Source organism: Acomys russatus, chromosome 7, assembly GCF_903995435.1.
Source record: "Acomys russatus chromosome 7, mAcoRus1.1, whole genome shotgun sequence".
NCBI classification, from domain to species: Eukaryota; Metazoa; Chordata; class Mammalia; order Rodentia; family Muridae; genus Acomys; species Acomys russatus.
In genome coordinates, this window is record NC_067143.1 from 14,642,461 (window position 1) to 15,795,893 (window position 1,153,433).

Sequence of the window (1,153,433 nt, forward strand, 5' to 3'; positions counted from 1 at the left end):
TGGCATGTACTAAAAAGTCATGTGGACTCTGAAGCCAACAAGATTTATTGGCTATGCAAAGACATCATTCATGTCTTAGCCAGTTTCAAAGCCATTCCCAAGTAGTGGGATAATCAATACAAGTTACATACTTTGATGGTCTGTGTGTAGCCAAGATCTTCAGGAGCCCTTCCCCTGACAAATTTGATTTCCAGCAATTTGGATGGAATACATAGCTTTTCTTCTCCTGTGGGAAATCTCCCCAATGCAACACGTTTTCTGACTTCCATTTTGCAGTCAAGAAATACATAGTCTGATCTAATTTAGCAGTCCTTTCTAAACTCTAGTGCTTTTCAGTGGCTGTACTGTTTTATTGATTTTTTTTTTAAAAAGTAAAGTACCATTTAATGTATCGCTGGGATATTTCTTATTGTCTTTTTGTTCTATGATCACCTCTATTAAATTCTTGTTAGATCTTTCCAAAGCTGCTTAGCCTGTAGGATTGTAAGTTATATCTGTCACATTTTATATATCCTAATGTCCAAAACACTGTTATATTCCAATGGATATACATTCCAAGGCACCATCAGCCCCAACCTGTAAAGATTATTTCCACCAAATGTGCAATCTCAGTACTATCCTCAGTAGAATTCAAGTCAAAAGCCCATTGGAATTCTGAATACGTATCATTAAGCAGAATCTGGATTTTTAATTCAATATATTGTATCTCTATTGTTTACCACTATAATTTCTCAAGCCCCTGTGGACTTCTTTTTATCTGGAACAACTTTTTCTAATCTCTGTTCTATGGTCTCCAATCCAGCAATCCATTTCTCAGTGTCCTCCATCTCTAAGTCTGTCCTATTCTGATCTCTCAGAATGAGGATATGCAAAACTGCCACCGACATTGAAAAAAATTATTTGTATGCTAAGAGAAACAAACTCAAATGGGATGCAGATGCACTGTGTCACTGTGTTTGCCTCCATGAGAAACATTCTCCAGTGGGACCCAGATGCACCGTGTCAGTACGTCTGTCTCCATTCTTTAACATAGGAAATATTATTTTTCAACTCATTCTCTAAGGACTTTACTTTCTTACTTTCAAACCAAATATTTTTCCTATGATTTCATTTTTTATTCCTAGTTTCCTTTCTCTTTATTGTCTTCATAACTCAATATCTTACCAGCTCAGATGCTTGGGGCTTCTCAGTTTGTATCTTGATTTTCCATTAGCCTTGCCCCAGATGTTCAGATAGCTCATCCTGGGCGCTCTCCAACCTGCCCATGCTTTTGTGTGACTTCAGGTCTTCATCTGTGGCCTGTTGGATCCACAGCAGGTTGGCATGTGTTCCTGTTCACCAACTGCTGTTCATGGGCCTCTATTCTCCCTAGAAGCAGCTTTTCTATAAGCAGGGGCTTTCTTTAAAAAAAAAAAAAAAAAAAAAAAGGATTGTTAGATTCTGCCCCTCTGCCCCTCTGCAGTTTCTTGCCTCCATCATTCCTTAGCTCATGTGGCCAGTGGGTTTCAGCTGCTTGGCTCATAGAACAGCCTGACCACCACCACTGCTTGTGGGAGAAATCAAAGCTACTCTGCCCCCAGGCTCTGGTCCAAGAGAGACAACAGCACATCTACTTGCTACCCTCTGTCTGCTTTGCTGCAAGGAGTCCAGTTTCTATTAAAGGACCCTCCCCTCGGAAATAGGCTTGGCTGCAGTTACCTGCTCTTTGGCCAGGAAACCACCTTTCACCTGGGACATCTCAGGCTGTAAGCTTAGATTCAAGCCCTATGTTCTATGCTCCAGATGCAGTAAGGGGGTGGGTTTTCCTCCTGGCTCTAAGCTCCCAGAATAGTGACTCATAAGACCCAAAATATATTTACAAATACCTAAGCCATGTAGCTAGGTTCTTCTCTGACTATCTCACAACTTAAACCATTTGTACTGATTTATATTTTGCAATGTGGCTAGTTACCTCTGCCTCGGTACCAACTGTCTGTCCCTCTCACATCTTGGTGAACAAATATCTCATGCCTGGTTCTATCCCAGAATCCTTTCTGCCTGCTGGATGTCCCACCTTCTATTTCTTGCCTCAGCTGTAGGCCATTAGCTTTGTACTGATGTACAGATAAAAGAGATCCCATGTACACACAGAGAACAGGGAACTTAAGCCTGCTACTACACCTATGCTACAGCAGTACTTCCCAAAGCACATATGTGCTCAGTATTTGAGGGGATGACAATATCCCTTCCAAACAGTATGTGTATTAATAATTGGATAAAGATTTTTTTTTTTGTGCAACTGTGAGAAATTTGTGAAACCAGCAAAGTTTTTAGATCTTGGTCCACGTGTCAAGAACTAACCAGCAATTCCCACTCTTCATGTTAGATGCTTTTTGGAATTCTCGGATCAGCCCACTGAATCTCTAAGTCCATGTATGCATTTAGCCTCTCCAAAGCCTATATTTCCTCCTCTACGACATAGCATCCTTTGATATCAACTACTGGCCACTCTCCAGAGTGGTGAGATCATGTAGTGTTTCAGTATTTGTAATAATTAATTCATATGTAAAGCAGACTTAATTCAGGTTGTATTGGTGTTATATAATAGACTTGGAGAAAATGAGAGGGGCAGAGTACAAGTCTTCAGCAAATCTGTATGTATTGTTAAGGAAGAAGCTCAGGCGCAGTCACCAGATGGCTAGGGAGAGACTGACAGCTGATGAGGACTCAGCTTACCTAGGAAGGTCATGTTCCTTTGGTTCAGCATCATTCTGTAACTCCTATTCTTTCATCTCTAGTGTCATGCTACTATACCTCCAATCTTATTTCACTGAGAACAGTGTGGAAACCCTCAGATAGAAGATCTTCTCATTGCTAACTTTTTACATCTTCCTGCGCCAGGACATGAATGCTCTGTCTTCCTCGATAAATGGGAGCACCACTGTGGACTTATTCAAAGTTGTGCTCCACGTGCACTCAGATTTGCCTATGTGCTCTCAGATGTTCCTGATGTATAAGTGGGATGGTAAGTAATTTGCATACCAGAAAATCGTGGGGCAGGATCCTCTGGTGGTATTTGCATGGACAGTCTCTAGTCTGGAGAATGGACTTTTGAGCTAGATGGGGGAGGAGATCACTCGTAGTCAGGAGGGATTTCAGCTCATCTCCCTACTGTCTCTTCCGGTTTATCTGCCATTGTACGTAGACTCACATTCAACTTCAGGGTGGAGAGAACCAATTTGTATTCTCTGGCTTAGTTGGGTCAGGTATCACCAAGCCTATGGTGTTTTCTTCTGTTGATACAGGATGTAGAGTTACCACCACTGCTCCACTCTGGGCTCTGTTCCTCCGTCTACTCCATACAGAGTGAGAAGGAATGGAGAGATAGTCTACTTCTAATTAGACCAACATTTCTTTTATTATTGCAAAATTATTCATAGAATGATCTTAAAAGATAATTTTAAAAACAAATAAACTATACTTAAAACAATCATAGTTTTACTTCTTTAATTTCAAATAGAAAAGAGACAATTTTAGGTAAAGGGATGAGATCTAAAAGTAGGTTAGAAGTATCTCCCTTATTGAACTTGTTGGGATACTGCTAGAAAAATGGATCTCAAGGTGTTCCCTGTTCTAGAAACACAGGTCCTTGCTCCACTTTACTTCTTGAATGATTTTCCTTGCTCACTAGATTGCTATTGCCGTTTGGATATTGGATCCCCAGTAATTCTGGGTCATGGAACATTAGCAGAACATGCCAAGGCTGGTTATTATAAATCAATGTCACTATTCAACAGCTTCCTACCTTTTCACAGAGCAGTTGGGATTGAGATAAAAAAAATCCATTGACACAAGAAATGGAAGAAAGAATTTCAGGCATGGAAGACATGATAGGAGAAATGAATACATCTGTCAAAAATGTTAAATCTAAAGAACTTCTAGCACAAGATGTCCAAGAAGTCTGGGACACTATGAAAAGACCAAGTTAAGAGAAATAAGAATTCAGAAAGGGGAAGAAGCAAAAGTCAAAGGCTTGGAAAACATTTTCAACAAAATCATAAAATATCCCTAATCTAAAGAAGGAGGAGGTCAATTAAGGTACAAGAAGCAAACACAACACCAAATAGCACCAGAAAAGAAATTCCCCATTAAGTCACTAAACATAAAAAAGTATATTTAAAAAGTCTAGGTAACATATAAAGGCAGACCTATTAGAATAACACCTAACTTAATGGAGACCCTAATAGCCAGTAGGGCCAAGACAGATGCCAGCCTAGATTACATTACCAAATAAAAAATTTAAAGCACAATAGGTAGAGGAAGAAAACATTCCATGATAAAGCCAAGTTTAAGCAATATCTCTTTACAAATCCATCTCTACAAAAGATGTGAAGAAAGAAAACCTCAACCTGAAGAGGTTAATTACATCCAAGAAAACAAAAGGAACAAATAATCACAAAACACTAAATCAAAAGAGGAAAACCCACAGCATAACAACAAAATAAAAGGAATCAATTAACACTCTCAATTAATATTCATAATTCCCAATAAAAGGACAAGGGTTAATAGGCTAGATTTAAAAATAGGATCAATCTTTCTGCTGCATCCAAGAAACACATCTGACTGTCAAGGATAAACAGCACCTTAGAATAAAAAGATGGCTTTGGATACTCCAAGCAAATGGACCCAAGAAGCAAGCCTCTGTAGAAATTTTGATATATGACAAAATAGACCTCAAGCCAAAACTAATCAGAAGAGATTGGGAATAACACTATGTACTCATCAAAGGAAATATCCACCAAGAGCATAATGCAATTCTAAATATTTATGCACCTAAAACAGGCATGTCCAAGTTAAAAAAAAAAAAAAAAAGAAGAAGAAGAAACATTGTTACAGCTAAAGTCACATATTGAACCTCATGCAGGGATAATTGTGACTTCAATATCCCACTCTCATGGATATTGAGGTGTCCCCTGAACCTATAAAAAATGAAATCATGAAATTTAGAGGTAAATGGATAGAGCTAGAAAAGATCATGTTGAACCTAGATGATTACTTAGTTCTATTAAAGTCATCACTATTGTGGGAGAATCTACAATCACTAATATACTAAACCAATACAACCTATAATAAAAAATCTATAACCATTTGCCCTTAAACCTACAAATAAGTGTAGACTTCACTCCTCACCAATGAAATTTCTATCTGCAACAGAGACCACTATATAAAACCCAAACCAACCAATCTTCAGAGTTGTGGCACCCTGTCCTAATAGACACATCTACAAAGCACTCTCCCATGTAAGGCTTGGGAAACATTTTGGATGAGGGAGCAGAAAGATGCTAAGAGCCAGAAGATCAGGGAGTTTGCTGTGAGATTTTTTTTCCTTATAATGTCAAAAGCTACATCCATGAAGTCCCACCAACATAACTGCCCAAACCTGAGATGAACAAGGACAAAACCAATGGGCATGTCAAAGCAGACAGGGAAAAACTCCCACCAGCCCTAGGGAAAGTAGTATAGGCAGATGAGATACATTTGGAGAGGTAGAGGCAGTCTTCTCCAGGGGAGAACACACCAATTGGTTGTCCAGCGCCAAATGATCAGCTCTGCAAACATACTTACAAGCAACATTATATGGACTAAGAAGGTTATATTTGAGAATATACTTGTATATAAATATGCATAAGTATATAGATATATGAATGCTATAATAATTAATGAAAAAAGAGGCCATGGATTTGCAGGAGGGTAGCAAGGATTATACGAACAGCTTGGAGGGAGGAAAAGGAGAAATGTAGTTATATTATAATCTGAAAAAGTAAAGAAATGGAAAGGGGAAAAGAGATTCCATTGAGTGGGATAACCAGACCCATACAGACAGATGTCACATGTTCTTTTTCATCTGAGCTTCCCAGGTCCAGAGCTTCACATGGGAGTATGTAAACTGGATTAACTACAGAAACAAGCAAAACAAAAAGAGACTGTTGCCAGGGTGAGAGTGAAAGAAAGGGTGCTCGTGATCTGAAGCAGAGGATGGAAAAACAATGGAACTTTAATTAGGGAGAAGGAAATAAATACAGAAAATGGGCTAAAGCTGCTCTCTCCAAGAGCAAAGTCCATGCAACAAAAACCAAGCACAAGGCATGGGAAACCTTCTTTTGAGTTATTGGTCAGAATTTTCCAAGAGATTACCAATATATATTATTGCTGTTGCCTCAGTTGCCTTCCAGAGGTGAAATATAAGCCCCTATTGCTAAGTTACCATGCACTTTAGACACAGGATCCAGAAAACCCAAACTCAATCTGACTTGAAAGCTATGTAAACTTCCAAAGGAGGGAAGCAAACTAGTCCTGCTAGCTATGATGCCTATGAACTACAATGATAAGCATGGAACTAAATCTGAATAGAGCATCAATGGAGGAAACCGATAGCTCTCTAATTGGACTTTATGAGGCCCAGTCAACAAGAGCTATATCATGCCTGGTTCTGAAAACCTAGATTACTACCTGTAGCTTGTGAAGTCATGGATCTTGGAAGAGAACTTAAGACTTCCTCTTCATTAACCACCACAATCCTAACTATATTTTAAATATTTATCCATATTTCCACAGACAAGTATACTCTTCACCCTTCACCAAGGAAACTTCTTTGCAACAGAAAGAGAGACCATTATAGAAAACAACAACCAATCAAAATGCAGTTAATATGGCTTAGTGTCACCTGAAATATCCACATGGAACCTTCTATACCCTGTGGCTCAGGGATCACTGTAGAAAGGGGCTAGAAAAATTACAAAAGTCAGAGGACCAGAAAATTTTCTGTAATATTGTGTCTTCTAGAAAGGTCAGGGAAACTATATCCATGATATTTCATTAATATGGCTGCCTAAACAAGACCCAAGCAAGGATGACAACTGTAGGCGTGATAAGATGGAAGGGAGAAAACTCATGAGGGAGGTCTCAACCCTAGACAAGTATCTACATGAAGCATGGAGGAATGATGTTGTCAAAGAAATAGTTTTCCCAAGGAAGAGCATACAGAGTGATTATACAATACTAAATGGTTAGCTCTGTGTATGCATACATGTAGGCAGGTGTTTGTACACATGTGTATGCATGCATGCTCGCACATGTATATAAGATTATATAGGCTGAACAGGTTGTATTCATACGTTTAGAGAGAGTACTTATATAATATATATTATTATTTTAAATTTTTATTTATATAATTTTATATATTTGATCTATATATTATTTATATAATTCAAGAGAGGGAGTACAAAGTAGTTTTTAGAGAAGGAAAAGAAAGGGGGGGAAATGATGTAATTATAATCTTAAAAAAAACAACAAAAAAGAAGCTAGGACATAAAGGGAACTGGCTAATTTAGCTTTAGTTAGAAAAAGACAAAATCATTTAGTAATTCAAGGGAATACACATATAAAGATAAAATATATAATAATAAATTTAGAGCTCTATTAAAAACAGAACTATTTACTTAGCATTTACATTATATTAGGCATTGTAAGCAATATAGAGCTAATTTACATAGCCAGATGCATGGGTCTTAGGCAAAGACTCTGACATTTTGTATAGTGGGTTTACAGGGCTGGATGTCCTGGAACCAGTATCCTCTGGATGCAGAGTGGTGCCTGTACTTTAAATACTGGTGCCTTCTTTCTATCTTAAGACTAATTCACTAGTTTATTAAAAGATCTCCATGCAAAGCTCTACATTGCATGGGTGTGATGTATAGGTTGAAGGTTGGAGAGGCTAGAATACCTAGACTTTTATCACCGATTTTAACTTTTTACCTTAGTCACTGTTTCTAAAAATTTAACTACAAGGCTGTGGTATTATTCTGTCAATGTTCACTACGAGTAACCAATGAATTCTATGTGTTTTCTTACAGAGCCTAGGAGAAGGGTTACTTAGAGGTGTGTGGTAACTCCTCCCCAATCATATCTGAAAAGCATTTTTCACCAGATATGAGGGTTTCTCTGAAGCATCTCTAGTCTTTTCCACAACTCTATATATTCTAGTCTCTGCCCCAGGCCAAACGGAGTCTTCCTGGGGATAAGATGAGACTCGGGTCCTCAGAGTCTATCCCTGGAAACCCAATTGAGAGATAGAGTCAAAAGCAAAGGAATTTATTAAGCAGGTTGCCGGGGTCCACCGGGGTCCACCAAACTCTGAGGAGATGGTAGACCCTGTCTTACAAAACCTCAGGGCTTAAATATCTTTTACCGAAACTGAACTTAGTGATATTAGTTAGTTAAAGAATGCTAGGGTAACAATAGGGGGTCTAAGGTAGTAAATTCTAAGTAGGGGCAAGGTTGAGATGGAGGTGAGTGGAGAATCTTTAACTCGGTTCTTCTCAATTTGTTGTTACTTTGTTTGCTCCTGTTATCAGCCTGCTTGCTCAGCCAACAACACTATTGTCATGATGGCTAAGTCCAGGTCACCTGGAATCTTCTATTTCCTTAGCTAATAATAAAACACCATTTCCTTAGCTAATAATGAAAACACCATTTCCTTAGCTAATAATGCCATTGCTGAGTTCAGGCCATCTAGAATCTTACAGTAAGGAGCAGCTTGACACTCAGGTTGGCATCTGAATCTTGTGTTCTGTTCCCAGCCTCTGTGCTGGGGTGGAAACTGTCCACTGGACCACCTAGGATTATTTTTTCAAGAGGGGGAGGGAGACAGCTGAAATCCCCTGCCCCAACGATGGTGATTTCTTGGCCCAGAGGGACTGTCTTAGAACAGTCACCAGCATGTCCTTTGCACCATGGACCCTAACATGAAACATAAAAGTGTATGAAGGGACCCTGGCAGCTTTTGCTAGCCTTCAATCTCATAGATTTTTGCCTCCAGTGGTAGAAAATCAATGAGGAATTCATGTGGGAAATGGATTTAGTTGTTAGTAAAGAGCTGTTGCTAAGCGATCAGAAGTGAAGACGGTGATGCATTTTTCCTGGCAGGAGACAGGCTGCAGGGTATTTGAATTGAATAATTGTGCTGGGAAGAAGCTGCCAGAAACTTGACTGAGTCTCTCTCCTTCTGTCCGATGGATTCACTACTTTGTACACTATTTTCAGAGAGACACAAGAATTTCCATTGAAACGCAGCTAGCCAGTGGCACTCACACCTCAGGCAGACTCTGTATAACACAAACCTGGGCACTTAGCAGACTCAGGTCAGTTTGCCTGAAGCACTGCTGTAACTTTAGAAAGTTAAGCCAAAACCCTGGCTGCAGGTTTTCAAGAGCTGCTCTACTTTGACTTCGGAAGGTATTTCGTCAAACCATCTCTGAGGTTCCACACAGTGTCCTTGAGTGACACATGTCCCTGCTTGCTTTTCTGGAGCTACTAAAAGAGTATTGATTTAATTTGTTGGTATTATGAAACACCATATCCAAAAGCAATGTGGGGAGGAAAGGGTTTATTTCACTTACACTTCTGCATCACATACAGTTCATCGTTGTGCTGTACCCAGATTATAAGACCCTCCCAAAAAAGACCACCAGGACTTGATACCAATGCAATATACCTGAGGGCCTTTAATTGACTCAAGCCAGGCTCTGACGGGTCACCAACACAGTGGTATCCAGAAAGAGCCTGATCTCTGAGCTGAGGGCAAATTTATAGGTTCCTATCCCTCCCAGCACCCCAAAGCTGTGGGCTCCTAGCAATCATCTATTGGTTGAATAACATAAAGAGACCTAATGTCTAAAGTGACAGGCTATAGAAAAAGGCACCAAAACTGCCCACGGCTTAGCTTTCTTTGTTCTCTTTGTTCACTACTTTGTCCAAGGAAGTGTCTGGTTTCTTATTAATCCTATCTCTGGTGAGCAGGAAGGAATGTGACCATAAAACTGGGTCTCTTATCAACTCTATCTCTGGTGGGACCCTTTGGGTCAATCACTAGGCAACACTATCTCTAGTGGGGCTGTTCTTGGCAGCTGGCCAGATTATCTCCTGCAGGCCTATTTCTTAACCTTTGCCCCAGGAGCCCTGAAATCCAATTTTAGTTCTTCTGGTATCTCAATTGTAGGAATTCAGGACATGAAATCAAGGCAGGAACCTGGAGGCATGAACTGAGGCAGAGGCCATGGAGGAACACAGCTTACTGGTTTGCTTCCCACAGCCAGTTCAGTTTGTTTCTTATACCACTCAGGATTGACCACCTGTGTAAATTTGGGTACCACCCATAGTGGGCTGGACCATCTACATCAACCATTAATCAAGAAAATGCCCCACAGACTTACTTAGTGGTACATTTTATTTTTTCAATTAAGGCTCCCCTTATCCATATGACTTGTTTCAAGTTAAAAAAAAAAAAAAAAAAAAACCCAACCAACTCTTGTTAGTTTCTATGGCCACCATGGTTTAAAGTTGGCCCTGCCTGACAATTATGGCTTGGTATACAAAGGTGTGGAAGTTACTCTGATCTCCGTGCCCACCTGGGGTGCTCAGGGCAGATGCGCAGCCTTGCACACAAGCCTCATGTCCTGGCCTTACTTGAGCAGCAGGAGGCAGAATAGTGGGCAGAGAAGCCTCCCCAAATGCTGGCCTTGTTTGCAGTCTATGCTTGAAAGAATGAAAAGCAAGCCTTCTAGTTAGATATCATGTAACGTTGGGCTTCAAGAGGTGAGTACTTTCACTGAGCGCTGCATATTCCAACCAGTCACTTGTTCAGGGCCTTGCTCACAGGCCAAGTGCTTTTGAATCCATAGATTCTCAAGGAGACCTTCATAAAATTGTGTGGGTACTGAAACATGGCTTTAGGGTTTTGGATGCCTGGAAGGTTATTTTAGGGATGAACACAGACTTCTAGCTGGTTGGATTCTAGTTCTTCTTTGTAGGCTGCTCTGCTGGTTCTCTCTGGTGTTTTGTCCAGCACCCCCTCCCCCGCTCTCTCTCTTCCTATTTATCATCTACCTATGTATCATCTATCTATCTATCTGTCTATCTATCTACCTATCTATCCATCTATCTACTATTTTTCTATCATCTATCTACCTATCATCCATCTATCTATCTATCTATCTATCTATCTATCTATCTATCTATCTTTCTATTTACCTATTATCTATCTATCTATCTATCTATCTATCTATTTACCTATTATCTATCTGTCTGTCTATCATCTATATATCATTTCAGACTATGTTCAAGAGGCTGTCTTGTCTTCTCTTGCAGTCCTGACCCTCCCACAGGCATAGTACAGGTCTGCACTGGCTTTTGGACAAGTGTGTCTGAGGCCAGCTTTTTGTCTCATAGATTCTGGCTGCTCTGTCATTTGTTAACATGTTGCTCCACCATGACCAATATGCAGCACAGGATGACCGCACTCTTCATTTTGACCTCTCTCCTCATCGGCAATGCACAGCCCTTGCCTTGACTCCTTCTCTAGCTTATCTGGGAGGCAGATGTGGTCCCTTTCCCTGCCTTGCCCAGGCCTGGCATGAGTCCTTCTTCTGGTGGATAGACAGTGCTGGTAATGGGAATATACTGCCTGCCTCCATACAAGTCTTTAAGGTGCATTTCTTAAAAATCAGCATTTTTCCAGCAAAAGTCAAAGAAAATTTGTTCAAAGCAGCTGGATAATGCACATTTGTTGCCAGGGGTAGTGGCGCATGCCTTTAATCCCAGCACTTGGGGAGGCAGAGGCAGACAGATTGCTGTGAGTTCGAGGCCAGCCTGGTCTGCAAAGTGAGTCCAGGACAGTCAAAGGTACACGGAAACCCTGTCTCAGAAAAACAAACAAATAAGCAAGCAAGCAAACAAACATCACATTTGTTCTAAGTTGTTTTATGTGATGACTAATGTTTGTCATGTAAGTTTAATGAGAAGTATGCTATTCAAAACAATTTAGATGATCATTTAAATATGAGTCGTTTGAGATAATTCAGAGTAACCCAGTCACATTTTCCCTGATCTCTGTGTGTCCCTTAAAATATTAGTGGTTCTCCTGGACCCAGGGGTCTTGCTCAAACTATGGCACCAGCCAAGGACAATATGTGCAGTAAACTTCGAACCCCTACCCAGATCTAGCCAATGGACAGGACATTCTCCACAGTTGAGTGGAGAGTGGGGTAGTGGGGTCTGACTTTTACACGAACTCTGGTGCCCCATATTTGATGGTGTCCCCTGGATGGGGAGACCTGGTGGCACTCAGAGGAAGGATAGCAGGCTACCCAGAAGAGACTTGATACCCTATGAGCATATACAGGGGGAGGAAGTCCCCCTCAGTCACAGTCATAGGGGAGGGGAGTAAGGGGAAAATGGGAAGGAGGGAGGAATGGGAGGATACAAGGGATGGCATAACAATTAAGATGTAATATGAATAAATCAATAAAATATATTAAAAATATTAATGGTTCTCCCCCACTCTGTTTACCACAAACTCTCTATCCTGCTATATGACTTAGATCTCTCCTCTCCCCAACACCCTATTCTTTTCAGTCATGTCTACAAAGAAAAATCCATGCACTGGGGATGCAAGTTAGTGGTACTATGATAAAGTTTGAGGATGGGGTGGGGAATTGAAAGCTTGGTCTCCGGAAGCTCCAGCAAGCTATGCTTGGCCTCAATGTGCCAGTTATAGAGGCAGGTGGCAATAAAGGGCAGATATGGGAAGCAGAGCCCAGAAGGACGAGCCTAGGAGTTTCTCTTACATATGTTGCAGGAACAGGTCCCTTTAGGGGTGTCCAAAGCCTTGGGTGACTATGTCCTTATCCCCACACCAGTCTCTGCCTGTGCACAACGAAGCTGGCACTAGAGTTAGATAGATCACTGATACTTTAGGCAGTCTGCTTCTTGCACTCACCGTGACTCATGTTTGGTAAGTGCTCCTCCACTTGTTTGTTGTCTCTCCGTGAGATGGGGATGTGGCTTTTTCTACAGGGGTTGTATGTCTCGGCTTTGCATCTTATAACCTGGCAAGTGAGCCAGCATACACACAGCACTGCTACTTCCCTCACTAATAGGACGAGTCAGACTAGGTCACTTTCCTAGGTCACATGGTCTCTCTGGCCATGTGCAGCCCCAAGGGCAGAGATAGCCAGCTCAGCAAGTGGGCACAGTAATATGGGTTCTGTAAGCAAGGGCACAGTGACACCACTGAACCAGATCACCCCATGGGCAGAAAAAGAAAAGTTTTGTTAAACTTCCAAGGATATCTCTCAGAGTATGTGTTTGGGGGAGGGGAGGAGGCAGAAAGAACCAAAATGATAGGAGAGCTGTAGGCTCAATTTTCTTAACAACCATATTTTATTATGAATTTATTAAACGAGCCTACCACCCTAACAAGCCAACTAACCCAAACAATAGGAAAAGGAGACTAAAGAACACAATAATGAAACCTTAAGGATATTAGTTCTGAGGAAGGATTCTCCTGGCATAGTCAGCAGGACCTCAGCTATCCAGCAATCCCACCAAAGTTGCTGCTGGAACCTGGAGCAACTGGAACCTGAAGCCTCAGATGGAGTCCAGAGCCTTGAAGCTCTGCCTGGAGCAGTTCTCTCCAGGAACATCTCTTGAAGTGTTGATAAACTGATAAACAGCCAAAACAATCCCAAATCCTCTCTCTTTTTTCATGCCTCTTGTTTTGGGTGTACACACACACACACACACACACACACACACACACACACACACACACACACACACACCCTCTCAGAGTCTCTCCTAGGTAGTTTTCAGCTGGCAACATCCAAGCTCCCCCACGAAGTGGTTCGACTTCTAAGGGTATAAACACCCTGCTCTCTCATTAGTCTGTTCCCAATCCTACACTTGGGATCAACACAAAAACACGTTTCTCTCTCTTATAGAGAGCCTTGACAGTTACAAGGGTTATGTTTTCATAAGAGGTCGGTGAACTAGCTGCAATAGCTTGGGAACTAGCGTGGGGTCAAAGCCTTTTGAAGGGTTCTTTGTGTTAGTAGGGCACTAGATGCCTTTTCTGGAGGTAGTTGCCTCTCTCTCTCTCTCTCTCTCTCTCTCTCATCTCTCTGTCATCTCTCTCTCCTCTCTCCTCTCTCCTCTCTCTCTTCTCTCTCTCTCTCTCTCTCTCTATCTCTGTCTCTCTCTCTCTCTCTCTCTCTGTCTCTCTCTCTCTCTCTCTCTGTCTCTCTCTCTCTCTCTGTGTGTGTGTGTGTGTGTAGGGATGGGATGGGGACAGAAAGAGAAGTAATGGCTTTTCTTGACAAACAGAAACACACTTTACAAGGTTTTTTTTTTTTTTTTAAAATGATGGCTTTAAGTAGCAATACTTCTGTTATCTACTCGAGTCTAGTCTAAGATGAGCTCAGAGTGACATTTAGAACATTCAGTGGTACTGTCATTTTGAGGATGTCTGTGTAGGGGGGGGGGGGCACATGGAGCTAATAGTTCCATCTTTTTTTGTTGATGAATATGTGGGGGCAAAGTGTCTAGTTTTTAAAAAGAAGGGTTAGGAATGTTATGGGTAGGGATATTATGGGGATACCAAGAAGCCTGGAATGTCAGTAAAATGTGGGAGAATCAGGCAGGCAGACAACGATAGAAGATCAGAAAAAAATCCAATAGAAGCATCTGGTTTATTGATCACTGGGGTGATTTTGCCTGAGAGAACTTGAACAGACAGTGTGCTAGATAGTTTTATGCCAACTTGACACAAGCTGAAGTCATCTGAGAGGAGGAAACCACAATAAGAAAATGCCTCTGTAAGATTCAGGTATATGCAGCTCTTAATTAGTGATTGATGAAGGAGGGCCCAGGCCATTGTGAGTGGTAAGCAGTATTCATCTGTGGCCCCTGCATCAGCTCCTGGCTCCAGGAGCTTGCCCTGCTTGAGTTCCTGTCCTGACTTCCTTTAATGATGTAATAATGGAAATATAAGCTGAGTAAATCCTTTCTTTCCCAAGTAGCTAATCTTTCATTATCACTATAATAACCTTAAGTAAGACAGACAGCAAGCAATCATTATTATGAGAAAAGTAAAGATGCATGGGGGCCAAAGAGGGATAGAAGCTAGAGCCCCAAGGGGGACCAAAAAAGTAGAACCACTGGATGCTGTCATTTGTGTCAGATCCTCTAAGTCTTTAATTCTTTCTTGCGTGTAGAACCATGCACACAGAGTGGCAACATTCTTCACTGAAGAAGAGGTCAGTGTTCCTCCTCTTTAGCTGTCAGCAAGTTGAGGGCTTGCGGGGTCTGCAGGGTCACCAAACTGGAGACGTGAGCTGCTTATGCAGTAGTTGCAGGGCCGCAGTGGATTCCTGGATGCTGTCTGTCAGCTGAGTGGAAATATGCTGGGATAGATATAGGCTAGACAGAAAATAAAGTCAAGGAGCTTAGGGCCTCTTCACCTGAGGTGTATGCTTGAAATTTCTGTTTGGCTTGTGATAGACAGATACAAGCCATGACTTTCCCAAAAGCTTACATGAATTCTTTTAAGTTAACAAAAAGAGATAAAAACTTCTTTTTAGATATAATCACTGGAGCCACTATCTGGAATCTGCACTAAAATCCTCACTGTAGAGAGCACAGTTAACAAGTATCAGCAAACAGTTGGAGCAGACTCAAAGTAAAGCTTAAAAGTTATCAATGTAAAAATGATCATTATCTGTAATAAGACAGAAATTTCCAGCCAGGAAAGGGGACAAAGGGGAAGAAGAGTTTGGGGACCAGAAAGATGGTGTTCTGGGATGGAAGCAAGAGTGCTCTTCCCTCTGTCTTACTGTCCTTGGATCACCACCTTCAGAGGACTGGATAGATAAAGACTGGACAGAGACATTTTCAGCACAGTGAGAAGTACTTTAAAGTCCATATTTAGGAACAAAAACAACCAAAGGAAATTAAACATTTTTGAGCCTGTGACTATGAACATTTTTTTTTTTTTTTACTAGTAATGTCATTTTATTATTATTTTTTTATTATTATTTTTTTTTTTTGATTTTTTTTTTTTTGAATTTTATTTTATTTTTTTTATTAATTTATTCTTGTTACATCTCAATGTTTATCCCATCCCTTGTATCCTCCCATTCCTCCCCCCCCCATTTTCCCATTATTCCCCTCCCCTATGACTGTTCCTGAGGGGGATTACGTCCCCCTATATATTCTCATAGGGTATCAAGTCTCTTCTTGGCTACTTGCTGTCCTTCCTCTGAGTGCCACCAGGTCTCCCCCTCCAGGGGACATGGTCAAATGTGAGGCACCAGAGTATGTGAGAAAGTCGTATCACACTCTCCACTCAACTGTGGAGAATATTCTGACCATTGGCTAGATCTGGGAAGGGGTTTAAAGTTTACCTCCTGTATTGTCCTTGGCTGGTGCCTTAGTTTGAGTGGGACCCCTGGGCCCAAATCTGCCTATCATATTGCTCTACTTGTAGATTTCTAGGACCCTCTGGATCCTTTTATTTTGCTGTTCTCCCATGCGTCTCTCATTTAGAGTCCCAATAGGATGCCTTCCCCTCTGTCCCAGTTTCCTGGTAAGTGAAGGCTTTTGTGGGACATGCCCCTTGGGCTAGTATGCAGATATAAGTGAGTATATACCATTTGATTCTTTCTGCTTCTGGGTTAACTCACTCATTATGATCATTTCTAGCTCAATCCATTTATCCACAAATTTCGGGAATTCCTTGTTTTAATAGCTGAGTAGTATTCCATAGTGTAAATGTACCACAGTTTCTTTATCCACTCTTCTACTGAGGGACACTTAGGCTGTTTCCATGTTCTGGCTATTATGAATAGGCTGCTATGAACATGGTTGAGCAAATTTTCTTGTTGTGTGCTGGAGCATCTTCTGGGTATATTCCAAGGAGTGGAATAGCTGGGTCTTGAGGAAGCCCTATTCCCATTTTTCTGAGATAGCACCAGATAGATTTCCAAAGTGGCTGTACTAGTTTGCATTCCCACCAGCAATGAAGGAGTGTTCCTCTCTCCCCCACATCCTTGCCAGCATGTGGTGTCGCTTGAATTTTTGATCTTAGCCATTCTGATGGGTGTAAGATGGAATCTCAGAGTTGTTTTGATTTGCATTTCCCTGATGACTAAGGAGGTTGAGCATTTCTTTAAGTGTTTCTCAGCCATTTGATACTCCTCTGTTGAGAATTCTCTGTTTAGTTCTGAGCCCCATTTCTCAATTGGGTTATTCGGTTTGGTGGTGTTTAATTTCTTGAGTTCTTTATATATTTTGGATATTAGACCTTGTCAGATGTAGGGTTGGTGAAGATTTTTTCCCAGTCTGTAGGCTGTCGCTTTGTTCTCTTGACAGTGTCTCCTGCCTTACAGAAGCTTCTCAGCCTCATGAGGTCCCATTTATTAATGGTTGACATTAAGGCCTGGGCCGTTGGTGTTCTGTTCAGGAAGTTGTCTCCTGTGCCAATATGTTCCAGGCTCTTTCCCACTTTTTCTTCTAAGTGGCTTAGTGGTCTCTGGTTTTATGTTGAGGTCTTTAATCCACTTGGATTTGAGTTTTGTGCAAGGTGACAAATATGGGTCCAGTTTCATTTTTTTACACATAGACCTCCAGTTAGACCAGCACCATTTGTTGAAGATGCTATCCTTTTTCCATTGAATGGATTTGGCTTCTTTGTCAAAAATCAAGTGACCATATGTGTGTGGATTCATATCTGGGTCTTCGATTCGATTCCACTGATCAACCAGCCTGTTGCTGTGCCAGTACCATGCTGTTTTAAGTACTATTGCTTTATAGTACAGTTTGAGATCAGGTATGGAGATTCCTCCGGAGCATCTTTTATTGTACAAGATTGTTTTAGCTATTCTGGGTTTTTTGTTTTTCCATATGAAGTTCAGAATTGAACTTTCAATGTCTTTAAAAAATTGTGTAGTTATTTTGATAGGGATTGCATTGAATCTGTAGATTGCTTTTGGTAGGATGGCCATTTTTACTATGTTAATTCTCCCGATCCATGAGCAAGGAAGATCACGCCATCTTCTCAGGTCATCTTCAATCTCTTTCTTCAGAGTTTGAAATTTTTTTCATACAAGTCCTTCACTTGCTTAGTTAGGGTAACTCCTAGATATTTTATATTGCTTGTGGCTAATGTGAAGGGTGTGGTTTTCCTAATTTCTTCCTCTGTAAGCTTGTCATTGTGTATAGGAAGGCTACAGACTTTTTGAGTTAATTTTGTATCCAGCCAATTTGCTGAAGGTGTTTATCAGCTTTAGGAGTTCTCTGGTGGAGTTTTGAGGGTCACTTATGTACACTATCATATCATCTGCAAAGAGGGCTAATTTGACTTCCTCCTTTCCCATTTGGATACCCTTGATCTCCTTTTGTTGTCTTATTGCTCTGGCTAGAACTTCGAGTACTATATTGAAGAGATATGGAGAGAGTGGGCAGCCTTGCCTTGTTCCCGATTTGAGAGGAATTTCCTTGAGTATCTCACCATTTACTTTGATTTTGGCTATTGGCTTGCTGTATATAGCCTTTATTATGTTGAGGAAAGTGCCTTGTATTCCCGATCTCTCTAAAACTTTAAACATGAATGGGTGTTGAATTTTATCAAATGCTTTCTCTGCATCCAAGGAGATAATCATGTGGTTTTTTATTTTTAGTTTGTTTATATGATGGATTACATTGATGGATTTCCGTATATTAAACCATCCCTGCATGCCTGGAATGAAGCCTACTTGGTCATGATGAATGATATCTTTGATGTGCTCCTGTATTCGTTTTGCAAGTATTTTATTTAGTATTTTTGCATCTATGTTCATAAGAGAAATTGGTCTGAAATTCTCTTTCTTTGTTGAGTCTTTGTGAGGTTTAGGTATCAATGAGACTATGGCCTCATAGAATGAATTTGGTAATTTTCCATCCATTTCTATCTTTTGGAGTAGCTTGAAGAGTATCGGTATTAGCTCGCCCTTAAAGGTCTGGTAGAATTCTGCACTGAAACCATCTGGCCCTGGGCTTTTTTTGGTTGGGAGACCATCGATGATTGCTTCTATTTCTGTAGGGGAAATGGGACTATTTAACTTGTTTATCTGATGAACATTTTTTTTTAAAAAGCTTAAGCAGCCAGTGCTTATAACTGTCACCAAGACTAGATTAATAACTCCTCAGAACTCCATTGATTAACATGTTAAACTTTGAAGTCTTAATATCCTATGACTCATTTGTATGTCTCACTTCTCACATATGTTAAATAACTTTCTCCAATCCTCACAACTTGTACGAACCTTTTATTTCTGTAGGTCCTACCATTTACTATGAGACAGGTGCTTGAGTACTGAGCATAGACATTTAAAAGGCGAGTCCTTTGGGTAAGTAGCAACAGCATGGCAGGTTGGGGTTTGCTTTTTCATTGAAACCCATTTTGTTATTTCACCTTTCTCTGCAGGAAGCCTGCCAGCTCTAAGAAAAGCTGAGGCCTGATTTTTATTTACACTTGAAACCAATTTAAGCTGACAGGCAATCACCTCAGTTTCTAAGCTCCTTTTTTCTTTTCTTTTCTTTTTTCTTTTTTTTAAGACTTGGATAATTAAGCTTTTCTTTAAGTTTTCAAATTTGTATTATCAGCAGGCAACATGTCCATCTTTTGCACCCACAAGTATTGTAAAGAGCAGGCAGTAATACTGGCACGGGGCTTTCCAGGACCTGGTTGCTACTCTAGCAATAGGTGACAGAGGTGCCTAATTATCTGATGAAAATGGGGCCTGGCCATGATGAGGACAGCTGTCAACACCCATCACAGAGACTGGAGAAGGACAAGGTTACTTGAGTGAAAAGGAAGTGTAGACCAAGTAGCCTCTGGATCAATAAAAAACAAATGACAGAGACATAACCTGTTATATGGACAGTCAGCCTGGGCTCCTTCATTGGGAAAGCCCAGAGTCCCAGGGCAGTGCCAGTCTTAAGCTGCCATACAGGGTTGTATCTATCTTTGACTACAAGGCCCAGAAGAAACCTGAGAGATATTCCTGTGGAGGAGGAACCTAGGGAACTGATCTACTCGGCAACATGACACAGAGCAGGATGGTCAACTCTCCAGTTTCCAGCCTGTCCAGAGTTTGAACAGGGCACTGGTATCAGGTGGGAATTCTTTGCTCATGCTGCCACACTTGAAGCAGGCCAATCACAAATCATGGCATTTAAATTTCTTTACAGTTCTTTTCATCACTCCCATTATTACACTAACCAGGATTAGATTCCCTCCCCCCCCCCCTTTTTTTTTCTTGAACTATAGAAAAGTGAGCTGGACTTCATGCTAAACTATATATAGAATATTTTTTTTCTTGTCACTGTCCACTAGATAACATAATCTAAAAATTACTTAGTATTCATGTTTTATCATGTGTTAGAGGTGAGCTAGAAATACCAGGGGAACATCCTACATAGTTATTTGCAAGTACTATATTTTCCTTCTCTGTAAAAGAGGATCTATTTTACTTTTAATTGTGGGCACACTCTCATGAGTGTGTGTGTGTGTGTGTGTGTGTGTGTGTGTGTGTGTGTGTGTGTGTGTGTGTATTTGTGAGTACTAATAGAATCCAGAAGAAGGTGCTTGATGCCTCGGATTCTGATTTACAGGTCACTGTGACTGGCTTTATGAGGGGGCTGAGATCCAACTTAGGTCCTCTGTAAGAGCAGTATGTGTTCTTAACCACTGAGCTATCTCTTGGGCCTTGAGCGTTCAAGGATTGTGGTGTCCATAGGTTGCCCCGGACAGCAGGGGTTGGTATAACACTCAGGAGGAGAATTCTCCTGTATAGGGACAGAACACAAGACATGAAGAAGGAGAGCAAGTCTTTGATCAAGCACTCAAATTTTTATTTTTCAAGTAGGTTTTATAAGGCAAGGGGCAGGGAAGCATATTGCTATGGCAACCCAGCTGCAGGCTATCTCAGATGCGAGGAATTCCAAGCAGGTCACAACGTTCTGCCACACCGAATATTTTGCTATCTTTATCTAATCTAACTACTAAACTACAACAGGGTGGCTCCATCTAAATCTTATCTTTAGCCTAACTGCCGAACCATGACAGGGTCAGCTGGTTTCTGGTAAATGACAGACTGCTTGAGAGATAGAAACGTAGGCTCTGACAAGATGGCTGAACATTGGCCATATGGCCTACTGTCCCCAACAACAGGTGGTCCTAGAATCCATTTTATTTGGACATTAGGGGAAAGACACACTTTGAGATCCTGAGGTGTGTGGTGTAGTACCAAAGTGGTAAATGTCTGCTTGAAGATGACCTAAGGAAATCAAACCAAAGTGGTGGTGGGCAGAAAGGGTGGAGGTGTGCAAAGCTATCTCTAGCCTAAGGTGCAGGAGGCACTAGGGTAGAGACTGGATTGAGGGGAAAGCAGAGAAGCAGATGGGCTGTGAACTGTGGAGCCACCTCATCTCCTTTGAAAAAGGACTGAGACTTGACTGACATTTTCAAAGGGAAAAAAACCTATAAAAATAGGAAAAAAATTAAATTTTAACCTCGATTTCAACTGTATTTCCTGTCTTTTGAAAGTCTGAATGAGGGGAAAAAAAAAAAAAAAGACCTAAGACATTTGGAAGCTATTTAACCAAATTAGATCTATGGAGGAGAGGATAGGCTTTGGAATGTCTTTTAGCAAACAATGCATGCTAATGGGTTCTTGGGTCACCAGGTCTCTGCTATAGAGTGCTTTTTTACCCGTTTTTTTCCTTTTTTGTTTGTAATTATCTTTCGCCCAGTTTTCTGTGGTGGACAGATAAAGAAGGTTGGATATGGCCATCTGAAAATACAAATGACAATCAAATTGAGTTCCTCTGTGTGGCCAAACTTTCCTGTCAGGCAAAATGCACCGGTGACTACTTTTCTCTTTTCCTATTTTTCCAAGTTAAGACGTCTGAAATTTATTACTGACTTTGGAGTTTGCTAACACATCTGAATGGGAGTGAGGAGTGCTTGTTTGCGCAGAGCCGCCTTGTGCCAGCTAAGTTGTGTGCTGCTGTGTCATAGATCAACACCAATGCCCAAGGGGCATCAGCCTTGACAGAGAGAACCAGGGCCACACAGACTTGTCCCCGACCCGCGGGTTCAGTTATTCGTGGAGTGGTGAGGAGGGTCGCGACCTGTGAATAAAGAATTAGGCGAGAGAGACACGAGCCCAGGAAAAACTTTGCTTATCGAGGGCCGTTTATTGTAAGGGGTTATCCAAATTTATAGTAAGCTTCTGAAAGGGCGAGGGTAGGAAGGAATGCAGTGGGAAAGTACAGAATCTTCTGGGGTAAGAACCCCGGGGTAATGTGTGGGGAGGGGGAGGAAATAGGTAGCTTTTCTCAGAAGTCACGGTACGCTGAATGTTCCTTTTCTCAGGGCCAGGCAGAATGTCTGTGGTTTGTCAGAAGTCACGGTATGCTGAATGTTCCTTTTCTCAGGGCCAGGCAGAATGTCTGTGGTTTCTCAGAAGTCACGGTATGCTGAATGTTCCTTTTCTCAGGGCCAGGCAGAATATTTGGTAAGTTCTTTCAACAGTAGGCTTGAGGCCAGCTGGAGTCCGGCTCAGCTAGGGGTCTCGTGGCTCCCAACACAGACTGAGCAGAAAAGACAATCTGGGACCTCCCTATCAGGTCATCCCTATGTGTATCCTCTTCCCTCACTGGGTTCTCTGTGGTGAGGGCAGCGCTGGGAGTCCCACACTCCAGCTTAACACCGCAACATCCATCTCTACTTCTTGAGTGCTGTGTGTGTTGTGATGGGATGCCCCACCCCATATACCTGAGCTTTTAGATTGGTACTCTCTCATTTGTCCCAGCACTTGCTATACAACGCACATAGAAGGTAGTAATTTTCTTCATTCTTCCTCCAAGTGGGAAGTGATTGGTCCTGCCACTATTGTAGCAGCAGTCATATTTTACCAGGTTGTCATTATTGTGGCTTACAGGGTTCGCAGCTGAATAAGACTGAAGATAAATTTTGTCCTGCAGAAGCACAAATTTTTTTTTTTTTCTTTTTGAACCATGAAAGCTAGTAGTAGTGATGAAGCTTTCGGGTGAGTATCAGCTTGATTTCTCTATGTTTTACAACTCAAGTATGTGTCATCTTGAGCAAAAAAGTCTTATGATCAAATTCTGGGGGTAATCAAGAACAATGGCAAGCCTGTGGTATGTGGGAAGTGTATAGTACCCCATTGGCCAACAACTCCAACAGATGTTGTAAGTACCTGAGCTTACCCACAGGGCCAAGCTCACCTGATATAGCCATCAGGAATGAAATCAATCCAGATTGGAGGGGCCACAGCACAACTGAGGCTGTGAAAATTTTATTGAGAGCAATCAGACCTTTTATACCTTTATCAAAAAGAAAATAAGATGGCAATGGCCAGGATCAATACAGTTGTAGTTATCAGGATACAATGACATTTGCAAGTTATACAGGGTACATAAGATTAATGTCTAAGACCAATTAGCCTGTCAAACTTCCTTGCTTCCTTGTCTACTCAGAGAACATACAGAGAAACACAAAGTGGGGGAGATACATCTGTCTCTCAGGAACTGGAAGGCGCATTGTGACCCAGGAGCCATAGACTCTATCCTGAAAACCCTATGATGAGTGCCTTCAAGGTAGTTAGGCCAAGCCAACTCCATGGTTCCCTGCAGATGTAACCCATTTCTGACATTAGGCTTTTTATTTGTTAGTCTGCTCTATATAAGTGGGATTATTATCTAATTAAGGAATAGTCCCATTTAATATACTCTTTAAATTAAAACTCTTTTCAATCAATAGAATTTGATCATGTTCCCCCATCTTGCAATTCCTCAAAGAATTCCTCATCACACTATCCACCCAACTTCCTGTTCTTTCTCTCTCATACTTGCTTAGCCCAAAACTCCTATTCCCTCCCCATTTAATCTTTCTGTTCCAGTCTCCCCTTGTATCTCAATGACTAAATAACTATACATTGTATTTCCCTTTACTTGGAAGGCCCGTCTTGCTTCCCTAGTTCTTAACTCTCTTTCTAACCCTTGTGGTTAAACGGATTGTCAGGATTAAAAGATGGCACCCATATATAAAATAATGCATACTACATTTGTTTTTTGGGGTCAGGGTTCTCTTACTCAGGATGATTTTTTTTCTTCTGGCTCCCTTCGTTTACATGCAAATTTCATTTTTTAAGCATTTGAGCAATAATCCATTGTGTAAATATACTGTATTTTCCTTATCCTCTCATCTGTTGATAGATATCTAGGCTGTTTCCAATTTCTGGCTATTATATATAAATAAACAATGACAATGGATGAGGAGGTGTCTCAGTGGTAGGATGTAGAGTCCCCAAGAGTGGCAAAGCTAGATTTTAAGGGGAATGTAGTCTCGGTTTCCTTAGGAACCACCACACTGATTTCGATAGTAGCTGTACAGGTTTGCACTCCCACCAGCAAAAGGTAAGAGTTTCTCTTTTCCCACATCCTTAACAACAGGAGTTGCCATTTATTTTATTGATCTTGACCATTCTGACTAGTATGAGGTGAAATCTCAAAATAGTTTTGATTTGCATTTCCCTGATGACTAAAACTTTTGAATATTTCTGTGTTTTTCAGCCATTTAAAATATTTTTCTTTTTTCTTTTTTTTTTTGATGTTTAAAAATCACATATAAATTTATTGAGATTGAATTTAATTTGTATTTTCTCAATTAATTGTATTTATTTTTTCATTCATATTACACCTCGATTGTTAGCCCTTCCCCTGTTTCCTCCCATTCTTCCCTCCCTCCCACTTCCTCCCTTTTTCTAAAAAAAAAGTGTTTCTTCTTTTGAGAACTTTCTGTTTAGTTCTGATCCAATTTTTATTGAGTAATTTGTGGTTTTTTGACATTCACTTTTTTCAGTTCTTTATATTTTATTTATTCTCCCTGTGACATCTTCCTCTGTGGCCTAGCAAGGCCTCCTTGCCTGGGGGAAGTAGTTGACATGCAGGCAACAGAGTTCATATTGGAGACAGCCCCTGGTCCCCTTACCTAGGTGACCTACAGCAGTGACTGAGCTGTTCACTGGCAACATCTGAGCAGGGGGCTTAGGTCCATTCCTGGTCCTTGGTTGGTGCATCAGTTTTTTGAGACAGAGTTTCTCTATGTAGCCTTGGCTGTCCTAGACTCCCTTTGTATACCAGACTAGCTGTGGATTTACAGTAATCCACCTGCCTCTGCCTCCCAAATGCTGGGATGAAAGGCATGTGAATTTATTGATTTCAGCCTTGAATTTGATGACTTCCAGCCATCTACTCTTCTTGAGTGTGTCTGCTTCTTTTTGTCTTAGAACTTTCAGGTGTGCTGTTAAGTTGCTAGTATAGGATATCTCCAATTTCTTTACAAAGGCACTTAGTGATATGAACTTTCCTTTTATCATTGCTTTGATTGTGTCTCATAAGTTTGGGTATGCAGTGCCTTCACTTTCATTGAATTCTAGGAAGTTTTTAATTTCTCTTTTTATTTTGTCCCTTACCTAGAGGTCATTGAGTAGGGAGTTGTTCAGTTTCCATGAGTTTATAGGCTTTCTGATTTTTCTTTTGTTATTGAGTTCCAACTTTAATCCATCATGGTTTGAGAAGATGCAAGTGATCATTTCAATTTTCTGTATTTGTTTATGTTTGCTTTGTGACCAAGTATATGGTCCATTTTGGAGAAAGTTCTGTGAGGTGCTGAAAAGACAGTATATTCTTTTGTGTTTGGGTGAAATGTTCTATAGATATCAGTTAGGTCCATTTACTTCATGATGTCTATTAGTTTCATTGTTTCTCCATTAGTTTCTGTCTTGATGGTCTCTCTATTGTGGACAGTGTGGTGTTGAAGCCTCCCACTATTAATGTGTGGGACTCAATATGTGATTTAAGCATTAGTAACATTTCTTTTATGGAGGTCAGTGGTCCTGTATTTGGGGCATAGATGTTCAGGATTTTGAGACATCAACTTGGTGTATTTTTCCTTTGATGAAGATGAAGTGTCCTTCCCCATCTCTTTTGATTATTTGGTTTAAAATCTATTTTATTAGATACTAGAATGGCTACTCCAGTTTGCTTCTTGGGTCTGTTTGCTTGGCATGCAGTTTTCCAACCCTTTACTCTGAGGTAATGTCTGTCTTTATTGCTGAGGTGTGTTTCCTGTATGCAGAAGAATGATGAGTCCTGTTTTTGCATCCATTCTGTCAGCCTCTCTCTTTTTACTGGGGAACTGAATGTATTGATGTTGAGAGATATTAATGACCAGTGGTTGTTAGTTGCTTTTGTTTTGATATTGGTATTGGTAGAGTATGTGTGTGTTTCCTTTCTTTTGGATCAATGGATGTGAAACTATTTATTTCCTATCTTTTCCTGGATGTAGATAGCCTCCTTGAATTGGAGTTTTCCTTTTAATACCTTCTTTAGGGCAGGATTTGTGGCTAGGTACTGATTACACTTGGTTTTGTCATAGAATACTTTGTTTTCTCCATCTATGGTAATTGAAAGTTTTGCCAGGTATAGTAGTCTGGGTTCGCATCTATGCTTTCTTAATGTTTGCATGACATCTTCCCAGGCTCTTCTAGCTTTCATAGTTTCTGCTGAGAAATCACATGTAATTCTGATGGGTTTGCCTGTATATGTGACTTGACCTTTTTTTCTTGCAGCTTTTAATATTCTTTCTTTGCTCTGTACATTTAATGTTTTGATTATTATGTGACAGGAGTATTTTCTTTTCTGGTCCAATCTGTTTGGAGTTCTGTAGGCTTCTTGTATTTTTTGGCCATTTCTTTCTTTACGTTGGGGAAGTTTTCTGCTATGATTTTGTTGAAAATGGTTTCTGGGCCTTGGAGCTTGGAGCCCTCTCCTTCTTTTATTCCTATTATTCTTAGATTTGGTCTTTTTATAGTGTCCCAGATTTTGTGAGTGTTTTGCATCAGGAACTTTTTGGTTTTAACATTTTCTTTGATTGATGTATCAATAACTTCAATCTTGTCTTCCACACTTGAGATTCTCTCTTCCATCTCTTGTATTCAGTTGGCATTACTTGTGTCCATGGTTCCTGTTATCTTGCCTATGTTTTTGAACTCTAAGATTGCCTCAGCTTGCATTTTCTTTGTGCTTCTAATTCCCTCTTTAGGTCTTGAATAGTCTTATTCATTTATTTCTCCTGTTTGAATTTTCCTGTTATTCTTGATAAGATTTAGTCAGTTCCTTCATCTGTTTGAATGTATTTTCCTGAATTTCTTTGAGTGATTTATTTTACTCTTTCGAGGCTTCTATAATTTTTATCACCTCAGATTTAAAGTCGTCTTCTTGTGCATTGTGAGTGTTCATATTTCCAGGGCTTGCTGTGGTAGGATCACTGGTTTCTGGTGGTGTTATATGGCTCTCAGTTTTGTTGCTAGTTTTCTTGAGCTGGCCTCTAGGCATCTGGTTGTCTCTGGTGTTAGCAGGCCTAGCAGTTCCTCCAATGGGGTTGCTGTCTCTGCCCCAAATGGGCCAGGCAGGTTGGGAGCAAGCAAGGAGAGCTTCAGGTGGAAGGTTGTTTGCTTGGGTTCCCCGGAGGCTTCCTCAGGATGGTGTACAGTGGGTGTTGGAGCCTGTACCCAGCTCAGCTCAGCTGGGTTCCCTGTCTGTATCCTGGTTGGGTCAGGCAGGAGAAGAGTAGACTGATATGAGTTCCAAGCCCAAAGCTGCTCAGGTGCCCTACAGTTCTTTTCGAGATGGCAGGGCTCTGCCAATCTGCTCTGTGCTCCAGATGGGCTAGGCCAGCAAACAGGTGGGGAACTGGGAGAGATCTGAGCCCAAAGTACTCTCGTGCTACACAGATCTTCTTGAGATGGCAGTAAGTGTGAGTTGTGGCCCATGCTAGACTCAGCTCTGCATATTTGCTGTGTCCCAGATGGGCTGGGCTGGTCGGCAGCTGGAGGGCTGAGGGAGATCTGAGCCCAAAGCTGCTGCGGTGCTTCACAGGCCTTCTTGAGATGGCAGGGCTCTGCTTATCTGTTCTGTGTCCCAGATGGGCCAAACGGAGAGAGATCAGAGGCCTAAGCTGCTCATAGGACGGCATTTAATGTGGATTCAGCCCCATCTGTCTGCGCTATGTCCCAAATCTGGTAAGCAGCAGTCAGGTAGAGAGAATCCAAAGCTGCATGGGTGTCTCACAGTCTTTCTCAAGATGGTGGCTAATGAGGGTTGTCCCTCAGGACTTTTATGTGGGTTAGCTGGGTGGCCAGGCGTTGGATCTACCTGTGCTCCACACAGTGTGAATTCCTTTCACCTGGGAATTAACAGCACTGTTTTTTTGTAGCTCACAATTTTGGCCTTTAGGTCCCTGTGCAGTCCTGCTGATCAGAAGCAGTGTGTGATCAGTGCCACCATCTTTGATCTCCCCCATCACAAGACTTAAGAAAGGCGGATGCTACTATGGAAACGACTGGGGCTTTACAGCCTGGATTGCCAACTCCCGCAGTGATTCCTTTTGGATATAAAGTGGTAATAATTGATTTGCAAGATTGCTTTTTTACTATTAAGCTTACTGAACAGGATAGAAAAAGATTTGCTTTTAGCCTTCCTTCAATTAATTTACCTAACCAACATTATCAGTGGAAGTTTCTGCCTCAGGGCATGAAAAATCATCCTACTCTGTGTCAGAAGTTTGTTATCTATAAGGCAAAAACATCCCCTTTCCCATATTATCCATTATATGGATGGTATCGTATTGGCTCATCCTCATCATGATTATTTAATGCAAGTTTTGCAGGAAATGACCCTGGCTCTTGAAGCCTATGGGCTTAAAATTGACAAAAAAATAAACTACAACTTCCTTTCTCTGGGTAAGATTATTCAGACATAGTCTGTGATTCCTCAACATCTACATTTGAATTCCTCACACCTAAAAACTTTAAATGACTTTCAAAAGATGTTGGGAGAAATAAATTGGGTCAGACCTTTCTTAAAATTGACTACTGAAGACTTATAACCATTATTTAATATTTTGAAAGGGCCTTCAGATCCAAGTTCCCCCCATCAATTAATGCCAGAGGGAAAGGTTGCTTTGCAACTTGTACACCAGGAATTAAATGAACATCCATTACAGAGAATTTCCCTGCTTTGCCCTGAGCACTTTTGGGGTCATTAGGCAGGAAGGTCCACTAGGATGGGTCCATTTGTCAGCTGTTCCAAGAAAAATGTAACTGCTTACAGTACTATGCTTGCTATAGTAATTATGAAATCAAGGAAACAAAACAGAGAAATATTAGGAGCAGACTTTACTTTTTTTCTCAGTACCTTATAATAATGATTGGCTTTTAAATATGTCAGAGGATTGGCAATTGGCATTTATTAATTATACAGGACAAATAAAGTTTCATCTTCCTCATCACCCTTTGGTGTAGTTCCTCAAATTACAGGCTGCCTTTCCTGATGGCCACTGCCCATACAGGAGAAGCCTTAAAGGATGTTATATAACATTTGTTCTATCGTTTTTCTTATCTAGAAACGCCTAAACATTTAAAAGCAGTAATGCTCCAGATTATTCCAGTAAAGGTTTTACTCCTTTTTGTTCTGTGTTTATTATTAAACATATTACAGGAATTCCTTATAATCCTCAAGGACAGACCATTGTGGAGCAAGCACATCAAACCCTTAAAGCCCAAATAATAAAGGTAAAAAATGGCGATTTGCACTATTATTCCCTGGCTCATGTTCGGGCATATTCCATCTTTGTTGTAAATTATTCAAGCAAGGGAGGAGATGGCTTAAGTGCCATGGGAAGACACTGGAGCACTAAGCTAAAAATAAACCTAAAGTTATGTGGAAAGATTTATTAACTTCACGATGGAAAGGACCAGATATGCTACTAAAGAGTGGGCAAGGAAATGCCTGTGTTTCCCCCAACAGATTCTGAAGCGCCAAACTGGATCCCAGACAGCCTCATCTGACCAGTCAGAGAACTCAATGCTTCCACTGAAAAAGAGATAAAGACCCAGAGTAGAAAGATACCACCTCACTCCATAGCCTAACACGGCTTCATCCTCCTCGTTTTGGTTTGCAGACCATACGTTGGCTGTGTCATTTGCTCAGTTAAAGTTGGAGGAACATAAATGCACTCCAGTTGCAGCAGCCACATGTGATAATCTGCTTCCTACATGGGGTCAGCTCCAGGCCTTGGCTAATGGAGCCCAGGCCCTGGTTTCTACTGATAACCTCCCTGCATCCCCACAGAGTTTGTTTGTGGGCATGCTTGCTCCTTTGACAGTAGAGGGATGTTTTTCTTGCTCTTCTATGTCCAGTGCTCAGAAATTTGGAAATTCTTTGCCTTATTGGCCTTATATACCTGAACCTCCCATACTTCATGTGGCTACGTGGGATACTGACCCCAATTAAAGTCACTACTGACAATGTTGACCTGCTGGGTGGAGAGAGTAACAACTATTTAACTCAGAGGTCAGAAAATAAGTTTACTTTTGAGGGCTTTGCTCCCTCATGGCCCATTTGTTTTACAGTTGGAGAAGTGACTCAAGATTGTTTTCTGTTGATTCTCCTCCTTCTTATAATTGTCCAGATTGTTATCATAATATACTAAGAGATATATGGCTCCTTAAATTACATTTATCTCAGGCTTACAATGATACTCATTTTGATTGGCCTCCAAAACCTTCGCTTAGGACTATCTCATTATCCTAAGCCTATTAGTATAGATAATTATCTGAAGTCAGTATCTGAGGAAGGATACCCAAAATGGTTGTGTTTCCCTCCTCGCGCCCCACCAATGATGTGGTATATACTCCTTTTAATAATTCTGACTTACAGCTCTGGGATTGGTCAGTTTCAAGTCCACATCTTGACAAAGAGCATGAATTTCAATGGCTATATACAGTTGAAAATGTGAGATCTCGGTACACCCCAGGAGGGGTGACTCCAATATTTCACCCTATGATTGGAAAAAAGAGAGCTGCCCTTGCAAGATAATTTATTTAATCTTTTTGCAGCTGCTAGAAAGTGTCTTTTGTCGGGCACATAGATGATATGACAAGAGAACCAGTCGCTGCTTGTGTTTCTTCCCCATTTTCTATTTTGTATAAAGGAACAAATGGATTTTTGCATTAAAAATGAATTGAAGTCTCTATTATGTTTCCTTTAAGGGACGTGTATTGACTAATTGCATCCCTGAAACTAGTGAGGACACTTATATATTGTTGAAGCAACCACCTTGTGTTATGCTGCCTATGAACATCACTGGACCTTGGTTTAACAGTCCAGGAATTGGGGTACTGCATAGAGCTACTTTCTCTTTAAGGCTAGCAAAAAGATTTGTGGCTTCTCTTATCTTAGGAATTTCAGCACTGATAGCGACTATCTCCAGCTTTGCTGTTGCCTCCACATCACATATTAAAGAAGTCCATACTGCTCGTTATGTAGATCACTTATCTCAGAATGTCTCCTTGGAATTATTTTATCAAGAAAATATTGGTAGAGGACTTCAGGATAGAGTCAATGCTCTTGAGGAAGCAGTTTTATATATGTGACAGCAGATTCAGAACATCAAGCATAGGTTAGCAGTTCAATGCCATTGAATGTTTGTATGGATTTGCTTAACTCCATTACAATATAATGAGTCATAAAATGAATGGGTGTATATACAGAGCCATATTAAAGGATTCTGGAATCATTCTGATTTGGGAGTTAATCTTGATCTACTTCATGGAAAGATAATTAATATTGGTAGCGCACATTTAGGCTCTGCCTCTCTTGTGGAAGTGGCTGCTGCATTTTCCTCTATGTTGGATAACCTTCTTTCAGCCTCCTCATACAACTTGATGTTAATTTAATGGTGCATTTGCAACTTGGGCTATTCTTACTCTTGGTCATTTGTCTTCCATTCATCATCCACCAGCTCTGAAAATCCACTGATGCCTTGGCAGTGGACCTGAAGACCATTGTATTAAAACACAGAAAAAAGGGAACCCAAGACCAGACCCACTTGTTTTTCACATTGTATGGTCCCCTCCCCTTCAGAAACACCAGAACTGCTGTTTTAGAACTCTCGGTTTGGTCCTTGGGTCTCTGTGCAGTCACTGCTGTCCTGCTGTGTGCTGATCAGACACAGTGTGGTATTGTTGCCTACATCTTGTATTCCCCTACTCTAATTTCTCAATGGATGGTGCTGATTGCCATTATGAATTTTATTAATGACGGTGAGTTGTCTAGGAAGTATTTGTGACCAAGCCTCCTATCAATTCAGATGAGGCCCCATGATACACAAGAAGGCCAAAAGATTGCCAAGAATCTTCTAGCAATAGAAACAGTGAAACTTGAACTGCAAGAGAAAGGGTGTAATGAAGTGGTAATAGAGTATCATTAATTTTTAGAAATTTTCATGGACAAATAGCTTGTGCATATGTAGAGAACCAGAGGTGAGTGTTCCTGCAGTAGCTTCCTGATTATGTGGAATAGAGAAGTAGGAAAATACTAGAAAGATTTTAAGATGCTTATAAAGGGCCTTTGTTGTTTTGAATAGACTAGTGGTAGAAAGCCTGGGTGTTAATATTGCCAGTGAGCAAGCAAAAGAGAATATGAGGCACAGCCGAGAAACTTACATCAAGCTTAGAGAGTATATAAATTGTCAGTGGGGCATTATCGACACTACTGGGGAGGGGTAAGTTATAGGATACTGGAAGCTACCTGGAGGATAACTGGTGAATCCTGGAATTGTGTGGAAAAAGAAGTCATGATTGTGAAGCAAAACATTGCATGCATGACCCAGACTTGTCTTAGATAGAGGAGAATGTCAGAACCAAGAGAGTCAAGAGATGAACTAGCCAAGAGCAAGATCTGATGGTTAGTAAAATTCACATTCTACCCAGATAACACCAAGATAAGACAGTTCCTATCAGAAAGCAAGTCATAGAGAAAAAGCTGGAGGCTGTGAATCTTCTCCACAATACTTTAGGAAGATCCATAGGTCATAGTATTAAGTCACACGAAAGGAGAAGCTGTTATTTGGGTATGTCCAACATGCTGACTGTAAGAAGCTCATGATTCTTTTGGTGTGGTTGTTTTAATTAGAACAATGGGTCAGCGTAAGGCTCTACCTGGAGCATGCACAATGTCGAGCAAGTTCTGGCACACTCTTTTCACTCCATATATGATGAATGAGAAACTCTGTGACCTGGGCCAGATTGTCTCCAGCTCCCTCTATGTGATTATAATTTATACTAAATTTTATATCCACCAAAACTATAAAGGAATCATAAAGAAAATATTGGAACAAATACAGGCTTGGGTTTCTTGGGATTATTAAAGAAATTCTTTAAAAACTATAGAACTTCACATGGAAATTTTTCTATTTTTTCTGAAAAGAATAGATATCAATGACTAGAAAAAGTGTATCATTTTTTACTGTGTTATATTTTCATTCACATTTCTATGACATCAAAAGTAGCAAAGGTATAGTCATACTGCCTACTGTAGCTGCTGCTCCTTTCACACATAGCTGGTGAGCAGAAGGTAGTTAGCAAAGCCTAATTGTGTAGTTACAGAATAAAATTTAAAACCACCATTGAGCCCATTTCAGAAACAATAGGTAATGGTTGTCTAAGTATTTGTGAGTCTAAAAATGGAAAAATCACTTCCTTTAAGACTTCTCTGATGGTGGTCTCTCTTGCTTCCAGGAAACCAGTAGCCACCACACATCACAGAGACCAGGCATGCTACACAAGTTCTCCCTCTCTTCCTCATCCATTCCAGTTGGTCATAACACAGCTAACTACTAGGCTCTGCCTGTGTTCTGCATCTTGTGTTCAGGTCCAACCTAGTCAGTTTCCTGAAGCCTACCCAGCCTGTACCCTCTCAAATCTGCAGACCTAGGCCAGGTTGTACATTCTGTGCTTTGTCCCAATCTAATCATTCCTTCCTGCATTATTTCTAACCCCCAGGTTTGTCCCCAGTTACATATCCTGTGTGCTGGTCTATAACCTAACCAATCAGTACCATATCTAATCTCTAGTCTTAGCCTGTACACATCTGTTAAAGGATCCAGCCTGCTAAGTTCCATAATTTCACTAGCTCATTCTATAGCCAACCCTCAGGCCTTGCCTCAGCCACAAAGTCTGTAATCAAGCCTATGCTTAGGCAGCCTAGAATCTCACATTAGACACACAGGCAATGAAATAAGACCACTTGCCCTGTTCTCATTATAAAAATACAAAATATATAAAAGGCCAAGACAGAATATCCCCCCTGAAATCCTCCAATCTAATAGAAATGTACTAAAATTAGAATTACCTAGATGAACACCAGGACATAGAACTCAATGGAACAATCATATATTGTAGGCATAAGGCTATTGTGTAATTCAAATGCTGACTTCTACACCTCCCCATATCTGGTTACAATCCTTGTTCTGAGACTTTCCTGTCTCAATGCTGTGTAAACAATGTTCTCCAGTTACCCCCTAATATGTCAATAAAGTAGGTTGCAGCCAATCTCTGAGCAGGGGAGAGAATAAGGCTGAACTTCCTGCCAGCCAGGGGAGGAGAAGTCAGAGGAGGAAGTAGGGGACTGAGTGATGGGAGAGGTGGAAGTGAGATCAAGAAAGGAACTGCAGCAGGAAAACTACAAAGTGTAAGTATCTCTGAGATGTACTCTGAGAGAAAGCCAAATTAGCTTAGAGGATTAAGACTATAATATACTTCATCAAAGGTTTCAAGGGAGACACAAAATGTTCAATAGATTTAATGAGAATAACAATAAACACTTGAGTTATGCCCATGAAAATACAAGCATATGGCTGACTGTAATGTCAAAGATAATTCAGTATATAAAACCTTAATTCAGTTAAGGGGTAGAAATATTGATGAGAACTCAAGCTGATATGAAGATGGAATTACAAACTAAATAATCAAATTAGAAAGCTCAGGAGAAAGAAAGCCTTACAAGGGGGAATGACTCAAGTAGCAGAAAGACCATATGGACTTAAAGATAACATTGAGAGAACAGGTAAGTGGCCCACCTGCCCTTAGAACTACCATATTCCTCAGTTCAGATCTGAAAGACCCAAGCAGCTGACATCCCTTCCTGCCCCACTGCCTGCCCCAACCCCACCTGCTGCTGTACCTCCTCATCTACACAGGTCAATATCTGCTGCTTAGATACATGCTAATCAGAAAAAAATGCAAGCCATACCAGCTAGGGGAAAAAAACCAGATAGGTGAACTCAGGCAGATACTTCCTGCTGGACCAGAGACCACCTACTGTCAGACCCCAGATAGGCAGTACACCTGTGGACCTCCTGCACTCTATCAGTATGTACCACCACTATCCCCAGTCCCCGCCTCATCAACATATCCTACACCCCAATATGGCAGAACACCACCCACCCCACTCCACCCCACACTGCCATGTTAGCTACCAGAAGTCCAACCCCACTCAGAAAGTGACTCCAGAGATCATACCTGCCACCATAAATTCAGGTTGCAAAGACCAGAAGACCAAAAAGGAAATAGAAACCAAGGAACAAAACACCTACCCAATAATGACAAATGCAGACATTCACACCTAGACCTATAGTCATCCCAAATCCACATGCCTAGATACCAATGTAAGAACAACAATCAACAACATCCAGGGTAATATTGTACCACCAAAGCCCAGCTATCCTATTCCAGCAAACTCTGAATATTGTAACACATCTAAAGCACAAGAAGATGACCTTATAACCATTATGAAGATGATAGAGGTTCTTAAAGATAAAATGAACAAATCCCTTTAAAGAAAGTAAACAAAAAACCAAAGAAACAGGTGACGGTAATGAATAAAATGTTCAAGACCTGAAAATGGAAATAAAGTCAATAAAGAAAACACAAACTGAGGAAATTCTGTAAATGGAAAATCTAGATAAATGAACAGGAATTGTAGACATAAACCATTAACCAGGAACCATTAACAGAATACAAAGATGAAAGGGGAAATCTTGGGCATTGAAGATCTGATAGAACAAATAGATATATTGGTCAAAGAAAATGTTAAATCTAAAAAATTCCTGGCAGAAAATATTCAGGAGCTCTGAAACACTATGAAAAGACCAAACTTAAAAATGGTCATAGGAGGAGAAGAATTTCAGCTCAAAACCCTGGAAAATATAATTAACAAAATCATAGAGAAAACTCTTAACCTAAAGAAGTACATACTTATTAAGTACAAGAAACTTACAGACCATCAAATAGATTGGACCAAAAAAGGAAATTACTTCAGCATATAATAATAAAAATATTATACACCCACAACAAAGAAAGAACATTAAATGCTGCAAGGGGAAAATCCAATTAACATATAAAGGCAGAGCTATTAGAAGTACATCCGACTTCTCAATGGAAACACTAAAAGCCAGAAGGGCCTCCATAGATGTCTTGCAGACTCTAAGAGACTACAGATATCAGACCAGACTACTATGGCCAGAAAACTTTCAATCACTGTAAATGGAGAAAAAAGGAGAAAACAAGATATTTCGTGACAAAGTCAAATTTAAACAATATCTGTCCACAAACCCAGCCCTACAGAAGATACTAGAAGGAAAACTCCAATCCAAGGAGGTTGAATATCTCCATGAAAACACAGGAAATAAATAATGTTGCACCAGCGGGGACACATACACACACACACACACACACACACACACACACACACACCACCACCACCACCACCACCACCACTACCACCACCACAAATTAACACAAATTAACATTCATTGATCATTAATATTTTTAATGTCAATGGACTTAATTCCCCAATAAAGAGATAGGCTAACAGAATGGATGTGAGGACAGGAACCATCCTTCTGCTGCATACAAGAAACACACCTCAACATCAAAGACAGACATTGCCTCAGATTTTTGGGGGGCAAATGGCTCTAGAAGTAAGCCGGTGCACAGACGTACATACAGGGAAAACACTTGTATATATAAAGTAATAAATATAAAAGAGGCTGTGTGAGTGAAGTTTAACTACTACCTAACAGTATTACAAATAGCATTGAGTATATACTCTGAAAGTGTGTAGGGTGTTCTAAGAAGCATTTCACATGATGGCTTCAGGTGAAAGTTGTGCACATGCTCATAACAGGAAGAGCCATGTACACTATTCACCCAGTAGAAGAACAGAGAATAATGAAAAGGGGACTTTCAAGAATGAGCGCCAACATGGACAAATCACAGACACAAAGAATGCCTACCTCAGGTTCCCATATGCTAAGAATGAAAACAAGCTTTATTGTGACTCTCAATTGCATTAGACTATTTTACATTAAATTCTTCTTTTGATATCTAAAAAAAAAAAAGTGCCCAAACAAAGCAATTTGAGATAAAAAGAAATCTACAAAAATACCATTGAGTTCCTTTTTCTATTGGCCATCTACTGCTAAGCACGGGCCTACACTGAAGTATGGTAAATATAACCAAAGAGACTCCATTGGAGAAAACTAGTATTTCCATAACCAGTGGGTATCAGTTGCAGATAGCTTCTTGGTTAGGGTTGGAAGCCCATGCTCGCTTCCTCTTCTCAGTGATGGGTACCCATCTGTATTGAACTTGCTCATAAGCTTGATACTATACACTTAGCCAAGTACCCATGACTGTGAGGTCATGGAACCCAGAGTCGCACCTTTTACTACAACTTTCTTAAACTACTATAGCTTCTAAATGCATTGTAAATAGTTATCTTTATATTCACAGCTAAGTGTAGCTTCCACCTTCAAAAAAAGAAAAAAAAAAAAAAAAAAAAAAAAAAAAGAAAAGAAAAGAAAAGAAAAGAAAAAAGGTGCTTTTGCAGTAGAAAGAGACCACTACAGAAACTTACAGTTTGTCAAGTTGCAGTAAGCTGGCTGTGGGGTTCTCAGTCTCATTCAGCACATCTACAACTCAGGCCCTTATCTCTCAGGGAACATCATGTAAGATGGGGAAGAAAGATTGCAAGAGCCAGAGGACCAGACTGTCTGCTGTGAGGCTGTGTCTTCTATATATGTCTGGGAAGCTTCATCCATGAACTCTTAATGATATAGATGATTGAAGAAGACCTGAGGAATGACAGCACTGGAGGACATCCCAACATGGGTGGGGGAAATTTCATAAGTGCCCCCAACCCATGGAGGAAGAGTTACAAGGAGAATCAATCTCTCTCAAGAATGAGCCTCCTTAGTTGGTTAAAAAAAGCAACTAAACAAAAGATAAGTTTTAAAAAGGAAAAGAATAGAGAAACTTTCAGAAGACAAAAAGCTATCAGCAAGGAAGAAAATAAAAATGTAATAGTGTTAAAGAGGACTGTTTGGGGGCAGGTATGATGGAGTTGGGAGATGACACTTTGGACATGTCTGCTGCTAAAGTGGCCTGAAGACTTGCCTCTCATGGGCTGGCCTTGGCCCCGGGCTCATCTTCACATCCCTGAAACACTGTTTGCAAATCTCTGCTGACAGTCTGTACCATTGGCTCCTTCCCCCCAAAGTTTTATATTGGGACCAACACCCAGCGCCTTCCTTACAGTGTAGTTTGACCTTTGCCCCCAACAAATCATGGTTGGTAAGAAGTGATGTGACTTTCACTCCCTTGAAGTGTCGAGCTACAAATATCATTGCCATTTTTTAAGACCTTAGGGTACATTTTCAAATTGCTTGAATCTGTGCTTTCTAAGATCGCAACCCTAATTAGCCCCCAAATAAGTATAATTTTTCTCTGTTCTTCACCAAGTTGATTTTATGCTAGGTTGACACCACGTAACTCTTGCACCTCATCAGGTGGCCAGGGCCATGGTCAGTGAGCGGGCCACCATCACAGAGGAGCAGCAATTAAGCTTAGCCTGCTCTTTCAGAAGTACTCGTGCTGGCTGACACGTTCCTCAATCCTCATATGAAGTGAAAGAGCTAACCCTGAAGGCAACTGCAAACTGGGTTGCCATGGAGGCAGCATCCGTAGCCACAGACTCCTGTGTGGAGGAGCCCCTCCCTGTGCCTCCTTAATATTGCTTCTGGCATAGGCATCTTTTTCATCCACAGGATATATGAATCCTAGTGTCTTACAGAGGATTTGGCATGAGGGAGTTGGGGAGGCACAATGGACGGAAGTTAGAGTTGCCTAGCTGTGGCCTTGACAACTCTAAGGGGTGTGTGGATTTCATGTCAGGTGGGATGAAAATCAGACACATCTGTGGAAGGTTGCTATCCAAGCCCTGGGAATGGCTGGCATGTGGGATGCTAGAGGTTCATGTCATAATTTCCTTTGTCTGCATTGAAGGCTGATTAGCTCCCATCCAGGCCTGTCCTGCAGGGAGCAAAGGATGACTGAGTCACAGAGATGACCCACCCCTTCTCCAGCTGTAGGTGGTGCAACTGATTCTGGAAGCATCTGCTGAAAACCTGATTTTGAGATTTTGCAATTCCATGTGCTTTGTCCGTTACAAAATCCCCCTCTCTGAACTGCAGACTCTACTTGCCTCTGCTTTTTGTGATTCTCCCACACACTGAGGTGTGAGGTACGAGGAAAAAAAAACAAAAACAAAAACAAAAACAAAAAAACAAAACTAAAGCTCATGGATTGGCTCAGGAATGGGAGCAGAGGCCTAGGCGCTTGCTTGATTGGTACTGACCCCTCAGTTTCTCACCCCTTAGATTCTGACTTCAGAATTTGGTAAAACAAAACATAATCTCCCCTGCCCCCCATGCTCCCTCCTAAGTTTAGTCTCGGTGCCTTCCTTTCTTTTACCCTGGCTCTATAAGTGTCAAAAAATGTTCTTTCTCACTATGCTATCTCTCCTTCCCCAACATGATCCTCTCTATGAGACATCTCTTGTGAGCTGGGAAAGCCAGCCCTTTCACCTACTGTCTCCAAATTCTCTTTGATCCACTATGCATACTTGCCTCTGTGTTCTCACAGAGCTGTGTTCTGTCTTGTGTTTCAAGGCTTGGATATAGCAGCATCTTGCTTCCAAGCCCAGACTGAGATCCATAAGGGAAAAGATCTCAGGCTTTTTCTTTATTCCCAGTCCTCAGTAGGTTTCATCAAAACGGACAGGGCTTGAACAGAAATGTTACTACTGTGGTTAAGGTCAGAGCTTAGACCCTGGCAGCCTTTACAAGCAAGGATCTTTCATCTATGCCCAGTAGGCCAATAAAGGAGACAAATGAGTGGGGAAAGGCAGAGAAAGGCAATTTATTCACTATGACCACATCTGGAAGAGACATAAGTAAAAAAGTGACTCCCAACTCCATCTTCAGGATCCTAGTGTGAGGTTTAGGATATTAAATAGACCACAAGAGATTACGTGTAGCTAAGCAGTCCTGGTTAAGGTGGAGTTCTGCCCACCACTGATCAATCATTGTGCCCTAGTTTTTCCTGCAAGATGGTCTAACAAGTTATCAGAATTATGAAATCTGAAGCAAGTTCTCCTTTGGCTGGCATCCGGCTCAGCCTAGTCCTCTTCTTGGAAGGTTCCTGCATAACTGTCAATTAATTGAAGATCATTGTTTAAATTGTTTAAATACCCTGACAGCCAAAGGGTAGGGCACAAGTCTTTATCTTCTTTCATGCCAAGATGTTGGAGAAAATTAATTTTCATTTGGCTTCCAAGTATAGCTTAAAGCCCTTGCAGCAACAACCAGAGGTTGTGAAAACTCTCAACCCCAACCCCTATGGAACTAGAAGGCTACATAGAGTCCAGGTCTACACCTTGAATGTCCATACTTCCTTCTCACAGAGTGGGGACACAGGTGCTCAAGAGATCAAAACTGTAAAGTGTATAAATATGGATAATAATTAGTGAAAACCCATAGATTTACTCTAAATACTAGACAAAGTTTCTGTGTTGTTAACGTAACATAGTCCTGAGGCACAGTAATAAATAAAAATTGTTATAATAATAAATAACAAATAAATAAGTAATAAATAAATAAATTCCAGTGCGATTGATATTTCTCTTGATTTTTGAGTGCTGTAGTAATGAGAGTCAGGGAAATATGAGAAAAATGGCAAAAGAAAATGATGACAAAAAAGGACAGATGGATAGAAAAAGTCTTATCTATCAGGGATAGTTTGGGAGCCTTTTCAATGTTAAAAGAGACACAAATTCAAATGTGAAAATATTGTTTGTTTTGTCCCAAGCTTAAGGTACAGAGTAAACAAAGAACAATTGAGTGTAGGATCTAGAGCAGTGTGGTGTTAATTATCTTTCGTTTTGCAGTACCAAAGAACCGAGACATTCAAGACATGGCAGGACTGACATATATATGGACTCACACCAACTGTGGTGGTACACAGTGGCTGCACAAGTCTAAGCCAGATAGGGAACCCTTCACTGTGAGGAGAAGTGAACACAAGCCTATATCCCTAAGCCAGAAGAAATCTCCAATTGATAACTGCTCCCAAAGGAAAAATTACTTCTCTCCAGTGGAGTCTTCCTGGATATACAAAGCATATTTCAAGGCAGACTACATGCCCAGCAGTAAGTAGATGGTAAACACAAAATGAACTCAGTAATATCTTTGGAGGTTTTTTGCTTTGTCTGGGCTTTTTTTTTAACCTTACTGAACCTTATCTTTTGCTTATATATTGAAATTTCAAATTTTGTTTTAGTAGGTTCTCTGTGTGTGTATATGGATGTGTGTGTCTCAGAATGTGTATGTATTTCTTGCTCCTTTTATTTGGCTATTTTTTCCCTGTTTGTTTGTTTTGCTGGCTTGTCCTATCCTGGTTTGTTTGGTTTATTATTATTGTTGTTATTATTATTATTATTATTATTATTTATTCTAATGAGAAAAAAGTGTAGATTTGGGTGAGTGGAGAAGTGGGGAGGATCTGAAAGGAACTGGGGGAGGGGAAACCATAATCAGAATATATTGCATAGAAAAAAATCTATATTTTAAACTTTTAAGAAGAAAAGGAAAATAGTAACTTCCTTCCTATATGTCTTATAGAGAAAAAGATCTGTTGTTAGAAAGAAAATTCCATTCTTTCTTGGAGACAATACAGCAAACTATGAATCACTGGAATATTCATTGACTCTGACCCAGCTGTACACTTCTGAATATTTCCAGGAGCCCAGGGCCACAGAGTTCTGAGCAGACATCCTACACTTGGGGTTAGAACAGGGAAAAGCTGGAAACAACACTGCAGAGCAGAGGTGCTGTGCAGCGTGCATGGTGAGTGTCTCCTGAACTAAAACATGTTAAGAAATGATTTAAAGATGAAAGAGTGAGCTGGGGAGACAGCTTGTGGTAAAGTCCTTCCCTGCAGTCCATGAGGACCAGAGTCTGAATACCCAGTGCCCATGTAAGAGCCAGACCTGGCAGCATGCACCTGTAACCTCAGCCCTGGGGTTCCAGCTATTACTCCCACTCCTAGCTGCATGTGGTCTTGGGAGATACCAGACTATACAGGAAGTGGATAGTTATCTGAAAAGTGGCACTCCGTGATGCAGCTTACATTAGGTCACTATGGTTCCGTACTTCTGGGAGGCCTGGACACCCTGGGGCCGCAAGTGAGTGCTTCTTCTATGAAAAGGTTAGAGTGTGCTTGGCTTCTAGTTGGAAAGGTGAAGCGTGAGGGCAAACTTTCTGCCTCCCCCAGGAATGCCAGTTTCCAGGCTAGAAGGGTGGAACGTGGAACCGAGATCCATGCCAGAAGATCCCCAGTTCATCCTGAGGTGGAGGAGAAAAAGATTTCTCCACAGTAAGTGTTACTGATCTTTTAGCTGGGCTGGCAGCACCACGCTAGGTGGCTTTAGGGAGCTCAGGGCTCTGAAACCCCGGCCAGGCAGCAATGAGGGTCAGGTCTGGAAGGAGAGGAGCCCTTCTTTCCTGAGTCTCAGAGGATGATTGATGAAATAGATGGTTCTGGCCCTTTATTTCTTATGAAACAGGGACTTATAAACCTTGGACAGTGGGAGGGATTTTGAGGATGAAAGTGGGTCATTGACTGGTACTAGAAGGCTAGCGATGCTGTATTTGCATGGGAAAAGATAATAGGACACAAGTTCAAGTGACTGCCTGCCTGTCTGTAACCTTGAGTGACCACCTGTAACTTTAAGGCTGTGTCATGTGCTCCTGAGGCAGGCAGAGAAAGCAGGAATGGAGCTTGTCCCATATCTTCCATTCTCTGGATCAAAATTAAATCTCAAGTGTGAGATTTCCGGGGTTTGAACATGCCCCAGTCTCGATAAATTCCTTGTCAGTTCCTCTGGAGACCTGTCAGGTCACCATCCACGTTAGGTTGGTGTTAGGTCCAAAAACGGCAGTGGTGATGATATTGTCCTAAACGGAAGACCTCTGGCCAGGTAAGCACAAAGATTGGTATCAAGCAAACAAGCCTAATAGCGGGTTCCTGTTTACTAGAAAAGCAGATCTCCTATGACAGGTTACTTTTTGCCAGGACTCTCCCTTAATTTTTCCCCAAAGGTCAACTACCTTGGGCAAGGACACCTAGTTCCCAGTCAATCTGGACAGCCTATAACAGCTCAAAGACACCATCCTGATGAGATAAAATCTGCTCCCGAGAGACTACCTTGGCAGTCTGATCCCCAATAAACTGTTCTTTTTACCCATGCAGTGGCCTCGTTTGGTTGTTCCACTGTGCCTTTGCTTATAGGTGGGAGTCAGTGATGATGAAGATGTTAGAAGGTTGCTACACTCCTATAAAAAAACTCTGTGAACTCACTGTCTTACCAAGTCAGACTTTTGTGAAATAATTCATTGATCTGTCATTGGTGCCCTCATGAGACTAATAGGAATTTGTGTCTCCCCAGGAAAAGTTGATGATGATGACAAAGGAGGCATAGGCTTCAAAACCTGGATGCCACCTATAGATGTAAATGACCTTCAAAAAACCTGGTGATGGGGTGGGAGGGGGTGAGGAAGTGGAGGAGGCACTGGGTGAGCCATCCTCTGAGAGCAGGAGAGCAGAACTGGCCTTGCCCTTTGTCAGCTGTGACACTCAGGTGAGTTAGCTGGGACAGTGATAGATAGCTGACCTTGGTGGTATGAGTGCAGAAGACCTGGGAGGCTAACCAACTTAGCTACCATCCAGGGTCAGATAACAGAGCTTTGAATCGGCACACCCCAACATCTACCCCATCTATGAACCACTGGCATATGTGAAGGGGCAGATTCTGCAGATCCAGTGACTCAGGACAGCAGCAGTGTATCTGAGAGGAGTTCTGGTGAGGATCCAGTATTTATAGTGTAGCGGAAGCCAGAGTCCTCCAACCAAACCAGTGACTCATTTGCATCAAACATTTGCAAGTAAAGATATGTGACATACTGTAGCTTCCATGGCCAGATGGTTTTGTAGTGTTGCTGTTGACGATGCTGTTGTTTCATCGTTTCTACTAATTTTTCTCTCTGTAGGGGAGGTTGCAAGGGCAAAGGATGGATATGAAGGGACTTGCAAATGAGTAGGATTGGGGTGCATGATGTGAGATTCACAAAGAATCAATAAAAATGTGCTTTTTTTTTTTTTTTTTTAAATCAGCTCAAGGTAAGCTTTGGCTACACTTACTTTGTTCCCAGCACCAACCTTGCATTGAGCAGCCTACATCTTGTCTGCAGAGGGTGAAGTCCTCCTCGTCTCTCAGGTCACATCTCACAGTTTTGCTCACCAGGGAGTTGAGGCTAAGAAATCAGGCTAGGTAAACCAGTAAATATGATTCTTCCATGGCCTCTGCTTCAGTTCCTGACTCCAAGTTCCTGCCTTGATTTCCCACCTTGCCCTGTCCTTCTCCAGTGATGGACCGTGACCTGAAGGTTTCAAGAGGAAACAAACTATTTCTTCACCAATTGCTTTTGGTCATGGTGTTTTATAGCAAGAATAACTAACTAAGGCAAAAATTTGTACCAACCTATGGGGTATTGCTGTGACAGACCTGGCCCTGTGATTTTTGGAGGATTGTGGAAAGACTTTGGAACATTGAGATGGAAAGGCAATTTAACGTTCAAAGCTCAGTGGACTGTTCTGTGGCACCTTTGAAGATGAATTCGGAGAGCAGTGCCGATGGTGGCGGCCTGGCTTGTGAAGTTCTAGAGGGATGTTTGAAAGTCTCCTAAAGACTCAATCAAGACGGTGAGATATTTTAATTACTGATCTGTGGTTCTGGTCAGCTGGAGCTGAAGAATCAGCTGTGACTAACAAGAGACTAGAAGCAGTAAAGCGATACCTTTGTTTTACTCAGGCAGTTGATGCTAGCTAGCTGGAACTGGAGTCAGCTGTGATTATGAAGAGATCAGCATCATTGAGGGTCATCAATTCAGGAGTATTTCCTTAGGGTCAGCTCACAGATGGGGTGGTCCAGAGTGTCCTGAGGCTACATCACATGCTTGTAGCTGAACTTGGTAGTATGAGAGTCACTCAGGTGGTGCTGGTTTTGAAGGCGTGAAGGAGTCGTGGAGAGCAGGTGAGTCATGGAACTGTGAGGTACGGCTTTGGGTCTCTGAAGAGAAGCTGGGTAAAGGTGATTGGCGAAGGTGAAACTTCAGGTACAGTAGAAGTCCTGGGATTGAATGTTTGCCCATTACCACCAAATGACAAGCTCTAAATCTCATTTCTTGTGAATTTCTTTCATACCACTTTAGATTAATGTTGTGGTACATGGCCCAAGGGTATGTGAATGGTGTGTCTGTAAGGGTGTTTAAGAGTGTGTGTGTGTGTGTGTGTGTGTGTGTGTGTGTGTGTGTGTGTGTGTGAATTTATGGTATGTGATAGTGGGTACAACTTTTGTTGTGTTGTGTGACATGTGTGGAAGAGTGTATATAGAGTATAAATTATGTTTATGAGGAATATTGTGGTGTTTCTATGTGTGGTGTTGTGTAGATGTTGTATGGTATGAATTTGCATCTATGATGTGATTTATGTATGTTTCACATGTTTATGTATATGTGGTTGGTATGAGTGTATAGTATATAGCCTATATGGTTTGTAGATTATACATTTATGATATGCAGTTTGTGTGCAAAAATGTATATGTGGGTATGTTTGTTGTATGGTATATGTGTTTGTAGTCTGACTATATGTCATGTAGAGATATATGTGGGTTTGAGGTTTGAGTATATGTGAGTATGTGGAGTTTGTGTATATAGATATGCATTTTACTGTGTCTTATTTAACTTTCCATTGTGTTGATAAAATATTATTTCAAAAGCAACCAGGAAAGAAAAGAGTTAGTTCGTCTTGTAACTCAGGACATAGTCCATCCCTGTGGGAAGTCAGGGCAGGAACTAATGACAGAAACCTGGAGGCAGGAACTGAAGCACAGGCCATGGAGGACTGCTTTTATGGGCTGGATCATCCTGCTTTCTTATATCACCTAGGACTGCCTGCCCTGTAATCACACTACTTGGCATGGGCTGGGCCCTTCCACATCAACCATTAATCAAGAAATCATGGTACAGACTTGCCTACAGGCAATCTTATGGAGCCATTTTTCCAGTTGAAAGTCTTTCTTCTGAAAAGATTATTTCTACTTGTTTCAAGTTGACATAAAAACTAACCCACAGAATTGATCCCTTATTGTCTTGACTTACCAACACATCATTATGAAATATAAATGTTCCTTTCTTGATTGTCTTCAATATCTCATATTAATACCACAATATAGACATAAAACTTTCCACAGTCTTTAAACTCAAATACTTTAAAAGTTCATTCTCTTTAAAAAAAAAAAAAAGTTCAAAGTCTCTTTCAAAGTTGAAAGCCTCTCCAAAATATTCAAATTATCTCAACTGTGGGCTCCTATAAAAAAAGAAAGTTAACAAATTTTCTTACTCCAAGAGGGAAGGACTAGGGTACAGTTAAAATCAAATAAAAACAAAATCAAAGGTCAACATTATAAAAATGTGATGCTTGATATTTGGGACCCACACACTATGCTCAGAGCTACAAAGGTCTGGCCTATTTCTCCAGTTCTGTCCTCTGTAGCCCACACTCAGCTTGTCTGCTAGATTCAAGCCAGCTCAATTCCACAGACGCTGCTGTCCTTGATGGGAATTACCTGGTCCTACATTTCCACAGTGTTGGGGGTTTCACTCAAACTGAGTTGCACCTTCACCAGTGCCCTCTTCTGTGCTCTCCTCAGGGAGCATGGTGCCAGGCCTCAACTTCTCTACAGGACCCCTTCAATCATAAGCTTCTATTTCAACTAAGGTGATGTTTTCACAGATGGCCTTTCTTGTAGACTCCCAGAGTACCAAACAAAAACTGCTCTCCATGACCCCTTTATACCTCCCAAATCAGTACCAACTGGAAGACTCTTGCATATTAGCAAGTTTAGCTTGTCCTTGGTCCCCTGTAGATCATGGTGTCTGCATGGTGACCCTGGAGTTATGTCTTCCTAATCTCAGCTGATTCTTCAGCCTTAGATGACCAGTATTGATTGTCCCGGAAAAGCAAATTTTCACTTTAATGGTTCTGGCCCCTTATTAATCACAGCCAGTTCATCAGCCCCAGATGACCAGAAGCACAGATCCTTAATTTAAAACACAAACTGACTAAGATAGAGTTTTAGAGAGAACACTAAAACTTCCCTCTGAACTATACAACCCAGGCCTCCATTGTCTTCTTCATAGCTCTCAATAGTCTTGTCTTCAAAGTTCCCACACAACAGCCTACTAAGCACTGATGAACCAATGGCTTTCTGATGTCAAAGTTCAAATGCCACCACAATCCTTCCAAAAACACGTGGTCGTGTCTGTCACAGCACTCCTGGTATCAATTTCTGTCTTTCTTGTGGTTCTATTGCTGTGATAAAACACCATGACCAAAAGTAACATGGCAAGTAGGAAGGGCTTATATCTTCTAACAACACCAAGGTTGCACTCCATCACCAAGGGAAGTCAGAGCAAGAACTCAACCAGAAGCCATGGGGGAGTACTTATCACTGGCTTCTTCTCATGGGTTGCTTTTCCAACTTCCTCCTTATGTAGTAATACAGGTCCACTGCCCATTGGTCCACTCACAGCAGGCTTGGCCCTCCTAATCAAGAAAGTGCCCATAGACTTGCCTCCATGTCAACCTTATGGAGCCATTTTCTTAGTTGAGAACCCCTCTTCCCAAACAGCATGTTCCAAGCTGAGATAAAACCAGCCAAAACATGCTGTATGTGTGTTTTTAATCTAAAATGACATATGCATATACATATAAATACACATAAATACACATGTTTTAGGTTTGAGTGTACAAGTTGTGGGTCTGTTTATGTTTGTAGCGTGTGTGTGTGTGTGTGTGTGTGCTTTATATGTGTGCTTTAAGGTGTGTACTTTATGTGAATATGCGTTTGTGTGATGTGCATAACGGAGGACTGTATTATGTGCTTGTAGTATATGGTATATGAGCTTGTAGATTGTGTCTGTGTTTGTGTGTATGTGCTTGTAGCTTGTGATGTATGAAACTGCACAGGTACTGAGCTCCTTACCTGCCACCCTAGTTCCCTGTATTCCATAAGAAATTAGGATGTGCTTAGACTTTGGCAAAACTGGGCATTGGGGTTGAGGATGTGGAGGTTGTGATGTGGATGAGAATGCTGAATTTCCTCAACCATAGTAGTTTTGTCTCCTCACACAGTTGTAGTGATTCCTTTATTTTCTCTTATATTAAAAGACAAACTTTTTTTTTCCAAATAGCCTCTTTAAGCTGGCCAAACATACAGTCACCTTCAGTGCAAGTAGAAGTGAAGAAAACTAGAAGTGAAACATAAATGGCTATGAAAGATTGAGATTCACCAAAAATATCTGAAATTTTAAATCAAAATGCAATTTCCCGCTCCACTGAGAGCAGAGACCAGCTCTGACCCTACTCCTAGGACCAGCATCCCTGTCTAAGACTGACTACCATTCTTTTTAACTCCAACAGCCCTATTCTTTACTTTCTGTGTCCTTCATCCCTAATTGATGGTCTTTGTAATCTTTGAAAGGCTTTGATCTCACCCCAAAAAGCCTGCATTATACAAGGCTATGCAGGTGGACTTGCAGAACAATGCTTTTGGTCTGTTATAGTAATGCTTTCTGGATGTGTCATAAGTATGCTTTCTATATATGTCATAATTTTACCATGCTTTTGCCCAGCTTGTCCTTTCTGTTTTCTTTTGTTCATTTGAATCACAATACAAGAATGAAAAATATCTCTGGCAAATGCATCTTGGGAAAGTTTCCTAAATGGATACTGGCTGAAGGGCACTGCTTCTCTAGAGCTGGGAAGCTACTGACATTAACTAATATAAAGTTGACAGATAACAAGCTCAGGGCCACTGTGGTAACTGTTGTCATGCATGGGAGACACACAGATCCTTCGATGTGCCTGTGAATTTAGTAGCTCAGAGACTTTACTTCTCTAGAAGCCAAAGGAGTTATGGCTTATCTCTGTACAGCTACCCGAAAGCATCCTTTAATTGGCCTGGCCATTAGCTCCAACTTGAAAGCTTGGAAGATGCATGCAAAATCCTGGATGGCTCCTCGGTGGGTACTACTTTGGTCCCTATATTTAAGTCTGTTGAAATTATAATTTAATTAAAGCTTTTCCTGGGATGACAGGCACAGTGAACAAGCAGATGTTCAGTACTCAGTGATCCCTCACAGAAGCCAGAACAGTGTCTCTGAGGAAAGACTGGATAAAATAAAAATTTCCCCCGTGGTAAAGGGAAACCCATGGCTAATTATAGATCATTACCTTTATGCTCCAAGACACAACCGCTAACTTTTCTGGATGGTATTGCAGTTTCTTGGAGGATATATGGCAAAAGAACCAGCTAATTCATGTTCACGTCCTGAGCCCTTGGAACACTAATACCTAAAGCCATGTGGATTGTTTTGGTTCAGTGTTCAACTCTGTCCAGAAATAAACAAACATGACTGTGAAGGTCCTTTATTAGGCTTTATTAATTTACATAGGGGCAGAGTGATGATACTAAATGAGATAAACAGTACTTTTCATGATTTTTGTTTGCACACAAAATTAAGATTATATCAGATAAAACCGACTGGAGAGTAAATGTAGCACTCACCCCCAATACCATGATGCTCTTATCTGTCCACATGTTGGAACTGTTTCTGTGGTATATCCTGTTGGGTCAATATTACTCTTTTGTCTTTTACCTCAGAGTAAAACAAACAAACAACAAAAGCAAAAACACAAAGAAAACCAACCAACGAAAATGCCAATGGCTTGAGGCAAGGTTGACCATGGCCAGTTTCTCTTCACTCAAGTGTAGTATCTAGCCATTCGTCTTTCTGTGTAGCTGTGCACTCATCTTCCAGTCCTGCAGCCAGTCTTTATATTGCACATCTGGAGATATAAAATAATTTAGCTGTTCTTCCTAAAATCCCTGCTTTTCCCCTCTCTTTTCTCTGTACCTGTCTTTTCTTCTCAATCAAAGTCAGCGTATGGTTTGTGAATTGTTTGTTTCCTATTTGTAAGCATTTTCTTTCTGTGCAGCCCAATTAATCTTAGGAAAGACAAGATTTTCCTTGGGAAAATACAATAGTAATGTTTGGGATTCTGGTTAGTCACAAAAAGGGCAAAAACATAGTATAAAGGAGGATTTACTCAAAAATAAACCAGAAATCAAAGCCCAAGAGATACAGAGAAGGGAGAAAAGGAATAGTAGAGATGGTATTTAAAATACTCATCTCTATGTGATTTTAGAGTGAAAAACTGTGTTTAAGTGGTTTAGAAGAATCAGAATGAGCACAGGAAAATTAATGGACTCAGGAGAGGTACACAGGACATTGTAATAACACAACTTGGCACTTTGTAGATGCCTATGTGTTAGCTGGGACTCCACCTCTTTCATCTGTGGAGTGGGTTAGACTTACCTACGCCTTAGACCTACTGAAGATTTTAAAACGATGCTAATCTATTTAGTGCTATTATGTAGAATGCCACAGGTCATGGGATTTATTTAGAACAGAAATTCATTGCATGATGTTTCTGTGGGCTTGAAATCCAAGATCACAGTGTTGACAGTTTTGATAGCTGCTTTAAGATGGTGCCATTACTATGTTAGACAAGATGAGCAAGAAACAGATGTGTCTCCACGTAGCAGGATTTGAGGAGGAAGGCTAGGAGGGAGGGAAGGTGAAAGGAAAGAACACTCCTCCAATCCTTGTCAAAGACCCGAGCAAGCTGTAATCCACTCATGAACATGAGGTTCCCATTTTGTCCTACCTCCCAGTATCATTGGGTTGGTGGTTAAGTTTCTAACATGTAAATTTTGGAGAAGATACAGCCAGACTATATTCGGAGAGAATTCAGCAGTGTAGAAAAGATGTGAACAGGCCAGGTAAGTGGAGGTATAGTACATAAGCAAAGGCATCCCAGCATTCCAAGAAGACACTGTTTAAGATGTTAGGATGTGATACAGTTCTGATGTGAAGAATGTGCAGGGCTGACATCCGCCCTTCAGGTCTACCTGCCTGACCACCCTATTGCTCAACATGCCTTCACTGTAGGGTGGTCCTGGGCCTCACCTTACACTGAATGTTAGGACTCAATTGGGGGAACTGCTTAAATGCAGCCTCCAGGAATTTCCAAAGGCAAGTCTCTGAGTAGAGCACAGCCCAGGCAGCAGGCTGTGGGATAAAGAGGTTGGTGGTCATAGAGAGGCAGGGCAGATGGTAAGGGCTGTACCAATGATTGTTTGAGCGTGGGGGTATGAAACCTGAGGCATACATCCTTAGAATTGTGAATCATGAGAAAGAGCTAGGTAGTGAGGAATGACTCAGGAATATTGAGGTCTGAATGTGTGTCTCCTCGCCCCTTGGAAACCTACTCCTCGAGATAGTGGTATTGGGAGGCAGAGACTTTGGGAGTTGGCTAGCTATGAGAATGCAGTAATCACAAACAGAATTAATGCTCTCAACAGAAGAGTCTCCAGCAAGGCAGACTGCCTCCTCCACTATGTGAGGACACAGCAAAAAGTCTTCATATGTGAACATGGAAGATGACTCTATAGATACTGGATCTGCATTAGGCTTTCTGCTTCTAGCACTGGGAAAGATAAACTTGTTCCTAGACCATGAAGCCACACTGATGCTACAGGAGCTTGACTGTACTATGGCACACATTATAGTGTGCTCTAACTTAGTGAACTCTAAATTTTTTTTTCATAAGGCATACCTAATGGTATACTCACAAATGGATTTTTGAAATAAACTCTTTATACCTATATATAAATTTATTTCTGAGTTATGAATATACCACATACCACACAGGTAGAATGTCTACACATTTTCTTCAGATATTCCATTGGTGAGTACTCTCTGCTTCCTGGGCCTTTCTCACTTTGGAGAGACTGTGGTGAAAGTGTCTTACCTAGGCTGTGTTATCAAATAGATTGGGGAGAGATTCTATACGCATTTTACATTAGGGAGGAAAAAGCTGGATCCCTAGCCTGTGTAGGGATGTAAGAACAAATACCCTTAAACTAACAGTAAAGACCAAAGATCGCAGTATAAGGTGAGGTGCAGGACTACCCTACAGTGAGGGCTTGGTGAGCCAGCCTGTGTGTTGAGCAGGAGGGTGTTCAAACAAGTAGACCTGAAGGTGGGATGTCAGCACCGCACATTCTTGACATCAGAGCTGCACTGCCTGTTTCATTTGAACTATAAACTGAATTAAGCTTTGACCTAAAGTCCTGAATCTACAGTGTAGAGTTGCCTAAGAATAGCATCTAAAATCTCCTTGGAAAATGTTTCAAGAGTCCCTCAATGATGCCTAGAGTGGATGCCTCTAAGAATGCCACTCTTAGAACACTACAGAATGGGTCAGGGAATCAAGAGTCTTGTAGCATTATGCCAGCTATTTTTCCTCTCAAAATGAAGGATATATCACAGAGCCAGCAGGTTGGGGTGAGAAAGTGCCAAGTTTGTCAGCAAGGTTTCATTCAGTCTTGATCTTGTCTCTAATTTCAATGCATGATCCAGAAACTTGCTGAGTCTACTTGTCAGCTGTAAAGGAAATGCCACACACACTTTACTCTTTGGCTATTTGTCTTAATGGAGGCTATATGTTACTCATGAGTGTTTATGTAAAAAATTCATGATGAGAAGTTAGTCCTTGGCATAATTGAGGAGCACTTGACTGTCATGAGTGGTCACCATGAATTTAATCATAATGTAAACAGTAATGGAGCCCATAGGTAGGTAGTTTAAAAGATTTTTAAAAATCTTTTAATTACACTTTATTCAATGTGTGTGTGTGTGTGTGTGTGTGTGTGTGTGTGTGTGTGTGTGTGTGTGTGTGTGTGTGTGTTTACATGCACCATAGGACAACTTGTGGGAGTCAGTTCTCTCTTGCCATGTGTTTCCCAGGAATCTAACTCATGTCTTCAGGCTTGGTGACAGGAACCTTTGCTGGTCCTGTGGGTAAGATTTGTTTCTATCCGGCATTCGCTCTTCTGTAAAAGTTCATCAATTTGCTTTTGTAATAGGTGATACAAGTAAGTAAATATAAATTACCCATAGTTACCATTTCGTTTTCCATCCTATTTCTCCTTTCAGTCTCCAAATATTATCTTTTTCTCTCTTTACAAGAAAGACCGTAAGTATTTTTGCCACATTTAAATTATGACAGAGAAATTTGACTGTACTTTTGGGCAAATCTTAACCTAATCCTGAAATGATCACATGTAAAAGCAAGTAATCAAAATATGCTTGGTAGAAATATTTTGAAAATATTTCAAACTTACGTTATAAAAACACAGCTGGTATTGATGTGCATTCATTTCATTTTGTCTGTTGAGAAATAGCTATATAGCTGGCCTGAAGTACAGTCAACCCTACTCTGCTACTACTTATTACATCTCCTGCAGCGAAATCCTCTTCCACCATGACTGGGAGACGCAAACAGCTTGGCCAGGATGCAGGCAACATCAGAGTACAGTGTGTGGGGTGTGGAATGAGTAGCAGTTTGAATTCGGTCCTAGGAGTGAAGGTAACTTTAGGAGAGCACTGTGGGAAAGATGGAGAAAGGTAGGCAGAGACAAAGGCTAGACTGCTGCGACAGTACAATAGACAGTTTTGTGAGTATATCTGAATTAATCAGTTTTGTTGTCACTGTGACCAAATATATGACATAAACCACTTGAAGGCAGGATTTGTTTTTGGCTTAACATTTCAAAGGTCTTAGTCTGTGGTCATCTTGCTCCATTACTTTGCACTTGAGGCAAGACAGAACATCCTGAACTTGGGAACAGAAAACTCCATGGAGAAAGGGAGTCCATATTGAAGAATAACCCTCAAAACACACTGTCTGTAACCTGCTTCTCACAACTAAGCCCCACCCCGCAGTTTTCAGTACTTGCCAAGAGAGCATCACTAGTTAGGGACCAAGTACTGAACACATGAGCCTGTGGGAAGCAGGCCACATTCAATTCAGAACAGTATCTGAAGCTGGTGTGTCCATCTCATCCAGTGCATGGGTATGCCTGCCTGTTCTAGCCAGCTTTCTGCCATTGTGATTAAACGTCTATCAAAACCACTTGGAAGAAAAGAGTTATCTCTAAGTCATGATTCATCATTGAGGGAGAACAGGGCAGGAACTCAGGCCAGGAACATGGAGGCAGGAGCTGAAGTTCAGGCCACAGAGGAATTCTTTCTAATTTGCTCCTCATGGCCTGATCAGCTTGCTTGTTTATACAATTGAGGACCACCTGCTAGGAGGTAGCATGGCCCACATGGGCTGGGTCCTCCCACACTAGTCATTAATGAGGAAAGTGCCGTGCAGACTTGCTTAGAGGCCAACTTGATGGAGGCATCTTCTCATATGAGGTTCCCTTCTCTCAGATATTAGCTTGTGTCAACTTGACAGAAAACCGAACCAGCGTATCAGTACCCAGCAGCTTATATTCCAATTTTGAGTTTCTAATGAGCAACTTAGCCTCTATAAATATTCTAGCACCCACAAAAAGCAGTAGGCCAATGTCTCATAACCTGAATTTCCATAAAGTTTCTAGAGCTAAGTTCTTAGTTACTTTTCTATGCCTATGATAAAACACAATGATCAAAGCAACTTAGGAAACACAGCATTTAACTGGGGCTCATTGATGCAGAGGAATAGAGTCCATGGCCATCATGACTACGAGCATGGAAGAAAGCAAGCAGGGAGGCAGACATGCCACTGGAGCTGTAGTTGAGAGCTTCCATCAGAACCCACATATAGCAGAAGGAGAGAGAGAGAGAGAGAGAGAGAGAGAGAGAGAGAGAGAGAGAGAGAGAGAGAGAGAGGGAGGGAGGGAGAGAGAACAACTGGTTATGGTGTGGGCATTTGAAACCTCAAAGCCATACCCAATGACACATTTCCTGGAACAAGGCCATATATCCTAATACTTTCTAAGCAGTTCCCCCATTTGGGGAACAAGCCTTCACATATATGAGCCTATGGGCCATTATCATTCAAATCATTATATTCTACTCTCTGGCCCCCATAAACCTGTGGCAATGTCATAATACAAAATGTACTTATTCCGACGTCAAAAGTCCCCATAATCTTTCACAGCTTCAACACAGATTTTAAGTCTAAAATCTCTTCTCAGTTTGAAGGCACTCTCTTCACTGTAACTGCCTGTAAAACAAAAAGGTAGATTACATATTTCCAACCGACCATGGCACAGATCATACACAACCATTCCAAAATGGAGAAATGTGGAATAAAGAAGAAATATTGGACCTATGCAAGGCAGAAACCCAACAGGGCAACACCCAATCCTGTAGTTCTGTCTGATGCTAAAAGGCTCAGATAGCTCTGCTCTTTCAGCTGTGTTGACTGCAACATGCTTCTCTCTTTTGGCCTGGTTCCATTCACTATGTGCAATTCTCCTTGGCAGATATCCGGTGGCCCTGGCACCTCTAACATCCTGGGATCTTTGCCACAACCCAGGCTCCACTTTCACAGTTTCATACAATGGGCTCGCTGGGTCTCCTTGTAGTGTAGTGGCTCCCCTGCCTCGTATCAGATCCCAGTGGCTTTCCTTAGCTGCAGAGGAAGGTTCCACAACCCCTTCGCTCCTGTATTCTTCTTAACTCTAAAGCTGTTGATGCCAAGTTCTGCTTGGAATGGAAGCTGGATTCCCTCCTTGAGTTACATTTGCATAAGGCTTGATTTGTTGTTTTCCTTTGTTGCATACAATTTCCTTAATTCTGTAGGCATTTTCTTTTACAAGTTCAAAGCTTAGCTAGGTAGGGTCTTGCCACCAAGCATGTCCACCAACTGGGGACCATGAGTCTATGGAGTCCATTAACACTTAAATTACCACAGATATGTAGCACTAATCTTGGAGTAAAGAATGGGAGTGCAAAACGAAATAAAGAAAGCCAAGGCAACTGAGATTTCTTCTCTTTTACCCCCTATATCCACCTTTTGTTCTTTATCAAGAGAAGTATCAAAGCATTGGACTGCAAAATGCTGCATAATCTGGGAGTGTTTTCCACATTCATAATTTGCCTTGTTTCTAACTTTCACTACCTTTTCAAAGCCTTTGTCTTCCTCATACAGACAGTGGGATTTGTTACTGATAACTTACTGACTCAGTGACCTTGAAGCTCGTGGAAATGGTGGAGCTTACTAGACACCTCAGGGAACAAGAGTCTGACTACTCTTGGGGGCCAGCAGTGGTTGTGTTCTGGGGTGCCAGGATCACTGTACTAGACACTACTTAGCAGTGGTGGCTTCTTCTGAATACAGAGTGTGGTTTCTGAAAACCTTCCTAATGATGTTTTACCCAGCCCAACCTTGTTTTATGTTTTTTTTTTTTTTTTTCTGTTTAAAGATCCCCTGTTTGAAATATGTTGACTCATTAACATTGAATTTTTGGCCAGCTGCACTGTAATTTATTTCTAAATGAAGTTTAACAGATACATTAAAAAAAAAAATCATTGGCACATCACAACCTTACATTTGGGAACACGAGGTAACATTTGAGTTCTGTGTGTTCTACCACTGGAAAATGACACAAAATGCTCACATATCTGAGATATGTTTAGTTGATATGTTAGCTTTTATTATTATGAGGAGCCAAAGGCACACATATGGAGCAGAGATGCTGTGGAAGGCAGTGACTGAGACAGGCAGCACTAAGCACGTGCATGGATCTGGGGCAGGACCAGAGCATAGAACTCATCTGGGAAAAGAGTTAGGTGCTAACTTCACCAGACAAGTACTGCCCTCAGGGCACTGCTGAAGTACTGTGCTTTGTCCCTCACTGTGCCCTCAAATATTTTCTGGGACACTACCTGTTAGTCTATCCATGAGATGTGGAGAATGGAAGCAGATTAGCAGGGAGCTGTTTTGTAATGATCTTCACAAGTCAGTTTGGTTATTTGAGCTCATTTGTAGTGCTTGGGGTACAAGTACTGGTCTTTAGAAATTCCGTATAACATCTATACCACCAAACCTCCCACTCAAGATAATAAAGCTCATTAAATTATTTGGTGGGTCTAGGAAAATATATCCTTGTCTCAAAATAGGGAAGAAGGTGCTGAATATTCCCAGCACTTTGTTCTAAAGACCTTCCATCTTGAGGTATAATGCACCAAGTGTCTAGAATTAAAATTCATTTTCTTGCGGTTGATATAGCCGAGGAAGCATTGCTGAAGGCTCTCATTGCCCTGCCATCATGTCTAAATCCCAGTCTCTCAAGGAGCTGGAACAGTTGTGGAAGCTCTTCCTCAGAGGGCTGAGCTTCTAAACACATGACGAGAGCCCAAGGAGCCATTTTGAGCAATGAGGAAGACTCACCGAGTATGTGGTAATGAGGGATACAAACACGAAGAGATCCAGGGGCTTTAGGTTTGTCACATATACCCCTGTGGAGGAAGTGGATGCTGGTATGAATGCAAGACCACACAAGGTGGATGGAAGAGTTGTGGAACCAAAGAGAGCTGTGTCAAAAGAAGATTCTCAGAGACCAGGTGCTCACTTAACTGTGGAGAAGATTTTTGTTGGTGGTATTAAAGAAGACACTGAAGAGCACGTTGGGCAGTATGGGAAAATTGAAGTGATTGAAATCATGACTGACAGAGGCAGTGGAGAAAAGAGGGGCTTTGCTTTTGTGACCTTTGATGACCATGACTCTATAGATAAGATTGTTATTCAACAATATCATACTGTGAGTGGCCACAACTGTGAAATAAGAAAAACACTGTCAAAGCAAGAGAGGTCAGAGTGGTTCTAGAAACTTTGGTAGTGGTTGTGCATGTGGTTTGGTGACAATGACAATTTTAGTCATGGAGGAAGCTTCAGTGGTGGTGGTGGCTTTGGTGGCAGCCATGGTTGCGGTGGCTTTGGTGCCAGAGGGGATGAGTATAATGGATTTGGTAATGATGGAAGCAGTTTTGGAGGTTGTGGAAGCTACAGTAATTTTGGCAATTATAACAACAAATCTTCAAATTTTGGACCAATGAAGGGAGGAAACTTTGGAGGCAGGAGCTCACCCTTATGGTGGTGGAGGGCAGGACACTGCTAAACCGTGAAACTAAAGTGGCTATGGAGGTTCCAGCAACAACAGTAGCCATGGCAGTGGCAAGAGGTTCTAGTTACATTACAGCTTGGAAACAAAGCGTAGCAAGAGAGAAGAGCCAGAGATGTGACAGGGAAGCTAGAGGGTACAATAGATTTGTGAACTCAGCCAAGCACAGTGGTGGCAGAGTCTAGCTGCTACAAAGAAGACATGTTTTTAGACAATACTCATGTGTATGGGCAAAAAGAACTCCAGGACTGTACGTGTGACTGATTGTATAACAGGTTATTTTAGTTTCTGTTCTGTGGAAAGTATAAAGCACTCCAACAACGGGTTTTACTGTAGACCCTTTTTCACCCATGTTGTTGACTGCTAAATGTAATAGTCTGATCATGATGCTGAAAAAAATGTGTCTTTAAAAAAAAAAAAATGTGCTGTGTAAAGTTAGTCTGCTCTGGAGCCATCTTGGTAAACTTCCCCAACAGTGAAGTTAGAATTCCTTTAGGGTGGTGCAAAATACCATTTGGAATTTATTTATGGATGCTTGGGTAGGGAAGCTATTGCCTTCAAAAACCTTGGTGTAGTTAAACCACCAGTAACTGTTTTGACTTCAGTAAGTTTCACTTCTGAAAAAGTCATCCAAACAAGATCACAATTTGCTTATAAAATAGTTGTTGGCCCAGCAGGAGTCCCCCTTCTCCCCCATGTGGAGAACTGGCAGTCAGTCAGCTACATCTGAGCAGGGGGTCTTGGTTCTCTGCATGCATTGTCCTTGACTGTTGCTTCAGTGTGTGCAGCCATCCCTCACCCCACGCCCCACTCCCCGTGGCCAGATCTGCAGGCCTTGATGGTCTCCCTGTGGAGCTCCTGTTCCTTCTCAGAACTTCCATCCCCCCACTCTTCCCTACAATTCTCAGCCCTCTGCACAGAGTCCAGCTTCAATTCCCAGTATCTTTCCTCATGGGTGGAGTCTCTGAGAAGAAGACATCTATGTTGGGCTAATATCCACTTATAAGTGAGTTATACCATGTGTGTCTTTCTGAGTTACCTCACTTAGGAAGATCATTTCTAGTTCCATCCATTTGCCTACAAATTTCAAGATTTCCTTGTTTTTAATAGCTGAATAGTATTCCAATGAGTAAATATACCAGTTTCTTTATCCATTCTTTGGTTGAGGAACACAAGAATATACACCCTAGGTGTAACAGATAGATATGATTCTATAGAAAGATATGGTAAAATATTAGATAAGGCCTTCAAAAAATCCCAGAGGCATACAGAATGTGGCATTTAAAGATGTTTTTACTGTTTTAAAGGTTCATTGACAATAAGACAAGTTAACTCTTGGTAACACCCAGCCAACCTCAAAGAAGATAATGAGCATCAAAGAACCTCTTTATGGAGATGGCTTCAAATGTGTCAAATAAGCCACTAGGCAAAATGTCCTGGTTACTACCACAGACAGAATTCTGCCTAAAAATGAGCAAGCTTAGATATAGGCAGAGTCTGTGGCCAAACTGCCAAGACAGAGTAAGCAAATCCTCAATAGTTCCTGCCTCACAAATATGTCTGTTAGATGTATTGGGCCATAAGGCTAAAGATGATGCTTCAACATTATAGTGAATTTTGGGTGACTGTTCAGGCAGCAAACTGTCTCTGTTTTGTTTTGTTTTGTTTTGTTTGTTTGTTTGTTTGTTTTGTTTTCTTCCCATTTTGGAAGCTGCTAACCTGCACTTCCTGTTTTCTCAGGTAATTAATTTTATTCCTTCTCAAGTTTCTGATGGGGTTGAAGTCGAGATAGTTTAGTTTTACAATTAAGCTTAGCTATTTAGGGTTAAGATGTTTTTAGGTCTAGATAGATGTTTTATGTTGATAGAACTGAGATATGACAGATTTTAATTTACATTCAGAATTTTATATTCATCAAGATAAGAAAGGTTGCCAAATACAAATATCCAAAACACTATGTATGTAACATTTACATAATTCCTAATTGTTTTATGGTATTTCTTACTGTAGGTAGTTTATTGTATATATGTGTAATAATATAAATGTATATTCTAAAAAGTAAATAAAAAGAAAATATGGGAGAATTATAAAAAATTAGGAAATGTACTTAATTGCTGTAGGTTAAAGCCTTCTATGTAAGCCTTATTATCATAAATTGCTGGCATTCCAAAAGACACTTGATGAAGACCTGCTTTCGGTTCAACACAGCACTGCTTCTCTTTCCTCCCAGTCTGTTCTTACTGCATATGGGCACTGTGTGTGCATTTGCTGTGGTGGGAGCTCAATGGCTTCTTAGACAGGTGGGACTTTAAGGAGCTTCTTCTTTCTGATATGCTGCTTGGATGCTTAGAGGAGAGCTAAACTTTGATAAATCAGTATATGTTTTTGCTTATGTGACAGGGTTTCTTTTCTTCTCTTCGAACAACCATCTGATCCCAGAGTCATTTTAAGATAAGCCTTTGAGAGGAGACTTTATCTTGACAGACACACAGCTCAGGTCACACAGCCCCTTTGACTTTGTGGGTTATTGATGGTCACATGGCCTGGAAGGCTGTGGTGTGCTGCAGCCTACTGTGGGCACTCAGGTGGGGCTTCTCTCTGATTACAGCAGCATGGGGTGCCAGAGCGGTCTTTGATGGGCTGGTTTCATGACCAAATCACGATGATGATGATGATGATGATGATAACGATGACAATGATGATGATGACACAATCATGAGATAAGAGTAGAAAGGGTCTTTCTTACCTGAAAGGCTAGCTGAGGAGAAAAGTAAAGGCTTGCTTTGGAGATTCCTTCATTTCACACTCTTCCCCTCCCTCTGGCACAATTGCATCTTCTTGGGAGTCCATTTCTCCCTCAGTTAAAGCAGAATTTAGGTCAGAAAGCCCAAATAAATCTATAGAAGCTAAGGTCAAGATCAGATGCAAAGCTAAGGCTTTTGTATTTTTGAGGTTCCTCCTGCCAGTTTCAACAATTACCACTGCTTTGAAGTATTATTTCCCGAGATATAATTTTCTGAAAGTGAAGGAAACCAACCCTTGCCCCCTCAGTTAAGGGCTGCTCAGCTAAAAGAAAGGCCTTTTTATATGCCTACAGAACAGAGACCAATGAGGCAAAGGGCGTCTCCCTCTTCTGCTGTGTAGCCAGGATGTTAAACATCCCTTTGAATCACCTGCTGCATCTCAGATGAGTTGTACCTTAAGGTCTGGAAGGGAACTTTCTTTCTCTCAACATCCCCCAGGACCAGCATCAGAACCCTCCCCAGGCCCCAGGGTAAAGGTTGTTGTTTCATAACATTTTATACAAGAAAAGGTGCACTCGAGGGCCAGAATGCACTGCACAGTGTTTAAAGTGTCCCTGAGGTACTTTTCTGAATACTAGGGAATTCAGAACAGTACCATTGCCCTTCAAAATGGAATCATCAAGAAGAAAATGCCTGCACCATGTTTATACTGAGTAAATGTACAATAAATAGCTACAGGGACTTCAGTTTCCAAATAATAGTCTAATCTTATTTATTCTAGTATTCCAAAGTGGTCAAGTCTTACTTTAAAAACAAAGAGAACTCTGCCTGTATTATAAATGTTCTAATGCAAGATGAATGTAGATTTACATTACTGCATATATATGTAAATGATGATTAGGTTTATTCTACATATACAAGCTTGAATATATGATGTGAACATCTTTTTACAGCTATAAAGAGATGTTTGTTTATATACATATACATATACCTGTGAATGTCAGTTCAGTCAAGTAAATGTAGAAAGATATGTAAACTTTACTCTTATTTTGCCTGTGGACATATTCTTAATTGCTCCAGTATAGTGGTCAGAGCAATTAAACCTCTACTTAGTCCTCATTAACTGTCTCATCTCATTGACACAATAATAATTCTTACGTTTCAATCAGAGTCTTGGCTGATGCTGTATACATTGCTGGAGAATACTTGTGAACTTCCTTTAAATAGTGATGATCTCTGCTTTTCGCCTTAGCTGAAGACTTAGGTACTGAACGGCATGTGGCCTGTGAAGCTAGTGGAATCTGGGAGACATATACCTCTCAAGTCTTTGTTTTCACTTGGCAACTTCTACAGGTGTGAGCTTTTCCTAGACAACAACCCAGCATATGAAGCATACTTGCTATGGAATGAATAAATCAGCTCATTCATTTTTGCTTGCCTTCTGTAGTATTACCGTTGCAGCATTTGGCAAGAATGAAAATAGTTCACTTCATAGGACTGCTTAGAAGAAACTATGTCTCAATTGTTGCTGTTATTTTCATATAATGCAGAAATACAAGTGCACCAAAACTTAAGGTCTGTGATTTTCTTTAAGTTAGTTTAAAACTATAAAGACTTCTAAGGAATGGTTGTACAGGAGTTCCCTAGTTGCAAAATTCCCTTCTTACCTCAAGAGTCACACCAGACTGAGATCAGGGTCAAGGTGTAGATCCAACCCCAAGGAGAACTCAGTTATATGTGACCAGATTGCTCCAAGCTCATGACTTTAGATTGAAAAAACAGACAAAGAAACAAACAATGATTGTAGCACGGAAGGAAACCTTAGCTCAATGGTCACCAACTTATAGTCCCAGCCAGAACTCAGGTATCTGGGAAGAATATTTTAATACTTCATAAAAAACCATAGAAGCTGGAAAGATGCCTCAGTGGTTAATAGCACTGACTGCACTTCCTGAGGACAGGATTCAATCCTTAGCATTTTCAAGGAGCCTCACAACTGTCTTGTAACTCCAATCTAAGTAGTTCAGTGTTTTCTTCTCATGTAGTATAAGGATATACATGCAGGCACACATTCATACACATAAAATAAAATATAAATTAAAGAGCATGGGAAATTGTTCATTTCACCCACTTTAAGTTTTCTGTGCCATCTGAGTAGCAGGATGTTTGCCTTGGGTAGCCAGTCTGTCAACACTTAGGAGCTCTAAGCAGCAGTCATTGTGTAGGGCTCTGATTAAATAAAATGTTCAAACATAGCCTGTTCAATACAAAAGAAATGTACAGGAGGAAAATCCATGAGAGTTTCTTAGTGATCAAAAGTTGAAAATGCCAGCACAAGATTGATGCAGAGATCCAGATACATTATCTTAAAACAAGCAAGTAAACAAACAACAAACAAAACCCACAATTCTTTACAAGGCGTCTCTGTTTTATTTTTCAAAAATCGCCTCAGTGACATTCCTAAATAATAGGATTAGTGTGAGAGTTTGTGAGAGGATTTGTGTAAATGTCCTGACCCTGGTTCCTAATCAGCTTTGTGAAATCACTCTTTGTCATTCTCTGAAGACTAATAATAATCACTTGGTTATTATTTTGTGACTCTTTGGGAGAATGGCACACTAGTAAAATAAAGTATAAGATTCCAGACATCACCATTCCTCTGCAATGTTCAAGAATAAGCTACGATGCTAAGTTCACTCTGAAGCCCTGAGATCTTGAAAGGTTAATGAAAAAATGTTAGAGAGGAAGGCAGCCAGGAGTTTGATTAGTGCTCTCCTCAGAGTTGACAAGAAAGAGACTATAAAGGCTTCAGGGGCCAAATAACAGAGGGAATTTTTGAAATAAAGCCAGATAATAATTTTAAAAAATCATTTCACACGGGTTTGTTGTATAAACCTTGTCTCCCTTTTATGTCAAATGAGTTGCCTTTTAATTTTAGAGAAATTGAGACTCCAAGAGGCCACTTGCATGTGAGCTCCACCCTTGTCCCTCATAAAATGCTGAACACATGACACTTCCAATGCATAGGCCCATACTAGCTTATCAAGACACATCTACGTCTGACAAGTGGGGCATTCCCTTACTGTCCCTGGAGCTTTGGCTTGGTCACCTAGTGTTGATTTGCTTTACATGGTAGTCTGCTTATCCACCTGGTTTGGACCTGGACCTGAACTCACAATTTCCTGCTGAGGGAGCCTAGTTTTTAACCTAGCATTTGACTCTACAGTTTTGCTTCCAAACACTGGCTCTAGTTACTCCGGGAAGAGCTCCCTTCCAACACTGGTCTAGTCTATCTTAGTAATACAGTCTCTCAGCTCACTTCGGAAACCTTTTAAACTCTGCTTCAGCCTCTTTCACCTGTATTCATTCTGTAAACTATGTATATATGCACAGATACATTTGCTGTTTGCTGTGTGATATGAGAGTGAATATGGGTGATTGTGATTGGAATAAAAGAGCTTGCATTCGCAATTGCCAGATACCAAGGTAGGCAGATTATTAACAGAAGAAAAAAAAAAAAGGCTATCATTGAAACTACTAAACCTTGGGAATTTATTGTGATTCAACACATTCTCACATTGTAAAAACTATATAAACATATTCATTATGTTTCTGGCATAGTCACACTTATGATAGCTTATACATCTGGCCTTGGGGAAACGAGAAACCTAGATGGGGAGGAGAGAGAGAGAGAGAGAGAGAGAGAGAGAGAGAGAGAGAGAGAGAGAGAGAGAGAGAGGGAAACTGTGGAGAGATTGGCTGTTCCTTCAAGTCTGTGTGCATACAAATTACTTAGCACAGTCTTTTCCTAAGCTAGAAAGTCATAACCTCCTCATTCTCATCCTCATCTCAGACAGAGACAACTCTAGGGCCCTCAGAGGGAACACCGCATGCTTTTGCGTGTTGTTTGACTTTCATGAGCTTAACTATGTTTTGCCTATGGCTCATGTCTTCAGAGCACCTTGTCCAATTCTTGTTCTAAGGAAAATATTTCACAACTCAGTAATTTCTGGAAAACCAATATCAAGGCAAAATGTATCTACCCATAGCACTTGAGTGCTACATCTTGTGGCAGCTCAGCTGACTTCCTCCTCGTGGGGAGACAGGCTTGATTCCATTTTCACATTCCTCTTATTATTACTGATGTGACCTGTGTCTACTATTGGATTTGATACATCTGGCTATCCTATCCTAGCAACTCCCTCAATTAGTATTTAAAGCAATTCCTCGACATGACATGAATGTGTGAGAACTGTGCTTTTGCAGCCTGAAGCTTTTAACAATACCACGGAGACCTGACTCCTTTCCTAACCCAAATAGCAATGCATTTCAAATTTTATCATTTTTACCACTCAACTAAAAATAGAGCAAATCTCTGTTGCTCACCAACAGTCCCAATTCTGAGCTGGGCTTGGGGGTCAGCAGTTTGGCCTTTGTTAGAGTGAGGTGCACTGTGCTGTACACAGGGGAGGAGGGAGAGCCCAGCATTGAGCTGCACTCATGTCAGAGTATCCCCAGCTTCACACGTGTGCGCTTCGTCCTAAACACATGATTTTTACACAACTGAAGTGGGAAACCTCATAGTTTTGATTCAGAGTTTCAGTCTTGCTTTTTCAATTTTTAAAATAGAATGTGGGAAGCAACCCGTAGGTTTCAGAGGCAGTCCCAGGTGGGGGATCATGTCTCCAAAGCCAGACTTACTCAGGAAGGAGATACCCAGCAGAGCTTCCATGGCAAAAACAATGCAGAGCTTATGGTGGTTCCCTGACTTCCCCTGAGAAGTGGCTCAGGTGACAAGCATGGGTTTTGTTACACAATCTAGAATATTCATTGGAACTTTCACCTTGAGTTGTGTGCTCCTCTCATTATAGGGTGCTGTCTTTCTGTCATGGGGATTCACAGTGCATGTCACCAACATGACCATGGGCATGTCTGAGCCAAGGAAAGCGAGTAAAAGCTGCTGGCAGTAGGTCCTCAGGTGTTGCTGGGAGCTGACAAGACTTTAAGAATGTGGGAACAAAATTTCAACTCTCTGAAGAAGAAAATTGAAGATGAGATCAGAAGATGGGAAGATCTCCCTTGTTCGTGGATCGGGAGAATTAACATAGTAAAAATGGCCATCTTACCAAAAGCAATTTACAGATTCAATGCAATTCCTATCAAAATACATACACAAAATTTTAAAGACTTTGAAAGATCAATTCTCAACTTCATATGAAAAAACAAACAAACAAACAAACAAACAAAACCCACAATAGCTAAAAAATCTTGTAAAATAAAAAAACTTCTGGAGGACTCTCCATCCCTGATCTCAAGCTGTACTATAGAGCAACAGTAATAAAAACAGCATGGTACTGGAATAGAAATAGGCTGGTTGATCAATGGAATCAAATTGAAGACCCAGAAATAAAGCCATACACCTATAGAAGCTTGATTTTTGACAAAGAAGCCAAATCTATACAATAGAAAAATTACAGCATCTTCAACAAATGGTGCTGGTCTAACTGGATAACTACATGTAGAAAAATGCAAATAGATCTATATTTATCACCATGAACAAAAGTCAAGCCCAAGTGAATTAGAGACCTCAACATAAAACCAGAAACACCAAATCTGTTAGATAAAAAAGTGGGGAAGAGCTTTGAACTCATTGGCACAGGAGACAACTTCCTTAACAGAACACCAACAGCCCAGGCTCTAAGGCCAGCAATTAATAAATGGGACTGTATGAAATTGAAAAGCTTCTGTAAGGCAAAGGACACTATCAACAGAACAAAGTGACAGCCCATCCACTGGGAAAAGATCTTCACCAACTGTATATCTGACAAAGGGCTAATATCCAAAATATATAAAGAACTCAAGAAATTAAATACCACCAAACCAAATAACCCAATTAAGAAATGGGGTTCAGAGCTAAGCAGAAAATTCTCAACAGAAGAATATCGAATAGCTGAGAAACACTTGAAGAAATTCTCAACAACCTTAGTCATCAGAGAAATGTAAATTAAAAAAAACTCTGGGATTCTACCTTACACCTATCAGAATGACTAAGAAAAAACTCAAGTGACAGCACATGCTAATGAGGATGCGGAGAAAGAGGAACACTCCTCCTTTGCTGGTGGGAATGCAAACTTGTACAACTACTTTGGAAATCAATCTGGCACTTTCTCAGAAAATTGGGAATAGGGCTACCTCAAGACCTAGCTATTCCATTCCTTGGAATATACTCAGAAGATGCTCCACCACACAGCAAGGACATTTGCTCAACTATGTTCATAGCAATCTTGTTCATAATAGCTAGAATCTTGGAACCACCTAGATGTCCCTCAGTTGAAGAATGGATAAAGAAACTGTGGTACATTTACACTATGGAATACTACTCAGTATTAAAGACAAGGAAATCTTGAAATTTGCAAACCAATAGATGTAACTAGAAAAGATCATCCTGAGTGTGATAACCCAGGCCCAGAAAGACACAGATGGTATATACTCACTTATAAGTGGATATTAGCCCAACATGAATGTCCTCTGAGAATCTTCATTCAGCAGAGGATTGGGACAGATGCTGGGACTTGCTATTGTGCTGTCACTTGAGTTTTTTTTGTTTAGATTTATTTATTTATTATTATGTATACAATGTTCTGCTGGAATGTACAGCCATAAGCCAGAAGAGGGCATACAGATGATTGTAAGCCACTGTGTGGTTGCTGGGAATTAAACTCAGGACCTCTGGAAGAGCAGTCAATGCTTTTAACCTTTGAGCCACCTCTCCAGGCCTGTCACTTGAGTTTTTTTTTTTTAATCTTAGCCATTCTGATGGGTGTAAGGTGGAATCTCAGAGTTTTTTTGATTTACATTTTCTTGATGACAAAGGACATTAGGCATTTCTTTACGTGTTTCTTAGCCAGAACTGGACCCAGAGGGGCCTGCACAAGACAATGCACCAATAAAGAACAAGGCAAGCAGTAAACCTAGACCCCCTGTTCTGATTCAGCCAGTGGACAGCTCATTCTCCATGGTTGTGGGTAGAACAAGGAATGCCTCTGATATGAACTCTGGTACCCCCAATTTGATCACTTCCCCTTAGTGGGGAGGCCTCAGGGGCACACAGAGGGAAAGGAAACAGGCTGTCCAGATGAGACCTGATAGGCTGTGGTCATATGATGGGAGAGGAGGTCCCCTTCTGTCAGAGTCTAGGGGGGGGGGGAATAGGGCAAAAGAGGGAGGAAGGGAAGTGGGAATGGGAAGATACAAGTGAGGGGATAACAGTCAGGATGTAATCTGAATAAATTATAATAAAAAATGAAAAAACAGAATGTAGGTCATCAGGAGTATGCACTTGACGAAAGTGTGGTACTTGGACCTATTCCTTTTTTTTTCCTCTCTGCTCCCAGACTCAAGGTGTGGCTGTTCACTCTGAACACATTTCTGCCACTTCCATCAGCCACCCTCAGCAACCCTGAGCCAATGCCTTTGACAAGTTTTGAGCCTCCAAATCTGTCTATGCACTAAGCAACCTTTTATCTTTATCAGTTGTCTCCCTCAGGTACGTGCTACAATGTGGAACTGACTGGCGCATAAATAGATGATGACCTTAACCCCAGGAAGTGAACCTGCAAGAGGTGAATAAAGCATCTGTAACAAACACCCAACATCAGGGAGGCCAGGGGAGTGATTGCTTGCAGAACATGTTTTCAAAGACTTTGGAGCTGAAGAGACCTGATGCCTGGGATGGTTGGAATTTTGGCCTCACTTTGGGATGTGTACTTTCTCACTTTAGCCCTTGTTCAAAGAGCGAGCACATCTGAAGAGATTCTCTCCGTGAGTAGACATCTAAGGAAGATGAAAAGGATTGAACAGATCAAACTGAAAGAACAAAGATGGGGAAGACTCATGGAATCTACATTGTGCCTTCTGCTCTGCATGCTGTAATAGAGGTGACCCAGAGTAAACGTCCTGGCTTCCAGATGCTCAACAATCAGCAGTCAGCGGTGAGTCAAGATGAGCTGCTCAGCAGGTGAATGGCAAGACAGCCAGGAGCTGCACAGATCAAACTGCGCATCCCTGTTTAGGTTACACGGTAGATGCCTCAGGAAAGGGAGAGGACTTAGGAACCACAGTGGCTGGAGAAGGCAAATCTGAAAATCTGGAAACCCGGATGGACAGGCATGAGCAAATAGTCTACAGATGTACAGGAGAACACATAGCACTTCTGAATTATGTGGGATACCAAGTGACAGGCTTTCCCTTAGCAACTGTCCGCTGGAAGGTGTAACGTGTTCCATACTCCCAATATAGGATGACCTTGGGTACCACTGGAATACCAGCCTCAATTGTTACTCTACCACACTGAAGTCATCACAGCCATCAACACACAGGAGATGGTGTGGTTGTCAAGTACACTATGGTGCCTCCTGTGCCATGTCCAGTGCAGCAGTGGTCAACACATGGACCTGGGAAAGGGTAATAGTGGGCAGAGATGTGAGACCCTGAATTTGCTGAATGGCTCAAGAATGAACAAGTTTTATTTCCCCACTGCCATATATATATATTGTTTAGTTAGCTTCTAAAAAGAAAATTGTAAACAGAGTTTGAACACTGTCTTTCCTCTGCACTTCCCTTTCTTACAGTCTTATTTTGCTCTGGAGGACACTCCTCCTAAGCCTTATTTAATGCCTACAGTCTTTCACATGTGGCCATATCTGGGTCAGTTCTTGTGGCAGAGAAAGGACCTGCAGGTCATCTGGACTCCAGCATCTCTGTGTACTGACTGCTAAACATGAAGGTGACTATGCCTGTTTAGCTGACCCTGAAGCATGGTGACTGTCCTGCCAGCATTGCCTGACAACCTGATATCACTTCAGTTCAACTTCTTACTTGGTGTGTGTGTGTGTGTGTGTGTGTGTGTGTGTGTGTGTGTGTGTGTGTCTGCTCATGCATGCACAAATGTCAGAGGGCAACTTGCTGGAGTCTCACTCTTTTTCCACCATACAATCCCTGCTGAGTAAATTCAGATTTGCTGGCAAGTGTCTTACTCAGTGAGACATCTCAACAGTTTACATACAGTCTTCTGACCACAGAACCACAGAACAGAAAGATCAGAGGAGCGACTACTGAGCCTGAAGACATTTTGTCAAGTTAAGTAGATTTGCTGAGTGTTCTGAGACACTGTGCCATTTCATCTTTATAAAGGCTCAACTCTCTGTGTGGAGGGCATATTTATGGAGGAAAAACTCGAAGTAATAAAATGGATGCTACAAACGATTTACTAATAAACTTATTTAGGAAATATTAAGTCACACAAAGTTGAATTTAGCTAAGGAGCAATGCCTCTGATATGCCTGGGAGACAATAGTACACTGATCATGCTTGTTAGAACCTGTTAAAAATTTCTGCTAATATTGGTCACCAAGATTGACTTCCAATTAGGCCCATCCCCATATCAAAGAACATGCCTCTAAGGTGCAGATCAAGGAAGAGTTGTGGAGACACAACCACTATTTAGTTCTCTGAGCTGTTATCAGGAAAAACATGATTGTATCAGCTGGGCAAGATTAACCTAGGCAACAACTACTTGAAAAGAAGAATACTGCTGTACTCAAGAAATAATTCTAGTCGATTCCAGCTCCAGGGCTCTCTGGACAATATTTCTGATGTGCATGGTATATTCATCAGTAGGAACCCACCTTCCACCTCTGGAGGATGGGAGGTTGGGGTAGTCAAGGGCAACAGCAATAGGCTGGATGTAAGAGGGCTTCTCATGTGTGGTACTGGGATTTTTTTTAAGGTAGTCTTTGGCTCTTTGAGGGAGCACTACCAGCCCAAATGAGAAATGTTCATAAGACCTATAGATAGAAACTGGATGGTGGTGGCACATACATTTAATCCCGGCAGTTGGGAAGCAGATCTCTGTGAGTTCAAAGTAACCCTTGTCTGCAGAGCTTGTTCCAGGACAGCCAAAGCTACACAAAGAAATACTGACTCAAACAAAACAAAACAAAACGAACAACAAACAAAAATCTATTTAGTTCCAAGCCCCATTTCTCAATTGGGTTATTTAGTTTGGTGGTGTTTAATTTCTTGAGTTCTTTATATATTTTGGATATTAGACCTCTGTCAGATGTAGATCCAGAGGGTCCTAGAAACCTACAAGTAGAACATTATGATAGGCATATTTGGGCCCAGGGGTCCCGCTCAAACGAAGGCACCAGCCAAGGACAATACAGGCAGTAAACTTTAAACCCCTACCCAGATCTAGCCTATGGTCAGGACATTCTCCACAGTTGAGTGGAGAGTGGGATATGACTTTCTCACATACTCTGGTGCCTCACATTTGACCATGTCCCCTGGAGGGGGAGACCTGGTGGCACTCAGAGGAAGGACAGCAGGTTACCAGGAAGAGACTTGATACCCTATGAGCATATACAGGGGGAGGTAATCCCCCTCAGGAACAGTCATAGGGGAGGGGAATAATGGGAAAATGGGAGGGGGGGAAGAATGGGAGGATACAAGGGATGGGATAACAATTGAGATGTAACAAGAATAAATTAATTAAAAAAAATTTTTAAAAACACAAAAAACAAAAATCTATATTTGCGTATTTGTATACTGAATTTATGGGCATTGTTTTTTTTTTTAGGTAAATAATAAATTCCTTGCAGTTCTTTCAGATATCCATATCATTATTTTACCCACCTCCCTCCTTCTCCTGTATTTATTTCTGCTTCCTTTTGCTAAAGAGCTTCCGTCCCCCAGTTTCCTGTCAGATTACTTGTATCATCATCTCAGTCATCTTTACCCTCCTCCCACTTTCTTCTGTTTTTACCTTCTTCTCCCTCCCGAAGGAGACCTCATTTTCCAATTCCCCTTATCATCATTTGCATCCTATTATTCTCCTGTCAATTGCTCCCCAATCCCCTTCTCATGGCAATGGTCCCATTTTACTTTCCTTGCTCTATAATTACTATGGCAGCGAATTACTTTTTTCATGGTACCAGAAGGTACCACTCAAGCATACAAAAGAGAAAGCCAACCAATAGTCCTATTCAGTTATGATGTGTATAAACCACATCAACAACCAGTATGACAAGAGAGCCCTAATAGTGCAGTAGTGGCGCACACATATTTTGAAAGTAACCAACTGTTCTTTAAGTGGACTTAAGATCTACTCAATAGGCGTTGCATACTGGAAACCTAGCTAACTATTTAGTACCAGCGAAATAACAGTGAGTGGAGGAGAGTCTACAACTAATAATGTGCTAATGTCAGCATAATCCTCACCAACATTCTATAAACTTGTCTGTCCTTATATCCACAGATAAGTGTAGTCCTCACCTCTCCTCAATGAAACTTCTCTTTGCAACAGACGGAGACCACTACGTGAAACCACAACCAGTTAAAATACCAAGTTATGGAGGTTCAGTCCTAGTGGATACATCTACAAAACACTCCTGCACTTAAGGCTCAGGGATCATTGATAAAGAGGAGGAGGAAATACTGTAAGAGCCGGAAGAGTAGGCATTGTTCGAGATTGTGTTTCCTAGCAACATCAGATGCTGAACCTGTAAAGTCTCACCAACATGACCAACCAGATGTGAAATGACAAGGATGTCACCAATGAACATGCCAAATGGGATGGGGGGGGGGGGAAGATTATGAGGCTTCATCCTATACAAATAATTATGGGATGTATGCCAACCAGGGAGCCTTCCTAGAAAGGTTGTTAGGTTACACATTAGGAAAACAATGGGAAGGAATGTAATAACCTTTGAATGAACATGATACTTGTTTACCCAAGAACTCCCTGTCTGTTGAGGAGACTCCTTTGTCCTGGGTACTTAAGAAGAACTTTCATTGAAGAAATTAGTCTAGGCTTCGCTAGACTGCAAAGGGCAAACTAGATTGCAGTCACTTTCACCCTTTAAATCTGCCTTATCTCTGTTCCAGGATTGAACTGCTGTTTTCCATAAAGAGGAAGGAGGTTTAAATTGTGATCAGAAGAAGAAGAAAATGGCTCCGGTATTTCTAAAAGGAAAAGGAAAAGAGACCTCTCTTTGGGAGGTTGTGCATGGACTACTAAGCCCTGCATGGTAAAGTTCTACTCTAGGCAGGAATGCTGTATTAAGTGGCTTGTGGGAGTCACCAAGGAAAGAGCTACAGTGTTGCCAGGAACAAAGCAGCCCCTCTCACTGCTTGACCCTCCTCTGAGACCCTAGGCTTCCCAGCAGTTTTGTCAGATAAGGAGGCCAGGGGCCCCACCTTAGAAAGGCCATGAGATGGAAGGCCAGTTGTTCAGTGACAGAGAACACCTTAGCTGTGCAACTCTGGGTGCAGCCTGGAGTTAGAAGGTACAGTGGGTCTTAATGGCAGTTGTTTCTAGTGGGACGCCAAGTAGAAACTGGGACTCCAAGCTGCTTCCTCTAACTATGATAGGGTTGTCTTTCTGTTCTTGGTACTCCCTTACCCCAAGCTTGTGGTCTGCCTTTGTTTTTGCTCACCAATCCTACATACTCTTGCCTTTGTTTTACTTTTCAGTTATAAATACATAGACAAACTAAGGGAGGTGGAGGACTTGATGCCAACATGTTGTGAGTGCCCTTAGGTGCTTTGTTTATGTGGTTTCCTGTTTAATGACCTCTAGGTCACAGCTTAGAAAATCCAAAGAGAATACACACATATGTGTGTATATATGTATGTATATATGTATATATATATATATATATATATATATATATATATATATGTCTGTGTGTGTCTGTGTGTCTGTGTGTGTATATCTGTGTGATGTTTGACCCACAAAGAACCAGGACCTCCCTCCATCCCTCATAGAATCATGATATTAAACTGGAACTTGTTATCTTTCTAAGAGACATTTCACAATGCTTTTTAGGTTGTTCATCCAGATATGTAGTTATGGATATTCAGATCACTAGGTTCAGTCTTACAGAGGAACAAATGTGTGTGAGGTATAAATAATGTGAAAAAAAATTGGCTTATGCTATTTTAGCTCGCTGAAAGCTGGCTCTGGAGATGGGATTTGTCTTGCCCATCTCAAACTCAAACATGTTTTTCTCTAAAATCCATGTTATAGTCTAGTTGACCCCTAACTCTGTGATAGCTAGAGAGAGAACAAGAGACCAAAAAAAAAAAAAAAAAAAAAAAAAAAAAAAAAAAAAAAAAAGAAAAGAAAGAAAGAAAAAGGAATTGTGCACTCAAGAACCACTAAGAGGTGAACTACTTACAACAGAGGCTATTGCTACTTATGTCACGGCATAAAAGGGTGTTTATAATAAAACCAGCTAATGGGCTGCTTCTCATACGTAGAAAGGATAAAGAGAAACCTCTGCTGAAAATCCCGGAATAACTCCAGCACCATAGTTTTAGCAGTGTTCCCTCAGCTAAATTCTGTTAGATCCTATAAACATAAATTTAATAATGAGTATGATAAATAACTCTACACACTATATAAGTCATAAGGGCTGTCTTCTATTTTCTATAAGGTTTCCCTGAGGCTTACAAGGCCTAATAGTTTAACAGTGATTACACAGGTGGTATTAATTCATTGTATTATGTGCTTAATTAGGATTCAAGGGTCTCATGTTAAGGTGATGTTTCACAGTATTTTCTAAGCTGAACAACTGCCATCTGCAGAACTCTAGTTTTGCATGATTAAAACAATAGTAGCTCTGCTTGTTAAAAGTTACCCTTCCTTCAGAATGCAGGATACAGGCAAGGGCATAGGTCCTTTCATGACACTCCTCCTGTCACTTATCCCAGCTAATAGTGTGAGTCCTCAAGATTTTCTGAAGAAACTAATGCTCATAGGCTAGAGAAGCTATGAGCAGGAGCATGGTCTCCTATGGCGATACTGGGAAAACTGCTATATATACTGGGTAAAGGCCTCAATGATAATGCATACTGCCTAACACTCATCTTCTAGGGAAAGTTTCTTATAACAAATGGCAAATTTATTTGTTACTGTTATGTGTCATGATATCTATATGTAAAGTTTAAGATAGCAGAATATTTCGAGAACTTTGGACTCATGGGTAATATTAGCCATGATGTTTCCTGAGGGGCTAGCCATGATGGCTCCTCAGGACTGGACTCTGACACAAATAATTTTATTAGCTCTCCTATATATGGGGGTATTAGGTTTGTAAAAAATATCTGCATCCAAGTTACAGTTCGTCCTTGTAGATGATGTAAATATTTTCTTGTAAATGAATCAGAGCCTTTTACAACTCTGCAAAGTCTACCAACTCCTGTGGAAGGGAGTGTTATGTGCCTTTCTGAATAAAGAGTGCTTTTATTAGGCTAACAAATCAGGAGTGGTCACGATTTGACAAAGCAGTCAGACACATGGAGGACCAAGAGAGTTCATTGGAAGGCTTGCGTGTTCTCTGCCATGGCTTTTCTTTTGCTCTTTGTAAGCCTATTATTCTGGCCATGCATTCTGAAATGTTTCAGCCAGTTTGTGTCCTCTGAAATAGAGGCTATAATCTATAAAAGGTTTTGATCTTGGAGCCAACTTATCGAAGGGTAAAACAAGAGGACTCTGAATGTCCCAGCCCCTATGGCACACAATTTTAAATCGGAACTTTATAAAAGTTTTTTTTTTTTTTTTTTTTTTTTTTTTTTTCTTTGTTGTCATCAACTGAAATTTATTTATTTATTTATTTATTTTTTTTTCTTTTTTTTTTTTTTTTTTTTTTTTATTAATTTATTCTTGTTACATCTCAATGTTTATCCCATCCCTTGTATCCTCCCATTCCTCCCCCCCATTTTCCCATTATTCCCCTCCCCTATGACTGTTCCTGAGGGGGATTACGTCCCCCTATATATTCTCATAGGGTATCAAGTCTCTTCTTGGCTACTTGCTGTCCTTCCTCTGAGTGCCACCAGGTCTCCCCCTCCAGGGGACATGGTCAAATGTGAGGCACCAGAGTATGTGAGAAATTCGTATCACACTCTCCACTCAACTGTGGAGAATATTCTGATCATTGGCTAGATCTGGGAAGGGGTTTAAAGTTTACCTCCTGTATTGTTCTTGGCTGGTGCCTTAGTTTGAGCAGGACCCCTGGGCCCAAATCTGCCTATCATATTGTTCTACTTGTAGATTTCTAGGACCCTCTGGATCCTTTTATTTTGCTGTTCTCCCATGCGTCTCTCATTTAGAGTCCCAATAGGATGCCTTCCCCTCTGTCCCAGTTTCCTGGTAAGTGAAGGCTTTCGTGGGACATGCCCCTTGGGCTAGTATGCAGATATAAGTGAGTATATACCATTTGATTCTTTCTGCTTCTGGGTTAACTCACTCATTATGATCATTTCTAGCTCAATCCATTTATCCACAAATTTCGGGAATTCCTTGTTTTTAATAGCTGAGTAGTATTCCATAGTGTATATGTACCACAGTTTCTTTATCCACTCTTCTACTGAGGGACACTTAGGCTGTTTCCATGTTCTGGCTATTATGAATAAGGCTGCTATGAACATGGTTGAGCAAATTTTCTTGTTGTGTGCTGGAGCATCTTCTGGGTATATTCCAAGGAGTGGAATAGCTGGGTCTTGAGGAAGCCCTATTCCCATTTTTCTGAGATAGCACCAGATAGATTTCCAAAGTGGCTGTACTAGTTTGCATTCCCACCAGCAATGAAGGAGTGTTCCTCTCTCCCCACATCCTCGCCAGCATGTGGTGTCGCTTGAATTTTTGATCTTAGCCATTCTGATGGGTGTAAGATGGAATCTCAGAGTTGTTTTGATTTGCATTTCCCTGATGACTAAGGAGGTTGAGCATTTCTTTAAGTGTTTCTCAGCCATTTGATACTCCTCTGTTGAGAATTCTCTGTTTAGTTCCAAGCCCCATTTCTCAATTGGGTTATTCGGTTTGGTGGTGTTTAATTTCTTGAGTTCTTTATATATTTTGGATATTAGACCTTTGTCAGATGTAGGGTTGGTGAAGATTTTTTCCCAGTCTGTAGGCTGTCGCTTTGTTCTCTTGACAGTGTCTCCTGCCTTACAGAAGCTTCTCAGCCTCATGAGGTCCCATTTATTAATGGTTGACATTAAGGCCTGGGCCGTTGGTGTTCTGTTCAGGAAGTTGTCTCCTGTGCCAATATGTTCCAGGCTCTTTCCCACTTTTTCTTCTAAGTGAGTTAGTGTCTCTGGTTTTATGTTGAGGTCTTTAATCCACTTGGATTTGAGTTTTGTGCAAGGTGACAAATATGGGTCCAGTTTCATTTTTTTACACATAGACCTCCAGTTAGACCAGCACCATTTGTTGAAGATGCTATCCTTTTTCCATTGAATGGATTTGGCTTCTTTGTCAAAAATCAAGTGACCATATGTGTGTGGATTCATATCTGGGTCTTCGATTCGATTCCACTGATCAACCAGCCTGTTGCTGTGCCAGTACCATGCTGTTTTAAGTACTATTGCTTTATAGTACAGTTTGAGATCAGGTATGGAGATTCCTCCGGAGCATCTTTTATTGTACAAGATTGTTTTAGCTATTCTGGGTTTTTTGTTTTTCCATATGAAGTTCAGAATTGAACTTTCAATGTCTTTAAAAAATTGTGTAGTTATTTTGATAGGGATTGCATTGAATCTATAGATTGCTTTTGGTAGGATGGCCATTTTTACTATGTTAATTCTCCCGATCCATGAGCAAGGAAGATCACGCCATCTTCTCAGGTCATCTTCAATCTCTTTCTTCAGAGTTTTGAAATTTTTTTCATACAAGTCCTTCACTTGCTTAGTTAGGGTAACTCCTAGATATTTTATATTGCTTGTGGCTAATGTGAAGGGTGTGGTTTTCCTAATTTCTTCCTCTGCAAGCTTGTCATTTGTGTATAGGAAGGCTACAGACTTTTTTGAGTTAATTTTGTATCCAGCCAATTTGCTGAAGGTGTTTATCAGCTTTAGGAGTTCTCTGGTGGAGTTTTGAGGGTCACTTATGTACACTATCATATCATCTGCAAAGAGGGATAATTTGACTTCCTCCTTTCCCATTTGGATCCCCTTGATCTCCTTTTGTTGTCTTATTGCTCTGGCTAGAACTTCGAGTACTATATTGAAGAGATATGGAGAGAGTGGGCAGCCTTGCCTTGTTCCCGATTTGAGAGGAATTTCCTTGAGTATCTCACCATTTACTTTGATTTTGGCTATTGGCTTGCTGTATATAGCCTTTATTATGTTGAGGAAAGTGCCTTGTATCCCCGATCTCTCTAAAACTTTAAACATGAATGGGTGTTGAATTTTATCAAATGCTTTCTCTGCATCCAAGGAGATAATCATGTGGTTTTTTATTTTCAGTTTGTTTATATGATGGATTACATTGATGGATTTCCGTATATTAAACCATCCCTGCATGCCTGGAATGAAGCCTACTTGGTCATGATGAATGATATCTTTGATGTGCTCCTGTATTCGTTTTGCAAGTATTTTATTTAGTATTTTTGCATCTATGTTCATAAGAGAAATTGGTCTGAAATTCTCTTTCTTTGTTGAGTCTTTGTGAGGTTTAGGTATCAATGAGACTATGGCCTCATAGAATGAATTTGGTAATTTTCCATCCATTTCTATCTTTTGGAGTAGCTTGAAGAGTATCGGTATTAGCTCGCCCTTAAAGGTCTGGTAGAATTCTGCACTGAAACCATCTGGCCCTGGGCTTTTTTTGGTTGGGAGACCATCGATGATTGCTTCTATTTCTGTCGGGGAAATGGGACTATTTAACTTGTTTATCTGTTCTTCACTCAACTTTGGCAAGTGAACTTGATCAAGAAAATCGTCCATTTCCTTTAGATTTTCAAATTTTGTGGCGTATATGCCTTCAAAGTAGGATCTTATGATTCTTTGAATTTCTTCAGTGTCTGTTGTTATGTCTCCCTTTTCATTTCTGATTTTGTTGATTTCAGTACTGTCTCTCTGCCTTTTAGTTAGTTTGGCTAATGGTCTGTCTATCTTGTTGATTTTCTCAAAGAACCAGCTCTTGGTTTTGTTGATTCTTTGGACTGTTTTCTTAGTTTCTAATTTGTTAATTTCAGCCCTGAGTTTGATAATTTCCAGGCGTCTACTCCTCTTGGGTGTTTCTGCTTCTTTTTTTTCTAGGGCTTCCAGTTGTGTTGTTAAGATGCTTATGTGCGATGTTTCCAATTTCTTTTTAAAGGCACTTAGTGCTATGAATTTTCCTCTTAGCACTGCTTTCAATGTATCCCACAAATTTTGGTATGTTGTTTCTTCATTTTCATTGAATTTCAGAAACTCCTTGATTTCTTTCTTTATTTCTTCCCTGACCCAGGTGTCATTTAGCAGAGAGTTGTTTAGTTTCCACAAACGTGTAGGCTTTTTGTTATTTCTGTTGTTGTTGAATTGCAGCCTAAGAGCATGGTGATCTGATAGGATACAAGGTATTATTTCAATCCTCTTGTATCTGTTGAGGCTTGCTTTGTGACCTACGATGTGATCAATTTTGGAGAAGGTTCCATGGGGTGCAGAGAAGAAGGTGTATTCTTTCTTGTTTGGGTGAAAGGTTCTATAGATATCTGTTAGATCCATTTGACCCATGGCATTGGTTAATGATGTTATTTCTCGGCTTAGTTTCTGTTTCAATGACTTATCCTTCAGTGAGAGTGGGGTGTTGAAGTCTCCCACTATTATTGTGTGGGGATCGATGTGTGGTTTAAGCTTTTTTAGGAGATCTTTTACAAATGTGGGTGCCCTTGTATTGGGAGCATAGATGTTCAGAATTGTGATGTCATCTTGGTTGACTTTACCTTTGATAAGTATGAAGTGTCCTTCCTCATCCCTTTTGATTAATTTTGGTTGAAAGTCTATTTTGTTCGATACTAAAATGGCTACACCTGCTTGCTTCTTGTGACCATTTGCTTGGAATATTTTTTTCCAACCTTTTACCCTGAGGTAATGCCTTTCATTACGGGTGAGATGTGTTTCTTGGATGCAGAAGAATGTTGGTCTTGTTTATGTACCCATTCAGTTAGTCTGTGTCTTTTTATTGGAGAATTGAGGCCATTGATGTTGAGAGATATTAATGACCAGTGACTGTTAAGAGTCTTAATTTTGATGTTGTTTCCAGTCGAGCGTTTGTGTAGTTGTGTTTTTGCCATGGGATAGTTATCTATTTCCTGGGTAGTTTTGGTTGTAGCTTGACCCTTTGGGATGGAGTTTTCCTTCTAGTACCTTCTGTAAAGCTGGGTTGTGGATAGGTACTGTTTGAATTTGTTTTTGTCATGGAATATTTTGTTTTCTCCATCAATGGTTATTGATAATTTTGCTGGGTAAAGTAGTCTGGCCTGGCACCTGTGTTCTCTTAGGGTTTGCAGGATCTCTGTCCAGGACCTTCTGGCTTTTATGGTCTCTGCTGAGAAGTCAGGTGTAATTCTGATAGGTTTACCATTAAATGTTATTTGGCCCTTTTCCCTTGCAGCTTTTAATATTTTTTCTTTGTTCTGCATGTTTTGTGTTTTGATTATTATGTGGCGGGCAGTTTTTCTTTTCTGGTCAATTCTATTTGGTGTTCTGTAGGCCTCTTGTATGTTTATAGGCATCTCTTTCTTTAGATTGGGGAATTTTCTTCTATGATTTTGTTGAGAATAGTTTCTGGGCCCTGGAGTCTGATGTCTTCTCTTTCTTCAATGCCTATTATCCGCAAATTTCTTCTTTTCATGGTGTCCTTAATTTCTTGGATGTTTTGTGTCAGGAGTTTTCCAGATTTGGCATTTTCTTTAATGGTTGATTCAATATCTGTGATTGTATCTTCTAGCCCTGAGATTCGTTCTTCCATCTCTTGGATTCTGTTAGAAAAGCTCACCTCTGTGTTGCTCGCCTTCTTCTCTGAGGTCTCACGTTCTCGTTTTTCTTCTGTCTGTGTGTTTATCATTGAATCCATTTTCATTTTCAGATCTTGAACTGATTTTTTGATTTCTTTCATCTGATTTTTTGTATATTCCTGAGTTTCTTCCATTGCCTCTTTATAGGTCTTCAGAGCTTGAACCGTTTTAGCTATTTCTTTCATCTGGTTGTTTGCATTTTCCTGCAATTTTTCCAGTTCCACTCTATGTGCTTCTTTTATGTCTCTCACCTGTTTGTCTGCGTCTTCCTGCATTTGATTACGAATTTTATTTGTTTCCTCCATTATCATCCTCATTACTAAGGATTTGAGGTCATTTTCTTGTATTTCCGTTGTATTTGAGTTCTCTGGGTGGTTTCTTTGGGATAGCTGGAAACTGGAGACGCCATGTTGTTTTGGGGTTTTTTGCGTATGCTTTTTCGTTGTCCTTTAGACATCTTGCCGTCTTTGTTTTTGTTGGGTAGCTTCCAGAGTTGAATGGAGGGTGTCTGATGATAGATTCACTTGTTTTCTTACGATTTCCCTAGGCTGCGAGCTCAAAGCTTCACTGGTGTGGATGTTAGGAGGTTAGCCCTGTTGTTCTGGTCTCTCACAGCCAGTGATCCTCAGTCCCTCTCTGCTGTGGATCCTGCAATTGTTCTGGGTCTCTGAATGAGCGTTGGGTCAGGCCAAGGTATCCACAGCCTTCTGTGTTCCCTGCCAAGTCCAGCCAGGAGCACTGGGACCGAACCACGGGCAGAACTCAGCTAGATTCTCAGGGCCAGAACCGTCTGCCAAGCTCAGCTAGGGATTTTGGGCCCAAAATGCACACAGGGCCCAGCCAGAATTTTTGGGCTGGGACTACGCACCAAGCTCCACTAGGGCCTTTTGGCCCAAAGTGCGTGCTGTGGTCAGTTATTGACTCAGGGCCCGAACTGACCACCAATCTCAGCCAGGAATTCTGGATTCAAACTGTACACTGTGTCCAACCAGAGTCTTAGAGCTGGTGGAACCGAGAGCTCTGTCCAGCCTGTGCCACAGCAGGAGAACTGCGGCTGCTCTGAGTTAGCGCCAGTGGTGGGACAAGTGCTCCACCCGGACTGTGTCCCCGCAGGGGAGCTGCCGCTGAGCTGAGGTTGGTGCCTAGGATGGAACCGAGCACGTCACCAAGCCTGCGCCACAGCAGGAGAACTGCGGCTGCTCTGAGTTAGCGCCAGTGGTGGGACAAGTGCTCCGCCCAGACTGTGTCCCCGCAGGGGAGCTGCCGCTGAGCTGAGGTGGTGCCTAGGATGGAACCGAGCACGTCACCAAGCCTGCGCCACAGCAGGAGAACTGTGGCTGCTCTGAGTTAGCGCCAGTGCTGGAACAAGTGCTCCGCCCGAACTGTGTCCCCGCAGGGGAGCTGCCGCTGAGCTGAGGTGGTGCCTAGGATGGAACCGAGCACGTCACCAAGCCTGCGCCACAGCAGGAGAACTGCGGCTGCTCTGAGTCAGCGCCAGTGGTGGAACAAGTGCTCCGCCCGGACTGTGTCCCCGCAGGGGAGCTGCCGCTGAGCTGAGGTGGTGCCCAGGATGGAACCGAGCACGTCACCAAGCCTGCGCCACAGCAGGAGAACTGCGGCTGCTCTGAGTTAGCGCCAGTGGTGGGACAAGTGCTCCGCCCAGACTGTGTCCCCGCAGGGGAGCTGCCGCTGAGCTGAGGTGGTGCCTAGGATGGAACCGAGCACGTCACCAAGCCTGCGCCACAGCAGGAGAACTGCGGCTGCTCTGAGCCAGCGCCTGTGGTGAAACCAAGTGCTCCGCCCAGACTGTGTCACCGCAGGGGAGCTGCCGCTGAGCTGAGGTAGTGCCTAGTGTGGAGCAGCGTGCTCAACTACGCCTGCGCCACAGCAGGGGAGCTATGGCCACGCTGAGTTAGTGCCTCAGGCAGAATTGTTTGCTGGGCCGGGCCAATACCCGGGACTCTGGGGCCGAACTGTCCGCCGAGTCCAATCTGGGTCCAAAGGCTCCACGCGACCCAAATCCTGCCCCGAGTCCCCTCTCCCGCAGCAACTCCCACCAGCCACCACACCAATCGCCTCCACCGGAAGGCTATGAGCTGCAAACCTCAGCCGCCGCTGCTGGTGCCGCTGGCGCTGCCGCCTCTACCGCCGCCGCTCCGATCAGAGAAAAACCACGCTCCTCCCGTGTGCAGGGGCACGCAGGTCCTCCGCACCCTGGTCCCTCCGAACCGTGGAGCACTCCTGCTGCCGTGATGTTCGGACCTCGGTGTTCCTGGCTCAGAAATCTGTGCAATTCCCTGAATTGTTCACTGGAGCCTCCAAACGCGGTCCACACTGCTCGCCGCCATCTTGGATCCTCCCCTTTATAAAAGTTTTTTAATTGCTTCAACAGGGGGCACGATTCAAGAGAAAACTGAAGTAGTTGAATTGATGCTATAAATGACTTACTAATAAACTTTCTCAGGAAATCGTTATACAAAGTTGAATTTAGCTAGTGAGCACTCTCTCCAATATGACTGGGAGCTAGGAAGTGCTAGGTAGTAAGTACACTGACCAGGCTTGGTAGAACCTGTAGCAAACTTCCTGCTAATGTTTGGTCACCAAGAGTGACCTCCAATTAGTTTCCATTACCGTAACAAAAGAAAATAACCATGACATTCAAGCAGCTATTAGTCCCACCGTTATGTCAAAGGACATGCCTCTAAGGCGCAGCTCAAGGGCCCAGTACAAGGTGGTGACTGTCATTAAGCCTTACTCTACAATCCAGTCCAGGTGCTCTCACTTGGCATGATTTTTCAAAGTGTAAAGGATGGCTCTAGGTAATAGCTACTCAAAAGAGTACAATGCTGGCATACTTTAAAAATGAATTCTAGCAACATCTTTGTTGTATGAGCCTCCCATTTGTCTAAATGGCCAGACTTGGAGTCTCCTCTCTCTGTTTGAATTGAATTGAATATAAGCGTAATTTAGGGCCTGAACCTGAAAATGATTTCAGGAACTTCCTATGTGGGATGCCTAAACCTAAAACCTATGTATGCTGGTGAAGTTTTCTGTTTGGGCCTGGTTCCCTTTTATGCAAGAGCTTGATCCAGTTCTGTGCTGTTTTTTCCTTTACTATCCAATAATTTTTCCTTTATTAATCTTTAAATCCTTGGGGTGGTTTCTCACTGGGGAAGCATTAGTTCCATAACTATATAGTAGATGGATTTTACAGTTTACATTTACTGCTATTTACTGAGTGATGTGTGGTTCTAAGAACAGTGGAGGACTGCATAACTGTGCTTGACTGATCATTTTATATTTCTGATTTATAACCTCTTTTAAGTTTCAGTACAATTGTTTTTGTGGGGGGAAACACTGACTTGAGTTGAAAGATACAAAAGCCATAGAGTAATCTGATGGAGCTAGCATTTCATGTCAGCAAATAAATAGATCTAACGAAGATCTGACAAAAATGGAGTGGTTTTTGCTTGGTTAACAAAGTAAAATGGAAATCTGTCAGAGAGCAAGGGCAGGAATAACATTTGTTAAAAATATACCAGGTAAAATAAACAAACAAGCAGCAAACAAAAAGCCAAACAATAATAACAAACAGTATACCAATGTTGATGTCAGACATGATAGAATTTAGGCCAACTTTTTTAGTCCAAACAGAGATGAACACCTCTGGAGGCACAGAGGATGCCTGACACCCAGCTAGACTTGTTATGGTATCAGTGTTCTCTGCTTCCCAGTGATTCTGGTTTGTGCAGCCACAAGTCCTGATGAGAGATATGGCAGGGATTTGCTACAGTCTGGAGATCTAGGCTGAGCTCAGTGAAGGATATGCTAATTCTCAGAAATGAGTTCAGTAAAACCAATGGTTTATGTCAGTCCAGGCCCTACCCTACTGGCTAAGTCCAACACAGAGTAATTCAACAATAGAACATGGACTGTGACTTGCAGGAAAGGAAATAGAAACAGTTACATCTGTAATAAAAGATGGCATGCCTAAGTTTCTGGGATGTAACCAAAGCTCAGGTTTGAGTCATTTCTCAGGGTCAAAGTAGAGTTGGAAGCTAAATACAAACATTTGCCAGGCAATGTAAAAGCCAAGTAGGCCAACAGGGAGTGTGAATACACGTGTGTAGCACGGATCTGTGTGATACATGTATATGGTTGTGTGTGTGCGTAGTTTATGTCTTTATTAATGTGTGCATATGCATGAGTCTGTTGTTCATATTCAGGTCCTAGGAAGGTCTTGGAGCAGGCATGGCAGCCTGAGCCACAGACTGATGTAGAAATATGGTCTTTCCTTTTCTCATTTTTCTCCTTCTTGTTTATGCTTTGTGAAGGGTATGCCCAGAGGTTGCACTCTGGGGATCTCAAAAGCCAGGTAAACAGGTGGCCATTGCAAGTGATAATGAAAAACTCTGGAGATTCTCTGTCCTTGGTGAGAAATTCAGAAATGGAAAATTAAATCTCTTGCTACTGGTAGTGGAGAGCCAGTGGAAATCATGCTGGCTCTGGAGAGAGTACTTTTCCCGGCTTTTAGGTGACTGCCACCCTCCTCTAGTATACATGGTAGAAGGAGAGTCAGAAAGCTTTCCAATGTCTCTTTGATGAGGGCACTGCCTTGACAAATAGTAGCATGGACAGAATGGCTTGCATACAACAGAAACTTCTTTCCCATTATTCTACAGACTGAGCAATCTAAGGTCAAGGCACCAGCACATCAACACCTGTTAAGGGTTGCTCCTTGGTTCATGGTTGGCTGGCTGTATTCCCTGTTTGTTTTCGCATGGTATGACACAGGGGCTATCTAGGACCTTTGCCGTAAGAAACCTACCCAGGTTTCTAGCCACTGCTCAAAGATCTCATGTACTCCAATATTACTATAATAGTCTCAATGTTATCTTTAGTGCTGGGAATTCAGCATATGAACAGGAAAAGTGGACCACAGTCTGTCATGGCATCAGGCTAAGCTGACAGCAGAGGTGCGTAGAAAGTGGAGTGAGCTTTCTGTTCCCCATCGCAGAGGAGAGAGTGAGGAAAGCTCACCCTTACAGCTTCTTTTCACTGTAACAGTTGTCTGAGATTAGCAGTTTATACAAAGCAAAGGTTTCTTTTGGCACATGGTTTCTGACTCTGCAGCCCATGGTGTCTTGGCTATGTTGCTCTTGTACCTGGGGAAGATAGTCCACTATGGTGGGGCCACATGGCAAAGGAAATTGCTTGCCTCATGGCAGCAGGAAGGTAAAAGAGTGAGGCTGGAAGGAAGTGGGGTCCTAATACATTTTAAGGGAGCATCCTACGGCCTATTTTCTCCCATTAGGTCCCACTTTCTAAAAGTGCCTCCATAGGCTGGAGAACAGACTTTTAACACATAGGCCTTTGGGAGGTAATCTAGATCCAGATTATAATGATGTATTTTACTGAATCTGAAATAAGTTTCCCCCACACAGTCTCTGAGGCAACCCTGGGTAGTACCCAAGACTGTCTTCAAGCTTCTGATATATGACTGAAAAGGTTCATGATGACTTTTCAATTCAAAACCATAAATTGTAAGCCTATACCATAAACGTTCTTACAGTGTTGGCAGGAGACATTAAGTGTCTGCTACCAATACGTACTGCGTATCATCTTCAGAAAGCAGCTGGAGGTGAGCCATTCATTCACTAATGTGTTTGGAGCCAAAAAGTCACATTTGAGAATCACACTTGCAAAGCCAGCGCTAGCATGCCAGCTGTTTGCATGTTTGCTGACTGCATTGTTTGCATTAAGAAGATTTGAAGCTGCACACCTGAGAAGCAGATGGGTAGCAGCATGGCCAGGTAACATGTTCTAGATAGGGAAGGAAAAAAATGGATGCAGGTAGAGAAATTGACTCTTTGTGGGAGAGCACTCCTCACACCTCCAGGAAGATAGAGTACAGGGGGTCACCTATTTATATCTAAATAGGGTCTGAAAGCTATACAGCCCTTTGATGGTGATGTCAGAGTGGAGAATCCCTCCAAGGAGTGGACACAGGTCACTACAGACAAGCATATTGAATGAAAAAAGAAATATAAAAGGAAGGACATGGCTGCTCTTAGGTATGGTGGAGGAGAAGGTTTATTGTAGATATGAGGGAGAGCATAGTCAGAGGGAGAGGCATCTGGGAGAGAGTAACGTGAACATGGCCATGTGAGGAGAGGATGGAGAGGAGAGAAGAGAGCTAGGAGACCAAGAGGGCAGAACAGTAAAGGGTAGAGAAAAAGTTTGGGCAATCTAAGTGGCTGGGTTAGGAAGGGCCACATGGAAAGGTAGCCCAGACCCCGGGCTGGAGAGTTCAGGGCAATGCCAACCATACCCTGTAATATAGGGGCCAAGGGATGCTGGGAGAACTTGGTATCCACATCTGCTTTGACATGTTAAATAGGCACCTCAGTTAGCCATTTATACCTAACACATATATTTCTAAGAAAAGTGGAGATCCAACAGATTGATGAAATGCCTTTTTTTTTTTTTTTTTTTTTGCCCTGAGGCAGAGACCTCAAAAACCCTAGAAGGAAAGACATGAGTAAATATCAAATCTGACAAAGTAAGAGACTGAAAATTTATCAGTCACCCTGGAGGTGACTGATTCCATCACCACCATGACCACTATTTACCATTGCCTGATGGAAGACTGAGATGGGATCTGGCTGAGATTAGAGGTGAGAGAAGCATGGGAGAATGGTGAAATAGAAGGATCCAGAGGGTCATAGAAACCTACAAGCAGAACATTATGATGGGCGGATCTGGGCCCAGGGGTCCTGCTCAAACTATGGTACCAGCCAAGGACAAAACATGCAGTAAACTTCGAACCCCTACCCAGATCTACCCAATGGACAAGACATTCTTCACAGTTGAGTGGAGAGTGAGGACTGACTTTCACACAAACTCTGGTGCCCCATATTTGACCACATCCCCTGGATCGGAAGCCTGGTGGCACTCAGAGGAGGGATAGCAGGCTACCAAGAAGAGACTTGATACCCTATGAGCATATACAGGGCGTGGATGTCCCCCTCAGTCACAGTCATAGGGGAGGGGAGTAAGGGGGAAATGGGAGGGAGGGAAGAATGGGAGAATACAAGGGATGGGATAACAATTTAGATGTAATATGAATAAATTAATAAAATATATTTTTAAAAAGAACAAGTTGGTTCTTTTTAAACAGATGATGCCACAGTATGACCATTAATTGGCAAAGGGATGTTAATGTCCAAAGGCCTCAACAGAGGCTTCTTCCTTGCACATACAAGGCAAAGCTGAGGGATGTATAGCACTCTCTTCATTGGGCAGGAAAAAAACTTACCCTTAGGAATCACAAAGGAGGGCTTATGGTAGCAATGAGAAGATAGATTGTCCTGAAATTTTAGGAGTGACCTCTGTGAACACATGTGAGTCCACATACATGTGTGTATATAAGTGTGCCCAAGTGCTTGTGGGTGGTTGAATATGTGTGTCTGTGAACATACGCAAGAGGACATGTGTATATATGTAGCCTTCATTCCAATGTTTGGGTTTCAATCTCTAACTTTTAGGGTGGTCAATTTTCCCCTGTATGCACCCCACATAGTCTTGTTTCACTCTCTAATTACTGTCTATAGTAAGGTCAGTTGGGTGAGAGACAGCATACTAATGGGCAGTGCCAGTTCATGTTTGAAGATAGAATTCTGGAACTCCTGTAGAAACCAAGAACATAGCTTCTATAGTAATAAGCCAAGATTAGTCAGGACCTGGCCAATAAATGCCAGCTTCTTTCATGTTTGTTGTTCACACTTCAACTCAGGATCAACTGGAGCAAACTATGGCAATTTCATAGGAAGGCTTGCTTCTTGCCATCTGCCTTTTATGCCACTAGCATCCAACTGGGAGCCCTGGAAAAGACCTTTCTCTGCTCCAGTTTGAAGCTCCCTCCTTCTACTGCTTGCTTTGTGACTCTGTGAAACAAGAGTGTTAGTGGCTGCCTCAAAGTTCTAACAATATCTGATGCTCTTATTTGATTGGTCTTGTTTACTTCTACACAGAAACTCCACAGTGGACTCTGGCCAACAGAAGGACAGAGGACAGGAGTGAGCTAGTATGTTCCCTTTTTCATTACCTTTCCATTTATTCTTTTGGTCCTGAAAAAATCGGGATTCCCATCTTGGAGTTCTGAGCTTCATTAATAAAATAATTTTAAAAGTGGGCTCAAATGGAAGCTCAAAGCCATTTTTTAAAGTTTGAAGAAATAATACTCCAGGACAGGTAAGCTGTAAATCTTAGCAGTGGCCCAGAGGAAAATGAAGAAAAGAAGGAAAAGGCTGGTTCCCTTTAAGTTAAGCCAGAATGGAGGTCAGCCACATGGTGAGGAGGGATGCTTTAGAGGAGAAGAAAGGAAGTTGAAACTACCAGAAGAGCTATGTAGGTGCAAGAGAGAGACAGAGACAAAGAGAGAGAGAGAGAGAGAGAGAGAGAGAGAGAGAGAGAGAGAGAGAGAGAGAGAGAGAGAGAGAGACAGACAGACAGACAGACAGAGACACAGAAAGAAACAGAGAGAGAGAGAGACAGACACAGAGACACAGACAGACAGACAGAGACAGATAGAGATAGAGACAGACAGACAGAGACACAGAAACAGAGACAAAGACACAGAGAGACAGAGATGGACAGAATGAACAGAGAGACAGGGAGAGAAGAGGAGAAGGAAAAAGAAGGAAAAAAGAAGAAGGAGAAAAGTGAAAGTTGAGCCTTTCTAAGTCAGAACTTATAAGGGTGGGCAGATCCAGCTAAAAGTCTTGGCAGTTTATAGAGGTTGTGATATGGGGTGAAAAAGAAAAGAATTATGAAAAGAAAAAGTACAGTATCTCATTAAAGGAACAATTATTCTGCCTAACTCTTAAACATGATTTAAGATGAGCCTGCCTTCTTAGGGTGGTCTTGCCTTCATTAGAGATGGTCTCTTAGTCAGGTTATAAACCTATCCAACTGGAATAACTTTTAAGGGAGGAGGCAGTGGTACACCTCCACCTAGAAATAAATTCCATTCTTCATTATAAAACTTTTGATTTGAAATGCCTAATGCTAGGATATTTGGCCAACAAAATTATCAGGAGAAACAATTTCACTAATGAACAGTCCCACTCAATGGTTCAACAATTGTTAATAATTTTGCTGGGACATGAAGCAACTTTAAAAATCAACATAATTATTTTTATTGATGTATTTGAATGCATTTTAACATTTAATTGCTGATTAATTCCATCCAAGTACGTACAATAACATTGTGAACATAGGGAAAAGAATTACACCACTTCCACCAACTGATGAAGTACTGACACTGTTGAGGAAGCTGTGATAGGAACGAATGAGGTTCTACATTTTATGGGCTCAGAGCCACCAAGATCAGTCATCATCCCCAAACTCTCATGGATTTGAAGTACATGTTTTTTATTCTCTAATACTGTTTCCTCACCTGTAAAGTATGACTCCTGGTGTGGCATTTAGGAAGAGTAAATGGTTGATAATACTTGTGTCCTAGTTTGGTTTCAACTGCTGTAAGAAAGCATCATGACAAGGTAACTTACAGAAGGAAAAGTTTTTTTGGGCTTACAGTTCCAAAGGGATGATAGTCCATCATATCAGGAAAGAGTGGCAGCAAGCAGCAGGCATGGTATCTGGAGTAGTAAGCATGAACAATCTTGAACTGCAGTCAGGAAGCAGAGAAAATGGCCTGGAAATGGCATGGGGCTTTAACTCTCAAAGCCTACCTCTAGTGATGTGCTTCCTCCAACAAAACCACACTTCCTAAACCTCCCCAAAATAGTAACACCAACTGCCAATCAACTGCCCAAAATTTTGACCCTATGAGAACTTTCTCATTCAAAACCACAAGACATTTGGTTTTGGGGATATTCTATATTAAATACTTCTGGTGTTGCCGTCATTGCTGTAGTGACAGCAGATACTTGGTGCCTGACTTGAGTGTCTCATAAAATGATGATAAAATTTGTGATAATATTTGGAGACTTTTCTTCCTTCATGGCCCCAGAAGCTACAACACCGAGGTAGGTGACTGACTGGAGATAGACTTGCCCATAGATGTTTACATCTGGAATGTCTAGGAGTTAGAAGGAGGCAAAAACACTATCATGACAATTGTGGTGTTGTTAACTTCTCATTAGACCCATATACAAGAAAAAGATGTCCAAGAACTTTGAGGTCAGAGCTGAGCAACTGAGGCAGAGACAAAGCCTCAGGTATGGGTATTTGCTGTCTGCCCCTACAGAACATTCAACAGGAGAATTCCCAGCCTTGGAGCAGACAGGATCTGTGGAAGCATGTCAGATCTGCCTGATTCCTCAGCTGAGGTAACACCACACACTATCTTCCCTCTCTGAGCTTAGGCTGGGTATGGTAGGGACATACTTGCTCCCAGGATATGCTATACCCTTTCTTCTCTGCCTTGTGCTGTGTGCTATGAAATTCCACACAACATAAAGAATTTGCCCTTGAGGAAATCACAATTAAGCACTGCCCAGGCTTGGGATGTTGGAGCTGGATCCTCTGACTAGATTCTCACAGTACCCTCACATGGGATGGATAGATTTGGTGCACTACTCAGGGAGTCATTACAACTTGCCTGCAATTTTGTGTCTCAAAAGTGGGTTGTATGTGGACTGGGAACTCCATAAGGTCCAAGGGAACTTTATTTTTTACTGTCAGGAATTTAGAAAATGAGTAAAATTGAGACACATGACAAGGCCACTTCACTTTTCTTTTCAGAGCTTGAGGACACTGTGTAAAGCGAGTAAGAGTTAAGGCCACTCTGGAAACCTCAAGACATGGCAGAGAATTATGAATGTGGTTGATGCCCATGTGATTGTCATCCAGACTAGATAGATTGAAACATACGTTTTCACCTAGCAAGATTTGGGGGGGGGGTCTTCCTTGACAGAAGCCTTGACTCAATTTTGCTGAAAACATATCAAAACCAAAGATGTTATTTGCTAGGTGACATGAATCCCATATAAACAGTGCTGGTGAATGAAGTCAGAAGACTATTGACATGATATTCTGAGATGTTGGGGGTTGGTCTGGTGCTATGTATTCTAATGCTAAATACTGACTCCCAGATCTGATTGCTATCCAGAGGAGCTCATACTCACATACACCAAGTGATGTTGTGTAACCTTGCTTCCCAGTTTAAAATTGTTTGGTTAATAAAAGTTGCTGACAGCCTATAGGTGGGCAGAAGAGAAGTAGTTGGAGCTTAGGTTCTCAGGCTTAGGGTCAGAGAGGGCCCATGAGTCTGGGGCAAGGGAGGAGAAACTAGAGAAGAAGGAAGTCACCACGGGGTAGTTCAGACCATGGTCATGTGGTCATGAAGCAGCCCAAGCAGGAACAATTGTGGCAAATAACTTGGTGTGTGTAGCTGGGAAATTGCAAAATAGTTTAGAGGGTATACCTGCCCAGTTATGGCCCCTTAAGCCATTACAATTAAAAGGTCTCTATCTCAATTATTTGGGAATAAGCTGGGGTAGAAAAGCCCTCTAGAGTTTAATATAAATTCTACAACACTTAGACAGTCAGGTGCCACTTAAAACAACCAGAACAGGACCACTGCCTACTCACATGACTGAGGCTACTGATGTATCCACCCTAAAGGTAAGCTGAACTAACTGGCTGCAATAAGCCGAAATTCATAGAACTGCTACAGGCTTGGTTTGTTTGTTTGTTTTTAACCACAGTCCTTTCAATTTTGTTGTTGGTGACATTGCTTTTTTATTTTAAGCATTTTCTCGTTAATTCAGTTACTGGATAAAATATGAAAATTAAATTATAAGTCCATTGAAATTAATTCTGATGATTAGTGCAATATGTGTGATCATGTGTTTATGGTGAAATCCGTGCAAATAAACCCACTGTACTGACACTTTGTGAATTTTGCAGTTATATGCAGAACAATGCAGTAAAAAAAATGGCTGTTTCTGGTTCAAACATGCACTTCATAGTTTTTCCTTATTGTTTTAGAGTTTATCCATGCTACTCTTACCTCTTCTAAAAGGGAACCTGAAGAAGACTGTCAGCAGCTTACTCATGAGCTGTCAGGAAGAAGAGCTTTTCATCAGAAGTGACAGCTCCACGTGTTTTTCCCCTCAAGACTTTTTTGGGGAGAGGTGTAGAGTGGAAGACAATGACATGGGCTGTCCCTTGGCAGGCCTAGTCTAAAATATGTGTTTGTGCCTTATACACACAAATGCACAAACACTTGCACACGTACTGAAAACAACTTCTTGCATTTCAAGAATATGTTATGTCTGCGATATGCCCTGCACTGTGCTAGACCTTAGTGACTGGGCTGTGAAAAAAGTACACAGAGCTCCTATCTTTACACAGTGTCCAGAGAGGGACATTTTAAAGTCATATAACCTACCAAATCACAGAGGCCACATGTGAACTGTGCTTCATGATCCTACGATTGTCTGGCCAGAGAGACAGAGTGCTTGTGAACATGGGTCACACTTCCAGCTTCTGATGTGGGACTGGCGAACTGTTACATCATCGACTTGGCTGCACTCTCTATATTTCCAATAATCTTCTTTAATTATCTGATGCATGGCCTGTCTAGTAGCATCTCAATGAATGTTGAGAACTTTGTGCTAAGACATCATCATTGTTTAAGTTATACCAATATGCAGGAAAAAATTCTTGACACAAAATATTAAGCTGGGTAAAATTATAGTCCACACGATCTAATTTAATGAAAATATGCTTGCTCCCCTCACTTGGGGAGGGTGTTTTGAATTGAAACCAGGGACTCTTGTATGTTTGTAGCAGGTTAACATCTGCTCTCTTCCTTTCAATCAGAGGAAAAGTTATAGCATTTGTCAATTATTTTCAATTATAGAACTCTAGAGCAAAAGGCATGCTAACAGATTTCACAGGAATATAAATTACACTGTCATATTCATTTGTTTTTGTTGATTAACTTTGGGTTGCAAATGGTTTTTCCTTAACTCATCTTGAATGTGCAAATCCAATTTACATTGCTCAATAGTCATATACGTCAGATAACTCACCCACTTAACATTTTAATCTGTTTAAATGTGTGTCTGTTGAGTATCTATGATGTTTCCGATTCTGAGTTTGCACTGGTCATTATAGTTAGGTAAAAACCTGCCTTACCTTTTATTTTGAAAAACTTGAAAGTCCACTGGGGAAGACTGTAATCCTTTGTAATGAGGAATGAAATAAACACTACATGGAATGCAAATTCTTAGAAGAGCAGACAACAAGTGGACCAACCAGAAAATAGGCCCTGTGCAGCTTCCTGGAATGTGAAAGGCTGGGGGCAATGGGTAGTGAGTGGAAGTAGCTTGCTGGAGATGTAGGAAATAAATTTTCCTAGAATAAACCATTGTGATAAGGCCTGCAGCTTGGATAAACTGGCGACTGTGCAGAATGAAAGAAATATCTGGAAAAGATGAAGCTGAAGGGGTTTAGTGCCCTTCATTTGGAGCCTGCATAAGGACTTTATATTTGTTCTGAGAGCAAAATGATGGAATTCATAGTAATTCTTTTGCTATCAGATATTAATGTAAATAAGCCACATTACTTATATTTATCAATAAAATACTGCATTTCAATAATTAGATATTAACTTGTGCAAATAATTGTGCCAACTCCTGGCCTCAGTGACAGCAAGAAACATTTCATTGGGATGTGCATGACTGAGGCTTAACAGTATAGCGCTCAAGGAGTGTGAACTAACATTCGCTTGATGAGAGTTATACAGGAGCTGGATGACTCCTATGTTTTTATCTTTTCCTGAGTTGCTGCTATTGTCTTTTATTGCTATTTTAACCCATGTATGTAAAGGTGTATGGACAAGATCATGGAGAAGTTTTAGTTTTGGATTTGGGGGTTTTGTAATAGGTGAAAGAGATCTTCATAGAGAGGACAGGGGAAGGTTGGCAAGTCGGCAGATCTTGAGCTTAGCAGAGAGAAATAGCAAACAGCATCTAGCCATAGGATCTAATTCTGACTAGGTGTCTTTCAGACTGTTCAATAACTCTGTATAAGGGTCTTCTTTGTACCTTCATTCAAAGTAGTTTCTAGATTTGTTCCAGCCTGACACTGCATTCTTCTCTCTCTCCCTCTGCATCCACTTTCCTCCTGGAGCCTTGCACACCCCACATTCAACCAACTGGAATAGCTTCTCCCTTACCTTGAGATAACCTTGCCCCTTGTTTCTGGTTGTTTTGTTGGTTTGTTTGTTTTTCTTTTTGTTTTCTGCTATAGCCTGTGAAATTGCCTGGGGAGGTAAGACTAGTAAGGCTTGGTTTTCCTGTAGAGTTAGTGGGAATCAGAGTCAACAGAATGTGTACACATGTATACATGGGGAGATTGGACTTGCTGTCCTCCACAATTCTGAGCCCATTCCTAAAGATAAATTTGTATCTCCATGTACACATAACTATAATTAGAATGTACGTACATATGCATGTGTATACATACATATCTGTGTTTGAAGATCCAGTGGGAGAGCAAGAGAGGAGGAAAGGGAAGGAGTTTTAAGGAGGTGCCAATGTGGTTGTGGGTTTTGGAAAGCTCAGATTTTTCTGGAAGGTGACACTCAAGAAAGAGCTGGTCTGACAGATCTGAGTCCTAACTTGGTGTAGAAGGTGAATTCTTTTCTATTGGGAGGAGTGTAGGGCATTTGTAATGAAATATTTCAACTGAGCATGTAAATCCCATCATATTCTAGCAGAAATCTGTCTTATCCAATGTTAATCATAGTTAAAAAGATCCTCACAGTGACTTATGGCCAGGGCTTTGACCAAATCATCAGGCACCATGGCCTTGCTAAGTTGGCACATCAAGCCAGCCATTAAAATATCCAAATACCTGGAAGAATTAGACGACTAAGATATTAACAGATTGAGATTGCTCAAGTTTGCCTTTTGAATTTCTTTTGTTATTCTTATGTACGCATGTGTGTATGGTGTATGCATGAGAATATGGGTATGTGTCTGCTATGTTGTGCATGTAGAGGTCAGAGAACAACTTTTAGTTATTGATTCCTTGTAGTGTGAGTTCTGGGGACACAAACTTCTGTTATGACCATCCTGCCTCCCCATCCCAACCTTACCTGCCTATTTTGTTTTCTGTTTTGTTGAAAATATTAGAGGTTCTCTGTGAACTTTGTCTTAGCTAACTTCCTGTGGCCATAAAAAAAAAAAAAAAAAAAACCAAAAACAAAACAACAACACAACAAAAAAACCAAACAAACAAAACCCCTCCCAAGTCTGGGAACTTTACAAAATTAAAGCAGGTTCTGAAGTTCAAAGTCATGTTGTTTGGATCTGTGAGGGATCTCATGCAGATGGCATCACAATGGTGGAATTGTGTATAAATGGGCAGGGAGATGGGGAGATAGGAGAGGCTGTGCTGCTCAGTCCTCAGGAATGTTCTGGTGTGCACTAGAAACAGAGCAGTGGCACTGTGGGTCAATGTTGAATCTGCAATGCTCCCACCACTTCTACTGAGTGCAACAGCCAGATTCAACTGAGTATTGTCAGGGATGTGGGGCTTAAAGAGAAGATGCCGAGAGAAGAGAGGGACTAAAAAATCTTTGACAGTTGAATAGTTTCCCTTCTATTGGTCCACAGTCTGGTGGTTGCAAGGTGGAGTCATAGTGAGCACTAGATGTCAAGACTTAAGTGGCTGAGATACATACTGGAAGAGAAGTTGTCTCACTAAAGGGAAGTTGGGAAAGCATTCTTGAAATTGAATCCTGCAAAAAACCAAGGCAACATTCTAAATGTGAGCTTAAGAGAAATAAAAACAGGGTAAGATGGCTCTGAAAGAGTGATAGACTCAGGGAGACTCCAGCCCCAAAGTTGTCCATCCTGCAGGCTTCATCCCGCCACTCTAGGGAACTTTGGCCACTGTGTTAATTTACCCCTTCCTTCTTTCTTTCCTTTCCTCTTCCATCCCTCCCATTTTATGAGACAAGGTTTCAATATATAGTTCTGTCTGATCTGGGACTCAACGCTAAAACCAGACATCTGTCTTGTGGCAGTGCTCATGCCTCTGCCTCCCAATTGTTGAGATTATAGGAATGCACCACTGTGCCTGGCTGTGTGTCAACGTTTTTTTGTTTTGTTTTGTGTGTGTGTGTGTGTGTGTGTGTGTGTGTGTGTTTTGAGGTGGTAAGCTTACTCAGTGTCTACTCTCACATAGTTCTCAACCCTGACTAACCTGGTAACCCTGCCACTTGTGTACTTAAGTGTTGGCTTCCTTCCTATGAGTACCCCTCTCTCTGCCTCTGCAGCAAAAATCTAACAGACTCAGGATAAACAGGCCTGCGTAGGAAGAAATCTACTTAAGACTTAGCAAGGGTTGCTAACTTGGTATGTCAGGTGTGGTTGTACTTACCTTGAAGTACCAAAGTTGGAACTGTGTTTGTTTTGGAAAAAAAGAATACAGCTGTAATTTGATGTTGTCTAATTTTAGGTTCCTTAATTAAGCTGAGAGAGTCTGCTGAGAAAAAGTGGGCCTTAAGTAAATCCTTTGAATCCCTCATAGAAAAACTACTGTAGTCTCTGCTTCTGTATCTGCTCTGTGACTCACTTATGATTCTGCCAGACCATGTGTATATCTTCATTTAGTGAGTCAGACTAAGGAACCCATATGTTTCTGGGTCCACTAAGAAGTGACATTATCTTACTGCTTGACCTAAGGAGATTGCTCCATGCTTGTCATGTGAGAGGAAACATAGACTTCAAAGGAAAAGATGATTGGGCTCAATGAAAGTGCTACTTGCCCAGAGTTTCTCTGAGGAGGGGCAATGCAGATTTTGTAGAGTGCTATCAAGTGTAGGAAGAGTAGATGTAGGCTTTTCCATTATCTTTGTGTCTACTGGTGTATCATCTACCTATCTACCTGTACATACATGAGCAGAGTTAGATCTATGACTTAAAAATGTCTTAGCAGAGGGGTGATTTTACTTCCCAGTGGTGCAAAAGCAGCACAAACTCAGCAAAGGCTGTACTTTGAGCTTTGAACTGCAGTCTTTCTCCAGGTTAGGACAATGTGGTGTGACATTATACGGGGATGCTGGGCAGCTTCAGTGAGACAGCTCACAGTCACTACTCCATCGTGCATTGTGGTGCTATGCCATGAAGGTCAGTAGATTGGGTATGCTGAGTTCCGTCTGCATTATTTTAAGCTTTCTAGGATGTGTCTCTTGCAAGCTCATAACCATTCAGAGAACATTTGTATGTGATCTCTTGTGAACCCACCTACACACCTACACCCACACACCTACACACAAACACTGCTACACAGCTGGATAACTACAGAAGATAATGTTGGTGATTTGGCAGATGCCTGAGTCTTGGACCCTTTGTAGTTTGTGAAATAATTATAGGAATACATTCCAGCTTGATGTGGCCATCAGTAAAAATGGGTTCGGTTACCAAATTATACTTGAAGCCATCATTTAGAGTAATAAAGAAATTAAATCCAAAATAGACACAGCAACAAAACTGAGTATCTGCTCTGAGCATGAATGAAATGAGCATCTTAATAAGTCAACCTATAAATACATGCATTTTAGAATTAGTAATTAAAGCAAATACTTTTAGAAATTGACCTCTCGAGATTTTGCATACTGTGGGCAATAGTCTTTTTTTTTTTCATTTTACTTCTTTAAAAAGTACTTTAAGATTCATTTTTATATTTAATTATATGTGTGTTATTATTCTGCTAAATGAACATAGAAATAAAATGCCTCCTGATGACATATTGTAGTACCCATAGATCATAGTTCAACCTTCTTTTGCAAAGCTTCTTCTTTCAGTAGATGGAAATTAACACAGAGACCAACAAGATAGCGTTCAGAGAGTGAGAGTCTCTGGACTCAGCTCTAAATTGTATGTCTTTATAAAACCCCTACTAATTAAGGTTTAGGGATACATGCAGAAAAGGAGGGGGAGAGATTATAAGAGCCAAAGGTGACAAATGACTCTAAGGAAACCATGTCATCTAGACACAACAGTGTTGTGTTGACAAATATAAGAACTCACTAGAGGCTGTGACAACATATAGACTATCTACAGAGTTTCAAATAAAAGAAGATCAAAGCATGCAGGAGGATAAGTGGACACAAAGGCCCACCTCCTAATGACTAAGACATTTGTTATTGATGCCTGCTGGGAAAGGGTAATTCATTTTCTCCTAATGGAATGTGACTGTGTATATCAACCACACTCTGAGGTATGCCCCATGCCCAGAAGTAGTTGGCCAGCACAAAATGGACTTAATGCTTTCTGTGCATTTTTCATTTTGTTTTGTTCATGTGCTTTTTGTCCTATTGTTTTTCTTTTTTAGTTTGTTGGTGTTTTTGTTTTGTTTTGTTTTGTTTTGCAAGAGTAAGAACAAGAAAGAACAGGAAGTTGGTTAGTGGAGGTGGGGGAGGATATGGAAGGAGTTGGGAGGGGAAAGTATATGATCAATATATATTATATAAAACTATTTACTTGAAAAAACATCATAATAATTCACAGAATTGACAAACTTTACAGTGTTATATAAACTATTGGATTCAGTTCCTGTGAACACAGGTCATTACTTAGCTTGAGTTTATAAAAATCTTATATTAGCTCAGCAATATATGCATTACTAATTATAATCATTATGATTTCTGAAATTGTTAATATATACCATGTTCCACAATTAAAATCATTAATATTCTGTTATAAAATATATTTTTTTATGTTTTGAAAGAAAGTTGTAGTGTGTAAAGAAATATTTTAATATAGAATTAAACATAGTTGAGAGACTCAAATACACAATGTTAAGTGTAGTAAAACAAACATGAAACCTACTAATCTTTCACCACCAATTCTATCTTTTTATATTAATAAATTTTCAGTCCCCATGTTTTATATTGATACTATGTCCAGGTTGGCCTCTAACTTGCTATGCAGCGTAGGATGAGCTTGAAATACTTTAATCTCCAAAATGTGGATAAGGCCAACAAACCTCATTCTTCCATTGGTTGTGAGTGACCATCTATGACCTAAGCAACTGCCATCTCAGGGAACACCCCTCCAAAAAGAACATCCTTGCTTATTTTTGACAGTTTATATTCTTCCTCCCAAGTATACAACTTCTCCCTGCCTACTAGCAACACTGAATAACCTGGGGGAATGGCTAGAATATCTATCTATCTATCTATCTATCTATCTATCTATCTATCTATCTAATCTTTCTATCTACCTATCGTCTGTCTGTCTGTCTGTCATCTATGTATGTATCTATAATCTATCTATGCATTTATTTTCTATCTCTATCATCATTATCTATCTATATCATTTATCTATCACATATATGCAGTACAGAGACAGATAAGGAGGAAATTGCAGGAAGAAAGGGATATGCAAATAAGCATGCAAACAGAAGAAGTTTAGAGGCTGGGATTAACCTGTGCATCTATGAGGAAGCCCTTATCCACGTCGCACAAAGGCTTTCAATATAGGGTGTTTGGGGTGAGAAGTGACCATACTCTTGTAAGTAGTAGACCATACTCTGTAAGGAACTCCAATAAACTCATTGGTTCCCCAGAGTGAGCTTTAGTAGAATAGTGAGTGCCTCAACTCAGGATCGGAATCTTAAGATAAGAGATAAATACTGCTTATACCTACCTTTGGGGAGTAATTTTAGTAGCACTTGGCATAGTCAGCAGGACACAACAAAACTGAAGGACAATGGTGTCCCTGATAGGGAGAATTAGAAAAGCAGAGGAAATGAGGTTTTGTGAGTGGGGGCATTTGTAGAGGAAAATTTTCTTTTTTCTTTCTTTCTTTTTTTTTTTTTAAACTTTTTATTGATGTGGGTTTTACATCACACATTTCGGCCCCATCCCTTCATATCCTCTGTTTGCTCTTGCAACCTCCCTCCAAAATAAAACACACACACACACACACACACACACACACACACACACACACACACACAAGCAAGGCATAGAAAAACATCTCATTGAAAGCTGTAGTATGTCACAATGTGTTGCATAATATCCATCTGTGCACACATCTTCACTTGCAAATGTTCATTGAAATGAGTCATTGGTCTGGTTCGAGGACCCTGGATTCTGTGACTCCATCGATATTGGATCCTCATCAGGATTCATCTCAGTTATCCTGTTATTATTTTCTTGTGTCATGGAGATCCTGACGCTTTGGGTCTGTAGGACTGGTCCCTTCACATGCTCCAGGAGTTTATAGATGAAACAGATGCTAGAGAGGGCCAACTCAAAACCCTGGATGTGGCCTAGGGGGTAGTTCAGCTGGTCAGCATGCCAGCTCTCCCTTATCCACACCACCAGGGTTTCCAACACTGCTCTAGCTAGGCCACCCAATGCTGCCATTGGCAGGGGGCAGGGTCCGCTTTCCTGCTCTCATGCCCTTGGGGCCAGCTCACCCACACCCATGCTTCCAGAGCCATCTCCACTGTGTTGCCCAGTCAAGGTGTGGGGCCCACTCCCAACTGCTGCAGCCTGCAAGGGGCTGGGCCAGCTCTCCCTTCTCACATCCCAAGGGTTGGCTCATGCATGTCTTCACCATCAGGACCAGTTCCACTGTGTTGCCCAAAGGAGATACAGAGAAAGAAAAATCCAATATGACAGAGGTTTTAACGATGGTCTGGGAAAGAAGACTACAGTAATCAGAGAATATTTATTACTGACATTTTTGGACTTGAGGGAAAGCTTTAAATAATCAATGAAAGAACCCCCCACCCACATCTTGGCTTGTGAGGTTATAGAATATAGGCGAAGATGAGATTAGTTGGAGTGCAGTAGAAACTGCACAGTATAACCCACACATCCATCCAGCTTATAGCCTGAGGCAGTACATGTGGAATCAGTCCCTGATGGGATTTCTCATACAATCATTAGAAATACTAGGTCATCAGCATTGCAAATCTCACAGACAACAGAGGTTGGAGGACAATAGAGGAGGGACAAAGTATTAGGGGCTCAGTGTATGGTGGCCAGCTTACAGAGCCTGATAGGAAAGTGTTCCCCAGAAACTTAAGGAAGAACTGGATCCATGTAAGACTCCAAGGCAGACATGGGGCTTTAGCAGTTTTGCTGACCCCTCCAATGGTGCAGGACCTGTATGAAGTAGGAGGGTTTGGAGGATCTAAGTGAATTAGAATAACATGAAAAGAATGTCTGTACTGTGGAAGAACACACAGAGAGAAATGAAAGGCAAAGCAGAGGAAGAGATCTGTCTGGGTTACTCAAGAACAAATGTGACATGATTTGTATTGAGCCTGAGTCCCTAAGAAAAGAAGTTGACAGGCAAGTTCTGTGCTAATGAACTTCTAAGAGGCTTTAAATCTCAAGCAGAAAGAAGGCCAGTCCACAGAAGGCCTCCAAGATAAAACAACACACGTGCAGAAGATTAAGGCTGCCCAAGCAGTGGACAGCTACCCATCCAGATTAGGCAAGGTATATTTCTCTCCTGCAATATTATGCTAATTGTGGGGAAAGTTGCCTATCCAGTGGCTCCTGCAGAAGCCAGGTATGGTGGATGTAGAGGCTGCAGCTGAAGTTATAGCCGATGTGCTCACCCAAAGCCTCTATGACCTGGTGAACCAGTCTGGGCTGCAAGTGCAGTAGAGGAGAGCAGGCCATCAGTTACCATTGTTCCTGAGCACGGCTATGCAGTATATGTCCATGCCTCCATGATCATAAGGGGTGTGGAAATGCAGAGAGGCTTCATGTAGGTGCTCCAGGGTATGGAGCAGAACGGGTCCCAGAGAAAACTGAGAGTCATGAAAAGCTAAGTCAGTGCCTCTTGTCCATGCTACTGTACCCAGCATGAATCTGTGGAGGAAACAATTGATACCAGCGGATACAATCTTCTACTCTGTTAGACTTTGCTTCTGTTTGACTTCAGTATCCCCCCAGTTGTGACTTCTTCTGATCACCTAACCCTTGCTTGAAATAGATGACCACACTTTTAAGCATTTTACTGTGGTCATTTCCATAGTCCCACTATCCATGATAAGATGGTGCTTTGGGGGTTTTGCATCACTGTTCTGCCCATCCATTGCATAAGGATTTTACTACATATAGGCAGTGTAACACTAACCCTTGAGTGTTGTTCAGATTTGGTGCTTCATTTAAGATGCATGAACTGTGCCTGAAGAAGCAAGTATTGGGGAATTCATTCACAAAGGATACAATAATTAGTTGTTGCTATGGAATGAGTGAAAGCTTAGGTAAGACAAAAAATGGTACTCATCCAGATTATCAGGGGAAGTTTCCAATAGTGTGCACTTGTAAATGTTCAAGAGTATCCAAAAGGTGAAAACTGGTGGTCGCTGAAGCCATGAGGTGATCTTGAAAAATAACTGATTTTGATGAAGCATCTTAATAAATGCTTGATTTTGACTACCTGCTCCCTACTGTCTCCTCCTTCCAGCTCTCCCATCTCCACTTAAACCTTTAACCCTGAGTTTATCCCCTTCTTACATGTCATCAGCACCCTAACAGCTTGTCTAAAGTCTTTTCTCATATTGGAAGATTTTAGGTATCCATATAGCTTTTTCATACCTAACCGTCTCTTTTGATAATTTTATTCATTTCAGGCCCTTGTTAATGTGACAGGAAAATGACTGCCATAGCTGGCTAATGCACAGTCTACCTCAGAGAGCAGTGTTATAATCTGACAAGTGGCTGCTGCAGACACTTCAGGTCATGTGTCCATCTTTATTCTCTCTTTGTGGTAAAAGTCAATTTCATACAGGTCTTTGGTTACATTCTTAGCAAGAAACCAACTGTAATTACTTTAAAAGCAACTATAAATGGGCTTGTTTATCCCATTTGTGTTAAGATGGCTAGAGTTCTGTGTGTGGATGTCCTCTGCTTACTGGACTCAAAGTATCTGTCACTTGCCAGCTAGATCAATAGAAAGACTTAAGCTGCAGCATATGCATTCTAAAAAAAACCACTACACTCCACATTTGCTAAAGTGGCTTGTTTATTTTTTTAAACAAGAGGTTTTAAAAGATAGTCACAGAGTACTGTGTAGTTTTTGAAATGTTTGGCTATAATCACTCAGGCTTTATGGGTTTTTGCGTTCACATTCAGTATGGTATAAAAAAAGAAAGACAGAATATTGTAAAGGAATAGCAAACTATGAGTGTTTGTGTCTTATTCCATGTGCTGTTTCCTGGGTGATGATTTCAAAAATAGAAGTACTAAAATTAGAGATGGCTGTGACTGACACACTCCTAAAATGGCACTTGAAAATGCCTAGGGATTGGCATGGAGACAGCAGGCACTCTGAATATTTAGGGCCCAAGCTGGCCATCAGCTATCACTGTCCCCCAGGAATGATGAGTCCTGAATCACACACTATTCAGGGCAATGTTACTGCAAGCCAGGTGGAGAACCTGGCCTACAACTTCTACTTCCACAAGTTCTACTCTGTGGAAGAAATAGAATCTAATTTTTATACAATATGATAATCTAGTTTTATAAAGCAACACACACACACACACACACACACACACACACACACACATTTCACTTAACGTATTTGTTCCTTTTATTTTATCTTAGAAAAAGTAGGGAAAGTAATCAGGACAATTTCTTTAAGACCATTTTACCCAGAAAAAGGAAAATCTTATTAAATTGTGCTGCTATCCTCTAAACTCATGTGTTGAAGGTTCAGTCTTCAGTCCGTCCCTAGAGCTCAGAAACGTGAGGATTTGACACTGACTCTGGTTTCCACACACTACAAACTTACGTGTGTGTTCTCACCAAAGAGACAGGACACACAGCAGTGTGGAAAGGAACTCAAACAAGGAGGTGAGTTCAAGCCCACGGCCTGGGGTCTTAGGAAATACTGCTTTCTCTAAGTGGCCAAGACCTCAGTGGGCACCTCTCATCCAGCACCTGGCTGGCTGTACCTCCTCCGCTGTTGTCCCACCTGGTCCTCCTGCCTCACCTATGGGAAGCCATTCTTGACTGTATTGTACCTTGAGCCTTGTAGCTTCATTGTACCTCTTCTCTGTAGTGAGTAGACATGGGGTGTTCCTGATGATCACCTCACTTCTCTCCAGGGCTGCTGTCTCTTCATACTGACTGTGTAACATCTGTTTTTATTTGATTAATACGTCTGCAGTAGATAAAAGGCAGGGGGAAATTTTTCTTTTTGTCTTAGTCAAAGGCATATTCCAAATACCAAGGAAATCCATTTGGCTATGTTACTATTAGGTTCATGTTTTAAGGGAAGACTTCTAAATGAAAAAAAAAAAAAAAAAAAAAACAGATTGAAGTGAACAGATGCTGGTACACTGGCATGTTTTCAGAACCTGGGGTTATGGTTATATGTGCCAACATACAGCTGTCACTATAAACTTACAGTCGTATTTCCAAGCTGTGGGATACATGTGACCAGCTGCAATCTGATATGATCACTTATCTATCTGTCTCTGTATCACGTCAGTCTGTCTAAATAATTTGTCTGTCTGTCATGAGGTTGATAGGCTACATCACTCATGTGTGCAGAGGCCTGAAGTGCTGGGACCAGTTGATCACATAGCAAAACCTCTGACATTGTGAGCACAAGTTAACCTTTCTTCTTTAAGTAGACTTCTCTCAGGCATTTTTAACAGCAAAAGGTTAACTAACATAGTATGTATAGATGAAAGAACACAGCAAACAAGGATTGGTACTGTCGTTGGCTTCCGGCATCTACTGAAGGTCTTCGCAGGTTCCATTCCTAGATAGTAAGTAACTGTTGCAATACCTCATCATCATAAAAAAATTCAAGATAGAATTAATACATTTTCAGTTTGTGTCTGTAAATTCAAGAAGAAGTACATACCTGGGAAATGGTCTTCCTGCTTCCAAACAATGAGAGAGTGAACCCCTTTGGAAGTCAGTGGTACAGACTGAAGTGTTACATTTAAATTAAAGACTGTTAAGGATGTAAGTCATGCACCTTTTTCCTGAAAGGAATGTGGGAAGTGACAGGTCATCTGTTTTGTCATTAATCCTGATGTGTGACTAACAGTTCCTTGCAGCTTGGCAGGAAGCATGTACTTGGCCATGCGGCTGGTTGGAATGGTGTGGGCTCCAGTCACAAAGAAGGGGCTGTTTTTTTTAAAGCCTCTTGTTTTCAGTGAATCATAGGAGGGAACTTCAGAAGTGGCACTGCAGCATCTGTGATTTGCTACACAGTATAGTTCTAAACCAGCTATGCTTGCCTCTTCTACTAAGTTATGTAGGACTATGCTCTAGATTTGATTACACAGTTCTCTAGACAGGATTGCTTGGGGAAACACATACTGTAAAATGAGATATTGCTGTTTTTAATTTACACTCTTTCTTTACCCTTCCCTTACTCAAGTACTATTCCATCGAACATAAAACTACTGCTTCCTTATGCTTTCTGTATTTTTTGAGTGGAGTGTGAGCCCTATGGATGTCAAAACATGGTTTCATGAAGTCACTTCTCTCCTTGAACTTTTACTTGGGCTCAGGGCATGGAAGTCAGATGGCTCTCCTTGTGGGGCAAGCCATCAGACTGGATCTGGTGTTGCTGGAGTTATTAGAGTCATTCATATTTAACTACCTAAATACTTAAAATTTCTTTTTATATTATAATAATTTTATGAAATTATTTTATTTTCTGGAAAATTAATGAAACTGGAGAACATAACATTAAGCAAACCCAACCAGATTCAGAAAGACAAACATAACATGTTTTTGTCATGTGAGACCTGGCACATATGGCATGAAAGGAGAAGTGGCTGTGTTTGTGGAGAAAGAACTCAAAGAGGGGATGAGGAACAAGAAAGGGCAATGAAACAGATAAAAACACAGAAAACACAAACTAAAGAAGGACAAATACTACAGTTTTCCCCACTTGCTGAATCTACATTAAAACAATTAGAAAGAACAGAAACATAGAAGAGGGGATATGGGGGAGGACAGAAGAGCTGCGGCCATGGGTTCAGACAGAAGGAAGTGGCAGTGTGTGCAGAGGACAATGATTCATGTATGTGGAAATGTCAAAGTAAAGCCCACCATTTTCTATGCTAAATGACAGAATTTAAAAGACAAAAAAAAAAAAAATCTAAAAATAACCATTCAATTTCTCTGGTATTAAGGATGATTTTAGCTATAGGCTTTCAAAAAGTGACCTTCATTCTCAAGGAATTTCCCTGCTAGCTGTGGTTTGACAGTTTCAATTGGAAAAGGGCACTGGATTTCACTGATGGCTTTTTATGGATTTAGTAATTTGATTTCTGTTAGAAGCTGACTCCTCCATTTCTGCCTTTACTATTGATTGTCATATGAGCTAAATAATAACAGGCCTCCACTCTCCCTATTGTTCAGCTTCCAGATTTGTTTCCAGAGCCTTGATATTTGCACTTGTATTTCTTAGGTAAAATGAGATTTATGCTCCTATTGTGCAGACTCTTTTTCAAACCAACAGTCCATAAAGACTTTATGAGAACCAGTTAGACTTTACTTGAAAAACGAGCCTTTTAAAAACGGGCTGACCAGTTTTTCTAGGCTGCTGTCTGTAAGCAGAGCAGAGTATCATTAATAGTGTCAGGGGTTGGCTTTATCCCATGGGGTGGGTCTCAGGTTGGACCAGGCATTGGTGGGACCTTCCCTCAATCTCTGCTCTGTCTTTATCCCTGCACATCTTGTAGGAAGGGTTAATTGTGGGTTGAGGTTTTTGTGGGTAGGTTGGCCCTCCACTAGGACTCCTGTCTAGCTAGAGGGTGGTCAGAACATTCTCCACAGTTGAGTGGAGAGTGGAATATGACTTTCTCACATACTCAGGTCACCATGTCCCCTGGAGGGGGAGACCTGGTGGCACTCAGAGGAAGGACAGCAGGTTGCCAGGAAGAGACTTGATACCCTATGAGCATATACAGGGGGAGGTAATCCCCCTCAGGAACAGTCATAGGGGAGGGGAATAATGGGAAAATGGGAGGGGGGGAAGAATGGGAGGATACAAGGGATGGGATAAACATTGAGATATAGCAAGAATAAATTAATAAAAACAAATTAAAAAAATAAAATACTAAAACATTTTAAATGCAAAAAAAAAAAAAAAAAAAAAAAAAAGAATGAGAAGGCAAAAGAGAGAGAGGCCATGAGTTGTATAGGGGTGACTATTCAGAGAAATCCCCAGAGCAAAAGAGAAAAGATCAGGGAAGAACTAAGTTTCATAAACTTCAAGATTTTAGCGTTTCAGCACCTACCACTTCTTAACACTTTGTCCAAGAGAGAACTGTAAGGCGCTTCACCTCATACCTACAGGCGATAGGATCTGATCTCTTGTTTCACTTTTATTAAATTTTCTGTTTGCTTGTTTTTGAGGTTGTATACTTATGACAACATTTCTCCCTTACATTTCCTTCCTCCAATCCCATATGCCCCTGCTTACTCTCCTTCAAATTCATGGCCTCTTTTTTTCCATCATTCCTTATTTTGTGTGTATGTATGTACGTATATATATCTGTGTGTGTGTGTATGTGTATGCATGTATGTATAGACATATATATTCCTAAATATAACTTGTTGAGTTCATATACTATTACTTGTATGTATGTTTTCAGGGCTCTGACTGTGATAAGCCAGCTTGCCTCCATCTTGAACTTGAGAGTCTTCTTATAATAAAGACAAGGGAGGTTCATCTCTGCTTCTCAAAGATTGGGCTATGTCCCACCTATTACCGCAACTACAAGTGGTTCTATACTGCCTGTTCTAGGAAACAGCAATAGTGTCTTGGTTTCCAAAAGTTGTTATGACTATCTTGAAACCCCATCTATGTTTAAAAATGTTATTATGACCACCTTGTTATGCTCTATCTCTGCAAGCCCACCTGTTTGCTTGCCCAATCCCTCATTTGGGAAGCTCGTATCTCTGAGGTATAAAAACCTTATTTTACCCATGTCCAAGGCTGATCTCCTGAACCCAGACTTTTGGTGAGGCATCCTGAATACAAGAATAAAACAGGCTGCTTTAATTGCTTGGTTTAATTAATTTGGACATGATGATTTGAATTGGTGGTCTTTCTTCTCAAATCTTTGAGATTCACAACTCTTTGGCACTAGATAACCAATTGGTGTGCTCTTCCCTGGCACAGCCATCTCTCCCACTCCCAGCTCCTCTGTTTCCCATAATTCTTTATATAAGATTGATGCACCATAATTTCTCCCCATGTGTGTTCATTGGTGTCTTTGTTGAGTTTGCCTTTTGGTAGTCCTGGTAGTTGAGACTTTATTGGTATAGCTTTGGTTATGACCGGGAGAGCCAGTCTCACAAGAAAGTTCCTGATCCTCTGGCTCTTACAATCTTTTGGTGTCCTCTTGAGAAATGTCTCCTAGGCCTTAGGTGTTGGAGTGTTTTGTACATGTACCCAATAGGATTGGGCTTCATAACTTTTCATTTTGATTGGTTGTAACTTTCTGTAGTCGTCTCTGTCTTTTGCAAAGAGTGGCTTCTTTGATAAGTGGTTTCTAGATAAGATTAAATTTATCTTTGGATATAAGACTACATTTATTTGTGGGTATAAGAACACATGTTAATAGATTATTATGTTGGATTATGGTGGTTTAATTAATTAGTGGATGTAGATTCTCCTCAATAGCCTTAATTTCACTAGAGGATCTGATACCTTTAAAAGTATCCACATGCTTAAAGTTCTAACAAAAGGTTCTATGACATTATTATGAGAGTTAGTTTAAAGTAAATGTCTGCTCAGTGTAATATTTCCTTGACATAGTGACTGAGAACTTCAAAAATAATGACGAAATGCTAAAATATGACTATCCAAATACATAGTAATGGTATTATAACTATAGTTAATTTCAGTGTGTATATCCCTATACCCTAAATTTCAGAAATTTGATATTTGGCTTTGGATATGGAAATTTAATTTTTGACAATCACTCAAAACAAGCCCCACATCAGGATTTAGTACTCTTCTGATAAGCTCCATGGTTTATAATTTTCAAGGCCCAGTTGCTTGACTTATCTTTGGAGGTAAGAAGAAACTTCCTGCCTAGACATGAACCTCCTTCCCTGAGGGCAGCTGCTGAGGCATACAGTCAGTTCAGGCTCCTTCCCTGAGGGCAGCTTCTGAGGAGTGAAGTCAGTTCTGGCTGTGTGGCCAGCTAGCATGGGATTAGGTGAGTCTCTGGACTTGTCTGAACTTGACTCTCTTCTTCTGTTTTCTGACAAAATTGAGTAAAAAAGAACATATAATATCATGTCATCTGATAGTCTGTTCTTCCCTTATGATTTCAAACAAACTCAACAGCCTGTGCAGAATGCCCGTGCTCATGCCTTTCTCAGTGGCAGAAATTAGAATGAACTATTGGATAGTAAGAATTGTGTGTGTGTCTTGTTATCTTTTATAGTCTCCTTTACATGTCAGCAGAAGAGTTCTATAAGTACTCTCTTGAAAAATAGACCATAATTCATAATCAGGAAGTAAAACAAGTAGACATTATCATTCATCTGAGTCACAAAGTTCATTGGCATGATCTAATATTGACTAAGGTATGAAGAAATGAACATTTAAATAGGCATCTTTAGTTTATAAATTCATCTAATATTTATGTAAGATATGTATCAAAACTGAAAATGTTCCTTTGTGAGTCCTTAAGCAATTGACTTGTAGAGAAAGCTGCTGAAATAATAAAAAAGTTAATTAAACAAGTTAGGAACAGAAGCTTTGCAAGAATGAATGGCATGGAGTAGCACCAACATTAATCACAGTCAACAATACACTGGAGTGTTGACATAGAAACCCTGATTAGAGATTTACGGTAATTAGTTAATCTGAAAAGAAAGAGTGGGCACATTGTTTTATTTTTTAAAAAGAGGCAGATCTTAGAATAGCAAACATAATCAGATGTGAATATAAAACTGCTCCCTACCCCATGATCAGACACAAAAGAACTTGCAAAGACTAGGGCTAACTCTTTGGATTCTATATAACACATATTTCAAATTTCATTCACTTCTATGGTTTACACTAGGCTCTAACCGAATAAAATACTGTAAAATAATTGAAAAGCAAATTTTGCTTTGAGATTTCAATGCTGTTGGCTTGTTAGAAGCATGCTGATGATGGTGGCTTTCCACACCGGCATTCATAAATAATCATGTTCTTATGGCAGGATTGTGGGCTTCATGCATTTTTTAACAATGGAAAATAGCATTTAGAGGTGGTTTGTTTTGTCTTTTACCTTAGCGTTTTAATAGGAAACCAGAATTAAGGCTTTCCTTATTTGATGACGTCATCTTCTATTTTAGTACCTCCTGTTGTTCCTAAAGCTGTTAAAAGTTTCTGAAAATAAAGATAATGACCATTCCTTTTAGAAGTCCCTGACTGGAGCATTTTGTTTTGTTTTGTTTTGTTTTTTTCTGAAGGCAGTTTGAATGCTAATTTGTGTTACACAGAACAAAGGGCAGCTAGAGAAACAAACTCAATGCACACCTTAATAAAAAGTCTCCAGTGATTTAGCAAATTTATCAGTCTGTTGAATAACCGGAGGCACTGCAAATCTTCAGATGAAGCGTCTTTAGTAGGGTTTCCTCTTGGTTGCCTCAACCCTCCATATTCAGAAGCCATTGAGAACTACTGTTAAGACACACCTGTTGGAAAATGATGCTGAATCATGAGGCAAACCTCACCAACGGGTGCATGATTTACTTGCGTCAGGGTGGCTTGGTCTCAATACTACTACTGCATTTCATTGTGGCTGTAGCTGTCAGTCAGTGTGGGATCTCTGGTAGCCTCCCTGGCTTCTCCCCAGATGCCAGAGATGTGCTCCAGACTCAACAATGAAGATTGTCTCCAGCATTGTGCAATGTATCTTGGGACCCAAAACTATTGATTTGTACAGACACTTGAGAAGGGGATTGATCCAGTTTGGATCCATAAATAAAGCAGGTAGAGCTAACTGTCAGTGAACAAACTCTGAATTGTGTGGGATATGTGACCATATTCAAGGCCACAAGGCTCCAATTATGGATACAGGGGAAACTGGCGTCCCTTTTTGGGGTTCTTAGTTTCAATAATAAATGAATTTAAGAATAGGCTAAAATGGAAAAATCAAGGACAATTTCACTAGCATTTAAAAGATCAAGCAAGCTGTAAACCTCAGCAGCTGCCCTAAGAAGAACGAAAGAGAAAAAACAAAACTCTAAACCGTTTATGTGGGGATGGAAGTCAGACAAGTGGCATGATGGGAGGCTTTAGAGAAAGAGTAAGTGAACATGAAACACTGGGGATACCCAACGTGTTAAGAAACGTATGTCAGAAAAGAGATGGGAAAAAAGACATCACACTTTATAACACAGAAAAGTAGGCAAACTTAGTTTATTTCACGATTCCTGATTGAACTACTTGCTATGGGTGCTTCTCTCCTCCCTCCCCGTTTGTTCTGTCTGGCTCTACATTTTGGATTATGGCAAGCCTGCCCTTTTATGGGGGAAGGAAGCGTGGTATTCCGGCCAAGGATCGAACCCACCCACTCAACTGGAATGTTAGGTCTCCTTCCAAGACAGAGATTGTAATCTCTTGACCAGGAATCTTTTTTTTCTACTTTAACATTATCCAAAATTTAGTATTCTCTAGTCCATGGGTAGGCGACAGTATCTTCCTTGAGTGACCCATTAGCCTAAGCAAAGACACAGTATTATTGAAACTTGAAACCAAGAAGTCAGACTTAAGAGATAATACGAGTCACCCTAAAATGATGCAGTTTAAAATATCAGGAAAATTAATATCATGCAGCATTTTCTATTAGTTGACATTTGTAACTCAAGAATAATCCATCCTTTAATTGAACTTTTTCAGTTCTAGCAGGTTGATTAAGCCTACTCCACTATTCCAGTACGTGCAGCCTTGGAAATGAAGACAGTGTGAATCCTTAAAGGTGGCCCCGCCACAGAGTGGAGAACAGACCTCCTTCAGCTCTCTCTAAATATGGGGAGGTAGCTTCCAGAACAGGGACATAATTTGAACTCATCATCGTTAGATTAGTATGAAATTTTTGTTCAGAATTAAGTAAAATAATCTACTGTTTTTCTGACACAAAGTAAACTATAGAGTTCTCAGTGGCAGGGTAATACCTTCAGTGGGACTCAGAGGAGGATTCTGGATTTTCAAGAGTATTTCAACACTCAGGAAAATGTAGCAGGCATCCATTTCCCAGCTATGTGCAACAGACAAAAGGAGATTCAGAGTTAAAGAGGTAACAGGTCCAGCTGAGAAATCAAAGAACAACACGTGCCAAATTCCTTGATTTCTATTTCAAACTGGATTCTGAAGAAAAAGTAACTTAGACACCACAATGAATACAGACAGAACAAATAAAATGTTACAGCGTGTGTTCATGTGCAGGCATGCGCCCGTGCGCGTACACACACACACACACACACACACACACACACACACACACACACACACACACATACTTTCCAGCCAGAAGAACAAAAGAGTAGTTAAGCAAGCCAGACCATAGTCTGTGTTCCAGTCAAGCACAATAGGTACAATCTTGCCCTCCTTCCCTCAACCTGTATCGGTACAAGGCTCTGTGAAGGTGAAAATAAACAGTCCCCATAAATATACACTTACATTCATACACATCGGTGTTGGTAGGAAGAGCATGGATGCCATAGCTCCCGCCTGACTCAGCAAAAACAGGAGGTTCTGTTCATTTGAATGCAATGGTAACTGTGCTGTTTAGTTCTCAGCTCTGACTTTCCTCTGTCTAGTTCATTCTGCTGTGAGGCATTTGCATTAAGCTTTCATCTTCATTCTGTACTGTCAGTTCCAAATTTCCCATCCAGTCTTCCTTTCATCTTATTTCTTTGCCCATATTTTCTGCATATTCAAGCCCATTTGTAACTGTTCATGGAAACATCAGTGTAATCCTTTCTTTGTCCCTTATCAGATCAATCTACTAGCTGTCCTATCAGTGGCACATACATCAATGTGTGGCTTCTTGGTAGTGTTTCCAGTTTTTCAAGAAATATACCTGAAGTTCTTTAAAGCGAGAATTACATTGTATTCATAGAATAAGTTTAGGAAAATAATATCTCTATAATACTAAACAAAGGTATAGCCCAATAGTGGCCTCAAGCCTGGCAGAGCTCACTGTGGAACATTCCACTGTACATGTACATCAAAGAAGCAGTAACATTTCTACTGAGATCTGCATCAGCAAGTCCACAGAGTTCACTTCTTTCAACAGACTCTGACAGAGCTTATTAACAGATAAAACTGAATATTTCTAGTACAGCTTCCCACTTCAAGAAAGGGCTTCACATGTCCATATTCAAGCAAAAGTTTCTATCAATCATCTATAAAGAATATTCTTTTTAATGTTATTTTATTATGATTTATTCATATTACATTGCGATTGTTACCTCTTGCTTATATCTTCCCATTACCACCCTCCCTCCCTCTTCTGCCCCATTTCTCTCCTCTAGACATCTGTCACAAGTGGGGACCTCTTCCCTAACCATATGACCACAACCTATCAGGTCTCATCTGGATAGCTTGCTTCCCCCTTCCTCTGTGTGCCCTCCAGGCTTCCCCACCAAGGGGAGGTGGTCAAATTGGGGGTACCAAAGTTCATGTCAGAGGCAGTCCCTGCTCTCGCCACAGGGAGAGAATGAGCTGTCTATTGGCTAGTTTAGAATAGAGGTTACAAGTTTCCAGCATGCATTGTCCTTAGTTGGTGGATCAGTTTGTGTAGGCACCCCACCCCCAGGAAATGCTAAATGTCCTTAGTCATCAGGGAAATGCAAATCAAAACGACCCTGAAATTCCATCTTACACCCATCAGAATGGCTAAGATAAAAACTTCAAGTGACAGCACATGCTGGCAAGGATGTGGAGAAAGGGAAACACTCCTCCATTGCTGGTGGGAATACAAACTTGTACAACCACTTTGGAAATTAGTCTGGCACTTTCTCAGAAAATTGAGGATAAAAAAATATATTCTTAAGTGACCCTTACATTGACCAGATCTATAATTTCTTTGTCAGTAATCTCTAAACAACACAACAATGGTTTATATAGTATTTGTATAAGTAATCTAGAGATGATTTAAAGGATAAGAGGAAGTGTGCAGGATATGCCTAAGTAGCCCATCACATTACAACTGAATGCTACGTCACAGAAGGAGTTTCATAGCAGGAGAATTTAGTTTATGTCAGGTGTCCTAGAAATGGTTCCCATGAGTACCTCAGCTTATCTTACTAATGCTCAACATGCGTCCACACTGTGGTGAAGAGATGAAATGAAACAAAGGTGTAGGCCTGGCTTCCTGACCTGCAGGGCTTCAGGTTAATTTGTCAGTCATAAGTGGACATCCTTGGGCAAATCAGGAAAATTGAGCTCCCTTAAAGTCCTCCTTAAAATAAAAATTAAATCAGGAAGACAAAAGGATTGTAAGTCATATAACCATCTCTGAAGACTAACCAAAAAGGGGTCTAGAGCAGAGAGAACTTTCATATTGGTATTTTCTTTGCATACTTTGGCTTCCTGACCAGAGCCTCTTGTAGAGACTTTGGCATGTATACTTTATCCCTTCTACAGAGTGTGTACAGTTACTGCCATGGCCCCACCAGTTGCTGTTATCACTTGGCCACTGGTCTCTAGCCAGTAAACTTGCTTTCTTCATTTTTTCCTTCATTCTGGTTATTATTCTCTCTTCTCTTGGTATAGTCTGTGGCAATGCATTATGCTGAAGATATCTCTTATATTCTAAAAGGATGGGACTTTCACTGAATCTCTCAAACAGACTCATTAATATACCATGAGGACACTTAAGACTTAAGTCTGCTATTCTATTGTGTACCCAGTCTGTTTGTGTAACCTGCCTCTAAGAGAACAATAAAACAATCAACCTTATTTGACTTGGATTTCCCATGTAATCAACTTTTATAACTTAATCCAACACATCATTGCTAATCTTAAATTATGCACTCTTCCATGCCTCTGACTCAAGAGCATCCATTTCTGGAAACAAAACAGGATAATAACAGTATTATGAATGAAACTCTACCCTATATGTTAGAAGCAATATATGGATATTTTTTAGTAAACAATGATGTTTATAATACTGTTTGTGATCAGGGTCAACTGAGGAGAATTGGAGTGAGAAATTTCATCCCTTAAACCTAATGTAAAATAAAAAGTAAAGTAAAAAAAAAAAAAAAAAAAAGACTAATCTAAAATATCCATCACTGCCTTCCAGGTGATGCTTTCTGGAGTGGACACTCAAAATTATACAACAGAGGGACAAGGAACAATAGAAGACAGAGAGACAAAAGGAGAAAATGTAAGTGTTGACTGGCTCCTGATTAAATGACACAAAGGGGAAGGTCTTTACTTTAATAATTCTTTTTTCCTTAGTGTGACACTAATATTTTATCGGTTGCTCTGAGTTTATCATGAATGCATTTAAACTGATATATTTTGGTATTTTTGGTATAAGGAATCTCTAATAAGTTAAATCTATGGACTCAAACATTTCAGTCTCTGTCTCCAGTTGGTAGCACTGTTTTGGCAGAATATTGTATTATATAATAAATATAAATTACAAAATATATAATAAATCTTATACCTTTAAGAAATAAGACCTGGCTGACAACAGATGGCCACTAAGAGAAGGCCTTGCAGGTTAAAAACTGCTGCTGGGGTCCTTGTCAGGCTCTCCTTACATCACAGACCAGCTCCATACAGCAAGTGGGTGCTTCGTGTGCTTGCCGCCACTGACACAGGCCAGTCCCACTGTCTGTCACACCTCACTGTCCCACTGTCACACCCATTGTCCCACTGTCACACCCCACTGTCCCACTGTCACACCCCACTGTCCCACTGTCACACCCCACTGTCCCACTGTCACACCCCACTGTCCCACTGTCATACCCCACTGTCGCACTGTCTGTTATACCCCACTGTCCCACTGTCATACCCCACTGTCCCACTGTCATACCCCACTGTCCCACTGTTACACCCCACTATCCCACTGTCATACCCCACTGTCCCACTGTCATACCCCACTGTCCTACTGTCATACCCCACTGTCCCACTGTCACAACCCACTGTCCCACTGTCATACCCCACTGTCTTAGGTTTCTGTTGCTGAGATAATGACCAAAAGGCACTAGCGAAGCAAAGAGTTTACTTGCCTTAAACCATCTAATCACAGCCCATCGTAAAGGGAAGTCAGGACAGGAAGTGAAGCAGAAGCCAGAGAGGAATGCTATTTACTGGCTTGTCCCTCCTGGCTTGAGCATCTTCTTGCTTATATAATGCCAACCAACATGCCCAGGCTTGGCATCATCTACAGTGGGCTGTGCCTTCCTAAAATCAAACATCAGTGGGGGAAATGTCCAAGAGACCTACCTATAGACCAATCTTATGGAGGTATTGTCTCAATTAAGATTCCCACATCCTAAAATTGTTTAGGTTTGTGTGAAATGACAAAACATCCATAATGTTGGAGTGAATCTCTTTTTAAAATTATTTTTCCTACTTTTACATATACATTTATATTATTACACATATACAATAAATTACATACAGAAAGAAGGATTGTAATCAGGAATTATATAAATGCTACATTCATAGTGTTTTGCCTATTTGTATTTGGCAACCTTTCCAATATTGGTGAGCCTATAATTCTGAATGTAAATCAATATCTATCATATCTCATCTCTATCAACTTAAAATATCTATCTAGACCTAAAAATATCTTAACCCCTAAACAACTAACCTTAATTTAAAACTAAACCATCTGGTTTTCAACCAATCAGAGACTTGAGAAGGAATAAAATTAATTATCTGAGAAAACAGGAAGTGAGTAAATAGGAAGTGCAAGTTAGCAGCTTCTAAAATGAGCAAATGACAGAGACAGTTCACTGCCTAGATAGTCACCCATAACTTTCTATAACATTGGATCATAATCTTCAGCCTTCTGGTGCATTATATCTGGTAGACATATTTGTGAAGCAGGAACTATTGAGGACTTGCTTAACCTGTCTCGGCAGAGTTTGCTCATCAACTCTGCCTGTGTCCAAGCTTACCTACTTTTAGGCAGAATTCAGTCAGTGGCTGAAATGAGGACATTTTACTCAATGGCATGTTTGCCACATTTGAAGCCATCTCCATAAAGAGATTCTTTGATTCTCATCATCTTCTCTGAGTTAAGCTGGGTGTTGCCAGGAGTTAACCTGTCTTATTGGCAAAGGATCCTTAAAACCATAAAAAAAAAAAATCTTTAAATGCCATATTCTGTAGGTCTCTGAGGTTTTTGAACTATCTATCTATTGAACTAACTATTTTACCTTATCTGCATATCTATAGAATCATGTCTATCTGTTAAACACAGGATGTATATTATTGTGATGAAAATAGACTAGTAATTGACATGAACATGACTTGATGAACTAAAAATTAACTTGTATTCCTTAACTGTCCTAAACAGCCTGCAATAGCATCTTCAAAGTATTGGAAGTACACTTAGTGTTATAATTGAGTTGTATGGGTACATTATCTCATATTAGAGTAGAATGTATTTAATGTGTGTGAAGAATAATCTTGAATTTGAATTCTACACAAATGTATCAAAATTGAACTTATTTTGCATCAGTATACAACATTCTATACCAATGAATTAAAAATAACCTTGTTTTGAGTAACAGTTAAGGCCTTAAATTGAGGAGTAGGTTCAATAACCTACTTTTTTCCTTTCATCCCTATATATTTCTATATTCCCACTTTTTTCTTTTCAACGCCTATCTCCATACCTAAGAAAGAAAGATAAAAGAAAAGAGAGAAATCCCTGAGTCCCAACCTCATTTTCTCTCTGAGTAAGATCAATAATAATTTATAACCAACTCTCAATGAAAATAGATGTCCATATCCCAAGAAAACAAACAAGACACTACCCAACACCCATTAAGGGAAATGGGGAGTTATTCTCTTTTTAAGGCTTCTTTTGGCTAGTTTGGGACAAATAATACCTTTGTAGGGACCCAAATACAATTAGAGAAATTGGTTAAACAAACTAGACATAGCATTTGTGGTCTAGTTTCTAAATGTTAAGAAATTCCAGGCTTAATAGAAGTCCTGTGTGGGACTGTCTAAAATGCTGGACCAACTGGGATCAGAAGCTGTCTTTGAAGCTGTTCTGGTCTGATGAGGAAGAGCAACTGAAGCACTTGGTGCTGGAGCATGAAGGACACAGCATGTCAGGAGTGAATCTCTTAAATCCATGAATTAGAATAATCCTTTCTCCCTTTCTCTCTTTGCCACAGCTATGAGAAAATAAATTACTATACCTCCCAACATAAGTTGGCATTTGATGACTTTCAGTCCTTAGTGTTTGCCTTGTACTTCTCTTGCTCTTGGGTACAAGGTATTTCTGGGGAGAGTAACTCCATAGGGCTGTTGGGCCCCTCTTTGATGTTCTGGATGGACCTGTAGATCCAGTGTCCCAAGCACCACTTTGCTTGACTTCTCTCCATATCTTTTGATCCAAATTTCCCTACTCTCTTTCAGCCTCTGAAAATATTTCCTTCCTGTCCAATCTCTCATGATAAGCGACTTTTGAGAAATATAGAGGCTTCCAATGTGAACTCCTTGTTTGTCTTCGAGGCAGCCCATCACTTGTCTTGGCAGTACTGGGCCCAGACTGCTATTCTTGGGGAATCTCATACCTAACCTTGCCTGCTGATGATTCTGGTAAGACATGCCTAGCTGCTTTTGTGTTCTAGTTGTCCAGGTTCGAGAGATGAAATGGCTCTGAATGTCTGGTTAATGGGACCACTGATCTCTGCATAAGGAACTAAAGCCCAATTACCTTCCTGCTGGTAACAAAATGCTACTGAAATACGGATGGTTTGTAAGGACACTACTTATGAATTATGGATGGTTTGTAAGGGTTGCATTGTAGCAAATGATAAAAGATGTTCATTTTCCACTCAACTCTAAAGTGATTCAAATAGACTTTAACAAAACCGATTTCAACCGCACTCCTTTGTGTACACAGCTAAGTTTATAGTTAAGCTTGGAAGTCAGAAGTGCGGCATAAGGCCTTAAATTTACTGTTGTATGTCACCTTTAAAGTGGTATAATTGAGAAAGGATAAAATGGCTGACTCCTGGGTTCTCCTGCCAACTATGCTCCCATAAACAATTTTTCAAAGCCAAACAAAAGCCTCCTGCTAGGATCAGAAGAGGCCTGCTCATCACAGAATAATGGCTTATATAGCCCTGCCAGCCCATGAAGTATTCAAAAAAAAAGACAATCACCTACTACATTAGGGAATGGTGCTACTTGACAGGAATTAGGAAGTATGGTCTTGTTGGAGAAGATGTGGTCTTGTTCAAGAAAGTTTGTCATGGGGGCGGGCTTCAGTGTTTCGAATACCCAAGTCAGTGTCTCCTTTTTCCCGATGTCTGAAGATCTGGCTGTAGAATTCTCAAGCTATTTCTCCAACACCTTGTCTTCCTACATGCTGCCATGTTTCCCTGCCATGATGACAATGAACTGAACCTCTGAGAAAAGCAATCAATAGTCTTATCCAACCATAATGCCTATGAATCACAGCAATGAGCAGTATGAGAAAAATATTCTAAAAGTTGGTTCAATGGTGACACTAACAACTTGGGGTTACCAATACCTAGCTAGTTGACATATAGCCTGATCAATAGAAAGAAATATATGTTTGTTCCTGCAGTCCTGGCTGGCAAGGCCATGGAACCCAGAGTAGAACCTACTATGGCCACTTTCCTAACTCAGCATAATTAATAACTGCAGTGCAGACACTTGTCCTTATAGACACAGATAAGTGTAGCTTCCATCAACCATCAAACAGCTTCATTATGCATCAGACAGAGATCGTCACAGAAATCCAGAATTGGTCAAAATGCAGATACTAGCTGACGATAGGGTGCCCATTTCCAATTAATACATTTAAAACACAGCCTGTACACTTGAGGCTCAGTGAACATCGAAGAAGAAGGGGCAGATAGAGTATAAGAGCCAGAGGATCAGGGCATCTGCCGTAAGATCAGTTACTTCTAAAACAAAAATGGGATACAAACTGGGCTGGGACTAATGATAAGTGGGTAGCTATCTGGGCAACTGAGAAAGAAAGGTGGATTAATGTGTTTGAAATGCATTGTATGAAATTCTCAAAGAATCAACAAAATATATTATTATGAAATAATTTTATGTTATATGCACTTTACTTAAAATCTGTTAGCCATATTCCTCAAAACTAAAAGAAGCAAATCCTGTCATGTGCTGCAAAATAGACAGATCTGAAGCACATTGTGCTAAGTGAAATGTGTTAGATGTAGAAAAACAAGTGCAACATGTGCTCTGCCAGGTGTGGAAGGTAAAACATCAATCCCAAAATAGAAGAGTTATTCCTAAAGATTGGAAAAGGTACCATGGACAGGATGGAAGAGAGAGGTTAGATTTGACCAGTACATGTTCTCTGCATATACAGACTACCACAACAAATGCCACTTATATGTACAATTCACATGCTAGAAGAAACAAGGACATTGACACCACATGCACACTCAGCTTCCCATAGAGAGTGACTGAAGAGAACTGCAAAGGAGGCATGGAACCTGGAATTATCTGTTTATTTATATTTTATGATAGAGCCTGATCAAGTTGCCATGCTAGCCTTAGAATGTATCCCAGGTTGCCCTTGAGCTCATGTGTGAAAAAGAAGATACCTTCCCACCTGCTTAATCTATTGGAGCAAGTTATCTCTTGCTAAGTAGTGGAGCTAACACCTAATACAAAATGCCAAAGTTTTAAATAAGATCTATTTTAGTTCTTTGTAATTTCTAATGGAAAAATGAGTTTTCAGAAGCATTAGCAAACATGTTAATAAAGCACTTAAGGTTAGGAAGTCTGTCCTTGTCTATCCAGGACTTGGGTAATTCTAACCAGTTTGTGATTCTGAGTCATCATTCTAGAACTAAGAACACAGAAGGCATTGCCTAGTAGGCCTGAAGGCTGCAGGTGAGAGAGGTACAGGAGAATGGGAAAATAGAAGGACCGGTCCAGGACCCCTGCAAGAAGACGATCAAGGGTGGCGGATCTGGACCCAGAGGGGCCTACACAAACTACTGTACCAACCAAGGACAATGCATGCAGTATACCTAGACCCTCTATTCAGATCTAGTCAATGGACAGTGGATTCTCCATAGAGAATGGAGAGTGGGGACTGACTCTGACATGAATTCTGGTGCCCCCTATTTGACCACTTCCCCTTGGTGGCTAGGTCTGGTGGCATTCAGAGGAAGGGTAAGCAGGCTACCAGGATGAGACTTGATAGGCTGTGATCATACAGTGGGGGGGGGGGGAGGTCCCCTTCTGTCACAGGCCTAGGGGAGGGGAACAGGGTGAAAGAGAGAGGGAGAGGGGAGTAACAAGATACAAGTTAGGGGATAACAGTCAGGATGTAATCTGAATAAATTATTTAAATTTAAAAAAGGAATTAAATGAGCAGATGTCAGAAAGCAACTTGGAGCACTGATGCATCCTTCATTGTTCATAGTAAATGATCCTTATAAATCATATTGTCTAGACACATGGATCACTCAGTACTGTTAGGACAAATTTGTCTTCATACAAATAGTTGCCTTGTTTTATCAAAGCAATAATAGTAATACATGTAATACATTACAAAATTGTCTGAAGATGTTTGATTCTTTCCTATGAAATAGTTTTAGGAAGGATTTATGCATGTGGATATTCTGTATTTTGTGGTAGAGTGATATTTATGTCCATAATTGGACAGAGTAGCTTAAGAAAATTAGACAGGGCATATTCAGTTCCAGAACTGGAAATAATAGCTATTTTCATGCTGTGTTATTTAGCAAGCTTCTTTATTTACTGTGTTTTTTGGGGGAGGCTGAGGCAAGCAGGCACTGAGTGACACCTAACAATTCCTTCAGGGGTCCTGTGTCATAGTAGAGGCTTTAAGGTGAACCTTTTAGGAGATTTTGAGCGAAAGACACTTAGCTAGGGTATTTCCCAAATATAAACTAGGTTTGGAGGCCTAGGCTTAATTTCCAGATGTCTATTATCCAATCAAACATTTGGGAAAAGTTCAATCAGAAAAATACCCACTTTAATTTTTATTTTATGAATAAGGAAAATTAGTGAAACTCAGAGTTAACTGCTAGGTAAGCCTACTATTTATTCTTTCCCCCTAGTCGCCCTTATAACACCTTCCAGGACTGCAAAAGCTAGCTAGCAGGGAGAGAGTTTCCTAGTCAGTACCAACTTTATTTCCCCATGTCCTGTGACCAAAATGTATGATGTTTAGGGTCTTAACATCAATTCTGATGATCAGCCATGCACAATGGAAATAGCAAGTATTGTTTGGAAGGTCTTCAACATTCTTATGACCTACATGACATTGGTGTAATAGTGACACAAATGTCTTGGAGGTAACCTCACTTCCTGATTGGACTTTAAATCTAGTTAAGAACCCATGGCTGTGGCGCTCACACTACTAATATTTTTTCTAAATGAACACAGTATCAAACAGCCTTCTGATTTTATATCTGTATCTATAGTAGATTAATACAGGTCTCAGAAACTTATCAGAGAAGCTTCTGTGTGTAGTGGCTGGTTAATGGAGAACCCCACACCTGGTCGAAGTACAGAGAATGGGTGTCAGTGCAGTGCTTACCAATCAATGGGATACCTCTATTATACTCACCCTCCCCCAAACTTAGAGAACCCACTTAGAGAAGTGGGTTGACTGTAAGATCTAGAGAGTGTGGAGGGCTAGAATGCAACTGTGTCTTCGGGACATGACAGGACTGCTGTGCTCACACTCATAGCAGCTGTGGTTGTCTGAACACACCCACACAAAAACAAGCAAGTCAACATGCTAGCAGAGAACACGGAGGGGCTCACAAGTCCCAACCACTTTTCCTTTTTGCTAGAGACTGTTGACAGTTGATGGTTGCTACAGAGGAGTCAGTTGTTTTCCAGTGGATGGCCCCATGCCCATACACACACGTGCATCATTAATTTAACTCTGCGAGTTATTTAAAATAGGACATGCAGTTGGGACAGGGTAGGGGATAGGAGATGGATTTAGTAAGAATCTGTGGAGAAGATTTGTGGTGGATATAATCAAAATACATTGTTGCTTGTGTGAACATTTTGAAGAATTAATAAAATAAACTTAAAAGGTAATTTATCATCCACTTTTAAGAGTAGATTTATCTGTCCAACTTTTGTTTTTATTATTGAGGCTCTGTGCTAATGCTTCCCTGGCCAAAAGGAAAGCTTTGAAATAGTATTGTGTATAAGGCAGGTCTACACTATGATAGACATGAACTTTCCTTCTAGTAGCTCCTTTGAGAATTGATTTCATTTTTTTTTCCACATTAAAAAAAAAATAGTTCTATTTTCTTTACAGACCTTCATACAGATTCATCTGAAGACAAAAGTGATTTATAGGGAAAAGTTGAAGCAGGCGATTTTATGATCATATTTTAGCTTGGATTTGTCAGTGGCAAGCAGAGTTGTACCAAGTTAAAGCAGAAAGAAAGGCTTGACTCTAGACTGTGGTGTTAGAGAAAGAGTCCAACAGGAGCTGAGATCAAATGCACAGAAACAAAATGCTGCAGAGCATTGAGGGAAAGACTAGGCTGGGCCCAGGGAAAGACACTGGGAACATTAAAGCACAGTCCTGTGACTGGGCCACCTTGTGTGTCCTCACTGGTGCTTACACTTAGGAGGACAAGTGGGCCATGGTGTAGGTCTGAGCAGAGCATTATACTAGTCCCCACACCACAGGGACAGGGACAGGAGACAGAGCCAAGGCACATCCTTGGATGTCTGCATTTCAAAGACAATCTTCAAGATCCCTATGGAGATGGTTCTGAGTGAACTTTCACACCATCAAATCTGTGCAGAGCAAGGCTGAGAATTACCATTCTTTACTGCAGCTCGTCTGTGAGGCTGCTTGAGGCTCTGCCTGCCTGTCACCAGGTTTTCACTGGAACAAATGGATACATTTGCTGGGACAAAAAAACCGTGGCTGCATTGACTTATCACACAGTCATTTTAAGGAAGATGTGGTCACCATAGCAACACGACCCTGCTAGAACCTCTGCTAGTATTTGGTGAGATGTCTAAGTGTAGAGGTTCAGATGTAATTATTCTATGTGTAAGGTTCTCAGGCTTCATCTGTGAATTCTACCACTGACTGGTCCAGATGAAAGCAAAGAAAATAGACTCTCCCAAAATCTGGATGATGGTTACTCTGTGTACATGTATGTTCATGCATACATATGAGTCACAGCTAGTGTGTCTTCTTTCTATACACGGCATCTCAGCAAATGTAATGCTTTTATTTTCAATGAATGTTTTGCCTAATATCTGTGTTAGTGTCAGGAATCTTAATTTTAAAGAGAAGGATGAAAAGAAATAGCAGGATTCAGTCCTTGACCTCAACACCGTCCCTGGAGATAGTGTATTTCTTCTAGACAGCTTCCTGCTCTGTGACCAAACGGAAGACACATGGTTCTATACAGGGGTTTGAAAAAGCTCTTGAGAAGGCTAAGCTGAAGACACGCTGGTCTGGGATTGCACTCCCACTCATCACACTGGGAGAATGAGGCAGGCTAGAGTAGCACCAGTGCCTCTCACACTTTGTTCTGCTTTGCTTCCTAAAGGTAAAAAGATATTTAGTGTGACAGGCCACCTAAGCTCCCCGGGCCAGTGCACCACAGCTGCAGGTCTGGATATGCCTTTCTTTGCAGGGACTCAGTGGACCATAGGACCATAGGACTTTCAGCCCTTGGTACTAGCTTTTTGCTCTTACATATTGCATGTATGTCTCTTTATGCTCCCTGTTTTCTAGAGAAATCCTAAGCCCTTGTTTGTAGAATGTAGCTAAAATTTTACCAGTGTTATCATATTCACTGTGAATGCTGCTGCAGCCTTCTTCCCTCTCTCTCTTCTTACTTGGAAACAAAACAGAGACATGCATGGTAAGGTTTTACCCGCCTTCCATGTGCCTTGAACTGACACCAGTGGAGCTGTCTCTGGTTGTGGCTGTGATGGCCATGTACTAATGGTACATTTGAGCTCATAAAAATGCAGGGGCCTATGTCTTTGATACTTAGGGGTTTACTATAGTTTTGCAGAGAGATTAAAACCATATCTATGACCCTGAGTTCCACATCTCTGACATATCTGGTTTAAGCATAGTACATGTTATTAGCCCTAGCCGGCCTGGCTTTAATTAAGTTTTTTTTTTTTTCATGTATTATCCTCATGTGTGTTCACTTTCCTAGTGATTAACAAATAAAGTAAGAAATTGGAAGCCATTACAGGTATAAATTTTTTGTAAAAATGCCATATTAACATGAGTAACAGTCCAGGAGAGGCTTGCTTGTTTGTTGTGCCTGTATCAGTGACTATGTAGGACTCCTTTCTAACTATACATTCTTAAAACAATTTGTCCAACTTTGCAGTAACATTTAACACAAAATAAAATTCAGCTAAAAATCACTGCCTTTGGCTTTAAAACCATAGAAATCAGAGTCCTGTCTTAGTATTGATGAATATAAAATATATGGGTTCAAATTTCAAAATTGACTAGCAGGGTGCTAATTAAACGAAATGTTTACGGATGGTTTCTTCCTAACCATTACAAACGTTACACTCTAAAATGTTCAAACACTAAGTGTGTCATCTGAGATAGCTCAGGGTTACTATCACATAGACCATATCCACACTGAGATCCATCAGCCCCAAGCTTCACAAACTACTAGAAGTTGGAAGGTACTCCATTTTTAGATGAAAATAGCATGCCTGTTAGTATCAAGGAGAGTCATATTCTCACATAATACTAGGGAACACATCTCTTCCTGAGGTAGTTGAAGCACTGAATCTGAGCTGACTTTTCTGCTGATATCCAATATCAAGTAGGTTTTTCTTGGGTAAATTCTCAGGTCTGTTCAGTCCCTAGGGCTCAGAGGTTGTAAAGATAACTCTTAGAATGAACACAGACCTGTAAATGAATACAGGCATCAATAGATCTCAGTAGAAATGTGCTATCACTATTAAGCGAGGCTTAGTGACGCAGGGCTAAGACCCAGCTGCTGAGAAGGGTGAGGAGTAAGGGTCACAAGTTCAAGGCTAGCTTGAGCTACTGAGTCAGCTCAAGGCTAACCTGGGCAACTTCCTGAGATTTTATCTCGAAGTTTAAAAATTAACAAGAAAGAGGATAGAGCTTGGTGCCGGAGTGTCAGCGTACTATGCACAGACCCTGGGCTCCACATTCAGTATTGCTCAAAATGTTTCATATCACACGTAAAGTACTTATTCTTACTGCTGTTAAATTTGAAGCCGCATGTATGGAAAATCTAGCAATTTTTTTTTCTTTTTAATTTTTTATTATTAATTTATTCTTGTTACATCTCAATGGTTATCCCATCCCTTGTGTCCTCCCATTCTTCCCTCCCTCCCCTTTTCCCCTTATTCCCCTCCCCTATAACTGTTCCTGAGGGGGATTACCTCCCCCTGTATATGCTCATAGCAAATTTTTAACTGAATCACCTATTTGTTTTCATCAACCTTTAAAACTGAGATTAAATTTACCTATTTGGAGACTGTGCTGGCTAGTTTTCTGCTAACCTGATGGATGCTAAAGTTATCTGAGAGGAGAGAACCCCAAATGAGAAAACCCATCCATAAGATTGGGTTGTAGACAAGGCTACAGACCATTTTTCTTAACTAGTGATTGATGGGGAAGACCTTACTTCATTGTGGTGCCATCCTAGGGCTGGTAGTCCTGAGTTCTATAAGAAATCATGGTTAGCAAGCCATAAGGAGCAACCTAGTAAGAAGAACCCCTAAAAAAAAAAAAGAACCCCTCCATGGCCTCTGCACCAGCTCCTGCCTTCAGGCTCCTGCCATGTTTGAGTTCCTGTCCTGACTTCCTTCAATGATGAACAGAGATGTGGAAGTATAAACCAAGCAAACTCTTTCCTCCTAAATTGCTTTGGTCATGGTGTTTCTTCACAGTGATAGTAACCTTAACTAGGACAGAGACAATTCTGTGGTGGCAAGAACAATACTGCTATGATCTGTTGTGTCTTCCACTTGGATTTAATTTGGTAGCTCTGGCTGGGCCTTGACTTTTTTTTTCCCCCTGTAATCAGCATGTGCTGAGGTTTCTGGGAGTCCACTGACACCCTATGTGCTCATCCTTCAGCTTTGCTCATATTTGAATTGCCCATTTACTTTTTGCTTGTGTTCATGGTAGAGATGCTTGCCCATCAAAATCCATACTCACTTCGTGCAGGTTGTGAAGCAGGAACATGTTTCCTAGCCTCCTCTGAAGTCGGCTGGTTGAAAAAAAAAAAGTTCTCAGTCTCCACTAAGGGAATGTGGTCAAGTTTAAGCCTTGTCTATGAAAACATGTACCCCTAGACATGTCTCATTCTCCATCCTGGTTTTGTGCAGAATCACCACAGATGGTCCCTGGGCTGAGAAGTGAAAAGGTTACAATCAGCTTCGGCAGCTGAGTTTTCAGAGCTTATGAGCCGTGATATCATAGCCCCAGAGACGGTGTCTGAGGCTGGACTCCTTAAATCTGGGACCACATTGCTTACTGAGAAGACAGTTACCTAACATAATGCAATTCTTCTCAGTGTCTGCATACCTGCCTAAACGGCAGGCTTGCTCTCGTCTTTCGGATGCCACCTGCTTTTGTGGCTTCCTTTCCTCTACTCCCACTGGAGTGGTCAGAGGTGTCATACGCAGAGACTCCCGGCTTCTGCTCAGGGATTTCAGTCAGAATCTCAGCAACGGTATTTAGGCAACTTTGAAGAGAGTGCCCCAGGCTCACACTCACACCCAGTTCAGGTTTGGACATCAGGAACTGGGCAAAGTGGGTTTTGCCATGGAAGGAGATAATGGGCTGAAGAAGATTGGTGCATTTATTAATTTTATGTTGTTATGAGAAAAACTTACAGAAGGAAATGTTTATTTGAATTTATGATTCAAGGATGAGAATCCATCACTTCTGGGAGGCAGGACATCAGGCATGGTGGCTGAAGCAGGAAGCTGAGATATCACATCCGCAACTGAAAATGCACTAAAAAAGCTAGAAGTAGGGTGAGGTCATAAACTCTCAGATCCTACCCCCTGTAGAAGAATGTTAATTCAGAGCATGATTGTTCTGGCAAGAGAAGAAATCCAAAGATCTTCTAGGTCCATGTGATCTGGCCAGAATACAAACATGCCTATAATCTAGAAGACAGAAGCAAACATCTGAGTTCAAAGCCAGCCTGGTATAGAACAAGTATCAGGTAAAGAAAGCTTAGGTTCAGGCGTGGTGGCACAGGCCTTTAATCCAAAACAAAGGTAAAGTTAGTTTGTAGAAGAAAACACCCATGTTTGAAAGTGATGTCTAATTGAGTGGAAGAAATGGTGACAAATCAGAGAAAATTTGACAGAGTAGGATACATCCAACTCTCATGAGAGGAGAGTGGAAAGAGAGGCTGCTTAAGAGGCAGCTTTTACCAGGACAGTAATAGAGAGATGGATTACAGAGAGAGAACTCGGGTGAAGATGGAACAAGCCAGAAAAAGAAGAATCCAGAAGATTAGAGCAGTTTGATGAGTTGGTTTGAAGCCAAGAAGAGCAATTCTGGGCCAAGAGAGAAGCCAGATTAAATAAATCAGCTGAGAGAAGAGTTTGAGCCAATGCAGCTGAGTTGAACCATCCAGGCCAGAGCTCAGAAAGAACAAGTAAGGGTGAGCTTATTAATCAGTAAGTCCCAGAGGCTGAAGACATTCTAGGCCTAGGTAAGATTAAATGGATGCCAGAAGCTTCCAGGACTAAACCTAGGTTAGCAGAAGGAGGCAGTTAGCCTTCAAGACAATAGCTGATTCAGGGGAATAAAGGATACTTTTATAAGCCCCAGTGACTTACTTCCCTCAGTAAGGCCACCTGTACCTTCCCAAACTGCCCTGCTGGCTGAAGACCAAGCATTCAGATGTCTAAGCCTATGAGAGGCATTTCTCATTCAACCCACTGGCAATCAGCTTTTAAAATTTTCCATTTTTTAAAGATTTAATTTTTAAAAATTTATTTATTTTTACATGCTGGTCATGGCCCATCACTCCTTTCCTCCCAGTCCCACCCTCCCTTCCACTCCAGCATCCCCTATTCTTCTACAAAGGGGAGCCCCCCTATCCATTCACCCCAGCTCATCAAGTCAGGACTGAGAGTCTCCAAATTTTAAAGGAGGTTTTTTTTTTTTAAGTGAGAAATATTTCTCTCAGCTATGTATTTTCTCACAATTTCCCCTCTGGAGGGAAACAGTGGAGTTATTTTAAAGCTTCATTTGCAGTGGATGATCTATACATCTCTGAATGCTGCCCTTGAGGGTCCCAGCGCTGCTGCTCATTATGTCTGGTGTAGTGGAGCCCAGGCTTGAAGTGTGCTGGGCAGAGATGGCCACACGTTATTTCATCCTTCCTGGATCTATGCATCTAAAAAGAATTTAACCTGGGCCAATTTCTATAAAATCCTGTATTAAAGAAGAAGGGAGTGTAAGTCTATGTATCAGAAGCGGTGAACCAACATAGTTAAATGGCCATGAGCTCCCAGCAGAACACAGGAAGCAATGCCCCCTGCAACTGTGACCAACTGGGTGTCTTCTCTGCTTTATTCCCTGGTGTGTCTTGTATCAGCCATCACTGGCATTCCTCAGTTGAAGCTCCTGAACTACTTCTGATGGAGGGTTGTACTCTTCATGAACTGCTGTTTGATCAAATAAGCTCTTTAAAATGACACTACATTTCAGTTTGCTTTTATAAGTGCTACTAGCTATTTATGCAAGTGCAATAATTTTCTGCTCCACCATGGACAGACATGGAGGGTTTTTTAAATTAATTTATTTATTTGCTTTACATCCTGATTATAGCCCCCTCCATCTTCTCACCTCCAAGTCCCACTCTCCATTTTTCTCCCACCCCTTCCCCTAATACTCAGAAAAGATGATTCCCCCACCCACCCACCCCACTACATCAAGTCGCATCAGGACTGAGTGCATCCTCTTCCTGAGTGGCCTGAAGAGGCAGCCCTGCCAGGAAGAAGTGATTTAAAACTAGGCAATAGAAGCCATGTCAAAGACAGTCTCTGTTCCCCTTACCAGGGGACCGACATGAAGACTTGGCTGGCACTTCAGCTTCCTCAAGCTCCTCTGGACTTGGATTAGTTGGCTCTGTTGGTCTGAGTGTAGCTCTAGCTGAGACTCCTAGGAGTAGGGGTCATGGATACTGAAGAGGACACCTCTAACTAAACAGGACTTCCAGTGGAGGGAGAGGAACACAGACCCATCAACAAAACCTTTGACCCAAAATTTACCTTGCCTACAAGATGTGCAGTGATAAAAACAGAGCAGAGATTGAGGGAATGTCCAAACAATGCTTGACCCATCAGAGACCACCCATAGGAGAGAACCAACCCATGACACTATTAATGATATTTTGCTATACTTGCATATGGGAGCCTAGCATAGATGTCCAAGAGACTCCGCCCAGGAGTGGGTTGAAACGGATACTGAAACAACTAAACATTGGTAAAATCCTAGAGAGACTTTTGTTGAAAAGTATGGGAAAGGATAGAAGGACTTAGAGGGGACAGGGATTTATGTTTTATCACAGCCTGTCAATAACTCAGAGGAAGGTAGGTGAGTGCTCAGCTTTCTGTAAAGGACTCCAATGACATAGAAAATCAATCCAAGAATTGACATATAAGATGCTAGTAAATGAAAAATTCTTAAGCAAGCAGCACAGAAGGGAGACCCTATTGGATGGGAAAAAAATTTGTCCTTATATATTTATCAGGGAATTCATGTCTAGAAAGTATTTTTAAAACCTCAAAATTTAAACACAAAACCCAAATAATTCAACCAACAATTGTGCAAGTGAAATGATCAGCTATTTCTCAAAATGTGAGACACACATGGCCAACAGGTGTGTGAAGAACTGCTGGACATGTTTATCTTCAGGAAAATGCACAACAGATTTACACTGAGGCTCTCTCATGCCCTTTACAGCTTTCTTTATATCTGTCTTTACAAAAGGTGCTGGGGATGGGCCTACTACTGGCAGGAGTGTGTACTACCAAAGCCACGATGGAAATCTTCATAGAGCTTCCTCAACAAAGAAAAAATGAAACTCCAGTATGATCCAGTCACACTTGTCCTGAACATCAAAGATAACACTCTGCAGAGACATCTGACCATTCACGTTATTATGGGACCATTTGCAAAGGCAAAATATGGAATCAGTCTAAGTACCAAGGAAGAGATGAATGAGTTAAGATGGTCAGTATCTATGCACAATGGACTCTTATCTATCAGTAAAGAAGGAAACGGTCATTTGAAGAGAGGTGGATGCAACTGAAAATTATTATATTAAGTGAAATGAGTCAGATCCCACATTTTCTATCATATATGCAAGTTAATACACACACACACACACACACACACACACACACACACACACACATCCTGAATTTATAAGGAGGACTCAGAACTACTGGGGGAGGGGCGGGATACTAATGAAAGGGAGAGAGAAAGGGGGTGGGTGATGATGAGTAAATAGGTCAGAGTACATGATCTACCCAAATAAAAATGTCTTTATGAAGGTCATCACTTTTTTTTCCAGTGAATATACACTAATAAAAAATGTTAATACTGAAAAAAAAAAGAAATAAAAATGAAAAGATAAGTGCTTGTCAATTTGGTGGTCCTCTTTTCACTAAGCCATCCTTGGTTAACACCTGCTTTCCTCTGCTGTTTGTTTCTCTTTCTCTTTATTTCTATTCCACTGAGTTGCATCTATTATTATAAGAACATATGGCTTACCTGACTGGAGAGTCCAGGAGTATTCACACACCATTTATTGGATCACACATTGATATTTAAACTTTTGACACCAATGAAAAAATTCCTTTCTATGTGGTTAAAAAAAAAATCTATGCGAACATCTGAAAAGCTGGTTTCACTGCCCAAAAGAGCCATGACCATACAGAGGCCCTCTGCATACAGGTTCATGGCTATAAGATAGGATAGGCAAAGTCTTGAAACATTGTAAATTCTTGTATTAAAGAGCAAACTCCATGCAGTGTCAATTCAAGGATGTAGAGGAGTCATTGCAATAAACCTGATGCCAGGTGTATGGCTTGTATCCCCAGGGAAAGACACATATGGAAACACCATGGCTCTTTCTTTTCTTTTCTTTTCTTTTCTTTCTTTCTCTTTCTCTCTTTCTTTCTTTTTTTCCCCCGTGCCTAGGAATGGTCTTGTGAGCAGAATCGGCTGTGTTTGCAGGCTTCACTATGGCACCTAGCTCTGCTCCCTTTGGATATTATGAGTCTTTCAAACACCAGAGATGCTAAACACCATCGTTCCCTAAGAGCATCTGTGCTTCAGTAGCTGGCTGGGTTTCCCTCACTAAAAGCCTCTCTTAGTCTCCAAGTGAGTGGTGTGTCCTTGAGTCCCTGCCTGTGTTTAGACCACACACACATTCTGCTCATACTGACTACCCATTCTGACATCCTCAGTGTCCGGAGACTTGGAATTCTTCTTCTATCCTGCATAAAGAAAAGCGTGGAATCTTGATTTAACTGGCTGTAGGTGCCGAAAAAGCCCTTTTAAGTGTCTCATGGAATTAACCATTAATTTCCCGTGTCCATTTCTCTATAACCAGCCACAGCAGCTCTGAAGCTCATTCCTTCTCATTCCAGCATCCTTAAAATAGATTACTACACATGTCCCAAGCTCCTTCCCTTTCAGAATGCCTGACGCTTTCTGGGGTACAGGTCTTGGGCGTGTCTTTCTGAACTGGATATGTATGTAAATTTGCTTCATCCATGGGATGAAGAGGGAGTGATGCTAATCTGAGAAGATTATCTTCACAAAAGACGTGGCTTCAGAGAATTTTAGTGGATAACTTTTAGAAAAGATAAGAGAACAGGACACTGGGGCAGAGTCCCATTTCTCCTTGGTTCTTTGTGAAGTTTCTCCTTTTAAGCAGCACGTTCAGGCTGTGGCATGGCTTGGAGTCACTGCAGTGTTGCTTCTGAGCAAGAGAAAGTGCTCTTTCCATTTCACAAACCACTGAGCAAGAGAACAGCCTAAATGCTCCATTGTTGTTGTTTGTGGGCTTTTGTTGTTGTTTGTATTTTTTTGGAGTAGCTGTTTTGATGTGGATTCCAGCAATGCACAGGTGATCTCAGTCTGACATTGTGGCACATTTAAAAAAATACTTTTTGGAAAGTGAACCCTCTCAAAAGTAATTTTTAAACAAGTTAAATGTCTACAATAGGCAAAGAATTTCCTCTATGGCCTATCCCCACACTACAAAGTCTATGGAGAGGCTGACTAGAGGGGTATAGTCCTACTAAGTATGGTCAAGACCCAGCCATTTCCAGGACAACCTGGTGACAGAGCCAGGACCTTCATTATTAAGTGCTTTAAAGAGTGAACGGTTGTGTGTGTCCAGTCATTCCTCAAGGAAATTCTAGCTGTTATGATCACAAGCAGTAGGACCACAGCTCTCCAAGAAGAATGAGTTAATGAATATGACATGTCCTCCATTGTTGAAGCACAAGATCAGTCCCAGAGTTCACAGCAGAAACACTGATGTAGGCCCTCAGGGATTGTGTTGCATGGAAGTGGCCTGTGCTGACCATGTCTCACTTCCTCTACTAGCATCCACTGCCCCTGCCTCCACTCCTCCTGTGCAATGTTCATCCATGAAGGGCAAGACTAATGCATGAAGTCTCCATTTCGAACCTGAATTTGTTCTGCTTAAAAAAATATATATGTTTCACTCATGTGGACCAAAGTGTGATGTAGAAGCTTGTCACATTGACTAAGCCACTGCCTCATGGCAGTTACTTCCTGTTTGATTTTATTTTTTGTGATGATATTATATCCATTTTTTTCTGTTTTATTGTTTTTGTTTTTTGAGAGAGCACGTAGAATAGGCTAGTCTCAAATGAGATTGTCCTAAATTGTCCCACTAATAATGGCAGGGATTGCTGTTGTGTGCCAGGTCCACTAGCTGTGTCCTCTTTGGGCAGCAGTGTCTGTGTCAAGGGCACCAATGTTTGACCTTCATGTAGTCAGTCTCAGCTCATAGTCACTTGTTTTACCAGAGTAGGACTTGGTCCTTTTCCCCCATTCTAAAACTAATTTTTGGTGATTATAATATAATTACAACACTTCTCTTTCTTTTCCTCCCCCCAAGCCCTCCCATATAGTCTTTCTTGCTCTCTTTCAAGTTTATGGTCTTTTTTTTTTTCATCAGTTGTTTTTACATGCTTTTACATATATATCTGTGTGGATATATATATTCCTAAATATAACCTGCTCAATCTGTATAATGCTACTTGTATGTACAGTTTCGGGCTGGACCATTGGTTTTTTGATAACCAGTTAGTGTGCTCTTCCCTGGGGGAAGGCTAGTTTGCCCACTCACAGCATTCTTTGCTTGCCTGTTGTTCATTGTGTAGGGTTGAGGCTTTAACCGCCCCCCCCCCCCCACACACACACACACTTTGGAATGTCTCTTGGTGCTACCCTTGTTCAGCTCAGGTTTAGACAGGCATGCTGGTGGGACTTTTGGGTGTAGCTCCGGACTGGAAACCCAGCTAACTTCTCAGTGCAAGAGAAGTGGTGTTGTGTCGGAGGACGGCATACAGTTTTTCTACACCAGCATAACTGTTAACAACAACCTACAGACATTTGTCCTTAGACTCCCAGATAAGTGTAGCCTTTCTCTTCATCAAGGAAAGGTCTCTTTGCAACAGAAAGAGATCACTACAGGAAACCACAACCCATCAAAATGTTGAGTTGTAGAGCCCAATCCCAACGGCACATCTGCAAAACACCCCACCTAAGGCTCAAGGAAGATTGTGGAAGAGGGGGCGGAAAGAGTGTTAAGAGACAAAGGATTAGATAGTTTGATGAAAGACAGTGTCTCCTAGCAATGCCAGGTCATTTCTGTTTGAATCCACTCCTATGCTGGTGCTGAGACCTGGAGGCAGGCACAGCTGCATTGCTTTGAGGGGACTTAAGTTTCCTGCTTGTCATGCTTGGCTTGAGGTTCTCCGTGCATTAGCTTTGGCAGGAGCAGAGAGAGAAGCTTTCTTGAGAAAACTAACTCTTAACTTTGCTGAGCACCCTGACCTACTCTCCAGGTGTAGAATTTGCTCAGGCATTTGGCTCCCAAGCTCTGCATGCCTGAGAGCTGCAGTCACGCATCCTCAACACGGCAGTGCCCTCCCAGTTGTCGCCCAAACCACAAGGAGGTGCACTTCAGTCTTTCTGACAACATGTGCATTTATTTGTATCAGAAGTACAAACATAGGAATCCAAATACAAATACAGAGGGCGAGCCAGCCACGAGGCTCAGGTGGCTTCTGGCTGGGCTTGGCCCTGAGGGCTCGGCGGGTCGCGACGTGCAAGGCAGGGCGCGGTGCCGCCGGGGTCGCCAAGGCACGTTGGGCACAAGGGCGCCCTCTCTTCACTAGGACACCACGAGTTGCAGGATACAGGGAATCACCATTTTATGTAGGGGAGGAGGGCCCTCGAGGACAGCAGAGCATCCAAGGCTCTTGGAAGCCACTGGTGTGGGGCCAGCCTCTGACCTGGCTCTCTGCACTTGGACAGGACTCTTTGGCCTTCCTCCCAGCCAATCCAGTCTACCTTCTTCGCTTGCTCAGAGCTGATGTCAAAGTGCTGTGGGATTCTGGAATCAGCCTATCTTAGGCTCCACAGATGGGAAGGACTTCAGGCAGATAGAGTCGACCCCACACTTTTCTGCCTGAGACACTGCTGAGGACCATGGAAGTTTTACTCCACAGAACTGCCCTGCACACTCCGGGATTGACTCCTAGGCTTTGAAGGTTCAAGCCAGACTGGATCCTACCTAGGTTTATCTGTGAACAATTACGTGGCTTCCTAAATAAACACTGCAACGCCGGTGTACCATTTAAATATTAAGAAGTACTATCAGCACATCAGATCAGCCCGGCACAGTACACAAAAGAGCAAAGCATCCAAGCAACTTGGTGGTGCTTAGATGTTCTCCACACTAGCATCTGGTCAGGCATCTCGATTTGTTTGTTTTAAAGGGATGTGATCCCATGTTTTTGGGGAAATACAATGATTGTCTCTTACTCTATCTGGGCCCCTCTCTCTCTTTCCCTTTCTCCCCCATTTCTGTCTGCCTTAACCAGAGGCTTACTAAGCTAACATGCTATCACTAGGAAGCTGTGCTCCTAAGTGTTTCAGCTAAATTTGGGGTGATGGGTAGAGTAACACACACATTAATACGTTGTTCAGTTTTACCACTGTACATACAAACACAAAAACACACATCACTGCATGTAAACACAACATCCCCCATCACTTCAAACAAGATACAGGTCAGTCCCTGAAAATTCTCACCCTTCTAGAACCTTTCATGAAAACACAAATAGACAAAGATCTACTGACTCCAGGAGCTACTTATAAGGAAAACGTGTATCTGTACACAAACACGTTAGTATGTAAACGTGGCTCACTAGCACAATTGGCCATTGTGCCTTTTGGGATGTTTCCAAATTTACTCTAAGGTGAAAAAGAAATCAATAGTAAACACGTCACTACTACATATTTAGACTGACTATAGTCAAAGTAAATGTCACAAGGACTGCAATGACTCCTAGACCCAAATGACATGGCTAGAAACAGAGTGATACTTTCTTTGAGCAACAAAACTTACAGCTTCCAATGATGCAGCCACATTAAAAAAAAAAAAAAAAAATTAGTTCCTAGCCAAATAAAGTGTTCTTTAGAGAAAAATGACTAAATGTGTTTAATAGGGTAAAAATGAAAAGAAGAAAAGTAACCAGGAGGAGTGGCATGCACTCCTCTCATGTTGGGAAATCCTTAATGCAGGGCAGATAGACTTCCAAGGAATGAAAAAAAAAAATGGACTCTGTTCTAAAGTTAAAATTAAAAATTTTAAAAGCCTGTCATCATTTTTTCTAAGTATATGCCCCAAATCTGTCACAGAAGAGACACCAAGCTTCTGCAGTGCATCAATAGCTAGCACTAGAACATGGACAAAAGCCATGATGGAGGTCATGACACATTCTTCCTTTATATCTGATGGATAAGCTGAAAGTGCAGCCATCAAGGTCATTTGCATTTTCTGCTTTTTAATTATAGAGAAAGTTACGTAAGAAGATATTGTTTGTTTCTTTTCTTTCTTCTTACGATTTTTAATTTTCCAGATGACCCTGAAAGTGCAAGGACACAATAATGTGGCCAGTTAACTGATGACTGCTAAGGTTTGATAAAAGTCTTTCCTATTACAAACCTGAACAATTCTTGATAAAAATTTGTTTCGGTAAATACTGATGATTTCAAAGCCTGCATCACCTGCCCTGACAATCCCAACCCACAGTGGGAAGTCTTTTAAAATGTGAATCCTTGTAGACAATTCTGCGAACCAGGACACAGCTTGATATTTAAGAAAATGATGTAGCGAAGGCTGGACTCCCATGACAATTGACCAGGATGTTTATGACTGCCTATCCAGCCAGCTGTTCTGGGAGATTGCTCAGAGGTGCAGACACAGCCCTACTAGGACTCGCCTGACTCTGCAAGGCAGCACACTCACACACTGAGCACTCAGCCTGCTTGAGGAGAAAATTAGAAGGTGGACCCATGTCACCTTTGCTTCAACCATGCCCGACCTTTTGAGTTTCCACATTGATTCTCACAATATTCATAGGGCTACAGATTAGGGCCAAAGGTCTATTCTCCTTAAAATGATTTTGGGGCTCACTATGTAAAGGCTTGTGTATTCAAAGTGATCAGTGATCAATGGTAAATGGGAAGTTTCTTTTGTGAATGGAAGCTGGTGACAATATCATAATTTAGAGACATATTGTGGGGACCGTGATAGCCATGTTGTAAGCACCTGCTCTAAGAAATGCATATTTAAGAAAATGAACACTGGCTTTGTTAGACACTTGGTGAGATGGTACTTTAGTAGGAAGGGCAACCAGGAGATGACTGGGCCTAACTCTGTTATAGGAAATGTAAACATTACAGTCACTCCTCCAAATTTGCAAGGGGATGGTTCCAGGACCCTGCAGAATAACAGAACGCGCAGATACATAAGTTCCTTGAATAAAGTGGTGCAATATATGTGTAGATACTATGCACGCTTGACCCAATGCACACCCTTCCCTATACATTCAGTCACCACAAGATGGCTTACATTGCTTAAGGCAATGTAAATTCTATGTCAGCCTCGGTTGCTCTGTTATATACAGGGAAACAATAACACGGAGAAATGCCTGCCCAGGCTAAGTACAGAGACAAAAGTGTTTGGTATTCTTGATGGTGGCTTAAATCACAGATGCAGAATACATGGATACAGAAGGCAGACTATATTTGTTGGCAAAAATACGAAGAATCATCTTTAAGTATTTAGAAAAGGACAAATACTCCCAGCTTAGTTTGGGAGGTTTTGCTGTTGAAAGTCAATGTTTTTTTTTTTTTTTTTTTTTTTTTTTTTTTTTTTTTTTTTTTTTTTCTTGCAGATAGAGAGGCCTTCCTTCCCCACAGTATCTATTATTGATTCACCCTGTACAGCCTGTTCACTGGGCTGGGATAAGCCTGTATTAGGTTTACAGATGTGAAAAAGGAAGTAGTTAGAGTACGTATTTAACTGAACAGACTAGGCAAAGCAGTTTGCATTTGTTTCAATTACTTGAAAACAACACACAAACTTCCCTTATCTGGGGGTTGGTGTGGAGTGTGTATATGTGTGTGTGTGTGTGTGTGTGTGTGTGTGTGTGTGTGCGCTCTTCATTATTTACTAGTTCACATAATCACATAACCTAACAAAACCTGGTTAACTCAAAGCGTGAGGAATTTTTTAATGACCAATAAGAGTTCAACTCAGATTTTAGGACTGATTTATGTAAGCTGGTTTAGGACTGGGATTTTTTTTTTCCAGAAATAGTAACAAAAGTGAAAAAAAAATATTAGGATGAAGCATCATTCAACTAAAAGATACTTGGAAGCAAATGATTGGAAACATCTCTTTAACTGTAATGGAATTAAATGAAGCTTTTATCATGGGATTGCTCTCTTACAAACTGAAGAAACTTTAAAAGGGGAAGTAAAAACATCCCAACTTCAAGGCTCTAAAACTATGATGTACTTAAAGACAAAACAGACTCTTATTCTGGGAACGATGACTGTGTTAGCTATTACTTTATCATCTGGAGACAGAGGTCTTTTTTCTCTCCCTCGGTTATGGTATAATCCATGTTTCCAGTGGAAGGTAACACAATGACGGGTCAGAGATGGGCTTGTCCATCCTGAGCACCTCATTAGCATTCAGTTCTTAAGCCATGCTTACAATGAGAGCAGAGATGCCTGGTACTGCATAATCTTAGACCCAGGGTTTACCACAGGCCACTTATAGCCATATGTAGGTAGCTCAAGGAAAATGCAAAGAACACTTGCTGTGTTTTAGCATTTTGTTTCTTTCTTTCCTACTTCCAAACACTTTTCCACATAATTGTGTTCTAAGGCTCCAAACCAACAATCTATAAGCATGAATGGAATTCAACATTTCAATTTATACTTATTTATATACTATGTGTATCTTTAGTCATTTTGCTGTCTTTATTGGGGAAACTTGCATGTTCTTGAACTGTAAAAGAAATAAGAAAACCACTAAAAACCAGTTGACAAGCCACCAATTCAAGATGGCTGGTGCCTCAAGGGGCACTGAAGTGATCGTACAACATCTGCGAACCAGTTGCAATTCCTCCAGTTTCAAATAAAACTTTCAATTTGGTATCTGAGATAAAAATGACCAAGGAGGCAGAGGTGTTGCCTGTTTTGTTTCCAAGCCCTTTGGATAGAGTGAATCACTGCTTCCTAGCCGTGTCGAGACAAATTGATGTGAAGTGGTCCCTTCCTTTCCAGATGTGGCATTGTGTAGTGCTACAGCACAAGTCTAGACATCTTTCACTGCAGTCACCTATGACCAAGTTAAACAGTCGGAATGGCGCTGTCCCATGGACATGTACCCGCAGGTTCCCACAGGGGACATGAAAATGGCTCGTGATTAAGGACACATTTCCATGTTTGAAGAATCTGTAAAAATCTGCAATTAACTCTTCCGATGCGATGCAAGAGAATAAAGATGCCTGGTTGTCATATAAGGAAAAGGAACCCTATTTTCATTTCTGAATGAAAGAAAAAACAGTAAAATTTAATGTGAAATATGGGTGACTGCATGAAATGGAACATTGCAGGAAATAAACAATTGGGGGTCTTTATGTTTTATTTTAAGGCATATTTTTGGCACATTGTGGGCAGTGTTAGCTGGGCTTAGAGTAAATGTATTAACACTGTCCTCTACCTGGCATCTGGGACACCCCCAGAGAGACTGTATGGGAGTTGAAGAGGCATTTTGCTTTAATTCTACTACTGTGTAAAACATCTTTTTAGTTTTTCTCCATCATTAAAGATGTTGTTTAAAGGAAAGACAGTCACAGTTTTCAGGATGCTCCACAGTGGCCGGAAATCTGGCATCTTTGTTCAAACAAGAGTCCCCTCAATCTGCAGTACTTCTAAGAATGAGGAACACAGTAGCACCTTTGAAATTCAGGTTGTTTGGATCACTACCCAAGCACTTCCCAGCTCTTCACACAAAGGAAATGGAGCAGAATGGGCAGATTAGAGGAGGCGTGCGCTTTGTGTGCCTCACACATGTCCCTCTTAATTAAGAGAGGGGGCTGGAGTCTAAGGAGGGGTGCATTTCTCCTCCTCCTGGTGCATCAGACTCTCCCTCAAAGTTCACCTTGTAAAGAGTCTAGCTATGCCCCTGAGCGATGGGTAGGCATCTCTTCTGTTTCTTGTACTAGAATGGTTTACCCTGGCAAGTTCAGACTGACACAGATGATTGAATTGTACTGAGAAACAGGCATTGGCAAGCTCCGGGCACACATGTTGGTTCTTTCTGTGTTTTGATCAGCATGGCTGAAGTTGGGCAGGAGACACAGACTAGCTACTGGCATACGTGTTTTCACGTCAAAAGCTAAACACTGAGAAGTTCTGAGAGAAGAGGCAACCGCGGAGTTGTTCTAAGGTAGCAGGGAGGAACGTCCTATAGCAGATGCAGGCTTTAATCCTTGAGAGAAAACGAATATTACTAGAAAATTTAGTTCCCCCCCCCACAAACTTTTGAAATGTAACAGGTTAAAATTCTTTATCTGATTAGAAATTCTGAACTTAGAGTGTTTATAATTGTATTTGTAGTTTTCTCTTTGTTTTCAGGGCTGTGGGCATCTCCCGAGTGGGCCTGCTGAAGGTGGGCGCTTCAGAGATACTATATACACTATATGTAAAACTCCACAACAGAGTAGACATGTCATTTAAGCCACTATATTCAGCTTATTCTTTTTAGGTATTTATTATTTTAATTTGTAAGTTGAATTTTCTAACTAGAAGCCAACTGGCTTGAACCTTACCTAGTAACTATCAAACTAGCAGTTTGATAGTTGAAATTTGGAAAGAAAAGACTATCTCACACACATAGACAACCATTATTACCCTTATAGCAGAGTTGTGCCTATTTTCACGCTCACTTCAAGTGTGACTGTATGAGAGAGAATTAGCAAAAGTATCTAGTTTCAGTTTTTCTGGTCTCTTCCATACCGCCATCTTTTCTGAAATACATCTAATAAACAGTGTGAAGTCAGCACTTTTATATATTCTCTTCGTATGATGTTTTACTTTTTCTAAGTAATCATACAGTATGTGTAATAGAAATTGAAAAATGGATGACTTTTAATAAAATTAATTCAGCTTTGTGAGAGAGAAGCACACAGGGATTTGACTGTGAATGTTGTAACAGTGCTAACACACTGCTGTGGGTGGGAAGTGGTACGTGTCACCAATAGGGGACACTTCAATAGAGTCATGGGCCTCAAGTGCACAAGAGCATCTGGTCATAGCAAAGAACTAATACCAAGAAGCAAATCTGTTTTGTGTTATAAAAATATCAAAAGAGAACTGATTTAGGGGGTTTCTTTGGGATTTTGCTATGTAGCCATATTTCAATAGTATAAAATGATTTTTGTTCATCAAAATGTGTAATTGATGATAACCATTACCCATTTTTTGCATCTAAAGTTTGGCTTGAAAGTTAATGTTTATGATTAAATACTCGAAAGTCTATATTATTTCACACTCTGGAATGCAGTTTCAAAACAAAGGCCTACCCATGCCATATGTCTTTGCAGTATGCATACAATACGGAACTCCTAACAATAGTATAAGCTACACTCATCATCTGAGACTGAGGTTTGGTCCTATAAAATACAACTCTTAGAGAAATGTTGAACTGAAACGCAACTGCTCCAGGAATCCAGTGTCCAGATAGGGCGGATGACTGGCAGTCTGTAATAAAGTCATGACTTTGTGAGATTTAGAGACAAACAGCAGTTGTGGTCTCAGCAACGAGTTAAAAAAAAAAATCACATTTTCTTCCACAAATGGAAACTTGTGGCTGATACATATGAGCACCTCCCAGGCAGGAAAGAAGGGTGCCATGTAGAGAGAGCCTAGCTAAGGACAGCAGTGCCTGAGCAAACAGGTCTCCAAGAAAAGGACCAAAGCTGACTGAAGTTCAAGGTGGACCTCAGAGTGAGGTCAGGACGAATGTATCTCCACTACGGGAGATCCTGTATACACTGACACTGGTGCCAAGGGGCACAAAGGGAAGTTATACAACGTGGAGGGCCTGAGAGAACCTCTCAATATTTGTTTGTATGTTTTACAGGTGTCTTTGCATGGTAACTGGCAGCTTCTAGTATTCAAGGCCATTCATAAATATCGAACTACGAGTTGAAGAAGGGATGAGCAAGAATATCACTTTAAAATGCATTGGCTGTGTGTGTGCACACATGTGAGTGTGTGTGTGTGTGTGAGTGAAATATTTATAAGGAATGCTTTCCATGGACTTGCCATGCTGCTGAAAGGTAACGTAACAAACTTGAGTAGCGTCCTTCCTTGCTACTTTTTGGTTGGCCACTACTTGTCTGGGGACAGTGAAAGGAAAAACATGAATCAAGCACTCTTCACTCATCCTTCAGAGCAGCACTTAAAGATACAGGTATCCAACCCAGTAGACCAGGTTGAACAGTAGGAAGGACGTTGGGAAGAAGACACGGGAGTATGAGTCCAGTTCAGAGACGTCGATGTGGATACGGCCTCTCCTCCAGGAGCCTGACTTACACTCCTCATAGCAGCAGAAGAAGCTCTGGCAGTCTTTGCCATCCAGACACTCATAGACGCAGGTGTCTTCAAACTCCTGCCAGTACATGGAATTGTTTAATGTGATCATCACGGGCGGTGGGGGCCTCATATCCAGGAGAGAATAATTCTGCAGGCACAAGAATAGTACAACGGTCATGAGGTGCAGGTAACAACAGCCCGAATCACAATTGAGCAACAGGTACATCTTACGTCTGCTTCTAGACAAGAGGGATGCAGGCCACGCCCACCCCACCCTTATCCATCACTGGGAACAACCTGTTCTTTGCGTCATTGCAGCTCACTGAACAAGGAAAATCATATTGTTCTTCTAAAACTTTGTGTCCCAGATTTGGGGAGAAGGAGAACAGCACATTTTCAAAATGTATCAGGCATTTCAAGTCTCATCTCTGATACCTTGTAGTCAATATGTACATGTCATAGATTTGGTCCTTACATGTTAGACCAAATGGATACAAGTGCATGGGGAGAGAAATACGGCACCTGTTCTGACTAGCAAAAGGTAGTAGGTGGTATGTGCTAAAATACTGAGAAAGCACTGTTATTGCACGTAATCCAGGCAAAGAGAGCTTGAACATGGGCAGCTAGAATATGCTTTACTCCCAAGCTTTCCTCCTGCCTTGGAAAAGTCAGTGTGTGGGTGGGTGGGGGAAGTTAAAGATTTGCTGCTTTTTGAGAAACAGGAGGAATCACCCATCTTGAGAAGAGGCTTCCAATGGAACCACTAGGTTTTCAGACAGCTGTCAACCCCTCAAGAGCTATTAACCAAAATCTACATTGAGTTCATTAGGAAGAGGCACCATGAAGTATGACTAAGTAGTGGGAGGCAACTGGAGAGACTTACCTGTCTGATACGGTTTAGTGGATTCTAGTTTTTGAGAAAGGCTCTTCTTAAAAATAGACTATCTCCTAACATCAGTTGAGAAAAGCTCTCTTTTGAGTTGTTGGCCAAGGTTGTTTAAGACACCATGCACTTCAGTCCAAGGGCCAAGAGGCTCCTAAGCTTGAACTCATCTGAAAGCCTCCTCCCTGAGGACTAGCTTTCATGGAACTAGAAAGTGCTAGTTGACCTTCCAAAGGAGGGAAAGCCACCAAAAGTTCTACCTAGCTATAATGATTCATAGGCATGAACCACAAATATGGCCAGCATGGCATGATAAGCCAAATGGTACAGTAGTGTCACACTTTGGTGGACTTACTGGTTGCTCAACAAGAGAGAAACCAGTTTGAAACTGGAAACTGAGCCAGTAACCCAGGGCTAGTGAAGTCATGGATCTTGGAGGAGAACCTACAACCACCAGTTTATTAAACCAGCAAAATCCCTAACAATATTGTAAATATTTATCCTTAATGTCTACAAGTAAGTGTAGTTCTCAATGCTCACCAAGCAAATGTCTCTGTGTAACAGATGGAACCAGTATAGAGAGCCACAACCAATCAAAATGCAGAGTTATTTAGACTAAAATGGATATATCTAGAAATGGATATATCTTCTTGCATCTAAGGCACAGGGGTCATTGTGAAAAAAAGGGGAAAGAAAGAGGATGAGAGCCAGAGAATCAGAGAGTTTGCTGTGACATTATGTCTCCTTGTAGTGTCAGAATCTACAACCATAAATTATCACAACCATTACTACCTTGAGCTGTACAAGGCCAACACCAAAAGACATCTCAAAGTGAATGGTGGTGAGCCTATGAGGCCTCAAGCCTACACAAAGAGCCACTGACAACTAAGGAATGATGAGAGTGGGAGAACTAGCTTCCCCTGGGGAAGAGCACACCAATAGGTTATACAATACCAATGGTCTGCCCTGAAAATGTACATACAGGTAACATTATACCCACTGAACAGGTTATAGTTAAGAATATTTATGTGCATACACACACATATACACATGTAACAACAATTAATGACAAAAGAGATCATGAATTTGAAAAAGAAGAGGTATGTGGGAGAAATTGGAAGGAGAAAGGGAAAAAATAATGTAATTATATTACAAGCTCAAAAACCAGAAGGAAAAATAAGCGCAAGCCTGGCCTGGAAATTACTGTGTATGCCAGGCTGGCCTCCCTATCTCAGTCTCCTCAGATCACAGGCCTGTACCACCCACCGTGCCCAGCTCTAGAAGCCTGTATCTGAGCTGGCTGAGTAGGTGATTCCTTTGTCTATAATTGGCACATTGCCAAGAGTGAGGTCATTCTGAATTGTTAAGAGTCCTGGCCATGCCACATAGAACACACTCAGCCCTGTCAGAGTACTTAGAAATATCCCCTACAGAGGCACTGCCACATTTATGTGTATTTTTAGAATCTAATTTAGATGGCTATATTTATGACTGTGTAGCATCATAGATGAGGACAAACTGCTAGAACTATTGAACATTCGAAGCGAATCCATGAAGCCTTCTGGGGCCTTGGACATTGGGAGTATGTTTATACATGTATGTTGGGGACAGTCCAGTCATAGGCAGGAGACTTTTCACTAGTGTTCACTAGGAGCCTTCAAAACACCACTGTGGAGCAGCTTCCATAGCTCTGGGCACAAGCAGAGGTCGGAGACTGGCTATACTCAGCTCTCATGAGGATGTGTACCCACTAGCCTCACGATTTTGAAGCCTAGGTGTATATCAAAACCACCAGAGTCATTTGCCAATTATCCAGTGTATTTGAGGAACATATATATGTATTTCTGACAAGCTCTGATTGGAAAAAACCCTATCTTTATTAGACAATAACTCTATTAACTATTTTATTACATGTGTCGTCTGGCAATTTTTCAGCCAGACATTCATTCACTCAGTTCTTCAACCTTAAATGCCATATAGTCCTTTGGTATGGTAGAAATATGGGCTTCGGGCTGTGGGAAGAGATGATGGTCCTTGAGGGAAGACATGGAGCCAGGATGGGCATCGGAAGTGTCTCCCAGGATGGGGACAAATCACTGGAGATAGTAACTTCAAAGATTAAAGGAAAAGCATCAGGGAAGGCTCATGGGACATGAGAAATTTCAATTTCTTGCTGTAAGTTAGGGAAGTGTAGATCTCGGTGGCTGGAGCCCAGTAGAAACTCTGTGTGATAGTCAGGAGAGTTCTGGGGTTTGATAGCTTGGGGATTTGAAACGAGTTCTACTTCAGAAGACTGAACTGGAACGTAGGTCGTGGCTATATTGTGTTCTGTGTAAGCACATTTCTGCTGCTCCATGTAGCTGCTCAATTGTCTCAAGCATTTCAAACTATGCCTAAAAGAGACTTGAATGAATGCTTTCTCCAAGGCCATCTTTGGCCCAGACAGTGTCTGAATGTCTGACTTCCTGCTCTTTTTCCATGCATGTGACACAGCCCCATGTCCTCCTTGAACACTGCTTTCCAGATGGCTGTGAGGAGCAGTAGTTTGGGAACCGACACACAAAACACGGTGAACAACTTTCTCCAAGCACATAGGCATTCCTGGCTCTGACCTTACCTCACCTGGAGAGACTTTGAGTTGGGGTTTCATTATTTCTGAGAATGAAATTAAATAAAAATTGAAATGGTAATAATTCTATCCAAGAGGTAAATGCTTTCCCACCCCCTTTGGCTGTATGAGCCTTAATTGCCTGAAAGCCTTAGTTGTGTCTTTTTACTTGCAGTGACACCTTTTGTTGTGAACTGTCTTTATAATTTCTTCTAGGTCATGAACCTTTCCTTTCTGTCCATGGTTTTCTTTTAGGGGGAGGAGATTTCCTCTTTTCTCTGAGTTAAAGGATTCCTCCCTTTCTTTTGACAAGGCCATCTCTACACCAAAGATAGCAATATTTTCCCTCAACACTCAGGTCTCTGGCTGTGTATGAAGACCTGCTCTTGGGATCTCAGGCTATTATCTCTGATTGGTGTCGGTCACCCAGAACCTCCCTTCTTCTTGGCTTCATCTAACACTCATTGGAAGCATTTTCTGGCTTCTAAGGCCTGGCAAGATGCTAGCCCACTACTCTTCTGCCCAAGCCCCAATGATACATATCTGTAGAGTAAAGAATATATAATATTTCCTCATAAATATGGTTTTGAGATGCACAAAGTAAAAGGCAGCACAAACCATTCAGTGTAATTAATGAGTGGACAGAGTCAAGGAATAAGTCACCGTTTCACATAAACATTGTACATGACAAAAGCTGTAGTTAGATCAGTAGTTTGAAATGAAATGCCTATGTTTCCTTCTTACTGGAATCTATGGGGCTGATTCTCCACACTCATTTTCACTTGTGATCATAAAACAAGTTGACATTTAGACATATTATCTCAAAAGTGCTTAAAAGAAATTGAAGGAGTCATGCTATTTGTAGGGGAATGAGCAATGCTTCATGGCTGGTAGCTTGGTAGACCATGAAACGACAGTGACATGAAGGCTAGAATAAACATCACGTTACAAACTGCAGGCTAATGTCCCTAATATATTTGATATGGAACTACAGGCATTTTAGATGGTCTATAAAATGTAACATGCAATTACATTAACATTGCATACATATAATTTACATTAACAATTAATGCAAAGAACTGGCAGATTGGTATTGATTTATTTTTTAATGCATCTTTTTTTGTGTGTGTTTTCAAGACAGGGTTTCTGTGTGTAGCCTTGGATGTTCTGAACTTGCTTTGAAGACCAGGCTGGCCCTGATCTCACCAGCCTCTGCTTCGCCAAATGCTGAGATTAAAGGCTTGTGCCACCACTATCGGCTCCAGATTGCTACTTTAAATATTAATAGAAGTTTGTGCTGGAGAGATGGTTCAACAAACATCATTTAATATCTTTGTACACAAGAACATATAGAACTTGGATGTCTATAGTCCAGCCAGAAGCATGCATGCTACATCAAGGTCTCCATGTAGAAAGGTTAGGATGTTTCCCCTACTTAGCACGTGTTCTAATTTGGTTGTTTTTAGTAATAAAAACATTTTTAATGGACCAAATGCAGCACTCATTTGAATTCAATGCACGCATTTATGAAGAACGTGTCTTTCAATGCAAGCTTGGTCTACTGAAAGTTCTCAGAAATATTGGCACCTGTAAGATCTATACATACAGAGGGTGCTTGTAGGCTTATTCGATCAGGAATCCATCTTGTGGAATCTGGATGCAATAACTGCAGAAAAAAATAGAGAGCAGAATTGGAAAGAGGCCATGGAACTCGGTAGTCTTAAAAGCATGCGCACTCTTAGCCCTGTCACCCACAGGCTCTGACACTGGAGAAGTGGAAGGCATCCCCATCTTGTTGCCCCATCTACAAGACCATCTTGCTTTCTAAGATCCTTAAGCATTTTTGTGCACATTTAGCTGCAACTGAGAAAACCCTTTACTGTCCTCACTACTCACCGATGTTTTCTTCTTCCTGACGGTTGGCTTTCGACAGCTTGAATAGTAGTTGAGGGTGGCATACTCCATCAGTGCAGCAAAGACAAACAAGAAGCACACGGTCACGAAGAGGTCCATAGCAGTGACGTAGGACACCCGAGGCAGGGACTTTCTGGCAATGGTGCTGAGTGTGGTCATGGTTAGCACTGTGGTGATGCCTGCAGAAGGGACAGTTGTCAACTTGTAAGAGATCAGAACATCACACTGAAAGTGATGCAAATTTAGAAGCAAATAGATTTTTATTTTGGCGGTGAGTGTTGTTCCAGGCAGAGGACATATGGCAGTTGCTCCTAGACCCTGGGCAGTGGTATATTAGTCCGTGGTCAGCTCAGTGAGGAGGGGAGACACCAATACCACAGTGTGCTAGGCGAGTTGGAAGATCAGGAGGCAAGGCACAGTCAGCACATTTCTCAAATGCATTTTGAAGTTCTGATGGGTTATGGGAACATAAGTTATCTATCCTACATCAAGGAACACATAAGTGATTGATAGCTTTTAGTAATTCATTGTTTGGCATTTCACCTTTTAAGTGTTTTTGATGAAGATACAGCCTATAACCCTGCATATGTCCTATGCTACTCTGCTCTCCATGCTTGTCTTCTGTGTCATTCTTCTGCCTGCCACTGAGTGAACTTCTGCCCCCTATACCCAGCCTCAGCCTCACTTCTTCTGAGATGCCTTCTCTGAAAACAACCGTGGACCACTTTTCACATTTTCCCATTCTACTTTATCTGTTGTAATTGGTATAGCATGACAGCTCACACTTCACATAATTATTACTGTTTAGAACATATGGTCACGTTTCATTTTGTGTTTCACTTATTCAGTCTGTTTTCTTGTGTCTTATTTTCCGAATTCCTGTTGTGGTGTGAGTTACCTCAACCACTTGTTGAATTCCTTCTTTTTTTTTTTTTTTTTTTTTTTTTTTTTTTTTTTTTTTTACATTTTTAAGGCCATGGGATGGCACCTGAAGGCTCTGTGATGTCTTTGAATGCATATCACTCTGTACTACATGCCAAGGGGTCTTCCAACCAGTGTGTACACAGGACCTATCCCTTTTATTGCTCTTTATTTTTCTATGATTATAATATAGTTGTACTTACTAAACATTTTCTTTAAGCCATGTTTGGCTATGTTAGATTCTCAATGCCTGTAGAATTCAGGCTGAGACTCTGCTTCCTTCTGGCCTCTATGGCTTCAGTGAGAACTCACTGCCAATCAGCCTGCGATGCCCTCTGTAGGCAGTATTGTGTCTTTTTTCTCTACCACTTTCAAGAACTTTACCATTTTTCAGTTTAGTTGGATTTTACCTTAGCTTGAAATTCTTTGGATTTATCTTGTTTGGAATTTACTTAGCTTCATGAATGTTCACATTTGTTTGCTTTTTAAAAAAATTGGAGAAATATTTAGCCATCGTTTCTTTGAGTACCATTTCAGCCTTATCAGCTTCTTCTGGGACATCTATAAAGAAATATTAGACTTTACTCCGTGGTATTTCAGGAGCCCTGTGGTCAATGTATTCGTATTTTTTTTTTCAGTCTATTTTCTCTCCTCGGGACTGGAATTTTTCTTGATTTGCACTAAAGTCCCCTAGCATGCTCCATTTTGTAAGTTATTTCTTTTATTGCAGCATTTCCTGTCCTAATCGTGTATTTGGTTCTCTGCTGCACTAATGCTGTCCTGCCGAGACGTGCTCCTCTGTTCATTTACCTCAAGTGTGCTCATCAAGGCATGGTCTTGCTGATCTGTCAGAAGACAGCTCAGATACTGCTAGCATCTGTGCCACCTCAAAACTGACATATTTTATGGTAACATCTATGGTTTCTTTTTATTGCATTTTGGATATTTGAAGAATTAGCTTCTGTGATTGAAAATATCAATCTACAGTAATTAAAAGTTGTCATGATTATAACACATTTTGCCAGAAACCATTAATACAAAGAGTCTTACAGTTAGTCAAAATTTCTTATAGCTATGTATAGCTTTATCAAAGGTAGATGGAAAGGAGTTATACTGGAGAAGACACCATTTTTATATATAACTAGTAAATCTTTATGGTGTTATATATTGTCCAATAACATGAAGTATAGATGACATTTTATGTCATAAATATTCCTGTGTTCTTCATTAAGACTTTTTGGGTTTTGATAATTTTTTATGTAATCCAATCTTAGAGTCCAAAGTTTTCTTCTGGAAATTGCATAGTTTGGCTTTATTAAGTGTGTTTATGTAAAACTCATTTTTGTGTATGGAGAGGCTATGCCAGATTTACTATCTGAGGGTTTTCTACCATCAAGTGGAGACATAAATCATTAGTTGTTTTTCTTGTCACTGTGATTAAAACCACTGCAACGTAAGTAAAGAAAGGCTTATTTTTGGTATGGTATAGGGAGTATTAATACTTCATGGCAGAAATGGCATGGGAGGCGGGGTTAGGCTCATGGAGGTGGGAACTTGCTACATGGTCTGTTCACACCATAGCAGATGAGAAAGCTGAGAGCTCAGGGAAAAAGCTAGGCTAAGCTAGGCTTATCCCTCAGATGCCCACCCTAGCTAGATCTAATGTTCAAAAGTTACTAAGCTCCCCAAAACAGCACTGCCATCTAGAAACTCGTGCTCAAACAAAGACCCTGTGGAATTCCTTACATGGAGACTGAACAAAAATGCAGAGCACAAAACTGGGACTAGAATTGGATATACCCTTCAGAGGCCTATTCCGGGCACCCTACTTCTAACAGTCAGCTAACCTGTTCCTAAAGGTTCCATAACTGTAGCACCAGACATTGAACACCAAATCATGACTCATTCACAGGGCAACATTTCAGATGTAAACCATAGCACATGGAATATATGTGCGTGTTTGTGTGTGTGTATGTGTGTGTGTGTGTGTGTGTGTGTGTGTGTGAGAGAGAGAGAGAGAGAGAGAATGAGAATGTATGTATGTGTACGCCATACTTTTTCTGTGTTTTATGTTTTTATTTGTGTATACTACTTTTACTGGTTTGATTAAGAATGGCCCTAATAGTTTATATGTTTGAATACTTGGTTCCCAGTTGGTGGAACTGTTTTGGAAGGATTAGGACTTATAAGCTTTTTGGAAGACATGTGTCAATAGAGGTAGGCTTTGAGATTTCAAAAGCCTATGCCATTCCCAGTTAGTTCTCATTGCCTCCTGCTTAGGCATCAGGATGTGAGCCTATTCTGAACTTGTCTGTAGCCCAGACTCGCTTTGACCTTACGATTCTCCTGCAACTGCAAGAAGTACAGGCCTATGCTTCCAAGCTTGGCTGAGGAGCCAGTTTTTAGTACTAATTACATCACATTTTTACTATTTCTACTGATTTCCATTCTTATAGACCCCATGTTGTATCTGTTTCCATTAGTCTAATTAATCAGAAGGTGTTTTTCTTGTAGTATCATGCCTTCTGGAACTTTTGTTTCATTCAAGGAATTTTTTTAGAGCTAGATTGTGGAAGTTTATGTTCTGTGGACATAGGGCTTGAATACACAGGGGTTTAGTTTCAACCCTTAAAGGCTGGCAACCTCTTGGTCTTCATTCTTGTGCATTTTTTTCAGGTAAGGTAACTATACTATAGCTCAAGGACATCTGATGCCCTCTTCCAGCCTCTTTGGGTACCTGTACATATGCACACTTAGACACACATATGTCAAATAAAATATATCTTTTTAAAAATGAAGGTGCTTCTGTGATCTTGCCAACATAAAGCCTCTCTTCAGTGAAAGGAGACAGAACTGACCACTGATTGTTGAGAACGGAAAACAGAATGTTGGCCAAAACAGTCTTTCAATCAATGCTGTCCTGCTCAGGTGCACTACGGCAACCTGTGTTCCCTTCTGTAGAATAGGTGTGCTGAATTAGGATCTTGATATGTTACATTCTTTATTTAACATACTCACAAACACAGGATTTAGCCTTTAGTCATTAATATTCTATTACTAGTACAAATCTAGTAATGTTGCCATGTTAAATGGTGGTAAACTTGGTGGGTGACTTAGAAACATTTGTAAGTAGATGTTAGTTGTTATTTACTGTAAACAAAAATGCCTCTAGTCCTTCAAAATTATATAGGATAAATGTGTGCAGGTCTCAGTGTTTAAAAGTTAGGATAATGTTACTTTAAGAACTATATATAAAGTTTCAGTGCAGTGCTGAATTTTGGTCATAGCATGCTAAATATTTACTTCAAATACTATTAAGAATCTATTTTATATGTTTTTCCATACATACCACAGATAGATAGATATTAATGGGGGAAGCATATATTCCGGAGAATTAAAAATCCAAATAGATTATGACATAGGATTCCTCCTCTAGCATGATCTTTGTAATTAGTAAATTTTTGTTTTCAGGTCAGATATGAGACCACAACAGAACTTGTCATGTAGTAAATTCTCAACAAATAATTTAATGTCTTAAGAAGATATAAATACTTTATCTTGTTATTTCAAACTGGGTCATTTTGCAAATGAGAATGGTAGATGCTCTTAGTTATATTTGAATTCTCTTTCGCTGAAGGTATTTTGTCAATGTTTCTGTATTAAAATTGCACAAAATAGTTGGTGAATTATTTTTTTGCGACTTACCTAATGTTGTTCTTGCTGGTGTCGCATCTTTTTTGATCCAAAACGATACCCAGGAGAGAACCACTGTGAGTATGCAGGGAATATACGTCTGGATGGTAAAGTATCCCATTCTTCTGCTCAGCTCAAAGTAGATAGTCATGACAACATAGTCACCTGTAATAAAATATTTCCCAAGTCAAGACTACATTCATAGATTAAAATAGTGCAGGGAACTGACTTATAGTTTAATTTCCAAACTCAATTATTCGAATGAAAAAACACAAGTGCAGCAACATCAATTGGAAAAAGTATCAAATGCTGGTCCTGTTGAACTGTATCATGCCTGAGACTTTGTAAACTTTTTACTGTGAGGTGTAAAGGGCACAGTAAACCATGTTAAGGGGTAAGGGCACAGGCACACACATTTATTCAATGGCAGGTAATTTGATAAGGAATTATTGCTAGAGACCATCTGTATGCTGCATAATTACATCAAGAGTGAAAAGAAACGTTAGCCTTCAAATAGAGCTAGGGTCATTCTAAGGCTTTCGTCTTCAATAACAGCGGAAATTAGATACATTCTTTCCCACTTGTAATAACTCCATTGTTTTTAGAGAGTGACACATAGTAAAATGTTGATTCTGCCTCACTGTACTACTGCAAGGAGAAGACACAGGTGTCTTTATGTGAAGTGTGCATTCCTATCCTCTTTTTTAGTTTTACTTTTTTACCATTTATTTATTTGACATCCAGATTGCAGCTTCCTCTCACTCCTCTCCTCCAAATCCCGCCCTCTCACTTCCCCTCCACGGCCTCCATCCACCCCTCCTCTTCCTCTCAGAACAGGAGAGGCCTCCCATGGATATCAGCCAGACTTGTCATATCAAGTTACAATAATACTCTGCACTCTTCTGTTGAGGCTAGGCAAGGTAGCCCAATTAGGGGAAAGGTATTCAAAGGCAGGCAATGTAGAACAGAAAAGCAACAGCTTAGGCACCAAGATCAATAATTAATAGATGAGATCTCATGAAGCCGAAAAATTTCTGTAAGGCAAAGGACACCATCAATAGGACAAAACAACACCTACAGACTAGGAAAACATCCTCATCAACTCCGTATCTGACAGAGGATTGATATCCAAAATATACAAAGAACTCAAGAAAATAGATATTAACAAACCAAATAACTAAACATCTTCTCTTTATAGTCACTTAAAACAATAAGAAAACATTGCAAATCTTAAAGAGAAGAATGTGGTAAGTTCATTAAAATCTGGCTTTACTTCATACTCAAAGCTGCTTTTAACCTTAAAGTTATTGTTATTAGAAAAAGTAAAACACGGCTTGGAGTGGGAGACCTGGTAGCACTCAGAGGAAGGATAGCAGGCTACCAAGAAGAGGTTTGATACCCTATGAGCATATAAAGGGGGAGAAGGTCCCCTCAGTCACAGTCATAGGGGAGGGGAGTAAGGGGAAAATGGGAGGGAGGGAGGAATGGGAGGATACCAGGGATGGGATAACAATTGAGATGTAACAAGAATAAATTAATTAAAAAAGGAAAACATGAAAAAAATGAAAGTATACAATTATACAAAAAGTTAATTAGCTAATATGATTATATTCAAATTAAGTTCTAGAAAAATTAGAATACTTGCATGGGTTATCAAGTACTTATTGGTGAATTATCTTTTAAAATAAATTTTGTTATTTAAATATTAGTAAGATCTTTCTCCTTATGACACAACCATTTACTTACATGTTTAAGTTGTAGACATTTATGTTTATAACTGTGTTTCTATGAGAAACATTAGTCCTGTGTTGATTCCTAACTTGGCGAAGGGTCAAGGGCATGGAACGATGTTAGATTAAAACAGCATGGAAGCCACGTACGGTGGCTCAGGCCTGCAATCCCAGCACTCGGGAGGCACAGGTAGGTGGATCTCTGTGAATCTGAGGCCAGCCTGGTCTACAAAGTGAGTCCAGGACAGCCAACAGCCAAGACTGCACAAAGAAACCCTGTTTGAAAAACAACAACAACAACAACAACAACAAGCATGGAATTCTGGTTTTCACTCCAAAGACTGAAGGACTTATTTTAAAAGCAAGAAATCGATGTGGGAGCATCAGTGTATTGGTGGCTTCAAAAGGGAAATGAGCTTATAGGGCAGGTCACCATCCCAGAATCTGAATGATTGAGGGCATCCAGAAGGATTCAGGAGATGAGATGGCCACAGGAACAGAAGGCATCAGAGGCCGGAGGTCAGCAGAGACACTAGTAACTGAAGAAAATTTGTGGAGGCTTAATGAAAAGTAGCGGGAGTGAGAAGTTCTCAAGGGCAGTAGACATGTTGAGGCTCGTCATCAAGACACTTTCCCTCCAAGTTCCCACTTGGTTCTCAAAGGGAAGACCTTTGGAAGCTCCCAGCATGCCTCAGTTTGTCTAAAATGTAGGTATCATAAAACCTTTCCAGTACTTTTCAAACTGTCACATTTACTAAAACCTAAGAAATCCAGATAAACATTCCCAGCTATTTTTAATAGCTGGAAGATTTGATGACTAAATGCAGTGTAATATCTATTTGTTGTTGGTAAAAAGGAGACTGTGGAGAAAAATTAGGGCAACCTGGTTGTTATGGTGTTTACTTAATAATGTTGAATCAACATTAGCTCATCTGGTTTTCAAATGTGCTACAGTAATTTAGGGAAGTGAGGAAACTGGGTATGAGGTGCTGACAAATTCAATGCTATCTACACAAATTTTCTATAAATTTGAAAACTGTTCTACACTAAAATAGTGTACATTTTACTTTTTGAACATTTACTTTTTGAAAACCATAACCAAGAGATAAAATCTCTATATTAAAGATTTTTCAAAGATCCAAGATTTTACAAAAAATTTTCAACGTGGCTGAGGCCAATTCTTTGATGATTCATCTGTCTGAATAAAGCATTCACAGGAATAATGATGGTAAAGTGGACCAATGGATGATGTAATTGATTATTGCCCAATTAGAGGAACCTGTTAACTTGTCTATAGAGACTGCACATTAACTTTTTATTGACCTCACCAAAGATAAGTCTTCTGGACCAACAACTAATCTAAATGATAAAAATAGAAACTGGGTGTAAAAAGTTGCCTTTAAGCACAGCTTACCCGGGAAAAATACAACCAAACATGATATTATCAAGTAAATGTTTGTAGCATGAATTTGCATCTAACTTGCCAAATGATAGTTGTCAAGTGTCATGAGAGCTTGAAGCTCCTTTGTGGCCTTTTGCCTTTCTCCTGAAACTTTTCTCTTTCTCTCTCAAGAGAATGATCAGATTTTCCTAAGAAAGACTATGAAAATTTTGAAAAAAAAAAATTAAAACGCCACCCCATGGGGTATTGTGAGAGAGCAAGCACATCTATATATTTATACCTCCACATGTCCCAAGAAACATGTCTGAATTTATAAGAGCAAGTAAACTCATTTACTAAGTCAGAAGCGGACTCCTACAATTAGAGGTAACGGATGAGACATCTGGAGAAGATAGAATGTTCCGTGACTGGAAAGGAGCGAGGATCTGAGGCACGCCCAGCATTACATATCAAAGTAGAACAGGAATGACTTCAGGAACCAAATCCACAGTCACAAGTTCTTCCTAGGACCGGATCTTAGTTAAAACATCAGACGAGAGCCACTTCTTCCTCATTCCCACAACCAACATAGCGAACACCTTGAAGGGTCAGTAGTGTGATCAACCTCGAGACGATGTAAAAGAGTCTCTCTAAGAAGAGCGGAAAGAACGATCTAAAGTCAAGTGGGAAACAGAAAAAAAAATCTAGTCTGACTTTAAAAAGACTATTTTTTTTTAAAGAAAGTATTTTTTTTATTAATTTATTCTTGTTACATCTCAATGTTTATCCCATCCCTTGTATCCTCCCATTCCTCCCCCCCCCCCCATTTTCCCATTATTCCCCTCCCCTATGACTGTTCCTGAGGGGGATCACCTCCCCCTGTATATTCTCATAGGGTATCAAGTCTCTTCTTGGCTACCAGCTGTCCTTCCTCTGAGTGCCACCAGGTCTCCCCCTCCAGGGGACTGGGACAGAGGGGAGGGCATCCTATTGGGACTCTAAATAAGAGACACATGGGAGAATAGCAAAATAAAAGGATACAGAGGGTCCTAGAAATCTACAAGTAGAACAATATGATAGGCAGATTTGGGCCCAGGGGTCCCGCTCAAACTAAGGCACCAGCCAAGGACAATACAGGAGGTAAACTTTAAACCCCTTCCCAGATCTAGCCAATGGTCAGAATATTCTCCACAGTTGAGTGGAGAGTGTGATATGACTTTCTCACGTACTCTGGTGCCTCACATAAAAAGACTATTTTGATATTTTATTTTACCCCAGTCACATTTGATGAGAGAACACCACCACCACCACCACCACCACCACAACAAATCCTGGCATGGATATGGGAGTTAGGAGCAACATGCTGTCTTACTGCTGAGTCATCTGTGCAGCCTCTGGCCCAACTTTTGACTGAATGTGCTGAAGCTCTCACACTGAAGGCCACCAGATGAAAGCCACAATTGTTTCCAAGCACACAATAGGCTTTCCCTCAGTATCTGCTTTAGTATAAAATATGCCTAGCTTCCAAATGATGTTATAGGATGCACAACAAAGCAAGAATAGCAGTCTGGAGAGACATATCAATTAGCTGGAATAGAACCAGGCATGGAAAAACATAATTAAGATAATTAATTCATATATTAAACATTTCAATGGAGAAGGTAGATGCCACGAAAGATAAAAGCAGGTTGCAAATTTTTAAGAAAGAATGGAAAAAAAAATGAAAGAAATCCAATGGTATGAGAAATTAAGCAATTTATTGGTAGGTCACAACCTAAATAAATAAATAAATAAACAAACAAACCACTAAACAGATAAACACAAAAATTCAATATAAAACACAAAATGGAATTTGCATTTACAAGTATGAACAGAGTGAAAAAGCCCTATGGGAAAGGAAAAAAGAACTCACTATACTTAGACTTCCAGAAGACAGAAGAGAGAAGGAGACTATCTGACTAGCTCCAAAAGCTCCAACATGAGGCAGAATAAATACAAAACATACAATGCAACAATAACAATGAAACATGCATAGACATATTGAAACCTGTGGAATTTGGATAACAGAGCAATGCTGTGAGTGTGTTTATAGGAAAGAAAACCACATTTCCTGCAAAAGAACAAGGGAAAGGCTTGTCACAGACTGAGCTTGTGAAATTGTGCAAACATATTAATTATGTCTTTATTACTGTGTAAGACACCATAACCAAGGTGTCTTATGGAAGAAAGAGTTTATTTGGGCTTATGATTTGAGACAATTAGAGCCCATGACAGTAGCATGAAGGCATAGTAGCAGGATCTGAGAGCACCCATCACAACCACAAAGCAGAGAGAACAAATTAGCGATAGTCCAAGTATTTAAACTCTCAAAGCGTTCCCCTGATGTTGTCCATTCTATAAAAAGAGCCACACCTCCCAAGCTTTCCCAAACAGCATACCATCTGCACTCAAAATATTCAAATGCCCCAAACTATGGAAGTCATTTAATTTAAACCACCAAGACAAGGAAAAAATTCTTTGGAGTCCTCAAAGAAACACAAAACAAAACAAAGGATTCCAAAACTAACTTCAACAAAAATACCTCCCTAAAGGTGAAAATAATATAAAAACTTTCTCAGATACGTACAATTGAGGGGGAATTCCTCAACATTTGAATTGCTCATGAAAAACTGGCAAAAGAAGCTATTCAAAGATACAGGATCAGATGTACTCACACATTTACATCCATGGGAGAAGAAAGTGTTGGAAATCCAATAAACGGCCCTATACTTTTAACTTGTTGATTTAAAACATAACTGTCTTAAGGCAAAGCTATGGTTCTATAATTTATGCTGATGGCACAAGAAAGAGCACAAAGGGCAGTAGAAACTGTCCAAGAGCTACAAGGAAGATGTTGAGGGCGTGCTGTTTAGAGGCTTTTGAAGTAGTTTCACATTAGCAAAATGCAATATGGAAATCTACTCAGAAGGTCAGTGTGTATCATACATCCTAGAATAAGCTAAGCTATTTTAGAACCATTATAAATAGTAAACCGGTGGAAAATATATAATGAAAGCCCAAAGATGCTTCATTGAATTATAAAGCAGCAAAACAGAGAGAGGAACCAGAGCTAATGGAGTACATAAAAGCTAAGACAGCACATTTTATTCCAGTCCATCAATATTAGCTATATATACTAATGGTCTAAGTACAGAGAAAGGCAATTCAAGACTGCACTCTATGAGACATGAAAGCCACTTCAGATAAAAAGACATAATTCAATTAAAAGTTTAGAATCTAGGGAATGGAAACAATGCCAACTAAGAGCTATGTCACTCTTCTGAAGACAGCAGGCTTTAGAACGCGAACTATGACAGGAATAAACAGACATTCTACTCAGTGATAAAGGCATAGACCTCCCAGGAAAGCACAATATTCCACAATTCTGATCCATGGGGATTCAAAACATTTGAGTCAAAATAATATTGAAGGGGAGAAAAATATATACATGTAATGAGAAAATCTAATAAGTCTATGTTATTAGAAGAACAAACCGTTGGTAAATATGATAATGTCTGCATGATATGAGCAATAATAATAACAATTCTGCAGCACCTAACATTATAAAGCAGGAACTTTCAGGGAAATGACAGACTCAAAGGTGTTCTGTGTGACCCAGTAAGGAGGAGAGTCACAATAATAGACTCCATTAGGAAGAGATAAAGAACTTTGGAAGCTCACAAAAATAGAGACTGAAAGGTTTAAAGTTTGGAGAGTGATCTGGGCTATGAACTGAAAAGATGGAAGTGAATCTGAACACAGCTCGAGCCATGTGACTCACTGTTGGGGCAGAAAAGAGATGCCTCACCAGGGCCCTGGTGCAGAGACTGGCAGAAACCACCAGATTACAGCCCATGGAAGTGTCAGATCCAATTTCAAGTCTTGGTAGGACATTCATTCTTCTGGCAGAAGTGCAGAACTCCAAGATCAATCATGAAGGAAAATAATACTGTGAGAGTCCTCATCATATCTGATTCCGAATTACAGGGTAGAGACATAGTACTAAAATCAGCATGACACTGACACAAAAACAGACACACATATTAGTGGAACAGAACTGAAGACCCAGACATAAGTCTATGCAACTTCAGTTACATGAGCTTGACAGAGACGTCAGAAATGCACATTGGAAAAAAGACAAAAGAGTCTTCAATAACTAGTGCCAGGAAGCATGGATTTCATCATGCAGAAAAATGAAGGTGGACCTTTATCTGTCACTGTGCACAACACTCAACCCCAAACAGATCAGCAACTTCATCATAAGACTTCATACCCTTATACTCCTAGAGGAAAAATAAAAAGTAAGCTTCAGTTTATAGGCTCAGGTGTGGACTTTCTGACTTAGAATTCAAATACCAGAACAAGTAAGACCTGCAACTGATAAATGGGTCTCAAGAAATTAAAAATCTATACCAAAAAGGAATAGTTCAAGCATGAGAAGAATGGGAGAAAGTCCTCAAAAGCTATGCACTTGTCAGATGACTTATGTCTAGTAAGACAAAGAGGTCAGGGAAATAAATATTAAGAAAACAAACCATCTACGTAAATAATGGGCTATATCTCTTTAGTGTTGTCTGTCTCTCACTCTCTTCTCTCCCTTTATGTTAACTTTCCTCCCCTCTATTAAAATACTCCCGAACTTCCCCCTCCATCTTCTTTACAGCTCCTGTGTCCTATCTTGTGTCTATCTAGAACTCCTACTCTCTCCATACCCACATAGCCTTTTCTACTTGCCTGGCTTCTGTAGTTTTTCAGGTCATATATTTAAATATAAAGATTCTTGGTAAGGATGCACGAATAAGAGGGACCAGGCAGTGTTTGTTTTTCTTGGTGTGGACTACCTCAGTATATTTTCTACTTCTATTCATGTGCTTGCAAATTCTATTATCTGGCTTTTCTTTACAGCTGAGTAGAATTCTTTGTATGTGCCTGCATGAGTGTGTGTGTGTGCGTGTGCGTGTGCGTGTGTGTGTATGTGTGTGTGAGAGACACACAGAGAGAGAGAGAGAGAGAGAGAGAGAGAGAGAGAGAGAGAGAGAGAGAGAGAGAATATCTTTTATGCTTCACTAATTTCCCACAGAATATATGGGTTCTTTCCATTCCCTAGCTACTGTAAGTAGAGTATCAGTAAATATGTCTGTAGAAGTAAGATATCAAATCCTTTGTGTATATGCCAACGAATGGTAAAGCTGGATAACTGGGTCAATTAGCTTCTTGAGAATTTTTCATTCTGATTTCCACAATGGCTACACCATTTAGCAATACCATCAAGAATGAATGAGGCTTCCCTTTTCTCCACATCCTCACAAGCATTTGTTGTCAGTTGTTTCCTTGATCCTAGCCATCCTAAATGGAGTGAGATGAAATCTCAAAGTTGTTTTAATTTATATCTCTCTAATTTTTAAGATTTAAAAAAAAAATTCTTAGATTTATTTATTCCTTTGAGAAATTTCTGTTTAGATTAATATTTGATTTTTTTTCATGTGGGACATTTATTTTTTCTTTTTGATTCTTTGTATTTTGAAGTTTTATTAAATCCTGGATAATATTAATCCTGTATCAGATGTATTTTTAGCAAGGATTCTCTCCCACCCTGTGGGCTTCTTCTTTGATTTACTGATTGTTTCCATCGCTGTAAAGAAGCTTAGTTTTGTGAGGTCCCATATGTCAATTATGGCTCTTAATTCCTGAGCAAGTGGAGTGCTCTTCAGAGCATCCCTTTCTGCACCTGTATCTTGTAGTGCTGGGGGCACAGTGTCCTTGTACTCACAGAGAAGCACTAAGAGAACCAGAGATGTTAACCACACAGGGGTGTCTCCTCAGCGGAGAGGGTGAAATCACATACCTGCAATCCATCCAGAAAGCCGAGAGTAGAGATTGCTAACTACCTAGTGACCTTTTATGCTGTGGAGGCAGACCTCACCTTAGTACCACAGCATGATTTTCCCAGAGTCTTGTCTCCCTAGAACATTATCCATCCTTAGAGTAGGTGTCATAGTACTTTATGGCCTGCTGACCTCTATGCTATTGTTCAGAGAGCACATTAGACTCAGGTATTTTATCTATAGAGCCCACCCTCTTGGGCACATATACTTTGTAAAAGAGTTTCTGTGTAGTCACACCTTAAGCTTTGTTGTCTACCTGGAATTGGACCGAATGGACTAATTTTTGCCTCGAAACCATTGCCTCCAAATCATGGTGGCAATGAACTGCCTAGCATTAGACTCTGCAAATTCTGATCCAGGTTGACGATGTCAATCTGCCCTGGGTTTTCATTTTTATCTGTTCATGGGGTTTCCTTCCCTATATGACACCTTCAGGGACCCCCATCCCCCATTGTAGGGCATGATCTATAATTTTTTATTTAAGTTTCAGCCTTTCAGGTTTCACATTGAGATCTTTGATATATTTGAATCTGAATTTTGTCCAGGGTTATAGATAAGGTTACTTTAAAATACATGTATAATGCACATATGAATATAGCTATACTTAGATGCCCCATAAGGTAATAATGCTTTCTTTAAGAGCCATAGCCTATTTAACAAAATCCCCTGCACCAAGCATGAACACCTCCCGTAAAACTTTGGTGAGATGGTGCAAAATCCACAGACAATATAGGCTACTGTCACTGCCACTGGTTGCCTCCCAGAAATCGAAGGTAAAACTATTGCTGAAAGCAGCACATACTTTGGACATACGACTTGGAAGGAATCAAGCTGGGACTGTCCTGGAAGTCTCTTCCCTAAGGCCTGACTCTCATAGCATTAGAAGCTGTAAAGCCTATGAAGCACAATGATGAGCAGGTTCTCCATAGAGGAGCAGTCGTGGCACTTCTATCATGAGGTACCCAACTCCTTTCTAATTGGATAGAAGGTGTGCTAAAGAGGGGTGAACTCATTCATGGTACTGTGAAGCTAGCCAGCTCCCATGGCTGGAAGGGTCTTAGATCTCAGAGGAAAACCTACTGTTGCTGTTTACCTAAACTAGCATAACTTCTAATTGTATTCTAAAGAGTATCCTTATACCCACAGATAAGTGTAGCTCTCACATCGCATCGATGCTTCTTTTTTGAAACAGATGGAAGCTACTACAGATCCGTAACTGGCCGAAATGCAGATAGTAAGGGACCTGTTGGGTGTCTAGCCTCCATTGGTTCATCTACAATGTAACCACTATATCCAAGCCACTGAGAAAGGATGTGTGAAAAGACGCAAGCACTGGAGGACCAAAGACCTGCTGGAACATTGTGTCTAGAAGACACAACAGTAAAGCTGCACCCATGAAATCTTAACAATATGGCTGCCTTAGTAAGATGTGCATAGTGTCAGAAGCTCTAATCATCATGGGGAATTTTTCAAAAGGTAAAAAGCTATAGGCATTCAATAGATGCTGAGAGATGAAAAAAAAACTGTTTTCTCTGGAGACAAATTCTCTGATAGGTCATTTAATCCAAAATGGTCAGCCCTAAACACATCTATGTACATATATACATATATTGAGAGAAAGAGAGAGGTGGGGTAGGGTAGCAATAATAATCAAAGAACAAGGGGTCATGAATTTGAGAAGGAGTGACTAGAGGGCCATGAGAGGAGTTGGAAGGTGAAGTGGACAGGGTGGAAATGCTGCAAATAATGTATGTATGTATGAAATTGTAAAAAATATTAAATTTAAAAAATGGGCTACACGTCGAACTGAATAGAAAATTTTCAAAAGAAGAAGCAAATGGTTAAAAGTGTTCAATGTCCTCGGGTATCTGAGAAGAGCAGATTAAAACTACTTTAAAAGTCAATCTTATAGCAGTGTGAAATAATAAAGTATAAATGACAGCAAATATTTTCATGGATCTGTGGAAAGGCCAATACTTCTATATTGTTGATAGGAGTATAAACTAGTGTAGCTATGTTGGAAATTAGTGTAGATGTTTCCCAAAAGAAACCAAACCAACCAAACAAAAACCCTGTAGAAATAGATTGCCATATGAAAAACTTACATAAATCCTGTCCACACACCCAAAGAACTGTGCATCACTCTACAGTAATACTTGCATATCCATGTCCATTACTGTCCTAGTCACAATACATAGGAAATGGAATCAGATGTATGTCCATTAGATCAACTGATGAAGAGATAATGAAAATGTGGTACATATACCACATTTAAAGAAAATAGAATCATAAAATCTGCAGCTAAGTGCACAGCATTGGAGAAAATTTATATGGAGTCTGGTCAGTTAGGTCCAGAGAAACAAAGAGTACACTCTTTTCCATAACTTGCAGCTATTAAAGAATGTCCTAAACCTAAAGTAATTGTCTGCTAAAAACAATACTGTAAGCACAGAAGCTTTCAGGAACCAATAAACATCGAACAAAGAAATAGCACCGTTCTACACATTTTAATAGAAAACAGAAACAGGAAAGTTTTATCTAGCTTATTTTGGTTCCATCTTACCTAAGAGTAAAATCAGATCTCTTTTTATGAAAACTCCAGGCCAATATGCTTCATTTATATAGACACAAAAAGCACCAGCAGAGTAAGAAGAAATGGACTCTGCCTTCCCTCATTGTAAGTAAATACAGCATGAGCAAGGGTGCTCATCTCAGGGTTGCAAAAGTGGTGACATTAAAAATCAACTGATGTGCCTTAGCATATCAACCTATAAAAAGGAAATATTATATGATACTTTAGGGAATTCAGAAAAATAATGCACTGAAACAAAAACTTTAATTGAAATTTCTCAGAAAACTAGGAATTTAAAAGAATTTCATTTTTCTACAAAGAGTATCTTTAAAAATGACCTCAGCTAACATTATCACTAAGAATTATAAGTTATTGAGGAGGCAGAGGCAGACAGATCTCTGTAAGTTCAAGGTCAGCCTGATCTACAAAGCAAGTTCTGAGGTAGCTAGGGCTGTTATACAGAAAAACACTGCCTTGAAGAACGCTGCCCCTCAAAAGACAGAACCAACTAACCAATCAAAAAACCTTCACATTAAATGCCCAGTGATGGTGGTGGTACGTATCTTTAATTTCATCACTCAGGAAGCAGGCAGATCTCTTTTAAGTTCAAGGCCACCCTGGCCCACAGAGCAAGTTTCATGATAGCTAGAGCTACACAGAAAAGCTCTGTCTCCAAAATACCAACCAAAGAAACATAAAAAGTATTGGTCAGGCTAACAAGAACTTAAAGGGAGTAAGATATAATTTCACAGTGGGAAATTTTGGTAGACAGCAATGCAGGCCAACAGTTAAAGAGTGTCACTGAAGTGCTTTGCAAGTGATGTTGAGATGTGATCTAATAATGTGGATTAGAAATACCTATTATATGAAAATATGAGACCCAAACTGAGAGCATTAGTGACAATATTTCAAATATTACATTGTTCAATATCTTAAAGTATCATGGGAATACTCAAACATATGATGATCACAAAAAACAAATTATCACAGACTTGAAGAAAACTAACTGCTATAAGAGAGTTATCTTTAAAAGTTAAAAAAAAAAAAAATATTTTAGCACCTGCAGAGGCCTTCTGAGAACAAGGCTTCTAAAAGGCAAATGTGGATGGGGAGGCCTGGCGGCACTCAGAGGAAGGATAGCAAGTTACCAAGAAGAGACTCGATACTCTAAGAGCATATATAGGGGGAGGAGGTCTCCCTCAATCACAGACATAGGGGAGGGGAGAAGGGGGGAAGTGGGAGGGAGGGAGGAATAGGAGGAAACAAGGGAAGGGCTAACAATTGAGATGTAATATGAATAAATTAACAAAAATAAATAAAAAGAGGGGAAAAAAAGGCAAATATGTCTGGAAGGCTGTGGTACAAGACCATTTTTGATGGCTACAAGTAAGGTCTCTGGAACCAGAGAGAGTACACAGATCTTCTTAAAATGGAGTTCTTCTCAGGCAAGAGAGGTGCTTACATGTGTAAAGAAAAATCAAAACAAATAAAAACAAAAAAACAAACAAAAACCATGATTTGAGGAGGTGGAGTCCATGGGAGAAGTTTGAGGGAGTACGGAGAGGTGAGAGTAATGTAGATGCAGTGCTTATGTACAAAGTCTCCAAAACATTATATAAAAAAAGACTGGGCCCAAGAAATTATCACAATGAGATATTAAGAAAATGCACACATCAAGGATAAAAAATTATACTTCTGTACAGTATAAATGAAGTGTGGGGCTGGAGATGTATTTATCTTTAAGGCTATAATACCAATTACAGTTGACAACGTGTGAAGACGTGACTGGAACTAGATACATGCAGGACAGCAATCCTGAAAGTTATAAATTCAAGATAGAAGGAATCAAAGGCAATTTACATACCTGAAGATAACTGGGAGTGCTTGGGAATTAGGGGACTCATCACAATAAATGGACCAAAACAAAGCTTAAAATAGAAAAAAGTTGAGACTAGAGTAATAGATTGAGTGGTAGTATATTACAAGATGGCCAGAATTATGGTATAGGATAGAGGCACATGGACAAAGGAATGATGGGTTTCTCTTTTTACTTCTAGTTGAACAACAACTTATACATATGCATGGAGTACAGGGCATTCTTTTATTATATATAAATGGCGTGCAGTGATACAATTTAATAACTAGCACACTATAGCTGGGTTTTTTATTATTACATTCGAATGGAAGAAAGACACTCCATAAAACATGCTGAAGTAACTCATCTCTGATAATATAAAGAACTCCAACAGCAAAGAAGCAAGCACTGCAATTACAACAGTTAAAAAGTAACATGTGTGAAGATTAGGCATCATTAGCTACAAGGGCAGTCAATCTCTACAAGAACAGAGAGACTGGACAAAGAATCAAATGCCGGTGAGGCTATGGAGGAACGGGGTTGTTCACACTAGAGAGCCGTTTAAGACCCTAACAACCAAGTGCATACATAACAGATGACTCAATAACTACATTCCAGGACAGGAAAATTAAAATATGGTCACATAAAAAGCACACACATGCTTATAGGAGCTTTAACTCTAACAGCAAAACCTAGAACTGTCCTAGACTCCCTTCAGTGGGTGTATAAAAGACTGGCACATTCAATCTAAGGACTACTGTTTTGTAGCCAAAATGAATGATTATTTTATACTGAGCGATTTAGATAAACCTCCAGAAAATTATGCTGAGTGACAAAAAAAAAAAAAATACCTTACCTTAAACTTCAGTTTTCTAACATTTTATATCCATAGCACTCTTAGAATGATAGTTAGAAATGGAAAGTGCTGAGTGAACAGAAGGGCAGGAGGAAGGAAAGAAAGATGTACCAGCAGAGCTCTTTTTATGGAAATGCTTTGTATGCTGTCTGGGATTCTGCCATGAAACTGTGATGCCCTTTCTCTCCTCAACCCCATCTCCCCAGAAAATCATCACTGAGTAACTAGGTAAAAGGTTTGTTAGATCTCTGTATTTTACTTTATTATTATTATTTTTGTTTCTTGTCTGCTTGTTTAAGAATGTAATGCATGCATACAATGTGTTTTGATCCAACCCACCCCTTTCCCTCCCCCTCAGTTTCTTCCCTATATCTCCCCTCCCCTCTGCACAACTTTGCCCTCCCAGATTCATATGCTTTTTAAAAAACTAAAAGGGTAGTTACTGCTACCTGTATGAGCACCAATGTAGGAACCTCAGCTTGAGCATAGGTAGCCTCTAAGGGGGTATATCCTTAAAGGAAACAGATTTTCTTCTCCCAGCAGCCACCAGTGACCAATAGCTTTTCAGGTAGGAGTGGGACTATTTTATGAGCTCCTCCCCATCTGAACTGGGACTGTGCCTAGCTTCACTTTCTGCAAGTTTGTACATAGAATCTTGGACACTGAAAATTCACTTCTGCAATAGACCTGCTTATCCCTGAGTCTTAGAATGGGGTGTGTGATGCTAATTTCCTGCTTAGAACTGAGCATCCTATATTGCATTATTTCCAGTTCAATCCACTTACCTTCAGTTTTCATATTTCTTTATAGATAAGCCATATTACATTGTATATGTGTACCACACTGCCATTGTCAGTTCATCAGTTGAGGGACAGGTTATTTCCATTTCTTGGCTATTGTGAACAGAGGAGGAATGAACGTGTATAAGCAAGTACTTCTGTGGTAGAGTATGGAGTCCTTTCGTATTCCCAGAAGTGGTTTAACTGGACGATGTGGACCATAACCTTTCAGGGAACCTCCACACTGATTTTCATAGCAGTTGGACTAGTTTTCTCTCCCACCAACAGTGTATAAGGAACCCCCTGGCACATTCACTTAAGCGTTGTTTATTCTTTCTTACAATACATTTCAACCAATAACCCTTTTTTATACACAACAGCCTTTTGAAAAACATCACATACATCAAATCAAGATACAAGTTTAAAATATGGCTAACTGGATTCAATGCCCTTGAATGTAAATATTGAATGAAACGGACACAGCATTATCAATGATTGTAATTCAGAGCATCTGGCAAATTAGGTTAGTTTCTTTGATCCAAATCATCTAAAATGTTTAGGAAGTTCTAAGCCCTCCTACCTTGAATTTGCCCTGGTTCAGAAAGGTTGCTACTGACGTCTGGCAATGGCCATGTACTGCCTTCCTTGTTACTTGGCTTCTGTAGAGCCATCACTATAACAAAGCCTTCACACACTACACTGAGTGCACAAGAAAACAAGTGTCACCAATGCAGAGTTGGCATTTTCTCAACACAGTACCACACCCCTCTACTTGAAGATATTATAAATATGCTTCAGCTACAAAATAAATTAGAATTTGTCCATCCCAAAGTGTCCAAAAATACTACACACACCCAAAACACCAGTCTAGTGCCCAGCTACAAATGCCAGGCGAATGCAGACGAAGAGGCCAAGGTTGGAGAAGCTGTCCACGCCGGACAATAACTCAGTGGTAGAGTTGCAAGCATTATGTGCAAGGTCCTAGGTTCAATCCCAGAACCCAAGCCAAACAAAGAACAACAAAAATATGTTTAAGTCAAAATACTGAGATTTTTCACAGGTGACAGAATCTGCTCAACTTCACTGCCAGGTATGACTATCAATACATTCAATTTAAATAGATGTAGAAGGATAAATGAGTGCCTTTGGGGCTAGAGATCACTGTATCTAAGGTCGGAGCTTAAAATGTCTTTGAAGTGACTGATACTGATTTGAAGAGCAGCCTCAGGATTAGCCTGATAATCATTGTGCAGCTGTCTGCAGGGAACAGAGCTAGATGATCTGTGGGTCCTGCTTTGGAACAGAACATCTCAGTTCCCATCATGATGGATGCCTGTGGCTCTCAGGAGCAAAATACCACATCCTTCTAAACCTTTGAAGAGATATAAATGTGCATTTGTTCTTTTTCTAAGCCTCTTGAGCTAAATTTAAGGTGATTTTTTTTCAAACATCTCATTCTTCCTTATAAGATTTCTGAGTTATATTTTTCTATCAGATATGAATACATATAAATCAAATATCAAATGCTTGCAGACCTTACAAATCCGGGTAACCAGACTGTGAAACTGAACTTTGAAGTTCTGCCACGTGCTTGATGCAAGGGAATACATCCTAAAACAAAACCAGTTTAAAAGGTATCTTTTTCAGGATTTTATCCTAGCAAGGGGGATTCAACAGAGTGGGCATGGCTGAGAAAGTGTCTTCTGAGAACTGAAAATCAGAACCTGACTAATGGAGGTGTTGGGAATTAAACCCTGGTTTCCTGGAATGGCAGCAAGTGCTCTTAACCTCCAAGCCATCTCTCCAGTTCAAAATCCACCTCATTAGTACATGTTTACATTATATCTGGCTGGACCTCACTCTGCCTGCAGACCCACTTTTCACCTCTTTGTTGCACTACTCTGTACCCCACAGAAACGAACTTCCTGGTTACAGCCCTATGACCAGATGCCAGCCACAGCCAGGACTTCCAACTTCTGTGCCACACCAGTCAATTCTGGGGCACATCTATGAGAGTCTGTAGCTCTGTATTCCCTTATTCACCATTCTGTCTCCAATGTCCAGCCAAGAGGCATTGCCCATGCCAGAGCTTCATTTGCTGGCTAATGGATGAGCAAATCAGGATTCTTCTTTCAGATTATAATTAAGTCATTTGTGTGCATGTGTGTGTGTGTGTGTGTGTGTGTGTGTGTGTGTGTGTGTGTGTGTGTGTGTTGATTAGCTCATAGGGATTCTAAGACTGGTTCAAGGTGTAATTATGAATATCATCAAAGTCTATCATGAGACATATGGTAGCACTATGGTGTGGTGAAGTGCAGTGCTCAGCATTACTGTCACTGGCCAGAGCTGTTGGTACATCTTTTTTTCCTAAAGAATAGCACAAGGCCTGGGTTACTGTGGAGTTCAGTGGTAGAAATTACTGTGTACTCATTTCTGTAGTATGTATAGCTGAAGTAGAGCCATGAGATTGTGCTTCCTGGCTTTCAGTGAAGCAGCTCAATGCTGTGGCTTATTTTTCTCCTCTCTAAAGTGAGCATAGTGTCATTGCTATGAAGAAATGCTTGAAGAGCCACAAGTAGATGACCCAGTCAAAAGACACTGTCAGCACATATTAGCTTAGGTTTTAAATATGTTGATGCTATACATACTTCTATGTTTCTGTTAATAGTTTTCAGAATATGGAAAGAATGGTATGTGTGGTTTGCACATTTTACTTTCTCAAAACCACATAGCTTCTTACTCAGAAACAAAAGGCCTGATTAAAATAATAATCAAAATAATATTGAAACAAAACTCAAGCCCAATCCCCCAATTGGAATTGATGGTTTAAACTGAACCTGCACCAATAGCTGCTTTGTTTATGGTCATTGTGTCTAGATTCAGAGCTACTGTTTCCATACTGTGAGGCTGGAATGGAGAAGCTGGCATCAGGAAGCAGAGTTCCCTGTTTACTGCAGGTTGTTTTCTTGGAGTCTTTTAGGAGATTTTCTCTCTCACCATAACTACCACTTAGGAAGGGATAACTGAACTCTTCATCAAACCTGGGTTTGCAACATCCTGATACTACTCTCATGTCTTTGTATCAAACTGAATCTTGCAAGTGCTAGCAGTGTATTAATGTGTATTTATGAATATGAGATGTTGGTTGGTTACCTTGGGATGCACGACGGGACCATTGGAGCACGATGTCAGCCTCACTACACTGAGCATTTTGTTGGGCAAATGTTGTTGTCCTTGGTTATAGTTAAATGCTCAGGAACACTACACAAAAATAGCTGTTGTATTTTTCAGGAAAAAATTTTTGATGGAGCAGCAGGCATTGAGAAGAAGCCATGGAGACATAGGCTACTATGTGTGTAATATGTGCTATTCTGGTTATGACAGTAGAAGTCAAAGGTCAACTGCCATCCAACTAAGTAAAAGAAACCAGAGTTGGAAGATGAGCAAACATCAACAAACAACAAAGTTTCATTCATTTTTTTTAAAAGATAGGGTTTCATTCTGTAGTTCAAGCTGGCTATGAAGCCCAGGATGACCTTGAATTCTTGGTGATTTTGTTGCCTTATCCCTCTGAGTGGTGAGATTTACAGATGTGAATCACCTAACAACAAGTTTTAAAACGGTAAAGAAACAGGAAACTTTGGAGCAGAAAGAAGACGTGCCAGGCTCTTCTTTCGAAGCCAGACCAGTTATAGAAAGGTAAAGTGAGAGAAAATGATACTGTGTGTTGGTGGTATATAATGTTTATTAATAACTAGTAAATTTCTGGTCTAGAGGGAAACGGTTTAAAAGACTGTCCCTCAGAGTTGAAGGAATGGAGAAAGAAGGAAGACAATAGAGGAGTGAAAAACAGTGAAAATGCAAAAGGACAAACTAAGACATGAGCTTAGAGGAACACTGCTTGACACAAGTGACTTCAAGGATATGAAATAGATAGCGTTTGTCAAGTTAATATACAAGAGAATTTACCGTAAACAAAGACAATCTAACCTTATGACTATGTAATAGTGCCTATTTTTCTAAACTCTAAATATTTTCTTATTTACTCTTTTTAAAAATAAGAAAGACATGAAGTTGAGTAGGTAGGGAGGTAAGGGAGGATCTTGGGGGAGCTAAAAGGTGAATATCAAAATGTATTGTACAGAATTCTCAAATAATAAAAATGTTATTAAAAGCATAAGACAGTCACACAGTCTGTAAATTGCCTCTGGAACACAGTTTGCTGTCTCATTCCTTAAAGCAAAATTTGCTTATTAAATTGTTATAAAAACATGAGGATGCTAGCATCTTCCTTCACAAAAGGAAAAGTTACACACCATCGTAAAACTAGTAAAATGTTTTATAAGTAGATATATAAAAAGTTTAATAAAATGGAAGTTTGCCTCATTTATGAATAAATGTACAGATGTAGCTTAACTGAAAATTATTTTTAGGTTGTTTGCCTTAGGCTGTTATCTAAAACAATGGCAGAGGCGATATGACAATAAAACAAAGTCCATGAGCCAATGCTAAGGTGCCTGGCAAAGTAGGCAGCACTTTAGCTGGCAGATAACATCGTCTGTGTTTGAGGTCAACTTTCTTGTATTATGTCCTTACATGTATGATCTCTTTCTTATTAGAGTGTCCCATCTTTTGGATAGCAGTTAAACACCTGCTAAGTTCTGAGGGAAAGAAACTGTTCTTCAGTCAAGACACAGTGAATGAGTACAGATTGATGAAGACACTCTCAAGCCAGAAAAGAATAACAGGATACAAGACCTGAGGCTTTTCATGAAAGAGATCAGTACAACAGTAAAGGCACATAGTTAACTACTGGCATAAGTGAAACACTTAGGAAGAGCACAGAATCTTGAATTCTTCTCACTAAAAAAATGGCACAAAACAACTTTGGAATATAGGCTTTGCAGAGATAAGTTGGTATTCACAAAATTAAAACAAAAAACAGAAACAGCAGTGTAAGGAATAAGTTTACATGAGGCAGACTGTAAATGAGGATTATGAGGGTGGCTGGTATGACTGCATCGACTGGGCTCGTCATTTTCCTCCTGAACATAAGTGCTCTACTAGACACAAATGCATCATCACTGGACAAGGACATTTTGTGACCCACACACAGCCATACAAAAACAGCGCACTGAAAGGTAGACAGAGCATAAACAAGGTCTCTCGTTTTGTCCCATATAAGTAGCTGCTCTTTTTTCACTAATTTAACCTCAGTCTAGGATCCTGAGATAAAAATTACTATGGCACCATGTGATGCAGTTATTATCACTTCTTTTACAAGTAAAAATGTTAGGTATCATTTGCATTTACAAATTTACTTAATAATGGGTACATAGTCTAAAACTATTTGCATACCATGTTAATTAAAATAAGAACTAGAAAGATTTGAACTGAAGTGAAGAAAGATAATTAACACCACATACTAATGTTAACATGACAACAATATGAAAACTTGACATGGATTTCTAACATATCCTCAAAAACAGGTTCAAGGCATCATAAAGTTCCTGGAAACAAAAGGAAGGAAAAAGCCTGAGCAAAAAAAAAAAAAAAAAAAAAATAGAACGAAGAAGAATCAGATGATCAGTTGGAAACTGAAATGTACGGAAAAATTAAGAACTCAGTGGATGAAGGAGAGGTCACTAGGAAGAATTAGGGTAAATGTGAAAGCCTTTCTTCTCCACGGTTTGATAAACTGTGTTAGTTGGTTTAGGCAAATACATTGACAGTGCTGTGTGTTTGAATACAGTGCATTTGAAACAATGCTGAAGTACTTGGAGCCTGACCATCCTCCATCCTTAGTTCTAGATGCTGGACATGGAGGTTTTCCCTGGTGGATTCTGGTCTTATTTGGGTCTGATTATAGTCTGATTCTTCCATCTTGGGATGGGAATATTTATCCTGTGTCATTGTATGTTAGAAGCATGTCACTTGTTTTTTCTTACAAAGTGACAGACTTTCTTGAGTCTTGGATGAGACTTGAAGTTCAGATTTGCCAAACTACTGTAATTGTTACACACTGTGTGCGTGTTTGAAGTTCTATTGTATTTTTCAGTATAAGATGAACATGAGAGTTTGAGGACAAGGGCTGAAAGGTTATAATATAAAGTGATATATCTGGGTATCGAGCTGACAAGGGGTGAGGCTGGAATGGATAGCAGTGATTGTCCATTTGATGACATCTGTAAGCCCCTATGGGACAGGGCTTCTGGCATGCCTGTGGAGGATTGTCCTGATTAAGTTAACTGAGAAGGGAAGACCTGACAACTGTGGCCAGTATAGAAGAATCCTGGGTTGGGGTCCTGTACTGTAGAAAAAAAAGCTGCACACAAGCAGCATGCCCCCTCTTACTAATTATAGCTATGCTAAGTCCAGCTGCTTCAAACTCTTGTTGTGTTGACTCCTCTGCTATAATGGAGTCACCCTGGAACTCGGGGCCAAAACAAGCCCTTCTTCATTGTTATTCAGGTAAGTCAATTTATCACAGAGATGAGAAAAATAATTAAGACAATGCAATATATCATCACACAAACATGCAAATAATAGCATAGCAAAACCTGGGGGTGAGGGTGAGAATCAGGACCCGGAGTCACTGCAGTGATCCAAAATGTCCAATATATACTTACTTTGCTTTCTATTTTTAACTTCTTGAGAGGAAATAAGCCATATAAAATGATAATGCTATATTTTTGAGTTTGAGTTTATACCTTAAACAGGATCAAAGGAAATAGAGATACACACAAATCAAGTCTTCAATCATAGTGGATGTAAGTTGTTACAAAACTAATACTGACAAATTGAAGTTTATGTGGGGATCCCCTCCAGCTACACTGACAAAGTAACGTAAGGCTTGGAGAAGCTGCTCGGTGCTTAGGAACACTTGTTGCGCCACTGTAGGACCCAGATTTAGCTCCCACAATGGGTGGTTCACAACAGCTTGTACCCCCAGCTTCAGAGGAGCTGACTCCCTCTTCTGGTCTCTGTGGTTACTGGCACACATAACATTCACAAAGACACCTATTCACATGAATAAAAATAAACCTTATAAATATCATCTCTAAATGTTGTGAGAGAATGATGAAAGAAAGTGAAAGGTTACAATAGAAGTGTGATACGTTGGAAGACATAACAGGAAGGATAACTGGCTTACAGGCAGCAGAAAGTGGTGGACATGGAACCACTGTATTGATAACACTAAACAGAAATGAACCGAGCAGTCTAATTAAAAGACCGATTTTCTGATTTCTAAATTGCAACTTGATAAAAAACTTTTTATCAAAACTGTTTAACATAAACGGTCTATGTTAAAAACTGTCATAAGTCATACTGAATAACGGATCATGATGAATTTACGGTGAAATAATCAAACTAGTGGTTTAAATGTATATGCCAGACACAAGGACAATAAAATATTAATAAAATCTGATGGACCAGAAGAGAAACAATCCACTGTTGTGTTTAGAGAGCTCAACATTTCTGTGTCTGCAAGCGATACCACAAAAGAAGGCAAGGAAAGAGCCTGAGAGAACTATCCAATGACAGGCCTCCTCAGCCTGTTCAGCCTGGCTAGGCGGTGGTGGCACACGCCTTTAATCCCAGGACTAGGGATGCTGAGGCAGGCAGTTCTCTGTGAGTTTGAGGTCAGCCTCATCTAAATGTGAGTCCAGGACAGCCAGGGCTACACAGAGGAACCCTGTCTCGGAACAACAACAACAAGCTGCTCAACCAAAGTACAACACAAGTGTTGCAGGTTTCCAGAGACTGTGAAAGCTTCAGTGAAAAAAGGGGAGAGGGTGACAACAGCTAGCAAAGCGGTCTCTGCTCACAACAGAATCTAAGCAGAAATCAGTGCAAGAGGGATCCTGGAAATTTTCTAATACTTGTCAATGCCTGTGCGAGTGACTCAAATGAAGCGAAAAGGATACCACGCTAAATGAAAATAACATATTAAATCTATGATGAATCTGAGAGTTAGGAAACTGTCTGAAATTAATAAGCTGAGCTTCCACTTCAAAACACCCTCAAAAGAGCAGAATGTGGTGGAATGTTGGAAACAGCGAGGAGAAATCAGAGACATTGACAAAGAGATGGACTGGTCAAAGCTTAAAGAAGCAAGGCAAGGACTCTGGGAAGTGGGAAGATGTATGCGAGCAAGAAGCAAATTATCTGCATGAACCTTTGGGTTCATGACCAAGAGTCAGTCTTGAGGAGGATTCATAGCCTATTCTCTGAGGAACTGCCATATTGATTTCCATAGTGGCTGTACAAGTTTTCACTGCCAACAATGAAGGATATACCAAAAGGATGCTCTATCCTACCGTAAGAACGCTTGCTCAACTAGTGTGGCTTTGTTCATAATAAACAAGAAACTAGAGACAATCTAGATGTCCCTCAATTGAAGGCTGGATAAAGAAAATGTAGTACATTTACACAGTAGAGTATTACTTAGCTCTTAAAAAAAAAATGACATTATGAAATTTGCACTAATCGATGTAACTAGAAAAAAAAGTTATCTGGTGTAAGTTAATTGAGACCCAGAAAGACAAATATGGTTTGCATTCATTTATAAATATATATTAGCTGCTAAGTAAGTGATATTCAAACTATAATCCACAGACACAAAGAAGCTAGGTAAAAAGGAGAGCTCTAGAGCAGGATGCATGGACAATTCTGGCAAGGAGATTTGCTCTTTTCTGAAGAGGAAATGGAGGGGAGCTTGGCTTGAGAGGGAGGAAAGGTGGGGGGAGTTGGGAGTAGTGGAGGGAGGGGAAACTGTGGTTACATTGTATTGTATGGCAGAAGACTCTATTTTCAATTAAAATTAAACAAATAAATAAAAATTATCCATATCATGAAAGATGGGACTTTTAGGACTCAAGGGTATAATTAATTTGATGAACACCTTCTCAAACAAGATGTGACCATTTCAATTAAGTGAACCATAAACCATAGCTCAGTGTGAGGTAAATCATTTGAATAGTCTCATAAGAATTAAAAGGAATTAAGTTTGTAATTTAAAAAAAAAATCCATAAAGACAGTTTTAACGTAAGCTTATTTCACAGATGAACCTGCTAAATGTTCAAAGGAAAATTAACTGTGCATTTTGATTGGTTGCGGCTTTTTGTCTCCATCTGGTGCAAGGAGAAGTTTCCTTGATGATAGGTGAAAACTACTCTCATCTATGGGCATGAGGACAGAAGTTTATATATTGCTGTTCGGGAATACGCTGCTTTATTAAATTAGTGGTTATAGGTTCTACTCCATGACTTCACTAGCACTGAGTAGCTAGCTCAGTTCCCAGTACAAGCATGCAGAGTTGTGAGACGCTGACCCAGTGCATATATCTAGAGCCACTCCCATGCCTAAATCTCAAGGCACACTGCAGAAGAGAAGAAAGGCTGTAAGAGCCAGAGGATCAGGGAGTTGACTATGAGATTGTGTCTCCTAGCAATGACAGAACCTACACACTTAGTCTCACCAACATGACCTCCTATACATGAGGGGAATAAGGGTGACACCAGTGGATATACCAAAGTGGATGGGGAAGTCTCATGAGGCGTCAACCCTACACAAGGAACTACAGGCAGCTGAGGAAACCTGGGAATGGGAGAGGTGGTCTTCCTCAGAAAAAAAGCACAGCAACTGGTTGTCCAGTGCCAAAGGGTCAGCGCTGAAAACATACATACAAGTAGCATTGTATGGAATGAAAGGGTTATGTTTAGAAATATTGATGTTTATACATGTATGTGTGTAATAATAATTAATGAAAAAGAGGCCACGAAGGAGATCAGGGAGAAGTATTGCGGAGGTTTTAGAGGAATGAGAGAAATGTTGTAATTAAATTATACTCTCAAAAAAAAAAAAAAAAAAAAAGGAAAATTAAGACCATTCTTAATTCTACTTGATCTTTTCTAGGAAAGATCAGAAGCAAAAACAATTTTCTTTTCACTCTATGAAGCTAGCATTATCCTTATCTCAAAACCAGGAAAAAAGAAAACTAGGGATGAATATCCCTCATGACTATTACCATGTAGTTCTTAAAATAGCAGCAGATACATGTGATATAAACAACATAACATTGATATATGTCTATATATATAATCAGTGATATATACAAGTAATAACATATGATTAATAGATGAAATTTACTTCAGAGATGAATAAAAGAGAAAAATCACATGATCATAACATTTGATCCAGACAAAATTAAATAGTGTTAATTTACAGTACTAAAAAAAGTCACTGTGACCTGGTAGCAATCAAACTAGAAACAAGCCCTCTTCCCTCAGATTTCTCAACACAGAGGTCACAAACAAGCCCTCTCTATCTCTTCCTGAGATACCAGTGGCTTCCAGTGACAACTGTTCTTTTCAACTGGGAAGCATAAGGCTTCTCCGGATTCAGCTGCTGCTGTGGCCCGGCTCTCACTGGAGAAGGCTGCTATCAGATCATTTCACAGTGCTGAGTACATTGGTAGACCTTGATTAAATGGAAATACGTAGCCAAAATGTATCTCCGAATCTTCAAAAACACATTTTCCATACTTGAGAAGGGCAGCTTGGAAAACTAATAGAAAAATATATGCTGAATAGTTGTTTTAACTCTATTTTCTTTTTCTCTCTCCTTTATTCTAGAACAATCAAGGAAGGCGTCCTACATATTTTTCAAGTAGAATCAATAATATAAAGCTTTACAAAAGAAATTCCACTTGTACACTGATATACTAAACTATCTGAGCTATTCAAACATTGCTTTAGACAGATCTTACTAATATTACTATGGTTTTTTTTTACCATGAGGAAGAATTGATGGACATTAAGTCTTGTTTTAAAAACTCTCATCTTTATACTTTTTTCCACTTTTGAGTCTGTGAAAATATAACATTAAAATTTTTATATAAATGTGCCTTATAGTTGAAGGAAATAAAACTATAGAAACTTATATACCAAGATTTTAACAATGAATGGAGGGCTTAAGATATTTTCTATGATTGTAGGGATTAGACACCTCACATGTTAAACATCTGGCACATATACCCCTGGTTTTAGAAGGTGATCATGGTCCAGAGATGCTGGGGGATGATGTCTGGTAATTTGCTAGGTTTCAGAAAATCCACAGCTGGGAAAGAACTGGTAAAGGTGTAAGGAGTCTCTTCTACTTTGCAATGCAGTGTAAGCAATCTCTGTGGTTCAGGCTGACTGACTCATTTTTTTATTATTAAATAAAGCTGCATCTTTTTGGGGGGAGGTTGTTGTATAGTTTCTGGACTGAAGGCATAGAATTTCATGGGTAACAGACATGTCAGGGCACTTGGTATACAGGCTCAAAGTTAATGCAGATATACTGTTATTGGTGGCTCCTTCATCAATATGAGTGAATAAACATGGGCCTGGAACATACATCAAGAAATCAAACTTACTGAAAAGAAGCACTCCAAGGAATCCATGTGGTGTTCTGAAGCCCCTTTCCTAAAATATATTGTTGCTTCAGTAAAACAAAAGAGCCATTAGGGAAGGAAGTCAAAGGTTTGATGAAGTGGCCCAGCCAACAAGGACATTTGCCACCACATTTGGGAAGGGGGTTTGGATCCTTGAAACCTACATGGTAGAAGTTGTGTTCTGATCTCCACATGCCCACCATAGCAGGTACTCACTCACACACTTGCACATAGACACTTACACAAACAGGCAAATAAATGTATCAACAAGGTAAGTGGCCTATGCTAAGAATGGACTGAGATCAAACATCCACATGCCACTATTCTGCCTCCCATAGACTTAGACCTTTCCACAACACTGTTGATAGGTTGGTCGGTAGTCACCAAGGTTAGTCACTTCCGTTGTTCTAGGAGCCAGTGGTATTAACCACATCATCCTCAGATTTGCCTGAGAATGAAGCCAAGACCAAAGCGTATCATTTTGTTAACACCTTTTATCTGCAAGTTTATTACGAAAGAAAGCAAAAGCTGTTCCAATGTGTCAGATCTCTTACTTAAGGCACATTGAGGGAGACTGTGACATTCCCTGCTAAGTCTGTAAGTCTCATTAAAATTGTGGACTTGCTAGCTCTTTTTCATAAAAGAAATCTTGTTCTAAGTTTGGCATAATTAGCCCTGATAAAAGCACTAATCACAACACCATGTAGCTCTGGATCAAGCTCCTACTTTAAGAGCTTCTTCGTGCAATGATGAAAAATGCTTTGAGTACCAAGGAACAATAGATAAGACCAACACGATGTGATAGCAAGCCTTTGACAAAATAAAATCGCGCAAACCTTATATCACTGGGGAAAAAAACTAAGGAAGGAAATGACTGGTTCTGGCTTGTCAGAAAGATAAGAAGAAAAACTGTAGGCACAAGGCCCAGAAGTACTGCCCACACATTTGGGGGAGGAACAAGCTGCAGTGGGAAAACTTGTCCCCATGGTTTCACTTCCAAGTGCTTTCTCTGGGCTAATTATTTTGCTAGGTCAGGTCAAGTGAGTACAATGAACTGTTTCTTGCAGTGATATCTCGGTAAAAACTACTGGTGTCACAGTCAGAGCCTAAACTTAGCCAAGGGCTCATAGGGAGTATACCGCTGGAGGGCCATGCCTGCAACCTGCTAGGCCTATCTTCCTCTATGAATAAAGACACTGATACATCCTATGCTGGTCAAAGGGACCAGGAAGGATCAAAGAACACAAACTGTTACAAGTCAATATTCTCTGTCTCTGTATTATGTATAAAAATTAATTTAGATGTCATGGTAAGAATAACTGATTAAACATGATTTTAAAGGAATACATACGTTAATTTATGAATTCAATCATGATTTTTCATCTTTTAGTGGTGAGGTTCATTAAACCAAGCAGAGGTTTTCCGCTTTCCTCTATGAATTACAGAGGGAGGATGACTGGGTTTTTTTTTTTTTTTTCATTCAATCTTGTAATCAAAAACACTGTCACTATTATAATAATAACTATGAACCTAGGCTGGTTTTACTTCACAGACTCCATTGGGGTAAATGTGAACAGAGTGAGGTTTTACTTTGCTCTATGAGATGTTTTTAAACACATACTTATGTTCTCTTTTGAGTTATAAATCTCACCATAGACTACTGTTAAAATGTGTCTCACTGAATTAAATGCTAGCAACTAAATTAATGGACTACTTACTAAAGAAAGTTGGTGCATAAACATCTTGATTCTCCCTCACAGCAAGGCATTCAGGTAATAATACTCAACATGATTTCTAGTTATGGATGACAACTATGCCCTTGACATATGTTAGTTCACTTAAATTCACAGCAGCTACAAAGAGAGAAAGCAACTTTTTGTGTGTGTGTGTGTGTGTGTGTGTGGTCACAGGAATGGTCCGTGGCTGCAGTCTGAGGCAGAAATCCTCACCCCACCCCCATAGAGAATTCACTTCATACAATTGATAGAATGAAACAAAACTCTTTAACAATAGCAGCACATGTCTTTCTCTGGTCAGTGACCCAAGAGGAGCCAGCCTCAAATACATTTTGCTGACTTATACATAGCCTAGGCTGATGTATTCCGTATACGCTGTCACCTTTAAACCTCTTTCTCATCTTGGCCCAGGTTACACTTTTGACAATTTAAATAGACACAGGAAATTGCAAGTCTATCTACCTGGGCAGATGGGAGATTCATACAGCAAAGACATTGCCAGAATGGTTTCTTAAGTAAGCCAGCGTTCTCTTGCCAAGCTGTCAGAGTTATGCCACCCTGTGCTGCCCTGCCCCCCTTAAGGGGCCCCTAGAGGCATGCCCTTTGATCAGGAGATAGGCCTCATTTTGTACATCAACGTTGTCTCCTTTTGTTGTAAAAATAGAACCTAACTGGAGGTCAATCTTGGTGACCAAACATTAGCAGAAACTTTCTCAGCAATCCTAAACCTCAATTGCGGTACATACCTTTTTCTTTCTATGGTATCTAACAAGCCTGGTCAGTGTACTATTTATCTCTAGTTATATTGGAGTTAGTGTTCCTTCAGCTAACGAGTGTGGTCTGTGGACTACTTATCTTCTAGCCATATTGGGGGCAGCACTTCCCAGCTAAATTCAACTCCGTGTAAGTTAACGCCTCCTAAGGAAGTTCACTAGTACTTTCTTTATTGTATCAGTTTTACTCCGCCTGTCTCCTGCATCACTGCCAGATAAGCTTATTTGTGAAGGTCACAGGAACTGCACGGTGCCAGGTACCAGGTAAGTGGCAGAGCGCAGCTCAAACAACACATGACCCATCTGGCCCTAGGGCTCAGCACCTGTCTCCTGTACTTATAGCAGGCAGCTGGAGAAGTATTTGGAAGCTTTATTTTTAGTATTTAGCACTGGTAATATCTATCTGAAGCTTCATACACACAGAGATGTTTTTGGACTTTGAAGAATTACTGAGAGTTGCTGCTGTACTTAAGGCATGAATCAACTTTAGAAGTACCAGCTGTGCACATGCAGCTTTGGCTCTTTAGTCACAGCGCTAGAAGAGCAGCCTTCCCTCTGACCGACAACTGGACTCTCCCTGAGACGCTGCTGGAACCTGTCTGTGAAGTTCATGAAAAAAAAAAAGAAAAGAAAAAGAAAAGAAAGAAAGAAAGATACTACAGGAATTAATTTTGAGCCCTAGGCTTCTGCTTCGTCTCATCATCCTACAATCAAGCCACTTCTGGGATGGCTCTGAGTCTTCAGAAGATGGCTCTCATCCTAGCTCTCTGCAGGATGCGTCTATGCAGAACCTGCACTGTTTCTAAACCTGTCCTGCATAACTTACTGCATCTGGCACTACACCTGATCACACAAGATGGTCAAGAAATACCACCTATCCTGACTATATTGTTTAGAAAATTAACTAAGGTTCATGGACATTTTGGGCAGTTTTCATACAGCCAGGGAATGAATGAGCTTGCAAGTATCTGTGAAGGAGTGGTAGCTCGTTGTGAGGCTGTCAGTACCAAACTCCTGTTTTCTTCTAGTCTGAAACTATTGGCTTCTCTTTGTTTCTCTTGGCAACTTCATGCAGGGAACTTCAGTAGTGAATGTTGTTGTGCATCCTGGTACAAAGTCAGACACTGGTGTGAGTTTTGCCTCTGTCTTTTCCTCTACACTTAAAGCTAGACTTCCAGCTGGCTGTTTGGCTGTCTCCTTCCTTTGCCTTCCTTTGCACTCATCCTTTGGACTGCACAGTATGCTTGAGCATACAAATTCACGTTTTATATCCAACTAGGATAATCCTTTCCCTTTTTAACTCATGATCTATGAGCTCCATTCCTGGAACTTGAACTACCTTTATATTCACATTTTGATGTCTCCTACTGATCAGCTTTAGTGTTGATAAACATATTTTCTTCTTATCTTGTTGTATGATCTTTTTACATCTTAATTTAAAAACTATGGTGCTTTTTTGTTTAAATTTCTAAATGGTCGTGTTTCTTTTTTTGAAAGAAATTAGTATTCTTTTGTGAAATTATGCTTTCACTTTTAGGGCAAGGTCTTGCTGTGTAGACCAGGCTGGCCTTGAACTCCTAGAGATCCACCTCCCTCCTAGGTACTGGGCATTAAAGGCATGTTCTACCACACCCAACCCATATTCCGTTTTCATAAAAATAATTTATTTCCTCTGTAAAGCCACTGTTGGGGTAACTTCAATATTTTAATCATCTCTTGTTCTCTTTCCATCTTACTTGGTTTTTCTCTTAGGTTTTGGTCAGGGGACAATATGCATTTTTGTGAAATCTGACCACAGTCAGAACTAGGAAGGAATTTGCTTAAGCCTCTTCCTTCCTCCTGTCTCCACAGTTGACTTACAGAAGTTTGCCCCTTCCTTCTTCTGACCTTTATCATTGAACATTAATCTACCTCTCAACGCCAAGACACCTGAAAGAAATCTTTCCCTTTCATCTTTTATAAGGTAGTTCTTCAGGACCCTTCTGAATACATATGTCTACGTGCAATTTTGCAATTAGACATACTTTTTAAAAAATCAATTATAACAAGCTGATATATTATTCTAAACATCAATAAAATAACTTATTATGGGATTTGAAAAGCAAATCATATTCATATTAGCAAATATCAAGACCTTTAGAAAATCTAACTTTAACTCCCAATTTATACCTGCCAGAATAAAGTTAATTGAAAAATATTTGACTATAGTAACTACTAAATATCAGGTACAAAAACAAGGACCCAGATGTAAAAATATATTAATTTATCTATTCCACTTGTCATATAATTGGTGTTACATATGAGAAATAAATGATCACAGCAGTATTTGTTCTCAGTACACCAAAAATATCAAAATTGTCTTTAATTTCACAATAATAAAGGAAAAACTAGAATGTACTATTAAAGGACATTGAGATCCTGTTATTATCAGATCCTGTTATTTCCCAATGCCAGTGATGTCTCAGGGAAGTCAATGTGATGGAATCTGCACTGCTGGCATAAAACAGATTCATAAGCTGCCCAGTCCTGAGCAGCGCAGTTAGGCTTACATTAAACCCACTAGTCTGGAGCAATCTGGTTAGGTTCACAGACATAGTGCCTCCAGAGATTATTCAATTGTTATTGCTTCCATCCCACCCACCTGTAAACCTCGAGTCTATTTCTACCTTTGAATCAGCTGTTCTGTCTAAAATAAGGTCCTGGGTGCTCCTTGCTAAGACTCATTGTAAACATGCAAATGGAAGCCGACCAGGGCTTGGCTGGAGCTTGCGACACAGAGGACAAATGTCAATCGTCCCTGTTTGTCTGAAGGCTGGCCTCATGAAGAGCTCCTACCTGCAGATGTTGTCACGATTTCTGTAGTGTTTCTGAGGCCCATGAAGTCAAACTGATAGAGCCGCCATGATTTCTGATCAGCTGCCTCAACTGAATTTTTCCTCCAACGATAAATCATTTCTTCTTTGGGGTAGCCATCTAGAAGCAGAGCAGATATTAGCACCTGCAAATTTAGATGTATAAAACATTAAGTCAAATTTGTTTCTAATCACCCAGTATTAGTTACAGTTTTAGGTCCTTTTTTTTTTTTTTTTTTAGACACAGAAACTCCAAAAGTCAAAGGACAAATGACCCCTCACACTGTCCCCTGACTTCATGATGAACAAATTACTTAGTTAGGAGCCTGGCCATGTCATTATGGGTGCAGTAAGTAGGATTATCATCTACATTTCTTTAACCTTGAACCATCATGGTGAGTTGATCTTCCAAGAGAAGAGGAGTCTTCCAGTGTTAGCACAAGCACCAGCTTTGTAATCCTGGCCTAAGCCCAATATCCAACATTAGTTAACCAAGGCTGCCTTTATACCGTGGAGATGGCATCCATAATATACGTAACTCCATGTATGACTATTCATATATAGTTTTAGTGAGCTTTTTTTCATTTGAGCTGATGATGCTTCCTCCAAGAGCCAAAAACCACCTAACAAAAACCCCAATACCAGACATAAGAAATATTCATTTTAGTTGTTGGCCAAGGCTCACTGGAACATACCCAAAATATATAGCCTGTTGTTGTTGCCCTTGGTCACCTCCCCAGAGGTGGAAGGTGAGTCCCCATTGCTGAGGACACCATCCAATTCAGAAACAGATTCCAGAGACTCCATAGCTGGAACTGACCTGGATGACCCCTCCTTGAGAACTAGCTCTTATGATATCAGAAGGCACCAATGGATGCTTCCAAAGGAGGGCGGCAACCCACAGTTCTATCAACCCTATGAACCAAATCAATGACCAGCGTTGGCATGATAGCCCTAAAGTGGTGCACATACCTTTGAGGTCACCAACTGTTCTCTAATTGCTCTGAGGACCCACTTACCAAGAAGGAATCATGGTACTAGAAATCTAGCAAATATTCAGGGCTAGTGGAGTTATGGTTATGGGAGGAGAAGCTACAACCACTAACTTACTAAACCAGCACAATCCATATCAGCAATCTATACACATTTATTCTTATGCCCAAGATATACATACATAAATACATATATGTATGTATATATACATATAATCACTGGGAGATCTCTGTTGGCATCTCTTCATTGGTTCTACCTGCTAAAACTGTCATTCACTCTCACTGGTGAAATTTTTAACTTTAGTCAATGCACTTTTTAAGGCCAGGATTCATATTGGGTTCTTTTAAAATAGTTTCTATCTTATAGCTGCTTTTTCTGAGATCTGATTATCATATTTTCATTTACTTATTTAGATATGATTTCCTATAGATCTTTCAAAGTGTTTAACATAGCAAACTTAAAAATCTTTTAGCAGTACATCTAACACCTGGGGAACTTTAGTGTTGTGGGAGTGCATGCACACATGCAAAAAGAGATCAGAGAACAAGTTTTGTACCCCCAGAAATCAGAAACTATCTATCTTGTTTTAGGAGTCAGGATCTTTCTCTTACTGAACTTTCAGCTCCCTTATTCAGTTAGGCTAGCTGGCTAGAAAGTCTCAGAAATCCACCTGTCTCCCTTGTCCTACTCAAGCAGCGATTACAGGCATAATTTTGTACTTGCCCAGCAAGCATGTTACTGTCTAAGACACCTCCCTAGCCCCTTCAACAATAACTTCTATTCCAAGTGTTTTGTTTTGTTTGTAGATGGTACACTTTTCCATTTCTTTGCAGGTTATGTAACGTTTTTGGAAACTAGACATTGGAAATGTAATATTTTTAATCAATTGTTTTAAATTTTCATGGCTGCATTCAATATATTTTTTTTACTATATTCGTTCTTATTCTATTCTTTCCTCTATCCAGATCTACACCCACCACCTCCCAACTTTGTGTCCTCTTTTATTTGTAACACTTTTTTATAACCCGCTGAGTACAGTTTGTATTTTCAATATATCCTGGGTGTGGGGTGTGGCTTTCCACCCTCTCTTCTGAGGTGGTGCATAGCACCTAGGCAAGCAGAGCCCCCAGGTGCACGGCTCAGGGCCTGCATTCACTGGTCTCCTTGATTTCCAGTTTCATGGTCTTCAACTTAAGCACATTCATACCTACATCCATAGCACAGAACACACAGTGGCCGAACCCATTTCCTTGGGCACTGATCACCGTCCAAAGGCGTTGCTGCCTTGACCTTTATAGAAATGCAGCTTCTCAACACACATCAGCAAGAGTTACTGGTGCTTGACAGATCAGCCTGTCAGCTGGACCTTCCTGAAGACCTTACATTTACTCTTTAATAGAACGTTTTCTGAGATAGCACTGCCTATGAAGTCGGCTTTATAACCAATGACCAGCCTCCAGCAATTCAGGCATTGCAGGGTTTGCAGCCAGTCAGGCATGAAATTTTAAAACATGCTCAGGCAAATGCTTCTGAATTCTTATTACCCTCTAATCCTCCACCCCACTTTATCCTTAAGGACTGGGCAGACCTGCCTTGATTTTCATTCATGTTCCACCCAGCCTACCAAATCTGAGTAAGGATGCTCTGCTCAGGGGTCCCAAGTTCACTAGCTCAATTGCTGGGCTAGGGTCTCTGTGCTACAGGCTTCCCCTTCCATTTAGTCATGGCCATCAGGGTTCACCACCATTCCTCAGGGGCTGGCCTCACAAAGCCTGAGCACTGTCGTGTCCTCTCCTCATCTTGTGTTTCTGCCTCCAGAAATCTCTTCTCTTTGAGGACTAGATTCTAAGTCCTGTTGTATTATCTCAGCAGGGTGAGATGGCCACACTACTTTCCCTCAGGACTAAAGCCAATTGGCTGGCTGGTTTGGTTTGATTTTTTGCTTTTCTGGAGGTGGGCCTTGCTGTGTTGTTAACAGATTGACCTCAAGTTCCTCACCTTATTTGCGCGGGGATACTCACCATCCCCCCTCCACCTCTCTCTGCATTTTGTTGTCAATATTTTAAAGAGAAAATGTCTGTAGACACAATATTGCAATTTTCATATCCGCACAGGAAATGTCTACCCTTCCTCTCTTCCCTCTGCTTGACTTCATAGTGTACTTACTGAAGTTGGAACTCAGGTGTATGTCCCTCCCTGCCTCCTACAGAAGCATCACATCTTCAGCTCCTCAGTGTGAGTTTCAGAAATGACACATTTTCCAAATTCTGAAGCACTATTCAGAAATCTCTAAGATCTACAGGAGAATTAACCTGTCATCTCAGCTTGTTTTGCGCTGCTGTAAGAACATAACTGAGGTTGGATACATTAAAGATAAAACAAAAATATTTATTTAGCTCAGAGTTCTGGAAGCTTAACAGCATGGCGCTTGTGCTACAATTGGTTTCTAGAAGCTTAAGAGCATAGTGTTCCTGCTAGTATCGGCTTCTAGTCTGGGCCCCGAAAGCAGATATCATGGGCACCATGTGGTGGCATGGCATGCAGGCTACAGCAGTGGCAGTGCAGGCAGAGAAGTCGGATGAAGTCACTGCAAGAAGCAAAACAGAACTGCCCTGTTTTGTAATGAGCACAAGGTGGTCAATCCCATGCTATGAGCATAAGAACTTGTTCTCTCAGTACCAGTCCCTTCAGACATCATCTCCAGCATTCGAAACTGGGCCCTGCGGCTCAAATCTGTGTGGAGACACAGCCATTCAAGCCATCAGCCCACACATTTTGTGCTAGTTTAATAAATGCTTTGCGCTTTCATTAAAATGAAGGTTGATGTGAGTTGGATGTGAAATTTCTCCTATGGACTTGTTTCTTGAACCACTAATCCCCAGATGTTGGAGGACGCTGCTGTTTGAGGTTGTAGTGCTCCCACTCTGGGTAGCCTTTCTGAGCTCAGCTCTAGATGGAGGACTCCCTCTCCCCAGCAGGTCCTCCCACTCTCTGCATGACCTCATCTGCAGAGTGCCCTTAAGAACAGATGGCCCTAACCGCATCTGACAAATGGCTTTTGGCACAGTTCCCTGCTAGCTCTGCTCTCCCTATTCCTACAGGATAATTATGTACTATGTTCCCTCTCACATGACGCTGCCAAATGCAAATCAAGCATCCTTGGAATTCCTAGTTCCAACCAAATATGTACACCTATCCTGGGAGCCCCCCTCCCTTCCACCAAGGACTAAATGTCATTGTTCACTCCAAATGAAGTTGAGCTACCTTGCTGATGTTGTTCTGGTTCATCATGCTCACAGCCTTCCGAGCCCAGTGGCCTGCCTCTGCTCCTCTTGCCCTGGTGAGCTGGTGGTCAACAGCTGCGCCCATCCCTGCCCCGGAGAAGAGGAGACCCACACCCAGATGGTGGCAGTATTGTGGAAAGTCATGGAACCTTCAGTATGTCCCGCCTTGGTGGAGGAAATAGGTAACCAAAGGTAAGCCTTGAAATTTGGCAGACAAGCTCCACTTTTTGTCTATTATCAGCTTCTTAACTTTGGATGCAATGTGTCATGCTTCCCAGACAAAACATATAAAACCCTCCTTTCATTTTTTTGGTTTATTTATTTATTTATTTTTATTAATTTATTCTTGTTACATCTCAATGTTTATCCCATCCCTTGTATCCTCCCATTCCCCCCCCCCCATTTTTCCATTATTCCCCTCCCCTATGACTGTTCCTGAGAGGGATTACCTCCCCCTATATATTCTCATAGGGTATCAAGTCTCTTCTTGGCTACCTTTTATTTGATTAATTTATTCAGATTACATCTCATTTGTTTTCCCCTCACTTGTATCCACCCGTTCCTCCCTCCCTCCTGCTTTCACCCTATTCCCCTCTCCTAGGTCTATAACCAAGGGCGACCTTCTCCCCCACTATATGGTCATAGGCTATCTATCAAGTCTCCTTTTGGCAGCCTGCTTATCCTTTCTCTGAGTGCCACCAGGCCTCCCCACCACAGGGAAGTGGTCAAATATGGGGCACCAGAGTTCATGTCAGAGTCAGTCTCCACTCTCCCCACACTGTGGAGAATGTCCTGTCCATTGGCTAGATCTGAGTAGAGGTTCAACATTTACTGCATGTATTGTCCTTGGGTGGTACAATAGTTTGAGAAGACGCCCCTGTGTCCTGATCTGCCTCTCATGATGTTCTTCTTGTAGGTTTCTAGGACCCTCTGGATCCTTCTATTTCCCCATTCTCCCATACTTCTCTCATCTAGAGTTCCAATAGGATGTCCTCACATCTATCCCAATCTCCTAGTAAGTGAAGACTTTCTTGGGACATCCTTTTTGGGCTGGTGGCCAACTAAAAGTGAGTATATACCATGTGAGTCTTTCTGAGTCTGGGTTAACTCACTCAGTACAATCATTTCGAGTTTCATCCATTTGTCCACACATTTCAGGATTTCTTTGTTTTTAATAACTGAGTAGTATTCCATAGTGTAAATGTACCACAGTTTATCCACTCTTTGACTGAGGGACATTTAGGCTGTTTCCAGGTTCTGGCTATTATGAATAAGGCTGCTATGAACATGGTTGAGCATATGTCCTTCTTGTGTGGTGGAGCATCTTCTGAGTATATTCCAAGGAGTGGAATAGCTGAAAACCCTCCTTTCTTAGGTTGCTTTTTTTCAAGTTCTTGGTCATAATAATAAAAAATTAGTTACCTGGTGGCACTCAGAGGAAGGACTTGATACCCTATGAGCATATACAGGGGGAGGAGACCCTCCTCAGTCTCAGTCATAGGGGAGGGGAGTAAGGGGAGAATGAGAGGGAGGGAGGAATGGGAGGATAGAAGGGATGGGATAACAATTTAGATGTAATATGAATAAATTAATATAATCTATCTTAAAAATTAAAATAAAAAAATTATCTAATTTGTTATGGTTTCTTTCCTATTAATTTCTGATAAAAATATCCTAACAAAAAAACCACTGGGGGAAATGTGTTTCTTCAGCTTACAGTCCATCACTTGAGGGTTAGTGAAGTCAGGAGCTTGCAGCAGCTAGTTCTATCTTCAATCAGGGGCAAAGATAAAAATTGATCCATGTTTCCAGGCACTCACTGGCTTTTGTTCTCCCATCTTATATAATTCAGGATCTCCTGTCTAGATTTTCCTATACCAATCAACAGTCATGATAATCTCACAAAGACATTTCCACTGTCCAACCTAGTATAGACAATTCCATTAAGACTCCTAAGGTAATTCTAGGATGTATCAGATTGATAGTTAAAACAAACCAATACATAATTAAAAGGTCTATGATTTGTTTTATACATGTCACCGATATATCCTAATGCCTAATTATTAGTTCATGAACTGGTCTTTCGCATAGTTCCATGCTAGGTCTCCCCTCCCTGCACCTATAGGATAATTATATACTGTGTTCCTGCTCATATGATAGGAGAATGTTGTCAAGTGCAAATCAAGCATCCTTGGAATTCTATATATGAAAAAATCACACAGTGATCATACATCACTGGAAATGAATACATCTTATATTTCTTTCATCCTTTGTCTTCACTACCTCTAAAAAATATGGAAATAATTTATTTTCTCCTTAACTTACACTAAGTACGTAAAATTCAGCATTACTAAAAAGAAAAAGCAATAAAAAGAAAGAAAAAAAAAAGAAAGAAACGCTGTCAGCTAGCTTTATTTTTATATTTTGGAGATCCACTCTCACTGTGTAGTCCAGGCTAGCTTCAAACTTGATAGTTACCTAGATCCACCATAAGGAAAACTCAACATGCTGTGGCATTCCTGGCCAAATAAATGGAAGGAATTCTTAAAAGAAATGGGGAACTATCAAGCCAAGGCAATGTGTATCTTTCACTGGTTCTGATTCAAGCCAGCTGACTACTAAAAGCAGGTGTCACTGTGCCTGGCTGGCTGCTCCATGATGACAAGGAATCCATGGTGGTAACTTGGTGAACTAATGACACTCAGACACATCAGCACACGTCTGTCACAAGAAGTTTGTGCTGGCAAAATGTACAGTGCCTTGTGTTTATCTGAGACTATCCCTTAATAAATAGGAGAGGGAACACGTGAAGCCCAACGAGCAGATGGATGCTATGTAAGAGGTGCACTAGGCACCCTTGTACTCTTTAAAGGATAAAAGTAAAGCTTATTTAGCAAGTTAATCAGTTATTTTGAAATTGATTAGATTTATCCAAAGAGTTATTTGAATCCTAGCACTAAGGTAGAGTGTTGGCATAGTCTTTTAATCCCAGCACTGGAGAGATAAAATCAAGAGCTTCAGGAGTTCAAGACCATCCTTGGTTTTCTACTGAGTTTAAGCTTAGCTTGAGATACATAAGGCCCAAAAACAAAATAAAAAATAAAAAAGTCTTAGCACTGTGTCTTAGTTAGGATTTAATTACTATGAAGAGACATCATGACCATGGCAACTCCTCTAAAAGAAAACTATTAACTGGGGCTGGCTTACAGTTCAGAGGTTTAGTTCACTATTGGCACCGGGAGAAGCATGCTGGCATGTAGGAACAGACATAGTGCTGGAGAGGTAGTTGGTGTTCTATGTCCAGATTGGCAGGCAGCAGGAAGAAGGAGTGCCGCTGGGTCTGGCTTGGGATTCTGGAACCCCAAAGCCCACCCCCAGTGACACAATTCTTCTAACAAGGCCCCACCTACTTCAACAAGGCCACACCTCCCAATAGTGCCACCCCCGTGAGTCTATGATGAAGGGGCCACCTTCATTCAAAGCATCACATACTCATGCCACCACAGAGTCTTAATCCCATTAAACACTTGGGGCTTTTTTCCAGATTGTGCCTCCTTTTTGGTGAATTGTGAAAAATCATGATAGTATTGTAACTATTAAAATCATGCCTTAATATTATTATTATGAGCCTTAGTATTGAAGAAAGCATAGAAGTACATTTTATAGATGTAATGATTGTGCCTCCCATACTCCTAGATTTATACGATAAAAGCATAGTCCTGAGCAGTTTCACATTAGCTACCTCGTAGTACCGTAGGTAGCCACTTAGAGTGGAGTAAGTGTCTTTATAAAAGATGCAGTCCTTTACTTTTTTTCTGTCTACTCCTGAGTGATATCACATTACTTCCTTGGTGGTATCACAGGTAGTTGCTTAGAATGGAATAATTATCTTTATAATAGATGCAGTACTTGATTTTTTTTTTCTGTTGAAGCAGTAAATATTGAGTCCTCAGCAGGCACTCAATCGGTTAACCCCACATGGTAGAATTCCTAGTCCACAGAATAGAGAAAATGCATGTGGGTTAATCTGTTGGTGTGTGGAATTCTGTTACAACGGCCTGAGCTCATCACATATATACCAGTTAGTACTGGATTAGTTGACAAGAATCTCTGAGATCAGGGTCTCATCCCTTCTCTCTGCTCTCTTCTCTTACGATTTTAGGTTGGGATACACAAAGTACGGAATTACAGTCCACGCAGCCTTTGTGAGGAGAAAAGTCATATCTGTTTTGTCTAATGAGAGTTCAGTGACATCCTAGTCTGTTGCACTTGACCTACTTTGAGAATTATGTAAAGGGAGGATGGGACAATACTGGTTTAAGGTATGCAGTGGGAAGTGGTTCCACATTTGCTTTGCTTGTATGGAAGGAAAAATATTCTTCTTGGGAATTGTGGTCAGTTTTTTGTTTGCAGTTGTCAGTATGCCCATGAATAATTAGTTTTCTGATGTCATAAAAATGTGATTTTCCCAATGCAACATCACACATGTACACCAGAAGTAGGCAAAGCATCAACCACAAACTTCTCAGTGTTGTGGTGACAGCCTATCAGTGAAGACATAGTGCAGTGTGTTAGATATTGTGGAATCCATTGTTTTCTACAAACCCTGCAGACACCACATAGAAACTGTTTCAGCTTCATCTTTAAAATTCTTAACTTGGTATAGTGTGATATATGGTATCTCTATTACTAAAGGAAGACCCTTGCATAGGGACTTCTGCCTAACCTTAGGCTATTAAATACCTGGTTTTAAGATATTACACAAGCCATGCATCTTTTCAAAAAATTATGAGGCCCTTTCAAACTTTCTTTCTAGTCTAGCTCCATTCCTTTTCAATTTATGCCAACCTACAGAACCACTCTCTACCCACACTATGGGGCCCGCAGTAAGCACACTAGGCTGGGAATCAGCGTTTATTCCTAACCCATCTCCATTCCTTTGTCACTACTGTTGATCCACAGAACCATTCTATCTGGGAACCTACAGCTACCACATCTGGCTTGAACCCAGAGTGGGCAACATCAATCAAAGATAATAACACCCACCTAACAAAGAGAAGACCATATAGCTACACTAAGAAATACTTCAATCTCCAGATGTCTAGATCCAGCTAAAAAACACAAATATAGACAAATAAAACAATATGACTCATCCAAAAAAGAGCAACTCTATGTCAACAGATGCAGACTAAAGCAATTTAGCTAAAACACAAGACCAGGACTTCAAAACAGCAATTATGAATATGTTCAAGGAACTTAAGAAGGATATAAATAAGTGCCTTAGTGAAGACCTTAAAAACACAAACAGTTGAATGAAATAACAACAGTCATTTAAGACATGAAACACTAAAAGAACAAAACAAATGAAGGATGTCAAAATATGCAAATGAAAAAGACAAAGTCATATGTAAAGGCAGACCTATTAGAAAAACACCTGACTTTTCTTTTTAAGAATATTTTTAATTTTTATATATACATTTGTATTGTCACACACACACACACACACACAGCAAGAAGAATCACGAAATAAGCAGGAATCATGTAAACGTTATATTCTTTGTGTTTTGGCTATTTGTAATGGCAGCCTTGAAGAGAACATCTTTCCTATCTTAGTGCATCTAAAATTCTGAATGTAAATCAATATCTATCATATCTTGTCATTATCAACTTAAAACATCTATTTAGACCTAAAAACATCTAAACCCCTAAACAACTAATCTTTATTGTAAAACTAAACTACTTGATCTTCAATGCCATCAGAAATTTGAGAGGAATTCTGCCTAAAAAAGGGCAAACTTGGAAGCAGGCAGAGTTGACGGCCAAACTCTGCCAAGACAGGGTAAGGAAGTCCTCAATAGTTCCTGCCTCACAAATATGTCTGTCAGATATATTGGGCCAGAAAGCTGAAGATGATGCTCCAATGTTATAGAGAGTTTTTGGTGACTACTTAAGTAGCAAACTGTTTCTGTTTCTTCTCATCTGGGAAGCTGCTAACCCTTGTATACTCAGATAAGTAATTTTATTCCTTCTCAAGTCTCTGATGGGGTTGAACACTTGATTTTTCAATGGAGATTTTGAATGACGGAGGGCCTGGACAGATGTACAAGCTCCAAAAGACCACAATGTCAGCCAATGCTACCAGTCCCAGCAAAGCTATAAATTACAATCAAAAGAGAAGGAAAAATATTCCATGATAAAAGCACATTTCTGCCTACAAATGCAGCTCTACAGAAGGCACTAGAATGAAAACTTCACTCTGAGGAAGTTAACTACATTCACATGGACACAAGGAATAAATAACTCCCAAACAACAAAAAACAGACAGACAACAAAAACCACACCACAACAAAATAACAGGAATCAGTGAACACTACTCATTAATAACTCTTAACATTAGTGGTCTCCATTTCACAATTAAAAAGACACAGGACAGACTAATAGATTAGATTAAAAGTAAGATCTTTCTTCTGTATCTAAGAAACATACCTCACCTGCAAGGACAGACATTACCTTACAGCCAAGGGAAGGAAAAGGATATTACAAGTAATGGACCTAAGAGAAGCCATTATAGCCAATTTAATGTCTGACAAAATAGGCTTCAAATAAAACAAATCATGAGAGATAGAGAAAGACACTACCTACTCGTCAAAGGAAAAACCCGTGAAAAGGGTATTATAATTTCAAACACTTATGCATCAAACACAAGCACACCCCAGTTCATAAAAGAAATACTGCAACAGCTGAAATCAAATATTGCCCCTCACACAGTCATATTGGGTGACTTCAGAACTCCACTCTCACAAAACTACAGGTTGTCCAGACAAAAAGTAAACCTAGAAATGCTAGAGTTGAATAATATCATAAATCAAATGGACCGAACAGACATCTTCAGAATATTCCACTCACATTTCTCCAAATGTAATCACATATTAGGGGACAAAGCAAGTCTCATCAAATATAAGGAAAATAAACTAATGCCCACATTCTATCTGATCACCATGGATTCAAGCTGGATATCATCATCAACAACAAAACAGAAAGCTTATAAACTCGTGGAGATTGAACGACTCATTACTTACTGAAAATTGGATCAAGATAAAAAACAAGGAAGAAAATGAAAAACATTTTAGAACTGAATGAAAATGAAAACAGAACATACCCCAAACAATGGAACACAATAAAAGTGATTCTAAGAGGCAAGTTCAGAGCACTGAGTAAACTCCTTCAGTTTTTAATATGTAACAACACACCTAAAAGCTGTAGAGTAACAAGAAGGAAAAAGATTATATGGAAAGAAATAATTAAGCTTAGAATTAAAAATCAAATAAATAAAAACAAATTACTAAGATTCAATGAAGCAATAATTATTTCTTTGAGAAAATCAGTAAGATTGACAACTCTTAGCCTAACTAACCAAAAGATAGATTAAAATCCCCAAATTGATTAATTAGAGGTGAGCAGGGGGGTATTACAACAGACAACCAGCAAATTCAGAGAATCACAAGGACACAGTGTTCAAAAAATATATTTTATCAAACTGGAACACCTAAAAGAAGTGGATGCATTTCTTAGCATATGACTTACTAAAGTTAAATAAAAATGAAGTAAGCAATTTAAACAGATCCATAACCCTTACCGAAGTAGAAGCAATCAAAAAATCTTTCAAACTCCCTCTTCCAAAATGCCCATGGAAATGTAGATTCAATCCAGAAATCTAAATAGGTACTTAAAGAACTAATGGAAACATTCCCCAAAATATTAGCCAAAAAGGAAACCGAAGGAATATTTCTTGATTCTTTAGTGAAGCCACTTTTGCTTTGAAGCCAAAGCCAAAGAGCAACAACAACAACAACAATGAAGAAATTATAGAACAATATATCTTATGAACACTTGCAAAATGAATCTAAGAACACATCAAAAAGATTATCCATCATGATCAAGTAGGCTTCATCCCAGAGATGCAGGGTGTGGTCAGCACATGTAAATCAATAAAGGTAATCTACCATATAAACAGACTGAAAGGCAAAAGCCACATGATCATCTCATTAAATACCGAAAAGGCCTTAGAAAGTTCCTAGAGAAACTCAAGATATAAGGGACATACCTCAACATAAAAAAGGCAATTTACAGTCATCACAGAGAAAACCTCAAAACTATTTCCACTGAAATTAGGAGCAAAGCAAGGTTTTCCACTCTTGACATCTTAGCTACAGCAATAAGACAAATGAAAGAAAAACAAAATGAACGAACAAAAAAAAAAAAAAAAAAAAAAAAAAAAAAAAAAAAAAAAATCACAAGTCCAAATTGTGTTGCGGATGTACTCATTGGAGAATGGTCAAACTCCCAGTGGCCAGACTCTTAAAGAAAACTGAGTCCTTCCCCATATGCACCCCTGCAGGAAGCCATCAGTTGTGAAAAGCCACATTTCAGCATTCGTATCACAATCTTTGAGAGTTCTCTTCCATGGCTTCCTGTTTAAGCTGTTACTTTTGGGGAGGAGTGGTTGGGGTAGGGGTAGTAGGGTTTGTCACAGGAACCTTCTATGACTGTCTCAGCTGTGAGTCTGCAGTCATCAGCCATTGGTACCACTGCAAAAGTGGCTTCCTTCCCTCTTATAGTCAGTGTGAGCAGTGATCATGGCTTTCCACACAGTTTCTGGCAGCAGCATGGACCACTACAGACACCCACATGGCCTCTGGATGTGCCATTAACCTCAGCATGATTTCTGGTGGCAGCACAGGCTGCAGACATCAACATGGCCTCCCAGGCACAGGCCACAGACACCCAGCAGCAACCCGGCCCACAGACATCAGCCTAGCTCTAGGGGGCAGTAGAGACCACAGTTATCCATATGACGTTCTATGGTAACACAGTCAACTAACATCAACGTGGCCTTCTGTGAGAGCAGAGACACAGACAAACATCCACATGGAGTCTGTCAGGAGCATGGACCACAGACCTCAACATGGTCTTTGATGGTAGTTCAGACCATACACATCAATGCGACCTTGTCCACAGCATGGACCACGGACACCCTCGTGGCTCCTGGTGGCAGCACAGGCCACAGACATCAACATAGCCTCTGGAGCAACACAGGCCACAGACACCAAATGATCCCTGGTTGCGGCACATACTGTGGACACCAACATGACAGCAGGACACCAATTTCACAGGTACTAAGACCAACAATAAACAGAACCTAATGAAGCTAAAAAGCTTCTGCACAGCAAAGGACACAAGGATTTAAGCGAAGCATTGGCATACAGAATGGGAAAATATCTTAACCAATCATACATCTGATGAGTGTGAGCATCTAGAATAAATAAAGAACTGAAAAAAAGAAAATAAAAAAACCAACCTATCTAAAAACTGGGTTATAGAACTAAACAGAGTGTTCTCAAAAGATGAAACAAATGGCTGGGAAACACTTTTTAAAATATTCAGTATCCTTCACCATCAGGCACATGCAAATTGAAGTTACTTTGAGATTTCATCTTACCAGAGTCAGAATAGTCAAAATCAATTTAAAAAGAAAAAGAAAAAAAGAAAAAAGAAAAAACAGCCCATGCCAACAAGGATGTGGAGTAAGGGTAACTGCTTATGGTAGGTACAAATGTGTACACCACTATGGAAACCAGTGTGGTGAATCCTCAGGAAGCTGGGAATATATTTACCTCAAGATCCAGCTATAGCTCTTGAGGCTATAGTCAAAGAACTCTACATCTTAAGACAGAGACACTTGCTCAACCGTGTTCATTGCTGCTCTATTCATAGTAACTAGAAACCGGAAACAGCCTAGATGTCTGTCAACTGATGACATGGCTAGAAAATAAGAATGTGGTACATTTACATAATGGTGGAATATTATTTAGCTGTAGGAAAATTGAAATTGTCAAGTGTGCAGGCAAGTGGATGGGGCTAGAAACAATCTGAGAGAGGCAAACCAGACCTCAAAAGACAAATATTGCATGTTTTCTCTTATATGTGTCTATCAGTTTTTCAGTTTTCAATATGTTTATATCAATCTAAGTAACTACAGGGGCAGGTGCCAGGATGAGAAAAGAATCTTCCAAGGAAGAGGAAATAGAATATAGTAGTATAAAAAAATAACGGGAAACGAGAAGAGGAGGACTAACTTGGGAGGGAGGTGGGACAGAGGGCAAGGAGGGCATACACGGAGTGTCAACTAACACTAAAGACCTTTTGAAAAGCCACATAGAAACCTACTATTGCAGAAGCTTCCTATAGTATACACACACATGAAAGTTATTAAAAAGGAATCACCAAATAATAAGGTAGAAAATACCTTAGGTAGGCATCTTATGCTTCTAACAAAACTTCTAGTACCAGCAGTGGGTTACAGCTTGCTGAATCATTGGCCAATCAGGTCTCAGATGCCTCCTAAATATCACAGGCTACTGCCAAGGCTATTAGTTACTCTCCACAGTCTGATGGTAAGACCCTATTGCTGAAAACACTTAAGTCCTCGAACACAGGGAAATGGAGTTAGTGCCCATATAGAAGCGTTACCTCTGCTGACCAGCACTCGTGGTACTGGAAGGTACTCTGCACACTACCAAAGGAGAAAGGTAATCATCAATATGACCCAGGTAAAAACCACTGTGACCGACAAGAGTGACTTGCCTGCCAGATACATCTGTGCAACAGTAGCACACATGTTAGGGGAGTAATCAACTGCTTTTTGTTTAGATTTAAAACTCACTCCATGAGATGTCCTCCACACCTGACAAGACAGGATGCACATACACATGAACTCACAGACACTGTGACAGCATACACAGGACACCTGCACAAATTCAAACCACAAAAAGCCCCAGCACTGTGAAGGGGAGGTAAACAAAGTCCCATCACTAACCAAAAAGCTATTTGCAAATGATGCCTGGCTAGGAAAGGGAAATTAGTTTCTTTTCAGATGCAGAGTGATTGAGTAAATCACCCGCCTTCCAGGGCAGGCCCCATCCTTAGAGGTAGTTGGCTAACACAAAAATGGACTTCACGATTTCTTTGTATGCTTTTTGTTTCTTTTCTTTCCTTCCTTCCTTCTTTCTTTCTTTCTCTTATGCGGTATTGGTTGTTTGGACTTTTGCTTCATTTCTTATTGAGAGAGAGAGATAGAGAGAAAGAGAGAGACAGAGACATAAAATTAGTTCAGTAGGGATTTGGGGAAAATCTGAGAAGATTTGGGCAAGGAGTAAAGATACTATTAAATATACTGTGTGGAAATGTTTTAATTAAAAAAATCAAAGTTAAGAAAATAAAACAGTCTTGAACAGTTTTTGGAGACAAAATACTTAGGAGTGAGATGAATGGATCATATCCACTATTTGGAGATGAAGTATAACATACAATGAGAGAGAACCACATCAGAAGACCCTGCACACAGTGTGAGCACATATAACTCGGTGCTTTTTCATGAATGCATAGCTACCTGCGCCTTTTCTTTCTCCAGAATGGAACTAGCGCAAGTCAGTGTGAGGAAATGAGTTTGCAAGTGCAGCACTTCCAAGAGCAAGAAGGACGAATGGGAGGTTGTGTGTGAGCCTGAGTTCAGGGCAGCAGAGACGCAGACAGAGCCTTTTCTAAAGCAACGTCTACTCCACAATGATACGCCCAGAGTTACCTAATCTAGTCGTTTAATATTTAATAAGAGCTAGATAAATGAAAGACTGCCATATAAGAGGCTTTAAAAACAAAACAAAACAAAACAAAAAAACCAATGACTGTCTGTAGGGAAATGCTGCACCGCAGGGACACCAGTTAGCACAAAAAGAAGCTTTTCAAATTATGTCCCACTGGAATGGCAGCTAGGTTAGCCATTTTGTGTTCCTTTTTTGCTTTCCTTTCCAGGGTGTCACAGTTCCTGTGACAACACAGGTTTGGAAGTAATTATGCCCGCTTAGCGGTTCTCAGACTTGATCACTGACTATTGACCTTACCACAGGGGAGCATGAAGGCAGGTGGGGCAGTGTGCCCTCCCTCCTACGTCTAAGGAAGGTGACTCATTTGTGGATCCCATTCCAGCACTAGCTAAGAGGACAAGCGTATTCTCTACGCCTGCAGTCAGGCGTGGCCTCCTAAGTCCTGTGATGCAATTCAGTTTCTTAACTATGAGCCCATTAAAAACAACCACATTTATTTCCACCATCAAGTAGCATACAGTAAGCTTTCCTGTTTTAAAAGGGAATAGTGGTGTGTAGCAAGGAAGGAGCAGACCAAAAAACGGTGAAAAGCCAGCAGGACAAATACCACATCCTACTTGCATGAGTAGCGCCATCCCTCCCAATCAGCTGCCTATAGTATACGTAGTCTTCTGTCAAGCCTGTTTCACTCCAGCTCTCGCCAGCAAACAGTCCTTGCTCCTGGCATCTAAATGCCCAGCTGTTTCTGCTGCGGCACCGCCCACAGATCCTTACGTGGAATCTCATTCTACTCCATATTTTCTTATCTATATGGGCTTTTATTTATTTATTTATTTAATTTATTCTTGTTACATCTCAATGGTTATCCCATCCCTTGTATCTTCCCATTCTTCCCTCCCTCCTATTTTCCCATGTTTCCCCTCCCCTATGACTGTTCCTGAGGAGGGCTTTTTTTTTTTTTTTAATGTTGGAAAAACCTCCATGGTTTCCCCACTCTCATAGCTGCATGCCTACAAAACTAGTACCACGTGGATGGACATTGCCAAGTTTTGCTGTCAGCTTGAGATACAGCCTGCCCTGGTCTATGACAGTTGCAGTGAAATGGCGTGTGAGTTCTTGCCTGCTAAACTGAGAAAAACTCTGCCCTAGATGGTCCTGTTCAAGCAGAGGCCGGCCACTTGTTACAGGTACTCTTCTTGTAAATGAATGTGTGTGCCAATGCGTGTGTGTGTGTGTGTGTGTGTGTGTGTGTGTGTGTGTGTGTGTGTGTCTTCCTATGTCTTGGAACTTTCAATGTTCAATAGAAGGCTTTGGAGAGAGGAAAGGGTGGAACAAAACAGTGCGATTATATTACAAACTCCAAAAAAAAAAAAAAAAAGAAAAAATTAATAAAAAAAAAAAACAACTTGGCATAACATTCATGTTGCATTTGCTGTTACTTCATTACTTCTTATCCGACAGTAAATCTACCATATAACTTATAAATCAATGTACACAAACATTTACTACTTTCACAAATCATGCCAGATTTTACTTTACGATTTTCTATTACAGGCTGAGTATCTCACAGCCACATTTCTTGGGACCATTAATAATTTGTATTTCAATTCTCTCTATCTGGGAAATATCTCCACATGTACAATGAATAATCATTAGGATGAGACCCAAGTCTCAACACAAAATTCACTTATGCTTCTTAAACCTATGTCATGCATGAATTTAATTGTCAATAGAGCTATCTTATTGACACAATAGCTTTATTGTGTTGTTGACTATTACAAATGCGTTAGAGTTCCATCTTAAAAGGTTAATTATAACATATGAATTGTAGGTCTAAAGTTAGAGAGGAAAGTTCAGAGGGATGCTAGCAGTACAGTCACAAGATCTCCTGAAATCAGTGCCACAGGAGACAAGGGGCAACATGAAGGATACTGGGCAGATCCTGTCCTCATAGCATCCTGTTGTGGACCTTTTCATTTGTTTACCTCCCACAGCTGTCAGCTCTGGAGAATAAGCCTAGGTTGTTTTGCATTTTGTCATTGCAGTCATATGCAAGAGAACAGGGTCTCTTCCCCATGTGGCTGCTCAGCCCAGAGACTTGTCTGAGAGGCACATTTTACTGCCATTCAGTACAATCTCTTATCCAGGGGAGCCACCAGGCACTGATACGTCCCAACCTAACGAAGACCAAACCTGCACCTCCCCAAATCATGAGGCAGGTCTGGAATTCCTCTGCAGACTTAATGGACATGTGCAATTTCAGGGAAAATGATTCCATTCCAACACCCAGGGCTGCATCAAATTAAGCCACTGTTGCTCTTCCATAGGGTGGGGACTGGCTGGAAAAGAACACACTACCCATCACAAGCACTATTATTAAGCGGCACAGAGTCACACTGAAGATAAGAAACAAGAACCGAATTCGCGTTTATTATTTCTTTTATTATTATCTTTTACTATTAACTTTTATTAATTAAATTTTTCCTTTAGCAATTTTCTATAGGCATATAGTACATCCTTATCACTCCTAACCCATACCTTGTATATTACCTTTGTACCTCTATCAACTCCCCACTCCTACCTAAATCGTGAGAGCTGAGCAGTGCTTCCATACTGTCCACATGGTCCATAATAGGAAAGCAAGCAGGTGGCTACAGACTCTACTTCTGTCTGCCTCCTCTTTCTTAGATTCATAATTCTGCTTCATGGCCCATAGGAGGGTTGTCTGTATGACAGTGGGTTTTGATCTATCCTGTGCGGGTGGTAGACTCAGATTATACAGGAGCCCTTCTCTGATCTTTTCCCACATCGTCACCAGCCTTTGCAGGCTGTTGTAATCTTGAGGGTGGCCACTCTGACTATGAGGCAGTAGTTTTAATTTGCATTTGTTTGATAACTGGAACTGATGGATACTTTTTAAAATAGTCTGCCAGTCTTTTTAATGTTTTCTTTTGCAAACAGTGTTTAGTTTTATATGTAGCCTGTTTTAAAATGTGTGGTCCCCCCTTCCCCTGATGAGCATCATTGGTCACCTTCCCATGAGGACAAAGGGAGCAGAAACAACAAGTGGGGTTTGGACAGCTGTGAGTGCAATGGAGAAGACTTCTGGGAGCCAACTTCAGAGAGGCAGCTCGTTTCATTGTTTCAGGGGAAGGGCATATAAGGGCTCATAGGGTTACAGGTGAAAGGGCTGATTGGTCATAGCACAGTAACTAATTATTACATGAGCAAGAAGGGTTGATTAGTGACAGTGGCTATTTCTGTCAGATGTACAGCAGGCAAAGATTTTCCCCCATTCTATGTATAAGTAACCTCTTCTCTTAATTGATGGTACAGAAGACTTTTAATTTGATGAAATCTCATTTGTCCATTTTGTCCTTACCTTCTGTGCTCCTAGATGCCTTTTCAGGAAGTCCTTTCCTGTGCACGTAGCTTGAAGTGCACTCTACACATTTTTCTTTTCAAATGCATTGGTCTTATGCTAAAGTCCTTGATCTATCTGGAGTTGAGTTTTATACAGTGTGAGAGATAACGATTAAGATTCATTCTTCTGCATGCAGCTATCCCGTTTTCCCAGTGCCCTTTGTTGAGAATGTTGTCTTTTATTTTTTGGTCTCTTTGCCAAAACTCAAGTGACTATGAGAGCATGGGGTTACATGTGGGTCCTCATTCTATCCCACCCAGTCCCGGGCTGGTTTTATTGAGATGGCTCTGTAGAGTAACTTGAAATCAGGTAGAGTGATTCCTCCACAGTATCATTACACTCTTTGTTAAAGATTGCTTCGGTTCCCTTAGTCTTCTGTGCTTCCCTATACATTTTAATATCTTTCTATTTCTCTAAATACCCGTGCCAGAATTTAATCAGGATTGAATTAAATTTGTGTATTCCTTCGAGTAGAATGGCCATTTTCACAAGATTAGTTCTTCCAATACAAGAGCATAGTAGGTCTGCTAGTGTCTTCCTCAACTTCACGCGTCAGTGTTAGGAACTCTTCATTGTAGAGGTCTTTCACATCCTTGACCAGGCTTATTTCTTAGTGTTTTATTTTTATTTTGTGGCTATTGTAAATGAGATTTTTTTTTCTTAGCTTATTTTTCAGTATGTTTATCATTTGTATAAAAGAAGGCTTCTAATTTTGTGTTCTAATTTTGTATCCTTCCACTTTACTGGAAGTGTTCATCAGCTTTAAGAGATTTCTGACAGACTCTTTAGACTCTCTTTGGTACAGAATTGATTTTTCTCATTTTATTTGTCAGATTATTTAAGACCTCTCTATGGAAAACACATTTTATACTTCAGCGTTATTTCTTTTCTAATATTAAAAATTTGTGACCTTAAGGAGTGTCATACTGGATTATTGTCTTAGTGTTCTGGTGCTGTGGTGAAACACTATCACTAGGCTTTTTGGTTACTTTATTGGGTTCTTATATCTACCATCCTTCTCCACCGCAATCCCTCAGCATTAGATAAGTGAGAATGAAGGTTAGAGTACTTCCTACTGATTAGAGGTGTCTAGTTCATTAGGACAAGTTCAACCTTCATCATCAGGACATCTCCCACAAGCAACCAGCAACCCAGCAACCCAGCAAACAGCAACAGCAATGGCAGCAGCAGGGACCACAGCACTGGGGGAGCAGCGACCACTGCCTCTCTTGGAACTCTGGCATTGGTATACATACCCTCTGCAAAGTCTGCAGAATCTCAACTATCTGCAGCTGGGGAAAAATCACACCCCTTTTAGAGCACAAGACACATTATAGTTGGCTGCTGTAGACAATCTGAAACAGTACCATATCATACACCTGGGATTAAAACAAAACAAAACAAAACAAAAAACCATATTCACAAAATATGACTGTGCTTTTACAGAAACCAAAATTCTCACTAGAAAACACCAAGACCAAAAGCAACTTGGGGGAAAAAACAAATGTTTATTTTCGCTTACATATCCTGATCTCAGTCTTTTATAAAGGAGTTAGATCAGGAATTCAGGGCAAGAACCTGGTCAAAGGAGCTGATGAAGAGGCCATGGAGGGATGCTGCTTACTGGCTTGTTCCTCAGGATGTGCTCAGCCTGCCTTCTTATAGAACATAGAACCACTAGCCCAGGTGGCACCAATCCCACCATGAGCTTGGCCTTCCTGTATCAATCATCATTCAAGAAAATGTACCACAGGGCTGTCCACAGGCCACTCTGGTAGGGCCATTTTCTCAAATCACATTTCCCCCTCCAAAATGATCCTCGCTGTGTCATGCTGACATAAGATTGCCTAATATAATTGTTGTTTCCAGGGTTTTGTTTATGTGTGTGTGTGTTCCTTGTTGTGTTTTCTGAGTCTTAAAAATACATTGTAATTAATAATAATTCTATTGCTGCCCCTTCCCTTTCTTCTCTCCAGCTCCTCCTATGCACCCTCCCTCCGACTCTTCCCATGTCTCTCTTTCTATCACCCACTTTCAAATTAATTGCCATGTTTTCCTTGATTATTATTCACACACACACACACACACACACACACACACACACACACAGCTAGAAATCCTGCCTAGACAATAACTATACCAATAGACACACTAATGCAGAAAAGTAAAAATCTCATGTGGGGTCTCGGGGTGTCCCAGCCCTAGACAGAGACCTACAGGCAGGTAATGACTGCTGAGAGAGGAGGCACTTGTCTCTTCCAAGGGTGAGCACCTTGGTTGGTTATCCAGAACAAAGTCGTGAGCCCTAAACTCAAATATATACAAAAAAACAAAAACAGATTCAACAGATACTATCTTCATTGGCTGGCATGAACGTGTCCTCCAGTTTTTCTTCTTCTTCTTTCCATTTGTTTCTCTTCATTCCATCTCATGTGCTTTATTCTGGTAAGGTATCTTTCACTGGGTTTGTGCTCCAGAGAGAAGCTAGCTCCAGTTTAAACATTTTATACACACACACACACACACACACACACGCACACACACGTTTGAGAGAACTTTCAGTGTTATCTGCAATAGAGAACATTGTGTCTCCTATTAGGTTCAGAAACAGAGGTTTCATTGTGGGAATTGTAGTTTATGGGGTTTTGTTTGTTTTTAATGTTTAAGGGTCAAGTGTATCAACTTAAGTGGTGAAGTAGAGAGGGATTGGAAAGAGAGGAATAAAGGAGTGAAGAATGGGAAGTAAATTGTATGGATGTGAAAAGCGGTAGAGAAAATGTAATGTATTAAGTTCAGAGGACCTGGGTTCAATCCCTAACACGTCTATGGCAGTAACAACCCTCTATAATCCAGCCTTAGGGGGATCTGATGCTGCCTTCTGGCCCCTGTAGGCACTGCATGTATAAAACATAAAACAATATAAAATCTCAAAAAACAATTACAATGGGGTACAAATTAAAACATAACCACTGGATAATTAAAGCACAAAAATATAAGTAATAAGTAAAAATTAACATTTAAAAATTAAAAATGAGCAATAAAAAGCAATAGAAAAGATGATGATCTTAGCATTTCTTCCTGGTTGGGAAGATTTGATCCTTCACCCCCTTCATATGCCATTTTAAATCAGTCTCAATTAGTGTGTGTGGCAGGGGAGAACGCTAGTCTCCCAAATTCAAACAAGTAAGTGTGTTTTCCAAGAGATAAAGGTTAAAGATCATTATTTTGCCAGACTTCCATGTTATTTCCTACGTAGCATAGTATATCCCATCCTTGCTGCCTTTGAGGTCAGTCTGTCTGTGTGTGGCCTTGTGTGTCTGAAGTCCTGAAGGAGTATGGAGGGTCAGATCACCTTTTATAAAGTGTTCTTTGTCTGTCTGTCTCTCTCTCTCTCTCTCTCTCTCTCTCTTTCTCCTTGAGTTCCATATTTGAGTATTAACCTATTAATTCTTTGTTGACTATACAGTCTATTCTTTCATTCTGATAGTAACTGCAAATTTGCCATAGTTGACCTTCAGTTTGTTGAGGGATATTCAATCTGTGCCAGACAGTTTTAGAAATTTTTATTTTTCATGAGAGAGTATAGATATTTTCCAAAAACTTTTTCCACACCTGGTGTGGTCATTTGGTTTCTCTCCTTCATTCTTTCAAAATACTTATTCGTGTGTTAAATTTTCACATTGAGTCATCTTGAATACCAAGGACGAATGTCACTTTATTCTGGTATTGCATCCTTTTCATGGACTATTGGATTTATTCAGCTAATATTCTCTTGAGGATTTTTCTATCTATATTCATAAAGGATATTGTCTGGTGAATTTTTTTGTATTTTGATAATTCAAAGGAACATATGAAGCACATAAGATGCGAGAAGAATCATAACAAGAAAGGAATCTGCAATGCAAAGTACATATCTTATTCAAAGCTATGAAAATCCATCCCTAAGGGGTGATGCCTTCCAGACAGTTTTACCATTTAAGAGTTAAGCATTCATTAAAAATTTGTATAGAATAAGATACCTGACTGTTGTTTGCAAAATTATGCAAACTAGATTTTCTGATTTACTTTGGGCAACTTTTTTTTTAAAAATCAGAATAATAAAACTAGCTTGTATGAGAAGCAAAAAATGCAAAAGCTCTGCTTTGTTGTAAATTTCCCTTGCACTTGCCATGTTAAAGTTTCAAAATAAAGTAGCTTTCAACTTCTTTTGTTCTTTCGTTTTAATTTCTCTGTGTGTAAAGTTGTTTTGCCTGTGTGCAGATCTGTGCGCCACATTGCAGTACCCACAGAGGACAGAAGAGGGCTTCAGATTCCCTACGACCAGAGTCAGAGACTGGTATGTGCTATTATGTGACCGCTGGAAACTGAACCAGGTCCTCTGGAAGTGTACATAATGCCTGAATCACCCCTTCCAGCCCCAAAAGAGTATTTCTTAGAAGAAATTTTATTGCATCATGGTAATCTGGAAAGATGACTCTGGCGGAAGTCATGTAAGATAATAGCAATCTGCAGAGCCCTGCCTTGGATGACTGAAAGGCTCTAGGTCATGAGGCCTCTCTTCCTTTAATTGTGCAGCAAGGTACCTTGCAGGGGAGAATCCGGGAAAATAACGCATGAACACAAAAGGAAGGAAGAGACGCCATGTGTTACGGGCACATGTTGGACAGCACATGCATCGTACACTTTCCTAGAGGCATCAAACGCATACCTACATTAAAGCTCTGAAAAAACGTGACTAAGCTCACTAAATTTTATGTCTCAACCATATTCTGAGTAAATGTGAAAGTTTTATAGAAAACACACCAATTTGAAAAACCAGTATACTTTCTTTTCTAAACTAGATACTGTTAGAGAAGTTTTGTTTTCTAATAACCTCATGGTTCTGTGGCTCGGCGGCTGCCTGAGAGTAATCCTTCTATCAAGACGTCTTGGGATGTCAGCCATGTGAATCTGTGTATATGAGAGCCTCGGTGCACTCACAGAAATCCTCGCCTTGCCTTTGTTCAGCTTCCCCTGATGGGGATTCTGTAATTTGCACTCATCAAAGCTTGCAAATCGACTTGAATCAAAGTCTTTTAGAAGCTATAATACTCTACCATCAAACACAAGTGCTGTGCAAGTGCACTCAAATTATATTTTCAGGCACAATTTTGTGAATAATTATGTCATAGCTGGTATTCAAATTAAAATGAGTTGCATTTACAAGTAATTATTCTATGTATTATTTTATGCTGGTGTCACCCATATCCATAAAAAACATTTTTTGATCTTTGCTGTTCCCCCATTTACCTAATTTCAGATCCACTGCAAAATATTTAATACTAAATCCATTGTCTTTTACAATGGAACCTTGTTTATTTGCATTCTCAATTTCTTTGATAAACAGATTACCATCACGTGGTATGCTGTTAATACACCTGATGCTCCACTTGTCTTTTTGTTTAGTCATCAGAGTGGTTTGGCTTTGGATGGACCACACCTGCTCAGCATCTTCTTTCCCACCTTAGCTCAGGCCCTTCTCACCTCTCCTGTAGACCTTGTAGTATCTAATAATTGATCTTTGTAATTATGAATTCTTTCCAGTTGGATACTTCAGGGTTATTCTCTTGTGAAAATCACATGGTTTTTCTGATTAAGACCTTACATTGTCTCCAGATTTTGGTCATCTAAAGGCCCACACGCTAAGGGATGCCAGCCCCGCTTTATTTGCTGCAGTTCTGATTATGTTCCATTCTCTCATCTGTAATTAGTAGTAATCAGAACCACAACCCAAATGCATTTTTATGAAATATTTTAAGCATCATTTCCCCCAAAGACATAAAAGTATGAAGAATTTAGCAATAACTTCTTTTAAAGCATGAGTTTGACAACTGAAGAAAAAGTTTAGCTTTGTCCGTTTCAACGTCAATTGGCTCAGGAATTCCAAGATGTAGACTCCACACCTGAGGACAATTAGGAGCGCTGTGGGCAGGACTTTCTTAAGTGGTGGGTTGGGACACAGTGGCTACAGTGATTGGGGCATAATTTTTACTTATTACTGGGAGACACTTGCAGCTATTTCTCAGTTCAAGGGACAAAGAACTTTCTTCCTTTTTTTCCATCCCATGAGGACAACACAGTGGCAGCCATCTGCAAAGCAGTCAGCAAAAGGGCATGGTTGTATTCTTGCCTGTCTGCTCTTTCCTTGGTGCTAGCAAAGAACCATTCACCTGCACTCATTCTGTCACTGGCTCTTATTTCAACTATCAAACATTGGGCCCAAGTAGTCATCACATTAGGAATGGCGGTCTGCTGCCATGCACTGTAACTGACAAATAAGCCAGGTTTCATCCACAAGAATGAAAACAATCATCCAAGAACTGTTCAGTCCATACAAAATTGTACTGCTCACTAACTACAACTTAAAGATATAGAGCCTGTTAGTATAAACTCTTACATCTTGCAATCCACTGTCATGGACTAGGGTGCATCTCAGGGCTGAAGACTTACTTGGTAAGACCCAAGTTCAATCCTGAGGCTTCAGAACAAACAAGACAAAGGAGTCACCACCATGAGTGGATGATGATGAGGAGGAATGGTTGAAAGCTGTAGCCCACACTCAGACCAGCCTTTCTCTACTGTCTTGATCTACTGATATTGTTCAAGTTCCCCATACACCTCCCTAATAGACCCACTACAGCTGTTCTCTGAACATGAGCTGGCACAGGACGGTACTGCACATAATGTGACTTTAGGATGGATACCAAATCAAGAATCCCTTCACACCCATTTTCCATGTTCATCTGCCCAGACCACAGCTGTTCAGTCTAGGAGACCAGCGAGCAGCAAGAGTCATAGTCACAGTACACAGGTAATAGTCAATTCAGGAGAAGGGAAGCATAAGAGAAGATGCGGCACCTCTAGAAAGACCTGCTGTGAGAAGCATGTGATCAGGAGAGGGCTGGGGAGGGGGGCAGAGGGGTTACCCTGAAAAGATGATCTCATTTTTCCCCTTTATTTTGGTTTTTCGAGACGGTTTCTCTGTGTAGCCTTGGTTGTCCTGGACTCACTTTGTAGACCGGGCTGGCCTCGAACTCACGATGATCTGCCTGCCTGTGCTTCCTGGATGATCTCATGATTTAACATGGCTGTTCCAGTGTCTCACTGTATTGTGTGGGAGGATAAAAATGCCCAGGCTCTCTCTCTCTCTCTCTCTCTCTCTCTCTCTCTCTCTCTCTCTCTCTCTCTGTATCCCTAGACATTTGTCTGTGTCATTTTCTATTTTCTCGCTGTCATTGATTTTTTTTCTAGACAGCTTGCAGCTGAGTACCAATTAATTTCTTTTATGTGCTTCTTACAGGAAAATGTCACTGTGCTGAAACCTCCACCTTTAAAGATGAAGCAGCTGGGCGTGGTGGCTTAGGTTTAGTGAGTAGAACACAAGCAACACGGCGGGAGAACTGGCCCTGCATCTTCTCCCTTTCCTCATTGCAAGGCCGGTATTTGTCATGACTGTGCTAGTATGGCTGTACTTCTAACTGAATCCTTCCATATTAGGTAGTTATTTCCCCAGAACAACTGACCTACACTATTCCCCAACCTTCCACTGCTTGGCTGTTCAGCTCTCTCAGAGAGGTGGGTTTATGCTGATTTTGCCGCTCTAAGACCTGCCCCTGGAGGGCAGCAGTCTGCTCAGCAGCACTGGCAGGTGCACAATCCATGCCGCTCATTAAAGCAGCTGTGCCCATGACACCGGCTGGCTTCTGGCGGAGGGTAAGTCTCTCTGTTGAATGAGATTCATGCTGTAACAGGTGCAGCTGACTTCCTTAGCTATTGTCTAAAGTCTTCAAAGTGACGCAGAAAGTTTCTAAAAATCTGAAAATTTTCCCCATGAAATGGTCCTACAAAATTAGGTGCAGACATGTTAAGGAAACCAAGTAAAGTGAAGTCTCGTCTGTGCATCTAAACTAAAACAATTTTGGCAGGACAGAGGGAATAATGTCAGAGAGCAGCACGGAAATGCAGTAAAGCACAAAGGTCTCGCTGGAGACCACAATCAATACTGACTATGTAAATCAGTGAAGTATACCTGGAGATTTAAGTGCACATAACATTAAAATGCATGACTACAAAGTCGCATAAATAATGAAAAGAAATGAAGTTGGTGTTTCTGTGGCCTATTTTCTGGAAATAATAAAAGCAAACCAGTGATAAGCTGGTGAAATTGTAGTAATTCAAAAGGTAACTTCTAAAATAATAAAGCTACTATGTAAGGGCTGAGATAATAGATGGAGGAAGTACAGAGAAAAGAATAGACTTAAAAGACTGCACGGAGATAAAGGGAGAGGAAAAACATCACTGTGCTAATTGAAATGTCCCGTGAGTCTCCTTGAGAAGATGGTGGATGCTTTTGTGCAGCTGTGTGAAGAAGCAAGTCAGGTAAAACTAGACTCCATTCTAGAGATGAGGGGTTGTGTGTGTGTGGGGGGGGGGGGTGGAGAAAAAGAAAGATGGAAAAGGAGAGACAGAGACAGAGAGGAACACCTTGGAAATTACAAAGGAAGTCAAAGCATGCCTGAAAAAGTGTGGAAGCAGAGATGATGCAGAAAGTGTGGGGGATTAAAAAAAAAAAATATGTGCAGCTCCCTGGTGGGGCAGGGTGAGTGCAGAGGCAGCTTCCAAAAGGAAATTCAAGTGCTTCTATTGAGAACAGGGATTCTACCATGCAGTTTAGCCTGCAGATCTCTCCATCTCAAACCCAGCTGTGCGATGTGGAGATAGTGATTTCTCCCATGGACAGGTCATGAGTATTGTGATCTTTTTGTGTCAGTCAGTAGGATGCAGAGGGCAGGAGAAGACGCCATCTTGAGAGAACCCATCAAAAATAATGATGAATAACAGTTACAAATCACGGTGCTTTAAGTTGGTTTCCCACAGCTCCAGGGAGTGGGAAGGCACAAGGACACTGGGAGCTGAAGGATGTAGGTGGCAAGCCGTTGGCTCAGACAGGGAAGTTCAGAGGAAACAGGTGGCTGGCTAGGCACAGATCTCAACTCAGGGTAACTGGAGTGTGACATCTGTAAGCACCAGGGAAAGGTGATCAATTGTAGAGTATACTAGTACATAACCCAACATCTCCAAGGTGCTAGTGGTGTCCTTGCTACCACAGCTGTAACCCTCCATCAGGCTGCCTGATAGTCAGGAGGTAATGAAACCTCAAAGACAGGCCCTCCACCTGAATATAGTTCAACGTTGAGGTCACTTCCTGTACTCCCGATGCATGCTAAAGACACTGCCTGCCAATCTAAAACTAGCAATCCAAGGTTAACCTGGGGAGCCTTGGGAGGGTGAGGAAACATATCCAGCCCACGGACTGCAGAACTAAGAGTGACCAGCATAGATTCACTAGAACACATAGAGGGAACAATTGGAGAGGAAACGGCTACGTGGACATCGGACATTTGTCTAATACAGGCTCAGGAACTCCATAAACCGTATTTAAAAATGAAGAGGACATACGTGCTACTACTGGTCATTGCCACCCCTGCAAACATGGAACTGGCACACTCCAGTGGAACACTTCAGACTTTTCAATAGCTCATTCTTTCTTTCCTTTCTTCTTCCTTTCTGAATTTTATAATTTCAGTGCACTTTTAGCACTAATTTTACTTGAATGTGCTTTAATATTTTTGTTGTTTTCTTAATCCTTTCATACATACATAAAAATGTGCACATCCTTTCATTACTGAATAATTAATAACTAATAAAATAGCCTTATTGTATTGGTTATTATTCTCATTGCTATGACTAACTACTTGATAAAAGCAAGTTAAAGGAGAGGGATTTATTTTAGCTCAAAATTTGAGGGCACAGTGTCCCCATGGCAGGCAAGCATGGTGGTGACAGCCGACCTAGCTGTAGGAACAGGGGTCACATTGCACCCATGGTCAGGAGGCAAAGACAGGAATGCTGGTGCTCAGTTGTCACCTTCTGAGACCACCAAGAAATCTAGACCATAGAATCTTGCATTCAAAATCAGTGAATCCTGACCTCAGTTAAGTTTCTCAGTGAATATAGTTACACACAGGCCCAGATATTCGTATCCCAGTTGATTTAATAACTGTCAGGCGACAGTCAAAGTTAACCATCAGAGCTCGACCCCTTGTTAAAACCCAATCATGTCAATTTATTTATCTTAATTTTACTGTTTTTTTGAGAATTTTGTACAATGTCTAGTGATCAACTTCACTTTCTCCCATAACTCTCCCATCCCATTCCCCTGTCCATCCAATGCATTTATGTTTAGTTTTGTTCACCCACAGAGTTCAATTTGTGCTGCCCATATGTTTTTGGCTGTGTGGACTTCCACTGGAGCCCTGTTCTTAAAACAAAAACAAAACCTGACTCTCCTTCAGCAGCACCGATTGCCAATACCTCTCACTTAGGAGTGGGACTTCAGGACCACCTACCCTCTCCATGCTAGTGTTTTGTCTGGTTAGAGCTTTTACGTGCCTTGTGCATTATTTCACAACCACTGGGATATGTGAAACTGCCCTGCTGTGTTCACAAGCAACTGGTTTTTTTTTTTTTTTTTTTTTTTTTTTTTGTCGTTATCTACAACTTCTAGTTCTTGTCCTCTTTCCACTACCTCTTGCACAATGATCCCCAAGTTTTGTGGGAGAGAGGGTATGATATAGATATCCCATTTCAGACTGAGAATTCCACAGTCCCTTATTCTGTGTTCCATGGCCTGTTGTAAGTCTCTTTGTTAATCAACATCTACTACAAGTAGAAGCTTCTCTAACGAGGTATGAGGGGTGCATTCTTCTATGGGTTTACAATTAAACATTAGGAATCAGCTTAATATTATCTCCGTTCAGCAGAATAAAAATAGTAAGCGATAGTAGTAAGGCCACTGGTGCCTATGATCTGTCTAGTCACAAGGTCTTGGTCCTAATGAACAGAGCCAGCTATGGGTTTCATCTTGTGGAGTTGGCCTTAAGTCCATTCAGGAAGTGGTTGGTTATTCCCACTATGTCCATGTCATTATTGCATCAGTGGGCTTGTCTTGGCATGTCATTTGGTACTACTGCCCATAGCGCTTACTGCTAGGTAAGACTTTCTTTACCTCTCCTCTCCAGTTGTATCCATAGCATCTTCCAACACTATGAAAGCTAGCCAGTAGTAATGAAGCTTCCAGGTCAGTACCAGCTTTACACCTCCATGTTCTCTGACTCAAGTATGATGTCTTCAGCAAAAAAAAAAAAATTCTTACTGTCAGGTTCTAGTGGGTAACCAATAAGTAGTACAGACAATAGTCTGAAATGTTTGGAAGTCTGTGGGACCTCACTGGCCTACAACTCTGAGAGGTAACCTATTATTGGCACGAGGCTACTGATTTAGTAGCTTGTGGTGTTTGGTATAGGCATTCCACTCTTGTTACCTGAACTCAGATGTTCATCTCATAATGCAAGTGTATATAGTCCATCTCCAAAACTTGTCAAATTCACAACAGTTTGAAATTGTTTAATAAGTATAAGTGTGAAATTTCTTTTGAGACATACACAGTTTAACTGAGTTCTAGGAAATTTAAAAAAACATAAAATCAAGTTGCACACATATGATATATAATGGAAGAGACCATTTTCCTTCTTGAGAATACCATGAAGCCACATAAAGAAGAAAATCAGGCCAAAGTGAGACCAAAATCTAGCAAGGAAAATGAACATCAAAATCTACAGTTTCATGTTACACACCCAGGGCTCTTGTTTGGCATCATTTGTACTGCCTGAATTCACTCCACACCCACAGGTTTCTTCAGGGACTGTTCCACAGTTCTGGCATCTCCAACATCTACAGACCTACACGGCAATTTAGGATTAACTGTCACAACTTCCGATAATGGATTCTCAATGTTCCTTGAAAGAAACAGCATTGTAACATGCTGCTGCGCTACAGTTAATTTCAGAAGTCTTAGTGCAAGTTTCCATGACCGCATACTCTTGCATTTTGCATGCATGCAAAAACCAACATTATGAGCGCAATACAGCCAAATTCTGCTACCATCCAACATGGCCATAGAGGTCTTTGTTGGTTACTATTATTGTTAGTTTTAGTATCAACTTGCCAAAAATTAGAGTCACCTGACCAGAGAGCATTACTTAAAGAAGTGTTCTGATTGCTTTGATTGACATGGGAAGGCCCACCCCCATTGTGGGAAACACCTTTCACCTTGTGGAAGCAGCCCAGATAAATGGGGCATAGGAGAAGGAAGATCATTTTATCTCTGCTTGCCTTCCCTCTTGATGTTGCTGTTGCTATGACCACTGCTGAATACAACACTGATATCAAAACAACCTTTTCAAAGCTTTCGTAATGGAGTAGGAATCAGTTGCTCTCCAGGAAACTTCTGGGATTCTATCAGGGGTTTGGGACTCCTGAGGCAGGTCACAATCAAGGACCATGAAGCTACCAGGGTCTCAGATCTCAGTTGTGATTCTGCTTATATTACTATTTTAAAGCTGACTCAACTTCTTCAATATACACGTACAATGCTATATACACTTACTTATCCTGTTGCTTCTGTCCTTTTAGAGAACCCTGACTAATACCACAGTAGCTAACTCTGAGAAAACCACTCCGAAGCTATTCCTTCCAGGAAGGGTTCTCTTTGGGGGCATTCTCAGTTCTGGCTCTCTTCGTTCAAGTTAATTTTCATCTTCAGAAATTGGGGCCTTTGAGAAATGAGGTATTGCCCTCAGGGAAGGTATGAGGCTTCTTAAAAATGATCTTAATCTTTTAACTATTGTCTCCAACTTCTTCATAACTATTTATCTGTAACTTAATTAAAGCACCTTTACACTCTATCATTCAACACAGACACACAGACACACAGACACACACACACACACACACCTTTCTCCCCTAGATGCCTTTCTTTTCCTTTCACCTAGCTAAGAACAATGGTAGTAATCAAGGGTTCTATCTTCTCTTCAAATTTCCTTCACCAAACAATTTTGGCCCTTACTTTTGGATTCAGCCTCAGTGAAGTTCTCAGAATGCAAGCAGAATGTAGCAAGATTTTTTTTTTGAAAAATATAATATGAAAATCCTCTAGTGGAGTTCCCAATAGAGCCCTGTTCTCTGAAACATCATGAAATAGGTTTCACTGTTGGCATTTCTTGTAGCACTTTAGACTCTTAAACTCCTACTAGAATGTTCCATTAAACTCTGCCTACAGAATATCATAGATTCTCTAGCCTGGCTGTTCCAAACCCTTGAAACTGGTTTCCAATTCCAAAGGTCTATGAATAGCATGATCAGTTTTGACACAGAAACAGACCCACTTCTTGATAAAAAAAAAAAAAAAAAATCTGTATTCGTTAATTTTCTCATTGCTGTGACATAGCACCATCTAAGAAAGGTAACTGAAGGGGTTTGAGTTTATTTTTGAACCATAGCTTAAAGTAGAACCACCATGTCAGGAGGTCTGGGTGGCAAGAGTGGCTCCCACTGGGCAGCAGGCAGGAGCATTGGCAGCTGGTCACACGGCATCTATTGCTAGAAGCAGTGTAAGGTGAATGCTTTCTACTTTTGATTCAGTCTGGGAGCCCAGTACAAATGGTGCTCATATTCAGAGAGGCATTCCTACCTCGGTTAAAATCTCCTGCAATGCCCACCGCCATGCCCAAAGGTATGTCTCCTTGGGGTGTGACTAAATCTGCATCCAGTTGACAGTAAAAGGTATCTATCCAGCAGGGCATGGAAGTGCATGCCTTTAATCCCAGCACTTGTGAGGAAGAGGCAGGTGGGTGTTTGTGAGTTTGAGACATTCCTGATCTAAATAGTGAGTTCCAGGATAGCCAGGGTTACACAGTGAGACTATGATTCAAAGAACCAAAAAATTGTTTATCATATTTAGTTCCATTTGTAAACTATTTCCTTAGTAGAATTTCATATTTATTAATTAAAAATGTTCTTATATTTTTATTTGCTAGTACTCATCTTTGCATATTTTTGCATAATTTTCATGCTTTCTCCTTTTTGAGTGGTATTGGAGATTGAGCTTTTAAAAATAGACTGAGCTTTTAAAAATGGCTCAGACATTAAGAGCACTGCCTGCTCTTCTAAAAATCCTGAGCTCAATTCCTAGCAATCACATGGTGGCTCACAACCATCTATAATGAGATCTGATGCCTCTTCTGGCATGCAGGTATAAATGCATGCAAAACATTGTATTCTTTTTTTTAATGATTTTTTTATTAATTCATTCATATTACATCTCAATGCTATCCCATCCTTTGTATCCTTCCGTTCCTCCCTCCCTCCGATTTTCCCCTTACTCCTCTCCCCTATGACTGTAACTGAGGGGAACCTCCTCCCCCTGTATATGATCATAGGGTATCAAGTCTATTCTTGGTAGTCTGACATCCTTCCTCTGAGTGTCACCAGGTCTCCCCATCCAGGGGACATGGTCAAATATGAGGCACCAGAGTACATGTGAAAGTCAGACCCAACTCTCCACTCAACTGTGGAGACTGTCCTGTCCATTGGCTAGATCTGGGTAGGGGTTTGAAGTTTATGGCCTGTATTGTCCTTGGCTGGTGCCATAGTTTGAGTGGGACCCCTGGGCCCAAATCTGCCTATCATAATGTTCTTCTTATAGGTTTCTAGGACCCTCTGGATCCTTCTACTTTGCCATTCTCCCTTGCTTCTCTCATCTAGAACACTGTATTCTTAATAAATAAATAAGTCTTTTTTTAAATAAAAAAAAAAGAATAGGCTGACCAATAAGACCACCAAATAAAAATAAAAGAGATACCTAAACTAGGAAATACACAAATTGTAGTATAGAAAAAAGGAATGCGAAAAGCTATGCAACATGATTAGTGGTTAGTGCTAACTGTCAGCTTGGCAAAACCTAGAGTCAGCAGAGAGATTGGTATCTGAGATTATCAGCAAGTGATTATCCTGCTTTTATGGTTGAGATGGGAATTCCTGTGAACTCTGCATGGTGTCATTCGCAGGCTGAGATCCTGGATTGTTTGTGTTACTTGTTTCTGATTACAGATGTGATGTGACTAGCCACCTCAAACCACTGCCGCCTCAGCTTCTCCACAACGGAGGCCTGTGTTTTGAATGGTGAACTAAACCAAACCCTTTATCCCATTAGTTGTCTTTGTCAGAGTATGTTATCATAGAAACAAGCAAATAAATGAATGCTCATAAGTTTTTATCTAATGAACTCAAAGTTACTGAAGTAATAAAATGATAGTTTAAAATTTCAAAAATTTACTGGTAAATATGAAGAATGAGCAGAAAGAAAATACAAATAAGCCAATGACTCCTACCCAGTTTAGCACAACAGAGTAAAAAATTTCTAAAAATAGCAATATGGTTAAAGAAATTGTTAACATGCAAGAAAGTGTCAGCAAATAAAAAGATTTTGGGAAGAAAATAATCAAATGTTGATAATGAAAAACTCAGCCTTGAGGGGTGTCACACACCTGCAATCCCAGCCCTACGGGAGGAAGAGGCAGGCAGATCTCTGTGCATTCAAGGCCAGCTTGGTCTACACAGTAAATCCAGGACAGCCAAAGTTACACAGAGAAACTCTGTCTTGAAAAAGCAAAGTAGAAGAAGAAGAAGAAGAAGAAGAAGAAGAAGAAGAAGAAGAAGAAGAAGAAGAAGAAGAAGAAGAAGAACAACAACAACAACAACAACAACAACAACAACAACAACAACAACAGCAGCAGGAAAAGACCTCACCTCATTGTATCAAAACATAGTGGAAACCATGACCAATATAATCAAGGAAGCATCAGGAAGACTATCAGGGAGAGAGAACATGATCAACCAATTTAATTATCACCAAAGGGAACAAAGAGTATGAACATAATGTCCAAGAAGTCTGGGATATGATCAGGAGACCAATCCTAAGAATGAATATTCATTGTAGAAAAAACTTACTGAGACAAACACTAAGGCATAGATAGATAATCTATACAATTCACTTACAGCAGAAATTTATCTAAATATTGAGGGAACTAGATATACAAATAAAAGAAACTATCAGAACTCAAATAAACACGTTGAAAAATAAACTTCACCATGACATTTTGGAGCCAAATATCAAAACTATAAGGCAAAGAAGTAACAGTGAGTGAAAACGGCCTGTGGAAAACACCGTATCACAACAGCAGAGAAATTAGAATATCATTGTATTTACCATCATCAGCTATAAAAGCCAGGAAAGCACAAAATAAAAAATCTAGGGTCAGAAGACCACAAAATAAATGAAAAGTTTTATGCTCAGCAAAAATATCTTTAAAAATTGATAGAGAAATAGGACATTTTACCACAAGCACAAAATAAAGCAGGTGATGACTACCAAGCCAATGCTGAAGGAGAATGTTAAAGGAATACTGTACATCAAGAGTAAAGGAAGAGAGTCTAAAATATGACATCACAGGAGAGAATAAATGTTATGAGAAAAATAGATGAGAAAACCAGAACTAGTCCACAGAGAAACAATTAGGAGGAATCTCTCAGCAATAAATGGATTCAATTTTCCAATAAACAGACACACATTAGCTAACAATTTAAAACAAATTTCAAGTTTCAAGTCTTTTCAAGAAACACAGCTCCTGAAATACTGGAAGCAGAGGCAAGTGAGTTTGAAACTAGCCTGGTCTACAAGGTGAGTTCAGGACAGCCACGGCTACACAGAGAAACCCTGTCTTCGAGAGAAAAAAAAAAAAAAAAAAAAAAAAAAAGAAAGAAAGAAACAAATCTTGCTAGAAATAACACAAATGACTTGAGAGTTAAGGGATGGAAAACAATCTGTCAGGCGAATGGAAGATGACAACCAGCTGGTCTACATGTAGCTTATTATAGTTGATAAAGGAGATTTCAAATTAAACTTAGTCAGTAGTCAATAATAATTAATGATAACAATTAAATTAATAAGGTCCTTATGTCTTAATAAGGGAGAAAGTTCACCAGAAAAGTATTACCAGGAAAGATATCAGAATTGTGAATAAATATGCAACAAGCTTTGCGGCACTCAACTTCATAAAACTCATTTTAATGGGCATTAAAAGTGATTATTATCCAAACACCATTTCAGGGTGATTACTAAATGGATTCCAAGGTCATTACAGCACAGACAAACTTGCACAGCCATGTTTATTGCTTCACTGTACACAGTAAGTAGGAAACTGGACAAGCCTACAGGTTCATCAACTGACGAATGCTTACAGAAAGTGTGGTACATGCACAAAATAAAATTTTATTCAGCCAAAATTAAAAATGAAATCATGACATGTATAGGGATGCAATGGACCTGCAAGTTATTATATTAAGCAAAACAAACCAGACTTAGGAAAACAAATATAAAATTTTCTCTAATAGGCATAACCTTTATTTAAAAGTGTGTGTGTGCATGTGTGCACATGTATGTGTGTAGGTAATGAAAGTAAAAAGCAAGTCAAGTGAAGGGTGGAATTGACCCTAAGGGATGGGAAATAAAAGATATAGAACATACGTGACTTGAAGGAAGAGGGGAGTGTTTGGGGGTGGAAAACTGAGTGGAAGAATGAGCCATAGTGTGAGGGCAATGGGGGAAGGGCTGAATTGGAATAAAGTACAATAGCTCATATAAGGAAAAATATCATAATAAAATACAGTAATTAGTATGAGGACTTCTTGCCTACAAGAAGTGTAGGGATAAAGAAGAAGCAGAGATTGAAGAAATGGCAAACCAATGACTGGCCTAATTTGAGACCTACCCTATAGGAGAGAGCCAACGTCTGTTTCCATTAATGATCCTCTGCTATGCTTGCAGACAGGAGCCTGGCATAACTGTCTTCTGAGAGGCGTCATCCAGCAACTAATGCAAACAGATGCAGAGACCCACAGCCAAGCAATAGGCCCAGTTCTGGGAGCTCTGTGGAGGAGTGGGAGGAAGAATAAGGGGAGCCAGAAGGGTCAAGAAAGATCAAGAAGACCTACAGAGTAAACTAGCCTGGGCCCATGGGGGCTCACATGGGCTGGGCCTGGACCCCTACACATATGTATCAGATATGCAGCGTGGTCAACATGTGGGTCCCATAACAATGGGAGTAAGGGCTGTCTCTGACTCTGTTGCCTGCCTCTGGATCCCTTTACCCTAGCTTGGATGCCTTGTCAGACTCCAGTGGGAGAGGATGCCTTTAGTCCTCTTGTGACTTGAGGTGCCAGGGCGGGTTGGTACTCTTGGGGGCCTCCCCATCTCTGAGAAGAAGAGGGGGCAATGGGGAGAGGGAGAGGCTGGGAGGAAAACAAGGAGGGGCTGGGAATCAGGCTGTACAGGGAGTAAATAAGTAAGTAAATGAAAAGAAAAAAAAAAAAAAGAGATGTTTAACAGGTCCATAATTAATCTGTATATTTACATCTAAACAGACCATTTGTTTTATAATAAAGGACTGCATATAATGGCTGCTGTTCAAGGTCAGTGCTCTTCGGCTGGAGCAACGGCTCAACCATTAATAGCTATTGATGTTCCTGTAGAGAACCTGAGTTCAGGTCTCACCATTTAAATAACAGCTAACAGCAATCTGAAATTCGGATGACAGATTATCTGATGCCCTCTTCTGGCATCCATGGGTACAGCACCTGTGTGTTGCTCATCCACTCAGGCAAAACACCTATATAGACAAGATAAAAGTACATCTTAAAAAAAAAAAAAAAAAGTCAGAGTATTCGACAGGTTGGATATTTAGAAATACCCAAAATTAACTATACACTATCATTAGGAAATGTGTGAAAATAAGGAGATGGAAGTCAAGTGTCATTTAAAAGAAATAGTGTATCACAGACTAATAAGATGGATCAGTGTGTAAAGGCAGTATCTAGGCAAAGCTGGTGACCAGATTTAACATCTAGAACAGGTAAATGGAGTAAAGTAACTCCACAAGCTTGTTCTCTCTGCTCCACACACAAGCCTTGGTACACGTACCTACACATGCTCCATGCACACAAAATCATTTGCTTATATTCACATTAGAATATGTATAATTTAAGAGATACTCAAGAACATTTCATAGTGATAAAAGTTCATTCCAGAGAGCTATAATCATTTCAAATGTGTATACATTTAAGAATATACCCTCATAATAATTGAAAGAACTACATAGATAATCAAAGAAATTTTCAATCATTTTGGAGAATTGTAACATACATTTTTAATGAATACACATTAAAATTGCTGCCTAAGAATTAAGCAACATCGTCGGTAATCATCTAACATCTTAATAAACTAAAAAAATATATACCTCATATTACCTGCATTGTAATATCCTTCTTCTTTTAGGACATCTTCTCTTTTGATATTGTGAGCCACCTTTGCAAAGTAAGTTGCTTCTTCCCTTTACCAATGTATTCCCCTACCTGCTGCCATCTGCAAAGCCCACAAACCTAATTCCGGACATGTGCAGCCCATGGCCTCTCTTTGTTCAAGAGCCTCCTTTGCCAGGTAAGCCACTCCTTCTCTTACTCATTACCACCAACCGCCTATCCCATCTCCACACCCACAGGCCTAACCCATACCACCTGCAGCCCAAGAACCAGGTTTGTTCATAAGCCACTTTTGCCTGGTACGTCGTTTCTTCCCATCTCTCTACCTATGGGCCCAGTTCCGGGTCAGTGGCCTTCAAACCCACTTTGTTTCTGAGACACAATAACTGGTGAGACACTCTTTTCCTCTCTTGTCCTTCCTGCTGCAGTCTGCCATCTCTATACCAACAAACTAAACTCTAGATCAGTGGTTTTGCAGTCCTCTTTGCCTGGTCCAATTAAGTAGTTCATTCACCAATGTTTCCTGCCTTAGTGTGGGTCACACATCTCCTATACTGGTCCAATGGAAGGCAGACCAGATTCTTATAATAAATATACCATCTAAGAAACAAGTCCATATGCCCAGTTAAAAAAATCACAAAAACAAAAACATGAAAGTCCAAGGCAGCATATCTCTCATTAAACTCACTAGTCTTGTCATATAGAAGTATTCTCTAGAAAGAACTATCTAGATGAAACCTAGGACAAATAATTTAAAAGAAAAACCATAATTGTATCAAAGATTTAAAAAAATTTAGCAAGAAATGAACAAAACTTCACTGAAACCCAAGAGGATAACAGTAAATGCTTGAGTGATGTCCAAGAAAATACAAATACATGACTGAATTAAAAATGATGAAGATAAGTAAGGATCAGAAAAATAGATACTAAAAACATTGAAGAGAACATAAGCTAAAGTGAAGATGGAATTGAAAAATGTAATATTCCAATTAAAATTTCTGGGAAAAGCCTTAAAAGCAGAATGAATTAACCAGAAAATAGAATATTAGGACTCAAAGATAAAGTAGAAGATCTAGATCAAATAAGCAAAGAATAAAAATATAAATCATAGTTAAGAAACATTTGAGAAATGTGGGGCATCATCAAAAGAGCAATATTTAAATTGTAAGCATAGATGAGGAAAAAGAATCTCAAGTTAATGACATAACTTCAACAACATCATAGAAGAAAACCTACCCAAGCTAAGGAGAGACATACTGGCACTGATACAAAGAAGCACACAGAACAGCAAATAGAAAAGACACTCCCCATGGCATATCACAGATAAAACAGTAAATATACAATACATATACAAAGAAACAGTATATAAAACATACAAAGAAAAAATACTTTAAGTTTTGAAAGAAAAAACACAAGGCACATATAAAGAAAAACCCATCAGAATAACAGCTGGTTTCTCCATGGAAACTTTGAAAGCCAGAAGAGCCTCGAGCAATGCACCCCAAGTTTTAAGAAACCATAGGTCCCAAATAGACTACTGTACCGATCAAAATGATTGGCCATAGTTGAGGGATGATCCATGGTCCAAACAGCCTAAAACATTTCAAATCTAAAGCAAACAATAAAACAAACAATAAAAATAAAATCCACTGCTAAACAGAATATTGGAAGCAAAATTGAACTGAGGGAGGAGCAGGCATGACTCAGAGTCTCAAAGAAAATAGATGTGGCTATATTTAATGAAATGCAAAGCTTGACTAACAATGTAAATCAGCAAAGGAACAAGAGAAGGAAGGCAATGCAGCCACACCTTTCAACAATGACTCTAAATAGTAATGCCTTCAACTCTCAATCAAAACAAGTAAGCTAGATGAATGGATTAAGAAACAAAACTTATTTTTGCTTTAAAGATAGGCACCACCTTAAAGTGAAAGGATGGGAAAAGATATTCCAAGCGAATAGGATCAGGAAGAAAGCATGTGTAGCTATGCTAATAGTATACAAAATAGACTTCCAACTAAAATTAATCAAAAGAGATGAAAAGGGCACAACATTATAAATAAGGAAACAATTAATGAAGAAAACACTACAATACTAAAGATGTATGCAGCAAACTCTAGCACATACAAGTTCACACACACACACACACACACACACACACACACACACACACACACACACACACACCACACACGTAGAATTAAAGAAACAGGCCAATAGAAAACCAACAACACTAGAAGATTTCAACACTTTATTTTCTTCAATATATATTTACAATATCAAATATTTGGAGAAAAAAGTAGGGAAAACTGAGATATAATTGCATCTTGTAGTTGAGAATGGTGGCACACATCTTTATTCCCAGCACTTGGGAGGTAGAGGAAGGTTGATCCCTGTGAGTTTGAGGCCAGCTTGGTCTACATAGTGAGTTCCAAGATATTCATGGCTACACAGAGAGACCCTGTCTCAAAAACAGACATTATCGCTGAATATACCCTTCATTTTTTGATGTAGGACACAGAGAAATAAACCTTGAATGATTGGGTCTACCTTGCTTACACATTGTCAGAAAGTGCTATGTAGGCTGCTGGGGAAGAAAAAGTATCTGTTTATCAAATGGCCCATAACAGGTACCTGCAGATTATTCCACCCAAATATGATAGAATATAATATATATGTACATATATATGATATTTTTGAAGAGACTATACATCCTACTCAGTAACATATGGAGGGCCTTCTAAATCAGGACACATGCTGGGACACAAAACATATGATAACAAATATAGACAACTTGATATAATCCCATGTATCTTATATAACTGTTATTGAATAAATATGAATTTTATAGCAAATAAAACTGTAGTGAGTCTATAAAACAATAGAAATTAAACAACTCACTATTGAATGATGAACAAGTCAAAGAAGAATCAAGAAAGAAAGAAAAACATTCCTGTAACTAAATGAAAATGAAAACATAACACAATACTCCCCACCCTGGGACACATTAAAAACAGTTCTAAGATAGAAGTTTACAGCCCTAAGTGACTACATTATAAAATCAGAAACGATAGAAATAGACAATTTAATGATACAACTCAAGAATTTGGAAGAACAGGAACAAACCAAACCCAAACTTTGTAGATAGAAAGAAATAATAAAATTTAAGGCAGAAATTAATGAAATACAAATAAGGAATCAACAAATCTGAGAGCTGGTTATTTGAGAAAATGAACCAGATCATCAGACATTTGGTCCAATTGAGAGAGAGAGAGAGAGAAAGAGAGAGAGAGAGAGAGAGAGAGAGAGAGAGAGAGAGAGAGAGAGAGAGAGAGAGAGAGAGAGGAGAAATTTACAGAATCAAAAATGAACAGGGAAACACTATAATAGACACCAAAAAATTAGACTATCATAAAGGAATACTTCAAAAACCTGTACTGCATTAAGTTGGAAAGTCTAAAAGAAATGGATGAGTTTATAAACTCATGCAAAGTATTAAAGTTCAACCAAGAAGAGACAACAACTAAAACAGATCTACAACAAAGGATATTGAAACAATATAAATGGGATTTTGATTAGAAAAAAAAGACCCAGGCCCAAGTAGATTCACAAAAGAATTCTACTAGACTTTCAAAGAAGAAATACAGCCAACAACACAACTCAAAAATTGGAAAAACAATTACATTATTAAACAAACAACAACCCCCACACAAAAAATAGAAGTATTACTCTCAAACCCATTCTACAGAGCTAACATTATTCTAATGTACAAACTACATGCCTGCACGTGTCATCCATCTGCAGGGAAGAAGTACCACTAAGGGGTCCGATGTCACATGTCTCCATTGCTCTGGAGTGCAATTTGCTAAAATAACTTTTAGACACTTCTGTTTGCTCCCATGACCATGTCGTTCGTTAAATATAATATGTAAAATGGATATGCCCTATTATTCTGTATATATTCTGTATTGTCTGTCTTTAAAGTGACTTGTTTTTATATCTCTAATGAGCAGATTTAAAATAAAAATTTTATTCATAAAATGTTTTTGAATCATTAAAAAAAAAAACTATAGGCAAATATTCCTGGTGAGCATACATGCAAGAAAATCTCAATAAAATACAAGCAAAGTACATGCAGGCACATATCAAGAAGATCATCCACCATGATCAAGTTAGCTATGCTCCCAAAATTCAGGTATGGTTTAATATACTTCAGTCAATAAATACAAAAAATCATATGTGAAGTTTAAGACAAAAGTCACATGATCCTTTCAATAGATGCAGGAAAAGCCTTTGACAAAATCCAACAAGTAGGACTAGAGAAAACATATCTCAACATAATAAAGGCTATATGGCAAACCAATTGCCAGCATCATCCTAAATGGAGATTAACTCAAAGCAATCCCATTAATATCAGAAATGAGACAGAGCGGTCTACTATCCCTACTCCCTTGCACTATAGTGCTCAAAGTGCTAGCCTGAGTAATAACACAAGAGAAGGAAATTAAATAGATAAAGATAGAAAAAGAAGAGGTCAATCAAAATATCCCTATATTCAGATGATGTGACATTATACAAAAATAAACCTCAAATATTCTACCAAAAGTTCTAGAAACAATCAACAATTTTAACAAAGTGACTTGGTAGAAAATCAACTACAAAAATTAACAGCTCAAACCCCTGGCAACACCCAGCCTGCCTCAAAGAAGAAGATGAGCATCAAAGAACCTACTTACAGAGTTGGCTTCAATGTGGCAAACAAGCCACTGGGGAAAATGTCCTCATTTCTGCCACAGACAGAATGATGCCTAAAAATGGGCAAGTTTAGATGCAGGCAGAGTTGATGGCCAAACTCTGCCGAGACAGGGTAAGAAAGTCATCAATACTTCCTGCCTCGCAAATATGTCTCTCATATGTTGGGCCAGAAGGCTGAAGATGATGCTCCAGTGTTATAGAGAGTGTTGGGTGACTGTTCCGGTAGTAAACTGTCTCAGTCATTTTTTCATTTTGGAAGCTGCTAACCTGCACTCCAGGTTCACTCAGGTATTTAAGTTTTATCCCTTCTAAAGTCTCTGATGGGTTTGAAGACAAGATAGTTTAGTCTTTCAATTAAGCTTAGTAGGTTAGGGGTTAAGATGTTTTTAGATCAAGATAGATGTTTTAAGTTAATAAAGATGAGATATGATAGATATTAATCTCCATTCAGAAATTTAGATCCAACAAGATAGGAAAGTGTTTACTTCAAGTTTGCCAAATACAAATGGCCAAATGACTATGAATGTAACATTTATATAATTCCTGATTGTCTTGTGGTTCTTCCTGCTGTATGTAGTTTATTTTACTCATGTGTAATAATATAAATGTATATGTTAAAAATGAAACATAATAATTTTTTTCAAAAAAATTAATAGATTATTTGTACACTGAGAAAGGGATCACGGGTATGCCCCCACTTAAAATATCATCAAAGACAACAAAATATCTTTGGCAAAACCTATCCATGGAGGAGAAAGTTCTTTACAGTGACAACTTCAAATCTCTAAAGAAATAGAAAAACACTGAAATATGGAAAAACATCCTGCTTCATAGATAAGTAGAATTAATATTGTGAAAATGACCATATTACCAAAAGCGATTTTCAGATTCAATTAAATCCCAGTCAAAATTCCAATACTGATCTCACAGAAGTAGAAAAGAAATCATAAAATTCATATGGGACCATAAAAAAATCCTGAGCATAAAGAATAATGCTTGAGGGAAATGCTATTCCAGACTGCAAGTTACACTAGAGCTGTAATAATAAAACCAATAATGTGCTGGCACAACATAGATATGCATATCAACGAGATAAAACCAAGAAGATAAAACAGGAGAGTGAAAACATGAGGACATATAAATATAGCCATATGATTTGACAAAGAGGCTGGAAACATACATTGGTGAAAAGACCTTCAACAGTATCTTCAAGAAATGGTGCTGGAAAAACTACATGTCCACATGCAGGAATGATATTAGACCCATATATACCATCCTGGATAAAAATTAGTTCCAAGTGGATCTAAGAGATCAACTCAGAATCTGATACGCTAAACATGTTAGAAGAAAACATAAACAGTGTACTACAAGACATAGTGTAAGAAAGGACTTTCTGCATAGGACTCCATTTTCCCAGGAGTTATGGCCAACAGGTAGAACCTTGTAAACCAAAAAGATCCTGTATAGTTAAGGTAACAAAGAAGTGAATGAAGAAGAAACCCACAGACTAAGAAAGACTTTGATAAAGAATTGCCATACAGAATACACAAGGAACTCAAAAAACAGAGTCAAGTGAACACATGACCCAATTAAGAAACGGACTAGGGACATAAACAGAAAGTTCTCCATAAAATAAATTAAAAAATGATTAAGAAATATCTCAAAAAGTATTTGTTATCCTTAGTAATGATCCCACACATGTAGACTTGCACATAGTATTTTCTATTGCTCATGTGGCCCATCTTCCAAACATTCACCCCCTTACTCTCTCTATGCATTGCTCATCTTTCCAAGGCTCTGCTCATAGTGTATGTTTGCTTTGTTGCAGTCACTACAAAGGGGTTATGAACCATCATGTTATGAAAGAAATGTGAGAGCACTCACTGTGGAACCTGAGAACTGACCCAAGTTTTCTGACTGGTGCATCGGCAGTGTATCCGTCAAGTCTCAGGGAGACAGTCATTCCTTGCCAGTGGTGTGTTTGGTGCAATGATACATGTGGAGGGAGCTTTTCTACCCTTCTGCTTTTGCCCTTTGGTAAGATACCTCCCTTGTGGGATCCCAGCTACTGTTTTAAAAAGGAGGTGAGTACAGGCACACTACACTATGCTCTCTGCATGACATTGCAAGCTCACAATAGTTTATCCCTGTGCTCATCCCAGGAGTGTGCCCTGTGAGTGGATTTGCAGGACGAAACGCAGGAGAATACAATAGGAATCTTTTAGGGCTGCATGGAAAGCTGAAATCCACGGTCACCATTGCTCTTTCACTCACTGAATCCTGAGGATAGTGATGAACCATTGGCCAAGTGGCTACAGTGATCAAAAAGTTAACACAATAAACACATAAAACAATCACTTCTGGAAAACAACAGTGTAAAACTGTTCCAGAGCCTTTTATCCCTTTGAAATAGAAGCCACAACAGTATGTGAGACACCATGCAAAGGGAAGTCTGAGCTCAGCATGGCAGTGAATATCAAGCACCCTTTTTCCATGTGCCTCTGTGTCACGATTTCAAAACAAATTTCCATTTTCACTTGAGCTTCTAAAGTGAGGTTTGGGGGTGTAGAGGGTGGTGTGACTTGAGTTGAAACATGAGAGAGAGAGAGTGAGACAAGAATCAATTTAAGAGGTTGTTTTCTTTCCAGAAGACTAGAATGGGCTGACTTCCTGGCTTCACTGTGATGAAACCTACGGTGTACTTCCTTGCCCTTCCTAAACTGTCATGTAACTTCTGGCTCATCATGGCTTTTAGTAAATGAATAATTAACCAGATGGCTAAGCCTGGTCTCAACTGTGCCCCATTTAAGTTCCTTTATTGAGTACCTCTAGGTCTGCTGTTTCTCTGATTGATTTTCCTGTAACATGGGGCTAGACATGCATAGATTCAGCATGAGGAGTGGGCATGATGAGCATGCAGTCAGCTTGACCTGTGTGCCATGGAGAAAGCACTACACTACCATTGGTTGACAAGGTAACCTACATGACTATTGCTTTGTTAACTCATAGCAAGGAGAAGTGATCCAGTGACACTTTTATTGTTCCTTATGGAAGTGAATATATTCCCAAGTTGACAACATAGTTTCATATGAACACCTGCAGAAAGGAATTGGGGCATTGGGAGGCAGTAATAATTGCCCAGTGTTTAGAGAAAAAAAAAAAAAAAGGTATACTGATGCTAACCTCAAACATATACTGACCCTAACCTCAAATATGTACATGAATCTCAGAGTGAAAGCTAGTATTTCCTAGGTAAGAACAGATTCCTACAAATGAATGACACTCTGGTTCAATAGCATCTGTCACTATTAATTTGTTTCCATTTATATGTTGGGAAGTTTTATGATTATGTTAAACAAAACAAGATGTTGACATACCAGGAAAACCTAGAAAAAGATCTAGAGATTGTTGGGAATGGAGGACACAGGAGGCTTATAAGATCTGGTCTGAAGTCTGAACTCTGCAAATGTTAGAGATGGGGCCTGGATTATAACAGAAGTGGTCTGGTCACAGGGCACACAATGTGGTGCCATGCACATGTCACACACACACACACACACACACACACACACACACACACACACACACACCATTTATATAAAGAGTGGGTAACTTACCCAATTAGGTGAAAAAGACAGTGACGTGAGAATGGCAGTAGATAAGATGAGAATCATGGAAAACATGGGATCAGGTTATGCACTAAAGGAATCCTGGTGCAAAGCATGCCTAAATGATGGGCTCATCACTTCTAAGAACAACTTAGTTTTCCACTTAGAAGGTAAAATTTTCAGTTCGCAACTGAAGGAAGAACAAAGACCTCCACGACTATAGGATTTTTGGTGTTATTTGCTTTTTATAACAAGACAGTCAGTATGCAATGTGTACATGTGTATACATATGTGAAACTGTAAACAATTAAAATCTAAAAGGCTTAGTAAAGGTGCCCCATTTCCCACCCCACAACTCTGTTTGCTTTCCCAGAGGCCTACTAGACCAAGGGTCTCCAGGTAAGCCCCTCCCCTTCCTAATCCTTGCTTGCGACCTCATCTGAAAGTGCCCCTAACAGTGGCAAACTGAAGCCCATATCCTGTGCTCCAATTCCTGCCCCACAGAACTGTCTGCAATCTTGGAGGCCTGCAGTCATAAGGGACAACCAGGTAAGATTCTTCATTAAGCCCTTGCCTGCCATATTTCCTGAAAACACACACACACACACACACACACACACACACACACACACACACACACACACAATCTTTAAACTACACTCACCTCCTGGAGTCCATTTTATAGCTCCCAAACCAGCCTGCTATTTTGGAGGCTCACCAGTACCAGTACCTCAGGCCACACTGGTATTAAATACTGCAGAGGCAAGGGTAGCACTCAAAATTCCAATGGCCATGCAGGCCACATAAACACCAGAGTAGACACTCTACTGGACATGAAGACTAGCTAGTCACAAAACTCTAGGCCATTAGGCCACTAGCTGAGCTCGGTGCGCAGATTGGGTCCATAGTCCATAACTGAGCTTGGCAGACGGTTCGGGCCATGAGAAGCTAGTGGAGCTTGGCGTGTGGTTCAGGCCCAGTGTCCCTACCTGGTCTTGGCAGGTGGCCCAGAAGGCTGTGGACACTTTGACCTGGCCCAATGCACATTCAGAGACCCATAACAATTGCAAAACCCACAGTACAAGGGAGCTGAGGATCACTGGTTGTGAGAGTACAAAATGACAGGGCTAGCCTCCTGCCATCCACACCAGTGAAGCATCAGAGCTTCCGGCCTAGGGAAATCATGAGAAAACAGGTGAATCTATCATCAGCCTCCCTCCACCCAACTCTGGAAGCCACCCAACAAAAACAGAGAGGCAAGATGTCTAAAGGACAGCGTAAAAGCATATGCAAAAAACCCGAAAACAATATGGCGTCTCCAGATCCCAGCTATCCCAAAGAAAACAACAGAGAACATGCAAACACAATGAAAAAGAAGAAAATGACCTCAAATCCTTAGTAATGAGGATGATAATGGAGGAAACAAATAAAATTCGTTATCAAATGCAGGAAGACGAGCCAAACAGGTGAGAGACATATAGAAGCACATAGAGTGGAACTGGAAAAATTGCAGGGAAATGCAAACAACCAGATGAAAGAAATAAATAAAACGGTTCAAGCTCTGAAGACCTATAAAGAGGCAATGGAAGAAACTCTGGAATATACAAACAATCAGATGAAAGAAATCAAAAAATCAGTTCAGGATCTGAAGATGAAAATGGATTCAATGATAAACACACAGACAGAAGAAAAACAAGAACGTGAGACCTCAGAGAAGAAGGCGAGCAACACAGAGGTGAGCTTTTCTAACAGAATCCAAGAGATGGAGGAACGAATCTCAGGTCTAGAAGATACAATCACAGATCTTGAAGCAACCATTAAAGGAAATGCTAAATCTGAAAAAATCCTGGCACAAAACATCCAAGAAATCAAGGACACCATGAAAAGAAAAAATCTGAGGATAATAGGCATTGAAGAAAGAGAAGATATCAGATTCCAAGGCCCAGAAACTATTCTCAACAAAATCATAGAAGAAAATTTCCCCAATCTAAAGAAAGAGATGCCTATAAACATACAAGAGGCCTACAGGACACCAAATAGAATTGACCAGAAAAGAAAAACTGCCCGTCACATAATCAAAACACAAAACATACAGAACAAAGAAAAAATATTAAAAGCTGCAAGGGAAAAGGGCCAAATAACATTTAATGGCAAACCTATCAGAATTACACCCAACTTCTCAGCAGAGACCATAAAAGCCAGAAGGGCCTGGACAGAGATCCTGCAAACCCTAAGAGACCACACATGCCAGGCCAGACTACTTTACCCAGCAAAACTATCAATAACCATTGATGAAGAAAACAAAATATTCCATGACAAAAACAAATTCAAACAGTAACTATCCACAAATCCAGCTTTACAGAAGGTACTAGAAGGAAAACTCCATCCCAAAGGGTCAAGCTACAACCAAAACTACTCAGGAAATAGATAACTATACCATGGCAAAAACACAACTACACAAACGCTCGACTGGAAACAACATCAAAATTAAGACTCTTAACAGTCACTGGTCATTAATATCTCTCAACATCAATGGTCTCAATTCTCCAATAAAAAGATACAGACTAACTGAATGGGTGCATAAACAAGATCCAACATTCTTCTGCATTCAAGAAACACATCTCACCCATAACGATAAGAATAACCTCAGGGTAAAAGGTTGGAAAAAATATTCCCAGCAAATGGTCACAAGAAGGAAGCAGGTGTAGCCATTTTAGTATCTAACAAAATAGACTTTCAACCAAAATTAATCAAAAGGGATGAAGAAGGACACTTCATACTCATGAAAGGTAAAGTCAACCAAGATGACATCACAATTCTGAATATCTATGCTCCTAATACAAGGGCACCCACACTTGTAAAAGAACTGTTAATGAAGCTTAAACCACACATCGATCCCCACACAATAATAGTGGGAGACTTCAACAGCCCACTGTCACTGAAGGATAGGCCATTGAAGCAGAAACTAAACCGAGAAATAACATCATTAACCAATGCCATGAATCAAATGGATCTGACAGATATCTTTAGAACCTTTCACCCAAACAAGAAGGAATATACCTTCTTCTCTGCACTCCATGGAACCTTCTCCAAAATTGATCACATTGTAGGTCACAAAGCAAGCCTCAACAGATACAAGAGGATTGAAATAATACCTTGTATCCTATCAGATCACCATGCTCTTAGGCTGCAATTCAACAACAACAGAAATAACAAAAAGCCTACATGTACCTGGAAACTAAACAACTCTCTGCTAAATGACACCTGGGTCAGGGAAGAAATAAAGAAAGAAATCAAGGAGTTTCTGAAAGTCAATGAAAATGAAGGAACAACGTACACAAATTTGTGGGATACATTGAAAGCAGTGCTAAGAGGAAAATTCATAGCACTAAGTGCCTTTAAAAAAAAATTGGAAATATCCCACATAAGCATCTTAATGACACAACTGGAAGTCCTAGAAAAAAAGAAGCAGAAACACCCAAAAGGAGTAGACATCTGGAAATTATCAAACTCAAGGCTGAAATTAACAAATTAGAAACTAAGAAAATAGTCCAAAGAATCAACAAAACCAAAAGCTGGTTCTTTGAGAAAATCAACAATATAGACAAACCATTAGCCAAACTAACTAAAAGGCAGAGAGACCGTATACAAATCAACCAAATCAGAAATGAAAAGGGAGACATAACAACAGACACTGAAGAAATACAAAGAATCATAAGATCCTACTTTGAAGGCATATACGCCACAAAATTTGAAAATCTAAGGGAAATGGACGATTTTCTTGATCAATTTAACTTGCCAAAATTGAGTGAAGAACAGATAAACAGGTTAAATAGTCCCATTTCCCCTACAGAAATAGAAGAAATAATTGATAGTTTCCCAACCAAAAAAAAAAAAGCCCAGGGCCAGATGGTTTCAGTACAGAATTCTACCAGACCTTCAAGGCGGCACTAATACCGATACTCTTCAAGCTACTCCAAAAGACAGATATGGATGGAACATTACCAAATTCATCCCTGAGGCCATAGTCACATTGATACTTAAACCTCACAAAGATTCAACAAAGAAAGAGAATTTCAGACTAATTTCTCTTATGAACATCGATGCAAAAATACTAAATAAAAGACTTGCAAAACGAATACAAGAACACATCAAAGATATCATTCATCATGACCAAGTAGGCTTCATTCCAGGCATGCAGGGATGGTTTAATATATGGAAATCCATCAATGTAATCCACCATATAAACAAACTGAAAATAAAAAACCACATGATCATCTCCTTAGATGCAGAGAAAGCATTTGATAAAATCCAACACCCATTCATGTTTAAAGTTTTGGAGAGCTCGGGGATACAAGGCACTTTCCTCAACATAATAAAGGCTATATACAGCAAGCCAATAGCCAAAATCAAAGTAAATGGTGAGATACTCAAGGAAATTCCTCTCAAATCGGGAATAAGACAAGGCTGCCCACTCTCTCCATATCTCTTCAATATAGTACTCGAAGTTCTAGCCAGAGCAATAAGACAACAAAAGGAGATCAAGGGTATCCAAATGGGAAAGGAGGAAGTCAAATTACCCCTATTTGCAGATGATATGATAGTGTACATAAGTGACCCTCAAAATTCCACCAGAGAACTCCTACAGCTGATAAACACCTTCAGCAAATTGGCTGGATACAAAATTGACTCAAAAAAATCTGTAGCCTTCCTATATACAAATGACAAGCTTGCAGAAGAAGAAATTAGGAAAACCACACCCTTCACATTAGCCACAAGCAATATAAAATATCTTGGAGTTACTCTAACTAAGCAAGTGAAGGACTTCTTTGAAAAAAATTTCAAAACTCTGAAGAAAGAGATTGAAGATGACCTGAGAAGATGGAATGATCTTCCTTGCTCATGGATCGGGAGAATTAACATAGTAAAAATGGCCATCTTACCAAAAGCAATCTATAGATTCAATGCAATCCCTATCAAAATACCTACACAATTTTTTAAAGACATTGAAAGTTCAATTCTGAACTTCATATGGAAAAACAAAAAACCCAGAATAGCTAAAACCATCTTGTACAATAAAAGATCATCCGGAGGAATCTCCATACCTGATCTCAAGCTGTACTATAAAGCAACAGTAATTAAAACAGCATGGTACTGGTACAGCAACAGGCTGGTTGATCAGTGGAATCAAATCAAAGACCCAGATATGAATCCACAAACATATGGTTACTTGATTTTTGACAAAGAAGCCAAATCCATTAAATGGAAGAAGAATAGCATATTCAACAAATGGTGCCAGTCGAACTGGAGGTCTATGTGTAAAAAAATGCAACTGGACCCATATTTGTCACCTTGCACAAAACTCAAATCAAAGTGGACCAAAGACCTCAACATAAAACCAGAGACACTAAGCCAGAGAGAAGAAAAAGTGGCAAAAAGCCTGGAACACATTGGCACAGGAGACAACTTTCTGAACAGAACACCAATGGCCCAGGCCTTGAGGTCAACAATTAATAAATGGGACCTCATGAGGCTGAGAAGCTTCTGTAAGGCTGGAGACACTGTTAAGAGAACAAAGCGACAGCCTACAGACTGGGAAAAGATCTTCACCAACCCTACACCTGACAAAGGTCTAATATCCAAAATATATAAAGAACTCAAGAAATTAAACACCACCAAACCAAATAACCCAATTGAGAAATGGGGCTTGGAACTAAACAGAGAATTCTCAATAGAGGAATATCAAATGGCTAAAAACACTTAAAGAAATGCTCAACCTCCTTAGTCATCAGGGAAATGCAAATCAAAACAACTCTGAGATTCTATCTTACACCCATCAGAATGGCTAAGATCAAAATTTCAAGCAACACCACATGCTGGTGAAGATGTGGAGAGAGAGGAACACTCCTTCATTGCTGGTGGGAATGCAAACTAGTACAGCCACTTTGGAAATCTATCTGGTTCTATCTCAGAAAACTGGGAATAGGGCTTCCTCAGGACCCAGCTATTCCACTCCTTGGAATATACCCAGAAGATGCTCCAGCACACAACAAGAAAATTTGCTCAACCATGTTCATAGCAGCTTTATTCATAATAGCCAGATCATGGAACCAGCCTAAGTGTCCCTCAGTAGAAGAATGGATAAAGAAACTGTGGTACATTTACACTATGGAATACTACTCAGCTATTAAAAACAAGGAATTCCTGAAATTTGTGGACAAATGGATTGAGCTAGAAATGATCATAATGAGTGAGTTAACCCAGAAGCAGAAAGACTCAAATGGTATATACTCACTTATATCTGCATACTAGCCCAAGGGGCATGTCCCATGAAAGCCTTCACTTACCAGGAAACTGAGACAGAGGGGAGGACATCCTATTGGGACTCTAGATGAGAGAAGCATAGGAGAATGGCAACGTTGAAGGATCCAAATGATCCTAGAAAGCTACAAGAAGAACATTATGATTGGCAGATTTGGGCCCAGGGGTCCTGCTCAAACTAAGGCACCAGCCAAGGACAATACAGGCTGTAACCTTCAAACCCCTACCCAGATCTAGCCAATGGACAGGACATTCTCAACAGTTGAGTAGAGAGTAGGGTCTGACTTTCACATGTACTCTGGTGCCTCATATTTGACCAAGTTTCCTGAATGGGGAGACCTGGTGGCACTCAGAGGAAGTATAGCAGGCTACCAAGAAGAGACTTGATACCCTATGAGCATATACATGGGGAGGAAGTCTCCCTCAGTCACAGTCATAGGGGAGGGGAGTAAGGTGAAAATGGGAGGGAGGGAGGAATGGGAAGATACAAGGAAGGGGATTACCATTGAAATGTAATATGAATAAATTAATAAATTTTTTTTAAAAAGTTGCTGCCACAAAACACCCAGGAAATCTGGGACACTATGAAAAACCAACATAATAATAGAAAAAGAAGTAGAAATTTCCCAGATTAAAGGTCCAGAAAATATTTTCAACAAAACCATTGTGGGAAATTTTCCTTATCTAAAGAAAGAGATACCTATAAACATATAAGAAGCTTATAGCACACCAAATAGATTCAACCAGAAAAGAAAATCTTCCCACCACATAATAATAAAAACTCTAAATGTACAGTACAAAGAAAGAATATTAAAAACTGCAATGGAAAAAAGTAAAAAAACATATAAAGGCAGACCTATAAGAATTACACCTGACTTCTCAACAGAGAATCTAAAAGCAAAAAGGGCCTAGGCAGATGTCTTGCAGATGCAGATATCACAGAATCCAGTCCAGACTATACACAGCAAAACTTTCAATCATCATAGATGTATAAAACAAGATATTCCACGACAAAACCAAATTTCAACAGTATCTATCCACAAATCCAACCCTACAAAAGATACTAGAAAGAAAATTTCAACCAAAGGAGGTGAACTATACATGAGAAAACACGGTATATAAATAACTCACATCAAAAAAAAAAAAGAAAAAAAAGAATGGAACGAACACACACACACACACACACACACACACACACACACACACACACTACTACCACCAACATCAAAATAACTGGAATGAACAATCAATGGTCACTAATATACCGCAATATCAATGGACTCAATTCCCTAATAAAAAAGACACAGGCTAACAGATGGATGCTAAAACAGGATCCATCATTCTGCTGCATGCAAGAAGCACGCCTCAGACACAATAAGTATTACCTCAGAGTAAAGAGTTGGAAAAAGATTTTACAAGCAAATGGACGCAAGAAGCAAGCTGGAGTAGCTATTCAAATATCTAATAAAATAAATTTTCAACCAAAACTAATCAAGAGAGATGGAAAGGGACATTTAATACTAATCAAAGGAAAAATCCACCAAGATGATGTTCAATTCTGAAATATCTATGCTCTAAATGCAAGGGCACCTACATTCATCAAAGAAAAATTACTAAAGCTTAAATCACACACCAAACCCCATAAACTAATAGTGTGACTTCAACACCTCATTCTTATCAACGAACAAGTCATCCAGACAGAAACTAAGGAGAGAGATAATGAAACTATCCGAGGTTATGGATCAAATGGACCCAACAGATACATACAGAACATGTCACACAAACACAAAAGAATATACCTTTTCAGCATCTCATGGAACTTTCTCCAAAGTTGACCATGTACTTGGTCACAAAGAAAGTTCCAACATATACAAGAAAATTGAAATAACCTCCCATGGATTAAAGCTGGACTTCAACAATAACTGAAAGAACACAAAGCTGACAAACTGAAGGAAACTGAAACTCCTTACTCAAAAACCTGGGGCAAGGAAAAAATAAAGAAATTAAAGACTTTCTAGAATTCAATGAAAATGAATGCACATCATACCCAAACTTATGGGACACAGTGAAAGCAATTCTCAGAGAAAAGTTCTTAGTGTTAAGTTTCTTCATAAACAAATTAGTGAGATTTCATACTAGTTACTTAACAGGACACCTGAAAGCTCTGTAATAAAAAGAAGCAAACACACCCAAGAGGAGTAGATGGCAGGAAATAATCAAACTCAGGGCTGATCAATAAATTCGTGAAACAAAGAGAAAAATACAATGAATCAATGAAATGAAGAGTTAGTTCTTTTTTGTTTTGTTTTGTTTTTCAAGACAGGGTTTCTCTATATAGCCTAGGCAGTCCTATACTCACTTTGTAGATCAGGCTAGCCTTAAACTCACAGAGATCCTCCTGCCTGCTCCTCCTGAGTGCTTGGATTAAAGGCGTGCACCACTATACCTGGTTAAGAGTTTGAGGACAGCCTGGTCTATTTTGTAAGTCCAGGATAGCCAAGGATGCACAGAGAAACCCTGTCTCCAAAACAACAAGAACAACAACGACGACGACAACAAACAAAAAACAGAAATAAATAAAATAAAAGAGTTGGTTCTTTGAGAAGAATTGACAAGCTAGAAAATCCCTTCCCCAAACTAACAAAAAGACTGAAGAGACATTATCCAAATTAACAAAATCAGAAATGAAAAAAGGAACATAACAACAGACAGTGAGGAAATTCAAAGAATCATTAGGCCTTACTTCAAAAACATGTACTCTACAACATTGGAAAATCTAAATGAAATGAATGATTTTCTTGATAGATACACTTACCAACATTAAATAAAGAACAGATAAACAATTTAAATAGGTTCATAGTGCCTAAGGAAGTAAAAAGCCATCATTAAAAATCTCCCAACAACAACAACAACAAAAGCCCAGGTCCAGATGGGTTTAGTGCAGAATTCTACCAGACTTTCAAAGAAGGGTTAATACCAATACTGCTCAAATTATTTCACAAAATAGAGTCAGAAGGAACACTGGCAATTCATTTTATTAGGCCACAATTACCCTAATATTGAAACCACACAAAGACTCAACCAAATATAAGAATTTCAGACCAAGTTCCTTATAAACATTTATGGAAAAATAATCAATAAAATACTCACAAAGCAAATCCAAAAACACATATAAAACATTATCTACCATGATCAAGCAGGCTTCAAACCAGAGATCATTTCATTAGATGTAGAAAAAAGGCTTTGACAAGATCCAGTACCCCATTATGATAAAAGTCTTGAAGAGATAGGGATAAAAGACACGTACCTAAACACCATAAAGGCAGTAGACAGCAAGCCAATAATCAACATCAAAGTAAATGGAGAGAAACTTAAAGTAATACCACTAATATCAGGGACACAACAAGGCCGCCCATAGCTATTCAATACAGTACTTGAAGTTCTAGTTAGAACAACAAGACAACTAAAGGAGATCAATAGGATAGAAATTGCAAAGGAAGAAGTCAAAGTATTGTTATTCCCAGATGATATGACAATATACCTAAGTGACTCCCAAAATTCTACGAGAGAGCTCCTACAACTGATAAACATATTTAGCAAAGTGGCTCTATATAAAATTACCTCCGAAAAAAATCAGTAGCCCTCCTTTATACAAATGACAAACAGGCTGAGAAACAAATTAGGGAAACCACATGCTCCACAATAGCCACAAATAATGTAAATATCTTGGTGTAACTCTAACCAAGCAAGTGAAAGACCTGAGTGACAAGGACCTCAAGTCTTTGAAGAAAGAAATTGAAGATGATATCAAAAGATGGAAAGATGTCCCATGTTCATGGATTGGTAGGACTAACATAGTAAAAATGGCCATCTTATCAAAAGCAATATACAGATTCAACACAATTTCCATAAAAATTCCAACACAATTCTTTACAGACCTTAAAAGGACAATACTCAACCTCATATGAAAAAACAAGAAACCCAGGATAGGTAAAAGAACCCTGAACAATGAAAGAACTTCTGGAAGTATCATCATCTCTGATTTCAAGCTGCATTGCAGAGCAACAGTAATTAAAAACCATATGTATTTGGCATAAACACAGACAGGTTGATCAATGGAATCAAATTGAAGACCCAGAAGTAAACCCACATATCTATGGATGCTTGCTTTTTGACAAAGAAGCCAAACCTGTAATAATGAAAAAGAGAAAGCATCTTCAACAAATGGTGCTGGACTAACTGGACATCTTCATGTCAAATATAAATAGATCCATATCTATCACCCTGCACAAAACTCAAGTCCAAGTGGATCAAAGGCCTAATATAAAACCAGATATACAAAATCTAGTAGAATAAAATGTGGAGAATAACCTTGAAAGTATTGGCACAGGAGGCAACTTCCTGAATAGACCACCAACAGCTCAGGCATTAAGATAAAAAAATTAATAAATGGGATCTTAGGAAACTGAAAAATCTTCTGCAAAGAGAAAGTAGACTGTTAATTGGATAAAACATCAGCCTACAGAGTTCACTAATACTAGATTGGACAGAGGGCTGATATCCAAAACATAAAACAAACAAACAAACAAACCTCAAGAAACTAGATATCAACAAACCAAATAACCCAATGAAAATGGATTACATATCTAAACAGGAATTTTCCTCAGAGGGATCTCTAGTGGCCAAGGCACTTAAAAAACAACTATGAGATCCCATGTTATACATATAGCAATGGCCAAGATAAAAAATTCAAGTGATGGCACATGCTGCCAAGGATGTGGATCAAGGAGAACACTCCTCCGTTGCTGGTAGTATTGCAAATTTATACAAGCACTTTGGAAATGAAGCTATCAGTTTCTCAGAAAACTTGGAATAGTTCTACTTCAAGACACAGCTTTACCACTCCTGGGCATATACCCAAAAGATGCTTCACCATACCACAAGGACACTTGCTCACCTATGTTCATAGCAGCTTTATTCATAATAGCCAGAAACTGGAAAGAGCCTAGATGTTCCTCAATTAAAGAGTGGATAAAGAAAATGTAGTACATTTACACAATAGAATATTACTCAGCCATTAAATACAATGATATTGCGAAATTTGGAGGCAAGTGGATGAAATTAGAATAGAGCATGCTGAGCGAGGTAACCCAGACCCAGGAAGAGAAACATGGTATGCACGTATTTATAAGTTGATAGTAGTCATAAACTACAGGATAACCATATCAACTTGAGCTTCTTTAAAAAGAAACCATTAAGTGAAGCTTCTAGGGTAGCCGGTTTCCAAATGGCTTTTCAAAAGGGCTTTAGTATTACTTATCTCTCTTCATATTCTCTTCTTTACTGTGCTTTCTATTTCCCTGTTTAATTTTCCTATTCTAGTTTCTCTATTTATCTCTTTATAACACCGTGTTCCATTTCTCCTCTTTTGGAAGATCTCCTTTTCTCCTGTGGGTCCTTACTGTGAACCTAACCTTCGTGGATTTTATAATCAAAGCATATATATATATATATATATATATATATATATATATATATATATATATATATATATATAATTAAAAGTTAAATATATATCTCTGTATATGATAAAATATGTAATCTTTTTCCTTTTGCATCTTAGAACATGAAGTTTGGTGAGTATAGAGGTGAGGAGGTCTTGGGAGACGTTGGAGAGGAGGGAAGAATATGATGAAAATGCCCCTAAAGGCATTGCAGGTGTGGCTTCTGTGTCACATGTGTGTCAGTAGGTGGCAGAGAGAAGAGAGGCCATGTCTATGTTCAGTGTTCCCACCTATGAACATCTGAATGATTAATAGACTAACATTCTCTGAAAGAAAGTGAGCCTGAGGCAACCAACAGTCCAGCGCTATGGGCCCTGGACAGGCAGCTAGCCGGAGATGAGCACCAGTCTGGTTCTGTGCAGGCCTGGGGGAACATACCATGTCTGAGGTGACCCCTGTGGGATGCCATAATGCACAGCAGGAAATAGCACTCTCCAGATGACTCCTGAGAAGACCCCATACATTCAGAGAGCCTGGGTGTTTCCAAGAGGAGCAAATAAGTGATGGAGTAATGAAAGAGAAACAGAAGGTTGTGGGCACAGTGAAGACAGGTAGATCTGGAGACTATGGTAGTGAGGAGCAGCCTGATGTCAGTAGCTGCTAATGCCACCTGAGACCTTGGAGGGGTCCTGACCTGTACTGCCATGGTAAGGGGGGGCACATCTGGGTCCATGGCTCTGCAGCAGCAGGGGCTTGTTAGCACCAAAGCCAGGTGGATATCCCTGGTCTGGGATGCTGCCCAAGGACATGTTGATGTTTGAGGGCTGTGTAGAACTGGCCCCACCCTTCACCTGGGCTTCTTGGAAGAGCTGCCCCTGGAGACATGAAAGCAGCCCCTAGCAAGCTGCAGTATTTGGGAGAGTGAGCCTTGCACATGGCAGGGGTTGTGGGTGAGCTGGCCCTGAGGATACACACATGGGAAAGCTGGCCCTAACACTTGTCTCTTGTGTGGTGGTGTGGATGAGGGAGAGATACCTTCCTTCCACCCTTGCCCCTCACCACATTTGACAGATGAGAGACCTGGCCCCTGAGTCATGAGAGCAGGAGACTGGCCCTGCCCCTCACCAGCTGCAGCACTCTGAAGAGTGGGCTCTACACCTCACCCGGGCTGTACAGAAGAGCTGGCCTTGGTGGTGGGAGTTGGGAGGGGTGGGAGAAAGGATGAGTGAATCCTATCCCTAAAGGGTATGAGCATGAAAGAGGTGGCCCTGCCTCTTGTCTGCTGTGTGGTGACATGGGAAAGGGAGAGATACCACACCCTCATCCCTTGCCACCTACAGCAGGTAAAACACTTGTTCCCTCTGGGATCATGAGAGTAGGAGAACAGTCTCTGCACCTCACCTCAGAAGCACAGTAGAGCTGACCCTGGTGGCTAGGGTGCCTGTGAGCTGCCTGTGAGGGTGTGAGCATGAGAAAGCCAGCCTGTAACTTGTCTACAGTGAGGCAGTATGGGTGAGAGAGATGCCTTCCTCTATCCTAGCCCCTTGCCATCTATGGCAGGTGGCAGAGCCGGCCCTGCAGTAATGAGAGCAGGAGAGTTTTCCTTGTCCCTCCAAAAGCAGGCCTTTCTTTCATCTCTCCTGGCAGTATAGTACGGATGGCCCTGGACATGGGAGTTGCAGGTGTGCTGGCACCAAGGGTGTGAGCAGAGGAGACCCAGCCCTGACTCTTTCTGCTGTGTGGTGGTGGTGCAGATGAGGGAGAGATGCCCTTCTCCTCTTCCTCAGCTCTCACCATCTATGGCAGTCAAAGAATTGGCCCTAGGGTCATAAGAGTGAAAGAACTGGCCATGACCTTCACCAGTTGCAACATTCAGGAAAATGGGTATTGCACCTTGTCTGGAAGCAGGGAAGAGCTGGTCCTGGTTGTGGGGGTTGCTGGTGAGTCAGCCCCAAGGGCATGAAAGTAAGATATCTGGCATTCTGACCACCTCACATACCTCTCAGGCCCAGAACCAGGGCTTTATATTGGCCCACCCCAACATTTATCCCATCTATGAATAGCTGGAGTGCATTGAAGGGGTTGGTCCTACAGATCCAAAACTACAGGATCTACAATACCTAAGGCAACAACAGGACATCCAAGAGGAGTCCAGTGAGGTTTCAGTATTGATAGAGTAGCAGAACCCAGAGGTCTTGTATCAGACCAAGGAGTCATTGTAATGAACATTTGCAAGCAAAGAATTGTGTACAAAAGGGTATACTCTGGGACACACTACGGCTTCCGTGATGAGATTTTTTTTTTTTCTCTGTTCAGGGCAAGGTTGCAAGGGTAGTGGTGTGTGTGAGAAGATGGGGTGATGAGAAGGGTTGGGATGCATGACGTTAAATTCACAAATGACCAACAAAAACTTTTTAAAAAGAATATGATCAAAATATATTATCAGAAAAATAAATATATTTTTTAAAATAATAAGTTTTACCAAAATACAAGAAAGTCTTTCTAATTGTCTTACGTTGTTGAATAAAATGGTATTAAATGTACATGTAAAAAAATTATTAAATGAATGTTGGCTAGAAATGAGGACAGAGTTTCTTAATAATTTCTGAGATGTCACCATTTCTGCTGCTCAGTACGACATATTTATGCAAGGTGGAGGTCTCAGCATTGAAGCTTATACAATCAAATTACTGATCCCCTCTGAAAATCACTTAAGATGCTTTAGGTTCTGCAGTATCTAATGTTAACCAAGATTTAACTCCTCAATAGAAATAAAGAAGCACACTCATCTCATTAGTATGCAAATTTGTTTCTACCCTGACTGCTAAAATTACCTGTATAGTTAAGAATTGTTTCTAAATAAGTTTACCATTTAATACCAGTAAATGTTTGATTTATATACCTACCTTTTACATCTGGTTTGCATAAAAAATTCTCAGGCAAAAAGCGGAAAGGTTAAGAAGAGGCTTTAGTACACAGTAAGACATTCAGGATGAGTATGGTAATAGCTCCGTTCTGGATTGACTATGTGTAATTCCTCATGAATTACTTCATTTAGGAGATTCACAGCACTCATTGTCCACTTCATATTATAAAGTTAAAAAAAGCTGATCAGATGGGTACCAGGTAAGCATGAGGTCTCCACCTGATATAATTCAAATGTCTCCTTTGCTCTGCACTTAAATTCTACTGGCACTCAAAGGAGAATTTATCTCTTATTGTATTATTCAGCACAATGCCTATACATAAATGCTGATTGTCTCCATCATTTTTTATAGCCACAAACACAAATTTAAGGCATTTACAAGAATCTGCTGTTAACATCTGCATAAATAAGCCCTGAGTTATTCTAGGCAGCATACAATGTGTGTGAACTGTAGCGAGGCAGTAGCAATTTCCAGGCATATTTATTCAAACCCCAAATCAACTGCATGCAATTTGTTACTCAAATGTATTTCCCGAGGAAAGTCACCAATGCAAAGCAACGAGTCATGTGCAAGGGAGGAAGGAAAATGCTCTGGACAAAATTGTTCCCGTGGAAGGCCTAGAATATAGGGCACTCACTCACTTCTGCTGGAAAGCGACTAATGCTTAACATTTTCTTTTGTGTAGAAGACACAAGGTCAGCTTGAAATTCATCTGTGGCAGATAATTAGGAAGTCTAGTTACTGTGATGTCCATTGTTCACCAGGGAGTTCCATCCACTGCTCCCAGTGCATGGAGCATTTCCTTTCATCTACCTCTTGGTCCATCACATCTGAGAGCCAATCAGAATTTTGCTTTCTGAGCTACACCTGAAAACGTGTTGAAGAATCAAGAAGATAATCACCCAATGTTTGATGAGTGACAGAGAACTTGTTTCGGCGTTCCATCAGCGGAATAAAATTACTCAGATACCCTTGACCAAACACCATGTTCCTGTTTGGGGAAAAGTGCTTTTGCAACAAGCATAATGCTTCTGTGGTGCCGCAGGAGACAAAACAAATACTGTCCATCAATGAAGTGACATGTCGCAGCCAGATTGCTTTTGAATCCAAAAGAGAACTCTCCCAGAGTGTTCAGATCAGTACATCTGAAAACGTGCTCTCACAAAAGGGCAAAGAGAACACTAGTAAAAGATAACCAACCCTGGTGACATCGAGAAGACACATGCATGAAGCTCAGCAGGGACAGAGATTTAGTGTATCCCCGTAGAACCTGGAGACACTGAGGAACAAAAACTACTCATCCATGCTAGCTCTGAGGAACAGTAGTTATGAGGTATGGAAGAGGTGTGGAAACGGGAGGAACAGGCCCTCCGTCACACACTTTTCATTGCTTACCGTCCTTTGAATCTATCGCAGAATGAATAACGGCCCCTAAGTGAGCTCACAAGTCCTAGAACTGCTTCCTATCTTCTCATGTATACCAACTGGGCTTTGGGGATCCAGGGTCGTAAGGGGGCCTTGACCTAAACACAGAGGTCCTGCTAAGGAAGCAATGGGGCAGACTCTGAGAGAAGTGACAGAAGCACAGGCCACAGTCAAGAGCCCTGCATCAAGAAGTGTCACAGTAGGCAGAATACAGAACTGCCAACACTGATGTAAGGCTCCGACAACCTTCCAGAATCCTACTCTTTAGAACTGTAGGCTAAAAATTGCATTGCAGTAAATCACTGGTTATGGTCCTCTGTTATAGTAGTGTAGGAAATTAACTCAGTTTTGGCAGCTGGAAATGCAGGTGGCTTCAGAGAGTGTACAGAGGCCAGAATTTTAAGGACCCTGGCAGAAAAGGCCTAGATGCTCTGGAAAGGCTATGACCTCTAAGTGGATATACTAAAGAACTCTATTAGTCAGACCCAGAGGAGCAGAGGAGCCTTGTGGGGGCACATGAATCAAGTCAGGGAATAAATACTGAGCTTATCATAGGCACACAAACGGTAGGAATGGTGGTGGTGGCTCAGAATGCACTGGGGTATGCTAGTCAAACAGGGAACAAGGGCTTCTTGTTACAGAGTGATGGAAATCCTGGCAAGTTTGTGACCTGCAGCTTCCTGAGCTACAGAATTTGCAAACTATAGTGTACCTTTAGATAAGGAGATGGCCAAGGGAAGGTACAATGTAGTTTTTATCCCAATAGGAGAAAAAAAAAGAGTTTTTAACAGTATATAAAAATATTCTGAAATAGCTACTTCCTTTCATGTGACTGATATGCTAAATTACATGGAAGTTACTCTCCAAATATTATAGGTACATAAACATATTTATATGATGATTTCAGCTATTGTCTGTGTCTGTTAGTTCACTGAGCCAGCTCGATTGATCTGAAAGTCATACAGGCAACCTTTTTAAAGATCCCACTATGATAGAGCACACAAAGAAATACAGACTGCCCGAGCATTTAATTGCATTGGTAAATATAAAAACACTACAGACATATTTTGTTTATAACACACATTCATTTACGTTGAACACAGCTAAACAGGCACTCACAACATCTATCAGCTCACATTCTGATCATTCTAAAGCCCCTGTGATGTGTAATAATCCCCAGGATGAGCTGTAGACTCTATCATCAAACCAGCTGAAGGGGATATAAAATTATTTGAACCTGGGAAGAGTGATCTCCAACCACAGTGCATTCACCTTAGAGGTTAGTGACAGTCACACTTATTTATTCCACAAATATGTGGAAATAAACAACGTGTTTTTAAGTAACAAACAGTTGCCATAACGACAACAATAATAATACAGAGAAACAAGTGTCAGAAGAGGTTAGGACAATGTAAACTCTTAATAAAAGACAAGACAAAAGTAACCTTATCACTTAAATATAGTCACAAAAGCAGGTGGCAAAGCAAACGCACTGCCATGAAAATACAATAGCCCACATGGACAAAAAAGAATCTTCCCACACAGAGAGATGTCAGAGCTGAAGTCTTATTAAGTGGTGAAAAGTGACAGACTTTTCTATACCAAATCTAAACTGTCTGATGTCATCAATCCTATTCAAAAAGAAAGTTCTACACAAGGCAATTAAGTAAGACAATGAAATGAGACAGCCAAACTAGAAGGGAATAAATAAAGCTAATTACGTTCATATATAGCATAGTGTTTAGAAAATTACAGGGAATCTACAGAAAAATCATTGGAATAAAGAATGTCAGTAGAGTTTCAGTGAGCAAGAACAATATGTAGAAAGAAGTCATATTTTTGTTCTGTAACAGCAATAATGAGAGAGAAATTGTGAAACAACTCCATTTTAAAAACTTATAGATGGCATTTTCAAAAAATTGGTCTATCCTATTGTAAAGCTCCTATGGAAATTCAGAACCCTTAAAATACCCTGAACAATCTTGGAAGAGAATAAAAATGAAGGATTCAACATATAAATTCCAAAGTTCATTAAAATGTTCCAGTAATCAAAACACAATCATAAGGCAAGCATACCAATGAATGAAGTGTATTTGAGAGTTCAGAAATAAGTTTCTGTTTGGTCAATTGTTAGCAAGGTGTCTATTAATAAGAGGACCAAACAGTCACTAAAACAAATGCTTCAGTGACAATGGATCATGCATGTATGAATGAATACAGTTAAATTCTTATTCCTATCTAGTCAAAAAGTAATCCATATACCTAATATCAGAGATAGAAAGGTAAAACGGCCCTATACTTAGAAATAAAGCTTTATACTGGTTCCTTTTTTTTTCTTTTTTTTGGGGGGGGAAAGAAAGGTTTAGTAAAATTTTCCATTTTTGTGATTCAACTGATATTATTAATAAATGAAAATACAATTCAGAGAATGCAAAAGCAGGAAATATTTATACATTATAGCACAGGAAGAAATTTCATCTGGAGTTTTATAGAAACTTCAAAATCCAGCAATAAAGTCTAATTTAAAATTCTCTAATTTAAAAAAAGTCTAATTTTAAAATGAGAACATGATTTGAAAACTTGCATTAAAATAAGGAACTAGACAAGAATGTCAATTCTCTCAGTTCCTGTTGAATATAGTACTTGCCACCAGCTACAGCAATAGGACAAGTGCCAGAAACAGGGAAGATATAAATAGGAGAAAAGTAAAGTGTGGCATTCTTACTTGCAGATGATATGAGTCTATACATAAAAGATCCAATGTTTCCATCTGAAAATTCATAGAGCTGATAATCACATTCAGCAGAACACCAATATAGATTACACACTAAATTCAGTAGCCATCTTATACACCAACAACTTACATACTTACCACCCTGAAAAAAAAAATCAAGGAAACAATACACAACAGTCTCTTACCCCAAGGAAACAGTCTTTTATAGACACAACAGAGCTGATGCTCATATGAGCTCATAGGGTCTGGGACAACATGTCTATGGCCTGCACAACTTGAAGCAAGATAAACCTCAGCAAGGGAAAGGGAAATTGGGCACAAAATCCCACCCATGATCAAGAAGCTGTTTTTTTCTGCACAGTAGTTGCTCGGGGAGGGAAAATCAGTTTTCCTCAATGTAGTGACACCGGGTGTATCAACCACACTCCAGAGCTGGTATCATGCTGAGGAGCAGCTGGCTAACACAAAATGGTCTCCATGGTTTGTTTGGTTTCTGCCGTTTGTGGTTCTTTGTTGTGTGTTTTGTGTTTTGTTTTTGTTTTTCTTTAGGAGAGTAAAAATATAAAATTTGGTGGATAGGGAAGGGTTGCATCTAGGAGGAGTTGGAAAGAGGAAAGAATATGATCAAAATATATTCTATGAAAAAAATTAAAGATAAAATTATAACATCTTGTAATAAATCTGACAAAGTGAAAGACTTGTACATGGAAACTTTAAGAGATCCACCCCCCCAAATGAATTGAAGAAGACAGCAGAAGATGCACAGAAAATGGCCATTCTACCAAAGGCAATTTACATATTTAACACAATTCCAATTAAATATCAAAGTAATTCTTCACAGAACCTGAAAAAAATCTTAAATTTAATTTTATGTCAAATCCCAGCATGGCCAAAATAATCCTGAACAAGAACAAGAAAAGCTAGATTGGGAGGTATGTTCTGCATCGAATCCATCTGGACCTGGGCTTTCTTTAGCTGGGAGACTTTTAATCAATGAATCTCACAGATGTTATTTATACACACACACACACACACACACACACACACACACACACACACACACACACACACATACATACACACTTTTTAGATTTTTCAAGCCTGGTAGAATATAGATTTTTAAAGTATGTCTTTACAAGTCTCTGAATTTTCCCAGGGTATGTTGTAATGTCTCCCTTTTCACCTCTATTGTATTATCTTTGATTCTTTCCTTCTTTTTTTTCTTTCTTTCTTTCTTTCTTTTTTCCTTTCCTTTCCTTTCCTTGCTAATTTGGCTAAAGGTTTATTAATCTGGTCAATCTATTTAAACAGCCAGCTCTTTGTTTCCTTGATTTTTTTTTTTCTTCCTATTTTGTTAATCTGAACCTTGATTTTGATTATCTCTTCTCACCTATTTTTTGGGTGGGGGTGTTTCTCTTGGAATTTCCGATGAATCATTCTATTTTTTATTTCAGCTCTTTCTAGGTTTTTGACGTAGGCACTTAATGCTGTAACCTTTTGTCTTGGAGCTGCCTTCTTTGTGTCCTACATATTTTGGTACGTTGTGCTTTAATTTTTGTTCAATTCCAGGAATTTCAAAATCTCCTTCTAGATTTCTTCCTTCATTTAATTTTTACTCAGTATGGTGTTGTTGAGCTTTCATGAGTTTGTGTACTTTCTGGGTTTTCTACAGTGTTAATTTCCAGCTTTCTTATTCCTTGATGGTCACATAGACTGAAGGATATTATTTCAATTTTCCTACTTTTGTTGAGACTTTTATTGTGCTCTAATATGTGGTCTATTTTGGAGAGAGCTTACATGGGCTGTTGAGAAGCACATGTGTCCTTTTAGAGTTGGGAGAAATGTGCTACAGATGTCTGTTAGGTTCATTTGGTTTATAATGCTATTTATCTATTGTCTTTCTCTATTTAGTTTTTTTCCCAGATATCCTGTCTATTGGTGAGAGTGGGGCAATGAAATCACACACTATCACTGTGTTGGAACACATCTGTTATTTAGATTGAATAGTGATTTTTTTTTATTAAATAAAATTGAGTTTTCTTGTTTTTGGTAAATATGTTTATTATTATATTTGTTGTTAATTTTTCCTTTCATAGGTATAAAATGCCCCTCTGTATTTTTTTCTGATTAGGTTTTGTTTGAGTCTAATTTGTCAGATATTAGAATAGCCACATCTGCTTGTTTCTTAGTTCCTTTTTCTTGGAATATTATTTCCATCCTTCTATCCCATGATGTCTAATTTTGGTTGTCAACTTAGCTGACTACATCTGTAATTAATTAAAAACCAAGCATCTAGGACACCCCTGAGAGATCTTATATTGGCTGCATTATTTTATGTGGAAGACCCACTCTAAATCTGGATAATTTGAGGTCAGAAAACTCACTTCTATATCTGGGCTACAGTTTTTATGGAAGGTAACATACAAGGACATGACATAAGGAAGCCTTTGCCTTTGTTCTGCTTGCCATGAAAATCACTGGCAAATTCACCTGTCTTGTTCCTGGGCCATTTCTTTACTGGCAGTGGACCACTCTTTCTATATATATGTTGTTTGTCTAGAAAATCCTTACTAACATATACCCTAAAGGGGTGTCTACTGGTGGCCATGATGTGTATTCTTTTGGATGCAGCACAAATATGGTTCCCATTTCCTGATCCAATCTGTTAGTCTGTGTCTCTTTATTGGGGAGTTTAGACCATTAACATTAGCACTGAACAGTGTGTATTAATTTTTGAAACTCTGTTGTTTTATTTTATTCTTTTGATTCAGTGTTTTAAAATTATTTATTCTCCATGTCTTCATTTTTTGAAACCTCTTTATTCCTTCAAGAATTGTCTTAGTTATGTTTTTTTATTGCTGTGATAAAGACTATGACCAAAGGTAACTTAGGAGCAAAAGGGCTTATTTTAGGTAACAACCCTCAAGTTACAGTTGTCTCTGAGAGAAGTCAGGACAGGAATTAAAGGCAGGAACCTGGAGACAGGAAGTGAAGCAGAAGCCATAGTGGAATTTTGCTTAGTGGCCTGCTTCTCATGGCTTGCTTAGCCTGTATTTTTATAACTCAGGACTACCTAACCACGGGTAGTTGTACCCACATTGGTTTGGGCACGCCCATATCAAAGAAAATGCATCACTGAACTTGCCTACAGGTCAATCTTACTGAGTTATTTCCTTAATTAAGGTTCCGTCTTCCAAGAAACATTTCTACCTTTTATCAAGTTGACATAAAACTAGCTGGCACAAGTATCCTCTGTAGGATTGGTTTATTGGTTACAAATTCTATTTGTCTTAGTGTTCGCTTGCTGTGAAGAGACACCATGACTGCAGCACTTGTTATAAAGGAATGGATTTCATTGAAGCTTGCTTACAGTTTCAGAAGTTTAGTTCAATATCAGCATGCTGGTAAGCATGGCAGCACACTGGCAGAAATGGTGCTGGTGACAGTTCTGCATCCTGATCTGCAGGCAGCAGGAAGAGAGGGAGCCACTGGGCCTGGCTTGGGTTGTTGAAATCTCAAAGCCAACCCCAGTGATACAATCCTTCCGATAAAGCAATACCTCCAAATTCTTTCAGATAGTGCCACTCCCTAAGCATTTAAACATACGAGCCTATAGGGGCCACTCTTCTTTAAACCTCCCACCATCTACTTATTACCTGCCTTTAAAATATATGTTTTCTTACTCCTTCAAATACTACTAGTGATCTTACTGAATGGTAGTCTGGGCTGGCATCCATTCTTCAATCCATTCTGCCTTGTATATCAGTGGTTGTTCTGCGGGGCCTGGGTTTCTGTATGGCTTGATCTTTCTTGTTGCAAAAATGCACATAACATTAAGCCTAACGTTAATGAATTGCCAACATATGCATAGATTACTGCAACTCTCAGCCCTCATTAGTGAACTTTCTATTTATCGTCGATGGAGATTAACGCAAATGCTGACAACTAGTCAGCTTTTGGAGAGTAAGAGACTATGTACTGTTCAGCCCTAAATGAGATATCTTTTACCACATCCCATCCTCTCAAAGCTCAGGGAGTTACTGGGGCCAAGGGGCAGAAAGATGATAAGAGCTGAGGTGATGGATGACTACAACAAAACTGTTTTTCTGACACAGCTATATATACAACTCCCAGAAGCTGTACTAGCATGGACAACGACCTCCTGAAACTCAAGTCAGACAAAATCCCAGCATGGAACAGGGTGGTGGGCATGAAGTCCCAGGCCTAACTAAAGATGTATTTGCAAGGGAAAAAAGACTGCCAGTTTTCCTTAAGTTTGTGGCCCTTGCTGGTGTGACTATTCTGTAGTGGAAGGCCACACAACAGAAAGCATATAGGAAGAACCAATTAAACATGATGGATTTTATCAATAAAACAGAAAAATAACAAATTTGTGTGATAGGGAGCAGGGTGGGTCTAGATGAAGTAGGGAGAGAGGAGTAAAAATGATCAAAATATATTGCCTAAAAATTTCAAAGAAGTAGTTAAAAATAAGAAATATGTAAAGAATATTTGAGAAGATATATTTTCATGTAAGGCGCACAAATGTTTAGAAAGCTGCTTAACATATCTAGTCACTAGAGAAATGAAAGCCGTTACCATCCATGCTAGGACATTAAAACATAAAAATATAAAAGGCACCCAGAGAGTGTGAAAGGATGAAAATCCTGCATCGCTGGTGGGGTTGTAAATCCTTGAAGCCACTGTGGAAAGTGCCTTTGTAGTTCTTCAAAATTAAATTCTTCTAGAACTTCAAAACTCTCAGACAGTTACCAACAATTTCAATATTGGATATACATCCAAGAGCACAGTCAGAGCATATATATATATTTTATAGTAGAATTATTTAAAGTGAAGCAAAAGCAATCTAAATGTCAACTGTGGTCTGTGAGTGGCTCATCTCTCAAGCCTTGTATGATGGACGATGGCTCTCCAGTGTGGCAGTGTTGATAGGTGGAATGGGATCTCCAGGAGATGTAGCCTGGGGTGTGGTCCTTAGGTCACAGGGATGTAGCATTGAAAGGGATGAAAAAATCCTCCTGGAAGCCTTGTGTGAGTCCCATAAGACTACTAAATAAATGCCTAAGCCTGACACCTGAGTCCCTCTCTGGCTTCCTTCCTTCCTGTGTTACCACGCCTCTTGCATGCACACCCACTACAGAGATTGCTGAGGCAAATGGAGCCCTCACCAAAGTGGATGCTACCTTTGTGGATTTTCACCTTCCCAAAATGGGATGTAAAGTAGCTTCAGCTATTTCCTTAAAGTAATGTAAAAATGAGTCAATTTTTGTTCATTTAGTGAAGTGTTGATAGTCAAGGAGCTGGGATTTACCTGTGTGGTAAAGTAGCTGTGCTGAAGTGTAAGTCCCAGAGTTTCAAGTTCAGCACTGAAAACAAAAGAAAAGTGTAACAACAAAACACCAAAACAAAACAAAACAAAAACAAAAAAGAAACAACAACAACAACAACAACAACAGAAGTCTAACAAATGAGCTATGTTCAGGGCCTGGGGCAATATTCAACAATAAAAAGTATCACAGTAAAAATATATAGCATGCATAATTATCAAAATCATTATCTTATGAAGAAACCTGATGTAATACATCACACATTCCATTATCCATTTCTATAAAGTATACCAACTTAAAGACAGAAATTGGGTTCCAGGAGCTAGAAATAAGGATAGGAAGTAACTGTGAGCATGTGCCGCGTGTATACTATTTATTTGGGGTTGGGTAGAAGCAAATATTTTAAAATTAAATGTTGTTGATAGTAACATGATTTTGAGACTGTGATGAAAGTTCATTTAATGGTGGATAAAGACAAAAATTTGTGATATGCAATAGTTTCTAGTGCATATTACTGCCTTTAAGGGAGCCATTACAACATCGGACTGCAGGCTTCACATTAGACTTTCTACTATTGTTCAAGGTCAGCAGCTTTGGACACCCTTCATCACCATGTAGGCTTCCTTGAGGTGAAACCACATTGTCTAGAGAGTGAAGAGGTTAGACAAAATAATCTCCATTACTATTGCTTTTCAATATGAAACAAATAATTTACCTCAAAATCCCTAGAGTTTGGTTTTTACAAATTATTTACTAGCATACGTTCATTGTTTAAAAATAAAGATTTCATCACAATATCTTCACATAAGAATGCTGTTTACTTTGGGAATACTCAGTGGTATGCAAGGCCTGAGTTTCATTTCCAGTATTTGAAACAATTAACAACAACAATACAAACACCTAAGGATGGATAATCCTTGTGGCATATCAAATAAATCATTGTAACTAACTCATCAATAAAAGAGATTTCAGTACAGATACATGTATAAGTTTTGAAAACATCTTGGTGAGGAAGTCAGACATAGAACACCACATCTTATATTATTTACTTGTATAAAATATCCAGAAGAAACCATGGGATGAATTTGGGGAGAGTGAAAACCCACAAAGGTAGCGCCTGCTTTGGTGAGGGCTCCATTTGCCTCACAGGCAGGAAGGAAGCCAGAGAGGGGACTCAGGTGTCAGGCTTAGGCATTTATTTAGTAGTCTTATGGGACTCACACAAGGCTTCCAGGAGGATTTTTTCATCCCTTTCAATGCCACATCCCCTGTGACCTAAGGACCACACCCCAGGCTACATCTCCTGGAGATCCCATTCCACCTATCAACACTGCCACACTGGAGAGCCATCGTCCATCATCCAAAGCTTGATGGTCCTCTTTCTTTTCCTTCTGATAATTTTCTTTCCAAATGGTCACTCTTTCATGTTAAATAGATGCACATGTAATATATATGATAGATATATTATACCCATGTTTGCTTATGTGTGTATGAGATATATATATTCATCTAGATTTTGTATATGAGTCCGGGTTATTTCAACTTACTACAATGATCTCTAGTTGCACATCTTCCTGTAAATGACAGGGTCCCCCTTTTTGGCTCAAAAAAATTGCATGTAAATTCTGCTTTGGGCTATTATTGCGAACAAATCATTCTTCCTCCTAGGTTTCCAAGTCTGAGTAAGTAGGAGCCTCCATGAGCCTTGCCAGTCTATGTCTCAATACATGTAGTTGGACATTATTAATAAATAAAATTGTATTTTTTTCATCCCTCTATGGCAGCATCTTCCAAACATGGGTACAGGTTTAGGTTTACAGAGTCACATCCTCTTCTCCTTGGTGGATTGTTGTAACAATAAGTTTACAGGAGACAAGTATTGTGTCACTTTAGATGTAGGAAATCCATTTGCAAATGGACACAAGTTTAAATTATCATTGCTTCTGCTTCAGCTTCAGACCATTTGCTTCTCCCAACAGGACACCTAATCTACAAAGCGCTTCTTGGGCAGCTAAAGAAGTTGACAAAGAACATGCAGACTGGACCTGCTTCCATTAACTTTGCCTCCAATGGCTTCACTCTCAACAGCTCCAATCCATATAAAAGTGGAAACTAAGAGTTTTGATGACTGACAGCTGCACAAGACTTCTAGATGAACGAACGTGAACAGGTTTGTGAGACATGTGTCTTGGCCTCATGTTAAGGCTATCTCTGCCCTTTCTTCCTATTACCTGTGTGAAAGCAGGTGGAGCTAAGGCTTAGCTTTCATTTATTCAAACAGTTCCAGCCTATCTCTGCCAAGAGTCCGGTATGATGGCCACGCGTGTTCCATACTATTGGTGGTCAAGCAGTTGTCCTCTCCATTGCAAAATTTGTATTTTAAGGGTTTGTTTGTTCCACTCTTCAAATGTTCATTGAGTTTATATTTGACTAGCTAATCCAGACAGAAATCAAATATGAAGAGCAAAATTAAGTTTAGTCAATAATTGAGTTACTGAAGTTGGTTGCAGTTTGCTGGTAAAAAAAAAAAAAAAAAAAAAAAAAAAACTTTATCTTCAGATGAACAGTGAAGTGAGATCTGGACAGAAAGCTGGGTTTGTGGCCTGGGATCTTACAACGATACTTGTTCAACTGGGGTCTGCAGCCAGGTTCTTGCCTTGTAACAAAATGGCCATAGTGCATATGCTACCTGCACTGTTCTCTGGGTTCATATGGTACATTTCTTAGAAGATATATTAACTGCTATTCTGGAAACTGCTTCCCCAAAGCCTGTTTGTTTAATGTTTGGACTTCTTAGGACATGAGAATTATTCGAAGCCCCTTAGGTCCATGGGGTGGATGTTCCAAGGGAGCCATGAATTTGTAGACTTCCCCGCTTCCTCTCGTTCTTACTTCCTAGGCATACAGCGAGAAGTTGGCCTTGCTGTGTGCGTCTCACCATTGTCCTCTAGCACACACCACAGGCCCAAAGCAGTGGATCTCCACATCGGAGAACGGAACTCTCCAAACTGCGAGACAAAGTAAACCTTTCCTCTTTATGTTTTATTGACTGCAAGTATTTTGTTACAATGATAAAATATGGCACACAGTAAGGCTAAGATAATGTCACTGTGGTTTTATGAATGACTTAGACAAGCAAAGCTCAAGTCCAACTAGTCTAAGACTTAGAGCTAGAGACAGCCCAAGGCTTAAGAGTGTCTATTATACTTTCAGAGAACTGCAGTTTGGTCCCTGACACCCATGTCAATAAGCCCAGAATTACCAAAATCTCCAGCTCCTGACACCCTTTTCTGGCTTCCACAGGCACCTCTCAGGTGCACATAGCCACATGCAAGCACACACACATAAGTATATACATAAACAAATATTAAAATAAAAATTTAAAAATATCCTAATGTTTAAATGTCTGACTTTTGAGATTTCAAAGGCATAAGGAATGTTTTGTTCTTAACATCTATGAATTTTTGTCAGCAAATTTCCCACCTATTTGCCAGAATTGAATGTGGCTTGACTTACTGCAAATGTAAATGCTAGTGATCAAAGTTCAGCACTATTTCTGATCTATGAGTGTAAAACTGAGCCAAAGCATTGCTGGCTTAAAGTTGCATTTCCTTTAATTCAAGTGATGAACTAGTTTTATGGATCAGTAAACCCAGCAAATTTGCCTAGATGCAAATTAATTTGGCTATTGGAGACACACAAATTCTAAACAGCTTCAACCTGTTTTGCCACCTTGCTAACTGTCGCAAACCTCAAGATCCTCTTCTCTGTAAAGACAATAGGCACAAAGGACTCTGGATTGAACAGGAGAGAGAAGTGACGGTGCAGAGGCCACACTGAACCACTGATTGATTTATTTAAAAATTTTTTAATTTAAATAATATATTCAGATTACGTCACAATTGTTATCCCCCTCACTTTTATCTTCCTGTTCCCCCTCCCTCCCTCTTTCACCCTATTCCCCTCCCCTAGGCCTGTGACAGAAGGGGACCTCCTTCCCCACCATAGGATCACAGACTATCAAGTCTCATCCTGGTGGCCTGCTTATCTTCCTCTGAGTGCCACCAGGCCTCCCCATGAAGGGGAAGTGGACCATTTTATTTATTTATTTATTTATTTATTTATTTATTTATTTATTTTTAAATACCATGCTAAGCAATTGAGAAAGTTCAAAGGAGAGAACAGGAAACTCAAAGTTAGGGAACCCATAGGATACTGTTGTTAACCCTCCCATCATATGGGATGAGTAAGTACTGCTCAGCTGGTAGTCTGTTGTGAGCAAGGGCCCTGAAGATCAGGGGATAGGCCAAGTGTCAAGACCAAGGAAAATTGGCCAGGGCTGAAGGGAGCAAGAGTTGTAAATGTCCTTCAGAGTTAGACAGGAAGCATATTAGTGTGTGATTAACCAGCCAGTTTTTCACTTTTAAGACTAAAGGCCATTTTGTGGGCTTTTGCACATCCCACTTGTGGGAAACGCAGTTCCCATCAATGGGAGATGCAGTGACCCTGAAGTCAGAATTAAGCGAAGAACATCCCTCATTCCAATAGATACATCCTTGCAATAGACCATGGCTCCTAAGCTGCCAGGCCATCTAGACTTAGCAAAATCTCATAGCAACCTTTTCCTGACTGGCACCCGCTCCTGAAGACTGGGGCTTTAGCCTTTAGTGGATTGATTTTTCTATACATGATTTGCCAATGCAAGAAACTGGAAGGTTCCTGCACTTGTACAGTAACTGTTACAAAGTCCCTAGTTACCAGAATGAAAAAAAGAAAATGGTTTTGTTGTGCATGTGTATACTTACCTTTTCCTAAATATACTCCTCTTAAAGCTAAATGGAAGCACAGATATCTTTGCATCTTACTGGGATGTGCAGGTAGATCTGCCAGCAGGGACCATAACAGTCCACCTGAGACCAGGAGGTGGACCAGCTGCACATGTTACAGATTCGATCACCCACAGCTCCTGAATCGGGCCAAATGCTGGTCTCAGGAGGCATCTGTATTGCTTTGGGTAACTCCATCTGCCACAATGTGAGCTCTGTGCAGAGTGATCACAGAAAAGCCTGAGCACCTAAGCTTGCTGTTGCATCTTCCCTCTACAATAGCCTTGTCGTACTGTCTGCTGGTGTGAATTCATTGCCACAGCATAGGGAATGTGGTATTTCTTTGACCTCTGACTGTGAGCATGCAGTGCTCTGGAGCAAGCAGGAGCACTGAGCTTGCAAAACGCAGGTCTCTTGAGAAAAGCACATACTAGTTCATGCTCAACTTACCTGGAGATGTGTATGGTCAGAGCCGTCAGAGCATCGCTATTACACACTGGAGCACTGAATGCTGACGCTTGAAAGTGTGCCATCATGCAGCCGTTTTGTTAATCACATCACTCCATGAAGTAGGCTCTTTACTATCCCATTTCCACTCATTAAAAATGAGGGAAGAAATGGCAGGAGTGGAACTTGTGTTTTTCCAGTGCCAAGGCTGCTGGTCATTACTGTGCTTCCTGTGGCAGTGTGACTACCACCTGCAAGCTGTAGTGTGAAAGTCAAAGGACCTGTCTCAGAGAGACAGAGACAACATCCATGTCTCCAACTTACCTCAAGCTCTGTGTTGCAACAGGTAGTGAGTGACTTCACGAACTTTTTAGAGTAACAGAACCAAGAAATTATAGATCAAGGCATTTTTCAATACATTGGTGGGCAAATCAGGGAAGTGGGTTAAGGTAAGCTATGCAACTATCTTTTATGCTTTTTGAGGGACGTAGTGCTTTATGATCAAGTCATCTCCAATCTTTAGAAAATCAACCCTAAAATTGCACGAACAAAGCAGAATTGGAGAGTAGGGCATAATTTGCTGATGCCGCCCAAGTGAAAACCATGAGGCCTCTGACAAGATCTGTGGTGCCCGGGATTTGATCACTCCACCTTGGCAGAGAGGCCCTGTGGGAACACAGAGGAGGGGGATGCAGACTGTCTGGATGAGACCTGATGTGCTATGGTCAATTGGTGGGGAAAGAGCACCCCACCTGTCAGAGGTACAGGGAAGGGGAATATATCGGAAGGGTGGGGAGGGTGGGAACAGGAAGGTAAGAGTGAGGGGGTTACAATCCAGATGAAATGTGAGTAAATAATAATAATAATAATAATAATAATAATAATAATAATAATAATAATAATAATAATAGTAATAGTAATAGAAAAAAGAAAACAGTGAGGCAGAAAAATGACTTGAAAGAAATTCAGTTTGCACTTAAGGATGTCTAAAAGCACTGTGCACAGTAAATATCCAGAAATTTTGGCATGGAATGTGCCTGTCACAACAAAGTCACCATATCAGGGTGATGAGAGTCATGTACCTGGCTAAGTGCTACATGGAGCCCACCTATGACTTCAAGGTGTTAATGCGATTGGTGGACAATACTCCTCCTCAGAACCCAATCTTCTTTAATCCCTGGATTTCCTTTTAGTTCTTTCTGCTGTTTGTTTCCTGTGTTCAATATAAATAGTATTTGCCGGCTCTCTACGTGGAATTTCAGCCTCCTTTATACCTGGAAGAAATCCCTTTCTTTAGATAATCGTCCTTCTGGACTGTTCACAAAAATCGCCACTCTGCGGACGGAAGAGTGGGCTGTGCACAAAGATGGCTTGAGGGGACAGGAATGTGTTGGAGAAGGACTAAAGCATGGGGGAGGGGAGGACCCAGAGGAGGAGAGCCCAGGTTGCTAGGAGACCTCTAAAGCATGAACACAGAAGGAAGAGAGTCAACAGAAATGTCTACATAATTCATGTCACATCCTCACCCCATTAATAGGACAGTGCTCTAGTACAGTCCAGGCTACACAGTGCTTGTATTACAGAATTTCACATAAGCTCTAAATTGTCTGAAAGTTACACTAAGATTTCTGCAGGGATGCCCATCCCACATCTCATACTTGCAAACTTAATTTCCAAGAATACATTGGGTTCCTAACTGATACCTGGTAGGACATTTTATTCAAATTAATATTTCTAAGTATAAACATTATATTAACTAAAATATTTGGGAAAAATAAGAATATAGGAAAATGGAATTTTTCACTCTCCCCATCCTCAAGAAAACAGTTGGAAGTAAAATATGACCGTTTTACTTAGATATAAGTGCATCTTACATTATTAGCTGAGAAATAATTTGATCTTTTCAATAAGCTTTACCAGCTGGGAGGCAGGTTCTCAGCTACTCCTATAATTTGCCATCTTAAAATCAACCTCAACTTGTAGCAATAGGGAGAGCTGTGGAGCACAGTAGACAGAATAGATTTCTCCAACCTTTCCCCAAGCCTTTGAGTAAAGTGTTTTAACAACAACAACAACATAAAATAAACTTCAAGATATACACACACATACAAATGTAATAGTAAATACAAGGACCCAATTAATTATTAAAGTGTGCCCTAAATCATCTTCTTATGTGATTTAACCCTTGGTCACAATAAGAAAATATGAATTTTTGTTCTGCATTAAGTACAAGAGAAATGTTTCTAAAGATAGCACACCCATGCTACCATTTTTGTTTTATTATACTTAGTTACATAGGGGCATTTTCATGCAAGTGGGTATGTATGTTGAACACATCCCCGGGCTCACCTACTTTTCCTTCTTCCATTAGACCCCCAACTTTAGACCCATTCTGCTTTAATGTCATTGTGTAGAGAATGATTTCATGCATCTATATGAATCCCAAACCCACAAATGAGAACATGCACTCGATATTTGTCTTTTTGGGGTAGACTTACATCACTTATCATAATGATCTCCAGTTATGTCCATTTTACTAAAACAAACAGACAGACAGACAGACAGACAAACACAATTTACTCTTTTTTGAGGCAAAAACCAAGTTGAAGCTGGGCAATGGTAGTGCAAACCTTGGGAAGCAGAGGCAGGTGGATCTCTGAGTTCAAGGCCAGCCTGGTCTAGAGAGCAATTTCCCTGTCAATCAGGGATAAACCTGGTTGACAGAGAAACTCTGTTTCATAAAACCAAAACCAAACTAAACAAAGAAACAAAACAAAACAAAACAACAATAACAACAGAACAAAAACCTAGACCACTACATATATAATCACATTTATTTTCATTATCCATTCCTCTGTTGTTGGACACCTAGGTTGCTTCCAGGACTCACTAGAGTGCACAGTGCTGCAACCACACTGAAGTGCAGGTGTCTCTGTGGCATGTGGTCTTAGAGTCCTTTGGAGAAATAGAGGAGTGGTAGAGTCAACCTGCGTTATACCTTTGTTTTCAGGTTTTTGAGAAACTTTCATATTGGTTTCCAAAGTTGCTGAACTTGTTGATATCCCCACCAGCAGTTTGTACAGGTCCTTTTATTTACATTATCCCCTGCATTTGTTATTTTATTTATTTATTTATTTATTTTGGTTCCACTTTCTTTCTTTTAAAAATTCTTAATTTTAATTTTATTAATTTATTCAGATTATAACTCAATTGTTATCCCATCACTTGTATCTTCCCATTCCTTCCTCCCTCCCGCTTTCACCCTATTCCCCTCCCCTAGGTCTATGACCAAGGGGGACCTCCTCCCCCACTATATGGTCATAGGCTGTCAAGTCTCATCCTGGTAGCCTGCTTATTCTTTCTTTGAGTGCCACCAGGCCTCCCCACCAAGGAGAGGTGGTCAAATATGGGGCACCAGAGTTTATGTCAGAGTCAGTCCCGGCTCTCCACATAGCCATTCTGACTAGGGTAAGAGGGAATCTCAATGTAGTTTTAATAGGCATCCTGCTGCTGGCTAGTGATGTGAATACATTCACATGTTTACTAACCATTTGCTTTTCATCTTTTAAGTCTGCCTGCTTATTTCAGTGGCCCATTAATTGCCTGAGTTATTTAACTCAATATAATTAAGGTTTTGGTTTTTGTTACTTTGATTTTTTTTTTCCTTTGGTCTTCAGTTCTTCATACATTCTAGATATAAATCCTCTGTCCGGTATACAGCTAGTAAAGATTTTTTCCCCGACTCTGTAGGCTGTCTCTTCATCTGAGAGTATCTTTTACTGTGAGAAAGCTTTTCAATTTCATGAAGTCATATTTTCAGATTTTCAGTTATTGGTCTTATTTCTTTTTTTCTTTTCTTTTCTTTTTTTTGGGGGGGGGGTCTTATTTCTTAAATGATCAGTGTCCTATTCAGAAATGTGTTACTGAAATGTTTATTTTGACCTACATTCACTAATTTTCTCTCGATTGATTTCAGAATTTTGAGTCTTATATTAAGTCTTTGGTCCCTGGAGTTGCTTGTCATCCAGTGTGAGAGATTGAGATGTAGTTTAATTATTCTACTTGGGGACTCCTGTTTTGTCAGCACTACTTATTGAATAGACTGCTTTGGCTCAAATGTATATTTGTGGCATCTCTCTCAAAGCTCAGTGGCAGGACAGTGTGGGCTTCTATCTGGGTCCTCTACCCTATCCCATTGGTCTACAAGTCTGTTTTTGTGGTGCTGTCATGATGTTTGATTCCTATATTTTGCCATATAACTTAAGGTCAGGTATGGTAAGATATCCAGTGGGATTTCTAAAAATAATTTCTTTCATTTTGACATAATTTTTATATAATTATATGAATTTCACCTTCTTTCCTCAAATTACACCACGTGCAAGACAGAATATAAGGGATGGAAAGAAAAGATAATGAAATACTACACACAGATATCAACAAAGAAAAAATAATCATGAATATAATTTCCAAGAACTATGAGATATGATTAAGAGACCAGCCAAATAATCCATGTGGTGGAAAAAGAAAAAAAAAACCCAAAAAGCAAAAAATTATATATTCATAATATTGAAGCACAAAATTTCTCAAATCTAGAAAAATGAATAGTCATCCTATGACAAAGCCTGCAAAATATCAGCAGTCACAGCTAGAGAAGAACTTGTTCAGGACACACAAGATTCAAAGAATCAAATCATAGAAGGAAGAAAAATTATTCACTTCTCAAAGAGAAAAAGGCTAACTCACTCACTCAGGCAACAGTCAGAATAACAGACCTCTCAACAGTAACCTTAAAAGTTATAAAAGCAGTAAGGGATAGATTTAAAACCCTGAAAAACAAATGAAACAAAAAAATGTCTACATCCAGCAAAGTTGTTTTGAATTTGATGGAGAAATAATATTTTATGACCAGCATAAACTAAAGTAATTCATAACCGATAAGCGTATATTTCAAAGGACATCTAAAGGAATCCTAAGCACACATGAGGAGGAATGGAAGTTTAAGTCACAAGAACATAGGGAAGAATAAATTTCATAATATGGATACATGACGCTATGGAAGAATTACTATGCACAGGACAGAAAGCAAGTAAGCCTCTTATTTGAATCAGAGAATATAAACATGAATAAGCTAACTTTGCCCCATAGCTTCTCCGATTTAAAAACACACATGACTTATTAGATAAAACACACGATACAACAGTCAGTTGTGAATAAGACAAAAGCAACAAAAGACATATAATGATTGAAATCAAGAGGAGGCAGACAAGAGTATAGCCATGGCTGTGCTATTGCCAAGTAGATTTCAAACCCACACTGGAAGAGACAAATAAAAGAAACAATCTATCAGAAATATATATTAAAAACATTATATGAGCTGCAAGTGGAGCTCCCTATTTCATGACAGAAACACTAACAGATATAAAAGTACAGCTATGTCCTCATATAATGGTGGTAGGTGACTTTAAGACATCACTGCCACCAATAGGCAGGTCATCCAGGCAGAAAATGAACAAAGAAATCTTGAGAGTTCAGCTATGCTGTAGGTCAAATGTACTCAACAGAATGTATACAAAGAACTACAACTATTAGCAGCAGAACACACATCATTCTCAGTCACCCATTGAACTGTCTCTAAAATAGATTATACCATAGGCCATAAAGCAAGCCTTAACACATACAAAAGGAAAAAAAAAACACAATTTCTTCTATCTTATTAGATCATAGTGGAGTATAACTACAAGAGAAACTACACAAACACATGGAGATTGAACAATATACTCACAAATGACCCTGACTCACTAAAGAAGCCAGGAAACATTTACATTCTCAATTTTAATTCTTAAATTAGAATGAAGGTGTGTTACCAAAAGTAAAAAGATAACAAGATACAGAAAAGGAAGGTTTAGGAGAAAAAGTCAATGCTACAAGATTTTTACATAAAAAGCAATCAGAGATGTCAAATGAATAAATTAGTGGCTCATGGCCAGATTAGAGGACAAACAAAGACACACACACACACACACACACACACACACACACACACACACACAACCTTGAAAGAAAAAAATAAGGAATATATTAATGAAATTAATGCTAAAAGAATAATACAAAAATCAGTAAGACAAAGAATTTGTTCTTTGATAAAAAAACAAACAAGATTGTCAAATCCTTAGCCAGAATGAAGGAGAGAACACAAATTTTCATACTCCCATTGTGAAAGTGTGTACTCTTTGACAATTATCAATGAAATTCAGAGACTTACACACACAAACACACTCCATATCCACATACATGTGCGCACACACATACGCGCACGAGCACACTAGGACTAGAAGGAACATACATCATACATCGACATGTACACACACACTAACACATACAAAAACAGATGCACAGAGAACTAGAGCTCACATTCCACTAAGTGGGTGAACACTGAGAGCACTTCAATATATATATATGGAACAAAACCAGGGGGACCACTCTCCCTCAAAAGTCTTTTGTTTGGGTTTTTGTTGACTTATTTTTTATTATAATTTATTTAGATTACACCCCAATTGCTATCCCCTCACCTGTATCTTCCCATTCCTACCCTCCCTCCCACTTTGCCCTATTCCTCTCCCCCAGACCTCTGACAGAAAGGGACCTCCTTCTCCCTCACCATATGACCTCAGCCTTTCTGATATCATCCGGATGGCCTGCTTCCCCTTCTTCTGTGGCCTCCCCACCAAGGGGAAGCGATCAAATCGGGGGCACCAGTGTTTATGTCCATAGCCTTGGAGAATGAACTGTCCAGTGTCTATATCTGAACAGGAGGTCTAGGTTTACTGCAAGCACTGTCCTTGGTTGGGGCAACAGTTGTAGAGCTTGAAGTCTTAGCCAGAAAAAAAAAAAAAAAAAAAAAAAAAAAAAAAAAAAAATAGAGCAGGAGAAAAAGAAGAAGGATAAGTACAGAAAAGGAGGAACTAAAATTATTTTGATTGGAGAACGACATGATGCTGTACCTTAGAAGATTCTAATAGAAGTTTTTTAAGGACTCTTTTCATTTTAACCTTTTTATTGATTCTTTGTGAATTTCACACCATGCACTCCAACCTCCCAGTCCCTCCATATCTGCCTTTTGCCCTTGCAACCACATCCCGAAAGAAAACAAACAAAATGAAACAAACAAACAAACAAAAAACCCAACAAACCAAGCAAAAAAAAAAAAAAAAAAAAAACCAACAAAACAAACAAACAAACAAAAAACATCTCATAGTAGAAGCTGCAGTGTGTCATGGTGTGTCACACAGAATGTCCTTTTGTCCAAACAGATTCATTTGCAAGTGCTCCTTGGTCTAGTTTGAGGCCTCTGACTTCTGCCACACTTTCAATACTGGATCCTCACAGGGACTCTTCTTAGGTATCCTGTTGTTGCCCTGTGTCCTGAAGATCCTGCAGCTTTAGTTCTGCAGGGCTGGCTCCTCTGCGCACCCCAGCAGTTCATAAATGTTGGGGTGGGCTGACTCAAAGCCTTGTATCTGAAGCTTGGTGGTAGCTTAGTGGGTCTGCTCACCAGCTCTTCTGCACCCACACCACCAGGGCCAGCTCTCCCTCTTTGACCAGACCCCCCCAAGCGGTGGGGCCAGCCAGCACTCCTATCTTTAGCATCCAGTCGGGGAGATGGGGCAGTCTTCAGCTCTCAAATCCTCAGCTGCCCAGGGGAGGAGCAGGGGACAGCTCTGCTCAGCCTTCCCACATCTATATGGCTGCAGGTGGCATCCCACACCACAGCTGTCAGCATGGCCTTTGGCAGTAACATGGGCCAAGGATATTGACTCAGATCCCTGTTGCTACAGGACCATGGACCAGAGCATGGCCCTTGGTGGCAGCTCAAGCTACTTTCATCAGGCTCTTCCTCACTATCTCTTCATAGAGCACAAACCAACCATTTCGATTCTTTCTCCCTCATCTCTCCATCACATACATCCTCGTCGTAGTGTCACCCACACGCACTGTATCAGCAATGACACCTTCTTTTGAAAGATAGGGTGGTTAAATGTTTGTCCAACCCAAAAATTCCCTGGCCAAAGTCAAACACAGCACGGAAAAACTGTAATTCAATATGGAGTCCTCCAGTCTCATGGCTGAATCGCCACTGTAACTAACTAGAGAGATTAGCAAATAGGCTCATGAGGAAAAGGAAACACAGCAGGACAAGCCGCATCAGTTGTGGGTCTCCACTCGGCAGGTACTCTCTTCTTCCTGGGCTAGCATGAAGCTCTGGGAGTCACAGCAGCTCACACAGTGATCGGCTTTTCTCAAAGGAGGAAGGCATCAGCCTAATGGCACTTGTGCTTGTTACTGGCTTTATTTATGGGCAGTGTAATTCACCACTTCCCAAGGAGCAAGAGTGGCAACTGTCCTCACTTCTGCCTCTCTTCATAGTGCTCAAACTGCTCGGCTTCTCTTACTCTTGCATCTCTCCACCATCTACTCGCTAGCTCCTGTGGTGTCTGGCCAAGTGAGGGCCAGGCACCGCCCATGGTGTTGTCTCTGTACTTTTCCTCTAACAGAAGTTCTTATACTTGATTCAATATTCTCAGCACAATAGCAGGATAAAATCAACATGCAAAAATGAGTAGCTTTGCTGTATGCCATTAGCAAACTTGCTGAGAGGAAATCAGAAAACAAAAACAAACCCAGGGACAATAGTTCAATAATATACACCTACAAGTAAGCTTGAAGAAGGATGAGAAATGTCACTACAATGAGAACCTCGAATACTGAAAGAATCGTTCAAGGAAGACAATAGAAGATGGGAAGACTTCCTGTGCCTGGGGATTTGATGAATAACAGTTTGAAAATGACTACATTATTAAAAATGGCCTATATATTTCAAAGCAAAGTCCATCAAGCTTCGATGACAGTCATCACAGATATAGAAAAACATTTCAAATATTCTCTTAGAATCAAAAGGACTCTAAATACTCAGAGTGATTTCAAGCAGGAAGAACAATGACAGAAGTTTTATAAGCCTACATCTGAGATTATACCATAGCCACAGTAGCAAAGCCAGCGGGACAGCAGCACAAAACGCAGTTTCTGTGTGCTAATTTATAGACTAGAATAGAGACCCTCCCCCCAATTAACAGCCTCAGCCATCTTACATAAAAACTCCATTGGACAAAAGGCAAACTGTCAAAGTGATGCTGAGAAGAAAGGATATCCACATACAGAGGAATCAAATTAGATTAATATTTTTCACCCTGAAAAGGATTCCAGTAAAAAGCAGCAGTGTCAAGAGGCAGCTTTCAGGATGGGGTTGTGGGATGCTGCAAACGTGTATTTGATGCAGGATTCATGTTTAGAACCCAGAAAAAATATCACTAAAAACCCAGTCAATGAAAAAATTAATTGAACATGAAGTTCTTAAAAGAAGAAATACTAATAGCTAATAAATATATGGAAACATTTCACCACCCACAATTGTTAATGCATCACAAATTTAAAGCACACTAGAGATTCTATCTATCTTATCTCAGAGTGAGTGGTGAGCATCCAGAAAACAAAATGCAATGAGCCATGGAAGAGATGTGGAGAGAGAGGAAACTTAAGAAAATGAAATAATATTATTTGCAGGAATATGGATGGAACTGGAAATTACCATATTAACTGAAATAAGCCAGACTCAAAAAAGACAAATACTGCATGTTTTCTCTCATACTTGTATACGTGTGTGTGTGTGTGTGTGTGTGTGTGTGTGTGAGAGAGAGAGAGAGAGAGAGAGAGAGAGAGAGAGAGAGAGAGAGAGAGAGAGAGAGAGAGAGGGGTGGGGGGAGAATGCACTGACTTACGATCATTAAGCCTTTCTTGATATGGATGTGAGTCCAAGGAATTTACTGTCTTGTGTTACAGTGCAAATCTACAAGCAAAGCTCTGGCATACTCTACATTGGTCCCAGATGCTTTTTGGCCAGGTGCAGTATGGGTAGCATCTAAAAACTGTACAATTTGCCAGGTTTATCAGGAGTCCTTCTATAACTCCACTGACCTTGTCCTTCTAGTCCAGCTTGCTGATCCCTGGGGTCCAAGTGCAGGCATTTGTGATCTATACTGTAGCCTTCTGTCACAACTGTAACAGTCTTGCATTTCATATGCACACGTCTGTATGCTCTGCTCCCACCAAGCAGACTTTAGAATTATAAAACACTATACAATCTACATTCAAGTTCAAGAAATGTTGGGCAATGGTCAAGTGAGGCCTAGTTTGAAATGTCAGGAGCATCCTCTTCTATCTGCAAAGCTCTCAGCAGGGCAGAGTAGAGTGCCCATGGGGGTTCACTATTTTAACCATTCGATGTTTGTGCTATGAGAACAAAAAGTGAGTGGATGGTGATGGTTCACTCCTTTAATCCTAGCACTTGGGAAGCAGAGGCAGGTAGATCTGTGTAAGTTCAAGGCCTGCTTGGTCTACAAAGAAAGTTCAAGGACAACCAAGGCTATACAGAGAAACCCTGTCTCCAAAAATGAAAACACAAAATAAAAAAATGAGAACAAAAAATAAACTTTAAAGAATCCAGGGGCATAATACAGTGCTTGAAGCTTCTGTCTGATTCCTCATTTGCTTACCCACAGACTAAATAAATATCTGTATGAAAATGTTATCTGCTAATAGTATTTCAAGTGGAAAGAAACGTAATGCTTGATGTTTTATGTTAGATCATGATCAAGTAAACACTGCAAAGTAAAACAATTTTTTTTTTTTGTCCAGAGATTTTCAGGTGGTGCCATACACAAACTAGAAAGCTTTGGATGTAAATATTTAGTTTGGATTTTTCAGTGTTGCCACAGCCAAGTCAGTTTCGTGTAAGCTTACGTGTTTGGTAAGCCTAGAGTCCAGACATGTGGTCTCTGAGAGCTAAGAGGAGGAGAGGAAGGAATGGGTGCAGAGTAGCAATAGCCAGCACCAGTGAGCAGGGATGAGCTGGGCCAGCTTGCAGCACCATGCACCAATGATAACTTGAAGGCGAGTTTCAGTCAATTAAACACTTTTCTTTCCCTTTCTCCCAAGCATGCTTACTGCTAACCTTTGTTCTGTCTGCTGTCTCCAGAATGCCACATGATGGGAATTAAAGAACGGGCCTTTTGACTTCTTCCAGAGTGATGGATGTCCATATTTTCTCTATATCTTTATATAGCTTTATTGTCTGTGTTTTCTTAATGCTGAGCAACCTTTCCCTGAGTGACTTTACCATGACTTCTTACCCTTTCCCAGATTTAGCACTTGTGAACAGAGAAAGTATAAACAGCTGTGTTCAGCTTTTTGTAAGACGGTCTTCAATTTCCTTATACTCACAAAGAAGCTTAATTTTGGGGTCTTATAATAGTGTGCTTAGTTTTATAAGGTGTGCGGGGCAGTCTTCAAGTAGATTAGCTTTCTTCATTGTGACTCATCCTTAGCAGGGTTACATCTTCTCCACATCCTCACCAGCACCTGAAATGGCCAGCGGCCTGAATTCTGGGTGTGTGGGGGTAACACAGAATTTTAAACAAACACTCATTTTAGAGTAACTACCTATTCCTGGTGAAGCTCAAAAACAGCAAGCACAGCCCCCAAATTGCCTTTATCTTTCCCTCTCTTCTTGCTTATTGGACGTTGTCATGCTTCATCAATAAAATTAACGTGCCGTTCTGGGAAACTCCTGTTCCTCAATTCCACTTGCTTCTGGATTCCCCTAGCACTCATTTTCTGTTCCAAAATCCTGACAAAGATTTTAGTGCATAATATTTTGTTTTCCTATACTATGTGGCATTTGTGATACCTTGAAAATCACGGGAGGCACAGATTGGGTAGCTCATCCTTTCACTTGGTTTTGTCCAGTGGAATTGTAATGGTGAATCTGCAGTTATGAGTGTCTGGATAGGCCTACACAAAGGAACAATAATACCAAACGATGGCATGCTTCATCCTGGAAGGTTATTTAACAGATGTCAGTATCACTCTATTGTCTCTTTCTCCTACTTTGCTATCTGGAAGGAAGTCACAATGTCCAGCCTAAACTCTGGTGGGGACACAAGCAAGTTCCAGCAAATAGTATCTACCAAAAGTATATTGAGTCTCGCTATAAGAAAGGTTGTCTCTCTCGTGTACTGCTCATGTGCATAACCATTTAGTATGGTACGAACTCAAATACATTATTTGGTACAAAATTCAATGGCTTGTTTTGTGGTCCCAAATGTTTGGCCATGTAGAGTTGCTCCCATTGGCTCCTGGGAGCCTTCACTTGCTTCATTCTTTAGGTTTGAAGGGTTCTAGCACTCCTTGGAACTACAAGATGCTTTAGGACATTCCTGCACTTTCCTGCCACAGTCCTAGAGCCAACTATTCCTCCAGGGTATGTTGGTTTGTTTCATCAGATGATACATTTAGAAGTGCAGATCAGACTCTAAGAACGCTCTCTGCTGCTGGACATCCTGCTTTGAGAAATTCTCAGCGGACACTAAGTGAGTCTCCTGAATTCTGGGTCACATGGCTGACTATTCGGTGCATGCAAACAATCTAAAAGTGTCACTTAACTAAGCCATCACACTAAAAAATGCAAACATAATAACACTTATATGAATATAACAAACACTAAGTAAAATCATGCTGTTTTTCTGTTCTTCTAGAAATGGACATGTGGATTCTGACCAGTGCTTTGGGAGTATATACAGAACCGTGTAAAACTGTAATCCTATAAGCAAAAGCAAAATGCTTTCCTCTACACATGTTTAAAAGCAGAACTGTTTGGGCATAAGAGATGCACACCGTTATCTTGGCAAACTTTCCCACCATCAGTATTTAGAAGTTCTTGATAATGTGCAGCCTAACAAAGCATTATACAGACCTTCAGACTGTCGCTCATCCAAGGTGCTAATCGTGACTTCTCACTCTGGTGTGCATTTAGAATTCTTCTAAAGTGACAGATGATTACAAGCAGCTATTGTGTCTATGGACTCAGTTTCATAAGCACAGCGGCATTCTCTTTATACTTATTTTTCTGAATGCTTCAAATTTTAATCAACTTAGACCTGATTACTAGGCGATGCATAGAGGGATTTTTTGGGTTTTGTTTCATATGAAAAGTAACATCTTCCGATTATATACCAAATAATTCTTACCTTTAGTGCTTTTTGAATGTTAACATCAGGTTTGTATGAATTCAATCAGCTGTCTTTTGAAGCTCTCGACAATTCTGTCTTGCTATCAGTATCAACTCGCTCCTTTGTTCTAAATGCATATTAGTAATTTGGCTCTGTTTTGATTTGGACCACATTCTTGAGTTCCAAGAAGACATCAGTGCAAGGGTAGAAGGCTCAGTAGAGGACAAGGCATCACATCATTTACACAGTGAATGTCCATTCCTCATCCAGATGGTCTCAGACAGGCCTGAGAGCACAGTGGCATTTGTTGATTACAGTCTGAGGAGGATTCCCATGGGAAGGAACTACTGTGCATCTGTAATAGTTTGAATGAGAATGTCACCCACAGGTTCATATATTTGAAAGCTTGGTCACTACTTGGTAGACGCCTTAGAAAACATTTCAAGCATGTGCCCTGAGGGCTGGTGGCGAGGGTTACAGAGGCAGACACTTGTTCTGACCCTGTTTCCTTTTGAAATGGATATGGTGAGAACACAGATGCAACTCAAGTTGAAGCCAATCAATAATATGGATCCCAGCCTCATCCACATTGTGCGAGACAGGCCAGGGAACACAGTGACATTTTTCCCAATTAGAGTCTTCATAGAACTCCCACGGGAAGAAACGACTGCGAATCTGTAATGGTTTGAGTGAAAATGGCACTCTTACGTTCATATATTTGAAAGCTGGGTTCCCATCTGGCAAATTCTTTACAAAGGATTAGGAGGTATGACCTTGTTGGAGGAGGTACATCACTGAAGGTGGGGTTTGTGTCAAAAACCCTTGCTAGGCCTAGTATCACTCTCTCTGACCACTGACTATGGATCAGGATGCTCCAGCGCCGTGACTTTTGGGCTTGTCACTATGTCTCTCACCATAATGATCAAAGACTATAACCTTCTGAAGCTGTAAGCAAGGCCCAAGTTAAATGCTTCCTTCTGTAAATTGCTTTGGTCATGGTATCTCATCACAGCCATAGAAAAGTAAGCAAGATGCCATCATTTATTAAGACACTACCAAACAATGCAGAATGAGATAAACGTGTACTCCGAGGGCTAGTGACAGTGAGTGCCGAGGCAGACACCTGCTCTGACCCCGCTTCATTTGGGAACGGACAGGATGGGAACACAGGTGGAACTCAACTTTAAGCCAGTCAGCAACATGGTTATCTGAATGCTCTTGTGACTGACATGAGTAAAAGGCACCAAAGACAAGTGTGTTGTTACCTTTCTGGCCGAAGTTCCTGGCAATGATGAAAAAGAACCTACTAGCCAGAGGGCCCCAGTGTGAAGCTCAGCCCAGAGCTCTGAGCTGGAACCGGGGTCACAGATGCAGACTCAGTACGACATTTGGTTGAACCCACGTGTGGATAGGAGATCAGTAAGCACTCCATGGGAAATAAGCAGAACTGAGCGACTGACTCAGTGTTGCTGCTATCTGTTACAAGGGAGGTACCTTAAGGATGTCAAGAAGGCCATGCGCATCCCGGTGTGCGCTCTCAGTATCGTGCTTGGCGGCAAGGCCAGGCCCAGGCAGACCACTTTTGAAGAACTCATTTCAAAACATGGGTCTTCCTGGGCATGAAGACCAGATAGCAGGCTCTGAGCCTATTTTCTTGCCACCTGGATTCGAGGTGTTTTGCAGAGAGTGACTTTCAATCAGAGGATGGGACCTTGGGAGGAAATGGATGTTTTTGCAGCAGGTGCTTGAGATTTTTTTCCTTTTGGTCTAGGTTTTAGCTGATTACCTTGGTGCATTTCAATTTTTTAAATCACTTTTTAAAAATGTATCCTCACTAGAATTCACAGATGTTCATAGATTATTGATTTTATGTCTTATGAATTTCAATTTTTTTCTCCACTTTTCTTATTCCTTCATTCTTATTTTCTTTGTGCTTTTGAACTCCATATATGCTCTACATATATGTACACACACTTATACAAACATACATGTGTGTGTGTGTATACACATACATTTTGTTGCACTTATATCCACGCTTCCATTCTTTAGCTTTCCAGCATTGTTTCAACGACTTCATTCTATCTTCTAATTTACTAACTTTCTCATCAGGGTTTTAAAATTTCAGTTGTGATGATTCTTCTAGAATTTACTGTTCAGTGTGTGTTCATTTTTTTATGTTATAGAGTGTATCTTGCCTTTCCATTGTTTGAACACTATGGGCACAACATCTACCACCACTACAACAGCTGCATTATATAGATGCTCTGTGAAGCTATTTATAGTTTCAGTTTCTCTTTTCTTGATCCTGGGAGGCCAGCTTATTTTTTCATGTACTCTGTGTTTGATAATTTTCTATTGACCAAGATACTAAATATAAAAATCTATAATCATTTCAGAGCTAAACAACAGTACACTGGAAAGGCCTTGCCTTAGGTTATGAGTCACAGGGGATCAGAACTCCTGGATCCACTTATTTGATTGTAGAACTGACATGGTTTACTACTGCACACCAGGTCCCAAATGGGGACAGTCTTGGGCTGACACTCTGGTGTGCCATAGCTTCATCTCATCTTTAAGAGTTGTAATGTTGTCAAGACAAGTTAACCCTTAATGTTCTCAGATGCTTCATCAGAATTGCTAATGTAGAAAACTGGGCTTATATGAACATCTTTCTGAAACTTCTCTTCCCATAAATCTGGCCACTTAAATCATATATAGGGTATTTCCATAAACCTTTTAAAATTTTTGTATCTTCAGAAAGTCCATCTGTTATCTCTTGTGCCATTAGAAACTTTATCCATTTTTATGCTTCTTAGACATTTTTTACATATTTTATATTAATTTATTAAGATTCCATCTCAATTGTTATCCCATCACTTGTATTCTCCTGTTTCTCTCTCCCTCCCGCTTTCACCCTACTCCCCTCCCCTAGGTCTATGACTGAGGGAGACCTGCTCCCCCACTAGTTGGTCATAGGCTATCAAGTCTCATCTTGGTGACCTGCTTATTCTTTCTTTGCATGCCACCAGGCCTCCCCACCAAGGGGAAGTGGTCAAATATGGGGCATCAGAGTTCATGTCAGAGTCAGTCCCCGCTCTCCACACAACTATGGAGAATGTCCTGTCCATTGGCTAGATCAGTGTAGGGGTTCGAAGTTTACAGCACGTATTGTCCCTGGTTAGTGCAGTAGTTTTTAGATATTTTTTGACACAGAATATCATTTTGTTTTCAAACAAGGCCTTACATTCCTTCCTTCCTGAAGTTGAGGATATGGCCATGAGCTACTCTTTGTCGCTACTTAGGTTTTGTAAATAGTTTGGGAGAGAGATAATTTCTGGTCTTCTCCATTCAACACTGAACATTTAAAATCATGTATGTAATTCCACCACTGCATATTTTATTCTTTCTGAATCGTTTCCTTTATGTGTGCTACAGTTTAAAATTTAAAAACCAGTAATGAAGTCACCAGATATGTCTTTCAAAGCATGCTACTAGGCCTGTAGCCAAATGTTTAGACTAAGGTAGACAGTTGGATGTCAAGCTTTCATTCAAGGGAACGTTCTACAACTGGCTGAACACAGCATTACCCCTTTAGGTTAAACAGGCAGTCATACTATTTATTTGGCACATAATGAATGCAAACACTAAGGTGTCCTTTACCTGCTTTTTTACTTTTCTGTGCTTTGAGTTACTTAGATCACCCTCAAGCTGAAATACTGAGAAACACATCCCATAAATAAACACGTCATTTCTTACACTGTGCGCAGGTCTGAGGGTATGAAACCTCATGATATCTGCTTCTCTCTGCCTTTCTGCTTCTGAGAAAGGCAATACAGATCTAAGTCAGTACAAAAAGAATGGCACTGCACTTCACTCAGCAGACAAGTAATGGGTCACACAGAGAGTATAATCGTGCCTGAGTCCTAGAAAGACAGCACAGGACTCCACAGGATTTTTATGCTTTAACACAAATAAAAGGGCCATGACTTAATCATGAAGGATTTCTTATCATGAATCAGAGTGGGTCTGTGTCTTGTGTTATAACTTAATGAATCCAAGATTTTTGTTTTTGATGTTGTTTATCTCAAAACAAACAGCTACCTATTGAAAGACCTCAAATGTCATGCTTGATAAAGAATCTATTTGTTTATAGAGGCTTCAGAGTAAAACTTCAGTAGGCTCTCTAAAACTTACAAAATAACCCACAAAGATGTGTTGTCAGGAACTCATTTTTTGTAACTGAACTGTTAGAAGTTTTTATCTGATCATAATTAGGAGCTGAGAAGATATGGGATGTAAATGAATAAAAACAAAAATTATGCCAAACATGGTGGTATATGCCTTTAATTCCAATGATAGGTGGCAGAAACAAGAGGGTCTCTTTGAGTTCCAGGCCAGCTTGTTCTACATAGCACATTCTAGGACATGCAGGGATACATAGTGAAAGCCTGTCTCTGAAAACCAAAACAAAACAAAACAAAACAAATCCCCTTCCAAGATTTCTACTGGAATAGGACCATGGGTGAAAAGGGACAAGAAAGATCTTAAGGGGGGGGGGGAGGGAACAACACAGGTGATATGAAGAGGAAAAGCCAACTAACGGGAAAGGGAAAGGAAGTTTATGTGGGATGAGAAAATAGACCACAGGAGGAGGTGGAGGGAAGCAAAATCAACACTAAGGATATCTGTAAAAGCTGACTATATGGTTTTTCATGAAATTTCATGAATGAAAATCATGGCTATATGATTTTAATAGTTACCCTATACGAGAGATAATCCTGCTCCTCCAGGAAGCCAGAGGTTGCCAAATGAAAAGCTGTGCTTTCAGAGCCTGTTTGGAGGTTCCAGCAGGTGAGCACAGCAGCCATATACCCTTCACTGAAGAAAGGATTCCACAGATATATTTGCTCCGTCATTTTCATTGATGCTTTACTTATAATAGCCAGGAATTATAACCATCCTACATGTCCGTCAACTGATAGGTAAAATGTGATATACTTACTGAATAAAATAATATTCAGATGTGAAAAAACAAAATTGCGATATTTGCAGGTAAATGAATAGAGCTAGAAAATATCATCGTTAGCAAAATAACTCAGACATCAAAAGCCAAAACTTGTATGCTTTCTCTTATATGTGGATGTTAGCTTTTAAGCCTTTGATATGGGTGCACAATCCACATAAGCACAGCGGTTAGATATTGAGTAGGGATAGGGGGTAGAGGAGGATGTCTTAAGGAGAAGGAAATAGACTGTATAGTTATGGAGAAGAAAAAAAGGAGATTGAAATGGGTGAATAATTGGGGAAGGGGATGGAAGTAAAAGGTAAGGGACGAAACATACGGAGGGGCCTCTAACACCGAGGGCCTTTTGAGAGGTCAAGTAGGGAGCTACTACATTAGAAGCTACCTAAAATATACACATATATGAAATAATTCCAAATAACAGGGGAGACAATGCCTCAACTGAATTCTTTGCCACCAAGTGAAACTTCTAGCGCCAGGAAATGGTTACATCTAGTTGAGTCACTGGCCAAAGGGGTTTCATAGAATCTCACAAACATCTCAGGCTATTATTTAGTCTATTGGTTGTCTGCCAAAAATGATGGTAAGATGCTATTGCTGAAGATAACACTTATACCCCTCATTGAACAAGTTGAACTGGAGAATAGGTTTCACCCCTATTGACTAGTGTTCCAGGTACTAGAATGTACCCTGTATGTCACCAGAAGAGAAAGGTAGCCATCAACCCAGCTACAAACCCTGCAATCTAAAATACCAACGAGCCTGCAAGATATGCTGGTGCAGTAGTGGCACAAACATGGGAGTAGCGAACCACGCCTACTTGGATTTAGGGCTCACTCCCTGAGATGGTACCCATACCTAATACTGCTTACGTGGCCCAGAAACTGAGACTAAATAGGCCATGAGCATAGGGAAAAACAAACATTATTGTTTGACTACATGAACACAACAGTAAAATGACTCCTAATAACACTCTACCCAGTGTTGCACTCAGCCATAGCCAGGGAAGCTTCCTCTTTCACAAGATGGAAACTAACATAGAGACCCACAACTGGACATTGTTGAGGGAGTGAAGGACTTTATAACACTCAGTTCCAAATGGGACATATTTTCATTTCCTTGGGACTCTGGGAGCTTTACAGAAGAGAAGACCAAAAGATGGTAAGAGCCAGAGGGGATGGATGACTCCAAGGAAATATTGCCTTCCAAGTACAACAGGACTAACGCACATATGAACTCTAAGAAACTGTGGCAGCACACAAGGCCTGCAAAAGTTCAAGCCCACAGGGTTCAAAGGTCCAAATCCCTAACGAAGAACTACCTGCAACTGACATTCACTTGTAAAGGATAAATTAAATTTCTCCAATGGAGTGTCACCAGGTATCCTAACCATATTCAAGGATAGGGCCCATGTCCAGCAATAGATGGTCAACCCAAAATTAACTGAATGGTAGTCTTGTAGACTTTTTTTTGCAAAAAAAAAAAAAAATTATTGTTTCTATGTTAAATAATATAGAAAATTATTACAGCAGCAGTTTTTTTTCACTAGTTAGTTCCCCAATGATTGACAAAGAGAGACTATGACTTATTAAACTGTATGCACTGTGCTGGGCATATTCTAAGCTATTCTAGGCCTAGTATCTTTAAAACCCACTTAAAAGCCAATCACTTGGCAGTTTCTGCTCCATCAGTCTGTCCTTACAGCCACATACTCATTGTCATCTTGCCTCATGGTGACTCATCCATCTCCAGCTTCCTCTTCTTCTGCTACGTCTTCTGCTTTCTCCACCTCTTCTCTCATATCTTGAACCCAATCCCAGGAACTCTGCCTACCTCTCTACCACCCAGTCATAGGCTTCAGCATCTTTATCTAGCCAATCAGGGATAACTGGGAAACATTCCTTATCATCACCTGGTCATCTAAGATAGTTCAATATTCATAATAATGCCCATGGCAGGGGGTTAACCAGATCTCAAGGCACTGAAATCAGCATTTGAAAACACAGTTGGTCCTTTTTGTCTCATATTACTTTGTTTGTTTGTTTGTTTGTTTGTTTGTTTTTGTCTTACTGGTGTTTTGATTGTATATTACAGTTTTTGATTTAGTGTAGTTTTCTTTTTTTGTTTTATTCCTATATTGGTTTGTTTTTGTTGCCTTTTATTTAATTTCTAAAGAGAGAAAAAAAGAAAGGGGATGAAATTGGGTTGGTGGGGACAGGAAAGAATGATTAGAATATATTGTATTTTTCAATAAAACTAAAAGAAAGTACAGTTGTCTGGACTTGCCGGACAATCAACTGGGACACTCGGACCCCTGGGGACAGAATGGGGGACAAGAGACGCGAAGAATGGACAGCAAGTCAAGGAGTCTGATTAAGCTGACAAAACTTTTATTTTTTTCACAAGCAAGTATATACCATTGAAGCAGGAGGCTGAGTGGGGTGATCCAGATGGGCGGTGTTCGCAAGATATCAGGAAGTCAGGAAGTTTGGCAGGGCGAGGGCCCCTGTGGTTCTGGGGCTGGGTGGAATTGTTAGGCATCTGGAACCACAAGATGTTATCTATAGACTTTGTTCTGCTTGTCCTCTGAAGGCCTCTGTAATTCCGGGAATACTAAGAACAGCTAGAGAGTACCTTGAGGGAGGGGAAGAGGTCACAAGGCAGCCTTCTGGAATGTGCCCTGAGGCAAGGAGGGAAAGAGGTCACAAGGCAGCCTGCCCCAGGTCCACTCAATGTATTATGCCAAGGTCTGAGATGCTTGCTAGCTATGGTCTTGGCTCCCCATATACAGTCATAAGTGTTGATAATGCCTCCCTGGCATGTTAGTCAGAGATTTCCTGAAGTCTGCCCAAAGTCAATGGTAAGACCTTATTGCTGGAGACACCACACATTTTAGTCACAGGACATGAAGAAATTAAGTTGGTTTGATCAGGAAGCTTCCTCCCTTCTGTCCAGAGTTCATAGTACTAGAAGGTGGTATGCAAGTTGCTGGAGGAAAAATTCATCAACAATCTTATCCAGCTGTGAACAATGTGAACTATAATAATGATCATCAGCATGTAGTAAAATATGCTATGATGCTATACTGTTTGACTGTTATGAGGTTAAGCAACTACTTTCTAATTGGATGTATTGCCTACTCCACAGCAGATAATACATGCCTAATACTGCAAATCTGGCCAAGAACCCTTGATTGGGGAGCTCACAGGCCCCAACTGCTATTATTTGCTAAATGGATACCATATCTCAAACTACTGTCTAAATTTGCATCTCTATTGTAATAATTAGTACAGTTCTCAGTTCTCATCAGAGAAGTGTATTTGTACAGTTGACACAAAACTCAAAACTAATCAAAATGTAGAGAATATGGGTCAGTGGAGGGCTCAGCCGTAAATGGAGCATCTACCTCTCCCCAAGGTTCAGGGACAAAGGTGGAAGAGAAATCAGAAATATTGTAACAGGCAGAGGTCAGAGAAGACCATAGTAAAACAATGCTTTCTTGATGTGAAAAGACAAACTTACTGAGCTGGAACTGTGGTTGCTGCATAGTATCTGTACAAGGTGATACTTGTACAGGTTTGCACTCCCATCAGCAATGAAGGTGTGCTCCCGTTTCTCCACATCCTCACCAGCATGTACTGTCGCTTGAGTTTTTGATCTTAGCCATTCTGATGGGTGTAAGATGGAATCTCAGAGCCGTTTTGATTTGCATTTCGCTGATGATTAAGGACATTGAGCATTTCTTTATGTATTTCTCAGCCATTTGATATTCCTCTGTTGAGAATTCTCTGTTTAATTCTGAGCCCTATTTCTTAATTGGGTTATTTTGTATGGTGGTGTTTAACATCTGGAGCTTTTTATATATTTGGATATTCGACCCCTACTCAGATGTAGCCAAGGGACAGGACATTCTCCACAGTTGTGTGGACAGCGGGGACTGACTCTGACATGAACTCTGGTGCCCCATATTTAATCACTTGCCGGTGGTGGGAAGGCCTGGTGGCACTCAGAGAAAGGATAAGCAGGCTACCAAGATGAGACTTGCTAGGCTGTGACCACATGGTGGGGGAGGAGGTCCCCTTCTGCCACAGGCCTAGGTGAGGGGAATAGGGGGAAAAATGAGGGAGAGAGGAACAGGAGGAGAAAAGTAAGGGAATAACAATTGAGATGTAATCTGAATAAATTAGTAAAAAGGAAAAAAGCCAAGGTGAAGCCAGTCAACATTCTAGCCAAGAGGTGACATATCTTCACCTCTAATTGAGGAGCTCTGGACAGTTTTCCTTAAGGCATTTTAAAGGTGGGACACTAAGTAAGTTGACCATCCCTTTAGATGTTTCCATACACAGGAGTATATGTGCAACACAAATGAGACTCAGTTAATTATTTAAAAGGGGTGGTTTTTTTTTTTTTTTTTTTTAAAGTTTGGAGAAGTAGGGAGGTGGGAGGTAGAACAGAGAGGAATTAGGAGGAGAGGATTGAGGATGAACATGATCAAAATACAATCTATGCAATTCTCCAAGAACTCTTAAAACATATATATTTTTAAAAAGTCAGTGGAGAAGCGTATTATAGAAAAAACCTTTGATAGAGGCCAAGAGGAGTCAAAAGCCTACATATAAATGGAGCAAGTAGGATAACAAGATGACTTTGGAACTCAGAAGGTAAGTCAGTGACTCTCCAGGAATGCAGAAGGGACATGAGGGTGCTAGGTTAGCTATGAGTCAGATGGGGCAGTGCTCCATGTCAGTGTCAGTGTCAGGGAGACATCACCCACCCACCCCTCTGGCATTGTCTCTGAGCAGGAAGTGGTCAGTGATTCATCAGAGACCAGCGGACAGATGAGCCAGTATTTTAGAGACTCTCAAATAAATGATGCACACAACTCCTAACTGTCCATTTGAAAATCCTTTCCATGTACGACCTGACCTTCAGTGATATCCTTAGAGAAGCTCACGCTAAGAAGGATGTTATCTAAGGATCCAGTCTGTGCACGTCAGAGAGAACAAGGAAGTACTAGGCTGCTGGAGTGACCAAGGAAAGAAAGAGCTGTGCAACCTGTGGCCTACTGCAGTAATGATGTCAATAAAAGCCTTTTGTGAAGAGTTGCAAAGTACAGAGAAAGATTTCTTTTTGGACAAGGTACTTAATCCAAGGACGAACCTCTGAAGAAAGAGGGCAAAGAAAACACAGGGTCTTGTTCTTGGGTATTAGCTCTTCAGCTGTGTCAGGCAGTTGTACAGCACACTTTTTCTAGAAACACAGCAGCCATCCACTTCAATAGTGCAGAAGTTCTGATTTCATCTAATTGAAAACCTTTGGGAGGCAGCAGATCTCTTCTCAGTCCAGCTTTGGGACACTTGAATACTTGTTATACAATTTTTGGAAAAAGCATACAATGCATAGATCCCCCACTCAGTGATTAACAGCAGCCTGGCAGCTGTGAATTATTTAAAATTCAAAGATCTGCCTCTCCTTTGTAGTTCAGTTCTAAAAAATAAGCTAAGTGTTTTCTAAAATTTAAAAAAGTAACCAAGCATGAATGTGTCAGTAATAAGGGGAAAGGAACAAATCACTTGTTATTATAAAAAGAAAACATTTAATAATAGTGCCGTCATCAATAGGCAGAGGGGCGAGCATTTTAATTTTTCTAAATATACTTTACAGTTGAGAAATTAGCTATTTCCTCCATAACTGCGAAGTGCTTTGAAAAAAAGAAAAAAAGAAAACAGGGCCAAGTCACTTATAAATGTCTGACAGCTATTCAAACAGCTGAGGTTGGAAAATCCTTAGGTAAACTTGTTCAGTTCATCATTCTAATGTAAATAAAGTAAGGGGCCTTGGAAAAGTGCTAGTGCTAATTATCAGGCTCACAGAATCTAGAACCAGCTGGGTGATGGGCCTCTGAGAGTTCCCGTGAGGGATTATCTTGGTTGCTGAGGTAAGACCCATCTTTCCCAGGCAGAAGACCTAGAACAGAAGAAAGGCAGAAAAGAAGCTAAAAGCTATCTTGCTTTTTTTTCCCCTCTGCTTCTTGGCTGTGAATACAACATACTCAGCTGCTTCGAGCTCCTGGTGCCCTGACTCCCTACTTCTATGAGAGATTGTGACCTTGAGCTGTGTGCTGAAATAACTCCCTTGTCTTTTAAATTGTTTTCACCAGGTAATTCCTGTTTGTCTGTCCGCCTGTATGCTGGAAGATCTGGACCCACTGACATCACAGAGGAAATGACTTTAACAGCCTTGAAACTTGAGGACATTTTAAGAAAATGAAGCCAACTCTGAGGGTCAACCACTCACTTAATAAATTCAGGATACTGCTTTAACTCAGATAGAAAAACTGAGCATTCCTTCCACCAGAAGGTTGTGAGGTCAAGGGCAGGAGTCCTCTCTCCAGAAAAATACCTTCAAATCATAGCTTTCTAGTAATGTCAAAGCTTAAGAACATGTGTTTGGATACAGTAATTGAAAACGCACTGCTATTGGAACAAAGGTTACTATGCATATCTGGGGAAAGTGAAGGAATTGCAAAGAAGCTGTTGCTATGTAATTAAGGACGGCACTTGAATACTGATGAACCACACACACTGCAAACCATTGGCAGAGCCTCGCAAAAGGCACGCTTGTCCATCTGCAGAAGTAGACCTTTTCTTTCTTGGGCTTCAGTGCAGAGCTAAAGTCCATCTATTAATGTTTTAATCATCTCCATCTTATCTACAAGGTCTTCTCAGTTAGGGCATGAACTCAGTGGAAGTGTTCAGGGGAAAGCACACGGTTACTAACTCCACTGTGTTCTTATCTAAATAAAGGCTGCGCCTTTGTTTGAGCTTTTGCATACAGATTTGCAAGTAGGAGGAAAAGCCTAACTTTTCAAAGTGAAAACCAGATTCAGAAACTATTGTTCTGATGATAGGAAGGTTCAGCTGGGGAAGAAAATCCCTGCCTTGCTGTTGGGAAGCCAAACAGGCTTGTCTGCATACACATCTGCCTCTTCTCATATACTGGCAGAATTGCTGTGAATCCTGTGGATTTATTTTATTGCGATCTGATGTGACATCAGTGCTCATGACTTGTAGCACAAGTTCTTTTTTCAAAAGAAGATTAAGTACATATAAGTATTTCCTTCGTTAGCCATAGTTTGTACATAGAGGCACACATAGAGAGAAAACCACAAATAAGTACATATTTTACAGTTGTCCAATGAATGTTTTTACATTAAAATTGTGATATATCATATATGAAAGAAAAAAGCCACCTTTTTGTAAGAAGGGTTTTAAAATAGTATCTGTTTGTCCATCTCCAACTACCAAAGGCTTAACTATAGCAGAAGGCAACGCAGCTTAAAGCACAACATGAAACATTTTTTTAAAGTCATATTCATAGAAAAGCTTTTGTTTAGGAAAGGAAATGCTCAACAGAGTGTTGAAGCAGCTCACAGAATGAGAGAAACTTTTGCCAGCTCTACCTCAAGCAAAGGCTTAACAGGTAGAATTTACAAAGAACAAGAATCAGGTAAACAAATAAGCAATCAATGAAAAAAGTAGGCTATAACAGCTGGTGAGATGGCTTGGAGGGTGGCTGTACCAGTTGCCAAGCCTGGTACTTTTTGATTCGAGGATCTTTGGGACTCAAATGATGGAAGGAAAGAACTAATTCCCACAAGTTATCTTCCATCTTCCACGTACACGTACTGTGCCATGGATATGCACATGTGCATATGCATGTGTGTACACAACCCACACCCACACTTCAGACACATATGCACAACAAATAAATTAATGTAATAAAATGCACTGATGAGGAAAGAAGACCCTTAATTCAGTGATGGTGAGGATGTAAATTGGTGCAGGCACTATGGAATCAGTTTGAAGATTTCTCCAAAACGGGAAGGCAGCATTGTCTCCTGGGCATATACCCAAAGGACTCTACATCCCATGCCTGTGGTATCTATGCATCCATGCTCATCACTGCTCTGTTCACAATATCTAGGAAGTGAAGTCAGCTTAGATATTCACCCACTGATAAGTAGGCAATGAAAATACTGTTTATATATGCAATGGAATTTTATTGAACTGTAAATATGAATTGTGAAATCAGCAGGAAATAGACGGAAGTGGCAAATATTATTCTGAGGGAGGTAACTGAGGCCCCAAAAGACAAGAACCACATATTCTTCCATATGTAGACTCTTCCTTCTGTAAAGATCATAGAAATTGAACTGAAAGCTTTCTCCCAGCCGGCTATTATTAACACCTCCATGCACGTTGCTGCAGGAGAAAAACCACCAATAGCTTTACCTGCTATAAATCCTGCATAGTACCAGACAGACTATACCTATTGGTGCAATAGTGGCATGACTGATTTAGGGGTAAACAACTATTTTTCTGATTGGGATTTAAGACTTATTCTATGAGGAGGAGTATATGCTTAGTACTGTTAAACCTAGCTAAAAACATAAGTCTAGGGAAGCCAGAGGCCCTAGGAGAGAATCTACTACTGATGTTTTCCTAAATGAATATGTATTCAATCAAACTGCTGTCTGAGCATTCACATTTATTCCCATAGACTAGTACTTTCTGCTTGCAGTTGGCAATGGTTAAGGGATATGCTCTTAGGTGGTCAAAATATTGCACATAAAACGAGTGCTTGGCATTAAAAGGACATCTATAGCACCCTGTTGTAAAAAAGAAAGTAGAAAGGTCATCCAATCTGGAGAATGGTGAAGAGTGCTACAAAGTGCCTTTTTTTTTTTTTTTTAATTAGTCATGTCACTAGAATCATAAGCATACTGCTCCTGAAGTGATATGCACAAAAATATTGATTTTATACAATCATGGTTTCCATATGGTTCCAATGGGTTCATTTATGGAAGCTCAGTCTATAAAACATAATTAACCATGATTTTACTAGGTGTTCGGACTTTGAAGAGCTGGAGCCCACTGTGAAGAGGGAAGTAATTCTCTTAGAACTGATCCTCATTCCCCGGAACGAGTTAGTATAAGAGTTAATACAAGAGACTAGTTGTGCTGGGTGTAGTGGAAAGTGCCTCATAAGTCCAGCACTTAAGGTGCTTAAACAGAAAGGTCAAGAGTTTGACTTAAACCCTGGCCACCTAGTAATTTCTAGGTAAGCCCAGGTTCCAGAGCAAAAGCCTGTCTCAATTGTCTGTAAAAAGAGAAGAGAGGAAAGGAAGAGAGGGAGGGAGGGCTGGGGGGAAGGAAAGAGGGTGAGAAAGAGACAAAGACTGAGAGCAAAGCTCTGACTGGCTCCTGAGTCACTCTCTGGCCTCCTTGTCTAGCCAGGTGACAGTCTGTCTTGAATGAATGTACTCCCATCACTGTTATGCTATCCTTTTGAAGCATCAGTGTTGAGGAGAAGTTATTGCTACCCACTAGAGAGGTGAAATATACCAATATAAAGACAGTAACATTTCAGAACAAGAAGCCATTTTGATGCTGAGGTGAGGACTAAGTGTGATGTTACAAAAGCTAAGAGCAAAAACCTGAAAATGAAAACAAAATTTCCTCTGTTCCCATTAGCTACATGTCAGTCACTCTCAGCTAAAGTAAGACTTTGTAAAACATACAGGAATGAGCTGAAAGAAAACATAGCTAAGCAGAGGCAGAGACAAATGTCGGAGGAGGGCAACTGGAAACCAGGGAGAAATGGGCAGAAGAAACTTGTGTTACATGAAAAGACTGAATGAAGGAAGTGAGAGAGGGATCTGTGTATGATGGAACACGTTGAGCTGAAGATTGCTTGAAGCCACTTGGACACTGGGCACAACAAATGAAAAGGCATGAATAAATGTCAGTTTTAATGTATTCATGAATTAAGCCATTATAAATTCATACGTAGCATTTTATGACTATAGATTGGACTTAGAGATGACACAGAAGTAAACATGATAATTAAATCGAGGGTTTTTGTAGCTGTATCTTCAGCTCCACAGGACCACGCTAGCACACTGATACTTTGGGGAGCACTTGGCTGCTTTCCCTTTCCATGATCTTCATGCTTCACTGGCAGGGCAGGCTCATTTGTCAGAGCTTCACCTTTGCAACCCTATCAGGCTGCATTTTAATGTATGCACAGTGAGAATATACTTTTTAATGAACAGTTCTATTGAGTTTGACAAATACGGTTCTGTGTTCTCCACCAGAATTATTATGCCCGCTAACCTCAATAACTTATTGTCTGTTCACAATGCCTACCATTACCCAATCCCAGCCCATCGTCTCTCTCTTTTTCCTCAGGTAACTGTGACTTCCCAATGATAACACAGATTTAATATTACAAAATGTAACTTTTATATACGGCCTATTTTACTTTAGCATTTGAGTGTTTTGATGCACAAAAGAATAGTTATGCCATTCTTCTGAGTAGAAACTCATTATATGCTAAAATTTGTTACTTGTCATATTGATGGACCAGTCTGACTCCAGGTTAAGAATGGAAGCCCTTCTGTTATAAGGTCAGAATAAGTTTCTTTCTGTCTGCTGCAAAATTCAACCTAGACTATGCTTTGACCTGTTTCTGAGTGTGCCATGTGCCCTGTCCTGTGGAGTTAGACTTACACCATACATGTTACCCCTATATGATGTTCTTCTAAAGGATTTTGAAGTGTTCAGCCAAGTTCCTACATAACCAAAATTCCTCTGGTCATCACCAAGCTCTTGAAAATCTCCTAGTCTTGCAGTATTGGGGGGCTATATAAGCTTCACTTTTTCCTATGTTTAATGATATTTTGTCAAATTTCACTTTAGGGAGATAGCCTCGTCTGATAGAAAATAAACCTTGCTTAATCTGACTAAAGACTTTGAGTACCAATCTTTGCTCTCATTTGGTGGGATTAACAGCATATCCATGACAACTCTTGGGAAGAAGAATGATTTGGGGCCATGGTTTCCGAGGGTTCAGTCTCTCATGGAAAGGAGAGCAATGGACAGCAGCTTCCATCACATCAGACTGAGAAGCAGAGACAATCAGCTGCTTTGGCCAGCTTCCTCCACTTTTTGCTTTTATTATGTTAGGCCCCCCAGGCCAGAGAATGGACTAGCCACATTCAGGATGAGTCTTCTCCTCTCTGTTGATCCTGTCTGAAACATGCTCTTGGACCCACTCATAAGTGAGGCTCACTCATCTAAATCTAAATCCAAATCCAGTCAGGATGACAATGGCAATCACATACCACAAGCAGCTATACAGCCTTTTTTTTTTTTTTTTTTTTTTTCTTTTATCACTTAACCACTCCAGGGTCTCTGAGTGAGTTGCTTTCTAAACTCAGCAACTGTGATTTCTAAGTTTCCATCTAACAATTACACGCTTATGTAAGAATGTGTTTTAATTTCCAGGAAGGATGAATTCTGATGGCTGTTTTCCTGGAGCATGCTGACACATATCTGGAAGGCAGCTGCAGCATTTGCTTATCAGAATATAGGTATGGAGTGTTTAATACCTGACCTCCTGGTGCCTGCTAGGTATTCTTTTGAAAGGAATGCTAGTGAATACGTACTGGTATCTTAATGTGGCTTCAATTCATCATTTTCTAATGAGTAGGGTCAGCATGTTGTCATTTGAATATTTGGCATCTTCTTCTCTAAAATCATGTTCTATAAAGAAGTCCCTTTAGCCTCTCTGCTATCTTTGCTAAGGGCAGTCACATGGCTCGTGGCCATTTTGGTTGTGGGAGACTCAAGCCTCTGTACTGAAGGCTGCCAACAGCATTCAGTTGCCTTGCTCAGCGCCAAGAGCAACCTCTGTCCTTTAAGGTAGCTTCTACTGTCCAGTCTTAATGATGAAATGTGGCAGAATCAGCAAGATTGCCAGTCCATCAATGAACTGTATCTATGATTAAAAGTTTTGCTTTGATATTAGTTCAGAAATATATTTAAAGTTGTACTAATAACTGATGCAGTTTATTGTCAGCTATATCAGTGAATCAGTTGCCTGATAGTTAATGAAACAATTCCAAGAGAATGATGCCTCATTCCCTAGGTGGGATAGATGGTTTTTGATTGTTCAAATCTTTGTATATTGATACAAAATTAAGGTTATATTTTGATTACAGCATTCTATTTTTCAACTCTTTTAAGGTATTGTGCCTATGTAATTCTTAAAATTGCTATGTGCAGTTCCATTCCTTTTAAAAATCTACTATCACAAACTGTTTAGAATAATTAAAGCTTATAGTTTTGTTAGGTACTAGTTCAGCTAAACACAGGTATTTTCTAAAATATTAAGCCAATATATACCTAAAAATAAGCAATTCATATATACTAACATTAGATAGATGTGGCCCTCTAGCGCTTATCTGCAGAGTATAGATTATAACATTCTATTTTATGTTTGTAAGATATAGTTTAGAGCAGAAAGCTAAAGACAGACAAGGATTGAGCACAGATATACTGGTCCTCAAGCTTGTCCGAGATCTGCTGAATATGGCATTAAATATTTAAACTAATTATGACAGAGAATCCTACATCCTCGTAGTAACCCCCAAAGTCTCTGAGAAGATTTGACATGGCAGTTGACTCTAACTCTAGATTGTGTTTCTAGCCACAAAGCAAAGCTGCATCATGGATCAGCCTAACTGTGGACAAACTGGACACCTGGAGAGTCATTGTCTCATGTTGCTGAAAATGAGGTGAGGTCAATCTCTTCTGTGTTCTCCTTCCACAGAAACAGCCTCTCATTTCCTGTGCCTCTGTGCCTGATGGCCAGAGTGTCTCTACCCATGGTACCATGTTACCACAAGAGACAACTGAGACAACCGTCTAGGTACCATGATATGGCTAGTCATCTCTGTCATTTTGATTGGTACATAAAATTATCTAGGTTATAATTTATCCTTCTCAGGTCTCTGATTACATTGATGGCTAAGCTAATGGTAGATTGACAGCTAGAGGACAATTAGGTCCACTATTAGTAGATTAGTCAATTCATTAGCTAGTTAAAATTATTAGGTACTAGGTCTCTTCTCTTATTTAAAAAGGCTTGCCTTGCTCAAAGGCTTCATGTTAAACAGTAAATAGTTTTTAGTGTAACTCAACTGCTTGTGTCTCTTGGTGAATAACTGGGTAGAAAAAAAAGGTGTGGTTTATATAAGGTCTGAGGATATGAAAGTTTAATTTATGTGCACCTAAAGTACTTGGGGGTTTGAGAAAGCATTTAAAGGTTGAAACATGCAAAATAAGAATGTTAGAAAGTCTAAGAAATTGTTCAAAGAAGGTGTTTTAAGGTTGTCTATAAATGTTGAGGGCCTAAGAAAGTGTTTCAAGTTGAAAAATGCAAGTATTTGAGGATCTTAAGAGAAGTCTTAAGGTATACAAATTCAATTTGCAGATTTCAAATGAGATCACTAGAGTTATAATAAGCTGGCAGAGTACTGGCTGCTTATAAATCAGTCCCAAGCTCAACATTTTAATTTCCTTTGCTTGTATTCTGAATATAGACTTAAGGGTGCTTCTCATCATGTTAAAAATGAGTCTGTCCAATCTGTCTATCAAGTTCTCTGGACTGAGAAAAGAATGTTCATGCTTTTACTGGGTTTCAAAGATATAATCCTACTCCAGTTGTCTTATAGACACAATTTTAATTTCAGTCCCCAGTCTGTATTTGCCTCAGCATAATTTTACCTGGCTAACAGACTCCATCCAGAGCAGCCAAGATCTGATCCTGCTGGAATCTGATGTAAACCAGTCCTGCATATATGGCTACTCCCTGTCTCTTCAACTGGATCAGTTAAACAGATGTTTTTGATAAGTTCCCGATTAGCCTTTGAGTAGCTTTTCAGCCTTTCTAGGCCCTGATAACAGCGTCCCTAATGTCAGCAGGAACAAGTTACAGAAGTGAATGACCTCGCCTGTTTTCCAACTTTATAGGCTGAAATGCAAGGTCAAGGGTAACTCTCTGGCACGAGGGACAAATAGCTATGAGAAAAGCAACTCTTAGTTCTGTTTAAACCAGTCATGCTTTGTGCCCTCTTGCATCAAACAAAGATTGGGTGTCATCCAGACAATAGTGATGAGGGCGCAGTACCTGGCCCAACAACAGGTGGACTCAGAGGAATAAGCTTGAGGAAGACCCATGATTAGGTCTTCAATGAACTTGTCAGAGGGGGAAATGTAAGGACAAAACTAATGTCATGTTCTATATGTAATATGTAGTGTATATTCTGCCACTAATGCTGTGGTCTGTGAGAACCTGTCCTCCAGGTGACCTCACTTGTTCCTGCATTCCGGGAATGACCACATACTGCTGTAAACTAGACCTGCCAGCAGTCTCCATAAACTCCACCAGAGCGATTAGGTACAATTAGCTCCCAATGTTCCTCTGAGATAAAAATCTTCCCCTCAAGATCCAGCCTCTATCCAACCTGCCTGAAGATTGACATTCCTGTGACCCACAACCCCCATTTATGTTTTTTCCTCTTATAAACCCATTACCCTTGAAGCTCTAGTTTCACTCTCCTATCCTGCTGTGTCAGGAAGGATTGTGACCTGAAGTTTGAGCCCATAATACAGGACCCTGTGTATGTTGAAAAAAAAAAAAAAAGTCCCTTTGTATTTTGAGCTAGAATTTTTAATCTTAAAATTATCTAAAAGCCTCTGTGCCTTATCAAATGAAAGGTGACTAAAAGATTTAAACAACACACAAGAACCAAATAGACATGTTTAGATTTAAAAGGTAACACATGAATGAACACATACAGAAAAGGCACTCCACAGACGATATGGGCTGTCCAGTCAACAGCAGGGATGTTTACAGTTGAGGCGAATTCATCTTGATGAATGAAGGAAGAAGAGAATAATGAGCAAAGCTTGCATACTGTGATATTTGCCAGCATGTGAAGGAAGGTGGAGAAGACAGCCAAAGTACATAACATCCTCAGATACCTCTAAAAAGATCGGAAAGGCCAGTTAGCATGACCTTTCCATAGCTGGAGTTCTGTACATCAGATTTAACTGACAGGGTCAAAGACAAAGGGGAGGATTGTCAAAACAACAAAAGGGAAAGGCTTCTGACCCATGGTAGCAATGAAAGAAAGAAGGATGACTTGGCAATAGTGGTAACAGAAGACCTTGGAATTACAGAGGCTATGATGCCTTGAGAAGATTCAGAGAAAAAGATACTCAACCACACCTTCTCCATTCATTAAAGTTATTCCTTAAAAATTAAGGAGGAATTAAGGTGTTCTAAGATTTTTAAAAAGGGAAGGGTTTACTCATAGCATGCTTTACCTATAATAACTTCAAGATATCAGCTGAGGTGGATGGATGGATAATGAGCAGAAGCCACAGAGAAAACCAAGAGCAGTCACACACGTTAATACAGAAGACAATGTGAACTTTTGTGAAATGATTTATTTCTATATAAGTTAAAAATAAAATGTATAACATATTTCTTATGTTACAATGCTAACACAAATGGAAAGGGGCAATAATAACAGAGTATACACAGAAATACTGCTTCAAAGATGAGAAACATTAAAGTGGTAAAGTTAAGACTGATACGAGCTCCCTATGACCCACTATTGCCCTGTGCGCTCACTTTAGTGAACCTCTGTGCCTCCATGAGAGACCCAAAAGACAGGACACACTAGGTAACACAGAGAGCTGCAGTCAACTGAAAGCTTCCCCGAGAACATCACGGTGGTCCAAATTACAGGGTCTGTGGGGACTACGAAGTCACCAATGCCACATACATCATTTATGTATGTGGAGGTTCTATCAGGAGGACCACTGGAAAGATTTGAGCCTTAGGCAGTTATATTTTATGAGGGAAGAGAACCCCAGCATGGTTTTGAGCACATGACTAATTTATGTCAAAGCTTTCTTCATGGAGCACCATATGGTCAGAGGAAGTCTACTCCGCAACATCAAGGGGGCTTTTCAGCAGCTGTACAGTGCCACCTTCATCTCTTTGCTTGTTCATATAGGAGAGGTACATGTCAGTTTGAAGGTTGACTGCTACACTTCTTGACAATCACTATAAGGGGAAGTAAAAAACAAACCCTGCTTTAATTCTGACAGGTTATTACCAGATCCTCTGCTGAGAGATCACTGGCTCTACAAAGGCTCTCTAATTGTCCTACCAGGCTTGTATAGAAAGGAGTTCTAGATTGTGTTAACTGAGATGGGGAGACTCACTATAAATCTGGGCCACTCCATGCATGAACTGGCACCCCAGACTGAAGAACAAGAAGACAGCAAGCTGAGTACAGCATTCATCTCTCTCTCTGAGGCCTGCTTCTATGACCTCACCACCTAATGGACTGTACTCTAAAGCATGGAGACAGAATAAACCCTTTCTTTTTTAAATTGCTTTCACTGTGCATTTTGCCACAGCAATGAAAAGTAACCAATACAGCTAAGAAATAGAACAACATAAAAGATGTGGAAAACATAAAACAAATACAAATATTCCAGTTTAAATCCAGCCTTATTGTTATCACATTAACTATAAGAAATAACAATACAACTAAAAGCACAGGCTAATAAAATTGATTTTTATTAACCCAGCTTCTGCCTACATATTGAAAAATATAGATTAAAACCCCAATTCAATAATGTAAATTTATTATTTCACTGATTCCTGGGTCAAAACTGTGCTGTGGGTTTTTGGGGCAACAGCAAGGACTGCTTCCTCATTGTTTCTTCAATGAGGCTGAAGACACCACTCCTTACATGTACAGTCAACACAAAAGTGTGTGCACGTAGGGCAGTAAAAATACGTCCAAGTAGAAACATTAAGCTCTATTGCTTATGCCTATAAGCTCAAAACAATCCAGACTCTGGCAGCTCAGATGCATAATATCTGTATAAAATCACCTCTACAACAAATCCCAGCAAATAAACAAAATAGATTAATACTGTGAGGTATTTGTATAAACTACAAGCAGGCTGACTCCACCTGTCAGCTGTGCAAGAAAAAGCCTTGCCCTAGGAGATCCTAATCTGAGATCATAGTCCCTAGGACTCTAGAAGACCAAAGGTAGCACCAAAGAGAAAGGTCCTCACATGGCTGGATCTAATTGAATTTTCCTTGTTATGTGTTGGGTTTGTTTGAAATCAGGTCTTCATTTCTTCTTCTTATATTCTGAATGTCTATTTTATTGTTGCCCTACCACCGTATTTTGGAAACACATAATTCATTCGGTTTCACAGATTGACTTCAGGATAGAAATATACCTCAGGAGAAAACAGATGTTGGAAATCACTCATATTTGATTCAGAGGACAGATGAAACTCTGGTCTTTACATTAGGAGGGAGGGAGGTGCAGGCAGAGTGAAGCCTTTAGGAAGAGATCAATGACCCCATACCATGAAGTCTGACAAGTAAGCTCAGACTCTGCCAGACAGAGCTAATCTGCAGGTGCCTTGTTCATGGACATCTCACTCTCCAGAATAGCCACCCAGCCTATGGCACTGTGACAACAGTTGGACTAACCTAAGAACTATCAAAAATATTTCATACAGGGTGGCACAATGCAAAAAGAACATTAAGAACAAAAAAGCAGTCAATGAAATCAGAATCCCTATCTCAGAGTCATCATGAAGAAGATCATATGAAATCAGGTATAGGGTGAACTAGCACACAAGGGCTATATCTTGAGCACAGTGGGGGATGAATGCATTTGCATGTGCACATACATGGTCATGTGTGCATGCACGCGCACACACGGGGCACTGCTGGAAAGGTAGAAGTCTGGCATATCGGGATAGCCAACTGAGCTCAGTCTGAGAGACTTTCTCAGTAAGGTTCTCTCTTTGCCTGATCTGGTGGCCAGATCTTGTAAGGAGCGTCACATTGCCCTCATGGAAGATTACAGGCCAGACTCTTTCCTGGTAGAACCTGTTTAGCAAGCACTTGGGGACTCAGGGAAGTACCCCACCCTATGCTAAGAAAATCCTAGCCTTCAACAAATACAATTTTAATGGTACCTAGAAGTTCTTCCCCCAGCCATAGGATAACTAAGTACTGTGTTTTCCTTCTTGTAACAGGACCCCAAGTCACTGCATATAAATGAGGAACTGTACCACTGTATGTAAATCAAGTGTCCTGGCACCTATATTCTTAGTGAATTAGACATATTCACCCACAAACCCCTCCCTAATACGCAAGGTTTATAAATAAAGGTTAGCTGGCTTGTTCTCCTGTGCTTGCAGCATTGCTCCATCATGGCAGTCTGAGATTCCATCTATGCTGGGGAAGAATCAGTGGCAAATACCTGGGGCTTGATGGTGGAGCTGAAGTTTGCTCTGTCCCTGCTGCTAGGGCAACACTGAGTGCCAGTGAAGCACCGCCAGGCCTGTGTCTCACAGGACCTGTCTTCTGGCTAGTTATGAGTTTCTGCCTACATCCTCTGCGGTACTTAGCTGGGCACAAAGGGATGATGTAACACTAAGGGGAGGTGACACATTCTATCCTGAAGGACAACTCCCGAGGCTCTGAGAGCAAACAATCCAAAACACCTGCAGGAAGTCCCTGAAACTTTCCAGAATCACTAGTGCCCAAATCCCAAGCACACCCAAGCTGAATGACTGCTGAGAGACACCTTCAGACAAGCAGCACTGCCTAGGCTCAAGCAGGCGGAGCGGACTAGAAGCAAAGATCAGCTAAGCCACCTGGAAGAAACAGACCATTCAATGTGCTTGGAAGAAACAGAGATCAGCTAAGTTGTCTGAAATAGGCTCAGGTCAACTGAACTACTTAGAAAGGACACACTCTAACCTGTTAAACTGCCTACAGGTTGTGCAATGCACTCCGGGTCTTCAGTGTTTGTGAGCTGTCACCTATGTTGCGGTGGGATTTCTACCATTTTAAGAAAACCCTCTGTCATGTAAATAAGCCCAATAACGGGCACTGGTTAACCACATTGAATTTTGGTGTTATCTTTACTTTGGTCTGTCATGTGCTCCCTATCTGGGATGGGTAGATGTTTGTTCACATGTCCTCAGGAACAGTGTCTTAGCACACACTGCTTTGAGAAAATGCTCTTTCAGCTTCTATGAAATCGCTGATATAATATCCAGAAAACCATTTGACACCAAATTAAAGCTTTTTGTGAATTTCCTAGTCCAAAAGTGTTGGTGTGTCTTAGAAGCACTGATCAAAGTTCTCAAAGCCAGTATAAAAATAAACGCCTGAGTAGCCATACCAACAGGGAGATGAAAGCACATCTTGCAGACTGCAGCATTTGTAGACCGTGTCCTGAGAGCACTCAACAGAACAGGCACTGCTGATGGGGTGGATCCAACATAAACACAAGATCATGTGATTCATCCACGGCAGGAAACACAGGTGGAACATTGCACAATTTATAAACAAACAAAAAAAGTGAAGGAAGAAAGTTGAATTCAAGAGCTATACAAGTCTTACAGGGACCCCACTCCGTGTTTAGCTTTTTAAAATGTTAAAAATAACAGAACTTGACATAGTTTGTAATAAAAAGTGATAAAATTCTTACTATTTGACTTTTTTTTCTCAAAACAAAAAGGTCTATGCCAGCCAGCCAGCTTAGCAGGTAACCCCAAGGTTTACCCCTGGAGCCCATATGGTGGAGAGAAAGAACACAGCTAACAACTTTTCCCCTGACCTCTGCTCAGGGTGTAATAGGTGGTAGCAGTAAGAGAGTTCCAAGTGTCAGTACAAAAGACATTTCTGAAACCACAACTGTACACATCTTGTTGCAATGAACACGGCCTTTATCACAGTACACAGGTTTGTCCATTTTGAACATCATGGGATTAGACTCATAAAGATGAGGTTCTGTGTCTGTCTTTGCCATACAACATGCCTGTGCTTTGTTTCCTGCAAGTGATGTTTTACTGCTCCAAAGCACTGCAGTGTATTTGTCCATTGCTCTGTTGCAAGACACTAGGAGATTTTAAAGCCAACATGCATCGAAGATTCCTGAACATTCTTTGTGGAAAGCTGCATGAATTTTCTTTAACATACGTGCTTGGAATGGGATGCCTGCATTCCAAGGGCAGTAGCGTATTTAGATGCAGCACATGCACACACATAATGCATCTTCACTTGTTGTATGTTTTATTCCTGGCAGGTTGTCTTAATTCATCAGACTCAGAGTTTCCACCAAGCTGGAAGCATCTGAGACCTACAGAACAGCTTCCACATCTAGCTGTAACCCTCTCTGATTCATCCACTAACATACTATGATTTATGACCTTTGTTCTGTAAAACTTTAAAACTCCATGAAGTTTTAAGTTGGAACCTAAAACATGAAGTAACATAAATCTGTTTTCCTGGTCCATGGTCACTCAAATTGGGTTCAAAATAAACTATCTCTTATTCTCTTTAAGTTGAAAGCTGTGTTTTATTTTGCTTTTGAATCCACAAGAGGAAAAAGAATGTATCAAGAAGAAAACAATCCTATGTAACTGTAGTAATTCAAATGTATCAATAATCATTTTTACAGTGAATATAAATATCTTAAGTAGAAGAGGGATTGGACTGTTTTTTCTTTGTGGCACTAGGGATCCAACTAAAGGCTTCCGAATGCTGGGAAAGTGCCCTAGTGCTGAACTGCACCGCCCCCCGCCCCAATCTCCTTCTCCTCCTTTAATATGTCTTTGCTTTACATACATTATGTAGCCCAGGGTTGCCTTGACCTTGTAACCTTTCTGCCTCTACCTCATTAATATCTCATAGTAGATTAAAAAATAATAAAGACCTAATCATATGCTGACCACAAGAAGCTGACTTTCAGGCTGCAGAGCTCGCTTGGTAAGTAAAGCGCTTATCCTGTAAGCTGGAAGACCAGAGTTTGATTCTCTAGCACAGAGGCTTATGACCACAGCAAATCAGAAACCAAGTAGTTTAAAGTGGTTGCTCCTTGCCTCATTTTCTCTTACAAAGTCTGAGCAGTTCTGTGAAAGATCCACTTCTGTCAGAAGCTTTGCTATATGATTTGTAGCTCCTTGTCAGAAAAACTTATACTTTCTAGAAACTGAGGAATTCTCTTCTGTCAGATCCTTAATTATCTGGCTAAGGATTTGTTTAGTGACCCTTTCTTAGCATGGCTAGAAGGGCAGGGACAGTTGACTCCAAATTGACTGTCATAAGATGCCAGCAAAGATGAGTGGGGCAGGAGTACAGAGAAAAATGTCCAGAATCACAAAGGGTAACTGGAATCAATGAAAAGGGGCCTCCTATTCCCCTCATGTCACATTGTTTCAGAATGCCATGACTGTATTGTATGCATGGAGAGGACAGTGCTGTTACACAGTGTTCATGTAGGTCATGAGTATGGACTGGAGAGATGCTCAGTTGAGAAAGCTCTTGCTTTGGAAGCCTGGTGTGGCAGCAGGCTCTTGTAAACCCAGCCCTGAGGTGACAGACGGTAAATTCCTGAGGCTCACTGTACAGCGAAGCTAGCCAAAAATGGAAGAATCAACAAGGCTTATCATAAGACCTTGTATACCAAAAATCAGTCAGGCGGTGGTGGTGCACGCCTTTAATCCCAGCACTTGGAAGACAGAGGCAAGTGGATCTCTCTGAGTTCGAAGCCAGCATTGTCTACATAGTTCCAGGACAGCCAGAGCTAAATAGTGAGACCTTGTCTTAGAAGAAGGAGGAGGAGCAGGAGTAAAAAGAAAGGATGAGGAGGATGAGGAGGATGAGGAGAAGAAGAAGAAGAAAAGAATGATCAAGGTACAGCCCTCTCCCCGCGCCCGCATATGCTCATACAACACAATGTGCAAATACATGAACAGAGAGGGAGGCGAGAGAGAGGAAGTTGGTTTGGAAGGAGAAAAGGAGGAGGATGAGGAAGAAGGAGAAGAAGAAAAATTCCCAGATCTTTTCTAAGAACAGTAACTCTCAAACTTCAATTTGTGGTTTGTCCTCTGCCTCCCCATGTGCTGGGATCACACCCTTGTGCTACCACTCCAAGCTCCCTCAAATTTGAAAAAATTGTATCCAGCTTTATTAAAGATAGTTTTCATAAACAATCATGGTATTTCAGGCAGGACGTGGGCAGACAATCATTAACAGTATATAAGAACTTTCAAACTCCCTTCTTGTATAGACTACCAAAATCAGAAAGCCACTCTAAAACCCAGTGCAATCTCCATTCAATGCTTTGAAATGGGGGAAGTAGCTTAGAGTGAGGGTTGACATTTCACATTAAGGATGTTGTTTAACAACCTTTCACAAGCCGACCCTGACTTTCAGGAAATGAAATGAAAATGGCAGAATTATCAATCTGAAGATCCACAATTTTTTATAAAATTACACCACTCTACTGAGGACACTCAATGACGTCACTGTGAAGTCCAGATCACCCAATAGACTGGAAAAACAATTTTGGGAGTCAGGTTCCAACAGGTCTCTGGTTTTAAGGGAGTTAAATTGATGTTGATGGTGTAGAGGAAGAGGATACAAAAATGAATTTAGAGTTTTCCTACACCACAAGGCCTTTTGTGCCATGGTGGCCACACCATGTCTTTCCTGGGAGCCAAAAGAAGTCTTTCAAAATATCAGAGAAAGATAGTTGCCATCATCAATCCAGCTTGGGATACATTTTGTTAGTGACACACATTTCTGTCCCCCCAAAAGCAAACCAAAGCAATGACATGTTCTATGTAGTAACATCATAGCTTTCAAAAAGTAAAACAAAATTCTAATTTTATAAAACTTGATAAGAAATAGTATTTCAAACTGTACAGTCACCAGAAGTACATAGTTATCAAAAAACACAAACGCATCACTTGTCATCTCTAGTACCTGTGCCTGGTCCACTTTGGTGTCTCCATTTTTCACAGGATTATTTGCAGCCTTACTGGCATCAGCTTTCCCCTTCTCCTTGGGTACCTTCTCTCCCTTCTTCATGGGGTGGGGGTGGGGTGCTTCTTAGCTTGGGTTCTGGCTTTGGAAGAGCAGGTTTAGCAGACAACCTTGTAGGTTTCTGTGGCTTATCCTTCACCTTGGCTTTATCTCTTTTAGCATCCCCTTCTGCGTTCTTTTGGGCATGGCAGCAGCAGGGACATAGGCACATGTGGGTTTGGTCCATCCAGGGATCATCTTGCTGCTTCTTCACACTGCTCCTCCTTCAAATTCTTCATGTGTATTTTACAGATTACTAGTTGTTCAGTTTATACTATATTTCTGGTGAAACGAAATTTAAGTTTTACAGACCAAGTAATGTGGATGATAAATAATAACAGTTTGTTTGTCCAATTTTCCAAAGTGTAATATATCAAACGGGCATAGTCAATGTGAGGTGCTGTGAAACTCTGGTCACTGAGGGATTTATTGTTCCCTGTTTTTCTTGTCTGATTTTTACCATGATTGGCTTGATATTTTTTAAGTTCTATGAATAAAATAAGAAACACCTCACTTGGTGTATCCAGGGAAATTTACAGCATTAACATTGACATTTATGTCTGCGAATATTCTTTAATAGATTCCTGGCACACAAAGGCAGCCTAAGGAGCTAGATAGTCTTCCTTATTCTGTAGTAATTATTTGCTGATTTCCTTAACTTCCTGGCAATTTTTATGCCCTGGAGGCAGTTTTATGTTTCTATCTTTTGTACTGTTTTTATATTCAATCCGAATGGAAAATATGTCACGTTTTCGATATATTTTTCTAATTTTATGTTTGATAAAGTGAAAGATGGAAACCCAGTCCTCTGCTGTTAAGCAATTTATACCAAATTTGATTTGATTTGTTTGTTTTCCCGGGTGGCTAGATTGTCTGGGTACCTTTATTGAACTATGACTCTGGATGCTACTGCTTATATGTATACTCACCAATCAGATTTTATTACAGAACGGGCCAAAGCAAGAGGAAAAGGCTAGACATATGCTGTGCGATGACATGTACACAGTAGGCACGGTTTTGTGAGGAATACACATACAGCAGGGACAAACTGTTACTCAACAATAATCTACTTCAGATAAAACTTATGACACAGGTGCAAACCTCTGCCATGCAGGCTCTGCTCCATGAGGATCTTGTCTCTTGGTGGCAATGAGGACATTTTTCTATCCAGAAGTAGGATTTCTGGCTTAAATAACTAAATACACAAATCTCATATTTGTTACGATGTGCCTTTCTCCACAGTAGTTCATGAGAAAGGGTTTAGCCTTGGGGCTAGGAGAACAGGGAAACAAGGCCACCTCCTTGGGCCTCTATGCTTGTCTAGGATTTGAGTGAGAATCTGCTGAAGGCCTGCATGTTCCCAACTCATGGGTCAGCACGCAGTGGGATCAGTAGGTGGTAGACCCTGTAAGACATGCACCTGGTGAGGAGTGACATCACTGAGGACACCCTCTTGAAGGGGATTTTGGGCCCCCAGCCCTTTCCTCCCCATCCCCTGCTTTGATTTCTAGTGACTGAGCTATAAGCAGACTCCTTTGGCAGGTGCTTCCCAGCCTGATTGCCTCTCTCCCTTCCCCCAGGCACAAATACAGCAAGATCAACTACGAGTCAGAATGAGCTTTTTCTGCTGTAAAAATAATCCCAGGTGTTTTGTCCTAGACTGAGCTAATGTGTCTTTTGCAAGCCCCGCCCCCATCTATTATGCTGTCTTCTAAATGCCACTTAGGGAAGCCTCCCATCTTTTCTGAATTGTTAACTTCTGCTCATATGTGGAGGAATGCTTCATTCTACCCTGAGACCTCCCTCTTTCCTTCCCACTGTACTATAGCTGTAAAGACTCCTTTAAAGAAAACTCCTATTGGTGAAGAGAATGAAATCTCTGGCCTGGGTGGAAACCTAGTATTTCAGGTGGCCAGGTTCAGTCACCTGGCCAAGGCATCACCCCAAGGATAGCTGTCTTTCCTGGAACCATGCTCAGTGGCTAGGTGGGATAATTGTTCTTTTAGTGAGATGCCATTACTTTATGTCCCCCCTCCTCACACCCAGCATGATAGCTTACAAGACCACTGCTATGCAGATTTGCAAGTCTGCTCACTTTTCTCAGTTATCAGAAAGGCATAGCCTCTCCTTCTTTTCTTCATTTTCTAAGCATGTTGTCCACACTACTTTGGGCTTTACCAACATTTGGACTTCCTTACTCTTTCTTTAAAGCCCTCCTGCCTGCCATGTGGCTGCTTGTCTGCCATGTGCCTGACGTCACGTCCACGCTGTCTTAAAAGGCATGGCTAATTTTCATTCCCTCCTCCGTTCTCATCCACTGAGCAGCTGCTCAGATTTATGGCTTGGCTTGCATCGGGAGTTTTTCTTTTAAACTCTAATAAAATTGTCCTTCAACTTCCTGCATTTGAATGCATTCTTAAGTTCTTTTATTAAGGAAACTAAAGTCCCCAAGAGAGGACGCTGATTTCCCATGGAGTCACACCATCTCTTGTGCTCTATTTTTATTTCCTACGTTTAGCTCTCCTTCATTGCTTGCTTTTTGCCATGTCTGGAAGAATTAATTGTCCCCATTTACAAGACTGCATCACAATGTTGCCTAACTGCTATTCCATCCTCCAAATAAGGGTGAATTTCTTAAAGTTTAGAATTCGCACACTTAATTTACTAGGCATCTGCTTCCTTCCTTTTATGGGTGCTACTATTTCCTTGGGACAAATAAGTCTCTTAAATCTTCCTGAGTGTTTGCAGACACTTGTAGCCATTTGGCAGCTCAGACTTCATGTGGGTGCCCTAGTAAGAGGAATGGGAGCTGTCTCTGACTTGTATGTTGTTGCCTGCTTTTTGATCACTTCCCCATGATGAGACTGCCTTGCCAGACAACAGGGGAAGAGGACAAACTCAGTCATGATGGAACTTGATGAGCTGGTGAGGGTGGGTAGAGGGGCTCCCTCTTCCGGAGGAACGGGGGGGGGGGGGAGGGGGGAAAAGGGGTTGTAGGGGAGGAGGTGCTACTGGGAGGAAGGAGGGAGGGGCTATGACAAGGATGTAAAGTGAATAAATAAATTAATAGTAAAAAAAAAAAAAAAAAAAAAGACTGTGTCTCCTACTACTGTGAGAAACTACATCCACAAAGTCTCATCAGCATGGCTGCCTACACATGAGCTGAACAAGGCCAATAGCAACAGGACGTGCTAATGTGGAAGGGACAAAGTCCAGAAAGCCTCAACCCTACAGCAAGAACTATATGCAAATAAGGAATGCTGGGAGTAGGAGAAAGGCCGTCTCCAAGTGGCCAACCCTTGAAAAATGTATAAAAGTAACAGCATATAGACTGAGCAAGTTCTGTGTTTAGGAATATACATGCATATACATGCATATATCTATGCAACAGCGACTAATGGAAAAAGAAGTCAGGAATTTGAAAGAACAAAGAGGGGTATATAGGAGGGTTTGGAGAGAGGAAGAGATTATGTAATTATATTATAGTCTTTAAAAAAAGAAATAACAAAAAATTTTTAAAAATGTTTACAAGTCTTTCTGAGATTACTACTTATTCTAAGGGTTTTGTTTTCTTTGCTAATATGTTTCCTTTTCTGTGGTACCGCATGGTATAGAAGCCACAGTCAGCATATTATGCACCTTTTACTTGTGGCCTAAACTGCTTTGGCCGGCCAAGCTCAGCCTGGAAGAAGTCTCTATGTTTCTTCTCTGAAACTTTGCTGAGGACTGGTTCTTTTCAAGAAGTGTGTGTATCCGGGCGTGGTGGTGCACGCCTTTAATCCCAGCACTCTGGAGGCAGAGGTAGGCAGATCACTGTGAGTTCCAGGCCAGCCTGGTCTACAAAGTGAGTCCAGGACAGTCAAGGCTAACACAGAGAAACCCTGTTTCAACAAAACAAAACAAAAGAAAAAGAAGTGTGTGTAGCAGTGATGCTGAAGCCTTTCTGATACATTATTAGAGGGGGGGGGGGATGGAGGGAGGGAAAGACTGGGAAGGGAAGAGAGAGAGCTTGTGTGTTCCTGCATTTTCAGCATAAGAACTGAAAGTACATATTCTAAAATACAGTTCTGATATTAATAATCAGCTTTTCATATTATAAAAAGGCTAAAAAATAAATAAAAATAGAAAGGCTAGGGCTAGAAGCAATCCTAGAGTTTAAGAAGAAACAAATTGTGTTACTTTCATAAAAGAAGTGCTGATTATTTAAAAATCCAGACAGGAGCCTGGGAGGATGGCTTAGTCAGTGAGGTCCTTGCCACTCAAACATGAAGACTGGAGTCCAGATCACCCAAATAAATAAATGTTGGGTAAGGATGGTGGCTCAGCTACATTCCCAACAACAGTTGAAGTTGACAAGCAAAAGCAGCTGAGGCACCAAGCTCCCAACACAAGTGAGAAATGTTTCAATAAATGATACAAACCTCTGGCTTTCTCATCCATACATGTGAACATGTGGGCACGCGCACACAAACATACACACACACATCTAGATACCCTTTGGTAAATATGTTCCATCGATGTCTTTCTAGTCTGATTCTAATTCAAAACCCTAGAAAATATATGTAAGAGATTTTTTTTAATAGACTCTGGAACACGGAGAAAAGAAGAGAGGCTTACCAAGCACTTTGGAACTTGGGGGAAGACAGTAAACTCACAGAGATTTTATGTTCTGTGTCTTGGCTGTGTATCCTGGAAGTCTGCAGCTTGAAAATACATGTAACACAGCTGCAAACTTATGAGCATGCACACAAGAAAAGCCCAGCACCTGCTGAAAATAGAAGGGCATGGGGGCTCTGCAGTATGGAAACCTGAGCCAGTATCTGCCCAAATTCTCTCAGAGCCATGAAAACAAGTGTGCTCACCCCTGCAACGCCAAGTAATGGAGAGACTGTGGAGGACACAGATGACCACAGCTCTGCAACACTTGAGTAGAGATGGTGAACTCCCCACTGGGGCCTGTGCTGATGTAGGCCAAAGGATAGCAGGTGACTCCTAAAATTCGGCCAGGATAAGTAACATAGTCATTTCTCACAGAAATAATGTATTTAAGTTATTAGTATGAATTAATGTGTATTAGCGCTTTGAATGACTGTGTGTCTGTGCATCATGTATGTGCCTGGTTTCCCTGGAGGCCAGAAGCAGGCATCAAATACCTGGAATTGGAACTGTAGACGGCTGTGAGCTGCCATATGGGTGCTTGGAATTGAATGTAGGTCCTCTGAAGAGCAGCTGGTGTTCTCAACTGCTGAGTCATCTCTAGAGCCCCCAAGTAATATATTCCAATAACTAGCAGGATATCAAAACTTGAATCCAAACTGTCAAAGATACCATCTAAAGTTGTCCTGCGTATTGAAAACAAAAACAGCAGTGGAATGAAGAAACAACATGATAAAGTGCGGGTAGTGACAGTAGCATGGAGAACAAACCATGACATGGGCGGATTTCAACAAGTAGTGCCTCTCATGTTCTGTACATGTGAGAACGGAGTACCAGAAACACGATGTTATATGCACTTACTGAAATAAATCACTCTGTAAGTGAGCTTAAAATCAGAATGAGGAACCCAGAGGAGGACATTCTGGGACAAGAAAACATACTGGAAAACATATATGATCATAACAGGGAATGAATGACAAAACTTAGCAAATGAGACGTGAGAACAGGGCCCTTGTGTTGAAGAAGACATGGAAGGAGAAAATAGAGAGGATGATGCAATAGGAAAGGCTAGAAGAGTTAACAGAATTGGGCACAAAGGTGCACACCTGCTATAGTGGCTGTGTGAGACAGGACTTTAAAGCCCGTCTGGTCTATATTGCATGATCCTGGAGAGAAACGGGGGGATTAGGGAATTAGAGAAAATAATGGAAAGAAGGAACTTAGTTATAAAGAAACACTTTAGAAAATATTTTTTTAAAGATTTATTTATTTTATTTATTGCATATGAGTGCTTTATCTGCAGAAGAGGGTATTAGATTATATTATAGATGGTTGTGAGCCACCATGTGGTTGCTGGGAATTGAACTCAGGACCTCAGGAAGAGCAGGCGGCGCTCTTAACCACTGAGCCATCTCTCCAGCCCTAGAAAATATTTTTATCTCATTAAAAATGCAGGTGGAAATGAAATAAAAACAAATGTTATACATGCTATCAATGTTAAGATGTTTAAACTTTGGCTCTATGGAAGACACTTTTACTGGAAAAACATCTACCTATCAGTATTATTCTGCTAAAGAAACATGGCAAAAAATTGGTTCCTAGTGACATACTGATACACGGATAAAGTAGTGTCTCCTTCCACCCACATCTGAGAAGCTTCTTCTTGTAGTAGATGGGAACTAATACGGAGATCTACAACTGGACAATGTGGACAGCGTGAGATAATTTGGAGCACTCCATCCTAAATGGGACATCTTCATCAAACCCCTTGCTTAGGGATCTATGTGGAAAAGGCGGCAGAAAGACAGTAAGAGCCAGAGGTGACAGATCTAAGGAAACAATATCTTCCAGAAGTAACAGGGATGATGAACATGTGGACTCAGAGACTGTAGCAGCACTCACAAGACCTGCACAGGTTCAAGACAGATGGGGTTCACTCACAAGATGGGGTTCTAGCACCAAGACAGAGAAGTGGACATAGGGTTCCACCTCTAACCAAGAAGTTGTATGTCAGTGATACCCAGTGGAACAGCAAGAAATCTTTGAAATTAGAAAACTAGCAAACACTGACCAAATCACAACTACAGATGGCAGGTAACTACTAAGATTATATGTAACAGCAATGACGAAATTCAAATCAAAGTAGACTGATTGGTCTTAAAATACAGATGACTCATTCCAATGTCAAGAAAGACGCAGTAAATCAGTTATGTTCCCCATCACTGAGACAGAGCACTTGCCATAACCAGCTTCAGGAACAAGGTAACTGTGGATCATGGTTCAGGAAGGAGGGAAGGAAAGGTGGTTGGAGTGGTCAGTTTGCACTAGCAGGTGCTTGTGTTGGGCTTCTGTACATGTCAGAGGGTCAGAGAACTGGAACTAAGGCTATAACTTTCAGGCCTCACCCTAAATAGTCTATTTTCTCCAGTTAGGCCCTACCTCATAATGCTTCTACAGTCTTCCAAAATAGAAATGACAACTGAGCCCAAGTATTCAACCACCAAGCCAATGGGCAAGGTTTCCCACTCAAATCATACTGGTCTGCCACTGACACCCTCATTGCCATGGGGTCACGGCTCACTACCACATCAGAACGTAAAATGTATTCAGTCCAACTTAATTAGTTATCACAGTCAAAATCAGGGGTATCCATATTTTGTATGCACTTGTGTATGTGCATTGTGTGTGTGTTTGTATGTGTGTGTGTGTGTGTTTGCATGTATGCATATACATGTGGAGGTCAGACTCGTTTTCAGGTGCTATCAACTTTGCTTTTTGCAGCAGGGTCTATTTGACTTGAAACTCACTGAGCAGGCAAAGCTGGCTAGCCATTGAGACCCAAGGATCCTCGGATCCTCCTGTCTCTGAATCTCTAGTCCTGCCATTAAAGGCACATGCTTCCACACTGAGCTTTTTCATGTGGGTTCTGGAGACTGAACTCAGACTAATGCAGTAATCTCTTTCTTGCTTAGATATCTCCCCAGGACTGTGCCTGGTCCTCTAGTATTATGACATAGCACTGTCATCTAAACATGCACTGGGCCATATGCATAGCTATCTGGGAATGTATGTGACCTCCTAACCACAAGTTGGAACAGTTTACACAATGTTAAACATCCAGTCTCTGTTGAGCCTCATGGCAATCACCTAACTATGAGTCTCTGTAAAATTTTATACAAACACACACACACACACACACACACACACACACACACACACACACACACGGTCAAAAACTTGCAATACAGCACAGAAAAATATGTCCCCTGCAAAGAGGAGGAATAGAACTAAAAAAAAAAAAAAAAAAGCATCTTGTGAAAGAAAGGCCAAAGACCAGCTTATATACAGGTTGGTGATAAATAATTATTAAGGAAACTAAATTATATCAAGATGACCATGGCTGTCAGTCTGCACCATTCCAATTCTACTTAATGACTAAGTTCTAGTCCATCCTCAGTCTGTAGAATCCTAAACACCAAGGTGGCTCTTATAGGAATCTTGAAGTACCATCTATGCAGGAAATGTCAATCAATAGAAATATTTTTGGGAAGATCCAGATGTTAGATTTCATGAAACTACAAAGAAGACACTATAGAACTGAAGGTAAATGTGACAGGGTGGAGTCACCAAATATAGAATGTCAAATCATAAAAGCAAATCACATGAGAATCTTGGGTTTGAAAACAAATGAAAATCTATCTGGTGCTATCTCAGAAAAATGGGAATAGGGCTCCCTCAAGACCCAGCTATTCCACTCCTTGGAATATACCCAGAAGATGCTCCAGCACACAACAAGAAAATTTGCTCAACCATGTTCATAGCAGCCTTATTCATAATAGCCAGAACATGGAAACAGCCTAAGTGTCCCTCAGTAGAAGAGTGGATAAAGAAACTGTGGTACATATACACTATGGAATACTACTCAGCTATTAAAAACAAGAAATTCCCGAAATTTGCGGATAAATGGATTGAGCTAGAAATGATCATAATGAGTGAGTTAACCCAGAAGCAGAAAGAATCAAATGGTATATACTCACTTATATCTGCATACTAGCCCAAGGGGCATGTCCCACGAAAGCCTTCACTTACCAGGAAACTGGGACAGAGGGGAAGGCATCCTATTGGGACTCTAAATGAGAGACGCATGGGAGAATAGCAAAATAAAAGGATCCAGAGGGTCCTAGAAACCTACAAGTAGAACAATATGATAGGCAAATTTGGACCCAGGGGTCCCACTCAAACTAAGGCACCAGCCAAGGACAATACAGGAGGTAAACTTTAAACCCCTTCCCAGATCTAGCCAATGGTCAGAATATTCTCCACAGTTGAGTGGAGAGTGTGATATGACTTTCTCACGTACTATGGTGCCTCACATTTGACCATGTCCCCTGGAGGGGGAAACCTAGTGGCACTCAGAGGAAGAACAGCAGGTAGCCAAGAAGAGACTTGATACCCTATGAGAATATATAGGGGGAGGTGATCCCCCTCAGGAACAGTCATAGGGGAGGGGAATAATGGGAAAATGGGGGGGGGTAGGAATGGGAGGATACAAGGGATGGGATGAACATTGAGATGTAACAAGAATAAATTAATAAATAAAAAAAAATAAAACAAAAACAAAAACAAACAAAAAAAAGAAAACAAATGAAATTTAAAAAATTCCCTAGAGGATCTGAATAGCAAATCTGAATGGGCAGAAAGAAGAAAAAGTGAACTCAATGACAGTTCATCAAAGGCAGCCCTCCACCACCACCCAAGACAGGAGGAAAAGAAAGGAAAAGCCACCAGAGTCTAGAGACCCAAAAGAAGTCTGTTAGACCAATGACAGCCGAGGTGGTACAGAAGAGTGGATGGAAAGCACATTGGAAAACAGGAATGATCGAAAACTTTGAAGACTTGATGGAAAGGTTAGTCAGTCTGTATGTTGAACACCCTTAAGCTCCAAGTAGGAGAAACACAAAGATCTGCACCTAAACACGTTGACTGCCAGATTTTTAAAGAGGCAAAGAAGAAAAGCCATCAATGTAACACTAGAATGTGCAGCATCATGCCAGCCATGGTGGTAGATATCTTTAATCCCAGCATTTGGGAGGTAGAGGCAGGCAGAACTCTGAGTTTGTGGTCAGCCTAGGATCCAGGATGGCCAGGACTATATAGAGAGACCCTGTCTCAAAAACAAACAACAGCAAAATAAAACAAAAGCAATATGTTGCATCAAGGCAAGAAGAGGTTTTCTTTTTTCTTTTCAGTTTATTTTTAATTTGTATATTCACTTTACCCAATCAGAGCCCCCTCCCTCCTCTCTTCCCAGTCCTTTCCTCCCATCTTGTTCCCTCATATCCTCTCCCCTTGTCCCCCGAAAAAGGGGAGCACCCCACAACCAACCCACCCTAGCACATCAATTCACATAAGGACTGAGCTCCTTCTCATCCACTGAGGCCAGGTAAGGCAACCATGTTAGGGCAAAGTAATCGAAAGCAGGCAACAGAGTCCATGTCATAGACAGTACCCGCTCAACACACTAGGCACCCACATGAAGATCAAACTGCCCATCGGTTACACATGTGTAGGGAGACTTAGGTCCAGTCCATGAATGCTCTTTGGTTGGTGCTTCTGTCTCTGTAAGCACCAGGAGTAACTGATTGCAGCCTTCTTACTCATTTGTGTTGGAATATTCTGTCTTTGTTTTTTTCTCCTAACCTACTCTCATAGCAGAACTTTTCAGACATGACTATCTTGCTATGAAACGCCCTAAGTTGGGACTGCAGCCAAGGGCCATTCAGGCCCGGAGTTTACCACCAAGTTCCACTCGTTAACAGAAACGTGGCTAAGAACTAATCATCAGTTGATAATTTATATTATGACTTACAAATAAAGTGTTTGAGAAAGCTCCAGATAGTGATACTCAGATAAAAAGAAGACTAAGAAAAAACTGTCTTGACACACAGATGTCTGGCGTAATAGGAGAACTTTAAGCTTTGATAAAGAGGGCACAAGTGTACTGATACCAAGCTAATGACTTAATAATGGTGACTTAAGAATGATGAGAACATTATTATTTTGCATCCTGTATTTTGTACTGTGTATGCCTGATTGCTTCACTGACTTCCTTGAATGAAAAAAATATATATAACCACAAAAATACCCCCCGTTTTAAAAATGTGTATAAAAAAAATCTAGCTTGCTTGCCTACAAAATACACTCAGATCAAACTCCCCTGTGTTTGACTCTGTTTGTCACTTCGTCTATCTTTGTCCACCGATGCTTCAAGAACTCCTGTTCCCAAGGACCTATACCTGACTGAGATGTTCCATGGCAGGTAAGGAGGAAGGGATTTTCAAGTAAAGTATTTTAAAATGTATATATGATTTTTCTTATCCAGGAATGCATGGTGCTGGAGAAATAGCTGAGGGTTCTGCATCCTGATCTCCAGGTACTAAAATGAGAAAGCCACTGGGCTTGGTCTGGACTTTTGAAACCTCAAAGCCCACCCCCAATGACACATTTCCTCTAACAAGGCCACACCTACTTCAACAAAGCCACACCTCCTAGTCTGTCTCCAATAGTGCCACTTCCTAATGACTAAGCATTCAAACATAAGCCTATGGAGGCCATTGTTATTCAAACCACCAGAATGTATAATGGGGAGGATATTTGGGGGCTAATACAAATATTCTGTATATTTTTGAATGGTGTTTACACCTTTGTAAGATAGTGTCAGATACCTCAAACTGAATCTATAAAATTTGAGTTTTTTAAAACTATGTGTCATTTATACTTCAGCCATATTTACTACAGTTAGAAAAATGAGAAGTACCTAAATATAGTGACATAACAACGGAAATGGTCTCTATGTCAGAGTTCAGCTTGTATGTCATGTATTTAAGGCTTAAAGCATCAGAGCCATGTCAGTTACTTATATCCATTAATAAGATTTCTCTATGTTTATATATGTATGTTAATGTTGATCTGTAATTCAAACTTGTAATGAGGATCCAAAGTACACAGCACTATTGAATAATTCCTTGGGACCAAGCACCAGAAGTTCATATGATTCTCTGTTCTCTGAGTAGTCAGAATTGATTCAAAAATGTTAATAAAACTATTCAATCCATCTAGTTGACTGAGGCCATCCTTGAGCACTTGTGTGCATGTGTAGGAAAATATCACTTGTGGTTTTTGTTGTAGTTAGTTTTTAACTGTTAACTTGGCACATCCTACAATCACCTATGAATGGAGGCGCAACTGAGAGATTTCCCAGCTTACCTTGGCTTGTGGGCATGTTTGTAGGTGACTGTCTAGATTTTTACTTGATGTAAGAGTGCCACACCCTCTGTGGGTAGAGCCATTTCCTGGTCAATCTGGGATGTATAATAAAAGTAGCTAAGATAAGCGAGAGAGAGCCAAACAGCAAATGATGTTCTTCCAGTGACTTCTTCAACTTTCTGCTTAAGCTCCTTCCTGGACTTGTCTTAGAGATGAACAGTAACCCGTAAGGCCGTGTAAACCCCTTCCTTCTCTAAGTGTCTTTGCGACAGAGTATTGATTGAATCACAGAAACAGAAAGGAAACTGGAACCACTTCAAATACTCCTACTAAAATGCCCTTGGTCATCTTTTCCTGAAAGTAAATAGGTTTTGTAAGAACAGGCCCTGAAGCACAGTTATACTATCCTCAATTCTCAATTTCTAGGTTCCTATGGGATTTGAGTGCTCGTCTGTGTTCCCTGCAGTGAATCTGGTGATTTTTGTATGGGGGGAAGTTGGACCTCAGGCCTCAAACTTTATTCATACAGGTTGAATGACCCTTTTAAAAATGCTTAGTACTAGAAATAATTTGGATTAGGACTTTTTCAGATCTTGGGATATTTTCATATGCATAACAAGAAATCTTAGGGATGAGACCCCAAGCTAGACAGAAAATTAACACACACACACACACACACACACACACAGCACTATGTTCGGTTCAATATACAATATAAATAATTGCTTATAGTTAGTTTATGACCATCAGGGCAGGAAGCAAATAGGAACAGTGCTGAAACAGTGCTGAGAGCTTAACATCCTGAACCACAAGCAGCATACAGAGAGTTTTTGAAACTCCAAATCCTACACCCAGTACCACGTCTCCTTAAATAAAATCCTACCTACTCCAAAAAGCCACACCTTCTTCTCCTCAGTCCCTAACACTTCCCCTAAGTGGGGACCAAGCCTTCAAACATACAAGTCTATGGAACCATTCTTCATTCAAACCACCACAGATACTAATAGGATAAATTCAAACTCCAGAGGCAGCTAGAAAACAAGCAAAAGTCAGAACTGTTCTGAGCAATCAAATAAGGATTCACTCCGATAGGAAAACAGGAATAAATTAATTTCCCATTATGTAGGACTTTGGGCTGTGCCAAGTTCTGCATAGCTGTGTTGATTAATATGCAGAGCCTTAAAGGATGGTTCCTGGAAATGGATAGAAAGGGAAAATGGTTTTTTATACATTCAAGATGGGTAAGTAGTAACGCAATGCCACAGCTACAGTTATCCTCAGATGCAGAAAACAGCCACTTGGCTAAAAAGGCTCTTACAGAGTAGGGACACTTGAAAGCACAGTCAAGTCGCTGCAGAGATGGACCCTGCATCTGCACTGCCATATACTTCACCTCAGCCTCCTTGGCTGCCTTTTCATGTTTCCTTAGCAACCCTTAAAGCAGGGAGGTTCTCTGGACCATCCATCTTTGGAACATTCCTCCTCTCTCCTCATTTGCATCTGAAGTAGCTCCAGCCAGTTCATGGTTTAAACTGCATCTCTGTACTGATAATGAATTCGAATGTACATTTGAATATTTGCACCAAAGTCAGAACTGGTTATCCAATATTCAACATTTGCATATAAGTAAACGCTAGAGCATGCCAAACATAATGTTTGCCCAAAGAGCTGTAGACTCGCTACCAGAAAAAAAATTCCCACAGTGCTCCTAATAACTTGCTCTTTCTTCTCTCTGCTTGATAACCTGTTCTGTGATTCTCCAGTGTCTGATACTGCATGGCCTCTACTCAAAACCCAGTCATCAGGCCTTTTATGAGACACACCATCACTTCTTGCCTTTTACTGTCTCCCTGATGCACCCTTACTCTGTTGTTCTACACACAACTGTCAAAAACAGTTCTTAAGGCACATGTCAATTCTTCTTTGTTTTCTGTTGAAAACACTGACTTGAAGTGAAATTCCTTTGGCTGACATCAGGCTGCTTGCTATCCTGGTGTACTTTGTCACAGGGCATTAGCACTTATTTGCCACTCTGCTGAGAAGCGCCTCATCATTTAAGCAGCCACCTTAGTTGTCACTGTTCCTCTTAGAACAGTCCTCACTGATGTATCTATTCTCTGGCTTGCTTTCCTCCATACACGTGTTTCTCTACTTGGCATATTGTGAACTGGAATAGAACACAGCACGGATAAGCCAAGACGTCAGACACTTTGGTCAATTTTATTGACTGAGTTACTTCCATTGAGTATAATGAACATTAAGTACATGATGTGCTATGGAGTTCGGAGGCTTAAAGATCATTCAGGTGGTTGTTTAATATTTTAGGAAGTTTTATGTTGCCATTCTAGACTGTGGGAGAAGGTGTAAACAGTCAGGGTAGCTACAGCATGCATCGCATAAACTATGCTCTGAACCACAAACTCTTCTCAATTTTTGGAATGAATATGGAAAGACAAGAAGACAAGTACAAAGCTCCAAGACACCACACTACCATGTGCTCTACACAGAGTCTGAGCCCCGAGAACCCCCGCTCTCTTTCTATCATTTCTCATGTCTGCTCAGACTCACTGCTCAGAAGAAGAAAGCAGAAGCTATAAGCTACATGCTTATGCATAAGTCGGGAGGATAAATGCGGGGACTTCTGGTTACCGTGCTGGTAACTAAGGAGCCTGGAAGCCTTCAGTCTTCCTCACAGTAAAATAAATGAAAAGTCAAAATCCCTCCTTAGATTCTTCAGCATAGAAGCCAAACAGCAAGTTATTGCTTCAGAACTGAGGAGACAGAAAGGAGCTGCAAAGAGCCACAACCTACTGGGGCAGTAGCTCAGAATACACATTTTTGTGTGTGTGTGAATCAATAACTGGGTCAGAAGATAGAGATAATAATGTTCAGGCAATTAGGTGCCCAGGGCACACAAACTTAAAATACTACATCCCTGATATGCTAACAGGTCTGACAGGCAAAGCAGACACACAAAAGTATAGACAGAAGAGTTAAAGATGGGTAAGAGCCCTGAGACTGAAAAAAAGGGCAGCAGACACTTACTTCCAAAGTAAAAATGGAGAAGAGAAAAGGGAGGTAAGCATATAGGACAGAAGATTCACGAAGAATGGAGCAGCTGAAAAAGGGGTGACAGACACATAAAGAAGATACCCAGGAAACAGGAAGGAGGCCATAACTATTGGAAACAACGATAACACATGGAGTCTTCCCAGAATTAATTCTAGACAGCAAACCAGGGGTCTAGAAACTTTGAGGACACGGAGGAGGAAAAATGTGGAAAAAAATCCGTATCTGTGCATATTGTATTCCAAACTACATAAAGATCAAACATGAGAGGGACATATTGAAAGAGGGCAGAAGAAAGGAAATCCACAGGAAATGTGGAGGAAATAAAGGCCAGAAGAGCGGAACCACTGACAGTGTTGGAAGAATTCAGCTACCAGTGAAGAATTCTTTACCTGACAGTATTTTCCTTTAAGAGTGAAGGAAAAATATTTTCTCAGGAAAATAAAAATTGAAGAGTATGTTTAACTAACAGAACTGCCTTGTAAGAAATGTTCAAAGAAACTATTCAGAAAACAAGAAAATGATACAGGTCAAACTCCCAACTCTACCAGAGATGGGAAGTGAGCTTTTTGACTTTTCTTATTCTCAATCTAGCACATAGTTATTTATTCAAAATAGTAATGATGATGATGATAATAATGCTTTGGTGATTATAGCTTATACATAAATGAAACAAATGCCAGCAAGGTAAGAGGAAATAGAGGAGGTAACTAGGGATTCTTAGAAGGGGCTCACATGACTTGTGAAGTGCTACAGTATTAGTTGAGAGTGGACTTGGGTAAATGAAAATTGTACCCCTTAAAAAGGAAAGTCTACTGCACATACTGAGAGGAGAAATGTGGCACCATAAAAAATGCTGAGAACCAGAGAAAGCAGAAGAGAAAGGAACAGAGAAAAAGGACACCATGGGGAATGGAAAGGACTTAGCTCCTCTTCAGAATCAGACCTCTTCAGAGAATGGTCCGTGAAACACACACCCACACTCACACACACCTATTTATATATTAACACACATGAAACAGTCACAGACTCACACCCTATACAAAACCACACATTAACACACATAATACATTCACACATTGCGCACACCCACACAGTCACACTCATAAACACTCATTCACACAGTGACACACATGATACATTCACAGACTCACACAGCACACACACATACATTCACATCGTCATACATATGGAACCCACAACCACGCGTTCCACATGAGCCACATTCACACATTGCACATATAAAATACACACCTACACATTCATATAGTCATCATCCAAATTCACACAGTACATGCATAAAACACACATGCACACATTCACATGCACAGCAGCCATATTCACATATATGCACTGGATGCATATGTGTACAAGGGTATGGAACACAATACTACCTCCCACAAGACACAGAACTTCAGAACAGTTTGCTGATAGCATTGAGAGTAGATACACTTTATTCTGTTCACTTTTTTTGTGTGTCATAATCTACTTTCCAATGTGTTCATATTTACCAGGGCTCTTTATGCAATAAGAAATTTCTATGATCCAATGTCAATTTCTAGTAAGATGAAATCCCTTTAAAACATGATTTCTACCCTGGCTCATTGTTTGTCCCATTATTTAATTCAATATTTTGGCTATTAATATGAATTAATTCAGAACTGAAACAAGGATTAGAAGTCAGAAAACCTGAGGATTAAAAATACATAACATGAAGCTAGGTGAAGTGGCGAATGCCTGTAATCCCAGCACTTGAGGAGGCAGAGGCAGGCAGATCGCTGTGAGTTCGAGGCCAGCCTGGCCTACAAAGTGAGTCCAGGGCAGCCAAGTATACACAGAGAAACCCTGTCTCCAAAACCAAACCACCACCACCAACAACAACAACAAACAACCAATCAGCTAAAAAAAAGTATATAACATATAAGGTAACTCACTTATTTGCAAAACTATGGCATTTTCACTATCTATTCCTAACTCAGTTGTAGTAAAAATGCCTGTGCCTATGCTGTTCATCCTGAATTCACTGGAGGCCACTCGCCCATCTCGAAACCTTGCTGTGCCTTGCTGTGCTTGCTGGGTCAGAACTCTACAACTGAACCATGCACTCAATAACTGCTGCTCACTTTCCACAGGTGACCCAATACTCTTTGTCTAAGAGCCAGAGAAAGCAGCCAAAGCAGCTAGCAGCCAGAAAGAACACATTTGGCCTTCATGCTGCTCCTGGGAAGGACTGAAGAAGTGAAGAAATGACAGCTTCTTCTTCCTTTTATTTTTGCTATTTACTATGTCTCAGTCTTCTTTATTTAAGAACAGAATGATGAATGATGGCTCATGATGAACGACACAAGGTGCTGGCTTTATTTGGGGGAAGCTTAATGGGAAAGATGATGTCTCAAATGCGCTACATGAAGACACCAGCCAGCATAGGGATGCATTCGCTGGTAAACTCCTGGCGTTCAAGCATAAAAGCCTGAGCTTGAATTCCCAGAATCCAGATAAAGTCAGACAGGACAGGAGGAAAATTTGTATCCTAGAAGTCCTATAGGGAGATTGGAAACTGGAGCTGGAGAACCCAGAAGTTCACAGAGCAGGTAGCCTACCATAAACAGCAGTTAAAAAAAAAAAAAAAAAAAAAAAGTCCCCATCTCTAACAAGCTGAAGAGCAAGGACAAAACTTCCTTGGATTTCTACATGGGTGGCATGGTGCCAGTACACCGGCAATTACACAAATAAATGTGCACACACATCATAGTGCACATACACAACATATCAATATACTACTTGGGCTCTATTTTTTTTTTTTGTGGCTAACATATATTTGAACAAAATATGAACATAATAGATACAATGACAAATTCATTCTAATTGATCTTGCCCAGCTGAGATTCAGAGAGATGTCAGCTATGCACAAAAGAGGGTCACACATCACAAAATGAACTGTATGTACAGCTTGCCTCTGTCACTTCATCATTAGCACCCTGGAGAAATCATTTAGCCGTAACTATGAAGGGCGGGCGCCCCTGTACTGTAATTTGCATTATTAACGAGGCTTCATCAGCACCACAGCAGTAAGCTATAAGGGAAGAAGGAGGTCAAGCTACAAGAGTCTCTGGATTTGCCTTCTAAAAACCCACTGCTACTTCCCCCGTGGTCTTCGCTCTGTTGAGCACACTCCAGGACTCACCAGCTGATCACCTGCAATTTCCCACCTGTGATAAAAAGGAGCCCGTGACTCATTTCACCTTTGGATCACTGTTGTATATTTTAAAGATGTGACAGAGGGGAGGACATCCTACTGGGACTCTAGGTGAGAGAAGCATGGGGAGAACGGGGAAATAGAAGGATCCAGAGGGTCCTAGAAACCTACAAGAAGAACATTATGATGGACAGATCCAGGCCCATGGGTCCTGCTCAAACTATGGCACTAGCCAAGGACAATACGTCCAGTAAACTTCGAACCCCTACCCAGATCTAGCCAATGGACAGGGCATTCTCCACAGCTGAGTGGAGAGTGGGGTCTGACTTTCACATGAACTCTGGTGCCCCATATTTGACCACGGCCCCTGGATGGGGAGACCTGGTGGCACTCAGAGGAAGGATAGCAGGCTACCAAGAAGAGACTTGATACCCTATGAGCATATACAGGGGGAGGAGGTCCCCTTCAGTCACAGTCATAGGGGAGGCGGGTAAGGGGAAAATGGGAGGGAGGGAGGAATGGGAGGATACAAGGGATGGGATGACAATTGAGATGTAATATGAGTAAATTAATAAAATATGTTAAAAAACAAAACAAAAAAGATGTGACAAAAGTGTTGTAGCATGTTCACGGTCATTCAAGTCATTGTCACGTCAGGTGAAAAAGAGGCAGGAAATGTTGACATTTTACCAGTGGTCAATAGATAGTTTTGTCCTGGAGCAAATATTAAAACACATGATTTAAATAGAAGCCTTTTCCACACACTGTTTTTGTGCTTCTACTTTTTTTCAGCGCCTCATAAAATACACTGTGCTTCTAATTTTTTTCTCAGAGCTTTAGACCATGGGACTTGGAGTTCAAACCACAGAGGGACAATGTCAGTGTGTAGATGTGTGGGGCTGCTGGAGGCACTGCAAACTCAGTCGTGTGTACTGTTTGTCTTTTCATCTCGCTTTCTTGACACCTTCCCGCAAGTGAGAATGAGCACAGGGAGCAATGAGTGTCAGAGCTGCTCAGAGCCACCCCTGTGACAAGTTACTCCATTTGCAGAATACATATGTAGACTTGCATATATTTCCTTGGTCACTCCTGGGGGAACAAACCAGTCTTCTTAGCAGCCACTTCTAGCAACTATGTGCATCCGAATCCTGGTGGTCAGTGTACTCAATATGACAGGAGAGCAATGCGCTAAAGGACCCACTTCATTCGGCTTTTCCCAGGTATTTTGTACATAATTCAAATTGGCTGTGGGCTTGCCTCATTAAATATGACTGATAGGGGAAAGACTGTGTAGTTGAATTAAACAAGCTGCTAATGAAGCAAAGAGTTTTTTCTTCTTTCCAAAGTGCTTTCTGGGCAAGGCAGTTGTAACATACAGCCTCATGTATACCATGGTCAGAGTACCTGTGGCCCAGGGCAGCAAGTAGTCTCTGTAGCTCAGATCCCACAGAGAATGAGATGTTGAGTGAGAACTCAGATGCTGGAGTTTTGTCCTTCAATGTGGACAGCACAAATCAAGCAAGCAAAGCAGTCATCTGTTTCTCATGCCTGCCTATTATCTGAGCCAGGCAAGTGCCTAAGCTGGCACTTTAAAACCTTTGTTCCTCCTAAAGTCTATTCTGCTTAGCCCTGTTCAGGGCTTAATTTGATCTTGACTGCCAGAGACTCTAAGATGGCTGGTGCAAACACAGAGCTGTGGAAGTGCAGGACATGAAGTGAGTGAGTACTTTAGAACTTAGTTCCATCAGGTAAGCTTTGTTCAAAGTATTGGCTTCTGGAAGACGTCTAAGGCATAAAGAACAGATCTAGTATTGTCGAGTATTATACAAGAATGCTACCTCATGTCACAGATGCTGCTGCCTTCATGTTGTAATTTATGGCTTCCCATGAGTGCACAAGTGCCCGAAGACGCAGGAGCAGAGGGGACATGCCACCCTTGACTCTACCATGCAGGCACGTCAAAGGAGGATGACTGCATCTCTAGTTCCAGGGGATCTGACACCACCACACACATACACTTATATTGGCAAAACACAATTCACATAAAATAAAAATAAATAAATTATTTAAAAAAAAAACAAGTAAGCCTAACCACTCTGTGTCTCGCCTCCCTTGTCACATTTCTCTCATATAGCAAATGCCTGATATAATCAACTTTTGAAGGGAAATGGTGATTTTGGCTCACAGCTTCAAAGGCATCATTCCACTGAGAATAGCCCTGTTGCTTTGGGGCCAGCGATGAAACAATAGATCACAGCTAGAAACATGTGGCAGAGAAAAACTGCTCACCTCACCTCCAGGACGTAGAAAAGATGAAAGGGAATGCTGGGGTCTGCTCTCCCCATTCAAGGCATAATCCCCATTATATAAAGACTTTCTCTTGTCCCCAGCCCTTAAAGACTCCAGCACCTCCCAATAGCACCAAGCTCAGACTTAGCTGTAACTTAGCAGCACATGAGAGACACTTGCAGTCAAAAGACCCTCTGATGCCTTCACTCACTATCCGCAGCACAGCACAGCCCCTGCACTCTACAGCTAATGCATCTTCTAACCTTCTAATGTTTCTATTTAGCAGTTTGGGGATGGTGGAATGTGTATCTGTTTCACAAAGTGCCTAGGCTCACACTGCATGACCTTGAGGGAATGATTACAGCATACAGCCCTGTGCTTTCAAAGCTGGAGGCAATGCCTACCTTATACATCTGTGGGTGCTTATGAGGAGCCTGCTGTGGAGCTCCAAACAGTGTTGTGGCCACCACATATGCAAGATGGGCTTATACACTACCAGCATGACCACAACTGTTTGCATTGTGCAATAACTTTCTTGAAATGCAGTTGTTCTCCTGGTGATGATAGTCCAAGCTCCCTATCTTCCTATACTCTGATAGTTATGAATAGCCACTCTTGGATTCTCTGTGTGTCTCTATCTCTTCTCATCTCATCTCTCTCTCTGTGTCTCTGCCTGTCTTTGTGTCTCTCTGTGTGTCTCTATCTGTCTGCATGTCTGCCCCCACCCCCTCTCTGAGCTTTATGACTCATAGCTTCCACAGGGGCGGGGTGGCACAGGCCTTTAATCCCAGCACTCAGAAGGCAGAGGCAGGCGGATCGCTGTGAGTTCGAGGCCAGCCTGGTCTACAAAGCAAGCCCAGGACAGCCAAGGCTACACAGAGAGACCCTGTCTCCAAAAACAAAAAAAACAAAAAACAAAAAAACTAAAAAACTAAACAAAAACAAACAAAAAACAAACAAATGACTCATAACTTCTTGGTGGTAAAATTTATGAATGATCTTAAATAGCTAGATCCTAGGTAGGCAGTGGCCTGACTGTCTTCATTGCCTCTGTCTCATGAAACTTCTATCAGGGTCTTAGTCAATGAGTGCTGAAATAGCTTCCCCCTCCCCCCAAATCTAAAGGTAGACAGCCCATTGTATGAGAGCTTTTTCTGTCCCATACTTTGCCATGCTGAGCACTGAACAAGCATCAAGTAATCCTGAAGGTGTCCTGATACCACAGGAGGGGAGAAAAAGAATACCAGGGTCAGAGAAGAGACAGACCTAAGAAGGGGAGTCTTCACTACCACGACTTGTTCTGTTTCCCCTTGCACGGAAATATCACTTATCTCATTGATCAGATTCTTACCTCATATCTGTCCATCATTGATTAGGTAAATGAAAGAAAACTGAGAAGCCCACTGATGTTAACTTGTGAAGGCCACATGGCAAATAATGCATGATTAGATGAGTAAAATTTAAATGGTAACAAACCACATAGGGTTTATAAAAGTAGAAGGTACGGAACCTCATACAGAAATCTGCTAAAGGTACCAACAGATACAGATGCAGGGATGTAAAGAGGCAGTGATGGCCAACTCAGGATCAGGCTAGCCAGAGGTGGGGAGAGGTGGGCTCTAGCTCCTCTTCTCTATTTGGTTTTCACGCTGCAACCAACCTACACAACAGACAGAACTTAAGAAAGCAGGGCTTCTTTTGACTCGCAGTTCAAGGTTACAGTCTCTCATGGCACAGAAGGCAGCAGGAGCATGAAGTAGCTGGCCACACTGTGTCCACAGCCAGGATGAAGACAGTGACGAATGCTGCTGCTCAGCGCTCTTTCTTTTTTTCATCTAATGTGGCACCCATGCCCATGTAATGTCCATGTAAATGCCCACACTTAAGTTGTGCCGTCCCATTTCGATTCATCTGACATATAAAATGCCTCACAAATATGACCAGAGGTTATTTCCACAGCGATTCTAAGTCCTGTCGAGTTAACAGTTGCTATTAAGCACATTTCCACCCTTTGCCAACTGGATATTCAAACGCATAGCTACATGTCGTGATCAGTTTCCAGAGGGAGCCAATAACAAGGTCATCACTTGGCACAACACGACGTAACTGTCCCATGTACACCTGAAACTGGTGTTTGCCCTGAAGAGGCAGCAAAGGTCTTTTAAAAAATGCCTTTTCTTTTAAAAAACCCCACAACTTAAAAATGCTAACATATATTTACACCGCTTAACTCTTTTCCCCACCAGCATTATAAGAGGGAAGCTGATGTATGTGAGCTTCTGCACAGACACATCCTTAGCAAGGCGCAGCCGAAACATTCTTGACAACTGCAAACCTCATTTCTGTAAACTGGTCACGTAACCTTAGCTGGTAGTTCTAACTACCTTTTTTTTTTACTTTCTCAGCCCTCCCTCATTCTGTGTTTCTTTTGCCTTGAATACATTGGTAAACTTGCTTTAAATATAATAAATGACTGTGGTACATCCACTGATAAGGGACGTTATTTGCTCCAAGCTAATCAAACTGCAGGAAAGCTGACATAAAACAGAGAGTTCTGAAAGCACCCTTGTCTCCTTTGTCCTGCCTCCTGGGAGTCTGTGAGGAACCTATTCGCAGTGTTAATGGAGACAGAAGCATCACCCCCTCACACACAGCAGGACTATACATGGAACTGTCTTATCTGACTTTCTGGATGAGATCTCAATGGCATTTCCATTTGCAGACACAGTTCAATGTTTCACTCATGTCCTATCTTCAAATAATACTTCTCCCACCCCAGATTGGATGGCTAGTTGTCCAGGCAACACCACAGTTCCCCATCATTAGCCAGTGTAAAGCTGTGTACCCCCTGGGACATGCGGAGATGCAGCCTGACCTATGAGATCACACTGACAGAAATGCACTGCCACACAGTGCCCAAGAATAATTGAGCCATGTGACAGCCACATAAATTTTGAAGACAAAGACTTTCTTCTCTAATTTAAAACAATTTGTGTACTTAGATTCCCACTTGAAATATATAAAACCAGAAACAGACTTTCATAACGCAAGCTTATTAGAATGACAGATTCTAGCTTCTAAAAGCTTTACTTAGACCATTGCGCACATATTTAATGCACCATTTCTGGTGCACACCATGATACTGTCAAACAGAGAAGCAGAGAGGTACTCTGCTAAGAAAGATGCTGTTTATTTGTGAATAAAATGACACTATAATGAGAATATATGCCATATGAAACTATGAACATATTCAGAGACTGGGGCAAGATGGGGTGTTGTAAAGGCAAACACGGGCTTGTGTAATGAAACAATTATCCATGACCACAGTGATTAAAAATAAAAAAACAGAGATAGAAAGATGCCACAGAGGTTTAGAGCATTGGCTTCTCTTGCTGAGGACCTAGGTTTGGTTGCTACCCCTTTCATGGCAGGTCATACTTGCCTATAACTCCAGTTTCAAGTGATCCAACATCCTCTGCTGGCCTCTGTAAGCATCAGGTGTGTACATGGTGGACATGAATACTTGCAAGTAAAACAAGTCACGCAAATAAAATAAAAATAAGTAATTCTTTTTTTAAAAAAACCAAAACAACCAGTGTTAATGTTCATCTGATCCTGCAGGGACAGTTGCTAGGCACTAGTCCACATACAAGCCTTTTTTGTGTGAGCTTGGGATGGCCTTTGAACAAATCTGCAATGACAGAATTCTGTTGTAATGGTTACTGTTGGAGAGCACATATGTGCATCACTGTCTCTGAAATCCCAGAGCACTTGATACATATTTTGTTAGGGATAACACAAGTGACAACACGCACAATACTATGTACTTAGGTCACCACTCTATGTCACTGTTTCACTCTTTTCAGTTTGGCACCACTAAGACTGGACACAGAACCGACAGGAGAGCAGCATGGTTCTATAAATGGCAACAAGGCATTGGTGTTGCACACATTTAATACCAGTACTCAAGAGGCACAAGCAAGCAGATCTCTATGAGTCTACAAAGAAAGTTCCAGGATAACCAGGGCTATGACACAGAAAAACACTGTATTGAAAACCCCAAAATAAAATAAAATAAAATATAAATGGCAATGAGAAGAGAAGAGTCACTCTGGGAAAGGACATTGGGAGAAAGGGGTAAGATGGAATTGTTTTGCTGGTAGATTGTGGGCTCAGGTCTTACATAGAAAGCAGACAGCAACAGGATTGTGGCTTCTTAGCATAATTTCTACTGTGTTAGGATGAGCTGATGCATGAACTGGGAATGCCATACAGGCTGCAGCTGCTACTTACTAACGAAATGAATAAGCCTACTGGCTCAAGACCTCTGTCATAACCAGCTCGAAACTCCAGATGGTCTTTCCCTTCCCTACGTAGAGTATGAGCTGTTCATTGGCTACGTCTGAACAGGAGATCTAATTTCTCTGCCTGCAATGACCTTAGTTGGTGTATCACTTTGTACAGACGCCCCTGGGTCCAGATCTGCCAGCCTTGATAGTCTCCTTGTGGAGTTCCTGACAACACCCTGCCCCCAGTCCTTCCATCCCCCAACTCTTCCATACAACTCGAAGCTTTTCACCCAGAGTCCAGCTGTGAGTCCCAGTATCTGTCCTGATGGGTGGAGTCTCTCAGAGGACATCTATGTTGGGTTAATATCCACTTATGAGTAAGTATATACCATGCGTGTCTTTCTGGGTCTGAGTTACCTCACTTGGGATGATCTTTTCTAGTTCCATACATTTCTGGCAAATTTCAATATTTCCTTGTTTTTGATAGCTGAATAGTATTCCATTGTGCAAATGTACCATAGTTTTTTTTATCCATTCTTTGTTGAAGCACATCTAGGTTTATTTTTCCAGATTCTGGCTATTACAAATAAGGCTGCTGTGAACATAGTTGAACAAATGTCCTTGTTGTATGGTGGAGCATCTTTCGGGTATGTGCCAGGAGTGGTATAGCTGTGTCTTATGGTAGCACTATTCCCAATTTTCTGAGAAAGTTCCAAATTGATTACCAAGTGGTTGTACAAGTTTGCACTTCCACCAGCAATGGAAGAGTGTTCTCCTTTCTCCACATCCTCTCCAGTATGTGCTGTCACTTGAGTTTTTTTTTTTTTTTTTTTTTTTTAATCTTAGCCATTCTGATAGGTGTATGATGGAATCTCAGAGTTGTTTTGACTTGCATTTCCCTGATTAAGGATGTTGAGCATTTCTTTAAGTGTTTCTGAGCCATTAGATATTCCTCTGCTAAGAATTCTCTGTTTAGCATGGAATCTCATTTTTAAAATTGGTTTATTTGTTTTGGTGGTGTTTAATTTCTTGAGTTCTTTGTATATTTTAGATATTAGCCTTTGTCATCTTTTCTCAGTCTGTAGGCTGACGTTTTGTTCTGTTGATAGTGTCCTTTTCCTTACAGAAGCTTTTCCATTTCATGAGGTCCCATTTATTAATTGTTGATCTTAGAGCCTGAACTATTGGTGTACTGTTCAGGAAGTCTCCTGTGCCAATGAGTTCAAGGTTCTTCCCCATTTTTTCTTCTAACTGGTTTAGTTTGTCTGGTTATATGTTGAGGTCTTTAATCCACTTGGACTTGAGTTTTGTCCAAGGTGATAAAAAAAGGGTCTACTTGCATTTTTGACATGTAGACATCCAGTTATACCAGAACTATTTGTTGTAGATACTATCATTTTTCCATTGTATGGTTTTGGCTTCTTTGTCAAAAGTCAAATGTCATAGGTGTGTGGTTTTATTTCTGGGACTTTGATTAGATTCAGTTAATCACCCAGCCTATTTCTATACCAGTCCCATGCTGTTTTTATTACTATCGCTCTATAGTACAGCTTGAGATCAGGGATGAACATTCCTCTGGAACATCTTTTATAGTACAGGATTGTTTTATCTATTCTGGGATTTTTGTTTTTCCATTTGATGTTGAGAATCTTTCAAGCTTTGTAAAGAATTCTGTAGGCACATTGATGGAAATTGCATTGAATCTGTAGATTGCTTTTGGTAAGATGGCCATTTTTACTATGTTGATTCTCCCAATCCACAAGACTTGAAGTTTGTTTCTTTGTTTGTTTGTTTGTTTATACAAGTCTTTCACTTGCTTGGTTAGAGTTACACCAGGATATTTTACATTATTTGTGGCTATTGTGAGGGTTGCAGTTTCCCTAATTTCTTTCTCAGCTCCATCTGTCATTTATGTAGAGGAGGGCTAATGATTTTTTGAGTTGGTTTTGTATCCAGCCACTTTGCTGAAGGTGTTTATCAGTTGTAGAAGTTCCTTGGTAGAATCTTGGGGGTCACTTATGTATACTATCATATCATCTTCTAGTAGTGATAATTTGACTTCTTCCTTTACAAACTTGTATCCCCTTGAACTCCATTAGTTGTCTTATTGTTTTAGCTAGGACTTGAAGTGCTATATTGAAGAGGCATAGAGAGAGTAGACAATCTTGTCTTGTCTCTAATCTCAGTGGAATTGATTTAATTTGTCTCCATTTAGTTTGATGTTTGCTATAGGCTTACTATATATTGCCTTTAATATGTTGAGATATGTGCCTGACCATCTCTAAGACTTTAAGATAAATGGGTGTTAGATTTTGTCAAATGCTTTTTTGATATCTGAGGAGGTGATCATGTGGTAATGTTCCTTCTGATCCTATTTTGTGGAGTAGTTTGAGGAGAATTAATACTAGCTCTTCCTTGAAAGTCTGGCAGAATTCTGTGCTGACTCCATCTGTCCCTGGGCTTTTTTTTGTTGTTGTTGTTGGGAGACTTTTGATGTCTGCCTCTATTTCCTTGGGTGTTATAGGACTATTCAATTTGTTTACCTGATCTTGATTCAATTTTGGTAATTTTGGTAATTGTTAGCTGTCCATTTCATTTAGTTTTTCAAAATTTGTGGCATATAGGCTTTTGAAGTAAGACCTAATGATTCTTTGGATTTCTTCCATGTCTGTTGTTATATTTCCCTTTTTATTTCTGATTCTGTTGATTGGAATACTCTCCATGTGCCTTTTAGTTAGTTTGGCTAAGGGCTTGTCTATCTTGTTGATTTTCTCAAAGAGCCAGCTCATGGTTTTCTTGCTTTGCCTCCTAGGGAACAGAGGACAATGTTCGATGCTGATATTTTTATAGCCCACAGCTCCCTCTGAATCCCAGTGGTCAGAAGCTGTGTGCCCACCAGGTGTGCAGCAAGTCCTTGAAGCCCTGGCCCATGACTGTAGGGACATGGGGACTTGCTGTGGCTTGGCTGGATAACCTGAGGCCAGATTCATTTGTGTTCTAGGCTGTGGTATTTCCTCTGGACCAGAAGCCCCAGATGCTGGTGGTTTTGCAACCTACAGCTCGCTCTGAGCCCCAGAGATCAGAAGCTGTTCACCCACCAGGCATGTTGCCAGTGCTTGGAGTGGGACCCAGGGACTTTTCTGTGGCTGGCCTGAGGCTGTACCCACCTGTGCTCCACACAGTTTGGACCACTTTTCCCTGGGGATTACCAGCACTGGTGTTTTGTAGTTCTCAGTTCAGTGTTGAGGTTGCTGTACAGTCACTGTTGTCCTGCTGACCAAACAATGTGTGTGTTCAGTGCCACCATCTTGGATGTCCTCCTGGTTAAATCTGTTATCCCCAGGGTTTCATAAAGGCTTCTATTATGCTTAAAAGATTTAATGTGTTCCAGCTCAAAGAAAATCCTTTTCTGTTGTTAAACCTCACACATCTTCACCAGCTATTGTCATACTCATGGTGATCTTCTCATCCTAAAATCTTAATTACTTCCTGGATCTCATGTTGCCAAAGTTTGGCTTCTTTGTATATGCACAAAGTTTAGCTGTAAGCAGGTCAGCACTAAAGAGAATGTTGGCAGGCCCTTCCTCCAATCTCTCACTGGACATGACTTCTGTGGTGGGGATGCTGCTGCCCATCATCTCTATCAATGTGACTGGATTTAGAATCACCATGGCAACCCTACTTCTGATGTATCTGCAAGGTTTCTTCCAGAGAGGTCTGAGTGAAAACAGAATGTGAGTGGCACCATCCAATGGATTGGGGTTCTGGAGAGAACTAAAATCAAGCATTCACTGCTCTCTGTTTCCTGACTCCAACTACAATGCGACCAGCTGCCTCAGTCCTGCGGTCATGCTTTTTCTACCACGACAGACTGTACTATGAGTCAACCCCACCACTGAACAAACAAATAAACCAAAAGAACAATATATCTTAAGTGGCTTTTGTTAGGTATGATGTCACAGCAATAGGAGACCTGACACATCCCCAACAGTAGGGACATATAGCTCCCAGTGTGTCTGTCATTGGCTTGTTTAAGTTTCAGGAGGCTTCTGAACTGAGTTACCTACCACCCACAGACACAAGTTGTTGGTCTCATTGCCACAATTCTGGGCTTGTCTGAAGCAATCCTGCTGCTCCTACCAGTTTAGGACAGATTGGGCCATTTTTCCTCTGCCTATCCTTGCTTTCCTAACTTCCTAAAGGTATCTCTAAAACATTATCTCCAGCAAACTTCTCCCTGCGACTCTAACCCAATGGGTTTTTAGCAACACAGTCACAGCAGAGGCATGTGTTTGTGCTGTTGTTTTTCTTTCTTTCTTTCTTTCTTTCTTTTTTTTTTTTTTTTTTGAGTCTGATAATTTTCCCTTTTTGCTCTATACTCTATAGTTTGTTTTACTTTTTTAATGTGTGTGTGCACACATGTTTACACACATGCATGTATGTGAGCATGCACTTGTACATATGCACACAATGTGTGTGTGTTTGAGGCCAGAAGAGTGGGTAGGAGTTACAGGCAGCTGGGAACTACCTTACATAGGTGCTGGGAATTCCCTCTAGTGCTTTGCAAAAACAGCAAATGCTCATAACTGCTGGGCCACCACACCAAGCCCCATACTTTAAGGTGTCCTTACTGATTTCCTGTGCCCAGTGGCCCTGGAATCCCATCAGACTGGACTTCCTGATAGAGGGTAGCGGCCTCCTTCCACAGTTGTCACCTTTTCATATATAGAGATCTTCTCCAGCTTTTTTTAAAAAACAAGACAATCAGTGAATTCTGTCTGGATAGTTTCATTTTTGCAAGACAGAGCTCAGGGTAGTCAGTACTAGATGGTCATGAGTTTTGATGATACTGATATTTTCAAAGAAATTCTGAAATGTGGAGGTTTGCTATAAGATTAAAAAAAAAAAAAAGCCTGAAGTTGCTAGAAAGATCACAAGAACTTCAGCAAAACACAGGCTATTAATGAATTATGAATGAGTTCATAAGCCCTTAAAACCAAGGTTATTGCAAATGCTTCTAAATTTTGTAGGAAGACATGGATATGAGTTCACATTTTTCTCAATCATTGATTTTCAAGATAATTACTTGCTTTACTTACATCTAGTGTCCAGCCCCTGGAAACTCAAAGGGTCAAACGTTATATCTGACAACAGCTCTGATGTGGCACTGTAGAGATGCTTATTTGAAGCACTAAAATTAGGGTGAAGAGGGGAGCCCAGGTAGCTAGCAACAGTGACCACAATTTATTCCTGAAGAGAGGCTGACATTTAATATCTGAAGAGGATGCTGGCATTAAGTACCTGAAGAGGATGTTGGCATTAATAACAGGTGCTGAACAGAGCACACAGCAGAGCAAGAAAGCTTTGGGTGACAGTTCCACTACCTATTACATAATAAAATTGCCAAAAGGAAAACCCAATTTAACTTACTTTCACACTGGTTTTATACACTTACACACTACTTTTATACACTGGTTATAAAGTTAAAATGTTATATCATCAGATTAGATTCCTAATGTATAAAAATCTATGAATTGCCTATTAATGCCTGAGGCCATTTTTTATTTTTTATTTTATTTATTAGCCCCAGACTAGTGTCTCAAGAGCTTCTCTGCTTGCAATATCACATCATTTTGCCATCTTCCCACCCTAATTAACTCCAACCACATCTTTAATTTTATGGCTGAACTTCACAGATGAAACCTGTTGGGCACCTGCTCATGCAAAGCTGGTCTTGATGAAGCCCCAATCTAGCTTCCGCATGGCAATAAGTTTCATTCTGCCATTGCAATAAGTTTCTAGGTGGTTACAATGAAGATCAGCACAGAATGGCAACAGTGCAAGCTGGCATTTGCCCTTCGTTTCTGTGTTTGTAATGCTATTTGCATACACACTAGCTTAGCAAAGTCGAGCCACTGAAAGGCATTCCACACTTTGAAGGTCATCTCATCTAGCACCAATTTGATGTAAGCCAGTAGCAAATGCTTAATATGTATGGGTCATCATCATTAAAAGGAGCATGTGTAAAAAACAATAAGACAAAGTGTAAAATACACACATGCATATTCATTTAAAGTTGGTCTTTTCTCAAAAGGGAACAAAAGGGATGGTCAGCTTATTCCCAAAGGGGATACTGGAACACATCAGCTAGATAAGCCAGGGAATTAAAGATGGGGAATTGTAATCATTTCAGAAATGTTCAAATGATAGGATGAATGGGAAATCTTGTAAAGAGGCTTAATTGACACATCATCTTCAGTTAGCATGACTTCAGCTGATGGCTGAAACCAGGAACATAACAGAATGCAAGTGACATCTCTATAAAGCAGATTTGCCTAAAGGAACAGCTTGCCTTTTCCTTGCACACTAAAGACCACTGCCCTCTTTAAAGGAGTACCTGCTTATGCCTGACCTAGGGATACCCCACACTCTGCAGAGAGAGGGAAAGTGTGCTGTCTGTCCCTACAGGGGAGCTTGTGAGGGTGATAGGTACAAGCATCTCATTTGTCTGCCGGTAGTAAAATTCAATTAGGTGGACATTTACACAGGGAAGTTCTGTGATTCTGTTCTGCCTTGCTGTAGTGATAAAGCAATCTGACCAGAAGTTAGTGGGGGTAAGAAAGGGTTTATTTGAGCTTACACTTTATGATCCATTATTGAGAGAAATCAAAGCAGAAATTCAAGGAAGGAACCTGAAGGCAGCCCTGCTTGCTATTTCATATAGCATTCTCTCTGCCCAAAGAACTTGCTTCAAACAAATAAGTACAACAGGAATTATGGTAGATGCTGCTTGTTGATTCACCCAGGTTTATGATAAGCTCGCTTCTCTATACAACCAAGGATCTTCTTTTTGGGTAATGGTATTGCCCATAGTAGGCTGGCCCTTTCTGCATCAATTAACAGTCAATACAATTCCCTTCAGAAATGCCTATCAGTCAATCTGATCTAGGCAATTCCTCAGTTATCCTCTCAGACGATAGTAGGGTGAGTCAAGCCAATAGTTTAAGATAACCAATACAGGTTCTTTCAGCCATTTTCTTTCTCCATGATAGAATGGCATTTGAGGAACATACTGATCAAGGCCCAAGTCTCAAGTATTGGCATCCCCCAGAAAAATATAAATTCAGTACCCCAAGTGCCTGCTTAGTCTTCCTCTACCTCCAAGGATCTGTGGTTGTCCAGTTTTCTATGGCTATTAAAAGTTCCTGATACTGAGTAATGTATAAAAAGAGAGGCTTACTTAGCTTATGGTGTTGGAGAGTGAGAGACCAAGAAAGCCTGCCTCTGTTCACTCTCTTTGAGGCGGGGGGGGGGGGTGTCTCCTGGGCAGATGCCACAATGGAAGGAGTGCTTGCAGAAGGCATCACATGGCAAGACAAGATGCCAGAGGGATTCAGAGACTAGGCTTAGTTTTTCTCTTCCCGTTTTTTTTTTTTTTTTTTTTTTTTTTTTCTTTTTCTTTCACCCATCCCCACCCTTTTAAATAACTCACTCTATTGGGAAGTAGCCAGAAGCCAGGAGAACTACACTAGTATCTTCTAAGTGTGATGCTCCATTGGCTTAATGAATACCCATAAGGCCTCACCAGTTAAAGGCTCCACAACTTCCTGTCATCACTACCCTGAGAACCAAGCTTGCAGCATATGGCCTTTTGGGGTACATGCTGAAACCACACGCAATACAGAGCAGTCACCATTTACATAAGCAGGCATTTGTAGTGAGAATTTTGGGTTTTGGGTTTCTTAAAACACACACACACACAAACACACACACACACAGAAATGTTATGGGAATATGTTTTTGGTTTAAACTCTGGTGTGGAGACAAGGGGATGGTTCACAGCAGTTGACTATGATTTGCCTCATGCTCTGGCATGGGCGAGGTTTTGCCAGCTGCAGACAGTTTGTGAAAGTATAATGACGTTTGGAATTCTGGGAACTTTCAGAAGATATATAAATGCTAGAGCTCCAATGCATGTGTGTTGGATGCTGTTGGTTACTGTTCATTGTGGTTTGTCAAGTAGTCATGTGCAAAGAAATGTGAAGAATAAATTAGATACCTGGACAGCAAAGATTGCACAGGAATTTGGCACCCCTACACGGTAGGAAATAGTCTAACAATAAAGATACCCCCTTTCCGGATGTCCCAGGAAAGTCTTACTTACCAGGAGATTGGGATAGATGCAAGGACTTCCTATTGGGATTCTAGGTGAGAGAAGTGTGGGAGATTGTGGAAATAGAAGGATCCAGAGGATCCTAGAAACCTATAAGAAGAACATCATGACAGGAGGATCTGGGCCCGGAGGGGGCTCTGTTCAAACTACTGCAACAAGCAAGGACAATACATGCAGTAAACATTGAACCCCTACTCAGATCTAGCCAATGGACACATTCTCCACAGTTGTGTGGAGAGTGGGGGCTGACTTTGACATGAATTCTGGTGCCCCATATTTGACCACTTCTCTTTGGTGGGGAGGCCTGGTGGCACTCAGAGAAAGAATAGACAGGCTACAAAGATGAGACTTGATAGCCTACGACCACATGGTGGGGGAGCAGGTCTCCTTCTGTCACAGACCTAGGGGAGGGTAAGAGGGAAAAAGTGAGAGGGAGGGAGGAATGAGAGGATACAAGTGATGGAAAGCTATTTAGTTGTAATCTGAATAAATTAATTAAATTTAAAAAATTTTAAAAGATACTCCCTTTCCTCTCTATCCTATTGTTCCTCTTCTATCTAGTGTTAGGGGGTTGAAAAGGAAGAAGTGAAGGGGCAAAGAAGGGTGAAAGAAAGAAAGCCACAAAGAAGCAAAATAGCTTCAGGCATTAGCACTCACGACTCAGAAAGGTGCTGTATCAACAAAGTGAGGACCTCAAATATCACATTGGATTCTGACACAAATCTGGGAGCTACTGTTCCTATTAGCTAAGAAAAGCACACAGCTGTCCTTTGCAATTTCCTAGAACCCCACATCATGGGAAGAAGGATTTGCTTGCATGTGTTCCAGCCCAGGGAGAAGGCTGGCAATGCTATAGCCATACTCCACCATAGGTGCAGTGTGCTCAGCCTTTCTTAGTACTGGGCTACAGCATTTATACAGGGGATTTAATTTCACTGCCTCCTGTTCCTGGGCAGGTAAGGTCTCTAGTCAATTCCAAACTACTGCCCAAGTTAATATTGATCATGAAAAGTGAACTCAGCTTTTCTCTGATAGCTGAAACTCTATAGTCCTTGTGTCACTGACAAAGAGGGAAAGATCATCCCAGAAACATACTTAGCAAGCAAAGAAACAATGTACCAGTTACTGTTCAGACCCTTGGACCCTTGAGACTTTAAGAAGAGAAGACTAGGTAGGGCAAGAAAGCAAATCCAACCCCTTGCCACTGGAGTCTAAGACAGCTTTATGACCATGGAGTTACATTAACTAACTCCCCCCTCTACTCAGGATCAGTCTTATTCTTGTCATCTATCATAGGTAATATATCCAGGAAGCCCACTTCCTTGTGGTACAAGGACCCTCTTCCCATCCTTGTGGTAACTTTTAAGAATGGACACCTTGATTTATCTGGTAGGACAGAAGCCCATTCCGTCAGATTGCCACCATTCTGCTCACCATGATAATAATTCTCTTAATAGAATTCTAATCTGTGGGAGGTATTTCTCAATACATTTCTCTGGACCTACCCTTTGTTTCTTTAGCTTCCTAAAATCCTAGCAGTTGTGGTTTGTGCTGCTAAACTAAATACTGGACAGGAACCAGCTTAATACAGACAGAAGTTACTTTGGCTCACAATTTGAAGGTGTGGTCCTTCGTGAAAGGGACAAGTATGGAAAAAAAAAAAAAAAAAAAAAAAAAAAGAAAGAAAGAAAGAAAGAAAAGAAAGAAAAAGAAAAAAAAAGAAAAAAAGTGTGGTAGCCATGGCATGCAGCTATGTGCTCATATGACAGCAGATCAGAAGGCAATGAAATATGAGAAATGGCACCTGGCTTGTTTTCTCATTTTTCCTTTTTATTAGGTCCTAGAACTCTATTCCTTGGGATAATGCCACCTACACTCAGGGTGAGCCTTCTTTCCCATAAATTAATCCTGTCAGGAAATAGTTATCACAGCCTCAGTTCAAAGGTTTGCCTCACTAATGCCCTAGGGATGTCTTAACCCAGTCAATTGGAATATCAAGATTAGCCATGACAGGACCCTTTGTCCAGAATCAACCAGGGGTTCTGAATTTCCACAGCAGCCTCTGACCCTCTCATGGGTCATCTTTGCAGCAGGGACCCCCCTTTCAGTAGAAAGTAACTGTCCCTTGCAGAGGGGCATTTATGCAGCCATGCTGGGAAGGTGGTAACGGGTGCTTAGAAGCCAGATTTACTTAAAAAAAAAAAAAAAAAAAAAAGCTCCATCTGTCACTTGGGTCCACAAGTAATGTGGAGTCTGGCACCCTCCTTGCACTTGTTTGCTTTGGATCAGAGCTCTGCTTCCTGATCTACCCATATGGGAGCAGGCAGCCTCATACCGGGACTACCACAGCCACATTTTATTGTTTGCTTGTTTTACCATGTTTGGTCTAGAGTAAGTTCTGTATTTATTAAGCTGGTTCTTGCGACAATAACATGAAACATAACTGCTGGGATTTTAGGGCACAACATAGGAGCTTCTGCCCACCTAACCTACCTCACCCTCTCCAAAGCTGAAAGCTCTAAAGTAAATTGTTGCTCTAGTCCTACAATTACTGTGCCTTCCAGAAACAGTAACTTCTCCCATGACTGATCAGCACACACACAAGATGAGGACAAGCATCTGCTATGAAGGAGCCAACCCTAGAATACACCAACTAGATAGTTCCCCTCGGGCAATTACCAATTTGAAATTTATCGCATCTTGTCATTTGCATACAGGAAGGCTAGGAAGTTATGTGTGTTTATTTTGAATCCTGCTGGTTTTACTCAACGTGTTTATCATTTGTATGAGTTTCTAGTAGAGTCTTTAGGGCCTCTTATGTATGGAATTGTATCTGCAAACAAGAACATTTTCTCACCTTCTTTTCCTGGTCTCCTCCACTGGCATTCCCATAGCTAAGGCTTCTAGCACTGTAGTGAGTAGGTGTGGGAAGAGTGGACACTCTTGTCTTAATACTGATTTTAGTAGAAATATTTTGAGGTTTTCTCTATTTTGCAATATGTTGGCTTGCTATATATTGCCTTAATTATGTTGAGATATGTTCCCTGTATTTTTAGATTCTCTAGGACTTTTATCATAAAAGGATGTTGGATTTTGTCAGAGACATTTTGGCATCGAATGAGATAATGATGTAGTTTCTGTGTTTTAGTATATTTATGTAGTGGGTTATGTTTATTGATTTACATCTGTTGAATCATGCCTGAGTTTCTAGGATAAACCTGAGTCAGTCTGGATGGATATTGGTCTTTATGTGTTCTTAAATTCTGTTTGCAAGTATTTTATTGATAAATTTTGAAGCTATTTTCTTCAGATATATTGGCAGATAATTTTCTTTTGTTGTTGGGTCTTTATCTGGTCTGGAGCAGAAGGACATGCTCCTCTATTCCCTATTATGGAATAATTTGAAGAGTATTAGTGGTCTTCTTTGGCTTCTGTGCTGAGTCCATTTTGTCCTGGGCTTCTTAGATACTGCAGGATAACAAAATCCCAGGGAAAGAAATATGTTAACTCTGTGGCGCTGCTGGAAAGTGAAGTCTGATAGGCATTCAAATATGGCAGGCTATTGGCAATGCTTTTGATTACTCTCCAGAACTTGATACTAATTTATGTCATTACTCATGACAGTACATACTGTTATGTGCCATGGAACTTGGAGGAATCAAGCTGGTAGTCACCTGGATGCTTCATCCCTATGGAGTCTAGCTCTCATGGTGCTGAAAAGTGCTGTGCACACTACCAGACAATAAAAGGAATCACCTGTCTTACCTAGTTCTGAGTCATGAGCACTACACCAGTGACTGATCTGGCAAGACATACCCACTCGAGCAACAGTAGCATGAATGTCATAGGTGTAACTAATTACTTTATGACAGGATTTGAGGCCCATGTCCACAGTTTGACCCATAACTAACACTGTTACTGGAGCCACGAACTTGTGGCTAGCCAGGTCATAGGCCTTAGGGGAGAAACTGCCATTATTTACTCTGCTACCTGGACAAGCCACTAAATGGACTCCTAATAACTTATCATTATGGCTCTAGATTAGTGTGAAAGACTTTCTCGGCCTAAGCCTGGGAACATGACCCAGACAAGCCTGGGAACGTGACCCAGAAAAGAATTTGTTCCCAGAGTCAGATCGACCAACTTTGGTAAACAATTCTCAGAAAAACCCATCTGGAAATTTCCTAAATTCCCCAACACCCTTCCTTGCCAAGAATAGCCCGTCCAGACCTCTGACCTCTGCAGTAGCCAATAACATTTAAGCAAGTACCCCTAGCAACTGCCAAGAACCAGTCTTAACACGGGACACTCAGCCCCTCCTATGCTTGCGGTTTTAGCCTTTAAAAATAGCCTGTGACAGTAACTCGGGGTTCTTCCGCCTCTCGAGTGCTGAGGTTCCCTGACGCGTCAGCAATAAACCTTGTGCTTTTGCATCAACACTGTGGTACTCGAGTGGCCTCTCGTGAAGACCCCCCACCTGAGTGGACTCTAGGGTCCAACAAGTGTAGCTCTCATTGAGAGAGGTATCTGTCATGTCGCAATATGGCAGGGAGCCTACCAAAGGAGCCTTCAAATCTCAGGAACAAATAAAGCCGCAGACTTGTAAACACTTTCCAGAGCTGATGTTCCATAATACATGCCTTGCCCAGCCTACATGCCAAGTGACTGATGCAGGCCATAGGTTAGGTAGGGTCATAAACTTAACTTGTAGTTGCAAGAAGGAGAAGTTGGACTGGACTTTGCTATCAGACCTAAAACAAACAAACAAACAAAAACATCACAGCAGACACCTCTCTGTTCTTTTTTTTTAAAAGGTATCTATTTAATTTTTAAAATTAATATTACTTTTTTATGAGCATGGGTCTGTATACCATTTATGTCTGATACACATGGAAGCCATAAAAGAGACTTAGATTCCCTTGAATTATCCTCTATATAGTTGTAAGCCTTCATGTGGATGCTGGGAATTGAATCTGAGTTCTCTGGAAAGTCAGGCAGTACTCTTAACCTCTGATTTCTCTCTCTAGGCCCTTATTTTTAATTGTTAAATTTTTGCTGAATATAGGAGTAGTGTATCTATCTCATTTCTCATCTCTCGATTCTGCCTCTAATTTCTCTCTCAACCTGCCAAGCTCATTTAGTGTTGTTCAAATGTGTTTAGAGGGATTGGATAACTTACCAGGGGATTCATGCCCAGAGAAGACTGATTCTGCCTCTCTCAGCATCTGTCAGCTTACTGTAGCTCTTCAGTTATGGGTGAAGCCTGGTAAGAATGCCTCCACCCACGTTGGCATGCCAAGTGATGCTGTTACTTTATTTATTATTATTCGATATTTTTAATTTTTTAACATATATTTATATTATTACACTAAACTACCTACAGAAAGAAGAACCACAGAACAATCAAGAATTATGTAAATGTTACATTCATAGTATTTCAGCTATTTGTTTTTGACAACCTTGAAGAAAATATCTTTCCTATCTTGGTGTGTCTAAAATTCTGAATGTAAATCAATATCTATCATATCTCATCTTTATCAACTTAAAACATCTATCTAGACCTAAAAACATCTTAACCCCTAAACAACTAAGCTGTCACCTTTCTTTTTAATGTGGCAACCATGTTAGGCAACCATATTGTTCAGATTTCCTGGGTGCAGCTTCCTTATTATGTATGAAAGACCATATATCGCAAAGGACATGTAGTCCTGGCTCACTGGCTCTTACACACTTTCCACCCCTTCTTCTGTGATGTTCCCTGAGTCTTAGGTGTGGGAGCTGTAGATGTATCCACTATGACCATATGATCACTTACTTATTCTCTGCCTGTGACCTGCTGCGTGAACGGAAATGTGGGAAGGAAATCAAGGCTGGAACCTGGAGGCAGGAACTAAGGCAGATGCCATAAAGGAAGGCTCCTAAATGGCTTGCTCCCCATGGCATTCTAAGTATGCTTTTCTTTCTTTCTTTTTTAAACTTTTATTTATTGGCTCACTTTACAGCCTGATCCCAGCCTCCTCCCTCTTCTCCTCCCAGTGTGGACCTCATGCTCCATTCCCCTGCTCTCCTTCTTCTCAGACAAAGGGAGGACCCTAAGGGGTACCAAACCTGTCTGGCACCTCAAGTAACAGCAAGAGTAAGTCCATCTACTCCCACTGAGGCCAGACAAGGCAGCCCAACTAGGGGAAATGGATCCAATAGCAGGCAACAGAGTCAGAGACAGCCCTTACTCTCATTGCTAGGGGATTCACATGGTGACCACGCTGCACATGTGCTACATATGTGTAGGGGTCTAGGTCCAGTCCACGCATGCCCTTTGATTGGTGAGTCTCTGTGAGTTCCATATGCTCAGGTTAGTTTACTCTACAGGTCTTTGACTGGTGTCCTTGACCTCTCCTGCTCCCTTGATCCTTCCTCCCACTCTTCCACAAGACTCCCTGAGCTCAGTCTACTGTTTGGCTGTTGGTCTCTGCATCTGTTTCCAGCATCAGCATACTTTTTTTATACAACCAAAAACCACATGCCCAGGAGTTCACCACCCACAGGGGACTGGATCATCCCTTATCAGTCATTCATTGGGAAATGGTCTACAGACTTACCTACAGGCCAATCCTCAGTTGAGGTTCCCTCTTCTGTAACATGTGCCAAGTTCACAGAACAGTAATCAGTGTAAGGTCTGCTTATTTTTTGACCCCAAGCACAACAATGCTGTATTGAAGACTACAAAAGTAAACTCAACAGCATCTTGGGTACGTTTGCTTCTACCAACTCTCTCAGCCACAGTGGTTAAATCAGGTTGCCTGTCCTGGTCAAGGCTGCTTCAGATGTGACATGGATGTTAGCTCCTCTGCTGTCTCACAGTATTGATACAGTGCATTTGACCTGGAAGAACTCCATGCCCAGTTGTGAGGCAAAGCTGCAGGTTTACCTTGCAAAGGCTGAGTGTGTAGTTAGTACTCAAGAAACACATGGTAGGTTGAAGAACAGAAGTAGATAATGTGATAAAAGAGAAACAGGAGGAAGAAGTACAAGAAGAAAAACATATACATACTATATATGTGTACAAACACACACACACACATGTATATATAGATGTACATGCATACACACATATAGAAGAGGAAGTGGAGGAAGCAGAGAAATAGGAGGAACACATTTGAAATAAGTGTATGTGTGTGTGAACTCAACTGGAGAAACTTAACAGTTTAAAAAAAGATGTTCAGATAATCTTGGCGTGACTTCTCTGGCTTACATAACTTTCTGCTTTGAATCTGTCTTACAGAAAATGCTTGTCTGAGTATAGTTTCAATAAAGATGCATGAAAATAGAAACCATCTATTAAACAGTCCCGACACCATGTATTCTTTCCTATCCATGCCCATAGAAAGGTTCAGAAAGCCATTCAGATGTCAATGCATACACTTAACATATGGAAACGTGTGTGTGTGTGTGTGGAGGGGTGTTATTGCATTTTAACCATGGAGGTGAAACCAAATGCTTCTTTCATCAGCTTCAAATAAGAACTTGGAAAGCCCTGACTAATGAGTAATGGTATTGTTTATCCTACCATTTATATGTTTAATTTCATGACTTACAAAAGTGAATCACTAATAAATTTACCTCCTCTAATTAAATTAAGCTAAGGATCTTTTTGAGAAACATTCATATCTGACTAAAAGTAAATAAAGTATGAAAAGAAACCTGAGAGGAATAATATAAACAATAAAAAAGATACATAAACAACAAGTTATCCTGCCCAGCTTGCTGCTGAGCAGGTACCCCAGGCAACCAAACATCTTGCAGCTTTTACTACTTTGGGTAACCTTGTTCTGACATCTTTGCAAAGGTGTGCCTCAGGCCAGATAGCCTCTGCACTCTTGGAAGGAAGGAAAGAAACTACAGGCAGGAAGACTTCTTCCTCTGATCCAATCTCTCTCTCTCTCTCTCTCTCTCTCTCTCTCTCTCTCTCTCTCTCTCTCTCTCTCTCTAGTAATACACATTTTAATTAACAGAGGATGACAGTGACCCATACTAACCAATCCTTCTCACAAGGTTCCCCAAACTGGGAACCAAACATTTCAAATATATGAGCCTATGGGATCATTCTTATTCAAACTGTGACACTCCCACTCATAATTAAAGCCTCACATTTCACCATTAACCCTTTCAGAAAATTTGTACTCTGATTTTCTCCTTTCAATTGCCCCCACTTCCACCTCAGCAATAGCACTTTTTGCCTTCCTAGTATCTACAACTACTCAAGGATATGCCTCACATCTGAGGATTTGGAACTTGGAGTCAAATGAGGAGGGAGAATATGTGATGCTTTCTTTCTGTGTCAGTAATACCTTAGTCAATATGATCTTTACAAGGTCCATCCATTACATGCAAGTTTTATGATTTAATTTTCTTCATAGTGAATAGTATTCCAGAGTATATATGTACCACATTTTCATTATCCATTTCTCAGTGGTAGAACATTTAGGCTGTTTCCATTTTCAAGCTATTGTGAATAGAGAAACAATGAACATGGCTGAGCAAGTATCTGTAGAGTAAGAAGTCAAGTCCTTTGGGCATGTTTGAAAGAGTGGTATAGCTGGACTTATTTTCTTTTTGCTTTTTGAGAATTCTCAATACTGATTTCCACAGAGGCTGTACCCATTGGCAATGCCACCAACAGCGAATGAGGATTTCCTTTTCTCTGCATCCCCTCCTGTATTTGTTGTTGGCTGTTCCATTGATCTTTGCAGGGATAAAGTAAAAATCTCAAGGTTGCTTTGATTAACATACATTTCCCTTTTTACTAGGGATAATGAACTTTTTTTTTTTTTTTTTTTTTTTTTTTTTTGTATCTTTTGGCCACTTTTATTCTCTTTTCTTTTTCTTATTTTAAGAATTCTCTGTTCAGGTCCCAGGCCCAGTTTTTGAATGCATCAATTGTGTGTTTATTTTGAGGTTTTTAAATATATGTTTTGGATATCGATCCTCTATCTTTGTATGCCTGGAAAAGACCTTCTCACGTTCTGTGGGCTTCTTCTTTACCCAGCTGATTTTTTTTTTTTTTTTTTTTTTTTTTTTTTTAAGCTGTGCCTAAGCATTTTCGTTTTATGAAGTCCTACTTGCCAACATCCGATCTTGATTCTCTGATGAATGGAGTCCCATTCAGAAAGTCCTTTCCTCTTTCTATATCACGTAGGGTGCTGCCTACGTTATCTTTAGCAGTCTCAGTGCTTCAGGTTTAGGTCTTTGACCCATCCGGAGTTAGATTTTGTGTAAAGTGATAGATACAAGTCTAACTTTGCTTTTCTGCACGTGGACATCCAGTTTTCCCAGCACCATGTGTTGAAGATGCTTTCTTTTCTCCAGCTTATGTTTTGGCATCTTTGCCAAACTTTAAGTGGCTGAAGTTACGTACTACGGCCTTTGATTTCATTCCACTGGTTTATATGTCGGTTTTGTGCCAGTTCTATACAGTTATTACTATTTCTTTCTAGTGTATCTTGAGAGCTGGAATTGTTTTCCCTCTAACACTGTTAGTTTTGCTCAGGTTTGTTTGGGCTATCCATGGTCTTTTGTGGTTACATATGAATTTTAGGACAGTTTTTTTTTTTTTTCTATTTCTGTGAAGAATGAAATGTGTATTTTGATTGAGATTACATTTCATCTGTAAATAACTTCTGGTAAAATGATTGTTTTAACAGTATTAATTCTACAAATCCATGAGCATGAGAGGTCTTTCCATTTTCTTTCTTTTTTTTTTTTTTTTTTGGTCTTTCCATTTTCTAGTATCTCTATCTATCTCTTTCTTCAGAAGTTTAAAGACTGCACTGTTGACGTTCTTCTCTTTCTTGTTTAGGCTTATTCCTATTTATTTTATTTTCTTTGAGGGTATTGTAAATGGGAGTGTGCCCATGAATTCCTTCTCTGTCTGTTGGTTACTAGGGTACATAAAAGTGACTGATTGTACAATTGATTCGGTATCTTGCCATCATTTGGATTTGCTTGTCATTTATAGATGTTTTTGATAGACCTTTTAATGTAATCTGCAAATAAGACTACATTGACTTCTTTTCCTATTTATATCCCTGTGATTTCTTTCTCTGGCCTTCTTGCTTCAGCCAGTGCTTCAAGCACAATGCTGAAAATCGGTAGCAGTAGTGGACAAACTTGTCTCATTCCTGACTTCAGTGGGATTGCATCACGGTTTTCTCCATTTAGGATGATGTTGGCTGTGTTTTTCTCATGGGAAGCTTTTATTGTGTTGAGGTATGATCCCTCTATCCCTAATTTCTCTAGGGCTCTGATCACGAAGAGAGGTCAGATTATTTCAAAGGCTTTTCCTGCATGTGTCAAGATAAGCATGTGATTTTGTTTTAAGATAGTTTATTTGGTTTATGACATTTATTGATTTTGTATGCTGATCCATCCCTGTATTTCAGGGATAAGGCTAACTTGGTTATTGATGGGTAATCCTTTGATATATGTCTGGATTCTGTTGGCAACTATTTCATTAACTATTTTTAAATTGATGTTCATGGCCTGCGGTTTTTCTTTTCTGTCTTTTCTTTTTCTGGCTTTTGGATTAGAGTGATACTGGCTTCATAGAGGGAATTTGAGAATAGTCTAACTCTCTGTTTTTTGAATAGCCTAAGAGAAATCAGCTATAGTTCTTCTTTAAAAGTATGGTAGAATCCTGTTATGAGTCCATCTGGCCCTGGGCTTTATTTTCTTTTAACTAGAAGGCTTTTCATACTATTTCAATCTCCTTATTTGTTATGGGTCTGTTCAGGTTATTAACTTTTTCTTGGTTTAAGTTTGATGGTTTGGCCGAATCTGGAAATTCACCCATTTCATTTAGTTTTCTGTTTGTTTAATGGAGTACATGTTTTTAAAATAGTCCCTAATAATACTGTGAATTTTTGGTGTCTATTGTAATGTTTTCCAGTATATTTCTGATTCTATTAATTTGAGTCCTCTCTTTCTTTTGATTAGTGGGCCAAAAGCCTGTCAATCTTGTTCATCTTCTCTAAAAAAAAAAAAAAAAAAAAAAAAAAAAAAAAAAAAAAAAGAAAAAAGAAAAAGAAAAGGAAGGAAGAAAGGAAGAAAAATAGCTCTTAGATTCTTTGTGTTGCTTTCTTTGTTTCTATTTCATTAATTTCTGCTCTGGTTTTTATTATTTATTCCCATCAACTGGTTTGAATTTTCTTTTTCCTTTTCAAAACTTTTGAGTTACAACATTAAGTCATTTGTTTGTGATCATTCTTATTTTTTAATGTAGGCACTCAGAGCTATAAATTTTCTTTGTAGGACTACTTTCAATGTGTCCCAGAGGTTTTGTTTTATTGTGCTTTCATTTTCATTTAATTCCGGGAAATTATTTCTTTCTTGACTTCCCCTTTGATCCATTTATCATTCAGTAATAAATTTCATAAATTTGTGTTTAATAGAGATTTATTTGTTGTCAATTTTATGTTTTATTGGATGGTGGTCAGATAGGATCCTAGGAGTGATTTCAATCTTTTTGAATTTGTAATGACTTGTTTTGTGTTCCAGGATGTGTTCTATTTCAGACAAGCTTCTGTGTGCTATTGAGTAGAATGTATATTGTTTGGTGTTTGAGAAATTCTGAAGCTATTTGGCAAGTCCATGTTTCTGTTATTTTTGTCTTGATGAGAATATGGGGTATTGAAATCACCTGCCATTAATTGGTTGATGTCAATTTGTATTTTTAAATCCAGTAATTTATTTTTATGAAGTTGGATGCACCAGTCTCTCTCTCGCCCTCCCTCCTTCTCCTGCCCCCTCCCGCTCCACCCACCCCTCGCCCCTGTGTGTGTGTGTGTGTGTGTGTGTGTGTGTGTGTGTGTGTGTGTGTGTTGTGCATGAAAGTAATGCCTTGTTGGCTAACTGTTCCCTTCAGCAGAATGAAGTGTCTCTCCTTACCTGTTCTGCTTTGTTTCAGTTTGAAGTCTGTTTTGTCAGATATTAGGCTAGAAACGCCTGCTTATTTTCTGCTTAGATTTGATTAGAGTACTTTTGGTTGGACCTCTGTGCCTTCACTTTCAGATAATATTCATAAATGGAAACTGCACTGTGTGCAAGCCACCAGAAGGTGTCACTGTCACTCCTGTTAGGAATATGTCTCTTTTTGGCCCTCACTGTACAGTGAAGCTGGGCCAGACCCCCAAAGGAAGTTGTACAATTGGTACAGAGCTGGCCTTTCAGGAGCATATAACCAATAGAGTTTCAACACACAACTACCAGGCCCTTCTACATTATTATCCATCAAAAAAAAAAAAAAAAAAAAAAGCATAAAAACCTTTGCTGTTTAATCACACAAACTTCCTTCATAGTAGGAATATATTCTGGATTATGTTGGTTTGGGTTTGTTTGTTTTCTGTTTTGTGTGTTTGAGACAGGGTGTTACCGTATAGTTCAGGCTTGCCTTGAACTCAGGGTTCTTTTTCTCCTTTTCATGCTGAGATTACAAGTAGGGGTCACCTGAAAGGTGTTTATCAAATGTTTTTAGGATAGGAGTCTCCAACTGGGTGTCAGGAAGAGAGAGTTCCCTGGCCCCACCATACATTTTAGAAACAATCGACTCTTGACCAACTTTGTTTCATTGGCTTTCCAAACCAATTGCACTATATTGAAGTTAACCCCACATATCATATTAGTTAATTTATTCTTCAGTTTTATTTTCCTGTTAGGACTTGTTAACAACAAATGCCTTAAAAAGTAATGACTTAACATAGCAATGACTCCTCATTTTCATGAAATGTACCGAATCCACTTTAATTTCCCCACTAATAAGTAGTAGGACAGAAGCAACATGATAGAAGAAGGGTTATATACTCTGAGCCAAAGGGTTAATGTAGAATAGGGGGCTGAGATGGTAAAGATAGGAGACTATATATTTTAAAAGAGAGTTTGAACAGGTGTGCATGGTTAAACAACATACTCCCAAAAGATATCTGGTATTAAATGAAAATCTCACTGCCAGAGTACTTTGCAGAAGTAGAAGAGAGAGAGAATATGACCATCTGAAGATGGAAAGATGGGCTATGACATATTCACTTCTGGACACAGCACAACTGTTTTATTCATCAACTTACAGCACCTATGGATACCTGCACTAGATTAAGCCAATCAAAATTCCAGCATGAATGGTAAAGAGAGCCCCAAAGGTGCATCCTTGTTGGAGGAGGTGTAGCAGTTGGTGGCTACGGAGGGAGAAAGACTTACTCTCCTTTGCAATGTGGCTACTGGTAGGTTGCCCATGCCTGAGTAGATGACTCTATACCGACCTGCGCATAGGCAGCACTAACTGGACCCAGAGGACTATTAATAAGAAGAACTGAAAGTGAAAAGGAACATGAAATTGGGATAGAGATGGGATAGGGGCACAAAGAGGAGTTGTAGGGAGTTAGTGATGGACGCCTATGAAGAAAACACAATGTATCAAAGTTTCAAAGAATAAAAGATATATCTTTTTAAGAAACAGAGATACGTTTGACCAGGAGGCAAATCTTTTCTCATGTAGTTTTTTTTTTTCTTTTCGCAGTCTTTGTGTTTATCCACATCTTTGTATCATGCATCCCTTCTCCTACACTGTTTCTTTTTTGGATCTCAGTGAAATGAGGCAGGAATAGAAGTGTAGAGACAACTCCCATGGGGAGGTATGCAGAAGGTGCTCGCCTCTCAGCTTGTTCACATGCCAACTACAGCTCTCCATTCTATGTTTCCTTCATCTTGACTCTGAATGCTCCCTACCATATAATATTGCCAAGAATTTGGAAAAAGACCCCCCCCCCCCAGCTCCACTCCTGTGTCTCTCTGAAAAGCCTTATCAAAGGATTTAGAGGAAACGAGCAATGTTTGCTTTGATTTAAGTGTATCCCTCAGAGCACAGTTTGGAGCCCTTATTCCGAGTGAGACAGTGTTATGTGGTGAGACCGGGAGAGAGGTGTTAAGCCCAGCAAGCCCTTCACCCAGGAATGAGTCCTGTGCAAGATAAGATGGCTTGAGGGTGCAAGCTTAAGAGCTCTGCACCCAGCAGTGAGTTGCGTCCATGATGAAGGAGCTTGAGAACACAAGGCCTTCTGCCTTTTTTCCTCACACAATACCAAACCTTACTTTGTACTTCTCACCATCCAGAATGAATATTGTCCTTACAATGGTTCAGTCTCAAGTGTCTGTTGCCTCAGCACAGACCATGAAATGACGTTCTTCAGCAATTGACCTGAAATCCAAGGAGATGAAAGAAAACGTGTTGCCCATGGAAAAGCATTTCTACTCATAAGAGCAGCACACTGTGATTAGCTCTAGATAGGGGCAACTACTTTATTTGACACAAATGGCATATGACAATATATGAAGACAATAGTTTTGCCAATACAAAAACTGGAAATACCAAACAGAAATTGGAAATTCAGAAAACACATCTACCATTAGTAGGCTTACTAATTCCCAACTGTTAAATACTCTCATAAAATTGACAGGGAATATTAAACGAATGTAGCTTTATGACAGTGTGCTAATTTTTGCATGATCTGTATAAGTGCATAAACCAATGCTTATCCAAAGAACAGATGGATATTAAAAAATCATGCCTGTGTAAAAGCTATTCTCCAAGAATGATATTTACACGAAAACAGTAAGGAAACAGTGCATGAGTTGTTTCTTGATTCATCCTTCAGTTTAATACAGTTCTCTCAGACATTTAAGTTTTATTCCTTCTCAAGTCTCTGATGGAAGCTGAAGACCAGATAGGTTAGTCTTACAATCAAGTTTAGCTGGTTAGGAAATAAGATCTTTTTGGATTAAGATAGATTATTTAAGTTAATAGAGATGAGATATGATAGATATTGATTTTCATTCATAAAATTAGTCCCAAGAAGACTTCATGCTTGACAAATACTAATAGCCATATCACTATGAATGTAACATTTATATAACTCATGATTGTCTCATGGCTCTTTGTGCTATATGTAGTTTATTTTATTCTTGTGTAATAATATAACTGTGTATGTTAAAAAGAAACATAATAAAATAAAAGTAATACAAAGAAGCAAAAATATAAAAAAAGTCAATAAGTGAATACCAAGGTGCTATTAGTTATGATTGATAGGATATCAAGAACAATTAACCATAATTGTTTGAAAAGTTTTCACTTCAGACCTGTTTTAGTTCAATAAAATTTGCCTATAACAACAGATTGAATATAGACATAGATACAAAATTCATTTCTTTCTCATTAAGCCAATATTGAAAGACACCTATAAAATGTAACTCAGTGTTATTGTTCTAGCCAGTGTAGTTATTTTCATAGAAATACATTATTTAGGTAGAACTTTGTCATTTTAAATGAATTAATAAATCCATATTTTATAATGTTTCCCTTTGAATTTGTAACACAGTAAATAAGATAATAAGTAGGGATGAAGGTGGAGGAAGGTTACCCCCCACAAAATATCACCATATTAAAAAAAGGTGTGTGTGTGTGTGTGTGTGTGTGTGTGTGTGTGTGTGTGTGTAATATAACATTTAGATAGGAGACCAAAAGGAGCTAATGCTAAGAAATAATGAGGAATGGAATGAGGCCAAAGGACACAAGTCATCAGAGAAAATATAAAGCTATCTTTTCTCCTTTCAAATCTATCGTTAAGTTAATTTTCATTTTGTGGTAGATAAGTATATAAAAATGTGATTGATGGTAAAAATGTAAAATCCTAAGCTAAGCTCCATTGACTTGTTAGTCTGTAAGACCCTATTGTTAAAGACACTTTCATCGCAAGATATAGACAAAACCCGCTGGAACTAAGCTGAAAGTTTCTTCCTACTAACCAGCTTTTAAAACATCAAAAAGTGTTACTTAGACGTCTGGGAAAGAACAGGAATTGGTATTTCACCCAGGTATAAACCCTAAGAACTCCAACACCACATCATTAAACAAAATGTGGCTACCGGTGCGATACTGCCACAATTATTATAGAGGTAACCAATTGCTCTCTGGCTGGATGTTAGGCCCACACTGCAGGAGGTATTTTATGCTCGGTATTATAAACCTGGTCAGAAACTTATGGCTGGGGAGATCATAGGCCTTAGGGGGAAACTGAGTACTATTCATTAGCTAAATTGACATTTTTATCTTCTAAACATCCATAGTTACACACATGGACAAATGCTACCATCAACCTGAATTAGAAAAGCTTTGCTTTACAATGAATGGCACTGAATTCAGAGACTCTCTGCTGCTCAAGGTGCTGGTTAAGTGCTCTGCCATAACTACAGTATTTATAAAACTTGGAGACTATAACAGAATGTGCAGAAAGAATGCCAGAGCTAGGACACAGGGAGAAAGGTAATGGCCCAATGCTTCTGAGCACGACAAGCCCACTGTAATCATGAATGCATGCAGCTGTGGTTTCCTGCACTAAACATGCGCATGACTAGATGGCCAGTATTACATAGCAGGGGCGCCCACCAGGTCCTAATCATTCCTGCTGATGTGTTGGCTCCTGAAAGATTCTGGGGGAAGAATTGGTGTTTTTAGATGTGTACTTACTGGTAATTCTCCAGGCTCCATTGGATAGTTTTATATCCACGCTCACACTGATGACTCTCGCTAAACTGAGTAGGTTACAAAGCAAAACAGAAATATACGAATGTGGGAAAGGAGCCTGACAGGAGGAGGAGGAGGTTTGAAAGGTTCGGAGGGACATGAGAGGGTGAAGGAATGAGAGTGATTATAAGGTATTACATACATGTCTGAACTTGTCAAGGAACACATTTAATTAATACACATGTTTAAAAATTTTAATTAAAATTATATACCATTACAAAGCTTAACATATTAATATATCCAAGTTGAGAAAAATTTTCAGATACTAATTTCTGTCCAATGCTAACTTTTTACTACAATGAAACGTTTTTTTCCTTTTCTCTCCCTGACTCTTTTTCATATTACAGATTCATTCGATGAAAGCAATGCAACTCCTACCTAATGAGCCTTCTTTAGAAAGAGTAGATGACAGGATGAGTTCCATTAGATACATGCTAAACAGCACAGTTTGCTTTGGCCTCCGCAGCCTACACCATAGATATAAGAACGGAAACATCTTACTAAATGTTAAGACTTTTAGAAACATTCTTCATTTAAACTAGGCCCTAAGGTCTCCTACCTCCACATGTGCTCACACAAGAATGAGCAGATCTAATAACTTGAGAAAATGCATGCTGTTCCTCACTGCTGCAGAGCAGATCATCACTATCCATAAGATGATGGCCCAGGACTCTAGCACTCATTAACACGTCTAGAAACACTCTGCTCAACATGCTTATGAGACCCAAAGAGGAAAAGTGATCCCTGTCTCCATTTCTTTTCTTTCTGTTCAAGCTCCAAGTCTGAGCGTCCATTCACAGAGTATTGGGGTTTCTGGCATGACCCCATAAAAATGATTTGTCATTTCTCAGACTTCAATAACAAGGAAAGACAAAAGTGTCTAAAAGTAGGGACTGGGTACATTAGGCACATTGATATAGCCCACTTGATCCTTGAACACACATTAACAGAATACCCTACCAGGATTACTGGGGCTCTATTCTCACATGATAGCCAATAAACAAAACAAAACAAAAAGACTGCATCTTTCTTATTTCCTTGTTTTCTTCACTTTAAAATGTGACAAGAACTTGCGGATATAAGAATGCTGCATAGATAATGAACTGTGTTCTCTTAAGAAGCTAGCCACATGCTTAGTCAACTGTCGCTCTCCAAAATGAGACACTGCATGAGTGTACCTTCCCAAGCTATTAATACAGGTGTTGTGTCTTGGGCAGCCACCTACACATAATAAACAGCTATTAAGCGCCTACTGTGAATGTGTTTAGGAATCCAGAGCAGAGTTTTTGATCTCTCCAAAGCTGCCTAAAGAAACTTTCTTGAAAATATTGACTAAGTGTGATGGAGTGGGGGTGGGGATAATCATTTATAATCAAAATGCATTGACAGGCATTCTTCCCTGTTATAATAGGGTCTCAGCACCCAGCAGAAGACATGATTTAGTCTACAGATTTCTCATTTACATCACCTCATGCTGCTAAATTGACAGCAAAACACTTGTCCATCTGCACTGTTCATAGCTTATCACAGACCCAAGCACAACAGGGAAGGTAGCACAGTCTTTTGTTCTCTGTGGCCTTTGCACCTTGCTATGTCAGGTGCATTGGCTCAGGAGTGAGCCAGTGCTATGGCAGCTTCTTCTAATGTGTGGAAAGCAAAGCTCTTGGTAAATACCTCTGTCTTGATTTCATATCTAACTATAAACTGTCAAATAAGCTAATGGCACTAAGCAATTAGCCTCTAAGAAAAGAGTGGAGATTAAGGGAGAAAATGGTGTTTCCTAATTTGCTCTTCCAATATGACATTAACTTGTGGCACAATGACAAAAACTAAGCAGAACAACTGACCCATTGTTAACTTGGAACACAAGCATCACCATTAAGCCAAGAACCTTTCCTTTCTGAGTTATCACCAAGATCTAATGTTAATATCCCAACATAAAACATAACTTTTAAAAGACCCATTGTCTCTTTAAAAAACTCAAACACATTAAAAGTTCAATCTCTTTAAAATATCTAACACCTTTTCTAAAGTTGAAAGTCCCCCAACTGAGAGTGCCTATAAAACCCAATATACTTACATATTTCTCATTCTATGAGTCACTATCCAAGGAAAGCAAACCAAAGCCCAACCCTATGCAAAGCTCAATGTCAGACATGTGGGATTCACTCATAATCTTCTGGCTCCCAGAAGGCTTGAAAGATTCCAGTGACCCAGCTCTGCTACCTGCAGCATACACAGCTTGTCTCGTAGGCTCAGGTTTGCTCCACAACATGCATCCCAGTGTCCTTGGTGGTCATCCCATGGTACAGGTATCTTTAATATTCTTGGGTCTTAAGAGGTTGCACCTTTATTAATGTCCTCCTTCACCTTTTTCCAGGACTCAACCTTGTCATATGTTACCAAGCCTTAGGGGTGTGTGTGTGTGTGTGTGTGTGTGTGTGTGTGTGTGTGTGTGCGCGTGTGTGTGTTTATTTGTGATTCCTTAAATACCACAGCTTTCATTGTGCCAAAACCAGGAGACGACTGTTGTATGTTACCAAGTTCAGCTGCCAGCATGATATATACCCTTGATCTGCTCTACACCACAGTTTCTGTGTTTTAACCCCAGGCAAATAATCCCAGATTTCTCCTCAGTGATGCTGGTCTCTTCTTAATCACTGCTAACTTCTCAACTAGAGAGTACCAGATCCAATCACCCCTGGGGAGCAAAGGTTTCACTTTACCTATGCTGGTCTCTCATCAGTAACAGTTAATTCCTCAAGTCTAACAGATCAGACAACAGACTCCTAATTCAAAACAACACCTAAATGTCCCATGCAACCTTTGCTCTCCTGTAAAACTTTACAAGGCAAGCACCTACTGCCTGAATTGCTCTCAACATTCTCATCTTCTAGTGCCCGGTAAGCTCAGTGCACTTAACAACTTTTCCAGACCAAAGTTCTAGATGCTACCACAATTCTCCCCCAAACAAGATAGTCAGGACTGTCACAGTCCTATCACAATCCTGATATCATTTTCTCTTTTAGTTCAATTTCTATTGCTATGACAAAGACCATGACCAAAAGCAACATGGGGAAGAAATGGTTTATTTCACCTCACAAGTTGTAGTCCGTCACAGAGGAAAGTCAGGACGGGAGCTCAAGGCAAGAACAGAGAGATAGTATTGAAGCCAAGTCCGCAGAGGACTGCTGATTAGTGGCTTGATACTTATGGTTTTCTCAGTTTGGATTTTTATGCAACCCAAGCCTACCTGTTAAGAACCTGCATCACAGCTCCTCAATCAATTACCAATTAAGAAGAATTCCAACAGACATGCCTAAAGGTCAGTCTGATGGAGATATTTTCCTAGTTAAAATCCTGTCTTCCTAGATGACTCTAGCTTCTGTCTAGTCTACAAAAGAAATGACCAGAACAGGTGTGTTAGAATAGAAAAGTGGATCTTTGAAATATTTTAGGAAGAAAATATATTTAACATTCCGTGTTCATGGATTAGTAGAATTAACATTGTGACCATTCTCCCAAAAACTATTTACAAATTCAGTGTAATCCCAATCAAAACCCCTACCTCATTTTCTGAAGAAATAGGAAAAAACATTAAGTTTGTATGAAGTCACAAAAGACCCTGAGACAAAACAACCTGAAGTAAAAATGACAGTATTGGAGGTATTACCATTCCATATCTTAAAATATATTAGAGAAAAGTATTAAGAAAAATAATATGGTATAGCACAAAAACAGATGTATAGACCAATGGAACAAATATAAGATCTGATTCTGTAACTTCAGCTTCTTATACTCAAAAGAGATGCCAACACATAAAGTAGACCAAAGAAAGCATCTTAAATAAATAGTTCTGGGAAAACTGAACTTCCACATGCAGAAGAATGAAACTAGCCGTATATCTACCACTTTCCACAAAAACACACTCCAAATGGATCAAAGACCTAAACCTGAAATCTGAAACATTGAAATTGCTAAAAGAAAACTTAGGCAGCACCCTACATGATATAGGACTTTCTGAGTAGGACTCGATTTGGCCAAGAATTATGGTCAGCAGTTGACATGTGGGACTTTATGAAACTGAAGTGTTTCTGTTCAGGTAAAGAAACAAGCAAGTGGACAAAGAGGAAGACACAGAATGGGAGAAAATCTTTGCCAGCTATATGTCTCACAGAGGTTTAATACTAAGAATATTCAATGAATTCAAAATCAGAAGAGTCAACAATAAAAGGTACAATAACAAAACCAACCAACCAAAACCAGCAAAGAAATATAAAAACAAAACAATACAAACCAAAAAACAAATAACCAGTTCAATAAGGAAAAAAAAGGGGAAGAGGGAAGCTTGGGACCTGAATAGAGTTTCCAAAAGAAGAAAAAAGTGTCTAAGAACTGTATGTATTTATAAAAATGTCATCATCCCTAGCAATTAGGAAAATAAATATCAAAACAACTTTGAGATTCATTCTATCCTAGTCAGAATGGCAAAGATCAATGAAACAACCAACAACAAATTCTGGATAGGATGTGATTGCAAACTGGTGCAGTCCCTATGGAAACCAGTTTAGAAAATCTTCAAAACAAAACAAAACTAAACTAAACTAAAAACAAATCTACCATATGTCCCACCTATACCACTACTCAGCATGTTTCTAAAGGACTTGGATTCTTTCTCCACAGGTACTTTCCCAGTCATGTTTATTGCTGCTCTATTGATAATAGCTAGGAAATGAAAATAACCTAAATATCCTATAAGAGATTAACAGATAATGAAAGTGTGGTACACATACTCTATGAAGTACTATTCAGCTGTAAAGAAAAGTAAATGCATGAAATTTTCAGATAAATGGATTGAACCAGAAAAGATCATATTGATTGGGATAGCCAGACCCAGAAGGAGAAATGTACATGGTATATTCTCTAAGTCCCTATTGTTGAAGACACTATGCATTCAGAAACAGGGTCCAGAGATCCATGAGCAGGAAATTCTCTGAATGCCCCTTCCTTGAGGACTGCCTTCCATGGTATGAGAAGGCACCAAGCATGTTTCCAAAGGCAGGAGGGAAACCAACAGCCCTACCCAACTATGACACCTATGAACTACATCAGCCACCACTATGTACAATGGCCCTACAGGTACAGTAGAGGCACACATACCTTGGCATTAACTAACATCTCTCTAACTGGACTTAAGACCCACTCAAAAATAGAAACTGTACCTGGTACTGGAAATCTAGTGAACTATTTATTGTCAGTGAAACCATGGTTATTGTAGGGGGATCTAAAACCACTAAATTACTAGGTCAGCATAATTCCTAACAATAATGTATAAACATTTGTCTTATACCCACAAATAAAGTGTAATCTTCACCCCTTGTTAAGAAAATTTTTCTTAGTGACATATGGAGACAATCAGAGAAAACCACAACCAATCAAAATGCAGAGTTGTGGAGCTCATGCTCAATGGATATATCTATAAAACATTGCTATAATGAAGGCTCAGGAAATATTGTAGAAGAGGGAGAAAAAAGGATGTAAGAAGCAAGGGATCAGGGAGTTTTTTCTAAGATTGTGTCTCCTGGTAACATCAGAATTCACACCCAAAGATTCTCACCAACGACTGCCCAAATGTGAGCTGAACAAGCATGAAAGCAAAGAACATGCAAAAATGGACAGAGAAAAGCCTATGAGGCCTCAGCACTACACAAAGAACTACAAGCAACTTAGTAAAGCTGAAAATGGAAGGGGTGGTCATCTCTATGAAAAAGCACATTAATTGAGTGTCCAGTGCGAAATGGCCAGCCCTGAAAATAAAGATACAAATAACAATATATGGACTTAAAAGGTTATATTTAGGAATATGTATGCATATAAAATACATATGTGAAATAACAATTAATGAAAAAAAAAGGCCATGAATTTGAAGGAGGGCAAGGAAGGGCATATGGGAGTGTTTCAGGAGTAAAGGGAAAAGAGAAATGTTGTAATTACATTATAATCTCAAAAACAAACAAGAAGTTCTTGAAAAAAGAAAACTATCTTTAAGGTAATGTGTGATTGTTGTTTGCCTTGTGTCACCTGGCTTGTCATCCTAGCATTGACCTTGACTTCTATTAAAATGGATATTAAGCACTGAGCAGACAAACAGTGTACTGCTCAAGAGCCCAGACAACAGTATAGCTGCCAATGAGTCAGGAATGCAGCTGTTTCCAGAGACCACTGCCTCAGGTGGCACCTGATGAATAAGGATCTGAGAGACAATTCCCACCCTGCTTACCACGCCACCTATTCAATTAAACAAGGACTACACAGAGGGAGAGGCTCCAAGAAGGATAATTTGATAATCTGTTTACCTGAAAAATAAAAATAACCACACTGCTTTGATGGGGAATTGGTCCCTTTCTCCCCCAGGAAAGATGGGATGATTTCTTATGAAGCTCCAGGAATCTGAAGATCCTTGCCTTCCCTAGTTTTCTTTCTATAGCAAGAAGAAACACAGGAGTAGCAGTGATGGTTCCTGCATGGCTGTCCTTGTGTTCTGTTCATTCATAAAGGAGGCAGTGGTTAGAGTAAGAGTGGAGATGACAGAGTATATTCTAGAAAGCCCTAGATAAGATTATCGGCCTTGTTATTGGTTCATTTTATCTAATACACACCTGGAGATAAAGGATGGCAAAATAAGAAAATGGTGGACTTGGGAAAACAAAAGCTGAGCTCACAGAGCTTCTCCACCCCATGAGTTTAGTGACCTAGTAGCAGGCTCACTTTCTGTCCATCAGATCAGTTTTTGCATCTATTAGGGGTGCATTGGGCTGCGTTTTCTTGCCGTTTGACAGGAAAGGCATGTGCAGAAATAAGGACTGTTGTTGCTCTCTAATCAGTGTGTGGCACTATGCCAGGATCAGCCAGTGCCAGGAGCAGGACAGGATCAAGCAGTTTGCCTCAAGGCAGCAGCCAGGCCACATATGCTAACTTTGAGATTTACTAACATTGACTTCTCTCCTCCACTGAGTACTCTGGAAACTCTGAGAGCTAGCGAACTTTTTCAGATTTGTGTGACATCATTGCAGTAGCAATGGTCTTTTCCTGATGATTGCTCCAACTTGAACACTGTTACAAATGACATAGGTATCAAGCATAGAAGAGCATATTTTAAATTTTTTCAACCAAAATGGTGTACTGTAGCAGAGCTGTGCCGGTGAAATGCATGCGTATCGTATGGATGCATTTCATTTTTATTCCAGTGTCCTCCCTTGATAATATCATCATCTACGGCCTCCCCTTTTTTATCGTATGCTGCTCCGTTGCATCCAACTGCCAGCAATGTCCTTGGCCAAAGGAAATGTACCTGAATGGACCTACCTCTCCAGGAAGGAAAGTTCAACACCAGGGTAATTTTTAAGAATGAAATGACTGATGATTATGAGATTGGGTGGGAAAAGTAGTTTCTAAAACTTTCTAGAGGCACTTGGTTACACACAGATGGAAGCAGAGGGCTTTGGTTCTAGCACTGAGTTTATTATTAAGTCCTGGATGTAGTGAGGGCTGACCCAGGTCCCTGGACAATGTGCTTGGTTCCATCTTTATTTTAAAGACGCATTCATTTTATTTTAGAAAATACATACATATAAACAGAAAAATCAGAAAGAAAGAAAATAGCCACAGTGTAGCTGGAGATTATCCGTTTTTACTTTACAACAACATTTCCTGGTAAGACTTTGGATAAAGAGAACAAGGAATAAAGGACAAAACTTGTAAAGAATTAGAAAAGCAAAACTGTGTTTCCCCTCCATGGAGCTTAAACTGTGGTTTAACCTCCCCAATCCCTTCCTATCACACTACTGGAATAATAAAAAAACAGCACTGATCAGACAGTCAGTGCTCAGCGGGAGTTCTGGCCAGTTTCCTACCTAGAGGCTTAAGAGGGACTGGAAGGAGAGGAGGGAGGGGGCTGCAATCAGGCTGTAAAGTGATTAAATAGATAAATCAATGGAATTTTTAAAAAGGAGTCCTCTAGGCACAGGAATTGAACTCTCTCTCTGCCTGCTGCATCCACTCTCTCCAGGCTTTCCCTAATGCTGATGAGCCTGGTTTTAAAGCTTTTCAAAGAAAAATACAGTGTAAAAATGGCGGCCGGCACTCTGAAAACTTAGAAGAGACAAGCAGCCTTTTTTTTTATAATTAATAATAAGAAATAAGATAAGATGCCAGGCAACAGAAATGATATTAGATGAGTTTATTAAATGAGCATGGGGGGGGGGAGGAAAGGGAGGAGGGATAACCCAGAGAGAGAGAGAGAGAGAGAGAGAGACAGAGACAGAGACAGAGAGACAGAGACAGAGACAGAGAGAAAGAAGTAAGAGAGAGTAAAAGGGAATAGGAGGTAAGAGAAGCAGGGGCGAGATTGGTCTGTCCTTTTATATACTGGGCAGGGCCACGCCCCTGTGGCAGGTAGACAGTGACATCACAGGTAGGTAGACTGAAGCAGAATCCTAACAGCCTTTCCTGCCTGGTTCCTTTCCTATACTCCCCAGGGGTCCTCAGCACTGTTTGAATTTGTCTGGATGAAGAGCAGAAAGTGTCTGAGTACTGCAAAGGAACTTATAAGAATGTGGCCTTTGCTGCCTGCTGAAGATCTGGTGTTTTTCTTAAATGTACTTTAGTCTTTACTTATGTAGTATTAGAACCATGAATGTTTTCTGACTTGGTTAATTCTGTAATATTTGACTTTGGTGGATCAAGTGTCTCGGTAGTCCCATGACCGGTGTTTCCTTCTTGTCATCAATTCTGTGGAAAGCAGAGTGTCAATCACAGCCCTGTTTCTGTAGTTGATAGCACAGGTATCCCTCCTCTTTGTCAATAATACTATTAGAGGGAGGGGTTAAAGTGACAAAGAGGAGAGAGTGACATTTTAACATCACTAATTTGAGCATACACAGTTGGTAGTTTAAGTCAGTAAACTTTCGTCACCTGTAAAAATCCCTTTAAACTCCCTCTTTCATTTCAGGGGCAGAAGACAGACCTTGATAGAAGGGACTTGAGTGAGGGAGTGAGAGATACTCCTTACAGGCTCCTACAATAGCTAACAATGTAGCTATCTGTGGCACACATGGGGGTGAGTGTGACTGACTCTGACAGTTTCTATTCTGCAGATGGATTCTCCCAAGGGACTGTATGGCTGTGCTGGGCTACACAGGATGATCTTGTAGGGTAGAGAAAGCAACCAACCTTCGCTATGCCCTTCACATTGGGCTCATGTGCCATGTTCCCCAACAAGGCTCATCTGCCTCGCTTAGGGGACTTGTGGGCATCAGACTTCTTCTCAACCATGCCACAAGCATGTCAGACAGAGATGATGATTGAGGCTACATCTCCCACAGCTCAGGTTGGACCAATATAACTCTTAATAGGAAACTTGGGTAGCATATTGGGCCTCATGCACAGGGCAAGCTAACTATGCCAGATCTCTGAAATGTACTCAAATATTTCTTCAGCTTCCCCAATGCAAACGGACTTGAGAATGTAAACAGATGCTCCTGATAGTGGGACTTTGGAGCCTACTTGTCTGGAAGGTTCTGATGCTAGTGAACACTCTACTTGAAAGACAGTCTGCACATGAAAGAGATGCATGCTTTTCTTCTTACCCGAGTATTCGCTTTCCAGGATACAGGGTCTCTGCTGGCATGGGGTATCATTTGCTATTTGGTGATTAATTCCTCTGCTGCAGAGCAGGAGTTTCCACAGAGCACCTGTCTTCTCTTTCCTAGGTCAGCAAGCATAAGAGGGAAAGCCCCCCACTTGCTGGGAATCACAATCTCATTGATGGCTCGCCTCAATGGGTACTAAGCACTTTGCTTAGTCCATAAACCCTTTGAGGTGATCTGAGAAACATCTCCCAAGCTAACGTTCATCACAGAGTCATGAAGAGATGTGAACATGGCAGCATCATTCACACAGTACTTGACTCACATGAAAGATTTAGTTACAGGGCCATTGAGGTTTTTTTCTCCAAGCTTCTAGAAAACTGTTAAGGTCAGGCAATGTGTAGCCCAATCTGAATTCCTGCAAGGAGGCCCTGTGATCACATTGCATGAAGCTAAGAAGTCAAAAGGTTTACAAGTACTGGCAGCTGTGAAAAAAAAAAAAAAAAAAAGGAAGGGTAGGACTACTCAAGCAGATTGGAGCCCCAGATGCCAGGCATGGAGCTGTAGGGTTTGGTGATTTTCCTGCTGTATTATAATCTTGCTTTTGCCTGACCTTTCCTTACTATGTCCCCTTCTTTCCTTTAGGCCTGGAAGTGTTTACTCTGTGCCACTGTATATTGACAGTATGATAACTTTTCCTTTGTGTCAGAATTCATGGTAACATTTCTGTGAGTCTCAGAAGAGACTTTGGACTTTCAAACATTATTGGAATTGTTAAAGGCTATGGAGATTGAAACAGGATTGAATGCAATTTGCACTTAAAGATGGCTACTAGCCTACAAAGACCAGAGGTGGGAGCTTATGGTTTAAAGGTGGTGTTTGGGTGTCAAATTTGGCAGAGTGGACTTGTGCAGGTTAACTTAGATTGTCAACTTTCCAGGATTTAGAATCAGCTGGGAGATGAGCCTCTGGGTGTGGCTGTATTTCCAGAGAGTCTCAACTAAGGCCGGAAGGCCCATCCTGCGTGTGAGCAGCACCATCCAATAGGCCAGATTCTGGATTGCAGAGAAGCCCAAGCAGCAGCCTCCATCTCTGCATTGTGTCTACAGATCCAGGATGAGCACTCCCCGCATGCTTGGCCACCATGAAATTCCCTTCCATTACAGGCTACATCCCCCAACCGTAGCTAAACTAGTGCTTTCCTTCTTTATGTTGCTCTTGTTGCAGGTATTTTCTTACAGACAGCAACAAGAACAGTAGTGATGACAAGTAATCTAGAGACAGCATAAAGAATGAAGGGTGATGAACTCTGCTGATGGGCTCCTCTTGTGCTGTGTTATGGGCGGTGTGAGCAGAATAGTGTTAGGTGTCATGGAGAGAGACACTTAAAACAATCCTCTGTGGATACTCAGGGGTATCTAACTATCACACTTAGTAAAATATCTATGTCAGTTGCCATAATGCAAGAGCACTGTTATGTGGCTCTGCCCTGCACATGCTACCTTCATCCCGTTAGCCTGAGTTCCAATAGTGAAAGAGGATACAGGATTTATCAAACAAAATCAGAAGGCTTCCTGCAGGTATGTGAGGCTTACATTAACCACATGCACACACATCAACCTTTATGTGGGTTTATGTGCATTGATTTTTTAGTGTTAGTTAAGACCAGTCTCACAGAGGGATGGTGAAATATAGGGAGGAATGTGGAAAAATTAGAATTAAGAACTGATGTTAAATAAACAGGTGGGAAACTACATGGCTTGTTTGGTGACAGTTGTGTCATCTCAGACTGTTCACTCACCACATGGCAGCCTGAGCCAAGCATAGGCTACAGAGGAACTGAAATATTGCTAGCTGACATGGAAATATGCCATCACTGTGCAGCGATGGGTCAGTTTCATCCACAGGCTGCCTCTCTTTAAGAGTAGCCTGTAGATGTGACTTGCAGGGTGCAGAGTGTGGATCAGGGTCTGGTTTCCAAGATTTCTTATTAATATATCTTGTTGTAGTAGATTAAACTATATCAATATTTTCATATTAATTCCATATCAAAATGGTGTCTTAGGTAGATGAATTTAATAAAATGTAGTATTAAAATTGACTTCACAGGACAAAGCCAATGGACAGCTCATTCTCCGCATGGAGGGGAGGGTGGAGTGGTGATTGCCTGTGACATGAACTCTGGTACCCGTGATTTGATCACTTTCCCTTGGCAGGGCGGCCTTGCAAGCACACAGAGGAAGGGGATATAGACTATCCTGACGAGACATGACAGCCTCTTGTCAGATGGTGGAGGAGGAAAGTGTCCTTGTCAGAGCACTAGGAGAGGGAAGCAGGGTGAAAGAAGGAGGGAGGATATGGGTGAGGGAATAACAATTGGGATATAATTTGAAATATATATATATGAAATGTATACATACATACATACATACATACATACATACATACATACATACATACGACTTCACTTGTCTCTATCTTGGGCATTCTAAGAGCAAACCTATGGCTTGCAGCTCATTTTAAAGGTGTAGCACTGGTCTGAGGCATATTGTGAAAGAATATAAGTGTGAACACAAGGAGTTACAAATAAAGAGACTGTGATACATCTCAGAGAAAGAATGGAGAGTGCCTGACTGGCAGAGAGTGTGGAGGAGTGAGCCTGGTTCTTAAGCTTGAACTGTTTCAGTTCTACTTTGAATATTCCTAAGTTTATTGCCAATTTTTAAAAATACTGAAAGCATTCCTAGAAAAACTCAGAATATAATATTCTTTTGAAAATTAAATGTATCTGGCAAAATAGGTTTAATCTTAATTCTTTCAATTTTTTTTGAACTTATAATTAATTACGTTATTTCTCTGTTCCCTTTCTTCCAACAGAACCCTCCCATATATCCATCCTAGCTCGTTTTTAAAATTCCTGGCCTCTTTTTTCACTAGTTATTATTAAATGCATATTTATAAATGTATATGTATGTGTTGACACACATGTAAATACAGCCTGTTCAGTCTTTACAATGTTACCTGTGTGTTTTCAGAGCTGACCATTTGACACTGGATAACTAGTTGGTGTGCACTTCTCTGGGAAAGAGTGTTTGTCCCTGTTTCAGCGTTCCATGGTTGCTCCAGTTCTTTCTGTGGGCTTGCAGCGTCTTGAGCCTTCCCCATGTGTGTTAGCATATCTATTGGCCTCATCTTCATTCAGCTCATATTTAGGCAGTCACAATAATGAAACTTTATGGGTGTAGCTCCTGGCATTCCTGGGAGACACAAGCTCACAGCAATGTTCAGTCTTAGCTGGAATTAGCTAAGATTGAAGAGCAACTGCCCCACCATCATAAGAAGAAGTTGGTCACAGTCCCCTCCACTCCCTGATACCTCCTGGAGCTAACATTGAATGCTGACTGACATTTACTACTTTCCAGCATATGTATGTTCTTGAAGTATACTTAAGAGGAAAACAAAATACATGTAACAGTCATACAATTTTGATAAATGTGAGGTTAACTGTTATGGATGGGAAAATTAATTTCCAGCTAATAACAGGTTAACGTATTTCCTTCTTTTATCGAAATGTCTCATAACTGAGCACCTGGTATGACTAACCAGATGCCATTTCTCCTGGGCATGCAGCTGCCCTATGGAATGAGATTTCAGATGTATGACATACAGCCATCTCTTTTCTCTGGAGGCTGACCTTTCACTATCTTGATGGTGTCCTTTGAGGTATGACAGTTTTCAACACCACAGCACCCGCTTTGTCTATTTTTTTCCTTTGTTATTTGTACCTCTGGTTCTGCAGCTAAGCTGCCATCAGCTGACCCTCCGTCACAAGGACCCATTCGTTATCTTCCAAAGGCTGCTTAGCTTGGCTTTGGAGTGCAATTTCCTTCTTTGGCACATACATATGTCAGCATTTCAATAGTGTCAGTGGAAAAGGCCATGCTTTCCCACTGAGTTATCGTGGTACCCTTATCAAACATTAACTAACCATGAACACACTGTCTACATTTCAGGACTTCCCTTGCCATTCCATGGTCCATATGTGTATCATCCTGACGGGACCAGTGCGCTGACTTGGTGACTGTAGCAGGTTAGTAGGTTTGAAATCACAAGCATGAGGCACATAAATTTGTTCTTCAAAAAAGAATATTTTGCTGGGCAGTGGTGGCACATGCCTTTAATGCCAGCACTTGAGAGGAAGAAGCAAAAGAAGAGAAAGAGGCAGAAACAGATGTGGAGGCAAGTGGATCTCTGAGTTTGAGGCCAGCCTGTAAACCCTGTCTCTAAAAACACCAGTAGTAGTAGCAGTAGCAGCAGCAGCAGCAGCAGCAGCAGCAGCAGCAGCAGCAGCAGCAATAGTAATAGTAATAGTAATTTGGTCATTCTGGAGTTTTTGCAGTTTTCTTGAAGATGTTAAGACTAACTGGCCAATTTTGAGGCCAAAGTCTAGCTGGAGTTTTCACATGGATTGCACTGAAGCTTTGTGAGGCATTATCTTCCTGATACAATTAAAGATTTACATCCAGCAACACGCTGGCTTCCCATTCATTTAGCCCGTTTTTCTTTAGATTCAGTCACCCTCAGCTTTCACTTCCCAGTCACTTCAAGAATCCTTATGACCGCACATGAGTGGGCCGTGAGGATTCTCATTCAGCTCACATTCTGTGGTAGCACAACCAGCTTGTTGCCCAAATCAGTGACTGGCTTATTTTGGGTGCTGGGGAGTCCAGTTTAAGGTTCCGAAAGCATCTTTCTCACCAACCCATGCTCTGACAGGCATGGGGGTGTTTTCCACTAGGGATCGGTTACAGCTAGACAAGATGATGTGTGCTTATTGCTCCAGCACTGAGACACTTGGGGTACACAGAGAATCTGTGTCCAGGGGAAAAAAAGGCAGTAATGTTCGTGAAAATCCACAGATGGGTCTTCAGGAATAACCATAGGGACGTCTTCAGGAATACTTGATCATGTACTTTGGTTTTCAGGGCTTGATTTCTAACTCTGCACTATTTAGTTCTCCTAGTCTGCTTCTAGATTAGGAAAAAACTTCTAAATGGCTTTCTGTATTCTGACATTTTATATTCCCGTCAACAGAATATGCAGTGTCTTCTTCCATCATTCCAATCATTATATCCACTAGCCGTTAATGATTTGAAGCTTCCTTATGTGCTTATTTTCCCTTTGTATATCACCTATTTATAACATTTGTTTCATTTTTAAGTTATAATAAAAATACACAGAGGATTGATGAGTTGACTCAGTGAATAAGCAATTCATGCAAAGGAAATAGAACTGACTCTACTCATTTGCTGTTGCTTTCATACACACACACACACACACACACACACACACACACACACACACACACATCTTATGATGGTAAGACTTAAATTGTTTGTACCTCAGGATACTGATAAAGCAATATACAATTTAAAACACCTTCCAGAATCTCTGGGTCCTTCCCAGGCAGTTGCATCCATCCACAAGGATCTCTCTGGTAGCACTGGGCAACAGCAGCAGCCAAAGCAACCAGCCAGTCATGTGAACAGTAAGGATCCAACTGAGAAGTGATTTGAGGTTTCTGAGCTATGGTGCTCTGTATGTTAGTTGCAATCGATATACCTGCACCTAGGTGGTTTTAAGCTAATAATGCATACATCTGGACATATTTTAATCTGTGAGTTGATGAGCAAGCACCTGCACATTATAGCTGTGAAACATCAGCACCAGCAACATTTCAAAAGCCATACAAGTTCTGGAAATTAAACCACAAAAGAACTAATGTTCATAGTAATATACGCTGGTCACCCAGCCAAGCAGGGAAAAGATTTTCTCATAATGCTGATATTTAACCAAGAGAAAACCAATAAGGAAATAAACTGTATCAAAATAATTATAAAGAAAGAACTAAAATTAAAATAGCAATTTCTACATATTTTGTCTTTTAACTTGTTTTTCTACAAAACAGCCCAAGACAGAGATTATAGGGGCTGTAGTGACAGCTCAGCAGTTCAGAATGAATACTGATGTTACAGAAGACCCAAGTTCAACTCCCAGAACCCACAAGGTGTGGCTCACAACCATGTGTAACTCCAGCTCCAGACAGATATATGTCACTCTCTGACCTCCTTCAAGGGTGCCAGATGGTTCGTAGATAAACACAGCAGTCAAAACACACACAGAGAACGTTTTTTAGTAAATGTTTTAAAACATTTAATATATATATATATGAAGTATATATCCTGTTATATGACTCTTAGTCAAGAATCCTTTATATTCACTGTAACCACCTTACACAATAGTTCTATATCAGACACAGAATTAATTATCGTTCATCTCACAAATTATAACAGACTGCTTCCTATAATTACTAACTAGTGTCAGAAGGGAGAATGCATACACACACACACACACACACACACACACACACACACACGTGTGTGTGTGTGTGTATGTGTAAAAAACTAGATATACATAAGTATATCTATTCTTTTTACATACTAAATTATTTCTATAAGCTATTTTCTCTATGGAAATAGAGCAAGTGTCATGCATAGATAATCTTTTTCTGGAATGGAAGCTTTAAATGCTTTTGCAAAATAGTTAAATAGGTTTTTAAAGCATGTTGGCAGTAAGGGAAACTGAAAAGAGGAAGAAACAAGAATGTTAAGGGGATGTCCCAGCTGGAGCGCTCAGGGCCTGCCATCTGTGCTGGCTTCCTCCGGAGCCGGAGCCGGAGGGTTCCACCTAAGCTAGCAACAAGAGCAGGATCAGGGCAGGGCCTGGCAGAAAATAAGATTGCAGAGACAAAAGCCCTCAGCTGGAGGTCTTTTGAAGACTGTCTAAAAGGAACTCAGATCCACCCTGCCTGTGAAGGAATGTAAGAGTAAACATGCTTTTCTAACTTAGGAACTGATACTCTGGAGCCTGAAATTTCAAGAATGTATAGATCTAAGTTCACACCATATGTATAAACCAGCTTCTCAGGCTTAAACTTTAAAGTGATAGAAAAATGAACTACTAACTAATGAGCCAATATGAATAAGTCACAGCGACATCCTGCTGAGTAAAAGAGGCCAGACACTAACTACCTAAGCATAGTGATACAACCCAGGTCAATAGTTACCATGGGCTAGGGGACAGGAGTCACTTGCAAAGATGTGGAGCTGGGTGCAGGCTGAGTTCAGCTCAACACATGCTTAGAAAGCATAAGGCCTCAAAAAAAGTCCTGAAGACATTCTGAGAAGAGTTCCTAGGAAACATTAACTCAAATTAATGAATGACTCAGCAAGTAATTGTGCAAATGTGTCTCACAGAGATGAATTATTTTTTACTCTTTTTTGAAAATAGATGTCATTGAAAATTTGGTAAAGAAATCCAAAATTGAGTAGGAGATTAGAAAAAGGAACAAATGCAAAGCCAGGCTGTATAAAATAAGCACTTAAATTAAAAACTAAATAGATGAGTTAACAGCATGTCGACACGTTGGAAAGAACAGCAGAAACAGCTGGCCACTGATAAATACAGCCTGCAGAGATCACTGAGAGTCACTCAAGGAGTCTACATGTGCCCAAGCAGCACACAAGACTGCAGGGGAGCTGGCCATCCTCTGACTTTTAAATACAGAGAACAATGTCCCAAAGAGATCTTTGTGTTTGTTTAACACACCAAAGACATGCACATTCAAGTGCTGGGTACCAGCCATTTGGGCCATCCCCAAATACAGGAAGTTTAGAGTAAACTAGTTATTAACTAGTCTTTACACAAGATCTTTTCTTACCAAGCCTAGAGGTCAGTGAATTTCTGTGTTGCATCTTGGATTTCTCTGAACCTAAGACCAATTCTAAGCTGTCTGTCCTCTGATGCCACAGTCTATCTGACTGAGATTCCCTCAAATTTGTAAGCATGCCTTATATTCTGTTTTAAAGGAAACCAATACACTTATTTAAACGTTTGTGAGTCATGCATACATATGTAAGTGCTTGTGATTAACACATTTAAAATAAACCACCATAAATCCAATAGGCACATTTTCATAGTGACCTTTACTTAAAAGTTCTGTAAGGTTGCAAATGCATCCAATATTTGATATTTCCTTGTGGATGTACTCATGCACTGATTGGTAGGAATCATTTAAATCAATCACCATCTGCTCCAGGAGAAAAACAAGTACATTCACAGGGAAGATCTGTCCTTCTTCACTAGGAGCCAAATATTTAAAATACTAAACCTAAAAATAAATGTGGTAAAAGATCCCAATAAATAGTCAGAGCCCATTAGTATTGGTCTCCTTGGAGAGTGAATGCAACATTAACCTCTAAATCCTTCAATGTCACCATTAGTAACAAAGCCACTCACTCCTTAACCAAAGTTACCTGCTTTGCAACATTCTGTGTAATGAAGTCTAGAGTTAAACCATCCTGATGGCCAAAGACCCAGCTATTACTGGCTTGCTCCAGTTGTTTAGTAACTGTGTCACCAACAATAGGACTATACCCTGGAAATCAGACCCAGGGAGGCCAGATCCAGCTCCAAAGCTCCCACCCCAGGTGCAAACGCCTGTGTACTCACAGCTTGAGAAGGTCAGAGGGCAGGCATGGGCATCCATGGGGAAGTTATGCAGTTGCAGCTGGCACTCTGCATTGATGGTGAGCCTGTGAAAGAGACCAGCATCATTTGGGATCAGCAGCAGCATTGCCAAGGCCTCCAAGGTAGGTAAGGCATCACACAGTAGGCTTGGGGATGATGGTGGTAATGCCAAGACATAGTGTCACCCTCACTCTGGCTCACTCACTGGGACCCGTTGGTTGCTTTGTTACTGTGATATTCTGTTTTGCTTTTAACTAGCAAATAGCAGAGGAAATTTTAGTAAAACTCCAACAGTGTTTAGAAACACAAGCCAAGTCATAGTGGAGAAAAACAGTAGCTGCTCTTTTCTAAGCCACTGTTTCAATTTGTCTTAATAAAACTTCCACTTGAAACTGGTATGTCGGTCCACATAGGAATTAGGCCAAACTCATCTATTTCCATAGCATTTATTTCTTGAACATCTCTCTCCACTGCCCCAGGCAGGTGGCAGCTGTACTATGTGAACACATTTCATGTGCCATGTGGGTCAACATTCTAAGGAGGGATCCAGGACCAGGATCCAGGTTCAATACTGGTTTGCTCCAGATCAGCTTTTCTTCAGAGTCTCCTTCCTAGGCCTTTATGATTGATGAGAAGCCTGTGACAAACTCTGTATTTCTCAGCCTTTTCATCACTAAACTTCCCTGCGGTGGGTCTTTATTGTTCTTTCTGTTGGTCCCTGTCTGGAAATTTACTTCCCTTGGACTCTGATATTGCCTTCATATTTTGATGTCAGTATGTGTCTTCTGGCGCTATGAAAACTTCAGTGTTAGATATCACAATTTCTCCACAGTGCCATAATCACTCGTCACTCGTAATTAAAATCTCTATAATGAATATGGAACGAAGGAAAAATTTAGACACTATGAGGAAAGAACGCTTAAGGGAGCCTGGGAAAAGGAGTATGTGTCAAAGGAAGCTGCGTTTTTCCCTTATTCTATGGTCAGTCTGAAATGTCCCTTGGCCTGATAAAGGAGACAGGCAGGTACCTAGGAACCTGAAACCTGTAACAGAGTAGGTGGACTGATCATCTTTTCCTGGTCCTTAATCCTTTCCATTTATTTTAAGGAGGCAGACCATTCACATGGGGTTCTGAGTTCTAAGGAAAGAAAGACCTTTTTAAGGTCCCTCTTTCCTTAGCACCTGTGATCTAATATGCAGAAGACATGCTGTCTTTGGAAGTTAAGTTCCCAGGAAGTCCACAAAGACATTCAAAGAGGAGTGGCAGAGAGCACTCTGGGAAGAATATCTGCCCAGCAAGGATTTCCCATCTTGGGTTGTACTGTAGTCCTTTGTGTTCCATGAAAGCACTTTGTACCCTTGAGCCTCAAGAAGATGAATATCTGAGACAGAAATGTCTTTTGTTTTTCGCAAGTCAGGCCTCAATAAATCTATTCTCCTCTGTTTGTGTACCATCTTAGGTACCACTAACAATCAGTTTTTAAAACTCAAAAGAGAGCTATGCAGCATTTTACCTTAATGTGTAAAGGATTTTCCCATCATTCCAGATTCTGAGGAGCTGGTTGGGTGTGGTGATCCAGTGAGCCTCTGCTGTTTTAGAGTTTCGAAAGATGGTGTCTGGGATCCATATCAGGCCCACCATGTTGCTGTTCAGAGTTAGTATTTTCATGGTGCTGTTAAATCGAAGGCGACTGTCTGTCCAGGTTTGAGCAAAAAATATATCAATTTGGTATTCCTGAAACAGAGAAAAGATACTTTCCCTTAATCTATGGTCAATGTAAAAAAGCTGTTCAGCCTGGAAAAGGAGAAAATCAGGTGCTCAGGAACCTGAAACCTACTGAGATGTTAACAGGGTAGGTGACCTGGCCACCTTTGTCCAGTTCCTGGATACTTTCTTCCTTATAAGGAGGCACTCCTGTCACAGGGCTTCTGGGCTTTAAGGTGAGTGAATTTCAATATGCTTTGCCGGTTTTGCCAAAGGTTTAGTTTTCCTCCATGTTCTCACTCCCCTCACTCCTCCTCTCTTTGTGAGAAGCGGATACACTGCCTGGTTTAACATATTCACACCCAAGAAATACTTATTGATATTATCAGCAAACAATGTGATGGAATTCCTGATGCATTGTTTTATTAACTTTAAATTGCAATAAGAATATACAGTCTGGTGGGGGTTGAGGAGAGAGTAGCAGACATTGCAGGACATGATGCAGAGCCTATGCAAACCTGATCTGTGACAGGGTGTGATAATTCAGAGCCAATGTTCTACACAATGAGTAAAACATTATACTTTTCCTAAGTATGTAAAGTAAATGAAATGATGAAATGGAAATCTAAATGCTGAACATGGAAAGCAAGTAATTTATAAATACTACCTCATAAAATAATGCATCATTTTGTAATAGCCTTCTCAAATAACATGGCTGGAAAAAAAAGAAGAAGAGGAAAAGAAGGGAGAAAGAAGAGTGAGGAGGAAGAGGAAGAAAAGAAAGGAGAAGGAGAAAAGAAGAAGGAGGAGAAAGAGAAGGGGAAGGGAAAGGGAGGAGGAGGAAAATCAAGAAATAAATAGCACAAAACTGTAGTGAACAACTACTGAAGGCAATCTTAATGCTAACAGAAGGATTTGGAGGCTCACACAGACAAAGATAGTGTTGGGAGCTGTTGTTCCAGGGTTCCCAGGCTCAGTATGACTTTGCTGTGATGATCAGAGAATTAGGAGAGGGCTGCGAGCCCCACAGAACACAAAGAATGTTTCTGACTGGACTATCTCAAAGGATGTTTTCTAACCCATTGTGAAGAGTCACCACAGGTCTGGGGAAAGGAGGGTTAAGGGGCTGATCTCAAAAGCTTGATTCCTCTTATAGTTTCCATTATATATTAGATATCTCAGCAGATCTCAGTGAATCAGGTTAATTCTCCTTTTAATTGATCTTCTAGGTAAAGAAGGTCTGAGGTTTGGCTAGTGTCTTGTTAACTAATGCTTGCCTTGCCACAACTTTATTGCATCAACCATGCTAAGTCCTGTAGCCCTCAGAGAAGCAGCACTTACAAGTAGGAAAAGTCATGGTCACCAGGGAAGCTAATTTTCCAGTCAAATAAGACAGATCTTAAGGTAAAAAAAATCAGTGTGTTTTAGGGTCACAATATCATCTGTGGGGTATGCGTGCGTGCATGAGAGTGCACGCGCGCGCACACACACACACATTCAGATTCTGTTCAGAGAAAAGGAAAAAGCATGTTTGTATATATCCTCTGAGATTATGTGCCAGAAATTTCCACTTGAGAGTCTGGAGTGCAATTAGGATTAAATGAAGTCTTGAAGGTAGGTACCCGTCATGGCATTTGTGGCTTTTCAAGAAGAGGAAGATCACCAGTGAAATGGTTCAGTAGGAAAGACTCTTGCTGTGCAAACATAGAGATTTAATATTAATTCTAAGGAACCCATAGTGAAAGGAGAGACTGCACTTCGGACAGTTGTCTTCTGACCTCCATAGGTGCACTGTTTTGCATGAGGGTACACACACACACACACACACACACACACACACACACACACACACACAGAGAGAGAGAGAGAGAGAGAGAGAGAGAGAGGAGTGATGAGGGAAGAAGGGAGAAGAGGGATAAGGGGGAAGAGATGCAATAATGAACAAAATTATATATATACATGTATATACATATATGCATATATATACACACACACACACACACACACATAAATCTTAAACCTAAAAATTGGTAATTAAGAGAAGAGAGGCTGAAGGCAGCAAACTCTGCCTTACCACATGGTTCCTGCCTCCTCCGCACTATGTCAAGACTTAATACAACCCCATGCTCTTGGGCATCCAGCCTCTAGAACTACTGTCTAAACTTTATTCTTTATACATAGCACAGTTTGTGGTATGCCTGTCTAGAAACAGAAACTAGGACAGAGCAGTATCCAGGCCGTCAGAAAAGGGGGAGTTAAGAGCAAAGAAGCTGAGTTTTGTGTGAGGTTTGAGCAGCCAAGGGAAAAGCTGATTGGAAAACTTCCTCAGAAGACTCAATTCAGTGTGAACTAACAACAACATATCAGTGACCTTTTGATAGCTCAGCAAACAGATGGACATCCTAAAAAGTCTTTATTTCTCATACAGCTGACCAAACATGCCCTCATAGATTAATGACTGATGCCTCCAAAATGCATGTGTATAACAAGTTGATCCTAAACCCAGAAGCACACAAAGCAGAGTATGACATGGAAATAAGTACATAAGTGTGTGTGTGGTAGATGTAAACATGTTATTGGATCTCAAGTGTGGCATGGGGAACAGACTTGTGAGAGAACAGGTAATGTTTATCTACTCAGAAGTCAAACCATGGGGGGGGGGGGGACTTGGTTTTTGCCAGCTGAAAAGCATCCTAGTAAAGACTTTGAGTGTGTGTGTGTGTGTGTGTGTGTGTGTGTGTGTGTTTGTGTGTGTGTGTCTTAGTATTGTTTGACTGTTCATCGCTCCACTTCAAGATGCTCCTAGAGAGAACCACACCAATGAAGGCTTCTTCAATGCTCCAGGCTCTGGCTGTTGTTCCAGGTTCCAGCAGCAACTTTGTTGGAATTGCTGGTCTGCTGAAATCTTGCCAACTCCACCAGGAGAATTGCTCTCAAGAACTTAATTCAATAAGATCTACTTTTGTTCCCATAAATCTTCTTTCTCTCTTAAGGTATCAGCATTTAAAGAGCCCAAATAAAGTAGGTTTGAAAAAGGTAAAACCCATAGGTGGTGCCCAATATGCTTTGGGCGTAATGGGTAACTTAACGTCTAATGTTGTGGAGGAAGATAGAAGTTTTGAAGATACAGCAATGCTGTTTCAGAGTGTCAGCAAAATGGCAGCTGCTGCTGCAAAGTTCTTTCCTACTTTATACCCAGAGGGATTTTTTTTTTCTTGGTCTTTTTACTGTATAACATGTTTTAAAAGATTGGAAGAAAGACCGATAAGATACAAAAACCAGAAGGGTCAGTAAATTCTAGCATTCAGGAAAGAATTGCAGAGTTGGCAGTACAACTAGAGAATTTGCGAGTAGAGGTTGAAGCATTTGGAAAACAAAAAGTGCTGCTGGTAAAGGGAAACCACCTGGTAACTGAGAGCCAGTGTTTCCCACAATCACACCAGGTGTCCAGAGCACCAGTGTGGGGAAGGGGGCAGAGAAAAATGGGAAGCCGGAGAGGCTGTAAAGATTCTAGAGGAACTGGAAAGCAGACAGGCCAAAAGGGCTTTGGAGACAAGTGCTCCAATAGAGGAATTCTCTAGGGTACACAGACAACATCAGCATTTCCAGTCTTTACACAACATATCCCTGCTAATTGATGGTGGTCAGGCTTATGATGAGATGGCATGGTGTCCAGTAGATACACTAGATTTAAAGCATTTTAAATGCATTTAGCTTGAAATGCTTTCAGCTTATATTAAACAAATGTTAAGTAACTGGGCTATATTACATAGACTTACTCCCTCAGAGTAGAGGGATTGGCGTCATCTGTGTTAGAAGCTGCTCAACAGTTACAGTGGTTATTGTAGTGGAGAAATGAAGCCCCGAGAATAGAACAACATAATATGACAAGGAGACTAAATGTTGTTAAAGATCAACTGCTTGGTGAAGAGCATTAGGCTGACTTAAGAGAAAACACCTGATCTGAAGATGTAGTAATTGATCAATGTTGTGTTGTAGCCTTAAGAGCTTGGGACATGGTTGAGGAGCTTGGTAAAAAAACCACCAGTTCATTTACTGAGGTATTTCAAGGCCTTGGAGAAGCCTTCACAGAATTCTTACAAAGATTGGGTTCAGCTCTAGATAGAGTCATACCAGATCCTGAGAACAGACAGGGATTGAAACTGATTATGGAGTATGAGAATGCAAATGCTGAATGTAAGAGAGCAATTGGACCATTAAAAACACGAGGAGCCCCATTAGATGAGTGGGTAAGAGAAACAGTTAGTATGACAGCCAGAACATCAAAACAAAAACATGTTTACAACCACTATGTGTGTGTTGTTGTTGTTGTTGTTGTTTCCCTTTCATATATCCCCTCATGTTCCAACTTATACAAAAACAGGGTTCAAAAATTTAGTCTAAAAAACTGGATGGCTGAATATAGAAGCATCCAAATAGATTCATACTTATCACTCAGCTCAAAACTCAACTCTAAATGTACCAAAGACCTCAGAATAAGGTCAGAAGCCCTGAATTTGATAGAGGAAAAAGTGGAGACTAGTCTTAAACTCACTGGCAGAGGAAAAGACTTTATGAACACAATACCAATAGCACATACACTAAAAACATAATTTATAAATGGGACCTCACCTGGTATGGTGGCACACACCTTTAATCCCAGTACTTAGGAGGCAAAGACATGTAAAACTCTGAGTTCAAGGCCAACTTGGTCTAAAAGTTAGTTCCAGGACAGTTACGGTTACACAGAGTAACCCTGTCTGGAAAATCCAAACCAAACCAAGCAAGCAAACAACAAACAAACAAGAACTCAAATAAACAGAACTGAAAATCTTCTGCATGTCAAATATTTGGACAAAAACACCAGGCTAAAGAATGGGAAAATATTTTTGCTAACTATATATCTTCTAGAGAGCTAATGTCCAAAATATATAAAGAACTAAAAAAATAAATAGACTTGATATCAAGAAAACAAATAACCCAATTTAAAAATTGGGTACAGATCTCAACAGAGAATTCTCAAAAGAAGAAATGCAAAAGATTGAACGTGAGGATCAATCTATTTCAAGATCTATCTATACCACTCGCCGGCATACCCCCCAAAGGCTGTTTCATCATATTACAGAGCCATTTACCAAACCATGTTCATTGTTGCTGTAATCCATAATAGATTGAAATTGGAAACAACCTGCATTTCTATCAATGGATGAGTGGACAAAGAAATTTATTCAACAGGTAAAGCATGAGTTCATGAAATTCTTATGTAAATAAATGAAGCTAGAGAAATAACTGCTCTGGGTGAGGTAATGGACCCAGAAAGAAATAAATATGGTATATATTAACTTATATGTGGATGCTAGCTGTTACGTCATTGATAAGCAAGCGACACTCTACAGAATCACAGAGGTTAAGTATAGCATAAGGGACTACAAGGGGGAAGGAAGGATCTCTTCAGGAGGGGGAAATGGAATCAGTGGTTCTCAACCTTCCTAATGCTACACCCTTTGATACAGTTCCTCACGGTGTGGTAGCCTCCAACCCATAAAATTATTTTGTTGCTACTTCGTAGCTGTAATTTTTTGCCACTGTTATGAATTATAACTTAAATATCTGTGTTTTCTGATGGTCTTAGGTAACTTGGTGAAAGGGTTGTTCAAGCTCCAAAGAGGTTACAACCAAAAGTTGAGAACCATTGGAACAGATGGACTAAGAGGGGTGTACAATGAGAGGATCAGATGGGGAGTGGGAGGGAAGAGGGGACCAAGGAAGAGAATATGGGGAAGGATTATTAAAATTAAGGGCCACTTGGGTGGAAGATATATGTGTGTGTGTGTGTGTGTGTGTGTGTGTGTGTGTGTATAGACACACATATATAAATGTGTTTGTATATATGTATATGTATGTATATGTACACATGTACATATTTATATGTGTGTATATATGTACATATGTATGCATATGTATATGAAGATGAACTAAATGAGATCACCAAATATGAGTAAGACTGAGTCCCAACTGGACATTTCTCATCACTAAATGAAGCTTCTAGTACCAGAAATGGGATAATATCTAACTGAATTCTTGTCTAAAGAAGTCTGGGAGACCTCAAACAATTCATGCTACTGCTATAGGTTCTCTCCACAAACTGATGTTAAGACCCTGTTGCTAAAGGCAACACTTACACAACTCATTGAGCATAGAGAAGTCTAGGTAGTGCCAACCTACAGCCTTCACTCTTACTGATGAGCATTCATAGTACTGAAAGGTTCTCTGCATACTACCAAAAGAGAAAAGTAAGCACCATCCAAACTGTGAAATCTTCCATCTAAAATGGTGACCTGCCTGCAAGAGAGAGTGGTGCAATAGTGGCACAAAGTGTGTTGGAGTAACCAACCAATATCTGATTTCAGTTAAGGCCTACTCCATAAGATGAACCCATATCCAATGCTGGTTTTTTTTTTTTTTTTTTTTTTTTTTTGGCAAAGAACCTGAGACTAGATAGGTCACGGAACTAGGGGAAAACCAAATACTACTGTTCTGCTAAAAGAACATAGCAATAACATGACTCTTAAAGACATTCTGCTACACTCATAGATCCATGCCTTGCTCAGCCATCATCAGATATGCTTCTTCATGTAAGAGATGGGAAGAAATACAGAGGTTTTCAGCCAGAAAATATGCAGAGTGATATACCTTAGAATACTCAGCTCTAAATAGGACATCTCCATCAAATCCCTCCCTTCAGAACTCAGAGAACTCTGAGAAAGAGAAGGTAGAAAAAGTGTAAGTGCCAAATGGGATAGAGAACACCAAGGCATCAAAGCCATCTATACACAACAGGAATGGTGCTCCTATAAACGCATAGAGACTGTGACAGCTGCACAGGGTCTGCACTATATTCTAGAGCTGAAAGGAAAAGTGGCCACAAGCTCCTACCCCAAGACCAGAACCTATCTCCAGTTGAAAAGTGAAACCAAAGGATAAATTAGGGTTTTTTCCCCAAAGGAGTCGCACTGGAGAAACAAATGACCCTTAAAGATTGGGCGCATGCCCAGCAGTAGATGGCCAACCGAAAATGAAATGAATGGCATCAGAGGAAGTTCTTCATCTTATGTTGAATCAGAGCATTTTTAAAAACTCTTACAAGTCCTGTGCTTATATATTATGGCTTCCAGTTTCAAGTTTTTATGAGATTCCCATTTGTGTAAATGTGTGTGTCTCTGCATCAAGATGCATTTTTCAGGTTTTTCTTTCTTTCTTTTTTTTTTTTTTTTGTTTGTCCTATTCCAATTTTTATATTCTTTTATTGTTATTTCTTAGGTGCCTGCTTGTTTTCTAATGAGAGACAGAAAAGGTGTGTATCCAGATGGGAGGGGATGTGGGGAGGAAGTGGGAGAAGTAGGAAGAGGAAAACTGTAATCAGAATATTATATTTCTAAAAACTGTTTTCTATAAAAAAGACAAACAAATAATTGACTGACATTGAGGATCATAAACTTGAGACTAAAAGCTAGGAGCTAGGTGACAAGGATGGGTTAAACCCACCAAATCTGGCCTGTTATAAAGCAAAATGAATGCCTAATGAGCATATATAGCTCTTTGAGCAGAGGTCAGAAAGGTTAATTAGCACACATTGAGTGATATAACTGAGCTTACAAACTTATCATGGGGAAAGAGTACAGAGAGAGCTAGCACAGAGTCTGGCAAGGCAGACAGCAGCAATATCCCTCACCCCATCAGCACAGAATTAGCTAAAGCTACCTTGAGCATCCAGAGCATGAGAATCGGTTATGTAGAGATAATGCATCTGCAGAGAAAAGAGAGTTAAGTCAAGTGTGATTCCTCTACTGCGAGATCACATAGCCAAGGTGCCTGTGTCGTCAGCCTTCTTTCCTTAAAGCTCCACATCTAGAAATTTGACCAAGCATTGTGGAGAAAGAATATTGAGCCTGTACTGAATATATAGAGAATTTTCTGTCATTGTTCTCTAGAAAATAAAACATAACTACTTAGGCAGCATTTGACATGCATTGGCATCACAAAGCCACTCAGGGGCGACTGAAAGTACATTGGAGGACTGCATGGGCTGGATGCAAGTGTTAGAGAATTTTGCATTAGGGATAAATATCAGTAAACTTGGGTATCTAAAGTGATTCTCTAGATATGAATACATATGCACTGAGGGTTGGTGGTGTACAATTTTCAATAAAAGGAGGGAAACTGGAGGTTATGGGAGAAGCAACAGCAAACACATACATGACATCTCAGTGCCATATGGAGAAGGAACTTGCCAACACATCTGGGCACTGGCTAGGCGAGAAAGAAGATAAGTTTTAAGGATTTCTTCAAACAGAACTCCATCAAGAAAATAAGACTAAAGAGTTAGCTCTACTTGTACATTCTCATCTTTCATGGGCAGACAGCAGCCTGAAAACAGCTTCAGCCTCCCAAGGAGAATGCCTCTCCACTGTCTACTTTCCAATGACCAAACAGGTTAATTAGGAAAGAAAGGAAAACCCAAACAATGGAGTCAAGAGGGAGGGAGGAAATGACAACTCAAGTGTCCTACCTGAGGGGAGAATCATTAGGCACCCAAGAAACCTTGTGACATAGTCCCACCAGGACCTTCCCAGAGGGGTCTCATGAGTGTGACAATGGTTGTACTGTTGTGCTCTGGCGATTTCCATTTTTACTGTACATACTACGAGGAGGGGAAAGTTTAGATAATTGTATTTTTGGCTTACAAGTGTGGACCTGATTTGTGGAGTTGTTCTTGCGGAGGACTCTCACACAGCAAAATCTGCAGGTGCTCATCTTGCCCACAAAGCAGCAAAATGCAGTGATAACCTCTGCTTTCCTCCTGTATGTTTCTACTCATATCTAGATGACTCAGAACACCAAATACAAAATAAATGTTGTGTATGATTAACAGTGTATGGTTTAGGAAATAATGACAAGAGGAAAGCCAGTGTATTTTTCACCCAGATGCATATACCACAGGTACATAGTGTTTGAACGGGCCAAGGTGATCATAGCCCCAGTGAACACTGGAACAGTGCAGTAGTCGTCATAGTGTGGGTGGTCTACATAATACCACATTTCATTGGCCTCAGAACCACACTCAGCACACAGCAAATTAAAATACTGCCTTTCATAGCTACATGCGATTCTTTAAAAAAAAAAAAAAAATATATATATATATATACATATATACATATATACATATATACATACATACATACATACATACATACATATATATATATATATATATATATATATATATATATATATATATATATATATCTGCTCAGCACTTGGCTGAAGATTCAGGAGTGGCCATACATGCAGAGGAGCAAATGAAGATGCAATCTTGACCTTTGTCATGGAAATCACGAGATTTTGTTTTGCTTCCCTAGAGAAATAGAGGTCTATTTTCATTATTATAGAAGGAACACCCACCATCTAGATATGAACACACTACTCTCTGGACTGCTGCCAAACAGTGCAGATCTCCTCCCTCAAGCAAATGGTGGACCCTGCTTCCTCTGAGGTCTCGAAATGGTACCATCACTTAACACAAGCTGATACTTGAGAGGGTTAGGAGTGCCGTTTGGTAGGGGAGCACTTCAAGACTGTCCTTGGAAGCCTCATGAACCTACACGGAACAAGCTCCACAGACACAAACCACACATAGTGTGAGCAGCATTTCTCAGACTGTTCATGAGAAGGGAAAATTCCAGCCTGCTTCACTGACACCCAGGATAGGAGAAGGACCCTAGGATGTGACACAGACATAGGAGGGCCTCATTGAGCAGGTGACTTAGGGGGAAATTCCTAAATAAGGCCCATGCAAGGCACTGGTCAAGGTCACACCCAGCAGAAGGGGCACAAAATGCAAACTGGAAACCATCAGTGGTGCTTTGAATGAGACTGAGAGGCCAGCCTCTCTCTCTCTGTCTCTCTCTGTTTCTCTCTGTGTGTCTCTCTTTGTCTCTCTTTCTCTGTCTCTCTCTCTGTCTCTGTCTCTCTCTCTCTGTCTTTCTTTCTGTCCTTCTCTCTCTCCCTCCCTCCCTTCCCCCCTCCACACCATGCCTGCCTGCCATGAAGATGATGGATTAACCTTCTTAAACTATAAGCGAAATCATAATTAAATGCTTTCTTGTATAGAGTTGCCTTGATCATGGTGCCTTTTCCTCAAAGTGACTAAGTACAGTGACTAAGACAGCATGCCTCCTGAACAAACTGAATGAGGCAAGCACCCAGTTTCCCTCCAGATGGCAGACTCTGGTATGACCTATGGTTTGAGAATAAATGGCTCTACTGAACAGAGAGCACACTCAACACACTTATATTTTATGTATGAGTAGCGGAGTGGCATATACAGCTACATATAACTGCTAAAAGAAAAAGAAAGAAAAGCAAAACAAAACAAACAATCCTCCTTTCCTTTCACATTGGTTTTCTGACTTAAGGGGTGAGAAGAGACGAGCAATGTCTCCCAAGCAAGGCTAGGTCCTTGATAGGTCACCACTGTCAAAGTGGCCAGTATTCCTGTCAGCAGAGCAGGCTAAGTTTAGTGGCTCCCAGAGCAGCTTTGGGAACCACTTGTTCTCATGGCAACTGTATGTCTCAGTAGAGAGGTGTAGCTCTGTACAGTCTCTTGGCACTGGCAAGGGCAAGTGAGTTTCACATGGCTCTGTGAAAGTCCTTCCAGAAATGGTGTCAACTTTTGGCTCAAAGCTCACCAAGGATATACCTGGAGAGAAACTCTGCTCCGTCTGCATGTTTTCATATATTTGTTTCTTCACTAGAGTAGCAGAATCACATTTGAAGAATCACACCAAAGTTACTTCTTATGTCAATGTTGTTTTGAACTCTGGTAGCTCAGTTAACCCTCTACCACACAACGGGTATTTTATTGTACCCTAATAGACAGGGCCCTTCTCCACAGGTGACTTTCTTGTTTCCTGATCCCTGTCCCCATCAGAACTCTATGTGCAGGTCCTCTTCTTTGCACAGTTTAAAGTGAAGGTTTGAAATTGTGTATCAAGGGAGGAAGGGCTGCCAACTGCTGCTTTTGGAGGATGATGCATTCTGGACCAGGAGGCTGGATACACTGAGACAGAAACAGTAACAACCCTTCCATAAAAGACCTAGAGTGTTAGCACTCACACAGCCACTGAGCACCCAAATTTCTAGGGAACATCTCCTTTCTGGGAAGGATTTGGAGGAACAGAGTAGATACTATCTCAAGGTGTGCCATCATGCCATGTGAAGAGGCACCTACAGCAGAAGCATCTTCTTCCAACACCCTTACAAGCTATTGACTCTAGTATATCCTGCCCTCCTCAGCCTTAGTTTCATCATCTGAGAAAAAAAGGCACTGGCTCATACTACCTTCCAGCATCCCTTCAACTTTAAACATCTGGGTTTCTCTAGCAGCCTAGACTTAGCTTGCAACTGGATGAACTGAATTTCTACTTCAGGTGTCTGTGCAAGTTCAGGGAGGAGTCCCTTCATGTGGTTCATCTTTGGCTCCTCAGAGGACTTTTAGTATGTGTGAAATCTGTGTGGAATAGCCATGAACTATTCATGAGACAGAAGCCGAATCAAATGCCACACTAGATTCCTGTAGCAGAGAGGAGCAGCCCAGTGTCCTCCTGTGGGAAGGGCTGCCAACCTGCTCTCCATTCTGAAATTTTGCCAGACTCTTCCAGCCAAGAGGGCGTAGGGCTGAGCAGTGCACATATTTTATTGTGTCTACATTTGACTAAGTGTTGGTGCAACGCTCCCACCCACAGAACAATGTTTTTCTTTCTCTCGTAAACTTTCTTTGTAATGGCATTAATCATCCATCTTTTCTGCAGAGGAAGAAGCACTCTTGTGATTTCTTTCTAAAAATAATTAGCATTTTACACAATTCATAATTGGCAATGAAGTAGCATGTCTGAAATGCTGCTAAATGTAACAACAGGTGAAATCGCTCAGAACCGTCACTGTGTAAGGCTGTGTTTGGTGGAGGTCCTGGGCTTATCTTTGTGTTAGTCATTAAAGGGCTGATGATGCCAAAATAACCTGGGAGTTCTATACCATGCGAGGCATCGTGAAAGACAGAAGGAAAAGCATGCTTTCTAATATGACCCACCTATAACTTCTCAAAGATGCACAAATCATGTCCTTCCAGTTTTCTCCCTTCTCTGAGAAAAGGAAAGGCCCATGGTTGCTGGGCACACTCACTTCTCTTGACTTCTAGCAAACTCTCCCTCCCACAGTGGTTCCCCTCCCATTGGTATATTGCTTAGCACAGTCAGACAAGCACAAGGGCTAAAGAAGCTGCTGGGGCCAGAGCACAGCTCAGCTTAGAGCAGCAGCTCAGCTCAGCCCACTAGCATCCTCTCAGAAAAGGAGAAAAAAAAAAAAAAAAAAAAAAAAGGAAAGGAAGAAGTGAAAGAGGGATGGGAGAAAGGAAAGTGAAGAAGAAAGAAGAGAAATTTAAAAATTAAAAAGCAATTGTCAATTTTTCTTCATGAAATAATAATCGCAGATTATTATGCCAATTATTGTCACAGAACACCGCAATCACAATTATTATTGCCCATCAAAGATGGTGGTCATCACCAACCTGAAAATGTATAGATAAAATTACATAAAGTCCTTTTATTTCTTCTTATCATGTGTGGAAGCATAATTGACATGTTATTTCCTCAAATCTGCCATGGCTTGAGTTTTCTTCAAGGCCTGCAGTCACCCTCCATGAGGAGGTTCTGTTTCCACATTCCCTGGTTAACACACACACACACACACACACACACACACACACACACACACACACAACACACACATACACATGTGTGTGTATTATATGTGTGTAGCTAAGATATACCTATTATGTATGTATATATATATATATATATATATATATATGTCCTTATATAGATATACATCGATATTAGGATATATATCTAAGGAAATCTATGTATCTTCTTAGATACACATCCTATATATCCATATATCTAAGGATATATATATGTAGATATGTATCTTATCTACATTTTCTTCCCAGTCTCCCTAGCTCCTCTGTTACTGAAAGTGTATCAGCAACTTCCTCACCTGGGTCTTTTCCCACACACACCAGACACCATGCCGCACCTTAGGATCCACAGGCAGCAGCATTTAAGCATTTAAGGGTGGGGTCGCTTGAGATCAATTTCATCAATCTGGTCCAAGACAGACAGGCCAGGAAGACAGAGGCCTTGCGCATGAAGAGACAGCCCTACACAGACCAACTCTCTTAAACCTCCAAAGGGAGAAAGTGGTGGATCCACTATCAGGTCTCATCAGAATAGAGAGGTCCAAATAGAACATAGAGAATTCTGTCAGAGTAGGAAGAAGGCTGCCATGTGGCGAAGAACTGGTAAGCATGAGGAGAAGTCTGCCAGAACACAGAGAATTCTGTCTAAGTAGAGAAGACTCTGCCAAAGCCTGAAGGACCCTGTCATCTTGGGAGGACCCTATCTACAGCGGGGAAGATCCAGGTAGAGTAGGAAGGACCCTGTCAGCATTCAAAGGACTCCAGAAGAATGGAGAGGACACTGTCAGAGTGGGTGGGTCCTGTCAGAATGATAAGGATTCTGTCTCCTCCATGCCACAGAGCCCAGGAAAAGTGACGTGCTCTGCCACTTCCAGAATCAAAGACAAGGATCTCACTGTCTGCAGCTTTAGCCTGCAGCACTATGTCAGCAGCTGCCCTTGCCAACTAACACACAGCAGACAGGACCATTAGAACACTTTGAAACCAAATGCTCCGGAGAAAGGGGATAGAACATGTCAAAGCAAAATCCAAAGCTGGCCAAAGGCCTTGTGACATTTACTCTCAAGAGCCGTGGTGTCTGTAGTCCCAGGTTTTTTCATTTAAAATTTTACTTGTTCTTGTGCACAGCTTTGCAGTGCCTGAGCACTCATTCTAGCAGCTCATTAACACCTTTTTTTATCATATGCACTGCCAAAGGCATGCCCGGTCTGTGAATGTTAGTGCAAACATCAGTGAACACTTAAGACCTGGGTGACAAATAAAAGTGTGTTGTACCCCCCCCCCCCATGGTAGTTGTTGTTTAAATGCTTATAAAGGTTTTCTATATTGTGCCTTGGCCTTTGCTTAACCCTGCCCATTGGCCATGAGCACAGGACTTAATCACAGATATGAATATAACCCCTATGTGTAGTTACGTCACCCTGTATTGGCCCATGTGAAGCAGCCTACGCAGTTGGTGAATACAGAAAGCTTTGTTAAGTTGTTATTATTCTGTCATTAATTGTTTGTAGTTAGTCACAGAGAATGGCATATGCCTCTTAGTCAGGCCTTCCGTGGGAATTTTGTTACTTAGGTGCAACTACAAGTACTGCTCCTTACTTTTGTTTCTATTTTACCACAGAGAGCATTTTCCCATTAATATGCCATAGGTTTTATAGATCTTAAACACCATATGTATGTGTGTAACCATCAGCATAATCAATACACAAAACACTCTGCCATCCCCCATAGTCACCCTCCTGGCCATCATTGGTCAGTTCTCCATCCTCACAATCTTGGGAGGTTTTCTTCTGAGAAAGACTTCTCAATGTTTTTGAATCTGGTTTCTTTCACTTAGCAGAACGCCTTGGGGGATTTTCCAGTTCATTACATGTGTCAGAAGTTCCTAATTTTTAATTAATTATTCTCTGTTTGCCGGGCTATACCCAAGTGTAAAAGGTTACTGTACGTTATCTAGCTTCTAGCAATGTCTTCGTTATTGTTCCATTGCTGTGAAAAGACACAATGACCACGGAAACTATTATAAAGAAAACAATTCATTGGAGCTAGCTTTACATTTCCGAGGTTTAGCCCACTATCACCATGGCAGGAGGCACGGCTGTACACAGACAGACATGGTGCTGGAGAAGGTGCTGAAGAAGTCGACATGCGAATTTGCAGGCAGCAGGAAGACAGAGAGGCATTCATTGGACTTTCTTGACTTGGGCGTTTGAAACTTCAAAGCCCACCCCCAGTGCCACATTTCCTCCAACTAGGCCCCACCTCCTAATCCTTCCAATCAGTGTCACTCCCTATCTATTCAAACCGATGAACCTAAGGGGGTTAATCTTATTCACCATCAGAGACACCATGACCATGGTAACTCTTTTAAAAGAAAGCATTAAATCAGGAAGCTTGATTGCAGTTTAGAGTTAGTTCATTATTACGGTGGGGAGCACGGCAGCAGGTAGGCAGGCATGGTGCTAGATAAGTGGTTGAGAGCTTTACATCCCAGCCTGAAGGCAATAGGCAGAGAGAAAGAAACTGGACCTGCAGTGGGCTTCTGAGACCTCATGGCCCACCCTCCTGCATGCACCTCCTCCATCAAGGACACACCTACTCCATCATGGCCACATTTAATCTTTCTCAAACAGTACTGCTTCCTGTTAAGTAAACATATAAATTTATGAGCCTATGGGGGACATTCTCATTCAACTACCACTAGCGATCATAAATATTACTGTGCAAGTTCTTATATGGGAATTAATTTTCCTTTTTCTGATTTGAATATCCAGAAATGGGCTCTGGAGTCATATTTTACAGCATGTTCACATGTGTAAGCATCTATCTTTCAAGCCCTTTCCCCTCACAGCTGAGTGATTTTGCATTTCCAACCGCTCTGAGCTAAGTTTCTGTCACCCACATTGCAAATGATCTTTGCTGTTGTCAGTATTTTTTTTTTTTTAACTTTTTTTTGTAGTTAAAATAGTTGAGAAGCCACAGGTCACTCTGGTTTTTATTTTCATTTCTCTAGCAGATAAGGATGCTAAACATTGTTTATTGTGCTTGTTTGTCATTGTGAAATTCCCTTTGCTTCTTCACCTTCTATTTATGTCTTTTACTGACTTTATTTTTAAGGTTTTAATGTCAAACATCATCTTTTCCTGTGGAAAGAAAGAAGAGCAGGTGTGCATGTGTGTCTCTCAGTTGGTTAAACCCACCATCGTACTCACCAGTGGTGGTTTTACCCTAGAATCGCATCAGCCTCTTCCGCACAAACTCACTCAGATCTAGCTTTATTCCACTTTACTTCCTCTGTCTGTTGCTGTATATTCCATTTCTATATACGACAGCATAACAGTGCTGTTATATAGATGCTGTTTGACATGCTTTTTTAAAGTGGGTAAGAAGAAATGAGAGAATTCATTACACGGCATTCATAATTGCATATTTCCCTTATTAGCACTGTTGATTTCTTTTTGTGTGTGCATTCAAACTGATGCTCAGGGTCATTTGTTTTCAGCCAGAAATCTGGCTGCTGGTGTAACCTTTGCTGCAGTCCTTCAGGAAGGACTCATGCTCCTCCGTCCACTAGCCCATCCACAGGAAGGAGCTATAATCCAGGCATTGAAGAGGCAGGAAAACTGGAACCTCTTCTTCCTACACACAGTACACAGTACATAAAAGATGAACGCTACTCATCTTTCAAAGCCCACTCTGAGGATCAGGAACAGAATGAGTTGTCCTAGATTAAAGAGGTGGGAAGAGAACAGAAGGGAACCCTTGTCCTGGGGACCATGAGAGAGCACACAACCGGGATTGGAGCATCATTCTCATTGAGATTTCCTAGGTCATCCTGAATGACAGATCTACATTTGCTGACCTGATTGAGCTGGACAAGCTCAAGAGACTTTAAAAAGTGTGTGTGTGGTGTGGTGGTAGGGTGTATGCATGTGTGCATGCATGTGTGCATGCATTGTATGCAAATGTTTCCATAACATTTACATAACACTGTACCCTGTGAATTGCACACGAGCACACATACAAACACATTTGCACACTCATATATATACCATATATATATATATATATATACATGCATACAATGCATGCACACACTCATGCACACATGCATACACCCAACCACACACACACACACACACACACACACACACACTGTTTAAAGTCTCTTGAGCTTGCCCAGCTCAACAACCTGTCATTCAGGATGACCTAGGAAATCTCTATGAGAATGATGCTACAATCCCGGTTATGTGCTCTGTCACATAAACTGCACCATTTAGCAACAATGAGCAAGAAAGTGTTCTGTTTAGTACAGATGTAATTATTTTCCAAAAGAATTTGACTCGAATTTCCTAGGTCCATGGGTAGTTAACACACTGACAGAGAAGGCCAACTGTATTTTCTGCACATGGTGAGAGCTTTACCTTCTCCTTCCCAGTATATCTGTATCATTCTCTATTAGGAATTGGATTTGGAGTCTCTTTCTAACCCACTCTTACTCTTTCTCCAGAGATTTTGGGGACAACGCAGACTATGGAGAGCCCTGCACTCAAATTTTTGCTGTCTTGTCTTATAGGCCTGTCAGGGATTTTTGTTCAGCCTCAGCCTGTCCACAACCTTATCCCAAATCAGCAAGAACTCCTTAAAGCAGACGATCCTGAGCGTCAGCTGCCTTTGATGCATCTTGTCGTCAGCTGCATCCTTGTTTCAGAGAGCTTCAGTGCATGGCGTTCTGCTTCTCACCTCAGAGGACTGATAACATCTATGTATTCTGTCCAGAAAAACCCTCGTTCTCATCTGCCAGGTCCATTGGAAATAGTGACAGACAGACATCTAGCTGAGTTCCAACACAGGCCACAAGGTGAGACAACCAAGTCTAAGACTAATTAATGTGACAATGTGACCTGAGACTAGGGCAGAAGTCCTGCTTCAGTAGTCACAGGCTGGGCTCAGGCATTGGTCCAATACACCAACTAAAGGGACAAGGGATGGTGGAAGCGTAGCAAGGCAATTTGTGTGGACACATTTGTAAGAACAGATCAAGGGATCCAGTGACTGCTGGCCTGTCATCCTGGAGTTAACATAAGCTTTAGGTATAAATATGTAAGACCTTAGCAACAGCAAAGCCATCTATGTAATTAAGGAGTCTAGGTCAAAGTGTGGTCTGGCTGATAATTATCTGGGTTCTAGCTCCGCAAGGTGATCAGAAGAATTTTTTATTGCCAGGCAGGACAAGCTGGTTTTCAAGAAATGATAACTTACATGCTAATGTTCAGCCTTCCCATAATCTTCTCTTTATCCTCTTCTCTCTCTCTCTCTCCTCTCTCTCTCTCTCTCTCTCTCTCTCTCTCTCTCTCTCTCTCTCTCTCTCTGTCTCTCCAGGTCTTTTGCTTATATATTGTGGCTTCTTAATGTTTTTAAATATTATTTTATTAATTTATTCATATTACATCTTAATGGTTATCCCCTCCCTTGTATCCTCCCATTCCACCCTCCCTCCCATTTTCCCCTTACTCCCTCCCCTATGACTGTGACTGAGGGGGACTTCCTCCCCCTGTATATGATCATAGGGTATCAAGTCTCTTCTTGGTAGCCTGCTATCCTTCCTCTGAGTGCCACCAGGTCTCCCCACTCAGGGGACGTGGTCAAATATGAGGCACCAGAGTACGTGTGAAAGTCAGACCCCACTCTCCACTTAATTTTTAAATCTTAATTTATTATGCTTTATTCCGATTACATCACAAATGTTATCCCCTTGCTTGTATTTTCCTATTCTCACCCTCCTGACTTTTTCCATCCTATTCCCCTCTCCTAGACCTCTAACAGAAGGGAAGCTCCTCCCCCACCATATGACCACAGCCTATCAGGTCTCATCCAGATAGCCTGCTTCCCTTTCCTCTGTGTGCCCTCAAGGCCACACGCAAAGAAGCAATCAAATCGGAACCACCAGAGTTCATGTCAGAGACAGTCCCCATTCTCCCCAAAGCCACTGAGAATGAGCTGTCCATTGGCTATATCAGAAGAGGTGGTCTATGTTTACTGCATGTATTGTCCTTGATTGATGCAGTAGTTTGTGCAGGCCCCTGGTCCAAATCTGCTGGCCTTGATAGTCTCCTTGTAGGGCTCCTTAACCCTCTGGATCCTTCCATTTCTCCATTCTTCCATACCACTCTCAACATTCCACCCAGAGTCCAGCAGTGATTTCCACTATCTGTCCCAATCCCTGACTGGGTGGAGCCTCTCAGAGGACATCTATGCTGGGCTAATATCCACTTATAAGTGAGTATATACCATGTATGCCTTTCTGGATCTGGGTTACTTCACTCACGATAATCATTTCTAATTCCATTCATTTACCTACAAATTTCAAGATGTCCTTATTTTTAATGGCTAAGTAGTATTCCATTGTATAAATTTGCCACAGTTTCTTTATCCATTCTTTGGTTGATGGACATTTAGGTTGGTTCTAGATTCTGGCTAGGGATTTTTGTGTGTGAATTCATGTGTCTCTCTATCTTTTTGTTTCTTATGCTTTCCCTTTGGTTCTTGTTAAAAATAGTTTGTTTATTTTGTCCTATTTTGGTTTGTTGTTACTTTATCTTATTTTCATTATTATTACAATTATTTTTTTAGATACCTATTTTTTATAAGAAGAGAGAAAGAAAGAATGTGAATTTAGGTTGATGGAGAGGTGGAGCAGATCTGGAAGGAGTTGGAGGAGGGTGAAGTATAAATAGAATTTATTGTATGACAAGAGCTTATTTTAAAATTAAAAAAAAAGAGAGAGAATGTTCTGAATACCACTTGCCAACATTGTTCCCTTCTGAAGGCTCTTTAACTCAGCCTCCACAGTCGGCACATCTTCCAGTGCTATTGTTTTTAAAGCTCTTACTAGGAAGCCTCAATCCCTGCTTGCATCATTCAACCACTTTGTATTCTGAAACAGAGGGCATTTCCCTTAAACAACCACAAAATGAAAAGTTAAAATCATCTCCAAACCCATCAGTCCTATAGAGATGTTCTCCAGTGAGAATTGTCAGATATACTCCAGGACATAGAACTTAAAAGTTCATGAACTTCAAAAAAGAAGTCAAGAAGTTTTTAAAAAAGAATTTTAAAACGAACAATTAATAAATGAAACTTCGTAAAACTAAAAAAGTCTAAAACATCTAGGGGAATAATCAGTCAAATGAAGAAGATGCCCATAGATTGGGAGAAAATCTTTGCTTGCTATGTGTCTTACACAGAATGAATATTCAGAATATATAAAGAACTCAAAAAAGAGTCAAGAAAGCAAACAATCTAATTTAAAAATAGGCTATGAATCTGAGCAGAATTCTCAAAAGAAGAAAAATCACACAGAAAAAGTGCTCATTATCCTGGCAATCAGGGAAACAAAATTGAGATTGCATACTACCACAAACAGAATGGCTAAGATTAATTTTGTATATAATTATACACACACACACACACACACACACACACACACACGATGGACGAATGTAGCAAGGATGTGGTGAAAGGGGAACCCACATTCACTGCTGGTAAGATTGCAAACTGAAGTAGCCTCTATTGAAATTCATACAAAAAATTCTTAAAAATCTAAAAACAAATCTAACATATGACCCAGCTATATAACTCCTTGGCATATAGCTAAAGGACTTGACATCCTACCCCACAAATGCCTGCATAACCATGCTCATTGCTGCTCTATTTACAGTATGTAGGAAATGGAATAAAATTAAATGTGCTTCAACTGATGAACGGATAATGAAAATGTGATACATGTACACTATGGAATACTATTCAGATGCAAAGAAAAAGGAAATAATTAAATCTGCAGGTAAAAAGAACTAAAATATATATATTATTCACTGAGGTAACTCAGACCCAAAAAGAAAAATACCACATATTCTCTCTCATCTGAGGCTCCTAGCTCCAAATTGTCAGATGTGAGATTATAACCCATATTAGCTAAAGAAACCAAAAAATTAAAAAGAGATCAGGATGGGGGAAGGACTTTGGAGACTGTAGGGATATGACACAGGTGATATGTAGGGAAGTGGGTAGGGATATTTAGTTTAGCAAAGATAATGAGAATACAGAATGACAGAGAGGGAGTGGGGGATAAATAACACTACAGAAATAACAAACTTGGTGTCTAATCTATTTCCCCTCCTAAGTAAGATTGAAGCAGCCTCCATTGGGCCTTCCTTGTTACTTAGCTTCTTTGGGTCTGTGGATTGTAGCATGTCATACTGTACTTTATGACTTAAAAGTGACTGCAGACCATGTTTGCCTCTCTTGGTCTGGGTAACCTCACTAAGGATCATCTTTTCCAGTTCCATCCATTGGCCTTCAAATTTCATGATTTCATTGTGTTTTATAGCTGAGTAATACTCAGTTGTGTAAATGTACCACCATTTCTTTATCCATTCTTCAGTAGTGAGGCATGTAGGTTGTTTCCAATCTCAGCTATTATGAATAAAGCTGCTATGAACACAGTTGGGCAAGTGTCCTTCTGGTATGGTGGAATATCTTTTAGGTATATGCCCAGGAGTGGTATAACTGGGTCTTGAGGTAGATTTATTCCCAATTTTCTGAGAAGCTGCCGAATTGGTTTCCAAAGTAGTTCTGTAAGCTTGCACTCCCACTAGCAATGGAGGAGTGTTCTCTTTGCTCCACATCCTTACCAGCATAAGCTGTCTCTTGAATTTTAGACATTGGAGGCAAATGGAGGAAGGAGATTGTGTGGGAGAACAATCTGTGAGGGTGACCCTAGCTAAGACTCCTAGCAATGGGGTACATGAAGCCTGACCCAGCCACCTCCTATAAGGCCTCCAATGGAGGGATTGGGACACCAATGCAGCCACAAAGCCTGAGACCCACAATTTTCCTGTCTACAAGATGTACAGGGGTAAAAGATGGAACAGTATTTGAGGGAAGGGCCAACCAATGGCTGGCCCAACTTGAGACCCATGCCCCAAGAGGGAGACCACCCATTACACAGTGATATTTTGTTATACTTGCAGACAGGAGCCTAGCATAACTCCCATGAGAGCAGCTTTACCCAGCAGCTGATAGAAACTGATGCAGAGACTCAGCACCAAACATCAAATGGAGCTCAGGGAATCCTGCGGAAGAGGGGGAAGAAGGATTACAAGAGCCAGAGGGCTCAAGGACACTACAAGAAAAGCTACAGAATCAACTAACCTGGGCCCATAGAGATGGAACTGCCAGCCAGAGAGCATGCATAGGACAGACATAGGCCCTCTGCACACATGTAACAGTTATGCAGCTGGGTCTTCATGTGGCACTCCTAAAGCAGGAGCAGGGTCTGCCTTAGACTACACTTCCTGCCTTTGGATCCCTTTCCCCTAACTGGGCTGCCTTGTCTAGCCTCAACAGAAGACGGTGCTCCTGATCTTACTGCAAATTGATATGCCAGGGCTGGTTGATAGGCTTCCTCTTTTCTGATGAGAAGGGAATGAGAAGGGAAGAGACAGAAGAGGGAAAGACTAGGAGGAGGGGATGCTCCTGATTGAAATGTAAATAAATAACTTAATTAATAAGTAAAAACTTGGAAACATATTATTTTACTTTATATTTAACTAAACTCACACACACACACACACACACACACACACACACACACACACACACACACACACAATGAAGTTACATCACTATCACCTAGGGTGATAATGCTCTCCCAGGATCTAAAAACTATCTAACAACCCCAGTACAAGGCATGAGAAACCTCCTTTCAAGTTGTTCACCAGCAGAGCCCAAGAGACTTTCATAACAATATAGGCTGTTATTATATTGTTATTGCTCTTGGTTGTCTCCTGAAGTTGAAGATACGTAAGCCCTCATTGCTGAAAAAAAATCACACACTTTGCCCATAGAAATTAAAGTATTATCACTGGAACTGACCCAAAAGCCTCTTTCTTGAGGACTTGCTTTCATATATTAACACAAAACCCATAGCTCTCCCATGATGGAAAAAAAGATACTCTATTCTGGAGCCATTTTGAATGAACATGGTCCAGGAATAGATTTATGTTACCCAAAGATCATGTGGAAGCAGTTTCACGAATTTTTGTAGTTTTACAGAACCAAGAAATTTATATTTCGAAACAAGTTTAAAACTCATGGGTGAGTACATCAGAGAGGCCATTATATCAAATGGTGAAGCTATTCTATAGACCCGAGATACTTTCTGACTTTTGTGTTGGTGAACTGATGGCCTGTTAAGTTAAAAAAAACTGTTAAGATTCTAAAAGGATTTTATCTATTAGTTACAAGATGTTGGTTCTGACACAAAGGTAGGCAAGGTACGGATGTTCTGAAGGGCTATAACCAGCCCCAGATAAAGCAACGCTCCTCTGGACTTGTAGCATTCTGGTCTGTCCACAGCAGTGAAATGTCAATCAATCAATCTCTATATACAGCTTTATTTGTCAGGAAATTTCATTCACATATAGTACTGGAAGGCAATATGTAAGCTACTAAGAGAAGGCGAGTGGTCAGTATTCATACCCAGCTGTAATGCCTGTAAATGACAATGGCCAGCATCCCTAAAGGTACATCAGTGGCCCTTACAACCTAGCGATACCCAATAGCTCCCTGAATGGACTCAATGCCCATTTAACATAAAGGAAACCATCCCTACACTGTAAACCCATCTAACTACACATGACTAGTGACCTGTAACTACGAGGAGAATATAGTGCTGTCATTTTCTTAGACCAGTATATTCCTAACTGCATTTAAAATCTTATCCATGTTCCCCCAATTGAGTCTAAGTCTTACCCTTCATCACAGAAGCTTCTCTTTGAAGCAGATGGAGATCACTGAAGAAAACCATTGCAGAGAACGACTAACTGGAGGAGGGGGTGCCAAGCCCAAAATATAACATATATAATTCAACTCCTGTACCTAAGAGTCAAGGAGCACTGTGGAATGGGGCGGGGTGGAAAATTGTTGCAAGATCAGGAAGTCTCCTATAAGATTATGCCTTCTATATATGACAGGAAAACCGGTTAAAGCAAGGACACAAGCGATCCAAGGTCTAGTTGAGGAAAAGTTTATATTGTAAATATGTGAGCGAATGCAGCCAGAAGAATCTGGAAAGTTCAGAGCAAGGCAAGAAAGTAATAGACTAAACACAGCCACTAGACTAAACCAGGGCGTTAGAGAAAAGAAAAGTAGAGGAAGAGAAGAAGACCAAGAGAGAGAGAGGCAAGAGAGGATGGTGAGAGAATGGACTGAGAGGGCCAAGAAAGAGCATGGGGAGGGAAATCCATGAACTGGAGTTTAAGCATCGGGTAAGGAGCCACAGGAAAGGAGTGAGCCTGGAGTTCAGCATGCACTTTTGCATGCTAATAGGCACCACAGTTAGTCATTTGTCTGGAGTTTCTTTGGATCTGACAGAAACTTCATCCATGATGTTTCAACAGCATGACTTCTAAGAAAATACAGAGAAATTAACAACAGGTCAAATCCCAAGGTAGAGTGGGAAAAAAAATTAACGGGACCCAAAAACTAAATGAAGAACTAAAGGCAAGTAACCGAAGTGGGAGTTTCTGGTTTCTTTGAAGACTTAGTTGTGTCACATAATGGTTTTTTTTTTTTTTTGGAAGAGATCTTATGAGAAGGCATGTGATGTTTTTGCTGGGAGCAGACACGTGAGAGGGCACGTGATGTTTGGAAGGGTGTAAGTAGAACCCCACAGACAGTGGGAGAAGGCTTTTGCATACTGCCCTCCTGTGCATCACTTCATTGTCTTCACTGGACTTTGCTGGTCTTCACTAGTCGTCACTTTGCAGAAAGAAATGTTCCGGAAAACTTCTCATGGTACTCCAGCTTATTCTGGTTGCTTCCAATGACTTGTGCGGATTCAACAGGACCTTGTTGTTTCTGATTGATTGTGTCACTGCTAATGGATTCATGTGACTGTTTGGTGTTGGCTATGGACCAGACTGCTGGTATCTTGACAACGGAGGGTTATATTGGCCCAAGGAGCTACATCTAAAACAGGTCAAAACTCCTTTTTCCTATTAAGAATCCTTCTCCTCTTCCTCTGGTTGGTCAGAAGTGAGGCTGAAGTGTTTAAGAACCCTAAATAAAGTAAGTATAGAAAATATAAGCCTATAAGTAACAACTGCATAGATGGAGAATTAGTCTTCTTGAGGTATGGGCCCTGACTGCATAACCAATACCAAGTGGTAAGCCCTATAAACACACACACACACACACACACACACACACACACACACACACACACACACGGAGGCAACACTGAAGACACTAAGCAGGTTGTATTTATTTATATATAATGCCAGTGTTTAAAAAGAGGAGGCTGTAAATTTGGGATGAAAGAGAAGAACATGTGAGGAGAGGAAATGATGTAAAAAAATTAAATTAACATTAAAACATTAACATCAAATAAGATGCTTCAGTTAGTCTTATCTTTATCCCTTCAACCTAAAAGGGTAAAGAGATAGGTTAGGTATTATCTTTTTGTAGATAAATACTTATTGAAGGATTAACAGGCTGTAAACTAAAATTCTAAGAAAAATAACTATCCCTATGTTAAAGATTCTACAAGGCTGATAATTGGTAAGAACTCTGAGACTGTGGGGAGTTCCAATTAAACTTAGATATCTTTATTGCCTGTAATTGTTTTTTTTGTTGTTGTTGTTTTTTTGTTTTTTTTTGTTTGTTTGTTTTGTTTGTTTTGCTTACCTTTGTGTTTGACATGATATCCTTTCAACTATCAGATAAAACTCTTGGAATGTATTAACAGACAATTAGCTTTGGAATGTATTAACAGACAACTCCAAAAGCAAGACTGCCCTCAGATGCCATATGGAACCTATAGTAAACATTCCCTTTGTTGTAACTTGCCACTTGGTATTTCTACTTATGTACTTGAGGAATGCCATGATTTATGACTTTCATTTGTTCTGTTGCTATAAAATTTTGCACCTACTTCTACATTGGAACATATGTAGAATGTATGGTCCCAAACATACATTTGAGACCACCTGAATATGTGTTCTCAGACTAGTCTCTTTGAAATTGGAGCTTTCTGTATTGGTAGTTTTGGCACCCAATATGATGCCCCATAGATGATCTACTTTCCCTTTACAAAGTTTTTATTGTTTCAGAACAATTGGTCAGAGAACTGTATCAATCTGTGAGTCTCCAGGCATATTTATTTGGTTGTTAGTATTTGTTTTTTCTGCCTCCCATTCCTGCATATATAATTTTGTTTTCCTTCCTTCCTTCCTTCCTTCCTTCCTCCTCTTCTCTTCCTCCTTCTCCTCTTGTGTTCTCTTTTGCTATTTAAAAATATAGCCCCATTTAGTTTAGAAATTTTGTGAGCACCTGATAGTCAGGATAGCACAGATGATAAGCACTTGTTTCTTCTCCCCCCAAAGAGAGGAAGTGTCAGGAAACTTCCCTCCTGGGTGTGATGCAGCCTTAAAAGGAAAACCCCAGAAATCACACACAAATCCTTAGTTAGAAGAAACCATATTGGCTCAGGATGAAATGCAGAAGGGGTAATCACCCAGTCTTTAGATGATTCATACATGATAAATATGCAGCATAAATTTGAGACAACATAGTAGGAAGAGTCAATAGGAGCAACTCCCAGGGTAGCTACTCTAATAGGCAACAGGTAAATACTGCTGAAATAACAAATTTCCCTAGCTAGCTTAGAAGATTGTAATATCCAGGAAAGGAAGGAGACACCAAAAATTGTGAAAAGTTCAAGAAAAAGAATGCATTTAGACGAAAACCACAGTTGCATACTCCAGGTAATTTTGTACTTGACAATTACAGTAATTCAACATGAAATCATTCTGAAAACTTGGGAAATCTAACATAAAATAACTTTCCTCTGTTTATGCCCAGTGAAGAATATCTTATATTCTCAAGTCATTTTGTGTGTCTTTTGTTATTCTTTTCGTAGTAGCCTAGATACACTAATGATAGAACTGACCTTCCACAGGAGTTTAAAGCATCTAACAAATTTCTTATAATTGCTAATTCACAAAAAAATCAACACGAGTATTAAAAATTATCAAGGAGATCCAAGATTGCAGCACCAAACGAATATCATTTCTGATAAGCAGGACAGCAGTGATTGCACAGTGACCCAAAGACCAAATGAGAACTACAAAACAACAGTTCTGGTGATTCCCAGGTGAGAGGGGTTCACACTGTGCAGAGCACAGGCAGGTCTGGCCTCGGACCACCTGGCTAATCCACAGAAAATCCTCGAGTCCCTGTAGGAATGTGTGCCATCTCCAAACTATAGCAACTGTGCTCTGGGTCTCACACTGAACTGGACAAAACACCACTGTCTGGGTTTCCTAGTCCAGAGGAGACCCATGCATGGTCTGTAACAGAAGTAGATCCAACCTCAGGTCACCCGGCCAATACACAGAAAGGTCCCAGGTCTTCACAGGTACAGATGCAGGCTACAAAGTCTAGCCACATGGCTGGCAGCAGAACTCAGCACCTGAGTTCTGTGTCTCTGATAGAACTGTGGGCCACAAAACACCAGTGTCTGTGTCTTCAAGCCCAGAGCAGCCCTCACAGCATGGAACATAAGTGGATCTGACCTCAGGTCACCCAGCCAATTCACAGGAAGTTCCCAGGTCCATGAAGACACTGGAGTGGGCTACAAGGTCTAGCCAGTTGCCCAGCAGGGCACTCCCACACCTGAGTGCTGTGTCTGAGATGGAACTGTGGGCTACAAAATAGCAGTGTCTGAGTCTCCCTGCAAAGAGGAGACACCATGATGTGGAACACAGGTAAATCTGACCTCAGGTCACCTTGTGGGTCCATGGAAAGTTCCCAGGTCTGATCTCAGGTCACCTGCTTGATCCACCTACAGAGTACCCTGATCTCTGCAGATGAAGGGTCTCAATCTATAGCCACTTACCTATGAGCTGCTCTCAAAAGCCACTGAATGACACCAGAAACTGCCAACCAGTTCCAGAAACAACAACATAGCTAAAGTCCAGCATTAAAAACACAAACAACAAAAGCCAAAATAAGATGGCATCTCCAGAACCCAGGTATCCCAAAGCAATCAGCCCTGGATACTCTAACACAACTGAAACACAAGAAAATTACCTCAAATCCTTCCTTATGAGGATGATAATGAAGGATACAATTAATATATGTAAATGAATAAAGGAAGATACAGCCAAACAGATAGTGGACCTTAGAGGGGCCACAACAGGGGCCTATTAAATGAGGAAATTAAGAAATCACTGGAAGAAATTTGGAAAAATGCAATTAATCAGTTAGTGAAAATCAACAAAATGGATGAAGATCTAAAGATGAAAATGGAAACAATAATAAAAGCACAACCTAAGGAAAGCCTGGGAGAGAGAACTTAGAGAAGACAGGAACTTCAGAGGTAAGCATCTCCAACAGAACACAAGAGATGGAGGAAAGAATGTGAGGTGTAGAAGATACAATGGAAGAATTGGATGTAAATCTCTAAGAAAACATTTAGTCTAAAGTATTCCTGACACAAAACATCCAAGACATCAAGGACACCATGAAAAGATGAAACTTAAGGATAACAGGAGTTGAGGAAAGAGAAGATGGCCAGCTCAAAAGCCTAGAAAACATATTCAATAAAATCATAAAAGAAAATTTCCCCAATTCAAAAAGATGCCTATAGACATACACGAGGCTTACAGAACACCAAACAGAGTTGATCAAAAAAGAAAACACTAAATATACAGAACAAAGAAAATATATCAGAAGCAACAAGAGAAAATGGCCAAACCTATCAGAATCACATCCAACTTCTCAGCAGAGACCATAAAAGCCAGAAGAGCCTGGGCAGTTAGTTGTCTTGCAAATACTAAGAGACCACAGGTGCCAGTCTTAACTACTATATCCATAAAACTTTCAATAACCATAGATGGAGAAAGGATGATATTCTATGACAAAACAAATTCAAATAGTACCTATCCACCAATCCAGCCCTACAGAAGATAAAATAAATAAAAACGAAACAAAACAAAACACCAACCCAAAGAGGCTAACTACACCCAGGAAAACACAGGAAATGGATAAATTTACTTTAAGAAAACTAAAACTACAGAAGTACCCAAACATACTACCACAACCAACATCAAAATGAAAGGAAAGTCACCGGTCATTAATCTCTCTCAAGATCAAGGGTCTCAACACTCCAATAAAGAGACACAGACTAACTGAAGGGATGCATAAACAATATCCAACATTCTGCGTCATTTAAGATACACACCTCAGCCAAAAAGATAGACATTACTTGAGAGTAAAGGTCTAGAAGAAGGTCTTCCAAGCAAATAGACACAAGAAGTAAGCTGAAGTAATCATTGTAACATATAATAAAATAGACTTTCAACCAAAATGTATCAAAAGATAAGAGGAAGGACACTTCATACTCATCAAAAGAAACCTCAATCAAGATGATATCACAATTATGAATATCTATGCCACAAATACAAGGGCGCCCACGTTGGTAAGAGAAACATTAATAAAGCTTAAAGCACACATCTATCCCTACACATTAATAGTGGGAGACTCCAAAATCCTCTTGCCACCAAAGGATATGTCAATGAAAAAGAAGATAAACAAAGAAATAATGACACTAACAGATGTCATATATCAAATTGACTTAATAGGTCAATTTCACCCAAACACAAAAGATTATACCTTCTTCTCAGTACCTCATGGAACCTTCTCCAAAATTTACCATATAGTAGGACACAAAGCAAGCCTCAACAGATAAAAGAGGATTAAAATAATAACTTGTATCCTATCAGACCACTAAGGACTCAAGCTGGATCTCAACAACAAAAGAAATAACAAAAAGCCTACACACATATGGAAACTGAACAATGCTCTATTCAACAACAACTGAGTCAGAGAAAAAATAAAGAAAGAAATTGGTGACTTCCTAAAATTCAATGAAAATGAAGGTACAACACACCCAAATTTATGGGACACATTGAAAGCAGTGCTAAGAGGAAAGTTCATAGCATTAAGTTCCTTCATAAAGAGATTAAAGACATGTCATACAAATAAAATGGCACATCTGGACACCCTAGGGAAAAAAGGAAGCAGAGACATCCAAGTGAAGTAGAAGGCTGGAAATAATAAAACTCAGGGTTGAAATCAATAAATTAGAAACAAAGAGAACAATTCATAGAATCAATGAAAACAAGAACTGGTTCTTTGAGAAAATTAACAAGATAGACAAATCCATAGACAAACTAACTAAAAGGCAGAGAGACACTATCCAAATCAACAAAATCAGATATGAAAACGGAGACCTAACAACATACACCAAGGAAATCCAAAGAACCTATATGTAACAAAAATTACAAATATAAATGAAATGGATCATTTTCTTGGTAGAGTCAACTTGACAAAGCTGAATCAAGGTAAACAATTAAATAGTCCTATATCTACTGAAGAAAGAGAAGCAAGCATGAAAAGCATTTCAACAATAACAACAACAACAAATCCCAGAGGCAGATGGTTTCAGCACAGAAATCTACCAGACCTTCAAAGGCAATTAATACCGGTACTCTTCAAACTATTCCACAAAGTAGACATGGAAGGAACATTAGGACACTCATTCTATGAGGCCACATTCACCTTGATTCCTAAAGCAAACAAAGATTCAACAAAGGAAGAGAATTTCAGACCAATTTCTCTTAACATCAATGCAAAAATACTCAATAGAATACTCACAAACTGAATCCAAGAACACATCAAAGATATCATTCACTATGACCAAGTAGGCTTCATCCCAGGGATGCAGGGATGGTTCAATATACACAAATTGACCAATGTAATTCACCATATAAACAAACTGAAAGAATAAGACCACATGATCATCTCCTTATATGCTGAAAAGGCATTTGACAATATCCAACATCCATTTATGTTTAAAGTCTTGGAGAGATTAGAGATACAAGGCACACACCTAAACATTAAAAAGCATATATATAGCAAGTCAATAGCCAACATCAAACTAAATGGAGAGAAACACAAAGTAATTACACTAAAATCAGGGACTAGTTAATGCTGCCCACTCTCTCCATATCTTTTCAGTATAGTACTTGAAGGTCTGTTGGGAGATGGTCTGATGTATTTTGATGCTCATTATTGCTTGCTGTCTCTGCGACCCACCTTTTGATTAATAAAAAGCCATCCCATCTGGGCAGGGCAGAAGAGAGAGAGGTGTGGCTAAGATTCCCCAGGAGGGGGTGGAATTCTGGGGAGAAGAAAAAAGACTGTCAAGAGGAAGAAGGAGAAGGGAAGAGAGGAAGGCTGCCATGGGTTACCTGGAGGAGAAGCACATGGCCGGCATGGATGGAGAATCTGCCCCAGATGAAGAACATTAACAAGTATTTGGGATTATAAATGGGTGGTATCTTGACAGAAGTTATTGAAAGCAGATGGCATGGGATTGAGGCAGGGATCTCATGCCTTTCCCACTATGGGAAGCAGTTTAGAGGATTAATTTCTGCCCTGCCCCAGGTTAACTAAGGCTATTTTAAAATATAACAAGTATCTGTGTCTTGATTGATAGCTAGCTGGGCATACTGATAATACTAATAATACTGGTACTCTACAAACAATAAAGGTCTAGCTAGAACAGTAAGAAAACAAAAGGAGATCAAGGGGATCCACATAAAAAAGGAGAAAGTCAAAGTATCACTATTCATAGATGATATGATAGTGTATTTAGTTGACTCCCAAAATTGCACCATAGAACTTGTACAGCTGATAACACCTTCAGCAAATGGCAACATACAAGATTAATTCATAAAAATCAGTAAACCTCCTGTATATAAATGATAAATGGGCTGAAAAAGAAAGTAGTGAAACGACATCCTTCACAATAGCCACACACAAAACCAAGCAAGTGAAAGACTTGTATGAACAAAAATTAAGACTCTGAATAAAAATATTGAAGAAGATATCAGAAGATAGAAAGGTCATCTTACCAAAAGTAATCTCCACAAATAGGCTAGTCGATTAATGTAATCGAATTGAAGACCGAGAAAAAAAAAAACCCTACACACATAAGGACATTTGATTTTTTACAAAAAAGCCAAAACCATACAATGGAAAAAAGATAGCATTTTCAACAAATGGTGATGGTCTACCTGGATGTCTACATGTAGAAAAATGAAAATAGATCCATATTCATCATATTGCACAAAACTAACGTCCACATGGATTAAATACCACAACATAAAACCAGTTTAAATGTGTTAGAAGATAAACTGGGAAATGGCCTTGAACTCATTGCCACAGGTGACAACTTCCTAAACAGAAAACCAATAGCTCAGGCTCTAAAATCAACAATTAATAAATCAGACCTCATGAAACAGAAAAGCTTTTGTAAGGTAAAGAACAGTGTCACCAGAACAAAAATGACAGCCTACCCACTGAGAACATATCTTCACCAACCCTACATCTGGCAAAGGCCTAATATCCAAAATATATAAGACCTCAGGAAATGAATCACCTCCAAAACAATCCAATTTAAAAATGAGGTAAGGAGTTAAACAGAGAATTCTCAACAGAGGAATATAAAATGGCCAAGAAACAACTAAAAAAATGCTCACTGTCCTTAGTTATCTGGGAAATGCAAATCAAAATGAATCTGAGATTCCATCTTACACCTATCAGAATGGCTACAATTAAAAACTCAAGTGACAGCACATGCTAGCAAAGATGTGGAGAAAGGGGAACACTCCTCCATTGCTGGTGAGAGTGCAAACTTGTACAACCACTTTGGAAATGAATCTGGTGCTTTCTCAGAAGATTGGGAATAGTGCTACAAGACCAGGGTATACCTCAGCACATACCCAAAAAAATGCTCCACCATACAACAAGGACATGTGCTCAATATGTTCACTGTAGCTTTAGTTGTAATAACCCGAAACTGGAAACACCCTAGATGACCCTCAACCGAAGAACGGATAAAGAAACAATGGTACATTTACACGATGGAATACTACTCAGCTATTGAAAACAAGGAAACCTTGAAATTTAAAGGCAAGGAAATGGACCAGAAACAATCATCTCGAGTGAGGTAACCCAGACCCAGAAAGATATGCATAGTATATACTCATTTATAAGTGGATTAGCCCAACATAGATGTCCTCTGAGAGACTCCATCCAGTGGGGAATCTGGACAGATGCTGCTACTTGCTGCTGGACTCTGGGTGGAGCACTGAGAGTGGTATGGAGGAATGGGATGATGGAAGGAACCATAGAGTTCAGGAGCCCCACAAGGAGACTATCAAAGCCAGCAGATCTGGATCCAGGGTGGCCTGCACAAACTGTTGCACCAACCAAGGCCAATGGATGCAGTGAACCCAGAACTCCTGTTTAGATAAAGCCAATGAACAACTTATTCTCCATGGTTGTAGGGAGAGCGGGGACTGCCTCTGACATGCGATTTGATCACTTGCCCTTGATGGAGAGGCTGGGAAGCACACAGAGGATGGGAATGCAGGCTATCCTGATGAGACCTGATTGGCTGTGGCCATATGATAGAGGAAGAGGTCCCCTTCTGTCAGAAGTCTAGAGGATAGGAATTGGGTGGAAGAGGAAGGGAGGGTGGGAATGAGAAGAAAAATCTCATTTTTCTCTGTGTGACTTTGCATTTTCATCCTTCTCATCCTTTTCTTCACTCTTTTATCTAGTTCTCTAGCAAAGGAAAGAACATGCATCAAAGATCATAACCACTTTTAAGGCAGCACATAAAGGGAGAAGCAATGCAGATGGCATCATGCTCCCTGGTCAGAAGCTGAGCTATGAATTTTGATGATGATCTTCCCTGGGTCATATAAGAACCTTCTGTAATGGGTTACATGATTTTGGATCATCTTATACACCTACAAAACTGAAATTCTAACTTTTCCTAATTTAAATTTTCATTTGTAAAGTTGATTTCTGTCTGCTGCATAGGTTTAAAAACATGGAAAGAGAATTAGCTTAGGTCTACAAAACCAGCTTCATCTCTGTCCTTGGCTTTCATTTAAGAAAGCTCTGACTAAGACACATAACTTTCTACTTCATTCCTGCTAAGAGTGGACTCTAAACTCATGTAGTTGTTGCTATCTGCCATTTTGTGATCAAAATAGCATGCATTAAAACACGATCAGCTCTAAAAATTCCTGAAAATAACAATCAAACTTTGGAAGTTAAATTTTTGCACATCTTAAAATTTATTACTAATCTTGGCATGCCTCATTTAAAATATATGTATGCCTAGGTATGTAAATGTAATCATCTTTAGGATGCTTTTGGATTTTTACAGGGCCAAGTCTACAATTAATTCTTAAATACCCACATTTCAGCTATGATTGGCTTAGGATAGAAACTAGAATAATCTGTTTTATCAAGAGAAGCAGAAGCAGATTCTGAGACATCAGTTCAGGCTACATAGACCCAACGCATTAATGCTATAATTTTCTTGATTGACTGATATGAGAGAGAGACCAGCCCAGTGAGAGTGAAACAACTAGTGGGCAGGTAGAGCAGGTTTATGTAAGAAAGTTGCCTGAGCATGAGCAAAAGAGGAGTAAACCAGTAAATGGTGCTCCTCTCCTGGTTTCCGCTTGAAGCTCTTGCCTTGAATTCTCTCTGTCGTGGACTATAAATTATAAATTCAAGTAAGTCCTTTTTCCCCCATGTTGCTTTCGGTTGAGATGTTTATCACAGCAATAGATAGCAATCTATGCCAGAAACTGGCACAAGAAATCTGGGCTGTTGGTACCTGTGTTGAACTTGACTATGACATATTAATGAGAGCTTTGTGGCCTATGGTATGGGAGCTTGGCAGATGAGAATGCTAAAGAAATGTAAATGATGGAATTCTGGCTCATGAAGAGTAGCTGTGCATATGGTTCCATTAGTCTTTTCCTTTAACTGGTGCTCAGCCTGTAGATTTGGCAAACAAATTTCTTCATGTCCTCACCACTCTACTAGTTCATCCTTAATTCCCTATTTTTGAATTGTGCCACTGAACTGCACTAAATCTTGCTCGTTTTGCTTTAAGTGGCTCTCTCTCTGTGTCTCATACTCTGTGTCTCTCTCTGTCTTTGCCCCTCTTTACAGTTGGTTTTTATCTGTTTTCTCTCCTTGTCTGTTTAGATAACATATGGGTTCCAAGTACTGAGAATATCATGTATATAGTATGCTCTCAGTAAGTATGTACATGGATATAAGAAAGATTATGTAGAATTAATATGAACATTATATACATTAATATTTAGTGAACTATTTTATTTTATACACCTTTGAAGACTTATGCAAATGTTTTGATTTCTCCCATCTAGAACTTTTGCTGACACAGAAGCATGGCTGCATTCTCAGAACTTAAGTGACTTAGTCTATCCTTTACCATTTTCCTATATTTCCTTTGGGTCAGATTTCTTTCTTTCTTTCTTTCTTTTTCTTTCTTTCTTTCTTTCTTTCTTTCTTTCTTTCTTCCTTCCTTCCTTCCTTCCTTTCTTTTTTCTTTTGAAATTGGCCAGTCAAGAAAGACTGTGAGGTTGAAGCCCAGGCAATGGCCATAAATACAATTTCAACTGCATTAGAGTAAACACCAAGTGAGACTCCTCCCCAGGTGTGGCGTGTGCTCGCTCTTCCACCTCTGTGAGAAGAGCACTCTCATGACTGAGGATAATGACTCGCCTAGCTAAGATTTGCTTTGCTTTCTTTGGGTATTCCTTTGTGTAGCTCTTGTAGTTATTTCTAACAACAACTGAATGTATTATAATAATTAATTTGCAAAGTGAGCATCATGCAAACCCAATAAATGACTTTTAAACTCCTGCCTTACCTTCTTGTTGCTATTCTTTCACAACATTGACTTCAAGTAAATCCCACAGACCAAACTCAGTTATGATGTTTTCTCTTTAATCAGACTTTGCTATGTAATACTGCAGTTCCACCTGGATTCTGTCTACATCCTCAAAATTGAATTCTCTTTACATCACTTCTTTAACATCTGCATATCCCGCGCCCCACAAGCACCCACGTGACAATGTTTTTGGTATAAATAAGAGAATTTTTCTGAACTTTACAGAAAGAAATGGCCATGTTAGCTGGAGTCAGTGATTGCTTAGCATTTCCCATGAGCCTCAGAGACATCTTTAACAAATGCAGTGTGTTGAGGGTTTAACATGGAACTGCTTCTGTAAAATTATGAACAGGCAATATTAGTATTATTAGGTAAAGTGAAGCCAAGCCACATCAGATTTGCTTGTTGCTATGGAAATAGCCCTGATTTCATTTCCCTTTGTCCCTTTTCTAAAAGCACTTCTGTTTGCTGCTGTGATAGAAATAGCCTGCGTCCCTGGAGCCATGACAACAACTTGAGAAAAGTTGCTTTTCACATTGTTTCTTATCTCCTATCTTCTTCCTAGGACCCAATCCTCATTTAAGCTAATTACTACAGATGATTATTTGAGAAACAATTAGAGCCACTGTTCAATCTGAGCATGGGGTGGGTGGAAAGGTACTCCTTTCCAAACCCTTGTCCTCACATCTGAATCTCTTTCTATAATGAAAACAAGAAAATATCAGGCTCCTCTCTGCTGTGGGCTGGCCCAGCAGTGGTCAGACACATGGGTGTCAGCTCACCATTTAGACTACCACTGACTGTGCATGCATTTGTTTTTCATACTCCTAGAATACTATAATTTACTTAATTTGGTTTTTAACCCAGAAATTAAATGGAAAGCAATGTCGGTTTTAAATGAGTACATTCACAGTGATGGGTTTCACTAGGAGTCAACTTCACAGGGAGAGACCAGAGGGCCCCAAAGCCAATAGAAGTCAATGGTTCATCGAAGCCCAGCATAAACATTAAAGACATTAGGCTTTTCAAAAGCATGTGGTAGGTTTAAGATCTCATCCTCAAAACATTAACAATGTCTGAAAACATTGTCTGGAAATTCATATCCAGCCTGGGATCAAAGCTGGTCTATTTTTATAAGTACTTCTACCTACCATTGAATAGTCAGCCATGGAAGCTTTTTCAATACTCTGAGGATTTTCAGTAGAGGTAAATTACACTTTGTCAAAAAAAAGTGTGTGTGTGTGTGTGTGCGCGCGTGTGTGTGTGTGCGTGCGCGCGCGCATGCGCACGTGTGTCTGTGTGTGCATGCATGCACATGTGTATGCATATACACAGTATATACATACATTCATGCGTGTGTAAATTATATATAATATATGTGTACATATACAATACATATATATATATATATATATAATTCTCTGTGAATACTATTCTTTTTCTAACTGCTATAAAGAAAGAAAGGAGTCTTTTTGTGATTAGAATACTACTCGCTGTGCAGGTCAATAAACTTCAAGTGAATATTCTTAAGCTTTAATATTTATTTTCTGAACTACTTTTGGAGTGTGTGTGTGAGGTGGGTGTACGTGTTCATGAGGATATAAGTACCTGCATGTATAAAAGCGCATGCATGTGCTTCAAAGTCAGTGGTCAATGTCAACTGTATTCATCTCAGCTAAGCTGGTTAACTGATAAGCTTCAGAAATCCACTTCTTCCTGACCCCTCAGCATGATGATACAGTCGTGCACTCCCACACTCATGTTACTACATGGGTGTTGGGTCTCCAAACTCAGGCTCCTACGTTTGTGCAGCAGGCACTTTACCAACCAAATCATTGTGCCACATCCCATTTTCTTGGTAATGTCTTTCAAAGCTTAGAAGATTTTTAGGTTAACAGGAAAAAAGTAAAAAGAATTCATATTTCTAATATAGCCTGCAGTTGGCTTTTCCTGTTGGCACCTTTATTATCATGATCTAATTGTTGTAACCAATGACCCAGCATTCAAATGGTATTATTGTTAATTGAGTTCTGTGATTCATTCAATTTTCTTAGCTGTCCCCTAATGCATTTTTCTTTTAAGAATCCACCTGGGGCACCTTGATGAATAGATATGCTGCCGATGACATACTTCCTCCGACGTTAGTTTTTCATGATCTTGATAGCTTTGAGATGTTCTAGTCAGAAATTGTCTACAATTACTGTATAGTATTTTTCCCTGTATTTTCTATATGTTCTTTTCCTCCTGATTAGCTTGATGGCATGGTCTGTCGGTAGAGCATGCGACAGCAGAGTGGCCAGTACATCATGCCACATTGGGACAGTTGTCAGCATGTCTCATTGCTGCTGACATCACATCAGTCATCTGAGGCTGTGTACAGGGTGAGGGCCACATGAACGTTCATCTCATGCCAGAGCACCTGCACACTTCAACTTGGATTCTCCTCTGAGAGTTGCCTCTTCTCCATACTTCTTTATTTACTCAACTGTAAAATTTATGCTGTTTATTTTATATTTTGAGGTATACGTCAAGCTCCTTTATTATTTTGTGGATCAGAGTTCAGGAAGAAGTGGATTTCTGAAGCCTACCAGCTAATCATACTAGTTGAAATGAAGACAGCTGACCTTGACCACTGGCTTTGAAGTACTCTGGATCAAAAGTTTTGTATGGCTCTGCAAGCATTCCATGACCTTATACTGAGTTTCACATCAAGAATCAGCCTTTGGCTAAAAGACCTGACTACTTTCACAGAATCCTGACATAGTAACTAGTAAGTATCTGGGTGTTATGTCCGATTATTGTCTGTGCCATGGTACTTCCCCAAGCCACAGTGCTTAAAGAAGAAAGGAACACACGTATGCAGTGCCCATGAACAGGATCACACTTGTTATTCTTTTTTACATGTAATAGTCTTAATCAATGTTGTGCTCACTGAGAATACAACATCTAACATATTTCTGCATGAAATTGTCTAACTTCCTCCCCAAATCTATACATTTTCACTCTTTCACCATCTGCCTCCCACCCACCTAATTAAGTCTAGTGAACTTGGAAGTGGTGTCAAAATCAATATATCATACCTCCATGGAATAGAACATTGTCAAAGACAGCTCAGAGACCATGTAGAATTACTACTCCCTTTGCCTTCAGTGAAGCTGAGTGTCTTTAGTGTCACTGATACTCATCTATACACTGTTAATATTGTTATGGCTTTTTGTTTGTTAATGTATTTCATATATAATAGGTAGACTTGACACAATAACATTGAAGATATCCAAATTAAGAAATAAGGAAAATAAAATTAATGTTCAGAGACTCAAAGATGTGCTAGATTCCAACAGCTGTATAACTGTAGTCTCAGAAATGAAATAGCAATGACAATATGGGCAGGGAGATTTGAGAAGTGAAGTAAAAATACCAGAATATCAGAATCATCCTAATGAAAAGCACAGATGAGCATGGGCCTGCTGCCTCAGCTCCTCAGGGTAGGCTAAGACAGAAGAGAACCACAGAGCCCAGGAGTTTGGAGGTAGCTTTAGAACACAGTGAACTCAATAACTAAATTGTTTAAAAGACACTCATGAAGAAAGGTATCTTGAATACAGTATATAAAAGTCATATATGGCTATGAATGAAAAAACTCCTGCAGAGAATAGTTGACTGACTGGAATTTCAGTACTGTGGAGAGATTGCAATTTTGCAGGTCCAGAAGCTAATTACTGCATCATGGACTAGTTTTTGCCTTCTGGAACAGCTATTCTATGACAGAAAAAGACAGTCCAGAGGTTCCCCCATCTTGTATTCTTGCTGAGGTCATTTCAGCCTTAACTAGAATATGATCTTCTTGGCTACAAAGCCCCATGTAAAATCAGAACTCTATTCTAAGAATGAGAGATCAGAAGGCCTAAGAGGTCTTAGCTAACTTATTAAGCTCCTGTTAAGCTGTCTGCTTCTGCAGAAATTCCCCCTTCAATTAATAGCTTATCTTAGCTTCTGTCAAACTGGCTGCTTGCACAACCCCCCCCCCCCCACCTGCAGTTGCCAAGTGAGATAGCAGGTCGTGGTTTTGGCCTTTAAAAACTGCATACTCTTAAATGATAGGTGCAATAATTGGGTTTTGAATAACTAAGAGAAGCCCCAGCCATTTCTAAAAACACAGGCAGGATTTCTCTGTGTAGCCCTGGCTGTCCTTATCTCACTCTGTAGAACAGGATGTCCTTAAACTCACAGAGATCCACCTGCCTCTACCTCCCAAGTGCTGAGATTAAAGTCATGCACCAGTACTGCTTGGGAGTAATAAAGACTTACAATTGGCTATAGACAGAGTGGTCTTCTCTGGTGGGCTCTCTACAACAATTCCTAGCTCCATTCTGTATCAGAAGTAACAACAGAAAAATGCCTTTTAGAATCTATTAACAAAGCAGGCAACTAGCTTCCACTAATCCAAAACTAAGAATGCTACCAAATAGCAACTTGAGCTTATAGGAAAGTTTTCCCCCTTTCAATGTACCTCCTTCTCTAATGTACACCAATCCACTCTAAACTTGCCTTGATTCATGACTTTTTCTGTTCTATAAAGCTGTAAAAGGTTTGTGAAACTGCTTCTACATAGGAACATAGAACTTGAGTTCCAGGATAACGATCATTCAAAATCACTCCAGAATAAATAATCTCTTAGTCCCTTCAAGATGAGAGTTGTGTTTATGTGTTGACAACAGTGTGACATGGAGTTTGCATACCTGCAAGAATCATAGGGAACAAAAACATGAATAAAATTCCATGAATGAGGCATCAGTACAAACATCAAGAACAAGGGAATCTGAGAACCTTCTGCTACATATAAACTGAGTTTAAGATAACAGAAAATTCCTTCAAATTTATTTATTTTTTTTTTCAAGACGGGGTTTCTCTATGTAACCTTGGATGTCCTGGACTCACTTTCTAGAACAGGCTGGCCTCAAACTCACATTGATCCACCTGCCTCTGCATCCCTCAGTGCTGGGATTAAAGACTTGTGTCATAAATTAATTAAAAAAAAAAAAAAAAGGACCTGAGCTACCATGCCCAGCTCCTTGAAAATTCTTAACTATCAAATTTTACTTAAAAGTATACAGAACAAAGAGTTTGTTGTTTTCAATAAAAAGAAAAAACTAAAATGTTGTAAACAAACCAGAACAGATCTTGCCTTTTCTTTTCCAAATCTTCACTCAAAGAAGAAATGTTTACAGCTAGGCAGCTACAAAATTATACTTTACAAATTTGAAGGAGTGGATGAAATTTATCTTTTCCAAACCAACTCAAAGAGTGAAGAACTCAAGGAAACAACAAACTTATTTCTTAAGTCTCTTGAAACAGTGGAGGCAAAAAAAGTGCCAATACAATAAAAGATTATAGCAATTTCTTCCTGCAGCGATTACCACAACTTTCTGGCTTAAACAGTACTAATCTATTGTCATCTGGGCAGAAGGGGGGACCAGGGGATGGTCAGTTTGTTTTGGAGGCCATAGTACCACGAATAGCAATACTTTGGCTTTTTCCTTTCCAATTTGTATCCCCTTGATCTCCTTTAATTGTCTTACTGCTTTAGCTAGGACTTCAAGTACTATATTGAAAAGCTACAGAGAGAGCTACAGAGAAAGTCTTGTCGTTTTCAGTAGAATTGCTTTAAGTTTCTCTCCATTTACTTTGATGTTGGCTATATAATTGCTGCATATTGTCTTTACCATGTTTAGGTATGCGTCTTGTATCCCTGACCTCTGCAAGTCTTTAACATGAGTGGGTGTAGGGTTTTTTAAATACTTTTTTGGCATCTAAAGAAATGATTATGTGGGGGGTTTTTTGTTTCAATATTTTTATATGATAGATTACATGAATAGATTTCTGTATAGTGAACCACCCCTGAACGCCTGGGATAAAGCCTACTTGGTCATGGTAAATGATATTTTTGATGTGTTTTTGGATTCACCTTATGAGTATTTTATTATTTTTTTGCATCAATGTTCACAGGAGAAATTGGTCTGAAATTTTCTTTCTTTGTTGCATCTTTGTGTGAGTTAGGTACTAAGGTGACTGTGGCTTCATAGAGTGAGTTTTGTAGTAATTCTTCTATTTCTATTTTGTGGAATAGTTTGAGGAGTATTGACATTAGCTTTTCTTTGAAGGTCTGGTAGAATTATGTGCTGAATCCATCTGGCCCTAGGCTTTTTTTGGTTGGGAGGATTTGATGATTGCTTATATTTCCATAGTGTATATAGGACTATTTAATTTGTTTATGTGATCTTGACTGAACTTTGGTAAATGGAATTTATCAAAAAATCTGTCCATTTTATTCTTTGGATTGCCTTGGTATCTGTCGTTATGTTTCCCCCTTTCATTTCTGATTTTGTTGATTTGGATACTTTCCTTTTGCCTTTTACTTACTTTGGCTAAGGGATTGTCTATTTTGTGATTTTTCTCAAAAAACCAGCTCTTGATTACATTGATTCTTTGAATTATTTTCTTTATTTCTAATTTATTGATTTCAGCCATGAGTTTGATTATTTCTAGCCTTCTACTCCTCTTGGGTGTGTCTGCTTTTTCTTCCTAGGACTTTCAGCTTGTTTCTTGAGTCCAGACCTTTACTATCAGGTAATGTCTATCTTTGTTGCTAAGGTGTGTTTTTGAATGCAGCAGAATACTGGATCTTGTTTCCTCAGCCATTCTATTACTCAGTGTCTTTTTATTGAGCAGCTGAGACCATTAATTTTGAAAGATATTAGTGCCCAATGATTGTTAGTTCCTTTTATTTTAGAGTTGGTGGTGATAATGTGTGGATTTGCCTATTATGGTTTTGCTGTTCTGATATTATCTATATCCTGAATTTTCTTGGGTGTACTTGATGTTATTGGGTTGGATTTTTACTTCTAATATCTTCTGTAGAGCTGGGTTGGTGCATAGTGTTTGAATTTGGTTTTGTCTTGGAATATCCTGTCTTCTTCATCTATGGTAATCAAAACTTTTTTCTGTTATAGTGGTCTGGGTTGGCATCTGTGGTCTCTCAGTGTCTGCATGATATCCACACAGACCTGTCTGCCTTTCATTGTCTCTGTTGAGAAATCAGGTGTGATTCTGATGGGTCTGCCTTTATATGTAACTTGGCATTTTTCCCTTGCTACTTTTAATATCCTTTCTTTATCTGTAGATTTAGTGTTTTGTTTATTTTGTGGCAGGAGCAATTTCTTTTCTGGTCTAGTCTATTTGGTGTTCTGGAGGCATTGTATGTTCAAGAGCATCTTTTTCTTCAGGTTGGGGACACTTCCTTCTTTGATTTTCTTGAAAATATTTTCTGGTTCTTTGAGCCTGGCATCTTCTTTTTCATCTATTCTTCTAATTCTGACATTATCCCTTCTCATTAGTGTCTTTGATATCTTGGATGTTTTGTTTCATAAATTTTTCTGTTTTAATATTTTTTGAGAGATTCAATTGTAACTTCAGCACCTGAGATTCTCTCCTCCATTTCCTGAATTCTGTTGTTGATACTTAACCTCTACAATTCCTGATCTTTTCTCTAAGTTTTTCATTTCCTGAGTTTTCTCACTTTGTGTTTTCTTAATTGATTCTAATTCTTGAGCAGCTTTAATCATTTCAATTGTCTGTTTGATTGTGGTTTCCTGTTTTTCCTCAATGACCTCTATTCATTTGTTTGTATTTTTCTGTAATTCTTGAAAGCATCTTTCCTCTTTATATTTCTCAAATAACTGCACAATCATAGCTTTAAGGTAATTTTTCCTGAGATTCAGCTGGATTAGAGTGCCCATTGTTCTTTGGGATTTCTGGTGGAGCCATACTGTCCTGGTTTTGTTGACTGTGTCCTTATTCCTTGCTTTAGCCAGATGCTGATGGGGCTGTCAGTTGAGGGGGTAAAGTCCCTTTATAAGGCAACTGTGTATTTTTCTAGTTTAGCAGACCCTGTCCTCCTGGAACTTAGGTTCATCTGAACCCTGCTACCTAGGATCCAGGATTCAGTAGGATTCCTCTGAGTACTTGGTATCCTCAAAGGGATCAACAGCAGAGTAGAACAGTGGCTTGGAGGCCAGAACACTGTATCTGGGATCCAGATGATGTTCTTGGGAGGCCTAGGTTTCACTGAGCCCATCCTCTGTTCCCCATGAGGCCTGCATTCACTCCAGTATGTGGAAGAGTGCAAAGTGCTTGAAGTTTCTGACTCCTGAACATGGGTAACATCTGGCCTCAATAGTAGGGGGAGAGGAGAATGCTGGTTCTGATTCTCCCAAACTGCTCAGTCTGAGAAGCCTCCCAGTTGGCGTTTTGGATTTAGCAGCCTGTTCATTCACTGGTTTCACTATGCTGATCCTCTATTCTCCAGAGGGCCTGGACTTGCTCCAGTATTCAGAGGAGTACAGTGTGCTTGGAGCTAGTGTCTCCTGAAGCCCAGGTAGTCAAGCTGAATTGTGGGATGGGGGCTAGTGCTCCTGAGTTGTTTTCTTCAGTCCATTTCACAGCCTTTGATCTTCTGCTCCATAGACATGGTACACACTGGGTGTTGGCATCTTGGACTCCTCTAATGTACTTTTCTTTCATGTATTGTATCAAACTGTACAAGCTCTGTATTAAGAGCAACTACTGTTTAGTTTAGAGGACTACAAAATATTCTTGATATGGCTGAACATAATGAACATTTTTTAAATGACTGCTTCTATTTATTTTATTGACAAAAAGCAATGGGTGAGTATGAGTGACAGCCAAAGTCTTGATGACTCCCACACTCATCAAATGGTGATGGAATTAACACTTGATAGATATTAATACAATGAATAGTCTCTGTGAATTTAAGGCCAGCAGGTCTACAAAGTTTGTCTGGGACTACCAAGGCTACAGAGAAAAACTCAGCCTTGAAAAATAAACAACAACAACAACAAACAAACAAAAACAAATAAAAAAATCACACTGGTATTTTGGTTCAGAAACCTATTAAGTTGATTGATGTGTCATCTCAGCAGGAGGCAGATTAAAAGATCATGAAGACTGTTCAGCAAAACAAGAACTTGACAGGAAGGATTGCTCTGAAAGTAAAGCAAGAACAGATACACGCGCTTCATAAAAACTAACACATATGGCAGTTTGAATGAGAATCTCATTCCCTAAGCATGTTGTCAAAATGGAGTACTTCATCCCTACTTAGGGTTACTACTTGCAAATGCTTAGGAGATGTAGCATTTCTGGAGCAGTTGTCTTGGTCACAGGTCTAGTGCTGTGAAGAGACACCATGACCACGGCAAGTCTTATGAAAGAAAGTATTTAATTGGGGATGGCTTACAATTTTAGAGATTTAGTCCATTATCAACAAATCACAAAGCATGGTGGAACACAGGCAGACAAGATGCTGATCCACAACTTTATGGCATTAATTTTATCCATGGCTACATCAAAGACTTTAGAGTTTTTACCTCAGATGATATCAGATCAAGATTGAAATCATAGTATCAAAGATAATGCATTTTATGTTTCCCTTTCATACATTTGCAGCATAACAAGCTCTCTGCAGGACTCTTTCCTCTGAATCATCATATTCACTGGGTAGGGAGGTTAGTTGGATCCAAAAAGAAAGAGCTGTCCCTACTATCCTGCATAGAGACATCAAAAGCAAGAGCAAATTGGCATTTATAGAACATTCCCCTCAAAGCTAAGTGAACGCAATGCTATGGAATCTTCCTCCTTGGAACCAGAAATTGGTTTAGTGGACAAGTACACAATGAGCCTGTGAAGAATTTGGTATTTTCTTTAAAATAGGATTGATTACCACAATCATGTTTCCCCTCAAATTGGTCCTAGTTAAAGAATATATACATGTTCAGCCAGATGTAATCTCCTCCAGAAATTGTAACAGGCCTGGCAGAAATGGAGACAGTTCAACCTGTCAAACTATTGAAACAATGAACTCCCCTTCCCCCAAATATGGGAATTTCCCCAGGAATCTCATGTTGGGAAAAGAAAAGATGCCAGACAGAAGAAGAACTTGTCTCCTAGAAAGAGACTTTACACATTTCTAAAAACTTGTGATACCTCCTTACAGGAAAAGAATAAGACCCAGATAATGATGGGTGAATGGTGGTCAAGACCACACCTTGACCACTGGCACTGTTAGATGTCTATAACCTTAGCCCTCTATTTAAACATTTACCTCAATCCAGGATCCAGAAGACAGACTTGGATAGTGGTGGTGTATGTAGATCTAGGGTGTCTATGGATCTCTTTGTCCCTCTCCTCAATATTCCTACACTGAATAAAGCTACTTTCTGCTTTTTATTTTTTATTGAAAATACTTTTTCATGCTCCCTACTCTGATAATGGTTTCCTGTCCTCCCAACTCTTCCCTGATACTCCCCATGCTCACCCACCCAGTTCCATGTCTTCATTATCTCTCTTTTTGGAAAACAAACATGCAGTTAAACAAACAACAAAAAAGAAAACAAAGAAGAATTTTTTAAAATAGTAACAAAGAGAAAGCACAAGAAGCACAGAGATATACATAAAACCTATAAAATAATACAAAATCAGAACCCATAGTATACAAGAAAAGATGAGCAAGACAAAAAATGCACAAATAAAGCAATATGAGACAAAAAGTCTACAAAAATACCATTGGTTCATTTTTTGTTGGCTATTGATGGCTGGTCATGAGGCCTACCTTTAAGTCTGGTTAGTAGCCCCTGTGAGAGTCCATTAGAAAAACTAATTTTTTCTTTGGAAGTGAATGTTCTTCATTAGAAATGGGAAGCTGTGCCCAATTTCCTCTCCTTTCACTAGGGCACTGTTAGACTTGGACCTGCACAGGCCCTGTGCATAGTGACACAGTCTTTTGTGAATTCATATGTTTATCAATCCTGTTATATCTGGAAAACATGGTTTCCTTGGTATCATCATCCTCGATAACTCTTACAATTTTTACACTACCTTTTCTGTATAGCTACCTGACAGGGGTAGGGCACTGGGTGTTTGATGTGGACATTCCATTAAAGATGAACTGTTCCAGAGCCTTTACCCTCTGCCCATTGTCCAGTTGTGGGTTTCTGTTAGCTCTGTTGCTTTTCCCCTTGGTCCATGCTATCTAGTCTCATGTTCTTGGCTACTCAAGCAGTGGTAGGCATGGATTCCACCTCATAGACTGGACCTTAAATCTAATCAGAGTGGTTAGTTGCTACCACAATGTTTGTACATCACTGGGTTTGTAACTGGGTTGGTGCTAACCTTTCTCCTCTTGTAGTGTGCATACCTTCCAGTACTGTGAACATTAGCGAGAAGGGTGAAAGATCTAGAAGACCCCCCTCCACTTCTCCATATTCAGTGAAATGTGTAAGCATTGTCTTCAGCAACAGAGCCTTACTATCAGTTTGTGGAGAGCAATCAAAAGCTTTGTAAATAACCTGAGTTTTGTGGTGGGGGCCTCTTTGGCCAACAACTCAACTATATATAATTCATCACCAATACTGGAGTTTTGGTGCAAGAGATCTAGTTAGAGCATTGTCTCCTTAATTATTTGGTGACTCCATTTATTTTTTTAATATATGTATATACATTTAAATTTTCTAGGGCTTCCAGTTGTGTCGTTATGATGCTTATGTGCTCAGCTATTAAAAACAAGGAATTCCCAAAATTTGTGGATAAATGGATTGAGCCAGAAATGATCATAATGAGTGAGTTAACCCAGAAGCAGAAAGACTTAAATGGTATATACTCACTTATATCTGCATAGTAGCCCAAGGGGCATGTCCCACCAAAGCCTTCACTTACCAGGAAACTGGGACAGAGGGGAGGATATCCTATTGGGACTCTAGATGAGAGAAGCATGGGAGAATAGCAAAGTAGAAGGATCCAGAGGGTCCTAGAAACCTATAAGTAGAACATTATGATAGGCAGATTTGGGCCCAGGGGTCCCGCTCAAACTAAGGCACCAGCCAAGGACAATACAGGCGGTAAACTTTAAACCCCTACCCAGATCTAGCCAATGGACAGAACATTCTCCACAGTTGAGTGGAGAGTGGGATATGACTTTCTCACATACTCTGGTGCCTCATATTTGACCATGTCCCCTGGAGGGGGAGACCTGGTGGCACTCAGAGGAAGGACAGCAGGTTACCTAGAAGAGACTTGATACCCTATGAGCATATGCAGGGGGAGGTAATCCCCCTCAGGAACAGTCATAGGGGAGGGGAATAAGGGGAAAATGGGAGGGAGGGAAGAATGGGAGGACACAAGGGATGGGATAACCATTGAGATGTAACAAGAATAAATTAATAATACAAAAATTTTTTTTCCAAGACAGGGTTTCTCTGTGTAGGCCTGGCTAGCCTGGGTTGGCTTTGTAGACCAGGCTAGCCTCGAACTCACAGCGATCCGCCTGCCTCTGCCTCCCGAGTGCTGGGATTACAGGCGTGCGCCACCACGCCCGGCTAATAATAAAAAATTTTAAAAAAATTTCTAATGTATTAAGTTCCCACACAATTCATAAGACGGCCCTTAGTTTTTGCTGTCTCTCCTTGTATTTCCTCCCTTATTCCCCATCTCCCTCTCCTTCCCTATTTGATCTTCCTATTTAGTACTCACACCTCCATCCAAACTCTCTATTCCATTTTGCCTTATTAGGAAGTTCCTTCCCTCCCCAGTAGTCCTAGTGCTATACTTAGCCTCTGTGGTTATTCAAATATTGGCCTGTCTTTCAAAGGCTTAAAAGCTAACATTCATATGTAAGAGAATACATAGTTGTCTCTTTGGGTCTAGGTTACCTCATTCATGAGGTTTTTTTTTATAGCTCCATCTATTTTCCTGTGAACTTCATATTTATTCTTAAGTGCTGGGTAATATTCCATTGTTTATACGTACCACATTTTCATTATCCATTCATTTGTTGATGGATATTTAGAATGTTTCCAATTTTGCTAGCTATTATGACTAGAGTAACAATGAACATGGATGAGCTAGCATCTCTGTAGTATGTTGAAAAAACTTCGGGTATATGCACAAGAGTGGTATAGCTTGATATAAAGGCAGATCAATTCCAAGCTTCCTGAGTGAGTGCCACATGGATTTCCATGGTGGCTATACAAGTGGTCATCCCCACCAGCAGTGATGTATATTCATATTTCCATATATCCTCAGCAGCATGAGCCACTGTCATTTGTTTTATTGATCTTGGCCATTCTTACTGGTGTAAGATGAAATCTCAAAAAAAAAAATTTTTTTTTTGATTTGTATTTCCCTGACAAGAAGGATGCTAAGCATTTCTTATCAACCATTTGTGTTTCACCTTTTGAGAAATCTGTTTAGTTCTGTACTTCGTTTTACAATTGGATTGTTTGTTTTCTTGATGTTCTTTTTTTTTTTTTTTAAGTTCTGTATACATTTTTGATATTAAGCCTCTATCAGAAGTGTAATTAGTAAAAGCTATTTTCCCATTCTGTAGGCTGTCACCTTACCTAGGCTATTGTGTCCTTTGCTATACAGAGGCTAGATGAGACTTGATAGCTTATGACCATATAGTGGGGGAGGAGGTCCCCCTCGGTCTTAGACCTATAGGAGGGGAGTACAGTGAAATCAGGAGGGGGGAATGGGAGGATACAAGTGATGGGATAACAATTGAGTTGTAATCTGAATAAATTAATAAAATTAAATTTTTTTTAAATTAAAAAAAAGAAGCTATTCAACACTAACTTAAATGGAGAGAAAGTCAAAGCATTTCCTCTTCTTGCTTTTTGTTTGGCTCTTTAATTGGCATATTGAGGACTTGTGAGCAGACTTGACTTAAGGCACAAGCTGTGTCTTTTGAATTCTAAAACAGAATGTATATATGCTTGATACCTATTGTCATGGTTACCTAGAATGATTAACTCTTAATCATTCTTCATCCTGCATTTTCTCTCCTTGCCACCCCCTTTCAGTGTAGCCAATGTTAGACCTTAGCTAATAAAGAAGAGTCAAGTACCCCCTTGTATTTGGATAAAAGCAGCAGCCATTATAATCATATGTGTTTGCTCTCCATCTTTTAGTGACCTTGTTGAGACATTTAAATCTGAGTGGTGGCCTGTTGATTTGTGACCCATATCTTATCCTTAATAGATTCTATAAGGACACTGAGGAATGAGGCCATGAGAAAGAAGAGAGCAGATCTGAGGCTAGCACATATTCTTCAAGGAAAGTATGAGAAAGAATTAAGATAGTCACAGAGAAAAGTAGTGTAAGCAAGAGAATCGTTACACTGGAGACATCATGGCTTGATTTTGTTACTTGTTAAGGTGCAGCTTATTAATAAAATTAGTTATAGTTAGTAATTAATGTAATTACTAAGTTATGATCCCTCTATTACTTGATGTGAGCTTGTATGTCTATTAGTTGTAATTTGGAGACTTCCTTACTATTAGCACTCCAGCTTACTGGAGTCAAACTATTGATGTCTCTTGTCCAATTTTCACAAACACTGAAAATACGAATTGTTATAATTTGAATAGCAAATGTTCCCCATGGGCTCAGGTTTTGAGGATTTGGTCCTAGCTAGTGGTTTTCAGAGGACCGAGGCTAGACAAAATGATTCCTGGAGCCAGGCTTGGAAAGGTATATTCCTCTGAAATCCCTCTGTGGTGCCACCTAAAGACTCATGACTAACAGATAAAAAACCTTTGGGATCTTTTATCTTAACAGGACTACTATCTTCCACCAACCCAAAAGCCAAGAGTGTCATCAAATAACATCTGAGGCCTAGGGAAAAGTACCTCTACTCCTGACCCCTGTCTTCATGTGTTTGCCACTCTGAGGTATTTGCCACCAATATATTTTAAACTTGCCTTCATCTATGACTCTCTTGTTTGCTACCAGAGCAAGTAATGAAACTGCTTCCATATTGGATCCTGGGATATGGGGAAATCTAAATTTGTTCCTGGGCCATGGTCACTCAAACTTGGCTATAGCCATTTATTTTGAGGTGAGAGCTGTCTTGGTTTTTTGTTTTTTGTTTTTTTTCTTTTTTGTTGTTGTGGTGGTGGGTTTTGTTTTTACACTAACACCATTTAAAGTCATTTCCACTTGATGTTTCTAGTAATTGGAAAGATATTATGACAATCTGACCTGAATTGCTAAACAGATCTTTTATGCCATTATTACATTACAAATGAACACAAACAGACTTCGTTTTCTCTCCATCACTAGTCCAAATACCAGCATGAAGGAGCAGTATTCTGTATTTGCAATAGCAAGAGGCTATGAAAACATTAGCCCTTTCCCAAAAAATGAGTAGAACACACAAAGTGGCATACCTAGAGAAATAAAGTGGTCCAGATTTGAGTACTTTCAGCCAGGTTGGGGCATCATACAGAATGTGCCTTGAGGAATGACTGTGCCTAGGTAAAACAAGCATAACAGTGGTGTGTGTGAAAGTTCTATGTTCCAGCCACATCAATTCCATACTCTGCTGAGTCCATGAAAGTGAAATTCAAAATTCATTTTATCTGCACTTCTACCTTGTATGTAGAGACAGGAATAGTGTATGTTCTGTGATCCCCACAGACTACTTATTTTAGTGGGTTATTACTAAAGCTGTAAGATTCTAAACTAATTTATTGCATCCATCAAATAGTTATCATAGCCCCACCACAGTTTAAACACTTTGTAGCTGTTGGACAGGTGAGTAAGGGTCATCCTTGGCATCTGAACGCTCTCAGAAACACAACACAAATCACCAAAGCAGGAGTCACTACTTCAGAAGCGAGGCACAATGCTGGATGCAATTTACTTTCTGCCAAGTGAGAACCCGCTGCCTTGTGGAGGCCTAGATGACGGAAGCCATATTCACTTCTACACCTTCTCTATCAGACCAGGGGGAGAGTCTATATTTTGAAGCAGGATATGGAAAGTCCAAGGAAAGAAGGGTAATGCAGAAGGACATAAGATTACAGTATATCACACAACATATAGAAATGCACCATGAAGCCCGTCACTTCATATACTAACGAAATGGAAATGCCTAAACTTAAATAAGAAAAAAAGGGCAATGTAAATTGAGATACTGCTTATCACAATCAGAACAGGTATCATCAAGAAGACAGACAACACCAGCTTGCGAGATGGCACAGCGGACAAGAAAACTTTATTGTACAAGCATAGAGATTTGAATTCTGATCCTCTGAACCCACATAAATAAGGTGGACACGATACACAGTACTGTAACCAGCTCCAGTGTTTGGAGTGGTGATGGAGATGGGTCCAGCTCAGGAGTTTGCTAGACAGGGAAAGCTTCAGATTTAGTGAGACATCTTTTCTCCAGGAAATAAGAAGAGCACAAAGGAAGATATATAATGTCTTTCTCTGCCTTTTGTATGTGCATACATTAGCATGCATACCTGCGTGTGCACACACACACACACACACACACACAGAGAGAGAGAGAGAGAGAGAGAGAGAGAGAGAGAGAGAGAGAGAGAGAGAGAGAGAGAGAGAGAGAGAGAGAGAGGAAATGAACAAGAACAACAAATGTTACACAGAATATGAGGGAAAATGGATGCATAGTCACTGCCAGTAAGTTAGTAAAGGCACTAAAAGTAAAAGTAGGACTACCAAAAGAGACAGGTATTTCCCTCTTGGATATATACTTATGAGAGTGTCAGTTATCATATGATAGAGGAACCTACATATCCATGGTTACTGTAGTACTACTCACAAGAGCCAAGTTATTAAGTCAGCCCCAATGCCCACTAAGAGATAATAAAGAAGATGCTGTGTTTATACACAATAGAGACTTATTAGCTACAAAGAACTAGATCCTGACACCAGCCAGAAAATGGATAAAGTGAAAATGACCTTGCTAATAAAAAAGTCAGCCTCATAAAGATAAATATTACATGCTTTGTTTCACCTGTAGATATTATATTGGAATATCAATATATGTATATATACTCAAATATACATATATGTACATATATGATTTGAAGGAAGAAAGAGGACTGTTTGCAAAGAGAATGAGAACCAGCAGAAAGCAGGGACATAATGAGGCAATGGGAGGACATAGAATCTAGGACATGAAAAACATGTGCAAAGTATCATAATGAGACAGTAATTTTCACAATGAACATCAATCAAAAAAGAAATAGTTTTAGTTATTTTTTTCAGTTCCATGATAAAGTACCTTGCCAAAAAGTGATTTCGTGGAGGAAGGGCATATTTTGGCTTGCAGTTTAAGGGTACAATCCATCATAGTGGGGAGTCTTGTCTGCAGGAGCGTGTATACACAGTGATGCTTAGATCTTGTCAAATTGACAATCAAGACTAGCCATCGAAGAGAAAGACAGAGTGTATGTCAGCTCATTTTGTAGCTATCTTGTCTGCTGCTATAATATTAACAGCCTACCACTTAGTGACTGGCATTACACTTACTTCTGTATTTGCTTTGTGTATTTGTTTCCATGCTAGGGAGTTAATTTGAGGGCAAGTGTTCAACCACTGAGCCACATAGTCCAGACTTGAGCTCTTTGCTGGATGTCTATGATAATTCCAAGTATGATGCAAAGTTTGGAACATTTAAAAAATTTGGCTTATTTATTTATTTATTTTGATACAAATGATAAATTACAGTCAACACAAATCAAAACCAACCACCAGCCTGAGGACTGAGAGACAGCTGGGTGACTTCCTTCAGGGTGTTCATCAGGAAGGGCATGGTGGCACGTATGCAACACACATGGCAGTGGCCAGTGGCTTCATGATCAGTGTAGCGGGTAACTGGGACATGTGCTGGGTGGCCTCTGGGTAGAGGAAACGTAGTGGCTATTGGGATGGGGCCTCTTGTCTTTGCAGCATAATCATTGGCCCTATTTATTTTTAATATGTTTTACCTGTATGTGTATCTATGTATCGCATGAATGCTTAGTACCCTAAAAGGCCAGAAGAGGTTATAGGATGCCATGAGACTAGAATTACAGACAGTTGTGAACTACCATTTGATTTCTGGGAATCAAATTAGTGCTCTCTGTAGGAGCAACCATTGCTCTTAGCCACTAGGCTCTCTCTCTCCAGACCTGTGAATTTTAGATATTTTTAAAACATTCAATAAGCTATGACAATTTTTGTCAGGAAACTGTAATTACATTTTTCTAGTGGAGCAGTGATGTCAAGTGAAGTAAAATGTGATTTTTCAATTAGTATTTGCAGATTAGTAGTTGCTTGCTACCTCATACCTGTGCACCATCCTATAGATAAGGCGTCTTTCATTAAGCCAAAGAAGAAAATATCTCCACACACTGACAACCGAGAGCTCACCTGACTATGATACAGAAGGCAGATTCGAAATGTAGGGACTGCATTAGAGAACGTGCAACACAGAAAACTGTAATCACTTAAAAGTCTTGACATTTTCAGGACAGGCCTTGCAAAGAGAAATGGACTGCTCTGCTGGGCATTTGCTGTGACCAGATCGCTAAGTCAACTGCATCAGGACAAATATAAGGGGAACACAGAGGCTAGGACAAAAGGCATGATATTATGACCAGTGTAATCTAGTATCTACCTCCACAAGTTGATGTCAGCTACCGAAGGGGCAGGGGATGCATGATTTCTATAATTGCCTGGTTTGGTTTATTTATTCATTTATTTTTCTTGAGGAAAGATTCTGCTTTCACAAATGTGAACTGTAGCAAAGATGAGGAAGCACCAGCCTGAACATCATAAGTCAAATGATCTAGTCTGTAGGACAGTAATGAGTTATGTTCTGTCTCCATAGCAACTCCAGTCAAACCCTGATTATCCTCACTGGGAAAATTCTCAGGCTTTTTCAATTTCCCACAGTCTCTTCTAGCTGTTTCACTGTGCCTATGCTCTCCTAGAAATGAAAAAAGAGAGGACAGGATCTTTCCTTTGGCACCAGGAAGTGAGAGAGAGAGAGAGAGAGAGAGAGAGAGAGAGAGAGAGAGAGAGAGAGAGAGAGAGAGAGAGAGAGAGGAGAGAGAGAGAGAGAGAAAGTGTGTGTGTATATGAATGTGCATCTGTGTATTATGTATGTGTGTGTATGATTGTACCTGTGTGTGTGTGTGGTGTGTGTACATGTGTGTGCATGTATATGTATGCATCTGTGATTAAGTGTGTGTATTATGCATCTGCAAGTGAGTGTATGTATGTGTGCCTGTGTGTGTGTGTGTGTTCTATTGTGTTGTGTAATCATTTCCTTTTAATTGAAACATTCCCTCCTGGAGAGAGAGGGAGGCTTATGAGACTCTAAAGCAGACAACTCCCAGATATCACAGAAAGTCAGGAGCCACACAAGGCCCCTCCCCATTTTCTGGCCCATGAAGCAGAGGTCATGCAGAGAGCTCCAGGTGTGCAGCGCTCATGAGGCTTCACCTATGCTGTGGTACGCTGTTGAGTAAAGCAGGTACCTGTGAGTTAACCCTGCTCCTGTAAGTTGCCTCAGGGAACTCACCACTTTGCCAACCTGGATCTCAGCAAATCTCTAACTTTGTCTGTTTTTCATGCAACACCGGTGAGGAATGTACATTTGTGCAGCATTGCCCAAGGAAAGTATCACATAGCTTTGAAAGAGGGAGAGGAAAAGAGGGAGGAATAGAGGGAGGAAGAACAGAGAAAGACAGAAGTAGAGACAGAAATTGTTCTGGCATCTATTGAACAAAATGTTTATTCACTATTTATAACTTTGTAGTTGGCAAATCTGAACGCATCTTTATTTTTTCTAGGCTGTGGCCACAAGGCTTTGTGAACTGAGGTTCCCAGGAACTCTGAACCTTCTACAGAGGCTGATTGACTGATCAGAACGTCAGTGACTGTGGCGAGGCTGGGAAGCTGCATGTCCATAGACTAGCTACACATAGACTTTCACACATGGCCTTTAGGAAGTACTAGTACACTACCAGCTTTCACCAACCCCCAAAGCAAGGATGTCATGTGATAGTATCTGAGGCCTGTAGCAAGGGTTTCTCTACTTCAATGTATCTGACCTAGCTGATGCTTCTTGTTTTAAAAATATTTTGATTGTCGTTTCATTTATGCTATCACTTCATAAACTGCAGGGTACTGTTATCATGGTGAGATGTAGAAATTAAGAAGCCTGGGTCATCTATGTTCCTTAGCCATAGTCTATCAGACTTGGCAGCAAAACAGACTGCCTCAAAAACAAACAAAAAACAAAAAACAGACTGCTTCTTACCCCTTCTGAAGCAAAAGAGATATGAGGATTGTTTCCTTGTTTGTTTTGTGTGTGTCATCAGATAGAAATATTGGCAAATACTGTACATGTATACTGATTACTTTGTAGTTTGGATGGCTGAAACCACAAAATGGCTTGACGGAGAAAATGAAAGAGAATTACCTACTTTTACCTCCTCTATGCACAACTAAAACCCCTGTACATTAATATTAAAGGAAAACATCAAACAGATGGCTGAGGAAGGACAGATGACTTAAGCATCCTATGAGTCAGGAAGGAAGGGCTGCCTGACATCCCAAAAGGCTGCTGGAAAAGTCTGAACACAGAAAGTTCTGATGGCCAAATATATCAACATCCCTAGAAAGACCTGCTTTATCTTGCCGGAACACAAGGAAATGGATAGCCTCACAAGAGAGAGAGCCTTTGATAATAAACACCCTTCTCCATTAAAACACTAGAAAAAAATCACTCTCCATGCCTAACTCCATCAACAAACACATGCCCATAACACAGCCTGGTTCTCTTCCACCAGTAGCAGCAGCAGAGAGATCAACAGACTCTGAGACTCTCACTCCAGCAGTAAGAGAATCTGTCAGACCCTCTTGCAATGCTATAACAGAGGCCCCAAGGCTGGGTGTTTTAGTCAGTGTTCCATTGTTATGAGAGACACCACAACCATGACTATCTCATAAAGGAAGCCATTTCATTGGGGCTGGATTACAGTTTCAGAGGATCAGTCCACTGTCAGCATGGCTGGGAACATGGTGGCATGCAGGCAGATATGGTGCTGGAGAAGGGGCTGAGAGTTCTACACTCAGATCCACAGGCAGCAAGAAGAGAGAGGGCCACTGGGCCTGACTTGGGTTCTTGAAACTCCCACCCCCAGTGGCCCACTTCCTCCTTTGTCCTATCTCAGGTTGTCAAGCTTTTTTTCAGCAAGAGCCTGTTACCACCTGCACAGCCATCTCTCTGGTCCTACAGTACCTCTTTTTGTATAATTTTTAAAAATGTTTTTAGTTTCTCTGGATATTACATAATATATATGCACAAAATTTTGCAATGTGCTGGAATTTTGTAGTTTTTTTTATTGTAAATATAGAAATATTATTTCCATCTAGGTAGATATGCCCCTCTCCTTCATAGCATGCTTGTCTTAAATATTTGCTCTGAATACAGTTAAGGATACAGTACACTTTGTTGTGCTGCTTGCTTTAGTTGTGCAACATAGCCTGTAGCAAATTAGACAAGAAGGGGTACTGTGCTGTGTTTACCTATTTTAGAGAAATAAAGGAGCATCGTTCTCTTTTTCAGGCTTTACCTTATGCCTTAGAGTCTTATTGCTGTGAAGAGACACCATGACCACAGCAACTCTTATTACAGAAAACTTTAAATTGGGGCTGGCTTACAGCTTCAGAGGCTTAGCCCATTATCATCATGGTGCTGGAGGAGCTGAGAGTTCTACGTCTTGATCTGCAGGCAGCAGGAAGAAGATTGTGTGCCACACTGGGCATAGCTTGAGCATAGGAGACCTCAAAGCCTACCCCCACAGTGACACAATTCCTTCAACAAGGCCACACCTACTCCAACAAGGCCATATCTTCTTATAGTGTCACTCTCTATGGCCACGCACTCAAACACTTGAGTCTATAAAGGGCCAAACCTATCCAAACCAACACACCTGTATCACTGAGTCCTGTGGAGGGTGAAGGGATCAACTGTGATTTCACAGGACCAAAGACTTAATTTGCAAAGCAACAGTGTTGATAAGTGAGGGCTTTGAGAGCAATGGGTTCCTGCTGTAATTATCCAGGTGGGTCAGTTATTCAGGAGTGGGCAGGTAAATAACCCTGCCTGTTCCATCCCCACATACCCAGGATCTCTGGAGTTACACAGGTTATGGAAAAACCCATCCAAGTTAGTGAGCCTGATGTCCATGTGCCTGAACTGTGCTTACACCTCCAGAGCCTTGCTCATGTAGCACTGACTGTGTATTAGCTTGTCTTGGTGAGTGACCCATACTATCCTTACATTCTCAGGCCTAGCTTGGGTCCCTCAGTCTGTGCACCAGTCCATCACGATGAGTGACACGGGTCCTTTCTCAGACCATCCTTATATACCCAGACCTAGGTCTGGCAATACAGTTCCTGTATCATCTCAGGCAGACCCAGACTGGAGGGACATTCACATGTTCTCTTGGTCACCACTGGAAAACAGACTTTCATATGTAATTTGAAGTCAGCCCAGCTTGTTCAACAGTTAAAACAAAATAAAATTTCCACAGAACAGAATCAGCATAGACTTTCATGTCAGACACACAACTCACGAGAAACTACACTATGGTGCATTTGTGTCATGAATTATAATCTGGGAAGAAGGTAGAGCCAGCCCTTGATACAGACAAATTGGTCATATCAAGAGAGCTGGGACCAGCGCAGAGAAATTTCCTTGTAGTTTCTTTGTTATACGTTGAAGACTCAAAGCATCCCTGGGGACACATTAGTGGTAGACATAGATAGGGCTGCACAAGAGCAATGCAGAGGATGTTCTTTCCTGGACCACTGTGATTTTGTGTTTTCACTGTAGTCATGGATACAGGAACCAACATATGCAATAAAAATGTACAAAACCAAGTCATATAAGGAAATGAGTATACATAAAACACAAAATATGAATACAACCTGTTAAGTACCATTGGAAATGCACTGGCTTTGAGATTTTACCCTAGTTACCCAGATGGAGCATAAAGATTACCGAGGAATTTCTATAGGTTTTCAATTTCCACCTAATCTATCGTAGGCTCAAAGTAAACAGTTTTTGTTTTTGTTTTTTTTTTTTTAAATTAAAAGCAATGGTTCAATGAATGCTAATTTACTTTCTTGTTGTTTAACAGCAGGAATTCAAACAGCAGTTCTTCAAAACTACAGTAGTTCAAATTAAAGTCAAATTACATTGTAATCTGTATAACCAGTGTTGTGGAGCAGGTAGTAAGGAGAAATGGGAAGATAAAGGCTGCATGAATCACAATAACCAACAACTAGTTGTCAACTGAGCATTCTGTAATTAGGAGCTCCCTGTCTCAGGATAGTCTCAAATAGATTACACTAATTGTGGCTCTCAATCTCCTCAAAGCATCACTGGTTTTCAGAAGCCATCAAGGAATATGGGGTGACTCACTATAAATTACTCTCTTCATAACTGTGGAATATAAATTGCTTTGTATTCACTTGTGCACTAGACCATGAAATATCACATGATAGTAGGAAAAAATTGAGACAATGTAAAAAAAAGAGTAAAGTACACTACATGATCAATCATTTGTCATTCTTTATGGAAGATGGTATAGAAGTCCTCTTCCCTAATGTTCTATTTATTTCTTTTTCTTCTTCTCAGGGAACTGCCTTTCTGGACATCATCAAGTAAGATAAATGAAGTTTTTTACATGACTCTGGTTTCTTGCTAGGCTGGACATGTGCCTGCTGTCTCCACAGCCTTTCTAAAAGAGGCCCCAGCATGTGGTAGTAAGCAATATCACCTTCTGACTCCAGAGATTCACCTCACTCTGGGTGGTGGCTCCATGAATATTCATCTTATCAATTATCTGGTTCTTTTTCCCCCCTCTCTTGTTTAAAGGAACTTGTAACTAAGGGTGGTGATGGTGCAGGCCTACTAGCTGAAGGATTCACATAGTGAGGCTGTTTCAAAGAGAGAAGAGAACTACCAATTCATTCTGTACAGTAAATCAAATAGATCTGGGTTATTTTGGCTGTGGAAAATCAGCATAGAAGACATTTATAGTACCTTAGTAAAGCCTGTGCTTTCCAAAGGCATCCACCCCATCTGCTAAAAGCTGCCACATGGGCTCAGTTCAGGGCCTGGCACACCTCTGCCCAGCTCCAAGGGCTCAGCTCAGGGTCCCTTCATCTATACTTTGTTATCCTGAGGACCCTTTATTTCCTCATCTGGGATGTCACTGATGCACCCCATCCTTGTCACTTCTCCAGTTCCCTGAAGAAGACAATTTCAAACAAAACCTTTATCACTCTCACAATGAAGCTTCTTGAGAAGTCAAACCAGCCTAAGGTGGAAGAAGGGGATCAGGAGTTCAAGACAATCCTCTGCTTTACCGTAAGATTTGGGCCAGCCTAGCAGAAATAAGACCCTTTTAGCACAACCAAGTAAATAACCTCAACCCAGCCTTGTTTAATATCACTTAGCATTTCAAAATTAGAGACAATTGAACCCTTTGTATGGGCTGGGCACTATGCTGAATGCACAACTGCACCCATTTGTGTCATTTTGTAGTCTGGAAGATGAAACTTACAGTGGGAAATTGAGAGAACATATAATGGGGACTGGGAACACATCCTTTGCAGCAGAAGTCCTAGGAGGAAAAGCTACCCTGGCAGCTATGTGTGCTGAGCAGCCAGGACTCGGTCAAAAACTGAAGTCTCTCTAACTTTTGCCCTGCTTCCAACTCAGTAGCTAACTAAGAATAATCAAGTATGCCTTCCAAATCAATGCCATAGGATTCCTGGCTTCTAATTAGCCACCTCAGCATTGCTGAAGCTTTCTCCCTTCACACTGCAAAGCCTCCCATTGCGCCTCCTGCTTCGGAATCTTTGGCAAATCTATCCTACCTGCTTACTGAACAGTAGACCATGAATAAGTAGCCTTCACTTTTCTAATTGGAGAGGTTTAACTTATAGTCACAGGCCTATGATTTAGCAAGATCATCTGCATCAAGTGCACATGCAAAGGATGTGGCTAGAAGTGGCCAGAATCACTGCCTCCTAAAGTGATGTCTGTAGCACTAGGCTTTCTTGTTGCCTGGGCATCTCTGTGGCCACACTCATTTTGTATCACTATTAAGTGATGTCAGGAGCCTCTCCACCAGTCTAGCGTCACAGTCATCAGTGACTTGCAATCACTTTCCCCTCAGTGACCTTTATTTAAATGATCAGGAAGTTTCTTCCTGTCAAAAGAGAAAGAATAACAACATAAGATAAAATAATGTACAGTATCAGTCATCTGGTGATTTTCTCTTATGTCTCAAGAAATAGGGGGGAAAAGGCTGAGTACAGCAAACCATCCCAAACTGAACTGGGCACAGTGATATATGTGTGAATGATCCAGTTGGAGTAAGTTCAGCCATGATCTCATGAGGAAATGGACTTTTTGGGACATTTCATGAACACTACATTCTCTCTGCTGTTCATATGGCCCTAACTTGGTTGTTTACAAAGCTTTATGCAAAACAAAATGGCTAAGATGTGCTGTGCTTTTTGAATGGGGCATGTCCCACTCTCTTGGCTGCTTGATTGCATGTACCAGACACCCAGCTACCCATGTACCTGGCACTGTCTTTCCTGCTATGACAGCCTGCATATGCTTAAACTGTGCACCATAATAAACTCATCCTTTGGAAAGCTATTTCTTCCCTGACATTTTGGCACAGCAACAAGAAAAGTAACTCATATATTTGTTTGCGTTACCACCAAAAGTTGTTAACAGTTGCATGGCAACTCAAATTACTACTGGGCATCTTTAAGAAGAACTACAAGGTATCCATCAGAAGCTGAGGCTGAGAGTTAGTTGCAGAGAATATGGAAACCTTTCGCAGACCACAAACCTACCAGAGCGTGGACCTGGTGATTACAATGCTGCTGTTGATTCACATTAGAGGTCAGCAGATTCCTGCGTCACTACAGTACAGTACAGTACACCATGGCTCCAGGTTCAGGACACGTAAGCTTCTTGAAGTTCAAGCGCTACCTTCTTACCCTAATTAAGTTGCTATTCATAAATGCTTGTCATTCCTATGACTTCTGTCTTCCCTCCTACCTTAAACACTTTCATAATTCCAGGATGTACAGCATTTACATGAAAGGCCTCTCACAAGTCAAGCCCGTAAGGCGAACTTAAACTTAATGAAGGCGTTATCTCCTGCCATGACTAATTACAGTGCAGCTCTGGGTTAGGCAATGCAACTGTTCAGATGTTACATGGTAGCATTTGGAATACTAAATTTGGATTTATTTTTAAAAGTCAATGTATTAAAGCCCCCACGAAGTCCTGAGATTATGACATAGGATTTTTCTTCATTTAACTCAGTAACCCCCAAAGAGTTTTGCCTGAAAACGTTTCTCACAGGTCACAGGTCATTATAGCACTGGTGTTTCCTGGGGTAGTCTAGTCCAGGATTGATGTCAGCCTGTAATGTGTGATGCTTTTCAATAGCTAGCGTAGTGGCTAACACCAAGATGGCCTGTGCTTGTGTCCTTCTGCTGGACTGTGGAGCAGTACCCCAGAAGGGAAGACATATATCACTGCTGAGCTGAGGCTACCATTGACTTATGCTCCTATTCATCAGGAACCTCATCTTACCTTTCTTAGCATCACTCTGAGGCTAGTGGAGTGCCATGATGATGACACATCCAGCCAGCCTGCGGAGTTTCCACTTGATGAGGAGCTGAGCTGTTGGATCAGGATTGTTTGAATGAACTTGGAGCAAGACTATGTGTCCGTTGACCTTAGGACAGCTTGAGTAGTTTCCTGAGACACTGTGAACTACTGGCGGCCAGCCGAATTACTCATTACTTTGTGGCTCTCAGAAATTATAAATCCTAATGTGTATTGCTTAGCTAAGTTTGGAAGCAATGTACAATGCAGCAAGAAGTAACAAATATAAAAGTAACTGTTAAAATTGTGGTAATGCGACAGTGTTGAAAGAAATGCTCCGTCACTCTATCCGGCTGTATGTTCTACCTACACTGTGAACCGTATGACAGGGCAAAGTATAGCTCCTATCTTTGTCTTCCATTCAAGAAGCTCTTAATGTTTACTATTTCAGCTGCCTATCACTAGTCATCCTTCAGAATACCTTGTTTCAAAAGAGTCTCGATTTGCAGTGGTCCCAAACTGATTCCACTTCTGTGTCCCTCACACAGCACAGTGTAGATGGATGGGTTGTTTTTCACCAACAGACTGGGAGCAGATGATGTAATATCAGTGGTTGAACCACCAGCTTCCTTGTTCATAAACCAGCACAAGCCCAGGTTGCCTAGATCCATGTAAATCACGGAATTGTCCTTGAGTACGCTAGATCAAAACATGGAAGAATACTAAGTCCCTGAGTGAATGAGGATCAGTCTCTCCCCAACATGATGCCTAAGTCAAGACATGGAAGGGGAAGGAACTTGAACTTTTCTATTTTAACCTTCTGACCACTGAGCTTCCTTGTTAGACCTATCTGACATAATTTATAACCATAAAGTAACATATACACACATATAACATAATATAACATATACATATATATTATATATTACTTTCCACTCTCTTCTGAAGAAATTCTACCAACTATCAAAGAGCATCCCAAGACAAGTTTAATTCTGGTTGAGAAGCTGCTTCATTTTTTTTTTCCTGTTACTCTTCTATGCACCTTCCTCGTCTTACTGGCCTTTCTCCTCATCGCAGCATGAGTCAGCAAACCATGACGAGAGAGCCACCACTAGCTTACACATAGTTTCTACAGTTTTGTAGTGGAACTCAGCCACACCCATCTGGGTGCTCACCACTCTGGCTGCTTTTGTACTATAAACTCTGTGACATGGCAAAGCACAGCTGAGATAACATGAGTGGTCGCTATCAGTCTCTTTAAAGAAAAAGGTCTTTAACCCCTTTTGTAGAGTAGATGCTTTAGTGTTTGTTCCGTAAAAGTATTTGCTCTTGTTATATCTCACCTCTGCGAGCACTAGCACCCAGAAGAATTTCTAAAAGAGCTTTGTCTGTGATATTTTTTAGAGGGAAAAAATGGTCTTCTTTTTTTTCCTGAAGCATCCTTCCCCTTGAAGGAGGCTTAGGTTGATTCAGCCTTAGTTTTCACACTTCTCAGTCTCTGGTATCAGGGCAGATGATTCAGAAAAGACTCAGCAGTCAGAAGCCAAAAAAGATGAAAACAAAGAACAAGACAGAAACTCTTGAGGAGCATGGAGTAGGTACAAATCCTTGAAACCCTCTTAAAGCAGCGACTCCGTAAGAGTCATTTCACCAAAGTGAGAAGGACACGTTAACGGCAGTTAGCTTAGTATAAAATACACTTTCGCTATAAAGTTTAGAAACCTGTCTTCTGTCCGTTCTCTCTCCTTGATCACAGTTAGCCCAGACCACATCGCCCATGGAAGCACACCTCTTTAATCAGCTACTCACACTGGGCATGCGCACTCCCTGCAGCAAGCTTTTCCCTGAAGAGGATGCACTGCAGCACTAGGGGTCAGCTATAGGGTGGTTTGTCATTTGCTTAGTGCTTGTGGAAGACACTGAGCTGCAAGGGCCAGTCTTCATCCTGGACACTCACCACCTTTCTCTGAAGGCTCCAGAGATGCATCCTGGACCTCATCACAAGAGGTGAACACATGGAGAAAGCCAGCAGTGGCCAAGAGAGGCACATACAGCCACGCAGCTCTGGAAAGGGAGTCCAACATTGGAAAAACCTGCCCAGTACTGTTGGCAGAGCAGGCTGACACAAGATGGACCGAGTGCAGAGGTGGGATCAGGAGACAGAGCAATTTGCTCAGAGGTAAGTGCTCCATCCTGTCTTCTACTGCCTGGTGTCTACAGGATACCTTCATCATGAAAAAGGAGAGGCCAAGTTCAACTCCTGTTGGCATAGCAATTCTCTAGGTGCAGACGTAATGTCATAGTAAGATATAGTAACAATCTGCACCATCACTTCTGAAACGCTCCTCTCATGTGCCTCTGCTGGGATTGCCACAGACTCCCCATTTTGTGAAAAGATGGTCTCCTGAAATTCATGCTCCAGTGGTTTTGGTGGTGAGCAATGTTTCATGCAAGGCATCTCACCTATGAAGGATTTCTTTGCTTCTGTGCAGTAACAGTTACCATGAAGGGAATACTGAGTGTCATGAACAGGTGCCACAACCTGTGCTACAGAGAACTAAGGTGGTCACTGAAGAACTCAAATGCCCAAGGATATCATAAACATATAAAACAGCTTTTAGTTGCAGGCATTTCCACACGTTTTCTTCATGCCTTCATTCTCTTGTAGAAAGACTTCCAGATGCTAAAAACATCATATAATTCTATTATAGCAGATACGGGGAAGAAGTTGAAAAAACCCATTCATTCTTGTGCTAAAAATAAAAAAATAAAAATAAATAATAAAAAAAAAAAAAAGCCACTCTCTGGAAACTAGAAGGGAAGAGAAACTGCTTAATCACTGTCCTGGCTAGTTTTATGCCAAGCTGACACAAGCTAGAGTTATATGAAAGGAGGGAACCTCAGTTGAGAAAATGTCTCCATAAGAGCAGGCTATAGGCAAACCTATTGGGCATTAATTAGTAATTGATGGGGAACCACCACCACCTATCATGAACGGTGACATTATTGGGTTGGTGGTACTGGGTATTATAAAAAAGCAGGCTGAACAAGTTAAGGAAAGCAAGCCAGTAAGTAGTACCCATCCAAGGCCTCTATATCAACTCCTGCCTTCAAGTTCCTGCCCTGTCTCAGTTCCTGCCCTGATTTTCTTAAATGACCTGGAAATGTAAGCCAAATAAATCCTTTCCTCCCCAACTTGCTTTTGGTCATGGTGTTTTATCACACCAATAGAAGCCTTAACTAGTACAATCACATATATATATAATCTTTATAAATTATTTGCTATCTCTACTCTTGGTACTTTCCTTTAAGGTCAAAATGAATTTACACCTGCTGCTCTTACCACTTCTGCTGAGCTTGTATATTGGGAATTCTGGCCAGTAAAACAGCATACTCAAAATAAAGACCCAGATAGTATACAGATTAGACTGGAAGAAGAAAAACAGTGCTTATGTATAATGATGTAGTTTACAAGAACCATTTGTAAAATGTACAAATGTACAAGTCACACACGTGAAAAATAAACTGCAGTGCTAGTTCTACAAAGAAAGTTATACACTCAAGCTTAAAGAACACTACAGTTTATAATATCAAAGCATACATCTGGCAGAAGTACAGTATACACACACTGAAACTAAAAATAGAGTTGGGAGAAAATTAGAAAGCCTTGAACAGATGAAGAAAGGTGCTGTTTGTGCACCCAAAGCTGGATATAAAGATGCTTACTCTTCCAGGAGGGTATCTGCTAAAGACAGAGACACTGCTCCCAAAATTCATAGAGACACAAAGCACTTATCATGAAGAAAAATAACTCTGAAGAACAAATATGCACAGCCGAGATCTGCATGTGGGGCTTGTTAGAGAGCTACAGGAGCCCAGTAAGCATGGCAGAGACAAGCTGACTGAAGAAGGAATTGGGCAGAGTCCAATTAGGTAGTATTTGGGGAACTTAAAAGATAACACAGGGAATAATCTCTCCAGTAAATGATGCTTAAAGACTAGATATCCATAACAAGAAGGAGGAGGAGGAGGAAGAGGAGAAATTACCCTCCCCTCACCTATGCTTCGCATTACATACAAATTAGCTAAAATGGATTATTGAACTAAATGTATACCTTCTGTGACTTCTAGAAAAAAAATAGACAAAAAGATTTGGTGATGTATTTTTAAATAAAATGTTAAAAGTCTAATCTATCAAGAGAAAAATTAATAAACTGGACTTGAGCAAAATTAAATCTCTGGTCTTCAAGAACTAAATAAATAAATCATTAAGAGAAGAAAAAAAAGACAGCCATAGATTGGGAAGACCTATGCCTAGTGTACAAATTTATAACACTTTGCTCCAATCCTCTATCTCCTGGCTCACTGTTGGTCTTTTAAGATGCAGGTCTGCATAAAAAAAAACAAACAAACAAACAAAAAAAAACAAAAAAACTCCTGCCTACCATTTCCTGTACTTCTTCCTCAGTGATCCTTTGATGACTCCTGAGTTCTAAGCTCTGGCAGTCTTCTACCTATCTGGCAAACTATTTATCGGGGTCTCACATACTGCCCTCTAATCATTGTACATCCTAGGCTTCTAGGAGACTGAAAAGACTTTCTAGTCCCTGTCACTTGTGTATCTGAAGTGTCCTCTCACCCTAGAGATATCCTTTAAGATCCTTTGTCCCTCTGATTTGCCCATAGATATCGTGATAGTTTGAATAAGAATGACCCTCATAGGCTCATAGATTTGAATGCTTGCTAGGGAATGGTACTATTTGAAAGAATTAGGAGCTGTGGCTATGTTGAAAGATGTGTGCTACTCGAGGTGGGCTTTGAGATTTTCAAAAGCCCAAGCCAGGCCCAGTGGTTGGTGTCCCCCAGATGTACACCTCTCATTTACTACTCTGGCACCATGTCTGCCTGCATGCCACCACGCTTCTTAGAATAACAACAATGGGCTGGACCTCCGAAACTGTAAACAAGTCCCCACTTAAATGCTTTCTTTTATAAGAATTGACATGGTCCTGGTGTCTCTTCACAGCAACAGAACAATGATTAATCCAAATAACTCCACCTAGCAGCTATCACCTGAATCCTTACTTCCTTGAGAAGCCACACAACACCCACTCTCTGTCAGAGCATGTCTCCCCACAATGTGCTGGTGAAGTAACACAGTATTTGCTTTTTAATTCCTTTTCTCCATGCAAAGTAGTAAGCAGCAGCAGTCAGTGTATCAGCATTTGTCTAGTCACCAGTCAATATGGCACCATGCCCAAAATCTCAGCGTGGAGCACGGCCTAACGTTGAAAAATCATTTGTAAATAAGTGTTTAAGGAGTCATTACTGAACACCATGTAGTTGGCAGACACAGGTCTTATCATTATTTTGTATTTATAAAATCAAAATAGTCTCATGGATCAGTAGAAACAAAGTAGAAATGTTAAGTATTTTGGCTTCTGTCTGCTCATCTGATGTTTCTATCCACTCCTAAAATGGCTAATCACAATCTGCTTATTTGAGCAAGTATTGACAAGTTCAAATACCTTAATGTGAGGAAATATCCAGGCACTCATGGTAGCAGTCTTAAAGGAGTGGCTGTCATCTACTAGTACCTGATACCATCAGCAAACATCTCACAGCATGGGCTATGTTTCCAGAGGGTTAACAGTTGTCAGCTGACTGACCACTAGGGTGGAAAGGACACACCACTGAGCTCAAAAAGATAGGATCCTTACCACAGCACTGCACCTCAGTCCTGACCTGAAGATATTTTTGTTTTCCATTTAATCCCAGGTTGTACTTCTCCAATCAGTGTTTGTTCCGGGGAGGTTCTCATTAGTGTCATTCTGCCATTGCCACTGAAGGATTGTGGGCATTTGCAGTATCTGTCATAGCCCCTGGCTTTGAAGCAATTGGGTTGTGACGGTCTCATTTGCAAAGAGAATTCACTTAATGTGTGTATTTGGTGGGGATGGGAGTCATCCACTCAACACTAGTAACTCTCACTCTGCCAGACTGACACAGAAATCAATCAAAGAACCGAGGTTCTTTTGTGCAGAAAATGACACTATGCAGCATGAAGAAGCATGGAAAGAACCATCACTTAAAATGCTAAAAGGAACCCTTGTAACCTTCAGACTTAAACATTTTAAATTTGTGAGTTTACTCACTAATGTAGAATAAACTAGATTCTTCTTCATTCTGTCACAGAACTGCCTTTAGGTTCTAGAAACCCATGCTGTGGTGATGAGGCCAGCTTTAAACCTGGGATTCCGGATGCAGAGTCAGAGAGTTACGATTTCAAGTTCAGCCTGGATTACACGGCAAGGTCCTGGTGTTTTGGTTTTGATTGGTTTTCATTTTAAGCCTACATGGAATACAACTCAGATGTAAAGAAAAGAGAAACTTACAGATAAATAGATGGAACTAGAAAAGATTATACTAAGTGAGATAACCAAGACAAATGCCATGTGTTCTCTCTTCTTTGTATGTCTTACTTCCAAATCGTTGGATGGGAATGTAAAACCAGGAAGAAAAAAAAAAAAAAGGCTACCTGGTGGGGGCAATAGAGAGAAGAAACATGTCGTAAGTAACTTGAAGGGGGAAATGAGAAAACTTAGGGAACTTAATTGGGAAGGGCAAGGAAGTAAACATAGAAGGAGAGGGAGGAGTTCAAAATCAGAGTAAGGATATCTCAGAAGGTAGTAAGGAATCATATTTTATTTATTTACCTCATATTTCATTGCACACACTGCATATAATTTAAGTGCAATTTACCCACCTCCCTGAGCTAACAACGGTCTCCCCAGAAGCTAAATACTAACAAGACCCCAATACCAGGCATGAGAAGCCCCTTTCAAGTTGTTGATCAGAAGAGTTCAAAAGACTCCACCGACACATTACAGTGTACTGTTGCTTCCCTTGGTAGCCTCCCAGAGTTTGAAGATCAGTCCCTATTGATGAAGACACCGTGAACTTCAGACATAGGAACTGAAGGATCCAGGCTGGATTTGACCTGAAATACTCCTCCCTGGGGACTAGCATTCACGGTACCAGAAGATGGCATGCAAGCTTCCAAGAGAAAGAAGCAACCAGGAGTTCCACCAAGCTATGATAGCTATGAACTATAACAACAACCAGCATGGCATGATAAGCCCTAAGGATGCAGTAATGGAGGACATAGGCTCTTGGTCCATCAGCACTCTAATTTGACTTCAGGCCCACTCAATAAACGAGAGAAATCATGCCTGCTACTGGAAAACTAGCTAACTACAAGGGTCTAGCAAGGACATGCATTTTGGAGGAGAACCTACAGCCACTTTTTTACTAAAGCAGCATAGTTCCTAGCTGAATCCTAAATATTCATCCTTATGCCCTCAGATAAGTGTATCTAATCCCGCATCAAAGAAATGATGCCGTGTTCTTGATCCTTCTGCCTTTAAGTGCCAACTTACTGGGTGTGTTTGCTATCCAATGCCATGGGAAACTCTAGTTAAACCTGAAACCATTTTCACTTACACCAAAAAAGGATTGCTTCACCTCATGACCTAGCAAAGGGAACTCTGTGGCTGGTTCAAAATGGCAATTCTATAGTCAGTACAGGTACAAACCTGCATTTGGATGCAAGGTCTGTAATTGGTACAGACATCTCTTCCCTGACTATGTAGGGTGGATGCTCAACTGATTTGGTGACAGGCTGGAATACAGTCTTCTGTGCTGCCTTCATTGGTGCTATAACTCTAAACTGAATGAAAGGCTTCTCTCAGCTTTGAGCAGGCTGAACTGGTGACATGAAAAAAGAAATGGAAGTGACAGCAGAGCGGTGGGCTGTTTGACAGCTGAAGGAGAGACAGAGCTGAGCAGTCGGTATGTCAAACTGAAAAGTGAAAGCACAGGAATATCAACACTGTCTGCATCACCACACACTCACACACATTCACACACAGACACACACACACACGCCATTTAATGCCAATTTTGAACATGCAAGTACGATATGTACAACTATGTGCTAAGTAGTATTTGAAACATACTAAACAGTTTATCTGAAATGCATTTGAATTTGGAGGACTTAGTTTTTAAGATCTATTTTTGTTTCCATTTAGGTGTGTGACAGTGTGCCCTGTACTGGAAGAGACGGTTGGATTCCTGGGGTGAAGTTATGGACAGTTCCAGATGTCTGGATGGGAAATCATGCCTTCTGGAGGAGCAGCAAGTGCTCTGAACTGCTAGATATCTCTCTAAGCCTTTATGGAGCTCCAGACAGCCATCAAGACCAAGGGTTTCTGACACTGCAAACCTAGAAGCTGCAACACTACCTGCTGCCAGGTACAATGGAACTCAGACTTAATATCAAGCACAAGACCTGCGATGCTGGTGGAGCTAATGGCATCACTACACAAGGCCTGCAGGAGAATGCTAGGAGCAGTTGCTCCTGCCTGATACTGTTCACTATTTCCAAATACAGAATGATACAAACTGTCAATGACTATCACCTGAAGAGTTGCGCCTAGCCTACACATCATTTTTATGTGCCTACAGCAGAAGGTCACCAGCCTCGTGGTCATAGCACCACATGGGGATTGGGAAGCCCAAGAAATTAAGGTGAGGTGTTTTTCCTACCAACCTCTTACAAGATGCCACTTGTTTTCAAAAGGAGACCAAGAGATCATTAAACTCTTCCAGGACACAGGTGAAAACAGAAAGTAAGTTCAATGAAAAAATTCCAGTGCTCTTCCCAGGACCCAAACCTGTAGTTGGCTAGTCCAGAGCCCGCAGGGAACAGGCTGCCAGGTTACCTACCATGTGGTTGAACATAAAACCATAAACTTACTTAAATCATCATGAGGCTGTTGTTGTTGCTGTTGGTGGTATTGGTGTTCTTGTTGTTGTTGTTGGTGGTGGTTGTGTGTGTGTATGTAACAGTTCAGAAAAAATATATTCTTTTCTAAAATTCAGTTTTCATAATTTTAACTATGTGTTTGTCTCTGTGTAGCATAGGAGTGCACGTGATAACTGAAGGCAGAGGCATCAGATCCCCTGGAATCTGAACCTATGGGCAATTGTGAGTCACCAGATATGGATGCTGGAAGCTGAACACTGGTCCTCTGAATGACCAGTACATTTTCTTAACCTCCGAGCCATCTTTCTAACTCCAAGACATTTGCAGCCAAAGATGTATCCGGCAAGAGCACTTCCCCCAGTGAGCTGATACCAAACTGCAGCCTTAGTTTATGTCCTCCAATCCAGTGCACAGATCTCTCCCTTTTCTGCTCACAAGAGCTTTTCCTGGTCAATCTCACCAAATGGCCTTAATTTACCCTGACACACAATTCCTGTTGTCATGCTCTACTGTGCCCAAATCAAACCACACTTCTCTGCAAGCGTGTTCTCTTGTTCCACCATGTGGTTACCTGAAATTAAACTTAGATTATCAGGCTTGGCAGCAATCACCTTTACCCACTGAGCCATCTTAGCAATGCCCTACCATGTGTGTTGAGGTACAGGGAGACCATCTTAGCAGTGCCCTACCATGTGTGTTGAGGTACAGGGGGAGCAGGAGCTTATTTATTTGGCTAGACTATCTGGCCAACAAGTCCCAGGGATCTGCCTGGCTCTGCTTTGAGCACACCAGCAGCACCCAAAGATTCTTCGAAGTGTTTATAGTCAATAATTTAAAAAGTTAATTTCAAACATGAAATTAGAGCACTTCACTCATTATAGGAAAAAAATTAATCAGCTGGGAGTGACACTTTACCAGTGACTCTGATTAAAGTAAGTTATTCTCTCCTCCAAGTGAAATGAAAGCTGAGCAAACAAACCAACACCACCTTTCCTTGACAGGATCTGTCAAAAGCCAGACCCACAGGTGCAGTGGCAGATGCCCAGGTTTGTCTATGGCACATCAGAAAGACAGTTTTTGTTTCAGGAATGTTCCTAGAGAATTAGAGGTGACAGGAGGACTTGCAGCACTAAGTATTAGGTGGCCAGTGTCCCTTCAGTGTTGGAGATCCTCAAAGGAGACACAATTGGATGGAGGGTCCCTGCCTTTAAAAATGCATAGCTGGCCATATTGGCACACAGCTGAAATTCCAATGTTCTGGGGAAGGTAGAGGAAAGAGGATAAGGAGTTCCACTTTCAAATAAAGGAAGGAAGCCTGTAAGGAAAGAAAAGGAAATGAAGGGAATGGAAGAAGGAAAGATAAGCCACATTCTAGAATAACTCCATGTCCTCTCAATGTGCCTACTACTGAAGTCCTAGTGACCCTAAATACATAACGGAATCCATAAAACCAGATAACCTGATCCTGAAATCATCTGAGCACTCGAGCCTCAGCTGTGGCGAAGGCTCCTTTTTAAGAGAGCAAATGGAGCTCATGGTCTTTGGGAGCAAGGCTGGATTAAGACTGAGCCAGTGTCTGAGAGTACTGAACACGGGGCAGCACGCTGTACTGTCATTTAGAACAAAGGGGAGCATAATTCTTTCTGATTCTAAGTTTCTTAATCCGTGAGATGATTAGGGTAGATGATCTCAGAAATAGTCATTCCTATTATTTAATTTGATTTAATGTTTCTCTTCTCTGCCTGGTATCAGAGAAGATGTGGAAGTATCTTCTAACATGGTTTCAAATTACCCATTTCTCAAAACATGTTGTGTAGAACTGTGAATACCTTGGCAGTGCCCACAGCCCCTGGTTTAAAGCAGTGGGTGTGGAATGGAAACAGTTAAGTTTTCTATGGGACCTGGGCAGTGACATCTCACAGGAAATTTGCATAGTAGTCTCACAAAAGACATCTCTGCTTCAAGATGGTGCTGGCCTAGAGTGACTGCTGAGGTCTGAGGGCTAGAGAGGGCCAAGAAGGCCCAATGGTGGTCATTCCTGACTACAGAGCCATAGGGTGTTGGAACTGTGCACAAGGCTCAGGAGGACCAATAAAAAACACAATGTCAGTGCTGTGAAGATAGAGCAAAGCCACCATGTTGGGCTGAATAGGCAATGGAAGCAAGTAGGTGACCAAAGAGGAGGCCCAACAAGCAAGGCCCTGGAGCATCTGCCATGTGGTTACCTGGTCCTTACTTACACTGACTAAACAGACAGCTGAACATGGCCTAAGGTGCCTCGTGGCAGTCAGTAAATCTCCCTCTCTTGCTTGACCTTCGGTATGCAGCCTTTCACAGCACAGCAACATTGGATCTTATGCCTCATTTCCTAACTCAATTTTCTGGCAGAGTACAGGCCATGAAGCTGTTCTGGCCCTACCTGTTGGCCATACGGACCCAGGCCCAGAATGACAGAGGCAGGAATAGTGGGAATGGAGGAGTTAGAATTACAAAGAAAAGCCTCCAGTCATGTTGCCCATTCTGCCATTTTGGCTTCTCAGTTCACCCTCAACTTCTAAGTGAGAGCATAGGCACCTCTTTCCCCTGTACCACCTACTAGAAAATGAAAGAAACACTAAACAATTATTTCATATACACACGCATGCGCGCACGCACACACACACTCATATAAATGCATACATATTCCTGAGATACAATGTGAGGTTATATTGTTTGTTTGGTGTGTGTGTGTGTGTGTGTGTGTGTGTTGTAGAATGTTAACATCAAGGTAAGTACATCTATATTTTCAAACATTTATCATTTGTGGTGGGAACATTCAGAGTCCTTTCATTTATCTCTTTCTCAGCATGCAGTTTATTATTTTCTGTGGTTGTGCCCCTATGCAATGGAACAGTAGAACTTTAAAAGCAACGTCTCATTTTGGCTTAGTTCTGCCACCTCCCCTTAGTTTTTAAAAAACATTGCTCTGTAGATGCATGACGATGGGGAGCACACACCAGTACAGCGGAACATTTCTTAAACTCCAAAGTGGTCAAATTACAGGGCGCACCATGTGTCAAGGGTGGGTGGTAAATAGATGAGAGGGGGAAGGAAAGAGCAGAGATGTGGAAGCAAAGCACAGAAACACACACATGCGGGTGTCTCCCACCATGGTAACCATCTGCTGTCATGCAGGGACTTCAGCACCCTCTTTCAATCACCTTTATCTGATGGCCAGGCCTGAAATCCCCAGCATTTCTTAGCCCCACACCATCCAACACTCACAAAGTATGAAAACACATTATTTTCATGCAAATTATGAAGTCAAATTATGAACGGCTTGCAAAGGGAAACACCAGAGAGCTCGGTTTGCTCTCTCTATTTCTCCTTTACTGTGGCTACACAAAGACTTTGCAGCTTCAGCTAAAGAAGCTGGAATTAATCAGGTAAAACCCATTCAAGTCACATCCTTTTGGTAATATATTCACTTGCTCTTTCCCTGTGCAAGATTGAGCTCACCATCAGGAGGGCTGAGAACACAGCAGGTCCCGCTTAATTCAATAGGGAGCAAGGCAACAAGAAAAACTACATAGTGTGTACAATGGGGATGCATAGAACCCTACAGAACCAAGACTCCAAGAGGAAACAGCTTCCTTCTGTCAGGGGCACTGATGTGACAGAGATGTCTCTTATACACAGGGGTCCTGCAGGTTACACAGGTATTTCACTGGAGACTTGGGGTCCCATAGAATACAGAGATGACTCATTGGAGACTGGGGCCTTGAAGACTTCAGTGATGTCTCTTTGGGTACTGGAGTCCTCAAGGGTACAGAGGTGTTTCATTGGAGAATGGCATTCTGCACGACATCCAGCAGTTCTTTCTTCTGCTTTGGAAATCAGACCAAAGCAGGCTATGGTAGTATACCGGATGTCCCATGTGACTTTGTAGTGATGGTTACTCTCCCAGACCAGAAAGCAAGGCCTCAATGTTTTCTGTCCAGAGCATTTGCTGGGTATAGCACCTGACATTGCATCCAGTTAACACAGATGGATCTTGGGATACCACATATCTCACGAAAGACCTCTTGACAGGATAGTTTTTAGTCTAAGGTTTAGAGCAAGGCAAATTGGCCATCAGGTGTATGGCAGTTAGTGATGGCAGACCTCTCTGTATCTTAGGGAGGGCCTGGCCAGCTCTGCCTGCCCCTCTGCAAGTACATGAGCTGCATCAAACTCACAGTTGGGGCCTGCAGGTTAATGCTTCCAACCTCTGAGTTGAGTGGCTATGATGATCCATGTCACTTCGCTCTGCTTCTCAGGACCATGATCTGATTTTAGCCCTGACATATCTTACCTCCAAGGGAGACACCTCCCAGGACCATGGCTATGAGAAAGCTCTGATGCTTCTAGTAGTCTCCATGAGGGCTGGCACCGCTAAAGGTCTTGTCTTGAGTGTATCATTTATAGATGGAGTGGGTTACTGTCACATTCCACCAGGTCACACTTGACATAAGTTATTTCTAAGTAGTCTAATTAAATTGGATGTCATCATGCCTTGTGGAAAGTAAGTAAGAATTTATTGTTTGTGACCCAATCAAAGGTTACACATGCTGGTCAGTCATCCAAATGAGGAAAGGGTCATCACAAAAAGATGCTTTTGAGTGTGATTCACGGTAGCTCAGGATCTACAGCCCCTTTTCTACAAGACATCACTTTCTTGTTTCCTTGTCACCTAAAATTTTCATTTTGGGAATGTTTTTACTCATTTCTTGGAAAGTTAAGTACTTGACATAGCACAGATATGGCTTTGTAACTTGTTCTTGCTGCCACCGATATAAGCACTATAGTCAATGCAACGACATGTGGCAATGAGGTGCTCAGGTACAGAGCTGAGATGATACTAAACTCACCTCACAAATGGGTACTAGAAAGACACATTTTGTTTGGGGATTTGATTGCTTTCTGGAATTACACAGAGTTCTTTATCATATCCTTGTCAGTGAAGACACAAGTGACAACTCAACAATTGCAGTTTATGTCTCATACAGAGCATCACTGCTTGGCAGGAGGCCTAGAGATAAACTAAAGCCAGATTGGGCTATTGGTCAACAAATCACACTGGAAATAAACATGTGGCTGTGAACTAAGTGAGGATGAAAGAAGGGAGGCCATCTCACTGAAGTGGGCCACCACAGAGACCCCTCCCCACGCACCTACTGCTCAGAAGATTGGGAGTGCTTTTTAGTGAAAGAGATTAAATAAGAATTTGAACCAGGGGCCTTGTGTGGTGGCGCACGCTTTAATCCCAGCACTTGGGAGACAGAGGCAGGTGGATCACTGTGAGTTCGAGAGGCCAGCCTGGTCTACAAAGTGAGTCCAGGATGGACAAGATAACATAGAGAAACCCTGTCTCAAAAAAAAAAAAAAAAAAAAGAATTTGAATCAGTGCCTTCACCCTCAAAAGAAGTTGCAAGTGACACCAATCACCTGTTAGGAGGACTCAAACATGACTGAGAATCAGAACATAATGTGCCATGACCTTTCCAAATGTAAGAACAGTTCTGCAGTTAAGAGGAGGAAAAGTCACCAGCATGAAGCCACTCCTGTGCCTGCCTTCTGTCACATGGGCACTGATCATCTGCTCACAGACAGCCATGTGACAATAGGAGAGGATCTTTTTATCTGCTATTGAAGATTATTTTGTCTAGATTAGAAAAGTTAGTCCTCAGAATAAAAATGAAAGTCACAGGATTTCTGCATGGCACCAGGTCTTAGTTTTCATCACTGTGACAAAAATGCCTGAGTTAGCTACATTAGTAAAGAAAGGGGTTTCTTTTTGCTCATAGATTCAAAGGAGTCACTCTAAGGTTAGGGGCCTTGTTCTTTTGAGTTGAAGCAGCAAGTATACACACACAGTCAGGGACACACGGCAGGCTACTGATAACATCACAGTGAAAATGAAGAAATGCCCCTATCACAGGCAACCTCTGAGAGTCTACCTTCCTCCGACTAGGTCCTGACTCTCATAGGTTTCATCACCTCCCAGCAGTTCCTTTCTGGGGACTAAACTTTTAGCACGTGTCCATTCAGAAGGTATTCAGGAATTAGATCACACTTGGAATGTAGGAGACAATAGTGACATTGTACCCATCTCAGGTCAACTCAAATCGGAAAGATCAGAACCCATTCACTTTCACACGAGCACCCCAGTGGCGTGGCTCTGCCCACAAAGGCCACGTGTGGGATGGTTGGTCCCCATGTGGGCTGGTGGGAGGTGGGCCCTGATGGGAAGTGTCTGGGACACTGCACTACCTCACTGCACGACCTTCTGAGACAGAGGCGAGGCCACCACTCATGCTCTTTCTCTCTGTTTCTTGTCTTTACGTTCTTCCATATGAGGACGCAACGTGAGGTCCTCCCTGGTGCCAGCTTCCTTGCCTCGTACTTTCAAGCATCCAAGAGATGAGCTCATACATTTCTACCCACTATAAATCACCCAGTCTGTGAAATTTGATTACAGCAGCACAAAATGAACTGAGACAAGGACATACAGAACAAAATTACCAAGCAAAGGAAAATGCAGTAAAACAAACAGGAATCCCCATCTCTTATACCGAGGCTATACAGTTTCTGTTACACCACCATCTTTCAATATTTACAAAACCAGATGAAATTATCTTTCATGCCAGGTCTTGCAAATTGCTGCTTAATAATCAGATCATGATCACTACCGTATTTATCTAATTAGGTCTGCATTTACTTTAATTCAAGGCAAGTAATGATGCTGGATTGGAAATCCTAGTTAGAGACCGGGGTTGTGTCTTAATTAGAGCGTGCACACAATTTTAATATTATGTAAAAATTAATTTAGATGTAATGGCTAAGCAGGCCGTTTTGAGGTGTTTTTCTTTTTTTTTAATTTTTTAATTTTTTATTTTTTTTATTAATTTATTCTTGTTACATCTCAATGTTTATCCCATCCCTTGTATCCTCCCATTCCTCCCCCCCCCCCCATTTTCCCATTATTCCCCTCCCCTATGATCGTTCCTGAGGGGGATTACCTCCCCCTATATATTCTCATAGGGTATCAAGTCTCTTCTTGGCTACCTGCTGTCCTTCCTCTGAGTGCCACCAGGTCTCCCCCTCCAGGGGACATGGTCAAATGTGAGGCACCAGAGTACGTGAGAAAGTCGTATCACACTCTCCACTCAACTGTGGAGAATATTCTGACCATTGGCTAGATCTGGGAAGGGGTTTAAAGTTTACCTCCTGTATTGTCCTTGGCTGGTGCCTTAGTTTGAGCGGGACCCCTGGGCCCAAATCTGCCTATCATATTGTTTTACTTGTAGATTTCTAGGACCCTCTGGATCCTTTTATTTTGCTATTCTCCCATGCGTCTCTCATTTAGAGTCCCAATAGGATGCCTTCCCCTCTGTCCCAGTTTCCTGGTAAGTGAAGGCTTTCGTGGGACATGCCCCTTGGGCTAGTATGCAGATATAAGTGAGTATATACCATTTAATTCTTTCTGCTTCTGGGTTAACTCACTCATTATGATCATTTCTAGCTCAATCCATTTATCCACAAATTTTGGGAATTCCTTGTTTTTAATAGCTGAGTAGTATTCCATAGTGTATATGTACCATAGTTTCTTTATCCACTCTTCTACTGAGGGACACTTAGGCTGTTTCCATGTTCTGGCTATTATGAATAAGACTGCTATGAACATGGTTGAGCAAAGTTTTTTGTTGTGTGCTGGAGCATCTTCTGGGTATATTCCAAGGAGTGGAATAGCTGGGTCTTGAGGAAGCCTTATACCCATTTTTCTGAGATAGCACCAGATAGATTTCCAAAGCGGCTGTACTAGTTTGCATTCCCACCAGCAATGAAGGAGTGTTCCTCTCTCCCCACATCCTCGCCAGCATGTGGTGTCGCTTGAGTTTTTAATCTTAGCCATTCTGATGGAATCTCAGAGTTGTTTTGATTTGCATTTCCCTGATGACTAAGGAGGTTGAGCATTTCTTTAAGTGTTTCTCAGCCATTTGATACTCCTCTGTTGAGAATTCTCTGTTTAGTTCCAAGCCCCATTTCTCAATTGGGTTATTCGGTTTGGTGGTGTTTAATTTCTTGAGTTCTTTATATATTTTGGATATTAGACCTTTGTCAGATGTAGGGTTGGTGAAGATTTTTTCCCAGTCTGTAGGCTGTCGCTTTGTTCTCTTGACAGGGTCTCCTGCCTTACAGAAGCTTCTCAGCCTCATGAGGTCCCATTTATTAATGGTTGACATTAAGGCCTGGGCCGTTGGTGTTCTGTTCAGGAAGTTGTCTCCTGTGCCAATATGTTCCAGGCTCTTTCCCACTTTTTCCTCTAAGTGGCTTAGTGTCTCTGGCTTTATGTTGAGGTCTTTAATCCACTTGGATTTGAGTTTTGTGCAAGGTGACAAATATGGGTCCAGTTGCATTTTTTTAAACATAGACCTCCAGTTAGACCAGCACCATTTGTTGAAGATGCTATCCTTTTTCCATTGAATGGATTTGGCTTCTCTGTCAAAAATCAAGTGACCATATGTGTGTTGATTCATATCTGGGTCTTCGATTCAATTCCACTGATCAACCAGCCTGCTGCTGTACCAGTACCATGCTGTTTTAATTACTTTTGCTTTATAGTACAGTTTGAGATCAGGTATGGAGATTCCTCCGGAGCACCTTTTATTGTACAAGATTGTGTTAGCTATTCTGGGTTTTTGGTTTTTCCATATGAAGTTCAGAATTGAACTTTCAATGTCTTTAAAAAATTGTGTAGGTATTTTGATAGGGATTGCATTGAATCTGTAGATTGCTTTTGGCAGGATGGCCATTTTTACTATGTTAATTCTCCCGATCCATGAGCAAGAAAGATCATGCCATCTTCTCAGGTCATCTTCAATCTCTTTCTTCAGAGTTTTGAAAATTTTTTCATATAAGTCCTTCACTTGGTTAGTTAGGGTAACTCCTAGATGTTTTATATTGCTTGTGGCTAATGTGAAGGGTGTGGTTTTCCTAATTTCTTCCTCTGCAAGCTTGTCATTTGTGTATAGGAAGGCTACAGACTTTTTTGAGTTAATTTTGTATCCAGCCAATTTGCTGAAGGTATTTATCAGCTGTAGGAGTTCTCTGGTGGAATTTTGAGGGTCACTTATGTACACTATCATATCATCTGCAAAGAGGGATAATTTGACTTCCTCCTTTCCCATTTGGATACCCTTGATCTCCTTTTGTTGTCTTATTGCTCTGGCTAGAACTTCCAGTACTACATCGAAGAGATATGGAGAGAGTGGGCAGCCTTGCCTTGTTCCCGATTTTAGAGGAATTTCCTTGAGTATCTCACCATTTACTTTGATTTTGGCTATTGGCTTGCTGTATATAGCCTTTATTATGTTGAGGAAAGTGCCTTGTATCCCCGATCTCTCTAAAACTTTAAACATGAGTGGGTGTTGAATTTTATCAAATGCTTTCTCTGCATCCAAGGAGATGATCATGTGGTATTTTATTTTCAGTTTGTTTATATGGTGGATTACATTGATGGATTTCCGTATATTAAACCATCCCTGCATGCCTTGGTCATGATGAATGATATCTTTGATGTGTTCTTGTATTCGTTTTGCAAGTATTTTATTTAGTATTTTTGCATCGATGTTCATAAGAGAAATTGGTCTGAAATTCTCTTTCTTTGTTGAGTCTTTGTGAGGTTTAGGTATCAATGAGACTATGCCCTCATAGAATGAATTTGGTAATTTTCCATCCATTTCTATCTTTTGGAGTAGCCTGAAGAGTATCGGTATTAGCTCGCCCTTGAAGGTCTGGTAGAATTCTGCACTAAAACCATCTGGCCCAGGGCTTTTTTTTTGGTTGGGAGACCATCGATGATTGCTTCTATTTCTGTAGGGGAAATGGGACTATTTAGCTTGTTTATCTGTTCTCCATTCAACTTTGGCAAGTGAAATTGGTCAAGAAAATCGTCCATTTCCCTTAGATTTTCAAATTTTGTGGCATATATGCCTTCAAAGTAGGATCTTATGATTCTTTGAATTTCTTCAGTGTCTGTTGTCATGTCTTCCTTTTCGTTTCTGATTTTGTTGATTTCAATACTGTCTCTCTGCCTTTTAGTCAGTTTGGCTAACGGTCTGTCTATCTAGCTTTTGGTTTTGTTGATTCTTTGGACTGTTTTCTTAGTTTCTAATTTGTTAATTTCAGCCCTGAGTTTGATTATTTCCAGGCGTCTACTCCTCTTGGGTGTTTCTGCTTCTTTTTTTTCTAGGGCTTCCAGTTGTGTTGTTAAGATGCTTATGTGCGATGTTTCCAATTTCTTTTTAAAGGCACTTAGTGCTATGAATTTTCCTCTTAGCACTGCTTTCAATGTATCCCACAAATTTGGGTATGTTGTTTCTCCATTTTCATTGAATTTCAGAAACTCCTTGATTTCTTTCTTTATTTCTTCCCTGACCCAGGTGTCATTTAGCAGAGAGTTGTTTAGTTTCCATGTACATGTAGGCTTTTTGTTATTTCTGTTGTTGTTGAATTGCAGCCTAAGAGCATGGTGATCTGATAGGATACAAGGTATTATTTCAATCCTCTTGTATCTATTGAGGCTTGCTTTGTGACCTATGATGTGATCAATTTTGGAGAAGGTTCCATGGGGTGCAGAGAAGAAGGTGTATTCTTTCTTGTTTGGGTGAAAGGTTCTATAGATATCTGTTAGATCCATTTGACCCATGGCATTGGTTAATGATGTTATTTCTCGGCTTAGTTTCTGTTTCAATGACTTATCCTTCAGTGAGAGTGGGGTGTTCAAGTCTCCCACTATTTTTGTGTGGGGATCGATGTGTGGTTTAAGCTTTTTTTAGCAGATCTTTTACATATGTGGGTGCCCTTGTATTGGGAGCATAGATGTTGAGAATTGTGATGTCATCTTGGTTGACTTTACCTTTGATGAGTATGAAGTGTCCTTCTTCATCCCTTTTGATTAATTTTGGTTGAAAGTCTATTTTGTTAGATACTAAAATGGCTACGCGTGCTTGCTTCTTGTGACCATTTGCTTGGAATATTTTTTTCCAACCTTTTACCCTGAGGTAATGCCTTTCATTATAGGTGAGATGTGTTTCTTGGATGCAGAAGAATGTTGGATCTTGTTTATGTACCCATTCAGTTAGTCTGTGTCTTTTTATTGTAGAATTGAGACCATTGATGTTGAGAAATATTAATGACCAGTGACTGTTAAGAGTCTTAATTTTGATGTTGTTTCCAGTCAAGCGTTTGTGTAGTTGTGTTTTTGCCATGGGATAGTTATCTATTTCCTGGGTAGTTTTGGTTGTAGCTTGACCCTTTGGGATGGAGTTTTCCTTCTAGTACCTTCTGTAAAGGTGGATTTGTGTATAGGTACTGTTTGAATTTGTTTTTGTCATGGAATTTTTTGTTTTCTCCATCAATGGTTATTGATAATTTTGCTGGGTAAAGTAGTCTGGCCTGGCATCTGTGGTCTCTTAGGGTTTGCAGGATCTCTGTCCAGGCCCTTCTGGCTTTTATGGTCTCTGCTGAGAAGTCGGGTGTAATTCTGATAGGTTTACCATTAAATGTTATTTGGCCCTTTTCCCTTGCACCTTTTAATATTTTTTCTTTGTTCTGCATGTTTTGTGTTTTGATTATTATGTGGCGGGCAGTTTTTCTTTTCTAGTCAATTCTATTTGGTGTTCTGTAGGCCTCTTGTATGTTTATAGGCATTTCTTTCTTTAGATTGGGGAAGTTTTCTTCTATGATTTTGTTGAGAATAGTTTCTGGGCCCTGGAGTCTGATGTCTTCTCTTTCTTCAATGCCTATTATCCTCAGATTTCTTCTTTTCATGGTGTCCTTAATTTCTTGGATATTTTGTGTCAGGAGTTTTCTAGATTTGGCATTTTCTTTAATGGTTGATTCAATATCTGTTATTGTATCTTCTAGCCCTGAGATTCGTTCTTCCATCTCTTGGATTCTGTTAGAAAAGCTCACCTCTGTGTTGCTCACCTTCTTCTCTGAGGTCTCACGTTCTCGTTTTTCTTCTGTCTGTGTGTTTATCATTGAATCCATTTTCATTTTCAGATCTTGAACTGATTTTTTGATTTCTTTCATCTGATTTTTTGTATATTCCTGAGTTTCTTCCATTGCCTCTTTATAGGGCTTCAGAGCTTGAACCGTTTTATTTATTTCTTTCATCTGGTTGTTTGCATTTTCCTGCAATTTTTCCAGTTCCACTCTATGTGCTTCTTTTATGTCTCTCACCTGTTTGTCTGCGTCTTCCTGCATTTGATTACGAATTGTATTTGTTTCCTCCATTATCATCCTCATTACTAAGGATTTGAGGTCATTTTCTTGTATTTCTGTTGTATTTAAGTTCTCTGGGCTGTTTTCTTTAGGATAGCTGGAAACTGGAGACGCCATGTTGTTTTGGGGTTTTTTGCGTATGCTTTTTCGTTGTCCTTTAGACATCTTGCCCTCTTTGCTTTTATTAGGTAGCTTCCAGAGTTGGATGGAGGGTGTCTGACGATAGATTCACTTATTTTCTCACGATTTCCCTAGGCTGCGAGCTCAAAGCTTCACTGGTGTGGATGTTAGGAGGTTAGCCCTGTTGTTCTGGTCTCTCACAGCCAATGATCTTCAGCCCCCCCTGTGCTGTGGATCCTGTAATTGTTCTGGTTCTCTGAATGAGCGGTGGGTCAGGCCAAGGTATCCATAGCCTTCTGTGTTCCCTGCCAAATCCAGCCAGGAACACTGGGCCCGAACCACGGGCTGAACTCAGCTAGATTCTCAGGGCCTGAACCGTCTGCCAAGCTCAGCTAGGGATTCTGGGCCCAAAATGCACACAGGGTCCAGCCAGAATTTTTGGGCAGGGACTATGCACCAAGCTCCGCTAGGGCCTTTTGGCCCAAAGTGCGTGCTGTGGTCAGTTATTGACTCAGGGCCTGAACTGACCACCAATCTCAGCCAGGAATTCTGGATTCAAACTGCACACTGTGTCCAACCAGAGTCTTAGAGCTGGTGGAACTGAGTGCTCTGTCCAGCCTGCGCCACAGCAGGAGAGCTGCGGCTGCTCTGAGTTAGCGCCAGTGTTGGAACCAAGTGCTCCGCCCAGAGTGTGTCACCACAGGGGAGCTGCCGCTGAGCTGAGGTGGTGCCTAGGATGGAACTGAGCACGCCACCAAGCCTGCGCCACAGCAGGAGAACTGTAGCTGCTCTGAGTTAGCGCCAGTGTTGGAACCAAGTGCTCCGCCCAGACTGTGTCACCGCAGGGGAGCTGCCGCTGAGCTGAGGTGCTGCCTAGTGTGGAGCTGCGCACTCAATTAAGCCTGCGCCACAGCAGAGGAGCTGTGGCCGAAGCTGAGTTAGTGCCTCGGGCAGAATTGCTTGCTGGGCTGGGCCAGTACCCGGGACTCTGGGGCCAAACTGTCCGCCGAGTCTAGTCTGGGTCCGAAGGCTCCACGCGACCCAAATCCTGCCCCGAGTCCCCTCTCCCGCAGCAACTCCCACCAGCCACCACACCAATCGCCTCCACCGGAAGGCTATGAGCTGCAAACCTCAGCCACCACTGCTGGTGCCGCTGGTGCTGCTGCCTCTGCCGCTGCTGCTCCGATCAGAGAAAATCCACGCTCCTCCCATGTGCAGGGGCAAGCAGGTCCTCCGCTAAGGTGTTTTTCTTAAAAGTAAACCTCTGTGGATTTATTGTTCACTACAATGGTGATTTCCACACTAGCAATTAAACGATGGAAACCTTCAGAAAGTGACAGGTGTGATGTGTATCTGGTTACCTCTGCACATAGATTTCCACTTAGAAATGGGACAAACATGTAAAAAGTAATTATTCATAGAAAGACCATGATACAACAGCATTCTGCTATTTCATTTGACCCACTTTCCCCACGTAAAGAATGTAGTCTATCATAGTGTAATTAAAGTTTCTTTGATATATTTGCATTTGTATATTTAAAAGAGAAGGGGGTGGAAGTCAGAGAGCGGGAACCGCATCTATGTTGAAGGGGGCTCTCATGTCAATGCTTCTTTTGACAGCTTTGGTTTTGGAGGATGCTCTTAAGGAGGCCTAACTGTAGCTAACTGGTTCTCAATACCTCAACAGCTCTTAATACATTTCCCCACATATAATCAATATCACTCAATGGGAGTTAACGAAGCACTAGGCATGTGTGTTGCAGTCTATGTCATCTCATTGACACAACCCATGCAGATTCCCTCAACTGTGAAGGCAGGCACGGTGAAAAGCACATCATTTCCAAATGACTCATCCATTGGCTCTTTTCTTTATTTTAGTTTATATTTTAAAATGGACTCTTGCTAGAGTACCAGGCTGGTCTTGTCCTCCGGGTTCAAGTGATCATCTTGCCTCTACTCCAAAGTAAGTGAGTCTTCTTCAAGGGTGCAGCTCTCTATTGCTTGTGGCTTCCTCTGCTCTGTATGTATCTTCTGTGGTTTGAATTTTTAATGTTCCCAAGGGTTCATGTGTTGTCACTGTGGTTCTTAGCCCATGAGTCTGCCAAGAGGTAGTGGGAGCAGCTTTCTGAGGGCAGCGAGTGAGGGGAAAGGCTCTGAGGGTACACCCGGCAAGATGCTCCTGGGCGAGCTGCATATTCTCCTTTACTTACTGATCTCCAATAACGTAGCAGCTTTGTTCCACTGAATTTTGCTCATAAATGTTAAAACAGTCTGATCAACAAAAAACAAACAAACAAACAACAACAAAATCAGATCTCCAAGAGTCCAGAAACTTCCACTCTTTACATTTTTCACCTCATGACCTGTCACTTGATTCCTAAAATACCATGGTAGATGTTCTAGCTTTGCTCTGCTGCTGTGACAAATACCATAATCAATATCAACAGTTTTGAATAAGAGAGGTCCCAAAGGCTCATATATTTGAATGTCTGGTCCCCAGATGATGGAATTGTTCCGGCCATGATGACCATGGAATCAATCTCTGGAACTGTAAGCCCCAAATACACTCTTCTGTATCACTCTTATAACAACAATAGAAAAGAAACTAATATGGAGAAGACAGTGGCATTTTTCCATTTTATAATCTATGTCCTTCAATAAAGGAAACTGAGGTAGGAACTTAGTGGAGATTTGAAAAAGAAGCCATGGAGTATAGCTTCTTGCTAGCTTGCTTACATGGTCATGCCTAGCTATCCTTCTTAGATACCCCAGGAATGAATCCTTCTACATCAACTGGTAATCCATGTCCATAGGCCAGTGTCATCTGGGCCACCCCACAATTGAGACTCCTTTTTCAAGTGCCCCCAGGCTGTGTCAAGTTGAGAGTTAAAGCCACACAGGAAAGTACTACATCTTCAACTTTAGGTCTTATTGTTTTCATATCTGTGTGTTCTTCATCTCCAAGCAGGTTAAGAGATATTCAATTACTCTTAATTTTCTCAAAACCAATATTGTAAATACAACTGCTTTGGCCTTACCCATCAATGGCAAATTACAGAAACATGAAATAATTAAGCAGAAATAACAAATAAACTCAAGTAAAAAAGATTCATAAATTTGTCTGCTGGCAAAGTTATGCTTTTAATGGATACTCCTCCTCTTTCTTTCTTTCTGTCTTTCTTACAAAGGTTCCTTCCACTAGATTTAAAGAAATTGATTTAATATTGGTAGTATTGATAATGTTGCCTTGATATTAACAGATAGGATAGACAAATAAGCTAGGCCAAAACAATTACAAAAATAGAAGCACGGATGCATAACTTATGTAGCACTCAACACAGAAAGCTGATTCACAAGCTTGCTGCAGTCTCCCAAAAACACGAACTGCTTTGCGGTGGAGGTGGTGCTCAGAAGTAGATCACCTGCCTCAAATATAGGAAGCACTAAATAGGTAGTATCCTGATATGAAGCGCAGGGACATCTGCAGCTTATAGAGTCTTTGTTTTCTGTACCTAACTCATTAGAGTGTCAAAGATGGTACTGTTTCCCTAACCGTACCTATTCCCTGGTCATCAGGCTTCTACTTAGCAGTTTCCTATATCCCATGCAGCAGCCTGAAATCAAAGTACAGCTGAGCCTTTCCCTTTCCTCTGCATGCACAGCTGTCATTCTCATTTGGATATTGATTTTAGGGTATGAATTATAGCAGCATCAATGTATTTTCCTCTTAGAACTGGATGGAAACAAGTGTCTTCTCGTCATGTTTACTCTCTCTGTGCTTACAGCCCTAGACCTACATCATAAACATTCTCTGTCCTAGACAAAGCACCACATGTGAAGTTGGCTGTATTTGCTGCTGAAGTCTGTTGTGCCTTACAGAGTTCAGAATGCATTAGTGATGCACTCACTTCCTCTCCTCTGACTCATTCGGCTTCTGTGTCTCTCGTTTCTGAATGGATGTTGAAAAGAAATAGGAACAGTGTTGTAAATAAATTAAACATCTGTTTTAAGTACCTCAATTCATTCACTGATTCATCCAATTAACATTTAAAACCCAAACAATATTTATGTGCCAAACTCTCTGAGAGACATGTAAAATTGCTCATTTTTAATTATTGAGAGTTATCTGGTAGTTAGCCAACAGAAAGTTATTCCAAAATGAAAATTTGCCACCCCTGCTGTCTTAGTTAGGGTTGTTATTGCTGTAATGAAACACCATGACCAAAGCAACTTGGGTGAAAAGGGGTTTGTTTTCTTTACATTTACATGTCAATGCTCTTCATTAAGGACATCTGGACAGGAACTCAAACAAGCAGGACCTTGGAGGCAGGAGACCATGGAAGAGCACAGCTTACTGGCTTGCTTATCATGGCTTGCTCATCCTGCTTTCTTATAGAACCAGGATCAACAGCTCAGGGATGACATAACCCACAATGGGCTGGGTCTTCTCACGTCAATCACTATTTAAGAAAATGCCCTATAGGGTTGCCTCCAATCCCTTTTTATGAAGCCTTTTTCTCAATTGAGGTTCCCTCCTTTCAGATGACTACAGCCTATGTCAAGGTGACATAATACTCCCCAGCACACCAGCATTTTGCTGTTGAAATTTCACCCTTATCAATTGCTAATCCCAAATAAAGAGCTGTTAATCATGTTCTCTCAGACCAATACCTGGCATTCTATCGCTACATTTTTTTGTTCTGACTTTCCCTTCTTTGCAAGTGCTAGCCTCTAAGCCGGCCTGTTAGTTCTCTTCCATCAGGTTAGTGTCTTCTGCAAATGCTCAGTTTCAGCTGAGAAAGTCATTTGAACACTGGATGAATAAACACATTAGATACTCAATATACCTTTGCTATGATTGGAAATTAATAGCAATAATTACTTTCACAGGAAATTAGATATTTAATACAATTTTTTAAATCCAAAGTAGTGGGAAATTTAATTTCTATGCAAATTAGGGACAACTCAAGTAAGATTTAACTGGATTGTCTCTAGTTCATAATTTGGCTTGAGACAAGCTATCTTAATCACAAATGTGCAGAGATTTAAAAATGATTATTCTAAGCCCAAGCAATTAAATTAATATTCTATTGAGGTGGAGACACCTGCTGGTCTCCGATTAACCCTTTCTTCTAAATCCTAGAAAATATGATTAGCTCAAAGGACAGTCCCCAGCTATCTTTTCAACCTAGTGTAGCCACAGGTTTGAGTTTCAGCTGAAAGGCCTGCTGAGTCCATGGGACCTCTGTCATATTCCACATCTCACCCTCATAAACTGGGCCAGAGAGGGAAGGCCACAGGCCCAGGCAAGTCATCGTCTTGGGCTTGGGGACTGAGAGTAGAGCCAAGATGGAGCTGGGTCTTCGAAGGCTCTATGAAGTTGCCAGGTAAGCGCTTAATTGCTGGCCTACAGAGTTCCCTGAAATAGTCTCCTTCGTGAGCTGACAACATTGCTGTTACTTTCTACGAAACTCAGCTCCTAACCCACACACAGAATGCCACTGGTGACGCTGGGTCTAAGGTGAGCTCTTGTCAAAAGTAGTCATGTATATGGATATGTCCAAATATGATGTGACATCCATAAATATGAAATGAGGGTACATGTGACTGTATTCATGTATGTGTATACATGTGTGCATGTGTATATGCATATGTATAAGTGTGTGTGTGTGTGTGTGTGTGTGTGTGTGTGTGTGTGTGTGTGTGTGTGCATGCGCCTGCATCCCTGCATGTGTGGGCAGATGCCAGGGGTTGGTTGGTGACAGCCATCTTCTTTGATCAGTCTCCCTTTATTTACTGAGTAAGGTTTCTCAGTGAACCGGAAGTTCACTGATCGGCTAGGCAGGCAAGTGAGTCCCTGGTTGCTCCTGGCTACGTTCTGGCTTTTACACACATGCTGGTAATCCAAACTCAGATCCTAGTGCTTGTGCAGCAAGCACTTTACCTATGGAGGACCCATCTCCCTGGCACCAGGATGCACAGTTTATGTGCCAACTTTTACATTTAAAAGAGGGTCTTTGAAGGTAGGGGAGATAGGTGATACAGTGGGTAAAACACTTGCCATGCAAAATGTGAGAAAGGAATTTAGAGTCCCCAGTATACACATAGAGCTGGGTGGGCATAGTAGCTTGAGAGATGCAGAGAGAATTCCAGGGGCAACCTGGCTGACTAAAGTAGCTGAACTGGCAAGTTCCACATTTAGGGAGAGATTCTTCATCAATAAATAAGGTGAAGACTTCTCAAAGAAGATACCTCATGTCACCCTCTGGGTTGGAGATACACACACACACACACACACACACACACACACACATATATATGAAGATGTACATGCACACCTCCACACGTGTACATCAACATGCATGGACACACACAACATAAGCATTTACAAGGTAAATTTTTTTATGAGAAAACAGAGCAAAAGGATTTTGTGTGTGCTTTGTATGTGAGGGAAAGAGAATTCCAAGAGCAGAAATAAATCTTTGCAGAGTTGACTACCTTGGAAATGACAGATGTTCAGGTCAAAATTTTAAGTGCTGTAGAAGAGTGACCAATGTGCGGCCAGATGTAAAAAGTTCATGAAAGCGAGTGTTTAAGTAGAAAGTCCGGTTTCTACAGTCAGCTTTGCACAGTTGGACCTGAATCCATTTGCAGCAGCTGCCACACAGATGTGGTGAGTTCTCAGGACTGCCTCCTGTGGAAGCATGTGTGATACTCACAGAACACACACCACAGGGCAGAAAAAGTCATGGCTATCATAAAGCATTCACTATTTCCTATAGCATTTCCAGGCGGGCTTGTCTACTGTGACAGCAGGACAGGTGAAAGTGGAAGCAACAGAAGGAAGCACAAAGGCGAGAAGACCACCAAGACTCACCCTGGAGAAGATGAAGTTCCAGCGTGCTCACACTTACAATGACACAAAGCCGCATGACAAATGACCTGAAATGATGCCAGCCTCTGCTCAACATGGGAAGCTGCTGAGCTCCAGAACACTTTAAAAAAAAGGTCATAGCTACCTCTTCTCCGAGACCTGCTGCAATCATTTCAATGCATTAAAACAGTTATTTCCCTCCTGTCTCAGGTGAAAGCTTAGGATGCCTCAAGCTACCCAATGGGTCACTTCGGAACAGTATGGGACAGTGACTGATCGACATGGAAGGCCTGGTGTGCCTCTGCTTCAGGAAGAACATCTCAATGCTTGCCAGAATTACAGGAAAAACTGTATCTGCTAAGGAGTTTCAAGGTCTGAAATGAATTAGCCAGACATAAAGCCCTACAATGGACTATGTGCCTAGCATGCTTGAGGCCTTAGATTCATTTCCCTACAACCAAAGAAAATGAAAAAAAAAAAAAAAAGGGGAAGAAAAAGGAGAGGGAAGTCAATCACTCCCATCCTGGGAACTTGAAATATTATCAACGTGCCCGCTAAGCATGTTCAGTACAGAACTGAAGCTAACGCTGCACATGGTTTTACGATGACAGCAGAACACATAAATACGCTGAAGTCTCCATAACAGCCATCTGCCTGCCTGAAAGTCAGGATTTAAAATGTAGGGGTCTGCATGCGGAGAGTCTAGCACCTACACTCAGATGTCAAACTCAGTAAAGTCTCCATAGTTTATCATTTTTTGTTAATAATATCTAGTCCCTACCCTCTCATGAGAGTCTGAAGCTTTGGGTAGTCTTGATGCTCTGCAGTATGTTTTCTGGCTCTTTCATTTTCCTCTTTTGCAGTGCTGGAAACAAACCCAATGTCTCAAGCATACTTGGCTCAAGCCAATCAGTACACATCCACCTGTGATACAACAGGAAACTCACAGTCAATATCAATGCGAAAGACCAACTGCAACAAGACAGCACAACAATCCTTTCAGTTGAATTAGCCTTTCTGGGGATGAAACCTTCCATTCCTTATTTGGAAAGCACATTAAATCACAGGCAACTGAAACACTGGCCCACAAAGCCTCAGGTATGGGGCCAACACTGGACTGGCAAAAATGTTAAAAATGGTTGCTTGAGCTGATTCAGAAGATTACAGATAGTCATGAACAGAGACTGAGATAGAGTGACACTTCTGCTATGAATCAACAGTGAACAGATCTCTCTAACTGACACAACTCTTCTAGGATGGAAATGAGCACTTGCTGAGCTCAGAAAGACACCCTTCCTGGCCAGGAATCCAGGCCTGCTTCTGGCACTCACCTCCCAGCACCTACTAGGGAGCCAGCAGCCCTCTCAAGGGTTCTGCACATGTGCAAGTCCCAAGCCACCCAATCCCTCAGGGCCTTGACTTGCCAGGGCGAAAATGACATTTTGTAAAATTATACAACAATCATATACATAACCAAAACAAGGGGCACAGAAGGGAGGTCAAGATGACAATATATTAGGGCATACCTAAGGTTTTGAGGGCTGCCAATTTGAAGCTTACAGTGAGAGATTATTGAGTAATGAGAACACTAATTCATCATATGTTTTCATAAAGTTTGAAATTATCAGTGATGAATGATTAATTCACATTTCATTGTACTGTCAGCCATATAAATACATATGAATTGGAAATGCTTATTTACTGCAATATAGTTGGACTAAAGTCCAGGGTATCAGTCACCAGTAGTTTGCAATGTTATAAGAACTCAGATTACTTCTATAAAAGCTCAGGGCTCTGGAAATTCTTATAAGAGAAAAATTTATGAATGACTCTCAACTGCTTTTTATTTTTTAGAGAAAACTGTTTAGAAAGCCTGTAGGAAGCCGTACATTTCAACAGACAGAAATATCTTTCTTTTCAACATGCATCTTTATATAACTTTGGCTACGTGTTATTCAATCAACAACATCCATAATTTCTGACAAGTATTATGGCTTAGGCTCTGTATTAGAAGAAGTATTTAAAAGGAGCCAAATTCAAGCACAACTTTGTCACTAAAATATACAAATATTTTGATATACAATGCTAGATTGTAAAAGACAGAGGGACAGGGAGTTTGTTGAGAGATTGTGTCTGTCTCCTAGGAATTACAAAAGCCACAACCACAAAATCCCACTAACATGGCTGCCCACACATGTCCTGAACAAGGTCTCAATTCTATACATGCACTCACACATGCCAAAAAACAAACAAACAAACAAAAAATTATAGGCAACTGAGAAAAGCTGAGAAGGGGAGAAACAACCTTCACAAGGAAAGAACACACCAATTGGGTACCCACTACCAAACATATACATGCAAGTAACATAAGCTGTACACAAAACAATTAATTTTTTACAAAAAGAGGCCATGAGCAAGGAGGGGTATGTGGAAGGGTTTAGAGGGAGGAAATGGAAGGAAATAATAGTAGGATTATGTTAGAAATCTCACGAACTCTGGTGCCCCATATTTGACCACGTCCCCTGGATGGGGAGGCCTGGTGGCACTCAGAGGAAGGATAGCAGGCTACCAAGAAGAGACTTGACACCCTATGAGCATATACAGGGGGAGGAGGTCCCCCTCAGTCACAGTCATAGGGGAGGGAAGTTGGGAGAAGATGAGAGGGAGGGAGGAATGGGAGGATACAAGGGATGATGGGATAACCATTGAGATGTAATATGAATGAATTAATAAAATATATTAAAAAAAGAAATCTTGACAAAATTAAAAACGCCAAGGTGATAGTAAGCTTTATAATGTTGAAAGAATTTGCGAACTTGAGCACAAGTACTGAGTGGCCTCCAGGACCCAAAAGCAGGAGCCTGGCAGCCACCAGCTAATCACAAGTACATATGTGCTGTGCTCCTTGAAGAGCTGTAGACTGAATTTTTGCAGCCTTTGTCCTAGAGATATCCCTATTTCAACTGCCAGGAAATAAGCAGGCCCTGGGAAGTATTACTTTCCTCCTGGATCTGACCACTAAGCTGCTGACCTACAATCAACTACTTAGGAAGGAGCACTTCCGTCCTGCGTGTAAAGCACATCGTAGGAACCTGGGTGGGAATTCCTCCACGGAAGCCTTGGCCTGCCTTTGCTCTTGGAGCCTACTTTCCTTTTTCTTTCTTTTTTTTTTTTTTTTTTTTGTCTGTTTGTTTGTGTTCCTTTTGTTGTTGTTTGACTGGTTTGGTTTTGGTGTTTTGCTTGTTTGGTTGGTTAGTTGGTTGGTTTTTCCAGACAGGGTTTCTCTGTGTAGCCTTGGCTGTCCAGGACTTGCTTTGTAAGCTAGGCTGGCCTTGAAGTCACAGAGATCAGGCTGCCTCTGACTCCTGGGATTACAGGTATGCACCGCTACTGCACCATGCTTACTTTCCTTTTATAAGAAGGTTGCTCTGCCTTTTATCCTAAGTTCTTTCCTGGTGTAGTTTGGTTAAAAAGCTTGTATTTTTTTTTTTTTTGAAGTATATTTAATAAATACTTTTTTGAATTTATGCCTTTGTCATGACTTGCAGCCTGAGAAACACACACTCCAACTCAGGTAGAAGCAGAAAAATTTGGCACCCTGACCCCTCCATGCTGGGTGTTCTTTGGAAATTCAGATGAATTAACCCATGTTAGTTTAGCAACCAATACCTCTAATGAATGGTGCTTTGCTTTGCCATGGGAAACAAAGTTTTCTGTGACTAAATCTTTAAAACCATTCACTCTATTTGAAAACAAGAGACCAGAAATGGACACAAATAGTTACTAATTCTTTAGTCAGTGCCATATCCGATAGGGCCCCTGGGCTGCTCTGTTCCCTCACTGTGACTTTTCTTATATTATAGATTGGGGGCACAGATACACATCATTCAAATATGCCAGGGTCTTCTGTATGTCCTCCCGTGTGCCTCCCAACATGAACTAACAGGCTCCCAGGTACCACAGAGGCACTGTTGAGAGGAGGCAGGCAGGGAACAAATGGGCACAGCTCTGCTCTCCTGGAACTTCACACCACTTAAATGCAGCAAGGAAGTGGGAGTCTTGTTACTGCTTCCTTTCAAAGTAAAAATCTTTTTGTTTTCATTTTATATTTTAAATTGAGTTTATAATAAACGAGGCAATGAGGGATGAGGGGGAGAGAGAGAGGATGGGGAGGGTAAAGAAGGTGGGGATCAGGTGTGGGGAGAGCTGGAATGGGTGCTGGGGGTGGGGGAGGTGGAGGACCTGGAGAGAGAATGGAAATCAGTGAGGGAGCATCCTGAGACAGGGGAGACCCCTGGGAATCTATGGGGGTGACACTTGCTAAGATCCCTAACAGAGGGTGACATGGAGCCTGAACTCACCAGCGAAGGGATCCAAAAGTTGTTTATAATTAGGAATAAAGATGGAGTGCAGTTTGAAGAAATGGCAAACCAATGACTGGCCCAACTTGATGCCCACCCCATGATGGGAGAGAGGCAACCCCTGACAGTATTAATGATCCCCTGCTATGCTTGCAGACAGGAGCCTAACATAATTGTTTTCTGGAGGCTCCATCCAGCAGCTGACGGAACAGATGCAGAGACACACAGCCAAACAACAGGCTGAACTCAGGGAGTTTTGTGGCAGAGAAAGGATTGGGGAGGTGGAGGGTACAAGGACCCCAGAAAAAGACCTAAAGAGTAAATTAACCTGGGCCCGTGGGGCGCGGGGAAACCTGTGAGAGCTGCACTGTGAGGAGAAGAGGGAGAGGGCTAGGATCAGGATATGTATGTGTGTATATACATACATATATATACATATATACACATATACAAATATATATATAAATACACACACATATATGTATGTATGTGTATACACACACACACACACACACACACACACACACACACACACACACACACACGTACATTTGGAGGGACCCAAATTAAGAGAAGGTCATCAGGTAGCCTTCTGGATGAGGATGGGAAGGAAGAAGACACAGCTCAAATACTAATCAAACAGAAAGAGAGATGATGATGATAAATAGAAGAAGGACTCCAGCCGGCTGGAGGCCAGGTGACTATCCCAGATTGACACCTACGGCTATACAGGGTGACTCACTGGCAGTGAAGATGACAGTGGATAAACCGCCACTGATGTCCAGGAGATGTGGAATCTAGAATGATTGGTTCACACTAAAGCCAGCACTAACTGCTTCCTCTTGCAAGCTGAGAATTCCCTAGTCCCCAGTTCTCCTTGCTGTCTTGCATAATAGCAATGTTGTAATGTTCACAAAGGCCAGGCCCGATTTAAGCAGAGTAAGTATAAACATAATTAAATGTACACAGAGGCAGACATTTCACTCCTTCCTCACAGAGGCCCTGTGAATTAGGTGCTATTGTTATTTTCGTTTTTTAGACGAAGATCCTCCTAGTTTGAATGAAAAAAAAAAACAAAAAACAAAAAACAAAAAACTGGATGAACAGAGCCTGTGACCCAGGAACCCATGAAGAATGACTATAGCCACATGGACACCTCTGTCCTCCCTGTAAGACTCCACTTCAGTGTTTTAAGTTATGACAGCCACTGGCATAAAATTGACTTGTGAGGCAGCCTGCTTTTAAAAGAAATGCTGTAGGTTTCTCTTCAGTGGCAACACCCACCCTGTGACACAAAGTTTCTCTTAGATCCACTGAAAGTTTTGCTGACTTATCCTCCCTTCTGCATTATTGGGCCAATGCAATCTTTCTTTTCTATTTCTGGTCAATACAAGTTCCCTCTACCTAACTCTGTTACTTGCTGTTAAAGGCCATAACTGCCTAGTCCAGCTAAAAAGTGACTGGGAAGGTCCCAGGCCACATCTGTTTAGGACTTAGGAAAATAAAATGATCTCCAAGATACTGCAATTTCTATGGACTTCAGAAACAAGGCTTTAAAAAAGCATGCATGTATTCTTCATGTAAACGTTGCTACGTCAGTACTGAATACAGGCAATGTGATCCCTACCTCGTACTGCTTTTCTCATTACTGTGACTAAATCTTAATAAAACTTGGGGTTACTTATGATGTCAGGGCTCCATTGAGGCACAATAAGAAGGGAAAGCGATTTCCTGCTAGTCAAAGGAATGGATCTAAAAGTGGCCCTGGGTGGATACATACCATTTGCTCTACTCTAAAAATCAGAACATTATATACTATTGTTTCCTCCCTTAAGACTTAATCTAGCCAGGTGAAGTGGCACATGCCTGTAATCCCAGCACTCAGGGAGACAGAGGCAGGTGGATCTGCGTGAGTTCAAGGCTGGCTCACAAAGTGAGTCTAGGGCAGCCAAGCCTACACAGAGAAACCCTGTCTCAAAAAATCATTAAAAAAAAAAAAAGAAAAGAAAGAAAGAAATCTAGTTGGGCCTGTCACTCATCTGGCAGAGATCACTCCTCGAGAAGGTTGATGTACCTAAATCTAAGCTAAAGAGATGAGAGGGAAAACTATCCCCTCAACGAGATACTTTATTTCTTCTTCCAAGAAACCCTGCCCTTGGTAGAGCCCAGTACGGGAGGCATCTCAGATAAGTCTGCTGCTTTGGTGAGTCCTAAGGCAGGCAAGCACACACCCTTCTTCCTCCTGTCTCCTTCAGATACTGCTGAAAGCCTAAGGACTTTGGGCTTCCCCACTCTTCTTCTGATGCTCTGAACCTTTCCCCACATGCATGCTGCCACATGGCTGCTTGCTGACCTCCAGTGCCGTGCCATCTTGTCTAACTCAGAAAATATGCTATTTTTCCCCTCTTCTCCATCATCCTCCTCTGGGCTTTTGAGATCTTCATTTTGTTTGCACTGTTGCTTTTCTCTTAAACACTAATAAATGTGTTGTCAAGCATCCTTCTGGGTCAGTTCTGAAATTCTTTTATGAAGGAGATTGAGAAAACAAAGGAGAAATCCCATATTCCCCGGGGACATGGTACCTAACATGGGGCTTCCCTGGGATTACATTAACATAATCCCGGAAGTAGATTAAGGGAGGCAGGGTTAATTTGGGTTCATGGTTTCCTGGTGTAGAGGTCCATCTTGATGAATACAATATTGAGAGGGAATTTCTCATGCCTTTGGTGATGGGAGCAGGAAGCAGCTTTCTCATATCTTAAGAGGGATAAGGAAGCAGAGATCTGGACCAGAACCCACGGTAGGCTTTAATACTTAAAGCCTGGCCCTGCTGGCCCACATCTGTCAGTTAAATCCCACCATAGAAAGGCACTATGGCCATGTTAGCCAGTCCTCCAGCTAGGGAACAAGAACCACACCCAAGACACAACATTCTCCTGGAATATACAAAAGCATAAAAATGGTGCCCTGAGCCTCTCTTGCCCTGATGTTTGTTGTTTATGTTCCACTTATGGAAGTAGCTGAAGGAATGATCCCAGGTATTCAGGAGGAGCCTGTCTGTCCCAGCAGCTACTCTGCCGCACTACAGATGAAAACTTCAGCTTGATGCCCTGAGCTCTAGTTGGCTTCATTGAAGCAGCTTTTCGAGCCCTAGAGAAATTAGTGCTGGGTACAGAAAGGGAAGTGCAGAGGACGACAACCAGTAAAAAGTCACTCCTTCCCCCAGGATCTAATTTAAGTCTGTTCCTAGATAAAATTCAGAAATTTCAGCACAAGTAGGGACACTGCCCCAAAGGCTCTCCAGCACTGGTTCCTCTCTCCCTTCATATATCTCCCCTCACCCCTCTCTCCTTTCCATCCTCGCCCCCCCCCCCTCTCTTCTGAGAGAGTATCTCTGATGAGATTAAGAACTTGTCTTCCTTTGTAGTCAAGATACATGCCGGGACCTCTTGGTATAGTAGGGTTCCCCTGACCTTTCCGACCTGCTTTTTCATCCTGTCAGCAGTAATCTATACAATGCTCCCCCTAAACCACCTATAATCCCATTTATGAAATTTAGATCAACTTCCTTAGATCAAATAAGTATCCAAAACCATTTTTATCCTGCCGTTTACAAATAGAGCAGATCCTTTGAACAATGTCAACTAGAGCTTGGCTAAAGCGCTTATGTGTGTGAACAAAAGTTCCTAGGGAAATCCACACCTCCACCAAGGCTTCTGCAGATTTGATTCACTGTGGAGACCACTCATGATTATGGAGAGGTTGGAATACTACAGGTGCAGAGCCTAACAGAGCTTAATTACAATTCATCATGGGCTATCTTTAGCTCTCTGAACTCCCAATCATTGCCAGCCTCTGTGCCTAACCTTAACATCCCATGACTAACAGGTAAGGCCTTTTGAAAAGTCTTAACAAGTGAGCTTCCACCAACTGAAAGACTAAGAACATCCCCCGTAAAGAGATTTGACAAAGTCATAAGGAACCATATTATTAAATATCTCCTTAACGAGATGCCTATACTACATATAAGTCTGGAGTCCTTACGACTCTGTCAAATCTCTTTACTGATATCTTACCTTCCATCTTGCTCCTTTTCAATTGTTCTTAACCACTCTCAACTGTAGTTGTCAGCATCCCTGAACATTGTGAGTCAGGGCTTTACCTTCTGGAATCTCAGCTTTCCAGGTTGCACTGTGCAGCTGATTCTCTTTCCTGGATTTTCAGGAGTAGAGGTTACAATTGTAAGATAGCACAGTTATCAGCTGCAAAAGCTCCCTAGCTTTCCACTGTGATGGAAATATCAGATTTTCATTGCTCTAATAAAATACATAAAACAGATAACTTAAAAAGAAGAAGAAGAAGAACATCACCAGATAGCGCCTGAGGCCTACAGCTGCTTTACTTTTCTCTAGCCAACCTGCTTAATATCTCCCTGAATGTATTTTAAAAGTGTCTTGCTATCTTTCCTCTGAGCGCCGCGGCGGCACTCAGAGGAAGGATAGCAAGTTACCAAGAAGAGACTCGATATTCTAAGAGCATATATAAGGGGAGGAGGTCTCCCTCAATCACAGACATAGGGGAGGGGAGAAGGGGGGAAGTGGGAGGGAGGGAAGAATGGGAGGAAACAGGGGAACGGCTAACAATTGAGAAGTAATATGAATAAAATAATAAAATGGAAAAAAAGTGTCTTGATTTATTATTTTCCATGTTCGGTTACTATGGAAACCTCCTCAGACTGTTACCATGTTGGAAAATGGTTTTGTAGAACCTGAATCAGTTGGGACATGAGTCAGTCCATTTGGTTTCAAAATGCACTATGCCCCTTGAAGCTGTGTTCTTGCACTAACAAATGTGTGTCTGTGTGTCCCCGCCCCCACCCTGTCTCTCTGTCTCTGTCTCTGTCTGTCTCTCTCTGTCTGTCTCTCTCTGTCTGTCTCTCTCTGTCTGTCTCTCTCTGTCTGTCTCTCTCTGTCTGTCTCTCTCTCTCTCTCTCTCTCTCTCTCTCTCTCTCTCTCTCTCTCTCTCTCTCTCTCTCTCTCTCTCCCCCTCCCTCCCTCCCACCTATGTCTACATTTGAATTAAATGCATTCTACCTTTTGCTAAAAACAACCCCATGCTGCTTCCTACTGTTTCTCCTATAGCTCTTCTCAGGTGGCCCCTAGTCAATGTCTGAAGCAAATTCCTTAGGCTCCACAGCATGCAATGCTGAGTTATACTCACACTGCCGAACACATCATCACATCTTCCACTGGGATGCTGCTGTGCTTGCAAGACACACTTACGTAAAAGACTCTTGAATCTCTGACATGGACCTAACGGAACATACCATCCCAAAACATGGTTGTGGACGTCAGAAATCTCTTTCACAAAAGGGTTATTTTGAGAAACCACACAAAACAAGGGAAGCCCTAAGAAGTGATACTACTGTAAGTGAAATTCCATCTGCTAAGGAAATCTCCACTTACAAGTGTGTGTTCCCCTCCATACTGGGAAGAGCAGTACTCTATTATCAAAGGAAAAGGCTCCAAATTATGTCTGCAGAACAGAACTTGCTCTTGTGTGTCTGCTTTCTGTGGGCAGCACCTGAGTGGTATTTAAACCTGAAGTGCAAGGTTTATGTGAGATTTGCTTCTCTGCTTTGTTACCCGTAACAATATGAGGTGCGTGCCAATGGACTTCTACTTCTTCTTCTTTGGGTCATCTGTCTTTTTGGTATAGGTAAGAACCCAGGAAATGTGGAAAACAAAATTACTATCTCTCTTGTAAATCACTATAATGGTACCAGAGTGCCACTTTTGAAAGTCAAATGCACTGCAGTGTGAAGGTATTTGAAAGCTGTGACTGTATTAGGTGTATTTCAGGCCAGAAGCATCATTGTAACTACTGGGAATTTATAGTCTGTCCTAGTCTGGGAAATGGGATTTGTCAAGCTTCTCATGTTTTTATGATGGGGATCATTTAATTTGAGGTGTTCAACTGGAATATTCTTCCTCTCCCTGATTTAATTAGGCTGTGGGAGTTGCCGGAATAAAAATGAAGACTTTATCCATTCATCAATTGAATAACACTTAGGAAGCTTCCATTTCCTATCATTTGTGAACAGAGTGGTAATGAACATGGCTGAGCAAGTATGTGTGGAGGAGGTTGTGGGGTACTTTGGGTATATGCCAAGGAATGCCACAGCTGCATGCTATGGTAGCCCTTTTAGCTTTTGAGACTGGACAACACTGATTTCCATAGAGGCTGCACCAGTTTGTATTCCCATCATTGTCAGTGACTGAGCAGGTCCTTTTTCCTGCATCCTTCAGATTATTAGTTGTGAGTTGTTCTCTTGATCCTTCTGACAGGAATAAGGTGAAATCTCAGATTAGTATTAATTTGCACTCTTCAGATTGCAAAGGTTATTGAAAACCATCTAAAATATATTTCTTAACCATTTTTATTCCTTTGAAAAGTTCTCAGTTGAGATCTATAGCCCATTTTTAAAATTGGGTCATTCTTTTCTTTGACTATTTTATGAGTTCTTTATATATTCTGGATACTAAGCTTCTAATTCTCTCCCAGTCTGTGACATTCCTCTTCCCTGTACCCTGAAATTCATTGCTCCCTGTACCGAAGACCCAGTCCAGAAAGACAAATCCTGCATTTATTTCTTATTCATAGATCATACCTCCAAATGTTAACCTTTGGGTATGTAACCTGAAGTAGCTGAAGAAGGCAGGCAAGTAGAAAAGGATTATGGAGGAAGGAGGAGAAAGAAGAAGTAGTCTAGAGAGGGAGCTAGGGAGACATTGGTGCAATGAAGTGAGTAATGGGGAAAATCGGGAGGGGAGTGGGGACTTCAATTGGATAGAGGAGAGAAAAGGGAAGAAGAAAGGAGAGACAAACAAGCTATAAGGCACCATCTCATTTTTTAAGCTTACTTAAAATATAGTGTGTGTGTGTTTTACATTGTAGTTTTGTCACATAAAGTGGTGATGCTCTTCCTGAGAGCCAACAGCTATGCACTATCTGCAAGTGATTAGCCCAAGATGTGCATGTGAGTAATGCTAATGAATCAGTAGTGTGTGTGTGTGTGTGTGTGTGTGTGTGTGTGTGTGTGTGTGTGGTGTGTGTGTGTGTGTGTGTGTGTGTAATTATAAAAAAGATCATGAATTTTGGAGAGTGGACATAGAAAGTATTTGAGGCAAAAGGAACAGGGAAGTGATATGCATACAATGTTTATGTTTGAAGTTCTCAAATAACATAATTAAAAATTTAAAAAGAAGTCCTTTAGCTGGGTGTGGTGGAATAGGCTTTTAAATCCCAGCACTCAGGAGGCAGAGGCAGATAGTTCTCTGTGAGTTCAGAGCCAGCCTGGTCTACATAGTAAGAGAGCTACTATAGTGAAACATGTCCAAAAAAAAAAAAAAAAAAAAAAAAGTCTTTGGTGTCAAAACCTTCCAATCCTAATAAAGAGATAAAGCCAAGAAATTATTCAGGTCTAAGTTCTTAGTTTTACCTGATTAAAAACAACTATTACAATTTTTTTTTTCTTTTAGAACCAGAACCTTTACACAAAGGCCTTTGTAACATGCACAAATACTTGTCACCCTTCCCCACAATTAGGCTCTAGGACTCTAATGTACAAAGTGTTAGTCCACACCCTGGAGGGAGAAACAGCCTTGTCCCTGAGGTCACCCCAAGTGTCCATGGTCTGGAGAGGGGAATGAGCTTTTGAGAGACAGGACCTATTCTGCGAGATGATAAAGCCACCTGGGCCACCACCCTGGAAAGAATTAAATCTGTCTCTTACGATTGGGTCAATGAATGAAATATAGGCAACCACTTGGAATATGATTGGCTAATGAAAGTGGACTGTCATAAGAAGGGCCAGCTTCCTCCCATTGCCATGGGACATGTTTCCTCCCATGTGTGAAATAATTAGAAATGTGGACACCATCATTAAAAATGGTGAGCCAAGAGCTGGGTGTGGTGGCGCACGCCTTTAATCCCAGCACTCGGGAGGCAGAGGCAGGCGGATCACTGTGAGTTCGAGGCCAGCCTGGTCTACAAAGTGAGTCCAGGACAGCCAAGGCTACACAGAGAGATCCTGTCTCGAAAAACAAAAAAACAAAACAAAACAAAAAAAATGGTGAGCCAAATAAACTGCTTCTATTTAGAAACATCCAGCCTTCGGTATTTGGAATAACAACAACAACACACACACACACATGCATGCACATATGCACGAGAGAGAGAAAGAGGGGGTGGTGGATGGGGGGCTAGGGGAGACACTGGGAAGGTTTTTTTTGCATTATTTTTTTATTAATTCATTCATATTACATCTCAATTGCTATCCCATCCTGTGTGTCCTCCTATTCCTCCCTCCCTCCTGCTTTCACACTATTCTCCTCCCTTATGACTGTGACTGAGGGGGACCTCCTCCTCTGAATATGATCCTAAGGTATCAAATCTCTTCTTGGTAGCCTGCTCTCCTTCCTCTGAGTGCCACCAGGTCTCCCCATCAAGGGGACATGGTCAAATATGGGACACCAGAGTTCGTGTGAGAGTCGACACTGGGAATTTGTAAATGTGTGAATTCTGCCCAGTCTCTACACTTCATCACTTCATTATCACAGGACACAAACTTTTCTGCTAGACATAAATTTAGCACAATTCACTTCTTCCTCAAATAGAGCATATAAAATGTAGGTCTACCCTATTCTTTGTGTTTTCCTTTCAGTGTGAAGATACCCCCATCTTGTAAGACTTAAATTAGTTTGCTTTTCTTTTATCAGTAATGTCTTTTGTTATAGGACCTCCGAAATATGGTGCTCGGCAATCATGCTGGGCCTCTATTCTTTGTGTATTCTCTATTCAACCTTGGCTTTCCAGATTCAGCCTGGCCTTGATAGGCCACCAATCTGGCAAGAACCCCACTAAGTTAGCTTCACATGGCATCCTCAGCTCTGATGAAAAAGTTCTAGCCCTGCCTGTAGTATGACCTTGTTAGGTGAGGGGGCTATGGCTGAGAATTTTCCATTGCTTGTCTTTTGTTGTTAATTTCTGTCACCTGACCCCCTGACTCTCCTCACGGTTGTTCCCACTGTATTCAGTATAAATTTCTGTGACAATCTGTCTATACTCATCACTTCTATTGGAAGTGTAAGGTATGAATGCTTATGACGTCAGGTGCCGCCTCACTCTTCTCCCAGACGTTTTCTGAAAATCTAACACAAGAGCTTACTGCTCTCTTGAAATGCATCTGATCTCTGCTGGTGCTCTGCTTCTGTATGAATTTCCTTTGCCACTCTGCATTCTGTGTACATTTCAATTCTTTAAGTAAAATGCAAGAATCTGAAAACATTTGGACCCAGCAGTAAATTCTGGTAACCAAAGTCCTCTGCCTGCTTCTGTGGGTGGCAATGCAGAGCTGTGCAAGCTACAAACGACAGTAGCGTCTATCTTCATCCACTATGTAGATCTACAAATCCATTTTGTACCAGTTCATACCTGACCAGGACGGCGTAACTTATTCCTGCCCCACACCCATGTTCTCTCAGTTTGCATCTAAAGCTTAAAAAAAAATGCTCTAATGATGTGGACTCACTAAATTCCTTTATCTGTGCCTTTCCCTAGCTTGGACAACTTGGATAAATATCCTCTCTCTGCTTTCTTTTGCATTAATGAGTGTACTGGAGATGGGCTGTTAGAAGCCAAGCTCAGCTCTAAGAGCTGCAGACTTTCCATGCATCTGGTGTGGCATGATTTTCAGGACCCATCTCTCCACTACACCACAGTCTGAGGGACTGCGATAGTGTGGGCCCACGAGCATTTGCTTTATAACATGTGCCTTGGAATCTTAAGGTGGTGAGACATTTTATAACCTTTGTTGGGGTTCAAAACAGAGATAAAAGAGACCTAGTGGCACCATCCAAACTTCTTCTGTGTCATATATGAAGTAACTCATTCTTAGAAACAAGACACGTTGGACCTCTGAAAAGTACCCTTCAGTAACAGCAATTTAGAGCCCTGAAGGAAATAGATATTAGTGAAGGATTACTGGGGCTGCGCTGAGGTAACCTAAAGCTTGTCATCCAAGAGATTTCCTCTGTTAGTAGGACAGACTTCATTCACTAGCTGTTAGTTTCTCTGATCCTCCCATGGCTTGTTACTGTCTCCCCAAAATCCAACTCAAGACCCCCTTCCTGTAGCTTCAGATGTTACACAAACTAGTTTCCTGGCTCGCTTTTCCATGAATATCTGGTGTTAAAATGGACTTTCCCCTGGTCACCTGACTACTCAGTGCCAACTTATTTCTTCCCATTATGGAAGTAACGGGAAGTAATCGCACATTCCATGTGAATGTGTGACTAACCTGAGCCCCATTCTGGATCAGGAAGATACAATTTTCACCCACATCTAGCTTCCCATTTTTAAGAAACAAATCTAAGTTGAAGTATTAAAATATAATCTTACAAATACATTGAGTCCTGAAGAAGAAGACTGAAAGCCATAGTGGAATGCGTAAGCAATGACCTCCAGTCATCTGTGAGAACGGGAATCATAGAAGGATATCCTAGGAAACATAGTCATTGGTGAGACCAAAAGTCACACAAGGATGTTGCTAGTATCTGTGGATACTAAATTCCACCACAGAGAGTGTGCTAGCAACATCGCTAGTCATCTCTGAGGATCACAATCACAGAGAAATGTGCTAGCAACAGCCCTAGTCATCTGAAAGAACCAGAACCATAGAGGGATATCTCAGAAAGAGCTGCTTGTCTTCTTTGGGCACCAAAACTACCAAATGATACCCAAGCAATAACACTAGTTATCTTCAAGGACCATAAAATCATAGAGGGATAGCTGAACAACCACTCTAGTCATCTGTGAGACTGTAACCACCTAGGTGTGCCCCAGCCACAGCCCTGGTCTCTGTGAAGATGTAAGCACTGAGGTGTGCCACAGCCACCGCCCTTGTCATTTGTGAGAATGTAACCACTGAGATGTGCCCCAGCCACAGCCCTGCTCTCTGTAAAGATGTAACCACTGAGGTGTGCCCCAGCCACAGCCCTGCTCTCTGTGAAGACATAACCACTGAAGTGTGCCACAGCCACTGCTGTTGTCATCTGTAAGAATGTAACCACTGAGGTGAGCCCCAGCTATAGCCATGGTTTCTGTGAGAATGTAACCACTGAGGTGAGCCCCAGCTATAGCCATGGTTTCTGTGAGAATGTAACCACTGAGGTTTACCCCAGCTATAGCCCTGGTCTCTGTTATAACACAGCCAACGTGTACTCCAACCACAGCCCTGGTCTCTAAGAATGTCATCACTGAGAGATACCCCAGCCACAGCCCCAGTCTCTGGAAGAACATAATCACTGAGATCTATAGCAGCAATAAACTCAGTTGTCTCTGAGGATCTGAATAATTGCTGGGCTGTGGCACTTCTGTCTGGGAAGTCTGGCTCAAGATTTATGACTCTGAGAGTTGAGCAGACCACCTTTTTTATACAAGAACATTGACATGACCTCACCTGTTTTAGTGCCCAACTTAGCAAAGTCTGCAGAAAATTAAGGTGTTTTAAAAAAAATGTCTTACAACATCTAACCCCCAAACTGAAATCTGAATTTATACTTTTAAAAGTTGGTTTCTAACATGCATAACATCTAGACCTCTCAGTTGGCCTCTTGCAGTTAAAACAAGTAGAGTAGGAATAGGGTAGAGAATCAGGACTGAAGACAGTTATATAGGATGTATATTAAGATGCCTGCTTGTAGAAAAACTAGAATGGAGCATGCACTATATGGATGACCCATGATCCTCTACTGCTGTGCAAGAAAATAATGTATAGATAAGACAAATTTAGAGATGCTAAGTGAGCATGGAAGTGGCCAGAGTATGTTGATTGGTTACCTGAACCCCATGGCTGCAGAGTCACATGGTGATGCCCACATGTGAATGGCCTTGGCTGGGAACATCTTCAGGAAGAATGTAGCAATCATGCCTGTGGCTATAGGAGGCTTGGTTTTGTTTCATTTTTAAAATAATAAAACTTGCAGCATTTTCTGAACTAGACAGAACAGAAGCAGCTGATTGCAGGAGATCTTTAAGCTTCCTCTATTTTCATCTCTTCTAGTTAATTAGGAAGGGGCAGAGGAAAGGAGACACCATGACCAAGGCATCTGATAGGAATAAAAAGAGTTGACTGGAGACTCACAATTCCAGAGGATAAGACCAAGACCATCATGATGAGGAGAATGGCAGAAATGGTGCTGGAATAGTAGCTGAGAGCTCACATTTAGATACACAAGCAGGAGGCGGGGTGGGGGTGGGGGACGGAGAGAGAGGGGGACAGAGACAGAGGGGGGAGGGGGAGAAAGGGAACTAACTTGGATTGGTGTGGGCTTTTGAAACTTCAAAGTTCACCCCCAGTGACACACTACTTCTAACAAGGCCATACCACCTATAACTGGAGAAAACATTTCCTCTAACTGGGAATCAAACATTGGAGCATATGAGCCTATGGGAGTCATTCTCACTTAAACCACCATAGTTGTTAGACCCCCTCTAGAGCTATTTTTCCTTCTGTGCTTTCCTGAACCACAAAGATTTGATTTATAGAATGTAAGAAAGAAAAAAAGTCATAATTAAAACTGAAATAACTTTGCTTATGTAAGTAGTTATAAAATATAACAGTTGACATACTGTATGTATTTCACATTGTATGCCATAATTTCCCAAGTTAAATAAGACATCACAGACTTAAATGGGACAAAATTTAAATTCAATATTTTATTATTGTTATTCTCTATTATGGAGCCATACCTCAGTTCTAAACATCCTTTGTTGTCCAATATTTTGTTTCAGGGTCCCATAGTTCATGGACTATATAGGTTCTCTGATATATGTTACAGAAAAAAACATTACTGACTCTGGTTCCTTGAGTTCTATATGCCACTATACACTGAATGTCCATGTCCCAACACAGCCCACTGCTACATCATGTATTTAGTACATAAATATGTAAATAAATAAAATCCCTATTCCTCCTAAACTGGTAATATATAGAGGTAGTGATATGGAGAGATAACTGTATAATTCTTATGCTGGGATTAATGCCTGGGAAATCAGAAAGGAGAGGCAGGAGACCCTCGGCTGGTCATGTATAGACACATAAAGGTTACCTACACAAGCCAAGATAGCCTCCACTAAACCCCAACTAGCTAAAACATTGATATTACACTTGCTGCTTGGCTCCCTAGTTCAGGATGATTCAATGCAGTAGCACATACTGACCAGGCTAGAAATTCTGCTGGTATTTTGTTCACTAGCAAGCATCCATTATAGGAAATAATAATGATTAAAAAAAAAAAAAAAACTCCATCAATTTAAAGAAAAAGGCTAACAGGTATTTAAGCACAAAGAAAAAGAAAGCCTAGGCCCTGGCCAGCAGCTTTCTTCTCCTACCTTCTTGTTTTACCTGTTGGACAGCAATATTCAATGAGTGGCAAATTTTTTTTCACAGATAATGTTTGTTAGGAAATCATTTAGAATTAGGTGTAGTGGCACACACCTGTAATCACACCACCTGGGGAGGCCGAGGGAGGAGGATCTGTGTGGGTTCAAGGCCAGGCTGGTCTACAAAGTGAGTCCAGGACAGCCAGGGCCACACAGAGAAATCTTGTCTTGTAAAAAAAAATAAAAGGAAGGAGGGAGGAAGGGAGGGAGGGAGGAAGGAAGGAAGGAAGGAAGGAAGGAAGGAAGAAAGAGAGAGAGAGAGAAAGAAAGAAAGAAAGAAAGAAAGAAAGAAAGAAAGAAAGAAAGAAAGAAAGAGAAAATCATTTGGCTGCATACTGGAATTGAGAACAGAATTCATTTGTCAAAAGAGAATAACCAACTCATCTCTCCCATGTCTTCCTGCCAATTATCCCCAAAGGTCACTGGGTCAGAGAATTTATTGGAATGTTTGTCCAGTTTTAGCACATAAACTGTGACTTCTCAGGACAGTCACTAGCTCAGTTTCCCTCCAAAGCCAGGGAACCCTCACTGGGGTGTTCTGGATCTTCTTCTCAGTCCACTTCATACCAACCCTTATTTCTCACCCCAGTCCTATCTTGTGTGACCTCCGCTTACAAGGTCACTGTTTCTCCAGTGAAAGCAGATCAGGCACATACCCAAGAAGCACCCAGAACCTCGCCCACCTCCACTAAATTTCAGGTCAGACCCAGGAAAAAGTAGGTCACTTTAAGTACATATTCAATTCAATATACATCAATGCACTCTTTCATTTTCCTAGGTTATTTTAAGTTTATAGAATCTGCCCTCAATTCATATACCAGGTTGCTAAGCACCATTTCTAAAGCCATAGACTGAATTATGGCACTCAGTTTACTGCAGCAATATTGGCTCTTACTGCATCTAACACAGTAGAACTATTATAATGAGGCAGCTAACTGTTTCCATTTTCCCTTGAAAATTAATCTAAAATTGCTCCAATTCTTACACATTGCTTTCACATATTAAAAACATACTTTCACTTAAACCATAAGAGGTCTGGTACAATTGATTGTGCAGTTAGCTTTATTGTTTCTTAGGATGAATATCTGATATCTACGTGAGACACTCTTAGGAATGGCAGGAAATCAAGAAAAACGTTTCAATTTCCCCATAAATAATGTCTATTCAGATACAAAAAAATACCCCTAACATTTTTTTTCAAAGTTCAAAGGACTGAATCATTCTATGTTTTATATAAGCATGGAATCAGTATACGGGAGATACTCTTTGTCTAGTGACCACAATATAAAAATGTCACCACATCAAGCGAATGGATTGAGACAAGAAGAAAGTGGCGATGAGTATACCCTTTCTATTTATGGGTCCACAGGTGATCTAGCAGTAGTGTTCCTCAGTGGAAACCATCACTAGTGCTTGTCTTCTTCAAAGGCCATGAGGGAGGGAGGGAGGGACGGACAGAGGGAGGGAGGGAGGGAGGCAGAAGCCTATAGAGAACAGGGCAGACAGCCACCTGAGAGCCAGGGAGCAGCAGCTCCACTACCAAGAGAAAGGTAAAAGCCAAGGCACCAAAGACACTTTGAAAGCCCCATTCCCCATGACAGAAACTCAATGACTTTCAGAAATCACTGCTCACTTCCTCCCAGTCTGAAATCTTATGGTACTATAGAGTGAGCTCAGCAAGTAAAGGGTCTTTACAAGTGCATGAGAGGCTAAGCTAGATCCTCAGAACCATGAGAAAAGGCCAGGCCCGCTGCTGTGCACTTCAGTTCCAGCGCTGGTGTGTGGGGACCTGAGATCCAGACCCATGGCTTTAATGGGCCAGCTAGCCCTGCTTACTCGATAATCCCTAGGTCCTAGAGAGAAAGCCTGTCTCAGAAAACCAAGGAGATGACTCCTAAGGAGCAACACCAAAGGTTGACCTCCGGCCTCCAGTATATGTACACATATGTACACACACACACACACACACACACACACACACACACTTAAGAATAAGAAAATCTCCTTGAAATTGAACCAATAATTTTCCTCTGTCTCTAAACTCCTCTTCTAGGATTCCATCTCACAAAACTTAGAGTAGATGAATGTCAAGGAATATTCTGAAAAGAAAAAAAAGAGAAAGAAAAACTACTGATCTAGCTGTTTCTGGTAATATCTGAAAACGTCCCTGCTTCCAGGAAGCCTCTGCAAAGCTTTTCCTTCCAGGTCTACTTGCTTTTTACTTAACTAAAACTTCCTGTTAGTCACATAGCACGGAATAGATAGCGTTTTGTTTTCATAAGGAATGTTTTACAAAATGTACTTGTTCAGAAAAATATTTTTAAAACAAGGTGAGTTTGTGTATATGTATACATACATGTGGGTGTGCATGTGTAAGGGAGGTGGATGAGTGTATGGTTGTGGGTGCATATGGGGGGTGCTGGTGTGTGTAAGTGTGCATGCTTACGGAGACTGGAGGTCAACCTTGGTGGCTGTTTTTAAAAGCCACCCACCTTGATTTTTTGAGATAGGCGGCTAGGCTACCTGGCAAGCAAGCTCCAGCTGCTCTGCCTCTCCAGCACTGGAAATGCAAGTGTGAGTTACAACACAGGGCTTTGTACACAGGTTCTGGGGATCAAACTGAGCATGTACCATGGTGCAAGGCAAACGTGTCACTCACGTAGCTTTTTCCACAGCCTCCTACCCCACAATAGGAAAACCAAGGTAAAGTAATTTTTGTTTGTTACATTTGTATATTTGTGTGAACACCTGCACTCATAGGCCATAACACACATATGGAGGTCAGAGAATAACTTGCAGGAATGGGCTCTCCTCTTCTACCATGTGGCTTCCAGGGATCAAACTCAGGGGTCAGGTTTGGTGCCACATGGCCTTCTCCACAGAGCAATCTTGCCGATGCAAAACCAAAATGCCTTTAAATCTCTTTTGTTTATTATAAAAATACATGTAACACCTTCCATATTAACCTTATACCACGGGTCAGTGTAGTTACCACCCTCTTCAAAGAAGCTTCTATTTTCAGCAAATGGAAAGCACAACAAAAAACTGCAACTGGACACAGCACAGAAGAGGAGGTAGGAAGACTGTAGGAGCCAGAGGACCCGGGAATCTGCTGTGAGCTAAGTCTGCTAGAAGTGGCCACCCAAACATGAACGGAACAATGACAATATCAATAGACAGTGCAGAAGGGAGGAAATCCCTTAGGGATCCCACCCACAAAGAAAGAACTATGGGCAACTAGTGATGGCTGAGGGAGGAAGAGTTAGTTTCTGCCAGGGAAGAGACCCCTAACTGGTTATCTCATACAAAGGGGTTGGCCCTGAAACCTTATATACACAAACAAGAAACATGGATTCAGCAGATTGCATTTGTGTGTGTGTGTGTGTGTGTGTGTGTGTGTGTGTGTGTAACAACAATAATAGTCAAAGAGAAAGGAGTGATCAATTTTAAGAGAGAGTGAGGAGAGATGGGAGAGGTTAAAGGGAGGAGACATGAAAGGGGCTGGTGGGAAAAATACAAAAAGAAAATTGATGTAATTATATTTTAACTTAAAAATATGAGTAACATCAATGTGAACATATAGGAGACTTGGATAGTTGATATATCAAATAGAATGCATGTGTGAAAGAGCTCTCTGTTTCTTAACTTATATTTAGAATTAGGAAAACATAGATAAATTTTCGTGTTTTCAGGTGGGCCTCATCACTTAAAATACTGCCTATTCCCAAGAACAAAGCACCGACTCAAGATTTGGCTTCTCTGCCACCCACTGCAGAGTACTTACAACCACTTACTAATGACATGCATAGAAACTCCAATCTATAATTTGTCATATTTATTTTTAAGATGCTTTGATATTAGCTTTATGTTGTTTCATGGCATAATTCCCAAAATGAAAAAACAAAAAGTAAGACCACGAGACAGACCTAGTGGTAAACACCTAAAGCCTCAGTACTCGGTGGGTAGCTTGTGACTTCAAATTCAGCCTGAGGTATATACCAGTACCTTGTATTGAAACAAACACGTGAACATATGAACAAAATGGAAGATGGAAGAACAGGAGAGAAGAAAAGATAGGGCATCCCAAGCAGATACTTGATCACAAGGATAGCTGCTGTGTAGGCATGGACCCCTCACTTGGGCTCACAAGGCAAAGCAAGTCATGTTGGGAGCCTGATAAGCGTGCTTCATTTTGAATCTGGCTGCTTTGTTCTGCGTTATACTGCCATTTGCCTCTGCCTAAGCATGCTGGGTATTCAAGGACTGTGTATCTGCTGTACTCTCTCATCCCTTTGTGGCTGAAAGTAGAGATGTGTTGTGCAAAATCTACAACATAGTCTAAGAACAGGAGAGCCTCAAGAGACAGACCACATCTCCAAATGAGATAAACCATGAGTAATGAGGAGGCCGAAACCTAAAGCATGTGTAGCCGCCATCTCCTGAGAAACAGCTTGCCCCTTCATCTTATCTTCAATAACCAGAACTGAGACAGTGTTTAACCAAGCCACATCTTGCTTAGGACTGCTTAATTGTGTACATCTCTTACCCTAAATTTTCCTTTATCTAAACCAAAAGTTCATGTGAGTTCTCCAAAGACAAATTTGTAGTGGCATGACCCCTGAATTTTCTCTTCCTCGATGTGTTGATTAAATCTTCTCTCAAGGTTTCATCCTTACCATCTCTTTAATTGGTGTACTGGGACCAAGCATGGCCTGCTCAGGCTGATCGAACTATGGCTTTGCCCTAAGACTTTGAGCAACAATCCCAGAAATGGTGTGATAATGATTTTTTTTCTCTTCAAAGAGAGAAATGAAGCTAAGGAAATCTATTTAACCAAAATGTAAACAGTTTAAAAGAAAATGTACAAAACTATGCAAACAGAGGTTACACAAGCCAAGCTTCAATTTGCACATAGAATATTTATTTAAAAGGATTTACATTCAGAATTTTAGACGCACCAAGATAGGAAAGGTGTTTTCTTCAAGGTTGCTAAATACAAACAGCCAAAACACTATGAATGTAAATTTATATAACTCCCAATTGTGTCCTGTTTCTTCTTGCTGTAGGTAGTTTATTGTATATACGTGTAATAATATAAATGTACATGTAAAAAAGGACAAATAGTTTAAAAAGGAAAAAAAATACCAAAAAAAAAAAAAAAAGGAAAAAAGCAACAAGTAACTACTTAGTCTCCACTGTTAGGACTTGAGTAGGCCCCAGAGTCCCCTCTCTGGACCTTATTAATAGGAGGAAGATCAATAACATAACCGGGTAGGCCAGATCACTTACTAGGGAACATGTGTCACACCATACTTAATTTGATTTGATTTATGGCTAGTTGTGGATCCTCTCCACTGAGAAACCAAAGATACCCATCTCAATAGGTAGTTAGCTTTTACTGAAATGTTTTATTTTAATTTTATTTTTGGTTTGGTGAGACAGGGTTGTCCTGGACTGGCTTTACAGGTCAGGCTGGCCTCGAACTCTCAGAGCTCTGCCTCCCTGAGTTACAGGCATTCACCATCAAGACTGGTGAAATGTTTTATTTATCTGTGAAAGCACACTAAATACCCATCATTTGAGTATAATACTTCTAAGTATATGCAAACAGAATCAAAAGCATCAGTTGTAGTACGAACAGATCATGTAGCTTATCACAATTGTGAGTCATAACTTGTTGCAAGAGTGTAATTCTCCACACAACCGCCTCAGCACCTATTGTCTTTTTCCCAACAACTATAATAAAAAAAGCCTCCTTTACACTTGATAAAACAGATTTCCCATTTCCTTGTTGGAATGTAGATGTGTCAAGCTCTAGCAATGACTAAACATAAAATGATGTCTAAAATGTGAACTGAAATGAGCCCTTTCCCCTTAAGTTGCTTTTGTTGGAGTATTTTTATCACATCAACAGAAAAGAAACAAGAGAGTGGCTAAAAGAAAAATGGGAAGAGGAAACTCTTTCAACTGGGTCACTACTATCGTATTGACATGGTTTGGGTTTGCGCCTCCACTCTGATGGCACATGTAGTGGAAGTTTGGCTCACAGTACGAATGTGGTGGGACCTTTAAAGGTTGAAGTATAATGAAAGGTCTGATGGTCACTGAAGGGATCAACAATATAGTTCAGCAGGTTAAAAGTAATCGGAGGACATGAGTTTGATGCCCAGACCTCAGACGATAGAAGGAGAGAAATGGGTCCCACTACATGTCATTCAATCTCTACACACACACTATGGCACTCACACACAGGCAAATGTGTGAAAATAACTTAATGGAATAAGATGGTTTCTATGGACACTGGGATAGTTTTCTACAGAGCGAGTAAGGAATTAACTAGAGCCGTGCGTCATTCCCTGGCTACCTGTAGAAATGTGATCTCGTTCCTCTCTGCAGGCCAAATCAATGGGATCCTTGCATGTGGACTCTACAATTCTAAGACCAAGAAGTAGCCATTTTTTTTTCCTTCATAAGGTAGACTTAAATTTGGAGGAAGATAACACAGCCTTAGGAGGGAGAAATCTGGTTTTTCCATTTCTTTATGATTGGCTCTCATTTTCTTATAAGGGATTAAAACAAGAGTGTAAGATAAGATTCTATAGGTCAAAGGGTACAGTGCTCAACAATGACTCTTCAGGCATTCTTCTATTCCCATTTTTCAGAGGGTAGAAGAGTTACAGGCCAGAACTAAGTCTGGGCCACACACATTACAACAGTCAGTCCCTTGCGTCCCAGAACAGTGAACCAAGGAGACATGGATAGCATAGAGCTAGAGGTAGTTTATTAACGATTAAAGGCACTCCCAAGATGAAGGTAGACTAGTGACCTGGGGACAAGACCACAAGTACTAGTCCTTTATAGGTTGCTTAAGTAGCACCACAGCCATTCAAGATCTAAACTGTGATGGACATAGTGGACATATCATTGAGGAAGAAAAAAAGGTCTTAGTCATCCTTCATTAGGGCTTCCTGGAAGAGAGAACTGACTTGTCATTCAAATCTCATAGTTTAGGTCTTGAGCAGAAAACATGAAGCTTCTCTGCTGGGAGGAAATGTCATGCTGAATGCTTCCTAGAGAAATGTCTCTTAGATGGAAGAGGAGAAACACTGAGCAAAGAGTAGCACTGGCAGTAGATACGCACAATACACTGGAACCCTGGAAATATGCAGTGTGTGAGCTGGCCGGGTGTGCAGATACAGAAATGACTGAGACTGTCACTACACCTATCTTTTTATCTTTAATACATGAGTGATGCCAAATTTTTACACCATAAATTATTTTATGTGGTGATTATTAGCTAGGGTAGCTAAGAGCCTTGCAATGAAAAGTCTGATCAAGGTATTCCACTCACATTTAGGCTGGGAGACTGAGACCAGAGCAGAAGAAATGCCATTGACTGATGACACGTTGGCTTTTAACATGGTGGCTCAGTATTAATCCATTGTTATGCCAGAGTGATGGATATCCACTTGCTAGACTTCGGGATCAGGAAAAACTCTACATTGTTTATATGATGCAATGACTTTTTCCTGAGCAGCAGCCAAGGATGCGCAATACCGTGAGACCATCAAGGATCTTAACATGATGATTCTGCTTAGAGAAAATGAAATCCAAATTGGAATCTAAAAGAATGGCCAAAGCATGATTCTTTTTTTCTTTGTGTACTTCTCTTGGCATGGGCAAACATGGGCAATATTCATGGTTGCATTCCTCACAACAGTGTGGCAGGGCTTCCTTAACCATAACCACATGATGCTGACAAAACTCATGTCCCCAAATTCCATGCATACAGTGGTCAATTAACTGTCCCGAGCCTAGTGTCTGGATTCTTCTAGTTCAAGTCACCTTGGGGAGAACTGAAATAATGGGGTGGCAGACTTAAAGTTCTAAGAAATATCTAATCCTAGATGAGATCTGGAGTTCTAAAAGTCATGATTCTAAATATAGAACAGATTGCATGTACAAAAGCTCTGTAACCTGGAAAGCAAAGCACATGCTGTGCAGTGAGGGGACAGACACTGTAGCAGCCATTCCCTGTAGTCAGATGCACATCCTGAGGAGAGATGGGGGGGATGCATGAGCCAGCTCTTAGCACCTCCTTCACTCTGTGAACCCTGCACAGGTGTATGGCCAGCCAAACAGGGGTCACATTACTAAAAAAGAAAGAGTAAAACAACTGACTCTCCCTACAGCTTTCAAAGGCCAATAGCTACTCTGATAAAGGTGAAATTACTCTATGGCAATTGTCAATTGATTTTTTCTTTTGAAAAGTCACAATACGGAAAGTGGTTATTAGGTAGTATGAGAGTGAGTCCTTTTTATATATTTTATTTTTTTGAGAATTTCATACATGACGACTGTATTTAAGTCATTTCTGCCCCTTCGTCTCCCCCACACAAACCCCTTTCCATGTCCTTCCTACCCTCTCTCTAACTCTTGACTTTTCCTTGTGTAATTATCACATAATAATTATACTGAGTTAAGTGTGGATCATATATATATACATGTATTTGGTGATGACCACTTAGGATTAAACAGACTATTAGTCATACTTAGGGAGAACAGATTCTCCTTCTCTCTGCAGCTGATGGTTTCCTACAGCTCTTCATTTAGAATATGGTCTTGTGATATGTTTCCCATTCACATTGCCATGTCCACCAGTTTTATCATTATGCTCTTCTTTATGTAACCCTATTGATGAAATCCCATGGGTGCTGCAACCTAGTTGTTCTAAAGATACTTTCTCACTGCACACATCCTGGCCTTCTAACTCTTATAATCTTTTCCTCCCCTTCTTCCACAATGTTCTTTGTGCAGTAGGTATAGGGATTGTATTGTGGTGCAATTTTAACTATAAGAAAGAGTATTTTGAATATAGTTCAAATTATATTGTATTAGGAAAACTGCAATAGTAGGTTCTTCTCCAGGCTATATAGTTGGCTAGATTGTAAGACCAGGCATAAAATTCCCCCTACTGAATGGGCTTTAAGTCCAATCAAACAGATGTGAGCTATTGTCTTAATTACACTTCTATGATTATGAAGAGACACCATGGCCAAGATAACATATAAAGAAAGCTTAGAGTTCCAGAGGGTTAGAATCCATGGCCATTATGGCAGGGAACATGGCAGCAGACAGGCATACATGGTGCTAGAGCAGTCATTGAGAGGTTACATCCTGTTACTCAAATAGGAAACAGAGAGAGCTAATTGAGAATGGCATGGACTTTCTACAATTCAAAATCCACCTCTAGTGATACACCTCCTCCAACAAGGTCACCCCTGTAGGAAAGATTGTAAGCTTTGTCACATGTGAAAGTTGTCTTGGCAGGCTTTGCCGTTGGACACACCACGGATACTCCCTGAGATTAACCTTGAGATAGACTGGGTGGAGCCATCCTGGGCCTGGAATTCAGGAAGTAGACCAGGACACTCCACCAGATTATTGTATTTCTAATCAACCCTCAATGGGAGGAGGAGACTGGCCCTTGCACATGGAGAGACAGACAGGCAGAGAACACAAAAGGAGGCAGGAGGTTCGGACTACTAGGCTGGTTTTACTCCCTGTTTGTAGTTCTTCTTAAGAGAAATCCCAAGCTTCTGATATCTCCAACATAACCCAGGATACACCTTCACAGCCTCATGAAATGACCTCTGTGGGACTTCATCCAGGGACTTCCCTGCCACATGCTGTCCTCACTGGTTTTCTTTAACCACAGAGGAAGATTCCACAATCCCTTTACTCTTCCATAGTTCATGACTCTAATGCCAGAATCATGTGGCCAAAGCTGTCAAGTCTGGTTGCTGGCTTGTGGTAGAGACTGGGACACTTGGTTCTAAATGTACATAAGCTTTGATTTGTTGACACTTTCCTTTGTTCCTTAAGCATTACTGTTTACAAGTTGGATGCTTAGCTAGACAGCATCTTGTCCTGAGAGTAGCACTCTCTTTATGTATCATCAGGCCTCTCCTTTTCTTTTTCACTACACACCATGAATCCAACATTAAATTTCCTGCTACTCTTTTATAAACTGTACATTTTGTATTTTTTTTTTTTGCCCTCTTTGCTCACTTGTCTCCTTATAAACCTGTGTAACTGTGATTTCTTAAAACCATGTGACACAGTCAATATTAGGCTTTCTTGAAATTTCCTCTGCCAATGAATTAAGCCCCAATCTCTTCAATTTAGCCTGAGGTAGACTCCAAAGGGAAAAGTATCCATATTCTCTACCAAAATTTCATGAAAATGTTCTCTAGTCTAGTAGCTAATATTGCTCCCCTCTGAAACTTCTTGAGTAGTGCCTCCATAGTCCACATTGCTCTCTGTACTTTCTTACAAACTCTTATAAAATGGACCATTAAGCTCCATTTAAAGCCATTTAACCAATCAACCAGTCCAACGTTCCAGCTGTCTTCCACATTCCTCCTAGAAACAGCATAGATAGGCCTATCAAGGCAATAATACACTTCTGGTACCAACTTTTGTTTTAATTACTTTTCTATTTTTGTGAAGAGACATCATGATCAAAACAACTCTTATAAAATAAAGCATTTAATTGGTAGCTTAGAGGCAGGCAGGCACAGTGCTGGCTGGAACAGTAGCTGAGAGTTTATATTATAATCCACAAACAAAAAGCAGAGAAGAGGTTGGATGGAAGTCTTATGGAGGGAAGGAGAAGGAGAGGGAGAGGGAGAGGGGGGAGGGAAGAAGGAAGGGAAGGAAAGGGAGAGAGAGAGAGAGAGAGAGAGAGAGAGAGAGCGCTAACTGGGAATTGTGTGGGCTTTTGAAACTTCAAAGCCCACCCCTAGTGACATACCTCATCCACTAAGGCCACACCTCCTATTTCTTCCAAACAACTCCACAAAGTATTAAAATACGTGAACCTATGGGGGCCATTCTCATTCAAATACCATAGTTATCACAAGATAAAGGTGTCACTGTTGTACCATTGGCTTTATCCTGCAGGCTGATTGTTTTGTTTCATGGGCTTTACAGCTGGATAGGACTACTGATTGCCTTTCTCTCTTGGCAGCTTGCAAGGCTCCTTTAATGTTATGAGAACTAGCCCTCAGGCAGGAGGCTTCCAGGTCAGCTCCAGCTCCATACAAAGAAACCTGTGTCTCACATGCAATATGTCTTCACCAACAAGCTCTTATCATTAAGTTCTGTACAGTAACCTTGGCAATAACTTATTATATACAAAGTCTCATAGACCCACCCCTCCACTTCTGACCAGCAACACAAAGGGAGGTTTCTATGCCTGGCATTGGGGTTTTTGTTATTCCATTGCTCTTGGCTGGGGGCATTATCACTTTGTGGGGAGTAACAAAGCATTATGTTTCTACCATTTTAACTCTGAATAATGCATTTCTAGTAATTAAGTAAGCGAAAAGGCTTTTAATATAACTGTTCTCAGATTTCCACAAAATAACCAAAACATTTCCATTGTTCAAAAGAGAATTTTATCAAGATGTCTCTATATTATGTTTAAAACAACATAGTATACACTTATATATGTAAACATATAAATGGAGCCTAGTATGGCAGCATAAACACATCCCAGCACTTGGGAGGCAGAGGCAGGCAGATGTCTATGAATTTGACTTTAACCTGGTTTACAAAGCAAATCCCTTCTAGTGAAGGCTACATAATAAAAATCTTCCCCCCCTCTCATATATATACATATATATATATGTATATGTGTGTGTATTATACATAATATATGCATGCAGCATGAACTTCAAATGAAAAGATGAATCTGGTAGGAATCATATTACTAATAATTAAAACAGATACTTAGGCATGCTAATTATCTTCCAGGTAATCTTTAAAATTCTTTGGCTTCAGTTGAAAGCATCCATGCAGAGTGCTTGCTGAGCCCCATTTTACATGAGGGGGACCTGATACATACCAGAGAAAATGCAATCAGTGTTCCTGTCTCTGCAGCTGGCTCAGATCTCTCTAACTACAGCTTCTCTGGGCAGGAGGGGAGTGTGATCCTGGAAGAGCACTCTCTAAGTATGGTCCTAGGGAGTCTCCAGCTGAAGAAAGAACTGGATGCTTAGGATCAGCTAAACTCCCCTATGAAGAAAGTAAGCCTGGCAGAAAGGGAGATTGCAGGACATCTGCATTTGAAAGGCAGGCTGAACAGATTGGGAGCTTCAGAGACATTTTAGAAACCCTCTAACCATCTGCTATCCTCACATCCAATGGGTTCAGCAATGCAATCCATTTAGGACAATCACAAAATTTCAAGTGCCCATCTTTACTCCAAAAGGAAAAGAGGAAACAGCATCAAAGGCCTTGGCCATCTCTATAGGCCAACTTTAAAAGGAACATTTTAGGTGGCTAAACACACAGGGGAGAAAGGAGCAAGGGTGAATTAAACATTCTGGAAAACAGCTATTGAGCACTGAGCTTCCAAGCTCAGGTCATTTCCCAGGCTCAAAGACCCTGGTCTTGGCTCCTAGCCTACTCCCTCTGCTGCCCTGGGGTCTTGTTGCTGTTGACCGTCCTGCTTTCAGTATACATTTTAGAAAGAGGTAGAATAGCCTTGACTCATAGGAGGAGAAGCCTGTCAGAGATGTGGCCCATGTCAGGCTTATAGGGTGTGCCCCATAGACAACCCTGGACGGAGAGAGTGGTCAGATCTTCTTCTGGACATTAGAGCATCCATATTGCAGAAGGGTTTACTTTTCTTATGGTCCTCCTATCATTTATATCTTGGCTGCCCACCAGAGGTCAATGTTGAAGGTTGGTTGGTAGCCTATGGTGCTGTCATGAGGTTGTGCCTAGTGGATAAAAGTTAGGTCACTGGGGGTTTTCTTGAATGAGACATTGGTAATACTGTCCTTTGTCTTCCCCTCTCTTTCTCTTCCCAGCCACTATGAGAGAAATAGCACCCCCTCCCATCACGATGTGCTACCTTACTACTGGCTCAACAGCAATGGGGCAGAAAGTCTAAGCCATGCACAGAAACAAACCTATTTCAGTTCACTATCTCCCTCTCCAGATCAGTAGGTCCCTTTATGTGACACAGTGATGTCTGAATCAGAATGAAAGCAGCCTTATTGTGACACTTGATATTTGCACATTTCTATAGGCACAAGTCCCTGTGTTAGGACCAGGAAGGTGATAAGACACTGTGTCTCCTAATGCCTCCATCTCCTTCATTTATACCACAGCCTGAAGCAGACCAAAGGTCCCAGCCCTGCCATGTGAAGCCTTTCATTTCCAGATTCTGGGGTAAAGCAGGAATGACACAGAGATGATAAGGTTATAGGGAAAGGAAGCCAGGGATGGGAACTCCACAGACCTAGCATCATGATGCATACTTCCAGATGAGAAGAGATTAGAGACATGGGTTTTTTAGCTACAGTAGCCTGGGTTTCTTGAGATGAACTGGTGAAAAAGAAGACATTTAAAGTCTCAGAGACAACACTGAGGACAGAGAGCTCCACTTTTCTTAGATAACTGGGGCATGGTTGTTAACTTTCAAGAAGTTGCTCTGGAATTGTGAAGTGGGTCTTCAAAGGACACTGGGGGACAAAGCAGCTAAGGAGACTTGCTGTCATGGCTTTGCCTGTGAAGTTTCTGGGCAAGGGCTGTACCTTGCAGTGCAACAGTTGACCACTTCCTCTCTGTGCCACCAGTATGCCACCACCACATGAACATGGCATGAAACCAGAGGTCTCCGTATGACCTCTTTGAAACAGTGTGTGTTTTGTCCTAATAAGCACATTAAGCTCACAGAGCTGCATGCACACGTATGCATCTCTTCAGGACCCAATAAGCACAGCTGAGAGAAAACATGGTTAATCTGTGTCATTGATCCTTGGGGCAGGAAAGAAGTAGTCACCAGCCCCCAAGGGCATGGGATGAGGCTCAGTAGAACCCACCTTTGGATTAGGATAGCCTATGTCACTGCAGAGGACATGGCCCGTCATGTCACTGAATGGACCACACTTGTAGCCCAAGTGACTCAGAACATCCTGTGAGTCATGCCTGAGATGAGTCTGCCCTCTCTCCCCCACAAACTTTGCAGATGTGTTTACAGGCATGGGTGAGATGTGAGGAGGGAGCTGAGTGTGCTGGGGACAACTGAGCAGCATGGGGTGGTGAAATGTGCAGGAAGAGGTTAGAGAAGCCCAGCAAGAGTGGCTGTAGAATGTCAGCCGAGCACCGGCAAGTAGAAGACAAAACTGCGGAGAAAGGCAAGAGTGGCAACTGCTAAGAACTGAGTGCAACAAAGAATGACCTGACATTTCTCCAGCTTTGAAGTTATAAGGACTCATCTTCCTGAAGGTCTTTATAGGAGCAGGACAAGGAGTGGTGGGGGTAAACCGAGAACATTATCTTCTCCTTCTGCATATAACTTTACCTGGCCCTCCTCCAGCATCCTCCGTAGTTGAGGTACATGTTCTTTACATGGTGGGTCGCAATGGGACCCCTTGGCAAAGTTCCCACAGCCTGCTTGTGAGATCATCAAAGTTATTGCAAGCACCCAGCAGGGAGTGGATGTTAGGAGGTGCAGCCTGAGAGCTGCAAGGCATAGGGTGCCAGGGTTTCTACGGCATCGTGCCAGGGGCTAGTGCTTCACCTCACTACTGCAGGATTCCTGACGTTTCCCTGCAAGGAGTTTTCAAAATGCCAGATCTCAAGTGCACTGGAGGAATGACACCTAGAATGAGAATTAGCTAGGAGTCTTGAGGATAGAACTCAAGAAGAAATGCAAGTCATAAATCAACACCCACTGATCTACCAGAGTCCACATACATATCAGGTCACTGGCATCGCTAATACACACAGGGCTGGCCGCATCCCTCCTCCTGATGCCTGGCCTATCCAGGCACAGCATTAGGTATTAGAGAAAGGGCCAGCAGCAGAGAGCCTTCTTTTTCTCACTCACCACTCCTTCCTTCAAAAAGAACACAGAGTCAGTTCCGCCTGGCCAGCAGAACTGCACAACCCCAAATGCCAAGCAGCACTAGCAACCAGACTGCCTTTGAGAAACAGGTCAAAAGGTGCTCACGAAAGCAAGCAAAAAAGGAAAAGAAGATAGGTATGAGAGTTCATGGTCAAATTAGAATTTTCTTAAATAAAAAAGCTTTTAGAATATGCTCAACAGTACGTATTTATGAACTATAACTAGGAATGTAACTCAGCAATATAGAGATAACTTGATGGCAAAGAGTAACACTACACTTGACTTGCATGGCGTGCACACCTCAGGGAGTCCTCATATTCAGCCCACAGGAGATGAATTGGCTTCCAGATGTTAGGTAAATGTGAAAGGAACAAAATACCCCATGCTAAACATGTTCCTGTAACTTATTTGTTTATTAGCCATAGAAACAGTAGACCTCTCCAGACAGGAATGGCTCTGAAAAGCTGTTTATTTATGAAAACAAAGAAATGAACAAACAAACAAAGAAAAGAACAAGACAAAACCAAGAAACAAACAAACAAAAATATCTCCCAGGCTGTTTTCTGGGAGATAACATCTGTATCCAAGACTGACCAGGTGCTACACACATCCTTCCCCAAACTCCCTTTGCTTCTTCCCAGAATCCCATCTTCCAGTCTCCGTAGGTTCCATAGAGGGAGCAGGTGGTACCTTGCCCTCTATTGAACTTAATATTATACTACAATCTGGATTTTCTCTTCTTCTTCTTTGCCTGTTGTCAACATTTTGCCCAGACTCAAGCTATCCAATATTCAGAGAGAAGTCAAGACATATACCTGTACTTTCTTCAAATTGCTTCAGCCCATCATCGACTGAGATTGAAACACACACCTTAACAATGCCGAAATCTGATTTTAAGAGCTAAACTACTGCTGCATTTTATCCACCACATGGCTACTGGCAGCCTTTCCTTGTAATAAACAGGGAACATGGAAATTCCACCTTGGCTGAAACTCATGTCCACTCTTAGGCTGGCGCTAAGAAAATAGCTCGGCATCCCCCAGTGGCCAGTGGCCTGCCAGAATTGGCTCTGAGAAGTGACTGAGTTGAAGACAATGAAGTGGTACAAGATTGAGGTAGTCGTAAAAGGCACATAGCATATGGTCTTTCAATGAAAATAATTGCACTGAATTTGTTCCTCTAATTTTGTGCATAACTGCTAAGCAAAGCTAAAGACTTGGATCCTTGCACAGGTCTTAAAGATACAAGTGATGTACAGTGAACCACTCCCAGACCATAAGATCATACTGAACAATATGATGGCCCAGAAAATAAATCAGTAAAAATCAAAAAGCAAGTAAGGCCCATTACAGTTGCAGGAGGGAGAGTAATGAAGCTATTCCTCTGTGTTAACTGCACAAGAAAAATAACCCTGAAGGATCAATGGGCTTTTTGTTCAGGCTCTGCTTTCCTCTTTGTCTGCAAAGGATCTTTGGAACTAGGTCTAGACCACCAGAGGCCTCATCTGCCTTATGATGAGCTACTTGGTGTTTGCCTACATGTACCAGACAGGCCCTTGGTTTGACTAGCAACCAATCGGGGGTGGCAGGTGTGTGCAGAGGGAGAGGTGTACATAGTAGCCAATTAGGTCTTTAAATTACATTTGTGCTAATTTTTTTTATTTCAAAAAAAAAAAAAAAATCAGGAAACTTCTGTTTATGGTGACCAACTGTCTTCTGCCATGTGCTTTCCCACTTTGATTACCCTGTAGGTCTGAATGCCACCTCAGTGGAGAGTTCGCACTCAGACCATACAATTATATTGTGCATTTGTCTCAAAAATAAATTTCCCTGTAGGAATGTAGTATAAAGCAGAGAGTGATAAAAGAATAGTGGAATTAAAGCTTTTCAATTCAAATGAGTATGGGCATTAAAGGGAGCAGTGGATGACCAAAATGGAATCTGTACTTCCAGTGTCTTTTAAAAAATAACAGGAAACCTATGCATACATTATGCACCATGGGTGAACTTGGTAGGCATTCTGTTAAGTAAGATAAAGCTGGCCCCCCAAATATATGTGCCATACAATTGCTCAGACAGGAGAAATGGTGGTTTCCAGGGGCTGGGGGGGAGGGTGGGAAGCCAGGGTTTGATTTCAGTTTTTCGAGATGAAGGAAGTTCTCTATCCGAACAGTGGTGATGACTAAAAACTATGAATGCGTTTCCAGAGCGATGCCCTCCAAAACTCGCCACAACAAGTTCTAGTGCATTTTATGAAAAGTTGCTAAGCACAGTGTTGTGATTGGGCGTTAGCTCAGTGGTAGAGCCTTGCCTAGCATAAATGAGGCCCTGAGATCTAACATCTAGAACAAGAAAAAAAAGTGAGAAGGGAAGGAATAAAGGTAAGAAGAGAGGACAGGAAGGCTTTCCTTTAAAAAAAAAAATCTCATTATGGTAGCAGAAAGCATATCGTTTTTAAAATTCTGGTATGCAGGAGGTTTCTATTTTCCATGGTTTATCTGCATTGTCAACTTGATTGGATCCAGAATCTTAGAGGCCTCTGAGCACACCTGTGAGGGATTTTCCTTAGTACACTAGTTGAAGTGGGAAGAGCCATCCTAATGTGAGTGGCATCCCAGATATAAGGAGGGTGGAAGGAAAAGCTTTTGCTTTCTTTCTGCCTTCACCCCACTGGCAAGCCTTTTATCCTGCTGTCGCTACTGCTGCTGTTGCTGCTGCTGCTGTTGCTGCTGAAGCTGTTGCTGCTGCTGCTGCTGTTGCTGCTGAAGCTGTTGCTGCTGCTGCTGTTGCTGCTGCTGTTGCTGTTGTTGCTGCTGAAGCTGTTGCTACTGCTGTTGTTGCTGCTGTTGCTGTTGTTGCTGCTGAAGCTGTTGCTGCTGAAGCTGTTGCTACTGCTGTTGTTGCTGCTGCTGTTGTTGCTGCTGAAGCTGTTGCTGCTGAAGCTGTTGCTACTGCTGCTGTTGCTGCTGTTGCTACTGCTGCTGTTGCTACTGCTGCTGTTGCTGCTGAAGCTGTTGCTACTGCTGCTGTTGCTACTGCTGCTGTTGCTGCTGAAGCTGTTGCTACTGCTGCTGTTGCTATTGCTGCTGTTGCTGCTGTTGCTGCTGAAGCTGTTGCTACTGCTGCTGTTGCTACTACTGCTGTTGCTACTGCTGCTGTTGCTGCTGAAGCTATTGCTACTGAAGCTGTTGCTACTGCTGCTGTTGCTGCTGAAGCTGTTGCTACTGCTGCTGTTGCTACTGCTGCTGTTGCCACTGAAGCTGTTTGCTACTGCTGCTGTTGCTACTGCTGCTGTTACTACTGCTGCTGTTGCTGCTGAAGCCGTTGCTACTGCTGCTGTTGCTACTGCTGCTGTTGCTACTGCTGCTGTTGCTACTGCTGCTATTGCTACTGAAGCTGTTGCTGCTGAAGCTGTTGCTGCTGCTGCTGTTGCTACTGCTGCTGTGGCTACTGAAGCTGTTGCTACTGCTGCTGTTTCTACTGAAGCTGTTGCTACTAAAGCTGTTGCTGCTGCTGCTGTTGCTGCTGAAGCTGTTGCTACTTGCTGCTGTTGCTATTGAAGCTGTTTCTACTGAAGCTGTTGCTACTGCTGCTGTGGCTACTGAAGCTGTTGCTACTGAAGCTGTTGCTACTGAAGTTGTTGCTACTGCTGCTGTTTCTACTGAAGCTGTTGCTACTGCTGCTGTTAGCTACGGCTGCTATCGCTGCTGTTGCTGCTGCAATCTTCACTGATACCAGAAGCCAGTTTCTTCAGGCATCTAAAGTGAACCAAAGGCCAGCAGTTCTTCAGGAACCTTCCAGGCCTTCCGTGACAGGTTGGAACTGATGAGGCACAGATGGGACAGCTATAGGGTAATCAGTATTTCCAGTATTATCCAGACATTGGACTAGTCAGACTATATCATATAAGCCAGTCTAATGAATCACACATATATTGATTCTATCTGTTCTGTTAATCTAGAAAATTCTAACCAAAACATTATTAGAATTAGAACTTACCTTATAATGCAAGCTTTCTTTATTTCTTCCCCCAAATAGCCAGTAGACCGTAAACAAAGCCAGAATATTACCCTGCATTTATGCTATTTAACTTAGAAGCAGGGACTGGGTGTCAAATCCTAAAACCCAAGGCTTACAGACTAAGCTAAATCACACATAGCATGTCAAGGCCCTTGATTCCCTTGGGGACATGGTCACTGTGCTTTATGGACCAAAGGTCCTGCAGAAGTCTGTAACAACTCCTCTGTCTTCAGGCCCCAGGAATGTGTGGTATGTGGAATGACATTGATTTGTTTTCTCTAGATTTGACACTAGCTTGAGATAAAACACATTTTTCTTTTATCCCCTTGGGCTAACCATGCAGCCTTCTGTTTTATTTCAAAATAAAAGAAGAGCTCAGACTTCAGTGGCAATCAGTATCCAGTAAGAAATCTCACTCAAGGTCCCACACTGCCAACCGTGCAATCTGTGTCCAGTAAGAAATCTCACCCAGGGTCCCACTCCATAAACAGAGCAGAAGACAATGATCTATCAATTCTACCATGACTTCTCCTGGCTCCCTCCTCTTCATTTCTTTCTGTCCATCTATCTGTTATGGGAACTCTTCTTTTGTACTCTCCCACCTTTTCTCTCCCTCCTTCTCCCCACCCGCAGGTCTTTCCTTCTGTTTTTCCCCACGTGCGTACACTAAGATGCTCAATTCTCATCTCCTGTACTACAATATTAGCTTATATTAGTCTGTATTTAGCTCTCTCAGACATGCCCTGACTCCAATGCTCAACTCTGCTATAACTTGTTTCTCCTGGCACTGTGGGATTGTAGCTCTACTCTGCAGCTTCCTACCCAGGGGAGACAGCAAACTTCCAGGGAACAGCAGGTCAACTAACAGCATGTATTTTTAAAGGCTTCTTTAGAAAGCAAAGCAGATGCAGTTAGCCAAACAGCAGATAAGAGCTAAAAACACAACTTCTGCCCTATTTGTTTCTTCCACTCCATATTTGTTTGGATTGATGGGATTTATTCCAGAGGGGATACGTGACGAAGCCTGTGTGTATCTGCTGAATGTGGGACTCACTGAGATCCACATTTCATAAAGTATGGATGAACTACAAAGCTGAAGGCAGCAAAAGGGAAAGGCAATGCAAGCAGTTCAATGAAAAATTTAAAATAAAGTAAATCTTAGGACTTAAACATCTTTTGTGGGCAGTGATAAAAAGCATACATGGATAGTGTATTATGAATCCAGTACATCCCAAGGTCAAGTGTGTGTGTGTGTGTGTGTGTGTGTGTGTGTGTGTGTGTGTGTGTGTGTGTTTTACTAAGGATAGAATCCAGGGCCGTATGCATGCTCTGCAGATTTGCACCATTGAATTATAGCTGTAGCTCCAAGCCAGAGTAAAGCTGTGTAGGGATACACCGTGCCATCATTCCCACATAGGCAAAGGCTGCCTCATTTTACAGACAGAGCAATACCTGCACCCACAAAGCCTAAAGGACCACTGTTTGGCTCTTCACCGGACAACTGGATAACTTCCTGTGCGAGAAAGAGAGCTACTTTTTCACTTTCTGGCAGAGGTTGGATTCCATGAAGAAAATTGGTCTCTGCTGTGCTCAGAGGTATGCCTCAGGCTGGCAAGCCCATAAGCAGCATCTAGCACACAAACATACACATGCTTTCTTGACATGTAGCCCCATACCAGAAATACACATAAGGTTCAGAAGTCTTTAGCTGGTATAAAACTCCCTAAGGGAAGCCTGTACTTTAAGAAGGATGAGGTGTAAGGTGTTGCTTCTAGCCCGCTCACGGAATTCCCTCTTGTATACAGTCAGATGATGTGTTATACAAGCGAAGGCCATACCTTCCCCATGACAGCTGCAGTTAGCTCAGTAGCTGTGCCAACCAACAAAACTCAGCAGGACCTGAAGCCAGTGTTTTGCATTCATAACCACAGAGAACTGGGAAATTGTCATCCAACTTGTTCTGGTTTGGTTGGAAAGAGGTACAGACACTAAAGTAGGACAGTGGGAAGGGAAGAAAATGAGGGAAATCTGAGGAAAAGAACAGATAAAAAAAAAAAAAAAACAGTCAAAATCTTAAAGTGATGGATGTTTCTCTCAGTGCTGGAGTTCCCACCCTCACCACAAACACATTCCAGACTTCAGGCCAATTGTGTGGTAATCAAATCAATACAGGCATTGAAATTTGTTCTAGAAACTCTTTGCTGGTTGCAATAAGAAGTAAATTTACTTTAAATAAAAGTAAGCTAGGACCAAAATCATATAATAAGTATCCTAATCACAAAGCAAAAGTAAAAATACGTTACGCAATGGTTGTTTCATTACAATAATCTGGTCTTCTTTATCACTAATCATCCTTTTGTGCATATTTACACAAAGTTTTTTGTTTACCCCTGTAAGCTTGCTGGTGCCCCAAGCCCAAGCCTGAGTCATTCCCTCCAAAGCACATGGAGCTAAGATCAGAAATTTCCATCTCAAAGTGAAACAGCACAAGGACACAGGAGCTACTCCTTAGGCATTGGATATTTGCAAAGTCATTTATGAAAACAACTTCTCGTTCCCTTCATGGATGAAAAAAAAAAAAACCCACAATATCCATATGATATGTTCAGGATAGAAGTGGGGAGCTAACACCTAGGATTTTAAATGCCATATGTATTTCAGCCACTCACATAAGCATGCCTATGAAGAATTAATTATCTTCATTAAACAACTGGAGATGGGAAAGTCCGCCATGAAGGAGGGCAATCATGATTCCCTGGACTTGGGTCCTGAACTGCATAAAAAAAGGAAAAAGTGAGGTCGACATAAGCATTTGCTTCTCCCATGGTGGACTGTACCTTCAAACTGTGAGCCAAATCAACCTGTTCTCCTTGAAATTGCCTTGGTGAGAGCATTTCATCACAGTAAGAGTGAAGGTAACTAATTCCACTGCTGGCCTATTTGGATTTCACCTTAAGAAAAAGAGAGGAAATTTGCTGTCCATTTCAGAAGCAAGAACTCTTAATCCCTGGGGTGAATTTGCACACAATTTGAGCAACATGAATTTACAACCTTTTAATCTGCCCTTAAAACAGGCTGAGATCAGAACTATACCAATACAGATGAGATGACTGTTAATGAGAGGCCCCAACGGCATCCAAGGAGGAGTCAGAGCAGACAGCAGTGAGCAAGGACAGAAAGGGGAAGGATTCAACAACCAAACAAAGCCCTCAGAAAAGAAGCTGAAGTAAACTCATACATCGACATATCATTATGTAAAGTTAAAAAATAACTTTAAAACCAGCCAGTGAAAAGTAGCACCACACAGTAGCTGAACTTAAGGCAAATGTCAGAACATGTCACATCTAAATATGAATGCAGAAAGGAACCAACACAGCACAGGTCAAGTGCTGAATAAAAACACATCCCATGATGGTAAATCCAGAATCAAAGGAAGAATAAAATCACTTCTAGACAAAGAAAGCAAAGGTTTTTTTTGTTTTGTTTTGTTTTTTTTCCTCTGTGGATTACGGCTGAGATTTAACAGGAAAAAAAAAAAAACAATGACAAAAGGTGGCTTGGAACTTCCAATAAACAATGAAAAGAATGAGAGCGCAGAAGAGCCTTAAAGTACAACACAGCTGATACTGCATCTCAAATGAGCTTTTCAAGCGATATTTTCTTTTAGTCATAATATTATCTGGTGTGAAGGAGCATGCATGGGCTGGACCTAGGCTCCCTGCACATATGTAGCAGATGTGCAGCTTGGTCTTCATGTAAGTCCCCTAACAATTGGAGTGGGGGCGATGGCTGCCTTTGACTCTGTTGCCTGCATTTGGATCCCTTCCCCTCTGCTGAGCTGAGTTCTCTGGCCTCAGTGCTCCTAATCCTGCTGTGACTGAGGTGCCACAGTAGGTTGGTACTCTTGGGATGGGGGTGGGGTGCTACGATCAGGATGCAAAGTGAGTACTACCTGGTGTGATACTTAATGCACACATAGAAAATGCCTAGGACAATTCCATTCGAAGTGGATGAGCGCAGGGAACTGTGCAGAAGTGGGGCTTGTACTATTTGTACCATGTGAAAAAACACAGGGAGAGCTAGCAACTAGCAAGCTGATTCTTTTTTTTTTTTTTATTCTCTTTTTATTTTTATTTTTATTTATTCTTGTTACATCTCAATGGTTATCCCATCCCTTGTATCCTCCCATTCTTCCCTCCCTCCCATTTTCCCCTTATTCCCCTCCCCTATGACTGTTCCTGAGGGGGATTACCTCCCCCTGTATATGCTCATAGGGCATCAAGCAGGTTAACAAGCTGATTCTTACAGCAACTGAGATGAAAACCCACAAAACTGTATTTAAAAGCACCACAAACAATTCAATATGGAACCATAAAAAAAGGTCAAGTAGTCCATGGGAAAACAAGAGAATGGAAGCAGAGATATGAGGCATAGAAAAGAGAAGGGCTAAACACTAGCAATGATCTTCACTGTAAATAGTCAGGGCAGAACACTGAAAACACACACACACACACACACACACACACACACACACACACACGTAAAAGAAATGTACCCAACTCTGTCTTTCCTTTGTCCCTTCTCTTCCTACCCTTTTTTTTCTTCTCCCCCCATCACCTTTTTCTTGAGAGAGAGTCTCACTATGTAGCCCTTGCTGTCCTAGGAGTCATTTGTAGACCAGGTTTGCCTGAAACTCACAGAAATCACTCTGCCTCTGCTTCCTGAGTGGTGGGAGTCAGCAGGCCTACCAGTATATTTTCTACAAGAAATTAACTTCAAATTCATCAACATACACAGATCAAAATGAAAACTTTGGACCTACACTATGAAAATCTTGCTTTTAGGGATATATAGAGGAATTCTCACTAAGCAGATTTCAGACAAAAAATTACTAGCGGCAGAATGGGAAACGAAACCACAAACAAATAAATAGTCATTCCTAGAGAAAGATAATAATCTCAAATAAATATGTCACCAATAACAGAGCACAGGATACATGTGACCCTAGCTAGTAGCGTGGAGGCAGAAGAGTCCAGGTTGGCCCTGTGACTATGAACTCACAACACCTGAGTGACTGCCGCAACTGTTAGGGATAGAATCAAGGCCGCAGACAAACCGCAGACAAACCAACCAACTCAGTCCCGCAAGAGGATGCAACTGAAGCCCAGAGAAACGACTCAAGGCGACAATGTGCTGTGTCTAACACGCATGGAACATCCACCAAGACACTTTATAATAAGGGTTATAAAGTAAACCTACAAAAGTTTGAAGTCAGTTGAAACAACCAAATGTATACTTTGACCACAATGTAATTAAAAGAGATACAAAAAGAAGACAGCCAACAACAAAAAAAGAATCCCCCCCCCCAAAAAAAAAAACTTAAAAAAAAAAAACCCACCCATAGGGAAATTAAATAATGTGATTCTGAATAAGCTAGTTAATAGGACCCTTCAAATGAAATGTCTTATTGTGGTGCTGGGAATTGGATTTAGGACCTTGTGCCTGCCACTAAGTTATCCCACCAGTTCTGAAAGGGCTTTTATAAAATAAAAAACAAAACAAAACAAAAAAAAAAACATAGAAATCAACTCACAGGGGAAAAATAAAACATGTCAAAGTTGTATAATGTGTAGCCAAACCAGTGCCAGGAGGAAACGGCACCAAATGCTTTATCTTAGAAGAGAGGAAAAGCCTCAAATTAACAAACTGTTTCATCACCAAACTAATAATAAAAGAACAAAAATAACAAAGCAAGAACATGAAAAATATCAGACAGAATTTAATGGGACAAAATAGTAAAGTAATGGAGAAAAACTTAAAGGCAACAAACTGTGCTCCCTAGCCCTACGAAAACAAAGAACGAACCCAGGCAAACATGACAAGGAACGGAGACACCACAGTTCCTGACATCGGGACTGGAACAAAAGCATATATAGCAACTGTGTCGTGAGGCATTAGAGGACAGCAGTGCTCAACCAGTGGGATGCGACCTCCTGAGGGTTGAATGACCTTTTCACAGGCGTCTCATATCAGATATGCTATCAGATATTTACATTACAATTTCATAGCAGTAGCAAAATCACAGTTACTAAGTAGCAACAACAATAATTTTATGGTTGGGGGTCAGTACAACATGAAGAACTGTAATAAAGGGTTGCAGCATCAGGAAGGTTGAGAGCCAGTGCATTAGGCGGATAATGGAAACGGTTCAACCAAACTTGCCAATATGAATTGGAACCTAAACGTTCCCTGAAGGCCAAGGTGACCATGCCAGGAGCTTTAGATAGGTAGTGGAACCAGTAAAAGGTGGGAGTCCTACAGAAGAAATTTGGGTCGCTGGGAGCATGCCTTTGGGAGACCGCCTTTGGAAGAACTGTAGGCTTCCTTTCTCTCACTTCTTGGCTGTGTCTTTGCAGCACTTGGGTGCTTACTATAATGCATTCTCAGCTGCAACCTCCATGCAGCAGGGCTAGCAACCATAACCAGAAACCTCTGAATCCATGAGGCAAAGCATCTTTCCTCTGTTTAAATTGTCTATTTCAAGACATATTTTTTTAACCATAGTCATGACACGCTGACAAACACAGACAATTACAAAGAAATGGGTCAACCTCTCGAAACCTACAAAGTGCCCCAATTAACCTGTGTTGAACAGCTAGCTATCCGGAAAATCTAGTAACTATTAAAGAATTGATTCATAAAAAAGAAAAAAAAAAGAATTGATTCTTTAAGAGGCTACAGGCATGTGTAGCTTCACTAGAGAGTTTTACCAAGCACCCTGAGAATGAAAATTCTTGGGAGGGGTGGGATTCGCACCTGGCATCGAACCTTGTGCAAGGCTGATTAACAGATAATGATAAGAAACAAGGAATAGCCACGCAGAGTACATCTCCAAAAGGCCATTTCAAGGTAATATCTATGTGCAAATACATAGAGAATGGATATTTTATGCAGATATTAAACATCTGATTGCTACATCTAATTCTTAGTTTGCAAAGGATGAGACAGGATAATGTGGAGCGGTAGAAAAATCGTCATCTCTTTTGCTTAATATATTTTCACATCCTGCATACTTATTTTTCCACTGGGAGTATATATTCACATGGTTCTTTGGAAACTCAAACATTTGTCTTTTAAATAAGCCAAAGAAGAAAATAATACATGCTTCAGTAACCAAATAAAACACACTTCACCAGTTTTTTGAGGTCCACAGCCACTTCGAATTACCTCCTTTCCCCCTTCAAAACAATACTTTAGTTAATTAAATTTGCAGTGTAGCAGAAGAAATCCTCGTGCTTATACCCATGCCGCCTGGCTTCCAATGAGCTCCCCTTCCTTCCTTCCTGCGAGCACTTAGCAGGCACCTTCACCCAGCATCTCCTCCTCCCTGCTGTCATCCCAGGGCCAGGGGCTAAATGGGAGCTGCAGTGCAAAACCTAATGTTTTCTTTTGTTTCATATTTTTCTCCCAAGTCTGTCTATGGCCCCAGGAGAGCAAAACAATGTTATTTCCAAGCATTTGGAAATAACATCAGGATTACACACGTACTGAAGAGAAAATGAAACATGTTTGGCGTCTACTGAAGACTCCTGCTGATCATTTCTCTGATTGGCAGTAGGAAAAAGTTAAATTGCCGCTGTCATCTAAGAATATTGCAGAAAGTGGGGGTGGCGAGTTAAGGGAACCGAGGCTCTTCCGGAAGCATGAACTGATCATTCTTCATGACAAACTGAAGAGTCACAGAAGCAGCACTTGTACTCTTTGGCAGTTGTTTTGGCTGGGCGTGTAGTCCAACTCTGCTCTAAGACAGCAGCCTTTGCTATCAGAGGATGCTTCCATTGCTTCCAGCGAAGCCTGGCTGCCTGGAGCTTTCCGGGCCTGCAGCAGCTCACTCAGCCAAGGGGGCTGCTCATCAGGTTCTCCAGCATCTATCCTACCCGGCCTGCAGCAGGACCACTTTTCATTTATAGCAGTGGCAGATTTAGCTTGTGCGTTGCATGTCTTGGGGAGCCACTTGACCTCAGAACAAACTTCTTTTGTTTAGAAGCACTGTGTGTGTGTGTGTGTGTGTGTGTGTGTGTGTGTGTGTGTGTGTGTGTGTATTTGTAGGTGAGTTCTTATGTGTGTGCGCACATGTGTGCGTGTGTGTGTATTTGTAGGTGAGTTCTTATGTGTGTGCGCACACGTGTGTGTGTGTGTATTGGGGGTTGGGGTTGTAGGTGAGTTCTTGTGTGTGTGCGCACACGTGTGTGTGTGTGTGTGTGTATTGGGGGTTAGGGTTGTAGGTGAGTTCTTATGTATGTGCGCACACGTGTGTGTGTGTGTGTGTATTGGAGGTTGGGTTGTAGGTGAGTTCTTGTGTGTGTGCGCACACGTGTGTGTGTATTTGTAGGTGAGCTCTTATGTGTGTGCGCACACGTGTGTGTGTGTGTGTGTTATTGGGTGTTGTAGGTGGGTTCTTGTGTGTGTTATTGGGTGTTGTAGCTGAGTTCTTGTGTGTGTTATTGGGTGTTGTAGGTGGGTTCTTGTCTAAGGAGCAGCAGACATCACCTGCCATTGCCTAAATTCCCTCACCCTCACATTACCCTATCACAACATCGTAATGTGTGCTTTAAAGGAGAGTTGTCATCTTTTATCATCAGCAAAAAGCTGCAATGTTGGGCCCAGAGGAAACTGCAATTTGTCCAAACTCAAAACAGCAGTCTGTATACTCCAAAATGAACTCAAGGTGGACTAGAGCATTTCCGGAAGTTAGGTAAAAGCAAGCATTCCTCAGGAATTTATGAAACCAGTTCCCATCTGCCAAAAGACATTATTTCCCTTACCTCTGACAGAAGGGACATATGGCTCCACTGACACGTATCTGTGGCTGCATATCAAGGGCATGATAGCCTCCAGGCCTCCAGTTCTCTGAGTTTCTACTCACAAGTACTTGTTACACATTTCAAAGTCTCCCCACGCCAGTCTTCCAGTCCTTCTCTGCCCCCAGCTACTTACCACTTTCATCACCTGGCCATTTTCACTATTTTTGGGTACTCCATTTTCACTATGCTCCTTCTAACCCCACACATGGCTATTCTCCATTCTCTCACAGAGAACCCTGGCCATGTCCATTGTGCCAGCACTGTTCAGTCCTCTTCTTTCTCTCTCTCTCTCTCTCTCTCTCTCTCTCTCTCTCTCTCTCTCTCTCTCTCTCTCTCTCTCTCTCTCTCTCTCTCTGCTCTACTCTCTTCCAGATGCCTCAGGCTGTTCTCTCTCTCATATTCATAATAAAATCCTTAACCATAATCATGGAGTAATCACATTGACAGTTTCTTTACCATGCCCCCACGTATAATTTGTACCCCCCTTCTTTTTCTAACCCCTTCTGTCACTTCCCATAGTGTTTCAATTTTATGGCCTCATTTTATTGAACGAATATCATTTTATACACACTCATACACATAGATGAATAAATATATAAATTCAACATGCTGTGTCCATTAAATATTGTTCTTAGGTGTATGTTCTGAGTTTTGAGCAGTTAGTATTGGACAATCACGTAAGGGGCTAATTATCGGGAACAATGAAGTCACCATCAAATACATATTTGAATGACTCATAAGACCAGTGAATGGGATTCAGTTCCTTAGGGGTCAACCTTTTCTTCCTTCACAAGCAAAAGCCTGCACTTCAGCATAAAGCATAAAGCTCTGCAGCCCAGAGCTTGTGAGCCCCAGGCACAGGGTGGCCAGTTTTTCTGGCTTCCTTGTTCCATAGCCAAGTCTTTGTTTTGTTCATTTCATCTAGTTATCTGTTGTAGAGAAATGCTATGCCACAGTATTGTTTTGTAGTGTGAGAAGTTCCTCACCTTTTTTTGTGTACAGAATTAGATGGAAAGGTTGCAAAGTATCTAGCGAGGTTTAATAGTGCAAATATCTTAGCTATGACCTTACAATCTGAAAATGGCTGAAAGTGACTTGGGCATGCTGGTATGTACTGGATTCGGTGCTGCTTATCCAACATTTACAGAAATTAGCAGGCACTCAGAAAGTATGTTTTATGAATGAGCAGTCATTCGCCATTGATAAAGCATATAAGGCAAAGAAGAATAAGTGCATCCAGCAGAGCAGTGTGGGGCAAGTTGAAAGTGTATCCTATCAGCGGGCTTGTATTGACATATGCTGAATTAACATACGACAAATGCTTTGAGAAGTTGACTGAGACAGAGAAATTTGAGTCTCTCTTCCAACCCTGAGTTCTGTAGCTTTGAGCAGCTTCCCTGGAATACAGGTTTCCTTCTCCTGGCTGCACCCCCACCCCGACTAACCCAATTACACTTAGAACACACTCTTTAAACAGATCTGACCTCAAAGAGGTGTCTGGACACAGCTATTAAGAACAAGGGAGAATCAGATGAGACCTGCCTCCAGGCCCTCTGCTGCCAGGGATTAAGTCTGGTCAAGAAGCGGAGGTTAGAGGATTTGGAATGAAGCAGAATGAGGGGCAGCATTGACTCTACTCTCTCTACACACAATATCCCTTCCCCCCCCCATGTGCTTGGGTGGGCAACCAGTGGATGAAGGTTCTTTAGGCATGCACAGCAGGTTTCTGATTGAAAGGGTCCCTACCCTTCAATGAAATAGGTACAGTTAAATAGGACAAAGTTTGGTGGCCTGGTGCATAATGAAATGACTAGAGTTAATAAGAGTGTTTCACATACTTCAAAATAGGTAGAAAAGAATTTTTTCTCTCTTTACAGAAATTACAAACGTTTTTGGCAATGGTATACGAATTATCCCAATTTGTTCATACGCCAATGTTTATGTACACATAAGCAGAACCTTGTACTCCAGTAATCTGTGCAATGATCTTATGTCAGTAATAAAAAGGTTTTTGAAATGCTGTGAGTCCCTTGATTTGATAGTGACATATTTATAATTTGGTTTTAGTGTTTAATGACCCCAGACCCTTATGAAACAAAACACTGTGGCTTGCATGGCAACTACCAGGACAGTCTGGCAAATGTAAGTGGCACCCACTGAGAGGCCCTGGAGCACTCACCATAGGCAAGCCAAAGAGTTAACTGTGCTTGGCTCGCATACAAAACTCTAACTAAAAACAGCATAGACAGTTTTTTGTGGCCACAGGGAAGTGTGTGCCAACAGTGACAATTATGGATGCTGAGAAACCATAGCCAGCATGGGATAAGGGGGCACACAGAAAATAGAAGAAGAGGAGAAAATAAAGTTTGGTATTTGCATAAATTATTGTTAAAATGAACCATGGTTTAAAACACACCCACAAAATATACAGGCTCGCCTTAGAAGCAGGGTCCTAAGTGGAATCCAGCTGAGGGGTCGATGATGACATAACTGAGCAGTGCATTTGAAGCAACGACCTTGCTGTTGGGAAGGGGCAGGGCCCAGCTCAGTATACAGCAGAGAGAGGTGTGGTATTTCAGAAAAACAGCATTTCTGCGGATGCACAAAGCCACTTCAAACCCAAGGCCCGAGAGGAGCCAGAAGTAACACTCTGCAAGGCATTTCCAGTTGTTCTTTCTGTTTTATTTCTCCGTGTGCCTCCACTCAGCCCATTTACTATTCTCCGCTGTCACAGTCGCAATTGAGGAAGTCTTCTGGACTGACGTTAAACACCTTCTCCAAAGCTTGTGCTAAGCTCCAGCAGTGTGCTGTGATGGATAGAGTTTTCTGTTGACTTCTATCCTGTCCCTGGAGTGTAGCCAACTTCTCAGTGAGTTCCAGAACAGGAAAGTAAGGGCAGGGGAAGCTTGAGGCTGTAGCATCGGGCAGCATGCCAGGGTGGACACACTGGCAGGGAACCTACAAAAGCACTCAGCTGCAGTGCAGGTGGACGAAGTAGTAACCTTACGCATCCTACAACACAGCGTGAAAGCTGAGACTGACAACTAACTCAGTCTTTCAAAATAGCCAAGAGAGAGCTGCATTGCTCCCACAGAAATGGAAAATGGCTGTAGCAGTAGCACTGTTCTATGCCATACTCTGTATACGCATGTAATGAAATGTCACAGTGATTCATAAATGTATACAATTCTTCCATGTTTAGTAAGATTTTTTTTTAATTAGCCCAGCATGATGGTACATGACCTTAGTCCCAGCAAGGTCCAGGCTAGCCAGGGATACATGGTGAGACTCTGTCCTGGCAAAACAAACAACCCCCCAAAACGACAGACACAACAAAAACAAAACAAGAAACCGTTTTTAAGAATTGCAATTACAAGACAGAACTGCTGTGATGTCAGAGCCATGTCCAACTGCAACTCTGAGACAATTAACTTAGAGTGAACCACAGGAGAACCTGGATTCACAGAAGAAACATGGAATTTTATTCACAAGATGCTGAAGTGACACTGCATCCACTATTAACATTATTTCAGTTATTTTTCCAAAGATCTATTTTGTGTGCTCTTTTCTACTGTAGCATTATATATAAATAGGAACAAGCCGGACATAAGACTTAATGTCTTATGATATAATATAAATGAGCAGGTCTTTGATGAGGACACAGGACCCTGGAGTACTAGGAATGAGTATACGATGCTGATGGGTGGAGGTGGTGATGATGATGATGACTGTATTCCAGAAGTGAGTGAACACTGACCGTTTTCAACTAGAAAGTGTTCACTCAGGGATCGCTTGCTTAAAGTTGCCATGCACTGCAGCAAGCTAAAACATGAATTTCCTAGAAGCAAAATGAACATCAAGGAAGGAGAATTTCATCTCAAAAACAGTACATATTTTATGCAAGGAAGGTAATAGATTGGATGTAAGTACTTCAAAACTGGGAGCATTTTCATTCATAAAAATGGCAGAAGCCAGGCTACCTTAATTTGGACACAACAATTCTGCTGTTTTGTTGGATACATGATGAATGTGATGTGGTCCATGGCCATGCAAGGGAAATTCTTACAACCTAACTTTGCATAGAAAAGAAACAGACTGTTACAGTAGACTGTGCTGGGTAGTTTTAAATGTAGATGTGAAAGCTGATGATCACAGGGAAGACAATCTTAGCCATAAAGTATCTGGGTTATGTTGACCCGCGCACAGGTCTTTAGGGAACTCTCTTAATTAATAAATGATGTAGGAAGGACCCAAGCCATTGTGGGTAGCACCATCGTTTAGGCAGGGTGTCCTAAACAGAGTAAGAGAAAACAACTACTTGAAAAGGAGCAAGGCTCCATGAGCTTAATCTCTCTCAGCTCTCTATTGTGGATGTGACCTGTTAAACTCCTGCCTTGACTGGCCTGAATAATGGACTGTAACGTTGACCTGGAAGCCAAACAACCCTGTCCTCTTTAGATTGCTTCTTGTCAGAGTATTTGTTACAGCCACTGAAGTCAAGAGTAGGGACACTGGACACTTTTCCAGATGGCAAGTGTCATATTCACTGACAAAGCTTTCATTTGAATTATTCTGATTCTGACATTCACTTGATTTCTGAAGAGATTTTTTTTTTTTTTTGTAATTTCTGGTGTTTAAGGTTTTGTCTTGATTGCATTATTTTTCTTAAGTGAGCCACTCTGAAGTGAGCCAATAATGAGACCGCATTAGGATGCCAAACTCAGCTTTCCAGGATGTAAATGAGAACGTTCAGGTCCCTGCATTTATCAATAAACTACAATGGTATCATTACTCCCCCACCTTCTTTTCCATCTCCCAACTCCTCCCCTGCCCCTTCCATCAGTCCCTCTCAGATTCATGGCCTCTTCTTCTTTAATTATTGAAACACATGTGCAGCTGGGCATGGTGGTGCACAGCTAGACTGGCAGGAGTAGGCTGGCAGAGGCAGCCAGATCGCTGAGTGTGAGGTCAGCCTAGTCTACAAAGTGAGTTCCAGGACAGCCAGGTATGCACATAAAAAACATGTATTGGGATTTAAAACAAAAGATGAAAAGAAAAAATGCACTATTTAAAAAAAGAAATATATATGCATTTTCTGGATCATGTATAGTATGTATATATGTGTGTAAATCTATAAATACACTGTGATAAACCTGTACTTCCCTGATGAACAACTCTAAAAGGGGACTTCTCATGCCTGGTACTGAGTATACACACACACACACACACACACACACACACACACACACACACACACACACACACACACACATACACACAGTATATGGCTCTTTAAGGAAGTATTGTCAGCCCCAGTGGTTTAACTTCATTAAAACCATTTATGTATATGCATGTACTTAAATGTATTATATGTAACTTGGGGTACATAAAAAGTAATTATGATTCCTTATGGCTTCTAAAAGCATCCTTAATGTTATTTTCTCTCCTTCCCATTCCTTCCTTTCCTGCAAGTTTTTAAATATACTAAAATTCCTGAGTGGATAAGACCATTCCACCATTAGTGCACTTCAAGGAAAAAAAAATCCTATACAAGGCTGGTGGACGCAGACAAATGGGAGCCCTTATCCACTGCTGGCAGGGCTATAAACTAATCCAGCCGCTGTGGAAATCACTGTGTAGAGTCCTTAAAAAGAACTAAAAATAGACCCAGCAGGTGACCCTACTGCACCAGTGCTCTGTATTTACCTCTGTATTTACTCTATGTCAAAATGCCACAGAGATTCTTGAATATTTGGTATTCTTTGCAGCACTATTCACAGTAGTTAATAGGCACTCTAGAACAAAGGAACGGACAAGGAAATTGTGCCATACTTGCAAAGTGAGTTCATTCATAAAGAACAAAGTTATATAATTCACAGGAAAATGGACATAACTGGAGATACTTATATTAAGTATATTAAGTCAGTCCCAGAAAGACAAATATCTATTTTCGCTCATTTATGTTTCTTAGATTATATACATCCTGTATGCACATATGACATAACATGAAGTAGAAGTGTCTCAGTGAATAAAGGGAACTAATGCAAAGAGAAAGGCAGGAAAAGGGGAGTAAGGGGTGTGAGGTGGGCTGCGCTCAAAGCACATAAGATACTTATGTGAAAATGTCATTACATAATCCAATGCCAGTAACAATTAAAAACTTAAAGTCAGCTGAAGCTACTATATAACAAATTACCCTCTCTTACCATGTCATTAATCTAAGACTTGACCTAGACATGGCTCATAGATGTTCTCTGTTGACTACACTTTGGTTGACCTCCTGACTGTCTTGGAGCTAGCTATGTACCCACACTTGACCATTTGTGTGGTTTTGGTGTTTGTGGCTTTTTAAAACTCACGCTAAAACTAAATCCCCTACGTAACTGTGCCAGGAGCTAACAGAATTGAAACAGGTTTGTGTTGTGACACTCCACCCCTTATAGATGCCTCATGTAACCTTACCAAAGGATCTAAGAGAGGAGGGCTTTCTTCTTCATGCCCACACCTCCCATGCTCCTGCTGTCCCCAGAGTGCACTAAACAGCATCTTGGAACCCGAGAACACAAAACTTTGGGCAGACTGCAAACACGCAGTGCTTAGACCTTAAACTTCTGGCTTCTAAACAGTGAGAAACAAAATTCTGTTCACCATGTTCATTTTTTTTAAAAATATTTTTTCTTTTATTGAAAATATTCTTTTCTCATACAACAGATCCTGAGTATAGTTTTCCTTCCCTATATTACTCCCAGTTCCTCCTACATCCCCTCCCATCTAGATCCTTGCACTTTCTTTCTCTAGCTAGAAAATACTTGGCTTCTAAGAGATGATAGCAAAATATGACAAAAGAAAATATAATAAGTTGAAGCAAAAACTATCGTATTGAAGTTGAAAACAGCAACCCAACAGCAAGAAAAAGTCCAAAGGGGAGGCACAAGAGTCAGAGACCCACTTCTCAGTCAGGAGTCACATAAAAATACTAAACTAACAGCTATAATATATACATAAAGGACCTGGTGTGTAGCCCCACGTAGGTCCTGTGCTGGTTGCTTCAGTCTCTGTGAACTTATATATATCTGCCTTGGTTGATTCAGAGGTCCTTGTTTTCCTGGTATCTTCCATGCCTTCTGGCTCTTATAGTCTCTGCCTCCTCTCCCACAGGATTCCCTAAGTTTTGAAGAGAGGGATTAGATGAAGACCTCCTTTACTAGATATTGCTTGGGTAACCAAGAACCAGACTAGACAGCCCAGAGGACTCTAGGGTAAAACCAAACACTACTGATGTAATAATCATAATCACCCTAATTATGTTCTGCGATACTCAAACATCAGTGTCTTATCCAGTCACCATCAGAGAGATTTCCTCAAGAAGCAGATAGGAGCAGATTCAGAGACGTACAGCCAGATATTATGGAGAGAGAGAGAGAAAGAGAGAGAGAGAGAGAGAGAGAGAGAGAGAGAGAGAGAGAGAGAGAGAGAGAGAGAGGAAAGAAAGAAAGAAAGAAAGAAAGAAAGAAAGAAAGAAAGAAAGAAAGAAAGAAACACATAGGGACTAAGCTAAGGTATCCATATTTGTCCATTGTTGACCCTGGTCCTGAAGTTTCTTCTTCCTACTTGAACTAGCACCAATAGGGTCCATGTTGAGGGTGCATTCTGATTGGTTTTGGATCTGTCAGTGACACTACTTGCTACCTTATCTAAACTTGGGCATGAAGTACAGCCTTTCTGAATTCTGCTTCACAAGGAGTAGAAAAGCATCCAGATAGATGGCATAGCCAGGCCACACACTCCAAGCCTCCACTATCCACTTCTGGCCTGGCATTTGTTTTAAGATGAGATGCAAAACTGGGTATATGCCTTTGAAGGTAATAATAGCCCATTCTTAGAATACTGGCAAATTTAAAGGGTGGATCTAGTTGAGTAGTATGTACCAGGTCCTAGTCTCTCTGTCTGTGTCTGTGTGTCTGTGTGTCGGTGTGTCTGTGTGTCTGTCTGTCTCTCTCTCTCTCTTACACACACACACACACACACACACACACACACACACAATCATGGCATATATGTCATGTAACTGAATCTTATCTACTCAAGGAAATACAGTGGCCAAACTGATAGGTTATAGTGTTTAACCATCTATGAGAAAGCATAAGCCTAGGCGTACATAAGTTAGTAAAATACTTGATTCAGGAACAGCTCCTTTTTGGGTATCAGCTAGAGTTGGCACAATATAATAAAAAGGCTTTTTCTCTTTTATTCTTCTTTAAGAGTGTGGAGTAATTTCTCACTGGGAAGGCACATTAATTCTAGAACTCTACAACAAGAGATTCCCCAGCTTTGTTATAACTCACTTATTGATCTCCACACCCTCATATTTTAAAAATCTGTGATTTATACTCTGTAGCTATAAAAGTTTCATGATCACTTATCACTTTGCAAGACGGTATGGGGCCACCTGAATCCCTGCTTCTGAGCCATGCTCCTCATATTGGCTCTGAAGTCGCCTCCTCTCTTTGAGATGACAGCTGTGTTTTCACATCAACATTCTACAGAAAATGTAACTGAATTCAGGCTGAAAGAGTCTTCAAGGAAAAAGCAAGTATGCCCATTAGGCAGAAGCATTCATTACTTGGGGACCTGGGGGTGACTACTCAGTTTTTAGTCTCATGGATAAAGGAACTTTAAGAAGATGGTCATCGATGGGAGAACCAGGAAGATAATGTGCTGGCGTTTGAGACTAAAGCACAGGGCATGGGAACGGTAACTGTTAGGTCACAAGGTGAGCCTTCTAAAACAGCAGTGCTGCCTACAATGTCCTAAGACGCCTCCCAGGCCCAAACCAGGGAGATTCTACTGGGTAATTCCTCAGGAATCTCAAGAGGCAGTTTTTTTTTTTTTCTCTTCCAGAAAGCCTGCACCCTCCCCCCCCACCACCACCACCACCACACAACACCTCCCAGTTAATACCTTTAGGAAAAATGCATCAGATCAAAGTCCACACACTAACTTCTAGGGCTGTTCTGTCCTTAGGCCCCACCCCTCTGACAACTGGCCTCATAAAACTGATAAGGTGCTTTCCTCTGAGCTGCCACTTCTGCCCTCTGGAGTCAGTCTGGCAGTTGGTACCCCAGTACATTTTCCCTCTGCTGGCAGAGTGGCTTCATTCTAGTTTTGCTGCACTAACAGTATTCTCAACAGCTGCAAAGAGGGGAAGATGGGAAAGTGGACTAAAGTTGCCTTTTTGAGTTAGGTTCCCAGAAAGCTGGGATGTTCAGCAAAAGACGCCAGTGAACAGCTGCAAGTGGACGAGGAGGGAGAATTCAGAGAAACAGTGGGAAGTCCTAGGAGAGAAGAGTACCCTAAATCAGTGGGCCATGGGGCACACAGCACCCTCACTTTCTGTTTGAGTATGGACTACTGAAGGCTATTGTCAGTATGCTGTGATGTTACCACAAAGCCCAGATAAGGAAGGGCTCCCAGCCTTTCTCTGCCAACTGTCTCCTTTCATGAGTTAATCCTAATGTTCTCAATTTCCATCCCCAGTGCAAACTCCCCTACTACAGCTACTGTCCCCACATTGAACTTTTAGAAATCACAACAGCAGCGTTTATAGAATGCTTATCCTTGCTAGCTGCAATCTAGATGCTTATTATCCTTTCTCTTTTTGAGCCCTAACAATTGTGCGTATTTATGGAGTGACACGTGACCATCCAATGCTGTGCACAAAGTGGGACGAGCAAATCAGGTCAGTAGCATCTCCACATCATCAGGGCCTTTTTTTTCCCCTTTCTGTTCATGATCCTCATATTCTCTGATTCTTTATAAACAGTGCAATAGATTTTCGTCTATCGTTGACACAATGCTGGGGGAAGATTCCAATATATTCCTATAATCCAACAATTCTTTGATTTTCTTTGAAAATTCCCCCACACCAGCCTCTAGATATAATGGCTTTCAATGTGCTTTAGCCATGGCAAGGAAAAGATAGCCCCATATCTCTGGACCACAATCTCAGGTGGTGTGAACCCTCCTTCTAGTTACCTCTTCTGGGAAGTCTTACTGACTTGCAGACACATTGTCTAGCAGTACAAATCAGCTATAAAGTCCAAAGCTATAGCTAAATTAGTCTTAGCATGGTGCTCCCTTTCTCCACTCATGGTAGCTACCAGAGTTCACAGCCTGTCAGCGACCCTGAGTCCAAGGGCCTAAGCTGAATCCCTTGCCTTTATTAGCAAGGTCTTGGGCAATGCCAACTATTCTGGAGATACTAGCTCACAAAATGAATGGTTAAGGAGCCTGCACTGCTATCTTTTTTGAGTTCACACAGCTCAGCCCCATGGCCACTCCAACCACCCACTGTACAGTGATGTTCCCTGCAGTACAAATATAGCAAGAGTTGGAATTCTCAGCATAGAGCTAGACAAAAGGCTAAGTGGTTCCTGCTGCTAGCTCTTTCTTTGAGCAACTCCTTGTGTACATTAGCATAGTGATTGTTGTGTGATATCTTAAGGTGACAAAATAAATAGAAATAATTATAATTTGCAGTCAAGTTTGCAACAAATCATAGGTTTTGCTTGTGACGTTTTGAGGCTTACCTGTGTCCATATGAAGGTCCAGCAGCAATACCTTGATGTGCTGCTGTGGCTGTGTACAGCTGTGACCAGCAGTCCCCAGGCTTTTTATTTTGCTATAGCCTTTGCTTTAGACAGACTGCCCTGGCCCCGCTGAGGAAGCTCCAAGGCTGCTTAGAGCAAGGAACAATAATTCTTTTCTGTCAGTCACTAGCAGTTAAGAGTGAACTAGAAATGTTAAAAGCAACAGCTGAGGTATTCTTAGAACAAAGGTCAGAATGTTTTGTAAAGGGAAGACAGAGAAAGCTGTCGTCTTCGGGAGGCTCCCCAGGGACCCTTCACTGGGCTCTGTGCTCTCTGCTTTGTTTGACTATTTTGGGCACAGGTCTGTGTTGACTTCAATACAATTTAATGTCAAACACATGTCTAAACATACATTGGGTTTTAATTAAAGAAAAAAAAACCTGTGGAGTGGATCAGTAACTAGATCCTGTCTAGATTTCCTCAAATCCATATTTAAGATCATGCAGATGAACCAGCATAATGAAAGACCCACACATATTACCTGTAAAAACTAAACAGACATTAAGGAACTGCACACAACACATTATCAGTGAGATCTGAGCAGCCACATAGCTTATGAGCCTTGTGGAGGGCAGTATTGGACACCAATGTATTGACAATGCAAAGGAACCCCGAAACACACAGATTGCTTTGTACCTATTTGGCAATTTCAACCTGCCACCAAACCAAATAACCCAATTAAGAAATGAGGCTCAGAACTAATCAAAGAATTCTCAACAGAGGAATATCAAATGGTTGAGAAACACTTAAAGAAATGCTCCACATTGTTAGCCATCAGATAAATACAAATCAAAACGACACTAAGATTCCATCTTACACCCATCAGAATGGCTAAAATAAAAAATTCAAGTGACACCACATGCTGGTGAGGATGTGGAGAGAGAGGAACACCCCCCTTCATTGCTGGTGGGAATGCAAACTTGTACAACCACTTTGGAAATCTATCTGGTACTTTCTCAGAAAAATGGGAATAGGGCTTCCTCAAGACCCAGCTATCCCACTCCTTAGAATATACCCAGAAAATGCCCTATCTCACAACAGGGACATATGCTCAACCATGTTCATAGCTGCCTTATTCATAATAATAGCCAGAACATGGAAACAACCTAAGTGTCCCTCAGTAGAAGAATGGATAAAGAAACTGTGGTACATTTACACTACGGAATACTACTCAGCTATTAAAAACAAGAATTGCCGAAATTTGTGGACAAATGGATTGAACTAGAAATTGTCATAATGAGTGAGCTCACCCAGATGCAGAAAGAGTAAGATGGTATATACTCACTTATATCTGGACACTAGCCCAAAGGGCATGTCCCATGAAAGTCTTCACTTACCAGGAAAGCGGGTCAGAGGGGAAGACATCCTATTGGGACTTTAGGTGAGAGAAGCATGGGAGAATGGGGAAATAGAAGGATCCAGAGGGTCCTAAAAACATACAAGAAGAACATTATGACAGGCGGATCTGGGGCCGGGGTCCTGCTCAAACTATGGCACCAGCCAAGGACTATACATGAAGTAAACATCAAACCCCTACCCAGATCTAGCCAAAGGACAGGACATTCTGCACAGTTGAGTGGAGAGTTGGGTCTGACTTTCACACAAACTCTGGTTCCCCATATTTGACCACGTCCCCTGGATGGGGAGGCCTGGTGGCACTCTTAAGGAAGGACAGCAGCCTACCAAGAGACTTGATACCCTATGAGTATATACAGGGGATGGAGGTCCCCCTCAGTCACAGTCATAGGAGAGGGGAGTAGGGGAAAGCGGGAGGGAGGAATGGGAGGAAACAAGGGATGGGCTAACAATTGAGATGTAATATGAATAAATTAATAAAATATTTTTAAAAAAGAAACTCAGAGTAATAGAACTGATGTTACAAAAGATTTGTTAATATATTGCTTAGGAGACATTACATCACAAAAGGAGAACTGCCTCACACTAACACCAGAGATAACTAGTTTGCTAATCTGGCCTATTATAGATAAGTGAAAATTAGGATGCTATGATGTAAGTGTTTACTCATCAGGATAGACCATCAATTACACTACATTCCCATAACAAAACCATACCCCTAGTAGGCAGCTAAAGGGGGCAGCACAGGGTCTCAACCACAATTAAGTCCTGGTCCTCCATTAAGTCCTTTATGTTTTTATCAGGAAAGACATACTTCTTCCAAATGGGAAAGATGACCCTGTGTAACAACTATTAACAAAAGAACAAAAGTGGTGTATGTATAAACTGATGACATGGCCACTCGATCGTCTAGTTAACAGGAAAGTTTCCATTGTAGCTAGGAGAGAGAGAGAACAGACAGAGGCATCTGGAAGAGTCTAGAGCAGAGAAAGGAGCAGACTGAACATGGTCCTGTCTATGAGAGAGACTCAGGAGTAGAGCGGAGCAGGAGGAGGAACACAGGAGGATGGGGGTGGATGGACAAAGGAGAGCAGAGAGAGGTGGAGGAGGGACATAAAGAGGAAGACAAAAGAGAGTGAGCATATCAAAGTGGCAGAGTTATAAGGAAACTCAGTAGCTTGTGAGGTGAGAAGGGCTGGAAGGCAGCGTGGACTCTGAAGTGTGTAACAGGGATTTGTAATACTGAGTAAGCCTGGAGGCCAGAATGTGCTGTGGTATGCTAACAGGCACCGCAGATAGACATTTGTCCCTTCTGCCTTTTGGAAATTGGGGAAATGGAGTTTCTTTTGAATCTGGCAGTATATTTAAAATACTTCTGGTGATATGCAATATCTTTTCTGTATAAATCCCCTATCTGCCTAAATTGCTAGACTTGCAGTCTCCTGTCTCTTTTTAATTTGATCATAGTCTAAACTAGGATGAGGACCTAAGAGAGATTTAAGAACGACAGTATTTGTGGAATGCATAAGACTAAGATGTACATAAGTCAGTAAAATCTTTTGTTCAAGGCCAGTTCTTATTTTGGCATTAGCCCCAGGGGGTCAGGCACTTCAGTAAAGAGATTTTGTTTTTCCTCTCTAACTGTTCAGAGTGATATTTCACTGGGAAGGCATATTGTTCCAATAACACTGGGCCATTGGTTTGCAAAGGAAAAGAATTTGTAAAAGGACTGACCAATTCCACGGTTTGGGAAAGAAGTGAACAGGGATCCTGAGATAAGGGGGTGACATCTGACAACTAAGAGGATCTGTGAAAACCAGACTTAGCAAACAGGAACATTTCCTCAAAATAGGATCACAAAGAACAAGGATCTTAGCTCATTAAAGTGAGTTAAATCCACAAGGATTCATGCATTTCTAAGGGGGGTAAGGGATGGGGGTAACACCAGAGATACCCAGGACACCAACGAAAGGGACGATTTTATTATTTATGGTCCTTTTCCTGAACACTGGTCTCGCTGCTAAAATAAGAGCTCGACTGACCAAGAAAAGTAGCTTTGAAACAAAGAACTGATAATATTCACATGTGAAAGGCAAGGAATGTGGCAATCCAAAAGAACACAGACTAACACTTTCAAAAAGTCAATGGCCAGCCATCAAAGCCCCTCATAAGCCATATGGGAGTTGCCATGATGCCACATGGGTGCTGTTAACTTTGTTTATGGTAGAATCATACTGCAATGTTTTAAAAGTCCATTATTTTGACAACTAAGTATGTGGGGGCCAAATGATAAGAGGCGTGAGTCTCCGTGTAATATTTTGCTACCTAAAATATTAAAAGATATAATATGAAGAAATCATAAATGCTGAACTGGTAAATGGACTCACAGGTTTTATAACACTATTCTCTCTGGTGTTGCACTTTATTTTTCCATGATGAACTTGTCTTTAAACTATGATTGTAAGAGAAATGTCCTCCCCAATATACATACTCAGGGTTAGCTACACATAAACAACAGCTCCTTTATAATCACTGACCAAAGTCTGCGTGATGCTCCTCGTGTTCTTGGCCTGTTAGACACAGAAAGTTCCATGTCGTGCATGATTGGGCCCCTAACTTCGTACAGCATTCCACTGAATCAATAAGCAGGATCACCTCCAAGGCATTTTGATATGGAATATGTGGCTACAGCACAGCAAGGAGGAAATCCTGCCATGTCAAATTCAGAGCTACGAAATCATGACTTTTTGAATGGAGCATTAAGACGACCTGTCACAAGAGATGTTTGCTGAGTATTGTCCTTCGAATCCCTGAGTGTACTTTGCAAGCAGAAGGGGGCATTTCTGAAGGGACACACACAGATGGAGGAATGTAGTTCAGGCTACTCGGATAGTGCTGGGTACAAACTGCTGCTGGCATTGTAGAGTACTGAGGATGATGGTCTCATGTGCCGCTCAGCATCCCTAGGATTGCTAGTCCGAGTGATTAGATAAGTAAGTAGCACTTGGCCCTGGCTGCTAGGTCTTCTGTATATCCAAGGTTTTGCAGCACAATGTATGTCCCTGGATCCCCAGAGAGGTAGGACAATGCCCACTTAGTACTGAGTAGGACAAAGTTACCCCCTTAACGAGAAATATAGTCACCAGTAGCCCAAATAGTAAGGATTCAGACAGGCTTTTCTGGTGGTCAGGATTGATGTCACAGACTACAATATGGTTAGATACATCTAGAACTCAGAGGATGCTGGGGGACAACTTTCTGAGGATGCAGTGGCTCACAGACAAGGTCAAGAGACCTCAGAGAGAGGCTTAGCATGCAAATGTATAGTTTGCCTCTGAAAAATCCCCTGCAGGTTTATGATGCATCTCATGGCTTCTTCCTAAGTCAGGGTCACATTCTCAGGAGGTGGAAGTGGGTTACTGAGGGCAGGCTTTGGAGGTTACAACCTGGCCCCTGGTCCTGGCCTCCTCCTCCTCCTCTACTCCCTGCTCCAATGTGAAATGATATCATCTTCCATGTGCTCCCAGTCCCATGGGCTGAACTGCTCAAGTGTCGGCTCCAATGACCTGAAGTACTCTGAAACCGGGAGTTGAAATGAATCCCCCTTAAGTTGTTTGCTCACGTATTATGATTACAGGATTTCAAAAGGCAGCTGGTATAGAGATAATCAATCAAAGGGCCCTGAGGTGTGAGTTTTGAAGGAGGAGATGGCAATGAGAGTCAATGTGGGAACTAGACCTCACAATCCCTGGAGAAACCCTACGGCTAAGAATGCCCATAAGGGGCTGGAGGTTAAGAGCACTGGCTGCTCTTCCAAAGGTCCTGAGTTCAATTCCTAGCAACCACATGGTGGCTTACAACCACTATAATGAAATATGGTGCCTTCTTCTGGCGTGCACATGCAGGCAAAATATTGTATACAAGACAAATAAATAAATCTTAAAAAAAAAAAAAAAAAAAAAAAAAAGAATGCACATAAGAGTCAGCCATTCTGAGAACTAAGAAACATTCTGGTAATTCAAAAGGCCACTCAAGTCCAAGACTCAAGTTCAGCGCCATTTCTCTGCACCTGTGCTTACTGTGAACCAAGACAACCAGCCCTACATGCCACACCTTCGCCTTGATCTGTCTGTGCACACTTATCCTTTGACTGGCTTGTAAACTGAGATCTGCATATTCTCATTTCTTCATGAACAGAACAGCAATGCTTTCTCTGCCAGAAACAATACACATGCATTTCTAAGATTTTTAGGTAACCCAACATGCAAGAATGTATGTCCATTCAACAGACACAGGAAAACTCGTGCCAGGCCAAGAGGGAAGCAAGCTGTTCTTTCAGTGGTTTCCTCACTGCCGGTATAGTCTCTCTTCATGCACACATTACACACCAACACAATGCGTGTGCCCACACACAACCTGGCAGGAACACTCTGTCCTAGCTTAGCTTGGTTAGAGCACCTACGCAGTAGCATTCCATTATCCCCAGCTGTATGCCATCGACGGGAAAAAGAGAGAGACTTTCATCTAATATTAGACACAGTCAGCAGAAAGTTTGATTACCTAAGATTAAAAGCAAACACCTTAAGCCACAGTTTGTTTCCTGCTTTGGGGGTCTAGATCTAAAACACCAAGGCTTTTTTCAGCTTTTCCAAAACCTATGAATTGGATTTCTGCAGGAAAGCATGACTCTGACATTAAGGGCACTTAATGTCCTGTGGATCAGTAGCCAGCAAGCACAAGGCTTGAAACGATGGCTTTTGTCACACGCCCCACACACCACCCGGCAGTCCAGCAGTGCCTGTGCTCCAACACCTGATGGCCAGGCTGAGTCAGCACAGAGCAAGCACATAGCCCGATCTAGAAGGGGCAGACTTGTAAGTAGTAATTATATATTTTCAATCTGAAAATTGCTTGAGATGAGAGATTTAAGATCTATTTGGAGACACATAAATAATATAGCGGCAATTGGCACAGTTTTACATCAGCTCTCCCATTTTAAAAAGTTACTTACGACGACCAAGGAAAACTGCTAACAAAACACAAATGAGATCATGTTTCTTGCACGCATCTTTCACTCACTCTCCTAGATTCACTCAACACACTTCCTCCATCAGTCTTTCCCCGCATTGGGGGACTCAGATCTCCCTTGAAAGCCTGAGGTGTTGAGCTGAAGCATCGCAGCTTCTGTTCCACCCATGTCAAGGCTATGACTGGCATGTTTGCCCTCCCTCTTGATCTTGGTTTTCTACAGTTCCATCTGTCTTTGTATTCTTTTTTTATATTCTTTATGTTCAGTCATTTTTCTAGTATCCATCATATATTACATACTGACTTTCAATAACATCTCTGTGTTATTTTTAATGGTACTCTAGGAAATGTGATATTTATCTTTCTGAGAATATGTTTGTTTTGGTTTCATTTTTATTTTAGACAAGATTTCACTACGAGCCCAGGCGAATGTGGAACTTGAAATATTCCTGCCTCTGCTCCCTAGTGCTAGAATTACAGGCATGTGGCACAATTGCCTGGTATATATGTTTGAATGTGTCAAACTATACCCCAGAAGTATAGTATATCATTTATAGACTTTCTTGTAAGAAATGTACATCCTATACTTAAAATTTCCCTTTCTTATTCCTGTGCTTTTATGCATATTTTAAGTGATATCACACTGTTTTGGTTTTGCTACAAATGATCAATTATTTTTATGAAGATTAAAGAGCAATAAAGAAGTCTTTTATATTGGCTCCATGGCTAAATGCTTCTGAGCTTTTTATTCTTCAGTGAACCCTCGTTTCCAATATAATTTTACATTAGCTTGAAAAAAGTCTCTTTTTTTTAGTGTACTCCTTGAATCAATTATGAATCATTGTTTTTTGTTAATTGTGAACGTTTATCTCACCTCATGTTAATGAATGCTTTTCCTGGGTATAAGTGTGTGTGTGTGTGTGTGTGTGTGTGTGTGTGTGTGTGTGTGTGTGTGATTGTAAAGATGGAAAAAATCATGATGTAACCTGTAACGAAATTAATTGAACTTCATTTCAATAAAAGATTGGGGTTGGCTCCAGGAAAGGGGGCAAAGCAAGAAACAGACATAAGAGAGTACACTAGAGTGAGAGTGAGTAACAGCAAGAGAGATAGAAAGATGGAGAACAGCAAGCAAGAAGAGAATTAGAAAGGTGAGTAACAGCAATTAAGAAGAAAGATAGAAAGATGGGTGACAATGAGCAAGGAGTCAGACAGAGAGCAAGCGAGACAGAGGCAGAGACAGATAGAGAGCCAGAAGAAAAGTTCTCCTGGGCTTTAGGACCTTCAGCCTGTACCCCATATACCTGAGTTTTCGAGTATTCCTTTTTCCCCAGTTCCTCAACCTCTTCTCAACAACTAGTTCCTCTAGCTAGTTGTTCAACCAACAGTTGGTTTCCCTTAACCAGCTGTTCACCGCCTGCTCAATTTCTCCCTACTGTGGATCCACCTCTCTTCTTTCCTCTTTGCCCTTCCTGGAGCTGGTCTTGGGAAGTGGCAATCTGTGACTTCCAGCAATCCTTCTGTCTCCATCTCCCACCATGCACTCCTAGTATTGCTGACACTCACCACAAAGGCCTGCTTTTTCATGGCTTCTGGGGATACAAGCTCAGAACCTTATGCTTTGGCTTTCCAGGCAAGTGGTTGCTTATTAAGCCATCTCGCCAGCCCTGGATATAGAATAATTTTAGTTGTCAATAGCTTTCTCCTGTCAGTGTGTTAACAATGTCATCCCATTTTCTGAGGTTTCCATTCTCCCCACTGATGTTCAGCATTTTCTCACCAACATCATCCTCTAAGCAACGTAATTTTCCTCCTCTGGATGCTTTTGGTCCTCTTTATTGTTTGTTTCAGGTGCATGATTGTGACTCACCTAGGTCTCTAGAACTACGCAGAATGCATGTCTGTTCAAGACGCAGTATCTGTGGTGGCTGTCCAAGCACCAGCCTAAGAAGGAAGGATGGACGGATGTCCCCAGAAAGCAGAACTGAAGAAGAAATATGGCTGCCCACTGGAGCATCTCTCACACAGGTCCCACACATGCTTATCAGTGTTGTGCACATCATGATGTCCTCTCTCAGTGGCTTCCAGGGTTCTCAGAACTCACCAGAAATATTCTCATATTTGCTTTATAGAGAAAGTACAGAAATGTGACCACATGCCCACTAAGGGAGCATAAGATAAAAGAGAAACAAGAGACTGACGCTTTCATATAACTAACTTCAGTGGTAGCTTGGGATTCTGAGGCCACTGCAAGGGGCCAAGTCTGGGAAAGCTAAAAGCAAGGACACACATCCACATAGGGCTTTCTTGGCATGTAAATGCCATCTCCCATGTCACACACACCTCTGTCTGCACTGCATACCAGACACTAATGGCTTCTTATGGAGAAATCCAGCCCTACTGGGCACCATGTAACAAATCTAATATCCACATCACGAGCAATCCACATCTGAGCTGAATGGAGCTCCGGAGTAGGAGGGCACAGCTGGTCCCTCAGTGCAGGGTCCCTAGAAACCAAGACCCTGGCTGAGATTAGCATCCTTGCTCCTTAATGATGCAAGAATCCTGACTTTCTGGACTCAGATGGAAGTTGTCCCTGTCCCTGTCCCTGTCCCTGTCCCTCTCCCTCTCTGGGGCAGTAAGCCTGTTTCCTCCGTATTCTGCTGTCTCTCCATGCTACTCAATACTCACATCCTCATCAACTCAACGGCCTGCTCTGACTTCATCCAACCGGCAATGCTGACTCCAGCCTTATGTCTTCCAATGACACATCCTCTGCACAAATTGTCCTTCCACCCCAAGGACAACGCACTTGCTCATATTCAAGACATTCACTTCCCAGGAAAGGCCTTCCTGATTTCCTCATCAGAAGGACACCCACTGCATGTCTCCTGGCGTCTGTAGGCAGTGACCGCCACTGACAAATGCATTTGCAATGAATACAAAATTAATGGTTCTACCCCCTTAACCTCCTTGCTCCTCAAGGCCAAATATATATTTTGTTCATCATGGTATCCAAAGCTTTTGGCACAGCGTTTGGCATGCATGGGCTAGATATTCTGACAGACACATGAACAAGAGCAGCAAGAACTAATGTAACACATATGTCACGTGGCAGTGTGGGAGGAAGCCTGCAAAGTGGTGAAGATGGTCCCATTAAGACATGGATTTTTGCAAGAACATTCCCTTTGCTTAGTGTCTTGTCTGGGTACTCATTCCAACACAACATTCTTGAAAGGAATCTTATTCTTGGCCTCATTTAGGGGCACACTCTAGGGATTTACATACATACAAAAATACATCCAAATATGTATACATACAGACATATATATGTACACACACATATAGAGACATATATGTACATGCACAGACATATATTCATTTATGCACACATATATGTATATGTGAACACACACACACACATTTACTTGTTTCATCTCTGAAGGACTCTTGTGTGTTTTCCTCCACTGATCACATCTCATCCTCAGCTATGTGTGCAGATGTAGCCAGGCTGTATTAGGCTATGAGGTTAAGCAGATCCCAGCTAGGATAGCATGGCGCTCACTTTAGCATCTGCATTGCAGATGAACTTTCCGTGCATGGGATAAGGTACAGAGGGTAAGCAGGGAGGAAAACAAAGAAAGGTAGGGGAAGGGAAAAGGAAGAGAAAAAAGAGGAAAAAGGATGGGGAGAAGGATGGGAAGGAAAGACAAGCAGACCAAAATTGGGGTAGGCCACCCTGAACAGATTTACTAATGCATAGAGGAAAGCAAAGCTTCGCAGATCACGACATCAGTTGGAAACTCAAGATGTTTGGAAATCTGAAATCCTCCCTGTTACTGGACAATAAAAGAGAAATAAGGGATAGAGAACAGAATGCGGATGTGGCTGCAAAGCTAAGAGTCTGTATTTACTTTAGGGATGCAGAGGGACTCTAAGGAGGACAGGTTTAAACATAGTAAAGCCTAGGCTTCAGAATTCCCATAAGCCTAGGCTTGGCAGGAGTGTCAACATAGCTGGATGGCAATCAGGGTGGGAAGCCACTTGGGGAAACTGGGGCTGGAGAGGAGAGCTTGGGGATAAGGCAAGGTAAGATAAGAGCTTCTATCTACAGATCCTGGCTCTAGAACAGGAGCACCCCAAAGCTTGGTGACAGAACCATCTCCTCCATGTGATAGTATGGAGTTTCTCATCTTAGACACAACAGCACCTCCAATCCCTTGTATTGAGAGAATCGTTTCTCAAAACAGTGGCATTTTCCTACATATGTATGTGCCCAGCAGTTATCTGCTCATCTGTACCTGTGAGTACCAGTGTGGAGCTCCCGGGCTCCTCCTGTGCACCATTCTGCCAGAGATCATACAAGCATTTATGACTGTTTCACATAAGTTTAGGAAACAGCCAGCCTGTTTCCTATTCTCTGTTATTCTCTGCTAACTTGCTTCTGTGGTCTGGATGGTTCACTATGCAGGGGTTTCCCATACCACTCTCTCAGGGAGGAAGTGAGGCCTGGGAAGGTAATTAAATCATGATCTTGACCTTCAGACATTCATTAATGCTGATCTTAGTAATGGGTTAAGTCTAACAGGAGTGAATGAGCTACTGCAAGAACAGGTTGTTATGAAAGAGAAAGAGAATGAGGCCAGCTCAGCCCAGCCCAGGCCCTGCCTAACATCTGGTTCCTTTACTTCCATGCATGTTCCTTCTATACTCAGGGATTTCTTTTGTTTTCTGCTTTGCCTCCCTGTTGTAAGGTAGTAGAGGTACCTCACAGGTCTCAAGCCACTGCAATCACAAGCCTAATAAATCTCTTGCTTATCTACTTGCCCAACCCAAGGGAAACAAACATTACTCTCGTGGAGTGCTATTTCTTCCTCTAATCCTAAATAAGAAAATGCTGGGTAACCACTTTTTCATTTAGTGTGCTTCCTCATTAGATACCAATTCATTATTGCTGGGTACTGAAACTTCGACAGGTATCTCCAAGGCCAAAAAAGATGTTTGCTACTAGGTCTCTTTACTCCACTGGCCCAGCAGCTCTCTGGGGACTATAATTCCATAGTGGACAGTGGCAGAATGAGGACAATCTGGCTTCATTCAAAAGCCCCTCCGTAGGAAGTCTTAATGTAGAGTTGTGTGAGCTCCAGGGTCTTAGTGTGGCTTTGGTAAACTACTGTAACCTGTTTCCCACTGGTCTCGGATGCAGCAGGAGACAGTGCAGACACCAGGCTAAGGTCATCACTGGTCATCAGAGCTCTACTACCCCACCTGCTGCTTCCCTTGGGTTGGGGGTCTCTTCTGGAAAGTTCCTTCATATGCCAGGTAGAGCCATTCTTTTTTACTTCTGATCATGCCCAGACTTCTACTCTCATTTATTAGAAGCTGTAAGCAGTTTTGCAAAGTGTTTACTGGCAACCTCTCAGTGGATAACTTTTCCACCACTTTTTAAAAAGTCTTTTCTTTTCTAGTCCTGGGTCTAAAACCCTGTATATGATAATTTCATTCACTTTCATAAACAAAGTAACTACATGTATAAAGCTTCTCTCCAGCCATAAGTTTATAAAGAATATCATTTATTTCTGTTTCTCTCAGGCAGCTCAATTGACACTTGGTCAGCACAAAGCGACAGCATCTGCACTTGGCCGGTGTTCTCAGCCTGCTGGAGGAAGTACAGTGATGTTCTCTCATGCATTAAAAATCAAAACAGTCTTTGACTCTTCTAATATGCATTTCAATGTGTCTATAGAAACTAGAGATAACTATGAGAGAAAAAATATAAAGCTAGACTCTTACCTAACACCACAAATAAAAGTTAACATCCCTGTAATAAAGACAGAAATATTATATATTCCAATTTTAAGAATAAAGAAAAAAATCTGCCCAAGCATGATATAGAGAGATGTCTCTTAAATAGGATGCCAAGGCACTAAGTGTAGAAAAAAATAAACTGATAAATTGAAATTTTCCTTTAAAAAAATTTTTTTTTTGTATTTACTACTTTTATTATTTTGGAGGGCAGCATGTTTTACAGCAAGTATGTGCAGATGAGAGGACAACTTTATGAAAGTGGTTCACTCTTTCTACCATTACATGTGTTCCAGGAATTGAACTCAGGTCATCAGACTTTTAGGGCAGGCACCCTCACCTTTGGTACCATCCTGTCTGTGAGGTACATCTTGATTTCGGACTTGGTGTGGTTTTTTCTTTTTGCCTTTTTTGGAGTTTTTGTCTCTTTTTGCTTTGCTTTTCGGAAAGGAGGTCACAAGTGGGGGAAGGGGTGGACCTTGGAGGACTAGGAAGTAAGTGCAATGGGGTGCATTATGTGAAATTGTCAAAGAATCAATAAAAACATTTTAAAAAGAATGTTCTGCAGGTTAAGGAAATTGATGCAAGGAGAGCATATGAAGGTTGGAAGTTCAGATGTATTCAGGCAACATGAAATAGTCTTTTGTCATTGGCCCAGGCCCCATACTGCCTTCCAAAGCCCAAGAAAGCATCTCAGAATGTTGCAGCCCCTAACATGAGGAGTCAGAAGCAACACAGGAGTGGGAAAGAATTGAAGTTTTTTTTTTTACATTAACATTTATATTATTACAATATATACCATAAGCTACCTACAGCAAAAAGAACAACAAAATAATCAGGAATTATGAAAATGTTACATTCATAGTGTTTTGGCTATTTGTATTTGACAGCCTTGAAGAAAATATCTTTCCTATCTTGGTGCACCTAAAATTCTGAATGTAAATCAATATCTATCATATCTCATCATTATCAACTTAAAACATCTATCTAGACCTAAAAACATCTTAACCCCTAAACAACTAAGCTTAATTGTAAAACTAAACTATCTAGTCTTCAACCCCATCAGAAACTTGAGAAGGAAACAAAATGATTACCTGAGTATACTGGGAGTGCAGGTTATTAGCTTTCCAAATGAGGATATGACAGAGAGAGTTTCCTACCTGAGAATTCACCCAAAACTCTCTATAATGTTGGAGGATCATCTTCAGCTTTCTGGCTCAATATATCTGACAGACATATTTGTGAGGCAGAACTATTGAGAGCTTGCTTACCCTGTGTTGGCAGAATTTGCCCATCAACTCTGCCTGCGTTCAAGCTTGCCCATTTTTAGGCAGAATTCTGTCTGTAGTAGAAATGAGGGCATTCTCCCCAGTGGCTTGTATGCCACATTTGAAGCCATCTCCATACGGAGGCTCTTTGATGTTCATCATCTTCTTTGAGGTAGGCTGGGTGTTGCCAGGAGTTAACCTGTCTCATTGTAAATGTATCTTTGGAATAATATAAACATCTTTAAATGCCATATTCTGTATGTCTCTGAGGTTTTTGAAGACCTTTTCTAACTATTTTACCTTATCTTTCTATAGAATCATATTTATCTGTTACACCTAGGATGTGGTAAAAATAGACTAGTGGTAAAAATAGCCTTGTGGTAAAAATAGACTAGTAATTGATATGACCATTATTTGATCAATTAACAATTAACTTGTATAACTTACTTACCCTAAACAGCCTCAATAGCACTTTCAAAGTATTGGAAGTAAACCTTGTATTATAATTGAATTGTATGGGTACAATTGTATGGGTACAATTGAATTGTATGGGTACAATTGAATTGTATGGGTACATATTAGAATAGAAATATATACGATGTGTGTGAAGAGTAATCTTAAATTTTATTTCTCTATCAGTGTATCTAAAATTAAAGTTATTCAACTTATTTTGTATCTATATAAAAAAATTCTATACCAGTGAATTAAAAATACTTCATGAGTGACAATTAAGGCACTAAATTGAGGAGTAGATTCATTAATCTATTCTTTGTCCTATAATCCCTATATATTTCTACATTACCCTCCTTTCGTTTCAACCCCTATCTCTGAAACTAAGAATGAAAGATAAAGGAAAGGAGACATACCTCAGTCCAATCTTGTTTTCTCTCTAAATAAGACAAATAATAACTTACAACCAACTCCCAATGAAAACAAACATCTATCACTCAAGAAAACAACCAAAAACCTACCCAACCCCCTTAAGGGAAATGGAATGCCATTCTCTTAAGATTTCTTTTGGCTGATTTGAGACAAATAATACCTTTGTAGGGCCCCAACTAAAATTGGGAAAAAATGGTTAAACAAGCTAGGAATAGCATTTGTGGTCCAATTTCTAAATGTTGAGAAATTCTAGAATTAATTAGAGTCTTGTGTAGGACAGTTTTAAATGCTGGACCACTGGGATTGGAAGCTTTCTTTGAAGCTGTCCAAGGAGCTGTCCTGTTCTGATGAGGAAGAGCAACTGAAACACTTGGTGCTGGAACATGAAGGATGCTGGATGGCAGTGTCCAGCACGCTAAGTGGAATGAATCCTGTCAGGTCTGATCCAGCATCAGTGTCCAGTTCTTTTGTTCTGAAACCATATAATTTCTCACAAGGAATAGAAGATTTTATGGATAATTGGGCAGAAACTCACATGAATCCATAGGAAAGGAAAAGTTAGAATCCCAAGCACACAGCTGGTGACTGGAGGGCAAGGGACAGACCTGCTTGTGACCTACAGCAGCAGCTTCTGCTTTCCCTCACTGACTAGTAGTGCTATATAACTTTCCAAGTTTCCATACAGCAAAAAGAAAGAGACACACCAAGCCCACCATGGTCACCTGACAAACTGTCAACTCAAAGTAAAACACCCAGGAATCCTAGCAAGCAGGAGTACCCCAAACTCCCAGCCTGCAGTCCAGTGTGAGGCCACAGGGAGCTTCCTGTCTATACATTAATGGAACGCTGTTAGGAAAATGCACCACCATGAAAGGTGAATCTCAGAGCAAGCAGAAATAGCAAAGGAAACAAAAGTAAAGGCAAACCAGAAGACAATCCCCTTTCCTTAAAAACAGAAGATTCAAAGAATGAAAAAAAAAAAAAAAAAAAAAAAAAAAAAAAAAAACCTAGAAACTTCTAAAAGGTCATATGGCTGGAAGAAAATTTTGAAATAAAATTTCAAAAAGCAGTGCAAAACCAAATGCAGAAGTGATATAAAAATAAAACAACATGGAAGAATATGTCAAATACACAATACACATTTCCCCTGATTAGGAGATCTGACTTCACAGAAAGTTTAAATGAGCCTAATACAGATTCGAGGAAACAGGCACTGCCTGTATTTAAAACAAAGAACACAAAGTTACAGAACACCAGGAAAATGGACGTTTTGATTTATGACTAAGAGATAGGAGACCAGGGTGAGACGTAGAACAAAACCTAGTGAGTATACACTGGGCAAGCAGACTTCATCTGGAAGCAAGGGGATTCCTCAGTAGAGGAGAGCTGGTGAGGTGGGGCATTTGTTTAATGAACAGAAACTTTAAAATGGCAAACAAGAGACAGGGAAGAGAAATGAAGGCATTCAGAAGAAAGATAAGTGAAAATCCTTGGTGAGTGTTATAAACAGCATAGGCGGCTTGGAGAGAAACACCCTTAACTACAGGACTACCCCTTGCTTCTGACTCCCAGAAACAGAGTACCCCAGTGCATTGTGTGGGGAAAGAATGAGTGAGTTATGAGGACATGCTTGTCAATCAAAGACAAGACATGAACACCTTTCTCTGCACACGGCAATGTCAAGTGGTATATATCCGTATGAAAAACTGGCTGGAAAACTCTTTCATCTGAAAAAAAGTATTCCTCAAATGCCATAGTTTGTCAGAGAAATAAAAGGAGAGGGATATATTTCCCCCTTGTTTTCTTTATGCCTACCAACACCATTTATTTGTTATTAAACTCTTATAAAGAAACAATCTGTTTTTATCTGTCTCGGCTTTTAGCATAAAAGCCAGTTCAGTTCTAGTGTTAGGATACAGACTGTATCACACGGAGACACCTTTTGGAAGTCGGTGTGAGTAGCATGATTCCCCACAACATGGAAACAGTATCTATAAATGTAATTTACAAGTCAACCAAAATAAGGTTGAAATGAAAGGGAAATAATGGGAAAATAAGACTTTTTTTTATCCTGGGCCTACTGCAGGGTCCATGTGCTCAACCCCAGGTTACAAAGCCCACAGACAAGTGGACTATAGGGATCCACCCACCAGATCACTGTGTGTTTCAGGGTCTCACATCTTTAATGCATTTTCTCTTCTTGCTTCTTTGCAAAACAAACATGTTTGTGTATATAAGCTTTTAATGTACATATTGTTTTCATGGCTTCAGCTCCCTTTCTACCTCTTGAAGCTTCTGCTCACTGCAAGATCTCACTGGACCCAAAAAGGCAGAGAGAATTTCCAGATAGCCAGGCTGCGGTTCTAGTCACTGTTCATACTCAGGATTCACAGCCTACTTGCTTGGTGTGTGCTATGGGTGGTCTATAAAAATTAGAATGCCTCCTGCTTTATTCAACAAAGGGCAGCGGGATTCCATACACAATGGAGAAAAGAGGTTATCATATGCACAGGTTCAACAAGAAACCTGCACATTCAAGAAACCAGGAGGGCACTCAAACACGAAAAACACTGATTCTGTACTTATACTTTCTGCTTTATATGTTGTGTTATTTCACTATATCGATGACTGCACTGATGGGAAGATATTCATCTGCTATAGGATTAGGCCTCTGTTCAAACTATTACTACTTAAAATGGGTAATAGCAGCCCCAGGCTGTAGGTTAGAAAGTAAAAATATAAAACAATAAATCACCTCGGACTGTGGGTTGGGTGTGGTCTTTGCACTAGAAGAATCTCAGCAATCTAGTGGGAGATCTCTCTGTACAGATAAAGACAAAGAAAAAGCTCTTTTCTAAAGAGCCTGGCTGCTGCGACTGTGGCCCAAATAAGTGTCGACAATGACCACCAACAGATTTTTACCAATTCAACTTAGGTTTATGAATTCCATATAAACACTCTCGTCTTTCAATCTCCCTTGGGTCCTGGACTCAGGTAATTTACACTTGGAACAATTTAAACAGAGACAGAACACCATAAGTCTAGCTGTTTAGGCAGATGGGAGATTGACACAGCAAATGTACTGCATACTGCCAAAAATACTGTAAGCACACCAGTATTGTTCTAATTTGAATAGTTGCTTCCTAGGGTCATCTTGCCCTTCTGGCAGAATTATGTCTTTCCTGATAAAAGCATAGAAACTTAATGATGGTGGTGACCTTGTGCTGCATTCCTTGAGCTGCCCCTTAAAAGTATATCTTCGTCATGGGAGTGGGGTCTATTGGTTGGTCAATCCTGATGAGTAAACGTTTACATCCTAGAACCCTAAGTCTCACTTATCTCTAACAGGTCTGGTTAGCAGACTACAAATCTTTGAGGCTCTGCTCTCTGAGTGAAATTCTACTGGTGTGACCTAATGCCTCCTAAGAAAATGTCCTAACAAGCATCAATCCTATCACTTTGAGTTTTATATCACTTTGTTCCCCCAAATGGTAACAATTTGGTCCCCAGCTGACATGGCGCTTTCACAACCTAGAACCTAGCAAGAGGTCTTTAGGCATTTGGGGTGCTGCCCAAGGAAAGTAACACTGGTCTCTGGCGGTTCTCATAAGAGTGAGTTATCATCAAAGTTGATCTTTGCCCACCAAGCTCCTTCTGAGTTTCAGCGAACATCCTCTACTCTCTGCCGTCAGAGCACAGCCAGAGCCTAAACCATGTAATCCGGACATCCAGGCTCCCAAAGATTGAACAAAACAAACTTCTCTTCTTTGTAAAGTTAGCCTGTCTTGGTCAATTTATCATAGCAAGAAAAATAAAGTAGCCTAATGCAGTCAGAGTCAGACATGCAGTAATGAGAAAATCAGGATCCAACTTTAGTCCACATGTTGTTCTGCCCAAACATGGGACTGACTGAAACACAGAAGTCAGGATTGTCAGTCGATTTTGAGATGATTCTTGTTGCTAACATTATCAGTCTATCTCGAGTCATAGTCTCACTTTCCCTCCTCACAGCTAGAAATGGTAGCAGCAGTCATCACACTGACACACACCACCCTCTGCTTTTGTCCTGTGTCTGCCGCCTATGCTCTCTTCTTGGAAAGGGCCTGTGATGCTGAGGCTTACCTCAGTATTCATCATCCCTTCAGAAGTCTGTCTGTCATTAACATATGGTATTTATATGTTCTAGTTATTAGGAACGGAACATCAGTGGGAACAGGGAGTAGTATTCTGCTCATATGACCACAGAAGAGTATTCACCAATCAAAATCATCCACTAAAGCACACAATAACTATGTATTCATAGCCAGTAAATTATATGAGCAAGAATACTATTTTTTCAGATTGGCATTCCATATGGTAGCCTTTGTATAATACAAAAGTGCACAAATGAAGGAAAAGTAGGGTGTGGCAGGAGTTACACAGATAAATGTGTGTGGCTCACAAGGGCACAGATGAATGCTGTGGTGATGTAAACCTGCGTATCATCTCAACATTAATACAGTGCTTCCGTTCTGCAAGGTGTCACACTAGAATCTCTGAATGGCCATTCTTCTCCCTGCTAATTTGACTTACCTTCCATTGGCAAGGTTTTACCCCAGATGGCCTCAAGCTCAAATCTACCTGTCTCAGCTTCCCAAGCACTATGATTATAGGTATGGGCCCCCAAACCTGTCATTTTCTGCATTATTTATCACTACTACATATTATTGTATAAATTATACTTGAATAAAACTTTAATATTAAAATTTATCTAAAAAATGTAGAAAAATATATTTGATTGTGAAATGCTGTTCAAATTTTCTTAGTGATATATGATACCCAAGGAGAAGTACTGTGGGGTGATTCCATCAGCTCTCTAGTCGATTCTGGCCAACGCTGCCTTCTCTGATGTCCATTTTCCTTTAAAACACACTTCACAAGGCACTCCTGCAGCCCGAATTCTGAGAAGCAGAGTAGAAGTCTGGGAGGGCTGTAGTAGGTTAGTCAAGTGGAGAGGCCAGTCTTTTGCTGCACTCTGCCAGTAGTTACCCCAGTGATGAGGTAAATGCAAAGTGGGCACGTGACTCCCAAGTGGTCCCTTGAGAGTAAAGTAGGCTTGGTCCTCCCACATGCTAGGGTGAGTGCTCTACAACTGACCTATATACCCCCAGCCTCTTCTCAGCACTGTGTATTGAGACTGGGTCTGATTAATCTCTCAGGCTGGCCTTGAACTAACTCTGGACTACAAATCCATGCAGGCCTTGACTCTGGACTTCTCCTGCCTCAGATTTTTCAACAGCTGGGATTATATGCCTGAACCCTGAGGCCTGGTTTTTACTTAGTTCTTAATATATGGATTCCTTTCTTTGACCATATATAAAATAGATGATTTAAAGTCCAATGTCTGGGTTTCACTGTAGGCTTTTTATGCTAAGTAACTTTTTCTCTCCCAGGAGAATCCATTACATGCTGTTCCTTTACTTCTTTCATAATTTTTCCATTTGTGGTTCACTATTCCTGTTTATTATTGTCAAATTCACTCCTCCTGTTTAGTAGTTTCTGTGCAATGATTTTCTAACACTAAATTTCTGCTACGGTAGCTTAATGAGAGGGTCTAGTGGTTGGATGGAGATTTACTTAATGCTTTCAGACATGCTCTCTGTCACAGTGGGCCATAGCTTCTATGTCTAAGCAAACTGATTACTGTTCTGCCTTAACCTCCATCTCCTCCTTTCACAGAGCTCTAAGGATAGCCTGAGGTGGCAGCATATGGCCCTTACGTCAAAGTTCTGAGGATAGGCCATGTAAATGACCTTAAGAGTTTCCAACAATATAGCTGGGAACAGTAGTGCCCGCCTTTAATCCCAGCACTTGGGAAGCAAAGGCAGGCAGATCTGTTGGAGGCCAGCCTGGTCTACAAAGTGAGTCCAGGAAAGCCAATGCTACACAGAGAAACCTTGTCTCTGAAGAAACAAAAAATTTCCAAGAATGTGATGGGTCCTTCATAGGTATCACAATCTTCAAATTTTGCTTTAATTTTTTTTCCATCTTTGTTCCAACTTTTGCTAAATGCAGGTATCATGTGAAGAAGCTTTTATTAAAAAGTACCATTGGGAAATTTTATATTAGTCGATCAAAAGCTCTAATTTAGGAGAAATAAAGATCAGCCCAGTGAATGGTGGCTTCTAGGGAGACACAAGACAGTGAATTGTAAAGATGCTCTGAAAATAGCGCTGTAGAACATTTGCAGGCCCATTCTGACTTCTCCAGTGGCTGCAAATCATTTTGCCCTTGATGATTTGTTTTTAAGATTGTCATAGAGGACCTTGTTTTGTTATTGTTACAGTTTCTTGACAGTTTGGAATTCCTGTTCATGGCAAGCCTCTGGGCTGTTTCAAAATGTCATTAAAAAATGAAAAATGTTGCTTTATCTTTCCTGCTAAGAAGTAAGTTTTTATAGTTATTCCTGTGCAGCGTGAAGATCCACTTTGTCTGTCATAGCTAACGCTTGTAGTCAACGAATATCAACTGAGATATATTCATTAAAAAAAAAAACCACTTTGATTTCATTTCTCAGTCCAACCTGTCTGTAGACACCATCACCCCACAGGGAGTCATTTAAAACTTTACATCATTGTAATGGTCACTTGCCTTCAGATGTGCTTCCACCATCAGCACCCCAGGCATCTCCCAGGTCTACAGAAAAGAACTGCTCACTGCAGCTCACATGCTGCTGTGAAATCTCATCCTGTCACCCAAACAAATGATGGAGCATGCTTTATTTAACAATATAAAAGAATCCTTTTGATGAATAAAATGAAGTTTAATCTTTCAGAATAACTGACAAGGAGCCGGGAGACTAATGTAATCTTCAGGGGAGGGTAGTAGGGAATGGCTACTTGCTGCTTCTTCTTACCAAACCAATTACCCTTGTCTGTGGCAAGGAAAGCATGGACTATGGTGATAAGGAATGCTGGCCTGTGAGAGGACTGACTTCTCCCAAACACTGAACAGCTAGCCTAGTGAATTGTGTCCAAAGAGAAGCTGCATACAATAGCAATATTTGTCATGTCCATGCTGTGACTCTTATCTATGACAGAACTTATATCAGAGAAAAAATATATCAAAAATAAAAGACAGATTGATTTCTGTAGGACAAGCTCAACAATCAAGAGACTTGTTATCACAGTCAAAGTTGAGGAATACTGATAAATTCAAATGAAAAAAGAAAAAAGTATTAAGTTAAAAGTTTAAGAACCTTTTTTCCTCATTTACTTTGATACAAAACACCAAAGATGAAAAGGATTGTAAATTCCAATAAATCTAGAAATAATTAAAGCCTACTCAAATGAAGGAAAAAGAACACACGGGGAAAGGTGCACGTGAGATACCTAAGACAAGATGAAAAGAGAAAGTAGCTCACAGAGACTGTATGTGGTGCAAACAGATTCAAGGAGGAGGAAGAGGAGGAAAGCTGATTAGTGCTGCAAGTAGATGGGCGATGCAGGGCCATTGGCTTTCACTGCTCTCTTAGTAACAATATCCAGTGTTGTTTAGTATTGAGGTACGTTTCACTAAATACCTCACAGTAAATAATGTGTGCTGCCAAGCATCCCTCCACACAAGGATATCCCTTGTGACGCTGTAAGAAACTGTCCTCTGTGGTTAGTCCATGTCCTTACAGCTGAAAAACAAGGAAGTACGATTGTCTTTATTTATAAAGAGGAAGTATGTGACTGTCCCTCATAATTTTTGAAAGTTTCTTTGGAAAGGTAATGAATTTCTGTATTAAGTCCAACTTGTCATGTGAAATACAATAAAATGACATCAAATCCTTAGTAATGAAGATGATAATGGAGAAATGAATAAAATCCACAAACAAATGCAGGAAGATGCAGCCAAAAAAAGTGGAAGTTATAAAAGAGGCCTATAGAAAGGTAATGTAAGAAATTCAGGAAAATACAAACAATCAGATGAAGGAAAACAGTTTAAGATCTGAAGGCCTACAAAGAGGCACTGGAAGAAACTCAGGAATATACAAACAATCAGATGAAGGAAATCAGTAAAACAGTTCAAGTTCTGTAGGCCTACAAAGAGGCACTGGAAGAAACTCAGGAATATACAAACAATCAGATGAAGGAAATCAGTAAAACAGTTCAAGATCTGAAGATTAAAATGGAAACAATAATAAAGTCACAGACAGGAGAAAAATGGAAACAAGAGACCTTAGAGAAGAAACCAAGCAACACAGAGGTGAGCTTCTCTAACATAATCCAAGAGATGGAGGAACGAATATTAGGTCTAGAAGATACAGTCACAGAACTCGAAGCAATCATCAAAGAAAAGGCTAAATCTGAAAAGTTCCTGACACAAAACATGCAAGAAATCAAGGACACCATGAAAAAACAAAACCTGAGACTAATAGGCATTGAGGAAAGAGAAGACACCCGACTTCAAGGCCCAGAAAATATCTTCAACAAAATCATAGAAGGAAATTTCCCCATTTTAAAGGAGATGCATATAAACATACAAGAGGCCTACAGAACACCAAATAGAATAGACCAGAAAAGAAAAGCTTTCCTCCACATAATAATCAAAACACAAAATATACAGAACAAGGAAAATATATTAAAAGCAGCAAGGGAAAAAAGGGCCAAGTAACATATAATGGCAACCCTATTAGAATTACACGCGACTTCTCAGCAGAGACCATAAAAGCCAGAAGGGTCTGGGCAAAGATCCTGCAAATCCTAAGAGACCACAGATGCCAGACCATAATATTATACCCAGCAAAGCTATCAATAACCATTGACAGAAAAAGCAAGATATTCCATGACAAAAACAAATTCAAACAGTACCTTTACACAAATACAACTTTACAGAAGTTTCCAGAAGGAAAACTCCACCCCAAAGAGACAAGCTACAACCAAAATTACATGGGAAATAGATAACTACACCTTCACAAAAAAATACAATCATACAAACTTTATACTGCAATCAACATCATAATCAAGAGACTTAACAGTCACTTGTCATTAATATCTCTCAACATCAATGGTCTCAATTTTCCAATAAAAAGACACAGACTAACTGAATGGATGTATAAACAAGATGCAACATTCTTTTGCATTCAAGAAACACATCTCACCACAAGGATAGAATTTAACTCAGGGAAAAGGGCTGGAAAAACGTATTCCAAACAAAAGGACAAATGGATGAAGCTGGTGTAGCCATTGTAATATCTAATAAAATAGACTTTCAACCAAAATTAATCAAAAGAGATGAACGACACTTCATACTCATCAATGGTAAAGTCAATCAAGATGACATCACAATTCTAAACATCTACACTTCTGATAAAAGGGCACCCACATTTGTAAAAGAACTATTAACAAAGCTAAAAACATACATGGATCCCCACACATTAATAGTGGGAAACTTCAATACCTCATGTTCACCAAAAGATAGGTCACTGAAACAGAAACTAAACTGAGAAATAATGACAATAACCAATGTCATGAATCAAATGGATCTAACAGATATCTACAGAACTTTTCACCCAAACACAAAAATTATACCTTCTTCTCACAATCCCGTGGAACCTTCTCCAAAATTGATTACATAGTCGGTCACGAAGTAAGCCTCAGCAGATAAAAGATTGAAACAATACATTCTATCCTATCAGATCACCCTGGTCTAAAGCCTGGACTTCAACAACAGGAATAACAAAAAGCCTACACACACAGAAACTAAACAACTCTCTACTTAATAACATTTGGTTCATAGAAGAAATAAAGAAAGAAATGAAGGACTTCCTGAAATTCAATGAAAATGAAAGAACAACATACCCAAATTTGTGGGACACATGGAAAGCAGTGCTAAGAGGAAAATTCATAGCACTAAGTACCTTTATAAAGAAAGTGGAAACATCCCATATAAGCAAGTTAGTGACACATCTAGAAGCCCTAGGGAAAAAAAAGAAGCAGAAATACCCAAGAGGAGTAGATGTCTGGAAATAATCAAACTCAGAGCTGAAATCAATAAATTAGAAACAAAGAGAACAATTCACTGAATCAAGAAAACCAGGAGCTGGTTCCTTGAGAAAATCAACAAGATAGACAAACTGTTAGCCAAACTAACTAAAAGGCAGAGAGACACTATACAAATTAACAAAACCAGAAACAAAAGGGGAGAAATAACAGTAGACACTGAAGACATACAAAGAAACATAAGATCCTACTTCAAAGGCATATATGCCACAAAATTAAAAAATCTAAGGGAAATAAACAATTTTCTTGCCAAATTTGAATCAAGATCAAATAAACAAATTAAATAGAACTATTTCTCCCACAGAGGTAGAAACAGTCATCAATAGTCTCCCAACCAAAAATAGCCCAGGGCCAGATGGTTTCAGAGCAGATTTCTACCAGACCTTCAAAGAAGAGCTAATACCAATACTCTTCAAACTACTCTAAAAGATAGAAATGGATGGAACATTACCAAACTCATTCTATGAGGCCACGATCACTTTGATACCTAAACCTCACAAAGACCCAAGAAAGAAAGAGAATTTCAGACAAATTTCTCTTATGAACATTGATATAAAAATACTCAATAAAATACTCACAAACCGAATACAAGAACACATCAAAGATGTCATTGACCGTGACCAGGCTTCATTCCAGGCATGCAGGAATGGCTTAATATACATAAATCCATCAATGTAATCCAGCATATATTCAAACTGAAAGAAAAAACCCACATGATCATCTACTTAGATGCAGAAAAAGCATTTGACAAAATCTAACACCCATTCATGTTTAAAGTTTTGGAGAGATCAGGGATAGAAGGCAGATAACTAAACATAATAAGGCTATATACAGCACGCCAATATCCAACATCAAATTAAATGGAGAGATACTTAAAGAAATTCCTCTAAAATCACGGACCAGGCAAGGCTGCCCACGTTCTCCATATCTCTTCAATATAGTTCTTGAAGTTCTAACCAGAGCAGTAAGACAACAAAAGGAGATCAAGGGTATCCAAATGGGAAAAGAGGAACTCAAATTATGCCTATTCACAGATGATATGATAGTATACATAAGTGACTCCCAAAATTCCACCATAGAACCCCTACAGCTGATAAACACCTTCAGCAAAATGGCTGGTTACAAAATTAACTCAAAAAAGTCAGTAGCCTTCTTATATATAAATGACAATTATGCAGAGGAAGAAATTAGGGGAACTACACCTTTATAATAGCCACAAGCAATATAAAATATCTAGGAATAAGTATATTCAAATGAGGAAAGATTTGTGTGAAAAAAATTCAAATCTATGAAGAAGGAGATTGAAGATCACATCAGAAGAGGGACTCCCTTGTTCATGGATGCAGAGAATTAACAGAGTAAAAATGGCCATCTTACCAAAAGCAATTTACAGATTCAATGAAATCCCTATCAAAATGCCTACACGAATTTTTGAAAACATTGAAAGATCAATTCCCAACTTCATATGGAAAAACAAAAAACTCAGAATAGTTAAAACAATCCTGTACAATAAAAGATCCTCTGTAGGAATCTCCATGCCTGATCTCAAGATGTACTATAAAGCAACAGTAATTAAAACAGCATGGTACTGGCATAGCAATAGGCTGGTTGATCAATAGAATTTAATCAAAGACCCAGAAATGAATCTACACACATATGGACACTTGGTTTTTGACAAAGAAGCCAAATCTATTCAATGGGAAAAGATAGCATCTTCAACAAATGGTGCTTGTCTAACTGGATAACTACATGTAGAAAAATGCAATTAGACCCATACTTGTCACCATTCATAAAACTCAAGTCCAATTGCATTAAACACCTCAATATAAAACCAGAGACACTAAATTGGTTAGAAGAAAAAGTGGGGAAGAGCCTGGAACACATTGGCACAGGAGACAACTTCCTGAACAGAACACCAACAGCCCAGGCCTTAAGGCCAACAATTAATAAATGGGACTTTGAGAAGTGTCTGTAAGGCAGAAGACACTATTGAGAGAACCAAGAGACAGCATACAGACTGGGAAAAGATCTTCACAACCCAACATCTGACAAAGGTCAAATATTCAAAATACATAAAGAACTCCAGAAATTAAACACCACAAAACCCAATAACCCAGTTAAGATATGGGGCTCAGAATTAAACAGAGATTTCTCAACAGAGGAATATCAAGTGGCTGAGAAACACTTAAGGAAATGCTCAACATCCTTAGTCATCAGAGAAATGCAAATCAAAATGACTCTGAGATTCCATCTTATACCATCAGAATGGATAAGATAAAAAACTCAAGTGACAGAACATGCTGGCGAGGATGTGGAGAAAGGGGAACACTCTTTCATTGCTGGTGGGAGTACACACTTGTACAACCACTTTGGAAATCAATCTGGCACTTTCTCAGAAAACTGGGTATAGAGCTACCTCAAGATCCAGCTGTTTCATTCCTTAGAATATACCCAGAAGATGCTCCACCACACAACAAGGACATATGCTCAACCATATTCATTGCAGCCTTGTTGGTAATAGCCAGAGCCTGGAAACAACCTAAATATCCCTTAGTTGAAGAATGGATAAAAAACTGTGGTACATTTACACTGTAGAATACTACTCAGCTATTAAAAAACAAGGAAATCCTGAAATTTGTGGGCAAATGGATGGAACTAGAAATGATAATACTGAGCAAGTTAAGCCAGAAGCAGAAAGATTCACATGGTATATCCTCACTTACAATTGGACACTAGCCCAAAAGGGATGTCCCATGAAAGTCTTCACTTACCAGGAAATTGGGATTGATGCGAGCACTTCTTATTGGGACTCTAGGTAAGAGAAATATGGGAGAATAGGGAAATAGAAGGATCCAGAGGGTCCTAGAAACCTACAAAGAGAACATCATGACAGGTAGATGTGGACCCAGGGGCAGATCTGCTCAAACTACTGTACCAACCAAGGGCAATACATGCAGTAAACATTGAACCTCTAATCAGATCTAGCCAATGGACAGGACATTCTCCACAGTTGTGTGAACAGTGGGGACTTACTCTGATATGAACTCTGGTGCCCAATATTTGACCACTTCCCCTTGGTGGGGAGGCCTGCTGGCACTCAGAGAAAGGATAAGCCGGCTACCAAGATGAGACTATGACCATATGGTGTGGGAGGAGGTCCCTTTCTGTCACAGACCAAGGGAAGGGGAATAAGGAGAAAGAGGGAGGGAGGGAGGGAGGGAGGGAGGGAGGAACGGGAGGATACAAGTGATGGGATAACAATTGTGATATAACCTGAATAAATTAATAAAAAAATATATAAATATGTAAGAAGACAAGCGTCACAGTTTTGCAGGCTATTCATGGCTTACTCTAGACAAGAACATGATGTAACTATTTGCAATCATACAAGACTCTTTAGAATTTTTTTATCAAACCCTTCTATCTAGAGAACCCTGAATAATACATCATGGATTTGCTTCTAACTCAAGAAATGGAGAGAGCACTGAGAGCTGAGGCATCTTATGGGAAAAGAAGTATCTTCCACAGTTTGGCATGATAGTGGGTCCTTCTCTTGGAGAAATGACAAGAGTTCTTGCACTATTTGAGCTCACAGAGTAGTCTGGTGACAAATGGGCTAGAAAGAAAGCAGTAATCTTGATCATGATATTCTCCAGAGAAATGACAAGGGTCTGGGCTGAGGAGGAAAGGGTCATACTTGAGAGAATTCAGTAGGCTAACTGTGAGACTAAGTTCTAGTGTCTAGGACTTGCTGATTGAGTGGGAGGAGTGAGGATCTAGAACACACTCAATATTTTATGATATAATGCATAAAAAAGACTATTCAGTTTCAGTCTTTATTCTTTAGGAAGATTCCAGGCTCATTTCTACAAAATCAGAAATTGAGGTTTCTAAATTAAGACCATATTACAAGAGAGCATGTGCCTGAGACATGGCTGAACATGAGTATAATGTTTATTACACTCATTATTACCTCAGCACTCTGCTTCTATTTACCACCTTGTTTTAATTACAACTATTGTTACTTTGATTTTTGAAACGCAGTCTGGTTTTGTAGCCCACACTGACTTTGAACTCTTGGTCTTTCTGCCTCAGCTTCCAAAAGCATATGTACTAAGGAAAGCCATTCTAGTCTACAAAGTTAAATGTTAAAACAGTAACTGAGAACTCTTTCTATTTTGTTCAGAAGGAGCTCTTAGAACTACAGTACAAAACTCAGAAAAACCATTCTCCCCAAGCTGCTACATGTCATTTCATAGCTATGTCAGCCATGATTAATTCATTCCCAAAGTTTCCCTTTTGGAGACTCCTCTAAAAGATTTCAATGCCGGGTCGCTGAGATGAGTTGATACTTAATTCCCAGTTACAATATCGTTTCCTGGACTGGTGTGAATTAAAGGAGAGAGTCTGCTATGCTTTTCCCATCAGGGGTTTGTGTGCCAGAAGGCTTCCTATCACAACTCACAAAGTGCTGCAGAGTCCTCACTAGATGATAGGAGGGCAGAGCCTGACTTAGCAGCAGCACTTGACCCTCAATGTACCCTCTGTCCTCCAGATCTTTTAAGTCACAGGAGAATCCCAAAGTAACCACTGTGAGACAGGACACAATGTGTCTCAGCTCATTATTTGAACCTTCAAAACAGTTCCCTTCAACTACACTAAGTAAATACCTGATTCCCAGAGCCACCAGGTAGGAACAGTAAACAATGAGACAGGACATGGAATTCCCAGTTGCGGAAGATCCTGGCATTGACAACCCAGGAACACTCAGGAGACATCTTCAAGCATCCATTCAAAGGCTTTGCAAACCGCAGATGTTGCTTTCTCAAAGCTATTGAATTAATTTTCTCTACTAAGTGTGGCTCTCCTGTTACAGTTCGACAGTTTGAATGAGCTCTGCTGTTCCACTTCATGGTAGCAGACTACAGGTAACAACTGTGGTGTTTTTTTTTTTTTTTTTTTTTTTAAGATTTTTGAATTTTCTTAGCACAAAGCAAAGTGAGGTTAAGCTGAAGGGCACAGTGATAACCCTGATTTTAATCAGAGTACAATGTAGACACATACCAACATATTGCAATGATCATCACAATTATGTACTAATCAAAAATCAAGTTTAGGGAGCTGGAGAGATGGCTCAGCAATGAAGAGCACTTACTCCTCGGTGGAGGACCTGGGTTTTGTTCTGAGAACCCATATCAGGCTCTAAAATGTCAAGGGATTTGATGCAGCCTTATGACCTCCTTGGGCACATCAACATACATGAAATAAGAGTCAAGCAGGCAAGCAGGCATATACACATAAATAAAATAAAAATCTAAAGTTCAGGTATAAGGCTTTGTTTGTTTAAAAGAAAACCACACACATTCTGTACCCATCACATTGATCTGAACGTTTAGCAACTTTCTTACAACACAGAAGAGAGACCTTTCCATCTATAGAAGCAAATAGGTTTTCTTCACTAAAACTGAAGAAAACATTTTAGAATCAAAGTTTTCAGAGTTCTATGTGGCAGCTGGAGGACATTGTCACTTGTGAGGGTTACTGTTCTCACATTTGGAAGACAGCTCTAGTGGGGGCATTCACATTACCCGTGGGACATTTGATCCCCATGTTACACCAGTTTGGGAACATGCCACAGCAGTCTCAGGAATGATTTCCTGATTTCAAGGTGTTTTGATTTGGGGAAAGGGGAGAGGTATATTTGTGTGTATTCTAGGGATCAAGCCCACATGCCAGGATAACTCTCTACCATTGGCCTTGAATTCAGGTTTCTTCTGCCTCAGTCTCTTGGGTACATAGCTACAGGTCTGGCCCTAAGGCCCAGCTCAAAATTTTTCATGCCATATGCTCTGGAATAAGGGCCAATGGCAGCAAGTGGACAATAGGATCTCTGTGGACGGTGAGACCAAGATGAATAGTAGATATCCAGGAATACCACCCGGAGAAGGAGGCAAGAGGACTATTTTCAAAATCAAAGCCATGTGTACCTGCTCATTCTGAGCAGGATATTACATACTTGGAAGTGAGGGGTATGAAAGGAAAAGTGAGGCATAAGTGAAACTAAGGCAAAAATCTAGTGTGGCACCCACAGGGCCTTGGCAACATGAGGATGGAGTGGATAGACATGGCATTTCCGAGTCTTTAGGAGTAGGAAGAGGGGCTTAACTTGATCCGGTGCAGGTAGTGACTCTAGTGGTGTTCTTGAGTAAGAGGACAGAATAAGATGTAAAGTTTGAAGGGTCTCTATGACAAAACATATGAAGATAAGAGACACCTTTTCAGTGTGGTGAGAAGGGGAAGGGCAGAATACTGGCTCATTTCAAAGATAATGGCATCTATGTCTCCCAGACACATTCTGAGCTTCATGATTGTTACCCACTCCCCAGGAAAGGAGATGCCAGGGGTGATGGCAACATCCACTGGTACCCACTCTGCAGGTAAGGAGATGCTAGGGCTGAGGGCAGCATCCACTGGTACCCACTCCCCAGGTAACCAGATGCCAGGGCTGATGGTAGCATTCACTGATACTCAGTCCCCAGATAAGATGTCAGGAATGATGGCATCCTCTTCAGCTTTGGTCTCAGGCCAATCATGTTTATGACTAAAACCATTTCTAAATAGTTTACAGCTTCAAAAAGAGTTAGGCTGATGTCCATGAAGCTAAGCAATATGAGCCCCTTCTTTCCTTAGGTAAAGAAGTCAAATAGCAAAGAACTTCACTGCATGGAGACCAGAAGAACCAGAAGCAAATGGTGGTGAATATTAGTTCCAAGGTCCATGAGCAAAGAAATCTTAAATTTCTATAATAGAATGTCTAAAACACAGGTAGATCAATGAACTCCAAGCATCTAATTCTCCATGGAAAAGCATTTTGTTTTCTGAGGAGTAGGGACCTGGTTAAAGTATGATGTACTGCCAAATCAAGGAAATTTTATGTCATGATAATAAAAGTTCTCCTCAACAAAACACGGTTTTTGTCTCCAGAAAGCATGCACATATATGTAGGCAAAGCAGTTAGGCTTTGTCAGTGGAAGAGCATTGCATGATGAGCCTATTCCAAGGATGGAAGGCACAAGGCAGAGGGAAGAAGGAGGCAGAAACTCATAGCTCGGGTTGAGACCTGTATAACCATCAAATGTTATCTTAGGACTGGGCTGGAAGATAGCTAAGGGGGAATGTACAAGGCTCTCAGCTTGATCTCCAGAACCACATAAAACAAATAAGCAAATAGATGGATAAAAGCAAGTACCATAAGACCCTGGAGCAGGAGATTTCTTATGTAAGACATGGCCAAAACATAAAAACAAAACAAAAAAAAAAACAACTACAACAACAAAACAAACAAGCAAAAACAAAAAACAAAAAACCTGTCAAACACACAAAACAACAATAAGAACAACAACAACAAAAATACTTAGGGAAATAATCTTCCCCAGGGAAGAGTATACTAACTGATTACCCAATACTAAACAGCTTGCCTTGAAAACATAATATGACTAATATTACACAAACTCATCAGGTTGTATTTGGGAATATATATGTATATACATATCATGTATGCATATAAAAACAACTAATGAACAGAGAGGCCATGAATTTTTAAAAGTGCAAGGAGAGGCATATGGAAAGAAAAAGAAAGGGACAAATGATATAATTATATCATAATCCCCAAAAAACAAAAGAACATGAAAAAAATCAAAATAGGGAAGGTATGGATACAGATACTCTGGGATTTTGTAGGTATCCCTTGAGATGTAGGCTAAAACTGTAAGGAATCCATTACTTATAAACAGGCTGGGTAAGCAAAGAGCATTTCCTAATGGGTAGTTGATGTTTCTCCTACAAGCATTTATTTTTCATAGTTCAAAATCAGGCTGTTGGTCAAGTGGACGTTGGGAGGATCTACTTCCAGAGTGTATAGACAACCACATCCTGGCTATGTCCCCACACGGCTGAGAATGGAGAAAGAGGAAACTAGTGATCTGGCATCTCATTTTTTCCCATGTAAATTTTACTGTATTGAAATGTAACAATTACTAGCAACCCATCTTTTAGCCAGACATAGCAGTGGCATGTATTTTAATCCCAGCAGAATCAGGTGAATCTATATCTTCAAGGCCAGCCTGGTCTACAGAGCAAGTTCCAGAATAGTATGGACTACAAGAAAAAAACCAAAAAACCAAAACAACAACAACAAATAAAAAATAAAAAGGAAGAAAGAGAGAAAGAAAGGAAGAAGAAAGAAATGTGACATACTGTCAAACCCATGTCTTATTATACCACTGAGCTCTTATGAACACATACACAGTTTATGTGATTCTCACCATGTCCACTTCCAATGTGTTCTATTTTCTCAAAGTAAAATTCTTGCCCATTCAACAGGATTCCTGTTCGTCACTCATCCAAATCCTGATGACCACCATTATGATATTTCTACTATTTTTTCTGCTCTAACCCCTTTGTAAGTGAGATCATGCTATTTCTCCTTTTCCTCTAGTGCTGTCCTAGGAACCATCAACACCAAGCAACACATACTCTTGGTAACCCGTTTTCTGCTCTCTATCCTAATCCTGAAATCGGTGGGTACCTGCTCTGCCTTTCAAACTACTGCCACCAAAACTGAGAGTCACAACACTGCATATAGGTCATCAAGCCCAGAGTCTCTCCAAGGATCACTTGTGATCCTCAGGCCTGAAACCAATGCCAGCTAGTTTTAGGCTTTTGTTTATTACTTTGCCTAAAAGTCTGTTTGTAAATCTATTGTAATGAGCCACCATGTGTGTGACTTTTCTGAGCCTGTATTGTACACAAGAGATCAGATTTGGAGCTCTGCTATGCTCATTGCAGAGGGGATAACTAACTAAGGCTGACGACAGAACGCCATAGCTCAGAAAGGCCTTCATAATCTATTAGTTACGGGTTACCAGAGTGATTCCCATCAGTTCTACAGACAACCTATGACATCACTTATTCAGATGGCCATGCCCAAACACTGTCCAACTGTAGGTAAGGAATTTAAGTCCTGATGGTGACCAGAAACTGGATATGGTGGTTTGAATGAGAATGCCAACCCCACCCCATGAGCCTGTATATTTGAATGTGTGATCCATCGTTGGTGGAAATGTTTGGGAAGGATTAGGAGATCTGTCCTTGTTGGAAGAGGATTGTCACTAGGGGCAGAATCTAAGGTTTTGAAGGCTTATGACATTCCAATTTAGCTTTTTCTGTGGCTCCTACTTGCAGATAAGCATGTAACCTCTCAGCTACTGATCTAGCTCCGTGTCTATCTGTAGCCACAACACTCTCTACCACTTTAGTCAAGCACTCACCCTCTGAAACTATAAGTGTCAATAAACTCTTTACGTTGTCTTGGTCATTATGTCTCTTCATGGCTATAGAAATGTTTCTAAGACACCAGAAGTTAAGAAATACAGTGTTAAGACAGTCAGCATGAACGCTTGACGACTCAATATACTTTAATGTATCTTTAAGTTAAATACAAAGATGGCTTCAGTGTGGCCAACAAGTCCTGACTGGGAGAATTGTTTCTGTTGATAGGTTGGAAAACTGCACTGAGTTACTCTCTGCAGCAGTTTCCTCCAGTGTTGAAATCTTCCACCCTGCAGGGAATCTCCTTAAGACAGAAAGTAAATAACTCAAAATAGCTTCAGGAAGTCCTTGAAATTGAATAGATTCACTAGGCCCCTCCCTCCCAAGAGTAAACAAAGGCTGCTGAAAATCACTTTCCCATAAAACTAAGCTGCAAAGAAGACTAAGACAGGCTCAGGTGCCTGGGAGAAGCAGAGACCAGAGGAGCTACTTAGCCATTAGGAAAAGACACTTTTCCACACACTGAACTGCCCACAGGCTGTGCTACAGTGTGCTTTAGGGGTCCGGCTTTTGTGAATTGTTACTACCTATGCTGGAGTGTGTTGTGGCGATGCATGCAACTGTCTTTGAGTAATTTCTGTTCCTGTAGTAACTCCTCACCCATACTTCTATAAGCAACCCCAGTAAAACTCCTCAGTTCACCAAAATGGACTTTGGTGGTATTTGTACTTTGCTCTGCTCTCAGCTCCCTATGTGGGGTGAGTAGACTTGTGTACTGTGTCTTCTTAGAAAAAGTACATCACACAACAGTGACCTAGCCTCTCTGTGTCTCAGATTTCTAACCAGTTAATTAGGTAATGATATTCATCTCTAGGATATTCACACATACCCAGTAAGATCACACACATGAAATGTATAAACAACGTATTCTACGCCTTGTTGGCCTTTTGTCAACACTGTTGGTGGCTGTATCTACTTCATATCTCCCTAGTGCATTTGGCTGAAGAGGAGATCCATTTGAGTCCAATACAACCCTTCTGTAACCACCATTTTCACTGGTGCATGGCATCCATCTTTTTTTTTACACACTGTTCTGAAATTTCTAATGTATCTTACAATTGATTGCCCTCACTCTCTTAAGAGACACGCAACTACAGAGATGACTTTCGAAATACATTTGGTATTTCTGGTGGTTCCAAGCAGAGTTTTGGACACATGGATATAGTAGTTCTGATCTATTCACCTGGCACCCCTGTTGTTGTGGCTATGAAGCATGGGTATGGTCACCATTGTCAACTCTAGGAGAACCCTCCACTACAGGAGCACAGTGCTCTGGTTAGTAAAGAGCTCTGTCTGTCTGTCTGTCTGTCTGTCTGTCTGTCTGTCTATCTATATCTATCTATCTATCTATCTATGTGAGTATCTATCTACTTAACATCTATCAATCATCTATATGTCTATCGCTATTTATCTCTCCTGCACTGAATTACCTTTTATGACCCAACAACAACTATAAAAATCAGTGGTAGGTTCATCTCAGATTTTTTTTTGGTCCTCAAAAACAAAGAAGCCTTAGCTTACGTACACGCAACTGATCTCACTGGAGAGAGAGAGGTGATATAATTAAATGAAGATGTCTTGGAGAAGCGAGTGCCTTCTGCTATTAATAGCCAATGTTTCATGAACATCTGGGGGAAAATAAGTACCTTTGAGTAGTGTGTAAACATGAGGCTAACAGTAGAACAAATGAAGCTTCTACTGCCAGGGAGAAATATCATTAGGAGGCAGCAAACAGGTTTGCAGCAGTGCTGCTGGCAAGAAACAAATGGGTAAGCTCTGCCTTGGCACACTGTTGAAGGAGCAAGAATAGCTCTTCCAGAGTGCTGTCAGGGAGGACCTCCACTCAGCATGTCCTGAACACAAGGAGCATTCCAACACCACTCCCCTACCAGAGCCATTATCCAAAATAACCAGGTTCCCAGTCACTCTCACCAAGAAGGATGGACTACCATAGCCCTGGGAGTGCTTACTGCCAAATCAGAATCCAGGTCCTGTGATAATTAAGCAAGAATAACTAGGCCCCAGCAAGGACCCAGATCTGGGCTCTATCATGATAACCATGCATCTTCCACCATTCCTTTTAACACGCCTTGTAGCCAGGCTACCCATGAAAGAATGGCTGTGCTCCAGATGCTGAAAGGAAGGCAAGTCGGCCATGTGCAGCCTTGACTTAGAGCCTGAAACATTAAGCTTTGTTTCAGTTAGTCTATCTCCAGTCTCAGTTTCCTCATCTGCAAGTGAATAATAGTAAAGGGACTTCATAGTCCATTCATAGGGGCCCAAACCGACAAGGCTCAGATGTAGAAACCATGAAATGAAAGGTGCCTTCTTAGCACAGTCATTTCGACAATCCCATGTGGAAAGTGCTTTCTACCTGTTCAGCATCCTCAAATGCAACTTTCTCTGTAGAAATATGGACTCTACAATATATTCCCAGGTTCTGCAAAGATTCAAACACTATGATATTACATGACCCAATGCCTGAGTTAGCTGCCTTGCTAAACCTTTCCAAATATCTTAGACACCATCATTATCAGTTTGGTCCCTAATCCCACCCAAACATAGGGTTTCCAGACTGGTCTGTGTTGTTTCGCACAGAAGCATCTGGTTAGGTTGTATTCAGCATTGACTGGATGTTAGGTGAATGGATAGGTGGGTGATTTTTTTTCCAGAATTGGGCTAAAGGACACATTTTCTAATCCCTTACTGATTCAGTGACCTCAAATACCTCATAGTGATTTTTTTTTTAGTGGAGTGCAAGATTTCTATTCCTATCACAAAATGCCAGATAAATAAATTGAAAAAGATAAAAGGTATTTATATGTCCTTGGTTGCCTCGCAGAAGTTGAAGGTAAAAATCATAGCAATGACTTGACTAGCAAGAAATCTAATGTGACAGTGGCACTTCTATCTTGAGGTTAACAAGGGCTGTCTAATTAGATATAAGGATCACTCAACAGAAAGAAGATCATGCCTGGTACCGCTTCAAGGACTCAGCTGAGAGTGGAAGCTGTGGGACCAGCATACTTCTTCCAAGAAGGTTCCCCTTAGATTTTATCAATTTAGTTTACGAGGCATAAGCTCCAGAGCCTTTACGAAGCTCAAGAAACTCCAAAAGCTGGCCAAATGGCTTTGCTGAGAACTGGAGTTTGGATCCCCAGAACCCAGTACAACCTCAGAAGGCCGAGACTGACTTTGTCAAGTACATGTGTTTAATGAGGTCATAGATCTGAGAGGATCGTGACCCAACAGTTTCACAAACGAGCATAATTCCTAACTGCACTCTAAATAGGTAGCATTATGGCCATGGATAGACACAGATATTACCACTCCTCAAAGAAGGAGCAGAAGGACATTACAGAAAGTCACAACTGATCAAAACGCAAACAACAGTTGACCATTGGTTGTCCATCCTCAAATGATACACCTACAACTCATGTACCTAAGACTCAACAAACATCACAGAAGAGGGCACAGCACGACGGTAAGAGCCAGAGGCCCAGGAAGTCTGCTGTGCAATTGTATCTCCTACATATGACTTGGAAGTTATACCCATGAAATCTCAACAGCATAGCTGCATACGTAAGACTGCAACAATGACAACATCATGACATCCCTAAATAGATAGGGGAAACATCATGGGCTCTAAACCTAGATGAGAGCTATAGGAAATTAACAACTGCTGAGAAAGAGAGAACTAGTCTTCTACTGTAATGAACCCCCTAATTGCCTACCCAACAAAAGCAGTCAGCCCTAGAAATACACATGCAGGCAACACTAAATGTATTCAGTAGGTTATATTCATAAATATATTCATTTATATGTATGCATACATATGTATATGCAAATGTAACAACAATGGTTAAAGGAGAGGAGGTCCTAACATCTGAGGGAAAGCTCCTAACATCTGAGGAAAAGCTGCGGTTTGAAAGGAAAGGTAGGAAGGAGGAGAGGGTGGGGAAATGATATAATTATATTTTAATTAAATTTTTACAAGTTGAAAGATCTACTTTGGTTCACATTTTTGAAGTGTTAAATTAACAGCCAGCTGGTACATTGTTTTGCACCCATGTGGAGCCCATATATAACAGCACGAATACACGATGGCAGAAGCTTTTCACTGCATGGACCAGGAAATAAGAAAGGAAAGGGGCCAAGGGCTCCAGTACTTCCTTCACAGGTACAAATCCAATTGTGGGGCTTTTCCCCCACAAAAAACAGCATCTTAAAGGTTCTACCACCTTGCAGTAGTGCTGCTGACTGGTATCCAGCTTCAACATGCAGAATTTGGAGGACATTTCAAACCTAAACAAGGCCCCTCAGCCTCCTCTTCTGCCTGTGGTGATGAACAATTTCAAACCGAGCTCTCTTTATTACAGATATATTTCAGTCAACAAAGCGCTAAACATCTAAAACCAGGAGTTCAGCATGAATCATTTTATTTTCCCCACAGCAGTAACTATACAAGATGGATGGTACTTACGAATATCCATTGTTTTACTGTAGGCTATTGTAAAGAAAGTGTGCCAAGATGTCTCTCTTGAGCCATTCAGGATGCTATAAGAAATTACCCCAATCTATTTAATTGCTAAACAAGAGAAATGTCTTCTCATAGTTATACACGCAGATAAATCAAAGTATCAAGGGATCTCAGTGTCTACTGAGAGCCTTGTTCTCTGTAGGCATTGCCTACTGTACTCTCAGATGAACCAATGAGAGAGCATGCTCCTTGGGTCCTGCTTTATAAGGGCATTAATCACATTCTCAAGGGCATATCCTTCAGGATTCAATCACAGGGGCTTCCTCATACTTTTGAGGGGTTAGGTGTTGGCATTCAAATTCGGGGGAAACAATGTTTCATACACAGAAAAGCACAACAGAAAAAGAATTCCGATAGACTTCTGATGGTTTTTTATTCATCACCATATTCCAAATTTCAACAGAAGCCTCACTGAAAATTATCAAAAAGATTCTGCCCCCAGTATATAATGGTAGTAAAAGGCCTGCATGTGCAGGTAAACTGTTTCTCAGAAGCAGACTGGAAGGGGTGAGTGTAACGCAAAGCCCAGTACTATCAGTGCTGCTCTGTATCAGACTAGACATGCCCCGGATAGCATTGGGGACTGCTTCATATTCCAGAGAAGCCATTTTCAAACTCAATTTGTACTGGACAGAACAGGATTTCCAAGAGCCAAAGAAATCACAAAGGCAAAGCAACAAAGCTAACCAGGCCTAGAGGATTCCCACTGTGTCACCAGGCTTCAAGCATAATCCTAGCTTACTGTCTTCACTGCAGCCAATGAACTTGTGGTAAATCCCTACTGGCACCCTTGATACTGAACTTATGAGGTCACAGATCATGCTTTCATGCAATATCCCAACTGTCTCCTCAGTACATTCTGTGTCCCACATGGTAACGCGAGACTTGGTTGATACTGCTTTGGCTCTGGCTTTCTCTGGCTTTCCTTTTTAATTGAATGCAATGCAGGGTCACGGGGATGGATAAATCCTTTTAAACACCTGATAAACTATGGGACATTGGTTATCAGTAGAGATGCTGGATCTGAAGTCACTTCCAGCTGAGGGACACGACACTGAACACATTACATCACCTTTACTAGCTTTGTTTCTTCACCTGCAAATGAGGGTGATAACAATCCTTTATATTCCAGAAGGCTAATCATCACACTGAGCTACAAAGGCAGCACTACAGAGCACCTGGGTTGCTGTGTATGTATATACTAAGTTCCCCAAAGTCTGGCTCTTGTGCTGTGCATTTCAGGCAAACTGTTTGAGTCCAAACCATTGTTCAGTTAGTTTTTGGCTTTGTGGCTACATGCCTTTCCAATTATATAAAGATCCTGGAACTCTCAATGCTACAGTAGCAGTGGCCCTGCAGCCCCCTGCCTTTACAATCACCGTAAGTTGCCTTAGCAACACAACTCTGGAGTTTCTCTGCAGTTGGGTTTACAGTTATTGTTCAGATAACCTAGGTACCAGCTGCTCCATGGGACATTACAAACGATGGAACCAGGATGAGTAGCACCAAAGGGAAGCAGGGGCAGGCTTTGTCACTCTGTATCTCTGAAGCTATGGGCTATAAAGCTAAGCACTCTGGGTGAAGGTGTCCTAGGTCTACAAAACTCCGCTTCAAAACAATCATGAGCCTCTCATTCGGCTTTATGGATGGGGGCGGGGCAGAAAGTGAAATCCTCAGTTTGCTGGGAGAAGGTGGCTCTCAGCACCTAGTACACTATGCTATGTGTGCTTTGAAATGACACTTCATCTCTATCTACTCTGCTGCCTAAGATGAGATGAAGACAAATTTTTAGGATAGCAATCAATCTGATGCAAAAATATACCTTTTTTGTTTGTTTGTTTGATTGTTTGTTTTTGTTGGTTTGTTTGTTTAACTTTTTTTTTTTTTTTTTTTTGGTATTTTAAAGAGAGTAAAGGACAAATTAGTTTGGAGCAGTACTTGAGTGGCCATGTCCTAGGAACATAAAGATTTAGTTATTCTAAATTCCATGGATGCAGTTCCATGAGGCTTTATAGTTTTCCAGAACAAAGAAAGTCATAAACCAAGGCGATCCATAAATTATGGTGATCTTAAAGTACACCGTGAGTACAGCAGAGAAGCCGTTTTAGCAAGACGGCTTTTCTCTAGGCCGACGACGCTATCTGATGGCATTCTTAGCTTTTGTCTTCACAGAAGCCAGTGGCTCTGCTAAGTCAATAGATTCCAAGGCTTTTTACCTACTAGTCACAGGACGCTAGTTCTGACACAGAGGTGAGCAGGAAGTCAATTAAACTCTGGACCTGCAATATTCCAATCTCGCCACAATACGGAAGCTCTAATCAGTCAGTCTCTACAGACACAGCTTCCTTCCAGGAGCTATCATTCACAGTGTGTGCCCTCCCAAACCTGGTGTTTAAGCAGCACAGTTTGTGCATGTGAGGGTACATATTATTTATCAAATCCTATAATCTCAATCTTATAATATCAATCCTAAGAATCTCAATCCTAGGCTGGGTAGCAGGGAGGATAGCAGTCTTTGAGAGAGAGGAATAGCTAGTAAAAGCCACTGAGAAACTTTTGGGTCATGTCAAAACTATTGACCTGAATTATTTTATTCCCTCTGTAATGACATAACATTTACATGTGACATAGGATTACTATGCCTAAAATTAAATGATTAAGAATACAATTTGGCCTAGTAGAATGTAGGTAATATATGAAAAAAAAAGTGTTGCTAAAATAACTCAAATTTCCTTATTTTTAAATGTATATATATGTGTGTGTGTGTGTGTGTGTGTGTGTGTATATATATATATATATATATATATATATATATATATATATTTCTGTATATACAGTTATTTGTATTGTATAACCCATCTTTCTTATATTTACATGGTTAGAAATGGGATCTTGGAAAGAGTCACTGTATTATTGTTCTCCATTTTTATTAGTAAAATACAAATACATTTAATTAATTTTTAAACTGTGAATAATTGTACTATAGTATATCTTACATACTAATGAAGTCAAGAAACATCAATACTTAAGGCATAAACCATATGAATGTTGTTGTTATTAGAGATTTGTGTCCCTGGAATAATTTGGATAAGAATAGTTAACCTAAATCTGTGGGTATCTCTAGCTAGAGTAAGTAAATGGAGCTAAAACTTAAATTTAAAACTACATCTTTTTTTTGTTGTTGTTCTATCCAAATAATACTTAAAGGACTAAGGGACCAGAAAGCCTCAGGTGAACTGAGAAACCCGGACAGAAAAGTGGACCCCTGATATCAGCTGCAGGCCGCTAGGAACTGGAAGCACCAATGAGGCCAAAATACCAACCTCCGTTGTTAATTGTCTCAAAGAAAGACTTAGGACCATTCACCGTCTCCATGGTCACTTTCATTAAATGTTATTGGAGGTAAATAAAATGGGGATGGTGAATGGTCCTAAGTTTTTCTTGGAGACAACATTAAAATTTCAAAAATTTAACTCTAGATGGGCACAGTGTCATACATCTTCACTCCTAGCAGTCAGGGAAGCAGGGGCAGGTGGATCTCTGTGAGTTCGAGACGAACCTGGTCTACAAAGTGACAACCAAGGCTACACAGAGAAACCCCGTCTTGAAAAAAAAAAAACACAAAAAATTAAATATTGGTTTTAGAGCAAGAAATACACAATCTATTTAGAGGACTATGCCTATTTAGAATATTCCTACTACATAATGATTCCAAAACCTGTTTTAATGACTGTCTTCCTCAAAGATAAAGAACACTTCATCACTCAAAGGGTGTAAAAACACATCCCATCAAAGGGTCTATTCTGATTAAAAGCCTGGGAGTATGTCCAGGTGATTCCAGCTCACTCTAGACTACAAAACCTGGTGAGCTTTCTCACATCACCTGAGATCTCACGTCACATTCATGTAGATTTTGAAGGCGCTGAATGACTGGGACTAACTGTCACTGCCACTGACAGTAGAGCACAGAGTAAACAGTGCTCTCAGTTTTTAAATGCTTTTAAAATAATTTTGTAATTATATATTATAATTGGTCATGGTATTTGATATTTTACCTGTATGTTTATCTAGTGATAAAATAATGGGTCTTAATTTTAATGAGGATACAAATAAAGACATTCTTGCATTTCATTTTATCATGCCTTTTTGTTTATGATTGCTTGTTTATCCTGAACCCTTACCTTACCAAACCAATGTTTAAGATTCAAACGTTTTCAATATCTTTATAAACACACACACACACACACACACACACACACACACACACACACACTTTCCCACTTTTCAGAATTGTTAGAACAGAACTGAAGGAGACTATATGAAAATACAAGAAACAGAAGACATACCTCAAAAACAACAGACTAGCCCTTAGAATCATGAAGGGCAGTGGTTGTTTCCTGTGGGATTGCAGACTGTGTTCAGAGGTGCAGGGAGCTTGGACATTTTACACAGCAGAAAAGGGAATTTTTGGAGTAGAAGATTCCTTTTGAAGAGTTGATAAAGTGTTCTTTATTTTGAGAAACACTGACTGAGTTTTAGTTATCATATTTAAAAGCCTTTTGCAACATTCATTGTTACTACCTAATGAAATTGTATACACAGATTTACATATCTATCCATTAAAACAAGTTTTACAACTATTATTTAATAGGGATATTCTAAATAGGTGCAATCTGCTAAACAGATTATGTATCTCTTGCCCTTAAATGTCTCACCGATACTTTTTGTCTTTCATCATTATTTTGTTCCTTACACTTTTTGTTTTTCTCTGAGCCAAAAGGAAGTTGAGTCAAGTTAACAATTTTAGTTTACACAAGCATTTACTTATAAGTCAATTGTGTACTAGGTATATTATGTTAAAAAAAAATAGTCACTTTGTAGATCAGGCTGGCCTTGAACTCACAGCGATCCACCTGCCTCTGCCTCCCGAGCGCTGGGATTAAAGGTGTGCGCCACCACGTCCCCCCAAGGCTACAGAGAAACCTGTCTCAAAGACCCAAAATAAATAAATAAATAAATACTAAAAAATAGTCATATGTGACAGTTGGGTACATATATGTGTGTATATATATATACATATGTGTGTACATATACACATATGTATGATATGTATACATACATAAGACTTTTTTTCACTTTTTTTTGAGACAAGGTTCCTCTATGTAGTACTGGCTTTCTTGGACTTGCTTTGTAGTCCAGGCTGACCTCGAACTTAAAGAGATCCGACTACCTCTGCCTCCCAGAGTGCTGGGATTACAGGCATGTGCCGCTGCTCCTAGCTTATATAAGCTATATTTTAATAAATCAAGATTTTTAAACATTTTTGTTCATTGGGATTATATTTTCTATATTCCTCACTGTGAAAAGGAAACTTAGCAGAGATCTTCAGTAAGCATATATCTATCGATTTATATATATTCCAGCCTTAATAAAAACCCTATCTTTTGACTATTTGTATTAAGAATATTTTTTCTTGTGTGAATATTATGTTACCCATTATATAAATAAAATAAAAATGTATACAAGTATCTATATTTAGAATGCATTTTAAGGAAGTCCATATTAAAGTTTATATGTAACATTATATTTTTAGTTAATAAAATCTTATGGCTATCAAATTATAACTAACAAATGTTTTATATAAACAGTTAGCATTTTACAGTTTATGAAACATGAAGTATTTCCAAAGATATCATTTTAATAGGTTTTAAGATGTTTAGTGTACTCAAACAGATGAAGTAGCACATATTTGTCAGACCTTAATATATGACCATGGTATTAAAATTTTTGAGTCTGCATGTGTATTTTAATTGGGCATGCCAAAAATATTAATACTTTTAGCATTAACAGAAATGAATTCATAAAAAGTCAGTTTGTTAAAAAATTGTTATGATACTAACAACATATAAAAATAACTCAAAACACAAAAACATGACATGCTCACATAAAAATAAGGTGCATTCAGTTAAGAGAAGAAGGTAGTAAATTATCTTTGTTTCTTTAAGGTGTGAGAAAGGCTTAGGACATAAAAGATCATAAGATGAAATTTGTTGTATAAACTGAAGGTACTTACACACATCAGCCCCACCCCACCCCTCCCTCTCTCCACCCCAAGGCTGCTTCCTAGGAGGTAAAAAATTGGCAAAGAGTATCAGATATACAGATATACAGATATATTATATATATGTTACTGAACCTGGAGGTTACAAGTAAGGTTTGGCCTTTCTTCCTTAACATGAAAATTAAAAGATCCAAATTAAAAATGGGAAGAAGAAAAGATAATATTAATTCAATCTTGTTACATTGCTAAGAGAGACTAAAAGATCCCAAAAACCTGGCAAATATGCCTTTCGTCATGCTAAGGTCCTGTTACACTGTAAGACGGTTTGACAAGGTACTACAGTTGTTTCAAATCTTTCAGAGACTAAGACCCCACCTGGTTGCTGCCCTTTCTGTGTCCCAGCATGATATTTCTAGGGAAACTCCCATATCCCCGGGGCTCACTGTTTCAGTAGTTTGGTAGTCAGATGCAGGGACACATGTGTGTTCTTACTGTGTCTGTATGTCTGCCAGACCAGTTACGTGAGGAATCAGATTTCATGACTACATTCTTCAGAAAAGCCCTGCCTTTCTACATATGGCCCGTGAGTAGAAGCATGATGGGTCTAGGAGATGTCTATTTTTGGCGTCAGTAGGACCCAAATATTTAGTGAGTTTCTGGTTAGAAAGAAAGAAGCAATGGAACACAGAAGCCGTGCTTAGCAGTGTGGACCAATCAAATGACAGACTGGGAGACTCAGCAGCAGTTCCTGAAGATGGGTGTCGGGACGAGTTCCTAGGAATATTGGGATGAGAACACAAAAGTCTCTTCATTTGGCTATCTTTAGCAGTCTGAGGGGCCTCTAGACTGTAGGAACCGTGGCTCAGGTCAAGTTGAGGGTTTTGGCTCTGAGGCTGAAAGAAGTTCTAGGGCTATCTGTCTAATAAAGTTATGTTGATGTAAAAATCAGAGTTGATTTTAAAAAACTGCTTTAGATAGATAAGACACAAATTATCAAGGTCAGAGGAAGAGAAGAGTAGGGGGCATTTTAGAATTTATCATCAGTGTTGATAATAAACTTTTAAAACATCTTCTCAGTGAATGTTTTATGTTAGCTTTTAATTGAACTCACAAATAGTTTTTAGAGCTCTTTATTATTAGAAATAGCTGAGGTAATCAACTTTTATTAGTCATTTTATATTTTAATTAAAGCAGAATGACTAACTGTGATTTTTAATTTTTTTTATTGTATAGGACATTGTTAAATGCCAAATACAAATCAATTTGGAAATAATACATATTCAGCTATCTTTAGATTTTCCCATTTTTCAAAAACACTTTTAAGTTAGTCAGTAGTGATCACACATAAATCCATTCCAGATGGTGGTTTATCTCCAAACACTTCCTCCTATTTGGAGAAATGTGTTCCCCATATATCTATGTTATATATAAATATATCATTATATATATTTATACACACACACACACACATACACACACATACACACATATACACACATATTTTTCTCCTCTAAGTTGCCTGTCCATGCTAGCCATGGAATGTGTATTTGGGTCAGATTTATCTGCTATCTTTGGGGTCAATTTTCTCAGCTTTTCCTATGAGCTCATCTTCTCCCTCTGGGTTTCCATATTATCCTCCAGATTTAGACAATCGTAAAGTTGATAAAGGCACTGGATGACCAAATCCTCATAAGTGTCTCCTAAGGTGAAATAAATTTCCTTCTAATGCAGGAATTAAATAAGTTTTGGAGGCTTCCCTATAAGGCTTTTGTATGTTCTGTGGGCTTCCCCTTGGCACCTCTACATAAAAGGGTAGAAGGGAAAAGTTACTTCTTGTCTTCAGTGTCTTTATCATCAGGCACTCATACAAAACCCAAACTAAAGGTTTGTCAAGGTCATGGGGAAACAGCCAAATTAAAAAAAAAAAAAAGTAGTGTGTGTGTGTATGTGTGTGTGTGTAAAATAACATATAACAGAATAAATGATTAAGCATTATAATATATATACATATATATGAAATAAATATAGAAGAAGCTGCGGGCTGGAGAGATGGCTCAGAGGTTAAGAGCACTGTCTGCTCTTCCAGAGGTCCTGAGTTCAATTCCCAGCAACCACATGGTGGCTCACAACCATCTAGAATGAGATCTGGTGCCCTCTTCTGACCTGCAGGTGTTCACTGTATACATTATAAATAAATAAATCTTTTGAAGAAGAAGAAGAAGAAGAAGAAGAAGAAGAAGAAGAAGAAGAAGAAGAAGAAGAAGAAGAAGCAGCAGCTAATTCAGGGGTTAGGAAGAGAAGTGAAGAGGTGAAGGGAATAAGGAGTAGGAAGGATGAAATATAGTGTACTCACCTATAAATCCTCAAATAAAAATATTTTAAAATTAACAAATAAAAAACAAATAGTTCTGTAGCAGAAAAGAAAAGGAGAGACAAAGACACAGAGGGAAGTAAGGGAGGGACCTTCCTACTTTCGCTTCTTCTTCCAGCTCCAAGACACCATATCCTGGGGTAGCAAGTACAGAAGCCCAATAGAAGACAATCGGCAACACTTGTAATCCATCAACTCTAGAACTGTTATTTCCATGAATCTCACCAGAAATCCATTTACAGGAAAAAGATGTGTGCTAAATGCCTTGTGAAACCCAAGCGGCTCTCTGTTTTACCTTATCAGATAGTCCCATACAAGACATCTCTCAAGCCCCCTTCTAATCACACTTACCAAGAGAGCAAGGGAGAAGGGAAAAGGCATCTATCAAACTTTGGAGATGGTTGACAGCCACAGAGAAGCTTTGTGTTGCTTATGCTAAGACAATTAGTTGTGACTTTCCTTTGACGAGCTCTGTTGTGTCTGTCTCCTAACCCCGATATGTAAAGCCTGTGCTATAATATCCTTAATAAAACCTCCAGCTTTATTCTGACTAGCCGTGCAATTATTGTCTATGTCAAAGTCACTAATCCTATTTGGCCTGAGTTGAGGCTCCTAAATGATTATAGGAATCCCTCTGGCTGCTGACGATGACAAGTCAAGCTATACCTCTTCCCCTGTACCATCATATCAGGCCTGGTGGCATAGGCTAGGGTACGATGGTTGCATGTTCAAAGCTAGCCCAGACCACTTGGTGACACTGCTTCAAAATTAAAAGGAAGAAGAGAGTTTACACACCTTTAATCCCAGCACCCAGGTGTCAGAGCCAAGAAAAGTGATGCAAGCTGGATGTCAAGTTAATCTACAGAGAGTTCTAGGGCTGCCGGAACCTTACAGCAAGCATGGGCTCAACAAGCAAGCAAGCAAGCAAACAAACAAACAAATCAATGCCTGATAATGTTTCAATTAATTCACAAGTTATAAGTAGGAGACTTTTTTTTAAAACTACAAGGAACTTTTAAAACAGTCTCTTTTTGAATTTTGTAAGGCACCAAACAATTTAGATGACAAGGCTTTGAAGGGGATCACGGTGGATGTGTCTTTAGTAAAGAAGTAATTTTAAGAGACTGTGAGCCTTGGGAGAACCCCAAGAAAATGTTAGTTCTTACAGATCCAAAGTTATTATTATTGACACTCAACCCTTGATGGTTTTTGATGGTTATTTATTTGGTTGCTTTTCTTTTGTGTTTTTTTCTTTTTTGAGACAGGATCTTTCTGTGTAGCCTTGGCTGTTCTGGAAGTAGCTCTGTCGAGCATACTGTCCTTGAATTCAGAGATATCTCCCTGCCTCTGCCTCCCAAGTGCTGAGATCAAAAGCATGCACCACCTCTACCCAGCACCTAGGGGTTTTTAATAAGAGAAAGCTTAAATATCTCATGAAAGTCCTTATTTCTCAGGATAATTCTTCAATATTTTAATAAATATAATTTCTAAAAGTCACTGATTTTCCTTCTCCATGCATTCTTTCCTCACGTAGTCCATCAAGCTGGTGTCCGAGGAAGTTATACGAACCCATTGTCCAAGGAGCTTCCAGAAATGTTGAATGAGGCTGGATAAGGTTGTGTCCCTTTGGGCGATGCTATTCTGAGAGAGGTATGCAGAAGTTACAGGCTCCTATGGGGTACGTCCAATTCAGCAGATATCCTTAGGAGGTCCAGAGGAGGGCTGACACAGTCTAGACACATCTCTGAACTAGTCATTCCAGTCACACAGAATGAGTGGGCTGATTGAAACTTTCTAATGATTTTACTCAGCCTGAAATAGACACATGGTGGTTTGGAAGTCAAGAACATCCCTTTCCCTAGAAATGTTCAAATAATTCTCTGATGGCATGCAGGTAGCTCATGTGAAATCAACTTGAATTCATTTCAGCAACTCAACAGATCGGTGGTGTCTCCACCCTCTGTGGAGTGTATGACCGAGACCTGCAAGATCGCCCTGAAAAGAAGCAGAGATAGTGTAGCCTGCACAACACATTAAGAGAAAGCTGGTTTCTCTCGGCATGAGACTAAGTCATGGAAAGATGTTATCTGAAAAAGCAGTGCTCAGATTCGAGTGGGCATCTTCATGGAAATGGGTTGGATTTGTTTGTTTTCTTAACTTTTGGTGGTGATAAGAATTTGTGGGGGTTTTGTTTTGAAACAAGGCTTTAGGTATTCTCAGGTAGTTAGACTAATAGCTAAGTAGTCCCGAATGGCTTTGAACTTCTGATCTTTATGTTGTGATTACAAGTATGCCATCATGGCTGGTATATAGGGCACTCAGAATAAATCCCAGAGCTTTAGGTGAGAACAAAAACACTCACAAAGGTAAGTATATTCCAGTGCCCAGAAATGATATTTTAAACAAAGGCAGTCGAGGATAGGAAATAAAGACTTTTGGGGCCTAAAGACGAACTGCCTGGGTTAAAAAGAATCACCTTCCCTTAGCTGCACTGAGCCCTTCAGCCATTTCTTAACTTCTTTTTACATGACTTGGTTGCCTAAAAAGTCCCAATGTCACTAACATTTGACTCTTTGTGGTATTACGATGATGAAAATGTATTATTTCCTTTGTATCAAAATGTTCAAGGTTTGGAGCTGTATGAATAACTAAATGTAATTTTCACAGATCTTGATTCTAGAAAGTCAAGGTCAAAGCACAAGCAGACTCAAGAGGATGCTCTCTATACCAACATGGTATTTTAACCTCTGTGTTCTCTCCTCCCTTGGAAGGGGCTCTTGTGACCAAGAGCCTCTGAAAGCCTTGTCTTTTTATAATGTTTCCTAGATGAGTACATTTCACATGAAATTTGGAAAGATGCACAGTCAAAACAAACAAACTTGTGTTTCAAAAGAGCTCCACATACAAGCAATACTGAAGCTGTTTGTCTTTCTATTTTTTTTTTCAGAGAAGAAGCAATGAACACATTATTATACTATCTTCTTCACTCAAGTCATTTTGCCTTAAGTTAAATAAGTAAACACATTTTCCATGCCTTTCCATTAAGACACTCAAGAGAGAACAAAGTATAGCATATCTCAAGTATGCATTTTAGAACTCATTAAGAGACAAATTGCAAAGGAAATTTGTCATTTGTAAAGGGAAAAGGGAGAAGGCACAGTGCCTGCAACAATTCTCTCTTTATGGCTTATGCATGTATGGCTTGCATGCACACAAGTATACATGTTTATAGGTGTATGGACACAGAGAGAGCACCATTGGTGTGTAAGCACATGCATGTAGAGGGCCCTGGTGGATGATGTAAATGACACTTCCTAAAACGAAGCTGAGTCTGCAAAGACTGATTGGTTAATTAAAACCGATGTGATGTGGAGAGGTTGGAATGTCGCTCGGATAAAAATTAGTTATCTATCTCTGGATAGCTTTGTTCCACTAAAAAATATTTCTTACCCACCTTTGTATTAGAACTAACATCCGGTTACTAATAGATGAAAACCTCTTGGAAACTAGTGGCTTAGCAGAACCACTGGCTTCCACAAAACCAAAAGCTAAGGATATCTGACACCGATAGAAAAGCTTCCTCCATCTTGCTGTAGCCACGACTCTAATGTATCCACTAACGTATTTTAAACTTGGCTTGATTTATGACTTTCTTTGTGATGGAAAAATTAGAAAACCTCATAGAATCGCTTCCATATTGAAACACGGTATTCAGAATAACCTAAATCTATGTTTCTGGCCCATGGTCCCTCAAACTTGGTTCCAGAACAAAGTAACTTTCATCCCCTTTAAGATGAGAGCTGTGTTTTTTACATTAACAGTAATGAGTAACATTTTATTCTTCACTTGCTCCCGCTCTATTTGTTGAGGCAGGGTCTCTCAATTGAGCCCAAAGCTCTTCAATTTTATCAGTTTGACTAGTTAGTTTGTCCCACAGATAAAGTCTCTGTCTCTTAAATTTTGAGATGACAGCTAGGAGGTATGGTGTCCTACTGCTATATGAGTTCTGAACTCAGGTCCCTGTTGGGAACAAGCAAAAGAAACTTGGGAACATGCAAAAAAAAATCCTCACTTGTTTTAAGTACTGCTATTTTGTTTTCAGACTAGATTTTAATCATAGAATAGAACTAAGTTCAAATTCCTAGGCCTGAAGTGAGCTGGGGACTTCCCAACAGCTTCCATTATTCATCTTTTGTTCCCCAAAGCATAATACCTGTTTCTAACCACAGCTTCCTTTATTCATTTTTTGTTTTCCCAAAACATAATGTCTGTTTGTAACCACAAAAGAACAAAAATATTTGGTTGGTTGGATTGAAAATCCTCCTTGTATATTTGATTGACATAGATCAACCATATAAGGAAAGCCCATGTCTCTAAATTCTGATTGGTGGGAAAACGTAACTGTAATGTGGCACTGATGTTTGTGATTTTCAAACTTAAAAGCTCTACAACATTCTGGCTCAAATTGCAGTTCAGCTCCTGAGTCTTTTGGGCAGCCCTGATCAAGCAGTGGTGGTTAGACTACAGTAAATTTGTGTTATTTGTATTGACCTGGTGTTTGAGTTAAGGTGGATCTAAGTAGGCTCCATAGTATCCTCATACTTGGAGGATAAGTGCTTCACCCACAGAGCCATCTCCTCAGCCCCATGAGTCTCCTTTTGACCAAAGTTTTGTCAAACTTTTCACCCCATGTAAGCCCCATTATTAGGCAAGTCTGTGAAAGGCTGAAGTTGAGCAAGAATTCTTGGCTAAGTGACATTGAACAAAGCCTACCATTTTCTGTATGTGATTAAACCCCTCTTTATCATTTCAACTTGCTATCTGGTCACCCTGGCTTGTCTTCAGCAAGATCTGTCCAACCAGCTTGTCCCACTAACCCTTACACTTCTTCTTAGTAATTCTTCTCCCACAGACTCCCCACACTACTATGTGTGCTGATTGAATTTGGAGCTGATACAGACCTACTATGAGATCCTTTTACCCATGTAATACATGCAGAGTAAACTCTGTTTTTACCACTAAGCACAATCCAGCTCTGGTTGCAATGTTGACAAATCATTGACATATTATACTCCCAAGATCAGCACATCACTGTTTCCATTTGAAAACTGGGACCTTGGGAAATCTTTCTCTGCTTGCAAATACATAAAATACTTTTTGATACAACAGTTAAAAACAGAACATTTTGTTTGTTTGAGGGCTTTTGTTTATTTTTGTTTGATTGTTTTGAAACATAATTTTATTATATTGCCCAAGCTGCCTCAAATTCCTGATTTCAAATAATCCTCCTGATTTAGCATCGCAAGTAATTGGGGTATACAGAGGAGAGCACCAAACTTGGCTTTGTCCATTTGGAAGAAACACTTGAATAGTTTTAGAGTCAAGGTGTGGTAAAGATTGATTCAAGCAGGCCTCATATATGCTGAATCCCATAACCTAGAGTAGACAGCATATTTTTATAGTACCGATGCCAGAGAGGAATGAAACATTCAACGGACAGTGTGAAATGTGCAGTTCCAACAAGGTGTGGGCAAAGGGTAGATACACGGCTTTTCATCATTGCTCATTTCTGATGGGGACGTTGATGAACTGCACTCTTGTGTTGTGTTTGGGTGCAAGGACAAAGCACTCGTGCCTAGAAAAGCATAAAAACTCCCATTCAGCTCTTCTTGGACACAGCATATGTGCTCATGAATGGCTCCTAACATGTCAGTACATGTTTCAACATGGCCAACTGAAATTGCACTTGCTTTTTCTGGATTTATAGCCTTAGATAATCTGAGTATTCTTTCCTTAATTTTATATGACTCTTTTTCAAGAGATAAACTGTAGAATTGTAAGCATGGCTACTTGGGTATGTCTTAGTGTTTCTGTTGGGTGAAAAAACACCACGACCATGGCAACTCTTACAGAAGAAAGCATTGAAGGCTGGCTTACATTTTCAGAGGTTTAGTCTATTATAATCATAGTAGGAAGCATTACCAATTGCAGGCAGACACAGTACTGGAAAGGTAGCTGAGATTTCTACATCTGGATCAGCAGGCAGAAAGAAGAGAGAGCAAGTCTGGACATGGCTTAAGCATCTGAAACCTCAAAACCTACTCCTCCTCTGACACACTTCCTCTAATAAGGCCACACGTACTCTGATAAGGTCACATCTCCTAATAGAGCTGCTCCCTATGAGCCTATTGGAGCCATTTTTATTTAAGCCACCACAAGATTATATTGATGCTCCATAGCAACAAATATGACCCACCCTCTACCATCAACAAAATATGCAGCCTATTTGAAATCATTGAAGAGTACATGTCAAAGAACCCTTCCAAATACAAAGATCACACAAGTTTCTAAAATCGATGCTATGTCCTGGAAGAAAGCAAGCAAGGGATTATGTCAGGAAAACTGGGGTTTCTTTGAGTTGGAGCAGAATGCTATGATTACAAACAAGATCAAATATCACATAAGTAGAATGCATAAAGGGGGAAGAATATATACACATCACAGGGAGGGAGAGAGACAGCAGAAAGAGAGAGGAGGGACGGAGGGGAGAGAGTGGGGGAGGAAGAGGGAGAGAGAGAGAGAGAGAGAGAGAGAGAGAGAGAGAGAGAGAGAGAGAGAGAGAGAGAACAACTTTAAATCTAAAGACCCAGAGAACCCAGAAGTGAAAGAAGCTCAAAACTAGGAAAATGGAAATTGGTCAGCAGCTGCCAAGAGTTTGAGGAGAGGAACTAATACAGGAGAGAGAAGATTTGGAGAAGCAGAATGATACTACATAATATGACAAGGGTAGACACATGTCATTACAGTCCTCAAACCCTACAGGATGACACAAGGAGAGAGTCCTGGTGGGAAGGAAGGACAGAGCTAATGAGCGCATTAGCACTGGCACAAAGGAGCCACTAATTAATGAAGAGGCTGATTGAAACAATTATTCTCTTGGAAGCAGTATGCAGGAAAGAGGACTATGAGGGCATGGGAACCCTGCACTTCATGTTCACGTTTTCTGTAATCTAAGTCTATTACTTTTTAAAGTCATATATCTCTTGGAACACTTCTCAGTAAGATAATTTTCTATAGCTTTAATTTAGCACAAAGTAGAAGCCTGACAGGAGAGGAATAGTAAATTTGGGTGCATACAGCCATAGAATTCTGTATAGATATGAAAAGAATTTTAAGACAAGCTAGAAGCAATGGGAATTACTCTTAGTGAAGAAAGCTGGCAAAAGGAAAAGCCAAGGAATCCCCCCAACTCCTTTGCTACCCTTTGGTTTATCTTAGTATGAGCATTTTCCTGCCAAGCAGTAATATAAATCATGGTAATTTTACTCATGAAAAGCTAGACTATGAAAGGTTAGAATAGTGATATTAAATTCTGAAAATAAGACATGAGACTAAATAATCTTGTCATGAATAAAGAAAGCTAATATGTGGGGATAAAGGAGAGACAATCATATTAATTATCAAATGTCAAATATATAAAGGAAAAACCGACAGACATGAAATGAGTGCTAGAGCCACCAACGGCTACAGCTGAGCACAGTGCCTTGTGGTCCAGCACTGACTGGAAGATAAGGAAGCAGGAACGTGCAGGTGGGAAGATTCATCCTGAACGTGGTAGGGACCATGCAGTACACTGGGATCCCAGATGGAATGAAAAGAATACAGAAACTAGAACATGATCATTCTGCTCTCTCTGCTTCCTGCCTGTGGCTGCAAGGTAACTTCACACTCCTTCCTGCCATGGTGGAATGTGCCCTTGAACAAGGAGCCAAAATAAGTCCTTCCTTCCTTGAGTTGCTTTGCTCAACTGGCCATCATAAGGCCATCACGCAGTTATTTAGACATCTGTATTTTCACAAGGTTAAGGGTCAAAAATCATTTAAGAATCTAAGCCACTGAATCCAAGAATGCATTAGGGTCAACACAACCAAGTGCAGCTGATTCCCAAATATGAGACTAATAATCAAGTAATCCATACAGATCAGCATACTAAATAGAAAACTCATACAATTTTAGCAGTCTGGTTCAGAAAGGGCACTTGGCAACACCACACACGTTTTCCAGATTTAAAAGTCAGAATATAGGAATAGGGAAGATAGATAATTGTCATAACGGGAAAAGAATATGGAGAAGTCTAAAGTCAACATCCTATTTATGAGATTGAAAGATTTTTGCTTGAGGCTGGGATCAAGACACAGCTCTTCACCACTCTGCAACATCTTACTGGGAGAGGCAATTAGAACAATATGACAAAAAGAAACAAGTGTTTTTCAGTAGAAAGCGGGGAAATATAGCTATAGTTAATTGCATCTGACCAGCCTTAGTTACTTTCCTATCATGGTGATAAAAGAGCCTGATTCCAGAGGGTTGAGCCTGTGATGGTGAGTGAACGCATGGTGGTAGGAAAGGTAAGAGTTTGCATCTTGATCTGCAAGCAGAAAGGAGAGAGAGCACTGCGGATGGTGGGAACCTTTGGGACCTCAAAGTCTGTCCCAGTGACAAAACCTTCTCCAGGCATCCACACCGTCAAGGCCCAATTTCCCAGTACTTCCCAAACAATTCTACCAGTGGGGAACACATATTCAAACAGATGAGTCTGTGTGAGACATTCTTGTTAGAACCAGCGCTTGGCCCAATCAGAATCTTTATACAAATCAGCACATTTCCAACTCTGAAAGTACACCTACAAGCACTCAGCAAAGAGAGCCAGGTTGCCCAGCACATGTCCAATATATGCAATCATCCTTCCTCTGTAAAGAAATAAAGAACTGGAGTTGGAATTATGGATATTATTATGTATATTTACAGGAGTGTCTATAAAATGAAATTATAAAAAGAGTGAGGGGAGAGAAATTTTCTTGTACTTTCAACTGAGAAGGTTAGCAGTAGCTATAATTTAATTGCAGTTAGAAAACCACTGAGCAAGATCCTAGTTAGTGACAGCATTGTCCAATGAAAGGAGCCAAGGTTTCCTGGAGAAAGCCAAGTCTAGAGAGGAGGCAGGGACAATACAGGATGAGCCTGGAGCAGTGGAGCATCTTTCACTTATTGAAAGCAAAGAGGAAAAAAGAATGGAGAAGGGAGGGAAGAAAAGAAAAATAAACAAAGAAGAAAAAGATCAATTGTTGCATGTCTTCCTGGGAAGACACATCAAGCCAGACAGACAAGCCAAGACAGAGAGGGCACAGAAAGACCAAAGAAAAGATTTCATTAAAGTCCATGCTGGAGAATCAGTGACTATGGGGTTGAGGTTATTTATCAGAGAGTGGGTGATTCAAAGGCGGGCACATTATAAAATCTTCCCACTCCACTACAAGAACTGACTCAGAACGCTATTCAGGAGAAGAGTCTCACCTTGAGCCACATTCCATACTGACTGGTCCCAGGTACATTACAAGGCCTTGTAAAGGCCAGACTGGGTTGCCTATGGCTGGGGAGAGGGTATGGTCAGGGAGTGGACATGGAATCCTAATCAAGGGTCTAGAGACCCATTCTCCCTTCTTTCTGCATGAGAATATTACCAAGCTCCATAACATTACCTAAGACCTGGCATCCACTGTGGAGTTCTGTGGCTGCGTCAACAGGACTCCGGCTAAGGTGGTTTGTCAGGAAATTTCAGTTTCTTTGAGTTATTGAATTGGTAAACACAAAAATTTCTGAGTTTTTTCCCCTTAGTTTCTTTCCAACAGCAGTAGGTCTGCAGTAGTCCCCAACTCTTCCTGATGACAATGCCACCAAGCTCTAAGTTGATCAGATTTTAATAACCAGTATTTTTGCCTGGTTTTTTGCCAGATTTTGCTCCATAGTTTTTCTACTTCAGCTGCCCTGATGTGTAACCCTCAGCACTGTCTCTCTGGTAACCCCTCCCATTCTCTAGCTCTGTGCACTTACTTACTTTTAAGATCTGACATGTAACTGGCACCCTTCAACGTTCTTTCTGTGGCTGGCTGGCTTCCCTTAGCATGATGTCCTCCAGGCCCACTAATGTTGCACAGGGGCATCAATGTGTGATCAAAACAGCAACAAAACAATATACTTTACAAGTTAAAGGGAGACCAAAATGGGAAAATATATCTTGCAGATTAAGAATTCTGTTGCAGTGGAGAATGCCTGTAATCCCAGCACTCAGGGAGGCAGAGGCAGGCACATCTTTGTGAGTTCTAGGGCAGCCTGGTCTACAAAGTGAGTCCAGGACAGCCAAGGCTACACAAAGAAACCCTGTCTCAAAAAAAAAACAAAACAAAACGACAACAAAAATTCTGTTTGCAGTTAAGAATGAGTCCTGTTTGTCCTATGTTTGTGTTTGTTTGATCCGTGACCCATATGCACACAGATGTGATTGATCACATGTGGGCAGGAAATACGTCAAGATGTATGTTTGCCTGAGTGGATGTAGCAGAAGGTACACAGGGTTACATGTTTCCCCTGGTTGGACCTGATGGGAAAGACTGTAGCCCCTTGGTTCTGCCTTTTTAGGCCCCTGAAACATGTGACTCCTGACGATTTCCTGGGAACCCAGGAGCAGATCTGGCCAGAGTCTATCTTCCTGGACAGTATTTAATTAAAGCTTCATGCAGATTTGGCTCAAAACTGTGGTGGTGGTGGTAGTGGTGGTGGTGGTAGTGGTGGTGGTGGTAGTGGTGGTGGTGGTAGTGGTGGTCTTATCTTGACCAGTGGGCTTAACATTTTATCTCCTTTTAACACTAAATGATATTCTACTGAACTTACACTGTGCAGTTTTGTTATCCATTCAACCACTGGCAGGTAAATGCTTTATTTCTGTATCTTGGCTAATGTGAATGTTACTGCAATGAGATGGGTCATACGCTTCTTTACTAGTTTGTAGTTTCAATTCCTCTAGGTGGGTAGCTGGATCACATAGTAGTTCTACTTTAATTTCTGCTTTTTTTTTTTTCCTTTTTTTTTTTATTAATTTATTCTTGTTCCATCTCAATGTTTATCCCATCCCTTGTATCCTCCCATTCCTCCCTCCCCCCATTTTCCCATTATTCCCCTCCCCTATGACTGTTCCTGATGGGGATTACCTCCCCCTGTATATTCTCATAGGGTATCAAGTCTCTTCTTGGCTACCAGCTGTCCTTCCTCTGAGTGCCACCAGGTCTCCCCCTCCAGGGGACATGGTCAAATGTGAGGCACCAGAGTACGTGAGAAAGTCGTATCCCACTCTCCACTCAACTGTGGAGAATATTCTGACCATCTTACACCCATCAGAATGGCTAAGATCAAAAATTCAAGCGACACCACATGCTGGCGAGGATGTGGGGAGAGAGGAACACTCCTTCATTGCTGGTGGGAATGCAAACTAGTACAGCCACTTTGGAAATCTATCTGGTGCTATCTCAGAAAAATGGGAATAGGGCTTCCTCAAGACCCAGCTATTCCACTCCTTGGAATATACCCAGAAGATACCTTAATTTCTGTAGATACTAAAACAGCTTGGCTATTTCTGAACATGCTTATAGTTATGCCAACACTATAGAAGGCAAAGCATTTGGCCAGCTTGAATTAGTTGACCTTCCTTCTACGTCTTGGTCAAGTAATTAATAATTTCCTTAGGAAACAAACAAAGAAAGAGCAATACAACAAACAAACCCCTCTACCGATAGGAAAAAAAGGAGGTTGGGGAAGGCATAAAATAATAAAAGAAAATATGTTACCACACAGAAATCACTGTTTTTTCTTAAACAAGCAATTTTTGTTTATCTGAGGAAAGATCTTACTATGTACCCTAGTGTGCCCTTGATTGCTGATCCTACTGCCTCAACCCCTTCAGCGTTGGGCTTACAGACACTCACTACCATTACCAGCTTTGAAATACTTGTTCTAGAGGAGGAGAAACTGCTGAGTGCTTTGCAAGCTGACACAGGTCACTTTTCAGATGACCTCATATTTCACTGGAAAGAGATGTATTTTCTCCTTTAACACCAGAAAGCAAGGGGCATTTCATTTTCTGTGGCCTCTGTGTACGTGGATGGTACAATAAAATTACCTTTATAATTTCAAATACTGAGCAATGTAGTCCCACAGGGTTCCAGCTGGGTTCACCTCCATCATTAACACAAGTGCTTATTTATTTTCCCATTCATTTCTAAAGAAAGCCCTCACCACGAGAAACAAAAGTGTCAAAGACCTCTTCAAAGTAGTCATTTTTAAAAAGCACACAGTTCTGTGTTTTCAGACATTTAGAAGAGCAAGAAGGAAAGTGTGGGTAGTTATACCCCTATGCTATTGATATTGGTCATTTCACGTGGTTGGGAGAGACCAGGAATGTAAAGAGAAAATGATTGTCTTTAGTAAAAGGGAAATAATTTTCTCTAATAAACCGCACTCTATATACTTGTTACAATTGATGTGTAAAATGTATGTGATGTTTTTTAAAAAGCAAAAGAAGAAAGACTTCCAGGGAGTAGAATGCAATTATTCTTGCTTTATTCTCCACACTCCCTGCCCACATGTCAGTATTTATAAATGGTTTTGCTCTTTCTATTTACCTTGCTGCAAGGGCATTCCTGTATCATTAGGGGCCAGCAAGTTTGCTGCCCTTGGAAAGCACTGCTGGGGCCAGCCAGAGGCCATGGACCATGGGCTTCTAGCTTATGACTAATTAGCTGCGTTTGGTCTTAAGGCCACAGGACTTCAGTATTAAGCCCAGTGTGTGTGTGACTTTGCTAGCACCTGAGAAGCTGAGGCGGGGTGGGTAAGGCAAACTGTCTGCTCAGACTTTGCATGCTGGGGAAGAGGCACTGAAGATGAGGTGAGGCCTCTGGGTGTCCCGGAAGGAGGACTCCTGAGTGAGTTACTACAGGAATAAGACCATGTGATACTCAAGTATCTGACAAATGTACAAACTCATCAAGAGTAGGAAAAAGAAGAGTAGGCTGAAATACATTTGAGGATTCAGTCTTGGTGCTTGGTGTAATCAAGGTTTTCAGCGGTCTCAAAAGCAATATTCCAAAATACTGAAGAAAATGTCAGCAGAATTAGTCCATGTCATCTCCATCAGTGGCAGCTTTGTTTGTTCTTCAGAGAGTCTCAATATTTGAGACTTGAGTAATATTTAAGATAGGCAAGACCCTTGGGAGTTCTCTGGAGAGAAAAGTCCACACAGAGATTAAACATTTCTGCTGAGAACTAAGATATTAGCAACCATGAGGATTACTTCTAGGGAGATGATAAGGTAATACTCTTTCGTTGGAAGTTAATGTGGTAGAAATCCTATAATTCATGAAGCTCGCGGCTTAACATTCCATCCATAACCATGTGACTACAGAGTAGCCATCATCCACTAACCAAACAGACAGTCACCATATGGTAACCCTTTCCTCCAGAGATCTGAAGAAAACAGCTGCCACCAAGTACACTTAATAAAAATTTATTATCATTGTGTTACTACCATCTTCAGCATCATCACCCTGGACTTTGAGCAGATTCTATGAAATAGGTTATGATTCAATTCCATGTCATTTCCTAGAGGCCAGTTGAGTACAGGACTTACTTGGTCAAACAAAACAAAACAATCAAACAGACAAATACTTTTTCTATAAGTAATTAAATCAAAGGAAATCCCAATGGAGTGTTCCAAAGCTATGTAGAAAGTGGCATTTCATATAAGTAATTGGGTGGTTTTAAGAAATAAATAAATAAAAAAGAAAAAGGGTTTACTTAAATCATTTCCAAGATCTAAATGTCTCTCATATTTGGGGTGTGTTGTTGTTGTTACTAAATCTTACCAATTTTATGGACAAACCAAAAGAAAATGTGAATTGGCTTATTCTCTTGGCTACTTTCTGTCACTGTGACCAAAATACCTGACATAAAATAATAGCAGGTATTGGTCATTTTAGCTCACTTTCAATAAGTTTGGTCCAGAGCCTACTTGGCTCCATGGTGGTAGAAATATGGAAGAAGGAGTGTCCGGCTCATGGAGAATAAAAAGAGGGAAGATGATACAGAAGGTGTCAGGACACACTATTCCCCCAGGACCTCTGCCTGCTTGTCATTGTCCAGGCTCTTCCTGCTTGTCATTACCTCCCAATGTGAGTCCATCCTGTGACTGGTTCAAGAAAGCCCTAATCTGTTGCCTAGGAAACAGCTCTCATGGCCTGCTCTACATGGAAACAGAACAGACACACTCAAATGGACAGACTTCCATTATTTGATAGGCGATTCTGAATCTGACACCATGATTGATCAGCACACTACACACAAAGAGCTTCTAACACAGACCTTGGTCTTTGGCTAAAGCATAGAGGTCAGGACATGAAGAACCAGTTTGGAAAGTGTCTGTCCCCAGAGATCCTATGACAACTTAGCTTTCTTCACATGACATGGTGGTTTGAATGACAATGTCCCACATAGGCTCTAGCATTTGATTCTTGGTCCCCTGTTGGTGATGCAGTATGGGGGTAAATAGTAAGCGCTATCTTGCTGGAGGGCATATATTACTAGGGCGAGTTTTTACCATTCCCAGTTCACTTTCTACTTCCAGCTTAAGGTTCAAGATGTGAGCCTTCAGCCCTCAACTTAAAGTTCCAGATGCCATGTCTGTAGCCTACAGCCATAATTCCCTACAATTATAGTCCCTGACCCTATGCAAGCATAAGCCCAAATAAACCTTCCTTTTATAAATTGCCTTGGCTGTGGTATTTTATCACAGTGACAGCAAAGGGCACACAAATAGGAAGTCAGACATGCGGTAGACATCTCAACGTTTTATTTTCAGATTTTTGTTTGTGTGTTTGTTTGTATAAAGTCATGCATTTAAATTCCAGGCTTTTGTTTTGTTTTTCCTATTGATGCCCAATTGTTCTAGCACTGTCTTCCATAAATGAGGCTCTTGAATATTTATTTAAAACATCTTTAACATAATCATGTTAGTTTATTTCTGGGGTTCTCCATTCTGACTGAGATGTCTAGTCTCACTTATTACAGCTATTAAATATGCTTTGAAACTTGTGAGACTAACTACTTTAACCTTTTGTGTCCTTAAAAAGATCATTTTCACTATTCTAGGTCCTAAATCATGCATAGAAGATTTCTTATAGTTGTGTTTTTAACTATAAAATGTTTGGAAAGATTTTGTTAGGAACCAAGTTAAGCCCACAGAGAAAGAGGTGGTCACTGTCATAACCGAATACACTCCCATCTACAAAGGACTTTGACAGTTTTCTTCCTTGTGATCTTCTGCTTTTCTCTGTATGCAGATTCTATACTAGTTGGTCTCATTTATCATTGTGTACCTCATGTTCAGAATAGTTATAAATACTGTGATTGTTTTCATTTTTGTCTCCGTACGCTCCCTGCAGTTATGTACAAATGTGACTGAATTTATGTGTTGTTATTTTTTCTAGAATCCTCAATGCATTAAGGAAACTTCAGGAGCATCTTGCAGATGTCCTGTGGTTTTATGTGTTCAGTCAGGTCTACAGAAAACTAGACCATGTTTATTTTACGCTGCGTAACTTGCATACTTGTTTTGCCTTGTTGTGGTCTGTGCAGTGTCTTGGACATAAAGCAATGTGCTAGCTAGTTTTTATCATCTTGACACAAGCTAGGGTCATCTGAAAAAAAAAGGAATCTCACGGAATTTCTTCTACCCAAATGGCCTATAGCAAGTCTGCAGAGCATTTTCTTGATTAATAATTGATGTGGGAAGGCCCAACCCACTGTGGCCAGTGTTATTCCTGGGCAGGTGGTCCTGGGTTGTATAAGAAAGCAAGAAGCTAATTGAACCAAGTGGAAGCAAACCAATAAGCAGCATGCATCTTACTGTCTTCAGGTCCCTGCCCTGCCCTCCCTTCATGATGTACTGTAACCTATAAGCCAAATAAACCCTTTCTTCCCCAAGTTGTTTTTGACCCTGATGTTTGTCATTGTAACAGAAATCAAACTAAGGCAAGCACTATGTTGAAATACAGCTGAAAGGCTATTTACTAGGTGTCTGATCTTCACTTACTCACCATTTCCAGTGTAATAAGATTATTCATACCTCCCCAGATCTTATTTACAGATTTTTTTGATACTGTGTGCATCTAAGCAAGCACAAGAAGTAGCTTTTCTTTCATTATGGTGCTGGCCTCAAGTTTACAATATTTGTATATGAACTTTCTGAGTGCTGGGATTAGAGGCATGGTTTATTTATTTTTCTTTATAGTTGCTCTAGGTGTTACCAAATGAGTTATAGATAAACATGAGCTGAAGTGCATCTACCCCAAAATGCTTGTCTGTAACCCTCACTGCTGTGGCTAGACTTGAAAAGTCTGTAACAAGGTGATTTAGTAAAATGAGTCCGTGAGAGTAGGTCCCAGGAAAATGCAAATGTCTTGTTAAAAAGAGAAAGATTGTACAAACTGGCAAACAGAGAAAAAAGTGATGTAAGGGTTGGTCATATTTGACTGGCACCGAGGTAGCTCTGCCATTGTGGGTGAAGATGGAAAAGTGAACTTCCAGTTAGGTGTTTCAGGCAATCTTCCTTTCGAAATCACAGTTGGGTAAACATTTCCATCTTACCCTCTGTGCTTTGTTGGAACACTGTATTCATCTTGGTGTTGACAGTGGAATGAGCATTTTCTCCTCTCCCTTAAGTTGTGGCTTCCACATCCCATCATATAATGGATGAGTTTTGTCATTTGTCATTTTCCCCTTTTTTTTGGGGCACCATATAATGGGATGGCCACTAAGTTGTCAGTATCATTCTCAAAGACTAGTTCCATAAGAAATCTGCCTTATTTCTCCTCTTTCGCTTTTCTTGGACACTGATGTCTTTTTCTGTGCTCAGGAACTTTCAGGTGGGAAGAAGGACCATAGGAGGAAGTTGCTACTCCTGGGAATAAAACTCTGAAAATTCATAATGCTGTCTAGTACACTAGGTGCTTTCATCTACCTGGAGTAGCTTCTTGTTTTCATTTTCTATATGGTACTTTGCAGTATTTGACTTCTGCAGGTCTTTTGGTTTTCTGTGGACGAGCAGATGTTAGCTTGTCTTGTTGTCAGTGAGAGACCTTTCCTGCAAAGTCCTAAATGGACACCAGTTATTCTAAAACAACGCTGTTGACAATTTTATTAAGTTCTGTATTTACAAAGCATTTCCCTTTGCTGTTGTCTAAGCAGATGGTTTATAAAATGAGTTTATGAAATTATGATGTGATATCAGTAATTTTTTTAAGACAAAATTTCTCTTCGTGCACTATTGATATTTATAAAAATGCAATATAATATGATTTACAACAACTTCAAGTCATTGAAGCTTGACCCTATCTGTGTGTCACCTAGGCCTTTGTCGTTTTCCTTTTTTCCTTCTTTCCCCATTTTCTTCCCTTTTTCCTTTTCTCCTTTCTTTCTGTTTATGTTTTATGTCTGGTAAAAAGAAAATAATACTCTTACCAAGTAGAGTTTTTAGGGAATCAAATAAGTTGGGGATATTGTCGAGATGTCTGTTATCTAGACTTCATCAACCATTTCTCAAAGTCTTGGCACTGCTGCGGGTTTTCAAGCAATGTCATTCCTGGATCAGGCAGAAAAGGGTGCCTTCCTGTGCGCTGCAGGATGCTCACAAGCAAGGCTGACCCTGCTCACTCCCTGCTGGCAGCACACCTTTCTCATGCAGCAACAACAAAAGCATCTCCAAACATCATCACCTGCCTTCTCAGCGGGTCTCCTGGTTGCCATAGAGAATTGCCTCAGTTAAATGTCTCCTCTGCAGGGTAAGCAGAAAAATCTAGAAGAAAGTGTAATTGAAACCAAAAAGGGGAAATGCCAGAAGCTGAGGAAAAGGAGGCAATGAGGAAGGTGAGTCCATCAGAATGTTCCAGCCCTAAGGAAAGGCTACTCTTTGTTAATATTTCTGCCTTCTCGTTCATTACTTAGCCCCAGGAGAATGGATCCTTCTACCTTTGGCCCACGTACTTGCTTATTTTTAAAATATAACTGTGTGACTATTTCCTCTCCACACTATATGTTTTGTCATATAAGCACAACGTTGCATTCATCTTAGTGTTGAAGTCTGGCCACTCTCTCCTCCTACCTAAACTACTAGGAGCCACTCATCCAGGACTTTCCCTGAGCAGCATCTGTGGCTTTTATATTTCAGATGTTCCAGGCTCTGTGTCAGAGCCCACTGAAACTGGGAATTTGGTAGCAGGGACTGCCTAAACATAATAGCAAGTGGTTCGCAAAATGTTATAATTGATTGACACACAGCAGTAGGAACACTAAAAGAACGGACAAGGACCAACACCTGCCTCAATATGACAGTACTCAGATTTCCTGATAATTTGGAAAAGAGCTCTGTATTTTATTTTCAATAATATATTTTATTCTTTGACAGCTCCATACATTCCATTTATTTACTATGTGTTGAACATATCATTGTACCATCACCTCCTTCAAAGTCCCTACAGCTCACTACCCCATGTCCCTTCCAACTCTATGTCTTCTCTTTAAAAATGAATCCCAACACTTGGGAGGCAGATGCAGGAGGATCTCCATGAGTTCGAGGCCACCCTGGTCTACAATGCGAGTCCAGGACAGCCACGGCTACACAGAGAAACCCTGTCTCAAAAAAAAAAAAAAAATAGCTCCAAGTCCAGTCTGTGCTGCCCATGTGGACACGGGCACAGAGTCATCCACTGAGACATGAAGAACTATCTCTCCCTCACCAGATAAAAACTGTCAAAAGCTCCTCCAATAGGGGTGGGGCCCCAGGTGCCAACTTCCAATCTGTGCTGGAAGATTGCAGGTAGGCACAGCAACTGTGACCTGATGTGTGAGACCCAAAGCTGAGCACTCAGAACCATCAGCACCTTGAAATTTGATGAGTTATAATCCCCTGTAGTAGCCACTACCCACAGAAGAAAAGAAGCTTCGATGACCAAGGCTGAGAGTAGAACACTTCTTAATTTTCTATATCAAATATAATGAGAAATCTGTGTCTCTGGGTCTTCCTTCCTTCCCAAAAAGTAGATGAAATTTGTGCACAGAACTCCTATGATTCCAGTGTAAACACTGGTGCTAAGGTCATGCTTTTTCTAGATACACCATTTTAAGACCCTATAGCCCTGCCATGGACATCGATAGTGCTCAGGTCTTGCACCAGTCAATGCCTAATCTCTCCCCCAAAGAACCAATGATTTCAGACCTCCAAAACAGGAAGTAAGTGAGCAATCAGGCTTACTGGGTGCATGCAAGAATACTTCATCCTCTTTTCTGGAGAGGTACTGATGAAAGGAGAGGATCCTCTGGTCAGCTTCAGTATCCTCAGCAGCCCTTAGCCTGGGGCATCTGATTCAGTTGTGTTGCACAACCATTGGCAGAATTGAACGACAGCACACGGAGATGGGAACCAGGCTTTACTCATCTGTGTGGTAGTCTCTGCTGTGACTGTATGAGAGGACAGCTTGTTATGATTTAGCGGAAGCAAATGGTCTGAACTGTATGTGATGAGCTAAAGCATTTCTGAGTACAAGAACCCATAGGCTGCCAGGGTGGCCATATGGCAGCTGTTCATCACATGTGCTGATGCAGGCCAAGCTGAATTGCTGCAGGGAATGAGCTGCTCTGCCACTGGAAAAAGGAGCTGGCCCTTCTAGAAGACCCCAAAGCCAGACTGGGCTCTGGCTTTGAAACAGAGAAGGCACCAGACATCCAAACCTGAAAGCAAGAGTGGATATGAAAGAGAAGGGTAAGTGAGCATATACCATGAGTGTCTTTCTGGGTCTGGGTTACCTCACTAAGGATGACTGTCTCTAGTTCCATCCATTTGCCTGCAAATTTCAAGATTTCCTTGTTTTTAATAGCTGAGTAGTATTGCATTGTGTAAATGTACCACAGTTTCTTCATCCATTCTTCAGTTGAGGGATGTCTAGGTTGTTTCCAGATTCTGGCTGTTACAAATAAAGCTGCTATGAACATGGTTGAGCAAATGTCCTTGATGATTGGTGGAGCATTTTTCCAGTATATGACCAGGAGTCATATATCTGGGTATTGAGGTAGCACTATTCCTCATTTTCTGAGAAAGCACCAGATTGATTTCCAAAATGGTTATATAAATCTGCTCTCCCACCGGCAATGGAGGAGTGTTCCCCTTGCTCCACATCCTCACCAACATGTGCTGTCACATTAGTTTTTTTTTTTTATCTTAGCCATTCTAATAGGCCAAAATAGACCTCCTCTGAGAGACTCCACCCAGAGGGGCATCAGACTTGAAGCTGGATTCTGGGTGGAGCACTGAAAGTTGTTTGGAAAAGTGGGGGAATGGAAGGTTCGGAAGGGACCAGGAGCTCCACAGGGAGACCATTAAGGCCTAAAGATCTGGACACAGAGGGGCCTGCCCAAACTGATCCACTAGCAAAGGATGATCCATGCAAAGAACCAAGACCCCCTGTTCAGATGTAGCTGATGGACAGCTGATTCTTCACATGCAGGTGAGGGTCTGTGGATGAACCTCTGACAAGCACTCTAGTGCCCATGATTTGGTCACTGCCTCTTGCTGGGGCAACCTTGAGTGTGCAGAGAGGAAGGGGATGCGGCTATCCTCATTCTGATGAAAACTAATAGGCTCTGGCCAGACGCTGGGATAGGAGACCCCCCATATCAGAAGTCTAGCAGAGGGAATAGGGCAGAAGAGGGAGAGAGAGAGAGTGGAAACAGGAATATAAGAGCGAGGGAATAGATTTCCAAAGTGGCTGTACTAGTTTGCATTCCCACCAGCAATGAAGGAGTGTTCCTCTTTCTTCACATCCTCGCTAGCATGTGGAGTCGCTTGAATTTTTGATCTTAGCCATTCTGATGGGTATAAGATGGAATCTCAGTGTCATTTTGATTTGCATTTCCCTGACGACTAAGGAGGTTGAGCATTTCTTTAAGTGTTTCTCAGCCATTTGATATTCCTCTGTTGAGAATTCTGTTGAGTTCTGAGCCTCATTTCTCAATTGGTTATTTGGTTTGGTGATGTTTAATTTCTTGAGTTCTTTATATTTTGGATATTAGCCCTTCGTCAGATGAAGGGTTGGTGAAGATCTTTTCCCAGTCTGTAGGCTGTCGCTTTGTTCTGTTGACAGTGTCTCCTGCCTTACCTAAGCTTCTCAGCCTCATGAGGTCCCATTTATTAATTGTTGACCCTAAGGCCTGGGCTGTTGGAATAGGGCTTCTGAACACCTAGCCATTCCACTCCTTGGAATATACCCAGAAAATGTTCTACCACACAACAGGGACATATGCTCAACCATGTCCATAGCTGCCTTATTCATATTAGCCAGAACATATAAACAGCCTAAATGTCCCTCAGTAGAAGAATAATAAAGAAACTGTGGTACATTTACACTATGGAATACTACTCAGCTATTAAAAACAAGAATTGCCGAAATTTGTGGACAAATGGATTGAAGTAGAAATGATCATAATGAGTGAGTTCACCCAGAAGCAAAAAGAGTCAAACAGTATATACTCACTTATATCAAGACACTAGCCCAAGGGGCATGTCCCATGAAAGTCTTCACTTACCAGGAGTGGGACAGAGGGGAGGATATCCTATTGGGACTCTAGGTGAGAGAAGCATGGGAGAATGGGAAATAGAAGGATCCAGAGGGTGCCAGAAACCTACAAGAAGAACATTATGACAGACGGATCTGGGCTCAGGGGTCCTGCTCAAACTATGGCACCAGCCAAGGAAAATACGTGCAGTAAACTTCGAACTCCTACCCAGATCTAGCCAATGGACAGGAACATTCTCCACCGTTGAGTGGAGAGTGAGGTCTGACTTTCATGCGAACTTTGATGCCCCATTTTTTACCACGTCCCCTTGATGAGGAGGCCTGGTGGCACTCAGAGAAAGGACAGCAGGCTACCTAGAAGAGACTTGATACCCTATGAGCATATACAGGGGGAGGAGGTCCCCCACAGGCACAGACATAGGGGAGGAGAGTAGGGGGAAAGAGGGAAGGAGGGAAGAATGGGAGGATACAAGGGATGGGCTAACAATTGAGATGTAATATGAATAAATTAATAAAATATTTTTTAAAAAGAGTGAGGGATAACAATCAGGATATAATGTGAATAAATTATAAGAAATTAAATATACAGTTTTTTAAAAGAAAGAAAGAGGAGAGGAGGGTAGAGATGACAGCCAGGAAGCAAAGGGTAGGCAGGCTCTGTGTGTGTGTGTGTGTGTGTGTGTGTGTGTGTGTGTGTGTGTGTGTGTGTCTTGGGTGGGGGTTGCCTCCTGTCCTCTGCAAAGCTGGAGGTGGCTCCACAGGTAAATGCTTACTCCATGAACCACAGCATCTGCAGGGGAAATTCCTCATTTAGCAAAGGGGAAGCTGATGGGGGTAATGCTCATCGTCTCCTGGTTAGTGTTGCTCAAAAGTGTGCTGAAGAGGAGGTCTTACAAACTACGAAATATGCTGATGCCAGAAGCAAGGACAGCCACAGGAGCACTCATCACTTCCCAGCATAATTATCAAGGACATAAATCTAAGTCTAGAAGCTTGTATTTTAAACATCTGTTGCAAAAAGAACACCCTGCCAGCTGTTGAGACTGAGATCACTTGCGGTCTGCCTGGGCTTGACGTCCAAGAGACCTGTACTGTACTTATGGAGACGGGTATATGTACACACACTCTCATCTGACATTTCTTCTCACCTTGTGCATCCATTATATGAAGTGCTTGGCTGCAGGAACATTTCAGGTTCTTCTGGGACTCAGTAACCTTCGCATATCAACAATGAGCTCTCACTAATGGTTCATATACAGAGATTTTATGCACTAATGTTAGTGTATCTTTTGGGCTGTGAAACAGTGGCATGAGTTACATGTGGAATTTTCTACACAGGGTATTGGAGCAAAGCTTAAAACACTTCCAGTTTGGGGACATCTCAGTGTAGGTGAGATAAACCTGTTTTTGTTTTGATCCCAAGTGTGGGATGGGGAAGAGAACAGGATGTTTACCACTTAGATGTGCAAGCAGGATGTTTTTCAATTTAGAAGCAGAACCACTTAGTTGGGTGGCTTGACTGATGCCAGCTGAAAAACATCCTTGAGCAGACTGAGAGGAGATTTTATATATATTGGGACTTGGTTTTGGGGTGTTCATCCCTATACTTTGAGAGGCTCCTAAAGAGAACTGCTCTAGGGAAAGCTTCAAGGCTTTGGACTCTGGCTGAGGCTCCTAGTTCCAGTTGCTCCAGGTTCCAGCAGCAACTTTGGTAGAATTGTTGGTCTGCTGAAATCCTGCCGACTATGCTGGGAGAATTGTTCCTAGGAACTGACACCCAGAAGGTTTTATTCTTGTTTTCCTTAATCTCCTTTCCCTCTTATTTAGGCTAGTCAGGTTGTAAGGGTGGTACCCTAGTTTAATACGTTCATAATAAAATAAAATTTTTAAGAAAATTGAGCCTACATTTCAGTATTTTAGTTTTTAATTTCTGGATTAAGCAGATACCAAACTCATATGTCTCAGTCAGTATCCTATTGCTGTAAAGAGTCACCATGACCGTGCAACTGTTATAAAAGAAAACACTTAACTGGGGCTTGCTTACGTTCAGCAGTTTAGTCCATGAGGCTTTCTTACTTTTAGAGGTTTACTCCATTATCATCATGGCAGGAAGCATGGCAGCACGCAAGAGGATAGGGTGCTGGAGAGTTCTACATCAGATCAGAAGGCAGAAGGATGAGAGAGAGACAGGACCTGTAGCACCACTTCCTAATGACCAAGCATTCAAACGCATAACTCTGTGGGGTGGCATTTCTATTTAAACCACCACATCATTCTATGGGACACCTATAAAATTAATTCCTAAGTGTCAAAATCACCCTATTAATCCCTTTACTAATAGGGGTGCTGAGGCTAGCTACACAGAGCCGAGCCCACCAGTCCTGACACTATACTACAAGACCAGCCAGCTCCTAGGCTTTGTGAAAGTTAACAATGAAATGTCAAATATTTTTTTATTTGATAGTGGGAGACACATATGTGACTGACAACCTGTACTCTTGGTTTGCAGGTTTCGTTTTATTAGAGAATGGAGACTGTACTGGAAAATACACGGAGGCCAAAGCTTTGATACATATTTGCAAAAAGAAGTAGAAAAATAAAACATAGGGAACAGAGCAATTTATTCATGCATTCATGCATTTATGTTATGCAGGAGATCAACTATGACAGAAATTGATCAGTGGTCACCCCAAAATAGTATATAAAGAATATAAAGTATATAAAGGAAGTGGTTGTTGCCTCTCCTGCTGGGCCAACTGCAGACATTAAAACAAGGTGGAAAGAACAACAGGTGGCAAAGGTTTACTCACTATGAGTCAATTTAGCCAGCTCATGGTCCTCATTGCTGGAAAAGCATGAGTAGAGGATCATTAAGCCTTCTCCTATGTGTTTTATCAACTTGAGAGGGATACGTGTGTGTGTGTGTGTGTGTGTGTGTGTGTACATATGTGTGTGTGTGTAAAGCATTCTTGCATCTTATACATCTACTTACAACAGACTGAACTCTTAGTAAATTGTACTTCCAAGGAAGGCATGCCTTTTCCTGATGTGCAACCACAGAGGCAGTATAGGGGAACAAACAAGAGAGCGGCATAGCTCCATGCTGAGAAAACTGTAGCTGTTGCTGCTCAGTTCATCCCACCCCTTTTCCTCTTGCTCTCTTGCTCATTACAATTAAACTCTCAGCTGCTTGTTGTACCACGATGTCCTTCTGAATTATTTCTTGAGCTCATGAAGGGAGGCCACTGCTGGGGTGACCCAGGAGCAAACTGTGGATCTCTTGGAACACTTGGGGTACGCTCTGAGAAAATGCTGCTTTCAGAGCACGCCTGATTTGTTTTTGTGAACAAACATAAAGAAATGCACATACTAAGACATAAATGGTGACTGATAAGATTTTTTATATTCTGTGCTTTTCAGACTTCAACAATAAGCATCTGTTACTTTTGTGATTGAGAAGAACCAGCGTGACACATTTCAAAAACAATGGCTTCTTGCGTATAGCACAAACCAGCAACCACAGCAAGGGGGCTCCTATTCCTCAAAGCAAAGCCACTTCCCTCTATGAGTGCTTTCTGGGTCCCTGTGCTCATCTGTCTGGACAGTTTGCACCCTTGTTAGATACAATATAACATCTGAAGAGCTGAGGAGGTGACACAGCGTAACTAGCTGTTCTACGTGGTCAGAAGACAATGACAAGAAAAGTGTTGCATGTGTTCAATACAGATACCATCTCCCTAATACTTTCCTAATATCTAATGTTTCTAAAGAGCAGTGGTGAAGCTCATAGGCACTGAATCTGACTACCCAATAGCAGAATCCCCAGGAAACAGAGGCATGGGTCATACTGTTTGCAAGCAGTAATTAAGAAACCATCATTACTAGTGCCCCCGATATACCAATTTAAATGCTTTGTATATTTTCCTCATGTGTTGTTACAATTATTATTATTATTTTCCATTATAGAGACGGGAAACAAACATGGTTAAGCGCAGTTGGCCTGTGTCTGTCTGCTGCCCCTCCAGTTTCATCACGCACTCCTGCCTCTTTGGCTTACCAACCTTCCACCCTACACTAGGCTAACTCCCTCTTTGCCTCACAACTTTTCCCTTCCTCTTTCAAGCCCCTTGATTAGGTCTTTCTCGGGTCTTCTTTTGGGTTATTCCCTTCAGAAACAACTTTCCTGGCCCACCACTAGAAGTCAATAGCCCAGAGCGTGGGAAATCATGGCAAAACAGTCCTTCTCTGTCCTCTTTAAGCTCTCCACAAGAGTCTGTGGTGCAAGTCCCCAATGACCAGATGCAGCAGTAGGGTTACTGAAGGGAGCAAGGCCTGGAGCTTGCTGCATGCCTGTGATTCTTGTCCCAAGCTCTAAAATAAATGTATTTAACAGTGATCTCAAAGGTTCCATTTTAAAAAACCTGGGACTCAAATTTCATACTGAGGAAACAAATATTTAATAAGCAAGTCTTCCGTATCTCTGCAAGCTGGCCTGCAGATCATTTATCACTTGCAGTAAATCATCTGAGACAGAGTACATACTGCTGGACCAGCTGCCCATAGCCTGGGCAGCTCACAGATGGGGGATACTACTGGACTAGGCTGTGGCCCTGGACCCGTGGGATGGGATGGGGGACACTCTGCTGGACTAGCCTGTGGCCCTGGAAGCCGTGGGATCGGGGACACTCTGCTGGACAAGATATTTATATCCTGAGCAGTTCTCAGAGGGGGTACACTCTATGGACTAGATGCCTACAGCGCCACAACCTTGAGTTAGAATACATGTTTATTTCCCTGGCAGCTCTCAGATGTGGTACATTCTCCTGAAACAACTGCCCATAACCTGGTATTCCCAGTATGGGGCTTCCAGAACATCAACAATTGTTGCAAAAACAGGCATTAAGTGTCCATTTTCCAACTCATCTCAGCACTCCTTAGTGGCAGCACCCGCCAAACGCAGGCCAATCAAGACATAGTGAAATTCTTAGCAAGTGGAAGAATGCAGCAAACACAATGAAGGTTGGAATGCCAGGACTTTAAAACTATAGCCATGAGATCAGATGACAAGGACTCTCCCAGTTTCATCCTACACATGCAGAGAACTCATACACAACAGGTATCCCTTACAAGACTCAAAATTGCCCCAGTTCTGCCAGGAAGAAATAAGTAACACACACACACACACACACACACACACACACACACACACACACACAAATAAATAAATAAATAAATAACAGGGAACCAAGTTACATTATTAGTGTAGTTGAGATGCAGAAACCAAGGACAAATGGGTGAAGACAGAAAGCTTTTGGCAGGTTTCCATAAAAGAAAAGAAACTGAGAAAGTTTGAAAATCTAGATTAAAAGAACTGGTGTTTTGTGGAAAGATGATGACGTGACAAGAGTTTATTTAATAGATATAAAAAACAAAGGTGGGGTATCACCCTACAGTGTTATCCCCCAAGAAACATAGAAAGGTTGTTTAATTTTGGTATCAGAATTCTTAAAGACAATAAAAGGATCATATTAGCATCTGAATGGGGAACACGGTATAGTTTAACCTAAGCAGTCTCTATGCCATATACAGTGAGGCCTTTCTCCGTGTTAGTTTTTGAGGCTCTGGATGGAGTTGAGTGTAGATTTTATCAAATACACCAGGGTTTGGAGGTTTGACCTGACAGGTTTCTATGCAGGCCTGCTATAAAGGTTGACTCATAAGGAAAGCAGATACTCTGAATTGCTCTAGAACAATCAGGCGAGGATCAGTGAGGAGAGCCTTGCCAAATATTTAAAGAAGAATTTCATGGAAATCCTTCTCAAACTCTTCTAGAAGGAAGACGGGGGTAATGCTTTCTTTCAGTCGCTTAGTTGCCATGATAAAGCCAAAGATATCACAAAAACCAGCACCAGAGAATGGTAGCCAATGTACAGAACAAAATATCACCAAACAACTCCAGAAGCATACTAAGATCATATGTCGTGACCAGATAAGATTCATCCCAGGACTGCAGCACTCAACAGACAAAATTAATATAACACGTTACTAATAACATTAATTATATTGCAAAGACAAGAGAAAAAACCAGCACGATAAACTCAAGGATTACAGCAAATGCAACATATGTTAATGACGAAAAGTATTCAATAAAGCAAAAACGTCTTCAGCATACTCAGGAATGTTTTATATATACAAACCTGCCCTGAACCTTGTATTCACTGATAGAAGCCTCATACCTTTTCCTTAAGATCAGGATTAAGCCAAGGATACAGGCCTTCATCACTGTAATTAGTCTTTTACTGAAATTCTAGACCAAGCAATTAGACAGGTGAAAAGTGAATGTTACTCAACCACAAAGGAAAAAATTAAATGTATTTCCATGTGACATGTCTCATATGTAGAAGAGAGAGAGAGGGGGGCGGGGAGCTGAAAAATTCCACATGCTGGTGGATTCAATATTAACTAACTAAAAATCACAATCACAATCCACACACTCATGAGTGTCTGCATAACTCAGTTACATGACATATATTTGTAATCATTCATACATGTATACACCTGTACATATATGTGAGACACACTCAGTTACTGACATATACTAGGGGCTCCCTCTTCCCGTTTCCTATACTACTTTTCCAAGTAGAGCCACCAGCCAAAGAGCATGCTTGGGCTGGACTTAGGCCCCCTACACATATGTAGCAGATGTGCAGCATGGTCATCATGTGGGTCGCTAACAATGGAAGTAGGGGCTATCTCTAACTCCCTTACCTGGCTTTAGATCCCTTTCCCCTAGCTGCGCTGTCTGTCTGCCTCAGTGAGAGAGAGTGTGCTTAGTCTTTTTACTACTTGAAGTGCCAAAGTTGGATTGTCCCCTTTGGGGACCTCCCCTTCTCTGAGAAGGAGAAGATGGAATGGGGAAAGGAGGCATGAGGCTGAGATTGAGAAAAGAAGAGGGAAGGGGCTGGGATCAGGCTGTGAAGTGATTAAATAAAAAAAAATAAATAAATGGAAAAAATAGATTTGCCAGTGTGTGGCAATATTTTCTTTTTAAAACTTGCCACAGGCAATACCATCATATATAAGCACTGTAAGTACAAAGATATTTTTCTGCTACTCCTCCAGCATTTCTAGAACAAATATGCATGGCAAAGCTCAGAAAAACAAGACTCAAGGCCAAGCATTTGTCCACTGTCTCACCTGGACCCTACTCTGCCATACCCTGTCTTACTCCAGCCAAGGTGTCAGTGCCCCCAGATCAGTGAAAAATGTCTCTCTGCTCAGTCCTGATCAATATAAAGATTGGTCACTATGAAAAATGCAGGTTTAAGGGAATCTCAAATGGCATCAACTCCATCTCTCTGCTCTAGCAAACAGCTAGTAACAGGAGCAGGCTCCACTGCTCGAAGTTACTGGAGAAGCTGTGATGCTTTGTAAGGCAAGGGTAGGGGTGTGATTTAGGCCTTTCTCGTAGGAAGTCCTGGCTTCCTGGGGGGGTTCATCCAGTGACTATTTCTCTCTGGGACCTGGACAGAAACAGAAACATGACACTGAAGCCAACAAGAGATGGCCTGAAGACAAGAGTATCACTTATGTGGTCTGAAAAGCCAAAGCAGAAGGATTTCCAAAGGTCAAATTCTGCCTACATACTATGGGATACTATGACAGAAACCCACTGCAATACCAGGCAGGATGTATCTGAACATAATTTACCCAGTAAGTGTCAATTTAAGTAAATAGAACTGAAAATGATTCCTGAACTAATCTATACATATATTCTAAAGATATGTCAATCAGCTTTGACTTACTATTACAAACACATTAAGAAAGTCAACTTATGAAAAGAAAAGGCTTGTCTTGTATCATAGTTTGGACCTTTGTATCTATGATTACACATCTATTATTTTGGTTTGTTGTTGTTGTTGTTGTTGTTGTTGTTGTTTTTGTTGGTTTTTTGCTTGTTTTTTGGGTTTTTGTTTGTTTGTTTGCTTTGTTTTTTGTACTACTGTGGTTGAACTAAGGCCTTGTGCTTGCTAGGCAAGAACTCTACCATAACCACAAATCCATTTCTATTTAGAAGAGCTTAAAGGAGGCCAAAACTACTCCCCTTCTGCCAGGGAAGTGAAAAAAATGACGTCACTGGGGTCAGTATCCTTCAAGCACTTGAATGTCTCCCATTAGGCCCTGCTACGACTTTCCAGTAAAAGCTGGAGAATGTATTTCAAAGACATAAGCCTTTGGGTACCACACCATATCCAAATTATAGTGTAAATATTTGAATATCCTAATTGAGTTCCATTATCTTTCCATATTAGCATTTATTATAGTTTTAATTTCTACCCACTGTCTAGTACTTTCCTGTGTGTGTGTGTGTGTGTGTGTGTGTGTGTGTGTGTGTGTGTGTGTATAATTCCTTGTGTTTTTCCTTAAATCCCATTAGTAGGTAGGATAATAAATGTTTTGATTCAGAGCTGGGCATGTCTCTCTCAGACTCACTAAAATACTTCAGGTTCTGTTTGCATTCACAAGTGTGGAAATCTCTGGCCAGCATAGCAGCAGCTGGGTCTGTGCACCACTACCCCAGCTGTGATAAGTTGAGGGTTGATGGATTCTCCCAGGGGACATTTCATAAAGTGTTTCTAGGAATGGCACAACCATTGTCCTCCTCCTTGACAACCATCCATGGACTTAAGGGAACTGTAGAAAACAAATAAACAGACAAACAAATAAATCTACTGTTTCCTTTTTAGTCTAGTAACATTTAACTGTAAAGATCATGGAGGATAAAGAGGCTGAGATGGAACTATGCCATTTACATGACACCCTCAGAATCAGTGCTGCATCCCCAGAGAGTGCATGCCTCACCGCCTCCATCTAAGGACCAGGAGAGAACAGGCCTGGGTGAAACCCCTCAGGGAGCCAGAACTTCCTACTAGAAAGGCCTAAATCACATCCCTAACTCTGCCTTAAAAGCATCACAGCTTCTCCAGTAACTTTTCACAGTGAAGCTTCATCCTGCTACTAGCTTTTACTAGAGCAGAGAGATGGACTGCTGTGGTGAGCAGCATACAGTGCAACTTCTGAGATTTAGCAATAGAGAGTAAATTAGAAAATTTTAAAATCATACAAAAGTCATGTGACATGTTAAAAATAACATGCCTGGTATAAAGATAAGCTATATAGTTGTATTATATTTTAATATTAGCATTACAATGTTTTAAGTTAACTGAATCTTCCACTCACCTTTCTCTAATACACAAGGATATGTTGCCTCACTCATCATCACCACATCGAGGGTCAGAAGCAAGAAAAAGGAGAATTATCACTGATCACCAGATGAGCAATCAATGAAAATGGACACTATAAAGTGTCCTTGGTAACAAATGATGCTGCTGGTGGAGTCAGGGGGAGCTTGAGATCAGTTTTCAATATTTTCTAATAAAGTTTGGCCTTAACCAACTAAATCTTAATGCACACATCTTGAAACTGGAATTGCACTTCAAGATACAACTCTTAGAAAAATCGCCCCACAGGTTTACAGGTACTCTTATCAATTACATACAATGAGACAGATCTATTATTTTATGTATAAGAGGATATGTTAGTTTTAGAAGCAACTGGGCCTAACAAACAACAATCTTCCAAGCAGCAATGGGCCAACTCTCCAGCAGCCCTTGACATATCAGCTCAACTTCCTTGGCTCCCAAAGAAGCAAGGTGCAGTAATCAATCAAACCAGCCTCAGAAGAGCTCGCTCCTGCTCTGTGTCCTATCCTTCAAAACAGCATCTGCTGAAGAAGAATCAAGGTTGAAGCAGTTCTTGTGAATTCCTGCCCAAAAACCCACCCACTTCTATGAATTGCTGAGATTAAAGGCCTTTCAAATATAAAAGTTACAGAGCCTGGAAGATTCTCCAAGTGCTGAGAGATCAAACAGTCAATTTAGAAACACCAACACTGAGGCGAGAAAGAATTATGATTTATGACACATTTCTCAGGAAGCCAAGAATGCGGCTCTCTAGAGTGATGCCTCCTTTCCCCAGGCTGGGCTTTGTACAAGGAATGGCATCCACTTGTGCAGTAAGTTAAAACTCAGAGTCTCCCTCCAGTTCCTTCTTTACAATGAACTCAAGTCTGTTAGCTCAGTACAGGTCCCTGGCTTACTTCTCAGATTTACAGCAGTGCAAAAGCAGAGCATCAGAAGCATTCACTAGGAGATGATCTCAGAATTCTGAGCATTTGTCTTTTCCTTGGCTAGTGATATGTGGCCTGGTAATCTTTCCCAATGCTGGGCAGTGTCTATGAGTTGAGGTTTCTAGTCAGCTGTGACAGTTCTAGGACAACCAAGCAATGGTCTGTGAACTTGGTTTGCTACACTATGACATACAGTGGATTTCATGCATTACGTACATTTTCTTTTTTTTTTAATTTTATTAATTTATCATCACAACTCAATTGTTATCCCGTCACTTGTATCCCCCCATTCCTTTCTCCCTCCTGTTTTCACCCTATTCTCTTCCCCTAGGTCTAAGACTGAGGGGGCCCTCCTTCCCTGCGATATGGTCATAGGCTATCAAGTTCATATTGGTAGCCTGCTTATTCTTTCTTTGAGTGCCTTCGGGCATCCCTACCAAGAGGAAGTGGTCAAATATGGGGCACCAGAGTTGATGTGAGAGTCAGTCCCTGCTCTCCACATAACTGTGGAGAATGTCCTGTCCATTGGGTAGATCAGAGTAGGGGTTCGATGTTTACTACTTGTATTGTCCTTGGTTAGTGCAATAGTTTGAGCAGACCACTCTGGGCCCTGATCCACCCATCATGATGTTCTTCTTGTAGGTTTCTGGGACCCTCTGGGTCCTTTTATTTCCCCATCTCCAATATTTCTCTTACTTAGAGTCTCAGTAAGATGTCCTCACATCTATCCCAATCTCCTGGTAAGTGAAGACATTTGTGGGACATGACTTTTGGGCTAGTGCCCAATTATAAGTGAGTATATACCATGTGAGTCTTTCTGCTTCTGGGTTAACTCACTCATTATGATCATTTCTAGTTCCATCCATTTGTCCACAAATTGTGGGATTTCCTTGTTTTTAATAGCTGAGTAGTATTCCACAGTGTAAATGTACCACAGTTTCTTTATCCATTCTTCAACTGAGGGACATTTAGGGTGTTTCCAGGTTCTGGCTATTATGAATAAGGCTGCTATGAACATGGTTGAGCATATGTCCTTGTTGTGTGGTGGAGCATTTTCTGGGTATATTCCAAGGAGTGGAATAGCTGAGTCTTGAGGAAGCCTTATTCCCAGTTTTGAGAAAGTACTAGACAGATTTCCAAACTGGTTGTACAAATTTGCATTCCCACCAGCAATGAAGGAGTGTTTCTCTTTCTCCACATCCTTGCCAGCATGTGGTGTCACTTGAATTTTTTATTTTAGTCATTCTGATGGGTATAAGATTGAATCTCAGAGTCATTTTGATTTGCATTTCTCTGATGACAAAAACATTGAGCATTTCTTTAAGTGTTTCTCAGCCATTCAATATTACTCTATTGAGAATTCTCTGTTTAACTCTGAGCCCCATTTCTCAATTGGGTTTGGTAGTGTTTAATTTCTTGAGTTCTTTACATATTTTGGATATTAGACCTTTGTCAGATGTAAGGTTGGTAAAGATCTTTTCCCAGTCTGTAGGCTGTCGCTTTTGTTCTGTTGACAGTGTTTCCTACCTTAAAGAAGCTTCTCAGCCTCACGAGGTCCCATTTATTAATTGTTGACATTAAGGCCTGGGCTGTTGGTGCTCTGTTCAGGAAGTTGTCTCCTGTGCCATTGTGTTCCAGGCTCTTCCCCACTTTTTCTCTCAGGAATTTTTCAGATTTTGCATTGTCTTTGATGGTTGCTTCGAGTTCTACAATTGTATCTTCTTTTTGGTTTTTTTTTTTTCCATATAAATTTATTCTTGTTACATCTCAATGGTTATCCCATCTTTTGTATCGTCCCCTTATTCCCTCCCTCCCATTTTCCCCTTACGCCTCTCCCCTATGACTGTTTGGTGGCACTCAGAGGAAGGATAGCAGGCTCCCAAGAAGAGACTTGATAGCCTATGAGCATATAAAGGGGGAGGAGGTCCCCCTCAGGTACAATTGTATCTTCTATTCCCAAGATTTGTTCCTCCATTTCTTGGATTCTGTTAGAGAAGCTCACTTCTGTGTTGCTTATTTTCTTCTCTAAGGTCTCTCGTTACCGTTTTTCTTCTGTCTGTGCTTTCTTCACTGTTTCTATTTTCATCTTCAGATCTTGAACTGTTTTATTGATTTCCTTCATCTGGTTGTTTGTATTTTCTGAGGTTTTTCCAGTGCCTCTCTATAGGCCTCTTTTACATTTTCCTGTTTGGCTGCATCTTCCTGCATTTGATTACAGATTTTATTTGTTTCCTCCATTACCATCTTCATTACTAAGGATTTGAGGTAATTTTCTTGTATTTCGATTGTGTTTGAGTTCTCAGGGTTACTTTCTGTGGGATAGCTGGGATTTGGGGATACCGAGTTGTTTTGGTTTTTGTTGTTTGCATTCTTATGCTGTCCTTTAGTCATCTTGCTATCTATGATGTTGGGTGGTAGCTTTTGGTGTCCTTCACTGGTCACTGAGAGTGGTTAGTAGTTGAGTGATTATAGGTCACGTGCCCTTGTCTATGGAGATCAGAGAGTTTTCTGGAACCGGCAGGCGACCTGCTGTAAGAGACTTCGTTCTACACCTTAAGCTCCTGAATGAGTCAGCAGAGGTAGGCTTCAGCCTGATTCTGTTCACACTACTGAGGGGATTCAGACTAGCTGTGTTGGGGGCCGCTGTTTAATTTTCTGATCTGACCCCTCGTGGCAATCTAATGTCTCCCAAGCATGGAGGAGACCCTACCAGGCCACAGGGACTGTGGCTTTACGTGCCCAATTGTCCAGGCCCAGAACGCCCTGGTCCACAAACAGGTTCCTGCCAGGACCAGTCTAGATATCAGACCAGTCTAGATTGCGCACCCTTGGTGGCTCAGTCCCACTGAGCTGCAGCCACGACTCAGACTCCCCTCCAGATACCCAGGACAGTCCAGCTTTTCCCACAAATGTGGGAGTCTCCATTGGGCTGTGGGGACTGTGGCTTTATCTGTCTAATTATCTCGGCCCAGACTGCTGTGGCCCACAACTAAGTACATTTTCAATTTCAGTATTTCTAATTTACAATATGTTTGTCAAGACAAAACCCTACTGGTATTCAAGGAGCATCTGCAGTTGGTTTGCAAGATGTAAAATAATAAACTACTGAGCAAACACAATTTCTCAGGCAAATATTAAACTTTGCTGTCTCGTATAACACCCAGCCCCATAGCATCCTATACTCATATGGCATGCGTACCATGTTTTCTTATGCTGTCTTGTTTTTCCTTACTACAAAACTTTCTTTTATTCAAAGCCAAGCCCCAAGAGCCCACTGTATTCCAGCCTTAAGTCAAGCAGAGCAGGATAAAGGTACCACAAATTCACTTGGGAGAACTGTATGGCATATCCTGCCAGGTGCAGTGAAAAACACAGGCATTAAGATTTTCATCCAATGTAGACAATAAGAAATGTTCTTGGGAAACTAAGAGAATGAAACCAAAGTTCTATGAAAGACTAACAGTTGTGGGAGTGCCAGTACAAGAAGGATGATCCACAGAGATGCAGCGCAGGGAAGCATTTGACTGTGGATCTGCCAACAGAGCACTCACAGTGTGTTCTATTTGTTTGGACAGGTTTCTAGGTAAAAGAAAGGGTGCGAGCTTCAGGCTGAGATAAGATGGACTGGTAGAAAAAACTGTGTTGCTCTTGTGGCTCAGAGTCCTGGGGACGGGAATAGCCCAGAAATCACATCTTTCTCACTCTACCTTTGGCTCAAACCCAAAGCTAGGGGTCTGTCTCTTCCAAGCACCACTGCTATGGACAGCCAAAGCACAGGTTGTTGGTGTAACCAGCTCTGACTGGAATGATCTAAAACACAAAACTCCTAGGTTGTCAATAGGATCCTCTAGTGATTCGAATAAGAATGGCTGCCATAGACTCATATGTTTGAATGTTTGATCCATGTTGGTAGAACTGTTTGAAAAGGATTAGTAGGTGTGGCTGTGTTGGAGGAAGTGTGCCACTAAAGTCTTTGACGTTTCTAACGCCTCCTGCTATCCCCAGTGCCCTGTGTTTAGTGCTTACAGATCAAGATATGAGCTCTCAGTTGTTCCTGTTGCCATGCCTTCCTCTTGCCATAATGACCTTTCACCCTCTGGAAAAACACACCCAGTTACAGTGCTTTCTTTTAATGTTGTCTTAGTCATGGTGTTTTACCACAGCAATTAAAAAAAAAAATAGCTAATATAGATCCATGTGTGGAAAATAACACAACATGGAACGTCATTTCCTGTACAGTATTATTAAAAATACAACAATAAACTTACCTTAACACTACAGGGTATATACAAAATAAAAATTAATCTCATGTTTGGACTTGGGACTGATACTAATCATAGTTCATTTTAGACAGAAAAATTCTAAAATCCACAGCAATCCAAATCCCCACACACTTCTCCTCCTAAGCATTTTGAGAATGAGATATTCAACCTGTAAATGGATTGTGATTACATAGGCAGGGGAAAAAGCTATCTATCTACCTCTATAACATGAAAAAAATCAGTTCAATAACACTAAGCATAATGTATGTGTGATAGGTATAGTTGACATTACTGCTGCTCTTGGGCCCGTAAAGCACCACACTTCACATAGATGGGAAAGCAGAACTCCAGATGGGTACAGCTTTGAGACAGCATCTGAGAAAAATCTATTTACAGACCTTGACATCCTTATGAGTGCATACTTGTTGGTCTTTGCATCTAGCATGAGGTACTTGAAAGTAAGGAGCATTTCTCAAAAGGCAATCAATGGCCCTAGTTTTCAATAATTGCGACTGGGCCGCACAGCAGTTCAGATGGCTGCCAGTATGCTTTGCAGTTGCCCTTACATCCAGGGAAAGTAGCCTCAGCCTTGTAACAGGGAGGATGATTTGCTCGCCTGGAAATGCAATCTTACTAATAAAAACTGTCTTATGTTTTTCATGCCTGGTTGATATCACACTAACATGTCTAGATTAAGTTACCATCAGAAACTTGACAATTACAAAGTTCAGGCTGGTTTACTCTTTTCCTGATTCTCTATAAAACTAGAAATGTTGTAAAACCTAAAATCCACCTCTCTCGTACTTGCCCCTAAGATGCTGATGCAGTGATCTCAGAGGATTTATAAAACACTAAAACAGAAACAGAACAGGAACAGAACTGCAAGCGAGCACTCCACCACCCACCCCAGTATCCCCCATTGCTGGTGTTTTTGCTTTTCACTCCTTCCCTCAGCCCAGGTCTACTGCAGATCTTCTAGCAGGGAACTTTAAAAGGCATCTTATGGTTTTCTATTACCAAAAATACATAGCATAACTCATTTCTCCAAATAATAAGCATTCTTTGGTACTTTGGTAGCTTAAAAACTAAGTATTTTTATAATGACTGAAAATATTTATTGGGAAGTACATGACCCTACCATACACAAAATACTTCTCTTTAGAATAAACATTTTAATGAAAATTTGTCCCAAAGAGGGAATCCTTAGAACTGGTGCAAGTATCTTTGTAGACTATAAAGTCAGCTAGGCCTATACTCAAGAAAGGTTGATTGGGTCATATGGTAGGAGTGGAATGGTTGGGCCTATGCTCAGGATTTATATACTGGGCCATATGGTAGTTCTACTTTCAAGTTTTTTAGAATCCTTCACACTGATTTCCAAAGCTCTGCAATTACACTCCCACTAGCAGTGATTAATGCTTTTCTCCCTCCATTCTCACCAGCATACGGGATCTTTTGTTTTGTTGCACTTAAGGTGTCTACACACCTATGTCTATGTGTTCTATATAAGTTAAATAAGCCTTCTCTTCCTTTATGCTTTCCACATACTTAACATTTTCTACCTACAACTCTGTGAATGTCCATCAGGCTGGATGGCAAATAATCTAGGACAAGCTTGTTCAGTCGTGGTTTGGGCGAATAGTCTTAAATAATATCCCTTTTAATACAGAAAACCTGACCATTGTGATTTTCTTTAACAAGTCAGTGATCTGAAATTGTGTATATAAATTTATGCTTTATTATTTTTTGACGTTTGATTATGAATGCTAATGCTCATGTATTATTCTGTAAACATGAAAGGCTGTGCATGCCCAGAACCTGGTTCTCTATTGTATGATGTCCCATTCTCTCCCTGAAATCAGTGTGATATCTTCAACTCCATTTCCAAATTCAGCAGGTTTTTAAGTCAGAGGTCAAAGGTCCACATGTGATGTCATATATCACCATGAAGAGGTTGCTCTGTCACTGGAAAGAGAACCTGGATGAGGGTCACCCCAGCAAAAATGGGACTTGGGGAAATAACAAAATCCAAAAGCCAGCTAGAGTTGCACTTGAGGATGGCTAGGTAGGTCACTTGTAATGTAGGCAGACGGTCTGTCACACCTAACTGCTAAAACTCTCCAGAGTATGTTCATCTGAAGACTACACTGTAGCACTTGCTCATACTAACTGCTCACATCCTGAAGAGAATTCTAGCCGAAGACTGAAACAGTCCAGTGATATGTACCCTGGACAGTCCCTATGGGACCCACCACACCGCAAAACCATGTGAAAAATTAAGTGAGTATCCATGTAGCAAATCCATGACCATATGAAAGATGGCTCCCTTCCAGTGAATGTCAAGTGATGCCCAGACTTCAGTTCCCAGCTGGTGAAGGCTCTCTGGGAAGGCTCTCAGGGTAGGACTCAGCCCTAACCTGCTTTCACTGCCACAGATGTCACTGGCTATGTTCTTGGCCATTGAATGTACTTGAATTTATTATCTAGAAGCAATAAATGAATTATAATTAATTTGAAACATTATTGAGGGTGAGTGGCAAGGTATATAAGGTACTAAAGGTCAAAATTCAGACTCTCTCACATGCCACGAAAGCTCTATACTGTTAAGGGACACCCTCACTCTCAGTGAATGTTCAATGAAATTCTAATAATTAAAAAAAATCACCAGTCATTCCAGAATTGCATAATTTACCAGCTTCCCAGCCCAAGGCAACCTGATAAAGCAGTAAATGTTGTCAATCACACATCATTTTTTCATTTTATATGATCATAAACTAGACATTGATTTTCTAGTTTGCAAATAAGTGTTGGGAGACCACCTGTGTATCTATTCGTGTTTGCTGTTACCAATACTTAGTAGGATTATATAGCAAGCATTTAGTGTTGTTCATCGTGAAAGGAACCTTTTTGGCTATGCTCTCTCCTATAAGGTTGGAAGGAACTGCAACCCACAAACCCTCTCCCCAGGGGACTTCTTACCCAATATAGTTTCAGATATGTTTGCCCCGCATGGTATCCCAGGCACTTGCCAAAGGTTAAAGAAAGTTCTGAGAAAATGTATGGCCTCTTACTTCCCAAGTTTGGCTAGGGATAAATGTTAACTCTTTTTATAACTATGCTTAGTATCTTTTGAACTTCAAAATACCCTTGTTTTGACTAAATAAAGAAAATATGGCCCATACATACAGTGAAATACTGTTTTGCTTACAAAGAATGGAATGCCATCATTTGTGTAAAAATGGGTATTACCAGACAACTTTATAAAAAACCAGACACAGAAAGGCAAATGTTGTATGACCACAGGGTCTATGGCAGCCACATTGACTCCAAAAAGGCAGAAAATGGAACAGATGCCACCAAACACTGGAAATTATGGAGGGCAGGAATATAGGGAGGTTGACTAGTGGGCACAAAATAATAGTGTCAGCTGGCTAGGACAAGCACTAGTGTGATACAGAATGGGGTAGGGGGGTTCGCAACAATTCATAACATAGTATAGAATGGATCTAGGAATACCCTGCTGAAAGCTTTCCAACAAGAAGAAAGTGGGGAAATGACTTCGGCTTCCCATGTGAAATGTTTGCTGCACTACCAAAGGGACTGGAGCTTGATCCTAGCATACGGGTAAAATGCAGGACTTGGTGATAATGTGCTTCTAATCCTGTGATGGGGAGGTGGGAACAGACATATTCTTGGGGCTCACTGGAAAGATAATAATGCTTAATTGGCAGTCTCAAGTACTGTGAGAAACCCTATTTAAACACACAACACACACACACACACACACACACACACAGACAGAGAGAGAGAGAGAGAGACGCGTTAATCCCTAACACGCAGAGAAATGATCAACAATTTTAAAGATTGCAATAATATGAGCCTGATTTAATCACTACATGTTGCATATCATGAATGATCACAGTTTTTTTAATATAAATATTGTGTGTCTTGGTTAGTTAATGTTCTACTGCTGTGAAGAGATACCATGACCAAAGCAACTGTTATAAAAGAAAGCGTTTAATTGAGGGCTTGCTTATACTTTTAGAGGGTTGTTGCATAATCACCAAGGCGGGAAGCAGACAGTAGGTGAGAGCTTTATGTCCTCATCTGCAGACAGAGAGAGACACTGGGCCTGGCATGGGCTTCTGAAACTCCAAAGTCTATTGCCAGTGGCACACCTCCTCCAATAAGGCCATACTTCTTACTTCTTCCCAAATGGTTCCACTCACTGGACACCAAGCAGTCAAGCATATTCTCATTCAAGCCACCATAGATGGTCAACCAAAAAATGAGGGAAAGTTCTATGGATGTTGGTGCACATCTTCACACACGAAGCTACAGCAGAAGGATCATGAGTTTGAGCTCAGTCTGGGAGACATAGAAAGCTACAGACCAGCCTGCCTAATACAGGAGTGCACTGTTGCACATTAAAGAAATGAAAAGAACAATGCTGCCACTGTTTCTGCCACTGTGTCCCCAGGGCGCATTCTTTAACACATAGGCATACCTGTAATTTTTCAGGGCTTGGGACAACTACACAGAAGACGCTTCTGTTCTAGGAAGACGCCTGTATTCAAAAGGAAGGGAGTCCTTTGAAACACATACCCACCTTCTGGGATCTTGCACCTCTCAGATCCAGAGACCATGCTTGGCCTAATGTTAAGCCCTCTGAAGGCAACCTTCAAACTTGGCTAGTGAGCCAGCAGTTGTTTTCTAAGGTTACTTTCCTTTTAGGAAAAGGAACAAGAGACAAACAACCTGAGAGGCAAAAGTGCCTTTCATTTCTTTCTCCAGGACCACTGTCTGGGCCATCAAGGTCCTCTTGATGCCCCTCTGAGGCTAGTACAAACCAGTTCTCAGACTGCTTGGAGACAGTTACAGGCTCAGTGTTCAGCCACACTTACTTTGCAGCTTAGGTTCGCATTAGTAACCTGTGAACAACAAGCCCTGATGCAGACCTTTCTACTGCAAAAGTCAATTTCCTGCCAAAATCACCCAAGGGTCCTTCATGCAGGAGTTTTCCTGCCCCTTTGTGCCCTCCACTCAGCCCATCATGATCCTAGGCTGTCACCAAGATTGAAAACAATTGGGGAGTGGAAACTTGTGCACTTGTAGCACATACAACCCACCTGTCATCTTCTGAACCCACGACATTGCGCTTGGAGGAAACGTCAAGGTTTAGTGCCTCTCAGCACTCTGCCTCTCTGCTCTCCTGCCTCACTCCTGCCTCTTCTCACTTATCTCTCTGCCTCCTCCCATCTCCTGGATGCCCTGCTTGACAGCTCTTCTCTCCTGAATTCCACTTCTCCACCCCTCTGTCTCTCTGAGTCCCTGTTTCATATCCCTGCCCCATGCAGGCCAGAGTTGCAGGTAGTTATGAGCTTTTTGATGGTGCTACCAAGGGAGGAACCTGGGTCCCCGAAGAAGCTGTAAATGCTCTTAACTGCTGAGCCATTTCTCCAGTCTTGGTTGGTTGGTTGGTGGTTGGATTTTTGCTTGTTTGCTTGGTTGTTTGGTTGGGTGGCTGGTTAGGTGGTTGACTGGGTGGTTGATTTGGTGGTTAGTTGGTTTTCAGACTGGGTTTCCCACTCACCTGGAATTCACCAACTAGGTTATACTAGTCAGGGATCCGCTTACCACCTACCGAGGATAAGATTTTAAGTCCCAGCAACCCTTCTCAGTGTTTGTGTTGTTTTTTAATGTCATTACCAGAGAGGAATGTGAGAAACCTCCTCCTTCCATAGCAAACACTTCATTCACGACCTGAACTCTCCACAGGTCCCACTGTGGGACCCACTTCTTAGCTCTGATCCTTGTAGGATTCTGCCTCAACATTGTTTGGCATAGAAAAGGCCCTTCCTTTGACCTACAGAGTGTCCCATACCTGAGTGAGAGGTGACAACACAGGAGCCAGGCAAGTACTTGCCTCATCAGACTATGGCTTCTCTCACTTTTACCCACTTTTCTTACAATACTCTGGAAGCTGGCAGGGCTTTGGGGCATAGAGGACAGAGTGTGTTAATTTTCCTGCTGGCTGCCTCTTCTCCACAAAGGTCAGCACAGGAAGCAATCAATTAAGCCATATGTGGCTCTTACAAATTAGTCTCCATTTGTCTTGGCATTTCTAAAGATAATGCATCCCAGAATAGAACATAATAGAAAGAGGGAGGGAGGAAGGGAGAGTGAGAGACTGAGAGAGAGAGAGAGAGAGAGAGAGAGAGAGAGAGAGAGAGAGAGAGAGAGAGCACAAGCCTGTTGCTCTGCAATATGAGGTATTCGGGAACTATCCTAAGTCTTTATTGTTCTCTAAGTCCCTATTTAGTCCTATTTGTCATTAGAATAAAGTCTCAGGACACAGACACCATGCCAACTAGAGTCACTCAGAACCACTGTACATCCCAAACACAGCTGCCAAACAGCAATTGTCCAGTGATGCCAAAAGTAGAGATGCTTGGAGGATTTGGATCCCTGCAATGCTGCTCCATAGCAACCTGGTCCCTACTTGGAGGCCTGCCTATCACTGGGAAGACCTGTTGTGGAATTCTAAAAAGGAAGGTTATCTAGACAGATGTGAGACTTCAACAGAACTGCAGACTTTCCAGGCACAGAAAACACACTAAGAGCTTTCTAGAAGTCCAGGCAGGTCACTGCAATGCTGCGATAAAAGCACTGCTCACAAGTGAAAAACTTACATTAGCTCCCACCACTACCACAAAAAAATACCAGGAGCCTGGTGAGTTACTAAAGGTAATAGTGGCCCCTTCTCATAGTTCTGAAAAAGAGAGGCCTCAAGCAAGATGTCAGCATGGTCACCAGGACAGAGTCTTTTATCTCCTAGCTTCTGGTGACACCTGATATCCCTTGGCATGTGGCCACATCAACCCAACCTCTAACTACATCTTTTGCTTTTCCACTAACCTCAAATCTCCATCTTTAAACCTCCCATCATAGGGTTTGAGGCTCAGACAATACTCAGGGGAAACTCAAAACAACATCTTAGTCCCAAGTTTTAAAAACTTTTCATAAGCACATCAGCATCCCAAGCTTTTAGGATCTGTGGCTCCTGGAAGACACTTCAGTCTCACAGATCACTGTGAGGGAAGGTCTTCAAGGCCCGTCCTATTTTGACATCCTGTGAGTAAGTGCACGCAGAGCCATGGGTGCTCTCACTGCAACCAGGAAGAGAAGAGATGCAGGAGGGCACAAGGCTAAAGTCCGGCACACTCAAGACTGCAAAGAGTTCCTCACAGACAGAAATAACCACAGCACTCAGGATAAGACCACATGACAACTATATGCTTAGCAATACCCCCCAGAGCACTTCTGCTCTGTGCACTCACTTCCTTGCTGGAGGCTGAACAGATGGGGAGACAGACTATGCACAACTGGGCCAAGCTCCCAGTGTCAGGACCTTCGTACTGTGGTGAGTCTCTGGCACCTGCTACCCTATGAAAGAGACTTGTTCTTCAAGCATAAATGTCCTGTCTCACAGCAAACCAACCTGCCATTGCACAGAAAATCAAGTTCTCTTAAAAGTAGAGCTTGGGATCTTTTAACTATTTCTCTCACATTACTTTTTTTTTAAAACATCCTTAATTATAAGATGTTGAGCATCTTTCTACCTTGCTTTTGATGTTTTAGGGTTCTTTTGATGTTTTAGGGTTCTTTTCCCCATTCAGAGCTATTGAATGCTCAGACGGAGAATAGACTTCTCACCCAGACACAATGGACTTTCTGCTTTGGAACTGGCCTTGCTTCTGTGCTAGACTGAGGACTCAAGTGAGACTTGCTGATCCCACGGCCCAGAACAGAGAGCTGAGGACATGATGCTGCACTTGGGATTCAAAACCAGCAAGATCACATTTCTTTCCTCAAGAAACAGCAGCACCCTATCACTGTTCTTCATTTTCAAGTAAACCTAATTGCTGTTAAGGTTTTAATATGCCCTTAGATTGACAAGACCTCTCCCACTGAGAGCTGTGAGAGGTTTTGCTCAGCAGAGGAAAGCTTTCTGTTAAGTAACTTTCACATCATCAGAAGCATAATTAATAGGCTCATTACTCCATACAAATGAGAAGTAATGAACATTTCACAGGCAAAGACTTTTAATTTATAAAATTAATTAGTTAACTTATTTATTATGTGTATGTATGTATGTATGTATGTATGTATGTATGTATGTATGTACGTATGTACACCCACGTATGCACTCCACAGAACAACCTGCAGAAGTCAGTTCTCACCTTCTACACTCAGGTCGTGAGGCTTGGCCACAAGAGCCTTTACCTAGGGAGCCTTCTCACCAGCCCATGTAGACGTCTTATGTGACTGTTGGAGGCGCACTGACTAGCAAAAGTATTCTCCCTCTTCTTTGAACAGAAGATGGGAAGTTTGGCTATAACCTAAAGATCAGTAGGGAAGGTGAACGACTCCAACTACAACAGCTTGTCCAGGCTCCTGGGTACCTGGCATGCAAACGTATTCACTAAAACACATGACCAACGTGTCAACAAAATACGAAGTCAGAATCCCTGCCATCTTAGATACTGATCTATCTAAACTCAGTCCCTTTGTGTGGGCGAGGTCTAAAACCTGCTTCCAACCAGCAGACTGTGTGTCCCATAATGAAGAAACAGATTTCTTTTCCTTGAGCCAATGCATTCCTTGTGATCTATTTATTTCAACAACGGAGTAATTCCTAATTAAAACCAACCGTAAAGATTAATTCTGGCAAAATGAAAACGTCATCTGACAGCAGTATTTTGGGCTACCTGGGATGCCCTGCAGAGGTCTTGGCTAAGATAAATGTCAGAGTGGCTAGGGATGAGTTCCCAAGAATAGGAAAGGTATAGCAGAGAAGTACTGAAGACAATCTCTGTCCGTAGCATTACAAAGTAGGATTGGGTCCACCTAAGACAGAAAGTCAATGTATAAAATGGACAGGAAATATTGTATCTTTGTGCAGGTAGGCATTTAGAGATTATGAAAAGACTTACACAAGTTTTAGCACGGGGTACCCTGTGTGAGGGGTGCACTGAAAATGGCAGGAGTGGAGACAGCATCGTTTGACTCGACAGGCCCTAGAGAAGCAGCCTATCAGAGTCACTGTACTGACTACGCCCAGCTATGTGATGCCTGAAACACTGTCCTGATCTGACAGGACAAGGCATGGTTTGTTATCCATATCCCAAAGCTGGCAATTGTACAGAAAAATGTTGATGTGTAAGGATCCAATAGCCTGGGCAGATATATGGGGGTATCAAAATGGCTTTTCCTTAATTCCACGACTTTCAGAAAGGATACTAATCACAGTTCACTGGACAATTTGGCTCAGAATTCAATGAAATTTACAGCTCTAAGACACACTTTATGAATATAATACATAAGCGAGGCATGGTGGTACACACCTGTAATCCCACCACTTAGGGAGGCAGAGGAAGTCAGTTTTCTGTGAGTTTGAGGCAAGACTGATCTGCAAAGTGAATGCAGGATATCTAAGGCTAACAGAGAAACCCTGTCTCAAAAATCCAAAAGAAAAAAAGGAGAGAAAAAAAAAGGAAAAGAAAAAGCAAGAAAGAGAAACACCCAAACCAAACCAACAGCAACAACAACAAAAAAACCCTTAATATATAAATAAACAACACAGTCAACATCGGTATCAGATATACTTTTTTTTTACTTTAAAAAAAAAATAACAGCTCTAGAATATCTAGCATATCTAGAGTTATGTAGCAGTAACTACAGAGATGTAAGCTTACTCTAGCTATCAAATCCTGGGGGAGAGAGAAGTGGTCGTGGTCTTTGGTGTATGTGTCCCAGCTTCCCATAGTGCTCAACATAAACATGGTGCAGAAGAATGGACGGACATATGGTTAGGGTACCATATCAGAACTGGGAAACAGATTTCCTCAAATGGGTATGCTCAAGGTCGCCACATTCTTGGGTATTTTACTAGAAGACCATAAAGCAGGGGAGGGTGATGAGGCAGTTACAGCACAGAACCTCCTCAACTCTCTATACAACAGAAGTCTGTGCAAATCAGCTGGACAAAAAGAGACCAGGAGAGAGCAGGGAGTGGCCAAAATCAGAAGTGTCTCTTCCCCTGTCCTTTCTGTACAACTCAGTTCCACTTAACATTCATGATGACTGGCAATTTTGGTCCCAGGGAGTCAAAACAAAGAACTATGGTTAGTGACGTAAACATGGGGAGACCCAGTCATTCTGGAATGTCTTCTCACATGGTTGCCTAGGATACAAAGGAACCCGATTTTCAAACACAGTGTGCTCTGGGAATGAATGCTCAGACTGTCCCACATTAGTCAGAGGAGGAGTCACAGAGCAGCACCAAGCCAGGCCTCCTGTGCCACAGAAGGACAAAACAGAAAGGAGACATGGTCAGTGGTGGAGGGCTAGCAGGGGATACATCTGAACACAGTAAAGGTAATTAAGTAGCTGTCTTTCTCTAATCTAAGGATAAACGGGGCCACCTATCACTGAGACATTTATTTTTGTGACTTCTTCCCAAGAGACTCTTAATTATTAAAAGAATGCATCCTATCAGTTCAATCCATCTGTGGCTCCCAGACACCTCTACAGGTTGTGCCTTGCTGAAGGACAAACAGAAAGAGCATTTGCATTGCTCATGTACGATCATGCACTGCTTACAAAGGGAGATCTAACAAATGCCTTTAGCACATCATGACACTTAATGCCAAGCTAACATCACCTTTCCTATCATTAGGTAGTAAATCATACAGGGCCACATGTAGTTGTGTACACTGTAGATCCCATTCAGAGTGTGTCTTATGATTGAATATCGTTAAGCCTAAACTGGAAAATATGAAACTGAACAAACATTTCAATGGCAACCACAAGTCCATGCCCAAAGATAAAGGAGAAGAAATGTGATTCAAGCAAAACTTACATTCACAGGAATTTGAAAACAGGTTTATTGGGAGTGGCATGCATGGAGTGGCAGGCACTGTTTCCCCAGACCTCAACACCCTACCTGCTTTTCCCTTTCCCTGGACTGACAAGATAGCGCTGATGTGCTATGGTGCCACCTGCCACCCTCTTTGATAGTCATGAATGTGTCCAGATACAGAACAGCCGTGTTCTGCAGTGTTTCAAGAACTGTATGGTCACCATGGACAGAAACATGCATCTAACGTCAATTTCCTGATAATTAGAAGAAGGGCATTGGAAGAGATTCAAGTCTTAAGAGACCATGGGACTTGCAAGTTCAAGATGGAAATCCAGGTGGTGTTAAAGCAGCTTCTCCCTTACCGCATCCAGGTGAGGGACTAAAAAAAGTCATGCACCACCGGAAGTGGGGAGCAGATACCCTTTGTTTTGTCCACAGGACAGTGCTCCTGTCCTCTGAAATAAAGACCAGTAGTTTGGGTAGGGCTGAGGTCTCCTGGGCTTTTCCCCTTACACTTTGGCAAGTCCATGAGTGTCATCCTTATTTGGCTCTCATTTAGGCAGTCACATTTGGTGACACTTTGTAAGTGCAGCTTCTGACATTACTAAAAGATTCACTCTCACTGCACACTCCCTGATCATCTATCTGCCTTTTGTAATCTTTCTGCCCTCCTTTCCCCTACAGTGTTCCCTTAGCCTGAGCCTTAGGTGCAGGGCAGATAACTAAGGAATCCTGGAAGTAGGAGAAGTAGTCCTCTCTACCCCTGCCAGGAAAGAACACACCACCTGGTTATCCAATAGCAAATGGTCAGCCCTGGAGTCCCTTGCTTCCTCCTGCCCCAGAAAAGTACCTCACCTTTGAAGAAGCTCGCAGTGGAGTGAAGATTGCCCTGGCAGTGTGGCCATAGGGTCTTGTGTAAACCTGAACTGAGACCCAATGGGAAAGGCAAGTATGGTATTGAATTTGCTACAGGATCTCTGATCTTTGCTGTTTGGTCTGTCTGACTGACTACCAATGAGAAGAAGGGTTTGCTATGCCTTTCTGGGACTCGTGACACTCCAAAGCTTCACTCAAGGTCCATACTGCTGTCAGAAAAGGTGGGAGAATCCTACCCCCTGTAAGACGTACTCCACATAATTACTGTAACCTTGTAAATTAACCTTTACATCCTCTGTTGGTATGGCCCACTTGGCAGAGAAGGGAAAGCGGAAGTAGCTTATGGCAAAGCACTAACATCACATAAAGCCAATAAATAGAATGCATATGTACACACACATGTGTGTATATATATATACATGTATATATATATATATATGCTCTTAAGCAAATATATATGTGGGCATCATATGCACATACATGGTTATGCCTACATAGACATATACATGCACTTTTCTAAGACAAAGGGAAAGAGAACTTGTGCCAGTTCTCAAAAACAAATGTGAACCATATATGCATATATGAATTCATCTTTACATGTGGACAGCTGTATGTATAAAATAGCACACACTGCTTCTCTCTCTTCCTGGTAATCTTAACACTACAGTACCCACTGGTGGGGCGGCCTTTCTCTCTGCTTTATAAACTGAGAGGTAAAACCTTTTGGGAGTGAGTGAGCATTAATCAGCCTTTCCCCAAGTTCACAGGCCTTAAATTTAACCTCACACCTCTGCTATCTCTTGGGCCTTTCTGCTGTGGCTCACCAAGCTTCATCAACGTTCTCTCTTGTCTTGGAACATGTTTACAGTATGTATTTTGTATCTTCAGATATCCACTTTATGGGAACATTTTATACCTGAAAAAAAAGGTAATTTTCTTCTTATCAATATTAATTTTCTCATTTTAAAAAGATAGAACTACAACTCAATTTCATAATTTCTTCTCAATGAAGTTGAGAAACACAGAACACTTCAACTGTAAGCAGCTGCCACATTTTGTAGGCTTACTCCACCTTTGGAGTCTGGTGATGGTCTGCCTGAGTAAACTCATGACCACCACTAAAGCAGGGCATAAAGAGGCATCGCCCACCTTTGACTTGACACGTGCTTCCAGCCAGCTCTGTTGTGTGTGTCTGTGTGCTGTAATGCAACGTAATTCTGGCAGGATGAGTATCATTGCCATGACTGCTGATGACTTCGCCCTAGTTCATATGTTTAGTTCATGTTCCTGGCTGTCTGTATACTTGTTTGCTCTTTGAATTGTCCTTCAAACCAATTTAGTATCTTCCTGGTTCCCTCAAAAGCTAATTTAGCTTAATAATATCTTTTGCACATGTTCACTGAAAATAAAATTGTTTTATTCCTATGGCACAATGCAGTGTGACTGAACACAAGACAGAAGAGGGCTTATATGTCCCACGTGGCCGCAATCACAGTGGGTGATAAAATCTAACTTGACAGGTCATAATGCCTACGTGCCGGAACAGCCCCTGTGCGATGCCACCTGCACTTGTACCATTAAGTAGTACAGGCTTGGATCAGCTTTCCTTGTCTTTATACAACACAGAAAACACAGAGAAAGGTTGAGACTTCATTTAAGACACCAGAAAACATTTCATTTTACCAAGAGGGTAGTATTAGAGGAAACTAATCACTTCTCTGCTATGGGTTAAATGTGTTCCCTAAAAATTCATAGGCTGAAAACATACCCCCCTGATCTATATACCGATGGCATCTGGAGGTGAGGTGTGGGAGACTTGATCAGGGTTAGAAGGAGGCAGAAGACAGAGCCTCCAGGATGGCATTACTGTCCCCGTGAGAAGAGAATTCCAAGTCCTGTGTCCCCACCTGACAGTCTCTCGCAAGTCCTTTGAGAAGAGCCTCTTTGTATGCTAATACCCCATGCTTGGACTTCCTATTCTCCAAAATCATGAGGTGAATGGACCTCGGTTCATTGTAACAACAAAGGATGGACTGGCCAGAGGCTTCTTCCTCACTTGGGGGCTGAGTCCTCTCCAGGAACACTAGATATCCAGTCTTCTTCCTACTTGTTAATCTGATCTAGGTGGTACCAGTCCACCTTGCATCCAGGAGTACTGAGTTACAGTTGTCGTATGTATGGACCGGAAAGGCAGAACTGCAGTGGGGGATTTGGCTGGAGTGGTGATGCATGATGGTGTGTTCATGTAAGCAAAGCTTTAAGTGACATTTTATTTTCATCTACCAGTCAGTTGATACATGCACCATGTGGGCACTTTTTAATTTTTGTGATCAGAAAGAGTACTCATCAATTAAGTCCCTGCTCTCTCGAAGGCAGACCATGTAGAAGTTGGCATCTACTGCTACATTGGGACTCTGTTCGTCTCAATAACCCAGGGCATGACCCATGTACATTTTCCCACACAGTGTGAGTGTAGCTATGCCCAAGATCTCCCTTTGTGGTAGAGACGACAGAATCTAAAACTGCATGCATGCTGGCGAAGTGCTCTACTGCCTAGTCACATCCCCAGCCATACGTGACTTTTAAATAGACACACATTTTCACACTTCTACAACTTGAAGAATTTAAAAGGATATAATCAAGGAAATCCTAACTACAGACACACAGATGAAAATGCTGCCTTTTCACAAGGCAGAACAGATAGGGCTGCAGAAAAAGAAGCCTTGCGTGTGAGTCCTGATTCACACGGAGGCCATTCTTCATCTCATTTGACCCCCTGTGGCTGCAGTAGTAGCTCCTCCAGCACAGAAACACCCACACTGAAATACAAAGGCCAGCCCCTGTGACAGACCCCTGTGTCATTTATGGGAATTTCTTCAGAGGTCCAAAAGGGTAGTTTCAAATGTGTCTGTTTTGACAGGCAAATGTTTTCCTCATTTTAGAAACATTTAGCTGTGTCATTAAGCATAAAGCATAAACTAGCACCCCATCGTAAGTGGCCCCAGTTGTTCCAAATATCAGTGGATGCATCACTGTTTGTGTATGGGCCAGTTATCCTTTCAGATCAGTCATCAGGAACACTTAAGAATCTATCACTCAGCCCCTGAAAGCCAGAGATAGAATGTCATCTTGGCTGGTGAATACTCAAAAAGGAGAGACTAGCTAAAATGATACTATGATTCCATAAGACATGCAGCCAGCAATGAGCAAGTTTATACGAACATAACTGGTCTCATAAGAACAGCTAGCTCTAGAATGGATTAGGAAATATATGAATATAAATAATTCAGAGATGTTTCCCAGAAGCCTAGCTTTTAATCCCAGCAAACAAGCCACTGCCACTTCCTCTCATTCATCCTATCATTAAGTGGCACTGTGGAGGTGTGAGGGGTCAAAACCCGCCATTTCCTGGGAGTAGGATACACACACCACCTCCCTCAGAGAAAGTTTCCCCCCTGCAGTATGAATCCAAGCTGGCATTTCTAAATTGACCAGTTTTTTTTTCTTCCACATGGGAACTGGGGTTCATGCAATGTTGTAGCTGTTGAGTTAAATTCCCCGCAGAGGACTGCAGTGGAGGGAGGACCAAAAGGAACACTCAGGTGTTTTCCTGCTGCTTGGCTAAGAGTCATGGTCTATCAGCCATTCTGGTTGACAGTGTCACAGGGACGCCAAGGATGGCCAGAATCTCCCTTGGTGGACAGATGAATTCTGCTCTATGCTGTTTTCTTCCCTTCTTCCTGATTTGCAGAGGAAAAGCTTACCTTGCACATCTTTTCAACACAACACAAAGTTGACTGAAACTCCTGGCACAACATCAGAGAATGAGCCGAAACAGGAAAATGGATTTTCAGGGGACATACAGAGAGGAGAGAGAGAGAGAAACTGGCCTTGGAGCTGAAGTGCAGACTTACTAACCATTGTGCCCACCATGGCAGGGGAAACCTTTAATTTTTTTCCTCGGGTAATTTAACAACTCCCTGTCCTTTCAGGTTTTCAGAGATAAAGTTCTGTGCCGATTGGTTTCTGAATAATCCCCACTATGCATTGTCTAAATGCTCCATTCAGAATCCACATCCAACAGCATTAAGAATATAAAAAGAAATCAAGAAAAAGATGAACCAAGATAGCGAGGTGACTCAGGAGGTAAAGCCCTTGCCATCATCAAGCTCAGGATTGAGTATGAGCCCTAGGACCAACATGATAGATGAAAGGAAATGACTTTCAAATAGACCTCTGACCGCCACAGGAATGCTATGGTATTTAAGTGTGTGTGTGTGTGTGTGTGTGTGTGTGTGTGTGTGTGTGTGTGTGTGTGTGTGTGATGTATACATTCATGTTTGTATGTGCTTAAACAAAAATGTTATTTTTAAAAAAGAATTGAATAGAAATGAATATATGCCTCCATCTCCTCACCGATCTACAACCACTCACTTTTCTGCTAACTCATGCATATGTCCAGGGTAAGGTACAGAGCTAGGGACAAGGTGTTGCTACGGGGCTCACTAGCTGAGCCAGAGCAGGCAATCTGGGCCTAAAGGCTTTGTGGACTCAGCCCACTGTGCATGAATATCATCACCAGTGCCCAAAGCCTAAGCCAAAGGGAGCTGTGATCATCATCTGGAAAGTACTTAGGCAGCAAATGCAGCAAATAACTTGTTTTTAATTAAATTGTAAAATCTGGCATCTACTTTTACACCCCTTCAGAGAAAGAAGGGGGAGGGAGAACCATTACTCAATGGTACAATTTCACTACAGTAGACTAATTTGTTAGATGGTTAGAATTCATCACCAAGCAGGTCCATGGCCAACTGAACACTAATGAATGATGCTCGGCTGCCCGTGGCTACGTCAGGCTTCCTGGTGGAATGAGGACATGCATGTGCTGTATAAGAAAGTCCAGTCCCATGTTTGCTGGAAGTTCTTGTTACCATTGAAATTACATAATATAGCCTCAAAAAATTGGTCTTTCATTTCTTGACATCATAAATATATATTGCGTGCATGCACACAATACATCTGCACACCTGCACAAATGTACACACATGCATATACAAGCACATATACTGTAGCAGTGCAGTTTAAATTACGATTTACTTCACCCAAAATGGCAGATAGACTGTGCTCATCTCTTATTAGATTTGTTGGAGGGTTTGTTTTCAGTTTTAGGTTTTGAGTTTGTTTGTATGTTTTGTGTTTATCTGTTGAGATAGGGTCCCATCCCGTATGCCAAGATGGCCTGTAATTTATTATGTAGCCTAGGTTGGTCTCTAACTCACATCATTACTGCCTCAGCCTCCCAAGCGCTAGGATGGCAGGCATGAACTGCCATACCAAAGTCACCTGCCAATTTTGATGAGGATAGTGACTGCTCTGGCCTCTGTAGACTAAGGCAGGAGTCTGAAATCACGTTGCATCCACAGTCAGGATACACAGAGAGATGAATGTTGGTACTTAGCTCTCTTTCTCCTTTTTATACAGTCCAAGACAGTAGCCCATGTTACAGAGCTACTCATATTCAGGGTCAGTCTTCCCGTATCTACTAGCCTAACCTAGGTAACCCCTTACAGATATAACAAAAGGCTAATAAGGTCTGGATATCCCAGCACAGGCATGCCCAGGGGTTTTTCTACTAAGCTTGTCTCTAATCCTGCCAAGTTGACAATTAATATGAATCATCACAGTTTTTAATATGACAATTTAATTTCTCACTTAATTCTTCATTCAACTGACAGGTACCAATCACATCTATTTATAAGGTGCAATATTGTGCTTAAATATATGTGCACATTGAAAATGGCCAGAGTAACTAAAACACTTGTCACCTTAAGCTTTTATCTTTTATGATAAGAATGTTTAGCTACCTGGAGGCATAGAGTACATTTACTGGTTTTGTGGTTATTATTTTTATGCTACCCAAGGACTGGAGAATGGTAAGCTATCTACATGCTGGCTGAGACCTTGGGATCCTGCATAGCCTTCCAGATCCTGAGAAACAAACATGCACTGCCACGACTGTGCATTATTGCTGCCTATGTTCACGCAACTGTGTGATGGAACACCAGAGCTAATTCTCCTGTCTGGTTATAACATGACATGGCTTGCACAGGCTAACATCTTTCTAGCCTCCCATCCTCTTCCCCTTGAAACCATTACTCTATATTCAACTTCTGTGAGATCAAGTTTTAAAGGTGAAGTGTGCATCAATTCATGCCGTGTTTATCTTTTTGTGCTTGGCCTGGCTTGCTTAACATGTCCTCCAGGATTACACATGTTACAACCTACAAAATTCCTGCAGGAGGAATCACTTGTGTCTGTGTGGAAGCATCACCTGTGGATAAAAAGCTAATGGCCTATTAGCTGAGGCAGGACATAAGGAGGTGGGAGTTGTGGCAAGTGAGAGAGCAACTCTGGGAGAGTTGCGGGGATTTACCCCAAGACTCAGAAAATTATGTATAAAACTGAGCAGAGGTATCCAGTAACATGGAAGAACTCAGAATAGAATAAATGGGATATTAGTTATGAGTAAGTCAGGGAACATGCCTAGCTAAATTGGCTTAGTCTTTGTAAATATATTTAAGCCTCCGAGTAGTTATTTTGGGAGCTGGGGTGCGGGAGGAGAACATGCATTTACAAATTCCATGTTACTTATGGATGAATTGCATCACATAGTGCATATTTATGATATATTTCTTATGCACTTATCACCTGATGGACACTGGAGTTGGATCCCTGTCTTGGCAACATCATCGGAAAATGTTTGCATTTCAGCATACTGGTTTCAACCCATTTAGATACAAAAGTGCTCTCAGGGATCGCCACAGATCAAAATAATGACATGGAGGTAGAAATCCAGGAATTTATAAATTAGATTCCCACAATGTAGAGATGATATTTTTGGTATAAATATAACATAACTTCCATCTACAATCCCACCAAGCTTAGTGATGCAGAATTCTGGGCATGGACTCCTGTCATCATTGGCTAAACAAACTTGGGAGTGAAGATCTGTGTACTGCAATGTCTTATCCGTGTGAGTCAGCCCAGGAAATAAGTAGACCTTTCCAGGCTTTAGGTTCAAAGCTGCCTTCACAGATTGAGTAGATTCGCATGCTCTGCCACCTGAATCCTGAGAAAAATCCCCATGCTTCCTCTGAGTTGAGAAATGCTCTTTCAGAACCACGGAGAGCATGAATGAGGACACCACTTCCAAGCCAATCTCACTTTCTCACCGGAAGTCTGCTGAGGACAGCAGAGCAAATGCCTTCCTGCTGCCCCAGAGAAGCAGAATGTAATGACCTCCATGCTGCCTATACATGGCACCTTATTTCTTTTGCACTAGGAGTTCTAGGCAGATAAACCAGGCTTTAGTAGGTTCAGAGCAAATAAAATACACTCCTGCTGTTGCACTACCTACTACAACGGGGAGTTTCCTGTGAATAAATAGATGGAATTGTTATTCTCAAGCCACAAGCTTCATGATGGTGGTGACTGTTGCTGTACTGGGAGTTACATTCCGGCCTCTCTTTACTTTTCATAATGAAAGTTCTCACTAACTTACCCAAGCTGACTTCAGGTAGTCCAGGCTAGCCTCGAACATATATTCATCTTCCCCCAGACTCCTGAGTTCACACCTCATGGACAGGACTGCACGAAGTATATTTACAAAGGGAGACCAGAGGTTATTCAGAATGAAGACATACCCGTATCTCTGGTCAACAGGGGCTCGTATGGGAACTGAGCAAACTTCTGATAGTGCATTCCCTTGAGCACTTGATTTAATACATCTCAGACATTATCCCTATTTTGCACCTTTCTAGTAAAGATAGCATGGAAAAAAACAGCTGATGAGGTTTTGTGTTAATTGGAAAAAAACTAAAAAAAAATTAAAATTCCCAACAACTTCTGGAGTTGCAAAGACAGGAGTATTTTTATTTCACAAGAAACATGTGTTTGTTGACACTTGGGACCTAAGGCAAGGCCTGGTTAGTAAATATCTATATTGAAGTTCCTGACCTCTAGATCAGAAAACTGCAAGATTTGATTGATGCACAGCTAAAAACCTGGAAACAGTGCTGTGGGTATTTGAACTCTGGACCAAACAATGTGATTCTAGGATCTCACTAAGTTACCTAAGCTGACATTTATCTTCCTCCATAGCTGAGGCTGGCCTTGAACTTGTTATCTTCTTCCCTCAGACTCCTGAGCTCAGTGGTAAAGCACTTGACACGCATGTGTGCGGCCTTGGGTTCTGTTCCCTGCTCATCATCGTTAGAATCAAGTTTCTCATGCTTTGGATGGATTCTAAGACTATAGACCCTTTTCCTTTGCTGAGAGTGAACTTTCCAATTTAGACAATGCACCAGAGGAGTACAAATTTGCTTCCACTGAAGACCCTACCTCTGATTCTCATGCCATTGAAATCAGTAGGGAAGAAGACGGAAGCTGAAAGGGGTAAGAAATTCGCAATGTTCTCTAGTGAAGTGCAGGTATGCCCACACACCGATGACTGGACCTCATGCCATGGATGTTTTCTGTTCAGGATTTCATGGGCAGTTAGTAAAGAACTCCAACAGAGTCACCTGGGGCATGTCATTTATTGCAGAATAAAAGCGCAACTCTAATGAAATACTTCACCCACCACTTCCCCTTTCTTGAGTGTTTCTAGTTTTCTGTTCCTGTTGGATGGCTTCTTATTTACGCTGAGAGTGCAGGATAATGGGCATAGCCTAAGCTTTCCCTGGGCTGGGTTTCCTGAAGCCAAGCACCCTCTACTACTTCCTCTCCCACCACAATAGAAATAGGCCTTTCCATGTGGTGCAGGGACAATCCTAACATCTTTGCCAACTCTCAGACCCAGAGTTTTATTTGCAGTAACTAAAATCATGTCTGAACCAGGAAAGTGTGCCTACATACAACCCTTCCAAATGTGTGACTTTTCTACAGAACTGATTTTGTCACAAATCCTGAGTGTGTTTAATACTTGTCACTCTTTCCTTGTGAGTTTTTTTAGAAACATTTTTCTTCATATTACTTAGATAATGATGTCTTTTATTTCTGCTTTCTTCTTTTCCCTTTCTCTTTCACAGACACTTTCTTCATTCTCAAAATGTGATGATCTGTGTCATTAGCTAAGCCTTCTACTACCTCTGCTTCCATGAATAGACAATTATATAGTAAACAAAGAGGGTTTTAGGCCTAATTTTGTCCACTTTATGCATTCCCTAATACAGTCCACCTTGAAACAGAAGAGCTTGACATGCCCAAAGAAGGCAAAAATCTGGTGGCGCTACCCAATAAAGTATTAGAAGACAATTTCCTATGAAGGGCCATGCAGTTGCTTTTGTGTTGTCATGAAAAAATACCCTAACAAAAGCAACTTAATAGATAAAGGGTTTGTTTTCAGTCAGTCTCAAAAGGATGCAGTCCATACGGCAGGGGAGGCAAGGCAGCAGGCAAGCAAGGCATGTACACATGAGTAAGAAGTTCATTTGTTACATTACACCCACACAGAAAACAGGAGGTGGGCGCAGGCTACAGAACTCAGGCCTGCCCCTTTCCATACTCTTCACAAAGAACTCCATCAAGGTACCTAGTCCTCAAATAAATGAGTCTGTGGGGATGGTTCCCATTCAAACCACCACAGGATAGTAAGCCAAGACACTTTGTTTTGTTTGGCTTGGTTTTTTTTTGTTTGTTTTGGTTGGTTGGTTTTGGTTTTGGTTTTTTGGTTTTTCAAGACAGGGTTTCTCTGTGTCACAGCCTGGCTATCCTGGACTGCACTTTGTACAGCACATTTTGTCGTATACATTTTTATTCTGTTGAGGAGACTGGGTATACTCTTGTCACAGGATTTTAATTTAGTTTAGTTTAGTCTTCACAATATTTCAAAAATGAAAGAATTATCCTGAAGTGACAGAACATCCTAAAAAAAAAAAATAAACCTAGGCCTTGGTTTCATGTGGCACTTTAAGTGTAGCTCACCAGTAGTACAAAACAAAGATCACAGTTTAAGGTGTTGGAATGAGACTCACAGCTTTGATATGGGCAGAGCTGCTCCTTTTCCTTCTGTACAAATGCAGGCTACAACCATTACAAAACCCCCAAGATCCACCAATCAGTTTTGTGATGGACAGGCCATATACTTTCTTTGGCAAAGACCCTTCTTTGTGCTCACACTAGCTAATGAACTATAACTGTACGTTCTCACAGACCTAGGTTAGGTCACAGACACAGTTTGATGGGTGCATCTATACCTCTATACAGTGCCCCCATCACATTTCATAGCCTACCTACCACCAACCCAAGGAGAGATCTAAAAACTATCAGTTTTAATGGAAAATTTTTGATGTCTTTTATAATTTCCCCATTATTGCTGTTTCTCTCTTCTCTTGATTCAAGTTTTGCAATTTACGTTTTCCCCAAAAGATAAATTATCCATTTTATCTACACTTCAAACTATTATTGTAGCTACATATTTCTCTACAGTCTCTTTTATAAGGGCACTAACCCTATTCACAAGGGTTCCACTCTTATGACCTAATTACGCCTCAAAAGGCTCCACTTGAAAATAACACACATTAAGCTCTTCTCTTACAAGAGACAAGGTCTGCAAAGCAGCTTATTAAGCCAAGGAGCAGGCAGGAAATCTGAGAATTACGACCCAGCTGGAAGCTCTCTCCAAAGCTTGGTGGCCTGGCAGCCTAATCAAACTGCCCAGGAGAGATCAGCAGGCACTGTGAGGAATAGCTGATCCCCATACACAGAGAACCTGTAGGACCAACAGAGACTATGGTGAAGTGCTGAAACCCAAGGGAACTGCCAGGAAAAGACTTATGGTCTCCCTTGCCTCACATGCCAATGGTTCCCACTTAACCCTCCTACATACAGCACCTCACAGAACCTGATGGTGTTAGAAGTCAGAAATTGGAGGACTTCACTTCAGCATAAAGTGTGTCAGTAATTCACTCCACAGTCTCCCCTAGGCAGCTAAGTGCCTGCAGTGGGGAACTCAACCCTACAACATTCAAGCCCCACATGAACATTGCCAATTTTTCAACCAAAAGATAGAGACTAATAAAAAGCAAAGAACTAAAAATATATTATAGTAGCAGTCTTATAAAGCCCAATAGTTAACATAAGAAACATAAAAGGCTAAGAGAGCATAAGTCCTCAAAAACTTCCTAATACTGCATCAAGGGAGCATGAGTTAGATAAAATCCCAGACAGAACTGAAAAGAATGAATGAGGATAAGTGTATTGAAAGAAACTGATGAAGAAAATACGCTGCTGGATGAGAACACAAAAAAGCAGCTGAATGGAATAAGAAAGAAATGCAAGACATGTAAGAATCCAACAAGGAGAGCACTGTGGGAGCTTCCGTGGTAACTTTTGAGTATTAATGAGCTCAATTCCGCCAATCAAAAGACAGGGGCTGGGAAACTGGAGGAGGAGGGAGAAAGAGGAAGGACAGAAGGAGGAGGGAAAGGAGGAGGGGGAGGAGGAAGAAGAGGAGGATAGCCATCTATTTGACACATTCAAATAATCATACCTCATCATAAAAGGCATAAACTAACAGGGTTAAGAAATGGGAAGAAATGTAATAAAGAAACAGAGCTAGGAAACAAGCAGTTGTTACTATTCCAATGCCTGCAAAAATAATATAAAACAATAAAGATGGTCACTTCGTACGATCCATCGAGAGGACATTATGGTGCTAAATATAGGTGCCCCAAGCAAAGATGCATCCAATTTCATAAAACAAACACTGGAAAAATGTAAAGCTCCAAGTTAAACCTAGCACAAGAGTAGGGAGTGACATTAGTAGTACACTCCTGCTAAGTAACAGGTATTCGCAACAAAACAGACAAATAAATATGCAAATTAAATGACATCACTGATCAGTAGACATAACTGACAGCAACAAGCACATCTCATTCAAATTTCAAATTACTCATTTTTTCTTAGAAGCCTGTGGAACAAAAATAAGTGACATATAAGGACACCAAGTAAGTCTTAATCAATATAGAGAAATTGAAATTAAAAAAATCTTAGCACATATATAAACATAGAATTTAAATAACAGTCAAACAGGACTTAAAGAAATCAAGACAGAAATAAAAATTCCTAAAATCAAATGAAAATGAAAACACAGCATACTAAAACCAATAGGGTACAATAAAGAAGGCCTATGAGAGAAGCTTAAAGCTGTAAATGTCCACTTTTTATGAAATCTGAGGCATAGCAAATAAATAACTTAATGATACACATTAGAGCTCTGGGGAAAGACCGACAAGCCAAATCCCAAATTAGTAGAAGGAAATGAGTCACCAAGATTAGGGCAGAATATAATGAAATGGAAACAAAAACAATATGAAGGATCAGAGAAACAAAGAGTATTTTCTTCAAACAGATAAAAATTACTGACAAGCCCTTAGCCAAAATGACCAAAAGGAAACAAAATACCAAGATTAACAAAATTAGAGATGAATAGGGAGCCCTTACAACAGATACCAATGAAATTCATAAAAATATTAGATTTAACTCGAAAATATGCATTCCAAATAAATTGGAAAACAAAAATGAAATGGATAAATTTCTAGATGTATATGACCTACCAAAAAGCAAGAGGGGATAAACAATTAAACAGATATATAACAAAGCATGAGATTTGAAGCAGTAATTAAATATCTTCTGACTAAAAAATTCCAGGAAAACATGGATTCTGTGGTGAATTTTACCAGGCTTTCAAATCACTAACCCCAATGCTTCTCAAACTCTTCTATGAGATAGAAAAAGAAGGAACATCATTCACTTTATAAAGCTAGTATCAATTTAATACTAGAGGCAGAAAAAGAAGAAAATTATATACCCATTTCCCTGATAAATGTAGACAGAAAAACTCTCAATAAAATATTTCAAAGTCAAATTCAAGAACACATTTGACTCATTACTCTCACTGAATATTATGGATACAATACTCAGTAATCTCGCATAACTTACCCTACAAAATGGACAGCATTCACAATAGCAGATGTTATAAGCATAACAACTAGATACAGCTACAAACAGTAAGTTGTAGTAGATATATGTAATAATCAGCAATCTAATGCTATAATTGCACTGTAATTACAAATTACTAATTTATAACTTGTTTAAAAAGCAATACGTTACATAAAAAGAGATTGTATTTAAGTAGAAGACTCCCATTTGAAATTACTATATATCATCAAGAATATAACCAACCCAGATGTTCGACCTTGGAACAAAGCCTGACTTTGTTTTGTTTAGTAAAGGAGTGGGGGAGCAGATTTGTTTATTTAGAAGTTTTCACTACTGTTAAAATCCATGGACTATCTTAGCAGCCACTTATGAAGCTGTGCTAAGCTCAGTCAAGTAAACAGGAAAATGGCGGTTCCTGAAGAGAGGAGCTTGTGGTGGCTTGACATCACTGGCCAAGAGAAGGGGGTTGGGGCTGGCTGGCTGTAGATCAGAAAATTTTGGCTGCCAGTGGAGGAACAGCAAAACGTCTAATCACGTGGCTGAGCAAGGGTGTGCATGGAGCTCAACCAAAATGTATAACATGGTTACTGCCCTCTTGAACTGTCCTATCAAAAGACTGGCTTCATTAACGGTCCGTTACAACTCCCCAAGGATATATAAATTAGGAGAGAGACTTTTCTTTGGTGGTGTATTATGCCACCTTGCTCTCTTATAAATAACCCCATTACATTTATTGGTTCATCAAGCTAGGCTTTGGTAGAATCATCTCTTTGGTCTGTGATTGGTGTCCTATTTGAGGAATTAGTACATATTTACTCATGTCTCTTTAGGAAAAGTCCACACAACAGGGCTCTGGAACAGAGTTCCAAGTAGGAGAGGAGGGTAAGGAGATGTATCAATGCAAATATGTTCTTTCATTCAGGAAATTCTGTGTTTTCTCACCAAAGCTAATCGCTCTACATATCACCAAAGAACAAATGTATGTCATATGAGTCCATGCCCATGAGAGACTAAACTTCACGTAGGCATCTTCATAACCATAGAGATCAGAACTGGATTATTTCACACATTAAACTTAAAACACCTTCCTCTGCCAGAAAAATGCTGGCTTCCTCTCTGTATTTAGAAAGGCCCATCTCAGAGCAAGGAAGAGAATCCACTTATTATAGGTATCATTTAACATGTTGAGGAACACCCCAGGCTCCTGACAGATTATCTCATTAACCCATACTTGATCCATCTGTAATTGAGTTAATTATATAAAACAGAAGCTGGGCATGCTCTTTTTTTTTTTTTCATCATAGTGTTTTCCCCTCCTCTTCTTTCCAAATAACACCCTTGCCATAGAGGTCCTTGTCTTCTTCTAAATAATCTCTCATGTAGACTTCCCTTTTTCCTTTCTCCAAATAGTCCTCCCCACCCTGTGTGAAAGAGGACTCTCCCTTCTCTGTGAAGACAACTGACACTTGACACTCATTCTTTTCACTAACTCTTCTTTTAAGGAGTAACTATTACATATTAATCTAAAACATATAGCTACTTACATATAATCTGATATAATTCCTAAATAGATTTGACAGACACAGTGCTGGGTCAACTACTTAAAACAACAACGAAAGTTTAGGTTGTAGACCCACATAAAATGAAAATCAAGGACTCATGTGAAGGGAGAGATTTATCAAAAGCAGGGATACAGACATAATTTGTAGGGCCTAAAGTACAAATTAAAGATGTGTAGCTCCTTGATCAAAAGGTATGAATGTCAAGACAAAGTTACTGGGGCATGAAATCCAATGTGGGCCCTTAACTGTATGGGTTACATGACCATGCAGCCACCCTGCAGTTGGACTCTGCTCAGCAGTATCTGCCCATTTGAATCTCTGTTTTACTCCAGTGTCCCAGTGCAGGTGTCCTCCCACAGGGTATGTGCAAGTACCGTACACTGAGCGAGTAGCTTTTGGTAGAAAGTAGCTTTTGGTGTGGGAGGGGTGAACACCTGAACAGAACAATCCCAGCTGAATGGAGGCCTACATTCATGTCAGAGGCAGTGAAGAAGCAGAGGACATAGAGTCTAGACCTGTGGTTCTCAACTTTCTTAAGGCTGTGACCCTTTAATATGGTTCCTCGTGTTGTGCTGATCCACAACCATAAAATTATTTTTCTTGCTACTTCGTTATTGTAATTTTGCTGCTGCAGTGAACTGTAATGTAAATAAATACATGATATGCAGGATATCTTATATGCAACCCCTGTTAAAAGCCCCCAGAGAGGTCATGACCCAGAGGCTGGAAACCACTGGTCTTGACAGTCAGTAGGGGATCAGGACCCACTAACTAGATGGCAGTCAGCTCAGCTTTGTGTTTTGCTTGGCTGAAGGATTCTAAACCTCATGAGGTTGCCTTAATCCATCTATTCATGGGGCATTTCATAGTTGTGTAAGTGTATCTAACTCCTTAGCCTTCTGGGGAGGAATGTAAATTTAAGTCAAATTCCTAGTTGTTAATTTTTTAAATGATGTATTCCTTTTTAGAAGAACATTATAACATCTAGTTTCCCCTGGGAGTGGTCTGATTTTATGGTTTTGTGTGAATAACAAAAGTGACAGTCTCAGAAGACTGAACTCTGTACATTTCTCCATTAGCTAAGGTCCTCAGGGGCAGGATGAAGAGGATGAAGAAGTGCCTCTGAGAAATATGGTCTTGATATGGTTCTTAGGCCTCAGTTTCCCTAGGTCTCAGCACTGATTCCTTGCCAGCACCAGGCAAAAGCCCCTGTCTTAGAACATGTCCACATCTACGTGGCTGCTCAGACAACTTCTTATGAGAAAACACTTGTTTCTAGGAGATTCTGAAGCACACCTGGTCCACAGCATGCACGAGGTAGGACCTATGTCTGGGAAAACAGATACACCGGCATCTGCACCACGCTCAGAGCCAATGAGCACCTCTTCAGAGGAAGAGGAGATATGGCCACTGAGTAGTAAAGGAGGCACATGTCCATTCCTTGCAGATCCCCTTGCCAGAGGAACTATGCCCTCCCTCCCCTCCCCACCCCTCACACCACATACGCACAATTCTGCCGCCCCCCCACCCCCGGGGCTGGCTCTGGTATAAATTTACCTAATGCAAACAAAGGTTGCTTATTTAATTCCCTCATTTTCTGTAACACAATTATCTCAAAATGCAATTTTCATCTGGATTCAAAACATTTAGCAAAATGACTTCCAATTACCTAATACGCCAAAAGATAAAGTGCACAGCCAAAGGTTGTCTCCCAGACAGAGGCAATCCATCCTGACTCCAGAGTTAACTCAGAAATAGATTCACACCGCCTCTCCCAACAGCAACTCCAGAATCCTGCTCATCTGTGTCACTAAAGCAGAGGCTTGCCTTGACTCCAGGAGCTAAAAATTGTCTGCCTTAAGGATGCTTCAGAGTCCAGATCTGAAAAACATCAACTGTGTACTGCCAAATGTGCGATAACTATTGAAAGTTCCTTTCCTTATTCGACAGAACACTAAGCTGAGCATAATGGCTGCCCCATCTCTTGGCTGAGGTTTCCCATAGGCAGAGATAGTAAGGAAAATGACAAGTAAAAAGTACATATATTCTTAGAATTAGTTTCGGTGTGAACTTAAAGCTCCTTCTAGACCAGGCTGAGGGTAGAGCTTCCTCATCAAAGTGACAGTCAGTGTCCTGTAATCACAATAAAGAAGACACTGAGCCATAGCTACATCAGAGATCACCAGATGATCCTAAGGCCTGTGAGCCTAGGACCAAACTAGACAGAGTGCCTGTCTGGACTTTCAATCCTCAGCCAATAGCATAACAACGAGACTGTGACATTGGGATTTTCCCTCAGAACACAGCAGTCTGGGGATAGTGGATTTAAGACGAATGGGTCCTGAATTATTGCTGCAGAATGAAGGAACATGCAAAGCTACAACCGTGGGAAGTTTGAGGGGGAAGGAGAGAAGGGAAACAATGGCCATGGTTTAATCTATGATGAATGAATTAAAATAATAATAATAATAATAATAATAATAATAATAATAATAATAATAATAATAATAAAGAGTAGCTGTAGCTCTCTGTCTTTGTTTCTTTTTTTTTTTTTTTAAGGTAACAGTACAAGACTCAAAGGTGGAAATTCACACTGCCTGTGGGGTAGGAGTGTCTTCTGGCACATTGTTCTCCCTTCTCTCAGATGACGGCCTTCCAGAATAATCCCTAAACAACTTCAGGTAGCAGGAGACACATAGTCCTTGGAAGGTCAGTAGTGGTCTCTCCCTGCAGGTCTCTACAGTCCTGAGACCACTGGCACTTCACTTGTTGCTATGTCTTGAAAACATGGAAGCTGCTAACTTACGGCTGCAAGGATGGCTCAGTGGGTAAGAGCACTTCCTTCTTTCCTTTCTACATGTTCCTATTCCAGCACCACATCAGGTTCTGTAACTTTATCTCCACGGGATCTGATGCTCTCTTCTAGACTTATGAGAATTCCAGCACACATGACATGCATCCATACACAGACACAGACACACACACACACACACACACACACACACACACACACACACACACACACAGACACACACACACACACAGACACACACACACACACACACACACACACACACACACACACACACACACACACACACAGACACACACACACACAGACACAGACACACACACACACACACACACACACACACACACACACACACACACACACACAAATACAATCTTTAAAATGTAAATTTCAGACCAGTAGAATCACACAGCCAGAACATCAGTCAGAAGGAGATGAGCCAAGCAATATCCCAAGGAATCAAAGGCAGCGGAGTCAAGCAGGAACACTGAGCGCCTAAAATTGCAGGCAACAAACCACACAGCACCATCTTTACCGAGGACCTAGGTGTTATCACAATGATGTCTGCAGCTGATGTGTGACAGGAGCAAAATGAGCATGAGTGTGAACATTTTACCCTTTTCACAGGTGAAAGACACGTTCCTACTATAGATCTTAGCAACTTCTAAATTTGTTTGCCTTTGTTTATTACTTGTTCCCTTTCGCTTAAGGAAAGCACTTCCTGGCACTTCCTTACAGATCCAGCAGCATGGTTTTTAATGCTTTAGAAAAATGAGTAGAATAAAAGTGACCTGAACACATACGGTGCAATACCTGGGCAGCATATCTAGATGTCCACTGAGCTATCAACAGGCAGGTAAGCACATGCAATGTGAATTCCATAGATGATGCCCACCTGAGTGGCATGGAGTAGGACAGCATGAGAGTTCATCATGCCACTCACAAGAGCCTACAATTGTAAATTTATTAATTAGTTACATATTTCTTTCTTTCTTTCTTTCTTTCTTTCTTTCTTTCTTTCTTTCTTTTTCATCTTGGTTGATTGGAAGTAACAGAAGCACCAGAAAGCAAAAACCTCTAACAAGAAAATAAGCATGTTACTAGGCAGGAAGAAGGACTGAGAAAATGGAGGGTGCCATCCTTTACCCCTTTATCCTTCTCTCTCAGAATAAGTAGAAGCTTAAATGCAACAAGGATCTGGGAAGCAAATAGAGTCAGGGAGGATCAACTCAGCAGCTCCCATGCACACCAAGTAGGGAGCTCTACCCTCCCACCATCCCTCTAGGCCCTAGAGGGATGTCCTACCTAAGCTGGCCCGTCCTCCTGCACTCCCTCCTCTGGCTTCCTATTTTAAGTGGAGGTCATTTGCATTTCCGCTTTTCCTTTGGAGTGATTGCACTATCCTGTGCCGAAGCTTGCCCTTTCCAGACATCAAGCCCATGCTATGCCTTCTTGTCCTCTGTCTATGCTCTCTGCCCTTTGTTCTTTGTCCTTTCGCATTTTCGGGCTGACTTCTCCACTCCTGAATGACCACACTATAACAATCATGCTGTCACTGAGGTGCTTATGAGAAGAGAGATTGTGGAGAATGTCTGGTGGTTGTTCCCATGGCAGGAACCTTGTCAGTAGTTTCTGTACTTTCTCCTGGTATGCAGGCTCCTTCTGGAGAGCATCAGAAAGGTCCAGTGAAGACAAGAGTGCTTGGACATGGACACGGCTTGCCACCCGACACCTGCAACACAACCAGGAAGGCCACTGGCATACTTCATTCTTGAAGTCTACTGCCACAAAAGAATATCAGGGATTGAGCAGTGACGAGGCATTGGCACAGAATACCATGACTGGGCCTCAATAAACCTCAAGCAAAGCGTTATATGCCGGATAACATCCTTGGTGGCTTCCGGGTACTTCAAAATGCTTCTGATTTGAAATGGTATTTGTGGTCATTTCTGTTAAAGGCAATAATAGCTGGCCACAGCATTGTATCTCCCAGGAGACCCACATTTAACCACATGCTTTTGAAGCATGGCAACATTTCTAGAGTCTTAAATGATTCTATTAGTTCAAACTGACTGAATTAAAAATAACAGAAGCTCAGGCACATGCATTCCATTTCGCTTTCTTCTATATTGTGTGTGTTGCTGAATCTCATCTTCCAAGTTGTGCAGCACACACACATACATATACATAAATACAGACACATACACACTCACATACACAGATACACAGTATATACCCACATATACTAAGACACACAGATACATACATACACACATGTACATATATACAAACATACTCACATATAGACAAACACACATTCATACACACAGTTACATAGACAGACACACACACACACACACACACACACACACCACATACACAAACACATCAGACAAGTTAAAGCTGTTTAACTTGGACGTATGGCCAGCACTGTCTCCAGGCTTCTCAAAGTCAAGTTAAAAGACAAGCTGTGCAGCTCCATCAATCAAGGTGGGTGTTTGGTGTTCTGGGCCTGGCATCACTGGACACCAACAAGTATAAGTGAAAAAGTGCCTTCAGCTTTGACCTCCAGAGTTTACATGGCTACATTACCCACCTCAGTTGCACCAGTGGCTTTCCTTCCTTCCTGTATTTGCTCATACCTCCCACTCATCCAGTGGAAGTCAGCTCTGAGTCACATATCTGTGCTAGACTGGGAGGTGAGGGAATGCAAATGCGTGTCCTGGGGGGATTTTAACACTACTTATCAGCCATGTGGGGGTGTCTTGGTCACCCAGGCACCACAGTTTAGAAGCATCATTTTGTACTGTGCTTATCTTGATATGGGGTTCCTGAGGCTTGAGGTTCATAGCAATCCCACAAAGCCCTTCCTGGGTCCTATAGCCATCTGCTTTCTCTGCAAGCCCCTCAGCTCCAGGTCAGGCTGTGCATCTCTGATCATCACCCTCTGCTCCCGTGTGCAGCTTCAGGACAGCTGAACAGCTCTCATTCCCAGAATGGGCCTCGTAGAAATAATCGCACACACAAGGCTAGCTAACGGCAACATCTGGCTACTTCTTCTTTTGCTTCCTCTCTGAGGTAGGCAGGTCTCAGGCTCTAGATTATGAAGGGCTATGGTGCATCTTAAATCACAGAGCTTGCTGCAATGTCAATACTGCTGCCTTCACATACACACATTAGAGCCAAAGAATGTGGTTGCATTAGGAAGCAGAACCTTTAGGCAAGTGACAGATAATAAGCGTTTGAGGATTCCCCGTTCACCTTTGCAAGAACCTGCCTAGCCTCTCTGCCACTTGAAGATATAAAGAAGGCAGTATGGAAGCAGAGAAAGGCCCCACTAGACAGTTTTGGAAGGGTATATTGGTAGCCTGACTTCAGGCTGTACAGCCCACAAAAACAAAAACAAAACTTTATGTGGGATGGTTGTGGTACCTGCAGCCTAGCCTATGGATACAGTACTGACTGGGAGAGCTCACAACACTGCTAAGGAGGTGTGCAAAGAAATATACTAGAGACAACATGGCTGCATCTGTGAGAGGGAAGGCTGGACCCCTGAGACGTGGTAAGTGAGCAGGACAGCCAGTGAGTGTTTCTCCCCCTGGACCTACCGCCAGCCACATGGGAAGCAGCAATCACTGGGAGGAAAAAATTACAGCCTGAAAAACACAGAGTGAACTGGATCTCTATGTCAGGACTTGTAGCCAACCACATGGGAAACATTCACACACGCACACGGGCGTGCGCACGCGCGCACACACACACACACACACACACATACACACACGTGTATCAGGGCTAGCATAATAAACACTGCAAACCAGAGGCTTAGGCAACAGAAACCAGGCTTCAGGAAACAGAAAGCTCTCTCATTTCTGGAGAATAGCAGTGTAAGACTACAGTACTGGCAGCATTTGCTTCTCCGAGAGCCCCAAGGAAGAGCCCAGATCAGACCTCTCCTTGGATTCCTGGTGCTTTGCTGTGATCTGTGGAACTCCTGACCCTATGGAGGAGGCACTGCAGTATGTCCCCTCAGCTCCCATGGCCCTTTCCTTATGTGTCTGTGTCCCACGTCTTCATTTTATGAGGCCAAAAGTTACACTGGATTAGAGCCCCCTCTCCTCTGGTATGACCATAGCTACACTAATTTAATCTGTAGCAAACCTATACCCAATATCACTACATTCCAAGATACTTAGGGGCATGGCTTCCATATATGATAGGAGAAAAAATGCAAACTACAACTGCCTCCATGGTTGAGAAACAGTGGTGACTCCTGCCCCTGGGAGCTATGGGCAAGCCGGCTTTTTACCCTTTACAGAGTCAGGGTGCAGCGTCACTTTTAAAGGTAAACCACACTGAACAAACTATGTATAGAGATATTATACCTTCCCTAGGTTCTCTCCTGAACAAGGAATCAAATACAAATGCCTCACTCTGATCTTCAAAGGCCCATGTGATAAACCACACTCCCCACTCTCCTCCTATCCCCACATCCCAGGGATGGAAATCTTCATAGTATGGTCAAATATAGGCTTACACACAGAAGTGGCTGCAATCAGAAATACCATTGTGCAGGCTTGCTCAGTGTGTTACAGTGCATGTACCAGTGTCTGAAGTCATCCAGCCTGGTTATTTCCATTCACCACTGGCTTCCCCTTACCTGACTCAGCATCTGACACACAAGGGTGCTCTGTAATATTCAGTAGACGAATGTATGCTCATAGGATGGGAGTCACCTTGACAGAGTTCATTCTTTAATGCCTATGTGCAGTCAATCGTGTCTCTGAGGCTTCATTTCCTAAAGCTGCACTCTTCTCTGCAGCCCAGTGCCACTCTTCAGATCCAGCACAGACCTCACTCTGAACTTTCAGTCTTTAGTGCATCTCCTTAACTCAGCCTTACCAGTCCATGTTATCTTCTGTACCAGTGCTTCCAGAAAGACTTTTTCCAAAAGAGGTATTCAACCAGTCAACACTGCCTTGGAACAGTGCTCCAGTATTGACAGGCCACTGTTCAGCATTCCTGTCCTTGCATGAACCAATCCCATAAGTGTATATCTGGTCATGGCAAACACATGTAGTTTCCCTCTGCCATATATATGAGGCTATACAAGGTCATGGAAACCTCATGGGGCAGAAATAGGAGCTACTGAAGAGGCCTTAGTAAGAAGTCCCATCCCCATAACTCTGCTCATCAGAGAAATGGCTTAAAGTAACGTAGATATTCTTGTCAGGGACACAACACAAAGACTGTGTTCTAAGAATGTAGGGAGGTCAACTGTGTGATGTTCCACAGAAGTAGAACCGTTTAAGACAAAAGGAAAACTTGAGAAGTTAAACTATTCACACGAGTGCAGGAGACTGCACAGGACGCCTGCTAGCAAGGTCAGCTGTCACATTATGGAAGGCATTTCAACTTCTCTTATCCCCGGAAGCTTATTTTCCTTCACTTCAGCAAGTCTGGCTGCCCGTCTTACCAGGGATGACAATGATATTTTACACAATTAGAAAATAGAAAATAGATGCCAGAGAAGTTTAAAATTGTGTTGCTCTACATTTGAGGCATGCCTTTTAGCAGAGCCACACTGACTCCTTGCAGGGTGGAAAAGCAGCCAGAGTGGTATTCTTGTCATCCTCTCAACAGTTGGGCCTTGGAACATGGCACAAGACTGCTAAACGTTGGTTCCATTAACCATAAACTCAGTGACAATCACAAGGATTGGACACCACAATCAAATTCTTGCATTCTAGATGTTACCCAAAGGTCATGCATTGAAGGTTTGATTTCAGCCTCGGGCACAAGCGGAAGGTGATGGAACCTTTAGGAGGCAAGGCCTAATGACAGCAAGTCAGGTCACTGAGAGCTATGCTCCTGAAGAGCATATTAAGAGCCAGGCTTCCTCCACTCTCACTCTGTTGGTCCCAGGTCCAGGACATTCATGGACATGGGTTCCTCCCATAATGCACAGTGCCACAGCAAACCAAAGCAACAGTGTCAAAAGACCATTGGCCAAAATCCAGAAAATAAGAGCTAAAAAGAACTTAACCTTCTTTTAAGTTGATTTATCAAAAGTATTTTCCCCAGCAATAGGTAAGTAGCACCTGATGGCCACATAGCAAGAGATGTCTAAAAATTAACCCATGAAGTTGTGGCCTGAAACCACTGCAAATTATTTGGAGTTGCACATGAGAGCAGGGGTGAAGTCAGTGCTCCATTCTTTCACTCTTTTCACAAGCATTTGTTAGGCAGCTGGACTAGACTCTAGGAGATGAGTATGAAAAAGACATGTGGAACATTGGGGTGGAGTATGTATCTATAATCTCACCAATTATGAGACTGAAGAAGGAGGACTACAAGGTTGAAGCCAGCATGGGGTATATAAAAGTTTAAAGCCAGCCTTAAACTTACATGTGTAAGATGACAACTAATAAAACCAAACCCAAACAAATGAAAAGACATGTATCTTGGCCCGTAGCTCATGTTTAATAAGCCCCTGCTGTGCATAGAATTATTGGTTCTGGGGTGGAAAGCCTTTCAAATGGGCACAAAAGCACAGCCCTGAGATCACAGCACTTGGACAACTTCTTTGATGAGGGAAAAGAGCTACATCTTTCTCTGGGCATAAGAATAAGTTTTTTAGAGCACAGATAGACATACTAGTTTCAGAAAATGGCAATGAGAGATTTTCCTCTAGGATCTCTGACCTTTCCTGCCATAGGTCACAAATTCTTTCCTATTGAGTGAGCCTAAAGTCCAATTAGACAGCTGTTGGCTGCCACCAAGACAAAGGTGTCACTATTAAATGGTTGGGTATATCTTTCCAGGCCAGTCACCGCTGTGGTTCTCAGGCTTTGTATAACTTTGTAGGACAACTGACTGATTTTCATCCTGGCAACTTGCATAGAGGGTTCCAGACACGTTCCAGCTCAGTTCTCCAAATCTTATGTCCAAAGTGCATGGTATCATTGGAAATAGGGTCCTTCCTTCAAGTTCCTGAAGTTAACCAAGGGTAATGGCAATAGTAAATAGTTAATATTGTCTCTTGAGACTCTCCTGAACAAAAATATTAAGGGAGGTTTCCCATGCATGGCACTGGGGGCATTGTTAAAAAGTTGGTGGAGTTCTTGTTGGAATATTCTCTCTCTCTCTCCTCTCTCTCTCTCTCTCTCTCTCTCTCTCTCTCTCTCTCTCTCTCTCTCCGTCTCCCTCTCCCTCTCTCTCTCTCTCTCTTTGGTTACTTCAGGCACTTTTCTGTATTGGCCTGGGTTACCACACTAGGTGTAATATTGTATAGTTTTATCATCTACTTGCAAATTTCATTTTATATTTCTTTACATCTAAATAAAAGACCACAGTGAATTTGTACCACATTTCTATAACCTTTCATCAGTTAAAAAAAATCTAGGTTAGTTCCATTTCCCAGTTATTGTGACGAGAGCTGCAATGGATATGGTTGAGCAAGTGTCTCTCTGTAGTACATAGAGTTCTTCTGGGTATATGCCAAGGACAGAAACAGCTGGGTCCTATGGTAGATTTGGCTTTAGAATTTTCAGAATTCTCCACACTGATTTCCAGAGTAGGTACATTAGTTTGTATTCCCACCAACAGTGAATCAGAGCTCCTCTTTCTCCACACCCTTACCAGCATTTGGAGTCAGTTCTTTTCTTGATTTTAGCCATTCTGAATTGGGTAAGATAAAATCTCAGAATAGCTTTAAGTGGTACTTCTATGATGCCTGAGGATGGTGAACACTTTCTGAGACACTTTTTATCTGTTTTTATTTATTCTTCTGTACAGATAATTTTTAAAAATTGGGTCATTTTTTCTTGTGTGTGTGTGTGTGTGTGTGTGTGTGTGTGTGTGTGTGTTATTCTTTGTATATTCTGAATATTAATCCTCTATCAGATGAATAGATGGCATAGATTCTTTACACCCTATAGGCTTCAACTTGACTCTGTTGATTATTTCCTTGCTCTAGGTACTTTTTTTAGTTTTAGGAGGTACCATTTGTCAAGTATTGACGTTAAACGATAGGAAAAACAGAGCCCTAACTCAAAAGACCTTTTCCAATCTATATCTTGTAGGATACTGCTATCTTTCTGTTTCAGAATTCCAATTTCACACTGAGGCGCACAGTCCACTTGAAGCTTACTTCTTTGTATGTGTGCAGGGTGATATTTATGGACCCATTTTCATTATTCTACATGGGAAATAGAATTTCCTCAGAAGCATTTGTTGAAGATGTTGTCTTTTCCACAGCATGGATTCTGTGCCAACTATTAGATGGCTGTAATTATGCACATTCATTTGGGTCTTCTATTTTGACCCATTGTTTGACATGTTTTTGTGCTAGCACCATGCTTGTTTTATTTCTATAACTCTGCAATATAGCTTGAAGTACAGCTATATGACAACCACTCCAGCATTGTTCTTTTTGCTCAGGGTTGATTTTCCTCTCCAGGGTCTTTTGTAGATTCATATGAAGTTGAACAATGTTTTTCTAATTTTCCATATTATCTCATGGGGTGGTGGTTAGAACTGCATTGAGTTTATAGGTGTTTTTTGTAGAATAGTCATTTTCATAATATTAGTTCTATGAATGCATTAGCGTGGGAGGTTTTAACATCCTCTACTCTTTTCCTTAATTCCTTTCTTCAGAGATTTGAAGTTTCCAGTGTAATTTTTATTTCATCTCCTTGGTATGGTTAATTTCTAGTTATTTGATTTTGAGGCTATTGTACATGGGAGTATTCCCTGATCCCATCATGTTTATTATTGCTATACGGAAAGGTTATTGATTTTTGGAAATTGATTTTACACTCTGCCACTTTCTGAAAGTATTGATAATTTCTACAAGTTTTCTGTGGAAATTTTGGTATTCTTTGTGCATAATATTATCTGCAAATAAGAATATCATCTGCAAATAAGAATAGTTTGACTTCTCTTCTCATCTGTATTCCATTAATTTCCTTATCTTATTTCTCTAGCGATTGCTTCAAGCATGATATTGAAAAGGATCATGGATAATTGAAAATTCACAGGGTTGATTTGATTTGTTTTTTCTCCATCTAGTGTAATGTTGGCTGAGGGCTTTTCGTATATACCCTTTATTGTGTTGACGTATGTCCCCTTCATCTATATTCCCTCTAGAGTTTTTATGGTGAAGCCAAGGTGGATTTTGTCAAAGGCCTTTCCTCCATCTATTAAATATATCGTGTGACTTTTAACTCCATTTATATGACTTATTTCATTTATTAAGTTACATGTGCAGAATCTTCCCTCTATTGCCAGGATAAAGCTATTGATCATAATAGAGTCTTTTTTATAAAGCCTATATCCAATTTAAAAGTAGTTTACTCAGATTTTTTTACATCTGTATTCAGCAAGAGTTGGATTTGGTTTCTGAATTACTCTGGCTTCAGAGTAGAGGTTTAGAAGTGCCCCTTCTGTCTGCCCTGAGATTTTGTCTGGTTTGAACTTGTTGTACTGGCCTTGTGTGTGCTGTCACCATTTCTGTGAGTTCATATGTGCATCAGCCCTGTTGTGTCCAGATGACACTGTTTTCTGGGAATTATCCATCTACTCCAGCTCTTATTATTGTCCTGCTTCCTCTTCCACATAAACCCCTGAGCCTGGGGAGGAGGGATTTGATAAAGACAGTTCGTTAGGACTGAGTCCTCCAGAGTCTCTCACTCTGCACATTGTTTGTGATTCTCTCTGTTAATTACTATCTACTGAAAAAGAAGCATCTTTGATGAAACATTTGTCTATATGTGCATAGGAATATGCAATTACGAATCATTTTATTGGCATTTTTCATTAGCAGAATAAGAGTAGTAGGTTCCCCCTTAAGGCCCATGACCTATCTAGTTTTAGGTTCTTAGCCACTTTAGTAGCATCAGGTATGATTTCCAGCTCATGCAGTGGGCCTTCAAGCCAACCACATGACATTGATTCGTTATGCCTATAACATATTGCTCATATGTATCTTGCCAACAGCTCACTGGGGTTATAGCTACTTGGTACTGATCATTTTCTCCTCAGGTGGCATGCAAAGAATCGTCCCATATCATAACTACAAGTCAGTAGCAGAGAACTTTCTACTTGGGCCACAACTCTACATGCTCAATGACATAAGGAAATGACACCTTCACCAACAGGATCTTGTTCTGGTGACTAGTATCTTTGGATTTTGATTGAGGACTTGAGGCCACCGATATTTAGTTACTAATGAAAGGTGTCTGTCAAATGCTGCCTCTCTCTTTTTTTCTGCTTGTGTTCTTAGTTCTACTTTGGGTTTCAGTGATTATAGCTTTATTTGTTTTCTTTCTGTAGCCTCTTGGGTATGCTTCTTCCTCTCTTCAATCCAGATTGTTGCTTCCGGTATTCTCTGTAGGGCTGATGCTCTCTGGACAGAAATTCTTTCAGTTTGTTTACGTCATGGAAAATTTTTCTTTCTCTTTCAACTATAGCAGATGGTTTTGCTGGGTAAAGTAGTTTGGGTTGGCATCTGTGGTCTTTGGAAGGCTCCAAGCCCTCCGGCTTTTAAGGTTTCCACTGGGAAGTCAGCTTTTGGGGGAGGCGTTGAGGGTTTTATTTTTAATATTTGACTTGTTACATTTTTTTCCCTGCAGCTTTCAATTCCCTTTCTTTGTTCGGTATATTTAGTGTTTAAATTATACTACGCCAGGTAAGCTTATTTTCCTGCTTTTTGTATCTATGTTCTATGTGTTTCATTACTTCAGAGATTTTTTTCTGTGATTCTGTTGAACACTATATAATTCACACAGACGATGAGGGTCCGGGGCTCAGATTAACTCTGTGGTTTTTTTTTTTTCCTATTCTTTCCTATCTTTCCTTTCAGTCATCGTCATGGTGTGTAGCTCTAGCTGACCTGGAACACACTGTATACACTACTCTGGCCTAGAACTCAGAGATCAGGCTGACTCTGCCTCTGGAGTGCTGGATTAAAAGCATGCACCACTACGCCTGGCTCAGACTCTATTTTTCATTTCTCAAAATAATATTGAAACCACCTATGTGACTACCTTCTTGGGTAAATGATAATTAAGGAGAGTTGTGCTTCTTTAAGTAGGTATTTCTAGAACAGATGCATAATTAGCTTCGTTTACTTCCCTTCAAACCCTCACTTTTCATAGAGAAAGAAAAAAAAAAGTAGGCAGTAGAAAATTCTTCCTTTTTCAGTATCCCAAGAGCAGTCTGAGACTCTCAAGTCAAGAGAGCAGTATCTTGAGACAAGTTTCTTTGGGTTTAGCTCCTGCTCCAAGTTACTTCTCTGCATCTTTAAAATTAAGCCTTGTTCCATAAGAACTTCAATTCTCAAGCTATTTGTCAATGAAGCTGTAATTTCTTCAGTATGCGTTGGTGCATTTGTTAGGCAATTCACTGTAGTCACTAAGGGCTTATTTCCAGGGTCACTAGTGTGTTCCATTTGTCTTTGTATTTATTTTTAATGCTAACCTCATGATGCTTCGGCTATTGGCTCTCGGATGTATCGTAGAATCAGGTATTACAATTCTGCTCACTTGTTCCTGATGCACTGGCTGTTTGGCTGTTTGGACTATTGTGTGAATTCTGAGATTATTTATTCTAGTTCTTTGAAGCATAAAGAATACTGATTACAAGAAGCTGGGAAGAAGTGATAAGGCAGATAAAGGCATATTGTCTGTAAGTTCCTGATATAAACATGTGTTGAAACATCAAACCAATTAACATGAAAAATTAGTATGTGGTAATAAAAAATAAAATAGATTTACATTTCAAACCAAGTTATATAGCTTTTTTTTTTCTTTTAATTTTTTATTATTAATTTATTCTTGTTACATCTCAATGGTTATCCCATCCCTTGTGTCCTCCCATTCTTCCCTCCCTCCCCTTTTCCCCTTATTCCCCTCCCCTATGACTGTTCCTGAGGGGGATTACCTCCCCCGGTATATGCTCAGAGGGTATCAAGTCTCTTCTCGGTAACCTGGTGTCCTTCCTCTGAGTGCCACCAGGTCTTCCCCTCCAGGGGACATGGTCAAATGTGAGGCACCAGCGTACGTGAGAAAGTCATATCCCACTCTCCACTCAAGTGTGGAGACTGTTCTGACCATTGGCTAGATCTGGGTAGGGGTTTAAAGTTTACCAGCTGTATTGTCCTTGGCTGGTGCCTTAGTTTGAGCGGGACCCCTGGGCCCAAATCTGCCTATCATAATGTTCTACTTGTAGGTTTCTAGGACCCTCTGGATCCGTCTACTTTGCCATTCTCCCATACTTCTCTCATCTAGAGTCCCAATAGGATGTCCTCCCCTCTGTCCCAGTTTCCTGGTAAGTGAAGGCTTTTGTGGGACATGCCCCTTGGGCTAGTATGCAGATATAAGTGAGTATATACCATTTAAGTCTTGCTGCTTCTGGGTTAACTCACTCATTATAATCATTTCTAGCTCAATCCATTTATCCACAAATTTCAGGAATTCCTTGTTTTTAATAGCTGAGTAGTATTCCATAGTGTATATGTACCACAGTTTCTTTATCCATTCTTCTACTGAGGGACACTTAGGCTGTTTCCATGTTCTGGCTATTATGAATAAGGCTGCTATGAACATGGTTGAGCAAATTTTCTTGTTGTGTGCTGGAGCATCTTCTGGGTATATTCCAAGGAGTGGAATAGCTGGGTCTTGAGGAAGCCCTATTACAAAATTTTCTGAGCCAGCACCAGCTAGATTTCCAAAGTGGCTGTACTAGTTTGCATTCCTACCAGCAATGAAGGAGTGTTCCTCTCTCCCCACATCCTCCCCAGCATGTGGTGTCGCTTGAGTTTTTTATCTTAGCCATTCTGATGGGTGTAAGATGGAATCTCAGAGTTGTTTTGATTTGCATTTCCCTGATGACTAAGGAGGGTGAGCATTTCTTTAAGTGTTTCTCAGCAATTTGATATTCCTCTGTTGAGAATTCTCTGTTTAGTTCCAAGCCCCATTTCTCAATTGGGTTATTTGGTTTGGTGGTGTTTAGCTTCTTGAGTTCTTTATATATTTTGGATATTAGACCTTTGTCAGATGTAGGGTTGGTAAAGATCTTTTCCTAGTCTGTAGGCTGTCGCTTTGTTCTCTTGACAGTGTCTCCAGACTTACAGAAGCTTCTCAGCCTCATGAGATCCCATTTATTAATTGTTGACATTAAGGCCTGGGCCGTTGGTGTTCTGTTCAGGAAGTTGCCTCCTGTGCCAATATGTTCCAGGCTCTTCCCCACTTTTTCCTCTAAGTGACTTAGTATCTCTGGTTTTATGTTGAGGTCTTTAATCCACTTGCATTTGAGTTTTGTGCAAGGTGACAAAAATGGGTCCAGTTGCATTTTTTCACACATAGACCTCCAGTTAGACCAGCACCATTTGTTGAATATGCTATCCTTTTTCCATTGAATGGATTTGGCTTCTTTATCGAAAAGCAAGTGACCATATGTGTGTGGATTCATATCTGGGTCTTCGATTCGATTCCACTGATCAACCAGCCTGTTGTTGTACCAGTACCAAGCTGCTTTAATTGCCATTGCTTTATAGTACAGTTTGAGATCAGGTATGGAGATTCCTCCGGAGCACCTTTTATTGTACAAGATTGTTTTAGCTATTCTGAGTTTTTTGTTTTTCCATATGAAGTTCAGAATTGAACTTTCAATGTTTTTTAAAAATTGTGTAGGTATTTTGATAGGTATTGCACTGAATCTGTAGATTGCTTTTGATAGGATGGCCACATTTACTATGTTAATTCTCCTGATCCATGAGCAAGGAAGATCATTCCATCTTCTCAGGTCATCTTCAATCTCTTTCTTCAGAGTTTTGAAATTTTTTTCATACAAGTCCTTCACTTTCTTAGTTAGAGTGACTCCTAGATATTTTATATTGCTTGTGGCTAATGTGAAGGGTGTGTCTTTCCTAATTTCTTCCTCTGCAAGCTTGTCATTTGTGTATAGGAAAGCTACAGACTTTTTTGAGTTAATTTTGTATCCAGCTAATTTACTGAAGGTGTTTATCAGCTGTAGAAGTTCTCTGGTGGAATTTTGAGGGTCACTTATGTACACTATCATATCATCTGATAATAGGGATAATTTGACTTCCTCCTTTCCCATTTGGATACCCTGGATCTCCTTTTGTTGTCTTATTGCTCTGGCTAGAACTTCGAGTAGTATATTGAAGAGATATGGAGAGAGTGGGCAGCCTTGCCTTGTTCCCGATTTTAGAGGAATTTCCTTGAGTATCTCACCATTTACTTTGATTTTGGCTATTGGCTTGCTGTATATAGCCTTTATTATGTTGAGGAAAGTGCCTTGTATCCCCGATCTCTCTAAAACTTTAAACATGAATGGGTGTTGGATTTTATCAAATGCTTTCTCTGCATCTAAAGAGATGATCATGAGGTTTTTTATTTTCAGTTTGTTTATATGGTGGATTACATTGATGGATTTCCGTATATTAAACCATCCCTGCATGCCTGGTATAAAGCCTACTTGGTCATGAAGAATGATATCTTTGATGTGTTCTTGTATTTCTTTTGCAAGTATTTTATTTAGTATTTTTGCATCGATGTTCATAAGAGAAATTGGTCTGAAATTCTCTTTCTTTGTTGAGTCTTTGTGAGGTTTAGGTATCAATGAGACTACGGCCTCACAGAATGAATTTGGTAATATTCCATCCATTTATATCTTTTGGGGTAGCTTGAAGAGTATCGGTATTAGCTCATCCTTGAAGGTCTGGTAGAATTCTGCACTGAAACCATCTGGCCCTGGGCTTTTTTTGGTTGGGAGACTATCAAGGATTGCTTCTATTTCTGTAGGGGAAATGGGACTATTTAACCTGTTTATCTGTTCTTCACTCAACTTTGGCAAGTGAACTTGATCAAGAAAATCATCCATTTCCCTTAGATTTTCAAATTTTGTGGCACATATGCCTTCAAAGAAGGATCTTATGATTCTTTGTATTTCTTCAGTGTCTGTTGTCATGTCTTCCTTTTCATTTCTGATTTTGTTGATTTCAATACTGTCTCTCTGCCTTTTAGTTAGTTTGGCTAATGGTCTGTCTATCTTGTTGATTTTCTCAAAGAACCAGCTCTTGGTTTTGTTGATTCTTTGGACTGTTTTCTTAGTTTTTAATTTGTTAATTTCACCCCTGAGTTTGATTATTTCCAGACGTCTACTCCTTTTGGGTGTTTCTGCTTCTTTTTTTCCTAGGGATTCCAGTTGTGTCATTAAGATGCTTATGTGAGATGTTTCCAATTTCTTTTTAAAGGCACTTAGTGCTATGAATTTTCCTCTTAGCACTGCTTTCAATGTATCCCACAAATTTGGGTACGTTGTTCCTTCATATTCATTGAATTTCAGAAATCTCCTTGATTTCTTTCTTTATTTCTTCCCTGACCCAGGTGTCATTTAGCAGACAGTTGTTTAGTTTCCACGTACATGTAGGCTTTTTGTTATTTCTGTTGTTGTTGAATTGCAGCCTAAGAGCATGGTGATCTGATAGGATACAAGGTATTATTTCAATCCTCTTGTATCTATTGAGGCTTGCTTTGTGACCTACGATGTGATCAATTTTGGAGAAAGTTCCATGGGGTTGCAGAGAAGAAGGTATATTCTTTCTTGTTTGGGTGAAAGGTTCTATAGATATCTGGTAGATCCATTTGACCCATGGCATTGGTTAATGATGTTATTTCTCGGTTTAGTTTCTGTTTCAATGACTTATCCTTCAGTGAGAGTGGGGTGTTGAAGTCCCCCACTATTATTGTGTGGGGATCGATGTGTGGTTTAAGCTTTTTCAGCAGATCTTTTACAAATGTGGGTGCCCTTGTATTGGGAGCATAGATGTTCAGAATTGTGATGTCATCTTGGTTGACTTTACCTTTGATGAGTATGAAGTGTCCTTCCTCATCCCTTTTGATTAATTTTGGTTGAAAGTCTATTTTGTTAGATACTAAAATGGCTACACCTGCTTCCTTCTTGTGATCATTTGCTTGGAATATTTTTTCCAACCTTTTACCCTGAGGTAATGCCTTTCATTATGGGTGAGATGTGTTTCTTGAATGCAGAAGAATGTTGGATCTTGTTTATGCACCCATTCAGTTAGTCTGTATCTTTTTATTGGAGAATTGAGACCATTGATGTTGAGAAATATTAATGACCAGTGACTGTTAAGAGTCTTAATTTTGATGTTGTTTCCAGTCGAGCGTTTGTATAGTTGTGTTTTTGCCATGGGATAGTTATCTATTTCCTAAGTAGATTTGGTTGTAGCTTGACCCTTTGGGATGGAGTTTTCCTTCTAGTACCTTCTGTAAAGCTGGATTTGTGGCTAGGTACTGTTTGAATTTGTTTTTGTCATGGAATATTTTGTTTTCTCCATCAATAGTTATTGATAGTTTTGCTGGGTAGAGTAGTCTGGCCTGGCATCTGTGGTCTCTTAGGGTTTGCAGGATCTCTGTCCAGGCCCTTCTGGCTTTGATGGTCTCTGCTGAGAAGTCGGGTGTAATTCTGATAGGTTTGCCATTAAATGTTATTTGGCCCTTTTCCCTTGCAGCTTTTTAATATTTTTTCTTTGTTCTGTATGTTTTGTGTTTTGATTATTATGTGACGGGCAGTTTTTCTTTTCTGGTCAATTATATTTGGTGTTCTGTAGGCCTCTTGTATGTTTATAGGCATCTCTTTCTTTAGATTGGGGAAATTTTCTTCTATGATTTTTATTGAGAATAGTTTCTGGGCCTTGGAGACTGATATCTTCTCTTTCTTCAATGCCTATTATCCTCAGATTTCTTCTTTTCATGGTGTCCTTAATTTCTTGGATGTTTTGTGTCAGGAGTTTTACAGATTTCGCATTTTTCTTAATGGTTGCTTCAAGATCTGTGATTGTATCTTCTAGACCTGAGATTCGTTCTTCCATCTCTTGGTTTCTATTAGAAAAGCTCACCTCTGTGTTGCTCGCCTTCTTCTCTGAGGTCTCACGTTCTCGTTTTTCTTCTGTCTGCGTGTTTATCATTGAATCCATTTTCATCTTCAGATCTTGAACTGATTTTTTGATTTCTTTCATCTGGTTGTTTGCATTTTCCTGAAATTTTTCCAGTTCCACTCTATGTGCTTCTTTTATGTCTCTCACCTGTTTGTCTGCGTCCTCCTGCATTTGATTATGAATTTTATTTGTTTCCTCCATTAATATCCTCATTACTAAGGATTTGAGGTCATTTTCTTGTATTTCCGTTGTACTTGAGTTCTCTGGGTTGTTTTCTTTGGGATAGCTGGAAAATGGAGACGCCATATTGTTTTGGGGGTTTTTGCGTATGCTTTTACGCTGTCCTTTAGACATCTTGGTGTCTTTGTTTTTGTTGGGTAGCTTCCAGAGTTGGATGGAAGGAGTCTGATGATAGATTCACTTATTTTCTCACGATTTCCGTAGACTGGAAGCTCTGATACTTCACTGGTGTTGATGGCAGGAGGTTAGCACTGTCGATTTGGTCCCTCACAGCCCGTGATCCTCAGCTCCCCTGTGCTGTGAGTCCTGCAATCGTTCTGGGTCTCTGAATGAGCGTTGGGTCAGGCCAAGGTATCCACAGCCTTCTGGGTTCCCTGCCAAGTCCAGCCAGGGACCCTGGGCCTGAACCACGCGCCAAGCTCAGCTAGATTCTCAGGGCCTGAACTGTCTGCTGAGCTCAGCTAGGGATTCTGGGCACAAAATGCACACAGGGTCCAGCCAGAATTTTGGGGGGCTGGGACTGCGCCCCAAGATCAGCTAGGGGCCTTTGGTCCAAAGTGTGTGCTGTGGTCAGTTATTGACTCAGAGCCTGAACTGTCCACCAAGCTCAGCCAGAAATTCTGGATTAAAACTGCACACTGTGTCCAACCAAAGTCTTAGACCCGGGACTGTGCCAAAAGCTCCACTAGAATCTCTGGGCCCAATCTGTCTGCTAAGCACAGTTAGTATCACAGGCCCCAAACTGCACGCCAAGCTCCACCCGAGTCTCTGGGGCGTAATTGTGCACCAGGCTCAGCCAGGGACTCAGGACTCACACTGCACGCTGAATTCAGCCCGGGATTCCAGGCCTATGCGGCATGGATAGTCCAGCCAGAGTCTGGGAGCCGCCAAGCCTGTGCACACAGCTCAGCTAGAGTCTTCGTGCCCAATCTGCCCAGCAAGTCCAGCTAGGGCTTCTGGGCTGAATCAGCGTGCTGACCTCAGCCTGTGTTAGTGCCCCAGAACTGCCCGCTGAGCTGTGCTAGTGTCTTGGGCAGAACTGCTCGTTGATGTGAGCTAGTGCCTCTGGTGGAGCTGAGTGCTCCACCCAGCCTGTGTCACAGCTGGAGAACTGCAGCTGCGCTAAGCTGGTGCCTAGCGTGGAATTGAGTGCCTGCCCAGCCTGCGTCACAGCAGGGGAGCTGTGGCTGAGTTGAGCTAGTGCCTAGGGCAGAATTGCTTGCTACGCTGAGACAGCGTCTCCACGGCACTATGCACTGAGCTGAACCCGGGACTCTGGGGCTGAACTGTCTGCTGAGTCCAGTTTGGGTCACAAGGCACCACGCGACCCAAATCGCATCCAGAGTCCCCTCTCCCGCAGCAACTCCCACCAGCCACCACACTAATCGCCTCCACCGGAAGGCTCAGAGCTGCAAACCTCAGCCACTGCCACTGCTGCCGCTGTTGCTGCTGCCTCTGCCCCTGCTGCTCCGATCTGAGAAAATCTGCGCTCCTCCCATGTGCAGGGGCACGCAGGTCCTCCGCACCCTGGTCCCTCCGAACTGTGGAGCACTCCCGCTGCCGTGGTGTGGGGACCTTGGTGTTCCTGGCTCAGAAATCTGTGCAATTCCCTGAATTGTTCACTGGAGCCTCTAAACACGGTCCACACTGCTCACCGCCATCTTGGATCCTCCCCAAGTTACATAGCTTTGATGGCATATATTGTAACAGACCAACAATACCAACAAAGACCAAGACAAACCTCAGGTAAAATGTCAATTTAAATTTTAGAGTCCCCTAGAATACAGGGGCACGCATATAGAAAAAAACCATATTTCCTTGGAGATTCTCTCCACAGATTTTTTTTTTCAATCTAGAGTGGTACATGGGACACAGAGGCAGGGCAGAGAAGAGCAGCCAGTATGAAGAAGTCAGGAGGACTTGAGACAGACTATGGGTCCACCAGTATGAAAAAAAAAAAAGGAGTAGCTTGAAATTCCCAGAAAGCAAACAACAAAGCAGAGCCTGGGGACACAGGCCCTTGAACCCAGCTAATTGGAAGGCAAAGGCAAGGGGACTGCAAAATTAATGTGTGTGGAGTAAGTCTAAGGCCAGTTTGGGTAACTTTAAGTGAGACCCTACCTCAAAATTTAAAAATGTAGAGGAAGTGATTTGCAGATCAGCTTGAGGTACATAAAGTCCTGCATTTAATTCCAAGTGCGGGGGAAGAAAAGTAAGCAATGACAGAAACAAGCCAATCAAACAATAGTTTCCTTTCAACACATTTGCTGACTTAGCTGAACAGAGTAGGGACAATGATGAAGATGAGTATAAGAGACAAGGCCCTCAATTGACACCTCTGGAGAGCTGCACCTCAGAAAATAAAGACCAGAGTCCAACTGAGTCTCAGCAAGGCAGGAGGCCATCCTACACTGGCACAGACAACCACAGAGGTATGATATAATTTCAGGCACAATCAACATTGCCTGTCATGCCCTGAAGGAAAATCAAACAACACAGGTAGATTCAGAACCAAAAATGTCCAGCTATGGTGGTTAGTATATCTGTATTTAATGGTCTATGAATACAAGAAAACGGATTGCAGGATGGAGACTCCCTGAACTGCCATCTGTTAGAATCAAACTGATACTTTACAACCAAAAAAAAAAAAAAACCTAAACATTAGAACTTAAAAGATACATGGCTTCCGCAGATTACTGCACCAAATGAGGAAAGACTTGGCAATTAAAAAGTGAGTTGTAAAGCTCTGCACTAAGTGCAGTGTAGAACACAACAGGAGGAAGAAAAAGCAAGGAGACTAGCAACAAAGGGGCCATGGGACCTGTCAGGTGACTAGAGTCATGGAACAGGAGAAAGGAAACATCTGATTTTTTTTTTTTTTTTTTTTTTTTTTCTGGCTCTTGAGATGTTCTACACTCCCATGATTTACTGTGATCTGGGAACATCAGAATTTGTTCATCCTAACTGTGATCATTGCATGACTGGTGAACCTCTTCCCTTCCTTTTCCACTATCTCCTACCAAGACTCTGGTAATCACTTTCCTACCCTCTTAAGGAATAACACTTGAGCACTTATATGACAGTGGAATCATGGGTATTTGTCTTTCTTTCCTGGCTTAACGTAACATCCTCCAGGTAGACCCATGTTTCTGTGGATGACTAGACTGTCACAACAATATCCCGTTGTTCATACACCCTATATTCTATTCATTAATGATTAACAGATTGACTCTGTATCTTGACTATAATGTTCTTTCCACAAATAAATCAATATTCACGCTCTTCAATGCTTTGCCCTACTTCACCATCACTAAGTGTTTACTTGAGACTAAACATCACAATGTAGCCCATATGTCTGTGAAATTATGTCAACAAAAGAAGAGAAATTTTTTTCAAGCATGAATGTAGGATATCAAATTACAAATGTGAAAATGATTAAAACCTTGGGTAACAGAGAGAGAGAGAGAGAGAGAGAGAGAGAGAGAGAGAGAGAGAGAGAGAAAGAAAGAAAGAAAATCAAACAAGGTATTACCATGGACATCACTTCTTTTAGTTTTTCTGAACCTGGATGCTTTCCAAAAAAAGTTCCAGAAAACAAAAGCTCATCTTCCAGGGTGATCAATCTCTCTGGAGTGGGCATATATATCTGATGTCCCCTCTTAAAACTTCTGCTCTTAAGAAGACAATAAGAGTGCAGTGGGTGAGCCTCCCTTTTCTCCCATCACTCTTTGGGCTATGTAGCAAGCTAGCAGTTCTGAATATTTAGATTATGAATCATCACAAGGTATGTTCTCATGATGTCTAGCCTATCACTGTGCCTTCCCAAACACCTGCTGTTTCTAAGTCTCACGTGGTGATGAGCTAAGCTGGAGGTAGATCTTTGAAAGAAGAAGGAATGACAGCATCTGGGGAAAGTAAAGGTGTGGAGCTCTCAGAAGACCAGCTCAGTTGTTTCCAGGGTTGGTGGACAGAGAAGAACTGGGGAGGGCATACTACACACTAATTTAAGATGTAATTCTAAATGACACATAATTGTGACACAGAGTTCAGGGTGCAAAGAGCAAGCCTGTCAGCTCTGCACTTTAAGGGTTCTCTGTACTTACTGTCCAATTTTTCAAAAAATAAAAGTAAGATATTTCAATTTTCAGAAAGGAGAAGTAATCCTAGCACCGGAACACACTGAACCCACATCATCTCAGTGTACAAGTGCTATTTCTATCTCATACACAGCTGCAGTTCACTCTACTGCTTTGAGGATGTCCTGGGGTGACCACCAAGCTGATCACACTAAAAATCCTCTCCATGAGATGCCAAAGAGCTTCATTAACTCAACACAAATAAGAACAACGAGCAATTCACCAGTAAAACACCCTAGAGATTAAATGCTATGAAAAGGCTACTCAAATTGGAGATTCTCAAAAATGAACCCTACTTGGGCCTCTGACTACAGCTTGCTCAGTCCTGAGCAATCTGGTCCACGAGGAGCTGCACACACTGAGCAGGGCTGCAGTAGCAAACACAGAAGTTACTCTGCCTAAAGTGATAGTTTCCGGTCCCAATGGGACTCAGCACAAACACCTGTAGCACATCAGTGTCAGTCTACTAAATGGATGGGACTCTGCCTCTGTTTCACTTACTAGCTACAAGTTCTGAAAATTAAAACCTTAGTATTCGAAAGGTCAATAAAAATCCTTGAGGTGGGAATAGTAACAACCACTATCTTTCTTAATTTGCTGATTTCTAAGTGGCTACTTGGGAAAAACACTATAATCTTTTCAAACATCAACATTGTGGCTAAAGCTAAAAACAAATAAACTGATGCTTTTCTCCCCCATAATACATTCTTTAACTGGGTTAACTGGGTTGCTTTAATTTCTCTCATCCACCTTTTATTGCTGGCTCAGCCCTCATTACCCACTTACAGTCAGCATCCTACTCAACACTATTCATCTTTTTTTTTTTTTTTTTTTTTTTTTTTTGCAAGGTCCACACTTCATTTTTAAGCATCTTATTTTCTGAAACTATGGTGTAGCTTCGCAGATCTGTGAATGGAGCCCTTCACCATTCTGACTCTCCTGCAGCAAAGGGAGCATCTAGAAGCATCCCTGAGATTGTCTCAGGAAGGGTCAGCCATGCTCCTACCCCCAAGCTATAGTACTGGTCTCACTTCACTGGAGCACCACATCTATTTATGACATTGACTGCTTCGGAGCAGGACTCTCCTTGTCTTACCTCACCTGCATCCAGCATAATGCCCAGCGTACAACAGCAAATACACAGTGAATGGGCAAACAGAAATACAGAGAGATACACCAACAGAGAGCACAGCAATTACATATTTACATCCTACAAGGCCATCTACATTCTACGCAAATGTTCTGCCACTGTGCAACATCCTCAGCCCTTGTTTTTGATTTTGTTTTTGTTTTGCTTTGTTTTGAGGGAAGGATCTCACTACATAGCTGAGGAAGGTCTGAAGTTCATAATCCCCGTGCCTCAGCCTTCTAGCAATGGGACCACAGATACTCACCCAGACTGGCAGGTGTTCTATGTTTCCTAAAGATGCCTTGCTCATCCTACACTTCACAGAACTTAGTGCACCTTATTTCTTCTTTAGAAATCTCGTGCAGGGAAACGCCTAGACAAATTTAGCCCTGATGAAATAAGACATTAAACATGCCACTATTCCCAGAGTGAAACGCAGCTATGGTTCAGCTTCTCTGCTATTTCCTAGAAAGGAGTTTCTATGCCTCAGGACAAAGAGCAGCCATCTCTACTGAATACACCGCGCTGCAGGAGCTGTGAAATCTAAGAAGCACAGAAACACAGGCATCTTCCTATGAGGGCTCACAATGTTTTGGACCAATATGAGTAGGAATCTCCTTTTAAACTTTCAAATTACATATATTTATTTGAATGTTTATACGTATGTGCATGTGTATACAAATATACATGCAATGGTGCATTATGGGAGTGAGGAGACAGCTTGTGGGAGTCAGCTCTCTCTTCTGAACTGTCAGTTCCAGGAACTAAACTCAGGACTTTGGGCTTGGCAACAAATGCCTTCACCTGTTGAGTCTTCTGGCCATCCCTAATTAAGATCACCCTTTACTACTCAGTAGAAGGACCAGAATTTAATATTTAAACCCTAATGTGGGGAGCAAAGATGTAGCTCAGTTGGTAAAACACTTGCTTAGTATACACGAAGCCCTGGGTTTGATCCGTAGTACTGCATAAGCCAAGAATGGTGGTACATGCCTATAATCCCAACATTCAGATCAGAAGTTCAAGGCCATCTTGGTTACACAGAAAATCTGAGGCCAGCCTGAGACACATGACACCCTAACTCAAAAATAAATTTTAAAAGGATGTAGAGAGAATTACCAAGAGATTTTATGATGTCTCCACTAATTCTTGAAGTGGATGTCCAAGGTTTTCACACTTTCTCAAACCTAAGAGATAGCTCATATCACTCTCATCTCTCCTCAGTCCTTACTTATGCCCGCAGGTTCAGGGATGCTTCTTAGACAACATTCACTCATTTACAATTGAGTCACATGACCTTGAGATGCTGCCCCCACTGGCAAATGGCCATGCTGATGTCATTGGAAAAGACCATCCTAACCCTGCTCACCTGCTAACCCCTCTTGAACAAGTTTGACCCTAGGCCAAGCCTTTGTCATCTGTGAGTAATGACACTTAGGATGGACCTCTGGCACATTTGATTTTCACACAAAAAAATGTCCAACCAGAGTATAATTCTGAACACAAAGTACATTTCTAAGCTACAGGAGCTCAGCAAACCTCCAGAACATCAATTACCACCATCCTTACTAAAGTGGTGCGTGATTGTGACTACAGGGCAACTCTCAGTGTTAGCGAGAAATCAGAGTGAGACACAACGGCACTAAGATGTATCAATCGAAGGCAAACAAACAAAACTCCAGAGTAAGAAACAGGTACATTAAAAATGAATACATTCTCAGCACAGTCAATTAAGTAATTATTTCCCAGGTAAGGGGAGATTACATTTTTAATTGATTTTAATACACAAGGCTTTTCTAGCCCATGGGTTGTGTGAAGAAAATTTCTTTTATTCATTTCACCTCTCTGTTCATACTTATGAGTGGCATTGATGGCACTTTTCCATTTGGAGGTTTTGTATTTCATGCTATAGATTGCACATGAAACTTTACACAGCTACCATTCTACCAATATCCACAATTTTGAGATTGTTTCTTTTCTTTTAGAATCACATATGTCATAGATGTACCATGACATGAAAGCCTTCTGGGAGAAAAGAACACTTTTAGTATCTGGCGACTAAAAGAGACATTCTTGCTCCTGGCTCGAAGGAGTTAATCCAAGGCAAAAGCACTGCAATGAGTAGGCGCTGATGTGTTGGCAATTCTCTGTCCTTTTATTTTGTACAGCTCCCAGATTCGGACGCAGTAGGCCCAGAGGAGCCCCAGCACACACAGAGAAGACACAACTTGCAGATGTGTCAGGAGGTCTTGTGTAACGCATTCGCACAGTGCATTCTTTGCTTAGCGGCTAAGCACTTTCCATGTGGAGTGTCTTCTTTGACACAACTGTGCCAATTTGCTTACACGCCTATAGAAACCCATACACTCAGGAAAATGATACATTTTCTCTTATAGTCCCCCAAAACAGATAAATAAATCAACAGAATCCAAGCCAAAGGGCGCCTGCTACTTATGTGCATCCCTAATATTAGTGGGGTCAAATAAAGACAATTGGTACACAGCCTATCTAATCCCATCTGAAAGGCATGTGCTCTCATGTGTGAGGGTGGGAACAGTTCTCGGTCTTCAGAGCAACACCTCACTGCTGGTGTCACAATATGCCTTCTGATTCTTAAAGACCATTTTCAATACCATCTCACTTAACACTTAACGAGTTAATAGCGGGGTTTAAACCTGCTTGATAAACCTCAGCAAAAACTCCAGTGGAGACTGTAAGCATGAAGCATGCAGGAGTCACTGAGCTGAACACGTGTGCTTCTTACCATGTTTATGGATGACACAGGACCAATGCTGTTAACATAAATGTCCACATCGATCACCGTTGGTTTTACTGTGGAGAAAAATATGTACATGTTAGTATTTTAGGGTACAGTGAAAAATGGAGAGGAGCACATACTGTCTGGAGGACTCAGCCACTAACAGCACAGGCCTTTGCTGCATAGGTGGATGGATGTCTCTTGTGGGTTTAATTTGCATTTAAAACTAAAATCATCTTGTCTTTTTGAATTTTCGAAGGATGAACAATTCTGACTTGTATTTATTGAGCTGTAGCAAAATAAGGCAGCTACCCACTGCAAATTGCCAGTAACAGATGACTATAAAGATCTTCTATGTTACTTACGTTGATTTTATGACAAAGAAATGAGATAAAATATGACAATGCATAAGTAATTTAATGTCGAAGTTGCCATAAAGCTACATCACAAGATGAGCAATATCAGAGGCAGATAACAACCTACAGTTCCAAAGCAAAGTTCTAGTGAGCCCAAACTCCAAAGAAAAAATGAAAGCATGGCTTATCATTGTCACATTATTTTTTAGTAATTATTATCATTATTATTATGCCAGACATACACCAATCTAGCACAGAGTTAAAATGCTACAGTCAAAAAAGTAAAAATTTTGTGCAATTAAAAAATCAGTTTCAAGTGTGAGGGTGCAAAGACCCTATGAGCAGCACACACAGGAGGTTAAATTGTGAGAGTGCACAGCTCCTCTGGGCAGCACGCACATGCAGGTTAAAGTGCGAGAGTGCACAGCTCCTGTGAGAAGCACACACATGCAGGTTAAATTGTGAGAGTGCACACTCCTGTGAGAAGCACACACATACAAGTTAAAGTGCGAGAGTGCACACTCCTGTGAGAAGCACACACATACAAGTTAAAGTGTGAGAGTGTACAGCTCCTGTGAGAAGCACACACATACAGGTTAAAGTGTAAGAGTGCACATACAGGTTAAAGTATGGGGGTGCATAGTTCCTGTGAGCAGCACACACATACAGGTTAAAGTATGGGGGTGCACAGTTCCTGTGAGCAGCACACACATACAGGTTTAAGTGTGAGGTGTACAGCTCCTGTGAGAAGAATACACACTGCAGGTTAACTGGCTAATTTAGGTTGAAGATGGCCAGTTCCTCTTCCCTTGTCTGCAGTGGAACTGAGCATGACCAAATCGGAGACCTGGAGACTGCAAACCATGAGTTCAGAAGCCAATGCCCTGTTCAGGGGGGAAGCCCTGCATCAACAGTCAGGGATTCAGGAAGGAGAGAACAAAGCCAATTTCAGCATATTTATGCCCAGGAGGACCATAAACAAGATGCATGAACTTTTCCACATGAAGTTTCCATGGAAACAAGATTGTTTGCTTTTGCAATTATTTCAATGGGGCTCCTTCAGTTTTTCTGACTAGCTGTTCCTTCACAAATGGACTCTGGACTTTGCTTTTGGAGGTGAGTGGTATCTCTGAGAGTTTCCAGACCCAAACATTCAGGGATCTACAGCCAGGGCCGTGGTTTTCAGACTTTCATGGGATGAAAACAATCGTCATGTATTTGAGCCAACTCCCTTAACATCTGTCAACACAACCAAGCTGGGTTAGTTCCAAAGAGCTGTTGGCATTTTGGACAAAAGCCCCAACACAACTCTACACACTACACACATGACAAATTTCAGATAAGCAGGCTGTAAACAGGAAACTAGGCTTCCCTCATTATTAAAATGACAACTAGCAGCTTCTTTGGGTTCGCTGCATTCCTCGGTTTCCTGTTTCCACACTTCAGCCTTAGTTTATGTGTTGCAGACTGCGTGATGCCGGCCAAAATTTTTGCAAAAGGCTTTTCTTGTTGTTTCAGAGTATTTATTAGACTCTGCGTTTTTTAGAGTCTGTTAATCTCAATAAATTATAAAGGCTTTCAGACAAAAAGCATAAACGGCTTACAGTGGGGAGTGTGAAATGCATTGAGTGCCACCGTGTGACAAATGTTTTAAGAGGGAGGCAGTCAGAACACATACACTCACACATAAATGCTGGGGGAACCACTGGTTTTAGTAGCTGTTGCTAAGCAGAGTCATGATAATGTCCATGTCACATTTTAGGATGCCATCTGACAGCTGTGCCCAGGAAGCATACAGGCCATACTTGATATTTCAGACACTACAGATACAGTTCTGACAAGAGGCTTTCAATAAAGTCATCAGACATCTAAGTAGGGAAACTGGCAGCCTTTTGGCAAATAACGCCAGGAAAACTAGATATCCAAGAGCAAAGGAATACATCTGGACCCTTACACTTCACTTCATATTTAAAAATAAACTCAAAATAGGTTAAATAACTAGCTGTATATAAAACTATAGAACTGTTAAACGTAAAAACAGGGGGTGGAGCATTGTGATATTTAGTTTTTGATGGTGTCTTGCACTCAATATCAAAATCTCAGACAATAAAAAGAAAAAATAGACCAATTTTACAACACCAAATCTTAACCTGTGCTCAGATGGCACAGCAGAGTGAAACAACAACCCTAGGGAAGGAGAGGCACTTGCAAGTCATGTATCTGATGAAGGTTTACTCTCCTAGATACATAAAGAACTCAAGAAATTAGATACAGAGAATATCCTCGACACCTACAAGATACTCAAATGGAATTATGCACCATTAGTGATGAGGACTCAAGCACTGTGGATGACAGTGTGGTAGTTCCTCAAAATATTAAACAGCAATCCAACATCTGGGTATCTTACCAACAGAAATATAATAGATGCTTGTATGCCCACATTTGTACAAAGGCCATTCACAATAACTGAAAAAGCAGAAGCAACTCAAGTGTCCATCAAAAATGAATGGATAACCAAAGTGTGGAATGTGGTGGGATTTTATTTAATCTTTAAAAGGAACAAATATTTAACAAATGGTATGCTGTACACTAAATAAATGATCCCATTACAAGTCAAATACTACATGATTCCATTTATATAAAATACTCCTACCTAGTGAAATTCACAGATATGTCAGTAGAATGGTGGTTGCCAGGATTTGTAAAGTGGGGAAGATGAATTAAGCTACAGTTTCAGTTTTGGAAGACAAGGAGTTGAGGAGGTGGATAGTCATTACCCAACACAATGCCACTAACTTATACTTCAATAAAAGTAGTTAAGATGGGAAGTTTTATGACATATGTAACAAATTACATATAAATAAACAACACATGTATTAACCATAATTCTGATCTGGAAAGACAATTGAAAGAAGGAAGAGATCTTTCTCAGTTGTAGGATACTCAATAACAGCAATTTAGCTTTCTGAGTGAGAGGAGATAAATTTTATTGTAAAGGGAATTTTTTAAAAAGGGGGCACTAAAAAATTCATTCTTGTGCAAGTCTTTGAGTTCTAACTTTCCTTTCTTTTTTAATTTTCCTTATTTTTAAAAAAGTCAGAGTCCCCATGCCTAAGAGGGACGCTAAAGAAGAGCTTGGTCAAGGAACACTGGGCAAGCCTTGAGAAACCTCAGGCACAGTCCCCCCTTCAGCAGTTGCTGTGACCCTAAGGTGACAGGGTAGCTTACATTTTCTACTCTCCTCAGTCATAAACCCACAACATATGCATAAATGTTTTCCCCTCCACTGCACCATGGTGTTCCTCACCCTAAGTCAGACAACCAAGGGAAGAATGGCGAGTTACTATCTGAACCATCAATATAGAGACAAAGCAGGGTACCCATGAGAGGGGGCACTGTCGGGGCACGCTGGAGGCAATGTAGGCTCAGAATGAGCCATCAGATGGTGAACCACGGGCCAGGTAGTAACCCTTAGTCCCCAGAGTCTGTAGACAGAGGACTTTGTCTTGGTTATAGCCAACACCACAGGAATCCTGTCAAGATAAAAATTGAAAAGAAAAATCTTGAAGACAGTTCATGGCCTCAGTGTCTCTGAGACTTGATATAAAAAAAATCATATTGCTTATAGCACAAGTTTTTTATTAAGCCACTTTTAGTCCCTTTTGTGAGGAAAAATACATTTTTATTTGCAACATGTCATATGTCATGGGCTCTGTTTGGATATTGCATGTGCACTTCATAGAAAATGCCTAAAATGTCAACCCTAAAGAAAGAAATAGAGTGAGAGGCAGGGGGAGGTAGAGAGAAAGGGAAGGAAACAGAGACAGTCTTCTCTTTAATCTGCCATCAGTTCCCTTTTTCTCAGGTCAGTTCCTTAGGAACTCTTGGTTCAGGACCCACACAGATATAAAATCCTTTCATGCTCAAGTCCCTTGCAAGAGTATATGATACTTCCATATAACTTACACAGAACATTTTCAGTCACCTCCACATAACATGCTGAGTGCCATGTAAACATTATCTAAGTAATTGTTCGGCACAACTAATTTAGATGTCTGTAGTCTGGATCAATCCTCAGCTAGCTAAATCTACAGATGTAAACAGTGGGGACAGAAGGTAGATGGCATTTAAACGTTAACAAATGTCTTTAACTCTCCTACATTTAGCTCTTTGTTTTTCAGCTTAGGGCCTATTAGGAGCCATCAATCTTATTTATTAAGTCAAGAAATAACCCCCCCCCCCATTAAAGAAGGGCAGCTGTGGTCTTCTGTCTTGAAAAAGATTACAAGCTGATTCGAGAGTATTACTTGGCTTTTTCCGAGGTAAAATGGAAAAGCATGTCAAGATGGTTTTTGAAATCTGCAAATGTGTCTTTCTTACGGATTAGGGGCACATTGTGGTGGTAGAGTACATAGTAGGCCTTGGATTCAATCTCAACATTAAAAAAAAACAACAACAAAAACAAAAACACACAACAAAAACCAACAAAATTGTGACAAAACCATATATATACACCATAGAATGTTTTGGGACCAGAACTTATTGGAGGCTACGTAGACTCAGAATTCAGAAATATAATATGAAAGGCCGTAGAAACAAAAGCTGTGCTTGGCTTCATATGGACACATTTGAAGCTCTTCCTCCCAGGGCAGAGGATACACAAGAGTCCACTCAGAAGGAATGAGGCTATGGATTCAAACAGAGCCCCCACCATGTCTAAGTTACAAGCCTAAATAAAGAAGAGGCCCACACATATGACTTTCATTGACCTGAACCTACTGATTGGTACCTTTTATGAGAACTGGTTCCTACGTATGTAGGTCTTGAAGGAAAATTTATGTTACGTGAAGTAACTGTGAAGCAAGACCCTTCTCCTGAACCTATATATTATGTGGCCACTCTCTGTCTTAGACTAAGATATCTTATGACTGAAACAAAAAAGAGCTGGTTTCTGGGCAGCAAAGATGTGTGACTCACTATGCTCCCTCTTTTAGTATCACACACAGGAGGGAGTTATTGATACTGTGGTCTAATGACAGCTCTAGAAAGCGGGGCTGTACAGCTATTACAATTACTTGTTTTGTGCATGTTGAATATTCACCTGAGCTTGAGAAATGTAATATGATGAAGAACTTTAAACATCCTCCAGAACATGGAAGACAACTATGAGTTTATCGAAAAAGTCAAGTGGGAAAAGCTCTGATAGATAGGGACACTCCTGACAGCAGACATCTGTTACCATGGAAATGATATCCTCATGGACAGAAAAAGGCTGAGAGTGATACTGAGACATAAAATAAAAGGACTTGCCTTCATTCATAAATAAGCAAGAAATAGGCAATGACAGAAACACAGAAAAGAATCGATGGATACTGGATACAATAAAAAATGCCCACAGAGATAGAAGCTGCTGTGGGACTGGGGCAGTGGCCCAGACATTTGCAGCTGTCTATGGAATAGAACCATTAAGCTATCCCATAGATCGTAAAGAGAATATCTTGTGTATTCTATGGATGGATTGCCTGTCAACTAAAACAGCCTATGGCCTATAGGAAAGGGTAGAACTGAAGGTGAAACATACAACATCCAGCAGGCAAAAAGGATTCTGGAATAGAGTCAGGTGCAGGAGATTTGCCCAGGAACATGTGAAGACAGACACGTGGTACCTGAGCAAAGGTAGCCAACCATGTGGCAAAATATAGAGTAGTTTAAATGCATTCTTTTAACTTATGAGCTAGTCAAAGAAGAGTCTAAATAGTTGTAAATATATCTTGAGTCTTATGTGTCATTATTCCAGGAGCTTGGGGCAAGGAGGAAAGACATGCAACCCTGCTACAATAAATGGTACCAGCAGAAAAGTAATGCAAACTCCAAGTGATGGTAGATCAGCCCAGCTGACTCCAATAGGGTCTGAAATGTGCAAGTTTCACAATATCTCTGCCTCAGTCCCCCTATGATGGCTGCTACCCTAAGTTGATTATCTGTAGGTGGCTGCTTACAAAGCTAATTCAGATAGGGCAGGGAGTAGGTTGACTGTCTCACAGTGAAGAGTGGATGCTCAGGAACTTATAGCTAGGGCAGTTAGGCTGTTGTGCTTAGATGCAACTAGAATGCCAAACACTGCATTTTCTGCCTTTCTAACCATGTTCACCTTCTAACATGACCTAGTACTTACATTTCTAATTTTTATAAAAGATTAAGTGTGGGAAGGATTAAGCTTTGTCACAGGTGGGAGCAGTCTTGGCGGGCTTTACCCTTGGGGCACCCCATGAATACCTTGTGACAGACTGAGTGGAGCCATCCTGGGTCTGGAATTCAGGAAGCAGACCTGGGAACCCCACCTGGACTATTGTCTTTCTAATGGACCCTCACCGGGAGAAGGAGCCGGTCCTTCCCACGTAACTGAAGGAGTTGGGGAAGAGAGAATAACAAAGTCGGCTGCAGAGAGAGTGTGCGGGGGCAGCAGACGAGCTGGACCAGCACGCAGGCCAGAGAGACACCGAAGGACCTGTCCCGTGGAACAGCTACCGGAAGGTTCACTCTTTTGTCCCTTTAACCTTTTTCCTTATTGTATAAGCTAGTTGGGTTGCATAATAAAGTTTAATTGCTAAGAAACAGAGTCAACAATTAAGTATGAAAATTTTAAATATTAGCAACTTAAATTGAAAAGATAAGCAAGAAAAAAAAACAAAACAAATAAACAAAAAACAAAAAAACCACTAATGCACAAAGGCTACTTCCAGTAGTTGAAAACTGGCCTTTCATTCTTCCCTGCCTTTGGTGACAAGAGCGGAAAACCTGTCAGTCCCTGTAACTGCTGCCCAGTCTTTTACATAAACTATGAGTTCTACTGGGCATTAAACAGACTGATCTCAAGTCAATCACATACTGTGATCTCTATTGTCCTCCTTCTCTGTATTGATGACCACAGAAAAAAAGAACAAGTAGCCATTACTCAATGGCAGTTGCATACACCTCCATGTCGGTTCGCATTCTACAGGCAGGACACTAACAGACAGGACACTAAGGCAGGAGTGTTCGGGGCTGTGTGGGGTAGCTTGCCAAGACTCTGAAGCCTGACTACAGGAGAAAGCCAGGAATCTGAGCTCAACTTCTAAAGTCTCTGGTTTGGTAGAGAGGCTTAATGGTATGTTGAGGAACAAAGAATTCAGTAAGAATCTATTATTATTATTATTTTTAGTATTCATCATCTTCATAATCATGATCATAATTATCACCACAAGTAATCACTGAAGGCTCCTTAAAATTCAAATTATCTGTCTCTAAGGCTTACATTAGATCTGTGGGTAATATTTAAGTGGTAGCATGCATTTTTCCCAACTTGGAAAATTCTAGGTTTGGGGAAATAGGTCAAAGAACTACAGTAAGAAGTACATAATAGACAAAGTTGCTGAGAAGAAACATCTGCCAACTCCCTGGGTCAATACCAAACTGACTCAGCTGGTCACTGAAAGCCCAATATGGGTGAAGTCAGCATTGCTGGTCCCATTCCAGCTCTGGGAGGGGATTATTGAACCAACTGGTTCTGCTGATTAAATGCAGTATTTACAACCAGATCCTGTCTCGCCCCTCCCAGAGCTGCAGTTGTCAATTCTGAAATCTTAAGTCTTGTCCCATACATCCTTTCCATATGTGACCTCAGTTCACCAAGACCAAGAAAGTCGTATCACTATGAGTCAGATTTGAGAAACACTCAGTGAGGCAAATACAGAAATCCACATTGTTGTTCACGGAAGCAAAGTGAACAGGCTTCAAGTAGATATTTGAAAGAGAAGAAAACACAAGGTGATGATGTTCTGAACCACCATCCTCAGAGGCTTCTAAGTAGCCACTTCCTGAAAGAATTTAAAGGTAAGCCGGAAAGATACAGAGAGCATCTACTGAGTTTGACAACAATAAAAACCCACCTCTAAGGTCAACTGGTGACCTTCCTAAATAACGGGGGCTACTGTGGCTTCTCTTCTCCAGCAGGAAAACAGAGTGTTTGAAGAAACCTTTCCATCTAAAGACTAACTCTATTGATTGGAACAGGAAAAAGAAGATTTAAAGGGCCTTTTGTGGCAGATTCTCTGTTCTATAACTGACTAGGAGTATCAAACATCAAAATGCACGCACTGGCAAAGATGCACCGACAGCAGCCACCAAAGACCATTTGCACTTCACCTTTAAGCAGGGAAGAGCCTAAAGACTGTATGCGCAGCTCAGTGACAACACATGAACATATGCCTCTGTGGCAAATCCAGAAACTGTGACAGGGCTCTGGCATCTATGAAATACAGAGTATATCATGTAAACCCTGGGGTGGGGGGGGGGGGAAGATTCGCAGTATTGTTTGCCTGAGCCCCAACCCCCAGCTTGCAGAGCACATGCAAGAGATAGGGCAACTCCAAACTTCTTCCTGGGGATGAAAGAGAAAGACAGAGCACTTTTCACCTCCTGACTTTTTTTGCAGGGGAGCCACAAAGACTGCTTTCTGCCTTGTCAGGATTTAAAGTTACTAGAAACAGTGTAAGAGGTGAGATGGCCTCTGAGAACACAGTCAACACATATGCTTCTTATATACAACTGATGTTAAGTTGATACGGGTTTGGCCAGCTGATTCACCACCTTGTCTGAGGACCTGAGTTTGAACTACAGAACCCACATGACAAAAGGAGAGAACTGACTCCCCAGCTTGTCATCTGACCTCCATATGTGGTAGCAGCTATTATGGCTCCTACATATAAATAATTGCTTAAAATAGAAATATATGATGTGATAATTAAAAGATAAAGATTGACTGTATAAAGACCAAGACTCAATTAGATGTTCTTTCCATGAGGCATGCACTTAAGATACGTGAGGGAACATGGGTCAAAATTTAAATAACTAAAAGCTATTTCATAAAACAGGGACACAAATCAGCTATGCTAAACTTTGGACAGACAAAAACTGTCACAAAATTCAGAGATCATCACAGAATGAGAAAGTAGGTGATTCAGACAAAGCAACTATTAAAACCATATGGATATACTATTAGATTTCCCAGATACATGAAATAAACAGAGAGGGATGAGAAGCAAACTTGCAGTAAAGGGCAGTAGGAAGCATCAACAGTCCACTCTCAGTTCCCTGTAACTTCACCGCTTAGCACAGACCCAGGGTCCCCTAACCCTTTCATCCCTTTCTCTGCAGGAGCCCTTGCTCCCCACCTACCTTTATTACATGGGAAGTTCACATCTTGGTGGGGACCCAGCTTAGCTCTTTCCCACCTACCCTCTCAGCCTCTCATTCTAGGTCATCTCCATTCCTTTGTGTCAGGTGCTGATCCACAGGAACACTTTCTACTATGGACCCCAGTGGCCATACTGAGCTGGCACTTGGGTAGATGATTTTCACTATCCTTCCTGTCCTACATTACAATCTCCCCAGATTTATTCTCAGTCCTGTAGCAGTCTGCCTACTGGAACACCTCCTCTCATGCTACCTACATATCCTGGGAACTCGACATCTTGGTCTGATCCCAAGGTCTCCCTAGGCATTTCATCCCTGTCTCTCCAGACTTACTCTTTGTCCTATTGCCACCTAATGCCAGGAGCTCCTTCTCCAAGGCCACGTCCATTCATTCCATGGGAAATCTACCTCTTAGTGCAGACCCAGGTCTCCTTAGCTCTTCCCCCAAACCCTCGCAATCTTTTTCTCCTAGCTCTTATAGATTCTTTCTATCACCCTGAGACCTGTAGAACCTCTCTCTACAGAGGACCCCATAGCCATCATACTTACCTAGGATCCAGAAAGGACAATAGCAATCACAAAACAGAACACACAGACACAGACACAGACACACACACACACACACACACACACACACACACACACACACACACACACAGACACACAGACACACACCACCTCAAACCTTATAACCCCAGTTACCTAGACCCCAGCATAAAAATGCTCCTTTAGAAGACAAGATGTCTCCTCTAGAAGCAAGTAACCCTATTGCAGTAGGGCGCAATATAGTCGAAGCACAAGGCAAGGACTTTAAAATAGCAATTACGACTATATTCAAGGACTTTAAAGAGGACATGAAAATTTTCTAAATTAAAGATCTGAAAGCAATTGTATAGTGAAACAAAACAAATTAAAATAGGAAAGTGGAATTTAACATGGAAACAGATTCACTAAAGAATACTCAAACTAAAATAAAACTGGAAATGAAAACTTGAGGATGTTAAACACGAACATCAGAAGTAAGCCTTGCCAACAAATTACAATACACAGAAGAGAGAATCCTAGGTGTTGAAAACAAAGTAGAAGAAACAGATACCTCAGTCAAATAAAACATTTAATCTACAAAAAAGGGGCACAAAACAAGGATATGTGGGATACTATGAAAAGAAGTCTACAAATAATAGAGATAGAGCAAAAAGAAGGAGTTCAGGTCAAAGGCACAGAAAATACTTTTGATAAAATCATAGGAAAAAATGTCCCTAACTTAAAGAAGGTGCCAATCAAGTTACAGAGAACACTAAATAAACAGAACCAGAAAATAAATGCTCCATGATACATAATAATCAAAACAGTAAATCTACAAAACAAGAAAGGACATTAAAAGCTGCACAGGAAAAAGACCAAGCCACATATAAAGCCAGGCCCATTAGAATAACACCTGATTTCTCCGTGGAGACTCTGAAAACAAGAAGGGCCTGAATAGATGTTCTACAAAGTCTGAGTGACCTTAGTCACCATTCCAGACTACTAGATCCAGCAAAACTGTTAATCACAGTTGGCAGAAAAAGAAAAACATTCAACAACAAAACCAAAGTTAATCTGTCCATCAATCTCCACAGAAGGTTAGAAGTAAAACTTGACTCTGAAGAGGTTAACCACACCCAAGAAGACATAAGAAATAAATTATCTGAGAACTACAAATCAAAACAAGTAAAGAACCCACATCATAAGAACAAAATAACAGGAACCAATCAACATTGTTTTTTGATAACTCACAATACTGACGGTTTCAATTCTCTAATAAAAAGACACAAACTAGCCGGGCAGTGGTGACACACACCTTTAATTACAGAACTGCCACAAGGTCGGGTAGATCTCTGAGTTCCAAGTCAGCCTGGTTTACAAAGTTGAGTTCCAGGACAGCCAGGGCTACACAGAAAAACCCTGTCTTGAAAAAACAAAATAAGGGAGCTGGAGAGATGGCTCAGTGAGTAAGAGCACTGGCTGCTCTTCCAGAGGTCCTGGGTTCAATTCCTAGCAAACATAACCTTTGTAATGGGGTCAGGTGCCCTCTAGTAACTTTTGGGTGTATATGCAGACAGGCATTCATATAAATAAATAAATCTTAAGGAAAGAAAGAAAAAAAGAAAGAAAGAAAGAAGAAATAAAACACAGAGACTAACAGACTAGACTAGAAAACAGGACCCATCTTTCTGCTCCATTCAAGAAACTCACCTTAACATAAAAAATAGACATCTTTATCTTTCAAGATAAAAGAATGAGAAAAGGGCATTCCAAGCAAATGGACTCCCCCTCCCAAAGCAAGCCAGTATAGCCATTTTAGTATCTGGAAAAAAAAAATAGACTTCAAACCAAAACTAATCAAAAGAGATGGAAAAAAGCACTGCATATTCATTAAAGTGTGGGTTCCTAAGACAGATGAGGGATGGTAGAGCTCTCAGAAAGAGTGGGGCTGCTCCCTACCCAAATCAAGCTTGGGCCCACTCAACCCCATACAGACAAAGGCCATGTCATGATAAAGACAGGCTTCTCTTTCCCTAGCAGAGAACTAAATTCTCAGAAATCAAGTGACCTGCAGTCTGCTAATCTAACTGATATGCTTCAAAAGTCTCTGCCTCTTCCCACAGGCTTTGGCATTTGAACTGGTGCATCATTAACATTTGCTTTTCTTCAATGGAGTCTTCATATGCAAATTAGGTGCATTTCATCCCTTGTTCTTTTGCCTTCCCCTCCCCCTTGAATGGAGCTATATAAGCTACCCCCATTTCAAAAAATGACCTGGCTCCAAGCCTGTGGTGCCCAGAGACTGAGTTGAATCCTAAGAGAATATGGGAGTTAGACTCCTACCTGCAGGGGACATAAAGACTGAAGAGGCCACCTCCTATCCACGCAGGACTTCCTTTCAGTGGAGGAAGGGGGGCACCAACTCACCCACAAAGTCTTCAAGCCAAAACTTACCCTGTCTACAAGAACTGCAAGGATAAATATGAATCAGAGATTGAGGGAATGTCCAACCAATGCCTGGCCCAACTTGAGACCCACCCTATAAGAGAGCCAACCTCTGACATTATTAATGATACTCTGTTATGCTTTCAGCCAGAAGCCTCACATAAGTGTCCTCTGAGGGACTCCACTTGGAAGTGGATCAAAACAGATGCTGAAACCCACAGCCAAGCACTAGACATAGCTAGGGGAGTATTGTAGAAGAGTGGAAGGAAAGGATAGAAGGTCCCAGAGAGGACAAGAACTCCTGAAGAAGACCAACAGAATCAACTAACCTGGGCCCATAGGGGCTTATAGAGACTGAAGCACCAGCCAAAGAGCAGATGTGGAAGGGAACTAGGCCCCTGACACATATGCAATTGATGGGCAGCTTGGTCTTCATGTGAGTCCCCTAGCAAATGGAATGGAAGAGAGGGTATTGTTGTCTCTGACATAGACTCTGTTGTCTGCTTTTGTATCACTGTCTCTTAAATGGGTTGCCTTGTCTGACCTCAATAAAAGAGGATATGCTCAGTACTGATATGACTTGATGTTCTAGGTTAAGGTTGAATGGGGAGGGGCTCCCATTCTCAGAGAAGGGGATGGGGAAAGGGGAAGGTGGTAGGAGGGCGGGACTAAGTGGAGATGAGAGGGGGATGCAATGGGGATGTAAAATGAATAAAAACATATTTTAGAAATAAAACAAATGAACTGATATCTGACAGAGTTTCCTGGGTTGTTCATACTGGCCTACTCACAGCTGCCCAAAACCTTGCTATGCAGCTCATCCACACCCTAAGACCACTAGTGTGCAAAGGATGATGGGGTTGAGGTACCCACAATTAAAGGAAAAAAATTCACAGAGAGGGTATTGCAAATCTAAGCATTTTGAACCAAACACAATGGAACAAAGTTCATAAAAGAAACACTACTATAGCTAAAATTACACATGGAATCTACCATGGTGGCAGTGACTTTAATACTCCATATTCATCAATAAACACGCTATCCAATAAAATCAAACAGAGAAGTGTTGAAGTTACATAATGTCAAAGCAAATGGACCTAGAAGATACTTACAAAACATTTCACACAGGCACAAAAGAATACACGTTCATTGCAGTAGCTCATGGAATTTTCTCTAAATTTGAACACATACTTGAGCACAAAGAAAGTCTTAACAAATACAAGAACACTGAATAACTCCCTTCATTCTATCAGAGGCCCAAAGTTTTAAGCTGTATATCAATAACAACAGAAAAAACAGAAAACTTAAAAACTGATAGAAACTAAGCAACTTACTACTGAGCAAAAAACCGGGTCAAGAGAGAAATCAAGAAAGAAATTGTAAAAATTTTATAATTGAATTAAAATGAAAATATTATATATTCGAACCAAAGAAACACAATGAAACAACGTCCATAGAACTATGTGCCTATATTAAAAAAATAAATAAATAAACAGAGCAATGTCACACTAGCAACTTAATTTCACACTTTAAAACTCTAAAAAAATGAAAATTTAAAAAAGACTAGATAAAAAGAAATAAACTCGGGACTGAAATAAATTAAATAGAAACAAAAAAAAATTTTAATTACATCAATGAAATGAATGGCTGTTCCTTTGAGAAAATTATAGATTGAGAAAACCTTAGAGACATAAGCTAAAAGACAGAGAGGAAATATCCAAACAAATAAAATTAGAGATGGAAAGTAGGACATTACAACAGCCATTGAGGACATTTAGATAACAGAAAGAATATACTTTAAAAATCTGTACTCCACCAAACTGGAAACCTAAAAGAAATTGGTGGATTTCTTATTATAGTCTACCTACCAAAGTTAAATCAAGATCAAATAAACAATTTGAACATAACATAACACCGCCCTGCCCCCGTGAAATAGAACCAATACTTAAAAGTCTCCCAATCAAAAAGGATCAGGACCAGATGGATTCAGTGTAGGCTCTAAAAAAAATCTTTGAAGAAGAACTAATACCAATACTCTTTGAAATTATTCACAAAATAAAAACTGAAGGAACATTTCCAATTTTTTTAGTGAGCCCCTATTACCCTAATCCCAAAACCATGGGCAAACAGGGGTGGGGGGATGGACAGAGAGAGAGAGAAAATTGTAGAGCAACATCCTTTATGCATATAGATACTTCAAACTGAATAAAAACTTTATCCACCATGATCAAGTTGGCATCACCCCAGTGATGCAGGCATGGCTCAGCATATATAAATCAATAAATGTAATCAACCATATAAACAGACTCAGAGACAAAAAAAAAAAAAAAAAAAAAAAAACCCACATGATCATCTCATTATACGTGGAAAAGGCCTTTGACAAAATTTAACATCCCATCATGATAAAAGTCTGACAGAGACTAGAGATACAAGGAGCATACCTCAATGTAATAGAAACAATTTATAGCAAGGCCACAATCATTATCAACAAAAATGTAGAGAAAATGAAAGCACTTCCACTAAAATTAGGAGCAAGGCAAGGCTTTCTACTCTCTCCATACCTAATCAAAGTATCTGTTTGCAGATGATACACACATTAGACCAAGGCAAATGAGACAGAAGAGTAAAAACAGCAGAAAAAAATCAAACCAAGAGCTAGGTCTCTAAAAGCATCAACAAAACTTTTATCCCCTAGCTATGGAAGAGAGAAGTTATTAAGATTAGAATGAAAGAGTATGTTACAACTGATTTCATAGAAATGAAAAAGTTTCATAGCACGGGAGCAATTTTATTTAAAACTGCACTGGAAACTCCAAAGCAAATTTAGACAACTTGGAAGAATTGGACCAATCCCAAGAAACATATAATGTACCATTACTGCACACAGAAATAAAACATCTGTGCTATGCCTTGAGGAAGATTAAACTCTCCATGAAAATCCCCTAAGACAGAAAAGCCTGACGTCTATAAGATGTGTAAGTTGTGTTATCAATCCTCCTTAAACTTCTCCAAAGACACAAGGAGAGATCATTTCCAAACTTAGCCCACGAAACACAAGTTGCCTGACACCAAAGTCAAGAGCACTTCAACAAAATGGTAGACCAATATCACTGAGCAATGGGGGAAAAAAAGAATACTAGAAAAGGCACCAAGGCCAGGGACCTGGGGGAAAACTAAACACTACTCTTCTACTAAAGGAACATAGCCATACAATTACTCCAAAGGACAGTCTGCTATACCATAGACCAGTGCCTTCCTAGACATCAAAGAAGATTTATCCCTCATTAAAAGAGAACAAACACAGTCTCCCTCATCTGGACAATGTACAGAGAGTGAGAGACCTTGGAACACACAGTCCTACATGGCTTATCTCCTATCAAGTTTTTCCCATTGGGGATTAGTGAACTCTACAGAAGAGGAGGCAGAAAAATTGTAAGAGCCAACAGGGGAATGGAAGACACCGAGGAAACAAGGCCTTTTAAACACAACAGGAACAAGGAACATAGGAACTTACAAAGACTATGGCAGCACACACAGGGCCTGCACAGGTCTGTACCAGGTGGGGGCCCAGTGTTGAGAGAAGTGGGCACACGTCCCCATGCCTAACCCAGAAGCCGTCTCCTACTGAGGACAACTAGGAAATCAAACATTGGTTCTCTCCAATGGAATCTAAATAATTATGCAAGCCACTCTTACCCAGCAGTAGAACAAACAAATAGAATCTTTTGGGGTTTTTTCCTTCTTTTTGTTGTTGTTGTTGTTTTGTTTGTATGTTCAGACATATAGCAGATTTTTTTAAACTTTCCAACTTCCAGAGTTCTGAGGTTACCACAAGCACCCACTACCAGGTGAGGGGCAGAGGGGCCTAGTACCTCCCGCCTACCTGCACTGTTAGGAACTGTAAAGCATCTGGTACCGAAAACGGATACTATTTATTTCTTACAGTATGAGGCATATAAAATAGTCAAAAGTTCCAGCTCTGAACCCTGATCAAACTATTACAAGAGGTTTTGTAACTACTAAAAGTATTTTTGTTTTTTTGTTTTGTTTTGTTTTGTTTGAATTGTTGCAAATTTCTCCAGTATTACAAAGTGTTGGATGGATTCTATTAATAATTATCTTGGCAGAATTGGGATTCTGAATATTCTCCAAAAGCCCACATATTTTAAGGCTTGGTCTTCAGTCTGGCACTATTAGGAGGTGGTAGCAACTTTGAGATGCTAAACACCGCATCTCACACAGGGAAGATTTTATTTCACTGGGGCAGGCCATTGAAGAGGACTATTGGATCCCAGCTTCTTCCTCTTCACTTTTAGTGTTTTGGCCACGAGGTAAAAAGTGGTTTGAAAGAAATGGTTTCCCCAGTTGAGGACAAGAACCTCCACAGTCATGTACCAAAATAAACCTCTTCTCTTCTAAGTTCATTAATGGCAGTATTTATCGTAGTAGTATCAGAAGCTTAACTACTATACCCACTCTCTGAGAGCAAGTGCCTTTCTCACTGTCAACCCTCATTAGCAAACACAGTTAGCAGGCAAACACTTAGCAACACAGAAGTCTAGGGGCTTAGAGACAAACAGTAATCCAAGCATAATTCCCCCAGCTTCACAGCTTTTATGTTGTAATGGGTATAGCAGATACACTAATCAATCAGATACACTAAGAAATAAACTATTTATTTATGATAGTGATTAATCTGACAAACAAGCAGAACCCAGTGCTAAGGTTTAAAAAAAAAAAAAAAGGGGACTACAGGAGTTCACCCACTATTGCTCTTCCTTCCAAACAATTAAAACAGTGTTGTGCTTAGTTTTCCATAAGCATATGACCCAGTAACCCTGGATACCACAATGAAGATGTATGTGTAATATGAACTCTCTAATAGGGTGTGTTGAAACACCATTCTTGAAAATAATCAGAAATTACTTAAAATGTAAATAAAGACATCAAATTACAGATCCTGGCAATTAATCAGGTCCCAAGAATAAGAAACACAAGAAAACTAAACACGCTGAAAGATCAGTAAAAGAAAAAGAAACCCCAAGTGTAGACCAGATTTTTTAAAAAGGCCCACAGAATAAAGGAAAATATCAGAAAGATGGCCAGTGTCTCATGAGAAACAACAGAAAACAAAACACAGCAACTGAAGATGATTCAAACACTAACAGAAAAAAAGACTTATAATTCTAATCTCAAAATATATCCTTCAAAAATCAAGGGGAAATAAACATCTTCAGTGAGAATAACGCCAAGGAGGTTTCACTTCCCTCAGTTCTTTGACATCAGAAGTAGGCAAAAAAAATTTCCACACTATCAACAAATCAGCGCATAAAGGATGGAACTTCAGGAAGGAATGAAGAATACCCAGGATGCATTGCAGTCACCCACTTCTATTTAATAATTCAGGCAAAATCTATAATGGCCATACTATAATACACAGTAAGGGAAAAATAAAGACCATTTGATGCCCCGTCTTGCAAGACTTTCAGAAAGCACAGAAACTGTGAGTAGAGAGCAGAAGTGGTCCAGTCAAGTCATGTGTCCTGTAGAGTTGGCCATGGTTTACAGAGGAAGCACAGCAGCAAACTGACCTTTTGAAATGATGCTGTAAAAAATCTTGAGAACCAGGCAAGCCGTGCTGTCAGAAGATAGAAACAACTGCCTGGAAAAGAGCAAAGCTGCTTCTGTGCCAGGATCACCAGATAAACTCCTCTGCTTTCATCTCAAGCAATACTTATCATGAGCAAAAGAACAGAAGAAAAACGTATTTGGGAGAACTTCAATAAGACGGAAATTCTTGAAAGCAGAGGACGTTGGACTGTATGGTACAGGACTGTATCACGGAAGCTTTTTGTTTCACAGATGGATTTTTCCAGACTATCCTGAAGGGTGAGTGTTCTAAGGATCAGATAGATGGATAGTCCTATGATTCCTAGAGAGGCGGCCAGCTGGGGCCTTCTGTATGTGCGAAGTTCTAGGAATTTGACAAAACAGGCAGGTACATTAAATTCCCAGTCAGTTAGAAAGCTGGATCGAAGTCATAGAAGGTTTGAGGCCAAAACAATAATGGATTTTAAAAAAATATCAGCAAACCCAAGAAGACAATAAGTGAAGCCAAAGGATGTTGTGTCACCTTACATGAAGACAAACAGCAAAAATGCAGTGTAATGAATGGCCATGAATCTGCATGATGGGGAAAGATACCAGTATGAGTTAGTCAGGAACAGACAGCTCACTAATGCAGAGTGACATGTTTACTTCTTTCTGTGTGGGAGCATGCTTGTGATCCTGGGACAATGTCCAGCCCTTTCTAATTTGCTTCCTACTGTGGCCTGATGACACTGTATTTAAAGCATGGGGGCTCGCAGCGAAGCCCCTTCTCAATGATTAGGAGCTCACAGTTTGCCTTGAGGATGAGAACCACATTAACAGGACACTAACACGAGTTAGCATTTGCTGAGCATCTGATGAAATTAGGGCCTCAGAGGTAAGCTCACTACATAAGGACAAGGCAAACACACACCCCGAGTAACTTGAAAAGACTTTAGCCTTCTCTACAACCAACAAGATCTTTCCTCTGCCCGGAAATACAGTTCTTGCTCATCTGCCATATAACAGTGTAGACAGGAATGACGGTCTTTATTTATCCAGGAAGTATTTCTTTCTAGACACCCCCACCATCATCACATACAGAGACTCCATGCTCAGATGCTGAAATATGAGAGCGTGAAGTGTTTGCACAGAGTTTGTACACTCTAAGTCATCTCTAGGGAACAGATGATGCCCAATGCCACATGAGACCATATAAAATGCATGGTTTAAGAAATTCTGACAAGGAATGACATCCATTCATGTGCAGTAATAAAGATATTTTCTCAAATACACACAACCCATACTTAGTTGAATCCAACCCTCAAATATGTTTTACTAGTATGTGTAAATGTATGTTTGAGTTATTGTAGCAGCATAGGTTTTTTTTTCGGTATTCATATATTACTTGACAAAAACCAAATAACTTGATAGAGCTATTACTCTCCAGCTTACGTGACCAGCTTAGCAAGGGGACATCAGTGCAAACCTCAGAGGAAGGGTGAAAGCGCTGTCAGTACTGAATCTTGTCAAATGTGGGACCTTAAGGGTAGCCTCATGGAGCCTCAGTCAGCCTGTATGCCTGAGCACAGGTGTCTCAGGCAGAGAGACAGCAGCAGCACATGCTGCCATGGACAGTATCACACAGGATGCCTGAGCAGAGCCTTGCTGTGTTCTTTCTCCTGCCCTCCTACGGCTCCTCTGCAAATGCCCCCACCTTGTAAGACAAGGGGAGGAGAGTCTGGATTTCCCTCTGAAGCAGCCTGCTGCTGGGTGAGAAGGTCAAGGCAGGAGTGGGGGGCCTGTGGGGGGCTAGCAAGTGGAAGAACACACCTTTAACCCCAACATTGGGAGGAAGTTGCCCGCCAGCCTGGTTTACAAAGGGAGTTCCGGGACAGTCATGGCTCTGTTACACAGAGAAACCCAGTCTCCAATAAACAAACAAAACGACAACGGCAACAAAAGACAGCCTTTTAGCCAGGTGTGCTCGTACTTGCCTTTAAGCCAAGCACTTGGGACGTAGAGGCAGATAGATCTCTGAGTTTGAGGTTAGCCTGGTCTACAGTGAGTTCCAGGACAGATACACAGAGAAGCCCTGTCTCAGAAGGGGGTAAATGCCAAGTGAATTCATTTGCATCTCATCACATGAACTTCTTCATTGAGAAGCTCTGCAAGTGTTGGCTGTGGTGACCCCACAAAGTCTGTAAGAGATTGGTGACATTTATTGCATTAAGTTCACTTTCTTTCCTTCCCACTGAAGAAAAACCACAGTGTCTATGTGAGTAGTGGGCAGGAAATGCTAAGGGGAGCAGGAGGAAGAGGAGGAGGGAGAAGGAGGAAGAGAGCAAAGTATCTAATGTTTAGGCAAGAATATGAGACTCTAACAAAATAGCAGTATTAATTTGTTTCTTTTACAAAGCAAGTCCAGGACAGCCAGGGCTATCACACAGGAATACTCTGTCAAAAACAAACAAACAAACAAACAAACAAACAAAAAGCAAGAAAAGAATGTGTACACAAAACTTGTATGTGTAATCCGGTTTTTCAGAACATGACATTACTAAAAGTTATTGGGGAAGCTATCCAAAGGAGCCACGTATTTTATTAGTCTGTTGTTATTGGTGTCCAGAATAGACAGAGCTGTAGACATTGGAAGTGGGTGAGTGGTTGCCAGAAGCAAGGGAAGGGAGAAAGACTGAGGGCTGACGGCTGACCAGCACGCAGCTTCTTTCCCTCAGGGGTTAGAACATTTTATAGGATCAGATAGTGATCAAGATTGCACAGTGTGTGAGCACGCCTCTACCAAATGCTGGGGTGTGCACTTTAAGTGATAGGTGGTCTGCTGTGTGAATTAAATCTCAATTTCACCGCAGAAATTGCTCAGTGTTTCACCACTTGCATTCACAGCCTTCTACAGTCGGGTCATACTAATGCTAAATCCTAACTGATTTTGTTGTAATGCATTACTGTAACTTACACACATCTTTTAACCCTGATTCTAGGTGAGGTTTTGATTATTTTAAGTAACATGAAAATAATATTTATGTGTAATTATTGACAACTATTTATAAACTATTATATATTTACATTATTATATAACATAGTATATAGTAATGTGAGGTCTATATTTTGCTGGGTTTTCTTTAAATGACCTATGTGCCGGGAACATTTGAGGGTTACTCCAAGTTGCTACCAACATCATGTATGAAGGCAGCTGCAACATGTTTAGAGAGGCTGGTATTTCTCTCTGGACATGACCAGCAGGCTTTTTCTATAATTTTCCTCTTGCAGAATACACCTGCAGATAAAGCCCACAGCATTGCTCCAGGCCTGAGTCCAGGCTGTGAGGAAAATACACATCAGGATTCCCTTTCACAGTTTTGCTTGTTCATCAGCCTTGTGTCTTTGATCTAGAACTGAGGTGGTGATACGTTTGGGTAGATGGTTATCCCTGTGTCCTGCTAGGAGACAATGTTGTGGAAGTTTGTATCCTTTACACCAAATAATTACACTTATCCAAATCAGACTAGGAAAAACTTGTCCTAGTAGACTGACATCAGGCAAATACTCTTCCCATAAGGGCAAATCGATGTGAGGAAGAACATGTGAAAATACAGTTGTGACTCCTAAACAAGACTTCCTGATCTCATCTGAAAACCCTGCTACTGTGTAAGTAAGCCAAAGCCAGCTACCTTGAGCTAAGGAGCTGGGAGAAGTTCAGTCTCATCTGTGAACCTGTAGAGGAGTTAGGGGCTAAGCCATTTTATCCAAACAGAGCAGTACTTCTCCTACCTGGGACAGAAGAACAGCACTGTGGGGAGCCACCCTTAGTGGCAGCTTGGCTTAAAACAGACAATTCCATCTTGTCTGTGGACTTCATTTTCTATACCTCTGCCTGGCACATAGCAGGCTGGGATCAGCCTGAGGCCACTCCATCTGGTCCTGGGAAACTGCTTGTTTGCCTTACCTTTGCAGCTGCATTCCCTCAGAACTTACTTCCTTATATTGAAGTTTTTACTACTGAGATAGATAACAGAACATCTGCCATTAGATGTCCATACCTACCCAAATACCCTTGCCCCCGAGATTGCCTATAAAAACCCCGTGAAAATTTTCAATAAACGAGGTTTGATCAGAATCTTGTTTTGCCTCCTTTTCCTTGTGTCTCCTGTCCTTTTTCACTCCCACACCCCCTCCTAGGGTCTCCATTTGAAAACCCTGTGGGCCGGGGCACAGCACCTGCAATTCACTTTGATGAAACTACTAAAATTCAGAGAAAAGCCGTGGAACTAAGGCTATCAAGATACTGCACATCAGGCAGTGACGGACAATGCCACTGAGCCTGGAAACAACACAGCTGGTTCTATAGTCAGAAGAGAGAAGCCCAGCTTGGTTGCACAGCCTCCTGCTCAGCCTCTCACTCCACACTCAGTGTGTCCATCTGAGTGCTCGTTGACAGCCTTGAAATCAGCCCCCATAAAATCACTGAGTCTTGAGGTGGCTTATTTCACCCAACAGACAACTAATAAGAAGGTCAGGTGGTAGCTGGAACCTTGGTACACCGTGATGAAAGCCTAAAGCTGAACACACATGCAGCAACCCAGAAATATGAAACAATCCAATCACAGAATTGAGACATTTCATAATGACCAAGAATAAATGATATAATACTATATGGAAATGGGGAGGGGAGAGTATGTAATGCTGGACATTCATTATAGTAAACAAAATAACAGCAACTTGAAAGGATAGCAGGCTACCAAGAAGAGACTTGATACCCTATGAGCATATACAGGGGGAGAAGGGCCCCCTCAGTCACAGTCATAGGAGAGGGGAATAAGGGGAAAATGGGAGGGAGAGAGGAATGGAAGGATACAAGGGATGGGATAACCATTGAGATGTAATATGAATAAATTAATAAAATATAAAAAAAGAATGAGAAAATATTCACACTAACAGGCTCAGAGTAAGGCACGAGTGATCTACTACTTTGTACATTGTGTGTTGTTTACAGTATAGTATCTTTCAAAAAAAAAAAAAAAGAAAAAAGACGGTAAGTACCAAAATAAATAATATTGCATGCAAAGCAGATTACTTCATCATTCTAAATACCAGGTCAAATGTTGAAGGGAACGGTGAGTTTAAACATGTATTGTTTCACTCCTCTTATTCCTAAAGTTTCTATGAGGATTTGAGATCAGAATGGTCTTCCTTAAGCACAGAAGCTGCCCTGGAGCCCCACCCATGGCCAGGGAAATGGGGATGGATGCAAAACACTGAATGTATTATCTTGGACAATACTAGAAATTCCCTGTGTCCAAGAAAAACTTAATGGATGTACCGCCCAATGTTCTTAGGAGTGAATTCAGGCGAGGGACTTGAACACATTGTATTATTATTCTGGTTAAGAGATAGAAAAGCTGAAATGTTCTGAATGTTTGAAGAAAATATTATTTGTAAAATGTGCTCGTTGCTGGAAGATTAGGTTTATTCATGAGAGTGCTTTAAAAGTTGAAGCTCTTTCACTGTTGCCACTGGTAAAGATAATAACGGTGTCTAATGTAATCACTTAAAATTTTTCTATATTAGCATCATGTCCATCAGAAGATGCTACAGTTTGGATCTGATAAGCCTCCCAAAGCATATGTGTTAAGGGCTAGTTTCCAGCCTATAGCCTATTTGGAGATGTTAGAACTTTCCAGAGGTGGAACTTAATGGGTTGTCCTTAGGTTGTTGAGCACAAGGAGCTGTGACACCCTAGAATCTTCCCTGTCTTTGCTGCCTGGTAGGACATGAAAGTGTCTTTGCTGTGTAGAGTTCTCCCACAGGAGTCTTCAAAGCAGTGTGCCCATCTAATCCTGGACTAGAGAGCCTAGATCACTGTGAGCCAGAACAGACCTTCTGTTGTTAATAATTATCTCATGTGTCTCATCACAGTGAAATAAAACTCACACATGAGGTAATACCATCCAAACAGCCTCAAATAAGAGTCTTTTCCCTGCATATTCTGAGATGCTGAGACATCTGTTTCAACAAAAATTACCTTCTGTCCTCATTCAAATGCCAGTGAGAGTAAGCAGACCACTGGGCAATGAGTATATTGCTGCACCTTTCCCATTCCTGCTGCTACTTTAGAGATGTTGGAATCTGGGTATCAGCCCAGTATGAGAATAGCTGAGCACCCAGCCAGCACACACCTGCCCCTGCCTTGAAACAAATAAGGCTGGATGAGGAAAATCCTAAAACAAGAGTGACTAAAAGGAAGTGCAAATATCCTTAGCTGCTCAAACCAATGGCAAGAGAGACTTAAAATCAAATGTGAACCTGCAGAGAAGTAACCCCACAGGAACTGGACTCACTTGAAATAAAAATTTACAAATTGAGAAAATATTGAAATAGTGGTTTTCAAGATATGAGTTATGAAAAGAAACACCAAATAACAGTGGCCATTGTGGAAAGAAAGAGGTGGAAAGGGGCCAAGCCCCTGCACCAGCCCAGTCACAGCAAGCCCTCCAGGCAGGGATAGGTCTCTGAGCTAGAACACAAAGCTCAGAGTCCAAACAGACCAAGTCTGCAAGAGTTCACAGAGCCCAATCTGCTGAGGGACTGTTGGGGTCTAAAAAGGACCCCTCTTAGGGAATCACATCCTTTGTGTTAGAAGACTACTGAAAACCACTGTAGACCACACAATGGCATCCAGTGTGCCCACAGGACAGGGAATACTCACTGTTCCTAACAGCTAGAGTGACTCAAATCCAGAAGTGCTTAAAGCACCGAAATCTGCCCAGCAAAACTAAAAGACAGAATTCAAAGGTTCAGATTGCTTCTGATGAACTTAAATATATTACATAATGAATTCAAGAATATTTACAAGAATATAAAAATACCAACTGTCAACAAGAAAAAAATCACAGCATCTGCAAAAAATAAATAAATAAATAAATAAATAAATAAATAAATAAACAAACCCTGAACACGTGATTGAGCAGAAAAGAAAAACACAGTGAGAAAAATAATCAGCCAATCAGACCGAGACAAAGGCCAGAACTGGGAAACAAAAGCAGCAGCCACAAAGCATCCTCCTGGAATCCCAGTCACTTAGGACACCAGATGATCTGTGTACCTCGTCAAGCAGTTCAAGGGCACATGGTGCACTGCTATGAAAGGATGCTTGCCAAAAGATCGGAAATGTTACTAACGCAATGGCTTAAATACCACTGTGAATGACAACTGGCTGTAAGAGAAACAGCAACACTTCCCAAAGAGGCAGAACTTTAGTTAAGGAAACCATGTCCACCTCTAGTAGTCTCTGTGTGACCAAGGCTTCAACTTCCTAGGAGTGTGAAAGATAATCAAGATAATAATCCATAGCTAAATATAGAACAAGGTGTGAGATTCCAGAACAGTGGCAGCAGCCTTAAAGTCACACAGACATCCATTGATAAAAGAAATGAGTCTAACTAGCTAAGGGGCTTTAGGGGGAAACTCTGATCAGTAAGTAGTTCAAGCTTTTCTGGACAAGACCCATCAGAGAGCAATGCCAAAGACCAAAGAAAAAACAAGGGTAGGAGTTCCAAAAAGCGACATCAGAATCTGCCTACTTGGAACAAATTTCTCTGTTGTTTAGATAAGTCATTAAAATATAAACAAGAAGGCCAAAGGGCAAAGGCATGAATTTGTAAAGGCTAGAGAATTAGTATTGAACTATTATAATATTACCTAAGTAACAAATACAAAAATTGTGCAAGAATTACAAATGAATAAGAGAGGCCCACATTAATCTTTCTGTCCTACACTCAGGGAGGTGTGTCTGTGTGTGTGTGTGTGTGTGTGTGTGTGTGTGTGCGCGCGCGCGCGCGCGTCTGTGGGTGTGGGTGCGCGTGTGTGGGTGTGTACACATGTGTGTGTGTGTGGGTGTGTGGGTGCGCGTGTGTGGGTGTGTACACATGTGTGTGTGTGTGGGTGTGTGGGTGCGCGTGTGTGGGTGTGACATATGTAGCATGGGCATACCCAAAAAGTAGAGTTAAAGGGACAGATAAATACATATTTGAGGAAGCAAAAACGTTCCTTCACAATATTGTTTTGCTTTGCTTGAGGATTCTATGATTATCTGAGACAGTGTCTCACCGTAAGGCTGGCCTGGAACTAGCTGAGAAATGCAGACTGGCCCCACACTTGCCAGTGTTCCCTTTGCCCTTCCTCCCTGTTGCTAGGATTAGAGGGAAGCGCCACCTGTCTGCACTGAATAGTGTTTTGTTTACGATTTATTTAATTTCATGTGTGTGTGTGTGTGTGTGTGTGTGTGTGTGTGTGTGTGTGTGTGTGTACACACCACATGTGGGCAGATATCAGTAGAGGCCAAAAGAGGGCATCAGATACCACAGAGCTAAAGTTACAATTCTGACATAGTCTGACATGGGTGATAACAATCAAACTGGAATTTTCAGGCAGAGCAGCAAGAGCTCTTAAAGGGTAAGCCTTTTATGCAGTACTATATAATTAAAATGTTTCCCATTTAATGAAATGTTTATTTTTAGTGCAGGCTCTTGAACTTTATTCCATCCCCCATATCCAATCATTCCAAGGAATCCCAAGGAGGTGAACGCAAAGAAATGAATGATAAGATGCAACACAGCCAAACTGTAGAAACTGAAAGGTGAGGGAAAGCTCTTGAAAGCAGCAAAGGGAAACAACATGAGATGAGAAAATTCAATTAGATTGTCAGGAACAATTGAGATTCAAAGAAGAAGAAGAAGAAGAAGAAGAAGAAGAAGAAGAAGAGGAGAAGAAGAAGAAGGGAGAAGAAGAAGAGAGAAGAAGAAGAAAGAGAAGCAGAAGGAGGAGGAGGAGAAGGAAGAGAAGAAGACGAAGAAGAGAAGAAGAAGAAGAGAAGAAGAAGAAGAGAAGAAGAGAAGGAAGAAGAAGAAGAAGAAGAAGAAGAAGAAGAAGAAGAAGAAGAAGAAGAAAGAAGAAGAAGAAGAAGAACGCCAGAAGACTCATAGATAAACCAAAGCTTAGGGAACTGCTTACAGTGGGCATGCCTATCTCAGGAAAGCAAAGGACATTCTTCAAGCTGAAAGCAAGAGGCAAGACAGTACTTAAAATCAAAACAGCATCCCCAATAAAGACACTTATCCAGGTATAGGATGGCTTAATGGAATAATGTCTATATATTCTTCTTCCGGGGCTGGTGCTAGTGATTGAACTGAGATCGTGCACATGCCTAGCAATACTCTCCAACTGAGCCACAGCCACCCTTTGTCTTCTTGATAATTTCAAATCAATTGCATAAAGTGTATATGTGTTAAAGCTAACACTAAATATGTTTAAACAACAACATAATATATTTAGATAAGATATTTTAAAATAATTAAAAACATAATGCTTTTATGAGTATAGCACAAGGGAGATGTGTGGGAGCTGAGCTGCAGAAGAAGAGAAATGACCCATGTGTTAACTCTAATATACAGGAACAAAGTACAAGAGTCTACAATTAAAATAAGCACTTCATTAAATGGAAACCATTTTAATTATATAGTACTGTATAAAACAATGATAATATATTTTGAGGTTTGCAACATACATGTAACATGTATAACAACACAAAGCATAAATGAATAGAGATATTTGGAGTGCCTTCTCATGGTTAACTAAAACTTAGAAAAGCAGAAAATAATTTATTATCAAAATTATTTTCATGGGATTATAATACCAAAATACCTTTTAACTAGAAAGCATTAAAAAACTATATTATTTTACTACAAAATAATCACAAAATACAAAAAAAGAGAGGTAACAGGGACAGTACAGCCTGGAAAGTACAGACATTTAGATCAGCAAACCCAAATTAATGATCACATCAAAGCTAAATTCATCAAATAACATAAAGTGTGGATATTATTAAAATGGACATGAAACAATATCTGACATCATGTTGTCTTTAGAACACATACTAGATCCAAAGAAACAGAAGGTGTTCCTTCCAGCAGTTACTGTGTGGTACTCAAACATACAGAATGCCTCAGATAACAACAGGGAACTGACATATAGTAAAAGCATCAACACAAACACCGACAGCTAGAGTAGTAGGCAAATATGCATCATTAGATACTACTATGGTGAAAGAATATCTTGAAATGATAAAGGGTCAATATATTATGAAATATAGCATTTATGTACACAACAATACAGTCTAGGATAGGACTGAAATTGTCATAAATGCATAAAATGGTGATTCAATATGTACTACATGGAGACTATTTAAATATTTAATTTTATTAATTTTATTATTTTTTTTAATTATGTCTCTGTGTGGGTATGTGCATGTAAGTGCAGGTGCCAGCAAAGGCCAGAAGAGTTGGCTCCCTTGGAGCTGAAGTTATTGCTGGCTGGGAGCCACCTAGTGTGAGTGCTGTAAACCAAGCTCGGGTCCTCTGGAAGAACAGCAAGAGCTCCAAACTAATGAGACAGCTTTGCAGTCCCATAATACTTAGAGAATTAATTCTTTACTTTCTATAAATTAATTCAACAAAAAAACCCAAAGATTAAAAAATATTCACACAACTGAATACCAGATGGTGATTAAAATAATAGCATAAATGAGATATTGGTGCAAGCTACTAAAGAAATGTGGTTTGGTTTGCCATGACCAAAAGCAACCTGGGGAAGAAAGTGTTTATTTGGCATTCAGATCACAGTCCGTCATCAGGGAAGCCAAGGCAGGAGGGACTAAAGACAAGAACACGGAGGCTGTACTTACTGAACATGAAGCAGGCGCTGTGCTTCCTGGCTCATTCACCGTGCTTTCTTACACACCCAGAATCACCTGCCAGGTATGACACTACCCATAGTCGGCTGTGTTCTCCCACATCAATATTCAATCAAAAATTTGTCCTGCAGACTTGCCTCCATCCAATTGTATGGAGGCATTTTCTCAATTGAAGTCCTTCTTCCTGGATAACTCTAGCTTGTGTCAAGATGACAAAATACCACCAGGACAAGATGAAACTTGGAAATACTAAAGGCAATCAATCAGTCACAAAATCCCACACATACTGATTCCATCACTTCAAAAGTCCATAACAGTACTCTACAGAACAGAAATGAAACTTTTTTAGGTACTTCAAATGCTAGGAGGGTAAGGGCAATGGATGAGACTGAACTTTCTTCCTTTGGAGGTGATGAAAATGCTCTAACCTTAAATAATGGCTGCATAACTTTATAAATACCTTGGGCTATAAACTTCAAGCCAATGAATTTTATAGCTTATCAATTATATTTTAATAATAGATATAAAAGGAAGACAAAAAACAAAAACATTAATTTCAGGCATACAGGCACTAAAAGAATTTATTGCCCAAAGTCATGTGCTAAAGGAGAATTTATAAGAAATCCTTTAGGCAGAGAAAAACTACAACACAAAGATGTGCTGATCTAGAGAGCCCCCAAAACAACATAAGCACTTGCAGTTTCTCTTGGTTACCCACTGTAACTAGTCATAAGAAACTACTACTGCTAGTTGCAAATGCAACATACAATGGATATAAGATGAAGAAAATCACACTGCAATGGGACTACGAGATTCCTCCAAACTGCTTTTTCATGATGCCAAATGATGTTATGGAGAAGACTGCTAGGTAAAGACATTGACAGTCTAACCCAGATTTAAAATCTAAGAATTATAATACCAAGCTGCTATACAGATATACCCATTAATAAAAAAGTGGCACAACATATAGGAGTAACCAAATATTCTCTAGTCTGACTTGGGATTTGCTCTACAAGAGAAAAAAAAAATCTATGCTTAAAACTTAAAGCTAATCCAAAAGCCATGACTAAAAGGGTGTTAGGCCCTGGTGGAGGGTGAGAGTTAATATGGTTGCTTAGCCGCATTAACATAGAATCTAACTACCCCTTACATATCTATGTTTACATCCACAGACAAACAGTGCTCTCATACTTGAACAGAAAAGCCTCTTCCTAAAACCAACAGAGACAAATACAAAGACCCTTGGTTAGACAAGATGTTAAGAAAAAAAGGACACTTGAGGGCTAAGCCCTAAACAAGATACTTACACCATCACCTTAAGACTCAGAAAACATTACAAAACAGGGGGCAGAATGAATATGAGTTGAAGGATAAAAAGAGGGACTATGAAATATGATCTTATAAGCACCACATGGATATGAGAGCCACACTCCTAACACCTGTGCATTGTGGCACTGGGTCCACAGAAGTCAGGCCCTCCTAACAATTAACTATGAAGAAGAAAAAGGCTCAGAAGACCCAAGATGGCGACGAGCAGTGTGGACCATGTTTAGAAGCTCCAGTAAATGATTCAGGGAATTTCACGGAAGTTTGAACCAGGAACACCAAGCTCCCCACCTCACTACAGCGAGAGTACTCCACAGTTCGAAAGGACCAAAATACAGAAAACCTGCGTACCCCTGCACATGGAGGAGCGCGCATATTCTTGGACCAGAGCGGCAGCGGCGGTGGCTGAGGTTTGCAGCTGGGAACCCTCTGGCAGAGGCAATTGGTGTGGTGAACAGTGGGAATTGCTGCGAGAGTGGGTACTCAGTGCAAGATTTGGCTCCCCCAACCCTAGGCTGAACTCAGTTCACAGTTTGAGCCCAGAGTCCCTGACTGAGCTTGGTGCACACGGTCCTGAGACTGTAGCTGAACTAGGTGAGCTTAGTGTACGGTTGAGCCCCGTGACCATGTACAGAATTACCAAAGAATATACAATAAAATATCATTTTAATAAAATTCACAAATTGAACAAATTTTAATAAAAACACTAATATTGGGAGTGGGGTGTCTCTGACTCTTCCATCTGCTCTTGAGACCTGTTTCCTCCTACTAGGATGCCTTGTCCAAGCTTCATATGATTTTGTGCCTGCTCTTATCACATCCTGTTATGCCCTGTCTGGGCAATATCACTGGGAGGCCTGCTTTTTTTTATGAAGCGAAACAAAATAACAGTGGATCTGGGGTAGGAGGAAGGGACCGGGAGTCTGAGGGGAGTAGAAGGAGAAGAGGCTGAAGTTGGGATGCACTGTATGAGAGATGAATAAATAAAAAGAAAAAAATACTAATCTATACAAAAGATGCCAGTGACATATCCTTAAACTGATAATGTCTACGTAGATAAAAATAACACACTCGAGTTTCTAGCATGAAGAAAAATTATCTTGGCTTTTTATATTATGTAAACCAGTTTATTACCCACGGACAAATTTGTGTGCACAGTAAATTTGTAATACTACAAAATCATGAATTAGCACTCATAAAAATATAAGAAAACAGAACATAAAAAAGGAAAGTAAACAACAAAGAGAAAGGACCAACAGAAAACAGATGAGGGCTCTAGACTTAAAATCACACCAACAGTCTCAGGCAATGTGCTAAGAGCAGACAGCTGGGGCAAAGCCAACGAAACTGAAGCCTCACCTGCTAAACGCCTACCAGAAATAAAGCGCAAACAGAGCAGCCAGGATACGTTAGAAGCGATGGAAATGGAAGGCCTGCCCCATCCCGACACTGGTGCTAGGAAAGCTGAAGTGATATGTCAAATTCAGAGTACCACCAGGGATGAAGACAGTTCACACTGACAAAGCAGCCAGTTAATCAAGAGGGCATGAAACCCATAACTTCACATGCCTAGTAGCAATGCTTCCAAATGAACGATGCATGCACCAGCAAAGCTGGAGAAAAGCAGAGGTGCCAGCACCTGCATGTACATGCCTCACTCGAAAACTAGACAGAAATAGACCCCAAACTGGCACGTAGGCTGTTGCAACAGTATGAAGCAGTTAACTCAACTGGTCTGGCTTTTACTGCACTTATTTCTTCCTATTGTCCTTGTGGAGCTTTGAAATGTCTTTTTGCCCCATGTCCACCCTCCTGTGGAGATTGTGTTGTTTTGAAGATCCAGTTTTCAGTTTTCTCAGGATCCCAGTGAGGCTGGTTGTTGGGTGCTACAGGAACAAAAGCCCCAGGCAACCTAAACAGATATCACGCCGATTTAGTGAGGTGGTTTTCTTTCTGTCTTTCTGGCACTGAGGATGGAAGCCAGAGCCTCCCACATGCCAGCAAAGTGCTTTGCCACCAAAGCTACACCTACCTCTTACTATCACAGTCTCTGGATGATTTCCGATACTAATGCAATGAAAGTGCTATATAAATGGTTGGTGCACTGCTTAAGAAATAATTTTAAAATAGTTATTTTTAAACACCTGTACATGCACTGCTCTGCAGTCAGTAGATTCTGCACACATAGAACTCAAACATTCAGAGCTCGACTGTCCTATGCTGGAGACAACGCACATCCCAAACTCAGGAAGCTGCAAGTTGTTCCAAGGAAAATGTGTTTGATCAGAAAAATAGCCAGAAACACTGTCCAGGAAGAAAAGAAAGGTGACTGAGAAAACACAACAGTGTCCTATGACCAACCCTGAGAAATATAGAACTTCTCCAGGCATGGTGGCACACACCTTTAATCCCAGCACTCAGGAGGCAGAGGCAGGCAGATTGCTGTGAGTTTGAGGCCAGCCTGGTCTACAAAACTAGTCTAGGACAGCCAAGGCTACACAGAGAAACTCTGTCTCAAAAAAAAAATTTTTTTTTAAAGGACATACAGAACTTCCCATCTGGGCTGCAGTAGAGAGCCTCTACCCTTTCTGAGGTCAGATACCCAGGTAATACCCCCATAGGATGTGCAGGGATCCTGGATGTGGAAGTCAGTGGGTGAATCCCAGTAAGAGCCATGACTACCAGGATCCAGGCGAGCATCCTTGTTCTGCAAACCCTTGCAAACAAAGCCAGACAAGCTACTATTTCTCATGCTTACCTGAACTCAGAACCCACAACTTCTCAGGGAGTCCACGAGGGCGCAGTAAGGAAGGAAGCAGTCATCCACGGACTCCCCCAGAAGTGGGACTTAGCTGCAGGCCTGCCTCTGCCTGAGAGCAAGGGGCTCACTCTCTAAATACAGGCCTTTTTGCCTTCTGAAAGAGTACCTGGCTGACCACTCTCAACTAGCAGAACGGGCAAGTGCAATAGGAGTATTCTGCTGAGGCAAGCATGCTGTAGTAGGCACTACCTATCACCTTGTGCCAGGGCAGAAGGAGGGTGTAGGAAATGTAAACAAAATGCACTGTCTTTTCTATCAAAGGGCTAAATGGGACTAAAAATTAAAAAAAAAAAAAAAAAAAAAAAGAAACAAAACTGATCGATCTTTAAAGAGGCCATCTGTCAAGAATCCCTCCCCAAGTCAGCATTTTTTCTAAGACCAAAATTTGTGCTCAAGGTTACTCTCTGCTCAGGGGTACATTTTGCTCTCAAAAGTTAAATTTTACTCATGAACAACATTGCTTTAAATCAGGCAATCATGACAAAAAAAAAAAAAAAAAAAAAAATGGAGCTTAGCTCTGATCGTTCAGGACGAGGCACAGCGGCCCCCTTGTGTCAGGAACAGACGTCTATGGGGACCCTTGCTAAGTCTGTTTCTCTCCTGATTTGGCAGAGCTATAGACTTTTCTACGGGAGTAAAACTTTTTGTCGCACAGAAATACTTTGGACTGTTTGTCATCTTCTATAGACCCTGGGCTCATGCCATTTTAATTTTTAAATTAAAATAAAAGTATATTATTTCCTTTTTTCCATTGTTCCATCAAACCCTTCCTGTGTATTGTGTACCCTTCATGTTCCCTCTGAAATTCATAATCTCTTTTCTAATTGCTGCACACACACACACACACACACACAGAGAGAGAGAGAGAGAGAGAGAGAGAGAGAGAGAGAGAGAGAGAGAGAGAGGTGCAGGAATGCACAACATACTCAGTCCGTTTAGTGTTGCTTGAATGTATATGATTACGATTTGGGGCTGAATACTTTGTATTGCATAACCAACTACGCAACTTATCCCTGGAAAAGACATTCTCCCACTCCCAGCACTCCCAGCATTCCTTGGTTGCCTGCAGTTCTCTGTCCATGGGTAAGGGCCCATGAGATTTTCCCCTTCCATATTAGTTCGCAGGTGTTGCAGCTATGTAGCACTATTGGTTATTTCTCCCCACTTGGAGGCTCTCATGGCACTTTCCAGTACTATAAAAACTAGTCCTCAAGTCAGATCCAGGTTGGGTATTTTTATGTCTTATGTTCAAATGTTATTGTACTCAGCAATATGGACTTGCCTTTAACCTCTGGGAAGCTACCAAGGGCAACAGCAATGTTGTTTGAGGAGTCTCTTGAACTCCCTTGAACCACAACTTAAAAAGTGTTTCTCAGGCCTGGCATTGGGGTTTCGCTATGGTAACTGGGGAGCATGAGCTGAACATGTGAGGTGATTTCACTTAATATACATGCATGCATTACATGCAATTTTAGAGAACTAAACAATAAAATGCCTTATGACTTTTTGAGAAAGTCCTCCTCCTTCTCCTTTTGAACTGACTTTTCTGACCTATTGCCAGGTAGATTTCCTCTCCTTGTTTTAACTATTTCCTTCTTCAAATTACTTCTATTGTGCCATTCCTATCTCAGAGTTCCTCCTGTCTCCCAGGGCACCTTTTTACTTTCTTGGTTCCCTAGGTTACTCTATGTTGTATGTAAAGACTGAAGCTAAAAACTGCAGATGAGCGAGAAGACGCTGCATTTGTCTTTCTGGGGTGGGATAACCACACTTGATGTAGTAGTTCATACTTCTGTACATCTACAGACCTCATGGTTTCTTCATTTTTCCTCACATCTGAATAGCATTCCACAATGTGTATGTACCACATTTTTCATTATGTGTTAATCAGTTGGAGAGCATACGTTGTTTCAATTGTCTGCCTATTGTGAATGAAGAAGCACCAGGGTATAGGGCTGAGCAAGTGGGATGTCAAGTCTTTTGTGCATATGTCAAGGAGTGGTATGCCTGGGTTGTATGACAAGTTTACTTTTGACTGTTTGAGAGTTCTCCGCAGTGATCTCCATAGTGGCTGCCCTATTTTTTAATCTCATCAGCTGTAAACGAGGGTTCCCTTTTCCCTGCACCCCCACTAGCATTTGCTGGCCCTTCTCTTGATCTTTGCCATTCTGACTGAGGTAAGATGAAATCTCAAATTTGTTTTAATTTACATTCTCTGATTTTAAAGATGATGTGCACTTTTTGAGACACTTCTCAGCCATTTTAAATTCATCACTTGAGAACTCCGTTCAGATACATAACACTTTTTCGAATGGGCCATTTGCTTTTTCAACTCCTTTTGTTGTTGTTGTTGTTGTTTTTTAGTTATTTATACACTGTGGATATTAATCCTTTGCTAAGACATATTTCTGAAAGGGAATCAGCACAGGCCTGGTTCCAGCCTACACAGGGTACACAGCCTGGCATGGTAGCATATGGATAAAAGATCAAACAGAGACAGGTGTAGTGAGTGTGAGAAAAGCGGCTGGAGGACGTGTGCCACAAACCCAGGCTCACTGAGAGCTCAGAGAAGGCGTTCCCAAAGAGGGACCTTGGAGTCCCAATCTCAACGCTGTTAACTCAGGCAGAGGTGGCAGTGGAACTGAACAAAGACTGGACAAGAGCAGGGGAAAGGACACATGGAAAACATTTTCTAGCTAAATTTTACAGAGCAGGACAGGCAGGTCTGGATGGAATGCTGAGGCCAGAGAGAGCAAGCTGTTGTCAGACTGAACTCCAGGAAGGATGGGGTGCCCACATGTCTCCCCCTGCACACAAGTCTCACACTAACACACACACACACACACACACCCTGTTAGGCTTGAACTTCCTTATAGTGGTGAACCATGTGCCATCCACTTATCTCTGTCTGTTCCCTGCATAACACACACTCCAGGACAACAAAGAATGTGGTATGGGCCACTGAGGCATCTCCAAAGCTGACAGCAGGCCCAGGTACCTTAGAGCATCAGGAAGACTGAGGAAACAAACTAAGGAACTCAGAAAAAAACTACTCTCACAAGAGTAATGTCTACCCTGGGGATCCTCATCTGGGAAGAAAACCTTGGATTCTTACTCATTACCAATGGGGTGAATTAGCACAGTCACTGTGGAAATCACTACAGAAGATCTGGCAAAATTAGAAAAGGAGTTTATGTTTGATCCAGCTACGTCACTCCTGCACACATACCCAAAGGACTACATAGTCAACCACAGAGACACTTTCACATCTGTGTTTAGTGCATCTCTATTCACAACAGCAAGGAAATGGGCTCATCCTGGATGTCCATCAACAGATCAATGCATAAAGGAAAAGACAGTGTATCTACACAACAGAAATTTTTTCAGCAGTAAAGAAGAAGGAATCTATGTCCTTTGCACAGATACCGGTGGAACTGCATAGAAAGCATGTTAAGTGAAAAAGGTCAGTCTTGCAGCATGAATTGCTTTGATGAAACACCATGAGCAAAACAGCTTATAGAAGGAAGGGTTTATTTTGGACTTACTGCTCCACAGGGATAAATGTCCACTACCATCAGAGTGAGGAAGTACGACAGCAATTATGAATGGCAGCTGGAGCCCAAGCTGAAAGCTCACATTGCAAACCCCAAGCAGGAAGCAGAGAGGGCTTACCTGGAACGGTGCATGACTTTGAAACCTAAAAGCCTGCCCTGGCCACATACTTCCTCTGGGAAGGCTATTCCCGCTAAGCCTTCCCCCCAAAAGCACCACCAACTGGAGAGCCACCACACTCAGAAAGAGGAGAATCAAAAATACCGTGTTTTCCCTAAAATGTGGGGTGGATATACGTATGAATGAAATCAAAACAGTGTCTCTGAGGAAGGGAGCACCAGCTGGAGTTGGGAAGGGAGGGGAAGGCGAGAGGAGAGGGATATGATGTAAGTGCATTGCACATGTACGAAAACAGTGAACCTCATTTTCCATACAAATAATATATGGTAATAAAAACCTTGCATACATATGCTTACCATGATCACAGCAAGAACCACAGTGAAAAGGCCAATCACAGCACCACTTATTACAGATCCATGTGCCTGTGAGACAGTGATCTTTAGTTCCTGGTAACAGACACTTCTCTTTAATTTTATGACAAAATATTTGTCTATTTAAACTATTTCTCCAGGTCTCTATTTATTTACTTTGCTGACAGGGGTGGAACCCAGGCATCACACATATGTAGAGAGGGAAGCAAGTCCTCACCTGCCCCAGTGTTGACCAATGGCCACAGCTGCCGAAGAACCACTTAATCAGTGCCACGCTTTGAACTAAGTGCTTTGTCCTGAATTACCTTACTCAATTCCAACAATACCATCCCGGAAAGCACTGTCTCTGCCACCCCCTCAGCTCTGCAATGCACCTGAGGTCACACAGTAAAGCAGGAGTAGCCAAGAGCTGAAGGCTGGGCAGAGATGGATGCTGCATCCTCTGAGCATCAAGGGCCTGTAGCAGCCTTTTTCTTTCCCTGCACCCACTCAAGCAGCATGATGTCAGGGGTACACAGCTCCACTTGTGGTGGGAGCTCCAACTAATCCATGTTCTCACTGCTCCCATTTATAGAACACTTTAAATAAGGGCAGAAAAGGCTTTCTTTCCAAATGCACACCAATATAGGCCAGATATGCACCATGAAGCAAGTCTCAATAAACTTCACACAACATGGGTAGTTAAAAGTATGTTCTTGGACCACAGTGCAGTTCAATTAGAAAGCAAAACCAGCAAGATGCCTAGAACCATTTCAAACATCTGGAAAATGGAAGTAACACATCAGAATAGACAAGAGTTAAATTTGAAATCAAGTACAAAGAACAAGTACAAAGTACAAAGCAATACATAGAAATATAAGGAGTGGGGCTGGAGAAATGGCTCAGTGGTTAAGAGCAATGCCTGCTCTTCCAAAGGTCCTGAGTTCAATTCCCAGCAACCACATGGTGGTTCACAACCATCTGTAATGTGATCTGGCCTACAGATACAGATGTACATGCAGGAAGAACACTCAATACATAATAAATAAATAAATAAATAAATAAATAAATAAATAAATAAATAAATAAAAGAAATATAAGGAGCGCTGATAAGAGAGAAATTCAGGGGAATAAAAGGGATCAAGTTAATACCTTCAACATTCCTCCTAAGAAACTAGAAAAAGAAATAAATAGAAATAAAATATATAGAAAAATTGCAATAGTGCAAAAACAGCAAGCTAGAAAACTGACGTAACATATATTCTACCCTTTCAAGGTCCAGCCCTGGCTTTTTTTGTTCAGAAACAGTGTCTAGGCAGTTGTGACACAATGCCAGGCTGTGAACTGCTGGGCTAATTCTCCTTTAGAATGCCCTGAACATTCAGTATTCTAGTTCAGCAGGCTGTGTGTCTAACTAGCACCTCACATGTGGCCGTAGGACCACCACCCATATCCAAGGGTACAGTCTTATAGCAGGAAAAGCTGCAAGGTACCATGGACCAGATGTTAGATCCCCAGTGATAAGATGCAGTCCAAAGCAGAGACCTGAGGATAAGACACAGCAGTCATCTGGAGCAGCTGTCTGAGGACTCTCTCCTGGCTCTCAGAAGCCATGCTGGAAGGGAAGCCACAGCAGTGTGTGTCTGGAGAGAGGGGACATGAGACACCTGCCACTTTGTGTTGGCTGCCAGAGGCCAGTGATAATCTATATTCTTGGATGCAGACCTAATTATGCCACTTAGAGACAGAAGCCTACAGGGGTCTCTGCAAGTGGCTGTTGGTAAGCAGGAGGAATGACCATCTTCTGAGACTGGAGTCCTTCTCACTCAAACATGCTAATCCAGATGCAGCTATTTTGCTCAATTCCTGAAGTAGTAATGAATAAACATAAGAAACAAATCATTTTTATTCTATGAACTGAACTGATTATTCAAATGAGGTCCAGGCACAAGATTATATTTAGGAACATGTGACTTGAGTAATTTACCCAATCATATTTTTAAGAAACACTAAATTGCTTATACAATAAAGTTTCATTACACACTTTCTATACAGGAAAGCATACATCCTAGCCCAAATTACTAATGAATGAACTAATTGATGTGTTAATCTAGATGGCACTAACAAAGCCCTGTCTTACACAAGCCATTTAAGCAAGAGAAGGTGCAAGCGGGTCCTAACTGCTCCGGAATGGGTGAAGAGCCTTTCCCCCAAACATGACGAATACTCCAGAAGGGTAACCTGCTGCCACAAAGCACAAGGAAGACTCAACCTGGTGGCTTGGCGGTGTCTAATTAGTCTCTCAGGAGATGACAGGTATAATTTCTCCACCAGATTTGTTCTCCACCTCCCTTATGCATTTGAATTCAATTTGTGGGAGAGTCAGTTAACTAGCTGTACAATAATGGCCCTCACTTCAAGCACAGCAATTAGGAATGTCTGTTTCCTCTCCTCCTACATCTGCTCTGAGCCTGGAGTGAATACATTTGAATTATTTTCTGGGTATACAGTAATTGCTGGGAAGTGACGGCATGGCCGTCTCTATAGTAGGCTGTGGATTGCAAGAAAGATCTATCCTAGCTCAGGCCAGGTGGAGCTGACAGGGTTACCTGGTGTGTTAAAATAAAACACCAATAGAACTTAAGTCATACAAGTTCCTGGAGAAGTAAGATTGTGAGCCAACAGGGCATTGTGGGCTGAGGAACCTATGTCCACTTCCTCTTCCTTGGCAGCAAAGAAGGGAACTTCAATATGTGTTCTTCATTCCTTTAGACTCAAACAGTGTCTTCTTTCTTTCCCCCTTTTAATTATTGATTTTTGAACTGAAGATCAAACCTAGGGTCCAGCATACTTTGGGCAAGGATTCTACTACTGTACCACACCTCCAGTCTTTCCTATTTTTCTTCAGATATGAGAATGATAAGAGTGACGGCCACTGGTCTCCATCTACTATCAATAAAAAAAAAAAAATACCTATAATCATTGACCTATTTGTGAAGCCTTTCTTAGACATTTCAAATTAGCTCAAATGGTGTGTTCCCACATGACACTCTCAGCACAGTGTTGTGGGACAGAGCAGGCAGGACTAGTGAGAGAAAGGAGTGGAGGTACTCGCTGCATCCCCCTGCTAACACACAGTCCTTGCTGAGAACTCACTTCTGTGGCCAATGGGTCTCAGACATTTTGTCTCTCAGTTCTAAGGCAGCTCAATGAAGGAACCAAAGAGGCACATGAAAAAAAAATTCTTAAAAACCATGTATCACTTATATAGGAGATCAACAAAGCCTAATCTTTTTTATTAATTAAGTTATTCATTTATTTATTCACGTTACATCCTGACTGTAACACCTCCCTCCTCTCCTCTTGGTCCCACCCTCCCTCTCTCTTCCTCCACCCCATCCTCTATTCCTCAGGAAATGGGAATCCCCCTCCCTCCCACTCACTTCAGCTCATCCGGTTGTATCAGGACTGAGTTTATCCTCCTCCCCTGTGGCCTCCTGAGGCCGTCCTGCCAAGGGGGAGAGACAGCCCCTGCTCCCCTTACTAGGTGACCTACATGAAGCCCGAGCTGCCCCTCAGCTACATCTGTGTAGGGGGCCTAGGTCCAATCTATGCATGGTCCTTGGTTCATGCTTTTGTCTCAACAAGCCCCTCGGGGCCCTGTTTAGTTGGCCCTGGTGGTCTTCTTGTAGAGCTTCTATTCCCCTCCCGGTGATTCTATCTTTTCCCACACTTTTCCACAAGACTCCTTAAGTTTGCTCAATGTTTGGCTGTGAGTCTCAGCATCTGTTTCAATCTGCTGCTGGGTAGAGACTATCAGAGGAGAGCTATGCTGGGCTCCTGTCTGTGAGTATAGCATAATGTGATTAATAGTGTCAGGGGTTGGCTCCCTCCGGTGGGGTGTCTCTTAAGAGGACACCCTCTAACTAGATTGGACTCCTAGTGGAGGGAGGAGAATATCAACCCACCTACAAAAACTTCAACCCAAAATTTACCCTGTCTATAAGATGTGCAGGGATAAATATAGAGAAGAGATTGAAGGAATGTCCAACCGATGCCTGGCCCCACCTAAAATCCTAATCGTATCTATGGAAACTGAGAATGAAATAGTGGGCTAGCAAAGGCTGAGGAGAGGAGATGAGAGAGTGCTTCTGTTCCAGTGTCCACATTGGTGAGTACAGACCAGCGCTATGCCGTGGGTTTCAAGTACGCATAAGAAAGGATGTTCAATGTTTCACCACAAAACTTATCAACGTTTGAGTAAAGAGACATAATTAACTTGAACATCCAAACAGACAAACAGGTATCAAAACATCTACAAACATGAAAACTGTTGGTGTGTGGCAGCGTGTCCAGGGAGAACACTGATCTATTTGCCTCATTCACTGGGTTACTGCGACAACACGCCCTAGTCTTTGCCCAGCTGCCTTCTATACACATCTAGAACTCGTAATGCATTTAGGGAAACATACTTTAGAAAAGCCAGAGAGAGAGATAGGCAAACGCCTGCAGAAGAGGAACACAGCAGTGAACTGTCTCTCCATCGGCCTGCCTAAGAGAAGATCCAGGTCAAGTGTGCCTGTAGTCACTTCCTCCCTTCACCTACGTCATCATATAGTGTAACAAAACATAACTCGGTCTCAACATGACTCCATTAAGCTAATGGCAAAGGCATCTGCAGCATCTCAGCTGACTATGCATTTGCTGTACAGGGTACGGCAATGGCTACAATAGGTAAAGTACACTAAGCTTAAACAGGGTCAAGACAATAGAAAAGTAATTCTGATTGTTATGAGAAACTGGCCTTTGAAGTAAGAGCCCCTTCAAAGCTGGAAAGAAAATACATATGCAGTATATTTCGAGGAGAGCTGCTCTTAGGCAGTCAACTCTGCTGTAGCTATCAGCAAGCTGCTGGAGTTCGCTAATCAGGTGTTGTTTGATACTCAGCTGAGACAGGAGGATGCATCCAAAGGCATTTCAGAGATGGTGACTTTTATCAGGACCCTGTGCTGTCCCAAGGTTCAGGGGAAAGTCACATCCTCCTCTGAAACAACAGAGGAGCATCCTGCAGTGTGACTTTGCACTCAAGTGTTCTCTGAAATCTTTTTCACTCCGAAAGCACAGAGCTCTTCTACTGTGAAAAATTCACAGCTCTTTATGTCCACAGCAGGAAACCTTCCCTAACCTATGGCCTCTTGCTATGGTTCCAGTTGCCTGTGGTCAGCCAAAGTCCAAAATTAGGTGACTAGAGCACAGTGAGATATTTTGAGACTGTGTTTACATAATGGATCTCACGAAACAGTGTTACCATTTTGCTATTTTATTAGTTGTTATTATTATAAATTTGTAACCCTGTCTTATTAATTCAACTCTACCATAGGTTATCATAGGTCCTCGGTAGGACATGCTATCATATATATTTTCAGGGACCCATTGAGGGTCCCTGGATAAGAAGGGGGCTACTATAAACTGTAGAAGTATGAAATTTGCTTGCCTGTTGCACAGATAGGACCTTTCCAACCAAGCATCAGCGTGTGTGTGTGTGTGTGTGTGTGTATGTGTGTGTGTGTGTATGTGTTTGAATATGTTGCCTCAAACTTTCTGTGAACAACACAGTGTACTGTGTTCCTGGCCTTTCAGGGGGCCATAGAAGTCTAGGTTGGAAGCTGATCATGCTAATTTTCTATTGTAGAGATGGCTCAGCAGCCAAGAGCACTGACTGCTCTTCCAGAGGTCCTGAGTTCTATTCCCAGCAACCACATGGTGGCTCACAACCACCTATGATGTGATTTGATGCCTTCTTCTGGCCTGCAGGTGTACATGCAGCAGAGCATTGTATACATAATAAATAAATAAATACATACATACATACATACATACATACATACATATTTTTAAAAGTTAAAAAAAAAAGAAAGAATATTTTAAACCCAGAGAAGGTGGTGCCATGATGCAGGGTACAAACTAGGCAGAACTTTGCAAATACAGAAAGTTTATATTTGTTCTACCAACACTGAGAAAGACAGCAAAAGTTTAAAATCATCCTTTTTCCCATTGGAAAACAAACTGTGCTGTTCTTATCACACTACTGACTTTTCAAATGGTGAAAATGAAAGAGTGGGTGAATTTGAATGCACAAAACTTATACCACAGTCATTTGGACCTAGCTCATGCTGAAGTATTTTTTTTATTCTTTGAGAATTTCATACATGCATATGTGTTTTTATCAAACCCATGCCCATCTCTCTTCCAATTCTTAACCCCCAGTGACTTTTCACTTCGTGTGCTCTATTTTAAATTACTAAGGTCCACTCAGTACTGCCTAATGTGCATGGGTACAAGGGATCCACTGGAATACAGGTAGCCTCTCAAGGACCACATCCCAAAGAAAACGGACTGTCCGTCCCCAGTATTAAGCAGCAGTTCCAATAGCTCCTCAGTCAGGAGTGGAACTTACTGTACCCATCTTCTCATCCGTGCTAGGACTGTGGCTGGCATGACTGTACGCAGGTCTTCTGCATGCAGTTACAGCTGCTGTGAGTACATGCGTGGGCTGACCTTATCATATTACCAGTCACCCACTACCTCCGGCTCTTACAATCTTTCCATCGCCTCTTCTGTGATGATCCCTGAGCCTTAGGGGAAGGGTGTGACATAAAGGTCCCATTTAGACCTGTGCACTCTATATTCTCTTATTCTGTGAACACTGACCAATTGTACCTCTGTGTTAATTGATATATACTGCAAAAAGAAACTTATCTAATGAGACGATGCACCAATCTGTGGGTATGAAAATGAGTACTTATAGAGAAGTTTATTACTATATTGATTTAGCAGAATAATAGTATTACATTTTCCTCTAAGGTCTATGACCTATGTGGCCACAGGTTTTCTCTCTTGGAGGGGGGGGGGGGTCTACGTCTGTCTTAGTTACTTTTCTACTGCTGTGATAAAACACCATGAACAAAGCAACATAGAAAATAAAGTATTAATTCAGCTTATGGTTTCAGAGGGGTAGAGTGTGCAGTGGCAGGATCAAAGGAACAGCTGAGAGCTTACATCTTGATCTACAGCCACAAAGCAGAGAGAGAGGGAGAGAGAGAGAGAGAGAGAGAGAGAGAGAGAGAGAGAGAGAGAGAGAAGGAGGGAGGGATGGAGAGAGAGAAGGAGGGAGGGAGGGAGAGAGAGAAGGAGGGAGGGATGGAGAGAGAGGAGGGAGGGAGGGAGAGAGAGAAGGAGGGAGGGAGGGAGAGAGAGAGAAGGAGAGAGGGAGGGAGAGAGAGAGAAGGAGAGAGGGAGGGAGAGAGAGAGCGCGCGTGCTAACCCAAATATGGCATGAGTCTCTTAAATTTCAAGTCTTCCCCGAGCAACATATTATCTCCACCAAGGCCATGCATCCTAATCCGCCTCAAACAACCACCACCTGGAGACCAGGTATTCAAACATATGAGCCTGTAGGGACTATTCTTATTCAACCCCCCCCCCACACACACACACACAAACAACATACCTAGTCATGGGTTTCAGGCCTAGTCAAAGGTACCAGGCATGAACTCCAACTCGTTTTAAATTTAAATTAAAGTGTATTTTTAAAAAGTCCAACTTGGCATTTTCCAATCAGAGAGCTGTTGGCTACTGCATACTATTTGTACCACTAGTGCATTAGTAGCCATATCTTGCCAGGCCAGTCATAACGCTAGGACCCAGGCTTCACATACGGGTATAAGTATTCATGACTTTTCTTCTTTGGTAACAAGCATAGGACGTTCCAGCTCTAACAAATCTATCCAATTGGGCATGAAGCCCCCAGGTGTGTACCAGCTTGAATTCTCCATGTTCTGGGACAGAAGTATGTGTTATCTGCAGCAGTACTCTCACCTTCATGTTCCGTAGGGCAACCAAGAGCAATTGTCAATGTCCGATAATGCTTGGTGGAGGTTCTGTGGAACACTACTGATAAACAACCAGAAAATAGATGACCCATGCCTGGCAAGAGGCTTTCTATTTGATAGCCTATAGTGTCTGGGAGAGGCAATATGCCCATTAGAGGCTAAAACCATTTAATCTATTTTTATGTGTGTCTATGTATATATTTTAGAAAATTTCTTCAGTAGGGAGTTTCTATGTGGCAGTTTCCTTTTCTTTTTTTAAATCTTTATTTAAGTAATTTATTCAGATTACATCTCAATTGTTATCCCCTCACTTCCCGTTCCCTGCTTCCTCCCTCTTTCATCCTATTCCTCTCCCTTAGGTCTGTGACAGAAGGGGACCTCCTCCCCTACAATAAGATCACAGCCAATCAGGATTCTTCCTAGTAGCCTGCTTACTCTTCCTCTGAGTATCACCAGATCACCCCACCAAGGGGACGTAGTCAAATAGGGGGCACCAGAGTTCATGTCAGAGTCACTCCATGCTCTACACACAACTGTAGAGAATGTGCTGTCCATTGGCTAGATCCGGATAGGGGTTCTAGGTTTACTGCATGCATTGTCCTTGGTTGGTAGAGTAGTTTGAGCTGACCCGCCTAGGTCCAGATCTTCCAGCCTTGATGGTCTTGTTGGTTTCTAGGACTGTTTGGATCCTTCTATTTCCCCATTCTCCCTTACCTCTCAAAGCTGGAGTCCCAATAGGAAGTCCCAGTATGTCTCTAGTGTTACTGATTCTTCCCCATACGCCCTCCTGCTGCTCTATCCTCCCATCTTCCACATCACGTGACCCTTCTTAGTTCATTATTCTCCTGCCTCTTTATATGTAATCTGTATTCTAGTGCCCTCCCATTAAATCCGCCCCCTCCCTGCCACCAAGGTCACTTACTAGTTTCCTGACTTCTGTGATTACTCCGATTTGATAGAGTGATCTAAAAATTCAAAGATACCATCCACATATGAAAAAGAATAGGAGGTGGTTGTCTTTCTGAATCTGGATTTCTGAGGGTGAACATTTCTAGCTCTGTCTATTTATTGGAAAAAATGTATTCAATTTTTACACGTGAATGATAATAAATATAACATATTTCATTATTCACCCATTGCTAGACATCTAGGCAGTTTTTGTTCCTTGGCTATAGTAAACACAGGATCAGTAAATATGGATGAACCAGTATCTGGATACTGGGACATACAGTCCTTTGTGTATAAAGCCAAGAGTGGTATAGCTGCATCATGTGGCAAATCTTTGTTCCCAACTTTCTGAGAAATCTCCATACTGATTTCCACAATGGTGGTCCCAGTTTGTACTCACACTAACAGTGAATAGCTGTTTCTGTTTCCTATATCCAGACAAGAATTTATTGTCATTTGGTTTTCTTTATTTATTTACTCTCCAGATATTTTGACTGCAAAACACTGAAGAAACATTTTTAACACTGGGTGGAAGTTGGAAAGTAGTGTCTCTTCTCGTTGTTACAAAAAGAAATAAGGCAAGGAAACTCGACACGGCTTATCGCAATGGATGCACACCTTTAAATTCTCCTTCATTCATCACAAAGACTTTGAAATCCCATGCCAATTAGAACAAAGGTAACTCTAGATCATGCTACAGATAAACTGCAGTCCTGGAATTCAAAACTCAGGGGGACTTTGGGTGAAGGTCACATGACAGGTGACAAGCTGATGAGCACCATATTAAACAGAGTCCTGGGAAAAAGAGTTCTGAGAAACTCCATAAAAGGAGAGCCAATAAATCAGATTCTGTCCATATTAAAACGTGAGAAAGAGCCTGGGATGAGCGTGAAGACAAGAGACAGATCTGACAGACAGTAAAGAACAAGTAAGGAGCTCTCAACCTCAGCAGTAAAACGATAAAGAAAGCTTAGCTATCCAACTTGTAAAACAGGGGATACCACGGCTATCCATTTCCATGAAGAGAGTGTGCTGATGAAATCTAAACACACACAGCAAGCACAGTACAGTAAGTAACTGAACAACTATAACTCAAACCCCAAGGATATCACAGGGAATAAAACCCACACTCGACAATCTGTTGGATTTGCTGTCAGTCAATTAAAACTGTGACAAATACAGGTGACCTACTACACTGCGTTAGCGACTCTGAATTTACAGTTATTTAATATCAAAGTTCAAAATGCATTATCTTATCATAGCATCTTTTATGTTGGAATAACTAATAGTGCTCACTTCCAATGTCCGGTCTCAGCTTTTTGTCATATTCTCTCAGCAGTTTATTGAGAATCAGCGTCACGTCAGTGTCTTGCGATTTGGGTGCTAAGACCCACTTCTGGTTGGATGGAGAGTCTTCATTCTCATCCTCTTCCACCCTCCTGGACCTGCAGTTCAAACATAATGTGACACATAAGTTGCAACAGCTCCAGAAAATTCCTTAAATTTGCTTAGTCTGTGTGCTACCGAAATGAATGCGAAGTTCGGTATCCTCTGTCTAGTCATACACATTATCTGTAAAACTCAAAGGAGTTAGAATGAAAATTAGGAAAAATTCCATGGGAAGAATGCAATTGCTATTAGCGGAGCAGCCCTACCCAAGTTAAACTAGAGATTTGGCAATGGGCAAACGGATAAGTACCTTACCAACCTGCCAAAGCCAGATACCCTTCAGAGCCCATGGCAGAGTTTGTTTCTAAGTCCCAGCTATAAGACTGTGGGAAGAAGGAGTAGGTTTTTACAGAATGAGCTCATTGAAAATAGCTGACCCACTGTGCTTTCTGTGTGGCCCGGACTTCCGTGTGGGTGTAAATGTATGTGTGGATGTTATGAGGTGGCCTGCTTTGCTGGCCCTCAGCATGGGGGAAAGCCAAGGAATGTGTTATCTCAGGACTGCAGAATGTCCTCTGGCGATTTACACACCTTGATCACCAAAACTAGTTCTTTTCTCTCTCTCTCTCTCTCTCTCTCTCTCTCTCTCTCTCTCTCTCTCTCTCTCTCTCTCAGCGGGGATTAAGAATCAAATATTTGCTAGTATGTCTTCAACACTCTGAGCTTTTAAGTGCATTCTATTGAGGGCCTGGACATGCACGGCTGGCCTTCTGTCCTGCTCTGCTGAGCACCACAGGACCCTCTGCAGAGTGGTCCATGTTTACAGGAGTACCGATGAGGAGAAACCTCGAGACAACAGCCGGTTTTCTCAGGGAGTGGGGCCCTCCAAGTCACAGCACCTGGGGCTTAAAAAGAAAAGTGTCTCTTTCTACCATGAAGCAATGTTTCCTTGGAGCTGGCATGCCACTGAACCTTAGAAGGAACAAAAGGCCCCTGAAGGGGACAGGAACCCCACGAGAAGAACCACAGAGACAACAAATCTGAACCCTGCAGAGACTGATGCACCAGCCAAGGAGCATGCATGGAGAGGACCCTGCTCAGAGGGTGGATGATAGGCAGCACAGTCTCCATGTGAGCCCCGTTATATGGGGAGAGGGGGTCCCTCTGACGTGGATTCTGTTACCCATGCAATGATCACTTCCCCCTGGTGGGTCAGCCACGCCATTCCACAGAGGAAGAGGATGCAAGCAGTCCTGATGAGACTTGATAGGCTGCAGTCAGATGGTAGGTGAGAAGGGCGCCCCCCTTTCTGAGGACTAGGTGAAGGGGGGAGGAGGGAAGAGGGAGGGAGGTGGGCTACAATCATGATGTAAAGTGAATACATTAAAAATAAACTTTCAAAAAAAAGAAGAAAGAACAAAACTTCTTTCCTATTTTGTCTATTTGTATGCCTTGATGTCACTTGTCTAAAAAGAGGGTGGAAGGGAATGCTCTGAGAGGGGTTTGCCCTGACTGGACACAAGCTCATTTCTGTTTCGACCTCCAGGGAGGAATAAGATATCAGCATCACATCAAGTTGCTTGTGGTCGGGCATGTCCGTTCCCTGGCATTATCAGGGAATCAACGAAAAGTATAACCATTTCAAAGTTTGGTCCTTCATCTTCACCCAAATCTTCAGAGTCATATATACATGTATAGGTACACGTCCTCTTGTTTGCATCAGTCTTTTGTATGTGTTAACAAGCTATGGCTGACAGGAGTCGTGGTCCAGCAGTCTAAACCCAAATTCAGGCACCGCTGTTTCTTCCTTACTGAAGATTGGTCCCAGGATTCCCAGAACACACCAAAATCTGAAGATGGTGAAGTATACACATAAAACAGCACCCTGTTTACACATAATTAAAATGCTTTTAATTATTCCCAGGTGATTAGTTCAACACAACTGCTATATAAACAGTTATTATAAGGTATTGGCTAGGAAATGAGGGCAAGAAAAAGTCTGTACATGTTCAGTACGATTTTTCCAACCAACAGCTGCTTGGAACTGCAAATGTGGAACGTGTGGTCATGAAAGGACACCTATCCACGTGTGTGTGAGAGCTGGTGATAACGAGCCTTGTAGAATAGCTTTTGCAATTAATCTCTTTCCAAATGGATCTTAAACTGAATTCTATTTCATGAATCCTACTGGCTAGATGATTAAAATAAACCATCCACAAGTTCCAAAACAGTTGTGGATTTTTACCTAAGCTAAATAATATTCGCCACCAAGAGGAATTCAGGATTTTTGGTACATCTGCCACCCAATAAGGGGAATGCATTTCAGTCCCTGTAAAACTGAATTTGTGTAAAAGATATTCTGGAACTTCAAATGTTCAAGTATGAGTATTTTATGTAGTTAGAAGCTGTGTCATGAATGTTAATTTTGTCACCTTGCAAAAACAAAATAAAACGAGAATGAGTAACATCAATGACCTGGATGGCTGATAGCCACACAGCACCTTTAGGACCTAACAAAGCATCCCAGGGCAAAGATACTTGAGGACTGTGGAAATGCATAGCTAGATCCTCCCCGTGAAATCAGGCCTCCCCGGTGCCCTGCTGCATGCCTTTCCTGTCCTCCCTTTCTCTTCTTCATCTGGTCTCCTCTTCTCCAGGCCTCCACCTCACCACTGCAGAAGCAATAGGTCTTCATGGCCCTCGCTGCCCTACCCTCACCTGTGCACAGGCAGCAGGCTTGCTCCTAGGTTAACTATACTCCTATACCCCACACAGTCCCAGAAAAGCTAGCTACTTTCCAGAGTGGATGTTATAAGGAGTCTCATTCACCCTCTAGTGGTGAGAGGCGTTACCTGAAATTGCATAAGCTTCTTCCTGAGTGGCTAGGGCCAGTGGGAGTGCTGAGGATCAAAGCAGGGAAAGAGGGATGGTCTCTCCCTCTCCTCCGTGGAACCCCAGCTTTGTACCTGGTACAGGGTGCCTCAGTGTTCCTGGCTCCTCAGCTGCCAGCACTGTGCCCCACCAAGTTCAGGAGATGAACCCCTGCCCTACACTGTGCCCCGAGAAAAGCCCATTTTACTTCAGGGGACCAACTAGCAGGTGGATGAAATGGAATTTCCCTTCTCTTCAAAATTCTACATGGGTTATATATATATATAACATTCTGAGAACTCTGTTGCTTGGATTGCTATATCCTCAACAGCATTGCTGCAATTAGCTTTCCCTTAAAATAAAGCAAACACATGCTCAAACCTCAGAGAGAATCTTCACTCCTTACACCTTCTATTCATCAGAATGGCAGAGATAAGGTCCAAAGGAGTTTTCAATATTAAAAAGAACTCAGGAGCCCTGAAAATCATCTTCAAAGCATCTAAAGGAGGTTTGCATGCATCTTCCTGTGCAGGAAGCTCAGCTATGGATGTCAGGGGTGGGAGAGGCACCCGGGTTGTAGACTCTCATTGCAGAGCCACAGGGTATTCTGTCAGAACCTAGCTAGAAAGCATCCATACTAGTAAGACATCTTGAACGCTGAAGATAATCCTCTTACAACAAACAATAGATTGAAAGATAGACAGGCCATTCAATTATCTTATGTTTGTTGTAAAAATCCATTAAAAAGGAAAAAAAAAAAAAAAAAGACCAAACACCTCTTCTAAAGTAAGGCATATAGCAATAAAATTAAGTACAAACCAGGTTCTTTCAAAAACTGATATGCAACCGTAGTCACCAAGACTGAACACTCAGATAGAAAGCATATTAACATTAGTATGTGTACCTTGGCTGGAAAGGAAAGACGAGGAATCCCAAGAGATTTTGTGTGTTTGAAAATTTGCGGAAACCAGAGTGTTCCATCCTCCCCGAGAGCACAGAATGAGAGAAGCTGGCAGCTTTCCTTCCAGAACTGTGTGTATAAATCTAAGCAACTGACCAAACCCTGAATTGCAAGCCAGGTTTTTGAGTTGGTGGCTACAGCAGGGGACATGCTGATGTGACTGCAGCCTTACTGATGCTTCTGGTGGTATCTGCCTCAAAACTGAGATCCCTCCAGGCACAATCCCCTTCAAAACACACTTATTCCATTGCACTTCCTAACTTGGTCCCTGGACAAGAAGAAACTTTGGTGGAGGAGAAGCCTCAGGATCCTCTGCTTCCTGAGTGAGTGTCCACGTCTCCAATGTCAATTCAGCAAGGACAAGTCCTGGGGACAGAGGCAGGGCTTTCTTCCTTAGGGTAAGGACCGCGGTACATGGAGTAAGAATTTGGGATGCCTTCTCTCATAGTTTGAGGGGGAGTTATTAGGGTGGCTTCCCAGTTCTGGTATTTCACAACGTGGATGCAAACGAAAGCCTATGACATCTATAGAACTTGTGACCCACCTGGATAGCTGCTTTCTCATTTGCTTTCTGATTCAGGAAACTGAGAAATGTCAGAGCAAGTGTGTTCTGGGAATGGGGTGTCCTCTGATTCCTAAGGCGATGATAGGAAAAACAGGGATTTCCAAAGCTCAAGGCAGTCTGCAGGCTCTAACCAGAGCACCAGTCTGGGAGATGGAATTAAACCATGTCAGCATCTCCAGTTGTGTTTATGGCAACAGGCTTTAACCCTTCTAGTGCCCCTTCCCTTGCCATGAGCTCTTCTCTGTCTGGAGAGTGCTTTTGAGTTTCTGTTAGCTGACTTGACTGGTGTTGGTTTGGGGGATTCACAGTGAGGTAATTTCTTACAGCTTCAAGAAGAAGCTTCCATGTGAACCCCAACAAGATTCTTTTTTTAGAGACAGGGGTGCTTGCAAGTGATGTAGGACCTGGAGGAGAAGCAGGGCTTTTCCTGACCACCTGCCCCAGCCCCCACCACTTGCCTTCTGCCAATTACCTCTCCTGTAATCTACATAAGGTTGTTGAGAAAACAGAATTCCTGGGTCCTGAGGTTTCTTTTCAGCGATGAAATGGATGGAGTGTTAATTATGTGTGTCAGAAAGCTCTAGGATAACTGATGAGGAGAAAGACAAGACCACTATCTCATCATTTTGATTTCCCAATTCCCTTAAAAACATCATATTCTAAAATCACCGGAACAGCCCCCCGCCACCCCCACCCCCCACACACGCTCAGGGTTGGAGAGGGTTATGGTGACCCTGGAGAGAGGGGTCTGGACCTGGGGGAGACCTACAGGTGAGGTGTGGGAACCTTCCCTCTTCAGCAGCCCAGTGGACGGCGCGCACCAGGGACCGGCGGCCCGCAGACGGCGCCCCCCGCCGCCCTCCCGCCCCCGCCGGCCTCGGGGAAACGCCTGGGAGCTACTTACCGAGCGTGCAAGCCCGAGAACAGGCAGAGAAGAAGCAGCAGCTTCGCAGCCATGGCGCTCCCGGCGCGGGTCCGAGGCCTCTGCTGAGTTCGGTCCTCAGGGAGCGCGGGCCTTGCTTAGGCGCCTAGGCTGCCACGGGCTGGAAGGGACAGGTGTCTGCTCCGAGCGCCGCGTCCCCGACGGTCCGGCTCCTCCGCGGGGCGCACGCGAGAGGCGACGCGTCCGCACTCGGAGCTCTCAGCGCGCGGGGAGGGAGGGGGCACGGCAGGTGGCGGGACGACTTCCTCTCACAGCCAGAGGCCCGCGGGCCGCCCACCGCCCAGGCCGGCTCAGGGCTTTGCGCTGGGTCCGCGGCGCTCAGAGGCGGGGCGGGAGGTCCCGGCAGCTCCGGCGGCGCCCGCCAGTCGCGGCAGGGAGGAGTTTCCTCAATTAACACGCTTGGCAACGCCAGGCGAAGGCAGCGAGGTTTGAATGGACTCGGAGTTGGAGGTCGGGAAGGGGGCGGGGCTGGAGGGATGGGAAGGAGAGCTTGGGGATCCCGCAGGCAGGCGCAAAAGGGACCTGGAGACTGGCCCATGTCATCGATGGAGTCGTGGGCACTGGTAGTTTTACTGCAGCGCACCCACTCTGGATGTCCCCCGTGCCTTCTCTTAGGGACGCCATTGCAAGTAGGTGACATGGTTTGCCAAAAGGCTATCTTCTCCATGGTAGTGCTTGCTTATCTGAACTCCCCCTGCTGCTCATAAGTGTGGCTTGCTGGGGAAGTCTCCACAATGTCCCCCTTTCTCGGAAAAGCGGGGCTAAAACATATCAATTATTCAGTAGAAGTGAAATGGTTAAGGCCAGAGAGAAGGCTCCAGAGCTAGAAAGCAAGAGACCCTCTGGTGGGTGGAATTGATGTTATTTTCATGTTTCCAGGCCTATAATTGCTTGATTTCATTTGTATGATCATTTAGAAAGCTAATCTTTTGCCATGCAAGTATTAAGTTTAATACAAATGAGAATTTTACTTTCCTAATTAAAAAAAAAATTCTTAGAAAATATAGTTTTAACTAGTATTCACAGAAACATGACAATTTCGTTATTGCTGGCCAGTCTGCCAACATCATTATAAGTAACTATGTCTGCTTACAGGAATCCATCAGGACGGGGCCTGTGCACTGTTGGCTTTCCTTCAGAGAAGGAGCGGTTGGGAAGGTCATCGGACCCTCACCTGACTGCCAGACACTTCTCCCAGGCATTTGTGTGCAGCTTTAGTCTCATTGCTGATAGTCTGGGTCTAGGGGCGGGAGGTGCTAGAGTAGAGGTTTGGGAAAACTAGGGGAAGGAGGTAAGGACGCTAATTCAAGATTTGCCTGGTCAGTGCTTTCATGATGATCAGGTGAGGAACCTCTAATCCATCCTCTGTAGGTGGGGCCAGTAAAACTCGATACCACAAGCTGAACTGTGTGGGGGCTAATTGGTTTACTGTTAGTACCTAGGAGGAGGGTGTTGGCATTGTTCCATTCTACCCCATGAAAAGGAATCTCGGGAACACTGACAAACAGGCTTTTTCATAAAATCCAGAGAGAAGCAAGTTGAAGCTCTTGGGAATTCCCTTCCTTGTGCCTGAATTCACAGCTAAGGAATGTGAGCCCGCAGAAGGCTAGGGACTGTTCTTGGTAACAGTGTTGCTTTAACTAAGGACTGTGATGCTTTGGTTGCCTTCTTCCTGCCTCATCCTGCTCACCCCAACCATGACTTTTCCTATCATGCTTCTTTGCCTGCAGTTATGTAAGTCCCTGTGTTCTGTGGAGATTCCTAAAATCCAACACCTTCCTTAGTTCTTCTTCTTCAAGCTTCTACCAAACTCTTCCTCCATCTCTAATTTCTTTAGCATACAAGGGAACACTTCAAAAACTGTTCAAAGGATGGTGCAGAACCATCTCGAGTCTTTATACAAATGCAGTCGTGTCTCAACTCCAAGGTTGGTTCCAGGATCCCTGGGAATGCTAAATCTTTCACTGAAATATATATTAAGATTTTCATAGATCTCCTGCATGCTTTAAACCATCTCTAGATTATTTGTGACGACTACTATGTATAAATGCCACGTCAGCAGTGTCTATAATTGTTTAGGGAATAAGTATGCCTGTCTTACACATGCCTGTCTGCTATAGACACATTTTTAAGACAATATTTTTCATTCAAGTTGATTTGATCCCAAGGATGCAGAATCCATAGATTCAGGAGGGCTGCCTGCACATCATCACAATGTAAGTTCTAAAAATATTCAGCAAGAAAACTGAAAGTGGATGTAGAAGTACTTCCATGTTCCCATTTTGTACATGGTCACAGGAACGTAAGTGAAAATCATGTCAGTCATGGTTCCATGGGAGCCAAGAGTCAGTATGATTGATTCATTCCAATTCTGACAGCGTAGTTCCATGACACTAGTAGAGGAAAGTCCCAGGAGGTTAAACACTGTCCCCAAGGCTAAGGTCCTGATAGTTACTTTTAGTCTCTGTTTCCACTGTCTTTTTGAACATGAAGCTGGGCAGACACTCATTGCTTTTTCCTGCAAAGCTGTATTCTCACCATTTTTTTTTTTTTTTTTTAAATTTTCAGGACATGAGTTGTTTACAATCTATTTTATAGTACAGACAGACTGGCATTTGGATGGCTTTGTGAAATGTCAGCATAATGAAAATGTCCTGGGATTACAGGTGTCTGTGTTTATCGCAACCTGTCGGTGGAATAGATGCGAGACCTTTGTACAGTCCCATGCTGGTTGAGTTTATTCTTTTCTTTCTGGTGTAGGTTTAATGTGCTATTATTATGAATGAGTGCATCCTGACCTCTTCTAAAGTTTGGGATGCTTTGCTCTACTTATTGAACACAATGGACTAGCTTCACAGAGCTGAATATTTTACTTTAGAAAGCCTCATGGTACAGCCTGGAAAAATATATTTTATGCTAAACGAGTCAGGAGGGATGAGATAATCAAAGCAAGCTTTCTGAACATAAGTATGAAAACAAAATGCAAGGTCAAGAATCCTCAAAGAACCAGCCGTAGCCTTTGATTTTCCTCCTTTGCCTAAGCTGACCAGGCTGGGGTGCTTTGCAGAGCATGTACACTGCACCGCATACCCTCCGTGCTAGCAGCCCTTACATCTTCAGCACCTGAGAAACTTAACAGCTCCATTGGCGTGAGCAAACTTCACTTTACCTTCTTCCTCGACAGGAAAAGAGAGGAAAATAAATAGAAAAGAAAGAAAAAGAAAACTCTGACAAAAAGGCGGTGCTTCATCCTAAGACATAAAGATTATGATCTGCAAAAGCAACAGGGCACGTGTTCAGGCCGCTACCCTGCTGAGGGGAAGACCAGGACCCCTTCTGGTTCAGCTTACAGGCCTAGCTGTGGCTCCTCTAGGCAGGCAGTGGGAACTCCTGAGAGGCGGAAGCTGGCTGCCTTAACTTGCAGATCCTCTTGTGGCTTCTTGGAGAAATACCTCTCAGGATTCCGTCTGCAGCCTCACTTCACCTCCTACCAGTGCCAGAGAGCAAAGCCAGCCTAATATTCCAGGTACCTAAACCACAACAGCAGCTTATCTTTGCTTTATGGCTTTCTGAGGTTTTCGTTTTAAACAAAACCTCTCTCATTCCACAATTTATACTTCTAAATTGGATTCTGTGTAGAGGACATTCATATCTACTCAACAAAATCTTCATGTCAAAAAGAAGGCATTTTTTTCCTGGTAATAATTCTTAAAATTCACCAGAAATACATAAAGCAGTGTGTCCCTAGACCACTACTTTATGTCAGCTTTTAAGAAATACAATCTTGCTATTCTTTTTTTTTTTATAGTTTTAACTTTTATTGAAAATAGACTTTTATAGTATATATTCTGATTATAGTTCCCTCCTCCCAAACCATCCCTCCCAGATCCTCCCCACCCTCCCACTGACCCAAATCTACACCCTTTTCTCTTTCTCTCATTAGAATACAAACACACATCTAAAAAATTATCAAAATAAAAAACAAACCAGAATAGTACCAAACAAACAAGGAACATTTAAAAAAGGGGGGGGAGAGCCAAGGAAAACGCACAAGGAATGCATGTAGACAGAGAGACACAATTTCACACAGATTGACAACCTATAAAAATACAAAATCAAATGTATGGATAAAAGAAAATGTGGTACACAGTTAAACATAACCTCAGGTCAGGGAATGCCATGCAAGAGAGGGAGAAAGGATTGTAGGTGATAGATGGGTCCAGGACAACACAAGAACATGGCCCGCAGAGTCAACTAAGCAGGGTTCATAGTGGCTCACAGAGACTGAAATGACAGGGAGACCTCATGGGTCTGACCTAGGTCCTCTGCATATATGTTATGCTTTTATCTTGGTGGGCTTTGTGGGACTCCTAACTGTGGGAGTGGGGTCTGTCTGTGACCCGTTTGCCTGCTTTAGGGACCCTTTTCCTCCTACTGGGTGGCTGTGCCCAGCCTTGGTATGAGAGTATGTATCTAGTCTTATTGTAACTTGTTGTGCCGTGTTCAGTTGATATCCCTGGGAAGGCTGCTCTTTTCTGAAGGGAAACAGAGGTGAGGTGGTGGTGGTGAGAATGGGAGGAGAGGAAGAGGGGAAACCGTGGTCAGGATGTATTGTTTGAGAGAAGAATAACAAAATAAAGAAAAAAGAAAATATGATGACATACTTACACGATATTTCTCAGATGTAAAAACAAAAACAAAAACAAAAAAGAAATTGTGAAATCACAGGTGAATAGATGGAGCTAGAAAATTATGATCCTGGGTGAAGTAACCCAGACTCGAAAAGACAAATGTAGTATGTATTTGCTTTCATGTGGCGTTTGGATTTGGGGTCTTCAATGAGCAAGCTACAATCTCTAAAACCACAGAGGTTTGCTATAAAGTAAGGAACTAGGTAAAGGGAAGGATCTCCTTAGGAAGATAGTTATAGATGCATGGGGTTGGAGGAAACCTGGAAAAAGAGGATCAAACCTAGAAGGATAGGAAAGAGGTGGGTAAGGGAGGAAATACAGGGACTACCAAGGCTAGGGGCCATTTCAGCAGCTATATGGAAATTAATACAGTAGAAACTTCTTATGTAAATTCATATATGAAAGAATTCTAAATGCAGTAAGCAAATAATGCGGAGAGACGGAGGCCCAACTAGACATCTCTCATTACCAAATGAAACCTCCAATTCTGGGAATGGGTTACATCTAATTGAGCTGTCACCTGAAAAGACCCCATGGAAACCGCCAAACAACTCAGCCACAAACTGATAGTACAGCCTCATTGCTGAAGACAATCTTACTGATGCTGGGGAAGGTGACTAGACTAACCCTGACTAGAGCTTTAGGTCTACTGATTTAGTGTTGAGGGTACTGGAAGTTACTCTGCACACTACCAGAGGAGCAAAGGTAAGCCCAGCTAGGCTGTAGCAAAGCCTTCGTTCTACAGTTCTGATCTGCCTGTAAGGTATACTAGTGCAATCATAGAACAAAGCCTGTAAGAGTAACCACATACTATGTGATTAGAGTCAAGGACCATTTCATGAGAAAGAACCTATCCCTGACACAGCTCAAGTGGCCAAGAATCTGGGACTAGACAGGCCATGGACCCAGGGGGAGACCAAATATTGTTCTGCTGAAGGACTGTAGTAATAAAAGGATTCCAAATGACAATTCTGCTATGCTCACAGATCAATATCTCAGTCAGACCTCATCAGAAAAGCTTCTTCCTTCGGTTGATGGGAACAAATATAGAGACTCACAACTGGACAAAGTACAGAGAGACCTTGGAATACTCAGTCTTAAATAAGATGTCTCCCTGAAACCCATCCCTTCAGAGCTCAGTGATCTCCCCTCAGAAGAAGAGGTGGAAAGACTCTAAGAGCCAAAGAGGGATGGAGGACATCAAGGAATAAAGCAAAACACTCTTTTCAAAAAAGAAATACTGCTGCACACCAGAAGAGGGCACCAGATATCATTAGAGATGGTTGTGAGCCACCATGTGTTTGCTGGGAATTGAACTTGGGACCTTTCAAAGAGCAGCCAGTGCTCTTAACCTCTGAGCCATCTCTCAACAAAACACTCTTTAAAAAAAAAAAAAAAAAAATCAATTCAGTCAGATTACAACTCAATTATTATCCCATCACTTGTACCCTCCCGGTCCTCCCTCCGTCCCGCTTTCACCCTATTCTCCTCCCCTAGGTCTATGAATGATGGGGACCTCCTCCCACACTATATGGTCATAGGCCTGGGGGAAAGGAACAGGGTAAAAGTGGGAGGGAGGGAGGAACGGGAGGATTCAAGTGAGGGGATAACAACTGAGTTGTAATCTGAATAAATTCATAAAATAAAATAAGAAAACTAGAAAAAAATCAGTTATGGGAAGCAGCTGTGTCCACATGGTGTTAAATAGTTGACCTCTTCTTTCAGTGTATATACATGAAGGTTCTCATTCTTTAAGAAATTCAAAGAAAGAATAAGCAGGTTACCAAGATGAGACTTGATAGCCTATGAACAAAACACTCTTAAGAGCAGGTTAAAAAAAAAAAAAGAGCAGGTTCCATGCCTAGCCTTGTATGACCTACACAAAATGACCTCATTGGTATTTTAGAGGTGTTTGCGACATAATGCTTTTTCAGGGTATTTTTTTCCTTTCAGGATACATATATAATATTTATACATATATATAATGTTTTCTAGTTTTGTTTTATGGGATTTATTTCTGTATGTACAAGGATGTATGTCTCTTTGTCTATATGTGGGGTTTTGTGTGTGTGTGTGTGTGTGTGTGTGTGTGTGTGTGTGTGTGTGTGTGTGATTTTTCCCTTGGCCCTTTACTTCTGTTTGCTTTGTCCTATTCCTGTTTATTTTTACTTTATTATTATTCTTTTGATGGATGTCATTGGGTTTTTAATGAAAGAGAGAAAGATAGGGTGTGGCTGTAGATGTCGGGAGGTAGGGAAGATCTGAGAGGAGATGAGAGAAAGAAAATTGTAAGCAAAATATATGGAAAAAAATCTATCTTCAATTTAAAAACAAAACTGATCACTCAAAAAAAAAAAAAAAAGTCAGAGATACTGGAAGTAAGAAGGCAAGGAACAACCCTGTTGGAGACATCAGCACGGACTCATTACTTCTCAGGCAGTGTAGGGCACAGCACAGCTGTTGCAGTGTATGGCTACATAGTCTAGCTCTTCTGCCTAAAGTTCCCAAACAACCAGCAAGACTTCAGAACCAGAATTAGATCTTGTTCGTGAATATTCTTTATGGAAACAAAATTTAGGAATAATTTTTGAATTGAAAGAGTTTATAAAAAAAAAAAAAAACAGCATGAAGAAGCGTAGTAAGTCTCTCAATGTGGGGGAATGAAGAAGACAACTGAAGGTTGGCCAGTTTGATTGTGGCTATCACGTGACAGTGTATAGGAATTTCAAGTCATCATAGTGTGTGCTGCAAATATGTATATTTTTGTTTATTATATACAAATCAGGTTGGAAAATGTCTTTAGATTAAAAATAGAAAAAACATGAAAAATTCCAAACTCTATATAGTAAGCTTGATGAGGCCCTTGTCTAAACCTTGGATAACTTAAGAATAAAAATTTTAAATGACAATTCTGAGTTTAAATCCATTAGACAAAAGAAGAGAGCATCAGTCTAAATTGCAGATAATAACAGAGATGAGGGAAAATACCTCACAATTATAACATAACTAACTAATAAATACTGAGCAGCATTTGAGATTAAAAAAAAAAATCGCTGTTGTACAGCCAGCTGCAAGAATTGCGATTGCATGCTATTGCATAAAACTAAAGTAGTTAAGTGCTCGCAAATAATTTCCCCAAAGAACAGTTAACATTTAAAAAGAATAAAAGAGTAGCATTGTAGTGGAGAAAGCTGGCGGACTGCAGCTTAATGCAAAGATCAATGTGATCTAACAGGGCATATTTACCAGTATGCAGCACTAAGAAAAGCAATGCTGTCCAAAAATACATACCCTGAGTCTGATCAAGAGGAAGCAGTAAACAGACTAAAACTCTTGGGTGCATTTTGCTAAAACTGGTGTCTCCAAAGAATAATGATGTCGTGGGATATAAAGAAAGGCCAAAGAATTCCTCAGATCAAAGACAGACCGTGGGGCACAGTAACTGGAAAATGTGGCATTCTACTTGGGGGGTCTTAGATTCAATGGGAAAATACTGTTGATATTATAATTATAAATTGAAAAGTATATAAATTAATTTGAAGTATATTTCAGCCTTAAAAGAGAGATGATCTTCTAAAGTTTTCAGAACCAATAATGGGCTTCTATGGCCTGTGGGCAAGCAAAGATTTATTAATTGGAACATAAAACGGAGATGCTCACAAAAGCCTTACCATAAGGTCATGGTATTACAATTGGTAACTGGAATGTGCTCCATTTGCTAATGGAGTTACTCAACAGCCTCAGCCTGGTGCATGTGGAAGATGGTGAACCCTTTGAGATGTAAGGCCAAGTGGGAGGCTTTATGTCCTTGGGGACATGCTCTTCCTGGAGTGAGTTGATTAGCAATGAAGTGAGTTGATTGCCTCTTTGTAATGTGTTGCCTCACCATGCACCCAGAAGAGACCCTGAGCCGAGACCTCCAATACTGTGAGTTAAGATACACTTCTTCCATTTAAACTGATACATTGCAGGCATTTGTTACAGTGATGCAAAGCTGGGCAACTTACAAGGCAAATTTGCTGAAAGAACATGTTTGTCATGCTTGCGTTACATATATATTTTTGTAAAAAAAAAAAAATCACAAAAAAGGCCTGGCACAGTGCTACACACCTTTAACTCCCTCCTTCTTCCCATATCCCAGAGCAGAGGCAGACAGATCTCTGTGAGTTCAAGGGCAATTTGGTCTACACATAGAGTTCTAAGCCAGCCATGTCTTTATAGGAAGACCCACACTCAAAATGAAATTTGCAGAAGAATCATAAAAACAAAGGCAAGCCAGTAAGTTTAAAGGTGGACAAAGACTAAGATGACTAACCTCATAAAATGAAATACTCCAGTTTCTTACACAAATATGAAGAGCATTTGATAAAATAAAAACACGGTGAAATATCAGAATGTCTATAATTTAAAGTGACACATTTTGTTGGATTAGCAGCTGACTTCCTAGTGGAAACTTTAAAAGCCAGAAGAGCTTGGGGCAATGGACTCCAAGTTCTGAAAGACCAATAGTGCTAACCTGGACTACTGTACTCAGCAAAAGTGTCTATCATAGTTTTAAAAAGGGAAACTTCCCCTTATATAACAGGCTAAAAGAATTCATGTCTATTAAACCAGCCTTACAGAGAGTACTGGAAGCAATTTTCTAAGAGGCCACATGGGGGGAAAAGAGAAGCTATAGTCAACTGAAATACAAAGTAAGAGTAAGAACACAAACAACAATAATAAAATAAAATGTCATGGTTCAATAATAACTTTAAATATTAGTGGTTGTAACCCCTCCAAAAAAGCATGAGTTAATTTAATGGATTAAGAAAAAAAATCCAGTCGTGTGTGATGATACAAACCTTTAACCCAACAACATAGGAAGCAGAGGCCTAAGAATGTCTGGGAGTTTAAGGCCAGACTGAGCTCCATAGTGAGTTCCAGAATAGCCAGAAATACATAGAGAGGCCCTGTTTTCTTTTTTAAAAAATCCATATTTCTGTAGTCTAGAAGGAAATCACTTACCTAACAGATGAGTACTGAATTGAACTGAAATATGAAAAAAAGTGTTTAATGCAAATAGAACTAGAAAACAAGCAGGCATTGTTATCCCAATATCTGACAAAATAGACTTCAAATCAAAACTAATTAGAAGAGATAAAGAACACTTCATGCTTATCAAGGGAATAGTTAACCAAGAAGACAATACTATGCAAACCATAGGCACCAAATTATGGCATATCAATTTCATAAAAAAATACTATCATACTGTTAAGCTTTATACACATATGGACTGTAACTCAGTATGAGTAGGCAATCCCCCAGTTTCTTCAACAAGACAGGTCATCTGGAGAAAGAGGAAGCAGAAAAACATCAGAGTTAAGTGGCTTTTTACGGCAAATAGCCTAACAGATATGTACAAGACATTCTTTCCAAATCCCACAGAATGTCCATTCAGATCAGCAGCCCAACGAAGCACCTCTAAAATGGACCATATCCTTTGACACAAAACAAATTTTAAGAAGTTCAGAAAAATCGAAATAACTCCATGTATCCTGTCTGACCACAGAGCAATAAAATACAAAGTCAACAGCAAATAAACCTCTAGTAATTATAAAAGCTCATGGAGATTAAACAACTCATTACTGAATGATAAACGAGTCAAAGAAGAAATTAAGGAAGATATCAAAACATTTCCAGAACTAAATGAAAACACAGAAATGCCTCTGGGACACACAGTAACAGAAGTCCTATGAGGGAAATTTGTAGCTCTAAGTGCCTACATTTAAAAAATCAGAAAGAGCACAAATATAATGATTCATGATGTGACTCAAGAATTTAGAAAAACAAGAACAAATCAAGCCCAAATCTAGCAAACAGAAAAATAAATAAAAATCAGAGCATAAATTAGTGAAAAAGAAACAAGGGAAAAATTGCAATCAACTAATCGAATATCTGACTCTTTGAGAAGATAAACAAGATTTCCAGACCTTTTGCCCAATAAACCAAAAGAAAGATAACCCACATTAACAGAATAAGAAATAAAAAGGAAAACATTATGAAATATACCAGGGAAATGCAGATATTATAAAGAAATACTTTAATAAACATATATTCCATAAAGTTGAAAATGTAAATGAATGAATTTCTAGATTCATCCAATCCCCCAAAAGTTAGACCAAGAAGAGATGAATAACATAAGATGACCTATAGCAAATAAGGAGATCAAAACTAATAAAAGCCTTGGAACTAACAAAAGTTCAGGCCCATATGGATTGACAGTAGAATTCTATGAAACTCTTTTTTTTTTCTTGTGTTTTATTAGTTCTTTGATGATTAAATACAACGTATTTTGATATTTTAAAATATGTGTACACCCTCAGTTCCAATGAGATCCATCTCCCCTTCCCACCTACCAGTGCCCTCTTTTTCTTTTAAAACCACCAAGTCTAATTTGTGCTGTCTCTATCCTCTTATATATGCTGCCTTCACTGAAGGATGGTCAACACGCCAGGGACCACATCCTTATATATGCTGCCTTCACGAAAGGATGGTCAACACGCCAGGGACCACATCCTTATAAATGCTGCCTTTACGGAAGGATGGTCAACATGCCAGGGACCGCATCCTTAAAGACAACTGAGCTCCCTCACTCCTAGCAGCAGTCCATGGTGAACATCTTATCTAAGAACGGGACATCAGCTCCACCTCCCAACTCTATTTTTTTTAATTTTTTATTATTAATTTATTCTTGTTACATCTCAATGGTTATCCCATCCCTTGTGTCCTCCCATTCTTCCCTTCCCCCCATTTTCCCATTATTCCCCTCCCCTATGACTGTTCCTGAGGGGGATTACCTCCCCCGGTATTTGCTCATAGGGTATCAAGTCTCTTCTTGGCAACCTGCTGTCCTTCCTCTGAGTGCCACCAGGTCTCCCCCTCCAGGGGACATGGTCAAATGTGAGGCACCAGAGTACGTGAGAAAGTCATATCCCACTCTCCACTCAACTGTGGAGAATGTTCTGACCGTTGGCTAGATCTGGGTAGGGGTTTAAAGTTTACCGCCTGTATTGTCCTTGGCTGGTGCTTTAGTTTGAGCGGGACCCCTGGGCCCAAATCTGCCTATCATAATGTTCTACTTGTAGGTTTCTAGGACCCTCTGGATCCTTCTACTTTGCCACTCTCCCATGCTTCTCTCATCTAGAGTCCCAATAGGATGTCCTCCCCTTTGTCCCAGTTTCCTGGTAACCTCCCAACTCTAAACTGGAATTTTATTTGGCCTGAGCATGATAAGGTCTTGTGGGTGCTGCCTCAACGGCTGTGAATTCAAATGTGCAAGTGTCCAACTTTGCCCAGAAAAGCACCATTATTTTGTAGTCACCCATCACCTCTGGCGTTTACTGTTTTCACCTCCTTTCCTGCAATAGCTCAAATTCAACAGTAGGGATTGTGAGATGAATGTCTCCTTTAAGGCTGAGAATCCCAGTGTCTTGTTGTCTGCACATTGACTATTTGTGTCTTTGTGTTAACTGCCATCCACGGCAAAAAGAAGCTTCTCTGAGGAGAGTTGTGTTTTGTGTCATATTTCTCCTGGAGAGAAGCAACACCGCAGGTCTACTCAATGTAGGAAAGGTACTTAAAACAGACCAAAGAAATGGGGATGATTGGACCAATGTCCAACTTGGTGAACCAGTGCTTTTATTGACATTACTTATAAGAGAATGGATGAGTGATTCTTTACAGGATCCAAAATAACTCAGATGCATCACCAAAGCCCTCCACAGCTTGGGTGACAACTCACAAAAGCTTGAAATCTGGAGCACATTGTATAGGCCAAAGGCAGCTTAACAGGTTGGAGCACGCCCTTTGTACATGCCTTAGTTGGTCTGAACCTCTTCACCCAACTCTGCTGGTCTCTGCTTCTTTTAGACTGCTCTGTTTATCTGAGAGTCTTCACAGATTGGCTTGTTTGAGAGTGACTCTCAGCAGTCTTTTCTGTTTATATATCTTGAGGAGAGAGAGCCTATTTGGTCAGTTTCAGGGACTTCCTCAAGCTAATTTGAGATTTTACATCCAATCTTAATGAGCTTTCTTGCCAGATGGAAGGTTTCAATCATAGAGGAAACTGCTGCATATCAGGCTGTCTTAATTTGCTTTCTGCTCTTAGGGTAAAGACTGTGACCAAAAGATGCTTGGGAAGGAAAAGATTTCTTTCAGCTTACAGTTCATAACCCAACTTGAAAGGAATTCAGGTCAGGAAGTGAAGGTTGGAACCTAGAGCCAGGAACTGCGCAGAGGCTGTAAGATAATGCTGCCTCCTGGCTTGTTGTTCATGGCTTGCTCATCTTGCAGGCTTATATGAACCTGGACCAACTCTCTGAGTTGGTACATCTCACATCATTCATTAATTTAAAAAAGAAATGTCCCTGTTAGTCTCCTTGTAGCATACCTGTCTCCTCCAGGTCCTTCTGCCCTTCCCACACTCTTCTACAAGATACCCTGTACTCCACCCAATGCTTGGTTGTGAGTCTCATTATCTGTTTCTATGCATTGCTGGGTCGAGTCTCTCAGACAATGGTTATGCTAGACTCCCATCTGTAAGCATAGCAAAGTATCATTAATAGTGTTGAGGTTTGGCTCTCTCCCATGGGGAGGGTCTCAGGTTAGGCCAGACTTTGGTTGGACATTCCCTCAATCTCTGCTCTATCTTTATCCCTGCACATCTTGTAGGCAGGGCAAATTTTGGGTTGAAGTTTTTGTGGGTGAGTTGGTGTTTCCCTCCCTCCACTAGATGCCCAGTCTGGCTAGAGGGTGGCCTCTTCAATCTTCGTAACTCCCACTACTAAGGGTCTCAGCTAGAGTCACCCCTATATCGTCTCTGGAGCCTACTCTGTTGTAGGTCTCCAGCTTGTCTCAGAGATGGCCTCACCTGCGGTTTCTCTTCTCTTTGCAGGCCCTCTGTCCTCCCACACTCCCTGCAACCCTGCTCTCCTCGTGTCTGATCCCCACCCTCATTTCTCTCTCAGCACTCCCTCTCCTATCCTGATCCTTCTTTTCAACCACTTCCGCTGTCTATTCTATTTCTCCCTCTGAGTGAGATTCAAACATACTCTCTTGGGCCCTTCTTGTTACCTAGCTTCTTTGGGTCTGTGAATTATAGCGTGGTTATCCTGTACTAAATGGCTAATATCTACTTAAATGTGAGTACATACCATGCAGAATGATCTTTTCTGGTTTCATCCATTTGCCTGCAAATTTCATGATTTCTTTATTTTTAATAGCTGAGTAGTATTACATTGTGTAAATGTACCATAGTTTCCTTATCCATTCTTCAGTGGAGGGACATCTGAGTTGTTTCCAGTTTCTAGCTATTCTGAATAGAGCGACTTTGAACATAGTTGAGCAAATGTCCTACTGGGGACTTGAGGAGACTGAAGCACCAACCAAGAACTGTACTGGACCTAGGCCTCCTGCACATATGTGCCCCATGGGGAGCTTGGTCTCCATTTGGGTTCCCTAGTAAGGGGAGTCGGGGCTATCACTAACAAGGACTTTGTTGCATACTTTTCAATCACTTCCCCCTGGCAGGGCTGCCTTGCCAGGCTACTGAGGAAGATGATACACTCAATCCTGATGTGACTTGAATATGCTTGTGTGGGTTAGAAGTGGGGTGAACTCCCTTTTCTGAGAAGTAGGGGAGGGGGGATAGGGAGTCGAGGAAAGGAGATTGGGACCAGGAGGAGAGGAGGGAGGGGTTACAATTGGGATGTTAAGTGAATAAGTAAACTAATATTTTAAAATGTCCTACAAACTAGGCTATATTCTAATCTGATGAATGTATTTGTTCTGCAGAAATTCCTCTTTCCAGGTAACTCTGGCTTGTGCCCAGTTGACAAAAATCAAAACAGAACAAGTGTTGAGAGACACACTAATCTATGGGGAAAATGACGAGCCATTTGGAGTTGATTGACTTTTTCTCTCTTTCTTTTTTGATCATCTGTTTCTTTAAGCAGTGGTGTTTAAAGTATTCAAGAGGGGGCAAATTCATGGTAAGGTTGGGATCTTGGTTTCCTTGGTTTTTCTGGAATGCAGAACACAGCCTCTACCCAGCCTTTCTGTTTCTTTGCTACAGTCTGGTGCTTTTAGCAGGGAGCCTGGGGCAAGTTTCTCATGGCACTGTGAACAGGTCCTGCATCTGTAGGATAGTTAGGACAATTGGAGTGTTTTAGTCTGGCTGCTGTCAGGCCTTTGAAATTCTGGATTACATGTGATGGCTAGAGGGTCCCTTGTAGATCCAGGTGGGATCTAGCCAATCCTATAAGAAAGGATTGGCTGTCCTTAGCAAGTAGCTGAGAGGGAGGGAAGGAGGGAAAGTGCCAGTAGCCTACCTGAGAGGCAGCTGGAGAACAAAGAAGGAACTAGAGGGGAAAGGGATGGAATGCTGTAAACACAGTCTTGTCTTAGGGTTACTATTGCTGGAATGAAGCACAAGACCAAGGCAACTTGGAGACGAAAGGGCTTATTTGTCTTACATTTCTACATCACTGTTCGTCATTGAAAGAAGTCAGGACAGGAACTGAAGCAGGACAGGAACCTAGAGGCAGGAGCTGATGCACAAGCCATGGAGAGATGCTGCTTACTTGCTTGCTCCTCTTGGCTGGACCATTCCTGCTTTTTTATAGAACCCACCACCAGCCCAGGGTTGGCACCACTCACAATGAACCGGCCCTTTCCACATCAATCGTTACGAAAATACCCAAAAGGATGCTTACAGCCAGATCATATGAAAAGGTTATCTGCATTGAGGTTCCCTTCCCTCAGATGACTCTAGCTTGTGTCAGTTTGACATAACAAAACAAGCTGGCACAAGTACTCCTGTACAAAATTATCAGAAAGATCTTTTTAAAGTATATTTTTCTAGTCAAACATATCAACATGCTATTGTACCTTGATTTAAAGACAGAAAAATCCCCCATGCTCTCACATGATAAAGACACATGCAGTATTCTCACTGATACCTATTTGATTTCCCTCTTAATGCTTTTGTTTCTGAGTTGAGGGCTGGGTATAACTGTAACATTCTTCAAGTGGATGCCTACACACCACACAACTCAAAAGTTCCACTTTGTGCCACCAATTTGGAATGCCTCCATCTCCACGTCTCCGTGTGTCTCTGGGCTGTGGCAGAAGGTTCTTGTCTTTGCTTCTGTGTTGAATGACTGTTCCCATGCTTTGCTCTAGCTGTCTCAGTCTGATCTATTTTGAACTGATGTTTTATAGAAAAAAATACATACATACAGATAGGTAGCCAAATTTGCCAGCACCATTTAATGAATATTTGACCTTTTCAAATGTATGTTTCTGACACCCTTGTAAAAAAAACTTTTGGTGACTGTACCTATTTAGGTTTATTACTGGGTCCTCTGTTCTGTTCCATGTATCTAGTTGTCTTTTTTTATGGTAGTGCCATACTGTCTTCATCACTACAGTTCTGTAGTATAATTTGAATCCTAGTGCATCCAAGCTATTTTCTTTTGCTTTAAGATTACTTCCGCTATTTTTGTGGTATTTTGTTTTCTGGGTTAATAATTCTAATTCTGTGAAGAATGTCATTGAAATGTTGACAAGGATTGTATAGCATCTGTGGATTACTTTTGTCAGCATAGCTATTTTCACAATATTGAGTGTTGATACAGAAGCATGGGACATCTTTCCATCATCTAGCATTCCCTTTAGTTTCTTTTCAGTGTTTTAGACTTTTCCTTATAGAGGCTTTTCACCTCCTTCATTAGCTTTATCCCTAGTTACTTTCAATTTTTTATTGAGTTTTTGTGAATGGGATTTTTTTCCTAAATTATCCCTCATCAAGTTCATGATTTGTATATATGAAAGCTTCTGTGTGTTGATTTTTATTTATTTATTTATTTATACTTTATTAAGTTAAAAATATTCTTCTCTCATACAATACATCCTGACCACAGTTCCCCTCCTGCACTTCTTCCAGGTCCCCACCAGATCCACTCCCTCTCTTGTTTCCCTTCAGAAAGGTTCTGGCCTCCAAGAGGACAGAAAAGGATACAATACATTGAGGCAAAGCCCCCATATTGAGGCTGGACAGCACAACCCAATAGAAGGAAAAGAGTCCCAAGAACAGGTAAAAGAATCAGAGACATACCCATCCCCACTTGTTAGGAGTCCCACAAAAACACCAAGTTATCAGCCATAACATATATGCTATGGACCTGGTGCAGTGCCATGCATACCCTGTGCTTGCCACTTCAGTCTCTGTGAGCCCATATTTGCCCTGCTTAGTTGATTCAGTGGGCCATGTTTTTCTGGCATCCTCCATCCCCTCTGACTCGTAGAATCTTTCATCCCCTTCTTCTGTGGATTACAAAAAATATTAAGACTAATTTTAAATATCCAAAAGACAGAGAGAAAATTGTACCATTTCAAACTTTCCAAAGGAGAGGTTCTTTTGCTTTGAGACTAGTTTTTATAGGAAGATAACGGTGATTGAAGAGTCAGTGTCATGATTGTGGTTTTCTTTAAGGCAGAGAACTACCATAATATCCACATGAGAGCTCTAGAAAGAACAATCCAATTAAAGACACCAGGTCCCTCATTCAGTGATATTCATTTGTCCATTCATTAATTCTCTCTCTCTTTGTGGCCCCCTCTCCCCACTCTCTCTCCCCTCTCTCCTCTCTTTCCTTCTCATTCTTTCTCTCCATTCCTCCTTTCTTCTTTCCCTTCATCACTCTTTGCCTCTCTCCCCTTTTCTACACTAAATAGGGCATTAAGTTTGTGAGATCACAGAACCACAGACTTTATAAAGAAAATATAGATGGACATGCTTTCAGACAGGAAACATCTACAGCAGGCTTAATGTATAATCCTTTACCCGGGCCTTGGAAGGAATACTTTCATCTTAGGTCATATTAGTTTCTCCATCAATATTCCTATAAAGGAGTTTGATGGTGTTGTAAACACAGATTTAGAAACTATGAGACATAGAAAAATGGGAGTGTATGTACACCTGACTGGCCATGATGTTTAAGGCAAGGGATTAATATATTTGAGTTGCAGAAACACTGCCTCTAAAGGATAAATTTCCTATTTGCTGCTGTTTCCTATAGTTTGTCCCGTGTGAGATTTGTGTTCAATTTCTCAGGTAGTATCAAGGCAATGAGCAAATAAATGTTTTTCAGCCTTCTTCCCCATCTTCAACAAAGTGCATTTTCAGGACAATTATAGTTATTCCTCAAGCAGCTGAACAAAATCATCAGATGCAAACATATACTTTTATGTCAGCTTCAGTCAGAGCTTGCCCTAGATAGACCTTTAGACTCCTAAGGGAGAATATAAGAAGTACTGATTGTGGACTGTTAAGAACACCCTCTTTATATTTGCGGTGATGTAAAAAAAAAAAAAAAAAAAAAAAAAGACACATTTAAATATTCTGGCTCTAAAAGTAGAGCAGTATAATTTATAATTATCTTCAGAAATGTTATTGCTTGCCTTGTCATCATTTCCCCAAGGTGATTCTTTATTATGTTCTCATTAAAAATATCAAACTCTGAGAATCTCTGCAACACAAAATCAGAGAATGGAAAACAAATGTGATTATTTTTGCTAAATATTCATCAGATTACAGGTTCAGCAGCATAAAAATGGGCATTCTCCAAACAAGCTCAGCAAGGACTTTTGTGCAAAAGCCATACGCTAAGCAATGTACTGTAACCTAGAGAAGAAGGTGTCATTTTGTGTTGAAAGTAAGCAGTTCAAGATGGGTGTTAAACCCTGTGAACATGTGAATCTTACTCTTCCATCTTCTTAAAACTGCAGTGCGATGCTGAATCCTGAAGAGGGTATAACAATCTAGAACAAAAAAGTAATGAAAATTGGACTCCACACTGATTAGCTTTGGTTTTCCCAGGGGACTTTTCATACTGTGCTGTAATGGGCACATGTCAATTCTGCAGATGTCATCATCCTATCACAGGGAAATACTTTCATAGCAGGTTTGAGTGACCTTTCTGTCACTCTTTGTCTGAGATACTGGGTACAGGTGTAGAGGGAACAGTGGAGGAGATGCTGAGGGGGCTGAGTCAGTAAAGGGCTTGCTTCATAGGCATAGGGATGTGGGCTTGATCTTCAGGGTCCATGTAAGAAGCCTGGGGTGACTGTGTGCCTGCAACACTAGCACTGGGGAGCTGGAGAACAACTGAGCACAGCTAGGGATTGCTGGCCAGCCAGGCTAGTTGAAATGGTGATCTCCAGGTCTAGTGATAAGAATCTATCTCAAAAGAACAAGGTAGAAATTGACCAAATAAACCACCTGATGTCAACATTTGGCCTCCACATGAGCACACATAGGCACTTGCACCCATAAATGCATACCTGACCACAGGTGTGTGCATATACACATGTACAAGAGAACATATTAAGAAAGGGAATCTGGGTACTTGCGTGGCACCTACTTTGTCTAAACAGGCCTAATCAACGATCTGATTTTCTTGATAGTTGTATCTCCTCTGTTATACTGCTGGAGTTTCAAATTTAGGACAGAATCTGTTCCTTCCCACCTGCTGACACTGATCTGAACACAAAGTATATGCACCAATTGTTCTACTCTGTCTGACTGCTCATGAACAACTGGAGGTGGGGACAGAACTAGGACGAGCATACACCAGGCCCATAAGAGAGGTCACATGAGCCTTAAGAGAGGTTGTACAGCTAGGACCAGCAGTCATCAGACACAGAAAGAAGGATACAAAGCCAGAACCAGCTGTCATGAGGCCCATAAGGAGGGATCAGTAGTCCTCACACCAGCAGAAAACACTATAAGTGTGCTGAGGGAAGTACACAGAGATCTGTGGTAGGGAGAGCTTCTGGCTGTGTCTACGCTTGCCCTGTCAATAAGTATCCTCTGGAAGCATTCCTCTGCACAATTAGGTTGGAAGAGTGAGGGTCACCCACTAGGTTTTAATTCTCTTTGTTCCCATAAACAATTCTCTGTTTACCCATAAACAATTTCAGATGAGATTGTTCTTATGGCATTTTCAGGAAATGGGTTAGTCAAAAATTGAATCAAAAGAATAAATGACATACGCCCATAAGATCAAGTCATTTTTAAGTTTTTTTTTTTAATGAACTTTTAAGAGTCATATACAAAAGCTAACAGGGCAATAATCTAATCATGAAATATGTACAGGGAAATAAAACAAGAAATAACTCAATTACAATTGCTCAGCGCTGAAGCAGCAGCAAGAGGAGCTGGCATTCCAGAGACAATGGGCACAGAGTGCCATGGCCAAGGACGACCAAGACCTTGTCGCTTTAAGGTTTTAAGTTTCTTTTCTTTCAGAGTAATTATTAAGGTTGTAGAGGTGTTGGGGTATGTTGAGAAAAATTTATTTTCCACAAAAAAAAAAGTTAACTTTGAATCAGTTGATTTCCTTCCTTGGGGAAATATTTGTTCTAGTAATCTAACACACTATGTGCTTGTTATTTAATTGGTCTGCATAAATGTTTACTTATTCTATTTCTTAATGTCAGTTCATGCATTATTTTTTTATTTCAGAGTAGGAAGAATTATTAAAGGCAATTAGTATTGGACTTAAATGTCCACAGTTTGCTCCTCACGGACAGTGTGAACCCCATGATGTTTGCTTTTTGCTGCTGCCAAGCAGTCATCATGGGAATTGCCTAAGATGTTCTGTTGGCCAGGAAAAACTGTATGAAATGGCATTCGACGTATAAAATCATATACTTGGAACACTTAAAAATATACTTATCTTGTTTGTAAACTATCGATGTTAGGAACTGAGCGTTTGAACATCAGTCATTGCCTCCCATTTTTGTATAGAAGGTCGTTTGCTTTGTTAATTAAGGGGACATCCTTGAAACATCTGAAGGTACACGTAGAAACATCAAGGCAATATTATTTGTACATATTATTAAACATGCAAAAAAATTCCTGAAAGACGGTGCCCAAACAAGTCTCTGTGAGCTTGGCCTCTCCTCAGTTCCATCTCTGTGGAAGTATGATTTCCAGGAAGCTTGGGACTTGCCCAGCTTACTTTGGAGCGGTGGCCCCTTTTATCACAGGCTCTCTATTCAAATACGTTGCCCAGTAAACTAAATTGAAAGTGCCAAACAAGATTGGGAACACAATCCGGGACATTTTGTCGATCTTGCTAATGCTGTTGTATGTCTTTTTACTCTCAGAAGTCTTCTCTTCGGAAGGTTTGGCCGAGGCTGAAGATGTATTTCCGGTCCCTGCTGCCGGCTGCTCCTTTGGGATATTTGGAGGATGGGTTAACTTCCCAGTTGTAAAAGCGTTTGTTGACTTATTTAGTGTGAGTTCACGTTCTTTTTTCTGCAAAACATAATAAGAAGGTAAAGACATGTCACCTTTCCCCTCCTGCTAAAGGTCTAACTTCAGAAGAGACAAAGGAGCAGGAATCGAACCCTGAGAGAAGGCCGGCACCCACAGACTTGCAAGCCTAGCATCCCACAGCAGACAGGTTTGGCTGAGCACGAGCCCTTGTTGATGTTCATGTTTGGCATTTCTCAGGAACCCAGCATTAGCTGAATTAAGATCACAGCAACAGTTCTTTTCTTTATTTTAGTGCACCCGTGGGAGTGAATACTCTATGTAGTTTGCTGTAAGAAACATTCTAGAGAATGACCTAAAGAGAATAATTAAAAGGAGAGTGATTAAAAATGCTGACTACAGTAAGTAGTCCTTGGCGCAAGGTGTGTCTCAAAAAAGGGGCTCCTGAGAATCATCCTTGCAGTTGCTTCCAACAGCATAGTAAAATTATCGTTTTATTGTTGAGTATTATTTCTTTTAAGAACGTATAACTATTTATCTCCCGTTGGTGGGCGCATGTGCTATCTCCAGCTCTGACTATTCTAGATTCACGAACTATCAATACTCTTGTGTACACTGTTCTGGCTTTGTTGTTGTTCTTGTTGTTGCTGCTGTTGTATGAAATCTAGAACAGGAAGTAAAGTTTATGTGGAAAAATAAGTACTGTGCAGACAGGAGCTGGTTAGAAAGAGATATGTTAAACTTCCTAGATGTTAATGATATGACAGTGATTTGGGGAACACAAGAGTTTGTGCTTGTAGGAACTCAATGTTTGTGTACTTCATGTTGAGTACATGTTTCTCCAAGAGAATAAAATAAATAATAAACCACAATGAACTCTTGTTAAGGGTATGCATGTAATTTATTTTGATATGTATAAAAAATAAAATGGATAATGGATGAAAACTAGAAAAACAAATAGATGATAGTGTACAGATGATAAATGGATTCATGGATAATGGATGAATTATAGATGATGGAAGAAGGATGGTAGATTGGTGGATGAGTGGATGGATGCTAGGTGCAAGGATGGATAGATAGATGTGTGGATGATTATAACATAAAGTTAGTAAACTGTTATCAGCAGAAACAGAAACATTCTAAACATTACTATATGCTGGAAAAGATACATAATAAAACGTTAGTTTAAATTTTTCATTTCAATTTCATTATCAAAAAATGTCATCTCATTAAATAAAATTTAAACGAAACACCACTAGAATTACAGAAAATATGTCAGTGGAAAGAAAACAAGTAGAAAGCTACAGAAGGCTGCCTGGCCTTTTATAGCCACAATCCTCCCTTAAAATCCAGACCCATGGCTGTGTAGCAGTTTTCCTGAGATTTAAACCACCCACCTTGGAGTTCTCTCATTAAGACACAGCATATTTACAGGGAAGGAAAACTACAAGGTACTGAAGCCCACAAAGCAAAAAACAAACAAACAAACAAACAAACAAACAAACAACTTCAACATACCTCCAGGAAGTCCCTGAAGCTGATCAGATTCACCAGGCCTCCCCTCCCCCAAGCATATATAAGCTTTAAAGACTGCCAAGAGTCACTCACAGACAAGACAAGCTACCTAGTAACCACGAACCACCTCCAGGAAGTAGAGACCAGCCAGGCTGTTTGGAAGAAGCTCTAGCATCTAACCTGCCTGGAGTGGACACTCCCCAAGCTGTTGAGCTGTTTGTAGGCTGTGTGCTCCAGCTTTCCAGCTTTTGTAAGCTGTCACCCACGAGCTTTGGTCATTCAGCTACCTTCAAGACTGTTTTGCTCCTGTATGTAACTCCTCATTCATATTCCTGTAACCTCAACATAGCTCACTGTTTCACTGTGTTGGGTTTTATGTGCTTTGGTCTGTGGTTGGTTCGATAACTTAGGTGAATGATGTCTGTTCATGTCATCCCACGAAGAATGTCACCTCAGCACCCGTATGTCAGCCATGAAGCAGAAGCATCACTTCCCCGTCATGTCCTCTGTTTGCTTCAGAGTTTCAGTACGGATTATCAGAGGCTCTGCTGAGCCTACACACATAGCGCATCATTGCCTCCGGCCTCACCTCACTTCTTCCTTTCTTGGGGATAGGCAAGAAATAATGGCGGGCATAGCCTGGTTTCTGAGTTCTTAATGTTGTCTCCGCTTCTAGCAAGCATCACCTCACAGCAACAGAGCCCCACTAGGGTGCTCATTCTCACTCAGTCCCTGGGTCTGGCAGTGTTCTTGACCTGCCCGATAGCGTGACACTCGGTACAAAGTGCTTTCCAGCATTGGAGTAAGACACAGCACTGGGGAACAACTCATCATCTTGACGTGCATAGGGATGACGAGGGCAGCACACTGTGTGTAGGAGTAGGCAATCTATGTTCCCTTCATGTGCCCACATATACCTAGAAAAGAGCAGTTACATGGAGCTGACTCAACTGTGTCAGCATTGTATATAACAGCATGCTATGACTTGCCACCTGCCCAAGACCTCACAGTCTACCTGGACTCAGGTGGACCTGCCACTTTGATTGGGCAATGGTGTCTGAAGACTTGACCAACTCCAGTTATCAGCATGTGGCCCTTTAGAACTCATGCAGCCGGCAAGCATCTATCTTCCAGTAATGGGGTGGGCTGGTTAGCACTATTTGTGTTTCTTATCAACAGACAATCTCCGTGGCTGCCTTTGCTGCCCTGCATACTTCAACTTTTCTCCCTCTTTTCTTCCAGCTCCTTCCACCCTGTCCTCTTACACGGCCAACTGGACTTGGAGGTATGACTCTGTGGATAGCACAGGGTATGGGGAATAGACTACTGGCCTTGAAAAAGAGGATAGCCCCTTGTAAAGTAAGAACATAGGGATTTTCTCAGGAAAATAAATTGAGTATTCAATCCCAGGCTGGCGGTGGGGTAGAACCAAATAAATTCCATGAGATGGAAGTGCCCAGGTTTGCCAGCTGGTTCGGTTCAGGATATCTAACTCCATGCATAACCCTGTCTGGAATCCTCTCAGGCTTATTTCACAAAGGAAAGCTTAAGATTTCTTTCCCAATATTCCCCCAAAAAAACCGACCTCACCTTCTCTCAGTACAAACAAATTGCTTAAATACCTGCTCTGTGCACAGTATAATTACCAGGTTATCGTTGGTGGTTTTATTTTCTATGCACATACATTTTCTTATACCATTGTGGAAGTGATTCAGCTTGGGACCTTGAGTGCTCTTTTTCGTTGATTATTCCTTAGATTATGGCAAAAAACATGTATGAAATACACAATGAAAGATCATTTGACTGTGTGACACTTCACATCATCATGCATGCTTAGAGCCTGAGTGGGCCAAAGAATTCCCTCGGAGCACCGGGTCTTTTTGGCTGATGGGCAACTTTCATTATGCTGTCCACCCTCTCCAAGACAGGATGGCTACCTCAGAGAAGATATAGTGCATGGTCTAGGGACAGAAGAACTTGCTGTATTGTGAACTGAGGTTAAAACCCAGGCACATCATCCAGAGACAGTCATGATTGTTTAAAAAAAAAAAAAAACTAGTTTGAGTATAGGTAAATCCAAGCCATTCAGTGAACACTATATACTTGAGTGAAATTGATTTAAGATACATCAGATCATCTGAAATAACCTGCAAAAGCCTTGCAGATAAGTAGAAGAATCATTCTGGAGGGAGAGGCAGAAAGAGAAATCTCTTGTTGAATATTGGGACTCAGAATCAGGTCCACTTTCTTTGCCAATGGAATCTAAAAGAGGAGGATAGTAAGTGTTTATTACCTTGATTTTGGCTGCTTCTAGGGCCTTCTTGCCATCCCAGGCCCATCCTCTCTTTGTAAAGTAGTTGACCGTGGCAAATTCAATCAAAGCAGAGAAGACAAATGCATAGCAGACAGCAATGAACCAGTCCATGGCTGTGGCGTAGGCCACTTTGGGCAGCGAGTTCCGGGCACTGATGCTGAGTGTTGTCATGGTCAGTACTGTGGTCACTCCTGCTTGGCGAGGAGAGGGCAGAGTACAACATGGGAACAGAGCCCAACATTCCTTCCCAGAACTCCCTCTCTGAACATGACAGAACATAAAGTCTCACCTGACTCCTTTTTCCATCAATGTGCCCGTGATTATCACATGTTCTGCAGTAAAAATAATGCTTAGCTAATTGCTCCCACTGTCTCCTTCCTCTATAAATACAAATTGAGGAGGACATGGATTTTGGTCTGATTTCTATATAACCATGCCTCCTTTCTTTGGACAGGTCTGGAAAATTGTTGGTACTTGCAAAAATGTATTGAATGAGTGATATATCTCTGTAAGACTAAGGCAAGAACACTGGAAGAGTGGCAGTGACCTTCACACAGGACTCAGCAATGTGCTTCATGGAGATTTACTGTGCACCTTGTAAGCAGCGGGACACAATGATGCAGTGTGTTTCTTTCTTATGCATTGACCACACGGAGATGTCAGAGATGCCTGAGTACCACTGTGGCAGATGGGAAATTCTCTCCTTCAAAGCAGGGGCAATATGCTTGAGCCTACCGTGGCTCCAGAGAAACACTGTAGTGGCTTCACAGCAAAGCCAGGTCATTTGGCTGGGAGCATGCGTAGATTTTACAATTAGGAAAAATTTGTGTGTTATCAGCTGTCAACCCCTGACCAAAGCTACTTTCTAGAAGGGTGTGCTATACCCACAATGCAGGAAGAGCTGGAGATTTACAGGCTCTTAGCAGTGTGCCCAAATTCCCATCCTGTAAAGAAATAACCCATCTCTGGAGTCAGAACTGGGGACTCTTACATTCTAGACAGTCTCTCTTCCTTCACACTTCTGTGAACATGTCCTTGTATATGGGATATGGCTGGAATGTACACATCATGGGTCGAACTGTGATGACCTTCAAATTGGCACACTGAAGTCCTAATCTTGACTACTTAGGACTTTAACCTTGTAACAATAAAGTAATGAAATCAGCAGATAGTGTAGGCCCTAATCCAGTGTGACTGGCATTCTTTTAAAGGGGAAACTCTCGGTTGGCATGCACAGAGCAAACACGCAGAGTGTGCATCCACAAGCCTTAGACCTACCATAGGCAAGAGGAGACTTCTGGACCAGGGGTTCCTTCACTAGCCTCAGTATGAACCAACCCTGCCAGCATCTTGATCCTGGGATCCTACTCTGCAGAGCCCTGAGACAGCATCACTATGTCTTCTAAGCCAGCTACTGGAATATCCCTGATATAGAAGCCACGTGAAACCACTGCAGAGCCAATGGTGGGCCAGAGGCTAGGATACCTGAAACTCACAGCACATGGGACCTATGTGGAATCAGTGCCTAGGCACACATTTTGATGTTTACATCTTGATTTTTCTTAATAGTCCAGTTAATGCTGAGGAAATAGTTGAGTGCAGACACTCAAACAGGTCTCCTTTCAGATCATTTAATATTCAGACATGTGCTGGGAATCTCCAGGGGGAAACAGACTGTCACAAGCAGGATTGTCCGCACTTTGAGCACCTAAGTAATAAATGTCCACTAAAGAGTTTATTAGGTCCATCAACTTGGTAAGTGTGCCTCCTGGCCATAAGCCAATCTCTACACTTTGATTACATGCTCTGCATTGAAGGAGACTAAGGAACTTAGTAGTTCGGAGTAGAGTGATGAGCACCGGGGCGGGGGGGGGGGGGGTCCTGGGCTCTTGGGCTTCTTACATACCATCAAGATAAGGTGCATGTAAGCACCTCCCTACTGTGGAAGGAAAACTGTAAGTGTTAGAAGCTGCATTGTGAAGTGTACTTCACAGTACACAAAGATATGAGCCTCTGCTGTCACAGCGGACCTCAAATTGCCTTCAGCATACCTTAAATGGGGGAGATGAGTCTGTGGTTTAGACAAGGATCATCCAAAGACCCCTGGTATTAAAGGTTAGGTCCCCAGCTCTGGGTGGTGGAGGTGCCATACAGTTTTTTAGTCATGTGGAGGTCCATGCCCTAAAGGAGGGTTTTAGAGTCCAGCCTGTATTTGTCTCTATTTGTCTTTCAACCTCTTTATGTCTTTCTGCTCTTGACCCCCTCCCCTTCTCCCTCTCTCTGTTTCTATGTCTTTCTGTCATATGTATGTCTCTTTCTTTGTCTCTGTCTCTCTTAGACACACACACACACACACACACACACACACACACACACACACACACACACACACACACACTGGCCATTAGGTGAACATATTTGTCATGATGTGGTGCCTTTCACAGGCCCCAAATCAACATAGAGCACTGATCACAGACTAAAATGTCTCTAAAACTTTGAGTCAAAATAAATCTTTCTTCTTCTAAGACTGGTTAACACAGGTAGTGTGTTACAGTAAGAGAAAGCTGACTAGTGCAGTGAGCTTCAAGGTGGGAGAGAGTCAAATCCAGTATGGCAAAAAAAAAAAAAAAAAAAAAATATATATATATATATATATATATATATATAACACAAAACAAAACAAAAAACTCCTGAGCTACATTCTGCTGTGTCTTATGTCTTAGAGACACACAATGATGTCTTCTAGATCGTTCTTCAACTGTATCATTGCTTCATTGAATTGAAACATTCCTTCCTGGGAATCCCATGAGACTCAGGAAGTTGCCCAGAAACTTAAAAGTCTCAGGAAGCTTAAAAGTTACAAGAGTCTCAAAGCCCTTCCTCAAGGTTATAGAAGCAATGGACAACTGTCAGGGGAGGATAGGCTCCTTATAGAACGGCTTGCCATGTTTCCAGAGATGCAACTCTGATGTGTCATCAGCTGGCTCTGTAAGAAAACCCCCACCTGTGATCCTATAAGTTACCCCAATAAACTCATTCGCTTACCAAGATAGGCCTGGATGGAATCAATACCTTGGCATGCCGTTGGTGTCTAGCCTTCTTCCCAGGAAAAGTCATTCACTAGTCACCATTTAGTGTCTGTGGAGGACAGGTTCTGGGACCACCTCAGATTCCCAAGTCCATAAGCACTTGAGTCTCTTATATAAAATGGCACAGCCTCTGCATAGAACCTTTGGGTGGCCTCTTACGTATAATGACCCCTATCTAGGTGCGTTTTAATGACTTATATAATGAAATCACTACATAAAGAGTTGCTGTGTTGCATTTTCAGGAAATAACAGCAAGACGAAGAGTTTGTATGTGTGTTAGCCCAGATGTGGTGGTATTTTAAATACTTTCTACCTGTTGATGGCTGAAACTGAATATCTGAAAATGCCTACAGACACAGGCGGCTGGAAATGTGTCTTGCTACTACCACATGGAGCACAGTGTACTAGTGTACACACAATGGAATGACTGTATTTTGTTGACGATTTTAAAGGAGTACGCACTTTTTAAAGGGAACTACATAAAATTCAAAAATAAATACCTGATAAGCACTGGGAAAATACTACTGTGTCCAGCCTACGAGTGGGGCTTGGTGGTAACCTGCTTGCCTGCCATTCACAATGATCTAGATAGGAATGGGGGAGGAAAGGGGAGGAGGAAGGGAGGGATGCTTATGCTTTCACATCTTCAAAAGGACTTCTAGTGAAGAATGCTTTCCAAAACGGAAATAATTATCAAGCAGAACAAATACTATTCCCTAAACTCTCATACAAAGTGAAGTCATATTTTTTTGAAATCATATATGTATTTTTTCAGTCTTACAGTTTTAACTAAATGTTAAATTTTCTTCCCAGGTCACAGTGGATGGGCAATAATAGAAGTATGGTACCTGCATTAATCAGCTTCCAATTACTGTCACAAAATACCCGAGATAATTAACCTAAAAAGAGGAAAGGTTTGATTTGGATTACATTTTGGGGGTTTTAGTTCGTGATTAGTTTGCTCTGTTGATTTGGAGCCTGAGGTAGAACAGCGAGTCCTGGCTGGAGCATGGAAAGGAGCAAAGTATCTCATTCGGCATAGCCAAGAACAAAGAGACTTGAGTACCACATTCTTCCTCAAAGTCTTAACCTTAATGGCCTGCCTTACACGAGGCTCCATCACTTAAAGCTTTCAGCCTCCAAACACTACCAGGAAGGGAAATGACAGACCACCTGCTCCACTGTCTTAAGCTTGAATGCCTGGCTCCCAGAACAAGGACAGACTGTTCTACAAAACAGATGTTTTGAAGAATTGAGAACAGCATGGTGCTGTGCAGCGCATCCTAAGCTCTTGGGATACAACCTAACTGGGAAAACTCCTGCAGCAAATGAGGAGCTTAGACAGCTGCTGACCCACATATCCTCTCCCCCCTCTCCTCCTCCTAACCCAATAAACGACCCCCTGGTCTGTAAGAAAGGGGCTCTCACCATTTTCATGGTGCGAGCCTTTCTCAGGTTTTCCTGAATAAACCTGTCTGCCCTGGTGAGCTCTTCCTTGTCCCCTGACTCCTTTCCTACACTGCTACCCTGAGGACTAAACCTTTAACAAGCAGTTCAAATATAGCTGTGCACAAATGTGGCTATGCACAAGACACCAGTGCCATGGCCTGACTTGGAGGTACTCACCAAACACTGTCCTGGCTGGGACAGATTCTCGATTTAGCCAAAAGGACACCTGGGATAAGATCACTGTCATGATGCAGGGAAGGTAGGTTTGGATGACAAAGTACCCGATCTTCCTCTTCAAGTGGAAATGAGCAGTCATGATTGTGTATTCACCTGCAGATACACAGACCTGGGAGATTAGCTCTACCCTCTGGGGTCTGGGTTAGTGCCTTCCCACAAAGGAGTTCACATTGCTCCCCTCCCCAGCCTTCAGTCAGGCTAGTATAACTGTACTATTTGCTTAGGTAGCAGGTGGCAGGGGTGCTATCTTTTAAAAGTTCTTTTTGTAGTTTGCTCAATGGCGTTGATCTTTTTGATGAACACTACCTCATACCTAAACCCCTCTTGCCATGTCCTCATCCTAAATTCACTCTATCTTCCTTAATTACTATTGCTACAGTATGAATATATGTGTATGCACCATTATGTATATGCAATTTACTGAGTCTGTTTAGCATCGACCATATATACAGGAGTCTAGGGATGACCACTGGGATTGAGCAGCCTATACATGAGCTCACCCCTGGAAGAAGCTGGCCCTCCTCCTCTCTCAGCAACCATTGACCACATGGAGCTCTACATGTAGGCACCCCTTTCTATGTTGTATGTTAATTGGTGTTTCCATATGCTGATTTTATTCAGGCAATCAATATATATTGTTGAGAGTTCATGGGTGCAGCTTCCATGTCATATATAGAACACACCTTTTCACAACAGACGACATGTCCTGGACTTCTAGGTCATATGATCTTTTTGCTTTCTTTTTCATTATTTTACTTGAATACAGGGGTGGGTTGCCTTGGAGATGTATTAGGAGCAAGCTGCCTGTATTCCTTCACCTGTCTGCCTGTCTATCTATCTATCTATCTATCTATCTATCTATCTATCGATCTATTCATCTATCCACCTATTTGTCTATCTTCCATTATTATTAATTATTTATTTACTTATTATTTTTCTCTATCAGACAACACATTCCAACCATACCCTCTCCCACTCCACTCCTCTCAGTCCTCCTTTCCCCCACCTCCCTCTCTAGCAGATCTACTGCTCCTCCATTTCCCTTCAAAAAAATAGCAGGCCTCCCAGGGATATCAACCAAACACAGCATAACAATATGTAATAAGACCAGGTAGAAATTCTCATATCAAGTCTGAATGAATCAACTAAGCAGGGCTCATAGGGGCTCACAGAGACCGAAACAACAATCACGGAGCCTGCATGGGTCTGCACCAGGTCCTCTGCCTGCGTGCTGTGGTTGTTAGCTTTGGGGTTTTTGTGGGAAATGTGGCCTGACTTTCTTAAAGGTCGTTTCATAAGGAAATCTTGTGAACCCTAGCCTCCAAAGGGCCCTTGCTGGTGCATGCTTTTTCAGAGAAAATCAGATTTGTGTGTTTCATTAATCCCCAGTCAATCTGTGTCATGTTCCCTGCCCCCCCCCCTCACCACTTTGCAATCAGGATCTGAGGATTTAGCCTCTGCAGATAGAAATCAGGCATCAGAGCTCTGCTGTGGATGAACATATCCTCTCTATTTCCCAGCTGTGGAGCTCCAGGGAGACAGGAAAGCTACTGTCTGCCAACGCCTGGTGCTTTGCCAGCCCAGGTGCAGAGTGAGGAACAACCACATAGGTCACGGATCTGGGAAACTCATTCTCTCTGCCACCCAGCAGAGCGACCAGGAGCCTCTATTGTTCTAAACTGGATTTCCTGGGCAATGTCCCAGTGCCTTCTCTGGATTTGCCTGGCTGTGTGGGAGGCAAGTGGAGATCTTCCATTTTTTCCTGAAAATGATGCTGTCCTAATGGTTAACTGGTAAGGAGCTGAGGTGGGTGGGCTGGGGGTCTATAGGGAGTCAGGCCTTCTGGACAAAGGTGCCTCTCCCTAGACATGGAAGGGATGCTTTGGGAAATGCAGGCCATTAGATACTTCAAAGAGGAATACAAAGCAGACGCTGGGGCTTGGGGGCTGGGCTGATGGATTACTATGATCACAGAAGTCTTGGAGAGAGTCTCGATGCCAACTCCAATTGTGGTCTTGCCTATGAGGAAGTAGTGGTCTTTTGGCTGTGAGGACATGGCATTGGCATGTTGGAAGCTGCTGAAAACCAAAGCCCATAGCTTATTGAGGTTGCTACAGATGTCCTCAAGACATGTACTTACTATGTCAGAGAGAAAGGAACTCTACAGAGACCACTGGGGGTAAAATATGTCTTTTTACAGCAAAGGAGCCAATGTTCTAAGCAGTGACTACACATGCTGTAGCATGGGCTGCAGTGGTGGTGTGTTTTCCCACTAGCCTAAGGCATCTGAGAGGCCAAATAGGTTCTTAAGTAGAATGGAAAAATAGGGATAAAGAGAGAGGTGGATATATGCCTAGTACCAATATCTAATTCCTTTGATGTGATCAGATTTTGTTTCTTCATAACACATGAAGACAAAGAATGCCATTCAAAATACAGAGGGATCTGAAATTATTATTCTTTCAGTTCTTCTTGTTTGTGTCTTTATATTGTTTACTTTTAAATTATTAGTAAAACAACTGGACGATATATTATTTACTTTTGAGTTATTAGTAACAAAACTTGGCAATGGCTTTTTAAACAATGTCTTTGTGGATTGCAGGTGGAACAGAATCTCTGCTATAAAATGTTAAGGAACGATATAAAATTACCCCCAAAGGCAGCACCCTGTGTCAGCACCCCAAATTCTGCCACATACTTCCCATTTCATTTCCATAAAACCAGATGTAAAATTCAATTTGTTTTACTTGTGGCATAGCACCTAAATGGGAACACTCACCTCTCAGGCTCTCTTTCTCACTCAAGGATGCCCAGAGTACTGTGCTATTGGTAGGTAGGACCTGGCCCTGGCAGATGCATGTGCTATAAGGAATAGTTTGCTCTTGGTGTCTTGTGTGTATCACATCAGCCACTTGACTGAGCAAACAGTAAGGTAACCAAAGCTATGCTCATTGTAATCATGACGTGGTCCATCCCTTCAGATTTTTCTCTTCTGTTACATGAGGAAATAGGCCACATACCCTGCTTGCCAGTACCATCACCTGGTGACAGTTTGAGCAATGCATGCCCTCGCCCAAGATAAGCATGGCCAACATCAGGGTTTTGCAGGTCAAGTACTGGTACTCCTTTGGTTTCCCCATTCATGCTTTATCCACTGCAGCCAAGATGGAATGCCCTACCAAGACAACTTGTTATGTGTGTATTTGACTGCATCTGCCTCCTTGTTGGTATCACCTTTGCCAATCTTTGGGTACCGCTACTTTGATTTCCCATATTCAACTTCAGAAAGATCTCTGAGGTGTTCAGAGAAGAAAACTAGGGAATAGTCACCAGGAAACTTACCCCTCTTTGCAGAGACCACCTTGTTTCTCAGGCACGGGGCAGATAAGTGGGCTTCCAGAAAGGACATACATGTACAACACAGATACCACATGATCCAGAGATCAATGGCCTCTCCATTCCTGGGTCACCGAAGGTGGTGCCCCTTTTGTCAAGCTACAAGAGCGCCTACAAGAGCCAAGGTAGTTGCATGGCATCTATGCTTCTGCAGAGTAGATCATGAAGCCATGGAGGGCAAGGTGCCCCTTAGCTCCAGGCAACAAGTCAAGCATCTCTTACCTGTGCTGGTGCTGATGTTCTCAGTGCCCACTGTCTGCCCCATGAGGTGGTACTGGTTGAGTCTGGAGCCATCTTCTGCCACCACCACAGACTTAGTGGAGCCATTGGTCCAAACATAGACAACTTCAGAATTAGGGTAAGCATCTGTAGGAAAAGGGAAAGGAAGTGGGGTAGGGGTGGTTTCCACTGGGGAAAACACAATGATGCTGGTGAAAGAGGGATGATGTTGAGAATCAACCTCCAGGGCTTAGAAAGCATGTTGGCTATACACCTCTGTGGGTGTACTATATGAGTTAGACCCTTCTTGTTTCAAAAGACCTGATACACCAAGTATGCCACAGAGTAAGTCAGTTCTCGTGCATTTTCTCTTTTCTTACACCAAAAAAAAAAAAAAAAAAAAAAAAAAAAAAAAAAAAAAAAAAAAAATAGATTTGGCTCTATGGCAAATGTTGCCATCCCATCAGGTCTGTGACCTTCACAGGTCACCTATTCTGTGCCACAGTGTCTTCATCTGTGGGATGGGATGATGACAGGACCCACACCTGAGATTTATATGGCTAGCCAACCTATACAGTGACTCTTATATGTAGCACACTGGTCTTATTCCTACTCCAAGCCTTCTCTGTGTACCGAACATGCTGACCAGGGTAGAAAGCTGGTAGGGCAGGCAGCACCTCTGCCCAAGGGTCATGCCTGCCAATTTGTTACTTACATGGCAAAAGAAACCATGCAGATGAAATAGAAGAAATGAGATGGAAATCCAGAGCTTATCTCAGATTATCATATGGCTGAGAGTCAGTCCAATCAAAAACAGTTTTCTAAATAAATCTGGAGCCAGGAGGAGATTTGCAAATAAAGAAAGGACTCAGCTGGCCATTGGCTCTAACCCTGGAGGGAGGGGCCAGAGAGCCAAGGAGGGGAAAATGAGCCCTAGGTTGCAATTGACAAGGAGACAAGAGCCTTCACCCATGGCCACATTGAGCTGAATTCCACCCCACCTCAAAAACCTACAGGCCATTCTGATGTAATCTGAATAAATTATAGTAAATTAAAATTTAAAATAACCTGCAGGCCTACTCAGAACCTCCAGAGAAAACAGCAGCCCTTCCAGCACCATGATTCTGGCCTCGTGAGACAGAGAAATCTACCAGGTCCCATAAGCTTCCAGTTATAGGACTTTGGGACAACACAGGTGTTATTTTAACCTTCAGAGTTGGTGAGAGTTTGCCACCTTAGCAGCAATGGATAATTAGGACAGACTGGATGGAAAGCAAATGAAAAGGCACCTCTCCTCGAGAAATTCATCTCTGAGGAGAGAATGAGCTAGAGAGGAAAGGCATGCAGTGTGAGAAGTAGCAGTCGGTGCCATGAAAGCATGCCAGCTGAGAAGAAAGAAGAGGCAAAAGAAGAAGAAGAAGAAGAAGAAGAAGAAGAAGAAGAAGAAGAAGAAGAAGAAGAAGAAGAAGAGGCATGCTCGAGAATGACAGTTAACAAGGCTCCATTTGAAGTGTCTACTAGATGTTCAGGCATGCCTGTGTGTCCCTTGGGATAAACGAAGCTACAGGTCCCAAGATGTCTAAAACAAGCTAGGAATATAATGAAGATGGCTGGGTATGACAGTACAGCCTTGGGGCCACTCTAAGGCTTTGAACTTTTTATCCAATCCAGGTAGGGTTTAAAGCAAATAAGTGATCTACTCAAATACAGGTAATATCAAGATCTGTCACCCTGAGCGAGACAATAGAACGTAAGAGGGAAGGGACAAAGAAGGACATTCAGCATTAAAATCATCCTGTCAGTGGTGGGAGGAAGAATAGAAATGTGGGGGTGCATTTTTAGAAAGCTGACTGAATCAATGTGATGTGGAGGAAGAATGCAGTTGTTTCTACTGAGAAGAAAATAGAGGTTCATGGGTCCTGGGCACTGGTGAAAGAGCACTAGTTCAGGGCTTCTGTGCTGGGGACAAAAAATTGGGAAGGGAAGCTCTACTTGGGGTGCTGAGAAGACAGGGGTGCACAAGTCCGGAATTCCCAGATATGGGCAAGCTATGGCCAAGGCACAGGCTATGAGATTATCTGTGCCATCCCCAACCACTACAGGGTCTAAAATGTGAGATGAGGCATGAACAGCAGCAAGCAACTGTCATACTGGTAGAGGTACAAGCAACTGACGGTACCTGGGGAGGGGGCAGTGCCCAGGGACACAGCAATGCAGGAGCAGATCCACTGGAGCTTGTGTATCTAAACTTGTCCATTAGACTTGCAGTTAAGCCAGCATGTCTGCTCCAGAGCTCAGCACACACACACACACACACACACACACACACACACACACACACACACACACCCCTTCACAGATACCGCCATGTGGGTAAGCGAGCTGCCACATCTTCAAAGGAAGGTTTGTGATCCAACACCAAATTACATTACAGCTTAAACAAACCTGTGTCCAATTGCAACATGTAGGCCAGCAGTGCCTCAAAGGCTAGGAAAGAGTTACAGAGATGGGCTACTGGCACCCAGGCTAGTCCACTTCACCAAGAGTGGAAACAAGCAGCCACTCTCTGGTCTCACAGTCAAAGCAACTGGCTTTGCTCCTGGGAGCTCAGCAGGGATAGCCCAGAGCAATCTGACTACTGACTAACTGCAAAATACCAAGTCTTCGTAAAAGCACATTTGTTCAAACATTCATTCACAGTGATGAGGGGGAAAATGTGTACATAGCAAATACAAGGGCCTCACTCTCACTCACATGACTCATGAAACCCCTGTCCTGCTTGCCAAAATAGTATTCTAAATCTTATGTTCTCTAGTTTTATATTCTACTCTTGTATTAGTTTTTCACCTTGTCTAATGTGTCCTGCAAAGTTCTATATTTTGATTTATAATATATATGTAATATATAATGTGTTTTTTTCAAATCCACTCTTATTTACTCCCTTCCAGTTTCATTACTATCCCTTCCCACCACATTTCTCTCTCAAACTCATGTTCTTCTTCCCTTCCTTTCTCTCAACTCACTGAGTCCACTTAGTCCTGATAATATACATATGGGTGAGGGTCAGTCTCCTGGAGCCTAGGTAGGCTTTCAGAGGTGGCCTCGTGTCCCTAAAGAAAACTGACTGTCTCTCTCCCAGAGCCATCAATTGTCCTTTGCCACCCATGCTGGGACTTTGGCTAGCTTTGCAGTTTTCAGATCTTCTTGCAGTCACAGTCCCCACGAGTTCATGTTCACACGTCAGAAAATTTCACAGCAGTCATTCCACTACCTCTGATTTAACAAAGAATTAAACCTTTCCACTCTTCCTTCGGGATGTAGAGAAGATGTCTCATTTAGGGTCAAGAATTCCACAGTCTCTTAATCTGTCCACAGTGACCAGTTGTAGGTGTCTGTGTTAACTGCTTTTTTTTTTTTTGTAAAAAGAAGCTTTACTGACAAGGACTGGAAGATGTGCTAATCAGTACTTAGGGGACATTTTTTACTATGTCTATTTAGCAGAATAATGGTATTACATTCTCCCCTCCTTGGCCCAGTTAGCAATACCAGGCATGAATTCTTATGGAATAAATTCATAAACCTAATCAGAAATGTGGTTGGCTACCCTTGATACTGTTTTACCAGTGGGCATATCACATCAGGCCAATAGTTACTATAGCTTGTGACATTCACATCTGGGTAAGACAGTTGAGTACTTTTCTCCAATAGTAATGTGCATAACAGCTTTCAGCACTGTGAAAGGATAGTCAAGCCCTTACCAGCTTGATTTCTCTGTGTCCTGTGAGTCAAGGATGTGAGATATTCAGAAAGAGGCCTTACATCAAGTTTTAAACGTTAATCAAGAGCAAAGACAATAGCTGGTAATGTTTAGATGGTCTATTGGACCCCACTGAACAACAGCTCAAAAAGAGATAATCCATACCTGCCTTGGGCTATTTGTTTGATACTCTGTGTTGTTTAGGGAGGCACTACCCCCACTTCAAAGGGTAAATTTATTTGAACTTTAAATATATGTATACATTTTAGGAAGCTTCTATAGCAGTAGGCTTCCACATGCCATTACAAAACCTCTTAAAGTTAGTTATCCCTCCCATTCTCCCTCCTCTAACTTGACCTACCATCCTCTGCCACATCTAACCCTTTCTAATGCATTCTGGCCCTTCCCCTTCATATCTCCTGTTTTTTATCAATCACCATCATTGAAATTCTGTCCCTTTGTAGTTTCCTGGCTTCTATAGGTACTCCAGTTTAAACATACATACACATCTGAAGAGTCAAAACTAGTATATATATATACTATATATATATATATATGAGAATCTGTGTAGTTTGTGTTTTGGGTCTGTGTTACTTCATTACCTGCATTTTTCTGAGCAACATTCTATTGTATATATGTACCACATTTTCATTATCCATTTACTATTTGATGGACATGTAGGCTGTTTCCCCTCCCTTGTTACTGTGAGAAAGCAGCAATGAGTATGAGTTATCATGAATCTTCGTAGTAAGATACAAAGTCCTTTGAGCATATATCGAAGAGTGGTACAGCTTGATCCTATGGTAGACCTATTTCAAACTTTTTGAGGCACTTCCATATTGATTTTCATAGTGACAGTACCAGATTACATTTCCATTAGCAGTGAATAACTGTTTAACATTCCCCAACCTGCTACCAGGATTTGTTGTGATTATTATACCCATTTTACTTGGGGTAAGATAAAAGCTCAAAGTAATTTTAATTTGCACTTTCCTAATAACTGAGAGAACTGAACATTTGAAAATATTTCTCTGCCATTTGTCTTTCTTCTTTGGAAAATTCTCTGTTTGGTTCCATGGCACATTATTAGTTAGATTGATTGCTTTCTTGGTGTTTCCAGGCTTTTGTTACTGTTGCTTTTATTGTACATCCTAAACTTGCATCCATTGTCCTATCTATAGCTGGTGAAAGTTTTTTTTTTTTTTTCTTATTCTGTAGGCTTTCTTTTCACTCAAATGATGCTGTCCTTTGGTGACTAAGTATTTCTGTTCTATGAAGCTCCATTTGATTCTGTGCTATTCAGGTTCTATTCAGAAAGTTTTCTGTGCCTATGGGTTGAAGTGTATTCCCTACATCCTCCATAAACAGATTCAGTATATCAGGTATCCTGCTGAGGTCTTTGATCCATTTGGAGTTGAGTTTTATGCAGGTTGAAACATGTAGACCAATTTTCATTTTTCTACGTGCAGCTATCCAGTTTGACCGGTGACATTTTCTCTTCTTCAGTGTGCATTTTATGGTTCTTTGTTAAAAAAAAAATCAAGTGACTTTGGGAGAGTGAGCATATATATATATATATATATATATATATATATATATATATATATATGTGTGTGTGTGTGTGTGTGTGTGTGTGTGTGTGTGTGTGTGTGTGTGTCTGTATGTGTTTCCTTAATTCTACTCCATTGATCACTGTATCTTTTTATTTTAAACTTTTTTTGAAAAACATTTTTTTCATAAAATATATTTTGATTATGATTTTACCTTCCCCCACTTTCTTCTAGATTTATATTCTCTCAACCATCCTACATAGCCAACATTATGTTATTTCTCACTATTTAAAACAAACAAGAGCAAAACAAAACATGGCCAAACAGAGCAAAATGAGATGAAAAAGCTATAAAAATACCACTGAGATTTCTTTATGTTGGCCAGCTACTTCTGAGCATGAAGCCTGCCCTGAAGTGTGCTTAATACACGCAGTGAGACTCCATTGGAGAAAACTACATTTTTCTTTGCAACTAGACACCAACTGAAGTCAGCTTCTTGGCTAGAGATGAGAGCTTGTGTCCACTTCCTGTCTCAGCTCTAAGACCACATGTAGCTTGAGTCTGCACAGGTGTTGTGCTTGCTGCCACACTCCCTGTGAGATCATGTGTGCATCAGCTCTGTTGTATCCAGAAGACACTCTTTCCTTGAAGTCATCTATCCCCTCTGGCTCTTATATGTTTTCTGCCTCATCTTCCACCTAGATCCCTCAGCCTGGAGAGGAGGGCTTTGATGAAAACATCCTATTTAGGACCGAGTGCTTCAAAGTCTCTAACTCCCTGCAGATTATCCAGTCTGTGTCCTATGAGTCTCTGTGTTAGATATCTCCTACTGAAAGAAGCTTCCTTGATGAAGGAAGAATGGGATCCTGATCTGTTGGTAGTATTGTCACTGGAGGCCAATTTTATTGAAAGTTCCTTTAGCAGAACAGTAATGCTAGGATTTTCCCTAGACTTGTCTAATCTAAGGTTCTTGACTATTTTAGGAGTGCCAGGCATAGTTTCCTTCCTTTGGAGTGAGCCTGAAATCCAGTTAGAAAGTGGTTTGGTGCTCCCATAACACTTGTTCCATTATTGCACCATATATCTTGCAGGAAGGTGACTGTTAAAAGTCACCCAGGTTGTAGTATGGAGATATTGATAATTACTCTGCTCTGGGTGTACCATGGATGCTAGTGAGTAAGGGTGAAGTTTATAGTCAGGCCCCTGCTCAGCTTCTTCCTATCCCAAGACTTACATCATTTTCAGCAACAGGATATCCATCAGGCTGCATATAAAGAGTAACCAGTAGCCTTAGCAGGATCATGTGATGTTTGAGTGTTTCCATGTAACCCATTTCTAGTACTGGAAGTTTCACTTGGTGATACAAAATGTGTAGTTGAGGCATCATCTACCACAATATTTGGAGACTCCACTTAGATTCCCTTCTTATATTCATATATTAGGAAGCTTCTACAGCAATAGGTTGCATGTGGTTTTCAAGTGAAGTTTAGTGTTAGTTTTTGTTCCCCAAACTCCCTCTTTTACCGTGTTTTCCCATGTCTCTCTTTATTTAAGCTTCATATACCAGTTTTCCCTTTGTCTTTCCATAAAAATATATTGTTTTCCCCTTCTTGGAAAATCCCATCTTCCCTCTATTTTCTTACTAGGTATCTAATTTCTGTGGTTATTCAAAAACATACCTCCCATATTGAAGGCATAGAAGCTAACATTCACAAAAAAAAAAAAAAAAAAAGAAAAATTTTACATTTTTTCTTCTTTTTGGATATAGGATACCTAATTCAAGATGATTCATTTTAGCTCCATCCATTTACCTGAAAATATCATAATTCATTTTTTCTGAACAGTTAAATAGTATTCCACTGTATAAGTGTATCACATTTTCATTACCCATCCAGCACTTGTGAGGAAGCCAGGCTCTTTCCAATTTCTCTATTATGAATAGAGCAATAGTGAACATGAATGAACAAGAATCTTTATAGTAGGATGTCGAGTCCTTTGAGTATATGCACAACAGTAGTTTAGCTAGATCTTGAGGTAGATCTATTCTCAGTTTCTGGAGGAACTACCACACTGATCTCCATAAAGGCCGTACAAGTTTTCACTATCACCAGTACTGCATGCGTCTTCCCTGCCCCCACATCCTCATCCACATGAGTTGTCATTTGTTTTATTGATCTTGGCTGTATCGACAGATGTGATATAAAAATGAAAGTAGCCTTACTTTACATTTCCCTGGTGTCTAAGGATGTGTAACGTTTCTCAAAGAGTTTTACTCGTTGTTGGAGAATTCTCTGCTTAGTTCTATATACCATTTTAAATTGGTTATTTGTTTTCTTGATGCTTGTTTTTTTTATTGATTTATTCTATTACATACTATCAGATGTATAGTTGGCAAAGATCTTTTCCAATCCTGTAGGCTGCTGCTTTGTCCCAATGATGGTGTCCTTTACCACACATCTTTCCATCTGTATAATGTCCAATTACTAATTGTTAATCTTAATGACTGCGTGATCGTTGTGTTGTTTTGAAAGTCCTTTTCTATGCCAATGAGTTCAGTCCTATTCCCAATTTTTTTTTTTTTTATCAGATTCAGGGTATCTGGTCTTATGTTGAGGTCATTGATCCATTTGGATTTGAGCTTTATGCAAGATCATAATCAGGATCTATTTTTATTCATCTACATGCAGATGTGCAGTTTCACCAGCACCATTTTTCTGGTGTTATCTCCCATTTCTTTCTTCAATGCCCTAAGATTCTTATTATACAAATCTTCCACTGGTTTGGCTAGAGTTATCATAAAATCTTTTATGTTTTTGAGGTTCCTATGAAGGTACCACTTCATTGACTTCTTGGTCTGTTTGTCATTTGTATATAGAAAGGTTACTGATTTTTATGTTAATTTTGTAACATACTACTTTGCTAAAATGATTTATTAGCTATAGAAATTTCATAGTGGAAATTTTAGGTTGTTTCATGTACAAAATCATATCATCTACCAATAAGGATAGTTTGACTACTTCCATTCCTAGTTGTATACCTTTGATTTCCTGAAGTTGTCTTATTGTTCTAACAAAGGCTTTAAGTTCTAAATTGAATATGGATGCAATGAATGGACAACTTTGTCTTTTTCTTAATTTCAGTAGAAATGCCTTTTCATGCCCCTCCACTTAGCTTGATATTGATTGTGAGGTTGTTATATATTACCTTTATTACATGAAAGTATGTCCTGTGTATTCTTAGTCTATTTTATTATGAATACTGTTCTTATGAAAGGATGTTGAAAATTGTCAAAGGCCTCTTCAGCATTATATGGATTTTTGTCTTTCAGTTTGTTTAGATGGTGGATTATGTTTATTAACTTACTTATTTTGAACCACCACTGCATCTTTGGGATGAAGCTAACTTGATTGTGGTGAATAAACATTTTGATGTGTTCTTGGACTCAGTTCACCAGTATTTTATTCAGAATTTTTCCATCTATTTTCTACTGGCAAATTGGGCTATACTTTTCTTGTTGTTAATTGTTTGCTTGGTCTCTTTGTGGTTTTGGTATCAGAGATATAATGTCCTCATAAAAAGAATCAGACAGTGTTCCTTCAGTTTCTATTTTGAAGGATATTTGAGGATTACTGGCATTAATTATTTTTTGAAGGTCTGGTAGAATTATGTAGTGAATCTATCTGGTCCTAGGCATTTTTTGGTTGGGAGACATTTAGTTTATTAAGGTTTCTGTTTCTGTTTAACTTACTTATTTAACTTGACTTAAATTCCATATCTATCTATATATAGGTTTTCCAGTTTGGTGAAATATAGAATTTTAAGTGTGTCTTTATGAGTCTTTGAATTTCCTTGGTATCTGTTGTAATTTTACCCTTCTCATCTCTTGTTTTATTAATTTAGATATACTCTCTTCATATTTTAGTTAATTTGCCTATGTGGTTGTCAGTCTTCTTGATTTTCTCAAAGAATCAGCTCTCTGTTTCATTTATTTTCTGTATTTTTGTTGTTGTTTGGATCTATTTCATCCTTGAGTTTGACTATTTCTTGTTGTCTACTTCTTTTGAATGCTATTTCTTCTCATTATTCTAGATCCTTCATGTGTGCTAAGAAGTTATTAATATGAGATGTCTTCGTTTTTAATGCAGATACTTAGTGATATGAACTTGCCTCTTAGAACTGCCTTCATTGTGTCCCATAAAAGCGGATATTTTCATTTTCATTCAGTTCTTAAAATGTTTACATTTCCTTTTTAATTCCTCTCTTGAACTATTATTCATTCAATAGTGAATTGTTCAGTTTTCATTAGTTTGTATGCTTTCTATTATTTCTGTTGTTATTTCAATGTTTAATTCATAGTGGTCAGATAGAATACATGGTCTTATTTCAACTTTCATATATCTGTTGAGACCTGATTTGTGTCCAAGTATTTAGTTGATATTAGAGAAAGTTCCATAAGCTGCTGAGAAGAAACTATATTTTTTTTTGTTTGTGTGAAATGTTTTATAGATGTCTTTTAGGTCCACTTGATTTATGATATAATTGAATTCCTGAATTTCTCTATTTAGTTTTTGTCTGGAAGATCTGTGTATTGGGGAGAATGGGGTATGGAAGTCACCAATCATCCGTTATCACTGTATGAGATTCAGTTTGCAATTTCAGCTGTAGTGCTATTTCTTTTATAAACTTAGGTAACCTTGTGTTTGGTCCATCAATGTGTAGAATTGCACTGTATTCTGGGTGGCTCTTTCTTTTATGAGAATGTAGTATCCTAGTTCTTCTCACTACTTTTGATTGAAGATCTCTTTAATCAGATATTAAAATGGCTACACTGGCTTATTTTTCTGTCCGCTTTACCCCATTCTTTTACCCTGAGAGATATCTTTCCTTGACTTTGGAGTTTCTTGAATGCTGCAGAAAGATGGACTCTGTTTTCTCATGCAATTTGTTATTCTATTATTGTATAACTGAGACCGTTCATATTGAGCATTATTGGCACAGCCATATCTAATGGGAACAGAAATCATCATAAAACCAGCATAGGTATTTGACAAATAAATCTCCAGCAAAGCTGAGCTGAGTGATGCAATCACTGTGGTGAAGTCTCTCACTTTTTGGCATTTACCTCCATGTGTCACATGCTTGGGGTCTTTTAGTATTTGTACGACTTGGAGATATTGGATTGACAGAAAATTTCTTATGAATCATTTTGCCTTATCCTGGAAGTACTGCTTCTAAGTTTTCCCAGGAAAGTCCTGACCCTGCTACCCGTCCTTCTTTTAAGGAGATATCCTTATCTCTCCCTAATTGAAGGTCTTCCTTATGCCCTGGAGGTTGTGACTCAAGTAAACATGCCAGAGATCTCTTTATAGGCCCAGACGCAAAGATACTCCCCACATCTGCCCCTCTGCTTACTCAGGAACAAGATAATCAGAAAAAAGTAACTTAAGAAGGTAAACAATATTCAGTAAGTAGAGAAGTTGGCAGCCTATTTCTTAAACTGATGGTCAAAGAACGGTATATATAAATGATAAAAGAATAAAGCATTAAGACCTCCCTTTCTTAGGAAAGGTAAACTTATACAGAGCCACCATGGTGTCATATGACCAAGGAACAAGAACTAACAAAATTAGACATATATCTATATATAACTTCTACAAAAATAAGAACATTGTATTATGGCAGAAATTAAATAGTGACTGCAGCATCTTTGGCCTGAAGATTTTTCTTGAGCCTGAAAACAATAACCACTCTGACTCCTTAAAAGTTAATAATACACTACTTGGGACATGACAGCCCGGCTTGGAGATTTTCTTTCTGTCTAGTGCCCTTGAAGCTGCAAGAACTAGCAGCCTGAGAATGGTCTGTTATGTTTTGGCAAAATATGCCCTTGAGCTACAGGACTGTTAAAAGTTGGGTTGTGACATTGATGAGGGAAAATTATTGTAAAAGATAATTCTGTTCTGTCACGATATAGCAGTGATGACTAAACTTTTAACAAAGTATAAGTTAAAACACATGTCCAGGGACAAAAAGGGTATGATCTATGTTTTGGAAACAACGTGAATCAATCCCTGTTTTTTGAGTTCTGTATAAATAAAGAATCATTCTACCTTCCAGTCAGTCAGGCTGCAGAACTCCACACAATCCCCAGGCATGGCTCACTCCTCCTTTGTTGCTCTTACATCCACCCAGATTCAGGCCTTGTCCTCATCAGGGTCTGGACCTTGGCAAGTTATCAACAAGCAATGCTTATTAATTCCTGTTAAATTTTGTTATAGTGCATTTCTCCACTTATTTGATTACTTCTCCGATAATTTTTTTCTTGTGTCTTCTTGGGTGTAATTAATCTGTCCAAACTGAACTTTTCCTTCTAGTTCCTTTTATAGGGCTGCATTGGTAGATGAAAATTGCTTAAATTCAATTTTACTGTGGAATGTTTTTCTTCATCTGTCAATTGTGATTGATGGCTTTTCTGGGTGAAGTAGTCTGGACTGGCATCTTTTGAAGTTATCAGAACATCTGGTTAGGCCCTTCTAGCTTTCAGCAACTCTATTGAGAAGCCATGTATTATTTTAATGAGCCTGTCTTTAGATGTGATTTAGTTTTTCCTCTTGCAGCTTTTAATACAGATAAGGGAGAACTATCTCAAGTCCAGACCAGATCTTCAACATGATCACAAAAGAAAACTTATCCAAACTAAGGAAACAGACACCCATACAAATATAAGTAGCACACAGAACACCAAGTACACATAAGTACACATGACCAGAAAAGAAAATCCTCACAGCATGCGGTTGTTAAAACACTAAGACAAAACAAAGAAGATGTATTGAAAACTGCAAGAGAAAAAGAACACAAGTCATATAAAGGAAAGCTCATCATCATAACACCTGTTTCTCGGCGGAAGCCTGATAACAAGACGAGCCGGAGCAATGTATTCCAAGTCCTACAATACAGTGACAGTCAGTCTAAAATAATAAACCTAGAAAAACTAGCTCCATGGTTGAATGAGAAAGAAACATTTTCCATGCCATAAACAGCCTTTAAAAATGTATACCCAACAAACCAAACCTAAGCAAAATATAGGGAGCATCATTTTAGTCTGAAGGAAGGAATGGGCATAGCAGAGAGACTGTGGGGGAAAAAATAGAAAGCCATAATTATTAAAGCACAAGATAACAATGGTAACAAAATAGCAAACAACATCAAAAATCAACAACACAATTACCTCAAGTAACACATGCAAACTTGAGTCATAACTTTAAATATCATTGGGCTCAATTCTCCAAGTATAAGACATTGGCTGAAGGTATCAAGAAGCAAAAGCAATTTATCTTCTGCTTCCAAGAAAAACATATTAGTTTTAAAGATAGGCATTCCCCTAGAGTAAACAAAAAATATTCCAATCAAAATGATCCAAGAAGCAAGCAGCTGTTGCTCTCCTAATATCTGGCAAAATAGACTTAAAATTAAAACTAAAAAGAAGAGACAAAGTGGGACACTTCATTCCAATTAAGGTACAGTTCACCAAAAAGATATCACTATACTAAATATATAGCCCCAAACTCAGGTGTGAGCCAATTCCATAAAGAATCTATTAATATATTTATTTTTTAAATTAATTTATTCATATTACATCTCAATGGTTATCCCATCCCTTGTATCCTCCCATTTCTCCCTCCCTCCCATTTTCCCCTTACTCCCCTCCCCTATGACTGTGACTGAGGGGGACTTCCTCCCCCTTTATATGCTCATAGGGTATCAAGTCTCTTCTTGGTAGCCTGCTATCCTTCCCTTGAGTGCCACCAGGTCTCCCCATTCAGGGGATGTGGTCAAATATGAGGTACTAGAGAGTACGTGTGAAAGTCATACCCTACTCTCCACTCAACTGTATTAATATATTTAAAATCACAGATTAATATCAATCCAGTAATACCAGTAGGCAGGTCATTTGGACAAAAACAAAAACAAAAAACAAAAAACCAAGCATTAGAATTACTTGATGTCATACATCAAATGGACTTCACAGATACCAACAGAATATCCAAATCCAAACACCTGAGAATACACAGTCTGTTCATCAGCACATGGAAGTTGTTCAAAAGTAGCCCACATCCTAGGACACAAAATAAATCTCTACAAATTGAAAAAAAATTGAACTCATTCCTTGTATCCTGTGTGTGTATCTGACCACAATGCAATAAAAATTAAAATTGACAGCCAAAACAAAGAAACAAACAAAAACTTCTAGTAAATACACAAACTCATAAAGATTAAACAACTCATTGTAACAGGGCCCCAGACCTCAGTGGACCCGGAGACCTTAGCACACCTGACTCTATGATGGAAGTACCACCTACCAGAACTGGAACAAAGGCCTACTCCATCAAAGTCTGTAGTTCTGTTAAAGTCTTTAAGTGTACTAACCTTTCCTTTGGCTTCCATAGCTCTGCTTCTGGCTAACTGTTCTTGTTAAAGGAAATATGTCAATCAAAGACATTGTTTTGGGATGAAAAGGCACACTCCTGAGGGTACACTGGGATCCCAAATACCCAGTGTAGTCATCAGCCAGTTAATAAAGACTTCTATTGACTTAGCCCTAAGACTGAGCAGTCATCTCTGTTGAATACTCCACAACACCCATTACTAAAAAATGAATGGGTCAAAGAAGAAACAAGAAAAAAATAAGTCCTGTAACTGAATGAAAATGTAAACACAATGCAACAGAACAAAAACTCTGGAACATGTTAAAAGCAGCTTTTTGAGGGAAATTTATAGCTTTAAGTGCCTACATTTAAAAAAAAACAAAAAAAACAAAAAACAAAAAACAAAAGAAAAGAAAATTCAAGAGCCAGGCATGGTGGCACACACCTTTAATCTCAGCACTCAAGAGGCAAAGGCAGGCGGATCTCTGTGAGTTCGAGGCCAGCCTGGCCTACAGAGTGAGTCCAGGACAGCCGAGGCTACACAGAGAAACCCTGTCTCGAAAAACAACAACAACAAAAACCCAAAACCAGCCAAACAAGCAAACAAAAAAATCAGAAAGAGCACAAACAAATGGCTTAATGATACTAGTAAAAAAAATATAGAAACAGAAGGAGCAATGCCAAACTCTTTTTATGAAGGTATTATTACTCCAATACTGAAACCAGGTAAAGACACAACAAGAAGGGAAAAACTTCAGGTCAATATGACCTATGAACACAGGCTCAAATATGCTTAGGAGAATACATGCAAACAGAATACAAATATGTGTCAAAAATGATATATACCATGATCATGTCGGCTTTCTCCTGAAATGGTTGACGTTTTGGTATATCGTGTTATGATTTCCATTAATTGCAGTAAACGTTCCATTTCTTCAGTGGCTACTCGTCATTCAGCAGTATGCTGCTCAATCTCAGTGAATGCTTTTCCTGTTTTCGATCTCTCTTTATATATAGTTTCATTTTATTGTGGTCAGCAAAGGGACACAGAGCTACTATAATTTTCTTGCATTTGTTGCAAGATTCCTTGTGTTATTATTGAAAGATGTATATTGGTCCCTGTCACCTTATTGGTTTTATAGTATTTGTTATTTTAATCTTCCTTTATTTAACCAGTGGCCAAACATTGCTTTTTTCCGCCACTGTCATTTCTCGAATATGCTTCTTTCTTTCCTTAGTCCCAAGAGTTCCTTCCAGTATCTTCTCTACACCCACTTTATCGTGCTTTTATCATGGAAAACTTTCTTCCTCTTCCTATTATAAAAGAGGGGTTTGCTGTGTATAGTAGCCTCTGCTTGCAAGTGTGATGTTTCAGACCTTGTAGTACATTAACCCAAGATTTTCTCAACTTTTGAAGTCTCAACTGAAATACCAGCTGTTACTCTAACGTGTGTGTGTGTGTGTGTGTGTGTGTGTGTGTCTGTGTGTGTGTGTGTGTGTCTGTGTTTCTTGCAGAAGCTTAAATAATGCGGGACTGTGAGACTCAGACACAGATTTGAACAAAATAGTCTTCTGGATTCTAGAAGGTAACTGCCCTTTAGGCTGAGATCAATCCTCTGCTTCTTGTTCTTCCCAAATTGGCTCTGACTGGTTATGCGCCCTTGTCCCAAGCACCTCCTCTCTGTCTCCTCCTTGCTGCACATGCCTAAAGGCAGGGACTCTGGGCCTGGCTTCCAATTGGGGCTGTACTCACAGGGAGGGATCTGGGCTGTTAATAGATCCTCTTAAAAGGGGACTAGGAGTCCTACCCCTGCACTGAGCCAGGAGAAATAACATAGTCCTACATTTACTGGGAGATATGAATAAGCTGAGAAACATGAGCCTGAAAGCTCATGAAGAGTTCAGAAGTTTGGACACTGGGATACTGTGACAGAACTATTTGAAGAGTTTGGAAATGTCTGGTGTTCTAGTTGCTTCTCTGTTGCTGGAATTAACACTATAGCCAAAGAAACTTGGAGAGAAAGGGTTTATTTGGCAAATGCTTCATCATGGGGGGAAGGCAAGGCAGGAACTAAATCAGAAACCATGGAGAAATGCTGCTTTGACTCCCTCTGCTGTCTCCCACCCCTGTGACCCATGTTTTATGCACCCTGCTTCTCCAACAACTCAGGACAACCTGCCCAGAGCTGGGCAGGGCACACAATGGTCTGGGTCCTCAAACATCAAGTATTAGGTAAGAAATGACCTGCAGTTTTGCCTACAGGCCAGTCTGAGGAAGGCATTTCCTCAGTTGTATTTCCCTTTTCCCCAATAACTCCAGTTTGTATCAAGTTGATAAGAACTATCCAGCACATTCGAAAACATAGGTGTTTGACTTAAAAGAGCCCAGGGCATGGAAAATGTTTCCCTCATGAATTACTTTCTGATGTTGAATAGGCTAAAGAAGAAAGGGATGTAAAACAGGTCACACTGGGGCACAGGAAGTCACATGGGCCATAGAGAAGATCTGAAGAATGGTAGACTCTAGGTAGGTCCAGCACCTCCTATTATGTAGCTGAGTCATAGAGTCCAGAGTCACACTAGTGGCCCTAACAGTGGGGACAGCCTACTCTTCCACCCTCGGCTTCCTTATCTGCCCTCTGAGAGCAGTGGGCTGGGGGTGGCAATCAGCACCTGGTATTCCTTTTATTCCTTTTGAGACTTGAAGATCATCATGTCCAAGGATACACCCTGGGTGGCCAGCAAGGTGGGCTGCTGTGAGGGCTACCTGGGATGGAGCCCAGACTGCTCTCTGCTCCTTGGTGGGCATGATTCTCCCAGCTTTGATGTTGTGAGGTGAGATTAGAAATCAGTGCCTGTCTTCCAGTGAGAGATAATTGATGATGATGATGATGATGATGATGATAATAGTTATTTAAATCACATAATGAACACATTATAGCTCACATGCTCTTTCTTTCAAACTCTTCATATCAGAAGACTTTACTCATATTGCAAAGCCACCAGCATGTCTGGTTTGTCAGTTTAACATGGCTGCCTTCAGCTCTCCTCATCCTGTTAAGTATGAAGAAATGGCTACTCATGTTTATGTCAGCTTCGGTGTTAGCAGCCAACACTAAATTCTTTTTGGTTAGACCTAGTATTTCTGCTGGGACAGTATAGTAGACAGTGAGGTCTGCTGAGTGTCATCTGCCATAACTTAGAGCTCCAGAAAGACTCACCTGTGTCCTCCTTGGCCAGGCATGAGCAGAGCTGTGTAAGAAGGTTGCAGGCATTTTTCCCTCACAAGTAACCTGGAGAAAATATAGTGCTAATTCTGAGTCCTCTTTCCCTCAGTGACACTTTTGACCTCATGTGGTGCTGCACATCTAAGGGGTGACAATAATATGGCCATCCCTGTCCTGACAAGGCCATTAAGAAATGATAATCTCCAGAGAACAAAGTCCCTCTGATATTAGCTACCAAAGTGACCATGTGCAAGCTCTGCCAGCCTGAAGCCTCTAGTTACCTATCTGTAGTTATGGCAAACAATGCCCACAGCTAACAGGTCAAAATGAGGACAAAACATAGGCAGACAGACAGACAGACATATTCTGTATTTTGTAAATAAATGACTTACACACAGTAGGTGTTTAATGACTAACAGCTAATCATTTTTGGTTTTTTGAGAAAGGGTTTCTCTGTGTAGTCTTGGCTGTCCTTGACTCACTTTGTAGACCAGGCTGGCCTTGAACTCACAGTGATCCACTTGCCTCTGCCTCCTGTGCGCTGAGATTAAAGGCGTGTGCCACCAACACCTGGCTCTAACAGCTAATCTTAGTGTAACCAGATATGGGGAAGGAATCTAGCTTGGTGTCAAATCTAGTCTCATAAAAACACCTTTCACTTGAATTTATTTTTTTATTTTCTTTAGATTTCCCGTGTTTTCCATTCATTTCTCTCTTCCTCCATTCCATTTCTTTTTACGAATGTTGTGGATCTAATCCAGAGCTTCATTCATGATAGGTGCACAATACTTCTGGGCTATGATCTAACTTTGAATTTAATTTTTTATTGTCAGTTCAGAGCCTCATACAGCCTGTGGGGACAGTAGTAGCCTTTTTAAACTTATGTAGAAATACCCCCAGGAATTTTTGCTCACTATATAAGATTTTTGTGTTGCTCAACATTAATTGAATCTGATATTGAAAATATATATTAGAGTTTAATCAGAAGTATGATTTAAAATGGATAAGATTTGAGTTCTCTGAAATCCATATCTCTAATAGTCCTCCCTCTTATAAAACAAAAGTAAAAAACAGAAGCACAAGAGTTAAGAACAGGTTGCACACCAAGCATGTATGTGAGTTTCTATAGTGCCACAAGCTAGAATGCAAGTCAACACCCAGCACACTAATTAAAAACTATAGAAAAGAAAACTGCGCAATGGGTAAACGGCTATCAATGCAATACCACTGTCAGCCTAGTGAATCAAATGAAGCAGACAGCGTTGGTCCAGTGACCAGAATCAGCTAAGAGGTAAGAAAATGATAAGCAAGAAGGTGAACGAGTGTCTCGCTGTTACCACCTAAGTTGCAGAGTAGGGTCATGGCCAGGACAGGAAGGTTCTCTAGGTCCTGCAGGATGCTCACAGAGTGTAACCGGAGAGTCAGTGATACTCCTCTTGATGCTTGTGGGCTTCAGTCAGAGCAGATGTGAAGAAAAAGAAATGGATTGTTGCCCATCCTATAGAAAGAATGTTATTCCTTGAAGAGAGAGGCTTGGAAGCCTGGAGGTCAGGCAATCACAGCCTGAGGAAACTAGGTGTGCAGTCTTCTGTTCCTCGTAGACCGACCAAACAGCAGCTGCTTCTGGTCCTTTCCAATCTCTCAGGAGAACCTGTTTTCCAAGTACCTGGTATTCATACCATGCTGTGCTCATTAAACAGTGTTCCTCTTTTATCCTACACACCTGAGATTTCTTTGTGGCCACAATTGTTCTAAAAAATGCTGTCCTTTCTGGCTGCCTTTTGTCTTCGTCACGGCAATCCTCCCTCCCTCTTTTCTTTTCCTCCCCATGAACAGTCATGTCAATATACTCTTCCTTGGCTCAATGGACATCACCAACTCTACTACCACTGTGCATTCATTGCTGGAGCTGTGGTCTATCTTTCATTTCCAACAAATGAGTCTTCTCTTTTTAAAACTTATTTATATCATTTTGATCTATGTATATATTAGTGACAGATTCAATCAGGTAACTTGGCATTTTTTATAGGAATCTTAGTAATTTTTGCAATGTTGGAAATATATATTATATATAACTCAATTAAATATATAAATTCAATATATTTAATATATAATATATAGTATTGTCCACCACGGTAACTGTGCTGTGTAGTGAGTACTAAATTTCATTCTGATTGAGCTGAATTTGTACCCTTTTAAAATAATTACTTGCTAGCTGAGGGCGCTTGCAACAATCCTTTCTCTTCTCTGCTTCTAGGAAAATCATATTTTCAGAGTGAAATCACAAGGCCTCTGTCTTTCTGTGATTTGGCTTATTTTACTTCAGCCTTCTCATGTTCTTCAACCTTGACTAGTATTTTACCCTCATTCCCATTCATGCCTCTTTTCTATGGATTCTAGCAGGTTCATGTTAAAACATGCTCTCCATTGTGAAATAGCTCTATCATCTCTGAACCCAGGTGGCTTCTAACTGCACAAAAATACATAGTCCTGTTACCAATGTGTGCTCAAAATCAGCTCCTCAAGGAAAGTCCGTGTGCATGTTCCTAATCACCTCACTGAACTCAGTAGAGCATGCGAAGCTTGCCATGCCCAGTGGCTTCCCAATCCTCTAAAACTCACACTGGACTGGCATCCTGGAGAGGTGGGCTGGAAGGATTTGAACAGGTTGTGTGATGGAGCCCTCAAGATAGGATCTGTGCCCTTATAAAACAGCTACTAAGAGTTTTCTTGTTCCTTATACTCTTTGCGGTTATAGCAAAAAGTCAGCCATGAATGAAGAGGAAGCAAGACCTTCCTAGATACCAATTCTAATGGCAGCTGGACCTCTGCCTTCCCAGCCTCCAGAACTGTGAGGAATGAATGTATTAATATTTTCATAATCATAAAATATATAAATCTTATTAATGAAAAGTGCAATCAATTAATGATAATCTAACAACCCAAACAGATTAAGGCCACATGCAAAGCATCTTTTAAGCAGTGTCTTAGTCTCTTAAAACCTGTTTCTCTTGTTTTCTTGCCATGTCCTTATAGGAGAGAAAGGATAAGAGGTCTCAATCGAGCCCTTTAGGAAGGGCACTAATGCTACTCTTCAAGGCTCTGTCCTCATAATGTAATCTCCTCCCACAGACCCGCCTAACATCATCTCTGATACATTGAGCATTAGGTTTCCAAGCACAATCATTCAGACCAGAATGGCAAAATTAACTATCGTATCAATGTGGTTATTTAACAAATCTGAGCTTGGCACGCACAGGTAAAACTTCAATGTGTTTCTTAACCTCATGAACTTCTTTTGGGGGTGGAGAGGGTTCGAGACAAGGTTTCTCTATGCAGCCTTGGCTGCCCTAGACTCCCTTTGTAGACCTACCGGGCCTGCCTCTGCCTCCTTGAGTGCTGGGATTAAGTGTAGCCATCATGACTGGCTAAATCTCATGAACTTTGATGTTCATGTCTACTAGGCTTCTTGAAACTGCAAAGTCACTGTACCCTGGGCATCGTGGGTACAACATCAGGAATCCATACCTGGGATGCATGAAAAGCTCATAACATGAGATGTACTGTTTCTTCACCAAAGCAGTTTCTAGGTATAACTTAATAAGTGTTGCTAACCTCCAGATCTTATCCCATAATTTAATCTAATATGTAATGCACCACTCTAAGAAATAAATGAACAAAAGAATTAAGACCTCCCTTTCTGCTTTTTCAAACAGTTTGGATTGGAATGCAGCAGATGGAAGCCATGCCACTATCCCTGTGTAACTAACTCTCTTACAGTCTAGGAAGGTCTGTCTGGAAGCTAGGACTCCTTTCACCACCAAGAGGAGAGGCAGCAGTGACAGGTGGCTGGCTCACTCCGGCTCTACACAAACCACAGAAACCTGAGCATGTGGCTCTGCAGAAGAGAGACACACATTTGCACTCTTTTGTCTCCTAATAGCAAAGAAACGTTGAATTGGGTAATTTAAACTCATTACACTTGCACATTTAGCTTTGGCATGCTCATATGCATAAGTAGTGTAAGTGAACAAGTTGGATACGCCTCTATTTTATTTAGCAAATCTACAAGATAAAAGACAAATTAAAGCACATTTAATTGAATAGCATTTCTTCTCTTAAAATTAGTGTGTTTTGAATGCGAAGCTTATGAGCTGAAGAAAGGTAACTTTTCTAGCCCTCAGTCAGTTGTATTTAAACATGTTATGTGGTGGTGTGCATAGTACAGTAGTTATATTAACAAATTCTGTGAACAAATGAGGAACACTGGAATCAAGTCAAATCCATCTTCACAATGTCAAGGACATTAAAAGAAACCTGGCACAACAACCTCATCAAGAACATTACAGGAAATCTGACATGACAGACTTAAATTTCTACTGAGGTCAGCCATTGTCCCTGCTGGCTTTGTGTTATGTGTGGTGTTCATACTCTGCTGTTGTTGAGCGTGAGGAGGCTCCATCAGGCACGTCTGCATCTCTGAGTGTGAGAAGTGATTTCACTGCAGTTGGTCGCCTGACAAGTATGAGATAATTTTAGTGACGAAAAAAAATTAGACTGTCAAATACCTTTCTTTATCCAAAATTGCTTTTGAGCTGTCTGCCCTGCACGTCACTGCCATTAAATCTGGGATCACAGCGTCCTGGATTCCATCTAGCCTGTGACCAGAGCAGCCTCCCAGTGCAGTGTGGCAAAAATAGTCTTTGTGTTTTGTTTTGATCAAATCAAAGCATAATCTTCATATATAAAGAGCAGCATAAATTTAAACTACAGTTAATGTTCTGGATGTGAACAATTGCTGGTCCTTCAGGCAGGGGACTCAGTAGTCTCAGATGACCTATCTGGGAACTTCAGACTCAATGGCCTCTCATCACAAACACTGATGTTCACCGCCACCCACAAATGATTCCAAGAAATGATGGTGACAGTCTTTTACACCATTTTCCCCTAAGAAATAGACACTGTAACTGTTCTATAGCATTTGAGGGTAAGTAACAGTTTGAAAAGAAAAGATTTCTTTCTATCTAATGTTTCCCTCATCATACAAACCCACTTCTCTCCAGTAATGCAGCATACTTTTGGAAGCATAAAGTAATCCATAATGAAACCCTTTGGGTCAGAAAGCCTCACTTCCAGGAGAGTTGGCAGCAGGAAGTGTCAGCTGCCTGGAAGGAGGGGTGTAAGTCAGTGCTACAAAGTATCTAAGTCCAGGCAGGAATCCTCTGTCCTGCTGCAGAATCTGAGCCATCAGTGTAGCACAGCTGTAAAAGGAGGAGCACAGGCTTCCAGGGAAGAGGGTCCAGACAGGAGCTGGAAATGTGATGTACACAGATGTACACAGTCACCTCAAAACTGTATTACAAGCATACGTGTGTGTGTGTGTGTGTGTGTGTTTAAATATGGGATATATTCTCTTTCAGTATAAAGGACCAACTATCACACTTAGATATATAACTATTACAAATATATTTACATATGTAAATATACATTGTAATAAAATATGTGTTCAATCTAGATTTCACAGCCTCTGCAGTGAAAGTGGTAGGAGCATGCATCCAGACCTTTCTATGTGCTTTCCTAGGGGCAGGTTTCTATTTCCTCTTACATTGAGTGCTGTTAACTGGAGGAATTAGGAAAGCTTCAGGTAGCTAAGAGCAAAGGGGCAGACACTGGGTCAGTGAGTACAAATGCTGCAGCTTAGGCTGGTGGCATCCATAGTCTTGTAGCTGCTTTGTACAGCTCAGTTCAAGATGGCAAAAGCAACAAATACACACATGTGAAGAAGAATCTGGAAGCTGGATGATGTAGGTTCACAGCTGGCCAGCTAGATCCATACCCCAGTCATCAGTTTCTTCTATGGAGTAAAAGAACTCGGTGGAGACTCCAGTGATTCAACTCTTTCAGAGGGCTGCCTGAGGCATAGGCCTTAATCTTCCCTCTCTTTGGATGCTAAGAGGACTCAGAAAACACAAGACACATTGGAGTTGCTTAAATCAAAGCTTGTGGTTTGGACTAGCACCAAGCTTGATAAGGTTCAGAGTGTCTGGCTAGGAGGTTTGGTAAACATGGCCAGGTTGTGAAGACAGAAAACAGTTATAGTTAATGTCATCCAAAGGTCTATGTATTAAAGGCTTGGTCCCTGGGGTGGTATATTGGGGAGGTACTTAAGTGAAGTACTTAAGTCATTGCAGGTAAGGCCCTGAAAGAAATTTTTGGGCTCCACCTACTTCTTTTTCTCTTTGCTTTCTGTCTTGTGTAGGTGGTTTTGTCCTGCCATGCACTCTGGTATGACATGCCATTTTGCTATAGACCCAAGGATCACAGACTACAACCTTGAAAAATGTGTCTAAAAATATGTTTTCTTTATAAATTGGTTATGTTAAATATTTTGTTATAGTAACAGAAAGCTAAAGCCAAAAACAGTGCTTTGTGTAATGTATTTGCCAATAGAAACAAACAAACAAACAAACAAATGAGGAAATAATAAAGAAAATAAGTACATATGTTCAAAAATGGAACAAGATAAAGATAGGCTCAAATGAAATGAAGGTGCATGCCTTAAAAATAACCACTGAAAAGATGTTCACCAAAGTCAGAGAAGTAACACGTGTACAAAATAAAGTTTTAACAGAGACAGAAAATACAAAAGAATACCACACAGAAATAACAAAGCAGAGGAGAACAGCACCTGAACTGAAAATTTAAATAAAGTGAACCAACAGCATGCTAGATAAAGTACAAAAAGATAACTGGTGAAATTGAAGATATGTCATTGGAAATTATTCTGCCGAAGTTACAAAAAAACCACAAAAGAGTGAGAAAGACATTTAAGAGACTCATAAGACACCATCAAGTGGACCAATGTGATGAAGCCTCAGAAGACAGGAGGGAAACTGAAATGTCCAAATGTCAGGAAGGAGATAAACAATCAGATGCGGAGAACCAAAGCAGATCCGCTTATCTCTCAAAACACAAAGAAATTCTCACCTAAACATTGTAAGTGAGCTATCAAAGGTCAAAGAGGAAGAGATGTTTGAAAACAGCAAAGACAAAAGTGACCTGAGAACACTCAGTGTCTGAAATCTCATCCTATGACAGGATAGGTAGGGCATCAATTCTGGAAGTGTAGGAAGCCTTAATGACGTCATGGGTACTTGGCCAAATGGTAAGGTATCCAAGATTCAATGACCCACTCCATACTTCTCAAGCTTAATCTCAAAAAAGGACAGTCTGTTTTCAAAAGCGAAGCCTCCAAACATCTGGTGAACAGGTCTGTAATCTCAGCCACTTTGACATCAAAAGCAGGAGGGTCACAGGGTTGAGGGCAGCCTGTAAAGATAGTTCGTGAAAGGCAGCCTGAGCTACTTAGTAAGATCTTGTATCAAAATAAAACATAAAATGAAAACTAGAGATATAGCCCCTGAGAACGCACTTTCCTCACCTCTATGGGGCTCTAGGGTGTAGAAACAGGTTAAATAAAAAGTGTCAGGTCATATGAACATAGAGGAAAAAAAAGGCAGGAAGTTCAGGTCAGCTAAGTTCCAACCCTCACACACAGGGATTGGGGACCATGACATCTTCTGTCTTAGTGCCTGGAAGCCAGGAATATCTACTAGATCTGTGAAGTGTATAACTAGTGAGTGCATTTTGATTTGACTAGTCACTCAAGTAACACTGACTTGTAACTTGAGTGTTCTGAATGAGTAGAGACCATGCACATGACAGGCAAGATCACTGAACTTACCAAAAAGTCTACAAGAAAGTCAACATAGGAATATAATTAATAATAATAATAATAATAATAATAATACTACTACTACTACTACTACTACTACTACTACTACTACTAATAATAATAATAATAATAATAATAATAATAATAATAATAATAATAGTCATCATCATCATCATCATATCATCATCACCATCATCGGCTGGGTACTCAAAACTGGAAGGCTAGTAACCCGAAGCATGAAGAACACAGGGGAGAGATGTCTGCAAAGAAAAGCTGGGAAGAAGGGCAGCTAGCAAAGATCTAAGGAAACCCTTTTACATCAAGGGTGCACATTCTAGACTGTGCAGTGTCGGCACACATTACCAGTTTATCCTGGTCCACGATGGATGCTCAGAGCTCCAGTGCTCATGGTACAGACCACATGTGGAGAATTATTCACACTCACACAAACTATACCCCACCACCTGCAGTCACACACTGAGCCCAGTTCTGACTGAGTGTGAGTGGACCCCAGAGCACACGCACAGCTCTTACGTGTGAAAATAACTTACAACTGCCAAACTTCAGGGGACAAGCATGGGCATCCATTGGGAAGTCCTCGAGCTGCATTGGGCACTCAGCAGAGATAGTCAGGCTGGAAAGCAAAGGGAGATGGTTAAACGGGCCCACCTCCTCCCTCCCACAAGGCCATCTGCATTACATTTTTGATGAATGTTTTTATGCAATTATCTAACTGTCCCTGCTAAATTACACATTTGTGCTGGAAGTGAGTGTCATTGGGACTAAAAGGGTGAGTCCAAAGCACTCAGGACCTCTGTGGCTTGATGTGTGTGTGTGCCTATGCACGTATCGTTGCTCATTAAGCCATTTATGGTGCTTTTCCAATGATGATTGGCCACTTCCTACCCTTTGCTCATCATCATCTAACATGCTTCCTTTGATGAAGCTAAAATTACATTTACTTTCTTTAATAGTTTATACACTTCAATAAATATAAATTTAAGGTAAACGTACAATTAAATCTTTACCAGAACCATTTTTTCTTTCTTTCTTTCTTTCTTTCTTTCTTTCTTTCTTTCTTTCTTTTTTTCATTACTTAATGGGCCACAGAGGAACTTGTTTTGTAATAATTTTCCAGTGCAACCTGATTATTATGCTTTTAATTCAAATCAAGTCTTCCACATAGGAATGTCACTGAGCACATTGCTGATGGCCGTGGCTACCCACGCCAGGCACTGGGTGAACGTTTTGGCTAAGTTAACCTCCATCCCCACAGTAGCATATGGAGGTCTACCAGAGCTATCACAGGGTATCACAGATGGAAGCAAGGCCCCCAAACGTCGAGCTACTCAGTGGCAGAGCCGTGAGTGGAGTTTAAGCTGCTAGCCTCTGTCTATAAAGAGGCTCCTACAGCATCTTTCACCTACCCTATAAATTCAGGCTCTGCTCTGTAAGATGGGAAACTTACAGTGCTCCATAGCATGTGGGTGCTGAGGCCCATACATGGTGGAGAGGGCTCCCAGAGGCTTATATGCTAGAAGTCGTTAGTGTAGTAGTTTATATTTGATAGAGCCTTTAAGAGGTGAGTGCCGGTGGGTAATCATTTGGTGGCTCAGGGAACCACTCTAAGAAGGACTGCTTTAATCTTTGAAGAGCTCCAGCAGCTCCCTCAAGAGTGCCTGGTTAGATCTAAATTCCTTTGTTTTCTTCTCATCTTGCCATGAGTTTCTTCCACACATGTTCCTGCCACTGTTATGTCATCATGACAGAGACCTCTTTAGAGAGGGGACACAAATTAGCAAGAGCTAAATTCATCTCTTTTCTTTGTATATTAACCAGCATCTGACATTTTGTTGGACAACGAAAAACAATAATATGTATGCTTTTATGTCTCTACAGAATTGTTAATAATTTTGCAAAATTCTAAATTGCACTAAAGAGCTTATTTTCTATTTCTCATGCTCTTTTCTGTTATTTACAATTAAACTAATTAGATAAAATGAAATACAACTCTGAAATACCTGACTTCCTTTGCATGTTGCAATTCTACTGTTAGATCTGAAAGTAAATAAGTCGCTCTTGTCCATCGCTTGTTATATTAAACAGAGATGTTGCTTGTGCTGACAGGATGCAAATGAAATGCAAAAACATTCATTTTTTTCCTTTACCACTTCCTTTTGTCAAAATAGATTAGACTGTTGTTGTTAAATTGGTAACATCAATCACAGGTGACCACGGCAGCCAGAATAGCCAACCTAGCTGTTCTCTGAATCAGCAAGATGCAAGTACATGCCCATCAAAAAGAGGAAATTCTAAGACACCGGTCTGTAGGACAACCCCCTGGGAAGGAATGAGTCACCAACAGTCATGAGCACAGGGTGATAAAATATGCTGCTAGCTCTCATTCTTGGGTTCAGGTGCAGAGATGGTGTCGAAAATGATATTCTGTACATACTCACAGAGCAGAGGATATGTACATAAAACCACAAAAGTTCAGATACGTCATATTCATATTCACTCAACATATCATCTGGTACATTTCATGTGGAGTTTTCTCTGTGTATACATAACGCCTTCTCACTCTTGGTATAAAAATATATCTTCTGCACTTCCAAGCAGAACTATCTCGCACATCACTATGAAGTCACGGTCATGAATTTGAGAAACTAACTTTAATACTCTAAGTGAGTATACACCATTTGACCCTTTTTGCTTCTGGGTGAAGTCACTCATTATGATAATTTCTAGATCAATCCATTTGTCCACAAATTTCTGGAATTCCTTGTTTTTAATAACTGAGTAGTATTCCATAGTGTAAATGTACCACAGTTTCTTTATCCATTCTTCTACTGAGGGACACTTAGGCTGTTTCCATGTTCTGGCTATTGTGAATATGGCAGCTATGAACATGGTTGAGCATATGTCCCTGTTGTGTGGTGGAACATTTTCTGGGTATATTCCAAGGAGTGGGATAGCTGGGTCTTGAGGAAGCCCTATTCCCATTTTTCTGAGAAAGTGCCAGATAGATTTCCAAAGTGGTTGTACTAGTTTGTATTCCCACCAGCAACGAAAGAGTATTCCTCTCTTTCCACATCCACTCACTTATATCAAGACTCTAGCTCAAGGGGCATGTCCCATGAAAGTCTTCATGTACCAGGAAAGTGGGTCAGAGGGGAGGACATCTTATTGGGACTTTAGGTAAGAGAAGCATGGGAGAATGGGGAAATAGAAGGATCCAGAGGGTCCTAGAAACCTACAAGAAGAACATTATGATGTGAGGATCTGGGTCCAGGGGTCCTGCTCAAACTATGGCACTAACCAAGAACAATATAGGCAGCAAACTTCAAACCCCTACCCAGATCTAGCTGATGGACAGGACATTCTCCACCGTTGAGTGGAGAGTGGGGTCTGACTTTGATGCAAACTCTGGTGCCCCATATTTGACGATGTCCACTTGATGGGGAAGCCTGGTGGCACTCAGAGGAAGGATAGCAGGTTACCAAGAAGAGACTTGATACCCTATGAGCATATACAGGGGGAAGAGATCCCCCCTCAGTCATAGATATAGGTGATGGAAGTAGGGGGGAAGCAGGAGGGAGGGAGGAATGGGAGGATACAAGGAATGGGCTGACAATTGAGATGTAATATGAATAAATTAATAAAATATTTTTAAAACCTTAAAAAAAAACCTCTAAGTATACATTATGTACACATCTGTCATCATAACTAATAACCAACAGAGTGCCCTTAAACTCTTATTACTTTACAGGATTACTAACTGAAATGAATGCCTTCAGCTGAAAACCACGAAAGAGAGATATTACCAAAGACCATGGAAGGGCAATGTAAACACAGATTAACTTAGCCGAATTAGGAGACTAAGGACTTAAAAAGCACAGCCTTTGAAAATAGTACCCAAGTATCCCTTAGCTACTGTCTGTGATTGTTAGCAAACGTAAGACACACATTAGAGAAAGCAACAATGAACAGAGAGACTCCTTAATGGACCCAGAAGCCACACAACACAGTAACAACACAGAGCAAAATGTGACAGTGAGCACAGGAAAGGAGAGGATTGTGGGAGTTGCATGACTCTGGTTTCCACTCTGCCGGGAACACTAGAGTCCCATTACTGGGAGCAGTGCAAGGGGAGAGGGTGGCTCAGGTGAGCCAATTACAGCACAAAAGATGCCAACTCAGCTTCATGTCACAGCTTAATGACTTGAGCAACTTTGTGGGCCTCCTTTCCCTTTCCAAATGGGTAGATATGGAGATGATGCCAAATGGCAGAGCCTCTCTCTGGCCGTTTCCATGTTGACCAGCTGTCACAACTAGTTCTCACTCCAGCAAACTCTCAGCTTCCCATTGGTGTGTAGGCTGTCTGGAAGCTGGGTCTTCAGCTTAGCTGCTGACACGGTGAATATTGCAGCCCATCCCTCGTTCCTCTGCGCTGGTTTTGTTTTGTGCCACTGTGGGTCTAGAACTTAGAATCTCTGTGGTTTCTCTCCAATTTACAAAATAGGTCCCATAGACCCAAGACTCCTCCCTTGGGCACTTTGTCCATCCTTGGTATACTTTTTCTCTGCTGCTGACCAAGATGAGTTGCATAAAAAAGGACCAGTGTGCTTTGTGGGCCCCACTGTTTCACCGCTTCACTGCTTGACCCTGAGAGCTGCCCACCTGCAGAAGATTGCTGTAGGAGCACAGCTTAAGTTGGTATTCTGGCAGGAGATGCTCACCAGGAATCTTCTTTCAGCAGGTTATAAGTGTGTGAATGTCACTTGTACACAGCAGGGGGTAGAGGAGTATGGAAAATGTGGGCAGAGAGCAGCAGACCGAATTTAGCTAAGTATGCTTAAAAACTCTGTAAAAATGGTTGCAGCAAAACTCAGCAGTGGTTTGAATAACACAACTGCCATCTTAGTAACCGATCATACCTTATTTGTATAAAGTACCTTATAATCAGTCTGAAGCCTCGGCACAGCTCCTTCATCAGTGATGGTCTCCGCCCTCTAACAGACAGCAGTTGTTCAGAAGAATCCCTCAACAGCAAATGCTTCAGTCGCAGCAATAAAGAACACTTCTGCTGTCTTTACGCAGTGACCAAGTGGCCTGGGTTTTTCTAGATAGAGGAACTGTTCTGATCTGAGCTTTTGGACACAGAGAGTACACTGGCAGGTAACTCACCTCCACAAGGAATTCAACTCAGACCCTTTTATGGAAAGGCTGACTGCCATGGACTGAAAGAGCCAGCTAAGTCACCCATACAAAGCCTTCATGATTTTAGCTACAGTCAACGAAGGCAAAGGATTCTGACTCCTGCCTTTGGCAGGTATTTCCCAAATTACTGGAAGATGCAGGCACATGGCATTTGCTCTTCAAAGGTCCAATTTATGTTTTACTTATAAATTCTGCTCAGACAATTCAAGCACTAAAAAAATGGAACATAATTTTAGGATAAAGAAAAGGGCGGGGTTGGAGAGATGGCTCAGCAGTTAAGAATACTAACTGCTCTTCCAGAGGGCCTGGGTTCAATTCCCAGTCAGTTCATAACTGTCTGTATGTAACTCTAGCTCCAAGGCACCTGACACCCTAACATAGATATACATGCAGGCAAAACACCAATGCACATTGAATAAAAATTTTAAAATATATTTTAAAAAAAGATAAGGGAATGGGGCACGTTGCAGGTGAAAATCATTGCTCCCAATTGGTTTCATGTCACAGTTGAGAGCTTATGACCCCACACTCACTGCTGGGGGTGCACTTCTGTTTAGCCAGAGGGTCACTCACAGGAGAAAGGTACTTTAAATTAGTCTAAATAATGAAACCTCAAAGTAGATTTGTCATTAACTGTGTGATATTTGTAAAAACGCCCAACTTCTCTAGTACAATCTTCCCATTTGGAAAAGAAAGAAAATAGTTCATTTTATACTCTAAAGAATGTCCATATATAACAAACAGTTAAATAGGATTGGTCACAATTGAAAGTTCAAGCTAGGTGTGGTAGCGCACACCTGCAATCCTAGCACTCAGGGACGCAGAGGTAGGTGGGCCAGCCTGGTCTACAAAGGGAGTCTAGGGCAGCCAAGGCTACACATAGAAACCTTGTCTTGAAAAACAAAAAACGAAACAAAAGATAGGAAGTTCAATGGCAAAAGGGTGACTAAAGATTGAAGACTTTCTTGTTTCCATGGCAATACTGCAGCAGAAGATGTGCTGAAAACAGGCAGACAGCACTGGAAACATCAAGAAAATGCACAGCTCTCCCAAACATAGGACTACCCACCTAATAGGACAAAAGGGATTTTGCAGATGGAATTAACTTAAGGTTCTCAGAGTGGGGAGATTTCTCTAGATTGACCAAGTAGACTTGTCTAATCCCACAGGTTCTTATTGGAGGAAGGGAAGAGTGGGAGGCCCAGAGGGCACGCAGAGACAGAAGCGGGCGTGAGAATGATAAGGCCTGGAGTCCAGAAATGTAGTTGTCCCCCAGTATCTGGAAGCAGATGTGAGAATGAGGCCAAGAGTTGAGGAATGCAGGTGTCCTCCAAGAACAGGATAAGACAAAAATTCCCTCTGGGGGTACCAGACTCAATACACCTAACCAATACCTTGATTTTCAACCCCAGGAGACATTTTTGGGTCCTAACTTGCAGAACTCTAAGTCAATAGAATGTGTTGTTCTTTAAGCAAATACATTTGTGAGGACGTACAGCAGTATCAGTAAGCAACAAACACAGATTGTGGTACTCATAAAAGAGGTTGCTGTACCGAAGTCCTGAAAATATGGGAAAGGCTTCAACAATGTGCTGACAGGAAAAGCCTAGGTTTCCTGGGATGGATGGACTATAATAACTAATGACTGCAGTGGTGGGTGGTTGAATGAGAATAGCACCCATAGGTTTAGGCTTGAATATTGATCCCCAGTTGGATTAGAAGGATTAGAAGGTGTGGCCTTGTGGAGGAGATGTGTCACTAGGCAGTGAGTTTTGAGGTGTCAAAGGCCCATGCCATACCCAGTTAGCTGTCTCTGCCTTGTGTTTGTGAATCAGATATAAGCTCTCACTTACTGATCCAGAACCATGCCTGCCCTCCTGTTACCATAACGATCATGGACACACCCTTTGAAACTGGAAGCCCCCAATTAGCTTTTATATGAGTTGCTTTGACCATGTAATTGAAAAGTAATTAAGACAAGTGGTGAGCAGCAGGCAGGGAACTGTCAATGGCCACTGTTGGTAGAAACACATATATCAAAGTGTCACTGGGCAGATTCTGAAGCCAATACAGAATTACTGGAAACTGAGAAAACGGATCCTGTTGAATGGTGCAGAATGGTTAGATGGATGGTATATACAGTAACAAAGAAAGAGAATTTGCACATAGTTGTAGTAAGCTGAATAGGACTTCCCTTAATCTCCACAGCATGTAAATATTCCCATGCATAAGAAAGGGTCTCTGCAGATGTGAATAGGGTATTGAGATAGAGAGCCCATCAACATGGGCCGCAAGTAATCCCAGGAGTTCTTGGGAGAGAGTTCGGGAGATGAAATCAGACAGAAGAGCAGAGGTGAAGATAGAGGAATGTCAGTTGTTAATGCTGTTAGCTTGAAGATGCAGGTGCAGGCAGGAGTTCTGGCAAGGAAATGCAAAGGACACATATCTAAAAACTGATATCAGTGCTTACCTGAGCCTCCAGAGGGAGTATGGTCCTGCCAACATCTTCATGTTGTGCCTCTGAAACTAAGTTTTGATTCCTGCCTTCTAAAAGTTTAAGAGAATACCCTTGTGTTGTTAAGTATCTAAGTTTGTGGTGAGCTGCAGCAGCAATCACATTTGTGAATACCTGGTGAAGTTGGGTACTCCTGTGGAAGAAGCTGCCTCTTTTCCTCCTCCTTCTCACAGTAACTCATGAGAAAAGAGATGGAGGGAAAATTGCTAACAATGAAGCTGCATTTGATGACATTGACACTTTCAACTTGCCTCTGCTATAATTAGTATATCCTTACCAGCTTACCAGGAGTGTCCAAGCTAAAGACTAAAGTTGTAGTTTGACACCTTTTGTCAGGAGGCTCAGAATGATCAGAAATAGAAGAGTAAGGGTTAGAGACTCAAGATTGAACAAACAGCATGATCAGAATAGAAGAGTAAGGGTTAGAGACTCAAGACTGAACAAACGGCATGGCTTTAAATCCTAGATGATTCTTCCCAGACCAGAGTCAGGAACAGCCAGTGATCATGCTTCCTATTCTCTGCCCTGTGAGATGAGAATGCCTATCTGGCTACTCCTTGTCTGCCATGCTGTCCCCAAATCCAGAGGTGGGGAGGAACAGTGATTGCTCTAGGATGCTTGTCCACATCCCGACTCACAGTTGACTCACAGCTGAGGCTGAGCTTTCGAGGGGAAGAGTTTGAATTGAGATTTCAAACTTGTCAATCAACTTGTGTTGATGCTGAAGAATGGGGAGACTGCGGGTACCCTGGAATGGGATTAACACACTTTCCACATAGGCTGGACAGGACTTTGTGGACCTTGGGTGCAAGATGGGATACACCAACTAGTAGCTTCAGTCCTGACCCACACACAGCATGAGTATTTAGGTTCCATGAAGTTAGGTCTCTGAGATGGGAACTGGATTATCTGTGTGGTTGCAGTGCTCTCAATGACAAACTCTCTCATAGGAGGGGACAAAGTACTAGTTTTAGAAAGTAAGACACAGTAACGAGAGTAGAGGTTGGAATGCACTAGAGCCATATGTCAAGAGATGCATGAAGCCTAAATAGAAAGGATGCAGGGAAGATGCAAACCTTGGTTATAAGCTGACACCTTGAACAAGGTGAGTAGTCAGTTACAGTGCTAGCAGGAACTGTGAAGGGGCAGATGACACATCCACACAAATGCTACTGTGACTCTCAGGAATACACATTATTTATTTGGTGACATTTTAAATGTTCACTGTATCTAATAAATATTTCCGTGGGAAAGAATAACAATTTGGTTACAATATTTTTCTAGCTTTAGTAGTCCTTGTAAAAATTGGGCCAGAAAGCTGAAGAAGATGCTCCAACATTATAGAGCATTTTGGGTGACTATCCAGGTAGCAAACTGTCTCTGTCATCTTCTCATTTGGAAAACTACTAACCTGCACTCTCAGCATACTCAGGTAATCAGGCATATTCCTTCTCAAGTCTCTGATGGAATTGAAGACCAGGTAGTTTAGTTTTACAATGAAGCTTAGTTGTTTATGGGTTAAGATGTTTTTAGGTCTAGATAGATGTTTTAATTTGATAATGACAATATGTGATGGAGATTGATTTACATTCAGAAATGTAGACGCACCAAGATAGGAAAGATGTTTTCTTCAAGGCTGTCAAATGCAAATAGCCAAAACACTAAGAATGTAACATTTATATAATTCCTGATTGTGTCATGATTCTTGCTATAGGTAATCTATTGTATATATGTGTAATAATATAAATGTATATTTAAAAAATTAAAAATTTTAAAAAGATGGACCAAATATTTAGATAAATTTTTATTAACCATAATGCTGACCATCTGAACACTAGCATGATTTGGAGATGCAGCAGATAGGATGTGTCACACATGAAAGTTTGCATGTTCATGGTAGCAAGACTCTTCTAATCTTGGCCAGAAATGCTGGTGTGAGTGAATGCAGCCCTCCATGGAGTCCTGACATCAGGACAAAGACACCTTTCTAGTACTTTTCCACTGACCAGCAACTCAGTCTCCACATGTGTATATTCTGGCTTTTAGTCCATCTTTTCCATACATTGCATCATTGTTATGGGCAAGATTGAGAGAAATGCAATTTTTTTTCTCCTCCTAGTCCTGGTAAAAATTATGAACTTTTTCTTCTGCTCATCTATATATTAGATATCATGTGTACTTTTTAATGGAGTGTATCCAATCTCAGATCCAGGCCTCCTCAGCATGTCTCTCTCTCTCTCTCTCTCTCTCTCTCTCTCTCTCTCTCTCTCTCTGTGTGTGTGTGTGTGTGTGTGTGTGTGTGTGTATGTGTGTGTGTGCATGTGTATGTCTGTCTCTGTCTCTCTTTGTCCCTGTCTCAGTCTCTGTCTATCTCTCTCTCTCTCTGTCTCTGTCTGTCTGTCTCTCTCTCTCTCTCTCTCTGTGTGTGTGTGTGTGTGTGTGTGTGTGTGTGTGTGTGTGTGTGTGTGTGTGTGTCCTCCATGAGCCTGGCCTAATGCAAAATCTGAATTAAGCTCAGCATCTCTACTGCTGCACCCAGGAGGAAGAAAAGCCAAAAGTGCTCTTCAGAAAGCATGGGCTTCTCCTGAGCAGCCACCAATGCACTGTGCTATGTTATTGGATGTGCAAATATTCCTAGAAATGTAACTATAGTCTATGATAGTTTGTTGAAGGCAGATGTCTTCAAAATCTCAATAGTGATACAAAATTGAACTGTATTGCACATGAAAACCGAAAAGTACACCAGCCAAGAAGAATATAGGCAGTAAACTTCGAACCCCTACCAAGACCTAGCCGATGAACAGGATATTTTCCACCATTGAATGGAGAGTGAGATCTGACTCTCACACAAACTCTGGTGCCCCTTTTCTGACCATGTCCCCTGGATGGGGAGGCCTGGCGGCACTCAGAAAAAGGATAGCAAGTTACCAAGAAGAGACTCAATATTCTAAGAGCATATATAGGGGGAGGAGGTCTCCCTCAATCACAGACATAGGGGAGGGGAGAAGGGGGGAAGTGGGAGGGAGGGAGGAATAGGAGGAAACAAGGGAAGGGCTGACAATTGAGATGTAATATGAATAAATTAATAAAAATAAATAAATAAATAAATGAAAAAAAAAAAAAAGAAAACTGAAAAGTAAAGAGCATATGCTGGAGCCTGAAGGTCACTGTCACCTGGATCAACTCGCCTCATGTTATGGCCTGTGTGATGTGAGCTGTTCCCGTTCAGTTCGGTAATTACAGGAGATCCACAGTAGCTGTGCTTGATCTAGGCGAGAACTGCAGATAAACTTCCTTCCAGAGGCTGTCATTGTCATCTCCTCATTAGCCAGATTCAGAACTAGCTATGTCTTGTCCACACCCACAGAAAGGCCTGGCATAATGAAGACCACCAGTAGGGCTGCTGGGGAGCAGGGGATCAGCTCTAGAAGAGTGACAGGCACCCTAACCTACTTCACACACACTGGAGCTTGAATTCAGTCAAAAGCAAATTTCAGGGAAAAGCATATTAAATTGTTATCAGAAGTTTTAAATTCTCCCAATAACATTACATTAAATAATTTATGCTTTCACTTATACAACTGTAGAATTCCATCCTTTAAATATACTATATCCAGCCATGGTGGTACAAGTCTGTAATCTTAATACTCCAGAGGCCGAGGCAGTAAGATTGGGAGGTCATTGCTACCCTGTACTAATTAGCAAGATTCTGTGTCAAAATCTCATCTCCCTCCAAACATTTACTATTGCTATAGCATAACTTACGCACACAATTCTACAACTTACTTTAAGTTTGAGTTACAGAGTTCAAGGGTTGTTCTAAGGATAACTGACTCATTTTGTATGCTTGGGTATAACAGGAATGTATGTGAGTCCACCACGTGCCAGAACTGCACTGAGCTAAAAATGCACCATTTATTTGTATTTTTGTTCTCTTCAGCTGTTTTAGAGAAGATGTCAGCAATTCTTGTTTATGTTGGGAAAACCAGCATAAATGTCATCCTTTCAAAAAAAAACCAAAGAGGACAAGATCATTTAGGGTCTATTTCAATTAATGACTTGTTTTGTTAAAAATATTCTCTTGAAAGCATTATGAGTGAAGAAGTAGAAACATTTAATTTTATGTGTATTATTACACTCAGCAATAAATATACCACAATAGAGCAAATGTGAGGAATAAACAGAAGTTTAAAAAGTAAATAATTGTTGCAAAATAGATAGAGTACAAATGTGCAAATGAGCTTGTTTGTGTAAGGCAAACTCAAAGCTCAGTGTTGGAAACTGCATTTCTCTAAGTTTAGAGCATAGACAACCAAATGCTCAACTCGGAAGAAAGAGCTCCATCACTCACAAATCTCAAGCCCAAATCCCTATGGAGATATAAAATGAGGAGTACCAAGTGTGATGCACATAGTAGGTGCTCTTAAAACTCTAGAGAAAGAGTTGGAGATACAGCTTGTGGTTATGAGTACTTACTATTCTTACAGAAGACATGAGTTTAGCTCCCAAGCCACATGGAGACTCATAACCACCTGTAAGCCCAGTTCCAGGGCATCTGACACCTGCATACATGTATATCATATACTTACATACACTCAGGCATGAACACATACACATAAAATAAATACTGAGAAAACTCTAGAGAACAACAAAACCTGTACATTCGAGATTCCAACAGTCTGTACATCCATAAAGACAATAGCTTAGCAAAAATCACCAATAAGACTTTCTATAATCTATTAAGAACTCTACAATCTAAAGGTACTTGTACTTGGACCCCAGTAATCAAGGCCTGTGGCCTTTAAATACTTCCTGACCCCATCCTGTTCTCCAACTCTGTTATAGCAGCAGCCACATTCCTGGTACAGACAGATGGTAACATAAGTGGTATGTACTATATTCTCCAAGAATGTTGTGCCATGCTTTGCTCTGTCCAGGGCCTCCTGAGTGACTGGTCCAAGAGATGCCTTTGTTTTATCTGTCTCAGAGACAACCTGAGCTGAGGCAGCTTCCTGGACAGTGCTTATTCCTCTGTAAATGTCTGCCTCAGGCACAGAAGAGGGGTGAGTGGGCAGCCAGTAGATATGCAGGAAACTTGGAAAGTAAAAGCTAGAAAAAGGTCTGTGAAAGGCAAGAACCCAGAAGTCCCCAGATGTTGTGGAAATTAAGGAATATCATGCATGTCAAGGACTAAACACAAGTGAATGAAGGGTCCAAGAAGACTGTCACTCAAGACGTATAAAGAATTTTGCAAGCATATAACCCCAGCACTCAGAAAGGCAGAGGCAGATAGATCTCTGTAAGTTCAAGGCCAGCCTGGTCTACAAAGAAAGTCCAGGACAGTCAAGGTTATACAGAGAAACCTTGTCTCAAAAAAATTATTTTTTTCAGCTTGTCATTGAAAGGATCCATATCAGTCCCAACCCTTTCAAGACCATGTTCTCAGCACAACAGAGACAAAGGACAGGGAATAAGAGAAAAGGGCAGGAGAAAGGACTAGGGAGAAGCAGAAGGGAACAATGAAAAAAAGGCAGGGATATTTGTCCTAGAATTGGACAAAGGACTGTCTCTGGACAGAGAGGAGACAGATGTGACTCACAGCAAATGACAATTTAGAAATGTGAAGGAGGAAATCCTGTGTTAGCATGAGGTATTTAGTTTTAATTGGGCATGTTAATTAGGTGAGCCAAAGGGAGCATTTGATTGCTGCGCTTAAATACTTTGACAGATGGACCTTGGTAGTCGGCCTCAAGAAGAAGTGGCCAAATAACGGAACAAACCAAGGTGGCTAGCTCTAGGAATGCAATCTACTGGTTTTTAGCAAGGCAGAGCAAATGTGGGAGAAGGGCAGAGCCTGCTAGAGCCATGTCTGCCGTGCTCAAGTTGGCCAGAGTCCCTTTAAACATTAAATAAAAGTCAAGTTAAAAAATGTCTTAAAGAGCTTTCACATATCTCACCAAAAAAATATCATGGTGCCAAACTACTAGTTAATGCTTCCAGTGACATCTTATAATGGAAAAGTAAAGTAAAACAATGTTACAACATCACACTTACTAAGATGACCAGAACACACATGATGTCAAATGCTGAAGTGGATATGGGGAAGCAGAAGCTCTCTCTCATCAATGTTGTGAACACAGAATGTTCCAGCTGCTTTGAAGACAGCATTTACAAAACTAAGCAAACTTACCAAAGGATCAAGAGTTGAGCTGCTCAGTCTTTATGTGAAAGAGCTGAAAGCCTGTGATAACCCAATTATCCTCATGAACATTTACATATGTACTCTAATAGCCGAGAACTAATTGCTAATTGGAAGCAGCAAAGATATCCTTCTATATGTAAATGGTTACCCTATATCCTGACATCATAGTGGAATATTGTTCAGTGCTGTAAAGAAATGAGCTTTCATGCCACAAAATATATATTGGAAAAAACTAAAGTGCACATCTGTAAGTAGAATAAGCCCACTGGAAACCGATATCCACAGGGTTCAACTGCTTAAAAGCCTCAGAAAGGACAAATCTCCGTGTTTTATGACTCAACTGTGTAACATCATAAGCAACAGAAAATGGAGAAATCATGTCATGACTTATCTGGAAGCTTCATCCCTTTGGCTAGTTGTCATGGTGGTAGAGGGTGCTATGATGCTACTGGAGGAGAAAAGGAATCACATGTCTTGCGCAGTTGTAAACCCAGTGAGCTAGAATAACAGCAAGCCTGAACAGATATACCCACTGGTGCAGTGATGGCATAAATGTCATGGTAGTAACTAATCACTTTCTGATTGCATTTAAGGACCACTATACAATGTAGAACCCATACCTGGCATTATTGTTGGGGGTCAAGAATTTTTGTGTAGATAGGTCATAGGCCCTAGGATATAACCTACTATTATTCTGCTAATCAGGCATACTATTAGACTGGCTTCTAATGACTGATTTTTCTATCAGTAGATGTGTGCATCTCTCAAGTGTCACTAGAGAAGCTTCTTTATGTAGCAGTTAACAATGAATAGAAAGACCCATAGATGGTTTAAGTAAGATAGTGAGAATCTGCCCTAAATGGACTATCTATATCACAAGCACCATCCGTAAGGCTGGAAGTGTGGGAGGCTTGAGATTGCATCCCAGCACTGAAAACAAACAAAACAAACAAAAAAACCAAGCAACCCCTGCTCCAAACAAAAGACTCTTGGCTTTTACAACTATAAAAATGGGCAAGTGTCCTTCTATCTGGTAGGTAGAGATCCACAGTGCAAATGGAGTCAGCTTACCCTATTACTACCCCTGTCCTCAAGGACACAGCATAGTAGTTCATATTAGTCAGCTGGGGCTACCATAACATCAGATACTTTCTCAGAGCTCTGGAAGTTGAGAGTCAGGGTTGAATGTGTCAGATTTGGCTTATTCTGAGGCCTCTCCCGTTGGCTTTTAGGTAGCAGCCTTCTCCTGTGTCCTCATAGGCTCCTTCTGCAGTGTGTGGCAATGTCCTTTTCTTTTCAAACAAGGACACCAGCCAGATTGGATAAAGGCTCACTGGTCAAGACCCCATTTTAAGTTTCATTATCTTTCTAAAGCCCCTGTTTCCAAATATAGTTGCATTCTGAGGTGCCAGGGGAGTTGAGGCTTTAATGTAAGAAGTTTGGACTGACAAAATTTAGCCTACGGTAGCTAATCCATTTTCACTTCACCCGTGGTACTGCTTGCTTTCTGACATGACAAATGATGGTGCTGAGAGAGAAGCAATGAGTAAATAGACTTAAAATCAGTTCAACTGCAATTATTGAATGGCAACATTTTAAAAGAGTGAAAGCTTGATTCACATGAGAAATGGTGTCCTATTCATTCAGCTCTTGTGAGATTGTCTACAAACATTGTTTGGCTCTCTTCGCAGAGACTCCAATGAATTCTTTGGTTCTTTGAGGATGACATTGACATGCATGCACAAACAACACTTTAAAGGAAGGAGAGGGAACAATGGACAAAGATGACTTGGCTGGAACAGTGATATGGATGTGTGGCAGGAGAGAGACACTGTATGTGAGCTATTTGGAAGACCCTAAATTTAGTGTGGCCAACAAGGACAAGTACACATCTTGTCAGAGCAATGAACTGTAAAATATTCCTTTCATTTGTATTTATCACTCCAGAGAACAGAAATTCTTTTTATTTCTTGAAGAGCTGGAATAATGGTCTGTGTTGTCAGTGTAGTAAAATCCAGAAACACATTGAAGATGAGATGCTGAGCATGCTGTCAAATATTATTTTGATAAGACTAACTGAAGTGGGAAGACCCATCCACTGTGAGCGACACCATTCCCTGGGTAGAGGAGCCTGGACTATATATAATAGTGAAGGGTATGGGCTTTCCATGCATGAATGCACTAATCTTATATTCTGGTTGCAGACTTAATGTTCCTGGCACCTCAGTTCTTGATGTTGTGACTTCCCTTCTACAGCAGACTGCAACTTAGAACTGCCACCTACATAAACTCTTTCTCCCTAACATCATTTTGTCACAGTATTTTATCACAGCCACAGAGAAGAAATCAAGATAAATGCAGGCGTTAATTAGTGGCAGACTGAGGTTTCAACTCACGTAGAATAGTTTCAAGACAGGAATAAGAACTGGGCAAAAAGTTTGCAAGTTAGTTGGCTAGATGTAAACCACAACATGTCAAGGATTTTGTAAAGAATCCAATGGTCTTTGCCAGCTGGCTTAGCATCTATATTCAGAAAAAAACCAAGAGAAACTTAGAGCTGGTTATCACCCAAGCAAAGGTAGAACCTTCCAGATCAGAGAACAGGAGCCTACATGACCAACAGATGTCCATGGATGTAGGCCATGAGTAAACATATCCTCTGGAGGATGACAACATGAAGAAAGAGTAAAGTGTTTTGTGTCAGGAAAAAAAAAAAAGAGTGCAAAGGACTAGAGATAACAGAATGGGCTGGTTAGTGTAAATCTCAGCCAGCATCTAGGATATGAGCGGGACTCTGAGCTGTTTATAGAAGTCTATGGAGAGCACATGGGGAGTGGCCTACAGCTCTCTAGACATCAACTAGAACTTAGCTTGTCTTCTAGGCATGCCGGTAGCCAAAAACGTTGGACAGTTGGAAACAAATGATTGTTGAATAAATCCAGGCTGAGCCTAGGGGGAAAAGCAGTGGACAGATCTGGTAACAGGCTTTGACAAAGTTCAAATCACAGGTCAGTTTGCTACAAATCGAGACCTTGTAGGGAGGCATGGAGCACACTGACAAAGGCTAGACATAGCACCAAGAAAAGTACAGACAAGGGGAGAAAAGGTGCTGGTGATGAGAGAGCACAGGAAGACACAGGTTTAAGCAACCTACAATGAATGATGAGAGACAAAGATTTGAGTCAAGTAAACCAAAAGGAAACTGGATTTAAGCAGGACATTCACAGCCTGGCTAGGTTAGCATCTGTGAAAGATGGCAAAGGAAGCACAAGAGGTCAGGCTCTGAGAAAACCATGCACTGTTGGGCATACCAGAGAAGAGCGGGGTTTCCTCACACAGGAGGTACCTAGAAATCACCCTACCCGACCCCTTTGTACTAATGGTCCAATGCCATCCTAATCTTATGCATGAAAATGGTGAACAGGAGCTGATGTCACCTAGGTAGTGGTAAGACAAAGATACCACTGACCTGGGCTGTTGGGAGAAGTATATATTCTAAACACCCCCTAGCTTCTCTATAAGGATACCAGTGTTAAAGGCTGGGGAGGATCCAGGACAAAACACTTGTTTGCTATGCCTATGGCCTTCTGTTCCATTCATAGAGCCACAAATATGGAAGTAAAATCATTCATACATTCAGACAGAATGGTAATAGTTATCCATGAATCACTCTCGGGTGCCTTTTGTTTTGATGTTTCTGTCAGTGGTATGTATGTATTGTTGTATAATACACAGGCATCCAGATAAAGGAGCCTCAGGACTTCTTATAGTTGCAGCTGCTCCACAGAATTCTGAGGAAAAGCAGTTGGGCATAAGGACCTACCTGGCTTAGAAGAACCCCCATATGTTATGATTTCCTTGAGGACCAAACCAAGAAATTCACTTTGCACACAGGATTCCCTGGGTTGGTTTTTACTACCTGTTATCACCTTGCATACAGGTTCCCTGGGTTGGTCTTTATCTACATATTATGTCCCATTTCTGACTATTTTTTGTCCCTCTTCCGAGCAACACTCTCATGTAAACATTTTGTGTGAGTTTAAGTTGATTCGTGAGGTAGTGTGTACTTCTGGACATGCTGGTCCTTATGTCTAGAACACCCTGGTAGCTTTATCATCATGCCATGGTTCATTTCAGCTTTGATGTGTCCCTATGAACTTACACTGCCCCTTACTCACCACCATTCATCCTCAGCAGGCCCCCTCCATCACTGTGACCTGACAGCTGGGCAGGCAGCCAGCCCCTAGTCATGCTCAGGGTAAGACTTGGTGATATGTCTAAATGGGTGGAGGAAGGGGCAGGGAGAATGGCACAGGGTGTGGGGAGCAAGGAAAAGGTGGCTGTAAAGGGCTGATGCAGCAAGGACAGGGTACAAAGGTGGCTAAACCATTGTTCTGGGGGAAGTGCTATTATTTGACTTGAATTGACGGACAGGCACATTAGTACAAATAAATATATGTCTCAGGAAATGAAAGTCTATTCCCTCAATGCATGAGATGCATGTGTACATGCACATGTGAATGCATGCACACACACACACACACACACACACACACACACACACACACACACAGTCACGTATCCTTACATAGTCACAAACCATATCACATTGTTTATCCACATGTATTTTCTTATTCACACACTCATATACAGCACAGTCACCTGACACACCCTTTGCTTATTCATATGCACTCATACAATGCACATATACATATCTCTTTATATATGCCTCACACAATCAAACATATACACCATACTCAGATCTATGAATACATCCACATATACCATATACCATACACTAAATGCTCCTACACCACACCACTCACTGTCCTACATACCTCACAGCCACACACACACTCACACTCACCTACCTACCTGTACAATCACACATTCACCCAGTCCCTGTTCTAGCCATCCCCAGTCATATGTCCTCAAGCTTAATTACATACCATCAAAGAAGAGAACAGGGAAGGTGAACAGAGGAGCTCACTTCCGGTGTTCTGAACAATTTAGGTTACCAAGCTAGGCAGAAGAGGACATGTACTTTCAGCTGACGACACATAGTGGACAAAGGTATACTCCTGTGGTGAGTCTTCACTCAACTTTGCTGGGAAAGGCTGGCACTTGTGACTTATCACACCCAAAGGGTCTATGACAATCCCCTTCCCCCATGCTGCTGTGGCTCAGTCCTTGTAGGTCAGTACCCAGGGAAAGGTCTTACAGTGCACTCTCTGTAAAGTCAAACACAAATGTCTACTTGGGATGGCCTTTTCCCTTTGCTAGGCAGTTTCATTTAGCTGTCTCAAAGACAACCTATGTAAAATTTAGAACAGAATTCGTTTCTGTCATTCACTTGGGAAAACTTGGCAGCTTTCAAATGTCCCTGCTTATCCCATCCTGCCTTCCAGGCACTCCCTTGGGGAATGACAACATCTTAAAGCCAGCATTATTTTTGACACCTCTGACACACTGGCTGTTTCCCGTCTTCACATCTTGTCAGCTCCTCAAAGAGCAGATGTGGTCCCTTTTTTTCCATATCCCTGGAGTCTGCCTTTGTCTTCTGTCTGGGCGCATCAGCTCCCATGCCTGGCCCTTGGACACCGATCCTTCAAGCCATTATCTCCACAAAACAGCAGGTTCTTAGCCTCAAACCCAGTGAGTACTGTTGCTCTCCCTCACCAGCCTGGCTTGTACACATCTTAAAGGTTCAGCCTTCTGGACACCCATAGTTATCTTCCTCTTCCCTACCCAAAGCCATGTCCTTTCTTGGACAGGGTAACAGGATGCTTACTCCAGGAAGCTTTTTCCTGGGTCTCCCAGCCTAAAGGGCATCTTCTCTTGCCCCATGTTCTTCCTCTTGTGTTGGAACACTAGCACTCAGAAACAACCCATGATCGTTGATTGGCCAAACTAACGCTGTGTGGGAACTCAGCTTAAGCTGGAAAGAAAACAAACTTCAGTGATAAAACTTGGTTATACTTCACTCTATGAATTTAATCATGGTTGATTTGGCCACATACATATTGAAGATGCTTTAGAAAAACCCCTTCATGTTAACAGAGTATAGCGGCAAAGCTTTAATGTTCCCCCAAATACGCTAGGACTCCACTAAAGCCTAAAACTTCTATTTATCCTCAAATGTTCGGCTTTTTCTATGCTCATATGACCATCACAATGCCACCGGGACCTCTGCCTGTGATAGGTGTGTATGGCCATGATCAGGGCTTGATTCTCACACCTGTCTGAGTTGTGGAGGGGATTACCTTGAGTGCTCTGCCTAGTACGGAAGCTAGTGTTTGCATCTAGCAACTGGCTGCTTGAGATGTGGCAAATACACTGGGGAGCAGAACCACTGGTTTCGCTTAACGTTAGCTTGTAAAGATTGATGATTTGATTTAACTCTTTTAAAAATGTGTGTTTGTGTGTGGTAGCGGCAGGGTTGGGTGATGGGTATGTTCTCTTGAGTGCGAGTATTCCCATAGGCTAAAAGAGGGCATTGGACTCTCCAAAGCTGGGGCTGCATGAGGTGGCTAGCTGTCTAGTTTAGACATTGTGAACCAAACTTAGGTTCTCTGCCAGATCAGAGGAAGCTAACTCGATTAACCACTCAGCCATCTCTCTAGCCCCATCTTTAATTTTTTAATGCAATAGAAGATTCATTTGTACTGCATCTAGGAAAACCATAAGAACAACAAACAACAACAAAATCCCAAAGAACTCGAGGTTCACAATGTCTTGAGAAGCAGGGGGCATGTAAGCCTCTGTGACCTATTTCTTCACCAGCATCAGGGACATGCCTAGTCATTTTCAGGTAAATTTCAAAATCTTATGGCTACTACTCCTTCGATCAATCATTTGGCTGACATTTATAGGTCATCTCAAGCTCAGGGGACATGGACGGAATGCAGAGAGAGCTTTGCATGGCATATACTCATCAATTTCCAACCACTAAAAGGCCTAGCCACATCTTTAATTAGTTAAATTCATGAGGCCAGGTTATTCAATTTTTTTTTCCCTACAGAAAAAGTTGGTAGGACTTTTCAGCAACCTTTGACCTTGACCCAGAGCTCTGGCGTTACAACTGCCTGGGAAGTAGGCACAGTCCTGCTGTACACTAGTGAGGACCATGGCTCCCTGTGGTTCTCTCCAGAACCCCAGCATCTTATTTCCCCTGAAAGCCCTTCAGTGATCTAGGCTGCAGAGATGCTTGCTCAAGGCTCCTGACTCTGGCCTACTTTACCATCATGTGTGTGCTCAAAGCGCCACCTAGTGGCAATAATTTTCAGCCCCGTTGTCTAAATAGAGCACTACATATGGGTTTCTTGAGGCAGGTAGGCTCGTGGATTTTATGGATGAATGAATGCCCGTAGGTGACTTTGATCTATTTACCTTTTCTATGCATGGATGAAATGCTGTCATAAATTACTCCATGAATTTGTATTTCCTGAAGCACCTGGTGCAAAACAAAACCATGTAAGTTTTTGTGACTTAGTAAGAAACCATCTCAAATGGCTCCTTCTATTCAGACATAACTGACTGCCACAGCATTTTCTTCTGAGGCTGGAGCTGAAAGTCTGAAGTGGAACCCCTCACCAGCCTCGGGATCAGCTCCCACCACCTTCTCTCCCACCAGAGATTCCTCAGAACCGTGTGGAGGTTGCAGCCCTGCATAGTAGGTGGCTCTGTTTAAGAAGGTCCTGGATAGGTAGGGAGCTTTGTGATGCTAGATGGGCAAGAGCAACACATTAAGACGGATGATTCATAGCCTGGTGGCATCAGGTGACACAGAGACAAATGTACAGGAGCAGCCTATTTGTCCGTCTTCCCAAATACCAAAAGCACTCGTGGACTCAGAACACACCCAGAAGAACTCTACCCCTATTTTCCAGAGCGGGAAATACATATGTGATTATTATGGGCTTAGACTTCCCTTGTGTATACATACCTTTCATCAAATGTAAGTGCAAATCTTCATAAAACTAGAAGAAACTAAAATAATCAGCAAGAATTGCATGCTCATGTTTCTGCATGGTTTTGTGTTTGGGTGTGTTTTTATGTCTGTATGATTGTGTGTCTTTGTGCATCTGTACATTTTTATGTTTGTGTGTTGACCTGCCTGTATGTGTGTGTTTTCAGAAACTGTATGACTACATACAAATTGAGTCATGCACTATTTGGCGACATGTGACTCACTGAAGAAGTCAAGAAAGAAACTAAAAACCTCCCAGACAAAATGTAAATGAAAGTACAACTTATTAGAACTTTTAAATGACAAATCAGAGGGAATCTTAAGAGGAAAGTTTATAAAGCTAGTATCTGCTTATAAGCGAGTATATACTATGTGTGTCTTTCTGGATCTGGGTTGGCTCACTCAGGATAATTGTTTCTAGTTCCATCCATTTGCCTGCAAATTTAAAGCTTTCCTTGTTTTTAATAGCTGAGTAGTATTCCATTGTGTAAATGTATCACAGTTTCTTTATCCACTCTTCAGTTGAAGGACATCTAGGTTGTTTCATGATTCTGGCTATTACAAGTAAAGCTGCTATGAACATAGTTGATGAAATGTCCTTGTTGTATGGTGGAACATCTTTCAGGTATATGCCGAGAAGTGGTATAGCCGGGTCTTGTGGTATAACTATTCCCAATTTTCTGAGAAAGCTCCAGATTGATTTTTCAAAGTGGTGTAAGTTTGCACTCTATTAGCCACATAATAGAGAATAACCACATTACAATACACAGGTCTAAGGAAGCTAAATAACAAGGAGGACCCTAGAGAGGATGCTTAATTCTCATTCAGAAGGGCAAATAGAATAGACACTGAAAGCAGTTGAAGAGAAGGAACTGGAGGGGAGCCTAAAAAAGAGGTCCTCTGAAAGACTTCACACAGCTAAGGGATAGAAGCAGATGCTAAGACACAGCCCAATGTCAGGGTGTAGCACAGGGATGAGTTGGGGGATAGAAGGACCTGAAGGCAACAGGAGCTCCACAAGGAGACCAATGGAGTCAACAAATCTGGATGAGAGTGCGGGTGGGGTGCGGCAGAGACTGATGCACCAAGCAGGGACCATGCATGGTGAGGACCTCTTTTCAGATCTAGTAGATAGTCAGCACAGTCCCTTTGTGGATCCCTTAATATGGGGAGTAGGGGCTACCTCTGACATGGACTCTGTTGCCCGTTCATTGATCCCTTCCCCCTGGTGGGGTGGCCTTGCAAGACCACAGAGGAAGAGGTTACAGACAGTCCAGATAAGACTTAATAGGTTGGGATCAGATGATAGGGGAGGAGGGCTACCCATTTCTGAGGACTAGGTGAAGGGGGAGAGAGAGGGAGGGAGGATGGGAATGGGAGAAAATAAGGGAAGGGGCTACAATTGGGATATACAATGAATAAATCAAAAATAAAATATAAAAAATATTTTACTTAAAATTCAACATACATGTAAGGTGTTTGGATCAAACCTATTTCTCATTCCATCCTCCCCAACTCTTTCCCTATTCCCTCACTAATTTTACTCCCAACTTTCATATTCTCTTTCTAAAATATATCCACTCAAGCCATTAACTGATGCCCATATGTGCACAGGTGTTGATCACCTGGGCTACATACACAAGGAAGAACCTGTTTAAAAATAAAGCAAAATAAAAATCAGAAAGATAATAGGTAAATTATTTATAATGGACTTCAAGGTAGTATTAAAAAATAAGGTAAACGTAATGCAGTTGTCAGTAAGAAATATCAAAGACCAGTCAGAAATAATAAGATGAAAATGAAAAGAAAATAAGGCCAAAAAAGCAAAAAGCCACAAACAAAAACAAATTAACCAAAAATACAGATGACCTAAATTGTTAAAATTTAGCATTTTATTATAGTATAACAGACAGCAATAAAAAGTAGAGGATCATTAGCAAACACTTAGGGATTAAAAAAAAAACAACTGGACAATCTGAAAGAAATGTGTAAATTCCCACTTATAACCTACCAAAATTAAATTTGAAAGTTATAAATAATTTAAATAGATCTATAGTAAGCAGCCACCTTAATCAATAATAGTATTTCAATGAAAAGACACTCCTCCAAAAGGAAGTAATCTTGTAATGATTCAAAAGAAGCTACAGGCACAAAATGGGTATCAGATCTGAGTCTTAATAAGACCCATGGGCATTGTGGAGTTGCACAACTCACAGCAGGCACAAGCAAGAAGACCTAGCTGACAGGGCAGTACCTGATGCTCAGTGGAAGACACCAGATAGCAACTCCTGCCCTAAACCCCAGTTCCACAGAGAGAAACAAAACATCATCCTTACCAGGATTTAGTCCTCCACTGAACACTGCAAAACCCACCACTGAAAGCAAACAAGGACCTTATTTTTTAAAATTAAAATAAAATAAAAAACCCTCAAACAATGAAATAACTCTAGACTTGCACATCCCAGCACAGAATAGAAACATCATAAAAATCAAGACACTATATGTCCTCCACAAATTGATAATTTCAAATGACCACACTTAATGAAAAGTACTTAGAAGAAATATCAAAAAGAATGATTATAAGTATGTTCTAATGATTCAAAGAACACATGAATATATTCCAAAAGGACAGAAAAAGGAGGAGAGAGAGACAGAGAGACAGAGACAGTGAGAGACAGAGAAAGAGACAGAGAGGAGGAGGAAGAGGAGGAAAGTAAATTAGATAGTGAATATACAATATAAAAATAGAATCACTGAAGAAAAACCAAACTGAAATGATAGAAATGAAAAACTTTTTGCAGAGTCAACATTTTTATTTGTATGTTCAGATATAATAACTGTAACTGAGCCATGTATAAAATTGCAGTTAACTTTCTTGTTTTTAGCCACAGGGCTTCCTCATATGCTAGGCAAGAGCTCTGTCTCTGAGCTATGTTGCCTCACCAACAGAATGGATCTTGTAGAAATTGGTGAATCAGGAATGGAAGATGAGGTAAAAGAATTGGATCACTTATTAAAGTTGTATAATAATTTTAAAAGAAATATGAATAAAAATGGCAGATCTCTGGTACATCATGAAAATACCTAAAATTTAAATAAACAAGGAGAAGAATACCACAGTGAAAACGTAGAGAATATTTTCAATAAAATCACAAGAGAAAGTTTTGCACACATAGAGGAAAAAAATGTCCATCTATGTACAAGACATCTATAGGACTTCAAATAGCACCAGAAAAGAAAAATCTTTATAACATGTTATAGTTAAAACATTAAAAAATGACTAATAGGGGGACTGAACAAAAGGCTTAATGGTTAAGTGCACTGGCTGCTCTTGCAAAGGACATGGGTGTGGTTCCCAGAACCCACATGGCAGCACACAGTCAGCTTTAACTCCAACCCTAAGGGATATTTTGCCCTCCTCTGACCTTCAAGGTCACAGCAAACATGTGATGGGCAAACATACATGTAAGCAAAATACCTGTACACATAAATTAATATAATGAAAAATGAAGAATGAAGAAAGGGCACTAAAGGTTGCAAGAGAGAAAATTGAGACACTTTATAAAAGCAGACCTCTAGAGTAACAGCTGATTATTAGACAAAAATATAAAGCTAGAAGAGCCTGGAAGGATGTATTCCAAGTTCTGAAGCACCACACTTATGAACTCAGTTATTTTGCTCAGCAAAACTAATGATTAAAATTAAAGGCAAAATAAAAACATTTCATGATAACAACAGAAGGAAGAAACTTATGGCTACCGATCCATCTGTATAGACAACACTGGGAGAGATACTTGGGTCTGAAGACAAGGATAAACACATCCAAGAAGGCACAAACATAAATTAATAACTCCAGAAACTTTCATGAAAAGAAGTGCAAGAAAAAAGCCCACAAAACAATATGACAAAAATTAAGAGACATCATTCAATACTAAATCTTAATATTAACAGTCTCAATTCTCCCAATAAAAAGACACAGACTAGCAAACTGCATTAGAGAATAGGACCCATCTTTTTCTTGCCACCAAGAAATTTACCTCAACATACATGATAGACACCACTTTAAGGTTAAAGGATGGAACATGGTATTTTGAGCAAATGAAACAAAAGAGCATTCAGGCATGACCATTCTAATATGTGACAAAATAGACTTCAAAGAAGGCTCGCTTCATTCTCACTGAAAGAATAACCAATGAGGAGGATATTTCAATCCTAACCATGTATGCACCAAATGCAGGTGAAGCCAGTTCCATACAAGCAACACTAGCAGATTGAAGGCACAGATTAACTCCAACGCACCAATGGTTGATGATTTCCATACCCGAGGCTCACCAATACATAGGTCATCTATACACAAACTAAACAGAGAAACTGTGGAGTTAAATTAAATCATAAATCAAATGGACCTAACAGACCTCTACAGAATATCTCACTGAAACACTAAAGACACATTCTTTCCAGCAGTTCATGGAATATTCTTTGATGTCAACTACATAATAAGACACAAAGTAAGCCTTAACAAATATAGGAAACAGAAATGACATCCTTCATCCTATCTGATCACAATGGAATGAATCTGGATTTCAACAATAAGAACTACAGGATATTTATGGTTGCCTTGATAGATGGGCATGGGGTGAATTTGCTTTCTAAATGTTGATGTTTACATCTATAGATTACACTTAGCCTTGGTTAAAAAAGCATTGGTTAATGCAGGAATTCCTAACTCATGTGAGTTCTGAGAATAAGTGATTGTGGAGTGCTCAAGCCAAAATCCGACATTTACATCGTCCCCACCAGTGCTCAGGGGACATTGCTAAGGAGGAGTTGGAAGTAATATAAAAACCAGAGGAGAAGAAAGAGTGCTTGCAAAGCTGCCTTCTGGACATGGCAGTTGAGTATTGAACCCATGAACTCACAGCAACAGAAAGCTGTGCTCAGCAACATTCAATCATGGTTCAAGGAGAAGTTTATATACCTCATTCCTCCCTGAGGCGGCAACTCATGGTTGATGGAGGTAGGAGAATCATAGTCTTCATTTTTGTAGCCCAAGCAAGTAACACTCTACCTATACTCATGCAGACAACCATAATTACAGTGGGCTACAACCAAAAATAGTCATGGAGGTAGCAGGGTGCCTCTTGGGACTAAGGCACTTGGTGGGAGGCAAATGAGAATAAGAGATAATGATAGGGGTGATTATAATCAAATCATATTATATACACATATGTACTGAAATCATGAAAATCAAGTTTAGAAAACAAATTGAGCAGATGAATAAAATGCTTAAAAGAAGAAGTACAAATGGACACAGAATATCTGAAAAATATTAAAAATTCTCAGCCTCCAGGGAAATGTAAGTTTAATCTACATTAGAATTTCATCACACACACCAGCCATGTGGCTATAAAGAAAAAACCAAATGGCAAAAAATATTTATAACAATCCAGGAAAAGATGATATGGACACTACTGGTAAGGAAAAAAATTCATGCAGCCACTATTGGCGGTCAGTGGGGAAGCTCCTCGGGGCACTGAAAATGGAACACAACCAGAGAATTCTAAGCCAACATACTATATGCATCCTGGCACACCCATGTTTATTGAAGTACTCCTCACAATGCCCAAGACAGGGCACCAGTCTAGATGTCCACCAACAGACGAATGGGTCAAGAAAATGTGTTATAGATACACACTGAAGTTTTCTTCATCCATCAAAAAGAATGAAATGATGTCATTTGCAGGAAAATTGAATCAAAGACCATCATGTTAAGCAGAGTAACTCAGACTCAGAAAATTCTGCATGTGTTTTTTTCATATGTATAATAATACACATTGTTATTAGAAGAGGAACAATGAGATAAAAAGAAGGACTCCAAAAGGGTGAAGGTTAGGAGGGGAACAAGAAAGGACAGTTGGGTGTGAGGGAGAGACAGAGTATCACAAGTTGTTATTCATATTGCATACAGAATAAGCTGTACATACGTGTACACAAGTGTCATGAAGGAAGAACTGGGAATATCTGCATGGAGTAAAAGGATGAGTGAGGGTGAAGTGGGGGCCTAGGAGGAGAGCTGAGTGACAAATATGGACAATAAATACGATATATGAATGAAAATGTCGTAATGAAACACATTATTTTGTGAGCTAATAACAAAAAAATCTTTCAAGACGTAGTTTGCACTGAAAGTGCATACCATCCTCCTCATAGACTTCATCTTTCCTCCAGGTGATTTCTCATACAGAGTGCAAATGGGAAAACTAGGTAAACAACTGCTGTGGTGTGCTGTGTAGGGAGAAATGACCAGAACCGTTGTCATGTTTATTACAGGTGTATTGTTCCTTTTTTACTATATATGACCTGAGGCTATGTGAATTTGAGGATGTAGAGCCCACACATATGAAGAGATGATTGTATGTGGATGACATAGAATAAACCCCTTTCAAATATGTTAAATATGGAATACTGGTTAATGTAACTGTGTGCTATTCAGCTTGTTGAAAGCCCAGAGTGCAGAGAGGTGAGGTGGTTGCAGCAGACTGGCAACAGGAGCAATCTGGAAGAAGAAGCAAGCTTCACAGTCATATCTAGGAGGGCTGGGAGCCAATGAATGAGCAAAGAGCTGAGCAATGGTGGGTGCATGCCTACAGGAAACCTGATGGAAACAGACAGATGAGAGCTAAGATGTGTGTGCAATGCTCCAGACTCCAGGCTCCAAAGTTAAAATCAAGCAGTAAAGGGGGCTTCTATGAACTTTACAGGGAAGAAAGGAAGAAGCAAGCTGATGTTATAAGAATCTCTACGATGACCAATTGCTATGCATATTCTCAAAACAGACTGGTTGTTAATGATCATGGAAGGACTGCCAATTCACTCTCACACAGAGTGTGGGGAGGAAATAAACAATCTCTATCTAAATATTGGTGGCAGTGATGATGGCAGATTCTCTGGAGAACAACTTCAAGACATTTACCTGTCTTTTTTTCCAGTTCCTAGAACTGGTCCAAAGCATATATCACCATAGATAGAAGACCGAAACAGTTTGAACTTCCTACAGACTCATGAAGGTGAAATACCTACACAATGGAATCCAATGTGTCACAGTTTCAGAAAAGGTTCCAATGTATGTTACATTAAAGAACAAAATAGATTTCAGGGAAATAAGCCATTTAAAATCTGTGGAAGTCTCTTGAGTGTGTGTGTGTGTGTGTGTGTGTGTGTGTGTGTGTGTGTGAAACGAGCAGAGACATGAATTCATGCTACCCTCTAAAATATTATTGTTGGCTCTCTGCTCCACTGTTATGCCTTGTGTTCCCCAAGTTTTTAAATCAACTGCAAGATTCAGCTAATATACTGTTGGTTCATAATTTGTATATTTATTTTCATTTTATGTGTGTGAATGCTTTGCCTTCATGTGTCTGTGTACCACTTGCATGCCTGGTGCCCAAGGAGGTCAGAAGAAAGCATGAGATCTCCTAGAACCAGAGCTACAGATGGTCGTGGGTGCTGAGAATTTAACTCAGGTCTTCTGCAAAAGCATCAAGTGTCCTTAACCACTGAGATAAATTTACAGCTCAGTTTATAAGGTGGTATTTTTTTTGTTTTGCTGTGTGTGTGTGTGTGTGTGTGTGTGTGTGTGTGTGTGTGTGTGTGAACTTCAGAGATCTATGTCAGTTACGTCCCACTTTACTTTTTTTAGGCAGTCTCTCAGCTGAACTAGATTTCACTGATTGGCTGGCCTGTCTCACAATTAAGCGCAGGGCATCTTTCTGTCTTTGCTTTCCAGGACTGGGATTAGATGTGAGATAGGGCTTCCACATCTGGGCTTTCTCTGTGCATTATAGGCTTTGAATTCAAGTCCTCATGCTCATAGACCAAACATTTCACCACTAAGCCATCTCCCCAGCCCTATAATAACTAGACACTATATTATGCATAGATGTTTACATTTGCACATGCATACACATGCCTCACTACCCACTTAAATTTTCCTAGTGTATATGTATAACACTCTTCAGATGCATTACCCCATAAATCAGATATTTATAACGTGTTATTCCCTTAAATTACACTTTTCCTGGTTGATGACAATCTTTGAGTTGAACTGTGAGTATACTGCCCTCTAGTGGGCATTGGGCTGATGTTCATGTTTACTCTACCAGCATTCTCAGCAAAATCAGTCTTAGAGTATTAGGAGATATAAAAACAGTGATGGAGGTGAATGTGATCAAAATACATTATATGCATTATGAAAATGTCACAATGAAAGCTATTATTTTGCACAACTAATATATGCTACCAGATTTTTTTAAGAATAACTTTTAAAGTTTTTTTTGTTTGTTTGCTTCCTTTTGTTTTTGTATTTTATGTATGCTTTCTTCAAAGTAAAATAACAGAGGGCAAACTCATTGGGCAGGAGACGAACTAGAAAGGCACATGATGCACCCAGTGCTGGGAGGTGATACTCTGCTTTGTGCTCTGGTACAGTGGTAAAACTGTCAACATTCTGGTGTTCCTGCCCTTAAAAACATCACACAGGAATGAAGGGATCTCAGGTGAAAGAGCAGCTGGGCTTCCTGACACAGGCAGGACTCTGGCTCTGCAAGCCTTCTCCTGTAACTCCTTTCTTATCTCTAGTGTTTTTGTCCAACAGTCTAACAACTTCAGACAGGAGCCCATCACGCAGGGTTATGTTGCCTACGGTGGTGCTCAAAGCATTATCTTACAGAGCATGCATGCTCAGAGGGTCCAGGGAACAGGAAAAGAAAAAGCAGGCATTGGTAGCCAGGTAACCTTCTTATACAATACAACAACTCACAGCCTAACACCCTACCCCTGAACTGTAGGGACTTTCCCAGAAGGCATTCATGTTAATCTTCCATGCAGCGATGACAGGAAGTCCCATCCAGAAAATAAAAAGTAATTACACAGGCTGACCATAGCAAGTCTTGGAGAGCATGAGCCTGTCTCTTGGGTTCTTATTTTCCCTACTCCATGACCTTTGGAAGAAAGGCCTGGAACATCTACATGGAGGCTTCCTTGGAAGTGACCCACTCGCCAATGCTGGGCACACAGTTCTAGGGAGGGTGTGTGCTGAAGGTGTCCTACCAGAAACCATTGATCACAGTCTAACTTCCCATGTCAGGCTTGCAGATTTGACATGAAGAGGATGTGAAAATGAGACACAGGAGAAGCAATATTTTGTATTTCATATTAGTTGTCTTCTGAGTTAGTAAACTACAGACTGAACTTCTTGGACCATGTGCATGTATAGATGTTTCCATTTGCACATGAATACACATATTTCAGTGTTCTGTTAAACTTTTCTAGCTGTAAATATATAATATTCAAATTTCTGCAACCACAGAGAGCCATGGTCCCAGGAGCCTTGTGCTTATGGGAAAACATCAACAACGCCCTTGACCATCAGCCTTGAGGAATGAAAGGCATCATTCCTTTCATGCAGGACACTCTCAGTTTACACTAGGTCTACTGAAATGTAACCCTTAAAAAACGTTATAAGTCTCTGGATTTACCTTTGGGCTTCTTGTTTGTTTCGTTGGCTGGTGATGGGAATGGAGCCTGGGTTCTCATACGTCCTAAACTCATAATCGACCCCTGAGCTACACTCCCAACCAAAAAATGGCTTCTTTCTGAAGATGATGGGCAATGTCAGTGGCTTTCTTTAGGCTTACTAGAGTTGTTGGTGACATCTGTCTTTAGATGGTGCAATCAATGGCCCATTGGTGCAACCCTAAAGGATTTTCAGGTCCACCTGTGACCATTAGCTCCTTGTAAGTGTGTCAGGTGACAGCACTTGCGGAACATGCATCAACAATGGTTAGAAAGACTCCCAGCTTGCTCAATCATGTGTGTTTTTAAATGACTGCTAACTGAAAATACTTCTGGAGGTAGGGTGGGGATTATAAATAAAAACCCTATTCAAGTATAGCCAGTTCTTCGGCTTTTATTGGGTTTTATTGTACTGGGGGAACTACAATTTTGTAAGACAATGGCTACTGTTTTTAAATATTTCTAGGACTGCTTAGGTTTAAAAGGGTACTGTGCAGATATAGCTTTCCCTACACATTCATGCTTCATCTTTTGAATTAGATACAAGATCTTACAGAAGAGTGAGAACAAATTTTACTTGAAAAAATATACCCATTTGCATATTGTTTGATGTCATGAGCAATATCATAATACACATTTCTGTATAGATATCCAGACCATGTTTCTTATGACCTTCTCCAGGTGAATACTACCCAGGAATTACTGCACCAATGAAAATCACTGTTTTTGTATGGTGTGTTAATTGGGTATCTGTCCCTGTAACAAATCCCTGCAAAATATCAATTTAAAAAGAGAAAGGGATCTTTTTGGCTCATAGTTATGGAGATTGCAGTAATCGTCTGTTACCTCCGTTATTTTGGGCTTGTGGCCAGACACAACACAATGGCAGAGCCACACCATGTGCCTCATGCTAGGGAGCTGAAGGGAGGAAGAGGAAGGCTAGCACCACACCTCTTAAAGGTCCCACTTCTCAGTACTGCTGCTTAGAGGCTAAAGCCTTAGCACTGGCCTTGGAAGAACATTCATGGTCTGAGCTACAGTGCCTGGTCTGATGAGTACCTCAGTGTTGAACAGAAAACCCTCCCAGCCTACCCCGAATTCCCAGGATGGGTGGGCACTAAATGCTCCTTTGCCAGCATGTGCTTTGTGTATCGGTAGTAATTTTTACTGTCATTTCACTGTCTTTGATAAATCAGTAAAATGCTGGCTGGTTTTTTTTTTTTTTTTTTTGTCACTTTAACAAAAATTTAGACATATCGGGGGAGAAGAAAATTTAACTGAGAAAATGCCACCATAAGATTGGCTTGTAGGCAAGTCTGTGGGGGTACTGTCTTGATTTGTGGTTGATGTAGGAGAGCCCAGCCCCCTGTTGGGAGTGTGACCCCAGAAAAGTGGTCAGAGGCTATATAAGAAATCAGACAGAGAAGGCCATGGAGAGTAAGCCAGCGAGCAGCACTCCTCCATGGCCTCTGGTTCAGTTCTTTCTCCCAGGCTCTTGTCTTAAGTTCCTGCCCTGGCTTCCCCCAGCGATGGACTGTTACATGGAATTATATGCTGAAATAAACCTTTTCCTCCCCACATTGCTTTTGGTCATGGTGTTTATCTGAGCAGTAGAAACCTAACTGAGACAGCTTTAGCACACTAAGGTGCACATCAGTTCCAAGAACTATTCCACTTCTCAAATGTTGTAGACTGAGAGAAAGAAAACTCATTATCAACTTTGCAGCTCATTAACAGACTCGCTCTGCATAAACAATCACTCATTACTGCCACAAGTTGCTCTGGCTCTCATCACTCTTCCTTTCCTTCTGGCCATGGCTCTCAACAGACATCTTAATAGGATGTTCCTAGATCCAGTAAGAATGTGGCTGCCTTCCAGCGTTCAATTGTTATAGATCAAGCACAGATACTGCTGAAATTGTGGCTAACCCTTTGATGGTTCTGTGACCCTGAGACAATTACCAAACTTCTCCGGGCCTCTCACACATTAAACACGAAAGTATTGCCTGTGCCTGGCTAGCAGAACCCTAAGAACCACAGGACTTGATGATTTTGCCCTGAAAATGATACTCAGCAAGGGGCTTTCTATCTTGACTCTCCCCCCTACCTCCACTCCTCACATAGGCAATGTGCAACAGAGTGTGGCATCACACTGCTTTGAGTAAAGCTGTACACTTTATGATGTATGGCTTACATTTGTGATCTAACCATTCACCTGAAAATGAGACTCAAGGACAATAGTCTAGTGGGATGGTGGATATCTTTATTCTATGAACAATGTCACTCCCACAATAGCCTCATTGAGTCCTTCAACCCAATGCTAGATGCCCCCTAGCGTGCTCCACGAGCTGCTCTCTGTCGTGCACCTTTCTTTGCTGTCCTGAATGCCATTGCAGACTCTTTTTTGTCCATACGGTACTGACCTAAGACTCGTCATCAAGTTTTCCACCCACCATTTCTCAACTTCTCCACAGACTCCTTTACACGGAGAATGTGCTCTTTAAAGACACTCTTGCATACCATGTCCAGCCACAGGCAGGGGTTCACGGGTAGTGTGGGGGGGAAGGTGAAGGGTTGGGCAGAAAACAATATGCCAAGATGTGACTCACAGGCTTTCTCACTACCACTCGTTATGACAAGTGTTGCCATCAGATAGGTACAGAACAGTATGTCCATGTATCCTTGAGGACCTATAGTTCAAAACACAGCATCCATAACACAGCTATGTTATTTTCCATTTATGTATTATGTATTAAAGCTCTTTTTGAACAAAAATTTAATAAAATAAATTCCACAGATATCCAGATGAGTTGGGGGGGGGGGGAATCTAGAAAATGCAGCCTTATGGGTTTTTGTTTGTTTCATTGGTTGGTTGGTTGTTTTTGTTTTCTGTAACATTGAAAGCATTTCCTGAAGCCTACTAAGACTTGCCATAGAAACTGGAAAGTTATGAAGACTTTTGCTCATTGGACAACTCACTGATTAACTGAAGTCTGTGAACAATTCAGCGTGAGAGTGACAAATGTCATTTTAAGTTACCAACATTAAGACTTACTCTTAGTATGCAAATCTTATCAAAACATAAAAAATCGGTTTTCAACGTTTGAAAAAGCCGAAGAAATGGACAAAATGAGTTCATTTTAGGTCCCTATTAAAGTCTGCACAAAATGCAATTTCCCTCTTTCATTATCCAAGCCACTGCTTTCAAAGGGTGCTCTTGAGCATATACCAAAAATAAAAATGCTTACAAATGTTAGTGGGCGTGGACCTCGGCACCCCAGGGAAACAATCCGATAGAGCCTTAGCATCTGTACTTCTCAAAATAGAGGTGCTCACCCTGTGTGTGCATCCCACCTCTGACCCCCACACCTGTGTAACCTTCAAACCATTTACATACCAATTAGGCCACTGAGCTTTGTCCAGGTATGTTCAGCCATCAACTGACCTGGCCTGCCACCCAGGGGTGCTCAACTGCTCACCGCATGGTATAGAGAAGTGTCCCATCATCCTCCAGCCTCAGCAGCTTGTTGGGTGTCGTCATGTTGTGCGCAATGGACTTCTTTCCATTGTGGAAAAATGTGTCTGGGGTCCAGATTTTGCTAGCAAGAAGGTTGTTGAGAGGGAGACGTTGCATGGGCCCCTTGAACCGCAGCCTTTCGTCTTTCCAGCTTTGTCGGAAAAACACATCTATGGTATATTCCTAATGCAGAAGAAGACATCAGGGTGACATTTCAGTGGGAGAGGTCCTTATCACAGTACACTCAATGAGCAAATTTTCTGTGTTGACCTTTGGTACCTACCATTTCTGTGTCAGACACTGGGCCAAAGCTGGTAACGTAGATATCTGTTCGCACCTGCGTGATTCGCTCTGAAATGGAGACACAGGTTGTTTTGCACTGCCTCACCGTGAGCCTCCTCTATACTCTATTGATGTTTTTGTGTAGTGCCCAACTTCATTCTTTGATACCGTGGCACAGCTATGTGTTTTGTAAACCTGGGAGACTTGAAAAATACTCAATGGGCCTGGGCTGCTTCACACTACAATTCAAATAAAGCATCCATCATTAGGAAAATGGCCTGGGTCTCATGGTACCTCTCCCCCCGGGGAGTGGTCCTCAGGAGATGTGGATGGAGATAGGAGGTAAAGGCATGTACAGAATTGAGCAAAATCATCAATAATACTGGGACAAGGGCTCGTGTTTTTCCTGGTTCATGAGTAGAGACCACATTTAGAATGCGCCACCACCCACACTGAACCACTTCAAGCTGCACGATGCCATAGTGGGCTTAGATAGTTTCATGTAGATCCTCTTACGGTGACAATCCACTTATGAATCATTCTGTGTAGTGTGATTTTAGTGCCTGCCTTCTGGATAAGATACAAGCCTTACTGCAACCTCTGGACCAGAGTGGCACATTAGGCTTTCTGCTGAATGAATCAAAGTGGTAAGGCTGCCTGAATAAAATTGTGTAAGAGTTGATGGCAGAGCCAGACATTGAGGCACATGCCTGTAATCTTGGCACTTGGGAAGACAAAGGCAGGTGGATCTCTATGAGTTCAAGACCAGCCTTGTCTAAGAAGCTTGGATTCTAGGACAATCAAGGCTACATGGAGAAACCCTATCTCTGGGGTGGAGAGGAGAAAAGAAAAGAAAAGAAGAGAAAAGAAAAGCAAAGAAAAGAGAGTTGATGGCAGCTCAGGTGTCCTCCCTATGCTTTGGCCCTTTGAATGTGCGAACAGGGATGGGACTGTTGGGCATTGAGCCTGAGAATGCCTCTCAGGGGGACAGAGGATGTGGCCAAGCCTTGAGGACATATCTTGCACTAAAGACTATGAATACACATCTGTATTTTCTGTGACTCTCCATTAATAACACAGACATCAGAGAACTCATTTTACTTCAAGAATGCATCTGGCAAAAGGTCTACACCTCACTGTATGCACAGTGACAAAGGTAGTAGACAGAGGGTGGAAGTAGTTTCTATTTCATATGTGGGGTCAGGGGACTTCCCTCTTAGATAAGTAGAGGCATTGTAAACACTTCAGCTATAGTCTTAGTGAGAAATCAAAATTCCAACAAGTGAAGTCACAAAGAAAATCTGCAGTGGGCAGATAAGAGAGTGGGGACATTTTCTGTTATTTCCTAAGGGAGTATGCTCAGCTTTAACAGCACCGAAGAACTAGGTTTCTCCCTGAGGAGCCAGAGAGGACAGTCCGATTATCTGGGAAGCAGGGAGACCTTGAGAATTTGATAAGGAGATCCTTCCCTCCAGCTCCAAGCGTCTGGAAAAGGACAACACCGGACGCAAGGTAGATGGGTTCTCAACTCAGACTCCTGACAAAATTGTCCTCTAAGGCCGTATCTGAATTTCAGCCATCATGTCTTATGGCTGAGAGTGATGTTTGCCTGGGCCTTCAGAACCTTCAGCTGGAAACAGACTCACCTCCCAGCCCAGGCCGCAGTCTGTTGTCATAGCCATCCAAGAGCCCATCCAAGATCCGGGTGAATATTGTGATGTTGTCATTGGTCTCGTCTTGTGCAGAACTGGTTGGCATTTGTGAAAAGCTTTTAAAGAGAGAAATGAAAGAAATTAAAAACAAAATCCCAATGCTTCATAGGAATATGTTTTTCAAGATAGGTACACAATACTCAAAAGCATCTGACCTTGGAGGAATGGCATCTGAGAAATAGACAGGCCATGCTGCCTCGGCAAGCCACTGGATTCCCTTAATAAGCTCTAGATTTTTAATAGTCTTACTTTTACCCTAGGAAAACTTAACATAGTGCTCCAGGTTCCCCACTTCTTTTGGGGGAGCTTGAGGTCCATGTTTCTTTTCTCAATGCCAGGCTGGTCTTACAGGAGGGTATATTGTGGCTGTGATATATTGGGTCACAGAATATGGCTTCAGTGTGTTAGCCATGTTTGAAAAGCAAGTGAGCTTCCGTATATGGAGTAGCAGGGCTATGGACTCACAGGAATTTCAGAACTTTTCTTTAAATAAAAACAAATAAGCAAATAAAAAACCCATGCCCCAAAACAACAACAACAAAACCCCCGAGTTTGCAAGTCATCAATGAGAGCAGAGTGGCTGAACATTTGAAACCAAGGAAGGTATGGTGGAGCCCACCTTCAATCTCAGCACTCAGGAGACAAGACAAGCAGATCTCTATGAGTTCAAGACCAACCTGCTCTACATAGTGAGTGAATTCCAAGCCAGCAAAAGTTACACAGTGAGAATCTCTCTCTCTCTCTCTCTCTCTCTCTCTCTCTCTCTCTCTCTCTCTCTCTCTCTCTCTCTCTCTCTCTCTCCCCAAGTTGGAAGACAAGAAGATGAGCACAAATCTCACTGCACCCTTACCAGAAGACTGGCCTTCAGAAAAGGAACAAGAATATTCTGAGAATATTTTGCCTCTATTCAATGGTGTGACATTTTCCAGATTCCACAAGAAGGTGGACTGGGAGATGGGAGCCACAATTGACTCAATTAGATGCAATCAATGAAACCAAGAACTTGGTGAGGCAGATACAGAGCAGTTCTGATCTCAGAATCTACCTGGAAAGAAAGCAGAACAAAACAGGAAGTCTGCATCCCAGGAGACAGTAATGTGTCTGAACACCACAGATTCTCCTCCATTTATTTCAAAGGTGCAGTCAGCATGTGATGAACAAGATGGTCTTGGCTTCACAGACCCGAGGCAGATTACTGGATGAAATTCAGTACTCTTGGCACTCGAGAAAAGAGCACATGATTCCTGGCACTTCCCTGGGAAGCCTGGCTGTCTGATGCCAGGGCCGCATAAGCACTTTCTTCCATGCCGTTGTTGAAATCAGAGTTGCCGTCTCTCTGTGAGAAGCTGAGGTCAGAATGCACATGCCCTTTCCCCGACTCCGCTCTTGAAAACCATCCAGTTGCATTGATTGCATCTAAGCAGATCAATCCTTTACTGGCCCCAGAGTGAGTCCCTTTTGAATAAGCGTAAAATTGCTTTGATCTAATTTTCACATCACCATTAAAATGCACACAGCTGAAGCTCTCACAAGCTAATAATCAGTCTTGTTAGTACAGAGCCCACACATGTGAGTATTTTATTCTATTTTAAAATACTATGTGCTTCATTTCTTTCTTTTCTTTCTTTATTTCTTTCTTCCTCTTTCTTTCTTTCTTTGTTCCTTTCTTTATATTTCTTGAGACAGAATCTCTCTGTGTTGCCAGACCTAGCTGTACTGGATCTCACTCTGGAGGACAGCCTGTCCTGGAACTCAAAGAAATTCTTCTCTGCCTACCTCTTCCTCCTGAGTGCTGGGATTAAAAGCATGTACTACCACTACCTGGCTGTACTATGAGTCTCCTATTTCTCACACCCATGATAATTTCAAACTTCAGAGGAAACAGGGGAGCCACCCATAGCTAGTATCTGGGTGAAAATCCTTGAAGCATTTGGGCTGCATAAGAAGCTTGTTGTACTCTGGGTTTGCCTGGTTGTCTAATAACTGGTCACAAAAAGTCTTGCCTCATAGTCTCCTTCTCATGACATTCAGAGATGGTCAGCCTGGTTACCCAATTTTAGGCTCCGTCCAGATTCCTAACATTGGAAGGGCCTCATGATCTCTTCCATTTAAAAATTAACATGTGAGACTATGAAACAGGAGGAAAAAAAACCAGCAGCAACATTGTCTCTCCTCAGATGTGGGTCAACTTCATCCAAAAGCCTCCAACACAAAGGTGTCATAAATAGGCGATCCAAGATTTATAAACTGTATCCTGTCTGGCAATTGCATTTCTGAGTATCCATACTGTATATGCTACCTCTGAATCGGTCATTTCATAGGTATCCCAGTTATCAGGTGGACTGTCACATCATTGTTATGTTCAATGTCAAGTAACATTTATTTTTCTTGATAAATGGTCCTCAAGTACAGGGCTAGAGATGTTGGCAATTTAATTACAGTACATAGTATCTTTTTATTTTATTGCTGCTGTTCTTAAAATTTTAGTATGCCTAATTTATAGACTGAACTTTACCACATGTGCATTATAGGAAAAAATAAGCAGATGTGGGCATTAGCACTACCCACCAGAGGTTTGGAATATATCCCCATAATCAAGAGGCAGTTATTTCATGTTTCAAGGACTTTTCTAAGCTGGTCCATTATCAGTTGTGACATGTTCCTCAATCACATCCCTGGAATATGCCTGGCCATTAAGAGAAAATGACTTGGTGGCATCAATGGCTATTCATGACAGTGTACCATACTGTTGCTTAGCTCTCTCTCTCCTCCCACTCTCTCTCTCTCTCTCTTTCTCTCTCTTCTCTCTCTTCTCTCTCCTCTCTCTCTATCTCTGTCTGTCTCTCTTCTGTCTCCTCTCTCTCTCTCTCTCTCTCTCTTCTCTCTCCTCTCTCTCTATCTCTGTCTGTCTCTCTTCTGTCTCCTCTCTCTCTCTCTCTCGCTCCATGTGCACTGCCTCATTGTTTCAGCCACCTGGTATGTTCCTTGGATCTGACTCTTACTTTATACATTCCCAAATTGTCACCAATCCCAGAGATAGAGACAACACTATCAAATTCTGGAGCTGTTTCCATGTATTGGACACACATTTTAACTTATTTTTTTATTTTATTTTATATGCGTGGGTGTATTGCTTGCATGCATGTCCGTGTAACCAGTACATGACTGGTGCTCACAGAGGACAAAGGAAGGACCTGTATCATTTGAGACTGGAATTATTGAATGGCTGTGGATCACCATGTGGGTGCTAGGAATTGAACCTAGGACTTTTGGAAGAGTAGTCAGTACTCTTAACTTGAGACATCTTTCCAGCTAGACACAATTTTAAAGATATATATTTAAATATCTATCACACTCCTTGTCTATAATGACATTTTTCTTGGAGGAACTTCAGTATCTTCCCTGTCCTGCCAGAATTGCCTTCTGCATTGATCTTTGTTCCTTCATGTAGCAACATTAAGTGCTGAGGATATGGAATATTTTCTTTACTGTATTAAATAGTCATGTGCCAGGAGTAGAAAAATGGCATTAAGAAAAAAAATAATATCTTGAAATGCCTCTATGGCAGAAGCAGGGTTTGCATTTTACTGCTGTTGATTTTTGTGTGTGTGTGTGTGTGTGTGTGTGTGTGTGTGTGTGTTTTGTTTTGTTTTTTGGTGGATGGGGGAGGAGGGACAAGGGTTGGTTGGTTGTTTTCCATAATCAACCTTCCAAAAAAACAAATCACCTGCACTATGTGTCTGTGCAATGGCCTATTTTCACAGTGCGGAGGAGAAGGCTAGTACTGTTTGCTGCCCTGGCACGGTGCCTCCTTCACCCATAGATATCCAGGAACTTGGTTATGCCCACATCAAGCTGCAAGAGCCTCAAGAACTACTTCTTAGGCCAAAAAGAAAGTTCCATTTGGCTCAACAAAAACACATAAAAAGGAAAACAGTGGGAACATACTGGGATCTGTGTTCTGTGGGAAACAGTGGGTCTGAAGAGCTTCAGCTAGAGCCACGACGTCTTCACCGAGCAGACCTGGGCATCTTTACTAGGCAGACCTTGGGGTCTTCACTGGGCAGGCCTTGGCAGCTTCACCAGGCCTTGGGGTCTTCACCGGGCAGGCCTCAGCAGCTTCACCAGGCCTCGGGGTCTTCACCAGGCAGGTCTCGCCACCATCTATCCTAACACCGCTGAGTGTGTTCACAATGGTGGGTGAGCTCCTGATTCAGGGGCAAGATAAAGACCTTCGATGGAGTGGATGTGTATGTGTGTGTGTGTGTGTGTGTGTGTGTGTGTGTGTGTGTGTGCGTGTGTGAAGTGAAACTAAATCTTATTACTGACAAGTATTTTCAGCATAAAAATGATACTTTTAAATGTTGGTAACTTATAATCAAGGCTAAAATATCCACATTCTTTTAAAACAAGAAAATTTCTTTATAGTTTATCAACATTATTTATGGAAACATGATCCACTTATCTAGTGCTTCAGTTCTAGCACTTTCTACATTTGTTGATCTGCCATAAAAGGGATTTTTTTTGTATTGTTATTATTGTTTGTAAAATCACAAGAAGACCTACAGAGTAAACTAACCTGGGCCCGTGGGGGCTACAGTGACTGAACCGCCAACCAAAGAGCATGTACGGGCTGGACCTAGACCCCTTTACACATATGTAGCAGGTGTGCAGCTTGGTTTTCATGTGGGCCACCTAACAACTACAGCCTAACAACTGACTCTGTTGCCTGCCTTTGGATCCCTTCTCCCTAGCTGGGCGGCCTTTTCTGGCCTCAGTGGGAGAGGATGCATTTAGCCCTGTGGCGATTTGATGTACTAGGGGGGTTGTTAAACATAGGGAGCCTCCCCTTCTCTGAGAAGGGAAAGGAGGAATGGGAGAAGGTGGGTGTGAAGGTGAGACTGGGTGGGGAGGAGGGTGGGGGCTATGAACAGATCATAAAGTGATTAAATAAAATAGTTAATGGAAAAATAAAATAAAAGGAAGGAAAAAAACTCAAGTGATACCTCATGCTGGCTAGGATGTGGAGAAACAGGAACATGCACTCCTCCATTGTTGGTCGGTGTGCACACCTCTACAGCCATTTTAGAAATCAATCTAAAGGTTTCTCTGAAAATTGGGAATGGATCTATGTCAAGACCCAGATATACCATTCCTGGCAGTATACCCATTGGATGCTCCACAACACCACAAGGGCACTTGCTCAACTATATTCATAGCAGCTTTATTTGTAAGAGCCAGAAACTGGAAACAACCTAGATATCCTTCAGCCAAAAGATGGATAGAGAAACTGTGGTACATTTACACAATGGATTATTACTCAGCCTTTAAAAACAATGACATCATGAGATGTTCTGGCAAATGGATGGAACTAGAAAATGTCATTCTGAATGAGATAACCCTGATACAGAAAGATATGCATGGCTTATAAGTGGATGGGAGCTATAAAGGATAACCATGCTACAATCTACAGAAGAATCCAAAGCCAAGCAATTAGGAGGGCTCAAGGGAGGTCATGTGAATCCCCCTGAGAAGGGGAAATAGAATAGACATTGTGGGTGGACAGGGAAGGGGACTGGCATGGGGAGGGATGGGAACAGGAGGCATCATGTGGGGCAAGTTGGAGGGAGAGAGTGACAACTGGAATGGAGGCATCTATAGGATGATCTACAAACCTAGGGCAATGAAAACTCCCAGGAATCTATGAGGGTGATCCTATTGAAGACTCCTCGCAATGGGGGATACGGAACTTAAACTAGCCATCTCCTGTAACCAGGCAAGACTTCCAATGGAGGAACTAGGACACCAACCCAAGCAAAAAAAAGAGATTCTTAAGACAAGAGAGTTGCCCTTCAATATGGAAATAAAAACCTGTGGATGCTCAGGTCCCTTTTCTTTCTTTTTAATATATAGTACAATCAGGTCCCTTTTATAACTTCTGTGGGTTTGCATAGCATGTCCACACAGCCTCCCTCATACCTAAGTTATCTCTAGACCTGGTTGGGCTAATGGTTATTAAGCATATTCAGGGAACGACATAAGGGGAAAGTCAACACACTCAGTTACAGAGGCAGTTTTTCCAATATTTTTCATCAAAAATTAAAAATGTGTGGTTGAATCCACAGATGCAGAAACTGCAGTTATGTTGGACCAACTGCATAGAACCAACCTAACCTGTTTAAAACATCACTACTCTTTTTACTTCCTTGCCTTGTTTATACAAAAAGCATAAGGATTTGACCCAGTGACTCTGGTGATTTTGTTTTAAAGACTAAATGACACATACCATCCCTGTTTTCCAGCCTTGTGAAAACTGTCTACAGGACAGGAGGGGACAGTAGGTTGGTACTGAATGTCCACTGGATGCCACAGAAAGTTGGCAGTCCAACTTCCAATTCTGATAAAGTTGATTTAGGAACCAGCATCTCATGAAATCTGAATCACTAAAGGGCTGACTATCCAGGCAGTCTTTAAGAGAAATAAATTGCGGGTATCTTTGGTAAAGGTATAATCTTTCAAGTACAGGAATCTCTCCTTCTCAACATTGCCTCATTCCTGGCCTTTCCAAGGCATTAGCGTCTTCTCAATTTCTGGCCCCTGGAGACTAGGGTTTTACTGCTCTCAGAAAGAGTAAGAAACAGTATTTGTGGAGATTGACTCCTACCTGGTGACGTCTCTATGGGGTCCTAGTGAAAAGTGAGTTAGTTTTAGGCCTAAAATGGAGGTGAAAGGGCTGCCACAGGGCCCATGCCATAAGCTCCAGCAGCCTCTGAGTCTATAGATAGCTTCTCCTCGGGGAATCCCAGTGATGGACGTCCATGTCCTGTATCTGCACCTATGCCAGTTACTCTGGTGAGAACTAAGGACAGGTAGAAGGCATAGTTGGCCCTGACATCGAGGTATGAAAAATTTTGGTACTGCGAAATTTCTTTTCTTTCTTTTTTTTTTTTAATTTTTTATTAATTTATCCTTGTTACATCTCAATGGTTATCCCATCCCTTGTATCCTCCCATTCTTCCCTCCCTCCCACTTTCCCCTTATTCCCCTCCCCTATGACTGTTCCTGAGGGGGATTTCCTCCCCCTGTATATGCTCATAGGGTAACAAGTCTCTTCTTGGTAACCTGCTAGCCTTCCTCTGAGTGCCACTACATGTGAAAGTCATACCCCACCCTCCACTCGGATTAGGGAAATTTCAGTAGTGCACAGAAAGGGTACGAGCTTAGTGCCTCTTCACAAAGCACGGCACAACAGGAACACACGGGAGAGAAAGAACATGGCCTCTGTCTAGGTGTGGAATGAAAAAAAATAGACACAAAGTTTTGGGTTTGAAGATTGGTTCAAGCCAGTGAAAGGAGGACTGGTGATAATTATGAACAGCTGTCCTAAAAGGGCAACTGGTGTTTGTAGAAAGATTGGGAGACATCTGGTGAAAGCCAGCACTAGGGCTGCACTGCTTCTCAGTCACAGAGCACTGCAAGGGCTAGGCACTGGGTAACAGAGAGCACTGCAAGGACCAGGCACTGGGTAACAGAGAGATCACCACAAGGACCAAGCACTACGTTACAGAGCACTGCAAGAGCCAGGAACTGGGTATCAGCACTGCAAGGGCCAGGTTCTGGGTAATAAAGTACTACAAGGGCCAGGTTCTTGGTAACAGTGAGCACTGCAAGGGACCAGGCTCTGGGTTCAGTCACCAATACCACCCAACTTTTAAAATTTCAAAATTGTAACCTGTGCCTAGGAAGATAATCACACACAAATCAAGAAAATTCTTTGGATGCCATGCTGCACTTTTTAAATCCTCTTGAAGATAATGGTAACTGGAAGACTTTTTTTGGCAAGGCCCTTGGACTGCTTATAAGTTACAGACTTGGGAGAGGCAAGATGGGAGAAGGGAGAGGGCAATGACTCAGGAAACAACATGGAGATAAGAGATGGGTCACAAGAGTACCATTAGTTGGATGTATTTCTTTAAGAAAGAAAGAAAAGACATTTTTGAAAAAAGAGGTCTCACATTATGGGGCAAAAGTTGGCCTTGACCTCCTAGTTTAAAGCAGTTTTAGGTTTTTGTTTTCTTTGGTGTTGTGGTTTTGTTTTGTTTTCTCCTCTTCCCAGTTACCTGGAACTACAGACATTTCCACCATGCCCCATTTGTTAAAATTTCTGAAGGAGCTGAAGGAAACTGGGAGGCATGAAATCAGGGGTGGGAAACCCAGAGGAAGGCCTTTTCAGATGCATGGTACCCACACAGCATGAGCTTTGCTGTAGCATTCGCTCATCCCTCCCATGTCTTCAGGCACTACGTGCACAAATGTCATCAACCACTGACTGGAAATGTTCAGAAAAACACAGCAACTGTACTACACACACACATGGATTCAGTCTTGTAATACTAGTATTTATACTGTGTATGGGATCTAGAAACAGTTTAGCACACTGCAGGGTGTACACAGGTTACGTGCAAATACCGTGCATTTCACATAAGGGACATTAATGCTCAGAGGGGCTTCTGGCACCAGCTCCCCAAGAACACCAAGGGACAATGGACCCTGGAAAAGGAGTTTGTCTGGGGATTGTTTTCTCAGTGAGATCTAGAAGAATCTTTATTTTCTGTGAAAAAATTTAAAGGATCTTATGCCAGTATAACTTTACTATTTACACATCCAGATTGTAATTTCTAATAAGCATTATGATATATTAAGTAAGCCTGGTGAGGTTTCACTACTACGGTATTTTAACAGGACACTCTCTCCTCAGCCTTGGGAAGGTCATTTGAGCATTGTCATAGCACAGATGGGATTTGGGAAGACAGAGTATGGTGGGCTTCTTTGTGATGTTCTCTCTGCTCCGTGACAGCCATGTGTGATTTTACATAAAGTGGCTCAGTAGCAATAACGGCAGGCAGTTCTGATGTGAACATTTTTGTGTGCATTCATTTCTTCCTCGGGTTTTTAGTACTTCTAAGAAACGCATCTTCACTTGACACTTGCTAAAATCCTTACGTAACTTATATAACTCCAAATAAACAACCTCATTCACTGTTGCTCTCCTCAATTGCCTGTGGAATGTCTCCTTAGCTACCTTACACATAACAACACGGCATGCAGTAGCTGGATGATGGCTAGACCATGAGAGCACCCTGTCTCAAGGGGAGAATGTGAACTTAAAATCCATTTCATGTGGCCATGAAGTACAGTGCCAGAAATTTTAGGATCTTCTCCTCCCCTCAGAGCGTCACTGTGCTGCCCTTCAGTTGCCCAAATCAAAGCTGTCTTCCTCAGCACCCTTCCTGAACATTCTCCATGCCCTTGGCACTGCTGCCTGCCTCAGAATCCCAAAGTTTATCTCTGGGACTCCATAGGCCACAGCACTCACAAATTACCCTGCCCCTACCCCTGCCAGGAAAGCTGTATACATTAGACAACCCCCCCTACACACACACACACACACACACACACACACACACACACACACACACACACACACACAAAATCTTCCTTTCTCCTGCAGCTGCTCCTGTCTAGATCCTGCCACCTATATGCCAGAGACCTATCTTTTTTAAAGGCCAGGAGGAAACTCTGAATTGCCAGATCCAAGAGTCAAGACCAACTGCTTACCATAAGGGGCTCCATTCAGCAGTGATAACTGCATTTCTCTTCCTACAAAGCTTTCTCTCCAGCCTCTGAAAGCTCTTCTCTTTAGGTTCTAGCTGTTGTGTGTATATATGCTTACTGGTTTATTTCTTAAGACAGGGTTCTATTGTGTAGCTTGAAACTAATATCTTCTTGCTTTACTCCCCAAGTGCTGCTGCATTCTGCTATACTTGTCTTTTCATTCATCTTCTCTGTTCTTCTCAGTCTTGCTCCCACTCTTATACCCTCCTAAGCTCATAACACCACAATGTCTGTGTTCAGTTTCCATCTGTCCTCATGCCTAGTAGCTTTTAAATTATGATTCAGCCCAGTTCTTTTCTGGCTTCCATTTCCCTGTGTCCAAAGTCGTGCTCAGCTACTTGGATATGGAAGTGGCTTCTCCAGGGGCTTTGGCCTTTAATCTTGCCCATGATATCCCATAAACACATCCCACTGGTCTAAATAGTCATCTCCTGATGCAAACGCCTCTTAAATGACAGCATACCACTTCCACCTCTCCCCTTCTTACCCCAGACTCCACTTAATTCTTTCTACTCTGCTCCCACAGGGGATGCAATACTGAGGTCATGTCATTGCTACATCTAAATAGGAACATGCTTGCTAAAAGCTCCTCAGTGAGGCCACCTGGTACAGCAGTATACAGTCTCAGATACCTAGCTGCCTATAGTAGAAGGGTCACATGACATCAGGCATTCTCATCTCCAAACCAATAAGATGGGATGAGGCTGCAGCTCAGTAAAATGTTTGTCCTAGCATGCACAAAGCCCTAGGTTTGAGCCTAGTACTGCACAAATTGGGCATGGTGGCACACAATAATCTCACAAGTCAGGGGTGTAGATAAGAGGATCGGGGCTTAAGTCTATCCTTGGCTTCACATAGAGTTCATGAATAACGTGGGATACATGAGATGATTTCTCAGAAACCAAGAATAAAACAAAAAATATTAACAAACAAACAAATTCTAAAAATCCCATTCCATCCCATGACCATCTGCAACCCTCAAAGTAAAGTCAGTAGATCCTCCGAGACCCAATGCAGCTCTATCTCTTACACTGTGATTATACCTCGCATGAATCTCTACCGCCAATACCAAGCTAGCTGCTGACATTTTCCAATGTCCCCAATGCGCACCTGCTGTGGTACCCTGCACTATCGCCATTCCCTAACACTGGTTTGGTCTTCTCCACCATTAATGCTGTTCCTAAACACCACTTTCCTCAGGTCCCTGCAGTAGCATTTCCTTCCAGCACCTTCACTATCTCTCATCTGATTTACTCTTTTAGTAATCACCATCACTAGTTTGTTGCCTGTCTTTTTCACATCTGAGCACACTCTCATTTTGAAGTTAGGCTCCATTCTGGCCCTTAGCACCCATAATAGTGCCTACCATGTGGAAAGGGACATATTCATACTGCTATCAAAGCAAGGTGATGACCTCAACCACACTCAAGCAAGGGAGCTGCTTGGGTGTGATCCAGGTTGTGGTCTTCATTGTGCTCAGGCCCTACCCAAATGCACTGATTCGCCTTTGGGCCACTAAACCCCAGCATAGTGTGGCTTAACACAGAGACACCTGGATCCGTTTAAGCATTTTGCACAGGTTAATCAATACGTCAGCCTTGTAACGAAGAATCCTCTATTACCCCCAAGTATGACATTCAGAAACTGAGCAAAAGGCTAGTTAAGGAACTTCTGGCCTCACAAAATGAGCCAAAACATAGATAAGAACTGGACCCACCATCAAAAGGATCCTTCATACTTCTCCCTAGTGATCTTGGGACAGAAGCAAACTGGTCATGAGCTGATGGGACAATTTTTTTAGAAACTGAACCCCAATGTCCTGTGTTGCTCTGACTTTTAGGTTCTGTGTGTTTTTCTGAGTAATCTCTGAACTACAGATAAGATGAAGCTTCCCTGCACATGATGCTTCTCTGTGCATTAGCCTCCAAAGACCTTCCAGCAGGCCTCCTGGGCTGCTCAGGAGTGGTTCCATTCGTGAAGTAGAATAGGATGCTCTTTTCTAACATATACATTCTCCATCCTGGTGTCATCTTTTCTGCAGTACCATAAACATTAGGGAACAGTGGAATGGCCTTTGTAATAGGAACTCTAGCCCTAGCAGGCATCCAGGAGTTAAGGGGTGATTCTACCACTTTCAGCAGGAAAACTTGGACACAATTTCATCAGCTCTAAAGCTGGAGCTCTTCTCTTGCACCAAGTGAGGACTTGGTGAAAAGTAAACAGCATATTTTAACAACAGCATTGTGCAAATGCATGCAATGTACCTGCATTGCATGTTGGTAATTCTTGCTGCTATGAGAGTGAGGTAAGATTTCTTTTTGCTTTTTAATTCTAATATCGCCCTTTGAATTCCATACCAATTAAAATGTCTGTTTTGTGCCACCAACTCCTCATAAATATCCAAATACTCACTATGCCCCTCCCCATTAAACCCAGCTAATGACTCATCCTGGAGCTCAGGGCCAGCCTATTTAGCAGAGCTGTGCTTCTTGCCATGCCTCTCATTGCTGCTTACTGAGCACTGGTGCATCAAACATTTTAAAGTCAGCTTTATAAAGTATGAAAATACGCTCTTTTTTTTTCTTTATTTTAAAACAAGGTTAGAGATGGCTCTATAACCCCAGTGAGAGGCATGCTGGACCCCTTCCTTGTCTCTGTCTGCTAATCTCTGCAGCCTCCGTACAGAGCCATAGTTCAGATCTCTCCCTGATAACTGCATTAGCTGCACTGCTGTAGTGCTTTCACAATCATACTGGCTGTGTGTCCTGGGCCTCGGGAACCTGCAGCTCTGTGGAAGGATGAACCTTCCAACCTCAGAACATACAGTGAGTGCTGGCATGATACAGACATGCTTACTGCTCCAGTTAGGAGAAGCAGCTATCCTTTTTTGTGGGACCAAATGCCAGGCTGGCACATGTGTACACAGAGGAAGAAAGACTTTTCTCATGTTTGTAAAAGCCTGTCTTTCATTGCCAATTTAAAAATATTGTTTTCCAACATGTATTTGAATTGCTGCTCCCATGTAATAGCATTAAAATGCATTCTTCTTTTCAATAAACAGATCTCTATGTCAGTACCAATAACTGAATGGAATCTGACATTATCTTATTGAGCTGATAATCCTCAAATGTGCCTAGCAATTGTTTGTGTCCTCTCAAGTCTGATAAAGTATGGTTTTTAAGTGATGATATACTAATTCCAGCTTAAACTTAACATTATATAATTTGGTAGTACTTTGATTCCCCATACTGTTTTAGGGTTATTTTTCTATGTTGTGCAATTTAGATTGCTGTTTTCATTAAAATAACTATAATAGCTTAAACAACTCCATGTGTCTGAATGAGCCATGGCAGAGGCTGACTATAAGGCCTTGGTTCAGTTGTATGCTTGACTCATGCCCTGTTCTATAATTCACAATGGATAGTAAAGTTACACAACTATCGAAAATGAGCTCCTGGCGACTAAATTTAGAAAAGACAAATTATTCTCATGGTATTTTCAAAGCAACTTCACATTAACTGTCTTATGTAATCACCGAACATGCTTCTTTCTTCACAAATGTGCCTTCTGCTGATGAATGTGCAGATTTTTACAAATGTGGTATGTCAACATGTACCCGCGCAGAGCCTGAAGTTTTGCCTCCTTCTTCTCCCCTGTCTGAATTTGCATAGAACTCCTTAGCCCTGGCAGCTCTCAAGCCTCCTGGCCGAGTTTAAGAGCATCCATAGTTCTCTGATCAAACTAGGACCTTTGTAACTTCCCTTTTCAACTTCCTTTGAACCTCAATCACAGAAATCACTTCTTTAGTGGAGGGAGGAAGGGACAGAGAATTTATTCAACCTGTTCTCTTCCCCAATTTCAGAGTGCAGAAAACTTTTTTTTCTAAAACACAAAGCGGGCAATACATTTCACGGTCATGCTTCCAGCTTTCTAGGTTGGTTTGACATAGCACAAAACTGTGGTCAAAGAAAAGAGCAGAGGATGGAGCTGAGCAGGGTGACACAGAGCAGTCCAGCATGAGAAATCCTGGCAGGTTTGGGCCCTGTAGGGTTCCCTGGTCAGATACTCATCCATCCCACATGCCAGACACAGAATGGGATAATGCCACTGCGCTCATAAAGTGGTTCCTCGGGTTTACGCAAAACATTGTAATGCTGGGTGCTTTGCATTGTAGAAATATTATTCTGTCAAGATTTAAAGTCAAGAAAATTGTACAAAACTTACTGGGTTTCAACACAATTATTCCTACATAAAATTAATCTTTTAGTAAGCAGACACTCATCTAAGAAGAAATAAGTGAAGGCTTGATACGTCTTGTGATGTGTTCTGTGTACACTGTGTGCTGCAAGTCTCCCACCTTATCTAAAGAAGCTGAGCATGTGCTCACAGCAGCTGGTGTATGCATCCACTCGCAGGACAATCTTCTAATAGAAACAAGTTCAAACACTTAAACAATTTCACACCAAGTGTGCACTATACAAGAGAATTTAGGGCAGGAAAATCAGAACTAATGTAAATGTCCCAAAGTAGGGAAGTAGCTAATGGCTGCCCACTCGTGCACTGCTACAATCACTGTCCATTTGAACACCACACAGTAGAAGGTTGGGTCCAAAAACCAACAAAAGGCTGAATAAGCAATATGACCCAGATACATACAATACACACAGAATCAAGCGGTGGTAGGAACTAGAATGGGAAAGGCATTTGGAATTATTACACCCTTCTTTTTTATAAACATGTCTGTTTCTCACATGTTTCCTGCAGTTCATAGGTATTATTCTATAATAGTATCTAAAACTTAGTATCTTCTCCAAAAGTTAATACATTTGGGAGACTGAGGGCTATCCTCAGACCTATCAGCACTTTCTTCCAGAAACTGACAAGCCCATCGCTGCTTTATAGAAGACCTCATAACATCACACCAGTGAGAAAGTGACTAAACCCACACACATAACATTCTACTTCAGACTCCCCTCTACTGGAGAGGGTGATAGCTTCTTGCTTTTTTCAATTCACAATCAGAATTATTGTGCCACATCCTATAAACTGAATGTTCCCAAGATAGCACTGCATAGCATGGGCATTACTTCTAAAATATCACTCAGTATACATAGCATATCAGAAAACGAGCCAACTCTTTTAATGTATTGATTTGCAATGGTGGGTATTCATGAGATTTTATCCACGTGCATCTCCCATTCAGAAAAGCAACGTAGACACTCCAGCTTATAGAATTTAATAAAGAACTTGCAAAGGAAAATCCCTCATGTAGTAGGTGAAGAAGCAAAAGGCCAGAAAGGGATAACATGTCCCCTGAGGATGAATAAGGTAAGAATAGCATCCAATAAACAGATACCAACACATCTTTTATGGTGTGTCGTGTGGCCAGTGAAAAATACAACCTGATAGACAGAGTGTGTGCTTCTCAGTTTCAGAACCAAAGTTACCAAGCATTGACCATAAAATGGACTCCAGAGTGTATTCTGCATGTGTGTAAGTCATAAATGGACAGAGGTTGTACAGGGCCCACAAAGCCACCCTTTTCCTGGCAAGTAGGTATGCCCCTGCTAGGGAGTGACATTTCCTGCCTGGGCTCTGGACGTTCTCTGCCTTTCTCACCCTTCCAGTTTGAGTAGAGGAGGAGAGAGGGAGAATAAGAACAGAAGGTAAGAGAAAAGAAACAGAGGGAGGTGTGAGAAAGAGGGAGTAAGAAGAGAGGAGAGGAGAAGAGAAGAGAGGGGAGAGGGGAGGAGAGAGAGAGAGACTAGAGAGATAAGAGACATGAGGTGTGGAGATAGAGAAGACAGACTAACAGGACTTTGTCAGATTCTGGGAATGCATTTTAACTGCCCCTAGGTACAAGCCCGAGCCCTCGTGGGAATTTTGTCCAGCAGAGTGGCCCAGTGAACATTCACAAAGCAGCCTGTACAGTGTATACTGATGGAAACAGGTGACTGTATGCTGCAGTCCTTTCAACTATCCCAAGTGTTCCCTTGGGAATGAGCACTGGTAAACAGGAAGCCAAGCAGCACACTCTGTCCAGTGGGAGTACTTCAACTTGCAATCTTTTTGATTAGCCAGGACAATTTGGGGCAGTGAGGGACATAGGGGAGAAGAGGAACACTGATTGCCTCCTAACAGCATGTATCTTGGATACGAGTTATTACTAGTATGGTGAGAAAAGGCTAGTATTAGTACAGAGACACTAGTACAGAGGCCCAAACGAAAGAGATCAACGGAAACATGGAAACAACATCTCCGGAGCCTTATCGGTGAGCTGGTCTAGTTTATGACCTCTGTGCTTGGTTCAGACCAAGACTGTTTTGGGTCCCTTTCCATGCCACATGCACAGTACCAGCCTGACTTGAAAAGCAAAACCGGCAAGCATAACGGACCCAAGGATGGGATCGGGTGCTGCACACTTGTCTAACAGAAGCAGATGTTCTTTAGCCCACGTGAATTTCCTAATCCCTTCCAACCTGAGTAGGAGAAAACAGCTTCCCTAAAGCCATCTTCTGCTTCCACTTGGGGGAAAAAAAACTCTTTTCCTTTGTCTAACTCATTTCAGAGACCCTGCAACAGGAACAGCTTTGTTTAGGGAAAAGCGCAGGTAAGGCTATATTCACCACCGACTCAAGGGTGCAGGACTGCAGATTTGGCCAGCAAGGATTACCCTTGTTCTACAGGGGTACACAATGGCATAGGCCCTCAAGACTTCACAATGAAAGCACGGGGGGGGGGGTGTGTGACAACTTACCCAAAGCGACTGGATAAGGTCATGGAAATACAGAAGGCAAGGAGGCTTTTGGTCATGATAAATCTAGAGACCATTCCATTGTCCATTCCCAGTAAGAATAATAGCTGAAGCAGATGAGTTTGGAAGAAAAACTGTTCTTTCCTCCAACTTTATCTTGAAGCTGAAAGTACACAAAGGGGAGAAGCACGTGAGCACGGATGTTTCTGTCACTACAGCGAATCCAACCATGCTGCTGCCACAGTGAAGCTGACAAAGACAGGAGCCTGGCCCCCGTTACCAGCAGACTATGCCAGCAGTTTGTACCACCTTCTCTGGGCAGCAAGACGGTGTAAAAGGGTGACAGTACAGCCTTATATTTCACTTTTAGTGCCCAGTCGTTCTAATAGACGTCGCATCCCTCAAACATGATACACTTTATAGCATGGTCTAAATGACCCAGTTATTAACATAGGGCTCAAAGTTATCTGACAATTGCATTTTTTATCTATCAAATCCACAAGTGAGATCAATTTACCTTTCTGAAATATTTGCCACACGGTCAAAGCCAGCAAGCTGCTTCTCGTTCTGCAAGGTGCTGAAAGTGTGTGGGAAGAGGGGGAAAGGCACATGTCAGAAACACACGTCTTCTATAGAATATCAATGGTAGACAAGCCTGGGAGGGTCCGACTTTCTGGCTTGGCATCCTGGCCCCTGGACTACATGACTTAATAATCAGAGAACTTGGAAAATACCTCTGTTCGTAGCTGGCTAGTGCAGTGGAAATCCAAGCAAGCACTGCCCTGGGCCAGCAACAACCTTAGAAAAGGCACATACATCTCAATATGCGCATAACGCAAAAAGGTGCTCAGTGTACACGAGCAAACCAGAGTTCCAAAAGAAACATATTTCTAAGGAGGCCCCCCAAAAGTCCAGAACTGGGAAGCACACAACAGGTATTTCCATCTCAGAGGAGAAAGCCCTCTAAGATTCTCATCAAGGATAGAAGGCTGACATGAGGTGGTCGCCCGGGCGCATCCTGAAGCTCTGCGCTGGTAGCCTGGTGAGTCTAGGCGGCGAGCACGCGGCGCCGCATGCGGGGAAACCCGGGCGGTGCCTTCTGCCGCCCTTCAGCCCCCGATTTCCCGAGTCCCACCGTGAGGGTGCTCTTTTCGGGACCCCCAGATCGCAGTTCGAGCTCACCAGGGCTGGCGCACAGCGCAGGTGGGCTAGAGGTTGGCACTGCGGAGCCGCAGCTATCACCACCCCGCACCTGCCGCTCCGCAGCGCCGCCGGACACCTCCCGTGGCCTGGCCCTTCAGCTCTCGCCGAGCCCTCCAGATCTCCTTAGCCCTCGACCTGGCTGGTTGAGCGCTCGCCAGGCAGCACCTTCTTGCTCTGCTGCGCGCGGTGCAGCGGCGGCGCAGCCAAAGCCCGGCCTCGAGCAGCCCGCGCGACAGGCGCGCGACACCAAGTGGGGGCCCGCGCCCACCGCGCGCCCCTGATCCCGAGAGGGAGCGGTCTTCCAGGCGGACGAGCTCCGCGACGTCGGCAGGCAGTGACTACCTGCTGTCTACGCTGGACATCACCAAGGCGCTGCGCCCGGAGCCCCGTCCAGCCGCACCACCAGGTCCCCTGCCCTCCCTGCCGGTGCGGGTGGCCTCCGCAGTCTCCGGGCAAAGTTTGTGCTGCGGGCTCGCGAGCACCTAGCTGCTCTGAGCTCCTCCTGGCCCGGAGGCCCGGGCGCCAGCACCTTTGGCAGCCTCAGCTTCTTACCCTGCGCGCGGGCCCCGGCTAGCGAGCCGTCGGCGAGGGCGCATCCTGCTTCTCTGCCGCCCGCTCTCCCTGCGGAGGACCCGGCAGGACGGTGCAGCGTCACCGCCCCATGCTGCCGGCGCGAACTTGCCCTGAGCTCCGCGCCGAGGATACCCGGAGCCCCGCGCTCCCGCCGCCGCCCTGCGGCTCTGCTCCGCGCCGCGCCTGAGGCCGCGCGCTGCCCCGCTGCAGATTCCCCAGCGCCCCCGGCGGACTCGCGCTCGCTCTCACCTCTCCGGAGCGCCACATGTCGTCTCTAGGTTTGAGGGACGTCCCTCTGCCGAGGCGCCCGGTAGAGGCCGCCAGACTCTTATCAAATGCTCGGCCCAGGTTCAGCCCAGGGGGAAGGCGTGGGGGCCGGCCGGCCGGTGTCTGGCCTGCTTTGAGGAGGACCATTTTTTCTGATGAAGTTTCTTGTGGACATTGGAAACATATTTGGTTCCTCCTGGAACAACCACTAATCACCTTTTGGGCCAGAGGAGGAAAGGTTGTATGGACTGGTCGCAGTGTCTGTAACCTAGGGGATGCTTATGTCAGGTCTGGTAGCCAACACCTTCTCTTCTTCCTCAGTCCTCAGGAATTTACCCAGTCGTTCTTTTCAGAAAGGAACTGGTGCAAGAGAATTCGTTGCTGGGTCTTGTAAATGAAACCCTTTCGCAATAGGACGGCTTGTTTAGGAGTTGGCTGAAGACAAGCTATGGGATCCATAGTGCAGGGTATGGGGTCGCAGATCTAAAAGTAGGTCACAGGCGGTGCGAGGCTCTCTGGTGACCCTCTGGAGCCTGGACAGAAGATATTACTTTCTCAGCGGGCATATGCGGTTGGTTAGCGTGATTGGTGTCGGTCCAATGTCAGTAGCATAATCCGCAAGAGAGCACAGCCTGGACTAATCACCACTGGGCCGAGATAGGCCCTTTCAAACGCTACAGAAATTGAATGCAGAGGCAGCTCTTTCCTTGACTGCAATATGTTGTTTCCACTAGAGACCAGCAACGGCTTAGTGCTTGCTTAGCTTACAGGAAGCCCCGGGTTCCATCTACCCCAACCCCGAGTGCACATAGTACAATCCCCACATGACTGGCATATGCCTGTAATCCCAGAACCCAAGAAGCAGAGCAGAGGATTAAGGTTTTTCTCCACTACACTGAGAGTTCTAGGCCAGTCTGGGATACATGAGAGCTTGTCTTGTAAATAAATGAAAGAGCAGAAAAGACTTAAAGTGAAAACTCAGGGTTTGCTTCAGTGCTCCACTGCTTGTGGGGCACAGAGTCGTTGGGTGATTTCTAACAGTGAAAGTGAGAAGAGGCGAATCTCTCCCTCTCCTGGGAGCCTTCTGTAACAGTACTGAGCATAAACCCTGACCCATCCCATCCATTCTCCAGTTGTATTAGATATGGGGGGGCGGGGTGTTCAAATCTGAGCAACTTGGTGGTACTTTTATACATTACAAAAATTTTGGTTTTCCCCAAATAAGAAACTGTAAAACTATCTCAGAAACAGGATATAAACATTAACATTTGTGTATCTACAACACTGATTATGCAGTTAACCATAGTCTTACATTTCTGAGTCAAGTGGTTCTTCATGAAGTGGCCTTTCTAAAATGGAAAAATTATACACATACATTTCTCTACCTACTAAGTTCTCAGAAGATGTGTTACTAAGATAAAGTCCCTTGAGACTTCTGTAGTTAAGATTCTGAGTGTCGCCTGAAGGTTTGGATTCTAGAGTCTTGGTCATGAGCCACTGAGGCTAATGAAGAGGATGGTGACCGGTGCTTGGTTACTGGGTCATTGGAAGTATAATCTTGACAGGGAATGAGGAGCCAACCCTCTTCTTTCTTGTTGCTCCTACTGGGCTCCTTCCTGATCCCTGCACTCCCATCCACAGGGAACTAAGTAGCCACAGAGTCAAAATCAGTGGAAACAAAATCTCCAGGACTCTTGCCCAAAAGAACCTTTCCTTCTGGCAAGTTGTTTACCTCTGACTTTTTTTTCATGGTGATGCAAAAATAACATAATTAAGATGACTGAATTAAAAAGTCAATTTAGATTTATAACTGGCTTAATATGCTTCTCACTTACTGCGTGTTAATTCTGGATTTACAAATGCCACGACATCTGTTATTCTCTTGACTAAACAGCATAATACAAACAGGGAGACTTAAATAATTAGTGAGTAGAAAGCTGAACACAACGTTGCTGGGACTATTTTGGGGAAAAAATGTACATAAAGGACTACTTCTGTATTTGTCAGAGTTATGATATTAATTCATCACGAACTAAATATCAACTGTGTCTGAACCTTTTCTTTTGACAGATTACATTTGAACCATCAGTTTCATAGCAACACATTTAAATATAAAACTAAAAATCATAATAAATAAGGTCTACTCCTTAAAACGATTTAAAGTGAGCGTGGAGCATACCGATAATCCCTGGACCTGGAAGGCTGAAGCAGAATTATAAATTTGAAGTCAACCTGGGTTACATCACTATCTCCAAATCCAGTCATCACCAACAAAACCCTTGCATGTGATCATGTGGCCTAAATTCCTTCTCTCTTCCTATGATGAAGTGGGGTCACTCTCTCCGCAGCAGTGTTTTCATGACATTCAACACAGCCATATGACATTCAACATAGATGGAGCTGAAGAAACAATAAGATGACCTAGAACTCAAACCTTACAGAAACTTCCAATTCTAGAAGTCTTTGTACTGTCCTTTCAACATTACTAGAGTAACTTTGAATGCACTCTTTGTCCTGGTTAATAATGGTCTGTTGGCCACTTTCCTATTTGTTCATTAGCATTTATTTCTTCTTTTATTGAATGAAATTAAATCTGGAAAGCAGTAGAGGGCACCCCAGTTCTATATAACTCCTGTGTTGGTTCATTCTGTATTTTATTTCCAATGTGAAAGCCTAAAATAGTTGCTCTCAGAGTAGCTGTGTAATGGATGGATGGACATTTTACCAAAAGAAGAATTGACTCTGTATCCCAATTACCATAAAGTACCTCCTGCATGCACAACAGAGGCTGAGGGGTAGCTGCGTTTATGTAGATGAGTGTAGTACAGTCCCCTAAAACATGACAGGTGGCATCATATTAGTGCGCCTATGTGGCATTTTTCTTTCAATTCCTGGCTCATTTTACTTAGCATCTCTGCCAGTTTCATCCACGTTACAAAGAACAGAACTTCCTTCATTGTTAAAGCTAGAGACTATCCTCTATAATTTACACGTTTTCTATATGCTTTAAATCATCAACAGACATTTATGCTTATCTTCTATATCTTGACTGTTATGAAAGATGTTAAAATGGACCTTGGTACACAGATATGTTTTCAAAATGGGGGTTGTGTTTCCTTTACATGTATACCTGAGATAGGAGTGGGAATAGAAATGTAACTAAAAGGAAGAGAATGTGATTAGCATGCATGGAATGTAGATGCTGTATTAACACGTCACCATGCATGTGTGTGCATAGATATGTGTGTGCATAGATATGGTGTGCATAGATATGCCTGTGCATAGATATGCGTGTGCATAGATATGCGTGTGCATAGATATGCGTGTGCATAGATATGCGTGTGCATATGTATATATGTGTATGAGCATCATTGTGTTATATATTTAAAATTTGCTAAGTGGGTGGACTTCACAAGTTCCTACTACACACAAGGAAAGAGGATGGGACTGCAGGAGGCAGTGAGCACATTGATAACTGCACTGTGCAGACACATTCCAGACTCTAAAGTAGATCACCTTAAAGGCACAGCATTTTAATTATCAGTGATGCCTCAAAGAAAAAGCTCATGAAGCAGAGCTTGGTCAAGTCAAGCAGTTGACTGCAAGCTAAGAGCCCACATATGTGGAATGAGACCCACTCGTGGAACTGTGTGTGTAGTTTTTTTTTTTTTTTTTTTTGTATGTGTTTATGAAGACGATGAGCTAGGTGTGTAGAGTCAGGGCAGGAGACCAGCACACATTAAGGAAATGACTTATTTCTGAAAGATTTGGGTGCTTCTGAGGAGCTCTGATATCACGAGTAGCAGACGTGGCAAGAATCACAGTGGCAACCAGAACAGAGCAAGCATGGAGAGGGAAATCTAGTCTAACAGCCACCAGGTGCAGCAAGACAGCACAGGACGGCCCTGCATGCACTCCCGCAGCAGCCACTTTGGCGACAGATACTGAGCACAGGTCTGCACAGCCAACCCGTGAGTGCTCTGACCGGGCAGAGGATGGTTTGGTTGTTAAGGAAACAGAAAGGGCGTAACTGATACAGAAGATGCAGTGACATTTATAGGGAAACAGCATCGAATTTCACCCCAACAATGAATGTGGGCAGCGAAGTCAAAGGAAGGCAGACAGCAAAGCAGGGGTGGGGAGGAAGCACACTGTGTCTGTCTTCAATCTGGTATTTGTTTCCCTTGGTTTTTATACTATTTAAATCAGAGCAGAAAAACTAGTCGTTTGAAAACTACATATAGATAAGCTCTTCTGTAATTAGCTGGACCTGTTTTAAAATAGAGATAGTATTTTAAAACTAGATTTTTATATCAATGAATAGATAGATGCATATGTTCAGATTTCTAAGTTCCCTTTACAATATGGAAAAAAAAAAAGGAAGGAAAGAAGGAAGGAAGGAAAACACAGATCTGATGACTTTGTCGTATTCCACATTCTTGCCCAGCTCTGCTCACTTATCCTGGGTGGGCATCTCAGAACAACATAGCCTGTGCTTTTCTACTCCAGGCTGTCGTTTCTGTAACTTGGGAATTAGAGTTGATGAGAGCTGTTGAAATATCTACCTTTTCTGTTGTATATCTATCATCGGGTCAAAGAAAGCTATGTTGGCTTTCTTTTACAAAATGGTGGCTGTAAGGTTTACAACTGATATTTTTCAGGTCTTACTTTTCATTTCAAAAACATTCTGCCTTTTTATTTCTAATATGATACAACTGACAAAGGCTTTCTTATACTTAAGCATGTATGGTAGTATATGAACAGACATGTCTTATAGCATGTGAATCTTCCATATGAATCCACTGTTTTTTCTATTCTTCTTGGTGATATTAATCCTATATTTTTTCCAAATATTTTTTATGTTAATAGTCAATTTTTAATGGGTTTCTGACAAGGAAGACTTCTACCGACAATCATTTTAATTACTCTCAGAGAAACTTTTTAAAATGATTCTTACATAATAGGTATTTTATGGTAAACTCTATGGGCATGTATTACTCGAAAGAGTATTTCTTTCATAATCACTTTTGAAAGACCATTTTTCTTGTGTGGAATTCCATCCTGCCAGGTGTTTCTATATGTTTGCTGAGGCTCTTTGTCACCACATTTGAACACAACTTGTTCCTAATAAGAAGTCAATTGTTCCCTTAAACTTCTCTGTAGATGTTGTCTTTTCTGCATCTGTCTTTAAGATCTCCCCTTTATCACTATTTTCATCATTTGAGAGAGAGAGAGAGAGAGAGAGAGAGAGAGAGAGAGAGAGAAGAGAGAGAGAGAGAGAGAGAGAGAGAGAGAGAGAGAGAGAGAGAGAGAGAGAGAGAGAGACTCACATTCTCTCTCAGTTTTGTTTTAAAATATTTGGGCCTAGACCCTCAAAAATGTTCACCAAACTACAAAAAAAAAAAAAAAATTAAATTCTATTATTTCCTCCAGTCCTGATTTTTATGTCCCATTCTCCTGTCTTCTGCTTTCTCCACAGGTCAAGGAAACATTTGCTTCACCTTTTTTTTTTTTTTTTTCCTGGAAACTTTCTATTTCTAGGCCTGAGTTTACTAATCTCTCCTTTTGAGGCTGATGGGCTGCCCCTGATCGAGTCCAATGTGTCTTTTACTTCAATAATTATATATTTCATCTCTGAGATTTTCCCTTTTTGTCATTAATGCCCATGGTTATCATCCTTACGTTTCAACTTAGACTTAAGCACACATTTGTGATAGCTATTAAACAGTATTTTTCAGTCCCGTCATTGCTGTTAAGTGTCTGGTTTGATTGTCTTCCTCTATCCAGCATATCTTTTGGAGCTAGGGAGGTGACTAAATGAGTAGAGAGTGCAATTGTCAGGACCTGAGTTCAGACTTCAAGCATCTGCAGTAAAAAGCCAGGAGCTGTGGTTTCCACCTATAACTCCAGCACTGGGGTGATGGAGACAGGAGTTCTTGGTGACTTGCTAGCCAGGCTAGCAGAAATGACTAGTCCCAGGTTCAGTAACTGACCCTGTCTCAGAAAATAATATGGAAAGTGGTAGAGGAAGGCAATGCTATCAACCTCTGGCCTCTACATGTCCATATAATGGAATATACAGATACACATACATGCACAAAGCACATATATGTATATACCACAGCACGTGTATGCACATACAATACTATACACCAATATACATGACACCCGTGCATATTCTTCACAACACATGTAAATATGCACACACATACTCACCACATACGTGCATACACATGCACACAACACACATGCAAGCGTACATGCATTCATCACATGCATGCACACATCACACACATGTACACACATAGACATGGCACACATATGTGTATACCACACACATGTACACACACATCCATAGTAAAGCGTAAGAGTGTATTATTTTAATGTGGAAAGGAAGTTGAATCACTTGAAGATCAACACATTCACAAGTCTTTAAGCTCCATAATAACTAGTTTGCAGTAGCTTCAGTGGAGGACTAGCTTAGCCCTTTACTAAAGTGTGTTCCCATCAAAGCTGCTGTCAAATACCCAGGTGTGCAGAGCCTGTCTGTTAAGCATGCCCCAGGGAAAGGCGCCTTCCTGGAGCTGCTCATTTGGCTGTTCCATGGCTGTGGTCACACAGCTTCCTGGGGCTTCCTTCATGAATAGGTAACATGGTGCTCCTGGCTACACTTACCAACATCTCTGAAGACTTCTGCTGTCACTGCTTCTCCTTCTATCTGGTTCTTTACCTTACAAATTACAGTCACTGTCTCCCTCTGACTGTAACCGCTGCCTAACCTGTTGTGAGAGACCAGGGGATGTTGTGTTTGCTCCCTGTGTTTATTTTCTTGTTTCTAAGTATTGTTGTCTAGAATTTGGAAAGCTATTTAAGGTATTTTTGTCTGGTTTTCTAGGTGTTTAATGGTAAGCTGAATTCCATCAAGATTATCCCACACACTCAATTTGATGAGCATATGTAGGAATCTCCTGTGTGCCTTTATGACAGTGCAATCTAAAGGGAATTTTGTCACACATAGACATGCATTATTTTTATTTTAATTATTCTTGGTTAATATAAAACTCTTTGAAATCCAGGCATGGTGGTGTGTACCTCTAATCCAGGCACTCAGGAAACTAAGGCAGAATGGTTGTGAGTTGGAGGCCAGTTCTGGCTACACAGTGAGGTTCTGTCTCAAAACAGAAAAAACAAAACAAACAATAGCATAGGACAGAAGGAAGGAGAGAAGATCCTAGCTTTCTACCTATTGTTGTAATAAATACCAATACCCACATGTGGTTTATTTTAGTTTACAGCCAAGGGAAGCCAAGGCAGGAGCCTGTACTTATATTTATTTCTACAATATCAGTTGCATAATTCTAACAATATAGAAACCTTTGAACATAGTTTCCTAGGCCAGGTATTTCTTTAATCCCAGAACTCTGCCCAGAAGGCAGAGGCAGGAAGGCGTGACATTGAGATTGGTCTGGTTGACATAGCAAGCTAAGATGACAAAAACAGACCCTTTCTCCAAATAAATAGATAAATCAGGTTTTCTTTTACCTGTACCTATATTTATTTCTACAATATCAGTTGGATAATTTTAGCAATATAGAAACCCACAAAAAATAAGATAAATGTAAGCCTCATATAATAATTAGTATAGTGGAGGCTGTGTGAGCGAGTTGTCCCTCGTTGTGGGAATGCCAGCAGGCAGTGGGACCGTGAGGAGGTAGAACATAGTGGTAGGGAGTTACAACTTTGAGGGTATCCTTCAAAGGCACTAACTCTGGCCCTGATCCTTCCAGGCTCCCTTTCTTGCTGTATGATGTCTCCTCACAGTACTCTCACTAAGATGCCACTCCACCATGATGTGATATAGTCAGATGCCCACAACCGGAGCATATAGACTAGTGAGCTCAGTACACTGGTGAGCTCAGTAAAGTGCTTTTTTACTCATGAACTCTGAAGCCTTGGGTAGTTTCCTATAGCAACAGAAAATAGATGAACTACCCAGTGTCCTTCAGAAATACATTATTGATTATATTAAGCTACAAGTTTGCTCTCTGCGTCCACTCAATCCTTATTATTTTTAAATGTCCTTCTTAAGATGAAGTTACTTTGTGTAGTTTTCATATAAACTTTGTATATAAACTCAAGCTAGTAGGTATGACAAAAATCCCAGATAAAGGCTCAATATTTTCCCTGTTTACATGATTTATTAGAGGAAACAGTGCCCCTGTTATTTCACAGACTGGATTGTCACTATCTGATCACCTCCCTGTGCTGATGGTCACTTAGGTTGATTCCCATATTTTACTTTCATGAAGAATGGACAGCTGCATGGCAGGAGGGGTGTGGGAATTAGTAGGCAGCACTTTCCAACCTGTCGGCTCTTATCACCCATTGCACTTTGAATCCTCAATTATGGTCCTCCAGCCTCCCATGGCCTCGGAATGTCCATTATAGTGACTATCTTAAATATGCCAGAAGTGAAAGTGGCGTTTTAAAGCATTTATTTTATTTAAAAATAACATAGTAGTTTCTTTTTCAAGACAACTGTACAGAAAGCTTTTCAGTAGAATTGAATTCTCGTATTTTCTGTCTCCGTGTGTTACATGTTCTTTTAGATCCAAGTATTAAAAACCAATGCAGTTTCATGCAAATACATATCTGTGGGAGGAGATTAGGAATTTTTTTCTTTTTAGATAGGTTCACCCAGTAGCCCAAGCTGTCCTTAAATTTTCAACCCTCCTGCCTCAGTATCTCAAGCAGAGATTGCAGATGTGTGCGACCATGCTTGGCAAGGAGTGAGATTTTAATAAGATTTTTTTGATAAATGTTAATATTCTTGGGTAACATTCCAAAACTGTACACTGGTAGCATCTCCTTTTCCTCAGCTCTATTGAAGGATGGAACTGACAAGTAAAACTTGTGCATATTTCAGATTCTAGATGAGCTTTAATGGTGCAAACACACACTGCGACACAACTGACACAGTGAGGCAGATGAACACCAAGTACTTTGTGTGTGTGCTAATCTGTGCAGTTGGGACATTTCAGATGTACTGTCTTAGAAAATAACTGTGATTTTAAAAAAAAAATTATGTTATAATTTCAAGCAGAATTTGACTATATCAACATTTCATGACATATTTTTCAAAATTTATTGGCCAGCTTAACATCAATTCAAGTTTCTAAGCAAAGTAAGAACAGGCATGAATTTCCAGTTTCATGAAGACCAAATTTTAAAAATGCAATATTATGTTAATGTTGAAAATTCCTACAACCAAGTGAAGGCAAGCAAATCTCGTTTGAATATGTTCAATGAGATCATAGCACTAAGAGTTGTCACAAAAGCAGATAGACAATAAAAGTAAATAAAAACACACAATTTGGAAGGGAAGAAGCAAGGCTGACCTTTTTTCCCCTTTAAAAAAAATTAATTTATTCAGATTACAATTGTTGTCCCATCACTCTTGTCCTTCTGTTCCTCCTACCCTCCCACCCCCACCGTACTACCTTCCCTTAGATCCATGTCCGAGGGGGATCTCCTTCCCCACTTTATGGTCGCAGGCTAACAGATCTCATCTTGGTAGTCTGCTTATTCTTCCTTTGAGTACCACCAGGGCTCCCCACGAAGGGGAGGTTGTCAAATATGGGGCACCAGAGCTCATATCAGAGTTAATCCCTGCTCTCCACATAACTGGGGAGAATGTCCTGTCCGCTGGCTGGATCAGAGTAGGGGTTCAATGTCTACTACTTGTATTGTCCTTGTTTAGTGCAGTAGTTTGAGCAAACACCGGGGGCCCTGATCCACCCATTACGATGTTCTTGTAGGTTTCTAAGATCCTCTGGATCCTTCTATTTCCCCATCTCTTATATTTCTCTTACCTGGAGTCCCAGTAAGATATCCTCACATCTGTCCCAATAAGTGAAGACATTCATGGGGCATGCCTTTTGGGCTAGTGTCCAATTATAAGTGAGTACATACCGTATAAGACGTTCTGTTTCTGAGTTAACTCACTCACTACGATCGTTTCTAATTTCCTGCATTTGTCCACAAATTTCTGGGTTTCCTTGTTTTTTTTATAGCTGAGTAGTATTCCATAGTGTAAATGTACCACAATTTCTTTATTCATTCTTCCACGGAGGGACATTTAGGCTGTTTCCAGGTTCTGACTATTATGAATAAGGCTGCTATGAACATGGTTGAGCATATGTCCCTGTTGTGTGGTGGAGCATCTTCTGGGTATATTCCCAGGAGTGGAATAGCTGGGTCTTGAGGAAGCCCTATTCCCAGTTTTCTGATAAAGTGCCAGATAGATTTCTAAAGTGGCTGTACTAGTTTGCATTCCCACCAGCAATGAAGGAGTGTTCTTCTTTCTCTACATCCTCGCCAGCATGTGGTGTCACTTGAATTTTGATCTTAGCCATTCTGATGGGTGTAAGATGGAATCTCAAAGTTGTTTTGTTTTGCATTTCTCTGATGAATAAAGATGTTGAGCATTTCTTTAAGTGTTTCTCGGCCATTTGATATTCCTCTGTTGAGAATTTTCTGTTTAGTTTCTGAGCCCCATTTCTTTCTTTCCTTTTTTTTTTTAGACATTTTTTATTCATTCATTCATATTACATCTCAATAGGTATCCCATCCCTTGTATCCTCCCATTCCTCTCTCCCACCCACTTTCGCCCTACTCTCCTCCCCTATGACTGTGACTGAGGGGGACCTCCTTCCCTGGTATATGCTCATAGCGTATCAAGTCTCTTCTTGGTAGCCTGCTATCCTTCCTCTGAGTGCCACCAGGTCTTCCCATCAAGGGTGAGGCGTGGACCTGGGAAGACTGGGAAGTGAATGTGATCAGGGTGCATTTGGTGAAATTCCCAAATAATAAAAATGTTTTGTTGGGAAAAAAAGAAAATGGCAGATAATATTAAGATCCATTTCAGTAAAAATGATAAATAGATGACAAGTAAATTCACAAATGATATTCAACACTGGCCATTAAAGAAATTTAGAACCACAATGAGCTACCACTGCACACCTATGGCAACAACTGAAGTAAAGGAGAACAGCACTAGGTCCTGTGACAGTCTTAGCTGTTGTGTTTTTAGCTGGAAATAGACAAAAAGTCAGTAACCTGAACCTGTTGTCCAAATCCAGAGTGTTGCACATGTGTCTAAGAAGAGTTTTATTGGAAGAACATCTGTTTATATAGTTCTGGAAGAACATCTGTCTACTTAACCTGTGCGTGTTCTGGAAGAACATCCGTCTATATAGTCTATATAGTGATTTTTGTTTTCTCACTGATGGCAGAGGTGGTACTTGTCCACCTCTCCCTGCTTTTCTTCTTTTTCCTCTCCTCCTTTCCCTCCTTCCCCTCTTCCTTTTCATTTTTCTCATCCTCCACATGCCTCTTATGGTTAGCCTTCTCTTCCTTTTTCTTGTTTTCATCCATAAGTTTTGCTAGAAACAATTTCCACAAGTCTTCAGGAAAGCCATTTCCTCCAGGGTCTGTAGACACCTCATAACTTGACTACAGCAGGAATATTAGGCTGAGCCTGATTTTCTTGGCGTTTGTTTGTATGAGGCATGATCCAGGATCTTGCTTTATAGTCCAGACAAACTCAAGTTGCCCTTGATCTCACCACAGTCCTGTTAATTCAGCTTCCTAAGGGCTGAAATTACTGGCAGGAATCACTACACTAGCCACTAAGAACACTTGGCAAGAATAAGGAAACACACAGGAGAGTTTCTAAACTCACTTTTACACAGCTACCCACAGGACATCCCACACTCTAACCTGCAAGATGCACTCAGACTAGATTACAAGTGCAGGGTGCTGCCTGACATCAATCATCCAACAACAATAACAACAACAACAGCAACAACAACACACACACACACACACACACACACACACACAAACTGTGAGGGTGTGTGGCCATGTTTAAAAAGTGAGCATGAGAAGAAAAATAAAACTAAACTATGAGTAAAAATGAATCAGTGCTGCTATGAGTGAAGAAAATCAGTTGAAAATTGTAAGATAATAAAACAAATAAGAGCTTTTATGAAACTAATCACATGACCAAATTATACATTTTAAGTGAAAAGTACAGTTTTCTAAAGAAAAAAAGCAAAATTCTCATAAATGATACATTTGAAAGGTAAACAGAAATTTGCCACAATAATAAACCTGAGTCTGTAATTAAACTTTATTTTTAAAAAGCTCTAGGTCTGGCACCTATGGAACAGTTTCATTTTTAAAAGGCAAAAGTAAGTTTTTCATAGTCTCTCCTAAATAAATAAAATAAGAAAAATAATTCCAAAGTTTTAAAGACAAAATTATTATTGGCAAAAGAAAAAAAGAGGAAGATGATGAAGAAAAGTTCTGAACACTGTCCTTAACAATAGGAGTGCAGCTGGACATGGTAGCACATGCCTTTAATCCTAAGATTTGGGAGGCAGAGGCAGGCAGATAACTGTGAGTTCGAGGCCAGCCTGGTCTACAAAGCAAGCTGGCTACACAGAGAAACCCTGTCTCAAAAAAAAAAAAAAGGAGCTGATTTTGGGTCTCATCTAAGGCCTTTGACCATTTTTGCAGGGAGGTGGTAGTACATGCCTTTCACCCTAGCACTCAGGAGGCAGAGGCAGACAGATTGATGTGAGTTTGTGGGTAGCCTGGTCTACAGAGTGAGTCCAGGACAGGCAAGACCACCCTGTCTCCAAAAAACAAAAAACAAACAAACAAAATAATTCTTATTACTCACATATAATGCAAGAAAGAAAAATCTATATTCGTTCTAGTAAATGCATAAGACTCTTAGCAGCCATTCATAATCAAACACTTTAATCTATTTAAAGTACCAACCAAAGAATAACCAGGCAGTCTCCAAGGATTCATAGGTGTGCTTGGAGAGAGCAGAGCAAGGGCAATGCCACACCAGAGGAAATCCCATGCATATTCCACAGGGGGGCAAACAGAGGGCTTTACTGATGAACAGTGAGAAATTTATACAAGCCACATAGATATAGAATTGTTTGGCCAAAATAATAAATTAAACAACATGTAGATCAGCAAAACATCTAAAAACAAAGGTGAGAAAATAATCAACAGTCTCATCCAGGTGTGAGCTACAATCACTGCTTCCCTGACAAAACATGCCCACTGGTCCAGTAGGCACGAATACTTTCAGGTTAAATTTAAGGTCCTCTGCACAAGAGGAAACTCATGCCTGGCTGCATTAAATGGTCCAAACTCCTGTGGCTGGCTAGATCATAAGCCCTATGGGAGAACTTTGTATGATTTCTTGGCAAAACAGACACAGTAATAAACCACCCTCTATATTCTTTTTCCTTTTTAAGACTTAAAATATAATTAGGAGTATGAGTGTTTTGTCTGCACATATAGATATGTGCCACATGGGTGCCTGGTGCATGTGGGGACCAGAACAGGGTCTCAGATCCCATGGAACTGGAGAACCAGAATCACAGGCAGTTGTGAGACACCATGTGGATGTTGGAAACAGAACCCAAGTCCTCTCCTACGGAAGAAGGAATTTCTCTTAGTCACTGAGCCATCTCTTCAGCACATAGCCTGCATCTTTATACCAACAGATTATTGCATCTTTCAACCTCATCAGAGAAGCATCTTTTTGCAGCAGAAGCAACTAATCCAACATGTAGAGCATTAAAGACTGTGGAGTATTCAATTTTCCACGAGCCATCCACTATCTTTTCTCCTCCCTCCAAGGTTAAGGGATTGTTACCAGAAGAGAGAGGTGGAAACGTTGTAAATATTGTAAGATCCAGAGGGAGTGTATGTTTGCCATGAAATAGTGTTTTCTGGTTATGACATAGCCATTGCCCAGATGAACTCTCAACAGCTGGAGTTGCATACACAAGACCTGCACAAGGGCCAGCCAGTCAAAATCCTAGCATAGATGGGAGAAGGCTTATATGAAGTCCTGCCTCATCTGAACACCTCATAGACACACAAATTTTAAATAGTGTTATTGCAAAACAAGTTCAAGAAAACATTGAGAAGAAGACTATACACCATGGCCAAGTTGGATTTAAAAGGTCCAGGGATGCAAGATGCTTCAATATGCAATAAAGGTAATACAGATCAAATATAGACATAACGACAAGCATTACATGACTAAGTAGACATCTGAATGAGCAAGGACCTCTCTGTCACTGGAATAGTCCATGCCTTTCTCTGGTGGTGGTTACAGGAATTTTGGGTTTTGTCCCACATTCTTATAATGAATACACTTTAATCTCTTGTAAATTTACAACAATATGAGGGTTTTAAATATGTAACAACCACATTCCTGTCTCGTACAGTTGTTCTTTTACATTTGCAAATCATCATCACATCATCATTATGTTTTTGCCTCAGCCTCCTGAGTGCTGGCATTCCAGGTGTGGGACACCATGCCTTGCCTTTTAAAAAGTCAGATAAATATAAGAGCATAAAAAGAAAAGGGCATTAAAAGAGAAGGCAGAGATGAGTTCAGCTGTGTAATTCTGTAATCCCAGAATTCATCTGGAAAGCTCAGACAGGGGAAGTGTGAGTTTCCAACCAGTCTAAGTGATATGCTAAGGCTCTGCTTCAAATACAATAAGTAAGGAGATGTAGCTCAGTGGTAGAGCACTTTCAGTCTGTGAGAAGCCATGGGTTCAGTCCCAGGCACCAAGACGGGTAGAAGCAAGCTTACCAATGAACGTCCACAGCATTGGACCTGTTACTGTTTCCCCTTTTCAGCTCCAGGAGTCTCAATAATTTAGCTTGCTACCCAAGCAGTGACTCAATTTGCTACCCAAACCCAGCACACTTTGATCTCATTGTCTGAGTTTGTTTCAGAGACTGGAGATTTGCTCCCACCAGAGCCCAGACGAGCATGTAGAAGAAGAGCTGTGAGCTGGCTTGCTACCTCCACAGAAACAGAAAGCAGGAATCGGAGTCCTTACATTGTGCTTAATTTAAGGCCAGTGCGTTGATAAGCCAATGTAAAATCTATCTTCGCAGATCCTTTTCTCATTAGTCTTTTTAAGGAGAATCCGAACAATCAATTCCAAGTTCTGACAACATGAAAATTAGATTGGAAATTGATAACTAAAATATCTCTAGGAATTTCCCATAATTATTGAAAGTGACCAGAATATTTCTATGTAATTAACATGTCAAAAAGAGAAATTATGCAAAGAAAAACCTAAAACCTAAATTTAACAATAATGAAAATAGTGTTAATATATGTGAGAAAAAGATATCATATAGCTTAAACAAAAGTAATTAAATGTCTGTTATATAAAGAAACTCTCCAAAGGTGGCCATATGATTCATTGGTAGAGAGGACACTTGGCAGCTGCAAGGCCTGTGTTCAATTACAGGTACCAATAACAATAATAAAAAATTTTAAATACATTTAATTTGCTTGGATTTACTTTAAGATGCTTGGATTTTTGTTGTTGTTTTGTAAATTTTATCTTTGCTTATTTTGTTTTCAAAAAGCAGTAGTTAAGAGACAAATGAAAAGGTAGTACATCTAAAGGCAGAAATAAATACAACATAAAAATCAGGTCAATTTTTTTCTGAGAAAATAGTAATAGAAATTGATAGACATAGAAGAAAGTGCATAAACACCATGATATTTTGGCAGATGTTTGCTTTATGATAAATTATCACAGTAAACATTTTGTTTTGTACACCTTTCTGTGAGTGTTTATGTTTTCAGAATGGAAAGAAAAATAGTTATTTGTATGCACAATGGTATTAATCTCAGAATGAGCAAGGGGATCTTGGAAATGGCACAAAAGGAGTCATAATTCACTACCCAACTCCACCACAGACAATCCCATAACACTCACCTCTTCTGCTCTCCTTTTTCTTTCACTCAAATTCACTTGTAAAAGAAATCTAAGAATCATATTCTTCATTAATAAATGATTCACATTATGAGCAAGAAGAGAGAATGGGGTTTCTGATGTGTCCCAGTCTTATCTCAAAATCATAGCACAGTCCAGACTGTCTGGGAATGTGCCATCCTTTATAAAATGAATTAATTAGTCTGTACATATTAATTAATACAGGAAATTATTATGACAGCAGTTATTCATAAACCATCTATTTTCCAAATAAAAGACACAGAAACTTGTTAGATTTATAATAAGTCTTAAAGCACTAGAGCTGAGCAGATATCAACCCTCTAATCTATCTTGACTGTTTCTCATCCAAAATCCTCATAAATACTTGTGCATGTTCAATTTGGCCACTTCTGCTCCATCAGGCCAGTTCTCAGACTCAGCTTCTCTTGGCCATGTGCTCCTGGTTACCCCATGGTGACCTACTGTCTTCTTTCCATCCTTCTCCTTCTCTTCCCTTGTGATCCTTCTGAGATCCCAAACTCAGGAACATCAGCTCGATGTAACTTTGTCATGCCCTGTCCACGCTGTCAGCAACTTTATTCACCAATCAGGGATAATTGGGTAGCATTCCTTACATCACATGGATATAGGAGATAGTTCCACATACATAACAATGGCCATGGCAGGGCAGTTAACCAGATCTCTGTGCACAGAATTCAGCACCTGAAAACACAGTGCACAAGACCCTCCTCCAACAAGCCTCAATCCTCCTGGAAATGAATGCTGGGATTATAGCCTCTCACCATCATGCCAACTGCAAGACTCTTTTGGGTGAAAGGATGAAAGTACTTTTGGTATCATAGACTTTGCAGTTTGCTCTGGTTCGATACTTGTAATCCAGAAGGAAGGGAAAGTTTTAAAAATGCACATGGTTAGGATTTTTGCATGTGGAAGGTTTTTTAATGGGTGACTTGCATTTTAAGACCAATCTCTACAGTTGTTTCACCAGTAGAGCATCTCCCATTGGCTTGTGAAAGGTCTCTGTGGTTGTAAGAACAAGCAACTCAAAAAATTGGACCCCTCAAACTACCATGTACCTGAAGGGTACATCAACACCAGTTGAGAACTTCTTATATTGAGCTGGAGCGAGATACAGCTCAAATACAAGGTCTAAAAATGCTCATCCACTTAGATGTGAATCTGGAGACTCTGAAAATAATGAAGTAATTTCTAGGGTTTTTTCTTTTGTTTTGTTTTTTTACTTGTTACAGTTAAAACTTGGCACATTATGGAAGAAAAGGCCCTTATCAAAACTCTGTTCAGTTTGCACAGCCAAACTCATGTTGTTAACAATGTAACAAGTCATCATCAACATTTGCAGGTTTAAAGTTTTTAAAATATGTATTTTATGTGTATGAGTGCTTTATCTAGATGTATGTTTGTGCACCATTTATATGTATGTCTGGTGCTCATCGAGGCCAGAAGAGGGCAACAGATCCCCTGGGATTAGAGCCATAGACAGTTGTAAACCACAATGTGGATGCCAGGAATTGAACTTGGGTCCTCTGGAAGAGCAGAGCCAACACTCCATACCCTACCATGGTATTTTAAGAGCCACGTATGTTTCCATATTATTTTGTGTCTATTGGATACAAATACAATATGCTGGAAACAGAAATAATAAGGCAAGATATAAACATGTTTTGCCTCTCATAATAGAAACAGAAGTCTTTTGTTTTTGTTTTGTTTGCAGAATATGGTGTTTTACAGTTTTCTGTCTGGAGGCCTGCATATTGCCTTTCTAGATAGCCATTTCAGCCTGCATTTTAAAATGGAAATTGATCTCGGTGTGGTGGTATGCACCTGTAATCCCAGCACTCAGGGAGGTGGATGCATGTGGCTCTCTGAGAGTTCAAGGCCAGCCTGGTCTACAAAGCCAGTCCAGGACAGCCAAGGCCTCAGAGAGAAAACCTGTCACAAAAAAAAACCAAAAGAAAGGAAAGGATGTGTATATGAAAGAGTTTTGAGTACCTAGAAACTTAAACACACACACACACACACACACACACAACATGCACACGTACATTCATTATGATTTACTCAAGCTACGTGGATGTCTAAGCCGATTTTCTCTTGCTGTAATGAAATACACAGGGCTGGGTGTGTCATAAAGAATGAGGATTTATTTAGCTCCTTGTTTGGGATGCTGTGAGTCTAAGTTCAGGCTGACTTATATGAGTGCCTGTGTTGAGATTCCCTCTGTGGGATGTGGCAGAGAGTGTCATGGTAGAAGCATGAGTAAAAGAAACAAGAAGTCTCATGAGAAAAAGAAGCTGGCGGGGAATTCAGAGGGCAAGCTTTCTCTTTTCATAACAACTCTAAAGGTAACTAACCAGGTTCCCTCAAGAACTACATCAATCCCCTCTTAGGATGACAGAGCCAGTGACCTGCTTGCTTTCTATCAAGCTCCACCTCTAAATGATTCAATCACCTCAACAACACAGTAGTGGGGAATCAGCTTCTGGCATATACACACACTCTAAGGGAAAAGCCACATCCACATCACTATGTGTGGAAGAACAGAGGCCTCAGGCTAATCTGGGAGGGGGTAGTGGTGGGGATGGTGGTGGTGGTGTGACTTGACTGAGTACATGCTTTGTGCAAGGCTCCAGCAAGCAACTGAGAGGGATTCACCACTGAAAAGACCTAGTTGAGGTGGAAGCTCATCCCTACAATGCCAGAGCTCTAGAGATGGACACAGAAGGATGGCGAGGTGAGACTAGCTTGAGTTACATAGTTATTGAGACTGCCTCAAAAGGAATAAAAGAAAGAAAAGCATAAAAAGAAGAGAAGAAGAAAGAGAGGAGGAGGAAGAGAAAGCAGTTGAAGAGGAAGAAAAGAAGATTAAGAAGAGGAGGAGGAGGAGACAGAAAGGAGAAGAAGAGGAGAGAGAAGATGCAGAGAATGAGCAGAGGGAGAAGAAAGAAGAATGCTTAGAAGGAGGGAAAAGAGGAGGAGGAGGAAGAGGAGGATGAGGAGGAAGAAGGAGGAGGAGGAGAAGCTGATGAGTGATTCCCTCTCCATCATCTGGTTAATGACAAATAAGCTCAGCAACTAGACAGTAGGCATCTTAGTATACATCAGCCTGCCTCTTAATGGGCACCAGACTCTGTGAAGGACTCTTTAAGGAACCCTGCAGAGGCCCCTTAGTCACACCAGGTAGAGCTAAGATTCCCTGGAAGAACTGCAACAGCTCTGGGCTGAGGACAGTATGGGAAGAGGAATTGAATGAACCGCCATTTCTGCTCTATATTGTCGTGGACCAAACCTGAGCAAGTACATATTCCTGGGGCCTCTGATGCACGATGAGGTGTACTTACACTCACGATTCACTCAAAGTAAAAAGATATTGTTGGCAACAAGGAAAACAAACCTGTCTTAAGTACCACCATTTTGTCTTCAGACTCCACTTAATCACAGGAGGAAACTAAATCAAGGTCCCAGACTGTAGGGGAGCTGGGGACATTTCTCAGTAGCTGAGCAACTTTTGTTGTTCATCTTCTGTTCCAGAACATAACAATATACTTCTCACACCCAGAATTCCTTAGGTGAAAAATATGTCTTTAAGGTTTGAAAGAGAGTAAACATGGCCCAGAAGGAAATAAGAGGTTTATTTTTAAATTAAATGGTATCAAGCTTGTATCTAATTCAGCCAATTGATTCAGTCAGTCACGAATCATTTAAACAGAAGAAAACTATCAGAAGATTTGGATTGATTTGTGTTTCTTTGAGGAAACAAGCTGGAATGAGATACTAGACCTGTTACATTATAGGCGCGTGACACTGGATGGTACTGAGATCTCTTGTACCATTTGTCTCCTCTCCACGTTCAGATGTTTGTAAGTGTGGGGTATACCCGCACATGCATGGGACAGACAGAGGTGGATGTTTGTGAACTATCCTGCTTGACTCTCCTTTTACACCCTGATGCGGCATCTGTTAAGCAAGCAGAGGCTTCCACACTGTCAGAGCCAGCCATGTCCCTCTGAGGATCCCTTCTCTGTGCCTGTTGACTTAGAGTTACATTTGCCTGGGTGCTAGGAAACTGAACTCAGTTTCTCCTGATTGCCCAGCAAGCTCTCTCACCAGTGAACCATCCCCGACATTTGAGGAATACTGTTTCCTGGATCAAAGAAAGATTTGCTGTATCATCACTTGGGGCGGCAGTGTGTTGGGATGTGAATTTAGCTCAGATCTCATCAGGATGGGCAGCACAGAATGGTAAATTCCCAAGAGCATGGTCTCTCACTAAACTCCTTCATTTTCAGTTAATATTTTCATTTGCGGGCTCTATACCCATAATTGCTAAATGTGGTTAAAATTTTCCACTTTTCGAAAGGGATAGGGAGGTCTTTGGAGTGGAGTGTGTGTATCTGCAGAGGAAAGGTACCGCCCACAGCAACGTTACCTCTGTGAGCTTGCCAGTCTGTTTGGATAGGATGTTTTCCAGGCTGCAGAATTCTGAATTACTGCAATCTTTTGAAATAATGTCATGCTAATTGAAGCACAAATTAAGGTACTTAAGTGCTTAGAAGAAATTAACACCAAAGACCCACTCATCACAAAGAAAACATGATTTCTCCTAACTCCAGTATTTTTTTTAAATAGGCCTTAGAATTCCTGTTCCATATGAAGCTGTCTCACCTGCCGAGAAGAACACCTTGGGAACCCAAATGCCTGGGGAAGGAGTATGTGTTCCTGCAGAAGCAGAGCTGAATCAGTAGTGGCGATTGACATGAGTTTAGGTTTGGGATTAGAATGGTTTGAGGCCAGGTGCTGACACTTCAGCTTATTCCAGTAGGCTAGTGACATTAGGCAAGTGACTTGGGACTTATGAATCTTCATACCTTCGTGAGTGGTGATGGGTGCCTCCTGAGAGAAGGTGAGGAGGAAATGATGGATGTAGTGTGAGTATATGACCCATTTGATGGCAGCTGTAACTGCTCTATTGCCCATTGACTCTTCTCTCTCTCTCTCTCTCTTGTGTGTGTGTGTGTGTGTGTGTGTGTGTGTGTGTGTGTGTGTGTGTGTGTGTGTTGATCAGGTATTAGTCCTGGACTTCCACTTTATTTGAGACAAGCTCTCTTGCTCCCTGCTGCATGTGCTCTGTATACTGTATATGGCTGGCCTGCAGGCTCTGGGGATGAAGCTCTCTACCTCTTAACTCCCTGAAGGATCATGGGGCATGCTACCACATTTGACTTCTTCAGATCTCAACTCTTGTCTACACACTTGAAACACATGCGATTTTTGCAATCTCTCCACCTCACTGGCCACACTTTTATTGCTTGTAGCAGCAAATTCATCTAGATATTCAATAAACACAGAGGGAGAGGGCCAAGTGTTCAGTGGCAACAAACAATGCACCCTCCACCAACTCCCAAAGCAGGTGCTTTTTAACCTAAAAAGCTTTGTCCCTTGTTGCAGATTTGCAAGAATTCCACCCCATTATCTATCTTTTCTGTTTAGGAAAGACAAAAAGAGGAAAGAAAAGAGAAGAAAAGAAAATAAAGCATTTCAGATGGCATAAATTATCAATCATATCCAGCAACTCCAACCACGTAGTCTGTATGTTGTTCAAGCCATCAAATCCCCTAAGGCGCAGCTTCCTTCTATAGGTAGATAATGATGTTCTCTGAAGTGTTTATTCAGGGGAGACATCTTGAAAGTAAAAGTCATCTGTGCTTGGATGCCATGACACCTGCAATGATGAAGAACCAGTCACTGTCTGGACAATCTTCTAACTTGTGGCTTTTTTTTTAAATTTAAATTCAACATAAGAGACAAAAGTGGGTTCTGGGAGGAGAGACCTATGTTTGTGGACTGGCATCTCTCTGAGCTCTGTGTCTCAGCATCATGAGCATGTAAGGCATTTGCACTGAATCCATGGGGAAGGAAAGAAAAATGTGTATGAGTTGGTAGGAAAGCAGTAAGCAAGACGGAAGTCACAGCGAGTGTAATACAGTTGGGCCAGTGTGCCACACTTCTGCTGGCATTTCACAACAACAACAGCAGCCTTTCCAAAAATACAGTCTGGACTCCAGTAAGTTCTTCGGTTAGATTTTGTCTTTGAGACAGGGTCTCACTATGTAGCCCTGTCTGGCCTGGAACTTGGTGTACAGACTGAGCTGACCTCACGCTCCCAGAGGTCAGCCTGCTTTTGCCTCTCTGAGTACAAGGATTAGAGGTATGTGCCAACTGGCCTGGCAAGTTCATCAACTTTTGAAGTGACAGATAATCATGATGTCTGTCAGTCTGATGTGAATACATAAAAGAGAAGCAAAATGTGTGATGAGTCCTGAGGTGCCTCAACACTGAGACCCATTCCTGAGGAGCAGCTCACAGACCGCAGTACTGCCAACAGGAACACCACGAGACTGTGAACACAGGCCAGGAAAGAGCTTAGTGACTCTGGCCAGCAGCCAGGTGTGTGGTGAAGACCAGGAGTCAGCCACAGACTGCATGTGCTCACTATCCAGGTGCACTACAGATGTCCCCTGTGCCACTATGTGTGGTAGGACCCTAGGAATCACAGCTCGGTTCCTCTATACAAGCAAGCACCAACTGCATGGAAGTGCTACAAAACAGATGCTAGTGTCGGACAGCATCCTTCCACAAACCCCGCTGGAGATAGGGACTATCTCCCATTTTCATGAATGAGCAAACTAGACCATAACTTGGATTTGGAGCTTTGTGGCCAGGCAGCATGAAATCGCCTCAGGCTGTGCCCTGTTTCCCAGGAATGCCATTTAGTGTGCATGTCAGAACTAATTCACAGGTCAGTGTGCACAGTGGAACATCCGGACAGGCTGTTTTTCAGGAAAATTTAGCACTCAGCAGTGGCAATGGCAAAGCAGTGGGGTGGGACCGTGGTGGCAGTTCACACACAGTATGTATCCAATGGGTCATTTATCACCACTACCCCATGCCTCCTGATGGTACTCCACTCCCTATTTCTTCTCAGTTAGGTTTTTCTAGACAAGTCTCTATGACTGGGCTCCATCTCTAGCACACTTTACAATGTGATTTGAAGACATTTATTTTCTTGTGAGTGCAAAATTAATTTCGGTTTAATAATAATATCAATGGCAATTAAGGACCGTTTTTTATTTTTAATATATTCTATTTTAGGACTTTACTTATTTTACTAATTAGCATTAATTAATGCATCTAAGGTTAATTTAATAACTAACCTTTGTTCCGCTATTTACTTTGTTCCTGTTTGGTGTGCTTGGTTCCCATGTCATAGTTAAGAGCACAATTTTTTAAAAACATTTTTATCTTACTTTTAACATCATATATTTTTAAATGGGGAGAGTACCAGGCTATATTAGAAATATTTTTATTTGTTTATCTACTTATTTTAGAGGTTTATTGTATGGTAAATTATTTCTTTGACTTTGATGTATACTTGAAAATAAGGAATATTCTCTGGCTGTTCAAGTTTTGTAGTTAGCATATTTCTACTAATGTTATATCTTTTAAAAGACTGTTTATGTGTTAGTGTGTGCATGTGCCACATGTTGGGGGCAGTGCCTGTGAAGAGAGAAAAGGATGTCAGAGTCCCTGGAGCTGCAGATACACATAGAGGTGAGCCATGTGGATGCTGGGAACAGAACTCTGTTCCTCAGGAAGAACAGCACTGGACCACAGCCGCCCACGGTCTATATCTTAACGACTGTTTTGACTTTTATTCTGGTTTTGCCTGAGCACAATATGTTAATGTCTACTTAAGTTAGTTTCTATAAACACCAGGAACTCAAACTTTCTGGGATGAACAATTTTACTTTAATTTGTACACTGACAAAAACAAACAAACAAACAAACAAACCAAACAAACCAAACAAAAAAACCAACTCATTTATTCTTGGAGGAATGTAGCTTTTATAACAGAACGCTCTTCATTTTCCCATTCAGTACTTTTTATTAGACTGTGTATATATCCTGGTATCAAAATTCCAACTCCTCCAATCTTGAAAAGTAATGATGAGTTTTTAATTAAGAGCAGTTGAGAAAGGACCCCACCCTACCTCCCGGTAACATCTTCGTGAGTTAGGCATTATGACTGCTGTTAAACGTCAGCCACACACTTTTGAAGCCACAAGCAAAACAGTCTCACTGACCCAAAAGTCTCCCATGCTTCCATTATTCTTCTCCTCCATCTCTCAGTCTTTGGCAACTGTTTGCCTTGGCAGGGTCTCCGTAAGTCTGCCTTTCTACAATGTCAGCGGTGGAGTCATACAATTACTAGCCTTCCAGTCTGGCTTCTTCCGGGTGTGCAGCGTCTTTTCAACATGAGGATTGGAATACATGAAATGCATGAGTGTTTCCTGGGTCTTCGTTGGCGGTTTGAAGTGTGCACCCACCACATTCCGTTTGTAGGCTTCTGCTGTGCTTCTTACCATCTGTCCACTGAAGCCCTCCATTCTTCTGGTGCTTTCCACGACTTCCCTCAGGCACATGGTTTCTCATTTTAAATCATTCTAAAATACTATCAGAGTGTGTTTGTTTGCATTGAGATGATGGACCATAGTTCTTAGGACTCTGACCATGCACTATGTGACACTGCTCCCCCATTTTGAATTCACACTTTTCCCTGAGTTGGCTACACCAGGGTCCCCGGGAGGGGTGGGAGCACTGGTGGACACATCCCATCTCCTTTGATCAGGGTAGTTCTAGTTTCTTTGTTTGAGGATACAATTCATCTGGCTACAAAACTCATCTAAAGAAGCCAACTGAAAGCCAAGACATATGCAGGTCCTTTTTGAAGAGGAAGGATATTAAACAGAAACGAGACACGTGACATCCAGTGTCTTCTCCTCAGCAGAGCAACCACAGGGCTTGCTGACTAGAAGCACCCGAGTGACACAAGCAGCCCTGCAGGCGCACAGTGGGATTCTCGGGATTGTTGGGTTTCTCCCAGTGGTTATGGCCTCTGATTGATGCTCTTCAGTGCATGCGAACCTTCTCCAGGCCCCCTTCTATCATGCAGCAGTCGGTATGTTAGAAGGGTGTGATGGAGTGCTTGTCTCTGTGGGCATGGAGGCTGCCGTGGACCCCGGAGCTGGGGCTTGCAACATTGCTCCCTGGTGCTCACTCAGCCTGGAGGAATCTTTTTCTCTGAGGTGAATCTGTAATTCCTGGAAAGGAACTGCTTCTTTGGTCTTTGTGGAGTCCTGTCCTCAATTCATGTGCTTCATAAATCACACTTCCGTAATTTGAAGCCTTCTGGGGGGGGGGGGGGGGCTTTTCTGAGTGACACGTGTTTTCAGACTTGTTATTGCTGCTTTCTTCCTGGGTGTGGTTGTTAGGAAAGCTTGTGGTTTTGTGTCCACCCCATGACAATCAATACTCTGTACATAAACTTATTTGTGGATTGTGGGTGGCTGTTGGTCCCAAGTCCACATCCCTGCAGGTCTGGCAGGGCCTTCACAGCAATCCCTGTTTGTCCTCAGCACACACCACTCCAGCTTTGCTGTGCCCGCTGTGTTGCTCTGCTTTTCCTGGCTGTACCTAGGAATGTCAACCGCACAAGTGGACAAGAAGTGAGGATAAACAGGTGAAGCCATCAATCACACTCTTCGAGCCAAATGTCCCCTTTTTTATTTTAGGGCTGCTTTGCTAAGGTTGCTTTTGCTTAGGAAAGTGTTCATCTCAATGTTCATAGACTAAGTACGCAGAGATCCTCATAGTCCCTTCTCGGTGGTCCTGCAGACCCCACAGTGGAGTTCGCTCCTTGTGTGGACTGCGTGTATTTATTTATCTGAGCCTTGTTAGGATCTTGTCAGAAATGGCTCTAGTTTTGTGCCTCCAAGAGCCAACTTTTATCTCTGTAACTTTTAATTTTACATTTTGATTATATTTGCCTAGTATCTACTATTATATGTACTTCCTATTCTTGGCTCCTTTGAATTTTTTTTGTCTGACTTCATGTAGACTAGGTTTAATTCATCTTTTTAGTCACATTTCTCCAATATAAATTTGTGGCTATACATTCTCTTATAATTTTCAGCCTCATGCTCAAAACTTAGTAGCTTTTAAATAGACTTCCTAAATTTGAAATCCCCATTTCTTCTTTGATCCATGGGTTAATTTCTGATCAGTTTTAAAATTTGCTGTATCTTTTGCCAAAAATTTTGAAATGAGCTATGTCTTGAGGGAAAGTATATCTGGTATCCTCTTTGGAAATTGGTTCAGTCTGACAGTGCAACACTAAGACCATAGATCTTCAGTGTGACTCTGCAGTGAGCGCGTGTCCTGTGTTCTAGATAAGTTTTTCTTAGCCACTGTGTTGGGTTGTCTGTAGTCTGCTATCAGTCTGTCTGCTTCTATCGATAGGTATAGAGAATGTATTGAAGTTCTGCGACTAGTGTTGCATATTAATATCTTTCCCTTTTCTGTAAATGCTTGCTTTGTATCTTTCAATTCATACTGTTTTATCAAAGTAAATTTCAAATAATTTTTCTTTACAGTCAGTTAGGTGATTTTTTTTCCATTCTTAAATATCTGTCTAATAGAGTGATCTCAGCATAAATTTGTATATTCTGATTCGAATATGCCCATGTAAGTTTTTTTGGTTTAGGGTTTCAAATGTATTACTTTAACCTTGCTGTTAGGTTGCATTTGATGTAGATACCTTTTCTTTTTATTGGAACATATTCATGTAAATAACAAAGTAATGAATTTTATTACATTTTCATACATTTGATTAATTTTGATCGTATTCTTCTTGTATTTCCTCCTTTTGTCCTTCCATATTCTCAATACTTTCCTGTTTATTTTCATGTCCTTTTTAAACATAGGAATTGTAATTTTTAAAGTTTTGTGTTATTTTTAATTGACATATAATCCTACATATTTATGGGACATAGTACAATGATTTAAACGTGTATGTACACCATGTCTCGATCAAATACAGGTGTTTATATTGATGGAAAAAAAATCAGTATTGACAGTCAGTGAGTCTTTTACCAGAAGTGACTCTTTTTTTATTTAACTTTTTGTTGGTTCTTTGTGGTTTTCACGTCATCTACTCCAATCTCATTCATCTCCCTGTCCCCTTGTACACGCCCTCCACCCTTGAAAACCTCCCAAAGAAAGAAATCTTATTACGGAAGCAGTAGTGTGTCCCCTTCTGTTCATATTTCTTTACTTGCAATGTAATATAATTGTAATGAGTCATTGGTCTGGTTCAAGGACTCTGGTTTCTGCTACACTATAGGCACTGGATCCTCACCAGGACTCCTCTCAGATATTCTCTTATTGCCCTGTGTCATGGAGATCCTGCAGCTTTGGATCTGTAGAACTGGCCCCTTCATGAGCTCCAGTCTTCATAGAATGGGTAGAAGTTGGGCTAAGTCAACTCAAAGCCCTGGATCTGGGCCTGGGTGGTGGCTGAGCTGTTCAGCCTGCCAGCTCTCCTGCATTCACACCACCAGATCTGTCCTGGGGAGCTCACCCAATGCCACAAAGTAGCAAGACTGGCTCACCTGTGCCCATGTCAGCAGAACAAGCTCTATTGTACTGCCTAGGCCAGGTGCAGGACTCACTCTCCTAAGTGCTGCAGCAGGCATGGGGCTGGGACAGCTCTCCTGCTCTCCTGCCCTTGTGTTAGCTCACCAGCATCTACCCCTAACCCTCCCCACCCCTCCACCTTCACAAACTAGCTGCTCAGATGAGGTCCAGGGTCTGCTCTCCTGCTTCCATGACCTTGGGGGTTTGGGGCAAGCTCTACTGGCTACCATAGGTGGGGGGGGGCATCTTTCTCTTACCAATGCCACTGCATGGTAGACACATGGCAGGGCCAGCTCTCCGTTGCTCACACACTCAGGGGCACCTCACCCTCAACCCTGGCAACCAGAGCCAGCTCTACTGTTTTTCCTGGACAAGGTGTCAGGTGCTCTCCTGAGTGAGTGCTGCACCTGGCATGGGTGGGGCCAGCTCTCCAGCTCTCAAGCCTTCAGGGTCAGATTCCCCATGATGCCCAGGCAACGGGTGGAACCATCTCCGCACAGTCCTTAGACATCAACATGGTCCCAGGTGACATCCCAGACCAGAGACATCTACTGGTCTTTGATGGTAACAGACTTCCACTGTGTCAGGTCCACGGCTGTCAGTGGCAGTGTGGGCCAGTGCCTCACCATGGCCTTTGGTAACATCTCAGGCTATTCACCTCAGGTTGCTCTTCACTACCCTCCAGTTTTGCTTTCCTTCATTGTGCACACATCTTTTTGCTTCTCTTTCTCTTCCATCTCTGTACCACTTACTTGCTCATTTTAGTGGTGCATGAGGCCTCTGGGTGTCTGGGGCCTTCTCAAAAGTGCTATTCCCTGTGTGGCATGGGGTAGAGGCAGAGGTCAAGGTCATCTAGGCAGTGGTCTGCCTGCCTGGAGCCAGCAAATCTCTAAAACTGACCTCTCTCCTGATGGGCATGTTCTTCCAGCAAGCATAGTGTCTGCTCCTTGAGCTTGCTCTGAGGCTCATTCACCCACTCACTGGTTGCCAGCTCTGGGGCTCCCACAAGTAACTCTTGTATAGATATCTTATGATTGTAATTTCTATTTGGTTTTTAAAAAATCAATATACAAATGACTTTCTTCTAAGTAGATTGTATTTACTACTCATAATTAATGAAAATTTTGCATTTAATTTTGAACCATATGCAGTTTCCCTTTTATGTATTCCTATTAAAGATGCAGCCATCATTTTTAGTATTAAAGCCAATGTTGTCTCCAAAGCAGTCAGGCAAGAAAGGAAGACTACAAAGTGGTACACTGTTTTCAAGTGAGAATGCACTTTTATGTACCACAGTTACATATTTTAAATGTTGTAATTATATTTACAGGAACCTCCAAAGGATAAAGTAAAATAAGCATTGGAATTTATTTGAAGAAACTTACAAGCATAAACATCTCTAGATACTTCATTACTGTGTGTTCCAAGGAAAGGAAGCACTGAGGATTCTGTCAGGGTAGAAATACATCCATGGCCTCTAATCTCTAAGCTGGGGAGGCTGAGGCCGGAGCATTGGTATGAGGACAGGGCCAACTTGAGATTCAGAGTAAGCCCCTGTCTCAAAACAAGAAGGAAAGAATAATATTCACATGAACATATGTGAGAATATGCTGTGATAAACGTAGGTACTCTGAAAGTGTAAGAATCTTAAGAAATACAACCACACAAAAAAATATTAGATGGTATAAGGCAAGAACTAGATTAAAAAAAAAAAGAAATGGCATGTGTCTTTTTATGCAGGGAAAATATTAAATGATATAAATTTTGATAACTCACACTTTGCTGTGTCCAAATTCAAGAGCAGGTACTGAGTGACAGCATCATAATCCTCTTAGCACCCACTGTCTAGTCTGATTTAGAGAAGGTGTGTCACGCCTTGCATGGAGTAGTATATTGCACACTAGACAGGTCACTAATTAAAATACCTGCTTTTACTTTGTTGTATACTGAAATGTCCAATGGAGGTTCCGAGAGCAGTGCTTCCATAAATATGAGTGTGTTTTTTTTACCTTTTTTTTGCTTTTTGACATTCATTGTAACCACACAAGATGGAAGGTAGGAAGGAGAATATGCTTGCAGACACACAGAAAGAAATATTGCTCTTTCCAAGGGCGAATTAAGGTTGTAAAACTCCTTCCTTTGGTTTCAATTGACTTACACTCAGAGGATAAGAAAAGAGGTTCTAACCTAGTCTTAGCCCCCTAGGTCTCTACATTACCTCCTAACTAGTCTCTTTCCTCCTCATTTCACAAGTCTCCACTCTCAGCCTCTCCTCCTTGCAGACTCCAATTTCATCTTTTCAAAATCCAAACAATTATTCTCTCTCACACAGAGAAGAAGATGAAATTACATAGCCTAGTCCATCTTCCTCCCTCTCAGCATCCCTTCCATCTCCACCTCTCCATCTCTAGTCATCACACCATGCAGAGTTTTTCCTCATTCCAGCTCCACCTGAGGTGAATGGTGGCCTGACCCTTCCCTTAAGGTAATGGCTCCATCTCCTGGCGCCATCTTGTGGCTATATAAAGAACTTTCCTAAACGTCTTGGGCCTGTAGTTGATGAAAAGAACTGCCAATCAACCAGTTTGGAACTGCCCTCCCCCAGTCTTGTGTGAAGTGTTAACTCCTTACTGTACAAGCCAGAGGTCTTAATGACAGGAGCCTGGCTTGGATGTTTGCTGCTCCAGAGCACACCAAGAATGACCAATAGCCAACTCAGAGAGGAATTCTAGAGTCACGTGGATCAGGGAGGACCAGGGTAGAAATTTGGGAGATCTGTGGAGTGAGCACAGTATAATACAAAGCTACACATTTTTTTCTTCATCGAAGCAAAGCCTAGAAGAATCATTCTGAGGGAGACGAACAGACACAGATGCCAGACATATATTCATTAAAAGAGTAAATAAGAGTTTGCAGGCCCACATATGTATAGAACTCTGCATGTCATATACCAAAATATGCAACCACGCGTCAGAGGAAATCACTGTGAATAAATTTTAAAGAGTTCAAGCTACACCTCTTGTGAGTTTTTGGCTCCAGTGAAATTAAATTCGATACTAATTTTATTAGGTAGGGATCTTTAGAGGACCCAGACCAAAAAAAAAAAAAAAAAAAAAAAAAAAAAAAAAAAAAAAAAATGCTTCCATGATTTAGGCTAGGTAGCCCAAAAATTTGTCATGTGCACATTGAAGGGGGAAAGAACTTGTTAAGTGTACAGTCAAAAGCTGGCCCCTCAGAAGTCCCAGTGAGGAGCTAAAAGTCTGGACTCTCCCTTGGAGAATCTGTACCACTAAGTTATTCAGTGCACAATGGAAAACCAAAGAAGCCAGCATCTGATGTCACCATCGGATAGCCATCCGTAGCATTGACAGGCACACTTTATCAGAGAGAATCAAAAGCAGGCGCAGGCAAAATGCTTTTCCTGGGACCTTCTTTGTTTCTCAGTCAACGACTGCAAGGTGCCATTCACACTGAGAACAGGACTTCCTCTGTCAGTTTTTTTTTTTTTTTCTGGAAACACCCTCACATATATACCCAAAGGTATGTCAGATCAAATAGACCATCATGACCAATTCCACCATGTACTCCACACTTTTCTCCCAAATGAATAAGAAGTAGTTATATGTTAGAGGATTAAGACAATGCTTTTAAATGATGTGTAGGAAAAGTAAAGGATACAATAAATGAAAACAGAATCATGAACCAATATGAAGAAAAAGTACTGCTGTCATGACATGTAGCTGAGGCATGCTCTACACAATACCAGACAAGGAAATGTTGTTTTTAGTCATGATAGCATCTTAGGGCCAGGTTTAGGCTATTTTTAAAAAGAAAAAAAAATACATATAGAAAGCACGGACATGCTTTCAAGACACGCATGTCATACAAACTTACTTCAAGAAAGTACAAAACTCTTTCAAATCAGATTCATACAGGAAAGCATATGAACAAACACTTTACCAAGAGTAATCCATAAGGAAAGAAACAAAGGTATCAGTACTTAGTGAGGAAGACATTAGAGAAATGCATAGTGAGGCCACAGGGATATAACATGGACCAGCATTAAAAGGACAAATGTTGTGAGATAGTGAACTGAATAGGAGCAGAGGATGTGTAGTCATTGGAGCAGTGTGCTGCTTTCTCAGAGATTACACATATTCTTAACAGAACTCAGCCTGTAGAGTTGCATGGGGTTAACCACTTTCTCTCCTTCTATGAAACTCCCAGTAGACTCTCCCAATCTTACCAGTAAACAGAGAAATAATGGTAAGGATTGAATCATAGTCAAAGGAAGTGTCTCTCCAAGAGTCCATGCACTAAAGGTTTGGTTTCCCCTGTGATGCTTTGAGACATAGTGGGCCCTTTGAGATAGGGCCAGGAAGGATTGGGTTGATGTAATGGCTGGGTTAGAATAGTGTGGTCTGCAGCAGTGTGGACAAGGAATATGTGAGACTGGCTGTACTGAGATGGAAACGCAAGGATCCGAAGATTATGGGATGGGCGGGGGGGGGGGGAAGGCAAGGGAGAAATGAGGATGCCTTCAAAGGACTGCCAGCAGTCAGAAGCAGTTGGAGAACCATCTCCGTATCACCAACAAAACAGCCTGCAGCTTCCTTTTTAGCAAAGGTGTAATTCTGTACTGGAAGCTCCAAGTCAGCGAAGAGGAAAAGAGATAAGGTTTATTATCCTTCTGTGTGTGCCACAGTCATGGTCATAGATAAAACAATGAATGGCACATCTAATCCCAAGGCCTATGGAGCATGTCTATAAATGGACCATACTTGCTTTGTATTATGCTCTTGAATTTAGTTCGAGTGGGTGGGGTGTAAATCCAGGGCTTCTGGCAAGCAAGCCACACACTACTATAGACCAGGCTACAGAGGGGCTGGAATGAGATGGAGCAGGTACTGGAGTTCCAGGCTCTCTGCATCTCTACACACTGAATTAGTTATGCAGACACACAAGAAAGGAGATCACTAATCAAAGGATAAATACAGGGGAGCTTGAAGGTGTGTTAAATGTGGCCTGTGGCCTGCTTTCTACAAAACTAAGGGGAGCAGGGGGCTCAGTGACCTTTCATGGGTCACAAAGTGCCCACCTCTCACAAGGTCTGACAACACCAAGCCTGCTCCTTTGGTTGAATCAAACCCAGGTAAATAAATTCTTCCCTGCTTCCTACTGTGGCTGCCTTTCATTTGTTAAAAGGCAACAGCCTCACCTGTTCCCTTATCTCCTGGTCTGAAGTTGAGGCCTCCAGCCCTTGCTTATTTAATGGAGAGCTCTGTATCCTGACAAGGTGGCTCCTGCCTTTAATCTCAGCATGTAGGGGGCAGGAGCCAATGAACTTTTGTGAATTATAGGCCAGCCTGCTCTACAGAGTGAGTTCCAGGACAGCCATGGCCGTTACGCAGAAAATCAAAATCAAAAACAAAAACAACAACTAACCAAACAAACAAACATACAAACAACCCAAAACCAAAACAAAAGGAAAAGAAAGAGTTTTGTTCTCTAACACAAGGGCCTTGAACTTGATCATCCTCTCCTCCAGTCTCAGCCTCCAAATACCAAGTGCTGGAACTGCAGCAAGGTTGTAATGGGTGGGTTAACTGCTATGCACCATTATATTGTACAAATATCTCTAGCTGCTTTAGTTTTACAGATTTACATTTTGTTTGGAAGGGATACTTTCACTTTCTGAAAAAAAGACATTTTTATATAGCCACTTTACTTTTCAAAGTTTCTAACTTAAGATGGGGATAGTGGCTCAGTCCTGTCAATCTCAGCATTTGGGATGCTGGATATAAGGCATACGAAATATGAATCTTTTCTATCCAATCCTGTAAAATTTGTGTTTAGGACAAGGATTTAAATTATTTTTAACTCCCACAGTGTGAGCTTGTATGCAAAAGAGTTTGAGGCTAGCCTAGGCTACAAAGTGAGACCTTGTTTCAAAATCCAAACAAGTAAGTTTATCATCCTTGAGTCATTCTGAAGTTATGGATGCCTTTGGATGCTACAAAAATTAGCGCATTATCTTAGTACTCTGGGTTATAAATTGTTTAAATTTTACTTAATTTCGAAACACATTCCTACCCTACAAGATTTTTCCATGTGTGAAAGACTGTCAGAACATTTTGGCTTTGTTCTAATGGGAAGCTGCTATAGACGCATATACATAGAGCCTGTGTGTTAGATTTCTGTAGGCAGCTTAAAGGAAAGAGGGAAAATAGAGAGAGGTTTACCTGACCTTAGGCAGGACTCTGTTTATTGGAGAACACACAGCAAGCGTGTACAATCTCAGATCGCTCACCCACATGGATGGACAAACTGTATGTCCCATGACATACGGACAGATGAGAGAATTCCCAGCCAAATGTAGGTAAGTGTAAATCTTCACATTTAAGATAAAGGCCAAGGATCCCAGGTCTAGGTTGTATGACATCTGCACTTTTATTTCCATGTATTTGCCAAAATCTTTTCTAGTGCTAATTTTATTACCTCAATTGACATACTAATTACCAAGTTTCTGAGCATCCATTGCATTTGATGTTTCGTAATTATTTCACTATTCTGATGGGTTACAATATTTCATGAGCATTTTACTTGTGCCTCATCCATGGCCAGTTGTCTTTACAATGCTTACATTCATGTGTTCTGTTCAGGGAAATGTTTCACATCTCCTGTACTGTAATTAGGGTTTGGGAGTTTGGGCTACTGAGTTTTGACAGTCCTCCATCCAAATGCAAATTCCCAGAACATCTGTATTTTTAAACACTTTCCTCTACTTTGTAGCCTGCTCTTATCCCCTCAATAGACCAATGTGACAACCTTTCCATTAGGTATTGTGCCTTTTTTGGTCGTGTTCAGAAAGTCATTGTGTGCAAATAATTTTTTTGCTAAGTTTTCTAAGGGTTCATAATCATATCTATGAAAGTGACGCTGATTGGATGTAAGATGTTCACACAGGCTCACGTGTGGTCAGCTCATGAGCTTCTGAGCAATGACTGGATCAAAGCCCCTGCCTTCATAAATGGATTAATTCATTGGTGGATTCAAAATGTGAATTTGCTAAGTTTTTAATGCACAATGACACCTAAAGTATATGTAACCTGCACTGGTTGGGTAAAGCCTCTTTAAAAAGTCAGTTAAATTACTGGTTGGAAGTGTTTCTACATTGACGTAGCCCCGCTCATTCCTGCTGTTTCTTTCTGTTTTATGTTCTATGAATCTTGTGCTGTCCAATGGCTATCGATAGGTGTGCACATACATAGAATAAAGAGACCTTCCTACCATTGTATCTTTTTTTTAATCATATTTATCATTGTAAATTTTCTCTGCTCTGAGATACACTTAGTGTGATAGTAATATACCCATACTGGCTTGTTTTGGGTTGGTATTTGTCCAACACTGTACATCTTCTCACCCTTTAAATCTACTTCTGTCTTCATATTTAAAGCTATCATCCTGGGTCTGGGGATGCAGATCCATAGAAAACTTGTCAATAATATGAGAAACTCTGATTCATCTCCCAGCACTTTGATAAAGAAATGCATTTACATAATGCATTTACATTTGATAAATGAATACATTCACATATTCTTACATATGTAAAATTAGCTTGCTGCACTTTGAGGTCATTGTTATGAATGTACTCTAATCTTCATATTAAGCCATTTGTACATAATTTAAGTATTAATATGTCTGAATATAGTTCTAGCAGATTATTATTATTTTGCCTTTCTGCTATTTTATTCTTCATTACAGCCTTCTCCTTCTTCTTCTTCTTTTTTTTTTTTTTTTTTTTTTGAGAAAGGGTTTCTCTGTGTAGCCTTGCCTGTTGTGGACTCACTTTGTAGACCAGGCTGGCCTCGAAGTTACAGAGATCCATCTGCCTCTGCCTGCCATTTGCCTCTGCTAGGATTAAAGGCATGTACCACCATGCATTATAGCCTTCTTTATGATTGCTTAATTATTTTTGTATTCTATTTAACTTATATTTTAATTTTTAATAGTGTTTGCATAGGCATTTTAGTTGTTGCTCTAGAGGTTACTATATATACTGACTTTTCAAAGTTTGTTTAGAATATGAATTTTATCTATTCAAGTGGTATACTGACCCTTTATTATTCCTTTTAACCTAATTGTTTGTGGCACAATTACATAATTGCACATTATACAAGCCCATTTATTCTATTTCTTATTTGATTTTGGGAAATGCCAAAGACCAGCTTAAACAGTTCAGGTAGGCGTAAGAAGTGTGTGTAGAATCAGTAGGGTCCAGAGCTGATGGCTCCTGGTGACTGGGGGCCAGAGCTGATGGCTCCTGGTGACTGGGGGCCAGTACTAGCTAGAGACTTTTAATTCTTTGAACTCTTTTAATTCTTTGGGAGATGGGCAATGATAAGGAAAAAAGAAAAGGAGCAAAAGAAGCATACATTCTCTCTCTCTCTCTCTCTCACACACACACACACACACACAGAGACACACATACACAGACACACACATACATCAGATGGATAAAGCAAGACAAGTTTCAAGGAGCAAGGTCCTGCAAGCTTCAACAACTTCACATATACATACACATATACATACATTCATGGATGGAGCAAAGCTCCAATGAGCAAGCTCTAACCATTTTACATACATACATATATAAACATATGACTGTTTGGTGGATGGAGCAAACTCCAAAAAAGCAAGCTCCACCCAACTTTATTTTTTTTTTCTACCACAGCTTCTGTGTCTCAACACAATCTTTTAAGCCGTACAAAAATCATAATGTGGTTACATTCTATTTTTCTTTAAGTGAATGATTACAATGATTATACATAAGAAAACCTTGTTCCCCAGTACCCTTACATGATCAAATGTTTTATGTATGATGGGTGTAAAACAAATGTGTAAAACAAATTATTCCCAGGAACCCACAAACATTTGTAACTAAACAACTTGTTATAGATTAACAAAGTGTAAGCAAGCAAGGTAATTTTTTTCTGTCAGTCTTTCCTTACTGGCAGGCTGCACTTTGCAGTTACAAAGAAAGTGGCGCACGCCTTTAATCCCAGCACTCGGGAGGCAGAGGCAGGCGGATCGCTGTGAGTTCAAGGCCAGCATGGACTACAAAGCGAGTCCAGGACAGCCAAGGCTATACAGAGAGACCCTGTCTCGAAAAACAAAAACAAACAAACAAACAAACAAAGAATCAATTATCTTAAAAAGTAATTTTACAAAAATCTTAAAAGAATGACAAATCTAAACTTTTATATAAAAACCATCAGCCATTTTCACTTTAGATTCCCAAGGTGCACATTTACTCATTAACAATTTTTATTAAATCAAATTAGGATGCTGAGCGCAAAATGGGTACAAGAAATTAATCATCACTAGCCCGGCTTTAGCATGAGAGTCCCATCAGCCAGTGCTAGTTGAGGTGTTATTCTGCTCCCTAACCTCAAAAGTCCCCAGCTCAACCATTAAGAGTGTATTTTTCTGAACTCTTTTTTCCTCAAGATTTTCTACATCAGAGCCACTGACAAAAACATCTTAACCTAAACTTTCTAAAATTACTTAAATCAAATCAGAAATTCTGTAAAAACCCCTAATTCACCTAAACAATATTTTTTTTGTTAAAGCTCTTCTCCATGTTGATTTCCAGGAAATCTGCCCAACAGAGTGGGCTAACACCCAGGAAGCAATCAGCCCAAACTATAGGCAGGGAGAGTCTCCCCACGCCCAACCACACCATGCCAGATATATGACAATGACAAACATCAATAGCAGGAAGAAATCTGGATGTGAAGCCGTTGGGGACATGCCTCTCCAAGGCACACCCACTGCAGCCATGCAGAGCAGTGGACCATCTCCAGGAAGCTCATCTGCCCACTGTAGCTCTTCCTGCATGGCGCTGGCCAGGGAAATGTGTTTTCTTTCACTACATCATTTGTTTCCCAGTTTCTGCTATACTCTTATGGTCACTAGTGCTGTCTTGTTATCCCACTACTGTTACATCCCATTTCCTGTTCCCCAGTGTTACAACCTCTTCATGGTAATCCTCCAGCTAATTCACATATCTCTTCCAAAAATGTTCTCTTTCCTCCCAATGGTCCTGGGGATTGAATCAAGGGGTTGGCATATTCTAGACACCTGTTCTATTGCTGAGACATGTGCCCAGTTGAAAGTTTTGTGGAAGAGGTTGTTCATTTGCTTTGGTTTACTTTTGTTTTTGTGGTTCTGGGGTTTGAACCCAGGACCAAGTTTATGCAGGAAGAGCACTCCACATCTTCAACCTTAACATGTTTTCTTAAAATAGTTACATAGTTGGGTTTTTGTCTTTTTTGACTTTTTTCTTCTTTTTTAATGCTACTAATATTTTGATGCTTTAGTATGTTTTATTTATTTATTTATTGTTCCATTTTTTTCTAGTAATTTCGCCTCATGTGGAAAATGTCTGTCTCTTCTCATTTCTTAGATATCTAGTATTTTTAAAGGCCAAGGGCCTAGTATCATTCCCCATCACACATAGATGACTCGTTGTAATTTATGGTGTTATTGCTTTTAATTATGGGCATTTATTCTATTAGTTTACTTTAATCATTTTGATGGTATTTGAGCATAAGATACACAGTGCCTTGCACACCGCAGTCAATGCATGTCATGAGTTCTCACAAGGCAATTTCAGTTATCTTGCTTTCTTTAATTTTTATCAATAGACCTACCACAATTCGGAAGCATTTCCCTGTTCCCTTTCTCTTCCACAGAGTTTAGCCAGTGGTTCAGTGTTGCCTGAGCTACTACTGTTAGAGTGGGAACCCCAGCGTCAGCTAACCTAGTGCTATTTGGATACAACATTAAGTATACACATAATCTCAACTAGAGTCACCCCAGTATCTTCCCAGGAGCCTAGCCTGTCTTAGGTCTCCAGTTTGTCACAGAGATGCCCCCACCCATAGTTTCTTTTTTCTCTGCAGGCCCTCTGTCTCCTCATTCTTGCTCTCCCCAGGTCTGATTTCTACCCTTATTTCTCTCTACACTCCCTCTCCTATCCTGTTCCTTCTCTTCAACCACTACCTCTGTCTATTCTATTTCTCATTCTGAGTGACTCTTAAGCACCGTCCCCTAAGTCCTCCTTGTTACTTATCTTCTTTGGGTCTGTGAATCTGTGAATCATAGTATATTTATCCTGTACTATATAACTAAAATTCAGTTATACATGAGTACATACCATGTTGTGTCTTTCTGGATCTGAGTTACCTCACTTAAGATGATCTTTTCTAGCAGGAGTCATGGAGATTGAAGAGGACAACCGCTAACTAGACAGGACTCCTAGTGGAGGGGGAGGAACACCAACCCACCCACAAAAACTTTTACGCAAAATTGACCCTGTCTACAAGATGTGCAGGGATAAATATAGAGATTGAGGGAACACCAAACCAATGCCTGGCCCAACCTGAGACCCACCATGTGAGAGACAGCTAACCCATGACATTATTAATGATACTCTGCTATACTTCAGGTGGGAGCCTAGCATAGCTGTCCTCTGAGAGGCTTTGCCCAGCAGTGGATCCAAACAGATGCTGATACTCACAGACAAACATTGGGCAACTCATAGGGAGTCTTGTGGAAAAGTAGCAGGGGGAGGATAGAAGAACCTGGAGGGGACAGGAGCTCCACAAGAAGACCAACAGAACCAACTAGGCAGGGCCCAGAGGGGCTTGTGGAGGGTAAAGCACCAACCACAGATGACGAGTAGACTGGACCTAGGACCCCTACACAGATGTGGCTTCATGCAGGTACCCTAGTAAGGGGGGGGGGGACTGTCTCTGACATGGCTTCTATTGCCTGCTTTTTTATCACTTCCTGCTGGCAGGGCTGCTTGCCAGGCCACAGGGAAATAAGATGTACTCAGTCCTGGTATGACTTAATGTGCTGGGGTAGGTTGTTGTTGTTATTGGTGGACTCCTCTTTTCTGAGGAGTAGGGGAGGAGGTATAAGGGGAAGAGAAAGGGAGGGTAGTATCAGTAGGATAGAAGGGAAGGGGTTATGACTGGGATGTAAAGAGAATAAATAATGTTTTTTAAAAGTACTTTCATAATTCCTTTTAATGCTGTTTCTCAGATTTTACAAAAGCTAGTAGGAATATCTCACTAAGTAGATGCAAACTCATACATATCTATTAGAGCAATTTTAAACCTTAAAATTTAAAACCTTACATCATGTCCCTCTTTGTATTTTTTTCAGGAATGCAGTCAAAGAGCATGGAAAACTTTATGCTATTTATGAAACCAGGTAAGCCCAAGAGACCACATTTCATTATTTAAAGACTTTCATTTTTTATTGATGCTACAAGTGTTGCTAATGTCAGAGCATCAGTGTGTCGCAGGAACCACTGCTTCCTCCTTCCCTCCCTCCCTTCCTGCTTCCTTCCTCCTTGCCTTTCTCTTTCTTCTTCTCTTCTTTCCTCCCTTCCTCCCCTCCTTCCTTCCTTGTCCTTTCTTTCTGCATATCCAGATTCTAAGCATTCGATATTTCTAGTTTAAATCATAATTTGTCATTAAACATAACTTTTTATAAACACAATGTATCAATAGTATAATTCATTACTTAACATTTTTTGTGAGTACCATTTAGCATATAAGAATCTCTGATCATTTATTTTATATATGTAATTTATTTACTCGTCCACATCTTTCTTTGTAGAACAATTTCTTAAAAGTAGAATTTTATTATAGAAGAGGCAATTTTAAAATGTTCTTTTTCTAAAAATAAGTTTGTACAAATATTTGTAGTCATAATTATGATATACAAGTTTCCTCATGTGAGTCTCCCACATAGCAACTACATACAATGGGGAACAGAGTACTAATGGCACCCCGGAAGCTTCACTCACTTCCACCCTAGATCCTCTTCTCTTCTGTAAAAACAGAGCCAATCACCACCTGTCTCAGGTTAGGATCTTGTTCACAGTTCTTTGGAAGGACCAGAGGAACCTTTTCAGACAGCCCATGATGCTCAGTTGTTCAGAGAATGTAGCTGACATGAATGGTGGCTACGTCATACTCCTTTATTTCGGGTGACCTCCCCATCACAAGGAAAGCAGAATGGCCACAGTCTCTGATGATCTGTCTTAGATCGCCATCGCCCTATCCACTATTTTCCTGTCCTTGAAAAAATCACAGCTCAAGCTACAAAGGGCCATCCAGAACGCAACAAAAGTAAATTTTGCCCTGAGGTTCCTTCTTCCCACAAAGATGTGAATCAGCTCATATTCCATCCAGCTAGGCGACCAGCACCTCCAGCAGGCAGTTGCCAAACCTATGTCTTTAATGGGATCATTTTACATGTTCTGTCATAGAAAAGGGCTGCTTTGTGGAACAAGGGCATGGCACTGATAACATCACTGTCTTGTAGGATTCAAACATTTATTTATGTATTTATTTACTTGGTGCTAGTGATGGAAGTACTTTTTCATTCAGCTTTTTCCAATATTATTTCTACGATGCTTATGACCAATTACTAAGACTCTTAGTCTCCACTAAAGTTTACTCTTTATGCTGTACCTTGTACGCCCTCTGACAAATGCATATGGGCAGTACAGCTACAGGTCCCATGGAAGCATCCTACAGAGAAATTCTCTGGTCTATCCACCTCTGTTGTCATCTTTCGTCATCTCATCCTTCGTAGTTAACATTTTTATGCTTTGATTTATCAATATGAAATTTTTTTCTTTTTTTTTTTATTAATTTATTCTTGTTACATCTCAATGTTTATCCCATCCCTTGTATCCTCCCATTCCTCCCCCCCCCCCATTTTCCCATTATTCCCCTCCCCTATGACTGTTCCTGAGGGGGATTACGTCCCCCTATATATTCTCATAGGGTATCAAGTCTCTTCTTGGCTACTTGCTGTCCTTCCTCTGAGTGCCACCAGGTCTCCCCCTCCAGGGGACATGGTCAAATGTGAGGCACTAGAGTACGTGAGAAAGTCGTATCACACTCTCCACTCAACTGTGGAGAATATTCTGACCATTGGCTAGATCTGGGAAGGGGTTTAAAGTTTACCTCCTGTATTGTCCTTGGCTGGTGCCTTAGTTTGAGCGGGACCCCTGGGCCCAAATCTGCCTATCATATTGTTCTACTTGTAGATTTCTAGGTTGTTCCATGTTTTTTTTTTTAAATTTTGTGTGTTGTTTTGTTTTGTCTTGCTTTTGTTCGTTTGTTTTGAGCTTGGTTTTTGAGACAAGGTCTTACTACACAGTAGGTATGCCTGAGGCTTGGGATCCTCCCACCTGCTTCAGCTTTGCAAGCAGTGGCATTCCAGGCATGGACTAACATGCTCATGTTTCACCTCTCTTTGTGAATTGATAGCTCATTACTTTCCCCATCTGCATAGTCTCCCATTGGGTGGGTGAATAAGAGTTTGTTTGTGGCTACATGCTGAAGTAACTCTGATCTGTTCTCAAGTTTGGACAAATATGGATAAAGCTACTATAAATATTCCTGTACAGACATTATGTAGCCATACTTTTTGAACTCAAGTAAATATGGCAAATCATAATGGTTGGATTTAACACTTAGAGTATTTAGTTTATTTTTTTTTTTTAAATCAAAGTGCCTTGTAGAATGGTTGCATGAATGTGCTTTTGCATCAGCAAGGAGAGGGAACTCCTACGGATTTACATCCCAGGAGGCCACTGAAGCTCTTCCTGTGTGGGTCATCCCCAGGTAGGAATACAGAAATGTGTCATAGCATCTTTTTGTGTAGGTCTGCCCACTCTAGGCCTACAGAGACTTGTTATTGTTTTAATTGTGGTTATTTGTTTTCTTAAGCTTAAAGAGCCTTTTTTTGATATTTTTGGTAGCAGTTTTATCAGATACATTTGTGTAAAGACTTATGCCCTAGTTTGTGGTTTATAAAATTATAGTAACTTTTCATAGGGTAAAAGTTTTTAATTTTAATGAAGCCCAGTGTAGAAATTGTTTCTTTCATGGATTATGCTTTTTGTATACTCTCTAAAATGTGAACACGAAGTCCACAGTCACATATATTTTTCTAAATAATATGTTCTGGGTTTGTACATATTATTTTTTTTTTTTATACGTTCAGATCTACAATCCATTTTGTGGTAATTTTTGGAAAGAGTAAGACTTATGTTTGGGATTCCAATTGTGTTCGCATTTCTATTTTGGATACCAATTGTGATTTTCACTCCTGAATTACCTTTGCTCTCCCTCTATAGATGTATGGAGTATATTTCATGTATATTTATATTGCCGTATTTATGGCTCCTATTTTGTTCCCTTTTTTGTCCTCCCAAAGTCACACTGTGTTTTGAAATTGTCTGAGAATTTCATATAAGAATACACATATTCTTTTTTTTTTTTTTTTCGAAACAGGGTTTCTCTGTGTTAGCCTTGTCTGTCCTGGACTTGCTTTGTAGACCAGGCTGGCCACGAACTCACAGCAATCCCCCTGCCTCTGCCTCCTGAATTCTTTCCTAATTTCCCCTCCAACTCCTCCCACATTTCCTATTTCTTATGAAATCCATGACCTCTTATATTATTATTACTTACATACACACATTAAATAGGACCAAACAGAAAACAACTTACTGTGTCCAATTAGTGTTGTGCATATGTACACGTGTTTAGGGCTGACCCCTTGGTACTGAATAACATATCAAGAGGTTGATACCTGTAGGAAACTGGAAACTGATCTCCTTTCTTTTGGCAACCATTAACAGCATGTAGCTCTTCATCTTGTGGCAGGGTCTTGTGAAATTTTTTTCTCCTACATATCGGAAGGTCAACTGCTGTTGTCATTATGAATGCCTTGTTTAGATGAATATATTGTTGGGTGTCATGGGGGCAACGTACTTTTTTTTTTTATACCAGGCACCATGAACCTTTGGCTCTTACAATGTTTCCATCCAAGCCTCTGTCATTTACCCTTAGCCTTAAATGTAGGGGTTGCAATGGTAGATGTACCAGTTGATGCTGGGCACCCCACATTCACTTATTTTTGTGTCTTATCCGGTTATTGGTATCTTTTGTAGCCCACCAATCATTTTCTGCAATTTGGCAGTCAAGTCATCAGTTAGTAGCTTATCAGCCCTGCAAGATGTCAAAATGTGTTTCCCAGACTCTGCCCCCTTACCAGCCACTTCTGTCCTGTCTCTGCGTACACTAAGCTTATGCCATCAGCAGAGTCACCTGAGCACAGACCCTGAGAGAAATAAAAGAGCAAAAATAATTTATTTGGGGAAGCCAGGGGACACCAGTATGACATGGGAAGTCAGCACAGAGAAGAGAAAGAATGTGGATACTAAAGGTTTGATCATTACGCCAGTTACTGTGGTAGCACCTGGAGTTGAATCATTCTGAAAGAGGAGAGTTGGTCCCAACACACATCTCTCATTTACCAAGCTCAGAGCTGTGGAATTTACTGCATTTTCATACCAATTCTCAAGGCCAGCCTGGGTGGAAAGCACTGCTGGTGATCCATGCTGCCTTCACCCTGGGTAGAACCTGCTCCCACTGACAGCAATTGGCTAAGGTTCCATATCTCTACATCAGATGCTTGGATACACAGGCTGGCTGCTTAAACCTGCTCCAAACAAAACATGGACCTGAGCCTGGTGTGGTGGTGCACACTTGAGAGGCAGGGGCAGACACATCTCTGCGAGTAAGAGGCCAGCCTGGTTTGCAAAGTGAGCCAAGGACAGCCAAGGCTACATAGAGAAATCCTGTAAAAAAAAAAGGGTCTGACATTAAGGCCTGGGCCATTGGTGTTCTGTTCAGGAAGTTGTCTCCTGTGCCAATATGTTCCAGGCTCTTCCCCACTTTTTCCTCTAAGTGACTTAGTGTCTCTGGTTTTATGTTGAGGTCTTTAATCCACTTGGATTTGAGTTTTGTGCAAGGTGACAAATATGGGTCCAGTTTCATTTTTTTACACATAGACCTCCAGTTAGACCAGCACCATTTGTTGAAGATGCTATCCTTTTTCCATTGAATGGATTTGGCTTCTTTGTCAAAAATCAAGTGACCATATGTGTGTGGATTCATCTCTGGGTCTTCGATTCGATTCCACTGATCAACCAGCCTGTTGCTGTGCCAGTACCATGCTGTTTTAATTACTATTGCTTTGTAGTACAGTTTGAGATCAGGTATGGAGATTCCTCCAGAGCACCTTTTATTGTTCAGTGGAGAGTGTGATATGACTTTCTCACGTACTATGGTGCCTCACATTTGACCATGCTCCCTGGAGGGGGAGACCTGGTGGCACTCAGAGGAAGGACAGGAGGTTGCCAAGAAGAGACTTGATACCCTATGAGAATATACAGGGGGAGGTAATCCCCCTTAGTCACAGTCATAGGGGAGGGGAATAATGGGAAAATGGGGGGGGGGAGGAATGGGAGGATACAAGGGATGGGATAAACATTGATATGTAACAAGAATAAATCAATAAAAAGAAAAAAATAAAAAAGTTAAAAAAAAAAAAAAGAAGAAATACCCTTGATTTTTCTCTAGCAGGAAAAAAAAAAAGAAATCCATGGTTACTTCCACAGTTTTTATTAGATTTTCAGAAACTTGCTAATGACCCTATGGAAAGTTTTACCTATTGATGTTGAATAATAGGAGATAAGTCCATCCTGTAACATATGAGTTTTTGAGTTGTGGATAGTGATTACCAAGATTAAATCTGACCTATATTTTCATCCATAAAAAAAAAAAAAAAAAAAAAAATGGGTCTGGGAGCTGGAGTAGATCAAGCCTAGCATGGAAGGTCACATTCACCACAGTTAGCCTGCTTTCTCTCTGGGGCTTTGGCCCCAAGTCCTGAGTCCCTTCATGTCTTACTGCACCCCCAATACCACATACTTGTTCCAAGGAGGAAAAGTTACCCCTCCTTTAAAACTGGTTATCCATAGCTGACAGTGGAATTTTCAATCATTATTCTCTGAATACTAAAAGTATTTTACTGAATGATTTATGTGTCTGGACACTAAAATATCATTTTTATTGATTTGAATTTAGATAGCTGTTATTCAATTAGTTCCAGTTAAATTAAGACTTTTTGGAGATCATAAGCAATTTTTGACAGGCATAGATTCTCCTCAAACTCATTTCCCACTTAGTGTGCACTCTTTTTAGTGAAAAGGAACCCCCACTGTTTCAATTTTTTACTTTTTCTTATCTTTCATTTTCATTATTTTATTTTCTGAGAGGGGTGGTTATTGTGTAGCTCTGGCTGGCTTGAAACTCACTATGCAGCTCAGGGCTAGCTCGGAACTAATGACAATCCTCCTGCTTCAGTCTTGCAAGCACTGGAAGTCCAGGTATAAGATGCTACAGTGGTTGTGATTTTTCAAGTCTGTGATTAATAATGAGAAATTGAAGGAAAACTGCAGCTCTTGCCCAGCAGATGCTCAGTGTGGGAGCTGCTTTGAGGACAAGATGCAGTGTGCCAAGAGGACAGTCTGGCCTGGTCTGCTCTGTTTACTTAACACCTGCAGACTTTTGGTGTTCTTGGCTTCAATTCCAGCCTATTATTGTTGGAAGATCCAGGTTCTTGCTGTGAGCTCAGTTTCCCTAGTAGGCACCAATGTTGATGTCAGCTTTCACACATGTTCTGCAGCATCTGAATGGCAGGTGTCAATGTTCATTGTGACCAGGGGTCCCCCAAATGCTCCACTTAGCTTTCCTGCAGCTTCCAGCCAGGCTGCCTTCTACTTGGCTGGGCAGAGCAACCCAAAAGAAGGGAAAGCAGGCAGCACCAGTGACCCCAACAGCACCACTAGCAGAGGAGACAGCGACAGCAGCCATAAGGTAGAAGTGACAACCGCTAAAGAGATCCGCATGGGCAGGAGTTCTCTGGGACAAGTTGAGCTAGCATCCCTGGGGACAAAATCCACTTCCGGAGGAGTTTAAATGGTTAATGAGCAGCTTTGAACTGAAGTGGATTATTTAGAGATGAGTGTTTCCAGTGAGTAGAGAAGACAGAGCCTACCCTGTACTGGATTTCTCAGCCTTCAAGACTTCATTCAGGACATTGTGCCTTGACTCTGCAAACACGCGTTATCAGTTGGACAGCACCTAGGGGTATAAATGTGACTTTTCTATCTATTGTGATGTAATTCAATCCAATTACACTTATAGCAGAGATGAAGTTCACAGAATCTTTATCTGACAATGGTATGCTAAATGAGTCAACATCCAATATTGGCTTTTGCTGTTAATGTTAAATTGAGAGAAAACTAAACCCATGTAGGGTATTTACAAGTCCTTGCACACATCCCTCGAGGAACTTCATATTGATGCTTTTCCATCCAGTGTTTCTTTTGCCATATAGTGCCAATCCTTCCACACTGAATGGCCACAATTGTCCTATTCCTGTTGACCACAGAGAGAATCTAATCCCATTCCCTGTAGAAGGGAATAGAGCTAAAGTGTCTTGATATTTTACACATGGATGTAATACTTAGCAAAGTATTCTACCACCTGACCATTCAGTAAAAAGGGAGGTATCAAGTAGCTTCTGACTTTCCTTCATTATTGGTACTTGCTGATTAGCATCAACTTCTTGAAGCTTGGCCTCTTCCAGATGTGCATGGGAAAGCACATGGCCATTCCCAAACTGCATGCTGGTGCCTTGACACTGTGCTTCTCCTCCATTCATAGTTACCTATGTCTGACAAATGATGTTATTATTCACAGAAAGTGTTCTTTCTAGGAGGGATATGTGGTCCCCGAATGCTACTTCAGAGTATGTATGCGTTTTTAGATTAGCTAAACTAATCATAATTATAACAATGCTTGTATCTTGTTTTCCTCACTTCTTGCCCAACTGTAAATTTTGTGTTGGAAGTCTGAAAGTAAGAGCTCTCTGTTTAAGGGCATCAAGAATGTCGCAAAGGCACACAATGTTTAGAAGTTCTACCTTGGGTCTTTTCGGGGCATCAGCTCTGTGTCAGCTCGGGAAGGACTTTGTGGTGGGAACACAATGAAGCTGGGTCTCTGTTGAATAGCTTACCAGCCATCCCTCCCTTGACTAAGCACTTTGATGGGCACATAACTGTGATCCCTGGGAGTTAAGCAAACCCCATGATGCATGAGGCCACTGGGATTTGATCACTTCCGTATCAAGGGCAGGCAGAGAAGCTCCATCATAGGGTGGAGTTGAATAGCAGGAATGGGAGAGAGGAGTGACTGAGGTTTGCAGAATTTTGGTTGAAAACTCTACACCAGTTCTTGATGAAAACGCTTAATAAAAAGATATGGCATAGATTGGTGAATTTTAAGAGTTTCCAAGAGGAAAACATGATAATGTTTCAGGGCCAGGTCACCCAATGGGCAGGGACAGAGAAAGCAGCCACCTAGGACCAGATAGTTTAGAAGGCAGGGACAAGGAAAGAGGCAGGCTTATGGACATGAAAGGTATGGAAGAGAGGTGGGAGGCAGCTCACCAGACCCTGGGTTCAAGAGTTTCAGAGTGGCCGCACACAGACAAGGAGCTTCAAAAACATGGCCCAGGCTATATCTGAACTTCAGTCTGAACTTATGTAATACAAAACTGTATGGTCAGAGAGAAGAAAACTGGAAGTAAGGATAAAGAGCAGGGGAATTAATAGGGGAAAAGAGTACCTCAGTTATCACACAGGACCAAGAACCATTCGCAATTGTAAAATGTATAGTAGTGAAAACATAAACATGTGCAGTATTCAGTAGACCCTAGAAAGAGGATGTCAGGGTAGCTAAATTAACCCTGAAATTAAATTCTCCAGCTCTGTGAGAATAAAAAAAACCCTCAAAACAATAACCTAAGGCATCAATAATGGCCACTAAATGCAGCTTGAATACACTAAGTTTACATCTCAACAGGGTAAAATTGGCAGGTGATATAGCTCAGAGATTAGAACGCATGCTTAGTGAGTAGAAAGCTCTATGCTCAATCTCTGGACTCCCCCCAAAAGACAATACAAAAAACCTATAAAATTAATAATCTGTGACATGTCACTGTCTGTAAAGTGTAACGTAATAAAAGCTGAACTTTAGAAAAAATTGTAAACTTTTAAGAGTCTTAGAATGTAACTCACTGGTGGGGTATTTGCTTATTTGGCATGTACAACACCATAGACTTAGTCCCAGTACTACTTGCATATGCGTGTGTGTGTGTGTGTGTGTGTGTGTGTGTGTGTGTGTGTGTGTAATATGCTTGCTGATTAGAGGGCAAATTTTCTACTTATCAATTCACCAATGTAAGAAATATATCCAAATTCTAGAACTTCACTCTACCTTCACTCTACACAGAGTTAATATGAAATATTAAGCTTTCTGCCTTTAAGCCACTAAATTCTGATGTCAGAATCTGTATCTGGCACACACTAGAATTCCTGGAATTTCTGAATGAAGCCACACCAGTGTCCAGGGCAAGAATCTAGACTACGAAGTTTCTCACAGATGGCTAAGCAAAGAATGTAATTAAAGAGCAACTATGGTTTACCATAACCCAAATCCTACCAAGGATTACATTAAAAGAGTTCTTTGAGTCACTGAAGAATACTACAGTTGAAACCTTGAGATAAAGACTAAACTTTTACTAAAAGGAGAGATTGGGAAGATGTCTCTGTCAGTCTAGTGCTGCCATTTACACATGAGAACCTCAGTTTAGATCTCTAGCACCCACATTTTTAAAAAGAAAAACTGTGCATAGTCATGGGTATAGGCAGCTATAATCCTAGCTCAGGAGAAACAGAACAGACAGGTCCCTGGAGTTCACTGGCCAACTAGTCCAGCCAATTGATGAACCAGGTTCAGTGAGGGATCCTGTATCAAAGGTTAAGAGGGAGAACAGTTGAGATATCAGTTATCTCCCACTAGCCTCTACAGACAGGTATACCTGAGTGTACAAGCACACACACACACACACACACACACACACACACACACACGCCTGTGTGTGCACATATACAATTTAAAAGGTAAGTAATAAACCTAAATAAATTATTATAAATCTGGTGTTTCTTTTTTTTTTTTTAAGGTATGCAAATTCAACTCTGTAGATTTACAAGGGATCTTTGTGATTTAGAGCTGGGAAAGCTTATATAAGGAAGGACAGAATTAAGACAAGACATCTGGAGAGGCCCTTTTACAGTGCTTCAGGTGCTATCTCAGGCTGAAATGGATAAAAATTCAGGTACTGAGGGACTGGTTTAGACATTCTAAGATAAACGTGTCAGGAATACATGACCATGTCATCGAGGAGATGGTGTTTCCACATTGACAGGGCATCTTAGACTTGCTAACATCTGTTGCTGTGACAACTGGCTGTGGATGGGGAACAGCAATACTGCAGCACCATTTCACACCCACACAGAATTAGCAGTAGGTAGGCTGAAGATGTAACAAGAGAAAATATACTATAAAACCTTAACATAGTAGGAAGAGCAACAGATCTTGATGGTAGTCATGGCAGAGATGAGTTCATCCAATTGGACACACAACAGCCCACATTAAAAAGAGAAAAAAGTGAGAAATTTGATCATGCCAAAAATTACTTCTGTATGGAAAAGGTGAAACTATAAAAATCCTCAGTGAACACATAAAGATAGCCCCACACACATGTATGCAAGCACACATGATCTCCTCTTGTGCTAAAATAGGCAAAAAATATGAATGTTGATCTATAAATTAAAGAAATTCTGGTACTTTTAACTATATTAAAGATGTCTAAATTTAAATGGACAAAATAACACTGAACAGTTATGTCACTAGCTTGTAAAAGTAATAATTCTGACAATGCCAAGCATAGAAATGAGATAGAGAAGTGAGAACACATAAATGACACTAGTGAAAGTAAACTGCTTAATAGCAGGTAAAAGGCAGTGATAATACGTGATGGACGCTTTGGAATGTAATTTGCAGATAGTAGCAAGTTTGAAAATGTACGTAGTCAGCAGTACTAGGCTTAGTCTATTTTTAACTCAGTAAGGATGCATGTGTCAGGTCCTTATTCTGGCAGTATTTAAAGGTGAAAACTAGAAATAAATATAATAAAATTCCCCATCTCAAAACTTTATTATGTAAGGAAATGAAAATTAAAGGGAAATGTATAAATGTACAGAATGATAGGTGGTGAGGGAGTGGATGATGGCTCAGTTTGTTAAAGGCTTGCTTTGAGATAAGGAAATGTCCAGTTTGTGTCTCACAACCCATGTAAAAAACTTTGTTTGGGTTGGAGAGATGGCTCAGTGGTTAAGAGCACTGACTGCTCTTCTGAAGGTCCTGAGTTCAATTCCCAGCAACCACATGGTGGCTCACAACCATCTATAATGTGATCTGATGCCCTCTTCTGGCCTGCAGGAGTACAAGCAGGCAGAACATTGTATAAATAAATAAATAAATCTTAAAAAAAAACTTTGTTCTTGAGTGCCACCCAGGAGGCAGAGCCAGGCAGGTCCTGGGGGAGATAGCCAGTAGTCTAGTGTACTTGGTGAGCTATAATGAAAGGTCTTGTCTAAAACAAATAAAATAAAATAATAAAAATTTAAAAAATATGGCCAGAATCTGAGGAGTAGTACCTGAGGCTATCCTCTGACCTCCACATGAATGCATAAGTATGCCTATGAAAACATACATGTACACACAAAAACAAATGGGTTCTGACTGCCACGTGCATGCATGTATGTGTGTTAACACATGTGCAAACATGCAGCTATATACAAAAGCAAATAATAGGGTCTTGACCTCTTCGTGAATGTCTGCATGTGTGTACTAGCACTTACACAGACATACATATACACACAAACTAAGTAAATAGGGCCTGACTGCCACACACTTTCCTTTCCTTCTTATTTATTTAATTTTTTAATTTATGTATGTTGGTATGAGGGTGTCAGATCTTGGAGTTACAGACAGTTGTAAGCTGCCATGTAGGTGCTGGGAATTGAACTCGGGTCCTTTGGGAGAGCAGGCAGTGCTCTTAACCACTGAGCCATCTCTCCAGCCCCTTTTCCTTTCCTTCTTTCTTGTTTATTTTATTATTTTTTTTTAATGTATTGACTTGAACATTTTCAAAATTTTATTGTTATTGTTTAAAAAACTTATTCAGGCAGCAGCTTTTATATAAACAAGGATATTTTGAAGAGCAAATTTCTAGGTCCTTTCTTTCTTTCTTTCTTTCTTTCTTTCTTTCTTTCTTTCTTTCTTTCTTTCTTTCTTCCTTTCTAGATATATGGTTGTTTTAGTTTACGTTTGTCTTAGGTATGGAGACCTATTTTGGCATCCTTTGTGGTTGGTGTTCTCTGTGGACCAGTCACTGCCAGTTGTTTTCTGCATTTGAAAGTTGTGTAAATGTTTTATTCTACACAATATGGTCAGTGTCTGTAACTTGTCTGATTACAAAACTCTTGTTTATACTGCATGATAATACTTACATACGGTATTCTAACGTCTATCAATACTTTTGTTAATTTGTAAAAACTCATCTTCCATTGCTGCTTATTTTTATTATTTACAGTATAACATCCTATTAACACACAAGAGAAGTAGATCAGGGATCAGAACATACAAGAGAATGCTGAATATGGCTCACTTCTAAGGTGTCTGCTTGTTGCTAGGCAATTATTGACCTTAGAAACAAGGCATATAATTATCCAAATTTAAAAAAAAATTAAGAGGTGTGGGGCCACGTGGGGTTTGAAAGATAAGGTCCTCAATGCATTCTGAGGAGGAAGATTGTGATCCAGAGCTACACAGAAATGTTCACCCCTGAGAGCGGCCTAATTGGTTGGAAACTCTTAGTGCAATGTATCAGAAATACCCAAGCTGAGATCACCCAAGATGGTATCAATCGCACACTGTGTCTGATCCAGGGAAGAGCAGTGACTGCACCGCCACCAAAGGACCATACTGAGAGCTCCAAAACACAGTGCTGGTGTTTCCCAGAAAGAAGGAAATCATGTCATGTGGATCATCCGTGCTCTCCCACTGCAGGACCAGGGGACCACTCTCCAGTGAACTCCCAGGGACCCTGGGCCGCCACTGCCGCTGCTTTTTGGTTATGGTCCAGCTCAGTGTGGGCCAAGGAGATGGCGTTCAAGGAGAGTGTGCTGTTCAAGTCAAGCCAATGAGGACTGAACCGCCCACACCACAGGCCTCACGGGCCTCTTCTCACTGGCCTTGCTCAGTACTGAGAGCTGGATCTGGATCGTGCAGAGGTGGATACTAGGGGCAACACTTAGGCGGGGGGGATAGGGGGTAATGGCGGATGGAGCACAGGATGGAACCAGAGACTCGGGAGGCACGAATCAACAGAGCCACAAGTTCCCCTGGACAAGAAGCTGAGATGGGCCAACATCAATGGTTTCTGGAAGCAACTCAATGAAGACTGTGAAGGGCGTCCACTTGACACCTGGTTGATGCCCAACAAGATCCAGTATCCACAGGGGTAGCAGGCCATCCAGGTCTTGATGGCCAGCAACAATCTGGCGAATTGAACCAGAGCAGGAGACCTGGCCCTGAGGACGTGGAAGCAAGAGAGCTGACCCTGAGGACACAAGAATAGGAGAGCTGTCTCTGCGGATGCGAGAGCAGGTGAGCCAGCCCTGGGGACATAGGAGCCTGAGAGCTGGCCCTGCCCTAAGGATACGGGAGAGGGCCCTGACCCAGGGCTCTGAGTTGACCTCACCCCAACATCTACCTCATGTATGACCTGCTGGAACACATGAAGGGGCCGGACCTGCAGATTCAAAGATTAGGAATCTCCTTGACACATGGCAACAACGGGATATCCGACAGCAGTCCCAGTGAGGATCCAGTAACGATAGTGTAGGTCTCCAACCAGACCCATGACTTGTAGCAATGAACATTTGAAAGTAAACACATGTGGACAAAAGGCTATACTGCGTGATACACTACAGCTTCTGTGACAAGATTTTTTGTTTGTCTGCTTGTTTTATTTTACTAGGGGGAGAAGGATTTTGGCACATGATGAGGAAATCATAGGCATTCAATAAAAGTAAAAAAAAAAAAAAAAAATTCCATGAGCTGTAAAGTCCTAAAATTTTGAATTACTGCTCAGTTTTTGTTTTTGTTTTGTTCTTGTTTTTTTTTTTTTTTTTTTTTTTTTTTTTTTTTTTTTGGAGGATTTGTAACATCTTCAGGTTTTTGATTTTGTAACTAAGGATGCCTGCCCAATAAATATAATTAACAGAATCCAAAATTCTTCAGTCATTTCTCCCAAGTATTTCAGGTAAGACAGATTTAAACCTATATGTAAGTGTAAAAGGCTTTCAACATTCCTTGATAGCCAATCTCATTATACTTGAAGTGTTAAGTAAGGTATTAAGCAGAAATAAGTAAATAAATAAAACTAAAAAAAAGTTAAAATAAGAAACAGACTAAGAGCTCACTTAATGATCACATAAGGAATGATACATATACATCTTAGATTAAACACAATACCTAGTATGAAAACCCGCATGGCTATCATGGACTTCCTCAGACATGCAGCATAACAAGGACATGGATATTTAAGAGCTTGGGTTTCAGAGAAAAGCCTGAGATTCGTTTTTTATATATAATTTATTTAATTTTATGTGCATTGGCATGAGAATGTCAGATCACCTGAAACTGGAGACAGTTGTGAGCTGCCATGTGGGTGCTGGGAATTAAACCTGGGTCCTTTGGAAGAGCAACCACTGCACTTAACCACTGAGCCATCTCTCCAGCCCCAAGAGAACAAGTTTTTTTCTGAGACAGGGTTTCTCTATGTAGCCTTGGCTGCCCTGGACTCACTTTGTAGTCCAGGCTGGCCTTGAACTCACAGAGATCCGCCTGCATCTGCCTCCCAAGTGCTGGGATTAAAGGCATATGCCACCATTGCCCAGCCAAGCCTGAGATTCTAAGAGGATGACTATCAGTCTAGCCACTCAGTGGCAAAGCTAACCCCTTAACACTTCAGTGTCCTCAACATGTGGCCAGCACAGCCACTGCCATCACTTCATGCAGTGGGATGAGATGCTGTGTGGAGAAAGATGTTCGAAAAGCTGGACATGCAGGACCCACTTGATAAATGTTAATGCTCAATCTCACAAATAACTTAAAATGGCTGTGACAAATATTTACCTGTCTAAAGGGTTCTTACAAATCACTTAAAAGAAATACAGATGTATCATAGACACACGAGCAAATGAATACAAATAACAAATTAAATAAAAGTGAAATATAAGGAGCATATGAATGTTACAAAATAAATATGTAATAATAAATAAGTGAATATTTAAAAATATAATAACGAAAACGAGGTTAAAATGGCAGTTGGTAAGACGCAGTGGTACACGCCTACCTACAGTTTCAGGGCTTAGGCAGTAGGGGGAGGAGGTCATACATTTAAAGCCATCACTGGACTCTCAGTGAGACTCTGCTTCAACAAAGTCAAAAAAAAATAAAACAAATAAAATTTAGAATTGAATCTTGTTGCAGTACATACTGATGAAAAAGCATGGTTTTCTTCATGCCAGTGTGAGCAAATGCACACAAACTTGCTGCCTGACTATGACAGACATGCTGCCAGCTTCTTCCTGAAGATCTCTTCTGGAAACCTCAGAGTGAGGCATGCAATTTGTACTTTAACTCCAAATCCACTCTCTGAATTTCATCCCAAGGAAGCAGGTACCCAAGACGAAAGGAGTACTTTACAACTGATGACATCATGGTGGTGCCCATCGCTTAAACCAGCACTCATTGGGGCTGCAAGTTTGAGGCCACAGAGGGAGCCTTGTCCCAACATACAAACACCACCACCACCAACAACAAAACCAGAACATCTTCATGTGGTTGTTGTAGGAAAAAAATTAATTATAGAGCCAATTAGAAGAGGTTATCAAAGCAGGTTATTATATATAAATTGCTACTTAGGAGTCGATAATGATTTTTTAGGTGTGCTAATTTGGGGCTATTGGTAATATTATATTGTTTAGTTTGCTATGAGACAATCTATGAAACCCTATATTATCAATTCCCCATAATATCCCATTTTATTAAGAATAGTTTTACCAGGCATGGTTATTTAGGACTATAATAACCCTAGTACCAGAGAGGTGAAAGCAGGAAGATTTGGAATTCAAGACCATCTCCCACTACATAACAAGTGTGAAGACAGTCTGGGTGCCTGATACCTTATCTAGAAATAAACGTCAAAGAAAAAAGAATAGTTTGCATGAAAGTATACATTGCAAAAAATAATTGCTATAATAAAAGTACTACTTTATGTTAAAAATGAGGGCAATTACACACTTACCTTGCTACAGTGAACTTATTATTCCTATAATTTGAAAAAGATTAAATAAGGGTATGACTACAAGAGAAGAAGCAATATATGCTTTGTTAATATTTGTTTTAGTATATAATATACTGTATTATATTTTATGCCTTTCAATTATAACAAATAGTTCTTTAAGGTGTGATCATGCTTAGCTCCCCGGGCTACAAAACTAAGAATGCTGCAGTAATACTAAAAAAATCAGGCTAACATAGAATGTCTTTGAAAGCTCATTTTTGTTATTATACCCCAAAACATAACAGTAGCTCTCAATGAGTCAAGATTTCATGTTACAGAACACTTCTTTATTGGACTGTAAAGACCAGAGTTTGGATCTCTAGTATCTATGTACAAACCAGGCAGGGAGGCAGACAGGCAGGCAGGCATATTTGCCACGATTTAAGAGGCTGAGAGGAGCTCATCCTGTGGGACACACTGGCTTGCTAAATTAGCTGACTTGTGAGGGCTGGGCTATTCTGCGGACCCTGTCTTCAGTAAATAAGGTAGAGAGTGACTAAGGAAGACACGCAGTGTTAACTTTTGGCTTCCACGTGTACATGCACACTTGTATAAGTGCACATACACATATGCTCACGTAGTTGTGCAAACACACACACACTGCAGATTTTTTTGTGTTTTTGTGTATTCATTGGATACACATATTAGGGCTGAATGGGGAAGGAAGCACATGTGTGCATGCATTATTCTTTAAGTGCTATCTATCTTATTTTATTTGTTTGTTTGCTTGCTTGCTTACTTAGTTTGATTTTTGTTGAAAAAGGAACTATTCATGGTCTGGAAGTTGCCAGGTAGGCTAAGCTGGCTGCCTAGGCAAGCTCTAGGGATCCAGCTGTCTTGGCTTCCCAGAACTAGGTTTATACTTGCACAGCACTATGCCTAACTTATGTGTTAAACATAGCTGAGGGGAATGAAACTCAAGTCTTTGCACTTTACTGACTGAGCTGTTTTCCCTGCCCTTATATCAAAATTTTAATTATGAGTGCAACCTGAGTTTGCATTAAGATACAAAATGTATGAAAGTTATTTTAAGAGTGTACACCCAATTCACAGATTGATTTTTTTTTCTCTCCCTGTACCTGCCCTCCACCTTTGCAATCTCCCCTCACAACAGAGAAAAAAAAAATCTCATTATGGGAGCTGTAGTGTGTCACCATATGTCCCATAGTATATACTTTTGTCCGTACTTCTTTGCTTGCAGATGTTCATTGCAATGAGTCATTGGGGTGGTACGAGGCTTCTGACTTCTGCTGCACTGTCAATACTAGAGCCTCACTAGGAGCTCTAGCAGATATCCTGTTGTTGCCCTGTGTCATGGAGCTCCTGAAGTTCTGGATCTGTAGGATGGGGCCCTTCACACACTCCAGCAGTTCATCAATGGCATAGAAGTTGGGGTGGGGCAATTTAAAGCCCTGGATCTGGGTCTGACAGGTATGTGAGCTGCTCAGCCTGCCAGCTTCTCTGGCGCCCACACCTCCAGGGTGAGTTCTCTTGCCCTGCCTGTCTGGCCCATCCAATGCCTCAGCTATCAAGAGACAGAGCCCATGCCCTTAGGGCCAGCTCTACTGTGCTGCCCAGGTGAGGTGCAAGGCCAGCTTACAGACTGAATTTAAGTAATCAATGTAGTGATTCTGATTTTGGTGATGAAGTATAAAGGAACTTGAAAGGAGTTACTGCTCTGTCCACCAATAAAAACCCAAACATTCTAATATTAGCAGCTTTGTGGAATCTGTCCATCCCCTCTTGCCACAGAAAAAACGACTTCTAGTAGGCTGTGATGGTGAGGTTCAGAGCATGTGGGGTTTTTCTTGGAGGGCTCATGCTGCAGCTTGCCCTGAGCTGTCAGGGGCGAGCAGGGGTGTCACAGCCTACCTTTGCCACCTGTATCTTCAGGAATTTGAATGTCACTGACCTATACCCCAGTGAATCCCAGAACTCAACTCTGCTGCAGAAAACAAAATTGAGGCCAGGTCAGGATGCATTGAGTCATGCTATTACACAGAGGTAGGGGCCAATACTGCATGTTTTCAATTTAAGTGTACAGAAGAGTGGGATGAGGTGGCCAAGTGTTCTAGTGGTCACTTTGTGATTTCTAGCCTCTGATGTTACACTGCTCAGAGAAAGCAATACATAAGCTGCTTCAATGATTACTCAGTTAACAATTCAAGTAAAAACATGACTGGATTTGTGTTTCTCATATCAGGAGTTTTCTTTCATAAGTGGGAATTTCAGGTTGTTTGTGACGTAAGTTGTTCAGGTTTAGGGATGAGAAAGGAGGGATGGGGGTGAGGGCAGTCAGCTGAAAGGTGGAAACAAATACAGCTATGCTGGGGGTGGAGACTTCCCTTAGAGAAGAGAGTGCTATACCTGCGGAGGATCCTGACTGTGTACGTTTTGATGATATTCTTGACCCTCAGCTGCAGAAGATGCCAATAGAGTCCGCGAGAGAAAGGCTTCTTTCCCTCCTCAGATTCCGTCTTTTTCTTAGGCAGCAGGGCTATTCATTCTTGGAACACTTCCACCATTTTTGAAAGAACTGCCAGAAGATTAGCTTGAGGGGGAGAGAATTCTGAGGCTGTCCATCTTGGAAGATGGCTCATAGGTCTCTGGATTTCCTCTCCAGAAGTGCCACATGATCCTCAAAGGGAAGGTCTGAGGGTTCCCCTGGTGGGTTAAGTAAGAGAAGTGGGAAACTGCTTGTGGTGATATATGCCTAGAGCCTGGAGCCTTCTTTGTACAGAGATTATTCTCCAATGAAAATATTTGACTGGAGCCTAGAAAGAGCTCTAGAACTCTGGAGTTCCAACATGTCAGATCTGACCACTCACCCAAAAGAAAGCAAAAGAAAATAAAAGTGAAAATGTAGAAAAGAGGTTTAAAAAAAAAGAATTGTTGGATAGATGGAAAGTCAACATCCCCTCTTGGGGTGTGGGTGTGGGAGCCAGCATGAGCTTCAGGCTTAAACCCAGAAGGAATTGGGGCTGGGTGAGAGCTGTGCATTCTGAAGCAGGCTTGGTCTTGGTCGGATGGCTGTATTTCAGTCCAGGTTCCTTGTGTTGATCTGTATGCTGTTGAGAAGGCCTAATCACTTGGTGAGGCAAACAAAGTCTCTTGAGATGATTGTCTTATGAGGGGTAATCCCTCTGCAAGGCTCTGCTGTCCCTAGATGCCAATAGTGGCAGCAAATTTAGGATAATGGCTAGAGACATTCTGGAATGTTTGGGGGAATGGGAAGAAGACGACGTTGTGAAAGCTGAAATTAAAACACTTCAATTTCTCTTTTTATTACCTTTGAGATTGCTTAAGCATTAAAATTACCAATTTTTAGAAAGATATTTCTTAGGTGAGTAAGAAGCAAAGTGTAAAATCAGGTAAAACTATATAGTTTAGTTATTGCTCTAGTTCTAATGGATTGCACATGTGTGCTAGTGTGCATGCCTGTATGTAAGGCAGAAGACTATCTTGGGTAGGTCATTCACTAAAAATGTTTTCAGGGGCTGGTGAAAATGCTTGCTGTACAATCATGGGGACCTGAGTTTGGTGGAGGCACTACAGTGCACACATGTGACAACAGCACTGGAAAGAAGAGAAAGGCAGATCCCAGGTACTCACTGGCCAGCCAGTCTATCCTGGAGAGCAAGCTCCAGGTTTAGTGAGAGACCTTAAAAGTAAGGCAGAGAGCAATAAAGAAAGACAATAACATTGACCTTTGGCTTCTGCATGCATGGGCAGATAGACAAGCATCCACACATAATGTGTTCCACACACACAAAAAGTCAAATAAAATTATTCTAAATACTTTAAGATGTTCATAATATTTGGGGAAAGAAAAGCCAGTATGGAAGACAATATGTCCAAGTGGAGCTTCAAAAGAGAAAATACATAATCTACTAAACTGAGAAATCCTGTGGTTCCATTAAAATTCAGAATCTAAATATATAAAGACAGAATTGTTGCCCCGGAGATTAAATCTAGAAAATCACTCCAAAGTCAATGTAGAGAGAAAATGAAATAAAATTGTGGCTGTTTCATAGCCAACATAACTACAAAGTTTTTTTTGTTTTTGTTTTTTTGAGACAGGGTTTCTCTGTGTAGCCTTGGCTGTTCTGGACTCACTTTGTAGACCAGGCTGGCCTCAAACTCACAGCGATCCTCCTGCCTCTGCCTCCTGAGTGCTGGGATTAAAGGCGTGCATCAAAGACCTCAACATAAAACCAGAGACACTAAATTGGTTAGAAGAAAAAGTGGGGAAAAGCCTGGAACACATTGGCACAGGAGACAACTTCCTGAACAGAAACACCAACAGCCCAGGCCTTAAGGTCAACAATTAATAAATGGGATCTCATGAGGCTGAGAAGCTTCTGTAAGGCCAGAGACACTGTTAACAGAACAAAGTGACAGCCTACAGACTGGGAAAAGATCTTCACCAATCTTACATCTGACAAAGGTCTAACATCCAAAATATATAAAGAATTCACAAAATTATACACCATCAAACCAAACAACTTAATTAAGAAAGGGGCTCAGAATTAAACAGAGATTCTCAACAGAGGAATATCAAATGGCTGAGAAACACTTAAAGAAATGCTCAGCATCCTTAGTCATCAGAGAAATGCAAATCAAAATGACTCTGAGATTCCATCTTACACTCATCAGAATGGCTAAGATCAAAGACTCAAGTGACAGTACATGCTGGCAAGAATGTAGAGAAAGAGGAACACTCCTTCATTGATGGTTGAAATGCAAACTTGTACAACCATTTTGGAAATTTATTTGGCACTTTCTCAGAAAACTGGGAATAGGGCTTCCTCAAGACCCAGCTATTCCACTGTTTGGAATATACCCAGAAGATGCTCAACCACACAAGGACATATGCTCAATCATGTTCATTGCAGCCTTATTGATAATAGCCAGAACCTGGAAACAATCTAAATGTCCCTCAGTCGAAGAATGGATAAAGAAATTTTGGTACATTTACATATGGAATACTACTCAGCTCTTAAAAACAAGGAAATCCCGAAATTTATGGACAAATGGATGGAACTAGAAATGATCATACTGAGTGAGTTAACCAGAAGCAGAAAGACTCACATGGTATATAATCATTTATAATTGGACACTAGCCCAAAAGGGATGTTCCATGAAAGTCTTCACTTACCAGGAGATTGGGATAGATGTGAGTACATCCTATTTGGACCCTAGGTGAGAGAAGTATGGGAGAATGGGAAAATAGAAGGATTCAGAGGGTCTTAGAAACCCGTAAGAGGGACATCATGATGGGCAGATCTGGACCCAGGAGGGTCTGCTCAAACTACTGTACCAATCTAGGACAATACATGCAGTAAACATTGAACCCCTACTCACATCTAGCCAATGGACAGGACATTCTCCACAGTTATGTGTAGAGTGAGGACTGACTTGGACATGAACTCTGGTGCCCCATATTTGACTACTTCTCTGTGGTGGGGAGGCCTGGTAGCACTCAGAGAAAGGATAAGCAGGCTACCAAGACTCATCTTGGTAGATAGCCAATGACCATATAGTGGGGGAGGAGGTCCCCCTCGGTCATAGACCTAGGAGAGGGCAATAGGGTGGAAGTGGGAGTGAGGGAGGAATGGTTGGATACAAGTGAGGGGGAAACAATTTAGATGTAATCTGAATAAATTTATTAAATGGTAAAAATTTTAAAACTCTTGCCTTAGGTGAAATGGTTTGCTTATTAATGGTTAAACATCTTTCAGGACCATTTACTTTTCTGATGGCAAGCTGGGATTTTGATTTCCTTGAACCAGTACTTCTGATCTCGTATAAAGAGTCTTAATCCACCACATATTGGCACTTATATTTTCCATGTTGGCTTTGTAGCCAAATCACTTTGCAGAAAGCATTTATTGGGCCCAAGATTCTTCTGATTATGTCTTCAGGGTCTTCTAAAATAAAGAATCACGTCATCTGAAAATAAGGGTTATTTCACTTCTTTATTTGCTAATTGTTTGCTTTTCATTTTGGATTCTGGGCACTGTACTGGACTAGCAGAGAGGGTGAACTTCTTTCTCAATTCATATTTTAGAGGAATAGTGTCAGTTTCCCCATGTTTAGTATAATTATATTACAGATTTGCTATGGTCTGCTATGTTCCCTCTGTCCTTAGGTTATTTAGGGACTGTGAGAGGCTGTTAAATTTTGTCAGTGGCTTTCTGCATCATTTGATAGGATGTACATGTATGTGCTCCATTACACTTATTGGTTTACATATGTTGCACCAAAACTTACAATCTCTGAAGGAAAACAGTTTCATCATGGAATATATCATTCGATTCTCTTTGCCAGAACTTGTTGAAACATTTTGCATGTGTGTTCATCAGTGAAGTTGGTTTATGGTTTCTTTTTGGTTCCCGTGTACTCCTCAGGGTAATGCAGGACATACAGGATTGGTGCAGCATTGTTTCTTTCCTTTCTATCCATGATACAGTGTGAGGAGCATTGGCAATAGCTTCTTTGCAGTTTTGGTAGAAATTGCCAGTTAATGAACATGGTCTTGGCCTTCTTTGTTGAGAAGCTTTTAAAATTACAGTTTTAATCTTGATTATTCAAGATATGTTTGCTTATACATTCTTGATTTAATTTTGGGAGGTCATACATGTATAAGATTTTATCCATTTTACCTATATTTTCCAGTTGTTTGGGTGTATATGTTTTTCAAGTGTTCCTAATGTTTTCCTGGATTTTATTGTAGTCAGTAGTAACTTCCTCCTTTTCATCCCTTATTTGGTTAATCTTAGTCTTCTCCTTCTTTAATTTGGTTACTTGGCTTACATGTTAGTTGGTTTTCTTTCTTTCTTTTAATTTATTTATTTATTGTACATAAGTGCTTTATCTGCAGAAGAGGACATTAGATCACATTGTAGACGGTTGTGAGCTACCATGTGCTTGTTCAGAATTGAACTCAGGACCCCTGGAAGAGGAAGCAGCACTGAGCCATTTCTCCAGCTCTCTTTCTTTCTTTCCTTCTTTTTGTTTTTGTTTTTCTGAGACAGAGTTTCTCTGTGTAATAGCCCTGCCTGGAACTCTCTTTGCAAATCATGCTGGCCTTGAACTCACAGAGATCCACTTGCTTTTGCCTCCCAAGTACTGGGGTTAGAGGCATGTACCACCACACCCACCTGGCTTACATGTTATTTCAATTGACACTGCTTAATTGACTGACTGTATTAAATTTTGCACCTTCATTTCACTAATATCTGATGTGATTTTTTAAGTGTTTGAGTTGTTCTTTTATCCTATGACAATGGGCTTATAATTATGTATTTTGTTGAGACCATTTTAATTTTTAAAAATATAAACATTCACACTACAAATTTATCTCCCATAAAGTGGATCCTAAAGGTTTTGATACTTTGTGCCTTTATTTTTCATTTGATTCTAACAATTTACAACTGTTCTTCTATTCTTCTTTTCCACTTAACAATGTTGGTGGTTTAAATGAGAATGGCCTCTATAGGATCCTATATTTGAATGCTTGGTTCCCTGATGGTGGAACCATTTAAGAAGGATTAGGAGGAGGCATCTTCTTGGAGGAGGTATGTCACTAGGACATTGGGAGTGGTCTATGAGGGTTCAAAAGCCAAGATCAGTCTCTCTCTCTCTCTCTCTCTCTCTCTCTCTCTCTCTCTCTCTCTCTCTCTCTCTCTCTCTCTCTCTCTCTCTTCTCCTCCTTATCTGTTGTCATACTCTTGGCCATGATGGTCATTAACTCACCCTCTGACACTTGGAAAAACCCTTCAATTAAATGCTTTCTTTTATGGGTTGTATATTGTCTCTTCACAACAATATAAAAATAACTAATACAATAACCTACTGGGTTTTCCAGAGCATATTGTTCAGTTTTTGTAGTTTTTCTTGCTATTGGCTTGTAGTTTTCTTGTGGTATGACCTGATAAAATACAATAAATTATCTTGATTCTTTTGTATTTGCTGAGAATTTGTTTATGGCCTAGATGTGATCTATTTTTAAATAAGATTTCTATAAGATGCTGAGAAAACATAGATGTTATGTCTAATGGATGGAATTTTCAGTATGTATCTGTTAAGGATGTTTAATCTACATTGTAGTTTATCTTTGAAAGGTCTTTGGTTGTCGGTTTGATTGACTGATAAAAAGATACGAGCAGGCTATGAAGTCACTTGTTACAATAGCATCTGGGCCTGTTTGTTCTTTTGTGTCCATTTGCTTTGCTTCATGAAATTTAGAGCCCAACATTGGGAACATGCATATGAACTACTGTTACATCTCACAGGCATAATGTTAGTGTGCACTGCGTAAAGATGTAAATGCTGAGTTCTTTGTTCCCCATATCTGATTACAATCCTTGTTCTGAGAATCTCCTGTCTCAGTGCTGTGCAAACACTGCTCACCAATCATTCCCTGATATGTCAGTAGAACAACTCAACAAATAGTTACTGAGCAGGGGAGATAATAGGGCTGGACTTCCTGGCAGCCAGGAAAGGAGAAGAAAGAGAGGAAGTAGGGGAGTCAGACATGGGCAGAGGTCCAGAAGACATCAGGAGAGAGAGCAGCTGAGCAGAGGAAGTCATAAAATTCAAATATGTCTGGAATTTTTGGAAAAGAAGGAGTCAGTCTAGATTAGAGGATTAAAAATAGAGTAATAACTGCTCAGTTGCTGTGCTGTAAGTAACATAATCCAGCCTTGATTATTTGGATGCTAGCCGGGATAAGAGAGAAACTTTAACACACATACATTTTTTTCAGACTTTTTTCTTTCTTTTTCTTTTCTTTTTTAATTTTAATCACTTTACAGCCCAATCCCAGCTTCTTCTCTCCTTTTTTCCTCTGCTACCAGTCCCACTTTCATATCCTCTCTCCCCAGTCCCCCTTTCTCCTTCTTCTCAGAGAATGGGAGATCTGCAAGGAATACCAACCCATCCTGACATCTCAAGTTACAGCAGGACTAAATGCATCCTCTCCTACTGAGGCCTGACAAAGCAGCCCAGCTAGGGAAAAGGGATCCAAGACAGGTAACAGAGTCAGAGACAGTCCCTACTCCCATTGTTAGGTGACCCACATGTTGACCAGGCTGCACATCTGCTACATACATGTGCGTGTGTGTGTGGGGGGGGGTCTAAGTCTAGCTCATACATGGTCTTTGGTTGTTGGCTCAGTCTCTGTGAGTCCCCAAGGGCCCAGCTTAGTTTCCACTGTACATCTTCTTGTGGTGTCCTTGACTCCTCCCAGATCCCTTTATCCTTTTTCCACTCTTCCACAAGACTCCCTGTGGTTGGCCTGTTCTTGGCTGTGGGTCTCTGCATCTGGTTCCATCAGCTGCTGGATGAAGCCTCTCAGAAGACAGTTATGCTGGGCTCCTGTATGCAAGCCTAGCAAAGTATCATTAATGGTGACAGGGCTTGGCTTTTTCCCAAGTTGGGCTAGTAATTAGTTTGGCATTGCCTCAGTCTTTTACTTTGAGTTGTTTTTCAAGTTGAGTGATTGTTGTTTTTGTTTTATTTTTATGTTTTGTACCTATTCATATCAGGGTTTGCTGGTTTACTCTTTGGAATACAATAGATGCCTTCCTAGCTCTTTGTTTATCTAGTCCTCTCATGAAATTTATTTATTTTTTCTCTGTCGTAGTTGAAACTGTTTTCTTATTCCTTTGTGTACAGCATTTCTTTGCATATGAGCAAAACTGAGGTGGTGGTCATCAGTTACCTTACTCTATGCTTGTCTTGAAGTACCATTTTCTCTATATCAACTTCAAAAGATGGATAAAACAATCTTGGTTGGGTGCTATGTAATTTCCAGGTTTGAAAGACATTCCACGTTTTCTTTGTTTTTTAATGTTACTAGCAAAAGATATGTTATTCTGTGTTTCTGCCCTTGTATGTTACTTGGAATTTTTTTTTTTTTTTTTACATCTTTTAATGTTGCTTCTTCTTATATGTACCTATTTGTGTATGGGTCGGGACATTCTTGGAGGGCAGAGGTTAACTTATAAAAGCCAATTCTCTTTTTCTACTATGTGGTTCTAGGCATTAATTCAAGCATAAGAATTGGAAACAAGTGCCTTTATGTGATGAGCCATGTTGCCAGCTCCCCTTACAACTTTTAGTATTGTTTTTATGTTTTTTATTTATTTTTTTATTTTTGATGTCTTGACTATAATGGATCACTGGTAAATTCTTCATGTATATTTGGAGCTACAAATGTCTCTGCTGTTTTAATGCTAATTTCTTTCTCTATATTTAGGAATATTTCTGCTATTATTTCACCAAATAGATTCTCTTCCCTTTTCTTACATAGATTCTTGGTTTCAGTTTCTTGGTCATATCTAAGAGTTCTTCTAAGTTATAATTATGCTTACTGATTTTTCTTTCCCTCTTGATGTTTGATTGGCATATTGTCCTTCATCTCCGTGTTTTTTTTTCTTCTGTTTGGTCAATTCTATTGGTGACACTTTCCATTTTTAAAAATTGGTTCATTGAACTTTTTATTTCTAACATTTCTTCTCCTCTTCTTTCTTCTTTTGTTTTTAAATATTGATTGCTCTCTTTAATTTCTCTTCCATGTTGTTATTTAATTTTTCCATCTACTTCACTGACTTTTCTATGTTGCTGACTTTCTGCTCCTGATCCTGGGTTGAATTAATCTATGGTTTTTTAAAACCAGAAAACCTTTGAAATATTCCTCTGTTATTTTATGTATTTCAGTACGTGTGTTTCATATTTGGGAAGTCATCATGAGGGCTCACATTGCCTTGATTTTTCATGCCTTGTGTGTTTCTGTGTTACAATTTGCCTATTTGTTGGTCTGGATGTATCTTCCTCACAGTGGTGGGCGCCTTACTTTTGAGTAGCCTGTTCGTGAAAAATCAATCCCTAGTCCAACTCAGCAAGGAGAAAACAGACCATTTTCCCACAACTGCTGCCTCCTGAAGTCCCGTCTGCAGCATACACAAAGCTTCTGCCCATTAAATTGCCCCAGGACATCTTGAAAAATACTTGAAAGGTAAATCATAAAAGTATCTGTGGTAATAAAACAGATTTCCGTGAATCTGAGAAAATTCTAAGTAGCAAAAGCTGAAGAAATCCAAGAAAAACACAGTGAAAGACCAATGACAGTTATACCAGCTTCCTAAAAGCAAAGACAAAGGCCTGAACTTCTATCACCACACTGCCTGGAGAAACTATTGGCAGACAGAAAATTCTGCCTATAAGCAATAGTCTGCAGTAAAATAAAAATCAATGTCATTTTAAAATTAATAGAAATCAATGAGTTTCCTGCTTAGAAAAACAAAATAAGTGAGAAATCTTTTGAGAAGGAAAGAATGGAACTTCAGGAAGACAGCTAGCCCAGTGACACTGTTAAATGCCTCTCCAGCTTCATAATTATGCACTGTGAAAGACGTAATAATGAAAGCTATATTGATAGATTCACATAAATTAAAACAGAATGATATAGTATGGACAGTTATGGTTTATTTCAGGAATGTGTGAGTGATCTAATATTAGCAAATGTATTAATGGAACTAAGAGTTAAACATGGAAGATTAAATACAGGCATTTGTCTTTCCCCTTTATTGTCTTCTTTTAATAGCAGAAATGACAGAAATATTTTTAAAATATTGTACAGAAAGACTAAGGGTAAGGAGTAAATGTATTATTTAAGATGGAGCAAATGTACTATTTCCCATTCTTTATTTAAATATTTTATTATTCATATAAGCTTATAATGTGTTGCAATAAATCCATCCCTGTTCCCTCCATTGTAATTTCTCTTCTATCCCCACCCCTACCATTCTCTCCCAATTTCTTGTCTTCTACTTCCTTTATTTTTTTAAGATTTATTTATTTATTATTTATACAGTGTTTTGCCTGCATATACCCCTGCACTTCAGAAGAGGGCACCAGATCTCATTATAGATGGCTGTGAGTCACTATGTGGTTGCTGGGAATTGAACTCAGGACCTTTGGAAGAGCAGCCAGGGCTCTTAACTGTGGGAAGCTGAAGCTATCGCCCTCGCTAACATGGCGCCTGGCAACCTGCCAGGCAGGATAACTTGCAATTCTGCTCCTGGTAAACAAGTCCTTATTTGGGTTGTGGGCAGTGCTTTGCTCTGATGTAACCAATTGGAGCTACCGACGTAAGGGCTGCTGATTGGTTGAGGCAGAGGATATAAAGGGGCGCAGAGGTGTTGGGGGAGGAGAATCGAGCGAGCGGGAGAAGAAGAAGCTTGCTGAAAAGGTTCCTGAATAAACTGCCTAGAGAAGAACGCTCGGGTCGTGTCCTTATTTTCCGCTGGTCGGAAGGGACTCGACAAGTGGTGGCCCGTACGGGGACGCTTGTCATTTACGAGTGCTCAGAACTCCTGGCGGTCAGGGCAGTCGACTGGAAAGTTCCCTGGTAAGCGAGGGATGAATAAAGTTCTCAGATGCAGAGACTATCAGGTTCCGGTTAGGACTATAAAGACTCCGTACGAGCGATAAAGTTCCCTGGTAAGCGAGGGACAAATAAAGTTCTCGGATGCAGAGACTGTAAGGTTCCGGTTAGGACTATAAAGACTCGGTACGAGCGATAAGGTTCCCTGGTAAGCAAGGGACGAATAAGGTTCTCGGATACAGAGACTATAAGGTTCCGGTTAGGACTATAAAGACTCGGTAAGAGCAATAAGGTTCCTGGTAGAGGACGAAGTGAAACAGAAAGTAAAATGGGAAATTTACCATTCAGCCCTGTGTTTATCGCACTTAAGAACTTTTTAGGTGCAAAATCTGTAACATCATCAGATTCAGAGGCGGAGGACTCAGAAGAGGAAGTAGAAAAGCTAATCTGGAAAATGGAGAAACTAGAATCCGGGGTGGAGCCTTCGGCTCCTGGGCCGCCTCTATCTGAGTTGCCTCGGCCTCCTCCCTACATTCGAGGGAACGGCTCGGGGACAGGACATACTGCCACAAGAGCGTGGACAGAGCCCAAGATGGTGGGCAAGGCCTCCAGGCCTCTGAGCCATCTCTCCAGCCCTCTTCCTTTATTGTTTTTAAATCAACCAATCTGCTTATAGTTCCCTGAATGCACACAGGCCATCTACTGGAACATGGGTAGCCTCTTAGGGGACTCATCGTTAAAGATAACCAACTCTCCTTCCCCAGGCAACCATCAGGTACCAATAGCTCTATTACCAGCTAAGGCTGGATTTCATTTCCCATATATGCTGGGATTTTGGCTGGTTGGCCTCTGTCCGGGCCTTGTACATATAGTCCTAGTTGCTATAAATTCCTGTGGACATTGATACTGTCATATTCAGTAACTACTATTTCACTGTAGACACCCACTCCATCCAGGACTTAAAATCATTTTCCTCTCTTTTTCATGATTATACTTAAGCCTTGTCGAGGTGGAATGTGATGTACATGTCCCATTTACAGCTGAGAACTCCAAAGTCTCTTATCTATTTATTTAATTTATTCAGATTACAACTCAATTGTTATCCTATCACTTGTATCCTCCTGTTCTTCCCTCCTTCCCGCTTTCACCCTATTCCCTTCTGCTAGGTCTAAGACTGAGGGGGACCTCCTTCCCCTCTTATTCTATGCACATTGTCCACCTGTGAATTTCTGTATTAATCATCATCTACTGTAAAAAGAAGGTAATCTGATGGGAGTTGATAGCTTCACTGATTTAAGGGTATAACAATGAGACCTTAGAGGGCAGTTTGTTACTGTGTCCATTTAGCAGAATATTAATACTAGGCTCTCTTATAGGACCTAGCCAACTATGAGTTTTTGATTCAGTTGACCATACAACACATGGGTTTCATCTAATGGAGAAGGCCTTAAATCCAACCACAAAGTGCCATGTTAGTGTCATAACATTTGTGCCACTATTGCACCAGTGGACATATCTTTCCAAGCCAGTCATTATTGTAGCTCCTAGGGTTACAGCTAGCTACAGAAGACTGTTTATGACTTTTCCCCTGGCTACTGTATATAGAAACTTCCAGCACTATGAAAGCTAGGGATGAAGCTTTCTGCTAAGTACCAGTAGATTTTCCCATGATCTTTTGGAAACCTAAGGACCTCATCTAGAGTTAAGTCTGGTCTCCACCTTGGGTCCATAGTTTCCTTCTCAGCTGTGCAAGATGTGGAACTCCCCAAATTCCCCAAGCTAGCCTTGTCTAGCTTTAAGATGATTTTGCATCTGGGTTCAACAGCTTTTGATGGAGCTTCTTTGTGCCTGTGGGCTAGCCTGGGGTCGTGTCTGGACCCATACTGTGTCCCTAGTTGTAGCAGAAGCCATTGAGAGCTGCGGAACTTCCCATGTGCTTATCTTATTTGCTACTTTTAACCATAGGTAAAAGGGCCAGATGCTGTACTGTTTGCATAAACAAGTGACACTATAGGAAACACTACTAATTTTGCAGAAAATGACACAGGGCTCATAATTCATGAATGACACTTTAGAGACTTTCCTAGGATTCCTTTTTGCCATGTGTATTTTAAATGAGTCTTATATTCAGAAACAAAGAAATATTAGTAGAAAGTAGGAAAGTAGAAAGAAGGAAAGAAACAACAAAGACCTGCTTTCTTTGCCAAAATACTAGGAAAGAGACAAGATAGCAATGCCAACTCTTTGCAAGATAGCAAGATAGCAGTGCCAAAAGCACCTCTGATGTGGCTTCACCTTACTTGTAAAGGGGAGAGATTTTCTTCCAGGAACAGTGTAATAAGACTCAGGATAAGGGGAAAATAGGATAATACCTTATAGATGAAAAGTTCCAAAGAAATTTCTCACATCCTTAAAAAAGTAACCAAACAGATGCATTTAAAAATATTAGATTTAATCCCAGCCCTCTAGAGGCAGAGGCAGGCAGATTACTGTGAGTTCGAGGCCAGCCTGGCCTACAAAGTGAGTCCAGGACAGCCAAGTTTACACAGAGAAACTCTGTCTCAAAAACAAAAACAACAACAAAAATAAATAAATAAATAAATAAAACATATAATCAATAAATTTTGTTAAAATATATTAACTTTGATAATATTAAGATATTGAAAAAATAGACTAAATTCTCATGGGGCATTTATAATTGTTACAAACCAAGAAATTAAAAATAACTGAAATATATTGATTGATAACATTTTCTGATTATACCACAAAAATATGCTAGGAAAGTACATCAGATTAAAAATAAAAAGATAAAAGCAAACTAAAGTGGTGTTAGTACAAAGCGTAAGCAAAGCTCAGGTTAAGCATGCCCAGGACCCCAGGTTTAACCTAGCCTCCAAATGCACACCAAAATGGAGACATTCCAAGGGATAAGAAGCTGCTTCCACATAATGCAGTGAAGGAAAGGACAGTTAGCATGAGAAAGAACAGAACAGCTTTCCAAAGTGAGAAGGAGGAAGGACAGTGACCATTTACAAAAGGAGGGGAAGTGTGGGCGTGGGGAGGGTGGGTAGAGTGGGGGAGGGGTTGAGGGGCCATACTAAAAACTGCAGAACATGAAGTTGAGTGAATAAGAGAAACAAACCTTACAGCTCTAGCTGAAGGGCTACCCAGAGGTGAAAGAAGGAAGCAGCAAAGAGCAGCTGGTTGAGCTGTAGGAAGGGCTGAGCCCCTAAAAAGTAGGCTGCTCATTAGGAAGATCTCAAATAAAAATAGAAGAGATTAAAAGCCAACAGTTCCTCAAGTAGGAGAAAGAAGAAGAAGAAGAAGAAGAAGAAGAAGAAGAAGAAGAAGAAGAAGAAGAAGAAGAAGAAGACCAAGAACCACCAACAAATCCTGAGGAATATGAAAAAGTAGGCAGGAAAACTCATTCAAATGTGTGTAACTGCTCAACTACTGATTTCAAAGCTTCTGAAATGAGCAGATGAACAATTCTAAAGTTTCATTAGGAACATTGAACAATAGCCTCAAAGATTGTACAAATAAGTGACATAAATAAAAAGTCAGAGAGAAACGAGAAATTCAGCAAGGGAGTTTGTATTTGAAAGAGAAAACAAAACAAACAGAAAAGTTGGAAATAAAGATATAAATTAAAAACACTGTGGAAGATATCACCATTCACTAGACCAAGGCAAAGAAGAAGAAAGAGGAGGAGGCATAGAAGGGAGAAGGGGTGGGGTAAAGGGGGAGGGGGAGGAGGAAGATCTAGTGATAGAGTACAAAAGTTTAAAAATGTTACTTTATATATCATTAAGGACAACATGAGCATAATCACAACTTTGAAGAACACTATGATATGATCAAGTGACAAGACATAAGAATTTGTGGGTGTAAGCAGGCTGTGGTGTGGTACAGCCTTGAATGGCTGAGGTAAACGGATATCAAGCTTGTGGCCATCCTAGACTACATAGTGAAATGCTGCCTCAAAAACAAACAAACAAACAAACATAACATGGCATAGAATCGGCCATTGAAATTAAACACTAAAGTCATAGAAAATCTATTCAATAAAATTATGACAGATATTCTACACATTGAAGGAAATAAATGCATATCCAGAACAACCCAAAGAGGCATTTAGAACTCCAAATAGATATGACACGTTATAGTCAAGGTGACAAGAATATATCGTATACAATAGGGAAACAATATTACAGATTGTAGGATAAAAATCTTAATCTACTTATTAAAGTTAACATATCAGAATACTTGGGGCTGGAGAGATGGCTAAGAGGCCAAGAGCTTATTCTACTCTTGCAGAGAACCTGAGTTTGGTCCCTAGCCCCCACATCAGGCATCTCTCAGCACCCACATCAGGCATCTCCCAGCACCCACATCAAGTAGATGATAACTTCCTGTATCCAGATCTGCGTGATCTAATACCTCTAGCCTCCACAGGTGCCTGCACTCATGTGCATATACCCCAACCCACCCCAAGAAGTTTATAAAAAGAAATGTTTGAAACTCCTGTAAGATCTCTTTTAAAAAACCTGAGAGCCACAAAAACAAGTGCTAGAAAGAATTTTTAGTGTCTAAGAGCACATACTGCTTTTATAGAGGACCAGAAGTTTGATTCTTGGCAACCACATAATATGGCTTACAACAACCTATAAGTCTAACTCCAGGGAATCTGACTTGTCTTCCATGGGCTTCTTCACTCACATGGACATATTTATACCACAGATACATACATAATACATAATTAAAAATAAATCTTTAAAAATGTTTAATGGGGTTGGAGAGATGGCTCAGAGGTTAAGAGCATCATTTGTTCTTCCAAAGGTCCTGAGTTCAATTCCCAGCAATCACATGATGGCTCACAACGGTCTATATTAGATCTGGTGCCCTCTTGTGGTCCACAGGCACACATGGGGGCAGAATACTGTGTAAATAATAAATAAATAAAATCTTGAGAAAATGTTAAATCCAATGAAAATGTACATCTTAAGGCTTGAAAATAGATAACCTTCAACCCAAATTGCTACATTCTGTAAAGTTATCCCTCAAATTTGACATAGAAATAGGATACTACAAGAGCAAACTAAAGCAATGTGTAACCACTAAGCCAACATTGCACAAATATTTAAGGGAATCACAAAAGAAATTCAATCAATGGAAGAGCAAAGAATATACATTCTTGGGAGTAACAGATGAATAAAGGGAAATGAAGGAAGAATTCACTGTGTCCAACACAATAAACCAGCAAAACTGTCATATAAATGGAGAAGAAAGAAAACACCAAATAACACTCTAATAAGTGAGCAAATTGCAGGAATCAGCAAAGCTCTCAATCACCCTAAATTTAAATGGCCTTCACTCTATGATTTAAAGACACAGACCAGTTGATAACATTCAAAAGATGAGATCCAACTCTCTTTTGTCCCTAAGAAATTTACCTCAGTTGGTAAGACACAAACTGAAAATGAAAGAATGGAAGAAAGTTTATGAAACAAATAGATGTCTAAGGAAGTTTGCATATCATTTATAATCTGTCAAAGTCACTTCAGATCAAACTAGTAAAGAAAGCCACCACATATCAACAAAGGGTAGAATCCATGAAGAAGATTAACAATTGAAATGAATATACATTGAGTCTTAGCACCTCCACCCCTACAAATGTTATTTAAACAAATAATAATGGACATAAAAGAATGGGCAGGTCCTGATATGACAGTAGGTTATTTTAAAACTCCACTCTTATCAATAGATTGGTTAGCCAGACTAAAAGCTAAGAAAGTTCAGAATAAGTTTGTACCACAGATCAAATGGATTTAGCAGTTATTTACAAGTGACTCCATCTTACAGTCAAGGAATACACATCCTCTAAAATGGGTCACATTTCTCTAAAATAGGTGATATTTCAGGCAAAATAACGCAAATCTCACCAAATAAAAAACAATGAAAACTCTTCCTCATATTCCTATCAGATCATAGTTGAATAAAAGTACACATTTCTAACATGAGAAATGCAGAAACAACAGAAATGCAAGGAAATTGAACAGTACACTCTGGAATGACCAGTGCTATTGAAGAAAGTGGAAGAAAGAAAGAAAGAAAAAAAAAGTCAAATGGAACGTGAGTGAAAGCATAGCTGTCAGGACCTTTGGGATGCAACAAAAGCAGTTCTTAGAGGGACATCTGTCATGATGAGTACTTACGTTAAACAGAGAGATCTCAAATATATGCTTTAATGGTCTGCATCAAGGGCTTAGATGAATAAGAACAAGACACAAATGGAGCCAGGCATGGTGGCACACACCTTTAACCCCAGCACTCAGGGAGGCACAGGCAGGTGGATCTCTGTGAGTTCGAGGCCAGCCTGCTCTGAAAGGCAAATCCAGGACAGCCAAGGCTACACAAAGAAACCCGGTCTCTATAAACCAAAACACAAAACAAACCAAAAAAGACACAAACAGAAAGGCAGTTAATAAAAAGACATACTGGACTCCAGTGCAGAAATGAAAGAACTAGAGGACAGGCAAAACAAAGCAAGTACTGGTTTCTTGAATGCATAAACAATACAGATAAATCATTAACTAACCTAAGAGAGAGATAATACCTCAAATTACAGCAGATACTAATGAAATACACAGAATCAGTAAGAAATACTTTGAAAAAATTTCCATGATCTATATGGGTTTAAGATTGATCTGACAGGATGGCAGGGAATGAAGAGCTGAGACACATACTCAAAAAAGCTGAGATTGGGGGAGCTGGAAACTCGGATGGAGATATACCAGCAGTCCGGAATCTAGGCAAGTTTATGAGAAACAGCTGAACAGTTAGGTTAACTAATCTAGGTAGATAGGGGCTCTCTGTAGGAGAGAGTTTGGTCATGGGAGGGGGGATGGGTTGTAGTTGATGCTTATGCACACACAGTCAACACCTGTACTGAGAGCAGGGGACAGCCTGGACATTCCCATGAGTCTGATCTAGGGAAAGCCTTGCCATTTCCCTGATTCTGAGGCATGAGGCATTGTGGTCTTTGACATGGTCATGCTCATGTCATGAATGCTCCTTCATACAGGGATCCACTAGGTCCCACAAAACTTGTACTTAAAAAAATATCTAGAAAGTCTGAAAGAAAAGGATAAATTCATATGCACATATGACCTACTGTATTAGTCCCCTTTTCCATTGCTGCGATGAAACACCATGACCAAGGAAACTTAAAGAGTTTAACTGGGCTTACAATTTCAGAGAGTTAGAGTCCACAGGGCCAGAGTGAAGACATGGCAGCAGGAACATCTGAGAGCCCACGTCTCCAACAATACCCAGGAGGCAGAGAGTATAATGGGCGTGGGATGAGTCATTAAAACCTCAAATCCTGCCTCAGTGACATACATCCTCCAATGAAGCTTCATCTCCTAATCCTTCTCAAACAGTTCTATTGACTGGGTGCCTCTTGTTGTGTAGGCTCAATTAAGTTGAATAAGATAGCACTTTCTCCTGAATTGAAGAACTCATCGTCACCAGTTAATCAGGGTGTGACCAATTCTTGGTTTTTACTTCAGCAAGAGAGAGGGGCGTGATACCTAGTGCTCAGTGTTCATCCAGGCTTTTGGCATACCTAAGAAAGTAGGCCAGGAACAGAGGGAAGTGGCTTCAATGACCACGGGTGAGCACATTATTGCCTCATGAAGCTGAATTGCAGTGGTTACATGAGTGTATGCTTTTAAAGCTTTCCTATTTTAAGGTGATTGTACTTTAAGTGGTATTTTTAATGACTTACTTCATGGTTCCAGTCATACATAGCCTGGATTCCCAGAAAACATATCCTGAGGCAAAATCTAAGTGACATTTCTAAAAAATCTAAGTGTGCAACAGCAATGAAAACAGGAGAGGAAGGAAAAGGGATTGAAACCTGGAAAGGGAGAAGGAGAGAGTTTGCCAGCAAACAGGCCATGGCTGAGCCTGGGGAGAGAGAGAGAGAGAGAGAGAGAGAGAGAGAGAGAGAGAGAGAGAGAGAGAGAGCGAGAGAGCGCTATGGCTCTTAGGGTGAGTTTTGACGGGCTGAGCCACGCTTCTTAAGAGGCAATAAGAAGCGCGTGCGAGCACACACACACATACACACAGAGATTGAGCCATGCTTCTTAAGAGGCAATAAGAAACAAACACACACACACACACACACACACACACACACACACACACATACACACAGACATACATACACACATACACACAGACAGACAGACAGACACACACACACATACACACGCACACATACACACAGAGGTTGAGCCATGCTTCTTAAGAGGCAATAAGAAACACACACACACACACACACACACACACATACACACAGGCATACATACACACATACACACAGACAGACAGACACACACACACATACACACATACACACACACACCGGCCCCTTCTTTCTTTTGGCTGAAGGTCCATCCTAGGACTTCCGGCTTGCTGGAATTTCACGTCTTGTGTAGGGCCATTTGAAGCAGGGTGAGCTTCATCCTGTCTCCTCATCAGTTGAAGACATGGACAAGATACAGAATGAAATGAAACGGGGATTCCTCTCATATAAGGTTGACCACAGCTGTCACAGAAGTAGGTGCTGGAGTGACAGCTGGTGATTAATAAAGCCAAGAACTCCAGAGAGAGATGGAAGCAGAGCTCTAAGCTGGGCCACAGCTGACTAGTAATGTGTTTCTGCCAATCTTAGGACATGTAAGCCAGTAGCAAGGGTGACAGGCCCTGCTACAGTGTTGGCTTGTTCACATGCTCTTTTGATGGTCATTACTTTTTCGTAGCAATGATTCCCAGCAGGATATATCACTCAAGTTAGTGCATGCAAACAGGAGACACAGGCTAATCGTAAATGTGTGTCATAATGAAGGTACCACTCTGCAGATAATTCAATGCAATACTAACAGGGCGCAGAATAAAGCACTTGTAAATAGACTTTTCCAGAAAATAATTAGGGAGTTATATTTATCTCTTAACCTTCCAGGTAATGCAGTCACATCCACAGTTCTAAAAATAAAACTGCTGATTCTCAGAAAAGCGAAGATACTTTAAATTAATGTCCAGAAACATGCCAGCTTGTGAATAAATGTCTAGATTTGGACATTTTCCTACCCAAGTCTGGGTAATAAAAACGAAAAGATATACAAAAAAAGGAGTCAATAGTGGGATATAGTTTTAGGTTACTAAGCACTCATCACACACTGGACACGTGAACTGGTCTAAAGGAACTAGAAACAGACTTGATCTGTGGTCTCCCTGTTTGACTCTAGTAGGGTGGTATAACCATCTTCCTCGATCTTAGAAGCCCAGATGCAGGGAAACTTTTTTGAAAATTATCATTTACTATAGAAAAACAGGCAACCTGTGGCCACAAGTGAGTACTCCTTGGGTGTACAACAGTGATATACAGGGTAGGGCATGCACCAGCGGGTGTACTCTAGTGATGTACAGGTGGAACGGGCACCAGTGAGTGTAGAGTGTACAGATCGGGGTGTGTACTAGCCAGTTCTTGTTTTTTTTTTTTTTGTTTTTTTTTTTGTTTTTTTTTAAAAATTTTTTAAACCAATATTCCAGCAATTTTCTAATGACCACCAAAGGATGGAGTCCTGCCACATGGAAAACAAAGATACCTTATAAGGTGGACGTTTCTGGTCTACACCAGAAAAATTGCATTATTTCCCATCTTTGTAATGATAGGCTAGGGTCTGTGAAGTCTGGCTTGAATTGCAGTTTATTGACAGTTCATTATGAATGCATTTGTGTGATCAGGAAGGATTCCGCACTGACATGGTTGTGCTGGAGACTGGCGGAGCTTAAGGAGACCGTTTTACACAGTCATATTTGATAAATAGATAATCGTGCCGCCATGCAAAGGGCTGGAAGATGGGCCAGGCGGGAAAGCCGGGGGTTGGGGTAGGGGTGGAGGGAGGCGGGGATCCCCACGTTGCCGTTGGTTCCTAGCTCAGTGACGGTGTAGTAGAGCAGATCCCACTCAGGCTGGAGGAGCAGCGCCATGTGCTCCGGGCTCCAGGCCCTGCTGCTGCCAATCTGGCTTTCCTGGACCCTGGGGACCCGAGGATCTGAGGCCAGCAGGTGAGGATGGGGCTACCTCAGAGCTCTGCAGCTTGGCTCCGGACCAGGCAGCGCGCCAAGGCTCTGCACGCATCCACTAGCTCTCCGGCTGAGCAGGGCGGGGTTGGAGGTGGGGGTGGGTGGGATTGGGCGAGGGTTGCGGAGCACTTTCCAGGGCTCCACGGCCCTTCGGTTGCAGCTCTGAGCCCGGTGCCTCGCCTGGCAGTGGAGAGCTTAGAAGAGCTGGCTCGGTGGCCCATCCCCCGCCCTGCAAGGCGCCGGGCTGTCGTGGCTCTCGCCCGCAGTGTACGGAGCCGACTTGCAGCCACAAGCCCGCCCCTCCCGGCTAGCCCGGAGCGGCCGGCAGCTACCACTGCTAGGTTAGGCAACCGGAGCCTAGCGGCGACCACGGACCCATAGGGGGCGGGCGCTGTTTTTGGCCGGCTCCGCCCCCGCCTCCGCCCGCCCATTGCTCCCGCGCCAGGGCTCCTCCCTCCCAGCCCGCTCCTCCCCCTGCTCTCCTCCCCCTCCCCCCTCCGCCTCCTCCGCTCCGGGCCAGCGCGGCGGCGGTGGCGGCAGCAGCAGCAGCAGCAGCAGCCCCGGCTGCGGGTCGCGACGGCGGCGGGGCGCCCCCTCCCCCGTGCCGGGGCGCGGCGAAGGGATGTGGGGCTTTGCGGGAGGAAGGCTTTTCGGCATCTTCTCGGCCCCGGTGCTGGTGGCGGTGGTTTGTTGCGCCCAAAGGTAGGGTCGCTAGTGGGTTGACGGGAAGCGGGCCGGGCGCGGGCTGGCGCGCTGTGTGCGCGCCGGGCGCTGGCGGGTGAACCTCTGCCTGACCCTGTTCTCTGTACTATGTGTCCCTCCTTTAGCGTAAACGACCCCGGAAACATGTCCTTTGTGAAGGAGACGGTCGACAAGCTGTTGAAAGGCTACGACATTCGCCTGAGACCCGACTTCGGGGGTAAGAGGGATGCGCGCGGCCGCTGCGGGAAGCGCGATCCACCGGGTTTGGCGGTCTGGGTGGAGAGGGAGGCGGGGGCGGTCTCCGTGGAGCTGCAGCGGGGTGGGGTGGGTGGTCTTTTGCGAGTCCCCCATCCTCAGAGCCACCCGTAGCCCCTGCTGGAGCCTGGCTGATCACGGTGTGCTGCGCTTCCCGCAGGTCCCCCAGTCTGCGTGGGGATGAACATCGACATCGCCAGCATCGACATGGTTTCTGAAGTCAACATGGTAAGTGCCTGAGCTTCCCCAAGCAGTCCCTGGCCCTACCCGGCCGCCTGGGCCCATACATGTCTCCCGTGCTGGGCTGGAGGCCTGAACCGGCCTGGGCTTCTTGGCCCGCAGGGGAAGCCGCGCGCTCTGGCGCCGGGCTCCTGGCCGCCCCGCTCCCTGCACGCTTGTGGGCGCCTGGCCTGTCGCGGGGTCCTAAGCTGGTCCAGAGTTCCGGTCCTCAGAGCCGCCCAAAGCACTCAGCGTCTCAGGAGGGCTGTCACCTGGTCGCGAGGCTTCGAGAGCGCCGTCTCCCCTCCCTTAGCAACAGGCGCTGAGGACTGTGAAGGGAGACTGGGTGTGGGGGCGGCTTTGCATCCCTAGGTGAAAGGTACTTAGGATTTCCTTTGTTGTCATTTGGAAAGATCTGCGGATTGCAGGAAAGAAGAGCAAGTAGCTGTAGTCTAAGTCTCAAGGCTTCTCTGGTGGGTCTCCTGGCCTCAGCCGCTGTTCTGAGGCCCGGCGGGCGCTGTCCTAGGTGCTGACAGAGCCCTGCCCTGTGCTCTGGAGGGAGGCCTTGCCAGGACTCTGGAAGGTTGGCATTCCAATGTCAGTGTTTATGTATATGCTGACAAGATTCAGTATTCTGGCCTGTGGAAAGAGGAGGTCAGTATCCCCAGGTGCAGACACGGCGCACCCTCCCCCACCCCTTAATGTGCCAGGACATAAGACGCTAAGCAATACTGTGAATTTAAGGAATAAGTTTGATTTCTGTTTAGTGGCACTATAGGAATCCTAAGAAAGGATTATTTGGAAGCAATTTTTTTTTGGAAGTGATCATTCGGCAACTTTTCTTTTGAGAATACAATGTTGAGAATATGAGTGGGTATGTTTTCCTTGTTAATGTGGTGTACATTAGAATCACATGGGCAAACTTGCTTTCAATTCATATTCTCCCGTGCCTCAGTTCTAGAAGTTCTGTCAGGGTTGTGCTGGATTGGAGTCTTGGAGTATTCACACTTAAGGGTAGAACTTCAAGTTATTTTGAAACAGGTGTTTCGTGGATAGAATTTTGAGAATCTTTTACAATAAATTATAGAGCTAGGCGACGTACAAATAAATGAGAACAATTTAGTTCAAACTTGTATAAGATATATGTTTAAATAAACGCTATTTGTGGTTTATAGGAAGAGTATTCTACCAAGCTTATTTTCATAGTTTTCTAAAAAATATTTAAATTACAGCATGAGGGGCTGGACTTCTAAGTCAGGAGCATGGTGCACACCTGCCTAATATTTGCCAAGTCCTGACTTTGATCAACAGTTTATGCTCCCCAGCACCATAAAAAAAGAGAGAAGCAACAGTCTTTTTGTTTGTTTGTTTGTCTGCTTTTAAACTGTTTTTTTTTTTACTCCAAAGTATGTAACTCAGGACATCTGTGCATCCAGGTAGTACAGCAGGAAACACAGAAGGAACATGACTTTCGTGTACACTGAAGATAAACATTACGCATATTGATAAACACATGCTTACTTCTATCTTTACAATACGCTTTTGTCCAAAAGGTATGCTTTATGGACTGATGGGAACACTTTCATTTATTTACAATCCACTGTCTGAAACATTTCAGTTGGGAATTTCAAGATCTCTTGAGGAAACTAATTATGTGGATGTTTAGTGTGCCTCTGTGTCCAACATCATTGTATTGGATGTCAAATGGATCAAAATATACTGAATGGTGCCGTAAGAACTCTACACAGGGTTAAGATGATCAGAAGTATGAGGGGAAAGTGGATATTTTATGACTTCATTGTCCAGCTGTTGTGATGTAATGCTGACAGTTGATACACTTAAAAATGCCAGTTATTTGCCTTTGTTTATAGGCTATGAGTGGAGGTGTCCTAGTAATAGTAAGTAGGAATTTACCTAGTGTAAGATAAATTGAAGATGTAGACCACAATACAGAGCAGTGTTAAAATGTATAACAATCACTGTATCCAACATAACCGAAGTATGTTCTTTTATGCCTCCTCTTTTTGCTTTTTCACGAGAGTACTTTTTCTGGCTTTGGAATCATAACTTTATTTTGAACATAAATTAGGGCTTAGTGGCATGGGGGACCAATGCTTTTGGATAGATATGATTGACAGCCATGTTAGGTGTCTTCTTCCTCACAGAAGCAGACTAGCTAACATTGTACTGCAGAACACTCATGCAAATAAGAGCTATGGCACCTGACCTATTATTAAAAGCATCTCATATGTAGCAATGGTTATTATCTGAGGGGTGATTCTTGGCAGGAAACAACAGAGAATAGGTGAATTTAAAGCTTGAGATGCCATGCAGTCGTTTTTTCTTTCTTCCTTTTGGAAGCAATTCATTGAGTTAAGAGCTTGCTTGATCATGGGACAAAACCAAATACTATATATTACAAATACAGAAACAATCACCAAACAATGAGTAGTCTTGCTTTAAGAGTGTTGTAACTACTAGAATTGACAATGGCTGTTACAAAAAGTAGGACATGGTAAGCTCTGCTAGAGTAGATGACTGGCATGCAGGGTAAAGAGAGGGAGCAGAGAGAGAAAAGTAGGTGGAGAGGAATGTTTGTGATGTGTAAAGCTTCACGAAAGAAAGTTGAGTTAAACTGGATGGGCATGGATTCTGGCTGGTTTCAGAGGAGAGGATGTTCTGAATCTGGGAAGAAAATGGCAAAGGTACAAATGGCTGCATGAGCAAAATCAGAGTTGTGAAACTCAAAAAGCAGAAGACACACACAAGTTACCTGGGCCCCTCTGTATGCTGCTAGAGATTTTGCAAGGTAATTTGTGGAAAATAATACTCTGTAAATTGACAAGATTTGGGATGCGCTTTAAAGAGAATATTTTGGTAAAAATTTAAACTTAGAAGAGCAAAAATGGTGAGGAGTAGGAATGGCGGAATTAAAAATATTGGGATAAATGATTACGAGAAGACATGTTTGTTGTAACATTTCCTGAAGTTTTCACTCACATACATACATGTATACAAACACATGTATACACACATTTAAAAAAAACATACAAACACAGTCATATGTACACACACACACACACACACACACTTGTTTTCCCTGCAAAGAATTAGACTCAGGGCTGTGTGCCTGCTAGGCAGGTACTATAACATTGAGATGCCTCAGCAGTTTAATAGACATAGTTCTGAAAACATACATTTAATGAAATAAAAAAGTTTGCACACACTTTGAATTAGATTGTTTAGAAGCACATATATCTCTAGGTGGGAGAGATGAAAATATGCTTGTTTATGAGTTTTGGGGGCCATTGCTGCACAGTAGCAGCACTGTGCTTTTCTTTTAAAGCAACTGTCAAGCACTGTCTGAACCTGCAGGAAGATGTGTATATGATGCCCTAAGGAGCCTCTAATCTCAGCCAAACAAATATACAGATTATGTGTATGAGTGTGTTTTCTGATGAAGTTTTTTGATTTTTTTTTTTTTTTCAAGTAACTAGGAATGGATGTGGGTACTTTAATGCATAGAATTGCTTTTTGCCACAGCTTAGTTTATGGTTACTGGAGAGATTCTGCTACTTATTCACTTTTTTTTTTTTTTGTCTTTCAATTTTTCTTCTCTTGATCTTTTTATTTGGCTTCCCTGGCAGGGACCAGTCAACACTATTCTCTTTGATACAACTTGTTTGGCTTCTCTTATCACCTGATTTAAAATTTCAAACTCCCTTAAACTTATACATGGTAATGTAGTTATTGAGATGTAGCCTATAGATTTCTGAGAGATGGTATATGTGTGTGAATACTATTGACCTAAAATTTTTATGTCTGAGTTGTGGCTTTGGAGCTCAACAGTGGTCTTTGTGTAAGAAGCGTGTAGACTAGATAGGTAGACAGAAGAATAAGTGGCTGGCATAGAGGAAGTGTAAGGAACTGCTGAAAAATAAGACAGGTCGATACTTAGATATCTTAAATGAGATGTTTGTTTATTCAAATGGGTATTAGTTTGTTAGTTCATAGCATTAACTGCACTTCTTACCTTTTCACTATGAAATTCTGGGGACGTAAAGTAAGATCTGAGTTCTCTCAGTCCTAATACTATTTCTATGATTTAACTAGTGCTTTGTTAGTCCATCAAAATTAACTCAATCTTAATGAAAATGTAGGCACAGGATCCTTTTTCTTCCCTGCTTTCATACACCTACAGACCATTGTCTCTGTGTCTTGTCCTCATTGCAGTAAGGCAGCATCCACTGGTACTGTCTTAGCGCCTCTATTGCTGTGATAAGTACCATGACCAAAGTCAACTTGAGGAAGAAAGTATTTATTTCACCTTATGACCCCTAGGTCACACTCTGTCCCTGAAAGAAGCCAGGTCAGGAACTTAAGGTAGGAACCTGAAGGCAGGATCTGATATGGAAGCTAGGGAGAAACATTGTTTACTGCCTTGATCAGGCTTCGTTCATATAGAACTGGAAACACCAGCCCAGGGCAGCACCCCCATGGTGACCTGGGTCCTCTCTTATCAACCGTTAACCAAGAAAATGCACCATAGGCTTGCCTCTAGACCAATCCCATGGAGGCATTTTCTCGATTAAGATTCCTTCTTCCCAGTTGACCCTCGCTTTTTGTTGTTAATAAAAACCTAGTCTGCAAGGTCACCGCTCTTCACCATTGTAGTGCTTTGTGCTAATGTGTCACATGCTGTATTTTACCTTCATAAATCCACTTGTCTGTATTTAGATGTCAGTACAGTGTAGAAGACCACAGTTTGAGCATATTTCAAGAAGCTTTTTGGAGCCTCTTAACTTAAATAGAAACTCACGTTACAAAGCAACAGAGGGTGGCAAAGCTCCTCCGGTGATGCAGTGGGTTACCTTGAGGTACTTATACCAAACAGCATAGGGGCATATACTAAGATTCACACATGATGTTCAACATTCACACATGTTCATACACAAGTGTTCACACACTATGCTCACACATGCTTATGCTCAGATGCACAATGACGTATAACCTATACTATTAATTTGTTTTTATTGAGTTGTTTTCCAGAGAAGAGAAGAAGAAGCAGACCTATTTGGGCTAGAGTAAGCTGAGATCAAAGGTTTTGGGAGTTGTCTAACACCCAGTCTCTGACTTCAGAATTGCTTTTCTGTTGATGATTGCTGATTTAGCACCTAGTGCCATTTTGCACTCTGCTGGTTTGCAGGCAGGAAGCTAAATCCCCGGGAGATTTTTAGATACTTAAAAAGAATCTAGGCCTAGCAGCTTTGGTTTCACTCCCAAATCTGTGAACTCTAGTCTCAGGTGACTCACTGACCCTATGCTTCAAGTGCACAGATGGATACCAACACTATCGTGGAGGGCTCTGCAAAGAAAACTGTAGTCAAGGCATTATGCAACCCAGAAAATTAGAAGGCTGTCTGTCCCCTGTTCCTCCACTACAGGTATGGGCCACATCCAGAGCGGTATAAGAATTGCTACTAGCAGTTCAAAGGTAGGGAATGTGCTATTGTTCCCAGTGTGCAGAAGAAAGCTGGGGATGACTCAGCCAGGGAGAAAATGTTTTGCTGACCCAGTTGGGGGTTGGAAAGCTGCTTACCAGGAAGGCATTCTCGGAAAGGCCCACAGAGTGTGTGTCAGTATTTGATTTCAGGTTGCTGAGCATACAGGTATGGGTGTTCATTGAGAACTTTCCTTTACACTGCCAGTACGTTTCCTGCCTAAGCCATGAGCATACGTCAACGCCAGGCACTTATAAGAAAGCACAAATGAACTTAGGAAATAGATTACAGCAGCCCCTTACATAACAGTCTTTGTGAAGAGAAGCTTGTGTTTAATATTAGAACGAATGGTATAGGGAGCCCTAGGCAAATGCTTTTTGTCTTTTCCTCTGGGGAGGTTGTAAAGCTTCTGTTGTTAGAGATTTAAAAAAAAAAAAAATGGATCTTACCCTCATTTTCTTGTTGTGAAAAGCTTTCTTCTTGAGCCTGCTCAGGAAGTTTATGGTGCCTTGCATGTAAATATTTAGTTTTAATCGATGCACATTTAAAGAACAATTACGTCTGCTAGGGAATTCACTGAAATTCAGTTTGTTGAAAATTATGACCAGCTTCTGTCTTCGGCCTCCAAAAGCAAACCCTCTGCTCCTGTTTCCTTAGATGACAGGAAAGGAAAGCAGTTGGGAAAGTAACTTCTGCTGCTTGTGTTCCTTGTCAAATTTGGTGATTGTTCAAACAAAGAATGGCACGGCCATTAGGAGGTGGTAGTTCCTTCAAGTAAATGCATGCAGAAACTAAGGAAATGTGGGCTTCAAGGGGCAAGTGTACGTGAGTCTGAGAAAGAAAGACTTAAGTCAGATTGTAGACTTTGTGATTTCCACATGCCAAGTGATTTGGATCCAGTACTTGACGTATCACAGGTACCAGAGACTCTTTTCGTCCTGTGGGTCTGTGTTTTATAATGTGCACTCATCACTGTATTTTGAGGAGTAAATGAAGCACATGGAACAGTTGAAATATTTTGAAGTATAAAAGTGATATCACTGTGTAGGTTTGTAGTCTAGTTATGTATGTATGTATGTATGTATGTATGTATGTATGTACGTATGTATGTATGTATGATCTATGTATCTATGTATCTATCTATCATCTATTTATTTTTACATTCCTCAAATATTATATCACAATGCTCCTCAAGAGTGGTAATCGGCCTGGGAAAGTATTAAAGGTGCAGATGAGGAAGTGCCTTCAGGGCACACGAGTGCATATGTGTCGTGTAGCAAGGCAGGGACCAGGAACTGCTTCAGTGGGCTTCCCAACTCACCTCCTCGAGAATGACACCTATGCTTTCTGTGTAGGGGTCAGTAAGATTGTCGCTTTAAGCTAGGTTCTCTCTTTCTACTTTTCAAAGGAGCCATAGTCTTTCTTTCTGCCATTCATCACAGTTCTAACTTTATTTGATTGTCTCACTTGTGCAGCCCTCTCCATTAGGTCATGCCCTGTCAGGCAGGGCTGGGTCTGTGAATAGTGCTTGCTTTGTGCCTAATACTTAAGCGGTGCCTATTAGACATTTGCTAAAAAAGTGGTATGAATGAAAGCAAACAGATGCATGCACATACAAGTACATGAATAGGTATGAATATTTCCACGAAGATATTTTTATTTAACTTAAAACTTGGGTGCATGTGAAGACTCTTCCAGACAAATAGGCATGCAGTTTTTTTAAATTCGTGAGACATAATTCAGTCAGAATGTGTATAATTGTACTCTACATAATACGATAAGCTGCACATAAAATCTTCTGTAGCTGCTACCTCTGTCACTAGGGAGCTTTTATGCTGGTTTCAAAGCAGAAAAACGAGTAAAAGCTTCCACTAGCCCCACAGAAGTCGGCCTGTGTCAGTGTTGGTGCTGGTAATTCTAAACCAATCACTGTGTTTTGACACAGAATTTTGTCTTGCCTCTGAAAACACATGAGCCTTTCCAGGCAGTCGGGGAGTTGAGATTGCGCTTTTTATAGAGACTCCTTGGGCCATGCTTCCTCTTCCCTCCCTACTCTTCTGTCCAGAGACGTGGTAGTTTTCAGTTGCTTACTGATTTTTTTTAGGGCTGTGTACTTTAGAACCATTTATGTTAGCCATTAAGAAAATTATCTATCTGAAAAATTTGGAAGAAAGGACAAAGACAGGTCATGTATCTTGGAGATTTGCTGTGCCATCGATTTAAACCAGAGTCTGGCTTTGCTTTCTGGGACTGGGGTGTAGATTTGCCTTATTTGTAGTTTTTTTGTTTTTTTGTTTTTTGTTTTTTAGAAAACTGCATCATGACGTAGAATCCATCACTAAGTGCTAGCTAGCTATTGTATTTCTTTGCATTTTCCCACGAAGCTCAAGCATCACACAGCAACATTTTAATAATCATAACTTCAGCATGAGTGATTCTCACATTTAGATGAGTAAAAATAAGATTAAGATGTGAATAAAACCACACTCACTTAAAATCCCTAATTTGTGCTTCTTTATTCATTTTAAAAGAGTATATAGAGTCCATTGATTATATCATGACATATTTTACCCATTTACTTCTTACTGAGAAAGTAAATTTTAAAAGAAAATGTGTCATTGAAAGGATTAACAAATATATAAATTAAAAAGTTTCTACATAGTTGTCAAATACAATTATATACACACTATATCTCTATCTATCTATCTATCTATCTATCTATCTATCTATCTATTTATCTATCTGTCTATCTAGTTGGTGATGGTTATAGGTGATATTTTTGTACACAAAACTAAGTGGTTTTTCTTCATAAGCCAATTAGAAATAAAAGCAAAACAAAACAGGACTTTGGTTCACAGTAACAGACTTTTGTGCTCATGAGAAGGTTGTTAATTTTAAGCCTCTGTTTTTTTTTGTTTTTTTTTTGTTTTTTCCTGAGAGTGCTAGAGGAACAACTTTTATGTTTGCAAAGATGAATTCATTGGAAAATAAAATTCTCAAATGGCTTCTGGGTTAACCAAGCATTATTACTGTTGTAGTGGAGGTTATGAAAATAGAACAGAGTCCCCATTACATGGAAAGCAAACTGTGTGCGCTTAAGTTCTAGCCCAACAGACTAGTTTTGAGAACAAAATGTGGCTTATTTGGCTGCTGGTGTGGCTTGTTTTCTGGAGAGAAGTAATAGAGCCCTGGCGATACTTTATTAGGACTGAAGGGTGGTGGTGGTGGAGCAGGCAGACTCCAATGTAGCATTCCATAGAAAAGTCCCCTTTTATCTTTAAACACATTATCTTTGAACACATGTCACAGACCTTCTGACATTTCTGTTTTTTTCAACAAGGTCATGCAATACATACTCTGTTTTGTAAGTGTCCCCAAAGTGCAGGTGTTCAACAGTGTTGAAATGTGACACCTTTAAGAAGTGATCAATATTAATGCCATTGTACTGCTTCTTGATAAAAGGGTGAATTTGACCCCCTTTGCCCTCTGTAGAATGACACAGCAAGAAGACCTTGCAGGTGACTTGACCTTAGACTTCCTAGCCTCCTTCAACTGTAGAAGACAAATTAGTTTTCTTTGTAACTTACCAAGGCTCAGATGGTCTGTTATGGACTAAGACTCCATAATAAAATTGCAACTTATGTTATCTTTGCATAAAATAAGATTCTATCTGGACAAATCTTTCTAGTAATACTAGACAGATCTAAGAGAAAGTAATTTTAAAAACTGCCTCCGCAGTGTGACCGATTTTGTGTCGTTTTATAAGTTGTGTATACATGTTCCTGAATAGTTCATGGCAGTATCTCAGAGCACAGATACATTTCTAGACTTTTACATAAGACACAGTATCACCATAGGAGGGGAGGATTGCTTGTTTTAGCTTGGAAGTCCCTTGGGGGACTTGTTTATGGCTCAGGGATTACCAAAGCCTGGTGTGAGTGGGAGAATAAATCAAAGTCGATACATAAATACACAGAGTCCAACATTTTAATTGTAATCGTGTTTCAGTTTTTGATACTTAGAAACACGGTAAGCTGGCTTAAGACAGATTGAAGAGCCTTGGAATGAGATCAGTGGGCAGGAACACTTGCTCTGTAAACCCGAGGACCTGAGAACCCAGCATCCAAGTGGACAGCTGGGTGTAGCTGCACATGCCTGTAATCCACTGCACATGCCTGTGACCTGGTACTGAGGTTTCGAGACAAGTGGATCCTGGGAGCTCACTGGCAACCAACCTAGCTGAAATGGCAAGCTTCCAGGCCACTGAAAGGCCCCACCACTAAGCAACAAGATCGGTAATGAATGGCGTTTGCTTGTGAACACATATGCTCTTGTAGTCACTCACATGTAAGCACCATGCCATAAAACACACACGCGTGCGCGCGCGCGCGCGCGCACGCGCACACACACACACACACACACACACACACACACACACACCACAATTTCCACTTCATATACTCATATATACACACACACACAAGAAAGAGGAAAGATTCCTGACAGGGCACTGGCTTCATCAGTAAGGTACTGGCTATGCAAGCACAAGGCTGAATTCTCACCTGTAGCACTCCTGTAGAAGCCAGACATGCTTGTGTACCTCTGTAACTCTAGAGCTGGTGGGGCTAGTAGTGAGGGGGGGAGGGGGACTGGAGACAGGAAGATCCCTGTCCTTTGATCCCTGCCTCAGTGGACAGCTAGACTAGCTAATTGATGAGCTCTGAATTCAACAAGAGCCTCTGTTTCAGAATCTGAAGTCGAGAGAAATAGAGCAAGTCACTTTGTGTCAACCTCAGACCTCCACATATCTGTGTGTATTTGCACATATGTAACTCTCTCTTTTTCTTTTTCTCTGGATTCTTGTTTTGGAAGGGGAATACTCATTTGCCTTTCTATCATCTATATCTATCTATCTATCTATCTATCTATCTATCTATCTATCTATCTATCTACATGTATGTATATATCTATCTATCATGTATGTATCTATCTATCTATCTAGTATGTATGTATCTATCTATCATCTATCTATCTATCTATCTATCTATCTATCTATCTATCTATCTTCCTATCTGTAATCTATCTGGTATCTATCTTTCTATCTGTCATATGTGTTTATCTACCCAGCATCTACCTGTTATATCATACTGAATAAAAACCTTTGTTTACTTTATGATTGAAACTGACTGTCCGCACTTGAGAATTTACCTTGTAAACTGATAGTTTTTAACTCCATGGGTCATTTCCACCACACTCTAAGGAAGATAACCCACAGAGGCTGTTGGAGGTTGAACTTGCAAGAGCACCTTTGCAGTAGAAAAAGTTAGCTGTCAGAACAGTTAGCTCACAGAGAATGGTTGGAGAGAACGTGGAAACATCCTTCCTTTATGACTTTTTATCACCTTCCTTGTTTCTGTGAGCAAACACCTGAGAATCGGGTTAGAGAAAGAAGGGTTTAGTTCGCCAGTTTAGATCTAGCCATTTGTGGTGGGGGAAAGCTTGGAGGCAGGGCTGTGAGGCACATTGCCTTGGCAACCAGGAAGCAGGGATCTGGCTTTCCTGTAAATCTTCAAGTGGGCTGTGGATATGTCTCCTGAAGCCAAAACATCTTTCTGTTATTTATCTAAGATAGCTAAACTGGGGGTGAGGGTCTCAAATTGTCCACATTCAGATTTAATAATCTAGTGGTTCTTTTTTTTTTTTTTTTTAACATTTTGTGGCATTTTAGTAATTTTACAGATTTTTGCATGGAGTTCACAAATATAAACCAAGGAGAAGAAGGTGCAGGCTTGGCCGTTGTCAAATGTACGATCTATTTAACCAAATGCAGGATGAAGAGACTGCATTTGACCTGGTGACACTCAGAGGAAGGACAGCAGATTGCCAAGAAGAGACTTGATACCCTATGAGAATATACAGGGGGAGGTAATCCCCCTCAGGAACAGTCATAGGGGAGGGGAATAATGGGAAAATGGGGGGGGGAGGGAGGAATGGGAGGATACAAGGGATGGAATAAACATTGAGATGTAACAAGAATAAATAAAGAAAAAGAAAAAAAAAATAAAGAAGACAGTTGCGAGGCAGGAGATAGAGCAAGGATGTGTAAGGTTCTGGATCCCCAGCTGGCAGCTTAGACTAAAAAGGTGGAATGTGTATCTCACAGCAGCTGTGAAAACACAAAGTTTTACTGTGTTCTAGCCTTTCCTGATGCCTGGTCTCAATACAAAACAATGTTGCATACATAAAATCCAACCTCGTAAATTGTAGTGAGTACGGATGAAGATGGTGGCTTTCCACACTACATGCAAAGCCTTAAGTAAAATTGTTCAATTTTCTAAGTTCTGTAAAAGGAAGAAATCAAATGTGCAGATTCTTATGTAACTCAGAGTCTACCTTTTTAAGATTATGTAAATCAGCGCATGGCGTGGCTCACATTTGCAAGTCCTTGTTCACTCCACTGAAATCACAACAAATTAAATAGTTCAAAGTGTTGAGCTTCCCCTTTTTTCCTCATCATATGTGAAGCCCTTCTAATAATGCATGGTGGTGCATGCTGAGAAGTTTTTGCAGTTTCCCCATGTGACATTACAACGTTGGTCTGCTGTGGTAGGTAGTCCACGTATGTGCTACTAGAACTCTCTCTCAGTCTGCCAACCACTCTTGTTCTCTGGCGGCTCTGGCAAAGTTCAGACATTCAAAGAGGCACACATCTTTTTTTTTTTTTCCTTCTTCTAAGTTTAATAAAATTAGCACAGATCAAGCATAAGCAGCCCTCTGAAAGCCTGGGTGGGTGTAGCTCACAGGCAGGCATTGCTTGGCTCACAGGAATTGGGGGGGGGGGGCAGGGCCATCTCAAGTAGCATCTGGCTTCTTTGCTGCTGACCAGGATGACAGTTCTCTCTTATTACCAGATAAGAAATGATGATCTTACCTGCTAGCTACTTCCCCCTCCCCTTCTTTTTTTCAAGTTAAATACTTCCAGAGGAATTCCTTCAGCATTTTTTTTCTTTCATACTTCTCAATTTCAAAACAACGGGAAAAGATTCTCTTTTCTTCTCCCACATCCCCGGAAGAGAATGTATGAAAAAATTTCCAAGGGCTGACAGGAAAACAAGCATCCTTAACCGACATGTAATTTCCGGCTATATACCCACCTTTGCTGCAATTCAGAGTTGATTATGCAGTAACGTGCAGCTAAAAGACTGGAAAGCATGTCATCCTATTGTGCTTATAATAACCCTGGTCACTTGACTAGCAGGAGGGCCTTGCAGTTAGTCCCACGTGTTTGTGAACTGTTTCCTGTGTGAATTATCACAATAGTGGGAGTGTTTCTAGGGCACAACACTTTTATGGAGATTTTCTTGTTTTGCTATTTTCATTATACCCAAAATTCAAAGCCAATAATGAACACAGTAAATAATAGCCTGAAATGGTAAACATAGTAATAGAATTTCATCAGTCTGACAAGAGTGCCTTTTGGGACAGCAGGTAAGTGGAGTGTAAGGGACTGATTTTGTAAATATGTGGGGAGAGACACTAGTGTTAATGCTTCAGACTGAAGTGTTAGCAGGATAATTCAAACTAGGCTTTATGCACAGATTTGAAAAATTCCAGGCTTATCAAAGGACCTTGCGTCTTGTAGCTTACCGTGAGAGCTAGCTGGAAGGAGTCAAAATAGTGAACCTTTCCTGTCTTAAGTTTCAAAGTAGGTAATGACACTTAGTGATGGCATCTTGTGTGACTGATTTTAGGTGCGTCGTACTGCTGACCTGTGTCCTCTTGCTCGGCCTTTCTCCTTCATTCCAAAATCCTTGGGGTTTAGAAGGTGGCTGGAATCTTATATAAGTGACTGAGCCATCAACACAAACAAAGCTAGCTTTTGATTATCCATGTTTTATAGCCCGTGGCCAGTTAAGTGACCCAGGAGTAAGCTTTGCCCATATGACTTCAGAGGCACAATTCTGCCGAAGCATCATGACCAAAAACCAGAAGAACCTCATGAAGAGTGTGCTCACATGAGCTCCGGAGTGAGCATACCATTGATGAGTCAGTTTAGGGGTCAATCACACAATTAGTTCACGGCAGATGCAGATCACGGTTCAGTGACTGAAAGTGGAAAGAGTGGAAGAAGATGGTGACGCTGGGCTGGGTGAATTGAGCAGTGTACAGTCAGCATTGCTAACATTGCTAACAGCATTCTGCAAAGCAACTTGGGGAAAAAGTGGGTAGGGACACAGACTAAACAGCATTTAAACAACAAATACGTATTCACACAGATACGCAATCTGGAAATAGGAGATCAAGGGGGGGGGGGGGACACATTCAGGGCCTGGTGAGGGTTTGCTGGTTCACACATTGAAGCTGCTGGGATCTCACATGGCAGAAGGACCAGAGTCTTTGCACATGTCTTCAGAGGTCACTTACTCATAAAGATATAGCAAGGGCACAAGTGTTATATCAGAACGTTTAAGACCAAGGCAGGAGCAACATGAATTCTAGGCTAGCCTGGACTATCTGGTTAGAACCTGTTTAAAAGAAAGATGTTTGTTGGGGCCTATGTTGATTTTAACCATTAAGAATTCCATCATGACCAAAGCACTTTTAAAATCCCTCACTGCCCAGTACTGGCATCCAGACACCCTGGTATCCAACTTCAAACTCAGGGAGGGAGGTTATAGCATTCACTCCATAGAAGAGTAGAAGGGCACAGAAATGACTTAAGGAGGTACAGAGGACATAAACAGTGAAAAGGGCGGCAAAATCATTGTAAGAGGAAGGATTATTGTTTGTTTCACTACTTGGAATATTGGGATGTCTGGCTAGACTTAATTAGAAAACAGAATTACACTTATCTTTTAGTATCCATGGGGAGTTACTTCTGGGAACCCTGCAGCTTCCAAAGTCTGGGGATACTCAAGTCCATCATACAGAATGCTCTGTTACATACCTGTGACCTGTGTATGCCCTGCCATATTGTTAGGCAATGCCCAGTTTGCTCTATTTATTTGCAGTATATATCCTAGGCTGACCTGGCCAAGAACTCCACGTTCTCCTGAGTGCCAGAGTACTTAATTTAATTTAACGCAATATAGATAATGTGTCCATAGCTGTTACTCTGTATTGTTCAGGGGATACTGACAGGTAGAAAAGTTTATATATTTTGTTATAGGTGAGTTGTCCGCCACCCCTTCCCCCGCTGCCCCCGCCCCCCGAATATTTTTCTGCCCATGGCTGATGGAATTCATGGATGTATACCCCATGGTTACAGTGGGCAGACTAGTTTTTAGTATGTAAATAATTGAATTCTGTAAAATTTCTGTTCTTCCTGGTTTATCCTTGACAAAAATGCTGGTGCAGTGGGCAGCTGCTTCAAGTACATGCTCTTCCAGGGAGTGGCAGCCCCAAAGAAGCCTGTACTGTAAGGCTTAGTGACATGCCTAGTGCATGTTAGTTGGAGGAAAACAGGAAGGAGACTGGGCAGGTCAAAGGGCAGCAACAACTTCTCTTATATTAGGGATGGAGCTTTGTAGAGACAGTACTCACATTGCTTTTTTGTACCTGCCACACAGAAGATTAAATAAATTCCTTTTTTTCTTCTTCCTGATTTCGAGCCAGTCTTGTTATGGCAGCCCAGATTGGCCCAAACTCTCTATCCTCTTGCCTCAGTCATCTGAGGTCTAGCATGCACCTTCACCTCATGCAAGGTTCTTAAATTACCTAACGCTTTGTCAGGTGTAGGAACTTTTTCCCTGTAAGGTACTCTGTGCTCTCAAAAAAATAATCACATGTTTAGAGTAGAGAAAATGCCTATTCATTAGGAGTTTGAGTACTCACTATACCTGCACTATTTTTATAAAATCAATTTTACAATTTTCTAAAACTAAAAGAGCTTTGACCCACAATGGAAAAAAATGAATATATAGAAAATATAATCTCATGCATTAAAGTTTTTATGCACATAACACACACACACACACACACACACACACACACACACACACACACACCTACCTCCAGGTAATCATCATTCAAACTTTTAGTGCTATAGATGATTTGGGACTATTAAATATTTTTATATATTTTAAGAGTTATATATGATTCTCTTGCATATTCGAATAATGTTTTTCCTTATTTATATATTTTTAAATTATCTCTACTTATTTACTTGCATGTTTTTTTTTCTTGGTATATATATGGGAGTCAGAGGATAACTTGTGAGTGTTGGTTTCTCCTTTCACTGTGTGAGTTCTGGTCATTAGGCTTGGTAGCCATTACTTCTATTCACAGAGTCATCTCAACAGGCCATGTATAAAATACTGTCCTGAGGAGTCTCCTATTGTTGGATATACAGCTTGGGTGAATATCCTTTAGTGTGAATAACTGTATTGTGAATCACTTCCTTCAAATGTATTTTATCCTATAGATTTGCAGAATCCAATCAGTTTTGAAAGTTTTGACATATGTAACTAAAAATCTTTGAAGACAAGAGCTTCTTTTGGCTTCTGTTGAATTGCCTAAGAATGTTCCTTAATAATAGAATTAATTTCTGTTTGTGAATAGAAAGAGAACAATATTCTTCAACAGTGATAGGATTTAAAGCCCAAACTAAATTCAATGTTCACACTGTTCTTAATTTTATCAACATCTTAATTCAATCTCACTAGCAATAATAAAAAGCACATGCAATGTAGTAGTCATATTTAAATTGATTTGACATTCTGAGAGATATAAGCATAGAGAATGAATTAGTACGAAGGTCCATTCGCCCACATACATTGTGCACATGAAAATAAGAAGTGTCTCAGAAATCATGCTTTGGGACTCTGAAGCCACATCTGCTCATTTTCATGTAGAGAGCCAAGTTCCCCCAGGACACTGAGTGACTGAGCTGAGCTTTGATCCTTTAGGGGCAGAAGCTGGGGCAGAAGATGTAGGGGAAACTGAGGGCTGAGCCGTTGTTGTACCAGAGAAGTCATGTTATCTGGGAGAAAGGCCTGATTGGTGTCAGCGCCTTGCTATCTGTTAGGAGTGCGGTGATGTCTTATATTTAGCCACAATCAGCTGATTATTTGGAGAAGTTACTCAATGACCCATTAGTGTGCTTTGCCTACACAGGTAGTATCTGAGAGACACATTTCCATGTAGTTAATGAGAAAAGAAAAAGTCAGACATCCTTTAATATGATCCAAAGTTTGGCCTACTGATGCAGAGGGAAAGTGGTCAGTGGCGATTAATAGTAATTGGAAAGGGAATTTGGATGGAGTTGGACTCAACCACTTTTCCTTCCATTCTAGATATCAGTCCTTCACTTTGCCCTGCAATAAGACCACCTTATCCTTCTTTGTGGGAGCTGAGGTATCAAGGTCCTACATTTGGCCAAAAGCTCTCTTTAGTTTCCAAGAAGGCCCTTTGTTCTAGTCTTCTGAACTCTTTCTCTGTTTTCCGTTCCTACTGTTCCTTTTGCTCTGCCAGAAATTTTGTTGCTGTAGTTGGGCATGGTGGTACATGCCTATAATCCAACCTTTTGGACTGGGTTATAGGCAGGAGTATCATGAGTTTACACAATGAGACCCTGTTTAGAAATAAAAAAAGAAAGACAGAAAAGAAAGAAGGAAGATAGATAATTTTAGTCCAAATTGTCCTTAAGTCCAAGGAAGGAAGGAAGGAAGAAGACAGGGAGAGAAGGAAGGAAGGAATAAATAAATAAATAAAGAAAGAAAGAAAGAAAGAAAGAAAGATTTTAGTTCGACTTGTCCTTAAGTCCCTGGCCCTGCCTCCCTCTGTAGATAGAAGGAAATTTTCTCAAGGTTCTGTTGCTCTTGAAACCATAGACATGTACAGCTTTGAATAGAGCTGCTTTTAAAAAATGCTTGAAATGTCATAGCAAACCTACATGCTAGAGAAAGTGTTTCTCACTCCAAGCGTCTCCCAGGAAACAAGTTCATTACTTTATCTTCATTGTCTTCAGAAGCCAGAACATTCTTTGTTTTTAAAGTTTCCTTTGCCACTTCTCTTTTCTGATACTTGAATGCAAAATTTTTTTTCTCCCAAAAGATTAAGAATATTGGACACTTCTTCTGCTTCTTTTCCAACCCTGGCCTCAGGTATTTTCAAAGAGGCTCCTCTTTCTCATCACCACATGGGGCTCATCCCTCCATCTGATTTTGGCCTTTCTTCTACCCACACACACTGTCTACTTTTCAACAGGACATTTGAAGATACCAAACGTCTTTATAGAAGAGTAACCCCCCCAAACCCTTTGCTCACTCCCTGCCACCAACTGTTGAATTCTTTTTGTATGATATTTTCCTTGACCACAGATTTTTGGGTGCTATTTCTGGGTCAGTACCAACTTGTGTCCTGGTCTAGGCCCTTGGTGTTGCATGACCCAGTTGAGCTGGACTTTACCTTGCCATTTAGTCCCAGGAAAATTGCATCTCATTTCTCTTTTTTACCAATATATCATACAGGCTTACCTACTAATTTTAGTAATATATTGAAACACGGTCCTTCTTTCCCATTTCCCTAATTTGGAGTCCTCATGTGCAAACGTTGGTTGTTTCCTGTGCTCTGGTTCTGCAGACCCAGTGCTACTTCTCTACTCTTTCTGCTGTTACCAAGATATGAACTCACAAACAGCCCGAGAGCAGGAGACTTGGTAGAATGGAGACAGAAAAGTTACACTGATGAGTGACAGTCAGCTGGGATAAAGACTAGCTCGGCAGTCTGGGGAAAGGTACCCATGACCTGGCCAGTGGACCAGCCTCTGATGCTTGCAGCAGCATGCCAAGTAGCAGATGGCAAATCAGGAAGCTTGAGGGTTCTCATCAGACATTTTTTGGTTAATACAAGATTGGGCTTCTTTCAGAGAAAATTCTAGAGCAAAGAATAACAATAGACACTTTAAACAAGACTGTTAGTATTTTAATCAAGTAGATGGCCAGAGGCAATAACCAAATGAAACCAAAACCAAAATAGACCCTTTCCAAGCCAGCAGCCAGAGAAGGAATCTTTAGGGTCAATATAGAGCCATATTTTAGTCTCAGGGGACATTTCCACTACAGAGGATAGATAAGTGATCTGGAAAACCCCAAACAGTTTTGCCAACTAAGGACCAAGCATTGTGCAACATGGTCATTAGCCTAGTTTAAATGTTCTTACCAAAGATAATCAGGTAATAATAGATTTGCTTATGAGTGTGATTTGATTATCTAACAGTGTACGTGTGTGTGAATACCATGATGTACACCATAAATATAGTTGGCCTTTTTATCCACTAGCAATCCATCCATGAATTCAAACAAATGTGATCGGAAATAAAAGAAATCATTAGCACAGCAATACAAAAACAAAAATATAAAAAATGCAGTACTCCGTAACAACGACTTCCTTATCATTTACACTGCATTACAGAATTTAAGTAATGTAAAAGTGTTTTCAAGTACCCAGAAGTGTTTGAATAGGTTATGTGTGAACATTATACCACCTTATAGAAGGGAGCTGAGCATGTGCAATTTTTTTTTTTTGAGGAATGTCCTGGAATGACTAGACACCTAGGAATTACTTTGTATACAACTTTTATTTTTCAATTAAAATGTACATGTTAAAAAGGCTCGTGGGTAGATGAGACTAAAGGTGGGTAGATGAGACTAAAGGTGGCTATGCACCTCTGTTCCTGTAGCGAACGCTATCACCTAGATGTGGTGATATGGTTTGGCATGGTTAGAATGGAACCAGAAAAAAAGTACTGTGGGTCTCTCTGCTTAAGAATATTGACTTGTTGAACTGAAAATATGGATTTCAAATAGCTTTTTTAAAAACAAACAAAACAAAACAAAAACAAAAACAGTAGAACATGCAGGCATAGTAGCTTCAATCCCAGTATTTAACAGTATTTAATAGACTTCTCCTGCCACACCTCCTAATCCTTCCCCCAAACAATTCTGTCAGCTGGGGACCAAGCATTCAAATCTATGAGCCTATGGAGCCCCCATTCTTATTCAGATCGGGACACCAACCAATCTGAAATCAGCAGGAAAAGAAAGTTAACTTGGCTGTAGGAAGACTTGCAGAGGAGGAAGCAATACTATACTTCAACCAAAATTCAACTGGTCGGCCCTTACCACATAATGGCATGAGGTTCTAAAGAAAATGACTTGGATTTATCATTGGCTTTTCCTGAAGGTGCTTTGAGAATATTGGAGGTGAGGAAAATTAGGAGCCAAGCATCCACCTACACGTGAGGAGGATGAGGTGGCTGGTAAGAAGCCAGGTCTCAGCAACCCTCTCTAGAGCTCCAGCAGGAGGGGGTGTGGTCACAGCTGCTGCACCTCTGGGCCCTTTTCCAAGATTCTGAGGCCAGAGTCTTGGAACCTCTGAACTTCCATCCACAGTTGGTGTGCACACATTCCTGCATATTTCTCTGCTTTGATCTCTGCGGTGAAAAATTTTCCAGTTGATGTTGAAAAGGTTACTTGATTTTTAATATTTGATTAAAGTGAATTGTAAAATGTGCTTTGTTTAAGAGAGGGATACTGTAAATTCTAGAGTGCTTTGTCATAGGAAACTGTTCTTCCTCTCAACTTCCTAAAATGAAAACTACAAAGGTGCAGACTTCAGCTAAGTCTTGACAACGCAGAGCCTTTGAGTTTCAACTGCAGTAGCTCTTGAATGTTTCATAATCTAGGATGATCATAGACACCGAAATCTCAGTGTGACCTGCATCTGCAAGAGGACCAAGAGCTCAGGGCCAAAATGGGCCACATAGCAAGACCTTGTTTCAAATAAAACAAGACAAATAAAGAGCTTAAAGATCTAGAATAATTGCATTATTCCTGAAGGCTGGTTCCATTTTCTTGGTGGTGGGACGGGATGGGAGTGAGGTTTAAAATGTGCTAAATGTGGCATTTTAAAAAGATCTTAAGGAAAATATGATTATATCCTAATGACATTTGGAGATAAATGAACTTTGTAAATTGTAACTGCTTCCTGAAGTTTCTCATGTCTAGTGAGCTGTAAACAAAAGTGTAGTATATTATTTTAATTTACTCCCTGGGTCACAGTTCCAGGGAGATCCCTCTCAGGGCCCTGTGTCGCCTGTGGGCCCAAGTTTTTCACACTTCTGACAGTTGTGTAACATTTATGAGCTGAGCAGTTCATGAAACTGTTTTCTTGAAAACATTTGCTTTATTAAAGCACATTTAAAAATTGATTTTTCAGTTTAATAGAGCCACTAGACTATAAACGAAGTTGTCCTCTTCATAAAAGTGACTTATTTACATTTAATGCAAACATATTTTCTTTAAAAAATTGAAAACAGTTGGAACTGAAAATATAATTATGCCATTTCCCCATTTTTCCCTACTATACAACCCTTCCATGTACCCCCCCCCCCCACACTGTCTCAAATTTATGGCTTTTATTTCTTTAGTTGTTGATGTTAGCATCTATATCTATATCTTTCTATATATATCTTACATAGAATCTATCCTGCTCACACTGTATATTGTTACTTGTATTTATATGTTAACCAATTGGGGGGAGGGAGTCTTCCCTGAGCAAACCTATTTCTCCCACTCTCAGCAGACTTTGATAGCCTGTAGTTCTTTGTCTAGGCTTGAGGCTTCATGAGCTTTCCCCTTTCCATGTTAACTTGTCTGTTGACATTGTCCTTGTTCAGGACTTGTTAAGAGTTTATGGTTGTAGCTTTCCTGGTGTTCCTAGGAGGCACAGCCTCATAGCATACTTCCTTTGGCTCTTACAATCTTCCCACACCCTCTCCGTGATGGTTCCTGAAAATTAGGCACAGGAGTTAGGTTGTAGATTTATCAATTTAGACTGGCTACCACCTGGTCAGTTTTCAGGTTTTCTGTAATGGTCTCCATCTGTTCCAAACCTATGGTTTGTTTCTCTGTTTGCTTTTGTTTTTTTATTTTTGATGAGGAATGGGAGCTGCACTTACCTGTGGGTATAGGGATAAATGCTTAGAATGCAGTTAGGGATTATGCTGGTGTACCGACAAGTTTTTTATGTCAGTTTGACACAGATAGGGTCACCTGGACAGAAGGAATCTTAATTGAGAAAATGGCTCTTTAAGATTGGCTAGTATGCAAGTTTGTAGGGCATTTTCTTGATTGATGTTTGATATGCAAGGGCCACCTCTGTGGGTGGTTCCACCTCTGGGCTGTTGGTCCTCAGTGCAATAAGAAAGTAGGATAATGAGCAAGCCAGTAAACAGCAGCCTTCCATGGCCTCTGCAGTCCCTTTCTTTCCTAAACTCTTTCTTCTCTGAGTTGATTTTGGTTTTTGTGTCTTGTGACAGCAATGGAAACATCACTAAGACAGTTTTATATTATAGTAAAAATTGTAAGTTGTCCTCTAAGATCCATGTGACCTTCTGATATGATTGCCTATCTGTTAAGTGGGCCTTAAGGACCACTTAAATGGGTCTTATTGTTAGCATATAAGTTCCTACCCCTAGGTTGCTTAGGCATCTCCTGCTGCTGCTAGGGTGTGCCAGATTATAAAGGGGGAAAACCTGCCACCTTGTTTCTCTCTTACATTCCCGCCCCCCTCTCTCCCTTGCACTTTCTCTGTCTATTTCTCTGTCCCCCTGGGTGCCCCCTGCCCTTTTTCTCCCTACACTTCTACAATAAATCTCTCCATATTCTATCTGTTGCATGCCATCTTATTTTTAATGATAACACTTACATGGGCCACTGCTTTACGCTTGGGATTATTTATTTAATTTTGTTTTAGTGTGAGGGTGTTGCTAATGGAACTGGTATTACAGACAGTTGTGAGCTGCCACAAGGTGGCTGGGAATTGAACCCCGGTCCTTTGGAAGAGCAGACAGTGCTCTTAACTACTGAGCCATCTCTCCAACCCCTACCCTTGGGCTTATTAAATATATATTTTTATTAATCTAGATTCTCTGCCCTCTGTGTTGCCTGGTTGTCATTTATTTAACTGAGGAAGGTCCAAAGATGGTGGCATGCTTGCGAGTTCTATTGCTTAACACAAAGCAAAGGGAGATTTGAAATCACAATGTATATTTTTGTGTGTATGCGTGGTCCTTGTGTGCTGCTGTCCATGTGTTTAAGTACGAGGGCAACTTTGGGTGTCCGTCCTTGCCTTGCCTATGATGGGATCCTTTAGTTGTTTGCCACTGATTAGGCTATGCTAGCTGGCTTCTGAGCTTCCAGGGACTCTTCTGTCTTTATCCCCTCCCTTCCTTAGGAGCAATCAGCTTTATGTGGGTTCTACAGATTCAAAGTTGGCATCTTTTCCATCAGCCTATAATGCTTATTTTTACAACAACAGAAAAAGTTGACACATCTGTTTTGTCTTGCAGCTCCCTGGTTTGAGCAGGGACTGCTTCTCCTTCTCTCAGTTGGCCTATCTAGAAAACATTTGATGGTTACTGTCTAGATATGAAAGGATTATAAGCAAACACAGATCATGGAGGGCTTCGTCTTAGTTGTTTCCTATCTTTCTGCAGGGAATGTCTTCCATGGCTACCAGTGAGTAGGAAATGGATTGAATTTAAGTTTTAGCTCCTACTTCTCATCCTGTTGTTGTTGTTGTTGTGGTGGTGGTGGTGGTGGTGGTGGTGCTAATGTGCAGTAACAAGAGACACAAAGACATAGGGGAAGCAAAGGGAGAAAGGAAAAGGGGTCAGCGGCTCCTTTGAAAAATATTACTAGGGTCTGGAGAGATGATTGAACAGTTAAGAGAGCTTGCTATTCTTTTAAGAGGACCGGAATTTGGTTCCTGTCACCCACATGGAGGCTCATTTCCAAGGGATCCGACCTCCCACTCTGGCTTTCAAAGGCACTAGGCAGGCACTCATTGACATCACATATTAAGAAAATATTTCTAACCAGACTTTCAATTAGGGCAGAGATGGAGGAGTGTCATTTTTCCCTTGTCCTTATTATATTGGGTAAAGGAACCCAGATGTAACATGGTAAGTTGACATCAGAACTAGAATGCAGAAGAAGGCAGCCTACCTATTCATTGCTTTTCCGTGTCCTGGTCAGTGTTTGGCTTGTTTGCTGGTAGAGAAAAAGAAAGCAGAACAAGTTCTGCAGTAATTTATCTGTCGTGGAACCTGCTGGGCATTCTGGAGCAGCTTGCCTCTAGCAGCAGAATTCCCTCTCAGGTGTGCATGGAGGATGGCTTCAGAGAAGCCGCATTCTGGGCTGTAAAACAAAACCTCAGCGTGCTTCAAAGATCCCATGTTAAGCAGTTTCTGTTTTCTAGTCATAATGGAATCAATCTGGAAACCAATGAACAAAAGACAGTAGGAAATCTCCAAGCAATAGAAAATAAACTTTCCAATGGTCCTTAGGTCCACAGGGAAAATTTCAAGGGGAAATGATTGATCTGTACTGTGGCATGGAAATGTGTGGCATTGCAGCTGGGGACAGAGGGAACAGGGTGAATGGGAAAGCTTAGAGTTGAAAAAAGGAAAGCTTTCAAGCATATGTTTTCAAAAAATTGGAAAAGGAGGAACCAAGTCAAGCCAAACAAAGCAGATTGAAGAAAGGTAAGAGCGATAGTAAATGGATCTGGAGGCCAGTGGATGCAGGTCCAGGGCAGAATGCTGCACTAGTGTGTGTCTGAAGCCTTGAGAACAAATAGTTTCTTAGCTTCAGGCAGAAGTGAAAGAGAAGACATAGATACTGGTGCTCAGAAGCTCTTGCCCACTCTATGGGAGTGAGGATTTAGATGCTGTGAACAGCTTTCCACATATTCACTCTCAGTAATTCATGAAATAATAGATCTGTGTACTTAATAGTCACCACTTAGTAGCTTGGTTGGTGGAGTATTTGTCTAGCATGCATTGATCCCTAGGCTCCAACTCCAGCACCACACAGGTACAGAAGCTAAGGGATTTGTGTCTCAGATCTTCACATGCAGGGGTCTATGGCAGCTCAGGAAGCAAAGGCAGAGGGAATCAGAGGTTCAAGGTTATCACTGGGTATATATAAAGTTGTAGGCCAGGCTGGGCCACATGAGACACCACTTCAAACACAGAAATGAGAGATCTTTGTGAATAAAGCTTAGTTCTGGAAATATGAAAGTCTGGCTTCTAGGCCCATTATGTGTAAAAAAAATAAATAAATAAAGGTAAAAACAAGATATATAGTTCAGTCTGGGAGCTCTAGGACACATGGGCTAGCTAGCCTAGCCTACTTGGGCAGATTGGAGCTAGTGAGAGATCCTGTCATGAAACAGAAGGTGGCACCTATGAAGTGAATCAAATGCACGCACGCACGCATACACACACACACACACACACACACGCACACACACACACACACACACACACACACCAACTAAAATCTCAAGATAAATTGATAATCTGAGAGGTCCATTAATTACTAAAGAAAGTGAACCTGTAATTAGTAGTACCCAAAAAAGAAATCTCTGGACTCATATAATTTCATTGAGATTTCTAAATTTCATTTAAAGAATTAGCACTGATTACACAGAATTTCCTCTACAAAATAGAAGAGGAGAGAACCATTCCCAGGAAATTTTAGGAAGCCAGTATTACAGATCATGAAAGGTACACATGAGAAAATGAAGAACTTAAAAGGTTGGCACAAAAATCCTGAATAAAACATTCACAAGTCAGATCCAGTAAGATGTTGATGAATTATGTGTCACACACTGGATCACATGTTATCTTTTCTAGGTATGCAATGAATAGCAATCAATATCCATGTGTCAATAGAGTAAAGAGAAAAGTGATGGGCACAGACGTACATTTGAAAAGTATTTTTAAGAATTTCCCATTTTGTAAGTGTGGAAGCATACCAATGATTGTCACACTGCCTTCTTCCAGCCACTGCAGTGGCATTGAGAACACAAGGCATGCAGAGAGGAGAAGGAGGAAAATGACCCCTCTTTGCCTGAGATATGGCTGTCTACAGAACTCCAACCATTTTACATAAAGCCTTCTGGAGCTAATAAGTGAATTCAGCAACATTACAATATCCAATAACAACATAAAAATCACATCCATATAACAATAGAGAGCTTGTGGTAACAAGAATAAAAATAAACAGTACTTGGTTGCTCCAATGAAATGAAATTCTTAGGTGTATGGTTAGCAATGTAGGCACACATTGTATGTACTAACCCAGTTAAGGGGTAAACATTTTGTTTTTAGGAGTTGGAAAACTCACCACAGTAAATATAATTATCTTCTGATTTGTTTAACAGTTTTGTTTGAAATACCTGTAAAATCCCAGCAAAGATTGTTGTTGTTGTTGTCATGGTCTCATATTGATTTAAAAAGGTACAAGTGCAAATATAGCTTCAATAGTATCCCCAAAGAGAAAAATTATCACAGCATCCTTGTAGTATGTCTGAGTACTATAGAGGCTGAGGAACTGTGGCAGGGTGCTACCAGTGGAGAAACAGGTATATAGATTAGTGGACTAGAATAGAGAGCCTAAGGATAGGTCTGCACAAGAATGCTCAATTATGATTTAAAAACATTTTTTAAGTGTTTTAATTAAGAATTTATTTTGATCTAGTTGAATGTTGTATACAGGTATACACTATGTCTTAATGATATCCACCCCTTACTCCCACTTCCAGTTCCATCCAGGGACTTCCTCCCATATCATCTTTCTTTCCCAACTTAGATTCTCCTTTATAATTAATTGATGAATTAATTAATAGTTTAGAAACACGAGAACATTTTTGTTGGAGTTTAGGAGGAATCACGACAGGGCAGGCAATCTGGGTATCTCTGCAGCAACATGGGAAGAAGGAGATGGAGGAAAGAGAAAGAGAGCAGGAAGGTTCAGCACTGTCAGTCCGGGAACAGCCTCACAGCAGGGCTGTGGTAAAGGTTAACCAGTTTTTTAAAAAATTAAATTAATTAATTTTTAGCAATGAGTTGTGAGCAATTCAATAGTAAAGCAAAGGAATATCAATCAAAGTCTCCAACTCACGCATAACTCTGCAGAAAACGGGTGTGAAATAGGACCGTCTTGAAAGCCTGAGGCTAGAAGAAGAGCTTGCAGCACTAACGCCCAAAGACAATTAAGAGGCACGGCTCAATGAAGAAGGTAAAAAGATAAGCTCTCTATTCCAAGAATACATCTATGGTCCTGAACTTCATGAAGGATTTGGATCTGGAACACACAAATCATCTCGAGATCCAGCCACCGCCAACAAGCCGGTTTCCAGTCTTCAGAGTGAAACATTTGAAAATGTCTGTGTTCTATTTTAGTACTGAATACAGCTAGCCAGTTTCTAGACCTGAGTCACGGTGAATCTCATCGGTGGGCTCAGGTAGACGGTGTCCCTTTTTATGTGCCTGCTTCAGAGGCCCTGACCCTGTGTGAAATTGTTGTGTTGAGCCCGGCGAGTGTTTTGGTGGGAGACAGAGTGTAGAGTACACTGGTAGGGAAATCGAGTACAAAGGATTTTGTGCTCTAGTGAGCAGCGTGCCTCGCCCTCCTCCCCCACTAGTTTTCCTATGTCTAAATCCACTCTGCTTTCTACTAACTGGGGAGACTGAAAAGGAGGTTTGTTTCAGAGACTCCTGAAATATGCCTGCTGACTGCCTCAAGCACACAGATTGCTGTTGATGTTTGCATACATATGTTCATCCCTGGAGATCAACCTGATCATAACTTTGACTCAGTTTCTTGTTGGATGGAAACCAAAAACGGTATGTGGTAAATATTCATCAACAGGCCTGGGCTGCAAGATGAGGACGAGAACCACTTCAGTGCCAGGAAATTTACCTTTTCCTCCAGTGAGGCTTGTCACCCTGAATTTTGCTCAGAAGCAAAGCAGGGAGATGAATGTTCTACGCATTTTCTTCCCCATTTTTGGGTAGGCATTGCACTGGTGTGGCTGGCCATTGGTGTAATTAACTCTTTGTGGGAACAGCGAGTTGTACCCTGCCTCATTCTGAACTGGAAAGTGCTTGTTGTTGTATACACTGGTAATAGGCAATGGTCTCTTTCTCAGTGGGAAGGTCAAAGACATGGAGTTCAGTGCTCCAAGCCACATGGTTTTCCTGGAGCCAGTTTTAATCTTCCCAGTCAAGAATCAAGAGGTTTGTGAGATGAGCGCTCATGACAGTCTACTGATGGGGTGGGAAGGCTTATTGCTGTGTGATGGGCACCACCCCCACTTGACATATGTAGCCCCAGCTGGAGTCCTAGCTTCGTTTAAAAATAATTTTGCATTTATTCTTCGATGATCTCATATACATGCATTTTGCTCACGCACGCTCCCCATCTCCGGACTTATCTTGTCCATCACTCTAGAGCCTTCTTTCTCAGTATTTGCCCTTTCTTCTTTTGTGCATTAGTATATGTGTATCACTGAGTTTAATAAGGGTTGCTTGTATGTGTAATGTGTGTGTGTGTGTGTGTGTGTGTGTGTGTGTGTGAAAGAGAGTGTTTGCTGGATCATGGGCAACTTAACAGTTGCTATAACCCTGAAGAAATGACTTCCCTTCCCCTAGCAGCCATTAGTTGCAAATATTGCCTCAGCTAGACATGTGTCCCTCATGAGTTCCTCCTCATTCATGCTGGAATTATTGGTGGGCCTGTCATTTCACAGGCTTTGTGCACATGACCAGAACTGCTTTGAGTTAAGGGTCCAGTGGCTCTATTACATCCAGAAGGCCACACTGTGCAGCATTCCTCCCCATCCTCCTGCTCTTACATTCTTTTTACCCACATCTTCATCTTTGTTTCTTTTATATTTGGCGGTCAAGGCAGTAGTGCCGATGCCCTGTTTTGGCATGAGCATGAGTACTTACTCTCAGCGTTTTGATGAGTTAGAAATCTCTACATTAACTCCTGCTCACTGCAAAAAGAAGCTTCTCAGACTAATTGAGAAAAGCACACTGATCTGTGAGTATAAACACAAATGTTCAGAAGATAGCTTGATATGTCTCTTTAGGAAAAACAACAACAAAACAACAACAACAACAACTCCTCACTGTAGCAGGTTCCCCTCTAGGGCCTATGACCTCCACATCCATGAGATTTTGAGTGGATTTACATTATCAGACATGTATTTCCTCCTTTTTAGTGAGCTTCAAACGCAGTGTTAGAAAAGTTGTTGGCTATCCCCATGACATTCATGCCACTGTTTCACAAGTGGGAATATCGTGCATGTCAGGTAAGTATTCTAGTATGCAGGGCTCAACACGGCTAAGTACATTGATTTCTTTCTCCCTGTAGCATATATAGATAACATTTTTGGCACTTGAATGCTATCCAGGAAGGTGGAAGTTTCCAGGTCAGTGCCAGCTTGATTTCTCTCTGTCATGTAACTATTGTGTGTCATGTGTTCAGCAGTTGGGTCTTACCATGTAGCTTCTGATGGAGACCAGAAGCAATGACAATACTGTATATTATTTTGAGGATCTCTACCAGTCCCAGACCCCAAACTTGTAACCCATAGTGAGGTATCACACAACTAACAGGGCTTTTTGTTTAACAACCCATGGCTTTTGGGAGTAGCATTGTCCAGTCTAGGAGGCCTATATTTTAATAGGAACTTGATAAATTAACAAAGTTCATATGGAATAATCAGTGGATAAGAATAAAAATTAAACTTTGGGAGAAAATCTTCGTTTTGAACTTTCCCCATGAGGTATTTAAAAAAAATAGTGTGGGGGTAATAGCAGAGAAAGCACAGCAAAGTTGGTGTAAGTCAGCGGAAGAGACCGGAGTCCAGCAGCAGACACACTCTGGACTTCTGGCAGTTAACAGAGGTGATGTTTTAAGGCCTGAGGCATAAGAATAATCTAGGTTTGCGCTAAAAAAAATAGAGTTTTAGTTTTCTAATTCTTGTATAAAATATCAAATAAGGCAAAGGCTTGAGCATTTTTAAAAGAACTGAAGAAAGCACAGGAAAATTCAGTACTGCTTGAGTGTGTTATTTCTACCACAGAAACACTGAATCTGTCCTTTTCTTCCTTTGTATGCCAGGTAATCTTTGAAGAGATGGCCTCAACCTCCCAAGTGCTGGGGATAACGGCCACCACCACCTCCCATCTTTCTTTACTATACTCCTTTCCTTTCCTGTTTTAACAAAATACAAATATAATGAAAAGAGCTAAACTAAAAATGAATAAGAAATTGACATTATCAGGGCAAAACTGTAGTGAAAATGACTCGTCGACTCCTGGACATAAGAGACAAATTATAGAGGAAACATGTTTGGTGATGTTGGAGAGGCAGTTACTAGCTTCAGGCAGCTTAGAGAAACACAAGTAAAACCAGAAGGGCATGCACTTTGCACCCAGTGTTACCAAGACTGTAGGAAAACATGTTTTTGAAAGCTATTTTTCAGGTGGGCATCTGTGAGGGACTGATTCTGTACAATGTATAGAACATTTAAAACACACACACACACACACACACACACACACACACACACACACACACACACACACACTTTTTTTTAAGGCCAGAAATTGTGTTCAGTGAATTTTACTCTTTGTGCAATGGTTGCTAAGATGTTTAGAATCTGGTAAGTACCCAGATGCCCCACAGTGAGAAAACAGCTTAAGTATTTATGGAGATTTTTGCAAAATGGGCATTGTGCAGCTGTTCAAAGGACAGGGTGTTTACATCCACATGATATGGTCTACAAATATTAGCAACTTCTTGTGTTGAGTATGAATGTAAGCTTACTAAGAGTGTGTATGGAATTTGACATGGCCAGGTAGGATATTCACCAGAATTTTGCAATATGTGTTTGATTCTTTTAGAGAGTGTCAGGGTTCCTATCATGTATTATGTCTTAGTTCTAACAGTCAGATGAACTGTTTTCCTTTGATGGGGAAAGAAGTACATAACAAAGATGGATGTGCATCATGGGCTTCTCCATGTTTGGTATAGTCACTTGGTCCTGATGCAAACTTGACATGTTTATTTCAGTTTTTCTTTATTTGGGATGAGAAAGCTCAGTTCAGCTTGCATCTGTTCCGCTCTGGCTCTGGTCTCTGTGCCACCACAAATAAAAGCTGAAGTCATCAAGTAACAAGACAAAGTGGGTATGCGGCTTGCTTTGTGTTGGGTACTCATTTATGGTGTCAGTGTGCACGTTCACACACAGGGACATACATATTGTTTCCCCAGATCTGTGGGGCACTATTCTTACCACCCCATTTCACGGGTGAAGAGACTGAAGCACTCAGTCTTTTGTCTTTCCACCTGGAATTAAGATGTGTAGTCTGTTCATTGCTTCGGTTGTGGGCTATCCTGTCATCTCTGTCTTCCTGATAGTCACAAGCATGCACCTATGTGCGTTGGGGAACTTAAAAGTATTTTGTATAGCTTATCATTTATACAGTGAGACTTGAGAATGAAAGAGGGCATTGGTAGTGTGGGCTGGGGAAGCAGGAGTGAGCTCAGGCTGTATGGATAAAGTGGAACCACTACTGTCATTGTCTGATAAAGTGAATTTCTTCACCAACACACTAGGAGCCATCTTGTGAAGACTGAGAAGCCAGCACAGCCCAGGCATGGGAGGAGGAGAGACCTGTGGGTGCTCACAAGGCATCACTGGGTCTTTCTGGGATGTCGGTGTGACAGAGGAGAAACAGGATATAAACTTGCAAAGGCACCTCATACTCTGTGGCTGTTGTGTGTAGTAGATGCAGTGGCAAGTTGAGCGCCTTTCTTCAGGGTCTTTTCCTGCCAGAGACACTGGTCTCCACTGCACAATCCCATTGCTTGTTTGAAGAAGCCCTCTGGTCCTGTCTTTACATTTTAAACAATTCTTTCCATCTTTCAGCCAGCTTAAACTGAGCCCTATTTCCATATTTGCTTCATGCCAAGCTCAGTATTAGCTCCTTGGCTTAGGATCTAGATGGACAAGGTGGGGGCATGAGTCATTTGAGGGGGCCTTACTGTTGTGTGAGAAGGCTCAAATTGATTTGCAGGCGGATGGCTTTGTTGGCGAGTAGATTAGAAATAGAGTCAGATCTCAGAGAGACAAATGAGTTGCTCATGCAGGCATGGGGACAGTAGATTGCCAAGTCTCTCAAGTCTCTGCTAAGAGGTTGTCTGGAGGACATTTCTCATATGTACCTCTTGTATTATCCAAGACAGAAATAGACCTTAACCCATTTTCCTCTTTCTATTTATACATTCCTTTAATTTTTTCTTAATCCATTTTCTGTACTTAGGGTCCAAGCACACCAAATATTTATTATTTAGAAACACCTGGTGAGTGAGTCAAACCCCACTTCATGATGCCATCTACTTCAGCTGCTCCTTGCAACCTGGCCATTTATACTGCATATAAAACTAGTAAACTGATGTATTAAATCCATGCAACAAATATCACTGAAAACTTACTCCAACCACCTCTCTATTTTTCCAGTAACAATACTGGAGCAACTGAATATTATTAGCAAGTAAGCGACTTTGGTGAACAAAACTGAAACTAACTTATCCTTGGAAAATGTCCTCTGTCTGTCACTCCCAGTGCAAACGGGCACAGTGATGATGAGCAGAGTTGTACCTGTGTGTCAGGTGCTGATTTTGCTTAAGAGCATCCTGCTTGGTTTCTGTGGATGTTTCTTAACCTAGTCTAATGCAGGATGATAACATGCCTATGGACCAGGACCTGCTGGCATGACCAAGGCAACTCTTATAAAGGACACCATTTAATTGGGGCTGGCTTACGGTCTTAGAGGTTTAGTTCATTATCATCATGGCAGGAAGTACAGCAGTGTCCAGTCAGATATGGTGCTGGAGGCAGAGCTGAGATTTCTACACAAAGGCCCACCTCCACAATGACATGCTTCCTCTAACAAGGCCACACCTCCTCCAACAAAGTCACACCTCCTAACAGTGCCCATCCCTGTGTCCAAGCATTCAAACATGTGAATCTATGTGGACCATACCTAGTCAAATGACCACAGCTCCTAATGCTGGTGTGTGTGTGTGTGTGTGTGTGTGTGTGTGTGTGTGTGTGTGTGTGTGTGTGTGTGTGTGTTGGCAGTGGGGGCTTCTGTCAGCTTGCCATTGCTCTAGGACTAAATTTGAGCCTTATCTTCCGGAGCTACCAGCTGCTCCAATTCTAGCTACTGAGGTGGACAACTGCTTTCTCTTAGGAGTTTGAGGCCAGCCTGAGCAACTTAGCAAGACACCACCTCAAAAAACAATTACAATGAATAATCTAAGCTTTTAGAAGGACGCATGACATATGTCACTCTAGGCTACTTCTTCCCCTCCCTTATGACTGCTGTGCTGAATATGAATACCCCTTTCCTCAATTATGATACATTGTGATCTTTCATAGGCAAACACAGCTAAGTCTTGGGAGTCAGGAAATGTGCACAGTGAGAGGTGCTTCAGTTTACCCAAAGACTCACCCAGCTTCTCTCAGTTGCCACTGCAGAGCCTCAGGTTGGAAGTGAATTCCATGAAGTAAGAGTCATGGAAAAAAGATGAAGCCTGAGCTATGGCAGCAGGCATCCAGGCTCTCCAAGATTCAGTCCTTTTCATCGATAAAATCAGTGGTAAAACCCGTGGCTGAGTGCTCACTCTTTGCTAATATTTAGTACTGCTTATTGGATCATTAAATAAGTTTTGGCCTTAGACAGAGTTGTGATTATCTCCAAGACAAGAAATCAGGGATGAAGCTTTCTGAGGCATATTCAGTTAATTTCCTAACACGTTGAGGAACCCTCACTAAGTTCCTAAGCTGTCTCCAGTGATTTCTCTTCCAGCTGTCCACCACAAAGGTGTCTGTGTGGCCTCAGAGACTTGGACCTTGTCTTCATTTTAGTAACAACTGATAGAATCAAATGGTTGATGGGTAATGAAAATTGAAAGGATAGGCTATCACAGAGCAGTAAAAGTTAATGCCTTCATTACAACTGTTTTGTGGTAGGAGAATGCTCATATAATGTTAAGTGAAAAAAATGGGATATGGAATTATATACACATGTCTGAATAAAATGAACCCTCATCATTACTATTAAGACAGTACACATTTATAGAGAGTCTGCAGTGTTAAATAAATATGTGTTAAATAAAAAAATACGGATATTTCATCCAGAGAGATTAGAAGGAGATATATTTTATTTTGTGTACTCCTTTTCTATTTTCCGGTTTCTCTAGCCTTTCTTCTTTCTCCTCTCTCTCTCCTTGTCCTATATCCAATATCCATTAATTAGGACCACACATAGTCACAAGTGCATGAGAATTGGCCAGTAGACTTTTCTCTTATTGACTTGCAATGTCCTAATTAGGTTCCTGATGGGAATATTTTCATTTGCATAGAAACAAACACATCTAGCTTTACTGATATCTAATTTGCAATACTCTCATTTTCCATGATCAGTGTTTTGTGGAGATCTTTCTGCGTGTGGTCTAGTCATCCCTTCCCTAGGATATGTGGGGTGGTGCTAGCCTTCTGGAACACACTGCAGAATCCACATATACATAGATTGCTTTTGCAGCCAAATGTTCTGAATGTCCCAAAAGTCATAAGGACGCAGGATGCTGTGGCTTCAGATGCTTTGTGGGAGCAGAGGTACATGTAACCTTCTGCTGGAATGAGGCAGCGTTTGAGATACATGTTCCCCTTGGAGGCCTGGGGCTGACACAAGGGTCAGAGAGAAAATGCTGAACGTTAGTCTACAGGGAAAAGCCTCATTTCTCCATCTGTCCTTGCAGGGAAATCTGCTTTTTCCCAACATAACTGGCCATTGCCATAGATTGCTTTGATGATCAAATGTTTCTGCTCCATTCTCCTCCCTAGTCAAAGCAGTTTCCACTTAGGTACCCATTTGTTCAATCAGCATTCGTCAAGAACTTGCTGTCTGCTCATTCCCATGTAGTCTTCACTGGGTGATGAGGCTATAGAGGCATATTCTAGTCACCTACAGCTGAGGGCATGTAGGCTACCTAAGAGCAAAGATAGTGGTCACACGAGGGCATGTCCTTTAGGGACACATACCCAGCCTTTCTGGAATGACTAGGGATTCATGACAGTTCTTTTGCTTTAAGACACAAACTTTCTACTGCTGTTGCCCCACAGACCTACAATTCCTAAGCCAGGACTGCTTAGCTTTCTATGCCCTGTGTGGTCTGGACAGAGGATTACCCATGTAAGTGACCTTGAAAAACATTTCAACTGAACTCCCCAGGAAAAGCACCTGATACAAATGTGTAGCTAATAATTTCTGAAAGAGTGGCTCTCAAGACAGCCATTTCTGTCATGTTTTATTATCTCCTGCCACATAAATGGTTGGACAGAGGAAATTCCCTTTAACCCAGGTTAAAACAAAGAATAAGCTGTGGCTTACAATTTTGTAATTTATTGCTCATCTTTTCACCTAATGGAGAAGTAACATGATGTAATTCTGCCTTGTGTAAGTAGCTTATTTGAAAAATAATTCATTATCATTTGGGTAAATGTGTAAAATTTGTTATCTTGGCCACCTGTCAGTATGGGATTCACAGTTATTGGTGTTGGGCTGTAGAAATCTTTATATTTTATGAGATGAAATCGTGACCAGCTTAGCAGCTCCTCCCACTCTTCTCTCCCTGCCCCCAGCAATCACTGTTCTGTCTATAATTTCTGTGATTTTGGCTGCTTTAGGTACTTTTCACAGATGGAATGACACAACATTTGTCTCGGTGTCTGATTTATTTTCTCAGCAAAAGGCCTTCAAGTTTCTCCATAGTGTACAGTGTCTCAGAATTTTCTTCTGTTTTAAGATTGGTTAAATAATACTTTGTTGTTTGAATCCTGTGTTTTTATGCATACATCCACCTGGATTGTTTCAACATTTTAGCCATTATGAACTATTTAGTGGTAGGCATTTGAAAGCACAAACACCTCTGTTTTATTTATTTTTCATTCTAAGTTTCTTTAATGTTTAAGTCTTCAAACCATTTTGTATCATGATCATCATCATACGTTATTGTTTATGGTTTTGGTAAGGCCACAACTTTATTCTACTGCAGGTGGACAGTCTGTTACCCAGCAGCATCTGTTGACAACACTGACTTTTCTCCATTTGCCCACTGTAGTGATTAGTGTTATGAGACAACTTGACAGAAATTAGAATCACCTGGGAGATGGACCTCTGGGCATGAGTGTAGGGAATACTTTTGATTACATTAATTGAGGCAGGAAGAGCAGTGGCAACATTTCTTAGGCAGGGGCTACTGGGCTGACTATTCAAGAGTGAAGAAAGTGAGTTGAGTTCCCACATGCAAACATTCATTTTTCTCTTTTTACGACTTTTGACATAATGTGATAAGCTGCTCCAGGCTTCTGATGACTTCCTGTTAATGATGTACTATCATCTGGAATATGAATTAAGAGAAAACCCTTTTTCTCTTAAGAAGCTTTTAGTCATGGTGTTCTGACCAACATCAGAAAAAGATACTAAGATGTCACATCTGGTTTAATTTATAGTTTGTATTCTTTAGATCTTTTTCTTTGGTTAATTCTTAACTATTCATTTCATTGATGCTATTGTAAACTAAATCATTTTATAATTCCCTGTTTAGATCATTATTGGCTGAATCTTGCCTCTTTGCTGAATTCATTTATATGTCCACTAGTCTCCATCCTGCATGTGTGATGTTCAGAGGTTTCCAAACACAAGATCATGTCATTTGCACACACAGATGCATCTTCCATTCAGGTTTGATGATCTTTTCATTTCTTGCCTGTTTGCCCCAGGACTCTATGTCCTAGCTTTGTTCCTGATTTTAGATGAAAAATTTTGCCTTTCAACACTGAGTATAATGTTCACTGTAAGTTCTTTATGTATGGTTTTATTAAGTAGCTTTTATCTTGTATGGATCCTCAGAGGTAATGAAAGTATAGGTTAATAAATAATTATTTTGGAAGTTATGTTGTAAAGAAAATCATAGTTCATGGATGTCATGTATACTTGTGAGTGTCTATTTGTTGCCTATTCATTCTGTAATTGCTCTGCCTGGCTGAGCATAGGACACTTTTATTTCAGCCATTATAGAAATGAAACTAAAGCAAATAAAACAATCTTTATAGGCAAAAGTATGATTGAAATGGTGTTGTTGGAGGATAGGGGGTATCTCTGCCTAAAAGATTTAGGTTCCATGATAGAGATGAGAATTCGCCTTTTACTGGGTTGCTAGTGTGGCCTGGAGGACAACAGATTTTATTAGTCATGAGGAGATTATTTTAAAAATAAATCCTGAATTTACACCTTGTGATTTCTTTTTTCCCATATATGAGACATTGATCAGCAGCAGGTTTATTTCTGGAGCAATTGTAGCACCAACTGAGGTCAAGCAGCTTTGCCTTTTTCAATGATAATATATTGAGGCTAGGAGTGTAGCTTAGTGGTAAAGTGCTTGCCTAGGGTGCTCAAGGACCAACTTCCATCCTCAGCATAAGAAAAACAAACAAACAAACAAATGAACAAATGAACAAATTAAGAGACCAGACAGGCACATTCCAAATTCTGCTGCTGTGGGTCAGTGGCAATGGGCAGTGGGGTAGGGACCAGGGTCTTCTTGGCATTTCTCCCCATGGCACTCCTGGTTCTCCCTTACAGTGATGGATCTCGCAGAACTTAGTCTTATTTGTTTATATATTAGAGTTTCAGGCTGACCTTTTAAAACTTTACCTCCTCAACAACATGGGTAAAATGAGGACTTAGTAACACTCGTGTGTTGATTATCCCGATTCCCTGGTGAAAAGGTCATTGTACATGAACTCTGGTGCCTCCTATTTGACCACCTCCCCTTGGTGGGGAAGCCTGGTGGCACTCAGAGAAAGAATAAGCAGGTTACCAAGATGAGGTTGGGTGGCCTATGACCCTATAGTGGGGGAGGAGGTCCCTCTTGGTCATAGACCTAGGGGAGGGTAATAGGGTGAAAGCAGGAGGGAGGGAGCAATGGGAGAATATAAGTGATGAGATAACAATTGAGTTGTATTCTGAATAAATTTTTTAAAAAATTAAAAAAAAAAAGAAGGTTATTGTAGTAAGCAATGTCTCCTCTTCCTGTCTAGCATCCTTCTGAGGCTCTCTTCTGCATTTGTTGACATTGAATGAATACTTTGCACTTGGTATCATGCTGGAAGATGTTAAGTGCGGAAATAAAAGTGCAGACTTTTAGAATACAAACACGAAGGGAAAAGCCTGTTATCCTTTGGGCTGTTTTCCTGGTTTTGATGAGTTAGTTTCCAGGAAGGTACAAAGGAGGCCTGGTATTAGTACCCAGCCTTGGTTTGTGCCTCTGTGAATTTGTGGCTACTATCTTCCTGAATGTCCCTAGTGAGGCTGAGCCTCTCTGTGTAAACTCTACAGTGAAGGTCAAGGTAGTGGTAAGATTGTAAAAATGTCTTAATTATATCCAGCCTCCGACAGAGGTGCCATTCCACCATAGTTGGATATAAGAGGAAACAGTTGTCTTGCTAGTAGAGGGAAGTTTTTGAGAACTTGAGTGGCCGTTGTACTGCATAGCTCTTGTTTGTGTGTGTTTGGTGGTATGTTTGCTTCATGTACACTTATTATAAAGCTTGGTGATTCTTTTATTATTTAATATGCTGTGCACATCCTACAATGGCCTCATTTTTAAAACCATAAAATGCTAACAACAAGAAATATTGACAATGCTTTTCCTACTCTTACCTTGTACATACCCATGGCCTTGTGCAGGCTTGTGGCCTCTGCAGCTGTTTCTTTCCACAGGACCATGTTTACCCAAAGGCTGTTGGATATTTACTGGGAAACCATTGTTTCATTCTGTCTTACTGTTCCAGATTTTCCGAATCACAGTTTGTGGATATTGGAGTTTCAGGAGATGAGACGCAACTAAAAGAAGAACAGCAGGTGTATTCAGCTTATATTGTTAAAGTACTCAGCACATGAGAAGTTCAGTGTATTTGTACCGTAAGCTTTTTCTAAGTTTCGATTTTGGTATAATTCCTTCTGTATTCCCCAGTAGCAGTCACCCCTTAGCATAGTTTGAATATGAAATGTCCCTCCTGGGTTTATGTGTCTGAACACTTGGTCCACACCTCCTAATGTTCTGGAAATTTGGTGAACTGTTTGGACATAGAGACTAGCTAATAGATTCAAGAATATGGAGGTGGGTGTGGAGGGTTCTAGGCCTTTCTGCTTGTGACTTGAGTGCTATCTGCTTCCTAATCAGTTGAGATTAAACAAGGAACCTTGTCTTACTGCCACTGTGGAGCTGATCCCACATCTCAGTGGATGCTGCATCTTCCTTATGGAATAGTATCACCTGAACTGTGTGGCAGGATAAGTTATTCTCTTATGTTGACTCACTTGGATATGTGGGCCAAGTGAAAGAACAGTCACTAATACAGAAAACCAACGCCAGGAGTGAGGCCATTGCCATCGAAAGAAAGACCATGTTACTGTTAGGCCCTTGGAAATGATTTGTAAGAGGACATGGAAGAATTTGAATTGTGGACTAGATAAACTCTGAGTGCTCTAAGTACAGCTTAATGCTGGCTGTGTGGGCACGTGGAATTCAAGATTATAGGGTCTTTGAAGCATGTGCCAAGGTTGTAGAAAGAAGCTGAGGCTAGGCACTGCACAGTAGGTTTGGATTCTTTGCACAGATCTTCTGAGTGGTCTAAGCAGGAAGCTATGAAGGTGAAGTCTGAATTGTAGTGGAGACCTCAGCTTGTTGAAGATGCCAGGTATGTGGGATATTTACTGAGGGAAACTGCAGGCACTGAATGAAGCCAGCTGAGTGACCACATATGCTCAGGCTGCAGAGCTGTAGGGATGGGCCTATCATACACCACTGGAGACAAGATGATGTCTTGGATACTGAGCCTTAGATACCAGATATGGAACTGAAGGGTTTGGTATTTGCCTCAATATGTTTCAGTCTTTCTTTTATCACATCTTTCCAGGGAATACCCCTATGCTTCCTTTTTGAAATAGGAATTTTTATCTGTGCCTTTGTATGTTGGAAAGACGTTGCATTTTATTTTAATTTATAGGAGCTCACACTTATGAGATTGCATAAAGTCTTTGGAAAGATACCACATTAAACTGAATTATGGAACTGAGTTGGAAGTATTAAGTCTCTGACAATGTCAGAAGTAGCCGGATGCATTTGTATGATTTGATGGTCATGAGTCTGTGGAGGCCAAAGATGGAATGTTATTGCTTGAATGTTGATAAGCTTGTGTGTGTACGCTTGGTCCCAAGCTGTTGGCACTATTGTAGCAGATTGTGGAAACTTTTGGAAATGGGGACCAGATGTAGGACTGGATGGAAGAGTAATAGACCTAGACTGCCCCACTTCCAGCCTGAGTTTTCCGGGGCTCCTTATCCACTGAGATGTGGGCCAGCAGCCTCACACTCCTGCTGACACCAACAGACACTGGCTCTGTTGCCATGGCTTCTCTATCATGACAGACTGTGTCTCCTGTACCACAAACCAGAATAAGTCCTTCTTTACATTGCTTTTGTTGTGTATTTGGTCACCACGATGAGAAAAGTAACCAAAACACACACATCCAAGAGGAATACTTTCCAAGACTCTTAGTGGATGCTTGAAACCAAGAAGAGTCTTGATCCCTGTTTATGTACTATGTTCCATTGTAGATATATACCTCTGATACCAGCGATAAATGTTCACTTTCTCACTTAAAGAAATCACTTCATCATTTCTCCTTGGCATACTCCATTTGACAACACCATAACTTTTACATTCGGGACCATTATTAAGAAAAATAAAAGGTGAGTGTGGTGGTGCATGCCTATAATCCCAGAACTCAGAGAGGCAGAGGCCGGTGAACCTCTGTGAGTTCGAGGCCAGCCTGATGTACAAAGCAAGTCCAGGGCAGCCAAGACTACACAGAGAAACCCTGCCTCAAAAAAACCAAAAAGAAAAATAAAAAAAAAGTGATTTTAATACCAGGTCTGAAACATTTTGTGGTGGTTCGAATGAAAACTGTCTACCATGGGCTAATTTATGGGCTCTGCTGATAATGCTGCGAGTGAAGGTTAAGGAACTTTCAGACTGAGGAGCCTTGCTGGAGGAGGTATAGTATTAGGTGTGAGTTTCGAGTGTTTCTAGCCTCATTGCACTTCCATTCTTCTCTCTCTGTTTCTAATGCACATGTGATCTCTCTGCGTTCTGTATCTGCTGCCATGCTTACCTGCCATCATGGGCTCATCTTTCTTAAACCATAAGTCAAATACACTTTGCTTCTATAAGTTGCTTTTGATCACGGTGTTTTTATCACAGCTAATATACATCAGGTGTGACTGAGGTGACCACTGTGTTCCTAACACTGTAGTACAGTATAGATACATTGAAGACAGAGATGATCCAAGTCGAAGGCAAGGATGAGTAGGACAGTGTGAGATCTCATCATGTTGCTCTGACCAGTGAACAATTGAAAATTATAAATTGTTTATTTTTGGAATTTCACATGTAATATTTTCAGACAGTGGTGAGCATAGGAAACAGAAACTTCAAACATGGTGGTGGATATTAAGAAGACTACTGTGTGGAGATAAAACTCCTCTCTTGTGATGCAGCCAAGCTATGTGCACAATATCTATTTTACAGTCTTAGTGAGCACCTTTGTGTGTTAGCCTGGTTCTGGGTTCCAAAGTTACATCAAGGCTGAGAAACAGTCCTGGCTGTTTATAACAGCAGTGATAACAAAAACACACATGCAAATGAAGATTCAAATGTTGGAAGCTACATATGTTGTGGAGCTGATGGGATTGTGGGGCCAAGATGCCTAGGAAAGGCCTAACTGCTGAGGTGATGTTGGGTCATGCACATGGGAAGGCTAAAGAAGAAAATAGACAGTGGCCAGGAAGAAAGACACTAACAGCACAGAAAACAGAAATGTCTAGGTTTGGGATGCAGCTCAGTGATACAGCACTTGCTTAGCACATGAGCCACTCTGGGTAAGAACTCTTGCAGTCACAACCAACCAACCAACCAACCAATCAACCAATCAACCAACCAACAAACAAAGTGTAACCATTTCCTTGAGAAGCCAAAGCTGGAACAGATCCATTTTGGATCCAACAGGAAGAAAAAGTGAAATTTTGAGAAAGTGGAAGGTACCTTTTATTATCATCTGCCCCAATCACAGAGGATTCTGGGGTCTGGTCCTGGGAATCTTTAGGACTTCTTTACTAGCCCGATGGCTTCTTCCACAGTTGTAGTCAAAGGCTTCAGGCTTCCAAAGAGTCCCAGCTATTAGCCTGGTGCCTTCAGAACTGGTTTCAGCAAGTACACTACAATGCTACTTGCCATTTCAAGTCCATGTAACCTAGGAGGGGAATGAGGAAATGATGACGGGACAGGGCATAGGGCAGGCTAGTAGTAAGGGCACGAATGCCTCTTGGCTTGTTTATGCATACATTAACTAGAGGTAGTATTCTCCATGCCAGGGAGCAGAGGGTCTGGACATGTTATGGTCACCCCATGCCCCCATCTTCAGGTTTCTAGTTGTCTGAGAGCCCTAGTGGATACCTGAAATCTGCAGGGGCTGGCAACTATATATCTTGTTTTTTTCTTAACCATACATACCTGTAGTAAAGTTTGATTATAAAATATGCACAATTTTTCATAAACAACAGTTGTTATAATTATAAAGTAAGAAAAGTTGTTTTAAAATTAGGAATTCTTTATTTCTAGAAACACATTACAGTCATCTTATAAGATAAATTTCCCATAGTATTAAAGTTGTCAAGATATAAAAGACCCAGAAAGACAATGGACGCAAATGAGATTCAAGAACATTTCTAAAGCCAGTGTGTGATACTGGTCCAGAAAGGTACTGATGTGGCATGTTCATTAAATTGGAATATGGTCTGTAAATTATTAATAATATGGTACTGATGGGGATTTTCTGGTTTGGGTAATTTTATTTAGTCAAGTAAAATGCTAATATTTGAGGTGAAAATTTAACTTGCTGTTTTGGAGTCAGAAGCTTATTTGAACATTTTTTTTTTTTTTGGTGTGTGTGTTAAGCATCAAAAAATAGCCTAAGTTATAATTAGTTCCAGTTCAGTTGTTTGAAACCACTCACAAGCCCACGGAAATCCAGGCTGACTTCTGTTCACTTGCAGGGAACCAAGTTGTTCTCCAGATGTCTGCTGAGTTCTTGTCCTGGGCACAGTGACAGGTATTGTGAGGACAAGGAAGGAATGATAGGAACTGGGCCTGTTTTCCAAAAGGGTACATCTCCTGATCACACAAGGCCAGTTGTGTGCCAAGTGATCCTGAGTGCATCATGGGCTGCAGTGAGTTAGAAGAAGAGCCATTTATCCTGTTAGATCCAGCCTGCATTGGGAAGAGCAAGCTTTCAGAGCAAGTGGCATTTAAAGGAGATGGGCAGAAGGCTCCTGGGAAGCAAAGTGTGTGAGTGAAGAGCTTTGTAGGAGAGCAAAGTGAACCTGGAAAGCCCGACTGGTTGAACAGTACCTAGGAGAGCACAGTGACTTGTATGTGAATTGTGGCAGCCAAAGAAGTGTGTGTGTGTGTGTGTGTGTGTGTGTGTGTGTGTGTGTGTGTGTGTGTGTGTGTGTGTGTTGGGGGTGTCCTGTAGCTTGTTAAAGAATTTGCTCATGATGTTGTGGGAGTGGGATTTAACACAGTGTTATTTTCATCTGACATGCTGAAAAGAAAATCGGGGGACTCTCTAGCACACCTATCTTCTCTCAACCATTTGCTCGGGTTCCTTTACTCTGTAAAAGATCCGAGGAGCCTGAGTAACTTTCGTATTAGGAAGGCTGAGTGATGCAAACTGGACAATGATCTCCTCCCCAGGCAGTTCCGTTTAGTTGTATGCTCCTCACACTCCTGGTGACTACATCATTTCCTGGCTAACTAAACCTTATACTTTACAAGATGCTGGATCAGAATGATTTGGTCAATGAGACATAATGTCTGGGAGGTTTCATGGGAGCCAGGATTGTGGCTGTTAGGCAGTGTAGTGGTCCACATAGGCACGCTACTTCCTATCTATGAGTTCAACTCGCATCTGTGTGCACAGACACCCAGGTGTGTATGAATATACTTGTTTAAATCCAACACAACAACTAATTCATTGCGAAATCATAGAAGGTGAATGGAAAAATGTGATTGTGTGTGTGTGTATGTGTGTGTGTGTGTGTGTGTGTGTGTGTGTGTGAAAATAACTAGCCTAGGCAGGCTTTATTCTAGTTAATCCATACTTGGCATCATGTAAAATGAAAAAGAGCGTCTGAGTAGACAGATGATAACATCCAAAAGACTGTGTCACTTTTCAATAGGTCCACTTATTATATATATAAACATGCTCAGACTATACACCATTTTATGTTGTGATCTTGTAAGAAGCAAGTGAAGAAATCAGTTTGATGGATTTCTTCTATAATATGAGAATTTCACTTGTTTACTGTTGTGTGCACAAACCTCAAGGCTTAGCCTATCAGTTTTTTAATCAGCGTATTTGCTCATCATAAAGAAGGAAGTTGAAGTCTTTTCAAGCGGGATCATAGGTCAGGTGTGTGTCCTCCTTAGCATCCTTTGTTTCCTACTTGTAAGCGCTGGGCTCTCTTTGTGCACTGACACAGGAGAACTATGAGTCTTATCAGGGGAGGTCAGAGATCTTCTTGTAGAAATTACTCTGAATGTCTGTAGATTGAAGTTTGGAATTATTATGAAAATGAAATCACACTTAAGGAACGAATTGTGCAGTTTAGCATAGTGTGAAGCTTATAGGTCCCTGAAACAAAGTAGTAGGCTCCAAAGACAGCAGCAACTGTTGCAGAGTAGCGGGAAACTAAAGGACCTTGAGGGTAGAGGGGTACATGGAGACAAGACTGAATCCATTTGAACAAGTACAAGGCATGCTATAGGATTTAAAAAAACCTAAACTCCTAGGACTTCCTTTCACTAGTAACAGTAGTGAGTGGCCTTGCCTCAGGCCTTGGTTCCCCATCTAGAAATCAAGAATTGACCACACTCTTGTAAAGATGCTGGTGCTGCCACTGCTGAGGCTCTCTCAGAAGACTAGAACTAGACATTGCTTGTGCCAACTAATGTGAGTGAGTCAGCAGCCACATTAGGATCTTACTTCAACCCATATCACAGTAAAAACCAAAGAGGAGGCCAGTTTTGGTTTCTACACTGCATCACTTGGCTTATTTTCCACCGGTGGCCTGTTTTGCCAACTCGCTAACTGGCCCAGGGGAGTAACCAACCAGAGAGCCTCAGTGTGCATATAAACTACCAGCCATGCATTGTGCACTTGTAAAGCCTATCCCTTAAAAATGTTGAACAAAAATAAAAGGGAGATAGCTAAGAACAGAGAAAATTACATGTACTTGAGCTAATTAAGGTTGTAATTCTTGACAACAGAGATTCAAGCGATCTTAAAAATCTGTCCTCAGATGTACAGACTGGTAGTGTCATTTAGCTCTTTAAACCCCAAGGAGGCTGATAGTCACATCATGTATTAGGAATCATGTTGGTGCTGGGACAAACGGTTGGGGTGTTTTCTCAAGCTGAGTGTACTTGGGGAAGAGTTTCCATGTGCTGATCAGCAGAGGCTAGCCATGTCTTAAAGACCAGCGGTAGCTAGAGGTGGCCTGCCTGCAGTCCTCTCTAAAGGCTTAGTCTAGTATGTCAATGATGGGCTGAACAGTGGCCTCCTGACAGAATGTTAAGTGCCCTGAACTAATGCTCTTCCATTTTTACATAAATGTACAGTCTAGTGACCTGAAGAACTTCATGACATAGCCTCAAGGCTTCTATTTTCTTGGATACAAACCTCTTAAGAGGTGAGTCCCGTGGCTCAGGTCACCACCCATGAGACCTAGCCTATGTGTTTTCAAGTTTTCAAGGTTATATTATTGAGTTTCCAGTGTCATGGGGAGTGTGCTAGGAGACAGAGCAAACTATCTGAACAAAGAGAAAGGAAATGAATGAAGAAGTCACCGAGGTTACTGCCTCACTTGTGAAAAATGAAGATGCAGCCCAATGTGAGCAATGTCCAATTCTTTTCTAAATGATATTGAATAGATGGAAAACTGAGCAGATGCAGAACAGCAGTTAGAAAAACAACCCAGGGTGACATCTAGTAGCATTATTGGAAAAAGTGTCACACGGGCCGCCTGTTTTTTTTCAGTGTTTCCATCAAGTCGTATGGAAACAGGCAGGGTGGCTGGAAACTTCTGGCTTTCCTAGTGTCTGGGCTGGCTTTTCCTGGAGCCTCGTGTGCTGACTAATGATGCCATACAAGGAGTTCTGGTCATTTGGGGTAGGCTGTGTTTCCATTCTTTTGGTTTTCTGGCACATGCTGTCTTCCCCATGTCAAGAAAGCCAGAGAGGAAAACCAGTGTTTTCTCTGTCTTTTATAATTCCTTGCTGGAGGAGACCCCTGTTATTCTAAAAGATAAGCGAGTCAAATGTAGAAATTTAGTAGCATGCAAATCTCACGTATTCCTAGGGAATGCTTACAGAAATGATTAAATTTCGAGGCCTAGGTGTGTCCCCGAATTCAGACTTATATACACACAAAGGTAGGAGACCCAGAGGAAAGAAGGTGACCAGGAAAGCAGGTAAACAAGGATAGAGGCATTCTTCTGTGGTGCTTGGAGAATCACTCTCCTGGAGAGAGGTAGATGCCCTATAAATAGAGGGTTCCTTTAGGCACATCATGTTGCCAAGTCATGGTGTGTGATTGAAGTAGTGATCCCAGGGGAGAAATGTTTGCCACTTAAAGGGTGACATAGTAAATTTATCCTAGGACAGTTATTTCTACTCTGCGTCTGTAGTGCTTCAGACTAAGGACTTCCATATCACCCCTGCAGCAGAGGCACATCCCTTATACTGGAGGAAAGCTGTGCCTCTCAGGTCTCTGGCCTCACCTTCTAATAGCTTGATACCCTATGAGCATATACAGGGGGAGGTAATCCCCCTCAGGAACAGTCATAGGGGAAGGGAATAATGGGAAAAGGGGGGGGGAGGGAAGAATGGGAGGATACAAGGGATGGGATAAACATTGAGATGTAACAAGAATAAATTAATAAAAAAATAAAATAAAACAAACAAACAAACAAACAAAAAATAGCTTAGTTGCCCACTGGAGGCTTACAGCGGTCAAAAAGAGAGAGCTGCAGACCTTGGTGATGATGACTGGCTGGCTTTTATTGATACTTGCAAAGCTCAGGCACTGACTTGTTCTGTAGGGTTCTGTTTTCTTCTACCTTGGAGTGTTGCATTCGCTCTGTGGTGAAACTGACAACCTTTTGAACGCTTTTGGGCAGAGAGGACCTTCAGAGTTGGCAAATGACATGGTCCAGCGAATTTTAGCTTCTGCGGTGTGGTATTTACATTTCGTCATTATTTCCCAGGTGGTCCTCCATGTTCTCCTGCAGTCTCCATCAGAGCAGCTTTGCTCCCATCTGAAGTGACTTGAGATCTTCGGGGACTGTGTACATAGCTCAGTGTATGTAAAAAGTTTCAGAAGAAGCATGATTGTTAACAGCCGGTGAATGGAGGAAGGGCCAGCATTCCTAAGAGAAAATAGTCGTGGTCTAAGAAGGACACGGTCAAACCAGATTCCTATGTGCCTCTCTAGTGCCAAATATGGTGTCCACAGGCAGATGTGGAAAGAGGTGGTCATGTAGCAGGAAGCTGAAGGAGGGGCCAGGTAAAGGGAAAGGAGAAGGACTCATAGGAAGAGATAATGCTTTTCTCCAATTGGTGGGCTGCTAGGGTGGGGTTTAGGGGCTGACTGCCAGGGAGCATGGGTGGATACATGGTGGGAGGCAGATTGGTCATGTGGTCCGACCCCTTCACATCAGCTTGCAAGTTGTGCTCAGGGTGCCAAACTTCAGTAGTCTGGAATCACTGAGGTATATAGCTCCAGGAGTAATCCGATAATGTTGGCATTTTTGGAAAGTCCTGCTGGCTTCCTCATAGAGATGACAAATGGCAAATAGTGTTCTGAAATTTGAAGTAAAACAAACATTCAAAGACTCCCATCAGGGAAGAAGTCTAGATTGCTACCACTGACTGAAGAATGTCTGTAGACCAGTGGACCAGTGGACCAGTAAGCAGAAAACACATTGGGCATATTTTGCAATGCCAGCATGCTCTTTTCTATTAATACACAATGTCCTGTGAAGCTGTCATGACATGCCCTTTGCTTGTTCTTGCTTTGCACTAGGACTAGGTCTTCAGGATAATATCATGTTTTGGTTTTGTTTTGGTATATATAGGACCAAGAACTTTCAGAAAAGATCACTAAACACAATGCTATCCTGGATTGTTATTATGGGACAATTTCAGGATCTTGCTTTTATTTTTAATGTGGTTGGAAGAAAGGCATAGGTTTCCACAATTGAGGGCTCAGCATTCATAATGATTGATGGGCAACCCCGTTTAGAGCCCTTGAGAAATCTCTGCCATTAGCCTGCTTGGATGTGCCTGTGGAATCTAATAGATGCCTGCTGAGCTAATGGAATACCACCTCAGAAAAGTGAGACACACTGTGCCTGTAAGAGGCCTCTGCCTAAGAGGAAAGTGGGAGAGATCGTGACCAGGGAAAGTTCAATGAGCACCCATGAAGAAACTGGAAACCTGTCGTATATTCAGAGAGAGAAAGAAAGATGCTGGGCTGTGGGGGAGAACAATCTCTTGTCCAATTAACAGATCTGAAGGGCATGTCAACAACAACAGCAAACAGCACCACCACCAACAAACAGCACCAACAACAATAACAACAGCAACAACAAACAGCGCCGCCACTAACAAACAGCAGCAGCAGCAGCAACAGTAACAGCAGGAACAACAATTATCACCACCACCAACAAAAAGCAGCCACAGCAAAGAGCAGTAGCAGCAGCAGCAGCAACAACCACCAGTATCAACAACAAGCAGAAGCAGCAACAACAACAGTCGTCAGGCATGCTGGCGCAACAGAATGAGCACCAGAGATGACAGGCCTGACTCACCATGTGATGTCTTTCCTTATATTTTGGTGAGTCATGAAGGCCCCACTAGTCACTGAGCAAAACCCAAGTACCATGCTTTAGAAGGTTTAGCATACAAAACCATGAGCTAAATAAAACTTTCTATTTCATCAGCTGCCTGGTTTGTTGTGTTCAGTTACAGGAACAGAAGCCCAGTTGCGACATTTTCTTCTGGAATCCACAGCATGCCGCATAGGGTAATATATGAGTGGCTAAAACACTAGGATATGAGCTTGGTTCTGTAACCACCCACATGGCCTTTGAATTCTTTCAGCATCAGAAGCTCAAAATGGCTAGGCAGTGGTGGTACATACCTTTACTTCCAGCTCTCAGGAGGCAGAGGCAGGCGTATCTTTTAAATTCAAGGTTAGCTTGGTCTACAGAGCAAGTTTTAAGACAGCCAGGGTGATACAGAGAAACCCTGTCTTGAAAAAACAGACAAGATACTAACAGAACTGAATGGTCCACGTGATATCTGCGAGCTGGAGAGACACAAAGAAGAGCCAGGTGACTTTAAGAGTTGGATATTTTGAGGAGTTCAAGGTGACAAGAGGAAACAATTGAGGGTCCCCTAGGAGATTTGCAAGTTCATGTGAAGCAAATTGTGACAAGAAGTCAGATCTGTTGGCAGGTATCAAGGCTGGAACATCAGAGGTGGGATTTGATCTTATTCATTTGGGGACCTTGGGTACTGTCAAAGTTCTCTAGGCATGTCTTTTCCAAGGTAGTTGTGAGGATAATTTATTATGGTGTGACATTTATTTACTGGTGGATTCTGTCCTTGTGTTAATACACTGCTGTGACTCTGTATGACATGCTATCTGAAAAGCCACTATGGTACATGAGGTTGACTGAAGTGTTGGTATGTGCTACATGGTGTGATCAGTTCTTGGAAGCATGGAAGAGAACAAAAGGACTTAGAGACTTGGACATGGTTATGCTGCACTGCAGTATTAAGGCCTGGCTCACAGTTTTCCTTAGCTTTTGGCACTCTCAGCGATGATGGTGAACTTGAATGCACCATCAACAGCAACATGCAGATCTTTATTGTACTTGTTTTGATGCCCAGTGTCATGACATGGATGTCCCCTCTGTGCTAGCACAGCCTTTACACACACAACGTGGCTCAGTGGGAAGAAGGTGAGCAGGTTGCATTCCGTTGCTGAAAGCTGTTTTGCAGTTTGTACCCTCTGTCCTTTTAGGAGAAAAATCAATCATACAGAATCTTAGCATTGTGGAGATGAGGCTTTCCTGTTTCCTTCCCGTGAGTTAGGATATTGATCTGTGAATGTGTAGCTCAGGCTGCATGCATTTGATTAGGAAGGATGGGAATTCCTGTAGGCTCAGCTTGCCGTTCAACTGAAAACCGGGCTCTACACTGACTTGTGTTCTTACCATGGCCTGTTCCCAGTGCAACCGGGGTTTTGTGTCTGGAAAAATGTAGCAAATATATTAATTTTTAAAGCAGTCTGCAGAATGCTGAAGTTTCATAAGGACTACCCAAATGCTAGGCTGAAGATATTTTAACAGTTCATCATCACAGGTATAATTTCACACAGGGTAACAAAGGACTCTCTCAACATGAGCACACCAGAATAATTTGCTCACTAGGAAGGTATCACATTGCCTGATTCTGCCAACCTCATGTACACTGATAGCTCTAGTTCACTCTATTTCTGTTTTTATCACAAGAGAATATTCTGTTAGATTAGTGTTGGTAAGAGAATAGTGTTGATCAAGGGCCTTTATTTTATAGGGCATTTAGCATAAAGTACCAACTGCTCTCAACCCATCGAATTCCTGAGTTGGCACTCAAGGACTTATTGTCACAACTGGGTATTTCTCTGCAAGTCATTGCAGAGTTGAGATCTTCTGGAATGTACTACAGCCCACAGACAGCTCTAAGAAGCAACATTTCCTGATAAATATCTTAACATTCTTCCCCCTGTGCAGATCTTAGAAATGCATCTGAGAACCTTCCAGATACATAGTTGACTTTGCAGCAGAAACAGTGGCTTCAAGCCATATCCTTTGATGCCTTCTCTAGAATTTTCTGGCCTCTTCAATAGCCAGTTACTGCATTCCCCCATTTATCCTTCCTGTACTCTCTGAATGGAAGCCACGGAAAGCTTGCTGGTCTGGGAGAGCAATGGCATTCTTTCTCCAGCTCACCTGTGTGGCACTTCCGGGCCCCTTCACTTGGGTCCTCAAGGGCCTTCCCACGAGCCTTTTCGGTACTTTGCTTTTATCTGTGGCTGCTGTGTGCCAAAGTACATTTTCTCAGGCTCCCTTTTCAGGATGTATTTGATTATCTTGAGTCAGGTGGATGGGTGTTTTTTTTGTTTTGGTTTGGTTTTTTGTTTTTGTTTTGTGTGTGTGTGTGTGTGTGTGTGTGTGTGTGTGTGTGTGTGTGTGTGTGCTTGAAGTCTTCTACAAACATAGAATTTTATGTGGATTACATATTTGATCCTGAGTACTCTTTACGAAACTTCTGTGAGGCAAGACTATTCCCAAAGTGTGTCATAACAGCAGTAGTGCTACATATTGGGCAGTGCTAGGTATATGTCTTATATAGTCATCACACTCAGACTTCTGCGTGTTTTGCCTCTTCACCTCCGTAGCATCTCTAAAGGTTGGGTTACTTTAGAGCTCTCAGTGGAAGAGAAGCAGCATGCTGCAGCGAATAAGGAACCTGCTTAAGACATCTCAAACACCCTCCTTGGCTGAGCTTTCTGGGTGTCGGAACAGAAAAACAAGCCCACAATCATTACCAGCTGCTTGCATGTGATAGAGAAATTCTGGGCCCTAGTGGTGTGACAGTCATCTCAGCCTTTCCAAAGCATGCTGACTGCTAGAAAATTCTTTCCATTGCTCCATTATCCCACTTGCATTAGCCATCTCTGATCCAGGCTCCTGTGCCTCCTCACCTATTTGAGACTCTGCAGTGGTTGTAGCCTCTCTGCTGTGAAAAGCCGTTGAGTGTATGCTGGATAGCTTGCCCCTGCACCTGAGCCCACACAGTCAGCGTTTAGGTTAGAGCAGAACATTCTCCCCTTCCTACCCACTTAATGGGTGGAAACCGTGTCATCATCTTCCCTAGAGCCATACTCTGTCTTCTGCTAGCAAGCACTGCCTACCCCATCCCCATCCCTGGGATGGCCAAGAGCTCCTCAGCATCCCTGACAACAATCATCTTAATGAGCCTTTCTTTATCATTCCTGCGTCTTCCCCTGCTTCTCAGACTCCATGATGTTTGAACATTCTCTCCTGCCACACCCCTGAACAGCATGGCAGTCAAAGCTCTCAGAGATGCCCAGTTTTACAGGAGGACTTGTGTCCTAGTGTTGCTGCTCAAGCCTTTGTATCTTGCCTCCCTTAGGTCTCTTCACTCCTTTTACAGCATATGTTGCCCAGAGTGTCATAGTCCTCTCTGTGCTCACAATCTACATGAAGTAAACATCAAAAAGGCTTCACTATGTCTTCCCCCAGGCTGCCTTCCTTCAACTTCCTTGTTTCTATAAGTGTGGCTCAACCTTAGTTCTTTCCTTCTCACTGCTGTGCCATTCTGACCACTCTCAAAAACTGGACACACTCTCAACCAATTTAGAAGACTCCTCTCCTCCCATCTTCATCCTAGAAATGACCTTCTCCACCTGCCTTCCTGTTCCAGTTGGTATGATGTGGTGTTTCTGAGGCCTGTTTCTTGCTGCCAGCTTTCTCTGCAACTTACCTGGCACTGCTTCCCTGGCCATTTCCTCTGCTTTGCACCAGCTCATGCATCTACTCTCTACTGTTAAGCAATCTGTGATGGTGTAAACGTAGGGAGCCTCTCCCCTGCCTCCCCAAGGTCACTGCTTGGGCACAGTGCTCCAGTCTCTCTCCTTTTTCCTCATTTTCTCATCTGCAGTATTACCTGTACCCGGGTGACAGTACTCACATGGAAGACCTGCTACTGTCACTTCTGAGTAATTGCTTTGTACCAAATGAACACCAGGATATTGGAACACTGTAGATGTACCGTGCCTACGACAACACTCCGTTGGCTCCTAGCTCCCCTTTTCTCTGTAGTTCTGGTTAGAATCCTACTGAGGCTGCCAGGTCCATCTGCAAAGCTTCTGTCTTCTCGCATGGTTTCTGTCAATCCCATGCTCACCCATGGCTTCATTGTCTCCATCTGGACCTATGTACCTGGGCTGGATGCTTCTCCTCACTTTCTCTGCTCCTTGCCCAGCAGATAGTGTGAGCGATGAAAGATTACTATTTCTTCCCCTTTCACAAGTCTGACCATGCTTTGGTAACTCCTTGTTCAACTCCCTGACCACAACCAGTGTCCTCCTTCCCTTAATCCTGTACTCCATCCTGGTGGGCTTTCTAATAAGTCATACATGTACTGTGTCTGTTTACCTTGGAGTCTTTATGTTTCTGAGTTTATGTTTCTCCCCAGCGTGTTTTGCTCCTATTCCGGCACTTAGGACTCTCTTCAGCCTTCTATCACTTTATCCAGTTACCTCTTATTGTGCTGCAATTCTCTCCAGCTTAAGAATGTTAAGATTACATGATTTTTGTTTATTGCTTTCTATCCTTTCCCCCATCTGAATATGATTCACCGAGGCAGGTGGCTTATGGTGCTTACTGTTGCTATGACAAAGGAAGTTATTTCTTTTCTCCCCACACCCCACAGCTCACACTGGCGGTCTTGCTCATATCACGGGCTTCATGTACCATGGCCCAGAAGAATGTGGAGTGGTGGCAGGCACTGAGTGTGGTGTTTAATGTTGGCCAGTTTAGGCCAGAGCCTGTCGAAATTGATGCCATAAAACATGCTAGAATATATTTCTGATGAGGACTCTGAAGCAAATGGAAAATAATGTGCTGCATCTGTCATAAAAGTATAGGATCTATGGGCCACACAAGTGTCCAAGTGTCAGGAAGCTGGCCAATAATCACATCACTGTAGGAGGATATTTGCAGAGCAAGAGGGCAGATTCCATACCAGGAAATGCATGGTCACTTCGGATCCCAAGGTCAGTGGCCATCCTTATAAAAATGGAGTTCTTGGCTATATTCAAGATACTGTCAAGAACTTCTTTAATGAGATGTGGATACAAATGATTTTCTTTCTTCCTTAACACACAGTAAGAACATTGTTTCTGAAGGATTTATGGTGGAATCCATTTGGCATAGAAACTGGCTCCCTGATACTGTGGATTTTTATTTCTGAAATAGATTTTTGTGAAGTTACAAATATACCAAGAAGTGTACAAAGTGTCAGCACACCACACCCAAGAGCTCATGAGATATGAGTAAAGTTGGTGATAAAACAAGTCTATGTTAACTGAGGAACTCAAGGGAAAAAAAAGTACTCCATTGTAATGGTTTGACTTCTAAATAAATCTAAAGTCATGTGCTAAAGGATGGCCACCCAGGCTATGCTACTGTTGGAAGATAGTAAAGCCTACTGAAGGTGGGATGACTCAGTGGGAGGACTTTGTTCCTTTTCCCTCCTCCTCCCTGTCCCTTACTTTCCAGCTGGATGAGCAATGTTTGCACTTTTACTCTAGCATGCCTGTCTGAGAGGTGGGCCAGGTGGCTGTTGCTTGAACTCTCTGAAACTGTGGGCCAAAATATTTCCTCCTTTAGATTGATTACCTTGGATATTGTGTCACTGTGCTAGAAATCTACCACATCTATTAAGGAAAGCAGGTCTCATGATCAGGGGTAGGAGGCTAGAACAAAATGGACTATGGTGTGTGTGTGTGTGTGTGTTTGCGGGTGCACACACACACGCACATGCCTTTTGTTTGTTTATTCTATTGGGATAATCAAAAATTTTAATTTATTTATATATTTTTGAATTTTTATTCAATATATTTGATCATGTTTCCCCTCTCCTAACTCCTTCTATCTCTTTACCAACCTAACTTGTGTTCTTTTTTCTCTTTCTAACCACCCATCAAAAACTCAAATATAAAAACCAAATCAAACAAGCAAGAAATAAGACAAAAAATTGTCAAAATGAAACAAAAGGTGCATAAAATCAAAGACTATGGAATTTGTTTTCCATTAGTCAATGACTTGTGTACATGACGCCTGCCCTGGAGTGGATGATATACCCAGTGACACTTCAGTGGACCACACTGATTTTCCATACAAGAAAGAGAAAAGGGGGCTGGAGAGATAGTTCGATGGTTAAGAGCATTGGCTCTTCTTCCAGAGGACCTGGGTTCAATTCCCAGGACTCACATGGCAGCTCACAACTGTCTGTGACTCCAGGTGCAGGGGACAAGACAACACAATGCACATAGAATAAAAATAAATAACTTTTTTTTTTTTTTTTTTTTTTAAGAAGAAAGAACATAAAGTTGGGTGGGTAGGGAGAAGGAATGATCTGAGAGGAACTGGGGAGAGGAAAGAACATTCAACTGAGAGAAGATTTTTTCAAGTGTTTCTCTCATTAAAAAAAATGTATGTCTACCTTCACAAAGGACCACAATGAACACATTGCAGAGATCAACAGATCATGGGGATCCCAGCTCCCCCAGTGGATACATCTACAACAAACCCTCTAAATCTATAGCTGAAAAACATTGAGGAAGAGGGAGTGGAAAGATTGTAACAGCCAGAATACCAGGAAGTCTGACATGAAACAGCCGTTCAAACAAAGGGTTGAATAAACAAGCCTGGGAGAATAGCAATATCATTGGCCATAGTGGGGAAACTTCAAGGGGTCCCACTCCAAGACAAAGAATTAGCCTTTCCTATGGGTGAGTTCTGTTATTGGTTCTCTAAAGCCTAATGGTCATCCTTGAAATAATATACACACAAGCAACAAAAATCAGATCCAGAAAGTTTCACTCATATGTATTTGCATAAACATACATACATATGTGATGAATATACTTACAGAAAAAGGGATTATCAACTTGAGATTGGAGGGAATGGGAGGGATTTTTCGGGGAGGGTAACTGGAAGGGGATGGAGGGAGAAAAGGGGAGGAGGGAAAGGTATAATTCCATTTTAATAGAAAACATTTAAAAATATATAACCAGCATAACCTGTAGAGTTTAGTTCAATAATGTAAATAATATAGTAGAAAATTTGGGAAAATATTAGGTCAATAGCTTTCTGAAAGTTTGGCAATGCCATGTGGAAAACTGCACCCTTCATTCACTACTATTGAGTAGGTAAAATGGCAGACACTTTGTGATTTAGTTAAATAACTTCTTATTAATGTAAACATAGATTTGCCACCTGATCCAGCAATTCCACTTTCAAACATCTTACCAAGAGAAATGAAGATTCATGCCCACAGAGGCACACATCTCTACAAGGGTTGCTAGCATTATTCATCAGTAGTAAAGTGGAAACAACTCAAATGTCCATCAACTGATGGATGAATAAGCCAACAGGACTGATCTGTATGTAATGCTATGTAATGCTACTTGACAGTGAAGGAAGTGCATATACAAAAACATCTCTAGACACTTTGCTAAGGAAAAAAAAGTCTAGTCATAAGAGATGACGTAGTGTGTGATTCCATTCATACAGAGACAGTAAATCTGTATAGAGAGATGATAGATAAAAAATTGCCTAAGTCTGCAAAGTGGAAATATTAAAACTTTTGATGTCCCTTTTTGTGATGTCTGCTTGCCTATTCATACTAAAAATTATCAAACATTTTTATAGTTGATATTAGTTATATGTATGAACTGTACCGCAGCTTAATTGATAAAGATGGAAAATATAAAAGATTTTAGCGTGCTTTCATCTTTTAGCAGGAAAGAGAATCAACAGTGTTTTAACTTTATTTAGGAACATAGAGGAAAATCTAAAAATATGTAAATATAATGACAGCAAAAGCTAGCACACACTATGTACGTGTTGTCTGGTTAACTTATGCTACAGTTTGGATTTCAATATTGCCTCAAAGGCCTGTGTGCTGCAGGTGTTGGTGATGGCCTTGGTACTGGTGGGAGGTATTGGGCTTGCAAGGTGGATGGTACATAAAGAAAGGAAGCTAGGTCTTGTGGGACAGCTTCGTTCTTTCTCTCTTTTCACTTCCTTCCTTGTGGACACAAAGCTAGGTGACCTTAACGAAGCAGCCGCACTGGAATATATGCATGAAGCATGGATGATAATTCCCCAATGTGCAAGGATGATGGACCCCTTCCCTCGTTCCTTCTCCACTTTTAATCTGTTCTCCTCACCTATACTCTAGGCCTTCCCAAAAGATGTTGAGGACAAGTGCAATTCAGGCAGAATTTCATACAAGCAGCTGGCAAAGGTATGACTGGATAGGCAGGGGACTCCTTCTAAGGGGAAAGGTCAAGAGTCAATAAGCCCAGCTGTGATGATCTCAGTTGTGATGATGTTTCGTGAAAAGCCTTAGCCAGACACTTGAAGATGGTGTCAGTGTGATTTTTGTGGATAGGCAGTCCTGTATAATATTTGCTCCAAAACCTTCTTCTGCCTCTCACAAGGGTGCTTAAGCTTTAGAAGGGGTGATGTAGATCTGTTAACTTGGTTCCCTCAACTCCGGGAGGTATTGAACTCTCATGTCCTCTCCTTAGCACCCTGGTCTCTAGTACAAAGCTGCTATGGTGAGCTTGTAGGTATTCCTCCTACTATAAAACACAAATGAGGAAAAGGACAAAAGAATGGGAAATCGAAAAATATACAAAAGAACACTGACTGCAGTAATAACCCATGATTGAAAATACAAATGCAGCGAGGTACTTTAGCTCGCACATCATTTAACAAACGATAGCAGTTGCTTTTCAACTGGAGTCTTTGACCATCCACAGGTTTTTGTCTGGGTTGTAGTACTAGCTATGAATTTCTCCAGGGTGGGGAGGCCCTCAGTCCAGTAGAAAAGTTAGTTGTCTGAGTCTATATCGGTCATGTGCCTGGGGGAAAAACCAAACATTCTTGTTCTGCTAAAGGAACATAAGAAGGAAATGACTCCTAATGACATTTCTCTACACCCATAGATCAGTGCCTCACTCAGCCTTCATTAGAGACACTTCCTCTCCCAGAAGATGGAGAAAGTAACACAGAGACACACAACTGGACAGCATGCAGAGAGTGAGAGAGTTCAGTATGCTCAGGCTAAAATAGGATGTCTTTATCACCCTTCCCCTCGGGGATGAAGGAGCTGTACTGAAGAGGAGGTGGCAAGATTGTAAGGACAAGAGGGGATCGGTGGTTCCAGGAAAACAGTGTCATCCAGACACAGCGGGACTGAGGCACATATGGATTCTCAGAGATTTTTGGCAGCAAGCACAGTGCCTGCATAGGTTCAAGCCAGGCAGGGTACAAGCGCTGAGAGGGGAAAGTGGACATAAGTGCCCACCCCTCGCCAAGAAGCTTCCTCCACTTGATATCTGCTTGCTAAGGAAAAATTTTATCTCTCCAATGGAATCTCACTAGACATATTAACTACACTTAGTGACAGCCCCAATGCCCAGCAATAGATAGCCAACACAAAACAAACTCAATAGTATTTTTGTAGACTTCGTTTGATACTGATTTGTTTGGGGGTTTCTCTCTCTCTCTCTCTCTCTCTGGAAAATAAACAAACCATAATGAAAAAGGAAGAGCACACACCACACACACACGCGTGCGTACGCATGCGCGCGCGCGCACACACACACACACACACACACACACACACACACAGTGAGAGAGAGGGAGGATCTGAGAGTAGTTGGGGGAATGGGAATAGGGAACTATGAGCAAAATATATTGTATAAAAGCATTTCTTTTCAATAAAAATAAGAATATGGTTCCATCCATAACTTCACACACAAGCTAAGATTTCTCTATCAGCACTTAATACTTCATCAGGAAGTGTGCAGGGCCCATATCTTATTAGGATTTTGGGGTTTAATTTTCCCTTGCCTTTTAGTAGCATCTCCTGGCACTACTAGACTGTAGAGAAGGGGCATTTATGGCTCAATCCTAGCCCTATTTCCTCAAGTCCTGCAACCACAGCATGTGATATGGTTTTATCATCTAGATCTTGCATGCAGCCATGGCACCAACAAGAGCCTCTGTCTTTAAGGAGCCTCCACAGCCTCATTGGCCAACACCCCTAATGAGATAGTGCACCCTTGGCACTGGGATTCTTAATCAGCTTTTGAGAATATCTGTTTCTCCATGCACAAGATAGTGCTTTTTTACTCCTTAACATATACAGACCCAGGCTATTGCAGACTTTTCTCAGTCATCTTGGTGAGTAACATCTGTGCTCCGTAAAGCCACAAAGCTCCCAAGAACTGCATAGCCACACCTGGTCCTTGTACCCTTTATGAACTAACTTCCTGACTGCAGTCCTTCATGTTTACTCACATCTCTCAAATTCATGTCCAAATTTGCAAAACATGCAGATATTAGCATTATGCTATCTATATAACAGAACTTTCTTCCAGAAGATGGGCAGGACAAGGCAGTATCTGGAACCACCACCCCATTATAAATAGTGGGGTTATAAAGATAACCCTAGTGAAAAATTCTCTTAGAGTTTTATTGCTGTGAAGAGACGCCATGACCACAGCACCTAGTTCCCTCAGTAGTGCCTCTCTTTATCTCCCAGACCCTTGTATACATGCTGACCCTCTCTGGTGATGGTCACATATTTGTAATGACTCATATGAGCCAGTTCATCTGGGACGTTACCCCAATTCCAGCATTGACTATTCTGATTATGATGGTCTTCATCACCAGACCATAGTCAAGACCCTTAGCCATGTCTACATGGTGGATTATGGATTTTCTCTTTTGCTATTTATCAAAGGTCAGACACAAGGGGCATTCTGTTGCCTTTCTTTCTCTCTTTTCCTCCTTGGTACTTGACTCCTCCATAGATTCCAGGTTTGGGGTTCCAGAAAGGGCTCTTAATAAAGATATAGTTTAGGGCTTTTATCCTTCGGCTCCCAGCTCAGAAAAGCAGCAATCTCTATGCTTTATTGTAGGTTTTCCTTTATATCTGCAGTCTCTTTCCAGGCTGCTACCTAGTCCTCAGCTAGATCTCTTATTACTCAGAGCAGTGATCAGGATGCCTCTATGACTGCTTATTAATCCCTCTGCCCCTGACGTAGTCACTACTCCCAGGGATTTTTAATGTAGCCTCTAGATTTTCATCTGTTATCAACATCTCCATACAGCTTGTGCTGACCCATTGAGCAGATATGCCATTTCATACAACTTAGAAAATAGAATGCCCTGCTGGGATTTCTCCCACGGACATGCGCTTCCCAGGTGGTCTCATCTTAGTTACATGTCTCACTACTGTCTACACTCTCCATTTTCCTGCCACTACCACATAGGTCCTATAGACATAAACGACCGCATCAAATTTCTTTTGTAAACTCCTTCCATTTAACTTTGCTTCAGTTGTCTGTCTTATTCCCAGCATCATGTGAACACCTTAAAATGTTGCTAAAATTCTTTCCCAGAGGAAACATAAATAATATCTCTGCTCCCTACAGCAAAGTGAGGTATTATTCCAACAAACTTTACTTTGGTGAACCAATGAGTTTAATAAGCTTACTTACAGAGCAATGGTTTTTGGGTTATCGGTGGCGGCATGGAGAACCCTAAAGGAGCCACACTGGAAGATCTACACCCAATGTGGATAATGATTCTCCATGGCTGTATAGATAGGGGCCCCTTCCTCTAGAGAGTCAACACTTAACTTACTCTAGTTCTTCTCTGTAATCCTGAGCTCACATGCAATTAGGGCAGAATTACATACAACTTACTAGGAGGAGTGGTATATATTTCGAGTCCCTTGATCCGCCATGCTCCCTCTTTCTGTAAGGGAACATCAACAGTCATCAAGTCCAACTATGATCATTTGTGAGCAGGCCTAACTGAACTCCTGAAGATGGCAGCAGTGTGGCTTAAAAGATAGTCTTACAAAACAAAGGAGCCTATTCTCTATATTTTTTCTTTCGTTCTTCCATGTTGCCCCGTGCCTGAGACTCTCCCTTCCCAATCATTCATCACTGGTGTCCATAGCCTCATTCCACAATCATTACTGTATGCTCTTCTCTCTGGAACCATCACCTCAGATGGAAACTCAGCTCATCCTCCATCTCTTGCCCTCCCCCCAGTCCAGCCTATAGTTTAATAGAGTGACTCAGTATCCTTGATCCCTCTGAAGCCTTGGTTCTGTATCAGTCCTAGCTGCCAGCTGGCGATTGAATCCAGGGCATTGTGCATACTAAGCAATTATTCTAAACCTGGGTTTCATCCTCAGATATCCTACTGTTGCCAGTATCTTCCACTTCCTATCTAGACTTGGTCATCATTCTCCAGTTGTTTCTCCATCTCTAATTTTTCTGCACAACATCCTGCTGAAAATATCTTTCCACTTGGCTTACTTCATGTCTATTGGTTGTGGGATGCCTCTGTACCTACACACATCGGAAACAAAGTCTCAAAAGTCACATGTTAATGGTTTTAAGGTAGGGCTGCTGAGGTAATTAGGTAAGATGAGGTCATGTTTAGGGATCCCCATAGTGGCTTTTGTAACTTTATAGGAAGAAGTAGGGGTTTGGGGAGATTGCTCAATAGGTAAGAGCACTTGCAGTTAAGCAAAAAGACCCAAGTTCAAATCCTTTCCATCAATTTAAAGTCAGGCCGTGGTTTCCTCAAATATCTGCATGCTTGAGCTGTCTTGACATTTAATACCCTCTATTAAGTTAAAGTGCAGAAAACACAAACAACAAAAACATACTTTTGTTACCAGATGTTAGCAATATCTGTGAACTAAATAAACCTCTATTATTTATTAAACATGTCGTCTTTAGGTACTTTGTTATAGTAATGTAGGCTTTCTCCTCTATAATACTATAACACCTGGCACATATCTGGTAACTGTCATATGTGTATAATTGTGCTTTTTTCTTCTCCTTTTAGGAACTGTTGTGGTGTCTCTAAGGTAGAAACCACATTTAGCATATTCATTATCTCTGAGTTGTAGCTTCAGCTCTGCTTCTCAAATATGCATCTCCAGTCCCTTCTAAATTTCCACTCCAGCCTCCACTCCCCATGACTCATTCAGTGAAAGGAGGATGGGTAGGAAGCTGCTGTAGTTTGGGAATAAGATTATCACCGAAGTACCTGTATTGGTCTTGGTCTCCAGTCTGACACTAAGGGGAGGTGGTGAAGCCTTTAATAATTGGGCCTGTGTGGACTCTTCAGGTTACTGAAAGATCTAAAGAATTGTGAGACTTTCTCCTCTTCCTTGCTTCTTTTGCTTGGTGGCATATGGGGAGTAGCTTTGCCCCTGTATGGATATTTTAGTCATGATGTGTCCTGCCTTCCCACAGGCACAAAAGCAGTGAAGACTAGAGTGGAATCATCAAAATGCAATCCACAATAAACTTATACCTTTATAAATTATTTCAAGTATTTCTAGCACAGAAAATTGATGGACATACCATGCAAATCTGAACCTCTATCTCCTGAGTTTACTGAGGATAAAAGATGATAGTGGAACTCTGAGAATTTCTTTTGTTTTCATGAAGACGTCTGTAGACATTGGCATAGTATGTACTGGCTTAACAAAACTTTGTTGATCTGTCATGAAATACATGTCCACTGATAAAATAAAGACATGACTGGCTTTCAGGCCTGCTTTACAGACAGAAGAAGGGAATTTTATCTGGTAGTTGTGCTTGTGGTCAAAAGCCCTTGGCATGACAGTTTGGGACACCGTAACCTTTAGGTTGGAATCTATGTCTTTGGTTTCACATAGTCAAATTGCCTTTTAATGGTGTGTATTTATGCTCAGATGTGTGTTGCTCGTAGTCTTGTTCAGAGTAGCTTCTGTTTTCAGTGGGCAACAGTCAACTCATATTCATAACCTGTCCAAGTGCTTAGAATAAGTGACTGTTGAGTGGCCAATCCTAAATGGGACATCTATATCACCCCTATCTCAAAGGTTTAGGAAATATCATAGAAAAGGAGTCAGAAATGATAAAGGAGCTGGAGGGTGAGAAGCAATGCTGTGAAACACTGTTTTCTAGACATGATATAACTGTTCTACCCATGAAATCACAGCAGCCGTGGTTACCTGCATAAGACCTGCATAAGACTGAGGCCATGCATCGTTGTTTAGGGGTTAAGATGTTTTTTATTTCTAGATAGATGTTTTAAATTGATAGAGACAAGATATGATAGATATTGATTTACATTCAGAGTTTTAGATTCACCAAGATAGGGAATATGTTTTCTCCAAGGTTGCCAAATACAAATAGCCAAAACACTATAAATGTAACATTTATATAATTCCTGATTGTTTCGTGGTTCTTCTTGCAGTATCTAGTTTATTGTACATATGTTTAATAATATAAATGTATATGTAAAAAAAAGTCCATAAACATTGTTGCAGCCTGGACAGGCTTATATAGGATAGCCTTCTGTAACGCTATCTCCATGAAGCTATAGGCAGTTAATGGTTGTTACACAAGGTTGTTACAATGGTTGACCACAAGCACAACTACCATTCTTTTCTATATAGCAACTGGTAAGTTGCATGTGCTCAAACAAATAACTACACACATTCATACCTTACAAGTAACCCTAATTAGATTCATTGGGACCCCCCCCCCAACACACACACCATGAAACTAGGAGAGGAACTTGTTAGGAAGGAGAAATAATTCAGTGGGTGATGAAGGAGGATAAGAGAGGATAAAGAAGGCAAGGAACTATGAGGAATATGATAAAATCACACACACACACACACACACACACACGCAAAACTGAGACTAATAAAAAGTAAAAAATCAACAATATTCTGGACCCAGTCTGTGCCTTGGAAGGGCAAGTATGTCCTGTATTCCTAGGGTGAGAAATTGTTACTGGGGGAAGTGGACATGAGAATGTAGTGAAAATGGCCTTGAGTTTAATGATATGGAGGATATCTTTACATGAGAATTCCAAAGTTCTTACCACCCTTGGCCAAGCAGAGAGAGAGAGAGAGAGAGAGAGAGAGAGAGAGAGAGAGAGAGAGAGAGAGAGAGAGAGAGAGAGAGAGAGAACACCTGAGAGTGGAGCAGCACATCCAAGGAGCCGAGCAGATGCTCCCAGAAAGTGTGCAAGTGGGCGGAGGAGAGTGCACATTCCAGTTGTCTGAATGGGAAGTGAGGTGAGAGAAAGAGAGAGAATGGGGTTACTGCCTTTTGGTGTGTGTAGTTTTTTGGGGGGTTGCTTATGTACAACCATCTCCACAAGCGTGGGATTTGATAAAGACTTGATGATCATCTTCTATACCCAGAACATGTCATACATCGTTATTCTTCAGCACAATAAAGATCGTAGACAGGAAGAAACGAGTCTTTGTTGGACGAATGAATATGCATGTGAATGAATAAGTTCATACCCACAGCATTAAGGTAACATTCTCTTTCCCAGAGAATGCTGGTGAGGACCCACTTCGTTCATTCTTCCTTTGCATTCACGTTCTTTGTGGGTGATATTTATTTCTGTTTATCTATGCACTCATTCTTGTTTTCTAGTTATTTTAAGTTACGCTGCACAGATGCTACCAGAAAAAGGAGCTAACCATTGTCTTCTAACTGTGTCAGTGCATTTCTTTGTACACATTCAGTGCTAATTGAATGGTTGGCTAAGGAAGACGACATTATTGAGACCCACCATGCCATAAAATAAAAAAGGGTAAGAAAAATCAAAGCTAGACTCAAACCCAAACCAAACAATGTTCTAGTCTAAACGGACATTTCTTGATGTTTATAAGACAAGTATACATGAATTTCCAAGGAAAACTTCCCACAGTCTTGTGCATTTCACACATTTCTGCATGAAGAACTTTCATATGAAGATTTAATGAACGTGGTTATTCCTCATGTCATTGTACATATTTCTCTGTGTTGTTTCCAGCCACACTGGAAGAGATTGTGTCTGGCTTTTTTGTGTGTGTGAGAATATTTTTCTTCTTCTTCTTTTCATGCAGTGTTCTATATACACAGAACATATGGAAGGAAAGTGACGTCATTTTTGTTGTTTGTGAAGGCTCAAGCCTAAAGCCCTGGGTCTCTCTGAGTTTTTGCCTGCACTAAAGGAGGACTTGGTTCCTGGCAGAAATCTCACTGGGATGAAGTTCACTAGTATTGAGTGAAGTGAGCAATTTTTGCTTTTCTTTGGTTAATATTTTTGTGTGAAATTGCTGTAGCTTCTTGGTTTGCTTTGTATTGTGTTTTTAACAATTTCTTTGAGACATCATTGTCTTTATTGCTGAACACAAGATGCACTTCAGAGGCAGGGCCCAGAGGCTCCCAAGTTGGAATTGACAAGAGTGTCTCCTTTTAGAGGACTAGTTTTCATAGTAGCAGAAGGTGCCATGCAAGCTTCTAAAGGAGGGAAGCAACCAACAGTCCTACCCAGCTATGACCCCGGTGAATCACAGCACTGACAACATGGCACTACATTGACAATAACCCAGTAGTGGCAAGCATACCTTGGCAGTAGTTGGCAGCTCTCTAATTGCACTTAAGAAGCAACACAGGGCAGGTGAAGTCGCTTTTTTCCTAAAGAACCTACAACTATCACTTTAATAAACCAGCACAATCTCTAACTTCATACTAAATATTTTCCCTCATCCCGATAGATGAGTGTAGTCCTTACTCATCAGTTAAGAAACTTCTCTTTGTAACACATGGACACCATTATAGAAAACCACAATCAATCAAAATGCAGAGTTTTAGAGTCCAGTCCTAGTGGATATATCTAGGGTTCAGCTCTCACAATTAAGGCTCAGAAAATATTGTGAAAGAAGAGGTGGAAAGATTGTCAGATCCAGAGAATCAGGGAGTTTGCTGTGAGCCTGTGTCTCCTTGTAAAATCTGGCACCACACCCCTAAAGTCTGACCAACATGACTGCCCAAAAGTGAGTCTAAGAAGGACAACAAAAATAGACATACCAAAGAGGATAGGTGAAAGTCCACAGGACCTCAACCCTACACAAATAACTACAGACAACCGTAGGATGCGAAAAGCAGGAGAAATAGTTGTACTCAGGGACGAGCACACCAAGACCAAATGGTCAACCCTGGAAATGTATATGTAATTAACATACAGACTGAGCATGTTATATTTAAGACTATATATTTATATACATGTATGCAAGTGGCCACAGTGAAAAAAGAGGCTATGATTTTGAAAGAGAACAAGCAGTGTACATAGGAAGATTTGGAGGGAGAAAAGGCAAGGGGAAAATGATGAAATAATATGAGGATCTCAAAGATAAAGGGAGAAGTAATGACCACTAATCCATGTCTACAAAGGACGCTTGAAAGACTACTTAGTCCGAAGAAAAGGATGAACACACCCAAGAGGGAATAGAGAACAAGTTGAAAGTAATGAACAGCCAATCGAAAGAGGTTTAAGAAAATAACAGGGGTTAGTATACATTCTTCAGCAATAACTCTTAAAAGTAAGAGTCTCAATTACTCAATAAAAAGACAATGGGTTAACAGGTTGGATTAGAAGACAGGATACATCTTTGTGTTACCGCCAAGAAATATAACTCACCATCAGAGGTAGATACCACCCCAGGGTAAAAGAATGAAAAATGTATTTTAAGCAAATGGAACTAAGAAACAAATAGTCATAGCTATTTTAATGTCTGAACATATACTTTAAACCAAAAATAATAAGTAAAGTAAAAATTCACTAAGATTTGAACTCTAATCATATAAGCACTAAATGTATGTGTATATGATTTCATAAAAGTAATATTAATGGATAAAAATACAAAGCAACTACACCACAGTGATAATTGTATAGGCAACAAGCCATCTGAACAAAAACTAAACTGAAAAGCATTGGGGATAATGACAGCATAGATCAAATGGACCTAACAGACATCTCAAGAACACTCCATCTCAATACTAAAGAATATGCACGCGCACACACACACACACACACACACACACACACACACACACACACACTTTTTTTCAGCAGCCCATGGAACTTTCTCCAAAATCAATCGCAAAGCAAGTCTCAACAGATACATGAAAACGGAAATAACATCCTGCATCCTATCAAAAAGGAAATAAGCTGGATATAGAAAACAGTAGGAACTACATAAGACACAAGAACTCATGGAAACTAAACATCATACTGTTGAACGATAATCAAGTCAAAGAGAATGTTAACAAAGTCAAGGAAGAAATCAAGAAAGGAAACCTTTTTGTAATTAAATAAAAATACAATATGGCAAAATTTGAGACCCAAGGCAGTCCTAAGAGGAAAGTTTATACAATAAGTGCCTGCACCAAACTTAGAATTAATAACATAATGATATAATTAAATACCTTAGTAAAACAAGAACCACCCCTTCCCCAACAGTCAGTACACTGGAAGAGATGATCAAAATCAGGGATGACATGTTAAAAGTGGAAAAAACAATACAAGTAACCAATTAAACAATCATTTCTTGAAGAGATTTACAATGTTGAAAATGTTCAGTCAAGTTCAACAAAAGAGTAAAAACAAAAACAAAAAACCAAACCAAAACAAAACCCCAAACATCCAAGCGACTAATATAAGAGACTAACAGGGAGTCATTACTACAGATACTGAAGAAATTAAGAATTGTGAGGATATACTTATAAACGTATATATTCCACTAAATTGGAAAAGATTTCCAAATGTGCATGACCCATTGAAACAAAATCAAGATGAAGTAATTTAATCAGACCCAAGCAACCAATGAGATAGAATAGTTTTCAAAAATCTCCCAACTTAAAAACAATCACAGTTAGGTGGACGTAGCTTACTGATTTACCACACCTTCAAAGAAGGACCACTAAAAGTCCTGAGATTATTCAGTAAAAAGGAATTCCTCCAAATTTAATTTATGAAGCCACAACCAGACAAAGATGAAGAATAAAAGAAAATCCCTGGTGAATGCAGATGAAAAATTTCTCAATGAAACACAATTTAAATTCAGAAACACACAACAAATATTATCCACTGCATCAGGCCAGTTTTATCCTAGATATACAGGGAGGTTCAATACACATAAAACAATAAATGTAATCTACCACATTCATAGATTCTAGAATGGAAACCACAGGATTATCTCATTAGATGGAGGAAAAAAACACCTTTGGGAAAATACATGGTAAAATCATGGTAAAAGTAAAAAAGAATTTAAGTGTGTAGAAGACATCTTAAACAAAATAAAGGCAAAATATAACAACCCCACTGTCAATGTCATACTAAATTGAGGAAATATTGAAGCATTTCTGTTAATATCAGGAATAAGACAAAGGTGTCCACTCTTATTCACTATAATTCTTGATGTCTTAGCTAGAACATTGAGACAAGGGCAGCAGATAATTGGGATACAGATAAGAAAAGAAACCATTATAATATCCTTGTTTGCTCATGACATGGCTTCGCATGAAAAACCCTAAAGTGTCCACTACAAATCTCTTAAAGAAAAGCATTAGAATACAAAATTTACATACAAATCAGTAGTTTCCCCATAAACCAATGATAAATATTCAGAGAAAGAAATCTGAGAAACAGTAACATTCATGATAGTCTTTAAAATGTCATTAAATTGATTATATCAAGTAAATGAAAGACACATATGATGAAAATTCCAAGGCACTTAAGAAAGAAATAGAAGAAGACACCCAAAGATTGAAAGTTCTCCCATGCTCATGGATTGGTAGATTAATTTTATGAACTACCCTACCAGCATAAATCTAAAGATTCAATGCAATCATCATCAAATCCCAACAATTCTTTGTAGAATTAAAAAAAAATTTGTTATGGAGACACAAAATACCTAAGATAGCCAAACAATCCTTAATAATTAAAACACTGCTAGAGGTACTGCCATTGCTGATTTCAAGTTATAATGCTGACATATAATAATAAAAAGGCCAGCATGGAACCAGCATCAAATAGATAAACTCCTAATGATGTATCGTTATACCCACGGTCAACCAGTTCATGAGAAGCCTTTTTTTTTTTTTTTAATTAAATGATGCTTAATACAGAAACCTATGGCCAGCCAGAGTTCAGACTATAAAGATGCTGCAAAGTTCTCAGTCCTTAGTGACACTTTTGTGCCATACCTCTCTTTCCAAGTCATAGGGATTATCTAGGAAATGTGGAAAGACTGTAAGAGCCATTGGTAGCTGTTGAGCACAATGGAAGAGTATTTTCTGGTCACAATATGGCAACTACACACAATAACTCATAGTGGCTGTGACTGCATGCAGAAGAGCATACCATCCCAAACCCCAGTATGGAAAGGAGAAGCAGGCAAGGGAGCTCATCTTTAGCTAAGAAACTACTGTCAACTGAATGCTGCTTGCAATGAGAAAGTCAGTTTCTGATAGGCTACATACATCCAGTTGGTGGGCCTACACCCTTGAACACACAGGCAGCACTAAGTGGTTTCCATGGGGTAAAAATTAGGACACAAGAAACTGGGAGGGTGTAGTGTTGGGAACATAGTGAAGGAGTTGGAGGGAATTAATGGGGTATGAACTTAAACCACATTATCTCCTTGTATGGAATTCTCAAGTACAAAAATGCCTATTTGCTTTCACTTTTAAATTTAGAGTCCTATTTGTATTTTAGTTTTTGTAATTTCTGTTGCCACATCCTCAAATGCATTATCAACTTCACAGTAGTCTCTAGCTGTTTTGTTTCTCCTCCCACCCTTCACCCCTCCTTTCTCCCTTTCAGACCCAGGTTCTTGTGTGTATTTGGCAAGCACCCTGCTATTCAGCCTCTCCCTAGTCCAATTTTCTCTTCAAAAGATTCAGCACTAGGCTTGTGTGTGTGTGTGTGTGTGTGTGTGTGTGTGTGTGTGTGTGTGTGTGTGTGTGTGTGTTTCAAATCATCACTTGACTTTTTGAGTATATAGGTGAAAGTTATAGTGACTTTTTAGATGCCTGTGCTGGCCTAGAACTTTTAAATTATCAGATCTGATGCATTTTTACTCATAGAATAAAATTTATCCATTTTTCTTCATTGTCTGTATTTTGTTGTCTCTTGTTATGCCTGGTAACCAGTTTGCAGTCTAGGCACAGGGGATTTTGACTCTCTGGGTGATGGATGTACCTGTTTTATAAGTCCCTGTGCCTCCCGTAGCAATGTGATCCTCTTAGGTCTTGCCTTTCAGCTGAGCGCATTGCTCTGCCATGTTGAACACTGCCCATCACTGGGGCAACCCTTCTATGAACCCTGCCTCGTGTCTGTGATTTCTGTTCTGGTGGGAACAGCCTCCAGTTCCCACCCAGAAAGTTTCTTTCAAAATGATTCCTCTAATAAGGGTAACTTGTTGACTTGGAGTTGGCTTTGTGTTTGTTTTTCATTCTTCTTTCCGTTTTAGCATATTAGATGAACGTAAAGTCAAAAATTAACCACATTGTATGAAGAATGGTAGTGATTCTTGGTTTCCTTGAGTTCTAATTATTTTTCTCAATTTGACAGATATGAGTACTACCAGGGTTTCCACAGAGCTCATGAAAGATTTGTTGTGCTTTTGTTGTGGTGGCTTTGAAATCACCCTTCCACATCAGCTTTCTCCTTTTCAGTGCTAAAAACTGGCTTTTTGTCAATGAAGCTTCTGGCAGCTGAGTGTGGGGAGAATGGACATGCATCTGTTAACAGGAGCTAGCTGGTGCTGGAAGATGTGTGGGGAGGGCAGGGACCAGCCCCATGAACACTTTCTATCTCCCTCATCTTTTCCTAACGTCTCTATTCTTCCTACTTCATATTTTCTTTCTTAGATGTGTCTTCTCCTTCCATTTTTGCTCTTATGAATATTTCATACTCCTTTCCTTTCTCTGGTGTAGGTCTCTTGTCACTGAGCTGTTTATAGTCAGAGAGCAGTACTCTATGAACACATTGTAATTGTCATTCCCTGAGTGTGGGCACACAGCAGTCAACTGAATCCTAATACAATGCTCCAGCAGTCACCGTGAGCCCACAATAGAAATGAACGAATATGTAATAAAGCACAAACAAGGCTTCTAGTAAGAAAAAAAGGCACAGTATTACCCAGCCCTTGCCTCTGTGAAGTCTATAGGTCAACGCATTTTATTTATGGAGGAGCATAGAGCAATGACATTAGTCATGTCAATCCATCTGTTCCCTTTTCTTCCCAAGGCATAATTAGTTGACATTTCTTTGGCAGATAGCGAGGCTAACCTGGCAGCTCCTTCTGCATGCTCTCTGCAAGATGCATGGGGGCTGTTTTGCTCTGCTGGGCATGGCTCATGGAGGCCAACTTAGTGGAGGAGCCTGGGACCCTTCATCCACCCTGAGGTGGTAAGGGAGGTGTGCTGAATTGCATGCTATGTGCTTTCTAAAGTTTTTCTTAGACCTGTAGTTTAACTGAAAAAATACAAGTGTGTGGACTGATTGGAAAAGGATGTAAGGCATGCCTGGAGAAGCTGTGACTAGAGGAACATTTATGATCAGAGCACTCCTGCCTGGTAACAATTAATCTTGATTATTAGTTGCGGGGGTGTAGAAACGCTGTGGGAGTACATTCCTAAGTGTGTCTCTAAGCTGATTTCGGGAAGGGTTTAACTCAGGAGGAAAGAGTGTGCACTGAATGTAAGCAGCACCATTCCATGGGCTATGGGCTGGACTGAATACAAATGTTTCAGCAGCTTGCATTTGCTTTCTGACTGGAGACACACATGAGCAGCTGCTTCGTGCTTCTGACAGCACGCCTTCCCCTCCAGGATGATTCTCTCAAACTGTGAGCCCAGATAAACCTCACTTTTCCTCCAATTGCTTTGGTCAGGCGTTTTGTCAATGCAACAAGGACCATAACCAGTATAATCATCAAAGAACATTTTGTTTGTTTGTGTTTGTTTTTTGTTTTTTTCTGTGTAATTGCTTTTGTTTTTTCTGACTATTCAATGAGGATTTATGTGGAAATGCCTGGATAATCATAAATCAGCATAGAAAATTAAAGTGATACTATTGTTTTGCATAATAAATAAATAAATAATTTTAGGTAAAAGCGAAAGATGTAGAGATATTTTAGAGAGTTCCTTGTATTCTCTATACTGTTTTCTATGTTAGATCTTTAAGTAATGGTAACACAATTATCAAAATTGTTTATTCCTGGATTAAAGGTGATATAAAATGTTAACAAAAAGAACATTTTTGCTAACACAAGAACCATCATTAATACAGCAATCAAGGAGCATGTATTCAAGACCAATATTGGGCTCCTGCAATGGTCATACATGTCTATAATCACAATACTCAGGAAGTCAAGGCAGTAAGGCAGTAAGGTCACAAGTTCTGGTCACTGATGGTAACATGGAGACACACACACACACACACACACACACACACACACACACACACACACACATATATATGGGATTTCCCCTGCTTGGAGGAGATGCTCTTCCATGCCAGGGCACAGGATTACAGACACTTTCAGGAACTGTGTATCTTTTTGTCACCATATCCAGACCCTCAATTTAATCATTGCAGAAACAAGGATAGTATCAATGTTATAGAAGCTTGCAATGTCTTCATAATCTTTGTGCTTAAAAATAAACAGAAGCATTAGAGCTATATATATTTTTTTGCATCTGGCTTGCTAAACATCTGTGGCAATCTGACTATCAGTAGGTGGAAGCTTCCAGGAGGGCCTTGTATGTGACCAGGATTCTTAACAATAGGTGTGGATAATGTATATATGTGTGCGTTAAGTACAGTTTCTTGTACCCCCTCCCTCTCCTCCCCTTCTTTCTTTCTCCCCAAACACAATCTTACTAAGTTGGCTTCAAGTTCAAGACTCTCTTCCCTTGGCATTCCAAGACCTGGGCTAAGAGGTGTACACTGCTGTTCCTGGTTCTCTTTCTTGTTTCTAGTCACCAGGTTTGATTTTATTCCTTAAACCATTATTTCCACAAATTTTCTTTTTTTTTTTTTTTATGTTTTCTGTTTTCTGGGATACGGTCCTACAGTGTTGGATAGTCCAGTGAGTTCTGGTTAAGACATATCCTGTGCATGTCTTTCTTGAGGGCTGTGTGGACATGAAAGTCTCCTTGCTTCCGTAGAGCATTATTAGTGCTTTCGATGGAGCTGTGAGCTTTTCAAGACCTTCTGCAGGGGTGGTGCCAAGGATAGGCCCCTCATGAACTTAGGGAATTGCTGATAGGGGGTTAAAGGTTAAGGCGTGGAGGTTGCAGTATCACACAGCTATTCCGTGTATGTGGCGTTATACGTGGGGGATTTCCCCTGCTTACAGACACTTTCAGGAACTGTGTATCTTTTTGCCACCATATCCAGACCCTCAATTTAATCATTGCAGAAACAAGGATAGTATCAATGTTATAGAAGCTTGCAATGTTTGCATGGGAAAATGGATATGAAATGCCTAACATAGTACCTAGCATACAGGAAGCATGGCATCGAGTAAAAAAAGAAAAATACAAATTGACATGAGGGGCTGGGCGCGGTGGTGCATGCCTGTAATCCCAGCATTTGAGAGGCAGGGACAGGTACATATCTGTGAGTTTGAGGCCAGCCTGGTCTACAAAGTGAGTCCAGGACAGCCAAGGCTACACAGAATCCCTTTCTCAAAAAACAAAACAAAACAAACAAACAAAATTACCATGAGGGAATCAAGGACCCAGAGAAAGCAAGAGAAGGCAGAATTTACTTTATTGGCTGTATGTATGAGGAGAACTGAATGGTGACGAGGAATGGAGGGAGAGGGGTGTTTATAACTACACAGTTCTATGTTTAATATTGAGGGAGAACTCAACTGCTTAGCATTTCCACCTTAGGGGGAAATGATTTCAGCTGCCGGATGCGTGGACTTTTCCTTCTGGTTTTGTTTAGTTTGTGGTTCCTCATGCAGAATTCACTTTGTATTTTCTTAGGAGTTTTCTGAAATACTAAAGAGAGGAGACCAAACTGATCTAGAGACAAGTACCTTGCTTTACTGTCTCATGATCCAAAAAAAAAAAAAAAAAAAAAAAAAAAAAAAAAAAAAAAAAAGCCTCTTCTATCTGACAGCCACTGGGCTCCAAAAAGGATGCCTGGGAGGCTTTGTACACTTCTCCTTTTATTATAAAGAGCTCCTCTTACTGTTTTGAACTTTTAGGTCAGTTATTGGTAAGAACACAAGTTTTCATGTTACTCCTCTTCCCTTTTTCTAATGCTCTGCTTTACGAAGAGCCCAGTTCCCAAACTTCCCCACCCCCCAGCCCCCGTTCCAAGCAAGAACCTCCATGTCTACCGATTCCACATTCCCGGACAGCCTGGCAGTATGTTCCCCTTCATGTGTGAAGGGTAATATTGCTTACTAGAGAATTCTAGGTCATGAATTGTCCTCTTTTAATAAATCAAGTGCAAGCCAGGTGTGTGGCGCATGCTTGTAATCCTAGCACTCAGGGAGGCAGAGGCAGGTGGATCTCTGAGAGTTTGAGGCAGGTCTGTAAAGTGAGTCTAGGACAAGCAAGGTTACACAGAGAAACCCTGTCTCAAAAACATCATCATCATCGTCTTTGTCGTCATCTTCATTATCATCCAAGTACTTTATTCCCTTCTTACTCTTGTGGCTTCTAAAGAGAAGTTTGATGTAACTCTTATCCATGGTCCTTCTCTTTTCTCTTGAAGCTATCTCTTGGTCTGCGGTGTCTATGGTTTAAATATGGCAAGCCTAACTATAGACTTGTTATTTGTGCTGCTTGCCACTCTGTGATTTTTCTCACCATCATTGTGTCAGTATTTCTGAGTTCCTTTCCTTCTCCAACTGGCATTGCCATTGCATGATTTCTGCACCTTTTGTAGATTATTTATTTTTCCTTCTCCTCCTCCTGCTGCTGTTGTTCCCCTCTTCCTTATCATCCTCCTTCACTTTCCACTGGGACAGTAAGCCTTTGTATGTTGTTGTGCTTGTGGTTTAACCATTTAGTTGTGTCTCCTCTACTCACCAGTCCATTCATGGCACTCATCACTCTGTTTCTATAATATTTTTTTTATAATTAAGATTTTTCTATTTAAATGTTTTTATATTCTATGTTTTTAAGTCATGTTTTCTCTTCCCCAACTCCTCTGAGATTCATTAAACTGTCTGTTCTTTATCTCTCTCTTTCAAAAAAATATTCACAAAACAAAAATTCAAACAAAACAAATGAAAACACAATAAGGCCAAAAATGCCAAAGCAAAACAAAATGAAACAAAAATCTCACAAAAAGCATGGGGTTTGTTTTGTGTTGGCCCTATAGTTTTATTGACATACCCAGTGATACTCTACTGCAGAAAACCGATTTTCCCCTTGCCAGCAAATAGCTTCTTGATGAGAGGTGGTAACCTATGTCCATTTCTTCTCAGTGTGGAGACCACGTCTGGCTTGAACCTATGCAGGTCTTGTGCAAGCTGCCACAGTCTTTTTCGGTTCATGTGTGCATCACTCCTGTTGCATCTGGAAGACACTATTTCCTTGGAGTCATCCATCATCTCTGGCTCATACAGTGTTTCTGCCTCTTCTTCCCCCTAGATCTTTGAGTCTTGAGGGGAGGGGATTAAAGAAGATATCCCATTAGAGCAGAGTCCTTGAAAGTCTGCCACTTTCTACACAATGTTGAGTTGTAGGTCCCTGTGCTAAATCCCTATATACTGCAAGAAGAAGCTTTTATGATGAGGGTTGAACAAGGCACTGATCTTTCATCTTTTTTTTTTCTTCAGGTAATGTCTATCCTTGCTGGTGATGTAATTTTTTGGATCTAGCCAGAATAGATCCTTTTATTTAATCTAATCTGTTAGTCAGTGTCTTTTTTTTTTTTAATCAGAGAATTTAGACCATTAATATTGAGAGTTATCACTGAGCAGTATTTATTGTTTCTTTCTATCTTGTTGTGTGGCGTAGGTCCCCCCATTTTTAATTATTGTTCTTGGATTATTTACTTTGTGTGTCTTTTTGTGTGCAGTTGACATCTTCAGACTGGAGTTTTCCTTCCAGTGCCTTCTTTAGAGCTAAATTTTTGCATTGAAATTGCTTAAATTTGGTTTTATTATATAATTATTTTTCTCTATTAATTGTGATTGATAATTTTGCAGAGTATAATCATCTGGGCTGGTATCTGTGGTCTATAAGAGCCTGTAGACCATCTTTGCATGCCCTTCTTGGTTTCAGATTCTCCACTGAACAAGTCAGATGATAATGGCCCTGTCTTTTTATGTGTCTGTTTCCTTTGCAGGTTTTATTGTCCTTTTGTTGTTGTTTTGAACACATAGTGTTTGGATTATGTGTTATGGGGAGTTTCTTTTCTGATCCTAACTCTTTCATTGTCCAAATGTCTTTTCTACCTTGATAAACATTTCTTTCTTTAGATTAGGGACATTTTAAAATTTAATTTTGTTGAAAATATTTTCTGTGTCTCTGACCTGTGTTTCTTCTCCTTCCTCTATTCCTATCCATCATAGGTTTGGTCTTTTTTTTTATAATGGTCCAGATTGCTTGGCTGTTTTTTGCTTGGGCTGTTTTAGATTTAGCATTTTCTTTGGCTGAGCTATCCATTTCTTTGACCTTGTCTTTAGGACCTTATCTGTCTTCCACTTCATTCCCTCTGTTGGTGAGGCTTTTCTATAAGCTTTTTTTTTTTTTTTTTTTTTTTTTTTTTTTTTTTTTTTTTTTTTTTTGACTTCTTGAGCTTTTCTTTTTTGAGTTTTATCTCAGTTTGGCTTTAACTTAGTGATTATATTTCATTGTTAAATTCTATTTTCATATCTTGAATTGTTTTCATTATTTTATTTAACTTTTTTGTTTGGTTTTCTTGGTTTCACTGAAGCATTTATCCATGTCCTCTTTAAGGTCCTCAAACATACTCATAACTGCTATCTTGAAGTTCTTGCCTTGTGTTTCAGTTACATTGCTTTTCTCAGGTTCTATTGCAGTAGGGATACAGGCTTCTGGAGGAGTTATATTGTCTTGGCTGTTAATGTTTGCATTTTGCACTGGGATCTAGGCATTATGGAGTTACAATGTTTGAAGTTATGAGTTACTTGAAATTACATTTACAATGTTTCTTGGGAGATATCTGGTCTTGTCTTTATAGGGTAGGCATTCTGTTTTGTGCTTGCAGTTGCCCACTCTGGATCCTAAGCAAGTGTGGTGACTGGGTGTCCCTTGTCAAGAGTATTTCTTTGGCTTGATACTTGTTGACTAGAAATGGAGAAGTGATAAAAGGAAAGGCTGAAAGAACCTGTTGGAAAGAACAAAAGAGACTCTAGGTCCACACGGAGAAGCGGAGAATTGTAGTGGGGTGTGAGGAGAGGCAGGCTGCAGCATGACTAAGAGCATGTATGGAGAAGCAGCAATGGAGAACAAGTTGGAAAATAAAGGTTCTCTATCTAGTCTTAGCCTAGCTGGTGGTGGTGGGTCCCTGGTAGAGTGATTTAGTGGATGTCAGTGGGTAACACAAAGAAACGAAGATGAATGAGAAGGAAAGGCTGTAATGGGGAGTCTGTATTAAGAGGCAGAGTTCCTGGGAATGGTACACATAAATATTAGATTTCAGGTAGTGTCATTGGACATTGGACACTCTCCCCAGGACTTCGCAGATTGATGTTGCCCAGGGTCATCTGAAATTTTTGAGTTAAGATAATTCTCCTGATCCTCCTCCTTCCCTCATCGCCTCTCCCTCCCTCCCTTAGTATTCAGAAAGGGGAGCCCTCCTCCCCTAACATCTGACCTCAGCCTATCAAGTCTCATCAGTACTACCTGTGACCCAATCAAGTTTATTCCTTCTCAAGTCTCTGATGGAGTTGAAGACCATGTAGCTTGCTTTTTACAATGAAGCTTAGTTGTTTAGGGGCTGAGATAGTTTTAGGTCTAGATAGATGGTTTAAATTGATAATGACAACATGTAATGGAGATTGATTTATGCTCAGAATTTTAGACATGCCAAGATAGCAAAGATGTTTTTTTCAAGGCTGTCAAATACAAATAGCCAAAACACTAAGAATGTAACATTTATCTAATTCTTAATTGGTTCATAGTTCTTCTCGCTACAGGTAATCTATTGTATATATGTGTAATAATGTAAATGTATATGTAAAAATTTTTAAAAATTAAAAGATTAGAAAAAGATAATTCTCTACTCCCCAGCTCCTGAGCATCTGGAGCCACAGGTTTATGTTAAGGTTATGCCTAGGTCATTAGTTCTTCAGAAGTAAAGCTTGTAAGTGCCCTGTTCTCACAGGGAAGTCCTGCTTGAACAGTGTCAGAGTGTCACAGTAAAGGGTTCTACAGTCCTATGATAAGGTATGGATTTTAGGGAGCATGGCTGAATAGCTCTTTGCATGTTGAGATGGAAAGAGTAGATTTGAACTCTTCCTCTGGAAGGTAAAGCAAAGCTCTTGGTTGGCAGAATCTTGCTCCTGGAGAGCGCATCCAAGGGCAAAGGTCCCTTTGCAATTAGCATGGTCTCCCAGTACAAAGTCACCTTTGCCCTCCTTTCTGTGCTTCCTGTTTCTATTTTGGATTCCTGGAAATTTTGGAGCCTGTGCTACCATTGTTAAGCCACACTGTGGCTTGTACTTCGGTGAGGCAACTGCAGGCATTCAGTGCCTACTTGGGAGCATAGCTACTGGTGCTTGTGTTCTGACTGGTGGGAGGGAAGACGTTGTAAAGACAACATGCAAAGATGCTGTCACTCGTGAAAAAGCAGGAACTCATTTTGGCCCCAGGGAACCATGATGCTATTAACTGCTCAACATTTGAAAATTATCTGAGGCAAGATGAAGTAGCTCAGCTGAGAGAGCGTTAGACTGAAAATTATTTGAGGCTTAAGGCATGATACCTTTCTGAATAGAGTTGGCCTTGCTGGCAGCTCTTTTCTGTATGCACAAATTGTCTGGAAGGATTTAGTCCTCCCACAGATACCCAAGTTTATGAGTACTTAAGTCTCATATATAATGTTCAAATATTTGCATATACTGTAAGTCTTGTGCAGATCATTATCATATGGGATTATTTGGACTTTAGGAAATAATGTCAAGAATAAAATGGTGTGTTCGTGTTCAGCACAATTGTGTCTGTGTTAAGCACATTGGCAAGGGCTCCTAGAAGAACACACACACACACACACACACACACACACACACACACACACACACACACACACTACACATAACATAAAAAAGTGAATTTTTTTGAAGAATTAGAATTGTTTGGGTTGTTAGGCACAGGTTAAATGGGGTGAGATTTCTTACTCTGATGACATACTATTGTGACATGAAAAAAAAATCTTAATTTATCTGCCTTTATACACAACATCATCACAGAAGCACAAATAACACAGAAAGGCCCTCAGGATCTTTTTTCCTAGCTTCATTGAAGATACTATTGTCCTCATCACAAGTAAAGCTTATGACTAAAGTAGGTGTTTAAGTATCCTCACCAGAGAAAAACCTACAGGAGATTGAAAATGTCACAATAAAAGCCAATAAATCGGATGCTAACATTAAAGGGAAAAAGAAAAGTAAGTATGTAAGAGATCTTTGTCATTCTGAAGCATGGGTGCTGGTATGCCTGAAAGGGTTTTGCTGCACCAAGAGAAGGTAACTTATCTGATATTAGCTTCATCCTTTTGGCCTTTCATGTCTGTCTATTGCTGAAATAAATTTTAGGTGGATACTGTGTCATCTTGGCTACAGTAAGGCAGAATAAGATGTCTGTGACAGGAGACATTTTGCCTCCAGAGCTCTTTCATGCTCAGAAGGTGGAGAAGACATTTGGCAGGTAGGTAGGGTGCTCAGTGGTAGTTAATCCTGGTTGTTGGCTTGACAGGATGTATAAGAACCATGGAAACACACCCGAGTGTGTCTAACTAACAGGGAAGAGCCATCCTGAATGTGGGCATCACCATTCCACAGGCTTGTATTTTTGGACTGAATAAGTACCAGCATTCACCATTTCCAGACTGGGGACACAGTATAATCATCTGCCTCAGGCAAACTGTGAGCCACAGTAAGCACTTCTGCCTTCCTTAAGATTCTGTTCATCACTTTTGTCATGGTAGCGAGAAAAGAAACCAGGGCAGTGTTCTAATCCTGTCCACATAAAGCATAGCCTTGGGTACACAACTCCAATGACAGAGAAGACGCTAACACTAACAGATGCACTCACACATTAGTGGGATCCCAGAGGCCTGACCCATGGATCATGATTTACATGTGAGAATGAGAGTTATGGAGACAGATGGGTGACTCATTAGCAAGGCCTTTGTTTGTTTGTTTCTTCTGCTAACTGCTTGAGAACCTTGGAATGACTTACTCTGAAAAATTAATTAAGTATAGGAATGGGAGCTCCAGGGAAGAACCAATAGTAACTTTATTCCTTATCATTCCCTTTTCAGAGTGATTAGGTCATTAAATAAGCCGCGATTAGATGCTCCTTTCTTCATGGTTTCCCCTTAACACCTGCTTGCAAATTTCCTTAGGCATGGCTCAGGTCTGTTTGTTTCTGCTCTGTGATCTGGCCAGCGAGACTTCCACTTGCATGTGCACCTCTCTTGCCTATGAACAGTAATGATGCCTGATAGGACCCAAGGCTCCTTGGGTGGTGGTGGAGGGCTTGTTTTAGACTGAGCCAGGCCGTTCCTTTTCAACTCCATGGTGCAGTCCTATCTTTCTCCTTTGTGTTCTTCATTGCTCTTCGTTTCTTTCAGAGGAACAGGTTAGAGCTATGGAAAGTTGTATGTTATGACAAAACATGCATGAAAGTGGAGAGCTAAACAAAGGTTATTAGAGGATAGGCAGAGGGTGGAGACAAAAACATGCTGGAGGAAAGTAGCAGCAAGCAGAGGGATTCATTGTAGTATCCTTACTATCCTTTAGATTTTAAATGGACCCTAAAGCCCACATGTTAAAGCTGTGCTCCTGGCTTGGTAGTTAGAGCTGGTGGAAATGCAAAGGCCTGAGGTTTAGTGGATCCTTAGGTAATTTGGTGCATCCTTGAAGGTGATGGTGGGACAACTGTCTCTTCCTCTTTCTCTCTGCTCCACCAGAGCAGGTGCTGCCTCACCACAAACCACAGCAGATAGGCCTCTCAATTATGTACTGAAATCTCCACAATTATGAGTTGCTATAGTTTCTGTTTAGTAGTGCTCATTTTTCCACTCCAGTATTTGTTACAATGGCATAAAAAGGTAGTTATACTCTGTGCTAGCTAGATTTTATGTCAATGTGACACAAGCTAGGTTCATCTGGGAAAAGGGAATCTTAACTGAGAAAAAAGCACCCATCAGGCTCGCCTTTTGGCAGGCCTGTGGTATAGTTTCTTGATTAATGATTGGTGTGGAGGACCCAGCTCACTGTAGGGGTGTCGCCAACACTAGGCTGATGATTCTGGATGATATGAAAAAACAGGAGGAGAAACACTGGGCCTGTGTGACCCTGCATCTTTTGAAAAATGCATTTGTATGATTCTCATACTAAGAACCAATGCTCTCACTCCTTTCCTCTGCCTCCTTGCCTTGTCTTTTTGTGGAAGTTTGTCTCCAGGTCAACATGTACATCCGTGTTCATGCTGATGTTTGTATGTATGCCAGGGCTGGACGTTCATTTACATACCTGACTCAGGGCATGCCCTCCCAATATCTAAGAAATCACATATGGACTGCTGAGATAGCAATAGTGGCTAAAGAAGCTTGCCACCAAGGCTGAAGACCTTAAGTCCATTCCTGGGATCCATATGGTAGAAGGAGAGACCTAACTCCCACAAGTTGTCCTCTGACCTCCATATATGCCATGTCTTGCAAATACAGAACCACACATAAAATAAATAGGTAAATGTAATACACACACATAGATATACATACATACATACATACATACACACATACGTACGTACATACATATAGTAATTTCTGAGCATCTGAAAATCTGAGGCAGTAATATCAAGTATTCAAGTCTAGCCTGCACTTTATCGAAAGACCGTGTCTCAAAAGCCAACACAATGGGTGAATGACAGGGCTCAGGTAAATATGTATGACACAGTGCATGTGCTGCCTTCCTCCAAATAAGTGGATATGATGTAAAAACCAAAAATAGTTGGATGTTCTCTTTTAAAATCCTTTGTAATTGCCTAGAATGAAACTATTAGTTATTCTTCTAGTTTATTTGTCTAGAAGTCTCTGAAACTATTTTTTCCATGAGACTGTCAGTTTACTCTCTTTTCCTGGATTGGTGAAAATGGGACCCACACGTAATGGAGTGAGGCTGATGTTCCGTTTCAGGCATCATCAAGAGCTGCTAGTTGGGTTAATGGTGCAGAACAGCGACTTTCCGAGGGAGTGGTGTGTAGAGGCACTTGAAACATCACAGAGAGCCTGGGTGGAGATCACAAGAAGCCAGGGAGGAGGAGACTGAGGCTTGCCTGTCCTGAATGGGATGGGCTGAATTCGATCCTAAACCCAAGCCTGGAAGCCTTTGGGTTTGGCTGGTCCTCACTAGGCTGCTTTAGAGAGCAGATGTAGGTGCAAATCCCGTTGACTTTGGAGAGTGATTCCTGCTTCCGAAAGCATGCGAGGAAATGAAGCTTTAGTCCATACGTTCAGGGATCAGTTTTGCATCTAGAAAACACATGCTGTTTAAAGCAAACCTGACAATAAAGAACCTGAGGTTTTCTGTTATGTTTGTGAATTAAACGCTCATTAAGAGCTTGGACATATTCCTGGGTAAGCGAGTAGCAGTGCTGCCTCAATACTCTGTCCAAACAATTTCAGGAGTCTTTGAATGCTAAGATGTTTCATATGAGCAGCCTTCCTCAGTGGCACACTATCCGGTTTCTTAGCTGTCCTTGGTGAACAGAGGCTACAATTCACACTCTCACAATGAAGGCAGTGAATGGGGATCGCTGCCATTCACTGAAATCTACACCTTCATAAGCATAAACGACATCAGTGGCCAACCTTATGGATTTTTCCAATTTAATTCCTTAAGGGATTGCCTTCCGTATCCCACCTCTATTCTTGACTCTCAACCAGTGATACAGAAAAGGAAGACTACCAACCAGCATGGACACAAGACCCAGTCCATCGCAGATCACAAACGAAGGACCAGTGCACACCTGAGGCTTGCAGTAGGCAGAACTTGTGTTCCCAGAGCTGGTGCTAGGGGGATGGCTGCACATCCAGTTCTCAGCATCCTGTAAGCATATGCGTTACTGTGTCTGGTGCTCCTGCTTCCCACAGAGCAGTAATCTGCAGGCTTTACAGTACTCAAAAGTGCACTAGATGCCTGCATCTTTAAATGATGACACATTTGGTTTGAATTTGTAATAATTACAGAGTTTGGGCTTTCTATCTAAATCATGAGTCCTGGGATCATTATGTAATATAGAAAATTTTCATTTCCAGTTTTAGTTTCTTGTAGTTTTTAGCTAACAGTAATAAATACCTCATGAAGTCAGGGTATCTACTCAGCAATGGATCATCAGTGGATAGAAATAACATTCCCAAAATGTGAGAATTCTTATTAGGATACAATGACTTGGACTGGGGAGGTGGTGGCTCAGTAGATATGTACTCACCAAGGTAGCATGAGGACCTGACCTCAGATTTCCAGAATTCATGTAAGACCAGACATGGTGGCACTCCTGTATTGAGAAGGAGACAGAGATAGGAGAATCCCAAGAAGATCATGGACTAGCTCACCTGGTTCATGCAGTGACAAACAAGGACCGTATCTGAAAGGAGGTGGAAGTTGAAGACAAACTGTAGTGAGAAATTTGGTTTTCTTAAACATAGAAATGTTATGTGAACATGTTTTTTTTTTTTTTTTAATTTAATCCCAGGTGTGGGATATAGGGCTGCTTCTGATTGTCCACAGCAGCTGACTATGATTTGTCTAAGACTCTAGCACTGGCGTGATTTTGCCAGCTGAGGACAGTTTACATTTGGAATTCTGGAGACTCATGAGAAGGTATAAAAGTGCCAGAGCCCCAAGAGGGCCTGGGCCAGCTATTCCTTCTGTTTTTGTTTGCTCCTGTTGTGGTTGCTGTTTGTTGCCTTTTGCTGGATGGCTGGTTGCTGGTTGGAGATATCCTGATGACAAAGATCACATTTGTCCCAAGTAGTTTGATGCCCCTAACCAATAGGAGGTAGTCTAAAGATATCAACGTCCCCTTTCCCCTCTAACATTTTTTTCTCTCCTACCTAGTATTGGGGGGGGGGTGTTGGAAGGAGTAGAGGTGGTTTAGGGAGGTAGGAAAAAGCACTCAACAAAGTAACCAGAAGTCTGTCTACAACAAACACCTGAGGTTGTACTCTGACCACACATATACCATGGTATGTTCACACCTCCTGCATGTGCACACACACATACACACACGATAAAAGAGATTCAATGACTTACAGCTTATGAAACATTAAAATAATGTGTTTATTCTATATGTTTATTTGGTTTTCAGCAGGGATTCTTCCTAAATACACATTTCGTAATGATGTGAAAATCAGCCACTGCAGAAATGCTTATTAAAATTCTCAGCCAGCAGGTGTAATTAAACAGGACCAGACACCCTCAGGGCAGCAGAACAAATCTGGATGGAAAATGCAAAGCCAGTGACAATCTGCTCTTCTCAGTCAGATTGTTATCAGTTAAATAAAACAAAACAAAAAATAGGACATGACACTTGTGAATATTTTATATGATATTTTTATTGTTCTGAGAAAGACTTGGGAAAAATGACCAGGAGAGAGAAGAGAGAAGGTACGGGTGCAGAAGTGGGCAGTGAGGATGGGAAGAGAGCACCGGGGAGCTTCGGAAAGAAGGATTCCTGGGTGTGCTGGCCTGCTCTGGTTTGGGGAACTGCCGTGAAATTTACCATGAGGCTTTTTTACTGCTTCTGTAAAGTGGGATTTGCTTGTGTAAGCAGCTAGCTATGAGGAACTCATGACTTCATAAGGCACTGGGTAAATTGTCACTGAATTCCAAACCCCACCAACACATATATAAATTCTCATTCAAAAGGTGGCACAGGCTATGTTTCCTGTGCAGTGCTTTCAACGCAAGTTATGGAATGAAGTTTGAAGGAAAAAGCTATGTGCAAGTGTTGATGGGAGACCCTCTTAGCACTGCGTGGGAAGTTTCTGGCTAGGGGAAGAGCAAGGGGACAGGTACAGTGATGGGACAAGGGAAGAAGACAGATACAGTGACCCAAGCAGGATATGCCTGGCGTTCAAGGCATAATCCTGTTGCTTTTAGCGGATGAAGTTGCTTAGCGCTTTCAGCTATGAGATGGTTTTTGTGGCCATGGCTTTGTCCCTCTCCTGTGGAGGTGGTTGATCTAACTCAGCACTTTACCAGATACAGTTCCTATTAATAAAAGAATTTCCACTCACAGAAGACTGTAATATTCTGGGCCAGAGTAGATCAGACAGATCCCTTCTCAAGTGGGGTTGGTGATTCACGTCAGTTTCTCAGTGGGTCCAGGGCACAGTCATCCTGGTAGCCAGTGCCACCAGGTGTCAGCTCACTACTGCTGCTCTGTTTGCACTTCTGCTCTTCCTGAAGCATGCTCATGTCTTGTGAAGCACCCCACAACATGCTGTCACCCCTCAGTGAAAATCCATTTCCTGATATAGACTTTCATGAGCTGCTGAGCTGTTACCTGAGGACTTGTGGGGGAGTTGGGGCAGATAAGTGGTAGAGTGCATGCCTGGGCTCTACGCTCAATCTCTAGTGCTAATACAAGTTATGTAAGTTCAAGTCTGGCCTTCTCAATATTTTGGAGCTATCAGCAGCCATTATTCCTTTCTGAAAGAAGGTGTATGGATTTAAGAGCTTGAGTCCAGTAATGAATTTTATTCTCTGCTGTTTATCAGTGTACAATTTACTAAGCTTTTAGAATATTAAAATCTTAACATCAGCTAAGAAACAATGTCCGGAGAACTCCCATGACATCTCAGTTTTGGGTGTGGAAACCTCACATTTTGGACTTTTTCCCCATGGCCACTGTTCTCTTCATTTCTGTAAGCCACTCCCATCTCTTTAGGGCATGATATTGCAGATACCATTCCAGACATAGCCCAGCATCCTGACACGTAGTTGTACATTCATGACTCATCATAGCGATAGCCCAAGGCGGAGGTCTTCTGCTATCACGAACACAGGCTTGAGCCCTCCTCCTTTGCTGTGGAACTCATGTGGTTGGCTCTCTTGCTTGTCTGGTGTTACTCACAAACAGAGTCCACCTCAGCTGCAGGATTTGGGGTTTCTGATCCCTTACACATGTGAGCCAATTCCGTGTGTCAGTCTATCTTTATGCCCATCTCTCCTTGTCCTTGATGTTCTTCTGGCGAGTGTTGAGTAAATGCCTAACACACTTCCTGTGTGTTTGTGTCTTGTAGGGAATGATACCATGTGTGTTTTTATTGTATAGAACATAAACAAATGCCCTAGATAAAAATCTAGAACACCAGCTGGGCACGGTGGCACTTGCCTTTAATCCTATCACTCTGGAAGGCAGAGGCAGGTGGATTTCTGTGAGTTTGAGGCCAGCATGGTTTACAAAGCAAGTCTAAGGCAGCCAAGGCTGCCCAGAGAAACCCTGCCTCGATAAACCAAAACCAAAACCAAATCTAGAGCACCTGGGAACAGATCAAGTCAGGAGACAGTGCCCATTTCCAGGGAGGAGTTGATGAGAACCAACACCTAAGTCCCATGGGGGTAGAGGACAGGAAGTTAGTGGGTGATATGCACAGGAAGACAGCCAAGTCGGCTGAGACAGGGGGACTGAAGTAATGACACAAACATTTCTGTGCTGCTTCCATTCCTATTCTCATCCAGACTGCCTGTGCCTGCCTTCTGCGTGGGGTCTTTATCAGACACTGGGAGATTTAGGAAGGGGTACACAAGGGAGGGAGGGAATCTAAGCCTTGGTCCTGCCGTTCTACTTCTCACATACTGCACCTCTCAGCTGCATGCTCGCTTCCGTGAGATTATGTGTGTCTCCACTCGCTGGGCTACAAAATGAGCCCCCTGAAGCCACTCATTTAGTAAATGACTATATTAACTTGCACATGCATACCCTGAAGTGTTACTAACTTACCATGCTTTTGTCCTAAATCTCATTCTGTTGTGCTTTGGGTACTCCCGCTCAGCAGTGGGTCCCCATAGGAGTGCCAAAGCATGTGAAAACCCGGAGAGGACCTTGTGCCTCCATTTCCAGCGTCATGCTGGTGCCACCATACTCTCAAGCACTCCTTATAGGATTCTTCTTTTTTATGGTTCTCCATCATACACATGTGTGGTTTTTTTTTTTTTTTTTTTTCCTGCCAGTTTCATTTTCCTTTGTGGAAACTGGACCCAGGACTCATGCTCATGTTATTATTTTATTATAGTATACATCTTGTTTTAAATGTAGGGTGCTTGACGATAAAAAGCTGTGGGGAATTTTTCTCTCAAGTTTAACTACTGGGTGAGTACATACTCTTTTGCAGTTCTTAGAGCCCAACAGGAAAGGGAGCAGTTCTCTAGTCATGTGGATCGGGCCTGCTTAACATCTTTTCCTACAGCCATAGGTCTACTCCTAGAAATGAAAGTTTGTAATTAAAAAAAAAAAAAAATTTATTCACTTTACATTTCAATTGTAGCCCTCTGCCTTGTTTCCTCCTGGTCCTATCCTCCGTTCCCCACGCCCCCATGCACCCTCCCCTAATCCTCAGAAAAGGGGGAGCCCTCCTCCCCTATCATATGACCCCAGACTATCAAGTCTCATCTGGACTGCCTGTCTTGTCTTCCCCTGTGGCCTGGCAAGGCAGCCCCACCAGGGGGAAGTGATCAACAAGTGAGAACCAGAGTCCATGTCAGAGGGAGCCCCTACTCCCCATCTTATGGGACCCACTAGAGGACTATGCTGCTTACTGACTATGTCTGAGCAGGGGGTGTAGGTCCTCACTATGCAAGGTCCTTGGTTGGTGCATCAGTCTCTGCAGTCCCCACCCTCTAACCCCAGATTTATTGGTTCCATTGGTCTCCTTGTGGAGCTCCTGTCCCCTCCAGGTCCTTCTATCCCCCTACTCTCCCATAAGACTCCATGCCCTCCACCCCAAAGTTTGGCTGTGAATCTCAGCATCTGCTTTGATCCCCTGCTGGGTGGAGTCTTTCAGAGGACCTTCATGGTAGGTTCCCTGTCCCACTCCCTCTCTTCAACTGCTTCCAGTGTCTATTCTATTTGCCCTTCTGAATAAGAATTAAGTATCCTCCCTAGGGCCCTCCTTGTCACTTAGCTTCTTCAGGTCTGTGTAGTGTAGTGTGGTTTCCTGTGTAATGTGGCTAAAGTTGGTAACTTTTTGTATGCATTCACGTATTGACACTACTTTTATAGTACCAGTTGATAAGGAGTTGGGCTAGGAACTGCCAGTGTGTAAGAGACAGACTGTCCTCAAATGTATTCAGCAGGCCTGGTTTCCAATCCAGTAATGGACAACTCCCTGCTAGGAGACCAGAGGACATGGAGAAATCTGAATGCACCCAAGGGGGAACTTCCTGAATTAAAGACAACTGTGGTATCTTGACTGTGTTCTAGCTCACATGTCACCAATGCTGTTAGTATGAAGCACACAGAGGGCATTTTCTCTCCACAGGTGGTAAGAAGCTTTGCCATGAGAGTACTTGGCTCTAGCACTGGCATATCAATGGCATGCTCAGTATTATTCACCATGGTGCCTTGGGAACCTCATTGATACAAAGCACAAAAACTCACCTTTGCTGCCTAGAACCCCCGAGTCTGACCATTGAGGTAAAGTCAGGGCTTTCTGGTGGAGCCATAATGTCTTGATTTTTGATATTAGACTTCTTATTCTTTCCTGTAGGCATCTGCTTAGAGGGCTTGGGCTTTCCATGCTGGTGGTCTCAGGGATGAGTACCTTTGATAGAGAGTTGTTTTCTATACTGGCTTCTCAGACCCTGCCTTCCTGTATCTGTATTTGTTTGAGCTCTGCCACCTAGGTTCTGTTGTTTCATAGGGCTCCTGTGGCTGCTTGCTCTCATCTGAGGGATTCACCACACAGTGGATCTGTGATTTGGGTGTCAGATGCTGTGTGACTTCTGTTTTGTTAATCTTTTGCTCTGTAGGCAGGCCACTCTGCTTTGGTGCACCGACCCGTCCAGCAGTCTGACCTTCCTTTTCTCCCTGCTGGTTGCAGCCTGCCACTGAGACAAGGCACTGGTCCACTCTCTATCACCCACCAGTCGCCACTCACAGTCCCTTGCAGCCCCTGTTGCTTGCCACTTCCCGCAGCTGATCTCACCCATTCACAACCCCCCCCCCCCCCCCCGCTTGTGTCGCTGGCACCTAGCAGCCACAGTCACCACCACCACGGATGGTCTCCTCCCCTGGGGGTCCATGTTTTTTCCTGTGTTCGGGGGTGCAGAAGATTGTCCCTAGTTTGTTCCTTGCGCACTATGGTTTCTCTTGCTGCAGTGGGTGGGGAGCTTGGTGTTCCTGCTTAAGAAATAAGTCCAATTTTCTGAATTGATTTCTCTGGCTTCTAAACAAGGTCCACACCGCTCGCTGCCATCTTGGAATCCTCTGAGATAAAGTCAGATCATTGGTGCTGGGCCCATAACTCCAAAGGCTGAATGGGCAAATGTTGCAGCTTGCTTGCTTTGTTCCAGTCTCACCAAGGGCTCCATGCTAAGCTAACAGGTGTTTTTGCAGGATGGGATGCGTCTAACTTCTCCCAGGGGGAAGAGACAGAAGATCTAAATGGTTCGTGACACCACCCACAGACCCAATGAAGTATCAATACTGCCCCTCCAGACAGGGAATGCAATCTCTAACTCAGTAAAAATCCATTTTCATGGCCTGACTGTTAAGGTGTAAGAGATATGTTGTGTCCCAAATTATGCTGCTACCTAAGGATAAGGGGAAGGGAGGCAAATTTTACCTCTCCTATCAGCCTCAGGTTCCTGCAGCAGAGTGAGCTCCGAATAAGTTTGAGTTTATGCTCCTGGGTCCAAATAGGAGGGACTCAGGTGCTGCATCTGGGAGGCTCTTCCACTGGCTTTACTTGTGTCTCATATTGCTTAACAGTTAATCTGGTGTACCCTGCCATTAACTGATAAGGAAGTTTATGGATACCACTGCAGAGTCACACTAGACTGATCACACTAGGCTGGAAAGGGAGTGGGAGGTACCAGCATAGCCCAGGACTGCACATGAACTGTTTTGATGATTTTCTGAAGGTGAAGGTGAAAGTCAGCTTTTACATACTACAGATGAATCACTGCTGCCCCAGGGATTGGAGAGAAATGAAGAAGTGGAAGGCCAGGGATTCACTTTGGACTTTGAAAGGACAAAGGGAATGAATTTCAATTAACCATTCACCCAAGGAAAGAAATGCCACTCCTGGAAAGTGTTCAGGAAACGCAAAAAAACCAACGTAGGAGCCATTTTGAGTTATTTCTCCAAATGCCAAGATATTTTTTAAGAGATTGTTTACGTCATCATAAATAATGTTTCCAAGTCCTGGGGGTGTTTGACACTAATTAGAACCAACATAACCTTATAATGTCTGTTTCATAATGTGGAACGTTACATAACCCAGACTCTGGAAACAAATAAGGACGGTAATTGACTTTCTGAGAGTTGGGATTTTCAGATGTTCTGACTTCACACTAGCTTAGCATAGACATGATATTGTGGGAGTTATACTTGCAGACACCTAGCAGCTTGCATCTGATGATGCACCATCATGCCCATATGGAAAGCAGAATATCAGATTGGATATTATTTAGGATCTTAATAATCCAATGTTGAGGCTGATAATAGGTATTTCAACATTTGCATTGATTTTTCTCCTCAAATAAGGGAATGGAAGGCAGTAAGTATGACATCCTTTCATCTGAATTCATTGAATCTTTGTTCTGAGCTAAATGAACAGTAAATTCATGATGAATGGGATAACTTAGACTCACTGATGATTGCTTTGTTTATTCTTCATCACATTCTAAAGATTTAAGGTGACTTAAAAACAAAAAAAAATCATCAGAAAGAATTTTTTTAAAGGTCTGAAATTAAGTGCAAAGGAAAGTAATGGTAGGGGTTTAAAGTTTACCTCCTGTATTGTCCTTGGCTGGTGCCTTAGTTTGAGCGGGACCCCTGGGCCCAAATCTGCCTATCATATTGTTCTACTTGTAGATTTCTAGGACCATCTGTATCCTTTTATTTTGCTATTCTCCCATGTGTCTCTCATTTAGAGTCCCAATAGGATGCCTTCCCCTCTGTCCCAGTTTCCTGGTAAGTGAAGGCTTTCGTGGGACATGCCCCTTGGGCTAGTATGCAGATATAAGTGAGTATATACCATTTGATTCTTTCTGCTTCTGGGTTAACTCACTCATTATGATCATTTCTAGCAATGGTCAGAATATTCTCCACAGTTGAGTGGAGAGTGTGATACGACTTTCTCACGTACTCTGGTGCCTCACATTTGACCATGTCCCCTGGAGGGGGAGACCTGGTGGCACTCAGAGGAAGGACAGCAAGTAGCCAAGAAGAGACTTGATACCCTATGAGAATATACAGGGGGACGTAATCCCCCTCAGGAACAGTCATAGGGGAGGGGAATAATGGGAAAAGGGGGGGGGGAGGAATGGGAGGATACAAGGGATGGGATAAACATTGAGATGTAACAAGAATAATTAATAATAATAAAAAAAATAAAGTTTCCAACACACACACACACACACACACACACACACAAAAAAAAAAAAAAAAAAAAAAAAAAAGAAAGTAATGGTAGGAAAAGTAATGGCAAACCATAAGGAAAGTTCATCTTAGCAAGTGTGGCCTGTGGGCTGCTACTACTTCAGGAAGATGGCCACACTTAGCTCTGGACTTTCTAGTGTTAAGTGCAGAGGCCTCAGGACAGGGAAGGATGTGAGACTCCAGTTACAGGCTTAGAAAACCTCCCTCTCGTTCCTGGAAAGATGACGACATGCTTTATCCAGAGGTCTCAATGCTGTCATCAGGCCCTGGCACTTAAGCACAGAACAGAGATGGCATTTTTTTTTTTAAATAAACATCATGCATCTTTTCTTTCAGAAGACATGCCATTCAGCAAAGTGAAATCAACTAGCCAGAGTCTTAGGTCTGTAATAGAGTCCCACTATGCCAGCCTGTACGGCAAATGGAACATCGAATGTAGGGGGGGTTGGTCCCGTTGCAGTTACAAAGGAAAGAACAGTGATGAAGCATCGTGGCACCATATACCAGCTTTCTCCTTAAAAACAAATCTAAATGTTCATACACACAACTGCATGCACACTGAGACTCATTTCTGGGCACTAAGAGGAACTCTAGAGAAGCTGGCACGTGTGATGTCTGCAGCGAAGGCCATTTGGCTGGAGATGCAAGGAAGAACTGACACTTCAGTTCAAGTCCAAGCTCAGCACGTTCCCTCCTCCTTGTAAGACTTCAGTCCTTTTTCTGTTGTTCTGACACCTGCTTTGACGAGGCCCACCACATTACAGAACATAGATTTGTTTCACTCAAAGCCCATTGGATTGATTGCTGGTAGCAGCCTCTAGACTAGCCATATTGGCAGAAGAAATGAACTCTGGTGCAGAAGGGATGGAGGGAAGATACTAAGAAGGTTAATCTACAGTTAGAAGATAATTACTGGCTAGTTATCTTCAAGTATATCTGAACGGTGTCTTAAGGACTGAGGACTGAAGTGGAGGCCATGTCTTGTCTGCTGGATAAAAGAGCATGCTGACTCAGCCATGGGGTGGCATGCTTCCTGCTCCTCTCTATCCTTTTCCAAGAATCAGGGAGTCCCGCGAGGACTGGGAAGCTTGAGCGAGCTCTCACCGACACTCCAAGTCTGGCCCTACTTCTTATTTGCCCTTAGAGTTTGTGACCATCAACAATTGCAGTGTCTCTTTTTGAGACAGGCCCAGATAAGTGTTCCCGAAAGGCAGTAACATAAATGGGTCAGCTCTGAATCCAAAGGTAGGAAGGTGTGAGAAGGGGACAGCCGGAGCTGAGGCATCACAGACACTCATCACAGGGCAGTGCCCTTCGGCAGATCCCAGTGAAATTCTAATGAGCATGTGTGAGTCTCAAGAGCAGGTGAGTGTGATTCTCACTGTTTTATTCTGAGGGGTTGGCAGGGTATTTTAGAAGCACAGATGTCAACCAGTATCACTCATAATGAGGTTAGAAATCAGCTATTCAGTGGAAGTGTAGCCACACTGCGTGGTGAGTGAGGGCCATACAAGAAGTTTAGAGCGGAGCTTTCACATGAAAATGTCTATGTTTTCATTTTTCTTAGTTCAGTTATTTCACCAGTGTGATAAGTTACACGGTCTTGTGAATCTGAAGTGTTGGTTTCCTCACAATGTTGGTTCTGGGCACAGATGAAGTCAGAGGTGTGGAGGCTGGAGTGAACGCCTGGCCTTCCCTTCCTTACAGATTGACAGCAACCTGGGAAGACCCTGTCCCTGCTTTCACTGCCTTTCTTAATGTGGCTCAGGGACTAATCACATTGTTGAGATTCCTTTTCTGCCCAGCTTTGCCTTATGCTCCTGCAGTGCCTACCAGGGAAAAATTCTGTCTTTCCCTAGTCATCCGGTCACCTGAAAGTGGCACTTTGGACTGCTAAGTGCATTCTTTTGTGACTGCCCTCATCACCCTTGGGCATCTTGTTATCAGGGTGAAATCAGAACTTTTCTCCCCTATGATTTACAACTTCTTATGGGAACTTAAATTTGGCCCTCAAAGACTGAAAAAAAAAAAAAAAAAGGAACTCAGCTATTAATTATTAAAGCAGCTTTATGAGTCAACTTCAAAGGTAAGAAAAGTCTAGAGCAAAGACATAGCTCAAATTCACAGAACACATGTTTATATTCTGTGGCGGTTTTTAGGTCATTTTCCTTTAAAATGCCCTCTTTCTGTTTCTTTGGAATGTAGGATGCAAGTGATTTCTTCTTCTAAATTTCTAGAAATTTAGAGATTTTCATTATATTCAGGTTTGAGTTTTAGGAGCCATGAAATCCTCTGTGGTATTTCCTGGGTTGAGTCACAGTTAAAAGGACTTCTGGGCCCTCAGCCCTTATTTTTGAGTACTTTTTCTTTCTCCAGAAAACTGTCTTTGGACAAAGGCCCTGTTAAACCTACTCCATGTGAAATCAGTGAACACACAAACCTCCAGATTGTCAGCTGTAGGTAAAGGAATGGTTTTTGTAAGAGCCTTTATGTGTATTTGCGTTTAGATCATCCACATTTGAAATGGGCAGGGGTGGGGAGGGGGGCAAGGGGAAGGGAGGCTCCACCTAGATGACTGAGGCATCTTCCAATCAGAAGGACTCAGAATCATTATTTTCCACTATCATGACTGCTTTTAGCCCTGTCCTTTTGGAAGAAAGGACTCAATTTTTGGATATTTTAGCTGAGGCTGAAGAAAGAAGTAATATATGTTGGGGTGCAGTTTAGTATAGCCTGGGGATCTTACCTTAGGACAGGAACATGGAAATAAAAGGAGACAGTCTTGAGAGGTTAATGGCCATGGTGCTGTTTATGGCTCTTACAACTAGGGTAGAGCCTTCCCAGCTCTCTGGCCTGTGATGCCCTGTACACTTAGAGATGCACACAGTTCTTATGACTTATAGATTCTAATTAGCCAAAGTCACTGTATACATATACATGGAAACAGATGAAAATGGCATTCACTGAAAAACCATGGAAAGGCAATCTCTGGTATTATGTGGACATCATAATCATTTATTTTGTCTTGACATTAATTTCTTAATCTAATCCATGCCTAGGCGTATATTAGACAGGACATGAAGAAATCTTGAAAAGATAGTATTAACAACTTTCATTCATATTAAACCTGTTTACTGGCCTAAATTTCTCCATGTTCAAGTATTGGTCCTTTAAATAAGTTTGCCTAGGGAGTTGGACCTTGCATCGCTGAGATGTATTGATTAATTAGTTAAGGGTATTGATTTGTAACCTGGATTAGACTGGAAATTAAGATCCTCATTCTAGTTGGCTTATTGGTCACCATCATACAACACTGAGGAAAACCAGTTTGGAGATGAATAAACTCGGTTTATTTCATATCGTCAAAGGGAGCTGAGGCAGAAACTCAAGGCAGCAGCTTAAAGCAGATATCAATGCTGACAACCAGCTTGTCCAGTTAGTTTGGCTTACATTTTGTATCAATTACCTTTCTATTGCTGTGATAAACCATACCTCAAAAAATTTATGAAAGAAAGTATTTAGTTCAGCTTATGGTTAGAGCCCATGGTAGTGGAACAAAGTGCCAGGTACAGGTGAGAGCTTGCATCTCCAGCCACAAGTAGGAGGCAGAGGGCACACAGGGAATGGTGTGTGTCCTTTGAAACCTCAAAATGTGCCCTCCATTAGATATATTGTCCAACAAGGCCATGCCTTCTGAGACCAAGTTATTTAAACATATGAGCCTATGGGGGCATTCTCATTCAAATCACCACATTTTGTATATACAGCATGGTTGGGTTCACCTGCCTTTCATGTTCTGCTCACAGGGGGCTGGCTGGTCATGGAGTCAGCCTTGTCTCTGAGGTCAATGGCCTTGTTGTATTCCTTGTTATTCTTTCACACATTCTCCATGTGGTCACCTCTCTATGTAACATCATGTTCACATATGCATTGCTTCTGAGTCTTGCATTCTTCCTGAGTCTCCACTGGGTTACAACCATGACAAAGGTTCATTCAGAGCAGACCATTAGTGCTGTGTAACTGCTGGGCTATTTGTAGTGTGTGTGTGTGTGTGTGTGTGTGTGTGTGTGTGTGTGTGTGTGTAGAGACATCTTGTACAGCATGAGGCACAGAGGTGCATTTGTAACAAAGGGCACAACCACCCATTCTCTGTGTGTTTAGTGTCATCTACTCAGATACACAGACAGTGCTGTATGTAACATCTGTCCATCTATGCTGGCTTGACAGCACCTGGGTTTGTACACAGACTGGGTTGAGTCCCCCTGCCTGGGAATAATCTGCTTACAGTAGGCTGGACCCTCCTGGGTCTTAAAGAAACAGAAATGTAAAAGCTGAGCAGGTCTTTAGAAACTAGATTAAAGTCAGTCCCCACTCTCCATTCAATGTGCCCCATATTTGACCACGTCCCCTGGAAGAAGGGAAGCCTGGTGGCACTCAGAGGAAGGATAGCAGGCTACCAAGAAGAGACTTGATATCCTATGAGCATATACAGGGGGAAGAGGTCCCCCTCAGTCACAGTCATAGGGAAGGGGAGTAAGGGGAAACTGGGAGGGAGGGAGGAATGGGAGGATACAGGGGATTGGATAACAATTGAGATGTAATATGAATAAATTAATAAAATATTTAAAAAAACTAGATTAAAAAAACAAAAAACAAATTCAACCTGTTACTAGGTTTTTAGGTTCATAGACTACTTTAATTTCTTAATATTTCAAAAGAAATTAAAAAACAGAAATTAGTAAAGCAGAAGGGATTTATTTACAACTTGCCTAACACAAGGAGAAGAAAAAAAAAAATCATAGTATTCCCCCATCATTTCCAGTACCTGTGTCAGGATTTCATATAAAAGATGAGACAAAAGCCAGGAAATGTGCATATGCTAATTTAACTGTGAGATAACTTGGTAGAGCTGTTTGAAATGTCTCCCTTGGTAGACAAGTTCATTTTCTGTCTGGCACTAGGCTTTTGCCTTTCCCTGCCCCAGAATGAGGTTCTTAAGGGAGTTTTAATTCATGGGGCCCATTGCTTTAGGGTCTTTGTTTCAAGTCTGGTGGCAATCACAGAGAGAAGTAAAGGTTAATTTAGATAGCACAGTCACAATCAGGGCCTGGAGAGTGTGTAGATGGAAAGCAGCCTGCGTGCTCTGAGAAATGTATTCTGCATTTGTTTAAACAAAAGCAGAGGGCTTTCTAGAGACTTGTTTGGTTTGTGAAACAAGATTTCACTATGCAGCTCAAGCACGGTGGCAGGCATTTTTACCCGTGTGAACTCCTTCTTAAAGGTGTGTCTCATAGGTGTGTGAGGTTATTTCTGGGTCTTCAATTCCATTGATCAACCAGCCTATTTCTATGCTAGTACCATGCACCTTTTTTTAAAAATTTTTTTTATTTTTTTATTACTGTTGCTCTATAGTACAGCCTGAGATTAGGCATGGAGGTTCCTCACAAAGTGGAGAGGTCAGGAGCCCCGCAGGGAGGCCATCAGGGCTTGTGAGTCTAGACGCAGGGAGGCCTGCATAAACTGATGCACCAACTAAGGACAATGCAAGCAGAGAACCTAGACTCTTATTTAGATGTAGTTGACAGATAGCTCATTCACCATGTGTATGTGTGTGCCGGGAGGAGAGAGGTGGGACTGGCTCTGACCATCTGACATGCACTCTAGTGCCCATCATTTGATCACTGCCCCTTGGCAGAGTGCCTTGCAAGCACACAGAGGAAGGGGGTGCTGGCTATCCTGATGAGACTGATAGGCTGTGGCCAGATGGTTGGGGAGGAGCTGACACAAGTTTTAAATAGAGAAAGAATTGCAAAGGTGATGGATTGCATGCACTATGCCTACTTAAACAGCCCTAGTCAGGGTGTGCTCTGGTTGATCTTTATCACAGTTCGAGCTCTGTAGTGTGGTCAAATCCCGTCTCTCTTGAGGATGTCAATCTGATTTCTACACAGTCCCTTGTTCTCATGAGAGAGTGGGAGGCTGACCTAGCCTGTGAGGTTTTATTCTTTCTGAAATTCAAGGTGACTACAGGTTTAGGACAAGAATTATTTCTGTGCCTCCAGCTAAACTAAAAGAAATATATATATATATATATATATATATATATATATATATATATATATATATTTATTTACTTATATATTTATTTATAAAAACAGAGATGTTGGCCCAAGTGAAAAGTTTTTTTTTTTTTTTTTTTTTTTTTTTTTTAAAGAAACAGCTATAAATACTTGATTCATTAGGCCGCTGTTAAATCAGATTGCGGCAAGCTTCCCACTCTAACATGGATCACCCTATATAACCCATCAGGCTCCTACATTACACCCAGCTCCTTCCTTGTGTTCTGATGGCTCTGGAGTAAGGATCCTCCTAGGTCAGTGCATCAAGGAATTCCCTCTTCATTTCCTGCTTAGTGGCTCTTCTATGCACTGGCCTTCCATTCTCTTCTTCTGCTGTAAATCTCCACCTCCTATTCCTTGCTGTTTGAGGAGGCATGTCTAGTTTAGTTGTTCTTAGAAGGAATGTGGCAGCTGCATCTTGGGCTTCAGAGCAGCTCTCCACTGGTGCAGAACAGGGCAGTGAACCAAAGCCTTGTTTTATATGCTGCAAAAGATGTATAACTTGATGGTGTTGTTCAGAAAATTGGGGAAAAGAAATAGCTGTGCCACGAGAAATCAACTCCATGATCTCAACTGGAGCCAGCGCTCTTGAGTGTAATTTAATATTCAGTGCCTCATTAAGAGACCCAGGGACTCCTGAGACTTGAAACCACAAGTAATTATTTCACAGGAAGGCCGGCCAGCTCCTTCAGTTTGATGCTACCTTCTCAGAGAGAAGGAAGGCAGATACTTGGGTTAACCAGGTTAACCCTTTGAGGCAACTTAGTTCTGATGTATATGTATATGTAAATGTATATGTATATCTATCTATCTATATCTATCTATGGAATGGCTATGTTATAATCTACAGCCAAGTCATTTACCCTGTTATACCCTTTTATCCTGCAGAGAGAGTTGTGTGCAGAAATGCAATTTTGGCCCTTTAAGCCTTGCCTGTCTCCAAGCTGGTGCTTGTTCTTGGTCATAGTTTTGTAGACCTTACAGTTTCCAATTTCTACATTTCAGGTCTGTGCTTTAGCACGTAACTCCAGATCACTGCTCTAAAGGCATCTACTGAGGGATGCCTTTCCATGTTTCTTCTCATCCCTATCAGAATCCTAACTGGAGTTTTCTCCAGAAGCTTGGGATTTTAGAACCTCAACAAGCTAGTATCTAATCCCCATCTCTAATACACCAATTAAAGAGACGAGTAATAGTGAAAGGCATAAGGATTTACCTAGTGTTGCCACTTAAGGAAGAAGAACAACCAAAGGGGTTCAGGAGCCCCAAGCCCATCTTCAGGGTAATGACATAAGCTTTAACTTTAAATAGAGGAAGAACTAGGGTAAAGGTTAAGTACACATAATGAGGTATTGTTGGTCTAGATGTGGTCAAGTTGTTCATTGTCTCAGCCCTGGTTTTCTAAGGTGGTTCCTAAAAGTTCTTGGAGCTTGATGGCATCAGTGCAGTTCACAGAGTCCAGGATGCAGCTACGACCCAGGTGTAAGTGCCCTCAGGTAAGTGGAGGGTGGGCTTGTTCTGCAAGGTTCCATTGTTCCTGAAATAGAAGGCAAGTGCAGGGTTAGTACCATGGCGGCTCTCTGTTCCTTTGGTCATACAAAAGAGACTGACAGACACAAAACAAAGATAGGTGCCCAGCTTCCATCTTGGTTTTCGTTACCTTGCAATGAGCTATTTAGAAAGGCAGCTTCTAAGTAGCTGTCTCAGCAGTCTTCTATCCCTCTTAGTCTGTTATTACAGAACATGCACTTGTATGTGTTTGTCTGTCTGCCCCCCCCCCCGACCTCCCTACATGCACATGTATGTGTTTGTCTGTCTGCCCTCCACCTCCCTAGAATCTAGTTCCACAGAAGAGTCTTGTTTTCCTTAAAATGACCACTATCTGGTGTTAGGTGTTAGAAAATATCAACCAATAAAAGGAGAATGAATGTTTAAATTCATTAATAAACTAATATATCCTCTCTTAGGAGTGATTTGCTGCCAGGTAGCACCTTTTGTAAATGAGCAGGATTTTATGTCTCTATGCCTTTTAAGAGAAGACTTAATGTAAAATGACACTTAAGATGAAGCACTTTAATAAAGAAATCTTTAATGTGTCGATTTCCCTGTGGTTGTCTTTCATAAACTCATGATTTTGGACAGAGATTTTTATACTATGGTGTGTTTGTAGGCACCTTCCTGTGCACTGTGACTTTCCTGTGTCATGGGCGAGCCCTGGGCTCTGCCCTTATTTGTCTATCAGACATAGTGTGCTCTTGTTAGGTAACTAAACAGTATTTTTCTCTTTTCTTCACCTCACTTTTAATATTATTTTACCCATTGCAGCAAGAGAGAAAGAGAGGAAAAATGATGGTGACATGAGGAGACTAAGCAGCTCTTCACCCTGGAGTCTGCGTGAAATCTCTCACAGGAGTCCCAGCACAATGAAGGGATATTTGCTGTGGTGGTAGCTGACATAGAGTAGCCAATGTCCCTTTTATGGAGAGATATTTTAAATATTAACTTTAAAATGGCAATAAAACACACTCAAGGCTTGAGCACATATGACCTTGAATATGATAGCCTTCCTCCTTTTACAGGTGTTTTCTGGCAATTTCACAAACAAGACTACTAAATTTCCTTTATAGTAAGTTCATCTTCACTTCCCTTGCCACCCTTTAACCTAGGACCTTGCTTTATCCTGTGTAATCATCCACTTTACCTTAGGAAACGCCCCATTCAAGGAAATGTTCCTCAGCAACCCTCAGAGAGGTAACTTGAGAAGCTGCCCAAGTCTTGAACTGTGAAGACTCCTGAGCCCAGAGTCATGCTTGAGCAGTTTTGTCCTTTCCTTGAGGATAAGAACGGATCCTTCTTCCTTTCTCTTCCTAACTTCCATTCTCGCATCTATCCTAAATATTTTTTCTGAATATACTACAGTACCGCTTACTGACTTATGCTGCAGTTCTTTGCTCCGCCGAAGTCTCAAGTCTTGGCTTCACTGGTAAGTCTCTGCCTTAGGTGACAGTGCAGAACTGTCACCAGCTCCTATCCCACTGCTGCTGACACCATGCTGTAGCTTTCATGCACCTTCATAAATATTAAGCCCCACCTTGCACTGTTTGAAACCCAGAAATGCTTTCCATTATGAAAAGCTTACAGTGTCTGTGTTAAGTGGAGATGTGTACCAAGAAAACACTTAATTAGCTAGTGTAGAGGTCATAAGATTTTTGCTGTGCTTTTGGTTTTAGGCTTGGGGCTTGAGGGACTAGAAGAAAAGACTACCAATTTATTTATATTTTTAATAGCTTTATGTGCACAGACACCTCATATATAGGAGGAGTATATATCATACCTGAATCAGGGAAGAGAGAAAGAGAATGTCTTAGTTAGGGCATCTTTTGCTGTGATAAAACATCAAGACCAAAACAAGTTGGGGAGGAAGGGGCTTATTTTACATTATAGCTTGTAGTCCACCATCCAGGGAAGTCAGTACAGAAACCCAAGACATTACCCTGGAGGCAGGAACTGACACAGAAGCCACAAAACAGTGTTGCTTACTGGCTTGTTCCTCATGTCTTCCATACCTTCCTTTCCTTAAGTACCCAGGGCCTATGGACCAAAGGGAACACCACCCAGAATGAGCTGGGCCCTCCCACATCAATCTTTAATGAAGACAATGCCCAATAGGCTTGCCCACAGGCCGTTCTCCTGGGGGCATTTTCTCAACTCTGGTTCTTTTTTTCTAAACGACACTAGTTGGTACAGAAAGGACACCTATGGCAGAGTAAATGACCCTTGGGAAAGAATGCAAATGAAGCATTTGTGGTTCTTTTTTGGGTTCTTATTTTTATTAATAAAATTATTTAGAAATGGACTCAGAAGGAAGCTTGATGAAAATTTTATTAGAGTTTGTGAGAAAAGGAACAGGGCACACAAACTGCTCATCTTAGTAGCTGCCTTGGAGAGGGAGTACAGAAGATGAGAGAACACTTAATTTTTTTGAGTGTGAGAAACCTGGGAACATTCAGCAATGGAGGTATGTAAACAGCTGCATGGTGGAAGGCGGCCTTCAGGGAAAGAAAGACAAAGCTTATAGAGCCTCAGAGAAAGCATACTTAGGGCTTAAGGTGAGGAGAGAGAGAGAGAGAGAGAGAGAGAGAGAGAGAGAGAGAGAGAGAGAGAGAGAGAGAGAGAGAGAGAGAGAGAGAGAGAGAGAGAAGAGGGAAAGGTAGTCTGTTTTGGCTTAAGATTCAAAAAAGTGGGCAGGCTTAGTGGTGCTGCCATGAAGGAAGCTCTGTGATTGGCAGGTCTGAGAGAGGGCCTTCTGAAATGAATGATAAGCACATTATTTCTTTAAGTAATAATTATTCCTCCCATCTCACTAGAATGTGTTCAGGTGAATTAGATTTCCAATAGGGTAGACTCATGGCTAGGTGATTACAGGCTCATCTGGGTTTACTCTTGAGGGAGGAATAGTTGTATGTTAAATGGAACTTTGGAGCTTCATCTTTCGAACAGAACAGATATTCACCTAGAGCTAGAGGTATCATTTTAGATTTTTTTTTTTTTTTGACCAAGAGGAAATAACATTCCCTTAATTAATGAGCTTTTAATAAAACCAGGAAACCGACATTTTCATCTGGTAATTTAACTCTTAATGGGGACAATTGTGATGCTTCATGTTCTAAGTTACCAAGAAGAAGGAGACAAGAACTAAAGCAAAGCTGACCTCAAAGGAAAGATGCGAGCTCAGTGGCTCCTGGGGCCACAAAGTCGGCTCTAGCTCCTCATGAAGAGGAGGCAGGTGGTGTCTGCTGAGCTCTGCTGCTCACTTATTTTTACCTGAGGTCAGAGCCAATCCTTCAGGCCTGAAAGAACAGAGCTGAGCTTCATTGGGGGGGGCGGGGATCTCTAGTCAGAAAAGGGTAGAGAAAAATTTCCTCTGCATTGTGGATTCTCAAATATCTCCAGCTCCAAGCACCCCTCTTCCAGTGCTGTGCATTTTGTGTGTAGAAAAAAATGGAGGAGGCATAGGAAAGAAAAATAGCACAAATTAAGGGGGAAAACAGGTGGAATACAATTTTTCTTGGTTGATAAAGTTCCTTTTAGACAATGAAACCATACTGATATATAGATGTATACCAGAGAAAATTAGCAAATCATAGGGGTGAAAATAAAAACCACTCCCACTGCATTGACTTGGGTGAGATCAAGCTGTTGAAGACGTAGCAGGGAATGAACCCAGACTTTCTCCTTCTGAGCTGCTTGAGTTGCTTAGATTCTGAACTGCACCGAGCTGTGGGCTGCGGTGGGTGGGAGGAGATAGAGTGTCTACATGCAAATACTCATTTAGGAGTTTAATAGTGAAAAGTAAATTGAAAGCATATCAACCATAAAACTGATGAAGTACAATAAAGCCATCCTGAGATTCCAGCGGTAAAACCAACTCAAATTCATCAAGGAATTAGCAGTTCTTTTCTTTTCTTAATATTTTTATTATGTTTCTTTTTAACATATACATTTATATTATTACGCATGAGTAAAATAAATTACATACAACAGGAAGAACCACAAAACAATCAGGAATTATATAAATGTTCCATTCATAGTGGTTTGGCTATTTGTATTTGGCAAACTTGAAGTAAACATCTTTCCTATGGTGTTGGGTCTAAATTTCTGAATGGAGATTAATATCTATCATATCTCATCTCTATTAACTTAAGAACATTTATCTTGATCTAACTCCTAACCTACTAAGCTTAATTGACAGACTATCTGGTCTTCAAACCCATCAGAGACTTGAGAAGGGATAAAACTTAAATACTTGAATAAACCCACAGTGCAGGTTAGCAGCTTCTAGAATGAAAAAAATGAGTGAGACAGTTTACTGCCTAAACAGTTACTTAACACTCTCTACCACACTGGAGTATCATCTTCAGCCTTATGGCCCAATATATCTGACAGACATATTTGCGAGGCAGGAACTATTTAGGACTTACTTACCTCGTCTTGGTAGAATTTGGCCATCGACTCTGCCTGCATCTAAACTTGCCCATTTTTAGGGAGAATTCTGTCTGTGGCAGAAATGAGGACATTTTGCCCAGTGGCTTGTTTGTCACATTTGAAGCCAACTCTATAAGGATGTTCTTTGATGCTCGTCTTCTTTGAGGTAGGTTGGATGTTGCCAGGAGTTAACTTGTCTCCTTGTCAAATCTTTAGAATAATAAAAACATCTTTAAATGCCCATACTTGTGAGAAATTATGTTTTCAGAACAAAAGAACTAGACACCAATCATGGATCAGACCTGACAGGATTCATTCCTCTCAGCAAGCTGGATGCAGATATCTTGCACTCTCCATGATCTAGGCCAGGCAACTCACTTGCTGTTACCCATCAGAACAGGACAGCTTCCAGGACAGCATTGTAGAAAGCTTCTGATCCTAATTGGTCCAGCAGTTCAGACTGTCCCACACAAGACTCCTATTAAATCTGGAATTTCACAACGTTTAAAAAATGGACCACAAATGCTATCTCTGGCTTACTTAACCATTTTTTTCATTTTTTTTTTCTTTTTCTTTTTCTTTTTTCTTTTTTTCTTTTTTTTTTTTTTTGGCCAGGGAGGCTAGTTCAAAGGAATTATTTGCCCTACATTACCCTGAGGAAACCTTAAGAGAAGGATGTCCCATTTCCTCTAAGGAGGATTGGATAGGTTTCTGTTTACTATCTTGGTCTACAGATGATTATTTTCATTGGGAGTTGATTACGAGTATTATTAATCTTTTACAGAGAGGAAACTAAGTTTGACTCAGGGATGTATCTCTTTTCCTTTATCTTTCTTTTGCAGGTAAGGAGATAGGAGCTGAAAAAAAAAGGGGGGATATAGAAATATAGAGGGAGGATAGAACAAAAGGTAGATTATTGAGTCTACTCCTCATCTCAAGGCCCTGTTACTCCAAAATAAGGTCATTTTTTTAATTCAATGGTATTGAATTTTGTATATAGATGTAAATCATGCTCGTGTCAAAAGCTAATCTAACTTTATCACAAGAAGATATATTCTAGGTCTAATAGATAGATATGATTCTATAACTATATGAGGTAAAGTAGTTACATAAGATCTTCAAAAACCTCAGAGACCTCTAGCAGTTCTTTATATGATTCATTCTAGAGCCACTCCCTACCCCGCAAGGCTATGTTGTAGTGTTCATTGGTGCCCCATGGCTGTGAGACGCTCTCTCTGTGTGGTAGCAAAGGATGCATCGTCCATTTAGAAGTCCCTTTGGGCAGCTTTGGTTTCTCCTGGGGAGTTGGAGCAGTATGTTCCATGACACAGTTAAAGACTGTCCCTGTCCTTCTTGGTTCCAGGCATCCACAGCTACTCCCTGAAACATCTCAATATGGTACTTTTTCTTAGAAGCATTTGAAAAATGTGTTTGGACCCTGTGATGAGATACCTCAACAGAAAAATGAATTCTGTTTATTTCTATCCACTTAGTGATGGAAATTTATTCTACAAAAATTTTTCTATCTTATGGTAAGAAGATGCAGTAGGTACTACAAACCCAAAAGGTCAGTTAATATGGATTTGGATCTGGTATATGGATGCTGGAACTGGGACCTTTATTTTCCTTGTGAAGTGATGGCACATTTTCTTCTCTTTTCTTTATATGTCACTAATGTCTTATTTGTTGTGCAAACTTAGCTTTATCCCATAGCATGCCATATCACCCATTTAACTAACTGTTTGGTAAAGATTCTGAGATTAAGGTAAAATAGAAGGTAGTTAGATCAATCATGAAGGGCAGGTGGCCACCCTGTTATAAACAAGGGTACAAGAAAGGCATCAACACTTTATTTTTATTAATTAATTTATTCACATTATATCCTGGTCGTAGCCCCCATCCCTCCTATCCTCTAAGTTCTACTTTCTTTTCCACTTCCCCTCAGTATTCTTCCGATAAAGGAAGACCCCATTCCCATCCACCCCAGCTCATCAAGTCACATCAAGGCATTCCCCCCAAGGGGAAGTGTGTCCATGTCAAGGACAGCCCAACTCCTCTTATTAGAGGACCCACATGAAGCCTGAGATGCCCATAGGCTACCTCTGTGTATGGAGTGGTCCTTGGTCTGGTCCATGCATGGTCCTTGGTTGGTGCTTCAGTCTCAACAAACCTCTTGGAGTCCTGGTTAGTTGGGTCTGTTGATCTGTTGTGCAGCTCCTTTCACCTTCAGGTCCTTTTCTTCTTTCCCCAACTTTTCCACAAGACTTCTTAAGCATCGCTCAATGTTTGGCTGTGAGACTCAGCATCTGTTTTGAACTGCTAATGAGTGGAGGAGGCCTTCATAGGGCAGGTATAATAAGGGCTCCCATCTGCAAGCATGGCAGAGTAGCAATAGTAGTGTCAGAGTTGGGATCCCATGGGGTTCGTCTTGGGTTAGACTGGCATTGGTTGGACATTCTCTCAATCTCTGCTCTGTATCCCTGCACATCTTGTAGGCAGGGTAAATTTTAGGTCGAAGTTTTTGTGGGTGGGTTGGTGTTCCCCTCCCTCTACTGGGAGTCTTGCCTAGTTAGAGTGTCCTCTTCAGTCACTGTGGGCCCTGCTAGTAGGAGTCTTTGCTAGAGTCTTCTTTATATTCTCCAAGGAGCCTACACTGACTTAGGTCTTCAGTTTGTCACAGAGATGTCCCCACCTACAGTTTCTCTTTTCTCTGCAGTCCTTCTGTCCTCTTGCTCCCACTCTACCCAAGTCTGATCTCTACCCTCATTTCTTTCTGTGCTCTCTCTTTTACCTTGTTCTCTTTCTTAAACTACTACCTCTGTCCTTTCTATTTCCCCTTCTGAGTGAGATTTAAGCAACCTTCCTTGGATCCTCCTTGTTACTTATCTTCTTTGGGTCTGTGCATTGTAGTATGTTTATCCTGTTGTTTCTGACATTATAGTGCCGAAAGTAAAGCCCCCTAGGACACAAAGAACTTATCTGATTTTATGGTCAAGTTCAAGGGAGCAAAGCTAGAAAAGCTAGAAATGTGATTTGACAAAACGGATGTATGAACCAATGAAAACAGAAGAGATTCAGTTAAAGTGTTCTCTCTCATCTCTGTCTGTCTATCTGTCTGTCTCTGTCTCTCTGTCTGTCTGTCTCTGTCTCTGTCTCTCTCTCTCTCTCTTACTTCTCCCCTGTTTCTTTAGTTCTTGGCTTCTAAGTTATATCCTGTCTGGTCAGTATGAGGTAGAGGTTACCCCACTGCTATTAATGAAGACCTTAACTTCTTCAGAACTCATTATACAAACTAGAATTAGAATGTATCTCTAAGCTGAGTGTGGTGGCACATGCCTTTAATCCCAGCACTCAGGAGGCAGAGGCTGGTGGATCGCTGTGAGTTCGAGGCCAGACTGGTCTGCAAAGTGAGTCCAGGACAGCCAAGGCTACACAGAGAAACCTTGTCTCAGGGAAAAAAAAAAAAAAAAAAAAAAAAAAAAAAAAAAAAAAGGACTTATCTCTATATTATATAGCTGGATTCAGTGGACAGGGTTCTGGATTCTACCTTAAGGGAAAAGAGATTCTAGTGGGTGAGGGAGAGGTGAGGTTTAGGAGAGGAGGATGAACCCTACATGGTCAGTAGTCCTTCCAACATTCATGAAAAGCTTTGGGGAGAAAAGTTATGGGCTTAAAAGAGAGAAATAAAGGTGACATAGGAAAAGCAAAGACAGAAGCATTTTCCAAGGCTATGGCTTGTGTCTTTAGTGTACATAATGCCAATTTCATCGGGTTCTTCAAAATATGCTCGCATCTGTTTCTACATGATTTTGTGTCTCAGTTGTATCACACCTTTAAGTCTCAGCATTTTAATTTCCATATGACAATATGTGTTGGAATAGCTGGGGCTGGGTGTGCACTGCAAGCTGCTAAAGTGCCTTCAGTACAGGGAATTGGTCTGTCTTGAAGCTCCTCTGATAATCTCCACACTCGACTAACGTCTCTTCTCACTTTTCGTGCATTACCTTTATATATGTCCATGGCTTAGATAGGCACTGGCATCACATCTGTTCTCTGCCCAGAATTTCTGACAGAGGTCAAGGGGTTGCCACTCATGGGAACAAAGATACCTCAGCTGAACACATCCTTAGACACAGCTACTTGTGCCACCCCAGATTTTCTCAGGGCTCCCCTGCCAGCCCCGCTTCTGCACGTCTACTTGGAGTGTTGCCCTCACTTCTGCCTATCTACCTTTTTGTCATGTGTCTTCTGTGGAAACACTTCCTGACGTGCCTACTGCATATGGCCTGGTAACAATGTCATGCTTTTCCACAGTTCAGCACCTCTCCTGTGCAGAGGCACAGGGGTGAGTTCTAGCTTCTCACTCTGTACACTGGTAAATGGTAATGTATGCTTTGGGCCACAGTGTGATGCACATTAATTGAAGAATCTTTGCAGACAGTTGCATGTCTGCCATGGAATAGGTCCAGGGTCACAAGACAAAGTAAGACCACCATGACAAATAAAGACAAAATGCTTCATTCCTCATCAAGAGAAATAAGGGCACTTTTTTTTTTTTTTTTTTGGTTTTTTGAGACAGGGTATCTCTGTGTACCTCTCCCTGTCTTGGAACTCACTCTGTAGAACAGGCTGGCCTCAAACTCATAGAGATCCACCTGCCTCTGCCTCCCAAGTTCTGGGATTAAAGGTATGCGCAACCATACCTGGCCAGTAAGGGCTCTCTTTTCAGAATATGTCCAGATCTAATTCTGTTGATTTCCCCCTGGGGCCAGGGAGGGAGTTTCAATTTTGAAAAAGTAGAAGAGAGAGAGAGAGAGGGAGAAGGTAGGCAGGGAGAGGGAGAGGGAGTGTCATGAATACTTGGGATGGTTAATATTGTAAGTTACCAAAGACAAACCTGTGCATGTCTGTGATAGAGTTTCTACATAGGTGAGCTGAGGTGGCACACATATGATAAATATGGGACATATCACTCTATGGGCTGAGTTTCCTAGCTGTATAAAAAGGAACATGCATGGGAGGAAGAGTAAGCAGGCTATCAGGAAGAGACCCAGTAGGCTGTGTCCATATGGTGGGGGAGGAGGTCCTCTTTTGTCACGGACCTAGGGGAGGGGAATAGGATGAAAGAAGGAGGGAGGGGGAAAGAGAAAATACAAGGAGGGCATAACAATTGAGATGTAATCTGAAGACATAACTTAAATAAAAATAAAAATAAAAATAAAAGCAGTCTTGAGAACAAAACAAAAGAAAACAAAACAAAATAGGAACATGCAGGCAAGCTGAACATTGTGAGCACTGTGGAGCGGCCTCATGTTCCTGCTGCCCTCACTTCTTTGCCATGACAGGCTGTATTCAAACTGTGAGCTAAGCTAAACTCTTTCTTCTCTAAGTTGTTTTTCACAAGTGTTTTGTCAAATGAAGAAGAAAAGTAACTAATACACCTCTCCATCCTCTAGCTCACATGCCATTTTGCTAGGAGTTACCCTCAGGTAATTCACCAGCTCTCTATGTAGTCCTTCATAAATCCAATGGATACCTTCATTATCCATCCTGGTAGCTCTTTGAATAATAGACCTATATTCTTTTTCTATTTCTTGATGCTGTCTGATAGTTGTGTGACCCTGGCTTGTCCATCCTGTATCCTAGACTGTATGCTACTATAGAGATGAAGGGGGAGACAGACTAACACAGTAGATGCAGAAATTACACCTGAGCACATGCATGCACATGAACACACACACACACACAGACAGACACACACAGACAGACACACACACCCATAAGTGACATATCTTGCATTAAAACAGAAACCTGAATAAGACCATGTATTTAGATACACAACTGGGTGACACACATCTGAGTGACACCATGGATTCTGTCTGACATCTACATAACAAAATGGATTCAGGTACATGTGTGAGTTTTGATTCACATACACACGCCTGAATGACACCAAAGATTCAGACACACACAGCAGTGACACACAGTCTCGTTTTCTATCTTTTTCCCAGTCTTCTCCAAGTGTTTGAGGTCACAGGAAAGGTACTTACTCCAAGAGATTCACTCAAAGTGGAAGAATCTGGGAACATTTGGAAGGTTCCTGCAATGGCGTGATGAGTGGCTTAGGGAAGATTGAACAGACAGCATAGAAGCCAAGGGAATCAGAGCCTGGGTTTAAAGCTGAAAACTGTAAAGATGGGGGTTTGTTCTTTTTGAGGAGTGCAGCTTCGGGGATTTATTGTACAACGTGACGGGCGCATTTTTCCTTCCTCTACCTTTTAAAATCACTCTGGGGACCCCAGAAGCTTCCTCCGTAATATGTGCACAATAAACACTTAACACAGGGAAATTCTCAACATCCCTTCTGCTGACTTGCGAATCTCACTGTTACACTGATGGAAAGAATTAGACTAGTTCCTCAACAGATTAGTCAAAGAACTCTCTTGACAAGGGGATTGATAGAAAGCACAAGTACTTAGTAATTGTATGTTCTCAGCAAGAGCTGAGGTTCCTGTTGATAGATGAAAGACAGAGCGAAGACCCCATCCTGAAGGGAAAGTTTGTGTATGGGACAAAGCTTCTCAAGCTATGTGCCGGCAGAGGTGGGCGCGTGAGCCTTACCATGGCAAGTCAGCTCTCTGTCTTGTGGATAGTGCAGGTGGCCTGCCATCCCATGGTTGTGTTTTTAAAGGTTTCTATGTAGATATGAATTTTGTGACGCCCAGATGTCTTTTTCTCACCTCCATCCTTTGCATGCCTCCTTCATTTTATCTGTATTGCTTTCCTTCAAAGAACAGAGTGCAGATACACTGTTAATTCCTATGGATTGGAAAGGATTTCATACCAGAAATCCTGTAGCACCAGCATAGCTGAAATCCCCTCACAAAACAACAGATTTTAGTTTCATTGGCTTCAGGAGTTGGTGGTAACCAAAAACATCTTACCATTGCTTTCTGTATTGCGTGAATCTTGTGACAGTCATTGTTTGGTATCAGAAAACAAAGCAGAGCAAAACAAAACGAACCTATCATGTAGAACTAAAGCAAAGCCAACCTAAAGCAATGAGCACATACTGTAATCTTATATGCACTGCAGCCACGAATTGCACTCTGCTAATCATAACATCAAGAGATATTTTCACATTTTCCATAAAGCATTAAGCCCTGTCTTACTCATATTAATCCCAATTTACTTTGGAATTACGTAGATTGAATTTATTCTGAGAAGGTGTAGTTTTCTTCTCTGTATGATCTTTGAAGTTCATGGGAGAACTCTGGGTGTCTGGGTGATTCCAGACAGTGCTGATTACCACCACTGTTGGACAGGTTATCCTATCCCCTTTGTAGAGAATTGTCTTTCTCGACTTATTTTTTTCTTTTTTAGGTTGTATCTCTTTGCCATCCAGGTGCATCAAATGCATCAGCTGGGTCTCCTGCTCTCCCATAGCTCTTCCAGGTGCATGTTGTTGGGGTCCCACTCTGTCACAGACAGGTGGAGGCTTTGCAGCCCCAGCCTCTTCCTGCCTTCCTTTGTACTGGGTTCTCAAGACAGTCCAGCAGTAAACTGCAGTGCATATGTGAGTGCATTGGAAACTTCTGAGTCCACCGTGAGAGCTTCCATCTACAGTGATCAGAGTAGGAGCGGGCACATTGCTGCTGCTGTTTAAGCATCACATCTCAGACCATGCATGGCCCCTGACTGAAATAAGCCTACACACACTTGATAGTTGGGCATGGCACTCCCCCCCCCCCATATTTGTGATGACTAATCGACGTTGTGAATGTGACCAGAGTTGTAGTCACTAGGAGACACCGTTGAGTGTGTTTTTAAGAGGGTTTCCAGAGAAAACTTTATGGGGCAGGAAAAACCACTTTGAATGTAAAGGGCACCGTGCAATTGGCCAGGACACCCTGTCTTGAGTAAAAAAGAAAAGAGACATGCTGAGTGCTGTCCCGCCTCTCTCTCTCTCTCTCTCTCTCTCTCTCTCTCTCTCTCTCTCTCTCTCTCTCTCTCTCTCTCTCTCTGTGCTTTCTGCTTCAGTCTCCTACTGCCATGCTCCCCGGCCACGATGGACTCTGACAGTGAGTCAAAGTAAACACTTCCTCTTAAGTTACTTTTGTAGGAGTGATGAGAAATGGAGTATGATATTAAACACTATACTGTGAATTTAGAAATTAAAAATGAACCTGATGGGAGTCACACGCTCTATAGAGGACTCGGTGCAGTTTAAAGTAGCCATTGCCAATACTGTATTCAAAGTCTCTGCTTTCTACTTACTGTGCCATACTCAGAAATTCATCACCCTGAACATATCCCCTGTGGCCTTTATGCCCTACCCATTTGCAGTCGTATTAGTGACAGAGGGGCCGGTGAGAATATTCTGGAATAGTTTCTATTCCAGATCCTATTAGAGACAGGAGAATTCTGAGCTCCAGTTCCTGGTTTGGGATACCCTAGGATGTTTCACTGACTCACACACCACCACTCATGTTTTGCCTTGGAGCAACAACCCGAAGTTGCTACTCTAACCCAGCGGTGAAGCTTGTTTGGTTTCCTCCATTATAAAATGTTAACTTTCTAGCTAGTACTTGGGTGGGGGGGGGGGAAGGGGGCATTAAAGAGAAGGAGCATCCCAAATTGCTGTGCAGTGTGCCTTCATGGCTCAGCAACTTTTTCACAGAGTATATCTGCCCATGAATCCTATGCCCTGGGGAGAGCTGTGAGTTCTTCCTACAACTGTGATTATTTTAAAGTTAGATGGATGACCCTCCTGCATTCCTGGGAGGGCTGTGATGTGCAGTCTTTGGAACAGGTTGTAATAGGAATGGTGAAACCTGGTCCTCCTATTTTGAGGGTAACTTTGGCTGTTGAAAGCATGTTTCTGGGGATCGAACCCAGGGCCTAATGTGTGCCAGGCAAGCATTCTCCACTTAATTATATTTCCAGCTCAGAGGAATCTTTTCTAAGACTATACCAAGCCTCTCATCTCCCTAGACTTTAGGTCTACAGCTGCTCTGAGTACCATAAGCCACCCTGGCTGGTTGGAATCTTAAAAATCTCAATCAGACACCGGGGCGCATCCCTACTTTCTGCTTTCCGGCTCTACTTTTGACATACACAGGAGAATAATGGTAGAAGTAGCACCTGCGAAACTTGTTTACATATGGGCCCCCATATTTTCCTCTGCCTGTTGTTCTGCACTGTCTCATGTGGAACTACAAATAGCTGGTGGCTTGCAGTCTGCCACCGTAGCCTGCACCTCCCTGCTACTTCAAGGCCCCAAGTAACTCTTGCTCTGCATGTGCAAGAAACTCGGGGTGTTGCTGATATATGGAAACGCATGACCTCCAGGGAACTTCTCCAGGGAGAGTAGCTTGCTCTCTTTGCTTCCTGCTTACTGTGTAATAGAAATGCGCTTCTCAGTTGGGGCCATGGAAATTGTTTGGCCATGAGTAATATGGTACTTGGGTAGAATGGAAGAGCAGTGCTTTCATCTGAGCAATTCATTTTCCCTGAAACCTAAAAATAGTGTGACACGTGGGAAGCTTGTGAGTGCTTCAGAGAGGCCACTTTTCAATGCTATTGTACTTACGTAAGCCTGCTCCTTCTGAACATTGGCTTCGGCTGAAAGCAGCTCGGTGCACTTGTGCGTGCTTCTAAGGCAGGAGACTTAACTTTGAATTATCTGAGCTACAGGGTCATGCCAGAAGCCTCTTTGTTCCAGAGTGGCTTCACCAAATGTGACATTTTAAAAGTATGCTTTTAATTAAAATATAAGCACACCACTTCTTCCTTTCCTCCCTCGAGCCTCTCCCATGTCCCCTCCCTCCAGTCCCCCCACTCTCAAATTGATATGTTTTTTTTTTTTATTATTGCTACTTACACACATACACACAGAGCTGCACAAATATATAAATACAACCGTACAACCCGATGAATCTGTTTGTGTGTTTGTTTGTATGGATGGTTTCAAAGCTGGCCGCTTTGCATTGGGTAAGCAATTAGGAAGCTCATATCTGGCAGAGGCTAATTCACGTTCTCTCCACAGTCATTGATTGCCTGTAGTCCTTTGTCTAAGGGTGGCACCATGTGACGCTTTCCCGATTCCTTGTTAGTTGGCGTGGCTACTGATGTTGTCACTGTTCAGGTCTGTGTTATGCAGCGGTTCCTGGATACTCAGTCTCACGGCAGACTTCCTGGTATCCTGGGATTTCCAATCTTTCCACTCCCTCCTCTGCAGTGTTCTCTGAGACATGGAAGCAAGACTTACACTGTAGATGTATCCTCGGGGATTAGACTACCCATGATCCCTTGATCTCTGCACTGGATCCAGTCGTGGTTTTCTGTGATGCTCTCCATTTGCTTATACAGAGAAGCTTCTGTGTTTGACGAGAGGTATAGATTTACTTATCTGTGGGTAGAAGGATGACCCTTAACATGGAGTTAGGGATTATGTTTGTGTAACAGAGTGACTGCAGTAGATGGTCTTCTAAGATCCCTAGTGCCTGGAAGTTGGATAGGTTTCCAGTACCAGGCATAATGTCCATCCCGTTGAGTGGTCTTTAAGTCTAGTTAGACAGCTGTTGGTTACGACCAATGTGAGTGCCACCTTTCCAGATGCCTTTGCCTTGCTGGTCATTGTGGTGTATAAATGTTACAGCTGGATCAGACTGTTATTTGTTTCTTCCCTTCGCAGCCTGCATAGTGTTTTCTGATAGTACAAAAGCTAGACCACAGGTAAGAGAGATTAAGGTTAGATTCAGCCTGAACCGTCCAGTCCTGTGTCCTACATGTGCAGTGTCTTCAGCAATAGGGACTCAATTTCAATCTCTGGTGGGCAGCTAAGGTCAGGGGTGATGATTTGTGTTGTTTTGAGAGTCTGGGTGTCACTTGGACTCCCCAGTTCATGCACCCAAAAGTGATTTTTTATACCTAGTACTGTGTTTTTTGTCAGTTCTTGTGGGAAGCCTTGTCAGCTCAAGTAGTGTAATTTCATTTAAGGTGTGTGTGTGTGTGTGTGTGTGTGTGTGTGTGTGTGTTGCATATTACTCTAGGAACTATACAATAATATCATTCCTTGCAGCGTTGGTGTTATTTGTTCCTCTTTCCTCTTTCTGCATTGACAATCCGCCCTCCTCTGCAACTCCTTCCCTGGCTTCCCCTTTCCCCTTTTACATCACTTGTATCCTGCTATTTTCCTCTCAAGCCTTCTTGCCACAGTGTCATTGTAGTCTCCCGGTTTCTGTGTTTACTCCATGTTATACACTCTCATCTGATGACTTGGAGCTATGACTACAGATAAGAGAGAACGCGTGAGTTTGACTTTCTGAGTCTGGTTTATTTCACTCAATATGATCTTTTTTAAGGCCCACTGCCAGCAAACTTCATGTGTTTTGCCTTTTATTCTAGATGAATAATACTCCATAGTATACATGTACCCCATGTTCACTATTCAGCTGAAGGGCATTTAGGTTGCTTCCATTTTTCCAGTTGTTGTTGGTAGAGCAGCAGTGAACATGGCTGAGCAAGTATCTGTGGAGTAGGCTGTAGAGTTCTTTGGGTATATGCCAAGGAGTGGTATAGTTGAGTCATATGGTAGATTTTGTCTTGTCTTGTTTTTATTTTTTAAAGAGTCTCTACAATGAATTCCAGAATGAGTGTGCCTGTTTGCATTCTCATCAGCAGTGAATGAGTGTTCCTCTTTCCCTACTACCTCTCCATTATTTGTTGTCAGTTGTTTTGTTAGTCTCAGTCATTCTGGACTAGGGTGAGATGGAAACCTCTGTATTTATCATCCCTTGAACATAGTCTAATCTTTTATCACACACTTTACAGTGTTTCCTCGTGCTGTTTTAATAAACAGCAAGTTAATATTTCAAGAATTAAAAACTACCCTACCAATCTTGTGTGGCTTTATCATCTTTACTGTAAAGATTAAGAGACTATGGACCAGAAAGACGAAATGGCTTTCTAAAGCTTCCACATGGGTGGTGTTGTGAGCATTCAGGCCCTTTCCTCCTGGCTGCAGCCTCTTCTTTCTCTGCCACTTTATAAAGACTGGAAATTACATAGAAAGAGGAGAGCCTTCACTTGTGATTACAATGGCGATGAGTACTATGCGTATTTGCGATTAGGACTGTTTCTATTGTTCCCTTTCAGGTTTTCACCTTGGTGCTTAGTTGCTTGTACTTTAACAACCTAGTCTCCCTTTGAAGGTTTTCACTATGACTCCATTTTACTTCCATGGGGTGCGAGGTTTCAATTCTATGACTTTTAACAATTCCTCCTAAGAGAGATGCTGATGAGGTCAGCGAATTTACATGTAAAGCAAGTGACTCTGAGTTCTTGCCAGAATGAGAAGCCTGTTCCTCTCATACTCTGTTTTAAGTAACTAAAACACTTTGGACATCACACCAGAAAGCACAGGGGGCCTTGGTCTCTTGAGCATGGAAAAAAGATTAGTCTTTGCCTGGTGCCCAAGCAGCAGCAGCAGCAGCAGCAGCAGCAGCAGCAGCAGCAGCTATGCGTTCCCTGGTCTTTGTCTCTTCAGCCACATCTGAAACCCAGAAGCAAAGAGCTCCAGGCCACCAGCACTGGGCTCCAAGCATAGAGCAGACAAAGGAGGGCATAATGGATGGAGCAGGGAATGTTCTTGATGATGCAGGCTCCAGTCCAGTTGACCTGCAGGTTCTACTCTGGTACTCACACTACAGTAAACAGGAGGCAGTCATGGACCTGTCGCAGTGCAGCATCCCCAGCAGCAGCTAAAAGACCCTCCTTTGAGGTGTGTATGTAAGCTAATCTGGTCTTCCACCTGTGTTCCCTGGCTATGGACCATAGTACTTCCAGGACCCTGTCAAAGTGATACACAGGCTCATCAGAAATGTTATCTTTCTTCAGAGTCCCTCTGTGGGATAATGCCAATAAAGTAAAGTAGGATATGAGCTGCACCTTGACCCAAAAGCAACAGGAGAGATCTCAGTATATCTAACACTTCAATTACAAAGATCAGTGAGGACATGGAACTAAAGGCAAAGTAAAACAAACAAACAAACAAAAAAATTAACCCACCCAGATGTAAGAACTTAAAAGCTTTTCATATTTGGCAGCAAGTCTAAGTGTACACATTGAAGAAACAGACTAAATTCCAAATAAGATGAAGAAAAAGACATTGATGCAGTCAAGCTTCTAAAAAAGAAAAGAAAAACAAAATGAAACAAAATACAAACTCTCATTGAAGCAGATAAACAAAAATGCAACTTCATAATAGGGGAATAATTGTAAAGCCAGTGAATTTGTCATTAAAAATGGAAAAGTGGAAACAAAAAAGGAAAGTAGAGCTTTAGAAACATTGTTCAAAAGCTAAAGAAAAGTTAAATAGCCTGTGAATTCCATACCCAGCAAAACTATCCCTGGGAATGAAGTAGAAAGAAAAGTATCATAAGATGAAGCTAAGAGAAAATAATTTATCTCCAGAAGATCTACATATGGAGAGCCCCTGGCATAAGTTTCCTACACTTAATGAAATTACAATGGACTAAGTATGAGGGACTAAGCACATAGTTTGTTTTCCTTTTCAGGAGTTTAACCGAATGCACTGAATCAGAACAGCATAGTATAGATTGATGTGGCCTCAGTAAATGTAGAGGAAATTCCAAAGACAAAAGGTGGAAGAGAAAAAAAGAAAAATAATACAGGTGATGTTTTCTAATTTACTTTAAAAGAATGCCAAAGTGCTATTACTAGCAGACTGGTGATATGGTGCTCACACGCATGTTACAAGCTTACTGAGCACTAGACATCATATGGAAAGACTATCAGAAAGACTACCGAGGCTGGGCTTGATGGGGGAGGGCTAGAGTCCTAGTGACATGCATTTAAGGCAGGAGGACTGTACAGTTAAGGTCAGCCTGAGCTGGTGAGTGAGTTTATGGCCAGTGTGGGCAACTTAGGAATATTCTCTTAGAAATAAAACCCTGAGAAATGGCTGCTGATGTAGAGTGCTTACCTAGTATGTGGCAAACCCTGAGTTCACTCTCCAGTACCACAAAATAGGACAAAACAAAACAGCTATTGATAAAGAAAAACAGAATTCTTGAAGGTATTCATATGTACTATTAGAAAGAAAAAAAAAGAAATAGCAGTGAAAAGCGTAACACAAGTAGAAAGAAAGAGGAAAGACAGATAGGGAGGGTGAGAGAGGAGGAGGTATAGTAACTAGATAAACAAATGAATTTTCAGGCTTATCCCAAACTTAGTGGTTACTTTAAATAAAAATGTCTAAGTAGGGGATAAATGACAAGGATAATCAGAATAGATGATCCCTAAGTGACTTAGCATCAAATACAAACTATGGGTAGGTTGAATGTTAAGATGGTGGCCACATGTGTTGTTCATGTCTGTAATTCTAGGATACAGGAGGAATGCCATAATTTGCATGCCAACCTGGGCTACTACTGAATCCTAGGCTAGTTTGAACTATGGAGTGGACGTTGCTCCCCAAATACACCAACAGCCCCAAACAAACAAAACAAAAGCAAACAAAGTAAAAAAAAAAATTAAAGAATGCGAAAAGGCACAGAATAAAAGTTTTATCTCTCTAAATACAGACTGTGGTTTTAACAGACCAAGTGATTAAGACTGAGGAACAGGATGTTGCACAGCAGTGAAAAGTTCAGTCTGACAAGCACACTGAGAAATCACATGAGCATTGACCAGAAACCAGGTTATGGAGCTTAAGCCCTTACAGATGAAAGGAAAAATAGATCTACTTTACAGGCAGAGATGTCAGTACCTTTCTCTTGACTTGGCATTTGGAGAACTCTAGACAGAAAGCTAGCTACATAATATTTCTGAAAGTAAGGAAATTTAAAAGGTGCAGAACCCATCAGTCATTGGTACACATTAGAATGAGCAGAGGGCAGGCTGGCTGCTGTACCTGTCTGTGATTGAGCCTGGTGGCCACAGAACAGTTCTGCATTCTGACTGCATATCTTCACAAGTGAGATTGTGCAGAAATACACACAAATGTGCATGCCTGCACAGTTGGTGAATGTCACCGAGATCTGCAGAGCGAAGCAAAGTCGGTGTCCTCATTTTGATATTATACTTTAGTTACACAGGATGGTAGTATTGGGAAAACGTGTCTTGGATACATTGAGCCTCCCTCCCTTCTTCCCTCCTTCCTTCCATCTTTCCTTTCTTCCTTTCTCTTGTTCTTTATTTTGCAAGCCTTGTAATTATTTCATAATGACCTTAAAACAAATGAAAAATGCTTGTACTGTGGCTCTCAGCAGGCTACTCGATTCGCACCTGTGCCTTCCCATCACCATCACGTATGCATCCCTCTTTCTGAATACAGTTTCGGGTGAGATTGTTATGACAGCACTCTGCAGTATACCCATGCTGGAAATGAAGCCCTCTTGTGTCTCGTGAGGACAAAAGCAAAGGTGCTGATGTGGGATGCATGCCCAAGGGTCTCCTGGCCTTCAAAGTCTGCAGGAGGATGCTGTGACAGTAAGAGGAATAGTAATTATGCCTAATTGTTCTGAGGTTTTACTCAAGGCATACAAAGCTAAAAATAGGGCCATTTGTGTTCCGGTGCAGGTGTAACAGCTGGGAAACCCAGCAACAGAGACACAGGGCTTTTATTGGTGGATGGGGCTACAGTTGAGCATCCTTACGTGGATTGACTTTCTTCTGCTACCTATACATAGGACATTATCCATTTGTATCTGCTAGATCGCCTCCAGAAGTATCCTTCAAAGCAAAGAAGTCACAAGATTATGCTTCTGTGCTAATGGAAATGCTCATTTTCTTTGTGCAACTGTCAACAGTGATCAAAAGCATAAGAAAAATCAGTTGGAGAGAAATCCCTATGAAAAAAATAAAGGCTGCATTTTATGTTCTTCAGAAGTTCTGTTCATTGAGAGTCTCTCTCTCTCTCTCTCTCTCTCTCTCTCTCTCTCTCTGTGTGTGTGTGTGTGTGTGTGTGTGTAGGAGTGCTCATACATGCTTCTGGGTGAGGGGGTGCATTTATATGTGTGTTGGCTTTGTGTGTGGGTATGTGAATGTGTGAGTATACATGTGTGTTTGATGTGTGTTGGCATGTGCACAGGTGAGCACCCCCATCCTATGGCTCCTGCTGGAGAGTAGGGACATGAGTCTTACCATGTTCATCTCAAATCACCCTGCTTTCCTAATGTCAATCTGCTCTGGTTTCACATCCTTGTAAGTGCTTTTATCATCTGTACCATTTACATGCTATACCTGGAAGACATGGCTCTTCTCCCTCACTTTCTTGTGTGTTGGTGTTACAGATGTGGCCCATCACCCCTGGCTACATTTTTATTTTTACACCACTACTACAGTGGGTAACAATTCCTGTCCACTTTGTACCTGAGAATACTGAGGTTCACAAAAGACCTGAACTCCAGCCACCCACACCCTGGTGGACTACAGATGTTGATTGACATGCAGCGGCTGTTCTTTGCATGATACACAGGCCTGGATTTTGGCCAGATTTGGGAAATGAGTTTTGCTGTAAAAGCATTTTAGGCAGTTGCCAGCTGATTTTTGTTCTAATTTTGGCAACTCTTACTCAGATATGTTTACTCAATGTAGAAGTTCATGGAGATGAAGGAAATTGACTTGGGATTTTACAACTCCCTGACCATCTGATATCGGGTGGCTTAAACTGCAGCACAGCAAACCTTTTTATTACACACATTCAGTTGCTATGGAGACAGTCACTGTTCTCATCATCAGCTCCATTTTTGGAGGGTCTTAATGCCACTTGCTTATTCAATGCACACTTTCCCCGCAGAGGCCTAAGCACCTTGGAGTGCACATTTAAAAAGTCTCTTTCACCTTTCCTGCCACAGTGGGCAGTGAGGCATCTAAATTATAGTGTGCTTTCAGGGTTTGCTGTGTGCCCCAGCCTTCTGCGCTGCTCCAGTCTAAGCCGCTGCCCACTGTGGATGGTGCCTTCCTTCTGGGGGCATTTGGTTACTCTGGTGGACTCTTCCTGACCAAGTCCACACTACTCCATTTTCATCTCTTTCTGTGCTCTATATCCAAACTAGAAATTGAACAGGGTAAGATGTGATACTTTAATCACCTTTGCTGAAAATACACTGTAGCTGCTTTCTACTATGCCATTATCTTGCTTCCGTTGTCTTAAAATCAGGGGCCGTCTTTGCTTTCCCAGTCAAAGTGAAGTGAACCTTTAACAAACTAGAGAGCAATGAGCAGCGTGAATGTGTATTGTGGACTCTTCACGTTTTCTGGCAGCATCCCAGTGTGTCCACATAGGAGCATTTATGTGGTGTGTGTGTGTGTGTGTGTGTGTGTGTGTGTGTGTGTGTGTGTGTGTGTGTGTGTGTGTTCCTGTACCTGTGGGTCTCGTGCAAATAGGGGCACAGGCTCTGTGCTCCTGTGGTGAAATGAGAAGGTGTACATAAAATCCAGGTGTGGAAATTCACTTCCCGGCGGGAACAGTTCAATCAGTAGATTTTCATAGTCCTTCTCACCCGTGACTATGTTCCAAAACGAGTACCCCACGGCCACCTGTACTGTTGAATTTTTAGTTCCGAATGCTTCACTTTGGTTAATGGTGGCAGTTTTAGGGTGTTTGAGATGAAAATGTTAATTTTCCTTTCAGAGGCCAACTGATGGGAGTAATAAAGCTCGACGCTAGGCTGCTCTGTGAGAGCACCCATGCAACGCCTACCTGTGCCAAGCAGAGCATGAATTTTTTAATTACACATCTGTAAACCAATTCAAGCATAAAGATACTTGCTGCATGGGTTAAGAAAACACGAAAATGCAGACATTTACAAACTTCTTTATGTGCTGTGAAAATAGAATGTGCTCATTCATTTAAAGCATCTCCCTGTGTCTGAAAATGCATCTTTAGCCACATATCCCTTTCTGATCTTCCCTGTGATTACTCTCTGAGGTTTCATTCACACTTTGACAAACTGTGGAGCTAATACGCCATCCCTAGATATTCATCTATAGATCTCTGTTCCTAAGGATATTACTAAAGTGTTAGCATCTCATTGTCAGATTGTCTTAGGGCTTCCACTCACAACTCAGATTCCAGTCCAAGAATAATATGCCATGGATGGCCAGTTTTCTGTGCTATCTTTTGAATGTGGTTGACATGAAGCAAGGCCCTCTTGAGATGCTAACAACCCAAGGGTAAGAGGATTTGGTCAAACAAAGCACTACGTAAGATATACATTACCGCCAGAAACGAAAAGTCCACCACAAATGTCATCCACAGCTAATTCCGCATTTCAAATGCCTTGTCATTCATGATGGCACAAGCAAAGCCAGGTGTACAGATGTCAAAAGAAGTTTCTAGGACATAAAGAGACAAAGAGAGAATGCATTGATATGCCTAGAGGAGAGCACTGGGGAGGCCTAGAGAGAAGTTCATATGGTTGAAAGAGTGTTGAAAAGCCTTCATAATAATTGAAGGAGAGGTTACTCTATCTTGAGCCATTCATGTGGAGTCTGATTCTGTATAGGTGGAGGAGGGAGCATCTCATTATCCTGCTAACCAGTATCTTTATGGTGTGTAGTTACTTAGGTGACATGGGTCATTAGGAATTAGGCTCTTGTGTCTATACTTAAAGACATTTTCAGCCATGGAGGATCAAGCTGCTAGTCCCTATGGCTTGGTTGCTAAAGTGGGAGAATTTTGCTTTTATTTTTGAACTTTTGTCCCTACACATGCTTATAGTGTGAGCTGAGAAACAGGGAGGGCTGACTGCTGAGCCTACAGTGGAAGGCTGAAGAACACCTTAAAGAGCGTGGATGAAGGAATTCCATGCGGTGACTGTGCTTCCTGCTTCCTGAAGCCAGGCTACTCAGATGCACATCACATTTTTGTTGTGGGCATCTTTATTTAAAACAGCATCTGCTGGAACTTAGAGCAGTAGTGGCATCACAACGCAGAAGGAATCCTTTCTAAACGTATTATACTCTGCAATAGTCACAGGAAGATTAACCACAGTGCATTGCACTTAAGGTATTTAATGCAAAATTTTAACTTTGAGGCAATGGAAGGTGGCTTAGAGGATAAAAACGCCTGCTGTGGAGCCTGATACCCTGAGTTTGGTCCCAGGGACCCACATAGTAGACGGTGAGAGCCAACTCTTGTAGGTGTTCCCTGGCCTCGACATGTACCCCGTGGTGAGATGCAGGCACAGACATGTAACAAACAAACAAACAAACAAACCTATCTTAATTTTGTGCCAAACAAATCATGCCTCACAGGTTTGTGAGAGGATTGGCTTTTGTTTGCAAGTCTCATTTCATTTTAATTGACAACGTTCCTTATTCAGAAACATAGAAAGGAGGACTGAGTTGTCGCTTCTTGCACTGAAGTACTTTTGGAGCTCTGGACGAAGGAGTGTGAGAGACGGAGTGCTAGCTCCCACACTTTGCAGATGCAGAAAGTGGGGTTCAAACAGACGAGTCACCACCACATCAATGAGTTTCTTTTCCTTGTGCCAACTGCCCCCCTCCGGGGAAAACAGCCTATGGCTCCAAGGGTTCCTTTTGATGTACTCTCAGTGGTTTTGTAGTCAACCAGGTACTTGCTTTGGGGCCAAGGTGAGTCAGTGCATCAGGATGGTAGCAGTGTGTGGTAGAGAAATCTGCTTAATGCACCAAGGCCAGGAAGCAGAAAGGGGAAAGGGAGGAGCCAAGGATAGACCAGATACACGCACACCAGCCAGTACTTCCAACCACAACTACCTCTTTGTTAACAGTACCATCAAGTTATGAATTCATCAGTGGCTTGATCTGTTCGCCACGTCAGAGCCCCATGCTCCAAGTAGCCTTTTGCATTTAGATCTTTCATCTGATGCCTCAAAATGCAAATGAAAATCACATTGTGCTTGTTGGCTTCATGAACAGGCTGCAAGCTCTGCCTCCTGAGTGGGGAAGCTAGGCAGAGGTTGGAGATCAACTGTTTTCTCCTGCAGGATGCATGTCTGCTTCGCCAGCTCCTCGCACAAAGCCAGGCAGCATTTACTCTATGCCTGCGACAGCACTTTGTTGTTTCTACTCACTGTGGGGAGGTTTAAATGAGTTATAGCTTTACATCCCCATTGTAGCCCCCTCCGTTGTCTCCTCCTGGTCCCTCCCTGCCTCCTTCATCCTGCTCTCCCTCTCCCCTAGTCCTCAGGAAGAGGAGGCCTCCTCCCCTAACATCTGACCTCAGCCTATCAAGTCTCATCTGGACTGCCTGTGTCCTCTTCCTCTGTGTCTAGCAAGGCCGCCAGTGATCAATGTATGGGTAACAGAGTCTATGTCAGAGGTAGCCCCTACTCCCCACAAGGAGTAGGGGACCCACAAGGAGACTGAGCTACCTCTCAACTGCATCTGAGCAGAGAATTTTGGTCCCTCCAAGCATGGTCTTTGGTTGATGTATCAGTCTCTGCAACCCTCCAACACCGGGCCTAGATTTGTTGGCTCCATTGGTCTCCTGGTGGAGCTCCTGTCCCCTCCAGGTCCTTCTATCCCCCTACTCTTCCATAAGACTCCCTGTCCTCCACCTCAACGTTTGGGTGTGAACAAAGTGAATAAATTAAAAATAAAAAAAATTTAGAAAAGAAAAAGATGAGTTTTAGCATTTCTATGTAATAGGCTTTACATTTAATAGGAGATCTTTAAATTATTTTGGGTGTGAAAAATATTTAAAATTCAATTTCACATGAAAAAAAGCACATAGGACAAAAATTAAATAATCTTAATGTTTAATACATACAAGAACATTGTATTCACAAGAAGCTACAAGGCTTGTTGGTTTTCTGTAGTATATGACATTTTCTTTTTAATGTCAAAAAGAAATACAACCATTTAAATGTATTTTTCAAAGGTAAATTATGATTATGTCCATATTTGAGTACTTTGATCTGCTGTAGAGCTTGATGATTTTGGCATAATCAGAACCTGTACAGTAATGGTGCAACTTTTTGCAAGTAGCAGGAGTGTAGCTGGTCTGAGTTCATATTGGTGAGATTCTCTATCATTGCTGCCTTAATATTTGTTTGAATTTGCTTAGACTTAATAAAATTATAGTTCCTGTTTTAATTACTCACCTATCTAACACACTTTCTAACATTTCCAAGAGCTGTGAATAAAAGGACCCTAACTAAATGTTGAAGTAGTTATTCCTCCTTAGCTTCTTGCTTTTCAACAAAGGCTAATAATCAATGGGATGGCGATTCTTGCTTGTCATCTTGACACCTCTGGAATTCACTAACACTCCAGCTGCTGAAGGCATTTTCTTTTTTTTTTTTTTTCTTGGGTTTTGGGTTTCAGTTTTACAAGACAAGGTTTCTCAGTGTAGCCTTGGCCTTCCTGGACTCTCTTTGTAGACCATTCTGGTCTTGAACTCACAGAGAACTGCCTGCCTCTGCCTTCCCCAGTCCTGGGAGTACAGGCGTGTGCCACTATACCCAGCTTAGATTTTAAACCTTTAGTGTAATTGTCTTTCTACCTTTTCTGTTTCTGAAAATGGGGCTTAAATTTCATCTCAGGTAGCTTGTCGGGACAAATCCAAGCATTTTTCCAACTATAGCTCATGCACAGTTTTATTTTGTACCAGCCTATGAATGGCAATGGCCTTGCAAACACCAAGACTTCAGGTCTTGGTTTCCAGTGTAGGCTCATGCCCAGGTCTCTGCTGCCATTCGTATGAGAGGCTTATGATATCTGCGTGTGGGTCTGTTATATTTATTTTAAACTTAGACTAATGTTTTGGAAGGATTGTAGATCCATCCATTTGCACCATGCCACAAAGGACAGTTCTGCTGGCTTCAGAGTGTTTTCCATTTTGTTCTGGGTGAAGCAGAGAAACCACACAGAAGAATGGCTTCCCCCTGTGAGCCTCTTCTCCCCCTCTATCTTGCACCTATGAAGTGGCTCCATCCACGGATGTTCCTTCAGTGGGAAACTACCAGCTAAGAAGGTAGTTCAAGAAGCTTCTCATAGTTTTATATGTACAGGAATTTTCACAGAGGTCACTGTACGCTTTCAGTTCCAAGAGTGAATAATTGTATATAGGTGATGATACAGAAATGAATGTAAGAAGAGCTATTTCCATTTACTTCTGAAGGTTGAAGTTCTCTGAAAAATATTTTTTCTTTTCTTAACATCCAGGCTGACATTAGCATTATATAAATATTGGCAAAATTAGGTGGTCTGAAGAATTTTACTCACTACATATACATCTGATTTAGAAACTGTTTTCCATGGCAGGTAATAGCTGGCCTGGAACTGACTACCTAGTTCCTAGTCCTCCTACCTCTGCCTCCTAAATGCAATGTAGGTGTGAGCCACAACACTGTGTCCGGTATCCTACCTTCCTTCCTTCCTCCCTCCCTCCCTCCCTTCCTTCCCTCTTTTCTTTCTTTCTCTCTCCCACACTCTGTTTCTTTCTTCTTCTCTCTCTCTTTTTCCTTTTGTGACCAAAACATGGTAACATGAACATTCCTCTTTTTTTCATATACAGAAATGTATATGTTTGTGAAATATTGCTTCAGCACCACACCTCAGTTTACAGTGCCCTTTGTCTAACAGAATGTAAACACAGATCTAGAGCCAAAGTTCAACTGTGGCTTAGCCAGGGCCAGCCTTGCATACATGCACTACTTAAGCAAGCTGACTGACCAAACCAGAATGTTTTTTTCCCTCAAGAAAACTGTTTTGTAGGTGGATATTATTTTCATAATAGATAAACCTTAGGTACTGCATACATTTCTAAATTGTCATTTAAAATTAAATGCATAAAGGGGAGTCAGTGACTCTCATGGCTTAGAAGGTAATGGGCAACAGATCTCTGTGGAATAGTCCCAAACCTTAATATACACGTGCTTTCTGCGCTGTAGCTAATTATACAAGCCCTAAACTTTGATATTCGCCTTGACATAGCACTGATTCTTCCATTTGAGTTGAGTTGAGGGTTAATTCATTGATGTTGTTCTACTTTGAAATTCATTCTTGAGGTAGGAGATTTCTCCTGCTAAGTCTTTTTAAATGAAAGTTAAAAAGGGGGGGGGGCGGCAGAAAACAAGACATAGAGGAGATAATGATGTACTGGCTGCAGGCATAACTTGGGGAGACCATTAGGGGTTGGGAGCTGGGAGGGAGGGGAATGTACTAAGGGAGAAAGGAGGCCAGCAGGCTCTTAGACAAGGCGCAGTGCTTGATGTCATAATGGCTTGCGCAGGCCCAGCCTGCCTCCAGTGAGCTGAGGGACAGGGCCACAGAGGAAGTGTGGAGATGGGTGGGTGAAATGAGGCCCTGGTCCTCTGAAATGGAGAGCTCAAACCCCAGGCCCGCAGCTTTGGAAAGGGTCTAAGTACAGTGTGTTCCAGGGCGATTCTGAAAACAGATCTTGCAGGATGCGGGTGAGTGTGTCTAAAAGAACGAGTTGGCAGTTCACCCCAGATCTGATTACTGCATGTGGATTTGGCAAGGATCAAGCCCTCCAGCTCTCCACTGGGATTTTAAAGCCTTTTGCTGGATGTTAAGTTATAAACAGATTTACAAGGCTTTCCTGACACACTCCTGTGAGCTGCTACTGATTGCCGAGGCAGCTCTTTCGGCCAGTGTAGAGCCTCAGAAAAGGCAGCATGGCTTTGAGAAGTATCTGGAGCTGGGGCAGAATCTGGGGCCCACAGAGAAGATGGTTCTTGGGTCTCCTAAAGCTATAAAGTGAGAGTATGGAGCAAGGGGCCAATAGAATTAATTTTCATGGTATAAAGTCTATTTCTGAGAAATAAAATCATTTCAGATATTCTGCTTTTTACTGCATGACGAGTCCCCACGTTCATTATGTGGAGCAATGGGAAATGATTCTTGTATTCTGGGATTTTCTTTTGTAGTCATTTGCTAGAGTTGGGGAGAGAAATATCTGTATGTTTAGGTGCAGTTCTAAGGTGGGTCAGGTGCTGTATAGCTGTGATCCTTGTACTTGGGAGGCAGAGGCAGAAAGGCCATCTCAGGGTTGAGGCCAGTCAGGGATACAGAGTGAGAGCCTGTGGTGGAAACAAACAAATTTGTTCAGTGTCCTTAGAGAATGTTGTTTTTGAACTAAGAGTTAGAGTCTTTTGCTTTCTGCAGAGTATACAAAGCAGTATACAAAGTAGCCTCCTGGCTCACATTCTCAAGGGATTCTTAGCCACTCAGTCATTCTTTAAATCACTGAGCCAGAATTCTTTTTGTTCTGAAGGTCTTTTCTTTGTTAAATGTAAGATGTTTAATAATTAAACAATTGATCTGTTGAATAATAGTTTGAGAAGGTGGAGTGTTACCTCTTATTGCTGATGTTAATCAAAGTATTATCCTTTACGCATAGGAACCAAGGGGCAGAATTTAACAGTTCACCTTTATCTGTTGTAAGGGTACATTATAAACTATTTTCGCTGTGACACCAGGTTCTGGATGGGTGGATAGAATTTGATCCTTTCTCTGTGGACTTTTTCATCTTCCAGGGAAAATGATATGGTCAGTGATGGTCGAGCCAGAGTGCAGCTGTGTGTAGTTGGGCTGCTAGCGGAAGACTGCATGGCTCAGGCTAGGAGATAGTTAAAGGATGCTTCCGGATAGGGCCACCTGTCCTGACTCTGCTGATTCTCCAGGGTCTTGAGCAAGTACCTATGTGCTTCCCACATTCTTACAATGCATTTGGCTGGGTGGACTGGTCTCCAGTACTACCCATTGGTCACCAGGCTGCAGCAGAGCAGGAGGAAAGGCAGGTGTGAATGAAAAGCCAGAAGAGACTAGCGCTCAGACTCCAGCCAGTGGCCCCTGCATGATTGTTGGTTTTCTATCCAAAAAAAAAAAAAAAAAAAAAAAAAAAAGCAGAGTCTGTTCCTCATTGCATCAGAACATCATGGAGAGAGGAGCCTATGAAGAGTGGAAATTTATCCACTCTTGGTTGAATGGGCCTCACAGTCCAAGACTGAGGTTCTAGCACCAGGAAAAAAAAACCCTTCCCTCTTTCTTATGCCATAGTCATACCAGGCAGGGGTTCAGGAACTAGAGCCAGAGAGAGGACTTTCATCTTTATAATACATGCATTTCCATACCATCATGACTGCATTATGAGAGCTGAGGCCTCCCAGCCTAGTCATGTCTTCGTGTTTTCATGATGCCGTTAAATTTCATGTTTGGGGGCTTTGAGGAGAACACTGAAATGAAAACCAGAGATTGCCTCTGAATACTATTGAAGCCCACAGATGTCCTATGGACAGTCAAGTCTTCTTTTCCTACCTCAAGAGAGGTGAACAAATCCCTGTGCAAAATGTACCTGCACAAGAGATTTGGCTGCACTGAGGGCAAAGTCACTACTGGTCCCACATCCCTGGAGACAATTTTGGCTTCCTTCTGTGTGTTCTGAGTAGCAGTGCAGCTGCTTTCCCAGAAATTCTACTTTGAGGCTGTGCCTACTACTCAGTGCCTCTCATGGAGACCAGCCAGCCTCCCCTCCTAGGTTTTATCTTCCACACCCCTCTCCTGGCTCCTGGTTATTTTGCTCTTTTCTCTCTCTCTCTCAGGAGGAAATCTGAACTCTGTACTGTGATCTGGCTGCTCTGCCCAATTTCCTCTTTCCTGGATGTACTAAGAAGTATGTCTGTGTTCTCCTCCTCACCTTGACCACTCTTCCCCAACACCAGTCACACAGTCCATCCTCACCTCATGCCAGTCTGTGTCTGACTCATATTTTTAAGGAGTCTGTCTCTGCCCGTTGCATAAAAAAATAGTATCCTTCTGCACCATTACTCTCCATTCTCTCCGTCTACTTCATTTTTTTAAAAAAGCAACTGACTTCTATATATAGCTTTTTGCTTTCCATTTGTTTGACATCCTGGAAAGGGGGCTTGGTTGTGTGCAGGCTATTTGAGCAGCACCTGCAGTGGTCCCTGCCCAGTGGGGCATCTCAGACAGCCATCAATTAAATGAAGCATGTGAGGTCCGTCTATATTAGGCATCGTCGCTTTACTTCTTATTCCACCCCCTTCTCTATTTGGCCAGCTTTTCCCAGTTGTTTTATCTTCTTCTTTGTCTGCAGCTTTGGTCTCTTTTGTTTGATTTTTAGGCTCTACACAGGGCTGCTGAAGTGGCTTATGGACATCTGTCTGACTCACTGGCCTTTTTGTCACTGGCATCCACAATGTCCTGCTGCAGTGATTCATTATCTGTGCCTCTGATACTCCATGCTCCTCCAAAGCACCTTGCTGTATTTCCTTCACTTATTCTGGACTGGCTCATAGTTATCCACTTTCTTATACTCCACTGTCTCCTCTCTGGAGAGTATATCTGTGTCTGCAAATACTTTTCCCTAGATTCTTGCTGTGTTGTAAAATTGTGCTCTGTCTCAGTTGTAACCCCTTGTCAGTAAAGATTCTGAAATTTGCTCGTGGGGAAGCAGAGAACTGTTCTGGTCTGGAAGGCAAGGAATCATGGGCTCTTTGCTTGATAGTGATTCTAAAAGGACTCAAAAACCCAACAAGGGGAGATCACAGGAGGAGGGATTTGTGACTGATGATGTTCTAAGCTGGATGTGATCTGCGTTGGAGGTCCCAGTTGCTCTTGGCTTCTGGAAACCCCAGTAAGTCCTTAAGAGGGTGGATGCAGAGTGTTTTCTGAGGGATGTTGAAACAGGTACTGATGTGATGCGGTGACTTTATTTCTTTGGAGTATTGTGTTTGCACAGGACTGGGCATGTAGTTCAGTGGAGGAGCTCTTGTTAGCACATGAGAAGTTTTGGATTTAATCACAGTACTGGCAGCTTGGTGAGTTGGGTGTGCTGGCAGCTGATGAAAGACATTAAGGACATTACCTGGACATATAGTCTACCAGGACCCAGATGACAATCCATGGCATTTTGCAGCATCTTGCTTATGCAAGGATGGGCGATTTGATGGATGTTCACACATAGCTCACCAGCAAGTGGCTGGTCTGTAGTCCTTAGAATGTGGTAACAGTTGAGGGATTTATACACCAGACAGTGTAGAACTTTCCCTTATAGAGCAGAAGCATTGGGTCATGATGTGTGCTTTCTATGCTCATATGTAGATGGATACAGTCACTGCAGTTTGCTCAAATTACCATATACTTATTGGTTATTAACAGTACAAGTTTTATCACCAGTAGAAGAAATGCTATGTTTATCTTTATCTTATGGAACAGGTAAAATAAGCTTGAAGAAGAACTATCTTTCCTTGGTATTTCCAGGGAAGTAATTATATATTTTTCCCAACATTAAATAATCTGCAAAAAGTTTCTAAAGGATGATTTTCTTGTTCAATTTCCAAAAATAAATGTTTTCTAAAGACCGAATGAGTTTATATTCCTACACCTCTAAAGCAAACATTAGAGATGATCTCTCAGCTTCTGAATAGCTCATTTAGTTACCTAAAGTATTTTTTCAGCCATCTTGTCAAATTCAAATGGCATTTACTGCCTAAGAACACGGCAGTCTTCATCTGAAACCATTCATTTTATTTCCATGGAAACATTGCGGCATTCCATGACCACCATAAGTCATATTAATTGACTACTGAATTTCTCACTCTTTACATCTTGAGTGTGGTCTGTTTGATATGCTAAACAAACTAAATCATCTGTTACTTTAATGCATGAATTCCTATTGGCACAGTTACACATACATGATAAGTGTGTATGCCTTCAAACCATATAGAAGGTCATGCTTATGGCCTGCACAGCTGACCATTTCCTGGGCTTGATAGTGAAGCATTGTGACTTGGAGAAGTGGACTCACAGAACCAGAAATGCATGATACAACTAATTACCTCCCCTCTGCAGCTGCCCATCAATGCCTTTTTATGGATTTTTAAGTGAAGTTCCCTTTTCCAGATATTTAGTCCAGCAAAAGTATCTATAACTTTAGAAAATAAATTCACAGCCATAAAACATGTGGGGTTGGGGAAACAACATTCATAAATTAGGGTTTTTATTATTTCCCAACTTTAATAGAAATGTTAGGGATTTCCTCTTTCTTTGATAAATGCATATAACCTACCTTGCATATATTACACAAGGCACATCGCATGTACATATAAGCTCTTATGCACACACATAGCTATGTCTGATGGGGAAAGGAGTTTTTTTTTTTTAAATCTCTTTATAGCTGCTTAGTTTCATTCTTTGTAGCTGTGATAACGTACTCTGGCAAAAGCAACATAAGGGAGAAATGACTTATTTTTAGGTCACAGTTTAAGAGAAAGTCTATCATTTTGGCGAAGTCAAGGTAGCATGAGCTTGAAGAATGTTCATATCCCATCTACAGTCAAAAGATGGAAGCAATGAACCCAGGCATGCTTGTGTTGAGCATACTCTTTCTTCTCTCTCTCTCTCTCTCACTTTCACTTTTGCTCTTTTTCATCCAACTGTTATATATTCGAGGAGAGCTTTCTTAGGGAATGGTCCTACCTACAATTAAATCAGTCTTCCCACATTGACTAAAGTACTCAAGATAATCCTCCAGAAGCATGTCTAGAGTCGTATCTCCTAAATGAGTCTCAATTTTGCGAAGCTGACACTTAAAACGATTACATTGCTTATATTAAAGTTGTTCCTAATAGTGTCTTAGCTAACTATACATATGTTTTCCTACATACACTATATAATATATAAAACTCATGAAAAAAATCCTCCTACAAATATGGGAGCAATCTTTTTCTCAACATGTGCTATTTAGCCATGCTGAACAATCAAGATAACATTATAAATTTACAGACCACTTCTTGATGTGTAGGTAGGAAGGACATGAATTCCTTCCTAGCCCAGCTGAATGGCCAAAGCAAGTCACAGGGTCTCTACAGCAACTATATCTAATGGCATGAAGGCTATTCAGAAGTGTGGGTGGCTACACCAGTGACACATGTACAGTCACGTCTCATGGAAGAGGTACCTGGGTTGATTGGTACTCCTTAGGGGCTTCCCCTTCTCTGGGAGGAGGGAGATGGGGGACTAAGAGGAAGGAAGTGTTGGGGGTGGAAGTGGGAAGAGAGGAGGGAGGGGGCTGGTGCTGGGCTGACTGTAAGCAGAGGGAAGAAGTACACAAAGTAGAGACTTAATGCTACAAAGAGGAGCCACCAAGAAGAGGGAACATGAACAGAGAAGCATGGAGGAAGAGGGAAAACAAAGAGAAGAAGAGAGAGAGAAGATATAGAGGAAGAAAGGGAGTAGAGATAAAAGGCATGGAAGAAGAGGGGAATGGAAAAGGGAAGAGGAATATGGAGAGAGAAGGCATGAAGAAAGTTTGCTAGGACAGAGGGGTACAGCCCAGTTACCTTTGTTTCCTCCCTCCTACTCATTTGCGGGTCCCTTCGCCTTAAGCTCATGTTGGATCACAGTATACTTCCTTTGCCTGTGTTTTGTGCTTTTGTTCCTACCCAGGTCTTCATCTGCCAAATGGGCCATTGCTCTTCACAGTCCCTGTGGGAAGCTCTGCTTCCCAGGCCCCTCTACAAAGCATCCCTTTTTTGCATGAGTCACCCTTTATCCTGCACCCCTCCCTCTTGAATAGATTTGTATGTCCCTCACACAAAAAGCCACTTGGTGATGGAGCTACTATGGTGGTGACTTCTACACTCCCTCCCCACATTCTCTCATCTTTTGTAGACTTGCAAACTACATTACCCTAAAATAATGAGTTGCTCCTATTTTCAGGCAGGAATCACAGCCTAATGTTGAAGATTTCAGACTTTTAAGACTGCTCCCTCTCTAGCAGACCTCAGAGCTCATGATGAAGTGCAGTAACTGATAGCTCTCAGCAGATTTGTTCAAAGAATATTTTCAAAGAACATTCTAGTCAGCATTTGTCTGGTATCTCAAAAAGAATAGTAAGAACAACTCTTTCCTCTCCTCCTCTTCCTCCTCCTCCTCATTTTTCTTGTCTTCTTCCTCCCATTCATCCTCCTTCTCTCCACTTCTCCTTAACCTCTTCCTCCTTCTCTTTCTTCCTTTTGTGAGATAGATTCTCACTATGCAGCCCTGGCACTCACTATCTAGATTTGCATTCATAGAAACCTACCTGTTTCTTTCTTCTGAATGCTGGGATTAAAAGTATGTGGGGGAGATGTATACCTTGGTCACCATATGGGTCTCCTAGCAATAGGAGTAGGGCTGTCTGACTCTCTTGCCTCCTGCTGGGTCCCTTTCTCCTAGCTTGGCTTGTTTGTCACTCCTCCATGGGAGAGGGCACCCTTAGCCCTTCTGTGACTTGAGGTACCTGGGTTGATAGGTACTCCTTGGGGGCTTCCCCTTCTCTGGGAGGAGGGAGAGGGAGGAATGGGAGGAAGGAAGTGTGGGGGTGGAATTGGGAAGAGAGGAGGGAGGGGGCTGGTGTTGGGCTGTAAAATGAATAAATGAATAAATAAATGGAAGAAATATGTCTGCCACATCCAGATAGCAAGAAACTTCTTAAACAGGATATTTTCATTGTTAAATACCTTTTTAAAAAATAATCCAGCATGCTGGATTGTGTGGTTAAAGATAACTGTCATTTTAAACCTAGCATGATGTATTTAGGAAAGGATAATGCTACTGAAGGTGAAAATGGTATGGCCCATACAATTATTCTCTATGAAGCCGTGCCTTTGCTTCAGGGAAGGTAGTGAGGTGCATGTGAGGAGGCAAGGGTCTGTACATTTCTAGATAATAAGAAGCAAAATCACCCTGCGACATTTACACAGCCTTAAAAATTCTCAGAGCTCCCAAGTGCTGTCACTGAACAGTTCAGCGAGGTTCTCTTTGGGAGGTTATGCTGTGGACAGCTGTGGTAAGGGGTCATGGCCCTGTTCTGTTCTGAAGGGCTGCAGTAAACCATGTGTGTACCATAGACACTCGCTTTGTGCAATAAAGCATGTGTGTACCATAGACACTCACTTTGTGCAATAAGCCATGTGTGTACCACAGAGACTCACTTTGTGCAATAAGCCATTTGTGTACCACAGACACTCACTTTGTCTTCCCCTGTATTTTAAATGGCAGAACAATTGATTTAATTTCAGTAATACTGATTGAGCTCGTACAAAGCATCTTTACCAGGAGTAAATGGGAGATGTTAGTGTTAGTTAAAAGACTCAAACTTTTGGATATAAGAGGGAATACATTTTGTAGTGCTAATAAAAACAGTAAATAATAATATGTCGTTTATAGACTTGATAAGAGAGAGAAAAATATGAAGTCATATCATACATGTACAAGGGCAGCCACGTGTGGTTATATGTTAATTAGCTAGATTGATAGAATGATTTTACAGTTCACATGTGTGCCAAAATTTTCTCTACATTACATTAACAATCCTCATTAGTCTACTCCAAGTTTCCTTTCAGTAACACCACTTATCCACTCAGGATAGAAACTACAAACTTGTGGTTTTGGCATTGCGATACGTTATAGTCTGTTGGAAAAACTTTTAAACAGCTACAAAAATAAGGTTTGGCTTAAAGTGAATAAATGAATGAATTTGAATGCCAGTGCCTTCAATTATTATGTGTTTCATGGCCCAATTATTTTATTCTTTAAGGGAACTGCTTTCTTTTAAAACAAAATATCAGTATTAGTTTGTATAGCTTTTATGTAATTTATTTTTTTCCTCAGAAAATGTTTCTCTGCTGGGACAGTGACAATCAATGAACTTTAAGTAGGTATGAGTATCTCTTACGTATCCTCCAATCTCACCACAGGAAGTAGAAACTCTAGCCAGGAAGCGTGCCAAAGTGTAGGATGCTGATGTTACCTTACTGCCCAGTTGCCAGGCAAAATTCACAATGCTGTACAAAGACTGTGCTTTTAAAGGGCTGCATGTAATTAACTGGAGGAATTAAGGCCTGAGTCCTGTCTTGGGAAATGGGCCTATTAAGAGGTGGTCACAGGAAAATAATTACACCTCGCCCAGACCCTTCCACTGTTTGCTTTGGGACCAGGCAGCACAGCTACAACACTGATTGCAGCCGTGGCTGGGAAGGAAGTCAAGGTATAGATGTGATATAAAGCAAGTATGTCCATCATTTGTTGAACATCTCCCAATCAACTTCACAGACTACTACTGAGAAACTAAGCAGATAGAAATGCTCAGATATTTGGAAAGACAAAGAAACTGCTAGAGTAAGGGGAACATAATTAACTTACAATAATTCTGGCCATAGCTGCAAATTCTGGAATAGCGAGTATATTTGCTTCTTCCCTTGAAATAGCCATCTTGTCTGTCCTCTTCACCCTTCCTCAGCATGTAAACTAATTAGTGTTGGAGACACTAGGGCATCAACAAGTCAGTATCCTCTGTGATCCTAAGAGGTAAAAAGCAGAGGCAAGCCCTGTCCTAGGGCTGCCCTCCCCACTGCTTTGAGAGCATCTTCGGGACATGGTGCAGTGGCACCAGGCAGCTCTTTTTGTCTTCACAGGCAGAGATGACAGAGTTGAAAATATGAAGCAACTGCGACAGCTCCATGGCACAGGACAGGCTGAAAAGAAAGAGTTTGCTCAGAGAATCCGCAGCTCTGCAGAAGATCCTTCCCAACTCTGAAACAAAACTCAGTTGGTGCATACCCTTAATGTATGAGTGACTCTGGAAAACCAGGCTCTAAGAGCCGAGCACGTCGCAGAGCTTGGCCCACCTGTTCCCTAGAGCAGGACAAGAGACCATGACATTGGGATGAGAGGGAGTCATGTAGCCACAGGTCCTACTTTGGGCTTGCTTTATAGATAATTCTGAATTTAAAGTTTTATTTAATCTAATCTTATCTTTGAGATAGCGTTTCTTACTCTGTTCTCTAGGCTGGTCCCAAACTTGTGAACTCACGTGATCCTCCTGTCTCAGCTTTCAGAGAAATGGGGAATGCTATTTTTACTTGCTTCATTGCAGTGATTAGGATCAAATCCAAGGTTTTATGTGTGCTAGGCAATCCCTTTAAGACTAAACTCTGCCCCTATCCCCCTAAACTTTTCAGTTTTACTTGGCAGCATGTAATAAATCTCAGAGGACCATGCTTTTTGTACATAACCAGACGGCGCTGCACAAAGTTCAAGAATGTTTATAGGAAAACAAAACATCCAGCCCTCAGCAAGGTGAAACTCATGATGTCTGGAATTTAATTTAAACTTACTAGGATTACACAAAACAGCCCAAATCTATAATAAAGAAAAGAAGTCAAAGTAGAATTAGCTTTTATTTGACACCAGTGTTAGAGTCAGCATTCAAGCGCATTAAGGTCATTGCATATAGTTTCTGGTTTTGGCCAAGATGCAGCAGACCTTGGTCTCTGAGCATTTACAACTAGAAATCCCTGCACACATACACACATAGGCATCTCCATGGGAGCAGGAGGAAGCTGGTCATCCTATGAAGGCTCAGCAGTGAGACTGAGCAACACAGTGTCTGGAAGGGAGATTAACTGCCACTCTGCTTCCTCATGCCCATGCCCAGTCAGCTGGCTCATTGAGGCTGGGATTTCACTTTCAACCTACTTCATCCAATCAGTGTGGAGAGCTGATGTGGCTTGAGTGTGCCTCCCAAGTCCTTGTGTTGGACACCGACTTCCCAATGGGACAATGTTGAGAGGTTAGAGCTTGCAGAAATGATTAAGATCATGAATCTCTTGGCCAAGTTAGCATACTTTTGCTGTACTAGCTTAGTTACCATAAGGGCAGGTTTGTTATAAAATCAAGCTCACTTCCTTATTCTCTTTTGGAAATGCTTTCTTACCCCTCTGGTCATGGGATGAAAGAGTACAAAGATCCTCACCAGGTGGCAAAACTTTGCATTGGATTTCTAAGCCTGAGGGACTTCAAGAAATACATTTCTTTGCTTTACAGGTGACGTGGTCTGTAGTTTTCTGTTCAAGCAGAGCAAAGCCGATGTTGGCTATAGCACTTTCCACTCAGCTTTAGGGAGACTAGTAGGAGATTTATGTTACATCCCAGTTCACAAAGTGAGGACCATACAGACTCCTTTCCCCCAAGAAGATCTCTGACTTTCCACCCCAGTTCAGTCTCTGGAAAACCATTCAACTGTACCCCAGCATGGACACTGCTTGCTAGCAAAGGAAAAAGATGTGACCTGTGGTCTCATAATTAAGTGCCTCAATTATGACATATATAATAGAAAAATCTCCCTTCAGACTATTATGACGTGAATAAGAAAAGTCAGCAGATATAATCTTGAGAAGTATCAGAGGACACTATGTCTGACAAGGAGACCAAAGCAGCTGTTTGTAAAGTGCTCAAGTTCACAATCATGACATCCTTGAGTGATTCAGAAAAAAAATCAATTAAATCAAAGAAACAGTATTTTTAAGAAAGGAAAATGTAGGGCCGAAAAGTGAAATAACTGACATTTCAAAAAGTTTTGTTGGGCAGGCTCAATAGAAGTGATGGAATGAAAAACCAAACCAAATCAGTGAACTTTGGCACATTTTTGCCAGACTTAGCCAATCTGAACTTCAAATAGACAGAAAAAAAAAAAAAAAAAAAAGAATGGGAGGGTAGGTGGGTTTTAGTGACCTGTGGGGTAGTAACAGAGGAGCTGGCATTCATATAATAAGATTGTTCTAGAAAAACAGAGGAGAGAAAAATATTTGGAGATGCAATGGGAAAAACTCCCTAAAGTTAGTTAAAGGAATATACATACATAGAAAGTTAAGAATACCTAAGAGGATAATTCCAAAGAAATCAATGCTAAGCCACATCTTAGTTAAACTTTGAAAATCTATAAATAAGTAATTTGCCTTGAAAATTGTCAGAGCGGTAGGACATGTTGTGGATGGGAAAATAGAAACTCTAGCCACAGTAAACTTGTCCTAGAAAATAGTGCTGACCAGGAGAACATGAGCCAGTCACCTCAGAGCACCGAAAGAGGGACCTGTGCACTGAGATCTATCCCTAGTCACAATGTCTTTCTCTCATGAACAAAGACCAAGAACTTGCTGCCAGCAAACTCATCTTTCTGTAAAATTAAAAGAAATTCTTCAAAGAGGGATGGCAAGATAATCTCAAGCTCATGAGAACATTAGAATAGATTAAAACAGAAAAATAAAATAGACTACATTGCTTCCTACCATGCTAGATGGTTGAAGCAATAATTAGAACATTGATATCATGTTCAATGTATGTATGATAAATGATTAAAAAATTGAGACCCCCAAAATGAGAGAGTAAAGTCTCCCAAATGAACCTAAGGCTTCTACACTCTTTGGGAGGAGCGCATGCTGATGCCACATGGTGAGGTTGCATTTGCATATTATTATAGCTACAATAACTATTACCAAACAGTGTGACATACTCAAACACTATGAATTAATCAGTACACAATCCTTTTTTAAAAAGTCAATTCCCACGGAAGTAAGGGGGGGGGCAGGTAGAGAGAGAGAGGCCTGACACAGAAAGCAAATACAAATATTGAAATGACAAACTTAAGTTTTCAATATCATTAATATATCAATATTAACATAAATAACACAAACATATCATACCATGTAATTCTTTTAACGTCAAGTGTTCTGAATAAACCAGTTAGAAGACAGTAATTTGTAGAACGCGTCTCAATAAAATTGTTGCCCTGGTGGTTGCGGGCAGGCAGCCTATTGTATTCTCCAACAAGCACCCATCAAGCCCCTTTCATCCTGCTTCATGCTTCACAAGGAGATCTGTTATGCAGGCCACTGTTTCCATAAGCACTGGCATGCCAGCTAGCCCAGAGACCTCTGCAAACAAGGAACCTAAACCTAAACCTATCTGGAGTCTAAAGAGAATGAAGACTTGATGTCTAACAGTGTCCAGGCTATGATTCTGAGCTACAACCTTTCCTACAGACGACTCCCTTCATTAAATCAACAAAAACTAAACGTGTCTACGGGCTTTTGTAAACTTAGTGCATTATGACATTTTGAAGACTTTTGTAAACTTAGTGCGCTATGAATAAAAGGTGGCATTCCATGAGCATTGGAAAATCTTACAAACCATGCTATATCTATTCTGTGCGATGTAGTGACCACAGCAACAGAATTCTGCATGTGTATGAAGTTACTGTAAAGCACTGAAAGTGAAATTTCTCCTAGTCAGTTGATTTGTCTTAATGTAAATTCCTATCTGACTTTTATCTGATACTTTTGTTAAGTAAAAAGTTTGGTTTCTGCATTGAAGAAATAGCAAATGGGTGGGGGAAATTCAATAATACATTTTGTACAAGAAACTCACTCCAGATGTATATGGTGTTCAAGCTTTATTTCTGTGGCTCTGATAAAACACCATGAACAAAAGCAATTTAGGGGTAGAAAGATTTATTCCGCTTACAATTGCAGGTTACAGTTTATACTGGGATAGAGACAAGGCAGGAACTCAGAGCAGCTAGTCATATCACATTTGCCATTAAGAGTCTAGAGAAACAAATGCGCCCATACGGACGGACTGCTTGCTGCTTATGTTGCCTAGCTGTCTTCATTTGGATGCAAGTCCAGGCCTGGACAACATTGCTACCCATAGTGGGCTGGCTCAATTAACAATAAGACAGTCTGCCAACGACATGCCCACAGGCAGTTGTGGCCTGTTGACTAACAATCATCTGTAAGTAAACTGAGAATAAAAACAAACAAACAAACAAAAAACAGGAAAAGATACCATACAACCATTAACAAGTCAGGGTTGGGTAATACAAATACCATATAGAATATACTTTAAGAGGAATTGATAAAGAAAAGGAGAGCGTGGAAACTCCAGATAGTAAGTAGCCATTTGCAATTGTTAGAGAAAGATGTGGTTAATGATCTTTGCCAGTTGTTTGCTTAGTGATCATATTTCACTGATCAATGAAATCTGGAGGGGAAGCTGACTTGGCGGGGGAGTGGGGGGGACATAGCTTGCTGTTAGCTATACTTCAGTTGTAGCTCAGGCATCCAATGTGCTATGCTGGAGCCTGTTACATATAGAAGGCCAAGTTCTCATGTGAACTCACTGCATAAATGTGTTTATATGGAGCAGCCAGTGTCACGAGTAGGTTATTAAGTAATAAGAAGTGAGGAGGCAGAACAGGGACTACAGTATGTCTAAGCAGCACCCACGAGCACCACAAAGATGGGTCAACCTGGAGTCAAGAATGAGGTCAAGACTCGAAAGATGAGATAATAGCACAGCCCATAAGCTACCAATAAAATACGTTGGAGGAGCAGTGAGATGAAAAGAAACATATCTGCCCTTGACTTGGCCTAGTAGAGCTCAGAGTGTCTGCAGAAGAAACCAAGAGAGGCACTCATGAGAAATGGAATGAGCAGGGTACAAAAGCTAGCCATCCAACATATTAGTGGCAGATACAGCCTTTTATCTACCCCAGTAGCTGTGAAGGATGGTACTTTTATGTCCCCTTTTAAGAGAACAACGAGTGCAAAGAGAGAGTTCCAAAGGGATGCCTTTGAGGGTGATCCCAGACCTGTCCTGTTCTCAGTCATGGCTGATCAGCTGTTCTTTTCTGTCTGCCTGTTGTTCTTTGTTGCTCTAGGTCTGGACTGCTCAGGTTGGTTACCTTCCCTGGGTCTGCTGTGGGTGTGCACTGGAGGGGCTAACCATGTTTTCTGTTTGCTCTCTTTGCATTTTCTTCTCAGACTTTTCAGCCAGTCTACCCATGCCGACTACTTCCTTTCCTATGTTCTGTCCCAATTGCTCTTTAGTATCCTCCTTCATCTGCTCCCTTGCAAGCCTTTCCAGCTCTAAACCCTCCTACCTCTAGGCACTAGTACTTTGCTGAGAAAAATCCCCCAAGCCCTTTGGATGCTCTCTGCAGGGCTGTGAGGTTCTGGGCTTTCTCCCTGCATGACTGTAGGATCAGCTGGGAGACACACTGACCCAGGCGAAGCTAGACATGCTCAAATTAATTAAGATGGGACCCACTAATTGGGCCATCCTCAGCATATTGCATGCTGATGCACTCTGCCCTGGAGCTTGTTTGCTGACTTACTCAGGATGAAGGGAATTTGTCTCCACTGCAGACAATGGAAATAGCAGAGGAGGAGAACATTCCTACCCAACCTTGGAATTAAGGTTATTATGAGAGCAGCTGCTTCTAGAAGAATTGCTGCCCTGGGGATCACTCCTTCATTGGTATGACAAATAAAGTTGGCCAATGACACTGACTTCATGTGTAGGTATTTGATACTCATCAATGAATGGCAGAATTAAACATCAAGTAACCTCTTTAGTTACGTATTATCTGTGAAATTGAATATCCTGCCAAGGTGGTCGGGTTTGAGTGGTTAAGGCAGTGGACTTGAATATCCTTCTGAAGAACCTATAACAGACATTAAAACTGAGCATTTGACTGCCAGCTCTATTGCATGCTCAGTTAAATAGGACCTCATCCAGGCTGCAAGGCATCTTTTTAGTGTATGCACCTATGCCATTTTGTGGCCCTCTTTTACTTGAAAGTCCAATTTTGGTCTGCCTAGTAGCTGGGTGAAGCAGACAACATGACTTAAAGATCACACAGGTGTTTGCTTTTCATGGTTCCTTTTATTATCTGCTTCAGTTTTCGTTACTGGAATTAACAAATGGGCCAGGAAATGGTTTTGAGTGTGACACAAATGGTCATTGTTCGTTCTATTTGACATCGTCTAGAGAGTCACCATAGGTGTTAATATTAGCTATTATCAGACCCTTCTCTTAGATTTTGATCCTTGAATCTCACTCAGAACCTTGCCTTTCCCTCACTACTAAGGTTCCAAGTAGGACCCACCCCACCTCCTTAGTAGTGACAATTTGATAGTTCTTGAGTCTTTTTTTTTTTTTTTTTTTTTGTCACACATACAAAATACTTGGAATGGGTCAGTTCAGTTTTAGGATCAGCGTAAAAGTTCCAGCAGCCCCATCACTTTGGAAGAATGAGGGATGAGATCCCAGGGCTGGGGGAGGGGGCGGGGGAGGAGCATGTTCAGATTCAAGTGGTCATATTTTGAATGTGAACCCAATAAAGGAGTATGGGTCAGGCAGGCATATATCTTATATGACCATTCTGTCTTGAGAACTGCTAAAATGTGGTGTTGAGTACTACATGCCCCAGGCCCAACTTATCAGCAGGGCCACCCTGTCAACCAGGTCTTTGGTCTCAACTAGCCATATCTTAGTCATAGCAGATGGTATATATTATAAAGTTTTTGCCAGAGATGTGCGTAGTCTGAAGGGTTGTCTTGGAAATCTTCCTGACATTTCAAACATGAGCCATGAGGAAGATATGATACTTTCCATAATGCTGAAGTATGTCCTGGGTGTTAGGATGCATTGTTCTGCATGAATGTGATACAGCTAATAGGACCATAACTTGAAGAGTAGACCATTTCATAAAAGAGAGAGATATAATGTCATTACACATTAATTCCAAGTCTTGGACGACCTCACTGAGTTTCTAAATGGAGTAACTCTGATGCAGTCTTACTTCAAGACTTCACACAGGAGATATGTCAGCTACTGCCACAATCCTCCTGCATAACAGCCTGAATAGAATGCAGTGCTTGCAACTTCACCCATCAGCAAGTGGGCTGTGTTTGACTGACTGGGATTAACTCAAAGGGATTGTCTCCCAGCTGAAAATGAGGAGCACAATTGCACCACATGTCTTTGGTCCTCTGGGCTAATGCTCTTGACAGGGCACATAAAGATGAGGGCAAAGGATGAACCTAGCCCTCTGAGCATAATGCAAGTCTCTGCCTACTTTCATGCATCCTAATTTCACATGAGAAAGACCCATGGCCAAGGCTGACATCAAGTGGCAGGTGAGAAGCTGAGTGTGGCAGGGCATACCTGTAATCCCAGCACTTTTGAGCCTGATATAAGACTGCAAGTTTGAGGCTGACTTGACTACACAGTGAGACTGACTCTAAAATAAACATACAAATAGCCCAACACCTGAAAGGTGAGAATCCCGGAGAGAAATCTGCAGTGACAAAGGACTTATCTGCAGTTAGTGGTAGAAACTGTGAAAATCGTGCATTCTGCAAAGACCATTTTCCTAATGATTAGAGCAGTGGAGAAAGGTTCAAAGGTGTCTTGTGGCTGGGGAAAACCAAGTCAAGGAGCTCTCGGTCTGCAAATTGTAGACGTCTAAGTGCAGAGCCTGCATTTTTTCATGTGATGTTGAGGAAGAACAAGATTCCCATTTCTAGGACAGAAGCCAGAAGTTCTTCAGGACTATATATTAAGCACAATTGTATAGATCTCCTCACCAAAATGACACCTTCAATACAACTCGAAGTAAGAAGTGAAAGGAGATTTTTAAGGAAAGGAAGTGCAGAGAAGGTGAGAGGAACACACAGAGGAATCACGTAAGAGAACACGGGGCCAGAGTCAAGGTGGTGGCTCCGATGGTCCTGCTTTGCTAAGAGGTCAGTGGGAGACCTTTCTGACTGAGGAAGAGACAAAGTGAACCATCACATCAAAACATCGTATTTATTGTTGTGTTGGTGATATACGGGTTGGGGAAGTTCTTGACATTGTGGGGGAATCCTGGTTTTTCTAACAGCCATCCACAGACTGCAAGGCATGGTGACAACTGGGAACATCCGCTACAACCAGAGGAGATAGCTGGTGCCCCACAATGCTTCTGCCCTCGGTCACACCTAGATAAATCGTCTCAGTTCCTTTGGAGAGGGCAATAAGCAGGAATAAATCTGATAATTGTACAGAACATTCAAGGCTAAAATATAAATATGAGGTCAGCAAGTGTTAATTCTGACTCATGAATAAGTGATGTAGAACCTATCTTAAATCCAAGTGTGTCTGAAATCAATAAAAAATGTTTGGCCATAATAAACAATGGGGTGACCTTAACGAGTCAGGTAAAAAGAACAGCGTGTGAGGAAAGTAAAGCTAGAGGCTTGAGATTGAGGTGGAGACTTCACACTCTTGCGTGGGACTCCAGCATTTATTTTCTGGCTCACTTTCCTCTCTCCTTTGGCCCTCCTTTGGTTGTGACGATTGATGCTCTCTCCTTTCAGGTTAAGTTCCCTCTTTAAATATCATTCTATCCATCCTAGTTTCCCAAGGCTCAGAGCCCCTCACTGTTCTAGTAGGGACAAGTGCATTTGTTCGGAGGTCAACTTCACTCCTCCCTTCCAAATGCTGTGCCATGCCAAGCACATCCACTAACCTGGCTCTCAGTTTTCTTTTCTGATGCTCCTGGTGTGATGGTAGTGTGATGGCTTGCATGAAAGTCACAAGTGTGGGGCACTCAGCGTGGCTCTGGAGGGGGCTGGGCATGGGTGGGCAGTTTTGGTGCTGTTGATCATCTGCTTCTTGTTAGACTCTGAGGCAGGGTGGACATAGCCATCTAGACTTGCTGACTGGCTACACAATAATAATTTTAGTCTCTTTTGGATTCTGAGCACCACTCAGCATTTTTTGTTTGTTTTGTTGTTGTTGTTGGCCAATTATTTCTAAACATAGAAATGAGCTGCTTGTCTTCATAATAAGAATCTCCTTTGTAGAAAATTCAGAAATTACGAAATACTGTTAAGCATTAAAATTAAACATGCATGACCACGCCTGTGAAGAAGTTCTGCTTCCATACCTCAGCATATTTTTGTGCTGTTTCTCCTTGTCTACCGGCTTCTGTCCATAGCTATATTTGCAGCCATCTTGCTTGCTTCTGAGCTCAGCAAATATTCCTGTCTTCTCATCTGCTCACTTTCCCTATAACTGCCATTCCAGAGCTGAATGTCTCTAAGCCACTTCAGTTCATGTCTGTAGTTAAGTCCTAGTGCCAAAGCACATTACAACCGGCTTGGTAGCTTATAAGTAGTAGACATCTTAACACTTGTAAGGTACATCCGAAGCCAAGCCAGTGCACTTTCTAATTGGTTCACGCCTCCTTGGGAGACTGAGGGAGAAGAATCACTGGAAGTTTGAGACCAATTGAGCTATATAATGAGTTCTAGGCCAGTGTTGACAACCAAGTGAGGCTATATTTTAAATATAAAACACCTTATACAGATAAGCAAGATGACACTGACAGTGTACCCTTATCTTGTGGGGAGAGGGAGGCAGGGGTGTGATGGGAGTGGGGAGAGAGAGAGAGAGAGAGAGAGAGAGAGAGAGAGAGAGAGAGAGAGAGAGAGAGAGAGAGAGAGAGAGAGAGAGAGAGAGAGATTGTGTTCTCATGTGGCAGGAGCTGGCCAGTTCCTATATTCAAGCTGCAACATTTCCTCTCTTCTTACCATATTTCTCAGCTTCTTGTTTCATAAGGGAGATGCAGAGACAGAAAATAAGTCAATAACACCTGCGTGGCATGGAGAATCTCTGTGCCTTCTATTAGCACTCACCTCCTTCTCTCTGCTGTTTCCATTTCCGCTCTTCCACTCTCAGCATGCGCCCCTCCCACCCCACCACTGCCACTTTTAGCATCACGAGCTCCATGATCTCGTGGTATCCACTAGCTATGCACACTGATGCCGGCCCTGATTTCCACCTAGTGTTTTCTTAGCCACAATTCCAATCTTAACTCAGTTTGTTGCGTGTCTGTGGGCATCAGGAGATGTCTTGAGTGGTAGTACTGTGGATCCTTTTCTTAGGAGGTCCCCATGACCTTTTGACCTCCAGTCTTACAGATTCTCTACATTTTTCATTCTCAGCCACACCCTCTGCCTTCTGTGAGTCTCACTGTCTGGACCTTCTGCTCATTTCCTCTACTCTTTTTCAGTAGTTTCAATGGATGAGTCATCATCTGCCCCCCTCCTCCTTAACAATTGAGAGGTACTTTCCACATGCTCTTGATTATTTCATCTAATTCAAAGCTCCTACCTATTTAATTTTACACTTCAGATTTTTCTCCCAACTGCACTGTAACTGTTTCTCACTGCCTAACTGCCCGGGCTCCTTTACAAAACAAGGTGCACACGCTTGCAAACTGTGCTGCTACTCAGCTCTATAAAGGAGGTAGCTTCTGATGGTCTGCAGCTTTCATATTATACTGGGTAGAACTAAGCCAGGAAGACACCTACTGGAATGGTCTGAAGTCACAGAGACGTAAGGTAGAATGCTTATCGTCAGGGGCCTGGGAGCTGTTTGATGGAGAATATTGTCAGTTGGGGGAAGGTGAGAGTTCTGTAGTGGATGTTGGTCAGGGTTGAGTCGCAAAGCAAAGTTGCTTATTGTCATTGACCTGTGCAGTGAAGGATTGTTTGGTTGACAAATATTGTCAGTATTTTTACTGCAATTGAAAATAGAATCCAGCATGATTTTCCCCCTCATCTCTGCTATGTCCACTTCCTGATCAGCATGGCAGCCTAGAGTGGTCTGTATTTTGAGTAAGCCCTTGGCTGATGTGTAACCATTGGCTTCGGACAAGGTCCACACTTACGGTTCCTTTTGCTTGGGCCCTGCCCCCACCTTTCCTCATAGCTTGCAGTTTCTGCCATATTGGGCTGTGTTTTCATCTCTTGGGGGTTTGCACTCCAGGTTGCAGCTAGTACTATCAGCTCATAAACTGAAATGCAGAATGCCTAGCATTGGCACATGCACTTTTTGTTACAAATGAATGAATAGCCTTTCCATTTTTTTGAGTAGAAAATTTAAGGAAGTATGATCTGAATGCAAGAAATACTCAAAATGGACTGCAGACTAAGCATAAAATCTAAGACCAAAAGCCACTTAGAGTCCCTATCCCAACAACCTCGAATTAAATATCCCTGGTCTGGAGCCTGGGGCACAATCCTTAGATGACATCAAAACGTAAGTGAGAAAAGGAAATGATGATTTGGACTTCATCAAAATTTAGAACCTCAAAGTCTTTGGTATACAGTCTGCAAGCAGGGAGAGAATATTTGCAATGCACATGATTGACAAGTGAATTGCATGTAGACTCATACATAACATTTATAGCCTAATAATAAGCACAAAAACAAACATGTAAAAAAAAAAGTACTGTCAATGGATCTGAATAGACTTTCCTCTATAGAAATGCTATGAATAGCTAAGCAAAGTGACATTGATAGATATGGAAACGCTAAAAGACAGTGAGACACTGCTTCATTACCACTAGCGTGCCCACAGCAACAACCAAACAACTCGACACATACTAAAATAAAATAAATGGAGGCTGGCCATGGGGGAAGGGTGTGTGATGCATACCTCACATGTTGTGTAGCTAAGGTAATGGCTGTTGCTGCTTTGGAAACAGTTTGGTGGTTTGCAATATTTCCCATCTGACCAAGAACTCTGCTCCAAGGGACACACTGAGGGAAAGGTACATTTATCCACAGCCAGGTACAGGAACAACCAAGGACATCATCTCATTCTCACTAACTCCTACGTTTGAGAACAAACTGGTTTATCCACTGCACCTGGGAATAAAGAGCAGTAGTCTGCTTCCACTTCTTCTTGTTTTCTGGACAGTATCTTGCTATGCAGTCCAGATGGACTACAAATGCAGGATCCTTTTCTCTCAGCTCTGAGTGTCAGGAATACAATTTGTGCTATTACACCTGGCACCAATGTGGTAAATTTTGACACTTTAGGACCACTCCTGTTAAGTGCAAGAAAGCAGGCACAAGATGCCAAGGGAGTGTAGTATAGCTCCTCTCCCCTGGAATGGAGCCTAGCAGTGGGCTAGTGGCTTCCGCGGGTGATGGAATGTGAGTGGAGGCTCACTGAAAACGGAGGATGGTTTCTGTTTTGTGGGGTGGTGGTGATTGAAGTTTACCTCATGATTTGTGTGAGAAAAGCTTATATATATTCTTAAATTAAACGCAAGGCGTGCGTATTCAGAGCAGTTGCTATTAGCAGCTCCTTATCTGAGGTGTATATGGAACATAGCCACTGTTGCACAGAAGAAGCACCACAGAGGGAGCAAGAGTGCTTCTGATTGGAGATATTAGAGAACTCATTCACTTTGTCTTCTAGATCATTAGAAAGACTTTCTATGATGTTATAACACATGCCAGTGTCTTCCTCCAAAGGGGAAATTGCTTTCTCTCCTCATCTTATTTGTGCATGCATCCAGGCCTTACCACTTGGACCCTGCACATGTGTCATACATATATATGTATTCCCTACAGGTCTCAAGAAGACCCTGGCACATTCACATCCATTTGCTGCCATCTCCCTTCTGCTGCCTGTGGCAGCATGTCACATGCCAAGGCTTCCCCTAGCAGTGAGCTTTGCCAGGGAAGCTGAAGCTGGTGGTACTTGCGATCTCACAGCCATAGTGGCTGGGAGTCTGGGAAAGTTTGAGACCAAAGTGTTGTCAACACTAATTGCTTTTGGTAACCAGGAGGCCATGTCTTCACCAGATCTCTCCATTACTTCTTGGCTTATGGCACTTTTTGTCCTGTAGAATCATCTCCAGTTTCTTCTGAAGTGTCCTTCTCATGCATGCATGCCTCTTCTAGGCTTTCCCTTGTGTGAGGGCATCACTCACCTTGAGTAAAGGCTCACCTCAGCGCCCTCACAGCAAAAGAGTCACCTCTAGGAAGACTTCGTCCATAAAGAAAATCATATTCTTGGTAGTACTGGGGTTTTAAATTCCAACAAATGAATCCATAGACAACCAACAACAGGTGCTTGATTCTATTTTTAGTGAGACTGAAATTTTTTTTAGTGCAATTTCAAAATGCACTGTAGCTTCCTTATACTTTCCAAAGAAAGTCAAAGACTGTTCTTAGAACCTACATGGAGTGACAATCTCACTGACATACTCACTATCCACTGGTCATTCAGCCTCCACTTGGCCTGCCATTCTTCTCTCACATCTGGCCCTGAGTACCCTCAATTTTGTGAAGTCTGGAAGCCGCCCAAATCCTCATCACCTGTCTCAGGATGATAATCCTATGAACTCATGTCAGTGTCTGCCTTCCTTACTAAGGAGCCCTCCTGCATCTTTTTTTTTTAATCTTTTTTTTTTATTAATTTACTCATATTACATCTTGATTGTTAGCCCTTCCCTGTTTCCTCCCATTCTTCCCTCCCTCCCACTTCCCCCCTTCTCCCCTCCCCTATGTCTGTGATTGAGGGAGACCTCCTCCCCCAATATATGCTCTTGGAATATCGAGTCTCTTCTTGGTAACTTGCTATCCTTCCTCTGAGTGCCGCCAGGCCTCCCTATCCAGGGGACATGGTCAGAAAAGGGGCACTAGAGTTCGTGTGAGAGTCAGATCTCACTCTCCACTCAACGGTGGAGAGTATCATGTTCGTCTAGGTCTTGGAAGAGGTTCGAAGCTTACTGCCTATATTCTCCTTGGCTGGTGCCTTAGTTTGAGGAGGACCCCAGGACCCATATCTGCCTGTCATAAAGTTCTTCTTGTAGGTTTCCAGGACCCTGTGAGTCCTACTATTTCCCCATTTTTCCATGCTACTCTCGCCTAAAGTCTCAATAGGATGTCCTCTCCTCTGACACACTTTCTTGGTAAGTAAAGTTTTTCATGGTACGTATCCCTTGGACTAGTGTTTTGATATAAGTGAGTATATACCATTTGTCTCTTTTTGCTTCTGGGTGAACTCACTCATGATAATTTCTAGTTGAATTCATTTGTCCACAAATTTCAGGAATTCCTTGTTTTTAATAGCTGAGTAGTATTCCATAGTGTAAATGTACCACAGTTTCTGAGTCCATTCTTCTACTGAGGGACACTTAGGCTGTTTCCATATTCTGGCTATTATGTATAAAGCAGCTATGAACATGGTTGACCCTGTGTCCCTGTTGTGTGGTAGGGCATTTTCTGAGTATATTCCAAGGAGTGGGATAGCTGGGTCTTGAGGAAGCCCTATTCCCATTTTTCTGAGAAAGCGCCAGATAGCTTTCCAAAGTGGTTGTACTAGTTTGCATTCCCACCAGCAATGAAGGAGTGTTCCTCTCTCTCCACATCCTCGCCAATATGTGGTGTCATTTGAGTTTTTGATCTTAGCCATTCTGATGGGTGTAAGATGGAATCTCAGTGTCATTTTGGTTTGCATTTCTCTGATGACTAACAAGGACGAGCATTTCTTTAAGTGTTTCTCGGCCATTTGATATTCCTCTGTTGAGAATTCTCTGTTAAGTTCCAACCCCATTTCGCAATTGGGTTGTTTGGTTTTGTGGTGTTTAATTTCTTGAGTTCTTTATATATTTTGGATATTAAACCTTTATCAGATGAAGGGTTGGTGAAGATCTTTTCCCATTCTGTAGGCTGTCACTTTGTTCTCTTGACAGTGTCTCCTGCCTTACAGAAGCTTCTCAGCCTCATGAGGTCCCATTTATTAATTGTTGACATTAAGGCCTGGGTTGTTGGTGTACTGTTCAGGAAGTTGTTTCCTGTGCCTATGTGTCCCAGGCTTTTCCCCACTTTTTCCTCTAACTGAATTAATGCCTCTGGTTTTAAGTTGAGGTCTTCAATCCACTTGGACTTGAGTTTTGTGCATGGTGACAAATAAGGGTGTAATTGCATTTTTCTACATGTAGACATCCAGTTAAACCAGCACCATTTGTTGAAGGTGCCATCATTTTTCCATTGAATAGATTTGGCTTCTTTGTCAAAAATCAAGTGAGCAAATATGGGTGGTTTCATCTCTGGGTCCTCAATTCGATTCCATTGATCCACCAGCCTATTGCTTTGCCAATACCATGCTGTTTTAATTACTGTTGCTCTGTAGTACAGCTTGAGATCAGGTATGGAAATTCCTCCGGAGGATCTTTTATTGTATAGGATTGTTTTTGCTATTCTGGGTTTTTTTATTTCTCCATATGAATTTGAGAATTGATCTTTCAATATCTTCAAAATATTTTGTAGGTATTTTGATAGGGATTGCATTGATTCTGTAAATTGCTTTTGGTAATATGGCCATTTTTACTATGTTGATTCTCCCGATCCACGAACAAGGTAAATCCCTCCATCTTCTGATGTCATCTTCAATCTCTTTCTTCAGAGGTTTGAAGTGTTTTTCGAATAAGTCCTTCACTTGCTTGGTTAGAGTTACTCCTAGATATTATATATATTTGTGGCTATCATGAAGGGAGTAGTTTTCCTAATTTCTTCCTCTGCCTGTTTGTCATTTGTATACAGGAAAACTACTGACTTTTTTGAGTTTATTTTGTATCCTGCCAATTTGCTGAAGGTGTTTATCAGCTGTAGGAGTTCTCTGGTGGAATTTTTGGGGTCACTTATATACACTATCATATCATCTGCAAATAAGGATAATTTGACTTCTTCCTTTCCCATTTGGATCCCTTTGATCTCCTTTTGCTGTCCTATTGCTCTGGCTAGAACTTCAAGAACTATATTGAAGAGATATGGGAACAGAGGGCAGCCTTGTCTGGTTCCCGATTTTAGAGGGATTTCCTTGAGTATCTCTCCATTTAATTTAATGTTGGCTGTTGGTTTGCTGTATATAGCCTTTATTATGTTTAGATAAGTGCCTTGTATTCCCGATCTCTCCAGAACTTTAAACATAAATGGGTGTTGGATTTTGTCAAATGATTTTTCTGCATCTAAAGAGATGACCATGTGGTTTTTCTCTTTCATTTTGTTTATATGGTGGATTACATTGATGGATTTCCGTATGTTAAACTATCCCTGCATCCCTGGAATGAAGCCTACCTGGTCAGGGTGAATGATGTCTTCGATATGCTGTTGTATTCGCTTTGCGAGTATTTTGTTGAGTATTTTTGCATCAATGTTCATAAGAGAAATTGGTCTGAAATTCTCTTTTTTTGTTGGGTCTTTGTGAGGTTTAGGTATCAATGTGACTGTGGCCTCATAGAAGAAATTTGGTAATATTCTGTCCATTTCTATCTTTTGGAATAGCTTGAATAGTATCGGTATTAGCTCCTCTTTGAAGGACTGGTAGAATTCTGCGCTGAAACCATCTGGCCCTGGGCTTTTTTTGGTTGGGAGACTATCAATGGTTGCTTCTATTTCTATAGGTGAAATAGGGCTATTTAATTTGTTTATCTGGTCTTGGTTCAATTTTGGCAAATGGAATCAGTCGAGAAATTTGTCCATTTCCCTTAAATTTTCGAATTTTGTGGCATAAATGCCTTTAAAGTAGGTTCTTACGATGCTTTGTATTTCTTCGGTGTCTGTTGTTATGTCTCCCTTTTCATTTCTGATTTTGTTAATTTGGATAGTGTTTCTCTGTCTTTTAGTTAGACTGGCTAACGGTTTGTCTGTCTTGTTAATTTTCTCAAACAACCAGCTCTTGGTTTTGTTGATTCTTTAGATTGTTCTCTTTGTTTCTAATTTATTGATTTCAGCCCTGAGTTTGATTATTTCTAGGTGTCTACGCCTCTTGGGTGTTTCTGCTTCTTTTTTTCTAGAGCTTCCAGATGTGTTGTTAAGTTGTTTATGTGGGATGATTCCATTTTCTTTTTAAAGGCACTTAGTGCTATGAATTTTCCTCTTAGCACTACTTTCAATGTGTCCCACAAATTTGGGTATGCTGTTCCATCATTTTCATTGAATTTCAGGAAGTCTTTTATTTCTTCCCTTATTTCTTCTGCGACCCATGTGTCATTAAGTAGAAAGTTGTTTAGTTTCCACGTGTTAGTATGCTTTTTTAATTTCTGTTGTTGTTGAAGGCCAGCCTTAGACCATGGTGATCTGATAAGAAAGAAGGTATTATTTCAATCTTCTTGTATCTGTTGAGGTTTGCTTCGTGACCAACTATGTGATCAATTTTAGAGAACATTCCATGGGGTGCTGAGAAAAAGGTATAATCCTTTGCATTTGGGTGGAAAGTTCTGTAGATATCTGTTAGATCCATTTAATTCATGACATTGGTTAATGAAGTTATTTCCTGGCTTAGTTTTTGAATCAAAGACCTATCCTTGAGTGAAAGTGGGGTGTTGAAGTCTCTCACTATTAATGTGTGGGTATTCATGAGTGGTTCAAGCTTTGTTAATAACTCTTTTACAAATATGGGAGCCCTTGTATTTGGAGCATAGATGTTCAAATTTGTGATGTCTTCTTGGTTGACTTTACCTTTGACGAGTACGAAGTGTCCATCTTCATCTCTTTTGATTAATTTTGGTTGAAAGTCTATTTTATTAGATATTAGAATGGCTACCCCAGCTTGTTTCTTGTGACCATTTGCTTGGAATATTTTTTCCCAACCTTTTACTTTGAGGCAATGCCTGTCCTGTGGTTGAGATGTGTTTCTTGAGTGCAGAAGAATGTTGGGTCATGTTTATTCATCCACTCCATTAGTCTGTGTCTTTTTATTGGAGAATTGAGACCATTGGCGTTGAGAGATATTAATGACCAGTGATTGGTAAGTCCCTTCATTTTTGGTATTTGTAACAGCCGAGATTTTTGTGAGGTTGTGATTTTGCAATGGTATCGTTACCTATTTCCTATGTAGTTTTGGTTGTAGTTTGACCAGTTGGGGTGGAGTTTTCCTTCTAGTAACTTCTGTAAAGCTAGATTTGTGGCTAGATACTGTTTGAATTTGTTTTTGTCATGGAATATCTTGTCTTCTCCGTCAATGGTTATTGATAATTTTGCTGGATAAAGTAGTTTTGCCTGGTGTCTGTGTTCTCTTAAGGTTTGCAGAACCTCTGTCTAGGCCCTTCTGGCTTTCATGGTCTCTGTTGAGAAGTCACGAGTAATTCTGATAGATTTGCCTTCATATGTTACTCAGCCTTTTTCTCTTGCCGCTTTTAATGTTTTTTCCTTGTTCTGTATATTTTGTGTTGTTATTATTATGCGGCGGGAAGGTTTTCTTTTCAGGTCTATTCTATTTGGTGTTCTGTAGGCCTCTTGTATGTTCGTATGCATCTCCTTCAAATTGGGGAAATTTTCTTCTATTATTCTATTAAAGATATTTTCTGGGCTGTGGAGTTGGTTGCCTTCTTCAATCCTTATTATTCTCAAGTTTCGGCTTTTCCTGTTGTCTTTTATTTCTTGAATGCTCTGTGTCAGGAACTTTTCAGATTTAGCATTTCCCTGGATGATTGTTTCCAGTTCTGCGATTGTATCTTCATGTCCCGATATTCATTCTTCCATTTCTTGCAATCTGTTAGATAAGGCCACCTCTGAGATGCTTGCTTTCTTCTCTGATGCCTCTTGATCACGTTTTTCTTCTGTGTGTTCCTGTATCATATCTTCCATTTTTATCTTCATGTCTTGGACTGTTTTAATGATTTCCTTCATCTGGTTATTTATATTTTTCTGAAATTCTTCAAGTGCCTCTTTATCTGACTCTTTTAACTCTTCAGCCCTCTTGTTTGCTTCCTCCTGCATTTGTTTACAGATTTTATTTGTTTCTTCCATTATCATCTTCTTTACTAAGGACTTGAGGTCATTTTCTTGACTATCCATTGCTGTTAGGTTCTCCAGGTTGTTTTCATTGGGAATGTTGGGATCTGGAGATGCCAAACTGTTTTGGTTTTTGTTAGTGTTCTTTCGCTGTCCTCTTGTCATTTTGATGGCTCTGATGTTGGAAGGTATTTTGTAGTGACCTTCGCTGGTTGAGAGTGGTTAATTGATGACTGATTATAGGTCAGGTGCTCTTGCCTGTGGGGATCAGGGAGTATTTCCGTGGAACAGGTAGGTGATCTGGTTTCACTTCTGGTGATTTTCCTCTGCACCGTGGGCTCCAGGCTGAGTCAGCCAAAGTAGATATCTGTTTGGACTTTACTGCTGTAATTCAGATCAGCAGTTTTGGGACCTAGAATAAGGTCCGCACACAAATGTTTTGGTTGTTTAGGTTGATTCCAGCTGCCTGTCCTTCCTGTGGCTTTGTAGTCAAGACCCCAGGTAGATCAGATCTTCTGAAGGTGTAGCTGTCTTTTAGCTCTGTCTCTATTCCCTGTAGGTGTCCAACCTCTCCCAGAACTATATGCCTTGAGGGACCAAGGTCCTTCTTGGTCTGCAATTAGACACTGCAAGCAAGACCCACGTTTCATCTCCTGATAATGTGAGAGTGTCTGCCTTGCTCGGGCCAGGAGCCCCAGCTAGGCTCTCTTGTTCTGGGAGTGCAGAGCCAGTGCCTTGTGGCTGGGCGGCTGGGACCAATAGGGTTGCAGAGCTCCGGCGGTTGCCCGCGGAACCAGTTCTTCCTGCCAGTCTATGATGCTCCACTAACGCTCTAGGTCAGCAATTAGACACTGCAAACATGACCCACCCATGTCTCATCTCCCGATAATGTGAGAGTGCCTGCCTTGCTCTGGCCAGGAGCCCCAGCTAGGCTCTCTTTTTGGGGAGTACAGGGCCAGTGCCTTGTGGCTGGGTGCTTAGGAAGACTAGGGTTGCAGAGCTCTGGCGGTCGCCCGCAGAACCAGATCTTCCCGCTGGGCTATGATGCTCCACTAATGCTCTAGGTCAGCAATTAGACACTGCAAATACGACCCACCCACGTCTCATTTCTCCTGATAACGTGTGAGTGCCTGCCTTGCTTGGGTCAGGATCCCAAGCTAGGCTCTCTCGTTCGGGGAGTGCAGGGCCAGTGCCTTGCAGCTGGGTAGGAATAATAGAGTTGCAGAGCTCTGGTGGAAGCTCGCGGAACCAAGTCTTCCCACAGGGCTATGATGTTCAGCTATCGCTCTAGGCAAGACCCACGTCTCCCGATGGGTCTGTGGATGCAATGCAAGCTGATTTCTCACTGCCGCTATTTGCAGTCTCAGTCCACTGTGATCGGTGTTAGGTTGGGCCCCGGATGGCCAGCGAGCTGCAGTCCCACTTCAGCTGTCTCTGTTGGGTCCCGCCGCCTGTGTTTCCACTCGGCCTAGGCGGGTGACCTCCACAGTTTGGGGTGGTGTGGAAGGAGGAATCCTAGGGCAGATTCACCCTCTTCACTGAGACTCCTCTGGCTGGGGACTCCAGAAAATCCCCTCCCCAAACAGCGAGTCTGTGCTTTATATGCAGGCTGCAGTTTGCATGTGGATTCCGTTCTAGAGTTTGGGGAGTGCATTTGGCACCTCTGGGATATTGCTTGTCCCAGGGGGGTAGGGCCCCTGTTTAGTCTGTGGCCTTTGGGGCCCCACTCACCTACAGTTCTCAAAGTCCAGCAATCTGTTGCTCCACTTATGTCCCTGGTCTCCTCGGAGTAGATCAGATATGTGGCTTATTGGTCGGCGCCATCTTGGAATCGGTGGTTTATCTCTCCTGCATCTTTTATCTGCAGCGCTTGGATAGGAACAAATCAAGATTTTTATTTACAACTCCTTCCCTTTTCTTCTCTTTCCATAGAGAGTGAGGTAGACCCTAGAGTGAAATCTTTCTTATTATTCTCTTGGCCTCTTAGCCTCTCTCCTGTCTATAAGCAACAGCGAGCAATAGATATTCAAGAAAAATACCCCAGGTCATGTTACTTGATATACTAAGGACACGGGGCTAGAGAGGCAGCCTCAGTAGTTCTCTTATCTTCTAGGTCTTGCAAAGCAAAGGCAGGCGCTTCCTCTGAGGGTCCCTGTTCTTACTAAGGAACTTCCTGGAAGGTTTGCAGTGAAGGCTGGTGTATTTCCTACCTAACTCCTGACTAATCTGAAAGGATTAACTCACAGCAAAGGAGCCTAAAAGTCTGAGGCATTATCCAGAAAAGCTTTGCATCGGCAACCATCTGTGAAGTTACTGGGAGAACCTGATCTATAATGTGATAGAACCCCCTTGGGGTGTCTTTCCTCCTTGAATCTGCCCATGGCCTGTACCTCCCTCCAGAGGTCCTAGGTTCCTATCAAGTCTTGCCGCCATGTCCCTACAGAAGCATCAAGCCCCAACGTTGTTTTATAGCTCAGAATGCTACGAAGGTTTCAACTCCAACTTCTTTGAATTTCCATATATTATGTGACTCCTTTAATCCTGCACATGGATACATTCATGGCCCTTCTTTTATTCTTAATCTCCCTATTGTCTATTTCATAGATACAAGTTATTAAAACTGCCGGAAGTAGTAACAGAAGATTCTTTCATGCCCACGTGAGTCATCAGTAATGTTCATCACAAAAGTAAATGAAAGAGTAACAACACAGAACAAATGTTTTTACCTTGAAATACAGGCTGAGATTATCTGTTCTGCAGCTCTCATGTATATGAATCAATGGTCTCCAGTCTTCACAGCTTGCGGACACCTGTATACACACACACACACACACACACACACACACACACACACGCATGCACGCAGGCACATGCACACACACACACACACACATATCAGTAAGCCTGCAGTATGTGTGTTGGGCTGTATATTACTTCTGTGACATCACTCTTGTTCAGAGTACCTTTTGTGATTGTGTATACTATAAAGAAACCGTAAGAGCCCATGGTTACAAGAACAATTTTCCTCTGTCCTTAAGGCTGAGCTTTGGCTATTGATGCCCATGGCTGCTACTTCAGCATGTGCTATAGGAATTGACTGTCCCGGAGGACTCAGGTTTGCCTGGTGGACATGCTGGATACTCTCTGTCATCCTGAACCTTTTGCTGTTGTTTCTACCATTGCATAGCTCTGCTTCAGCATAAAAACTGAGACTCCTCTGAGACAGAATGGCTGCATGGAGCAAGCTGAGCCTTGCTGGTCTTCATAGTAGCCCTCTTATTTTAGGTGTGAGCAATGACCAGGTTCATGACAAAGAATCCCAAGGAGGCTTAATAGGAGAGAGGCCATTTTGAGGGCTATCTGTGGAGACACAGGGCATATGGCAATGGCTTGCATTTTGTGAGCTCTTAAGGATGTTGCATGGTGCAGAGGTATATTGAAGCCCAGACATACTTCGGTACTTAGATACAGTTAAAAAAAATCAGCTCAAAGTGAGTGTGGACCAGCCAGAGCTTGAAGTCATAGAATAGTCAGGAAGTGACTTTATCTGTTTGGGAAGAAGAGCGGATTAGCTCTGGCAATGATATGCTCTATGTCAGGTTATCTGCAGGCATAGGACAATTGCTGAAGGCAGCACTTTACCTGTCACAATCTCCAAAGCACTTAGTGAAGTTCCCGGGAATTCCTGGACACCCAGGGTATACAGGTGGCTGTGCTATGGTCATTCACTCCCTGTCCTCTTATAATACCTCCTACATTATTGCAAGGCTGGCCAACAAGGACAGGAGATTTCCTTGACAAGGTATACTGTTCCTTATCAAGGTAGACAGTGAAAGCATCGCCTGGGTGAGAGCGAAAGAAGCACCTCAGCAGAGCTATCATGAGTTCGAAAGGTGTATCTACACAAAATGCTAAATACCTGAGGACTGATGTATTTAGCTGTCCCAATAAATGAACACTTTTGAATCATGGTACTCAGGAACAAATGAATTTATTTAGTGAATATCCATCCATTGACTAACTGCTCATCATTCCTGCAAGTAACTTCAGATACTAAAAAAATCTGTGCCACTGAGTTCATCTGTCATGCCATGGTGCTGGTGTCTATAAGAATACATATGTGCTTGCATATTTACTTTGATAGCTTAGTATGTGCACATAGATACAGGACATCAGTTTCTTTAAGTGTGAGAATAGAAACTGAAAGTGACATTTTTATTTCTCATTATTTTGTAGTGAATCCAGCCTCTGAGTACTGATTCCTGAAGGGGTGTGTGTGTGTGTGTGTGTGTGTGTGTGTACCTATATGGCACATTCTAGTGTACATAAAATACATATTTGTACAGAAAGTCACTGTTTCACATCCATGAATGCAGCTGACCATGGATTGAATATGTTTGGGAAGCCCCTGCAGCTATACCATATGTGTGAATCATTTTTATTGATTGTTACTCCCTACACACTACAGCAAAACTATTCTTCAAAGCATTTACCTTATATTGGAAATTATAAGTAATACACATATAAATCTATAGCACAGGAGGGTGAGCATAGTTTATACATGAGTATTATTTTATGGAAGAGATTTTTACAGCCGTAGATTTTGGTATCTGTATTTAGACCTCCCTGCATACCAAGGGACATGTTTGTATATGTAAACATACATATTTCCTAATTTATTTCTTCTGGTCTTTATCCTTGATGTCAGTTAATCACTGCAGGACACTCTGCAGCTGCATGTGTGTTCTACTTTCGTCAGTCCTCATTCACAGTCAGGAAACCAAATGGCATACAGCCCAGGGCCAGCCATAACCTGGTAGCCTGGTGTTAGCAGCTTAACTATGACTCCTGACAGTGCTGATGATGCAGGATGGAGGCAGCAATGACTTTCCCTTCAGGCTTATCAACTGGAGTCATGAACAACTGCAGAACAAAATGTAGTTCCTTAAGCTTTAATTTTCCCAGGAGTTTGTATTTTCGCAGCAGCACTGACTCTTACCTTTCAGGGGCCTTGGCATCGGACCTCAGCTATACAAGTCAGTTCCATATCCTGTGTTCTCACACACTTTTTTTTTTTTTGGTATGACAAGTCCCAGAAGAAAGACATTCTTAAAAACTGAAACAGAGAAATAGCTTAATGAGTGGTGCCAACAGTTGCTCCAGCTTTGTGAAATCTAGCATGCCATGATCAAGTTCTGGATGATTCTCTAGGCTGGTATCATGTGCTGAAAGATGATCAAATCTTTGCCAGCTCTTTTCACTAAAGGTAAGGTTGGTAATGGACTCGAGAGACGGGAACAGACTGTAGATGTTTGCAGATGTCTGTCACTCGGCACTGTTGAGCTTCTCCTGTCTCATGTGGCCTCCTGTGAGATTGATAAGCTACATTCTGACCAAGGTTTCCCATCCCCCAAATCTTTCCAGATCCTTCTACTTCTGCACCTATGCAGTTCCATGCCTTTCCCTTTTCTCTTTCTTTTAGAAAGCAAATAGGCAAACAAGTAAAAAGCCAAATAATAATAAACAAACAAAAAGCAAAAGAAACACACACATACAAACCCATGAATATATAAAATCAGAAACCATAACACAAAAAAGTCCAATATGACAAAAAAAAAAGTCTAAACAAAGCAATATGAAGCAAAAAGTCTATGAAAATATCCTTGTGTTTATTTTATATCATCCAGATACTCATAAGGCCACCCCTAATTGTAGTTTATATACCCAATGTGACTTTTGGGGAGAAAACTGATTTTTACTTTCCAGTCAGGTTAAGGGTGGGCCCCGTATCTACTCCCCCACTCATCACTGGGGCCCTGTGTGGATGGCACTAGTTCAGGCTCTGTGCATGCTGCCGTAGTCTCAGTGGGTTTATATGTGCATCAGTACTGCTTTGTCTGGAAGACATGTGTGCTTGCAGTTGTTCATTCCTTCGGCTTCTTATGATCATTCTGCCTTCTCTTCCACATAGGCCCCTGAGCCATGAGGGGCGGGAGCTGGTGAGGACATGCCAGAGATAGCTTATAAACTCTAATTCTGATCAGCACAACAACTAGTTAATGACATATGTGGTTATCTTACAATCAAACCTAGCTCGCACAAGTCAAAGTCGTGGAAAGGAGGAAAATGTAGCTATAAGTTGTGCAGCAATTCCCATAGTATTTGAATCCTCATTGTAGGATCTCTACAAAGGCATGGGGAACACAAAGGATACTTGGAATTATCGTTCTCACACTAAAATTAGTCAAGCTACTAGCCAGCTTGAGGCAGCTCACATATGGAAAACCTGCATTTTAATATCCACCATTACTCACAAAATCAAGAAAATATACAATTATCTTGATCGTTGATGCTGTAACCAGCACCTTGTGAATAGCGACCTTTTGCTACTTTAAATCACCATCTGGATGCTACATGCAAGCTGCTTTCGGTGGCCTTGAATCAGCTTGGCTGTGCCACAGCTGGATGTCAGAACTCCTTTGGACTCACTAGAATGTGAATAGCATCAGATATTATATTTACATTTAATGGTCCCCTGGCTCACCAACTGAGATGTGCCAAAGCTGTATTAAAATGGTGCCCTTCCTTATGAGTTTTGAATATTTCTTGATCATTTACCAGCATCTAATCCAAAATATGGGTTTTTTTTTTTCTATTCAGAATCCCCCATTCTTGACGTCTGATAGTCATGAAGTTCTTGGCTTTTTTTTCCTACACATTAAATCTTTTCTCTGCATGTATGATGTATATCAGCATCAGTACCAAAACAGAGTAATTTAAAACATCTGCTTACATTCACCAGGAGCAAATATTAGAGGAATTAAAATAGGCCAGACTGTCACTCTCCAGCCTGAGGAAACTGAACGCATGGACACATCTGAGTATCAGGGTAATAATGGTGTTCTGTATGAATAGAATACACGACTATCTGAATCCTCGATCTGACACAAAATTTCTTAATTTTATGGCAACAGTGTGCGGTTCTGAATTTAACAGCACTTCTTGGATTAGGGTGGTGGGTTCTTACAGCTTTGAACCCTAGGATGAGGTTGTTTTTCAGTCAGCTGCAGGGAGCTGAAAACTTGTGATGCTGAAGCCATGTCCCGTGTCTTCCTCCTATCATGTCTAAGGGTGCAATAGATTTAATGCCTTTGGTGGTGACCCGTTTGAAGCAATTTGCACTAAGTCCATGTTGGCAACTAGTGGAATACCGGAAGTGAGTGGGAACCTAACTCATCAGAGCAGACTCTCCTCAGACCATGATAGAGGTTGGTAGGAACTGTCCATATGTCTGCATTTCAGTATGCAGTCGCATGTTTTCTAAGTATAGATAGTTGGTTTTAGGAAATAGAGCTTCCTGATTTTGATGAAGTTAAAGGTTGAAATCAAAATATGCATGAATGGTATAAAGTTTGGTATGTGCTTCTCACCCAGTGCTGCTAGGGTAGATGCTGTGATTGAATTAAGGAATGATGAAAGACCCGGTGATGATGATGAGGAGACTTCAAAATAGGCCTGCCAGTAGAGAAGATAGGTAAGGGAAAGAAGGAATAGAATTCAAAGGCTCTTCAGTTTTCACTTAGAAATGGAAGTCATTGTTGTGGGTTTTGTTGACCATCTTGGGTAATTATGAGGTTGCCTTGGAAAAAAGAAAGAAGGAAAGGAAGAGACATCCAGCCATGTGAAGATGGGAGAAGCCAGCCATGGAAAGGCTTCTTAGCCCCTCCAACTGCCAGTAGAGCATAAAGGCAAAATGAATGCCCATCTAGAAGTGAACAGAGAGTTAAGAAGACCCATTTTTGTCTCTGCTGCTTTGGGCCAGAGCTAATTTAGTTGATATATATTCATATTTTATATATATTCATATTTCATATATATATATATATATATATATATATATATATATATATATATATATATATATATGGCTCCAGGCTAGAGACAGAAGGGCTACTGAGATTTGAGAATATTCCATGCCTACTATGTGACTGAGTACACATTCTCTGTACAAAATATTTGGAAATTTTAAATAAGTTATGATATGTATTATCTAAGTGTATTAAGAGGCAGCCCCAGGAGCAATGAAAATGGATGTGAATTTGGACAGAAAGTGGAATATGACAGCATTACAAGGTGCCCTGGAAGGGTTACCAGAACAAACAGGAAACCTGAGAACTAGGGACTCCACAAGGCAGAGGCTTGAGTTGGGTCATCATAAAACCATACACAACAGCTATAATCATAGGAGAGGGGAGTAAGGGGAAACTGGGAGGGAGGGAAGAATGGGAGGATACAAGGGATGGGATAACCATTGAGATGTAACAAGAATAAATTAATAAAAAAAATAAATTAAATTAAAAAATAAATAAAATGCAACAAAAAAGAAAGAAAGAAAAGGTTGGTGTAGAGCATTGGTCCCCAACTGTTGGCTGTGTTAACAAGGGAATGCTTCCGTCTTTTCCAGGCTGCAGGTGGCCAAGAAGACATCTGCCCTGAGAATTTATATTCCTTGCCAGCACTCAGGTGAATCTGAGGTTTGACTTTAGCCAACAGAAAAATTGTCACTGGAAGTGATCCAAAGCTGACAAGCAATATGAGTCTCTGAAATCATAGAGGGACTTCTGAAGGGCCACATGCGATACCTAAGTTACAAGGAATTTCTTCACACTTGCTCAGCAAATCTTTATGCAATTCCCCAATGTGTGTTGGGCACTGTCCAATGTGCTGAAAGTTTCTGTGAACCAGAGAAATGGCCCTACCTGCAAGCTTGCTGGCTGCAGAAGCAGTAGCTAGGGAGAAAGGAAAAGAAAAATCACATGGGTTGGTGCAGGGAGCGAATGCTGCATAGTTGGGAAAGCTGTTTGATAAGGAGATCTGAGCAAACACTGAGCTCAGAAAGTCAGCTGGATGGAAAGAAAATGCCCAGACTCTGAGTAAGTAGGGTATATGGTCTGTTGAAGTACACCACAAAAAGTGTTGCTGCTAGAAGTAACAACGTTTGTAGTATCAGGATAGGGCATCATATATGCAGCAAGCTGACAGAGCAGGGCAACTTGGGTCATGGTACAATTTGGGGCTGAAGAATAAATGATGTGATGTAGTCTCAATAAATTGCTTAGGATGCTATATTTTGAGAGTGACTGTGGTAAAAGCAGAAGTTGCCATTTTGTAGGCTGCCAGAGTAGGGAGGGGCAAAGAAGGAGCACTTGAAAGATAAGAAATAGTGGCTCAATTATGGAGGAAGAGAGATGGCTTCTCTCTCATTCCCTCTTATCCCAGTTGTAGAAGCAGAACACGGATAGATCAAGAAAGACGTATGGATTTATTTCAGCAGGCAAGTAAGCAAAATCAGGGCATACCCTCCAGGGTGGACGGTGCTCCATACTGAGCATCAGCTACAAGGGCTGCCTGTAGTTTCTGGTCTTAGATTCTTGATCCCTCATTTCTTTTCCTCTTGTCCACTTCTGGAGGAATCTAAGGTGGCTCCTTTCTTGGAGTGGCTGGAGGATTTCTTAGGAACTATTCTTACTCACAGTGCACTTTGTTACAACTAGATGCTTTTGGTGCTGGAAGGTGTTTTAAAGTGTAACTACCACAAAGCTGACAAGTGTACTAGAGCAAAGGGCAACAGTCCCTCACTGAAGTTCCTGAGGGGCAGCTTTCTGGGAGATGATCTGAGCCTTCCAAGACATGCACTTTATATTTCCTAGATTGTCTTTCCTCTAACTTATTGGCTTTAGGATCTCACCCCAGCCACAAGCCTTCTTAGTTATTTTCCCAGTTTTCCAAACCTCATTGCTTTTACTCTAACATTCATTTTAGCTATAACATAATCAGGACAGACTTCTTATGTAAAGGGGCATCATTTCAGATGGCTTACCACAGAGAGTGGTTTTGTATCCCTGGAGATTTGGGATTGGAATCCTGTAAGGATGGGATGCCACTGTGTGAACTTATAAGACTGGAAGAATGTCTGCTGGAAGGTGGGATCGGTAGTCCTTACACATGTTGAGTTGATTCTGGAGTTTGTTTTAAACTTGTGTGGAGATCCAAATTAGGAATTCTGAGATATAGCTGAACTTCAAAGCCACAAACTTACAAATCAATCTTCAGGAAATGGATACAGAGAGAGAAGGAACAATTTGGCATAAAGGGATAAGCTATATAATATTAGAGATGGAAGCATCTGAGACCCTCAGGCATTAAGGATAAAGGGAATAATTAGAGAAATGAGGAAGATGTACCCATTAGGTAGACAAACATGTGGAGAGGCCACAGAGGAGATTATAGATTCTGCTGGGTTTCTGAGCCAGAGAATTAACTTTCTCCCATTCCCTGAATGATGGAAGAAGACATGGATTCTTATAGTTTGGAGAGGATGGATATGCTAGTGTTCATGACCAGGGCCACCTACACAAGCTGAGAATCCAGGTGTAGAGTGAATGCACAGGGCATATTCTTTTTTAAAGGGGGAACTTAAGTGTCATTACTCTATAATCTGAAAGGGAGTAGCCCTTTTCTCTTACAGCATTTTGAATGATTATGTGGAAATCTGCAATGTAGTTTTTTCTGTCTTCCATTACTATTTTGGTTTGGATACGAAGTTTAGAAAAGAACTCAGCCCTTGTGAAGGGCTCTATCTGATGTCATTTTTTCCTGAAGGCTTTGAAGAGGTTGGATTAGTTACTGAATTTTTTTCTTTTTCTTTTTCTTTCCTTATTTTTTTTAAGCCAGGGTTTGTCTGTGTAGCCTTTGGCTGTTCTAGACTTGCTTTGTAGACCAGGCTGATCTCGAACTCACAGCGATCCTCCTATCTCTGCCTCCTGAGTGCTGGGATAACAGACGTGCACCATCACGCCTGGCATAGTTACTGAATTTTCTTGAGTCAATATCCTTTTCTAGGTGGGTAGCAGTAATAGCTACTTTTGGGTTTTTGTGGGAATCAAGAGAGACTCCTCAGGGAAATTGCCATGGCAGTTTTCTGTATTTGTTATTCATTCAAAAGTGAAACATATTAAAATAATTAATGAAAAAAAGAAAAGGCTCATGTGTTAAAGGTTATGTCCTTAGCTGATGGATTCAGTCATTGGGAAATGGTTGGATCCTGAGAGCTATGGTTGAAACAATGAGTTAGTCCTTAATTAATTATGCAGATTAATCCTTTGATAGATTATGATGGTGTTATTGAGAGGCAGCACCTGCCTGAAGGAAGTATGTCACTGAAAGAGTAACCTGCAATAACTAACCTTGTTCCTGTACCTTTCCTCAGACCCTCTGATTCTGGACAAGATGTAGTCAATGTCTTAGCTATGCCACTAACCCTTGGTACCATGATGTCTGCTTTACTGCAGGCCTGGACCAGTGAGACAGACAAGATGATTGTGGCCCATGGCCCAGTGAGACAAGATGCCTGTGGTCCAAAAGCACGAGCTGAACAAATCCCTCCGTAACTTGTTTTTATCTCAGATATTTGGATAAAGGAATAAAAGCCAAGTTAAAAAATGTGTTTCAAAGGAAAAGAATACTTCAGACAATTCCCTTTAAATGTACCATTTAAATCTTCCTCTGAAATTAATGTTAAGTCAGAAAACAACTATTTTTTTTTCCAGTTGAGTGTAGCATATCATTGCTCATATTGCAGCTTTCCTAACAGCGTCACTCCAACAAGTTCTGGAAAGTAACCAGAAATAGACATGATCTCAGAGATGAACGGGCTTGGTGTCCAAAAATAGCAACATCGTCTTAGACACAGCAAGTCTTTCACAATGTGTGTCATCACTGATGCAAGGGGCTTGTATTCAAGGGAGGAAATCCATTGAGAAATCCTGAGGAGGGAGCCCATTTACAATCCAAGGGCAGCGAGTTCTCATGAGTACTCCTGTATGGCTGGTGACTTGGTTTAAGACAGAAATACTCCTCTCCAGTTTATTATAAGTTCATGGTGTTTTTCTGCATTAGCATTCATGAATGTTGTCTGCCCTCCCGTAGTTCCGAGAGAACTAATTTTAAGCAATGCTTGGTTATGCAAATGTAATGATAAACTCTATAACTCGTATAGCCCAAGTCACATCCATCACTATTTAAAAATATGCAACTCATCCTTGTGACCAGAATCTACAGTTGTGACGCTCAGATGAGCAGAGGTGATGCTAACAGAAATGCCATGATTTCTCTAGACTAACCTGAGTGTAGAATGCCTGCAGAGGAAGCCACCACATCCTAGGGCTTATGTAACTTTGTCTTGGAATAGGTGTCATCTTCCTTGACCTGGAAGCACCTTACCTGTAAGATCTGGTAGCATAAACTTGCTGGGCCAGATACAAATGTAGATGCCCTGTGGCTTTTACAGTTGTTGGTCCATGTTTAAATTTAGTTTAGAGATTGCTTTCTTTTCTTGGGGATACTAAATGTTTTCTCCATTTCCTGTGTTGAGGAATCTAGCCAATTACTTAGCTACACAATAATGAACGATATTTCTACTTCCAAATATGCATCCTTGTCATTTTAACGAGGCAAATGCCAAAAGATTGGTACCAGCAGGAGGAAACTTTGTTGTTTAAAGAGCTGACCAGGGTTGCGTTCTTTTGTTGTTGTTGCTGCTTATATATTCTCAGGGCATTGTCAAAGGACAGTAACTTCCATATGAGTGCTTTCTTAGTGAGTGGCTCACTTCCAGAAAGTCAGATACTAATCATTTGGCCTTTGGCTCAGATTAGGGGAGGTGAATACCCATCAGCGCTATTCCTGCTTTATGCACCATGAAACAATGGACTGGCTGTAAACCAGGGACCCTTCTATGCCTAATACCTCAGCCAGGGACCAGTGGTCCTGACATTTGCTGCACATGAACTATTACAACCCAAACTGGGTTCTGAGAACTGCTTCAGCATTATTTGGTGGGTTTTTTGTTTGTTTGAATGAGAAAAAAAAATCACAAATTCTAAAGAAATTATTTACAGAGATGTGGAATTTATCTTACTAATATTGCAATTGTTATCAATCAAAGTAGCTATCACCTGTACTTTAGGAAAAGGGGAATAAGGAGGAGAAACGAGAAGCCGGTGAGCAGAGTAATGGAGGAGAAGAGAAGGGAGAGATGAAAGAAAGTGAAGGGGGAGAAAATGAAAGGGAGGGGGGAGGGCAAGAAAGAGGAAGAGAAGGGGAAAGTAGAAAGAAAGTAATATAGATGAAGAAGACTGGGGCTAGAAGGAGGGAGAGAGAGAGAGAGGAAGGTAGATGTTACTGTTTCATTAACTTATCAAGGGGCCTAGCAGTACCTAAAATAAATGAGTCTGTATTCAAATAATTTTTATTTATAAGTCTCCATTTAAGAAAGTCTCACTGTTATAAATGCAATCTTAAATCTTTCTTTATGCTAGTTCTGTAGTCCTCGTAAGCCTTTATGTTACACAGAGAGGTATTGATGATGCCTCTTTTTGTTTCCCATTCCCCTAACTGGGGTATCTTGTCTGGGCTCAGTGGCAAAAGATGTGCCTCATTCTGCAGTGACTTAAGTATGCCCAGGCAGGTTGGTACCCATCTGGGACCCCCTTCTCTGGGGAGAAGGAGAGGTGATAATAGGGAGAGGGGTATGCGAGAGAGAGAGTATGGAGAGGAGAGGAAGGGGACTGCAATCAGGATGTAAAGTGAATCAATAAATAATTAAAAAGTTAAAAAGCTATCTAATTTTTTTGCATAAACTGTCATTTTTAAAGTGAGATAAAATTAACTATGCCCTCTTAAATTTGCATGCTATGTCCAAGAATTCTAGTTCTCAGTGTTCTGGGGAGTGTTGGATGAAGATACATATGGACTCTGCTCATTATTGCCTGAATCAAACTCCAGGGCAACAGCACCCACAGGAACCACTTGAGATGTAAGCCAGAGATGCAGGATGTTTCCCTAATATGGAGAATTCTATGATATCCACAAACTTGATAGCACTGAGCACAGAAGGTCTCAGAAGTGGTGTCATTGTCAGCAATAGCAGGGTGCAGACTGGAGACACCGCTCTGTGCTGCATAAAAAGTTCTTTTCACAGACTTAATTCAAGTGAAGATGGGCTTCTTAACTTTGATAGTAAAAAGGGTGTCAGGGTGCACTAGTATGAAGTAGAGTTGGAGTTTATTACAAGGGTAGTTTAACAGACTTCACCATGGGGGAATGTAAGAAAGAAAGGCATTCAAAGAGACATACACCCAGGCACTTGCCGAGAGACTCATGTTAGGTGTCTTAGCCAGATTTACAATATTAGTGGTGCTCCAGTTATATCTCAAAGAATTGTTAAAAGATGCTTTTCTTTCTTTCTTTTTTTTCTTTTTCAACAGTTGAGATTATAGTGACACTGAAGTTGCCTTTGACAGAATTGCAATTGGATAAGATAAAACCATTGATCACAAGGTTTGCAAGAAGTGATTCTTTCTGGTTAGATTCCTAGAAACTTTTACGTATCCTTTGGGAAAGAGAAGACCATACTGAAGGTCATATACACCTAGGCTTTAAACATGATTCATGGTTATTTTAGCTTTCTTGTTGGAAACAACTCTGTATAAAAAAGAATGTTGTCTCCATGTAGGTAATTGTCTTAAGTGTTGCCAATTGTGATGGTATTCTTGACTTTGCTGGGGGCACTCTTCAACTGCACTGTGGAGAAGGTTGATGCTTTCTCCTCCTTATTGTTTTTTAAAATTATCTGTATTACCAATATTATCAGTATGCCTAGCTAGCAATCAGTTATGACACAGACACTTGTTATATTTTAAAATAGCCTTAGTTAACCTGGGGCAGGGCAGATAGCAATCCTCTAAACTATTTCCCAGAGTGGGGCAGATATGGGGTCTCTGCCTTAGTCCCATGCCATCTGCTTCTACCAATTTCTATCAAGCTACTTCCCACCCATAACCCTAAATACTTGTTAATGTTCTTCATCTGGGCCAAATGCCCCATCCACGCCAGCATGTGCTTCTCCTCCATCTAACCCATGACGGCCTTCTTCTCCTCCTTGGGTCTTTCTCCTTCCTCCTTGTGGAAATCTTTCTTCTTCCCAGAATTCCTCTCTCTCCTAGCCCCACCTATCTCCTTTGCCCTGCACAGGTGGGATGGCTTTTTATTAAGCAAAAGGTGGGTCACAGAGACAGCAAGCAATAATTAGCATCAAAGTACATCAGACCGTGCCTCAACACCTCCTTCTGTGTCCTCTTAGTTTTCTATCTTTCTGCTGTGCCTCAGTCTGGATTGAGGCTCACATTCCCCTTTTATCAGCTCTTATGTTCAGAGATGGACTGGTCTTTCTGATGGACCCCATCAGCCTTCCTGTCTTGATTGAACCACTAAGTCATCATGAGGGGAAGGTTGTAGGGTGCCATGTGCCAGGAAATGGATTCCCATGCTGCACCTTCCAATCATGTAGAGCCAGTCACATTTCTCAACTGAATCTGCAGTCTCATCAGAAGCAAACTGTTTTCATGGTTCCTAGGGCTGTAGGGATAAGAAGGGAAGAGTGTGAGTTGGTGTGACTCCCAAACACGTCTCAGTGTCAACTGGGTCACAGAAGGAACATTTTACACATTCTTGACTGATTCAAACCACAGTCTAAAACCAAGTCCCAACACATTATAAACAGTGATGTGAGTCTAAAATGTAAGCCACGGGTGGGGACTATAGAAAAGGGATCTTCTTCCATTTGTATTGGCTCCATCCCCGCCCCAGCAGAGGACAGGGCTTGCTCTTCTAGGCATACAGTCATACTCTGGTGACCCTTCCAACTAACAATACTCATTTGAGCTCTGACCTGTCCTTCAAGCTGTCAATGCCGGCTCTAGATGTACTGAGAACCCCACCTTGAGAACCTGGGTTAGGAGACAGCCTCTGCCCCAGTGTGCTAATCTAATTAGGCAGCCTATCCCTGGGCCTGCACTACCACAGTGGACAGTGCTGGTCCTCATTCCCCCACTCCCCTGATCTCCTCTCCTCCAAGCCCCATGCCTCTCTTCAGCCTGATTCTTCCCACATTTTTCCTTCTTTTTAGATACCCACATCTACCTAACGTCCCCACCATACCCTTCTGCCAGTTTCTCAGAACTCCTCTCTCCAATATTTTGTTGCTTCTTGACTCCTACTGTTTCCTACCCTATTCTTCTTTGCTGATCCGCCAAGTGTGTCATAAAGAGCAGAAGTGGCAAGGAAAGCCAGAGGCATGGCCCTCTGCCCTTATTTAGATAGTCTTACTTTCTCAGAGAGATCAATGTAGGGAGTCCCGGAAAACCTGACCTTGTTCTCATGAAGATCAGTCACCAGAAAAAAAAGCACCCTTCAGACACAGGGACATGAGACCTCTGTTAATTAACAAAGAATAGAGTGTCTTATTTATCACCACTATCAGACACATCAGCAGGACTGCTGCTTCGGACTTTCAGCATCTCTGGAGCCTTCTTTTGCATACTGCCCTTCCTAGGCCTTTACTGATTTAAGCCCTTCCCTCCCTGGGCTCCCTTGTCCTCAGAATGTTTGTGGTGACCATCCATGAGGAGGGGTAGATGTTAATCCCAATCCTGTGCCTAGCCCTCTGGCAACAAGCTTTGAGAATGCAGTGGTGATGTCAGTGGCTATGGGGTGATGACCTGGCCCATTACTTCTTCAAGGCTTATGTCATGTAGCCTTCATATAAGCTCCTTTCCAGGAAGTTGCTTGTGGTTGTTGTTCATGAGTAGCTTCTTTGAGACTCCCATGTCACTCAGTGTAGCACTTTATCTCAATTGCTTCAGAATTATGGACACCTGAAATCAAATTTTACCAGTCTGACGGGCAACCTGTTAAAGTTCATATTTATTGCATCTAGCTCATTGCCCATCCCTAACCTTGATTACTACATGGTAGCCACTTAATAAATATTTGTTCAATGGGTGAGAAAATATCCCAATAAACTGATGTGTCCAGAAGTCTAAGGCTCTGGTAAAAAGAGAGTTCTGTCAGTCATAGTGGAGATATATGATGCATTACATATTAGGTTGATTCTATGATATTGGATATTTCTCTTATTTGGTTTATAATGTTCACTCCAGAGCATCAGCCCAATCTCGGTCCTGTGAAGTCTAGTACAGTGATCTCCAGGCCTCCACAGCCAATATTTCTGTTGGTTCTCAGAGTCTTATAGTCTTTGTTGGTTGCTGGGGACTGTCTTGAAATTCGGGTGATCGATCCTCCATCCTACAGGTGGCTTTTACTGTGTCTGGCTCATGACCCCACATGTGAAAAATAGGCTATTTTTTCTGAAACTCTTGGAAACTGCACTTTTAAACAGTTGTATTACAATGAAACAGAGGCTGCCATGGCTCTTATTCCCTTTGAAGAATGCCTTGGGACTGGTTCTCCACACTCTATGGTCTTTGTAAATAGCAGACTTTCATAGCTCCCTATCCGCTGGGTCCTTATGTTGCACAGAAGACACCCCTAGTTTCAAAACCAGTTACTTTTCTTTCAGGAAGAGGTAGTGGAATGTGTTAGGGGATGAGTAGATTAACTTAATTCTGTAAATTTTTTTCTAGGGCGATAAATGGTAGTGAAAATAATGATAGCACTTGTGTTTTATTTAAATGCGAGAAAGGATGAGAATGTGTTCTGGGATGATTGGTCACTAAGCTATAGGCTCCATCATTGGGACAGCCTGTAGCATCATTTCCCAGCAATTGAATTTTTTTTTTTTTTCTGCTGCTTCACAGTGGCACAAGTTAATGGGAGTGTCTTGGGCCATTCCATCCTGTGTTTCCTTGTTTTTCACCTTCCTTTCCCTTCATCGTCCAATGTCTGCAAGGAAAAAGAAACTATTGGTTACCATCCCCACTGATGGCATTGTTGCTTCCTTACAAGGCAGAACAGATTTGGTGACTTTGAATTTAAGTTGGCTTTTCTTCTTCTGGCTCCCTAAGTTCTTATTCCTAACTCAAATTACTTTAGCAAACACCAAAGGCCAAACTAGGAGGTGCTGCTGATGGTGTAGAGAGCAACACCACCCAAAATAAAACCTGATCCTGAGCCTTCAGACTGTGAATGACAGCTGGCTCCCAGTGCAAACTGATGCATTTTTCTCTTTTCTCCTGGCAAACCATGTGAAGCCAGTTTGAAGGGGCCTCTGTGGGGAGTGCCAGACTTCATGACTCAGGCATAGGAAAGCAGGTGGCAGTTAAAGAAAGAATCAAGTGAAACTTTTCTTTTCTGATAGTTTGGAGAGCTTCATGCACATAAGAGGCCCTGATTTGATAGTTCCATCCATTCTCATGTTTCTATGTTGCCTTGACTGCCCATGTTTAGGTCATTATACATGCCTCTTCAACGAACGTTAGTAGAGACAGGGCAGAGCTCCTCTCCAGCTGTTCTGCATCAGCACTGTGTCTGACATTTCAGGGCTTGCCAAGGCAGTACTCTGCACTCAGTCCTCCTGTTTCCAACCAGCAAGTACTTTTCACCGGGCCCTCAGCTCCACCCCACCCCACCCCATCCACGCTTATGCGTTGAGATTTCAGTTGTATAACCAACCTCCCTCCCTCACATTCTATGTTTTAGAATGTAGGTGAAGCACGTGTTATTTACTTGTCTGATGACTGTGATGAAATCCCCCAACAAAAGGAATATGAAGAAGGAAGGGTTGATTGTGCTTCACTGGGGACACAGTCTGTTTTGGCAGAGACTTTTGAAGTAATCGTCACATTGTGTCCACTGCTAAGATGACAGAGAGGTTAATTCTTCCACTTGCTTCCCTTTGCTTCTTTTTATTCAGTCTAAGGCACAGCCTATGGCATGGTGCCATTCACATTTAGGATGTGCCTTTTCTCTCAGTGTAATCTAGAAACTCTCTTTACAGACATGCCCAGGGCCTTGTCTCCTAGATGATATAGATCCTGTCAAGTTGACATTATTAACCGTCACAACTCTACACCATGTCAAATAGAAACTCAAGCAGATCATTCTCAAGTCACAGTTTTCCACCCCTTGTCAAAACCATCTCACAGTCAAAATGCATGTCATCAGACTCGAACAGTCCCTGTAGTCTTTACGAGTTCTAGCACTATTCTGAAGTGTGTGTGTGCAGAGTCTCCTCTGAGACTCAGGCAATTTCTTAACTCTCAGTTGTTATAACATAAAGCCAAGCAAGTTACGTACTTGTAGCAGTCAACAACACAGAATAAATGTTCTCTTTACAAAACGGAGAAATGGGACATAGCAAAGAAGTGTCAGACCAAGGCAGTACTCAAATGTGAAGTCCTTCAGCTCAGTTAGGCACCTGGTGCTACTGATGTAATCATCTGAGATCTAAAAGTTGTGACCCTCTGGCACTGCAAGCTTGTAGCACATATAACTTCTTCCTTAGCTCATGTCTACGCCTTGCATGTAACATTTGCAGGGCCACTGTCCTAGGATCTCCACTGATACTTGGGCTTTTCTTTCACAGTTCATGTAATAAACCTCAGCCCTCCCTTTTGAAACCTTGGCTTAAGTCTCCATTCCTGCTTTTCTTTCTTTCTTTCTTTCTTTCTTTCTTTCTTTCTTTCTTTCTTTCTTTCTTTCTTTCTTTCTTTCTTTCTTTCTTTCTTTCTTTTTGTAAGGTATGCCGTCTTGGTTATATAAATTAGACTGGCCTTAAATTCACAGACCTCCATCTGCCTCTGCATCTTGAGTGCTGGTATTAAGTGAGCGCCACCATGTCTGGCTCCCATTCCCATTTTTCATGTGTCTATAGTTAGTACCGTTTAGACTAGTTGCCAGGTTGTGCCGTATGCTTGAGTTGTAACCGAGCTTGCTTGGGCCACAGTTGTGTTGGCTCTTGTTAGCTGTTCAGACAAACCCTGTGTTGCCCTTCCTGCTCTGATGGAAGTTTCCTGGGACTTGGGAGGTCAGGAAACACACAGCTTTGAGGGAGAAAAGGCATCCTAGTGGAAGGGCACCATGAGACAGGGAAGCCCAGGAACCACACAGTGCTGAGAGGTGGCCTTCTCAGCAGAGGCATTGCAGCTCCCAGGGGAGGGTATCCCCAGCTGAGCTGAGAAGCTTAGGAGCCTCAGCCCCTCTTCTTCTTCTTCTTCTTCTTCTTCTTCTTCTTCTTCTTCTTCTTCTTCTTCTTCTTCTTCTTCTTCTTCTTCTTCTTCTTCCATCCTTCTCTTCATTATATCTTGGCTTCTTCCAATGAGAGAGTCACACCAGGCAAGAAGTCTCATAAAGGAGAGTTACAGGTGGGGTCCTGGGTGTGGAGTGAAGACTCTGGGGTTGTCTGCTCCTGCTGCCTGAAGAGGCCAACAGGAAAATGTCCAGATAAGACGTTTATATGGGATTTCCCAGGGGGTAGAGCTTTCTAGAACAGAGGTTTCCACAGTGAGGATTGGTGGGATTTCAAGTCCTGAGCTTAGGGGAGCTTGGGGATTTGTGGGTTTCTGTGGGAAGCTCAAGTTTTCCTGCTCATGGATTGGTGGCTTTTTGTTCAGACTTTTCACCTAAAATTAGTGTGATCTGGGAAGGGTCCTCTTGAGGGGCTGGGGATGACCTTTGTGGTAGTTAGAGAAGCTGGAAATGCTGTTATGATAGTTATAGAAGTCTGCAAGAGTTGTCTGGCTGCTGGAGCTCCTCAGGCGCATTCCTGCCTTGAGGGTTTACAACGTTTACAAAGTGTACAAAGTTTACAAAGGGATTCCCACAGCAGGGAAGCCTTTCCCCTGCTTCTTGAGTTGGTTTGAATAGTTAACATCCCTGGGGGGAGGCACACTTCCATAGGTATCTGGCTTTGAGCAGAGAGGCCCTTCTGCAGCATTTCAGTTTAGGTTCTCTCTTTTTGATGAATTTGGATTTTTACAAGTGGTATACTTTACTGGGTGGGATTCTAGCCTCTCAGACACATTTCCTGCTGCCCCAGTGCTGAGAAGGCAGCTACTCCTTGGGGTTTGTCTCCTTAAGAACTACCACTGAGTTAGACCATTTTTTTCCACTCATATTAATTCCAATTCTCGCCATTGTGACAAGATATTTACCAGAAACACCTTAGGAAAGAAGAATCTGTTTGGACGAAATAATTCAGGGGATTTCCTCCCATCAAGGTTGAGAACACATGGTGGTGGGTGTAGTCCGGTTCTTGTTCAGGGGTGAATATTGTAGCAAGCACACTCATAGAACTTATTTATTTTTTAAATGTAATGTTATATTCTTTCATATTTTATACATGACTACTGGTATAAAGGTTAACACTTTATATGTGTTTCATGTAAAAAGAAATGTTGCTCACCTCATTAGTTCTAATAAATGTAATGAGTATATTTAAAAAAAAAAAAAAAGAACTACCACTGATTTCTTCTTATCCTTCTTCTCTGAAACGTCAGTTCCATTCCCTGAGAAAGGGCACACTCTCCATATCGTCTTGAGCCACATGTTGCTATCTTTCGCTGTACACCTGGAAAAGAGTAGTGAGTAGTAGCTATGACTCAGCCTGAACACTTGCCTGTCTTGAGATTTCCTCCACCAAACCATTCGTCCATTACTTTTGAATTCAACTTCACTCAAGTTCAAGACAAGGGCTGAGAACATCTAGATTCTTTGCCAGTGTATAACCTGATTGTTCCCTAGCCTGGTTCTCAGTAGAGTCTGTTCCCTTGTGAACCTTATGACCTGGGCCTTTACTCCCTCACAATTCCTACCAGAGTGGCTCACTAGGCTCTGTTTTCTGTGTTCTATGGGTTTTCAAGGTCAGTGTTCCAAACTTCCACATTCTCCCGTAAACCACTTCCAGAGATCTACAAACTATATGATCAGGTTCATGAGGGCAATGCCCCTACTTCTTTCTGTGTTTAAACATAATATTTTTATTAATGCATTGACATTTCATACCTGCATACAATGTATTTTGATTTATTCACATTCTTCCATTATCTCCTCCATGAACTACCTTCGACCTCTTCCCACATTTGTGGCTTAAGAAACTATAACCTCCAAGTCCAATTTGTTCTTCCCATATAGTCAACAGTATGGGGCTGCTACTAGACTGTGGGTAATGTAAGAACTGGTCTCACTTCTCAGTACTAGTTTTCTATGATGGAAGCTTATTTTTCTCATATCTCTGACAAAATACATGCAGAAACCTCTTAAGGAAAAACAAAGCAAAACTGTTCAAAGGAAGAACAATTTGAGCATACTACTGTAACTTGGTGGCAAGAGTGGTGCATTCACAGCTAGGAAGCATAAAGGTGAATGCTTCTATTGACCTCAAGTTTTCCTTTTTATTCAGCCCAGAATCCCACCCAACCCAACCAATGGAATGGTGCTCTCTGCACTTAGCATAGGTTGTTCCACTTCAATTAGTCCAACTTACAATCTCCCTTAAATAATTCCCCAAAGTTTGTTTCCTAGGTGATCTAGATTCTGTCAAGTTGACAGTATTTTCCATCACAAGATGTTCAGGTATGGAGAAGCCAATATATTAGGAGATGACTGCCAGAGAAAGATTGACAAATGGAGTGACACACTGCACTATGGGGGACAACAGGGGAACATACAAATGAGTCAAGTGACAGAAAGAAAAGGTTGCCTCTAAGTAAAGGCCCTTATTGTGGATTCCATAAAAAGAACAGGCAAATCAAGGCAACATCTCAGAATTGTCTACTTTAGGTGATTGCAAGGCTCCTAACCATAGAGACTCTTCCTAGTCATCTTGGTACCTAGAGCTAGGCCACTAGCCATTGAAACTTGTTGGCTGTTCTGCCCAATCTCCATATAAAGGAAGTGTGTGTTAGGGTGTATTGGCTGCTATGTCCAGTATCCACAAAGGAACTGTTAGGATGTGGGCTCTGGATCCATTGTCTTGGATGTAAAGTGTGTGCTAAGCCTCATACTAGGTCTATAAGTAACTGGGCAATCCTGAGAGGGCAGTTTCCCTAGCCCAGCAGTGCCCCAGATGTCAAAGCATACAAAAACTAAGCCACATGCTTTAATGTACTTGGTAGCCACTCCAACACATGAGACTATGCTAGTTTTTATTATATGATGCTCACACTCCAGACTCTACACCTCAGCTGCAGTGGTGGGGTCCAATTTTGCTGCCCACTCCACACACTTGTACATATGTAAGTGCTATAAATCAGCAGGTCCCAGGTTTGTCATGACATCTCCATGTAGATCACTGAGTTGTGGTTGGAATGGGAGTGAGCATCCAGGGAGTGAGCATCCATCTAGATAGGATCTACTAGGCTCAGAGCACTACTCCTGGATGTTCCAGTAAGAAATCCAACTTTGCAGGTGCTGCATCTTCATTAAAATTATGGTAAAATCTCTGTAAGGACTCTAGCCCACATGGGCTTGCCCTCTTTCACCTGTCCTCTGTTTCTACGGCTTTGAAAGGCCCATGTTTCTATGCTGGAGCCACACACATTCTAGACATGCCTGTGTGAGTCGTCTTCCAGCCTCTTGCTGGGCACATCTGAGAGGACACGTTGACACCTGTGCTTTATCAGTTGTAAGCATGCCATATATCATAGATGTATTCAAAGCAGACATAAGCCACAACATGGAGAGCTGCCATGTACGGTAGTGGAGAAGGCTGCTGATGGGTTTGTGTGAGACTGCATGCTGTACAGGATGGACTCTGGAACTGGCTTGCTTCCCATACTTTGCTGCACACAAAATGAGCATGTTTACGGACCTGACCAACTGGCGTGTGCAGTCACTTGTTCTGGAATATACTTATATTCCTTCAAGTTTTCAGCTCAACCCTTCCACAACATGGTCCCGAATGACCCGTGACTCGCACCGTATTTTCTGATGTATGCACATATATGTATTTATACAATTCATATATATGTATATGTATGTATGTATGTGTATATATATATGCACACACATGTGTGTGTTAAGCCTTTGTTTTGCCCCCCATTCACTATTTTGCCCATAACAACAAAAAGCAAATATTATTTTATGGTTCCCCAAGTGGGCATTTGTTGATTTGTGGGAGGCAGTTCCGTGGTCTCCCTTGTCCCATGTCCTGCTGTGGCTGTAGGCTCCCATATTTTCTATGTCAGCATGTAATCTCCAGGCGAGTTTATGGCCCAGGTAATGTAGTATAGTCAGGTTGAATTTAGAGGAAAAGACCCTGTGAAAGTTGGGGCACAGAGCCCTCCCATAGGCCACTTCATCTCCAGTGGGTGTTTCTGGGAGGCCCGTGTTTATAGCCTTTGCAAGGACAGAAGAAAATAGCTTCAACTGCATAGACGGCTTTATAGATAGAGTTCATCCATGGCCCTTGGTTAAAATGCTGCCTGCGTGGTGGGAAAGCATCCACCTAGGGAGTCATTCGTGCTCCCTGCCAGCCATCTAATTTTACAGTAATGGTTTCTTATCCTTTATTTCAGTTTAGTTGCCTCAAAATGCAACCTGGCCGGTGCCCTTAACTAAGTTAAGCAAAATTTTATATATGTGTCATGCATCACTTCATACACTGTGCTTACTAAACTCGGTGTTTTCATTCCTAAGGAAGCACCACCACTGTTTCTACCTATTACAGTTCGTGGGAGTCGGCCTGGATTTGTCATTGCATGCCAGAGTTACACCTGTGTTGAGCACAAACTAATTTTCTGTCTTTTTTTTTCTCTCCTCCCCAGGATTATACATTAACTATGTATTTTCAACAATATTGGAGAGATAAAAGGCTCGCCTATTCTGGGATCCCTCTCAACCTCACGCTTGACAATCGAGTGGCTGACCAGCTCTGGGTGCCCGACACATATTTCTTAAATGACAAAAAGTCATTTGTGCACGGAGTGACAGTGAAAAACCGCATGATCCGCCTACACCCTGATGGGACAGTGCTGTACGGGCTCAGGTCTGTCTGCTCTGCAGGGCTGCTGTATGGGCTCAGGTCTGTCTGCTCTGCAGGGCCAGTTTTGAAGTTATGTGGTGCACTGGCATTCCGTTACTCACTTGAGGTGATTATAGTAAGTGAGGCCATGTCCTTAAATTAATTGGTAAATATCCGTGAAGTATTCTGAGCTTTGCAGAAAAAGAAATCTCATCACTCTTAAGATTTGGGGCATTACTGTTACTATAAATAGTCACCAACAGTTGCAAAGTAGCCTTATTGGGTAGTTTCTATATAATTGGGTGGCCATGTCTAAGAACACAGACTCCCACATCATAGCCACAAAGACTTATCATTAATATTGCCCTGACACTTGAGAGGCTTTAATAGGCTTGTTTTCGAGGCTAGCTGCACTGCTTAAAAGATGTCTACTGTGCAGATATAAGGTGCAGCCCCAGCAGTACTCTGCGGAACTAGTGCCACTGACAGCTATGCAGAGAGACTGAGCAAGCACCTTCAATGTGAGATAGTTTTCTCCCAGGCTGCACCCTGAGCTGTACAGAGGGGGCCTGGGGCTTCCTGCTTACTAGGAAATGACCTTTCTATGGTGGTCCATTTTGCTGCTTAATAATTGCATATTATAATTTCCTGATTGATAGTCTTAAATCCTCAGTCTCCACATGGTTTCACACCATTTGGGTTCTGTGATGCTGTTTGGTATAGAAGTGTGCATGTGCCTGTCTAATTTCTTTGATGCCCTGAACTATAAGTGTGTCTGAGGCCTTCTGGGAGATGCCCACGGTTTGGAATGGCACATTTGTGGGTCTCTTGGAGGAAGATCTATCTCAAGTTTTGAGTCCAGACCTTTTTCAGAAGCGTCCGATAGCTGAAAGTGAAACCCAAACTAAAGGTGTTGAAATCTACACCCTGTCATCTGTAGAGCCTGTAGATAGGTAGAGAAAATTGCTTAGCATTGACCTCACTAGAAAATGCTGAATGTCTTTTAAAAACTACAGTACCGGAGCAAAAGTTGAAATTTCTGCCAAATCAGACCTTTCTAAATATAAAGTGATAATGGCATATATCTATAAAACTGTGGTGATACTTCACAAAAATCTAGCCTGTTGTTTCTGTGGCCAGCTTTGGCATTTGATATTTTGCCCCACAATGAGACGCTTGGCTTCAGTGTAAGAGTTTCTAGGAGTACCTTGGGGTCCAAAAGCATCTTGGGACATTAAATGGAAAGTCATTTACCTGCTTTCCACTTCCCTCACCGGAGCAGAGGCTAGCCATATGTGTTTGTGCCATAGTTTTGTCTATATGTGTGTACATGAGTGTAGGTACTTTGTGTTCGTGTGTGTGTGTGTGTGTGTGTGTGTGTGTGTATACGTGTGTGTGTGTGTGTGTGTGTGTGTGTGTGTGTACATGTCTGTAATGGAGAAAAGCTAGGAGCAGATATCAACTAAAATGAATCTCTGGCATTTTGAGTTTTTAAAAGAAAACATACTCTCTGGGTTCTCTTCATTTTAATTCTTTTCTTAATTAAAAAAAAATGTACTTGCTGGGAGGTGGCGACACGTGCCTTTAATCCCAGTCCTCCAGAGGCCGAGGTAGGTGAGGCCAGCCTGGACTACAGTGAGTTCCAGGACAGCCAAGTTACCAGAATTGAACTCACCTTGTCATACTTGGTGGCTAGTGTCTTTACCCATGAGTTATCTTGCTGGCCCTGCATTCTTTATTTTCTTGTCAGACGAGGATTATTTCAATTTGCCTTAATAAAAATCAAAAGACTTTAACTTTAGGGAATGAAAATAGAGTTATATAATACACATGCAAGTGCTGTAGTACATTTACAAATTTCATTCAAAGGCATTATTACATTTAGTGCCAAATAGTAGGTAAGAGTGAAAAATGAGAAGAAAAAATCTCAAGAAAGTACTTTTAAAAATTGTATCTTTAGCTCATACTTGGCATAAAAATTAAATAGTAATGCAGTAATCAGTCAGGGTGACCTTTTGTAATGGCCTTTGCACGGCCATCTAAAAATAAACTTTTTGGTTGAATTTCCATAAATTACCTGCAATCAGGAAGCAGATTTCCATAGAGCCCTTTTTTTTTTTCTTGAGCACAGTTGCCACATGCTTTTTAAGTTGTTATCGAGAACCTCTTATTTCTCTAACAGTTCTTCAGATTTCTGTGGACCTAGACAAATCACCGTACGTGCAGACAGACGAGCATAGCCTATCTATACAACCCTCTGCACTGTGTCATCTGGCTTGTTAGAACTTGGCTACTCTACAGATTTTTGCTCTGCTATTCAAAACAGTATATCTTCATAAAATTTAACTTGAGCCTTTGGACAAAAAGTTATTAATAATTAAAGATATTTTTTAAAATTCACATATACATTTATTCATCTTGGTGTTGAAATCAGTTCCAGTCTTTCATATAGAAATACATATAATGTTTCTCTATGAAAATAAAACACAGGCTTTCTTCTCATTGTAACCCTCCACTCTATCCTCAACCCTTCTTTCTATTATCCAATGATAGTTGGATCCATGATCCATTGCTGAATCACGGTGGTGACATCACAAGCCAGAGCTACACCAGTATCTGGAGCCTGGATTACACACTGTATCTTTTCGTAAATAGGATCAGATGCTCCTCAGTTTACCGTATTGTGATGCCTTTATTAACTCATCAAAAGCTGCACACATTGTAGTCATAATGCATAGAATCTGCCCGTTAGTGCTCGGGCGAGGGAGGGAGGCCGTGCACCAGGCATGTTGGCTATCTCTGTCCGGAGCATGAGGATAACTGGAAGCCGGGGATACTGCTGATGTGCAGCAATAGAACAGAGGCTCCTGGGAAAAGATAAAAATTTAACTTCCAAACCTGGTTCTCTCCTGAATGCCTTTTGCTTTTACACAGAAACATCAGAAAGCTGAAATTGACAAGTTGACCTTCTACATCAGTGGTGTCTGAACTGTATGGGGGAATGGAGAATGCAGGCACACCAGCCGATCTCCCCCATCCCCTTTATAGTCTTTGCACTCATGAGGTGCTGCTGGGCAAGTCCTACCCAGCAGGGGGCAGTTTCCTCCTGGCTGTGTGAGTTGGACTGATGGCTCCTGAGACTTCCAGTTGAATTTTCCAACAGTTGGATATTGAACGTGTCCTTCACCCTGTCTCTACAGTTAATGCCCATACTGGTGGTCAGCACTACATTGTGTCTCTGGGTTTCTCTTCCTCCACATACATAGCCATAGTGCGCCAGGATCAAAGGGGCTTCTGCATTTTCTGTAAAGGATAAGGATCTTTGGCTAATGACCAGAAGTGGCATACATTAGTACATAAGATCAGCCTTATTCTGGGAAGGCATTGATCCTTCACTCTGCTGATGGAGTGATCCATGACTTCTTGAGAGTGGACATGCTCTACCAGTAATAAAAGGTCGCTGGCACTGGGAACTGCTTAACCCTCCTACTCCAGTGCCTTGAGCTCAAGTTTCACATGAGTTCTTTAGTGGTCACTGACTTGGACACAGCTGACCACAACGGCAGACTGACCCTCTCATACAGGCTCAGCATGCTATGATGTTAGGGGATCTTTGAATGAGGCACAGTGCTGTCCTGACACGACATGCATCTTTCAATGTTTCTTTGGGGCAGGCATGCTTTTCAAGGTATCAGGAAAGTCTTGGGTACTAGGGTTCCTGGACTCAGGAGCCCTCATCTGCTCCTGCACAACTTCTCTACTTTGCCCTGATGTCTGTCAGAAGCAGATCATCTTCCATCTCTATGTTTGCTATCTTCTTTTCAGCTTCTGAGTCCTCTCTGGCCATTAAATGTCCTTGTTTGCTCCATTAAGCATTGAGTTTTTCTTCTGTGTGAGTTATAAGGGGGTGCAAATATAATGCCACTTGCCCTATAAAACTTGAGTTTGAATAACAATCATCAAAACAAATTAGCATATTTTATGGGTGATGTGAAAATATTTTGGACACTACATTGTAATGTTCTTACACGCTGTTAAAAACCATAGAAAAGTGTTAATATAACCATTCCAAGAGCTAAAGGTTTGAATGCAATGGTGAATCAAACCTAGAATGGATTTTAATTGATCCAAATTGAGTCTTACAATTCATTTAGCTTCTCATTCTGAGGCTGTCTTTTTTTCTGGTTCTTCAGTGCAACTAACTCTTTACTCCAGAAAAGATCCTGATCTAGAGATATTGGGGCCTCCAACGTGTTGGAGTCTCCACTGAACCCAGCCTTCACATTACAGCTGTATGCAATGGCCTTTCGTGGCCTTGTTTTCAGTATTCTCCTGCTATCCCATGCATTCTCAACAGCCCCCTGAAGCATGGAGGAAGAATCTAGGATGCTCTCATTCTTGCATGTTTTTCAAAACCAGTTTTACAAGAATTGCACTACCAGGTTTGTCAGCCAGTTTGGGATAGACTCTTCCCACTGTGGGCCATGGTAGCAGATTCTTTTGTGTGTTGGTTCTTTCTAGGAGCAGGATAGTCTTCAGGCTTTTCCTTTCACAAGTTGGAAGCTTATATGGGTGGTAAGTGTTTTGCATGAAGGATACAATTCTCATTGTTCTAGTGCAGCGTAGGAGGTCGCTTCTTAATGATCTTTTCCTCTTTAATATTACAGCCTCTCTTTTAGCATGTGTATTGACTGTAACCTTAAGCTCCTTAGTGCTCTTTTTGTCTCTAAACTGTACATTTTGTATTTCTTCTATCCCACATACTTTTTTCACTATATACTTGCATAATAGTTATCGGTAATAACCAATCCACAGTCAACATTATGCTGACTCTGCAAAAAAAATAGTCCAATATTTTTAATGTAGCCTTGAATAAAGTTTTAGGACAAGGGCAGAAAGCATCTGCATCACTTGTCAATATATGCCATGACTGATGCCTAGCTCAGTCACTAATATCGAAATTTGAAACCTCTCCCTTCCACATTGCTCTCAGCATAGCATTACTACTGTCTTATAGACTCCAATGAGAATGGGCTGTTAAGCTCTGCTCATGGCAAAAGCGGGCTTTCTAGTGCACGCTTTCAAATTCTTCCATGTTTCTTCCCCAAAACCCGAGTGGTCATGTCGTTTACAAGAGCAAGTCTCTAGTACCAACTTTTGTATTACTTACTCTTTATGGTTGTTATAAAACACTGTAACTGAAATAGAAATATAGAAAAAAAGTTTATTTTGGCTTACAATTCCAGAGTGAGAGGCCATAAAAGCTGAGGAGGTATGGAAGTAGGCAGCCAAGAGCAGGAAAACGAGAGATTACATCATTGGTCATAAATGCAAAGCAAAGAGATGGAACTGAGAGTAGGGGTGGGGTAAGCATACACATTCAAAGCCTGCCCCCAATGACATAATTCTTACAGCAAGGCCTCTCCTTACAAAGGTTCCAGAACCACCCCAAACAATGCCATCAAACTGGGCACCACGTATGGATCAAATGCATGAGCTCATAGAAGGCATTTCTCATTCAAACTGCTACAATATTCCAAACCATACAACCGTGCTAATCTCTTCTTTCCAAGAATTTAGGTAATCCTCCTAAACATTTTAGGTTTATGTTTATACTGTTTATTATAGCGCATTTTATTCATTTAAAAGAGTTTGTTTTCTGGTCGCTTCTTTTCCCTGCTCCACTGCACTGACTTTGATTTCCAGAGCAGTGATGATGTGATAGTGCACGGCACTTGGTCATTCTCTTATGACATGGGTGCTGTCTATGCCATCATCAATGATGATGATACTTTCTCTTTAGGGTAACTAGTATTCTTCTACTTCCCAGGGATGTGTGTGTGTGTAAGGAGAAGGTCTGTTAAGTACTTTGTAGAAATTGTGTTATACATTGAAATATGAAAACCGAAACATGCATCAGTTTATAACATTCATATTTAACAAATATTAATATAATGACCAATAGTAGATAACTTTCTTCACTGTCAGAAGTACATATTACTTCAGACTGTTTTATATGACCATTTTCTATGCCTGCTACATATTAATTTTTGTCTTGCTTCATTGTTAAATGTTTATTTTTATTATATATTAAAAATTTATAATTACATCTGTTTATGGGGTAAAAATGATGTTATGATTTATGCATGCAGTGTGGAATAATTGAATCAAACCAGGTATCACATTTCTCCTTAAATATTTAATCTTCATTGTGATGAGTAAACTTGAAATTTCCTTTTAGGAATTTATAGCTAGCATTTTAAAAATATACAGTACACTCATTCTCCATGCTGTGTGGCGGATCTGAAAAGTAATGTTCCTTTCGGAGATTTTGTATAATTTAACAGTTATCATCTTCTTCCTTCTCCCAGTTTCTTCCAACCCTATTCTGTATCTACTTCTGAATTTGATTAGGTTAAATACTAAATACAACATACCTGGTTTGTGTGTGTGTGTGTGTGTGTGTGTGTGTGTGTGTGTGTGTGTGTGTGTGTGTGCCTGGTTTATTGGATTTCATGTTTTACAATTATGTTTCTGTTGTCACAAAGGACAGACCTGTTGTTGTTGACTAGACAGTTCCTTGTTTGTACTACAATTTCTTTCCTGTTAACATGTTGAGTGGTAGGTTGATTTTATAACTTCACAATTGTGAAAAATGTTACACGCGGCATGGATGTGTAGGTATTTCTTTGACAAACTGATTTAAAGTTGTTGAGGTGACTATAGAATTACTAGTTCATATGTTTTTATTAGCATTTTAGTGACTTAAAAACCCTGCATAACATTTTCTATAATGGCTGTCCTAATTTACATTCCCACCAAAAGAGTAGAGAGTACTTTTTTCTTCCCATTCTAGCAAATACTTCTGCTTGATTTTCATGATAGCCATCCCTAGAGAGTTAGTAGTGTGGTGTCTACTATGTCAAAATGATTCTCAGCTACTTATATATTTTTTTTCTTTGTTTTTGAGACTGTTTTTCTGTGTAGCCTTGGCTGTCATGGCCTTGGGTTGTAGACTAGGTTGTCTTTGAACTCAGTGATCTGTTTGCCTATGCCTCCCTGAATGCTGGGATTAGTGGTATGCACCACCACACCTGGCTAGCTACTTATATTTTATCTTTTAAGAACTTTGTGGTTAGTTCCATGCCCCATATTAGTTGGGCTGTTTGCTTTCTTGATGCTTGGATTTTGAATTCTTTGTATCATGTAGATTATACTCTCCATGGGATGTATAGCTGGTAAAGATTGGTTTCCATTCTGTAAGCTGCTAATTTAATTGAATGATGTACAGCCATTTTTAAAAAAATGCATACTAGCTTGAATTTCTGACCATGTTTATCGTCTCTTCCGGTTTTCTTGTCTTTCTTGAAAATGTGTGTTGTTCAGAAAAACACTTCAGTTTGGATTTTATAATTAATTATTACCTATTACAACCATATTGCTTTATTATGCTCTTTGTTATTTTGTTTTGAAGGGGTCAAAACTACTAATTTCCAGCCAGGCTCAGAAGCTATAACTGCCCAACTATAATTCCAGGGCTCAGAAGGCAGAAGCAGTGGTGTTGTTGGAGTAATAGTCTGCTTTATTTTTACTTTTACAGTCTGAGTTTTGATAATCTCTTCTCTGTTTTCATGAATACTTTCTTCTCTTTGTACAAATTATTCTGTTAGGGAATAGCACTGAGGGAATTGAGGGAAAAAGAAAAAGGCCACCAAGATCCTGTTCCCTATAGAAACATGGAAACTGATAAAAAGCTCTCTTAGACAATTTTGTACAAGCACTGGAAAAGCAGCCCAGAGTACATAGCAATGGTCCAAATACACAATCAAGAAAAACTACATTCAGCAGGGAGATTTGGACAGTGCTTGTTTCCTAGTTCCTGGTCACACCTTCCCTCCCTCTTCTGCCCTATTCCCCTCCCCTAGACTTCCTCTCCCACCTTCTGACCACTGCCTATCAGGTCTCATCTGGATAGCCTGCTTCCCTTTCCTCTTTTTTGCCACAGGGCCCCTCTGCCAAGGGGCAATGATCAAGTCGTGGGTACCAGTTCTTGTCAGAGGCAGTTTCCTGCTCTACCTGCCTTCCCCATGTGGAGAATGAGCTGTCCACCAGCTACATCTAAACAGGGCGTCTAGGTTCTCTGCTTGCGATGTTCTTGGTTGCTGCATCAGTTTGTGCAGGCCCCCTGGGTCCACATCTGCTAGTCTTGATGGTCTCCTTGTGGAGCTCCTGACAACCCCGCCCCATTCTTCCATCTCCCCCGTCACATCCACCCCACCAACTCTCCGTACAACTTGTAGCACAACTAAAACAACCCTTTAGCAGGACTTTCAACCATCACATCCCCTTTTCTAGTTCTTCCTTGACATCAAAGGGCAGAGATAAGACCTTTGTTTTAAATTATCAAGTTGTATTCTAAACTGTATGTAGAATACTTAGAGGACTGACAAAATGAGTGCTCTGTCCTATTAATTTTTTTTTGTTTGTTTAGGACTAATGTCTTGGCACAAAGCAAGCATGTCTGTATGGCTGCAGAGTGCTCCAGTGCACAGCCAGTCTGCAAACACTGAAAGAGGTCGAGACAAGAGATGATCTGTTTTCATTCATCATATTACTGTAATCAAATTCCTAACTTCCAGCATGACGCTTCCAAAGAAGGAGAAATATATGTTTACCTCGAATGAAGAAAATGAATTGGCAGCTACTAGATGAAAGCTAGACCTTAATCTGCCAGACAAAACTTTAAACCTTTAAATCTTACTGTCCCATGTGAAAAGTAAGAGGAAAGATGAACAAAAAAACTAAGGAAAGAGATGACTATGTGTGGGTGAAATCACAAAAAAATCCAGCAAGAAATAGAAACCACATAAAGAGATCCAACAGAAATGCCACACCACATCAGTATAATAATTAATCTAACTCACCAACAAACAGGGTTGAGCTGTAGATTTGAGTACACAGAAGAAAGAGCTCGTAGACTTGAAAATCTGACAACTAAAGTTGTAGAATCTAAGGCACAGGAAATAAGAAGAAAAGTTAGCAGAGCTCAAGAAACTTGTGAGGAAGTCATCGTAAAACAAAATTTGTAGGAATCTCAGAAGATAAGAGAAGGGTTGTAGGGGAAGGAGGATTGAGGAGAGAATGAGAGAAAGAGAAAGACTAAAGAAATAATGGCTGACAGCATCACCAATTTGATGGATAATATGAATATGCAAATCCAAGATTCCCAGTGAGCTCCAGTGAGGATAAAGCCTGAGAGATGCATGTTGACATATATCGTAATAAAAATTCCAGACACTAAATACACAGGCAATCTTGACAGTATCAATAGAAAAGGACATGTCCTACATATAGGATTTTTTAAAAAAGATCACATACCTATTTGTCTCCAGAAACAATGGATGCCAAAACCAGTTGGCTAACACGTTACATATGTTAGGAAAGAAAAGCTAGCATACAATGTTTTGTGTACAACAGCTCTTTAAAATTAGAAGGAATTAAGATAGCTGCGAAATGGTGGTGCAAGCCTAATCCCAGCATTCAGGAGGCAGAAGCAGGCAGATCTCTGTGAGTTCAAGGCCAACCTGATGCACACAGTGAATTTCTGGACAGCCAAGGTTATACAGAGAAACTGTCTCAAAAAAGCTATATATATATACACACAGACACACACACACACACACACACACACACACACACACACACACACACAAAATACAAAGCTAAAAAATTCCAAACAAAAAACAAACCCTCTAAGATAAGCAAATTTTGAGCAATTTGTTTCTGTTTAAAATACCTGCTTTAAAGACAGTGTTCAAGTTTAAAGGAAAAGTTGCTGGACATTGACACAAAACATATGAAGCTGTGATGATGTCCAGTGTTGGTGAATGGAAACCAACACTTCTAAACTATTTTTAATTTCACCTTTAAATTTTTTTTTTCTTTACATTACTTTAATGACAAGTTCACTGGCACTTTTAGGCTGAAGTATGAGAATCACAAGCCTGGATTATATTGTAGCAAGGTCTGTTCCTCCCCCAAGAGAAATACACTTACAAGTAATTATAAACTGATGTTATTGGCATACAGTGCACATAGACACAGTTTGTAATGCTGGTAATATAAGGGGTACAGAGCTCATTGAAGATTATATATTAAGACAAAGTATATTGTTATAAATTTGGGATGTTAAATTTTATATGCATGGTACCCAAAGAGATTTTATCTGTGAAAAAGCTGTAATAATGAAGTGAGCATGTAATCAAATTGTGCTAACAAATCCAATAAGCAGCGAATAAAGCAGATAAAGAAGTGAGGGAAGAAAAAGCTCTCAAACACAAAGAAAACAAGTGGCACTGCTGCAGAAGTTCCTTTTCCTTGATAGTAATTACTTTAAAATGTAAATAAATTGAACCAATCAAAAGCTAGAGACTGACAGGGCAGAGTGTCTCGAAATAAATCCAGATCTAATTATATACTGTCTACAGATGTATTCCAGAAGCACAGACCTAAACAAACATCTAAATATGGATCTGAGTCAAGATCTAAGTAAGTTGAAAGTGAAAGGGTGAAAACGTGTATTAAATATGAATGGTAGCCAAAGAAGATGTGAGGTAATGGCACAGATCTTAGAGAAAGCCAGCTCTAAGTCAAGAACTGTAGCAAAAGTCAAAATACTAGGCATTGATTTGAAGAGGCACCAAGAAGATATAACAGCCATGGACATATTAAACATTAGAGAGCCAAAATACAGGAAGCAAAGTGCCACAAAGGGAAAAGGGGAGATAGCAACCGTACCAAGTATCTATACCAAGGTCTGAGCATAATTTGTCCATTTAGACCATGCACCAGTGAATTTTCTCACATCAGTGTCCTTTTTTTTAAATAAAAAAAAAAATTATAAAAATTTTAAATTTAAATTTTATTAATTTGTTTAGATAACAACTTAATTGGTATCCCATCACTTGTTTCCTCCCATTCCTCTTTCCCTCCCACTTTCACCCAATTCCCTTCCCCTAGGACTATGACCAAGGGGGACCTCCTCCCTGACTATATGGTCATAGGCTATCAAGTCTCATCTTGGTAGCCTGCTTATTCTTTCTTTGAGTGCCACCAGACCTCCCCACCAAGGAGAGGTGGTCAAATATGGAGCACCAGAGTTCATGTCAAAGTCAGTCCCCACTCTCCACATAACTGAGGAGAATGTTCTGTCCGTTGGGTAGATCAGAGTAGGGGTTTTATGTTTACTATTGTATTGTCCTCGGTTAGTGCAATAGTTTGAGCAGACCCCCCTGGGCCCCGATCCACCCATCATGATGTTCTTCTTGAAGGTTTCTAAGACCCTCTAGGACCTTCTATTTCCCCATCTCCTCTATTTCTCTTACCTAGAGTCTCAGTAGGATGTCCTCACATCTATCCCAATCTCCTGGTAAGTGAAGAATTTCATGGGACGTGCCTTTTGGGCTAGTGCCCAATTATTCAGTGTCTTTAAAGAACTGAAATAGGGAGATGGCAGCCAAAATCTATAGCTAGAAATGTATGACTGTAGAGTAATGTACACAGAGCAGCAGTGCAGTGATGTACAAAGAAATGGCTGGTGCCTTCCCACAGGGTGCACTCTTCATGGCTCCAGAATCACATCACAAAGTTTGTTCTGCTGTCTTTGTCATGCACTAGCCTGCTGGAGGCTCGCTTGCTTTCTGTCTTTCTTTCTTTCTGTCTTTCTTTCTTTCTGTCTTTCTTTCTGTCTTTCTGTCTTTCTTTCTTTCTGTCTTTCTGTCTTTCTTTCTTTCTTTCTTTCTTTCTTTCTGTCTTTCTTTCTTCCTTTTCTTTCTTCTTTTTCCTGTGATACCAGAGCTTTGAGATTTCTTAGTGCCGGATTTATGTGTTAGGGTAGAAGATGGGGATGTGAAAGTTTCTGTGCAATCACTGCTGGCATCTCTGTTGGGACATGATGGCACACATACAACATGTCAGGCAAGAAATCAAGTGTAAGCTTACACGCTCATGGGAGAAGACTGTTGCTGGATAAAAGCACATGTTTCCATTAATGGTGAATGTGTATTTTTTTCAGTGTTTTGCAAGATAAATAAAACCATCACTCCCCCTCTTTAATCATGGGATGAAACCAAAACTGACTGTTTTGTTTTGTTTATAATGTTTTTTATTAATTTATTCTTGTTACATCTCAATATTTATCTCATCCCTTGTATCCTCCCATTCTTCCCTCCCTCCCATTTTCCCCTTATTCCCCTCCCCTATGACTGTTCCTGAGGGGGATTACCTCCCCCTGTATATGCTCATAGGGTATCAAGTCTCTTCTTGGCAACCTGCTGTCCTTCCTCTGAGTGCCAGCAGGTCTCCCCCTCCAGGGCACATGGTCAAATGTGAGGCACCAGAGTACGTGAGAAAGTCATATTCCACTCTCCACTCAACTGTGGAGAATGTTCTGACCATTGGCTAGATCTGGGTAGGGGTTTAAAGTTTAGCACCTGTATTGTCCTTGGCTGGTGCCTTAGTTTGAGCGGGACCCCTGGGCCCAAATCTGCCTATCATAATGTTCTACCTGTAGGTTTCTAGGACCCTCTGGATCCTTCTACTTGGCTGTTCTCCCATGCTTCTCTCATTTAGAGTCCCAATAGGATGTCCTCCCCTCTGTCCCAGTTTCCTGGTAAGTGAAGGCTTCCATGGGACATGCCTCTGGAAAAAGGATAGCATCTTCAACAAATGGTGCTGGTCTAACTGGAGGTCTATGTGTAAAAAAAATGCAACTGGACCCATATTTGTCACCTTGCACAAAACTCAAATCCAAGTGGATTAAAGACCTCAACATAAAACCAGAGACACTAAGTCACTTAGAAGAAAAAGTGGGGAAGAGCCTGGAACAAACTTACTGTTTTGTAAAGACCAACATATTGACAAAATTTTATCTAGATTGAAAAGGAAAAAGACAAAAGACTCAAGTAACTAAAATAATATTTTTCAAAACATTGTACTTCCCTAATAATTATATACAAACACGAGGAACACAAGTTTATGTGCTGTAAAATTATAAAAATTTGATGAAATGAACAATTTTTTTAGAAAGACAAAACATACCAAAATAAAATCATACAGAAAATAGAGAATACGAACTTTTCAAAGAGAAAGCTGCACATTGGGTGGCTTTCCTGGTCCATTCTACCAAACACTAAGAAATAAAAATAACACTAGTTAACTTTTCCCTCCAAAATACCAAGGGGAGCCAGTACATCCTTACTTCTCTCTTGTTCTGTGCGGCCAGCACTATAGCTATATCAAAGGCACAGCAAAGGACTGCAGGAAGAGGAGTCAGCAGAGAGCATCTCCTATGAATACTTATGGAAAAACCAACAAAGTATTAACAAATCCAGCAACACAAACCTTAGTCAAGTGGCAAAGCATTACAAAATAATTTCACATAAAAATCTGTGTAACATGCCACACTAATGAAAATGAAGGAAACAACAATGCACAGCCGATCCCATCAAGCAGACCAAACACGACCAAGTGTAACTCATTTTCATGATAAAGACTTGCAGTGCACAAGGAGTAAACTGTCATATGATTTTGATTATGTATGAAAATGGTGAAAGACTGAAAATTCCTTCCTAAAATCAAGAATAAGATACCCAATTATCACTTCTATTTAAGTAGAAAACAAAAGCATAAACTCGCTTGTTCAAAGACAGCATGATCCTGTGTAAAAGTCAAAGGATTGTATAAACATCCCAGTCTATGATAGCTAAAAGTGAATTCAGCAAAACTGTGGAGGACAAAATGAACAGGTAAAATTTGTACTTCTGTATGGTCTTAAAAGGCAAGTAAGAAAGCAGATCCATCTAGATCATCATCTAGCAAGATAAAAAATTAGTTTTTTAAAATGATGTTCAATTTTTACATTTAATTAAGTATAAGCATGTGGGAGGGCAGTACTCACAGATGAATTCTGGTACCTGCAAAGGACAGAGGTCTTGGATCTCCTGGAGATGGAGCTACAGATGGTTTTAGGCTATCCAGATATGGGTGCTGGGAACTGATTTCCTTTTCCCTGTAAGGGCAATATGCACTCTTAACTGTAGTACCATCTCTCCAGCGCCAAAGGTATATATCAGGCTGCTCTGAACTCTTGTGTGATTCTTCTGCCTCTGCCTCTGCTTCTTCAAATCCTGCTGGTGTGATCCACCACAACCTTCATGTTTGCTTTTTAACAACATGTTCTCTCTTGATGGCCCACACGGACCTCAATCTTTCAATCTTTCGCTTTCACTTCTTGATCGGTGGGGTTATAGACATGTTGTCAGTATACAGGTATAGGGATCATTTTAGTCATAGAATTAGAGACTATTTGGGGCACTAAAATCTATAAAATGTTATTAAAAGAATTTGAAGAAGATATAACTAAAAATGGCATCTTTTGTCTTGGATAGAAATAGTTTTAAGAGAACAGTACTGCCGCAGCCATCACCACATTCAGCTTAAGCCCTATCAGAATTCAATACTATTTGTAGGAGTGGAAACTCTATCATAATTTCCTGTAGAATCATAAAAAGATTCCAAATGTCTGAAATAACCTTTAAAAAGAAGAAAAATGGAGGCCACACAGTTTGTGGCTTTAAAATTTGCTACGAAACTACGTTAGTCAAAACAAACCACTTGTCATAAGGGCACTTTTTATTATATTATGTGTGGGAACATTTTTATGCACATTTATCTATGGAGGCCAAAAGAGGAAGCTATATCCACTGGAATTAGAGTTACAGACAGTTGTGAGCCAACATGTGAGTTTGGGTCTTTTATGTAGCTCTGCCATCAGATCATTTACAAATGGATAGGAGAGAAGTTGGCCCATCTCACCTGCCAGAAATGACTTGGTGCATAAAGGCAGTCTCTCTGATGCTTTGGTGTAGAGCCAGATACTTCTGTTTTAGGAAATTGCTCCACTAAAGAGGAGTTACCAATTGCTCTATCACGGCACTATAACAAGCAAATGGGAAAACCTTAGCGCACATAGTAAATGTGCATTGCTCATTTGTCTTGTGGATTAACAAGTATGTCAGATGGCCTTGGCTAGCTCACCCACATGCTGGGTGTGAGTGGTCATCAGCTAGCACACTTAGATGGTCTCTCAGAAGGGATAGTGGCACCTCAGTCCTATCCCTATATCCAGTCTCCTGGACTACCAGACTCACCTGGCATAGCTTTCTCATGGCAGAGGAAGAGGCAAAGAGATGAGTTTCTCTTGTTATTAATGAGCTGTCCCATCTACTATGTTTTAGACAAAGGAAGTCACAGGGTTGATCCATAGTTAAGAGCTAGACACAGGATGCCTCTGTAGTGAGGCTCACCTAGGAAAGATGTGGAGAGAGGCAGACTCAGCTTGCCCTGATGACTTTCCCAGTATCATCCTCAAAGAGTCTCCATAGCAAAAGGCTTTGGACATTGCTGTAAATGTGCTTTCCTATATACACTATCAAATACAACAAAAGGTTGAATAACTGTATCACTGGTTCATGCCCCGTGACTGCTATATTTCTCTGTAAGTATTTGCGAAGAAGAATGTGTTCGCTGTAGTGTTTGGCTTAAGGGCTCAGTCTAAGCAACTGAGTTCCAAGACACTGAAAAAGGACAGTTGCCTTTGTTACTAAAAGCACCTGGCTTCCAGACAGTCTGGAATGCAGATCATGAGAGATGCTGTAGGCAGCCAAAAAGGTTTGGGAATAGCAATTACATACAAACAAACAACTAGCATGTGATGCTGCCTCAGCTACAGCTACAGATGATTTTAAGTTCTGGAGCCCTTGTGCTGATCCATCCCTGGTCTTGAGGTGTGTCAAAGTTGGAATCAAAACAAAAGGTATGTTTCACTGTAGCACCCATGGAGGTAAAGCTGTCAAGCTCATGGTGGACAGTGGACTGGATTCTGTAGAGCTCCGTTCTGCAGCACAAAGATTCACAGCAGTCACTTGATATTGGAAACAGGGGCTCATCTGAGACTCTTGAACAGTGAGACTATAGTGACTAAAAGGGTCCAGGGCTCTTCCTAAGAGTGCTTGACTGTGGGCTAGTATCTCTTGCTGACTGACTCTTGCCCACCACGTTGAAGACGAGAAGGGCCAGGATATCTTTATCTGCCAAGAGTTCCCACCTAGTTTGGTTCCTTAATCTCCAAAGTCATTTATTCTATGAGTTTTTGTGGATCACTTGCTGTGGGAGGTGCTGTTCTGGTACCAAAAGATGGCTGTGGGCAGGACAAGGTTAAGCTTTGCCTTCTAGACTCTAACCCAAAGTAGACAAAGAATCAACCAGTTAGTAGTCAAATAGATGTACCCTTTTGCAAATGGTGCTTCATGCAATGAATGCATTAGCATGGGGCAGCATGAGGACAGACAACGAGACCAGAGTTCATTAACTCTTGCTGTATTTGAGAAAGCTGGCAAGGATCTTGGCAGCAACAAGTCAGTTAGGAACATCACAATTGATATTCACATGTTTTCTTCCATATCTTTAGGGGATCTATGAAATTAATACAAAGGTAAAGAGACATCAAAGCCTCACTAGAGTGCACAATACAAGCTGTGTGTATCTGAGATATATCTGCCTTCTAGGATCATGGGGATGTGCTGAGCCAATTGCCCTTGTTTGCTCATCTGCAAATGGGGTTAATATAATAATAATAATAACAACAACAATAACAACAACAACAATAATATAGTTTACTAAGCAATTGGCTAAATGGTAAATATGCCTGTTAAAATGTATGGCACAGACCTAAACACAGCTATGACTGGCTGATATCCTAGTATAAAAACAATCCAAAGAAAGTTAATAAGGACAAGAAAGGAAAAGAAAGTGAAGGAAGGAAAGAGAAAAACAAAGGAAGGGAGGACAAAAAGGAATGGATTATAAATATACATTACTTCAATCTTTAATGTCATTATATATGTATATCATTATTTATATACAGAGAGAGAGAGAGAGGGAGAGAGAGAGAGAGAGAGAGAGAGAGAGAGAGAGAGAGAGAGGGAGAGGGAGGGCAGAGGAGCAGAGACAGAGACCAGAAGATTGAAGTAGCAGACTGTCAGCCTTGTGGATGGTAGTGGATTTGCTATTTCACTGGCCAAGACATCAGCCATCACCTTTCTTGCCACTTCTCCATATTTCTTTGCTTTTCTATCAGAAGCATGTCCTGAAGCAGGAAGATGCCAGCCAATTCTGTGTCTCAGCCAAAAACATTAAAATGAAAACCATTTTTTAAAAATCTGCTGAAGATTAATACTGCAGAGAACATCACTGTCCTGATGTCTTTTCTTGTGGCTGTGATAAAATAACAGAAACAAAAGCAACTTAAGGGAGAAGGAGTTTCTCTTAGATCACAGTTCCAGGCACTAGCCCATCAGGAAGGGATGTCATAGCATCCAGATTCACATTACATCTACAGTCTGAAAAAAATGTGCATACTTGGCTCCCCACCTTCACCTCTCCCTATCCCTCCCTCCTTTCCTCCCCCACCTCTTCCTTCTCTCTCTGTCTCTCTCTCTCTCTGTCTCTCTCTGTCTCTGTCTCTCTCTCTGTCTCTCTCTGTCTCTCTCTCTGTGTCTCTGTCTCTGTCTCTGTCTCTGTCTCTCTCTCTCTCTCTCTCTCTCTCTCTCTCTCTCTCTCTTTCTCTCCTCCCCTTTCATTCAGCCTAGGGCTCACACACAACATAGTTTTGTGAAATTAGTTTTGTAAAGTTGGGCAGCTAACACCATCCATCAGTTACCCCTCTATTTCAATTGGTTGGTGCCATTATTCTGTAGAAATAGGAGTGTTATTCTCTGACCACAGCAGCCTGTGGAAGTGGAATTTAACTGTGATCATTTTCCTCTGGGGGGGGGGGAGAGGGAGGGGGGGGGTAGGAAGGGGGTGGAAAGATTGGGAACAGCTCCATCTACTAGGTTTGAGCTCTCAATTTTGGAGCCAGAAACTCCCTGCCCTTCTCATTTCTGCTAATGCTCACTGGTGCAAGTTTCAGTCAGTCTCTCTGGTTCCGTGCTTAGCCTGAGAGTTGCGTGAGAGGCTCTGTCATGTTGTACACCCTTATGTTCTCTCTTCTTGCTCCCACACTTTCCCTTGGCCCCCATCGCTCTTTCTCCTGCAGCCCAAAAGAGCCTGGTCTTTCTTTGACCACCCCCCCCCTCACTGGTATGATTTCCTGCTACAGTATGTAGGCTTTCTCTACATTCATGGAGTTTTCTCTGTATTTCTCCAAAGAAAGAAAAATAGTGAACACACATTTTACGTTATTGATAAAATGCTCATTATTACACCAAAATGGGAAGATCTGGATAATCCTGCATGTCAGAAACAGTTGTTGGTGAGAAGGACCTGCTTCTGTACTTATTCAGGCTTCCCCATACAGTTTTCACAATTGTTATTCAGCCTCTACGTAGTGTCACAGTGGGTGGGAGGCTGCTAAGCACAGTGCCCTTACTACTGTGCATATGCCCACATGTATATGTGACTTCAGGTTGTTTAGAGGAGATGAATAAGAAAATAAGTAGTCAAAAGTAATAATCCCAGTTATAGACTCTGCTCTAATGTAGAGGCTAGAACTTTGAACTAGTTAATTACTTGATTTAGAAAAATGTATTTCCTTCTGGATTATAGATGGAGTGTGCTTCCACTTTCATTCTGTAATGCATGCATACTTCTAAATATGACTCCACACACCATTAATATGCACAGGTTTTACTTTAAAATCGTTATTTTAAAATAGTCCATGCAAAACAGTTAAAGGAAGTGAAATTAAGCATGGCATTGTCTTCTTGATAAAGCTCATCTGTAGTATATTCAAATGGTGCATCCAATGAATTCCTTACTCATTCAAATGTCTCAGTGTACTGTGAGGGAGGCTGTGGTCAGGTGGACTTCAGGAGGAGGGGCTTACACGAACATGAGTTGTGTCTGTCTAGAAGCAGCTTCCCTTCGCCTGTTTTTGTTTTTTGTTGTTGTTGTTGTTTTGGTTTGTTTTTTTTTAAGCATGCCTCTAATGCTATCATTGCTATGTGTTTCAGGATCACGACAACAGCGGCATGCATGATGGATCTCAGAAGATACCCACTGGATGAGCAAAACTGCACCCTGGAAATCGAAAGCTGTGTGTATTTGAGTCTGCCTTCCTTTTCCTTGTCCTTTGCATTTTAAGTCTTTTGCTGTTGCTCTTGTTGTTTTAAGCTAGCATGTATACCAAAGAACCTGTAATGCTCTTATCATACTTTTAACTACCATAAAATTAGGCTGGGGAGTTGCCTCCATGGTAGAATGCTCGCCTCCTACACACAAGGCCTTGCATGTCATACCCAACACACAAAAGAAAACAAAGTATTAGAGGGTTAACTCATCAATTTCACTGTGAGCAGAGAAAGACAGAGATACATACAGAGAAAGAAAAAGCCAAGAGAGAAGCAGAAAGATTAAAAGATAGTTGTGTGTGTGTGTGTGTGTGTGTGTGTGTGTGTGTGTGTGTGTGTGTGGTGTAACTCAGGATAAAAGAGTACTTCATTTAAATCTGATAAGAGAGTCTGTTTGCTATGCTGAAATAAGAGAAAACAAATGTTCCCCATCTCAATCCATTAAGCAAGAAGAGAGCAAACACTGATTTTTCCTACAATCTGCTCCATCATGCTTGAGTGGCTGGACTGCTGGGACCCTGGGCAGTCGGAGCAAAACTCATTTCCCATCAGAATCACAGCCTTCCAAGCTGGCCATTTCTGCATCTTGGCAATTTTCTTCAATCTGAGGAGTGTTCAGATGCCTTATTGATAAATTCAGTACTGTGTACCTCTGTGGGAGAGGTGAAGCTATGTTGCTTCCCATCAAACAAGATGTGCCTCTTGCCACCTGAACTGGGCTGCCTATTGATCCTGACCTGTCACACACTGGTTTATTACTACCATCAACAAGTGTTTGTACTGGGTCTGTCACAGCCTGGTTTATTATTAGTTTCAACTGGTGGTCTGCTGAGGGAAGCTGACTTTGTGGCGTCACTGGAAGCCTTTGTGGTTGAGGACGATGCATGTTACTTAAGCGCATTGAAGGAGTGCATGCTGGCAGCTGTAGCTGGTCAGGATATACCCTGCTCTATGCATCAGTGTCCATGTTTCCTGACAGCTGTGATTTCAGAGATTAGCAATGTAGAATCATATCCAGCAATGAGAAATTGAAGCATCTGGGGACATTGGCCATGGAGCTTCAAAGGCTCCGAGGGAAAATGGTGACCCCTACAGCTCCTAAGATTATCCTAAGAAGTCAACTAGCTTCCGTGCAGTTGGAGGCCACGGCTCTGCAGAGACGATGGAAGTTTTAAGAAGTGAATGTGAATTTTTATTTAGGAAGCAGCTTCAGCTCCAGCTGCCTGGACACAGAATGTGAAGTCTGAGTATGGCTGTTGTCACTGTGTGGCCTGACTTCAGTGGGTGGTGGGCAAAGGGAGTCCCTGCATAAGGGAGAGCTTGTCCTACAGAGTTACAGATGGAAAGCATCCTGGGGCAAGCACAGGATCCCTTTCTGCTGGCTTCTCTGCACTGGGAGTGGAGTGGGAAATGGTAGCTTTGTTTTCCCACTGAGTAAGAATTCACTGAGCCATTAATTTATTCCTCATATACTTAGCAGCCTTCAGCTCCTATGCCAGCACTGATATTTAGCTTTGGTTTTGTTTTCTGGTTCTGGGATTAAACCCAGGGCCTCTCAGGTGTGAAACAAGCACTCTACCATAGAGCTGCACTCTGACCCTGACCAGGAACTGTTGTAAGTACAGGGACATATAGAACACAGACACACAATGCTTTCCTCTCTGGAGTATATGATGTAGACAAAAGACAAAAGACAAAAACAGCAATAAGTGTTTTGAAAAATAAAGTATTGTGGGTGATTGTGGGATTGCTTGGGAGGTGGGATCTCATGGAAGACTTCTGCAGGGAGCTTTCAGTAAATCACAATGTGGTCTATTTGAACTGCTGAGAAAGGCTCCTGGGCACAGGAGCTGCTCTTAGCAGTAAGAGGCCTGTATACCTGGACTGATAATGGGAGGGGGAGGGCCATCACACTGGGGTTGGTACCTTGTAAGTTCCTGAGGTCTTTGTGAGAAGTTTGGGCTTGTTTTGCCTATTGCATCGAAAGCAGCTGGGTGCTTTACAGAGAGGAGTGGTACAATCAGGTGAGTGTTTTATTAGAAGAGGCATTTTCAAGTCAGGAAGCTAGAAGGAAGGTGGCAAATAGTAGGTGCTACACTGTGGTCTACAAAAGAGTTCTCTGCGGACATGGTGACTACTGCAGGGACAGCCAATGCTGAGGTACTAGCCTATGAAAGCTTTGGGTACATTGGTTTTATATATGTTCAGATCTGAAATTCTGTTACCTTGCAATGATGCCTTTTTAATTAGATTTGTGTTTTATTGACCTAGTTGAGAAATTAAATTAGACGTGATGGCTCATAATCCCAGCATTTAGCAGATGGTATAGGTCACTAACTAGACTCTGATTGGGGAAAGTTGGCCCTTTAGTACCTGTAGCCATTCCTGAATCTCCATACCTGTTTTCCCATACCATCTTATTCCCCAACTGGTGTTTGTAATGTCATTCTTTTGACTCACAACTCTAGGCCAAGCACTCATCTCCCACAACCCTAGTCCTCTGCCTTTCAGGATCCTCTTGGTACAAATCAGACTGCCGAGGTAGCACAGGGATACATGAAAGCTAACTTATTCACATTTCTCATAGATGTGCACATTAAATAACCCTTTCAATCTAATAGAGCCATTACTACCTTTTAACAAAAAGTATTTCTTGGGTTATACATTGTTCTAAAATGACAGTGTCTCCAATCCACCATGTTCCTCCTTCTTTCTCTTGGTAGATGGCTACACCACGGATGACATCGAATTTTACTGGCGAGGCGGGGACAAGGCTGTCACAGGTGTGGAAAGGATTGAGCTCCCACAGTTCTCCATTGTGGAACACCGTCTGGTCTCCAGGAATGTTGTCTTCGCCACAGGTGACTCCTGTGTCCACTCTCAGTCCTTTTAGGATGCTGGCTGCACCGACAGTGTGGTCTCTCAGTGAGATGTGTGTTGGCTGGCTTACCTGTATTGTCAGGAATTGTCCACCATAGGAACTGCTCTAGTGTGTGTGTAAAAAGCATTGGCTCCTGTGACAAGGAGAAAGGATCAGCTGAGAATGAGACACTCCCCAAGGTATGCTGTAGAAGACAGGACAGTGGATGACAAAGTAGCTGGTCTCTGTTTGAAATCATAAGTAATGCTCCATCTTTGGTTAGAGAAGAGGCTGGATGGCCTTGGAGATAGATAAATAAATAAAAGAACAGGTGTGGTAGGAGATATTCTCCCAGGAGCTGACCTCCTTCTGCCTTTGTAGCCTCAGTTTAGCTTGGTTGACCCAGGACAACAAAGGTTCATGCTGCTGTCTCCACCCTTTGTACTAGGTCTTCCCTGAATGCTGTCTCCTTAATGTTGCCATGGCCTGAGCTCTACTGCCATTTTTCTCCAACTCTCCATAGCCAGAGAAGATAGCTTCTGCTCTTCTGTCTGTGCTTGCTGAGATTTGAATCTTTCTGTCACATGTATTTTATGGCTATGGTGATATCTCTGTTCTTTTCATTCTCAGTGCATGCTCTGCATGATAATTGAGGTGATAAATAGAAGTATTTTGCAAACTATAAAGAACGGCCATGTGCACAAACAGTGTTGAGATTGCTAAGGGAAAGCAGAACTGTCCATATATTTGAACAAAAGCCAACAGCTATGCATCAGTCACAGGCTTTGATAGACTTAAGGACGAAGGTTCTTTGCTCTCTGCCCTGTGCCTGTAGGTGCCTACTATCTCTTCTGCTAACTGTCTCATCACACCTTCATGCTGTTTTTTTTTTTCTTAGGAGGCCCTCTGACCTGTTCTTACTGCCACAGCTATCCTGCCTGGGTTAGCTTGTTGCTGTACACCTTTACAATCCCATTCCATCTCTACTCACAGTTTATTCTTCCCTTGGCAGTAAGATTGCATGTCCCCAGGAGGGACTGGTTCTATTCACAGCATACCCAACCCTGCCTCCAGCTTACTTCCTGCCTGAGATTGGAGCATTAGTCATTCAGTACCTACACAATGGCTCAAGGTTTTCCCCTGTATCTCCCGTCTCCTGCCTGGCTTCTACTTGAATTCTTAAGTAGGGCCTGTCTTCATGCAGTGCTGCTTACCCATAGTCTTCTGGTCTGTGGAGACACAGTGAAGTTCTCACGCTTGGTGGGGAGTGAAGAAAAATCAGTCTCTTAGGCTTAGCATCAAGGAATTGTGTGCACAATTGAGAAAACTGCTCTGATGCCTTGAAGAAACTGGCTCATTTATTATGTATAACATCGAGGCTTCAGCATCCAGTGCCCCAAGCCTTATGTGCAAAAGGTCTTCTCAGAGTACGCTGGGAGTATTTCCACAGCAGAGAGATCTTGCCCATGCCTGGGTTTGTCTACAAAGTTGCCTTTGTGACCAAACCCTACTTATGGAAGAATCCCTTCCAATACTCTCAGAAACCGAGCATAGTGTGGAGTAGGCAGCCCTTAGCCTGTCTCTCTGGGCTGGCACTCTTCTTTTAAGCACCTGCATTTTGATTTGTTGAGAAATGGAAGTCTGGGTACACAACCTATGTATGCGTGTTGCAGGGACAGAGGGAAGTCTATGCATTGACCCGTGAGGCCACAAAGTGCTGCACTGCCTTTCTTCTGGCCTGCTTTGAATTCTGTTTCATGGCGTACTGCATGGGGCTTGATATCAGGCATACTTCCAATGACTGACCCAAGGCACGAAGAAATACACAACCCTTATAATCTTAAAGATATTTTAAAGCTAAATGCAATCCCGATTTTTCTCTATCCCCTGCTGTTGTGAATGAATGTGATTCTGATCAGTAATCTGGATCGAAAGGCTTTATCACCTAAGAACAAACTGTCTAACAAGGATTAGGAAAGAGTGAAAATCCCTGTACCCTTGAGAAAGTAGCTTGAGCCATGCATAGCTGTTGAACTGAGAAAATATAACTGCTTGGCAAGTAATTATTAAAAATTAATCATTTCTGCACAAGAGATAATTAAATAAATATCTTTGCACAGAAGAGACATTCAATACTCAAGGACTGAAATACGATGTGACACAAAATATTCATGTAAAAGCCTCACTTTCTTGAGTGGGAATTGAGGATTGGGGCCCCTGTAATGAGGTAGCCATGCTCCAGAATTGCTCTAGAGTTATGGAGGGACAACTGGGTTCATTAGAGCCAACACAACGTCAGCTCCTAGCATGTTCCCAGTGTTCTGAATGGTGTCTTCATTTGTTTAGAAAAGGAAGCCAAGCTGTACAGTGCTAACTCCTCACCATAGGAACATTTTCGTGTCAGTTTTATGCCACTAATGTCTCCAGGAGCCCATACTTTTGCAATGTATTAGCTTATGTTAAAATATAAGGAAATTGAAAGCCGGTGATATTGATTGGTAGTGTAGCACCAAGTATGTTCACTAGCCCCATGGTTAATCCCTAGCACTGCAAAGTAGACCAACAAATCTACAGAAAGTCACAAGCTGAAGCCCAGCTACCGTGATGCTCAAGGCTCTTCATGTATCTCAGCCATAATGTATCACTAGCACTTTTCCATTGCTAGTCTTTCTAAACTCTACGTGATCATTTTCCAATTTTCTTTTATGTTATGTGAGTTCTTACAAAAATATGTAATTCATTTTTTTTCAAAATAGCTGTAAGGAGGGTGGAGTTGAGAGAACTAATATTTACTGGACCATTGCTTGGCATCTGGATCCAACCCTTTTTGCAGTATTGTATCAAGGGCCATGTGTTCTAGATGAGCTGGGCTACTGTGCAGCTTTTAAGAACTGATACTGGAAGGCAGATGTGGTGGCTCATGCCTTTAATCCCAGCACTCTGGGAGTCAGGGGCAAAGGCAGGCAGATAGCTGTGGGTTCGAGGCCAGCCTGGTCTACAAAGCGAGTTCAGGACAGCCAGGGCTGTTACACAAAGAAACCCTGTCTTAAAACACAAATCCCAAACCAAACCAAAAACGGATACTGGATTTGGAAACCCACACATCCTAACCCAGGACCCTGGAACATCTTAACTTAATATGTAGAAGTCATCTAAGATAAGAAACAAATGAGCCAAATGCCCTCACTGAGCCCTCCTCTTCTCAGCTGCTGTGTTAGCCAGAGGCCACTGCACTCCTTAAGCCATTGACCAGCTCTGAAGCTTTTCCCCTAACCTCAATCCCTGACTCATGAGCCCTTCAGTTTCTTAGTTACTGCATTTAATTCTCCCTTTGTTTCTTCTACCACTTATTCTTCATTGCACCTCCATTTTTTCCCTCTAGCCTCCACTTGGTGTTTTTTTCCCTTCTTCTATCTTGTACTACTGAAGTCCACTCACATTCTCCAGTGAGTGGTCCTCCTGCCAAGACCTTGGCTCACCCCCCTTGTGCTTCTTCTTCAGTTTCTTTTTTTTTTCCCTATTTTCCATTATTTAATATTTTCTCTGTATATATGATGGACTAGTACAGGAATTCTACACAAACAAAAAATATAATACAGTTCCTGTATCATTCATGCTCTAAAGAACAATAATGCATAGCTTTATTTTACAGCTGAGGACACTTCGCTCATGACACTGAATCTCTGCAGCCGATGCATGCAGCACTCACTGTGCATGTGCTCCTACCTGTGATAGGCATGTGTCAATATAGCGATAAGGAATATAACCAGACAGTCATCTCCCACACCTCTGCTCATGCTCTTATCCCTTTGCCCATCTGACTTCACTTACAAAACACACAGTAAATCATGAGATTAATTGGTTCAACCATTGTGGAAATAAGTTTCTTATTTTCTCTTTGGGAAACTTGAAGTCGCATCTGGTATCATTTCTTGTTATCTTGTCAAGTGTTAATCTCACATTTTATCAGATGTTCTATGAAAGTCTCTTGGAATGTATTTGTTTCCAACCAGGTAGTTGGGATCCCAACAAACTAACCAAACTCCAAACTGTAAGTTCCCTCTGCAAAGTCAACCAGGACTGAGCAAAGAGAAGGTGGAGTATTCTCATGAGGCACTTGGTTAAGCGACTGATATCTCTCAGAAATCCTAGATCTACTAGCCATGTTCCTTCATCGTTCTGAGTTCTAACTTTTATGAAAATGCTTATGAACATATTACTCAGTGTTTACAAGCAGTGATCTTAAGTCATATCTGAAAACCTGTATTAGTGTGCTTTCTAGGAAAGCACACAGTCATGGGAAGGAGAGACACACCCACAAGGACAGTGAGAAACAAGGTGAGAGGGCGTGGATTGTCTCACATTTGCACCTGGCCCTCAGCTAGGCTCCAGACTGCATGGCATCTCATGCCTTCAGCAGATACTGAAAAAATAAGCGAGGCCATGCTATCAGTAGATATCAGTCCAGCTCTGTAAGACTTGTGCACTTTTATGATGAAATTCCAGGAAATAAGTACAAACTAAACCTGTCTAGAGTTTTACAATTCTTTTGGTCAAGATCTGAAATGGTACTGGGGCTTCTAAACATATTTTTGTTTGTTGGACAAACATGTTTGTCTAAACATATCTCAGTGTTGTAAGTACTTCATTTCCTGAACTTACCTTTTAAACACTACCACTTAACAAGTGGATCTGAGCACTTCCCTCAGAAAAATATTTAATAAGACAAATATAACTTCTGTGTGACCTCAGATAAGACCACTGACCCCTGCAGGAGTAGCAATAAAGGAATAATTTCCAGGATTTTACCTATTTTCTGTTTAGTTACATATAGTAAGTTTAAATGTTACTGAAACTATTTTGGATACACCAATAATATTTAATGAATATTTGATTTTTTAAATGTCAAATCAAAATAGTTCCAGTTCATTAAAAAAAAAAAAAAAAAAAGAATTCCTTGTTTTTAATAGCTGAGTAGTATTCCATAGTGTATATGTACCACAGTTTCTTTATCCACTCTTCTACTGAGGGACACTTAGGCTGTTTCCATGTTCTGGCTATTATGAATAAGGCTGCTATGAACATGGTTGAGCAAATTTTCTTGTTGTGTGCTGGAGCATCTTCTGGGTATATTCCAAGGAGTGGAATAGCTGGGTCTTGAGGAAGCCCTATTCCCATTTTTCTGAGACAGCACCAGATAAATTTCCAAAGTGGCTGTACTAGTTTGCATTCCCACCAGCAATGAAGGAGTGTTCCTCTCTCCCCACATCCTCGCCAGCATGTGGTGTCACTTGAGTTTTTGATCTTAGCCATTCTGATGGGTGTAAGATGGAATCTCAGAGTTGTTTTGATTTGCATTTCCCTGATGACTAAGGAGGTTGAGCATTTCTTTAAGTGTTTCATTGAGCTAGAAATGATCATAATGAGTGAGTTAACCCAGAAGCAGAAAGAATCAAATGGTATATACTCACTTATATCTGCATACTAGCCCAAGGGGCATGTCCCACGAAAGCCTTCACTTACCAGGAAACTGGAACAGAGGGGAAGGCATCCTATTGGCACTCTAAATGAGAGACGCATGGGAGAACAGCAAAATAAAAGGATACAGAGGGTCCTAGAAACCTACAAGTAGAACAATATGATAGGCAGATTTGGGCCCAGGGGTCCCGCTCAAACTAAGGCACCAGCCAAGGACAATACAGGAGGTAAACTTTAAACCCCTTCCCAGATCTAGCCAATGGTCAGAATATTCTCCACAGTTGAGTGGAGAGTTTGATATGACTTTCTCACGTACTATGGTGCCTCACATTTGACCATGTCCCCTGGAGGGGGAGACCTGGTGGCACTCAGAGGAAGGACAGCAGGTAGCCAAGAAGAGACTTGATACCCTATGAGAATATATAGGGGGAGGTGATCCCCCTCAGGAACAGTCATAGGGGAGGGGAATAATGGGAAAATGGGTGGGGGGGGAATGGGAGGATACAAGGGATGGGATAAACATTGAGATGTAACAAGAATAAATTAATAAAAAAGAAAATTAAAAAAAAAAAAAAAGAAGAAGCAATAATGTAAAAAAGGTGCAGCTCAGCGGTAGAGCAGTTGTTCAGGTAGATGCACATGGCTCCTGGAATCCATTCTCAATGATAGCAGGGAAAAAAAAAAAGGTGTGTGGAAGAAGGAGAGCTTTTAGTGGATTGTCACTTTAGTTGGTAGATATTCAAATAGGTCCGACTGAAGTGAGGAAGACAACATTATGAGTGAAGATCTCATCTAGAAACTTCCATAACGTGATGATCACAACTTTAATACTTGTAACTTTTCTATTTCAACACATAAATAAAATATGTTATAAATACAGGTGTGAATCTGGATAACTCTGCATGCAGAAGGTGTCCCCACCCCCTCCTTTGAACTTCTTCCCCTTTATCCTGGGAAACAGCTATTGTCTATGACTCGGTAGCCTCTGTCACCTGGCTCTGAGCATTGTTTAAGGGGCTAATAGAGTCTGACTGTTTAGCAACTGTTCTCTTCCTCAGCCTCAGACCGCAGACTTGATTCGTCTCTACACTGTAGTCCATTTGTCTTATTTGCTATACTTCTGTGTAAATAAATCACAATCTGTGGAAACTCTGCTCCTTGTGGACAGGCGGGAGTCATGCCGCTTGAATATCTCTAAATATATGTGCAGATGAATGTTAAGTAGATGCCAAAGACTGAAATTGGAAATGCTCAAACGTAACAGACAATGCCCAACTGCTTTCTAAAATGGCCAAACCAAGCTACACACACACACACACACACACACACACCAGCCAGCCTGAGGTCCCTTCCTCACACTCATAACATAAGGCATCACCTATGGGATGTAAGTTGTTCTTGTGACTTCCATTTGTCTGGCTGATAGTGAGGTTGCATGTGTTTTTTGGTGCCTACTTGGTCAGCATCTTTGATGACCACCTGTGAAGACTTTGTGTGGATGGTCTGGTTTTTTAAAAACAAATTGCAGACACTGTGTATCATAGGATACTTTGCAGCAATAACCCGTCCCAGATACTGTGTGTGCATGTGGGTCTACCTTAATTTCTGATCTGTGCGTTGGTTTATTTACTCATCTTTGAAAGGCGCAGTACTCATTGTGGTAGTTCTTTGAAAGGCACAGTACTCATTGTGGTAGTTCCTTTAAAGGCACAGTACTCATTGTGGTAGTTCCTTTAAAGGCGCAGTACTCATTGTGGTAGTTCCTTGAAAGGCGCAGTACTCATTGTGGTAGTTCCTTGAAAGGCGCAGTACTCATTGTGGTAGCTCCTTTAAAGGCGCAGTACTCATTGTGGTAGTTCCTTGAAAGGCGCAGTACTCATTGTGGTAGTTCCTTTAAAGGCGCAGTACTCATTGTGGTAGTTCCTTTAAAGGCGCAGTACTCATTGTGGTAGTTCCTTGAAAGGCGCAGTACTCATTGTGGTAGTTCCTTGAAAGGCACAGTACTCATTGTGGTAGTTCCTTGAAAGGCACAGTACTCATTGTGGTAGTTCCTTTAAAGGCGCAGTACTCATTGTGGTAGTTCCTTTAAAGGCGCAGTACTCATTGTGGTAGTTCCTTGAAAGGCGCAGTACTCATTGTGGTAGTTCCTTTAAAGGCACAGTACTCATTGTGGTAGTTCTTGAAAGGCGCAGTACTCATTGTGGGTAGTTCCTTGAAAGGCCGCAGTTACTCATTGTGGTAGTTCCTTGAAAGGCACAGTACTCATTGTGGTAGTTCCTTGAAAGCGCAGTTACTCATTGTGGTAGTTCCTGAAAGGCGCTAGTACTCATTGTGGTAGTTCCTTGAAAGGCGCAGTACTCATTGTGGTAGTTCTTTGAAAGGCGCAGTACTCATTGTGGTAGTTCCTTTAAAGCGCAGTACTCCTTGTGGTAGTTCCTTTAAAGGCGCAGTACTCATTTGGTAGTCTTTGAAAGGCGCAGTACTCATTGTGGTAGTTCCTTGAAAGGCGCAGTACTCATTGTGGTAGTTCTTTGAAAGCGCCAGTACTCATTGTGGTAGTTCTTTAAAGGCGCAGTACTCATTGGGTAGTTCCTTGAAAGGCGCAGTACTCATTGTGGTAGTTCCTTGGAAAGGAGCAGTACTCATTGTGGTTAGTCCTTGAAAGGCCCAGTACTCATGTACTCATTGGGTAGTTCCTTGAAAGGCGCAGTACTCATGTGGTAGTTCCTTGAAAGGCGCAGTACTCATGTGGTAGAGTTCTTTGAAAGGCGCAGTACTCATTGTGGTAGTCCTTGAAAGGCGCAGTACTCATTGTGGTAGCTCCTTTAAAGGCGCAGTACTCATTGTGGGTAGTTCTTTGAAAGGCGCAGTACTCATGTGGTAGTTCCTTGAAAGGCGCAGTACTCATTGTGGTAGTTCTTTGAAGGCGCAGTACTCATTGTGGTAGTTCCTTGAAAGGCACAGTACTCATGTGGTAGTTCCTTGAAAGGCGCAGGTTACTCATTGTGGTAGTTCTTTGAAAGGCGCAGTACTCATTGTGGTAGTTCCTTTAAAGGCACAGTACTCATTGTGGTAGTTCCTTGAAAGGTGCAGTACTCATTGTGGTAGTTCCTTTAAAGGCCCAGTACTCATTGTGGCAGTTCCTTTAAGTTCACAACTTCATTCTCACTCTTCACTGTTATTTATTGTTTGTCCTTGTCCTGATTTTCATTTCTTTATAATTTCCCTATCAGATGATTAATTTTTTTTCACTTAAAATGGGTGTGCATGGCAGTAGATGCTATAGTGCCCACATCTAGAAAAACAGAGGCAAGAGGATCACCAGTTTAAGGCCACTCTGGGCTGTGTATTGAGATCCCTTCTCAAAACTAAGATAAGCAATTCACATAGTTTTAGCTATTGGAACCAAATTGGAGATGATATGCTATAAAGAAGCTAGAAGTGCGTTATAGGTTCTATAAAAATACAGCTCCACTTTACATAAGGAACTTGTGAGTCCTTGGATTGTGATGTTTCTTAACATCCTAGAAACTGTTCCTCATAGACACATGCCACACTGTACTGTAAGTTATCTGTCTGTAGTATCCAAACAGTGACTTAATACCATCTCATTATATTTTAGAAGGATTTCAATGTCTATGTCTTGTTTTAATTGGGTTATTAATATGAGAGTACAAACAGGTGAATATTTCTTACAGTCACATTACAGAAAATATGGATTAGATGCATCTGTGTTTTTCTGAGAACATTTAGAGGAAGCTTCATCCAGCACAGTGTGCTTTTGGAAGAAAAAATATTTTGAATCAAAGTCAGGAGGTCAGAATCTTTGCTTGTAACAAGAATGAGTTATAGAAATGTGTGCAGGGCATGAGAATCACAGAGCAGTTAAAGAACTGGATTTAAGGAAATGCTGAATTAAGGAGATCTTAGCCAATGTGCCTAGCTCACATTGGAGGCGAATTCTAGGCTTCCACTTCACCAGATCAGGCCTCGTCCTCCACACTGGTTCTGAGTGTCTGTCCTACAAACTGCCAAAATTTCCGATGTCCAGTTTTTGACAAATCTAAAATTTACCACTAATTTCTTTTAGTGTTCTTTGCCCTGAAAGTTTAAGATTTCTGTGAGATCTATAGAGAGGAGATTGTTTTATATACCTCTTTAGCTGTGTGATATTTTGACTTTCTTTTCCCCCCGAGGTGTAATTGGGTAAGGGCATTCTGACTTTACTTCAAAAGACTGTGAAATATGGAGAAGGACCGAGATATCTGACTGATGGTGAAACTGATTAGTTTAGAAAGGAATTAAAAATCAGTTTTCAGAAAGGCTGTCGTGCTTCTTCACCAGGAATTATGGCAAAATGAGCGTCCCTTAAAGTCTGCATGTTCCACTGTTAGTTAGTGCACTCCAGAGAGTTTATTCATGGACCTCAAAGCTTTCATTTTCCCTGAATTCACATTGCCAAAATGTTGCCATTAGTCCTTTATTTGTAAAGACGTTATAGGTATAGAGAGACGACGCAGAAAGATGGGATTACCACCTGTGTCCTCATTACGATTCAACCCCATTTTGAAGTCAATGAGAAATTGCCCTTCCTCCCTCCCTCCTTTCCCCATTTTCTTTCTGTAGGAATCCTTGCACAACCTTCACCTTCGTTTCTAAGCTGGACTCCACTTCCAATTCCTGGGCCGTAAACAGCATGCTCAGAGCATGCATGCAGCTTGTGCCAAAGCACAGCTGGAGTCTGAGCGTGCTGCTATGAAATCATTTGCCTGTAAGTCTCCTGACGTTTGTCTCATTCCAGAAGCCACGAATTTTTAAAAATTCATTACCTTACATCCTTATAAAAATATTTTTTCTAGTTGCATCATTTGGGGTTACCTTTAAGACTCTAGCAAACATATTTAAATATGCTCAATGGTAAGAACGCTTATTTTAAAAAAAAAAAGAAAGAGTAAAGAGAAGAAAAATATGTACTTATTGACAATATAATACACCTTTTATGTGATATCAGTTAAGGCATATAATTCCCAGTAGTAGACACGTAGTAGATTTTATCCTTTTTATCAATTGATGTATTGATATAGTCATGTACTATACAATTCACCCATTTATAGTCTACAATTCAGTGGTATTTTATATGAATCTGCATGCCTCTGAAACCTTGAGCACAATCAACTTTAAATTTTTACTGCTCCTGAAAGAAACCATGTAACTTTTAGTAGTCATCACCCCCCTTCCTTCCTTAAACCCAGACTTCCACTAACCCATTTCCCTTCTCTCTGTGTGTGCCTATTCCATGCACTTCACACGGCAGAGTTCTTTGTAAGTGGCTGCTTCTGACTAAGTTGGAGTTTTTTTTGTTGTTGTTTTTTAGGTTCGCTCATGATGTGCTATATTCAATTTCTTGATTTGGTTTTATTGCTGAATAATAGTTCTATTGTATGAAGGGACTTGCCACTTCTTATCCTTTCAGCAATTAGTAAACATTTGGATTGTGTCTATTTGGGAACTATTTGTAATGAGATTATTGTGAACATTTATGTACGTTCAGATTTATGTGGATATTTTTTCTCTTTACTTGGTTACATTCATTTTTCATAATCTAATAATTTCATTTATTTTTAAATAATTTTACTTATTTGAATATTTCATATATATATATATATATATATATATATATATATATATATATATATATACACAATGAAATATGATAACATCAACCCTATATCCTTTCCTCTAATGTGTCCCTCTCCCAATGTAATGTCTTTTTTATTTTTTATTACCCACTAAGTCCAATTAGTGTAGCATATATGAAGCCACCCACTGGAGCATGGAAAACTTACCAGTGGCCACATCTTCAAAAAATGAGTGGCTCTATTTAGCTGCTACCACTTGTCAGTGGCTCCTTAGTAAGGACTGTACCCACCTCATCTATACTGTGATGTCAACTGCCAGGGTCTTGTATAGGTCTTTCATAGAACTACAGCTTCTGTGAGTTTATTCATACGGTAACAATGCACGTCATGTCTAGAACACATCATCTCATAGCACTCCTCTCTCTCCAAATCTTACATTCTCCTCCTACCTCTTCTTTGATGATCCTTGAGATTAATACAGGGGTCCCATTTAGGGCTGAACCCTCAGCCTCTTATTTCAACACTTTGACCAATCATGCATCTCTGTATTGATTGCTGCCACTACAAAAAGAAGTTTCTCTGACCAAGGCTGAGAATAGACCAAGTCTGTGCATATAAAGATAATGCAGTCAGAACGAAGTTATTTACACAATAGTAGCTGTGTTGCACTAACACCAATGGAGAGATCTTTCCTAGCAGATTGAGGTTGTAACTTGAAGAGTCCAGTGTTGGCTAAGACCATGAGTGTATTTTTCTTTAGGCTGATACAGTAGCCATCATGGAGGATGCCTTGCACTGGAATCAAGATTGATTTCTCCATGTCCTGTAACCAAAGTGTTATGTGTTCTCAGCCATGGGTCTTAACATGTAATTATGGTGGGTAACTAAGGACAATGTGCTGTTTTGGAAGCCTCTGGGTCCTCCCCGAACAGTACCCTGTAAGGAGATATCCCATGCCTTATACTGTGATTTTAATTTGATAATACATAAAATAAACATGCTTTTTATTCTCTCAAAAACTGCATTTGTGCATTTAAAAGTGGAATTACTAGTTCACCTGATGCTCTTACCTTTTGAGGACCTTTCAGCCTATTTTCTAAAACAATACAGGCATTTTTCATTGACATCAACAGCATATACCCAGTCTCTGTTGTTTCTATTGCAACTGTCCTAGTAGTAATAACGTGGTGTCTTATTGAGCATTTGACTTGCGTTTTTTTTCTGGTGACAAAACCAGCTGAGAATCTTTTCAAACAGCACATACCCATGTGTCTATTTTATTTAGAGAAATACCTATTCTAAACCTTTCCCCATGTCTCTCTTCAGTTATTTATCGGGGATAATTTAGGGGGGTAGCAAGTATTCTTTATATGCTCTCACCCAAATTCTTTATCAGATTCATGCCTTAGGAGTATTTATTTTTATGTTTAAGCTTATCTTTTCACTTCTTCATTTATAATCACTTTCAACATAATAGTTTTTTGTTTTAATGAATTGTAACTCATCACATTTTTTCTATTGCTACTTGTATTATCTTCCTGACGTTATACACAAAGAAACAAAGGGCCTATGAGACTGGACAGCCTCACAAGCTGGAATAATCTAAATAATCTTCGAAGCTGCACTGCCTGAGCGTCTGTGTCTGTGGTGGCATTACAGGAGCCAAAAGTACACTTTCCCTGTGGAAGACTCAAAGGACACTCAGCCTGTGTATTTTCAGCTTGAATTCCATTTTCCTTTTTTTCTCTCTTCCACTTCATGTGCTTCCTTTTCTCTCTTTTATAGATTTTTTTTTAGCACATATTGAAGTGAGTAGTAATGAAAAAAGAAAATTAATCACACTATCCTGTCCCCTCCCCCTTTTTTTATAAGTTGTGACTGGCGGCTTAGGTTGGCCTTGAACCTCCTCCTGAGTGCTGGAATTGCAGTTATGCACATTGTGCTCAAAGTACACTCTTTTAAATTGGGGGCTATATTACCAAATCAAAGGCAACTTATAAGTGAATAAGGATGCATGATAAAGGACCCAAGAATACCGCTGGTGCTCTTTTGAGAAGGTAGTGATGAGATTCTTTTAGCAGCTGCCTGGAAAATGAAGAGGCACACGTGTCTAGACCCACTCTGCATCAGCTACAGAAATACCATCTTGTTACTTTATGAATACCCTGGAATGGCTGCTATCAGTCTACAAAGCTAACTTGGCAGTGTATGTGCACATTTTTAATGAGATCTTCAAAAATATTGATGCCTAGAGAGTGATGTAAATTTAGGAGGATTAGAGGTCCAGAGCCTGGTTTTGGCATAACTCTCAATGCATCTAGGGAGAAAAGGTTGAGATCAGCATCTTTGCTGGGTACTTTTGCCAAGCAAGCCCTGGCTTGGAACAGGATGCTGTGTGGGGACTGCACCTCTGCCTATTGACTCAGCATCTACTGGGGACCTTCCTATATCTGCATTGGCACACAGGCACCAGACTCTACATTTCTGCTGTCATCTTGGAGTTTCTAGTCCTGTGTTGAAAAGTGTCATCACTTTTCAATTTTAAACTATTAGCCATTGGCTATGATTCCTTGGGAATTTCCCCATAGATATAGCATTGCTAGGGTGTTTAACTTTGCCAATACCAGAACATGGTCTGTCAGAGCTACATGAGAACTTTTCCACCTTTTACAATGTGTATGAACTGGCAGTAGGCTTTACTAAAAAGAATAGCTCTAGTCTCTGATAATTCTTAAACTTACTATCATTCAGGGATCTTATTCCTGGCATCTTCTGGCTTTATGGGACTCTTTATCTTGTAAGCTTTTCTTCCCCTGCACCAGAAGGATTTACTTATTCATGACTATTGGATTTCATTGTGTGGGAAACCCAAATCACTAAATCCTATGTATGTGTGTGTTTAATGTAGTGTGTTCTTCAGACTTGCCCAGGCTAGCTTGGATTTGCCTAGGCTGCCTTTGTCAGAGCCTCTTGACATGGGTTGGGAGTTCTTGGCGATTGCTCTTTTCTTCATGCATGTGCTGTTCTTTGCTCATACCTGACACCGAGCAAGGTATAAGGCATGTGGTTAAATGCTAAAATGGCTTTTGAAAAATAGTGTTTCACTTTTTAGAAACAGAATGTGCTTGCTAGACAGATATTTTAGAAAAATAGTATACATTCTTAATTCTAAACTCTTTGTCTTTGTGAATATCCAGTTTTGAAACTGGATTAATGTTGTCTTTGTGCAAGTTTCTGATGACCCTGTAGAATTGAGTTCTGTCATTCTGTCTGTATCTCATGCTGACTGAGGGCAAACGTCTCACGCAATTTCAGTGGTTCTTTACTTCTTGTGTGTTCATTTCAGTTTGCATTGAAATAGTTTCTCTAAAATTAAGAAGTTTGATGGGGAAAATACAAACTTGAGAAATGCAGTCAACTACATTGCACTTAAAAATATCTGTTGCTCTTTCCTGGAAGAGGATTAAACATTCTCACTCACTCACTAGAAGGTGACAATGAGGTATGGCCCGGGAAATAGGCGGTAAGTATATGTGGCACCTCAGTCACAACATCCCATAGCTCTTGTAGAAAAATATGAAGAAACTATGTAGCTAGGGAATAAAAAAGAATTTGTTATTATAAACTACTGGGATTTGGGGATGTTTGTTACTGCAGCATACTGCCTGCTGAAACAAAAACTATTTTACCTGCAGTGGAGAAACAGGAGAGCAATTTATAAATGGCATGATCTGATATCGACATCAAATCACAAAGTAAGAGTCAGTGTTCCAATCACTTCATTAAGATCTCTTAAAACTGTCATTGAAGATTTAATCAGTGAAGATATCAAATGCTCTGTGTATTAAGCTCAGTTACAGAGTGTGGAGAATGAACTAAATGCTACTGTTTTCGCTGTATGTGGGTGCACTGATGCTGGCTTGTGATGCAGGCTTTTACTTAGCGCTGCAATTTCATTCTATCTTGGAGAATGTATGCCTGCCAACAATGATCTAACTTTGGTGAATATCAATAATTAGATTTTAAAAAAAAGGACAGCAATTCAAGAAGGTGACCACTGACATTTGGAGGGAGCACACAGCAAGGTGTCATATAAACTAAACTGTGTCAAGACCTTCCAATGTGACTAGGGGATAGGGGCTATGAATCTGCAGTCAGGAAATCATGAACACATATGGGGACAGGGAAAATATCCTTGACTAGACAGTGGTTTGCTTATGCAGAGGCATGGTAAAAATTAAAGCACATTCATTGTGGGAATATGAAGGAACCTTCATTCCCAAGTATTTAGTCAGTTTGGCAATGCAGGAGAGTTTTGAGTATGGGGTACTGTGGCATTCTTCTGTGGATCTGAAATGTGTGGATGGAGTGGTGGGTTTTGGCCTGCAAATGCCATGTCTGCATGGGAATCCTAAGTGGCTTAACATGAACACACGCCATAATTACATGGAATGGGCAGTACATCTCTGCTGGCTCTGTTGCTGAGGATTTTCAATCAATTGATAGTGTTTGAAAAATGAAACAAAAATTCGGTGTAGAATTTCACCTTCTGAAATAGAAGTCCAGTGTGGCAGCATAGTCTTGTGCGTTCTATCTCCAGAGGTGTAGAAAAATGTTGTCAGAGACGCCACTGGAGCTAGAACTGGCCACGGAGTGCTTTCCAGAAGACCTGAACCCCTGCATCCAAATGTACAGCAATCACGAGGGAAAAACAAATGGAGAGATACAATTGCACACAAAATGTCCCCATTCAAACCCATTATAAAATTTAAACCATGCAACCAGGGATATGGTTACCTATAATCCAAGTGAGGATTTATATGGACAGGTATAAAATGAAAAGCTGAAACAAGAAAAGTTGAAATGAGACAGTAGTTATGAGATACTTAATAAGAGTAAGCACAGAGAACAAATAAATACATCAGAAATATTCAGCTAAAGAAATTAAGGTTGGAAAATGTAGCTCAGTGGTAGTTCTCTTACCTAGAAAGGATTGAAATGGCATGTTTTATCATATGAGAGTGGATAAAGGTTAAGAAGTGCTCGATATTGTCACACTTGCAAGGTGGAGGTAGGAACTGGAGAAAGTGGTTATTGGGACAATGCAGACCAGGCTCCTTTTGCAAAGTAAACTAGTAACCCTCAAAAAAGCCCCAAGCACTGGCCTGGCAGTACTAGATAAGAAACCTAATGCAAGAGCTCTGCAGGAAGTTCTTCTCAAGAATATTGTTTATAGTTTCACAAAAATGGAAATCGCCTAACTCTAAAATATTCAGAAATTCTATTTATAAACCATTTTTCATGTATATGTATTTTGTGATAAATTGGGAGGAATTTGAATTGTGTTTACTCACTTTTTGTGTCATTTATGACAGTGTTGATGTTATGTTGACAATGTGATATGTGCATTTGATCAGACCTCGCAAAACAAACTAAACAGATAAACAAGAAACAGCAGGGGGAAGTTCCATGCAGCTAGGCTTTAAATGCTGAGTTTATTAAACTGATTGTTTTCTTTTTATATAATTCAGGCTAGAAGTGTGGTTAACAGTGAAGTAGACAGTAAGTGGCTAACACCAGCCATCTTCACATAAAATAACAGGCATATGAGTAAGTGTTAGGACTGCGGGGACAAACATACAGGGGCAAGGAGCAAAGTGTGGAGAAGTCATGGACAGGCAGTGGGAGGGGAAAAACCTGCCAGTCTCGAAACAAAAGTGAGTTAAGAAAGTCAAGATCACCTAAAGCTTAATTTGTAGGCCACAGCTTTTTAAACGGATGTTTTCTACGGTAAATGGGTTCTTAAATGTGCAGTGCCCAAAATTAACTCAAGGTCAACTGTATAATGAACCCATGGTATGTGTTGCAGTGCTCTGATGTGTTGTATTGCACAGCTTCCATGTGGCTTTAGTTCTGCCTACACACATGAGTTCGCACTGTGCACGCTGTCACACCACACAGTGGTGACTGAATGCTTCCTAGAACACTCGGGCTCAGATTCAGGACCGTATAGGTTAGGAACTTCAGTGCTGTGACTGCACATACTAAGTTGTCTATGTTGTAGAGACATAATGATTTAACTGCAGAAGACAAAAGATTTTTCATATTGTCAAACCATTATTCTTCCAATGTAAGTATCAAACTAATATATATTTGAATTGTGTTTCAGTGTTTGGTTTTTAAAACTGTTGTTTGGGTTTCATAAAAATCATTAAGTAAATGTGTTTGCTTGAGTTTAAGATGGAATTCCTAACTTTCTAAGGCGGCCTTAACACATGCTTCTGGTACTTTGTACATATGTATGTGAAGTGTTGTTGGAGCTCTGCACATAAGACATTGCTTGACTGTTAAACCATCCAAGATGCTCTTTACCTTGCAGCATCGATATTCAATCAGAATTCAATCCGTTATGTCCCAAACAAGTGTGTCCATCTCACTGGTGTGCAAAGATGCTTTTTTCCATCAATAACAAGTAAATCTACACTCATCAAAGATTTGTTTTAAACTGAATCTCTTAGTGACTTATTGTCACTAAGACAATATACACCTGTATACTTGAAAGCACATAAGCACTTCTCAGGCAAGAAGAGGTAATGAGAGAAAGTCTAAGAATGCCTGGTTAGGCCATCTTGGGATGAGAGAGCCCGGCCCCTAAACAGATTGGTCAAGAGGTACGTGGCCAGAGGTCCTGTGGCATTTCTCTTTCATCAGTCTCATTCCAATCCAGGAGACAAGGAGCTGAGACAATTGCACCAAGTGCAGCTGGCAATGTGGTGTTGAAATGCGCAGGAGAACACATAGGTTCCACTTGCTTTATTGTGAGGAAACCAGATGAAACTGGGGGACTAAATGTCCTGTTAATGGGGCACCTGATGGCTCTGCTTTTGCACCCCTGATGGCAGCAGTGGTTAGAGCCCAGAATACCAATCCCAGAGTGATCATTGGAATTCACACGCTAGAACATGCTTCTCTCAGGTTCTCCTTGGTGCTATTGCTGTGGCCATCAGGGCACCCTAGTGTGCACTGCAGCTCTCTCTGCACCTGCATCTGTTTTCCACCCCTCTGGCTCTATGTGTATTTGAACTATCCTTTCTCCATAGCCTAGAGCCAGTGGCTCCAAGCCGTTTCTCCTAGTAAAGTCTTGTCCCAGTTTTTCCTTCTTTACAATGGATAAAAAAGGGACAGTCATCAATGAAAAACTGAACAGCACATTTGCTGCTATTCTGTACTCCATGCCTAAAACCTCCCAGACAGACCTCCTTAGAGCAGTACACTCATTGTTCCTTATCTTGCAAACTGATATACACTCCTTCCTCCAGGACCCTATTGATACCATGCCAAACTGAATGGCAGTAGGTGGCTCCCCAGTTCCTGGAGTTTCTAGGTGTGTGCTGTTGACCCTTGCAAGTTGGAGCAGACTGCCTGCCACGGCTCTTCACTGTGCCCTTGTGTGTTTACTATAGGTGCCTATCCTCGACTCTCATTGAGTTTTCGGTTGAAGAGAAACATTGGTTACTTCATTCTTCAGACGTATATGCCCTCAATACTGATCACAATCCTCTCGTGGGTGTCCTTCTGGATCAATTATGATGCATCTGCTGCCCGAGTTGCTCTGGGTATGTGCTACTGTTAAGTCCTATCTAAAATGTACACTAACCACATCATTACAGTATTAAGGGAATTTAAAAGCCAGAGTTCAACTGGAATTTCTGGATATCATGACACCAGCCTCACCCATATAGTCACATTTTATCTTGAAACAGTAATTTCATGCATGAATCCCTTGATGTGTTAATTTAATTATAAGATTGAAATGTGAATTTCCATGCCCATGAAAGACAAAATATGTTTTCAGAATATCTGTATCATATAACTATTTTTGACATTTGATTTTAAAGTAAAGATCAGTATTTCCTGGTCAAAAGGATTCTACGGACACAAGGATTTGATTAATGTGAGATTTTTTTTTTTTTTTTTTTTTTTTTTCAAGTCAGGAAAATAAATCATCAAATATCACAGCACATAATTGAAATTACACAATTTAATGAGCATTAAAATAAGTGACTAATTATGAGTCATTCCCAAGAACCCTAGTGAAGTTTGCTTTCCATTGGTTATACAATGATGAACTTATTAGCTGATATACACTACATCTTAGAGGTTTTGACAACATTTGTAAGATTTGCCTATTAAGGGAAAACATATTTTTCAGTTGTCCTCTGTATAAAACCGTACTCTGATAGAATCAAGTGTACAAAAGCTAAGAATTTTATATTAAGATTGTTATGTATTTCTAAAGGATATGGTTTTTAAAAATTTAAGTTTCTGAGCAGCTGGCAGAGGTCGCCTGCTGCTCTTACTTTTTCATGTTTTCAACATCACTAGATCACTCTTCTCTGCACTAGTTGATTTTTTTTTTTACATTTGCAAAATTAAGAGAGATAATGAATTTATTGGGGGTAGTACCAAATATCACAGTTGTTCATGTATACACTTTGAGGTTCTTTCTATACGGAAAAAAATGTAAAGAAGTGAAAAATTACTGGGACCCCCTGTAAGCCTGGAGAAGACTCATCTACACTGAAATGTCAAGAGCTTCAGGATGCTGAACAGTTGGTACAGCAATTAGAAAGAACCAAAGAGATGGAATTATCCAGTATTGCAAGGGATGAAACATATCGGATGTGACTGACCTTCTAAACTCTGCCAGATACTACAAACTCTGGCCCTGCTTACTTGTACAGTATCACAATGTGAAACAAGTCGTCTATAGTAAATGGATGAGAGCAATCCAGCTTTGTCCTGGTTAAGTAACTTGCTTTCACGTTCTCTTCATATCTGTCTGTTTTAAGCCAAACTCAAGTCTTAATGACTCCGCTGGCAAGGTGTTAGTCAGACAAGCATTAGAGGCCCAGGAGGCAGGTGCCAGGGTAGAATAAAACGGGGATTTACAGAAGTCCAGAAACCCTGATTCCCAGAGGTCCACAGACAACTGTTTTCCTCAGAGCAGCGGGGCCTGTACAGGTAAGAACCTAGCAGGTCATTTGTGTTAGCACCCTCAAGAGGGGATTATGAAGTTTTTTGGTACCCTGATAGTTTTTAAAAGAGAGCCATTGTGAGAGACTGACCTTGCCCTACCACGTGACTTCTTGAGTTATGATATCATCTTCCCCACTCCATGCACATCCACACGATGCCATTGACCACAGTAGGCCACCAAGGGGGCATCCTTTGCCATTGCTGTGCAGATAGACGCTGCTGAATAGCTCTTGGTGAACGTTGCACATTTTTTGAAGAATGGTGAGAATGTCTAATTTTTTAGCTTTTTTTGCATGGTGTTTTCCACATTTATTTGTAAACTGTAATTATCCCATTGCCGCATTCAAAGTTTTAAAAAGTCCCCAGGTGCACATGAATGTAATGTTAAAGGGAGCCTTGAAATATTCTGACATCTGAGATTTCCAAACATTTCACCACGAGCAACCGTGCTTTGCAATTATGCATAAAAATAGTTTCTTGGGTTTTCTGTGTTCTGTGCTGTTGGCAGTCTCTCAGGGGCAGGGACAGGAGAGGGACCTTGTCTCTCTGCTGCTTTCCTCGTATGGAGGGCTGAACTCTACACCCCAGCCCAGCTCTAGGAAACACAGGGTGAACAAATATGTTTCTGAGAGCAGATGGGCATCCAAAGGCCTACAAACCAAGACAATAAACATAAGTTGTCCCCTACAACCCTGGTTCTACCCCAGAAATTGTACAGTCACATCACTGGTGTGTGTGTGTGTGTGTGTGTGTGTGTGTGTGTGTGTGTGTGTGTGTTAGTGAAGATGAAAAAAAAATCATTGCCAGTCCCTTTCCTTTGGGTGCCTCTTGAGGAATAAATGCTAACATGAGAATTCACGGCAACAGTTTTGCCCACACTCAGAGGTATTGGTTACATTCAACGGAACGGCTGGCCTAAAGGGCTGGGCGCCTCCTTTAACGTCTTACTTTTGCAGCAGAACAGGCTAAGGCAGGTTCTAAGCTTGTTCTTGCTGTGGCACTCAGTGGTTAGTGATCCACACAAACACAACTTCCCTCTGTTCAACAAGCGTGAGCCATAACTCTACCCAGCATGCCCTTCACTCACTGCAGCCTCAGATCACATAATTTGTAATCTCTGTATAGAAGGAAGTGTGTCTCATATGCTTATGTTGTCTTAAGGACTATAATCAATTGCCCTACACATTTTATATATATCCTTTGTACAGAACTATGTGAGGAACTATGTGGTGCCAGAACATGAGAAACTCTCGCAGATAAGAGAAGAGTTAGCACGTTTCCCTCTGAGCTACCCAGAGGGTAGCTTCCTACCCAGATTGTGTGCACTTGTTCCTCCTTGAGAGAAATGGTTCCAGAGTGAATCTGCCCTCTTGGCGTGGCATAAGTGGACCTTCCTCCTTGAACTTAAAACTGAGCCTCCCCTTCATCAATAAAAAGCCCCTCAACCTCTGCTCTCAGAAAGGCCTGGAATAAGACAGGCAGCCACTCCTACCTTCCCTGCGACCAGGTTCCTGCAGCCATTAGCCACTGTCAGCTCCCTAGTGTGTTGTAGCCAAGCACTCACTGCTTATGTTCTAGTCTGGGACTTCCTGCATTTCTTCTAACATTCAAAGGGAGCAAATTCCTCCTAGATGGCCTAGACATCTTGCCTTTTACTCACTCTCTCTTTATATATATGCCCTGCAGTGTGTATGGGGTAGCTGGGTGAGGCCTGTGCAGGCTTGCTTACCGAGTGGAGATACTTACTCACATGCTGCTCCAAAGGGTGATGTGTCGCCACAAGACACATCAGTTATTCCAGTGACGTTCAGTCTGATGTCTTAGAGAACCTTGCATTGGGAGCATAGCTGGGACGTGGGCTGAGGTACTCATGCTGTTTTTGCTTCCTAGGGATCACCACCGTGCTTACCATGACAACCATCAACACTCACCTTCGGGAGACTCTACCCAAAATCCCCTACGTCAAAGCCATTGACATGTACCTGATGGGCTGCTTTGTCTTTGTATTCCTGGCCCTTCTGGAATATGCCTTTGTCAACTACATCTTCTTTGGAAGAGGGCCCCAAAGGCAGAAGAAACTTGCAGAGAAGACAGCCAAGGCCAAGAATGATCGTTCCAAGAACGAAAGCAACCGGGTAGGCTCTTTACTGCCTGGGCACTCCAGCCATGCAATACCTGGCCTTCTGGTTCACTTCCAGGGAGCTGGCCAAGAAGTCCTGCCCATCATGCTGTTAAATGCTCCTAGGCCAAACTCCAGCATTCCCATCAAACAAACATTGGAAAAGGTGCTAGAGAGGCTCAGCTTCCCTTCCCACTGTCCTTTAAAAAGAACAGAGGAGGATCAGAAGTGGCCAATACTCTGAAATGTAGGGCTCTCGCCAGACATGGGAAAAGTCATTTTCTAAAATAACTCAATATTCCTTTAGTTGTAAGATTACCAGTTCACTTATCCAGCCTGCTCATGTGGTGTGCAGTGCAGTAAGCAGTCGCTTCACTGGTCCAGCCTTCTTATTGGCCACAGTCACAGAGGGAGAAGCGTGAAGGCTCCAGGCAATGTAGGCTCAGGAGATCTGCAGAGCACAGCAGAGCTTACCACTCCACCAGAAAGCCAGAGCCCAGCTCAGGAATGCTCACCTGCCAGTCACAAAGGGGCTCGGCATTGGCTACATTTGCTCATAAAAGCATTATGTTATTATAATGAGATCTTGATGAAATGTTATAGTTTATATAAAGGTTCTTCAGAGTACCCTTTTATATTTTTCATCTCAAAATCTCAAGAATTGATTTCAACCAGTTTAAAGATTTCTTCTTTCCTTCCTTCCTATTTATTTATTTATTTATTTATGATGCCGTTTAATTCATCTTTTCAAAGATACATAGTTTTCAAGCCCTTGGAGATTTCCTTTAATTCTCCTGTGTACTTGGGCCAGCATGGATGCCTAACACTGCCTGACCCAGGGTGGCAACTGTTTATGAATGGCTGTACTTGTCAGTGAGTGGAAATGGCTTCTTCTTATCTGTGAAACATAAATGAAGTTGGTCTCTGAATAGAACTATGTTTTCCACAGACAAAATTATCTTCAGTATCTTACTGGAAAATCTACTCTGTGCCAGACTGCTATGTTTCTATGGAGATCACACCATACTATGAATACACAATATGTCTTGGCCTTGTTGTTTCCAAGGAAACTAGAATTAATCACACCGTGTAGTCTCTGGCCACGCATATGTACAAATGCATACATGAGCAGTGTTCTTTCTCAGTTCCTGCGGTAAATAATAACCACAGCTTTGTTTCCTTCTCTCTAAATGAGACTGTTTAAAACAGTCAACTCATTATGTTCAGAAACATGTTTTTGAACATGAAGTACAAAATTTAGAGAAAAAAACTCAAACCTGTAACATTCACAAATTAAATTATCGGAATGTAGAAAGAATATAAATTAGATGCAGACAAAATTTTAATTTGGCTTATGAGTGCATTTTCAGTGTTTTCCCTTAAATCTTGTTTCTCTCTCTTTTTTTTTTTTCTCCTTCAGTTTCAGTGGGGCCTTTATTATTTTTTTAAATATATGATTGTCATTTAGTCCTTAGATTTTTGAAGCCAGCATATAAACATCAGGTATTCTCATTTTCTATGTCTATTTGATGCGTACAGGGAGGTATTAAAAATTATTCCTCCCTCACTAAATAATTTAGTGATGTTTAAGTAGAAATAGACTTCCCCAAAAGTTTGTAGAAATGGATGAGTATGAGAAGCAGAGAGCCACACGCCTCATACCACACAGAGCAGGCTCAGCATAAGGGATACCCTGTGACGGTCTATTGAAGCAGTCTCATTTTAGTTCTCAATGATGACACAACGTCACAGGCTGCAGTTTTCTCTCACAGGGAAACTGTCAGTGTACGGCAGGGAACCCGCTTCTTACAGTCATTCCTGAGAAAGATGCTTGCCCCTTGGGGTATGTCATATGCAGAGAGTGCCCTGGGGATATTGCAGGCATCAGCTGCCAACAACCACTGGAGGGCTATTACTGACCCTGCTGTAAAACCGCAAGTAGGTTTCTCATATACTTAGTGGTTACACAATATGTAAGCTTAGCGGGTGATACATAAATGCTTAGAATGTTTCTATATTCCTTCACTTTTTCATTTGGTACAGTGTAAGCCTCTTAACCTTGTTCGTCTAAGTAATAAAGTGGAGCTCTGTTTATTGCCAAGTTTCCTCTATCCCCGAGAGCAAGCCTTTGGTTAGAGTGTACATGTTACATTTGCAAATCTTGTGATATCTGATGAGTTGACCAGTACGCATGGTATTTTAATGTCATGATATGATACACCCATAATTCTGTATGTGTGTGTGTGTGTGTGTGTGTGTGTTTTGCTGGCAGTTGATCCTATACCCCCCAGGTGTGCTATGCAGAGACATAATTTTTATAAAGAAATCAGATTCCTAAACTCAGTATTATCCTTACTAAGCAAGTAGATCTCATGCCACCCTCAAATGACAAATCGTGTCTTGTTCTTACTTAACTGGAATGTGGAAGGTGAGTGAAGAATGAGATAGCCGCTGAGTACCAATCTATTGACATACTCTAAAGAAGAAAATCTCTCATGTGCTATTTTCTGGATGAGATGATTTTAATTTTGGATAGCTGCACCTGTCTGGGTTCAGAGCAGAAGAAAAATCTACATTGAAATCATTGTCTCTAAATTTAGTCAGTGTGCACTGGACCCTTCAAAATAACAAGAATTCATGAAATAATTTAAAAATTACAAGCCACCTGTCATTCTGTAAAAAGTACTTCATCCTTAGATCCCCTGTAGTCAACTTATTTTTATTTTGAGGTCTACATTCTAGAGGTAAAGATGAGAGGAAGAGATCACTGTCTCTTTTAGAAACACTGATTTTAAACTGAGATTTCTAAAAGTTAATACATTTTAATACCCTTTAAGCTTTTCAGAGAAAAAAGACAGTGATTTTCTGCACATTATGTCATGTTTAAATGAAACCAGTGGGTTGTAAATCCATAAGTAAAGAAGCCAAGCTACTTTAAACTAAGGTCTTAACTTCACCATATGTTTGTATTTTTTTCCCCACAAGAATAAGTATTATTTGTGATAGTGTTTCCATTGCAGGGCTTCAACCTTTCTGAAGTAAGGTTGTGCAAAATAATGTCTCAGGAAAGTTCTAAGGTTGCTACAAGCTTGTCATAAATATTCAGAGAAGCCAATGACCAACTGGTCAAGTTTTCTTCTTTAAATTGAAAACTATTAGCAAGGATTCTAAAGAAGCATGGCCGTCCTCGGACTAAGCTTCCTTCACTGATGTTCAAAGAAACAGATTCCCACCTGTATTAGATCATTATAAAATGTAGCCATGTCCTCCATGGGGTCTAAGGAAGAGAGGGGCAGGTCCCCTTCTGTCAGAGGTCTAGGGAAGGGAAATAGTGAGGAAGAAGGAGGGAGGGTGAGAACAAGAAGAAACAAGTGAGGGAAAAACAATCGGGATGTAATCTGAATAAATTCTAATAAATGTTTAAAAAAAAAAAAGATATGTACCTATATGCCAAAACATCAACCTTATTTCTTATTTGATTTCTGAATTGCAACATATGTCATCTCTACTTCTCCTTTATTCTGTTAACTTACTTCATGATTAACATCTTCTCTTTCTTCAGCAAGCAGTCAGTTGTTCTTCTCTGCAGAGTCTTTTTATTTCTTCCATATCAGTGTTGCATCTTGCTTTAGTCATTCCATGCCCTGAACCACTGTTTTAGTCACTGTCCTCTCATTCCTCAGCACATTCTCTGAAAGGTAGGATCCGCCCTGCCACATGATTGTTCATTTGGATTCTGTTTTTTTTTTTTAATGGACTTTTCATATCATGTTTTTGATAATTAGAAATGTTCCAAACTCTTTTGTAAAATGTATTTGTTGATTTTTGGAAGTTCCCACCTACTAGACTCCTTGAGAGGAGTCACTGTCTTCATCTTCATGGTTCATAGCCTGGCCCATGCATGACCCTAATCGGAAGCTGGTGTCTATTTATATTTTGCATGAATGACCCTGAGTGATGCAGAGCCCTTGTATATGTCCTTAGTGAGGCACTGGGGTGGTCCACAAGCCCTTCACCTCTCTGTTTTCCTCTTTAAAAATAGCATGGGCTATGAGGAATATTTTCCTATAGCTGCTAGTGTTTCCTGTGTGGTTTTCTGCCTTGCAGGGAAATAGTGAAGCTTTCTGTGCTGGTAACTAAGTTAACGAATGATGTATTATTATGGGAAAGAATAAGTTCTGCATTAGCACTTTAAGAAGTCAGTGTCTCCCTCTTTAGGGTGTTCTCAGACTCAATGTCATGAACAAAGTCGTTTTTAAAATGCCAGCTTGCCATGAAGGTAGATCAGTTTAAAATGTTGAACATAGAAAAAAAATCAAATTTACGCATTTAATGAGGCCCCCTCACTTCATCTAAGGACATAGCGAGTGAGTGAGTACACTGAGTACACTGTCTCCATGACTTAAAGCCAGGTATTGGATAAAAAGATGTCCATCTTCATGGCAGTCAAATGAAGTAATGAAATAAACTAAGCCACAGGGCCCACCTGGCTGAGTCCTTTCCCCACCACTCTGCAAGTAGAGATGTCTTGTGAGCCACAGGCCCTTCAGTCACTGACCTGCTCACTCCCTTATGCCATAAAGCACTGTCTACTGTACCGGGAAGAGACTTGAACACTAGTGAGACAGGCTCTGGCCTGCACATGTGCTTTTAACTCTCCTGTATGCAAGGACCAGCTTAGCCCTCTCTTCCTGGGCTACTTCTTGCATGCTTCCTTCCAGTGGTAGGTCGGGTTGTCCCTTCTTAGGTAGAGTGAGTTGGCGTGGCTAAGATTCTCCCACAGCTGGACCTTGTTACTGCCCTGCTACAGTGGGAGTGAAGGGCACAGCCTTGCACTGTCCTCTTCTGTTTCAGCCAATCTATAATTCACCTGTCTGAGAAATCCCTGGGACAGTCTTCTTGGCTCTGAAGACAACAGACAGCCTTTGCTATTGAAAGGATTTTATTTGCTTATCATTCCAGGGGGAAAGAAAAAGGGAAAGAAACGAGACAACACAAAGTTCTGCCCAGTCCTAACTGTCTCAGTACCTCTAACATTGAACTATAAGTGCTGTTAACTCTCAGTTATCAAGTCTGGGTGGGGTCAGAGAATGGAACTTTCTCCTCCATTACAACTTCCAAGATAAAAGGCAAGCTTAGTGGCTCACACCTGTAATTCAAGCACATAGGAGGCTGAAGTAAGAGGGAACTGCCCTGAATTTGAGGCCATCCTGTGCCCCGGAGTGAGTTGTTGGTTAGCCTAGGCTAGACTGAGTCTGTGCTTCACAAAACAGAGGACAAAACCAGCATGCAATGGGATGGGCAAAATACAGAACTACTGCTGCAGCAGGCACACTAGACACCCAGAGAACAAAAGCAGAAAAAGGGCATCTGTCTGGCCTTCAGCACGTCTTTTCAGAGCTCAGATCCAGCTTTTATTCTTTATCCCCTGGTTGTGTACTCAACATCTGTTTAGAGCTTACTTTTCCAGTTGTATTCTAAAAGCATAGGCTTGGAGTTTCTTATCATGACAAACAGAAAACCTTACCAGACCAGGCTCTAATCGACCTTCCTTTCACTGTCAAGTGGCTTCTATTATTATCATTAAATGGTAGAAAGAGGATTATGACAGAAAACAAAAAAACAAAAAAACAAAAACAAAAAACAGCCAGTGCTGCACTCACCAACAGACACATATCATGGACCAGGAACTAGATGGATTCCTTATCCTGAGAACTTGAGTTTACTCAGCTAGTTTACCTTACACAAAATGCTTTACTTTGATGTGTTTTATCAAAATTATCTTTCTTTTTCCCCATCTTCTTTTACATAGCAGGCAAATGTACATCTCATATTTTTCCTGATCCTATAGCATTTTTGAGGTAATCTATGGAAGATTACCATAAATTTAACAGGGTAAAACAATGCTCAATTTTACCAGACACCTCTCAGGTCAAAAATCCTAGAGCAGTGGGGCTAGGATGGGGGCTGCCTTTTTTATACCAACTAAGTTTCTCTGAGATAACAATGCACAATTAGCAGGTGGCTGGACAGGTAGCTCTTTGCGTTATAGAATTGCTTGCCTGTCTTTTGCGACTAGTCTTTGCTGCTGTGGGCTGTCCTATTCCCTCTTAATGACCCTGTTCCTGAAGACTCCCGCCAAAGGCATGATGAGACTTTAGGCTGGGTTGTCCTCTGTTGACTTCTGCTTCTAGCTAGAAAGTTCTCTACTATGGGTAGGAAAGAATAAGGGATGCTATTATATTCACCCAATAATTCAAACTAAACTATCCTGATGACCACACCCTTAATTATGCCTACAATGTCCCCCTTGTAACTATCTCAGAAGCTCTGACACATGAGAATTGACCAATCTCGCACATAGTTAAGTTAACCTTGAGAGGTACTCTCAAAAAGGAATGTGATCAACTCAGTGGCAAGAGTCTGAGTGTCCTATACTGTCACAGCCCTTGCTGAGCCTTGGCCACTTTTCAGTTGGCGGCTGTAACGCGGGCTCTTTAACCTGCTCAGTGTTTCACATGGCTCCCTATTTCTTTCTGGGTAGGAGTCAGGACTCCTCCCTGCCCATCTTAACTATCTTCACATTCATCTTAATATCTTTAACGAGAGTAAGGGGTATGTATCTATAAGCTGGGAAGATTCAAAGTAATGTATCAATAAGTCTAAGTCGTTCTACAAAACAACTAGTGGTTCATGGAAAAATCAATTTAGTGCTAAAAAAAAAGGAGGGTGGGTGGGTGGGAGGGGGGAGGCCTAGGCTGTCCAGGGAAAGAAGGAAAGAAAGGAAAAGGGATACAGCCTTCCAGGGAAAAGACAGACACAGATGGAAGGATATAGAGCATATATTAATGAGTACTCAGGGAAACAGGCCATAGCAGCTACAGTCTGATCCCAGCTGGAACTCCAGCAGGGACCCTCAGCCACAGTTTCCCCAAGTTCCATGGTCCTTCAGCCACAGGGAAGCTGCTGAAACATTCTGTGACAAACCAGAAAAACACATAGCCCACACATAGCCCATTGGTGTTGTCATGGGAGGTCTAAAGATATATTTAGCAAACAATAAAACTTTATTATTTTGAAATTGACTTCATTGTGGAAAGAGACTTGTTACTTTATGTATGGCTCTTGCAAAAGAGGACTTCTGCCGGGGACACAGTTAGACAGAGACTCATGTCTGTATGTGCCCCAGCCATCACCATGAGCATCATTAGCATTATCCCTGTGCTTCCTCACAGTAGTTAAACCATCAGAGAAAAGGCTATCAGGCTGGAATGTGCTGAGAGAAAGAAAGCATACTTGGCAGATGTTGGCCCTGGGTCCAATGCAAGCATTCAGAAAAGAGCAAACTGCTTTCCTAAGCTACCCCTGTGTCTACTTGAAACCATAGCTGGAATCAAATGTTACATGTACTCTGCTATTCCTATTCATTCATACCTGAGAGAAAATGGAAGTTATCAGTGGGCACAGTAAGATGTTAGCAACAAGGCATGGTAAGAAAGTGGAGTAACCCAAACAATGTATTCCAAGGAAAGTTATGTGCGTGAGGCTGCCTGTCACAGTCTTTCCTGTGTGGAGCTCACCTCCATTTCTGATTGCAATGTCCAATGATTCAGTGCCCATGTAACTGGGAAGAGAGGGGGAGTGGCACAGGTACTGCGGCATTGCGAACTTGAGATGGTACCTGTTGGAGCATAGCCAGGAAAGGGAGGACCACATCATTTCTCTTCAGTGCATCGTTGTAAACAGTCACCTGCACATAAATGAAAGCCTAGAAGGGCTTTGCAGTTCAGCTTTCTCTTCAGTAGGGATTCTGATTCATGATGTGAAATATCACTTCAGTAATGTTCCCTTCTCTTTTCTGCAAGAACTTTCAGATAGGGGAAATGCACTTTTGTAAGCTTCAGTTAAATCTCCAAAATAGTATCTTCTTCTAAAACGAGGTGTGGAGCTGACACATAGCGTCTCCTCTACTCTATTGCATGGTTATGTAACATCATTCTGTCTGGAGCTTGTATATAGAAATCGGGTTAACCGCATGCCAGCCTCCTAAGAGTGTACGTTTTCTTTCCATTAGGTGGATGCTCACGGGAATATCCTATTAGGATCGCTGGAGGTTCACAATGAAATGAATGAGGTTGCAGGCGGCGTTGGAGACACCAGGAATTCAGCAATATCCTTTGACAGCTCAGGAATCCAGTATAGGAAACAGAGCATGCCCAGGGAAGGGCATGGGCGGTACATGGGAGACAGAAGCATCCCGCACAAGAAGACGCACCTTCGGAGGAGGTCTTCACAGCTCAAAATCAAAATCCCTGATCTAACCGATGTGAATGCCATAGACAGATGGTCCCGGATCGTGTTTCCATTCACGTTTTCTCTTTTCAACTTAGTTTACTGGCTGTACTATGTTAACTGAGTGACTGTACTTGATTTTTCAGAGACTTCATTTAACACTGAGTGAAATATTACCCTGCCTGTCAAGTTTTTATACCAGTACACACACACACACACACACACACACACACACACACACACACACACACACACAAACTGTATATATATGTGAACTTTCTCAGCATATATATAAAACACATGTGTATATGAGGATGCATGTGTATATGTTTATATACACAGGTGTGCGTATCTGTGTATGTGAAACAAATACGCATACATGCCATACATTTTGCAACTATGGACAATTTAACACAGGATGCATATTAAAGAAAGTCATAGCTTTTTTTTTTTTTTTTTTTTAATTGAAAGGGACAAGTATCTAAATATTATGCCTCAAGAATGAGGGCGTGAAACACAGTCATCCCAAAGTGTGTCTTTTATTATCATAAGTTAGATATTTTTGCTTACAAATCAGAAAGGAATTCTTAGTTCAGTTCACCTTTGGGAACTCCCACAGCCGTAGTTGTACACCTCATGTCATGTCTTTCAGTTTGCAGCCAAGGCTCGCTGGCTTCTCTGGGATGGGCTTGTTTCATCAGGTATGCTTTTCTGTAGTGGGTTAGCACGTGAGGTGAGTCGCTGGCAGTGCACTTACCTGACTCTTACTGGTAGGTAGCTCCCATGCTCATGTCTGAATGTTCATCTTAAACACTCACTGGGAGTAAATGGTGTCCCGCTGTAAGTACTCCACTGTCCCATACATGTGGGGAGTTTCTGTTAACATTAAGTGGGTCCAGCCTGTCTTGTGGGAGTACAGTGGCACATTTTGAAAATGACATTCAATCACTAGAAATGTGCTCTACATCTCGTCCAGATTTCTAGGTCTGCTATTTAACTGGAAGCATAGACGTCTCAGGTTCTTTGTTACTCTAAGGTAAAACCATCTAGAATGGTTTTCCCCCTTGCAGTTATGTTACCATTCTTATAACATTGTATGTTAATATAAATATATTTGCATAATATGCATACATATGTATATTACAAAGATTTTGTTTCTTCTGCTTGCTATCATGGCAGCATGCGACGTCATATTTTTCATTCTGTGATGTAACTACTTTCTGTTATCTAGAAATTAAGATTGAATCTAAAATGTTTCTACTGTTCACTTTTGGAAACTTAAGAAACATCTTCACAGCCTTTATTTCTGTACTGACATATCTCATAAGCACACCCAACTCCTCCTAGACTGACTAGGATTCTGCAGGAACATGACCAGTACACACCACAACCACACAACAACCCATGACCGTTCCTGAGGCAACGAGGGCAACCCGACACAAACACCGTCTCTTTCGGTTCCTTCTGATCCACAGCCTCATCAGTATTTGGACTTTTTAAAGCTCGTAGAAACAAGACAAGGTGCACCGGTTTCATAGACGCAACCTTAACTTACTATTTAGATGAGCTCTTTCTAAAGAAAAACAAAGATGATATATTTTTTGTAAACTCTTTCTATCACAGACATCCATACAGTGACTGCAGTTGAGTTAATAGGTGTCACAGCGAAGCATTTGGAAGACAGGATTAAAAAGCAAAACATGCAGTAAAGAACTGCTAAATTAATAACTCCCAAATCCCACACATGTGTCACCCTCAAGATTGGCACCATCATTTGACATGCAGGCAGCACCACCACGCTCCCCAGGATGTGTGTGGTGTGCACTGTCGCCATGAACTGACACTACTTGGTTTTTTTGGTGGCCATAGCACTCTTTAATATGTCAGAGTTTGACTGTTCAAAATCCAACATTAAATAAAAGCTTACTCCATAAATCTCATGTGAGGGACAGTTACTGATTTTTATGCCTTTTGCCTCCTCCATTCTTCTCTGCTAACTCTCCCAATTACTGCTCGTTTGTCCTATTTTTCTATCGGGAGATGAGCCTATGAATTTTGGCCTCTGGCTTTTCTCTGGTAATTTTCTTTTTCTTGGGTAACAGTAGGAGGAAACAAAAAGTTAAATAGATTTTAAAAAATCTGTAAGTGGCCTTATCATTGTAACATGTTAAAGAAAACAAATGTTTGCGAATACCTTATCCCTTTTAGTACTTCAGGTATCTCTCTCTGTATCCTGTAACTCAAGATGTAACTGCCACATGTAGAGGAAGGACCCCAAAACGCAAGCAATGTGGCAGAAGCAGTCAGTGACTGGTAATTTTTCACACTTAGAACTGTGACTTTTTTTTTTTTTTTTTGGGAAAAGTGACTCAAAACTTTTTTTTTATGCACAGTTGAGATACCCACACATCAGTGGCAGAGACACCACAGGACTCAAAAGAGCAGCAGTGCACTCTCTGGGGATCTCTGGATATAAATTTGCATGGTGTAGTCATAATAGCTTTTGAGCTTTTTATATGCATTTGGCACCAAGACTGGGATCCACAACTTTATAGACACTGCAATGAAGTTACCATAGTAGCTAGAGTCTAGGTAGTATTTGTAATTACACACACATACATACATACCCACACACATACATACATAAACAAATACATACATGTATTCTGTAAAAAAAAAAATCCTTTTTAAAGATCCTTGGGTATGTGTTTCCTTTACTCCGTTTCAGAAGAAAGTTACTTTTCTTCTAATAAATTATTTTATAGCTTCTCTATTTTTTAAAGCTGTGAGAAGTGTTGAGAAAAGAACTCTGACTGTGCTTGCAGAAAAGGGAGATCTGACTCCTGTCCTAGAATGTACTCTCTAATCACTTTACAACCAGGAAGTGAGGGTACCGAGGGATTCCACCAGGACCTCTGATGAAAGGTGGCTGTTACCCATACACAGAGCTCATAAGAACAGAAAATTTTAATTTCTCATCAACATAATAAACCATTAATTTTCTCAGTAGTACTGTCTTTCCAAAATGAAATGCTTCACAGAGGGATCATGGTGTTGACGCCTTGATGGCAGCCTTTTATTATTCATCTTCAGATATGTCTGTGACAACTCAATAGCCCTCCTCCATCAGTCCCAGCAAAAGACAGACTCAGCAGAGTGGGTGGAATCTTTAAAACAAAAGTCCCTCTTTCTCACCAATCCCAGGACTGTTGAGGGGTTATGATGTCAATGCCATGACCCACTCACTGCCCCTGAATCTCAGATGAACTAGAAAGTATACCATAATAATATATCCATTAGGCTTTAAGTGACATGTCCATCTGCAGTATTGTGTGCTTTGATGCCAACATGGGGACCGCTTCAATTGTTCCCAGCAAAAGCACTTCTCTTCCTTTGAAATGTGGAGTTGACGGTTTCACCAACGAGATCATCTCAGAGGGGACAGGCACATTGCAGTTGTAGGTGTTTGCCCCATGTAAACACATTCTGAAAAGATGTGTCCAATGTTGAATCTCCTTGCTTAAAAGTATAAGCCTACTATAATTCATATTTTAACCCTCCACCTTAAAAAAAATCAGTTCATATCACTGGCCATTTTCTGTAAGCCAACTGAACTACCGGTAAAATATTTTTGTTACTCTTGGAATGAATGCTGGCTTTCATGTCAGTGTGAACTTTCCATCAGAGTAACATTGACTCTTTGGGCAAAGAACTGCCCTGGTGGAATAAATTTCCCAGGACACTGGTGAGTGTGCCTTGGACTGATTACCTCTTCTATTGTATTGAAAGGTGCCATGTTTTCCTGAATGACTAACTCCCCCTCACCTTGTAAGTAACCTCCCAGGGTGGCTCACGCACCATACCTCTCCTAGGGGTGGCCCACAAACATGTCATTAGTGACTCACTTTTCTACTTCCCAAGTCAGTAGATGTGTTCAAGGTAAGTACAGGAATGATCTAGTAGGAATAGGCGGTTGCTCTCCTGGTTGATATCCACGTCGACTTCATTTCATTGTAAAGATAAACTTAAACCCGGTTTTGCTTAAGCACATTGATGTAATTTTTTGGTATTATTTGACATGAAAAAAAAAAAACAGCAAAATTGAGTGACAGATACAATATGAAACTTGTTGAATGAATTCAAATTTATTAAAAAAGGACTAACTGACAAACGTGAAGACTGATTTTTTTTTTCCCTCTTCCTTAACTATCTCTTGATGAGTGGTACGGTTATTTTCATCCAACCTCATTTAATTGAACTTGTCCACTTGGGTTATGGGAAAATAAAATGAATGTAAAGCCCTGAACTGACTAAAAAAAGAGCTAAACTTTTTCTTTAAAAAACTATCACAATTTATGTGATTTTTTTTATATGAGGATCTATGATGAGTCCCTAGTACTGAAGAAAAAAAAAAAATCACTATTTAGCTTGAAGATTGAAGAGCAAATGGCCACACAAAGAGTTGTAATCTTCCAATCAGTTTTATTATTCTAATTAATGTTTTAGGAGCTACACATTTTTATATTAAAAGCTATGGACCAATCTCCCACTTCTTGATAGCCATCTTTCTTGAATTGTTCAGCACCTTAAGGCAATGTTCCTTGTTGCTCTTCTAGTATGAAGGTGGAATGCTACCATGGAAGGAACAAATGAGTAAGTAAATGAGTGAACACACTCACACTATGGGCACTTCCACGCAGACAGAGGTTACTGAGAGCCAAGTCTCCCTCCTGGGGATGCTGATGCTGTTAGCAAGGTGCCGCTGAGCAGCTGGGTGTATCCATACAGAGCAACTCCAAGTAGTGAAGTCGTCAGGAGTGATACAAGGGACGTTTTCAACCCTGGTGATGATATAGAAACCAGTCTTTTGTATTCCAGGTCTTCTCTGGGGTCATGACTTGGGCATGCCTTAAACTGAGTTGTTTAGCTGTAGTGAGAGCATCTCTGTGGGGACATTTCTCACCTAGGTCACTGGGCCAGTCCTTTTGTCAAACTTAAAACACCAGTAAGTGCTTCTTAGAAGTACTTGTTTTGGTCATTAGTGAGTACAGTGGCCTTTGGGCAGTCTCCACCCAGACTATATACCCCACACCCAACACACACACACACACACACACACACACACACACACACACACACACACACACACACACTGCTGATGTGACCTGCTTTCACATGTGGTTGCTTCACAGTCCTTGCTTAGGATTCCCTTGTTTTATAAAAGATGAGGCTTATCACTGCTTCTCTCTGGGGAGAAAAACTTCAGAGAAGACCAGATCTTTAAAGGTTGCAGCAGGCTTTTTGTTTGTTTGTTTGTTTGTTTAATCACTTTACAGCCTGATCCCAGCCCCTCCCTCATTTTCTCCCAATCTCACCCTCACAACCCCTTCCCTTCTTCCCCCTTTTCATTCAAGTACCCACCCACCCCGGCTCCTCAAGTCAAAGCTGCCACAGTTTTGAGGTAGGGACTTGTACCAGGTGAATGGACAAAAGCAGCCGCTGTGCTTGCCTGAGCTGTTTCTAGTGTTAGATTCACACCCTAGCCGTGCCTCTTGCTTTTAAATAAGCAGATTCAACTTGGAAGCATTAGTGAGTAGCAGCGGAGAAAACACAAACACCGAGAATTCAGCCAAAGGCAGCTGGGCAGAAGTAGGGTGCCTGCATACATCAGACCCTAAGTTCAGTCTCCAGTGTTCATCAGAAACAAAATCAGGATAAATAACTAAACAAGCAATGCATCAAGACAGGAGAACACAGTGTGCTTTAGTGACCCTGTGCTTCTTGAAACAGATTAATGGCGATGACTACCAGGTGATTAAAAAACATCTCTAATGAGTTCAATCTCTATGTCTTGTTATACTGTGTTTAGGTATTCGCCTCTTGCCTTCTATATTTAATTAATTAGCTATCACTTTGTTTTCAAATTTAACATGTAACAAATTATGCCATACAGTGTTACCATATACACAAAGTGCATTAACCTCATCTTTTCTCTGTATTTAGGGCCTCCCTGCTCCTCTCTGATAGTATTTCCTGAAGTGTGTGTGAAACAGGTTATTGTGAAACACAGTTGCCTGCTTTGCTGCTGTGAACTGGGGCTTATGTTGGTTGGCTAGCCTTTTACCTTCATCTTCCTGCCACTACTCCCAGCTTCTCATAATCAATATTCTGCTGTTTTTACTCAGCATTCAACTTCTGTAGCTTCCACATGTGAGAGAGAACACATGGTATTTGTTCTTCTGTCTGGTTGATGTCACTTGACAGAATACCCGAGTTCCAAATCCAATTTTTTTTAATGCAAAACATAGGACTTCCCTGTTTTTCTGTCTAAGTAATGATAGTGTGGGTATAGGCCACATTTTATCCACTCACCTGTTGATGCTAGGCTGACTCAGTGTGTTGGCTTCTATAGGTGGTGCAGAAATAATGACACTAGTTTTTAGAGAAAAAACACACTAACATTCCCATTCTTAAATGGCTTTCTCTATCTCCTTTTCTGCCTCCAATCTTCTGTTAGCTGTGTCTTTATTTTTATGTTATCAAGGTTGAAGATATTTATACCCTGCCTGCGGTCACAAAAAGTCAGTGTTTAACACTGTGTTTACAAACTTCTCCTGGAAGTCAAGAACTAATGAATACTCGCATGTTTTAGCTGCACTTTGTGAGTGCAGTTAAAGGCTTATTATTCCTGTTATATATGCTAATGATAGTTACTTAACATGTTGGTATGTTCAATCAGTGCTGGTAGAAGAGAAAAGAGAGTCACTTTAACTGTTGCAGACCTCTGTCTAGCAAGTGAGAGTCATTGGTGGCACAAGACAAGTTGAGACTATTCACAAGCCACACGTCACGAGACTCCTTCCTGGAGGATCTTAATTAGAAACCAACTCTAAAAGCTGAAAACAAGTCACCAACTTAGAAGTTTCAAAACTATACAAATATTATTGAAATCAGAGATAAGCAGTTAGCATGGGTTTCTTTAAACCTTTTAAGTCTCATATCTTAGCCTCAAAAAAAAAAAAAAAAAAAAAAAGAAAGAAAAGAAAGAAAGAAAAAAAAAAGGGCAGCACATATGTGCACAAGTGACTGGCTTTCATGCCATTGCTTCACTTGTGGACATAGCAGTCTATGCACTCCAGTTATTACAGGGTTCAGTTTTTCCCCAGCACAGAGGAAGCCTCCCGGCCCTTACCAAGTAGATTGCTCCGTGTCTTGTGACCATAGTGTTTGGTGTCTTCAGCAATAGGGTCTTATTATACCTTACATTCTGGCTGGAAAATAAAATCAGTGGCTAAGGACACACCAGACCAAGAAATAGAGGGGAACTTTCTCAAACCTGGCGCTGACACTATGGCTTCTGTGAGGTTTTTCTTTATGTAGAGTTAACTGCAGTTGAACTCTTATGTATGAATATATGTTCAGGAAACTTATAAAATAGCTATCTACATGGCTTTTAAAAAACATACTTAATGTTAGCAGTTCCTTACCCCACTCTTTCCTCTGTCCTAGCCAGGTGATGTTTTTTTCCTGATTCTACCCCCACTACAACTACTTCTGGTCCAAGGACTGTCTTTCCAGCGTTTCACAGGGTAGATATTTAGGGTAATTCTTTAATTACTGTGTTGGATCTTAGGCAGCTCTCAATCTAAAGGCCAATTCTAAAGTTTTGAGGAGTTTTCTTCTTTTACTTTAAAGATATTTTCACCTCTCTTGTAATGCCTCTGGTCATTGAAATATAACTAGTTGGATACTTTTCCCTCAGTTTTCTGTTGAAGTAGATGAATATGGAAGGATTTATTTTGATTCAAGGCTGGCAAACCCTCGTGGTGGCCCCCAGGGAGAGGTACATGATGCCTCAGATCATGGTAAAAAAAAAATAGAAGCAGAAATGAGCACTGGAGGAAGATAGACAAAGGGGATAGGAGAAAAACCTAATCCATAGTCACTCCCGCAAGGCAAGCTACTTTCAACAGCTCCCATCCCCACACAGTGAAAACCACTCCCAGCAGTTCCCACCCCTTCACAATGAAAACCAGTCCCAACAGCTCCTACCCCACTCACACTGAGGACCTAACTCAACTAACTCAAGAGGGCCTTGGGTAGCAGCAAACCATGATAAGAGGCTAGTGGCTCCAGGTGTGTGTTGCTTCTGATTTGTTCTAGGGTTTTCATTATTGTTTCCTATGGGGGAGAAAGTTGTCTCCCAGAAATGTATGCTGAGAGATTTACTTTACCTTTTAGCAATTCCATTTCATTTTCTATCATTTTAGAACTATAAATAATATGAAAAATTGCAATATGAAATATTATCAACATCTAAATTGTGAACACATTCATCTCCCATCCATTATCCAAGAGATAGCTAATGCACTTTCAATTACTGATAGACAAAATATTTTTCTGAATTCTCTAAAACGTTGCATAATAGAATAAAAACATGCATTTTCTCTATTTTCTCAACATAATAGGAAATTCATTCTGATGTGTCTATCAGTACTCCCTGCATTTTATTGTTGGACAGTATTCCATTATGAGTATATACAAGGTGTTTATTCATTCATCTCTTCAGAGCCGTTTGCATTTTCCCTATTTTTGAATCTTACTTATGAAGCAACCATGAACATTCATTCACATGCAAGCCTTTGAATTAGACTATGCTTTTGCTTTTCTTAAGTAAATAGCTGAGAGTAGATATTATAGTAGTGTGTATTCAACTTTGTGAAACTATTAAATGATCCCCAAAGTGCTTTTGCCATTGTGCAATTACACTTGTATATAACAATTCCAATTCTCATACATATTCTCCAGCACATGATTGTATGGTGAGTTTTTAAAACATTAGTCACTCTCCACCGTGAATGCTGATATTTCTTTTTTATTTAATTTTCACTTTATTTTAATTTTAATTAAAATTTTATTTATAAAATATAAACTATGAAGAAATCTACACTTACCTACCATTCACTCCCCTTCAATCTCTTCCCATACCCCCACGGCTATTCCTTTCCAACTTCATGGGTTAATTTTGTTAAAAAGTCAAAGCCCTCTGAGGGCTTACCTTAATATTAAGTGCATCTGTGGAACTATGGAGCACATGAACTTCTGGGAGCATGGGTAGCCTGGTAGGTGCCACATCCTGGTGGAAAACTGACTGTCCCTCCTTCAGCAACCACCAATCGTCAACATTAGGGCTTGGTGAACTTCCCTGATGCATGCTTGGGCATTGACTTGATCTTGGGTAAGACTTTGCATTCACTTACTGCTACAGTGAGCTCATAAAGCAACAGTTCTCCGGTGTCCAGAAAACACTATTTTGCAGAAGTTTTAACTCTGCCATGATGTTACCTGAACCTTGGAAGGAAGAGGTATGGCATATTTAGGCATAAAGATAAATATTTAGAAGGCAGTCTCACACACACACACACACACACACACACACACACACACACACACACACACACACACACACAACTAGTATGTTTCCTCTGTCTTTCCCAAGTATTTAGTGTTAGTTAACCCTTTCCATACACTGTCCTTTACCCTAACTTGTTTTTTGTTTTTAATTCACTTTATGACCTTAATGCAGCCCCCCCTCCTCTCCTTCCAGTCCCACCCACCCATCCTTTTCCCCCTTTCCTCTATGCCCTCCCCTAAGTAAAGGGCAGCACTCCCCAACCCAACTCAGCACATTAAGTCTAATGAGTACTAAATGCATTCTCTTCCACTGAGGTCCAACAAGTTAAGGAACTCTGATCCAAAACCAGGCAACAGAGTCCATGTTAGAGATAGCTTCCTCTCTAATTGCTAGAGGACCCTCATGAAGACCAAGTTGCCCATCACTTAAAAATGTGTAGAGAACCTAGGTCCATTCAATGCATGCTCTTTGGTTGATAGTTCAGTCTCTGTGAACACTTATGGTCATCAGTTAGTTGACTTTCTTAGTATTCTAGTGGAGTTCTTGCCCCCTTCATTTCTGTGTGTCTATGTATCTGTTGTGTTCCACTCTTGGGTGGAGCTCTCTGAGGGCAGTTATGCTAGCTTTCCGTCTTCAAGCATAGCAGAGTATCGCTAATAGTATAAAGGGTTGTCTCTCTCCCATGGGGTGGGACTCAAGTTGGGCCAGTCATTGTCTGGCCATTCTCCCAATTCCTGCTCCATTTTAATCCCTCCACACCTTGTAGATAGGGTTAATTTTGGGTCAAAGAGGTTGTAGGTTGGGTTTGTGTCCTACCCCCTCCACTGAAAGTCCTGCCTGACTGTAGGAAGTGGTCACTTCAGTCTCCATATCCCACACTGTTAATAATATTAGCTAGAATCACCCCCATATCCTCCCAGGAGCCTACGCCTTTCAGCATCTCCAGCTTCTTCCATGGATGCTCCCAATTCATTTCCCTTCTCTTTCCCAGCCATCTTACCTCTCATCTCTGTTCTGCCTCCCATATCTGATCCCCACCCAGTTTTCTCCTCATTCACTTCTGATGTCTATTTTATTTTCCCTCCTGAGGGAGATTCAAGCATCCTCTATTGGGTCATCCTTGTTACTTGGCTTCTTTAGGTCTGTGGATTGTAAAATGTTTGTCCTATTCTATATGATTGGTATCCACATGTAAGTTGGAACATACCAAGTGTCTTTCTGGGTCTAGTTTACATTACATCAGAGTAATGTTGACTAGTTCCATCCATTCACTTGCAAATTTCAAGATTTCCTTGTTTTTAAAAGTCAAGTCGTATTCTATTGTGTAAATATAACACAGTTTCTTTATCCAGGCTTTGGTCGAGGAACATCTAGGTTGCTTCCAGTTTCTGGTTATGATGAATAAAGCTGCTGTGAACATAATTGAGCAAGTGTCCTTGTTGTATGGTAGAGCATCTTTAGGATATATGCCCAGGAGTGGTATAGCTGGGTCTTGAGGTAGAGATATTCCCAATTTTCTGAGAAAGTGCCAGATTGATTTCCAGAGTGGTTGTAAAAGTTTGTACTCTCACCAGCAAATTTGGCTTGTTTCTTGGGTCTGTTTGCCTGGAATACCTTCTTCTAGCTCTTTACTGTGAGATAATGTTTATCTCTATTGTTCAGGTGTGTTTCTTATATGTAGCAGAATGATGGATCCTGTTTTACTTCTACTCTGTTAGCCTGTGTCTTATTAGGAAATTGAGTCCATTGATGTTGGGGAATATTAATGACCAACGATGGTTGATTCCTGTTATTTTGATGTTTTTAGTGGTAGTGTGTGTGTGTGTGTGTGTGTGTGTGTGTGTGTGTGTGTGTGTTTCCCACCTTTTAGGTTTAACGGTATGAAATTATTTATTTCCCATGTTTTCTTGCCTGTAGTTACTACCCCTCTTGTTGGAGTTTTCCTTCTAGTACCTCTGTAGGGCTGAGTTAGTGAAAAAATATTGTTTAAGTTTGGTTTCATCATGGAATAGCTTGTTTTCTCCCTTTATGGTGATTGAACGCTTTGCTGGATAAAGTAGTTTGGGTGGCATGTGTGGACTCTTAGGGTCTGCTTATCTTCCCAGGCCCTTCTGTTTTTTAAAGTCTCAGTTGAGAAGTTCAGTATAATCCTACTAGGTATGCCTTTATAAGTTACTTAGATCTTATCCCTTGTGACTTTTAATATTCTTTTTTTTTTTGTTCTGTATATTTAGTGCTTTGATAATTATGTGGTGTCAAGATGTTTTCTTAGTCTAAACTATTTGGTATACCATAGGCTTCTTGCACATTTATAGGTATCTCTTTCTTTAGGTTAGGGAAATTTTCTTCTATGATTTTGTTGAGGATCTTTTCTGGGCCTTTGGCCATAGAATCTTCTGCTTCTATTTCTATTATTTTTAGATTTGGTCCTTTTATAGTATCCCAAATTTCCTGGATGTTTTGTATTAGAACCTTTTTATATTTAGCATTATTTTTGACCGATGTATCAATGTCTTCTATCTTATCTTCTATGCCTCAGACTCTTTCTTTCATCTCTCATATTCTGTTGATGATGCTTTTGTCTGTAGTTCTTTTTCTCTTTCCTTGGTTTTTCTCCAGAATTGCCTCAGTTTGTGTTTTCTTTATTGCTTCTAGTTCCATTCTCAGAGATTAAACAGTTTTATTCATTTCCTTCTCCCATTTGCTTGTATTTTCCTGTATTTCTTTCAGGGATTTATTCATTTCCTCTTTAAAGGTCTCTATCATCTTGATCAGATAAGATTTAATGTTTTCTTGCTCTTCAGGTGTGTTAAGATATGCAGGATTTGCTGTAGTAGGATAGCAGGATTCTGGTGGTGCCATATTTCCCTGGGTTTTTACACTGGCCTTTAGCCATCTGGTTGTTCCTGGTATTGGCAGGCCTGGTGGCCCTGTTGGCAGTAGGACTCTCTGGGATTATAAGTAGAGTTGGTAGGCCCTGATGGGTGCAATCTTATGATGATCTCTGATGGCTGACTGCCTCTGGTAGTCTCTTGCTGACTGCTATCCACAGGTAGTCTCTGCTGGCTGGAACTTCTGGTAGTCCCTGATTGCTTCCGGTTTTGGAGATTTCTGTTAGATCTTGGGCCCAGTAGTCCCTGATGGCTACTGTCTCCTGGGATTTCAGGTAGACCTTGGGCTTGAGTAATGGAGTGCCTTGTGGAGGGCATGGGAGCAGACCTCACTGCTGCTAGGTTTTCTGGGAGAAACATGGCAAGCAAGGAATTAGAGAAGGTATCTTACCTGATAGTCCCTGATGGATGCCAGTCTCTGGGATTTCAGGTATATCTGTGCCTGGGAAATGGTGTCTGTGTAGAGGACAAGGGACAGGCCTCACTGCTGCTAGGTTTGCTTAGAGGAACCCAGAAAGCCTACCCTAACTTCTTATCTTCCCTATCTATTCTTCTTTGCTCTATTATTCTTTGTTCTTTCTTATTCACACCTACATTCTATCTGCATGTTGTAGACACATACCAGTATGGCCCCTTTCAATTTTGCTGTTATCAATTAGTACTTCATTTTAAGCACACATATCTGAAAACTTAAAACTAGCATCTATGTATGAGAAATAACATACATAACTTTGCCTATGCCTGACCTAGTTCATCCAGAATAATTATTGCCAGTTTCAACTGTTTGCCTGGAAATTTTGTCATTCTTCCAGCTGAATAAGATTACATTTTGTGTATGTACCACATTTTTATTATGCATTCAGTTGTTGATGGATCTATAGGTTGTTTTCATTTCCATCTTATGTGAGCAGAATATCAATGAACATGGGTGAACTGGTATGTCTGTAGTAAGATATGAGTCTTTTGTATACATACCAAGAATAGTATAGCTGGCTCTTATGGTAGACCTGTTTTTAATTTTGTAAAGGAACTTCTGAATTGATTTCCAAGTGCCTGTACCAGCTTGCACTGTCACTAATAGTGAGTAAGTATTCCTTTTCTCTCAAATCCATGACAACATTTGTCTTCATTTGTTGTGATCATAGCCATTCTCACTGGGATAAGATGAAATCCCAAAGTTATTTTAAATTATATTTTCCTGAGAGCTAAGGATGCTGGACATTCAAAAACTCATTTCTCTTATAGTTGTATTTTATCTTTTGATGACTCTGGTTCCATTCAGATGTAAAGCTGGTAAAAAAAAGTATTTCTCATTCTGTAGCATGCTTCTGAATGCAACGAATATCATCTTCTGCCATATGGAATCATTTTAGTTTCATGAGGTCCCATGATGTCTATTTGGATGACAGTACCATGTTCTTTTTATTATCATAGCTCTGTAATATAACTTGAAATTGGGCATGGTCATATGTCCATCATTATTGTTATTATTCAAAATTGTTTTGGATATCCTGAGACTTTTGTGCTTCTATATTAATACTTGAGGCAATGTCTCTCTACATTACCTTGATTGATCTGAAATTCATTACATAAACTCAGAGGACCTTGAACTCCCAGTGATTTGCCTGTCTTTGCCTCACACATTCTAGGATTAAAGGTATGTACTTTAGTGCTTAACCTTTTGTGTTAATTTTAAAATTATTTTTCAATTTCTGTGAAGAATTATGTTTAAAATTTAATGGGTATTAGACTAAATTTGCAGATTCCTTTTGGTAGGATGGCCATTTTTCCAAAATCAATCCATGAGCATCAGTGGTGATATTTCCATCTTCTGGTATCTTCTTTGATTTCTTTCCTTGATATAGATTTTTTTTTATATTTTGGTGTCTTAAATTTTTCATTGTTCAAATTATTCAGTTCCTTGAATAGATTTATTCAAAGATATTTTGTTTACTTTTTAAGTTACTCTAAATGAGACTATTTTCCTGATTTCTTTCTCTGTATGTTGCTATTAGTATGTATATAGGAAGGCTACCAATTTTGTGCACAGATTATTTATTTGTTATCTTGCTGAATAGATTTCCCATCTGCATGCATCACCAGGAGAGTATTTATTGTGTGAAAGCACAACATCTGCAAATAAGGATACTTTGGCATTGGCCTTACCTTTCTGTATCCTCTGCAACCTCTTTTGGTTACTCTGGCTAAGATTTCCAGCACTATACTGGGCAGCAGTAGAGAGAATGAACATCTTTGTTTTGTTCTTGATATTACTTTAAATGCTTTACATTCTTCCCTATTTAGCATTATGGATGCTGCAGGCATGTTAAATATTGCCTATATTGTGTTGCTATATGTACCTGTATCACTGTGTTCTTCAGGATTTTAATAAAAAAGATTGAATTTCCTCAAAAGAAATTTCTGCCTCTACTGAGATGATCATGAGATTTCTGTCCTTGGATTCCCTTTTATGGTGGATTGTATTTATTGATTTGTGTCTTTTAACCTGCCCTGCATCTCCAGACAAAGCTTGCTTGATCATAGATGCTGAATTTTTCTTGAATTTGTTTGTAAATATTTTATTCAGAGTGCTTTGCTTATGTTCTTCAGGAAGATTGCCAATACATTTCCCCTTTTGTTAAGTCTGTATCAGGCTTTAATGTTATGATAATGCTAGGAAGAATTTGGAAATTTTACTTTTCTGTTTTATGGAAAACTTTTACCAACTCCTTGAATGTCTGTACTGAATCCATCTATTCCTGAGTTTTTCTTACTTGTGAGATTTTGAAAGGCCTATTTATGTTATTGTTATGGGTCTCTTTAAATTATTTACTTCTTGGTTTTCCATTGGTAGGTCACATATATCTATAAACTCATCTGTTTCTTTTATATATTGCAATTTGATGGAATATATTTTTAAGTATTTTCTTATGAATTTCCACAGTGTTGATTGTAGTGTCTTTTCATCTCTAGTGCTATTCATCTGGGCCTTCTCTCTTTAATTTGGTTAATTTGACAAAAGCTTTATCAATCTTGGAATCTTTTCAAAGAAATTACTTTTCATTTAATTGATTATCTCTTTATTTTGTATGTTGTTTATATTTCTATCATGGTAATTTCTGCTTTGCTCTTGACTATTTCTCTTTGCCTTTGGCTGATATTTGTTCTTATTTTCCTAAGGTTTTATGGTGTATCATTAGGTGATTTATTTGGGTTCTTTTTGAGATATTTATGTATAATGTTTTCTGTCAGGGTTGCCTTGGTTGTATCTGATAGACTTGGTCTGTTTCACTTTTATCCCATTCTAGGAGATTTTAGTTGCTTTTTTTTTTTTTTTTTTTTATCTTTAGTGATCCATTTATCATTCAGTGATGAGTTGTTCAATCTCTACAACTGTGTGTACTTTTGTGCTTCTTTTTGTTATTGATATGCAACTTTATTCCACTGCAGTTAGATAATGTAAGGGACTGTTTAAGTTTTTCTGAGTTTATAAGGGATGTTTTGTGTTCCAATATGTGGTCTTTTTTAATGGTGCTTCTATCTCTGTGTCTGTACCTTTCTTCTCGTGTATGCCTTTCTATCTCTTTGTCTATGTTTCTGTCTGAGTGACAGAGATATGGAGAAGAAGTCTATGTGTATGAGTGTATGTGTCTGTGCTGTGTATGTCACAAGTATGCAGGTCCGCACAGAATCCAATAAAGGGCATCAGATCTCCTGGAATGTGGGTTAGAAACAGTCATTAGTCATCCACTTGGGGTATTGAGAACAGAACTTGGATTCTCTGGAAGAGCAGCAAATGCCTATTAATGGCTGAGCTATCTCTCCAGGTACAATCACACTTAAATTATCAATATTGCCTGGTTTATGTCTGGTTATGCTTTTTGGGAATTTTTAGTAGAAAAGTTTTGCTTTAGGGTGAGCAAAGGGAATGCTGACTTAGATGTGAGAGCCACAAATATCAGGATGAAACATTCTTTGAGGGCTACTTGCACCCTCCCAAGAAGGCTCTTTCTCTATTGAAAAAGCTGGTAAATATTTTGGTTGCTATACTCATTCATCTGTTACTTAGTTTTATCCTGATGATAAAATTCATAATACACGGGGTGAAGAAAGGTGGTATAATGTAGGCAATTCGTCAACTCAAGAGTAACGTCTCAGCTTGTTGCATGTGTCTTCCTCATCTACTAGCATCCTTTCTGCATATGCTTGGATGATAATAGCAGTTCTCTTAATGACTAGGATCTCCGCCATTTACATGTTGCAAGTAAGTCTTCTTTGATTATCATTATTTGTAAGTGAGATGCAATCTACTTTTCTTCTTTAACTGGTTGATTTCAAGCCAATGGTTATAGTCATTCTGGTATTTGTAATTATTCACAAAGTCAAATATTCAAATGTTTATGAGTGTTTAGGGGCATTATGGATTATGCTTTTGGAAAAACTAGAAAGTCATCCCACAAGGCATATATTATTTCTGTGCTTGTTTTTCTACTGACTAGTTTTATGTCAGCTTGAGAGAAGCTAGAATCATTTTGGAAGAGGGAACCTCAACTGAGAAAATGCTTCTACTATTTTAGCCTATGGGAAGACCTATGGTGCATTTCTCAATTGATGACTGATAATTTATGAAGGAAAGACTTTGGACCATACCACCCCTGGGCTGGTGGTCCTGGTTGCTGTAAGAAAGCAAGCTGAGCAAGCCAGTAAGCAGCACTCTTCCACGGCCTCTGCATCATCTCCTACTTTCAGGCTGAAGGTTTGAGTTTTTGCCCTAATGGCCTATTATGCTAGACTACAATGGTAAGATCAAATAAACCCTTTACTTCATATGTTGTATTTGGCCATTGCTTTTCTCACAGCCATGGAAACCCTAACTAAGACAGTCTTGGTTACATGTTCCTCTAATTCAGGGTTTGCCAAACTTCAACCAGTGAGCTAAACTATAGTCCCAGACTTTAACCTTCAAGTTTGGAACAGAGCTGCAGCCAGCTACAAAATTTCTACATCTGCTTTCATGTTACCACAGCAAAGTTGACAGTGTGACAGAGGTGGCATAGCTGATGAAAAGCCAACATTATTTCCTGCCTTTTACTGATAACTTCTTATGTGAACCTGCAACCAGAAACAAGTTGGCTTCACCAGTAAAATGACATTCTAGTCTTGGGCCTCCAAAGTTTTTTTGTGAAATATTTTTATCTTCACTATTCATGACTGAACACAGTAAATGGTGCTCAAATTTTATAAATATAAAATATATAACCATATATTATAAATAAAATACATACAAAATATAAAAATAAGAGATCTTTAAGTCAACTTTTAAATAACCAGAGTTTCTTCTAGAAGATAACTTTGTAGTGAGATTTAAAAATAAAATTTGATGTTATGATTTAAATAAGCATGGGCAATTGTTTAGTAATACAGCTTCTATTCAAAGTTAACTTACCTAAATGACTGCAAACCACTGCTGAATCCCCTACTTGATGATTCATCTCCCATTAAGGAATGAACTTCTCAACTGAAGGAGAAGAATGTCTTTTGTGAGATGTATTATCTTATGTCAATCAGAAGCTTCATAAATAAATAACCATTACAATAAAAATAATACCATTTTCAAATAATAATCAAACATTAACAAAAGGAAAACTTATAAACCTTGGCCATGGATGGCCTACATTCTGCCTCACAGTCACCTTCTATTAAAAACAAAATTAATTATTTGTGGATATTTCTCACTAGGCATAAGCTTTTTTTTCAATATGACAAGGTCTCACTCTGTAGCCCTGGCTGACCTACAACTCAATAGGTAGATCATACTGACCTAGAAACTACAGACAGCCACCTGTGTCCACTTCTTGAGTGCTGAGATTAAGGCTATTCCACCATGCTGGACCAAACAATCCTTTCTTAATATTTGTAGAGTTCTAGTATTTCATTTCTGAGTTCAGTAGGTTAGTGTCTCTTTCATCTTGATGAATTTGTCTAAAAATTAAATATATATATATTTAGTTGGGCAGTTTATAACAACTTAAAAGACTAAGCTAGTAATCAGAAAAATACACACATAAAACAAAAACAAACAAATTAGAATAAGAAAAAGGAAACAAACAGAAGAAAATGAATAAAAGAAAAACCACAAGAAACACATATAAATGCTAAAAC

At 41.0% G+C, this 1,153,433-nt stretch overlaps 3 protein-coding genes, 1 long non-coding RNA gene, 1 other non-coding gene and 1 pseudogene across 10 annotated transcripts; 4 read left to right on the forward strand and 2 right to left on the reverse strand.

Moving 5' to 3' along the window:
- The first annotated feature begins 57,540 nt into the window (after positions 1 to 57,540).
- LOC127192106 (heterogeneous nuclear ribonucleoprotein A1-like) lies at positions 57,541 to 58,459 on the forward strand (annotated as a pseudogene).
- An 85,705-nt stretch (positions 58,460 to 144,164) lies between these two features.
- Positions 144,165 to 710,077, reverse strand: Gabrg3 (gamma-aminobutyric acid type A receptor subunit gamma3). The gene is made up of 10 exons (XM_051148645.1): positions 709,973 to 710,077; positions 704,579 to 704,727; positions 657,363 to 657,430; positions 373,265 to 373,485; positions 371,733 to 371,815; positions 186,374 to 186,511; positions 154,504 to 154,656; positions 149,860 to 150,056; positions 149,570 to 149,629; positions 144,165 to 144,620 (listed from the first exon to the last, which is right to left on the reverse strand). Exons 1-10 carry the CDS (start codon positions 710,023 to 710,025, stop codon positions 144,339 to 144,341), a joined length of 1,404 nt encoding a protein of 467 aa, XP_051004602.1. The 5' UTR covers positions 710,026 to 710,077; the 3' UTR covers positions 144,165 to 144,338.
- On the forward strand, positions 245,446 to 245,577 carry LOC127192505 (small nucleolar RNA SNORA17). The gene has a single exon (XR_007830986.1). It is a non-coding gene; the product is annotated as a small nucleolar RNA SNORA17 (small nucleolar RNA).
- Positions 710,078 to 713,344: 3,267 nt separating the features above from the next.
- Positions 713,345 to 733,871, forward strand: LOC127191519 (uncharacterized). The gene is made up of 3 exons (XR_007830908.1): positions 713,345 to 713,537; positions 730,918 to 731,048; positions 733,784 to 733,871. It is a non-coding gene; the product is annotated as an uncharacterized LOC127191519 (long non-coding RNA).
- On the reverse strand, positions 729,816 to 823,462 carry Gabra5 (gamma-aminobutyric acid type A receptor subunit alpha5). Of its 5 annotated transcripts, none has more exons than XM_051148648.1 (11): positions 823,385 to 823,430; positions 821,877 to 821,936; positions 821,363 to 821,522; positions 804,865 to 804,986; positions 803,220 to 803,287; positions 802,899 to 803,119; positions 768,492 to 768,574; positions 743,249 to 743,392; positions 739,571 to 739,723; positions 734,835 to 735,046; positions 729,816 to 731,068 (listed from the first exon to the last, which is right to left on the reverse strand). In XM_051148648.1, exons 3-11 carry the CDS (start codon positions 821,446 to 821,448, stop codon positions 730,766 to 730,768), a joined length of 1,392 nt encoding a protein of 463 aa, XP_051004605.1. In that variant the 5' UTR covers positions 821,449 to 821,522; positions 821,877 to 821,936; positions 823,385 to 823,430; the 3' UTR covers positions 729,816 to 730,765. The 5 variants fall into 5 exon arrangements, with proteins under 5 accessions (XP_051004605.1, XP_051004604.1, XP_051004603.1 ...); XM_051148647.1 differs by lacking the exon at positions 823,385 to 823,430 and adding an exon at positions 823,115 to 823,221; XM_051148646.1 differs by lacking the exon at positions 823,385 to 823,430 and adding an exon at positions 822,542 to 822,770.
- A 78,091-nt stretch (positions 823,463 to 901,553) lies between these two features.
- Gabrb3 (gamma-aminobutyric acid type A receptor subunit beta3) lies at positions 901,554 to 1,135,861 on the forward strand. Of its 2 annotated transcripts, none has more exons than XM_051148644.1 (9): positions 901,554 to 901,690; positions 902,536 to 902,627; positions 902,826 to 902,893; positions 1,082,152 to 1,082,372; positions 1,101,422 to 1,101,504; positions 1,104,262 to 1,104,399; positions 1,122,979 to 1,123,131; positions 1,126,445 to 1,126,689; positions 1,134,748 to 1,135,861. In XM_051148644.1, the coding sequence occupies exons 1-9, from the start codon at positions 901,611 to 901,613 to the stop codon at positions 1,135,087 to 1,135,089; spliced, it is 1,422 nt and encodes a 473-aa protein (XP_051004601.1). In that variant the 5' UTR covers positions 901,554 to 901,610; the 3' UTR covers positions 1,135,090 to 1,135,861. The 2 variants fall into 2 exon arrangements, with proteins under 2 accessions (XP_051004601.1, XP_051004600.1); XM_051148643.1 differs by lacking the exon at positions 901,554 to 901,690 and adding an exon at positions 902,257 to 902,410.
- Positions 1,135,862 to 1,153,433: the final 17,572 nt, after the last annotated feature.

Coding starts and splice junctions, on each gene's coding strand:
- Gabrg3 (XM_051148645.1), bottom strand. CDS start 710,025: ATGGCTGCGAAGCTGCTGCTTCTTCTCTGCCTGTTCTCGGGCTTGCAC. Junction 154,657..186,373: donor AATCGTGACAACATCTGCAG/GTAGGAGCTCTT, acceptor ATTTTATTACAG/GTGACTATGTTGTCATGACT. Junction 149,630..149,859: donor TCAGGAAGAAGAAAACATCG/GTGAGTAGTGAG, acceptor TTTTTTCTGCAG/TTATTGCATCCAGATTCCAC.
- Gabra5 (XM_051148650.1), bottom strand. CDS start 821,448: ATGGACAATGGAATGGTCTCTAGATTTATCATGACCAAAAGCCTCCTT. Junction 803,120..803,219: donor CAGTGTCTGACACAGAAATG/GTAGGTACCAAA, acceptor CTTCTGCATTAG/GAATATACCATAGATGTGTT. Junction 739,724..743,248: donor GAACATCAGCACCAGCACAG/GTAAGAGATGCT, acceptor GTGTATCTGCAG/GTGAATACACAATCATGACT.
- Gabrb3 (XM_051148644.1), top strand. CDS start 901,611: ATGTGCTCCGGGCTCCAGGCCCTGCTGCTGCCAATCTGGCTTTCCTGG. Junction 1,101,505..1,104,261: donor CACCCTGGAAATCGAAAGCT/GTGTGTATTTGA, acceptor TTCTCTTGGTAG/ATGGCTACACCACGGATGAC. Junction 1,123,132..1,126,444: donor TGCTGCCCGAGTTGCTCTGG/GTATGTGCTACT, acceptor TTTGCTTCCTAG/GGATCACCACCGTGCTTACC.